Here is a 1,153,433-nt window from a genome sequence, read left to right on the forward strand (position 1 = left end):
CTCTCCCTTAATACAAGTTCTGACATAGGAGTTGATGAAGCATGGTGACTCCCCTTGGGCTTTTCCCTGGGCTCAGTCTTCCGAGTAACATTCTGCTGCTAACAAGGAATGTCATGTTTGTATACATAAGCCTTCATGATTGTAATTAACTTAGAAGCTTTAGAACTTAATTAACTTAGAAGCCTCAATGACTTTTAGTTTTGCTTCCCAGCTTCTTCACAGCACCCAGATCAATTACTGGCTTCATATTTTGGGCAGCTTTCAAGTATTTTGAGAAGGTGTGACAGAGAGCGTTTTTCCAACAAGTTTGGAAGGAACCCTTCAAGCAATTTATGAGATCTTTTCCCGTTGTAATATGCCTTTACCAGATAGCAGTCTGACATCACTACATTGGAAGAGTGTCATGTGATGCAGTCTTAGTTTCACTTTTGCCAGTGAGCAGTGGACACACACCAAGCTCTGCTGCTGATGTCTTCAAGTTTTCTACGTACACATGTTCCCATGTGCTTAGACAAAATAAATGAATCTACAACACATTTCCTATTCTCTAATGAGTGATTGGTCTCTGCATCATTATGACAACACAACATGGCAATAAAGCAGTTGGATCCCACATGGTAAGATTGCATTGCAAATCAAATCAATTTAGTGAGTGAAACAGTGCATTGAGAAGGTCAACACCAGGTTAGCTCAGTAGCTCAACAGAAAAGCCAGTGATCAGGGATCAGAGCTGGATCAGCAGCAAGCAAGGGTGGGTAAAACAAAAGAAAACAAACAAGGCTGTTACAAAAATTGGCCCAGGGAATGTTATAATGAACTGAGCTTCTGAGAAGCGCATGAAAGCAGCTACAGCTACATACATCTCTGATACTAAATAAGGAAGGTCAAAGGCAGATTGTCCACAATGTATCCCAACCTGAATTGGAATGCAACTGATGTCCTATTCAAATTCAAAATAGTTAAACACTGTACAGGGCTTTGGTTTCTTGATTCTGGTGTTTCTGAACCATAAAAATTCACCTAGCTATTGGGAAGGAAGGGCTGCTCACATTGAACACATCAGGAATAACAGCAGATGAACTGAAGGATTCCCAAAGGATAGGGACTTCTCCAGTTCAATATTAGGTTAAACTTTTATATTCATCGATTCAACTTTGTGTCATTTTGACAACAACCTACAAAATCCAGAGATTTCATCAGAAAATGTAGTAAAAAGAATATTACAGTGATTTTTTTAAATGCAGAACTTGTCAACAGAATTGTTGAGTTGCTGATCACATTCCCTTCCATGGAAGCATCCCAGCACCATCCGCTAGGCCAGCCCAAAGTGTAAAGTATCAAACAGCTGCTGAGGCATGGATGAAAGTACAAAGCAATCATCCAAGGCTGACAAAACTTACAGGTCCTAAATACCTCTCTAATTGTTGATGCACTTACAAGAACGCCCCCATCTAGCAAGCCATGTGGAAAGTGTGAACATTTGCATGCACCAAGAAAAGACCTAGCTTTCTAACAATGCTGCAAGCCATGTGGCAGAAAGGAAAACTAGTGAAAAATATAACCCCTGTATTCACTTGAGCTGCATCAGCCCCTGCACTGAGCAAAGACTGTTGCAACTCAAGTGAATAGAAGGGTTACATTTTCGACTTTCCAGTCTGATGGAATCTTTCCAGAATCTTGTGAGTTCTAGAAAATTAACACCAAAGCATCTACTGCCTCATTAGCCACCTCTTTTAAGACCCAAGTATGAAGTCCATCTGGACCTGAAGACTTGTTAGCCCGCAGCTCTATCAGTTTGCTCAGGCCAGTTTCTCTGCTGATTGTAACTTCACCAAACTTCCCTCCCTCCCACCTCTTGATTTACAAATACTACTGGAATGTTTTATTATTATCCACTACATTGAAGATAAAAGTAAAATATTTGTTTATTTCATCCACCTTTTCCTTATTATCTGTTATTAACTCCACATTCTCACTCTCTGGAGGACCAACACACACTTTATTTGCTCTTTTCCTTTTTAAATACCTGTAGAAACTCTCGCTGTTTTTACATTTCCTGCCAACTTCCTCTCATACTCTAATTTCATTCTCCACTTCTTGTATTCTAATTTCACTCGCCAGATTAACATTTCAGTCATCTCTGCCATCCTTTATCTTCTGATCTGCCATTCATCGTTGCACAAGGTATATATTTTTTTTCTTTCAGTTTGATGCTTTCCTTAATGCCTTTAGTAACAATGGATGGTACATCTTTGAAAGGGTTACTGAAAGGGTTACAAAATTAAGCTTGGTTAAAACTCATACAAGCAGTTAGCTGTGAGTAAGTATTGAAGGATACAAACTACACGTCATTAGTACTCAGGCAGAAGCATCACAGCTGGCAGTTCTCAAAGACTGTAAAACAATGCGGGATTGTTCTCCCATTTGCTCTGACACCAAATGGTCTGAAGATAAAAAAGGGATGTTATAATACTTACAGCTTGAACATAGAGTTTGTTTGTCTGTAGAACATCCTCAAGAGAGGGCAATCGACATCCACAAGTTGGACTTAAATTATTATGTGAAGAACAAATTGTGGCTGAGAATAAATTAGACAAGTGAGCATGCACGAGCCTTTACACTGATTTGATATCAAAATCAAGTAAGTGTGCACATGTTGTGCTTGGTTAGTCATACTCACACCCTATGCTGTTGTAAATCTAATTGATATTTGTGATTAGGCATAGATAATCAATAACAAATATGCACCTTTCACTGGTATATGCTAATTTCTTGCAACCAAATGCCACAGTATAACTGTCTGTGTAATCTTGGGTCCAGAATTCTCCAGTGTGTCACCAGCTAGAGCACTGAAACAAAATAATGGAACAAAATAAATGTTTTTAAATTCCAAAGTTTCATCTGGCCTGTAGAGATGAGAAAGGAACGGAATAACTTGCTAACAATTTTGATCCTGTAGCAATCCCCCTCTTAAAATTTTTTTATATTTGTGGAATAAAATTATTCTGAGGATTCTGAAATATTACGGGGGGACTTTAAACTAGAAAGGATGGGGGGAGGGAATTGTGATGGGGAGACTGGGACGGAGGAGGTTAGCTCCCAGGTAGGGGAGGACCGCAGGCAGTATGAGAGGGAGGTTAGACAGGGGGTGGAGAAGGGAAATGCCCAGACTGAGGGGCTGAAGTGTATATATTTTAATGCAAGGAGTGTAGTGAATAAGGTAGATGAGCTTAGGGCATGGATTGCTGCTTGGGATTGTGATGTGGTGGCCATTACGGAGACTTGGATGTCTCAGGGACAGGACTGGGTACTTCAGGTGCCAGGTTTCAGATGCTTCAGGAAGGACAGGGAGGGTGGCAGAAGAGGTGGTGGAGTGGCACTGTTGATCAGGGACAGTGTCATGGCTGCAGAGAAAGAGGATGCCGTGGAGGGACTATCTACAGAGTCTCTGTGGGTGGAAGTTACGAACAGCAAAGGGTCGAAAACTTTGCTGGGTGTATTCTATAGGCCGCCCAATAGTGACAGGGAAGTTGAGGTGCAGATAGGGAAACAGATTCTGGAGAGATGTATTAATAACAGAGTTGTCGTGATGGGAGACTTCAATTTCCCAAACATCAACTGGAATATCCCTAGGGTAAGGGGTTTGGATCGGGAGGAGTTTGTTAGGTGTGTTCAGGAAGGTTTCCTGACACAGTATGTGGATAAGCCTACGAGGGGAGAGGCTGTACTTGACCTGGTACTGGCGAATGAACCAGGGCAGGTGACGGATCTCTCGGTAGGTGAGCATCTTGGGAATGGTGACCATAATTCTATCTCCTTCACAATTGCATTGGAACGAGATAGGATCAGGCAGGCTAGGAAGGTATTTGTCTGGAGTAAGGGGAGATACGAAGAAGTCAGGAAGTTACTTGGACAAATAAACTGGAAGGAGGCGTTCTTAGGGAAAAGTACCGAAGGAAGGTGGTGGATATTCAAGGAATGTTTGTCTGGAGCGCTGCATGACAACGTTCCGATGAGACAAGGGGGTTTTGGTAGGTCGCGGGAACCGTGGTGCACGAAGGCTGTGTTGAACCTAGTCAGGAGGAAAAGGAAGGTGTACAAAAGGTTCAGGGAACTAGGAGAGGTTAAGGATCTTGAGGAGTATAAGGACTGTAGAAAGGAGCTTAAAAGGGAAATTAAGAGAGCCAGAAGGGGTCATGAGAAGACCTTGGCGGGTAAGATTAAGGAGAATCCCAAGGCCTTCTGTAAATATGTGAAGGGTAAAAGGATGAGAAGAGAAGGGATAGGACCTATAAAAGATGAAGGGGGAAAGGTCTGTGTGGAACCAGAAGAAATGGCAGAGGTGCTTAATGAGTACTTTGCCTCAGTATTCACGGTGGAAGCTGATCTGGGAGATTTTGCCACGGATTTGCAGCAGATGGAAAAGATTGAGTTTGTGGATATTAAGGTGGAGGATGTATTAGAACTTTTGAATTCTATCAAGATAGATAAGTCGCCGGGACCAGATGGGATGTACCCCAGGATACTGTGGGAGGCGAGGGAAGTGATTGCAGAGCCCCTGGCGATGATCTTTGCGTCGTCAATGGAGACGGGAGAGGTTCCGGAAGATTGGAGGATTGCGGATGTAGTCCCTATTTTCAAGAAAGGGAACAGAGATAGCCCGGGAAATTACTGACCGGTGAGTCTGACCTCAGTGGTTGGTAAGCTGATGGAGAGGCTTCTGAGGGACAAGATTTACGAGCATTTGGAGAGGTTTGACATGATCAGGAATAGTCAGCATGGATTTGTCAAGGGCAGGTCGTGCCTTACGAGCCTAGTTGAGTTCTTCGATAATGTGACTGAACACATTGACGAAGGAAGTGCCGTGGACATGGTGTACATGGACTTCAGCAAGGCGTTTGATAAGGTCCCCCATGCAAGACTTCTTGAGAAGGTGAGAGGGCATGGGATCCAAGGGCCTTTGGCCTTGTGGATCCAGAACTGGCTTGCCGAGGCAGAGAGTGGTTGTGGATGGGTCTTTTTCTGAATGGAGGTCAGTCACCAGTGGAGTGCCCCAGGGATCTGTTCTAGGACCCTTGCTGTTTGTCATTTTCATAAATGACCTGGATGAGGAAGTGGAGGGATGGGTAAGTAAGTTCGCTGATGACACGAAGGTCGGTGGTGTTGTGGATGGTCTGGAAGGATGTCAAAAGTTGCAGCAGGACATAAATAGGATGCAGGACTGGGCGGAGAAGTGGCAGATGGACTTCAACGCGGATAAATGTGTAGTCGTCCATTTTGGCAGAACCAACGGGATGAACGAGTACACTATCAAGGGCAGGAGTCTTAGTAGTGTTGAAGAGCAGAAGGATCTTGGGGTCCGGGTCCACAGGACTCTTAAATCGGCCTCGCAGGTGGAGGATGTGGTCAAGAAGGCATATGGTGTACTGGCCTTCATTAATCGAGGGATTGAGTTTAGGAGTCGGGAGGTAATGCTGCAACTTTATAAGACCCTTGTCAGGCCTCATTTGGAGTACTGTGCGCAGTTCTGGTCGCCTCACTATAGGAAAGACGTAGAAGCTATTGAAAGGGTACAGAGGAGACTTACAAGGATGTTGCCCGGACTGGGAGGCATGCCTTATGAAGTTAGGTTGAGGGAGCTGGGACTCTTTTCCCTGGAGAGACGAAGGTTGAGAGGCGACCTGATAGAAGTTTATAAAATGTTGAGAGGAATAGATAGGGTGGATTCTCAGAGGCTATTTCCCTGGGTTGAAATGGTCACTACGAGAGGCCACAGATTTAAGGTGCAGGGAGGAAAGTACAGAAGTGGTGTTAGGGGTAAGTTTTTCACTCAGAGGGTGGTGAGTGAATGGAATCGGCTGCCGTCAGTGGTGGTGGAGACGAACTCGCTGGGGTCTTTTAAAAGACTTCTGGATGAGTATATGGGGTTTAATGGGATTGGGGGTTATAGATAGGTCTATTGATTGGTAGGTGTTGATGTGATCGGCGCAACTCGTGGGCCGAAGGGCCTGTTTGTGCTGTATTGTTCTATGTTCTATGTTCTATTACCTTAAATGTTTGCCATTGCTTCTGTATGAGGGTATCTCCTATTCTAATGTTGTGGTTCACTTCAGTTAGCTCAACTTGCATGCCAACATGGTTGTCCATATTTAAGTTTAAAATACTGGTCTATGATCTACACTTCTCCCTCTCAAACTTGATGTAAAATTCAATCATATTGCAGTCACTGCTATTGAGGAGTGCTTTCACTCTGAGATCATTAATTAATCCTGTCATATTAAACAATACCAAGTCTAAGATAACCTGCTGTCTGGCTAGTTCCGGAACATATTGCTCTAAGAAATTGTCTCAAAACCATTCTATAAACTTTTCATCCAGGGTACTACTGCCAACCTGATTTTTCCAGTTTATGTCAAAGTGTAGAATTCGCGTGAAAACTGGAGTAATTTATGTTGTTTTTTTCGATAGGAGTTCAGACAAGAATCTCCCACATTCTGTGCATTGCAGAGGTCACAAGCATGAATATAATTAAATTCTGGGGGCGGTGATATTCCCACTAGCGAGGCTGAAATCAGTGCATTAAGTGGGCTACTGCGCATGTGCTGATCTGTCAGTGCCGAGATTAGCGCACGCACAGTGGTCTCGCACTGACAGCTTCCCCCTTTGTTGGCCAGGACAATTACTGGACAGCCCCAATTCACTCACAACGCCAACCCTTCACCTCTCCCCATGACCTGATCTCTGGCCCCCCAACCATACTAGGGCCCAGCCCAAATGCGCCCCATCCGGTGAGCATTTTCCCAACACTGATCCTGTGGCACATCTCTAGTCACTAATTGCCAACCAAAATGAACAATCTGGTTGTATGGAGCAGATGTCCATGTCCTATTCCCTCGAAAGACTCTCATTCTCTTCTCAGGATGGTTACTTTGCAAATCCAGGCATCGTGCTTCTAAAAGAGAGGAGCAGAGAGGACAAAGAACTTCAGCCTGTTTTCTGTACTACATTTAGAACTCTGCTTGGTAACACAATCTCTTAAAATACCCTAGCTGGCTGTGGTAGCGAGCACAGAGAAATCTCATTCAAATTGGAGAGAAATTATTATTTAAATCAGTTCTGTGTCATCCCATTGATTTTCAATGTGGAGCAGATGCCGCTGGAAATCTGGCACTGGGAGATACAAGCGGGGTACGAACACTCGCAAAACTTCCATGAATTGGCCACCATAGGATCCTCACAACCCACTGCACTAATTCTGGGAGAATCGCAGCCTATATGTGGATTAAATCATCCATGATTATTGTCATTCCTTTCTCACAGGCACCCAAAATTTATTCCTGTATACTTTGTCCTATTTTGTGGTAACAGTTAAGGAACCTGTAGACCTATTATTCTTCATTGCTATACAAACCAGGATTACTAGGTCAGACAGGATGGTTTCCTGATATCAATAATGACCTGCCCTTCCTAAGCAACCTAAGCAACCAGGAGGAGAATCTGCAGAGAGGCGTTTTGAAACTTGTGACCACCTTTTGTCTTCTCAGAACCATGTACAATGTTCTCTTCTCAATAATCAGGACAAAAAAATCTTGAAGACTGGAGATCTGTCGTCTGAGGTTGGGATTCATTGGCACAGAAGAAGTCAAAGTCTGGAGATGTGTCTGGGAGTTGAAATCCGAACTACCTCTGCAACAATAAAGTTGCTGTCTTGTAGTCACTGTAGGATGGCCAGGTGTCGCTTAGAAATGGCACCTAAACCTTTGATTCCTTCAACTGCTGACAGATTCAGAGCCTTTCTTCCCAGGTCCTCCATATAATTTGCCAGACCCAGTGCTTCGACCATGTTTATTGGTTGATAATAACATAATTGTGGTTGGTCAGTTATTCCTGCAGCTCATATGCAGGTCTGCTGTGAGATGGCTAAGTTCTATGCTTACATTTCCCATCATATCTGGCAGCCAATAGAATACATCCAGTTGTGTAAGAGTACTTCTATTATTTCTTAACTCTAACCAAATAGATTGTATACATCCATGACCCCTTTAGGACATCCTCTCTCATTCCAGCACTGTAATATTATCCTTATTCAATACTGTCTCCTCCTTTCTTCCCCTCTAAATGCTATAGCAACAAGATCTATTTCTTTCTCAATAGATTTTAGTTGAGTACTCTGCAGCATTTTGTATACAAGACATAGATTCTTCCCTGATACTTTTTTTTACTATAAAATGCTATTATCAAAATGTTGGTCCATTCCGCAACATATCCAACTCAACTTAGAGTTTTACTCTTATGCAATCTAATGACCACGAGGAGAGATGAATAACACTCCTATTGTCCCACTCCCAATGTGACCATAATAGAGTGTTTTTTGTATTTGGGGCAGCGTGGTGGCACAGTGATTAGCACTACTGCCTCACAGCTTCAGGAGCCTGAGTTCGATTCTCAGCTTGGGTCACTGTCTGTGTGGAGTCTGCATGTTCTCCCAGTGTCTGCGTGGGTTTCCTCTGGGTGCTCCATGTTCCTTCAAAGGTGTGCTAGTTAGGTGCATTGGAAGGCTAAATTCCCCTCAGTGTACTCAAACAGTGTGGTGACTAGGGGATTTTTCATTGTAACTTCATTGCAGAGTTAATGTAAGCCTACTCATGACATCAATAAATAAGCTTTTGAAAAAAGGAACCCCACGACTTACATTTTCAGATTGTGAAGAATTGATCGAACAGGTTTTCTTTGACAAAGAATAAGGTAAGTTTATTGAAACTGTTTCTCAAAGTTAAAAAAAAACTACTCAGTAAATCTCAACCACCATTCATACTTCACACACATTCTCACCTAGGTCCACACACACACACACACACACACACATACACACATACAGAAGGCAGAATAAGAGGATAGACTGAAGGACTTCTTACAATTTGTGAAAAATATAAAAACAAAGGGGGATACAGTTAGCTATTGTTTGGGTGGTCTTAATGTGCTGATTAAATATTGTGGCCATTTTGTTGGTTGCCTTCTTGGGTGTAGTTGTGTGGAGCAGATTTCCTTGTCCTATTCCCCCTCCCCTCCGCCAAAAGAATCTCAGTCTGCATTAGATTTCTCTTCTCAGAATAGTTACTTTGCAAATCCAGGCATTGTGTTTCTAAAAGAGAGGAAGAGAGAGGACAAAAAACTTCAGCCTTTTTTCAGTGCAGCATTCAGAACTCTGCTTGGTAACACAATCTCTTAAAATACCCTGCTGGCTGTACATTCCAGAAAAGAAATTAGTCCACATCTGCTGCAGACATTGTTTTAGAACAGGTAATTGTGTTTTGACACCTCATCTCAGAAATATTTGAGATAGTGTAAAGTCAATAGGAGATTGGATATTTCATGCCCCCTAGGGGGTTGAGTTTATTTTCTTTGTCATCCCACTAGTGGAATGCAAGAAACTGTATTGTATATGTCTGGCAGTTGCCATTTCTTAAGGGGATATTAGTTTATGTTTAAAAACCCAGCCTGAAAAAAAAGGAAATTGTATTTTTTTTTAAGTCAAATCCTTATAACAACTATAATTTAACTATAAGTTATATCATGTGCAAACCTTAGAGCTATCCTTAAATATCCATCTGGGTTATTAATAAACGTAGTGAAAAGAAATTGTGGTAATGCTATAGGATACCACAGGTCTTCAATTTAATCCATAATTATTACTAACTACATTTTGTTGAGGGAAACTCACCAACCCTACACATTCATCTCTTATGGTGCAATTTATTGTGTAGGCATCTCCACGAAAGTATTCTAAAAATCCTGGTGTAAGACATGTAGTTTAACTTCACCCACCAATCTTCTTACCTCAAAACTCAATTGGATTAGTGAAGCAAAGAAACCATATTGGGTATTAGCTGAATAGTTTATTCTTTATCTAGCTAATCATACAAAATACCCTACTTAATCCCTTCTAGCAACTTATGTACGCTTGAAATTATCTTCATGGGCCAATGGCTTCCTGGTCCTGACCAGGTGCTTGACCCTCAATTCAGTTCAAGGAAACTATCCACAATTCTAGCGAGCTGTTAAAGGTACAGGCAAGAGGCTTACAAAGCACGTGCCACATTTCTTTCAGCACCTTCAACTGATACCCTCAGAATCAATGGTTCAATCTGTTTTCAGATTTCTAATTTTTTATTTTAGATGATGAGATGATCGAATTATATTTTCATACGTTTTGCACCAACAGTATAATGCACTACTGGTAATTGAGCACCATTTACAGAAATAAAATCTGATGCAGATTAATCATTTGAAATTTCTGCCATATATTTGGCAGTCTAATCAATTCTGTCCTAAAGAATCCTTTAATGGTCCTATGCAAAATCTAGTAGTCTTTTGACTTTTGGTACGGCTAAGAAGGAGCCAAAGAAGATTGTTATTGACTTCAGGAAGCATAAAGGAGAACGTGCCCCTGTCTACATCAATGGGGTTGAAGTAGAAAGTGTCAAGAGTTTCAAGTTTTTAGGTGTCCAGATCACCAACAACATGTCTTGGTCCCTCCATGCCGACGTGATATTTAAGAAAGCCCACAAACGCCTCGACTTTCTCAGAAGGCGAAGGAAATTTGGCATGTTAGCTATGACTCTCAACAATTTTTACAGATGCACTATAGAAAGCATTCTTTCTGGTTATATCACAGCTTGGTATGGCTCCTGCTTTGCCTAAGCAAGAAACTACAAAAGGTTGTGAATGTAGCCCAATCCATCACGCAAACCAGCGACCCATCCACTGACACTGTCCATACTTCCCGATGCCTCGGCAAAGCAGCCAGCATAATTAAGGATCCCACACGCTCCAGACATTCTCTCTTCCAGCTTCTTCCTTCGGGAAAAAGATACAAAAGTCTGAGATCACGTATCAACTGACTCATGAACAGCTTCTTCCCTGCTGCTGTCAGAATTTTGAATGGACTTAACTTGCATTAAGTTGATCTTTCTCCACACCCTGGCTATGACTGTAACACTACACTCTGTACTCTCTCGTTTCCTCCTCTATGAATGGTATGCTCTGTCTGTATAGCATGCAAGAAACAATACTTTTCACTGTATGTTAATACATGTGACAATAATAAATCAAAAATCAAGGTCCTTACTTTTGCTACTATAGATCTATTGTCTTGTCCATTGATCTCTTAGGTGCCCTATTTGTTTATTTTTTCATGGAAGTGGGCGTTGCTTGTTAGACCAGATTTACCCATCCCTAAATGAGATGACATGGTGAGCTCTTCAGGCTGCTCTGGTTTTTAATTCATGGAGTCTAATCATTGTTTTTCAGTATGATGGATAGCTGTTTATTCGAAGACTAGCTGCTCTGGGGACATGTATTGCAGTAGTTTGTCACTATTTTCATTTCAATATTCATTATAAATTTCAATTTGGTTTCAGTCTCAAGATGACAGTTAAGCCTCGTTCAGTGGACTGGGATATCATCTCAGTCACACAATCATCATCTTTAGATATCTACAAAGGTTGGCTCCTCCTGAAGACTGCAGATTAACACTCCATGTGAGAAACACATAAGGAACTTATAACTTTATCCTTTATGTGATGGAATAGCATCTCCCCAATCTTAATTGTTATTTTGAGTTTTTGCACCATCACTTTTTGTTGTATTGTTCTGCGATGATGTAATTTTCTTGCTTGTGAATTTGACTGTTAGCTTTTGCCTAAACATAACAGGTTTAATGCTAAATTGAACAATGGTGGGAATTCACTTGATTTCTGGTGAGTATTTTTTAGCCACAAAGAAGTTATTGTTATTCCGAGAACATAGGCCAGGACATGTTATCCCATTCATAGCACATCAAGGGCACATGTTTTGACACAAACATTTATTTGCTTATTTGAACAGAGAAAGTTTTGACTGGAAGCCTGAATCATTGTGTTGCATACTCTAAAGTGCTTAGCTTGGAACCTAAGCAACAGTTGTTGGTAGTGTGTCCACCACTCAGTCACTCTCAGTCAGGTATGGGGATCAGACTTACAAGAATTCCCCCTGTTTCTGCCTTAATAGAGTTCATAATATTCACCAGTTATTCCAGAGTGATGACCTTCTGTGGGATTCTCCTTCTAGCACCTTAGCGGGTTGCAATGGCAGTTTAGGTGGGTCAGAAGAAACTCTCCAGACCCATGATTATTACAAAATGGCTAGTATCTTATTGATCACTTTGTGGATTACAGGAAATGATACACATGTTTTGCATTCTTGGTAACGGCATGAATTTTTCTCTCAGCAATGAACAAACAGTGCTTGCAATTTGCCTTTGATGGGCCTTTGCACTGTAATCTGTGGTTAGAGAGCTGAAATTGTACAGCACCCTTAACATGTGATCAGGGATCTGTGGGAAGACAGCCAGCAACAGAATGAATCTTCAACCAATCAAATTAAAGAACCCACTTTCAGATAAAGGGTGGGATTTTCAAGTTGCGCTCTTCCTAAGTCTGGAAAATCTTGCCTGATGCGTGGTCCTGTTCCGCCTGCCATGATTCCGGACAGGTGGGATGGGAAAATTCCACCCACAGTCTCTACTAAGAACGATAAGTTTATTTAATTCGATGTAAATTCATATACAGAAATCAGAATAGCAAGGGGAAAGAAAGATGGAATTACGAGAGAAAGCAGTAGGAAGTCAATTTCAATTTAATCCTCCAATCATCAAATACCAATATTCATTCACTTCTGCTTCCAAGTTTGGATTTAGTATTTCAAAGTTATATATCTAGTTCCTGCTTATGGGTATATCTGACTCCGAGCTGACATCCATTCCTTGTACATTACCCAGATCGCTTACTAACACAAGTTAATGTTGAACACTGCTGCTTGTTGCTTCCTGAACAAGTTGAGCCATGAAACAGCCATGCATTTTATTAACTAGCTCTAAGTCTAAACTACTTGGGTTTTTCCGATTCATATTTGGTTTATTGAAGTCTCCCACTATTAATGGGGATGATTCTCCCATCCCCAATGTGCTGAATTTTTCACGCAGCGGGCAGGGAAATTTCAACGGCAGCCAATTCGCGGGTTTTGCACTGGGCGTCTGGGACTCCGTACGTCTCCCAACCTAAGCTTTTTGGTGTTGATGAATCCATGCTGAAAATCTGCATAATAGTCATTTGTATGTGTTTTCATTCTTTAGCATCTGATTAGCGAGTGTGCGACTAGAATCTCCAGCCCCGCAAATGTCTCTCCCCCACCACCACCACCACGGCCCCCCCCCAACCCTGCCTCTTCCGGCGTGATATCATTCTGGTGGGATTTACATCTGCATTATAAAAGTCAGGATATGACAATGCAGCGTTGATCAGGAGGAAGGAGCTAAGTGTTATGGAACTGCAACCCCCGGAAGGCTGGGGAGGTTGGAGGCAGGGCCTGGAAAATTGCTGTCTCCCAGGAGACAGCAGTTCAAGTAGCTGGTGTCCCAGGCAGGGATGCTCAGGTTAACATAGTCAGTCATACCACATGGACTCTGCAGTGAATGGGAATCCATCGTGTGATAATTTGGAGTCTGCCCCTGTCCCATGCCCCTGACCTGCAACACATGCCTGGAAGATAATACTGTGGTTACACTCATGGCAATACCTCAAGGATGTGCAATGCCCACGAGAGAGACAGACAGCACGGTGAAGAGATTTAGGGAGGGAATTTTAAGAGGGAGTAGGGGGTGGGGAGTTGTGGGGATGTGTGGTAGTGCTGGGGTAGATGAAAGCAAAGACATGAATCCATCAATCATTCTCCCTCTAACCCCCCAGCATGCAGAATGGATGCGGTTAATTGATTTAGAGTTGATTATCATGGTGGCAGCTGAGGAAGAGGAGATGGCTCAGAGGGTGGAGGCTATCCCAGGAGCAGGCAGGGGCAGACCCCGAGAAGGAGGGGAGGAGCTGCCATTGTTGGCCATATAGTAGGGGAGTAGTCTCCTGAAAAGGTGGCCAGAAGAAGAAGGATGCGGAGGACTAGGTAGTACTGGACCAGGAGGTTATTCAAGGGCCTCTTGGAGGTTATGTGCTGTTGCCGGCACCTGTGTGAGGTGATCACACACCTGTCATCTGAGGGGAGGGGCGGCAACCCACTCCCAGTAAAAGTTAAGGTGACAGCAGTCCTTAACTTCTATGCAACAGAATCATATTAGCCACCCATTGGTGACCTTTGTGGAATCTCTCAGGCCTCAATCCATTGATATGTTTGTCAGGTCACAGATACCTTGAATATCCAGGCAGGCCATTTTGATGTGGACAGAGTCAGCAGTAGTCCCAGGCTGAGGGCTTCACTGCCATTGCAGACATGCCCCATGTTCATGGGAGCAGTGGATGGGAAACACATTGCCCGACAGTCCCCGTGAGGTGAGGGGCAACCATTTATTAACAGGAAAGGGTTCCACTCCCTCAATGCCAAATAGTCTCTGACCACAGGATGATCATCCTGCAGGTCTGTGCACGTCACCCAGGGAATGACAATGACAGCTATGTCCTGAGGCAGTCAGACATCCCTGGGCTATTTGAAGACCAGCCCAGGTTGCCGGGATAGGTCCTGGCTCTGCAGTTTTGGGCACCGTACTTACACAAGGATGTTTTGGCCTTGGAGGGAGTGCAGAGGAGGTTTACTAGGCTGATGCCGGAGTTGAGGGGGTTGAGCTATGAGGAGAGGCTGAATAAACTAGGCACGTACTCGTTAGAGTTTAGAAGAATGAGGGGAGATCTCATTGAGACGTATAAGATGATGAATGGGATGGATAGGATAGAGGTGGAGAGACTCTTCCCGCTCAGAAAGGACAGTAGGACTAGGGGGCACAGCCTCAAGATAAAGGGGGGGCGGTTTAGAATGGAGTTGAGGAGGAACTTCTTCACTCAAAGGGTGGTGAATCTCTGGAATTCTCTGCCCGTTGAAGTGGTGGAGGCTGCCTCGCTAAATATTTTTAAGAAGCAGGTTGATGGGTTTCTGATAAGAGAGGGGATTAAGGGTTATGGGGAGAGGGCGGGAATGTGGAACTGAGCCACGACGGAACAGCCATGATCTTATTGAATGGCGGGGCAGGCTCGAAGGGCCAGATGGCCTACTCCTGCTCCTATTTCTTATGTTCTTATGTTCTTATGTTCTCACTGCTGCAGACTGAGAGAATCCCACTGGCGTGAATGGCTGTAACACTCGAGCCAAAGTGTTCAAAATCTTTACATAAAAGTAGAACTGCTTTTCGAAAAGTGTGAGCAAAAAGGGAATATTGTGAGGCTTATGTTTTTTGCCATTTGACATTAAACCATATGAGACAACTGCAAATTAACCCACTTTATAATGGAAAATGAATTGATCCTTTTTGCATAGGACAAAGCTCTCAACTGGATTCCAGCAAAACAATTAAGTGCAGGATCTGTCAACTTAACTAAACCTGGGTCAATAATAGGAGTGCAGATTATGCTCACCCTTTTCGCCTGTCTTTCTGATGCAACATACAGGAAAGTTGAAGCCCTGCTGTGGACAAAGTAGTCAGTGCAAATAGCTTAAAATTGAAAAGTGAGATTTTTTTGGTAACGGGAACATTAGTAAGTGATACTCAGAATGTAAGATTCAACAGAACACAATTTAGTTTGTCTACTTAAAGTGTGCTAAAACTCGTCACCTTAGACCTAATTTACAACAAGTTTCTGAAGGTTGCAAAACTGAAAATAATGTAATAGCCCAAAAAACTAGGCACTGGCTAAAACATTTACTTCATTGCCGTCGCGCTGCAGCTGCAGTACAGAAATATTTGAACAACTGCATGCAAAGGCTCCACGCAGACCTGGCACCTCATGGAGGAAGAGGACACAAGCTCCTCGTGGCAATTAAGGTGATGGCTACCCTTAATTTCTGCACCATCGGGTCATTCCAGGATTTGATCTGAAATATATATGGCATTTTGCAGTTGTCGGCTCCCAGGTGCATCCAGGAGGTGACAGATGCTCTATACACCCAGGTAGGGCACTACATACATTTTGACCTAAGCCACGCCCAACATAAGAACATAAGAACTAAGAGCAGGAGTAGGCCATCTGGCTCCTCAAGCCTGCTCTGCCACTCAATAAGATCATGGCTGATCTTTTTGTGGTCTCAGCTCCACTTACTCATCCACTCAACATAATCCTTAATTCCTTTACTGTTCAAAAATCTATTTATCCTTGCCTTAAAAACATTCAGTGAGGTAGCCTTAGCTGCTTGACTGGGCGGGGAATTCCACAGATTCACACCTCTTTGGGTGAAGAAGTTCTTCCTCAACTCAGTCCTAAATCTACTTCCCCCTTATTTTGAGACCATGCCCCCTCCTTCTAGTTTCACCCGCCAGTGGAAACAACTTCCTTGTTTCCCTTCATAATCTGATTCTTCTCATTCTTCTGAACTCCAATGAGTACAGCCCCAGTCTACTCAGTCTGTCCTCATAAACCAACCCCCTCAACTCTGGAATCAACCTAGTGAATCTCCTCTGCACCCCCTCCAGTGCCAGTATATCCTTTCTCAAGTAAGGAGACCAAAACTGTACACAGTGCTCCAGGTGGGGCCTCACCAGCACCTTATACAGCTGCAACATAACCTTGCTGGTTTTAAACTCCACCCCTCAAGCAATAAAAGGACAAAATTCCATTTGCCTTCTTAATTTCCTGATTTACCTTCTTAATTACCAACAAGTTGCCCGGACTGAAGGTTTCACCACCATCTCCAGCATGCCACAGGCTTAGAGGTCTATAGAGTGCCCCCTGGAATCAGGGTATGCCCTTTACCAAAGAGGCCTCGTTCCCTTCCCTGAATATGCAGATTGCTTGCAACCACCTCACCAAAACCTTGGAGATGTTTGAATACTTGCTGAGGACTGTGCATGGTAATTACACTCTGGGGCACTTGGACATCCGTGGGGTTTTTGAAGACTGTCTGGGCTGCTGGGATGGCTCGTGGGAGATAAGGGATACCCGCTGAGGTCATTGCTGATGATGCCAATGTAGATGCCTGAGACTGAGGTGGAGACCTCATATAATGAGGCCCACTCTGCCACCCAGTCCGTCGTGGAATGGTGCATTGGCTTGTTCAAGATTCAGTTCCACTGCCTGCAGGGCCCTGCAATACAGCCCCAGAGAGTCTCTTGCATCATCGTGGTCTGCCGTGCACTCCACAACCTGGCACAGCAGTGGGTGACATCATGGAGGCAGAGCACCAGGTGGATGCCCCTAAGGAGGTGGTGTGTGAAGGACAAGGCTGATGGAGGATCTGGGGGATGCTGGATTGGTGGCAGCAGGGGCAATAATGTGGCAGAGCAGGAGGACCAGGGAGACCCTCATTGCTGCTAGTTTCAGCTCCACCCCTCAAGAACCCTTGTCCACACTCCCCCCATGGTCCACAATTCCTCACCAATTCCTCCATGAAGGTCATATCTACATCACTTGAAGGTGATGGGGCTGGGTTGGCTGAGGCAGTGAGTGAGTTGTCTAAACAGGAGGATGATGATGAATCATTGTGAGGCAAGCTGTGATACTGCCTGAGCTGCTGAATTCTGACCTCTGCCTGTCCTCTGACTGCAGACAGATGCCATGGGCCATGTCGAAGAGAGAATCAAGGCCACCACTGTGTGGAGTCCATTTCATCAGGGCAGGGAGGGGGACCATTTGGCGGGGGGGATGGAAAGGTAGTTTGGATTATTATAATCCAGGTCAGAAACTCCAAGGTATTTTGTGAAAGTCAACCTAGATGATGAGTTTTGCACTTTGAATTTGGCTAGGGTGAGCATAAGATGTTTCACTTCAAACATGATTCAAATGACCCAGTGGGTAGCTTTTATAAACAAAATTTATTTAAGAATACAAGTAACACACAGAAACAAAACAGCAAATAACTTTTACCAAATACAAACAAGAAACAAAAATAAACATGATATTGTATAAATCTTAACATAAGAACATAAGAAATAGGAGCAGGAGTAGGCCATCCGGCCCCTCGAGCCTGCCCCACCATTCAATAAGATCATGGCTGATCTGTCGTGGCTCAGTTCCACTTTCCCGCCCTCTCCCCATAACCCTTAATCCCCTCTCTTATCAAAAACCCATCAACCCGCTTCTTAAAAATATTTAGCGAGGCAGCCTCCACCACTTCAACGGGCAGAGAATTCCAGAGATTCACCACCCTTTGAGTGAAGAAGTTCCTCCTCAACTCCGTTCTAAACCGCCCCCCCTTTATCTTGAGGCTGTGCCCCCTAGTCCTACTGTCTTTTTTGAGCGGGAAGAGTCTCTCCACCTCTATCCTATCCATCCCATTCATCATCTTATACGTCTCAATGAGATCTCCCCTCATTCTTCTAAACTCTAACGAGTACAAGCCTAGTTTATTCAGCCTCTCCTCATAGCTCAACCCCCTCAACTCCGGTATCAGCCTAGTAAACCTCCTCTGCACTCCCTCCAAGGCCAAAATATCCTTGCGCAGGTGCGGCGCCCAAAACTGCACACAGTACTCCAGCTGCGGCCTCACCAATGCCCTATACAGCTGCAGCAAGACCTCCCTACTTTTATATTCAATCCCCCTCGCTATGAAGGCCAGCATCCCATTCGCCTTCCTGACCACCTGCTGCACCTGCAGGCTGGGTTTTTGCGACTCATGCACAAGGACCCCGAGGTCCCTCTGCACCGTCGCCTGCTGCAGTTTTTCGCCACGTAAGTAATAGTCCTTCCTACCATTCTTCCTACCAAAGTGGACCACCTCACACTTGCCAACATTAAATTCCATTTGCCATTTCCTGGCCCATTCGCCCAGCCTATCTAGATCCTTCTGCAGACTCTCCACACCCTCCGCACAATTTGCCTTTCCCCCAATCTTGGTGTCATCAGCAAATTTCGACACCCTACACTCGGTTCCCTCCTCCAGATCATCTATATAAATGGCAAATAGCTGAGGCCCCAGCACCGACCCCTGGGGCACCCCACTAGTCACCAACCGCCAATCCGAATAGCACCCATTGACCCCCACTCTCTGCCTCCTATTTGACAACCAATCCTCTATCCACGCTAACACCCTACCCCCAACTCCATGTCCTCTGACCTTCTGCAGTAACCTCTTGTGAGGTACCTTATCAAACGCCTTCTGAAAATCCAGAAAGACCACATCCACCGGCTCTCCTCTATCCACCGCCCTAGACACATCCTCATAGAACTCCAGTAAATTTGTCAGACACGACTTCCCTTTAATGAAACCGTGTTGCATCTGCCCTATCAAGCAATTCCCTTCAAGATGCCTCGCAATTTCCTCCTTAATGACTGATTCTAACATTTTACCTACCACAGACGTTAAACTAACCGGCCTATAATTCCCCGCCTTTTGCCTGGCACCCTTCTTAAACAACGGCGTAACATTAGCCGTTTTCCAATCTTCCGGCACTTCCCCGGAATCCAGCGACGTCTGGGAAATAACCACCAAGGCATCCACTTTAACCTCCTCCATTTCTTTCAGAACCCTCGGATGCATTCCATCCGGTCCTGGGGACTTGTCCACAATCAGCCCCTCCAGTCTGTCGCGCACCACCTCTCTAGTAACAGTAATGTCATTAAGACCCTCCAATCCTACCACCTTTCCATCGCTAACACCCGGCAAATTATTCACGTCCTCCTCCGTGAAGACAGAAACAAAAAAGTTATTCAAGACCTTAGCCATATCCCCATCCCCTACCACTAGGTCCCCTTTCTCATCCTCTAAGGGACCAACGTTCACCCTAGCCAGCCTCTTCCTTTTTATATATTTATAAAAACTCTTGCTATCCTTTTTTATATTAAGCGCTAGCCCAGCTTCATAGCTTCTTCTACCCTCCTTTATCAACTTTTTTGTCAATCTTTGTTGACATTTAAACCTTTCCCAATCCTCTTCTCGCCCACTGCTCTTAGCTACTCCAAATTCCTCCGCTTTTAATTTAACACTTTCCTTCACCTCCTTCGTTATCCACGGCTTATTACCTCTCTTCCTACTGTCCTTTTTAACCATCGGAATAAATTTCTGCTGAGCACCAAGAAAGATCTCCTTAAAGATCCTCCACTGCTCCTCAGCAGACCTACCTTCCAACGTGCTCCCCCAGTCCACATTCGCCAATTCTTCTCTCATCCTACCATACTCCCCTCTATTCAAACAAAGGACGCGTGTCCGGGAACCCACTTTCTCCTCCTCCATCTGCACCAGAAACTCCACCATACTCCATGATCACTCTCTCCAAGAGGATCCTTCACCGCAAGGTCCCTAATTCTACCCGCCTCATTACATAGCACCAGATCCAAGATAGCTCGCTCCCTCGTCGGCTCCAACACACACTGTTCCAGGAAACTATCCCGGCAGCATTCCAAGAACTCCTCCTCGAGCCCACCTCGCCCAACATGGGTCGACCAATCAATATGCAGATTGAAATCCCCCATAACTACTGCCGTCCCATTCCTGCACGCCGCACTTATTTGCGCGTTAACAGCCCGCCCCACCTCCAGATCATTATTCGGGGGCTTATAGACGACACCCACCAGCGTCTTCCTCCCTTTGCTGTTCCTAATCTCCACCCACAACGATTCCACTTTCTGCTCTTTGGCTCCGATATCATCTCTTGCTACCACCTTGATGCTGTCCTTAATCAGCAGAGCTACGCCACCCCCTCTTTCCTCCTGCCTATCCTTCCTAAACACTTGATAGCCCTGTACATTCATCTCCCAGTCCCTGTCACCTTGCAGCCACGTCTCTGTAATGGCCACCAGATCGTATCCATTTGTGTCGATCTGCGCCACCAGCTCATCCACTTTATTCCGAATGCTTCGTGCATTCAGATAAAGCGCTTTCATCCCAGCCTTCTTCTGGACCCTATTTGCCGTAACGCCACCACTTGGGACATCCTCAGCCTCTTCCCTTACCTGTACCCTATCCTTAACTGTAAACCTCCTAACATCACCTACCCTCGCACCCTCCCCCCCCTAATTAGTTTAAAGCCCTGTCTACAGTCCTCTTTACTCGATTCGCCAGCACTCTGGTCCCAGCACGATTCAGACCAACCCCATCCCGCCTGAACAAGTCCCACCTACCCCAATACTGGTGCCAATGCCCCATAAATTCGATCCCATTCCTCCCACACCAATCTCTGAGCCACCCATTCACTTCCTTTATCCTGTCAACCCTACGCCCGTCTGCACTCGGTTCAGGCAGTAGCCCAGAGAAGACCACCTTGTCGGTTCTACTTTTTAATTCCATTCCCAGCTTCTCATACTCCCTCCCCAGATCCTCAGTCCGCACTTTGCCTACGTCGTTGGCACCCACATGTACCACCACAACCGGGTTGTCACCCTCCCACTCCAGATTCCTCTGCAGCCCAGCTGCGACATCCTGTACCCGAGCACCAGGCAGACAACACACCCTTCTGTGCACTTTGTCATTGTGACAAAGGACAGTGTCAATACCCTTCACCCCACTATCCCCAATCACTACTACGTTCCTTTTCCCCTTCTCTTTGCCTATGTCCTGCTGCATCACTGTACCGTGTGCAGTTTGCTCACCAACCTCACCTGCCTCGTCCTCTTCCAGAGTGGAAGCAAGAACCTCAAACCTGTTATGCAGATTAAGAGGCTGAGGCCTCCGCTCCTCACCCCCCTTCCTCCTCCCAGCAGCCCCCTTTTGTTCCTGACCCTTAGATTTAGACAGTCTAGAGGGGGTGGATGTCACTTGCACCCCATTGACAATGGCACCCTCTCTCCCCCTGATGAGCCTCAGTGTCTGTAGCTCAGAGGCCAGCTCATCCACCTTGAGCTGGAGCTCCTCCAGCAACCTGCACTTACTGCAGACATGGTCTCTGGGAAGGACCCTGGGGTCCACCAGTTCCCACATCATACAGGAACCGCACATCACATGCCCCTCCATTATTCAATATAATTTGTTGTGGGAAAAAAATTTTTCCTTGTTTCTTGCTGTAGTAGTTTTGAAAAAAAAATTTTTTTTTCCTTGTTCTTTCAACCTGGCCTTTTTACCTTCCAGCCCTTTTTGATATTAAGCCCTAATAGCTCACTCTGCTGCCCTCTCACTCCGCTGCCCGCTATCTACACCAGGCCTCCTTTTAAACTTGGCGCTGATTTAAAGCTGATGGGCCACAACTGCCTGATAATCACTCCCTCACAATTCTTAAAGCAGTAAATACAATAAGTAAATGCTTTAAACAGTTCTACAAAGAACAAAGTGCTTTAAACTTATTTTAAACAGGTTTTTAACAGGTAAAGTCTTAGCTTTCTCTCTGATGCTCCTTCCTCGTCTGCTCCAGCAAACAATGTAAGGCTTCACCGTGTGGACACTTGATAATTAAAGCTGATGGGCCACAACTGCCTGATAATCACTCCCTCACAATTCTTAAAGCAGTAAATACAATAAGTAAATGCTTTAAACAGTTCTACAAAGAACAAAGTGCCTTAAACTTATTTTAAACAGGTTTTTAACAGGTAAAGTCTTAGCTTTCTCTCTGATGCTCCTTCCTCGTCTGCTCCAGCAAACAATGACAGCTAAATACTGTTCCAACCAAACAATTTCCATAAACAAACACCTTTTTTAGGATTAGCACAGAAAATAAAAATGGTCACGTGGTTTTTCAACTTTGGTTGCAGAATTGAAAGTCTGACTTCCCAGCTTTGTAACTTCCAGCGGACCTCAGGTAAAGATAATCCCACTGCCGGCCTCTCGCTTTGAGCCAGCAAACCACTGGAAGAGACAAAGGCAATCCTTCTGTCTCTAGTTACGAGCTAGCAAACTACCAAGAGCAGAATTTTCACTTGAAGAGGACAGGAAGACCTGTTTCCCGCTAACCAGCAGAATTTGCAGTACCAGGGAGAGAGCGAGAGAGACAAAACCTGCCTGCAGCTTGAAAACCAGGACAGCCCCTGACTCTGAACAAAACTCAAAGGTAAAGAACCCCTGTTTCCTCACCAGTTAATCATTCTTCCCCCTAAAAATTCAAATGGCCATAAACTCTCAGAAAGTGAGTTGGGCCCAGAGTAAAAATAAATAAAATCTCATTTAAACCATTTAAGCAATAATAAAAGGGCTTCTAAGCAGACAGCTCGGCAACAAGCACAGTAAAAAAAAGAATTGCATATAACTGCAGAGAACATGCTTAAAATACGTCTCTTAAAAATATAGTATCATCACACCTGCAGCGCAGAGGAGGTTGGTGGGGTGGGGGGAAGGAGTGGGGGTGGCATGGCCGGGGTGCTTGGGTTTGTAAGGGGTGTGGCTGGGGTGCTACACTTAGTTCGGAGCTGTAATGAGGGGGCATAGTTTCAAGGCATGGAACAGGGGTCTTGGGGGGATCTGTGGGGACAGCCTGCACCCGGGGTCACAGGGGTCTGGAACGTACTGCCTGGGGAGCATGGACATAGCCATAGCATTCCATTCATCTTGCTGCCTGAGAGGTGCACCGACATCAGGAAGAGAGGGCTTGGAAAGGCTGGGGATGGCCAGGGTCTCCTGGTGGAAGGCCAAGCTTTGGCTCCAGTGCTTCCTCCTCCTTCATGGTGCTTGTGGGCTTCTAAGATACTCCATTGGACAACAGAGAAGCTGGAGTGAGTTTTAGAAGCCTCTCTGTCATCCGGCGCTGCCAGTCTTGGTGTCTTCCTCATGGTGTGTGAGGCTTCAGTGATAGTTCTGAGAGTCTGGACCCAGTTCTGGAGCCCCTCAGCAAGTGCCCTCTGAGATTGAGCCAAGCTCTTGGACTCCGCCCCCCATTGCTTCCAGTTCCTGCCCTAGGCTTTCCACCACGCTTACGCCCTTGCAGTATCAGCCTGGGTGCCACAAAATACTGGCATCGTCTCCTTCACCTGAAGGCTAGCAGCTGCTGAAATGTCTCTGCCACCCCCACCTGTATTCCCCAGCTCTGCCTCTGCATCAGCAGCAGCTCTGTGAGAACCTGTTCCAGCAGCCCAACATCTGGCTGGGAGCTAGCTTTGTCCTGGGATCTGGCAGGCTTCTGTCTACCTGATCCCTCAACTGTGCATCAGCAGATGTATGGCGCTCACGGGAAAGTGACACCAAACTGTCTGCTAACTGTCTGCTTGGGCGGCATGGTAGCACAATGGTTAGCACTGCTGCTTCACAGCTCCAGGGTCCTGGGTTCGATTCTCGGCTCAGGTCACTGTCTGTGTGGAGTTTGCACATTCTCCTCGTGTCTGCGTGGGTTTTCTCTGGGTGCTCTGGTTTCCTCCCACAGTCCAATGATGTGCAGGTTAGGTTGATTGGCCGTGCTAAGAAATTGCCCCTTAGTGTCCAGGGTAGTGGAGGTTAGAGGGATTAGTGGATATAATATGTAGGGATATGGGGGTAGGGCCTGGGTGGGATTCTCTTCAGTGCAGACTCGATGGGCCGAATGCCTCTTTCTGCACTGTAGCGTTCTATGGTTCTAATTACACCTACCTGTATCTGTGTGTATCTGTCTGCTGATGGATGATGCAGGTGATGCTGCTGATGTCTGGTCAATGGTTTCCTCCTTGGTGCTGGCAGGGTCACAGGGCGGAGACTGCAAGGAGCACAGGCTGACTCCTGAAGGCCTGGCCTCATTTTGTGTTGCTCCTGCAAGAGAAGACATACGGATACCTGGTAGGGAGGGACGAGTATCTGGGCGAATAGACACTTATTGAGAAAGCTTAGCATGAATGAAGGCAATGTGGATCCTCATTTCTGTGGCACACGGCGACATCACAGTGACTCACATCTCAGATGGCTCCCCTGTGAGATGCATCACTTGTTCCACAAAGGGAATCAGGAGATGCAGCTCTCTGCAATTAGTGCCATCTTCTCCTGGATAGAAGGTGATTGAAAACTTGATGGCTTGCAACCAGGGTAGGGACGAGATAGAATGGGTGGTGTAGCTTGGCATCTTGCCTCACTGTACAGTGGTTGTGATGGAGGGGAGTGGCGGGGGGGCGTGGTGGGGGGTGCCAGAGGAATTTAGGGAGGATGCTGGAGAGCCATTGGCTGTCAGGGAGTGGGTCAGCATGGACATTCCAGGTGCGATGGACAGGACTGAGTGCAGCTCGAATCAGATTGTTCATCTTCTCACATTGGCCTCCAGTCCTGCTTGTCAGGCCACAGGCACTGACTGCCACAGCCACTGCTTCCCAGGCTACACTGCAATCCCTGCTCCTGGGTCAGCTTGCCTCCTGGGGGTTTAGGATGGCCTGCCTTTCCTGCACGATGCCCAGCAGCCATCTGAGCTCTCTCCCTCCTTGAATCATGGGCTGGTCTATGTGGTTCCATCTTCCTGGCTGTGAGTGCAGTTCCCCCTTGTTAACAGTGCACAGCTATGGCCACCTCTAGGGAGTCACATGCCTGGAGACACAATAACAGCGCTGGTCCCGAGATGGCTCTCTCAGCGCACTAAATGTCGTTGAATTGCACACCAAAAAAACTGGTGCAAATCACTCCATTGTACTCACCATTAAGTTTAATCTTAAGTTTATTTACGAGTCACAAGTGGACTTACATTTACACTGCAATGAAGTTACTGTGAAAATTCCCCGAGTCGCCACACTCCAGCACCTGTTTGGGTACACTGAGGGAGAACTTAGCATAGCCAATGTACCTAAGCAGCACATTTTTTGGACTGTAGGAGAAAACCGGAGAAAATCCACACAGAAACGGGAAGAAAGTTTTTTAAAGTTTTTTTTTATTTGTCACAAATAGGCTTACACTCACACTGCAATTAAGTTACTGTGAAAATCCCTCAGTCGCTACACTCCAGCGCCTGTTTGGGTACACTGAGGGAGAATTTAGCATGGCCAATTCACCAAATCAGCACATTTTGGACTGTGGGAGGGAATCTGAGCACCCAGAGGAAACCCAGGCAGGCACAGGGAGAACATGCAGGCTCCACACAGACAATCACCCAAGCCGGGAATTGAACCAGTGTCCCTACCGTTATGAGGCAGCAGTGCTAACCACTGTGTCACTGTGCTGCTAAAAATGATGACACTTGAAAAGTTTGGGGAGAATTAGAACATAAGAACATAAGAAATAGGAGCAGGAGTAGGCTATCTAGCCCTTCGAGCCTGCCCCGCCATTCAATAAGATCATGGCTGATCTGTCGTGGCTCAGTTCCACATTCCCGCCCTCTCCCCATAACCCTTAATCCCCTTGCCTATCAAAAACCTATCAACCCGCGTCTTAAAAATATTGAGTGAGGCAGCCTCCAGCACTTCAACGGGCAGAGAATTCCAGAGATTCACCACCCTTTGAGTGAAGAAGTTCCTCCTCAACTCCGTTCTAAACCACCCCCCCTTTATCCTGAGGCTGTGCCCTCTAGTCCTACTGACCTTTCTGAGCGGGAAGAGCCTCTCCTATCCATCCCATTCATCATCTTATACGTCTCAGTGAGATCTCCCCTCATTCTTCTAAACTCTAATGAGTACAAGCCTAGTTTATTCAGCCTCTCCTCATAGTTCAACCCCCTCAACTCCGGAATCAGCCTAGTAAACCTCCTCTGCACTCCCTCCAAGGCCAAAATATCCTTGCGTAAGTGTGGCGACCAAAACTGCACACAGTACTCCAGCTGCGGCCTCACCAGTGCCCTATACAGCTGTAGCAAGACCTCCCTACTTTTATATTCAATTCCACTCCTATAAATCATCCCTATCAACATGATAAATAACATCACAAAATTAATAAAGGAGTGTAATGACAAGTGGTAAAATCCAGGATTAGCAATGAACTGCAGACTAGGACTGCAAATTATTGCCAAGTTTAGAGAGGTCAAGGCCTTAGGAGGATCTGTCAGATGCCATTCTCAGGCTAATGGGAATAAAGAAGAGCAAACTGCATTCAGATAACCTTCAGACACTTTCCAGCTTCATTGAAACACATGCAATTGTAGCTATGACAACACATGATTACTAGCCGGAGCTCAGTCCTCAAAAACAAGATGCAATGTGCCCCTTCAAGATTAACATGCCCAGCCTTTGTGTCGAGATTCAAAAACATAGTCGCCAGGTCTCAAAGAATTTGGCCAGGAGTTCACTTGCAGCTCCTTCTGGAAAGTCAGTCATATTGACACCTTCCCTCCAGCCCCTGCTTTCCAGGTAATTTAGGATATACTATTTAGCTGGTTTTCCAACGATTGAAAGTGGGCCTCAACTGAGGGAGCTGCATTCTCGACAATAAGGATTCTTTCCTCCCCTTCATCAAGCTTCTTTGTTATTCAGCAAAATGAACACTGAAATTCTGTGTCAAAACACTAAGTTTGTCTTCTATAACCTTAATCATAGAGGTTTACAGCATGGAAACAGGCCCTTCGGCCCAATTTGTCCACGCCACCCTTTTTTCTTGAAACTCCTAAATTAATCCCAATTGCCCACATCTGGCTTATATCCCTCAATACTCATCTTACCCATGTAACTGTCTAAGTGCTTTTTAAAAGACAAAATTGTACCTGCCTCTACTACTACTTCTGGCAGCTTGTTCCATACACTCGCCACCCTCATTGTGAAAAAATTGCCCCTCTGAACACTTTTGTATCTCTCGCCTCTCATCTTAAATCTATGCCCTCTAGTTTTAGACTCTCCTATCTTTGGGAAAAGACATTGACTATTCAGCTGATCTGTGTCCCTCATTATTTTATAGACCTCAAAAGATCACCCCTCAGCCTCCTACGCTGCAGGGAAAAAAGTCCCAGTCTATCTAGCCTCTCCTTATAACTCAAACCATCAAGTCCGGATAGCGTTCTAGTAGATCTTTTCTGCACTCTTTCTCATTAATAAAATCCTTTCTATAATAGGGTGACCAGAATTGCACACAGTATTCCAAGTGTGGCCTTACCAATGTCTTGTACAACTTCAACAAGACGTTCCAACTCTTGTATTCAATGTTCTGACTGATGAAATCAAGCATGCCAATTGCCTTTTTCACCACTCTGTCCACCTGTGACTCCACCTTCAAGGAGCTAGGAATATGTATTCCTAGATCTCTTTGTTCTGTAACTTTTCCCAACGCCCTACCATTAACTGAGTAAGTCCTGTCCTGGTTCAATTTACCAAAATGCATCACCTTGCATTTGTCTAAATTAAACTCCATCTGCCATTCGTCCGCCCACTGGTCTAATTGATCAAGATCCTGTTGCAATCCTAGCTAGCCTTTTTCACTGTCCACTATGCCACCAATCTTGATGTCGTTTGCAAACTTACTAACCATGCCTTCTAAATTCTTATCCAGATCATTAATATAAATGACAAATCACAGTGGACCCAGCACCAATCCCTGAGGTACAGGCTTCCAGTTTGAAAAACAATCCTCTACAACCATTCTTTGTCTTCTGTCATCAAGCCTCTGGCAGCTTTGTAGATTTTATGAGGAAAGGTTGAGGGTGCTGGGGTTTTTCTCTTTGGAGCGGAGGAGGATGAGAGGCGACTTAATAGAGGTTTATAAGATGATGAGAGAGATTGATAGAGTGGACGTGCAGAGACTATTTCCTTGGGTGGATGTAGCTGTTACTAGGGGGCATAACTATAACCATGGTGGGAGATATAGGAGGGATGTCCGAGGTAGATTCTTTACTCAGAGAGTGGTTGGGGTGTGGAATAGACTGCCTGCTGTGATAGTGGAGTTGGAGACTTCAGGAACTTTCAAGCGGTTATTGGATAGGCATATGGAGCACTCCAGAATTTTAGAGAGGGGATAGCTTGATCTTGGGATTGAACAAAGAACAAAGAACAACCCAGCACGGGAAACAGGCCCTTTGGCCCATTGAGCCCGCACCGCCATCTTAACAAAGCATTTTCCTACACCTACCTTGCCCCATGTGTATGCGAATGGTACCCCTATTGTAGCCAGATTCAGGGGAGAATAGTGCAGGGTCAATTTGGTACACCAATCAGCCTAAGAGCACATCTTTGGGGTGTGGGAGGAAACCGGAGCACCCGGAGGAAACCCACGCAACCACAGGGAGAATGCGCAAACTTCCACAGACACTGGCCCAAATCCATGTATCTGCACAGCTAGCAGTGACAGTCACTGAGCTGTTGTGGTGCCTGTCTGCTGGTCCAGGTTTAAGCACACACAACGACATAGCTCAGCACAACATTGAGGGCCGAAGGGCCTATACTGTGCTGGAACGTTCTATGTTTCTATGTAAGCCAATTTTATATCCAATTGGCTACCTCATCCTGGACCCCATGAGATCTAACCTTGTGTAAACAGCTTATCTTACAGTACCTTGCTAAAGGCCTTGTTAAAGTCCATGTAGACAATGTCAACTGCATTGCCCTCATCTACCATCTTGGTTACCCCTTCAAAAAACTGCCCAAATTGTCATGTTGCAGGCTTGGCTCCATCCTGCCTGCCTCAACTGATTCTCTCCAATGGAGATTTTCATGATTTTACTCAGCACTTTACCCAGAAACATAACCAGAAATCTTCATGGGAGATTGCACGGAGATAGCACTCCAAGATTAGGTACTTATGGGCTGTGCATCAGCATAAACAAAAGGGTTAAAAGATGAGTCGCACTAGAACTCATGGAAACATAGCCACTCCCGTGTTCACATCACATGACTATCCCCTGCTCTTCTCTGACAAAGTGTCAGAAGATCTGAAGAGAAAACCTGTCTGTTTTTCTGGAGAGAATAATGCCAGTTTTCAGTAAGAAGCTGGCATTTTGCCATATTTTGGGAAAATTCCACCCTATGTGTCTTTCTCCACAGATGTTACCAGACCTGCCCAGGTTATCAAGCATTTTCTGGCTAATAAATTGCTGTGTGCTCTTATCTTGTTCTCCTGTTGGGTGTTAATTTGGTTCAGTGATTGCATTTTCACATCTGTGTTAGAAATTTATGGGTTCAAGTCTCCAACAGAGACTTCAGCAATTACCTCTGCTGACACTTCAGTGTAATAATGGGGGATTGCTGTTTGTTGTGTTGTCTCTTGGAAGATATTTAAAACCAAGGCCCCATCTGCCCCTCACGGTGGACTTTAAGGATCTTGTGGTATATCTTGAAGGAGAGTTCTGCAGGCATCCAGGCTAATATTTATCTAGCAACCAAAATCACTGAAACAGATTTTCTGGTTTTAATTCTCATTTCTCTTCGTAAATTGGTGACTGTGTTTCATGCATGACTTCCACTGACTAAACTTCAAAACCCTTTAATTGGCTGTAAAGTGCTTTGGAGAGCCCTAAATTTTTAAAAGATCCAAGTCCTTCCTTTTATTTCTTCCTTTCTTTCTTTTTCTTTAACTTTGTCTCTTTTTTTTCATTTTCTCTCTCTTTCATTTGATCATTGACTAGTTCCTTCACTGCACCATTCTACTTGACAGTGCATGTCCTTTGCGATGTGTGCTGCTATTAACTGTCTTCTATTTGTCCACTTGTTTGAATCATCTCTAAGAAAAGAAAGGAATCTTGATACATCTTGATTAGTCAAGTTAGTTATAAAGTGATTTCAAAGTACTGCCTGATGCTGCCGGTGCTTTGTGCTTTTGTCCAGTGCAACTGATTCCATAGAATAATTGGAGAGATACACTGGTACCCGTAAATGGTTGCTTTAAAACTTTGCTTTATTATTTTGTTTCTGGCCAAAATCACTTTTCCAGGGGTGAAGAGTTTATGTGTTACATAAAGAGCGGTGGGTTTTAGAAAAAAATGTTGGCCTACAAGCAGAGGCTTTTAGCTACTTAACAGTCAATTGTTGGTCTCAACATTTGGATGTGACATGTAAATTGGAAAGCATCTCTTCAGGTCACTGCACACAGATTTTAACTATTCCAAATCTGGAGGCTGAACCTTCATTTACCTGTGCCTCAAATTGTGCAATTCCCTCCTTGCTTTTCTACCCTTCTCTAACCTTCTTTGAGACATTCCTTAAAACCCACACTTTGACCAAGCTTTTGGCTACCTGTTGTAATATGTCTTTCTGTGGCCTGGTTACATTTTAAAATGTTTGATAATTGCTTTTGTGAAGCACCCCGGGCCGTCTTGCTGTGGTGAAACGGCCAAATATTTGTAACTTATTGTGGTTGAATTTGGACGCAGCAGCACTATCTTTATTTTATAGTCCTGCCGATAAGGTCTAGGCTGCTGAATTATATTAACTTTTTGTCAAACCTAATTACTAATTTATAACTGAATTTGTAACATTAGTGATTAGTGCCTCTTCTTTAATATGCTAATACTTACAAGAGCACCAATGGGGAGGACTTCCTTGGGGTGTTGCTTGAATGCAATTTTGCCAGACCAAACAAAATAACTACAATTTTTTTTTCCCCAAATAGGAACTTCACAATAAGATTCAAAACATTTTGATTCATCTAACAGTTCAAATAAAACAATTGGAAATGAAAAACAGTTTGTTGAACATAAAGCACAAAGTCCAGTGGACCAGACGTGTATCATGAGTCACTCAATAATCTACAGACTTGTCTATCAATAAGTTTGCTACTGAACATTGCAAGATACCAGTAACCATTCACAAATATGAATCCAACTGATTGATTTGTGAGGGCCTATATATATATATCGGCATTCTCACAGTTACTTCTACAATTTTAAAAACTGGATGAAGGCCTTTACAAACAGCTGAATCTATGTCTATCTGTGACCCCAAACAAAGTAAGGCATCTGACAGTAGCATGTTAACTCACTTATCTCTGAAGAATGACTGACATCCCCCTTCATTTCATAACCTAGGCTGGCCAACAGAAGTCTGCTTGTCTGCTGAGACAAGGAGTCCTGCAGCTTCCCTTTCAATTCAACATGATTGAGACATTGACACATAAAAATCTAGGGGACCCAAATAAGGGTCAAAGACAATGTGGCAAGGTGGGCATCATTTGACATGGGCCTCCGGTTGGTGGAACCAGTAATATTGCCTCACTAATCTGAAATGTTCAGTCTGCTGTTTACCATTTAACTGGAAGCCTCGCAGACAAGAAGCTCTGCCCAAGCTAAATACCTGGTCCCATCTACCCTGCTCCAACTGGACGTTTTATACAATTTCCTACAAGCCTGATTCAGTTCTGTAGCCTATTTGTTTGAAAGCAGCACCATTAAAAAACAAATCATACAGCATCTGTTTTTTAGTCTACCAGCTATGGTGAACAAATACCTCAGTGGATTTTGAGTCTGGACTCTGGAACGTATTTTAACCAAAATATATTTTCTCTGTGATTTCTATACCGTAAATCCATCTTTTTTCCATCTCCCCCTTTAACTGTCTCAGTGTGGAGCTGACATTGTGACCCTCTTCCTGCATTTTGAGTGCCGGCAATTAAACTAACTTCTTGAGTTCAACCCATCTCAAGTTTGTTGTGACATTGTTGCCTGAAAATTAGATTAACCACAAATTAAGGCAATGAGGAAAAAATACACCAGCGCTTACAAAGAGGTAATCAATTCAGTTTGCAGGCACATTGTAAAAGGAGAAATTGGTGCTGCTTAAATTAATCCCACTCCTGCCCATAACTGGGTGAATGACAGAACTCACTGTGAAAGCAAATCAAATTATACTGCTGCTTAGAAAGTGAATTAAGGCACATTTATTCAAGAGGAGTAATGATCAGAAAAAAGAACAGAGAACAAAGAAAACTACAGCACAGGAACAGGCCCTTCGGCCTTCCAAGACATGATGCCTGCCTAAACTAAAACCGTATGCACTTGTGGAGTCCGTATCCTTCCATTCCCATCTTATTCATGTGTTCATCTAGTTGCCCCTTAAATGCTGCTATCATACCTGCTCTCACCACCTCCCCAGGCAGCGTGTTCCAGATGTTCACCACCTTCTGTGTAAACAACTTGCCTTGCACATCTCCTCTAAACTTTTACCCATTTACCTTAAACCTATGTCCCTGAGTACTTGACTTTTCTACCCTAGGAAAGAGCATCTGACTATCCATACTGTCCATGCCACTCATAAACTTGTAGAAGTCTATTAGGTCACCCCGCAGCCTCTGTCATTCCAGTGAAAACAAACAGAGATTATCCAATCTCTACTCATAGCTAATGCCACTTAGGCCAGGCAACATCCTTGTAAACCTCTTCTATGCCCTCTCCAAAGCAATCACATCCTTCTGAGAGTGTGGCGACCACAATTGGACACACTATTCTAAATGAGGCCAAACTACAGTTCTGCACTACCACAGCATGACCTGCAAATTTTTATACTCAGTGTCCCAACCGATAAAGGCAAGCATGCCATATGCTTTCACGACTATTCTATTTATCTGCGTTGTCACTTTCAGTGATCAGCGGACATGTACGCCCAGATCTCTCTGCTTGTCAATACTCTTAAGGGTTCTACCATTTACTGTATAATTCCTACATGCATTGAACCTTCCAAATGCATTATCTCACACTTGTCCGGATGAAACGCCATCTGCCATTTCTCTGCCCAAGTCTCCAACCGGTCCATATCTTGCTGCATCCTCTGACAATCCTCTTCACTATCCACAACTCTACCACTTTTTGTGTTGTCTGTGAACTTACTAATCAGGGCAGCTACATCTTCCTCCAAATCATTTATATATACAACGAACAACAAATGTTCCAGAATTGATCCTGTGGAACATTGCTAGTCACAGCCTTCCGTTCGAAAAACACCCCTCCACTGTTACCCTCTGTCTTCTATGGCCAAGCCAATTCTGTATCCACCTTGCTAGTTCTCCTCTGGTCCCATTCAGATTTAGAAACAACACATGCCTGCATCTTAGAGACGTTTTCAAACACCTTGAACACAGGGTCCTTTCTCTCCCACCATTCCCACCCATCTCCAAAGCCACATATCATTCACAATTACCAATTGTTTGGGATCAGAGTAGTAATGTCAAGTTCTCACAATAATTTAGTTAACTCCAATCATTTAGTAGCCTCAAAAATTGCGGGTATGGAGCGCAAGGAAATAGTTGCTGAATCTCTTTGTGGGCCCAGAATTCCTTGTCACATTACTCCGTAAAATCTGATGCAGAAACCTGAGAAGTTAATTAAATGAAAGTCCCAGGGAGTAAATTATTTTTCTGCTCTGATTTTCTATTGCTATGGATGGTGTGTGATATTTCTATTTTGTGGAATATGTGAGAGATGCAAAGATACATTACAACAGTGATTACATTTCAAAGGTTCTCCATAGGTTGTAAAGCACTCTGGGACGTCTTGGGTCTGTGATAGTCTTTTTATGAATATTTCCCTTGTAAGTTTCTTTGGTATGTAAGATAGAAAAAAAAACATATGACATCCTATCATCTATCCAGTGACCCAAATATGGTCATTGATAGTGTATTCCGGTGAACTTGATCAGATCATTCCTGGGAATTTCTCTTTCGCTCATGGTCCTATTGTTAAAGTGATCATGTCCAATGAGTTTGTCTCTCCATAGGTATATACAATACCGTAGAACCATAGAATCCCTATACTACAGAATGAGGCCAGAATTGAGTCTATATATACCAACTTTCCAAAAGAGCATCTTAGCCAAACCAACCCACCTTCCCACCAATCTTTGCAGACAGGTTGTCACTATTTCAGTAGTATTGGAATGCCGAAGAAACAATGATACAAACATGCAGCCACTTTTGACCGTGACCCAAAATCACTGTAATGTGGTTTTAGTCTTATTTAAAAAGAACATCTGTTGGGGATTTCCAGTAAATCCAAAATCATTTTTTGATATGAAGCATGTCTTTACTGCTTAGTAGTTGAGCACTGCCCTCCAATTCATTTATCAAAAGTGAAAGAAAAATGCGCATTAGCTTAATTCTGAATAAAACTACAATTAATGGAACTCTTTAGTTTGTTGATCATTGAGAATAAGTGCAATTATTTAAAAAGGTAGTATGAAAGTTATAGCTTTTGGGCCAGCAGAATCACACAACTTTTTGAGAAGTGAATCTTTATGTAAACCTGCAATTTAGGGACATCCCATGTCGTAGTGGTGCAGTCATAGAAAAACAAACTGAAGCTGTCAGAGATTCCCTGAAGCAGGTAAGCCAACACTGTTTCTGTAGCTTTCCTCAAGTGTATCACAGTACTTGGATTTATTCCTCTGTTTCCATACTCAAGGCCCTATCAAGTGATAATTTACTTTGAAGATATTCCACCTGACAAGTGCTGAGGCACCAGAAGAAAATTGGCCTAAAATGTTCTAAGCCAAAAGAGACATGCTTTATTTCAGCTATGTCTATTATTTTGATTTTCTGCTACATCTTGTGTTCTTGAAGCAGCGCTTAATCTATTTTGTTTGAGCCATGTTGTTTCAGCTTCATGATGACTTTGAGGGACAGTGTAATGCAAGAAGATCAGAAGGTCTTCTGATTCAATCTGAGCCCGTTTGACTTAGGTCATGTCAGCTACAATTAGTCTCAGTATCTCTGAATGGAAAATCTTCCAGAATGCTTGTTTCTTGTAACCATCCAATCATGCCAGCAAGAAAGAGCGGACTTGAAAAAAGCTGAAATATTCAATGTATCTGTTGCCCATTTGGGCAAGATCCAACTTTGTAACAGGAAGGAGAATAAATGAAAAAAACTACTAAAGCATTTCAGCCTACTAAAAGCCATCACAGTGATGGAACACTTGCTATGTTGTAAATTGCTATGGTTCTAAACCAATCTATTTATTTTGCAGTAGGTATTGGGTTTCCTTCAAGAATACTATTGCTGTTCACATCTGACTGCTTGAATGTGATATGAAACATTACCAATTGACTGTTCTTAAGTCCAGCATGGAAGTAAATTGAAGACTAATTCTGCAATGGATGACCTCATTCTAATGATATAAAAAAATGAAATTATTTCTGCACAAATTAAAAGTTTTAAGTGGCTTGCTTCAATGCAAATATTTAATCATATCTTTACTGTTGAGCTATTCCTTGAATAGTGCTCATTAGTTTCAACCTGGGGAAGCAATACTTTCACCAAATGACCATTGCACTAAACTTTCTTGAAACTAAGCTTTGCGTTACAACAAATTCAAGGAGAAATAAAGCCCTGGGAGTTGAATTTACATCAGTTCACCAATTATGCATTCATGAGTCAGGGTAATTTAAAATGTTCTTGGCCCACACAATACCTTCTGCAGGTAGTCAATGAGTTGAGCAAGGAGGAAAGTTTTATTCATCCTCTGGCATATCCTTCTGAGTGTCTTTAAATAAAACTGCATTTTAAGATTTAGAGTGGTGGATAAGAAATGGTTAAAATTCTGTTACCCAGTCATTAGTTATTAACAATATGTACGAGAAATTCATTTATTTTTTGCGTCAGACTGCATTGTTCAATGAACAGTCTAAGAGCAAAGAAGATGATTAAATATTTTTACAGCATCATGCCAAAATATAATTGTGCTCGCTGAGCTACTTCATTCGCAAATTCAGATGAACACTTACAGCTGTACCAAAAACAATATTTATCTTCTAATTTGCTACCCATTTTCTCTCTCCTAGTTCAATCAAGGCAATTCATACCCAGCACAATTTTACAGCATGCACAGTTCTCCTTTATGTCACGTTAGCACAAGCTCTTCATGTGTTAGCCTAAACAAAAGAACAAAGAAAGAGCTTGTACCTCTATTATACCTTACATAACCTCAGGATGTCCCAGAGCACATCACAGCTAATGAAGAAAAGCCTATTCAGCATGGCAACTGTTGCAATGAAGAGCAGCACAGCAGGTAATTCTCAGATAGCGAGGTCCCACAAACAGCAATCAGACAACTAACATGACAATTTGTTTTTGTGACATTGATTGAGGAAGAAATGTTGACAAGTATATCTGCCTAGATAATGAATGTTAGCAGACTGTTCAACTATGGGGCCATCATATCTAACCACATAGCGCTGGTATTGAGAGAGTGGGATCTAAAGCTATTTTCCTTCTCACCCAAACAGACAGACCAAAATAACCTTTACTTATCTAAGGCTTTTCAGGACGATTAACACTTATATAGTTTTAAATGTTGTTTGGGGCATCCATCCAAAGATTTTATCCAAATGATATTATTTAACAATCACTGGCTAAATGAGTAATGAGATGAGTTGAGATGGTAATTGTTAATGCCTGTCAGAAGTTCACATCCCTATAGTGGCTGCACTTTGCTAATGGTAATGAAGGCAGTTCAGCATATTTCATCCAGGACTCGAGCTAATTGAAACACTTGGCTGTACTTGGTGCTTAAATTAGCTCCCTGTCTCCCTCTTCCAAAATAGCACTCACTCAAATGCAAATTAGCATATCAAAAAGGAGAATGAAACCTCAAATTTCCAACAGTGAATAAGCATCGACTTTTGGTATTTTCCATTTTGTGCACTGGTATGTGCCGTGGCAGGCGTGAAAGCGACACTTCTCCCTTTAGCCACAATATTGGGTTTGCATATTGCAAATCCAAGCCCATTAAATATGCACCCACAGAAAAAAATTTATATGGCTGGTGGATGGTCTTGAATTCACCCACCATGCCGCGACCTCACTGCTGCCTCACGCTGGGTGCCATTTTTAAAGTGTGCCCATGCACACCTCTATTACTTTGTGCAGCACCGAATTTCTGGAAACCTGAATTCTGTCCTTGGTAGTCTCAGCCCACATGGTGCGTCTCAGTATGATGCTCAAGGTGACACAGTAAGTGTTGTATAGCTGCAGGATTCAGATCTCCTGAAGGAGGTTTGTCATATTGACAGCATGCAGTTACAAGCCCAGCAAGGGTGCTAGAGCAGCTGATGCCTCTTGTAAGCTGCTGGTGACTGAGATGTGTGAGAGGTGCCAGTAGAAGCAGCACCTTCAGACATGTGGTTGTGGGACACGCTATTCCAATTAACAACACATTTCAGGAAAGGCATCTCATTCTGAGGCCTCGCTATTCTTCAAAGGATCAGGACAAGTTCAGCCCCATGTGTAAGTGTTCCCATTCAGAGTGAAGTTAAAGTGAGAGAAAAGCCACACTGCTTTTTGTGTGGGCCCACTATGGAGGACCCTTGTTCAAGAGGATAGTCACCACTATTTACCCCCCTTCTTCTGGAACCTGGTGGTTATGAGATCCTTACATGCAAACCTACCTTGTAGAGCCAGTGTATGGCTGCTTACCCTGCAATCTGGCCTTCCTTGACCTCATCCCCTTCAATGTCCTTCTCATCAGAGGAGATCTGCAGCCCTTCCATCTCAGCATCTGGCAGCTCTTTCCCTCCTGTACATTGCCAAACTGTAAAGCATTCAGCAAGCCATGATTATCCATGAGACATTCTGAAGACAGTACTACAATGACCCGCTGGATCTGTCCCGGTATCAGAATTGCATTTTTAAAATGCCTATTGTGTGCTCCACCAACTGTTGATTGGCGAAATGAGCATTGTTGTACCTTCACTCAGTTGCGGTTTGTGATCTCTGAATGGGAATCATGAGCTATGTCCTTAGTAGGTTGCCTTTGTCCCCGAGGAGCCAATTGTGAATACTCTTTTGTCCCTCTAAGGTATCTAGGATTTGCATTCTCTGTCAGAGGCAGAAATTGTGGATGCTTCAGGGATACATTGTGCAAACCTACAGGATTTGTAGTCGCAGAGCAGCTGTACATTCAGTCAGTGAAAGCCTTTTTCCAGTTGATGTATTGCATCCTAAGGAGATCTTATACGCACATGTGTGCAGTCCACATCACCCTACAACACTCTACAAGCTGGGTTTGATCTCTCACATGGAGCATATAATTGTGGACCCGGACAAAAAAGATGTACGTAACTCCTGTGAAAGCTTGTGAACTTTCACAAAAGTCCTCAATTGAACTTTGGAAAAAGCTACTGGCATAGAAGTTCAGGGCATCAGTTACTTTCAGAGTGACTGGCAGTGAATGTTAGCACCAAGTTCTGGAGAATATGGCACATGTGAGTCACCAGATATCTGGACATGCAGAGGCATCAGTATCACTGTTTCTTGCTCATCTACAGGAAAAACATATGTGTCTTGTGCACCCTGGGTCTTGCAATGCGCCTGTACACAACATTTCTGGGAGCATCTTCCTAGGTGTGTGGTGGAAGCCTTGCTGCCTCTTGCTCATGAAGGCGAATCTCCTCCCTTTGGCAAGATTGGAGCTGCTGCCATCGTCTTCTCCTTCTCTCTGCCTGCATGCAATTAGCAGGTAGCAATCAATGCAGCATCCATCGTCCTGGAGATCTTTCCTCTGCGGCGTACATGAGAAAAGACGTAAGTCAGCATGAGCCTCTGAAGGTCCTATTTCTCTCCATAACAACTTGTAAGTTACTGAGGCTTAAAGGGTTTCTTTGGACAAATATTCACCTCTGCAATCCTGCCCAGTTTCAAGATGACCCTTTCCCACAATTTAAATGTGGACAGTAAGCTCTTTGGCATTACATGTTTAACCAGGAACTGGACATTAAATCGAGAATTAGGAGAAGGATTGAAGCTTCTCGTGTGTAAACCTGACAGCGGAATGATTATAACCAGCATGTGAGGCGTGTCATGTTAGCCAATTGCTTTGGATTCACTTCTTACTCTGAAGAATTTTGCTGTGGCCAAGGGGTTAATACAAGGTAACCGATTATTGCCACTTATCGGCAATAATCTCCCATGAGCACCCTTCGTTGGTACCTTTTCTGATTTCCTGCATTGGGAATAAAGGGCTCGTGACTTGTCTCAGCTGTGAATCCCTCCACATCTGAGGTTTCCCTCACTCCATGATCACTCAATCCTCTCACTCTAATCTTTGATCCCATTGTGATCACGAATGTGCCAGTGAACTTTGCCCCTCTCCATCTTGTGGTTTCTGCTACATCCCTCCCAGTATGAGCCATTTGAATGCCCTCCAGACTACCTTTCCCCATCTATGGGCTGCAGATGCCTTCACAGACTGAGTGTGCCATATGTGGACCACAAGCATGCTTGAGACATCGAGGACCAATGTACGCGAAGTGATGTCCGCACCCTGCGAATAACAATCTGGACACAAGTGCGACTGGATTATTAGTCCCCCTCCTGGACTGGAACAAGGAGAATCATGGCAAGATAAGCAATGTAAAGTGAAGTGCTTCCTCAGGTCATCACTTTCCCATTCTGGTTCCAATTTGCATCTGCGATCCTTTTAGTATTTCTCTCCCCATTCACACATATAAACTGCTGCCACCTCCCCAGTCATGTATGTGAGCCTGACCATCTCTCCCCCTCCACCCCCAGTATGGACCTTGCCCTGCAGCCCTCTGTCATATCTCTGGCCACCTACTCCATTCCCCAGTTGGGGCCTTGACCCACAGCCAGTATGAAGTGACCCCCTGCCTTACTGATGCTATGTTAAGAGCCTTGATCTGGCAACCAGCAACCCCCCATCACACACACACACACACACACACACACACACACACACACACACACACACACACACACACACACACACACACACACACACACACACACACACACACACCACTGGGAAAGCAATATGGTGACCCTAGTTAGGCCATGCATGCAACCCAAGGTGCCATGAACATTGTGCAATACAAAATAGTAACCCAAATCTCAATGCTCCAAGCAAAGTGCATGTTGCTTCTATAGTGTTGTGAAGCACTAATTTCTTGTCAATGTGCCCAATTGATCACGGGGAGGGGAGCGGGGGTTGATTCTGGCAAGCATTCCTTTTCATGAGTATGCATGACATTAAAATGAATGTAAAAGATGTTCCTGATGTTGGGAAGCAACCTAGCCTGCACATCTTTTGGGCTGTGGGAGGAAAGCAGAGCACCCATAGGAAAGCCATGCAGACATGGGGAGAATGTGCAGACTCCAAACAAACAGTGGCTAAAGCCAGGAATGGAACTAGATCCCTAGCGCTGTGAGGCAGCAGTGCTAGCCACTGTGCCACCGTGCCACCAGACATTGTTCCCAGGTCTCTGTTGGGACAGTTGTACAATGGTCTTATGACACTGGACAGTGTGTGCGAATATTAGTTATGTTTCTGCCTCCAATTACTGTCCAGGAACCCTGTTGAAAAATAGTGGTGATGTGGATGTCCCGGCGTTGGCCCATGAGTGGCAAGAATGGATGAGACTGAGCTCAACCATGATCTTCTACTGACCAGCCAATATTCACTGTTTAGCACTGTATACAATTACCAATTGGGTGAAGTAGCAGAGGGTTGCCAACGGCTATAAATTGATACCTTAGCAAGAGTCAGTGCCTCCATGAAAGCAGGGTAAAAACTGAAAAGAAAATTCCAAGGCCTTTTGCATATTTCATTTTGGAGAAAAAAATTCATTTAGTCTTATTCTGCAAGTGGGACGTATATCTTTTGTATCTCTATTAATACTTCAAAGACTAATATCTGCCATAATGTAACTATCTGCAGGTGCAGTGGAACTCATTTAATCTTGAATTTAAAGTCAAAGGAGCTATTAGAGGAATATAAAACTTGTTAGCATTGCCGCTAAGGTCTTACATTGCCTCAAGTCTGAAATATAATTGGATAATATAATCTTATATATGTCCTGTACTTTATTATTCTCTCCATCTGATTTGCAACATCCATCATTTTGATTTTACAGAATATCTTATTGAAACCGTTATATGTCTTAATTGACATGCTCCATGCAATGTATTTTTGTTCTTGATTTTCCTCAGTTACAGGTCAAATGCGATAGCAAGCAACTATCTGAATTATAAGTTAAAATCTGCTACGAAACCAATAGAGTGTATCAAGGCTGCAAGCTTCAGTTAGCCATTGACCTTAAAGCTCATGAGATAATTCTGCCCCACTCCGTAAGTTGACAAGCTTTCAGTAGTATCTCCCTTTCTTAATAGCTTCCACAATATTTCTGATGCACTGATTACTTTTTCTTACTGATTTCCATTTAATTGGATTTGCTTTCATTTTCTCACAGACTTGTTAAAATATTTCAGCCCATACTTCAAAAACTCCTGGGCAATACAAGAAAGGCCAAGCAGATCACAAAAGCTCATGTAGAAATTTCCACTGAAACTAATTTAGCGAAGAATTACATCACTCTCAGAGGCTGATGGACGTACTATTTCAAGGTAGGGACATTGCTTTCCCTAAGATTAAGGGTGAATAACTGAGTTTTGCTTCAATATTTTAGTTTGCAGAATTTCACTCAAACTTTAATGAGGCTGCCTTTTTCTTTGTGGAGTTAAATTTAACCCATAAATTGGTCAGAACTTTTGTGTGTAGAATACATTTTTTTTATTGTCAGTTTTGACCTCTGTTTGCCAGCCCAATTTAAGATTTCAGTTCAGTTCTTGAAGCCACCTACAATGTGTTTTGAATTAAACAGGTAAAACTGCAACCCAAGGTTTAAGGGGGAAATAGAAACTTTAATGAAAGTTAATGGACAGGAAATTGCTTTTGTGGTGAAAATTGGTACACATCCGTTACAGGCAACTGAAGATGGAGGCAAGAAGTTGGCCTGACATTAAGCTACAGGCCTTGTGAACATAATACTGGCATGCTGCGCACAGCAATCGGGCACCAATGAAACAATTTGATGCAGCTCAACAGTCTGGGCTTGTTGAGAATTAGCCTGCAGATAAGTACTGGGGAATGGGAATCATTGCAGGCCGGCAGTGTTCCTGTGGAGGAGGGAGGAACTATCCAGCTCATCCTCACATCACATAAAGTAAAGTTGGAGTTTATTTATTAGTCACAAGTAAGGCTTGCATTAACACGTGGTGAAGTTACTGTGAAATTCCCCTTGTCTCCACACTCTGGCGCCTGTTCAGGTCAATGCACCTAACCAGTACATCTTTTAGAATGTGGGAGGAAACCAGAGCACCCAGACGAAACTCACGCAGACACGAGGAGAATATGCAAACTCTACACAGACAAGCTGGGAATCGAACCTGTGTCCTTGGAACTGTGAGACAGCAGTGTTAACTGCTGTGCAAACTGTCGCCCAATGAATGTAAGGCAAAAAGAAACAGTTATCTCTTCCTTCATGGCCAGTAAGATTTCTGTTGAATTTCCCAACAGAGACCCTGGTTCATCGAATCCCCACAGTGCAGAAGGAGGCCATTCGGCCCATTGAGTCTGCACTGATTCTCTTACCCAGGCATTATCCCCCACCCGATCCCCATAACTCCATATATTTATCCCACTAATCCCCCTCACCTAAACTTGGGACACTAAGGGGCAACCTAGCATCAATCCACCTCTCCTGCACATCTTTGGACTGCAGAAGGAAACTGGAGCACTCAGAGGCAACCCACACAGACATGGGGAAGTGTGCCAGCTCCATACAAACGATCACACAAGGCCAGAATTGAACCTGAGACACTGGCGCTCTGAGGCTAGTCACTGTGCTAAAGTGTATTTAAGGAGCCGAATACCTGTGTAATATAGTTGTTGGGCACACAAAGTTATTAACTTACTACTTCCAGGATCATGCCTGAAAATTACAGCAAAAAAGATGGGATGGGTCAATTTATCTCCCATAGTTTAAATAATCTCACAAATGAAGGTACAGCCAGAATGTACTCAGTTTTGCATCAGTCGTTGCAAGAATAACAGAAAATGCTGGAAAGTCTCAGGTGATCTGGCAGCATCTGTGGGGAGAGAACAGAGTTAATGTTTTGAGTCTTAGCTGTGTCCTTTCCCGACAGATGCTGTCAGACCTGCTGAGATGATCCAGCATTTTCTGTTTGTGTTTCAGATTCCAGCAGCCACAATAATTTGCTTTAATCTTAGCAACTGTCATGTATTAGATTTGCCCTTGCTCATCTGAGTTTTTAAATTTTTGTTTGGCAGTTTGCCAAAATTGCAGACTGGTAATATCACAGAGAGGAAACAAAGAATTTGCAACCTGAGTGCACAGGGCAAGCAACTCAAAGAACAAAGAACAAAGAAAATTACAGCATAGGAACAGGCCCTGCGGCCCTAGAGCCTGCACCAACCATGTTGCCTGACTGAACTGAAACCTCCTACCCTTCCAGGGACCATATCCCTCCATTCCTATCCTTTTCATGTATATGTCAACACACCCCTTAAAAGTCAATATGGTATCTGCTTCCACTACCTCCCCTGGCAGCGAGTTTCAGACACCCACCACTCTGTGTGTAAAAAGCTTGTCTTGTACATCTCCTTTAAACTTTGTTCCTTGCATTTAAAAATATGCCCCCAGTAATTGATTCTTCCACCCTGGGAAAAAGCTTCTGACTATCTATTCTGTCCATGCCTCTCATAATCTTGTAGGCTTCTATCAGAAGGCCCCTCAACCTCCATTGTTCCAATGAGGACAAACCAAGTTTCTCCAACCTTTCCTTATAGCTAATGCCCTCCATACCAGGCAACATCCAGTAAATCTTTTCTGTATGTTTCCACATCCTTCTGGTAGTGTGGCGACCAGAATTGAACATGATATTCCAAGTGTGGCCTAAATAAGGTTCTATAAAACTGCAACATGACTTGCCAATTTTTAAACTCAGTGCCCCGGCTGATGAAGGTAAGATACCACGTGCCTTTTTGACTACCTTCTCTACCTGCATTGCCAGGTACACAGTGAACTGTGTACCTGCAAAACCAGATTGCTCTGCCTATCAATACTCTTGAGGGTTCTGCCATTTGTTGTATATTTCCTATCTGCATTAGACCTTCCAAAATGCATTACCTCACATTTGTCTGGATTAAACTCCATCGCCATCTCTCCACACACATCTCCAACTGACCCATATCCTGCTGTATCCTCTGATGGTCCTCATCGCTATCTGCAAATCCACCAACCTTTGTATTCACTGCAAACTTACTAATTAAACCAGTTACATTTTCCTCCAAATCATTTAGATATATTACAAACAGCAAAGATCCCAGCACTAATCCCTGAGGAGCGCCACTTGTCACAGCCTTCCAATCAAAAAGGCACCCTTACACTGCAAATCTCTATCTTCTATGACCCGAGTAAGAAGTCTCACAACAGCAGGGTGAAGTCCAACAGGTTTATTTGGTAGCAAAAGCTACTAGCTTTTGGAGTTCTGTTCCTTCATCAGGTGAGTGGGATTTCAGTTCACAAACTGGGCATATAAAGACACAGACTCAATTTACAATATAATGGTTGGAATGCGAGTCTTTACAGGTAATCAACTCTCAAAGGTACGGACAATGTGAGTAGAGAGAGGGTTAAGCACAGGTTAAAGAGACGTGTATTGTCTCCAGCCAAGACAGTTAGTGAGATTTTGCAAGACCAGGCAAGTCATGGGGGTTACAGATAGTGTAACATGAACCCAAGATTGCAGTTGAGGCCGTCTTCATGTGTGCAGAACTTGGCTGTCAGTGTCTGCTCAGTGACTCTGCGCTGTTGTGTGTCGTGAAGGCTGCCTCGGAGAACGCTTACCCGAAGATCAGAGGCCGAATGCCTGTGACCGCTGAAGTGTTCCTCAACAGGAAGAGAACACTCTTGCCTGGTGATTGTTGAGTGGTGTTCATTCATCTGTTGTCATAGCGTCTGCATGGTCTCCTATGACCGAGCCAGTTCTATATCCACATTGCCAGTTCACCTCTGATCGCATGCGACTTCACCTTCTGCACCAGTGTGCCATGAGGGACCTTTTCAAAGGCCTTATTGAAGTCCATGTAGGCAACATCCACTGCCCTATCCTCATCAATCATCTTTGTCATTTCCTCAAAAATCTCGATCAAGTTAGTGAGACACGACCTCTCCTTCACAAAACCTTGTTGCCTCTCGCTATTACATCCATTTATTCCAAGTGGGAGTAAATCCTGTCTCAAAGAATTCTCTCCAATAATTTCCCTACCACTGATGTAAAGCTCATCGGCATGTAATTACCTGGATTATTCTTGCTACCCTTCTTAAACAAAGGAACAACATTGGCTATTCTCCAATCCTCTGGGACCTCCCCTGTAGCCAGTGAAGATACAAAGATTTCTCTTAAGGCCCCAGTAATTACCTCCCTTGCCTCACTCAGTATCCTGGGGTATATCCCATCAGGCCTTGGGGACTTAATATTTCCCAAGAACCCCAATATCTCTTCTTTTTCATCTCAACATGACTCAAACTATCTACACACCCTTTTCCAGATTCATCATCTACCAGGTTCTTCTCTTTGGTGAATACTAATGCAAAATACTCATTTAATACCTCATTCATTTCCTCTGGCTCCACGCATAGATTCCCTCCCCTGCCCTTGAGTGGGCCAACCCTCTCCTGGCTACCCTCTTTCTTTTTTTATATGTCTAAAAAGTCTTAGGATTTTCCTTAATCCTGCTGGCCAATGACTTTTCATGACCCCTTTTAGCCCTCCTTACTCCTTGCTTAATTTCTTTCTACTTTTCTTGGTTTCTTTCTACTTTCTGCTCGGCAGAATTCTCCGGGCTTGTATGCCCTTCCTCCACTGCCAGCGAGAATGGAGAATTTGGTGCTCAGCCAAATCTCCGTTCATTGCAGCGGATCCAGAGAATCGCAGAGAATTCCAACCAGTATCTCCTTAATCAATCAAGTGAAAGCATTGAGAAATGAACAGTGCAAAGACTGAGAAGAAGATGCAGATTAAAGTGGATGAATTCAATACCTATTCAGTCACATAAAGGACAAATAAAGAGAGAGACAGAAAAAAAAGACAGAAAGGAGAAATAAAAATTGTGTTTTAAGTCGTAATTTTAACTTTTTTCTCTCATACCAAATCAATACTGGAGAAATGGGATTTGTAACAGTTAATTCTCAGAGCCAAGGAGATTGATTGGCTGTAGTTAATACTTATCACATCAATAAAAGGGCATTTGGGCTTGAAATAATAAGACAACTTTCTCCGGTCAGTTTGAATTTTTCATATTGACTGGACAACAACAGCAACCTCACACAGTTCAATGCATTTCAAGACAGAGGGAAAAGCAAATTCTGTGAAGCCAGCAGCAGGACAGCCACAGCTCAGGCAGCAATTTTTGTATACCAGCGTGAAAGCAGGCATCTGCCCCACACCTGAAGTTGCAGCAAAACCTGGGCCAATTACGGATTACAGAAGGGGGCTCAGTGGCTGGGGAATGGGGAAAACCTGGCTGCTGTGAGTGGGGTCAGAGTCGTGCCTCGGTTGGAGGACCTGACAGTTTTTCTCGTCCTTTGGGTATTTCTGTTCCGAATGAAAAAAAATCTACTCTGCAGTTATCTTTCAAGATTAATGGTGTGGACTAAATCCTGCATTGTTCTAACTGAAAAGACAATTGAGTAGTTTGTGTTGGTAGAAATTTCCATTGTGCCATCAAATGAATTTGTTAATGTCTGTTTCAGCATTTTTAAGGAACTCGTGATTCACCTCATGTCATGATTGCTGGTTATTCTTTTAGCTGCTTAAATGTCCAGTACTGCAAATTAACAATCTGTTAATCCTAACATATGAATTATGTCCATATAATCCAATTGTTAACATTGAAATACTTGTAGTTTAAAATTATTTCATGGAATGCAGCTGGCTAGGCCAGTATTATTGCCCATGCTTAAGTGCCTTTGAGATGATGATGTCGAGTTGCCTTCTTGAACTGTTCCAGTTCATGCGCTGTAGGTACACCCATAGTGCTGTGGAGGCAGTTCCAGGACTTTTGACCCAGTGATAATGAAGAGAAAATGATATGTTTCCAATCAGGATGATGTTTGGCTTGAAATATAGAAACACAGAAGATAGAAGCATGGGGAGGCCATTTGGCCCTTCAAGCCCGCTCCACCTTTCATCACGACCATGGTTGATTGTCCCACTCAATAGCCTAATCCTGCTTTCTCCCCATAAACATTGATCCCATTCACCCCAAGTGTTCTCTGTATGCACCTCTTGAATATATTCAATTTTCTGGCATCAACTACTTCCTGTAGTAATGAATTCCACAGGCTCACCACTCTTTGGGTAAAGAAATGTCTCCTCATCTCCGCCCTAAATGGTCTATCCCAAATCCTCAGACTGTGATCCCTGGTTATAGACTCCCCGACCATCAGGAACATCCTCCCTGCATCTATCCTGTCTAGTCCTGTTAGAATCTTGTAAGTCTCTATGAGATCGCAGCCCCCCCCCATTTATCTGAACTCCAATAAAAACAATCCTAACCTCGTCAATTTCCCCTCATACATCAGTCCCCCCTTGGAGGCGAACTTACTGGTGGTGGTGTGGTCTGTGCATCTGGTACCTCTGTCTTTCTAGATGTTAGAGGTCACAGGTTTAGAAGGTGCTGCTGAAGCTGAGTTGTTATGTCATGCACCTTGTATGTTGTACACATTGCTGCCACTGTGCATCGATTGTCGAGGAGCTGAAAGTGGTGCATGGATGCCAATCAAGCGAGCTGCTTTGTGCTGGATTGTGTTGAATGTCCATCCTCAGTGTGCTGCTCTTGTGGGGGTGGCGCAGTGGCACAGTGGTTAGCACTGTTGTCTCACAATGCCAAGGATTCCAGGTTCAATCCTGGCTTTGGGTCACTGTCTGTGCGGAGTTTGTACATTTTCCCTGTGTCTTTGTGGCTTTGCTCCGGGTGCTCCAGTTTCCTCCAACTGTCCAATCATGTGTGAGTTAGGTGGATTGGCCATGCTAAATTGATGCTAGTGTCAGAGGGATTAGCAGCATATATATGTGGGGTTATGGGAATAGGACCTGTGTGGGGGATTGTGGTCAGTGAGACTCAATGGGTCGAATGGTTTTCTTCTGTGCTAATTCAAAGACATGTAGATTTGCAATGGTTTGCTTGAGATTTTTATGAGTGAAGTATATTTTTGGAAAAAAGGTGGCTCGGGAAAGGCCTCACTGTAAGGCCTTTTAATAGAGGCAGACCGAGGGCCCGGAAACTGCAGAACACCCTCGACCTGCGCAACTGTGTGCCAATCTGAGAAACAATGGCACACAGTAATTTTTGAGGCATGTATATAGTTTTCAGGTTTGAAATGTTACGACTGTAATTTGTATAGAACTGTAAAAAGGTTTAATTCTGCACTGTAGGCAATGCAAAGACATGTAGATTCGCAATGGTTTATTTGAAATTTTTATGAATCAAGTATATTTTAGGAAAAAAAAGGTATTGATTCTATGGATTCCATTGATTCATCCAGGAAAGCAGAGAGTATTCGATCACACTCCTGGTTTGTGCTTTATAGAATATGTATGTTTTTTGGAGAGTGACGAGATGTGTTACTTGCAACAGAATTCCAATCTTGGATCTGTTCCGCTATCACTTTATTGATACAGCTGGTGCACTTCAGTTTTTGATTAAAGGTAACTTTTGGGATGTTGATCGTTCAGGACTCAACAATGGCAATAATGTTGAATGTCAAGGGGGGTGGTTGAGTTCTCTCTTGTTGAAAATGTTTGGCATATTTGTGGCAGAAATGTTACTTTTCATTTATAGCTCAAGCCTGAATGTTGCCTAGGTCATGCTGTATTTGGACATGGATTGCTTCAGTTTTTGAGTATCAGAGGAGTTGCTAATGGTGCTGAGCATTGTGCAATCATTAGTAAACATCCCCACTTCTGCCCTTATGATGTAAAGAAGGTTGTTGATGAAGATGGTTGAGCCTCAGACACTACCTTGAGGAACTCCTGGGGCTGAACTCCAGCTAACACAACCATCTTCCTTCATGCTAGGTATCACTCAGAGTTTTCCTCTGAATCCCATTAACTCTAGTTATGCTAGGAACCTTCTCCGCCATTCATCATGATCATGGCTAATCGTCCAACTCAATGGCCTAATCCTGCTTTCTCCCTATAATCTTTGATCCCATTCACCCCAAGTGCTATATCTAGCCACCTCTTGAATATGTTCAGTGCTCTGACATCAACTACTTCCTGTGGTAATGAATTCCTCAGGCTCACCACTCCTTGGGTGAAGAAATGTCTCCTCAACTCTGTCGTAAATGGTCTATCCTGAATCCTCAGATTGTGACCCCTGGTTCTGGACACACCCACCATCAGGAACATCCTCCCTTCATCTATCCTGTCTAGTCCTGTTAGAATCTTATAAGTCTCTATGAGACTCCCGCATCATTCATCTGAACTCCAACAAAAACAATCCTAATGTCATCAATCTCTCCACAGTGCCTTGATGTCAAGGGCAACCACTCTCATATCATCGCTTGGGTGCATCTTTTTGTCCATGTTTGGAATGAGGCTGAAAAGAGGTCCAGGACTGAGTGGCCCTGGCAGAATTCAGAGTTTCAGTGAGCAAGTTACTGCTGAGTAAGTGCTGATTGACAACACTGTTGGTGATCCCTTCCATCACTTTGCAGATGATTGAGAGCAGATTGATGGAATGGTAATAGTCTGGATTCGCTTTGTCTTGCTTTCTGTGGACAAAATAGGAATCAATCCAATCTTTCCAGTACAAAAATCAGGAAGATGTTAATAAATAAATGAATAGTCATTTAGTATTACAAAACTTAAGTATTGCCAGAAAAAGAGACATTTTGCTGAAAATTTTCATCTTGCACTCAACAGGACAATTCGTAAGAATACCGATGTCAGGGGAATCAACAAATTTCTACTTTATGAGAAGAAAATGATAATTGGTTGGCAAGTGGACTCTGACTGGCAGAGACATTGCCATAGAAAATGCATCAGTTGATGGTAATTGACAGTTAATTGCCAAGCATTATTTGAAATTTAAACCAAGCAGTTTCACTCTGCTTGATCAAAGCATTGTCCCAAGGAATGAACTCACGACTGGCTATTACTTATTTTATTTAGCTGAAACAGGCAAATGTGTGTACATGTTATTTCCACCTACAAAGAACAAGGCACTGTGCATTCATATATGGAGCTTTCAGTACACACGAATGTGCTACACTGAAAGCCTGACTGGCAATCTTAAATTGGTTGCCAGCATAATTCTTAGCACATTGAGAATTATATAGGAAGTTTTGTCCAATCGCAGAATCACATCTAATGTTGGACAGTGTTTTGGGTTATGCAAGCAGAGGCTGGTTGGGTATGACCTATACCTTGATTCTGTCACTAGCAGCAGGAACATGCTGTTTGATACACTCTGCCAGTCTGGGATGTACAACCTACAAACCTAACATCACATTAACAAATTAATTTACCACATTCCTCATATGTTTGTTAGGCAGAATGTGTTTTTGGCTTGACAGCAGCATCTTGTTCATGGTGACTGTCACTTGTGTTGTGATTGCAGAGTAGCTAGATTCACCTGTGGCTTTGTCCTGATAAGTGCTAGGTGAAAAGTTTCAATGAAAAACATGTCTACTTTTTTCAGCAATACTCAGATAAAGGAATGTCAAGATTTTCAAACTGGGATCTCTGTCAGTAAACTGCATTGGAAACTTGAGACTTTAAAGGGAAGGAAGCTACTGTGGATATAGTCAAGCAGTAGCCTGTGAGACTGGTTATGATGAATTCTATAGTCGTGTTGCAGCTTTGCTGATTGAGTGAACAAGGAGGACAATAAACAACTATGGAGGAGTATTATGATTTTGTCATGCCCTGTGTCAGCTTTTGTCCTCTGTATGTTTTCCTGTACATCGTCCTTATGATGATCCAATTGCTTTAATGTAATAAACTAGCATGTAAGCAGGAAACAATAATCGAGGGCACGGAGCACAGTGTCGAATTTCATATTGTGCTTTTTTTTAACCAGTGTACCCTTGGACTGACATCTGCAAACTGTTGACCTTCACCATGGTGATCATAGTGTCGGTGGACTTTGTTTTAAAAAACTCTACTAATAGTATTCTGTAAGCTTAAATGTCTTGACTTTGTCCTTTCACATTCCATATATTGTTTCATTATTAATGATCTCGAGATCCACTTCTCTTTCTGTTTATTGGCCGATTTGCTTCTCTTTTCAGAGTTAAGTCGTGTGATGCAGATCAAATAAATTGTTATAGTAAGGGCAGACACTTTACAAGCATTCTAATATTGTCTAATTAAAGTTAAGATCATGACATTCTGGTATCCTGACTGAAATATAATCTTTAAATACAAATGGATTTCTACTGCAGTATTCACGGGGAGATATTGGAGGTCCTGTTATAAAGGAAAGAACGTATAATATAGTGATTGATAATTTGGCCTACCATAGTCTTTGCAGTGCCATTTGTGCATTCAGGGCTGCTTCTAATTTACAGGTTGGAGCAATTCCATCATTTTGTTCCTTCAAGCGAGAGTCAGAGGCAAATGCAAAGAAAGAGGCTTCACACAGTGATTTGTTGTGACCTGACGTGCATTGTCCAAAATGATGGAAGGCACAGATTCAATTGTAACATTAAAAAGAGAACTGGATAACTTAAAGTGTGAAATATGCATGTACTAGACAAAAAAAGCAGGAGAATGGAATGAATTAATTACAAGTGCAAAACGCCGCAGATGTTGTAATCATGAATTAAAATCAGAGAATGCTGGAACCACCCAACATGTTAGACAGCACCTATGGAGCATAAACAGAATTAACGATTCTGGTTGATGATCTTTCGTCAAAACTGGCAAGACTTAGGGATGTAACAAGCTTCAAACAGGTACAACTGCAGGGAAAGGGGGAGGTGGGGAGAACAAAAGTCTGAGATAGTGTGCAAAGCAGGAGGGATTTGAGATTTGATAAACCTGCCCAAATCTATCAGGAAACATAACGCCATGAAGATGAACAAGTTAGAAGAGACAACTGTTAGGTCTGAAGAAGACCAGAATATCTTCATTGTGAACTTGCCTGACTCCCTCAACATTTTCAGTATTTTTGATTTCACTTCAGAATTATAGTATCTGTGGTATTTTGCTTTTGTATTGGTGTTCTCTTTCTTTCAAGTACACTAACCTTGAAGAAGTGCGCATGCACTATGATGTGGGGCAGACTTGATGGATCAGCTAGTCTTTTCCAGCTCATCAGGTTTATTCATGTGTAATTGTCAGATTTATGATCAGCAATGTCTAGTCAGTGGTAAGAATTGATCAGACAGATTTATTGAGGAATGTTACTGACAGGAGGTGGGGGGGTAACTTTAAACAGCACTAGTTTCTTCCCTCATTATCCATCAACAGAAAGGTGTTTAAATTTATTTCCCTGTTGATAATTGGAGACGTATTTCCCCAACCCCTTGGTTATTATATGATTCAATTTTCTAGGCATAACCAATGTTGCATTGAACTCAAAAGGTTAATTTATTTGCACATACTCAAAATGCAGAAGGGTCACATCGTCACCTTCACACACAGACAGAAAAGGGATAGAGAATAAAAGAATATAAAGACCACAGAGACAAAGAACATTGTTTCAGGTGGCTGCCAGATTCCAGAATCAAAGTCCGATGAAATATTGCTGTGCAGAGGTCAGTGGATTGAAAACCGATGTTGAATTATTTATTTCTCTGGTGATGTTGAATTCATAAGATGTGATAAGCACACAGAAGTGTAAGTAATAGCACTGAACTTCCAGCAGATGCAGAGTAGACGAAGGCAGGTGTTCAGATGTTAAACAGTAGATTGAGCATTGTGGTTCAACAAGACAATATTACCGGTTCCACAAGTCAGAGGACCATGTCACATGACTCCTATCTCTCCATGCTGTCTTTGACAAGGATGTGTATCCCTCATCTGGGTCTCCAGGTTGCTGAAAGCCTCAATTATTAAGAATTAAAAGGAAGGCTCCCATGCCCTTTGTCTGAGCAGACTCATGTTGATCAGCCTGGAATATGACATGTAGATTGTCTTTGGAGAACTCTCTTTGAATTTGGCTTGTGCAGCCCACAATAGGTTGTTCCCCAGAAATAATGATGGCCAAGCTTCCACAAACTGCAAGATAGTTTCTTTTCTTTGGGGGTCATAGACCGACATAGATTCAGGCATTTTGAAAGATCTTGTCCAAATTTTAAAATTTTAGAAAGAGCTATGAGGATATCTATTAACAAATTACAAAAATTAGTCCTCTCACAAGCCACTTGTTGAGTTTGCATTTGTGAATAGTCATCCACATCTTGCAATGAAGAGTACCAACCTTATTGATTGATCTGTCAATCAACTATTGTGTGACCGGTGATACATATTTGGCCATTGTCGTTGTGCTTTATGTTCAGCAAACTGCTTTTTCATTTCCAACTATTTATTTGAATTGTTAGATTAATGCAAATGTTTTTAATTGAACCTTATTGTGAAATTCCTGAAAATTGGTGCTGTTGTAAGTATTAATATATTAAAAAGGCACTAATCACCAATGTTACAATTTCAGTCATAAATTAGTAATTAGGTTTGACAAAAAGTTCATATAATTCAGCAGTCTAGACCTTATCGGCAGGACTATATAAAATAAAGAAAGTGCTGCTGCGTCCAAATTCACCCACAAAAACAAGTTGCAAATATTTGGACATTTCACCACAGCAAGACAGCCCGGGGTGCTTCACAAAAGCAAGTATCAAACATTAAAATGTAACCAGGCCACAGAAAGACATATTACAACAGGTAACCAAAAGCTTGGTCAAAGTGTGGGTCTTAAGGATTGTCTCAAAGAAGGTGAGAGAAGGGTAGAAAAGCAGGGAGGGAATTGCACAATTTGAGGCACAGATAAATGAAGACTCGACCTCCAAATTTGGAATGATTAAAATCAGTATATAGTGACCTGAAGAGGTGCTTTCCAAATTAAATGTCACATCCAAATATTGAGACCAACAATTGACTGTTAAATAGCTAAGCCTCTGCTAGTAGACATTTTTTTCTAAAACCCACCGCTCTTTATGTAACACATAACCTCTTCACCCCTGGAAAAGTGATTTTGGCCAGAAACGAAATAATAAAGCACAAGTTGACGAAGGTCTGGCTGCCAGACGTGGAATGATTAGAATCGACCCGAAAAGATTCTTTCCAATTTGATTGTTACATCCAGAGATTGAGACTGACAATTGACTATTAAATAGCTGAGCCTCTGTTCGTAGGCCATCCTAAAACTCATCGCTCTTTGTGTAACACAAAACCTCTTCACCCCTGGGAAAGTGATTTTGGCCAGAAACAAAATAATGAAGCGCAGTTTTTGAAAAAAGCCATTCACAAGCACCATCCTATCTCTCCAATTATTCTATGAAATCAATTCCACAATATTACTGGGCAAAAGCACAAAGCACTGGCAACCTTGGGTTGTACTTTGAAATCACTTTATAAATAAAGCGTGGGTGGCATGGTGGCACAGCCATTAGCATGGCTGCCTCATAGTGCCAAGGACTCAGGATCAATTCTGGCCTCAGGTGACTGTGTGGAGTTTGCATGTTCTCCTCGTGTCTGTGTGAGTTCCCTCCGAGTACTCCGGTCTCCTCCCACAGTCCAATGATGTGCAGATTAGGTTGATTGGTCACGCTAAATTACCTATTAATGTCAGGGGGATTAGCAGGGTGAATACTGGGAGTTCCAGGGATAGGGCCAGGTGGGTTTGTTACCTGTGCTGGCTCGATGAGTCAAATGGCTCCTTCTGCACTGTAGGGCTTCCATGATTCAGATAGAGCTGACTTGACTATTCGAGATGCATCAAGATTACTTTATTTAGGTATTGGGTAAAACATTCAAGCAAGTGGCCAAATAGGAGGCAGTTAATAGCAGCTCACAACATCATGGAGGGTGTGAGCTAGCAATTGAAATGATGCAGTGAGGGGACTAACCAATGACTTAAAGAAAGAAAGAACAAATCAAAGAGAGAAAAAAGACAGGAATAAAAAGGGACAACAACAATGAAAAAGAAAAAAGCTAGGAAGAAATAAAAGGAAAGATTTGCATCTTTTACAACTTCAAGGCTCTCCAAAGCACTTTTAAGTTTGCTTGTAAAAAATAGGCAAATTTAGGAGATGTCCCATACCCTCAGCTTGACAGGGATTGCCTTTTAGTCTATTTATTGACAACACTCAAATATTGACAGGATTAAAATACAACAAATCCCTGGGATCTGATAGCCTACAAAGAGCTGGTGACAGATGGACTTTGATCCTCCAGAATTCCCTCGATTCTAGAATGTGGCTTGGAAGGTGGAAGATGTAGGCCCAGAGAAAACAGGGAAACATATAACAGCTGGCAAGTACGCAAAATAATACAACCTATTATTCAGGATGTGACAATAGGGCACTTGGAAATTCACATAAAAATTTAACAGATTCAACAAACTTATTCGATCCAATCTCTCCTCATATGACCATCCTGCCATCCTAGAAATCATCTGGTGAACATTTGCTGCACTCCCTCCATGGCGAGGATATCTTTTCTTAGATAAGATGACCAAAACTGCACACACTATTCCATGTATTGTCTCACCAAACCCTGTACAGCTACAATAACACATCATTGCAAGAGGATTTGAGTACAGGAACAAACAAGGCAATGTATTGTTTTCTTTCCTAACTGCTTGCTGCACCTGCCTGTTTGTTTTCAGTGACTCATGCACAAGAACTCCCAGGTCCCTTTGTACATTAATATTTCTCAATTTATTTCCATTTAAATAACATTCTACAATTCTGTTTTTCCTACCTTCATACTTATCCATCTTACACTGTGACTGCTCACTCACTCACCTTGTCTACATCACGTTGAGGTCTCTCTGCATCCTCCTCACCACTTACATTCCTATCTGGTTTTGTGTCTTCAACAAACTTGGAAATATTACATTTGGTTCCCTCATCCAACTCATTGATATATATTTTGAATAGCCAGGGTATAAGCACTGATCCTGAGGTACCCCACTCATTATTTCTTGTGATTCTGAAAAATACTTATTTATTCCCACTCTGTGTTTCCTGCCATGTGACCAATTTTCAATCCATGCCAATAAATTACCACCAATCCCATGTGCTTGATTTTGCACACTAACCACTTATGTGGGATTTATCCAAAAATTTTTAAAAATCAAAGTACACCACATCCACAGGTTCTCCCTTATCTATTCTACTAATTACCTCCTCAAGAAACACCAGTAGGTTTGTCAAACATTATTTCCCAGTCAAAAATTAGTAACATATGCTGGACTTGTGCACTGCCTTGCAGAGGCCACATCTGGATTACTGTTCTGGATCATGTTGATGCCTTATCTAAGGAAGGATATACTTGCTTTAGAAGAGGTGCAAAGAAGGTTCACCAATTGAATTGGAGTGGACTGTGAGTAGTGACTGAGTAAAATGGGCCTATATTCTCTGGAGTTTAGAGGAATGAATGTTGAATGAATGTGTCATTAGCATCGACCTGTTCAACGAATAACAGGGCGGGGAACAACGCCTTGTATGTTACAAGTAGATGACTTGGTTGGATAGATGTTCAGGCCTGTTCCCCCAACTGGACAGTCTAGAACTAGAGGTCACAGTCTCACAATAAGTGTGCTATTTAGGACTGAAATGAAGAGAAATTACTTCCCTGGGAAAGGACTGAATTGTTGGAATTTGAACATAAGAAATAGGAGCAGGAGTAGGCCATCTAGCCCTTTGAGCCTGCCCCGCCATTCAATAAGATCATGGCTGATCTGTCGTGGCTCAGTTCCACATTCCCGCCCTCTCCCCATAACCCTTAATCCCCTTGCTTATCAAAAACCCATCAACCCGCGTCTTAAAAATATTTAGCGAGGCAGCCTCCACCACCTCAACGGGCAGAGAATTCCAGAGATTCACCACCCTTTGAGTGAAGAAGTTCCTCCTCAACTCCGTTCTAAACCGCCCCCCCTTTATCTTGAGGCTGTGCCCCCTAGTCCTACTGTCCTTTCTGAGCGGGAAGAGTCTCTCCACCTCTATCCTATCCATCCCATTCATCATCTTATATGAGATCTCCCCTTCTTCTAAACTCTAACGAGTACAAGCCTAGTTTATTCAGCCTCTCCTCATAGCTCAACCCCCTCAACTCTGATATCAGCCTAGTAAACCTCCTCTGCACTCCCTTCAAGGCCAAAATATCCTTGCATAAGTACGGCGACCAAAACTGCACACAGTACTCCAGCTGCGGCCTCACCAATGCCCTATACAGCCGCAGCAAGACCTCCCTATTTTTATATTCAATCCCCCTCACTATGAAGGCCAGCATCCCATTCGCCTTCCTGACCACCTGCTGCACCTGCAGTCTGGGTTTTTGCGACTCATGCACAAGGACCCCGAGGTCCCTCTGCACCGTCGCCTGCTGCAGTGTAGAAACTGATTTAGTGAACTTATTCAAGACTGGGATTGATGGAATTTTGATTAGTAAGCGAATTAAGAGATAAAGGGTGAGAATGGAAAAGTGGAATGGATGGAAAAGTTTAGTCATGATGTTATGGAATGGCAGAATAGGCTCAAAGTGAATCATGCGGCCTACTCCTGCTCTTATGTAATGAAATAAAAGATGCATGCGTACAACTTTCTCACATTTCCAAGAAACCCAGAAGAAATGTTCACCACCACCTTCTCAAGGCAATTAGAACATAGAACATAGAACACTACAGCACAAACAGGCCCTTCGGCCCACGAGTTGCGCCGATCACATCAACTCCTATCTATAACCCCCAATCCCATAAAACCCCATATACTCATCCAGAAGTCTTTTAAAAGACCCCAGCGAGTTCGCCTCCACCACCACTGACGGCAGCCGATTCCATTCACTCACCACCCTCTGAGTGAAAAACTTACCCCTAACATCACTTCTGTACTTTCCTCCCTGCACCTTAAACCTGTGTCCTCTCGTAGCGACCATTTCAACCCAGGGAAATAGCCTCTGAGAATCCACCCTATCTATTCCTCTCAACGTTTTATAAACCTCTATCAGGTCGCCTCTCAACCTACGTCTCTCCAGGGAAAAGAGACCCAGTTCCCTCAACCTAACTTCATAAGGCATGCCTCCCAGTCCAGGCAACATCCTTATAAATCTCCTCTGTACCCTTTCAATAGCTTCTACGTCTTTCCTATAGTGAGGCGACCAGAACTGCGCACAGTACTCCAAATGAGGCCTGACAAGGGTCTTATAAAGTTGCAGCATTACCTCCCGACTCCTAAACTCAATCCCTCGATTTATGAAGGCCAGTACACCATACGCCTTCTTGACCACCTCTTCCACCTGCGAGGCCGATTTAAGAGTCCTGTGGACCCGGACCCCAAGATCCTTCTGCTCCTCAACACTACCAAGACTCCTGCCCTTGATAGTGTACTCGTTCATCCCGTTGGTTCTGCCAAAATGGACGACTACACATTTATCCGCGTTGAAGTCCATCTGCCACTTCTCCGCCCAGTCCTGCATCCTATTTATGTCCTGCTGCAACTTTTGACATCCTTCCAGGCCATCCACAACACCACCGACCTTCATGTCATCAGCGAACTTACTTACCCATCCTTCCACTTCCTCATCCAGGTCATTTATGAAAATGACAAACAGCAAGGGTCCTAGAACAGATCCCTGGGGCACTCCACTGGTGACTGACCTCCATTCAGAAAAAGACCCATCCACAACCACTCTCTGCCTTCTGCAGGCAAGCCAGTTCTTGATCCACAAGGCCAAAGGCCCTCGGATCCCATGCCCTCTCACCTTCTCAAGAAGTCTTGCATGGGGGACCTTATCAAATGCCTTGCTGAAGTCCATGTACACCACGTCCATGGCACTTCCTTCGTCAATGTGTTCAGTCACATTATCGAGGAACTCAACTAGGCTCGTAAGGCACGACCTGCCCTTGACAAATCCATGCTGACTATTCCTGATCATGTCAAACCTCTCCAAATGCTCGTAAATCTTGTCCCTCAGAAGCCTTTCCATCAGCTTACCAACCACTGAGGTCAGACTCACCGGTCGGTAATTTCCCGGGCTATCTCTGTTCCCTTTCTTGAAAATAGGGACTACATCCGCAATCCTCCAATCTTCCGGAACCTCTCCCGTCTCCATTGACGACGCAAAGATCATCGCCAGGGGCTCTGCAATCACTTCCCTCGCCTCCCACAGTATCCTGGGGTATATCCCATCTGGTCCCGCAACTTATCAATCTTGATAGAATTCAAAAGTTCTAATACATCCTCCACCTTAATATCCACAAACTCAATCTTTTCCATCTGCTGCAAATCCGTGGCAAAATCTCCCAGATCAGCTTCCACCGTGAATACTGAGGCAAAGTACTCATTAAGCACCTCTGCCATTTCTTCTGGTTCCACACAGACCTTACCCCCTTCACCTTTTATAGGTCCTATCCCTTCTCTTCTCATCCTTTTACCTTTCACATATTTATAAAAGGCCTTGGGATTCTCCTTAATCTTACCCGCCAAGGTCTTCTCATGACCCCTTCTGGCTCTCCTAATTTCCCTTTTAAGCTCCTTTCTACAGTCCTTATACTCCTCAAGATCCTTAACCTCTCCGAGTTCCCTGAACCTTTTGTACACCTTCCCTTTCCTCCTGACTAGGTTCAACACAGCCTTCGTGCACCACGGTTCCCTCGACCTACCAAAACCCCCTTGTCTCATCGGAACGTTGTCACGCATAGCTCCAGACAAACATTCCTTGAATATCCGCCACCTTCCTTCGGTACTTTTCCCTAAGAACGCCTCCTTCCAGTTTATTTGTCCAAGTAACTTCCTGACTTCTTCGTATCTCCCCAATTAGGGATGGGCAATAAAGCTGGTCTTGCCAATGACTCACATCCCAGTTTTTTTTAAATCTGGTTTTGATGCTTTTTCCCCATAAACAAATTATAAATGCTAAACACCTCACACCCATTGTGCTGAAAGTCTCTGTTCCTTTCTGGGTGTGAACAGCAGGAGATGCAGAAACCCATGAAAAACCGAGACACAGGCATCCGTCAGCTTGGCAAACAGAAAGCTGCAAGGTCAACCTTTAGTCAGGCTGAGAAGGAAAATATAGGAGGCTCATTATTTAAGTTAATTAAGATGGTTCACTGATGTGGGGAAGCATAACGTGTTCATTACTTTGAATTACTATGCAAAGACAAGCTGTACTGTTGGAACTAAATAAATCTAATCATAACTGTTGTTATTTATGCTTGCCTGCTGAGAAATACAGCAGTTTAATGATTCAAACTCAATGTTTACTTGGTCTTCTTTTGAAGTGGTTTGAGAAACACTTCTGAAAGGCACACATATCCTGTTCACATCACAAAGCAATATTATCATCACCCGTGGATTATGCAAATCGCTTCTCAGTCTTTTATCAAGATCAAGCCCAAGATAGGATGTGATGCCTTATCTTGTCAGCTTGGATATTGTGTGTCTCTCTTGTGGGGGCCATGAATTGATTTCAATTGGATTTTGAATTTGCTTTTTGGAACAAGCAAGGAGATGTATTTGGGTCAGCTTGGTCCACACTGAGCATTGGCTTTATAACTATAAGAATGGAGTAAAACAAAAATTAACTGAAGAAAAGATTAGACTTTGGCTAACCCAGGCACACCACAAGATACAAAGAGCTAAAAACTTTATTTTGGGGCCGTGGGGTGTGATCCGCTCATGCCCATTTCCCATTGAGACAGACGGGACACAAACTTCATACTGCCTCCTCATCTGAATGTCCTCAGCATGTGCCACAGGGGGCCTAACAGCCTGTGAGGCTGGCACATGTTCCAGCTAGCTTCCAGTTCTTAAGGACATCTTAAGGGCATGTCTCTCTCTCTCTCTTTCTTCAAGGGGATCTGCACTGAATGAAAGGTGGCTGCTGTTGACTGTCTTTGCTTGAATTGGAGCGAATGGAAACAGAGCAGCCAGGGCAGACAGGGGTTTCTATGGCTCACAGTCTTGATGTTGTGCAATGCTTAAGGTCTTCGTAATAGAGGTGAGCAGAGGAGAGATATCAGGTTTCTGTGGGAGGCCTTCGAGGACAGTCTCTAAAAGAAATGGGATCAAGGCGATCAATGCCTGGAGTTTGGCCACAAGGACCTGCCAGAATGTGAGAAAAACATTTACTTATCTTACATGAATGATCCAAATCAATGAATGAGTCTGTAATGGACATCTCCTACCCACCACTCATACTGCTTACTGTATCACAAATTCACCCATCAATAATACATTGTCCTCAAAACTCCAGTCCAACATTCAGACATTCCACATCCCTCCCACGCAACTTCCAAGCAGATCAGTCCCACATCCAGCTCACCTTATGGTGGCACAGTGGCACAGTGATTAGCACTGCTGCTCACAGTAGAATTTGTAGAATTCTGGCCTTAGAGGTCTGTATCAGGTTAGAATCAGCATATGGTGAGTCAGCAAGCATAACTGAACTGCAGCTAGGCCAAAGAGAAAGGCATACTTGTGTCCCAACTCACTGGGTCAGCAAGGTCACACTCAAGTTCAACTGTAGAGAATTTAAAAGACATCTTTGATATAGTGACATAAAAAAGAACGCTGGTGGACATGAACACAGTTGTGCTCGGTGCAATGGCAGGCTGCTATACAGCCTCATGTCACAGTCAAGGAGCATGGAGGATTCTGGTTCCAGCATGGCAGACAGTATCATGCAGAACTTGGAACCCATCATTACTGGGATGGATGTGCTAGCCAGCTTTCTTACAGTATGATGGGCAGCACAGTGGTTAGCACTACAGCCTCACAGCTCCAGGGACCTGGGTTCAATTCCCGGCTTGGGTCACTGTCTGTGTGGAGTCTGCACATTCTCCCCGTGTCTACGTGGGTTTCCTTCGGGTGCTCTGGTTTCCTCCCACTCTCTAAATGTGTGCATGTTAGATTGATTGGCCATGCTAAATTGCCCCTTAGTGTCCCAGGATGTGTATGTTAGACGGATTAGTGAGGTAACGGGAATAAGGCCTGAGTGGGATTGTTATTACTGCAGACTCAATGGGCGAAATGGCCACCTTCTATGCTGTAGGGTTTCTATGATTCTAAACCACAGGGACTGCAGTTGTTCAAGGAGGCAGCTCAACACTATCATCTCAAGGGGAGGTACGGTGGCATAATGTTTAGCATTGCTGCCTTACAGCTCCAGCTACCTGGGTTCGATTGCCAGCTTGTGTCATTGATTGTGTGGAGTTTGCACATTCTCCCCGTGTCTACGTGGGTTTCCTCTGGGTGTTCCAGTTTCCTCCCACAGTCCAAAGATATGCGGGTTAGGTTGATTGGCCATACTAAATTGCCCCTTAGTGTCCTAGGATGTGTAGGTTGGAGGGACTAGTGGCATTAATATGTAGGGTTGTGGAGATAGGACCTGGGGTGGGATTGTTGTTGGTGCAGACTCAAAGGGCCAAATGGCCTCCTATTGCACTGTAACATTTGAATGATTCTTTCTATGACTCAAATTAGGGATGGACAATAAATGTTGGCCTAGCCAGTGACACCCACTTCCTGTAAATGAATTAAATAAAACTTGTGGGCCTTGCTGTGATGCAGTGTGTGATGGTCACTGTCTCAGCTTTCATGTAATAAAGCAAAATTCAAAAGCCACACAATAATTTAATATTACAAAAGAAGTTGAGATGAGAGTCATGACGTTCATTCTTGCTGCTCTGAAAGCTCAGTCTGCTACCACTTTAACTGTTGATCCCAGTGCTAAAAGGAGAGTGGCGGTGACATCATGGTGCCTCTCAGAATGACATAATTGGTGCTCCGACTCCTTTCATACCACCAGTGCCCTTTCTGTGCCCTCTTTGCCCACAACTGCCATTGTAGATAGTGCAATTCAAAGCTAAGCATTCAAGGCCTGAGCTGCTTGAAGGAATCTTCTGTGGCCATCTCCCAGCAGCCTGGGTCCACCTATGACAGACTTCCATGCCTGTCCTTGGCTCGCTGTAATGTTCCAGTGAAGCTCAATGCAAACTGGAGGAACAGCATCTCATCTTCCGGCTAGGCACTTTATAGCTTCCGTTATCAGCATCAAATTCAATAATTTCAGATGATTTGCTCTACCCTTTGTTTTCATTCCATTTTAATTAATTTTTTATTGTTCTCTACCTTTTATTTCTTTATTGTCTTTCCTCATTTTTCTCCCCCCCCCACTCTATCCCCCTCCCTTACTTTTCTTCCCCTCTCTTTCCTTTTTTCTAAATTTTACCTCTGTACCAACATCTTCATTTTAGCTTCTTGAATGTTCACACCCTTTATTCTCTTTGTTGACAGTTATTAGCAGTCTTTTCCCCAGGTTTCTGTAGCTATGACTCATCTTTCATTCCCTCACTCTGCAGTACAAATATTTCCCACCTTCTATGCCTTTTAACTTTGAAAAAGAGTCATCTGGATTCGAAACATCAGTTCTTTTCTCTCCTTACCAAATGCTGCCAGACCTAATGAGATTTTCCAGCATTTTCTCTATAGTTTCAGATTCCAGCATCCATAGTAATTTGCTTTTATCCCCTGTTCCTCCTTTTTTGTTTCCTTCTTCCCCTTATTCACCCAAAATGGTTACAGATTCCTCATGGCAATGGCTATGCGCTAATGATGGCAATATTGTTGGGGGTCTAAGTAACTTCTATGACCTTGTGGATGCATTCTACTATGTACTGGAGGACATACTATCTACCGTCTGCTGCTCACTCCAGGCATTGGAAAAGATATTTCAGCCTGCCAGTGGTCACCCCTAATGTGCCTGTTATCTCCATAGTTTTTGTTATAGGGCCTTTGTTCCCATGTGGTCAATTGGCAAGGGAATCATCATCTATGTTATCAAGAAGTCATGACTGTCCGCAAGCAGCCACCTTCTTTTGATCTTGGAGGTGTAAAGACCGTGGAATTGCAAACTAATACTGGATGAATACATTGTGGTTACATTAAGAGCGGACATTCAATGTGATGCATGATTGCACACCAATGCTGATGGAATTATAGTTCTTGTGGATACTATACCTCTCTGAGTTAACACTGGAGGTTCAAAGAACCAGTCATGTTCAGCCAGTAGCTTTAAGTATATTGAGATCCCTGCTATCTTGGCAAATCCACATGCCCACTCATCCTATCTCTTCCTAATTGTCCTCTCTTGTCATATGTGGTTTCTCTGAAACTCCTGCATACATAGATGGACAATGGACAGGGAGATTTCAGCCATATTGCCTGCTCCTGTCCAGAAAAATCCTATCTCATAGAAATTTGAAACCACTGTGACCTTTATGGTGACTGCCAGAGCTGGTCTCATCTTCGTGTGAAACTCCAGGTAGTACTGGTGGAGATAGCACAGCTGTGTAACTATTTCCTTGACAAACTCAAAACACCTCAGACAATACAAGTGCTCTTAGAAAATCTGTGGTGGGTCAGGATTCCTCCTTCTCCAGCTTTTCAAAGCATTCTCTCTTTGTAACTTATGCTCTATTTGATGGTTATTTTGCAAACCTACCATAACTACATCTTGCAGGCCTCATGTGAACTGATGATCTAATCCCTTGCCCTCCCTGAACAGATGTGCAATTTCACAAACAGACCTCCAAAAATATGACACAGTAATTCCCCAACCTTCTTCACAGCAAAAGTAAGTTCAAAGCAGCTCTCCTGCAATCTGGACATCTATCACTTTAAATTCACAAATGGGGAGGGAATCCTTATCCACCCAAGATTGATTGACACAAGTATGCAATGGCCCCACCCAGACTAAACTTGAAAGACAGGCATCAAATCAATCTCTGCAGCTAAGGGCACCATGCAGGACATGAAGGACATGGCCAACTGCACCATTGTAATCATTTCACTGTTTCCATAGCACCAGCATTAGGGGCTGTAATCCAATCTCAAGACCTGAAAGCGATTACTTGCACTGATGTGCTTGAGAGAGGATTAAAGCTAAGACCCCTTTCACATGCCTGAAGAAATGGAAAATATAAAATGTATTCACAATGAGAATTCTACATTGAACTGTTGATCAGAGCAACAGCATATTTCAATGTAAAGTCAGAATGATAAAATTTTAACCACATTAGGCCATATTGACAATATCCATGGTTTCCATCAACATCTTATTGATTACACTATTGTGCTAATACAAGTGATTCATAGCCATAAGAGAGCATTTTCATTTTATTCTTGTGAATCATGCGCTGAGGCCAATTGTACAAAATCAATAAACTGTTAACAACAAGACAACTGTTGTTAACACAGTATTATAATATTAAGGTACATTTTCTACATGCATTTCCTGGTGTCAGCAGTAATGTAGCTTGACAGAAGCAAACTTTTCATTGAATCTTTAACTAACATTAAGATGTGTTAGGCACTGCAGGCAAAGTGGTTCCTTGGGATGCATGTTTCGCAGAAAAAATATGAAAAAATAACACACAAACAATACATTTTGTACTTCTATCCTGAAGTCAGTCCTTCTGTACTTGTTTACAAAGAAGTTAAATGGCACACAACAAACTTAGAGTAGATCAGTTAAGTTTACTGTGGGGATGGATAAGTGTGGCTTTTCTAAATGCATGTTCGCTTCCTTATTGGAAGACATTTTTTTCACATCTTACCCCTTCCAATAAATTCCTGATATTGGGATGCAGCAAGGTTGCAGATTATGAGCCTGGAAGCTGAGCTGTGCTGAGGATTCTGCAGTTTGGGTAGAAACACTGGCATTAGAGGTTTCATTTTCAAGGTCATTGTGCAATGGGGAGTCCAATCACTGCCCCATGTTTATACACCATCTTCAATTTCATCACCTGGTACACGTAATTGCAGCCCTAGTGCCTGAATATCAAATCAAGCAGCAGAGAGAAAGCAGTGTAAACCATTGTTTCTAAAGAAATAGTGACAATGTGGTAGATTCAATTTCAGTCTTCTTTTTTCCTCAAACAGCTCTTACAGACAGTTGGATGGAAATAATGCTTCTGAAAATAAACGGGCTAGTCTAAAGACCTATTTCCGAGTGTTAGATTGCATTGAAGAGAGAACCAGCAAAGCACAATGCCAACTCTCTCACGTTTATTTTACTTAATACTTCAGCTTTAGAATTCTGAAAATAATATAGGCAGAATTGTATTTACAGGTTTTTTGCCATGCTGAGCACTGTGCTTTGCTTTGTAAATAGCAGGTAACTGGGGAGGTCTCTTATCACAGTCAGGGCGCACAGACACCTTGGCAGCTGTGGACAAATAGGGCAATACAATGGTAATTGAAGTGGTTGATAAAGGGACATGAAATTAACAGCAATATTTCATATTGGTCTCTTTGGCAGATTGTAGAAAGATTGCTACAGGGAAAATTGGAAAGAAAAATTGAAGCAGGAATTCTGGTAACAGTCTCGAAAGAGATAGGTTGGGAGGATAAGTAGGTTATAAATTATTTGATGTATATTGTTATGTGGTACGGTCTATTGGGACTGCTACTGTTCGCTATTTATACAGATTGTAAAATGAACCACAATTGGACAGAATACAAAACAGAACCATTAACCTCTGACAGGGTAAATTTCCAGCATCCTTTTTGTCAAGCTATTTATAGGTCTACACTCAAAACATTATGAAAACAGCACAAGTGGTGGAAACACCTGCCACTCAAGCATATGGTCACAGTTTGAATTCTGAAGCTGCCTGTCACTCAAGCAAAGCTGCTACCATTGTGAGGAGATGTTGTGTGGGGGCGAAGGTGGGGGGGGGGGGGGGGTGTGTGAGGGGGAAGCAGTGGTTGGGTGGGAGTTTAGAGGGAGAAATGGCAATGGAACCACCTACTGTGCTATTTGAAGCAGCCCTGATAGAGGGCAGAGGAACCATCTGCCTGGTAATCACTGGCTTCAGTACAGCAATAATGGGAGTAAGATTACAGATGTATACATTGCTCCACTGGTTTTATTTAGTGAACTGGTAGATATGACTCCCCACCAATTGCAAATCTGTCTAGTGTAGCTAAAACTGCATGACAGCTGATGTTTGTGGTTATGCATTTATTTCTTGCTATCAATTTTGAGATGAGATTCATTCCATTTCAACTCCCTACACTGTTGGGTCCAGAGAAAGCATCATTATTTCCAGAGCTGCTTTTGAATATATGAAAATAATAGAGGTCTTATTTGAAAATAAATATATATTGGGGTAATTACCTCAGTGAGCTGTTGCACCTTTAAAAAAAGAATTTTGATACACGCCAGCGGACTGCAGAGAGAGTTACGTATGGGTTAATGGGTCTACTTATTTGCATATCTAGTGGAATAGGCAGTGCAATACAATCAGTGTTATTGGTTGACCTGTGTGGAAAGTGTGGTCTTCAAAAATGCCTCAGCCTGCAGACTGGGGACATCCAGAGAAGATTTTAAAAGCTGATGTTTGGTTCCCTCACTTTATTCGCATCTGACTTTGCATTCATTGACTTCACTGTATGTCTTAACAATATTTTGATCATGTATTTCAAGAAGTGTGTTAATGTTAGTAGCATTAACACCAAGGAGACATGAGTGCTTGAGAGACAGAACAGGAAAGGCAAGGCCAGTAATAAGTCAAGAAGTAAGTTTATCTTGCAACCTCAACAGAAGTAGCAGTTCTGAACATTTTTAACCCTCTACTGCAGTGTAACAACATAATGTAAGAACATAAGGAAAATGGAATTTTGTCCTTCATTGCTAGAGGGATGGAGTTTAAAAACGACAAGATTATGTTGCAGCTGTATAAGGTGCTGGTGAGGCCACACCTGGAGTACTGTGTACAGTTTTGGTCTCCTTACTTGAGAAAGGATATACTGGCACTGGAGGGGATGCAGAGGAAATTCACTGGGTTGATTCTGGAGTTGAGAGAGTTGGCTTATGAGGAGAGACTGAGTAGACTGGGGCTATACTCATTGGAATTCAGAAGAATGAAGGGAGATCTTACAGAAACTTATAAGATTATGAAGGGAATAGATAAGATAGAAGCAGGGAAGTTGTTTCCACTGGTGGGTGAAACTGGAACTAGGGAGCATAGCCTCAAAATAAGGGGAAGCAGATTTAGGACTGAGTTGAGGAAGAACTTCTTCACACAAAGGGTTGTGAATCTGTGGAATTCCCTGCCCAGTCAAGCAGTTGAGGCTATCTCATTGAATGTGTTTGAAGCAAGGATAGATAAATTTTTGAACAGTAAAGGAGTTAAGGGCTATGGTGAGCGGGCGGGTAAGTGGACCTGAGGCCACAAAAAGATCAGCCACGATCTTATTGAATGGTGGAGCCAGCTTGAGGAGCCAGATGGCCCATTCCTGCTCCTCGTTCTTATCTTCTTATGTTTTTAAGGCCAGTCAGTACAGCAGTGTCATGTGTTTATTCGTGGCAAGTGGTATCACCTTTCCCCTAACTACAACTGTAAAACTTAGCTGCGCCCCAATTAGTGCTCGTCTATCTTCCTTTCCTTTTGTTCCCTGCTACTCCTATGTGTGTGCCCAGATTGTACATCAGAGCTAATCTGCATTGGTTGGAAGGTCACTGACACCTCGCACCCCCTCCCCACCTCCCCCCTCCCCCCCCACCCCCAGCCCCACCACCCACCACCCCCTCCTCCAAACCCTTCCCCTGTAAAGTCTGGCTGTGCTTTTGCATATTGACCATTGCTGGGATGAAAGTTTCCAGAGGGCCCAACATTTGCTGTGGGCCCAGAAGTTCTCAGAGCACCATCAGCCCTCCAACCGGTCATTCCCTTGGATGTTCCAGCCTCCACTTGATGTGCAATAGCATCAGTGTAGTGTTCACCAGAGAATGCCCCAGAAGCCTGTCCAATACTTTTCCCAGTGAGGTGAGTGTCTCTGCGCTGGTGTTTGGTGCTGGTGAAGGCAGCGTATGCCTGTGTCCTCCCTGGAGCTGTGACCCAGAGTACTCGCAGGAGTGAAATGACAGTATGAAACCCTGGATGGCCTCGTCTCATCTGATGGAGATCCAGAAAGACAAAGGACACAGGGTGAACTGGTGGAGGTGTCAGGTGTGTGGAGGGTGATGGACTCACTGGAAATATGTCATCAGAGACACAGTGCTTTGGGCTCTTACTTGTCAGGGCCTGCTGACCTCACAGTCAGTGACAGCTCACTCTTGAGGCTCTCCCGCTATTTCCAGGGCCTTCTCCTCAGAGCGGATGAGGACTTATAATTCAGGGATGTCCCTGAACGTCTTCATCTGCTTCCCCTTGTTGATGGCAATCTTTGTCTATGGGGACACAAAGATGACAGAGAGGTTGGCCTGACTGGGATTAGTGGGGGTGTGGGGAGAGTGTTGCTAGTGGCATGTGTGGGCATGGGACCTCACCAATCAGGGGTTGTAATGTGTACTGCGAAATGGGGATTCTCTGTGACCATGTTAGAAGGTGGTGCGATGGGATAGAGGGGGTTTAAGGTGAGATGGTTGAGATTAGGGTCATGAGTGATGCCGGGGCAGAGAAGTGGGCACTCAGCCTTACAGACTGGAGGAGGGCGTATATTGTTTTACAGCACTACATGCCCACCCTCCTGGTGAAGCTCTGGTACTTACTGCCTGCTCATTGCTTCCCATCCTCTGAGCCATTGGCTAATAGCACCCTCCTGCCAACTCTCGGGAAGAGAATGACCCTCCTCTCCTCCACACTTTCCAGCATCCTCTCCATCTCTGACTCCAGGAATCTGGGTGCTGACCTTTTCTCTGCTATGTTACTGGCTGAACTGAGAGTGCCGGTGAAGGGTGTGCTAAAATACTGCTCCCACTTGTAAAAGGCTAACAGTTGATTCCCAGCTCAGTGCATCAGGTGCCAGGCATCAGGAAGTCAGTGTGAAACATGAAGGGAGAGTGCTGGCCCATTACCATATTTTGTATCACGTGTGATGATTGCCGTTAACACCAGAGGGAAACCCTCCAGTTTCCAATTCAGGAGAATCGTGGTCACAGGACAGAAGCTTGATATTCTGCTATTTCCTCTTAGGTCAGCTGCATCTGACTGGAAAAACAAACTCGCTACATCTTCATTCCCAGCTTGTGCCAGAATCCACCTGCTCACAGCCTTGATTTGACCTTATTGACAGTCAGCATGTTTTCTCCTTCTTGCTGACTCTCAGGCAGGAGGAAGAATCTCGTTAGGCATCTCTGCAACAATCTTTACTGAGCTCAGATGCATTCAGCCATTTTGAATGATCGCTGAAATTTCCAAACTAACTTTTGTTGCCTGGAGTTGCAAATTCAAGCACCCTATCTGATCTTATTCTACATCCCTCTGTCATGCTGTCCTGTGAGAGCTTGGTTTAACACAGCAGTACAATTTTTAACATTATACTTGCTGGATGTCGTATGTCCAGTAGTTTGATGAAGAGGTTCTGAATCTTGTGTGGTTGAACAATAAATGCTTCTTGTTAACTCTGCATTTGCTTCTAGACAGGTCTCCGTTCAGTTTACAACTGATTCTAGTCTTAGATCATGTGTCTCTTTACATCACCGTGTGAACGATTCTGTTTTCCAGTCTCACATTAATCCTTGTCATTCCAGATAACCTTATACAACAACACTAAAGTTATACTATGGTAGCATAGTGAGTAATCCAGCAGTATGACAATAAGATCAGATATTTCATGTCTACGTGTACTGCACTGCCTGTAGTATTTAATGAAAAATATACCATTTGTAACATATCATGAACAGTAATAGTATGACCCAACTTCCCTTCTCAGTGGCACTTCTCCATCTGTCCATAATGTTGACTAAAGTACGATTACATCAGAAAAAAAGGCAATGGATTGCTATCAAGTGGTGACTTATTCCAACAGTTATAAAGTGCATGAAGTAAATTCTTCATAACTTTGGCAAGTGTCCAAAATAGCAGGTTTGAAGCAGGAGTCATGGCTGCAGATCTTTGCTTCATTAATTCAGGGGAACATCACATGCTAAACATTAATATCAGGAAATTATTAATGTGTAGAATGTGATGCACCTCCAATACAAGGGTGGGCTCAGTTCTAATTCCTGCCATGTGGTGGCCTACTTCTCAATGTCTGCAGCCAGTTACACCAACCATTCAAATTGCTTGCACCCCATAGAGCTGGCCCATTACATGCCATCAGAGCTTCAAAACCTGAATCCAGTGTTTCAGCAGGCTACAAGTGTGGACAAACAGCTAAATTGGAGCAAGCTTCATGTGAACTATGTGCTACTTTTAACTTCTTCTGAACTCTCACCACATCTAGGGATGGTCTATTGAGAATAAACCAATCTGCAACTGAAAAAGAAATCCCACAAAGTCACAAACAACTCTGATATCCAGTGTTCATTTCATAGTTACTCTGTTAGGTTTTTTTTAACACAATGGGGATTGGTTAGCTTAGTTGGTTAGAAAGTGAGAACATGGTGCAGCATAATGCCAACAGCATGTGTTCAATTCCTATGCTAGCTGTGGTAGTTCATGGGGGAGCTGCCTCCTCATCTTGCACTGTGCCTGCTATGCAGTGGTGCCTCTCAAGTTCATAACCACTTGCCTCTCTCTAACAGAGACTTGTCTATTGTCCCTTGTGGAAAACAGCTAGTTACCTTACCCTACCTTAACTTAATATGTGTTATTTACTGCAAGAAACATGCAGATGAAAGGAAATTTGATTCCTCTAAGTCCTTTCTATAATTGAAAAGACAACAGAAAGGGAGCACAGCAAGGAGAAAGGAATGAAAAGTCTGTGCTGCTGAGATCTGAGCAAGATCAAAGTGATATCAGTGGCGGGGAATACTGAGTGGGACTGTTTAGAAAATTCTATCAATGAGCAGTTCAAATGGAAAAAAAACTTGCATTCATATAGTGGCTTAGCACATCCCCAGAACCTCTTAAAGCACTTCATAATCACTCAATGGTTTTTGAAGTGGAACCACTGTTGTGAGGCAAATGTTACTTTTATGTATGGCATCACGAACTGCAAGAGCTAAACTTGGTTAGTATGTCATCTTAGTCCCAAAGTTGAAATATTTTATTATATCCTTATATATCCTTATCTCCTTATAACACGTTGTATAATACATCATTTAAACAAGTTACCTATTTCATAGTGATGTGAGCACAATTATCAACTATATTTTGTGTGTTTTAAAGCCTTCATTAACATTTTTCATTAAGCTTCCCAAAGCATAGGCTTAGGCTGTTTTTTTTATGCTGGTTCCATGGCTTTTGTGAATTGAATTTAAATTGTGCAGAATGAGCCTCCACAGCGTATTTAATTTCCACCATCTGTACTGTAAGGTCAACTCTATTGGTGGGATCTTTTAGTTTCTTCCAATTTCTGCCCAGTGGCCTTTCATCAAATAAATTTGAAAAACAAAAACCAACAGGGCAAATTTCAAAAGCTTTACTATGATAAAATCAATATTTGTAATATCTAAGAGGAGAAATTGGTCTGCATAGCAATGCTACCCTACCTGCAATGCTATGCAGACTCACATCAATTCCCCAGAGCTGACAACTAAGTGCAGAGCTTATGTGATGATCTTCAGTGATATTATTGAGAAACGTCCCACAGGCTATGTAGGCAGTGCATTTGTCAAGTTAAGTAGCTACTTTGAAAGGAAAGGAGTGGGGGCAGTGATAGGAATGAGAGGATGATCGGAAAGGAACTGGGTAATGGGAAGATGAACAGGTGGAAGAAGCAATGGGAGTGAGAAGGTAAAAGAAACACAAGTGAGGAGGTAGGAAGGGAGCCATTAATGTCTCTTTTTGACTGCACTCTATACCCCAAAAACAATCTACAACTGCTGCTGGTACATCATTGTCATCACCTCTTTTCTACAAGGCAAAAGGGACAGAGAAGATGGAAAGAAACAGTTAAGGGTTAAAGAGCAAAAAAAAGCAAGAGAAAAATAAAGGAAGAAAGAGAGAAACAACAATACAACAATATCAGAGGAAAGGAAAGTAACTGTATTCTTTGATCAGAATTACTAGCTCAGTAAAGTAAGTATTGCTAAAAATAGTTGTATAATACCTATAGAACTACAGTGCTTAAATATTATATAAATTTGCAGTGACATTTTGTATATTGTTCGTCTTGGCAGGATGTGGCATCATTGGGGGTACAGTGTGATATCATTGTGGGGGGCAGAAATGAACATGAGATGGGGCTCCATAAAGTGTAAGTCTGCCACTGCTACGCAAACTAAGATCTGTATTGTCCATAGTGAGATGTTTCTTTTAAATTCAACCTCCTTGTCAACGAACAGCTCAGAAAGGATCAACAATCAGTTTGTCTTTTTTCTTAATTATTCATGGATATGGATTCGCTGGCAAAGGCAGCATTTGTAACCCACTCCTAATTGCTCTTGCGAATGTGGTGGTGACCCACTTTCTTTAATACAGTTGAGTGACTTGCCATGCTGTTTCTCAATACTGGGAGCTGGCCACATTGTGTCAAATGTTTGTTAACATAAGAACATAAGAAATAGGAGCAGGAGTAGGCCATCTAGCCCTTCGAGCCTGCCCCGCCATTCAATAAGATCATGGCTGATCTGTCGCTGCTCAGTTCCACTTTCTCGCCCTCTCCCCAGAACCCTTAATCCCCTCTCTTATCAAAAACCCATCAACCTTTGACCAGGCTTTGTCATGTCTTCAATCAAAATCCAGAACTCATTTTGTTACTGTACATTTTAGAACTGAATCTGTAATAACTGTAATTGTGATTGTTTTTTTTTCCCATGTTAGATAATGAAATAGCAGGATGAAGCATTAAAATTTATGTTGAAGGCAAGTTTAGCACATACTGATAATGCATTTCTTTGACTCTGTTGACATAAAAAGAAGCTTAGGGAGAAATATCAGAGTAGTTGTGGGTAACAAGTTTCAAGAGTATTTTGCTACAGTGCATTAAATATATAGTAGCCTTGTGGCACAGTGGTCGTGCCCTTACTGCTGGACCAGAAGCTCTGGGTTTGAGTCCCACGTCAGGGCTTGTTTGCCATGGAAGGAGCATTCAACATGGTTCAATGGGTTGATTGTCAGTTTGAAAATCCTTCCACTACTTCCTCTCCATGCTTCCCCAAAAGTGTAATAAAAAGTGTGGATGCAAAGGTACACTTAAAAAGAATTGGCTATATTTAAAATGTTAAGATGCAGTTACAGCAACTTCTTGTATGTCTAAAATAACCAAAGGAGATAATGGAGTTTGCATGTAGTATTTTTGAAAAAAAACGTTTGATATAGCAGACAGAGACATGTTATGTGAACCAAGGCAAATGGAGAGAATGTTAACCTTCACTGCGTAAACTGTAATCATACAGAGCAAGTCATAGGACCGAAAAAGCAGGATGGGAAATCTGTTCTGAGACGTTATAGTCCAGTCAATGAGGTTGGATATTATCTCCTTGCATTTAAACAAAATGTGACCAACTGGACACTCGAGGTGTCTCAAGAACAAAGTAGTATTATACATTTTTTTTCATTGGTTGGTTGTAGATAACTGCATATAAATGTGTAATTCTAATTTATATAAATAACTGAATTCAGCATAAGAGCAGTTTCATTGACATTGTGCCATGATATCAAGTTTGAGGTCATGGCAAACTATGTCACAGAACATGAGAAATTGCAGGAAGGCATAGAAGGGGTTGGTGGAGTGGGCAGATAGATGATAGATAATGGTTAATGCAAATGAGTAAGGCAAATTGGAGGAAAGAACAGTAATAAGAAATGTACCTAGAGTAAGATTCTTAACACAATTGAGATATTTAAAAATCAGTGTGTAATTCAGAGAAGGACAACTAGAAATTTGGTTTTATACATGGAAGCATGAAAAATAAAAGCAATAGCCAAAAGTTACATTTGTACAGAATATTTATTAGACCACATTTTGTGTATTGCCTGCAACTCTGGCATTCTATTTGAGACAAGACATTAAAGCAGTGAAGAATCTTCAGACTGTTGTCAGGAACATAAGGCTATTTTCCATTTTTTTTCTGTTTAGTAAAATAAATGAACTTTCAATAATTTCTGTTGTTTGCTATTTCCATTGTTATTTCTGAATGGGTTTGACTTATCTGGAATATAGTGAACATAAGAAATCTTCCTACTTTATTTCTGATGTTGCTATGCTTAATTGCCAAAAGAAGTCAACCCCACATGAGCAGAATTCTTGGCTGATATTTCCTCCACTAAACCCACGGACACATGCCGACTGTCGATCATCTGCATGGAATTGGCTAAGATCAGCCAACTCAGTGCAGACCATGATGAGATTTCTGTCAAAATCCTTGAAACATCCTCCTGCTGCTTCTGTTGTTTTTCTTAGGATGGCAACATTTATTTTCTCATCTTTTCTTATTGTTCTCATTTCAAATAAGAAAATAAATCACAATCTAACACAATTCCAGATTTTATACAAAAATAATGGTAACTTGTTTTTCTGCCCTCACAATGAACTGGATTTTCATCCCAGAGGTCAGGAAATTTTTTCGCTTGATACATTCACCTCAGGAGAAAGTCCTACAATGCAAGACTGATTTCTAACTGCAGTCAAACCAACCTCTCCTGGAAACAGCGCCGAAGCAGCAACTGGGGCTGTCAGGTGGAGGAGCATGCTGTGGATCTCCAGTTACAACTGAAACAATAAAACTGAAAACAGCCCTCCCCCCATACCCTCACCATGCCACCTTGTGTCCACCACATACCCCTTCTGGTCACTCATACACTCCATGTCAACATCTCCCTCACTCACCCCCATTGGACCCTTTATACCCTCGATAACAACCTAAGCTCCTCCATGCAACCTCACTGAACACTCATACCTCCCATGTCAACATAAACACTTCAACCACCCAAATTCCACTCATCCCCCTCAATGAACACTCATGCCCCCCATGACAACATAAACACTTCAACAACCCAAATTCCACTCATCCTGTTCATGTGAATGTGTGGCACTTCAATATCCATTTACCCTCTATATGGAGTCAACAAACCCGATAGTAACAATATTATGTGTGAAAAAGCCTTATCAAACATTAATTCACTTGCAACTTTCTTACAAAAACTTCTTTTTGTTACTGCCTTATAAAAGTGTCAATCAACTAGATCATTAAATTATTACTAATTAAAACTGTAAGCACTGGAAAACTCTTTATCTTGTTTCAATAAACGTTGAGCAATTGAGAAACAGGTCTAAGTGGGCAATCTGTCAGTCAAACAATGCTTTCTCTTGAATGCAGCTGTTTCAACAAACTAACAGATGTCTGGGCTCTCAGCCAAGAATGCATAATGACACATGGCTTAGAGACCAAGCATCCATTTGTTTATTGAGACAGTTATGCAGAAGAAAAAAACATTAATTGATTGACAGGTTGTAAAAGCTTCCTTTATTTAGATAATAGTTTGTGACCTTTCTGAGGGACGATGAAACATGACTTCTTGAAAAGCTGACCTGACTCCATGAAAATTGCAGGAGTTAGGAAATATTTATCCCCCCAATGAAGCCAGTCAGGTGGACAGGGCAGGTTACAGGCTTGTGACCCCAAAAAGCACTCTTATCCCATGCTGCCAGGAAATGGGAGGATTAGGGGCTGGATTCCCAAAGTCACATCTCAGATATCATTTTTGATGATCCACAGAGTCTTCCCAACTCCACAAAAGCCCAGCCCAATATCTCTCCAAACAGTCCCATGTTTTAAATGCTTAGCTTTGCATAACTCAGTTAAAGCACAATTGATGATCTATAATAGAATTTTTCACAGACTCTGTTCCTGACCCAGCAGGATAAATAGCTTGTACTTGAAAGCCTGAGGTTTGCTAGAATTGTTCTTTATCCATCCCAAATGTGAGTTTTAGGTGATAAGGCCAGCTGGTAGCTGACACCCAGCAATTTACTCAAAAATATTTTGTTTTTAGAATGGAAGTAGCATGAGGTCAAAATTAGAATATGTTTCATATGTTTTCTAGGTCTAAAATGGACACCATAAAATTGCATTTCACAATGCAATCTCTCATGCCAGAAATGCAATTCAGCACCATGTTGGTTCCAGCATATGAACTGCCTGGCAAACAATAGCCAGCCTTATTTGTATGCATTAATAAGGGTCCAGCATTTGGATCAGAACCTTATCACGAGGTTGGCATCCATGAATTCCTGAAAAGTCAGTTCCTAAACCTTCCCGGAAAACCAAAGTAGGAACAGCCAGCAAGCAGCCACCATAAATAATTTATAAAATGAGCCTCACCTCCATTGCCCTGGAGAGATTCTATGATTTGATGATTCTATGATTATGGGATATATCTCATTGGTGGGTTTTAGGCTGCTAGGTTGCTCTGGGACCATTTTTGTTATCATAAACAGGATCTTCTGTGAAATAACTTGGGAGCGAGATCTTTGTGAAGGCCATAGGATTTGGTAATTTTCAATTAGCTGAACATGGGAAATGCAGCCAGAGTTTCTCTTGAGGGGTTTCAAATGAGGAGGAAGAGCAACAACAAGAAAAGCAGTAGTCAAGCACAACCTGTAAGGTGTGGAGGGGGCAGGGTGGCATGAGACATTACAGCAAGGGAGCCTTCAGAAAGAAAACAGCATTATTGAACCTAACAGGGAGACACTCGCTTACTTATGCTACCTTTGGGCCCCCAACAGCAGGGCATGCATTACACTGACTGTGCCAATGATTGTTACCAACACTCTAAATGTGTTTGCCTCTAACTCCTTGCAAAATATTTCTACTGGAATCAGGAACATTAGTCAGTTTTGGTGTAAACAGAATTCTAGGGGTCATTGATGTACTGTTTGCGAGCTAATAACAGTTGATTACTTATTACGGAAGTTGACAAGTAAAAAAAGCATTAGGAATTAATTGCACTACTGGATTTCCATAGTGCAAGCCAGCATAGATTGTACACACATGCCCTTGTATAGTCCTCATCACAAATCACTCCTGTGTCTCAATACAAAGAACTTCCATTTGTTAAACGCTCAATTTATATGTGACTACAGTGTCACAAACAGAATTTATGTGTTTTCTAATTGGCCGTGATCAGTGTGTTTCGCATGTGAGGTATGTGTTTTCTTGCCATCAGGGTGATTGTCCCAACTTAAATAATTCCAGCAGCAAGTTTTTTACGAATTTAAAAATAAGAAAAGCACACGCTTGCCCTGGAGATTTAAGAATGTGACTTCTCACTTACTCAGCTCTCACACACTATCACTCGCACAACATTACATGTAGGTGATGAAAAAAAAACAATTACAATTCATGATTGTCTTGGTCTCATTCTTCACAGGCCTGCAGTTTTATAGATAAGTTAATGCTTTGCTTGAAATGAAGGCCTTGTAAAGCAAAGGATTTCATTAAGTTGCAAAGCCTCTCATAGTTGAATTTTTCAGGAAGTTGGTTCTCAGTTGAATTTGAAGTTATAGCTTAATGGTTGGGAAGGTCCTTCTGCCATTTACAACATTAAGCTCTTTGTTACCTTAACTGTTCAGTTGACTTGCAACTGGTTCAATGAATGTACAATAGAACATTTTCTGAGCAGATCTTGCTACTTTTTTAAAGTAAATCACAAAATGGCTTTCTCACCATGTGACTTGTACATGTTCAAAGTCTTTTGTTTGTAAAAAGAGAGGTGACTGATTATATATCCTTCTGGTATCGGTCTATCCTTACCATCCAAAGTGATGAATCTCTAATGGCTGTGAATGTTATAAATTAAGTGTTTGTTTAAGTGATTGTTTGCAGTTCAGAAGCCAAAAGGTCACGAGGCAGAACTTTACCAGCATGTTCGCCCAAAGTTTGTATGATCTCATCCGAAGCTAACACAGAATACTATTCTCCGAGCCTTTCTCGCTCCTGGAATAGGAGCTGGCGTGCTGGTAAAATTCCGGCCATGATTGGCAATGGCAAATTTAATAGACTGCTTCAAAATTCTTAAAGTTTTGACAGAAAGTTCATAATATGCTGGAGCGTGACAAGAGCAACAAGTGATATTGGCTTGTGTTTGATGCAACCTACTTTGAATCCCAATTTCCTATGCCTCAGTCTTAAAATTCAAATCTCTTCAAGGCCTTGCTTTCTCACTCTGTTTAAAACCTCTTCTAACTTCTTACTTTCCAAGAAATGTGGCCTTCATTATCATATAATAGACACATTCGCAAAATTAAATCCAATAGCACACTAACAGCCTGAATACATAATTAGTCAATGAACACAAGGCAGAGAGTTTGTGAGTGGTATTTTTCACACTGGGATAAGGCATGCAGTGTTGTTCCTTAGGAATTGATATTAAAGCTACTGCTCTTTTTGCTATACACTAAAGAGCTTGACTCGGTTGAAGAGGGCTTAACATCGAGTTTGCAGATAACACAAAGTTCAGAAATAGGATAAAGATTGGGAAGCGTGGTAAAGACTCCTGCAAGACAGACTGGTGAATGGGCAAATATGGCAGATCAAATTTGTAGCAGATAAATTTATAGCACTCCAGACATACTCTCTTCTACTTTCTTCCATCAGGAAAAAAATACAGACATCTGAGGACATGTACCAACTCAAGAACAGCTTCTTCTCAGCTGCTATCAGACTTTTGAATGGACATACATCATATTAAGTTGATCTTTCTCTACACTCTAGCTATGACTGTAACATTACATTCTGCACTCTGTCCTTTCCTGCTCTACTAACAGTATGCTTTGTCTGCACAACACGCAAGAAACAATACTTTTCATTGTCTATTAATACTTGTGACAATAATAAATCAATCAAAATATGAAGTGATGCAATAAACATGCTCATTCGTCAGTTTAAGGAAAACACAACATGTATATTTACAAGTTAAAACTATACAAAGGCTTGAAGCTTTGTGGCTACAATCAGCTCTTGAGATGATTCTGCATACAGAAACCCACACTTCCCAGCGTGGACCCCTTGTTCCCTGAGTCATGTGACCCTTACTCTTGCTGATTGATCCTTAAAGGGACAATCATCACATCCCTCTCCCTCGACATTATCAATTCACATAATCCAAGATAATTAAACATTTAGGGGAAATTCTCCCATCCCACATTCCATAGCAAACATAGTAGGCAGGGGGCAGACCATGGAAAGGTCCATTGATCACAGGTGGAATTCTCGTGTTTTGAGCCAAGCATCGCCGCAGAATCACACCCTTGGTACCTGAACTTAGTCAAATATAATTTAAGGCCAGAACTCTCTGGCCATTCATGCCCCACTGCTGCTGCCAGAGAGAACAAAGAATTGGACGTTCAGACAAATATTTGTTTTCTGCAGCAGGACTGGAGAATCTCAACCGTGGGTGAGATCAAAGAATCTGGCCTAAGTTGTTCAGTGAGTTTTTGAATCCCTATGGAGTGGTGTAGCTCCTTTGTCTTTGGTGCTTCCGCTGGACTGCTGTCAGCCAAAACCACAATGACAGATGCCTCTTCAGGGACAGGCAGATCAGTTCTGTCAGTTATGTCTGTCACCTGAAGATCAGGCACTTCAGTGCTAAAACAGTTGGCAACATTTCCTGAAGGTAATATATTTCCTGATGGCAAAATTTTTCAAATGCTCCATGTTTTTGCAGATGATCCTTTCCTCTACTTTCATTTGATAAGATATGGATCCAGTTTTAGAGACAGCGGGCAGGATTTTATGGCCTAGCTCGTCCCAAAACCATAAAATCCTGCCTGAGATCAATGGACGTTCTCTTTGTCTGTTCCTCGCCCACTCCAATTCTCGTGGCGGGTGAGATGGTAAAATTCAGGCGAACAATCGCACTACCAAATTCCTCACATACATGGCGCCACCCACCAGAAGTGATCGTGTTGACTGACACAAATCGTGACTTGCCTTCTGACTGCTTTGGCTGGTCTCTATATTCCCCAGTAAATTTAGAAACATGAGGCTCAGTCTCATTCTGAGGCAATGGTTCATCAACAATCTGTTGGTGGGACATCCATCGTTGCATGTGGAGTGGCCCAGTAGCCTAGGAGAAAGTGTAAAATTCTGGTCTCCAGGTTCCTTCTGCCTGCATCTTCAGGCCAGACCTAAAATTTTGGACACTCACTCAGCTAGCCTGTTGGGTGCTGGGTGATCAGGCGCAGTTCTAATGAACTTTATACCATTGAATGTGGTGAAGTTTTGAAACTCAGTGCTTATGAATACTGTCCCATTATCAGACATGACTCCAAGTACTCCGTGGCTAGAAAAACATTGGTATAATCTTTCAATGGTAGCATGTGGTCTTGGTGACTTCACCTCAAATACGTCCATCTACTTAGAGTGTGTATCAGCAAAAAGAGAAACATTGTGCCCATGAGTGGAATAACATAATCAAAATGTACTTGTAGCCATGGCCAGCCAGGCCATATCCTCAAACTATGACCCCTAATTCTGGACTCCCCCCACCATTGGGAATATTCTTCCTGAATCTACCCTGTCTAACCCTGTTAGAGTTTTATAAATTTCTGTGAGATTCCCTCTTGGGGATGGGGGGGAAGATTGCCGGTGATGCCAGTTGGGTGAGAGGATTGTGTGGGGGGGCAACAGGGGTTACTGGTGATATTGGGAGGGTGGGTGGCCCAATGTCCATTGTTGGTGGGACGGGGGGGGGGGGGGCGATGCTCTGTCTTTACACTTTGAGATGCCTTTCTGGCATCAGTCCCACCACTCAATAATAATGATGCAAAACACGCCCAACCCACCAACCCCTCCCCCCTCCCATGCTCCTTTTTTTTGACAAAGTGTGAGAACTTCTGGAGAGAAAATCTATTTTTTTCAGTGAGAAACACAATGGTTTTCAGTCAGAACCTAGTATTTTGCAATTTTTTGGGAAAATTCAACCCAACGAATTGTGACCTGAAATGTACTGTCTGAAAGGAAACAAATTCAAAACCAAATTACATAAATACATGAGGGGCTAAAGATGTCAGTACTCTAGGGAAAGGACAGGAGAGTGAGAGTAACTGGGAAGCTCTTTCAAATAGTTGACACAGGCATGGTGAGTCAAATTAACTGTTATTTCATTCTGTGATTATTATCCTGTATTCCTCCAACTTCTCGGCTCTTGTCCAACACTCACTTTCTTCATCTCATCATTGGTAGCCATTCCTTCAACTGCCTAGACCCTGAGGGTTATAGTATGAGGTATCAATGAGGTGGTTGCTTGGATTAAAAAGATGATTTATTTTACAGGCACAAAGTAAAACAACATTCAGGCACAGAAACTACAACACAGGCCTTCGCTTGTTGACCCTCGAGCTCGCACTGAGGGTCCCCGCACCCTGGACCCCATGCGATTTCTCCCCATTGTCCGAGGTTCGTATGCTTTCATGCTATATGGTCCAGGCAGGCCATGCGACCTGTGAACAATCACAACTTAAAGAGGCTGAACTGCAACTCTAATCTTGGGATTTCCCATCCTAATCTATTCCACCTTTCTCTCTACTTCTTTAAGGAGCCCCTTAAAAGTATCTACCTGACCAAGCTTTTCATTACCTTACCCAGTATATTGTCCTGAGGCTCCCTATCAGTTTTTTTTCAGATAACACAATATAAACTAAGGAGTAATTCCTTTGTTCAATAATGAAAATGAAGAGTTTACTGCCATATGGAGCGAATGAGGCAAACAGCTCAATGGCTTCAGTTAATGGGAAGTTAGACATGTATTTGAGGGAGAAAGTGAAATAACTCCTCAGAGGCCAATATCTCTTAATCTGATTCCCTTTATTTACAAACTCTATTCCATTCCTAGAGTACTTCAGGTACAAAGTCAAAATCAGGAGTGCTAGAGGCACTGACACTCCCATATTTACATGCAAGCGATAATCCCTGATTGGACAGGCAATCATTGCCTCAATCAGGGAGCTCAAACTCCAAGAGGCCAACCTCATGGGCCTTGTTGAAGTCATTGTGGAAAGAAACAAAATGATATGTTGATAGAGTGCAGTGAAGTAGATAGAGTAGGGGAGGCAGGCTCATATGTAGCACAAACCTGTTTCTATGCTGTAAATTCTATCTCCATTGGGATGTTTTAGCACATTAGAAGTGCCATACAAATAGTATTTGTTGTTGTTGGCAGAGAAACAAAATCTAAAGACAGAGGTCAAAGTCTTCAAAAGCAAATCTGATCCAGTCTAATTATATACTGTTCTCACATTATACTTGCTGGTGCATTGTCAGTCAGTGTCTTCAACTTCTGCTTAACACTTAAGAGCATCTACAGTGGCCTGTGATGGACAGTTGGGAATGCTGGTGCCCTCATTAGTAGCAAATAAGCAGTCTCAACAAGAACCTTCGAAACAGACATGAGAACTTTCCGGAGAGCATGAATTGTTTATACTGTTCAAGAATTCTTACGGCAGAACAATCTCACATGAAGAAACTACATGAGGAGCTGCCACACCAATCATATTATTAGTGAAACTTTAGACTACTGGATTGTTAAATCCACTGGCCCGTGGATGATATTTCACTTTACACGGCTGCTTCGAAGGAGGTTTTGACCCTGCTTCATTAATGTGTGAATGAGATAGAGTTTACAATCCGTTACCCTGCAGAACTGAACTCCAAATCCACTTCATAACTCAATTGGTAGAGTATTCTCTTTTTCATTAGGTAACATCGAAATAATGTCAGGCTGTCCTTTCTTTGTTCCTGACCTTACCACACATGCCAGGGGGTGTTGCAGAGCTGTCGATGATTTTTCTCAGAAGTAAAAACACTCTGGGCCAATTAAAATGCTCTTGTTAATTGTAAATTTACATTTAGTATTGGTAATATTTTGGAACAATCAAACATTGATTATCGTTCTCCAACTAGTGCCATAATTACATTGCAATCAGCAATTCTTCAGCGGACAGGCTACATCACCTCCAGGCACATTGGTGCTTGCCCCACTGATCATTGCTGACAATTTTTTAAAAAATGCATTTAAACCCAATAAAGATCATTTAAAAAAAAACATGTTTTAATTTGCCAGTGAAACAAGCAGACAGCAAGTAGAATCCATCACTGTAGCTCTCCCATGACAAGAAGGCAGGAAATTGAGCCAACTGGCAATTGGAACTGTGGCTGGGGATGGTGGTCAGGACAACCCCAGACATACTGGCAAAGAGCCATTTCATTCCACTCACATGTACTTCAACCTGCAGTAGGATCACTAAGCAAATAATAGAACTCCAAATTGCAGAATATAAATAGCCTGCCACCTAAAACTGGCAAACAATCCAACTTGCCAACTTAGTACCATAACCACGATGACAGTGGCTGGTGTTACAGCTTACGCATGCTGATAACTAATGGAGCACCCAATTTGGATCAGTATCCTCACCTTTCAGGAGTTAAAATCAGCCCTCATTAATGAGTACATAATAAGCACACAGGCATAATTCTATCTAGGATAATCGATTAAATAATTTCCTGTTAAATGTATGGTAATGTAACCATAATTTCAGGTACATGTTATCAAACAACACCAATACGCAACACACAAATCTGGTAATAATTCATCAAATGGTACACTATTTATTATTCTACTGTGTTTTTGCAGCACAGAAAGAGGTCATTTACAGCAACAGGTCAATACTGGTATTTCTGCCCTGCACAGAATCTTCTCAGCCCTTTTTCCTCTAAGTCCATAATAATTTTTTCTCCTTTCTCCTCGTGTTTCTCTCAATTCTTGAATACATTAGTGCTGGTCACCTCAATTACATCAACAAGAAAGCAAAATGCCTCAGGTACTGGAAATCTGAAATGAAAAGAGAACATTCTGGAAACACTCAGCAAGCCTGGCAGCATTTATAGACAGAGAAAATAATGTTTCTAGCTTGTGGTGTTGCATTAATTCTGATGAACGGTCACAGATCTGAAGCATTCACCTCAACTATTCTTTGTGGTCGCGAGTTCCATGTTCTAGCCAATTTCTGAGTAAATGAATATTTCATAAACTCCTGATTGGATTTATCACTGACCATCTTCCATTGATAGCTCTTCTATGTTGTGTTCACCATTTGGATCTATGTCTTAGAAGTTTAATGTCCTATTGACAGATTTGTTTATCTTTCCCATCAGGACACTGGTCCCATTCTGGTTCAGGTGGATCCTATCTGCAGTATGTTATTTTTTAAAAAAAACATACACCCAAAAAAGACTGATGAAAATAATAATCAAACCACTAATCAATTTCAGATTTGTTTGGAAAGAGATAATTTGCACTATGACAAGTTTAGTCTTTCTTGGATATCCTGTCAGGTATGTGGGTGCTGGTCACTTGTGTAGGCAGTTTGGACCCCTTTTATTTAAGGTGTGTCAATGTTATCCATTATCTTACAATGTGATAGCATAACCCACAGATACTTTCTTTTCCTCCCAATTATCCAAACAGGACATTCATGTTTTATACACAATTGCTTCTTTAATCTGTTCAAAAAAGGACTGCAAAAACACCAGGTCACACAAATCTGCTTGCAAATCAATAAGCTGCTTTAATTCACAGCAAGTAAGCCCGCAGAATGTCTAGTCGGATTCACTTAGTTCAGGAGTACAGCCTGCCTTCATGTAATGATGCAAAATAATGAACATGCTACACTTGGCCACATCAGTAGGTCACCTTGCTCTACCAAATCAAAGTAACTTCAAACCATTCTCCTGCACTCTAAACTTCCCACAGCCTTTGCTAGCTCTAACCACTTGTGTGTCTGTTTCTATGTTACAATCGTGACTGTGTTCTGTTCGAGGACCTTGGGCCACTTTTATGTGCCAAAAGTGCAATCTTCTTGTTACTGTTGTTGACTTTTGTAGGTAAGTTCATCAATATTGAAGATATCTTAACACAAGTCTTTCTTTATTAGGCCTCATGAGATGAAGGCTCAGTTACAAAACCATAATGCAACACCATATGTGCAGTGAATACCAGAAATGCTTTGGTAAATCTATAATAAATGCTTTGGAAAAATTATCAGCTCTTATAAAACTTATGGAGATAAGTTAAGAACACAAAAGCTTTCAATTGTGTACAGATGTAATTTAGTTTCAAAACATGATTGTTTTAAGCTCTCTAAATTACATGTGATACAAAAATGGCATTGGAGAATTTGTTTGCAAATAACTGAAAATATAACTCTTTTAAAATAAGGTAGGAGCATTGCTCCTTCATCACTCATCTGAGTAAGGAGCAGTGCCCCAAAAGCTCGTGATTCCAAATAAATCTGCTGGAATTTAGCCTGGTGTTGTGAGACTTCTTACCGTGTCCAACAACCCAATCCAACACTGGCATCTCCACCTCACAAATAAGGTGTGACAGGCCACCAGAGTGCAATGTGAAGGCATAAAAAAGTGAAAAGATACTGTCATGATGCAGTGCAGTACCTGAATGAAATTAGAAATCTTTGAAGACATTTTAAACAACATAAAGCTGGAATTTAAGTGACTTTTCGGAGCTATCATAATCTTTTTGTGGATTAAACCGTCTTATCTTGCAAGGTGAAGAGCACAAAGATACCTTTTCCAATAGTGACTCATACAGGAGAAACGCCATCGACAACTTCATTGTAAAAATGCAAATTTGCCTTATCAAATCTAAAGGCTTCCACTATCTGAAAAATCCACAGGTGGAAGAAGACTATTAATTAAATTACCATAGTCCCCATTTGAGACCGTGACTCAACACTGATGTGATGTTTCATAACACTGCAGCCAACTTGGCTCTTTGCTTAAGGTATAGTAGGAAATTCAAACTGCTTTTCGGAAACAGACAGCATTTCATTAGGAAGAGAAGGTCCAACAGGGAAAGCCATCGATTGCTGCCGCGAGTTAAGCAGCAAATTAACTGCCGACAATATGTTGGGTGAGCTCTTTCTTCTCGCCTGTTTCATCTTAAAGATTATCTGAAAAACCAACCTCCAGGCAGGAACCAGCTCAAGTGTTTCAATTTTGCTCTATTTTAAGAGGTAAAGTGCATCCATACTGTGATCAGGTAAAGGCAATTTGTTGCATGTTTTGAATTGTGTTTTATTCCATTCTTGAGGAGCTCCTAGACTTGTCAGTTGGAACTGAGTCAACTCCCTGTGGAAATTTCAATGATTTGATACCTGATTACCTAGATCTACAATACTAAAGGAGACTGATCATGATTGGCTAAACAGGTAGGCTCACAACTAGGAGATAGCCCTGTGTCCAGGGACAAAGTCATTCATCCTGTTCGATTCCAGATAAACCACCAAGTGACATGGAGCAGCACAGTGGTTAGCACTGCTACCTCACGGTGCCATGGACCCAAGTTCAAATCCAGCCTTGGGTAAATGTGTGTGTGGAGTTTGCACATTCTTCCTGTGTTTGCATGGGTTTCCTCCGGACGCTCCGATTTCCTCCCAAAGATGTGCGGCTTAGGTTGATTGGCTATGCCAAGGGCATGATAAATCTCTCAGTGTCAGGGGGACCAGTAGGGTAAATACATGGGATTGTGGGGATGGGGCTTAGGTGGGATTGTTGTCAGTGCAGGTTCAATGGACCAAATGGCTTCTTTCAGCACTGTTGGGATTCTATGATGCCCATATTGCTAAGATAATAGCAGATGGAAATATTTCTGTGCTGGTAAGCTGTGTAGTCTATGGCTGAATTCTAGTGATACACCTTCAGGCATGTGGAGTCCATGAATTTTGGTATTTACTCACTTGAACCTAAACATTCTGGACTGATAGATGTGGAGCTGCTCACAAAAGAGAAAATATGTAATCCATATCAGGCAAATAGAAACATAGATAGATTCTAAGATGCCAGGTTGATTGAATTAGAGGATGTATCAGTCTTGTAGAGAAGTAGAGCCATTGACCTTAAGACTTTAAGAAAAAAGAACAAGAAGAGGCCCATTCTGCACCTTAAGCCTCCTCCTCCATTCAATAGGATCATGGTTGATCTGACTTTCCTCACGTCACTTTCCTGCCCTTTTCCCATAACCTTTGATTCCCTTACTGATCAAAAATCTATTTCAGCCTTAAATACACACAAGGACTCTGTTCCCACAGCTCTGTATGGCAACAAGTTTCAAAGACTCATGACCCTCTGGGAATTACAGGACCTCCTCATCTCAGTTTTAAATTGGTGCATCCTCATTCTGGCCCGAGAGTCTATGATAAGGGGAAACATCTTCTCAGTATTTACTCGTCAACCTTTTAAGAATCCTATGTTTCAATGAGATAACCTCTCATTCTTCTAAATTCCAATGAGTAACGTCCCAACCTGTTTAATGTTTCCTCATAAGATAATCCTTCCAAACCAGGAATCATCCCAGTGAACCTCTTTGATCTGCCTCCAATGAAATAATGGTGGTGATTTCCCCCCCAAAAAGTCTAAGTGTCCAATGGGAGCAATTTTTAGGCGAGATTAGTTAAACGAATTAGCGGCACACTGTGCACTACAGACGCTGTCAGGAAATTCACTCCAGTAGGGAGTGGAGGGGCCTAATCCCACTCAAGAGGCCAGCATCAGACTGCTCAGGTCGGCAGTGCCAGGGTTCCAGGCCAGCAGTGTCAAGCTGGCACTACACAAGGAACACTTCCTCCCCCGACCCCTGACCTCTTGTGGGCCCTCAATGGCCTCTGTTCCCACCAGCAAGGGCATCACTTCAGGTCCCAATTGGGAGGGAGGGCAATCTGTGATCTCCATCAGTGTGGACTGCCATTGGCGAGGGTGGAAACGTAATTGAGCCTGGACAATACCATCCTGGGCTTGCGAAGTAGATTTCACAGAATCACTGAATATTACAGTTCAGAAGAGGCTCTTCAGCCAATCGAGTCTATGCCAACACGTGAAATGCCCTGACCTGCCCAGCTAATCCCACTTGCCAGTACTTGGCCCATAGCCTTGAATGTTACGGTGTGCCAAGTACTCATCCAGATAACTTTTTAAAGGATGTGAGGCATCCCACCTCCACCACCCTCCCAGGCAGTGTATCCCAGACCATTACCACCCTCTGAGCAAAGAGATTTTTCTTCACATCCCCCTTAACCTTCCAGCCCATCACTTTTAACTTGTGTCCCCTCGTAACAGATCCTTCAACTAAGGGGAACAGATGCTCCCTATCCACCCTGTCCATGCCCCATATAATCTTGAACACCTTAATCAAGTCACCCTCAGTTTTCTCTGCTCCAACAAAAACAACCCAAGCCTATCCAACCTTCCTTTATAACTTAAATGATCCCTCCAGACACCCGGGTAAATCTCCTCTGCATTAAACAATGAATAATCAGCCTTTTACTGTTTCCTAGCACAAGGCTGATCATGTCATAAATAGTGGCCTGGGAAGATCACAACTGAACTGGATGCCACTCATGATTCCCTTTTATGTCCTAGGCAAGTAATGTCGCAGGATGGGAAAATCATGCCCAATATCTTTCCATAAATATGGGGACTAAAACTGCTCACAGTACTCCAGATGTGGTCTCACCTGTACCTTACACAGCTGTAGCAAGATTTTCCTATTTTTATACTCCAACCTTGAAATAAGGGCCAACATCCCCTTAGCTTTGCTGACTACCTGCTGCACCTCTGTGCTAGCTTTCTGTGTTTCATGCACAAGTATCCCCAAGTTCCCTTTATGTTGTAGCTTTTTGCAGTTTTTTTCTATTTAAATACTCTGTTCTTTTGTTCTCTCTTCCAAAATGAACAACTTCACATTTTCCCACATTGTACTTCATTTACCAACCTTTTACCCATTTACTTAATCTATCAATACCTCTTTGTAAACTGTTTGTATCCCTCTCGCAACTTGCCTTTCCATGTACCTTTGTGTCATCTGCAAATTTGCCTGTAGTACATTCGCTATGTTCCTCCAAGTCATTAATATATAGTACAAACAGTTACCATCCTAGCACTGATCCCTGTGGAACCTCTTTGGTGACAGGGCAACCTGAAAAAGAGCCCCTTCTTGCCACTTGCCATTTCCTGCCTATTAGCCAATTCTCTATCCATTCCAATATAATACCCCAGCAGCAGGGGCTCTTACAACTTAACCTTTTGTGAGGTGCCTTGTCAAATACCTTTTGGAAGTCTAAATACAATACATCTACTGGTTTTCCTTTCCCTTTCATGAAGCCACGCTGACTCTGCTCAATTAGATTATGATTTTTCAAATTTGTTGCTATTACTTCCTTAATAATTGATTCCAACATTTTATTCAATAATGTATGTTAGGCTAATTGGCCTATAGTTACCTGCTTTTTGCCTTCCTCCCCTTTTGAATAGGGGTAACACATTGCTAGTTTTCCATTCAAAAAAACAAAGAAAATTACAGCACAGGAACAGGCCTTTCAGCCCTTCAAGCCTGCATCGATCATGCTGCTTGATTTAACTAAAACCCCCTACCCTTCCGGAGACCATATCCCTCTATTCCCACTCTATTCATGTATTTTTCAAGACACCCCTTAAAAGTCATTACCATTTGTGCACGAGTCGCAAAAACCCAGCCTGCAGGTGCAGCAGGTGGTCAGGAAGGCAAATGGGATGCTGGCCTTCATAGCGAGGGAGATTGAATATAAAAGTAGGGAGGTCTTGCTGCAGCTGTATAGGGCATTGGTGAGGCTGCAGCTGGAGTACTGTGTGCAGTTTTGGGCGCCGTACTTACGCAAGGATATTTTGGCCTTGGAGGGAGTGCAGAGGAGGTTTACTAGGCTGATGCCGGAGTTGAGGGGGTTGAGCTATGAGGAGAGGCTGAATAAACTAGGCTTGTACTCGTTAGAGTTTAGAAGAATGAGGGGAGATCTCATTGAGACGTATAAGATGATGAATGGGATGGATAGGATAGAGGTGGAGAGACTCTTCCCGCTCAGAAAGGACAGTAGGACTAGGGGGCACAGCCTCAAGATAAAGGGGAGGCGGTTTAGAACGGAGTTGAGGAGGAACTTCTTCACTCAAAGGGTGGTGAATCTCTGGAATTCTCTGCCCATTGAGGTGGTGGAGGCTGCCTCGCTAAATATTTTTAAGACGCGGGTTGATGGGTTTTTGATAAGCGAGGGGATTAAGGGTTATGGGGAGAGGGTGGGAATGTGGAACTGAGCCACGACAGATCAGCCATGATTTTATTGAATGGCAGGGCAGGCTCGAAGGGCTAGATGGCCTACTCCTGCTCCTATTTCTTATGTTCTTAGATCAGCTTCCACTACTTCCCCTGGCAATGAATTCCAGGCATCCACTACCCTCCATGTAAAAATTCTACCTTGTACATTTCCTTTGAACCTTGCCCCACAAACCTTAAACCCTGTGCCTCTTAATAATTGACTCTTCCACCCCGAGAAAAAGCTTCTGACTATTCTCTCCGTCCATACCTTTCATAATCTTGTAGACGTCTATCAGGTCACCCCTCAACCTCCATTGTTCCAGCGAGAATAAACCAAGTTTCTTTAACCTCTCCTCATAGCTAATGCCCTCCATAACAGGCAACATCCTGGTAAATCTTTTCTGTACCCTATATTCCTCCACTACTTCTCCAGAATCCGAAGATTTTTGGAAAATTACAACTAATGCATCTGCTATCATTATAGCTACTTCTTTTAGGATTCAAGGATGCAAGCCAGCAGGGTCAGGGGACCGATCTGCCTTTAGCCCCATTAGTTTGTCTAATGGAGCTAAAGGGATGGTAATTGATTCCTCAACTGTATTCTTTAGTATTAAGGGGATGTTCGAAGTACCTTCCACCAGAGTGAATCATTGACCAGACACAGCTTAAAAAATATAAGAAATAATTTAAGAAGCACGGAAGTATTCATCTTCTGACTGGTATCTCTCTTCCCTAGTTTGGAATCATTTTTGCTTGACAGGCAAATCACGATTTATTTTAAACTGTGTACATTCTTCTTGGATAGCCAATGTTTATATTAGCAAAGATTAAAACAAATAGTGTAAATCAAAATCTTACATTTTTGTTTTATTGGTGCCCCCTCCATTGCTGAAGTAAATTATCTGCAAATCTAATGCTTTTACCCATAATGTCTGATTACTTTATTTGTTTTGTATGTCTGTCATGTTCCTTTCCTTCTGGGAGGTCTGCTTCTTTGCAGTGTATTTTCCATTTCCTCTATCAATTTGCTTCGCTCCTTATTTCATTCCTTGTTTGGAAGAAATGTCCTTCCCTTGAACCTAGGCGTCAGCCACATCTGGAAGCGAAAAAGACAGGGACGCTTCAAAATGCCGAGATAGTAAACGGACAAGAGATACTCCCTCAGAAAATGTGATGTGATTGGTTGTTGCCAAATTCTGCAATTGCAAAGGATCATGGTATGCGGCTTCGTTCTAGATGATCATTTGGGCGGGTTGACCAATGGCAGGAACGGTAGCTGGGAATTCTGCCCATATCAGAAATGGGGGCAGGCCGAGGGGGCAGATTAGCTCTAAATTGGGAAGTGCAATGAATCATGAGATTTAAAGGAAAAATATTTGTTAACATTGGTGCTCTTGTTTGTTGAGAATGTCTTTAATTGAAAAGCAGATTGGGATTGTTGTATTCATTTTAATGAGATGCATAGGTACTGCTTTATTTATTTCTAATTCAATAGTTTAGATTTGGAATGACAGATACCGTGAAGCTGAACAACTGTTAATCAGGCTTTGTGTAACAATTTGGCTGTCAATTCCATTGTAACAGATGAAACACAGAATTATTGCAACTGTAAGGCAAGATAGTGAAGAGTTATTTGATTGTAAAAGATAAGAAGAACCTTGATCCAATATATGTTGTTTAAAACATTGCGATCCTTATGTTTTTAAGATTGCTGTTAGTTCCTCATTTTTTTTTCAAAAGTCTTAGCTTTGACTGAGGCTGACTGCACAGAGATATAATTAACATTCTGCCTGACCCCTACACAGACTACAAACATCTTGAGCACATCCTTGAATAATACGCTTAGTATATTGCAGCGGGAGGACTGGCTGAAATTGACTTTTTGAAATCGAGATCTCTGCTTTTAAATGGACTTCCTCCAGAATCACACCCAATGATTTTGGCTATGGGTGTTGGAGAGATTGGGAGAGGTTAGCTGGTGTGAGCCTGATGCTATTCCCCCAGTATCTTAACTAAAGAAAAATAAAGCGAAATCTGAACCACTGGAAGCAAAAACAGAAAAGATGGAAACATCCAGTAGGTCGGGTAGCACATGTGATTATCTGCTGAATGTTTCTGGTATTTACTGTTTTTATCTCCAAAGATTTCTGCAGGTGTAGATCATATTTTTATTCATAAGATCATAATACACTTATGGTCATGAGACTACTTAGCCCATCTCAGCACATCCATCTAGGATAACCTTCTTCTCAACCTACCATTACACATGGCGACTTATTAAATGCTTCTAAGATTTTCTCCTGGAAAGCATGGTGGCACAGTTGTTTGCATTGCTGCCTCACAGCGCTAGAGGCCTGGGTTCACTTCTGGCCTTGGTGACTGTGAAGTTAGCACATTCTCCTTATGTCTGCGGGTTTCCTCTGAATGCTACGGTTTTGTCTCTCAGTCCAAAGGTGCGCTGGTTAGGTAGATTGGCCATGCTAAATTGCCCCCAAATGTCAAGGGGATTTGCAGGGTAAACACATGGGGTTATGGCTTGGGCCTGGGTGGGATTGTTTTATTCAGGCTCGATAGGCTGAATGACCTCCTTCTGCGCTACACTGTAGAAAGTCTATGATTTTATGGTGACTATTCTTGCTAATCTATAAATTGTCAGATTAACTAATTCTGGGTCATAACCTGCCATGACGGAGTTATGAATGCATAGGCCCTGACTCACAAGTACAGTATCATAACCACTAAGCACTGTTGTTGTAACCCTTGCCTCTTGAAATTGGCGACCAATTGACATGAAATCTGTTGTTTGATGTGTGATCAAGAAATTTTATTACTTGATGCCAGTCCAACTCTGGCCAGTGCAAAAACTGCATCAGTAGGAGCATAATCTGGAAGCATCTTTTGATGTTCAAACACAACTTATTTTATGATATTTGATGTTTAACAAATGTACAAATTAGGAACAAGAATAGGCCATGGGCCCCTCAAGCCTGCTCTGCCTTTCAGTAAGAACGTGGCTGATCTTTTTGTGACTTCAACTCTACATTCCACCTATTTCCAATAATATTGGACCACCTTATTAGCCAAGAATATACCTTTGCCTTAAAAATGTTCAATGCTCCTGCCTACACCACTCTCTCGGGGAAGAGAGTTCCAAAGAATGACAACCCTCCAAAAGAGAAAGTGTCTTCTCATCTCTGTCCTAAATAGGAGACCCCTTATATTTAAACTGTGTCCCCCTAATTCGAGCTGCTCCTACAAAGGGAAACATCCTTTCAGCATCCACCATGTCAAGTTATACTTGGATCGTTATTGTTTCAATAAGGTCACCTCTTATTCTTCAAAATACTAATGGATACAGGTCCAGCCTGTCCAACCTTTCTTCATAAGATAAACCCCTCTCTCCCCCATTCCCAGCATTAGCCAGGCTAACCTTTTCTAAACTATTCCAAACAGATTTGTATCCTTTCTCAAATAAGGAGACCAAAACTATGCACAAGACTTCAAATGTTGTCTCACCTTTGAACACAGAATAGGGTGGCACAGTGGTTAGCGCTATTGCCTCACAGCAGCAGGGACCCAGGTTCAATTCTGGCCTTGGGTAACTGTCTGTGCGGAGTTTGCACATTCTCCCTATGTCTGCATAGGTTTCCTTCGGGTGCTCCTGTTTCCTCCCACAGTCCTTAAGTTGTGCAGGTTAGGTAGATCAGCCATCTACAAGATATGTTGGTTAGGGAGATTAGCGGGACAAAGGTGATGGGTTACAGGAATAGGGTGGGGGTTGGGCCTAGGCAAGATGCTCTTTCAGACAATTGGTGCAGACTTGATGGGCTGTAGGAATTCTAGGTACAATGTTCCATTCATCATGCTGCTCAGAACACTTTATCAATGGGGTGTTGGTGGCGCAAGTGCAATGTAAATTTAGGAGAGTGGAGATCTTGGACTGCAATCTCACCAGCAGGGCTGTGTGGCTCATGGTTGGTCATGGGATAGTAGTATTCAAATGTTGGTTTACGAGCACTGAGATGAGGCAAAGGATCCTGTGACTGTCTACCAGTACTGCCTCACTGGCAGAATTAATAGGGAGAATGCTGCAACATTTGACAAGAATAAAATGAGGTGATGTTTGGTTCCAATCTGGACAGCTTCAGTCCCACGTGAGGTTGATTACTCAGCTGTTTCCTCTTCTATGTTTTCAGCCCCACCAGTGTTGAAAATCAGAGCTCACAGTTGTATGTTGTTGGGAATGGCAAGCAGATGCTTCAGGGTTGCTTAGATGTGCCCAGGATATTCAGATCGTACACGGAGCCACAAGTCCATCAAAACATTCTCACCAAATACACACCTTCAGTATCTTGCATTTTGGACCTGGCTGCAGATTCCTGGGATGGCCCACATAGGCCATTGTGGTCTGCAAACCACACTCTGAGAATCACTGTAATATTGTAAAACATCTACATCTACATTACTCATTGTTTATTTCCAGGGAGATGATTGACATCACTGTGAAGTGAAGGTTCAGCAGTTAAATAATGTGCAAGGGGAACTGAAAGAAATACTGAAATGTAGAGATGAGTTCTCATACATTCCTATATTTAGCTACGCCATCAAGAGATAGATTGAGCAACAAGGCAAACCAAAAAGCGCCGGGTAGAATACCAATGCTTGGAGGTTCAGTTTGAACAATATCCCACATCCAGAGTGGGAATGTTCACATTGCCCGAATCGATCAACAAGAAGGACTGAAAAATAAATGAGAATTATTTCATTATTAAAAGGTTCCTGGAAAATGTGCCTTAGTGTGGATAGGATCAATAGACACTTATTGCCATGGTTACCGGATGTAAAGATCCAAATCTCCACTCAATGGACAAAGTGATATTTGCTTTTAGTGCAGCAAAAAAAAATCTGTGTGCGTGATGCGAAGGCCTGCTTCTTAATGTAAGTTTCTAATTCTGTTCTGTCCCCTTCCATTTATTACATTGTATTTTATCGCCAAGTGGACCGTATAGTACAAGATTGCAGCTGAGGAATCCCAGCTGTAACATAGTGAATTAGCACTTAGGTAATATGCTGTCCATGATCACTGCATTTGGAAGTGTTTAAAAGAGGAGTAGAATGCCTGTGGCACCTTGTAATTAAAATTTGCCAATATGACAAGTTGAAAATGGTCTACATAGCTTCTGTGTGCCATTTAAAGTTATTACCATCCTGTCACCCTGACAAAATGTTAGCACATTAGTGAAAAAAGATGGTGGAAAGTGAGTGTTACAAGCTCTTGAGTATTTGTTCAGTGCCACGAAATGCTGCTTTACTTTTTTGATAATGAACTATTTATATTGGCCCATGAAGCCTGGTTCTATGGAAATTCTCTTGCTAGTGCTGAGGGAGGGGAACATGCTAATTTGTTATTTAGTTTTTCTGGCCTTTGCATCTTTCATCCAGTTAGGAAAGGTTTATTTATTAGTCACAAGTAGGCTTACATTCAGACTGCAATGAAGTTACTGTGAAAATTCCATAGTCGCCACACGCCAATGCCTGTTCGAGTACACTGAGGTGGAATTTAGCATGGCCAATGCACCTAACCTACACGTCTTCAGACTGTGAGAGGAAACTGGAGCACCCGGAGGAAACCCACAGAGACACAGGGAGAATGTGCAAACTCCAGACAGACAGGGACCCAAACCAGAAATCGAACCCAGGTCCCTGATACTGTGAGGCAGCAATGTTAACCACTGTGCCACCATGCCAAGTGGGGGGACAAAAGCGCACTATCGAGGCCTACACAGCCCAGCAAGCCGGTCAGCTTATTGGCAGTCAAAATAAAACAGCAATTTCTATCTTTGATGGTAATTCTTCCCTCATCATTGAGAGAAGCCTTGCCTCAGGGACACTGGCAACACAATCTTCATAAGTGGGTGCTGGAGGCTTAAGTGACAGCAGTGCCACCTTGTTTCCAGTATTGTCACTGATAGTGATGCTGTGCTTTCTATCAGAGATAGCACTGCAAACTGAATAGAGTTACTGAAATCAGCAGCTGCCATTAAGTTGTTCTCTTATTTTTATACTTCCACTGGACTAGTGCCCGGATTAACATTCTGACAGGCTGTAACACATAGACAAAATGTGACTTTAGGGTGATTAACCATAAACAGCAACAGATGTTTTAATGGGCTTTCTCAAGACATAAAATTGGGTAAGGGGCAGAGGTGGAAATTAGGTGGTAACTCATACACAGTGATCGGACGTTTCCCACCCTGCCCGCTGTAGTAATCGTAGCGGGAGGGATAGAAAATTGGACTGCCCACATAAGGGTCTATTGACCTTGGATGGGAGTTTCCTGTCTTGGGGCATGCACGGTTGGAAATTCCCACACATTCTGCCCTGATATCCTAATGTTCACCCAAAAATCAGAACCGGAGCTGTCTGGAGCAAGGCTCCAACACTGTACCTGACATTCAGAGACAGAAATGCTAACAGCAAAGCTGACTCCACGCACCAAGTGATTTGATAATAAGTATCCCCAAACAAACAAATTCAGCCACCATGGACGGCGTGGTAGCACAGTGGTTAGTGCTGCTGCTTCACAGCTCCAAGGACTCAGGTTCGATTCCTGGCTCGGGTCACCGTCTGTGAGGAGTTTGCACATTCTCCTCGTGTCTGTGTGGGTTTCCTCCGAGTGATCCGGTTTCCTCCCACAGTCCAAAGATGTGCGGGTTAGGTTGATTGGCCATGCTAAGATTGCCCTTAGTGTCCTGAGATGTTTAGGTTAGAGGGATTAGTGGGTAAATATGTAGAGACATGGGGATAGGGCCTGGGTGGGATTGTGGTCGTTGCAGACTCGATGGGCCACATGGCCTCTTTCTGTAATGTAGAGTTTCTAAGGCACCCCAGTAGCAGCAATGTAAGATTTTGGTGATGGTGTAAAATGGGCTGTATCAGATCAGCTAACCCCAAGGTACTGAACTGAATCCATAGAATTGAATCATAGAATCCTGCACTGCAGAAGAGGCCAGTCAGTCCATTGCGTCTGCACCGACCACAATCCCACCCAGGCCCTATTGTTGTAATTCCACATATTTACCCTACTAATCCCTCTGTCACGAGGGCCAATCAACCTAACCCGCACATCTTGGAGTTCTTTGAATCCAGCATAAATGGTCAGCAAGATATTTGTATCCAGCCCCCCACCTTGTGTTATTGTGCCTGATTCCCTCACTATTGAAGTCAGTGCACTATAAATTTCAACTAGCCTAGGAAAGAGGTGGCAGGCAGGAATTGAAAGAATTTATTGCGCACTTACCTGTTCCCGTAAAATGAAACTTTCAATGGCCAAAGCTGCTTGGGGCCTGCATCAAAAGGGTCCTTGTGGGTCCCAGCGCACGCAGGTCCCAGCACAGTCCATTTCTGGTACATTCGAGGAGGCCACTAGCTGCCATAAAGCAGGTAAATTTAAAGTGTCCAGTCAAATTGACAGAAGAAGTTAAGCATCCAAAGTAAGTGGATGATTTTTGGATGGTGGGGGAGAGGTGGTCAGAGGTCATGGGGGGGGAAGGAGATTGGGGTACCTGGGGAGTTCTAGGGTTGTAGGGAGGTTGGAAGATGTAGAGAGGCCATGGGCGTAGGGAGAGTAAGAAGTCTCACAACACCAGGTTAAAGTCCAACAGGTTTAATTTTTGGTATCACAAGCTTTCGGAGCATTGTTTCTTCATCAGGTGAGTGGAGATTTGGATTCACAAACATGGTATATATAAACAGAGACTCAATTGCAAGATAATGTTTGGAATGCAACTCATAGCAGGTAATTAAGCCTTTACAGGTACAGACAATGCGAGTGGAGAGAGGGATAATCACAGGTTTAAAAAGTGTGTATTGTCTTAAACCAGGACAGTTAGCAGGATTTTGCAAGCCCAGGCCAAATTCTGGCGGTTACACATAGTGTGATATTATCCCAAGATACAATTTGAGGCCGCCCTCATATGTGCCAAACTTGGCTATCAGGTTCTGTTCGGCGATTCTGCATTGTCATGTGTCTTGAAGGCCCTTGGGATGTCCCAAAGTGTGGTACATGACAACACAATGCAGTCGCTAAGACAATGGATGAGTGGACACTGCGTGACAATCACTAGGCAGGAGCTTTCCCTTCCTATCGGGGAACACTTCAGCAGTCAAGGGCATTCAGCCTCTGATCTTCGGATAAGCGTTCTCCAAGACAGCCTTCAAGACACACAACAATGCAGAATCACCGAGCAGAAACTGATAGCCAAGTTCCGATGCATGAGGACGGTCTCAACTGACATCTTGGGTTCATTTCGCATTATGTGTAACCTCCACCATTTGGCCTGAGCTTGCAAAATCCCTACTAACTCTCCTGGCTTGAGACAATTCACATCTCTTTAATCTGTGATTATACCTCGCTCCATTTGCATTGTCTGTACCTGTAAAGACTTGATCACCTGTTAGGACTCGCATTTCAACCATTATTTTGCTTTTGAGTCTCTGTCTATATATAGTGTATTTGTAAACACAACTCTCCACTCACCTGATGAAGGAGCAGCACTCCAAAAGCTCATGATACCAAATAAACCTGTTGGGCTTTAACTTGGTGGTATGAGACTCCTTACTATGCCCATCTCAGTCCAACACTGGCATCTCCACATCATGGGTGTAGGGAAGTCAACAGGGATTGACAGGTCCAGGGGTGCAATCAGAGATCAGGGTCAGGGTAGGTGAGTAGGTGGTGGGAGGTCAGGAGGGTCGGAGGGTTGGGACAGCTCCACAGGTTGTGGGGAGTCAGGTCTGTGGATCAGAAGGGATTGAGTCAGGTTGGGGGGGTTCAGGGGAAGGCTGGTCAGGATGGGAGGGATGTTGCGGATCTGAGGGAGGTGGTATCCTTGAATGTTTGGGGTGATGATAAAAACCATGAAGGGAGGGTAGTAGTTGAGGGTATAAGATAAGTCTCCTGAGGGATTTGGGTGTGAAGGGAATCCTTTGGGGGGGCTTGGCCTGGATGATTACAATAATTAGCTAGGTCTTAGAAAAGGTTTTAGTTCTTCTAAATCCTTTGGAGTAACTATTGGCGTGACTTGAAAGTTACTGTTTAGCATGTTTTTTAATTATGGTTGCTATGACACAGCATGTTGCTAGAGCTTTTCACAATGGTTAAAGTAGTGAGATGTATTTTAAAATAAAAAAAAACTACTTGGTGTGGTATTGAGCTACATTGGAGAGAAGATTCAATCCTTAATCTGGATCATACATGATTGATTTCAATCTGTTAGTGGTGTCATGATCAGACTTAACCTGACCATGACACCACTAGCAGGAGGTGAAGAAATAGAATGGTGTTCTTATAAAATTATATGCTCTCTACAGTGTAGAAGGAGGCCATTCAGCCCATCAAGTCTGCCCTGATCACAATTCCACCCAGGCCCTATTCCCACAACCTCACACATTTACCCTGCCAATCCCCTGACACTGGGGTCAATTTAGTATGACCAATCAACCTAACCCGCACATCTTTGGACTGTGGAAGGAAACCAGGGCACCTGGAGGAAATCCATGGGGAGAATGTGCAAACTCCACACAGTCACCCAAGCCAGGGATCAAACCCGGGTCCTTGATGATATGAGGCAGCAGTGCTAACCACTGTGCCACCATGCCTCCCATTCATTTTTGATCACTATTCATTGACCTCTGTGGAAGTACATATAGGTGGAAGAACGCAGGCAATTTCAAGGCTGGAGCTCCACCATGAAGGTCCCCACAATCAACTCGTTTATTGGCAATCCATTTTATTCCTCTTAAAAAAGTGTTGCAGGACTCTATTGCATGAACACAGGCCGTTCCATTAAATCACCACCTTCATGAATGGAGGGGGGGAAATAAAGAGAGAAACTCTGAAGGAAACCTAAAAGAAGCTGTGTCTTTACCAAACCTCAGATACATATTAAAACATATCTGCCTCACTAGCAGAAAAAAGAATTTTAAGCAAATACTGTAAAGATTTTGTACATTATTTTCCCATAGTGTAACTCTATGGTCATGCACCCTCACACAAAGTTGTCTCTTGTGTTCTTCTGATTGATAAGGAGAAAATAAAATGGAAAAATGAATCACAGTAATGACTTTCAGTGAATGACTCAGCAGCTTTTATGAAGAAACAAAGAACAGAGTTAATTGAAGCACCAGAAGAGGAAGCAGAATTCTGTTCCAGCATAAAGCTTTCTGGGTCATTCACTATCATGATATACAAGTAATTCTATCCTTCATTTATCATTCAGTTAGATCAATTCTAATATCACAACTTGTCAAAAACTGCAGTGAAAATATTGCTGCTTATCAAATTGCATCTTTTAATTCTGAGCACTTGCTATCTGTTGCTATCGAAAGTGATAACCCCGCAGCTTCCCCCTTTTATTCAACAGGCATCAGAAATGTCAAATAGAAAATGCCAAGCCATCAGGATCCACCTTCAAAGTAGGGCAAGCTGAAAGGACTAAAGTGATAAGTTTAAGGTAGGGAAAAGTAAATTTAAAATGAGGAAGAATTTATCTTTAAATATGTGTGCGCATAAAAATATGTGCTGACATTTCAGAGTTGGAGCTGGCATTGACAAACTACTGAGTTTGACTCAAGGGATGTACATTGTCATTTCAAATCCCTGAAGCGATTCAGCACTGGAATCTACCACTGCATGGACCAGTATTAAATGATTCCAGGAAAAAAAAATTGTTTTTACAGTTTGTGTCCACTCTGTTACTATCCTTTTACTTCTCCCAGTTAATAATGGGAGGTTTCAGAAGCTGAATACAGAAAGTTCATCTTTGCTCTGTTCCTATGTTGTCTCTTTAATAATTTAGAACATAGAGTGCAGTACAGATATCTTTACCAGAACTAATGACTGTTGGCTATCCAATTATAAGTTTTTCAGATTTGACTCTTACCACGTGTGAGCAAATCATCTTTACATTCCCCTATGAGTTGGTTTAATAATAGTGGTCCGTTTCTCTGTGCATTCCGCTGTTTGCAAGCTGGGGATTGCAAAGTGAATTCAAACTTTCAGTTTGTGAGGTTGCAACTTAATTAGACAAAAATAAAATCACAAATGGGTTGCAAAGAATAGCTTGTTTAGAGACTTATGAGTCGACCAAGAGAATTGTGGTGAATTATAAATGTGCAATATTAAATCCTACAGTGAAATGTACACCTCCAATGAAATGCTGCTTTCACTAAACACGGCAAAATCTCAGAAGAGTTATATTTTTCCTTTTTCACCCCTGGGATGTAGAAAGTGCAAACTACTATTTATCTGTGAAGCAAAAAATGAATAAAATTATGACAATAACTCGCAATGCTGTTAAATTAATGATGTCAGAAGTATATTTGCTGCTTCAATACTTTTATTATAAATTTGTAACCTTGTTTTAATGCTTATTGCACATGATGAATTGGCACATCACATATGGTTTTATACAATTACGTTGAAATGGGTTGGTAGCCGAAACTATCAAATTATTCCACGTTTGCTTATCTTGTCCTAACCTCCAGAGAGTGAACCTCTTCAGCTTTGCAGACCTTATCAAAAATAATCGTTGTCTGACAATTACTCATGTTCTTTGGCAGACATTAGCAGTATAAGTAATGTTATTTAGTATGTGTCAAACAGAACCATTGGGACCAGTTTGAGAAGCAGCCAATCTTGTTGTGATTTTCTGTGCAAATAAGGCAAAGAATTATAACTGTTTAATTTGTTAAAGGAAACAGAATGGTGTGTTTTATACTTTATTCATGCCCATCAAGATGAAAGATGGCAGTGCGACAGAGAGCTTCTTGTCACCTGTCCCAGTGACAGCACAAGATTTGCTGCCAAATTGACTGTGCCATGGATATGCCTTTCTGCCTCCTATGGAGTGCTCCAGCAATGCACCATAGCTCAATGGTCTCCAGTGAAAACCCCTGCTATGCCAACTGAATCATCTCCATTTCTCTCTCTCTCTCTCTCTCAACAACCAGTCAGTCAAATAATGAAATGCTATTGGATTCCTGACACTGAGACTAGGAACAGATAGAATAATCTCATTGTAGTATATACATTGAATATTGCTGCAATTTGCTGTTAAAGATAACCTTGGATCATCCTGTCTGCCTGTGACATGTTTACACCAGAGCCTCAGAAATCCACATCAATGTTCTTAGGGGCAACATAATCCTAGCCAACTTTAATTCACAACTTTTATTATGGTTGTTCAAAATAACAACAGAAACAAATGGACTGGTTTGAAGTTTTCTTCCTGAGTGAAACCAGATGCAGTGGCAAGCTAATTTTTTGAAGAATGTAGACATCTGTAATTTTCCAGCAAGGTTCAATCCCACCCCAAGTTGAACCAACTATAGCCTATGCAAAGCCTTGGTCAATCAAATGAACGATATTTTATTGAGTTTATCCTTTTAATCTAATATTTTTTAACTTAATAATATGAAATGGACTGCCTATTTAGAATATGCAACTCATGATATATTCAAAGCTTACTGAATCACAAAATGAGATAGAAATACAATTTTGACTATTTTAGACTGTATTTTTTTCCAATTTTAATGCTCTTCTGTTGATGGATACAGAAAGCAAAGTTATCTCTTCTCTGGGTGCCATGCGTCATCAGATTGTAAATGCATTCATGAAGAATTCCTGTGGTAAGTATATGTAAATAAATGTTTAATGGGATCACTGGGGCAGCATGGTGGCACAGTGGTTAGCACTGCTGCTTCATAGATCCACAGACCAGGGTTTGATTCCCGGCTTGGGTCACCGCCTGTGGGGAGTTTGTATGTTCTCCCTGTGTCTGTGTGGGCTTCCTCTGGGTGCTCTGGTTTCCTCACACATTCTGAAAGGCATGCTGGCTAGGTGCACCGACCCAAACAGGCGCTGGACTGTAGCAACTAGGGGAATTTCACAGTAACCTCATTGCACTGTTAATGTAAGCTTTACTTGCGAGTAGTAAATAAACTTGAAACTTTAACTAATATATCTATCATCTGGCTTCATATTGTGATGGAAGTAAAATAAATAACTGGTCAGACTTGCTGCTCTGTTGTATGAAAGGATCAGCTTTGTATAGAGAAAAATCAGGTGGGGAGGAAACAGTGAAAGTATAAATGGACAACATAGTCTAGATATTTTCTATCCATTAATAGATTATGGATGTGATATTGGGAAGATTCTGATATAGGTATGCAATGTCAAACCTGTGTTTGATCTATATCATGCCCAAGTTTTTTTTATACCCAAACACAATAAGAGGATGATCTGTGGTGGGAACTAAAAGCAGTTACAATTTTAAAAGTCTATTGTGCCTCATATCAAGATTTATTCTCCAAGACAACAAGATCTACTACTTTGGAAAGATAGATTTTTTTCCCAGGAACTTATGATACAATTCTGCTCAACTATCTGCCTGGACTGGATAGTCATTATTCTACATTAAGATTCTACCGTGAGAGAATCCACCAGACTCAAAAATTTTCAGTTGTGGAGTTAAACTGGAACTAAAGAGTTACCCTCCCCATAATTTTTGAAGCCTTTGAAAATTTCTAGGCGCAAGTAAATTTTACAAAGGTTACAAAACAGGTGGCATTTAATTATTTTGTAAAACTAATGCTATGGTGCACTGTTATGATATTACAATCTTTTAGAGAAACTGTTTGAAACACTTAACTTACTCTGAGTTTAAAGACTGTGGGCATGATTTTCCAAAAATAATCCTAAGCGCTCAACGGGTGGGAAATTGTAAAGTTTTCCCACGTGCTTTTTTGGGTGAGCCGAGTCAAATGAATTTATGACACACAGAGGATATCAGGTGATTCATGGCAGTATAAAAAAGTGGAGGGACGGTGGTGGTGGTAATCATCAGACTGCTGAGGGGACCACTGCGCATGCACTGATATCCCAGTATATTGGTTTACACACCTCTCATCCCCAACTCCTTGATCACCAGCCCTGAAGCACCACCGCCCCCGCCCCCCTTATCCTGGATATTGTCGGCCTTCCGATGGCTGGCCCCGACCTCTGATGGTCAGTCCCAGTCTCCGATCATCATCATGCCCAAGTATTCCTTTACACCCAGCACAATAAGAGGATGATCTTTGGTGGGAACTAAAAGCAGTTACAATTTTAAAAGTCTATTGCGCCTCATATTAAAGAGTTATTCTCCAAGACATCAAGATCTACTGCTTTGGAAAGATAGATTTCTTTTCAGGAATTTATAATACAATTCTGTCAACTATCTGCCTGGATTGGATAGTCATTATTCTACACCACTAACCTCCATTTCCCCTCACGCAGAGATCAACCTGTCCCTCTCCCCCATTGTCTGGCTCTGCCCTTGTCTGGCCCTGTCTCCCAAGAGGAGCTCCTGGTGGGTACTGCCATGCTGGCAGTGCCAGGGTGCCCAGTGGGCAATGCTAGGGTGTCAGGCTGGCAGTGCCTAGGTACCAGTGAGCAATGCCAGTGTCCTCTCTGCTCCCTTTATTCCAGGGGCCTCAATGGCTTTGAATCCCATCACAAAGGCCATCACGTCTAGTCCCTATTGCAGGGATCATACATCGTTCCTGCTTGTGTGGACCTCCACTGGCAGTGTCAGAAACGTAAGTGAGCCTGGACAAAACTGTTCCAAACTCAGTAAATAGATTGAAATGAGGCTATGAACATTGTAATCAGCCTCATGCCATTCCCGAGTGTGAAACTGATTATGTCAGGGAAAATGATCCGGGAAGTTTGGGAATGGCCAGGTGCTGGACTCAATTGCCATTTTTAGTTCCCTGCTTAAATTTCCCACCCCGCTATGCAACCCGACCAGCTCATAGGGCAGAAAAATCATGGCCTGTTCCAAAAGGGCTCCAAGCAACCAAATGGAATCATGGGCTTCATACTGAGTCTCCTCTTCCCAAAGATAATCCTTAATTCAATTATGGTGCATTGTTGTCTCATCCAGGAAATAATGAGGTTTTGTCGATGCCTCACTGTCAGATAGCAAATTTTGCTTTTGCCGGGACAAAACGTGGGAACCACAGATGAAAGAAGGACTGTTTTGAAGTGTTAATACTTTATTTTTGAGAGTTACAAACATGCAAATTTGGATCAGGAGTCGGCACTCGACTCCTTGAGGCTGCTCTGTCATTCATGGCTGATCTGATTGTTACCTCAATTCCATATTGCCCCCTTAACAAGAATCTATCCAGCTTTGCCTTAAAATTATTCAAAGATTGCTTCCACCAACTTTTGGAGAAGAGAGATCCAAAGTCTCATATCCCTCATTTCTGCCTTAAATGGGCAATCCCATATTTTTAAACAGTGGCCCCAAATTGCAGGCTCTCCCGCCAGAGGAAAAACCCTCTGAGATGAGTTGGCATTTTCTACAAGTCACATGACAGCAGTAGCCATCTTAACTCCTGTAAAAGGTCAGGAGGCTGAGCAAACCATCTTGTTCTCAGTTTGAACTCAGTTAGTCTGTCAGTGTTTGGACTGAGGTTGCAATGAGGTCTGGAGCCACATGGTCCTGGAGGAACCCGAGCTGAGCGTCAGTGAACAAGTTATTGCTGTGTAAATGCCACTTGATGGCACCGTCGTTGACACCTAACCTCATTTTTCTGATGATCAGGAGTAAACTGATGGGGTTGTAATTGGCGAGTAGATGGATGAGTCAGTGGGTGAGTGAATGGGTGAATTAGATATGGGTGGGTCAGATGAATAGGTGGATAGGTAGCTGAGTGGATGAGGGATAATCAGGTTGGGGGTAGTTGGATCAAGGGGGAGGTGGGCTGGGGTAGTCAGGTGAACGGCATGGGTAGTTTCGTGGTCCAGTGGGTATTAGGTATCGAGGTAGTCAGGTGATCAGGGGATAATCATATCAGTTTGGGGGGATTAATGAGGTGATTGATTGTATGATAGTTGGATGATTTGGAGAGGTGGTTGGGGCTAGTCGAGAGGCCTATATATATCATATGTAGAGGCAGCAGGAAGGTGGATCAAATGTGTCAGCCTTTTGAGTGATTGTCATCGTTTTTAAATATGCATCATTCAGAACCATGTTCAAGTCCACAAGCTAAAGGATTCTAACTGCTGTGCTGAAGAAACATCCAAGTGGGAAGCTTCTTCCTAAAAATGAAACAAACACAGGGAATCCTGGTACATTTGTTGCCACAACCCAGCAACCAATGGACATAATTTCAGCTTGTGGAACAAGTTGCAGAGAAAAACTCAAAAGGAAAAGATTCTCAAAGCACTTCAGACAGCATGTAATGCCCTGAGTGTCTCATCTCTGAGATGCTTTATCTAACAGTCTCGGGTTGCAAAATAGATAAACAATCCATTCGTCAAACTCCAGAAATTGAAATGTTCAAATTTTAAAGTATGGCTTGGTAGGAATTCTGTTTTCTAACTTAAGGGAATCCATGCCTGAATTAAATGACAATACATTTGAATGTTTTCCATGTCAGCCTTCTTTTTAGAATGATATATTATTGCTAGTCTTTGGGCAGGATTTTCTTGCCTTTCCCATTGGCGGGATCTTCCAGTCAAACCAAAGGCAATTGCCTGCGGCAGGTTGTGCAGAGGCAGGATGGGTGAGCTGCACAAAATGCCATTGACTTTGATGGGACTGGAAGATCCCACCAGCGGCCAAAGGCAAGCTGCCCCTGTTGCTGGAAAACACACCATGGGGGGTCAGAAAATCCTGACCTTTGACAAAGAGAAAATATAAATACCAGTCATGTCCTTCTTTCTTTCATGCAAGTTATTTTTATAATCATATTACTCTGTTTTCCCTCACAGCCTTCCTCCCTGACTTCTATTCCTCATCCCCAAGAAGAGATTTAATCTTTGTTATGGCATGTCAATGTGTCTCAAAACCAATATGTATGTGTCTTGAGAGTGAGTGTGGCCATTGTGGGGCACTGCAGTTAATGAGCCCAATCTTATCAACACATGGGTCAAAATTTTATTGGGCATCCTGTCACTGGAATCGGAGGGGGGCACCACGGCGGACCTCAGGTGGAATTTTACAGTTTCAGGAGAGCAAGGCCATAAAATCCCACCCATGATGTCGAGCTCTGATCAAGAGTGGGATTCCTAACCTGCTTATTCTGTCCCAATCTCAGAATGAAAGCCAATTGTAACTCTTTTATCAACAACCTTGATGAGATCAGTTGACTCAGCTGGGAGAACAGCTATCGGACCTAAGTGTTTTTCTAGTCTACAGTGATTATCAATTCCCTGAGTAAAGTCACTCAGCTGTTGGTTGAATCTACTGTCAGGTTGTTATTGTGGTAATTATCTTAATGAAAAGCTTGCTGTCACTTGTGGTTGCTAGATCTTTTATTTGTATTCCTTAATGTGTTTCCCTCTAAAGTGACATAAAACACAGGCCCCAAAGGACAGGATTGTACTTCACAGAGTGTTTTGATGTACTGCACTGGCCAATCACTTCAAAAGTGCCTATCCTTAAAGTGATGGTGTGACTTTTTGTCATTTGAATTAGATAGATTGAACAACAATTAATAGTCAAGTACTCAGAACTTAAAAAGGTTTTGCAACCTCAGTCATGGAACAAAAATATATATTTTTTAAATTTGAAGTATTATATCAGAGTAATAAAAGCAATATTCAATAATAGGACCTTACAATGGCTGAAAGAAAAATGTTTAATCATTCTGATTTAGAATCTGTTCATTAAATTCCAAATGTATCCTGTTGAACTATCATGTAACAATGCTCCAATGGGAATTAGTTCAACATATGTCAATGTCTCTATGTCGCCCTGAATTACCATATTTTCTGCTTTAAGTGTCAACTTAGCTTAATGGTAACATTCCAACTTCTCATTCAGGAGTCTATTTCAAGTTTGGGCTTGAGCACATAGTGGAGGCTAACACTTCAGTGCGGCACTGAAGGAATGTAACAATGTCACCTATGTTATCCTCCAAATGAGATATTATGCCATGATTGGGTATAAAAGATACATGGTTCCAGTCAAAGGCACACAAAGGAATTCGGCTGGCTCTATTCTATTATCTTCATATCGCGGAAGCCCTGTATGCCTGGCCTGGGCAGTACATCAAAATTAACCTGGACCAGGCCCAGCAGGAAGCCTGGGCTGCAGGGTTCACAGCCATTACAGGGATGCCTAATGTACAGGGGAGCTATCGACTGCAACCACATTACCCTCAAGGCCCCTCTACAGAATCCATGAAGATTCATCAACAGAAAAGGGTTCCACTCCCTGAAATATCCAACTGGTGTATGACCAGAGTAGGAACACTATACCCATCTGCATGAGACACCCTGGCAGCGTGCATGACAACTTAATTCTCAGGAACTCTGACAGACCGGATGCGTTTGAGGAGGAGCCCAGGCTGTGGGGGCGGCTTGTTTTGGACATGGCAGATGATGCTTGTGCGGAGGCCTGTGACTGAGGCAGAGACCCACTCTAATGAGACTCATGTAGCCACCCGCGTGATCGTGGAGAGGTGCATTAGGTTCCTCAGTGCCTGGGCTACTCTAACGGGGCCCTATAATATAGTCCTCTGATCTCTTCCCACATTGTGGTGGCATGCTGTGCCCTGCACAACCTGGCACAGCAGAGAGGTAACCAATTGGAGGAGGAAGAATTGGAGGCTGACCAGTTGGGGAGGAGGCTGCCCAGCAGGAGGAGGAGAAGAGGAGGAAGAGCATGCCAAGGAACACAACCCTTGTGCTGGAGGGCTGGCAGCTTGAATGAGGCACGCAAAGGCAGCTAGGGAGGCCCTGATCATCAGGCGGTTCAGTTGCTAGGGGTCTATGTCTGTGGATTCCATTCCCCCCACCCTCAAGTTCTTCTATCTCCTGTATCATCGTCACACTAGAGTGGTGGGCCTTTGTACTCTGTTAGCGAGTTTCTTTGGTACACGGGAGGCTGATGATAACTCGCTGAGCACCATTATGATGATACCCTGGTGCAAACTAGTCTGACTCCTACCTGAGCTCTGCATGCACGCTAGCACCTGGGCCCATGGTGTGTGCCGTGGGTAAGGGATCTGAAACCCCCCCATACAATGCCCCGGGGGGAGGGGGGCGGAATCACTCTTGGGGTCTGGGGAACAAATGGCTTCACTTTCTCAGTGACACAGCACATTAAGGGGCCTCCGTAACTGACATCAGCTTGAACTGTCATTCTGGCAATCATCAATGGAAAAAGATTCCTGTTCGAGGCTAATCTGAGACAAATTAGTCATAGATGGGCGGTAAAAAAACATTTAATGATTACAATAAAGGTGTTTAAATAATAAGTTTGAGTATAAAAATGTTTGAACAGAAAATGTTAAAGATCTCTCTAACTAGTGCATCCTTTCACCCATGCCATCTTAGCGCAACTACAATTTCCTAACCCTACGTGGCCTACATTATGTCTCAGTGACTCCCCAGAATGTACATTGGAAGTGGAGGAGGCCAGCTGCCTACCATGCCCCATGATGCACGTGATGGGTGTCTTTTGGAAGCCCCGGACCTTGAAGTTCCTAGCAGACTTCCAGGGGTCTGGGACATTTCCATGATACCCTTTTCATCCCGCTGCCCCTGAGATACCCCGGTGTCAGGAAGGGGGGAGTCAAAAGGTGTAATCACAGTTAGTCTCTTGCCTGGAAGGCCCTGACATGGACTCGAGCCCTTCTTCCTCCACTGGGGTTCCTGTGGGCCCCTGGATCACTACATAGGATGTCATTGCTTCCGCAGTAAGGTCCAGAAGCTCTGGCATCACCTGATCCTGCCAGTCCTGGAGGACCACCTGCGTCCTACCCATGGTAGTCGAGCCTTCTATGATGGCCACTCGAGCTGGGGGCCACCTCTCGATGGCCAGCGCAAGTGCCGTCTGAGACTAGGCCGTGCTCTGCAGCCCTTCAGAAATGACCCACTGCAACTGGGCCACATTCTCAAGGGCTGCTACCGTAGCCCGCTGTGTCTCAGCACTTTCCTGCTGGGCCTCCTGCAAGCTCTCGATCCTCTCAGCCATGGACCACAGAACCTCAAGAATCCTGTTCAGTCTCTTAGCTGTGGCCTGCTGTGACTCGGACATCACTTGGACCCTGCAACTCATGGTGAGGATTCCCTGTCTCAGGCTTTCCACCAAGGCCACTACTCTTGCAGTGTTGGCATGGGAACCACACAAGACAGGCAATAGCTGGTCCACCTGAAAGCTTTGGGACTCCTCCCAACAGCCTCACAGTCAGTCCGGTGTAGCCATCAGCATCTCCTGCATTCCCTGGATCTGTTGCTATATCTCCAGCAACTGAGGGAAAAATGATCGCAAAGGCAAAGCACGTAGCCTTGGACCGCTGAGTCCTCACCTCCGGCAGGCCCCCAAGTACCAGAGGCCTCAGACGTTCCCTCCTCTACCCGATGTACATTAGATGTGTTGTGCTCACCAGAGAGTGACCCAGAAGTCTCGCCATTAACTGGACTCACTGAAGTGTCAGTGTCTGGATGGTGAACTGTGAGGTAGAACCTGACACCTAAACAGCGCCACCCTCGGAGGTCCCTTCACCCATATCCATCAAGTACTCTGACAAGGAGCAGTTCTGAACAGGATGGGTAGGAGTTCCAGCATGGGTCTGTAGTCCAGAAGGCCCCAGGGCTTTTAGTTCTGTCCCTGCAACACAGGACACAAGGTTAAGTGCAAGGGAGGGAGAGGAATCCGGGATACAAAATACTTGATTCCCATTTCTCTAATGAACATAGAACAAAACACAAAGAAGATTTTGTCACAGGAACAGGCCTTTCAAGTCTGTAGCAACCAGGTTGCCCATCTGAACTGTAACGCCCTGCCCTTCCGGGGACCATTTGCCTCTATTCCCATCCCATTCACGTAGCTGCAAAGACATCCCTTAAAGGTCATTATCGTATCTGCCTCACATCCTCCCCCAGCAGCGAGTTCCAGGCAACCTCCATCCTCTGTGCAAATAAACATGCCTCATACATCTCCTTTAAACTTTGCCTCTTGCACCCAAAACCCATACCCCCAAGAAATTATCTCAAATTGAGTGGAGGATTGACAGGTACTCACTTCCTGACTTCAGCCCGACCACGCTGTCACTGACAGTCTGCATCTCCCCTTCCCTGAACAACTCCGCTCTTCAAAGGGGGTACGGGCCCGCAGGGCTGGCTCACCGCTCCTGTCTTTGCCCTCTCACAGGTATTATGGTCTGTGTTCTCCTCTGGTGACAGAAGGAGCCATGAAAGAAATGATGGTGTGACTCCTGCAGCGTATGAGGTGGTGGACCTTAAGGGCAGCACTAAACTTGGGGACGAGGGATAGGAAGGAGGTGCTTGGGGTCAGTAGCTGGAAACATACAGGGTGGGAGGATCTGGGAGGGACTTGAGGGAAGATGCTAGATAGGGTTAAGCATTCACCCTTGCTGTCTAGATGAGGTCATTGACCTTCTTGTGGCACTGTTTCCTGGTTTTGGGGGTCAGTGCCACAGCACTAAATGAGGCAGAAACTGCCTCCCAGGCCACATTGCTATCACTGCCCCCGGATATACATCCTCCTGGGGGGGGGAAGAGGGTATCCCACCTCACCTGTGCCACATTTAGCAGCCTCCCCAGCTCACCCTCAGTAAATCAGGCACTGCTTATGTCGTCATTCTTTCATGTACTGTCTGCCTGTTCATCCTTGGGATTTTAAGGAGCTGCCCCTTGTTAGGGCAGATCAGTTGCAGGCAGTTTGGCTGAGCATCCCAGCAAGTTACATGCAGTTTGCTTATTCGCAATGAGGAGAAGGTAAGTGAGTACTTGCAGGTGTGCTGATGGGGTTGGGAGATGGATCAGTGTCTCAATGATTGGGGATAGGAGAGAGAGAGGGAGGTGTCACAGCCATCGGAATTAGGAAGAAATGGGAGCCTTGTGCAGAGAGTCCGGGGAAAGGGGGGTTCACTTTGCCAGAGATCAGTGGGGAGGCAGGGGAGTCCACTGCCTCTCTGCCTGAGATCAGAGGGAGGGAAAGGGGGTCTGCTGCCACTCTGCCTGAGATCAGTGGGGGGGTCCGCTGTCTCTCTGCCTCAGATCGGTGGGGAGGGGGGTGTCCACTGCCTCTCTGCCTGAGATCGGTAGAGGGGAAGGGAGGTCCACTGCCACTCTGCCTGAGATTGGGGGGAGGTGGGGAAGGGGGTTCTGTTGCTTTTCTGCCTGGGATCAGTGGGGGAGAAGGGTATCCACTGCCACCTCTGAGGTGCTGGGAAGGGCGGAGGGGCCGGGGATTTTTCTGGATGGTGGATGGGCGGGGGGGGGGTAAGGGGGTCAGTAATGTTGTGGGTGTGGGGCAATGTCTCTGGGGGCCAGAGGGAGGCATTATCCAGCCGAGAGGAATGTGGCAAGAGAGCAGCATTCTATTGTCTTTTTGCGCATGCGCAGTTGGAGACTCCAATCGGAGCTGCAGGGTTTTGGGCTCATTAAGCCCCACGCACAGGCTTCTGCAGCGTGATTTGCAATCACTGATATTTTTGAAGGCAGAGTGCGGTTTCATTAAAGGGAAGTCGTGTCTGACAAATTTACTGGAGTTCTATGAGGATGTGTCTAGGGCGGTGGATAGAGGAGAGCCGGTGGATGTGGTCTTTCTGGATTTTCAGAAGGCGTTTGACAAAGTACCTCACAAGAGGTTATTGCAGAAGGTCGAGGGACATGGAGTTGGGGGTAGGGTGTTAGCGTGGATAGAGGATTGGTTGTCAAATAGGAGGCAGAGAGTGGGGGTCAACGGGTGCTATTCGGATTGGCGGATGGTGACTAGTGGAGTGCCCCAGGGGTCGGTGCTGGGGCCTCAGCTTTTTACCGTTTATATAGGTGATCTGGAGGAGGGAACCGAGTGTAGGGTGTCGAAATTTGCTGATGACACCAAGATTGGGGGAACGGCAAATTGTGCGGAGGGTGTGGAGAGTCTGCAGAAGGATCTAGATAGGCTGGGCGAATGGGCCAGGAAATGGCAAATGGAATTTAATGTTGGCAAGTGTGAGGTGGTCCACTTTGGTAGGAATAATGGTAGGAAGGACTATTACTTACGTGGCGAAAAACTGCAGCAGGCGACGGTGCAGAGGGACCTCGGGGTCCTTGTGCATGAGTCGCAAAAACCCAGCTTGCAGGTGCAGCAGGTGGTCAGGAAGGCGAATGGGATGCTGGCCTTCATAGCGAGGGGGATTGAATATAAAAGTAGGGAGGTCTTGCTGCAGCTGTATAGGGCATTGGTGAGGCCGCAGCTGGAGTACTGTGTGCAGTTTTGGGCGCCGCACCTGCGCAAAGATATTTTGGCCTTGGAGGGAGTGCAGAGGAGGTTTACTAGGCTGATACCGGAGTTGAGGGGGTTGAGCTATGAGGAGAGGCTGAATAAACTAGGCTTGTACTCGTTAGAGTTTAGAAGAATGAGGGGAGATCTCATTGAGACGTATAAGATGATGAATGGGATGGATAGGATAGAGGTGGACTCTTCCCGCTCAAAAAAGACAGTAGGACTAGGGGGCACAGCCTCAAGATAAAGGGGGTGCGGTTTAGAACGGAGTTGAGGAGGAACTTCTTCACTCAAAGGATGGTGAATCTCTGGAATTCTCTGCCCGTTGAAGTGCTGGAGGCTGCCTCGCTAAATATTTTTAAGACGCGGGTTGATGGGTTTTTGATAAGAGAGGGGATTAAGGGTTATGGGGAGAGGGCGGGAAAGTGGAACTGAGCCACGACAGATCAGCCATGATCTTATTGAATGGCGGGGCAGGCTCGAAGGGCTAGATGGCCTACTCCTGCTCCTATTTCTTATGTTCTTATGTTCTTATACGGAGGCACCTCAGAACGGGTATAAAAGTCGGATCTGAAACACTCCTAGTTTCAAGTCCGCCCAGCATTTGGAATCAAAATAGTAAAATAGGTAAATGGTAAAATAGTAAAATGGTAAAATAGGGTCTTTGAAATGTTAGCTCTGTTCTCTCTTCACATATGCTGAGACTTTTACAGAGTTTTTTGTTTTTGTTTCAGATTCCAGCATCTACAGGAATTTGCTTTTATCTTAGATTTCTGCTGATATTTTGACCAACTCTCACTATCTGGTCAACACAACCAAAGGTGGTCATTCATTCTATCTCTTTACTGTGGATCTTGCCCTACTCAAATTGGCTCCTATCTCCTTTATCTCATCGTCCCTCGGTTCGAGGAAAATTTTTACTCAGAGTTGTGAGTTTCTGCCATGGGACTTCATGTGACTAAACAGACTGATTCCTGACCCATGGCTCTTTGGGCACATGGGGCAGGATGTCCCATGAGGTGATAGGATCAAGAAATTCAGGATTTGCTTCCCTTTCTTTCCTTCCCTGCCACCATTCTGCCTCATTATTAAAAACTTGTGATTCAAAATGTGATGCAGTTTGATGGACAACCTGTCACCATTTTGAATGACTGGTGGCAAAGCTCCCAGTCATTAATGTTAATGCTGTCATGCTTCAAGTAGAGCTTACTGTGTGTCTGTGAAGCATTTTCTTTGTCCTCCACCAGAATGCTGGCCATTTGAGAATTGAGTAAACAATGGCTGATGAGGTAGATAATCTTTGGCCATCTAAACACATTGTCCAATTCATCCAAGTTGATTCTGCAAGAGTTTTACCTGAATGCTTGTGGAGCTGGCCTCAGGAGGACACTAGTACTTGTTCTCCCATTGAACCTGAAGGATATGCCAGAGGCAATGCTGATGGAATTTCTCTAGCACTTAGATGTATGTATATAAAATATGTTGCCTATATAAGGTTAAGGTTTGTCTGCAGTACAAGAATGTGATAATGACAACGGCACTGTAAATTAGGACTTTTGTTGACTCAATCACCCACTGCCATAGTTTGGAGACGGTTGCATTGAAGCAACTGATCCACTGTGGGATCTCCTAGTCAATGTGGCCTTTGAGAGAGGTATTGGAAGTGCTCAAGATGTTCCATTTACCTGTATATCAACTGTAACTACAATCCAAAGCAACTAATTGGCTGTGAACTACTTGGCCACATTCTCAGGTAGGCTGTTACAAAAATGTCATCTTTTTGACAATATGACTGGTGAACAGATTAAGCTGATTTGAGATATTTTGTGCAGAGTTCCAGAGTGGGTTGGAAATTTAAACATTACAGTCAGGCTGTGTGGCCCTGGCTGGTGTAAACTCCTGGACTGGATTTACTGTTAAAAGCGGAGTAGGAGCTTTGTCTAAAAGTGTGGTTTATAAGACCTGGCCTGGATTTCGGAATGCAAACCACTAATGGAAAGCATTATTGTGAACAAAGATCTTGAAGTGTGTTTTATTGGGAGCGCAGTTTGGAAAATCTCACATGACAATCACCTGGAGGGATTATGAGGACAAACCCACAGACATTTGTTATGCATTCATGTTGTTCCTTTTACCCTGACCACAGAATCCAGTCTGTCTCTTTGCTCCTGGCCCCTGATCTTCCCCAGATTCATTCAGTGATCTTTCTTCCCACTCTGCCTCACAAGCCTTGGGGTCCTTGATCTTCCCCAGCTCTGGATCCCAATCTTCCTCCCACCAACAACATACACCCCACCTACTACTTTCCCTTTTGCCATGCCCCCATCCTATACACCCCACCCCACCCCACCCCACCAACTGCACCATACGGCCTTCCCACTTTTCCCCAGTTCATGATTCTGATCTTCTGATCAATCACAACCATCCCTCCCCACCCGCCACCCTGCAGAACACTGGCCCATTTGATTCTCTCCAATTCCTTATCACTCCCTCTTTTGGTCTGATGTTGTAGGATTGCTCACCCAATAACATCCAGCTGCGCTCAGGAAATGGAGAGAAAATATACAAATCAGCTTCAGCCTTTGAATGTAGCCTGAGAGGAAACCCAATTTTCTAGGTTTCCCAGTCTTAAATGAACTCTGCATCTCCCCATCCCATCCCCCAACCTCCTACTTCATATTCAATCCTCTATTTTTAAAATAAAAATATTTTACCAATTGCTCACAAATAAAATACAAAAAACCAGTACTGCAAAGAAAAGAAACTGAGTCGGTGGAGTTAATATGAGTACCATGAGTTATTATGGCAAACATTAAATATTCATTCCTGAAACACTGGGACAGGAATTAGGCAGAACACTCAATTTGCTTATTAAAAATTATTGTGTTTCATGACTTTGACAGCACTATGATTAACACCACTACAGGATTCAGTATCAGTCACCATGGTAAAAATAACAGGGGCGGGCAGAGTGTGTCCCATCTCTGCGCCACTCCATCCAGCATCCTTATGAGGATCATTTAAATACAACTTTGATGTTGGTTGCTGATTCATTGAATTATTGAATCCCTGCAGCGCAGAAGAAAACCATTTGGCTTTTCAACTCTGCCTTGAGTACCCAACAGAGCATCTTACCCAGGCCCTTTTCGCCCCATAACCCCACACATTTTCCATAGCTAATCATCTAACCTACACATCTTGAGACTGTGGGAGGAAACTGGAGCGCCCGGAGGAAACCCAAACAGACAGAGAGAGAATATGCAAACTCCAGACAGACAGTCACCCAAGGCCGGAATCGAACCTGGGTCCCTGGAGCTATAAGGCAACAGTGCCAACCACTGTGCCACCGTTATCTTGCGGAATTAGTTTAGTTTATTTATTATTGTCACAAGTAGGCTGACATTAACACTGCAATGAAGTTACTGCGAAAATCCCCTAGTTGCCATACTCCGGCACCTGTTTGGGTACACTGAGAGAGAATTAAGCATGACCAATGCACCTAACCAGCATGCCTTTCAGACTGTGGGACGAAACTGGGGCACCCAGAGGAAATACACACGAAGACGGGGAGAATGTGCAAACTCCACACAGACAGTGACCCAAGCCGGAAATCAAACCCCATGTCCCCGGCACTATGAGGCTGCAGTGCTAACCACTCTGCCACATTGCTGCCCTTCTCTAGAATAAGAACATAAGAACATAAGAAATAGGAGCAGGAGTTGGCCATCTAGCCCTTCGAGCCTGCCCCGCCATTCAAAAGATCATGGCTGATCTGTCTTGGCTCAGTTCCACATTCCCGCCCTCTCCCCATAACCCTTAATTCCCTTGTCCATCAAAAACCTATCTACCCGTGACTTAAATATATTCAGCGAGGCAGCCTTCACCACTTCAACGGGCAGAGAATTCCAGAGATTCACCACCCTTTGAGTGAAGAAGTTTCTCCTCAACTCTGATCTAAACTGACCCCCACCCTTATCTTGAGGCTGTGCCTTCTAGTCCTGCTATCCTTTCCGAGGGGGAAGAATCTCTCCACTTCTACCCTATCCATCCCCTTCATTATCTTATACGTCTCAATAAGATCCCCCCTCATCCTTCTAAACTCCAACGAGTACAGACCCAGTCTATTTAGTCTCTCTTCAGAGTCCAACCCCCTCATCTCCGGTATCAGCCGAGTGAACCTCCTCTGCACCCCCTCCAAGGCCAATATATCCTTCCGCAAGTGCAGCGACCAAAACTGCACACAGTACTCCAGCTGCGGCCTCACCAGTACCCTGTACAGTTGCAGCAAGAATTAGCCTTGTATCATAAATAAACAGAGTTAAAATTATGGAAAGTCCAACAGCAGACATTTTAGCAATTAATTTATTTAAATCTAATGTGAGACTGAAAAATGTATATTTAATTTCCAAGATTATGGCATGGCTTTGGCAGAGTTTACAGTCCAAGCTTTTGCTGTTTCTTCCATGTTTTTGTTTAAATCTCTAATTTTGTTTGCCAAATTGTCAAAGATACCTTTTTCCCGTCCATCACTTTAGCCAGAATGTTGAACACGTCAGTCAATTTTGATAACCTACTTCTTAGGTTTCATCAAGTCCTTGGTTTCCTTATTGATTTTCTTCATTCTTCTGTATCCTTTATGCTCCAAATGTTCCGATAATCTCTGTCCTTCAAAACTTCTCTGGAATCATACTATTTAAGTGAACAATGTGTCGTCTAAAGCATCTTGCCTAGCTGCAATTGTGCATCACTTCTGACCAATTGTCAAAAATAAATTATTGTCAATCACTTTGAAAAGAGGTGATTCAGCTCGAAAATATCGACTTTCTCTAAACTTTTACCCTGTGTGAAAATGTACAGAGCCACACAGTTTTATTCTATTTCAAGCATTTTCCTGCACCTTACTATTTGCCATAAGAGTACAAAGAATAACTCAGACAAAAGGTAAGAGGAAACAAGGTCTTCTTTTGTTCTGATGTTTTGGTTGCTCCTCATGCATGAACGTTCTATTTCAGTATTGTCCACTTTCTGATCTAACTCTACGGACAAAATCTTATCAAAAAAATGGCAGAGTGTTGGTTCCAGTGAGAAAATGACACGTTTCCCTCACAGGTCAGTTTTCTGTTCTAATCTTATCATAGTCCGTCAAAAAAAATACAGCCGGATGTGTTTCATGCCATCATGTGGGGTGGAGGGTGGGCAGGGGGTTGAGGTGGAGCCAGTTATCTTGATCAGACCAAACAATGACCGCACCCCCCTCCCCTCCCTCAACATACCCCAGAGGCTTCGTCCCACACTCCTCTCCCGGTCGGAGCTGGTATTTCCCTCCCCCCATTCCACCTTCCCTCCCCCCTGCTATCAAAGCCGCCATTCACTCCCCAACAGTTGAGTGCCAGCACCCCACTTCCCCCAGATGTCAGACCTCTTCCCCCAGCCCCCTGCCCCACCAACAATCAGCGCTGGCCCCCTCCCCCACCCTAGAGCATCATACCTCTTCTTCCCCCCTGCCCCTCCCACGCCCCAGCAATACAGCCATCATTAGTACCCCCAGCTCTCACATCCACTCCTGATCGCCATCATTAATAAATTAATCCCCCGTCCACACCATTGGATTTGACCCTGGCACAAGTTGGCATCCTCAGGTTGGCACTGCCTGACTATGTCCCTCTCTCCTGGGGGCTATACACACCTCTGCACCCACAGGGGGGCAAATGCCATGATAGGTTCATGACTGGGTGAAGCTGTTATAAACTGCATCAATGTGACTTCACATTGGCGTGGTTTGAAGACATGGAGGGGGTGCAATATCTGGTGGGGGGGAGCATGTTTAATTATATATAAATATAGTGTGATGTATTTAAATCAAGTTCATGCCTATTGTGAGCATAAACCCTATTATGTCACCAGTGAGGGGCAGCGAAGATCAGAAATCACAATCTCGGCAACAAGATTCATGACTTCCGGGTTTTGTTGGATCTTGAGCCTAGACCACCATTCCCCCAGACAGCAAAGGAGGGCTCAAAACCACCCCGAGTACTTCTTCAAACCCGCTTGTTGCCATATTTTTTTCACTACACTTTCTAACCAGCTTTTGAAATTTAATGTGCACTTCTTGTCTACAAAGTTTTATTTACAGTTGTCAGTTGTTTTTTTCCCATTGTGAGTCCCTGTGTCAATAATTGAGGAATGAATGAATGAATTGGAACATACCTATCACCATGTTCACATTTACAATGGAAATAGTCTATGTAAACTTGCCATTCTATAATTCAGCCTCCCGCCACTTGTGACACTGTAACTTCATAGATTTGCTGCTCTCAGTTGCCCAGTATAATAGAGAAAAAATACTTCAAACAGCTCCGGTGCTTTGCTTCTCAGATTTCAAAAGGTTTTACTATTTAACTTTAAATAATATAATATAGAAAAAAACCTGCATAATGGATGCTTTTTAAATAGATCCCAATTTATGTTTTAATTATTTTCAACTGTCTTTCATCAGAAAACTACATGTGGCTTTGACCAAGTACTCATCAGAATTGATGAAGTTGGCATTTTAGGTTCCTTTGTTGTTTTTTTCAGTCAGTTTTGAGAGGATTCATGTTTCTATGAAGTAATGTTTCATCTCTCCATCCAGAGAATAAGTTACTGGCTCATGCAAGAAGCAAGCAGTTTCAGACCCTCTAGACTCTGACAATTCAGAGTAACACCATAGCTGAAGGAATAGAATAGCAAAAGGAATAGAATAGCAAACAGGTAAAATCTCACTTTGTTCTTTCCTCAAAAAATTCTGATTGGAATTTCACATGGCTGCCTCTGCCTTTCCTGGAAGCCACAACTCTCTCCCACTTGATTTAAGCAAATGGTTCCCTGAAGTTGTGGTTACTGTCCATCTGAGGCAGGAAGCAGAGGAGGAACCCCAGAGCAGGCCCAAAGTAAGGTCATGGATTGGGCCCAGCAAGAGAGGGGCGTTTGCTGATAGGGCAGAGAAGTTTCACCATGGCAGCAGCCTGTACCATTGGGGTAGACAGGATATCTATCTAGCAGTGCAAATGCCAGCGCCCTTCTCCCTGCAAAAAAAACTTGTAGGGAGGCCATCAACATTTATTGGGTCACCTCCCAGTAAATGCCACCCTCCCCACTACTGTTCAAATACCAGCAGAAACACAAATGTTACATAATTAAATTACCCCACCCCAACTTCACCATCCCACCTGATTTTACATGACTACATTCTCATCCTGGTTTTGCACCCTACACCAAGAATTAAACTCTGGCTGCGATGTGCATAGACACAGAGCTCACATTTTTATTCTTCTATAACGTTGTTAAATTTGCGTCACATTAGCAGCAACTTGCAGAAATTGCAAATAACTAATGAATAATTAGCAAGTGTCAATCTATTTATTTAAGAAGTACAATTAACAACAGGTTTTCAAGTTGGATATTGCAATAAAATGTGATTAATATCACAGTGACAGAATTGTGGTGGATGATTTTCATCAATTTGTTACACTAAATTGTCAGACAAGGAATCTCTGATTCATTCTTTTTGACAGCGTTGTATGCCCGAAGTCAACTGCAGTGATATCACACACCAAACACATGTTCAGTTCGGTTCATTCCAAGCAGTGAATGGCTGCTAGTTCTTGTACAATCTTGATTGACTCCCTCATTCTGTCATGGCAGCTGAGCTCTTTGCTATTGACGACAACTGCAGTCTGTAATATGTGCATGTTTGGGGACCTCAACTCTCCTTTTCCTTCGATTCAGCCCAACTTGTTATTGTGAATGGATTGCACAACTCCTTTTATCGTATCAACTTCTCACTCTCCATCAGTTTCACTCTATTGTCTTCGGTGCACAATTAACATTTCACTGTGATGTCTCAATTCAGATAGATATAGTACTTTTTTTTAACTATTCTCCATTTCTGCTACTTAGACTAATGACTTGCCTTTTCACTGTGCCCTTCCAGCTCTGACGAAGGGTCATCTAGACTCAAAATATTAGCTCTATTCTCTCCCAACTGATATTGTCAGGCCTGCTGAGATTTGCCAGCGCTTTCTATTTGTGTTGCCTTTTCACCGTGCTGTCCTCTTTGCTGGACATGATGTGGAGATGCCAGCATTGGACTGGGGTAAACACAGCAAGAAGTCTCACAACACTAAGTTAAAGTCCAACAGGTTTATTTGGTAGTAAAATCCACTAGCTGCCCCTTCATCAGGTGAGTGCTGCCCCTTCATCAGGTGAGTGGGAGTTCTATTCACAAACAGGACATATAAAGAAACAAACTCAATTTACAAAATAATGGTTGGAATGTAAGCCTTTACAAGTAATCAAGTCTTAAAGGTACAGATAATGTGAGTGGAGAGAGCATTAAGCACAGGTTAATGAGGTGTTATTGTCTCCAGACAGGACAGTTGGTGAGATTTTGCAAGCCCAGGCAAGTTGTGGGGGCTACAGATAGTGTGACATGAACCCAAGATCCTGGTTGAGGCCATCCTCATGTGTGCGGAACTTGGCTATCAGTCTCTGCTCAGCGAATTCTGCGATGTTGTGTGTCGTGAAGGCCGCCTTGGAGAATGCTTACCCGAAGATCAGAGGCCGAATGCCTGTGACCGCTGAAGTGTTCCCCAACAGGAAGAGAACACTCTTGTCTGGTGATTGTCGAGTGGTGTTCATTCATCTGTTGTTATAGCGTCTGCATGTTCTCCCCAATGTACCATGCTTCAGGACATCCTTTCCTGCAGCATATCAGATAGACAACATTGGCCGAGTTGCAAGAATATGTACCGTGTACCTGGTGGATGGTGTTCTCATGTGAGATGATGGCATCCTTGTAGATGATTCAGCACGTCTTGCAGAGGTTGCTGTGGCAGGGTTGTGTAGTGTCGTGGTCACTGTTCTCCTGAAGGCTGGGTAGTTTGCTGTGGACAATGGCCTGATAGAGGTTGTGCGGCTGTTTAAAGGCAAGAAGTGGGGAGTGTAGGGAGGGCCTTGGCTAGATGTTTATCTTCATCAGTGACATGTTGAAGGCTCTGGAGAAAATGTCATAGCTTCTCCACTCCGGGGAAGTACTGGACAACGAAGGCTATGTTGTCTTCTGAGGAGGTTGGTGCGGTTTTTTGCTGTGGCGCATTGGAACTGTTGAGTAAAATTGAGTTTGTGTCTTTATATGCCCTGTTTGTGAGTAGAACTTCCACTCACCTGACAGTGAGGCAGCGTTATGAAAGCCAATGCCTTTTGCTACCAGATAAACCTGTTAGACTTTAATGTGGTGTTGTGAGACTTCTTACTCTCTGCTAGACACAGTGTTTCATCTTCACAGTGCTTCCTTCTTTCTTTCTATGTTTGATATGGTGACCATGTCTTTTTTCTGCATTACCTTTATTTTTGTTACACATGGGCTACTCTGCTATGAATAGATTTCTGGGTATCTGCAATTTCTGCAGGCTTTTGCTCATGCGACACAACTTTAAGGGCCCTATTTTACCATTGTGTCATGCCCATTTTTGGTCACAAAAGCGTGGTAAAGTCGGGTGAGAGGCCATTAACGTGATCCGCGCCTGTGTCCACACAGATGGCAACTTTACCGAAACCCTGGAATGGCGACAATCTGATTCGCAGCCAAAACAGGCACAATGGCGATTTAAATGCATTTGCATGTGTTTCAATTGAATTAATGACCTACCAATCCAACTTTACCAGCATTTCCTCGCTACGTTCGCCGATCTGGAATCACAACAAAATGAACACGCTGAATAAAAGTCTGAATCGGGCGCTCCAGCTACTGAAGAGGTGAGTTCAGTGCCTCCAACAGCTCTCTGACTCCGATCGGTGGTGGGAGGGAGGCGGGTCAGATCATTCTCTGGTTGGTGGGGGGGAGGTGAGTGAGGTCAGATCATTCTCTGGTTGGTGGGGGGGAGGTGAGTGAGGCCAGATCATTGTCTGGTTGTGGGGGGGGGAGGTGAGTGAGGCCAGACCATTGTCTGGTTGTGCGGGGGGGAGGTGAGTGAGGCCAGACCATTGTCTGGTTGTGCGGGGGGGAGGTGAGTGAGGCCAGACCATTCTCTGGGGCGAGTGATTGAGGCCAGATCGTTCTCTGGGGAGGGGGTGAGGCGGGAGGCTAGTAAGATGTATCTCTGGTGGAGGGGGGTGGGGAGCGGAGCCCGATCACTGATCTCTGGTGGGGGGGGGGGGGTCCACTGCCACTCTGTGGATGATCGTTGGGGGGGAAGGGTTTTGCAATCGGTCTGGGTAGCAGGTGGCATGGGTGGATAAGGGGGACAGTGATGTTTGTGGGCCATCACTCCCGGGCCACTTTCTTAATTTCCTGTGGCCTGGGAACGATCTGACACGGGTGTGCTTTTTCAAATTTTTTTCTAACTGCGCATGCGCAGTTCAGAGTGCTGATAATTTTGGGCGCAATAAGCCCTGCCCACAGCGCGAATGGGACCAGCGATCTTTTTTCAGGCTGAGTGCGTACGGGGGCACCTGAAAGCAGATTCCTGATTCGGATCTGAATTAAGCCCAGATTCAGCATTTAGAATGAAAATGATAAAATCAGACCTTAAGTCTCTGATACATGTAGTTGTTATACTGTGCAATTCTCTCCCACAGCTTTCTGCTATACATCCTCATTGTAGATGCTTTTCCCATTCTGCAACCTTTGGTTATTGTATTCTATTATCCATTCCCTCCTCCTATATATGCCCTTTGCACTATCTTCTTTCCCTGTTGCAATTGTTTATTAAAATACTATATCTTTCTCTCTCCCTGTCATCTCAAGTCATAATTTACCCATTTATGGTGTTAAACTCTCATCCTTCCTCCTTCCCTCTCTGAAACGCATAGTTGTTTTATATCCTTTTATGGTGCTGCTTGGCAAACATAGTTATGATACTGTGTTGTTCTCTTTGTCTCCCTGCATACTAATACAGCAACTTGCATTTATTTAACCTCAGCCAACATCCTGAATTATTTCACTTGGAGCATGACAAGACAAAAATGAACACTTAAACGCAGAAGGAGATCCTGGAAGAGATAACTTTGTTTGTGAGTTGAGTTTTAAGGAGAGTCTGAAATGAGGTGAGAGAGGAAGAGAGGTTGGAAGACTTACTGGGGGAATTCTGAAGCTTAGGGCGGAGAGAATTGAAGGGATGATCGACAACAGTGACCTGATGGAAATCAGCCATTCAATAAAGTGTAGAGTTGGAGTGAATCTCTGAGGGTTGAAGAGTTGAAGTTACAGACATAGGCAAAAGTGAGGCCTGGACTGGCTTGAACACGAGGATCAAAATTTTAAAAATTGAGGTATCAGTGAATAGGTTCAGCAAACATAGGGGTGACTGGTAGGCATGTGTGTGTTAGAATGTCAGCAGCAGAATTTTGGATGAGTTTAAGTTTAGGTTTATTTTATGCTGTTTCATTATGCTAACCTCTTCCATTCTTTGCCATTCAGTTTATATATTCCTTTTTTACTGGGCTATCCCTCCTATCAGTCTCTTGAACAGCATTGCTTTAAATGCAAACAGCCTGATCTAACAATGTGTTTCTGTTGGAGCTATCACACAGCCAGGATGCGCGCTGATTCCATAAACTATGTATGAGAATGTACACTCTCATAAAATGTATGTGTGATTATACACCTAAAGATACAATGACCTCATAAAATATCTATGTCTGTACCCTTAATCATACAATGGCTTTATAAAATATAAATGAATGTATACCTATATGTATAGCAATATCATTAAATGTGAATGTACATTCTTATGAAGCCACAAGAAAACCTAAAATGAATAAAATATTATTTTTGCTATCTGAAACTAACTGTGATTTCTTTTCTTTATAAATACATTTTTACTGACCTATTATCCCCTCAGATTCCTCCTCATTTTATTTCCCCTTGCCTCTTCCACTTTGGTGCATCATTACCTTCTGTTGCCTTGCCCAACAGGTCATTATGCACGTGTGAGACGTGAGAATGAAAATCAATAGGTTGTTGATGATACAGAGCTTTACAACTGAGTGTAATCCTGTGCCCACCAAATGATCACACATGTTCATTTCCAGTAAGGCTTACCAGGTGGTAATTTGGAAAATGTTCCCGTCTCTAACCTAGGATACTGGGTCCGTTATCAACGATGTTGAGTGGGATTTTCCAGCTATGCTTGCCTCCAAAGTGGAAAATCCCATCTGTGGCTAACGGATCTTTGCATGATCCGTGTCCTGCCCGCTAGGATTCTGCACTCTCACCTGTATTTCACTATTGTGTAGCGCTCTTTTTCGGGTGTGACATGGTTATAACATGAGGTGTAAAGCAACTAGTGTGATTGGCACTGGTTTTCATGACCGGCGCCATTTTGCAACAGTAGGATTTCTGGCGCAGTCAGCCTCTCGCTTGAAATGGGTAAGAGGCCTATTTCAATGTGCTTAGCAAGCCCAGCCATCAATCGTCCAGGCTCACCTGCCTCTATGGCCTCGCCAGGAAAGGATCTTACTGGCAAGAAATAGATGTGCTCCTCATGAACAGGCAGCAGCCAACTTGTCCTCGCCAGTGGAACCGGAGGCCATTGAGACATCCCTGAGAGGCTGAGGGCAAGGGGAAAATCCCACTTGGCAGTGCCAGACTGGTAGTGCCACCCTGGCACAGCGACAATGCCAGCCTATCACCTGGGCAATGCCCACTGGGCAGTGCGTGTGGGTGTTGCCAATGGGGGAGGGGCATGTGGAGGTGGGGCTAATGGGGAGAGGGGGCCCACAGCAGCTCTACAGCAATTGGTGGGGAGAGGGCAGCGGGGTCTCGATTGGTGGAGGAGGGAGAGCGTTCGCGATCAGTCTGGGCGGAAGTGGGGGTGTTAGCAGGGTTGGACCTTGGGCCACAGCCCCCGCGATAGCGCAAGGGGGAGAGCTGCTTCAGGCTGCAGCAGTAGCAGGGGCCTGACAGCTCTCTCTCTCTCTGCCAGATTCCTGCTACTGCGAATACACATGTGCAGCAGCAGGGGCCTGCACATGCGCACTACCTCCCCCTGGAGGCTTTCAGGTGCATTAAGCCCCACCCTTCTGCAATGAGCAACAGACTTGCTCAAAATTTTGCAGCCAGAGTGCATGGGGGTGCCCGAAAACACACCCTGATGATGGATCTGGAACTCTCTCAGCTCCACCCCCACTTGGTACTTAGAAGTATAATGGTAAAATTCCAGCCTCTGAGTCTGACCTTGTGTGACTCAATGTAGACCAAGGAACAAACAACAGTGCTCCAGATAATTTTACTGAGACATTCTGAGCTAGATTTTCATCATTGGTGACAACTGTCTCACTCAAAACATGTCATAACCCAACATCGAGTATGACTCTCAAATTGGTGGGCTATTTATCCAGGTAGGTTGAAAAGACGGGAAGAAGGATCATATGGGCTTGAAACATTGGGCCCTTTTTCTATTTTGATTCTAAGTGCTGGGCTGACTTGAAACTGGGAGTGTTTCAGATCCAACTTTGAGACCCGTCCTCGAGCATACGCACTCTGCCTGCAAAAAATATTAACGATTCTGAATTGCGCTGTAGAAGCCTGTGGGTGGGGTTGAACATGCCTGAAACCCCGCAGCTCCGATTGGCACCTCCAACGATGCATGCTCAGACAAAAAAAGATAGAACGCTGCTCCCCTGCTACATCGATTCTGGACGGAAAATGACTCCCCCTGCTCCTACAGGCATTGCCCACTCCCTACAACATTACTGACCCCCTTATCGCTCCACCCACACACCACCCAGATCAATTGTGGGCACCTCCACCATCCTCCCACCAATCTCAGGCAGAGTGGCACTGGGCTCCACTGCATACAAGTGCATTTAAACAGCCGTTGCGCCTGTTTCGGAAGCGATCCCAATCATGGTCATTTTTGGGTCTTGGTAAAGGGGAAACCAGCGCAGAAGCAGGCGAGGATCGTGCCGCTCGCCCTCACGTCCGACTTTTCCAAGTTTTCGCACTCGAAAACAAGTGCAACGCGAAGATAAAATTGCTCCCATTGACTCTGTTTCTCCCTTCACAGGTGCTGCCAGTGGCGCTGAGAATTGCCAGCATTTTCTGTTTTGGTAACGATTTATAGATGCTTTGTAAGCTAAAAAACCATTCCATCTCCAACAATGATCTTTCTTCATCTTCTGTTTGCCCTGTTTCGGAACATGGGGCACATGTGTGGTTAAACAGAATCATAGAGGAACATAAAGCCATTGAAAGTGTTCAGAAAAGAGGTTGTAATGTTTTTTATGGCTCTGATTACCTCAATTGCTCAAAAGTCTTACATGTTCGCAGTTTGGAAGTGCTTGAGAACAGAGAAAATAGAATAGAATCCCTACAGTGCAGAAGAGACCTTTCAGCCCATCAAGCTGTACCCACTCTCTGACAGTGTATCTTACCCAAGTCCTCTTCCCTGCCCTGTACCAACATCCCCACCATCAGATGAGTAGGTGGGACAGTAAGAAGAATTCAGAACACCAGGTTTAAGTCCAACACCACAGCGACTCAGCTGATGAAGCGCTCTGCAAAGCCACAATACAGATAAACCTGTTGGACTTCAGCCTGGTGTTGTGAGACTTCTTAGTCCAATGCCAGCAACTCCGCATTATAACTCTTCTTTGCATTGAACAAACTGATACCTATTAAAACCTAGTACTGATCACAACTCCACCATTTCATGAAATCCTGACAATCACAGTAAGTCACGTGTATTTACACGTAGCGTATGCCTATCAACTAAAACTCTATATTCTCTATTTCCTAGGCACCAGCAGATCCAGGCCCTCAAGCTAAGAAAGCCTCCAGAGCATGTCCAAGGATGAGGAGGCCCCTGACAAACTGTCACAGCACTCAGCCATCCTCCACCAGTGCAGAGACACACACCTTAGTGAGCATAGCTCTACATTAGACTCAGGGTCACTTTCTGGACAACATCTCACTGGCATATTCCCACAGCAGTCAGAGGCAGGGGCAGCCCAGGTCTCCAGCACACATAGGGCTGCTGGAGACCAGCTAGCCACTCAGGATGATGACCCACTGGAAGCAGCTGACAACTCAATGCTGGAGATGCAATGATATGCGGCATCAAGTAGCGATTCGACACTCAGCCAACTGGAGCAAATGATAGAGAACTCTGTCCATGTTCTGTGAGATGTTGTAGCTCTGACATACGAACACCTTAAGGTCACTGTGGAGACCTTGCTCCTGCAGGTCTTGCCAGGCTTGGGCTCGGCCCTGCACTCCACGGCCACACCTGGTGGGCACCATTGGGTGCAACAGCTTCTGCAAGAGTAAGGCCGGTGCCCAAGGGAAACTGAGCATCAGCTGGACACCTGGTGGATTCATCTGAGTACTCCCTAAAGATGTGCAGCTGCTCACAGTCACTTGTACCTGGGATCACACCCATTCCAGCAGTACAGGCCACTGAGAGTGTCTCTGACCATGTGCAGCACTCCCTGATCAAGAGGGGATCCTCCACGCCTCAGGCCACCAAAGAACGTCTGCCATGATCACCATAGGCATTGGGACATAGCAGTCAGCAGTCTGCCACCACCTCTGCTGCAGGTCAGGGTTTTACATCAATGTAGTGGTGTGGTTAGGAAAATGTGAATATCACCCGTGGTTCACAGGCTTCATGTATGGTTTGTCTCTCTCTTTAAAACAGTAGAGCAGAGGTGGGTCACCAGGCTTGAGGGACAAATGGGAAACTGAAAATGAGTGATTACCCCAGAGAATGGAGTCTTCTCTCAGGCAGAATACACCTAATTGCTGTGCAGTAGATGTGTAAGGACTGGATCTACTGATCCAGCACTGTCAAGGGCTGCAAAACTCCTGTACCTAGTTCCTCTTATCAATAAATATCTTATGTTTTGAATTAAACCTGAAATCTCTTGACAGCAGCAGAAGTATTACACCAGCACAACAGTTGTGCTGTCACTGTAAATATACTGCACTTTTGTGATATCATTTGATGACTGTGTGAATGTTCAGGTCAACTGAAGTTGTTGTGAATCTGTACTTTGAAATCTCCTTGTGTTGAGTTTTGGCCATCTTCCCACTCAGTGTTAGTGTGAAATGAACAGTGATGTCAACCTTAGTTGAACTCGCCTCTCTGTCCTTGTCTGTTGTCAGGGAGAATGATAGGATGGAACAGTTTGGAACACTTCTCCCTTAAGGAACACTATTGAGTGAGGGAAGCTCAACAGCGCTGATACCAAAGCAGCTTTTGGGTCTTCTCACTGGTAATGCCCAAACACAAGACTTGCACTTAAGGATGAGATCCCTCAGCAAGTTCTCATCTCCGTCACAGCAAGCATTTACATTATTATATGGCAATAAAGTTTTAAAATGTTAAGTTTATTTATTAGTGTCACAAGTAGGCTTACATTAACACTACATTGAAGTTACTGTGAAAATCCTCCAGTCGCCACACTCCAGCACCTACTCAGGTACACTGCGGGAGAATTTAATATAGCCAATCCACCTAACCAGCACATCTTTGGACTGTGAGAGGAAACTGGAGCACTGGGAGGAAACACACACAGACACAGTGAGAACATGCAAATTTCGCACAGACAGTGACCCATGCCGGGAATTAAACCCAGGTCCCTGGTGCTGTGAGGCAGCAGTGCTAACCACTGTGCCACTGTGCAGCAAGTATCAAGGCTTGTTTTGCATCGCTTTTGTTCCTCTGTGGATTCAAAATTTGCAACGTGATTGCATTCACAGGGTATCACAGACCATAACTGAGATCAAATCCTTTCATGAGGCCAGAACACCCAGATATGATTACAGGACTCATTCTCTCAGCAAATGTGTGGACATCCCTTGAAATGGCAGGGAATGGCTTTGAGAGCTCAGAGAGATGTGGTTATATGCCCTCACTTAACTTTACTCTCCCTGGCACCTGTCAGCTATTAAAGTCTCACAGACATGTTCCCCATGTCTTCCTTCAAGCTTGGCATCACCATGCTCATGCTGTCTCTCAGCATCTCCCCTGAGCTTCCTGGATCTCCGCATCTTCATCTTCTTACCTCTCATCCTCCTCAACTTTATCCTTCGGCAAGGACTCACTTTTTTGCATCATTGGATTGTGAAGGGCAGAGCAAACCGTGATCATGTTGGGAATGTTCTCTGGAATGTATTTCAGTGAGCCACCTGAGTGGTCCAAGCATCTGAAGAGCATCTTCAGAAGTCCTATGATCTGCTCTATTGGGAAGTGTGTGGTGCTGCGAGCAGTGTTGTACCTCTCTTGGAACAGCTCTAAGGATCACACAAAGGAGATGTCAGCCAGTGGGTACCCCTTATCCCCCAGCAGCCAACCTTGCAGATATTCTTACCCTTCGGAAATCTCTGATACCCGGGAGTGAATCAGGATGTAGAAATCAAGGAAACCCCTGGAGTACCATACACACATGTGCAGTATGTGCTTCTGACAAACACACACCAGTTGCACATTGAAGAAATGGTAGCTCTTGCAGTTTATAAATGTTAGGGCCTGCTTCGATGGAGCCCATTCAGCAACACAGTGCACTCTATTGCACTCTGAATTCTTGGGAAGCCTGAGATGGTGACAAAGCCAGTCGCACTCGCTCACTAGATTCTCCATCTCTTTCCTGTAGTGTGTCTCGTCATTGTTTGAGATCCAACCGACAAAAGTGGTATCATCAGCAAACTTGAAAATTGAGTTGGAATCCAGTGAGATTCCCCAAGAACTTGTCCTTGGATCTGCTTCTCTTGATATGTTTTTTTTTATTATTCATTCCATGGAACATGAGCATTATTGGCAAAGCCAGTTGTTGTGGCTGATCCCAAATTGCCCTTGTCTTGCTAGGCCACTGCAGAGGGCAGTTAAGGGTCAACCATATTGCTGTGGGTCTGGGGTCACATGTAGGTCAGACCAGGGAAGGATGGCAAATTGCTCCCCTAAAGGATATCAGTGAACCAGCGAACCGATGATAGTTATATGGTCAGCATCATTGAGATTACCTTTTAATTCCAGAATTATTGGTCAAATTGATCAACTTAGGAACTAAAATGATTATTAATCAAATTGAAATGCCGCAAATGGCTTTGGTGGGATTTGAAGTTAATCCCCAGAGCATTAGCCTGGATTTTGAGACACTGTACATGGGTGGCACAGTGGCACAGTATTAGCAGTGCTGACTCATCGTGCCAAGGACCTGGTTTCGATTCCTGGCTTGGGTCACTGTCTGCTTGGAGTTTGCACATTCTCCTTGTGTCTGCATGGGTTTCCTCTGGGTGCTCTGGTTTCCTTCCACAGTCTGAGAAACGTGCTGGTTAGGTGCATTGATTCGAACAGATGCCGGAGTGTGATGGCTAGGGGAATTTCACAGTAACTTCATTGCAGTGGTAATGTAAGCCTTAACTAAGAACTAAGAAAAACAACTTTACTGGAAAGAGATACAGAGAATCTGGTGAACTGGTGCAATGACAGTGATCTCTCCCTCAATGTCAACAAAATGAAGGAGATTATCATCAGTTTCAGGAAGTGTAGTATAGGGCATTCTCTTGTCTATGTCAATAGGGATGAAGTAGAATTGCGTGAGTTTCAAGTTTTTAGGTGTCCAGATCAGGAAAATCTCTCCTGGTCTCTCCATGAGGACACTATAGTTCAGAAAGCCCACCAAAGCCTTAACTTTCTCAGAAGACTAAGGAAAGTTGGTACGTTCACTACAACTCTCACCAACTTCTACAGATTCCATGAAAAGCATTCTTTATGTTGTAACACAGCTTGATATGGCTCCTGCTCTCTCCAAGGCCGCAAGAAACTACAAAGATTTGTGAATGAAGCCCAGTTCATCACTCAAACCAGCCTCCTATCCATTAACATTATCCTTCCCACTGCCTCAGAAAAGCGGCCAGCATAATTAAGAACCCCATGCACCCCAGACATACTCTCTTCCAACTTCTTCCATTGGGAAAAAGATACAAAAGTCTGAGGTCACATGCCAGCCCTCTCATAAGCAGCTTTTTCCCTGCTGCCATCAGACTTTTGAATTGACCTACCTTACATTAAGTTGATCTTTCTTTACATCCTAGCTATGACTAAGGTGCAGTCTTTCCTTCTCTTTCCTAGAGCATATCATACAGATTTGTCTGTATAGCACACAAGAAACAATACTTTTCACTGAATACTAATACATGTGACAATAATGAATCAAATCAAAGAAATTACTAATCTAATGATATTACTACTACACCACCATTCCAACTGAGCTCCTTAATAACCTGAACTTGGGGCACAATTTTAAAATTAACAGATGATACATAACATTGAAGTACTGTGCACTGTGAATTGATAGAATTCCAGAAGACATAAACAGGCTGGATAAACAAGAACAAAGAAAACAGGAACAGACTCTTCGACTCTCCAAGCCTGATGCCCGAACTAAACAGAAAAAAAAAATCCTTCGCTTACTTGGTCTATATCCCTCTATTCCTTCCCTATTCATTTACCTATCCAGATGTCTCTTAAATGTTGTTAATGTGCCTGCTTCCTCCACCTCCTCTGGCAACACGTTTCAGGCACCTACTGTTCTCTGTGTGAAAAACTTCCCCACATATCTCCTTTAAACTTTCCCCCTCTCACCTTAAACTTGATACAACAATTATCGGGTCATAATTATCACTTCAACTGGAGAAAAAGCCTCTGACTACCCTCTCATAATTTTGTTATCCTCTATCAGATCTCCCCTCAGCCTCCATCTTTCCAGTGAAAGCAATCTTAGTTTATTTAACCTCTCCTAATAGCCAACACTCTTGAAATCAGGCAACATTCTGGTGAACCTTCTTTGCACTCTGTCCAAAGCTTCCATGTCCTTCTGGTAGCATGGCGACCAGAACTGCATGCAATATTCCAAATATAGCCTAACCAAGGTTTTATATAGCTGCAACATAATTTGCCTGGTCTTGTACTCAATGCCCCGGCTGATGAAGGCAAGCATGCCATATGCCTTCTTAATCACCTTGGCCACCTACACTGCCACTTTTAGAGAATTGTGGACCTGCACATCTAGATCTCTCTGAATATTAATCTTCTTAAGCATTCTACCATTTACAGTGTAACTGACACCTACATTTGATCCTCCAAAATGCTTCACCTCACAATACGTGATGTGATACATTTAGGAAGAATGGGGAGAAGCAATTTAAAGCCAATAACCAAATCCTAGAGTGTTACAGGAACAGAGAGATCTGAGGGTATATTGTTGCATCCACATAGAGACTAATAACAAAAAGAAATTTGAATTCCCAATGACCAACTTAAAGGAAATACACAATAAGATTTCAAGTTTTAAGACTTTTACTGTCCCACAAAACTAAAAACAATATTAACTGAACAAATATTTCAACAGGTAATTTGGATACAATGCTCTTTTGGAGAGTTGGTATGGACTTGATGGGCCAAACGGCTTCTTTCTGCACTGTCGGGATTCTATGGGTAATCCATATCCTAAACTACAGGAAAGATTCCCCCATAACATCTTAAACAACTGAAAATTTCCCTCCTCCTTATACTTTAGTGCATCCCTTAAGTACTCCCAGAATCAGTCTAAAGTGATTCTTAGCTCCTGACGGCTTTCTTCCCTTCTTTTCCTTTTCCAGCCATAAAACTTCTCATCTATGGACTAGCTGGTTATGGTTAGAGTTACAATGCAGATTCTTCTCCCTTTAGCCAATCATGTAAATTCTCAAGAAATTGGTTTCTCCATTCCAAGCTTGAGCTCCCACCTGCATTCTTATAACAGAGCTCCTATCTCACTCCCTTTGTCTCTTGATTCATTAGAAATTGACATTGTCCATGAGGTTCAGTGATATTTTAGGCAAACATCCTGTAAGCTAATCTCATAACAATTCAGCACCCTTTACTTTGCTTCTCCCTTTTGTACTCTGTGAACAGCATGTTTTACGTGTAACACCTCGCAAGAAGAAAAACTTTTCACTGTATTCCAATTCACTTGACAATAATAAATCAATTCAATTCAAGTATGCTCACACTCTCAAAGCCTATTATCATGGCTACATGACTCACATAGGTCTTGTATTCAAGTAAAATGCTAATTTGTTATCCTTCTACCTTCATTCCATCATGAAACAAAATAGAAACATGTTTCTATGTTCCTATGAAACAAAATAGTTTAAGTACTACCATTTGAAAACCTGATACTCTGAACACCTTCTTGGGATTAGTGGAGACTAACATTCCATCCACCATCCACACAGAAATGATGATTAATGTTTACAGGTGTGAACTTTCTGCCTGCTTCCCAGTGAAATAACCAGAACTTCTCTCTTTCCTTGAACATTCAGGCCAGTCAGGCTTGCCGTCAGCAGAATGCAGAACAGGTCACATGACCTCTTAATTCTTCCATTTTACCCCTAAGTTAATGACATAGTCCTGAAATATAAAACTTATAAAACCTCACATTTATAACAATATAGGCACAAATGACTAAAAATAGCATGGCCAGTTGAGAAAGTGCCCAAAACACATATGAGATCCTGGGCTTTATAAATCAAATTCATTTAAGCCAGAGGCTTCTTTTCCATTAGAGTCCCTCATAGCTTGAGGAGCACCAGGTTTGGAGCAAGGCCTCCATGAAATACTATGGTTGGGACAGAGATTGAGCCTGTGCTATTGGCATCATTTTCTATCCAACTGAGCTAACTGATCACCAAAAAATAGAGCTATAATGTGTTGAAACAAGGAAACTATGATGAATAATTTATAAAGCTCTGGCACGGCCTCAACTGAAGGATTGTGTTCAGTTCTTGGCACCGTACTTTCGGAAGGACAAGAAGGCTTCAGAGAGGATGCAGAACAATTCTATGAAAATGGGATGAGGAATTTCAATTTTGCAAATAAATTGAGAAAGGCAGGGCAGGGCAGAATAAGATTTGATAGAGGTATTCAAAATCCTGAGGGGTCTGGATAGAGTAGACAGAGAGAAATGGTTCCCATTGGCACAAAAACCTGGGAACCTAAGGACACCATTAGAAGCAATAGTGATATGAGGAAATACTTCCTTTAGGCGGTGAAGTGGTTCGGATTTGTAATGCACTGCATGTGAGTGCGGTGGAGGCAGATTCAATCATGGCTTTAGTAACTAAAGAGAAAGCTTTTGCCATGCTATGAGGAAAGGATAGGGGAGTAGGACCAGATAAGTTACTTCTGCAGAGAAAGTCAGCTCAGGTGTGAATGGCCAGATAGCTTCCTTAGGTACAGTGACAGAGAATCAACCAGTCTATGGAAACCTCACATACAGTCTTTGGTCAGTTCAGCATTATGGTTAGTCAGGCATTTCTATATCATAGTAATGCCATTGGGTAGGATTTTCCAGCTGCACCTGCCCCAAAACCAGAAAATCGCACCTGAGGTCAATGGAATTTTCCATGGTCTACCCCTCACCTGCTGGTGGGCAGAGGGGGAAAGTTCACCCAACAAAGAACAGCCCAGCACGGGAAACAGGCCCTTCGGCCCAACGAGCCCGCGCCGCCCCTTCAACAAAGCATTTTCCTACACCTACCCTGCCCCGTGTGTATGTGAATGGTACCCCTAATGTAGCCAGATTCAGGGGAGAATAGTGTAGGGTCAATTTGGTACACCAATCAGCCTAAGAGCACATCTTTGGGGTGTGGGAGGAAACTGGAGCACCCGGAGGAAACCCACGCAACCACAGGGAGAACGTGCAAACTCCCACAGACACAGGCCCAAATCCATGTATCTGTACAGCTAGCAGTGATAGTCACTGAGCTGTTGTGGTGCCCGTCTGCTGGTCCAGGATTAAGCACACACAACGACACAAAGTACTAGGCCACTTTCGAAACCTCCAAGAGCAGCCCACGCACGACCCACCGTGTGCGTGCCCCTCGCTTGACAACCATTGAGTCTGCATCCCAGTTTCTGATGGGAGGAAAATCTACATCTGCACTCATCATTTAACAAAGTAAGATATATTTATCGCTACAAATGTGACCCTGCTGGTACTTATTGATGGGGATAAAAATCTATTAGGCAGACTGACCTGCCTTCTTAAGTTTCATGCCAAATTTCCCCAGGTCCTTTAATAGTTTGCCTTGGCACCTATTGACTTTTTGTGAGGAAAATGACCTCCTATCACTATCCTTAAAGCTGCATCAGAAAACCTGGGGCTCTACTAAAAATCATGCTTCCCATTGCTTCAGCCTTTAGGCTCGTCTCAGACCCACATGAAGAAAACATACACCTCCTCATTAAAGTGATGCTGCAAGCCTTTAAGAATTGGCTATATTTGCCGATCTTCTGCTTCCGCTTGGTGAGCTGTGTGTTGGGGGTCACATCTTGCTGGTAACTTATTGACTGCATTGTAATGAGGACTATGCACAAAAGTCAGACAGGTCCCATATTCATCTACCTTTGATCTGATTGCTGCATGTATTTGACAATTGCTCCTATAAATTATTGCATTAATCCACAGGTAACCCACTCCTTGGAGGGTAGGGGCATTCCAATTTCAAAACAGGTGCTGGCCAAACCCTTGCAATATTATCACTAACTTTCACTCCCTTCCCAACAATGGATTCCACTCCCTCAGTACTGAACAGAATCTCTGAGGTGGGATTTGAACATCCAACACTTGACTCAGAGGAAAGCATGTGGCCAGAAGTGATATCTGAAGATTGAAGCTGTTTGGCAATGTAAGGAACTTGTTCCCTCCACAACTGTTAGCCATTTTAGCCATTTCCTTTGCAACTGCCCTATAGCTTTCAGCCAATTTTGTCAGATCAAATCACCTTCCTTAGCCATATTACTTTATTTCACGTTTGAACCCCTCTGATTAGCTGCCAGTGCAGTACTGGAGTTTTGTTTCAATGCCTCTTGTTCTTCTCTGCAGTATGTGATCAGATAGATGAGAATTGGTATAGAAAGTGCCTGTATTCAATCATTTGGCTATCAGCCTATGAGCTAAATGGATGAGAGCAGAAGAGAACAGGAATGCTGCATTGCAACTCATGGAGAACTGTCCGTACCATGCTAATTTACAAATAGACATTGTCATAATTTGATGTGAATGAACATTCTGTTGTCTTAATGACTCTGGGTTCAAACTTAAAGGATCTAATGCACATGTTTCAAAATTTGAAATGAAACCTTAGAATTGGATGAAAACATCCAAGGAATTAGGACAATGAGGCTCATTCTTCCATCCCGATCACGATGAGTGTTCCAGAGGACCCACTGATGTATCAGTGCATTAGAGAAATAGGATGAATCAGATGGACCAAACAAACACACCTACCTTGATCCCTTTATAAAGGAATAAAAAATGAAAACATGTTAATCATTCTCCTGGCACCTGCAAATAAAAACATAGAAGCCTGTGAAAGATGTGCGTGGAAATGCTTGGCACCCGCAGAGAGCATGCAAAGATGGGAAAAATATCCGCAACGTGTGTGTAATATTACTTTCTCAAATGAACAGGCAGAATTGATTCAGATTTGACATTCTGTTCACAGCTCTACTCTAAAATGTTCACGCCACATTTGCACCATTTGTTACGGAGATACCAGCCAAATATCAATTGCCTTTTCTGCAGAACTAGTGCCCACGTGTCTTGGCAGTCACGCAACCTGGAAACCTGCGATCAGCATTTTGTTCAACCTCCTGATTTTGTGGATGGGACTGATAGATGAAGCAAACTGCAGGAATTACAGATAAGCTCATATTAATTCCTTGTCATTGGCTTTTTGGCCACTGCTATATTCATTAACTAAATGAGGGTGAGAAATATCTTCCTTTCCGCAGATGTCGCATCTTTGCTTTGCTGGTTAAGAAAATGCTTTTTTTTTCATCAATGCAATCTAACACCAATCCAGCTAATAGGAACGTCTATAAATGCTTTGTTTATGTTGAGACCTTGTGCTATAAACCAGGCTCCAAGTACTGAATGCATGCAAACCAACTAATGACTGCTCCACTTATACTGAACATATTCAGTGAGCAACAACACAGTTAGATTGGCTAGAGGGTTTGTCCACATAGATTAACTAACCTTTTCTTCAAAATTTCTTACTGTAGCTTCATGTGCATTCCCAATGGCTAGCTTTGCCACACATACAGGCTAATCTGTTCCCAGGTAACTGATTGCAGCAGAAAAACTTGGGAGCCCACTGTTCCAAACTTCAGGAGACTCATGGTACAGATTCTGACTCTTCTCCAATGATTGTCTTAAGCTGCACACAAATGGAAACAACCAGGACTGGATCAGATTCAACTAATGACCCACAGTCATGCCCCCATCCCCAAACCCAGCCTGCATACCAACAAGAAACCAACTGGGAGCAGGAGTAGACCATTCGGCCCCTCAACCTGCTCCACTATTCAATAAGATTTTGGCTGATCCGATTCTAAATTCAATAACACATTCCCACCTACTCCCGATAATCTTTCATCCTCTTACTTATCAAGAATCTATTTACCTTGGTTTTAAAAATATTCAAAGACTCTTCTTCCACTGCCCTTTAAGGAAATCAGCTTTAAAGTCTCACGATCCTCTGAGAGAAAAAATTCTCCTCACATCCTCAGCATAAAAAGATGAAACTGGATTATTAATACTCATTGAAAAACACAACGATATGAGGGTTAGTTGGATTGGCATGCTAAATTGCCCCTTAGTGTCAGGAGAATTGACCAGGTATATCTGTGAGGTTACAGGGATAGAGCCTGGGTGGGATTGTTGTCAGTGCATGCTCGATGGGTCAAATCGCCTCCTTCTGCACTGTTGATGCTGCAACTAAACAGGACCTTGGTCAGACCACATTTGGAATATTGTGTGCAGTTCTGGTCACCTCACTAAAAGAAGGATGTGGAAGCATTGGAGAGAGTGCAGAAGAGATTTACCAGAACGCTGCCTAGTTTGGAGGGTAGGTCTTCTGAGGAAAGGCTGAGGGGGGCTGAGGCTTTTCTCTTTGGAGTGAAGGAGGATGAGAGACAGCTTAATAGAAGTTTATAAGATGATGAAGGGGATAGAGTGGACGTTCAGAGACTATTTCCTCGGGCGGATGTAGCTGTCACAAGGGGGCATAACAATAAGGTTCATGGTGGGAGATATAGGACGGGTGTCCGAGGTAGATTCTTTACTCAGAGAGTGGTTGGGGTGTGGAATGGACTGTCTGCTGTGATAGTGGAGTTGAATAGTTTAGGAACTTTCAAGCAGTTATTGGATAGGCACATGGAGCACACCAGAATGATAGGGAGTGGGATAGCTTGATCTTGGGTTTGGACATAGCTCGGCACAACATCGAGGGCCGAAGAGCCTGTATTGTGCTGTATTGTTCTATGTTCTATATGTTCTATGTTTTAAGGATTCTATGATTCTGTATGATGGATGGTCATAGGTAGCCAAGAACTGACAGCAACCATGGATCCACATCACAATATCTTCAGGAGAGATGGGGAAAAATTGGAAGAATGTGAAAAAACATATATTTCCATAGTATCCATCATGAATTGCAGGTGTCCAATTGTGCTTTATAGCCTATCAAAACCTTCTACCAGTCACTGCTAAAACAGTTTAAAATGCTTGATATATTTTCATTGATTCTTGCTATCCAGAGCTTAGGCAAATGGAATTTTCAGTTCTGTAGTTCAGTCATCCTTAACACAAATTACTTTCAATGGTGGACATTAATAGTGGACATGTGCACGGTGGTACAGTGGTTAGCACTGCTGCCTCACAGTGCTAGGAACTCGGGTTTGATTCTCAGCTTGGGTCACTGACTGTGTGGAGTCTGCACGTTCTCCTCGTGTCTGCGTGGGTTTCCTCCAGGTGCTCCAGTTTCCTCTCCACAGTCCAAAGATGTGCTGGTTAGGTGCATTGACCCAAACAGGTGCCAGACAGTGGCGACTAGGTGAATTTCACAGTAACTTCATTGCAGTGTTAACGAAAGCCTTACTTGTGACTAATAAATAAAAATAAATTAGAATGCTTTATTTTAAGTGATGCCACCACACAAAAATATCCATACTGCCTTTATCACTTTAAAGCATTTCAAATGAATTCACAGAAATAGTTAATTTTGAGGTGCGGTGGCTGTAGTCACATCAACAAATGTCGACAGTACGAGCCTCAAAGCCGCTGAACTGCTGCTGGAGCAGCTCAAGGGTTAATCGAACTGTGAAACAATGTGATAGTAAATGCCCTCTAGAGGGCAGCCTTGTCTAAGCAGACATCCTCACCTGCTGCAAAACACTTTTCAGCTGGTTTTGTTAAACTGGTGGTATTAATTTTCCCGAATTGGAACCAAAATTTAATGTTGATATAGAATTTATGTTCGTTTCCACGTCCAAACATCAGAATATATGATTCAGCCAATAATCCAAGTAGTATTGCTGTTCATTGGAAGAATTACTTGTTTCCTATCAATCCTATCAGGTTATGTTTGCATATTTCGCCAATGCAAAAACTGTGTTTTGGGCAAGTTAAGGGTTGGACAAGGTAAATCTTAGCATAACTGAAGCCTCCATGTCGTAACAGGAATTGGAACAGAGCTCAGATCAAACCTCAGGTTTATATTTCTGACAGAACTCAAAACAGTTGCTGTTCAAAACTGGAGAGCAGTACAAACGCTTCAGAAGAAACTGTTCCTCCTTTTCATACCTTCTGCTCCTTTAATAGTGAATTACTCTTCACTTCTCACTTGCTACCTTTCAGTACCTGTGATCAGATTTTCAGCCACCGGTCCCCATGCATTCTCTATCTAAAGCCCTCTATTTCACTAAATCCTGCTTTCCCAACCAGCTGCCTTTTTCATGCTTTCACCACCTCACCCCTCCATCCCTGCTCATCTCTATTTTTTTTGTTCCCGATTGCCTTTTGTTCTCTCTCTCCTGTAAAGAACTCTTAAGATTTTTATCGACACGAGAAACACAATAGAAAAGGGAGCCATTAATGTACAGAGAAATTGTGTATTTCCACCTTTTTCTGAAGAAGAGCGCACTTCTCTTCATGGCCACCAATCCTGAGGCAACTTTCACTGGCAGAAGGACAATGTGACAAGTATTATCACATCTACTATAACCGCCAATTTGTAACGGGAGTTATAATTACACAACAGCAGCTTGCAGTTACTTAACACCTTCGACAATGTAAAATGTCCCGAGACATATCGCAAGACAAAATCTAACACCCTCAGGAGATATGTCAACAGGTGATAAAAAGCTTAAGGAGCGCCTCAAGGGAAGAATGAAAATTGCCGAGTCGGAGGGGCTTGGGGAGGAAATTCCAATGAATGGAAGAAATCAACAAGGGAAAGACACGGTGGCACTGTGGTTAGCACTGCTGCCTCGCAGCTCCAGGGACCCGAGTTCAGTTCCTGCTTTGGGCGACTGTCTGTGTGGAGTTTGCACGTTCGCTCCGTGTTTACGTGGGTTTCCTCCAGATGCTCCTGTTTCCTCTCACAGTCCAAACATGCACAGATTAGGTGGATCATGCTAAATTGCCCCTTATTGTCCCAAGATGTGTAGGTTAGATGGATTAGCCATAGTTTATGTCCAGCGTTACAGGCTGGTGGAGGGGGCTTGGGTAAGATACTCAGTGAAAGAGTCAGTACAAGTATGATGGGCTGAATGGCCTCTTCTGCACTGTAGAGTTTCAATGATTCTATGAAAGGTTTGAAGGAATACAAATTTCTTTGAGGATCATAAGGCTGGAGATTACAGAATGCAGAAAGACGAGAATTTTAACTTGGATGCGCTGATGAATTAGCAGCTAATGTTGCTCAATGAGCACTGAGGTGTTTGGTGATGGGTGAATTGATGCAATTAGTATACGGACAGCAGTTCTGGATGTGCTGATGCTTACAGAGGGTGGAAAATTGAGGGGCTGATCAGGAGAATTGAAACAATCAAGGCTGGAGGTAACAGAGGCTCAAATGAAGTAGCCAGTTTTACTCACTCAGAGTTTGAGACAATAGGCTTCTCTCCACTTATTCGTGGGAGGAATTAAATAAGATAATTCCATCAACGTTGAAGAGGCATTAGAATCCCATCACAGTCAAGCTCACAATCCTTGGATTGGTAATTAGTGCTCAACTAGCCGAGCTTCACAGAAAATATTTTCTATCATTACAGTAAAATCAAACATTTTAACGAGGCATCAATGTATTGGAAATTCTGTACTGGTTGTCATTAATGAAAATCATACCAGGTTACCAAATGTTTTAAGATAATTCACAGAATCACAGATTACTACAGTGCAGAAGAGCCATTTGGCCCATCAAATCTGCACAGACACATGAAATGCCCTGACCTGCCCACCTAACCCCACTTGCCAGCACTTTGTCCATAGCCTTGAATGTTATGGCACCCCAAGTACTCATCCAGGTACTGTTAAAAGGATGTGAGACATCCCACCTCCAACACCCTCCCAGGCAGCACATTCCAGACCATCCAGGCCTCTGAGCAAAAGCGTTTTTCCTCAAATACCCCCTAAGCCTCCCCTCACTTTTAACTTGTGTCCCTTCATAACTGACCCTTCAACTGAAGGGAACAGCAGCTCCCTACCCACCCTGTGCAAGCCCCAATTTTCCTAGCCTCAACAATTGCTCAGTATTATCTTCATGTGTCAGGGCTATATTTTTCTTACCAACATGCAGAGACACTGGAGAAGGTGGAGTTATTTTTTTCAGTGCTCAACCATAGTTTAGTTGGTCACGCTCTTTTCTCTGAATTCAAAGCTTATGGGACCAAGTCCCATCTCCAGGGTTTTGAATGCAAAAATCAAGGTTGACATTCTCTTTCAGATGAGACGTCAAACTGAAACCCTCCCCATCGCACCCCACCCCACCTCCCTCAGATGGGCATAAAAAATTTGTTGGCATAGTTTTGAAGCAGAATGTGAAAATTTTCTCCAATTTCCTTGGCCAAGAATCATCCCTCGTTTTATATCGGAACAACAGATTATCTGGTCATTATTGATTGTGGGAGCTTACTGTACACAAAATGGCTGCCATGTTTCATCCATCAGTGAGCACACTTCACAAGCCCAGAGACAGGAGAGAGTGAAGCTGTTCCTTTTAGAATAGAGATGTAATTTTGTTTCCTACATATCCTGTAGTGTTTTGGAATATCCTGTGGCCGTGAAAGGTGCTCTATAAACACAAGTATTTTTTCAAACAGCTGAAGGAGATTTGTTGGAGACGTTGAAAATCATAAATAGTTTTGGTAGTGGAAATATCGAGGAAAGGTTTCCACTGAGAGTCGAGTCAATAGCAGAAGGACACAGAGGTAAAAGAATCAAAAATTCATCCCTATGTATTATTTTGATCTTGAATAAGAACATAAGACTTAGGAGAAGGAGTAGGCAGTTCAGCATCTTGGGCTAAATACACCACCTGAAAGGGTGATGGAAGCAGCTTTAATATTGCCTTTAAAAATGGATTAGCCCTTGAAGTAAAGCAGCAGGGAAATGTGACTTAATTGAAGAGTTCCACCAATGCGCTGGCACAGACACCATGGGCTGAATGGCCTCCATCTGTGTTGTTTTGTTTTATGATTCTATGATTAGTCAGTCACCAGGATAACAGTTTCCCACGACTATACAATTGCTTGTTTATGCTTCTCTCCCTCCAATGTTGACACCATGATCCTCACCTCCAGAACCTCAATTGCATTTTAGTATGCTGAACTCCAAGGTTGGTGAGCACATAGGAGTATCTGAACTTGCAACACAGGAGGAGGTTATTCAGTTTATTCAATCCATGCACTCCAGTCAACATATGCCAAATTTTGCCTTTCATGCAAACAGATAGACTCCATCACATTGAGCCATTCTGCTCCCGTTAGCTCCACAATCCCTTTCCCTTCAGTCAATTAAATCATCAATGTTGACATTGTTTATGCTCCAACCACTTATCCTGAAGCAAATTCCACAGGCTTATAAATGTATAAAGATATTTCTCCTGCCCTCTGCTTGAATTTTTTTTATAGTTCTGACCCAGAGCTTTGGTTTGGTGTCCTCATACTTGGATCGCCATGTCATTTTTCACTATTAGGATAACTATTCTTTCACCAACATTTTATTTACAATAAATATAATGCAGTGGTATGTGTGTTAATCCAGGATTCTGATGTCACAGCCTTCCACTTATTGAAACACATATGTTAATCCCCCTACCCTCACCAAGTTCCATTTGTTTCCCATCCCTCAGTGTATCAATGTCAAGAGTCACCTTCTTGTTCTCAAATCTCCATCTGGTCTTACCATCTCCCTCATCATCTGTTTCGTAAAACATCCCATGCCTAAGTTGGGGGACTCAATTTAATGCTTGTCCTGCAACTCAATTATTCCAGATTGGAAGTCTTATCTCCCACCAAATCCTCCCTCGGTAGTTGTATTTCTCCTAAAACTGCTATAATTCTCTTTTTGAACCTTTAAAATCCTCCTTCAAACTTTCAACTGTCATTAATTCTTCCACCCCAACCTTACCACCTTTTGTGCAGTTTTTCCCTCCTCTTGTGAAACTCACTGAAACATTCATCTGCACGCGGGATGCTATATAAATGTAAATTTATTGCTGTAAGTTACGATTGATGTAAATTGGCAATAAAGAAAAAAACTATACTAACAATTTAAAACAACATGCAAATTCAAAGAAGAGGACAGAAATCAAACGCTCTTCCATTATTCAATAATTTGCAAAACCTTGCTACAGTTAATGGAAATAAGACAGGCTTCTGATGAACAAGGCTGGTGCAGGATCAGGCGTATCTTTACTTGACTTGCTTCTGTGCTTTTAAAATGGTATTTGCTATCTAATTTGCATTCGACCTCGAATGACTCCAGCTATCTAATTTATGTACGACCGCAAATGACTCCAGTTGAGGTTGCAAACCTTCCTAAATTACCCAAGAAGCTCACAGAACGAGGCATGGCTTCAACTGCATAGGCTCTAAACTCTGGAATTCCACTCCTAAAGCTCTCCACCTCTTTAGTTCTTGCTTCTCCTTTAAGATGCTCCTCATAATCTACCTCTTTGACCAGCTTTTGGTCAGCAGTCCACTGAATATCTCCTCATGTACCTCAGTTATCAAATTTTGCCTGAAAATGTTGCTGGTGCATTTTACTATCTTAAAGATGCTTCATAAATATACTACTGTTGCATTCTGAAGTAAAAGGGGAAGATCATTGTGGAGGCCAGACATCCAAAAACAGAAAGTCACAAAAATACTCAACTTGATGATTAACTCTAGTAGAGAGATAGATAGGTTAACCATTCAGGTGAAGACTTTGTTAGGAGATTGGGAGGTGAGCAGGATCCTTCTCGAGACTGAACAAAACATGATCATAAAGGGGAAAACAGGAATATCAATTTCTGTTAGGGATAGATTAGATAAGGTTCAACAAACAGTTTTTTGAAAAACTGGAAAAGATCATTGAGGTAAACTAGCAGGACAACAGGCTGGGAGGCATCAACAGAGGTTGTTTGTGGACTTATCGTTGGGTGGCATGGCATCCACGTGCCTCTGGGACCAAGATTTTGAGAGTAATCAGCTCAATGCTGGAAATCAGCAACAACCTCTTTTCTATATTCGAATTACAATTTCCATATCATTACCGGGACTGAAATCTCCAGGCTCGTGAGCATTTCCCACCCTGCCTGGAGTGGCTCACTCCAAAAAGGTTTTACAACTGCTCCCCACTAATGGGGAAAAGGCAGCCTGACCCCGCTAGAGTAAAGAGAGGCCACTGAGGCCCCCTAGAAGGTCTGGGAGTGCCAAGCTGACCCTGCCAAATTGGCAGTGCCGGGGGGGGGGGGAAACTGGCACTGCCCAAGGAACACTTTGGCACTGCCCAGTGGGCACTGCCAAGGTGACAAGGCCAGAGGGGGCAGGGCCTATTGGTGAGTGATCAGTGGGGATGGAGGGGTCCTGTCCCACTGGCATTTTGCACAGGGATCGCAGGCAGAGGGAGGATGACAATCAAGACTGGCCATCGTGGTTGGGGAGTCGCGATTGGGACTGCCCTGTAGATGGGGTAGGGTCAAGACTGCCAAGGAGGAGGGGTTAGGAAGATCGTGTCTGACCAAGGGCAGGGGATATCAGGGCTGGCCTGGGCAGGTCTGGAAAACCAACGATCATGGAGTCGGTGGGTTGGAGGGGCAGCGATGTGAGGTCACAGGGCTGGCCAGCGATCGGGAGGCCAGCAGTGACGGGGTGCGGAGGGGGGAGAGGTACTGCACATGCCTGGTTTGACAGATTGACGCATGCACAGTGGCTCACTCAGTGCTATACTGCCAGCCTCTCCAGCGGGAATAGGCCCCATCCAGTGATTTTCCAAGGAAAAGTGCACAGGGTGTCAGAGATTCAATCTTAAAACCACGCTGAAAAAAATCAGCAGGAGTTACTCTCGTTTTACACACAAATTGGGACTTAGAATTTTTTTGGGGACAATCCCAGCCATGGTTCTTGTTTTTGAAATAAACATCGAAAGTATCGGAAAAACACAGCAGGTCCGTCAGCATCTGCAGAGAGTGAAACAGGGGAAACATTTCCATTTTCAGTTTTTATTTCAGATTTCCAGCATCTGCGGTATTTTGCTTCGATTCTTGTTTTGTTTGAGTTCAATAAGCCAGCTCCCTGCAGTTACCTTGTTAAATCTTACTCATTTGTCCCAGTAACAGGCTCGTAGATCTAATTTTCAAGGGCCTGAACTAAATGAGCAGCAGCGTAGATGCAGCCTTTTCTCATCTGTCCTTTAGTCACAGATTTCCAAGTAGCTGTGGAATGAATTGTACCAATTACACGATGGAGGAAGAGAGCAGACCAAACTTAACTATAAGGTTAATGCTGACCTCTGGGCATTGCTGCCAAATGCATCTGTGCAGGAGGAAGAATTAACATGTTGCATTTTGTTAACCTGATGATTTCAATTGCTCACTCCATCCCTCCTTTTCTCGTTGAAGGGGCATTGGCAATATGCAGTGTGAGTGTTGTGAATGCAAAAAAGCTCTTTGCAAATGTAATCGACAGTACAGTACTTGCAGATGGAATCTGATGACAAGGAGGCTTTGAGAAAATGCATGGCAGTGCAATTTTATCATCTTTCACTCTATGCTGGAATCTATCTGTATTTTTTTTTATTTTCCAAGGGAATATTTCTCAACTAAAAGCAAGGTATCAAGTCAGAACAATAACAGACATATTTTATGACAGAGGGAGAAAAAAGACAGTGAAACAGCTTACCAATGAATTGAGAGAAAAATGGCAGGATTTTTTTTTGCAGAGATCAGAGAAGCCAAGCAGATAAAGCTGCTTTCATATTGCCACTAATTTGAATTCAGATTCCAGGCGTGTAGCATCAGTGAGCTCCTAATTCCGGCACCATTATCCCAGTTCAGACTTGTGTGATTTCCAAGGTCTGCCATCAGGATACGTACAGAATCAGTGCAAAAGCTGAACCAGATCCTAGAGAGCAGTCTCTCAGAATCCGAATTAAAACGGGCAGAAATGAAAATGAATGCTGCCACAATGTGAATCCACAGAGGGTTTCATCTGTGTGGTGAAAATTTCAGAAATCACATTTTGTCTGTTGTTTTCTCCCCCACACTGCCACCCCGCCCCCTCCCCACCTCACCCATCACTCCCCCTCCTCCACACCTTTTTCACACATCAGGAAACCGAGTTTGAACAACACTGCTGGACTGCATTATTTATACAGAGGCCCAGAGATTGACGCAAGATTCACAAGGTTCAGAACTTGGCTGGTTGCACTTCATTTACTCATGGGATGTGGGTAGCTCTGGCAAGGCCAGCAGTTATTGCCCATCCCCTAATTGCCCTCAAGAAGGCTGTGGTGAGCTGCCTTCCCAAACCATTGCAGCCTACGTGGCGTGGGCGTACCCAAGTGCTGGGTTAGGGAGAGAGTTCCAGGATGTTGACCCAGTGCCAGTCAAAGATTGGACAACATATTTTCAAGTCAGGATGGTGTGTGTTTCGGAGGAGGACTTTGAGCTAGTGCTATTGTGTTTATTTGGGTGGCAGAGGTAGCTGGTTTGGAAGGTCTCTCAGAGGAATCTTGCTGAGTTGCTGCAGTGCCACTTGTGAGTGGTACGTAGCAGTGGCGGAGGGAGTGAATGTTTAACATTTTGGCTGGGATGCTAATTTAGCAGGCTGCTTCGTCCTGGATGATTTCAAACTCCTTTGGTGTCTTTGAAGCTGCACATGTCCAGGGAATTGGCAAGTATTCCATTACACTCTTGGCATGTGCATTTTATTTTAAATGGTGAACATTAAAATTTATTAAAATGGTGGGAGTAGTTGTATTGCCCATTCACATATGGATGATCTTATATGGGGCTACAGTGCATCTGATTTACTGCATGGAACATAGTCAGTGGGGGTAGAACATGTGTGTGTCAGCAGTTGCCTGCACTCCAGTGTCACAAGGGCATCTCAACCTGGCAGCAGTCAGTTATGTGGGACAGTACCGTATTCTTACTGTAAATTGAATGGCCAATCCCTAGCTCCGAATCCAAAGAGAGCAATGTAAGACAAATGGCAAAGAACTACAGAAACTAAAAATAATAAACTGCACTTATTTCAAAAGGTGATGGCTGGATTTGGCAAGACTGAGGTTGGAATTGTTTACTGAGTGAGCACATGCCCTGGGGTTTCCTGATAGGCCCTGTAAGCCAATATGGTACAATATGGCTTCAAAGATTTTGGCGTGTGTAACTACAGTATGCCATGTATTTTTATTTTATTTCTTCTGTTGATCTTATTCATCCATTTTTATTACTTAAAATTCTTATTTTTTTATTTTCACTTCTGAAATTTTGTTCTCCATCTTGTCTTTCCAGCACCCGCTTCCAACTCCCCCTCCACCACCAACCCCGCCCCCCACCAAACACCACCACCCACACCTCCTCAGGGCCAAGTGCCACATTCCTCAGGTTGTCCTCTGACAATCTCTATCTTTGTTCTGCCATTCACACATTCCAATATCTTAATGGACGCTGTTAGCACCTTTCTCAATCTTTATCATCACTATTTATAATCCTTTTGTCCAATTACAGCACCCCCTCCACCCTCTTAGTATAAATCATCTCCTATTTTCTTTGTCTGCAGCTCTGACGAAGGGTCACCCTGACTCAAAACGTTGGCTCTATTCTCTCTCCGCAGATGCTGTCAGGCCTGCTGAGTTTTTCCAGCATTTTCTGTTTTGTTTCAGATTCCAGCATCCACAATATTTTGCCTTTATATTTTTATTACAGTGTGTCTGAGTTGCCTCAAACATTTACATCTGTCACTCGAAACTTACGTCTGAATAAATCTTCATCCTTAAAACTAGCACATAGCGCCAGCTCTCAATTATGAGTGTATTCAAATTGCACTGGTCCTGAGGGATCTCTCAGCTTTATGAGCAGATTTTCAAACATAGCAGGATATAAGAATATTTTTAAGATCTTTTAATTGCAAGCTTTTAAGCTTTCTGTTTTTTTTAAATTTATCCTATTGCTCTTCCATTATTCTGAATGCATTTTATGGCAAAACATGTCACATTAAAAATTTAAAAAGCTTCCCTGATTACAGGTTCTTCAAAATGTTGTTAACCATTTGCATAATGGATGATGAATAAGTTGAAACTTTACATTTTAATCTTCAAAGAAGCATACTGGTGTGGGGTCAGAATTCCCTTATAGGCCTTGACTGCATATGCTGACATAGGCTGGGATTTATTCATGGCAGGACCTGGCATGGGAGATTTGGACAGCCCAACCTGAAACTGTATTGCCCTGCAATGGAACCAGATGATCCCAGCACATGAAGGGCCAGAAAACCCTATCCTTAGATTGCTTTACATTCCTGTTGAGTTCAACCTTATTTGAACAAGTTTTGAAAAAAAACACTTGGGGTGAGTTTTTCCAGCTGTTTGTACCACCTGGTGTCTTCCAGACCTGCCAATGGCAAACACCTGTGCCTGCAACCCTGCACACCACACCCCCCCGCCTCCATTTGAAATGTTCACTCAAGGTGAGACAGGCAGGCAACATAAAACTCAGCAGGCTTTGGTAGAACCAGAAGATCCCATTAGCGGCCAATGGGGAGCTGACTCCACCATGGGAGAACACACTACAGGATGGAGAGAGATGGAATCCGGCCTTTGGTGATAACCTTACTTCAGCGAAACGGGTACAGCTTTGGGCACAATTCCAGGAGCAACTTATATGTTGTTTCTTCTGAGGAAACTCCAGACCCCACTTGGGAAACAGCAGCGCAGACACTCCTTGATGGCAATATAAAAGAGCCATGAGACCAGTAAGCTGTCTTGTATCGTCAGATCTAGAAGGACCTGTTTGTACTCCCAGAATTTTCTGTCCCTATTAATAAAGAGACCATATTTATTTACAATTCTCCTCCCTTTTTGGGCTGAGTTTTGTTTTTGCTTATACGTAGCAGGGTGCTTACAGCAAACTGGGGTTGTTGTTTTAAGGTCAGTTACTTTTGACTGGGGGTAGTTCTGCCAACCTTCAATCGAAACTGCTTTACATTTCTTAATTCATAAACATCTCTATGTGTTTACTTTTTTTTAATGTTCACCTGGCATATTTTGTTTACTAATAGCCACACAACATTTTGAACTGCCTTGTGAAGACAGATGGGGAACTTCACTTCAGTCCATCTTCTGGCACCATATAGTAAGAAATTGATTAAAGCACTTTTTATAATTGTGGTCTGCTTTGGTGTGAATTCATTAGCATGTGACCCAAGGAGATCTGTTTAAATGATGTTATTAGTACATTTTGTTGGAGTGTGATTTATTTTTATCAGCTTTGACAGTGTTCCTCTTGCACTAAAATCAAATTTGTTGAAAATAAATTTCAAGCCATTGCCTTGTCTTTATTTTTTAATCCCCATATTGGAACAAAATGGCACCTTTTTAGTGGAAACACACACGATGGTTCAGTAAGCTTTTGAAAATGAAAGAACTGAAGAGATATGAGGAGGAATGGATCATACGTCGTGCCAAGCCTGCTATTCAACAGAATCATGATTGATCATCAGCCTCAACTCTCCAAGGATATGCAGGTTAGGTTGATTAGCCATGCTAAGTTGCCCCTTAGTGTCAGGGGGAATAGCAGGGTAAATATGTGGGGTTATGAGGATAGGGCCTGGGTGGGATTGTTGTTGGTGTAGTTTCAATGGGCTGAATGGCCTCTTTCTGCACCATGGAGATTCTCCGATTCACTACCTGTTCCCCACATAGCATGATTCCCCAAGTCACCAAATTCCACCTATTTTAGCTTTAGTATACTCAGTGACGCAGCATCTGCAACAGGGGTTTTGCAGTGATGGAATAAACCATGGAGATGAGGAGGAACCCAGCTATAACGCTCAATCTGCGCTGACTTAGCTAATCTCAATCGAGGTGTCTCAAAATGGCACCCTATTAGGTCCCCATTTAGAGAAGGGAAACTGAGCGGGATTATTGGGTATAATTGTTATTTGGTGAAACCTCCTAGAAGTGCCAGTGAGAGCAGGACTGAGCCATACTATGATATGCCACCAGGGGTATATTTTCATGTGCTCATTCATAAGGCATTCTCAAAGGTTCGCAAATAGCTAGAGCTTGTTGAAAATATTGGCCAGTGACGAATATCCCACGAAACTTAACCTAGCAAGACATCAGTGGCGGATCTTAATCCACAGGAAACATGGCAGCTGGGCCCACTTACATGTAGGTGACAACATACGTGGGTGGGATTTCCAGCATCAGGAAAATCTTCTGTGATGAAGCTGCAGATGGGAAGTAGCCATGCACGAAATGTGCAGATTGGAGCACTGAGCTTATTAATGAGCTAATTATTTAGCTCCTAAAACAGCACCTTCAAAACACCCAACCTCTACCACTTAGAAGGGAAAGGGTAGTAGTTGCCTGGGAACATGACCATCAGCACGTATCCCTTCAAGCCAAGCACCATCATGACTTGGAAATATATCTCCCTTCTTTCACTGTCACTGGGTCAAAATCCTGGAACTCCCTCCCTAACAGCACTGTGGGTGTATCTACACCACATGGACTGCAATTATTCAGTGAGGCAGCTCATCACCACCAACTCAAGAGTAGTTAGGGATGGGCAACAAATGCTGGCCTTGTCAGTGACCCCTACACCCCATGAACAAATATATGAAAAAGAAATCATCTCCAAGCCCACCAGAGTTAAATGGTGGCTCTGTAATTAAATGAGAGTTGCACAACATTCTTCTGCCTCCCAAAAATCTGCCCAGCAAACTGTTGTGTGGCCAGCAGCCTATTGAGTGGCTCTTCTTTTACAGGCATTTTGTGTCTGATTGAGGGGTTGACATCAGGAAGGAGGGGTTGACCACTGAACATTGGCCTTTGAGCTTGCCTCCAGCCCTCCCATACACCTGACCTCCCCTCTTCCTTGCAACCTCCATCCCACCCTCACTCACCTGGGTCCAGGGATCCAGTGATGAACCCTGATGAAGTACCTGTGGCATTACTAGCAGCATCCAGGGCTTCAGGTGGCGCTGTCAGCAATGGAGAACTACCGGCCTCCATTTGGCCAGCAGTACTTGGCGGGCCGGTTTTCTGCCACTGAAACCTTAAATCACGAGGAAGGCCCGATGCTGGCCAGTTTAGTGCTAACAGACGCATAATTCAATTGGACTTTCCCCACAGAAGACACGTTGCGGGGGGATTTTCCCATTCCACCGACCAAGGGCAGTAGGCGAGACACAGGCCATGCAAAGGTCCGTTGACCTTGGGTGGGAGTTTCCGGACATGATAAGCATGGCCAGAAAATACCACCCATGGATATCCCACTGATTCGAAAATCAGTGGGCAAAACCCATGTCAGGATCATCGTATTCAACCCAAAATATTAGAAATAGATTGAGAAAACCGGTATGAAGATGACACTGTGCATCCATTTTATTTTCAAAGTACTTGAATGATTTTGTGATTATAAAATTATTCTCATAAATAATCTATAACAGTGTTAGTACATAAAGTTCAAAGTGTTTCAATTTTAAGCTATATGTGTGTCAAGAGGCGACTGGGCCTCTGGGATGCTAAAACCCTTTTAAACACTGAAAATTATTGTTATGGTTTTTATTGAAAGGAAGCACATTGGAAATGTCATATTACAGAGATTTAGCAGAGGTATAAATATTGTAAGTAGAGCCTAACTTTTCCACACGATCATCTCCACAACAACATTTACTAGGTCATTGCAATGTTGCTTGAATTCCTCAAAGGTTTGATCACAAATGTGCAAAAGGTAATTGGTACAAGGATCTCCATGGTGATGGAACTGTTTTCAAAATGAGGACTGTCGGTTTTCCAGATTTTCATTTTACTAACTGTCTTACGACCTTTTGCTGCTTATTTACATAATACATACTTTGACCTTCCAGTTGGGAGAAAATATTATCAAGGAAAAGAGTCAGCCAAATTTTCAAGATATGATGAGATGTTGCCAAATCTGTTGGAAATTCAGGAAGTTCTTTCACGGACTTCAGAGTTTTGTGTTGTTCCAGATCTTTCGTCTGTTTAGTTTGATATAATAAATATTAATTAATTAATTAGCTAATATATGGGTATTTCAAAATCTTGTTCATTGCTCCAGAATGAGACGGCCCAATTTTACCATTGCATTGCACCTGTACTGAGCGCAAAAACTTGGTAAAGTCAGGCATGAGGCGAGTAGTGTGATCTGTTCCTACCTCCGTGCCGGTTCCTCCTTTACCAAGGCCTGAAAATGACCGCTATCAGGGCCGCACCCAAAATGGACCTGATGATCATTTAAATGCATTTGCACGCCCAACTTTACTGGCACTCCCCCCTTTACCACCGCAGTCGCCCATCCAGAATAGGCGCAAAACAGACATGCTCCACATATGTCCTATTCGGGTGCTCTGTCAGTGAGGAGGTAAATGCTGAGTGTCCAACAGCCTTCTGCTTGAGATTGGTGGGTGGGGGGAGTGAGTCTTCTATCATTCTGCTTGAGATAAATGGGGGAAGGTGAAAAGGGATCTGCTGTCACTCTGCCTGAGATCAGTTGGGGGGAAAGGAGGGAGGGACCCGTGATCAGTCTGGGTGGCGGGTGGATAAGGGGATAAGGTGGTTGGTAAGGTTGGAGGCTGGAGCAATGACTGCGGGGCCAGGGAGAGGCATTACCCAGCTAAGGAGGGGTATGACAGGGAGCCGCATTCTATAATTTTCCTTCTACACATGCGCAGTTAAAGGTGCCGATCAGAGCTGCAGGGTTTCGAGCATGTTAAGCCCCACCTGCAGGCTTCTGCAGCACGATTCGGAATCACTGATAATTTTGCAGGCAGACTGCGCATGGGGGCACCTGAGAACTGGTCTAAAAGTCAGATCTGAAACACTCCCAGATTCAAGTCCGCCAGCACTTAGAATCAAAATGGTGAAGGGCCCAGAGTGTTGTTTCCAACAAGGAAACTCCTATGTTTCTCACCAGATAAACTGATTGGTTTTCTCTCCAAGTCTTGCGACAATCTACCAAAAAATTTCAAGTGGCGTGTGTCATGCTGCCATACAAGGTGTCTGGGACTCAACACGCCAGGAAAACCCAGCTGAACAAAGATCAGGTGCTATCTTTAAAGGACACATCCAAACAGTACCTGAGCAATCTTCTCCCCAGTCCACCACAATGGTCTCAATGCCACACCCTCCTTAGAGTAAAACCTTTCTCCCTGCTTCCACCAATCATTGGCCCCTTCTCCCCACTCCTCCATCCCCACCATCTGAGCCAGCACCAATCTCTACCACAGTGGCTATCACATGCCTTCCCTACTCTTCCATCCACTCCCAGACACCAACACATCTAAATTAATCCAATCCCCCGCTCCCCCCTCCACCCACTGTGAGGCTCCCCCTGGCCACTGACCAACCAAGTCTCTCTCCCACAGGGGGCATATTTACTTTATGAGCAGAGGGAGACCCCCACAAGTTCACATCTAGGTGAACCTAGGGTAAATGATTTTAGCGCGCCGCCACATTAGTGTCTGCTGAATATCCGGTGAGGGAGGAAGTCTTGGAGAGCATGCTCGCTGATGACATGCTAATGTATTAAAATGAGCTTTCACACCACTCCAACACAGCTGGTCAGATTGGAACTCAGAATCTTCCTGGCACAAATCGCGCTCTTCGGATTTTGAGCATGCGCCGTTATTCCCGCAGATGGAGAGTGCGGGTTTAAAATTGCATCTTCCGGAATTTTCATCTTGCAGTTAAAAGTACCACTGTAGCTATCAATGCTCACCATTATTAAAGAGTGAAATCAGACAGCACCGTCTGGCATCCACATGTATATTTAAACATCCAAATCTGGAAGATGTTGTCTAAGTTGCCCAGCTCCTCCAGAAACATTGTTATTTTAGTACTTAATCAAGACAGTGGCTATTAAAATACATAGTGGCATACATTTGTGCTACTTATCCATTAAATATCCACTTACTATACCAGAAAAAAATAGGGCTTGTCCAGTCATCAGTAAGCAATTTTGACAGCATGAAAAGCTTAGATCAATGCCAATGTCACTGATACTGAAAATTTACTTTAGAAGTATGGGCTGTCATTCCTTCATATTTAATTCTGTTGTGGAGAATGAAAAGAATAAGAAGTTAAACAAAATGATCTGATTTGTTTCTGTTTTGTAATGACCTCGATGAGGTCCATGAGGTGGGCCCCTTGGAGTATGAGCTCCCTGATGGAAGTAAAGATTGCCTGCCCACTCAGGGAATCACACCTGCATATATGTTGAGGAGTGTCAGGGCTATTGCCACTCCAGATTCTGACATTGTGCCTGGAGCACTCTTGGGAGTAGAGTTGAGTGTGTAAATAAAGGAAATCTGGTGAAGGGACATTGGCCTGTGAGGAGCTATTCCACATTTCTTATTTCTCTTTTTACTTTTACTCGTTTATCTGTTTTTCTTACTTTTCCCTTCGGTACACGATTTCACATTTAACTAAAACTTCCAACTTACACTCTGGAATATGCATATCTCTGCAAGGATTCTTCAATCTGCTCAGCTGAAGAGACATGTTGCTTCTTGCCCTGTTCCCACAGATTCCAGATCCCCTGCTGAGGCACCACGCTGCTTAAACTGTCTGAAAACCCAAAATAGCAGTAAAAAAAAACCCAGTGAAACGCTATGGACAGAGTTAAGTTGAATGAACAGCAAGCGCTATTGATTTATTACTGCCCGCAATTAATTATTATGGGTAATAATCTTCTTCCTTGTACTAACCATTGTGAAGAAACAAAACCCTAATTTTTGGGAGGGGCTGGAAGCAAATCATAAATTCTTTCTTTCAGTTTCTTGGTCTTCATGTTCTCATTGTGGATATAGGCAGCTCATCAATATTAGAAGAACAAGACTTTACACTGCTTGTGTACAAATGCGAAGATCAGAGTACTCCAAAGGGTGATGATGGATGGACACCAAGTGGAGATGAGGAAGGAGAGGAAAGGAAAGTAGTTCAAATCAAGCAGAAACACAATCAAAATGGAGAAATTTAAGGTATTAAGGTGGAGCTGGAGAGGGTAGTGAGGTAGAGGGTGGAGAGGACAGTGAGGTTGGGGGGGGGGTGGGTGGAGCTCAGGTACCAAGGTGAAGTTGCCAACATAAAACCATAATAAATAGAAATTAGGCCATTCAGCATATCGTGCCTGCTCCACCGTTTAATAAGATCATGGCTGATCTGTTTGTGGTCTTAACTTTATTGTCTCATCTGTCCCTCTCAGCCCCTGATTCCCTGGTCAATTAGCAGTCCGTCAACTCAGATTTGAATACATTCCATAATTTAGCCTCCTCTGGTCTCTGTGGAAGATAATTCCAAAGACTCTGAGAGAAATGGTAGTTAATGGCAGGGCGTTGGAAAGAGTTATAGAACAAAGAGATCTAGGGGTTTGGGTTCATAGCTCCTTGACAGTCCAGGTGGACGGGGTGGTGATGAAGGCATGTCTGTTTTCATTGGGCAGGACATTGAATACAGGAATTGGGACTACTTGTTGAAGTTGTAGAAGACATTAGTAATATTCTGGTCACGCTATTATAGATAGGATATTATTATACTAGGAAGAGTGCAGGAAAGATTTACCAGAATGCTACTGGGACTTGATGGTTTGCATTATAAGGAGAGGTTGGATAGACTGGGACATTTTCCCTGGAGCATAGGAGACTTAGGGTGATCATAGAGGTCTATAAAATAATGAAGGGTATAGAGAAGGTAGATAATCAACTTTTTTCCAAAGGTAGGGGAGTCTAAAATTAGAAGGCATAGGTTTAAGGAGAGAGGAAAGATACAAAAGGGTCCAGAGGGGCATTTTTTTCCCCCACGTGAAGGATAGAGTGTTCTGGAATGAGTTGCCAGTAGTAGTAGAGTCAGGTACAATTTTATCTTTTAAAAAGCATTTTGACAGTTACATGGGTAAGATTGGAGGAAGGGGATATGGGCCAAATGCAGACAATTGGGACAAGCTTAAAACTGAGTGGCATGGACAAGTTGGGCTGAAGGGCCTGTTTCCATGCTGTAAACCTCTATGATTTTATTCTCTCAGGATCTACCCTGCCGACCTCTCTTAGAATCTTATGTTTCAATGAGATCATCTCTCGTTCTTCTAAACTTCAATGAGTAAAGACCCAATTTGCTCAAGCTTTCCTCACAGGGCAATCCTCCATCCAAGGAATCAACCTAGTGAACCTTCTCTGAACTGAGTCTACTGCTATGCAAATACATTCCTCCTTAAGTAAGGACATTAAGGAAGGAAGTAAAAGTTCCAGAGAAGGACAAAAAAAAAGACCGTGAAGTAGGTCAGAAAAGCCATGAAGAAACAAGGCTGATCAAGGCCATAGTGGCACAGAAATGAACTACGGAAAGTGAAAGCTAAGATTTTAAAATTAATTCTTGAAACATGCGCCAGGATTTTACAGCACCATCATGGTGTGTCTCTCATTGGTGGCTGTGGCAGGTTATTTAAATTGCCGTTCACTTCCAGTGAGACCATAATATTCCGCCAGGAGACAAGAGCCTAAAATCCTGGCCATGGAAACCCCATGAAGCCTAATGGTGACCAACATTCTGACTGGGTTTTACTGATGAAGACACTTGTGGTGAGATTTTCACCAAAGAGCGGGAAAGATTATTCCATTTCCATTGGGAAATTGGCTGGAGTTTGTGGGGGAGCTGAGCCTTTAATTTATATGGAGAGGGGTTTCCTGCCCAAAGATGTGGGGCCAAGAGGATTCGATGAAATGGAAGACTCATTTAGATGCCAATGGCAGCTCTCACTGTGGCTGTTATAAGACCTGAAGGAAAGAGCTTCTTCCAAAGCCTGCCACTGCATTACAGGGAAGCAAAAAGTCACATAGGAGCTAAAGGCCCAGTAACATGAGGAGAAGGTGTCCTGTTTCTGGAGAGTGACAGGAGGAACTTTTGTTCAGTGTAATTTTCTTGCACCTCCAATTCCTCCTCCTGAGGACTTGTCTCCTGCCTCACTATCGACAAGATCCACCCCTCTCTGGACAGTCATGGTATAGAGGGAGCAGCAGATCACCAGAATAACTAAGGCCATTGAAGGGGGCTCTTGAAATGCACCACCTGACCATAACAGACACAATGCCCTCTAAACTTCTAACGTCTCATCAGTTGTGAAACTAATGTGTTGTCCAGCCTTAGTGAAGAGGGCATCTGTCACCTGGAAGATCAAAACTAATAAAGGCACAAGTGTTGATCTGCTTAGAGTTGCAGTCTTCTTCGGGACTGGTTCTCATTTATCTACAAGTATCTTTGCTTCTGCCTGTAAATCCAAGCAATATGTGAATGTTCCACCCCTCTGGGCTAAAGCTGATCCAGGGACATGAACTGAATTAACATTGGACGTATGTAAATATTTGTCAGAATTCAGAAGGGGAGCTTTAATTTTATTGACGCAATTTGTAGCTCAAGCAGGTCTTGATAAACCCATTTCCTCTTTACTACCATCCACCAATTCACTTACAACCACACTTTCAAAGTCCCAGTTGTCTACCTTCGGCCGTCCAGTTACCACTTTTCTGCAGCTACCAATTTGCTCAATCATACCCTCACCTCCACCTTTGATGTCTTTGTCCCCGATAAAACAATTAATCTTTCTCACCTGGAATAACCCTCAACTCTACCTCCTTAAATGACGTAGGCTTGAAAGGATATGGCAGATAGCCATAGGCAAATATCTTCAACCTCTCTTTACACCAATCTGAGATCCCAATCTGCTTCAAGAAGATAACCATCATCCTGGTACCAAAGAAAGGCCTAGTAGCGTGCCTTAATGACCATTGTCCAATGGCTCTGACATCCATCATTATGAAGGGCTTCAAAAAGGTTAGTCATGGCCCGAATCAATTCTGGCCCTTGACCAAGCCGGGCTGAACCACCTAAAACACAAATCGGATTCTACTCTCGTCTGCCAAGATTGTTCATTGTTCTAGGATCATTCTGGAATGCAAAGATGGCTTATTTTCTTGATTGTAAATTGCTATCCCCTTTCCTCTCCACCCTCACCTGCAACAATGTGTGAGCAGTTCACAGATTTCATGTTATTAAGATTGAAGCCATCTAATCAGTTCATGATCTTTAGGGGATAAAATCTGCCATCCTTACCTGGGGTGGCCCACGTGACTCAAGACCCACACCAATGTGTGGCACTGTTAATTACCCCATCAAGGCCAGAATTAATTTGTACCATGACTAACCTCATTGCTGTGCAGGAGGGCATTTGGCCCAATTTGTCTGCACCAGCCCTCCAATTAAGCAAATCACCAATTGCCATTGCATTGTCTTCTCCCCATAACTCTGCACATTTCTCCTTTTCACTGCTGCCTCAGTGCCAGGACTCAGGTTCAATTCTCAGCTTGGGTCACTGTCTGTGTGGAGTTTGCAAGTTCTCCCTCTGTCTGCATGGGTTTCCTTTGGGTGCCCCAGTTCCCTCCCACAGTCTGAAAGACATGATTAGGTACAGTGACCTGAACAGCCACCTGAATCTGGTGACTAGGAGAATTTTACAGTAACTTAATTGCAGTGTTAATGTAAGCCTTATTTGTGACTAATACTTTTTCAGGTAACAGTCTAGCTTCCTCTTGAATGCTTTAGTTGAACCTATCTTGACCAAACACAATGAGACAGTGCATTCCAAAGCTTAACCACTTGCTGTGGGAATAAAGCTCTCTCCATATCATTTTGCTTCTTTTTACTTTAGTTTAAATCTGTGCCCTCATATTCACAGTCCTTTCACAAGTAGAAGCAGTTTTCTCCCCACCTGCTCTATCCAGATCTCTCATGACTTGGAATGCTTCTTTCAAATCTCCACTCAACTTTCTTTTAAAAGGAAAGCAGTCCTTATGTTTCCAATCTATCCTCATGACTGAAATTCCTCATCCCAGGAACTATTCTCATTTTTTTTGCAGTCTATCTAATGCCTTCACCCCTTGGCCCTATCAAGGAACTCTATTTCTCACCTACATGCTGGTCCCTCAGCGATATTATCAGGAAGCATAGCATCACTTTCCAAATGTACACCAACAACACAAAACTCTACCTCATCACCACCATTCTCAACTATTGCTAAATTTTCTAATTGGTTGCCTAATATCCAGTACTACATGAGCAGGAAATTCCTTCATTGAAACATTTGGTAAATATTGACTGCAACTATTGCTATGAAGCCAGTAGGCCCCTGCTTCAGAACCTAGCTATCTACTCTAGTTCTCTCTCCCAGCAATAGTCTAAGATTAAGTCAGCTTCTTTATCTCCTCAGTGTCACATTTGATCCTGAAATGATCTTGTGACCTTATATTCATGCCACCAATAAGATTGCTTATTTCCCCCTCTGCATTATTGCCCTATTTCACACAATTTCAGCTCATCAACCAATAAAGCCTTCATTCATGCCTTTGTTACCTCAGGACCTAACTAGGCAGCATGGACAAGTTGGATTGAAGGACCTGTTTCCATGCTGCAAACCTCTATAAATCTGTTACTCTACAACACACTCTTGGCTTGTCTCACAATTCTACCCTTTGTAAACTTTAAGTTATTTAAAACCTTGCTGCGAATGTCTTAATTTGTACCCTTATGTCTTGTTCATTTATCGTTTCTGCACTTGCTAACCTGGATTGTCTCTCAGTCGAGCAACTTCTCAATTTTAAACTCATCATCTTTGTTTCCAAAGTGAATAATCAGCCCCACAAACCTTCTATGTTACTTCAATTCCAGCCTTTTGAATGTCATCAATTTTAATCACTTCAATCCATCGGTGGTTGCACTTTCTGTTACCTGCAGGATACAAGGTCTGGAATTCCAAAACTTTGGATCATCTGACTTAATATCTGACTTAATAAATCTGTTTTTGCTTTATAATATCTTTGCAAAGCCCTTTGGGAATGCTTTATTGGATCAATGATGTTATATAAACAAAAACTGTCGTTGATACTGAAAAGGCATTTTGAGTCAGTGGACAGATTGGTCAATGGACAAAGACATGTGGTACAGATGGTCAGCATACATTTGAAAGCAAATCACATGAATTCAAATAAATGATGCGGAACTTGGAGGGTGCAAGGATTAAGGTGGAACCACACTCTAATTATTGGGATGATACCTGCGATGGGCAGCAACCCGATCAGGGCCAATGGGGCAGGTCAGGTGAATACCAACAACCCACATGCTCTGTGGGAATCCTGATTTTTGACCCTCCGCCTAAATTGCCTACATGGCTACAAGGAGCTGTGAAGAAGGTGAGAGCAGAGTTATAGTCTATGGACATGTGCTAAAGATGAGGCCCGGGATTCTCCCAGGCTGCTCAAGTAGTGCAGCAGGACAGGAGACATCAGTGCAGGACCTTTATTGGGACTCGTGACCAGCATCCAGCTGATCACAAGTCTCCCAAGTCCAGGTGATCAAGAAGGCGAATGGGATGCTGGCCTTTATAGCGAGGGGGATAGAATATAAAAGCAGGGAGGTCTTGCTGCAACTGTACAAGGCACTGGTGAGGCTGCAGCTGGAGTACTGTGTGCAGTTTTGGTCGCCCCACTTGCACAAGGATATTTTGGCCTTGGAGGGAGTGCAGAGGAGGTTCACTAGGCTGATACCAGAGATGAGGGGGTTGGACTATGAAGAGAGACGAAATAGACTGGGTCTGTACTCGTTGGAGTTTAGGAGGATGAGGGGGGATCTTATTGAGACGTATAAGATAATGAAGGGGTAGAGGTAGAGAGATTCTTCCCACTCAGAAAGGACAGCAGGACTAGAGGGCACAGCCTCAAGATAAGGTGGGGGGGGGCGCAGTTTAGAACGGAGTTGAGGAGGAACTTCTTCACTCAAAGGGTGATGAATCTCTGGAATTCTCTGCCCGTTGAAGTGGTTGAGGCTACCTCGCTAAATATATTTAAGACATGGGTAGATAGGTTTTTGGTAGGCAAGGGAATTAAGGGTTATGGGGAGAAAGCGGGAAAGTGGAACTGAGCCACCTCAGATCAGCCATGATCTTATTGAATGGCGGGGCAGGCTTGAAGGGCTAGATGGCCTACTCCTGCTCCTATTTCTTATGTTCTTATGTTTTCTTTCACATAATCAGCCCTGCACCAGAAATTGGCATAAGGCTTATTAGCATATTGAAATTGATATTTCTATATGGTTAACAGGCCCAGGATAGTAGGCTCCAGGCCCGCAAGTGTCTCCCCAGCACAGGGAGCGATTCCCACCAGCAGGGTTTGCAACCCCTCCCCACCAAAAGGGAACAGGTGTGCTCACCCCGCTGGTGGGGTCCCCCAGGAGCTCAGGGGCAGGGTATCCCTTGGGTAGTGCCAACCTGACATCCTGGCATTGCCCGCCAGGCACTGGGCAGTGCCAAGGGGTTGGACTAGAGAGGGCAGGGCTAGAATGGAGTAGGGCATACTGGGGATAATCAGAGGTGGGGGGGGGGGAGGCCACAGCACACACACACTGCCCTCACTGCCCCTTATCGCCAGCCACCCAAATGCTGGCCTCCCAGCACACATCCCCCTGATCGTTGGCCTTCCCGAAAACACCCCCCATCGCTGGCCTGCAGGACCTCCCTCGCCAGGTCAGTCTCTGACTTGCTCTTGAAACTACTGTGTTTATGTGGTGAGTCCAGTTGAATTTTTGGTCAGTGGCAGCCTCAAGGGTGTTGACAGTGGAGGATTCAGTGATGGTTACACCATTGAATGTCAACACCAATGTTCAGCCTCTGCCCCCCACTTTCCGACATGAAACTCCCTGAGGCACTTTGTGATATGGAGATTCATTCAAGTAAGCATGCCCAAAAAATGGGCAGGAAAATCTCCCATTTTCCCATCCATTGTGAACTTAGTTTTTTTCTCTGGGAGAATCCCAACCGAGATGTTACTTTTAAGTGTCACCATATTATTTGTTTGTTGCAGAGAGAGTATCACAGCAAAACCCAACTAAGTCTTGACCTGAAATCCTTAAGGAAAACTGCAAGTGATGGAAATCTGGAAGAATAATCAGTGTCAATGGTGTTTTCACAAAACATTACATCTGAAACATTGATCTCTCTTCTCCCTTGTTAACTGACCAGGTGTGTATTTCCAGCATTTTGGCTTCCCTATTTCAGTGCTAAGCACCACTGCGCATCTAATCATCACTTCTGAACAGCAAGGCTAATGCCAAAAAGTGGAACGTCACCACAATTTTTTTTGCAGAAAACACGTTTTTCAGTGGCTTGTGTACCACACAGTAGTGGGATGCAATTTCCTGCTCATAAATTTACATTGGCAGAAAGCTATTAACAGCAGGCGTGTGGTACTCCTACTGTTGATATCACGGTCTGATCTAAAGCAGGCAAACTGTGCACTTTTAATGAAGCCCAGAGATCAAATTATCGGGAGGTCAGGAGCACAGAAAGCAGTGTCTCCTTCAATTGCCCGTCCAAAAGGGACTGTTGCCGCACAAAGACAGTGGAATGAAGAAAGCTAAAATAAGAGGCCTGAGTTTCTGCTTGATCAGAACAAAAGTTACCAATGCAGAGCTAAATTCTAGCTGGGAAGACTCAGAAGTATTAATGCCAAATGCAGAAGAAGGCACGTTCCTATGGTGAGAGATGCAAAGCTGGCTGGCAAGGCAATTCTGGCCATGTTTATGCAAATATAATGAATTTTTTAAGTGTTGTATTGTTCATAGGGAACTACAAAAAACAAGAAAGGGAGAGAATTGAAAATGAATATTGATTTGAAAATATTTACAGAGTTCTTTCAAAAAGCCTAAGTACTTTCAGATTAATGTTTCATATCTGAGCTGCTTCCTCCACTGAAAAAGCATAGGATACGCATCTAGACATCTGAATTCTTCCACATTTAGAGGTTAACATCATTACCATGGCCACAATTTCCCCAACTGCCCCATTAATGCTCCCCATGCCCTCCCAGTGATTCTTCTAATTGAGGTGGAGAGAGTGAATATTTGGTGGAATACTTGTGATTGGAGCTGGTTGAACTGTTCAAATAAAATGCTAATGATACAAGAGTAACTACAACATTCATGCTGGCTCATTTTTCCGGCTCTGTACCTGATCCAAACTGTAGAAGGACCTTTAAAGGTGAACATCAGATGTTATACCCAGCCCCCTCAGACTGGAGAACCTGAAAAGCTGCCATCAACAACATATTCACAAGTGAAAAGACGTGAACCTGCTCACTTGGCCCATGCATCAAGTGTAAAATTGCACGGGCCGCATAAAAAATTAATGAGCTGAATTGCCCTTTCAATTGTCGGCAGATACAACTCTCTCTTTTGACTCTCGTACATGTCCACTGACCACATGACTGTGCAAGGGCACCAAGATATCAGGACGTGTGCCAAATGTTTTCATGCATGATTTCATTTGATTTTAGGTCAGGTGGGTGCCCACTCAAACTCCATAAAATCCAGGTCATAGTTCCAAATCAAGTTGGTGTGTGATTAGGAGTGAAATCTGCTGCCCTTATTCTTCCAAATGGCATTGATCTTAAGTTTGGAATTTGATTTGATTTATTTTTGTCACATTCATTAACAGACATAGAAAAGTATTGTTTCTTGCGCGCTATACGGACAAAATATACCGTTCATAGAGAAGGAAAGAGAAAATGCAGAATGTAGTGTTACAGTCATAGCTAGGGTGTAGAGAAAGATCAACTTATTGCAAGGAAAATTCATTCAAAAGTCTGACAGCAGCGGGGAAGAAGCTGTTCTTGAGTCGGTTGCTACGTGACCTCAGACTTTTGTATCTTTTTCCAGAAGAAAGAAAGTGGAAGAGAGAATGTCCAGGGTGTGTGGTGCCCTTAATTATGTTGGCTGCTTTGTCAAGGCAACAGGATGTGTAGACAGAGGATGGGAGGCTGATTTGCGTGATGGATTGGGCTACATTCACGACCTTTTGTAATTCCTTGCAGTCCAAGCTGTGATACAAGGTCATATCAAAAGAACCCTGGCATGTTGCTGAAGTGCATCCTGTAGATGGTACACACTGCTGCCACTATGTGTTGGTGTGGAGGGAATGAATACTTATGGTGGTGGATGTTAAACCAGCAGGTTGATTTGTCCTGGGTGGTTTTGAGCTTCTTGAGTGTTGTTGGAGCTGCCCTCATCCAGGCAAATAGAGACTCCTGATTTCTGCGCCAGGGAATCCCCAGACTCAGGCAGCTAATGTATCCATTGGGCTGGATCTAATACTCCCCAGGTGGGTGACAATGTCCCTGCCAAAATTTTACCAGTGGCATGGATGTTGTCATGTTACCAGTTGACTAATTGAGGCCATGTCCATTTAAGGATCACGTACTGCCAATAGTAGCATTTAATCATTGGCAGTAAGGGCCCATAAGAACATAAGAACATAGGAGCAGGAGTAGGCCTTCGAGCCTGCCCCACCATTCAATAAGATCATGGCTGATCTGAAGTGGATCAGTCCCACTTAACCGCCTGCTCCCCATAACCCTTAATTCCCTTATCGATCAGAAATCTATCTACCTGTGGCTTAAACATATTCAACGAGGTAGCCTCCACCACTTCAATGGGCAGAGAATTCCAGAGATTCACTATCCTCTGAGAGAAGAAATTCCTCCTCAACGCTGTCCTGAACTGCCCCCCCGCCCTTATTTTGAGGCTGTGCCCTCTAGTTCTGTTTTCCTTTCTAAGCAGGAAGGATCTCTCTACCTCTACCCTATCTGGCCCCTTCATTATCTTGTAAGTCTCTATAAGAGCCCCCCTCAGCCTTCTAAACTCCAAAAGTACAGACCCAATCTACTCAATCTCTCCTCATAAGCTAACCCCCTCATCTCTGGTATCAGCCTGGTGAACCTTCTCTGTACTCCCTCCAAGGCCAATATATCTTTTTGCAAATAAGGGGACCAAAACTGCACACAGTACTCCAGTTGCGGCCTTACCAGTGCCTTGTACAGTTGCAGCAAGACCTCTCTGCTTTTATATTCTATCCCCCTCGCGATAAAGGCTAACATTCTATTCGCCTTCTTGATCACTTGCTGCACCTGCAGACTGAGTTTTTGCGATTCGTGCACAAGGACCCCCAGGTCCCTCTGCACAATAGCATGCTGCAACTTTTCACCATTTAAATAATATTCCATCCTAGTATTATTTATTCCAAAGTGGATAACCTCATATTTGCCAATGTTATACTTCATCTGCCAGGTCCTCACCCACTCACTCAGCCTATCCAAATCTCTCTGCAGACTTTCTGCGTCCTCCACACAATTCGCTTTTCCACTCATCTTCGTGTCATCAGCAAACTTTGTTACCCTACACTTAGCCCTCTCCTCCGGACCTTCTATGTATATGATAAACAGTTGAGGCCCCAGCACCGATCCCTGTGGCACGCCCCTAGTCATCAACTGCCAACCAGAAAAGCACCCATTTATTCCAACTCTCTGCTTCCTGTTAGATAGCCAAACCTCAATCCACTTTACCTCCCAACTCCATGTACCCTAACCTTCTGCAGCAACCTTTTGTGAGGCACCTTTTCGAACGCCTTCTGGAAATCTAAAAACACCACATCCACCGGTTCCCCTCTGTCGACTGTACTAGCCACATCTTCAAAAAAATCCAGTAAATTCGTCAAACATGACTTCCCCTTCATGAATCCATGCTGCGTCTGCTTGATCGAACCGTTCTTTTCTAGGTGTCCTGCTATTTCTTCTTTAATAATGTATTCTAGCATTTTCCCAACTATGGACGTTAAGCTAACCGACCTGTAGTTACTCGCCTTTTGTCTGCTACCTTTTTTAAACAGCGGCGTAACAGTAGCTGTTTCCCAATCCACCGGCACTTCCCCAGAGCCCAGTGAATTTTGATAAACAACTACTAACACATCTGCTATTACTTCTGCCATTTCTTTCAGGATTCTGGGATGCATTCCATCCGGTCCCAGCGACTTACCCAGCACCCTACAAGTTTCCCCATGCTGCCTGGGCCATTTGGAGGCATTCCCCAAAGTCTTAACACCCCACCAAGTTCTTTTCCAGCTATGGCATCTCCAGCCCCATGCTCCTATCACCAAGGCCTACCAGCCTGACAGCTGATGTGACTCCTAAACACTTCCAAAACTCCATGATGATCCATGAAATCCAACCCATTGTTTTTATGTGGTTGGTTCAATTAAGTTTCTGGTCAATGGTAACCTCAAGGATGTTGATGGTGGAGTATTCAGCAATGGTAATGCTCTTGAATGCGAGGTGGAGAATTGGTAGATTTCCCCCTTTTGGCGATGGTCATTGTCCGTACTTGAGGATTACAAATGCTGCCTGCCATTTGTCAGTCCAATTTGTTCAGATCTAGCTGGGCACGGACAGCATCTTTACCTCAGAAATGAGTGCAATCATCAGCAAGCATTCCCACTTCTGACCTTATACTGGAAGCAAGGTGAAGCAACTGAAGATGGTTTGGTTGAGAAAACTATCTTTAATAAAGAGTGTAATATATTGTTATTAAGTAGGTGTTTCAGAAGCTCTGTTAAAGTGTTGTACTTGGAATTGTGCAGTGCTTGAAAGAATTATGTATTCCTGTGAAGCATGTTACAGAGAAAATTATGCACAAATCATGTACAACAAGTTGTGCAGGTGGCATAAATTGTGATGTTGCACATTATGCAAATCCGTAGAGGTGAAACAAAAAAGACAATAGGGTGAGTAATACTGACACCATAGTCACTCGTAGAACATTCATTATGGTACAGTAGAATATGTTTACATGTGTTATTGAAAAGACATATAACGTAGTACATTTTGAGTCAACAGTCTTAATAATCTCATGTTTGAAACCTTTAATAACAAGTGGCTTAACCTATTGTTTACAATAAAATTGTTGTTGTTTAATAAAATATTGACAAAATGAACCATTTTTTAAAGTTTTTTTATTACTGTCACAAATAGGCTGATATGAACACTGCAAAAATGTTACTGTGAAAACTCCCCTTCACATTTTGGTTAGGCCACATTTGGAATACTGCATCCAGTTCTGGTTGCCACACTATCAGAAGGATGTGGAGACTTTGGAGACAGTGCAGAAAAGCTTTACTAGGGTGTTTCCTGGTATGGAGGGTATTAGCTGTGAGGTGAGATTGAATAAACTAGGGTTGTTCTCCCTGGAAAGACGGAGGTTGGGGGGGTGCGGTGGGGGACCTAATAGAAGTTTATAAAATTATGAAGGGCATAGATAGGGTGAACAGTTGGAAGCTTTTTCCCAGGTCAGAAATGACAAACACAAGGGGTCACAAGTTCAAGTTAAGGGAGGCAAGGTTCAATACAGATATGCGGGGACGTTTTTTACACTGAGGGTGGTGGGGGCCTGGAATGCACTACCAAGCAAGGTGGTTGAGGCAGATACGCTAGGATCATTTAAGACTTATCTAGGTAGCCACATGAACAGACTGGGAATAGAGGGATATAAACGGATGGTCTAGTTAGGAACACATAATCGGTGCAGGCTTGGAGGGCCAATGGGCCTGTTCTTGAGCTGTATTGTTCTTTGTTCTTTGTCATCACACACTGAGGGAGAATTTAGCATGGCCAATACACGTAACTAGCACTGTGGGAAGAAACTGGAGCACCTGGAGGAAACCCACACAGACACATGGAAAATGTGCAGACTCTGCACAAACAGTGACCCGAGCCAGGAATCGAATCCGGGTCCCTGGCGCTGAGGCAGCAGTACAAACCACTGTGCCACTGAAATGTTGGACTCCTGAATGGCTCAGGAAGTTTATTCTGTGAGTTGTGTGGCTACTTGACTGTGATGCTAGTGCTCTTAGTTCTGAGCCCTAGGTTTGTGAGTTCAGGCCTGCTCCAGGACCTAAATGCACAATGTAAGCCAACATTTCACTGGGGTGCAATACAAAGATGTGAGGCACTGAAGAAAGACAGGGGCCCAAAGTCAAAGGACCTTTGGCTGGTCCGTCAAATTTCCTGTCTTGCCTACGTTGATTCTGACCACAATGTAAAGCTCGGTGCAACAGCTTTAGCTGAAGTAGGCAGCTGCAGAGTTGATAGAATCCAAGGGAACAGTCACCAAGGATGGTGCCCATTTTGGTCAGGTTAATTTGAAATAAGCTTTTGATTCTTGGATTTAATTTCAGATAGGCATCAATTTTAGTATATCTGACAATGGTTCAAATTTGTAGTTGGTTGACAGGGGACATTGAGATGACCCAATATCTTGTGATGAGATCTCCGGGGTAGTATGTAGGTGATGAATTGAGCAGTTAGGGTTTACTCGTGGGGTCACATTGTTCATGTTGCCCAAGGGCAGCGAAGGTTTTCGATAAAATGTAGGATTACATTCTAGTACAAGAAGAAAATACTATATTGTTAAAGGGGAGCAGTGGTGGGAAATGGTTAGGCCAATATTGCCAAGCACTACAAAGATGCCAAGGAGAGACAAGGAGGGTCATTGGGCCACAGTTGTAAGCAGAAAGGAATGTTCTTGCTGATACTGTGGTGCTGTGTCAGTTGAAAAACCTGATTGAAAGGACTCAAAGAGAAATAGGCATGTGCATAGCTAAACAACATTTATGAATCCAAAGACTTTTAAGACAAAAGGAAATCCAAAAATAAACCTTTACTTGATAGTAAAACAGACTGACATCAAATAACATGCAGAATTTGTGCAACTTTGATTAACTGTGGCAATATATATATATTCTTCCTCATTGCTCACTGAATTTATTTCATTCTTTCATTGGGTCATGATACTATGGTCAAGCAGGAACCATCTGGTACCTTTATGCATGAACATAGATAGTCAATGTTGGAAAGTGCAGGAAGCACAACAGGCCTCACATCCACACACACATTACTAAGGCTCAGTGGCTAGCCACTGAGAGTCAGAAGAGAGTGTGAGGTCTAACATCTTCTCTTACAAACCAAGGTGTGCCACAATCAACAAATGCCACAAACTTGTAATAAATCGAGGGTGACTTGATGAGACAAAAAAATCCCAAAAAGCTTTATTGCCAACAAAGAAATAATTATATTTGCAACAGGATCAGACAAATAACTATGTGACTGTACATGACTCTTTCTTGGCTCCAACTGCAGATTCTACCCCGGGCTGGAATATGCACCCTCACTCAATTGGCTCAGCTTCCTAACTTGACACTCCATAGGGCCGGACAGACAACATGGCCCTCAGGCAATGCCTCCTTAAAGAACCATATGATTACATTCCTTACCCACTAACTCCTGAAGTAACCTAAGGAGGAAACAAAAAGAAAATAACATGAATATGAGCAACAAGAAAACAGAACATCAGGGAAACATCGAAGGCAACTTGGCATGGTCTTAGTCAAACCCATGACTTCAGAACTCTAACAGAACCTATCAACCCTGAAGTTGGTCTGGAAATGAATAATCAGGTAGGCTTGAGGCCAATGGTAAACTCACCAAACCAGGGTTCAATCCTTCTTCGGTAGCTGCTATATTCTCCGTTACAGAAACAATAAGTTCCACATTTACAGTGATCCCTGTAACTCATCCTGATGGATCTAAATTTTCTGCTGTTCTCCCATTGTTCCCTTGTATCAGTCACTATGCTCCTCTACATGTTTCTTGATGTGACATCCTTGAGTCTCTATGATGTAGGAGACCAGTCCTGTCCTTTCCACTGACTTACCAACCACCCATGCCAGTCCTATTGTGCAATTTCTCACCATGACTAACTCCTCAACACAGAAATCTCTGTTATTCTTCCTTCAGTCGTGATTTGTTTCTGAGAGGTTTGCCTAGCCTCCACCCTATGTGCCAAATCTTGGAATATCCAAACATTTCCTTAACTGCCGTCCCATTAGCGACTAGTAAAGAGGACAAATGCAATATTAGCATTCATGTCAGGAGGGCTAGAATACAAGAGCAGGGATGTACTTCTGAGGCTGAATAAGGCTCTCGTCAGACCCCATTTGAAGTATTGTGAGTAGTTTTGGGCCTGTATCTAAGGAAGGATGTGCTGGCCTTGGAAAGGGTGCAGAGGAGGTTCACAGGGATGATCCCTGGAATGAAGAGTTCGTCATATGAGGAACAGTTGAGGGCTGTAGTCTTTGGAGTTTAGAAGGATGCTAAGGGGAATCTTATTGAAACTTACAGGATATTGCGAGGCCTGGATAGAGTGGGCATGGAGAGGATGTTTCCACTAGAAGGGAAAACAAGAACCAGAGGACACAACCCTGAAGGGAAACCCTTTAAAGCAGAGATGAGGAGGAATTTCTTCAGCCAGAGAGTGGTGAATCTGTGCAACTCTTTGCTACAGAAGGTGTGGAGGCCAGGTTATTGAGTATCTTTAAGACAGAGATAGATAAGTTCTTGATTAATAAGGGGATCAGAGGTTATGGGGAAAAGGCAGGAGAATGGGGATGAGAAAAATATCAGCCATGATTGAATGGTGGAGCAGTCATGATGGATCGAGTGGCCTAATTCATTTCCTATGTCTTTTGGTCTTATGGGCTAACTCTACTGCCATGACCCATGTGGTCACATTTGGTGTTGTGTTATAAGATAGCAAAAACATGGCAATATGTAAGGGTAGCGGTCTATTGGTTTGTTTATTTGTCAAAGCTTTGAAAGCTTGCACAGCACATTCTGCTAACATATTTGAGGGTGGGTGGTTAGGTGCTGACCTTACATGCTGAATGCCATTTGATCTTACAAATTTCTGAAACTTCTCTGTCACGAAGATGTGACATTATCTGATACTAAGACCTCCGGGATACCATGAATGGCAAAGATTCTTCTCAACTTAACAATGGTGGCAGCAGCTGTCATGGACTTTGTTAACTGGACATCCAACCATTTGGAGTGTGGGCCTATTAATATTAGAAGCATATGGCCGTATATGATCCTGCAAAGTTGATATGTATTCTTGCCCCCAGCTTTCTTGGTCACTCTCAGGAATACATATTAGCCTGTGGTGAAAAGTTCTATTGAGCCAGACAATTAGGGCATTGATTAATCATCCTTTCTATTTACTTTTCCAGGCCAAGCTGCCACAAACAACTTCTGGTTAGTTCTTTCATTTTGCTTTGAATTGGATTTAAGTTGTGCGGCTCTTGCCACGAGAGATATCTTCATGGTAGCACAGTGATTAGCACTGCTGCCTCACAGTGCCAGGGACCGGGGTTCAATTCCGGTCTTGGGTTACTATCTGTGTTTGCACGTTCTCCCCATGTCTGTGTGGATTTCCTCCAGATGTTTGGGTTTCCTCTCACAGTCCAAAGACATGCTGGTTAGGTAGATTGGCTATGCTAAATTCTCCTTCAGTGTACCCAAACAAGTTAGCCAGGAAGGACCTAAAGAGAGAGCTATGAAGAGCCAGGAGGGGACATGAGAAGTCTTTGGCAGGTAGGATCAAGGAAAACCCTAAAGCTTTTTATAGGTATGCCAGGAATAAAAGAATGACTAGGGTGAGAATAGGGCCTGTCAAGGAGAGTAGTGGGAAGTTGTGCATGGAGTCCGAAGAGATAGGAGAGGCGCTAAGTGAATATTTTTCATCAGCATTTACACAGGAAAAAGACAATGTTATCGAAGAGAATACTGAGGTACAGACTATTAGGCTAGACGGGATTGACATTCATAAGAAGGAGGCGTTAGCAATTCTGGAAAGTATGAAAATATATAAGTCTCGGGCTGGATGGGATTTATCCTAGGATTCTCTGGGAGGCAAGGGAGTAGATTGCCTTTGGCTTTGATCTTTAAGTCGTCATTGTCTACAGGAATAGTGTCAGAAGACTGGATAGAAAATGTTGTCCCTTGGGCAAGAAGGGGAGTAGAGACAAACCTGGTAATTATACACCAGCAAGCCTTACTTCTGTTGTGGGCAAAGTTTTGGAAAGGATTATAAGAGATAGGATTTATAATCATCTAGAAAGAAATAATTTGATTAGGGATAGTCAGCACGATTTTGTGAAGGGTATGTCGTGCCTCACAAATCTTATTGAGTTCCTTGAGAAGGTGACCAAAGAAGTGGATGAGGGTAAAGCAGTTGATGTGGTGTATGGATTTCAGTAAAGCATTTGATAAGGTTCTCCAGGTAAGCTACTGCAAAAGATAAGGAGACATGGGATTGAGGGTGATTTAACAGTTTGGATCAGAAATTGGCTAGCTGCAAGAAGACAGAGGGTGGTGGTTGATGGGAAATGTTCATCCTGAAGTTCAGTTACTAGTGGTGTACCGCAAGGATCTGTTTTAAAGCCACTGCTGTTTGTCATTTTCATAAATGACCTGGATGAGGGTGTAGGAGGATGGGTTAGTAAATTTGTGGATGACACTAAAATCAGTCGAGTTGTGGACAGTGCAAAAGGATGTTGCAAGTTACAGAGGGACATAGATAAGCTGCAGAGCTGGGCTGAGAGGTGGCAAATTGAATTTAATGCAAAAAAGTTGAAGTGATCCACTTTGGAAGGAGTAACAGGAATACAGAGTACTAAGCTAATGGTAAGTTGCTTGGTAGTGTGGGTGAGTAGGGAGATTTCAGTGTCCATGTGCATAGATCCCTGAAAGTTGACACCCAGGTTGATAGGGTTGTTAAGAAGACGTACAGTGTGTTGGCTTTTATTGGTAGAGGGATTGTGGTTAGGAGCCATGAGGTCATGTACAAAACTCTGGTGCGGCCACACTTGGATAATTGCGTATAGTTCTGGACGTCGCGTTATAGGAAGGATATGGAAGCATTGGAAAGGGTGCAGAGGAGATTTACCAGGATGTTGCGTGGTATGGTGGGAAGGTCTTATGAGAAAAGGCTGAGGGATTTGATGCTGTTTTCATTAGAAAGAAGAAGGTTAAGAGGTGACTTAATAGAGGCATATAAGATGATCAGAGGATTCGATAGGGTGGACAGTGAGAGCCTTTTTCCTCAAATGGAGATGGCTAGCACAAGGGGACATAGCTTTAAATTGAGGGGTGTTAGATATAGGACAGATGTCAGAGGTAGATTCTTTACTCAGAGGGTAATAAGGGTGTGGAATGCCCTGCCTGCAACATTAGTGGATTTGCCAACATTAAGGACATTTAAATGGTCACTGGATAGACATATGGATAATATTGGAATAGTGTAGGTTAGATGGGCTTTAGATTGGTTTCACAGGTCAGCGCAACATTGAGGGCCGAAGGGCCTGTACTGTGCTGTAATGTTCTATGCAAACAGGCACTGGGTGTGGCGATTAGGGGATGTGTAAGCCTACTTGTGACTAATAAATTAACTTTAAAAAACTTTAAAATAGCCCTCAACAACAACACCCCCTTTACAGGTTATCTCCATCCTCCTTTGTTGGTAAGGCTTAAACAGCTCTGACTTCTCCTCTCGTCATCCTTGCATGACTATTTTCTTCACCTTAAACAATATCATATTGATTTCTGTCCACAACCTTATGTGTTTCACAAAGAAAGGTCTCCATCATATGCTATGGCAGCATGATTTCTTGGGGAAAAGGCAGTGAGGCCACTCTCTGTGCATCCACATTTGATACCTGTGTCCCTGGATGATGCTGAAAACTATCATTGTATGCAGCCACTAAGAGACCCCACCTCTGCATTCTTGAGAAAAGCATTGATGGCAGCATACTGGGGGTTCAGAGTTGTGGGGATGTGGGGTCGGCACTTTGGGGGGGTCTTGAGATGCTGGTGGAAGGGATTGGTGGGGGGTGGGGTGGGGGGGATGCGGGAGATGGTGCTGGCCCAGGCATGCTTGGGAGCCAGCGTCGGGCCATGGGGGCAGGGAGGGAACGGGTTGGGGGGGGGAGGGAATGGGTGGTGGTGGAGGGCCAGCAATGCAGGGTCACAGGGCTGGCATACAGGGGCCACTGTGCATGTGCCGATCTCAGCGCTGAAAGATCGGCGCATGCACGGTGGCTCGCACAGCGTAGGCTGCCAGCCTCTCCAGCAGGAATAAGTCCCTCCTACTGATTTTTAATGGGATTCATGCTGAGGCACTCTGCAATGCACAGAGTGTTGGAGATTCTTCTCTGAACTCCGATTGAAAAACCACACAGTCTGATTTACTCCAGGTTTCATGCAAATTCGACACTTGGAATATTTTTGGGAGAATCGCCCCCTCTGTTTTTCTCTCTCCATATGCTGCCCAATTTGCTAAGTATTTCCAGCAATTTATTTTTAATTCTATTAGCGCTCTGGCTGAGAGAGGAAAATGCAGACAAACTGAGGATCAAACCCGACGTTTCTCTGAATTGTACAGAATTGTACAAAGGAGTGTTCATTGCTTTCACCAGTTGAGGTATTAAGAGACCCATTGAGGCAATATTAACATGTTATAAATCTTAATGAGATCCTCCTCAATATTAAGTATCGTGGAATCTTTTTAAAAGATTTTTTTAAGTGAATTTATTAGTCACTTACATTAACACTGCAATGAAGTTACTGTGAAAATCCCTCAGTCACCAATTCCGGCACCTATTCGGGTACACTGAGGGAGAGTTTAGTATGGCCAATGCACCTAGCCAGCATGTCTTTCTGACACTGGGAGGAAACCGGAGCATATAGAGGAAGCCCACACAGACATGTAACCCAAGCCGGGAATTTAATGCTGACACTACCATGCACTACCCAGGCAGTGCATGGTAATATCACCAGCAATGTCGGGGCAGTCCCCTTTGGGTGAGGGTTCTGTGGGAGAAATGCCTGGAATTCCATGGTAAGGCTTGGGGAGTTCCAGGGGAAGGAGGTACAGTTTAGGAGGTAAAGAAGGAGTCAAAAAATTGCAGCATGCTGCTGTGCAGAGGGACCTGGATGCCCTTGTGCAGTAATCTCAAGGAATTGGTTTGCAAATGCAGCAGGTTATTAAGAAGGCAAATGGAATTTTGTCCTACATTGCTAGTGGAATTCAATTTAAAAACAGTGAGATTATGTTGCAGCTGTATAAGGTGCTGGCGAGGCCACATCAGGAGACTTCAGAAAGGATATACTGACACTGGAGAGAAGATTCACTAGCTTGATTAAGGTTTATAACATGTACCTCAATGGGTCCCTTAATACCTCAACTGGTGAAAGCAATGAACACTCCTTTGGCGCTGTGAGGCAGCCGTGCTAACCACTGTGCCACCATTTTGTTCTTTATTTGCCAAATGTTCCCTGTAATGATGAAAGCTGTGCTGTTGCATGTACCTCCATGTACCACTACATTGTTTGTGTTTAAGCTTATTGAAAATAAAGTAATAGATGCAATTCATTCAATGTGCACGGCATTAAAAGTAAACAGGTTGAGTGTCAAGCAGACTGCCAATTCTCTATTTCTGTTTTGTATTCATAACCAAGGCAACCTTTTGGGGGGTGGAGGAGGAAACAGGTGAGTTCAGCTCCTGGGGGGAGAGAGTCATGCCCAGGCAGTGCAAGGTGGTGTCACCAGTAATGCCGGGGCAGTCCCCTTTGGGTGAGGGTTCCATGGGAGAAGTGTCAGGAATTCCATGGTAAGGGTTGGGGAGTTCTAGAGGAAGGAGGTACAGTTTAGGAGGTAAAGAAGGAGGTAAAAAAATGCAGCATGCTGCTGTGCAGAGGGACCTGGGTGTCCTTGTACAGGAATCTCAAGGAATTGATTTGCAGGTGCAGCAGGTAGTTAAGAAGACAAATGGATTTTTGTCCTTCATTGCTCGAGGGATGGAGTTTAATAACAGTGAGATTATGTTGCAGCTGTATAAGGTGCTGGTGAGACCACATCTGGAGTACTGTGTAAATTTTGTTTCCTTACTTGAGAAAGGATATACTCACAATGGAGAGAAGACTCACTAGCTTGATTCCAAGGTTAAGAGGGTTGGCTTATGAGGAGAGACTGAGTAGACTGGGGCTGTACTCATGGGAATTCCGAAGAATGAGGGGAGAGCTTACAGAGACAAATAAAATTATGAAAGGAATAGATAAGATAGAAGCAGGGAAGTTATTTCCACTGGCAGGTGAAACTAGAACTAGGGGCATGGCCTCAAAATAAGGGGGAACAGGTTTAGGACTGAGTTGAGGAGGAACTTCTTCACACAAAGTATTGTGAATCTGTGGAATTCCCTGCCCAGTGAAGCAGTTGATGCTACCTCATTGAATGTTTTTAAGGCAAGGATACATACATTTTTGAACAGTAAAGTAATTAAGGGCTATGGTGAGCAGGCAGGTAAGTGGAGTTGAGTCCACAAAAAGATCAGCCATGATTTTATTAAATGGCAGAGTAGTGTCAAGGAGCCAGATGGCCTACTCGTGCTCCTAGTTCTTCTGTACTTATGTTTGCGTTTTCATTTTCTAATTTAGGGTGTGCTTTAAAGAGGGTGTTCTGATCTTTTAAAAGCCAAAATTGCTGCAGGGCCTGCTCTGAATGAGACCACCCCACCAATATGATGTTGTGGAACTCATTTCTTAGATTCTTTTGACAAAGTGTCTCAAATATGATGGAAAAAGCCACTAGCACATCCAAGGGACTACCCTCTGCTTTTCCCATTCAAATGAGGCTTCGCCAAAAAATTGCAAAAATTCTGGCACCCCTCCAGCACTTTTTTTGCACTAAGTGCCAAAAGATTGCATTTTCAAACTCACCTCATAAAACAGGCCTGAACATCATAAGGACAGAAGAACTAGGAGCAGGAGTAGGCCATCTGGCATCTTGGGCCTGCTCTGCCATTCAATAAGATCATGGCTGATCTTTTTGTGGACTTAGCTCCACTTACCCATCTGTTCACCATAGCCCTTAATTCCTTTACTGTTCAAAAATCTATCTATTCTTGCTTTAAAATCATTCAATGAGGTAGCCTCGACTGCTTCACTGGGCAGGGAATTCCAATGCGTATAGCCCCAGTCTTCTCAGTGTCTCCTCATAGGCTCCCTTCCTTCCAGGTGAAAAAAGGTTCCTTCTAAGGGATTGCTACAGAGAAACTGACAGCAGTGACTGCATTGTGAGGTAAATGAGCTGGTACTTCTTATCTGGTAATGCGTCCCCATCTCACACCCTCCACCCCACAACCCCCACCCCATCTTTGCAGGTATGCACAGACAATACATCACTGACGTCTTTTTTTTAGGAACTAAATGTTTGCAATGCAGCTGTGGGGCTGACTCAAGTTTCCTCGCTTAAAACTCAGCATTGGTGTCAGCAGCACAGGAAGCCATACAGCCCCTTGCCAGAAATGTCTCCACCCATTGTGCGGCATAGTAGTGAGCACTGCTGACTCACAATGCCAGGAACCCCAGTTCAATTCCCGGCTTGGGTCACTGTCTGTGTGGAGTTTGCACATTCTCGCCATGTCTGCACGGGTTTCCTCCAGGTAGTCTGATTTCCTCCCGCAGTTCAACGATGCACGAGTTAGATGATTTGGTCATGCTAAATTCCCCCTTAGCATCAAGGGGATTAGCTGCCATAATGCATGGGGTTATGGGGATAAGGCATGGGTGGGATTGTGGTCAATACAGACTCAATGGACTGAATGGCCTCCTTCTACACTGTAGGATTCTATGAGAATGTCTATAAATTTGACTATCACCACAAGACAGTATGGGTGGCATTTTATGGCCTTGCTCATCCCAAAACTGTGAAATTCCATCCTAGGTCAACAGAATTTTCTGTGTTGTGCCCTCTGCCCATTCCAATAGCTGAGGTGGTAAAATTCCAGCTGATGTCTCTCCTCAACTATTTGGTAAGGGTTCCATGAAATCTGGATCTTTTCCCTTGGCCCCTTGGAACAGCCTTGATACCCCATTTTTACCTGATAGCTTTCCTGGGGTTATGCTGTGCATATTTAGCATTTAGGATGATATTTTACCAAATTTCCTCCCAGTCCTGTCCACGATCAGTCTTGCAGTGTTCACATTTCTTCCCTAATGGACGATCTCATGCTACAGTCCTTTTTCCTTAGTAAGAACCGTTTGTTGATCATAGAGATTCCTGCCCAATAAGAATGAAAAGATGCTAGATGTGATTTAATGAAAAAATTCCAATGAGTGGGGAAACAGGAGATTGAGTAGACTGAGGCTATACTCATTGGAATTCAGAAGAATGAGGGGAGATCTTATAGAAACATATAGGATTATGAAAGGAATAGATAAGATAGAAGCAGGGAGGTTGTTTTCACTGGCAGGTGAAACTAGAACTAGGAGGCATGGCCTCAAAATAATGGGAAGCAGATTTAGAACTGAGTTGAGGAGGAACTTCTTCACACAGAGGGTTGTGAATCTGTGGAATTCCCTGACAAGTGAAGCAGTTGAGGCTACCTCATTGAATATTTTTAAGGCAGGATAGATAGATTTTTGAACAGTAAAGGAATTAAGGGTTACGGTGAATGGGCAGGTAAGTGAAGCTAAGTCCACAAAAAAGTCAGCCATGATCTTATTGAATGGCAGAGCAGGGTCAAGGGGCCAGATGGCCTACTCCTGCTCCTAGTCCTTCTGTTCTTATGAATTTCAGGACTGCTTTTTGGGGTGAGTTTGAAAATGCAGTCTTTTGGCACTTAGTGCAAAAGAAGTGCTGGAGGTGTGCCATTACACAGTCGCCTGATCTACCAGTGCACTACCGCCTCCCCCACCCATCTCATACACATTGGGACTCTCTTTCCCCAACCATGCCAATCACCCCTCGTGCCGGTCTAACCTCTTACCATGACCATGGACAAAGAACCTCCCTCATCAATCACCACTGTCAACAGAATTCCCCTCCCTCCTACCCTGATCATCCTCACAGCAGAACTTCCTCCCTCCCACCCTGATCCCCCCTCTGATATAGTCCCCTCCCTCTCTCCCTAATCACCACCGGCAGAGCTCCCTCTCTTCCACCCCCCTCAGACTTCCCTCCCTGTTTAGTCATACAACTGGCAGAGTTTCCTCCTTCGCTCCCACCCCAGCAGATTTTCTCCTCTTCCCTCCCACCCCGGCAGAGTTCCCTCCCTCCCACTCCTCAGATCTCCCATTCCCTCCCTCTCCCCATCAAAGCTCAATCCCACAGGCTTCACTTCCACTCAGGCCCCAATCCTTTGGCACCGCCCCAGCACAATTATAGTGTCCAGTGGACCAAGCCAGGGTGCCAGGTTAGCAGTGCCAGCATGACAGGCAGGTACTGCCAGAATGGCACTGCATCATGAGCAGTTAATGGATTAAATTTAAAACATTTTCAAGTCAGGGAGATGATGGAAGAAGATAGTTATTTTATTCATGGAGGCTGTGAGCCATGTTTGAACGTTCACATGGAACCCTGCGTACAGCATTCACGTACAACAGCTGGACAAATGCAGCTTTGTTAAATGGACTCAATGATCTGTAGAAAACATCAGGCAGTTGCGTGGAATCATTCATCCATCACCTTCAGGTCTTGAACTGTTCTATAATCTCCAAATTCATGCAACAATTAAAGTCATGAAATCATAGAATCCAGCCATTCAGAAGTAGACCAGTCGGCCCACCAATTCTTGGATAGCTCGCATTCAGAGTTAGTTCCCTTACTGAATCAGATTATATCATCCACCAGATAGAAAAGCAAAGTGTTGTGGATGTTGCTGTAACAAATAAAGTGCTGGTGGCAATGCCTGGTGTTGAATGCAATTCTCTGTATAAAACAAAGGCAGTACAATGGGCCCAGTTTCTGTTAAAAATATTTTGAAATATAAAATGAGTCGGTTCCCACAGCATCACAGAAGGCAATAAGTATTGCTAGAATGAATCGTAGAGCAGAGAACAAATGAATCCCCACAGGGGAATGTCACCACAGAGTATCTCTGTGCATCAGTGATTTTCATCCCATGTGCAAGTGTGCCACAGCAGTGGCTATGGTTGTAAACCAGTCGCTGAAAGTAAACATATAGATGCAGGTGGTGAAGAAGGCAAATGATATACTGGCCTTCATAGCGAGAGGATTCATATACAAGAGCAGGGATGGCTTGCTGCAGTTACAGTAAGAAGTCTCACAACACCAGGTTAAAGTCCAACAGGTTTATTTGGTAGCAAACGCCAGTAGCTTTCAGGGCTCTGCCCCTTCACCCCAAAAGCTAGAGGCATTACCTACCAAATAAACCTGTTGGACTTTAAGCTGGTGTTGTGAGACTTCTTACTGTGTTTACCCCAGTCCAACGCCGGCATCTCCACATCATTGCTGCAGCTATACAGCACCTTGCTGAGGCCACACCTGGAATATTGTGTGCAGTTTTGGTCTCTTTATCTGCGGAAGGATGTTGTTGCAATGGAGGGAGAGCAGTGAAAGTTTACCATACTGATTCCTGGGATGACAGGACTGACATATGAAGTGAGATTGAGTCAGTTCAGGTTGTTTTCTCTGATGTTCAGAAAGGTGAGGGGGAATCTCATAAATGTCATTAAATTCTAACAGAACTGGACAGAGTAGATGCAGGAACTTAGTAAGTTTGCAGATAACACCAAGGTTGATTGTATAGTGGACAGTGAAGGAAGTTATCTCCAATTGTAACAGGATCTTGATCAATTGGGCCAGTAGGCTGATGAATGGCAAATGAAGTTTAATTTAGGCACATGCGAGGTGACGCATTTATGTAGATTGAACCAGGGCTAACTTATTCAGTTTATGGTAGGGCACTGGGGAGAGTTGTAGAACAAAGTGATCTAGGGGTACATGTTCATAGCTCCTTGAAAGTGGAGTCACAGGTGGACAGTGTGCTGAAGAAGGCATTCAGCATGCTTAGTTTCATTCGTCAGGACATTGAAAACAGGAGTTGGGACATCTTATTGGTAAGGCATTGGTAAGGCCACACAGTTCAGGTCACCCTAATATAGAAAGGATATTATTAAACTAGAAAGAGTGCAGAAAAGATTTACTAAGATGCTATTGGACTTGATGGTTTGATTTATAAGGAGAGGCTGAGACTTTTTTCTCTGGAGCGTAAAAGGCTAAGGGGCAATCTTATAGAGGTCTATAAAATAATGAGGGGCATAGATCAGTTATACAGTCAATATCTTTTCCCAAAGGTAGGGGAGCCTAAAACTAGAGGGCATAGGCTTAAGATGAGAGGGAAGAGATACAAAAGTGTCCAGAGGGACAACATTTTCACACAGAGGTTGGTGAGTGTCTGGAACAAGCTGCCTGAGGTAGTAGTAGAGGCAGGTACAATTTTGTCTTTTAAAAAGCATTTAGACAATTGCATAAGTAAGATGGAAATAGAGGGATATGGGCCAAATGTTGGCAATTGGGACTAGCTTTGAGGTTTAAAAAAAAGGACGGCATGGACAAGTTGGGCCAAAGGGCCTGTTTCCATGCTGTAAACCTCTATGACTCTAGGAAAGATGTTCTCGATGTCAGGGGAGTCGATAGCCAGTGGTTACAGTCTGGGATACAGGGTGAATAATTTAAGACTGAGACGAGGAGAAATTTTTTCACCCAAGCTAAGGTAAATCTGTGGGATTCACTACCACAGGAAGTAGTTGAGGCCAAAACATGTCTTCACGAAGGCGTTAGATGTTGCTCTTGGGGCTAAAGGGATCAGAGGATGTTGGGGGGGGGGTGGTGGAAACCCAGAACAGGTTACTGAGTTGAATGATCACCCATGATCATAATGAATGAAGAAGCAAGCTCAAAGGGTCGAATGTCCTACTCTTGCTCCTATCTTCTGTGTTTCAATGTGAGGCAGATGCCAAGCTCTGAAATTTTTTTTTGCGTGGAAAAAAGCAGTTTGATCTTTTATTAGAACACATGTGTCAATTCCCCCTGGATCAAAAGGCTCTGTGCACACAGGTAACTTCAGGTTTCCCACTAACCTGGAAAGTTGCTATTTACTCAACTTTGTATTTTGCTCTTATTCATTGAATTTCAGTTGTATGTTGCAAACTTTCTAGTAAGACCGTAACCATAATAAATGTGAATATGATTCTTATATCAATCAATTCAACTGAAAAAATGGGCGTCTGCCATGGAATTGTTTGTCTCATTGAAGTGCGCCGTGTTACTGAAAAAGGTTGGGAACAACTGCTTTAGACACACTATATAAAAACAGCTTTAGCCCTGTGGATAGCCTAATGGTACAATGTAATGTGCCCTGCAGCGTGAAGTCCAAAGAGCTGGGAAGTAGAAAAATAACATTATGTAAAAACATCAAACTGTGTTGTAGTATAGTTGCAAAAAGTCACATTTTTATTTGTCACAATGTGCTTGCAACATACTAATAGATAATTTACTACACTGTAATCGCACTATTGTTCAATCATTTGTCTTGTCCCTGTGAAGCATTACCCTTCCACTTAATTAGTCACACCAGACATGAATCTGTTCTACTACTAATGTACTGTAATGCTAACAGAAATAATACGGGAACTAAACCACTGATGTTTAGGCCTGAAATATCTGAAATCTCTGGAACATGGAAAATATGATACAAATCCATTGAAATATTACACACTTGATGGGATGTTTTAACCACACAGTATTCAGGTTTTCAAAGGTCAAATTCCATGCATTGATATTCTGCCATGTTAAACAATAAGAACAGTTAAGCACCTGGCTTTATATGCAAAGCATCATTAAATGGCACACAAGAAACATGCGATTGTCTGGAATCTTCGCCTTGACCAATACCAATCAGATCACCCATATGAATCTTCTAATTATATTGGGTCTTAATATTTTATTAGATAGCTTAGAAAGGTAAAGCATTAGACTGAAGCTTTATTAAGGGACGACACAGTGGTTAGCACTGCTTCCTCACAGCGCCGAGGGCCAGGGTTTGATTCCCTGTCACTGTCTGCATGGAGTTTGCACATTCTCCTCCTGTCTACATGGGTTTCCTCCAGATGATCCGGTTTTTCCTCACATTCTGAAAGACATGCTGGTTAGACGTCTTGACAAGCGCTAGAGTGTGGTGACTAGGAGAATTTTACAGTAACTTCATTGCAGTGTTAATGTAAGCCTTACTTGTGACTAATAAATTAATTTTATTAGGCAAAGGTATATTTATAAATTCTATCAAATGATTGTCCAGAATTCTTTTTTAATAACTTGTGTCAAAATGTGTAAGTCATAGAATCATAGAACTCCTACAAGTACAAAAACAGGCCATTTGGCTCATCAAGTCTGTGCCGACAACAATCCAACCCAAGCCTTATTCCTGTAACCCCATACATTTACCCTGCTAATCCCCCTGAATTAGGGGGTCAGTTTTCGCATGGCCAATTAATCTAACCCACACATTTTTCAACTTGGGAGGGAGCCATAGCATCTGGAGGAAATCCACGCAGACACAGGGAGAAAGCGCATACTCTGCACAACTTGTGACCAAGGGCAGAATCGAACCTGAGTCCCTGGCACTGTGAGGCAGCAGTGCTAACATCTGTGCCTCAAGTCATTTGTGACGTGAGCTGGCGAAGACCATTTGAAATATAGATTTACATGCTATTGGGTTCAGCTCTTTGCTATGAGTTACTGTCAGCTGGAAGAATATTGCAGAATGAAAAACTGAAATACCTTCCAGTATTTAATGTGAGAAGTCTGTTGAATAGCAAGTTACCATTCCCTGAATGAATTAACAACTAATAGTGAAGACAGTAAAACCATTTTTTTAGGTCTCAGAGCTTGGTGAAAAATCTCCACTGAGTGTTATAAAATCTATGCACACCATTTGGATGATGCATGTCAAATGTCCCTCACACCAGTATAGGAATTGGGGGAAAACTCTCCACTGGATGGTTGAAGTCATCCTGAACACAAAGGAAGATGGTTGTGGCTGTTGGAGGTCTATTATCTCAATGCTTTTTCTTCACAAAAGCTATACACAAAATATCTGAAAGAGCCTTACAAACTTTTCAAAATCGCCATCACACAAATTGCAATAATATAGAGGTTTTTTACATATATCATCACTGCACTCTTGAGACACCTCAATGCAACCAAACAAAAGTTACAGACATTTCAGAATGGTCATTAAAAATAGTGCAAAGGTATTTAAGTTGCCTACATGGATGAAGTTGCACTCTGAGGTGCTTCAATACAATTGTGATACATGTAATATTCACTGTATAAAATCAGTGTAAATCATACAGAGTGAGGGAGTTCTATCCAATTCGTCTCCCCTGAAAGTTCTTAGATAACACCCTTCCCCCTGTCCCAAGCTTTAGTGCATCCCTCAGCTCATGGTCTTGGGATTTAGAATGCAATCATCTCAGTACTTGACAGCAGTGCACAAGTTCCTCAGGATAGTCTCCTAGGCACAATCATCTTCAGCTGCTTCATCAATGACCTTCACTCCTTCATAAGGTCAGAATGGGGATGTTCACTGATGACTGCACAATGTTCAGCACCATTCATGACTCCTCACTTACTGAAGCTGTCTGTGTTGTAGTGGATTCTCACAAATATGAACTGATTTGTATATGGGGAATTATCAATGTGTATGTTATAAGTGTCGTAAAGTACTTACTTCTTTCTTACCCTAAATTATGCCTGGTAAATTGTAGGATTTGCGCCTTCAAATGGCTGTGAGACAGACACCATGTCTGGCCAAACCCCTCAGTGAGAAGTCTCACAACACCAGGTTAAAGTCCAACAAGTTTATTTGATAATAAGCCAACAAGCTTTCAGAACGCTGTTCCTTCGTCAGGTGAGTGTAAAGTTCTTACTGTGTTTACCTCAGTCCAACGCTGGCATCTCCACATCAGTCCCCTCAGTCACAGGAAATCCTTTGTTTGGATATTCGTTCTCAGCTTTTGGTAGATACTAAGCTCCTCGACACTTATGATTATCAATAATGAGTAAAACAATAACTTGTAATTGTAAAAGCATTTGTCTAAACATCCTGGGTATGTTACAGATTGAAACTTTTACACGATGGGCTCCATCGTCAGCTCTTCTAACAATCAGAGGTGGGATTCTTTGTCTTATTGTGTGAGTATCAGACCAGGAAATGAACCCTTAGCATGAGAGATGATATCACATCTGACAGTTCATGGAGCTGATCGTGCATTAGGTTAACCAATCATTGACTGCCACAAGGCATGAGAATGGAGGAAAACCGTGCACTAAGGTGGATAAAAGGGCCTTCCTCCTTTGTTCCACTGCCATGCCATCAGGACTGTTGGCCAATTTGCATCAAATCCTCCCAAGCTTCTCCATGATGTAGCACTCTGTGCTTTACAGACTCTTATGCACAATTAAGCAAATGTCAACTCTGCTGGAACCTCATCAACTTGGCAAAAGATGCTCTTCTTTGGTCTGCTTGAAATTTGTTGATCTTCCAGTGTGAAGAATTGCCTATGACCAGGTGTTGCCAACTGCCCCATTCCAAGGTCCTTGATGGTAGCACAATGGTTAGCACTGATGTCTCATAGCACCAGGGACACGGGTTTAATTCCTGCCTTGGGTGACTGTCTGTGTGGCATTTGCACATTCTCCCTATGCCTGCTTGGGTTTCCTCTGGGTGCTCCAGTTTCCTCCCACTCTCCAAAGATGCGTGAGTTAGGTTAATTAATCATGCTAATTGCTCCTTATTGTCTGAGGAATTAGCAGGGTTTTTTTTACGCTGTATGGTTCTATGAAATACATAGGATTATAGAAGAGGGCCTGGATGGAATTGTTGTTGGTACAAGCTTGATGGACCAAATGGTCTCTTTCTGCACTGTAGGGTTTCTATGGTTCTATTCTATAACTTGGTGCAGAGGGATACACTAAAGCTTGGGGCCACTATCACAAAGGAGCAATGGCAAAAGGCAACAGTCTTAGGTCTTTCTGCCAAAAAGTATACTAGAGGACAGGTAATTTATGGAACTAATCTGAAATGTGTTGGAATGAACTTTTAGATTTATGAATGAAGCAAAATTTTGGAAAATGAAATTCGCTCTGGGGCTACTCAGCACATGGAGAGGGAATTGGAATAAAGCTGGAAGAAAGAAAGAGCTGGAGCTGGACTGGATAAGATAAAAGCCTGTAGAATCATACCTGGCAACTCGATGAGAAAAATCTTTTAGTCTCTGTGGTTTCATCAGTAAATACAGAATTGGGTTATAGAGTGGGGCCAGTAGGAATAAAGACACTAGATGGGAGGGACCTTGAGGAATGAAGACACCAGATGGGAGGGGACAGTCTGTATTAATGATAATCCCTGTGCCTGATTCTCAGCTATCAGTTGGCTATCTTTATTCTGGGTGTTTGAAGAATAGTTCAATAGATTTAATTCACAAATTTTGTAATCTTATAACTGTTGTCAGTGTTGTCATTTAACCTTTTCAAGTCTGAACCCAATTTCTGGTTAAACATGTTAATGTGTCCATATACAGCATGACCTGGCAACATTCAGGCTTATGTTGATAAGTGGCAAGCAATGGTCACGCATGTGCCAAGCAATGACCATCTCCAACAAGAGACCATCTCCTTTTGACATTCAATAACAACACCATCCTTGAATCCCCCATGATCATCAGTCTGGGGGCTATTATTGACTGAAAACTTAACTGGACTATCCATATAAATACTGAGCTTACAACAGCAAGTCAAATGCAGGGCATTCTATTGCAAGTAACTTTCTCTTGACTCTTCACCATCTACAAAACACAGGGGGAGTGGTGGAATGATCTTCACTTGCCTGGATGAGTACAGCCCCAACAACAACAACTCAAGATGTTTGACACCATCTAGTATAAAGCAACCCATTTGATTGTCAGCCCATTGACTATCTTTAACATTCACTCCCTCCACCGCTAACACAAAGTAGATAAAGAGTGTATCATCTACAAAGTGCATTGCTGCAACACATCAAATCTCCTTCAACAACATTTTCCAAACCTATGTCCTCTACCACTTCAAAGCACAGGTGCAGCAGATGCACAGGAACATCATCAACTGCAGGTTCCCCTCTAAGTCATATGTCACCCTTATTTGAAAGTGTATTGCCATTTCTTCACTGTCACAAGGTCAAAATCCTGGAATTCACTCCCTAACAGCACTGCAGGTATATTAGCATCACATGGACTTCAGTGATTCCAGAAGACACCTCATCACTAGCTTCTTAAGAAAATTGGCAACAAATTGTGGCCTAGCCAGTGAATCCCACATCCTGTAAAAGAATTTTTAAAAAGTCTTTTTTGAGTGTAATGGTGTAATTAATTGATGACATCTCTCTAACATCATCCAGTGCAGATGCAATGTTTAATTTGTCGTAGCCAATTTGCCTTTCCTTCTGGTTCACAGGGAGACCAATGGTACAATTTAAAAACAAATGTAGAAAAATGCAGCAAAGCAATATGTTTATACCACTCCTCCAAGGCTGAGTGCTTTACAAACCAGATTCAATGTCTGATTTGGGTCCAGTAAGTTGATGCTAGCTGGGCAGCAGTGGACACATTATAATTAAACAGCTGTTCTTCCACTGCATGTTTAGATCTGATATTGGGAGACAGCTATTTCTGCATTTATGCGACTAACCCAGACATCATCCCATTGATCCATAAAGAAATGGGTCTGTGTATTGTGCCACAGACATATTGGAGAAGGATTTAGCAAAAAATGCCAGGAGCTGCTCATGAATCCCAGTAACCCAGAATCCAATAATGGTTGTCACTAATGTCCTTGGATCAGAAGAAAACTATCAGTCAGGGCTTACATAAGATGTCTGCCTGATGAGTTAGGCAATGGGCTAACCCCGAAAGCTTGTGAGTCTATTATCAAATAAATCAGTTGGACTAAAACCTGGTGTTGTCAGACTTTTTACTGAGTTAGGCAAAAACATGGCTCTATCTCAAGAAGAACATCCATGATTTTTCTTCAACCAACACTACAAAAATTAAACTATTTTATGACTTGTTCATTTAATATTCATGGAGCCTCCTTCTGTCCAAAAGTAACTGCTGTGTTTATCTCTATAACAGTAAAGACACGCTAAAGAAATCCACAGGTTATCCTTTAAAAAACCTCTTCCACCTCATCAAGTACTACAATGCCCTTCTACTCACCACCAACACCTCTGTTCACCTTAATCTGCTGTCTTGTGACTGCCTCATTCCACTTTACCCCATCATATACAGTTATCTTTTCAGTTGTCTACAATCTACACTTTTCAATATCTTCCAAAAACCACCAAACTCCCACACCTCCCACCTATTCTCCTTCAAACTTACCAAACCATTTTCCAACACCCTCCCCCATCCAGAATTAATGGGGGCAATTCTCCCAGCCTGCTGCATTGCAGAGATCATTTCAGGCCTTCCCGCTGAGCATCACGGCCTCCACATGTCTCCCGCACTAGGGTTTCCAGAGTAATTAGCTCCATACCGGAAATCGATGCAGAGCTGATTACCAAATGGAAATCAACATTTCATTATCATTAGGGATTGAAGTTTACAGGTCCACAAGCATCTCCCCACCCACCCCCACTTCCTGCCTTTTCCCTCCCCCCCGCTTCCCCTCCCCAAACCAGGCATGGTTCATTCCAGTGGGGTTTATAACTACGCTCCACTAATGGAGAACAGGTGGCTGACTCCACTGGAGTGAACAGAAGCCATTGTGCAATCCCCCCAACTCCCCACCCCCCCAAGGAGGATGGGGGTCAGGTCTCTCTTGGGCAATGCCAGCCTGGTCCCCTGGCACTGCCCAAGGGCTAAACTGGCAATGCCCACAGGTCACCATGATACTGCCCAATGGGCATTATGCAGTGCCAAGGAGGGGCAGTGGTGGCAGGGCTTACTGGGAGATGGAGCCTGTTGGAGTGGGGCCTGTTAATGGGAGGATTGGTGGAGTGGGGGTCCCACTGCCCCTCTGTATATGAGATTGATGGCAGAGGCAGGGAGGACAGTGATCGGGGCTGATCATCCAGTTGGGGGTGAATCAGGGCTGCCAGGGGATTACTGGGGTGACTGCCAGGGGCTGGATGACTTCCACAGGGCAGGGGGTGGGGGGGAGGGGGACCCATGGGGTGGCTGGGATTATGGATGGGGTGAGGGCTTGCCCAGGGAGATCTGGGAGCCCAGAGGTTGGGGTGGGGGTGGGGGGAGTTGGAGGGGGGGCAGTGATGAGGGTTATGGGGCTGGTCAGCAACTGTGTTAGCCAGCAATCAGGAGAGGCCATTAATGGGGGGACCATTACGCATGCGAGGATCTTGGTTCTGACTGATCAGCACATGCGTGGTGATCCATTCAGCACTGTGCTGCTGGCCTTTCGGGCAGGAAAAGGCCCTGCCCACCACTTTTCAGACGGAATCCCGCTAGGGCATTCTGCAGTGCTCAGAGTATTGGAGATCCAATCTGAAAGTCACGCTATAAAAATTGGCAGGAGTTACTCCCATTTTCACACGATTGGGGACTTAGAATTTTTTTGTTAGAATCCCGGCCAATATTTGATATTTGATTCCCTGTCATTATTTTGTTATTTCCCTATGAAGCATCTTGGGATTTTTTTCTAAATTAAAGATTTTGTGTAAATGTATATATGTAAACATTGAAACTCGAAGAGGTTAAGTTCTTCGGCTACTTGATAATTTACAGCTAATTTCAGAGGCTGGTTCTCCGATTGGCTGATAACTAATGGTTCTAATGGATTTCTTGCATCCTGGGTAATATGGATCCATTCCCTTAAACCAGTTTTGATAAAATAATCACTGCAGGGAAATTTCAGAGTAACTTCATTACAGTGTTAATGTAAGCCTTACTTGTGAGTAATAAATAAACTTTACTTTTCAGTGACACTTCTGAGGCCCAACCAATTTGGTTAGGATGAAGGAGACCATCGTTATCCAATGTAAGGTTGATAACGACCACTGAGATTTGATTTTCCCTTTTGTCAAGTGTGAAACATGGAGGCAAGCTGTCTAGAAACTCCACAGTCCTTTGTTGCTGGCCCGTCCTTAAACAATGAGATGTGTAAATTCCACAGGTGGGAAAAATGCCCTCACCTATGTCAATATTTAATTAGATATTCATTGGAGACATTATAATGTCTGTATTTCAAATGCCAAAGATCACATGATTTGCTGTAGCTTTTTTTGTGTCCAATTTTTGAAAGTATTAACTGAAAGTTTATCATATCACATGCCTCCACTGGGCTTGACCGTAAGAAGAAAAGCTTTCTCTGTCAGGCCACTTTATTTCAATAAAACCTTTACATTCGAACTGTCTAGATGAATAATTTAACTCTTAAGTACTGATTTCTTTTGTCAAGATTAAACACTTCACTATGCATTCAGCGCAAATTATTCAATTATTCAAATTGACATGTTATTACAACAAGGCGAATCACAAGCATAAATTGATATATAAAGCTGGCATGCCACTCAATTTGGTTGGAAATTTAATATATTGTTTTACATAGTGTTGGAAAATGGACTAGTAGTCATCTGCTCTCACATATAGTTTGACAATCTCAACTGTGATGCAGTGAGGAATCCCCCAAGCAGAGGCTAAACGTTTTGTCAGAAGGACAAAGAGGAAATCAGAGAGAACTCACTCCAGGCAACCTTTCAAGAGTGCCTCATAGAACAGAGATCTAAGAGGAAATCTCTTTCATGCACTCTCGAGAAGGAACTGGGTGCAAGTCAGAAGCAGGTTATTCGCTTAAAACATATTGACTCCTCATCAGAAAGGTCATGAAAAGAGTCATATTAGTGAGCAGTGACAGTGACAACAATATCACCAGTAAACATGTCACAAAGCATTCAAAATTTCCTATGGTGCTTTGTACAGAAATAGCAACAGGAACTGAAACTAACTCTGTAGAAAAGTGGTTGGAAAAGTAACCAAAGAGAAAATCTTAATTATTCTGAATGATTAACATCACTACTAAGGTGTATTAAATATTAGTGGGGTTCATCAATATCAGTAAGATTTATTAGTAAACGTCAATTAGAACATAGAACATAGAACATAGAACATTACAGCGCAGAACAGGCCCTTCGGCCCACGATGTTGCACCGACCAGTTAAAAAAAAAACAACAATGACCCACTAACCTAAACCAATCCCTTTTCGTCCATAAACATGTCCACAGACCTCTTAAACGCCCCCAAACTAGGCGCATTTACAACTGCAGCAGGCAGGGCATTCCAATCCCTCACCACCCTCTGGGTAAAGAACCTACCCCTGACATCTGTCCTATAACTACCCCCCCTTAGTTTAAAGCCATGCCCCCTCGTGCTAGATTTTTCCATCAGAGGAAAAAGGCTATCACTATCCACCCTATCTAAACCTCTAATCATCTTATATGTTTCAATAAGATCCCCTCTTAGCCGCCTTCTTTCCAGCGAAAACAACCCCAAATCCCTCAGCCTCTCCTCATAGGATCTCCCCTCCATACCAGGCAACATCCTGGTAAACCTCCTCTGCACCCTCTCCAAAGCCTCCACATCCTTCCTGTAATGTGGGGACCAGAACTGCACACAATACTCCAAGTGCGGCCGCACCAGAGTTGTGTACAGTTGCAACATAACGCTACGACTCCTAAATTCAATCCCCCTACCAATAAACGCCAAGACACTGTATGCCTTCTTAACAACCTTATCTACTTGATTCCCAACTTTCAGGGATCTATGTACACATACACCTAGATCCCTCTGCTCCTCCACACTATTCAAAGTCTTCCCGTTAGCCCTATACTCAACACATCTGTTATTCCTACCAAAGTGAATTACCTCACATTTCTCTGCATTAAACTCCATCCGCCACCTCTCGGCCCAGCTCTGCAACCTGTCTAAGTCTTCCTGCAAACTATGACACCCTTCCTCACTATCTACCACACCTCCGACTTTGGTGTCATCAGCAAATTTACTGATCCACCCAACTATACCCTCATCCAGATCATTAATAAAAATCACAAACAGCAGTGGCCCCAACACAGATCCCTGAGGCACACCACTTGTAACCGAACTCCATGATGAATATTTACCGTCAACCACTACCCTCTGTCTCCTATCCGCTAGCCAATTCCTAATCCAGTTCCCTAGATCACCCCCAATCCCATACATCTGCATTTTGTGCAGAAGCCTACCATGGTGAACCTTATCAAACGCCTTACTAAAATCCATATACACCACGTCCACTGCCTTACCCCCATCCACCTCTTTGGTCACTTTCTCAGAAAACTCAATAAGGTTAGTAAGGCACGACCTACCTGCCACAAAACCATGCTGACTATCACCAATCAACTCATTACTCTCCAAATAACTATAAATCCTATCCCTAATAATCCTTTCCAAAACCTTGCCCACAACAGAAGTGAGACTCACCGGTCTATAATTCCCGGGGAAGTCTCTGTTCCCCTTCTTAAACAATGGGACAACATTCGCTAACCTCCAATCATCTGGTACTATACCAGAGGCCAACGACGACCTGAAGATCAGAGCCAGAGGCTCTGCAATCGCTTCTCTTGCCTCCCAGAGAATCCTGGGGTAAATCCCATCCAGACCAGGGGACTTATCTATTTTCAGACCCTCCAGAATATCCAGCACATCCTCCTTATCAACTGTAACACTGTCAATTCTACTCCCCTGCAACCCAGTGTCCTCCTCAGCTATATCCATGTCCCCCTGCGTGAACACCGAAGAGAAATATTGGTTCAATGCTTCACCAATCTCCTCCGGTTCCACACATAACTTTCCTCTGCCGTCTATAACTGGCCCTAACCTTGCCCTAACCAACCTTCTGTTCTTGACATACCTATAGAACGCCTTAGGATTCTCCTTAACCCTATCAGCCAAAGTCTTCTCATGTCCTCTTTTAGCCCTTCTTAGCTCGCTCTTCAACTCCCTCCTAGCCAATCTAAAGCTCTCTAGTGCACTATCCGAGTGCTCACGTCTCATCCGAACATAAGCCTCCTTTTTCTTTTTAACCAACGAATCAACTTTTTTGGTGCACCACGGTTCCCTAGCCTTACCAATTCCACCTTGCCTGACAGGGACATACCTATCACAGACTCGCAGTAGCTGCTCCTTGAAAAAACTCCACATTTCGGACGTTCCCAATCCCTGTAATCTCCTAGTCCAACCTATGTTTCCTAATTCTCTCCTAATAGCCTCATAATTACCCTTCCCCCAGCTAAAACCACTGGCCCGAGGTTCATGCCTATCCCTTTCCATCACTAAGGTGAACGTAACCGAATTGTGGTCACTATCACCAAAATGCACACCAACTTCCAAATCCAACACCTGATCTGGCTCATTTCCCAGCATCAAATCCAATATAGCCTCACCTCTAGTTGGCCTATCTACATACTGAGTCAAAAAACCTTCCTGCACACTTTGCACAAAAACTGACCCCTCTAACGAGCTAGAGCTATAACAATTCCAATCAATATTAGTAAAGTTACAATTACCCTATTACTTTCACTCCTAACCCGGATCGTCTCCGCAATCCTTTCCTCAACCTCTCTAGAACTTTTAGGAGGTCTATAAAAGACTCCCAACAGGGTGACCTCTCCTCTCCTATTTCTAATCTCCGCCCATACTACCTCAACAGACAAGTCCTCATCAAACCTCCTCTCTGACACTGTAATACAATCCCTGACCAATAATGCTACCCCTCCCCCCCTTCTACCTCCTTCTCTACTTCGACTAAAACATTTAAACCCCGGGACCTGCAGCATCCATTCCTGCCCCTGCTCTATCCATGTCTCAATTGGAAAAGCTTTATTTCTATCAGTAAAGTTTATTACTAATACTAAGGTTTAAGAACAGTAACAAGGTTATTAATTGCCCCAATCTCAAGAATGTGGATGCTGTGCTATGTTGCTAGTCCAGGATGCTTCACACGTCCTGGTTAACTATTCATGCAAAAGCTATCATCAGTTAAAACAGCCTGATCTCTGGGTCTCTGAACTTGAGCAACATCTGGCATCACTGTGGCACATCTGTGAGGTTGAGTACTTCATGGATAGCATGTTTATAGATGTGGTCACCCTGTGGCTTAACAGTCCCTCTGACTTGCACCCAGTTCCTTCCCGAAAGTGCATGAAGATTTCCTCTTAGATCTCTGTCCTGTGGGAAAGAGACAAAGGGTGACTACCAGGGCAGTCCAGTCATGTTATGCAGGAGTCCCCTGAATGCACCCCATTCTCCAACCAGTATTCAGTTCTAATGAGAGTGATGGTTCATCTGGAGAGTGCACCCAGAGTTAATTCCATGACACCTCAATTATTCAAGGAAGAATGGAAGAGCAATATTGACAGGTTATTTGAGAGTTAAGGGTGCTTCTGCAACCACAGACAATAAACCAGGTTGGTGTGTTGAGTCCCTGGTCCCAAGGGTATTAGTGTCACTGGACAGCTGCTGAGACTCTGAGGGAAAAAAATGAACAGCCAGCAGTCGCATTCCACATTGGTACAAACAACATAGGCAGAAAGAAGAACGTGGTCCTGTGATCATAATGCAGAGAGTTGCATAGGAAATTAACAAGCAGAACCTCAGAATAGTAATCTCATTGGGGCTGGTTCTGAGGGAAATGGGATCTATATAGGCTGGTTGGGTTGCACCTAAATAGAAAATAGAAAATAAGAGCAGGAGGAGGGTATTCAGCCTGTTCCGCCATTCATTATGATCATGGCTAATAATCCGACTCAATAGCCTAATCCCTTTCTCCTTTGATCCCCTTCGCCGCAAGAGCTATAGCTAACTGCTTCTTGAAAACATATAGGCCAGAGTTTTACCACCCAGTCGACCACAAGAATCAGAGGGCGAACAAGGCCATGAAATCCAGCCCACAATGTTTTGGCCTTGATTACTTTCTTTGGTAGAAAATTCTGCAAGCTTACTATTCTCTGCGTGAAGAAATTTATCCTCAAATCTGTCCTAAAGGGTCTATACTGTATCGTCAAACCGTGACCCTTGATTCCAGAGAACCCCACCATTGGGAACATCCTTATTGCATCTGGCCTGAAACTCATCAAAGGTCAAAACCAATTTGAATGATGCCCTTATAAAGTGAAACAAAGGAGAAAGAAGTATTACAGCCAAGATACTTGTACACTGTGTCCTCTAGAATCTGGGTTTGTCATGATCCATACCATGCATGGCCATAAGATTGGCTGAGTAGTGGACAGTGTAGAGAATAACAATAATCTCCAAAACAATATTGATGGGTTGGTGGAGTGGGCAATAAAGTGGTGGGTGTATTTGAACATGGGGAAATGTGAGGTCATGCATTTAGGGAGGTCAAACAGTTATAATGAGTACACAATAAATGGGAATATACTAAAAGGGTCAGATGAAGTAAAAGATCTAGGCATACAAGTCTCCAGGTCCCTAAAGGCAGGAGTTCAAGTCAACAAGGTTGTAAAGAAGGCACATGGAATGCTCTCCTTCAGTGGCAGAGATATAAAATATAAAGGTAAGGATCTATGTTGCCAAGTGGGATTAGAAAGGGCACCTGTGTGTCCTCAGGCTAGCATAGACAAGATGGGCCAAATGATCTCCTTCTGAGAAGTAACTTTTCTATGGTTCTATGGTTCTATAATTTAACACCTCAGAACTGTCAGTTGTTCCAGGTTAAACCAAAAGATGTATATCACGTGGATACTGGTATGACGCAGGTATAGAAGGGGGTCACATATTGGAATGCAGGCAGACAAACTGTGTAGGAGCTGCTCAGTTACTGTTAATGGACATCTACAGTCATTAGCTCCTTGTCCCCAATTATTGGAACCCAATATTTCTACAGGTGTCGTTTGGGGTGGGATGACATCTGAACAGCTGCATTCTGGTCAAAGTTTGGTTAATATCAAATGGCTGGTGGCAGGCCTGCATATTGAGCAGTGGAGTAATCACACATGGAGGAGGCAAAGGCATGATTATCACTTACAGTGGCAGAGAAACTGAAAGAACAAAAGTAGAGCTAAGTGATATCAATGAGTGAACTCAATTCAGAGTCAAATATAATGATATGATTGCGCACAGTTTTGTACAATGAGTGAATGGCAGGAGACTGCAATAACAACAATGCCAAGGTCACAAAGCTAATGGAGGGCAATTAAATGATGGCTTCCACCTTCCTAATGTTTCACTGAAGGAAATTGTGAGACAGCACAGAGGCTTCAAACAAAAGTGTCCTATGAAGAAGTCCATTGCTTGGATCAATGATCTATGTTGAATTAACTGATGTTACTTGATGTGAAGGTTGCAATGAGCTGAGGGAGGATGGCCTAGGGGGTTCATTGCAATTAATTTCACCATGCCAATGTTTGGGAAAGGAAAAAATAATAATAGTTCACTCTCCTGATTACTATTCCAACAAGTCATAGTGGCAACCCTGATAACATCAGAACTTCGGATATAGCCAGGAAATTCCCTTCACCGAATAGCCTCTTGACATTCCCTGTCAAGATTTAGGTGGTGGATGAAAGATTACTTGTGCAAGGTACATGGGCTATGGAACCTTGTGTAGTAAGGAATCAATACCTTTGGGAAAACAGTGAAAAAAATATTCAAAACGTAATTGTGCTGTACAGAAGCTGAAAAAATCAAACAGGTATTCAGAACACAGGTAAGGAGCAGAAGGATCTGCTGGATCGGACTCAGGGAGAAGAATGAATAGCCTTCAGCTGGTTGAGACAAAGTTAAAAAGACAAGAACAGGATGGAATAGTGTTGAGAGCATTGGAAAGTAACTGCTAAATTCTGAATGATGGTAGGAGGAGGGTTTTTTTCATGCATGGAATATTAAATACAAATGCATTTTCATTTTCCACTAAGCATTAGAGAATCACCGCAACAATAAAATCAGTATTTTTAGCATAGCCTCATTACCACAGATACAAATGGAATAGTATTCCCAGCTACTTCCTGCACCTGCAGATGTATAGAGGCTCATGATTCTAATCAAAGAAGTATGGTAACTGGAGATACGGAGTGGATTTAGAGAAGAGCTATATGCAGTATTTATAAGGGTCAGGGGTGCTTTAAAACAGCACTGAATAACCAGGGAGATCTGAGAGAAATTGAAGCATTGATAATTGGAGAGCTTGGATTAATATTTAAAGTAGATGTAACTAGCTAGGGGAGATCAGAATGGTGTGTGATACAAGAGAGAACTGTAAAGTGTTTTCAGTATTAGCAAACAGATAAAACTATTGAAGGGAATCAGTGAACAGCCTCAGGCCTAAGTGGGGCTCCTATGCAAAATCTCCATGTGAAGCATATAAATTAGTCTGACTAAGGCCCACAGTTTTGCATAACAGCATTTGAAGGCTTTGGCTGAAATGCTATTTATAAATATATCTGAATGTCAGATGTATCAGATGTTCATGTTTCGCCCAGTGCAAGAAAATGTTTTATTTATGAAAAGGGCAGTTTCTTTACATGGTATGTGAAGAAAAAGCCATTGCCACTCTATTCTGGACTAGTCCTAACTCCCTGCAATTGTTCTTTCATACATTGATTCGCTTTCAGCGTATTTTGTGAAAACTAACAGAAGAGACCAACTGAAGAGGTTCCCAGTGAAAGCACATGGGGCATGACGGTATTGGAAAACATCTTCTAATATCAGCACACCAAGGTTTTGCTCTGAACATTTCAATAGGACTCAGGACACCGTCTTTGATGAAGTGATCATGCTTGTCATTTATCCAATCATTTATATACCCATGATGTTATCACACACAGATCTCATGTGGTGCATTAGTTGCAACTGAGGCAGAAGCTCGGGATTCAAGTCCCACTCTGTGATTTGATGGCTATGGAAGGTGTGTACATTATGTGCTAAACAGGTTGATTATCGCCTGGAAAATCCTTCTCCTATGCCAGTGTAAGAGCACAGTCAGGACCTGCAGAAAACCAACAGCAAAATTTTGCAGTACCTTGCCAAGCATAGCCATGGATAAAGGCGTGGAAGTCCACAATCACCAATGCCTTCTCAAGGCATGAAAATAGATGTTATTACAGGGCTTACATGATGTGTTTTCACATTATAACACATGCATCATTGTGACACGTGGGCTCTTCCTTGTTCTTGATCAATGTCCCTGTGTTGAAAAATACTTTTCAAGCATTGCTTTCTGTCCCTTTAAGAAACTTGAATCTCAACTGCTGGTGCATAGCTATGAAAAGTAGGTCTACATTCAAAGATATCCATCCATTCAGTTTTGAATACAAACAAATTCATTGGGGTAAACCGTTCAGAAATTTCACAAATGTAATGCAGATATGAAAAGTACAGCTTTTTTTAAAGTAAAGTTTATTTATTTATTAGTCGCAAGTAAGGTTTACGTTAACACTGCAACAAAGTTACCGTCTAATTCTCCTAGTCATTTACAGTGAGAATGTTACTTTTGTTAACCTATTATTGCTTTAGCATGGAGTTAGGTAAGATCATGCTTTCCTGAGCAGCAGTGATCCCCATGCTCCTCCATGTTTTAGAGACTTAGACAAATTAGACAAGGAACCTCAAAGCACTGGAAAAGTACCACCATATGCCTTTGCAAGACCTGCCAAACTCAGGACCAAGAAAGGCAGTCCAACAGCAGCATCTTCTTGCCAACTTGCTCTTTATTGAGCCACTAATGACTCAAAAACAGTTCCCCTAGGCAGGACATGTACACCTGAACACCAGACCCGTGAAGCAACTGCTCTACTGGAATTCAGTCACAGCAGGAGACTCTCAGGAGGACAAAAAAGGCTCTAGGATGGCACCCCTGAAGAAGTCAAATATCCCTGCCAACGATTGGGAGTCCCTGGCTTGTGACCGATCAAAACGGAGAAGGCTCATGGATACTGAACACATCAAGAAGAATGTGCAAACACTAAGGTGAGGTATCGGCGGGAGTTCAAAAACCCCCAAACGTCTATCCAATTTTTCAAGCAACACTGCCCTCCATTTGGCAGAGTCTGCAGACCGAACAATGGACTTTTCAACCTCTCAGAGCCCATCTAACTAGAGGGCACCCAGGCTGTTCTTGACAGAGCGTCTCTCTGAGAAGACACAGGCAGTACAGAAAAAAAAACCCAAATAACCTCCTTCTAGACTGTAAATTCCTATGATTCAAGATGTGTCACATCAATAGACTTTCAACAAAACAAATATTTGAACTCAAGCCATGTTCGCACTGTCTATTTGACAATAACTTTACACTTATAAAGCGCATTTACATAGTAAAGATGAGGCACCTCACAGGACTGCCATGAGGCAAACATTGGACAACAGGCCATAAGAAGGTGACTAAAATCTTGAACAAGGAGATTGATTTTATGTATCTTAATTGGGAACAGTGTGCAGACAGCAAAGGTGGCGGGGGGTGGTTTAGAAATGGAATTCCAAGGGCAGAATTTTACTCTCCCTTCAAGGCATGTTCTGAGGTGGTGGGGAATGGGGTGGGGGTATAGTGGGGGACACAAAAATCCCTGATTTCTGAGACTTTTCAAACAAAGTTTAAAATATATATACAATGTGCCTTATATATATCAAAGATATCACAATGTGCCTCATTTATATTCTACAAAGGTATTGTCTGTACAAACACATATATAATCATTTTTGAACAATAGATTTAAGTTATATTTTTGTATTTTCATGTGAGCTTTGGTCAACAAGGAGTTTGCCCTTTGGTGTAATAGGAAATGGGTTTAATTAGACAGACCACATTCTTTTGGAACAATTAAGCACGCAGCACAACACCTTATTATCAGGGGCAGGCCAGGCAGCTTTTAAATTGAATTGTCAAGGCTTTTAAAATAAATATTCAGCCTCCATAGGAACATAAAATATATAAGGACGATGGCTCCTTTAATGTATTCAGAGCTGCAGGTGTTAAGAGCGACCCTGGAACCTACAGGACTTGCATAGGCAAAGTTACTAGGCAACGGGAGAGAAAGAGTCTATGGGGTCGGTTGATCAATGATTCCTAATTCTGCTGAAAGGTGGAATGCTATTGGCCGAAGTGAATAAAGTGTATTAGTGTAATTGGATCATCGACGTGGCTGACAAGTGGGGCGGGAAAATTGAATCTTCAGAAATATGTACCTGTTACGTGCATGTGACGTAACATCAGAGAGAGGTTGGAATCCTCTGACTATTTCTCTCCCAATGCGTGTCAGTCAAATAAAGAACATCTTTAACTTCTTACTATCTTGCAAAATCTTTGTATTAGCTGGGTTTGGCTGAATACAAGATTCTGCAGTGGGACATCCCAAGAAAACTCCCTTTATGGGGGATGGGGTTACCACTGAATTACTCAACATTCAAACACTGATGGGTCGAGAACATATTATGGGTGGCACAATGGTTCGCGCTGCTGCCTCACAGCACCAGGGACCTGGATTCTACTTCAGCCTTGGATCACTACTTGTGTGAAGTTCGCACATTCGCCTCGTGTCTGTGTGGGTTTCCTCCGGGTGCTCCGGTTTCCTCCCACACTCCAAAAGTTGTGCAGGTTAGGTTGATTGGCCATGCTAAATTAACCCTAGCGTCAGGTGGAATAGCAGGGCAAATATAAGGAGTTACGGTAATAGGGTCTGGGTGGGGTTGTGGTCGGAGCAGACTCGATGGGCCCAATGGCCTCTTCCTGCACTGTAGGGTTTCCATGATTCTATATTCCCTGGTTGTCCCAGGAATGAATCAAGGCTGGAAACATTTGAGATATTTTGAAATGAAAGTAATTTAATACCTAACTACACAACCTCATGAGCTCTAATTCCATCTGTTGTGAATTTAACCAAGTCTTACCTGTGTTTTATGTGGCCAATTTATGTGTCAAATCCTGTGTCTGCTTCTTTGCTTTTGCAGGAATTATTTTTTATAGCTTTATATTTTGCATGGTTCTTTCAGGTCACTTCATAGAGGTCAGTAAAATGGTTGAGGGATAATAAAAGAAGAAAACAGCAAAATATTTAACTCTTGTGCTGTTTCTGTCCTACTGTGGAGTGACAGATGGGAAGGATTTCTTGAGAGGTAGTGGGACAGGACAGGGCAGGCTGTCATGGCACAGGGAAATCCTGCACAACATGGGAATACTGAGGCAAAAAATCTAATGGTGACTGATACATTGGAGGCTTCTACCAGGTACAAACCGTCAAAGGGCACGAGCCATTACATTTTACTATTTACAGATTAAATGCAGACTCATAAACGCAGGATAAATTATTCACGTTGCTGGGGTGGCTGCATCACACCTCCCTCACAAACTGTACCAGATTCTTTTTACTCTCGCGATTTATTAACATAAACAAGTGCTGCGAGGGATGGGCATCTCATCAATCAAAGAAACTCAGCTAACATACCTGTCACAATCCTGTCACCTCAAGCTGGAGCAAAAAAAACTACTGAAAATCACAACAAAATCCTAATGCAGTGCCTTGCCACCCCTGGGAACATGATGTGGAGATGCCTGCATTGGACTAGGGTAGACACAGCCTACCTCTGGGAACAAAGCAACTTCTTGTGATTCATGCTTTAATCCATGCACTCCCTTGAAACAATCTACTCATGCCCAGTTTTGGATTTTGTTTGGATTAGCACTGCATCACCTTTTAATTTGATGTTTAATTTTCTTGATGTCAATTAGAACTACCTTGCTCTTTCTTTCTCTCTCTCTCTCTCTCTCTTCCTCTCTCTCACTTCCTTTCAAAGGCCACCATAATCTCCACTTCAACCTATGATCACTGCATCCTGTTTGGCGGGATGAAAATTGATAGTGATGAGGCATTAGGATTAAACTGTAGCATGAGTTTTCTTTAAATATTGCACTCTCTGCAGGGTCTCCCATCACTGACCAAGTACAGGATCTATCTTTTTCAAATGGTATCAAAGAATTCCATCTTGTCACTGATGAGGATATTGTTTGGCTCTGTGACAATGCATGTGCCAAAGAAGTGAATAAAACTGACAAATAGGTTCTTTAGATAAGTACCCAGCAATACCGGGTGCTTGAAAAATCTGTAATCCAGTTGAATAGCAGAAATGAGCTGCTATGGTTCATGGAACAAGCTCAGGTACTGGTGAGGTTTTGACTCCCCAGTGAATGTTACAAACAAGTAACAACAATTTTCAGATAATTTCTAGTGATCATGGTTGTGGTAAAAAAAAGTCATGAATGGAGGAAATCCGTATATTTGTTTATAATTTCAATTTGTAAATAAGCTCCTCAAACTTAACGTGATTTTTATAGTCGCCTTGCCTGTCCCTTCACAAAGGCAGTCTTCTCCTTTTCTTTGGGACAAGTGGGATAATTGTCGATTCTGAAACAAACAAGGGACGTTCGGCTAAACATAGGATTAGTCCTGGGAAAGAAAACATAAAGTTTTGGAAATGTGCAGCAGTTCTGGGAAGAGGGAAAGTGAGTTATCCAGATCACTCAGAAAATTGTGGGAAACACTAATTTGGAATGCTTCAAATGGAAGTCAGTCTGATTGATAATCTGGGCAGTCAGTTCTATGGGGATCCAGTCGATGAAGTTCGCAGTATGAAGTAAATCCACTTTGAGGTCATGGGGGGGTGATAATGTGATGGCCGATTGGGAATGGGGGCTGACGTGGACATTGACTTGGAGAAGGAGAGAGATGGGGAGGGGGACAATGGAGGAAGAGGTGATCAATTGGAGGGGAGTTTGACTAGAGAGGCTTTCGATCAGGGGAAGAAGGATTAAGGGGGCGGGGCTAGGGCGATGCGGAGATCGATGGTGTGGGCTGCTTGTGCTTGAGACCAAAGGTCAGGGACATGAAGTGGAAAGGCCAGATGGGCAGAATCGCAGGCCTGAGGTGGAAGAATGGAGGCTCCAACAGGTGGAAGGGATTAGAGTTTGGAGAATGGGGGGAATCAATAGCGTCAGTGTGGGATCAAGGGCCTTGGTGTAAGTGTTTGGGTGGGACGAGGTGGAGGGGGAGCGGGGGGGAATGGGGTATTGTTGTCAGGTCACATTAGTTTCTTACCTAGGAAGAAAACAAACAGTAAAATTAGGCAATAAGAATATAGGTTAGAAATATTTGTTTCTTCTAGATAGGCAGGCACTTGGATCTACATGGAGACCACACCTGAATCTATCAAGTCCTTTGAAGCTGCAATATCCCGTAGCACACTTAAACCCAACTGACTGCAGCTAGAGTCCAAAACGTGAAGCACATTAGGGCTTGCAGATGCATTATCATAATTAAGGTTCCAAACTGCCTCCTTTGGAGTGGTTTGTTTGTTCAGCCACGTTCTAGCCTCAGTTAATACCAGCCAAGGCAGTTAATGCCTTGTTTTTTGGTTAAAGCACACTCCAATATTTCTGGTATTGCCTAAGCCTTGAGGTAGTTGCAGCATTTTCTGTTAATTTTAGATTTCCACCATCTGACGTATTTTGCTTTTGTGGTCGGAGTCAATTTGCGAATTCAACATAATTGAAGCTCAAGCAAACTACCGACGCATTGTGAGATTATTTAATGTTATGAGACCTGAATCAGATTACACATAGTTGTGAGCATAGTGGGCTGTGGGTCTAACAACAAGAAGACTAATGAGCAAGAAAAGACGTAGAATAATTAGTCATGTCCCACTTAAGAAATAACAGAAAATCTAACAAGCAGGCGAGCCTTGGAAGCAATCAGAATCACAACCTCTTTGTGCTAGTCAGGCATTAACATGAAGGAGAAAGGAAAAAGAATTATAACACAGGTCTTCATCAAACAAATTGACATCTGGCAATCAAAAGCTTGATGCAAGCTTGTCTGATTGACAGACACTTTGGAAGAGATTTATGTGTTTGAGTTTATCCTTTTAACATTCATTACATATTTCACAAATTTACTGAAGTTTTAAAGTTTAAATGAAGGCCGGGCACCATCTCCAAAGACAAAAGAAAATTGAAGTTACTGTGGAAATCCCCTGGTCGCCACACTTCAGCCCCTGTGCGAGTACACTGAGGGAGAATTCAGCATGACCAATGTATCTAACCAACCCATCTTTTGGATTGTAGGAGGAAATCAGAGTATCTAGAGAAAACCCACACAGACACAGGGAGAACATGCAGACTCTGCGCAGACAGTGATACATGCCAAAAACCGAATCCGGGTCCCTGGCACTGTGAGGCAGCACTACTAACCATTGTATCAACTGTGCCACCTTTACTACTAACTGTTGGTTATATAAGTATCTTAATTGAATTTAATTTATCCAAAGAGAGAGAGAGAAGCTTTCAAGTACCTGATAGAAAACTTCCTTGAAAGAACAGAAAATCAAGGGAAATTAAAAGAATCTGAGACAATTCGGGAGACACTGGCTGAACTTAATCAAACAGAATTAAAACACTGTACATCTAATTGTTCTCACGTGAATGTCCCAAGGTGTTTATGAACATAAGAACATAAGAAATAGGAGCAGGAGTAGGCCATCTAGCCCTTCGAGCCTGCCCCGCCATTCAATAAGATCATGGCTGATCTGTCGTGGCTCAGTTCCACTTTCCCGCCCTTTCCCCACAACCCTTAACCCCCTCTCATATCAAAAACCCATCAACCCGCGTCTTAAAAATATTTAGCGAGGCAGCCTCCACCACTTCAACGGGCAGAGAATTCCAGAGATTCACCACCCTTTGAGTGAAGAAGTTCCTCCTCAACTCCGTTCTAAACCGCTCCCCCTTTATCTTGAGGCTGTGCCCCCTAGTCCTACTGTCTTTTTTGAGCGGGAAGAGTCTCTCCACCTCTATCCTATCCATCCCATTCATCATCTTATACGTCTCAATGAGATCTCCCCTCATTCTTCTAAACTCTAACGAGTACAAGCCTAGTTTATTCAGCCTCTCCTCATAGCTCAACCCCCTCAACTCCGGTATCAGCCTAGTAAACCTCCTCTGCACTCCCTCCAAGGCCAAAATATCTTTGTGCAGGTGCGGCGCCCAAAACTGCACACAGTACTCCAGCTGCGGCCTCACCAATGCCCTATACAGCTGCAGCAAGACCACCCTACTTTTATATTCAATCCCCCTCGCTATGAAGGCCAGCATCCCATTCGCCTTCCTGACCACATGCTGCACCTGCAAGCTGGGTTTTTGCGACTCATGCACAAGGACCCCGAGGTCCCTCTGCACCGTCGCCTGCTGCAGTTTTTCGCCACGTAAGTAATAGTCCTTCCTACCATTATTCCTACCAAAGTGGACCACCTCACACCTGCCAACATTAAATTCCATTTGCCATTTCCTGGCCCATTCACCCAGCCTATCTAGATCCTTCTGCAGACTCTCCACACCCTCTGCACAATTTGCCGTTCCCCCAATCTTGGTATCATCAGCAAATTTCGACACCCTACACTCGGTTCCCTCCTCCAGATCATCTATATAAATGGTAAAAAGCTGAAGCCCCAGCACCGACCCCTGGGGCACTCCACTAGTCACCATCCGCCAATCCGAATAGCACCCGTTGACCCCCACTCTCTGCCTCCTATTTGACAACCAATCCTCTATCCACGCTAACACCCTACCCCCAACTCCATGTCCCCTGACCTTCTGCAATAACCTCTTGTGAGGTACCTTGTCAAACGCCTTCTGAAAATCCAGAAAGACCACATCCACCGGCTCTCCTCTATCCACCGCCCTAGACACATCCTCATAGAACTCCAGTAAATTTGTCAGACACGACTTCCCTTTAATGAAACCGTGCTGCGTCTGCTCTATCAAGCAATTCCCTTCAAGATGCCTCGCAATTTCCTCCTTAATGACTGATTCTAACATTTTACCTACCACAGACGTTAAACTAACCGGCCTATAATTCCCCGCCTTTTGCCTGGCACCCTTCTTAAACAACGGCGTAACATTAGCCGTTTTCCAATCCTCCGGCACTTCCCCGGAATCCAGCGACGTCTGGAAAATAACCACCAAGGCATCCACTATCACCTCCGCCATTTCTTTCAGAACCCTCGGATGCATTCCATCCGGTCCTGGGGACTTGTCCACAATCAGCCCCTCCAGTCTGTCGAGCACCGCCTCTCTAGTAACAGTAATGTCATTAAGACCCTCCAGTCCTACCACCTTTCCATCACTAACACCCGGCAAATTATTCACGTCCTCCTCCGTAAAGACAGAAACAAAAAGGTTATTCAATACCTTAGCCATATCCCCATCCCCTACCACTAGGTCCCCTTTCTCATCCTCTAAAGGACCAACGTTCACCCTAGCCAGCCTCTTCCTTTTTATATATTTATAAAAACTCTTGTTATCCTTTTTTATATTAAGCGCTAGCCCAGCTTCATAGTTTCTCCTACCCTTCTTTATCAACTTCTTTGTCAATCTTTATTGACATTTAAACCTCTCCCAATCCTCTTCTCGCCCACTACTCTTAGCTACTCTAAATTCCTCCGCTTTTAATTTAACACTTTCCTTCACCTCCTTCGTTATCCACGGCTTATTACCTCTCCTCCTACTGTCCTTTTTGACCATCGGAATAAATTTCCGCTGAGCACCAAGAAAGATCTCCTTAAAGATCCTCCACTGCTCCTCAGCAGACCCTCCCTCCAACGCGCTCCCCCAGTCAACATTCGCCAATTCTTCTCTCATCCTACCGTACTCCCCTCTATTCAAACAAAGTACGCATGTCTGGGAACCCACTTTCTCCTCCTCCATCTGCACCAGAAACTCCACCATACAATGATCACTCTGAAGAAAATTAAACAAAAGATGCTCAATGCTTGGCCTTTTCACGATTGCACTCAGCTTCTATTTCTATTCTGTTGTGAGCTTAATTCTTCCTTGTATCTTTAAATCAGGAGTTAAGTGGATTGATGTGACATCAAGCGACCCCCATATCTGCCAGCTGCAAGTTATTCAGAATGAGTGCCTGGGTTTACAATCTATATTTAAGGAATCCTTTATGCTGGAAAGGCAATGGCCTGAGTTGGCAAACTGGTCAGAACTCAATGACAGAAGATGCTCAACCAAACTTGAGGGCTCATGCAGTCTCCTTGTGGGAGTAATTACATGGCTCCTTTGCACTAGATTCCACTAGACAAGGGCCTACTCCTGCCCCTATGTCTAGACTCATTCCAGGGAGACATTAGAGGCACATGTAACATCAGGGAATCTGCAATATATAAATGTATCCAATAAGCGAACTTCCTATGGAGTTCAGGAAGGTACAATCTAAGCACCAGGCTTTTTGTAACTGGCTGGTTTTCCCAAAATGCAGAAGCTTTTGGGCCCCTCTTGACAGAAGAAAAGGAAAGAGTTTGCAACTTCCTAGCTCCAGTCCAGTGTAGCTGGCGGGGCGGGGGGGGGGGGCACTCAAAAATGCACGGGGGAAACACCCTCCACACCACCCACCCCCCCAACCCTTCCCATGATAGTTCCCAGGTAAAGATTGCATGGTAATTGCCCTGGAAGTTCAACTTTCCAACGGGCACTTGACCTGCTCTGGGAACCATGTAAAAATGTAATTTAATTCGCAAACATTGGATAGTTACAATTGTCTTAAATCTACAGTTATCCAGAAACAATTAGAAGAATTAAAACAACTTCTATCTTCTGGGTCACTGTGGTAGTGTGGCCCCTTTAAGGCAGCATTCCCTGAGGGCCATATGATCAGGTCTCACCCTATGGAGTGTCAAGGCAGGAGGCTGAACCAGTCAGGTGCAAGCCCAGTGTATCCCGGATTGGGGAAAAGTTAATTTATTAGTCACAAATAAGGCTTACATTAACACTACAATGAAAACACTGTGAAATTTCCCCAGTCACCACACTCTGGTGCCTGTTTGGGTCAATGCACTTAACCAGCACATCTTTCAGAATGTGGGAGGAAACCACATAGACAGGGGGAGAACATGCAATCTCCACACAGACAGTGACCCAAGCCAGGAATTGAACCCAGGTCCCTAGTACTGTGAGGCAACAGTGCTAACCATTGCATCATCGTGGATCTTCATTTGGCACCAGGGAGGATTATTGCATAGTCACATCCTCGATTCTGTCAGATCCTTTCATTATAAATACCTTTTTTATTATTGGCAATAAATCGAACCACAGAGAGTCACCCTTGATTGATTACAGTAACTAATGTGCTGACCTCCCACAACCTTCCATCAGAAACTGCTTCACACTCTCAGACCTCACATGGGATGCATCCCCCCTCCCCATCATATTCCCTCCCCTCAACTGCTTTTAAGACCCCTAAAGTCTCCCTAGCCTCCCACTCGAATACACTCTGACATTTCCATGGAATGCCTCTACCCTCTCTGACCCACATGGGTCCTCTCAAATGCAATCCCCCCCCCCCCAACTACACCTGACTTTACCAGAAGTCGCTTAACAATTCCCTCAGTAATTCCGACTTGCTCCAGAGAGCAAATCATTCACCAGGCTCGTGGGATCTATTTTCCTGATCTCATATTGTGCACAAAACTATTTTCTCCATCCACCCCACAGAGCAGCTTTCAGCTTCCAGTTCCTTCTCTTTACTTCTGGAGAATCCTGTGCACTGTTGCTGAGTATGTCATTGAATCTGCTAGCCTCTGATTTCCTAGAAAGGCTCAACTTCTGCTTTCAAAATGTCTGATGTTCCAAGACCTTCTCAAAGGTTTTAAAGTTTAATAGGCCAATTTTGTTAAGCAATCAACCATATTAGTGGAACTGTGCACAATCATTCCAACAATGCTCCTTATACTATGGGCAAGTGTTAAATGGAGATTACACCTTGCCTAAGATCTAATTGTTATGGTTCAGGTCAGAAACTCTAAAGTATTTTGTGTAGCCCACTTGGATCATAGGTTTTAGCCTTTTGAATTTGGCTAGGGTAAGCAAGAGACATTTCACTTTGAGTATGATTCAAGTGACCCACTCGGAAGTTTTATCAAATAAACCATTGTTGATTGTCGTAAAATCCATCTGGTTCACTAATGTCCCTTTAGGGAAGGAAATCTGCTGTACTTACCCAGTCTGGCCTACATGTGACTCCAGAGACACAATAAGGTGGTTGACTCTCAACTGCCATCAGGCAACAAAGGATTGGCAATAAATGCTGGCCAGCCAGCGATGCCCATATCCCATGAATTAATTAAAAAAAAACAAAGTTTATAGAAGAATATAGTTAACATGTATAGTAAGAAAATTAGCAAGAACTTTTACCAATTACAAATAAGAAACAGAATAAATACTATAATGTATAACCCTTAACAGATATATCTAATTTTTTTCCAATAAAACCAATCCCATTGACAAAAGACCCTTTTCACAGGCTTAACACAACAGAGATTGATGCTCATGTGATACTGAACTTGATACCTTTGGATGAAGTCTGCACTTCTCTGTATAGACTCAGGACAATTTGAAGTCAGAACAACTTCCCAGACCAGGGAGACTCTGGTCAAGACACTAAAAGCAGATTTTCTACTCCAGGAAGGTTTTCAACTAAACAGCGGAATTTCCCGAAACCAGGCATGGTCGCTCAGTGATTAGCACTGCTGCTTCACAGTGCCAGAGACCTGGGTTTCATTCCAAGCTTAGGGTTTTGTCTATGTGGAACAAAGAACATTACAGCACAGGAATAATTTCTTTGGCCTTTCAAGCCTGCAGCAACCATGCTGCCCAACTGAACTAAAACCCCATACCCTTCCAGGGACCATATCCTTCTATTCCAATCCTGTTCATGTATTTGTCCAGATGTCCCTTAAAAATCACTTTCGTATCTGCTTCCACTACGTGTCCCGGCAGCAAGTTCCAGGCACCCATCACTCTTTGCATACAAACCTTGCCTCATACATCTCCTTTAAACCTTGCACCTCACACCTTAATCTTATGCCCCCGAGGAATTGACTCTTCCACCTTGGAATTTGCACCTTCTCCCTTTGTCTGCGTGTGTCTGCGTGGGTTTCCTCCGGGTGCTCCAGTTTCCACCCATAGTCCGAAAGGTATGGTGGTTAGGTGCATTGACCCAAACAGGTGCCAGATTATGATGACTCCAGGAATTTCACAGTAACTTCATTGTAATGTTAATATAAGCCTTATTTGTGACTAATAAATAAACTTTAATTTTAACAGGATGAGAGAGAGAGAAAGAGAGAGAGAGAGAAATTGCTTTCAGTCTGATGTCCACTCCCTTCTAAAACTAAAACTCAAGCCTGCAGTTCCAAACTGAAAATGAAAAAGAAACTCCTATCGCTGAACCTGCCAACCAGTTTTTCTCCTAACAATGCAGAGTCATGAACATCCCAGTAAAAATAAACAAATCCCCATTTAAGCAGCACTAAAAGACTCTCGTAGACAGCCTGGCAATAATGAGAAAAACAAACTGAAGCTGTGAGCTGAGGAACACTGAAGTTGTGAGAGCTGCAGAGATCATGATTAAAAAAAGACTTTCTTAACTGTATACTAATATCACACTAATCCCATGGCAAATATATAGGAATTCCAGCCCATTGTTTCCCCATCAATTCTGGTGAATTCCAATCTTACTTTAAATTTATTACTTTTCATCTGACTCAATTCTCTTTTGTCTTTAGAGATGGTATCCTGCTTTCACATGTTCATAAAATCATAGAATTGCTCAGCCATCTCACTTGGCAGTACATTCCAGGCCCCTACCATCCTCTGTGTAAAAAATTTCCCCCGCAAATCTCCACTGAGCCTCTCCCCTCTTACCTTGAACTAATACTCCCTTGTAATTGTCATTTTTGCCCTGGGAAAAAGCTTCCAACTGTTCACCTTATCTATGCCCCTCATAATTTTATAAACTTCTATCAGGTCGTCCCTCAGCCTCCTCTTTCCAAGGAGAACAATTCCAGTTTATTCAATCCCTCCTCATAAATAATACCCTCCAAACCAGGCAACATCCTGGTTAACCTTTTTTTATAGTCCCTCCCTCCTTCTCTACTCCATGTCCTTCTGGTAGGGTGGTGATCAGGATTTGACACAGTGGGAGTGATTCTCCCATCCCAGTACGCACATTTTTTGGACTTCAGGATGGGAAAATTGCATGTTGGCCATTTTGCAGGATTCGTGCATGTGTTTGCGATGCATGCGTGTCTCCCAGAACTATACAACAGGCACTGTCGGGACCGAGCTAGAAACCAGCGGGAAGAGAGGTAAGTGATTTTAATCTGTTTTTAATGTATTTTTAATCTATTTTAAATGTCATTATCAGGCCCAGCACGGAACATGCTGGACCCAATTAGCATCTCCCACCCTGCCCGGAGCATTTCACTCCAGCGGGATTTAGAGTACCTCCCCACATCCGGGAACTAGCGGGAGACATCACCGGAGTGAAACGGAGGCAATTGAGGCCCCCCAGAGGGTTGGGTGGCAGGCATGGGCATGGGCACCCTGGCAGTGCCGGCCTATGTCCCCGGCACTGCCCAAGGGGCAAAATGTCCATGCTCAGGTACCTTGGAATTGCCCACCAGGCACTAGGCAGTGCTAAGGGGGTGGGGCTAATGTGGGTCGGGCCTCGGGGGTGATAGGTGGAAGTGGGTGGGGTCCCACTGCCACTCTGCAGACAGGATCGGTCTGGGCTGGAGGGAGGCCACCAATTGAGGGAGAGGGTACGCTGCCAAGGAAGGGCCTGCCTCTGGGGGAGGGGTTCATCTGCCAGGGGTGTTCAGCAGGTGGGGTCTGCTGTGGTGGGGGATTGCCACTACTGAGGGGGTGAGGCCTGGAGATCGGGGCACTCCAGGATGGGGGCGCTGAGTTCGGTCCGGGAATTGTCGTGAGGGCCATGATCGGGCTGTGGTGATGTCGGAGGGGCAGGACTATGGGGGTCCGGGCTGGCCAGTGATTCAGCTGACCAGCAAACACAGAGACTAACAAATCGGGGCCACTGAGCATGCACAAAGTTTCGGAGCTGTCAGCCTCTGTCATGAATAGGCCCACCCCCCACCCCCCCTTTAATGATATTCACAATTGTGACCTCTGCATTGCACAGAGTGGTGAGATTCAGGTCTGAAGTTGCACTGAAAAAAGAAACAGTTGTGATCTAGACCAGTTTTCTTGTCAATTTGGCACTTTTGGGAGAATTGCCCTCGGTATTCCAAATGTGGCCGAACCAATGTCTTATATAACTGTGACATAATTTGCCAAATTTTAAACTCGATGCCAAAGAAAGGCAAGCTTTCTTCACCACCTTTTCCAACTGTGCTGCCACGTTTAAGGGTCTATGGACCTGTACTCCCAGATCTCTCTGTGTGTCTATGCACCTGATGGTGCTGCCATTTATCTTATGGCTCCCACCTGAGTTAGATCTGCCAAAATGCATCACCTCGCATTTTTCTGGATTAAATTCCATCTGCCATTTTAGTATCTCTCTCATGTGCATGGAACTGTGCTTTTTTTTGTGCAGTTTGAAAATTATTTTTTGCCAGGGCTTAGCTTTGAAGATCCCAGAATCAATATGTGAAAGGAACCTTTTCTACTTCATCCTGACCAATGAAAAATATCTTATTTTCTATTGTAAATCTATAAGCAACCTTTCTGTTACGGGGCTTTATAAACATGTTATTGCAGAACTCTTCCAAAGAGGAGGCGAATACTCGGTTCTTAGATTGCTGTAGTAACTGCATGTCTTTTGTTACATCTTGTACCACAAATCAATAATTTAGGTCACTGGCAGGGTTGGAATACCATTCACTTCATTATAAGTGAGGAGGTCAATCCTGTTGAGGAAAAAACTCAAGCTTAAAAGTAATTTACCTGCTAAAAATGAATTGATTTGATATCTAGATAAATAACATCCAATTTTTGCGGTATTTGGGTACAAAATGAAGGAAAATAAGCACTTTTACTCTCATTTAATTGAAATCTGTCTTGGACAGGGCATTCTGTCTTTATCAGTTGTTGTATTGATTTTGCACACTTTAATGCCTTCAGAGGAGAGGAAATTTGAAGTGAGTTTTGTGTAAATCTCTGAAGGATTGCTGAATTTGCTAATGCAAATGCCAATCATGAGTTCACCACAGTATCAAAAGATTACATCAAAAATTGCAGTACACTCAGAGATTTGCAATCCACTGTCAACCCTCATTCACCAAACCCCTTATCGTAATGCATCTTAGTTTTAATAAGCAGTCCATTCAAAATGGCTTGATTGGTCTGGTAATGAGAAAACATTTACAACAAGGTAAAATTGATATTTCCTTTTTCCCCTTACTATCCATATTCTTCTGGAGGCAATGACTCTTTAATTGGGTATAGTTCCAGAGGCATGATGCAGCTTACTGTTCTTTACCAAGTTGGCAGTTATTCATATGTCAAGCTTGTTAGTGGATGTTGACAGTTGACTTAACCATACTGGGGGGCCAAGTCATATTGGGGAATATCTAAAACTTTACCCATCATGGAATAGGGGTGTGATGCAAAGCAGCAGCCTATCGACCAGATGTATTATGCAAAGCCTCCAAGTTACCATAGTAGGTATCTTCAAATGTAAAAGTGCCCCATCATTGTTCTGCCATTTCTTGTTGTAGGATTGGTATGCTTGCACTAAACAAAAGAATGCAACATGCCAAAGCTGAGTTTGATGTATAATCATCCTATGTCGGGAACCTGAGGACTGAGTTGCTAATTCATGTTGGCAAGAAGCCATCAATCCCAAACATTTCTAATTTGCTCACCAACCTACCATGTGACACTATATCAAATGCTTTCTGAATAACTAAATATACAACATCCACAGCATTAACCTCATCCACTGCCTGTGTCACCTTGCCAAAGAACTCAATTAAATTTGTCAAACATGACCTGCCCTTGACAAAGTCATGTTGACTGTCTACCATTGACTTTTTTTTTCTCTAGTGTATATTTATCTTATCCCATATTATAACCTCAATCAATTTCTCAACTATTAGTGTCAAGCTGACAGGTCTGTAGTTTTCTACATTATCCTTTGTGCCTTGCTTAAACAACTGCATCACATTTGCAATCCTCCAATACCCTGGGATAAATCCTGTGTTCAGGGACATCTGGAAAGTTTCTATCAGCGTCTCCACAATTTGCTCCCTTACTTCTCTCTACAATCTATGATGCATCCCATCCAGGCCTGACGACTTCTTTACCTGGAGTACTGCCAGCCTTTTTTGACACATTTTCATTATCCATCACTATACTGTTCAGTTGCTCAACACCCACGTTTTCAACTGGGCCATTGTTGCCTTTTTCTAATTTGGTAAAGACAGAAGCAGAGATCTCATTTCGTACCTCTGCCACACCGTCCTCTTCAGTGAGCAGCTTACCCTGCTTGTCCGATATGGGCCTCACTTCATCCTTCCCTAATATTTTGCCATTAGCATATTTGAAGAACATTTTCCTATTTGTTTTAGTACAGCTTGCCATCCATCCCTCAGGCTTCCTCTAAGCCTTCCTGATTCCAGCCTTAGCTTTTCTCCTGCATTTGTTGTGAGTTGTTGAAGAAAAGCTGTTGGCCATAATTAACTTGGCAAATTTACATTTACTCTGCTTTCCTCACTGGTCTTCAAGTAGTTCCACAGAAACTTCCTTAGATATGGTTCCTCTTTACACGTTCAAAACTGTCAATGAAAGAAGTGAAAAATTGTAACAAGAAAGAAAATGAACATGCTGCATGTAAGTGGGCTGTTTCTTTTTGTCAGAGTAATCATATTTTCCTCCCTCTGTTGGCAAAACTGTTCAGCCCACAGGATGAACGTGACAGTTTAACCAACAAGAGAACGCCTCCAAATGCTTGGAGTTGCAATCTGAAAGCAGCTCTCATCATAAGCCGGGTTTCAGAGATAAGTGATGCCAAGGGTTTGCCAAGGCTGTCCAACAAATGTGGTGTCAGTGCCAGCAAGATCCTAACTTTCTGGACATCATGAAGAAAATCATTCTCAGCTGAGCCAAAACAAAGCCAAGAGAAATGATGCAAAATCATCCGATCTGCCGATAGCAACTTTTGCTTCCGTCAGCTGCCTGTCCCTTAGTTCACCAACGATCTTTTGCATTCGTCCACTGCGCCTTATTCCACCATCTGGTTCTGCAGCTGTTTTCTATTTCCTATTAAGTCTTTTTTTGGGAAAAAAAACAATTTTCTAAGTTGAATCCATTGATTTTTAAGATATCATGAACATACCCTTACCTTCCCCTTAAACAATAGTGTCAAAAATCCTATAATGCTTGGACTGAATAGTTCCAAATCATTGCCATTAAATAATTCCAGTCTTGTATCCCTTGTAATGAACTGGTGGTGAGCTCAATACCTGCCTGAAGAACACAGATAGTAAAATAAATCTCAGGGGCTGGGTGGCAAAATTGTTTTGCACCTTGACATTCTATCTCTGAGAAATAGGTACAAACCCACATTCGATCTATAGAAAATTTGGTCTCTTTGCCAGCTATGAGAATCCTTTGTGTCTATGTTTTGGTAACGTTAACCCAGTGGCAGCTCATAAGGCAACAGTGCAACAGTATATGATAATTAAATTGGCCAGCGGTGGGGTAACATATGAATTTCACATTCCTGGGTGATTCTGCCATCTGAAATTAATACTAAGGCACAATGGTGCAGAAATTAAAGAAACTTTACTCGGCATCCAACTGATGGTGTATCTGACCTTGGTGTGTTTGATAGTGGGACAAAAAGCATTAATTGGGGTGACTTGTATGGCCTCTTTCATGGCAGGGAGGGCATTTAACTGGGTGGGAAGGTGGTATGCTGCCTACTGCCTTCTCACTTCTGCCAACATTAAGCCCAGGCAGGAAGGTTCATGGACAGACATCTTACCCAAACACCAATTGAAGCCCTTAAATGGCCAATTAATGACCATGTAAGGGTGTCATCCTACTGCTGTTGGTATTACCGTAGCTCTGGGAAGGTCTGTCACCATGAAGCACGCATGACAAGAAACATTGACCAGGCTGCTTGTGGTGTCCTGGATGGTAGGGAAGTGGGGGGAGAGATGGAGGGGTGGGAGAAGGTGGTTCATTTCCAAAGGCATTTAGTGCCTGATCAAGGAACGTGGCATATGGAGAAGGCAGGCCCACTGAGAGTCATCCCATGCCCTTGCTACCCACCAGCCCATGAAACCCCTTCTGCCATAATTTAACTCTGGCCTGGCTGTTATTCAATTTTGGGTCTCCCGTGGCTGCCATTCCTGCAGCAGCCACAGCTTGCCTGGTAACATTGGTGAGCAAAACTGTTGCTGGCCTCTGATTAGCCAACAGCTCTCAGCAGCTGAGATTTCTGTCCCTGGGTCCTTGATCCTTTATGTTATCCATGTAAATGCCTGAAAGGCACCTTTATCAGCAGGCCTTCTCAGAGGCAGCAACAACATTTGTCTCTTGCTGGCTCTCCAGCTGGCAGGTGAGACCCTGATACCTCCATTAAATCCCCCCATTCATTCATATGTGCTCTGCCCAAAAACAGGTCCTTACCTCATTATCTGCTGCTGCTTTATCCCAAGCCATTTTTCTTGACAGATAGTTTGCTATTACCTGTCACACTCAGGGGCAGGACAAGGAGCCAAAACAGGAATCAAATCCACACTTTTGGTGACATTCTGAACCATATGCTAACCAGCTAGCCAACTGGTCTAACCATGACAAAATTCCCAACATACACACCTCTTGCCTGGATCAGTGCAAGTAAGCTTTGTTGATAATTTAGTGGGTGTTTTCTGAACTGGTGTTAAGCTGCAGCAACCAGTTGTGCCTATTCAAACCGACCCAAGTAAACCAATCTTTACCACTGAAGCAAGTAAATAATAAATTGGAAGATCAAACAGAGTTTTTGCTCTTAGTCATTAACTATCAGTTCATCTTGGGTATTCATGTGTGACCACTGAGGGAGGATGAGATTTGATTCATACGTGGTCACTTCTACAATTGTATAGCTGGCAGTTTCACTCATGGTATTGTTTCACACATGAAGAATTGTTACTTGTGCCTGGTACTTTGGTCCCTTGGGACTCTAAGCCTGTAAGATTCACTGTCTTTTTAAATGGATGGTAACAAAGTGGGAGAAAATTGGAAGAAAATAATTAAAATGTATATAAATCAAACAAATTTTAACACTTCATATGCAAAATTATAACATAGATATGTACATTCAAATATAAAATCACTGAGCGCATTAACAGTGAAATTCTCAGTTCATAAAATTGTCCCCAAGAAATAACCAGTGGCACTTTTGTTGTGATCTAGCAACTGTGTGCTTCACAGTAAATTTTAACTTATTTATCTAGAACATTAAAAATTATGAGTGTATTTTATTTCCATGACCTAGATTGAATCAAACATGAGTATAAAGCGTTTTCACCAGGCTGCTAGATTTTTTAAACATTCTGCCCGAAGCAAGCTGGTTTCACACAAACAATTATGTAAGTGGACCATTTGATGGCAGTGCTGACACTCACATAGTCACACAGTCCAACCAACTTTAGCACTGTGCTTCCGGATTCAGTGTGGATGAATAATATCTGCACATCCCTTTACAATGTTGTTTTTTTTCAAGCATCAGAACAATTTATCAAGTGGATGTTCTCAAGGGTATTTTTAAGAGCATAATTTTATTCATTATAAATAATCAAGTTAATATTTTTTACAAACTGCAGTTTTTAGTACCTTATTGTATTTGCAAAACTGTCACAATGTACGAAGCCTACAATGAATTACCTTTCAAATGCAATGAATGTTGTTTCTCGGTGGTTACATAGTTGCTGCAGACAATTATAGGTGCAAATCCCAGTCTTGGACACAAAAACTGAGCTGACATTCCAGTGCAATATTGAGGGAGTGTTGCACTGCTGGAGGGTCGTCTTTCAGATGAGGCACAAAAAGCCCTATCAGGTGGACAGAAAAATTCATTCCACTATTTCAAGAAGAACAGGGAGTTATCACTAGTGTCCTCACCAGCTATTATTTCTCAACCAATATCACTAAAATTGATTATCCCCGTGCTGCTTTGTGAGACGTTGATGTTCACATATTGGTTGCAGTAGCGCATTAGCTCACAACAGTGACTATATTTTAGATGCACTTCCTCAGCTGTTCAGAAATCCGAGACATCCGAAGGTTGGAAAGACATATTATATTAATGCAAGGTATCTCTTTCTTTATATAGACAAATGTACTACCCAGACAGCAATGTGATGACCAATCATTTAACTTCTATAGGAAAACAGTTCAATTAAAACCAAAGAATGGGCCACTTTGAAAATATTGGCATTCTAATAAATGCCCTTTTGAGTGCTGAGAACAAATGGAAGAAAAGCGTTTTGGCAGTCAATATATTTTGATGCCAATGTGATTAGTTGAATGAAGTTTTTATCTTCTCATCCTGCAACAGTTTTCAATGGCCAATCCCCATTAATCTCTCAGGCATACAGGATTACCAAAATAAAAAGTGCACTGGAGGTCAATATATTTTGATAAAATATTTTGATATCATAAATGACCTTTTAAAAAAATACTCAAATGAAAAATGTAAACATTTAGTTTTATTGAACAATAGACTTTTGTATTCATAGACCTGAACAGATCAGATTTTTTTTTCCCATGTCATTCAATATGATAATCATTCAGGAAACTAAAAGCTATCATTAGCTGAATATAGCCACTAAAATCTTTGCACTGTAAAATGGGCTGAAGCCAAATCAAACTAGGATGAAATATCATCTCAGGCATCAACACCGTGAATAACATTTCTTTTTTTTTGTCAATTGTATTTCTGATTGATTAACTTGCAGTAATTGTTTCTCAATCAAGTTATCTTTATTCAGCCAAATAAGACAAAGGGGTACCACCCAACAAAATAAAAGTTTGAATCCACGGAGAGAGATTTCAAAAAAACTTTAGGATAAAAATTTTCATCCTGTATTCCCAGTCGGCAGCCATGTTCAAGGGCAGATTAAGTTGAAGATGGGGCTACAGCATGCAGCAGCGCTGATTCTCTGACTCTTAAACCCAATCAGCATATTCACCTACTGAGAGTACAGGATTGACACATTTAGCTTTACATGTTTTGATGGTTTTGGAGTATCTGAAAAGGGCAAAATTGTGTTCAATTGTGATGTCTCTTGTGTACAGCCTTTGGAACATGACTCACGGAGGAGTCTATAGAGGTCCTTTTTTTGGTCTCACTACCACCTTGAATTTTGGTGATTGTGAGATAGTAAAGGAATACAAATCTGGTGGGAAATCAGCTCCACTGGATTTTCAGTTGATTGAGACCCAACACGATATTTTGAGTTGGGCCTAAAACAGACACTTCATCAACATATACAAAAAAACTGGAGTCTCGGAGCCATTTTCAGCCCAAGGAGAGTCCTGAACACCAGTGAAATGTTGTGGAAAAAGGTCTAGAAGAAAAATGACATTTAAAAGGCCCACACATTTTAGGAGTAAGTCCATTCAAGATTTGAAAGGTCTTTTTTCAACAATCCTTTTATTTCTGTTTTAAGCTGACATTTGCACTTTTATTAGTTTTAGGGACAATTATTTAATTTCTCATTTTGTCCACTTCTTCCCTAATTGCCACTGTGGAGGTTTCCTGTCAGGAACCTTTCAAGCTTACAGAGATTAGAGATGAGTAGAAGAATGTCAAGCAGGTCAAGCTAACCAAGATCTGTCCTTGACTTTCCCAGCATATGCACCCCAATATCTTCAGAGAAGTAACAAACATTGCCTTGACAGGAATGGAGATATTACTTCCCAATGATGGATGTGGTGTCACAATGAGATGTGAATACCTGTCTAACACTTATGCCAGAAAAAATTCAAAATATGTCCCAACAACAGCATGGTATTCCATAGGGCAAGCAGGACCCAGCATTGTCCATTAGAACATATGACAATTAAAAAAATAAGAGCTGGAGTAGGCCATTTGGCACCTTGACCCCACATCACCATTTAACAAGATCATAACTGATCATGAATTCCATCTTCTTGACCATCTTAATATCCCTTAGCACCCTTACTGTCCAAAAATTAATCAACTTCTGTCTTGAATATACTCACTGATTGAACATGCACAGTTCTCTGTGGTAGAAAATTCCAAAGATTTTCAACCCACTGAATAATGATATTTTTCCTCAGCTAAGTCCTAAGTGCTCTTAAACTGTGATCCGATGTTCTAGATTGTCCAGCCAGGAAAAATACTTCTCATTATCTACCCTCTTTCCCTATTAGTTCTGGAATGCTTTTGGTGTCTTTGACCATAAAGACAGATACAAAATTTTTGTTCACTCCATTATTATCATTAAAATTATTAGTCACATGCATCAAGATGCCACCAACCAATTATGCAGTCCCTGCCAATCAGTCACCACAACAACCATTCCCCCTCCCACTCCTCACCCTCCACCACACCCGTCTACTTTGTGCCTTCACAAGAGGAAGGAAGATAATGAAAAAATATAGTGTAGAAAAACTGGCAGAATAATTTAAATTTTTATTGTTGATTACAGTAAATTAATTATCGTTCCGACCCTAAAAACTGTGACACTTGAAATGTAGCGATTTGATTGTTTACTAAATAACAAGTGAAGTACTTTTATTCAATTAAATATGTAACTATTAAGCAATAGCACTGACGGCTCTATGTTCTTGGCAATGACTGTGACTAACTAATGCATTCAGAGGATTGACATACAGTTAAATAATAACATTTATTCTCTGGTTTGAGTAGCTTTCTACACTGCTGAACAAGTTGATAATTCAAAGGAATGAAAAGAAAAAAAAAACAATAATTCATGTTTATAAAAACAAACACATCTTCAGCACTCAACGGTGCATTAGCCTCTTTCACAATGATCTACGGCACTCTACATTGTAAATATGTATAGGGTGGCCATGAAGCTGGCTGGATCTCTCTTTCAAGATTTCTTGAGACATTGCTGAATTTTTATCTTTTGTTTTCGTACCACCTGTGAGATATGTCTGGAAATAACAGTTTTCTCATTCTTTTCCACAATGAATGGTGTCTAAAGGTTTTTGTCTCATGTCTGACCAACTCAGCTTGGACTTACTCGGGTGTGGAGATGCCAGCATTGGACTGGGGTGAGCACAGTAAGAAGTCTCACAACATCAGTTTAAAATCCAACAGTTTTTTTTTTAATCTGAAAGCTCCAAAAGCTCACGGTTCCAAACAAACCTGTTGACGTTTAACCTGGTATTGTGAAACTTCCTACTGGACTTACTTGGACCAACTTATTCTTGCCTTATCACAGAAGGAACTGTAGAAGCTTGTGTAGGGCCTCGACTGATATTTTGGATAAGTTACATGTTCCTTCTAAAGTGCAAACTATTCTTTTTAATTTACTTCATTACCTCTCTCCACCCTCCATATGAACAGATTATGTTGCTTAATTGCAATACCACTAGTATAATTATTAGATATACTTCTACCCAAAAGGAGATATATTTTGCCCAAAGGTAATGTTTAGGAAGATTTTAAGTAACAATTTGGTGTTTTGTTCCTAAAGATGCTCAAATTGATGTGACTTAGAGATCACCTTACATTTAAAATCCAACTGTTGCACATTCGTCCAATTTGTAATAAAACAAGAAACTAAATATTATTTGTTTAAGATTTATTTAGAATCAGGCTGGAACATAACATGAGGAAGGATGGGTACATTTCAGTAACAATAAGGAAAATATTCCTGAAGTTATTGGTTTCTTGCTCCGATATGATGGATAGGTTGCAGTCACTCACCAGTATTTCATCCCAACCATCTTAAGAATGAACCCTGAGAGTTGTTGTTGGGAGGATGTTCAACAATAAAAGACACCACACCAAGCACTTGACCTATGGACACTTCCAGTGAGGCCACTGAATAACTGCAAAGAGCAAAAACCCTCCCGAGTGACTTTATTCACTGTAATCCAGGACTCAAAATACAATTTAATAAGCAGCATTACTACTGTTTAGGTTAGTATTAGTTAACTCAGACCAGGGATTAGTTATGGAATCTTGTTGATGAACATATTTCATCTACTCACTGGCACTGAGTCATTATGAAGCTGGGGTGTTTTGCATCAATGTAAAAGAGAAATTGAGTATTAACAAACTGCTGATAAAACCATTACAAAAACAGAAAATGCTGGAGAAACTCAGCAGGTCTGATACCATTTGTGGAAAGAGAATAGAGCCAAAGTTTTGAGTCAGGATGACCCTTTGTCAGAGCTGATACAATGATTATCTGGATTCAATACATTGTACCTGGTAGGCCTTACAGCAAACCCTTGAAATGAAAAATCTCTCAAATACATTCATTTCAATGATTTCCTACTTTAAAAAAGAAGTTCATTTCATTTGCATCAATAACAACAAAAACAACATTTTGTTTGTAGCATCTTGAATGCAGTAAAATGTCCAATGGTGCATCAAACAAAATATTAACATTCAGACACATACGGAAATGCGAGAGAGGAAGACCAAACGTTGGATGAAAATGTTATGTTTTGGGGAATCATAAAAGAAGAAAGAAAGATAGAGAGGCAGAGAGTTTAGAGAGCGAATTTCAGAGCATAGGGCCTAGGTATGGTCACTATGGCCCGTATGGTCACTTACCAATGGAATCAAGGTTGATCAAAGGGTCAGAATGCATCTGGATTTTAAAAAATATAAAAGTAGCAAGTGGCAAGGCCTGGAGAGATTTAAAATAAGGATATAAGTTCTAAAACTGAGATGCTGCTTAACCAAGGGCCAAGATAGGTTAATGAGCACAAATACAATAGATGAATGGGACTTGATGTGGTTAAGATATTTGGCCATCAAATGTGTCCAACACTTTTGCAGAGCAGGAGCAAATACCTGTGCATTTTCCATATCAACAGTGGCCCAAGTCTACCTGTTTTAGATGTTACAACAAATACACAAACTTTGGTTTGACATTATGTGGTCGGGCGACATGGAGATAATTTTACTCAACTGGCACATTTGTTACAGAATCAAAAAATAGCTAGTCACACAAAATAAGTTATGAAATCACAACATTTCTTTTAGGGACTAGTCTGCATTCAGATGAAAGGCTTGCCTTATGAAAACAGAACAGGTTGGGCCTATACCCACTGGAGTTTAGAAGGGTAAGAGGTGATCTTATTGCAACATAAAAGGTCCTGAGAGGCTTTGAAACTGAGAGGGTGTCTCCTCTTGTCAAGGAGATGAGAACTAGGGGCCAATGCTTAAGATAAGAGATGTCCCTTTTAAGTCAGAGATGAGGAGAATTTATTTTCTCTCACAGGATCGTTACTCTGAGGAATTCTCTTCCCCAGAGAACAGTGGGGTCCAGGTCTTTGAATTTATTCAAGACTGTGTTCAGTAGATTTTTGGCTGATGATGAAGTACAGGGTTGTGGAGGAAAGACAGGAAAATGGAACTGAGGTCACAGTCAGACCAGTGATGAACTTATCAAATGGTGGAGCAGGCTCAAAGCACTGAATGGTCTACTCAGTCTCTGAATTCCTACATTCCTACGTTCATCCCATAATTATTACCCTGAAGTATTCATAGATAAGTAACAAAAATAATCAAAAGTTTAACTCATGGAACACAGATCTTTAGATCTTGAGGATGAAAAACAAGGAGATATTAGTTTGCTGCAGTGATCCAAAACTCTGACAAGACAACAGCTGGAGTACTCTCAACAGTCCCTGGGCTTCTTAGGAAGTGTATGTTGCCCTTGGGAGGGAGAGCAGTGTAGATTTACCAAAATAATACTTGAACCCTAAGCCTTAACATATGAGAAGAAATTACAGCACCTGAAGTTGTATTCTCTGGAATTTAAGGGGAGGTTTGAATGAAGTTTTTAGGGGATATTGAGGAGAACTGATAGGGTAGATATTTCTGTTGGCCAGAAAGTCCCTCGACTCTGGATCTTAGTCCAGACATTAGAACCATATCTTTTAGGAATGAAATTAAGAAACATTTCCACATGCAACTTGTGGTAGAAATTTGAATCTCTCCTTGGCAATTCATGTTGGATCAGTTGTTAATTTTCATTCTGAGATTGCTAGATTTTGTTAATCAAAGGTATTAAAGGATATGGAGTTAGGTTGCAGCATCAACAGTAATGTCATTGAACGGCAGACAGGTTACAGAGACTAAATGGCTTACTCCTGTCTCTAATTTCCAATCTGGTATACAACAACAGTTGCTGGGTAGGAGAATGTCACTGTTATAGTAATTGTCAAAGTCTGGCAATGCATCCTGTCACCCCTGAGGATATATGATTCTGACATCTTATATATTCAAGTGACACAGGCAAAAACAGTTGAAGTTGCACTGTGAGGGATTTGGGGAACTGAAGTTCCTGTAGCTCTATCTATCAAGTGATGGAAAACCGAATATGAATCACCAGGTGTGCAATTTGACAAGTATGTTATTGAGCATGACGTGAGCAAGGCAGTGGAATAGTATAGTGCAAAATACCAAAAGAAGATAAATAAGAGTGCCGTTTAAACCTTCACAATGAACCATCTGGAATAACGGCAGTCCTCCCCGGATTCAGTCACCTTTTTCATTCATCCTTGAACCACAGAAGTATAATTGATCTTGCCTACCAGTTTACTAATCATCCTCAACCGAATTTCAAATTAGTCAACATATACCCTGAAGTGTTGTGGTGAACGCAGAGGTAGTCAATAGTGCTGCTATTGCGAAACCAGGCTTTGTTGAAAGGATAGGTCTTTTAATAAACAAAGTGCTTTGCAGCTACAAACAAATGGAGTACACAAAACATAAAGGAAACAACATAACGTGGAAAACATTTAATGATGTTGAATTCAGAATTCCGGTTAGACAGGAAAACACCTTCATCTAGCTTATCAGTGAAACTAGCATACACTTCCTGTCATGTCAGGAGTGACTCATAGGAGACTGAGACTGCAGGACTGGATAACAGATTTTTTTTGTATTCATTCATGGAACATGGGTGTCATTGGCTGGCCAGCATTTATTGCCCATCTCTAGTTATCCTTGGAGGGCAGTTGAGAGTCAACCACATTGCTGTGGCTCTGGATTGACACAGTAAAAAGTCTGACAACACCAGGTTTTAGTCCAACCGATTTATTTGATAGTAAACTCACAAGCTTTCGAGGTTTCCCTCTTCGTCGGGTGAACGGACTCTCCATTCACCCGACGAAGAGGGAAACCTCGAAAGCTTGTGAGTTTACTATCAAATAAATCGGTTGGACTAAAACCTGGTGTTGTCAGACTTTTTACTGTGTTTACCCCAGTCCAACGCCGGCTCATCCACATCTGGAGTGACATGCAGGCCTGATCAGATAGGATGGCAGATTTCCTTTCTCTAAAGGACATTAGTGAACCAGATAGGTTTTTCCGACAATCGACAATGGTTTCATAGTCATTAATAGATCCTTAATTCCAGACTTTTTTTTGTTGGATTCAAATTCCACCATCTGCTATGATGGGATTCGAACCCAGGTCCCCAGAACATTAGCTAAGTTTCTGAATTAATAGTTTAGTGTTAATATCACTAGGCCATCACCTCCCTGAGTGACAAGTCTCCATTTTTTTTTGGTTACAATGCGTAGGGAGACTTTCTTTTTCTACTGGTTGTGAATCAGGGCAAGACATTCAAATGTCACCTTGATCAACCAATTGGGTAATCTTTCTTGTGAACAGAAAACTTTGCATAACACATTGAAACAAACTTGCCAAGAATCGAGGAATCTGAATGTACTATCAGATCAACTCTATCGCTCACCCCAAAGACAAATTCATAACTTGAACATTAATGGATTTAAAGAAGGATCCCATCTCCGCTCAACACCAAGAAAGCTGTGAAGAGCTTATTTCATGGATGGCTGAACTGCACAAACAGGTTTAATCACTGTTCTGTGCTGAGATACCTGGTCTTGGTTTGGGCGGTGGTTGAGGTGCAACAAATGATCAAAGGAGCAGAAAATCAGTCAAATTGATTGTTGCTGATTACTGGCCCCTCCTGGCTGTTTGGGTAAGAGCATCAGATACTTATAGGATAAGTAATGCGCTCCAATCCAAAGTACTCACCCACACTCATTGGAAAGGTTAAGACTTTAATAGTGGTTACTTGACTGAGCTAATAAGGCTAAAAATTGACTGGAAAGAAAAGAATGTTGAAACAAAACAAGATTTTAAAAAAACCTTGAAATGACTGGTTTTAATTGATGAGAGATCGTTTTCAAGAACATGTCATGGACATTGTACGGTGCAAGTTGGAAAGCAAGGACACTCATTTATTTTGTTTCTATGTCATGCAATGAGGTCCTTTAGCTTTTGGATATGGCTGTCAATAACCTATTTAAAAATTAAATGAAGGGGTTGCTGGTTTATTGACATTGTTGCTCTGCAATTGAGTGATCAAAGAACTGGAGATGAAATAAAATAAATCTGAAAATATTTGTCCTGAAACTCTTGCATGCCAAGGGCTTAGTAGAAGCTGTCCACAAATGAATCGATGTAAAGACATCTGTACTCAATGTTTTCCAGAGATTGACATCCAAGAATCTTGAATTGCAGGACACTGAGTACAATTAAAACCAATCATTTCAGGTTGTTTTTCAAATTTTGTTTTGTTTAAACATTTTTTTCTTTCCAATCAATTTTTAGCCTTGTTAGCTCAGTCAAGTAACCACTATTAAAGTCTTAACCTTTTCGATGAGTGTGGGTGAGTATTTTGGATTGGAGCGCATCACTTATCCTATAAGCATCTGATGCTCTTACCCAAACAGCCAGGAGGGGCCAGTAATCAGGAGTAATCAATTTGACTGATTTTCTGCTCCCTGGATCATTTGTTGCACCTCGACCACCACCCAAACCAAGACCAGGTATCTCAGCACAGAACAGTGATTAAACCTGTTTGTGCAGTTCAGCCATCCATGAAATAAGCTCTTCACATTTTTGTTGGAGTTGAAGGGAGATGGAGTCCTTCTTTAAATCCATTAATGTTCAAGTTGTGAAACTGTCTTCAGGGTGAGTTACAAACTTTGCATGCATAAAAATTTTATGTCACCGGTGGAGAAGCTGGTAGGATATAGTGAATATAAAAGTTTTTCTTGTAGTCTTCTACGCTATTGTGCACTATATTGTGAAGAGGCAATAATAAAACACAATACGGTCTGTCTTCATAGGTTATACAGTCTAGACTATTTATTTTATCTAAACAGGCTGAGAGTTCCAGACAATAAAATTGACAACATAGGTATATTTTTGAGTAAAGTGTAAATACACTAAGTTTTTTTTACAATATGTGCTTTGCCTTTCTGTACATTCAAGAACCCTGACTCTCCCGACATTCCTATAGCAAGATCTTATTTCCCGGTCATTGATTTTAGATAGGAGCTGACTAATGAGCCTCTGTGATTCAACTTGACATCGCCCACTCTCTCAGTTGGTGTCCTCTGGGACCAAGATACTCTACTCCGATTCAAATATTCGATTTATAACAAATGTAAGTCAGACATAAGCCTATTGTTTTATTTATCAGGTACAAGCACCAGTTGATCTGACTTAACATTCTAGATGAGATGAATGCTGTTTGCTGGACTCCACATCTAAGTTACAACCACATTATCCAATGTGCATATTGTTGGAACTTTCATTTTGTTTGTCACAGTTAGCCACTCTCATTCACAACTTAAAGGTTCCAACAAGAAATGAATGATGCCCCTTAGATTAGACTAACCAAGTTACAGAGGAAGGGCTCACATAGTTTAGAATCCTTTTCAGTCCTAAAGTCACATTATCTTCATTGCTCCTATACTGAGTACAAAGTTAAGTTTAAAAACCCCAAGATGTGACCCAGATTCTTTGTATGTGATCTTTGCAGTGGTTTCAAGTTTTCTCCACAGTGTTCACCTTTATGGTAAATTCAACTGACCTTTATATCTTTAATATAGTTTACACCTGAATTATTTACTGTTGGGGTGTATGGACATAAAGTGGTAGTCAACAGCATTGCAGTGCAAGTATCTTTAAGGTATTTCCTTGAACTTTACATAGTTGATCTGCATTTTCTCAGCACAGCCAGGTTTTGCATAGCGGTGCTCCCTTTATGACTTCTCACACAGCACTGATGAGCTGGTTAAACAGCCAGTAATTGAGCATATTGCAGTCAATGACAGCTGGCACTTGTGGTGTGCGCTTGTCTTTCTGGGGTTTTTCAAAATGATTTCCAAATGTGGCTAACTGCTGTATACTGGACCACTACTGTGTTTTCTCAGCTTGACGTCTCTTGATCAATATCCAGAATCAGCCAGATTTTAGTCTTTGTAACTATAGATTGGTGTTGAACATCAACGTACACACACAACATATTGTGCTTGTTTGCTCTGTAACAGGCAAATGAAACTCTGTTGCCTTGAAGTCCAAGTGAAATATATGTAGCTGCATTTGAGAAATCTAGTTTACGGTTCAGGTACAAACATATTTTTATGCAGGCCTGGTACCCTTTAACTATCTAAAACGGAGCTAACAATTTGAGACACATCTTATCAGTATGGTTCATTACTTTTCAAGACCAATCTCAAAACTCCTGCAGCCACATATTAAGGATAGTTTTGGCGAAATGGGATGGTGCCTGGAAGTGTGTGGTCATTATGATGCACTTCTAACTCAAGCCCGTTCAGTATACTACAGGAAGTATGACAAATTTGTACTGACTGCTTATTTGAAGAAGTCTGACAACACCATGCTTACTTGAATGCAGACCAGCACTAACAACCTTGTTCATTGGCTACACACATCTACAGTGAGCCTAGAATTGTAACATCTTGGTACCACTTTAAGTTGCTCTGTAAATCTGAAAGGGGAGGCACTTTGTGGCTAGAACCTGTGCTTGCAGTCCTGAAGGAGGTGTATCTGGACTTGGAAACAGTGAAATATGGAAAAACATGAGAGAAAGCAGGATCTGGAGGTTTCCATGTCGCTACAAAGGGTCTGGAGGTTCCCAGAATAAACACCCAAAAGGCAGCGGGAACAGATAGCCATGAAAGTCAATGACAAACGTCAAGCCCAGAGGAGCTGGATGCAGTGCTGCAAGGCATCGAATAAGCCCACACAATTGATCAAGGTCACTAAGTGCATCATCAAATGTCATATCGCTCACTGCCCAACAATCTCTATAAAATAAGGGTTCACTCTGAACAGTCCCTTCTCACACATTTAGCAATGCTGGAAGGCTCACACGCACATCTCACAGCTTGCACTCACTGTCAAGTATTCAACCATGGCAGCCACCTCGCCCAAACAGATTGTAGGACACTAACTCCCACATTTCCCTCTTTCTTCCAGGACAGGCAGTACACAACTAGAAGCTAACCAAAGTCACGTTGCTGCACGTCTTAATTCCAATGAAGTTAGTGGTGCTGGCCATTGTTGTGATATCCATTGATGAGGTCATGGCCAATAGTGGATAAAACCATCAAAGATGGCTGCATCCTCAGACATAATCCTCCTTCTCACATCAAAGTCCCCGTTCATTCTGCATTCAGTCTTGAATTATAAGCTGCAGTTCCCCTCATTCAGCAAAGCACACAGTTCTGTCTTTCTTCTTTCCCAACAGACATAGCATAAGCAGGCAGTGGAGGGGCTGCAGGAAGAGAATGATGACAAAGACACAGCATTGTCACTTGATTGCAAAATCATAAGCACCAGCTTAGATACAGACACTGCACACAGCTTGGAGAATAAATTACAGGCAGGAACTGCACATGCTGAGACGCCAAGCATCAGCCTGCCACAGCCAGGCCAGAAGCAAATATATTTAAAGGGTTTCAGGTTGCTCACAGGTTCTGCTGCAGAGGATGGGCACTTTAAAGGGCTAGTGTATAGAAGAATTCCAGTAGGTATGGTCACAAAATACTTGGAACATTGGCAAGCCTGTCAGAAAGCCTGTGGTCAATGTTGAGGAGTGAGGAGAAGTTCAACACCAAAATCACACCGGGCTCTTTGTAGAGCTCAAAACCCAACCTTTTCACCATGGAAGTGGTAGATCAAAGGGTATAGGAACAGAAGTAGGCCATTCGGCCCATCCAATCTGCTCCACCATTCATGACTGATCTGACAAGATAATCTTCAACCCTACATTCCTGCCTTACTCCCTTGATTCCCTTACTGATTAAAATCTGTCTCTCTCAGCCCTGATCAACTCCAAACCCAAACATGGTGCAGCATCAAATGAATGATGTTGCAGCTTCTGCTGTAGCACAAACAGCAGTCACCCAACATCTGAGCGCTCAGACTGATGTTATGCAAGGTCAGCTCGCTCCCATGCCAGCTTGGACTTCTGCCATCGTGGTTTACAGAGTGTCACAGCTGTCCAGAAATTTATCCTCCAGCAGATTACTAGTGTTGTTGTGGCGAGGTTTGTTTTATGGGGAGCCTGTGTTTCTCCCTGAGGGAGACAATGTTTACATTTCCATGCCTGCCACTCCATCAGTACCCATAATGTTGCCAGTCAGCCAGCAAGTTCAAACAACTGCTCTTGCCGAGAGAGTGCAGCAAGTATTTGGACCTTCAAGTTTAGAGCAACTCAAGATTATTCTCCAATACTGTCTTCAGCATTCTTCACATTAGCCACTGTGCTAGCACTGCAAAGAAGCATAATGACGGGAAAAGGCAGAGGGAAGACACACATGATTTTACTTATCAATTTGATTTGAAAGAATTATTTTGTGGTGAATTTTACTTTTCCATTATGAACAAAGGATGGTGGGCAACGATAGAGAAAAGGTACGGTCTGGAATGTCAACGAATGGGGAATTGAGATTGTAGTTACTTACGTTGGAGTTCCACATGGATAGTACAGGCAGAAAGGGGCTATTGAGGTTGTCCCTTCCTCCTCCTCCTCCTCCTCCGTTTGGTCCTGCTCTTCGGCTGGTTGCTGTATGGAAAGGACTGTCCCCTCATAATGGCAGAATGCAGGAGAGAATACTGTAAATCTTGACACCTGCTCTGCTGAGTATTGTAGAGCTCTTCCACAGTGCTCCAGAAAGTGCAGGCATTTGTTTCAGCACCCAGTGCTCTGTGCTATCCCATTTTATGTGGTAAGATAGTTTTCATTGCATGTGCACAGCCCCACGTGTGATTGGGTTGTGCACCAGAGTTATCAGCCTCATTGTCAGTGGTTAACCCTTGTATCCAGGAGCCACCTTGGTGGAAAGGAAAAATAAACAGTAAAAATGGGGACATCAGAGTACTCGCCCAAAATGCTCTTGCGTACCGTAAAATGGATCACCAGAAAAAAATGGGAAATAAGAAATATGTGAGAAGCTGGGAAATAGGATGGCATGGTAGCACAGTGGTTCGCACTACTAACTCACAGTGCCAGAGTCCCGGGTTCGGTTCCTGCCTTAGGTGATTGTCTGTGTGGAGTTTACACATTCTCCCTGTGTCTGCGGGTGTTTCGGTTTCCTCCCACACTCCAAAGGTGTCTGGGTTAGGTTGATTGACCATGCTAAATTTCCCCTAATTGTCCGGGGGACTAGCTAGGGTAAATAACATGGGGTTACCGGGATAAGGCCTGGGTAGGATTGTTGTCAATGGAGGCTCGACTGGCTGAATCCTTCTTCTGCACTGCAGGAATTTTATGGTGCTTCTATGAAGAACACTGATCTGAACTGTTTCTTCCGATTGGGCTTTGATATGTTAGAGTGGCTCAAATGCAGCTGCATGGGAGCTGCTTCAGAATGAAGACATCACAACTGCTGCCAGGATATTGGGCCCTGATCTGCAAGATATGCTGCCGTTAGTGGCATAGCAACTTACTATTAAGAGAGTGAAACTTTTTGGTTCTGGGAAAGGGTAGAGCTGCCAGGAAAGCAAAGTTAATGACACTCTATACCATATGAAGTCACGTTCTCACTGTCCCTGGTTGTCTCTGACAAGAGTGAATGAGATACATTTAGCTCTCTTGAATAGGAAATGACTTCTTCTGTCAAACTGTGAGATGTTGCTAACTGGCATTATCCTGGAATGAACCAGATGGATAAAAATTGATCACTACAGTCACCTTGGCGGTGGTCTACCACTGGTAAACCAATCTTTGCCCTGCTCTGATGCTCCATTTGTGGCTTCATTAGGTAACAAATCTTCTTGCTGAATCGTGCCTTGATCACAAGGTAAGGTAATTGCTCTCGGAACCTTGGGCATATACGACCTCCAGTTCAGAATTCTACTCCTCCTTTCTTGTCCAGCTGCTTATCCTTCACTGTGTTGCTTTTGTCATTCTCCCAATCATGCTGTATTTCAAGGGGAATATCAACTAATGAACCCATGTCTGTGAGCACCTAGCTTGCAAAGAAACTTTCACATAAGTAAAAAGAAATCTTTGAGCCCACATCATTTGCTGCAGAAGTTTGAAACTTGAAATACCTACAGAAAGCACTTAATGCATGTAGAATCATAACAACAGCCAGATGAAATCAAGGAGTAACTAACCTGTAGGTAGTTGGTGACTTTTACAGAAAGTATTCCTTTTGGTGGTTTCACAACTTGATACAGCTCCTGCTCTGCACAAGACCGCAAGTAACCACAAAAGGTCGTGAATGTAGCCCAATCCATCATGCAAACCAGCCTCCCATCCATTAACTCTGTCTACACTTTCTGCTGCCTCGGCAAAGGACCCTAATTAAGGACCCTACGCACCCAGGACATTTTCTCTTCCATCTTCTTCCATTGGGTAAAAGATACAAAAGTTTGAGGTCTTCTTCCCTGCTGCCATCAGACATTTGAATGGATCTACCTTGCATTAAGTTGATCTTTCTCGACATCCTAGCTATAACTGTAACACACCATTCTGCACTGACTCATTTCCTTCTCTATGAATAGTATGCTTTGTCTGTATAGTGCGCCAGAAACACTTCTCACTGTATTCTAATACATGTGACAGTAATAAATCAAATCAAATCAAATAGTGCATGTGGGCAGGATGGGAGGTGGAGTCATGCAAATCAGTGTTCTAGGATGATTGACATTTTCATCTTCCATTGGACCTGCACTACGTGCTTGCTAATGATCTCACCAATGTGGCATTCAGCACAATTCACCCATAAGTATATACATGATGGATGGTCTGCCTGTACATAGATTGCTTGAGGTTGCAGTCCCTATTTAGTTATTTGAAGGGGCTGCCCCTTAACCTTTTTTAGGAACAGTAATGGATTAGGTAAAGCAAGTCAGATTATTACCATCGAAAAAGTGTTGCATTTCATCCCTATGTTCCTAAGCTTTGATCATCAACTGTGGAAGGGAAGGCAGGAGGGAAGAGGGCCTCCTTGTGGGTTTGTTTCTGGGTCTAGCCCAGTTAGCCATTAACAGGTCTGGGCAGCATGCAGTCAAGGGAGTCATCCAACCCGTCTGTCCCTCTACTGTGGCTACATTCACGGCTGGGTGGCCTTGGAGTGGGAGAACATGATGTCCACTGGTTTGCTTCAGGCTTTCTGAGACCATTGGGAGCAACGGGGGCTGGGGTGTATCATCACCCCCAAGAATGACACTTCAGTTTAACTTGTTAAGTTTCTTTTTGAAGCTTTGTTTTAGTTACAGTGCCCCACCAGGGACTGTCACCTGTCATTTTTGCTTAACTTATTGACTTCTTTTAATCTAATAAAAGAGTATATAATGAACCCCATTTTGGAACTGTGGAGCGCAAGTACTGGACATAAAACAGGCATTAACAAGCACAATTGCTCCTTCATTCTCTTTCCTACAATAAGCAGCACTCTAAAAATGAAAGACATTTGTTAAGTAGCCTGCCTAGGAAAACATTTTTGATAAAAAGTAAGGACCTTATGTTACAGAAGGAAACTTTAACTTTTTTAGGAACAGTAATGGATTAGGTAAAGCAAGTCAGCTTATTACCATCGAAAAAGTGTTCAGCTTAACTATATTTAATTTACAGAGAACTGGGAGAAGTGACCATGAGTCAGAATTCAAGAATAGTTCTCTAGAATTCAAGTAGAACTATTCTTGAAATCTAGATACCATGTATTCCAATGGATATAGGTTGCATGGCTTTGATTTGACAAATTATGCTGCCAACTTTATCTCAGAAATGTGGCTGTCTGGGATGTTTTAGCATTTTCTTTTCTTAAGAGATTTAAGTTGAAGAGTGACCACTGCAGTATGTGTTTTGCACAATCTGTTTTGGTCTTTACTTAATGGACTTAAGGGGTACCACGGAGACACAGCGGTTAGCATTGCTGCCTCACAGCACCAGGGACCCAGGTTCAATTCTGGCCTTGGGTGACTCCCTGTGTGGAATTTGCACGTTCTCCCTGTGCCTGCGAGGCTTTCTTCTGGCTTCTCCTGTTCCCTCCCAAACGCCAAAGGGTTAGGTTGATTGGCCATGCTAAATTGCTCCTTGGTGTCGGGAAAATTAGCAAGGCAAATACATGAGGTTACAGGGATAGGGCCTGGTTGGGACTGCTGTCGGTGCAGTCTCAATGGACCAAATGGCCTGCTTCTGTACTGTAAGGATCCTATGATTCTATGACTGATCATTTTCATCCCTTCCTATCCTGTGTTCATGTATGATTGTCTGCTAAAATTGGCAGTTGAGAATCGTGCCAATTATAGATCAAATGCATGCATAGTTACTTTTGTGTAACATTCTGATGAGGGTGTTTCCGTGTTAAAATCAAATTTCGTAGGACAATAGTGTATTCCTCAGTTTACAATAAATGGGTTAGTATGTTATAGTTTTTGTATTTGTTTTACTTGATAGTGGAGTTGTTACAGATTTTAAAAGTCTTCAAAATCTAATCCAATGGTTCACAAACTTGGGTTTGTGGACCTTCAGGTGTCTACAGGAAGTCCACAAAATAATCAATAATGTTGCTGGGCTCGTGCTGAAGTATTTTACCAACTGTGACAGAGGAACATCTGATATTAACAATAACATGCTCCACTATAGTTATTTTCCAATACGACTAAATATACAATGATTTATAATGGTCGGTGCAGAAGGAGGCTCTGACTCCTCAGCATCTTGAGAGCTGTACAGTTGATAATTATGTCCTGGTTGCACTATGGTTGAGCAATGGTCAAATAAGAAATAAGCAGCAGCTGGAGCAGGTCTTGCTGTAAGCTGGGAGACAGGAGTGGGCTGCATCCGCCACAGGTGCAGGATAGACTGGGCTGGCTGTCTCACTGAGGAGAGGAGCATGCATAGATGGGCACTGAGTCACTAATCTCCCCTAACTGCAGGGATGGGATAAAATGCTCTGTCAGAGAGTCAGTGAGACTCAGTGGGCTGAACAGCATCCTTCTGCACTAAAGGGATTCTGTGATTCTAAGAGTGGCATAAACATGCCAGAAGTTTATCAATAACAATGTTTGTGACTCCACCATGCTGCAGCTTTGGAGTGAGACGGGGTATTGCAGTATTCTAGACATTTCATGGGGGGAAAAAAATACCTATTTTAGATCATAATAGTGTAGACTTTACCGCTGCTGATAATGGGATTAGAATTAAAACATTTGAAGGGAAATCACATTATTAAAACATGCTGAACCTTTTCATTGTTTTATGATATTACATTATAATTTTGATGGGAAGGTCTGTTATTACTGATCTATTTGAAAAGAGGCTCTTCAAATAAAATCATTTGAGAACTCTGATTCAATGTAATCACCCTTATATCAGTGGAGAAGTATCTTATCCTGAATTTCCAGCACAAATCAACAATGATATGGCATCAAAAGTGATGTGTTACTTAGTCGATCCAAAATGCTTATTATTTCTCTTCTGTTTCTGCTGAATAGTGACTTTACTTGATGATTTTATAGTCGTAGAATTACATTTGACCAAAAAAACCTGATCCAGAAGAAAAAAATGTAATAATTTATGTTTAAGTAAACAGCGCTCCATATTTATTAAGGGAATTATTGAGGCGCAGTGGGTCATGACCCTGCCGCTGAGCCAGGAGCTTGGGTTTTGAGTCCCACCCCAGGACTTGATGTCCAAGAAAGATGTGTTCATGACGGGGACAACAGGTTGAGTATCAACCTGCAAAATCCTTCCAATACACACTATTGGCTGGCAGTGAGAGTGAGAGAGACTTCTGGCCAACCATGCTTGGTGTGGAGTGGCACCCTCAAGCTATAAGCCTCTGGCATCAGGGTAGTGACCTGCTCCAGGAAAAAAATCTCGCTATGGAAACAGATGAAAGTCTGCCTTGTGCACCATGAGGTGTGAGAAGATAAACAACAACATTAATTGCATGGCTGTATGCTCTAAGCCTTATGTTATGCAATCATTCAATAGATTAATATGAAAGCTGACTGTCAATTTGAAAGCCCTGGGAAAGTATCATCATTCTCTCCGGGCTTAGAAGTATGTTGTATTAAGCCCCACTAAAACATTTGAACACTTATTCATTGCTATCAGTCCTGTACAGGACTGAGGGAGGGCTACCTCTTGGAAGTGCCAACTTTCAAACCAGACATTAAACTGAGGTTCTGTCTGATCTCTAAAGTGATCAGAGTGGCCTCATGGTGTCAGGGACCTGGGTTCAATTCCCAGCTTGGGTCACTGTCTGTGTGGATTTTGCATGTTCTCCCTGTGTCTGTGTGGGTTTCTTCTGGGTAGTCTGGTTCCCTCCCACATTCTGAAAGATGTGCTGGTTAGGTGCATTGACCTGAACAGGTGCCTGAGTGTGGTGACTAGGGGAATTTTATAGTAACTTCACTGCAGTGTTAATGTAAGCCGTACTTGTGACTTAAAAATTATAAGAGATTGCATGACATTATTGAAAGAGCAAAAGACTTCTGTCATTGTTCTGGTCAATATTTCTCCCTCAACTAAAACCAGCAGAAGAAAGTATCTATTTCATTTCCTGTTAGTTTGCTGTGTGCAAATTGGCTGTGTATGTTGCAGCAGCAATTGTATTTCAGATAATAGTTAATTAGCTGTGAAATGTTTCAGAACATCGTAAGAACAGGGAACACTAAAATGCAAAGTTTCTTTTCAGTGATGCGTTTTTTTTAAAACAGGAAACAGGAGGCGCAGTGGAAACATTGTTCCAAGCATTATAAAATCGATGTTGAAACATACTACAGGAGCCCCAACTCTGTGCAAAGTGTTGGAAACACAACCTTTCAGTCAGCAAATAAATTAGCGCTTTGCCCACAACCCATTCCTCACAAGTGTAAGGGGCAGAAAAGGCATTTCAATGCAACGAGTAAAAGACAGAGAAATCTAATGCATAGAAAAAAGCAAACCTGCCAGGGTGAGTGGAATTGTGTAGCACATCTCACCTCAGTCAAGTACGACTTAACCGGGCAGGAATATTACAGCATTGCAGACATCAAGGGTGTGTGGAGATGTATGGAAGTGGGGAGGGAGATGTGAGGATTTTTGAGTGAGCTGCAAAAAAAATATAATTCTGGATCATTTAGGATGAGCAAATAGGTGATTCCGCGTTGTTTTTTTTTAAATTCCTGCTTTTTTGGACATTGATGCAAAGGTGTTCCTCAATTTCTATTCCCAAAGAATTTCTCGGGACCAACTGGGAAGGGAAGGCTCCGCCTTCCATTGTAACGTCAGGGTGGGAGGAAGCCAATGGGGTGTAGATATGTAGATTAGGAGGGGTGGCGGTGGTGCGGGAGTCCCGCCCGCCCGCAGGCACTGTGGATTGGTCGGTGCGGCGGCCGGTGGGAGGTGCGCCTGGCTGGGGCACGGAGGGAGAGGGGGGCCGGCGGCGGCCGCTGAGTGGATGCGGCAGGCGTCGCTCAGGCGGTGCGGGGCTATCAAGTTGCGGCGGAGCCGGAGACAGAGCTGCAAAGCCGGGGAGAGCTGAGTTCGTGCAGTAGCAGTAGCAGCAGCAGCTCCAACTCAGGACGCACAGATAGACGAGAGAGAGAGAGAGCGAGGAGAGGCGCAAGCTGAGTAGCAACAAAATCCACCTCCTGCCAACTTCAGCACCCAGACAGCAGCATGTCTCCTCCCGCAAGACACAGCTTGACCTGACTTTTTCCCCCCAGTTCTTCTCTTTTTTTATTGAAGAAAACAGCGTTTCCCCCAAAAGAGGTGAAAAAGGAGAGAGGTGTGTGTGTGTACGAGCGAAGGGAGGGGAGATAAATGCTTGTTTTAAATGTTTCAGTTTGGGTGGGAAAAAAGTAATGTCTTGCTTCAAATATTACAGTTCGGGTGGGGGGAAAAAAATAAAAATAATCGCTTTAAATAAAACAGTTTGGGCGAATGAAAATAACCTTGCTTTAAATATTACAGTTTGGGTGGGAAAAAATAAAAATAATTGCTTTAAATGTTACAGTTTGGGTGGGAAACGATAAAAAAATAATAGATTGCTTTCAGTGTTTCGGTTGGTGGGAAAAATAAAATTGTTGGCGTTTAGATCTTTCAATTCGGTTGGGAAAAATAATAACTGCTCGTTCTGAAGTGTGCAGAAGCTCAGATTTTGCATTGCATTGCACTTGGCAGCGCGATCCACTGTTAAAAAGAGTTTGAAATATTCCCCCTCGAAATATTCCTGTAATTTTGCATGTCTTTATTTTTTTTCTCCCAAATATACTTGTAATTGAAGTTTTTAATTAAGTTTTTCTCTCTCTGTTTTTTTTTCCCCCACCCCTCTCTCCTGTTTGCAGAAGTTGCTGCTTTTTTTAAAATTTTTATTTTGGGGAGGGGGTGAGATTGATTTGTGGAGGAGCTGAGCTGCGGTGTTGCTGGAAAAGGGGAGAGAGGGAGAGAGAGAGATCGCTGCCGCCGCCACCACCACTGCTGCTGCTGCTGATGGAGAGGCGAGGAGGGCTGGATGTGTGGCGAGGCGCCTCCGCCGCCGCCGCCCGCTACCTGCTGCTGGGGCTGCTGGCGCTGCGAGCCGGGGCCGGCGGGCAGGAGCGCGACTACACCCTGCGGGAGGAGCTGCCCGACAACGTGCTGGTGGCCAACCTGGTGCGGGACCTCAACCTGACGGCGGCGGCGGCGGCCGGGCTGCCGCTCACCTTCAAGCTGGTGTCCAAGACCGGGGACGCCCCGCTGCTGCGGGTGGAGGGCGGCAGCGGCGAGCTCTACACCACCCCGCACCGCATCGACCGCGAGAAACTCTGCGCCAACGTCTACAGCGACAGCCGCTGCTTCTACGAGGTGGAGGTGGCCGTGCTGCCCAACGAGGTCTTCCAGCTGGTCAAGATGCGCTTCCTCATCGAGGATGTCAACGACAACGCGCCCCTCTTCCCCTCGGCCGTCATCAACATCTCCATCCCGGAGAACACCGCCGTCAACTCCCGCTACTCCATCCCCTCCGCCCTGGACCCCGACGTGGGCATCAATGGCATCCAGCACTACGAGCTGCTCAAGGGGCAGAGCGTCTTCGGGCTGGACATCATCGAGACCCCCGAGGGGGACAAGTGGCCGCAGCTGATTGTCCAGCAGAACCTGGACCGCGAGCAGAAGGACACCTACGTGATGAAGATCAAGGTGGAGGACGGGGGCTTGCCCCCCAGGTCCAGCACCGCCATCCTCCAGATTACCGTCACCGACGTCAACGACAACCGGCCCGTCTTCAAGGAGGGCGAGGTGGACGTCCACATCCCCGAGGACGCGCCGACGGGCACCTCGGTCATCCAGCTGCACGCCACCGACGCCGACCTGGGCTCCAACGCCGTGGTCCGCTTCTCCTTCAGCAACCAGGTGTCGGCGCTGGCCAGGCGCCTCTTCGCCGTTGACGCCGCCACCGGCCTGATCACCGTCAGGCAGCCGCTGGACCGCGAGGAGTTCCCGGTCCACAAGCTGACCATCTTGGCCAGCGACGGCAGCTCAACCCCGTCCAGAGCTGTGGTCACCGTCAACATCACCGATGTCAATGACAATGTGCCAACCATCGACACCAGGTACATCATTAACCCCGTAAATGGCACCGTCTTGCTGTCCGAAAACGTACCACTTAATACCAAAATCGCACTGATAACAGTCACAGATGAGGATGCAGATTTAAATGGGAAAGTTACCTGCTTCACTGATCACGATGTGCCATATCGTTTGAAACCTGTGTTTGAAAGCCAGTTCTTGTTAGAGACTGCAGCCTTGCTGGACTATGAGAGCACTAAAGAATATACTATTAAGATAGTGGCTTCTGATGCAGGCAAACCACCGTTAAATCAATCAGCCACTGTGGTGATTAAACTGAAGGACGAGAATGATAACGCTCCTGTTTTTAATCAGCCTGTAATTGGCCTGTCAATCCCTGAAAATAACACCCCTGGTACACAGTTAACAAAAATCAGTGCCACGGACGCAGACAGTGGGAAAAATGCAGAGATCACTTACCTCCTGGGTCCCAATGCCCCATCCATCTTCAGTGTAGATCGGAGAACTGGCATTCTGTCAGCCATGAGGAGATTAGACCGTGAGAAGCAAGACCGCTATGTCTTTACAGTACTGGCCAGGGATGGAGGAAGGCCTTCCATTCAGAGCAATGCTACTGTGGTTGTGACTGTGTTGGATCAAAATGACAACAGCCCTTCCTTCACACACAGTGAGTACAACTTCTACGTGCCTGAAAACTTACCCATGTATGGGACAGTTGGACTTATCACAGTTACAGATGCAGATGCTGGAGGTAATGCGGCCGTTAGCCTGTCCATCTTGAATGACAAAGGTTACTTTATAATTGACCCCACCAGTGGTGTTATCAAGCCCAATATTACATTTGACAGGGAGCAGCAAAGTTCCTACACGTTTCAAGTCATGGCTGTGGATGGAGGTAGGCCTCAACGGTCTTCAGTGGCCAGGGTGACTATAAATGTCGTTGATGTAAATGACAACAGTCCAGTGTTTGTGTACCCTCCATCTAACTTCTCATATGAATTGGTCTCTACTTCCGCTAACCCTGGCTCCGTGGTGGGGAAAGTTTTTGCAATTGACAATGACACAGGGATGAACGCAGAGCTTCGCTACAGCATTGTCAGTGGGAACTCCAGAGGACTGTTTGCCATTGATCCAATGACTGGCAATATCACTTTGCAAGAAAAGGTGACTACATCAGACCATGGTTTGTATAGACTCGTGGTGAAGGTCATCGACTTGGGACAGCCTGAATCCTTGCATGCCATGGCACTCGTGCATTTGTTTCTGAACGAAACCATCAATAATTTCACCTATGTCCAAGAGCTGGTGCGGAAGAGCATGGAGACTCCTTTGGACAAGAATGTTGGGGACAGTCAAATGACTCCACAGACCAATGACTATATTAAGATTGTTATTGCCATCATAGCTGGGACTATGACTGTCATCCTTGTCATTTTTGTGACTGCTTTGGTGCGCTGTCGCCACACACCAAGGCACAAAACTGTGCAGAAGGGGAAACAGAGTGGGGAATGGGTTTCTCCCAATCAGGAAAACAGACAGATTAAGAAAAAGAAACGAAAGAAGAAGAGGTCTCCAAAGAACCTTCTTCTAAATTTTGTCACCATTGAGGAGTCCAAACCCGACGACCCGGCCCACGAACACATCAATGGCACTTTGGACCTTCCGGTGGAACTGGAGGATCAGACTATGGGGAAGTACAACTGGGGCAAAACGCCTACCACTTTTAAACCAGATAGTCCCGATCTAGGAAAGCACTACAAGTCGGCCTCCCCACAGCCCTCCTTTCAAATCAAGCCAGAGACTCCGGTGCCAGTGAAGAAACACCATGTCATCCAAGAGTTACCGCTGGATAACACATTTGTGGTGGGCTGCGACTCCCTGTCCAAGTGTTCTTCGAGCAGCTCTGACCCCTACAGCGTATCAGAGTGCAGCTGTCAGGGAGGCTTCAAGACTGCAGGGCCAATCCACACCAGACAGGTAATGCAGAGATTCTAACTGGCCCTCACACAGAGATCTTGTCTTGAAGATTAAAAGCCTTGAATGGTCATGCATGGCTGAGGCATTGAAATGTAAACAGCTTGTGATTCATCAATGTTGGAGAGAGAAATTAGAATGAAGTGGCATTTAGCTGGTGGTGATTTGCTGAGTTGTTGTTTCAACAATATTGTCTCTAGGTGGCACTGTAGTACTTCCTGGGTGTACAGAAAGCTGCAGCAGTTGTGAAAAGTACTGTGGAGTAGCAAGCACAGGAATCCTGAGATGCGTAGTGCAGGTGCAGTGTGAGGCTGTACAAAATCGATCTTTTGGTTTCTGTTCAGAGACGTTGGCACCAGCAGTAAGGAAGGGAGGAACAGACCACACATTACACAGCAAAACAGTATCCCATTATACTGAAGAACAAAGACAGCAATATATTTTTTAAAAAAAACTTGTAATAAAACTGCTGTGAATCAACCATTGCCTTTCTGTTTAAATGAACATGCTTTTGTCAGGAATGTTCTGTAATTTCTAAATCTGGAGGTCTCCGGGGAGGAGGGGAAAAGAAGTGCTTCTCAATTCCGTTCCGTAGAATCAGTGAAATTCTCAAGCTGTCAAACCTCGGAATGTCAGAAACACAACAGCATGATTATTCAAGTTTTGATACACCTAATGTGACTTCTGTATCATCGCGCATGCTGGAGTCTGGCTGCCTAAATTAATTGTCTATTTTTAAAGTGTTGAACAGGCACGTTGAATTACATAGGCAGCAGGCATACCACATATCGTCTGTGTCTTAAGAAATTGGTATTGAGTTTACAGAGCCAGCCCCCTGAGTCACAGTTGAAAAATATGCCCTCGTTTTTCTCGTGCCAACCCTTCTAATGCTTTTAACGCAACCACATATTTGTGAAAAATAGGAGACTGGGGGTAAATACAAATCCTTGTAGCAAAATGAGGCAGTTAAAAATGAAGAGAAAACGGATATGCACCAAAATTATCTTGAGGACTGAGGGGAAAGAACGATGGTGATACAGGTGTTTTCAAAAGCATGTTGATTGACAGATGTGTTGTGGGAGGATGTACTTGCAAACCTTAATGGCAACAAAAGTCCTCAAAATGATATGCAAATGTTTCAAATGAAATGGGTGGCAGAACAGTGTGTACTATTGAACATTGTAATGTCTGTTTTAATGTAGCTCTCTGAATCTCCATTATTCTACTGTGCTGCGTTCCTTTGAGACCTGTTTAACCCTGGTAGGCAAACGGAACCGTAGCTGGAGCCAAACCGCTACCGGCTTTGCTGCTCAGTTAATTATTCAACTGCTTGGAGGACAATTGCATGTACTGTTTGTCTCAAGTATTTTCCCTGTGAGTAGATTTTGTTTTTGTCTAGCATTTTAGGTCAGTAATCTGTGTTATCAATCACACACAAAAAAACGGAGAGAGACCAATAAGATAGGGTTAGTTCACCGAGCAACTTAAAGCTCAAATTCACAGAAGCATTTAGCTCCAGGAATTGCGTTTCACTGATTTTTTGGAGCCTATTCATCCATCAATATGCTTGTTTCCTGGTGTGAATAAACATTTCACTGGGTCCTGTGGCTCTATTCAATCCATACAAATTTTAAACGGCCTCCCTCCCCCATTCTGAGCTGTTTTGCTAAGTTGTTGGGATTCCAGACCCTCTATGTATTAAACCACTAGGAGTCAGTAGTTCTACCTTCTTGAAGTATTAGATTGTGGTTTTCCTGAGGATTGGCTGAGCAGTAAACAAGGCTGTAACCTGATTTTGCAGAACGTGCAATTGAACTGGTGCAGACACTCAGTCATTGCTCAGCTGTGGGCATCTGACAGTATGCCCACTAAAATGACACATGGTTGTCTAGAAAATGCCTCTTTTTTTTATATAGTGTAGGTTAAGCTTTCCACAGTTGTAGAGAATATATTCTATTGATGATGTTTTTGGGGGGGTTTGTGTGGAAGGGGGAGGGGAGAGCTTCCCAGATGTTTTGTTCTGGCATTTCCTTAAATTGATGCCCTGTCTTTGTTTTTGTGGTAGAGAGCACTAAAGATACGTGTGCACTTTAATATTAAGAATGCCATACATATTTAATCAAGTCTGTGAAAATGTTGTATTTTTACCTTTCCAAAAATGTTTGTTTGACTTCTTTGAACACGTTTATTGAACTATACCTCCTACTTAACACAGTGAAGCAGAAACTAGGCTGTAATTAAAGATAAAAGGTGTGATTTAATAATGATAAACCTGTGGCCCTTCTCACCTTTGGTAACTATGGTCATGTCATTGTTGATGGTGCTCTTTTAAGATCCATTTGCGGCTACTGGCTTGTGTGAAGTCTTATTGTTACTATATTTACAGTTAATACTGGACATGCGTTTTGTTGCATTTCAAGTAAACTGTTTTTCTTTTGAATCTTCACAACAGATTTGAAAATGATAGGTGAGAGCAGCAGCACAGACTTGTTGTACAATTCCTACTTAATAATCCCATGGTTAAGCCCTGAATGCCATTTGCAGCTTCCATGGATTACTTCTTTCTGTGGTATTCCATACAGATCTACAATACTGTAGATGCTTTATCTGTAACAGTAAATCAAAGAAGCAGAACACATGCAATAAATCAAATAGAGCAGAAAGGTATATGGATTCCACAAGAAATGTTCTTTCAGAGCTGGCAAACATATTTGCTCAGGTCATTTGTTTTTGTTTACAGAAATGTTATGTTTTTAAAATTTATATTATACAAGAAGTACAGTGTTGAAGTAGTCAGAACAGAGTGACCGATTCCCATTTTGGTTATCTCATTTTGGCCATTCAAATTGTCCGAAGAGGGAACCAATCCTATTATTAAACTGAAATACACTAGACAGTGCTTGTTCGTTTTGAAAGAAGCTGTTCAGTATGGGCTAATGTTCATCCTTGATATTGCAACATGTTGTCATGCAAATTAATTGACTCGAGTGGAACTTTATTGTTACAAACTCACCGGTCTTCAAAGAAAATCCCTGCCTAACTCAGTCAGTTCCCATCAATGCTCTTCACATACTTGGTAGTTTAGTCTTCAGCCTGTGCCAGTGTGTGTGTTTTGAAGGAGAGGTTACACAAAATGGGTGCTGGAATTGATCTTATTGCCTCTGGACTGAGAATGGGGACAATTGACTTGGTTTGATTTGGTATTTATGATTCCAAGAAGCAAGTGTACACCTGTGCACTTCAGTTAAAGGCGGTTAGGCCTAGCTCTGACGATCTGTTGAAGACCTTTGTCACCACACATGAGGAGAGGTCACCTTTTTTGGCAAAGAGCTCAAGGGTGACAGTTGTGTGTGGAACGCACAGCTTTGCATGATCCAGCCTTCGCAGTAGAGAGCACAATACATTTTTTAAAAAATTTGCATCTTAAAAATATTGGTCACATCGATGACAGCCACAAATGAGGCGTAGCCAGACTGCTCGGCTGGTCTGAGTTTGTAACAATAAGGTTTGACTGCGTACTTGCAATGTTATGTGAAATGTGCAACATTCAATTTGCGCGCTTGTGTATGTTGATTTTATTATTCTTGTGATTTCAATGAAGCAATTTGCAGTTGTACCTATTAAAAGCAATAGTTAAATTGAAGAATTTAATCCAATAAGAGTAAGTGCAATGTAGTGTAAAACCGCTCCATTTCAATCTTAGTGGTGGACGTACCATTTCTTTCATTTGAATTAAAATTCATTTTGGAATTTATACATTTTCTGTACTTTTGGTATGGCCTGTGTACTTCATTTTGTATATTTTAGACGCATTTAATGTCTTTTGTGCAAAACCCATTTCCTCATTAAACTTTTTTTGCATTATACTAACACATGAGCAGAATCTTTGGTGTTTCAAATCTAAGGTCATTGGGAGTGTTGTGTTTTAGTTCTTCAAATCAGCTCATTTTCTACTCTTCTCCATGGCAGTTCTCTCTTTTCTCTGGAATATAAATATTGTTGAGAATAGGATTTTGGGAGCATCAGTTAGTCTGTGAAACTTTACTCAAACAACCACTGTTTGCACAGACCTTGACAGTGAGTACCAGTCAGATATTCAACTGCAGTGCATTACATCAGTGCCCATTTCTATCTTCACTTGATATCCATACAAATGCACTGTCACCACTAGTTGTTGCATGTCACTGAGGAGCATATGGACTCGGAATGATTGTTATCCTGCATAACCCGAGGAAACAGCTAATTGTAATACTAATGGAGGGTAGCTAACTCAGCACAGGATACATTTTAGACACTGGATGAACTCATTGAGCCTTTATTGGAGCTGTTTTTAAATTGATATGTAGGAAGAATCCAGGGACTCTCAGGCATTGTATACAAGGGAAAGACTTGGATTTTTACTCATTTTTTTTGTCCATGTGTGATGGACTAGTTCATGGTATTTATTTCCTGTACTTGCTGAACCACCATTCAACAGCTCTCATTACTTTGCCCATGGAGCCTGCGTAAGTAGGAGACCCCAGATACGAGCTATCACTCTATATGTGGGGGCAGGTGGCAGATATCAATAATTTTAAAACAACAGCACACATGCACTTTCCAGCTTAGGAATAATGGTTAAGAACACTGGTCTATTTTGTGCCTGTCCTTTTATCTTAGGGAAATGTTTGCCAATTGTACAACCAGCTATCTCTGTAAAGAGCAGCAGTCGAACCAGGAATTCATCTTGGCTGAATTCCATTCTGGGAAGACCATGGATCAAAGGATCTTCTGCTTGATTTCTAATTGGGTGGAACAACAACTAATACTTAACACGCTGACTGTAGCAAAAAGACCAAGGGCATTTCAGAGAAACGTCCTCAACATCAGCCACATTAGGAGATACAAAGGCAAATAGGACAGGTTTGAGGCATTGTCTTAAAAGAGGGATGAAGTTTAGGGAGTGAATTTAGAGCTAGGGCTCTGGTAGCTAAGGACACAGCTGCCACTGGTGAATTGATTGAAATTGGAGACATTCAAAAAACTAAAATTGGAGGAGCTCAAATGTCTTTGGAGGGTTGTAGGGCTGGAGACGATTCCAGAATTCTGGAAGTGGAAGGACATAAGCATTTGAATACAAAAGATGAGTATTTTAAAGTTTGAGGTGTTGCTGAATTGGGGGCCAGCGGGCTCAGGGGTAATGGGTAAATTGGGCTTGAGGCAAGTAAAGACATGATCAGCAGAGTTTCAGACATCTCTGGTTTACAGAGTGTAGAATTTGGGAAGGTGGCCAGATTTATGAATTGTCGATTCCAAAGATAAGGAAAACATGGGCCTGGATTCTCCAGTATTCTGTGCCCCACTGCCAAACCTCCATTCACCTCAGCAGGACTGGAGGAATCCCAGTCGTGGATGAAGTTGGAGAATTCTGGCCATGGATAAGTGTTTCAACAGAAGATGAGTTGAGACAGGGTGGAGTTAGATGATACAGAGGTGGAAAAATAAAGCATTAGTGATGGTGCGGTTATATGGTGAGATGCTCATCTGAACTCTTAAGGTACTTTTCTACTAAATCAATGCTGTTGACAACAGCAGTGCAGATTTCCCTTTTAAACAAGAAAGACCAAGTTGGAAATGGCGGCATGGGTTATTTAAAGTTAGGAACTGGTTCAAGAGAGTTGCTTCATGTGAGTCAATCTAGGAAACCAGTGGAACAGCAGAAACTCACAGCCCAATCTAAATGTAAAAAGTATGTTCATCTAAAATCTTCCTCCAGATGTAAGTGTAGAAGTGGCTTTGTTTGCAGATGCAACTGAGCATAGTAAGATTATGCAGAAGGAATAGGTTTACACCATCACTTGAACATTTTCCTCTCTTTATGGAGAAAACCAGATCAAAGTAGATGTAAGTTTATAAATGCTCACCTTCACTATTATAAGATGAACACATTTCAATCCATGCGTCAGTTGTGTTTCACAAAAGAACCTACTCTTTTCAGTGAGAATGGAGTTATCTGTAATGACCAATCAGAACAATTGAATAAAACTATCAGGTATTACTTTCTCTTGCTAACTGAACTTGGGCTGCACGTTTTCGAGGTGAACTAATGGTTTCTGAAAACTGCAATTATAGTTTTTCTCTTGCCTGTTTGACTTACGAGAATTATACTTAGCAAATAACCTGTAAATATCCAGCTTTTCAAAAAGTGAAACTTTCTCCCCAAATTCAGTTGTTCTGTCCTGTATCCAAGACTGGTGCCAGTATATTTTGAAGTACTGAGTTACTTGGATTCTCTTGAATACTCCACCATTAAAAATAATGACAGCACTTCAGAAGTTATTTATTGTCCGTGAAGAGCTTTGAAACATCCTCAAGAGGCAGTAAGGGGTTATATCAAAGTCAGTCACAGTGGTCAGCACTGCTGCCTCACAGCACTGGGGACCTGGGTTTGATTCACAGCTTGGGTCACTGTCTGTGTGGAGTTTGCATGTTCTTCTCTTGCCTGCGTGGGTTTCCTCCAGATGCTCCGTTTTTTTTCTCACAATACAAAAGATACACTGGTTCGATGCATTGGCCATGCTAAATTCTCCCTCAGTGTACCTGGATAGGTGCCGGAGTGTGGCGACTAAGGGATTTTCGAAGTAACTTCATTGCAGTGTTAACATAAGCTTACTTGTGACACTAATAAATAAACTTTAAGTAATTGCCGGGGCTGAATATTAAGTGGGGTTAGAATGTTGATTTAAGTTGAAAAATTGCTCAAGATTCCTATATTTGGATTTCACCATAGCACTAATGTGTCATCTGATCCAAATTGTTGGCCTTTTTGTAGATGGATTGTAATGCCCGATTATGTTTGTAATTTTACAATCTCTTTTTAATTTGTTTCCATGTTCGTGGTGGAGGGATCTGTCCAATATTCGGGGGAAAAGGAACACACAAGTAGTCAACACCCATGGAATGTTAAGAATAACATTAATAATCCAAAAAACCATGTAATGAATTGCAATGCTATATTGGAAGCAGCTAGTCAGTTCCATCTAAAGGTCTGCGCCCGTTCCTGGACACCGACGGTTCAACTTTCTTTCTAATGACTGCAGCAAGTCATTTTTCAATGCAACAAAAGGCAAAGAATTACCCAATAGGATCAAAAGTTGGCAATGAAAGAAAAATAATGAATAAACTCTTCTAATGACCTTGGAACAACCCAACATGCCTCACAGTCAATGAAGTACTAGTGAAATGTTGTTGCTGTTGCAATATGGAAAGGATAACTAGTTTGCACAAAGCAAACTCCAACAAACAGTTATAAACTAAATGGCCAGATAATCTGTGTTCAGTATGTTAGTTGAGGTATAAAGGTTGGCCAGGACACTGGGGAAAACATCCCTATTTGGAGAGTGGCATGGGTATTTTTACGTCAGATTGGGTCTTGTTTAATATCCCACTAGGGAATAAAAGTATAACTGGGGAAATAAGAACACTGGTCTGAAGCGTTCTTGTGGATCTCAAATGGATCATCAGTCAAAAAAGGAAATAAGAATACTGATCTGAATTGTTTTTCCTCTGGGACAATGCAGCACTCTATAAGCACAAAAGAGAATGAAATAATGATCAGGATTAAGTGAAATAATACATTTGCATGGTGTGACATTTTCTTTTTAGTGCCACCAGCAACAACCAGAATCTGGCAGTCTTGCTGGATTCACAATGACCGGCTGCCAGCAAGATATGTCAAATAATGGTCCTCCCAACCACCAGCCTTAGTGAGTTCTTTATTTGTTATTGTCGCTGGTTGGGCCAGCATTTTTTGCCTAGCCACGTGGGTCTGGAGTCATATGTAGGCCAGCTAAGTTCAGGACAACAGATTTACTTCCTTAAAGGATATTAGAGAACCAGCTGGATTTTTTAAACAATGGTTTCATGGCCATCATTAGACTTTTAATTCCAAACTTTAGTTGGATTCGAGTTCCACCATCTGCCGTGGGATTTGAACCTGATCTCCCGGAACACTACCGTAGGTCTCTGGATTACTAGTCTAGTGACAATGCCACTACACCACTGCCTCTGCTTGGTCAATAAGTTTACTCTAGATTTCCAACTGCAGCACACTACTCTATTAGGGATCTAACTAAGCACAATATAAAAGCAGCTGAAAAGAGGGTGGTTGAAAAGAACTGCTTATTGCAGAAACAGTCCTCCAATGTAACTAACCACTCAATTAAAAATTAGTGCTGTCAAATTCACCCTGTGGATTGAGTTACATCCGTTCATTAATTAATATTCAGTTTATTCAGTGTGCAGTTCCACACATAGAGGAAACCCTTGAATAACATTTCTTGTTTTGTCTTCCTTTCCCCTGCTGACTCATGTTAGTTTCATGGTTCCTTGGAGATGAGTCATCACTAGCATTGCATCCAATTTGCCTAAACTGTGTAGGCAGAGTATTAACTATGGGCTGCATAGCCGACTAACCCCAAATCCTATTTCAACCCTATTTTAGTACACATATTTACCAGTAAGTTCACTGGATAGAGTTCAGGAACAGGAATCCTGGTAGAATTTCCCCTTTCAAGCCTGGCAGCTAATTGTAGCTGCAACTGCCAACTCCGCTGAGATCTGCAAACTCTACTCTGGCCCAAAATCCTAGATCGTTCTGGAGTGAAGAATTTCTCCAGGTGGCACAAAAGCAGTTCTTGCCCCCGTCACATACAATGGCTTAGTCATACATCATCCATATCAACTTGGCAACTGAAGTGACATGCCATGTTTACTGGCGGCAGTTGTTGGATTTGAAGTAGTTTGTATGAAATGAGGTTGGGCAGTTAATGGTAACTTGCTACAAGGCAAACTTTCATTAAAAATCTTGGAATTTTACAGACCCATTCTGAGACATGCCAGCGAGTGTCATTTGTCTTTCTCATAATCTTATGAGTTACAGTTGCCGGGGTTGAAGACATCTCAAAATTGTGTGAGATTTCTCCATTGACCATTCAACACAACTGGTCAGTTACGTTAGTTGGGTTAACACTCCCATTAAAATAGACGAATGGTTAATGAGTGCATTAAATGTTTGCCTACTAATGTTACTTGCAATGATTTGTAGACGAATATGACTTTGGGATGTGAATGCAATTTAGGCTAATGCTTGAGACGAGAAAACTGACAAGCTGGATAAGTTTTTGCTGGAGGCGATGTGTAAAACTAGGCTTGTTAATTCCCTTTATATGAATCTGGCAATGGAATGAACTGCAGCACAAACTTGGCAGCCTAAAGCTTGGAAATTGCAGGTGCCAATCTCAAACCAGCATGAAAATATGCTGCTTCAGGGTTAGTATTCATGCCAGTATGGATTTAGACACACTGTATGATAGCCTCCGAGTTCATTGCCAGACTATTGTATTTTCCGTCAGATATCACCACATGCAACATGCAATGACGTTTGTCTCTTTAGAGTTGACCATATGTGTTGCAGTGCTTCCTAATGTGCAGTGCAATGTAAAACAGGCAATCAGACTTCAGTGTCAGGTTCATGGTGAAACTTGCATTTTGGCCTTTGAACCACCCATGAAGTGATTGTGCTTAAACCTGTACATTTTGCATGAAGTCCGTGAAATTAGTAATGTTCCTTAAATGTCCTTCAAAATCAAACGATTAGTCTGATTTAAGTTCTCCTGTATCTTTTTAATTTTTGTTGTAAGCAGCTATAACCATTAGCTGTTCGGTAAGTAATGTGATTCTTCCTATAAATTCACTTAAGACGGTAAATTCCAGCCAATACATTTCTAGGAATGGATGGCTCTCTGCCATCCCTTCTGTGTACCGGATTCTGGAGAAGCATGAAAACCAGACCTTCAGAATCGATGCTACCCTAATAGTTACTTATTAATTATTAACCAAAAATTGCTGCATGGGACAAATCATTGCAGCTTTGCTCTGCTCTGGTCCCAGTTATGCTGGTCAGAACATAACTGTTATAGACATTGGGTGAAATCTTCCTGGTTCTGTAGAGTTGGATTTGAGAGGTGTAACCAAAGGACAAGCCATGTAAGTGGACAGAAATCTCAGTGCAACCAAAATTTTCAGACAGACAGGAGAGTTCTGTGACCGAGACAAAATTGCACCAGAGCCCTGGATTTGGAACTCATACCCCCCCCCCCCCCCCACCCCCCATTTCTGACCAAAGCTATTTTCATCAGAGAAATGCTTAGGTGAGTGTGAGGGATGTGTTAGTGGTAGGAGGAGGTGATTCTCATATATGTGAAACCCAAGCCCCGCAGGGCCATTTGAACTTAGTGCGGAGTTCAAACAGACTCCATTTGTCCATTTCTGCTGGAATAAGGTTTATTTTTCAGTGTATGGTTTAAGGTTATTCAGAGTAAACATAAATGTGTGAACAAGATGGATGTGTTCTGTGGAACTATCAAGCTAATAAGTTATTTAAATCCCCTACTCTATAAATGTTGGGGGGTAACCAGCATGCTGTAACTCTGGTGCTTACAATTTTAATGGTTGTTTGTTGACATAAGCCTGCAAGCTATCATTATAGTGTTATTGCCACTTGGCTGACTCCACAATCTATCATTATCACAGCGAGTATCCTGTAAATTCACAGTTTGATAGTTCCAATTGTTATAAAGGGATTACCTGCCCTTGATGTAGGGTTATGAATCCATGCATTTTTGCTTTATAAGGGATTAAATACTTGAAGGGATTTACAGGTATTGAATGGGATTATGAGAGTGTTTTGCAATGTAGTGAAATCTGTAATAGATACTTAGTATTTTATTTTATTTCTCCTCAACATGGCTCTTGAGGTCTTCCTATGTTGGATGCTGAGTGAGTTATGCCATGATGTTGGACTGGTATAAGCACAGTAAGAAGACTCACAACACCAGGTTAAAGTCCAACCGATTTATTTGGTAGCACAAGCTTTCGGAGCCTCAAGCTCCTTCTTCAGGTGAGTGAGGAGTTGTTCACAAACAGCGTAAAAAGACACAAACTCAATTTACAAGATAATGGTTGGAATGTGAGTCTTTACAGGTAATCAATTCTTAAAGATACAGACAATGTGAGGGGAGAGAGGGTTAAGAACAGGTTAAAGAGATGTGTATTATCTCCAGCCAGGACAGTTAGTGAGATTTTACAAGCCCAGGCAAGTCGTGGGAGTTACAGATAGTGTGGCATGAACCCAAGATCCTGGTTGAGGCCATCCTCATGTGTGTGGAACTAGGCTTTCAGTTTCTGCTCAGCGATTCTGCGTTGTCGTATGTTGTGAAGGCCGTCTTGGAGAACGCTTACCCGAAGATCAGAGGCCGAATGCCCGTAACTGCTGAAGTGTTCCCCAATTGGAAGGGAACACTCCTGCCTGGTGAATGTTGAGCGGTGTTCATTCATTTGTTTTCGTAGCGTCTGCATAGTCTCCCCAATGTACCACGCCTCGGGACATCCTGCAGGAAAGGAGATGGCTGGAGACAATACACATCTCTGTAACCTGTGCTTAACCCTCTCTCCACTCACATTGCCTGTACCTTTAAGACTTGATTACCTGTAAAGACTCACATTATCTTGTAAATTGAGTTTGTGTCTTTATATGCCCTGTTTGTGAACACAAGTCCACTCACCTGAAAAAGGAGCTTGAGACTCCAAAAGCTAATGCTGCCAAATAAACCTGTTGGACTTTAACCTGGTGTTGTGAGACTTCTTACTGAATTATTGCCAACCAGGGAGGGTGTAAGGGCAAATAATGGTCAGCTAGAGGCATTGGCTTGAGTTAGTGCTAAATTGGCATAGGTGCTATAAGATACCATGGGGTGGGTAGCAGGGCATAGGTTGCCATGGATGGTGGAGGGGCAAAGAGGGATATAAAGAGTCATGGATGGGGCATGGAGAATATACAGGGAAGTCCTCTTTCATTCCAAGTAAGGAGTCCCAGAGTACCGAGTTGTCCTTTCAAACAGCCCTTGTGACTTTCTCCACACTATCTCCAGCGGTGATGAACCTGACTCCAGTGCACTTGGCCCCTCAGAACAAACAGCCCACAGTTCAGTGCTGATTCCCCTGACTTGGGGTTGTGAAGTCAGGTATGAAAATTCGATCCAATGTGTCTATGTGTACTAATAAATGTCCATTGATATGAACCCTTTGAATATTTCAGTAACTGTTTCCTGAAGCAAGGTGCGTGTAAAGTTATGTCAAGCAAAATATAAAACTATGTAAAATGATAGTACACTTTGTGAAATATGCTGTTCACAAAATGTAAAATGTCAAAAATATAAAGGGAATATTCTTTGATTGTATTGGCCAGATATAAAAGTGGTGAATAGTTGGGTCTCACAAATCAAAAGCCCATTCTCCCAGTGTTGAGCTATTTGATCTCAGCCAACAAAGCAGCAATAATTGGCCTCTGTGTTCCTGAGCTAGAGAGAGGTAACTTGAGCAGAATTGTCACTCCCGCTGTTAGCCAGTGTCTTCCTTTGAAACTATCCATGAGGGGATAGTGAGTGAGGATAAAGCCTGACTCAGAAAACCTGTTCCTCGGATTATTTTCTTGACTGAATAAACTGATGCCTCTGAATCCGTACCCAACAAAATAAATGACTCCTCCCTCATGATAATGGAATGCATTTCAAGCATAAGATGTCAGAGCAGAAAGAGGCCATTCGGTCCATTAAGTCTGCCACGCCATTCAATGAGATCAAGACTATGATAATCCTCAAATCCACTTTCCTGCCTTATCCCCATAACCCTTGATTCTCTTACTGAGTAAGTCCTTCTGAACTTCACGAGTAACCACTATTCATCTGCATGGCAAGATCATTTTAAATAATCACTTTGTGTTGCAATTCTTTCAATTTGATTAAATATATCTAATCCGTTTAATGCAGGGGTGGCATGGTGCACTGATGTCTCACAGCACCAGGGACCAGGGTTCGATTCCTGGCTTGGGTCACAGCCTGTGTGGAGTCTGCACATTCTCCCTGTGCCCGCGTGTGTTTGCTCCGGGTGCTCCAGTTTCCTCCCATAAAGATGTGCAGGTTAGGTACATTGGCCATGCTAAATTCTCCCTCAGACTACCCGAACAAGCGCTGGATTGTGCCGACGAGAGGATTTTCACAGTAACTTCATTGCATTGTTAACTTAAGCCTACTTGTAACGCATAAATAAACTTCTAACTTTAATTTAGATGGTATGGCCATTCAGCTATGGTGACATAGCCTCATCCTGCACGCACCAAATAGTAAATGTGCCTTTTTGTTTAAACTATCATTACATAAGAATTTAGGTTCAGTAGATTTGCTTTCACTCCTCCAGGAATACTAATTGTAGCTTTTCTCTTTGTTATCCCAGCTGAGATCAGCTAATTCAACATTTATCAGAATTAAATGGAGAATTTGGAGATTCATGTGATTCAATATCATATCATGTGGAAAATTTGAACCCCATCAAACGTATGCATTAATAAAAATGTTGCTGAGTTTTATTGTTCTTAAGGTGCTCCCAGTGGAAGTTTTCTTGATGTATTTCAGACAAAGAAAGAACTTACATTTATATAGCACCTTTACCTCAGCACATCCCAAAGCATTTTACACCCAATGAAGCACTGTAAAGCTACAGATACCATTATAATGGTAGGGAATCATGGTTGTTTCAATCATCGACAAGCATAAGACGGATTAGATATATTTCATCAAATTGAAAGGATTGTAATACAAAATGATTATTTAAAATGATCTTGTCATGCAATTCCATAGCAAGACAATTTTTAACCAGAGGTTAGAATTTCATATATAGCAGAGCGTTATCGTATTATTTCCAGGTATGTTATGGTTCTTGGATTTTTAGTGAATGTGTTTATCATCATTAAGGTGAAAAATAGCAATGCTATGGAATAAAACACTTTTACGAGCCTGGTGTTTCCATCAGCTCGAGTCAACTTAGATATAAGGGGGTTAAATTTCCCTAGAGGTTCTTCCAATCAGCCACCATCACTTTGTCAGAACTTGTACAGAAATCCCAGAGAAATGCTATTGATTAGCAAGTGCACCCCTTGTTGAAGTGCCCCATTCATGTTATATCTTATTGAAAGAGCCTTGTGATATTTCCCTGCATAAAATAATGGATTAGATTGCAGAATGATGGTATATTTTCATCACTGATGAAATAAGTAGGTGCTGCACAGAGATCTAAGATACAATGGCAATTTTTCACCAAAATGACATTTTGTGTTTGATATGTGGATAAACAGCATTCATTTTTTATAGTATTTTGATATAAAAATGAATGAAATTAAGTACCTGCACTCTATTCAATTTAATTTTTTATCAGACTTGGCACTTTGGCTTCATCAGATAATTTATTGATTTCACACACTTTCATGTCTTTAAGCTTGCAATGAAAATTGCAGACTCTAATCTACCATATCTATACTGACAGATCCCTCGTTAACACTGATGTCCAGTCTGTCTCTTGCTATCCCATGGCTTCTGTGACTCCCTTCAAGCGTAGTTTTTTTTAGAGAAAAATTACTGGTATAAAGAGAGGTTACTGTCAACTTGTTCAGAGGGAGAGGTCTGCCCTTGTACAGAGTGACTGAATTGCCTCCTAGTATAGAGGGAGACAATACTGTCCACTAGTTTGTAGTGTGACTAAACTGTCTATTATGTGCAGGAGCTTCGATATATCTGCAAGCTTAGAGACTGAACTGACTGCCGAAATTGAGATAGACTGCACTGCCAGCTAATGTAAGGAGATACAGCATTGCCTGTTAGTTCATCGCCAATAAACAGAGAGATGGCATTTTCTTCTAGTAAATAGGGATTTAACTGGTTACTAACAACATGCATACAGAAAAATGAACTGTCTGCCGGGGAGGAGAGTGTTGATGCTGTCTCTACGATCTACCACTGTATCATTATATTGTTTTGAGAAAGATAAATGCTCCAAAGCTCCTGAAAGAATTAAGCACTACTCATACTAAAGCAAGCATATATGTGCCAGATATTGCAAACCCAGTCTGTTCTTTGAGTCTTGTTTTGAAGTATATTTGACAGAGTTAATTCTACAATGTAAACCCCTGGATAAAAATGCACCCCTTTGGCTGTTGCTTTCAAGAATGATTTCATCATCATTTGTAAGATAAGCACTACCCTGATATGCCATCTGCCTGTCTTCTTTGATCTACACCACAAGCTTCCAGGCAACTAGGGAATGCCAGTGTGCTGCGATCAAGCCTACAGTGCTGCCATCCTGCCTTGCACTTCTGTGACTGGAATTCAAAATCTGTTAAAGATTTCATTGATGTAGAAGGAAATAGGCCTCAAGTCTGGCACTTGGCATTGTCAGTCGATATTCATGAGTGACATTTGTGATGTCGGAACTAGGTGTTAGCAGGCCAGGCATGGTCTTTTATTAAGGTCGACCAGATTTGAGCATAAACAGTCCCCAGGTCGACCCCAGGAGGACCGTCAAGCTGCATGAGGTTGGTACAGTTTGTGCTGCCTTTTATTTTCACGTTCTTGAGAGGCAATGCTTGGATGAGCTTTTGAGAATTGTACATCATGTACCAACTTACATTGGATATAAAAAAAAATTAATAGCTCCAGTGTTGAAAGTATCACACTCAAAAAAAAAAATAACTTAAGGGAAATACTTTCATGAGAAAACATTATACAGTTTTCTGCTAATGCCATCCACAAGACCAAGCTGGGTTTATCCCTTGATTCAGCTGGGCCAGGAAAGCACAGATTGCACTGCAGAATTCTCAAGGGTACATTATATTACAGCAGTATTAATAGAGTATGACAGGAAATGCATTTTGGCAAGTGGTTTGGGGATGGTATCAGTGGGCTTCCATTGCTCCCTACGAATTCCAATACAGCCTGTGTATTTTGTATGCATAGTAAATCAGTAATATTGTACTTGCAGTTCAGTAATAACAGAATGTGCAATCATATACCTTCAAAACAAAACCATGTGAAAAGCAAACAATAAAGCTGAAATAACATTACTGATTTGGCTGTGGATTAAAAATTATTGGAAACTAAATGCTGTTATTATCAAAGCAGGAGGAGGTTGATTTGTTGTATCATTCTAGCCCTGCCTTCATCTGGAAGTTCCCCATTCTACTCCCCTCTCTCTTTTCCCTCCTGTACCATGATGTAACACATGACTTCCCGAACAAATGAGTGGACAGTGCTGGCCAGTAACTAGCCAGCAGGAAGTATAGAAAAGCAAGGTAGGATCTCATAATCCCCAATTAGAATTCTCGCAGGATGGTGCTTCTTACTCATCAACCCAGCTGAAAGAGGGTGCCCACTAAGGTGGAAAGTAGAGATAAATGAGCCTGCTTGATCAGCATGTTAGTTATTCAGTACATTGAGTCAAATGGGCATCTGGTAATAAAGTGTATTAAAACCTGAACAGTCGGAACATTAGTGAAGATGAGGGCAGACTTCTTTGGTTCCCCTCTGTGGCTAAGGTGCAGTTGTAAGTATAAAAGAGCACATCTCCAATCTTGTGAAAGAGCCCACAGAAGAACTCTTTCCCTCATTAAAAGTTAAAGTTTATTTATTAGTCACAAATAAGTCTTACATTAACTCTGCAATGAAGTTGCTGTGAAATTCCCCTGGTCACCACACTGTGGCATCTGTTCGTGTCAATGCACCTAACCAGTACGTCTTTCAGACTGTGGGAAGAAACTGGAGCACCCGGAGGAAACCCACACAGACATAATGAGAAAGTGCAGACTCCACGTAGACAGTGACCCAAGCTGGGAATTGAACCCAGGTTCTTGGTGCTGTGAGGCAGCAGCGCCAACCGCTGTGCCACTATGCTGCCTCTATGTGCCAGTCACTTTAAGGTGATTGTCATAACCCTGAAGCAGAAAAGGTATAACAAAAAAATGTTAAAACACTCTTAGTTAAAAAGAACATGTTTGAAAAAGCTTTGCAAGTCAACGAATACCTGAGAGAGTAAGATGTTTAATCTATCAGGGAGACCAATTTTGATGGGATGTCACAATTTATACTTTTTTATACAAATGCTGAAAGGCCTGTGTGCATTGCCAGCATTATCTGTTGTTCTGGTTTCTCTTTAACCATTGGGCTGCAGATTTGTCTGTAGTTTGAAGGGTTCAAATGCTAAACACTCAATTAACCAGTTGCTTTGCTGTGTGTTCGCAGCTGGTTGTGCAACTATAGTTGTGATAAACTAGTGTAGTTGGGAGTGGGTGTGTATGTGTGGAGGCTGGGGATTGCGAGTGGCAGAGGTTTGGAGTGAAGAGGGCAGTTCATGAAACTGCCCGCTGCCCAATTGCCCCAAGTAAAATTACAGTAACTGTTAGCATGTCAACTTTATTCTGCAGCATGTAATGATGTTCATCACACATTCTTTTTCCTAAATTTTTATTCTAAAACAGAACAGATTGTAAAATTTCCCTTGGGCAATGTGCCATTGGCTCGTATTAGAAGAAATGCCAGACTCAGTCTCTAATCTGTGTTGAATAAACTGACCCTGCCCAGGGCAGTTGGATCACTGTGATAGGGTTTTGCATGCGGGGACAAAAGGAAGGAGAATTTGATGAATCTGCTTGGATTGCTACTCTTGGTATAGTGACCCTGGCTGGAAAGTAGATATTTGTGTGGGCAGCACAATGACAGTGGTTAGCACCACCATCTCACAGCTCCAGGGACCTGGGTTCAATTCTGGCCTTGGGTGACTGTGTGGGGTTTGCACGTTCTCCCTGTGTCTGCGTGGGTTTCTACCGGGTGCTCTGGTTTCCTCACACAATGTGGAGATGCCGGCGTTGGACAGGGGTAAACACAGTAAGAAGTCTCACAATACCAGATTAAAGTCCAACTAGTTTATTTGGTAGCAAACACCACCAGCTTTCAGAACACTGCTCCTTCGTCAGGTCAGTGGGAACTCCAACTTACCTGATGAAGGAGCAGTGCTCTGAATGCTAGTGCCTTTTGCTACCAAATAAACCTGTTGGACTTTAACTTGGTGTTGTGAGATTTCTTACTGTGCTCCTCACACAGTCCAAAGGTGTGTGGGGTTAGATGGTTTGGACTTGTTAAATTTCCCTTTGGTGTCCCAAGATGTGTAAGTTAGATGGGATTAGCCATGGTAAATGTGTCAGATTACAGGGATAGGGTGGAGGAGAGGGCTTGGGTAAGATACTCTGTCACAGAGACAGTGCAGACTGGAAGGGCCAAATGGCCTCTTCTGCACTGTCACGACTCTATGATTCCAAAATTGCAAAAGTCAGGATTAGGGTTGGTGCTGATGGCACTCATGGGTAAATAGTCTGTTGACAGATCAGGAAACAATGCCTGGGTGAAGTACTGAAGGACCCTCTGGCTTTTGTGAAATTGTGCCCCAGGAAGAATTAGTGCCTGCAGGAAAGGAATGGAGAGAGATGGAAGAATCTTTAAACACACACACACACACACACACACACACACACACACACACACACACACACACACACACACACGCTATTGTTCTGCCCCTGTGGCCCAATAAATAAAAGCACTGAAAAATTGGCTGCACTTCAGCACTAAATAAATTAATGGGAGAGAAGTGTTTAGTCCGCTGTAGACACTGGTGGATTGTGAAACAGCTAATGAATAGGAGACCAATTTATTCGTTGTGCTTAAAGGAATTCAGCAGCAGTAAATGTATTATTGCAATAAATCCCTGAAAACTGAAGATTTAATGCAATAATGAAATCTTTAACCATGTGTTAAAATTTGTGGAGATCAAAAGCTTGCCAGGAGAGATTGCTGGGTTGCCAACTAACAAGTCAGGTTGTTTGTTCTATTGGCTTATTAACTAGTTAACTGAAAAAAATGTGATTTGATATGTTTTTGGGGAATCTGGGATAATCATGAGGTTGGAGGTTGGAATGCTTTGCATTCTTTAAGAAAAATCCTTGAACATGTGCTATTTCTGCAGCATCTTCAACAGCCGCCTTCCCTAAATCCTGACTGCTGCATGTTTTAAAGCAGGTTTAAGAGTGTTTGGACTGTGCAGCCTACAAACAGTCCCTCTCTTTCCACCCCCTCTTCAAAATGACATGCGTTTCTAGGATTTCCTGGTGAAACGTCAAGAAACATGTTAGATTTGCTACTCTTAATTATTTTATTACAACTTCAAATTGAATCCAATTCATGTCCCCATAAGAGGAGAAAACCGGATCCAAGCTGACAAGGTAAGCATTGCACCCCATCTTAGGCTTGATCTAATGTTTCATCTTTGCCAAAAGGCCAAGAAGGCTTTGAAAGATTGCATCAGGCGATGTCTCAGTTGAACCTCATCGGCCACCCCGATCTTTGACTCTACCTGACCTTGGGAGATCAATCCTGCCTGATCATTGATTCTCCTCTGCCAGGTAATGGGTGACATGGTGGGTGGCACAATAGTTAGCACTGCTGCTTCACAGCGCCAGGGACGTGGGTTTGATCTCTGGCTTGAGTTGCTGTCTGTGTGGAGTTCTCCATATCTGCATGGGCTTCCTTTGGGTGCCACGGGAGGGCTTCCTCCCACAGTCCAAAAGATGTGCTGGTTAGGTGCATTGGCCATGCTAAATTCTCCCTCAGTGTACTCAAACAGGTGCCAGAGTGTGGCGACAAGGGGACTTTCACAGTAACTTCATTGCAGTATTAATGTAAGCCTTACTTGTGACACTGACAAATAAACTTAAAGTACAGGTTTGCTACCCTCCCCCCAGGGGAAGAATAGGAAATTGGTGGTCAGAACTTGAAAAATACCTAGAATATGAGAAGTGCCAGTGCAATCACTAAACACAATTGTGTCAGTAAATATACGTGTGATGTTGCAGTTAACTAAATTGACACATTCTGCTCTATTTCTATGGTTTAAATATGAACTTGAAATTTTAAATGGCTTTGGAAAGATATCAGGTTGATTGACAGTTTTTTTTGATGGATTGAATTTCTGATTTGATTGGCCTGCATCAGACTGAGAGGTCTTCTGATGGTATAATGCTTTGCAACAAAATTACTTAAGGAACCTGGATGGTGTTTTTATTATTGATTTTGAAGTACTGCATATCCATTACGTCGACAGAATAAATGTCACTTCAGCATTGCTCAGAGTCTGCATAAGTATTGAGTGCAAAACAACAAACTGGACCATCTATTAATCTACACTGTAGACCAAAATCTGTATGTGCAATTTATATTTAATATATACATAATCCATGACAACTTTGAATTTTTCATCTTTTATTTATGTTTGTGGTGTAACAGAAATGTACACTGAGGTACAGAATGAGAAACCAAACCAATCATTCATAAGATAATTAGTTGTTTTTTATTTAAGTGAATATATAATATATAAGCAATTACATATTTCAGTAACTTCTGAATTAATATAAAATGTAAGGAGCTATTACATAGAAATATAGAAGGTAGGAGCAGGAGGAGGTCATTTGGCCCTTTGAGCCTGCTCCGCTATTCATCATGATCATGGCTGGTCGTCTAACTCAATAGGCACATCCTGCTTTCTCCCCATAATCTTTGATCCCATTCGCGCCAAATGCAATATCTAGCCACCTTTTGAATACATCCACTATTTTGGTATCAACTATCTCCTGTGGTTTAGAAACATATGCTTACATATGAATGACGATATTGTGGCCCTACGACCATTCCATTTCCCGGTGTACGGCACCATAGCAGATGTGATGGGTCTGCGCCTGTAACATCAGTCATCTGCAACCGTTAGAAACTGTATGGCACTTCCCTAAGGATGACAATAAGGAGCATATTTAAAATTTGTTGTGGTGACATGGGTGACATTCCTAGTTGCCTTTGCAAAGATGGATGTTTGCTTTCTTACTGAACCACTGCAGTCCATGACGTGAAAGTACTCCTGCCGCGCCCCCTCACCCCCATCCCCCTCTGCCCCACCACTCCCCCCACAAAGCTGTTAGGTAGGAAGTTCCAGGATTATGAACCAGTGACGATGAACAGAAAAGCAATATATGTCAAAGTGAAGATGATGTGAGATTTGGAGGGAACTTGTAGGTAATGATGTAGCTATGCAATGTTTGCCCTTGTTCCTAAGATAGTGGAGCTCTCAGTTTTGGGAAGTGCTGCCAAAGTGCATCTTGTGGCTATTATACAATGCAGCTATGGATCATCCGAAGTAAAGGGGGTGGATTTAAGGTAACGAATGGGCTGCTGAGGAAATGGACTGCTTTATCCTGACTTGTGTTATTTTGGTGCTGCACCTTTCAGGCAAGTGGAGAGTACGCCATCACACTTGAGTTATTGACTTGTCTTGCAGGTGGCAAAAAGACTTTGTGAGTCAGAAGGTGAGTCACTTGCATCCAAATACATAGCTCCTGACTTGCACTTGTAGCCACAGCATTTGGCCTGGCTTTTTGCCTCTGGGACAAGAGCACAAAGTTAGGACATTTCTTGGCTCCATAAACATGGGAGAAAGTCTCAAGGGGTTGGGATCTTCGTTCTGGGGTGGGGCAAGATTAAAGATTGTACCCACCATCACTGGAATGAATGTGGAGGCTGTCAGGTGTGGAGGCAGCCTGAACAGCACGCTTGCCTCTGCACACTGGCACTATGTGAAAGAATGAAATAAATCCCTCCAGCCCTTCCAGCTCTTACCCATCCTCATCCACTGCCTATATTTTCATCTCATAACAATCTATATTCCTCATGGAAACCTCTGTCCTTATACCCACTTCCCTCATGACTCATCCATACATACCTCTTATGACAACCTATATCCCTCTATCCAAGCCCCATAGTTCCTCATGACCCCTATGCCAACCCATGTCATACTATCATGGAATTCTGACTATAGAAAGAGGCAATTAGGCTCAACAACTATGACTGATTCTCTGAAGAGCATCTTACTCTCCACCCTATCCTCATAACCCTGTCCATTTACAATGGCTAATCCACCTAACCTACACATTCTTTGAACACCTAGGGCAATTTAGGATGACCAAACCATCTAACCTGTACACCTTTGGTCCGAGGGAGGAAAGCGGAGAAACCAGAGGCAATCCACGCAGATGCAGGGAGAACGTGCAAACTTTGCACACACACACCCAAGTCCAGAATTTAACCTGGTTACTAATATTGTGAGGCAGCAGTACTAACCATGATGCCACTATGCTGCTCTTCCCTCAATCATTCATGGTTCTTGATATCCCCTATGTGAGCAGCATGGTAAAACCCAAACCACCATCCACTATCCCCTCCATGCTTTGATATCTCGACTGTTCTTTGACAGCTTTGACAGTTCCAATGAGTTTATGCACTTTTTATGCAAATTCTTGTCTACTTTAAACAATCACAAAGGGTACCTAATTTTTCTCAAATGGGTACCTTATTTCCCCACAGGGTATTATTCCTCCACCAAAGGGCACCTGACCTCTCCCAGGACCATTTCCAAAGAAGAGCCTCTCTGCCACAAAAATTCAGGCCTTTATATGGGATAATGCTAACCCCCAGAATGCTGATGTTTTGAACTTTGATGATTACAATGTTATTGAATGTTATGAGTGTGCGATTAGACTCATGTTGGCTGGATTTGATTATTGCCTGGCATTTGTGTGGTGTATACGTTACAAATCATTTATTAGCTCAATCCTGGGTATTTCTTAGCTCTTTATATAGGTAGGCATGGACTGTTTCATGATCTGAGGATCTGTGAATTGAGGTCAACACTGAATAATTATCAGTGCATATTCTGATTTCTGACCTTATGATAGAGGGAATGTGGATATGATCGAGCCTCGTGAGGAATTCCTGCGGTGATGTTTTGGGAATATAACGATTTGTGAGTTCTATATTTATGAAAGAATCAAAGGCTTGATGTTACTGTCGTTCACTTTCCTATCCCACTGCAGTGAATGGAGATTTGGCTCGGCGTCAAGTTCTCCAACTTCGCTGCAGCGGGAGCATGGCATGAATGGTCAGTAAGATTGTGCCCAAAGATGTAAAAACATGCACATTTTATTTTTTTTAAGTTATTTTAGTTTGTAAGGATCTAGAATACATTAAATATACATTTTAAACTTGCTATCCTCCTCCAAAGTACACAACTAGTTAATTATAAATGGCCTCGGCCAGAATTCTCCAGCCTTTCACATCCCTCCGTCACTGCCAGCGAGGATGGAGAATTTAGCGCTCAGCCAAATCTCCACTCACTGTGGTGGGGCAGAACATCCTGCTTGTGTGAACAGCCAAAGAATCCTGCCCCTCAAATCCGATATTGTTGACAGAGAAAGGGACCGCTTAAAATGTTTAACATATGGTTATGCTGCCTTTAAAATGCACAAGTGGAAAATAAATTCCTGTTTCTAACCAATAAAATTAAGATAGTATTCAACAAGATCTAATAACCACTGAGTTTCAGCAGCATATCTGATAAGCTCATCCAGACAATTTAACTAACCAGCTATGTTGACACAATATTCCTTTGGGTGGGCAAGATCTACTGAACATTTCTCAAACATGATTTGGAATCCAACAACACTCACTATAAAACCTGAATGAAAATGTTAGAACAGAGGAGGACCAAGTCCAAGGGCATAGAAGGAGTTCTCAGAGGAGAGGAGAAAGGTAACCATGTAGTGGATTATCTAGAATGCTCCAAAACATGGTGCTAAAATTGCTGAAGTTTCAGTGTGGAGTGAGGTTGAAGCGGGGGGAATATACTAATCGGGGGAGCAATGTAATTATGCAAATGCTGGAAAAGATTGTAGAAGTAGGAAGTGCAAATGTATGAAGAGGCTCAAAGGAAATATTCATATGCATGGAATCTTGCTAAAATAGAGTGGAGAAGAAAATCGGGTGGTCTGTAAAACAAGCTACACATTCACTATAATTGATTTTGCACTGCTGCCTTAAGTCTAGTTTTACATTTCAGACAGAATTTTCTGGTCTTTCTCGTCGACGGCCAAAGGCCACCCTACCACCTGCACCACCACCCCAACCCCCGATTGCTGGGTTCCTGGTGGTGTGTTGGGTGAGCCATGCAAAACACCTGTAAATATTAATGGGACTGGATGTTTCCACCGGCGACCAATGGCAAATTGCCTCTGCTGCTGGAAAAGTTACTGTGGGGGGAGGAGGATGTGGTCGCAGAAACTCCTGCCACCTGTATACCTTCAAAATGTCTCACTGCAACTAAATGCTTCTGTGAGGATGTGGAAAAACTCTTGTTGTAAGAAGAGATTGCAGTCTCTCACTGAAGCATTTCCTTGATGGATCTGTATGGTGATACAGCAAGTGGCTTTGTGTTCTTTGACAATTTCTTTGTCCTTTTGCCCATTTGCTGTCTTTCTCCCCTGCAACCTAGCTAAGTTGCTGGTTCCTTGGTGTTTAAGGTGTCTTGTCAAAGTGGCTGTTATTCATTTGTGATCAGCATTTATCAAATTGTGTCTGTATTGGATCAGAAAACCAACTCTGATCCTGCCTTGCCCAAATATCGATTCCAAATCCACTTCCTGCACATGGATAACATTGTGTTTCAGGATCTCTGAACAATTTATATATATGTCCCTTCCCCAGGACTCTGAGGTCAATTTTAGAGCTCGTGCAGCTGCCCAGTTGAATTTAGAGAGCTCCATACATTCTGGAGGTCCAAAGAAGTCCCCCTGGTGTAAACAGTACAATTCCTTCTTGGATAAACTGACAACCATTGGGGGAGCTCTTAATTGCTTTCTAAAGAGATTACAATGAATAAGTACTGTAGGTCATCTGGAAGCTGCTCATAATTTAGTCTGTGTGCCAGACTTAAGAGAATCTTCTAGGTTTGTGTTTTATGGAGCAGATGGCACAATGTTGGCAAGTAGACTAAAGTGAGATAATGTGAAAAGAACAGCCGATTATAATCAATGCCATTTATTTCGCTTCTTGGCGTCCTAAGTGCTACTGCAGGATTAAGAGATTTTGATGGATATTCATGAAGGACATGGAAATGCCTTTTTGCTTCCTCCCACCCCAGCATGATTTGCTGACGGACTGTGCAAAAAAAAAAGCCAACAACTGGAATTGAAACCAGTTGAAAATTGAAACAGTTTGCAGTTTAAAAAAAATAATTTCAGTCGGTGAAAACATTTTGCAATAAATATGGATTTAAGATACTGTTTATAAAGGTCAGACACTGGCAGTTTAAATGGCGTGGATCTCAAAAGTTCTGTCTTATTGCAGATCTTATTGGTCCTGGAGCATTGCCAGATCTCTCCGGATGTTTGTAGATTTGCCTACAGACTATTTAAGTATGCTGAAATACTCTTGCCGTGCCTGTCTGTTATCTTCTGGGCAGCAGCTATGCTCGAGTGACTGTCAAAAGAATTGTCAGTTTTGTGCACCCCTTTTCCTTACTGACCTACTGTGGCTGTTATATGTGCACAGAATGCAGATCATTTTAAAAATCTTAAAGCCTTTGAGCATCATCCAGATCCAAATTTCAGCGAAGAGGTTGAGAATTTGGAATGACAAAGCAAATAGAACAAGATGAAAAGAGGGATTCTGAAGTGAGAATTACATTCTTTAGTGCTTACAGTGTTTAATTAGCCCTTAAAATGTTTTGAATTTTTTTTTAATTGCCTATCTATTGTAATAAAGCCGTTCCTGATATTTAAGAAGATTAATTAGAATCATAGAATCCCTGTAGTGTAGAAGGAGGCCATTTGGCCCATCAAATCTGCACCAACAATAATTCCGCCTAGCCCCTATTTCCGTAACCCCATGTATCTACCCTGCTAATCCTCCTGACACTAAGGAACAATTTAGTATGGCCAATCCAGCTAACTGACACATCTTTGGACTGTGAGAGGAAATAACTCGGGGTCAAAGCCACAATTCCACATCAATTACTCGGGGGGCATAGGTTCAAAGTGAGAGGGGGAAAGTTTGAAAGAAATATAAGGGATAAGCCTTTTAAATAGCATGGTGGTGAATGCCTGGAACGTGCTGTCGGAGGAGACGATGGAAGCAAATTCTGTAACAACATTCAAGAGGCATGTGGATAGATACATGAATAGGCAGGGAATAGAGGGATATGGACCATGTAGAGGCAAAAGAAAATTAGATCTTGAGAGGCTTGGTGGGCCAAAGGGTCTGTTCCTGTTCTTTGTTCTTAAACCAGACCCGGGGAGAATGTGTGAATTCCACACAGACTCGCAAAGCTGGAATTGAACCCAGCGCCCTGGCGCTGTGAGGCAGCAGTGCTAACCACTGTGCCACCATGCTGCCCAAAACTGTTATAAAATTGGGACTTGTTGCACCATCATAGCACTTGTCTTAAAAATTTTTATTAAAAAAGGTCAGGCCAAGAAGCATGGAATTTTCTGAACCACTGAGGCAAGATTTTCCAAACTCATTTCATGCCAAACTCACCAGAGGACTATTAATCTTTCATCCTGCCCAACTGGGCTAGATTTTAAGCCAGGTTTGAGAGCTAATGGATTGTGTGGGAAACCATTGCAGAGAAACTGTCTTAAAAAGTGCACATATCACAGGAATAGGAAGCCTTCCTTTTGGGAACCTTCACTGAAATGTGAGGATAGCCTCATCAACATTAGTAGATAATTTCCACATCTATCAATGGAAAATTGTTAGTATTAGAAGCAAAAGTGTCTTTGTATTCTCTGCAGGCATCTTAAAATGTGCAATACCAGAGTCAATCCCCATTATCAGAATTCTCTTATTGGTTTTTCCAAATAAATACGAGAATTTGCAAATTGGGGAACCAATGCAGGTCTGCTTCATTTATCTTGTCATCAATGTGGTGTACAGTGTCAGATGTTTAACTGACTTTGTGAAGGAGACATGCACAGGGCCTCAGGCATTCAATCACCTAAATTAGAAGAACATTTAATCATTATTATAATCTTAGTAAAAAGTTAGACAACCAAAGTTTTACATTTGTTCAAAGAACCTTCAAAAACCAAAACAAATTATGAGAGTTGCAGTGGAGTTTGTCACCTTCACTACTTTGGCTATTTCTTGAATTAGTGGATAACTCTCTGGCTTGGATTCTCCTAATCTTGTTTGACCTGCCAGCAAGAATGGAGAATTTTCTGCTCAGCAAAACTCCATTCACTGCACCAGGGCCAAAGAATCCCAGCTATGGGCGAGGTTGGAGAATTCCAGCCTCTTTCTTTAAATATTCCAATTTCATTCAATATTTCATTGTGGTCTTAACCTTTTTTTTGTTTATAACCCTTGATGCCCTTGTCAATCAAAAATCTAATTCAGCACCCCCCTCACCCCTCCAAACCACCACCGATGGGGAGGAGATGGGGGAAGAGGGGGTTGAGGGGGTGTGGTCACCTTTTGTGGGACTGGAAGATTCCATCAGTGGGAAAGGCTGGAAAATCTTGCTCTACGAATCTACTTCAACTCTCTTGCTAACTTCTTTTTGGTGTAAATTTTGCCAAAGCGATGGTCATTTTCAGTCTCAAACTCAGAAGAATTTTTATTGTCATTCTAGTCTTTCAATGACGACGATCCCATTTGTGATGGCTCTTAGTCGCAAGCCAACCAGCTTTCAAATTAGAATTTTGTTCTGGTTTGATTGGATCTGACCGAGCAAAGCAAACAAGAAGGGCAGTGCAAAACTTTGTAATTGCTGAGATAATCAATGGTACATGTGAAAACTAGCCTGGGTATCAGGTGGGATGTGAAGTACAACCGCAAACTCAGCCTTTATAGGATTTAGATCAACCTAATTAAATCCAGTTTTTAGCCTCGCCTGACTGAGCAGGTTTGGGACTTCAGGGACTATCTTTTCAGGAGCAATACCATACCCAGTATTACTGCTTACGAAAGGCAGAATCTCAGACTATTATAAGCTGCCATGTATGTTTCCAGCAAAGCTCCTTGAAGTAGCAATCTTAGGTTTTGTTTTAAATGTATAATAGTTAGAATCGTTAGAATTCTGTTTTCATACTCAGGACATTTTTACTCATTCAGGTTGAATACTCATTGATATGTGACTAGATCCTTAGACACAATTATAATGAGCTGTTAGTCGGTCTGAATTCTACTCTGGGTGATGGAAGCCTGCTGTCAAAGGGAAAAGTGGGTCTGAAGCCTGCACTAGCCAATGCCTGATTTTACAATAGACGGCCTCCCAACCAGAGGACTGCTTGCTGTCAAGCCTCAGCAATCCCACAACCTATTCTTACTCTTCCACTGAAGGTGTAGAGTACTCTGGCATGTACATAGCCATACATTATAAGGTGGATCAGGGAACAAGTGGGAGTACATGCGGTTAGAATCATCGAAACACAGAATCCCTATATTGCAGAGGGCGGCCATTCGGCACATTGGCCGGCACAGATAACAGTCCCACCCAGCCCCATCTCCTCTTGCCCATGTATTTACCCTGCTAGTCCCCCTGACTCTGAGGGACAATTTAGCATGGCCAATCTACCTAACCCACACACCTTTTGGAATGTGGGAGGGAACTGGAGCACCCAGAGGAAACCCACTCTGACATGGGGAGTACATGCAAACTCTGCAGAGACAGTCACCTAAGCTGGGAATTGAACCTGGGTCCCTGGCACAGGTGAGGCAGCACTGCTAACCACTGTGACACCATGCTGCACCACCATGTCTGCTCAGACACAGCACTGGCAGACCCAAGGGAGGAGATTTAGAGAGGAGGCATATTTTGTAATTGCAGTGAGGGAGGAGTAAGACAACCTCACCCTCAAGTATCTCTCTCTCCTGCTGTTGTGCCTAGTCTCTTCTTCTTGAGTTCACTTTCCCTGGTACCATGATTTTTGACTACAGATAGGGCCAGGAGGCAGGTGTCGAGAAAGAAAGACGTGCTGGTTAGGGTGCATTGACCTGAACAGGCGCCAGACCATGGTGACTGGCGGAATTTCACAGTAACTTCATTGCAGTGTTAATGTAAGCCTTACTTGTGACTAATAAATAAACTTTTAAACTTTATTTTTTTTCCTTCCACAGAGGAGAAACAGGAGCATGTGACTCAACACTCCTTTTCTCCCTAAGACTCTGATAAAGATACCCAATAAGGTGGGGTAGTACAGCCCTTATTTTTTTTAGGTGAGAATTTCCAGAATAAATGTTTTTAGAGTTTACAAGGCATCCCAGAATGCTTTCCGTTGTGCTTCAGAATTCCACTTAAAGCTTGCGGCAACAAGTGGAAAGTGAAATTTGATATATCTTTAAGTGACAGTCAATCCTCAGCAATCACTTGTTTCCTTCTGTTCAGCTGGTCACTGTTGGGAAAGGTTATTAACTGAAGTGTTTGTCACCAAAATGGTGTGAAGCCACTTTAATGGGTGTTAGCAGCCAATTTAGTTGTCAGTCAACCCCTTAATAATCCACTGACTTCAACTCCTTCAAGATGGCATCTGGACCTAAACATGGCTAAACCAGCATTGCAGTTCATGATGGCTTCTTGGCCACCTCTTTGGAGCCTGAAATATTCAGTCAGAATAACTGTTATAGTGTTTCTCCAAAGCAAAGAATATGGTTATGAAGTAAAATCACTCTGGTATCTGTCATGGGTCATGTGGGAGAATTGTAGAACGTGCAGCAAAGGAGGAGGCCATCTGGCCCATCATGGCCTTTGCTAGCTCTTTGAAAGAGCTTTCCAATTGGTCCCACTCCCCTCCCTTTTTCTGTAGCCTAGCAAATGCCTTTTTCAAGTTGTTAGCCAAATTCCTTTTGAAAGTTATTATTGACGATGCTTCCACCCCTCTTTAGTGAGGCGATGGCATGTGATATTGTTGACTGAACTAGTAATCCAAGGTAAATGTGAGGACCTGGGTTTGAATCCCAACATAGTAGATGGTGAAATTTGGATTCAGTTAAATAAAATAGAATTAGAAGCATAATGATGACTATAAAACCATTATCGATTGTTGTAAAAATCCATTTTGTCCTTTTGGAAAGGAATCTGCCACCCTTGTCTGGTCTACACATGATTCTAGATCACCCAGCAATGTGGTTGACTCTTAAAGGGACTAGAAAGTCAACTGAAGGGCAATTAGGGATGCACATATCCCATGAAATAAAAAATAACATCACAATGACTGTGTTATTCATTTTTTTACATGCCACCTTCTAGTTCTTTTGAAAATTAGACTATATCTGCGTCGTCTCATTATTGACTCTTCCACCACAGAATGAGAGCTCTAGGATAGTGTTTCCCAAACCTTTCGAGCTGTGGAACCCCTAGTGACCTCCCAAGAGCATCAGAGAACCCAAGCGTTCTCATAATTTTTTGCCGTGAAATGGGTGTGAATGCATCAATGAAACGTAAACACGTCTTTTCTAGCTCTGTCTATGCACTCCTTTGGAATGAGGAAGAGGCACACGTTCACAAGTATATTCACTAGCTACATGGACCCTCATATTAAACCTTGGGCAAGCCACTCACTCATTGTCCCTTAACCTTAACTCCTGGAAGTGCAGCCCAGTTTAGAAGTGTGTAATTTAATAGTAATTAAAATGTTCTCTTATTTAAAAAATACTTTAATCTTTTGTCATTTTTATTGGGAGGAATGTTGCAGCAAAGCTGATTCTCATATTGGACACCTCATATGCACCTCACATACGCACACGCACACACAAGCTCATCTCACTCCCTCATACAGGCAGGTCTTGCTCCCCTCACACACACGCACACTCACATCTCTCTCTCACATCCACACATACTCAAATTGCCCCCTCAGACACACACTCATGTCTCTCTACTGCATTCACACACATGCACACCACCCACATGCTCACTCCTCTCTCTCTCTCTCACATACACATTCACCTCCCTCCCTCTCTTTCTCTCACACACTCACCCCACACTCTCTCATACAGCTCCCCCCCATACACACTCATCCTTTTCTCTCTCTCACACACACATTCACCTCCATCTCTCACACACACAGTCACCCCCTCTCACACATGTGTCTCTGAGACCTGAACCCCACTACCCCCACCCACCTAGCCACGCTCTCATACAAGCCTGAACTGCACCCCCACCCCACCTCGTGCCTCTGAGTGCTTGCACCACTTATCACAACCTCTTTTGCCACTCATTCTCAGGAATAATCCCTGCTGTTGTCATAACTGGGGCTTTGCTGCCCAGCAACCGTGAGATGGAATAAATCAAATAGGCCAATCAGAGAAAACCTTCACCAATTACTAGATGCTGATTGACTGATGGCTTGTTCCTTTTGAATGGGCATTTGCCAGTAATGTGGCAGCCACCAGCTCTGCGAATCGCATGGAGACCCTACACAGACTCCCGAGGATACCCATGTTCTTGGAAATAAATCTTCTTATATCCTGAACTATACTCCAACCACTCCTCAAGTTCAGAGGGCGAGATCAAGTTTGACCATTGAAACACTTCCTGCACATGTTATCCAGGAAATATAAAACATCCTCGAGGTCCCACATGGTGGAAAAATTGTAGAAAATGCGTCTCAGCATTTCATCATCCTACTTTAAAATCTATCTACATATTTACATATTCCCTTACTCCAACTTGCTATTTAATTAATTCATGCTGCATACCAGATTTTTATTTAATGCAATTCAGATGCTTTTAATGTTGGCATCGTCTACTTTGTAAATTTAAATTTCATCCTCTTAGATCGAATTAATTACTCTTGATTATTTAGATATTTACTTTCACTCCTTGATTTAAATTACTTAGCACCTCCTTCTCCAAATCCCACTCTCACCAAATTCTCAGCACCACTACATTCAGCAGATTAACCCAACACTGTCTTCGCTAAACTCTCAGATCAGCTTTTTAATGGATGTCCTCAACGTTCAAAACCAGAGCATTAAAAGATACACAGCTAACTCCAAATCGTGGGGTAGTTCAAAAAAGCAAAAGGGTTCAGCACCATAGTAGCTCTCAAAATAATGATCATTTTCGAGCGTCTCAACACACCATGCATCAACTCATCCACCTGCCATTAAAAAGAGCATTTGAAACTTAAGACTTTCTGCCAACCAAAACCGGTTGGAGCCCCGAAACAGCAATAAAAGCTTGGGCCAAAATCTTACATTTCCCTCCAGGCAGGGGGCAGAAATTTCCCTTCCCATCCACCATGGGAATTGTAGCAGGCAGGACACAGATCACGCATAGGCCTATTGAACTTGGACAGGATTTTCTGGATTTGGGCCAAGCAAGGCTGGAAAATCCTGCCCCGGGGGAGTGGAAAATTGCATGGAAGGAATCCTTCCAGGAGAAAAGGGAAGTTGCTGACAAATGTAGGGTTGCAGTTTAGAAAAATTGTCTCTCTGCATTGTTATTATGTCACTTTAGTATCCTTTGTACAAGTGTAGGAGTGGCATGGTGGCACTGTGGTTAGACAGGGACCTGGGTTCAATTCCTGATGGGTCACTGTCTCTGTAGAGTTTGCACGTTCTCCCTGTGTCAGTGTGGGTTATCTCCAGGTGCTCCAGTTTCCTCCCATAGTCTGAAAGCAGTGCTGGTTCGGTGCATTGACCCAAACAGGTGCCAGAATGCAGTGATTGAGGGAGTTCCACAGCAACTTCATTGCAGTGTTAGTGTAAGCCTTACTTGTGACTAATAAATAAACTTAAAAAAAATCTGTATTTGTTACTGTAACTGAGAATTTGCTATTGATGAAAATCAGTAGGCAAACATTTAACAAGTTAATTTAACACTCTTGTCTCCATCAGAGGGCATATAGCGAAGACATTGATCCATTTCATACCAGACTCACAGACCAACCATTAGCCTTTTGCCAAGATAACTGAGGCTGCATGCCATCTGTGGAATTACACTCTAGGAAGGAATCAATGGCTTTTGGGAAGAAGCGACCTGCTTTGGATTTGCACTGTTTGTCACAGTTGCGTCATATTCCCGGAAAGCTCATTGGGAGATGGCACTTTTAAAAAGCAGTGTGGAGCATAGTCACTGTAGCTTCACTGGACACCAGGGAGTCCGGTGATGTATTTTGTGATTTACAGACACATCTGACCATATTTCTGCAAAGCTAGTTAAAATGCAAATGGCTTTCCCAGGTGCTGATTGATAAACCCATCCCATTTCAAAGGGAGAGATTTAAAATGATAATGAGTTCTCTGCCATAAAATTGGGATTCCAAATAAAGACATTAAAGATATAAGGTGTAGGAGGCCATTTGGCTGATCGAGTCTACATCACCATTCAATGAGATCATGACTAATTTCAGAGATTAAACATTGCTGGAATGTTTACGAGATAGCAAACAATCTCCATTGCATGGTGTCAACCCCATTGTGCGGACAATGGAAAAAATCAATACTGGTGTCACACCACAGAATCTACACTTGTGATATGAATTACTTGGAAATACCAATCGGTCAATCTGGGATACGCAGACTAGAAGGGAACCAATTATCACTCAGCACAAGGGAGAGCCCTACTTCAAAAATCATCTTAGGCAGAGAATTGGGACTTGGTAGTCCTAACTGCCAGAGTGTAATTTTTCACTGCAGCAGAACAAATGATTTAAACTGGAAAGCCAGAAGCTTGCTGTCGTTTGGGGTGATCCGGTGTGGATCCATTATCAAAAACTCAGAACTTCACTTTCTTCACTGCAGCAAGAGGAAACTCTTCATCTTGCAGACTGATTAGATGTTTTACCCTTTATGAGATTCAGACATTTATCCTTTCTTCTGATTTAAACTTAAAAGAAAGTCTGCTTGTGCCTGTTCTTCAAAGCCACAGCATTCAAGAGGTTAAACACTCTTTCTTTAAAGTATATCTGATGAAAGGTGGAATAAGAGGAAAGTTATCCCACATCATTCAACCCTGTCTGTAACATAGCAATGAAAAAAGAAGTAGCAGAGGAAGGTTGAACTTCAAAGCAACAACTAGATGCCCAGTGGCTCTCTACATTGATATACCAATATAGTATGCCATTGAATTATAGCACTTGAGCTTAATTATTGATTATGGTGGGTGAATTATAAGTCTTAGCAAACCCATATGGAGAAGCAGCAGGTTATATTGCTTCTCTGCAAGATAAAAAGATAAATCATTGGGTTAATCAATGCAGTTCATTCTTACATCTTCTGCTGACCAACTGCACACCAACCTTCACAGAGCTATTACAGCAGATTGCTTATTTTCACACCTAATTGTTGAGGATGGCAATGGGATCCAAATTAAAACAAAATTAATAAAATGGGAATATGAAAAGGAACAATGCATGAAATATTAAGTGGGTATGGAAAACTTTGCAGCTAATTAAACTTTGCATTATGCAGATTAAGATTATACATGTCTGAACATTGCAATTAATTTAATATGAGATATTAGTTTTCATATATCACTTCAAGTGCTGTTCCTTTTCTCCCCTCACTATCTAAATTACATGACAGTAATTCCACTAATTAAAATAGGTGGGCTGGGATTTCCACTTAAAGAAAGAGATCCAACCTTAAGGGGAGTTTAGGCAGGAAGAACAATTATGATCATAGTTTAAAAGTATTGCTGTGAGTGTCCCACTGGCCCAACTGATTAAGGCAGTGAATGACTGCACCACATGTACCAGGAAAGTCCCAAGTTGATACACTCAATGCTAAGTTATCTTATTTCAGTCTGGCCAAAATTAAGTGCCTTCCCTGGATTAGGGAGAACAAACTTGGCTGGGCTGGTGCGGTGGAGGCTGCGGGTTACCACTATTCAATACCCATTACCCTGGCTATGTTTATTGGTGTGTTTGTTGAGAGGAGAACTAAATTAGTGGGATTTCCCTTATGCCTGTGATTGAACAGATTACTGACTCTCGTCGCAATCTTTGCATTATGTAGATTAAATGGGTGGCATGGTAGCACAGTGGTTAGCACTGCTGTCTCATGGCACCAGGGGCCCATGTTCAATTCCCAGCTTGAGTCACTGTCTGTGTGCACGTTCCACCGCCCCCCACCTCTCCACCGTGTCTGCATGGGTTTCCTCCAGATGCTTTGGTTTCCTTCTACAGTCCGAAAGACACGCTGGTTAGGTGCATTGACCATGCTAAATTCTCCCTCCGTGAGCCCAAACAGGCAGTGGTAAGTGGGGACTAGTGGATTTTCCACAGTAACTTCATTGCAGTGTTAATGTAAACCTAACTGTGACACAATAAAATAAATTTTAAAAAAATTTGCTGCAGGTTTTTCTGAAAACAGGGTAAAAACAAGCTGAGCCACTCGCTGCCCCGTAAAAAAATTTCACTGTCTGCTAACACGATTCTCCCATGCCCCGTTGACCAACACTTGAACTTGTTTCACCCACAAACCTTTAACATTCACTTCAACTCCACTCTGGTGGAGATTCAGACTACCTCCCAATTCTCTCGCAGATTGGTGAGCTGTCTGCCTGAGTTCTTTTAATACTGGGAGCTGATGAGTTATTACAGTGAAACCCATTCATCAAAAGGCTTCAGGCCTCTCGTTTGTGCTAGATTGATTCAACAGTGTAAACAAGGGCAGGCAGTTCATGGATGAAATCAGGACACTATCTGTGTAAAATACGTAAAGAAAGTTCAGACAATATGGGAGGAAACAGATGTGCTGATTGGTTATTGAGTCACTCACTATCAGCTGAAAAAATACACTTTATTTCCGCTCTTTATTCTTATCCATCTTCTGGATTAATCTGAGTTTAAAGTTTATTTCTTCGCGTCACAAGTAGGCTTACATTAACACTGCAAGGAAGTTACTGTGAAAATCCCCTAGTCGCCTGCTTGGGTACAGTGAGGGAGAATTTAGCATGGCCAATGCACCTAACTAGCAGACTTTCAGACTGTGGGAGGAAACTGGAGCACCCATAGGAAACTCTCGCAGATATGGGGAGAAGGTGCAGATCCGCACAGACAGTGACCCAAGCCAGAAATCGCACCCAGGTATTGTGAGGCAGCAGTGCTAACCACTGTGCCATCGTGCTGCCCCAGTTTATCTTAGCGAAGCTGAAAGTTAGAAATCAAATGTAGAAGAAAATATTATTAGGGCAAAGTAGGATTAATTCTTAGTTTCTGTTCAAAAATCCATTGAAATTTGTCCACTGACTAGTTTATTATTTACTTAAAACAAACCATATTGAGACAAACTTTCAGAATGCCAGCAATGTAATTTGAATAGGCTTTTGTAGTAAATTGAGTGCCTCTTGAGCAGTTTCTATCAAAAATCATTTATTTGCATAAAATTTCTCAACAGCTTCATTACCCATAGCCCTTTTCATGACTGAAGTACTTTTTCTTACTCTGTAAAATACCTTTTGAACTAAATAAGTGCTCATCCTCCTCATTATTCAGCAGAGTAAAATGTATTCTGCGGTATGTATTGTGTGCCCTCTGTGAATGTGATCAAGAGCTCACAGAAGGCATCAGTTTAAAGAAAGAACGTGCACTTATATCAGACATTATGGCATCCTCAGGATGTCTCAAAGCACTTAACAACCAATGGACTAATTTTGAAGTGCAGTAACTGTATTTGTGCGAGGATTCTGGTAAACCCGATTCTGCATTCTTATTTCCCCTTACAGCACTCCATTTTGCTTTGAAAGGCTGGTGTTCACTTCCATGTTCACTGGCAGCTCTTCTTTACTTCACTCAAATGGACAGACTTGCGACTTGAAACATTAAGTATTGACCGACTCAACGATTGCAGGCTGGAGGTTGGGTGGGGGGTGGAGGACTGGGGGGTGTAGGGGGAGTGGTTTTGGTTGTGGTACTGAGATCTGCAATTTGTTCTTGACTTTTTTAACATTGATATAATGATTTCTGCTCTGTGCAAACCTGGCTGTTGGGAAGAAAGCTTTGCTCCATATAGAGCCACATTCCTTTACATGAATTACTTTGACATGCAATAACCGTTGGCAGAAAAAGCTGGCATCTTGCAGACAACAAGACTTGATAAGCAACAATTAGATGAATTGTCCAGGTCATTGGTTTGAAAGGATCCTAGTTGATGAAGGCATGCTACTAAGGAGACATCCATTAAGGGATTTTAATATTTACCTGAGCAACAGAAACATCCAGAAAGGGGTTTGACTTGGATGATTGACAGCATCTTTAGCTAATGTAGTACTTCCTCAGTAATGCATCAGCCTAGATTATTTACTTATGCCCTGGAGCAAACAACTTTCTGACTCAAATGAGGCATGCTGAAACATGCAATGGGACCTTGTTAACTATGAATTTGACTGTACTTGCAGAAGCACAACATATGTTCTAATTTTTAAAATACATTTGCACAAGTCCAGCCTTTCCTTTTTTTTAATCTTCAAGAATCTTGAGAACATCTATAGGTATATTTAATCTGTTTTAATTAAGCTGCCACTGGCTGTAATACTTAGTTAATTTGTAACACCTCTTGGGAAGGTGGCTTTGACTTGATTAATTCTTATTAAAATTGCAAAGGGTTTTGCCTTATTGGTATATTATGGTTTGGGAGATGTTTACTTTGGGAAGCTGTAGAAAGGTATCAGGCGTTGTTTTGTTGCAAGGTTGTATTGCTATCTATGAGATTGTGGAGAATATTGCCTTTTCCTGATGACTGTGAGGGTCTCAAGTAAATTCGGGCACCTATTAATCTTGTTCAAGTGGGTGAGAGAGAGAGTACAAAACTACCCGCTTTATTAACATGGACAGTGTTTTGGGAAGGTCAACTGGAGGACAGATAACAAATATGGGAATGGGACTGTAATTATGAGTTACAGAGAAGACATATATTGATAAAATAATGGAGACTACTACTTAATCAATATCATATTCATATTAGTTAAGGAATGTTGGATATTCTTAACAGGTGATTAACACTCAACTAGCATGATTGTCATTGGAATTGTAAAAAATCAATGTGAATTTTTTAATGTCAGCCATTGGTGAAAACGTAATGACTTTGAAAAACTTCTAGGCAGAAGATCAAACGATGGTTCTCACTAATTCACTCAACCTCACTTCAAGATCTCAAATTAAAGTTTGCATCGGGAGTCCATTTTGGAACTGCATGTTGCAAATTCAACTCGTGAATAAAGTGGGTCATAATTTTAGATCTCTAAGCTCAAATGTTTGCTCAATGACTTTCGAGGATGAAGGAAAATTTGATTGTATTCTGCATCCTTCTGATTTTTCTCTTTCTTTGGGAAATTAAATAAATTTGGATGGGAGCAGTCAAATTACCCATGGGAAGGAATAATTTCATTGGGGCAAATGACCTCTCATGAAGTTTGAAGTGGTAATTGCAGAGAAACTAGGCTGGGCCCATTCCATGGAATGTTACTATTTGTAATTTTATTTGTTTGAATAGGACAAACTTCACCAGAGAGACAATATGGAACTAATGGAAACTTGTAATTGTTCAAGACTTCAATAATATAAGCGCTGTTAGTCACAAAGTAGCATTCTTTCAAGTTTCCAAACTCAATTCTTGATTGATCTCAAGTAGAGTAACCCATTTAGGAGTCACAGGGCACAGTGTTACCTTGCCAAAGAATTTGTTAAAATCTTCCAAGATTCCTGATTGTTATTAGATGGTCGCTGATTGTGCAAACATTCAGTGATGACAGGATGAGGGTTGTTTGTGATATGCTTTAATTTTCCCACAGTTGCCAAACAATTAGTATACATGATTGTGGCTAACACACAGGTATTGAAAGGTACAGAAGAAAGCTCCTATGAAACCAATTTCCAACAATCATTAGGCTGGCTTCTCCAACCTTACCCGCAGTGGGGTTTCTCCCGTCCTGCTGTGGTGCACCAAATTCTTCATCCTCACTGGCAGTGGCGACAGGGCATGCATGGTGGAGAATTCCAACTATTGCCTCCGGATAAGGAAGGGATGAACATTGAATAAACTTTCAACTTTTCTAAATTGTCAAAACAAAATCCTCTTCTTTCGAGCCAACGTTTATTTAACAGTAGTAACTTGTTTACTTCCATCACAATGTCCATATGCCTCGCAAAATTGTAAGAAATAAATAACTATTTTCAGGTTCAGATACAAAATATCATGAACTATTAAACCATGCTTCTGAAATAACTGGTTGCAGCGGAGAATGACACTTAGGTTTAGATGGGCAATCACCTGGGTAAGAATGATCATTGCATCATGAGAGTTTGATTATTAATAGGACAAGGAAAAGTAGACATAGGGGGATTAATGGAGTGAATACATGGGGTTATGGGGTAAACTTGGGTAAGAATTGGTGCAGACCGAATGGGCCAACTGGCCTCCTTCTGCACTGTAGGGATTCTATGATTCCACAAAAACCAAAAGGAAATGCTGAAAAAACTCAACTGAGCGACATCTGTGGAGAGAAACAGAATTAACGTGAGAAGATATTTTACCAGAACTGAAGATGAAAGTGTAATAATTAGTCAGTGTGTGGAAGGAAGAACAAAAGGAAAGCACTGAGATAAAGTGGAAGTAGGAGAAATACAAAATAACATTTGGTTTCATGGTGCATCAGCCAAAGAAATTTATAGCAAAGGAACAAAAATTGTGTGCAGATGAGGCATGAATGTCTCCATAACAACCATCTGAATGCAATGTGAAAGGATAAAAACAATGACAAGACCAACCTAGTTAAATATAAAAAAAAAACTTTTAACAAGATGAAAGTAGGGGTATTGATTTAAAGTTGTTGAACTCAATGTTGAGTCCAGAAAGCTATAGAGGGCAGAGCTGAAAGATAAGTTGCTGAAACTCAAGCTTTATTGGAGCACGATAGCAAGTCATGGACAGAAATGTCTAAATGGGATCAAGCCGGACAATTAAAATGACAAGCATCCATACGCAGCTCAAAGTCTTGCTTGCAGACTGAATGTAATGTAGAAGGCACCTTATCACGAACAGCAAATGAGGCATACTAAATTGAAAGAAGTCCAAATGTATCACTGTTTCATTTGGAAGGAGGAGGCTCTGGGGTGTTGGTGCTATGAAGGGAAGAGGTGAAAGAATAGGTGTTACATGTCCTGTCTTTGCACAAAAAGATGCCACAGGAAAGGGAATGTGTGTTCAGGCTAACTGAAAAATGGGCCAGGGTGCTGAAAGGGGAGGGCAGGGAAATATGTGTTTGGTGGTCGCAACACACTAGAGCTGGCAAAAATGGCAGAGGATGATCCAGAATTGAAAGAGGAAGTGAAATGGCTAATAAGTCTGGCAAAGAGAGAATATGAGAACAGAATGTCAGTGAACATAAAGGGAGCTCAAAAATCTTCTACCAGCATGTAAATGGTATGTGGGATGTATGAAGCAGGATAGGTGCTATTAGAAACAAAAAAAATGCTAGAGGCATAGGGTAAACTTCATAAGTACTTTATATTAGTGTTTACTAAGGAAGCAGATGAAGTGGGGGTAATGAATGGATTTTAAATATATATATATAAATGAGTCGTATAATGGAATACAGGGTAAAATTTCAGAATTTTCTGTGATACCATCTTTGAAAGTGCTGTACTCAAAAACGAGTGCATCAAGACATAGATTAGTGAGCAAAATAGACAGACAAATGGAATATGGAATTTAAAACAAAGGAGTGTGAAGTGGTGCATTGAAAGTGATTGTCTCCTTTTATGCTTTGTAGTGCCAGTGCAGTTTAAATATTTTATTGGTGTATAAAGATACAATAATGGGTACAAAAGGTCTAGCTACAAGGTATTAATACGTTCAGATAATATCATTAATAATGACAGCAAAACTTAATCAGTTTGCACATGTAACTGTCTTCTACCAGTGCCTATTCTGTGCATGCAATCTTCACTTATATTCATTGAACTTGGGCATTACCAAATGTCTTTTCACAGCAGAGCTTTCCTGAATCCTTCTGGAAATGGTTAAGTCTCCAAGTGAGGATTATAAAGAGAATATATGGTTGGGATATTCTATTCCCATTCATATCGCGTGGGTTCAGTGACAGAAGTGGAAAATATCGCAAGCAGTTCAAAGTTGTGTTTGACATCAGTGTGAGAGCTTGATGAGATTGTTCCCTCTCCCAGTCAGTGATGGGTTGCGTTTCCCAATGTTCAACATTGGGAATATGGGAACATTATTATGATAAATGTACATGTCATTATTGGACCCATACGCCAGAATTACCTCCCGCCCATTCCCACTGCCATCAAAAGATCCATCCATGGTGGCATGACAGCAGAATGGCACAAATCAGGACTGGTTTCCAAAGACATGCACCTGGCGAGCAGACCTTTCAGGAGTGCTCAGGTGTGTGCAACGCTCAGCGGGTAGCGAGTCATGCCCAGGCGCTTCCCGGACAGTACCTAATCATATACTGGTATCCTCTGGCACTGCTCAGGTACCACCCTGGAACTCTCCAGCATCATCTGGGTACTACCCAGGCACGACTGAGATATTTCCCGGGCACAATGTTTGGGCAGTGCTTGCTTGTTGCCCGAGTAGTGTCATGGAGGTGCAAGAGGGTGTGCCAGCAGCGGGGTGCGGAGGGGTGGTTTCTGGGTGAACTGGTTTGCTCACAGCAGGCTGGGGAGGCCTTTAAAAATGGCATCCTGGATCATTGACTGTCTGAGTTGATGATGATGCGAATGAATCAGAGACTGCCTTGACAGCAGTGAGTTAGAGGACCCGGGGCTTGAAGTTTCTTTTTCAAAGTCCCGCACTATATGGCAGATTAAGCCGCCATCACCATCATTGACTTCAACACTGCTTTTCCCACTTGACATCGGCCTTTGCGAATATCGGGGAAAATCCCAGCCTACATATACACATTTATTGATCATTTGATTGGTGGAATTCTGTAACGAGGTGTCATTTTATCAGGAAGTATAACTATGCAATTTGTATAATTGATCATTCTCTTATAGTCAGAGAAAAAAATTGTATAACTACCCAAACATAACAGCAAAGGAGAAAGTAAGCCATTACAAAAGGGATCTTTGCCAAACTACTCACAGTTTAATCCTTCACCAGAAAGCCAGTAGGATTTACAATTTGCCGTACAGAATCTTATTAGCAAGAACCAAGAACTGAAGTTCCTGCAGGAATTGTCTTACTGGAGCCAGTATGATTTATTCAAAAAGTCAGGGTATTTTATTGAGGGAAGTTCAGCAGACTGTGACACCATTGTGCTGGATTACTATGTCGTGTACTGCAGCAACTGCATACAAATGACAGGGTGACAGTTCTGTATGCTGAATACGGATATAAGTAGCCCCAGAAAACTACCAGTCACATATAAACACAATAACAGTGAAAAGGTTGAAAAACCAAGGCTGCTGAAGCTAATCATACAGTGAATAGTGAAAATCAATGGAACAAATTAATAACTCCACTTTAATCAAGGGTTGAATTCGCACCTCTCAGGAAGAAGTCTGGACTTAAGAATCAAAATTACATTTGCTTTTTGCTAGTGCACTCTGATTTGAAGTTGAGCACACTTATTGCCATCTCTCAAGTCAGTGTTTGTCCCACTTTTAGAAGTCTTATTCGGGAGCAGTCCAGCTTTAGACATTTTGCACACTGTTCTGTGACTTCTTCATATTACATCCACTGAATGAATGAGGAAGCCTATTATTAATTGTTGTCCTATCTTTTAGATGTCATTGGACAGAGCACCTGTATAATAAGCTGTATGGCAATTGTACTTTCCCTTGCCACATGTGCATTTTGACTCCCAAAGCATATTTGATAAAGCTTTCACAAAAGTTTACTAGTTAAGCTGAAAACAATGGGGATTAGGGCTTAAGACTAGAAACAAATAAGGAATTGTTTGAATGGGCGGAAACAGAACATTTGATGGGAGTTTTATCAGTGACAACTACATTTCATGAGACAGTGCACAGATTCAGAGAAAAATTGTAAGTGGGCAGGCCCAAGGTAGATGGGATTTAATATAGACAATGGTAAAATATTTAACACTGGAAGAAAAACACCAACCATCCCTGAAGGATGTCAAAATTGCTGTAGATAATGTTGAAAGAAATCTCGGAGCTTTAGCAGACTTGATACTCAACATGTCAAACTATAGCAGTGAATAACCAATAAAGCAAATTGAATGCTGACCTTTAAAACTGAAACATGATTGGAAGCTATAAAAAAATCATGCTCCAATTTTGTGCTCAAACTACAGATCAGGCTTTGTGTCCAGTTATGATCAAACTTGCAAGAGAATCAGTGATGTTCTGGGTGTAGTGCGAAGAAGAACCAACAAAGTTCGAGCAACTTTAACATAGAAAGCATTCCAAAAGTGTTTCACAGCAGTTTTACTTTAAAGGCGGACGTGCAGCACTGCAAGTCTCAACACTGAGGAGAGAGTGATGAAATCCAAATTATTCAGCCGGAACAGGATAAGACTGAAAGGTGATCTTAAGATAGTTCAGGAACTTCATAAAGAATACCACACCAAACTGAAAGTAAGGGGAGACAGACCTATACTAATGAAAGTATATATACTTTCAAAGCATTTAGTCTTTATACCAATGGGTGGCACAATGGTTAGCACTGCTGCCTCACAGCTCAAGAGACCTGGGATCGATTCCCAGTTGGGTCTGTGTGAAGCTTTTACATTCTCACTGTGTTTGTGTGGGGGGTTTCCTTTGGGTGCTCTGGTTTCCTCCCACAGTCCAAAGATGTGCAGGTTTGGTGGATTGGCCATACTAAATTGCCCCTTAGTGTTCTGGGATGCTTAGGTTAGAGGGATTAGCAAGTTTAATATGGGAGGTTACAGGACTAAGGCTTGGGTGGGTTTCTTGTTGGTGCAGACTTGTTTGGCTGAATGGCCTCCTTCCGCATTGTAGGGTTTCTATGAAAGGCAAATATAGCCTAACATCATTATTTCTTCTCCAAATAAGGATGAAAAAAAGAATTTTTCAGATAAGAGAGAGTTAAATCCCCAAAAAGTGATATTGGGTAAGGATTCTGCCCTTTTCTGGGTTTTACCTGCATGTGTTTGAAAGTGAGCAGGGAATCCCTTTGGATCCATCAGGAAACCAATTAAGATACTTAAAAAGCCAATTAACTGCAGTTTTGAACCTCAATTCTGGATTTCACCTGCTTTATAACTTATTATCAACTCACCAGGGTCACTGAAGTGAGTGAGCAACAGGAAGTGCTTCTTCAGTGTAACTGGAAACCTGGAAAGAGTTTTCTATGGACTATGGGGAAAAGATGGGGGATTGGGAAACTGAGTTGCTCTTATAGAGAGCAGGTATGAAAATAATTGATCAACTGACCCCTTTCTGTGTTATAACCATTCAATAATTATATCATTCATTACACTGAAGAAGTCCAGACATGGCCATTGAGAAACTGCAGTTCAAAGTACTTCTTCTCTCAAAGAGTGCTATCTCCGCTTGACAGGCCTTGCCAACTTCTTGGAAGACTTTTCACTCACCTTTAGCTGCGCTTCCCTCCTGTCAGCCTTCAACAGTACATCGAGGCAGCTTATATGGCTTCACCTTACACACATCATGAGGGACAAGAGGAACAAAACTAACAGCATCAGAAGCAATTGAGGTAGCAGTTACCTCCTTCTCAGTTGCCTGTCCCTCCCCAGGACAAAGGGAATGGACACAGATATCCAGTGAGAAGGAGGCAAGATCCTCAACAAAGGGTTTATAGAGAGACAGTCAGCTCTTCTGACATGTCTGAACACTAGTACCTCAGCAAGGGCTCAGATTTCCAAAAACAAACAGGTCAGTGCTGATGTCTGTAGCCTCCTGGAATAAAGCCTTCCTTGTGGGGTAGGTGGGCATGCATTGCCAATGGTTTGTAAGGTGCCTGCCACCAGAGGGCCACTATTCTGCTCTGACAAATGGTCATCCTTTTCAACCTCGGAGTGAAGGGATACTCTCTTTTAAAACTGAGATGAGGAGGAATTTCTTCAGCCAGAGGGTTCTGAATCTGTGCAACTCACTGCCACAGAGGACTGTGGAGGCCAGGTCAATGAGCACCTTTAAGACAGAAATAGATAGGTTCTTGATCAATAAGGGGATCAAGGTTTACAGGGAGAAGGCAAGAAAATGGGGATGAGAATAATATCAGTCATGATTGGATGGTGGAGCAGACTCGATGGGCAGAATGGTCTAATTTTGCTATATATCTTATGGTCTTGTGATCTTACGATCTGAAACCCAGAATAACTAAAGGAACGATCAGGGATAGTTATGGAAATTTTTGATATTGAGATGAAATACAGAGCCCCGTAGTAGTCAAAGAGTCAATCAAAAAATATCTTTTATGATTTTTTTTTACTTACAGCAAAGCTTGTAGGCTCCAGTCGGCATAAGTTGGTTGGCATCTAGTACACTTGACAAAGGATTTTAGATTTAATTTGATGTATTTGGCATTAGCGAAAGTAAAACATTTCATTGCTCATTAAGGACTGAGAAAATCATCTTTAGGCCATTAGTTTAGATCCAGAATAAGGCCTTTCTTGCTGGTATAGTATCGGGATCTAATAAAGTCATACAGCAGATGTATTATCCTTTGATTTAGAAACCTCACAAGAGATGATTCATGTTAGATAAGAGTGCTATGTATCAGACTAGATATTATGGATTTAAACTGCGGATATTAAGTGTCCAATCATTTTGTGATCTCATATTTCTTTTGTACTATGAGCTCCCAATTTTTTTTAATTCATAAAGAACTAAAAATATGTTTGTCAAAACATGAAAATTCCATCAGGCTTATATATCCTGGTTATGTACAGATTTTACTGTAGTTTGAGTAGACAACTTCTAAAGTGCTTTTCCTGTTGATGTCGACACAATGTTGCTCATTATACGTACTTAACATGCTTCAAGCAGAAGAAAGGTTGACAATGGCAGGGTGTTATTATCACAGTTTCTATTACAACCTAATCTTCCAGGTAGGGGATGGTGTTACATTCATTACGTACGTACATTTTATTGTTGCCTCAGTTCTTGCAAAGCTGGAGCCACAGCTCAGATGAGGACAGGATGGCGTTTGGTTGTAAAGTGCTCCATGTGCACAGAAAAAAAAATCAGGCTTGCTGTTGGAGCTTACAACTGAAACATGACTATTTGGGTGAGATTTAGAGACTACCATAGCCCAAGGAACTAGGTCTGAGCCAGAATTTGGAGCAAAAGGTGAGAAAATTAAGGATAAAGACAAGCATGGTTAATTTAAGCTGCTTATACTTTGCTTCTGAGATGTGTTATTACATCCTGACAGTTGGTCCTGTACAGCTGGCATTAACTAAAATAAACCTGGCGGATTTAATAAACATGGTGGCTGGGAGGTCCAAATCAAAACCTTACTATTGGCAAAAGGTATTGCAAAACCCACATGAATCATAGCAGGGCTTGAGAACAGTATAAAAGCAAATTAGAGCAGTCATACTTTCCTCTTGTCATCATTCTTTTTTCTCTTCCTCTCCTGATAGTGCCAACTTTCTGATAAAGGGCACAATTTCATGAATCCCAGATGCCCAATAGAACCTCACCCAAGCAACTCTTAGAATTATAGAATCCCTACGGTGCAGACATAGGCCATTCGGCCCATCGAGTCTCACCCACCACAATTCCACCTAGGTCCTATCCCAGTAATCCTACACATTTACACCGCTAATCCCCCAGACACTAGGGTCAATTTAGCATGGCCAGTCAACCTAACCCGCACATCTTTGGGCTGTGGGAGGAAACTGGAGCACCCAGAGGAAACCCATGCAGATGTGGCGAGAATGTGCAAATCCATGCAGGCTGTGACCCGAGGCCGGAAATGAGCCCGGGTCCATGGTGCTGTGAGGCAGCAGTGCCAATCACTGTGCCACCGTGCCGCCCAATGTGAAGTTTCACTGGTATTGGAAGGCTTTATGCAACTCATCAATTGAGACATTTATATTCTGCTGAATCCAACAAAGCAGCAGTTGTGCTGCACTACTACGCTCATCTTTTGTATAGACCCATTAAAACGCTACTTTGTATTCTAATATTTAAATTGAGTTGAACACACTGCATGTTGTTAAGGTGAAGCATCTTCAGCATTGTGTATATTAGATGTTTATTAGTTTTGAAATGCAATGGGTAGGCCAATACAATAAATGCAGTTATTTTCACAATGTCTCTTTCTAAATTTGCAATGGAAGGATCAGTAGTTTAGTATTTAGTGATTTTATTTTCAACATGACATTGTTCAACTTTAATTCGCATTTACCTTTGAGTATTGAATAGTTTCTGAGCAGCATTTATCCCCCTTAGTACAGCATGTGCTTGAGATCATTTCCTGTTGCCTATTTAATACAGTGCATTACATAATTCAGAAGACAGTATAAAAATGTCAGTCTTGGCTCACAGTAGCTTTAGAATCAGAACTCATCGCAATTGGGAATTGTTCTATAACTGCATTATACGCATACTCCTAAAACTAACTAATTACATAGGAATACATTTTGCAATTTGCAATCGTCCTTAAGATAATTTAATACATTCAAGCAGACTATTTTTATACTGAATTCCCATTCTAACTGAAATGATGGAACGCTGTTCAGTTAGTGAATTCCTTTAAGGGCCAAACTCTAAAATGGCTCACTTGAGTTCTTATAGACACTCAAACAAAGTTCAGTTTAGACTATGATGGGTTCAGTTTGATTAAGTATAAGGCAACTAGCCAAACCGTTCGCAAGTGTGACCCCAGCATTGTCAACAGGAACATAATCATTGACTGCATCCAGTCCCAACCTTTGTGGAGTCAGTGTGAGAGCATCTTATTTGCAAGGAACTATGAGAACCCACACCAGTATCTACATTTTCTTTGATGCCCATCAATTCCAGTACCTGGCCACTATTGGAGAGGAGTGCACCCAGCTCCTCACTCACTCCTCCTCTTGCAAATCCATGCAGTCAAGCCCCTTTGAACTTCTTTGTAATGTGATCAGATACAGAAATTGTATTTATTAAAACGCATGTTTCCTTTCATCTCCAAGTTGCTTCCCTTGGTTTGACTCCATTTTTTAACTTCTGGTGGTTTGACACCTTATGCACCAAATATAACAGCCTCCAGTGTTACACTGGTTGCACTTGAAATATTGTAAACTGTGAGGACAATGTAGAACTTAAAAAAGATATAGACAAGTTGATGGAGTGGGCAAATAAGTGGCAGATAAAGTTCAATGCAGGAAGAGTGAGATAATGTATTTGGTAGGAAGAACGTGAAGAGATAATATTAAATAAGGGTAAAATTCTTAAAGGAGTACAGGAGCAGAAGGACCTGGGTGTACATACGCATAGATTATTGAAGGTGGCAAAACAAGTGGACAGAGCAGTTAATAAAGCCTAGAGAAGATTCTGGGCATTATTAACCGGGGCTTAGAACAAGGAGGTTATGCTGAAATTATATAAGACACTAGCTAGACTTCAACTGGAATATTGTGTACAGTTCTGTGGGCCATAGGAAAGGTGTGGATACATTGGAGAGGGCAGCAGAGGTTTAAAGAATCATTCCAGGGATGAAAAACTCCAGTTATGAGGATAGATTGGAGAGGTCAGGACTGTTCTCCTTGGAAAAAGGGAGGCTAAAAGGACATTTGATAGAGATGTTCAAAATCATGGGGGGGTGCGGGTTGGACTGAGTTGATAGGGAGAAATCGTTCCTGCTCGTAAAAGGATTAAGAGTGAGAGGGCACAGATTAAAAGTGATTTGCAAAAGAAGCAAATGTGATGAGAGAAAAATATTTTTTGCATAATGAGTGGCTTGGGTCTGGAAGTGTAGTGGAGGCAGGTTCAATCAAGGCATTCAAGAGGGCATTAGATGATTACTTGAATAGAAACAATATGCAAGGGCATGGGGAAAAGACAAGGGAACAGCATTATATATGATGCAAGTTTGAAGAGCCAGTGTAGGCACAATGGATTAAATGGTTCCCTGCTCCTGCACTGTAACAATTCTGTGATTCTGTATTCCCAGTCCAGGTCATCTCCAACACTAGTTTCACCCCTCTGACATGGCTGGTATTATAAGGAACAAGAAAAGGATTGGCACTGAAAAGGTTGGCTGGAAGTTTTTAAATTAGATCAGGGGTTACAGTGAAGCTGCTGTCAAAACGCAGTCCTATTTTTTGTTCAAATAGTAGTGAGGTTAACTGTGATTATTTGTGAAACAAAAGCCCTTTCAAATGAATGGGATACTGATGATTTCAGCTGCTTGGTGCAATCCTGAGGTTGAAGGTACTCTTTCGTTTCAAACACCCAATCTGTAAAAACCTGACATTTAATGGACTCATGCAGTTCATCAAATGTCCATTAAAACCAGTGCCGAGCCAATTTCTTCTCCGATGGCTGCTGTGCATGTTCAGTTTCTAGCATTTATAGTCCAACAAAACTTATGTTCTAACAAAAAATTATATATTGTAGTAAGTTTGTTTGGGGTTCTCATAAAAATACAGGTGGAACTACCATTTTACTTTTAGGACAACCAGCACGAAATGGATTGTGTTGAATTTTATTCTATTTTCCTTCCGTTAATTTTCCCATTGTCTGTTTTATTAAAGATCATGCTGGAATACAGTTTCAAGGAATTTGATTTCTTCACCATGAAGTTGGACAGTGGGTGTCAGTGACTTGCTCAACTGTAAGGGCCATAAAAATCTGTCCTCATTCAGCACTGACACACATGCCCTTCATGCAGAGGCCATAGGAAGCGGTGCTTAATTTACTTTTCCTTCTCCTGAGAAAACAAACGATAATTGTAACAATGGCCCATTGCTAATTACTTCAACTAAAACCATTTAACCTATCACTGGAGGTCTGGATATGTTATAGTCTTGTTCCAAACAAAAAGGAAAAGGATAACTCTGGCAATTACAGTCCTGTCAGTTTGGTATCCATTGTGGGGAAACTTTTTAGAAATGATAATAATATTGCAAATAAAAAGTAGAGAGGGGTGAAGATTCTGAAGTCTGTTCAGGAGAATTTTCTAGATTTGTATGTGTTCATGCCAATGAGGTGGGAGGTATGGTTGGATCTGGTTCATGAGAATGATTTAATTGACTTACTTTTATTGACACATCTATAAACATGCAGTGATAAGTATTGTTTCTTGAGCACTATACGGAATGAGTTGTGTCAAGCAGTTTAACTGTCAGTCAGGGAGCCTTTAAGGTTGATTGAGGTTTAGTTTCACTATGGAAAATATCAAGGAGTAGTGCAGAGCAAAGAATAATTAATTGGAGGAGAACCAATTTCAGTGAGGTGAAAACAGATCTGGCCAAGTTGAATTGGAATCAAAGACTATAGTGGTCGCTATTAATGAGGTGTTTGTTCAGCTATAACCGAGGTATGTTCTCATGAAGGCAAAGGTAGTGCAAGGAAAGCCAGAGCTCCCTAAATGACAAAAAAGGTAGAGAGTAAGGATATAGAGCAAAACAATCTTTATGACCGATTGTAGGCTGGTAATACAAATGAGAACCAGGCTGAATGTAGAAAGTTCAGATTGGAACTGCAAGAAGAATTAATAGAAGCTAAGACAGAGTATGACAAGAGACTGGCAGCTAACATAAAAGGGAATCCAAAAGTCTTTTGCCATTTAAAAGGATAAGTCGGGATTACAAGGGAGACTTATGCATGGAGGCAGAGAACGTGGCTCCGGTTCTATTTCACTTGTTACTTTCATTTGTCTTTACCAAGACAATAGTGCCAAAGTCATTGTGGAAAAGGAAGTTACTGAGACTTTGGATGAGCTAAAAATGATAAAAGCAAAGTATTAGAAGTGCTGGCTGTACTTAAAGTTGGTGAGTCGTCAGGACCGGATCAGATGTATCTGAGGTTACTGAGAGAAGTAAAGTTACAAATTGCAGAGGCATTGACCATTCAAAAATAAGAAGTAAAGATTAAGGTAAAGGATATAATTTCTAAAGTAGGTGTGGGAACAGGGGAATCCAGGGACATAAGTGCACAAATCATTGAAGTTGGTAGGACAGGTTGAGAAAGCAGTTAATGAGGCATATGAGAACTTGGGGTATATAAATTGAAGCATAAAGTACTAAAATAAGGAAATTATGGTGAACCATTATGAAACACTGATTAGGCCACAATTGCAGCAATGTCTCTAATTCTTGTCACCGCATTTTAGGAAGGATGTGAAGGCATTAGAGTGGATGCCGAAAAGATTGACAAGAATGGTTGCAGGGGACTTCAATTACATGGATAGATTGGAGATTGAATCGAAAATAGACAGCTGCGGTGAATAGCTATATTTCATACTGAATAGAGGTATCCAGGGAGCTCACCAAGGTTCAGGGTCAGACCTACTGCTACATACATTAATGATTTAGGTTTGGGGCCATAGAGAATAATTTTGAAATTCACCAATTACATGAAACTTGAAAATGTAATAAGGACCGGGGCTATTACGATTAGAAAAGTGGAGATTGAGACGAGATTTGGTAGAAGCGTTACAAATCATGAGGAGTCTGCACAGAATGGAGAGCAATTGTTTCTAATGGTGAAAGGGCCAAGAACTAGAGGACACTGGTTTAAGATGAATGACAAAGATGAAATTGGGAGAACCATTTTACACAGTGAGTAGCAAGGACCGAGAATGCAGTGTCTTATTTTGGTGGCGGCGGATTCCATTGTGGATTTTGAAAAGTAATTGGATATCATTTAAAGAGAAAACATTTTGCAGGACTGCAGAGAAAAATGGGGGAGTGGGACTAGATGAATTGTCCTTGCAGAGATCCAAGTGGACATAATGGGCTGAATGCCCCCCTTGTGTAACCTTTCTGTGATTCTAAAGAAAATTAACAGCCACTTGAACAAGCAATGAGTAATAAAGGAGAACCAGCAGTCATTTGTTAAGGGAAAATTATGCGTAACTAACTTGACTGTGGTTTTTGAAATGGTCAAGGAGTGGATGGATGAGAGAAATGTCATTGATGTTTTCACATTTTTCAAAAGGTGTTTGATAAAGTACCATATAATAAGCTTGTTAGCAAAAATAAAGCCCATGGGATGAAAGGAGCTATAGCAGCATGAATGCAAAATTGTCTAAGGGGTAGGAAATAGAGAGCTCTGGTGAATGGTTATTTTTCATACTGAGTAGAGGTATCCTGGGGAGCCCACCAAGGTTCGGGGCCAGGCCTACTGCTGTATTATACATTAGACTTGGGGACATAGAGAATAATTTTGAAATTCATAAGTTGCGTGAAACTTGAAAGTGTAGTTAGCACTGAGAAAGATTGTTAAAGACTCGAGGAGCTCATAGACAGGCTAATGAAATGAGCGAACACATGGCATGTGAAATTCAAAATGTGAACTTTTGGTAAGAGGAATGAGTAAGAAGAGATGCTTCACACTAGTGGCACAGTTTTAAAGGAGTTTGAAGAAGAGAGCGACCTGGAAGTGTGTGCGAATCTTTGAAAGTTGCGAGAGGAAGTAACAAAGCCGTCAATAAAGCACATGAGATTCTGGACTTCATAAATAGAGGCACAAATATATGTAACATACTCATTCAGCTCCAGGTGGAGTATTGTGTTCAATCCTGGGTACCACACTTTAGGAAGGGAGTGAAAACTCAGGAGAGGGTACGGATAGTGCCAAGGATGGAGGATTACAGATATGTGGATGGAGTGGACAATCTGGGTTGTTCTTTCCAGAATGGTTGATTGGATTGAGAGGTGGTTGGACAGAGAAGTTTGAATTCTTGAAGGGTTTCGATAGAGGAAATAAAGAAAAAGTTTTCAGTGGCTGAAGCTGAATAACCAGAATGTACAGATGCAAAGTGATCGGCCTGTTGGGTGACGGAGACATATTTTATGCAAGAGTAGATTGAATTTTACACTGTCTGATAGGGTGGTGAATGTGGATTCAACCGTAACCCCAGCAAGGAACAGGATAAATATCTGAAGGAGAAAATATTTTACGGGTTTGGGAAAAGGGTAGGAGAGTGAAACAAACTTGATTGCTCTTTGAAAGAGCTAACCCAGATCTTATAAGCCAAATGGCGTCCTTCTGCACTTCCTAGTTCGATGACTTTGTGACTCCGTGATATTCAGGAATTGAACCTGGGTGTGGATCATTACCACACCAAATGATGTATTCACACAGTAATTGATCTGAAGAAGCATTTTGAAATTTCTAATTTCCAATGAACACTTACAATCAGGAGCTTTAAATCAATTAACACAAATAAAGACTCCACTTTTTCATCGTGGTTGAGTGCAACCCTAGTCCTGGGAGAAGCCAGAATGTTGTTTTTCCCCTCTGCCACTCCAGCCAAACACCTCCCCATATGTACCTAGAAGGCCATTTACAGGTGGTTTGGATCTAAGAATGATGCCAGTTCAATGACAAATCCGGACATTTTCAAAAAAGTAGCTTCATACCTAAAAACAATGACTTTCCATTGGCTGTATGTGGAGTTTTCAAAGGACGTGGAAGTTGCTATGTAAATACAGAACTTTTGTTCTTTATAATGCTGTTAGATGTGGGAAATGATGTTGACTGAACTCTTTCAATAACATAAAAGCATTTGAAATTACTCCATCTGCGCTACCGTGTGATGCCCCTTTCTCCCTTCTGGAGTCTTTGACATGCTTTCATCTGATGTTAGTGCATCTTTAAGAGTTTTTTTTAATTCATGCTCACAGCCTTAGGTGTCATTGTTGGGAGGAGAAAAAAAAGCTGTGGACAGGTCAGGTGACAGGCATTTAATTTTCAGTTTGTTTGGAGCTGCAAGTTTGAGTTTTAAAGTAAAAGGTAAAGTTTATTTAATAGTCACAAGTAGGCTTACATTAACACTGCAATGAAGTTACTGCGAAAATCCCCCAGTCCCCACACTCCAGCGTCTGTTCGGGTACACTGAGGGAGAATTTACTGTGGTCAATCCACCTAACCTGCGCATCTTTGGAATGTGGGAGGAAACTGGAGCACCCAGAGGAAACCCACACAGACATGGGGAGAATATGCAAATTCCACATGGATAGTGACCCAAGCTGAGGATTGAACCCAATCCCTGGCTCTGTGAGGCAGCAGTACAATCCATTGTCCCACTGTGCTGTCCCCAGTTTTTAGTTTTAGAAGGGACAGCAAGCTAAACAGAAGTGTTTTCCGTCTCTCCCAGTTTTTTTGAAAATTCCATTTGTTAACTGAAAACAAGATCTGTTCTCCTAAAGGATGAAAACCTGCTGTTGTTGGAGGCTGGACCAGAGTCTCTCTGCTGTCTTGTCTTCAAAATTTTATGACTCTCAAGGGTATTAGACTGCAGAATTCAACTAATGGCCTCGATTGGAACATTATAGAGATGTTTGTTAAGGGTTATACATTATCATGATTATTTGTTTCTTGTTTGTAATTGACAAAAGTTCTTGCTATCTTAACTATACTCTTAAATCAACTTTGTTTGATAAAAGTTCCCTAGTGGGTCTTTTGAATCACACCTGAAGTAAAACATCTCATGCTTCTCCAAGCTAAATTTAAAATGCAAAACTTATGATTCAGGCAGGCTTCATAAAACACTTTGGGGTTTCTAACCTGAAACATTCACTTCCCCATCCCTCTTTCTTTGTCTTGCCAACCACTCTGAGGGGAGATCTTATAGAGACATATAAGATAATAAAGGGGCTAGATAGGGTAGAGGTAGAGAGATTATTTCCACTCAGAATGGAAACAACAACTGGACAGCACAGCCTCAAAATAAGGGGGAGTCAATTTAGAACAGAGTTGAGGAGGAACCTCTTCTGCCAGAGGGTAGTGAATCTTTGGAACTCTCTGCCCTTTGAAGCAATGGAGGCTACCTTGTTAAATGTGTTTAAGTCACAGATAGATAGATTTTTGACCAATAAGGGAATTAAGGGTTATGGGGAGCAGGCGGGTAAGTGGAACTGAACCACTATCAGATCAGTCATGATCTTATTAAATGGCGGGGCAGGCTCGAGGGGCTAGATGGCCTACTCCTTCTCCTACTTCTTACGTTCTTATGTTCACTCAGTTTCCATCATTCTGCAAAGTGCTCTGATATTTAAAGAGTGCTATACAAATGCAAGTTGTAGTTGAATACTCTTTGTGCTTAAATTATTTTAATAGAGTTTGAATTCATGTTTTATTTGACTCCCATATTTTAGATTTTAACCAAATTCAAAGTCTTCTGTGGTGCAGTACTACGTAAACAGGGGGAGCACTAACATAGACATTTTATTCATTTATGAGAAATGGGCAAAGCTCGTTAAGCCAGCATTTATTACCCATTGCTAATTGTCTTTGAGAAGATGGTGCTGAGCCATCTTCCAGAACCACTGCAGTCCATCTGGTGTAGTGGACCCACAGTGTTGTTTGGATGGGATTTCAGAATTTGGACAATGAAGGAACAGTGATATAGTTCCAAGATAGGATCCTGTGTGACTCGGAGGGAAACTTGCAGGTGGTTCTCCCATTCATCTGCTATCCTTCTCCTTCAAGGGGGCCGAAATTATAGGTTTGGAAGGTATAATCAAAGGAGCCTTGATGAGTTGCTGCAGTGCATGTTATAGATGGTACACACTGCTGCCACCATGCAGTAGTGATGGAGAGGGTGAATGTTTAAGATGGTGGAATGGGTGCCAATCAAGCAGGCTACTTTGCCCTGGATGGTGTCAAGCTTCTTGAGTGTTGTTGGAGCTGTTCTCATCCAGGTAAGTGGCGAGTATTCTGTCCCACTTGTGACACGTGCTTTGTAGCTAGTGGACAGGCTTTAGGGAATCAGGAGGTGAGTTACTCTTTGCAGATTTCCCAGTCTCTGACCTGCTCTTGTAGCCACAGTATTTATATGGCTGGTCAGGTTCAGTTTCTGTCACTAGTAACCCCCAGGATGTTGGTACTGGGTGATTCAGTGGTGGTAATGCCATTGGATGTCATGGGAAGTTGGTTAGATTGTCACTTGTTGCAGATGGTCATTGTCTCGTACTTTTGTGATGTAAAGTTTACTTGCCACTTAACAGTTCAAGCCTGAATGTTGTCCAGCTCTTGCTGCATATGGATGCAAACTGCTTCACCATCTGAGGAGTCACAAATGGTGCTGAACATTGTGCAATCATTAGCCAACTATGATGAAGAACAAATCATTGATGAAGCAGGGGAAGGTGGTTGTGCCTGGGACACTACCCTGAAGAACTCAGGCAAAAATGTCCTGGGACTCAGATGATTGACCTCCAACAACCCGAGCCATTTTCTTTTGTACTAGATATGACTCCAACCAATGGAGAGCTTTTCCTTTGATTCTTAATTACCTTATTGCCACACCCTGATGACAAGGACAGTCACTCTCCTCTCACCTCTGGATTTGAGCTCTTTTGCCGATGTTCGGACCAAAGCAATAATAATGTCAGAAGTTGAGTGGCCCTGACAGAACTCAAACTGTGCACCAATGAACAGGTTATTGCTGAAGAAGTACCACTTGATAGCATGTTCAATAATTTCCATCACTTTACTGAAGGTATAGAAAGTAGACTGATGAGGTGGTAATTGACTGTTGGATTTGTCCTGCTTTTGTGTGCAAGACATACCTGGGCAATTTTCCGCGTTGCCAAGACGATGCTAGTGGTTTGGTTGTACTGGAACAATTTGGCTCAGAGTACAGCTTGTTCTGGAGCACAATTCAGTACTATTGTCAGAATGTTGCTAAGGCCCATAGTCTTTGCAGAATCAAATGCCTTTAACTATTTCTTGCTCCCACACATGACGTAAATCAAATTGCCTGGATCAGGAGGAAGATGAAATGGATCATCCACTCGACTTTTCTGGCTGAGGCTAGATGCAAATTCCTTTTCTTTTGCACCAGTGTGTTGGGTGCCCCCATCATTGGGGATGGGAATATTGTGGAATCCCTTCCTCTTATTAGTTGAATGGTCCCCACTGCACCCCCACATTGTCAGGTTGTGCATACTCGGCTGCCTTTTCCAGTTGAGATGCAGGTTGTAATTTCCTATGGTTATCACCATGCCTTCCTGACAAGCTCCATATTTTTCTTCCTCTATGTTCTATCCTACATATAAAGTTTATTTATTAGTCACAAGTATGCTTACATTCACACTGCAATGAAGTTACTGTGAAAATCCCCTACATGGTTCCACGTCTGGAAGCATGAGATGGTTAACAGAGAGATTCATTATGATAAAATTTTATAAAATGGCTATGTATTGTATATATATTTTCCTTATTGTCTTCTGAATGGGATATATCCTCAATATGAAAATGGATTTTGTCTCCAGAAGGACAGTGGAGTGGTCATTCCTATCAGTACTATCATGGACAGTAGCATTTACAACAGGTAGATGGATGAAGTAAAGAAATATCTTTCCTCTTGTTGGTACCCTCACTACCTGCCGTAGACCAAGTCTAGCAGCTATGTCTATTAGGACTCGGCCAGCTCTGTCTGTATTGATGCTACTGGGCCACTCTTGATGATGGACATTGCCTTTCCCACCCAGAGTACTTTACGTGCCTTGTCACCCACAGTGCGTCTTCCTACTGGTGTTCATCATCAAGAAGTTCTGAATCATCAACTGAGAAGGGGTGGCTGGGGGCAGTATGTGGTAATCTGCAGGTTTCTTTGCCCATGTTTGACTTGATGCCGTGAGATTTCGAGGCATCCAGAGTCAATATTGAAGAGACCTTGGGCAACCTTCTTCCAATTTTATATCACTGTGCCACTACCTTTAGTTTTTTGTCCTGCTGGTGGGACAGGACACACTCGGGGATGGTGCTGGTGGTGTCTGAGACAATGGGCCCTATTTTATCATTTTTATTCTAAGTGCTGGTGGACTTGAAACTGGGGGTGTTTCAGATCTGACTTTTACACCCATACACACTCTGCCTGAAAAAATAGCAGCGAGTCCAAAACGCGTTGCACAAGCCTGTGGGCGGGGCTTAAAATGCCTGAAAGCCTGCAGCTCCGATCAGTGCATGCACAGAAAAAAAAGATAGAACGCTGCTCTCCAGCTACATTGCTCCTGGGCCGGATAATGCCTCCCCTGGCCACCACAGAAATTGGCTCATCCCCCCCCGCCCTCACTGATCTCATGCAGAGAACCGTCGAATGCTAAGTACCTACCTCCGCACTAATTGGAGTGCCCAAATGCAAATGCATTTAAATGGCCATCTTGCCCGTTTCAGGCGTGATCCCGATCTTGGTCATTGTCAGGCCTCAGTAAAGGGGAACTGGCGCGGAGGCAGTAACGGGTCACACTATTGGCCTCACGCCCAACTTTACCAAGTTTTTGCACCCGAACACAGGTACAACTTGATGGTAAAATTGGTCCCATTGTTTGTAAGGTATGATTCCATGAATCTGACTCATCTATTGCTTTGCTAGTTTGTGAGACAGCCCTCCCAATTTTCGCACATGCTCCCAGTTGTTCAAAAGGAAGCCTTTGCACTGTCAACAGGGCTGGATTTGTTGTTGTCATTTCTAGTGCCAGTAGGCCAATGGTCCATGGTCAGTCTGGTTTTGTTCCTTACAGACTTTGTAGCAGTTATTTCAGAGGGCATTTTAAGAGTGAAATCACATTGCTGTGTATTTGGAGTCACATGGAGGTTAGGATGGCAGATTTCCTTCCCTATAGAGCACAAGTGAATTAGATGGGAATTTTTTTGAACAGTGATTTCATGGTCATTATTACTGACACTAGTTTTAAATTCCAAATTTCTTCATTGAGCTTAACTTGCACCGGCTGCTGAAGTAGGATTTGAACCCATGTTTCTGGAGTATTAGCCTGGGCCTCTAGATTACTAGTACAGTGACATTTCCATTGCCACTGCCACCTCCCTGTTTCAGTGACCAGTGGGCTGAGTTCAATTCTATGAAATTCTTTTAGATGCTGTCACAAGCAGTTGGAAAACAACATTTTCAACTTTGACATTTGACTTTGCTTCATTTTGCATGCTGGAGATCATTTTAACTTTGGTAATAATCCAGACATAATGCTGTTAAATATTTCTGCTGTGAAATAAAAATCTGACTCTGGATGATATCTGATGTATCAGAAAGCTCTAGCAGGCAAGTACGTAGCAATCTCAAAAAGCGCAGCTTGACCTGATGACAGTATGGGGGCATTTTTAGTAACAAGCAGACAAAGTTCTAATTGGACACTGAGGCTCAGAAGTGCAGCTGAAGCCTACCTTGTCATTTTGCACACCTGGTGAACCAAAGCATGTTTCTGGCTGTCGTTCCACATGAGGAGTTCCCATCATTTATTGCTACTTCTAATGGGTGGGATATTTTCTGTGGCAGAGGTGGTTTGCTGTAGGCCGGCAGCGGGTTCTTCTGGTCCCGGCGATGTCTGCGGGGTTTTGTGTGACCTGCACTATCCACCATCATGGAACATGTCACAGGGAGTCACCATCAGTGACCTTCCCGCCAGCAGGAAGGGCTGGAATATTCCAGTCGATGGGCCCAATGTTACCTAGCTTTCATGTCATACTCCTGCTGCAGCAAGGTCGAAGAATTTGGCAGTCAAACAAATCTCTGTTCACTGCAGCAGGATGGGAATATCCCGCTGGCATGAACAATGATAAGATTCCGGCTAGTATCTTTTTCCCAGCTGCATTCCTTTATGAATAAAGAAAGAATAAAAGACTTGCACTTATTTAGCTCCATTCATGACCTCAGGACTTTCCAAAGTGCTTTACATGAAGTACTTTTGAAGTGTAGTTACTGCTTTAACATAGGAAACACAGCAACCAATTTGCACATAGCAAGGTCTTGCAATTCATTTTGACTTTGTTGCTTGAGGGATCAATATTGACCAGGACAATAGTGGAATCTTCCCCCGTTTTTCTTTGAAGTAGAACTAAGTGATCTTTATGTTCATCTGAGAAGGCAGACAGAGTTTTAGCTGAAAGTCTTATGTGAAAGATGGCAACTCCAAAGCAGCGCCTGGAGTATCAGTCTAAACTTTTCTGTCTCTGAGTGGGATTTATCTCAGAGGTGACAGTGCCACTACATCTACCACAGCTAACACTTATTTAAGAATTGTTCATGGGGAATGCTTCAAAAGTCTATGTAATTTGGGTAAATCCACATAATAAAATTTTCAGCAATTGTTTCCAACAAAAGTTAATTTATGTGAGTGAAAGCAAGAAAAATATCTTGCCCATCAGGGGGTGAAGCACTTAAAGGCCAGTTTCAGTGCTGTGTGTTGCATTGATCCAGAAAGAATTTGTTGGCATGAAATGCATTTTTAGAGAAAAGTGAATAATTATGAATTAGGGTTGAGCACCTACAAATTGTCAACCTGCCAAATATTCACTGATGGAGAGTTCAATTATTCCACAGCCATTTTTACAACACACTCGGGCATGTCACACTGTTGAAACAATAGGCCTTACATCCGACATTGGCATATCTAATTAGGGTCAAGAGTACTAAACTGGGTCAATATAGGGACAGAGCCCAATTAAATATTCATGACAGATATATTTTGTGTCACATTTTTGCCTTGGGAAACGCTCAGATCAGTTTTCTTTTGATTCCAAATGCCTGCCAGTTGAATTTTCGCACGGCTTCCAGTACACTGCATAACCAATTTCTGAAACACAAACCCACTTTCCTATTTTTGACCTATTGAAAGGTATGAAATTTAATCCATGGCACCATATTTACAGCATCTCCAAAAATAATTAGATCAGGATTTCAATTTCTTTAAACTGTGCCTTAAACAGAGGTGAGCTGTATATTTTATTCTCTTTCTATCATCTGATGTGATGTTTCTACAGACTGTCACTTTAAGGGAAAACGTATATGGAATTGATTTTGATTCTTAACACTTAACACTGCAAAAAGACGCTTTACTACTTCGAGCGCTAACCCCACTCGAACAGCTGATTTCCACTGAGCTCTCATGTATAATGCAATGCTTAGTCCTAATCGGTCTGTTACTAGCATTGAACCACAGAGATCTGAGAGCACTTATATTGAAATGGATGATGGGTCACTTAGGAATGCCCCTGTACAAATACTGTCAGGTATCTCTGTCCTATTATTGCTACAACAGCGGTTCAGTAAATTTACATTTGTCATGAATTTGCAACTGGTTCACAGTAGGATTGAAAACTTAAACAGCAAGTAGTTATTTATTCCAATTTTACTTCTGTGTGTCAAAAAGAAATCCATTGCTTCAATACAGCACATTTGCCAATCAGACAATTCATTTGAGCCTTGTGTAAATTTCCTCTTGACTCTGCCACAAAGGAATTGATGGTTCTGAACTGTTATTGAGTCTTCAAATATCTAGGCCTCAAGTCCTGTGGATACAGGTGAATGCTTAAAAGATCTTTCAGGCTTTTCTGCCGCAACATGTGTTTTCATTATCTTGTAATCTGCTGCATAATTATCCTAATATGAAGCTTTCCAGAAGTTTGCTTGCAGCCATTTGTAATGTAATAAATAAATCAACACATAGTGCATATTATGTGCATTGCAACACATAGTGCATTTCAGCTTCCAGTTCTGACCTGGTAAGTCGTTGTACGACAATTTGATGCCACCATCCTCTGGCAATCCAAATACAGGAGCACAAAATTCATGGGGGTAATTTTAATGTAGCTCACCAGATGGAATTCCGACGAGAATGGCTGGAATCCAAATTTTAGACCCATCCCAATTGGAACAAAGCAAAATTAGGGAAGGTGTAAGCCAGTGTCATACCCCATCCCATTATTTCCCTTTGATTAAAATTGCTCCCTCCTGTCCATCTTTCACCCTATTGTGAATTGAGTTTCAAAAATTCAGATTATAGGGTGGAGTGATGGCCTTATATTAAACAGTTTGCATTTACTTTGTGAAAACTGGCTGTCTTATCCAACTGGCAGAATCATACACCTTGATATATGCAGAAGTGGCAAATGGAAAAATCCAATATGAGCAGGAAAGAGTGTAATGAGAAAGAGCCAGATAAAAAGCTGAATTTGGAGCTCAACAAGAACAAGGACAAAAGAGAACAAGCTATTCCTTTAGGAGATGTGACAGTGAATTGCATTACTCAAAATAAAACATTTACTGTTCATTGTGATTCTGTGAATGGGCAGCACTTGCTCAACAATTCTGAGTGTGCTAATAGCTACACTAACACCCAATGTAAGATAATCAGTTGAACTCATAAAGTGGCTCATTTACACTTGCTTTTGTACACGGGACTGTTGTTCTGAAGGAATATGTTCTGACCTTGTTCTAATATAATGAATATGTCCTAACCTTGCATCATTTTTAAATTATCCAGATGATAGGGAAACATATAGTTTTCCATGGCTTTCATGCCTCAGTGAAACAGAGTTGACTTGCCAACTTTTCATGTAAATAATCATGGCTATTTGAAATTTAACATTCTTATGTTTGTCCTGATGAGTGCAAAATGAAAAACTTTGACAATGTCTTTTTTTTAGCAAAATTACATTAGCTTGTTAACTATTGGAATTTGCTGGTTTTAAAGTTTCTACTGGAAAAGAAAATAGCTGTAAATGAGTTGATTGCTCAAATTTCAATTGCCAAGATCATCAGAAATATAGAACTAAACCTTGGGCCATCTTCTTTTGGTCTGTAAGCGTAAGTACCGTACAATCATTGGAGAAACAAATGGTACCACATGTTCAGCAGTTTATTAATGGGCAGGAGAAAGATTCAGTGACAGGCTCATAAGGATCTCAAGCCATACTTTCTCTGTTTTCTGACACTTGTTAGTGAAATTTCTGAAAATAACACCACCCCCCCCCCACCCCCGGAAAAAACTAACATGGTGCAAATGCTGGAAATTTGACATTAAAAAACAGAAAATGCTCCAAAATCCAGCACATCTGGTACAATCGTGAAGGGAGAAATTGAGTTAATATTTCAAATTGATGAGCTTTCATCAGAACTGGAAAAAAATGAGAGGTGTAATGTGTTTTAAGAAAATGGAGAAACCAGGAAAATGTTGTGTGGGAAAGATCAAAAGGGAAGGTCTATGGTAGGGCATAAGACAGGGGCAATTAGATGACAAAAGGGGCAGTGGTGCAAGGCAAACAGAGATCATTAATAAACAAGTGAATATGCACAATATTGATGTCAAAAAAGCAGTCACCAACAGCTGTCATCCAACAAAGAAATTTTATTTTTCTAAATTATTTTTTAGTGTCATAAGTAAGCTTACATTAACACTGCATTGAAATTACTGAGTAAATCTCCTAGTTGCCATACTCTGGTGCCTGTCTGGGTACACTGAGGGAAAGTTTAGCATGGTCAATGCACCCAACCAGCATACCTTTCAGACTGTGGGAGGAAAACTGGATGAAACCCATGCAGACATGGGAAAATGTGCAGAAGCAGGGACCAAAGTTAGGAATTGAAGCTGGGTCCCTGATGCTTTGAGGCAGCAATGCTAACCACTCTGCCGCTCTGCCATGAAGGGCAGAAATAATAATCTGAAATTGTTGAAATCAATGTTGAGTCCAGAGGCTTCTGAATTCTGAATCAAAAGCTGTTCCCTGAGCTTCATTGGAATAGTGTAGGAGGGCAAGGACAGCAAAGCCAGAATGGGAATGGGACAGAGAATAAAAATGATAGGCAACTGGAAGCTTGAGCTCATTGTTGTGGGACTGAATGGTAACATTCTGCAAAGTCACCCATTCTGCATTTTGCCTCCCCAATATAGGGAAGGCCACATCATGAGTGGTGAATACAGTTTACTAAATTGGTGGAAGGATAAGCAAATTGTTGTGTTCTCTGGAAGGAGCATTTGAGACCTTGAATAGGGGGGGAGGGTGAAGGTAAAAGGGCAAATGCGCATTTCCTATGCTTGCATGAGAAGATGCATGGGAAGGAAATGGGGTGATGGGGCTGATTCAAGAGTGAACATGGGTGTCAGGGATTAAATGGTCCCTTCAGAATGCTGAAAGGGGAGAAAAGAGGAAGACATGCTTGGCAGTGGCATCATGTTAGGGTGGCAGAAAAGGTGGAGGTTATTCTGTTAAATGTGAAGGGTGATGGGGTGAAGGAACCTTAATAGTGGTTTTGGAACAGAATGGATAAGGAGAGAAAGAATCAGACACTGGGCTGATAATAACAGGGGAAGGGGGAGGAGGGGAATGGTTGGGTGAAAGGTTTCAACCACCACACCTCCACTGAAAATAAAGTCAGCTTGTAGTCGACCCACTCCATGTCAGTCCATGCTGCCACCATAGTATATTGTATGCAGGCTAAGCAAGGGTTGAATGAGACATTTGCCCTTTCTACTTCCCTCAGGAACTGCCAGCCAGTCAGATTGTAAGAGTTCATCAGTGGGCTTTTCTGGGCCTGAAGACAGAGACCCATGAATCCAAGTTTATGCCTGCACACAGTAGGAAAGAAGGGGGAGTCCCCTCTTCGAGAGGGTTTCCCTGATCACAAAGATATAATTCCCGCCACCATTCCTTCCTTCCTTCCTTCCTTCTTCCTATCTGAGCCTCCAGGATGGGTGGGAAGGTGGTGGTTTGGGGACCTGTGGGCACCTACCCTGTTTTAAACGTCCCTACCAAAAACACTTGCGACGCATGTAAAATGTGATCCATTGTGGAAGCTCCTGTGAACTCTATTCTGACTGAAGATCATTCACCTGAAACGTTGAGTGGCATTTTCCGCAGTCCCTGCTGTGTGTTTCGCAGCAGCTGAGGCAGGCTGCCATAGGGCGAAGGCAGGAACTTTTGGTTCTACTGTTGTCAGTGGGATTTCTCTTTGAATGCACTCCCATTGCCAGGAAACCCACGGTAGGGATGCACGTTGGCTGGACTGGAAAATCCCACCACTGTAAATGGCCTGCAAATTCCCACCATTGGCACCATTTCTTCTCCGCAGATGCTGCCTGATCTGCTGAAGATTGCCAGCACTTTTTGTTTGAATTGTAAAATTCATAACATGGTTATTACCCATGGATATCAGTAGGTTGTAAATCATGAAACTCAATTGATGAATATTTCAGGGATGTTTTTGCTGAATGTAGGAATAAACCATTCTGGAAGAGACGTCTGCAGTTCACCCTTGACATCCAGGGAACATTGTATTGAAGAAAAGAAACAAAAAAAAAACTAATAATGCCCTCAGGATATCGTAAAATACTTCACAGCTAACACAATGTTTCTGAACTGCTGTTATTATGGAGGCAAATGCAGTCAGTTTGCACGCAGCTGTGTCCCATAAATAAAAGAAATGAGCTAATGCCTCATCCAGACTAATACCTTTGATAGTACGGCACTGAAGTATCAGCCAAGATTATTCGTTCATGGTTATATTGTGCCCTGGTAGATTAAGGTGGTCTAAACTCTCTTCACCTTACTGCCAATTGACAAAATAGAATTTCTTTTCCAAACCAGGGTGAAATGTCGCACCTGTCCTTGAAATGAAAGGCCACTGCATCAAGGATTGCCTTTATTCCACCCCTGAACAGAACAACACATCAAATAGTAATGACCTTTCCAGATGGATCTGTCTGCAGCCAAAACCAAATGGGTGGCCACAATGTCAAGTGTCAGTCAGTGGGCCCATTAACCTTTACTTCAGCTGAAGTGTTCCTTCTAATTCTGGGCACCATACTTTAAGAGGGATGTTATGGCTTTTGAGGGGATACAGGAGAAATGAGCTGCAATAGTACATAGAAATATAGAACATAAGAGCAGGAGGAGGTCATTTGGCCCTTCGAGCCTGCTCCACCATTCATTACAATCATGGCTAATTGTCTAACTTGGTAGCCTAATTTTGCTTTCTCCCCATAACCTTTGTTCCCATTCACCCCAAGTGCTATATCTAGCTGCCTCTTGAATACATTCAATGTTTTGGCATCAATTACTTCCTGTGGTAATGAATTCCACAGGCTCACCACTCTTTGAGTGAAGAAATGTCTCCTCACCTCCATCCTAATTGGTCTACCTTGAATCCACAGATTGTGACCCCTGGATCTAGACTCCCCCACCATCGGGAACATCTTCCCTGCATCTATCCTATCTAGATCTGTTAGAATTTTATAAGTCGCTATGAAATCCCCCCTCATTCATCTGAACTCCAGCAAAAACAATCCTAACCTAATCAATCTCTCCTCATACGTAAGACCCACCATCCCTGGAATCAGCGTGTAAACCTTCACTGCACTCCCTCAAGAGCAAGGACATTCTTCCTCAGAAAAGAAGACCAAAACGGTGCACAATACTCGAGGTCTGGCCTCAGTAAGGCCTTGTACAATTGCAACAACACATCCCTGCTCTTGTACTCAAAACCTCTTGCAATGAACGCCAACATGCCATTTACCTTCTTTACCGCCTGCTGCACCTGCATGCTTACCTTCAGCGACTGGTGCACAAGGACACTCAGGTCCCACTACACACTCCCCTCTTCAATTTATAGCCATTCAGGTAGTTATCTGCCTTCTTGTTTTTGCTTCCAAAGTGAATAACTTGACACTTATTCAAATTATACTGCATCTGCCATTGATTAGCCCACTCATCCAATCTGTCCAGATCATTCTGAAGGATCGCTGCATCCTGGTCACAGTTCACCCTCCCATCCAATTTAGTATCATCTACAAACTTTGAGATGTTATATTTTGTTCCCTCATCCAAATCTTTAATATACATTGACAATAGCTGGGGTCCCAGCACAGATCCCTGTGGCATCCCACTAGTTATTGCCTGTCAATTTGAAAAGGACTCATTAATTCCTACTCTTTGTTTTCTCTATGCCAACCAGTTTTCTAACCATCTCAATGAACATCCCCCAATCCCATGCGCTTTAATCTTGCATGATAATCTCTTATGCAGGACTTTGTCAAACACTTTCTGAAAGTCCAAATATACCACATCGACTGGTTCTCCCTTGTCAACCCTTCAAAGAATTCAACAGATTTGTCAAGCATGATTTCTCTTTCAGAGATCCATGTTGACTCAGTCTGATCCTGCTTTCTAAGTGCTCGCTATAAAATCTTTGATAATGGATTCAAGAATTTTCCCCATTACTGATGTTAGGCATCCTGGTCTATAATTCCCTGTTTTCTCTCTATCTTCCTTGTTGAATATTGGCTACCCCCCAATCTGCAAGGATTGTTCTAGAGTCTATAGAATCCTGGAAGATGACCACCAATGCATCCACTATTTCTAGAGCCACTTCCTTAAGTACTCTGGGATGCAGATTATCAGGTCCTAGGGATTTATGTACCTTCAATTAATTTTCCCAGCACCATTTCTCTACTAATAATGATCTCCCTCAGTTCATCCCATTCATTAAATTTTGCTTTCTCCAACATTTCTGGAATCTGATTTGTGTCCTCTTTTGTGAAGACAGAACCAAAGTATGTATTCAAGTGCCATTTCTTTGTCCCCTATTATACATTTCCCTGTTTCTGTCTGTACATTTGTCTTCACCAACCTTTCTCTTCATGTATCTATAGAGACTCTTAGTGTCAGTCTTTATGTTTCCTGCAAAGTTACTTTTGTACTATACTTTCCTTCTTCGCTGAATTCTAAACTGCTCCCAATCCTCAGTCCTATTATTTGGTATGAGAGATTTCAGTAATTTGGAGAATCTAAAAAAAACTGCAATTGTTCTCCATAGAGCAGAGAAGTTTAAATGGAGATTAAAAGATTCAAAATCATGACTAATTTTCATAGTGTAAATAAGGAGAAATTAAGGGTGGGATTTTACAGATTCGTTTGTCTCAAAACCATAAAATCACGCCCTAGGTCAGTGCACACTTCAATTCCTGTGGCAGGTGGGGCAGTATAATTCCAGCGTAACTGTTTCCACTGGGAGGATCAGTAACCAGATTTAAAATGATCGGCACAAGAGCCAGAGGTGAGATGAGGAGATTTCCCTTTTCTGTAGGCGGAGGACAAAACACATTTTTTCATAGTTTGTCCTCAGACTGCCTTGCATCATCCTTTTGTTATTCATTCACTCCAGTTTCCCACCCTGTCACAGGTTTTCCACTTGGTTTGTTTTCCTCTCCTCGCTTCTTTCCCTGTCTTGCTTTATTTTTCACAGAACTCACCACTTCAATGGCTGACCTCAACGTTGGAACACATTGGGGATTTTACTAAGTGCGTTTGTTTTTTAGCAGTGTACTTTCCAAGAGCTGTCAAGCATGTGGTGAGTGTCTTGTGGCACAGGTTTCCCTCCAGATTCTAGGTGGCAAAATTGAAATCACTGTTGTTTGTCGCAGCTGCCATCTTGTGAAATTGTCCGCTCTGTTGAAATGTTTCCCTTTGAGAAATTGACAGCTTATTCAATTACTTAATTGTTCGTTTTTCAAGATCCTTTGGAGATATGATAGGAACTTCTGCCAAAGTGGATAAATTACTTGAAGATCAACCCTGATTTAAAATGCAAATACGTTTAGTTGCATCTTGCTCATGCAAAGTTAGTTAGCTGTCGTGTGATGCAACTTTGGATTTTTTGTGGATCCTATCCTCTCGATCAGGATCTAGGCTAAAGAGAGGGGGAGATATAGAAAGAGAGACAAAAGGAAAAGTGGTCTTTTTGTGATCTTTTTAAAAATCAACACAAGGGGAAGCTGATTTTCTATTGAAGCAAAGTATGTGGATCCTGGCACCTGAAACAAAAACAGAAAATGCTGGAAAATCTCAACAGGTCTGACAACATCTGTGGAGAGAGAATACAGGCAACGTATCCAGACTTGAAAAGTTGGCGCTATTCTCTCTCACAGATGTTGCCAGACCTGCTGAGATTTTTCAGCACTTTCTGTTTTTGCTGTTGAAGCAGATATTCTGCTTGCCTAAACATTTGTTCTATCCGTGTCCCACTCTGTAAGTAATGGCAAAATACTTTGGGTGCTAGAAATCTCAAATATAAACAAAAATGTTGGAAATGCTCAAAAGCCATTGTAGCATCTTTGGAGAGAGAAATAGGGAACAGGATTTTTCCTCCCTCTCCAAGGTCTCATGTTAACATTCACCGAAATCTTGTTGCTATCTACACTGGCAGGATGAGGAATCTTATGGTCCCACCACTGTCAACAGGGTTTCCCATTGAACACATCCCTCGCCACCAGGAAACTCCTGGCAAAAGCGTGCTGTCGGTGGGCCTGCAAGGTCCCACCAGTGTAGATGGCAACAAGATTTTGGTGAATGTTACCATGACCTTTCATCAAAACAGGAACATGTTAGCATTGTGGCATGTTTTAGCAAGGACAAAGGAGAGAAAGAGGAGGACAGCAGGAAAGTATAAAGGTGAAGGCCTGTGAAAGAGTAGCAAGCAGGAGAGATTAAATGACAAAAGGCATGATAATGCAGGGGAAGTGAGTAGACAAACAAAAGATGGGTCTGGAGTTGCTGTAAATAATAACAGCAGAATCAATGCCAGAATTTATTGCCCATAAAAATTGGAATAGTGCTTATAACTTGGAACTGTTACCATACAAAGGTAAAGGATGCAATTCCAGTCCTTTTGTATCACCCTATTTCCACCATCCAGGGGACCAAACATTCCCCCCAGTTGAAACAGTAATGTATTTCTTTCAGTTTACTGTTCTTTATCTCATGCGCGATATGGCCTTTTCACTGTGGTGTCCATACACACATCGAGTGACTGCTTTGCTAAATATCTCCATTCAGTCCACAAACCTGATCCCGAGTTTCCGGTTACTTTCTGTTTTCATTTTCATTTTCCACTCTCACCTGTCCTTGGCTTCTTACACTGTTACAACCGAATCTCGAGAAATTGAACCTCAACTTTTCATCTGACATTTCACAACCTTCTAACACAGTTAAAACCAAGGTTCAACAATTTTATATCATTACCGTGACTGCCATTTTTGAGATTGCAGTTGCTGACAATGAACCTCTGTTTGTCATTTACTCCTGCAGCTCAGTTAGCTGGTTGGTGACGCAAAGTGTCGCCAACAGCGCAGGTTCAATTCCCGTAACAGCTGGGGTTATTCACAAAGGCCCGACCTGAAGTGTGGTGATCGTCAGGTTAAATCACCACTAGTCAGCTCTTTCCCTCAAAGGAGAAAGCAGCCTATGGTCAACTGGGACTATGGCAACTCTACTTTCAAAGACTTACCTTTTGTTCTTTATCTGTACCATTAACGTCCTGAATGCCTTGCAGCATTAACCTTTCGTCATTTAATCAATCTGCTTTTCACGCTATCTCAGACCTTTCTTTGGCTCTTTTTGCCCCTCTCACTTTTCAGTTCCTGGCGCTATTTAAAACCAATTAAATTTCTAATGTTGTCCATTTCTGATGAAAGGTTGCAGACCCAAAATGGGATCAAAATTCGAGGTATATATTTTAATATCCAACAAATACATTTTGTGAAATAAACCATAAATGTATGCCATGATTGATTTGTGTGTAACAGGCTTTTAGTTTCAGCTAAGATTATTCACTGTGGCCCACTGGAGCACTCCTCTCCTGCAGTGACAAGCCCGCCACCTCCCTCCTACCCTGGCAGACCTCTCCCATGGGAGACAGCCCCCCTCGTCTGGGGGGACATCTTCCACCCAGAGGAGGCAGACTACCAGCACCCCACCACGCACCCCGAATGCTGGCCTCCCTCCTGCCCCAAATGACCCCAATGCCGAGTGGCAGTCGGAGCCCCCACCCCCACGGATCACGCCCGAGGTCTTGCCCCCTAGGCTTTGCCCTTTTGACACTACCCCATGCCTGGTGGGTAGTGTCAAGGTGCCCCATGGGACATGAGCACTTTGTTCGTTGGGCAGTGCCAGGGGCACAGGCTCGCACTGCCAAGTTGCCCATGACCAGAGAGCACCACCCCCACTGCCCGACCCCCTAAGGGGCTCCGATTGACCTCCCCTTCACTCCAGCAAGGTAATCCTGCTAGTTCCCCGAAAGTGGGGAACTACTCAATACCCCGCCAGAGTGAAATTGTACTTGTGGAGTGCGAGATACTATCGGGCCTGGAGATTTCAGTCCCGGACCCAATAATCGCATTTAAATCACATTAAAGTAAGGTTAGAATAACTTAGCTGCTCTTCCTGCCACTTTCCAGCGTGGTCCCAATCATGCTGGATATTTGCCGCTGGGAGATGTGCGCGCAGCGGGGACACATATGCAAATCCCAGGAGTCAGCGCACGTGTGATTCTCCTGGCCTGTTGTGCTGAAAAATTAGCATGTCGGGATGGGAGAATCACCCCCAATGTCTTTTATTATTCATCGAAAGAAGGGTGCAAGTTTAGCTGTGTTCTACAGAAAGGTGAGTGCAGCACTGGACACTAACATGAACTTTCAATATAGAGTGAACAAAAAACACAACATTGTTTATTGCACGATAGAGAAAGTGGCCTTAACTCCCCTCTAGCTATCAATGCGTGGCAGCCCGGGGTGTACCAGTACATTTAACTCTCTGACTAAACAAAGAACAAATGATGCCAAAACATGAATAAAGTGAACTCAGTGTAGTGTGAAATATTTATAAGTGAAATTTAGGTTTGAAAAACATCTGAGTCACCTTCGTGTTCTGAGTAAGTCTTATATTAATAGCAATGTAATTGGGAAGGAGAGCTGTGCCTGTAATACAGAATCTTGCTGTTTGCCCAGGAGGCTCTTTTGCAGCCTGTCTGTACTTACTGCTTTGTCAGCTGATAGCTTGGTTGGTCAATGAAAAGCTTTTCCCACTGCTCGATTGCACGTGTTTCCCATGCACACCACTAACACTTTAAATTTTAATTGGAATCACGTGTGAACCAGTGAAAAGTGAGACAGCAGAGGTGGCGCCCAATCTTCATCCATTATTGGGAACAGTGCGCCGTGGATAAAATTCCACCCAACATGTCTTCAGTGTTTAAACTCATGGACGGACTGAAAGACCATAGCTGCACCATCATTCTTCAGTCCCATTCCCACAGATACCAATATACCCAGAAACAGACTGCCTGGGTCCCACTATCAGTACCTTTAATCTTCAATGTAACAAACCCTTCATCCATTATCAGCAACATTTAATACAGTGCAATCAGTCAGCGATCTAATACCTCTGCCAATGCACTTTAATTTCAGCAGTTTCAAAGGATAATATAGGGTATTCCAATTGCAGCGGTACATTTTACAACAGTGTAAAGTCTTCTCAGAAAATAGTATGTCATTTTACAAAGTTACGCCCCTTCCATCACAAACTGCCAATTTTGTAGCCAGTGCTTCTGTCTAGCGAAGTCTCATGCCAGGATAATGTCCAGGGAATCGTCAAGGTGAAGTAGGAGTTTGTAAAAATTACTCTAACTGCTGTCGATAAATGCGGATATTATAGACAGGTGGCAGTTATATCATCTCGATAGATAGAAATCCAGTATCTGACTACTGCTTGCTGCTATCTCTTTGAGTTTACTATTGCCTGATGATTGGTGCTAATAGTCATCCCAAAGGCATGTGGCTATGAAATTTACTGCTTTATTGCTGGTTCCAAGTGACATTTCAGTGCTTCTGTCCCTGTCTGTTTACATCGATGGTGGTACTGCTGCAGTCGCAGCGCCTGCTCGGAATATTGTCACAAACTCAACCTCTGAGTCACACAACGGAATTTTTGCCACCGACCTTTTTGTGGCAACAGGTACAAGGATTACAAGTGTAAATATCTAAGTCTTTGTTTGGAAAATGAGCTTTCCGTTTATTGTAACATTCTCTTTTATTTATATTCCTCAAGGCCAAAATAAGAGTTTTACCGATCAGTGTACAAACTCACAGCATCCGAATAGCTAACCTTAAAATTCTGAGAGGCAGACTGTTGGTTGAGGTGGCTGCCCTGCGACTGGAACCAGGGAGATTTATTGGCCCAGTCAATATTAACCTTTCAACCAATATATTAAAATCAAATTTTCCTGTCATTAATTGGGATTATTTGCTCCTGGTCATGTCGGGTAGGTTTGACGATGGGAGCAGAAAATATTGCAAGAATACCCAAGTTGGTTTTCACGATGACTTCAAAACAGGAAGCGCTTGTCTCCCCTTTCCCCTATCAATGGTGGGCTGAGTTTCCTGACGTTCAACATCGGGAACCTCATTATAATAAATTAACATATAATTATCATCCTCTCACCCTACCCCCCCATCCTGCCACATCAAAATATCCATGTATGGCAGTATAACCTCAGAACAGCATGAGGCTCAACTCTCAGAAAGTGTGTACCCGGCTAGTAATACTCCCAGGGCAGCTCAGAAGTGAATGAAGCTCTCAGGGAAGAGTATCGTGCCAGGTAGTGCCAAGATAGTGCCAGGGGCTATCAGGATAATGCTAAGATAGTGATGTCTGACTACTACCAGGGTAGTGCCAGCTTGATGCCAGCGGATACTGGGGCACATCTGGGTGAAGATTGTTTCCTGTTCTCCTAATTGTTACGGTGGCAGCCTTTACAAATTCTACTATTTTGCCTGAATCATTGAGTTGCTGCTTTGATGGCAGGGCATACAAATCAGAGGCCGCCCACCAGTAAGACGTTATGGAACCTGTAACTTTGTGTTATTTTTTAAATGCCGCACTATGCGGTGGCGAAAGCCGCCATTGCCATTGGTGGCTCCAGCGCTGCTTGTCCCACCCAACATCGAAGGAAATTCCAGCCATTATCTCAGTGATGTGGCACACACTACATCGAATTAGCCGCTGTCTTCTCCACTTCACAACAGTGACCGTGCTTCAAAAATGCTTCATTGTCTGCAAAGTGCTTTGGGACATTGGGAAAGGTGTTAAATGAATGCAAGTTTGTTCTCTTCTTTCTTTTGATGTTTGCCTTCTTTTTTGGCAACCAACCTGTGTGGATAAAACAGCACACCCTTCAGCAAAAGAAACTTGGCATGACAAAAATAATAGAAAAGAAATGCTTACTTGCTGAGAATATGAAGAGAGTGTTTGCCCAGCTGAATTTGTTCAAAGCAGGCTGGATATGTTGATTTACATCTGTAGACATCTATATAACAGGATGAGAATATTGAATTCCAGGACAGTATTCCTCTATTTGAGCACAAGCAGAGCATGCAAAAGCAGTGCACCACAACTTGCATCAGAAATGTAGCTCTGAAAGGGTTGGTATTTCTTTCAGCCTGAACTGATGACAGTATTTTTAGATGACTGTCCATTTCAGGGGATAGCAAGAATAAGAAAAGCAACTACAACTCCTTGTTGCAAGCAAATACCACTCAGTTTGGAAACTCTATTTATATCTTATTGACTTACAAAACTAGAGAGAACTAATTTCAATTCTTCGCACTGGCGCAAAAATTTTACATTATATTCCTGATTGATTTGAATTCCGAGACATGATTCATAGTTATAGAATGATAAAACCTTATAGCACGAGAGGTGATTAGTGGGCCCATCATTAGTGTGCCAACTCTTTGATAAAGCTTCAACTGAATCCGACACCTCATCCCTTTAAAGGTTTTTTTGAAGTTTATTTATCAGTCACAAGTAAGGCTTACATTAACACTGCAATGAAGTCACTGTGAAATTCCCCTAGTTGTCACATTCGAGAGCCTGTTCGGTTCAATATACCCTAACCAGCATGTCTTTCAGAATGTGGGAGGAAACCGGAGCAGCCAGAGGAAACCCATGCACGCATGGGGAGAATGTGCAAACTCCTCACAGGCAGTGACCCAAGATGGGAATCGAACCCTGGTCCCTGGTGCTGTGAAACAGCAATGCTAACCGCTGTGCTACCATGCTGCCCACAGGATGCACGAGAGGTAGAATTTTGGGGGAACAAGGGTTTGGGAAATTCTCCGCTATCTTGCAAATATATTCACTTCTACTACGTCTTTTGAAATTCCCTGTGGAATCTGTTTTCCAGACATTTAGCTTTGGTTTATTGTATTTTTTTGTATTACATCTCTGACTAAGCCACAAAATTTGTCTTCCCTGACTTCAGGAAGTTTGACCAAATATCCCACTAAAAATATGAAGCTGTAATACTGACAATCCAATTGCTTGTGGTAGGGAAAGGAAATTTAACTTCTCTATGTGAGAGATGAAATTGAAACAGGGTGCATTTTGATAATATGTGTGTTTATCCTATTAAGCATTGAATCTATGTAATTGGTCTTTCATTTCTTCAATCAGACACAAGCCCTGAGGGATTTATTTGCCTTCAATTTCTCCACCTATTTTCTCCACCTCTCCTATTCTGAAATGAGTGTTTATGGGTACCTAGTGGGCAATTCTCTGATGTGAAAAATAATCTCCTAATTTCCATTTTAATTTTGTTGACAATTATTTGAATTCTGTAACCTCTTGTTACTGGCCAGCTTGCCAGAGGAAATGGCTTCTCCCTTCTCCCTCTATTAAAACCTCTCTCCATTTTGAATTCCTGGATTAAATAATCCCCCTCCCTCCTCTGTTCCAAGGATAACAATCTCAAGTTCTCTAATTCCTCCACATAACTGAAGTCCCTCATTCCTGATATCAACCTGGTAAATGTCTTCTGTGCCTTAACCAAGACATTGACATCCTTTCTAAAGTGTCCAGAATTGTATATAATACTCTAGCTACAACCTAACCAGTGATTTGTAAAGATTTAGCATGCCTTCCTTATTTTTGTATTCAAATGTCTCTGTTTACAATGTATGCTTTCTTAATCACCTTGCACTGTCGTATCAAAAATTTGTGAATATACATCCCCATCGCCTTCTGCTCTTACACCTGCTTAAAATAGTAGCAGTTAGATTAGACTGTCACTGCCAAAGTGTACCGACTTCACACTCATCGACTGCAGCTTCTTCTAAATAATCTCTCCAGAAACACAGTACTTTGTCATACTAAAACATCTCAAAGTACTTCACACTTTGTGAACTGCAGTGACTATTATGCAGGAAAGCTGCTTACAATGTTTGTATTGTTGTGCATAATGGTTCTGTGGTTATTTTTATAGCTGCAAAATGGCCTGATGAAATAGCCCCTGAGAAAATGTTTAAATACTGACCTTTATCTAGCTTTGGTTTATTGTATGTTTTTTGTATTATGCCTTTGAATAACCCACAAAATTTGTCTTCTCTGACTTCATGAAATTTGACCAAACATCCCATTAAAAATATGAAGTCGTAATAGTGATTGTGGTAGGGAAGGGAATTCTAACTTTTCTAGGTGAGAGATTAATATTGAAACAGGGTGCATTTTGATAATATGTGAATTTATCCTATTAAGCATTGAATCTATGTAATTGGTCTTTCATTTCTTTGATCAGGCACAAGCCCTGAAGGATTTATTTGCCTTTCAATTTCTCCACCTATTATCTCCACCCCTCCTATTCTGAAATGGGTGTCTGTGGGTACTTAGTGGAGATTATTCACAGGATTGTTTTCAGTCAAGCACGGAAGTGTGGACTTTGAGTGACAACATGTTTGGGTTCAGTTGGGGTGCCTGAAATTGACAGATACATTTCAAGTCAAAGCAGTACAGTTGATTCTGTGGTGGAAGTGTGGTGTTTTGTGACTTTTTTTCAACTACACTTCTGATGTGTTTTGGAACATTTTTCAATTGAATGTAGAATATAGATGCAAAATGTCATTGTTCTCAATACAATATAGTATGCAACTGACCTACATGACGTGAAGCTCCTGATTTGAATCGTGATTCACTCTTTACGAGTTAATATCATCTGGGGTTGCGTCAGAAGCAGTGCAGATAGCTCCAGAGCTTCACAGGTAGAGAGGGGAAGGGAAGTTCTGATTCATTGTCCACTGTCACTTGCTGGAATGTGCATAGGTGTTAAAAAAGAACAGAATTGAGCTAAGTTGGGATGCCACCAGCAATCACCATCTGGAGCCACAAATGATGAGTTCCCATTGAGGTGACAATGGCAATGGCAACTGTTACACTTGCAGAAGACAACACCCTCACAAATGGAAAGAAGAAAAATGTCAAAAATTAATAAATAAACGGTGGAAAGTATGTTGGAAGCTCGACAGCTATCCAATGAGCAGCATTCAGCTCATTATTGCTGCGGTCGTGTAGGCCAAACAAGGTCCAACAAACCAACAGGTTGCTAATTAACCTTTGGGTCACAAGCCTATTTGTAAATTGAGGGCTAACTTGTAGCACATTGAATGATCATCAGAGCTTGAATAATTTAAACAAAAATTGCCATATTTCATTTAGACTTATCAGGTGGACAGCATCATAAATGAGATTTTTTTGTTGAGTTTCACAAAAGCAATCGTTATTTTTATCAAAATATGGGCAATGACTGTAACACTACATTCTGCACTCCCTCGCTTCCTTCTCCATGAATGGTATGCTCTGTATGGTGCGCAAGAAACAATACTTCTCACTGATACATGTGGCAATAATAAATCAAATCAAATCAGAAGGGTTGGTCAAGTTCCGAGAAGCTGTTTAATTGTTGTGCATTGCAGTAGGCTATCCATGGGGCAGGATTTCCAGGTTCCACTGAAGTCAGTGAACTTTTGAATGGCTTGGCACATTTTCCAACTCTAACCTTGCCGCAATAGGGCCATAAAATTATCTCCGTGTAGCTTGTAACAGTTGTAAATATTTGAAATTTATCTGCAGTGGCGAAACATTTAGCTTTTATGGGTAGAGGGATTGAATTTTGGAGCTGTGAGGTCATGTTGCAACTGTACAAAACTCTGGTGCGGCCGCACTTGGAGTATTGCGTACAGTTCTGGTCGCCGCATTATAAGAAGGATGTGGAGGCATTGGAAAGGGTGCAGAGGAGGTTTACCAGGATGTTGCCTGGTATGGTGGGAAAGTCTTATGAGGAAAGGCTGAGGGACTTGAGGTTATTTTCATTAGAAAGAAGAAGGTTTAGAGGTGACCTAATTGAGGCATACAAGATAATCAGAGGGTTAGATATGATGGATGGCGAGAGCCTTTTCCCTTGGAGGCGATGGCTAACATGAAGGGACATAGCTTTAAATTAAGGGGTGGTAATTATAGGACGGATGTCAGGGGTAGGTTCTTTACTTAGAGGGCAGTAAGGGCGTGGAATGCTCTGCCTGCAGCAGTTGTGGACTAGGCAACTTTAAGGGTGTTCAAATGGTCAATGGGTATGCATATGGATAACATTGGGATAGTTTAGGTTAGAGGGTCATTAGATTGGTTCCACTGGTTGGCGCAATATCGAGGGCTAAAGGGCCTGTACTGCGCTATAATGTTCTACGTTCTACATTTGGTGCTCTGGCTGATTTGCTTTATTGGTGAACTTGTAACACTTTTTGCATTTTATACCTGACTTGAGTAGGGTTAAATTAGACCAAGAATTACCCAAGGGGCTTACCCATTCCTGTCTCATGGGCACTGATCATACTGTTAAGGGATTTTTCTCATAAGGTTTCCACTAGCCAACAATGAAAGCAATTTCGAATTTCAGGGAATTTTCTTTATTCCTATTTTGGAATTTCTAATATACCCCCCATTTCTATTACGGTTTAATATTTTTATTAGATGTTTTCTAGTTTCGGTTGACATTGATGTTCGTATGTATCTTGCTGCTGCTCCCTGTTCCCTTTTTGATGTCTCCTGGTTCCTCTGTTGTCTTTCTGCTATTTCTCTACTTTTGGTTTGGAAATTTACTCTGGATATCAACAACTCCAAACTACCAAATTATTGTTTGCATGCAGCACGTTTATTTAGCATTCTTACACTCAGTAAGAATTACACTCATGCATCTATACGGACCAGACTGCTTGGTTTTGACTGAGAGTCAAAATAGAGTGAATGATCAGCTGTCTCCTTCGGGACTCCAAGTAGTTGATCAGATTACTTCGTCCTGAGCTAGCTAACTATTACCCCAGAGCACAATTTCTTAGACCCCACTTTGTGCATGTTGCTTGTGTGAAAAGGCTGGATAAGCTGATCCCATCTCCTTGAGGCTCAGTGAATGACCAGTGATCTGTTGACAGATGCCATGGGTGTGTAACATCCATCACAGTCAGTCGAATCTCTCACTGGTTATGCACTCGATTGTTGGCAGCCTCATTGAGTTGTGACCACGTGACATAGTTAGTTTCTTGTTCCTCAGTGCTCACATGATAACAAGACAGTCACTCAATTCTAGCAACGTCTCGGTCTCCAAGCTACCAGACCATGTGATGCGTCACTTACCATTCAATGATACACACTCACTTCCCTTCTTAATAGTACAATTTCATCACATTCCAGACTTGGCACATCCCCTTCTCCCAACTTCTAGACACTTAGGCTCGATCTTACCATTTTGATTCTAAGTGCTGAATCTGGACGCGATCCAGATTCAACTTGTAAACCCCATCCTCAGGCGGCCCCAGATGCACCCAGCCTGAAAAAAAAAGCGCAATTCTGAATTGCAGTGCAGAAGCCTGTGGATGGGGCTTATCATACCCGAAACACTGCTGCTCCAATTGGAGCCTCCAACTGCGCATGCACAGTAAAAATAATTTGAAAAATGCTCCCCTGCCACATTGCTCCCAGGCCGAATAAAGTGGCCCGGGAGTGATGGCCCCAACAGGCATTGATCTACCCCAACAACATAACAGCCCCCTTATCCACCCCTCCCCCCGCTATCCAGTCCAATTGCGACTCCTTGTCCCATTTTCCCCCCACCAATCTCGCGCAGAGTGGCAGCAGACCACCTCCCCCCCCCCCCCCCCCGCTAAAGAGATCAATCTGGCCCGCCTCCCTCCTTCTTCCCCCCACACCAGAAATCCATTTGGCCCACCTTCCTTGCCCCCCATCACCAATCTGAGTTGGAGAGCGGCTGGAAGTTCTGAACTTACCTCTTCAGAAGCTGGAGTGCTGGAAACAGACCTTTGCGGAGCATGCCTGTTTTGTGCCAAATCTAGACAGGTGAATGCAGTGGTAAAGGGGGAAATGCTGGTAAGTTTGGGGGTCCAGCCCATTAAGTCAATTTACATGCACGTGCCCATTTCAGGCGCTTGAACGGACGCGGAGGGGGGTGTGAATCGCTTTATTCGCCTCACGCCTGGCTTTACCAAGTTTTTGCGTCTGAAAACAGGCGCAACGTGATGGTGACATTGGGCCCTTGATTTGATTTGATTTGATTTATTGTTGTCACTTGTATTGGCATACAGTGAAAAGTATTGTTTCTTGCGTACTATACAGACAAAGCATACCATTCATGGAAAAGAAAATGAGGGAGTTCAGAATGTAGTGTTGCAGTTATAGCTAGGGTATAGAGAAAGATCAGCTTAATGCAAGGTAGGTCCATTCAAAAATCTGATGGCAATGGGAAGGAAGCTGTTCTTATGCTGGTTGGTGACCCCAGACTTTTGTATTTTTTTCCCAATGGAAGAAGGTGGAAAATAGAATGTCCGGGTTGTGTGGGGTCCTTAATTATGCTGGCTGTTTTGTGGAGGCAGCGGAAAGTATAGACAGAGTCAATGGTGGGAGGCTGGTTTGCATGATGGATTGGGCTACATCACCACACTTAGTTATTTATATCTATTATTTCCTCTTTATCAAGTTACAGACAGTTTAAGATTTGGATGGAGATCTGTGTGGATTTCCTCCAGGCACTCTCATTTCCTCCTTACAGTCTGAAAGACATTCTGGTTAGATGCATTGACCCAAACAGGCGCTGTAGTGTGGCAGCCAGAGGAATTTCACAGTAGCTTCATTGCAGTGTGAATGTAAGCCTTACTTGTGACTAATAAATAAACTTAATAAACTTTATTTTGTTATTGTTATTTTGGTAGAGGAAATAACTTGTTGAAGTAGGAACAGGTATGGAACCTGTTATAGCGAGCTGCCATATTACGTGAAACTAATTACTTTTCCTATTAACTGATCATGCTGATGTTATTTCTTACATTGAATCACAAGTTCTTGGTGGGGACATCCATTTTCAGGATGGAAAGAAAGCATAGCAGTATGAAAAAAAAACTTAACAGATTTAATTTACTGTTAATGTAAGTGGAAGGAGCACTGATCACAGGTTAAAGAGACAACCATGCAACCTCAAACAGACCATTGTTTGCAGCAAACTACCCAGCCTTCAGGAGAACAGTGACCACAATATCACACAACCCTGCCACAGCAACCTCTGCAAGACATGCTGGATCATCGACATGGATGACATCATCACACATGAGAATACCACCCACCAGGTACACGGTAAATACTCTTGCAACTCGGCCAACATTGTCTACCTGATACGTTGCAGGAAAGGATGTCCCAAAGCATGGTACACTGGGGAGACCATGCAGACGCTACGATAACGGATGAATGAACATCGCTTGTCAATCGCCAGGCAAGACTGTTCCCTTCCTGTTGGTGAACACTTCAGTGGTCACGGGCATTCAGCCTCTGACCTTCGGGTAAGCATTCTCCAAGGTGGCCTTCACAACACATGACAGCGCAGAGTCGCTGAGCAGAGACTGATAGCCAAGTTCCGCACACATGAGGACGGTCTCAACAGGGATCTTGGGTTCATGTCGCACTATCAGTAACCCTCGTGACTTGCCTGGGTTTGCAAAACCTCACTTGCTGTACTGTCTGGAGACAATACACATCTCTTTAACCTGTGATCAGTGCTCCTTCCAGTCACATTGTCAGCCACTTTAGGACTTGAACAGCAGGTTAGGTGTAAAGATTCGCATTCTAATCAGTAATCTGTAAACTGTCTGTGCTTTATATGCTCTGTCTGAGGCCAGAACTCTCCATTCACCTGACAAAGGGACAAACCCCAAAAGCTTGTGAGTTTACTATCAAATAAATCGGTTGGACTTAAACCTGGTGTTGTCAGACTTTTTACTGTGGCTGGTGTGTCCAGTAGCAGCAAATTACTATCACTGCTGGCAGTACTGTACTGCTAGCAAGAATGGATGGATCGGAGGTATTTCCTATAAACAAGGGTGGTTTCATTGTGATCTTTAAAATTATAAAGGGGCTCGATAGCTTAAACATAGTCAGGGGAGCAGGAAGTTGCAAAGCTACATTGATAAAATTATTCCAGAAGGCAAAAACAGTAAAACGGGGAAATAGGAGTGAATACTGGTCTCACCTGTCTTGCATATTTTAAAATGGAACACCAACAAAACAGGGAAATAAGGCTATTTGTCCAAACTGTTTTTCCATTTGGGATGGTAAACTATGTTAGACGGTGTTTAACGTGGGGAAGCTTAAGTTCATCCGCTTTAGATATGAGGAAGAATCAGAACATTTTATTAATAATTGAAGTTTAATATCTGTGGAAACACAAAAGGAACATAGGTGTCGGTTAAATTTCTAAACATTGGTGCACAACTAGACAAACTCATTAAAAGGTTATTTTGAGGAGTACAAATGCAAAGGTGAGGACATAATGATGCCTTAGTGGTGAGGCTCCAGCTATGACATGTGCACACAGTGCACTCAGTTTTCAACTTCAAATCTCCTGAAAGATAAACTAATCTTTGAAGGGTTATAGTACAGATTCACCAGAATAATAGCAGGACTTGACCGGTTAAATTATATGGAGCAGGTGTATAAAGTTGGCTTAAATATCCTAGAGTTCAGATAAATGAATTGACTTCATAGAAAAATTTCTTCTGGAGAAACCCAGAAAAACACGGCGCAAACTTAAAATTAGAGATTGCTTATTTAGAAATTAAGAAAGGACTTTTCTACGCAAAATGTGGTGGAAATTCAGAACTAGCTTCTCCGAAAATGCTGAGAATCCTGAGTGAATTCAAATATTCAAAACACAAATAATAGACATTTATTTGTAAGGGTGCCCAGAGATATAGAGCAAAGATAGGTAAATGCCAGTGTATTCCAGATGTAAGTGGTTGAATTTCCTCCTCCTGTCCTCCTGCCCTCATGATGATTGACAAATACACTGCTCTTGCACTGGAGAGAATATTTCCTCATTTAAAAATCAAGCAACCAGTAAACCAATTGAAGAAAAAGGTTCTTTGCAGATAGAAGTGATTACTGTCCTGTAGCATAAAGGCCAATGCAATTTTCCGATATCTTTTAGCCTTTAGACGCAACATTAAACAGAGATCCCATTTGTCTGCTATAGTATGATTCCATGAGACAATTTGAAGAAGAACAGATCTCTGCTAGGCTCAGCTATTTTTCCCTCAATCAAAAGATAAACTCTGGTCATTCATCTTGGTACTCATTTGTGACATGTTACTGGCACAGAAATACTGATGTGGTTCCTTGCATAAGTCAGTGTACTTCACAGTGTACGCTGCTTTCAGATATCTTGACACGAGTGCAGTGCTCAGTTTTGCATCAAGACACAAGGGGAGCAACAAGGCCTGAGAGTATTAAGGGAACTGGGAGCGTACAGGGTGAAGCAGAAGGTCAGTATCTCAAACATAGTGAGGTGGGGTTACTGGTGGTAATGGTGGTAGTGTTGGGGCGTGGTGTCTCATGTCGATGCTTCATGTACCAGGAAAAAGTCAGACAATGTTTTTCCTAGATCCCTCTCACAGTGCTCCCCTCAATGCTGCGATAGTCTGTCTCTATCTTCGACCCTTGCCAGACCCTAACTGTAACCTTTAGATCTCCCCACACTGTCACTACGCCAAACCCCTGTTCCAGCCACAGGATCCTCATCCACATTACTCCTGCAATCTGGGAGGTACCCCGTCCCCAACAGTTTTAGCATAATAGAAATGAACCAAAACACCAAAAGTGTCTAAGATTCTCCAATTTTTTCTTGTTTTAAAAAAAATGACTAGCAATAGAGTGTCAGCAGGATTTTTGGTAATCTACTGATTAGAGTCATTGATCATTATATATCATGTCATTTATTGTACAGCCAAGATATATTTTCTTCCTTTTCTCAGTTTAGAGCTTTTTTTTCTCATATTAGCTACTTCAAAGTTTAGAAGTTTATTTGGAAAGAAAAGTGGGTGCTGTTATTGCTAATACATAATGGGAGTACAGGCAAAGAGTTTGGTCCTTCTTAATTCTGTTATCAATATGATCTTCGGCCAGCTAGGTTGTTGGGCAGTGGATACAGCAGGACAGAGAGCCTTGGTGAACTTGCTAGGTAATATTAGCCAACAACCAGGTGTTAAGATGGAACTAGAAAGAGAGAGGAAAAAAGAGACAAAGGGTAGAATTTTACGGCCTCTCCTGCCTCCTCTTCCTGCCAAAGTCAATGGAGTTTGAATGGCTCGCTGCATTCTACAGCCCCACCTCCACCACGACGGGGCTGTAAAATTCCACCCGTAGGCTGGAATGTTACTACTGTTCATGCTGGCGGGATCTTCCCAACCCACTGTAATGAATGGAGATTTGGCTGGGCGTCAAATTCTCAGACCTTGCTGCAGCAGGAGTGTGGTGTGAATGGCGGGTAAGCCTGTGCCTATTGCCACTGTCTAAATGGACCTAAAGTTAAAGTTTATTTATTGGTCACAAGTAGACTTACATAAACACTGCAATGAAGTTACTGTGAAAATCCCCTAGTCGCCAAACTCCGTTGCCTGTTCGGGTACAATGAGGGAGAATTTAGCATGGCCACTTACCAAAGCAGCATGTCTTTTGGACTGTGGGAGGAAACCGGAGTATCCGAAGGAAACCCATGCAGACACGGGGAGAACATGCAGACTTTGCACAGACAGTGACCCAACCGGGAATTGAACCCAGGTTCCTGGCACTGTGACATACAAAAAACAAAGAACAAAGAAAATTACAGCACAGGAACAGGCCCTTTGGCCCACTAAGCCTGCACTGATCATACTGTCCAAATAAACTAAAACCATCTACCCTTCTGGGGACCATATCCCTCTATTCTCATTCTATTCATGTATTTGTCCAAATGCCCCTTAAAACTCACAAGTGTATCTGCTTTCAATACCTCCCCGGCGGTGAGTTCCAGGCACCCACCATCCTCTGTGTAAAAAACTTGCTGCGTACATCTCCTTCAAACCTTGCCCCTCACAATTAAATTTATGCCCTCTAGTAATTGACTCTTCCACCCTGAGAAAAAATTTCTGACTACCCACTCTGTCCGTACCCTTCATAATCTTGTAAACTTCTATCGGGTCGCCCCCTCAACCTCTGTCATTCCGATGAGAACAAGCCAAGTTTCTCCAACCTCTCCTCATAGCTAATGTCCTCCATACCAGGCAACATCTTGGTAAATCTTTTCTGTACCCTCTCCAAAGCCTCTACATCTTCCTGGTAGGCTGGCAACCAGAATTGAACACTATATTCCAAATGCGGCCTAACTAAGGTTCTATAAAGCTGCAACATGACTTGCCAATTTTTAAACTCAGTGCCCCAGCCAATGAAGGCAAGCTTACTGTTTGCCTTCTTGACTATCGACTCCATCTGTGTTGCCACTTTCAGTGATTTGTGTATCTGTACACCCAGATCCCTTTGCCTACCAATAGTCTTAAGGGTTCTGCCATTTACTATATATTTCCTATCTGTATTAGACCTTCCAAAATGCATTAACTCACATTTGTCCAGATTAAACTCCATCTGCAATCTCTCTGCCCAAATCTCCAACTGATCTATATCCTGTTGTATCCTCTGATGGTCCTCATCGTTATCTGCAAATCCACCAAATCCACAAACTTACTAATCAAACCAGTTACATTTTCTTCCAAATCATTTATGTATATTACAAACAGCAAAGGTCCCAGCTCTGATCTCGGAGAAACACCATTTGTCACAGCTCTCCATTCAGAAATGCACCCTTTCACTGCAACCCTTTGTCTTCTATGACCGAGCCAGTTCTGTATCCATCTTGCCAGCTCACCTCTGATCCCATGCAACTTCACCTTCTGCACAGTCTGCCATGATGACCCTGTCAAAAAGCCTTACTGAAGTCCATGTGGACAACATCCACTGCCCTATCCTCATCAATCATCTTCACCACTTCCTCGAAAAACTCGATCAAGTTAGTAAGACACGACCGCCCCTTCATAAAACCAACTTGCCTCTCACTAATACATCCACTTGTTTCCAAGTGGAGGTAAATCCTCTCCAATAAGGTAGTGAGAGAGTGAGGCTGTGAAACCTTAATGTGCTTCACAACTAGTGAAATAATTTTGAAGTGTAGTCACTGCTACAATTTAAGAAGTGTGGCAGTTAATTTGCACACAGCAATCTCGCGCATCAGTGACATGGTTGGTGCTTGTTGCTCATCATGCACCGACTGGTGGGCAAGACAGACTTTCATCTATTCCCTTTGCAAAATTTATTTTTATGGAACAGGAGGCTAGCCTGTCACTAGGGGCTTATAACTTGAAGGGTACCATGCCACATCAGGCATGGCTGACCAGCCGTCTCTCCTACTCTTACCACCGGCCTTTGGAAGAATTTTGCAGACTGATACTCAACCTGTTGGCCATGCTATGAGCCATCAAATCCTGGGTTGAGACTCGAGCCCAGAGCCTCTGGTTCAGAGATAGGTACACTATCCACTGTTCCACCAGACTTTCGTACAGAAATGAGGCAATGATCAGATAATCTGTTTTACTGATCTTGGCTTGAGGAATATAAATATATATTGATCAGGCCACCAGGGAGAAGACTCCTGCACTTCTTTGACCAAACTGACTGAACAAAATAAAGAAATGGAAATACTTGGGAATTTTGGTGAGAAAAAAATATATTTGTTGTGAGTAATTACATTGTGTTGCTCAGCAGGAACAATTTGTATTACGTTGCTTATGGCATAATTGAGGTGGAAACATTCAGGATCATTTTTTTCACTGCAGGTTGTCACCAAAACAAATTTCACATTCAAATTGCTGAACATCATGTTCACATTTGTATGGATTAGTTGACATTTTACAACTATTTCGCCCGACAAATGTCAGGTTTTATCAGGTTTAACCTTAACGTTTCATGCTTTATTCATAAAGACTTATCATTTCACCAGCCTTGATGTTGTGTCACAGGATAAAGCTACTGCAGCTGGTCTATTAATGTGCTCATCCCTGAATTAGTGTTTTTTTTCCTCTCTCCACTCCTTTTTGTTTCAAATGCACAGAGCGATTCAAAATCAGTTTCATTAAATGAAGTAAAATAATTCTGGACAACGTATTTTCTCACCTCTCAAACGTGGTGCAGTGGAGGCCGGAGAAATGATGCTGGAAACCAACACGTGCCCATGACTTGCAAGTGAGGAATGGTCTTCTTTGTCTTCAAATATGTATAAACATCGACTGTAAATAGCACAGAGACGAATATCAGGCAATATTCTGCGCCAGAGGCTATACGTTTCAAAGAGGCAGCCCAAGTTGGCATCATTTGAGATGACACAATTGTCATTGCTGGACAGTGTCACTGCTTGGCATTTCTACAGATGGCGCTATGCGAGGTTTATGTCTGTTTTAATATAACTGTTATTATAGGAACAGAACATTTGGTATATCAGCAACAAATGATCCCAAAGTAGGCCAACAACCTCTTGCTTGTTTCCATCGCAGCAAAATCTCAAGTCCGAGTGATGAAGTAATAGAAATGTTGACAAGACCATTAGTGGTGAAATTAATCTTTGTACTTGTTGGTGTTGCTGGATCTAGGAACTAATGATCTTTAGAAAATGCATACAATATACAATATTTTATCTTTAACATGTAATCTACTGAGATCCACTTGGGTACAGAAGAGGGTGCATTCCTCATCATCACTCCCAATGCTTCTGTGTGTTTTCTCCTGGTTTATAGCTATAGAGCACAAGACTTATTAACATGATTGAAAAACAGTCACATTCATTTAACAATTATGTAGTGGCATATTGCATTTCTTGGAAATGTCTGAAACTACGTTATGCAGTAAATTATTTGAAGTGCCACTGTAATTGTGTAAACATGTATGGCTGTCATTTTCTGCAGAACAAGGTTCCACATACAACAATCAGATGCTCAATTGGTATGTTTCTTTGAGGTGTTGAATGAAGGAGAAATGTTGATCAAGCCACTAGAAAGAATAGTGCTCTTTGTTTGGGATCTCATCGTCTGATCTCTAACGACCACTGGAAAAAGCAGAACAGGCAGTTTAATATCTTGTCCAGCAGATTGTGTATTTTTACGTATTTTTTGCTGGTTGCTTTTTGTAAAGAAAGAATAAAATAAACAGAAGACAAGATGAAAATCAGAGCTGGGGTAAAATGGAGAAGAAAGCGCTCTCTGTCTCAGGCTTTTTACATAATTAGTTCAGGGACAACTGCTGGACAACTGACAAAGCTGAATGTAATCTCTCCGTCAAGAGTTTAGAAAAGTCCCAGCATACATGGAAATATTACTTTAGAGCCATTTTATACATTTCAGGAGGTAGGTTATACAACCCCATAAGCTAGTTTTTATTTTATATAGAATTTACGGCACAAGAACAGGCCATTTTCAACCAAATATTTTCACTGGTGTTGATTGTTGTCATGATCTTAATGTCAGCTCACCTTTTCTTTTATCCTATAACATGACTTAGACCTTTCTCCTGCATACACTTTACTAGCTTCCCCTTCAATCCATCATTTCTATTCACTTTAACTACTCCACATGGTAGCAAGTTCCTCTTTCTAACTATGCGCTGCATGAAGTTTATTCTTTTGAATTTTTTAAATGGATTTATTGGGGATTATCTTTTATTTCCATCCCAGAGTAAAATGCCTAAAGGCAGGTCCTTGGCCTATAGTCAGCTGAAGTTTCATGCTGAACTGTTTTTCTTGGCAGTTTCTGACACTGGTGGTTTGCCAATGCCTTCCACTCATACGGATAGGTATTACAACCAGCTCCAGGTGAGGTTCCCCAAAAGTTGTTGATCTGGGAGTGAGCCCCTAATTTGTCATTGTCTGGACACCCCCCAATAGTTTCAAACTGGGGATGACTAGTTCTATTTCTTTAGTGAATCCACCTTCTGCCTGAAGCAAGAACCATTTAACCTAGCGAGATTTACCAAGGTGTTCTTGAGTTAAAAGAGAGTAAGTTTATTAACTCAGTTGTGAAAAATGGTGTGTAGCCTGCAAGCTCAACTGTTGGCTTTTCCTGTCATTTTTTTTGACACCGAGTCAAAAAGAATCCATGATGTCACATTGCCTACCAGCAAAAGGGATAACCCGATCTAAAAAAGTAAAAATAAATGAAAGGATCCTCTTACGGATAGACCCCATCTACAGGAAACCCTCCTCCCCTCCACAACAGACACTGGACACTCCCCACTCCTCTCACAAGACTGCCCCAATGAATGCCCACCCTCCCCAGCAGTGCCTCCTGGCACTGTCTGGCCATTCCCAATGTACTGCCCAGACATGACTCACTGCCCCCAGGCTGTGCATACCCATGTGCCAGTGGGAACTGTTTGCAGTGACCCATTGACCCAGACCTGTTGAAAATCCCACCAATGTGATGTCATGTCAGCAGGGGAGGGGAGATTTCCCTACATGCGGAGAGATTTGAATGGGGAAGCTTGCTAATGGAATTTGAATGTATGGTAACGGGGATCCTGACCTTTCATTCCATCATTGGTAGGAGCTTAGGACAATTGAGTGGGGAAATCCCACTATCTTAAAAGGTGTTTTGCAACTCCCCCTTGATTCTCTGCCCCGATCGTGTAACCTGCCTGTCGAAAACAGGGGTGAAAAATCCTGCCCAATGTTCTAAACTTTTGTTAGGCCGGTTACACCTTTTATTCGCTCCATGGACTGCCAGTAACACACTTTCCCCTTGTTTTTGTGGCTATGACTCATATTTCATTCCCTCACCCTGCCGTATAAATATCTCCTACTTTCTTTGCCTTTTAGCTTTGACAGAGAGTCATCTGGACTCAAAACATCAGCTCTTTTCTCTCCTTATAGATGCTGCCAGACCTGCGGAGATTTTCCAGCATTTTCTCTGTTGGTTTCAGATTCTAGCATCCACAGTAATTTGCTTTCATTCTATAAAAATAAACAAACCCCATTTAAATAGCAATAAAAGGACTTCTACAGCCAACTTGGCAACACTGAGAGTTGTGAGCAGCAGGGAATACAATTTTTAAAAAATCTCTTAAAGGTACATTAATGTCTCACTTGGGCAGTTACAGAACAGTTCTCACTGAATTTATCTGTGCGCATACTGATGGTTCCACATAACAACAACAAATCCCAAAGTAAACATCATTTATTTTGGTAAATCCAGCCTGCAGGAAGTTTTTTTTTAGATTTTACTTAGCCAGCACCCTTGCTTAATCAAGCAAAGTTATATGCTGATTGCTGCTGGCTGCAAGTGAACTATATGCTGGGAGCTAACAGAGCTAACACACAATTCCATGAATATAAATAACTCTTTGAAGAAAAATTAATCCAAGGTACAATTCCCAATGTGAGGTTCCTACTCTCACCTTGTGCTAAGGGAAGAATATACCAGCTGGCCTCAGCAACTCTTCTTGGGGTAAGGAAAACATAATCCACTGCTTCTTGCTCACTGCCTCGTGACCCTGCTGAAAATGAATGTATCAGCTCCTTAATGTTTGAAAAGCATGAAGAGAAGGTTGGTCTCCACGATAATGACCCCCCTCATCTAAAATATTTGCTCAGGGTCAGATTGTCACCATGAAGGCAGAAAGTTCAAGTCAGGAAATGTCCCAATTTGACAGACGGGCCTCATGGAAACTAACCCCACATGTTTACCTTTGCCCCTCGTCTGGTGTGGATACATGAGTGAATCAGGCCTGCTGTTTTGGAGCCAAGTGAGTGCAAAGCCAGGAGACTTTGGCCCAGTTTTATAAAAAGCTGTTAGGCCCTACACACCCACCCTCTGTACCATCTCATGGCATCTCCATAGCCACTCATCTAGTCTTCACTATAAGTAGGCCTCTGGAGTCTTGTGGAGTTGGAAAAAATTCCTGTCGCAATCTTACAGATTTCTCACTTGGATACACTTGATACTGAAAAGAACATCACACTGATGAAACCCATGTGAAGACTTTAAATTCCTTCAACTCTCTATGGTCAACCTAATATAAAAATGAAAGATTTTCACTCAATCAACAACAACTAATTCTTTATTAGCCTTTTAAAACTGTCAGTCTCCAAAAAATAAAAGTAGAAAAATTATTGACCTTTATCATGATCATCATATTTTTGAAACTCAGCCAACCATTTAGAATGGATCTAGCTGCAATAAAAGCCCTCAGAAGATGTCAACAAGGAAATTTATTGAAACTGGTAATGGTTATTGTCCTGGCAATTAGTGTACTCCAACAGCATGTGTTTTTACCCCTGTAACTGACAGCTGCAGACTGGTATTTTCCATGTTTAATGGGCTTCAGATTTAAATAACTTAGGAACATGACAGCTAAACACTCTTGAAGAACATTTAGATTTCCTCCATCAATTTGTGACTTTCACACTGCGGGAACAGGAAGAATGGGGTCTGTTTGAACTCAGTATTCATTTCAAATGGCTCTCTTGTGGGATTGACAACTGTCCTCTTCCCCCTGCCAGAAAAACTGGGATGTGCCCCAGTTGGGAGTGAGATTTTTGCATCTGGCACCACCTTGCCATTCTTAAAGGCCTCCAGATTTGGTTTGATTCTGCAAAAACCTGGCCTTCATTGTAATACCCAAGATTCCCATATAAAATCAGAAAGAACAATAAGCATTTAAAATGGACTGGAGGGTATTTGGGATTGGAAGGAACAAAACTGTGATTATTGTCTGGATGCATATCCAGTGTTTGATATTTATCATGAATCTCGAGAGCAGTTGCAAGTGTCCAACAGCTTTAAGTTGAGATAGGAAACATGAGTATGAAAAGAAAATATTTTAAAAAGAATTTGTTTTGCTGAGTTGTGTAATAAAGTTCATGGCACCTTATGCCAGATTTAATGTACTTGAGTGAAACTAGCAAGGATAAAATATCGCCCAGCAGTTTAAGTTGAGTTCTCTCATGAAAATGCATTTGAGGAAGTTTATTTTTTCATTTCATATCATAGAAAAAATGTAAGGAATGCAAGAAATTACTGTATCAATAGTAAGCAACATGATTATAGAAATAACAGCCCCTCCATTTCTTCACTCTTTCTAAATACAAAGGTGACAGTCAAAATAATTTTGTTAAAATTCATAAGCTGCTGAATTCAGAAGCTGGAAGAATGATTCTGGTGTTCTATTTTTTAGAAGAAATGTCCTTACCGTCACATCTTTTAGAGGTCATGTCTAATGGGGAAGTGTGGTTCAACATATGGAACTCTTTGGTATCTCTACTGAAGTGGCCATTAGATGCTTTTATACTGAACCAAGATTCTGAATGCCACTGTTTCTTGACATCTAGATTTCACGCTATTGACTATAACCAAAAACCAAGATCAGTAACACAAAAGCTTGACAAGTTTACATGGGACCCAAACATTTGGGAGCCATTGTCTCTAACAAAGATTTAGCATAATATAAAAAACTATTAATGAGTGTGCAAATGCAAGTCAACCATGTAAATGGCACATTCAAATCTGATTCTATACTTCATGTTTCGGATCCAGCCGCAATTACAGAACGTTCCTGAACATTCACCATTTGCCAAACAAATTATTCTTGCTTCATTCTGAGATTCACTCTCAATGCTATGTACTGCCATATGCATCCCCTTGAAATCTTTCTTCAGCAGTACAAACTTGCTCCATCTCAAAACTGTCCTGACTCACAGTTTCATTTCATCCTTTGTCTCATCCATTGATTTAACAAAAAACATCTTCTTTTTGGATGTGAAGGATCACAAACTTCAATAGCTCATGGGTACCAACTGGATGCTTCTTCCCTTCATGTCTTGTGACCTCATCCCATCTAACAATCTCATTCCCTGCCATGCATTTGCAATACCTACTCTATTTTACTTTGAATAATCTGTCCTTGACAAAGGCCTCTTCATCCCTTCTTCCCATTTCAATGAATCTTGAGCAGAATCATAGAATTTACAGTGCAGTTGGAGGCCATTTAGACCATCAAGTTGGCACCAGCAACAATTCCATCCACTTCCTATCCCTGTAGCCCCACATATTTGCCCTCCTAGACCCCTTGACACTAAGTGGCAATTTAACATGGCCAATTAACCTATCCCGCACATCCTTGGAATGTGGGAGGAAACCAGAGCACCCAAAGGAAACACATGCAGACATGGGGAGAATGTGCAGACTCCACACAGACAGTGACCTGAGGCCAGAATCGAACCTTGGTCCCTGGTGCTGTGAGTCAGCAGTGCTAACCACTGTGCCATCGTGCCACTTGACATGCATTGAGCTCTTCTTCCATCACCTTCACTTCCACACCTAAATCTTTGGCTTGGAATACTCCCCCAAACTCTTTTACCTGTCTCCAGTATTCTCCTTCCACCTGAACCCCTCCCTCTAGCTTCTTATCCTCTCTTGGTCTTTTAATTGAGAACTGTTGACATTATACCAGCTATCTCAGTTCTCTAATCCCCACAATTACTCTAACCTGTCTCCCATTGGAATGTTGCTTTCCATTCCCCCAGGTCTAACCTAAACATTGACATCAAATTCTCTGATAAGGAGCAGCTACTGTTGTCTGGTGGACCGACCTCTATCTGACAGAGGCTAAATATCAACCCTTTGATATTTTCTATTACCTCCCTATGACCCCAAACATCAAAAATAAAATCCCCTGACCCTTGCTTAAAACCACAACATTTATTACCTGTTCTCAATTATGCTGAAAAGTCCTGTGACCTGAAGAGTCAACACCATTTCTCTCTCCATTGATGCTGGATGATCTGTTGAGAGTTTCTGTTTTTATTGCTGTTTTTATCCTTGTCTGATTTCTATACCCCAAGAAGCATTCAAACACAGCACTGGGCGCACTGAATATTAATGTGGAATGGGTCTGACTTTTGTTGTGTTTCCTCCACACTTCTAAATGCAAATTCTCTAACCTTATTAAAGTGGTCAGGGCCGCTTTAGCAAGCCAACCACCAATTGCTGAAGTGTTAGAATGCTCTAAGATTCATTGCACATTTATCTGAAACTTAATTGTTAAGATGTATATTAAGGAAATCAGAAAGATCAATCTTGAAAATGTTTTCAATTAAATTGCTGGAGCAGGGCAAGGGAAACTGATTCAAAATAGTTTACTAATATAGGACCAATATTCATTCTTCTGCATGGAGAAATTGAACAACACTCAACCTAAGTAATGGAGGCAAAATCATTCAAGAATTGATGAGACATGGCAATGGGGGTGCTATAGGTCCCTATTACATGAATGAATTCCAGAGAGGTTGAATGACCTTTCTCATCTCCAACTATTTTATGATTGTTTGCAGCACAGAGCACAAAATGTTTATGTTAGGATGCCCAATCATCTTCATCATTAATTGTAACCTTGATGAGCATTGTGCTCGTATTGTTTCAGGACAATGTACAACAGTGACACAACAGAGACAACAGTGAAAAGACTGATAAAAGCAAGAAAACCCATTCATGTAATGAGGAGAGATTTTGGTTGAACATTGTAAACTTGCATGCACAGTAATAGGATATTCTTTTTGTTCCCATTTCTATTGAAATCTGAAATGAACTTGTTTAGAATGCTTTTCTGCTTTTGTTAAAAGTAGGAAAAGGAAAAATCACTTCACGCTGTTTATAAATCCCGTGTCACTAAAATACGAGGACTGGTCCAATCTTTTCACTGCATTTGCAATATTGCCTACATTCCCTTGCCCAACATGTTTAAGCCCAAAAGAATCCATATTTGATTCAGCTCTATACTGAAACAGACACTTCCAGTAAGATTAGTTTGATTCCATAATGAATTTAAACTGGGTTATGTATGAAGTCTCACATAGATGCATAAATACCCAGAAACGGATATAGCAGTATAAAAATATGCTGCAATCTCAGTTGGATCCTTGTGGGTTTGTCATTTGCACGTTGCTTTGAAGTCCAATATTTCCTCGTTCTATTGCATCTGGAAGTGTACTGAAAAGTTGTCAAGTGAAGTGACTGTCACTGTTACACAAGGACTACAGTATAATTTTTATTGACCTGAACAGACAGCTTCCAGATCCTCCACAGCTGCAATCTATCACTGGATGTAAATTTCAGTGTTAAAGAACAAGGAGTAGATTATGACTGGGTAACAGATGAAGCATGCATAGTGTATTCTGTAGGCATGACTATTAATCACTCTATCAACTGTAAAGGCTTTGAAGGAATGGCTGCCTTAACTAGTTTGCAAAGCCAAACTTCTAAGACGATTCCTAAGCCAATTGTCCCCATGTACGTGAGATACAGTAAATAAGAAAAAAACAGATCAATGGGATTTTTGTGTTTTTTAGTTGATGTTCTTGTGAATGTGGAATAATTTAGGGTAAAATTACTAACAAAGCAAAGTGGAAGGGTAGTTGAGTGGGTTATAAAAAAGAAAATAGTTCAATTCTGTAATAATATGAATCTTCATCTACAAGGTGCACTTGTATATTTCTTTCACCTAATATTTCATCAAGGCCAAGTCTAATATGAAATAAGAATGTGAGAAGAATTTGGGAAAATGGCCAGAGGTCAATTTTGAGGAGGCTTTTTGAAGGACAGAGAGGTCACGAGGATCACATAGTTGAGGCAGGGCAGTCTGGACAGGAAAGGCCAAACATACAAAAGAGAGAAAGCAAATGAGGTCACAGTGAGAAGATGAAAGACTAGTGGAAATTGCAGAGGTGGGGAGAGATGGTGGTAATATCAGTAGGTCAGTAATCCAGAGGTTCAGGTTAACACCCTATGGACTTGGGTTCAAATCCCACCCTGGTAGCTGGTGGAATTTAAATTCAATTAATAAAAATATCCAGTATGTGGTGACCATGACAACTATCATCAATTGTTGTAAAAGCCCATCTGGTTCATCAGTTTCCTTTAGGGAAGGAAATCTGCCATCTGTCTGACTCCAGCCTCACAGTAATGTGGTTTTCTCTTGGTTGCCCTCTGCAATGGCCAAGTAAGGTACCCAGTTCAAGGGAAATTAGAGATGGGAATTAGAGTTGGGTTACACATGCTGGCCTGCCTTGCCAGCAAAGCCCACACCTCATTAAATAATAAAAGATCAAAGGACACAGCTATGGAAGGCTTGTCAGGACCATGATTTTGAAATTGTTCACCAAAAAATTAGGAATTCATAAAGATTGGCGTGGACAAGGGCGAATGGGAGATGTGACTTATTTTGGGTCAGATGTGGATGGTGGAGCTTTGGAGGAGTTGTAGTCTGGTTAGAGGAGAGTGCTGCAGTAGATCAGTCAGAATTGATAGATTAGCCAAATCAGAGTTAAAGTGGGTGATGTGGTGGTGGAGATTATTAGTGTTGGTGATGATCTGAGGTTTGAAGCTCTCCCTGTGACAAGGAGGTGCCATTGGTTCAGCCTGAGTAGACAGCCAAACAGCCTGATTTTAAATCCACAGAAGTGAATTGATTTTAAGTGGGTTAAAATTAGGCCCAAAGGCTACCAAACAGAGTTCTTGGCTGAAGCTGAGCACACTAGCTTTGCTCTTGCTGTTGCTACATTGGACGATTATACTGATCCACAATTTAATGTTAGTGGATGATCATTCATTTGATGTTCCTCTCAGAAGCAGCAGATGGGATATGTTTTTTTAGAATTGAAGCCAAATGCCACAGATGGTCGTGGAAGACATTGTTCAATATATACAATAGAAAAGAAAACCTCACATGATGGATAGAAAAAATTGGAAACTGGGAAAAAGAAACCAATTTTACTGAATCTTCAGAAATGGACAATTTAAAAAATATGTCATGCAGTTTTATTTTCAGAATATTTGTTTGGTGCTTTTTGTGAAATGAATACTGTGGCAGAATTACAATTTGCAACCTATTTTTCATCAATCTCTACAAATGTCCATAAACTTGGTGTGGAGATAGGAGCAACACTCCGAAAGTTAGTGGTGTTTGCTACCAAATAAACCTGTTGGACTTTAACCTGGTGTTGTGAGACTTCTTACTGCATAAACCTGGTGACAGAGTTGATGATTCTTCTCCTTGTTTCACTCTCAGGAAGTTACAGAGGGCACAGTAAGATTAAATGTGTGGTAGTGTCAGGATTTGCACTTTGAATCCGATGTATAACATCTTCTTAATTATGTTGTCTCGGAACTGTGGGTGAATGAAGGGACCAAAAGAGAAAATGCTGGAGAATCTCAGCAGGTCTGACAGCATCTGTAAGAAGATAAAAGAGCTGATGTTTTGAGTCCAGATGACCCTTTGTCAAAGCAGTCATCTGGATTCGAAACGCAGCTCTTTTCTCTCCATAGATGATGCCAGACCTGCTGAGATTCTTCAGCATTTTCTGTTTTGGTTTCAGATTCCAGCATCCATGATTTGTTTTTATATGGATGAGTAAAGGGATTTGGTTGTCTGTGTATAAATGACTAAAAACTAATATACAGATATCAAAAAGAATCAGAAATGCTCATGAATTTCTTTTACCTCAGGAGGTTACCATTCAAAGGGAGCAAGTGGGGCTTCAGTTGTATAGCACTCTGAATCTGTCCCTCCATGATCATGTCTCTCCTTATCTCTGCAATTATTTCAGTCCTACAAGCTAATGAGGCATCTGCAATCCTCTAATTCTGTTCTCTTGCATATCGCTGCTTTTAATGTTGCCCCTCTGAGGTCAGTGCTTTCAGCTGCCGTGATCTGAAGTTCTGGTTTTCTGTACTAAACCTCTCTCCTCTCCATGGTGTCTCCTTTTTTAATATGCCCCTTATAACTTACCTGTCCAATACCTGATTCTGCCCAGTGTCAAACTGCATCTCTTCCAGATACTACAGAACAAGGAAATATTGATAATATTCTGCTGAAGCATTGCGGCACGGTGGCACAGTGGGACTCAGTTCCAATTCCGGCCTTGGGTCACTGTGTGGAGTTTGCACATTTGCCCTCTGTCTCTATGGGTTTCGCTCCAGTTTCCTTCCACACTCCAAAGATGTGTGAGTTGGGTTGATTGGCCATGCTAAATTGCCCTCAGTGACAGGGAGATGACCAGGGTAAATACATAGGATCACAGGGATAGGGCCTGAGTGGCTTTGTTGTTAGTGCAGGCTTGTTGGACTGGCTGGCCATTTTTGCACTGTCGAGATTCTGTGAAACACTGTGGAGTGTTTTACTGCACTAAAGGCACTACATAAATGCCAGTTGTTGATGTTGAGTGTTGGTAGGCTATATTACCGTTGCAACAGTGACAGATCTTGTCCTCAAATGGCACCTATTCAATCTTGATTCATTTAATAGCAAGCTAAATGGTTTCTACTATTTTTCCTCCCCCATCCCTCCTCATCTCTTCCTGTGAACTGCTGACACCAATTTTAACAACCAAACCGCTCTCCTATTGAGATCAATTAATTTGATACGGATTGAGGATCGAAGATTGAGCCTTGCTGCTCATTAATGGCTCAGGTTCCTGTTTTGCATAACCACCACAACAGCTCAGTCATCCAGGATAATGTCAGTTTTTGTTCAGTGATAATACCTCCCTCTCTATCAGAAGGTTGTGGTTACAAATCCTACTCCCGAGGCTTGAGCACAGAATCCAAGCACCCATGCCATTGCAGTACTGAGAAGATGCTGCACTGTCAGAGCTACCTTAGAGATGAGATCTTAAAACCAAGGCTCTGTCTGGTGAATGTAAAAGACCCTATCGCACCATTCCAATCGATCTATACATAGCCATCATTTATCCCTCAACCAACACCTGAAAGAGATTGTCCAGTCATTATTACATCACTGTTGGGGTATAAATTGGCTGCAGTATTTCCTAAGTTACAGCATTCACTACATTTTGAAAGAAAGGTACTTCATTCATTGTAAAGTGCTTTGGGACACTGTGAGGGTGCCATAAAAATGCAAATTTTACTTATTATAACAAGCAAGGACTAAGCAAACAACAGTTCCATGAACTTCCTGTAGTAAAAGGGTATCTGGCACAGCAATGGTTATTGTGGGATTGGGAAACATTACCAGTGTGATGTAAAGAGGCAATTGTCTAAGACTAAGATCAGTTACAGACTAGACAGAGACCAGTATAGAAGCAAGGATGGATTTAGCTCATAACTTGAGTTATATTCTTTATATATTCACATAGTTATGTGTTATCAATAGACACTTAAGCTGAAATTTTACCAGCCCACCCGCTACGGGAATCAGAACAGCCAAGGGATGGAGTATGGGAAGGTATGTTGACCTTGGGTGGGATTTTATGGTTTTGGGATGAGCAAGGCTGTAAAATCCCATCTTTAATGTTCAACCGAGCAAGATTCAGAACCTTTTTGTGAGACCTGCTGAACATACGCCCAACACGTCCTATTGCAGCTTGACTCATTGCTGTCAAATCCCAATAATGCTTGTCAAGCTTGCTGCGCTAGGAGAGATAGAAATAGCTCATTTAGAAAATGCACTGAGCAACAATGAAGAAACTGAGAAAAATGCATTTGAATGCACTATTTTTATTAGTAGACTCAGGATGAAAGTACCCACTATTAATTATATCAGAACAGTATTTTCAGCATCATATTTTGGCATCTGCCTGTGCAATATTTAGTCACTTGCTGTTCAAAGATGGAAACACTGTTAGCTTGATAGGAAAATCCAGTCTTGTGTTGATATAAAACAATGCTCCAAAGAATTAGAAAAACTTTTGGAGTGCTATTGCTGTTCTATTATGTTATAGTCTTGTTTTGTCTTTATTCAGGTGATGGAATACACATGTCAGTGACCTTCCAGCATAACAAAACACAGGACTAGCAAATAAATCAAAAGCTATGCTGACATAAACCAGAGTTGGAATATATTCTTGGCAAACCATAGCATTCTGCTATAACTGTAACCTTTATGTAACCACAAAAGCAAAATACTGTCGATGCTGGAAATTTGAAATAAGAAAATGCTGGACATATTCAATAAATCATACAGCACCTGTGGAGAGAAAAACTGAGTCAACAGTCCAGATCTTCCACTTTCCCGATCATCAGCAACTGGATATACCCCCGAAGATGTGAGATGGGATCTCTCAGATGCCCCAATGCAGTGATTCCGTGGGAATTCCCTGTGAAGTATGACCTCCTGATGGCCAATTCCCCTGCTCCTTGGGACCCCTTCAGGAAGTCTAAGTGGGAGTCGGAGACTTCAGACAGTCGTGGCCTACTAACCTGAATAGCTACCCAGAAAATGTAATCTCTAACTCCTGGGGAACTATACAACTGACCTCCCTCCATTAACCAAATAACAACCCCCCCCCCGACTTGACCTGACTACTTCCATCACCCTACTAATCCTCCTGACCCGCTGACTCTCCTGATCTGATCTGACCTCAGCATCCCACCACCCTACTCAGCTGCCATTTTACCCTCTTACCCACTTACCCTACCCATCATACTCACTTACACACTACACATCCACTCACTCTCCCACAGATGCACTCATTTATACGTTAACTCATAGACACTGACATGTATATTCAGTCAGTCTCGCACGAAGAGGTTCTGAGTCTTGTGTGGTTGAACATTAATTGTTTATATATATAGGAGATAACACAAGCTGGAAACTAACTCCATGTTTGCTTCTAAACAGGTTTCTGTCCAGTCCACAACTCTCGCTAGTCTTAGGTCATGTGTCTCTGTGTGGCACTGTTCGTAGTTCTACATTAATTCTTGCTATGCCAGAGTCCTTATACTGCAAAACACACTGAGAATCCTTGGACCATTTAAACTCTCACTTATCAGTATATGGCAGACAGCATCATAAAAAAAGGTGTGTGGCTTCTGTGCAGATTCGCTTCAGTAGAGGGACCTCGGGGTCCTTGTGCACGAGTCGCAAAAACCCAGCCTGCAGGTGCAGCAGGTGGTCAGGAAGGTGAATGGGATGCTGGCCTTCATAGCAAGGGGGATTGAATATAAAAGTAGGGAGGTCTTGCTGCAGCTGTATAGGGCACTGGTGAGGCTGCAGCTGGAGTACTGTGTGCAGTTTTGGTCGCCGCACTTACGCAAGGATATTTTGGCCTTGGAGGGAGTGCAGAGGAGGTTTATTAGGCTGATACCGGAGTTGAGGGGGTTGAGCTATGAGGAGAGGCTGAATAAACTAGGCTTGTACTCGTTAGAGTTTAGAAGAATGAGGAGAGATCTCATTGAGACGTATAAGATGATGAATGGGATGGATAGGACAGAAGTGGAGAGACTTCCCGCTCAGAAAGGACAGTAGGACTAGGGGGCACAGCCTCAAGATAAAGGGGGGGCAGTTTAGAACGGAGTTGAGGAGGAACTTCTTCACTCAAAGGGTGGTGAATCTCTGGAATTCTCTGCCCGTTGAAGTGGTGGAGGCTGCCTCGCTAAATATCTTTAAGACGCGGGTTGATGGGTTTTTGATAAGCGAGGGGATTAAGGGCTATGGGGAGAGGGCGGGAATGTGGAACTGAGCCACGACAGATCAGCCATGATCTTATTGAATGGCGGGGCAGGCTCGAAGGGCTAGATGGCCTACTCCTGCTCCTATTTCTTATGTTATGTTCTTAATGTTTCCAATGTTTCCTGTGCAGAATGAGTTTTGCAGTATCCTCTGTCACAGCATTTGTCAGAAGAATTGGAGGAAGGTAAGTACTGGATGAAGATTTTTGTCTGTTCATAGTCAGAAACATAACCAGCCTTTGGTTGGTCATTTGACTCAATTATGAGCTATTTCCTGCCCCTCTGGCATCTTACCCAATCAGAATGATCCAACACTCCGTGAGGAAAATGCCAGAGAGGTACTAGTAGCTTCCCAGTGGGTTGCTGTCAGAGTGACGGGGTCTCTCCTTGATGAGTGCTCCACAGCCCATGATAGGAACCTCCCCACAGCAATGGCCAACCCTGCGCCTAAATTGCTACTACTGGAATAAACCCCCTGCCCAAAAGTCAGGGGTCTGCCTAGCTTTGTAAAAAGAAAACCTGCATGCAAGGTAGCCTCATGCTGGAGCCTCAGCACTGGCCACCCTAGCTAGCACTATGCTGCCGAGATTGTCGAGCTGCAGGCCCTCTGAATGGGCCAATTTGGTCCTGTTCCTTGGCCACCGCTGATCTCAGGATATGGTTGGCCAACAGCTCAGGGTTCACGCTCACTATTGGCCCCAGAGACTGGATTTGATCCTTGGTGGCAAAATTCAGCCTGAATTTGTGAACAGCTTGGATTAGGCTCCAGAGAGTTGCCAGGGAGAGAAAAAGAGCCATTGGCAAAGGAGCAGAGTTTGTGACAGGACTAGCAATTATGGTTTCAGCCTTTCCAATATTTGATTGGATGAAGTTTCTGCTCACCCAGGACTGGAAGTCAGAGTAGAAGCCTGATAAATTAGTGACAGTGAAGAAGAGGTGACATAGGGAAGGTCATTTTTTAGATGTGTTAATACAGGGGAAGTCAAATGATACAACAACATCTTAGTGATGCTTAATGTAAAATAAGGATGTTCCTTGTAAGTGTTTAAGTAATCTTTTCAATCTTATTTTGTACTGATCAGTCACAAGAATTTTGAAAGCAAGGTTATCTCTCACTCAACTTTCCAGCTGTTAGATTGTATGCGAAGGATACAAATTTCAGCTCATCCACAGAGTTTGGATTTCCTGTCAGAATAAAAGATTATTGGAGAATTTCCCAATACTTAATCATGCTCAAGATTTGGAAGTCAGAACTGTCAATCATCTATAATTAAACACAATGGCATGAATTTCTTGCTTAGAATTCTGAAGAATGGTTTCTGAATAAGTGCTAACGCATTAACAATATACCACTTGATTAGCATTTTGAACAACATCCCTGTATGCTGACTACTTCCAGTTCACTCAACCTGGCCCTATTCAGCAGACAACTTGCTTCCAGGTTTTCATTTTCAAATGAAATCAGGCAATACGTATTGTAACACTAGTTGCTTCAAAAATGTACAAAAAAAAAGAACAGTGATAAAGTTGTTGGGGTTCAATTTGCAAATTTGTGTCAAGCTGTCAAAGTTAACTTCCTTCAGTCCAAGTGGCTGAATGCTAATTATAATTAATCATTTTCCCTGGATTAAGGAAAAGCGGAATCTCTTAACAGATTACTTGCCTGCACATCCCCCTCCACTACTCCCCCCCAACCGTTCTCACTAACCCTGCGGGTTCTGAGAGGGGAATAATGTGAAATTGCATGGACAGGTTCTCACCAGGATCCTGCCTGCCCTGATCTGAACACAGCTTTATGCTGTGATTTACAAGGCCTCAGATTTTGATTTGATTTAATTTGATTTATTATTGTCACATGTATTAACTCAGTGAAAAATATTGTTTCTTGTGTCCTCTACAGACAAAGCATACTGTTCATAGAGAAAGTAATGAGAGAGTGTAGAATGTAGCGTTACAGTCATAGCTAGGATGTAGAGAAAGATCAACTTAATGCATGTTAAGTCCATTCAAAAGTCTGACAGCAGCAGGGAAGAAGCTGTTCTTGAGACAGTTGGTACATGACCACAGACTTCTGTACCTTTTTCCCTAAAGGCCCGGGGTGCGTGGAGTCCTTAATTATGCTGGCTGCTTTGCTGAGGCAGTGAGAAGCGTAGATAGAGTCAATGGATGAGGGGCTGGTTTGCGTGATGGATTGGGCTACATTTACGACCTTTTATAGTTCCTTGCGGTATTGGGCAGAGCAGGAGCCATACCAAGCTGTGATATAACCAGAAGTAATGCTTTCTATGGTGCACCTGTAAAAGTTGGTGAAAGTCGTAGCTGACGTGCCAAATTTCCTTAGTCTTCTGAGAAAATAGAGGTGTTGGTGGGCTTTCTTAACTATAGTGTTGGCATAGGGCGACCAACACAGGTTTTTGGTGATTTGGACGCCTAAAAAATTGAAGCTCTTGACCATTTCTACTTCGTCCCCATTGATGTAATTAGGGGCATGTTCTCCTTTAAACTGCCTGAAGTCAATGACAAATCTCCTTTTTGTTGACATCGAGGGAAAGATTATTGTTGCTGCACCAGTTCATCTGATTCTCTATCTCATTCCTGTACTCTGTCTCATCATTGTTTGAGATCTGACCCACTACGGTCATGTTGTCAGCAAATTTGAAAATCGAGTTGGTGGGGAATTTGGCCACACAGTCATAAATGTTTAAGGAGTGTAGTAGGGGGCTCAGAACAGAGCTCTGTGGGGCACCGGTGTTGAGGATGATCGTGGAAGAGGTGTTGTTGCCTATCCTTACTGATTGTGGTCTGTTCTTTAGAAAATTCAGGATCCAGTCGCAGAGGGAGGAGCCAAGACCCAGGCCACGGAGTTTGGAGATGAGTTTCGTAGGAATAATGGTGTTGAAGGCTGAGCTGTCGTCAATAAATAGGAGTCTGAGATAGGTGTCTTTGTAATCTAGGTTCCAGGGTTGAATGCAGGGCCAGGGTGCCTGCTGTGGACGCATTGCAACGGTAAGCAAACTGGGAGAGAGTTTGATGTTGCTGCACCAGTTCAGCAGATTCTCTATCTCATTCCTACGCTTGTCTCATCATTGTTTGAGATCCAACCCACTACAGTGATGTCATCAACAAACTTGAAAATCAAATTGGAGGGAAATTTGGTTGCACAATCATAGGTATATAAGGAGTATAGTAAAGGGCTAAGAACACAGCTTTGTGGGCACCGATATTGAGCGTGATTGTGGAGGAGGTGTTGTTGCTTATCCTTACTGATTGTGGTCTGTGAGTTATTACGTTCAGGATCCAGATGCAGAGGGAGGTGCCGAGGCCCAGGCCACAGAGTTTGGAGATGAGTTTTGTGGGAATAATAATGTTGAAGGCTGAGCTGTAGTCAATAAGTAGGAGTCTGACAAAGGTGTCCTTGCTCTAGGTGATCCGTGTTGAGTGTAGAGCCAGGGAAATGGCGTATGCTGTGGACCTGTTGCAGCAATAGCCAAACTGTAGTGGATCCAGGTAGTCTGGGAGGCTGGAATTGATTCGTGACACGACTAACCTTTCGAAGCACTTCATAATGATGGATGTCAGAGCCACCGGCTGATAGTCATTAAGGCACGTTGCTTGTTTTTTTTTAGGTACCGGGATGATGGTCATATTCTTGAAGCAGATAGGGACCTCAGATTGTTGAGAAGAGAAGTTGACAATGTCTGTGAATATCTCCGCCATCTGATCCACGCAGGATCTGAGTGCGGGTCCGGGTACTCTGTGCGGGCCAGTTGCTTTCCGTGGGTTGACTTTCAAGAAAGCTGCTCTGACATCTGCAATGGTGACCCCAGATACAGATTCATCCAGGATGCCCAGGGTGAGAAGATGGGCGACCTGCCCTTGTGACATGATGGCACAGTGGTTGGCACTGCTGCCTCACAGTGCCAGGGACCCCGGTTCAATTCAGGCCTCAGGTGACTGTGTGGAGTTTGTACATTCTCCCCTGGGTGGGATTATTGTCATGTACTGAGCACAGATAAATTTAAGCAGCTGTTGTACCTTCAGAAACGGTAATATAGTAATATTATTGTTCCTATGCTCGTGATATTTAATATGTGTTTACACTGGAAGCAAAGCTCATTAAATACTAGGAACAACAAACACAAATAGGATATTAAACACCACTGTAATTGCAGCCATTAACAGTGGTCCAGGTCCCTCTTTATATATTAGGATTCAAATAATCGATACAGCTGTGGTCACTGTAATGAAAGGGTGTCGTGTTAAGTGGAAAAGTATTTTATGTCAGTGGATTCTGCTGAAAAGCAATACATTTAAGTCAATAATGTTATATTTTTAAAAAATGGTTGTATTCAAGTGTCAAGTGCTTGTTTATATATGACGTGTCTGGCAGCATTGCTGGTGCAGTGCCAGTTGCTTGCACTGCAAAATATGTGCTTTGGGCACTGGAATATTTGTGCTCAAAGTTGTAGATTTGCAGTACCTGGTTCAATTATAACATACCTAAAACTGTAAGTCATAACTGTACACGCTCTAGTGGTTCAGAAACATCGAACTTCTGTATACAAAACAAAACCAACATTATCCCTTTGGGGACTGCAGTTCCATCTCTGCACTAAGCGAAATAATCTACCAAAATAGCATGGCATGGGTCTGTTAATTCAAATATCCACAAATTATTTGGATGTTTTGCCCTTTGGCACAGTTTTTCTTTAATCTTTCCACCTTTCTTTCTCTGAAGTTGTCAGTACATCGATTGCAGCAATGGACATTCTCAGCCAAGTTGGCATCACCCACGGATTGTTGTTTTGAGTATCCTCGAGTATTATTAACAGAACAAAAGAAATGAATTATTTTAGCTTTCCTCCGCCAACCAAAGGATAAAGAACTTGAGATTCTAGGTGGGATTTTACGGCCTCGCTTGTCCTGAAATCGAAAGACCCCGTCTGAGGTCAACAGTCTTTTCCATGGTCTGCTGCTCTGATTCCTGTTGTAGGTGGGGCTGTAAAATTCTGGCATATGCGTGTTGTGTGAAATTTGTGATGAAAATCAACTACTCTGAAGAAGAAGGAATGCCACTTTGGAAGTCTATATTACGTATAGTGTACAGAGTACAGAAACAAGCCAATTGGCTTAACAGATCAATACCAGGATCCACGGGAGGCATTACCAACCTTTCTTAATTTAACTCCATTAGCACATCCTCCTAACATTCTCACCTGAGTTATCTAACTTTGCCCTAATATGCGTCTATCCTATTTGCCTCAGCTATTCCTGATGAAGCAAATTCCGTGTTTCATCCATATCCTGGATTCATTTATGACATCGCTGATTCAGCCAGCATTGATTGCCCATCCCTAGCTTTCCTTGAGAAGGTAGGGTGAGCAGCCTTCTTGAACTGCTGCAGTCTCTGGATAGAGATTTCTCCTCAATTTCCTGTTGGACTTGTCAGTGGCGACATATTTATGGTCCCAGGTTCTGCTCTCTCAAAGTGGAAACATTTCCTCCCCATCTGCTCTATCAAACCTTTTAATAGTCTAGAAGACCTTTATTAGGTTAGCTCTCAGTCTTTCTTCAAGACTGGCAAGGCTGTGCCACATTTCATGTGACGTTACTAACAATTTTAGTATTTTTGTATGTACTTTTCCATTGAAAGTACACGGCTTTGAAACTATTTATATCTGTGCATTAACTTGCTTGAAAAATGAATTAATGGTGGACTTTCCAAATATCGCAATCTGTGACACTGTTTAATCTCTCAGTTGCTCATGGTTAAATCAAATATTTAGAGTTTGGGTGAGGCATTTAAACTGAAGGTCTGGGAAAAGAGAGAGCTTATGAATAATAGTTGACAATTTAGCCAGACACTTCATTCTCTTTGGACCACACGAAAATCCACATGCATTCCACTCCCAGGAAGACATTAGTAATATTCAGTAAGGGATACTCACCATTGAATTAACTGGGACAACTGATATAACCCTATACCCTTAGAGAGGTGTGTATCACATGAGCCTAAATGACCACTTATTCATATAAGTATCTTCATGTTGCTTTTGTGTGAATTACTTCAAACTGCAAATACACCTGTGTGGAAAACCTATTTGATGGGGTGGTTTGAGTGAATTAGTTACCTTTCAGGTTAAAAAAAATTAAATGGGACAAGCACCAAATGGTTTGAGTCTGTCCAAGTCGATTTAAAACAATGATGGGCAACCTAGGCTAGTGAGTGGGCCACATGAGTGGCCCTCCTACATCTCAGTGGACTGCATGATTGTTTGTTCACTAATCATAATCCCATGAATAAGATTAAATTCATTTAATACATGTAAGATATTTCATAAACAGTTATAGAAAATGCCTAACTCATTATATGTGGAGAGGCAGTGGCGCAGTGGTATTGTCACTGGACTAGTAATTCAGAGACCAAGCTGATAACATTGTCAATTGTTGTAAAAATCCATCTGGTTCACTAAAGTCCTTTAAGGCAGAAACTGCTGCCATTACCTGTTCTGACCTACTTGTGACTCCTGTCCCTTCACAATATGACTCTTAAAAGCCCTTTGAATTGACAAGCAGCAAGCAACTTGTTCAAGGGCAACTAGAGATGGGCAATAAATGCAGGCCCAGTCGGTGACGCTTAAAAATAAAAGAAAATATTAATAGAACTGAGATCAGCTTCAACTGTTTAAAAACAAAAGAAATATTTACACTTTGGACATTTACTGATAGCCATGCACTCCCTCTATGCTGCATGCAATTGGCATGCATCTCAACACATGCCCTTGCTTTACGTATGTGTAACTTTGTTTACACGGCTAGGGGAAGAACTATAGATGGAAATCAGCAAAATGCGACAACCCTGCACATGGACAGTGGTCAACAAGTGTCTCGTGGGCCATACTCAGAACGCCGAAGGGGTGCATGTGGCATCCCCTGGGATGCAAGTTGCCCACCATTATATTAGCCGAGATTGGACTGCTCAGGACTCTATTTTGGTTGATAATCATTTCTTGGATATATTTACTTTTCAACTGCCGGGCAAGTTGGCAATCTACAGAGCCCCATTGATGACAATGATCGAAAACGTACCCACAGTCTGAACAGGCATCTCCTTGGGTGCCAAACATAGCAATAATGTACTGACAACACTTGCTATGTTGCTCCAGGGTATTTACCTACCAATGGACAATTTAATAATTCACTGCATTGATGATTTTGATTACCTCAGTGTTAAATTTTTTACTTACCCTACCAGTCATAACACTCTCTCTGGTTATCTATCTCCTATGGCAGGGATGCAGTTTCAGGCAGAAATACTGTGAGCCCACTGTGATGAAGAGAAGCTTGTCCATAGGGTTTGTAATATATTAATGTGGATTTTTTTCAGTTTAAGCCAAAAAACATTTTTACTTGATTAAAGAATTCTCCGTAGGCTACCTTGCTTTCTTTCATTATTGGACCACTGTTGCATGAAAGCAATAGCTTAAAGTGGCACTACCTTCATGCGTGAAACAAACTGTAGTAACATTGCTGAATAGTAACTTTGTACGCACTGTTTTCAGGTGCTTCTGCCCCTCTGGGGCCAGGCCAGAACAAATCTCCCGGAATCCTCAAATGGTCGCAGAATGAGTCTTCTGTCTCCCCCCCTTCATCCAGCTGTGGTAGTTTGCAAAGCCAAACAACCTCTTCTCTCTGCTGACATCCTCCTTTTTCTCTTCATTCATTTATAAGAAAGCCCACAATCTGACCTCAAAAGTGGCTACCACCATCCTCTTTCCCCATCTCATTGTGAATTGCATTCATCCTCAATGTAGAAATGTTCATTAGCTTTCCATGACCTCATTTCCATTCATTTTAGAAGTAAATGGATGGTTTACATCACAACAGTTTAAAATGTCCAGAACACCTTTCTGGTTAAATTGCAGAGCTCTGAGATGCAGAGGGATCTGGGAGGTCAAAGTGCGTGAACCACTAAAAGCTAGTATATAGACACAGCAAGTAATTAGGAAAGCTGGCAATGTTATAATTTATTGCAAGGAGAATTAAATACAAAGTAAGGAGGTTATGCATCAGTTTTACAGGGCACCAATGAGACTATATTTGAAGTGCTATGTACAATATTGGCCACCTCATTTAAGGAAGGATGTAAATACATTTGAAACAGTCCAGAGGTGGTCTACTAGACTAAGACCTTAAATTGTCTTAAGAGGAAAAGTTAGACAGATTTGGCTTGTATCTGCTAGAAGAGTAAGAGGTGACTTGATTGAAATGTATACGATCTTGACAGGAGAAGATGTTGTCTCTTGTGACAGAATCTAGAACTAGGGGTCACTGTTTAAAAACAAGGGGTCGCTCATTTAAAACTGAGATTAGGCAAAACTTCTTTCACGCAGTGGGCAGTGAGGCTTGGTGGTGGAAATAAAGTCTGAATATTTTTAAGGCAGAAGTGGATAGATTTTTGGTAAGCAAGGAGGTGATAGGTTATCAGGAATAGGTGGGAATAGGTAGATTTGAGGTTATGATCAATGCAGGCAGTACCCCCCAGGTTCGATTCCCAGCTTGGGTCACTGTCTGTGCAGAGTCTGCACATTCTCCCCTTGTCTGCGTGGCTTTCCTCTGGGCACTCTGGTTTCCTCCTACAGTCTGAAAGATGTGCTGGTTAGGTGCATTGTCAATGCTAAATTCTCCCTCAGTGTACCCGGACAGGCACCGGAGTGTGGCAAAATGGGGATTTTCATAGTAACTTCATTGCAGTGTTAATGTTAAGCCTACTTGTGACTAATAAATAAACTTAAAAAAACACCCATGACCTTATTAAATGGCAGAGCAGGCTCGAGGAACTGAATGGCCTTCTCCTGCTCTTGGTATGTATATTTTAGAACTTTGGGAGATTCTGATTGGAGAGAAAAAAAAATTTCCAAGCGTAAGTACTTGCACCTTTTTCCCAGTATAACAATATAAATACTTAAAATAAATATAAATACTTGCACCTTTTTCCCAGTATAACAATATAAGTTTTCCTTTGATCTTTAAAATGAAATTACCCAGGAACTGCAGAATGGGTCACATGATCCCCTTAAATTTGCCTTAAATTTAAAGCTGTGGCCTCCAAATATAATAATCTTGAAACCAAATAATTGTAACAGTGCAAATAGAATTAATTTACTAAAAATCTGTGCAAAAGCTGCAGTATAAAGATTACTAGGCCTGCAAATTGGTGGAATCAACTTCTTGCATTTGTCAATTTCGATTCACACAACACACAAAGCTCGAGATTTATGACAAGACCGAGGTATGCGAACAAAAACGGTTGGTTGGTCAGATTGATTGAAGACAGATTTAGTGTCAAAATATTGTGCGGATAAACACCATCTGCAAGTTCTCTACGATTAACATTCATTGCACATGTGCAAGATATGGTATTTCATGTCTGTTAGGTATGAATCATCGACTAGAAAGGCCCAGAGAAATTTCTGGAAGATAGTCGCATTGTTTAAAATTGCTTCTAATGCAATGGGGGGAAAAAGCATTTTCAGAAATGATAGAACTAAATGTGACGGGCAATGGATTTTTTATGCCTGAGCGTGGTATGTATATTACAAATGAAATACCAGAAATCCATAGAAGATTCGCATTCAAGTTAACAAGCTATGATTGTTAGGTAGCCAGTGAATAATTTTATATGATTAAATTGTGACTCAGTCAAGTAAGTCACTATTTGAAGTTTTGAGAACAATAGAGCCTTCCTTTTTGTTGGCTCTGTTTCAAGAGTACCTAATCTACATAATGTGACCTTTACTATATCATTGATTTATCACAAAGTTTTACATCCATTTGCAGACTTCTTTACAATTCAACCTCAATTTAAATTAGGACACTTCAAATCGAATAATTGCTGAATGTGAAACGAGAACTCTCTATTCCTGGATTCGTTGGGTTAACATGGGACATAAATGGATTGGATTGTCCTGCTCTCAGCAGGTTTTTAGACGCGAAAACTTTGGGCTGGGGTAAACAGTGTGAATCGAGACAAAAACACAAATTAAACTAAACCAATCCCGAGCCAAGTTGTCGGAACGAGTCTGATTTTTCCAGTAAAGCAGGTCTCCTCAAGGAAGGTAAACCCTTCAAGCAGAACTTGGGATAATTGCAGCTGGCAAAAAGAGCTCAATCTGGTTCCACACAGTTTGCCTAATTAAATATTCCATTATTATTTAGATTTATTGCTGTTAGAAAGTGAGAAACTATTTATCTCCAGCACCTATAGCGTTTGTTAGCTGTAAATCTTAAGCCGGAGCTTCTGTTTACATTGTACTTGGAACTCAGTGTTGTTTCCTGTCAATGCAATATGGCCTTCCTTACCCAACTGCACCTGTGCACCTGTCTGGACGTTTGCAGATGACCAACAAAGTCATTTGAAGGAGATACAGTACCGGTTGGGTCTCATTTGGATCCTGAAGCCGTTCGCCCAGTTTCTGAGCTCCATGGCAGCTGGGCCTCCCCAAAGTTTCTGGGTCCCACAGTCAAGCCTTTTCTCTTTAATATGCTACATAAAACATTGGTTTGGCCCCATTTGTGTGGATTTTTGGTCGCCATGCTATTAGAAGGACTTGGAAGCTTTGGAGAGAGTGCAAAGAAGGTTCACCAGTTTGTTGCCTTGTCTCGAGGTTGTTGACTATGAGGAGAGGTTGAATAAACTCAGATTGTTTTCACTGGAAAGACGAAGGCTGAGAAGGGACGTGCTAAAGGTCTATAAAAATTACGAGGCAGAGACAGAGTGGATAGTCAGAGGCTTTTTCCAGGGCAGAAGTGTTAATTACAAAGGGGCACAGGTTCAAGGTGACAGGGGGAAAGTTTAAGGAAGTTATGTGGGGAACGTTTTTCACATAGAAGGTGAGGGATGACTGGAATGTGCTGCATGAGGAGATGGAGGAGAAAGTAAGCACATTAGCAACATTTAAGAGTCATTTGGGTGGGTACATGAAAAGGGAGTGAATAGAGGGTTACGGTCTGAGTAAGGGCAGGTTTTTTTTTTGTTTCGTTATGGCATCATTATTGACATGGGCTTGGAGGGCTGAAGGGCCTGTTCCCATGCTGTATTTTTCCTTATTCTTTGTCCTCTTTTTCTCTGTAATCCGGGCCTGACACTGGGAAGAAGCCCTTGGATCTGAAAATGCAGGAAATAGATGCTGCAGTCTGGAAATAAACCTGTCACTGGGTGGATCAGAAGCCTCTCTGTCTCCTTCTGCATCCTGATCCTCTGCTCCATTCCTCCCTTCCGTCTCATCAACTTGGAGAAATTGAGGCTTTTGTAATCACTGTCTTTAATAACTGTTTAATAATCCAGTGTTCCTGAGCATGATTGCTATCTGGTGAAACCCTGTTCTCTGCATGCAGATAGAGTTGAGCTTGGGCATGATGCCTCACACTATGGGTGGAGTTTTCCATTATTTGCAGAGTGCTAACTGAGGTGAGAAAACTGGCATGCAGCTCATCGGTTATCCCAGCCAGCTTTTCTTGTCTCCGTGCAAATGAAATCATACAGTGTGGCTCATTCCGTCATGCTGGCAGGGTGGGGCCTAATAGTGTGATTTTTAAATTAAAAAATCCCTCTTTCCTCCACAGATGAGGGGAACCCTCCTTTAACACGGACAAGGGTAACACGTCACTCATGGATGAGAGGATTCCCTCTCTCGCCCCACATGTATAAGACAAACTACTTCCACCAAGAATAAGGGCAATTGCTCCCCAGTGGAGCACCCCCTAGATGCCACTGGCACTGCCACTGCCAGGTGAAAGCACTGGGTGCCAGAGTGTCATGGAGTAATGCCAGGGCAATGCACTCGCAGCAAAAGTGAGTGCAAACTTGCAGCATATAGTTCAATAGCTTGCTCAGACTTGATGCCCAGGAACACACATTTTACAGAAATGGCAACTGGGACCCGTGGAATCATATTTCTGTATGAGTCACCACTTCACAACACCGGAATGACTTAATATTGAAAGTAAATCAATTATTAACAGGACCACAGTGTTTTATAGAGAACTATTCCATGTTGGTGTGATTTGCTGGATATAAGATACACCAGTTTTAATGCAGTGTTGGCTACGGCTGATTATATATTTTCAATGTTAGATTGTAGCAGTCTTGTGTAACCATATGCTGAATTCATGATGTAGAGTCCTAAGAAGTGACTATTTGAAGTTTCTTTTGATGTTCTGACACTGCTTCATTTCTTGTACCTTCTTGAGCTCCCTGCTTACATTCTAATTATGTTCTGCCTCCCAATTTCTTTGCTGTGCTTTACCGATCCTCACATCTTCCAGTTGGCTAAACCAACGATAACCGCCAGCTTAGTTTACTTGCAGCTTTTACCAATCCTTGTATTTTACGGACATATCCTGTAATTCACTGTTATTTTCAGTGAATAGCCATTTCTGCTCTGCCTCTCTGCACTCACATCACATGGTGCTATCTCTCCTCACAGTCCTGCAAAGCTTTTCTTAAGCTGCAGCATTACATCACCTTTTACAGATGTTGTTTAAGGTTGATTTGCTTTCCTAGGAAAGTGAGTGGAAGCATAAGTTAAATGCTCTTGTCTGGCAATGGCCTCACCTGCAGTACTCAAAATCACATCAAAGAGTCTGGGAAATGTTGCAATTTGTACCATTACTAAAAATGTTGCTGCATTTGGAATGCAGCAAACATGACACACATGACACTGAGCTCAGCAATATGCTAAGGATTAGATGCAAGCGTGGCAAAATGTGCATGGCAACTAGATAATGCACCCAATAGCAATATATTCTTTAGCGTTATTAGAGAAGCTTTCATAATGAACCAATTGGGGCAACTGTTTATTGATCTTTTACATTCATGACACAGTAATGGGTTGTCACTATCATAGGGTCATCATCAGCAAGATGCCGAGGATAGGATGTATATCAAATTGGCAGCAACCACCAAATATTGCACAAATTGCACAATTGTGAATGGGAACAGTTTCAGGAGAAAAAATATATATACAACAAATCTTGAACTTCTGTTTTCATTGACAACATGAGCACCCAAGTAGCAAAGCTTTAAAGTTGCATACTACTTCAATGTTTCAATCATTAAGTGTACCCTGGAGCTAAAACCACACAACATTTTTTATGAAATATATATCTTTCATAATAGCTAATTTATAACATTTTTTAAATTGGACAGAGATTTTAAAATGACTGAAACCGTGGCTGCTGGAGCTTTCAGACAAAAGGATCTTTCTGGCAGACAAAAAGCTAACAACTTGTTATCTCTAAAGCATGCTAACAAATTTGTAAGCTGCAGAAACCAACTCCCATGCTAGTTATATAAAAAAAGCATCCACATTTACTGGTCAATGGAAACTACTAGTCTTTTAGGACAATAGATTTTTAATAGAATACATAAAACACGTAAAGGGCAAGAACTTCTACAAATACATAAAGGGCAAAAGAGTAGCTAGGGAGAGAGTAGGACTGCTTAAGGATTAACAAGGTGTGCGGATCCATAAGAGATGGGTGAGATCCTAAATTAATATTTCTCATCAGTATTCACTGTTGGGAAAAGCATGGATATTAGGGAACTTGGAGAAATAAATGGTGATGTCTTGAGGAGTGTACATATAATAGAGAAGGAGTTGCTGAAAGTCTTAAAGCGCACCAAAGTAGATAAATCCCCGGGACCTAATGAAGTGTACCCAGGACACTATGGGAGGCTAGGGAGGAGATTGTGGGTCCCCTAGCATAGATATTTAAATCACTGATAGCCACAGGGAGGTGCCTGAAGATTAGAGGGTGGCAAATGTGGTGCTTTTGTTTAAGAAGGGCTGCAGGGAGAAACCTGGAGACTACAGGTCAGTGAGCCTCACATCTGTAGTGACTAAATTATTGGAAGGTATTTTGAGAGACAGGATCTACAGACATTTAGAGATGCAAGGACTGATTAGGGACAGTCAGCTTTGTGAGTGGAAAATCATGTCTCAAGAATTTGAATGAGTTTTTTTGAAGGGGTAACCGAGAAGGTGGATGAGGGCAGTGCAGCTGATGTTGTCTACATGGGTTTTAGCAAGCCTTTGACAAGGTATCACATGATAGGTTGTTACATAAGGTTAAATCTCACATGATCCAGGGTGAGACAGCCAAATATTTTAAAAATTGGCTTGATGACAGAGGACAGAGGTTGGTTATAGAGTGTTGTTTTTTCAAACTGGAAACCTGTGACCAGTGGTGTGCCTCAGGGATCGGTCTGGGTCCACTGTTCTTTGTCATTTACATAAATGCTTTGGATGAGAATTTAGTAGGCATTGTTAGTAAGTTTGTAGATGACACCAAGATTGGTGGCATAGTGGACAGTGAAGAACGTTATCTAGGATTGCAACGGGATCTTGATCAGTTGGGTCAATGGGTGACAAATGGCAGATGGAGTTTAATTAAGACAAATGCAAGGTGATGCATTTTGGTCAATTGAACCAGGGCGGGACTTATTCAGTTAATGGTAAGGCGTTAGGGAGAGTTAAAGGACAGAGAGATCTAGGGGTACAGGTTCATACCTCCATGAAAGTAGAGTCACAGGTGGACAGAGTGGTGAAGAAGGGATTCAGCATGCTTGGTTTCATTGGTCAGAACATTGAATACAGGAGTTGGGATGTCCTTTTGAAGTTGTACAAAACATTGGTAAGGCCACACTTGGAATACCATGTACAGTTCTGGTCTTCCTATTATAGGAAGGATATTATTAAACTGGAAAGAGTGCAGAAAAGATTTAATAGGATGCTACCAGGACTTGATGGTTTGAGTTAGAAGAGGCTGGATAGACTGGGACTTTTTTCTCTGGAACATAGGAGGCTTAGGGGTGATCTTACAGAGGTCTATAAAATAATGAGGGGCATAGAATAGTGAGATAGTCAGCATCTTTTCCCAATGGTAGGGGAGCTTAAAACTAGAGAGCATAGGTTTAAGGTGAGAAGGAAAAGATACAAAAGAGTCTAGAAGGGCATTTTTTTCACACAGAGGATGGTGAGTGTCTGGAACAAGCTGCCAGAGCTTGCAGTAGAGTCGGGTACAATTTTATCTTTTAAAAACTGTTCAGACAGTTACATAGGTAAGTTGGATGTAGAGGGATATGGGCCAAACCTGGGCAATTGGGACTAGCTTTATCATTTAAAAAAGGGGTGGCATGGACAAGTTGGGCTGAAGAACTGATTTCCAAGCTGTAAACCTCTGTAGACTAGAATCCCTACAATGCAGAAGGAGGCTATTCAGCTCATCAAGTCTGCACCAACTCTCCAGCAGAGCATCTTACCCAGGCCCAGTTCCCCACCCTATTGCCGTAACCCCACACACCTATCCCACGAACATCCCTAACCTACACGTCTTTGGACTATGGGAGAAAACTCGAGCATCTAAAGGAACCCCACACAGACACAAGGACAATGTGCAAACTCCATGCAGACTGTCACCCTTGGCCAGAATTGAACCTGGGTCCCTGGCCCTGTGAGGCAGCAGCACTAACCACTGTGCCTCCTGACAACTCCCTTCCAAATTCTTGTTGGTTGAACGTTAATAATCTCAAGAATCTAGAAAAAATAATATGTTTTGTTAAAGTCAAGGTGGAGAAGTGAGAATCATGTTGCGTCCAGTCCCCCACTGGAAGAACCAGTTACCTTTTTTGCTCTACTGCCAATTAGTCTTCAATCTTCTATCCAGCAAGCAGCAGCTCAGAACTAGAATTCAGTCCAGGTGAATGCTTGGGTCCATTTACACTTTTTCTACTGGAACTGCTGAACCCCTATACCAGTGTCTACAAGACTAATTCATTTATATCTCATTGGGGAAGTCATCTCTACTGGATGAGTGAATAACTCCACATCAGTCTTCAGCTGGCTGATCTCTGTGAAAGAATACACCATTGGACTTTGACTTTGGCTCACATTAAACAATAAGTCTTTGTAGTCTTTCCCTATAACTCTGTCTTTCTCCATCCCTGTTTTATTGTATGAATGTACCAGGGGCTAACTGATGGACACCCCTCTCCTGTGTTTTGAGTGTGCGCGAATAAACTAACCCTCTGAGTTTAGTCTGCCACAAATTTACTGTGGGATATTAATAGAACTTGCACTGAACCGGGAAATACACTAAACTACAATACATCCAGGGAAATTGAGAATTAAAAACACATTTCTGCTTATGGATAAGCGATGAGAAGAGAAATCAAATTAAATGCCTGTCTGCAGCAAGTACTACACTTGTCACGCTCGGCCACATCAATAAAAAATGTCTCAGTTTTGGTCTCCAATCTATTCTGAAGGCCCTGGGGCTATAGTACCCCATTGTCAAATATTGCCCAGGCTTACTTTCCAATGTGTGCAACATCAGTTCTCACACCGACAGATACAAGAATCATACCCCAGATCAGAAACTGTATTCAAAGGAAAGTTGAATACAAAAGCATTTAAAAACAATGAATTGATTTAGGATCACCATTTATTTGGACCTCCTCAATGTATTGCAACTAGTGAATTCCTGTGATGACGCACTCTGTTTTGGAGGCTGTACTACTCTTTAGCAAAAGAAATATTACACTAAAAGAAAATGTATTATTTTCTAACCGAAGCTGTCCCACCAGCAGCTCATCAAATGTCCTTTTGCTTGCTTTCTTACTGCCCATAGCCAGTATGTTTATGTGGATAGTGGATTGATTTTCCTTATCCTTGAGGTGTGTGCCCCATTTAAAAGGAGCAAGCTTTGATGATTTTAAAAAAAGGTAGTTATTTATTCTCACAATTTCCCTGAACTAAATGCAATATCACACACGCACACTGAAAAATTGGAAGGTAACTGTAATGAACTTTTATAGATTATATCTATCTCTAATATCTGATTTATGATCTTCAGTTTATCACATGCCAGGCTTGTCGTCTTTTGAATGGATTTGATGAGCTGAAGTTGGAGTGATGATCTTACAAATTAAAGGGTTCACTGTGGATAGTGTTGTTTCTTGTTGCTAAATAGCTGTGAGGTTTTTTTTCTCAGGTGAACATTAAAACAGGAACTGGAACAGGTTGTGTTATGTGCTTGCCTGATGTTTGGCAGCTTGATTCCTTGTCTGGTTCACAGGTTGGTGGAACTGATGCTTCTGATGGCTTTGGTGGAACAACCTGCGCACTGTTCTCTGTTCATTGTTTAAATAGAGAAAGAAAACATGGCTGACTCCATGTGGCTTTTCACAAAAGCCTTTTCCAAATGAGATGTGGTGTTCCTGTTGACTGCATATCCTGCTTTGTGGGCTAACACCTCAGAGGTTGAGACAATCAGTATATTTGTTTCATAATGAGCCATTCAAATCAGATAACATTCCTTTGGCTGGTTTCAAAGGCATTGATTTGCGTCAGTCATGTGGTTCCCTCTTGAGACAGCAGAGTGTTTTAATCCACAAAGGAATTCAGATAACCTAGGGCAGTCAACTTTTCCGGCCTTTATGTCCAGTTTTTCAAAGTATAAAATTCGTTTGAACTTTTGAATGTGACATGCCGGTACTGGGCATGACACATATTTTAATCAACTGTAATTCCAAACATCAGCATAGGAAAATTATTTTAAAAGAGCAAATTGTATAAAATAAGAGAGAAAGGTGAACTGAAAAAAACATTAACATTGAATTGACATTGACCGTGACTGGAGTTATTGACCAACAGCAAATTAGTTATACATTTTGAGAAATCACAATAGCCTGAATTTAAGACTCGTCAGTGTTTTCTGCCATTACGCTGTGATGCTGAAAACAACTTCTGGTATTTGCACATACTCAGTTAAACAGGGAAAACCAAAAGTTACTGTCAATGATTCCCTGATTCTCCACAGAATGCACAATGAAAGTCCTTGCAGATGGAATTCAATTAGACATTACACGCTTCACAGAATCTCTACAGTGCAGAAGGAGACCATTTGGCCATCTGCACCAACCACAATCCCCCCCCAGGCCCTATCCCCATAAGCCCATGCATTTACCCTAGCTAGTTCCCCCTGACACTATGGGGCAATTTAGCATGGCCAATCAACCTAACCCACACATCTTTTGGATTGTGGAGGAAACTGGAGCACCCAGAGAAATCCACACAGACACGGGGAGAATGTGCAAACTCCACGCAGATAGTGACCCAAGGCCAGAATTGAACCTGGATCTCTGGCGCTGTGAGGCAGCAGCGCCAACCATAATGCCACTCCTGATGTGAATCTTCACATTTTGCACTATTAATCTCTCTCCTTTTGAAAGAGAAACTAAGTGATTTCTAATAATATACCAAGTCATAAATATTACTGTGCAATCTCAGTCCCTGAAGAATAGTTATATTAAGAGAATGCAATGTTCCTACATTCCATTCTAAAATTCTACAGTTTTTTTCTTTAAAATTTTGATCTTTGTTGTGAATAGTTCAGCTTCTATATTAATCCCCTGCATATGTCCCAATAATATTTCACTTGCTGTCAATTTAAAGTGAATGTGAATGATGATGTTACATCCTGGCCTGCTGCCTGAAAGTATTCTTTAATGAGATTGGCTGATAACCTGTTTGATAACGTCATTATTACTGGACACCAGTGATCCCCTATAGTTGACAGCGGAGTTAAATTAACATCAGGAAAAGTGAAATTCATGCCATAGGAATTGTGAGATCTTTGTGATCCACTTTCTTTCAGGTCAGTTGTGAATGCCATCATTTTACTGCAGATCACAAAATGCAAGCCAATATATTCTCATCAATTACAATTTTTACTCATCTTTTCAATGTTAAAATCACAAGGGTGCTTTTATGCTAACCTTGAACATCAAATTGATCCTTAAAATGCTCACTTCTTACATGATGAGGCTCTGATTAGGCATGCACTCATGACTGTTAATTGTATATCAATTGTATTTAATTATGTGCAGGTGCAGGGCATTAATTGGGGTTTCACTTGAGCAGATATAAAGAGGCACTCACTAGAACTGAGTTGGGAGGTATATGTTTGTAATGTTTCTGTTTGTAAATGGGAGAGGGAGAGGGAGAGGGAGAGGGAGAGGGAGAGGGAGAGGGAGAGGGAGAGGGAGAGGGAGAGATTGTGGCACAATTGTAATGTTACTGGGCTAATATGTTCAGACTATTTCTCTATGGGCACTGGTTCAACCCCCCCCCCCCCCCCCCCCACAGCAACTGGTGGAATTAATAAAATGGTATTGAAAGGTAAGCACACACCATGAAACTTACTGTGTTAATTAATGTAAGCCTTATATGTGACTAATAAATAAAGTTTAACTTTAAAAATCCATCTGGTTCACTAATGAAAGAAATCTGCCATTGTTACCTTCTCTAAATTACATGCGACTCTGGATTCACAACAGTGTGGTTGACTGCCCCCTGAAATGGCCCAGCAAACCATTCAATTCAAGTTCAACTTGGGATGGACAACAAATACTAGTCTTGCTCGTGGTGTCCCTTACCACATTCCATGAAATAAAACAAGCGCATTGGCCCCAAGTCTCCCTTTTGCCAACTGGCTTTCTTGAATGAAACATGACTGCCTCAGGCTGACTGGAAGAAAGCCAGCCTCAGACATGCCAGTCAAGATGCTTTTGAAGATAGTGAAATGAAGGACATTGAGCATTTTATTTTTTCTGCACAACATTAGATGGACAGCCACTTGCCTGTTGTCAATTAAATGGCAAGTTGGAATTGAATGAAATGGCTTGAATTATTGATTGGTGTCAATCATTTTGAATGATCTGCTTGACAGGTTCTTATCCATCTACTCTGGCACCAATCAAACCAAGTATGTCAAAGCCCTCTGAATTCTGAATTCTGCCTTGATCGAAGGTGTGAACAACTGCCAGACTATAATGCATACTCCCTGCAGCTTGAAATACTAGTTAGCAGTAACTGAATTTACACTACGAGTGCCGCTTCCAGTGAGGAGCCACCTAATAAGTAATTCCCCATAGGCCAACCAATTTTCAATTTTGTTAGCCTGATTTCTTCATAGAAATGTGATAGCACTGTACTTCAAAAATTGAATTCAGCATAAAGTGTTTCTTTAAGTTAAAAAATAGCTTAGCTCTGGATAATTGGAAACTGGAGTGAGGAAAAGAAAGACATGGTGAGATTAATTTTCCTTCTTGAAAATTTTGAAAGGCTGAACCTTTAACTCACTACTGCTATGTAGCTCCAGTGGGGAAACAATTTTTTTTACCCATTTTCATAGAATCCCTTCAGTGCAGGAGGCCATTCAGCCCATGAATGCTATAGTATGTAATGTTAAGTGTAAATAAAAAGGTGTAATAAGGGAATTCGATCATAGAATTCTACAGGGCAGAAAGAGGCCATTTGGCCCATTGAGCCAACCCAGGCCCTATTCCTGTAACCTCACCTATTTATCCTGCTAATCCCCCAATACTAAGACAATTTAGCATGGCCATTCAACCTAAGTTGCACATCTTGGGACTGTGAGAGGAAACTGAAGCACCCAGAGGAAACCCATGCAGACACGGGGAGAATGTGCAAATTCCACAAAAACAGTCACTTGAGGCCGGAATTTAGCCCAGGTCCCTGGCACTGTGAGGCAGCAGTGCTAGCCTCTGTGTCCCCGTGCCACTCTACTGTGTATGTTACTGTGGATATTATTTAGTCTGTTGCTTTGAACCTTCTAATTTGGTGCATCAATCACTGATATGGCCTCCACATCAGATGGTTTTTAGATATTTTTGTCTGGAGCACAAGATTTCAAATGCTGACATTTTCCTGGACATCCTTGTCCTAATTTTTAAAGGATGTTGAGAAGTACCCCAAGGATCATTGTAGAAGATATATTTATTGATATCAACAATTGAAATAACAAGCCAAAACTTCGAGAACTCTCAATCTTGTAGCACCATTGTTGTTCAGTGCCAAAGAGTCAGAGTTGTACAGCACAAAAAAGGCCTTTCAGCCCATCGACAATAACTTCCACTAAAGTTGCACTAATCCTATATTCTAACACCTTTCAGACAGTGACAGATGGTGCTGAAGTGAGGTAACTTCTTGCAAGCTATGCCCAACATACCTTCTAATTCTATCTTTCACTCTCATTCTCTGCTTCTAAAACTTCATTCTAACTGTCTATCTTGCATTAACTTGATCTTTCTCTATACCTTAGCTATGATTGTAACACTGCATTCTGCACTGTCTCATTTCCTTCTTTATGAATGATATGCTTTGTCTGTATAGCGAGCAAGAAACAATACTTTTCACCATGTACTAAAACGTGAAAATAATAAATCAAATCAATCCTTGAATGTTATGGTATTTTAAGTGCTCATCCAGGCAGCGCATTCCAGAAGCCCATCACCCTCTGAGTGATTTCTTTCCTCAAATCCCCTCTGAATCTTCTGTCCCTTACTCTCAAAGTATAACTCCTCAATAAAGGGGAATAGCTGCTTCCTATTCAGCCTGTACAAACCCCTCATAATCTTACATCATGTCCCCCTTCAGCCTTCTCTGCTTGAAAGAAAACAATCCAAGCCTATCGAGTCTCTCCTTACAGTTCAAATAATTCATTCTGGGCAACATCCTAGTGAATCTCTTCTGTATCCTCCCTACTGCAATCACATCCTTGCGATAGTGAGGTGAGAACAACTGCACATAGTACTCCAGCTGTGGCCTAACCAATGTTCTGCTCCAACATAACCTCCATGCTCTTATAATCTATGCCAAACTCAGAAAGACAAATGTCTCATATGTCTTCTAAACTACCCAATTCACCTGCTCTGCCAACTTTATGGGTCTATGAGTAAGTACCCCCTAAATCCATCTGTTCCTTTCAGCTTTCTAGTATCCTAGCATTCTTTAAATACTCCCTTGTCTTGTTATTTCTTCCAAACTGTTTTACTTCTCACTTATCAGGGTTAAATACCATCTGCCACTGCTCGGCAAATACGACCAACCTATCTATATCTTCCTGAAACCTACAACCTTTTTCACTATTAACCACCCGATCAACCCAGGTGTCGTCTGCAAACTTACTTATAGTTCCCCCAACCTTCTCATCTATATCTTTCTTTTATTCATTCGTGGGACATGGGCATTGCTGGCTGGCCAGCATTTGTTGCCCATCCCTGGTTGGTCTTGGCGGGCAATTGAGAGTCAACCACATTGCTGTGGCTCTGGAGTCACGTGTAGGCCAGACTGGGTAAGAATGGCAGACTTCTTCCCGAATGGACGTGAGTGAACCAGATGAGTTTTTCTGACAATCAACAATGATTTCATGGTCATCAGGAGATTCAAGATTTTTTTTATTATTGAGCCTCTCCGCCATTCCACCTGGAATTCAAACCCGGGTCCCCAGAACATTGGCTGAGTTTCTGAGTCAATAGTCAAGCAATAATATCACTAGACCATCACCTCCCCTAATATATATAACAATAAGGGATCCACACTGATTCTTGTGGTGCGCCTCTGCACACTGGCCTCCAGTCACTCAAACAGCCTTCTACCACCACCCTTTCTGTTCAATTAGTAAGCCAATTTTGAATCCATCTCATCAAGTTTCACTGAATTTTGGCAATAGAGCAGTTCTCCCTATCCATTTCAATCAAGCCCATGATTATGAAAATTGCTATCAGGTCTCCTCTCCAAGGAGAACAATCCAATTTTGTGCAATCTACCCCATGTAGTTGAAGCTCTTGATCTTCAAAATTATCATCAATCTCTTTTGCACCCTCTCCAATGTCTTCACAGCTTTTCTAAAACGTGGTACCCTGAACTGGACATAGATTGAATGAAGGTTTTATGCAGGTTCATCATAACATCCTCACTTTTATGTCCTATACCCCTATTTAAAAAGCCCAGGATCGCACATATGTTTTATTAAACTCCTTCTAAACTTGCCTTGTCATCTTCGATGCTTTGTGCATTTTTACCTCTTTTGCATTCTACTACTTAATTTGTATCGCTGCTCCTCATTCTTCCTACCAAAATGAATAATTTCACATTTTTTACCATGAAGTATCTTCTGCCACTTACTTGGCATTCTAGCAGCTTCTGTATGGCCTCTAGAAGTTTATCACTATCCTCTTCACAATTCACAATACTTTCAAGTTTTGTTTCACTGGTGTACAGGGCACAATTTCAAACCTTACCAAAGTCTAGGTCCAGATTTTCACCGCCAAGGCACTCAGTTTGAATTGAGAAATTTCCCGAAGTAAGTTGCTCGCCTTGGTAGAATAGCCCCTGAATGCTGCAATCTTTGCTCTGGGGAGCCAGATGTGGGATAGAGTCAAAACTTCGGATCCCAGAAGCAGAGTGTAACACAGGGCTACCTGACTGCTGATGTGGGCTGGCTAGAAGGTTGGCCTGATTCGCTGAGATTTCATTCCAATTGTATTAAAGGCTATTAGGTCCTCTAGCCCCTCATACTTACACCCCTCCCCATCCTTGTCTATTTTTCACATCACTGTATGCCCTCATCCAAACCTATGGCCCTTGTACTCTCCATGCCAACTCATGCCAACTCATGGTTTTTCCATGCCCATTCACTCAGCGTACACCATGTACCGAAGCAATGAACTAGACAGTAACAATAGCATGTGTGGGATTGTTCAGATCTTTTTTTTGAAGATCCATTTCTACTGAGAGTCCTTACACCCATCCTCATTATGCATGCTTGATTGAGAGCCCAGATCATTAGTGGGTTTTCTCAGTGGGAGTTCTTTTTTTCACAGCTGGAGAGAACTGTTAACTTCACTTGATTGACATCATATAGTGGTTGTAAGAAATTGTTCTTTCTATGATTGTTTTTTCAATGTCTCAATGTTTATTTGCAAGATCAAGAGTTGTGAAGTCTTTGAAGCCTCCATTAGTGATACTTTAATGATGTATCTGATTAACATTTTATAGTGTTATGGAACAACTGTTTCTTTTAAGGTAGATTTGTGAATGGAGTTTTTGGTTTGGTTTTCTTTTCACACTTATTATTGTTACTATATACATCATTAGTCATGTGTGTATACTGGATGAGTTGGCATGGCGGGCTCATGTGGGAATGGGTGGGAGGACATGAGTTGGCATGGAAGGGACATAGGAGACATTCACCAATATTTGCTGATTTTGTTACTTCGCCAACCTGATATCCATGCCACCACTGTCCTTTTTATTCTATCTGTTTCAATTTGCACAAAGTCTGTTATGTGGCACTTTTATCAAATGCCATTTGACTCCATGTCCACCACATCAATCACATGATCCCATCAACACCCCCCCCACCCCCGCTTCTGATACATCAACAAAAAAACTCAAGCAACTTAATTAAATGCGACCTTTGCTTAACAAATCCATGCTGCTTTCCGTAATTAATCCACAAGTGCTGTAAATTATTGTTTGCAAAAGCTTTGCCACCACTGAAGATAAATTAGTTGTTGGGCTCATCTTCTTCATACCCTGTTTTGAACAAGGGCACAATATCTGAAATTCCCCAGTCCTTGGGCACCATCCCTGTATCAATGGAGGATTGAAAGATTATGGTTAGTGCCTTTTCAACTTCCACCTTTTGCTCAATATCCTTGGATGTATCTCACCCAGCCCTGGTGCTTTATCTTTTATTCAACTTTTAGCCCATCTGGAGACTCAAATATCATCATCTTTCACTGTAAAATGGGCAGCATTTTCACCTTCAGGCAAAATGTTTGCAAAAATTCGGTAAAAGTCTCAGCTCTGCCTGCCTCCATGCATAAGTCTCCTTTCTGAGCCTTAGTTGTCCTCAGCGTTCCTTTCAGAATTTTTAAATTATTTGTAGGTTTCTAGACAACTTTTGAATTCCCTTTTATGTTAACTGTCAGTCTTGTACTCCCACTTTGCCTCCCTTTTTAAAAAACTCTTCTTCTGAAATTTCTCCATTCATCCTATTTCTCAAATGTATTATCCAAATGATGCCTGCCAAGAGCACATTTTTTTCTCCTTCATCTCACTCTCCATCACTGTCGATATCAAAGGAGTTCTAGATTTGTTTGTTTTGCCTCCCCGCCCCCCCTTGATAACATACCTTAACTATCTCTCCTTTGAAGGCATCCCATTTTTCCAATGCAGTGTAGCCAGCCAACCTGTTCTTCCAAGTTACCCTGGGCCAGATCTGTTCTCACCCAATTGAAGAATGTATTTTCCTAATTCACTTTTCTAAACCAGAACTGCTCCTTCTCCTTTTCTATAGCCGACCTGAACCGTGTGACAGTATGGCTACTGTTCTGTGACTGACAGTTGATCCACATGATCCACCTCCTTCCCCGGAACCAGAATTAGCAGGAAAGCCTTTCTCACTGTGTCAGGAACACCCTGATCTAGCAAATACTCCTGAACACACTTCAGAATGTCTCATCTCTCTTGTGTCCTTTACATTATTCATCTCAGCCTATGTTAAGATAATTAAAGTCCCCCATTATAACAACATTGTAATTCTTGCACCTCTCTGTACTTTCCTCTCAGATTTGTTTCTCCATATCATTCTGACTAATTGGTATTCTATACAATATACCAAGTTATCTAATGGTACCCCTGTTTTTTTTTTAGCTCAGATCAAATAGATTCAATCCTTGGCCTCTCGAGAACATTCTGTGACACTTTGATTAATCAATACCCCACTACTTTTCTTTGTCCTATCATTTCTTAAGCATCTTCTAATGATTATTTTGTTAAAAAGTCCTGCCTTTTTTGAGCCAGGTTTCCATTACCACTACATTATGATATTCCCATCTGGTTATCTGCACCTGCAGAATTTGTTTACCACATTCAGTGTATTCACATACATGCACAATAACCTTAACACAGACTTTATTATATTCCCTCTCTCTCTCATCCCTACACTTCACTATTTCCCACCCTAGTATTACCTGTTTCCCCCAATTTCACGTGCACCTTGGTTTTCCTTGGTAATATTTCTGCTTTCAACAGCCTTTTTGGGTCAGTTTAAAACCTCCCCAATAGCACAAGCACATTGTGGATTTTGGCTACAGATCAGTTTAGCTGCAATTTGTCTGCCCTGTGCAGGTCCCATCTAACAACACCAGGTTTTAGTCCAACCGATTTATTTGATAGTAAACTCACAAGCTTTCGAGGGGACTCCCTTTTCGTCAGGTGAATGGAGAGTTCTGGCCTCGGACAGAGCATATAAAGCACAGACAGTTTAGAGGTTACTGATTAGTATGCGAATCTTTACACCTAACCTGCTGTTCAAGTCCTAAAGTGGCTGACAATGTGTGTGGAAGGAGCACTGATCACAGTTTAAAGAGATGTGTATTGTCTCCAGACAGCACAGTGAGTGAGGTTTTGCAAACCCAGGCAAGTCACGGGGGTTACAGATAGTGCGACATGAACCCAAGGTCCCTGTTGAGACCATCCTCATGTATGCGGAACTTGGCTATCAGTCTCTGCTCAGCGACTCTGCGCTGTCGTGTGTCGTGACGGCCGCCTTGGAGAACGCTTACCCGAAGGTCAGAGGCTAAATGCCCGTGACCACTGAAGTGTTCGCCAACAGGATGGGAACAGTCTTGCCTGGTGATTGTCAAGTGATGTTCATTCATCCGTTATCGTAGCGTCTACATGGCCTCCCCAATGTACCATGCTTCGGGACATCCTTTCTTGCAACGTATCAGGTAGACAATGTTGGCTGAGTTGCAAGAGTATTTACCGTGTACCTGGTGGATGGTATTCTCACATGTGATGATGGTATCCGTGTCGATGATCCGGCATGTCTTGCAGAGGTTGCTGTGGCAAGGTTGTGTGGTGTTGTGGTCACTGTTCTCCTGTAGACTGGGTAGTTTGCTGTGAACAATGGTCCATTTGAGGTTATGTGGTTGTCTGAAGGTGAGAAGTGGGGGTGTGGGGATGGCCCTGGCGAGATGTTCGTCTTCATCAGTGATATGTTGAAGACTCCGGAGAAGATGTCGTAGCTTCTCCACTCGGGGAAGTACTGGACGACGAAGGGTACATCTGTAACCCCCGTGACTTGCTTGGGTTTGCAAAACACTGTGCTGTCTGGAGAAAATACACATCTCTTTAACCAGTGATCAGTGCTCCTTCCACTCACGTTGTCAGCCACTTTAGGACTTGAACAGCAGGTTAGGTATAAAGATTTGCATTCTAATCAGTAATCTCTAAACTGTCTGTGCTTTATATGCTCTGTCCGAGGCCAGAACTCTCCATTCACCTGACGAAGAGGGAGTCCCCTCGAAAGCTTGTGAGTTTACTATCAAATAAATCGGTTGGACTAAAACCTGGTGTTGTCAGACTTTTTACTGTGTTTAACCCAGTCCAATGCCGGCACATCCACATCAGGTCCCATCTCCCAGGATTAGTCCCGGTGTCCCAAGAATCCAAAGCCCCCCTCCTGCATCATGTCCACAGACACACATTCATCTCTTTTATAATTTCATACTCAATGGCAGATGACTATATTGATCAGAAGGCTAGATTACCTTTGAAGATCGACTTGCTAGTTTCCTTCCTATTCCCTAAAATTTCCTGCCAGTACCTTATCCGTCACCCTACCTTTGTGCTAGTATGAGTCATAACCACTGGCTGTTCATCCTCTCTGCTCTGCAGTCCTCAGTGACATTCTTGACCCTGTCACTATGGAGGCAGCATACCATCCTGGATTCATATCTGTAGCCAGAGCAATGTCTGCCTATTGCCCTACCTTTTGAATTCTGGTTATTACTTTTCCAAATTTCTTGCTGTCCCCTATACAACTGAACTAGTGGTAGTGCTGTGAACTTTACTCAGCTGCAATCCCCAGAAGAGTGAATTGAATATTGGAGAGTGAGATTCACTCAAAGCACTTGTGCACCATCTGCCTGAAACTCAGCCATTACCTCTCTGCCTTAATACCCTTAAACTGCCAGGTGATTATACCTATAAATCCATGTAGTTCTTAACCTCATCAGTACAGCACAGTGATGCCAGTTGCTACACAGATTGTCCAAGTGTTCCCACATGGAACAGGATGCACACTCCATAGGAATAAGTTACCTGTGGAGTGTAAATGATTCACTAGCTACTCACCTATCAACGACTTCTTTGTGTCAATGTTTTTACCTTATCGGAAGATTAACTAGTATATGGTTTATCCTTGTTAAACACCTGACATTGATCCTCACAAAGTCTTTTATACCCCTAGGGGTATAAACCTAGGGGGCGATCTTACCAGAAATTGTCAAAGTGTTGGACGCGGTCAGAAAACTGGGGTGTAACTCTCCAGTTGCATAGACCAGTTTTCTCTCAGGATTTGAGCCTCTTTTAAGAAAAAAAATGAGTGGGTATGAATAACACCATCACTCTGGCAGGATGGAGACTCTTCGGGCAAAATTTTCCTATCTGCCTGCCATGGGAATTGTATCGGGATGGAAACTGACCACACAAAGGTCTGTTGACCTCGGGTGGGATTTTCCAGTCTTGGGGTGGGTGTGGCCAGAAAATCCCATCCTTAGAGCCCAGCAATAGGGATCAACCACAGAAATTGGAGCAACCCAATCAGCAACAAAAATAAACTCCCATGCCCCCCCCACCATGGAGCTGCACCCCTTCTTCCCCCTCTCCACCATCGTCACCAGCACTGAATAGTTAATAAAGATGAAACAGGCAAAGTAATGCAAAAGTGGAGTCTATTCAGCTCTGTTGTAATACAACATTTTGAAAATGAAGCATCTGCTACTTTGAATGGCTGTTGATCAAAGGCCTGAAGGAACAATATTCATTTGCAGATAATATTGGATGCATTTTGCATGGATACAACATTTCTTTTGATTTCTTTCTCTAGTTTGCATATATTTCTTTGAAACTCAAGTTTTAAATTCTCCTGACCATTCCCACATTAACTTTGTAATCATAGGGTATGAAATTAAGTTCCTTTACAAGAATATGCTTTACGGGAACCTAACTTGTGGGTGCACATGAGGCTGGAAATTTTGAGAATTGGTGTTGAAGGAAAGCAGCCCGGTGTTAAATGAAACGTGAAGGAGATGCAGATTGAAAAAGATATTTTATGCTTATTTCATTATATTCACTCTTTTATCTTTGCTTTTCTATTATTATTCTTATTAATAAAAAAGATTTCCTCTTGAACGGCTACATGGACAAGGCATAAGAAAGCTGTTTGTACTCATGGAAATGATGTGGGCAGTCCCTCGGGATTGAGGATGACTTGTTTCCACTCTGGGTCAGTGGCTTCCAAGATAACTGATATCTTGGAAACGTGGAAGGCTGAGGGGTGATCTTATAGAGGCCCATAAAATAATGAGAGGCATAGATCAGCTAGATTGTCAATATCTTTTTCCCAAAGGTAGGAGAGTCTAAAACTAGAGGGCATAGGTTTAAGGTAACAGGGGAGAGACAGAAAGGAGTCCAAGCAGCAATTTGTTCACAGAGCATGGTGAGTATCTGGAACAAGCTGCCAGAGGTAGTAATAGAGGCAGGTACAAGTTTGTCTTTTAAAAAGCGTTTAGACAGTTACATGGGTACAATGGATATAGAGGGATATGGGCCAAATGTGAGCAATTAGCCCATATCCCCCTATAGGGGTTTAATAAAAAGGACGGCATGGACAAGTTGAGCCAAAGGACCTGCTTCCGTGCTGTAAACCTCTATGACTCTATGTCAAGTCCAATGTGGGATCTGCAGACTCTGGCATTGAGGATAGATGGATTGTTTGTCCACTTCTAACACCTCGACTTAGCTCAATATTCTCTCAAGGTATTCGGCATCATCTCAAATGAGGCTTCTCCACTTTGGTCAGTCACTGGCCAGGTTTCCAGGAATCAGCAGCAGTGTTAGACCTCTCTTCAGGGATGGTGTGAGGACGCCCCTGAAGGATTTTCGTTATCCTCCTGTGAATCTCCTGCCACAGTCGAGTTCTGAGTAGAGCAACTGTTTCAGTAGTTTGGGGTCAGGCACACAAATTACATGCCCTGCTTAGAGGAGCATTTTAAGTGCCTCCATGTTGGATAAGTTGGCTTGGGAAAGGACACTTGCTGCTGAATTTGGAGAATCTTGCAAAGGCGCTATCGAGTAGCAAGAGATAAGAGTTGTTGGTAGTTCCATTGGTGAGAATCGCATCTTGGATATCAATGTGGAGTGGGTGGAGGATGGTACCAAATTTGAAGAAGTTATTTCCATGACTCATCACATTTAACAGAGTTAAAACTTTCATGAGATTGAAAAAAGCCATGTACAATGGATAGTACTGTTGTTTGCAGTTTTCTTAAAAGTTGCTGCCCAGTGAAGATCATGTCTGTGTTGGCTCTCAATGGGTGAAAAACGTACTGTCACGCTGGAACGCTATTCTCGGCCACTCAAGGGAGGGGTTGAGGAGGATCATTGCAGTAATCTTCCCTGTGGCAGAAAGCAGGGAAACCTATCTGAAGTTATCACAATCAAGTACATCTTCCTTTTTGAATATTGTCTAAGCAGTCAAGAACCTACTTTACTTTGAGGCAAACATGGAGGGGAACTCATCAGTGCTCACTGGGGACAACACTTTGAAGTACTGCTCAACCAAGGTGCTGCGTTTGAGTTCAACATCCTCAAACTCCATTCCTCAACGCATCTGACTCAATTTCAGCACTACCCCAATCCAGCATGAGATTTAAAAAAGTCATTCAATAGTTAAAAAAAAAGGCTCTGGAGCAGATGGAATCCCTCCTGAAATTCTGAGACCTGGCTGCATGACATTTATACAACTCATCTGGGAAGAAGTGTGAATGCTGGGAATCTCGGTGAGGACGCGATCACAAAAATATACCTTATGATGTCAATACTTCCACAGCCAGAGAAAACTGAGAAATCAAAATTAAAATGTCTGATTTATGCTTTTGGCTCATACCAATGCTACTCACATTGATGTATTTAGAATTGTGCAGCACAAAAGAAAGCTATTTGGCTCACATTACCTGTGTTGGCTCTTTGGTTAAGCTATGGAATTAGCACCATTTCACTGCTCTTTCCAAAGGCCTTTCCCTCAGCAGTTATTAGGAATGACTGTCATCCCATTCATTGGGTGACATTGGACTTAATGTTCTTCTGATAGAGTATTGTGAATGTTTGCTGATCTAATCAACGCCCTTTTTTATTTTTGCATCATGTGTTGGGATCAAACACTTCCTGCGAAAGCACAGAACAAAAGCTGGTTAAAGCTATTTTGTGCTTCCGGTGTCCTGAGGAATCACATCTGCATAAAGTATTATCAGCTGGAGATGCTCAAGCTCTGGATTTCCAAGCTTGAGCAGCAGCTGGTGTCTCTGCAGGTGCACCCTTGAGGTTGAGTGTGACTTGGACAGTGTATTTCAAAAGGTGGTCACACCAAAGGCTAACAGTGTATAGTCAGAAAAGGTTTGGGATACTGCTGGACAGTCATGGAGGACCAGTGCAGGAATCCTGCGAGTCAATGTTGTTCTCCAACCAGTATTCAGCTTTGAATAATGCTGAATGATGTCTCTTCTGTAAAAGCCAAGTACACAGCATCTGATTGCAGGAGGAAGATCGGGAATACTTTAATCACCGTCCTTCTGATCATCTATCTTTAGATTGGGAAAGCAAGCAGGAGGACGATGATTAAAGCAGGCATTTCTATGCCTTCAGACCTGATTCCAGGCATGTTGCCTTTCTGATGAGAGGGTCAAGGATGATACTGTTCACCCTCTGAGAATTCTGAGGGGAAGATGAACACCAAAGGTTATGGTTCATAAAGATATAAACAGCATAGGCATAAAGAGCGATGAGGTTCCACAGGCAAATGTTAGGGAAGTGAAAAGGAAACAGGCAAGCAGAACTTATAAGGTAATAGGCTCTACTCCCTGTGCACACAAGTTTGAGTATAAAAATAGGAGAATAGAGCAGATGAATGTATGGCTGGAGAGAGGGTGCAGGAGAACTACAGATTCTTGGAATATTGGACTTGTCCTCGGGGAGGTGAGACCCCGACAGGCTGGACAGAAGCATACAATCCTTACAGTGCAGAAGGAAGCCATTTGGCCCATTAAGTCTGCACCAACCACAGTTCCACCTAGGCCATATTCCTATCACCCCGTATATTTACCCTGCTAATCCCCCTGATAATAGGGTCAATTTAGCATGGCCAATCAACCTAACTGGCACATCTTTGGACTGTGGGAGGAAACTGGAGCACCTGGAAGCAACCCATGCAGACACGGGGCGAACGTGCAAACTCCACACAGACAGTGACCCGAAACTGGAATTGAACCCAGGTCCTTGGCGCTGTAAGACAGCAGTGTCAACCACTGCGCTACCGTGCTGCTGAACCACATCTATTATCCTCACAAGGCAGACTGCTAAAGCTATTTACTTGGCAGGGAATGAGAATCAGGATGTAGTATCAAAAAGGAAAAACATGGTGTGCAAAGGATTGAGAGACAAATATCATTAAGTTTAAGTTAACTTATTAGTGACACAAGTAGGCTTACTTTAATACTGCAATGAAGTTACTGTGTAAATCCCTTCGTCATCACATTCTGGCACCTGTTCACAGAGGGAGAATTTTAGCATGGCTAATGCACCGAACCAGCACATCTTTTATACTGAGAGAGGAAACTGAAGCACCCAGAGTTAACCTATGGAAACATAGGAAGAATGTGCAGATTCCGCACAAACAGTGACTGACCCAAGCCAGGAATTGCACCTAGGTCCTTGACTCTGTGAGGCAGCAGTGCTAACCACTGTGCCACCGTGTAGGTGGGGTCAGAATGCGAACAAATGAAATAAAGCCTAAATTAAGTTTATAACGCATGCATGCAAATGAACGAAGCGTGATAAATTAGGTTGGTGCACTGAAGGCCAGATAGTGATATGGGAGCATAATATTGTGATAATAATGGGGACCTGGATCGGACTGGGAACTAAATATTCCTGGATACAAGGTGTTCAGGAAAGATAAGGAAGGGAAGAAAGGAGGAGAGCTGGCAGCATTGATTTGGGAGAATGTGACCGTCCTGGAGTGAGAAGAGTTCCTGCAAAAATCAAGGACAGAATCTATTTGATCTGAGTTGAGAAGAAAAAGTATTATTACAAAAGACCAACAACTAATGGGGAGAAAATAAAGAAGACTAAATTGGGAGATTGCAGGGAGGTTCAAAAAATATAATGGGGCGTTGATTATTTAAATATATACAATCATTCTGTAATTCATCTGTGCTCTGCCTGAAGGCTGGTTCTTGGCTTATTGTCTGCTGATGCTTCATCCTGAGCATTTCCTTGGCAGTTTTTGACAATGGTGGCTTGTCATTGCCTTCCATTCTTGGGAGCAGAGCAAGGAGGTAGGTCCCATGTCTACCTCAGCGAGTACAGGAGTCTAATCTGTGTTATTGGCGTTAACCTTAATTACATGCTAGCCATTTACCCAACAGAACAAAATGCTGCAACCCTTCCCCCCGACAACCCTGTGCTGTAATTGTATAAATGACAGAGAGAAGAGTTCAGGAGAATTTTCATAGTCGGATCTTTGCAGCCTGAGGAATTTACAGCATCATTTATCGAACTGTTGTAACCAGTGGTAGACAAAAGGTTGTTCATCTACAGGCTGTGGAGCTGGTTAGAACCGGTTCAAGCTGCAGCCTGGAGAGCAATGGAAAGATACATACTGAGAAGTTGCTTAGGTTGCAAAACCTGTTAAGCAACAGAGAGACTACAAAAGGAGGGACACAAGGAAACCTTCTTTGTTTCGGCCCTGTACAGCTGGACTGAACACCATCTGCTTTGACAAAGGCTTTGACAATGGGTCATCTGGACTTGAAACGTCAGCTCTTTTCTCTCCTTTCAGATGCTGCCAGACTTGCTGAGATTTCCAGCATTTTCTCTTTTGAACACCATCTGCCTTTGAAATAAAAGTTTGTAACCAAAAGCTTGTGCCTCATCACTGACACTCCAAAGAATCAGGATTTGAAGCTAAAATCTAACAGTTTGAAGCCAGAATTCAACAAGCCCAGTGAAGAAGGAGGCGTGACTGAATCTGGCTGTGAGAAATGAGCTGGGTCAAGTCAATGAACTGTCAGGTTGGGAACATTTAGGGGACACTGCTTGTTTAATCATAAGGTTGGTTGTGGGGAAAAAAAACTAGGAGAAATCTAGTGAAAAAGTCCTCAATTGGGACGTGGTCAATTGCAGCGAACAGATCTGGTTCAAGTAAACTGGAATGAAGGATCATCAGGCAACAATGGAATGACAAAATGGGCTGCCTTTAAGGAGCAGGTGGCTTAGGAACAGTCAAGTTGTATTCCCACAGCGTAGAAAATTAGGGCAAGGAAAACCAGATCTGATAAAATATCTTCAACCTGAAATGTAATCTCATTTCTCTCTACAGATGCTGCCTAACATGTTGAATATTTCAGACATCTTCTATATTTAGTATGAAATGGCAACTTTGCATCTATCTTTGCTCAAGACGAAGATATTGTCAAAGTCAAAGAGGACGTAGTCCTCTGGATGGATGAGATAAATGATGATAAAGACAAACTATTAGAAGGGTTGTCCTTACTTAACTAGACAAGCCATTTGAACCAGATCACTATATCTGAGGATAATGAGTAAAGTAAAGGTGAAAATTACGAATGCTCTGGCCATAATGTTCCAATCCTCCTTCGATACAGGGATGATGCTGGAGGATTAAGGAATTACAAGTGTTGGAACATAAGAACATAAGAAATAGGAGCAGGAGTAGGCCATCCAGCCCTTCGAGCCTGCCCCGCCATTCAATAAGATCATGGCTGATCAGTCGTGGAAAATGGCTGTAAAGATCAACTCAGCCACTGTAGACAAGTTAGTTTAACCTTGGTGGTGGGAAAGCTTTGAAATTATAACCCAGGACAAAATTAACAGCCATTTGGATAAATGTGGATTAACTAAGGAAAGGCAACATTGGATTTCTTTAAAGGCAAACAAGTAACTCGGTTAAGTTTTGTGTGAAGTAATAGAGGATTAAAGAGATGCACATGCACATCTAAAAAGCATTTGAGAAAGTGTCATTGAATAGATTTGCCAGCAAAGTTAAAGACCATGGAATGAAAAGGGAAGGGTTATGCTAATCTATTTTGATAATACACTCTTGTTTCAGTCACGACCGCAGATTAAAAAAAACAGAAACAAGAATTGCACGGACATTGTGCCTTCTGCAGTAATTGTAGTGTTGTCAGTGTTCTGATATAAGGAACATGGCAGCTAATTTGCTCTAGAGCATTGTGATATAAACCAGGTGATCAAATATAGTGATGTTTGTTGATGGATTTTAGTTGGCATGGGCAATGCTGCTGTTGCTTTAGCCATTTTGTGGCCTACAAAGAGTGATTGCTGTATTATGAGTAGAATTGTGTTGTGGGTGTGTGATTACCAGGAGCTGAAGTGCGTCTGGCCAGCTTCTTTCCATTTGGGATTCAAAAAGCTGGCAGAACATGGTGCTTTCCATCACGTTAGTTAGAAATGGGTTCAAAACTGCGGCCAAGAGTTTTGGCTGTGGATCTGCTTCCAAACCTATGCCATTGCTGTTTCTGTGGGACTGCAATAAGGTGTTTAACAGTAGCACTTCTGGTGTTCTCTGCACGTGAAGAGGTGCCTCAGACCCATTCAATACACATCTACAGCAGCTGGCATCCTGGACAAAGTCTTGTCAAAAAATGGTAGTATTTTGGTTCCGGTACAAAATACTGACTATTTTGCGCCAATGCTGCCAGCATGATTTTCGGCTGAATCTTGCAGCTCATTAGCATTCATTTCTATTCCCATGAGTTTCACAGTGCTCCAGTGGTACACCTGCCATGTCTCTGCTACACCTGTCATATAATGACTTAAGTACTGCAAGCTCCATATAAGCGGCTCCATAGCACTTGTTCCACAATGACTGCAGGGGATGGCAGCCAAGAAGCCAGACTGCACTTTACACAGGAGGCACTCACCAGACTTCTTGAGAGAGTGGCACAGAGGTGGGAAATCTGTACCCATGCTTCAAGAGGTGCCCATTTTGCAGGGTCACCACTGTTGCCTGGGATGCAGTGGCAGCCCTGGTGAGTGCAAGTACACTGAAGAAGAGGGTGGGACAGCAGTGTTGGAAGAAGATAAATGATCATCTTCACTGAGCCAGAGTAAGTGAATGATTCCCAGTCTCCCACATACCTCTCACACACCTCTTGCACCCTAAACCCCTTCTTGCACTCAGCCATCTTGGTGACTACTAGCAACAGGTTGGGTCACTCCCCAGCTTCCATCAGCTTTTGTCATATATTTTTGTTTTTTTTTCATTTGCTTTGTTTGTGGGACCAGCGTTAAAACTTTGCTGGATTATCATGTTCCTCCCCAGTAGTTGCTATGCTCCGCACACACCAGCTGCCAACCAAGCCTCACGCCTGCCACACCCTATCACTATCTTAAATATCCACGTTCTCCCTATCCATGTCACTGTAGGACACACTAGAGCACAACAGGCATCATTGGTCACAGATGGAGTCATGCCTCACACGCTTTGAGGAATAGGCCCTCGAGCAGACTGGGAATGAGGAAGACTGTGCCTGCACTGCTGGTGAAGTGGGGGCAACAAAGAAACATGAGAATCCTTTACACATATATGCTGTCATTCCTCAAGTAACAAGTGAGTAAACACTGTCCCCTCCAATCCCCTGTAATACACCAATGCCATATGTCCGGCTGACCATTGGAACAGGCCAGGCTATCCTCACATCCCCTGGAACCACTGAATTTGAGCAGTTCAGAGGGGGTCTTCTCTGACCCCACCATTGAAGAGGTGTCACTGTTGTCACTCACATCCAGAACCAGCACAGATACTCACACGTCGATGGGTCCAATAAGCCGGCTGGATTCTGGGTTACTCACTGGCGAGCACCTCACAGCTGACAATCGACAGAAGGTGGAAGCAGGTACATCCCAGGAAACCAGCTCTTGGAAGGATGCTGGAGACCAGGACTCTGATGAGCCCCAGACACATGATGTGCTCCTTTGGCCAGTCATCCCTCAGCTGCCAGAGTCATGAAACTTAGGAAGGGATGACAGCAGGCTGCCTTGGACTGCAAGACCAATTGGAAGAATCTCATTGCCTTCTGCCTAAAGGAGATGGTGCCGTCACTACAATACACAGAGGTCAGTACTGAGAGGTTGGTGTCCGCAGTGGAGACCTTGGCACAGGACATGCCCTCCATGGTAGGAGATATCTACACCATGGTACAGGGCATCGACTACATGGTGCAGGCACTGGTGAGAATCCATGAGTGTCTGCATCAAAGGATGGCAGGGCTTCTGGATCTCACTCCAGCAGCTCTTCCATGGCAAAAGAGAAACCTTAATTATTCAGTCAGATTTCCATTACATGACCCTCTTGGAACGTAGGTGCATTTGGATTTGTGTTTGTAATTTTGGCCAGAGTCTTTATTGGATTGTGACACCAACTTCCATTGAATAAACTCAATCCCTAGACCTGGGTATAAAGAATAATCAGGTTTGGAAGGACTTCTAGGCTCCTCAGTGCCTGAAGAATCATTCATCGGCAAATCAGTGCCTCTGGGACTGTAGGAAGGGAAGAAACTAGGAACCAAATGAAAATAGCAAAAGTATTTTCACTTCCCTTGATCTTCATCACAAAATCTCCTAACATAGCACCTCAGCAAGTCTATGAGTGAGTGCCTCTATAGTACGGACTATAGAGCATTGTAGGTTCAATTCCCAGTCTATGCTGACTTCAGAGGGCATATTGTTAAACTGTATTACAGTTAGACTCTGTATCTATATATAGGAAATGGAAATTCAATGTTTCAGTTATAGTTGTGGAAATCATACAAGTTTAGGATGGAGCTCTGTAGTGGTATCCCTGCAGTCAGATAGCTTGCTGTTGAAATAGACAAATGAAACATAGCCATTTGGGCAAGGACCAAAGAGTGACAGTCACACATCCAGCAACTTAGCCCCATCAGAGAGGTGGGAATGGTTGTACATGATAAGTTTTATTAAAAGACTTTAAGATACATCGCAGTAATAATTTATGTACAGTCAGTTAGTTAGCAGATTTTAGATGACAGTAACTTAAATGCCTACTGGCTCCTGACTGCGATATCTTCTTAGCCGAAAGGTTTGATTGCATTAACAAACAGAGACTTACTTTGATGTTGAAGGAACAACATTTTGATTGTAGTGTATACACTTAATTATGTTCAAGCAATTCTTAAGGCACAGGCTGGAGGCAAAAATATTAGATTCTCACAGATCTGAGGAAAAGGACCTCATATATGCAACTCACAAGATGTATCATTGAGTAACTGGATTTTAACAGTAAACAGGCAGAAACATGCAAATCTTTTGGAATACCAAAAGTTCTTCATTTTTAAAATAATCATTAAAACAAAATGTGCGACTGTTCATTTTAAAATATAAAATATATTCATCAGACTTGAATCGCAAAGGATCATTAATTTTGTTTCTTGCTTCAGGTTTTAAAGCAGACATACAAACAGATTTGCTTTACATAAAGCTTTGTCAATGCCAAACTGTTTTGGTGACTAAAGATGTGGCTCAATATCTAGCCACAGCTTTTGGTCACCATTTGCATGTCTGATTTCAGCTTCATGTACACTCTAACCCACTTGATGAAGAGATTTAAATACAGTCAAACTTAATCATTCTGAACTTCTTCAGTTTGTCAAGGTTCCAGCTTTTGTTTTTCATACTGTACTTTAACCTTAGGCTATTCCAAATTAATACTGCACTGGTACTTGAAGACACAGATAAAGACAAGTTCTTCAAGTCTACAATTTAATAGATTGCATGAGTTTTGCTTTTTATCTGAAAGCATTTTATGAATTATTACAACAAATGCTTCTTTGAACGTTTTGAATTATTAAAATTTACCAAGAGACAGCCAAATTGCAGGGATGTTTACAATTTATGTAAAAGTGAATTATTGTGGATGCTGGAAGCTGAAACCAAAAGAAAAGATGCTGGAAAATCTCAGATCTCAGCAGGCCTGGCAGCATCTGTAAAGGAAAAGAGCTGACGCTTTGAGTCCAGATGATCCTTTGTCAAAGCTAAATGGCATAGAAAGTGGGAGATATTTAGACTGCAGGGTGAGGGAGTGAAAGATGAAAGAATGAAAGACTCATTTTTCATTCCCTCACCCTGCAGTATAAATAGCTCTCATTTTCTGTGCCTTTTAGCTTTGACAAAGGGTCATCTGGACTCGAAACGCCAGCTCTTTTCTCTCCTTACAGATGCTGCCAAATCTGCTGAGATTTTCCAGCATTTTCTCTTTTGGTTTATGATTTATATCTCCTGTTTACCCTGGGAAAATGGGAGTAAATGTAAATTTAGTTATTTTACATTTGCGGCTCAAGTCTCAGGCCTTTGCATTTGAGGGGAGATATCTGATGAATTTGATTTGGTTGAAAGTTTCTAGAGATAACTTTAAAAGGTGTGTGGAACAGCCTGCACTTTGAAGATTAAGAGAATATTTTCCTCCCCTGAACTACTTGGTAGGTATTACATTCAAAGTACTGAGACCTTTCTCTAATCTCTGTACGTTCGATGACCGGCTGAAGGATTTTGTTCCTGGACTTGAGCATTGTTCTTTTACAACGTCAACACTTGCTTGATCAACTACATAAAGGTATGTCATAGAGCTTCACATTCTGAAGGGGAGTGAGTTAAAGACCATCAACAAAGCAGTTGCCATAGCAACAGCACAGGCTGTATGGCTGTTTCTATGGTCATTTCTACCATTTGTGTCAATGGGGTTGGGAATCTGTGGGGTGGAGTGCATGTTGATGGCAGAGGGAGCCAGTAGCTAGTTATGTGAAAACACTGTCCATGAAGAGATCAAGTAGACTGCAGCACCATCCTTACGAAAAGTGTATTGGAGCACCAACACAGAAGCACAGCAGTGCCGGAGATTGAGCAAATAAATTGATGCACTGGACTGGGGTACTATCCTCACCTCCTAAAACCAAGGCTTGGTTTGAATATGACCTAGCTGAGGAGATGAAACTCTCCTTTCTTTTGGCTACTCCACTGAAATGAAGTGTGTCTGAATGGAATACCCTGAGAGCACAGGGTCATCATGTCACAATATTTTGCGCACAAGCTGGGACATAAAAATCTTGCATTTCAAAGGACCTGTCACGACTTCAGGACAACCTCAAAGTCCCAAGTTCTTATGGATGGCTTAGATGCTGATACATAGTGGTTAGCATTGCTGCTTCACAGTGCCAGGGGCTTAGATTTAATTCTCGGCTTGGGTCACTGTTTGTGTGGAGTCTACATGTTCTTCCCATGTCAGTGTAGGTTTCTTCCAGGGTTCCAGTTTCCTCTCATAGTCTGAAAGACATCCTGGTTAGGTACCATGACCCGAACAGGTGCCAGACTGTGACGATTAAGGGAATTTCACAGTAACTTCATTGCAGTGTTAATGTAAGCCTTAACTTGTGACCAATAAATAAATTTAACTGATAGGCTAACAAATAGAGCTGACATGCATCCATGCACCCTGTATTCGGAGGAAGCAGAGTTACAATGGCTAGCAACTGGAGGTCAAGGCTCTCCAGTTTCTGGTCCAGAAATAGTCAGCTGACAATTATTATTTATTGGGATCAATTTATTCTTGGCAACAGATCATGTAATTTTGCACTTTAAAAAAAGTTTTATACCATTAATTATTGTTCATGTGCCTTGATATAGGCAAACCAATCTGAAATACCAAATTTACATGGTTAATGATTTTATCTTTGTCTCAGAACATCAAACAGCACTGTTTTTAACCTGTGAACTTATAGTTTGAATATTGTTCAAATTAAGTTATTTAGCCTTGAGGATATGTTAATTGTAGTGAAAAGTCACGGCTAACAACTGCCATTTAACACCAACAACCAGATTGTGTTCATTGTCAATGATGGCTGGAATTCCCCCTCCCCCCACTCAAATGCTGTAGCTCGATTGCGGGTGAGGATTAGACTGTAAAGTTGGTCGCCAAGGCAGAGCCCCTGTACCTGCCCCTACTGCAATTTTACCGGCAGCATGGCAGGTTTCAGGCTATTCCCTTGCCCATGGGGTAATTGAGGTTCATAAGAAGCCAATTCGTGGCTACTTAAGGGCCTGCTTCTGAATCCATTGGCATTTTACTTGTGGTGGAGGAGGCTGACACTGTGGCTGGAATTCTCCAATCCTGCTCGCCACTGGAATTTTCACAGGCGGGTTGTGGACAACGTGAAACCCCATTGATGGTCAAGTGCAAAATTTTGGCTTTTAGACTAACACAGCCGGGGAATTCTGCCCTCTGTGTCCAGATCACTAGGTGACACCTGGAAGACTTTTAGCTAGATATGGGTGTGATGCCTCCTTACAGGTCTTCATGTACTCCATTTACTAAGTCCCAAGGGTGTGAACTCTTACTTCATATTTCACCTCTCCCTTGCCCCTTTAAATGGCATTCATCATCCTGGCCCTGGCAAGACCCTTAACTCAACTCAGCTCACAATCAAAATTCCAGGAGACTCCATTACTGAAAGCTGTCCTCAGAAATTGTTACAGATCCATCATGGTGGCATTGCTAGGATAACAGTGCTGCCAGCCAGTTGATTGTCTGGCTGTTCCTGGAAACACGACTTCCTTCTTTATTGGGGCAGAAGGTCAATTAATGAACCAATAGCTGTGAAGTGGTTAAATGTCGGTCTCATGGACTTGACCGACTCCACTCTTACGCTGAGGGGTGGAGACTTTATCCCCAGCATAAATGATGTGGCAAAATTGACAAATCAAGTCACAATATCAATTAATGTATAACTTATCTGCAAACTGATAAACATAGTCAACCTGGATACACATTTCAACGTGTTTGTGCTAGTGTGCAGTTGTCTATATGTATATATTCAGTAATTCACTGATTAAAAAAAATATTTATCATACAGTATTTCAGTAATATATTTTTGTCACAGAAATTTCTCTGTTTGATCTCTAATCTTTCTCGCCAGACATTTTTTAAGCATATTCTATAACTGGAAGCTAATTGATTAAAGCTTCCTTCCTTTGCCTTTTAGCTTCAAGCAAAGAGAAGGATTAAGGTATGCAAACCGGCTCGTCATGGCCAAAGTGGTATGACAAAGACCAGATAAAAACAAGAAACCGTACAAACAAGAAATCATTTTACTTCAGAGGATCAGAACCTTCTGAATCTTGGGCTAGAAATTTAGATTTTTAGAACTTTGACCCAAGTTCAGAAATCCTTCTGCACTCGTGGTTACTCGGTTTTGAATAGGGTTAAGATTCCTCATCCTGTAGTCAAGTCACGCGAGCGTGATATTTTATTTGCATTATGGTGGTATTTCCTTATCATGAATTCTTATGAAGATTTTTTGTGTTGTTGTTTGTTTTTGATTGTGGTGAGAGACCATCTGAAGTACATAAAAAGGATATAAACTATGTTCTCATATAAGTGGAGCCTTGACAAATGCCACATTTAATATTGCATCATATTGTGTAGCTACCACTTCAGGCACGGTATTTCATTTATCATTGTTGGGTATTGACGTGAATATTGTAGTGAAGGTATTGAGTACACATTAAATTGCAAAAATCCAAATGCTTCCTTTCTTTTCATGAATCTATGGGTAGCTCTTATAACAGCATAATTTCAATTTATCACTTCAAATGCGTATGATAATTACCATTGTAAGTTTCATGTTCTCAGTATGGAAATCTGAGCCAATGCAGCTATTTTGTCTACCCATGCATATACCTGTGTAAGTGTCTCCATTAGTCTGTGAAGAAATTAATTTGATTAACAAATTCAAATAAATTTGATAAATGACAACTGTGTATCTCATTTATTTTCAGTATGGTAAATAGAAAGGAATGGAGGCAACACATTTGCCACATACACCAATTTGATTTAACTTCTGAAATGCTGGGCCATGGTGCTTACTGTTGTAAGACTCAAAAGTTCCTGTTTATTACACAAGGTAGGATGTGCGAGTTCAGTGCTTTCTGACCGAATAGAGCATGGAAGCTGTTTGGAGTATCAATATATCATCCCATGGGTGGGGTCTTCTGCTCACCGGATTGTTGGAGTATTTGTGGTGTCAGAAGCAAAATTAATGCAAGGAAACATTCTTTTGTTGCTTCAGTGAACTGTACCATGATGTGCTTTACAGAGTATAGGCCAGGAAAGTTACAGTCTCAATTGACATTCTTACCTAAAGTAGCACAGATACCTCCATGAATCAACAAGAAGTCCGAGATTTGACTTGTGCTTTGTGTTGATTTAGCATTAGCAACACGCCAATTAACCTCATTGCCCTTGATGTGGAAAAACACTTTATAAGTGCGGGTAACCAATTCTGACTCCACTCCATTAACTCTTGCTGGAAGTGCATGTGTGTAAGTTGGTGAGGGGTGCATAAGGCTTGATTATAATGCCCTCCAGAGTCAAATTACCAGACTTTCCTGTTGAGATTCCTACACGCCTTATAGGCATTTGGACAAGACACAAGAAAGAACCAGCAGCAGCGGAGCTATGTCTGAGGAAGAAGTTTATGAGAGGAAGGGAGGAAAGAAAATTAAAAGGAACTGGTCTGCAGTGGATTTGATTTGATTTATTATTGTCACATTTATTAACATACTGTGAAAAGTATTGTTGCTTGCGCGCAACACAAACAAAACATACCATTCATAGAGAAGGAACGGACAGAGTGCAGAATATAGTGTTACAGTCATAGGTAGGTTGTAGAAAAATATCAACTTAATGCACCAGGGAAGAAGCTGTTTTTGAGTTGCTTGGTACGTGACCTCAGACTTTTGTATCTTTTTCCTGAAGGAAGAAGGTGGAAAAGAGAATGCCCGGGGTGCATTGGGTCCTTAATTATGCTGGCAGCTTTGACTAGACAGTGGGAAGTGTAGACAGAGTCAATGGATGGGAGGCTGGTGTGTGTGATGTTTTGGGCTACATTCACAACCTTTTCTAGTTCCTTGCGGTCTTAGGCAGAGCAGGAGCCATACAAAGCTGTGATTCAACCAGAAATAATGCTTTCTATGGCGCATCTGTAAAGGTTGGTGAGAGTCGTAGCTCACTTGCCAAATTTCCTTCCTCTTCTGAGAAAGTAGAGGCATTGGTGGGCTTTCTTAACTATAGTGTCGGCATGGGGGGACCAGGACAGATTGTTGGTGATCTGGACGCTTAAAAACTTGAAGCTCTCGACCCTTTCTACTTTATCTCCGTTCATGTAGACAGGGGCGCGTTCTCCTTTATGCTTCCTGAAGTCAATGACAATCTCTTTCATTTTGTTGACATTGAGGCATTGAGGGAGAGATTATTGTTGCCGCATCAGTTCACCAGATTCTCTATCTCATTCCTGTACTCTGTCTCATCATTGTTTGAGATCCAACTCACTACGGTGGTGTGGTCAGCAAACTTGAAAGTCAAATTGGAATACTATGATTGGCTGTTGAGCCCCTGCCTGAGGCAGTTGCTTTGCAAAGTCCTTCTTGCAAATGTTCCTACTCTAGCCAGATATTGTAGCAGGAATAATCCCAGTATTCTGTGATACTTCAAAACCGATGTTCTGTTTGGCTTGCTCTAGGTTCTGAGCTTGATCCAGAAACTGGCTGAGCAGGCAGGAAGTTTGTTATTTATTCTTTGGATGTAGTGCTGCTGGTGGTGATTGCAAGAGGTTAGAGACCAGTGGGCATGGTTCATGATGGTAGCTGGTTCCTGACAGTATTTAGGTTTTTTTTCAGTTTGAATTTAGCGCTAGTGAATAAAACACATGTCTTCTTATAATGATAATGGAAAATTGGCAGAATGGCTTTTATTTTTTTAAATCTATCTTTTTTGGAGATTGGCATTTTTTAAATTTGGAATCCTGTCTTGTGCTGACTGTCTCAAAGCACCATTCTGAGCTTTCAGAGAAGACATTAAAGGCACTTGTTATTTCAGTGAAAGCAGGTTGCCACAGAAATAATCTGCAGTTCATTACAAGGAAATGTTATGGTTGGCGGACAGTATGCTGCTTATTGTGGAATGATCTGTGCAAACCTGATTTGTCCAGTTTACACGGTGTGTGTTGTTACAAGATAAGTCTGTTCTTCTAATGCTCTATACAAAGTTACCAAGATGAAAGTGAGCATAGAAAAATAGGAAGTGAACAACAACAACCATGTTTGTACAGGAAGAGAGCACAAGGAGAATTGGCTGGAAGGACTGGGGAAAGCAAAGGAGGGACAGAGACATAAAGCAGAAAGGAAACTTCATAGTTAGAAATTCATGATATTGCATGAGATTTGTCCTGACATATGTCAAAATAAAAATCTGCTGCGGTTGATTGAGGTTGATGAGGTTTATCCAATGTACTCAGTTCTCTGGTCAAGATTATTGGCGAAAAGGGAAGTGCAATTCAAAGTCACCTTAGTATGCATTCAATAATTTACTGATTCAATCATTTCCATCTGTAAGCTAACAATATTCTTGTTTGGATATGATGAAGCTTTTGGAGGTAGAAATATCAGAAATTGTATGTGTTTCCAAATGCTCCTCTTTATTTTCTTAAAAACCATCAGTGTACAGTGGGTGATTCTGCAAAATATGCAAGGATCGAAACTTGCAAGCTGCAGCATATGGTTATCAAGCCTGAAGTGCTTTCATAGTGAAGAAACATTCTACCATTTAACTCCCAGTTTGGCAATAAGATTAAAGAACCTTGCAAAAATCCTTATTTGTGACTCTGCCTGAACATGAAAGCCAGTTGCTGGTTTACGATGGCTGACTGGGTTTATTGAAATGTAGGTAAAGTTGCCATAGTCCCAGATGACCATAGGCTGCTCTCCCATTTGAGGGGAAACAACTTTCAAAACCAATAGGCTGCTCTCCCCTTTGAGGGGAGAGCTGACTGGTGTTGATTTAACCTGAGGGTGGCCACATCTTGGGTGAGAGGCAAGATTGAAAAGACAAGGCCTTTATGAATAACCTCAGCTGGTACAGGAATTGAACCCACGCTGTTGGCATTGCTATTCGTCACTAACCAGCCTTCAGGCAATTGAGCTAACCAACACGAATGGTACGTTTAATGAAAGACCTGCATTAGTATAATAGTTTTCCTGAGTACCAGACGTCTCAAAATGCTTTATAATCAATGAAACACTTTTGAAGTGAAGTCCTTATTATAACGCAGTTAATTTGTGTGCAGCAAACTCTCAAAAACAACAATGGGTGTGATCTTATGAAAAAATTCTAAGTGCCTAACGAGTGAGAAAATGGGAGAGAATGGCACTGGGTTTTTTTTTTGGGGAGCTGTAAGTTGTAGTCTTGTGGCACAAAGTGCAAAAGAAGAGCTAGAATACAATTCTCGCTATTGGGGGAAGGAGCGTAAGCTCAGTAGTGAAGCCAGCTGCAGAACGCTTAGGTCACTGTTGTGCAGCTGCCCCCCCAAAATCCCCCCTGCCCCAGCACCCCATCCCCACCCCCGTCAACCACTCTCTGTGCTGGCCTCCGCCCATCCTGCCTCTGTACCGGTCTCGCTCTCCTTGCTGACTGCCTGCCGAGTCTCAGACCTCACGATCTGTCACTATCAGCTCACTGTCTCAATCACTCTCACCAAGATGGTGTTCAGAGTGGGCCACGCTGGAAATGGGCACACACAATGTGGCAACATTGGGCACCTGTCATGTTGAAACCACAGGTGTAACAGAGCCAAATTTTGCAGCCAGAACTTTGAAATTCTGACTCAGGGGTGAGAGTAGGTACACTGGGCAAAAGTTGGCATCTCCATCAACATAAACACATGTGATTTTTGTCCTAAACTTGGATATGGAAATGGAAAAGCACTGGGCTTGATGTAAATATGCATTAACTTGCTTAATGATTAACAGCCTCTAACAAGGTCCATGGCTAATAAAATATGATAAATGTATTCAAGCTTGTGATATCTTTACCCTTTTGAAGAAGAAACTGAGTATATGCAAGTCAATCATAAACCTTTATTTGACTTCTTATCAGAATTCTGAGGAATGTGAGCTTGATTTTTTTGGTTCCATTAATCTAACGCTCGACTGGATTTCATCATGTAGGTGAGATATTACAACCACTGTCATCCTGTTGTCTTGCATTCACACACAGACTTGGCAAATGCAGCAGTTGATTCCTTTCACACTTCAAATAAACAAATGTACTGCAATGGGGTAGCCTCATAAGCTCTAGCACCAGAACACTGACAAGGCAGTAAATATATTTGGTTTTGAAAGTTGTTTCTTTCTTATTAATGGTATGTTTCTAAAAGATATATATTTTTGAAAGATCAGAAAACAGTACTGAGATTCTTAACAACATCTTGCTCATATCACACTATAGCCCACCTTGAATATTTGTTATGTTGTGACTCATCAGTGTCGATGATTATTGTTAACATTTGTAGCATAGTAATCGGAATTGAAAATCTTTGACGTTATGCAGCTTGATGTCAAGATTATAATTGGTTCATTCTGATGAATCCCTGGTCCCTAATTTCTGTTGCAAATGAAGAGGGGAATTGTTGAGTTATGCTTTTTTTAAAGTCTTAATTGGTACCAGGATGCCCTAACAATAGCGAGGTCTCCATTTATTAGTGGCACTGATGTCAAAGAGCACGAGTGTAGAACACAAGAGCAATCTCGAGTACCTGCCCACAATTGTCAAGACCAGTGTATCACATTGCATATTAAAAAGCCCCAGAGATGATGTGCACCACAGCAGAATTATACATAATTTGCAACTGAAGCTGAGGACAAGGCGCTTTTCAGATTCGTGGAGAGCAGCAAAAACGGTTTGCTTTCATTCATCTGTGAACATCTCATTTGTCAGTTATATTGATGGCAGCAATGATTACAGAGGTTTCAGTTTTAACAGCATATGTGAGGGTGGGGGATGTGGAGAAACAAGTGTCAGTACTATTACCTCCATCTCGCAAGTTGCAATAAATGATTAGTATCTCTCAGATACATTTGCAAGCTGCCATTTTCACTGCCTCCAGGACTTCGGCAAAATTGCACTTCTTGAGCAGCAAAATACACAAGGCATGATAAGCATTGACATTTGCAGGATTTATTGTGGGAGGTTACACTGTGTCAAATTCATTCCTACACTCTAGGCATCCAAAGTGTAAGTTTAATATTAAGCTATGGGTTAATTACGATAAAGGAACCTTCAAGAGCAGGACCCTTTGCATCTCTCATTCCATCAGAGTTGAGCTAATGATCTTGTGTCCGCTTCATCGGAAAAACACCATACATTTGTTTCTGTTACGGTCTGGGCTGCCATTTGTCACGGACTTTGGGACCCCGTATCTAGCTGAAAATCTATTCCTGAACCTGGACTTGACGGTAGTGGGACTATGATTCCACACATTTCCAATGGGTCACCCAAGGCCGGAATTGAACCTGGGTTCCTGGATCTGTGAGGCATCAGTGCCACTGTACCACACACATAATGTGCGGATCTACACCTTCTGTCTGAAAATATGTGGCTTCTAGCATGCGTAACTGAGTCACACTGAGGCCGGCTGATACCCTTGAATTGGTTTTCAGTGTAATTCTTGGCACAATTGGGATTGTTTAGCCAGTGTGGCCCAGTAATTTTACTGCCGACAGCCCCCTAATTGGCTACCTGCAGGCTTGCCATCCAATTGAGGGTGATGGGGGAGCTCATGATATTGCTGGCCCAATCATAAGGCTGGCAGCTCTGAAAAATCAGCAGTCCAATGAGAGAGGTGGACAATGCTGAGACAGGTGGTAGGCTTCGAAAGCATCTCAAAATGGAGGTGCTCATGGTCAGGCAGTTAAAAATTAAAATTCAGGGGTCTGGAAAGGTGGAGTAGAAACTATTCCACTGGGGGGATTCTTTTGGACTGTGAAAGCTGCCTTCCCAATGCTGGTGACCCCCCCACATAGCAGGCTGGAGGTGTGGCGCTCTGTCATTGGTAAAATGGCATCAATCCTGTAAAACAACCTGTAATTTGGGGGCTTAGTTATACAAATCGGTTGTCTTCCTCCATGGCGCAGGAGCTGATCCACCTTCTAGGCTGTCTTCTACCCGCTTCTGGGAAACAGTGACAGCGTGTTATCCCGACACAACTCTCCAATCTTTCATTAATCCCTTCTCCACTCCCCCCACCAACTGGCTCAGTTCCTGCCATTGATGGAGTCAGCAAATTTCATTCCTTTGCGCATAAAAGTAAAAAAAAATGGCTTGGTAGGACAGAACTTGAATAATGCTGAAAAAAGGGACATGCTATTGAAGCTTTTCAGCTCACACTCATCAGGACAGTTCACAAGATAAACCAACAGTAACAGGAACAACAATTAATACAACATGAGAAGAGAGTGCTGATTAGTTGCCAAGTGAACTCTGGTAGAGATCTTGCCATTGAGAATGCACCAGAGAACAGTTAACTGCTAAGCTTTTGTTTAAATTCAAACCAGGTAGTTTGATTCCGATTGGTCGAGACATTGAACCAGGAAATGGCTGTCCCCTGAGGTTTTGTTTAGTTGGAAAAGATATAATCATGGAATCCCTGCAGTGCAGAAGAGACCATTCGACCCATCGAATCTGCACTAACTCTCTGATAGAGTACCTTAACCCGGCCCCCTCTACCATCCTAACGCTGTGACTCCACAAGTTTCCAATGGGTCACCCAAGGCCAGAATTGAACCCGGGTCCCTGGAGCTATCAGACACCAGTGCCACTGTGCCACACACAATGTGCAGATCTACAACTTCTGTCCAAAAATATGTGGCTCATAGCATGCGTAACTGAGTCACACTGATGCCGGTTGATAATCTTGAATTGGTTTTCAGTGTAATTCTTGGCACAATTGGGATTGTTGGGCAAGTGTGACCCAATTGTGGAATTGTACATAATGTTGGATGCTAAATTTTGAATTTTGCAAGCACACATGGTTGGGTATAGTCAGTACTTTGCTTGTTGTAAACAATGAAAGGAAATGCTGCTTGATACAGTCCGCCAGTATTTAGGATGTATGGCCTCCAAACCTGGCATCACATTGGCACTGAAATTCATGTAGCACCTTACTTATTTGTGTAATAGGCAGAACGTTTTTGTGTTTTGACAGCAGCATCCTATTAACGGAGAGTATCACTCGTGTTGCTGTCGCATAGGAGCAGAGTGAGACAACTAGCTTCAACTGTTGCTTAAATGCTTGAGGCACCTTACCCTTTCAGAGTAAGATGAGATAGACTGGGCACTTTTCAACACAAAATATGAGGTCTTAAGCTCATTCATGAGTCTGCATAATGTGCAACAAGCAATGATCTAATCCGGGTGGACGTTTTCCCACAGGTCAGCTTTCTTATGCACGATTTCAGCATCACGTTTGCACAGTGAGCAAACGATTCAGGCCCTGCTGATAAGGCCAATGTTTTAATGCATTAAATTGTAGGATTCCCAATGTGTATGTTGACTAGCAAAGATAGTCTTGCGGTAGACAGTACTGAAAACCCACTGACAGCTTAATCTAGTTACGTATCGAGCAAAAGGGAACTCAATTGATTACTCCATTTTAAACATGAATTTGAGGGCAGGATGCAGCTTACTAAAGTGTTTAAGGAGTTCTTCCATGAAGCTTCTGCTGCAAATATAGCAAATGTATCATCTAAATATTAGACATGTGTAAGAGGCAGGAAGTTGGGTGCTAGTCCATCTCATGGAAACTGGCAAAAATGTTTATGAAGGTTGGGCCTAGAGGAGATCCCATAGTAACAGTATGTGCTTGGGTATACATGGTGCCTTGACAGGTGAACTCAGTTGCATGACTTATTGAGTTGAAGTTCAATGAATGCAGATTCAGAAATTGGTATTGCACCTAGAGCAATGTGATATATGCGGAAATAGGGCATATCAAAGCTACTCTGTGGGATAACGTCTGATCAGGTGGTGCACATGTCTGGGACTTCCTTGAGCAGTACATTGGTGAATAGGCTTGTAGTGTCAGATGAGCAAATGGACAAGGCATTGCTCTTGACATGTAAGTCTGATATGGCCTTTGCAAAAGTGAAGGAATCCTTCACTGTCTATGTGGGAAAACTTGCTCACCCCCAACAATTTACCAATTCATGCATGCAGAAGCAGTCATAGAGAGGGGTGGTATTTTTCAGTTCCACATGCTCCGGAACAATAAATTCCTGCTTTTGGCCCTGTTGCTTGTTTGGCAAATTCTCTGCCTCGTCCTTGACAATTCCCTTAGTGAAGGATTTAAGCAAGGGGGTAAAGCAGCATCACTTCTGTGTGTCTTTGAAAGCCCATTCGTGCACGGACACAGTGAGTCATGAGGACAAATCCCATCATATATACCACTTGGCAGATCATTACTCTTACCACAAGTCCAACCAGTGTTTTTATAATTTGCTTTCGAGCAGGATGCCTGGCTACGCTTAGCTTCAGGCTCAACAGATACAAATTTGGAAGAACCATTCAGAATGGTGTGCATGTTGTTGATATAGTCATACTTGTTAATGATGAGTATTCCAGTGCCCATTGTCAGGTTTAGAGATGTGTACGTTTGGGTTGATCTTGAGGCCTGGCAATGCTATGAGGCATTCATATGATGTGTGAAAATCAGCCAAGTTGTTTAGAATCCTATTATATATGTGCACTAGATCAGCTAGGTTGGTTCAGCATCTTCGGCAGACACTGCTCCGTGGTGGGTTAGCAGGGCATGGAGGAATTCAAATGCAGCAAATACCACTTCCCATCTGATGTGCGATGAAGACACACCAAGATTGAAGCCATACAGCAAAAACAAACTCCTCACTTTCAGAGAGTTCATGGTCAGAGAGTTTGGTGGCAACATTAATTGGAATTCTGAAAAAGAGTCATATCAAAGTCAAAATGTTAACTATATTTCTTTGTCTGCAAATATTGCCTGAGCCACTGAGATTTTTCAATATTTTCTCTTTCACCCCACCCCTGGCACCCTGCTGCCAACTTTCCCAGCAGCCCTGAATTTCTTTTCTCGAAGAATGCTTATCCAATTCTGTTTAGAAAGTCACATTTGAATTTACCTCCAGCACCCTCTCAGGCAGCACATTTTAGATCCTATCCACTCAGTAGACCAGAGCAAGTGTCAGTAATGAAACTGGGATCATTTCCAGCAGCTGCTATCCGAAAGAACGGGATCTGTGGTTATGATCTGAAATTGTGGAGCTCAATGTTGAGTCTGGAAGGCTATAAAGCTCCTAATTGAAAGCTGCTGACGCTCTTCTTTGATCTTTAATATTGATTTGATGTATTGCAAGAGACAGTCAGGGTTTTGGTTTAATATTCCCACTGAAGGATGGATGCACTGATGATCCAGGACTCTCATTTCTGGAGTGTCAGACAGCATTACATATATTAAAACAGCAGCTTCAATCTAATCATGTCCCAACAGAGATAATGTTTGCAGAACATTAGAAAGGTGTAACTTTCGATTTGATTTGATTTGATTTATTATTGTCTCATGTATTAACATACAGTGAAAAATATGGTTTCTTGTGTGCTATACAGGCACAGCATACTGTTCATAGAGAAGAAAACGAGACAGTGCAGAATATAGTGATACAGTCATTGTTAAATTGTAAAGAAAGCTCTACTTAAAGTGGGGTAGTCCATTCAAAAGTCTGATGGTAGCGGGGAAGAAGCTGTCCTTGAGTCGGTCGATAGGTGACCTCAGACTTTTGTATTTTTTTCCCGGTGGGGGAGGGGGCTGAAGAAATTAGAGAATCCCACCTTAAAGATGTAAATCAGACATCCCAAGAAACCTGGAGACCAGCACGGCCTTTCTGAGATTGGGCAGCGCTGATTAATATCTTCAGTCCTGCCTTTGAAGTGGCCTGGTCACTAATCTCCATGGCCCAAAATTCTGAGCCTTCCTAGCAAGTTGAAACCTTTGAAGTCACCATTCACTGTATTAAAAACCTATTAATGTAATAGTGCAGTGGTTTGAAATAGGCTTTCGATCACAGCTAAACAGATTTCTACTCAGCCTCCAGTCAGTTGTGTTTATTGACCTTTCCCTTTTCATTAGAGTGCATCGCAAGATCCTCGATTGTTCCTAACTGCAATGCTTACAAATAAACTAAACCGGATTGCCAGCTGTGGGCTGAGGGCAGGGAGGCGGGAGGTGGGTGGGGGGAAGCAAGGTGTGGCGGTCAGGTCATGTCACTCTCATGTCTGCGTGATGTGATGGGTGATCCTGTGTTTGTGGGGAGGATGCCCCTCTTTCCTGAGCGGTTGGTGGTGCTCCCCTGGATGATCAGGGTCCAGCACGCCACGTTCATGCTGGCCATTACCAGCACCAAAGCCTGTCAATGCATTTCCTGCTGGAGAGGAAGATGACAGGAGGCTGATGAATAGGCCATCAAACCCACTAATTGCATTATAATTACTAGATTTTCATATGAATGTGGTTGCTGCCTGCTCTGGGCAGGAACCTGATTGGGGGGCGGGGTGGTCAGGTGAATTCTGATAGATTTCACGCCTGTCCACGAATCCCATTTTTAGCCCCGATGCCCGATTCAGTGGGCAACAGGATTCCTGCCATCAGCGAGCAAGATTGGTGAATTCCACCCCCACCCACCACCCACATCTTGATTAACAAGTTTTCAAAAGTTTCAGCTGTCTTTGATGTAGTTACTGAATATATATCTTTGTTTTATTTCAATGGACCAATTGAGAAAGTTTGACATCTCTTTGAATGGGTTTGACAATGAAAGTATCAAGTGTGCATGAGTGAGAATTCCGTTGGAAGTTTCATTTTTTTTAATTGTCACATGGCTGCTGAGGTCTGCCGATAGTGGATATTGGGTGAGTGGATATGGAGGTAGCATGGGGGGGGACAAGGTGTTATGGGGGCATTGTTGACATGGGATACGAGGTGGTATGGAGGTGACTTTGGAGCATGGTGTGGTATGGAGGTGGCATGGCGAGTGGGTGCAAGAGCTAGGGCATGTGATCGAATGAGGGGTGCAGGCTAAGGGACCAAAGATCCTCTGGTGAAACTGGTCCAAAGTTTCAGAAAATTGAGGCAGGCCTTCTAACCAACCCACTGGCCTCCGTCACCATCCCCAAACTGCCTCCGGAGGTAGCAGACCTGACTCAATCACACCTCCACTTCTGCTCAGAGCACGCAAAGGAGACAGAGGCAGGAAATTTCCCTCACTTGAGCCTCCTGCCTGTATGACAAAACTTAGACCTTTCAGTGTAATCTTGTTTTGCACCAGATTTATCTTTTTTGTAGAATTAATGCTACTTAATGGTTTACCCTGTAGATTTATATTTTTGTTGTGTGGATGGGATTCTGGGTGGAGATCATGAAATAAAGTTACCAGACCATGAAGATAATAGATTACCTCTGCCAATTTGAGAATACTTATTCGTATTAATAAGACAGACCTTCATGCTTAAAACAGAAATTCAAGAGTTATTGCAATTTTACCAGAAAGATGGGCGGCACAGTGGTTAGCACTGCTGCCTCACAGCACCAGGACCTGGATTCAATTCCAGCCTCAGGTCATTGTCTGTGTGGAGTTTGCATGTTTTCTCTCTGTCTTCGTGGGTTTCCTCCGGGTGCTCTGGTTTTCTCCCACAGTTCGAAGGTGTGTGGGTTAGGTGGATCGGTCATGCTAAATTGACCCTCGTGTCAGGGGATTAGCAGGGTAAATATGTGGGGTTACAGGAATAGGGCCTGGGTATAGTTGTAGTCAGTGCAGATTCAATGGGCTGAATGGCCTCCTTCTGCAGTGTAGGGTTTCTATGAATACTGGTGACAAAACATTACTCACTGCTCTGGAACTCTTCCCAACACTGCTTTTCTTGGATCATTGTGCATTGTTGCTGGAGCTTGCAATGAGCTGTGGGAAATCTATGATTTTGCTTTTGGCACCCTGGAATAACTCCTAAAAAAAAGGTTTCTGTGTTGCCAGCCACCAGCGTGTTAGCTTTCCATAATGCTTGTTGTTGTTACGATTGTATTTTGCAGAATCATGTTGTTATGTTACCTAACTTTCTTTGAATTAACAAAAAAAAAGTTCATACAGCGTAGACCCTTTAATTTGGCTTTTCTCTCTCAAATGATGAATTAACCAGAAATCTGGCAGGAAATGGAGAAACCTTAACTTTGTAGATATCCACAATGTGCCTGTGTTTTTACACTGCCTGTCAAAGTTGTGCACTGACATAACCACAGTGCCGCCTCTATAATGTGAAATTCTTTCTGATCCTTGTGTCTACCAATTATTCAAAGCTATTATAAACCTTCTTAAAATAGCTACCATTTTGTGTCTTGCATGACAAGTATTTCAAGTGAAAAGCTCCAATCTGGAAGTCTCATGAATACTCTAACTATGCTGCCTTCAAAGGAAACACAATTGATCTTGGTCGACTGTTGATTTATGAACTTTACTCCTGATGCACTATTTCTTGAAGCACATACTAATTGAAAGAAGGAATGTTCTTATTTTATGAATAACTATTTAGAAGTAAATAGGTAACCAGTGTGCAGTGTTATGTATGCAATTACTGAGCTTTCAGCTATTGTCTATTGATGGTAAAAACACCTTTTCTGAAAGCATGTTTATCATTTCACTGTGGATAGCAGACAGTGAAACTCTCTCCCCGAAAATCACAAAGCCACTTCCTGTCGCTCAACTAATAAGTGCTATGAACTCTTCTGCTGAAAGTGCCTTCTGTTGTACTCAACAACAAAATTGACCTAATACTATCAGACGTCTTTAGCTTTCCTAGACATAGTTTTAAAGTTCTGTGTTTCTCTGAGGCTAAGAATGCATCCATACTCAGACTAGGCTGGAATTCCACATTCAAACCATTGGTCCAATTCATTGTAATTTGCTTCCTTGAATTTAATTTAACAGGATGGGACCATTTTTATAGAATCATAGAATCCTACGGTGCAGAACGAGCACAGTTGGTCCATCGAGTCTGCACCGACCACAATCCCATCGTATTGCCATTAACCCCATGCATTCACCCTAGCTAGTGACGCTAACAATAAGGGAGAATTTAGCATGGCCAATCCACCTACTCTGCACTTCTTTGAAATGTGGGAGGAAACTGGAGAACCTGCAGGAAACCCAAACAAGCATGGGGAGAATGTGCAAACTCCACAGAAAGTGACCCAAAGCTGGAATTGAACTTGGGTCTGTGGCGCAATGAGACAGCTGTGCTAAGTAGTGTGTCACCATGCTGCTCTCTAAGTGTGCATTTATCATGGAGGTGATTTCCAATACTTTGGAGGCAACTTCTACTCTTTGGGAGTTTTGTACACCCAGGCTGAACTTCTCATCTGTCAAACATCATTCAGAATGGGTGCCTGTTAGGAAGGTTACTCTGGAGCTCCAATGAGAAATAAGATGTGCAGAAGCAATACTAGCAGCAAGAGTAGCAGACCCTTCTTCACCCACTTGCAACATAACAGGTGAGAGGAGATGAGCACAAGGGGTGCAGCTGGCAGGAGGTAATACCCTCAAACGAATGGTGTACAAGTAGGGGATAAACTTCCTGACCATGACTGAACATCAGTTGCTTCAGAGGCTCAAGATTTTGCAGCAGGTGGATTCTGACATTTGCTCCGTCCTGCCCTCTTACAAAGTGAACCTAGTGGACACTTTGCCAGGTGGGTGTCAAAGTCACCACAGCCCTGAGTTGTTTTGCCTCTAACTCCTTTCAGACATCTGTAGAAAATACTTGCAGAATTTTGCTTTTTCCAAATTAATGAATTGTGAAGAGAGGCCCAAAAACATCCCTGTTCTCAATGCGATGGAGGGCAACACATCAGTGCAAAAGAAAAGGCTGAAGCATTTAGAAATGAAGCAATTTAGAAATTGTGTGGTTTGCAACCATCTTCAGCCAGAACTGCCAGTGGAAGATTCATTTTAGCCTCCTCTTGAAGCCCCTAGCATTACCAGTCACGAGTCTTCAGGCAACTTGATTTGTTCCATGTGAAAAAATAAAAGGCACTGGTTACTGCAAAGGTTGTGGACCCTGGCAGTATCCCAGCAGGTGTTTAAGTGAAGACTTCCGCTCTAGAGCTAGCTGGTCCTCTGGAGCTGGCTCAGTACAGATACAATCCAGGCATCAACACAAGGTGACAATATTGCCTTGGTATGCCTTGCCCACAAAAAGAACAAACACTTATAGCCTGGCTGTCTACTCTCAGTCATCAGTTCTATCAAGTAGCACTTGCTCAACAATAACTTGTTCACCAGTGCTTGGTGTGTATTCTACCAGACCACTCTACTCCACATCGATTATAACCTTGGTCCAAATATCAAGACAACATTTAAAAGCATAGAAAGTAAGAGTAGGCCATTTGACCCCATGGGCTTCCTCTGTCATTCAGTATGACCATGGCTAATGCAATAATATCTCAACACCATACTCCCACTGCCCCCCTCCAAACCATTTGATGGCTTTCATGTCTAGAAATCTATCTAGTTCCTTCTTAAATAAATTCAATAACTTGGTTTCCAGTCTTCTGTGATAGAGAATTGCACAGGTTCATCACCCTCTGAGTGAAAAGGTTTCTCCTCATCTCAGTCCCAAATGGCCTACCCCATATCCTGTGACAGTGACCCTTTGTTTTCGATCCCCCCAAGCCAGGGGAAACATCAACCCCTGCATCAACCCAGTCTGTCCAGCCCTGTCAGAATTCTATATGTTTCAATGACAGCCCCTCTCATTCTTCTAAACTCTAGTGAATATAGGCCTAGTCAACCCAATCTCTCTTCTCATGACAATTTTGCCTTCCCGGGAATCAATCTGATGAACCTTTGCTCCATTCCAACTATGGCAAATATAACCTTTCTTCGGTAAGGAGACCAAAACTGCGCACAATACTCTGTATGGTTTCATCAAGATCCTGTACAGAGGGGAGGTCACCCTGTTGGGAGTCTTCTATAGACCTCCTAAAAGTTCTAGAGAGGTTGAGGAAAGGATTGCGGAGACGATCCTGGATAGGAGTGAAAGTAATAGGGTAATTGTTATGGGGGACTTTAACTTTACTAATATTGATTGGAATTGCTATAGCTCTAGCTCATTAGAGGGGTCAGTTTTTGTACAAAGCGTGCAGGAAGGTTTTTTGACTCAGTATGTTGATAGGCCAACTAGAGGTGAGGCTATATTGGATTTGGTGCTGGGAAATGAGCCAGACCAGGTGCTAGACTTGGAAGTTGGTGTGCATTTTGGTGATAGTGACCACAATTCGGTAACGTTCACCTTAGTGATGGAAAGGGATAGGCATGAACCTCAGGTCAGTAGTTTTAGCTGGGGGAAGGATAATTATGAGGCTATTAGGAGAGAATTAGGAAGCATAGGTTGGACTAGGAGACTACAGGGTCTCGGAACGTCTGAAATGTGGAGTTTTTTCAAGGAGCAGCTACTGCGAGTCCTTGATATGTATGTCTCTGTCAGGTAAGGAGGAATTGGTCGAGCTAGGGAACCGTGGTGCACTCGGAAAGTTGATTCGCTGGTTAAAAAGAAAAAGGAGGCTTATGTCCGGATGAGACTTGAGGGCTCAGGTAGTGCACTAGAAAGCTTTAGATTGGCTAGGAGGGAGTTAAAGAGTGAGTTAAGAAGGGCTAAAAGAGGACATGAGAAGACTTTGGCTGATAGGATTAAGGAGAATCCTAAGGCGTTCTATAGATATGTTAAGAACAGAAGGTTGGTTAGGGCAAGATTAGGGCCAGTTAGAGACAGCAGTGAGAATTTATGTGTGGAACCGGAAGAGATTGGAGAGGCATTGAACCAATATTTCTCTTCGGTGTTCACGCAGGGGGACATAAATGTAGCTGTGGAGAACACTGGGTTACAGGGCTGTAAACTGGACAGTATTGCAGTTGATAAGGAGGATGTGCTAGATATTCTTGTGGGTTTGAAAATAGATAAGTCCCCTGGGCTGGACGGGATTTACCCTAGGATTCTCTGGGAGGCAAGAGAGGAGATTGCAGAGCCTCTGGCTCTGATCTTCAGGTCGTCGTTGGTCACTGGTATAGTGCCAGAAGATTGGAGGATAGCGAATGTTGTCCCATTGTTTAAGAAGGGGAACAGAGACTTCCCCGGGAATTATAGACCGGTGAGTCTTACTTCTGTTGTGGGCAAGGTTTTAGAAAAAATTATTGGGGATAGGATTTATAGTTATTTGGAGGGTAATGAATTGATTGGAGATAGTCAGCATGGTTTTGTGGAGGGTAGGTCGTGCCTTACTAACCTTATTGAGTTTTTTGAGAAAGTGACCAAAGAGGTGGATTGGGGTAAGGCAGTTGACGTGGTATATATGGACTTTAGAACATAAGAACATAAGAACATAAGAAATAGGAGCAGGAGTAGGCCATCTGGCCCTTCGAGCCTGCCCCGCCATTCAATAAGATCATGGCTGATCTGTCGTGGCTCAGTTCCACTTTCCGGCCCTCTCCCCATAACCCTTAATCCCCTCTCTTATCAAAAACCCATCAACCCGCTTCTTGAAAATATTTAGCGAGGCAGCCTCCACCACTTCAACGGGCAGAGAATTCCAGAGATTCACCACCCTTTGAGTGAAGAAGTTCCTCCTCAACTCTGTTCTAAAACGTCCCCCCTTTATCTTGAGGCTGTGCCCCCTAGTCCTACTGTCTTTTTTGAGCGGGAAGAGTCTCTCCACCTCTATCCTATCCATCCCATTCATCATCTTATACGTCTCAATGAGATCTCCCCTCATTCTTCTAAACTCCAACGAGTACAAGCCTAGTTTATTCAGCCTCTCCTCATAGCTCAACCCCCTCAACTCCGGTATCAGCCTAGTAAACCTCCTCTGCACTCCCTCCAAGGCCAAAATTTCTTTGCGCAGGTGCGGCGCCCAAAACTGCACACAGTACTCCAGCTGCGGCCTCACCAATGCCCTATACAGCTGCAGCAAGACCTCCCTACTTTTATATTCAATCCCCTTCGCTATGAAGGCCAGCATCCCATTCGCCTTCCTGACCACCTGCTGCACCTGCAAGCTGGGTTTTTGCGACTCATGCACAAGGACCCCGAGGTCCCTCTGCACCGTCGCCTGCTGCAGTTTTTCGCCCCGTAAGTAATAGTCCTTCCTACCATTCTTCCTACCAAAGTGGACCACCTCACACTTGCCAACATTAAATTCCATTTGCCATTTCCTGGCCCATTCGCCCAGCCTATCTAGATCCTTCTGCAGACTCTCCACACCCTCCGCACAATTTGCCGTTCCCCCAATCTTGGTGTCATCAGCAAATTTCGACACCCTACACTCGGTTCCCTCCTCCAGACCATCTATATAAATGGTAAATAGCTGAGGCCCCAGCACCGACCCCTGGGGCACTCCACTAGTCACCATCCGCCAATCTGAATAGCACCCGTTGACCCCCACTCTCTGCCTCCTATTTGACAACCAATCCTCTATCCACGCTAACACCCTACCCCCAACTCCAAGTCCCCTGACCTTCTACAATAACCTCTTATGAGGTACTTTGTCAAACGCCTTCTGAAAATCCAGAAAGACCACATCCACCAGCTCTCCTCTATCGACCGCCCTAGACACATCCTCATAGAACTCCAGTAAATTTGTCAGACACGACTTCCCTTTAATGAAACCTTGCTGCGTCTGCTCTATCAAGCAATTCCCTTCAAGATGCCTCGCAATTTCCTCCTTAATGACGGATTCTAACATTTTACCTACCACAGACGTTAAACTAACCGGCCTATAATTCCCCGCCTTTTGCCTGGCACCCTTCTTAAACAACGGCGTAACATTAGCCGTTTTCCAATCATCCGGCACTTCCCCGGAATCCAGCGACGCCTGGAAAATAACCATAATGCATCCATTATCACCTCCGCCATTTCTTTCAGAACCCTCGGATGCATTCCATCCGGTCCTGGGGACTTGCCCACAATCAGCCCCTCCAGTCTGTCGAGCACCGCCTCTCTAGTAACAGTAATGTCATTAAGACCCTCCAGTCCTACCACCTTTCCATCGTTAACACCCGGCAAATTATTCACGTCCTCCTCCGTGAAGACAGAAACAAAAAAGTTATTCAATACCTTAGCCATATCCCCATCCCCTACCACTATGTCCCCTTTCTCATCCTCTAAAGGACCAACGTTCACCCTAGCCAGCCTCTCCCTTTTTATATATTTATAAAAACTCTTGCTATCCTTTTTTATATTAAGCGCTAGCCCAGCTTCATAGTTTCTCCTACCCTCCTTTATCAACTTCTTTGTCAATCTTTGTTGACATTTAAACCTCTCCCAATCCTCTTCTCGCCCACTACTCTTAGCTACTCTAAATTCCTCTGCTTTTAATTTAACACTTTCCTTCACCTCCTTCGTTATCCACGGCTTATTACCTCTCCTCCTACGGTCCTTTTTGACCATCGGAATAAATTTCTGCTGAGCACCAAGAAAGATCTCCTTAAAGATCCTCCACTGCTCCTCAGCAGACCCTCCCTCCAACGCACTCCCCTAGTCCACATTTGCCAATTCTTCTCTCATCCTACCGTACTCCCCTCTATTCAAACAAAGGACGCGTGTCCGGGAACCCACTTTCTCCTCCTCCATCTGCACCAGAAACTCCACCATACAATGATCACTCTCTCCAAGAGGATCCTTCACCGCAAGGTCCCTAATTCTACCCGCCTCATTACCTAGCACCAGATCCAAGATAGCTCGCTCCCTCGTCGGCTCCAACACACACTGTTCAAGGAAATTATCCCGGCAGCATTCCAAGAACTCCTCCTCGAGCCCAAATTTTTCTCAAACCCACTACAGTGAATAATGGAGGGGCATGTGATGTGTGGTTTCTGTATGATGTGGGAGCTGGTGGACTCCAGGGTCCTCCCCAGTGACCATGTCTGTAGTAAGTGCAGGTTGCTGGAGGAGCTCCAGCTCAAGGTGGATGAGCTGGCCTCTGAGCTACAGACACTGAGGCTCATCAGGGGGAGAGAGGGTGCCATTGTCAATGGGGTGCAAGTGACATCCACCCCCCCTAGACTGGCTAACTCTAAGGGTCAGGGACAAGAGGGGGCTGCTGGGAAGAGGAAGGGGGGTGAGGAGCGGAGGCCTCAGCCTCTTAATCTGCAAAACAGGTTTGAGGTTCTTGCTGCCAGTCTGGAAGAGGACGAGGCAGGTGAGGTTGGTGAGCAAATTGCACACGGTACAGTGATGCAGCAGGACATAGGCAAAAAGAAGGGGAAAAGGAACGCAGTAGTAATTGGGGACAGTGGGATGAAGGGTATTGACACTGTCCTTTGTCACAATGACAAAGTGCACAGAAGGGTGTGTTGTCTGCCTGGTGCTCGGGTACGGGATGTCGCAGCTGGGCTGCAGAGGAACCTGGAGTGGGAGGGTGAGAATCCGGTCGTTGTGGTACATGTGGGTGCCAATGACGTAGGCAAAGTGCGGACTGAGGATCTGGGGAGGGAGTATGAGAAGCTGAGAATGGAATTAAAAAGTAGAACCGACAAGGTGGTCATCTCTGGGCTACTGCCTGAACAGTGTGCAGACGGGCGTAGGGTTGACAGGATTAAGGAAGTGAATGGGTGGCTCAGAGATTGGTGTGGGAGGAATGGGTTTGAATTTATGGGGCATTGGCACCAGTATTGGGGTAGGTGGGACCTGTTCGGGCGGGATGGGGTTGGTCTGAACCGTGCTGGGACCAGAGTGCTGGCGAATCGAGTAAAGAGGACTGTAGTCAGGGCTTTAAACTAATTAGGGGGGGGGAGGGTGCGAGGGTAGGTGACCTTACGAGGACTAAAGTTAAGGAGAAGGTACAGGTAAGGGAAGAGGCCGAGGATGTCCCAATAATAGAGGGAGTAGGGGGCGTGAGTATGGTTGGTGGCGTTATGGCAAATAGGGTCCAGGTGAAGGCTGGGATGAAAGCGCTGTATCTGAATGCACGAAGCATTCGGAATAAAGTGGATGAGCTGGTGGCGCAGGTCAACACAAATGGATATGATCTGGTGGCCATTACAGAGACGTGGCTGCAAGGTGACAGGGACTGGGAGCTGAATGTCCAAGGGTATCAAGTGTTTAGGAAGGATAGGCAGGAGGAAAGAGGGGGGGGGGCGTAGCTCTGCTGGTTAAGGATAGCATCAAGGTGGTAGCAAGGGATGATATTGGAGCCAAGGAGCAGAACGTGGAATCGTTGTGGGTGGAGATTAGGAACAGCAAAGGGAGGAAGACGCTGGTGGGTGTCGTCTAAGGTTCACCATGGAAGGCTTCTGCAGAAAATGCAGATGTATGGGATTGAGGGTGATTTAGGAAATTGGATCAGGAATTGGCTAGCGGATAGGAGACAGAGGGTGGTGGTTGATGGTAAGTATTCGTCATGGAGTTCAGTTACGAGTGGTGTGCCTCAGGGATCTGTTTTGGTGCCACTGCTGTTTGTAATTTTTATAAATGATCTGGATGAAGGTATAGTTGGGTGGATTAGTAAATTTGCTGATGACACCAAAGTCGGAGGTGTGGTAGATTGTGAGGAAGGGTGTCTTAGTTTACAGGGAGACTTGGACAAGTTGCAGAGCTGGGCCGAGAGGTGGCGGATGGAGTTTAATGCGGAAAAGTGTGAGGTAATTCACTTTGGCAGGAATAATGGATGCGTAGAGTATAGGGCTAACGGTAGGACTCTGAATAGTGTGGATGAACAGAGGGATCTAGGTGTATGTGTACATAGATCCCTGAAAGTTGGGAATCAAGTAGATAGGGTTGTTAGGAAGGCATACGGTGCCTTGGCGTTTATTGGTAGGGGGATTGAATTTAGGAGCCGCAGCGTCATGTTGCAACTGTACAAAACTCTGGTGTGGCTGCACTTGGAGTATTGTGTGCAGTTCTGGTCCCCACATTATAGGAAGGATGTGGAGGCTTTGGAGAGGGTGCAGAGGAGGTTTACCAGGATGTTGCCTGGTATGGAGGGGAGGTCCTATGAGGAGAGACTGAGGGATTTGAGGTTGTTTTCGTTAGAAAGAAGGCGGCTACGAGGGGACCTTATTGAAACATATAAGATGATTAGAGGTTTAGATAGGCTGGACAGTGACAGCCTTTTTCCTCGGATGGAGAAAGCTAGCACGAGGGGCATAGCTTTAAATTAAGGGGTGATAGTTATAGGACGGATGTCAGGGGTAGGTTCTTTACCCAGAGGGTGGTGAGGGATTGGAATGCCCTGCCTGCTGCAGTTGTAAATGCGCCTAGTTTGGGGGCGTTTAAGAGATCCGTGGATAGGTTTATGGATGGAAAGGGTTTGGTTTAGGTTAGAGGGTCATTGCTTTTTAACTGGTCAGCGCAACATCGTGGGCCGAAGGGCCTGTTCTGCGCTGTAATGTTCTATGTTCTATAGCAACACAGCACTGCAAGAGGATTTGAGTGCAGCAACAAGTAAGGCTAATTTACCATTTGTTTTCCTATCTGCTTGCTGCACCTGCTTGCTTTCAGTGATTTGTGTATAAGGACACCCAGGGTCCCTTTGTACATAAACATTTCTCAATCTATTACCATTGAAATAACGCTCTGCCATTATGTTTTTCCTTTGTTAATACTTATTAATCTTTATACTGCATCTGCTCACTCACTTAACTTGTCTAAATTGCCTTAAAGTCTCTTTGCAACCTCTTGACAACATATATTCCCACCTAGTTTTGTGTTGTCAGCAAACTTGGAAATATTACGTTTGGATTCCTCATCCAAATCATTGATGTATATTGCGATAGGCAAGGCCCAACCAATGATCCTTGCAGTATCACACTAGGCCCTGCCTGCCACTCAAGAAAGATACATTTCTTCTACCACGAGTTGGAGTTATACTTAGTCAGTGGAAGATGGTTTGGTTCTTGGTGGCCAATCCTCTTAGCCATAGGATATAGCTACAAAAGTTTTCCTAGGGTAACGTACTAGGCTGAACCATCTTCAACTGCTTCATCAGTGACTTTTGTCTACCGTAAAGTCAGAAGTGGGGCTATTCACTGATAAATGCACAGAGAATCATGGAAAGTTTACAGCACAGAAAAAAGCCAGCTGGCCCATTGTAGCTGTGCCAGCCAAAGCAAGAACACCTAGCGAATCTCGCTTTCCAACGTTTGTTGGCATTTCAGATACTTACCCAGATCTCTTTTCAATGAATGGAGAGTTTCTGTCTCTACCACCCTTCAGGCAGTGAGTTCCAGACCCCTACAACCCTTGGAGTTTAAAAAAACATTCCCTCATTCCCCCAGTAATCTTACTAACAATCACTTTAAATCAATACTTCCTGATCACTGACCTCTCTGCTAAGGTAAATCGGCTCTTTCCATCCACTCTATCCAGGCCCCTCACAATTTTGTACATCTCAGTCAAATCTTCCCTCAGCCTCTGTTCAAAGCAGAAATATACCAGCCTACCCAATCTTTCCTCATAGCTTTGTTTTTCTAACATTCACATAAATCTCTGTACCACTGCTAATGTAATTACATCCTTTCTGTAATGATATAACCAGAATTGCGCATGGTGTTTAAGTTGTAGCCTGATTAATGATTTATATAGTTCCAGCAAAACCTCCCTGCTCTTATATTTATATTTTGATTGATAAAGGAAATTATTCCATATGCCTTCTTAACCATTTTACCAATCTGTGGGACATTCACTCCAATGTTCCTCATTTCCTCTACCTCTCAGTATGCTACCACTAATTGTGTATCCTTTTGCCTTGTTTGACCTTCCTGAATGCCTCACCTCACACTTCTCTGGGTTGAATTCTATTTGCCACTTTTCTGCCCATCTGACCACTCCATTGATATCTTCCTGCAGTCCACAGAAAGTCTCACTGTCAACCTGTAGCTTGCAAACTTCATGATCATGCCGCTGTCATTTATGTCCAAATCATGAATATGTATCACAAAAAGTAGGGGACCTAGTTTTAGCACTGTGGAACCTCACTGGATAGAAATTCACTGAAAACAGCTATCCGGTCGCAAGCATACCCATCAACAATTACCCTTTGTACATACCTGTCAACAATTACCGGGCTGCGTGGTGGCACAGTGGTTAGCACTCCTGCCTCACAGCACCAGGAACCCGGGTTTGATTCCCAGCTTGGGTCACTGTCTGTGTGTAGTTTGTACATTCTCCCCGTGTCTGCGTGGGTTTTCTCTGGGTGCTCCGGTTTCCTCCCATAGTCCAAACATGTATGGATTAGATGGATTGGCCATGCTAAATTCTCCCTTAATGTCAGCGGGATTAGCTAGCATAAATGCATGGGGTAATGGGGATAGGGCTTGGGTGGGATTGTGGTTGGTGCAGACTCGATGGGCCAGATGACCTCCTTCTGCACTGTAGGGTTCTATGATTCTATGTTTCCTGCCACTGAGCCAATTTGTATCCAGCTTGTTACATTTCCTTGGATCGTATGGCCCGTTTATAACCAGTCTGCCATGTGGGACCTTGTCAAGAGTTTTGCTAGACTCCATGTAGATCACATCAACAGTACTACTCTCATCAATTCTCCTTAATTGATGATTCTGAGGCAGTATCAAGTGGTCCAATACGATCTTCACTTTACAAATCCCAGTGCACCTCCCCTCACTGGCGAGTTTTAAGTGATACCAGATACTTACAATATTACCCCCTCCACTTCTCAGGTGTGCTGCAAATCAGAACACCAAATGCTGCCCGCACATTTAAAGCGTGATGCAGTGTCATGATGCAGTGTAAGACTGACGGGCTGCATGTGTTACAGTCATCAGTTGTGGTTTAATTGTATGTTGCGATCCCTGCATCTAATTACAGGGACTATCACATATACCAGCTTGATGTATTGGCAGTCTCGATATTACCCCTGCCATTCCTGCTGGAAAACTATTTATTATTCCGGTAGATAATGACCCCTACAAAAGTTCTCCAGATCATCACTCATGATATCTTTCCAGTCCGAGGAACTTGCATTGACCCTACCCTTTGCTGACTATTTGTAAACAGCCTTGCTCTGATTTTGTGATACCATGCTTTTCCCCTACATTAGTGCAGTTCAGAAGCTGAAGCCAATCAAAACAGGTACTTTATGGTGAACTGGTGTGTGGGGGGGAGAAAAAAACAGGACAGGCAACAAAGGTGTAACAAAGGCACACTTGAAGATTCACTTGAAACATTGCAACATGGTCATTCACGTTTGAAACCCTGGTTGCAAACAGATGGCAATAGCTTGCTGAAGTGAGAATTTGAGTTACAACTTTATGCCAGCATGGAGACAAGACATGACAGGCAATCCGCTCTCCTAGGAACATGGTTTCTGTGATGGAAAATCTCTAGCACATACTGGTCTTTATAGTCATCAACACACCCATCTGCCATGAACATATGCTCCTTCATTTGTTGGCTCTGTCATTCTTCAGACCACTACTGTTTTCATGACCAGCAGAGGAGCTTGCTGTACCCCCCCCACAAATCTAGAGACCCAGGAAGGTGTCTCTGTTCCATTCAACTGAACAGCGATTGCTAAGTTTATATTTGCCATGTCCTGTCAACTTTGTACTACCTGTCAATTGTGTGTTATCTATACATGGGAAGTTGTTGGCACTACAGTAATATAAACATGTTTTGACAATTGAAAAAAGAGCATTCCCAGTTAAAGTGCACAATACATTTATCAGCAGCTCTGATATAATTGAAGGAGGTTTGTTGGTAGATTTCTGTCCCCACCCCCAAGTGTATTGAATCATCAAATGATTTCCACCTGGTGATACAAGGTTTGTGTGTCATGTTCCTTCTGATATTAGTGGTTATAAATTGACTAATTTTGTACCATTGGATTTGTCAACATTTTAAAAAAATCTAACAATGAGCTTATAGAGTAAATGATGCAATGGCATCGGGTGGGTTAGCTGCTAAGATCTAAAATTTGGATGGATTCCCAGACATGGTAGAAATACTTATCGTTAGCATTTACTCAGGAAAAAAAATGATTGTCTCCATTTACTTAGTGTCAGCATACTACGGTGCACAGTCATTAAACGTACTGACAAATTTTGTTTGTGGCAGATATTAGTTTTGCTGGCTTCATGTACACAGCAGATGGGAAAATGCCAAGATTGTTGATAAGTCTTCCTATATTGATTATCAACTTGTCAACTATCCATCTGACTCCATCTAAGCAGGTTGATTTCTAGCTATAACTAAACTCGTATTTAAAATTGAACTGTGGCCATAACTTACCTTTAATGTTATGAATTATAATTGAAATGACTTTAGAAAGATTTCAGGCCAAGCTTTCACAGGGTAGTCTTTTGCTTAGCTCTCCTGATGACTTAGGCATAGCTTAAATGTAGCGACACAGACTGGTAGGAAACAAATTTGCTATTTGATCTGCGCTGAATTTGCTGACATTGGCAGGGGCATTCTAATTGATCTCAGCATTCCTGGGCTGGAGAATCAGGTGAAGATTGGGCTGGCTGGGACAGTGCATTCGAACTCCCCTGCAGACGCACACTACCTAGGCTTGCATACAAACAAATGAGATCTTGGTCTAAACATCAAAGGATTCTGAATACCTGAACAACCATACCTTACAATGGGTGAATTCGTTCAGGAGGAATGTGAAGGGATTTGAGGAGAAGAAAGCCTCTCGCTTGAGAATATTTCACCGAAGCTGAGGTGAGGCTTTGATTGATAGGCACTTGGCATTAATCCATCTGATATTGGTTTGTCTTTTTTCATGGGGATATTTTCTTCCTCTTTCCAGCTTTGATGAGAATCTTTTTCACTGCCAGCTGTCCTATGGATGATTTATTTCTCTTAATTATGGCACAAAAGCACCAAAACAATAAAGAAAACCTGACACAGCAAAGCACATGTGAACTATGGATTTTCATTTTTGTTCCAACACTATTGCAGACCAAAAAAAACTTCACATTTTTGCACTGTTTTCTTGTTTACTGTATGTATTGTTTACTTTCTGGGCATCCTATCAATCTTTTTATTTCAGATATATGTGGAGGATTTACTGTTTTAAAGTTCAAATTAAACAGAAATGTTCAGTGTCATTGTAAAATTACAAACAAAAGAATTCCTGAACATCTTTGATTAACTGGCCCTGTCAAAAAGCATTAACGTTTGCAATATCTTTTTGCTCTGGGGCTTTAGTACTTTACCTTCGGTTCACGATGGACTGGATGCAGGTTATAGTAGATCAAATTAAAATAATTTGTTCCACCTAAACAGAATGAAAATCGTTTCTCAAGATTTTGCTTTGTGTCTAAAAACAGTTGTGGTAGCATGGTGTTGGTATCAAGCCCTGAACTAGGTCTGAGAAAAAGGAAGACGTATTTATTCTGTAAGACATCAATTGCAGGCATTGATTTAACATGAAGGTTGAGAAGAAGGTTATCTTTCAACTGGGGAGATGTTTTGATGCAAGTTTCAAAATGTTATTTTGGAATTCTGACATTTGGTTTAGTTCATCTGCACTATAGCATTGCATTTGGGTAAGAGTCAAAGAAGCATAGTAATCAGGTATGGATATTGAAAATGAGAATTAAAGAGCATACATATTATAAGATTTAGAAACATCCATTCCTCCCCCTTACTTAATCTTCTTCCCTGGTCATCCTTTGTTTGTACATTAATTGCAGGAACCACCTGGCATCACCGGTATCTCCCTGAATTAGTCAATCTGAGAGTGGTCTGGCAATGAACTTCTTTTATGATGTGTCTAGCCTCTACTTCTCTGAGGAAATGCAGCCAAAATAGGGAACTCAGCACTGGAAGGAAGGGAATTGCCCAATTTCCTTAAAATGTACCTCTAGCTTTGAAACCAAGGACAGAATTATCCAATTTTTAGGCATAGTGGTGTAGTCGGTGGGGGGAATGGCATGTAATCCACTGGCCCCAACAGTGGCTTTCTCTGTCATTTTGTTTAGCTGATAGCCAAATAAAAATGATGGGTGAGACCCATGACCAAAGGCAGGCTCTGATTGAGCTACCAACTTAGGCTTTAAAAGATCACAGCACCAGCTTTAAAGGGTGTAAGTTAGAATCCTACCTGCCCCTGCCAACCACAGAATGTGCCCCCATGGAACTCAACATCCCCCCCCGCCCAACTCGCATTTCCTCCAGCACTGCCATGACAATGCAAGACAGCAGTGCCCAGGCATGCCGTTCTTTCCCCCATCGAGTGATGTACTCACGCGAACTCCTTTGGCATGTTCTTCTCACACTATCTGTAACCCCTACGACTTGCCTGGGCTTGCAGAATCTCACTTACTGTCCTGTTTGGAGACAATAGATATCTCTTTAGCCTGTGCTTAACCCTCTCTCCACTCACATTGTCTGTACCTTTAAGACTTCATTATCTGTAAAGACTTGCATTCCAATCATTACTCTGTAAATTGAGTTTGTGTCTTTATATGCCCTGCTTATGAATAAAACTCCCACTCACCTGACAGAGGGACAGTGCTCTGAAAGCTAGTGGCTTGTGCCACCAAATAAACCTGTTGGACTTTGACTTGGTGTTGTGAGACTTCTTACTGTGTTTACCCCAGTCCAACACCGGCATCTCCACATCATGTTCTGCTCTCTCAGGTGCCCTGTGGGAGACCTGTCGTGATTCATATCAGCATGCCCTCGTACAAATGTAAATGGGTAATCTAATGATGGAGGGGGGTTAGTATCAGACTTGGAGCCTGAATAATTAAGTCACGATTCCCGTTACTTAATGGTGGGCACATATCATGTTTCAGGCATGTCCCGCCACCAAAAACAGGAGCAGAAAATCCCCTCCAATAATAAATGTTCTTTTTTTATTGGCAAATAAACATGCCACACCGTTAAGCCACTTGTATGTCCCATGATAGAAAAACATTGATGGGATGACCAGTTAAAATCAAATGGGAGTCCAAGGACAACCTGGAAAGAGATAACTTTAAAAAGGTCATTTGGAATGGGTATTTCTGGTGCCTATTTTGATATTCTCAGCATGCCCAAGTGAAGACTTTTAGTCAAGGTTAAATGAACAACAGGCATGTGAACTAATTTACAATATGATGGTTAAAATAGTTTCTGCAATCATGTTCGTTTGTTTTGAGGATACAGAATGCACTTGAATAAGAGAAGTCTTGCACTGCTTTTGTGTTGGAATATTAATGACATTGGGATAATGACATATGAGGTGTCTGCAATGCTTTCTCATTTTATTTATGCAGCCAGTCAAACTGTTTGTGATGTATAAGGGCTGTAGCTTGTTTTTTGTGATTGTGATTTGAAAATGCATTTTAAAATGGTATAAAACTGTATTTTAAAAATCCCAATTTATTATAAGAAATAAAAAGGAAAATGAAATTTATTATGTTTTGAAAAAATAGTGGAATATTTTAAGGAGCTTGGGCAATTGGTGGATGTACTAATGTCCAAAGGCAATACATTATCCCATTTATTTCATCATAAAGATGAGAAATTATTCAAAAACACTCTCAAAAAATTAGTCAGCATTTTAAATTGCCAGAGTTGGCTGATGTCAGCCAGGAGAGGGGTAGAGATGTCGCAGTTGAATCCATCATCTTTGGGTGAGTGAGCAAAAAATTAACCAGATTATTCCTAATTGCTATTAAGTTAAAGTTTATTTATTAGCATCACAAATAGGCTTACATTAACATTGTAATGAAGTTACTGTGAAAATCCTCCAGTCGCCACACTCGAGTGCCTGTTGGGTACACTGTGGGAGAATTTAGAATGGCTAACCAGCACACCTTTTGGACTGTGGGAGGAAACTGGAGCACCCGAAGGAAATCTAGGTGGACTCGAGGGGAACATGCAGACTGGGAATCAAACCTGGATCCCTGACGCTGGGAGGTAGCAGCCTTAACCACTGTACCACCATGCAGCTCCTGCTGGGAGCTTCTAGGATTGAGTTCAGATGTGATGCTCCCCATGGTGAATAGCCAAACAACAGAAACACTCAAAGCTTAAAAACGGCATCAATCTTAACACCAGATGCATGATTGTGATGGAGACCTGTGATGTGCTTGGTTTGTGGAGAACATCCTTTTGCTCACTCCACTAAAAGATTGACAGAGTTACAATCATCACTAAATAACACAAATACTTGAAGAATTCGGTCTCTGATAGAGGAATGGATGTTGACTGCTGTATGTACAAGATACAAATCCTATCATCCTATTCCAGAGGGTCACATAACAAAATGTTTCATTATTACTGGCCATTTTTGAGGTCACAATTCTGCAATGAATTTTGTTTTTCATATAGTTTTTTGCCGAAGTTTTGATACTTTGTATAGAACATCAGCTTCTGCATCACCTGTGTTGTTGATGCTTTGAATCTGAAGAAGCCCACACTTGCAACTTAAGATAAGATTAGAAAACTGCAGAATATTATACATGTTCAAAAATTTAGAGTCTGAATTTGGAGTTGATCCACAATGAAGGTCCCCGAATAACAATCTAGTGAACTATCTGCATACCTAAATGTTCGATAAATTCTGAAGAGACAGGTCAATGGTGTCCATGTTTACGTGAGATCCCTCTCAATTAACTGTGCAAAGGTGGGTCAAAAATTTGAAAATCATTATTGCACATCTTCCAATATGTTGTGAGCCACTTTGAATAAGAGGCTATGCTGATATAATCTCTCCCATTGAGTTTGCTGTATTTCAACCTGTATTTCAAACATTAGAGGAATAACCCTCAGAAGTGCAATGGAATGCTCTCAAATTGCCTGGATGTGTGCAGTTCCAACAACACTCAAGAAGCTTGACACCGTCCAGGACAAAGCAACCTGCTTAATTGTTACCCCTTCCACAAACTTTCAATCCCTCCAATGCAAGTGCACCATCTACAAGATGCATTTCAGGAACTCACCAAGGTTGCATCTTTCAAACTCACAACCACTACCATCTAGAAGGCTTGGAGGTTTCCCTCTAAGTCACTCATCATCCTGACTTGGAAATATATCGCTGGTTCAAAAATCCTGGAACTCTCTCTAGCAGTACTTTGGGTGTACCTATACCTCAGGGACTGCAGCGATTCAAGAAGGCATCTCACACATCTTCTCAAAGGCAATTAAGGATGGGCAATAAATGCTGGCCTAACCAGTGCTGCCCAAATCCTATAAATGAATTTTTAAAAAATATTATTTAACATTCATGGCCAACCCAAGAGCGGGGGGAGCTTTAAAGAAAAATAGTTTACATTGTCAAAGTTATTTAACTTTTTGATTTATTCTCAATGTATTTTGGGATATATGAGATGCCACTGCCTTAACAATTACACTGTTAAGGCTTGTTAATGTTAATTACATTGTTAAGATGTTTAAATATGTGAAAAGGAGATAGCTGCGGCATTGGATGTGGGCAAGGAGTATTGACGTGACATTGGACAAAGTCAGTAAAATCTCTCAATAAGAAAAATCTCTGTATCTTCATTTTGATGTCACAGCCTAGTTTGAATCCTGTTAAACATTATACAGCAGGATGGACCTCTGTAACTTTAGACCAGCTTTAGGATATGTAGCTGTTTCCTTTCCTTTAATTAAGTTCTTAATGTGGCAATTGCTGCTGTGTGGGAGATTTGATCCTAATTGTCTTAACAGAAATAAACTTAGGATTTAAGTAATGGACACTCATCTGCTGCTCAGCAATCTGCTTCCCCTCAGCTGGTGCCACAGTATTTTGTAGGGAAGTTAATTTAAATCAAAAGTAAGACTTACTTAAGCTTAAGCCTATTTAAACACATTAAATTCAAAACTTAGCCAAATTATAAAGCAATTAGGACAATAAGTAAATTTCTGAGGCTAACCCTGCTCTCAATTAGGAAAATAAGGACAATGGGACAAATACCCAAATATACTTCAACCTGGTGGCATGGTGGCACAGAGGTTAGCACTGCTGCCTCACAGTGCCAGGGACTCGGGTTCAATCCCTGCTTTGGGTCACTGTCTGCATGGGTTTCCTCTGGTGCTCCGGTTTCCTCCCACAGTCTGAAAGATATGCTGGTTTGGTGCATTGACCCGAACAGGTGCTTGAGTGTGGCGGTTAGAAGATTTTACAGTAACTTCATTGCAGTGTTAATGTAGGCCTTACCTGTGATGAGTAAATAAACTTTACTTTGAGATCCCTCTCATGATATTCTTTTCTGCTGAATATGTGCTGTTTCTCCTCCTACAGCCACTGAGTTCCATACTATACCCAGAGATACATATTTATCAGATTATCTGCCTTCCCTGGATTCTGATACTAAGGTTACTTGTAATATCCCAACTAGCACTCAGCTGAGGTCAGAAAATCCCAAACAAAGGGCGGCACTGTGGCACAGTTGTTAGCATTGCTGCCTCACAGCACCAGGGACCTGGGTTCAATTCCGGTCTCGGGTCAAAGAACAAAGAAGAACAAAGAACAAAAACAGCCTGGGAAACAGGCCCTTTCGGCCCAACGAGCCCGCGCCGCCATCTCAACACCACCAGTCCCCCTCTCCACCCACGACCCTTGTCTAATGTTTTATGGCCATCCAGATTGAGGGAAACTGATTTAGGGACAATTTATTACTGCCAATCAGCCTAACAGCACATCTTTGGGGTGTGGGAGGAAACCGGAGCACCTGGAGAAAACCCACGCAAGCACGGGGAGAATGCGCAAACACCCACAGACACCGGCCCAAATCCATGTGTCTGCACATGGTCACTGACTATGTGGAAATTGCACATTCTCTGTGTCTGCGTGGGTTTCCTCCTGGTGCCCAGGTTTCCTTCCACACTCCAAAGATGTGCGAGTTAGGTTGATTGGTCATGCTAAATTGCTCCTTAGTGTCAAGGGATTAGTAGGGTGAATGTGTGGGGTTATAGGAACAGGGCCTGGGTGGGATTGTGTTTAGTGCTGACTCGATGAGCTGAATGGCCCCCTTCTGTTTGGAAGGGATCCTATGATTCTATTGTGTGAAACGTCTCTGGTCTGCATTGAGCAGCTTAATATCAAATTGACTCGTGCATTTAATGAAGAACTGAGGCCTTTTTGGTCAAGGAACAAACTTTGTATCTCTTTGTTTGCTATTGGATCTATTTTACTTACAGCAAACATATGGCTAAATTAAGTGGTCCTCACTAAAAATGCTGAGCCTTGAGCTATTTAAGTCAGCATAGATTTATCCATTGGTATGGCTTTATTTATTGATGTAAACAGAATAAAACTTCAGCAAGATTAACAGTCAAAAAAAACAGATGTTCAACTCTACCATTTAAATTACATTCCAGGTTATATTACCAATGGCCTTTTAAAACACTTCAATGCCATTTTTAAGACGAATTAACAATTTTTAACACAGGGATCAATATACTTTTTATTGTAGATTAAAATACAAAGGATGCATTAATCTTGTATGACTGAATTCAAGTTCAACGTTCTTCTTGTCTCAATGTCAATGACAAAGATATTTGCCAATTCTTTGGGTGGACTGCTTTAAGGATTTTGTAATCAGGAATAGTGAGAAACTTGCACATTTCCCCTGGTAAAGTTGAAGTTTCGCAACGTAACTGTGCATTTCAGAAGAAGAATGTAATCAATAATTGAGGAGCAGGAGATGTAAGGAATCACCTGTATTCAGACTCTCAAGTCTTCCAGTGCTTGGAAAAGGACATGGTGATTATTTCTTTTTGAAATATGTCATGACAGGGGAAGGTCATTGTTTGTGAAGCAGACTCATTAAGAGTTCGTTCAGAATTTGTCCTTCACGTTGTTGTTTTTCAGTAGATCTTTATAGTATAAATGGTGCTGCCTGGCACAGAAATTGGACCCTTGAGACAAGTCTATGAGTGGGTTTTTGGCCTTGCAACATAATGTAGAAAAGCAGAAAGACATTTAAAGTGCACACTAAATAATAGCAATTAAATGTTCAGCATTTTCATGAATTTACTGTATAATGCATGTGTCAGATCTTAAATGTTACTTAACCCTGGTTACGTGTATGGGATATAGATTGCAGCCGCACAGACTGCACTGATTGCTTCGTGGGTAAGCACACTGTTATTGGACTGAAACTTCCAGACAGAGGTTGCAGGGTTGATCCCTTAGCTATGCTGAATTTGTCGGTCACTGCAGGGGCAGCAGTGCAATTGTCCAGTTGGGCTTGATGTGCTTTGGCTTGAAGGGTGCAAAAGAGCAACCAGGACCCCTGCTTATTATTCAATGACTCCCAACAAGAATTCAGTCTCAGCAAACCGATGATAAGGATATGACTCTTAATCTCTATGTATACTTGTAGGTTAAATATTCATTGTGTTGATATGCAAATCCTTTTCTGTTTCATTTGCACTCGAGACCGGCTGATGGGCGATATGGGAAGAGACATGCGGGAGGTGCTGGTGAGGGAACTGGCTATTGGGAAGTGTAATGGTTTAATGGTTGCAAGTCTAGCTGCTTTTATGGTAATTTTAGTGCTGCTGTGCACATCTTTCCCAATGGCATGCTGTAGCAAATCTGCCGACATTCCTTTTGGAATTGCCACCTGCTGTGTCGGATGCATGTATCAAGAGCAAATGATGGCAGCATGACATGAAACTAATATAAAAGCAGTCTTATATGGTAAGTGTCTGCATGCATCCCAACCAGCTGTGGCAGTGAAAGCTAATCTTAGCTGGATAGAAATGATTTACCCTGTTACAAGTATGGAACTTCGAATCGAAGGGATTTGTAGTATAAATGATCAGCTTTAGGCCAAATGTACATCTTCTGTGTAACACCGTAAATGGGGGTATTACACTCTTGGATGCTAGCTGTTGGTGGGGAATCCAGAATGAAGGTATATCAAGCTGATGCAGTTAGGAAGACCTAAAAATCTTGAAATGCTTCACTCTTTGAAATACAGTAGAGTTACACATTGTCAGAGCTAAGATTTGTTTCCCTCTATTGGATTTTGCTTTGAAGTGCTTTTTCTTCTGTAAAGGGGAGGACATACTTCATATCTCCAATGTTCTGGTGACATTGGACTGAAAGAGAATGTTTTGGCTTCAAATAATGTCACAGGAAGCTGTTCTCCCCGACCCCCCACCCCCCCACTCTCATTTAGTACTTTGGTCTCTCTCACATGGTAGCACAGTGGTTAGCACGAGTGCCTCACAGCTCCATGGATCTGGGCTTGAATCCTGATTTGGGTCACTACCTGTGCAGAATCTGCACATTCTCACCGTGTCTGCGCGGGTTTCCTCCGGGTGCTCTGGTTTCATCCCACAGTTGAAAAGACATGCTACTTAGGTGGACTAGCCATGCTAAATTCTTCCTCAGTATAACCGAACTGGCCCAGGAGTGTGCCCACAAGGGGATTTTCACAGTAACTTATTGCAGTGTTATTGTAAGCCTACTTGTGACACTAATAAGTAAACTTTAAATAACCCTCACCTGCATTTAAAAGCTGTGTGAGCAGTTTAATGGTATTGATTTGGACTATCTCTGTTGGCAGCATTAGATGTCATTCAGAAGCTGCATTTATAATTTGAACGTGGGATTTCTCAATTGTTCCAGCTCTCTGAAATCCTTAGCTTTGCGATATATTCAGATCCCAACTGATTCGAAAGCTAAAAGTTGAATTGTCAGTAGTTGCCTATTGCTCATGTTGTTTTTATGCGATCAAAGCAGATATCCAATTTATCACAAAGATGCATTGAAATTTCTCTTTAATACACTTGCTGTGGTAAAGCTTTTATTTTTACTTTGAAGCTCAAAGACATCAATTTGACTTTGTAAGTAGTGCTCTCCCTTCTCTATCCAAAGATTGAGAGCTTAAGTCCCATAGCAGGAGTCTGGGCATTGATGGAATATTGTATTATTGGTGTGAACTCCACCAGATAAGATATTAATATCTTAACTGCATTCCGGTCATTCTGATGCATGCTAATATCCATTATGTTATTCCAAGAAGATAAGCATGCATATAAATATATATAAAAACAATTATTCTTCCCATTTTTTGTGGGATCGAATAGTGTACAACACACCAGCTGTCTTTGTCTGTGTGACAACAATGCACCAGAAATGAATTGACAATATGTGAATTACATTGAACTGCTCCTGAAAGCCAGGATGTCAATGGAAAGGAAATCATGTGAGGTTCATAAGTTAGCCCATCAGCCACTGAACGTTTTATGTTGCCACCAAACTTGAAAGTGTCGGTGAATATGTAAGTATAATTTGATCTTTGTATACTGTGGAAAGCCTGGTAGAGTGGCATAAAAGTTTGAATTAAACTTTTTGATGTGAGCTCTGCGGATTTCCTCCTGGCAGCATTTACAGCAAGAAGTCTCATATGACCTTGTGCTGCAGTTCCAGAATCTACATGAGTTGAATGGGTTGGTCTGTAGCTACGATCCAGTGTGATATGGACAAAGAGCAGAACAAAATAGAGATCGGAGCAAATCAAACTGTGGGTTGTAGACAGTGGAGGGAAGGTGGAAGCTTTGACAACATTGATGCACCTTATCAAGAGTTTTCCCTTAATAAGAAAGTTCCAGTGGAAATTCATTCATATCATTTCTGCTCACACTTGAAAGGTGTATCAAGAGAAGTACATGCTAATCATATCACACTGTGCTCATTTTAATATACTGCTGAAGTGATGATAATAGCACTGAGTTGAATCTTGACACTAGTTATAGAACATACTTGTGTGTATATATAGAACATTTTTTTCACTTGATTAATAATCTTACGATATGTTGTGTTAAAATGCCATTGCATTTAATGAGTCAGTTGATGAACTTGGGATCTGATTAATAAATTATCTGATTGGCCAATTTTATGACTGAAGATGAAAAAACATTCCATCTGTCGACCGTGATTGCAAAGTCATAAAAAAGCATATAAAAGTTTTTCTTCAAAATGTCATGCTGAATGTTCCAAAGCACAATAAATTTCAATATTTGACACTTCTTGTAATGATGCAAAGGTTTTCAGTTCCAATTCAACCAGAATTCTGCACATTTGCCTGAATCAGAATGCCTTCATTAAATAGATTACTGCAATAAAAATAAATGAAAATAAAGGCAGCCAGAATGAAATTATGACAATTCAAAGCGCAGTGGTAATGCACTCTTATTATAGGTTTTTGTCTGCTTGTTTGTGGCAAATGGTGTGATGATCAAAGTGAGCGATGGGTAGGCTGGAGAGCAAGGTGCACTCTGAACTGTGTTTCCTATTGATGTGTCAGTGCCATTATTCAAATACTTGCAGATCAGATGAGAGAGTTTCCATACAAAGCTCACTATATTTCGCCCAACACTTCTTAACTTCAAGTATGGCAAAGCAACTCTGCCATGCTGGTATGGTACTTGTGGTTTCATACCTGCTAACTGTGTGGTGTTGCTGAATATTGCAATATTATTAGAATAAAAGAGTGGAGGAAAGTATTGCAATATCAAACTGTAAGGTCTTTGTCCTTTTGAAAACTCTTCATCATTAATTGTGAGTGAGGAAAAATAGTTTGGTAAAGATGAGTGACATGTTTGATTCTGGCTTCTGATAATCTATTTTGGACAGCAGCAATGATACAATTCTCCTCTGGACTTAAATGGATAGTCCTGCACCAATGAGTCTCACTGAAAAATGTACATGCTTGCAAGTATCAAGTAAGGACAGGAACTAACTTGTTTCTGATGTTCCCCATGGTCTAATCTATTGCTTAGCTTTACGTATAAGGAAAGCCCACTTGGTTGAGAAGGGATTGGGATATCTGTGCTCATGGAATCATGGCTCAAGAGAGAAGTACAGAAAACTTGAAAAAACTCATTATAAATAAATCAAAAATTACCCAGTAATATTTGATTATCCTGTAAGAATCATTGCAGCATAATCCTTGAAATTACAGATATAATCTGTCAGCACTCCATAATGAGTCGAATCTGACTGCAGTCATACCCAGGGACTGTTTTGCATGCAAGGTAAACTCATAAAAGGGTAGCACACTGAAAAGATTCTGCACAAGTCACATGAATGTTATAGCACACTTTGACATAGTGCTCAATTAGTGATTTCTGTTGTTACAGCAGCTGTGCCTTGTAAACATTGCTATGTAATTACAATGAAAGAAAGTGAGGTGAGACCAACATTGTGATGAAAATAAACAAATATGGGAAAGCGCTAAGGAGTTCCAAAACAGTCTTAATACCCAAAGAACCTTCTAACCCTCTTGGCTATCACTCTATTCTAGACATTTCACAACCCTCGCCATTTCTTCTACCTCCTTTCTCCTGAATTCATGTCAAAGCATAGAATATAAATATTTTCAATCTATTGAATCATATTAGGAGGGAGGGGTAAAGCACATCCCACTGCTGCCTTGGTTGAGATTAGCTGCATGAGTAACACACTGAAGCTAATTTTACATTGGGATATGTCTTTATCTGGCCATCCAGCTCCAATAAACCTCCAGAAGCTTGATCCCATCCAAGGACAAAGCAGCCGGTTTCCTTTCTACGTCTTCCACAAAAATTCAAATCCTCTACCACTGATGAAAAGTGGAAGCCACATGTACCATCTACACAATGTACTGCAGGAACTCACCAAAGTTCTTTCAGCAGCATTTTCTAAACCCACGGCCACTACCATCTCAAAGGACAAAAGCAGCAGATACCTGGAAATATAATCACCGAGAGGTTCCCTTCCAAGTCACTCACCATCCTGGCTTGGAAATATATCGCTGTTGCTGGGTTGCAATCCTGAAATTCCCTGCCTAACAGCACTCTGGATGTACTGCATCTCAGGGGCTCCCAATGGTTCAAGAGGGCAGCTCACCTGAAGGGCAGCTAGGGATGACAATAAATGCTGGCCTAACCAGCAACACCCTTATCCTGTAAATGAATAGAAAATAACCTGAGGAAACAGTCATGATATCAGGTTTTTCAAACAATGACAAAACAAAATGTGCATTTATATAGTGCCTTTAATATAAGAAAACATTCCAATATGCTTCATGGGCATCAAAACAGAATTAACGCTAGAAATCACCATTATGAACACAGCTGACGTTATCTGCGAGGGTGTCCCAACATGGAGCACTGGCTTATGGTAGTGTATAATTTTGTTTACAGGAATGATGTGAGGAGTCACATACAAAACCCTGCAAGAAGTGTAACCCTTCCAGTCATGGTATAGCACTTAACACAGACCATTTATTACAATAATGAAAAGACACATATATCCATGAAAAGGGACTATAATGATCTGGGATTGCTACATATAAGAACTATTAAACATGCCCACACAGGTTGTGTAGAAATTATCCTTTTTGATTCAAAATACATTTATAAGATCTGAACTCTTTCAGCTCTTCCCTCTTCCCAACATCCGATTCAATAGATCTATAAATAAAGGCCAGCTTGTAGTCACCATACTTATACTTATAGTCTCTTCATGGTTCAATGAAAATATAGTTTTAAATGTCTCTGCAAAGGTTTTTGCACTCTTGCTTCTGGTCTGCTAGCTAGAACCAGTTTGCAGGCTGCTGTGTGGAAACTGCCTCACAGGCTTCTAGGTGGAATTTAGACTTCTAGGTGGAAACCGTCCTTTGATGGTTCTGCCTGTGTATATGCTGTCTGTCCCATTAGCTTCTGCAGTTCTGAAAGATCAACGTATGTATGCCTTCCCTTGATAATTTCAAATAATTTAAGATGTTTCCTATTAACTGGATGATGTATTCTTCTGGTTTGGTTACACTGCTAATGCTGTGACTGGGACTCACATCCTGTGAAATATCTTTTGAAATGTTGATGGTTTCTACATCTTTGTGACATTCTTGGATAATGCTTGTTACGAGGCACATGACAGCCACACATCATACAGATGACCAAAAGCTTGGTCAGAAGGTTTTTAAACAGAGTCTTAATGGAACAAAGCGAACTTGACAAGTTGAGAGATCTACAAAGAACTGCAGAACCTAGGGCCCAGATAGCTGAAAGCACAGTCACCAATAAAATCAGGATGCTCAAGAGAGTGGAATTAGAAAAACAGCTTCCTTAAAGAGAGAGCTGGGGTTCAGGGAGATTATAGAGTGAGTGGGGACCTGAAAGGATTGAAGACGAGGTTGAGAATTTAAAAATTGAGGCTTTGTACAACCAGGAGATAATGTAGGGCAGCAATTGTATGAGTCATGACTGGGACTTGGTGTGAGTAAGGACATGAACAGCAGAATTTTGGATGACCTCAAGTTATTGGAGGATAGAATGTGGGGGACTGGTCAGGAATGCAGTGGAATAGTCAATACAGTAACAAAATCATGGATGCTCAGGGTTTCATCAGTAGATTTCCTGAGACAGGAGCGGAGTCTGGTGATATTGCCATTGTGCAGATCTGTTTTTAAATTTAAAGCCCTGTCAAAATTTTTTTGTGTCTTTGCAATGAATTATTTTATTTACCTGGCATCACTTTTATTCCTGTTAAACTCTGAACTTTTGTTTTGTAACCAGCCCAGATTGCTGACCTAAAATATTACTTTGTTTCTGTCTCCCCAGTTTGCAAAGGTCTGTGCAATGAGTTTGACTAGTTTCACTTCAATCCCTAGAAATATGTGCACAGTGCTGAAATTGCACTAACTAGCAATAAACTCGCAATAAATTGGCAATTGAAGTTCAAAAGGTTCTTCAAATGCATTTTTCTTCTGTACGTCAGGATATGATGTTATTGAGCATTAGGGAAGTAACCTCAAACTAACTTATTGCCGTACTGATAGCCAAGTATGCTGGAATAAGACTAAAGTGAAATGCTCACTGTGGTCAAATGCTCACTTGGTACTCTGTGTCAATGCTTACAAACTGATAATCAGTTATTTGGATGTGGAGCTGAAGGGGGAACTGCGCTGATAGAACTGCACGTTGGTAAGGAGGCAACATATTAAGAAATGGAGGGTTGGAGGTATGTTTGTTGAGCATTGAGAGATAAGTTAACTGTGTTACAGCTTGAAGCCCACTGAGGAAAAAAAAATGATTAAAACATTTTTACTGCTCAATAAGCCATTGGGCTGATCGTATTCCAATCCCAGGATTATAAAACCGGCATGTCTCAACATCCAGAATGAGCAAATGTTCCCCAATGATTGTGTATATTTGTCAGTTTTCTGTCCCTTTGGACAGCTGATCTGATTGTAGAAGATATTATTGCATTTTTCCACTCTGACACTGCGCAGTTGACAAATTTTTATGTTGATGGGAAGGCTGAGTTGAACTCTGCAGCCAGAAAAAAAGTGCTCATGGTGGCACTGACCTGATTGAGCACAGTTGCAAGTTCAACAGCACTTGAAAAATAGCATCTTTGGGGGAAAAAAATCTTTCAAATAATTTTCTATCATTACCTCTTATTGAAAAGCAATTAAAGCAAATTGGCTGTTCAGATTAAACTTAATTACTTTTTAGAAACCTTCTTACATTGCCACCTTCATGAATCCTGTGTTCAGCCATAAACCTGATAATATAAAACCCACCAAAATTAAGATGCTGGTATGGATCTTTGCACTTGTTCAACTCTGTATCAATTACATATCGTTAGTCTCCTATGAAAATATGGTAAGAACTAATGGGCATTTTGTTTTGAATGTTGTGAAGGTAGATTGTGACTTCAGTTAGTTCAGGATAGATACAAATGAAGAAGGGCCTTCAGCCTATTTTATTCCACTATTTCAAAGACGAGTACTCTCAATATTTTAGAATGTTATGCTGTGGTCCTCCACAATCATATCTTCAGATGTCTGCCCTCCCCAGCATTGAAAATCACGAGCCAACCCTCTGATGTTATAACTCTTATGCACATCTGTCGTTGCCTCCAGATTTCATTCCGATGTTCTCCCTGTAAACTCGCACTGTTCTATTTCCATAAATTCCAGCTTGTCCAAAACTTTATTGAGTATATCCTGCCTCACACTAAATCTCATTCAACATTTTAGCATCCACTGACCTACGCTTGTCCTTTCTCTCCCAGTGCATCAAATTTTAAATAACTGTTCTCATCCATAAATTTCCATGGTGGTTTTCCCAATCATACATACGAACTTCACCAGATAATTGGACAGTTTTATGTGACCCTTGAGGATTTTCATTGATTGTCCTTTGATTCCAGCTTTTTGTGCACCTCCCTCCATTTTCTCCACCATAACTCTGGTACTGTCCCTCTCTTGTCCATACGGCAAGTCTGGCATAAGTGCTGTCTGGCATCCTGGTCCTAATTGTTGGATTTTCTTCCCATCAGCTTTTCTGCTATTTTTTATTACAAAAAAAAACAATTTTTCAGTTTGATAATGCTTTTGGTTATCCTTCTCCATCTCTCCCAGTTTTAAAAATTTATTCATAGGATGTGCATTTATTGCCCATGCCTAATTGCCTTTGAACTGAGCAGCTTGCTGGCCTATTTCGGGAGGCATTTAGGAGTTGACTACATAGCTGTGGATCTGGAGTCACATGTAGGCATGACCAGGTAAGGATGACAGATTCCCTTCCATAAAGGACATTAGAGAACCAGCTAGATGCTTACAGCAATCAATTCATCGTTATCATTAGACTATTAATTCAAGAATTTTTTATATATGGAATTCAAATCTCACCACCTGCCACGGTGGGATACAAACCCAGGTGAAGTAAAGTAAAAGGTAAAGTTTATTTATTAGTCACAAGTAAGGCTTACATTAACATTGCAATGAAGTTACTGTGAAATTTACCTATTGGCCACAGTCTGGGACAATGCACCTAACCAACATGCCTTTCAGAATGTGGGAGGAAACCGGAGTACCCAGAGGTGACCCATGCAGACACGGAGAGAATGTTCAAACTCCACACAGACAGTGGCCCAAGCTGGGAATTGCACCTGAGCCCCTGGCGCTACGAGGCAGCAATGCCAACCACTGTGCTACTGTGCCGCCCCATTGCCCTGGGTTGCTCATTGCCTCCCGTTTTTGGCTCAGTCTAGAGTGAAGAGCATTAGGTTATTTCTTTAAAGTAAAGGAGATGCGTACATGTAAGTCTTTGCTCCTTTCCCATTTCTCCCTTCCTTGTCCGAGAGATTGATTCTACATGTGTTGGAAACACAGTAACTCAGAGTAACTTGTAGAACTTAGTTTGAATTACATAACTAAATTCACTCTGTCCAAAAAGTACATTGGGTTTAACCAGAACACATTAATAATCTTGGAATGTGGGCATAAAGAGAACATTTCCTGCTATTCTCAAGATGAATGGAGGCAATCCTTTATACTGGGCCTGGGGTAAGGCAGTTGAAATTCCATAAACCATCTCAAATAGATATGCAGTATGCAATGCCTGAAGCCTCTTTAAACCTGTGCAAAATTCTTCAAACGTATTTCAATGCCCCAATCCTCACCAAAGAAAACTGTTCCAAAATTGTAAAATATGATAACCTGGTATTATAATTGCATAACTGAGGATTATTCATTGAGACTTCCTTGTTACTGGATCCTGTGATTATCTTGTTTGTGCTCACGCACTGCTCATCTTCCAAAAGGCATATTCATTAACACTTTAGTAAGGCGAGGTAAAATATGAATCATTAAGTGAGTTTACTGGACAGGTGGGTATATGAATCTATACAGTGATCCTGACAGCAAATCTCAGTGCAATCTTGGCCCTGCCTTCCTTGTAATTAAGTAAAATAACAAACCATACCAACCTGTCATGGCTTGTGAGCTAAATAACACCAGATTTTAGTCAATCTTTTCAGTGAATCAGGCCAACACTTACTTTTATCTCCTTGACTGTCTTCTTAAGGTAAATCGGGTCAAATGTTCCATATCTCTTCTGTAAGATATTACCAGCTGAGACAGAATATCAGTTCTTTTCTTTTTATGGCCTGTTTGATGAGGATCTTCGACAGTTAAAGACAATGGCCAATATTTTCCAGCCATTCATCCAGTGGAATCTTGTGGTCTTGCCCACAGCACACCCTGTTGTGGTTTTCCCACCAGCGGGGGAGCGCATCCATTTGGAAACAATGGGAAAGGGAAACAAAAAGATCTCACTTCCGGCAATGGCTTACCGCATCTGCCATTGCAAAACACCGGGTGGTTTGCGAGGAAAATCCGGCCCAAAAATTTGTTTGTGTTGCACCATACGATATTGTAGTCTGGGGGAATGGGCCAAAAGGCCTCGTATTGAGGGAAGTGGCAAGAAAATCCATTACCTGAAGAAAAAAATAGAAAACCATTTTGTTTCCAGAACAAGAAAGTCACTCATTTTAAGAATATTTTTGGTTAAGGTTTTCTAGCCCTGTCTGATAATGTCAGCAGAAGGACCAGGAACTTAGGGCAGGAATAGACTATTCAGCCCCTCAAGCCTATTCCACCAGTCAGATCTTAGCTGATCTGTACCTTACTTCCATCTACCTGCCTTGATTCCAAAACGCTCAATACTTTTGCTGATCTAACAAACCAAAACAGAAGCAGAAGGCAATTCAGATCTCTACTTGCCATCCACTCACTACAATCTTTGTCATCAACAAGCTGTCTCTGTTTAAAAATAAATGTTCCCTTGTTTTATACACAGAGGTGTAAAAGCCTGGCTTCTGTTGCCAAACCTCACCCTCCAGGAGGTGAGACATTAAACAACTGAGCCACAGCCACTGGCAACCTGCTGGGTTGCTGCCCTTGTACCTCTGCCTTGATCAATCTCTCCTAGTTGATCTTTGTATAGTTTCTTCTCTTGCATACTTCTGTATAATGGAATAGAAATAGGGAGGGGGAGGTATTTTTAATTTTTCTCACAAGTTAAATGTTCAGCTCTTCTTTGCAGACAGGAACAGACCTTGTTTTTTTTTCTTCGCCAGTACAAACTCAACAATGGAACGCTGCCAACATTTATACTGGTGGGAGGTTGGCATTACCAGAAAGCTGGGTTGTATTTATTCTTCATTCACAATGTTTACAGTTGCAAACAGAAGCCTAATGGCCCATTTTTTCCCTCATTGATTTGGCTTCATTTATGACTGTAAACAATAATCCCCTATTCACATCGCTATTCAATTATAGTAGACTAATTCTGCTGTAATTTTCAGGTAGATCTATAATGTTAATGATTTTTTTTCAGAGATGGTTCTTCTGATCATTTGTTCAGTGACGTGAAAATTGCCTTTTCTGATAAGTATCCTGGGGTCAAAATATTGAACTGCCTCAGAATGTTGATAACTCAGTTTTACTGTGAAAAGTCTTTATGAGTGATAGACTTGGAACTGAAATGTGCTCAGCCATAGAAGTGGCGATGATAGAAAACTATCCAGATGGATGCTGTATATTTTTGATGGTTTTAGCCCTTCAATAAAGCAAGTACTTTTCTTTCCCACTTGAGGCTGATCTGTTTATGGAGAAGAGATAATGAGACAAAAGTACTGACATGTGTATAATCAAAAAGTTTGCAGCCTGAGGATATTTGTGCTGCAGAAGAATGCATATGTCACGCTTCAAAGAGTCACATTTAAAATGGCTATTTCCTCTCTTGAATGACTCAAAGTAATGGTGGCACAGTGGTTAGGACTGCTCACTCACAGTGCCAGGGATGCAGGTTTGATTCCAGCCTAGGGTGACTATTTGCATGTGGTTTTCATCTTAAAAAAAAGTTTATTCATTAGTCACAAGTCACGTTTACATTAACACTGCAATGAAATTAGAATGAAATTTCCCTAGTCACCACAGTCTGGTACCTGTTCAGGTCAATGCACCTAACCAGCATGTCTTTCGGAACATGGGAAGAAGCCAGAGCACCCAGAGGAAACCCATGCACAGGGAGAACGTGCAAACTCCACACAGACAGGGACCCAAGCTGGGGAAGTGTGATGTGTAGGTGAGGTGGATTAGCCATGGCATATGCACAGGGTTATGGGGATAGGGCAGAGGGAAGGGCTTTGGTGGGATGTACTTCTGAGAACTGTGAGAGAAAAGGTGCTCGACTTCCAGAGGTCATAGCTGGGCTGGTGGAATGGGCGGACAAAAGGCAGATGAACGTTGATGCAGAAAAGTATGATATACATTTTGGAAGGAGGAATGAGGAGAAGCAACATAAAATAAAATAAAGGATACAATTCAAAAGGGGTGCAGGAACAGAGAGACCTGGGGTTTTGGGTGTACAAATTGATGAATTTGACAAGGACCGTTGAGAAAGTGGTTAAAAAGATATACATAATCCTGGGATTTATGAGTTAAGTCATACAGTAAGTTATGAATAACCTCTATAAAACAACAGTTCAGCCTTAAATGGAATTGTGTCCAATGAGGTGCACCATACTTTCAGAAGGATGTAAAGACTACATGAAAAATTTACAACAATGGTTCCAGGGATAAGGACTTTTGTTATGCTTGGAGAAGTTGGGATTGTTTTTTGAGAAGAGAAGGCCTGATTGAAGTGTTCAAAATCATGAGGGACCGAGCAGCATAGATGAATGAGATAATGCTCCCATTGGTGGAAGTTTTGAGAAACAGATCAAAGAGTGCAATGGCAGCATGTTTATAAAACAAGTGATTCAGATTTGGAACGCATGGTTCGAGAGTGTGGTGGAAACAGATTCAGTAGTGTTTTCCAAATGGGAATTGAATAATTGAAGTCAAAATGTAATTCTAGGACTAGGGAAAATGGCAGGGGAGTGGGAATAGCTGTGCTGCTTTTGCAAAGAGCTGGCCCAAATCTGATAGGTTGAATAGTGTTGTTTCATGCTGTAAAACAATTCTATGATTAATTGAAGAGGCTACTGATGTTTGCAACAAATACACAGTTGTTTCAATGTTGAAGTTGGACATTGATGTGAACTTTCCTGCTTTGTTTTAATGTGAGCAAAGCCAACTTTAATTGCCTACCCCTAAATGCCCTCAAGGACATGATGTTGAGCCTATTTTTGCCAATGGCTTGTTAGGCTATTTCAGATGGCAGTTAATAGTCAATGGCCAGGATTTTTCACAGATGGGCTGGCTCTGCTGTCCCAGTTGAAAATCTGGGAGAAAGCCCACTTCCTGTTAACTGGCTGAGGTCCTAGCTTCTGCTTCCATCTGTGAGGATTACCAACTTCCAGAGCTGCTGGATGGCGGGTAGCTCTCTATTCCCATCTGGAATGGAAGCCATTGTTTTAGCAGTTCCCCATGAGGAACAATGATAGAGGCAAGATCACTAGTTAGACAAGCCCCAGTGAGGAGAATGGGGAATTTTGATTGGGTGGCCAGTTGTCAGAGGAAAACAAGCAGGGGGCACACTTATTATTGGGGTATCTCCATTGGGCATAGAGTGTCTGAATAAGACCCACCCCCATGGGCCTTTAATAAAGATGGGCATGGGTAAACTAGATGGATTTTTACAGTAATCCAGTACGTTCATGGTAACTTTGACTGATACTAACTCTCCAACCAGATTTATTTAATTAATTGAATTTAGGTTACCCATGGTAGAATTTGAACACATATCACCAGATCAGTAGTCCAGAATGTGCTGCCATAGCAAGATTCAGATCAGTCAGGCCATGATAAATAAGTACTTTAATCAAGGCACGAGCCATTGAAGACTTTATGGTTAGCGGAAGAATGTTCCTGGTGCTGAGATATGCCAATGCTGGGCGCACCCAAGAACTACAATTGAAGTGTGAGGGTGAGCTGTTTTTTACATGGGCAACATGGTGGCACAGTGGTTAGCACTGCTGCCTCACAGTGCCAGGAACTTGGGTTCAATTCCGGCCTCGAATGACTGTCTGTGTGGAGTTTGCATGTCCGTCTTGTGTCTGTGTGGGTTTCCTCTGGGTGCTCCAGATTCCTTTCATTCCGAAGATGTACAGGTTAGATGGATTGGTCATGGTAAATTGCCCCTTAGTGTCCAAAGATGTGTAAGTTAGGGGGATTAGCAGGGTAAATAATTGGGGTCACGGGGAATAGGCTTGGGTGGGATTTCCCCTCAGTGTCGGGGGATTACGTGGAGTGACAAGGGTAGAGCTTGGGTGGGATTGTTGTCAGTGCCGACTTGATGAGCCTATTGGCCTCCTTCTGCACTGCAGGGGTTCTATTCTATTCTATAGAAGATAAATAACTATAAAAAAATGTTGAATTTTGAAGAGAGAGGACTAACCAAATCAAGTACTCGTATCTTCAATATTGACAACATCAGGCGAAGTAGAGCAAAAGAGCTAAATAACCTGGCCTTAACATTTTGGTTGGCAAAGTCACAATTTAATTGGAATTTTAATAACTTTACATTTACATATGTGAAACCTGTAACTCTTTAACCCCAGTTAGCTATATAATCAAAGTTGCCTTCTAGCAGTTATGTTGCTTCAGTTATTTATTTTATTTCAGGTGTGGACAAATCATATTATGTCCTCCCCCCGAACCCCGCCCCCCCCAACCTTCAGTTGAGCCCAGAGGCAGGGAAGTGCCATTTGACTGGATGGGAAGGTGTGTGCTGGCCATTCTTGATCAAGTTCCAAGGCCACCTAATGGCCTTATACTGATACCTCTGACATTCTACTTGCAGACGGTGATCAACTTGCTAATGCAGGGCAACTGCACAACAAGCCTTGTCGGGTTTGCTTGAAGCTGGCAGTGAGGGAGGGGGGGCCATGCAGGTTGAGTGGCCCCTTTGTATTTGGGCAATTGAGGGACCCAGCAAGAAAGCACGAGACTGACTGGTAACATGGAAATTACTGCTGTAGTATTAGTCACAATGTGGGGCTATATCTCTGATATTAGGGCAGACACTAAAATGAGCAGGATATTGCCTCCATTAAAATGGTTGACCAGGTCATGGAAATCCATTAAGCAGGTGCATGCTAATGTTATGCAGAATTTATAGGCTGATAGCAGACCATTTTAACTTCGATTTCCTGGCATCTTCAATGGAAAAGAGAATCGGTGAGGTATGAAATGTGTGGCCATTTCCCTCTCAGCCACTTTCCGCAGAGTGATTAAAATTAACACAGCATTCTGCGTTTAACAGGGAGGCCTTTATCATTATTCCTGTAATTAAAGGAAATTCTGATGATATGTAGAATATAGAGCAGCATAGAAATTGATTCAACGAAACAATGGAACAATTAAGTATCTGTGCTAAGTACATTACCTGACAGAAGAGCTGGTCTCCTGTCAGTGTCAAGGAGCATGTGCAGTGATCAGTTATCAACGCTGCTGGGAGCTCCCATTATGTACATAGCTTAACAACAGTTTTATAGAGCAGAGATTAGCATTGGAAGCATACAATCATTCAGATGTGGAAAGTACACGAATTTTGTATGTTGCCCACATTGATCTGAATGGGAACAGGATTATTATAAATCACAAGGTCCCTGCCTAGAAAATGGGGAAATCAATTGTTCCTTTGAAAAAGATCCTCTAATAATGAAATATGTACTGATTATTGCTCTTAAAGGCAGGCTGACCCTTAAATGGATGTTACACAAAATGATTGCTGAAGTAGAAATTCTTGGGGATACTGAATACTAGGAAGAGGATCCATAGTGATGAATGAAACTTGAGGCATTAATGGTGGAAATGGGCAGCAAGTGAGATGCCATGGAGACTCTCAAGGATCACCTTTAGAAAAGGTGGCATGATGAACAAGCTGCCAGTGGTGCAACCGTGGACCTCCGGCTTTCCTCACAACCCTCTACCCTAACGCCAGCTCCCTTGTTCTGAATTTCTGCTTTCAGTCACCCATGAAGGAGAGGAAGCAATAGCCCAGTGCTTTTAAAGAGGCTGTCTCACTTGATCTGACGCTTGCAGCCATCAGTTCAGACAGTGGTACCCTACTTACCTTGAAACCTGGAATTAACACAAGGCGAATCATGAGACAAAAGTGGGGGCTGCAATGGGGCAAAAGATGTTTCATTTTCCAGTTCACTGGAGAGTGAGGAGACAGATGAATACTGTGACAGGGGACTCGGATGGGGTAGTGTGGAGGAGAATGCCGATGGGCTTGTCCACCAAGATGCTGGGTGCGTTAGCTGGCCTGCCAGATGATCTTTTGTCTGTGTCATGGAGCCTGGAGAAGTCAGGCTCCAACTGTTTGCAGTCTCTGTTCTATCTCCTTGTCCTAATGCAGACACTGTCACTACAGCACCCCTCCCCACACCCCCATCTGTTGCAGCCTTTGTGTAGGCAGATCACTCGCTGCTTTGCTTCCTCCCTGAGGATGTGGCAACACTCTGGAAACTCCGGGAACACTTCCAAAAACACTCCAGATAATTGCGGACACTTTTCAAACAGAAAATGTTTCAAAAATTCAATTCAATATAATCAAAATTTCTGTCACTTGAACTAATGCCACTGCAGAGTCCATCTTAGTTCTTCACTTTATTTACTTAACCAAATGACACAGAACCAGTGTTGTCCAAATTTTGAACTGACACCGCATTGGGCAGTTAAGCTCCATGATATTAAAACATCACCAATTCAATGTGATCCAACCAGAGGATATGCCTTCACCCATGAGCTCCAAGAACAGTGCACAAGTCACGCACTTTGATGGGCAGTGCAGCCTGCCCTAAGAAAGCCAGGTTTGCTCAAAGTGGCTCTACACATATTAATTTCATTGAACCCATTAATGTGACAAATATCTGTGGAATGGATTCTTCAATGTATGATTACTTATATTTAGGGAGGTTTGAAATACTCAAGAAATTCTATCAAAAGCAGTCATACACTATGCTGTTACAGTGACATTATTCTTACTTTGTAATTTGCAAGATAATTAGATCTCCTTGAAGTCATTTTTCATTGTTTCCAGATGCACTTTATTTTCTAAAATAATGCTTGCTGTAGATAGAAACTTGATCATATTCACTACCTAATCCTGAAACCACAAATACCAAATACTGAGTTCATGTGAGGGACAAATGAATATAAGTGGTAATTTTCAATCTGACTCTACCATTAATGGAGGCAAACAAACTGTTGATAAGCATATTTCTGAGTGTAGCCTTTTGATTTTTCCTTCCATGGAATTGTTTAATTAAAATGGCACGAAGGATTGATCACACACTTGGTATATTGATCAGCAGTGCTCACTCAAACAACTCTGGCTAACTCTTATCATCTTCCATGCGCCTGTTTTTTGAAGGTTTGTCTTATTGCATAATATGCAGTTGACTATCTCCACAGAGCCAGGGCTACAATTTAAAAAATGTTTTGGGCAAATGATTGACAAAGGGAGAATTAAATTATAATTTCAAAGTTTCAAGTTTTTAGGTGTCCAGATCACCAACAACCTGTCCTGGTTCCCCCCATGCTGACACTATAGTTAAGAAAGCCCACCAATGCCTCTACTTTCCCAGAACACTAAGGAAATGTGGCATGTCAGCTACAACTCTCACCAACCTTTACAGATGCATCATCAAAAGTGTTCTTTCTGGCTGTATCACAGCTTGGTATGGCTCCTGCTCGGTCCAAGACCGCAAGGAACTACAAAAGGTTGTGAATGTAGCCAAATCCATCATGCACACCAGTCTCCCATCCACTGACTTACCTTGGACATACCTTGCATTAAGTTGATCTTTCTCTGCGCCCTAGCTATGACTGTAACACTACATTCTGCATTCTCTCGTTTCCTTCTCTATGAACGATATGCTTTATCTGTATAGCGCACAAGAAACAATACTTTTCACTGTATGTTAATACATATGACAATAATAAATCAAATCACATCAAATCAAATGAAGTGGGAGTCTATTTGACCATTCATTTAACTGGAGGAATTGAAAATGGTGATCACACAAAATGCATGTGTCCATATAGACTTCTCCTTACAAGTTCTTGGTCCAAACAAAGTGCCACACATAAGGCACAAACAAGAGTGTTGCAGCTCCTCATTTGACAAAGCGTTTCCGTACTACATCCTATTTACTTTTAAGTGTAGGAAGCGTTTGATTTATGACTTTTGGTCATTCTTTTTGATGAGACAGATGAATAAACTGAAAAGGCTAACAGTAATCGCTCTCAGAGGCTGTGGGCCACAGTCACATATGTTTGACCTACTGCAGTGATCTTGAGTGACGTTTGGGAGGCAGCAAACTTTCAGAAGTGATTGCGAGCTCTCTGAAGCTTACGTGTGAAGCTGTGGAGAGCAGGTGCTGTGCGGGCATGTGCAAAATGCTGTTCTGTAAAACACATTCTGAAATTTAACTTCTTGACTGAAGGAAAAATCTAGGATCCCACCAACTCCTCCTTGCGCAAGACATCCACCCAATGCTTTCTCTTCGGAGAAAACAATAAATCACAGCCCTGACTGCGTAATTAGCTGAATACACTGCTAAATACTGCAAGATTGACGAGCAAATGTTACTTTTACAATAAAGCAAGGAAATTTTCCACCAGCTGCATTCCAGGAAATGAAAGACAGACTTGTATTTATATAGCAGCTTTCACGACCACTGGCTGTCACGAAGGACCTGATAGTGAATGGCTTACTGATGCAGTGCAGCCACTGTTGTAATGTAGGGAACAAGCCAATTTGTGCATTGTAATCTGTCACAAACAGCAATGTGACAATGACCAGATAATCATTTTTTATGATGTTGATTGAGGGCTGATCATTAGCCAGGATACCTGGAAAAAATTCCCCTCTCATCTTCAAAATAGTGTCGCAGGACTTTTTTCCACCCATCTCAGGGAACAAATGGGACCTCTGTTTAACTGATAATCAAAAAAAAAATTGTGTCGCTGACTGTGTAATGCCGCTTTTGGAGTGTGAGTTTTGTAATATCTGTGCTCAAATCCTCGGCTGAGACGTGAACCCATAACCTTTGGCTCAGAGATGAGTACTACCAACTGAGCTACAGCTGACAGGAAGAATAGTTTGCATTAGTCTATTGTATCATGTCTTTCACAATCTCAGGAAATTTCAAAGTGAATCAAGACCTTGGCCGGAATTCTCTGACATCGTCCATGGTTGGGATCCTTGGACCTGCTGCAGTGAACGGAGATCCAGCGGAGCTTCAAATTGTTTTCATTGGCAGCGGTGGAGAGGCATAAAGGATTGGAGAATACCGGCTCTTATCTCCACAACAAAATGCAAGCCAAACATAGCAATGTAAATGAATGGAGTTGATGTATGGACATTAAACTCCTGAACGCAATCTAAAATGCCAAGTAAAGAACTGTCAGGATCTATCACCATCTGAGAGCTTTTTCAGTTAGAGTACACCAACCTTTATTTTACTGAGAGAGGTCAAGCAAGAGTGAATTTTCTGCTCATTGAGCTGCTTTGCACTCTAGTTGAAGAAATAACATTGAACTTAAAGCTTAAATGTAAAGACTTGAGCTGCTTTACAATAGGTGCTGCCAGTTCCCTGTGTTGTTTTATCCATCCACCAGGGCCCTCAAAGTAAATGTACTGGACTTTTCAAGGACATATATTGGGAACACCAATTTCAAATCTGGCCGGTTTATTTTGGGGTTACTACTGCCTGTGTGACGTGAGACAAAAACCTCTGACAGCACCTGCGGCTGAGTGCCAAATTCTCCATTCTCACTGGCAGTGGGGTGGGAACGGACAAAGTCAGAGAATCCCACCCAAAGCTTCAGCACTGTCATGGCACAAAACCAACAAAAAGTCAGCTTTAGTTTCAGTCGACAGTAAACATTGTGATTTCATGCCCTGGTTACAGAAGGCAACTGACCATCATCTATTCTCAGGGCTGATTATCAATACACAGAAACATGTTTTTGAAGCTCATTTTTAATGTGCAGGCAGATGGGATAGTAACTGAATTAGCGCATAAGGATGAGATATTCATTGCATAGACAATCTCAAGTCAGAAGCACAAAGACTGCTGGAGCTAGGGGGTTTTGTTCCAAATAGGTGATTCACAGAAGTGAATTTTTCTTAATTTAACATCAATTTGCACCCCTCTTGTCCGAGAAGTATTAACTCCTTAAAAGTTTGTATGCACTCTGGAATGCTGCCCTTTCAAATCTCTGTGCTTCGTTCTGCTTCTTTCTCACCATCTGTTGTAGGATTCTCCTTTTAGTCGACTGCATGCTTAATCTCAAAGCAGAGCTCAGGTTTTTTTATTGAGTAGCATTTCGATTAAATATTGTAATGATACTTCTGAAATGTTTATGCATTTCTTTCATTTTGTTTTCCTTCAGATTCCTTCATACAGTGCAAAGCATTTACCTCTCTCCTCGAAAGGTGTCCGCTGTTCCTCTTGCTGGTGGTGATCAGTTAAATTTTGATACCTGGTGACGTTATGACCATTAACATTAGTTTCAGGAATCCTGGTTTGCACTGTATCTTGCACTCCACACAATAGTGTGTGGCATTTCAGTAAATGGGAAAAATTATGACATGCATCTTTAATGCCAAATAACATAAGCCTAGCTAGAGTACCAGTAAATATCTCCCTTGTCGGTGTCCAAATTTATTTGCTATGTTGAAGTGATAACTTGAACACTTTGATCTAACACTGTGTGCAACACACACTGACATTTATTTTGTGAACACACTCTGTAGACAAGCAAGTGGCAAGCTCAGTAAAACGTTAATGTGCAGTGACATATGCCCAGTGATGGACTGACCAGAATCTTCAGCAGATGGCCACCAATGGCCTGTAGCATGAACAGATTAAATCACAGATTAAACCCAACAGGAAAACCTTTAGCTGTGGATTTAAGACAAGAACATGTTGAAAGATAGAATGCCTCCCTTCATTAGCTTTTCCTGAATGATCTTTTTAAAAGAACATTAAGTGTAAACAGCATGTATTGTTTTATTACTTGGACTAAGTGTGCCTGTAACTTATTTCCTGTTTCATGAGGATTATAAGATTCTGAGGACCTTGTCCATTCAGGGTCACATTTGATTTCAAGTTCAATGCTTCTGCCTCTGGTCTCTAGAGGAGAGTGTCGAATACTGGAACCTGCAAAATGCAGATAAGACTTAGAAATCCCTGAAGTAATCGGAGAATCCAGGATTTATTCTGCTTTAAATGCCACAACCTGTTATTTGTGACTATTCTTGATAAAGTTGTGGTTTACAAGTTATCTCTTGGGACTCAGCATTACTAAATGTGTCAGACTTAAATATTTCACCAGTTAATGCTTTCTTTGAATCTCGGTTGGAAAACAAAAAGACCCTGATGTTTAGAATTCTTTAACAGGGATAGCAGAGAGTTGACAGTCACAGAACAGCTCCTCATTGGAGCGGAGGTGATTATTTAGATTTTTCTCTGGGAAAATTTTCTTCCCTCTGCCTGTATTGTTTCTCCAAAGATTTTGTCCTACAATTTTGGTTGTTTAGTTTTATCTACACTGCATTGAGTTATTCTTCATCAATGAAGCACAAGCCCTCACACTATGTGAGGTACTTGCGACAAGCTACAGATAGCAAATCTTGCTCCATTGAATTCCTGTATTGCCTGCAACACCCGGAGACGTATAATGTTCAAAAGGAAAATAAGTTTTCACACTTATCCAAGCCTATTGTTCATGCAATATAAGCTTGTCATATTTTGGTGCCAAGTCACTGAAGCATGAGCTTTACACGTTTGATTTGATTTGATTTATTATTGTCATATGTGTTAGTACACAGTGAAAAGTATTGTTTCTTGCAAGTTATATAGACAAAGCATACTGTTCCTAGAAGAGAACCTGGATTTTCAATAGTTCAGGTGTCGATCTTCATCACCTTCAGTGATTGCTGTATGACAGATGGAAGGATGGACCAAAAGTTTCAATATTTTTGAGACACCACATTAACAGTCTTTAAACAAAGTGCCTGGCATTGTTGCGATAATAACATCTAGCATTGTAGTAAATGGGAAAATTTATGACATGCATCTTTAGTGCCAAATGACATAAGTTTAGCTAACCGTACCAATAAATAACTCCCTTGATTGGTGTCCAAATGTATTAGCTATTTTGAAGTGATAACCTGTACACTTTGATCTAAAAACAACAGAATAGGGTTCCAAATGTCCAGCATTTGCTTTTCCTCAGTAGTCATTTCGACCATTAGATTAGTTGTCTCCGCTATTATTTTTATGAATGAAACCATTGTTTTGCTGTTGTTCTTTCACAGAAATAATTTGACTGACGTGTGAGGTGACACAGCTGCTCTGTTCCATTTGATAACTGACTAAGCCAATGATCCTTAAAATGAATAATTTTGGGTCCCTCCAAATATATGGGTGATCTGCTCTGCCAGTACAGTTTGTAGGATCAAGTGTCTCATTCATCACAATCCTCCTGGCCGCAGACAGTTTGTTCCTAGCTGCCACCCCTTCCTCCCACACACCCACCTCCACCCCACCCCCACCCCCATAGATTTCAAACAGAGAGCCGCCAGACACTCGGCACCTACCTCCTCACTGACTGGATCGTCTGAATTGGACTTCTATGGAGCATGTCTGTTTCCCGCCAATTCTGAATGGGTGAACGTGGTGGTAAAGTAGGAAGTGCCAGTAAAGTTGCACGTGCAGCCCAATAAATCAATTTAAATGCATGCAAATGCATTTTAATGGCCGCCGTGCCCGTTTCAGGCGCTGCCCCAATCGCGGTCATTTCCGGGCCTTGGTAAAGGGGGAATCGGCATTAGGCTCTACCTGCCTCATGCCTGACTTTACCAAGTTTTCTCACCTGAAAACGAGTGCAACGCAATGGTAAATTCTGGCCCTTAGCATATAATTTACGCTGACACTTTGGTTAAATCTCTGGAGTAAGGTTTAAACCCACAGCCCTCTGATTTGGGTGAAAGTGCTGTCACTGAACCAAAGCTAATGCTATTTGTCAGCTTCTTTGCAAATGCTTAAAACTATGTGGAAGTACTTCCATGGTTGGTCTCTCATGAATGTTGATTGTAACTTTGATGTAAGATTGACATTTATTGCGAGAAACAGTGTAAATGGCTGTTCATGGTATTTCTACTGAGGCTATGGTAGTTGTATATATGTGATAATCGACAACCACCCGTTAGCAATTAACCCATTGTTGTTGGTTGTTAACTATTTACAGAGTGCCACAATCTATGTGTTTATCTCAGATCCAGCATCACTCTGTCTGTAGAAGCTTGCACTCTGCCCCGAGATCTCTGTGCTCATTCCCTATTGGATGACCATGTCACATGTGCCTTCCAACACACGCCCCTTAAAGGGACTAGCAACCACAGTGGTGATCCAGGAAACCCCAGACATGGGCAGGATCATCGTGTTGAAGGGATGGTTAAGAGATATAACAGAGAAAAATTCTTGCTCCAGAGTTTCAAATCTTGCACCAAAAATAAATTATGCTGTTGTGCCTTTGTTCACCTGGAACTGAAAATTGAAAAGCATATTTAACATAAAAAAGATTTGCAAAAACATTTTGAGATATGTGATGAAATAGATGCCAAGCCAAAGCAAGAGATGAATTATAGTTTTTACCAATAAATCAATGGGCATTTACATTGACACATTATTAAATGCATTGCCAATTTTAAACAAAATCATAACTGCTGGCCTTGTTCCTCAGCTCTTTCTTTTATTCTGAACGTATTACCAGAATCATGCTTCAAGACCAAGGGTTGCAAGGAAATATGGAAAGATTTGAAGGACCACTGGAACAGTCAATCAATAAAGAGTAAACTGGCTCCTTCGAATAACATTGCCTTCTGTTTGCTTTGCAATTGTAATAAATTGCCCTTAAGATACTTGATTGGAACATTATAGAACAAAATTTGACAGTGACCCGACCCTGTAGGGAGATCTTGGGTCAGAATCTTATTCAAAGAAGTAGGTTTTCAGCAGTGTCTTAAAGGAGGTAAGTAAAATAGAAAGATGGAGAGCTTTGGTAAGGGAATATCAGAGCTTAGGGCCTTGGCAACTGAAAGCATGGCTGCCAGTGCTGGAGCAATTAAATCAGATGTGATCAAAAGGTTAGGATTAGATGAGCATATCTTAGAGGAGTGTGGGGCAGAAGAGATTAAGGCCAACCTTGAAAACAAGGATGAGAGTTTTAAAGGACATTGTTTGAGGGGTAAAAGTTGAATGGAACTTAATGCAAGTTGAGAAGCAGGTAGACCTGTTTCAAATGACCTCAGGTTTATGGAGTATTGAATGAGGGAGAAGAGCTGTAGTGTATTGGAATAGTCAAATTGAGAGTTAACATGAGAATTATTATGGTTTCAGCAACAGAAGAGCTGAAGCACTGGTGAAATCTGGTAATGGTACAGAGGTGGAAATAGGCAATCACAGCGATGTTGTGAAAGTGTGATGGGAAGTTCACCTCTAGGTCAAGTAGGAGGCCATAGAATGGATTTTGTTAGAGGGGTGGGTAGTTCAAGTTAGAAAATTTCCTGGCTCACCTCGACAGAAAGATCCTCAATTATCACAGACATTATTTTGAGGGTTGGTGGCAACTGGTGCGATAGCTTTGGGCCACCAATTCTGGAAATAGCATGTAGATGGCCACTGGGGGAGCTGAGTGGTGTGCTCGTTAGAAAGCTGACTTCAGTTTTCTTAAAGCCTATCCCAGTCATATTGAAGGCTGTTAGGCCTTCTAACCCTCACCCGTCACCTTCATCAACCCCCAAACCAATTCCTCATACATGTCACCTACCCCCATGGCCCCTTATACTCCTTCCAACTTATGCATCCATCCACACCTCCCCCCATGAGTTCTTCATTGCCAACACATGGCCCTTGCATGCCCATTTACCCAGCATGCACTATGAATAGAACCAATGGATGAAGCACATTATTAGACGGCGGGGCGGGGGGCGGGGGTGGGGTAAGTTTAGGCTCTGGACATTGTGAGAAACCCTGGCCACGATTCTCGCAGCATGACTCACAACTTTTCTGTCGGGTTGTGGTGGGAGATGTGTGTCGCCAGCCTTGTACTGGGATTTGCGCATACGCCGAGAATGTATGCGCATCTCCCAGAGGCGGCTAACAGTCGCCAGTCAGATCAGGCTGGAAACTGGTGGGAAGGCAGATAAGTCATTTGAATCTGTTTCAAATGTATTTTAAGTATGTTTAGCAGCTCATTATCAGGAACTTTCAGGTCCAAGTTGAATCTCCCACTCCGCCAGGAGTACTTCATTTCAACGGGGTTTACAGTAGTTTCCCATATTCGGGGAACTAGAGGGAGACCGCACTGGAATGAGGGGAGGAGCAATCGGTGGCCCTCCAGGGGGTTGGGTGGTGCCCCCTGGGCATGGGCACCCAGGCAGTTCCACCTTGTGCCCCCGGCACTATCCAAGGGGCAAAGTGTCTATGCCCAGGGGGCACCTTGGCAGTGCCCATTGGACATCGGGCAGTGTCAAGGGCGGGGCCTCCTGGTGATCAGTGGGGTGGGAGATCCCGCTGCCACTCTGCAGACAGGATCAGTCTGGGATGGAGGGAGGGCAGCGATTGGAGCGGATTGGGGCAGGGGGGGTGGGTGTGGTCTGCCAGGATGAGGGGGGAATCGCCACTGCTGGCGGGGCAGGGCTGGACATTGAGGCGCTCCAGGGCAGAGGGATTAGGGCTGGCCCGGGAATTGTTGTCTAGGTCGCGATTGGGCTGTAGCGGGGGCTGGAGGGACAGCACTGCGATGGTCCCAGGCTGGCCAGCGATCAGGGAGGTTGACAGATCAGGACCATTGCGCATGTGCAGATTTCCAGAACTGTCAAATCTGGCGTGAATAGGCACCAACCCCCTGTATTTTTAATGATATTCACAACTGGGACCTCTGCAGTGCACAGAAAGCCAAGATCCAGGTGATAGCTGAACTGAGAAAACAGTCGAGATCTAGAACAGTTTTCCTGCTAATTCAGTATTTTTGGGAAAATCGCATCCCTTGTGTAGAAATGACTCTCTGTAATTATATCACTTGAACACTTAATACATTGCGGCTTAGTCCTCTCTTTTTTCAGCCTATTTAAAATAAAAGTGTGAACACCTTGGATATATCATAACAATGGTATGTGCGGAAATGCTCAGAAAAAAGAAACATCTATTCACAACTCTTCTTTTAAAAAATATGCCAAACGTGCATGATGAGTTCTACTGAAAGAGCTCTTACACTTGTTCTCATTTTGCATGTTTGACTGAGAGCTCAGACTCATAAGTTATTATAAAGAAATAATTCTGATCAATGGCCATCCATCAATCATCAATCTTCATTGTCACCGGGTCAAAATCCTGGAACTCTCTATGTGCAGCACTGTGACAGACCTTAATGACACAAATAGCAGCAGTTTAAGAAGGCTGCTCACCACTTCCTTCTTAAAGGGCAGTTAGGAATGGTTCATGAATGCTGGTTTTACCAGCATAACCCACATTCTGTCAGTGAATTGAAAAGGATCTTAAATTAGAAATTAGCCACCACAACACTTTTCTAATATTTGAAGCCTTCCTTTTGTTCACACATTTCTTCACCCCTTACCTCCTAATATGTTGCAAGATCACTGACTCATTGGGATATAAATTTATTGGTAGACCACCCTCAAGGGTATTCTCCATGTCTGAACCTGTAGAATCTCCATGGGTAGCTCCATAGAGGAGGTTAACCCTAGCTTTATCAGATGTATACACTGCAAACTCTTGAGGAAGGAATAGTTGATGCATTTAGGAAGTTAACAGTACTGTATCAGCGCTACCATTGACTTCCTCCACTTAGGATAAGGAGGGAAAATCAGCTAGCAAAATTATGTCGAGCTTTTCTCTGAAGGTCCGCTGCAAATATTTGCATTTTCTCAAGAAATGCACTACCCTAAATTTGCAAAGGATAATGCCAGAAAACCAAACAAAAACAGTTGCTGGTTGGAAGTATCAGGAATAATATTCAAGGCAGACAAGAGTTACAGAAAAATAAAGAAACCCAGTAAAAAGAAAGATGCAAACTTTGTGGAACATTGGCGATGCAATCTGAGTGACCCCCAGGACCTTACTTTGCGGAAGAGCTCCAATGTTGGGAATCATCTCGGACAAGGATCAAACTCAGCTGTGGTGTCTGACAGTCAAGCAGGTAGACTCTTAGACACATACAGTCAAGCATCACACATCAATAATGGTTGCTTGTATCAGAGATGAGACTCAAACATGGAATCAACAGCCTCACAAGAGGAAGGAAAGTACTTACAGGGGGAAAAAAATGTCCCAGGATTTCCTTGACTTATATTCTGCTTATTTTATGTACCAGTTGAAGTTGCTAACATGAGTATTTACTTCAGTGACTCAGTATGGGGATGGAATGTGATTTTTTTTTCACTTTTGCCATTGGCTGTTGTACAAGAAAGTATTGTTTCTATTTGAGCTTCCTCAATGCTATGCACCAGACTGCAACTGTTGGACAGTTGCAACGGAGTTTGGATAAGACAGTGGGGCGTGGGTTGTGTGGATTTAGGCTCTGGGCATTATGAGAAACCTTAGGTGGAAATGACTCTCAGTAATTATATTGCTTTAACACTTAATACACTGAGGTCTGGTCCTCTCTGCTTTTCAGCCTATTTAAAATAAAAGCACGAACACCTTGGGTATAATAGCTGTTTGTGGAATTTGATATGATCATGTTAGTGTGTTAGCAGGAATTTCTGCTTTCTTGTATCGAGCCAGATACCTTCTATTAACTAATGTCAGCAATCACAGATGCTAGAAAATATGAAAAAACAAATAAATTTCAATGGAATCACACATACATATAGGTGGACCTCACTACACAATTGACATTCTGGTTGTGGTCCTTTCCTGCATGAAACTAATATCATGCTAGGATCCATATATTGTAGTGTTTATAAAGTGAAGGTTTTAATAAACATTAAACATCCTTATGGAGATTGAATATGTTAGATTGGGCTTTATCTTCTAATTTAGGTAGTCGCTTCTACAGGTGGTGTGGAACATTGGGGGAATCTATTGCATATAGTCAGTCCTCTCTATTGCCTCACCCTCAGCATTTAACAATGGAAGAACTGAGTGAGAGAGTTGTCCAAAGACATTGCATAGATCACGAGTGGGAGACATATGGCAATCCTGCTTTTTACCATTAATAAAAAAATCCTGACAAGTGAGAAGTAATTACATCTATGATTTGAATAAAAGAATCTGCAACATATCCTGCTTTGGAAAATGTCTTCCAACTGAATTTTAAATAAAGATTTAGCAAGTATTCAGAAAATTGTTTTACATTAGTTGAAGATATTTTTGACCATGTGAAATTTAGAATTTGAGCAGTTGATTTCAACAAGACTGCATTAATTATCTCTTTCAAAGTGATTCAAGGGACCCTATTTTACCACCTTAATTCTAAGTGCTGGACAGACTTGAAACTGGGAGTGTTTCGGATCTGACCCGTTGTCAGGCACCCCCATATGCACTCGGCCTGAAAATATATCAGCGATTCTAAATCACACTGCAGAAGCCTGTGGGTGGGGCTTAACACACCCAAAACACTGCAGCTCCAATCAAGCAAGCACAGTAAAAAAACACTAAAAAAAATCGCTCCCCTGCCACATTGTTCCTGGGCCGGATAATGCCTCCCTTTGGTCCCTACAGATATTGCCTCACCCCCGCAACATTACTGACCTCCTTATCCCCCCACCCCCATTACCCAGACTGAACATGGACCCTGCCCCACCACCCCCCCCCACCTCACCCCCACTGATCACACACCGACTGGCAGCGGATCCCCCTTCCTGCCCACCGATCACACGCACAGCAGCAGCAGACCCCCCCCCCCTCCCCCTCACTGAGCCAAGGCAGAGTGGCAGCAGACCTCCCTCCCATTTCTCCTGCCCACCCTCCTGCTCTCCCCCCCCCAACGATCTGACGCACAGAGCCATCTGACCCACCTCACACCCCCCACCCCCCCCCCCACCCCCCACCGATCTGACACACAGAGCCATCTCACTCATCTCCCTCCACCGCCCTCCGATCTGATGCACAGAGCCACCTGACCCACCTCCCTCCCCCCCACTGATCTGAGTCGAGAGAGCTGCTGGAAGCTCGGAACTTTCCTCCTTCAGAAGCTGGAGCACCCAAATCGGATCTTTGCAGACCATGTCTGTTTCACGCCGAAACAGAGGATTTCAGCAGAATATTTGAATCTGGCCAGTGAGTTTCAGTAGAAAATTTGACAGCAAAGGACATCATAGTTACTTCGATCAAGTCTTCACTCAGTGTCCACAAAAACACATTTTTCAACTGGGGTCACTGCAATGGGAGGGCAAACCCTGGCTCAATTCTTCCTCTCTTGTTCAGGGACACAAGGAGCAATTGGTTCAACTTCAGCTTGGCTGAAATGAGCTAACTAAGCACAGACTGCAAAGTGACGCACACAGATCCTAATCTACAAAGATAGAATGATGCTTTGTGTAGTTCCAGAACAGCAATGGTATTGTCAATTGGATTTAGTCATAAAGAAGAGTCTTAGCAAAGTGGACACAACCTGTATAACCTCCATATCAATTAAGTTCCAAATGTATAACCCCCATATCAATTAAGGTCGAAGTGAAAACAACAAATGTTTTGTTGGTGCTCTTAATCTAACACATAGATGCACAATGATGAGAACATATCTGGGGGACCAGACCTTTCCCCTTTGGTGCCTGAAGATGCATAGCCCTGAAGACTGAATACACCATAGCTCTATTCGCTTAATGTGGCAGCTAGGGGTAAATTTGCATTGTCTTCAAACTAATATGACATGGATGGAGAATTGCCGGCAGCACACTCATGAGCTTTCAGTTGAAGCTGATCAACTGTCAAAATTGCCCCATCATTGTGTTAGAGGCAACATATTTGATCGGGTACTTAAATATGGAAATGAGTGATATTTCAAGTAAATAAATTGAGAGGAAATATTCAACTGTTTGTTCGGATATTTCAAAGCTAGAAGGGCAGCACTGTGGCACAGTGGTTAGCACTGCTGCCTCACAGTGCCAGGGATCCACGTTCAATCCCCGGCTTTGGTTACTGTCTGTGTGGAGTTTGCATATTCTCCCCATGTCAACTTGGGTTTCCTGTGGGTGCTCCAGTTTCCTCCCACAGTCCAAAGATGTGTGAATTAGGTTGATTGGCTGTGATAAATTGACCCTAGTGTCAGGGGGATTGGCAGAGTAAATGCTTGGGGTTGTGGGAATAGGCCCTGGGTGGGATTGTGGTCAGTTCAGACTCGATGGGTCAAATGAAATCCTTCTGTACTGTAGGGATTCTATACCGATGTTCTGGATTTGTAAAACACTTATTCACACTGAAAGGTTTTAAAGCACTTAAAATTTACTCCAAAACAAATTTGCTGATAAACTGCTCTTCCATCAGCAACCAGGTCTCCCCAAATCATTCGTGTGCCTGCATGACAAAAAAACAAGTTTCCATATTTTCCTTGAACTCAAACAACCAACCTTTAAAAAGAAAAAAAGGCAGTAACTTCTAGCTTTCTGTGACCTCTGGATTTCCTAAAGCACTATTTCTGTGTGGGTTTCCTCTGGGTGCTTTGGTTTCCCCCCTCCCTGCTGGCTAGGTGCAATGGCCATGCTAAATTCTTCCTCAGTGTATCTGAACAGGCGCTGGAGTGTGCAACTGGGGAATTTTCACCGTAACTTCATTGCAGCATTAATATAAGCCTATTTGTGACACTAATAAACTTAAACTTATTATGATTAAGTATTGAATGGAAAACAAACAATTTTTGTGTTGCCATAGCATTTTGAATGAATAGAACTGTCCCGAGGTCCTTCATAAAGGCATAAATTAATTTCCCTTTTCAGGTCAGATTGTAATCTTCTGAACTTGATAGAATTCGTACGTGCCTTTGACAGTCAACTTGAGTATCACGCAGCTTGGTCCCATGAGCAATGCATTTACATTCATTATTTGCTTGCAAGCTTCGGCATTTTAAAATGGTGAAAGAATTTCCAAAGCAATTAACTGAAATGACTTCCCTTTAGAGGCCAGCTGGGCTAAACAGTTCCCACAGAAATGTACATTTCCTCAGACAGTATTTGTGTGTTGCTTCAACTCGGTCCTCCCCTCCTATGCCCACATGAAAAGACAAACTTTCAGACAGCTGCCAAGAGAGTTTAACTTTAAGGTTATGTTGCCAATCCACAACTTCATCTGAGATGGTTTGAAGCAAGATTAATCTCTGCCTCCATCACAACTCCTACCAAAATGAGGCGGCTTAAACTGTTACTCAGCATCAAAGGCTTGATAAAGTGAAGTGAATTTTGCACTCTCCATATTACTAAATGGGCAAACATACGGTGACAGAGGCATATCTTCAGAAAATGCAGGATTTAGTTAGTTGTAGATTTTACCTTTGCAAAAATAGGCCTTGTGAGTCACTAAAGAACTGCCTGTGAAAGAAAATATTCCGGCTGTCTTCGTAGATGGAAAAGGTCAGGCAACCAACATTCAGGAAAATACTCAGTTCAATTCCTCTGTGATTTAACTTAGCATAAAGTAGTCAGAATCATGGAAAAGCATTTGGCCCATAATAATTAATTTATGAGAAGCATCCAATGTATTCTACTATTGCAGCGTTCTTAAATGCATGCAGGGTTTTCACTGCTATCACTCTATACAATCAGGAGGCAAATTTTAAGTTGCGATCATGGAGAACCTTTGGTTACCAACCCATCATGAATTTGAACCTGTGTAGTTTCACAGAGTAATTTAGTGGGATATTCCAGATTAAGTTTTATCATACCACTTACCAGTTTTTTTGTATCTTAGGAACAGTATGGTGGCACAATGGTTAGCACTGCTACCTCACAGTGCCAGGATTCCGGGTTCAATTCCCAGCTTAGGTCATTGTCTGTATGGAGTTTGCATGTTCTCCCTGTGCCTGGTTTCCTCCTACATTCTGAAAGACATGCTGGTTGGGTATATCGGCCCGAATAGGGGTACACTTTGGCAGCGTGGGGAAATTCACAGTAACTTCATTGAAGTGTTAATGTAAGCCTTACTTGTGACTAATAAATTAACTTTAATTTTATTTTATTTCTCAGACATATCCAGTCCATACTGAAAAACCTGCATCTGTCCATTCTATCCTCATCACTAAAAGCTCCAAAACAGCAATCAGTCACATGGAATTTCTGTGCCATCTCCTGGGCTTGATTGCCTCCTTGTCTAAGCAACCGAACAACATATAGCTGATCTTAATGGTTGCAGTTTAAGAGTGTTTTTTTACAATAGGTCTCCAAGATCTTAAGCAAAGTTGGGAAAGATGAATAGAATATTGAATGAAGACAATTGTGGAAGGGAAGAGGGCAGTCAGTTCAAAAATAATACATAAATTAATACATTTGAGGGTGCACAGTGGTTCATACTGCTGTCTCACAACGCCAGGGATCCGGGTTCAATTCCAGCCTCGGTCACTGTGTGGAGTTTGCACGTTCTTCCCAAGTCTGCATGCTCTGATTTCTTCCCACAGTCCAAAGATGTGCGGGTTAGGTTGATTGGCCATGTTAAATTGATCATAGTATCAGGGGGATTAGCAGGGTAAATGTGTGGGGTTACGAGAATAGAGCCTGGACGGGATTGTGGTCGGTGCAGACTCAATGGGCCGAATGGCTTCCTTCTGCACTGCAGGGATTCTATGATTTAGAAACATAGCCATCCATGTAAATGGTGAAGTTTTAATTTGGGACATATATCACAATATCAGAAAACTATAATGACATTAAGTTTAAAATCACTTCAAGCCCCAGATTGCCTTACAGAGGCCCTGGTATATATCTCATAATAGCTTTCTGAGACCAAGTAATGATCACTTAATTGTTACAAGTAGCTCCAACCACTTTACAATTTCAGAGTTTCCAACCCCATCACAAATCTTCTTTTGGAAGAAAATCTGCTGTAACCACAACCCTAGAAATGTATCAATCAGGTCGATTGTTAAAGTATCAATAACAGAGAATTCAAACACTTTGCAGCTCTTAATTGTGTCCAGATAAACAATAAGCATCAACAAAATATTTCACACAGGCATGTGTAAAAGCAAAAACATGAAAACAAAATGGAGGAGAGATTTCATGCTCTGAAGTTGTTCATTTGCTTTCTTTCCTCGCAAAGTGCCTTTCTGTATCTTGTTTCTGTTTCTGCTTTCACATGTAGCTGTCCCTTATTCGTTTAACTACAATCATTACCATTCCCTTCGCCTTTTGTTCCATGATAACTTTGTTCTACCTGATCCTCTCCCCTCTTCCAACCCCATAAAATCCATTGCATTTCTATCTTTTGTTTTGAAGAAGATTCATATTGAACACAAAATGATGTTCCTTTATCCCCAGATGCTATCAGGCCTGCTGAGTATTTCTTAGATGTGGCAATGTATGATTCCAGTTGTAAGGAGCTTTATGGTGCAGAACAATGCTTTTGATGAGTCTTTGACATAATAGGAAACTTACTTTAGCTATAAGAATAAATAACAAGCAAGAACTGGTGTGTCATCTAACCCAATTTAAAAGCATAATCTCTGAACCCTGTCCTACTCTCCAGATGTGGTGATGCCAGTGTTGGACTGGAGTAAACACAGTAAGAAGTCTCTCAAAACCAGGTTAAAGTCCAACAGGTTTATTTGGTAATAAACGCCACTAGCTTTCAGAGTGCTGCTCCTTCATTAGGTGAGTGGGGAGTTCTGATGTTTGTGATCAGAAATCTCCACTCACCTGACAAAGGAGCAGCGCTCTGAAAGCTAATGGCGTTTACTACCAAATAAATCTGTTGGACTTTAACCTGGAGTTGTGAGACTTCTTACTACTGCCCAGAACAGCGGTTCTATTGTAAATGATTCTATGGAATCACAAGTGGTTCTATTGTATGACTCTTTGTTGGTGACTTTGTTCTGATTTTGAAAGGCTTGCCTCAAAAATAGGTTCCCAGTACCAAGGTGTAATAACAGCTTTTGAGGGCCTAAAAATGGGTATGGAATTGTCTATTGCTTGGGCCTCTGAGAAGAACTTGCAATTATCATTCTTCTGCCTGCTGACCCCTAACTTAGCAAGGAACTGTTTTGAGAAATTTAAAGTCTTTTAAGCAATCATAGCCAATGACCCAGTCCTTTCCGTGTAAAGAGAAATGTCCAATGAACTGTGAAGGGGAGCAATTGACATTAAAACTTATCTGTGATTTTCTTTACATGAGATACTGCGATGAAGAATTAAGGCCTACAGTGAGAAGCAACACTAAGACTGAAATGTAAAAAAAGGAACACAGAATGAATTAGCGAGTAATGGTTACTGGGTAACAAACTTGAAGTTTAGGAGAGGAAAGTCTGCACTATCCAAGAAATGAACTCCAAAATGCACCAGTGCTGTTGTTTTGGTTGACCACAGTCTGTCCCAGATATGGAAATCAGTGTGGCTATTGTAACCACATGCTTCGTGGTTGCAATGTGTGCATGAGCTGAAGTAGGCAAAGTCCACTTTCCTTTTTCTATGAGGCCAACGCAAAACAGAATTAGATTTTGTTTACAAAACAGAAGACAAGAAGGACTTCTAGTTAGCAGGTGTCAGTGCATACCTACAACAACTCAAAGTGCAAGGCAGAGTTTGTACAGATGTTCCAATAACAGACTCTGAAGTGACAGTGGTGCACATTCGCATTCCTGATGGGAACAGTTCGAAGTGGTTGAGGAACATGCCTTTGAGCTAAAACATTTCTGACAGTGGCCAAGCATGGTGCTTAGGGAAGACTTCGATCAATGAGAATAGTGTCTGCAACACAGATAGTAAACACACACATTTTAAATCCTAAGTTACTCTGGGAATTAAGTTCATATCTACAGAAAAAGGTAAAAAACGAGGCCACTACTTTCTAAGCCAAGAATATGGGAATTTTGTGTACCTTTTTCTCAGTATCTCACCAACAGCTAAGCTTTTAATGTCCTAGAAATGTCCAGGACACTGCAGCTAAGTACCTTAACTTTAGTAATGAATTACTGCAGGTAAGGCTCCACTGGTCACTGACATCAGTGAGAAACATAGACTGACTTTTAAGTACAGATGTGGTCATGAATAATTCAGGTTTATCAGGCATGAAATGTACTATCCACTGCCTCGGTAATGTTGTTTTAAGAATGCTCTGCAATTCTTAAATGATGCCTGGCTGTTTAATAGATAATCTGCATTCTTTGCTTAAACACATAGCTAACATTTCAAATCCATACATGCAAGAAATGCAGAGAATCGGGAATCTAATTTCCACAGCTAAAAGCCTTACTTCTTTTATTAATACATCTATGTAAATAAAACACACAAGAACATTCACATACAAACAATACCTGAACCAAACTGTCAACCAAGTGGTAACTAGGCTGTTTGGAGCAGTTACTCTTTATTCTATTTTGTTTCTTGTTGCTGCTTCCATAGCCTGGCATTATTGTGTGATTATCCAATCGCACACCAAGGTCCCAGCAGACAGAGAATATAATTGCCTCTCAGTTTGAACTACAGAAGGAGATGAATGGCCAGAGTTTTATATGCAAAGACCCAGGGATGCATAGGTCATATGTAAGCAGCTAATTGGGAGACTAAGCATTCCAATATGTCATGTGTATTACATTGGATTTCATTATGCAGTCAAGACAGAAAAATGACTTCAATGTAGCAGGACTGACAGTAACTGATACCATATTGTGTGACTCTGGGATTTGAAAACTAATTGCTTTCAACAAAATTTCCAAATGTCTGAATCATATTCATGTGTTTTTTTTTCTGTGTAGCCTAAAACAGATTGTTGGCAATAATACCTTAACACATTTGTAGATGTCTGTCTGTCCATTACAATAATGCAGGCATTAACTTGTATAAGTGGTTGATTGGGCAGCAGGTTGAATTATGGTTTGTTTCTCAAACGAACTGAGAAAGCTCAAGTAATGGGTTTATCTAATGATTTACCTCTTTCCTTTTTTTGATGATTTAAAAACAGATTAGCTGTCTTCTAATCTTCACATCCAGACAGGCACAGACAGCACCTGGAAATGATGCACAACAGGCTGTGGGGGAAGATTGGTGCGTGCTCACTAAGTAATTCAGGGTGTTTCGTTGAACAGTGGTGGAGAAAGTGGCTGCTTGGAGTGCAATTTAAATTGTTCTTTGGAAACCTTATGTACTTTGTGCACATTTTGTAAATGCCAAACTATTTGTTTTGTGAAAGAACATTGTTCTTGCTGCAGATGGAATTGATTCCTATTAACCTTAGAGAACACAGGTTATTTTTCTTCTGTGACAACCTTAGGCAGTGGCTTTCCACCTTCAGAGTGCTAAAAAGACAGTTTTGCATTTAGCTATTAATAATAAAATTCAATGCTTGCTATTTTTTAGTGCCACCACCTTCTTTCAGAAATGCGTTGGCCCCAACTGGCATAAAATAGCACCGGTGTTGGCCTCTGGCATACCGCTCTGGTGGTTGTTTGTTAGTCTAGCCATTGAGTGTTGACAGGCTATTTGCTGCTGAGCCCAATTTTGTCTTCCAAACACATGTCTTTTCCAACAGGGATGCTGGCTCGCAGTTTGAAGTGGGAACCTTGGCTGATTTTCTCTTTAGTAACCTAGGAGACTGGTGCTACTCTACGACATTCTAGATGTCATGCATATGCCAACTGTTTCATGTTGCTTGTCCCTCTTGAGCCATTAAGGAAACTAAAAGCAATCTTTTCATTTGGATCGAAGTTGCTGTGAACCTGTACATCCTACAGAATGCTTCATCTTCATGCTTCGATCACAGTATTGGCCTTTTATGGATATTCTTACTCATCACCAACTGCCGAGTTTGATACAGGCCATGGTGTAGCATATTGAATAACTTCAAAAAGGACAACCTTTCAAAGAGCAGAAGCGAGGGTCGGTGAATTGAATTAACTCTCTGAAGTTCCCCTCAGTGAAACATTCAATGCATCCAGTTGCTATATCATTGACAATATCATTGTCAACGCTTCATGTTAGTTTAAGTATTTTGCTAAGAAAATATCTTTAAATAGTCAGGACCCAACTATTAATTAATTAACAACCAGTTTTGACTACTCTAGCCACGACACTAAAGAAGAAATTCAGTTTAGAGTGGGAACTCTATTTGAAGAGGGAAATTGCTACTTAAATAAGTTGTTCATTTTCAACCATCCTTGAGCTACAAGTATCTATGAAATGACAAGAAGCAGCTTGTATTTATATACTGTCTAGGAAAATGCCCCATGACTGCAAAATGGTGTCTGAGGCAAAGTAGGATACATTATAGGAGGGGTGAGTAGCCAAAAGATGGCTTGGGGGACAAACTTAAAGTAGCAGGGATTCCAGAACATAGGGCTTAAACTGCTGAAGGTACAACTACGAGTAATAAATTAGGGGAAAGGGCAGTGGTTGTGCACAGAGGATCAGAGTCAGATCAATGGAGAAACCAGAGAATGTACATGATGAGTTAGAAGACGAAAGAGATAAATACAGGGCCTCAAACGTTTTTGAAAACATGGATGAGAGTTTTAAACTTGAAGCTTTGGGGGATAGGGAGCAAGTGTTAGACAGCAAGAGTAGAATTGATATGTGAGTGGAACCTAATGCAGGATAGGATATTCGCAGTGGAGGTTTGGATAAACTGAAGATTGAAAAGCATTGAGGGCGTGACTGCACCAGTAGAGCATTGGAATAGTCAAATCTCAAGGAGACAAAAGCATGGTTTCTACTGTAAATATGTGGTCAAAATGGTAAATGTCTTGAAGAAGGAGATTGACTGTCTTTGTGGTAAAGAACATCAAGGAAGCTAAGCTCATGTTCAAAAGGATGATCAAGGTTCAGCCACAAGAAAGTGGTCATTGGAGAGGAATGAAACCAGCAGAAGCTGAAGATAAAATAGTTTCACACTTTGCAATGGACATACCCAGATATTGGACATCAGTGGACTATTTGAGTGTCAGAGTGTTATGGTTGCCTCTAGGCCTGGTTCTGTATGATTTCTTCATATAATGTCCAATCTAGCAGGGTCCACAAAGTCATGAGTGAAACTCTGTATTACATTTTCCATCCCTAACGCTGAAACTAGCTGTGTGCAGTACCCTCACCATTTGAGCTTGAGTCAGATTTCCATCTGAATGTGGAGTTGCGATTTGGTGAGTGAATGGCCACATTATGTTTAGAGAAAACCTGATTTTCCTCTCTATTCCTGACCCCACACTATTTTAAGTAGGCAGCAAACTCATATGTCAACCCACAAACCATTTTCACCTGGTAGTGTAGGGCTTTGGACATCCATTAGAAGCACACCTGGTTTGAGAGATTGTTAAGAAAATGTTTTTAAAGTTTACTTATTAGCATCACAAGTAGGCTTATATTAAACCTGCAATGACGTTACTGTGAAAATTTCCTAGTTGCCACGCTCTGGTGCCTGTTCGGGTACATTGAGGGAGAATTTTAGCATGGCCAATGCACTTAACCAGCAGGTCTTTCAAGCTGTTGACATCTCAGTTTACCGCCTATTTAAAATAGTGTGGGGTCAGGAATAATTCCAGTTGATTTAAAATAAACATGGTTTTGAAACGTGAATGAAATCTACTCTTGAAAAAGAATCTAAGCTTGAAAATAATCTAACCACCTGCTCCTGCCCATGGATTGACAGGCACTCTGCTTTAAAATTAAAATTAGCACCTTCTGTTTTTTCCTTCTCAGTGAGCACTTTGTTGTTTGGACAACTGTGGTCACTATGAAAGTTTGGCTGAGTTTCAGGTTTTAATAGGTTTCAACACAGTTCCATTCAGCTGAAAGTAAATGACAGTTTCAAGTAAAAATCTATTGTAATTTTGATATGGTTTTGGTTTACTGTGTTAACACAGCTGCTAGAATTACAAGTATTACAAGTTTTTGTTCATGTGCCAGAATGCATTTTTCTTAATTTCAATGATATTTGGCAGAATTTTACCAGCACATCCACCCGAGATCCGGCCAGAATCAGGGCAGGTGTGCTGGTAAAACTCTGGCTAGTTTTTCACTGAAGACTTTTATTAAAGGTGGAGTAGTTTTGTGCTTTTTTCCTGGGAATATGATTATTTTTCCTATTGATAATGCATAGAATCTGAGGACTATGCATAATGCATACTGATTGTTGACTAAGAGACATACATGGGAGGCATAAAAATGGCATGGGGGAATCTGAATTGTAATGGGGAGGTGTGTGGGTTGGGGAGGGGTTGAGGGAAGTGAAGAGTGTGTTTTGGGGGTCCTTTAAACACTATTAGGTGCTGTGCTGCTCTCATTGAAAACCAAGTGGGCCTTCGCAGGAGCCTGATTCCACACAAGCACTCCTTCTGCACTGGTTTGCAAACTGCCTTTCAAACCCGCCCCCATGTGAAAAGACAGAAATGGCGTGTGAAATCATACGTGGGTCGGGTGTGCTGTTTGCGAGCTGCAGAAGTGCGCAGATTGGATTTCTTCCAAGCCCAGGCGCAGATTCGGTAAACACAATCCCAGTATTCTATTTGGGATCTCCCAGTTCCATGTGACTTGCAAGCAACACACACCGTATTTATGCTGCAGTCGACTAAGGATGCCAAACCTTGATGTTTTTCAAGGGGCTGCATTTGAAGAAGGGCATAAATTCAAAATTCTGTGCCAGTTTAAAATGAAGAGACTTGGTAGAGACGAGGTTCCAAGATTATTTCTGCTTTTGTGAGCCTTGGCATTCAAATCCCATCCAGACTGATAGGTTGGAAGCCTATTTTTCTCCAACAACCATGAGAGACGTTTAATGTGCTTACAAAGCTCAGTTGTGATTATTATGCAATTTGGTATAAATGCTTTTACGGTGTGATTCAAAGGTTCACTTTCGCAACTAAACAAAATAAATTGAAGAGTTTTTGTGGTCAGCAGTGCTTGACACAATTGAATTAGAAAGTTATGAAAAAATTACAATATGGAACTCTTAAGTTTTTATTTCTAAGTACAAGCACATGGTATCATGCGGGAAGATTTCCCGTGTACCAGGTGCAGCAAAACCATAAAAGAGGTTGTCGCAATGGGTTTATGATTTAACCCCACCTCACATGCATTGGGAATATTCCCTCCGTATGACGATAGAGGGTAGGCTTCCAGAGAATCTGACTGCACAACACAAATTTATAATGCAAGGTAAATGTACTTGGTAACAGACCCAAGTGGCAGACCAAAGTAACTATTTAATAGACCCATTACTATCACACAGTTTACATCAATAATAGGCAGCTTCTGCTTTTTAATACTATAAATTGTGTGCTTTAATTTAGCTAAGAAAATTGCACTCTGACAAATTGTGTGAAATCATCTCAAGGGGCTAAATCATTGTGCTGTAGTTTAAAAAAAGGTTGTATTTTGCAATAATAGAATTCATTGTGCACCTTTTCATGCAGTGATGCAATAAACATTCTAAGTTGCTTCACACAGAAGGTTCAATGTTGTGTCCGGTCAGGTCACACTATTGTTTAGCCAGATATTGGGCAGGCTGATCTACTTTAAGGATTGCTAGTGCTTCTCCTCTCTGTCTATTTTTATCTCAACAACCTCCTCATTTACAATAGCTTTGGAAAAATCTTCATCCTTAGTATGCATTGATGCAAAGTACTTATTTACCTCAGTCAGTTATGTCCCAGCTGGAGTGCTGCATCCAATTATATTTCATTTGGGAATAATATGAAGTCTTTGGAGAAGGTAAAACACTAGAATGCTTCTGGGAATGAAGGATTCATTGGGTAAACTGGAGCTTGGGGTCGTTCTCTTCAAGCAGATGCAGCTAAGAGGAGACTTGATGGATGTACTGGAAATCATGAAGTGTTTAACGTTGAGGAAATAAAGAGAAACGTCTTCGAACTGTTCGGCTAACCAAAGTGCACAGATTTAAGGAGATTGGCAAAAGAACCAGAGGTGACATTAGGAAAACTTTTTCTATCCAGAAACTGATCAAGATTTAGAACATGCTATCTTGTAGGATAATGGATGCCAACCCCATTATAGCATTTAAAAGGTATTTGGATAAGTACTAGAGAGTGAAAAATTGCATGGATGTGAATGAAGCATAGGGGAGTGGGTTCCATTGGATTGCTATTCGAAAGATCTGGCACAGAGGTAATGGATTGACTGACTCATATTTGTGCATTACTAGCCTATGACTCTATTTAAATAGACACCAAAGACCAGTGGAAGGGTTGACAGAGATCACTGTAAAAGTGGTTGGAAAAGGTAACTTTTGCATAAACTTTAAACAAAGTTACTGTACAAATTAAAGCTCTGCCTTGACTCAGCCGCCAGCACTTCTGCTTCAAATCCGGTTTGAAATGTCATCCAGGACACAAACACAGAAATGACTCCAAAACAATCCTGGTGAAGTGTTACATCATTAGTGCTGTTGTCCTTTGATTCTGATGTTGAACAAAGACTTTGCCAACTTTTGGGCATTAAAGATCCCATTGCACCATTTCCAAAGAAGGAAATTCTCCAAATGTCCTAGTTATGATTTCAATAACAGTAACCAATTTTCTGATTTCCCTTTACTTCCAACCATCAGATAGCAATTAGAAATGAGGCCACGAACATTTTTCCACCTCCCAGAACACAGGAGTATCCAATGTAATATTCCTCACATTCCCTCAACAGGACCTGCGCAATGGATAAAACATTTGGTTTTCCACCCTGTCTGCTATCCATCCACCCTTGCGAGAAGTTCAAATTCATTGTCATCAAGTGCAGACAAGAATAGATCTGTAATTCTTCCCAAGAGGACAACCCATTGACACCCACTGTCAATGTCACATGTGAAAAATGGCTCCATGGCTGAGATTGCAGTGAGGCAAGCGATATAAAAAAAACAATGGTGCAGGTGCAGATTTGATTTTGGCAGCACAAATGCTATTTCATTTGGTGCAAATGGCCCTTGGAACTTGCAATCAGCGGAAAGCAGACACAGTGTTTTGTGCAAAGTCAAAAGACCTGCGTGAGCTTCAGGAACTATAGACTGATTGAAAAAGAATGAGTCCCTGAACTTTAATGTGCTATTTAAAACAGGTCAATAACCATTATTGCTGTCCACATGAAATCGTTAGATCCAGACTTTGCAATTTGTTCTTCATGACGAGTCTGAGACAGTGCTGCAGGGAGGGACCCAGGGGATGTGGAGCCGCTGGAGTTAATGCTGTTCTTGGCCAAGCAATATCACAATATAGATGTTGAAGCCTGGGCAGCTGGATTTTCAGCCAAGTCTGTGAATCTGTGAGAGAGTCATTACTATCGTCAGATAACATTAGGGACAGCTCCACAAAGGGATGAAAATGAAAGGTAATGGTACACCTGAAAGTAGCCCTCTGACCAGGGGCAATAATTTAGCCTCATGCATTTGTATTACCATCATCTGCACTTAAGGAAAACATATCAACTTACTTTTCAGTTTCCAGGAAGAATGCAGTACAATTATTTCCAAATGCAGCACATACAGTTTTTCATGCTGAAAGCAATATCAACATCACTCACTGTTCATGGCAGGCTACAAACCAAAGAAGAGGTGGGTAGATTTGACCTTGTGACAGTGGACAGCTAAAATGGATTCCATTCACTATGGTCTAGGTATTGCGATGGTAAAGATAAGTGAAATTGTCAATCTTTGCTATCCATTGAAACTGACTGCAAATTCAGGAGGTTCCTACATGTGCAGTGATTCTACACCCCTCCAGAGGTTGCAGCATTGAGAGTCCACACAGACAGCAATCGCTGAACAACCAGTGTATTTGTGAAACTTCAATTTTACACTGTTAATCTAACTTCAAAAATCATTGACAAAAACTTAAACCTTAGGCGGGATTCTTGTCTCAAAACTGGAGAATCCCGTCTGAGATCAATGGACCTTTGCATTCCCAAGGTGAGCAGTGTGGGAAAATTCCGCCCCTTAATTGAATGAAATATAACTGCATTTTTAATAACGTACTAACATTATATCTGTACATAAACACCTTCTGGCCTGAAAAGTGAATTTTGTAGTTTTGGATTGTCAAATTTATCTATGATGATCAGATTCTTCATTTATAATGTTTTTCACATTTATTTGAATTTGGATAGAAGTTAAGCTAGTAATATCATCATTTATTTATTTGAAAATTTAAATTGAAAGTGAAGGATAAGATGCTTTTAACTTATAGGTTCCAATACTGCCATCACGTTGCGCCTGTTTTTGGGCGAGAAAACTTGGTATAGTTGGGCGTGAGGCGACCCACACCTGCCTCTGCACTGGTTCCCCCTTTACCAAGGCCTGAAAATGGCTGTGATTGGGACTGCGTCTGAAACAGGTGAGACGGCCATTTAAATGCATTTGCATACATCTAAATTGACTTAATAGCTGCATGTCCAGCTTTACTGGCACTTCCCGCTTTACCCTGCGTTTGCCCATCCAGAATAAGCACAAAACAGCCCTAAGTCCGATTCGGGAGTTCCAGTTAGGAGATAAGTGCTGAGTGTCCGGCTTTCTGCTTGAGTTGGGGAGGAAGGTGAGGGGGAGGTGGGTCCGATGGCTTGCTGCTTGAATTTGCTGGTGGGGAGTAGCGGAGTCTGCATGTGATCAGTTGGGGGAGGGGGGGAGGAGGATCCGCTGCCAGTCTTCTGTGATCTGTGGGGGAAAAAGGGGGGTCCACAGCCACTCTGCCTATGATCAGTGGGGGGAAGAGGGGGGTCTGCTGCCACTCTGCCTGTGATCAGTGGGGGGAAGAAGGGGGTCTGCTGCCATTCTGCCTGTGATCAGTAAGGTTGGGGAGGGAATCTGTTGCCATTCTGCCTGTGATCAGTGGTGGGGAAGGCAGGAGGGTCTGCTGCCAATCTACCTGAGATCAGTGGAGGGAAAGTGGAGGTAGGGCCCATGATCAGTCTAGGTGGTGAGGGTGTGGGGGGATAAGAGGGTCAGTGTGTTGTAGGATTGGGGCAATATCTGTCGGGGCCAGCGGGAGGCATTATCTAGCCCGGGAGGGACGCGGCAGGGAAGCGACATTCTATCTTTTCTTTTTCCACATGCGCAGTTGGAGGTGCTGATTGGAACTGCAGGATTTCGGGCGCATTTTAGGCCCACAGGCTTGTGCAGCGCGATTCGGAATTGCTGATATTTTTTGCAGGCAGAGTGCATATGAGGGTGCCTCAGAACAGGATCTGAAACTCCCCCAGTTTCAAGTCCTCCTAGCACTAAGAATCAAAATGGTAAAATAAGGCCTCTAGTTTTGTGTCTGTGTGAATAATTCACAGTGATTAACTGTTCACTCTGTTGGCATTGCAGCTGCTGAAGATCCCTTTGACCTGGTGAGATATTTAAACTGTCACCAGGAAAGAGAAAATCCACACCACAGAGATTGCTAGATCTTTGTGGGCAGCTGCTTTCAAGGTCAGTGGTCAGCATTGTTGTTTGGCCAAGGACTGCCTGGGGTATTGACACCAGTTGTCACACTAGAGCTCTCTCAATGTGAAATCACAATTAAAACCTTCCTTTGAAGAGTGTGACAGAACAGAAGTACACAGCAGTCTATCAGTAACTAAGAAGAATGACAAGTTATTGTTTTAGATACGGAACCTCTTTCCATTTGTCAAACATAGAATGCCTACAATACAGAAGAGGCCATTCGGCCCATCGAGTCTGTACCAACCACAGTCCCACACAGGCCCTATTCCCATAATCCCACACACTTACCCTGCTAATCCCCCTGATAGTACTGTTAATTTAGCATGGCCAATCAACCTGACCCGTACATCTCTGAACTGTGGGAGGAAACCGGAGCACCCGGAAGAAACTCACACAGATATGGGGTGGAAGCGTAAACTCTATACAGATAGTGACCCGAAGCCGGGATTGAACCTGGGCCTCTGGCGTTGTGAGGCAGCAGTGCTAACCACTGTGCCACTGCACTGCCCTTGTCATGTTCCAGTTCTGGCCAAGGAACCACTCTTGCAGTTTTAACTCACTCTTTCTCCTTTTAAACATGTTGGATATTTCTGAAACTTGGTAATATTTCAATTTTGTTTTTTATCTGTTGGAATGTAGAATTGGATATCCATTCTGAAGGAAACTAACTTTGGCTGCAGATTTATGTTGAATCTGCTCCGGTTGTTTAGCATACTAATAGTTTTGAACCAAATATGCGAGATGCAGGGTGATTTGTCAGTGCATAGCACCCTATTATCTAGAAAGTTCATCAACCTCTTACAATTGTCGAAAGCTTATATCAATGACAAATGAAAATTCTGCTGAGGGAACCTAGAAGGTATGAATTTCTTTCCTTGGGCTAGAGATATGTGTTGAGAGATATGTAGAGAGATTTATGATAAAAATTGGGCAGCATGCTGTCTGCTTCATGATGCCAGGTACCCAGGTTCAATTCCAGCCTCGGGTCACAGTCGGTGTAGAGTTTGCACAATCTTCCCATGTCTGTGTGGGTTTCCTCCTGGTGCTCCAGTTTCTTCCCACAGTCCAAAGATGTGCAGGTTAGGTTGATTGGCCATGCTAAATTGACCCCAGTGTCAGGGAATTAGCAGGGGATGTGGGATTGTGGGAATAGCGCCTGGGTGGGATTATGGCCATCTGGCCCCTCAAGCCTGCTCCGCCATTCAATAAGATCATGGCGGATCTTTTTGTGGACTCAGTTCTGCTTATCTGCCCACTCACCATAACCCTTCGTTCCTTTACGGTTCAAAAATTTACCTATCCTTGCCTTAAGTCTACGCCGACTCTACAGGCAGAATGGTCTCCTTCTGCACTGTAAGGATTCTATGACATTGAAAAATAGATGTTGAAGCTTGGGACAATTGGGATATAAGCTTGTTCTTTGATTCCAAAAGGGAGGCTATTATGAATACAGGCACCATAAGCAACATTTCCAAAGAGTAATTAAATCAAAAAGGGAGTGCAGCTCCTGAAAGCGGTCATTTGGCCTCGAACAGGATTTTCAGCAAGGACAATGAATACACTTTATGAACATTAAACAAGGAGTGGCGGCAATAGATTTTATCATTTGTACTTTTCCAGGACAAATACAGACAAAGTTCACCCACAGAAGGTTTAAGCTTATTTACTTCAATGATATTTCACATGAATCGTCCTCACAAGATGAAAGACTGTGCTTTGGAGGAGAGGGGAGCAACACACAACATTAGACGTTTGTTTATACAAAGTTCAGAAGTGGTACCCTTTACCCTTTGCATTTTAGAAAGCAGAGGAGGATGAAAGTCTCTCTTATGTGATGGTTGCTGAGAATCTTGTATGAAATGAAATGTAGCATTTAAAGGTCTCATTGGAAACAAAATGTGACAGGAACCGTCCCCAGTACTGTGGGCAGAGGCCTGTGTTTACTATAGCATCTTTGCAGTGCAGAAAGAAGCCATCTGGCCCATTGAGTCTGCACCGACTTTCCAAAAAAAATCCTACCCAGGCCCTTCCCTCTGTCCTTTCCCCATAACCCTGTGCATTTGCCATGGCTAAGCTTCCTAACCTGCTTATCTTTGGACATACATAGGTCGTCATTTGGAAAATGATGAAGGAATCAAGAAGTCTCAAAACAGAAAACACCATGGAGGTGAAACTCTGACCTTGCAGCCCCTGGCGCACTGATCCTGGAGAATAGCATGCGGGTCAAAAATTTGTTTTGTGCCTGGTACCTAACAGCTTGCCATTCTCCCTAGAAAGGGCTGAGGCCGATTAGTATATTTACAGTAACATTTAAATATTCATAACCTGTTCAAATCCCAGCGCATGGAGTTCTACGACTTTGATGAAGAATCACTTCAGGTTTCCACCAACAGAAACGTGGCATGATGGCCTTGCCAGCGGGCTGAGAAACCATTGAAGCCCTTGAGAAGTTGGAGGCATGTCTGGCAGTGCCCATCAGGCAGTGCCCACCAGACACCCTTGCAGTGGCCACTGGTTGTGTTAGTTGGGCACTACCAATATACTGGGGCAGTGCCAAGGAGGGTGGGGCCTGAGTGGGGGCTATGACAGTGGGACTATGCAGTGGAAGTCATGTAGGGATGGATCATACTGGGCTCACAATGGCGGGGTCAGGTGGGAGATCCATTGAAAGGACCCCAGTGTCAGCAATCCGGGTCAGGGAGAGGATGGGACGGTCCCTGATGTCCATGGGAGGGAGGGGTCTCCCTTTGCATTGTGATATTGGGGCACCCTTGCAAAATGGTGCCCGAGCACTCTGAAGCCAGGCTCACCAGCATGTTTAGGCCCCATCTGCCCCCAGTACTAATGCAGAATTCTCAACTTGCCAAAGAAGTAACTGAATGTGGCAGAATTGCAGTGCGGACCTTGCCTGAGAGACAGGGATGGATCACTCCATTATTCTCACCATTATGTGAGAATTCCACCCTATGTTGTGCAGTTACTAGCAAAGGAAAGTTCACTTGTTTAAGCAATAGATATGGCAACACACAAGGCTAACAAAGGCATCAAACAAAAAGAACATTAATCCTACAGTAAATATATGTACAGGTATATTGAAGTTTAAAAATTTACAGCCATCCCAGTTTGGGAAGTGATAGAATGTAACAATATCTTAATATTTGACAGATCAATTTGTTTTCTACATTAGAGACATGTTATAGGAGAGAATTGACCTTATTAATATTGGCATTGTCAGCTCATTAAAGAAAATGCCAGATTCTTTTTAATTAGGGATGTGATTAAAGGTCACTTTGAAATATCTAAGTGGAGTCAACATGGATTTACCGAAAAGAAATTATTTTTGGCAAATTTATTTAGGGCTGTAACTATGTGAAGGAATACTGATATTATGGGTGGAACATATTCAGATTACAAAAAAGTATTTGATAAGATGTGATATATGCGGTAATTACACAAAATTATTCCACATGGGATGATTTTGATTTGACTTACTATTGCCACATGTAGTAGCATACAGTGAAAAGTATTGTTTCTTGTGTGCGATACAGACAAAGCAAACCATTCATAGAGAAGGAAAGGAGAGAGTGCAGAATGTAGTCTTACAGTCATAACTGGAGTGTAGAGAAAGATCAACTTCGTGTGAGGTAGGTCCATTCAAAAGCCTGATGGAAGCAGGGAAGAAGCTGAGGAGTAATATTTAAGCAAGGATTGAGGATTGGTTAACAGAAAGATGAGAGAGGAGGAAAAACCTTTTTCAATTTGTTGGGCTGTTATTAATGAGAAGCCAGAAGGATCAGTGCTTGGACCACAGCTATTTGCATTTTATATCAATGACTTAGATGAGGGAACCAAGTGTAAAGTATCCAAGTTTATTGGTGATACAATGTTAGATGGAAAAATAAATAGGAAAGAGCTGAAAAAGTATTCAGACATATTGGGTTGAATTTAATGTTTCCATGATGATCCTGCCCACTGATTCTCTTCATCGCCTTGTCACTTCAGTGGGGAATGCCTGACCAAATTAATGAGTCGGCATTGGTCTATCCTCTGATTTAGGATTGCAGCAGCAGAAATCCCACCATGAGAGCTGCTGACAATTTGAAGGCTGAGCTTTGGCCAGTCAAAGGCCAGCAGCTCTTTATTGCAAACAGCACCATCAGGAGTGAGGCGGCAGCTGATAATGATACAGGGACTTTATCAGAGATTGTTGCTGGATCTCTCTGTCTCTCTCCCCCCACACCCAGTTCCAAATGCTGCGTCCCTTGATCAGGCAGTGACAACTGGAGAACATCCACAGTGGGCCCTTAGCAAATCCAACAGGATGACCTTCAGGAGGCACAGGAAATATATTTGCATTTAAGCCCTGAATCAGCAGTAAATTATAGGGTTTATTGGTGTTAGCTGGCTCATTAATAAGCCTAACTGACATCCTGCCATGAGTGAACACGTTTACTACCTCTGACTTCATCACAGGAAGTTTTCTTGCTTGCTGGAAGACTGACATGCAGCCTCTCCTGTGATCAAGTGTGCCGGTCAACATGTTTCCATCAGATAGGGTGCATCAAATTCTGCTGATTCAATAAATAGGTAAGAACATGACAAGAGGAATATAATGTGAAGAAGTTATCCAATTTGATAGTAAAAATAGAAAAACAGAATTTTGTTTTTAAATGGTGAGAGATGCAAAAATATTGATATTCAAAAGTCTTTGGAGGACCTTGTGCACAAAGCACAATGTCAACGTACAAATAAAGCAACCAATTAAGAACGCAAATGGAATTTTGACATTAATTACAAGGGAATTAGAATATAAGAATAAATCTTGCTGAAATTATTCAGTGCCTTGGCAAGACCATACGTGGAGTACCATGGCAGCACGGCGGCATAGTGGTTAGCACTGCTGTCTGTACAGTGTCTGCACATTCTTCCTGTATCTGTGTGGGTTTCCCCCAGGTGCTCCAGTTTCCTCCAACAGTTCAAATGATGTGTTGGCTAGATGCTAAATTCTCCATCAGTGTACCCGGATAGATACCGGTGTATGGCGACTAGAAGATTTTCACAGATACTTCATTGCAGTGTTAATGTAAAGCTACGTATGACACGCGTAAATTAACTTTAAACCATGTACAGTTTTGGCATCCTTATGGCAGGAAGGGAAAATTGCCTTAGAAGGAGTGCAACAAAGATTCACCAGAGTGATTTCTTAGATGAGGAGAATGTCCTATGAAGGGGACTGTGGAGACCAGATCTATATTTCCTTGGAGCTTAGAAGAATGGCAGATGGGGCAGCATAGATGGGGCACCATGGATAGCGCCATGGACCTGAGTTCAATTTTGGCCTTGGGTGACTGTTGATGTGGAGTTTGCATGTTCTCCCTGTGTCTGCATGCATTTCCTTCGGGTGCTCTGGTTTCCTCCCACAGTCCAAAGATGTGTGAGTTAGGTTGATTGACCATGTTAAATTGCCCCTTAGTGTCAGGGGAATTAGGATGGCATTGTTGTTGGTGCAGTCTTGATGGGCCAAATGGCCTCCTTCTGCACTGTTGATTCCATGATTCTATGATCTCATTGAAATTTAGAAAATTCTGAAGGGACTTGACAGGTGTGATGGAATTTGTGTTTACAAAGTTTGACATTTTGAGGCAGTCCCTAACTGAAAACAGAAGGTAAAAAGGAAAACCAACAAAGGAAACAGAGAAACTGACCTTTTCATTTTCTAAGGAAACAAAAACTGAAACTGGTTTATAAATTATAAAAGGGCATAGGTCAATCCAAGCGCAGTTAACGTATTTGATCAATCCAGCGATGCAGTACAGGCAAGCTGAAGTTTCTGTAAATTAAAGGTAACGGGGGCTATTCTCCCAGCCTGTTGCACTGCTCTAGTAGCACAGCAGGCTGGGAAACATAAGTGGACAGCGTCTGACGGGCTTCCCACTGGATGCCACAGGCTCCACGCGACTCCAGATTCCTAGTGGCGCCAACTCCATGTCGAAAAACAGCACAGGGTTGACTAATTAAGCAGTACCAAAGGAATGGGACTAGAGGGGTCGAAGCCTATTGGGTGGGGCCCTCTGCGATGGGGGAGGGAGATCGGTGGGGGTGGGCATGGGGGACTCCAGGCTATCCATAAAATCTGGGAGGTCAGCAATCGGGGGCTGGGGGGAGCTGGAGGGATAGCATTGCAGGGTCATGGGGCTGGCCAGCGATCAGGAGGCCAGCAGTTTGGGGCTACTGCGTATGTCTCAATCTCCGCTCTGACAGATCAGTGCATGCACAGTGGCTCACTCAGCACTATGCTGCCAGCCTCTCTAGTGGGAAAAGCCCTGTCCTCTGATTTCTACCGTGATTCACACTGGGGCACTCTGCAGTGCCCAGAGTGTGGGAGATTCATTTTTGAAAATCCCACTGAGAACACTACCGAGAGTTACTCCAGTTTTTACGCAAATTCAGCACTTAAAATTTTTTTGGGAGAATCCTGATCAACCTTGGTCGATTTATGACATCCACCTGATCTGAGGAAATTCTCCAGATGGGTACCATTTTTGGTGAGGACCATGCCCGTAGATCTCAGGTTTGTTGCACACTGCTGTGACCTGAAAGTCCAAGAAGGAAAGGAACTGGAATTCTTTGTAAGAGAAACAGAGTTTTGTAGGACTTGGTGACTGAGTGAATGACCTGTCTGCTGTGTGGACTGCTGAGCCAATTCATAACATCTGGCTAAGTTGTATTCACCATTTAATATGTAATCTGACCACAATTTGCCTGTTAGTTTGTGTTTGACTTATGTTGACTCTGGATGTTAGTGTATAAAAGTTTATTTAAGTGTTTGTTTTGTTTGACTCTTGAATAACTGTTTTAAACTGTGAAATTTTATGGATTCACTCCTTTAGTAATAAACTGAATTTTAGGATTCTTTTGAAATTTATTTATCGGATGTGGGAGTCGCTGACAAGGCCAGCATTTATTGCTCATCCCAATCTGCCCTTGAGACTGCGGTGGTGAGATGCCTTCCTGAACTGCTGCAGTCCCTGTGCTGTCGGTACACCCACAGTGCTGCTTGGGAGGAAGTTCCAGGAGTTTTGATTTGATTTGGTTTGATTTATTATTGTCACATGTATTAACATACAGTGAAAAGTATTGTTTTTTGCGCATAGATAGGCTCGAAGGGCTAGATGGCCTACTCCTGCTCCTATTTCTTATGTTCTTACGTTCTTATAAAACATATCATTCATAGAGAAGGAAATGAGAGAATGCAGGATGCATTGTTAAAATCATAGCTAGGATGTAGAGAAAAATCAACTTAATGCAAGGTAGCTCCATTCATTTGACCCGATGACAGTGAAGGAACTGTGCTATATTTTCAGGTGAGGATGGTGAGTGACTTGCAGAGGAACCTGAAGGTGGTGGTGCTGTTCCCATGTGCCAGATGCCCTTGTCCTTTTAGATGACAGGGGTCATGGATTTGGAAGGTTCTGCTTAAGGAGCTTTGGGGAATTCCTGCACTGCAGATTGAAGATGGTACATATGGTAGCCGCTGCTCGCTGTTGGTGGAGGAAGTAAATGTGTGTGGATAGACTGCTAATCATATGGGCTGTTTTGTCCTGAATGGTATTGAACTTCCATGAGTGTTGTCTTCTACTTAACAGAAAAGTTACTGGTCTCTACGACGTAGATGTTAGGAACTCTGGAACTAGAGGTCATACTCTCAAAACATGGAGTCAGCCATTTCGGATGTATACAAAGAGAAATCTCAATGCGTTGCAATTTTTTACCCTGCAGAATAGACTCATCCATCCAGCCATTGAGCATATTCAAATCAGAGATTGATAGAGATTTAGTGACTAATGCAGCAAGTAATATGGGATGATGCAGGAGGGCAATGATCATATTGAGTAGCAGAGCATGTTCAAAGGGTCAAATGGCCTACAGCAACTGCAATGAGTTATCTTCTTAAGTTGTACAGCAGCAGTCTGTTAGCCCATTAAATGCCGCAGTCCCTCTAATTTTAAAAAGCAACTGCTTATCTACAGCAACAGGATATAATGAAGGTGGACACAGAACTGGAATAGTCTCTAGCACGGCCCATTACTTCAAAATGAAGGTGTGTCATCACCATTATATACTGTCAGCTCTTTATTCCCCTCAGAAATTTGGTTTGTCACTTTCTCTTCTCCTCACCACTCTCCTGAATTCATTTGCTGCTAGCTGGATATTTAGCTTCAATTGCCCATTAATCATGTGTGAGCCCTGGCAGCAGCTGTCAGCAGACTATTGATGGTGGCAACATGCCTGTTCTCACTCAATCTGCAAACACGTTCACTTCTAGCAGAGGTCGCTGGATGGTGATCGGAAGCCGATTTGATATTCTTCCTTCCTGAATGCAGAGATATTGAAGCTAACAGTCTAATTTAGCTCAGTAAACAATGTACAGGTCAAGGAGTAAACTTGGGCCTAACATGATCCGCCTGACTTGGCTGTTCACAGTGAGCCATTGAAACTCTTCCTTCAATGTAACTGTTTCACTTTGCATTTTGAACTCCCTTGCTCTGCCATTTTAGCTGGATGTTGTTCAGTTAATTGAATCAATGTTAAGTTGGCACCATCCAGCCTAAATTAATCACATTCATTGTGATCTATGAGACAATTTCAAATGAAACTGCCATCACTGACTCATCCTTATAGATCATGGCTGTATCCAACCAGATTGATCTTTCTTTAGTGTAGATTTTAATTTTTGAGTCGATTGTTGTTGGGGCTGTTTGGGTTGGTGAGGATGCGGAGGAGTGGGGGGCCAGGAATGGAAAGGAGGGAAGCTGTTTCACTATACTATGAAGTAGCCATGCGAGACCTTCCTGGCCATGCTTTATTGATCTCCAGCTGAGCTTCTTATGGTATTCTAGAAGGCCATATCAGCACTGAGTATGTGGTAGGGTGCTGGTAGGAGTGCAAGGATATGGTTGCCATGGTCCCACATGTGGGCAGAGATCGGTGGTGGTGGTGGTGATAGTGGGTGTGGGAGAGCAAGCAGAGATCCAGATTTTCCTTTGTGGGTGATCTTGAGGAGATCTGCTCCTCCTGAACCCAAGAGGATAAGTTTCGTATTCACCTTTGGGCCTACTGTTGGGTGTAGTGCAGGTTTGATTGGTTGAAGTTATCATAGTGGTTGCCCCTGCTAATAGGCATTAAATTGCCTCTTGGTGCTTTCTAAGTGATAGGATCTTGATTAGCTTATGGGCATTCACTTGACCTGTGCAGATACATTAATCACTCAGCATTAAGTGGACACAAGACAGTATTGGAGTAGAACAGAATATATTATTGATTCTAATTTTCATTCCACTCAGTTTCTGCAAGAAGCTAAAATTCACCCTATCTCTCTCTTTGTTCTGAAATATAAGATAAAAATGCGAGATAATCAGAATTGTCTTTCCAACGCTGAAAAGCAAAACGGTTCCAACCCTTCAGTTGAGTGCTGATTTTATACTTGATTATGTCTAATAAAACCAGCTGTGGATAAAAAGTTGCTTGTGCCAAGGCTCTGAAGTCGCAGCATTAGATCCGAGTATATCAAGGTTTAACACATTGCCAGGTATTTCCTGCTATTTTAGTAGAACATTCGCCCTACATGTTAAGTAGATGAGTGCCTCCACTTCAGCTAAATGCATAAATATTTGCATGTTTGTGTGACTGTGGGAACATCTCAGGGTCCAAGTTTTAAAGGCTTAGGTTTATATAAGACAGTGTTTGAATTTAGTAAACATAATTGTGCAAAAAAAGGTGGGAAACTTTTGGAGCGATTGGGTCACTAACAGTCTGGTTTATCAAATAATTATCTGTGTGAATTGCCCACCTGCACCTCCCCCCCCCCTCCGCCGGCCCCCCACGCAAAACACAACACACACACACACACACACACACACACACACACACACACACACACACACACACACACACACACACACACACACACACACACACACACACACACACACACTCTTCTTGGAATTACGGCAACCATATCCTTCCAGCCCACCAGCACCCTGCCACTTACCCAAGTGCTGATATGGCACACTATGTTGGCAGAGCAAGTAGGTAACTACAGCAAATGCTGACTAGATCAGCTTTAAAGGTCTCCGATAACAACATTAGCTTGATGAACTGTTAACTGTCAAGGGAGTGTTTTGTTATGGGCATTGGCCATCATCATAACAATGTTCCCATTCTATTTTGTATGAACCTAGACTTTCTCCTCTCCTCAGTGGTAATTTTTACCATTGGCAATGCCAGTTGATCAACATAGGCATGATTGTTGGGCAGCTAGTTCATGCCACACAAGTGCCAGGCAGTGACCACCTCCGCAAGAAGTCTAACACCCTCCTCCCCCTTACTATTTAATGGCATAATAATTGTCAAAACCACCAACACCCTGGGTTCACCATTATATAGAAGCTTAACTGGACCAGCATTATAAACTGTAAGAGGAGGATATAAACTGGGAATTCTATGGTGGGTAACTTGCCTCCTGACTGCCAAAACCTTTCTGTCATCAGCAAAGCACAAATCAGGAGGTGTTGAAATATTCTCCACTTGTTTGGGTGAGTGCAACTTTAACAACATTCAAGAGGCTTGACATTGTCTAGGACAAAGTAGTCTGCTTGACTGGTACCCCATCCAAAACCTGACATTTCTTTTCTACCAGCTTATTATCATAGCAGCCACGTGCAGCATCAACAGGATGCATTCCAGCAACTCACAATACATCTTTGATCGTACCTCTCAGGCTTCCAATCTTGACCACTGAGAAGGACAGGACAATAGTGATTGGGAACATCACTACCTCCAAATTGTCTCCAAGTTGCACACCATCCTGTCTCAGAAATATATTACTGTGCTTTCATTATTGTTGGACCAAACTTTTGGAACTCTTTGGCAAATGACACTGTGGAGTTAATTTCACATGGATTACAGCGGTTTAAGAAAGCAGCATATCACCACCTTCTTCAGCGCAAATTGGAATGGACAATAAATGCTGATCCTCCCAGTAATACCCTCATCTCATGGAAGTAATTTTTAAAAATTGTGGTTCATAGATTTCCATCAAGAGCAGTAACGTGGGTTAGTTTTCTTTTAACCACCCTGCTTCCCAAATCCCAAGGCCGTTAAAGCCAGAGGTAGTTCAGGAAAAAGAAATGAAAAGAACCCACACTTAATGGATCGGGCAAATGCAGCATCCTAGAGCTTTAACATAACTCCACCAGGCAGCACGAGATTAGAGATTCTGATCTATGATTCCCCTAAATGAGTTCAAAGAGAGAAAATCAAAGGGAAATTATAAATGGACAATTAGAGGGCAACGTTTGTCAGGTGCTTGGGAGTGCCTCTCAAAGTGTCTGCAATTTGGGCCTGAGGCATCTATGTGGAGGGGATGGATTAAGAGGGGAGGATAGCTCAAAAGAACCATGAAACAGTTCCTGAAATACCAGCTTTAAAGTTCGGCTTCTTCTCAACAGTCAGGAATGTGCAATTTATTCCAGGAATCCCATGTTTTAAACAACTTTTGTCTGTTTAATTTCCAAATGTTCTGATTTAAAAAATATTGCTTCAATGATTAACAGCCTGTGCCTTTCTACAGTTAAATGTTTTGTTTTACTGCACATGGAAGACAATCACTGGGGTTAACTGTACTGTGATTTAGAGCAGTTGCCTCTGAACTGTTCACAGGCGTTGGTTGTGTAAGAGTATGTAGCAATCCCACTTGAGTCAGAAGATTGTGGGTTCAATTCCCACGTGGGACATTTGAGTACATAATTCAGGTTGACACTCCAGTTGGGAGTATTGATTGTCGGAGGTGTATAAAGTGAAACTGCCTGCCCTCTTTGGGTGCACTTGAAAGATCCCACTATTTCAAAGCAATGTAGAGGAGCTCTCCCCAGTGTCTTGGCCAATGACTTTCCCTCAATCAATATCAACTAGTCAGATTACCTGATCATTATCACATTGCTGTTTGTATCAGCTTCCTGTGCATAAGTTATCTGCAGCTCCTATTCCACACAGAATAAGGTATTTAGGAAATTCAGTTGTTTATCACATTTCTTGCCTTTTGGAAAATATTTCTGCATAACATCATAGCTATCACTACTGAATATGTTATAAGAGTGATTTTCAGTTTTAACATTTTGAAGTTAAGAAGCTCAATGTGATGGCCAAGCAGATGTGGACTGTCAGTGGTGTTTTTTTTAAATATCTATATATCTCAGTTAATAAACAAATGGTTTGGAAATCCCACACACTTTGCAAGATCGATTACATTTCTCTTCATCTGGAGCAGAACATATTGTGCATTACAATACTGTGTCTCAAAAATTATGTATCTTTGACTCATTAGATTATTATTTATGTGACTGTAAAATGAACACACAACTCTTGATGGTGGTCCTCTTTTCATTGCTGGCACTATCTTAAGATGAGGCCTTTCCAAGGATGTATTCATACTTCCAGGTAGATGTCAGTGTTTATATCAAATTCGTCACATTGGAAAAATGTGTAAAATTATATCTTATTTTATTTTACTGGTACATTTTGCATTCAGAAGAATAAATTAATAATTTGTGACAATCCAGAACTTTCTGTTGAGACTAAAGCAACTAATAAAGCTTCAAGTCTAGTGGCACAATGGCATAGTGGTTAGCACTGCTGTCTTTTAGTGCCAAGAGACCCGGGTTCAATTCTTGGCTTAAGTCACTGTCTGTGTGGAATCTGCACTTCTCCCTGTGCATGTGTGGGTTTCCACTGGGTACTCCGGTTTCCTTCCGCACTCTGAAAGACATGCTGGTTAAGTGAATTGGCCGTGCTAAATTCTCCCTCAGTGTACCCGAACAGGCACCGAAGTATGGAGATTAGGGGATTTTCACACTAACTTCATTGCAGTGTTAATGTAAGCCTACTGGTGATATTAATAAATAAACTTTAAAACTTTTGTTAATTTGTAATATTATTGACTTTCAAAGTTTTGGCCAGATCTGATAATTTACTGGCATCCAGTGCCTGCTGTCAACTTGTTTGATCTCAATGGGACTCGCCAGCCACTGTTTCTCTCATTATGTAAGCCTCCATTTTGCTTTTTACACATTGACAAGGCTTGACTGGCTTGCATTGTCCATCAAAATTGTGGTGAACAACTCATGTTGTCATAATTTGTGAATTTGTGCTTCAGATTTTGCAGATTTCTGAATCTAGCAAGGAGGATTTCATGAAATTAGCTGCAGATCTATGGAGGAGAAACCTCCATCCAACTGGAATTTCATATTCATTGTTACGTGTTGACCGAAGTTATGGCAAAGGTGCCTGCTCTAGAGTTTTCAACACCAGATAGTTGTGGTATCCTGACTGATGTACCAACTCTGTTCATTAATGGGTAGGATTTTTCGGCTGCACATGCTCCAAGTCCGGAAAACCCCACCTGAGGTCAACAGACCTTTGCGTGGTTCATGTGGAGCCTGCTATGATTCCTGTGGCAGGTGAACATAAGAACATAAGAACATAAGAAATAGGAGCAGGAGTAGGCCATCAAGCCCTTCGAGTCTGCCCCACCATTCAATAAGATCATGGCTGATCTGTCGTGGTTCAGTTCCACATTCCCGCCCTCTCCCCATAACCCTTAATCCCCTTGCTTATCAAAAACCCATCAACCCGCGTCTTAAAAATATTTAGCGAGGCAACCTTCGCCACTTCAACGGGCAGAGAATTCCAGAGATTCACCACCCTTTGAGTGAAGAAGTTCCTCCTCAACTCTGTTCTAAACCGCCCCCCCTTTATCTTGAGGCTGTGCCCCCGAGTACTACTGTCCTTTCTGAGCGGGAAGAGTCTCTCCACCTCTATCCTATCCATCCCATTCATCATCTTATATGTCTCAATGAGATCTCCTCTCATTCTTCTAAACTCTAACGAGTACAAGCCTAGTTCATTCAGGTGGAACAAGAAAATTCTGCCTATTGTGTCTGGATACTGGCATTGCATTGAAAATATGACAGCAAACAAAGGGTTCAGATGATATCCCAAACCACGAAAACATAATTTGAAATGGGGATATAATTTTAAAAAAGGGTGGCACGGTGGCTAGCACTACTGCCTCACAGCACCACGGACCTTGGTTCGATTCCTGGCTTGGGTCACTGTCTGTGTGGAGTTTGTGCATTCTGCCCATATCTGTGTTGGTTTCCTCCGGTCCAAAGATGTGCGAGTTAGTTTCTTGGCCATGCTAATTGTCCCTAGTGTCAGGGGATTAGCAGTGTAAATATTGGGGTTACAGTAATAGGGCCTGGTGGGATTATGGTCAGTGCAGACTCGATGGACCAAATGGCCTCCTTCTGCACTGTGTAGATTCTATAGTTCTATAAGTGCCATAATGGCAACAGTATGCCAGCAAATGGGTGTTGGATCCATGTAAATATTTGCGTTGGACACATTCAATATTAGAGGAGTCGCAACAATAGTTTCGTTGGCTTGAGCACCACTACCTGTGTCGCACTGCTTTATCCGTACAGGATAACCATATCAGTTCTTCCAGGATGGGGGTAATTCCACAACAACAAAAGCTTACAAACTGTTCCAGGTTTCTACTGCCTCATAGTAATTTATGTTAGCACTGTAAGTCCTAGTTTAATTTTCTGATTGGTGTTATTCTAACATCACAGTTGGCTCATGGCATGTATTTTGGATTTGTGCTACAGGTATTCTCACAGATTCAACATTCTAGTTTCTTTGATAGGATCTTCTGATCACCACAAACATATGTCCTCAGCAGTGTGACAGAGGTAGTGGTGCTCAAGCCAATGAAACTGTTGTTACGCTTCTTCTAATATTGCATATGTCCCACCAAATCTTTCTTGCCTTCGAGAAGATGAGTTCATGGATGAGATCAGTTGTACACACTAAAACTCATTGACTTACATATAAATATGTATGTGCAGGATAAAGCTTCTGGTGAATGTCTCTTGTATGGAGAATTGGACAAATTCCCTGGATTATTTGGCTCCTTCATAGCTCTCAATGAACAGGCATTGGCCATTTGAGCTTCCAACTACATTTATGACCTGGCTACTGGTTGTACACCACCACCAACAGTCATCTTCGTGCTCACATGAAGGCAGCCATTTCAACATATTGTGAGGTTCCTTACTGGAATATCTGAACAGTTTTCTATTGTCTCCAGCTGTTATGGTGTGTAAGGACCACCAATTCTGCAGCTGCTTCACCATAACTTATGTGTTCTACATGTTTAAGCTCCAATGTGCTGAATTCAATTTAAAGTAACACGTCACTATAAATAACCTTGAATCCCTCCTAGGTCAAATTGTCTAAAATTTCAAAATTTTGCAACTCATTTAAAATAAATTGATTAGAACCTGATTTAAAATAGCCTAGACTTCCTGACTAATGCTGTTCCTTGTCAGAAAAATGAAAGAATTGTACTCAATCCTGTCTCAAGTGATGTGAAGCACAGCTTGAGAGTTGTTGCTTTAACTTATTAAAAGCCCAGTAATAGTATCCTAATGGTCTAATCAAAGAACAGTTCTTGGGGCAGTACAAAGGATCAGTTTAAAGATCAATTCTTATTTTGTTACAGAAACGTTAACAGAGCTTAATCTATGTTGTCCCTGGATTTTCTTTTAACATTAATAGTGAATGTTGTGTTTGAAAGATTTGTTACCTTACTGCAGGGCAATTGGGATACAGCTGAATTATGTGCTCAAGCCTCCGTCCATCAACTTAAACAGATGAAAAATGAATGGCTAATGGCTAATGAGCAATTCTTTTCCAGGAGCCCTTATTTGGGGAATGAGCCCTGATATATGCTTTCAGTTTGAGGTTCTAAAGACCCTTAGTTACAGCAGTTGGAAAATGAGCTCTCTGAATAGTTCAGTGAGTAAATAAATTACTCAATGTGGAACTGATTCATCCAGACCTGGAAAGTCTTAAGTTTGGATGCCTGGTTTATGAGCACCTCAGTTGCTGTAACCTCACTGTCTCTGGGAAATTAGTTAGGGGTTGAACTCCAGTCATTCCTGTGATTGCTCCTCTTTCGTAGTTGGACAAGAAGGGTGTCAGATTTAGCTGTGATGGCCCTAATGGTCCATTTGTCTGCTGACACTCCTTTTGTTTAAGCTCAGACATGAAGAACGGGCACTTGGACAAGATACTGAATCACTGCCTATGGAAACATCTCATCTAGCATGAATCACTGCCACTAGGAAAGAAAAGAAGAAAATAGGTGGGCGTGTATGGTCTGCAATCTCTTTTGAAAACAAGTCACTGCAAGAGTTCCAGATTGATAAGTGGATGATTTATGCCATTTAGGGGAGGAAAAAGTCCAGAATGCTTAACGTTCACACAATGCGGCTTTCAGATGTGTACTACGTTACCACAGCATGAATTGTTTCTTTGTATGGCCTGTCAATAAATGGTATCAAAAATCAGTGCCAATCATCTGTCCATATTATTGGCATCCTTTAAAAGCTTTATTTTGAAACATTTAGGTGTATCGGTGCTCAAGCCAATGAAACTGTTGTTACGCTTCTTCTAATATTGCATATGTCCCACCAAATCTTTCTTGCCTTCGAGAAGATGAGTTCATGGATGAGATCAGTTGTACACACTAAAACTCATTGACTTACATATAAATATGAATGTGCAGGATAAAGCTTCTGGTGAATGTCTCTTGTATGGAGAATTGGACAAATTCCCCGGATTATTTGGTTCCTTCATAGCTCTCAATGAACAGGCGTTGGCCATTTGAGCTTCCAACTACATTTATGACCTGGCTACTGGTTGTACACCACCACCAACAGTCATCTTCGTGCTCACATGAAGGCAGCCATTTCAACATATTGTGAGGTTCCTTACTGGAATATCTGAACAGTTTCCCATTGTCTCCAGCTGTTATGGTGTGTAGGGACCACCAATTCTGCAGCTGCTTCACCATAACTTATGTGTTCTACATGTTTAAGCTCTAATGTGCTGAATTCAATTTAAAGTAACACATCACTATAAATAACCTCTAATTCCTCCTTGGTCAAATTGTCTAAAATTCATATGGAATTGTGACAGGGCTACATTGTGTTGCTCCCAAGCCATTTTGCCAATTGGGAATGTAAGGGTCTGATTTTCTAATAATCTGATTTTCTCCTTAACCTGTTTGCCCTGATCCTTGAAGTCACAATAACAATCTGTTTACCACAATCAGTCTTCTACCTACGCACCATCAGAATTATGCTCAAGCTGTTAAGACCAGTAATTATTCTTTAAATGCTTTCATTGTAAAGAAGATTTACTGGATTTGATCTGAAGATGGGCATGATGCTGTGCCATCAAATTTCAAGCACCTGACAACTCAGGTTAGGTTTAGAAACACATTGCAGCACAAACACACCACCTGCTCCACCTTAGGCTTACACTGAGAGCCAAGGTACTGGATACTCGGCACTGTCTTTAATCCAGGTGATTTCTGGAAAAGACTCTTGAGTAACAGTGCAACTTTTAAAAAAAAATGTTAGTCACTGCTTCTTTCAAGGAGGTAGCATTTTCAATTGATAATGATCCTAAGATATGCATATTGAAATTGCTGTTCAAAGTTCATAAAGAATGAATCTGCCAGCATTATGAGCAGTAATGATAGACTTCAGGGACAATTGTTCTCTCTTGGTACTATGTGGGGATAGTTTCTCAACTCTAGAGTTGTTGATCCAGAAGGAACTCTTCCAGTGTAGACAATAAAAATATAACAAAACTTACTCCAACTTATAAATCAAAGAAAAGGTTAAATAAAGAAACTTCATTACTCCAAACTTGAGGCAATTCCAAGCAATTTAACAATGCTCAACAGGTTCTTATTTATACTGAGTCAGCTGGTCAGCTGATCATCACATCCTTCTGTCATTGATTACATGGTTTACTGGATCAGCTGACCCTTACAGCTTGTTACCATTGGTCACATTACATCATAATGTTATCCAATGTTATCACCGGTTACATTCTGATAAGATTTGTCTGCTGGAAATTACAGAATCATAGTTTTGTTATGGTGCAGAAGGAGGCCATTTGGCCCTTTATGTCTGCACTGGCTCTCCAAAGAAGCATTGTGACTGGTGTTTTCCTCCAGCACATAGTTTCTGTTCAAATATTCATTTAATGCCCTCTTGAACACCACGTTTGAACCTGCCTCCACCACACTTCTGAAGAGAAGATACATATTCATTGACAATGAAAAGATAGGATCAGGATTAACCCACTCACCTCCTTCCATGTATAATTCATTGTCAATCACTGCTATCGAGTTGGCACAGCTTAAATGTGAAGAAACCTGTCTTCAATACAGCAAAATGGTACAATGTTTTACAGAACAAAAGAAGGTGAAAGGACAAAAAAGTCTTTTTGTTTCATTGTGATAAATATGGCCAATGATTTGACTGAACGAATAAAGAGGACGGTCCCTTCTTGAGAGAACAGGGAACAGGGGGACTGACTTTCTCGATAATGTGTGGAATTTACATTAATTCTCATGATTAAAGGCAAGTCATGCATGGTGGTATTTTATATATTGACTCATTAGTGTGAGACACATATCAGATAGAAATTGGATTTCTGCACACATATATATCAGAAGCTCTCGAGCATGTTTGGATCTTGTGATATGCGTCTGCAATTACAGAGTGAATGTGCCCTTGACCTGTGTCTGACTCTTCTGCCAATCTTTTGTGTTTTATGTGGAAACTATTGGACCTAGATTGTTTTCTCTATATTTCACACTAACAATCCTTTCTATGTTAATGAAGGATAATTGTCCTTAGTGATGAAAGAAAGCCAACTGTTAGTAAGTCAAGTTCTATTAAATGGATGTAAGAGATTTCATGGCATTATTTGAAGAAGTGCATTCTTCTGTTGGCCTGTTTAACCTCTTGCCTTCAAAATTAATATCATTGAACTTATCTAGTCATTTACCACTCGGTTTCATTCCCATATCATTGTTTGATTTCAGTGCAACTGAACGGCATCCTATTTTTACCTTTTCTCTTATCCCGGGATCCAAATGAGGTTTTATTTAACCAATCCCAACTGCTGCCATAGCTGAGGTTAGATAACTTGGCACAAGCCAGCAAGTGAAAAATGGCATCTTTTGGTCTGAGTGGCTTGAAACAGAGTCCTAGCCGAGTGAGTTACTGAGAGAGAAAAAAACAGAAAACTCCCAAAATGCTCAGTATGTCAGGTAGTATCTGAGGAGGAAGAACTAGAGATTTTGGCCCAAAACCTCCGCTTGGTCAGAAACCCTGTATCTGATTTAGAGTGGACAAAAACTACCAATTTACAACCAGCTCCAGCTTTCAACGGAGAACTCCTTCAGCACAGGAATCCTCACGGACAATTGTGAAGTGAATTTGCACAGAAGCCAATGCCCTTTTTAGGGACTAGCTTCTGCTTTTTGGTAAGTCTTGACAGCCAGCCACGCTTCTCAGAGTGTGTGAATGAATGAATATGTGAGTCATTGGATAAGTGAGTAGGTATGGAAGTAGGGTAGGAGGGTGAGGGAAGTGGATAGGGTGGCAACTGATTAGGGTGGTAGGTGGAGTAAGGTGGCAGTTATCTGGGTGGCAGCTGTGTAGGGTGGTGGGGTGAGTGAGGTGGGTAGGATGGATGAGTAGGTGGGATGGATGAGTAGGTAGATAGGTTGAGTCAAGGCTACTCAGGTCAGATGGGTGGAATTCAGGGGCAAGAGCTGAGGGGGGATGTTGGGAGTGTCAGTGCGAGTGATTGGGTGACCAGTTGGATAGCTACCTAGAAGTTAGACTAAGATTTTATGTCTACTAATATAAGAAACTTTTTCTCGAACGTTTCCTGGGTAACTATCTAGGTAAGTGAGTCTAGAACTGTCCAAAAGTTCGACACATTGAACAGGATTTTACAGCCTTGCTTGGGCGAGACCGGAAATTCCCACCCGGGGTCAATGGAGATTTCCATTGTCGGACCATTGTCCATGCTGATTCCATGGCAGGCGAGGTGATAGAATTCCGGCTATTGCGGAGGATCCCAGAAAGCAGGGTAATTTTCCACTGGAAGTTCAAACTGTCTGGGCAATTTCTCCGGAGTAAATGCTTAGATTCTCAATAGTATCCCTTTTCAAATAGATATATTACCTCAATTTGGCTGTGTTGACTTTTTTTTTACATAGCAGAGGTTGAAGTTTTCAGCACATTAATTTGTATAGAAATTGGGATCTAAATCTTCCTCTGGGCTCAGGAAAACCTGAGCTGTGCATTTTTGCAGCTTGAAAACTGCACATCCAACACACATGTGACTTCACATGCCATTTTTTGTTACATTTTCACACCAGGATCAGGTTCGCAGTGCATTTTGCCAACTACACTGAAGTTCAGGTGAATGTGGAGGCAGGATGGTTAGGAAGCCTGACTCAGGTCTCCAACACAATATCCCAACTCTTAACAGTGCTTAAAGGCCCTCTAAACCTCATTCTTCTTCTTATGTCAGCCCATGCCCTTTTTGATCACTCCATGCCAAGTGTATGCGTCCCATGTATCCTCCAAAGCCACTCTCAGTACAGACTTCAGATTCAATGCAATGTCAATGGAAAATAGTCTGCATTTGTGGGAAGGAAATAAATCTCTCACCATCTAATAAAAGCTTCCATATCACTGATGGAAAAAATAAATATATTGTGCCATTCTGAGAAAAGAAAACCTTGCAATATTTGTCAACAGACCAGAAATAACATCAAAGAGCCAATCTGTTGTTACAACTTCTTGAACCTGGCATTCATTTCAGATGATTGGAACATATACGGTGCTGAAATAAAAACAGAACATGCTGGAAATTCTCAACAGGTCTGGCGATCTGTAGAGAGAGAAGCAGAGTTAATGTTTTGAGTCTGTCTGATTCTTCTTCGGGGCTGATGCTGTGCTGAAGTTCATTAGTAATAGATATCCAAACAAAAGATTGCTCTCTGGGAAGGAAAGAAAAACAGCTGCTCATTTCAACTTCAAATCAGAGTGCCTGTTAATCTGGATGGGCACAGTAAGAAGTCTGACAACATCAGGTATAAGTCCAACCGATTTATTTGATAGTAAACTCACAAGCTTTCGAGGTTCCCTTCTTGGATTGAGGATCCCCTCAATCTGGATGGACACAGTAAGGAGTCTCACAACACCAGGTTAAAGTCCAACAGGTTTATTTGGTAGCAAACACCGCTACAAAGGCCACTTTAACCTGATGTTGTGAGACTTCTTACTGTGTTTACCCCATTCCTAATAATCCCTAATATCCCTAATAATTTTTTCTAAAACCTTGCCCACAACAGAAGTAAGACTCACCGGTCTATAATTCCCGGCAAAGTCTTTGTTCCCCTTCTTAAACAATGGGACAACATTCGCTATCCTCCAATCCTCCGGGACTACACCAGAGACCAATGACGACCTGAAGATCAGAGCCAGAGGCTCTGCAATCACCTCTCTAGCCTCCCAGAGAATCCTAGGGTAGATCCCATCCGGACCAGGGGACTTATCTATTTTCAGCCCCTCAAGAATATCCAACACATCCCCCTTATCAACCGTAATACTGTCAATTTTACACCCCTGCAACCCAGTGTCCTCCTCAGCTATATTCATGTCCCCCTGTGTGAACACCGAAGAGAAATATTGGTTCAATGCTTCTCCAATCTCCTCCAATTCCACACACAACTTCCCTCTGCTGTCTGTAACTGGCCCTAATCTTGCCCTGACCAACCTTCTGTTCCTGACATACCTATAGAACGCCTTAGGATTCTCCTTAATCCTATCAGCCAAAGTCTTCTCATGTCCTCTTTTAGCCCTTCTTAACTCACTCTTCAACTCCCTCCTAGCCAATCTAAAGCTTTCTAGTGCACTACCTGAGCCCTCAAATCTCATCCGAACATAAGCCTCCTTTTTCTTTTTAACCGTAATGGTAAATATTCATCATGGAGTTCGGTTACGAGTGGTGTGCCTCAGGGATCTGTTTTGGGGCCACTGTTGTTTGTAATCTTTATTAATGATCTGGATGAGGGTATAGTTGGGTGGATTAGTAAATTTGCTGATGACACCAAAGTCGGAGGTGTGGTAGATTGTGAGGAAGGGTGTCATAGTCTGCAGGGAGACTTAGATAGGTTGCAGAGCTGGGCCGAGAGGTGGCGGATGGAATTTAATGCGGAGAAGTGTGAGGTAATTCACTTTGGTAGGAGCAACAGATGTGTCGAGTATAGGGCTAACGGGAGGACTTTGAATAGTGTGGATGAACAGAGGGATCTAGGTGTATGTGTACATAGATCCCTGAAAGTTGGGAATCAAGTAGATAAGGTTGTTAAGAAGGCGTACGGTGTCTTGGCGTTTATTGGCAGGGGGATTGAATTTAGGAGTCGCAGCGTCATGTTGCAACTGTACACTACTCTGGTGCGGCCGCACTTGGAGTACTGTGTGCAGTTCTGGTCCCCACATTACAAGAAGGATGTGGAGGCTTTGGAAAGGGTGCAGAGGAGGTTTACTAGGATGTTGCCTGGTATGGTGGGGAGGTCCTATGAGGAGAGACTGAGGGATTTGGGGTTGTTTTCGTTGGAAAGAAGGCGGCTAAGAGGGGATCTTATTGAAACATATAAGATGATTAGAGGTTTAGATAGGGTGGATAGTGATAGCCTTTTTCCTCGGATGGAGAAAGCTAGCATGAGGGGGCATGGCTTTAAATTAAGGGGGGGTAGCTACAGGACGGATGTTAGGGGTAGGTTCTTTACCCAGCGGGTGGTGAGGGATTGGAATGCCCTGCCTGCTGCAGTTGTAAATGCGCCTAGTTTGGGGGCGTTTAAGAGATCTATGGATAGGTTTATGGACGAAAAGGGATTGGTATAGGCTAGTGGGTCATTGTTTTTGTAACTGGTCGGCGCAACATCATGGGCCGAAGGGCCTGTTCTGCGCTGTAATGTTCTATGTTCTATGTTCTATTCCAACACTGGCATCTCCACATCAATCTGGATGGGAGCAGGTTGTTAGATTTCTTTATCAACTGTAGATTTTTTCAAATGTTGAAAGCAGTTTTTTTATATTAGCCACGGCAACATAAATCAAAGTACAAAAGATGATGGCACAAACTGATGGGACATTTTAGTAACATTTTCCCTGCTTCCTCCAAAGAGAAAGCAATGCAACACCTGTAAACAAATATACAAAGCTGGTCAATGTAAGGATTTCAAGGACAGATCTCTATAATAAATCACTGCATTAAAAACAGATCTGCATTGTAATAGAGCACTTAATGGCGACATTTGAAAGTGTGAAAGCACTTTCCACTTCCTTTCAGTTTATTCCAGACACCTCAATAGGCTTTCCATTTTTTCACAAACTCTCAAACCTTTCAATGGACAACCAAACCACAGCACTGCAGAGTGAGAAATGGAGTGTGGGAGGAAACCCAAATATCGTCTCCCATTTAAAATGGAGAACCTGATTTCAGCAGGGTTAGGTCACCAGGGTTAGAGGAAAATGGTTGGGAATGCAGAGGAAAATTGGGTCAGCTCCAAAAAAAATTAGTATGTAGCCATATGCATACTGAAATGCACCTGAGCACCAGGATGAACATTAAGCCCTTGATCTCAGCAAGTAGGTGGAGATTCCCCATTGATTTTAGATAAGATTAGCCAATGGGGGGGGCGAAATCATGCTAAATCATCAATGGCAGGCTCTTTTAAATTTAAAGGACCAAACTGGACAGATGAAAAATACTGGCTCATTAATCCTGGATATAGTGGCTCTTCAGCAGCCAACGGCTCCTCAGTCTCACAGTATCCACTGAAATTCCAGTAACCAGCCATGGTATTCTCAAACTATCTGCAGGATCCCTTGTGGATGCCCCTGTATCCCATACTACATTCCTCCTCAGGTGATCCACATGTTTCCTGAGCCTGCAGCCTGTAGCTCCATGATATAGGAGTTCATTCCTGTTCTTTCCACAATTTTACCAGCTGCACATGCTGGGCCTGCTGCAAAGTTTCTACCCAAGACTGTATCCCGCACTTTAAACACACTGGACAGGATTTTCAAGCCACGGGTGCCACAAGGTCGGAAAATCCCACCTGAGATCAAAGGATCTTTGCATGGTCCGTGGCCCATCCACTATGGGATGGGAAAATTCCCTTGACTGTTTTTTCTTCCTGTATCATGATTTTCCTTCTGAAAGGTTTGCCTGGATTCCACCCTCCCCATCAAATTTGGGAATGTTGTGTCCATTCATGTTCTCAAATGGTGCCTCATCAGTGACCTGGCTGGCATGATCCTGTGGTCATGTTTGGGATGGTGTTATTTGACAATAGAAAGCTAACTATCCATTAAGGAAGAGGTCTATTTGCTTGTTTTTTTTAATTAATTATTAAACGTTGGTACTGTACACTCTGCCAATCCATTTGATGCTAGATGGTAAGATGCTGACTCATAGAATCGTAGAAAGCCTACAGTGCAGAAGGAGGCTATTCAGCCCATCAAGTCTACACCGACAACAAACCCACCCAGGCCCTATACCCACAACCTCACATATTTATCCTGCTAATCCCTCTCATTTCACATCCCAGGATACCAAGGGTCAATTTAGCATGGCTAATCAACCTAACCTGCACATCTTTGGACTGTGGCAGGAAACCGGAGCACCCGGAGGAAACCCATGCAGACACGGGGAGAACGCACAAACTCCACACAGACAATGGTCCAAGCCAGGAATTGAACCCAGGTCCCTGGAGCTGTGAGGCAGCAGTGCTAACCACTGTGCCACTGTGCCGTCCCTATTCACATGGCGAATTCCATTAGATTTGAGAAATTTTGGAATTCTTCCACCGTGAATGATGCACTGTTGTCTAACACAAACACTTCTGGAATGCCATAAGCAGCAGCAATCTTCCTTAACTTATCAGTGGTGACTGTGACTGTTGTGGACTTTATCAACTGCACAGCTAATCATTTGAAGTGTGTGTCTATTAATATAAGAAGCATATGACCATAAATGGCCCAATAAAATCAATATATAGCCTCACCCATGGTCAATCAGGCCACTTCCATGGATGCAAATTCATTGGTGGTGGTAAAGCCTATTGAGCTTCATAATTAGGCTATTAACTAATATCTTTTCTATTTCCTTGCAATGCTCAGTCACCAAAAATAACTGGCTGGGACCTTCATTCTATTTTGACCTGGATGAAAGTCATGCAGTTCGTGTAACAGGAAATATCTCCCCTAAGGTGGGGTGATAACTCTAGCCTCCCCACAATAACACCCCATCTTCACAGATTATTTCCATGCTTCTACTTTGGTAGGTTTTTAATATCTCTGCTTTACTGCCACCTTGTATGACCATCTTTTTTTACTTTCGAGAACTCAGGGTCTCTTTCTGTCCACAACTTCTGGGTTCAGCTGAGACGTAATTTCAGCTCGGATACATCTTTTGACTGTGAGACCTCCTTGATGGCTTTTTCCTTTTCTTCCAAAGGATGTCATCCTTTTGAATCAACCCTACGCTCTAAGTGAGTGACTTCTTCTGATTGAAATGCACATTTCTCCTGCTTCAGTCTAATACCTGCTTCCTTAAACAGTCTCAGTACTTCTTCTAAATTTGATGTATTCTTCAAGAAAGAGACCACTGATTAATATGTAGCCCGCATAAACCGTTACATTGGGGATGCCTTGCAAGAGATTCTCCATTATACCTTGGAAAATGGCACAGGCTAATGAGACTCCAAAAGGCAACCTTGTATACTGGTACAAACCCTTTTGTATGTTGTTTGTCATCAGGTTTTATGAATCTCATCGAACTCCAGCTGCTAACAGGTATTACCAAGTTAGTATATTTTAAACCTGCTGCCAGTTTTGCAGAGAGATCTTCAGTTCTGGGTATGGGATACCTATCTATCTATTCTCCTGTATTGACATTTAATTTGACAATGTCAATATTCTCATGTAAATTTGTGGGCCTGAGACTGCAAGCAAAATAACCTTTCACTTTTCTCCATCATGTGGCCCTCAGGAAATGCACCCCCTCCCCCCCTTAAAGGGCCACACTACTACATTGCCTATGCAGAGCATCATGAATAAGTGAGGACTAGTCACTTTCTTGAACTTGCTGAATCTATTTAATAGACACGAGTGGCCACTTTTGAAGGTGGATCAGAGTCAAACACTGCATGGATGAAAACACCTTGAATGATAATGAAGAAATATATAAGCAGGAATGTTCTGGCTGTCCACACTCTGCACCACTCCAAGCGAGGAGGGAGAGTTTGGCGCTCAGCCAAATCTTCATTCACTCCAGCAGGACCAGAAAATTCCACCAGCTTGAAGAACCTGAAAATTCTGCCCACAATTTTTGATGAAAGTAGCACTATTTACAAATCATTACTGAATATGAAGCTTATAACTAAAAGGAAAAAACACGATAATTAAGTTTTTCGCACCATGATTTGGTTTTGGGATACACAGACTGTTTACGTAAACCAGTCAAAACCTCCTACAATTTTTGAAGGACTTTCTTTATGTGCAAGTGATATTGCCTAAAGATTATTTTGTGGGGTGTGGCGTGCTGGAGTGTCTGCTGGGGCAGTTGGCGCAATGGGAAAGATTCTATTATTACCATCAATAGCAGTTTCATGCGTATATTCCAACTAATTGCATATAATGGAATTCCACTGCGCAGACATACCAGCATTAACCTGAGAGGCTATTACAGTCTCGATAAATGTTGTAGCTTCCACAGAAATTGGCTTCTTTTGTCCTCTGCCAGTCTGGTGATTTTATACTTAAATATTTGATGTCCTTCCATTATGTTTTAAAATGGTGAATATTGCAGCAAGTGATAAATGTGTACAAAGGGTGCAATTATAATTCCATTAATCAAATCATCTTTGGGATCTATATTTAAATGTTCTATCAAATTATCGCAGAGCTGTGATGTGGGCTTTTTGAATCAGGAGAAATAATGTATAACATTTTCTATTAATCATTGTACCTTTACTGTGGACAGGACCCGATTCTAATAATAGTGCTAATCATTGCGAGAAATATGAGTCAGAAGAAATGTTATTAAGAAGTATTTCAGCTGGGTGAAGATTCTGGTCTCGAGAGGCTTCTGAATGGGGGACTGTAGTCTCTCTATTACACCAATGAATCAGTTATAAATGCCAGGAACAAAATCTCCCGTTAACATTCATACTCTGAAGATTCCCCATTCTGTTCCTGAATAGCAATCGTGTTGCAGTTGCAATCGAGTTGTCCTTTGCAGTGCAATTCCCTGAAGACTCGAGACCTTTTTTTGTTAGTCAGAAGTGATAACCTTAAAATAAAGCCCCTGGAGTGAAAATGTTTGAGTCTTGCAGCACATTGATCGACAAAATTCGCCAGTCTGTCATGTGGGAGTGGGGTGCAATAGGGGGTGGGGTTGGTTGGTGAGACATGAGTCAATTACCTCAAGTTCTTGATCATCCGTCTAACAGAACTTCCACCACCCTGCAGTTCTACTGTTCTCGAGGGAAAATTTTCCTCACAGGTTGTGAGGACTTCTGAATTAATGAGCTCACTGCTCAGAGCTGAACCGTTTTGACATTGGGGATCAGCATGTCATTTGTTTCAGTGCAAGTTATGTTGTATCATTTTTATTAATAGTTGATTGTGCTCATAAACCTCATTCAATCAATGTCACCCAAGTGTATCGACGAGCATTTATATTAAAGATAACGGAAGCTATCTTTCTGTAACCCTTAGTTGCCACTAGTGTCCATTTCGGACTTTTTAGCTGTGCATTAATGCAAAAAGTCATCCTTTAACTTGGGTGTCTAGTCCTCATCTGTCTTCTAGGCACACTCAAGATAACAGTGTGAGGCCCCTACAGGAGACCTTCTTCCATCATTTAAACTTCACACAGGTGCTCTGATGGAGCTCTGACGGAGCTTTTGTGGCGTAGGAATGGGGTATTTTTAATTTTGAAAGAAGCTGGTAAAACCTTGTCCTTACAAACATGACCCAGAGGGTGTGAAGCTCTGCAGATTTTTGGAAGTCAACATTGTAGTGACACCACACCTTGGCATTGATCACTGTGCATTATACTAATGGCATACTGACTGAGTATCCCAATTGGACAACAGGTCACAGACCCAATGGCTACAATGTAGCTGTAGGCGCAAAAACCAATAGTGAAGATGGAAAACTAAGGGAGGACAATTTTTATTGTGGTTTCTATTGGAATGAGTCTAAATATAAAAATGTATCAACTTTGAATTTGGTTATATTGGGCAAACAAGTAACATGCATATTTTGATTTAATGTGAATGATTTGTTTGGGTTATTCCTTGAAGATTAATAGCATTATGCCTGTATTTACAGGTGTTTTCTTTTAGTCCATTTCACACATCACATTAGCTCGAAAGGGTTTGATTTTCCTGCACTGCTTATTGGCCTTTTGTTGTTAATAGCTGGAATGGAGTAGCAAATTTGTGGATTTTATTACTATTGATTGTGGGTTGCTCATCTATCTGCTTTTTGTGTCTGTGCGTTCAATTTGCCTGTTCCCTTGGTAGTTAAGCAGAAAAATGGTCATGCATCAACAAAACCATGAAACTATTTCCCTATAGTTAGTGAAGTGAGTGTGTGTGTGTGTGTGTGTGTGTGTGTTTGCAGAATAGGGACAGTGCCCTTGACACGCCTGAATAGTATTCACTGCGAGGGGAAATTTCAATCTTTTGAGTGCAGGCAAGCAGTTACAGTGCGCAACTCCCACCTGATTCAAGTCTGCTGTTAACCTAGTTGACCCACCTTTCTTTTGACGGCCAAGGTACTTGCACAAATCAGGATCATTAATAACTTAGGAGTGAACTCAGGGAACATGTTTTCAGATGAAGGGTTGTCATAATCTGGAAATATTCCACAACAGTCTGTAGCTGTGGGGTCAAACTTTCAAACTTGAGGTTGACAGAGTATTGTTAGGTTAACAGACCAAGCAACAGGGGGAAAGATGGGTTAATTAATTTGTGGTATAGATCAGCCTTTATCTAGTTGAATAGTAGAACAGTCATAGAATCTGAAAATCCCTACACTGCAGAAGGAGGCCATTTGGCCCATCGCATCTGCACCGACTTTGTCACAGAGCATCCCACCTAGACCCGATCTCCACAATCCCACTCATCCTCCTAACCTACACACCATGGGACACTAAGGGTCAATTTAGCATGGCCAGTCATCCTAACATGAATAACTTTAGACTATGGGAGGAAACCGGAACACCTGGAGGAAACCCACACAGGCACAGGGAGAATGTGTTAACTCGACACAGGCAGTCAGTTACCTGAGGCTGGAATTTGACCCAGGTCCCTGGCGCTGTGAGGCAGCAGTATTAACCACTGTGCCAACCTGCTGCCCCTAAAGGACTGAATTTTGCTGTCCCTATGTTTCATGTATATTGTAATGGCTCATTGATTTTGGTGCTTGAGGTGGATGCTCTGTACAGTAATGATGGGCACGGATGAAGGGAACTCTCTATTAAGTAAATCAAAAATTTGTCTTAGTGAGATCAGGTAGAGTAGAAATGCTTCTTTGAATCCCAGAGCATCGTCTCAGCTTCTTCTGCTAGAGATCTCCCCTTACAACTTAATTATAACAAAAAACAGTCTTCTCTCCTCAATATACCTTGCGACCAGCACGTTGCCTCCCATCCATGGGATTTAATCAGACCTATACTAGCCAGCTGTTTCTTTCTGCCATTTTAAGTGGGCAGTTTGCTGGGAGGCTATATATGAGCCCAGAGATTAAAATATTCTGGGTCACTAATCAATGATTTTGGGCCCAAAATTCCCTATACCTCAACCACAAATACCTGGGCTGCTTGGTTGGTCGAAGTAGAGCCTTAAAGCAAATGGGGAGATGGTAGCACAATGGTAACTTCATTGGACTAGTAAACAGGAGACCCAGCCTTATGCTCTGGGCTAAGAGGCTGGGAATTTTATAGAGGGGAACTCACCTCCTGGCTTCCCAAAGCCTGTTCTCCATCTACAGAGAACAAGTCTGGAGTGTAATGGAAGTCTCTCCACTTGCCTGGAACCTCAAAAACACTTAAGAAGCTTGATACCACCCAGGACAAAGCAGCCTACTTGATTAGCATCCCATCCACATTCATTCTCTCCACCATGCACCCAGTGGCAGCAATGTATACCATTTATGAGATGCACTGCAGCTATTCACCAAGGTTCCTTTGACATTGCCTTCCAAACCCACAATCTCAATTCCCTAGAAGCACAAGAACAGTAGATGCATGGGAACACCACTGCCTGCAAGTTCCTCTCCAAGGCACAAACCATCCTGACTTTAAATTATATCGCCATTCCTTGACTGTCACTGCATCAAAGACTTGGAACTCTCTTCCAAAAAGTGCTGTGTGTTTATTTACATGATATGGACTGCAGCGGTCCAAGAAAGTCATTCACTGTCACTTTCTTGGGGCTATTAAGGATAGGTAATAAATGTTGGCCTAGCCATGAATGCCCACATTTGTGAAAGTCTTTAAAAAAATCATGAGTTCAAATCCCACCACGGCAGCTGGTGGATTTAAATTCAATTAATTAAAAAAAAATCTGGTATATAAAGCTAGTAATGGACCATGACAACTACAATTGATTGTCATAAAAACCTATCTGGTTCAATAATGTCCATTAGGGATGGAAATCTGCCATTCTTACCTGATTTGGCTTACAAATGACTCCAGACCCACAGGAAAATAGTTGACTCTTAACTGCCCTATGAAATGGCCTGGTAAACCGATCATTTCAAGGACAATTAAGGATGGGCAACAAATGCTGGCCTTGCCAGCAACACCCACATCCTATTAAAGAAAAACATAACGTTTTATGTTGCTGTCTCTTAGTGTAGCAGGAGGGATTTTCCCTCTAGTGTTACCTAAAAGTGCTGATATCAATTGGATATTTCTGTCAACCTTTGGTTATTGGAAATGTTCATTAAGGAGAAGGTAGGCACAAGTAGTTTGATGAAAATGAAACATAATTGGATACAATTGCTAGGGCAACAAGTTGATGGACTAGATGAACATCTAGGAATAACCTTCCTCCCCTCCTCTGCCTGCCTGCTCCATCATTACCAACCACCACCACCATGTTTGGGCTAAGTCGCCAGTATGTTGGGACTATATAAATTACTTTTTTAAAATTCAATTAATCTATAATCCTTTAAAACTTTTCCAACATATTTTCCAAATAAAATCTCTTTGTCATATTTGGTCTCCCTATTAGTTGGGATATGGTATCCTGCGGTTTTCAAAGTTGCCTCATCCTGTGATGTGATAAGCAGAATCGTTGATTCAGTAAGTCATACGTACAATCAGTCACAGTACTTCGAATCAGCGTTATTAATATTACAATCCATGTTAAAAGATGTTGCCTTGTGCATAAATTGACTAACTAAATAAAGCTACTGTGTACGATAAAATGAGGTGGAATAATGTTGCAAACTGAATTATATTCACAGAAATATAATCAGGATCCCTTGAGTCTGTTACAGTTTGGTAAAACGGTCCCTCTTGTGCTTTATAAGAAATTCCTTTTCATTGTAATTAAAATCTAATAATGGTTTTTTTGTTTTATTGCATGGAACAATGGGGAAGTAAATTGAAATAAGCAGAAATGGGCATTCAAGCTTAAATTGAACAATCAAAGTCCAAAATTCTGAGACATATGCTTCTCCCAGTGGCTCAGAGGTTGAATGCACCAACTTATTTGGTAATAAGCAATGCAATCCCTGAAGGTTTAAACATTGATTCTTGGATGTGTCTGGGTTAGGTCACCAGCTGCTCCTATAAAACTCACTGTAGTCGTCTGCAACCTGAATTCAGCAGATTTATTTAAAACTGACACTCTGTAAGACCTACTGATAACCAGATGTTACAGTTAAGCCAGCTAGGTAAATCTAGCTGTTTCAAGGGCACTGCCACCCATGCATAAGACCTATGGTATGGTCAGCGGCATTAGACTCATAGAAACCCTGCAGTGCCGAATGAGAACATTTGGCCCATCAAATCTGCACCGTCTCTCCAAAAGAGCATCTTATCCAGGCCCACCGCCACCCTCCATGGCCAATTTCCACAGCCCCTCCCTTACAGCTACTTGGACATTAATGGGTAATTTAGCATGGCCAATCAACCTAATCTATACACCTTTAAGTTGATTGTAACCATGGCAAAGGTTTTAAGAACTTAAGAACATAAGAACATAAGAAATAGGAGCAGGAGTAGGCCATCCAGCCCTTCGAGCCTGCCCCGCCATTCAATAAGATCATGGCTGATCTGTCTTGGCTCAGTTCCACTTTCCCGCCTTCTCCCCATAACCCTTAATCCCCTCTCCTATCAAAAACCCATCAACCCGCGTCTTAAAAATATTTAGCGAGGCAGCCTCCACCACTTCAACGGGCAGAGAATTCCAGAGATTCACCACCCTTTGAGTGAAGAAGTTCCTCCTCAACTCCGTTCTAAACCGCCCCCCTTTCATCTTGAGGCTGTGCCCCCTAGTCCTACTGTCTTTTTTGAGCGGGAAGAGTCTTTCCACCTCTATCCTATCCATCCCATTCATCATCTTATACGTCTCAATGAGATCTCTCCTCATTCTTCTAAACTCTAACGAGTACAAGCCCAGTTTATTCAGCCTCTCCTCATAGCTCAACCCCCTCAACTCCGGTATCAGCCTAGTAAACCTCCTCTGCACTCCCTCCAAGGCCAAAATATCTTTGCGCAGGTGCGGCGCCCAAAACTGCACACAGTACTCCAGCTGCAGCCTCACCAATGCCCTATACAGCTGCAGCAAGACCTCCCTACTTTTATATTCAATCCCCCTTGCTATGAAGGCCAGCATCCCATTCGCCTTCCTGACCACCTGCTGCACCTGCAAGCTGGGTTTTTGCGACTCATGCACAAGAGTGGAGGCACAGTAAATATTTCTTCTTATGGGAATCAGGATAACTAGAGGCCACCAATGTCAAATGGTCACTAAGGAATCCAATGGGGAATTCACAAGAAACTTCTGTACCCAAGGAATGATATGAATATCAAATTCACTTCCACAGGCTTCGGTTGAAGAGAATAGTACAGATTAATTTCAGGGGAAGTGTGACAACCGTGTGAGCAAAAAGGAATTAGAGGGTTATGATAGATTTAGGGGGGATTTTACGCTCCCATTTTTGTGTGGGGGGGGTGGTGGGGGAGAGGGGGAGGGAAGTGATTTGCAGTGAGAGCAGGAAATCAGGAGTCCCAAAACAGGGTTAATGCCGGTGGGATTTCCTGTTCTGATTGTTCCTACCTCCCAGCCAATGATGTACAGGGAATCCCAACAATCCCCATTTGAATGCATTGCATGGATAGTTCCCCACACTCCCCCCCTTCACCCCCTAACCCACTTGGATTGTCCATACATGAGAGGGCCCCCAAGATGTGCACCCGGCGAGCACAACCTGCTGGAGTTACACAGATGAGTGCATTCCCCAGGTGGGAGAGGGGCAAGCCCAGGCAGTAGACTGGCACTGCCTGGGAACTGCCCATTGGCAATGCCCCCAATACTGCCCCAGCACTGCTCCATGGCTGGGGCAGTGCCGGGAGAAGGTTCCGTGGCGGAATATAGTGGCATTCCAAGGTGCGGTGTGGATGGGGTGGGTTGGGGGAGGGGGGCATGGAATTCCACCGGTTGGGGAAGGGGTGAGGGAGAAACACACTGTGCAGAGGCCAGAGAATGTGCCCATTGATGCAGCAAATCTTTGTGGCAGGTAAGAATTCATCACCGAGACTGAACCAAAAAGAACATTGTCACCCTTGAAACTCAATAATGATTTATAAAAGGGGATTATTATTTTAGGAGCTATTGTTTTATCAGTGCTTTCTGCATGATTTAAGGAAAGCACAATGGTATGCAGGTGAGAGGTTCACACTATACTGATTTGAACTGAATGTACCGAGCAATACAAATATCGGATCTGTTCTTTCACACTTGACTTATACCTGAAGAAGGCATTTTGAACTCTGTAACACTGGGCTGAAGTATTGATGGTTACATGAGGTTTGCTACTTGTGATGATATTGAAAAAAAGTCTCAGGGAATGAGTTAAGTGTGTCAAAATCATTTTGGCACAATTTTAAAATGCATTGTTCAATTTTTATGCTGTTGTGTATTGATATCAATTCATTAAATAAGCTCTTTGAGAGCACTATTACTGATGGCACAGTTCCTTTAATAATCCTTCAATAAAATAGGTTAGTAAAAATACTTGTTTGTTAATGCCATCTGTGATTTTCGAGCTTCAGCAATAACTGTCAAGCCCATATGTCCCTTCCAAACACTTCACTTAAGAACAGATTTGTATTGGTCTGATACTGTCACTCAATGGTTTAGATTTGCCAAGTTAATCAAATAAAAACAAAAATATGCATTTACTAGATTCTGCCCTTTTAAAATAGATTATCCATTACCAGGTTGCAGACGCCATGCCCAATAAAGGCATGTCATAGTCATGACTGTAAATGTGGATTGTGCTCATGCGGAAATTTCTGGAGCTGTCATTTATTTACTAAAATGGACACTGGTGAACTGTTAATTTGGCTGCCAAAAGTTATCTTTGCTTATTCAACAGTCTATCAAGCTTCCGCCAAGTTCTGAAATGAGTAACCATGGATGGGGACCTCTCCCTAAATACAAAGTCAATGGACTCGTTGATCTATGGCCCGGACTTTCATCCTGAGGCCTAGTGAGTAAGGTCACGAGATTTCCTAGGACAGGCAGGAATAGGATGATACAGGAATGAGTGAATAAGTTGCTGTGTATGGATATATGCTGGGCATAAGGCCTGCCTCTGTGCTCCAGCAGTGTGTTTAAATTTTAAAAATCTCCCTTCAACCATCATCCTTCTAGACACACACTCCCAATGACACATCCATACCCATCCATACCCCCATCCATGCCAACCCACATCCCCATCCACATCCCCACCCATTGCCCTTCATATCGTTATGCCAGCCTGTGATCTGCTGTTTGTAGATAGATCTTTCTGTGGAGGCTGCTTTATAGGAGTCAGAAGTCAGGTGATTTTTGTATCTCTGTCCAGAGGAGTTAAAAGGCCGGAAGCGTAGCGCACACATGATCATATCTATTTTTGGGTTAAATGACTCTGAAGAAAAATTTATGTCTGTGGAGATTTTGCTTAAATTGGAACTACAGAGATAGCTCGCAGCTAAGAAACATACCTTATCATATTTAAGTATTTAAATTGTTAAGTGTTATGCTAATTCTTTTTGTTATAGTTTAACTGTTGTTAAATAAAGTTTGTTTTAATGAAAGCTTCCTAGTGGGTTAATAGAATCACACCTGGAGCAAAACATCTCATGTTCACATTAATGCCAAAATCAAAAAAGTTGGAGTCTAGGCTAACTTTATCATCGCAATGTAGGAGCATAGGAATTAGGAGCAGAAGTAAGCAAGCCCTTCAAGCATGCTCCCCACCCCCTGCCCCCCCTCCCCCCGCAATTCAACAGATCATGGCTGATCTCTTCCTAGTCTCAAAACCACTTCTGATCTGATCCCCTTATTTCCTTATCCTTTTTTTATTAGAAATCTATTTTTATCCTTCTCAAAACCATTCAATGATTCAGACTTGAGCGCACTATGGTTTTGATTTGATTTATTATTGACACACGTATTGATATACAGTGAAACGTATTATTTCTTGCATGCCAAACAGACAAAACATACCACACATAGGGAAGGGAAGGAGAAAGTGTGGAATGAAGTGTTACAGTGCCCCAGGCCACAAAGTTTGGTGGAATAATGTGTTAAAAGCTGAGCTGTAATCTATGAGTTGGAGTCTGACACCGATGTCTTTGTTATCTAAGTGTTCCAGGGTTGAGTGTAGAGCTAGGGAGATGGCATCTGCTGCAGACCTGTTGCAGCGATAGGCGAACTCTAGTGGACTCAGGCAGTCCAGAAGGCAGGAATTTATTGGTGCCATGACTAATGTTTCAAAGCACTTCATAATGATGGATGTCAGAGCCACTGGGCAAGTTCCACAAATTCACCACCCTTTGCGAGAAGTAGCTGCTCCTCATCTCAGTTTTAAATCTACCTTCCCTCAACCTATTATACCTGTGACTTTTTGTTCTAGATTGCCCCATAAGAGGAAACATTTGGTCTACACTTACTTCATAACCCCTTTTACAATTTTATATACTTTGATCAAATTCCCTCTATTCTTCTAAACTCAAGCGAGTATGAACCCAAACTGTTTAGTCTCTCCTCATATGCAATATATCTTGGAGTTTCTGATCTGGTCCCTCGCAGCACATTTGGGATGATGGGACAGAATGTCTAATCATGTACACATCGTGAACCCTGGTGGATGCAGAGAAGAAGTATGCCCAGATCAAAAAAGAAGGTTTGGCTATGGTGTTCACAGTGATAAAGTAACCAATCACAAACCTCTGTTGGGTCTCTTTAAGGAAGACAAGGTAATTCGTCCCACGTATGAGCCCAAATCCAATTCTGGTCACTGCTGTTAGGTGACTATGAATGTACCTTAGAACATTGTCCAGGGAGAGATGTAGCCAATGTAGATGTCTTGCACTGCCTGCGGTTACCCACCAGGCTATCTTCACCTCCAAAGATTGATAAGGGCAGCATAACTTGGTTGGCACAGTATCACAGTGGGTGGCACTGCTGCTTCACAGCTTCAGGGTCCTGGGTTCGATTCCCAGCTTGGGTCACTGTGTGGAGTTTGCACATACTCCGCGTGCCTGTATGGTTTCCTCCAGGTACTCTGGTTTCCTCCCACAGTCCAACGATGTGTGAGTTAGGTTGATTGGCCATGCTAAGAAATTGCCCCTTAGTGTCCAGGGATGCGTAGGTTAGAGGGATTAGTGGGTATAATATGTAGAGATATGGGAGCAGGGCCTGGGTGGGATTGTGTTCGGTGCAGACTCGATGGGCCGAAAGACCTCCTTCTGCACTGTAGGGTTCTATGATCTATGATCTATGAACTTCATGGATGTTCTGCCAGTAGGCTCCAAACAAATCCTGGCATGGACTCAAAAGAGCCGTACTTTGGCGAAATAACATCATGCTGTCCTAAGTGGTGGAGCACAAGGGCATCCCATGGAGGATTTGAAAATTTATCTCTTTAAATATCAGGAGTTGAGTATATAAGATGACATTAACTTGTGAGGAGCCCAAGTGGTTGTCCCACATCCAGGCCAGCAACCAATACTCCAAGAATTGCACAATGGCCAATCAGGAATTTCTAAGATGGAAGTGATCACAAGGAGCTATTTCTGGTGGCCTGGCATGGACAGTCATATCAAATCTGGTCAAATGGTGCAAAACATGCCAGAAAAACCAGAAGGCTCCACCTGTAGCCTTGGGAATGATGATGAGACCCTAGGTAATGGACTTCACAGGCCATGTATGGGCTCCATGTTTATAATCCTCATCAAAGCCCATTCAAATGGATCAACATGCACCATATAGCCTCTATTACCTCTTACAATACCATAGCGAAACTCCATCAGTATTTTAGCATGCATGGTATAACGTAAGCTTTTGGTGACAAATAGGTTCATGATACATTTTGTAAGTAAAGGACAAAGCTTTTAATTCTATAAAATCGCTGCTTCATTGATTCACTCAACCAGATGCACACAGCCTTCCTGTGTAAACGTGAAATCATGGAGGAATTTGTAATGAGTTCCACCTTCCCAGCTGATAAAGATGAGATGTGTGGCAATTATTTGTATGAGTCAAAATGTGAGAAGGCGAAGCAATTATTAGTGTTGAAATGGAACACAATTGACACGGTATGCCTGCAGTCACTGGCAATCTTTAATATAAATAATCAAACTGCTGGAGTCAGAGTATGTCAATGTGGAACAAGATTTCTTCTCTTTAAAAAATGGGAATCTGGTGTGAAGAGGTCTCCATCTGAATGTCTTATTCTTGAACAACTTGACTAAACCTGAGGGTTTAAAAGCACCATGCATTTGAATGCATAACTGATCATTTTGGGCTCCACAAATCAATGATAAACTTCGTACAGCAGGTAGCCGAGAATTACATTATCAAGTTTAACTGCTGAGATACTTTAACAAGGAGAATTCCTAATTTTTTTGAGCAGGCGCCTCCAGGTACAAGTAGTATTCTATGGTAGACTTGAAAGATTACAGTGGGCTTTCTTCCTGGAATGGCAAAGCAGGTAACAGAAATAGTAACTCACTGTGAATTTAAAAGTCACTGTCGCCCTGAAGCCTCTTTCCAACAAAACAGCTGTCACCAGTGCACACAGCACATTACATGTCAAGCAAAAAGGGTACACCAGGCACAGCTAGTCCAAAATCCCATGTGACAGTACATATGTTACATTGCACCTTTTCTGTCGTGCTGTAATGCCATATCCCTTTCTTCTTTCCTCTTGACTGCCTTTTGTCAGTGTTGATGACCCCTCTGGGGTGCAAGACTTCCAAAACTGTCTTCTACCTGCTTAAACTTGAAGTTGGTCTCAACAAAGACACATAAGTAAATCACAATCATGCAACCTATTGCATTTTGTATTGAATGTCATCATATTTAGCGATTAACTCTACTCAAAGTTTATTGACAGCCAAAGTATCTATTTCTGAATTGGCTCAGTTCAGTTCATCACGTATCACAAGAATTTTCTCTTGCTTTTTCTAACCATTCAATGTTCATTTTATGGCTTTGAACATTTTTTTTTCAAAAATGCCTCCATTTTAATTATTCATGTAGAACTGATGTCAGTAGATGCATTTCACATATTGGAATCTGCGCCCGCATAAAAGATAGCACCATTGAGCACAGTTGATACTTTAATATTATGCAGTAGGTTTATTATGTGATCCTCTTAATTAATGAGCTGTCAGTACTATCAACCTTTGGCCACAAGCACTTTACCTTGGTGCTGTAAAATCTGAAATCTCGTTTTGCAGATGTGAGTCAAGTTTGGAAAGGCAACATTTATTATCATCTGGCTGGGTTTTTCACAGTTCAAATACACTTTAAAGCTTATTTATTAATGTTACAAGTAAGCTTACATTAACACTGCAATGAAGTTACTGTGAAAATCCCTTAGTCACCATACACCGGTGCCTGTTTGGGTACACTGTGGGAGAGTTTAGCATAGCCAATGCACCTAACCAGCACATTTTTCAGAATGTGGGAGGAAACCAGAACACAGGGAGAACATGCATACTCTGCACAGACAGTGACCCAAGCCAGGAATCGAACCCAGGTTCCTGGAGCTGTGAGGCAATAGTGCTAATCACCATGCCACCATGCTGTGCCTTATGTCAGGATTGATAACCCCTCTGGAATGCAAGAATTACGTCCAAAACTGTCTTCTATTTGCTTAAACTTCTTCAACAAAGAAACATGAGTAAATCAAAGGCAATCAGGCAACCTATCGCATTTTCTATTGAATGTCATTATATTTGGTGAATAAATCTACTCAAAGTATACTGAAATCCAAAGTATCTATTTCTGAAAATGGATTTGGTATAAAAATTTCACCCACAATTATGTCTTACTTAACGATACCTCAGAATTTGCGAGCACTTTATTCACAGTGTTCAAATGTCGCATCAGATTTTGTGCACAAAAGATGAATGGATAGCTGTGCAATCAAGGGTATAGCTTTTTGCTTCCCTGAGGCTAGGTTCTACCATGCATCTATGATCATTTTTTATATCATAATTACTCATTCCAGTTGTTAACAATGATCACTTCAGCTGTGACCTGATTTTGAGAAGGTTTCGTTAACTTTTTTGGTCATAATAGGACACTCTTTCCCCGTGTAGACACTGCTGGTGGTTTGATCATTGACAATGAATATCATTAAAGCTTTCAAAATGATCCCTAATGAATATCATAAAAAAGTTTCATATTTCCAGAACTTTTATTAGAATAATGAGCACCATGAGCAAAAATAAAAAAAAGTTAAAGGCATATGAGAGATGTCATTCCTGTTTTCGTTAATTTTAGAAAAGAACTGGACAAGGTTTATAAAATAATTTAACATTGCTAGAAAGTGAAGAAGTATTTTACTATGTCTGGTGATGCTGTGCATATGCTTCATATGTAGGTTAATGAAAAATTCTGAAAGTAGGTTGACTGAGCTTAAGACATTTTTAAAGGTCAACAAAGCAAACCTTGTGCAGAATTACACAATGATGGACAACACAAAGCTCGGCAGTAAAGGAAGCTGTAAGGGGGACATCAAGAGGCCTGAAAGGAATCGATGGGTTAAGTGAATGGACAGGAGATGGCACATGGAATACAAATGCGAAGCTCTGCACCTTGGTGGGGAAAATAGAAAAGCAAAATATTTTTTAAAAGGTGAGAGACTGCCAAGTATTGGCGTTCAGAAGGCTCTGGATGTCATTTGTGATCTTTAGCAAAGGAGAAGTGTCTGTCTGGCAACATAAGTTTCGTGGTCAAAGTAAGTTGTCTTGCAGTAATGGAAGAAAAGAGGATAGCTCAGATGTGCAGACAGAAATTTCAAACTAACAGTGGTGTGTTCAAGTATGATGAACGGAGTACAAAACTGACAAATTCCTGTTTGGCAAACTCAAGAGGCATCAAAAGATGGACTTCTGAAATACAAACAAAAAAATCTAGAGTAGGTGAAGCAGCATCTGTGGAGAGGAACAGATGAAAGGTTAATTTGAATGGAAGCATTAGCTCTCCCCACAGATGAACCTGCCTAATTTGCTCAATATTTCCAACTTTTTTTTTGTTTTTATTTCAGATTTCCAGCAATTGTAGTACTAAAATTTAAAAGGGAGGCAGATGATATATTTATGGCCAGCACATTAAAATAAGTGTGAGGCAAATAGAAAGTGTGTTGGGGAGGTGCAAAGGAAGATCAAAAGACCTAAAAGGGAATCTGTAAAGAAGGTGAGCAAAATAATATAAAAGGGAACAGTACGTGCTTTTATGAGCAGATTAAAGGTGAACGAAAAATTAAAGAGGGTAGAAATATCCAGTGATGAAAAGGAAAATCTAATTATAGTGACATGAAATAAGTATTGTCTATTTTTATAATTGACAGTGAAAGACAGAATGTAAGTGAAGCAAAGGAGAATGTACAGCAGTTATGAAACATAACTGTAGGAAGAGGTTAGATCTAATTCATTTTTGAGCAGAACTATGGGTATTCAAACCAGATCATTGAAGGAAGTTAAAGAAAGGAAATAAAATACATTTGATTTACAATTTTTGAATCCTCATTTGATATGCTCATCACACTAGGATATGATAAGGAAGTTAATCTGTTGAAGAAAGAAGAGAAGAAACTTAAACTAATTTGACAATAGTTACCATCAATTGTGAACAAGCCTGTGTAATCCATAATTTGAGATCATATTAATGAGAATTTCATGATATGTACATTAATGAAGGACCAGGTACTTTGAATTTGAATTTGGAGACAAATTTAAGAGAGGCTTTTTGAAGGCACAATTATTTGTTTAGATAAAGGGGATGTAGTAGGTATGGCACATATGGGCCGGATTCTCCCAAAATTTCTAAGCTCCCAACATGGAAAATGGGAGTAAATCCTGCTTTTTTTTTAGCATGATTTCCAGAATGAATCTCTGACACTCCATGCATCACAGAGTATCTGACACCCCATTCCCCCAATTGCCAGCCTCCGAGAACTCCCCGGACTAGCTTCCCATTACTAACCCCCCTCCCCACCCAGTCCCCAGCCAGCCCCAATCTCACCAACTCCCCTGCCCAGACAGCCCCTATCTCCGAATTCCCCCGGTGAGCCCTGACCACCTCCCCCTCACCCCGATGACCAGCCCTGATCAGCTGATCCCTCCCTCTTCCAGTCACCCCAATGCAGAGTGACATTGGCTCCCTCCCCAACACACCATCAATCGCCCCCAATAGGCCCCACCCAATCTGGCCCCATACGGGGAGCAGTGCCTCTTTGCCCCTTGGGCAGTGCCAAGATGCCAGGCTGGCATTATCAGGCATTACACTGTCCAAGGTGCATGCCACCTTACCCATGATTTCCTGTGGGACTTCAATGGCCTCTCGTCCTGCTTGCGGGGTGTGGCTGCCTGTTCCCTTTTAATGGGGAACAGGAGTAAATCCAGCTGGAGTGAACCACTCCCAGCAGAGGCTGAAATGCTAGCGGGAGGGACACCTCAGTCCGGGCCCACAAATGAAATGCAAATAGCGATCTCAATATTGAAATCAGCTCCACACCTATTTCCAACGCAGAGCTGATTACACTGGAAATCTTAGTCTTGGGGACTCATGGAGGCTGTGACGCCCAGCGAAGAGTCCGCAAGAGTCCTGCTGATGTGTCCCAGCCCGCTGCGCGACTCACGCAGCACAGCAGGCTGGGAGAATTGTCCCAATGGATTTCCAGTGTTATCTACGTTGTGTCACTGGGGGCTTATTCTAAAAATTCAGGCATGCAGTAGCAGAGGAAATACAGCAGCATGCATCAAAATAAAAATTAATAAAAGGTTAATGGATGTGTTCTAATTGGCAAAAGATAGGAAGAAACGTGCCTCAGGATGTTAGGTCCACCATTATTTGATGTTGGCCTGTCTATCCATCTATTTCCATTTCTATCTATCTGTCCACTAAATAGATTATTTTAATTTGGGCAGAGGGAGCATGGTGTTAAAATTTGGCAAAGACATAAAAAGTCGTCAGTTTGGGAAATTAAGGGGACCGTAAGTGCATTTGGAAGGACAAAAGCAGGAAGATAAATAAGGTGCATTTTCAAATTACACCTTTTGCCCTTAAATGTGTCCCACTTTTCCATGTGGCAGAAGAAGCAGCAACTAAAAACAAAGCTTCTTAAACTTATTATTTATGGGAACCATATCTGGTGGGCATTGTACTCCTGTTGGCAATAAGCATTCCCCAAAAAACTATTTACAACAAATGCCCTTCACAGAATATATTTTTCCCTCTTTAATGCTGAGCTATTTTACTGTTTGAATAATATATGTTCATACATGTTTGGTGTGACACAAATCCATTGTCTATTGATGCTAATAACAGTAAAGTGCAGGGAATATGTTTTTAACTCCATAGCTATTTGAAGCACTTAAGTCAGTCATGGTAATGCTCACCTTAGTGTATCCTTGAAATCTGTTATTCTTAGCAACAAATTTGATGCAAGAATAAAGCAAGATACAGCACTGAATCCTCAGATTTACATTTGGGTAAACAGAATGGGGTGAAAATATATATTTTTATTTCCAACTCACCAGCTGGTGGCATGGGTTGAAGAAATCTTTAAAAAAAAACTACTTCCTTGAACAAGTGCCCATTCTTGTATGTACCATGACAGTGAGTATTGGTGGGTTATTCTAACATGGGAATCATCCCAACTGAGCCTGACCTGTCATGGTTAACTGCCTATCTATCTTAATTTCTAGCACAGATCTCAGACAGTAACCATGCTCCAAAATTTCTTGTGCCTTCTTTTGGATGAGATGTTAAGCAGAAGTCCAGTCCCCTATCCTGAGTGGACGTAAATGATCCCATTGCATTGTTCAAAGACCGAACGCTTCTTCTCAGTGACCTGATCGATATTTATTATTCTGCCAACATTATTAAAAATGATTTATGTGATCATAATCATATCAATGTCGGTGGATATTGGCTGGGTGCAAAATGGATGGGTGATTCTTCCGTTGCCCTCAAAGTCTATTAGAGATTTAGGACACCTCAGTATGGTGAAAGCTGCTAAATAAATGCTTATTTTTCTTGTTAAAATACTGAGTCTAAGTTATAATTCCATCATTGTTGTACTGCTGAGACTTGATAATATAACAAATTACCTGGAATCCAATCAAGGACTGGCTTGGTTTCCTTGACTTGCATTTATCCTTTAAATCTTTATGTCCTTTCTTGAGCAATGCTAAATTATCCTCTCAATGAGTGAATGTTCTTTTTATTTATAAAGTAATGATCTCAAGCTATTATAACCTATAGTTACAGTATAAGTAGGTCTATAAAGCAAAGTTTATCCCCACCCCCCACACCCCCATCCCCTGTGCTGGAGACAGATACTTATTCTGAGGTGTCATTCCACCGGTCTTCTATTTTTTTCCCAAATACTTTGGATATTCAATATCAGTAGATATATCATCCATTGGGTACTTCATACCCATGTTGGATGTTGCCCTTGCCTTACATTAGCCAACAGTGGCAACGTGGGAGAGAATTCATAGGCCTTAGTGAAGTCAGTAATGGAGGCAAACAAAGCTCAAACGTACTCCTGTGACTACTGTACCAGCTTCCCAACCCCATTCCCAGTGTTGTCCATTTTAGGAGTGGCAGGCTTGCAGCCTTGTGGAGCTGCCCATCTCCACTGACAGGAGCCCAATTAGGCTCATTAGAACCTTATTTAGGGCAGTTAAAGGAGGCCAGCTGGGATCTTCCAGTCCCTCCAAGGCAATGGATGGCAGTTTAAGTGCCTGGAAGCATGTCCCCACCAGCAGTGCAGGGCACTAGGGCTTTGTGTAGGCCTGGAGGATATCCTGACATGCCTGGGTACAGGTGTTGACAAAAACCATGCTGTGAAAGGATTTTGTCCAACCCTCACAGCCCCCAACATTATTGGTTGAGCTGTTTCTCTGGGTTTTTTAAATCTGACATTTTAAAACAGTTTATTGAGAAGGCACATTCACATGAAACTGCCCTCTCAGTTACTGCCACGTTATATACTCACTCATGCTCCTCTCAAGCTGGAAGACCTCTTTAGAGAACCCGCCTAATGCCCTCAATTGGACAAGCAACATGTCATCAGGCCAATTAAGGGAGCGGCCTCATGAAAATCCCAAAGAGTAACTATTTTCCACAGAGATGGGTTTAGGACCTAGAAACAGTCCCAATTCCTGTTGACCCAAAACAAAAATTCAGCTGTAGCTTACATTGTTGACATGACTTCCCCTGCAACCAAGAAAACTGAGACCAATTACAATGTTTCCATTGCCAAGTACGTATCATGGATGTAAGTGGCCACCATCTCGTCTTGTAGAACTCGGTTCTACACCATCATCTCTTCCCTCATTCAGGGACTATTTCTTCTTTTTTTCCCTTGGAGAAACAATGTATTTCCCTTTAAAAAAGGAGTAAAACAGGAGAGAGATTTCAGGATGCAGGAAAATAAAATAGGAATTTCTGAAAGCACTAAACTTCAAGAAATTGTATTCAATATTTAGGTATCTCCATTCCCCAGTCAGATGAATATTTCATCCCACAGTGTAACACATTAACTTTTCTGAAGAAAATATTCTGGTCTTCCATAAACAAAAACAACTTGCATTTATATAGCCTCTTTAACATAGTAAAGCGTCCCAAAGTATTTCACAGGAGTTTTTAATCAGATTTTAAAAAACGTCACCGTGACAAATTAGGACAGGTGACCAAAAACTTTGACAAAGATACAGGTTTCAAAGAGTTTCACAGCGTCAGGGACCTGGGTTCAATTCCAGCCATGGGTCACTGTCTGTGTGGAGTTTGCATGTTATCCCTGTGTCTCCATGGGTTCCCTCCAGATACTCCGGTTTCCTCTCAAAGTCCAAAGGTGTGGGGGATAGATGCATTGGTCACATTAAATTGCTTGTTGCAAATGTCCAGAAGTGCACAGTTTTGAATAGGAAGCTGTAAAGTAAGCAAGTGTGATTTATCAGATCTCTTGGATTCGCAGTGGCCTAATTTGCAAATTAGTTCTATCAGAGGCTGATCTCAACTTATATGACACCATGGTGCAATGACAAGGGAGCTCTTTCTCTCAAGCACAGAATTCTGTGCTGCTGACAGCCAATTAATATTAGGAGAGCACAAGCAGGGGTTTCTTCATCCTCCAAACATTTAAAAAGATTCCATGTAACGTTCTGAAACTCCCAGGAGCTCCAATGGACCAAACGTGCATTTGTAATAAAGGTCTTTGTGCTGAACCTACTCTGCTATTCACACCCTCAGTGACCAGTTAGTAACTGTGTTTGTAGCCAAAGGAAGAAATTGTTCATTCCCCAGCTCTCATTTCAGAAAAAGAAAACAAGCAGATTTCAATATTTTCCCAGGAACTTCAAAAGATGCACCCGGTACTCTTCAGTCCAGTGTAGGACATTGCTTAGTTGGTTAATGTTGATCCAGCATTTGGGAGTGACACTATTTGATGATAATGAACTCTTAGATTCCTACTACCATGAAGAAGGTGACAGGTGGTTTTATGTAGCAGTGGTATAACTTTATAATGGTTATTATTACAGTGGTAATTTTATTGTGCTGCATATCGATAGTGTCAGGAACCAGGACCTCACACTGTATATGTTATTTATATTAAATCTATATATGTGTGTGTGTGTGTGTGTGTGTGTGTGTATATTTATATGTATATATATGTGTGTGTCATTGCTATTTCACAAGTTTTAAAAACTGAACAAAGACCCTTAAAATCCTTAAAATGGCTGAATCTATGTCTGTCTGTGACCCCGAACAAACAAAGCCACTTGACAATTTTAGGAAAACTCAAACTTCATTATCTCTGAGGAGCCACCAGTGGCCAAATTGGACTGCACAGCCCAACTTCAAAGAGAGCTATACCAAGGCAATCTGCATTTAATAATCCAGGCTGGCCAGGAGACTGAAGATCTGCTAAGATAAAAAGGCCCCAAAACCATTCTTTCAAATCCAAAAGGCTGACCTTGACCAATCTCTGAAACCCAGTGGCATTCCAAATGATGGATGCACGCCCTTTATGGGAGGGGAGGTGAGAGTCATGGGACATAGGCATCTGGCTTATTGAACAAGTTAATATTGGCTTGCTGAGCTGAATAGCTCAGTCTGATCTTCATCAGCAGCCTCATGACCAAGGAGGAACAAAGGGAAGACCTGTCCTATCTACCCTGATTTTGGAAATGATGTACTATCGCCTAAACCTGATTCTCCTCTGCAGTCTATCTCATTGTGTACAGTCAACCCCACTGGAAAAGTGAATTATATCATATTGTTTTTCAGTTTAATCACCTCCATGACGGAATGTCCCATTGGACATTGATTGTGGAACCCATGTGAAACAATATTTTTTTCTGTCATTTGTATAGTTAAATCTGTTCTCTATCCCTCTTTTACTGTACAAGCATAAAAGAGTCACGTTGCAAGCCTTCTTTCTGCAATTAGAGTGGGATTTTCAACACCTCATGCTGCATGTTTATAGTGATGAAGCTGGCCAAACATTGACAGTGGGAGCTTCTGGCCCCACTCCTATCAACAGGGTTTTCCATTTTATGCACCCCCTGCTGCCGGGAAACCTGGTGGGACTGGAAGATGCCACCAACAATCCCACAATCTCAACTAGGCCCTTTCCCTGTAACCCTACATATTTCCCCTAACATACATATCTTTGGACATTAAGGGACAATCAGCCTATCCCGCACATCTTTAGATTGTGGGAGGAAACCAGAGCACCTGAAGGAAACCTGTGCAGACGGAGGGAGAATATGCAAAGTTCACACAGATAGTGACCCAAGGCTGGAATTGAACCTGGGTCCCTAATGTGTGAGGCAACAGTGCTAACCACTGTGCCACTGTGCCCCACCTCATCCCCTCCCCCCCAAAAAAAGATGGGGAATGTGTGCACCCTAGTTATCAGCCTTGTAGTCTAATGTTGAGTATGGATCTGTTTTCCAAAACTGTACAGTCCGGAGAATTCATTTATTTTTATAGATGATCTATCGCGAAGAATCTGTGCTTTTCAGTTGTGTCCAACTCATTGTTTATCTAGTCGTGTTTCGACTGATTGAAGTTTCACTGAAGAGAACCCATCATTGGTTGCTAATAGTCAAAATAAGCCCACACAAAATGATTAGATTTGTTTATTGTTTTCTGTGTATTTGTAAAAGTATTCTGTTTCAATGCTTTAGACATGTTGAAAATTAAATGGATAAAAATGACGATGAGTGTGAAGGTTATTGAACTAGTGCAGGAAAAGAACAGGGTTATCAAGCTAATTATGATCAGAGAGATGTCCCACTAGGAATCATAGTTTAGAATCTGAACCAAGCACAGGGCTTCCAAATGACCTCATTAGATTGGAGAATGGAGTGCTGTTCTTTGTGTTCCAGGTTCTGTAATTTCTTTTATTTGTTCTTGGGATGTTAGCAATTCAGGCGTAGCTACTATTCATCGTACATCCATTCTTGAGTAGGTGATGATGGTCCACTTTCTGGAACCACTGCAGTCCATGTGGTGTAGGTACACCCAGCATGCCATTAGGAAGTTCCAGGATTTTGAATCAGGATCATTGGAGATGAGTCCAGGTCTAGATCAGTTGTGTCCCGGGCTGCTTTGGAAGGCAAGGGAGGACATTTTGAGGGTTTGACCCACTTTTTTAATTCCTTTCTGGCCACAGGGAAAGATGTAGAGATGCCGGCATTGGACTGGGGTAAACACAGTAAGAAGTCTCACAACACCAGGTTAGAGTCCAACCAGTTTATTTGATAGTAATCCCACAAGCTGACAGGGAAAGAGCCAGAAGACTGAAGGACAGCTCATGCGATTCCACTTTTCAAAAAGGGTGATACAGATAAACCAGGGAATTATGGATCAGCAAGTCTCAAATCATTGGTAGGGAAACTATTGAAATAAGTTCTGAAGGAGAAAATTCACCTCCACTTGGAGAGGCAAAGTTTGATCAGGGATAGTCAGCATGGCTTTGTCAGAGGGAAGTCATGCTGAATGAATTTGATTAAATTTTTTGACGAGGTAACTGGATGTGTTGATGAGAGTAGTGCAGCTGATGTAGTTTATATGGTTTTCAGTAAAGCTTTTGATAATTTCCCACATGGGAGGTGGAAGTACTGCCTATCCCTAATTGCCCATGAGAAGGTGATGAGAGGTCCTGTTTTACCGCTGCATGTGAGTGATAAAAGTGAGCCCTCAATGCTGTTAGGTGGGGAGTTCTAGGATTTTGACCCAGCCAATATGATAGAAGGGTGGTATGTGACTTTCAGGGGAGATTGTTTGTGTTTGCATGTAAGCCAGTTATTGAACCTGTTGTTGGTGTGCTCTCTGGAACACACACATTGGTTAAAGCATATTGAATTTAATGTTGTCGATTACAAATAAATTACTTAACTTCTCAGAGAGAGCATCTGTATTAAAATCAAATAAGTGAAAAAATATAGAATCATTGAATCCCTATAGTGCAGAAGAAGGTCTTTTGGCCTATCGAGCCTGCACCAACAGCAATCCCATCCAAGCTCTATCCCTGTAACCTGACAACTAGGGACAATTTAGCATAGCCTTTCCAACCAACCTGCACATCTTTGAAGTGTGGGAGGAAACTGGACCACGTGGAGGAAACCCATGCAGACATGGGGAGAATGTGCAAACTCCACACTGTCACCTGAGGTTGGAGTTGATCCTGGATCTCTGGAGCTGTGAGGCAGCAGTGTTAACCACAGTGCCACTGTGCTGCCCCATTAAGAATATATGTATTAAGAATAAAAGCTTAACTTTTTGTTAGAGTAGTAAATTCTCATTTCTGAAGTTCTTTTAGATTTTGTCATTATTTTGAAATAGTGCCTTTAATAGCATCAGAGATCATCCACTTTCTTATATTGTATTGCTGTCAGGGATTACATTCTCTAATGAATCCTACACAGCGTGAAGATTTTTTTAAAGTTTATTTTATTCCTGCGGCTGATGATAAGCCAATGCAAGACATTATGATCATGTATGAGCAAAAGCAGGCGCACTGCAGTTGGAAATCACAGAATATTTAGATACATCCTGAGATGAAGGATTAATTGAAGGCAATGTAATACCCAAAAAGACAAGCCGAGCTCCATTAGTATTGACTTGTTCATGAAATACTGACTCTTGCCATATGTGTGCAATGCTTGATTTCCTGGGAACAATAATGGAATCTTATAGAATCATAAAATCATAGAATGCTACAGTGCAGAAGGAGGACATTTGGCCCATTGAGTCTGCACCAATCACAATCCCACCCAGGCCCTATCCTCACAACCCCATGAATTTAACCTAGCTAGCCCTCCTGACACTAAGGGTTAATTTAGCAAGGTCAATCAACCTAGCCCGCATACCTTTAGACTGTGGGAGGAAAGCAGAGCACCGGAGGAAACCCACACAGACACGGAGAGAATGTGCAAACTCCACTCAGACAGTGACCCACGGCCAGAATTCAACTTGGGTCTGCGAGCCAGCAGTGCTTACCATTGTGCCACGGTTCCATCCTTCCTATTTTAAAATAGTCAAGTTAAAAAAAAATTGCTATAGCAAACCTATTTGAAGGATTAAGAAGATCCAAGATCTCAGATCAGGACCCCAAGAAATGACCTCCCAAAGAAACCCAAAGACACCCGAATGAAAATACAGTGAAGCCTATGGATCAATTAGAACTAGGGTTGAATGCACATTAGGTGTGCAGTTCAGGGTGCAGCAGAATTGACTTTGACGTAGTTAGTGACGGATGTCACAACGTGATTGCAAGTAAGCTGCAGTGGGTGTGTGAAGATGACTGACAAATGTGATATACCATGACTGCAGATCTCCTGACAGTAGCTACAAACAGGATGGGACAGGACAGGGTGATTGATGAATAGGGCGGGATTTTCTGTCCCCATCCCTTGGCAAGATCCTCTAACCCCGCCAAGGTCAATGGGCTTTTGGCTGGCTCGCTGCATCCGCCACCCTAGGATCCAGCATGCCAGGGTGGGAAAATCCAAGCTAGAGAATGCGACCTATTCAGCTTCTGTTGCATTAGTATGGTGTGCTATCCACTTCCACTTTGTAATACTTCCCGTCCACCTGCCCATTCTCCATTATTCTATTAACTTATGTGCTCCCTCTGGAATAGCTCTTTGACTCTGCTCACTATGCTCCGATTGTCTCATACTTATATCACCTACACGTTTCCAGTTCTCCACTGAAATACTTAGTATGCAATTTTGTTCCCTCTCCTGTATTTTTTTATTTTGCTTCACTATCTCCCTTTTTTTAAAAAAAAGATTCTGTCAGTTCTTCCAGTTCTGTCAACATATTCACATCTTCAAAACTTCAATTTGTCTGCTGTTTCCAGACAGGCTATCTGACATGTTGAGTGCTTCCAGCATTGTCTATTTTTGTTTCAGATCTCGAATGTCTGCAGTGTTTTGCTTTTTGCTGGTAGCTTTGCTGACCCTTTGCTAGAACAATTCAAAAGTTGTCCCACTGCTCTTTTGTCTTCCTGTTGCCTGCAGTCTTCAAATGTTTGTCAAGTCTTTGCTTAAAATGTGCAATCATTTGTGCCTCAAGTATTTCGCATCTGACATCAGATCAACTGGTGTAAGTTGATGTACCTACCATCCTCTTCCTTTGCATAGCTTGTATATATAAAGATTTTTTTAAATTGTAGTCTTTGTTCAATGTGTACATGCCTTCAGGTCCAGTGATTTATTCAGCTCTGCTACACCTTTTAAAGTTTTTTTTTTCCCCCAATATATGTTGTGAGCAATTGTTCCATATCATACTCTAATACACTTACATTCTTACTCACATAATCATTTGTAAAATATTGATGCAAGATATTTAAATCTCGGATATGTTTATTGTGCAAAATGAATCCCTTTCATTCTTCTCTGAACACTCCAAGCTTCTCATAATTAATCCTTTTTTTAAACATGCTTGGAAAATATCTGCAAGTGCTTTTTTGTATTGCCATTCAGGCTTTCTAATCTTCCTTTCCATTTACCATTACATTTTTTATCCTCTTCAGGGTTTTATCTGTCATTCTTAACCCTAATTTTATCACGTGCATCCCATTTCAGTTTCCGTTTAGTCTTAAATTCCTTAACCATGAAGCACTACCCTTTGATGCTTTATAGATACATATTAATTTTGTTCTTCATCGCGCATCTGAAGATTCGCCTTTGCTGATCTAGCTGTCCTGTTTGCAACCTTTTCTGCCTCGTTGATTTGGATCCAGATACATTTGTATCTTATTAAACTTTGCTGTTTTCTGGTTCAGCATTCTCATCCTTTATTCATTATGCTTTGCGATTTTCACATTGAATCTTACCGTGTTGTGCTTGATATTTTACTGGCCTGGGAGGCAGTCTTGAATTCTAAAAACTGTGCACTTCTTTGATCATGTAGCTTAGGATAGCTAGAACTGCCATGCTGAATTCCAGGCAGAAACTAAAACTAAATCAAGTATGAACAGTTTGTGGTAGGAAGGTCAGAAGAGATATGAATAATTAAAGCTGGTGTCTGAGATATAGTCTGTGGGAAGGAATTAGCAAATATAAACTGGAAACATGGGGAGGAACTTTGTGGTCAACTGAAAAGTAAGCTGCTGAGTGACTATAAATGAGGAATTCATTCAGTGGTTAATTCAACCAGCCACTATCTACTGCTGAACAATGTGTTTGTGTGATATATTTGATATACACTTTGATGCTTCTTTTATTTCATGGGATGTGGGCGTCACTAAGAAGGCCAACATTTGTTGCCCATCCCTAACTGCCCTTGAACTAAGTGGCTTGTGAAAGGGCAGTTAAGTGTCAACCACATTGCTGTGGTTCTGGAGTCACGTGTGGACCATGCTGGAAGCGTTCTTATGAAATGTTCTTATGTTCTTATGAAAGGATGGCAGAATTTTTTCATTTGACTTGATTTATTACTGTCACATGTATTAGTATACAGTGAAAAGTATTGTTTCTTGCGTGCTATACAGACAATGTATACCGTTCATAGAGAAGGAAACAGGAGCGTGCAGAATGTAATGTTACAGTCATAGCTAGGATGTAGAGAAAGATCAATTTAATGCAAGATAAGTGCATTCTAGAGTCTGACAGCAGCAGGGCAGAAGCTGCTCTTGAGTCAGTTGGCACATGACCTCAGATTTTTGCATTTTTTTCCCAACAGAAGAAGGTAGAACACATAATGTCTGTGGTGCGTGGGGTCCTTAATCATGCTGGCTGTTTTGCTGAGGTAGCGGAATGTATAGACAGAGTCAGTGGATGGGAGGCTGATTTGTGTGATGGATTGGGCTATATTCACGATCTTTTGTAGTTCCTTGTGATCTTGGGCAGAGCAGGAGCCATGCCAGGCTGTGATACAACCAGAAAGAATGCTTTCTATGGTGCATCGGGTAAAAGTTGGTGAGAATCATAGCTGGTATACCAAATTTCCTTAATCTTCTGAGAAAGTAGAGATCAGGCCAGATTGTTGGTGATCTGGACATCTAAAAACTTGAAGCTCTTGATCTTTTTTACTTTGCCCCCAATGATGCAGACAAGGGCATGTTTTCCTTTACGCTTCCTGAAGTCGATGACAATGTCTTTCGTTTTGTTGACGTTGAGGGACAGGTTATTCTCACCACATCAGTTACCAGATTCTCTATCTCATTCCTGTACTCTGTCTTGTCATTGTTTGAGATCCAACCCACTATGATAGTGTCATCAGCAAACTTGAAAATCGAATTGGAGGGGAATTTGGCTACACATTCTTTTCTGAAAGAGCATTAGTGAACCAAAAGGACTTTTACAATGTTAGTTTCGGGTCACCATTACTGAGACTAATTTTCAATTCCAGATTTATGAATTGAATTTATATGCCACCAGCTGCTGTGGTGAGATTTTAATCCATGTCGTCTAAGCATTAGCCAGCAAGGTCTCTGGAGCATAGTCCAGTAACATTACCTCCATGCCACTGTCTCTCTACATAAATATGGAATAATACTAATAATACTAATGGAATTGTGAGGTGCATCACAAATTTACTTCACTTAAATTGAATTGATGGGTATACTTACATGGAGTTGTATCATGGTTTGTGGGGTACAAGTTTTGTTTGATCATCTACCATAACTCCTGTGAAACAATCAACATTGGATAAATGCCTCAAATGTTGTTTATGCCATTTCTCCTCAACTCCCATTGTTGGCTCATCAAAGTTACAGCAGACAATCAGGAGAACAATTGTGGCTTTCTCCACAGGCTGTTGCAGTTTGAGGGCTCACTTGTTATTCTATTGGAACTTTTTCTCATCTTGAAAAAAATCGTAACTCTGTGGCCAAGTACTGTTTTGTACAAAAGGTCGATTGGGCATCTAAGCAACTCAACTTATTTTGTAATGCTTGTGACCATATGAGAAAATGGATGGGCGCTTGTCAAGCAAGAGTTTCAAAATACATTGTTATTTGAAGTATGTGGCTTTGTTCTTTAATCCTGCCCAGAACTAGTTTTCAATGTTATTTGAGACAGTTTTTAAATTATATTTATATGTTAAAATGAACTATAGACGGCAGTCATTAGGTAAGGATTTAGTTGCTTTGAGCTGCTATTAAGACATGGTCAGCAGTTGCATCATTTAAAGTTATTCCAACCTTCTTGTGTCTGTGTGGGAAAGGCCACAGTGTTAAAAGTGTTAATTAGGAAAGAGGGTTATGATACAATTTGGATCAGGGTGATAAAATGACCTGAAAGGTTAATGATATGACAGTCTGCTGTGCTGCATCGTTGAACTAAAGGTTACAGATAACTTATGATTGCAATTTCTGAATGTTTTGCTAGAGTGCCTATAATGTATCCAATACCTAAATCACTTTAAGATTAAATACCAAATAAAATTATTTCTGATTCCTTCCAAACCAACAGCTTTAGCATGCTGTTTGTTTGTGAAAATTTGCTTTTGCAAACTGCACTACTAAGCAAGTCCATGTTTTAATGCAATACAAATTATCAACAGGAAAAACTGTCTCATTGTTTTGTGTTTGACTGGAAATTGCTTTTGGTAGGTGTATGTTTGAACTGTACAGAATGGGTTTCTGGCACCCAGTTGTTCCTTGGACATACTTATAGTCAATGTCTGTTTTAGATAGTTTTTGAATTTTGGTCTTGTTCAATGCTTCATTGCAATGCTCTTGAAGTCATGAAAATCATGAAAAGAAAATCCCATGTATTTCAACAATCAAAAAATTCATCGCCCAATTTAAATCTTTCTTGTTCCCTCTTTTCCACTTCACATTCTTGTTACCCATCAATCAGCCAAATTTTGGACAAGGTGATACCTCGTCATATCTCTGCCAATTATACTTTTGATATGGAGATGCTGGTGTTAGACTGGGGTGGGCACAGTAAGAAATCTCACAACACCAGGTTAAAGTCCAACAGATTTATTTGGAATCACGAGCTTTCAGAGCACTGCTCTGGTGGCACTCACCTGATGAAGGAGCAGCACTCCCAAAGCTCACATTCCAAATAAACCTGTTGGACTTCAACCTGGAGTTGTGAGAATTACACCTTTACCTTGATGATGACAGTGGGGCTTGTGCAAACAACGAAGGGTGATGTATTTATCTGACGATGGAATTGTACAAGCTCCCTTTTTGCTTATGCATTTGGGAGCTGCCTGGTTTTACTTACCTCGATAATGATGGGATTGAATTGGGAATCTAACCATATGCAGAGTGATACTCCTCCATAGAAGAGGATGCCAGTGCAATTCTGTACTTGAAACAATATGGATTTTCAGTGGGTCTGTTCGCATGAATGTGCCAAAATTTGTTTAATCTCTATGTCCGATTTTAAAGCAATCCTCTTATTGCATTACCTAACTGATTTACATGCACCACATTAAATATTGGATTTTACTTTGTTGGATTGCTTCTCATTAAATTAAGTCAGCTTCGTATGGCTGGTTTCATTATTCTGAAAAGCAAAGATAAATATTTGGTACACTTATAGGTCTCAGGAATTTGTTCAAGTATTCCATCCACTGTAATCAAAGAAGGATTCAATAGTTGACTTCAGGCCTATGTTGCTATGAAATGATGTTTCCTTCGACACTTTAATGCTTGGCCCTTCAAGTGAGATGACTGGATGTTATTTTTGAAGCAGATTCTGCTCATTATTTAGCTATTGACCTGCTCATTGACATATCAAAGGGATTAGTTTGCTCAGCAAATGCATTTAAAATAATACACCAACTAATAAATATAAGCAGGAAAAATAATTGTGTCTTGATGCAAGCATTGCTATTGTAGGCAAAATTCAAGTCATTTGAACAACATTGCATTTAATATTAAGAAAGAGAATCAGGACTACATGTTAACTTTGCAGAACTCAGTATCCTTTTTAAATGATAGGTTATACTAATTGAACAGTTGCACCTTCATTCCAAGTTGGCTGCTACAGATCTCCACCTTGGATCTGAGGCATATGCCAGCTCATTCTACCTATTGTACAGACACTCAATTAATAGTCCCAATTTCAGCCAAGTTAATGCTTTTTCCTTGTAAATATAAACAAAAAATGCTGAAAATAGTCAGTGGGCAAGACAGCATTGGTGGAGAAAGAAACAGAATTTAAAAATTCATAGTAGGGGCAGCACAGCAGTTAGAACTGCTGCCTCATAGCACCAGAGACCTGTATTTGATTCCCAGCTTAGGTCACTGTCTGTGTAGAATCTGCACGTTCTCCCGTGCGTGCATGGGTTTCCTCCGGGAGCTCCAGTTTCCTCCTACAGTCTGAAAAAGTTGCTGGTTAGTTGCTTTGGCCATGCTAAATTCTCCCTCAATATACCCAAGCATGAGCCAGAGTTTGGTCATTAGGGGATTTTCATAGTAACTTCATTACAATGTTAATACAAGCCGACTTGTGACACTGATAAATGAACTAAACTTGACGACCTTTCATCGGCACTGGAATAAGATACACATTTATCAAGTTTCAAGTACGGAGATAGGAAAAGGGGAAGTGGAGGAAAGAGCAAATGAGAACATCTGTGATTGATGGAAGATAGGAAAGACAATGGCAAAAGGGGTGAAGTAAATAATAAAATCTGCTTCCATCTTTTTATACAATTTCACCATAATCTCCTTCTCTAATAATCTGTGCCACTGTTAATAAAGCAAAGGATACTGTGTGCTTTATTAACTGCTCTTTCCACTTATCCTGCCACTTTTTGCTATTGCCATTTACAGTTTCTCGTGACCCATCTTTTGTTTCTCTATTTGTCATGTCCTATTACCACTCTGCTTTCCCTTGCCCTATCATCCATTTTTCCCTCTTTCCTAGCCCAGGTATTCCCCTTTGTTCTTTCCTCCTTTCCTCCCCTCCTTCTCTGCGTGTGTACTTCCATGAAAGCTGTTACATCTTTCAGCTCTGACAAAAGGTCAGAGACTTGAATGGAGGAAATTTTTGTCTTGATTTGGGAAAACCCAACCTATACACTTCTGCCACTCCAAGTGCACCCTGAACCCATGTGTGACTTTACAAAGGATTTTTGCCATTTCATACACAGGTCAGATTTGCAGTGCATTTTGTGATGGAATGCATGGGGAATGTGGTTGTGAAGGTGGGCTGTTTAGAAGGTCAACCTGGGTTCTCCATCCCAATAGCCTCAATCCCAACATTGCTTAAAAGTCCCTAAAACTCACTCCTTATCCCCTCATTCCTCAGCCCTCTCTCCATGGCAACCCTCGCTCCATGTTTCATATTATGGTGTCACAGAATCACAGAATGTTACAATGCAAAAGAAAGCCATTCAGCCCATTGTGTCCAATGATCCTAATGATTCAGTGCCAGTACCCTACCTGTTCTCCATATCCCTGCATGTTTTTTCTATTCAAGTAATCTCATGGATGCCTTGATTGAACCTGCCTCTACCTCACTTTCAGGCAGTGCATTCCAGATTCAGAACTCTTGTTGTGTGAAAAAAAAATTTCTTGCATCATATTTGCTTCTTTTGCAAATCACTTTAAATATGTGCCCCCTCATTCTCCATCATTTTGCAATCAGAAACAGTTTCTCCCTATCTACTATGACCTCTTGATTTTGGACATCTCTATCAAATCTCCTCTTATCCTTCTCCTCTCTAAGAAGAACTGTCCGAATTTCTCCAATTTATCTTCCTAACTGAATATTTTTCATCCTTGGAATCTACTCTGATGCATTCACATCCTTCCTAAAGTGTGACGTCCAGAACTGTACTCAATATTCCAGCTGAGGTCTAACATGGTATGATATTATACAATTTCACCATAAACTCCTTCTCTGAAACTCTGTGCCACTGTTAATAAAGCATAGGATACTGTGTGCTTTATTAACTGCTCTTTCCACCTGTCCTGCCACTTTTTAATGATTATATGTGCATTTATACCCAGGTCCCTCTGCTCCTGACCCCCTTTAGAATTGTCACTTTGTAAGCGTCTCAGTTTATGATAGTTCCTGGGTACAGCCCAACATTTGTTGGGGTTCAGAACAGACTAGAAATAACTCAGCAAGGTATTTAGTCTGATATGCAAGGAGAAATTCTGGTTAACTGATCCATTTGTGCAAGATATTTTTGAATAGTCCAGTTAAACAACTAATTTAGTGGAGCCATTTTTCACATTGGCTCCATTAATATTAAGTGCCAAAAAGAATGTCTGAATAGGGAAAGTAGGACACCTCCTGTGGCTCATTAGGAAATGTAGTACCTGAGCATAACACCAGACGAAGCAGGCAGGTTTCTGGTTTGATCTGTGATCTGCTCTGTGTTAGCTAATCTCCACTGACTCATTATAATTGATGTGAAGCTGGGGAAAGTAAAATCAGCAAGTGTTTTGGCAATTAAAACATAAAAAAAAGGTATATGCTGTCGCTGGGTCAAAATCCTGGAACGTTTCTGAACGGAATTGGGGGGAGGGCTGGGTTCTACCGATACGCCATTGTTGCGTTCAGATGAATTGGCTCCCCTCTATTCTGTCCCCTTGGTGATTTGCAACTAAGGTTTTTTAAAATGTCTTTTCCCCATGGATGCCTTTTCCAAATGCAAAAGGATGTTTACTATCTATGCAGTGAACGATAAGGAGGCAATCAACAAGATTTTCTTGAGTCAAAGAAAGAGCAAATTTAAGAGCAATTAATCCCAAAGAAATAAAAGACACACTATCACACGCACAGAGGTATCGGAAGGAAGGAGTCCAAATAAAAGTTTTGAAGTTAGAAATCCTTTGCTTGTCTTTTGATGCACGGGTTATTAACAGTTGCAGCTGATTGAAGGTGTCTAGTTCGTTGGGGCAGGTTGATGTAGATAATGTTGCAATTCTCACAAGATCTCGATTCGTTTATAGGTCTTGGATATGCTGATTTCTTGAACTGGTGCTGTGCTTAGTCCCGGGGGAGAGAGACAGAGAGAAGGCTCTTCAGCCTGTTTCCCTGCTGAAGTCTCTTTCCAAACCCTCTCCTGGTATTTCTTTTAGGTTGATAAAACCTAAACCCTGCTGTCGATGGATATTCCAAAGGAATGCAGTCACCATGTCCACTTTAGTTATTGTTGTCGGACAAGTGAATCACATTTTTTGATGTTACGTGTCAGAAGCCTTTGACATATTTCAGGAGAGTATAAACCAAAAGAAGATAGGGTTCTTTCATCTCTCTCAGGAGATTTGAGTGTCTGTCTCTCTTCAAACTTTCTTGTGTAGTGGGAGGTGAGGAGAGGGGTGGTGGCTTGTTTGCTTTTCTCAACTTCACCTTGTATGGTGGCTTAGCATTTTTAACCGCATTTGTCCTGTCTCATTTCAAATTAAGAGTTTCAGTTGAAGATTTTTTTTTAAATAAGAAGTAATTTTTCAATCAAATAAAGTCTTGTGATTTCATGACATCCTGCACCACCACGATTCAAGAAGATGGCTCAGCACAGTGTCATTGCAAGAAATTAAAAATGGGCAACAAATGCTGGCTTTGCTAGTAATGTCCATATCCTGTTTTAAAAAGGGGGCAATACTCCCAACACAGGGTATACAGATAATGGGATCAACCTCTCAGACATCCAAACACTGATTCCTTAGGAGGTTCTGGGTGTCACATTGAGCAGTTGCTGACAGTTTTTGCCCCCTGAAAGCCACCACTGTCCTGAATGTCTTTGCCACTGGTTCCCTCCAGCAAACTACTGTGATACTTGCAGAATTTTGCCATCTGTTGCCCAAAATGCATCGTACACATGGGCAATATCATGTATGCCAGGGCAAGCAATCATGTACACTTGGCTTTGTAGCTCTCGCTGACTTTCTCCAGGTCCAGGGAAGCATTGACTGCACAGGGTAATCAAGGTGCCCCAGATTATCTGGAGCCTTTGATAGAATGGAAGTCTCGCATTTGACAATGTGCAGCCACAGAAATGATTATCATGCATGTTTGGGCAAGATTACCATGATGTCTTTCCTCCCCGAGTTCCTTCCAGCTTGAAGCAGAGTTAGCAGATAATTCTTGAAGATTAGAGCTACCAAATAAAGATTTGGCTGGTGACATCAGGGACTACACCAGATAATAGTGCCTGGGGGAGGTAAATTCAAAGCCAACTGACCACAAGTCTGGTCATTGAGCAAGCAACTGAGTTGGTGAAGTCAGTTTAAGTGCTTGGATAGATATGGGGTTGGCCCACTCAACAAAGTACTCCCCCCTAACGGATTTGGGAAATCCCTCCCCAAACACTGGGGCAGCTTTCTCCTAGGGCTATACTTTCCTTTGTGCCCCTGAGGGGTTCATCGTCATGTTCGCTCACCCAACTAGTCAGGAGTCTCAGAAAACAAATACTAATGCAGTGCCTGAATTAAGAAGCCACTTTGTTGCTGAAACTTTTGTGTGCCTTCACTGCCAGCAAACCAGACAGTAAGCTCTGGCTGTCAGACAGGTTGGCCTCAATTTTCACATAATTAAGAAACAGGTAACATGGGGATAAAAAGTTCCACAAGGTATTAATTGGCAGTAAGCCTTTACAAGCAGTTGATATTAATATGTTTTATAGATTGTAACTTCTAGTGTTGATCAATACCATCAAAGCCATGTAGAAATTTCCATTTAGAAATGTTTTATTGTCGAATTAAAGATATTTTCCTGCATGAAGGATAATGATGAGGATGATCGTCAACATCACTGTCATCATCATTCACCCAGCATTTGTTTAAAGCTACAGTCACTGAGGCCTCAGGAGAACTCTGCATCATTTATCTCCCTCATATACAATGGGCAATTTCAGCTGGTTATCCAAGTTCTGTTTCTTTCACAGGAGAGAGATTTTCTATGTGTATGGGGTTTAGTGAAATTGTAACTGCGTTCATTATATCTCAGCTTAAGATTTTGCTATAAGCAGTGGTGCTCAAATGAAATCTCCCACAACGTGTCAATCCATCATTTGGCCTTTCTTCTGCAACTGTTATGACTGCTTGTTATCCATATATGTAATCTATTAATGGTTATTTGTTGAACATACCCGAAGAATTGTTGCTGTCGCGTCAATTCCATCAATCAGAGTTGTTTAAAAATTGATTTTTTTGCCTGATGGCCTTATTCCATCATCATTGCAGACTGCTTATATTTGATATCCTCCACAAGGAGACCAGTTCAAACCTGCAAATCATTCATTTCTTTGCTGCTGTTCATAGCCGTGAAACCACATGAGGTATTGTAACCGTGTCCAAAATGTAACTCCTTACTGTTGATGATAAATCTGCAATTTTACTTGAAGCTACTCAATTAATTATGTTTTATTTTCCAATTCATAATTACAAGATGGAGAACAGATGGCTGACTTGTGTTCAATGCTGCCACACATTCATAAGGAGGGCACACGAGGCCTGTGAACATAATCTGAACCCTGACCATTCCTTACAGGTTTTACTGATAAAGATCATGCTTTGTTCTACAGGAGTAATAAACCTGCTTGTATTATAATTTTGCCACAACCTACACATTAGATGGCTCATTTTGGAAGAATTATTACTGTCTAATAATGGGTTTCATGCTGCGGCAAATCTCAGGAACAGCTAGAAAACATACACTCTGCAAACTCATCATCCTTATGATGCTTTTCTGTTTGTCAGTCGATCGTGAGTTGAAATTCTTCCAACACAAAGAAAAACTCAGAGAATTTCAAAGGCTTTTGTTAAAATTTGTTAGGGAAGTGTCGTTATGTATCAGTGTGATCAACCAAAAAAAGTGTGCAATTTATGGATACTTTACAGTACTTGCTTTCATTTTCACAAAATTACTGCAGCATCTGTTTCAACAAACACTATACATCCTCTGTTGGCCATAAAGGTTAAATTATGATGTTCCTTAGCAGTAGAGGTGGTGTAAGATAAATTTATTGTATATGTCAATGTGAAATTAAGTCAATCAAAGATTTGATTTGAAAATCATTGGAAGTCCCCAAAAATAAGGATTAGAATCCTGGATTTTGATTCAGTCCTTATGGTTATGTCTCTTATACACTACAGCTTATGAAAACAGGATCTTTCTCTGTAAGTTACATGCAGTTGCACTCTGTTATATCCCTCCTAATCTAAAGAACAGCATAATTTAATGTTCAACTGAACATTGATTGGCAGTGGGTGGGACAATCTGATGGGCTGACAGCAATCCAAGCCCTCCACACAGAGCACTAAAATGACTAGAAGAGGCACTACAGTTCTCTGCCTGGAACTAATTGCCCGGACTGTTCTCAAGGGAAGTTCTGGGGCTCCAGGGAGCGGTATGGCTAGAGATGCCCTAGGAAGAGGAGTGGGGAGCTGGGGGTGATGGTGTTGGGGTGATCATGGTGCCAAGGGTAGGCCAGGATGGGAAGTCTGGGGCTCCCATGTCCCAGAGAGGAGGTTGTCCCAAATTTCAAATAGCCTTCAGAAAATGTTGCTCCCTACCCCGCGCCCCCCCCCCACCCTTCCCATTTGCAATGAGAAAAGTTGAAAAATATATTGCTCACCTGTCTATTCTGCATGTGCAGCAATCAAAAAAAAATTGCATGGACAACATAATATTCCAGGTAGATAATCTGTTCAATTTCTACCAACAGAAATATTGCATGTGTGGGATGATGTCAGGGCGCGCACTCAATGTCATCATGTGCTTTTATATGCACCACCAGGTTAGGCGCACACATGCCCTAATCCATAAAATTTTGCCCTAATCTATAATTAGCAAAATGTGATTTGCTGTGAATAAGTACCATTAAACACTGGGATTGAAGCTTTTTCTTGATGGGCTAATTTTGCACAGATTAAGAATGTCTGCAACAAGCAACGAAATATAGGTTTGGAGTTGAGGCTGTTACAGTGTACTTTCACTTTTGGTATGGGATAATGAACATTTTGCACTGCATTCATATCAAATGTGAAGCCTAATACATTCACTGTTTACAGAAGTCAACACTTTGGTGCTAGTGTTGAAACAACATGGAAGAATAGTCTTCTATCATGAACAGTGTCTATTGTCTCCATAACAACTTTAACGTTGAGTGACGGCCTTGGTTTAGTGGTAACAGTCTGACCCCTGAGTCAGAACTTTATGTACCACTCCAGGGAGTTAAGCACATAGCCCATGACGACAGTGCATACTGTCAGTTGTTGGAGGTACTTTTGATTTGGAAATGATATTAAATTCAGAGTCCTCATGCTTCTCACATGGGCACCAAAGATCCCAAAGAGGTGCAGGCAGTTCTTGCCAACAAGGGGACTTCTCACCAGTATTTAACCCTCAACCAACATCACAGAACAGATTATCTGTCATTATCTCATTGCCATTTGTAGGAACTTGGGGCTGAATTTTAAACATCCCCCCGCCCCCCCATCCCATGGGGCAGAATGGCAGGCTGGGGACAATAGAGTTGGGTACAACAGGAGGAAAGGGGTGTGTGTTGCCTACATGTCCTGTGGGTTTTTTTTTCCTTCTGTTGGGGTATCCTGTGAGAACTCCCGAAGGTATTCCCACCCACCCCGCTCCCAACACACACCCACCTGTTGCAGGGTAAGCACGCCACCCACTGTGTAAAATTCAGCTTTATCTGTGTGTAAACTGACTGACATGTTTCCTGCATTACATCAGTGGTTATTTCATAATACATTTAATGGCTTGTAAAGCGACATATGATGATCTGAGAGCATGAAAGCCATTACATCATTGCTAGGCTTTTTTGTTTGTCTTGGTCCCCAACATAAGCCCCTGTTTGACGAGGATGATAGACTATTTGACAAATCTAGGACGTGTTATTGTAAACTGGAATGTGTTTAGACATTTTAATGATAACAAAGGAAAACTTGGCTTTCCTACAAAGCCAGTTCCATTAGGAGTTCTCTCTAACAGTCAGAGACATATAGCTAACAATTGCTGCTTGCTATGTTAGCATTCCCACTCTTGGCTTCTGTGTCATTCCTCTGTTTAGTCTCAATTTCCAATACTTTAAAATCTATTTTGTTGAATTTTTTTTCCTGTTTTCTTTCAATGCCCAATAATGATTAAAGTGGTTATCAACTGCTTCACAAGCAAAGCTAACGTTCATATATTGTGACGTGGGGCAAATTGATTCACTGCTTTCCAATGAAGCCCTCTGGCAGCTTGCCCCAGATATTCAGTCACATATTAAAGTTTCCACCTTTTTAAAAATGTGACCAGAACCTTATGTGTCAAACCAGAATCTGCTTCATTGCCTCTGAGTCAAATCAAAGGCTCAAATCCTGCTCCTATAAAGCCGTTAAGTGTATATTCAGTTTGACAATTAAGTACAGTATAAATGAAGCACTGTTGAAGGTGTGGGGCAAGATTCTCTGGCTTCCCCTCAGCGTTTTTCTCAGTGGCTGGAGGCAGCGAGCCGTTCACTGGCAGTGGGATCCTGTCACTTTCAATGGGAATTCTCATTGAAGCCACTTCTCACTGCAGGGAAACCTGCGGATGCACCCACCAGCCAGACAAAAGGATCCCACCAGCATGAACAGCTGGAAGATTCTGGCCATGATCTTCTGGATGCTGTGTTAAACTGAGGCATTGCCTACGCTGTTCACAGAGCGGTAAAATAATCCTTAACATTATTCAAAGAACAGTATGGGAGTTCTCCCGGTGTCTGGGCCAACAGATAATCATTCCTCTCATTGCTGCTTGTGGAACTTGCCATGGGCGTGTAGCCATCTTGATTGTCTACATTATTAGTCTTCAAAACTATACTTCATTATCAGGGAAATGCACAGTTGGTATGGAGGATGTGAAATGTGCTACATAAATGTAATTTAGGTAGAGCAGTACGTCATCCAGTAGTAACAGTATAAATGTACAGACAATCAGTCAACATTTGAAAGAGAAAGGGTGATTAATATTACAAAGAATTCTCACCAGAATGTAACATCTGCATTTGTGAGATGTTGATCTGCTGTGCATTTTCAGATTTTTCCTTAACTTTTCCAGTATTCACTATTTCCCTTTTTAATTGACTTGGTTTAATGCAATTTATTCTTGTTGGCTTGATGACGGTTTCAAACCAATTCTGTTGGAGTACTTAGTTTGCTGGAAAACGATCCGTTGAACCTAACATTTTCATTTAGTTGAAGGATCATTTTGCTGTTGGTAATACCTCTTTAAAAGCCCAGTTGCTCTATTTATTAATTTGCATGGAGTATATTAAAAACCTAAATCTCTGCTAATCCACTTTGACACATACCCCTCTTTATACTGTCGCTGCATTTATTATTAGACTTTATGAAGTAGTTTGTCATGCTATATGTACAGTGACAGTATCAGCTTAATGGAATTGAAAGTTTTCTGTACTTCAAGCTCTAATATAGAAATGTATTTATTTAGGTCTCTAATTTAGTCATTTGAATTTGATTTCTTATGTATATAAATGATAGAGTCCATAAATATGATGCTATAATTGCGATGTACCAGATGGAGTGACTGAATTTATTACAATATACATAGAAGACATTGCTATGTTTTATTTATTTTCTTCCCCCTACACCAATCTCGCTCCCCACCCAACTCTTACTGGCAAAACACACAATGAAAATTGAGCAGTGCTTTATTCATTAGTTACCCCATTCTCCCATCCACTCAACACTTACCTAGATTATGATTAAACTGGTGTCAACTACCAGCCACCTCAGTACATCACTGAAGTAATTATTCATCCCATGCAATTCTACACAGTGATTTGGCTCCGGAGTATTTGATTGCATGGAGAGGGCATCATTCTGACCTGCATCATGACTGGTCACTTTTTACTAGCTATGAATAGCTATAGGAATTCTTTCTTGTACATTATATAATGTAAGTCCAACTGTCATGCCCTGGCTGTGACCCAATATTAGACTATAATTACAACCTGTATTTATGTAGTGCCTCTACGTAGAAAAGCATCTGAAGATGCTCCCAAGATGAAACAGACTGATAATTGAACTCGGGACATTGTGGTCTTTAAAGCTTTATCATGGGTTACTTTAGACATTCAAGGTTGCTCGACTAAATAATTGTCAAATCACAGTTGATTTATGAAGTACTCCATACTGTGTTCTGGAATGTTCCAGGAGCATGTGTGTCGGATGGTCATGTTTAGGAGATTTAATATTTTTTATTCATTGCCAACTTCTTGTACTCTGGAATCACCACAACTTACATGAAATGTGACAGAGATGTAACTTATACATCACATTTGTCCCACACACATCCTGATGGTGTTGAGTGCTTGCTGAGAGTACCATCTTCAAGTGTTTGGTCTTTAGGTGGCAATGAATGCTAGCTGACTACTATATCGGGTGTTGTCCTCATCCATTGTTCACACTTAGTCTCCAATCAACACCTCACCACACCAAACACACCATTTCTTAACAAATTGTGCTGAATCCAGTTGCAAATGTCACTGCCATGGCCCTGGCTGACGTCAACTAACTGAGTGCAATGAAGGGATAGGACCTGGGACATTTCTCATCAATATGGCTCTGAAGCTTGTTCCTTAACTAGTTCTATCAATACTCCTTTGTAGAATAAATTAAAATCCATCTTTTCCAAAAGCTCCACTCAGAATCAATCATTTTAAGTGAGGAGGTAAATTTGCACAGCAACTGATAACTGCCGTACCATGAACATTAGCCTGATGTAAAAAGTTACAAAATAAGGGTTACACATGATTGACATAATTATGTCATTTTCCAGTCATCACTTTGCTACCTTCACCTCTGCTTATGAATCTGATAAAGATTTCCTGCCAGTCACCTTTCCAAACAATGTCCCATTCAAGTAAGTCTTTGAATGCCAAAGCATGCGTTGTGTGAATCAGATTCTTTGTTGAGTTTAACAGAGGCATACTTGCATATACCACTGTGTAATATTTCTTCACCGTGTCGTATTGTTTCTCCTGGTCCTCGGTCTTTGTATTTTATATTTTATTCAAGGGATGATGGTATCTGTGTGAAAATACAGAATCTATGTGTCAAAACAGCCAAGTTACCAGTCTCCTGATTGAAGGAAAACTGAAAACTGATCTAAAACACTGGTGAAGAAAGAAGGATTTACTTTATTAATTGTCTGCACCTTCCTTTTGTCTAAATGAATGCAGTGACCTTAAAAAGAATCAATTGCAATTGTAATCACATTCTGGAGAAATTTCTGCAGCTATTTCCATTAGAGATTGACTGTCTAGACAATAGTTTATCACCTTGTACAAAGGGAGACATCCCCAAATGGAGAGATACACAATATGGGATTTGAATCTCTGCAGAGAGCAGTAGCATTTTAAGATGTTCGTACATTGTCATCATATTACTACCACTCTGAATGGGGTAAATTGTGTTTTATTGGGAAGGTAGAGTAGGCAACATGGGAATATTGCAGATAAGATCAGAAAGGCACTTTGTATTGGAGTTAACTGAAAAAAAAGGAACTGCTTTTGAGTGGTGAGCAGCAAACTGAATGGAAAAAAGTCGATCACACCATTTTAAGTTTCTCATGAACACCTAAAATTGGATTATTTCAGATCAGTTTAATGAGTTCACCAGTTCTTTATCTTGAACAAATTAGCTGAGTTAACATCAACTGTCAGAATGGATTCCTATTAATTGCAACCATTTCACAATAGGCAGCACAAAACAAAAAAGGGAAGGCATTTCCAAGCCCATGATTGAGTATCAGATAAACCCTGAGAAGCATTCGTGCTTTGGCAATCCTACTTCAACAAACATTTTCCTTTGTCCTATAATATTTCATCTTAATAGCTTTTCATCAACAGTGAGTCTAGCATGCAGTTTAGTTGTGGGGGAGTCACAAAAAAAACTATACCCTGATTTCATCCACATAGCCACCCACTTCAACCTGTCGCCAAATGGGAAATAGGAATCCTGATTGATTTCACCCCTCCGAATTGAGAAATACCCTGATTATATAATTGCAGGTAACCTAATTGGCATCAGCTCACTCAATTGGGAATTGGATTGGGACTTCCTGGTTTCTCTATTCCCTCTGAAGAGTGTTGCGCCCACTCAGCCATTAAGTGAACCCACAAATTATAGTTAATTCTGAATGTAGACATTTTTAAAAGATCTCCAATTGGATTCCTGCATCAAATTCTGGGTAGCACCCTTCAGAAAGAATGTGAAGGCATTAGGAAAGAGGGCACACAGTAATTTGCATTTATACAGCAGCAGAAAGTTACAAAGGTAATTCCAAATGTGATGAATTGACCAGAAAAGCTAGGGTTGTGCTTCTTAGAGCTGAGAAAGCTAAGAAGAGATTCAGCAGAGTTGTTTAAAATTGTGAAGTGTTTAGGTAAAGTAAATAAAGAAAACTTGGCCGCGATTCTCCCATTGCAATCCACACTAAAGTTTTTTTAAAGTTTTCAAGTTTAAAGTTTTCTGGTGGGTCATGGTGGGAGATGTGCATCGTCGGCCTTATACTGGGATTTGCACATGCGCCGGGAATGCATGTGCATCTCCCAGAGCCGGCGAACAGTCACAGGCCAGACCACGCTGGAAACCGGCAGGAAGGCAGGGAAGTAATTTGAATCATTTTAAAATGTATTTTAAATATATTTAGCAGGCCATTATTGGGAACTTTCAGGTCCCGATCGAATCTCTCACCCCACCAGGAGTACTTCATTCCTATGGGGTTCAGGCTAGCTCCCCACGTTCTGGGAACCAGTGGGGAGACCATGCCAGAATAAAGGGGGAGCAACTGGGGCCCTCCAGGGGGTCAGGCGGCAGGGGGTAGTGCCCTTGAGCAGGGACACCCTGGCAGTGCCAGCCTGTGCCCCCCTAGCAATGTCCAGGGAGCAAAGTGTTCATGCCTGGGGGCATCTTGGCACTGCCCACCAGGCATCGGGCAGTGCCAAGAGGTCAATGTCTATTGTTGGCAGGGCCTAGGGGAAATCAGTGAGGGTGGGGGATCCCGCTGCCATTCTGCAGACAGGATCGGTCTGCGATGGAGGGAGGTCAGCGATTGGGGTGGGCTGGGGGAAAGCAGGATGGTCTGCCAGGTGAGAGGTTGGGGGACCACCACTGCTGGAGGATGGGCTGTGCATCGGGGAGCCCTGGGACTGGGGGGAGGGGGTCAGGGCTGTCCCGGGAATTGTTGTGGAGGCAGCAATCAGGCCATGGGGTGGTGCTGGAGGGACAGCACTGTGGGGGTCCCAGGCTGGCCAGTGATCGAGCTGGCCAGCAAACGGGGAGACTGACAGATCAGGACCATTACGCTGTGCAGAGTTCCAGAACTGTCAGACTCTGGCATGAATAGGCCACACCCCCCCTCCCCTTTCTAAATGATATTCACGACTGGGACCTCTACAGTACATAGAATGTGGAGATTCAAGTGAGAAGCTGAACTGACAAAACAGTAGGGATTTAGAACAGTTTTCCTGCCAATTTGGCACTTTTGGGAGAATCGTGGCTCTTACTTCATTTGGTTGAGGGGTCGATAATAGGAGGACACAGATTTAAGGTTATTGGCAAAACACGCAAAAGCAACATGAAAAACGTAACACAGCAGTGGTTGGGTTTGAAATACACTGCATGATTGCATCTTGGAAATTGATTTCATATTAGCCTTCGAAAGGGAATTGGATAAATACTTGAATAAGATTGCAGAGATATGAGCAGAGAAATGCAGCTTACTGGATTATTATTCATTGAAAGATCTAGCACAGACATAATGGGCTAAATGGCCTCATTCTGTGCTGTATTATTCCATGTTTCTATGATAAGAAGCCATTCTTGAAATAATGTTCCCTGGCAGCAAGTTCCCGAAATGGGGAAAGTAACAGGGGTTCTTTGCTGCTGGGATAAGCAGTATTTTGAATTTATGATGTGGTGAACAGCTCCAGCAGCTCTCGTCCTCTTGGCATCAATACATGAGTCTGCATCAGTTCCTGACAACATCCTGATACTTTGCCAATCAGAATGGATGTATTAGATGGTCAATGTTCAGCCAAAATAGCGAAATAATCCTGCCCCTTGATAAATCATGGGTGCGACTGCACTTAGAGTTCTGCATACTGTTATGCTTGCCACAGCACAAAAAAAAATTGTAGTTACTGAAAGGATACAGAAAAGAGCAACCAGAGTGATTGAAGAGATGGAAGGATTGGATTATGAGGAGTGATTATGTAAAATGAGCATGTTCTCACTGGAAAAGAGAAAGGCGAGAGGTGATATAATTGCTTTGATTCTGTTTTTTAGGATTCTACAGAGATTCGATAATGTAAACCATGACAAGCTATTTATCCAGAACAGTGGAAGAGGAGGCTATAGCCTACGCACAAAGGGAGATAAATTCTAGATTAATTTAGGAAAATGTCAGTGAGAGAGTGATAGATTTTTGCAGCTGCCTCCTGAGTGAAATGATGGGAGCAATCGTTATTGACCTTACGGATGCATCATTTGGATTCAAATTAACTGGATTTCATTCAGAGACATTGGGCGGGATTCTCCAGTCTTACTTCCCTGAAAACCGGAGATTCCCACCGTACTTCAGTGGACCATTACATGTTCCTCTTCTCCTCCCGACCACACACACACACCACACCCCCCTTCCCCCCTACCTCCGGTCTGCTAGAATTCCAGCAGCAGGCAGGATGGGAAAATTCAGTCCATTATATTTGAGGTATAGTATGAGGGTCATTTGAGACATGACACATGCATGGGAATAACACTCAGCTTTCCACCATTGGCGTTTCCTCGAACTGATTGCCATGATTAGTCTACAACCCTATTACTCCCATTGTATTCAACTACCAGGACAATAGAAGACAAACTAGTTAGACCTTTGGCACTTCTTATCCAGCAATCCCTACGTTCAAATCATCTTGCCAAGGACTGACAGCCTGCACAAAACCATATTTCATTATTTCAAAAAAACACACAAGGTTGCCTATAGAAAGATGCTGAAGGATATCCCATGCCTGCACAATATCTTTACCTTGTCACCACTATAATTGAACGTGATCCGATGAGCTCTTCCGTACCGGCTGTCGCATACCAAGCAATAAAAAAAAACAAGTCTTAGTATTATCTTATGCGTAAGTAAAACTTTGAACCATTTTACTTATTGGAGTATATTACTGGTCGGGGTTAGGTCTGGTTAGTGGTAGATGGTGCAGATTCAATTGCTGGTGATGTGCCTCTCCTTTGTAGTATAATGATGGATACATGTATCCTCACTCTTTGGATCTCTGGGAAATGTACGTTGTCTAGGGCTATTCAATTTCCAAATGATACTTGGCAGTCTATTAAGTTGGGAATTTATCAGTATTTACTGATGATTTGGGTTCATTGGCTAGGAGGATGCAATATGGAATATATTTAAACCAGAAATCAAGAAAAAGACAGGGAAATTAGTTGCTTTAGAGGCCGGCCCTTTCATGTCTGGATGCTAGGTTCATAGGATAATAAATCGCAATAGGATAATAAAACTTCTCTCTTACCAAAGGAACAAAATGTTGCATGGCAAAGAAGTGTAGAGTTGTGCTATTGGATTTTAAGGGATATACCAGTACAACAGAATTGTGAGGAACTATGAACAGTGTAACACTTTACAGCTGTAACATTTTCATGTAGAATTAACTTGAGACTGCTTGTATGCAATCTCCATCAACTCAAACCAGCTACCTTACAGTGAATGGCCGTAAAGATTGATCCTGTGAGGAATGGAAAACCTTACACTGCTATAGCTCTGAGAGTCAGAGTTTTGGGAGGAGCAGCATGTGACCTGGGAATCCTTGATAATTACACTGGGTATCCAAAACAGAAATGATTGCGTTCTCCATCACTTACACTACTCGACTGACATTTTGTTTGATTATAACTCGCTGCTCAAAATATAATGATTCTTATTTAAATCCCTCATAGTGTCATGACAAGGTGAATCTGAGGTACGATACTCCACCTACTTTTACCTCAGCTTACTGTCCCCTCTTCCCCCAAATAGGAAAATGGCATTAGTATGATCACTACTGATAGAAATCCATCATTTGGCTTTCCCCCTCCTATGGGGAATGCAGGGCAGGATTATTAAATTAGTGCAGAATTCAAGAAGTATTGTGCTGTGTACGTAACCCACTGGGAATTAGCTGAGATGGCTGAAATCTATTTCATTGATGATCCTTGACGGTCAACAGGAGCGAGGAAACCTTCATTCCCTGAAAGTCACCTTTATCTTTGAGATAATGTCATCACAGGGTTTAAAATTAATGTGAATAAATTGAGACCTCACTTATATGTGACAAAGAAATGATCCACAAATTGCTTGAGGGCAAAATAAGCAGATAAGTGTTCCTTTCCAGAATTTGTTTCATTGTAAGTATTTATAAAATTAGATTAAATATTTTATTTTTGATTTTACCTTAGTTTTACCATGAGGATTGGTTGACCGGCAGAAGGGGAAGAAAGGGGTCTTTCTCAGGATGGCAGCCAGTGATTAGTGGTGTGCCTCAGGGGTTAGTGCTGGGACCACAACTTTTCACAATATACATTAACGATTTGGAGGAAGGAGCTGAATTTGCTAAATTTGCAGATGATACAAAGATATGTAGAGGGACAGATAATATTGAGGAAGCAGGGGGGCTACAGAAAGACTTGGACAAGTTAGGAAATGGACAAAGAAGTGGCAGCTGGAATACAATGTGGAAAGGTGTAAGGTTACGCACTTCGGAAGAGGAATGGAGGCATGGAATATTTTCTAAATGGGAAAATGCTTAGGAAATCAGAAACACAAAGAGTCTTGGGAGTCATTGTTCAAAATTCTCTTAAGGCTAACATGCAGTTCAGTCAGCAGTTAGGAAGGCAACTATTAGCATGTCAAAAGAGCTTGAATACAAGAGCAGGGATGTACTTCTGAGGCTGTTTAAGACTCTGGTCAGACCCCATTTGGAGTATTGTGAGTAGTTTTGGGCCCATATCTAAGGAAGGATGTGCTGGCCTTGGAAAGGGTCCAGAGGAGGTTCACAAGAATGATCCCTGAAATGAAGAGCTTGTTGTATGAGAAATGGTTGAGAACTCTGGGTCTGTACTCGTTGGAGTTCAGAGGGATGGGGGCTGGGGGTGGATCTTATTGAAACTTACAGGATACTGTGAGGCCTGGATAAAGTGGACATGGAGAGTTTATTTCCACTAGTAGGAAAAACTAGAACCAGAGAGCCCAACCTCAGGCTAAAAGGATGATCCTTTAAAACAGAAATGAGGAGAGATTTCTTCAGCCAGAGAGTGGTGAATCTGAGGAACTCTTTGCCACACAAGGCTGTGGAAACCATGTCATGGACTGTCTTTAAGACAGAGATAGATAGGCTCTTGATTAATATGGGTATCAGGGATTAGAGAAAAAGCAGGAGAATGAGGATAAGAAAAATATCAGCTATTATTGAATGGTGGAGTGGACTCAATGGGCCGAGTGGCCTAATTCTACTCTGGTGTCTTATGATCTTATGATGGTGATAAAACATTCCCAGGGTACAGTTTCACAGGTGACAACAACCCTCCAGTATCCAATCCTAGGTACCCTTCGCACATATGCTCATCCATGCTGAGTGAGATAGGAGGAAGTAACTAAAAATAAGTAAAAGTTTATTTATTAGTCACAAGTAGGCTTACATTAACATTGCAGTAAAGTTACTGTGAAACTTGCCTAGCCGCACACTCTGGCGCCTGTTCAGGTCAATGCACTTAACCAGCACGTATTTCAGACTGTGGGAGGAAGCCAGAGCGCCTGGAGGAAAACCACACAGACATGGGGAGAACGTGCAAACTCTGCACAAACAGTGACCCAAGCCAGGAGTCAAACCTAGGCCCCTGGCACTGTGAGGCAGCATTGCTAACCACTGTGCCATTGTGCTGCTCATCTGTAATAGTCTTCCTTAAATATAGCCATCACCAGGCAGCCTCATGTGTGTCATTCAAACAGAAGCTTTTGTCTATTAGCCCAAAGAAATTGTGACCAATTATCATGATCCCATTGCTACCCGCTGATGCCAGGCATTTCAATGTGGACTTGGAGTTTATTGTATGCCAGTTGTGACCGAGGTAATAGCACCCCTGCTGCTAAGTCTGAAGGTTGTGTGTTCAGTCCCATTCCAGTAATTCTAGGATAAAATTCACTCTGACTTCCAGTGATGTAGTGAGGGTATGTTGCCCTGTTGCAGGTGCTGGGCGGGATTTTCCACCCGAACTCAACGGACCTTTAAATGATCCACTAAATTGTCTATCCTGCCTACTATGGTTCCCACGGCGGGCAGGATGGGAAATCTTCGGCCATTGTCTTTAAGGTGGACTCATGTGGATGTGATGAAACCCACAGCACTACTTTGAAGAAGGACGGGAGCGGTCTACCCAGTGCACTGGCCAGTATTCATTCCTCAACCAAAGACACTAAAATAGAATATCCAATCATTGTCACAATGCTGCTGTGGGAGTTTGCTGTGTACAATTTGGCTGCCGCATTTCCTACGGCACTGCAGCGGCGACACTTCATAAAGCACTCAGTTGGCTGTGGAGGGATTAGTCATCCTGAAGTTGCCAAAGGTCCATAAAAAATTCAAGCCTGTCTTTTTTCTATATGGCCAGTACTGTGTCACCCAGTGTGCTAACCCACTGCACCACTGGGACAGATTGTTCTTAAGGATGTTGCAAGTGTCTCATTACCTTCTTTAGTCACAGCTGACAAAACCTCAAAGTTAGATAACAAAGACTCCTTCTGCAGTTCCCAGTAACTGCAGATCAAGATGCAAAGGGGATTGATGGTTGCAGATGACTGACCTCTATGTCTTTTTAATTTCCTATCTGTGGTAGCTGAGAATGAGGGATAAAAGGCAGGAGACATTTGTGCTGATCAAATCAAAAATGCTACAATTCAGGCATTGTAACTATAATTGAAATTAGACAGCCATCATTCAAAAGAAGGTTCGTTGTGGCATGCACAGAGGGAATAAGCGTGTATATACATTTTAAAAAACTATTTTGACCTCTATTTTCTGGGCCAGACATATAATTTATGTCTCAAGAAAATTGAACTCCCAATGACTGGAAGGTTTGTCTCAATGTCTAATGAAATTGGAAGGTTTGCTTCAGCTTAATCTTCAGTTTGGCTTTCATGCAGGATTTTACTCTTTCCAAAGAGTGGTTTGAATAATGACAAGTTATGTAATATAAAAGATCTTGCAGTTATACAGCACTTTTAGCAACCTCAGGATATCTGAAAGCAATTACACACAACTAAGTACATTTGAAGCATGATCACTGCTGTATTTTGGGAAAAACGGCAGCCTGTTTGAGCAGAATAACTAGGTACCACATATAGGAATGAGATAATGATCAGATAACCTGTTTTAATGATATTTCAAACAGTGCTGTGTGATCTTTACATCCAAATGATGGGGAAGAATCGGACCTCCGTTTAGCCATTCATTTGATAAGTGATATCCCCGACATAGAGTGGCGCAAGATTGGAGTGTCCATGTCATTTACATCACGTGCTCAAGTCAATTGAGTAAGATTTGTTTAGAAATGCCACTTTGTCTCATTGCGGGCCCATCCTGGTTTATTTGACTTCATATTATTGGAATGCAGGAGGCCATATTTGAAATGGTGCATTGCACCACAGTGCTGAAACTGCTGGTGAAAAGCATTGCTGAACTTTTAATTGTTGCATATTGCCAGAATGTAAGAGCAAAGGTGAGGAAACTGCAAAGCTTTTTTACATAGACTGTTTATTTAATTCTAAACCAATTTGTCAGGCTGGATGAAGCACCAAAGGTTTGACTGAGCAGTAATTAACGGAATGGCTTTTCTAATTAAACCAATAGAGGATGATATTTTGTTTCATAGATCAATAGATGTCTTTAAACGTAGACCATACTGGTATCATTTAGAGAAACAGATTTCTTTCAGCTAGTGAATTGTGCTCTAAATCGTGGTTGGAATTATATAGACTTTTTAAATAGAAGGCTTCCTATGGGGCCTGTTCAGTAAACAATGTACAGTAATTGCTTTGCTTATCAGGATTCAGAATCTACCAATTCTCCAGTTAAATAATACACGTTGATGATAAGAGGTGATAGAATGAAAGGATGTATTTTTCATTGAGTGAGGCAGACTTTCTAAGGCATAGGTGGCTAAGAGACAAGTTGGTTGGGCACAAATCTAGAGTTGAGCCAGAATGTTGCTGTTCTTTATAGTTGCATATCCAATATCTTTGCATATCCAATATCTTTGCAATCTCCATATTCACAAATATTTATTTCCTATGATAAATTAATTCATAATTGTCAAACACTTGCGGCTTTTGCTACAAGTTTTCACAGTTGTGCAAGGGGTTAGTTGGAATTTGAGAAATTTGATACCAACTTGCTGGCAAAATTGTCTGAAAATGGAGTTTGATTTAGTCAACTACTGAAAAACAGTGTCTTTAAGGATGCTGAAAGTGGCTCTAACACGGGAGGAACATTCCCCAGCAACCTTTAAAACTTTGGCAGAATCATCACCAATGTTTGATCTGATTCATGTGGCCACACAGCCATGGAGCAGCTTGAAGGTCCTCGGTCAAGCTGCATGTTGATTTTAATTACCACAAAAAAAACAATGCCCTTAAGCAAATAAACTAAGCGCTCCAGAGAAAAAGAGTATGGGAGCAATTCCCCCATCCCGCTGTGTTGCTTTTGTAGCGCGGTGGGCCAGGAGACTCTAAGGGAGGCAGTTTCGTGTGCTCCTGCCGGGCGCCATGCCTCCACCAGGCTCCCAGCGCTGGAATTTCAGCACCTCAGCTGCCCATGCCAAGTTGGCAGTGCGAAGATTCCCTGATGTGCAGTGCCAGGGCACCAGCCTGATACTACCAAGCTAGCAATGCCCTGGGGAAACTCTCCCCTTAGTCCTGGACTCTTGAGGGGCCTAGAAGTCCTTCCTTCACTCCAGCAGGGTCAGGCCACCAGCTCCCCACGAGTGGGGAGCTATTGTGAACCCTGCTGGAGCAAATCACTCCTGGCAGGGGATGGGGATCAGGGGGGAGGTGGGATTCTCGCAGGCCCAAAGATGTCAGTCACAGGTCCGCTAATTAGATGCAAATATTAATTTAAATAAAGTGTGCAGCTCCGTGCCGATTCCTGGTGCAGAGCTGATGGCGTGGGAAATTTGGCACCCTAAGACTCATAGCGGCCGTGGCGCCCAATGGGAGGCTTGTCAAATGGCCTCTGGTAGTCACCACCACCCACCCCCCCCCCTTTCCATTTGCTAAAAACATTGATAAAAAATTGCAGGGGAGGGAATCAAATGACAGGATATTAGCCAGAAATCTAAAAAAACAGATTGTGAGAGTTTTTGTAAGTATATTAAAGAGGAGAAAGTAAATTAAATTAATATTGATCCACAGGGACAGAGACAGGAGAAATTATCATGTGGATTGAAGAAAAGACAGAAACATTGAACATAAATCTTATGTTTGTCTTCACAGTTAAGAACAAAAATTATTTGCCAAAAATTATACCAGGTAATAAGGATCTAATAAGAGTGAAGAACCAAAGGTCATTTAGGTCATTTATCTCTGCAGAGAAAAAATATTAGATATACATAAAGGACTAAAATCCATTGGGCTGAATTTTATAAGATTGATTCTAAAAGTCCAACTAGCTTAAAAATGGGAGAGTTCTTGGTCTTTTTTGGGCCAGTTTTCACATCCAATCTTATGCATTTAGGCACTGAAAAAATGGTGTGGACTGTTTCCAACTGCTGCAGGCAGTGGACTGGGCTTAATTCACCAGAGAGCCTGAAGAGGGAGCTACTGTGCATGTGCAGACACTGATTCTGCAAATGGTCAATAGCAACTGCAGGGATCTGACAGGTGGAGAGAGAGAGCTATCAGGCCCCTGCTACTGCAGACAGTCTGAACACAGCTCCCCACCCCCACAATCGTGGGGGCTCATGGCCAATCACGAGTCCCACAACTCATGGGCAACAGGACTATTCCCCATTCCTGGGAGCAGATGTTTTCTTCGCCGGTGAGAATCTTTCCTGGCGAGGTCATCGAGGCAAGTGAGCCAGGATGATTGAGCAGCTGGGCTCACTAAGCACATGGAAATGATCATTGCAGTATATTTAAATAAACTATTCAGCCTCTTGCCCATTTCTGGCGAGGGGCTGACCTCGCCGGAAATCCAGCTCTCATAAAATCGTGAGAGCTGAGAAATCGGGTGTGATCCTGCTTTCTCGGATCTCATGTGATTTTACTGGCTCTCTCCGTCTGTTGATGGGCAGGGTGAACCAGCAAAATTCCACCCAATGTATCTCAGGAGCTGATGGCCTCCATCGTAAACTAAATGGTCAACTTTGGTTGGACAGGTAGACCCCATCGATAAGAAGGGCTGCAAAATTCAACCCATGGTTTCATGAAGAGGAAGTAGTATTTGACAAATTTATTGGGATTACTTAAGAATGTAACTTACCAGGTATACAAAGGCAAGATTGTGGATATAATAGACTTGGATTTCCAAAAGACATTCAGCAACTTGCCACACACAAGGTTAATATACAAAATAAGGGCTCACGGGGTTTGGGGCAATATACAAGAGGAAACTGTTGACAATGATGGGACCAGAATATCCCAACGCCAGCCAATAGCAGGTTGCCCCACCACTGAAAAACATGCCACGAGAGCATACGGAACATCCTGCCCTTTAGCATGGATAATGGATTGGTTAACTGACGGCAGCAATAAAGATTTGATTGCAAGTTTTTTGTGTGTCTCTGCTAGTATTTTTAAGAGGCACAAAACTTTGAAATATTGATATTCAGAGGGGCTTGGGTATACAAAGACTTCATAAAGTTAGCACGCACACAAAGAAAGCAATGAGGAAGGCAAATGGCATGTTTACCTTTATTGCAAGGCGATTAAACACAAGAACAAATATGTCGTACTTTTGAGTGAAGCTTCACCAGATTGGTTCTTGGAATGACAGGGCTGTCCTTTGATGGGAGGTTGAATAAATTTCATCTAGAGGAGATTGAAAAATGATCTCAGGCTAACGTGCTGGAGACATGAGTCCAACTTCCACCAAGGGTAAACCCAGGAGAGGTGCTGGGCAGTACACTTGTATAAAGTCAGGAGGAAGTGGTCTTAGGAGTCCTATTGACTGGACCCTCTGAAATCTCAAAGCATCTCATCAAACAGTGGTTTGGAAACAAAAGTTTGATTACCACCCACTTCTCTCCTTTAGCTGATGAATCAGTGCTCCTCCTTGCTAAACACAACTTGGGAGAAGCACTGAGGGTAGCAAAGAAACACAATTTTCTCTGGATAATGAACTTCACTGTTCATTACCAAGACTGATTTGGTAGCACCACAACTGACTGAGCTGGTTGACACTAGAAGAAATTAACCATCAGATTGGACCAGCGCCACATAGTGAGGGAACCAAGAGGAATGAACTTGATCTTCTCCTCACCAATCTACTTGTCACAGACACATCTGTCCATGACAGTATTGGTAGAGTGACCACAACACGGTCCTTGTGGAGATAAAGTCCTATTTTCTAAGGATACCACCTCCCCACCACCACCCATTGTGTTGGAGATTGGAAGGAAGATTGTTTTGGTTATTGGAGGCCAATAATCTCAGCCACAAGACATCACTGCAGGAATTCCTCAGAGTAGTGTGCTAGGACCAAACACCTTCAACTGCTTCATCAATGACCTTCCCTCCAACATAGATCAGAATTGGACATGTTCATTGGTGATTAGACAGTGTTTGGTACCATTCACAACTCCGTAAATAGAAGAAGCTCATAAACAGTGAAGCCTGGACAATATGGAGGCTTGGACTGATAATAGCAAGTTACATTCATGCCACACAGCAGTTAAATAATGACCATTGCCAACAAGAGAGAATCTAACCATCTCCTTTTGTCTCTCCATGGCTATTACCATGGCTGAATCCTCCACTATTAATATTGTGGGGCTTGCCATTGACCAGAAAGTAGACCAGCCATATATGTTGTGGCTATAAGAACAGGTCGGAGGCTGGGGATTCTATGGAGAGTAGTTCATCTACTGACTTCCCAAAGGTTGTCCACCATCCATAATGCACATCTCAGGATTGGGATAGAATATTCTGCACTACCTGGATGATTGCAGCCTCAACAACACTCAAGAGGTTTAACACCACATGGGATAAATCAGCTCCCTTGCCTGGCACCCCAACCACCGTGTTGAACATTCACTCCTTCTACAATTGATGCACAGTGTCAATCGTGTGCACCACCTACAATTTGCACTATAGTAATTCACCAAGGCTCTGATGACAGCACCTTCCAAACCAGTGACCATTGCCACCGAGAAAGGCAAGGACAGCAGATGCATGATAGCACCACAGCCTGTAAGTTCCTGTCCAAGATATAAATTATCCTGACTTGGAACTATACCACTATTCCTTCTCTGTCATTGGAACAAAATTAGAGAACTTCATCCCTGACAATATTGTAGGTATATCTACACCAATGGACTGCAGGAGTTCAAGAAGGTGGCTCAATGGCAATTATGGATGGGCAGCAAATGCTGACCTTTCAATCAATGCTAACATCTCACAAATGAATAAATAATGATATACAACGTTCTGAAGGAACTTGACAGGGTAAACACCAGGAGATCAAGTTTTTGACTCTCAAATCTGAGAGCACAATCTCAGGATAAGGATTCAATCATTTAGAACTGGGATAGAACTGGAAGATTAAGAGTGAAATTGCTTCCACTCTGTCCCAGTATTTTCTAACTGTAGGTTATGAACACTCATAGATTCATAGAAGTCCGATAGTATCTCTGGAGAGAATGCACAGGGAGGCCATTCAGCTAATTGAGGCTGCACCTCAATCCCAAATCAGTCCTATTCCCATAACCCCCTACTAATCTCCTTACACTAGGGTCAATTTAGCATGGCCAATCAACCTAATCAGCACATCTTCAGACTGTGGGAGGAAACCGGAACACCCAGAGGAAACCCACGCAGACACGAGGAGAATGTGCAAACTCCACACAGACAGTGGCCTGAGGCCTGAATTGAACCTGGGTCCCTGGTGCTGTAAGGCATCAGTGCTAACCACTGTGCCCCCGGTGCCGCCCCAATCACTGTGCCTTTAAGAGCAAACATTAAATTTTAACCTGTAGATTATTGGTACCACTCACTCTAAGGGTATTAAATTTTTGGAATTCTCTATTCCAGAAAGGTGTGAAATGCTCCATCAGTGAATATATTCAAGTTTAAATGGATGGACTTTTAGTATCTTACAGAATTAATAACAAGGGGAGAAGATGTAAAAGTGGATCTGTTGTGAATGTATTGAAAAGCATAACAGACGTCAAGGGTTATTTGGTCTCTTCCTGCAGCTGTTTCTTATCTTGTGATGTTTTTCAAACTGGGGTCTTATGTAGCCTCACTTTCTTCCCCACACATTGCCATCTTCTCCCCAATTCAATTTCCCCAAGAGTTCATACCAATATCCTTTCCCTCTCCCCTCCCCGCCCCTGCCAACCACCCCATGTTGCAGACCGAAATGACAATCTCCTTTGCATCCCAACTTCAGTCACAGTTGACACTGTCACCTCTGCCTCTTCCCTCCATCCCTTCCACTCCTTCCAGCTGCCACTCCAACCGATGCTGTTGCTGTACCAGGGAAGCCTAACTGTGCTGAGGCCCAGACATTCAGATTTCTTTCAAAATTGGCATGAGAATTCCAGCCCACACTGTTCCCTCAGGTGCTGCATGTTCAGTAAGAGCAGTGCAGGGTGGATCTAAGATCAGCAGTAAACTCTGAATGAGAGACACCAATATCAACATGACTAAAAATCACAGTCTTCATTGTGGCTTTTTGACAAGAACATTATCGAGCTCTTATTTTCATTCGGAAAAGCAGTACTTCACATCGTGTATTGTTGTGAACAGAATGAACATCTTTAAAAAGAAATTAGAAGCCATTTCTTGCGAGAAGCATTGTTGCTCCTCAATTATAGAAGTTTGAGCTAAGACTGATAATTGTAATGAAATTTTATGGCTCCCTGTGGTATGATTCTGAGCTCTCCAGACACCTACTTCATCAACTGGACCTGGGGTTTGAGAAATTGTAATGTTGACAGGTGCAGTGGGACTTGGATAGGGAAGAGAATGCCAACCAGTGCCTGACTAATGAACATACCTGGGGAAAGATTCCAGTCAGACCCGAAGGCAGGTAGAAAGATAAATGATTTCATGGCAGAGCAAATTAATTTCTGGCATCTGAGGTAGATCCATTATAAAAATGGGTCACTATGTAGATTACTTCACCTCTCCACCTCACCATCTATTTCAAATACTCCTCATTTCATGCTGGAATGGTGCCTTGCATTCACAGAGGATCACCTGCCTTGCTGGTGGAAAATGCTCTCCTCGCACATTAAACAGCCATGGGAATGGATAAGCTAAACATAATTTCACTGAATTATCAGTGTGAACGATACTTTGCTATCCAGGTCATCCGAAATCATATCAGCCCCCAAAATGTTCTCTCTGTGCAAGGGGTAAGTTGATGAGTCAGACAAAATATGAAAATATAAGTGTTTTCGATTGAAAAACTCAGGACGCCTTGATATAATTTCAATTAAATTGATTGAAAGAATCTGAGAAAGGTGCTCAAAAGGAAGATATACCTTGACTAATGGAGATGAATAACTACTTCAGTAGCACTCTCTACAATTTAGAAATATTGATACCAATAATCTACAGCTTAAAATGTTATATTTATACTTTATAGATGGTAACAAAAAATTATCTTATTAAGCATATTTACAGTTAGAAAATATTAAGGCAAAACACAAGGAGCTTTATTATGCATCGAACACAAGGGCTTATATTTTTGTATGCGATCCTTATGAGTGACACTGGGAAATCTGAATGCTGATCTCCAACTGTCAGAACTTGCTAAGAATACCTGCCAGGTTTTGCAGTCCCCCTGTCTCAGCAAGTCTCAATACTCTCACATTTAGCTCCCCGCCAGTTCTGCAAGATGTGCACTTGAGGAATCTGGCATCTTGTACTATACCAAGGCCCAGACACGCTTAAAGCTGATGCTGGGCACCCAAAATGGAAGATGTTGTGTTCCTTGGCATGAACGTCCCTCGACTTGATGAGCAGAAAAATTCACAGACTCAAATAAGTCATTTAAAAAGACGAATGAACCTTGCACTGTCCCGAGAAGAGTCTGAACATCAGAAGAGTCTACTTGCTGTAAATATGGAAGGGAAGGCACTTAAAGGAAATTGTGTTTATCATTCCTTGAACTCCATTTTTCCTTGAAAATGTCTGTAATTATTACCCTCCACTAAAACATTTCTGCTCTGCCCCCACCCACTGCCTTAATTTGACCAGAAGAGAATGCACAGGACAAGAATCATCTTGCTAGTTTTATCTTCTCTTTCCCCTTCTCTGTTCTCCATCATCTACCAAAGTGGATAACTTTGGTAGAAATAATAGTAGGAAGGAATATTATTTAAAGGGTGAAAAGTTGCAGCATGCTACAGTGCAGAGGGACCTGGAGGTCCTTGTGCACAAATCGCAAAAACCCAGTCTGCAGATACAGCAGGTGATCAAGAAGGTGAATGGAATGTTGGCCTTTATCGCGAGGGGGATAAAATATAAAAGCAGGGAGGTCTTGCTGCAGCTGTACAAGGCACTGGTGAGGTCACAACTGGAGTGCTGTGTGCAGTTTTGGTCCCCTTATTTGCGTAAGGAAATATCGGCCTTGGAGGGAGTACAGAGAAGTTTCACCAGGCTGATACCGGAGGTGAGGGGGTTAGCTTATGAGGAGAGATGAAATAGACTGGGCCTGTACTCGTTGGAGTTTAGAAGGCTGAGGGGGGATCTTATAGAGACTTACAAGATAATGAAGGGGCTAGATAGTGTAGAGGTAGAGAGATTCTTTCCGCTTAGAAAGGAAAACAGAACTAGAGGGCACAGCCTCAAAATAAGAGTGGGGGGGGGGGGCAGTTTAGAACGGAGTTGAGGAGGAACTTCTTCACTCAAAGGGTAGTGAATCTCTGGAATTCTTTGCCCATTGAAGTGGTGGAGGCTACCTCATTGAACATATTTAAGTCACGGGTAGATAGATTTCTGACAGACAAGGGAATTAAGGGTTATGAGGAGAAAGTGGGAAAGTGGAACTGATCCACTTCAGATCAGCCATGATCTTATTGAATGGCGGGGCAGGCTCGAAGGGCTAGATGGCCTACTCCTGCTCCTATTTCTTATACTCTTATGTTCTTACCTGGACACAGAATAGCAAATATGCTGAAGGCAGTTAAACATGAACATAAATTATAAATCCAGGATGGGATTCTAGGGCAGTGGGTTTAGTGTTTTGACATTAAAACCTTCTGTAGTGCCACTATCAAATCATAAATAATTTCACTCAAAGTCATAGTTCAAGATCTACAATATGACTTCATGTTCGAATCCATTTTGCAATCGTTTCCCTAATTGTGACAAATATTTAAAGTTTATTTATTAATCACAAGTCAGCTTACATTCACACTGCAATGAAGTTACTGTAAAAATCCCCTAATTGCCACGCTCCAGTGCCTGTTCAAGTACACTGAGGGAGAATTTAGCATGGCCAATGCACTTAACTAGCACGTCTTTCAGACTTTGGGAGGAAACTGGAGCACCCAGAGGAAACCCGCACAGATGCAGGGAAAATGTGCAGACTCTGCACAGACAGTGACCCAAGCCGGGAATTGAACCCGGTCCCTGGCGCTGTGAGGCAGCAGTGCTAACCACTGTGCCACCCAGAACGTAAATGGAGTTCCACCCATGGTGCAAAACTCTGCTGGCGTGGTGCAAACTTTTTTGACACGGGCCATGAAATTCAGCGGACAATGCGTTAACGTGACAGCAACTGCTCTTCAAAAATTTGGATGCTCACAGGAGATGAGATGAAAAAATAGAACAAAATGTGAAGTGAAGTCATGTGTCACAGTTATAAACAGTGACACTCACCAAGCAGCATTCATTAAATTCAAAAAAAAATCTTTCATCTTTATGGTTGAAAGGACTGCCACATCTAACCTCACACATATAGTTATTCCACATGAACAGGCACATAAATCACGGAAACAGGTTTTCTGGTGGTAACCCCCTCCTCCTCTGCTATCTGAAAGTTTTATTCCAGTGGGTCCATTATGTATCATTCACATCCAAATCAATTTGAGCTGTAAGTGGCGACAGATTTTTTTCCCAAATATGTAAAGGGCTTCATATTTGATGATGGCAGTGTTTACATGCCCCTGCTTATATCCAGTGATGTGCTGCAGGTAAGATGTCTTCATTTTTCTCAGAGATCCTCTCGTACTTTGCGATCAAAGATTTATGCCCTCACGTCAACTGGAAATTAACGATAAAAAACAAATCATGTGACCAGCTGCAGTAATTGCTCTCTGTTCTGCAATGCTTTGCAAAATACCATTGCACTTTTTATTTGGCTCAACAGCTGTTTGGAGCCACATCATTTTACATTGCCTCATTTAGTACTAATGATTATGACAAATGATTTATTGTTGCTCAGATATGCTCAGAAAGCAGCATTTTCACGGCCTCCTAAGCACCTGATGCAAACTTTCTGTTCTTGGGCAGCCAACTGTACCAGATGTGATATTGCAAGAATTTGTGGGATGCCACATTGTGCCAAATCACCTATACCACTAATAGTGGATGATCCCCTTTGGGCATAGTATACACCACTCTTTCTCCATTTGGTACTAAAGGAAAGAACTTGCAATAAGAAAGCACATGGCATGGCCCCAGCGATATAGACCAAAGTATTTCCCACTGAATGAAGTACTTAAGAAATGCAGTAACAGTAGGAAGGTTTGTCAGTCAAAATGCACACAAGTCAGATCTCACAAACAGCAATGACATAATGGTGACTAGACATGGCAGACATGGATACAGTTAGCATTTGATTTGAAAGACAAAACTCTGACAATGCAGCACTGAGGTACCAGCCAATATTGCACGCTAAAATGTCTGTATTGGAGCTTGAAACTCATGGCGTTCTGACTTAAAGGCAAGAATGCTACTACTGCTGAACCAATGCTGACACCTAACTACAGAACTGTGCTCCATCTAAAGCATAATGTACCTCTCCCTAACATCACATCTTTCATTTGGCACTGCATGCTCTTGACAGCACCATTTTTTGTTTCTCCACAGGTACCTAATTGAACTTATCCCTACCTAAAACTGCAGAGTAAAATGTAATAAAAATGTTGATGTTTGCTGCCTGTGCATATCTCACTACATTATTTAGTATTTAATTTTTGTCATAAATAGTTTAGTTCCCCTTTTCAGCTTTCACTTTGCGGAGGTGTGTTATGCAAATGTACAGACATTAGCAGATACAAAAGACAGGAGGAGGCAAGTTAGTTGCAAAGTTCTGTGGTTCTGCGTCCTTTTTCAATCATGTTCTGTTACTCTTGTATCGTTCTGAAAACATGATGCTTGCAATATACTTTATATAAAAAAAAATTTATTCTTTTATGATTTGGGAATAGATTGAGCACTGGCTGGACACAGGTTCAGTGTAACCCTAGGCAGAGTACAAGATCAGAGTCAAGTCTGTCACTAAGGACTGGATTTTCAAAAGAGATCAAATAGAGGTGGGTCCAAAAAAAAATGGACACCAAGTGCCATGACTGGAGGTCTTGCCTCAGTTTCCAGCCTCAGGCATTTTCACAAAAAAGAAGGGAGGAACAATCCTGAGAACTTATTTGTTACTGTTAAGGAAGACTCATTGAGAGACCAGCTCCCTTAAGTTTCTAATTTTCAGGACGGTGGCTGGACTTTAGCAGCTATCAGGGTTTATGCCAGCTACATGGAGGCATGAAGCATGGATTGGAGGAGGGAAGAGTTTAAAAGTGAAATAGTTTTGATTCCTTTATCTTGTTAGGAAGCCAACAAATACAGAAAAATACATTGTACTTGCAGCATAGATGACCCTAAACGTTCCCTTTAAAGTGCCGATAGTTTGGGGCACTATTCTTTTACTTCTGAGCTTCAAGTTTCAACTTGCCATGAACTGTTGTGGCGTTAATTGAATCTATGTTCATCAAGGTTAGTTATGCCAGTGCTACGACCCTTTAAACAATGTCTTTGCCAGATTGTCGCTTCTACCAACTGGAAAGTTATCAAGTAAAAGATCAGTATTGTAAATGCTGAAAAATCTTCAGATGAGTTAAGTTCACCATTTCACACATATAAATCACTGGTCATATAATATTGTTCAATTCTGTCTTCCCCACAAGACCAGCTATAGAAACTGTAGCCAGAAAAGGTGCAAAACATGAAAACCATTTCTTTCCCATTTGCTGAGAGCATACTTGCTGTGAGAAGGAACAGGAATGCACCTGTGGGCCCCATGAAGAAACCTTGGATGTCTCTGCCCAGGAACTGCTCTCCAACACCCATTGGCAAAACACTCTTGCCTATTTCTTCCAACTACTTAACCAAGTGAAGGGGAGTCTATGCCAGTGGCCTCTTACTGTCCATTGACCATCTGTATATCTTCAGATTCAACTACAAGTTAAAATCCAATGATATGAATACAACTGAAGCTATCTCAAGATGTGCCGCATGATAGTACACAAATCAGTATGGGAAATACACCAGTGTCACATCCTTGATCAAAGATTTGGAATGGGAATCACTACAGAAAAAGCGGGAAAAATATTGTATAAAATATGGAATTGATTGGTGGGAATTGACCATAATAATACCTGGTGTCCTCCGGCAATGATGAAACATGAAGTAGTCATTCGCAAAAAACAGCCGAGAAACATTTGTTTCCAAGACAATCTATCAACAAACTTTCTTTCCACGGATAATCACATAATGGAATAAGCTGTCAAAGGAAACAGTCACAGTCCCATCACTTGAAATCTTCAAGACCTACTTTTGGATTCTTTCCATTTAAAAGTTTACATTATCAGGATAAACAGTTCAGCAAGTCATAGCCTGTTTAGGTAGCATTAGTCATATAAATGTTGGCAGAATACGGATTATATTCCTAATACAAATAAAAGAGAAATAGGAGCATGATGCTGAGGGTCAGATGGTTTACCTGCCAGAGTTCCCACAAACTGAGAGTTAAAACCAGAGCTTTAAGTCAAAGTATCGTTGAATGATTAAAGCATGGATCAGGATATTTGGCCTGCTGTGTCCACATCAGCTGTCTGGATGGCACAGTGGTACAGTGGTTAACACTGTTCCTCACAGTGCCAGGGACCAGGGTTCAATTCCTGGTTTGGGTCACTATATGTGTGGAGTTTGCACATTCTACCTGTGTTATGTGGATTTCCTCCGGGTGCTCTGTTTTCCTCCCACAGTCCTAGGATGTGTGCATTAGGTGAATTGGCCATGCTAAATTTTCTTTCTGTGTGCCTGAACAGGTACCGGAGTATGGTGACTAGGGTATTTTCACAGTAACTTCATTGCAGTGCGAATGTAAGCCTATGTGTACTAGTAAATAAACTTTAACTTTACTTGGAAGAACAACTCAGCCAGTTCTACACCTCATTCTTTTCAATGAAATCCTGCAACTTATTTGCCCTTCAGATAATTATCTTTGGAAAATGATGATTAAATCTGCCTCCATCATACTTTCATGCAGTGTATGCCAGATCATTATATAAGTGCTTCAGAGCAAAGTATCTTATTGAAACATATAAGATCCTGAGAGCCGATACTGAAGAATGTTTCTTCTTGTGAGAGAGATGAGATCTAGGGAACACAGTTTAAAAATAAAGAATCTTCCATTTAAAATGGAGACAAGAAGGTTTTGTTTTTCTCTCTCAGACAGTCATGAGCCATTGGAACTCTCTTCCTAGTGGAGGCCAGATCATTGAATACTTTTAAATAGAGGCAGTTACGTTTTTGACTAAGAAGGAAGTCAAAAGTTATCAGGGGTAGGCAAAATGTGGATTTAAGGCCACAATTAGATCTTATTAAATGGTAGAGTAGGCTAGAGGGGTTGAATGGCCAACACCCACTTCTAATTTGTATGCTTGTATGTGTGTGACTTCACAGTTTGATTGATGGTTCCAAAATATTATTAATGTATTAGCTGTCTTAATATGGGGTTATGAGTACAAATGTTTGTTCTTATAAGAGATAACTACTTAGTATGTTTGAATATATTGAATAGACTCTCCTGAATGAGAATTTTTTTTATCTTAAGTCTGTAATAGGTAGTTCAAATTTTATTTCAACTCAGCATGGCTCCTGAGGTCTGTCCATGGTAGATAATGGGTGATTTCTCATGGAGGGTATAAGGGCAAAGGGTGGGGAGTAGAGGGCATTTGTTGGCCTGAGTTCGCACCAAGTTGGCAAGGGCTTATAATCAGCCATGGGCAGCTGGTTGTGAGTCATGAGTAGACACTGTTAGCATAGAGACATTAAGGGACCGTGGGGATATATGGGGGATATGAACTGGCCTGAGTTGGCTCTAAGTTTGCATAGAGGCTGTAAGGAGTCATGGGAATGCGTGGGAGCCGGATTCTGCATGGAAGGTATGACCGGCCATTGGTGGATATGGAGCATGTGTTGGCTTGAGTTGACATGTGTGAGCATGGGTGTGGATGGGAGGTAAGGGGTGTCAGGGTTGAGGGCCATATGGTTTACTTTTTAAGGATACAACCAGATGATCAAAGGCAGATCTGTTAATCTGCTCTCTTTGGCTCCAGGCACTCTCTGTGGCCATCTCTGACTTAGGCCTGAGAGTGACAGGCCTGATTCTATCTCGCAAAGGCCCCTTAGGCACAAAGATCATCCCATAAGGAACACTTTTTCCTGAAATGCATGTGGCCCAGCTGGGAAAATGCTCAGCTGTACATATCTACCTCTGGAATGGAAACCTAGTGAAAATCCTAAGGGTAATCCTACCAACGTCTCAAACAAGTGTGCAAAATGGGTGAGTTTCACATCCGTTTTTCTCAGCTACATGTCTAATTTTAAACCGCTCTGTGAAAAAAAAATGTCAAATCCTTTTGCCACAAACAGAGGAAGGGAAATAAGTCCTGAGTTTGCCAGAAAGCTGCAGCTCACAGTAGACAGCGCTATCACACATGTGCAGATCTCTCTGTTCTGTGTGACAGTGCAGAGATATCTGCAAGTCATCTCCACCCTCTGTATATCGCACATCTCCCACTTCCCCAAGATCAGGTGTGAGGCTGATCTTGCTAGATATCTGGGCCTGATAAGATTGTGATATGGAAGACATCAGGTGTGAACACAATTTCCCACCAACCTTGCAATCTTACCAGCTCACTGCATCTATCAATCGGTGGGACAAGAAGGTAAGATCACCCACTCTATGTTTAGTTCTGATTCCATTCTTCTCATCTACAATCATACCAAGTTGAACAAAAATGTTCAACATACCCAATGTCTGTTTTATATTAAGCGTGGAGATTCTAGACTCCTAGTCTTCTCATCATCAACAGCCCAATCCACAAATTTACACTTTAAACATTGGCTACATCTGTTCATAATTCAGCCCATTTCCCATCGAAACTCTCATCTGTGTCTTCTGTCATCATGTGGGTATGCCGGCGTTGGACTGGCGTAAACACAGTAAAAAGTCTGACAACACCAGGTTTTAGTCCAACCTATTTATTTGATAATATACTCACAAGCTTTCGGGGTTAGCCCCTTCGTCAGGTGAATGGAGAGTTCTGGCCTTAGACAGAGCATATAAAGCACAGACAGTTTAGAGATTACTGATTAGAATGCGAATCGAAAAACCGCACCGATCTCCTCAGAAGGCAAACACGGGACACAGTGGACAGAGTACCCTTCGTCGTCCAGTACTTCCCCGGAGCGGAGAAGCTACGACATCTTCTCCGGAGTCTTCAACATATCATTGATGAAGACGAACATCTCGCCAGGGCTATCCCCACACCCCCACTTCTTGCTTTCAGACAACCACACAACCTCAAACAGACCATTGTTCGCAGCAAACTACCCAGCCTTCAGGAGAACAGTGACCACAATACCACACAACCCTGCCACAGCAACCTCTGCAAGACATGCCGGATCATCGACATGGATACCATCATCACACGTGAGAATACCATCCACCAGGTACATGGTAAATACTCTTGCAACTCGGCCAACATTGTCTACCTGATACGTTGCAAGAAAGGATGTCCCGAAGCATGGTACATTGGGGAGACCATGCAGACGCTATGACAACGGATGAATGAACATCGCTTGACAGTCACCAGGCAAGACTGTTCCCTTCCTGTTGGCGAACACTTCAGTGGTCACGGGCATTCAGCCTCTGACCTTCGGGTAAGCATTCTCCAAGGCGGCCTTCACGACACACGACAGCGCAGAGTCGCTGAACAGAGACTGATAGCCAAGTTCCGCACACATGAGGACGGTCTCAACAGAGATCTTGGGTTCATGTCGCACTATCTGTAACCCCTGTGACTTGCCTGGGTTTGCAAAACCTCACTTACTGTACTGTCTGGAGACAATACACATCTCTTTAAACTGTGATCAGTGCTCCTTCCACTCACATTATCAGCCACTTCAGGTCTTGAACAGCAGGTTAGGTGTGAGGATTCGCATTCTAATCAGTAATCTCTAAACTGTCTGTGCTTTATATGCTCTGTCTGAGGCCAGAACTCTCCATTCACCTGACGAAGGGGCTAACCCCGAAAGCTTGCGAGTATATTATCAAATAAATAGGTTGGACTAAAACCTGGTGTTGTCAGACTTTCTTCTGTCATCGCCAATGCTCTTCTGGCCATGTCCCATCCTTCCCCTTGTACAAACGTCGGTTCATTCAAATATCTTCATGCCTATATTTTAATCTGCATGAAATTCTGCTCATCCCTGTCTTCACTGATCCATATTGGTTCCTGATCCCCTGATGCTTCCTTCTATCATACCAATACCCTGAACTCTGTTCCACTGGCTGTATCCTCTTTCTGCATTCCTCAGCCCCAAACACTCAAGAATTCCCCTCATAACCATTCCATCTCACTGCAAGCTTCTTCATAAAACCCAGCTCTCCACTTCTTTGGCCAGGTACAATTTTATTTTCCCTGATACATCTGTGAAGGTACTTTGTTTATCCTTCTGCATTAAAGGAACTGTTTAAATGAAAATGTTGTGTTGTGTCGATATTAACAAGAGGCTCCAACATAAAAGACCACTGAGGGCTAATTTGATTCCTATGCTTTCTTCTACTTGCAATAGAAATTTTGGAGACACCTATTGTGCAGAATGTACAAATTATTTAGTCAAGTAAAGTTCAAATCACATCACCTCAGAGCCTGTTGTTCTTTAAGGCAATTAACAAACAATGAAAGCCTGATGGTTTTGTTTGCCTGATGCCTTTGATGCTACTGTTTTGAGGTATTTCAAAGACAGGAAATTTAAATTGAAAAGGTTGGGAAAATGTCATTATTACTCTTGATGTAATGACTCTGAGGTAAGTACATATTGAAGAAAGGAATGGAAAAATATGATGATGGAGTAAGATGAAGTAGGCTGAGAGGAGACTCCTGTGGCACTTAAACACTGGGATAGACCAACTGGAATAGACCAATTGGTCTGAATGGTTTGCTTCCATGATGTAAGTTCCCCTTAATTCTATGTAATCATGATAAAGCTCTTGTCCATCTGCCTGACTGATATCCTTGTCATATGAATGATACTCATAAAAGATTGGATTATCAGAAATAGCTATTGGTATTGGGCGGGTGCACTTTGAGAACATTGGAAAATAAAACGACTGAATTCCGACAACTGACCAACTGCAAACACTGTGCAGAGAGTGTTCAGTACATCGGGGTAACTTTCCTTCTGCAATGCTGTCCAGTCCTGGAGCACGATGTGGAAGAAAATAATGCAAGAAAGCCAATGACTTAATTCCAGCCCCAAAAGCTAATTTTACCCATTTTTACAGGGGATGGGCTGTTTATAGGTGAAGTTTGATGCAGCATCTGATTGTTTCTCTTCTCACCATCGTGCTCACCACCTAAAATGGATGGCTCAGTGGAAGAAACCTTTGCATCCTGTAGGCCAGACCAACTGTAGGACTGAAGGCCATAAGAGACTTCAGAACAAAATGTAGACACTTTTTCTTAAAAAAAAAGTATCATGTGTTTCAAACTGTGCTCTGAGAACTGTCAGGTTCTCCTTTGCGTGTCTGTCTACAGCTATGAAGTTGAAGGGTACTGCGTGGACCAGAGACACTAAGCTGAGCAAGCACCTTGGCTACTGTCCAGATCTTGCTGACTGATATCTATAGTTTCCTGCTGCAGATCCAAGGTGGGGCTACTTCACAATGTTTCTGAAAGCTGAATTTTCCTCTCAGAGTGATAACTGACTTGAACCACCTGCCAGGCAGCTGTGAACATTGCCCACAAGGGAAGAATTCAGCTGACTGAGATGCAAGCTCACTGCCAAATGAATCCTGCCATCACAGTCATTATTTGGCAACAAACTCAACTCAAATGGCTTCTTGACATGTGGCTCTCCTCTACAACTGCCAAAGCTTTCATTTGGGGATCAGCTTGCTACTTTTTCATGCAGGCATTCCCCCCAAATCTGTTCACACAGGTCCCATCAACATCAAAAACATGTCACTAAACACAAATCTGACTATGTTTGTATTGTTTAAGTCAACAGTTCCTACTCTAGATCCCATTTACAAACCAGGCCTCCCATTTCTCCTGCCATGCAGGAGAAGTGGTAAGTTTAGTAGCAAATTAGTTGCAGGCGCCTTGCGGAGATTGAGATGGGAGTTCCTTGGCTTTGGTTGTGTTTTTTTTCCCCTTAAGAAGGAAATAAAGAGAGCGAGCACTGGGCATCTTGTATACCTTCATTTATTTGAGCCAGGATTCAGCAGACATTGCCTGCGTGAGATGGGATTAGTGCTGGTGATAACATACATATCATCTGAGTCGCTCATTGTTTCCTTGAATTTTAATCAGGAACATTTGAAAGGGAAGATTTTAATGGTATTGTAACACCTCCTGTAAGAGGCTGGTAAACTGTAGACAGAGTTTAATGCAATGAGGTTAAGGTGGGAAAGATAAATATTGCAGTACATTGTTACATGCATGTCTTTGCCCTGTTAGCTTGGTTGTCTTGTACTAACCTGTCTTTTACATAGCTATGTGGACATAGCAGAAATGACACACAAAATCAAGGTCATTTTATTTGCAAACTTGGATCATTCACTTTGTGGGTCTTCATTTCTAAGGGGCCTAAAATACTACATTCCCTACATGACCAATACCATCAGATGTTGCAGTGAGCATGTTATTGAAGACATGGACTAGTTACTTTGGCCTTGATCCTGTCATGTCATCAGCTCATTTTGAAGATATCATGAAGGAAGATTGGGCTGGCTTTTGCTGGTGTAACACTGGCAGGCTGAAGTAAATCTGTACATGCCTTCCAGTGGAAAACCTGTCACGAAGGAAAATATACACCATCTGTTTGCATCCAAAATACAAATGATCATGCGAGTGCGAGACAGAATTGCTTTTCAACTTCATTTCCTCAAAATATTTTATCATGGTTGCATCGGTTCTAGCTAACTTGCAGGGTTATGGGAGAAAGATGGAGTATGGAACTAAATTGGACAAAGAGCTGGCACAGAAGCCACAATGGGCCGAATGATCTCCTACCACTAAGATGTTGTAATTCTATGATGATTAAACCACGTATCACCTATTCCACAGACACATAAATATATTTGCAGCAAGGATCACTGCATAATGGTCAGAATTAGGAATTTAAGTTCATTTTTCCACTCCTTAACATAAAGAGATATGAGATCAGTCTTACTGTCATTCTGGTTGACAGTTAACCCAAGCCAACCTGAAATTGAACCAAGGATCTTCCACCCTCTGTCTGTATGGTTCAGTTTGACTCTATGGCTTGTTGCTTCTACTATTCAAACTGATTAGGGTTTTTTTTTGATTTGGAGTTAATATGAGGTGAGATCCCATACAAATCCGAGGCTTTAAATGTGTGGTATTGTGATGGCCTCTCTTGAAGAGGAAGCTTTCCTTAATTAAGCACCAGTCACAATCTAACTATCAGAATTAATTGGCCAGTGTGTACTATTTATGTGGGCCAACTTCAGAGCAATCCTTTGGTCTGCAATCAGTTCCAGTGCCAGTTAAATAACCTCCAAGTTAAATGAAATGTGGCCAGAACAAGGTGCTGTAATTGGAGGAAGTCAAACAGAGGACAATCTTCTTTTAATTTGTCAATTTCATCCCACTGTGAAAGAGGTGCCTGTGGAAAGAACATTAAAGCCTTTCTTTGAAACACATAAATATATTCTACAAATGTGATTGCTGTGCACCCAGTGTCACCCTTCCCCTTAATGATGTTGACTCATGCTAAGGTACTGATCCATGTCAACAATTACCTTCTGATACATTGGCCAATTAACCATTCTTTGTGTGACCCATTTCTAGCACAGATATGATTGTTTGTGTTCTTAGCTGACATCCAAATGCGTGCACTGCCCTACAGAGGTTAGCAGATAGCAATGTATGGAAGAAGGTCATTTCGGTCATCATGATGGGGTGGCCAACAAATCGGCTTCAGATAAAAGCAAATTACTGCGGATGCTGGAGTAATCCAGACGCAGAATGTTAGCTCTGTTCTGCTCCACAGATGCTGTCAGACCTGCTGAGATTTTCCAGCATTTTCTATTTGAATTCAGCTTGAGATATCCTTTTGGGATGGCATGCGCAAGTTTTTTCTTTGCCCACACCACAGACATTCATGCAGTCTGGAAAGTTTTCACCTGCATGCTTCTTGTCCCTCTTGACAAGACAAACCAACTTGTCACGCACCAATGAACCAGCTGAAGGTTTACTTTAAAACATAATATTCAAGGGTATGGGACAAGTGCAGGAAAATGGGATTAGCACTCCTGGTAGATATTGTCAGCGCAGACTCGATGGGCCTCAATTTCTGCACTATATCACCCTTTGGGTGGAATTTTGTGACTGCATTCACCCCAAAACTGGAAAATCTCAACCGAGGTCAATGGACCTTTTCATGGTTCGCCCTCACCTGCTACAATTCCTGGGGCGGGCGGAATGGAAAAGTTTGCCCCTATGATTCTAAATATGCTTTAAGAGGATGTGGAGATGCCAGCGTTGGATAAAGTGGGCGTAGTAAGATGTCTCACAACACCAGGTTAAAATCCAGTATTTTTATTTGATATCATGAGCTTTTGGAGCACTGCTTCTTCATCAGGTGATGAAAAAGCATCATTCTGAAACCTTATGATACCAGATAAATCTGTTGGACTTTAACCTGGTGTTGTGAGACTTCTTACTGTGCTTTAAGATATTAATGAGTTAACAAATATTTGAGCTGTAGAGGTAAACAAGTTCCAGATTCCACCCATAGTCTGTGCTTTAATGGTTAATCCCAAACGGATTTACCATAGAGAATTACCACAGTTGGTTGGACACTGAGTGGAAAGAATCACAGAATCCCTACTGTGTAGAAGGAGGCCGTTTGGCCCATCGAGTCTGCGCTGACCACAATCCCACCCAGGCCCTATCCCCATAACCCCATGTATTTACCCTAGCTAGTCTCCCTGTCACAAAGGGGCAATTTAGCATGGCCAATCTGCCTAATCCGCACACCTTTGGACTTTGGGAGGAAACTGGAGCATCCGGAGGAAACCCTCACAGACACAAGGAGAATGTGCAAACTCCACACAGACAGTGACCCAAGCCTAGAGTTAAACCTGGGTCCCTGGTGATATGAGGCATTAGTGCTAACCACTGTGCCACTGTGCTGCCCTGCTAATCACTGTGCCATCACTGGCAAGTGTGTAGATTATCCAATGATGCTTGCTGAAAGTGCATCTACACGCACATTTTGAGTGTGGAGATGATTGGGCTTGGCAGTGATGTCACTTGCTGTTGAATAGCGTGCTGTCTCTTGGAGTTAAGGGCATAGATTTAGATAATGATCCCTGTAGCAGGTGGAGTGTGGCTAGTCTCTGTGGACAACAACGTTAGTATTAAAGAGGACTAAAGTCTGAGCGTAAGACAGCTAAAGCATCACCCTCAGAGCTTCTGTCTTCACTGTTTTATCTTTTGTTGCTTCCACTCACAGATCAGATGTAGTTATGATCTTTTTTTGTTTTCACTCATCAAAATGAAGAATGACAGTCGTACACAGTGCAGAATAGTAATCCCTCATTATAACATTCCCTTTGGGAACCATAAGAGTATAGGATGATAGTGAAGGGCATGTTACAGCAAAGTTGCACTGTATGTTTTCGTTATTTATTAGGTGAGCCATAAACATGGCAGCAGTAAATCAGTCTTTTAATGAGAGTTTACGGTATCTGTTTATTTTGACCATAAATGAAAGAGAATAAATCACAGACAGAGGGCTGTCAAATCACTTTCTGTTCATGTGAGACACATTACTTTTGTTTTAAATATTGTACCTTTCTTTGATGTGCCCTATCCTTTGAAAAATAAGCATAGCCTGTGCATTTAAATGGTGCTGCAATCTGTCTTGCTTCTCCTGCTTGTAAAACCTCTGCTCTCGGGAGTGCACTATCTGAAGGCACAGCAATGAAAGTTAAAGTTACCATATTTGCACAACTTGGCGATAAGCTGCCATTAATTCTTAGCAGTTTTGTGTTCTGTGGCGGTGCTGGTGGATAGAAAATTTGGACAGTTCAGTTTGTTGCTACTTATGGAGAACACTCATAATAACAAGTGGAAAATGCACAAAACATGGAGGGAACATTAAAATACAGTGACATCTGGACATTGGATGGAAATTTCAATAATAATGACCTGGACTGAACTTTTTTTAAAGCTTCAAAACCATTACCACCAATTGGAACTCTGAAGAAGTAAAGCTCTGCGTCATCTTTAATTGTCAGATATAATTCTTTGACATTCTCTGCTTGGCTGTAAATTTCCTCTCTTCTGTTTGAATCTGCACAGCAGGCAGACACACTGTTTCATCATTGAATGTGGCTTCAGTGAGTGGGGTTTGATCACAGCTTTCAGATAAGGGTGCACCTTGAAAGTCGCAATCAACTGAGCTTACCCTGGCGCATGATAGGGCCTACCAATCATTTCTGTCAGCCCTAAGTAGCAATGATGATTCACCATTTAATATGTGAGAAAACCCCAGAAAGATTTCACCATTGAACCCAAGTATTGACACGTGAAAGCTGTAAAGAATATGAAAAAAAAAGCAGAAACTGCAACAGAATAATAATGTTTGGACACTGCTTGGTCCACCATCCCAGGAAATTAAGAGCAGCAGGCCAATTGAGGGACTTAACCCAACAGTCTGGTTCAGATTGACCTGTCGATCCTCAATCCCCCAGCACAGTACAGGCAGTCATCCGTTGGTGTTATATAAATAGTGCTACACAGAATGTTGAGAATTGGATTGGAATGGGCTGGCCTGAATGGGAAAGAAAAAATTGAAGCAGCTGAAATTTGACCAAAACACACAGCTATGTTAAGGATATAACACGCTGAGGTCACTGCCTTTGAGCTTGTTACAGTTTGGGGTTTGTATGCGTACACTGCCAAAGTGCTTCACACACACAGTGAGGTGCACTCTGCACAGAACTTTGGACCAGAGCGAGCCTCCCCTTTAACAGAATGATAAGCTTTCACTGCTGTACTTTCTCACATTTAATAGCCTGCAAGAGCTTTATAGGCATCAGCTTGAAAATTAATCTGTGAACTCCATACACAGAAATGGCAAACACAAACTGTCAGAAGCAATATCACTCAACCTGAAGAAATTGGGACTTCAGCTGTAAAACTATTATATTTTTTGGCATTACATTTAAATGGCTTAAATGTTAAGGGGATAACGGTGTACCTCACTTCAGAACATTTAAAATGTAGCGCAGATTGTTACTTTCTGAAAAGTAGTGAGCTGTCATTTCTAGTACTGTACTCTTGAATGATTTGGAAAGGCTATGCTTCAGAGGCAAAGCCCACACTTTAACAGAGAAAGGCAAAGATCATAAATGCAGTATGCGTTTGCATGTATGTATGTACGTATGCATGTATGTATGTATGTGTGTGTGTGTGTTTAGATACTTGTGCTACACTGACAAGCAGAGAATGTCACAGAATTGTACCTGGCAATTAAAGATGACACAAAGCTTTACTTCTTTAGAGTTCCAATTGGTGGTAACGGTTTTGAAGCTTTTAAAATGTTCAGTCCAGATCATTATTCTTGACGTTTCCATCCACTGTCCAGATGTCACTGCACTTTAATGTTCCCTCCCTATTTTGTGTGTTTTCCATTTGCTATTTTATTCTCCATAAGTAGCAACAAACTGAATTGTCCAAATTTCCTATCTACCAGCACGGCCACAGAACCCAAAATTGCCACAACCATAATACCATTGGGCTTGTTGAGAAGTTTCACTTGAGGAGTAGTCCTCACCCTTGGTGATCCTTTAGCTGTGTATATATAAATATGCTAGTGTATAAACTGGCAGACAGATTTTTCTTTCAACTCCCTGCTGATCCAGCCCAGCCTTTACTGCTTTGTTTTCATGCCCAGCAGTCTTCCTTTACCTACCAGCTGTGACCAGTGGTTTCAAATCAGAGTCACGTTTGTCAGCTAAGGCACAGTTGTCTATCGGTGTCTCAGCTTTACATTTGCCCCTCTCTGTAATCTGTTGTTTTATTTCTCAGCAGCTGTCCTGCCTCTCCGGATCAGTGTCACTCCCAACATTTTCATACTTGAGTTTTGGCATAATGCAGTGCTCAAAGTCGATCCTGTAGAACAGCTAAAGCCTGAATCCCTCTCTTCCACCTTCGAAACTGCTTAAAGGAAATCCATTCGTATCATAATTATGTCAGAGCAAGAATTATTCACTTTCATTTCCTCAATTTCTGCTGGAATTGGAAATATATATTGGAAATGAAAAATGTCATTGGAACTATATGGACAGAGGAGATCTTCAAACGCACATTAATATCATTCTTACTCCAGTGTGTCCTCCAGTTACAGTTAACACAAGGTGAAATCACAAAGTTTAAAGAGTGAGCCAGCATTAGTCTATCTTTAAAGGTCAAAAGGGTATGCAAGTTCCACTCCAAGCCACTCACTATCCCGACTCGGAACTAGTTCGACATTTCTTCACTTGTCGCTGTGTCAAAATACTGGAACTCCCTCCCTTACAGCACAATGGATATTCCTACACCATACTCACTGCAGCGGTTCAAGAAGGCTGCTCACCACCACCTTCTCATGGGCAATTAAGGATGAGCAATAAATGCTGGCCTCGCCAGTGATGCCAACATCTTGTGAAAGTAGAACAAAAATGATAAAACTTTTATTCTGCATTCCTATTTTGAATATTCCTGCTTCAGTGGTTTTGTGTTTGTTTTAATTTATTATTTTGTGGAATGTAGGCCTCATTGGCAAGGCCAATATTAGTTGCCCATCCCTAATTATCATTGAATGAAGTTGTTATTGGCTACTTCAGAGAGCAGTTAAGAATCATACATTGCCATGGGTTATTGACATGTAGTCTAGGTAAGGATGGCAAATTTCCTACCTACAGGGCAATAATGAACCAGCTGTGTTTTTACACCAATTGATAGTTTTATAGTCACCATTACTGAGTCTAGCTTTATAGTCCAGATGTATTAATTGAATTTTAAATTCTACCAGCTGTTGTGGTGGGATTTGAACCCAGGTCCCAGACCATTAGCTTAGATATCTCGTTGAGTGACATTACCACTATGCCACCAACTCCCCTAATATTAAAGGCACTCTGGGATTTTGGTGAAATTGTGTGGAAGTGGAGGTTTGCAGTTAACAAGTCTCTCATTGTGAATAAGCTGTATTAACATGCAATCCACATGACAGAACTTGTGAAAGACCTTGGGTTAACAACCATATAAACTGATTAAAACAACTGACAATAACTGCTGACTGAAAATTGCTTGAGAGTCAACAGAAATAAATTCCAAATAAAAATTAAGGATAGCAAAGTTGAGTCAAACAAATGCATACATCTTTTTCCAAATATTTATCCTGTGTTTCACAAATGTGTTGCTGACAGTTGTTAAGACTCTTGATGTGTGTTAAATGTCCCTTGGGAGTGGCATTTTAAGTTTAAAGTTTATTTATTCATGTCACAAATAAGCTTACATTAACACTGCATTGAAGTCATTGTGAAAATCCCCTAGCTGCCATGCTCCAAAGCCTGTTCAGGTGCACTGAAGGAGAATTTAGCATGGAACAATTCACCTAACCAGCGTGTCTATCGGACTGTAGGAGGACTTTAACTGGAGATCTAAATCTTCAGTTTTTTTTCTCTGTAAATTGTACTTGATGCCACTAGCCCTAAATAAGTCTTGTTAGAGGCTAGGGACCTTTGATTTTTACTGCAAAAAATAAGAGAATCTGACACTCTGAACAAAGAATCTAAGCTGCGTGCCAGCCCCAACTTTAGACTGGAGTGGGCAAGGCCTCAGATAGAAAACTCACCCTTACCCTGATTGAGGCCCTTCAGCATCCAGTTAATGGCCGCATAAGGGCCATTCACTATTCGACCTCCATTTCTTGTGCTGTTGGATTGATTAAAGCTCTGAGGAGGAAACCCAAAAGTAAAGTTAGACCTCGGGTGGGAAGGAGCGAGGGTGGAGTGGATGCGCTTCTGTCGGAAGCCCCCTTCTATCTGGGGGGGCACTTTCCTTGAGGCCTGGTAACCTGTCGATATCCTTACCCTCCATCCTATCCCCCAAGACTCTGATCATCTCCATTAAGACCTCTCCCCCTCTGAAAAGTTGACGGGGAACAACACATCTCTGTTGGCTTCGGCTGCCCCACGGCCAATTTAAGCTCAAATGAGCATTAAAAGGCAATAGACAGGGCTTCCGCCCCACACTCAGGAGGAAATACTGCCTGAGAGAGCTGACTAGCTGGCACCTCTCCAGTCCCTGCTACAATAGCAAGGCTGTGGCTGTAAGAGGAACTGCATTGGAGCTGCCAGAGACAAAGCCCTGGGAACTTGAGATCCAGATAAATGTCAGGGATCCCAGAAGGCTTGGGGTTGGCTGTGGGCTTCTGATGGAGGCACAAACCCACCCCGCTCCTTCCCACCCCGCCATCCTAAAAATTCAAGTCGATGTTTTGGACCAGAACTTGGAAAAGCTTCTGGCACCCCATGATTTCACAACACACCTCTCTTGAAGTTTATTTTTTTGAGTCACTCAACATTTTGGAGATAATTTTACACTGATAATCATTGAGTTCAGATTCCTACAGACCCACATTTCTGGGCCCAACTTGGCTCACACCATCAAAAAAAGGAGCTTTACCTTGGCAACAGAATTATACATCCAATTATTGTGGGCATGTGATTCTGCAGCAAAGGTAAGGGAAACAGTTTTTTAGGCATACTTGTGGAGAGGAAGGAGGAGGGGCATTTATTGGGAGGGGGAGGGTTAGAACAGCGCATCTCTCTCAAAATCCTAAAATGTCAATGTAAACATTGTTTGACTAGCCTTCCTATGTAGCGGCATTCAGTTACATTGCTTTATGGTCACTGGGTCCCTATCTTAACTGCACTGCGGGAAGCACATCAACCTCACGAACTGCTGCAGTTCAAGAAGCAGTTCTGAAGGGTAAATTAGGGATGGAAAAAAACACTACGCTTGTCATAACCCCCATATCCCCAGAATAAATTTAAAAATGTCTGCTGTAACCTTCATTTGATGACAGTACTATAGTATAAATGAGACAGTACTGGCTTGACAGGAGCCTGGAGGTACCACAGGAAGTCGTTTCCGATGAATCCCCAAGTGCTGCTGGCGGTGAATATAATTAGCTGATTTTTCCACTGTTGGCATCAGTGGATTGGCCCTCCATGGAAAACAGGAAGTCTACAGATACCCTTAAGACTGGAGAAATGGAGTGGAGTTGTGAACCAGCCATTTTTTAATTGATTGGTCAGCAAGGAGCTGAAAAAGGCCCACTCCTTTCCCTAATGGTACTAGACCCGCAATCCTGACAGTTGTGCGCCAGCAACACATGCATGCGACCCTCTCATGATTGCTATGGAATCCATGATGCACTGTAAATAGAGTGGGTTCCAGAACTATAGATCAATTCAAACAGAGGAATGTGTGACGTTTACACAAACGCTACTTACTGTGTTTGAAATGAAAACAGACAGCACTGGAAATATCCAACAGATCTCTTCAGTCATATTCGACTCGAAACGTTAAGTCTATTTCCCTCTCCATGGATGTTACTCTGTTGAGTATTTCCAGCACGTTCTGTTTTATTTCAGATCTCCAGCATCTGCACTATTTTGCTTTTATTTTTGTGTTTTAACTGTGTTCCCATTCTAAAAGGCCAATGGTTACTTAAAGAATGGAATTCCTGCTCTACCTGCACTTAATATAGATTTCATATGTTTATTTCTTAACCTTTATTCTCTGATCTTATCCTCCCCATGCATTTTGAAAATTATAACTATATTAATGATACCCAAGAGGATATCATTATTACATGTGAACACAAAGTGTTGAATTACTGAAAATAATTTTATCCTTTAATGTTACCCCTATGTTAATATTATGGTTTAAGATAAAGAAATAAAAACATAAGAGCTGCATCTTAGCTGGTGACTAAAAATAATTTGGAACAGGTATTTTAATGAGGTTCTATGACTAAACTGCCTGCTTACAATTGCTATCACAACTTTGAATGCCTTGGCTCAAATCTGCTACATCTATTATATTTTGTATTTAGATAAAACTAATTTTTAAGTGGAAATATAACTTTTGTGGCAGTGGTTATTGTATGTGGACATGGGCAAGGGCTAGTTACATGACAACCCCATTGCATTTGCATTGCAGATTCTTAATTAGGTAAGAACTGCAATTTTGTATTCACGGTTACAGCTTGTTTGGTCGTGACAATAACAATGGAAAGTAGCTGTGCGTTCATCCAAATCTCAAAATAGCCCTGATAAACACCGCCAAATTCAGTTTGAAACAGTACAACAGGCTAGAATTTTATTTTCCGGTTTTGGAGCATGCCTCTTGTGGCTGCACCAAAGTGTAAAGTGTCATACTGGGACGTCAGTCTCATCTTGATAGAATCAGTAAATTGCCTTCTCCAGCTCACTGTTTCCAGGTCTGGACAATTTCAGGCCCAGAAACTGCTCAGTCACAACAAGCTACTTCTGGAAATGGGGATTGGGGAGGAGATAGGTTTCACCATTCTGGGAGGTGGATACCCTTGAGCAGCAATAACTTGAATTATTTTTCTGAGGCCTGGTTCTCCTCACTCCGTAAAATAATTAAAACACACATTTATTTTTGATCTTGTAACACTAGTAAAATTGACCCAAACCTGTGCTGTGTACAGTTGTCTCTCCAAATAACAGTTAATTGTTGGATATATGTCAGGGACTCCAAATTGCATATCGAAAGGAATTACTGCCCTTCCTTCTCCCTGTAATAGGCTTTTTAAAAACTGGCTTCAGAGGTAACTGAAATAAGAGTCTTAATGGGGAAGTAAATTTACCAAATCATTTTGGTGCTTTATTTTATTCATTCATGGGACATGGGCACTACAGGAAAAAGTCTATTGTCCATCCCTAAATATCCTCGAGGAGATGGTGGTATGAGCCACCTTTTGACTGTTGAGTAGCCTACTAGGACATTAAAAAGGCAGTTAAGAGTCTGGAGTTACAAATAGGCCAATTTGGACAAGGATGGGATGGGCTTGTGGTGGAGCATCCCGATCTGTCAGCCAAAAGCTCCAGGTTCAGGTTTCACTTTAGGCTTAATAGCCAAGGAAGATGCATTTAAAATGTGGCCAAACATGTTCATTAACAGCCTGTTAATTCTTGCAATCTGTCTGAGGGCAGATAGTAACAGCAGGAGAGTTACTTGGTCAACCATTCTGGCAACAGCAGACCACTACATTACCTTGCCAAGCATGATCATGGACCAATCTAATGTAAAATCATGGTCGTCAACATCATGTTAGGAAATGGTACCAGGAGAAGGATGATACATTCCCTTTGCTAAAGGACATTGGTGAACCAGATAGATTTTTACAACAAAACAGCTGTTGCACTTTCATCGGTATTGGTGCAAGTATTTTGTTCCAGATTTATTTAATCAAATCAAAATTAAATTCTTCAACTACTGCGATGGGATTTGAACTCCTACCTTCACATTATTAATCCAAGCTTAATTATATCACAAACCATTATACTGTGCTGCAGTGGTGCAGAGTCCTTCGGTGCCTTGTTATTGCCAAGAGAGTTAATATATTACTGACCCTTATATTTTATTATTAGTTTGGGTCTAGCATCACAGACAGTTGAATTGTCCAGTAGAAGATGCTGATGTGAAGATGTGGTAGTAATGGTCAAGTATCTCTTTACATGGGAATACGTGAAGAGATTCACTCTTTAAAAGGATGGGAACATTAACTCTTTTAAAAACAAAACACCAGTAATGTTGAAAAATTATCTTACAAATAACAATTGATGCTAATTTTCTCACTTGCTTTTTCTTCCTCTCACTGTATTCACAAAAATTTGTCATTCAAACCAAGGTATCTAATATTAACTGCTCAGAGATCAGAGGAAAGATGTGTTCTTTCCTATTTTACAAAACCTTGTTTTCTAAGGAACGTCCACAATCACCTTGGAGATTTTTTTCTTGATCCTTACACAATAATGACATAACAACTCAACTCTGTCAAAGATATGCAGAAAAGGGAGCTTCAACTCAGTAAGTCCTTTCCCTGGATGAGCAATGTGATCTGCTCTCCTGCAACTAGTCTGCAATGAAGTAGTAATAGTCTATTGTCCTGCTGAAAATAAGCAGAGCTTTGTTCCCAACAAATAATATTATTTTCAATATATAATATGACATGCAACCAACTGGTAGGGATTCGATTGGTGCAGTTGAAGCCTTTGCCATAACAACATAACTCTCACACAACTTTAATCATAGCATACGCTGGCTGTAATGTGCAGACTGGCTGGCTGCCAATAAACACATCCCATCAAAGGGTTACACGAATGACATTCCTAACAATCATGTAATATTTTGCTGCTTCTGGTTAATTTTATAATTCATCCACAGTAAGTAATGATGTCTTCTTCTTTCTCACCAAGACTCAAATGAGGAAAAAAGTAGCTCGCATCAGTAATTGCATTACCTTTGTGTTGTTCCTCACATGTCGTGTGTCTCCAAGTGCGACTGAGTAGATAAGTCACTGTGCAGAGTTCTACTGAGCTATGTGCTTGGCAAATATTAACATAAATCTCTCCTAGCCGGATTTTTATTATTCTTGTCTCATCTCTACCTGCCATTAAAAATACAAATACTTTTGAATGATTTTGTTTTGATAACTTTGTGGAGTGACAAACGTACAAAAATTATATCTAACATTCAGGTTTCAAGCATGACATTTTTTTTTAAATAGGAAGTTGAAAAGGGAAAACAAATTCTGGAATGCAGTGAGTGGTCAATGCTAACACTTCACAAATGATAAGTTTTTGGTTGGATAATGACCCAACATTTGAAGTAGATATTATGTCAATTTTTCTAATTTAATGTGAAATAATTTTTATGAAGTTAAAGGTGGGGTATATGTTTGAATGTTAAGTAAGGTTGATGGATAGATTATTAAATAATGCTGATGAACAATCAGTGTCATCTACTCTTAACTATAGAATCAGCTCTGTGTATTTTTTTCATAATATAATTACGACAAGTTGCAAGGGTATTAAAATGATCTGACAGCAAAGTTTGGTGTCAGCAGACTGGATTGAGTGCACACCCCAAAGTTAGGACATTTTTTGAACGGCCGTTTGCAATCTTAGAAAAAGAAAAATACTGTAAGTGCTGTACACCTTCCTTCAGTCCACAAGTGCGACCTTGAGCAAAAGACGGCTCACCACCTTAACCCTTGCCACCCACACCACCATCCCACCCCCCTCCCCCACCCACACACACACACTCAAATTTCTGCCATTGGCCTTATTCACTGTATCAATTAAGCTCAATGTAAGCCTTAAGAATAATGAGAGTCATTTTGCCGCTATCCTTACTCATATATTTATAAAACCAAAAAATCCAGAAGGTATTTTAATGGATTTCTCTACTGGTGGGAACTAATCGAAAGGCCATGGACTGACTCATACAAATTTCAGACATCTTCGCAATGATTCTAAGGATCTTATAGTTAATATCTAGGAGGAAATCTTGGAAGGGAGATAAACAGCAACTTGCATTTAGTTGCATCTTTAATGTAGAAAACATGTCTAACAGCTTTACCGAAAGGGAAGTAAAATCCATACAAGAAATGGGCAGCAAGTCTCATTGGGGGATTTATTTGATTTAATATAATTTGATTTGATTTGATTTATTTCCATCACATATATCAGTATACAGTGAAAAATATTGTTTCTTGCACGTTATACATACAGACACTATATAGAGAAGGAAAGGAGAGGGTACAAAGAGTAACGTTGCGTCATAGCTAGGGTGTCATTGTTAGAGAGTTTAAAAGAGTTAGAATGAGCTTTAAAAGCATAGAAAAAGAGTAAAAGTTAGAATTAGAGGGTGTTCTAAGTAGAGCTGCTTCGGTCCGGTACCATTTTGATGAAAAAGTTTTGAAAAATTCAGCGAAATAAATAGATTTTGAGGAGCATTTTACAGGAGGAAGGAGAAATAGTGAAATGGTTTGACAGATCAAGATTACTGAACAATCTATACTAATATTAGGGTAGAACAATTGAATGCTGCAGTTGAGGTGTAGAGAAGATAAGGAAGGGACTGATGATTAGAAAGTTTTACAGATCCAGGGTGGGGTTAAGGAATGTAGAGATTTTAATAAATGTAGAAAGATTTTACATATTTCTATGACTCATTACCCTGGATAATTATGGAAGTGGGATGGAGGAGCAAGTGGGATCATGCTTAGCTAAAGCTCTGGAGTTTTCTGAAGATATTACTGGAGTTTAGGAGAATACAAGGTGACCTCATTGAAACATATATCATGAGGGGGCTTGACAGGGTAGATACTGGGAGGATGATCCTCCTTGTGGTGTATCTAGAATTTGGGTACAATTTTAGATTAAGGGGCCTCTCATTTAAGATAAAGACAAGAGGGTCTTTGGAATCTTTTACCCCAGGTAGCTGTGGAGGTTATACAATTGAACATATTCAAGGCTGAGTTGGAGAAATTATTGATCTAGAAGGGAGTCAAAGGGGCAGGCTAGAAAACAGAGTTAAGATCACAATCCTATGATTTTTTTGAAGGGAGAAACAGGCTTAAGAGGTTGGGTGCCTGCTCCTGCTCTCATCACTTGCGTACTTATAGTCTAACCTGTCCATGTGCCAAGGCCAAAAATTCCTGTCAGTATCACAGAATAATGATGACAGTTGAAATTGTATCTGAGAATTCCAGGCCAATGACCTCGATGAACATCTGGGAGGTCAAATTGCCTACAAAATTAAATTAAAACTAGTGTCAGCCAGGCTATTTAGCTTTCCCACCAGGAATACTTTTTTCTGTGGTGGAGTCCAACTCCTGCTGAAAGGGATGAGTCTAAATTAGACAGAGCAGGAGAGTGCACTGAAATCCAGGTCATTGAATTATTAGCACATCAAACTGATACCATTTTCCCTGTATGGAACATCAGGTATTAGAAGGATACCATGTATTTAGATTAAACCACTTCAGATGCTTTTAATTGCTCTGACAATGTTATAATTTGTGTAGTTGTTCTAAAATTGCTATCTGTGAATATTTAACTGCCCTTGAAAGTATAGGCCACTTCCATCTAGAATATCCGGGCCACCTGGAATATCTCGCCACCCTTTTATTGAAAGGTTATTATTAAATTAGAAAGAGTGCAGAAAAAGATTTACTAGGATGCTACTGGGATTTGACGGTTTGAGTTATAAGGAGAAGCTGGATAGACTGGGACTTTTTTCTCCAGAGCCTGGAAGGCTGAGGGGTGATCTTATGGGAGCCTATAAAATAATGAGGGGCATAGATCAGTAGATAGTCAATATCTTTTTCCAAAGGTAGGGGAATCTAACACTAGAAGGCATAGGTTTAAGACGAGAGGGGAGAGATACAAAAGGATCCAGAGGGCCAATTTTTTCACACCGAAGGTGGTGAGTGTCTGGAACAAGCTGCCAGAGGTAGTAGTGGAGGTGGATACAATTTTGTCTTTTAAAAAGCAATTAGACAGTGTCATGTATAAGATGGCATAGATTGATTTGGCCAAATATAGGCAATTGGGACTAGCTTAGGGGTTAAAAAAATGGGGTGGCATGTACAAGTCGGGCCAAATGGCCTGTTTTCATGCTGTAAACCTCTATGACTCTAGGTCAGCTTGGGTATGTCAGTGGAACACAAGTTGGAACCACTTCTTAAACTGATACGGCTTCCACCAACCGCAGGGTCTTGTCTCAGTTATATTGCAACTTGCTACTCAACAATGTAACGACAATATAGACCTAGCAAGAAGCATTTTAGATATTAAAGAGTAAAATAACTTGGGAAAATCTCTAAAGAAACAGTGAAAGCAAAGACATCTATATTGATTAATTGATTCGTTAAGTGTTTTGAATTAATTGAGTCCACTTCCAAAGTTCTACCAATAAATATTTTACCAACGTATGAGAAAATAAGTCTTTTTTTGTAATCCCATGAAGTGGTAACACATGTTTCTATGTAGTTGGTGACAAATTCACCTCTGGGTTTGAAGACTCTTTGGGATTTAGTGCGAAAATGGAGTTAAGGTCCAAGTGCAAACTCATACTCGAGACTGAGGCACCAATGAAATTCTGAGGAATTATTATGGTGTCAGAGGTATGGCTCTTGGTTGAATGGTGAAGCCAATGCTTTCCTTTGTCACCCATGATTCAGGAGACCAAGAACGATCCATCATTGATATTTCAAGAAGAACAAGGAGTTCATCTGGTTAGCCAGCCAATATTTTACTGTTAATGCTGCCATCAAAACCGATCAAGTCATTGGTCTCATTGCTGTTTGTGGGATGTTGCTGGCACAAATGGATTGCAACTTCTTACATCCTTGATCTGAATCAGAAAGTATGCCTTACTGTCAAACACAGAAAGATTGCTGTATTTGCCTAGGATTTCAAAAATATTTCATTGTGTGGAGCTATACAAATATTAATATAATTATTCTAAACTATATTGAAGTGGATTATCATGTCACATGATGCGATGTTTTTCCCTTCTCTAATTAAATCAGAAGGCTAATCACATTTTATGAAAAAAATGTTGTTTTAAAAACATTGTTTCACTTCATCGAATTGCTAACATTCTCCACAGATTGTTCTAAATCAATACTCTTTAAGGACATTTTAAACTCAACTGAATAACAATTTTATTAAACTAAAAATAAATCTCAGAAGTTGACAAATGTGTTTATTTCAATCTAATTAACAATGAAATACACCGTGTGCATGGGTTGCTATATTTATCTACATGTCTATAACTGAGTTCTACCTAACTGTAGTGGGTGTAAGTTAATTAGATGAGGGAGACTGGAAAGACTGGCTAAAAATGTTTCAAATGTTAATTCCAAAAAAATCACTTGTTTATCAGCTGTCATTTGGTCAACAAGTTTTAGTCCGGGAGTATGACCAGCTCTTGTTTCTCCTGGTATTTGTATTTGAATATGGCTGTATTTAGGTGCAGAACATTAAAAAAATGAAGGCAATTTTCCTGACTCGCTGTGCCTGGCACAGATCGCACCAAACACGGAAAATTGCTTGCAAGCCTAAAAATGGGTTTCACATCCGGTGCCAAACAGTTTGCAATCACCCATTCCCTTTCTACTGGCACCAAATTGTATTGTGTCCAGAAAGGGCCCGAGACCGATTAGCATACTTAAAGTAGCATTTAAATATGCTTCGCCCCCTCGACACTGGATTTTCCCAGCTCCCAAGATCTTCAGACCTTTGGGTGTAGTGCAAACCTGGCAAGAATCACTATTAATCTCCATGAGTAGAGATCAGGCATGATGGTCATGTCAGGGGTCACAGAGGGGAGGTGGTCGGCAACACGGCTGGGCAGTGCCAATCTGGCATTGCCCATCTGGTACACTGGCAGTGTTCAACTGGTACATCGGTTGGCAACTGCCAGTGTGTCAAGGGCAGTGCCAAGGGGATGTGGCCCAAGTGGGAGTGGGGGATCAGTAGGAGCTTTGATGAATGTTGGCTAACAAGTGGGAGGCTTATGATTGGGGAACTATGATGGGGGCTGTGAATGGAGGGTCATGAGGGATGGGGTATGTCAGGGGTTAAGAATGGGGCCCCATTTGGAGCGCGCTGATGCCAGCGATTGTGTCGGGGAGGGGGTGGGGAAATATGCCGCGGATAAGTGGGAGTGGGTGACCCAGTGGGGGGGTAGGAGAGTCTCACAGTGCATGTGAGATTGGGACATCCTTTCAAAACAGCGCCTGATTGCTTTGCGTATGCAGTTGGATTCACCAGCGTGTTCAGGGCTAGCCCTTCCAAGAACACACATGCAATTCACCACTCTCTGAAAAAAATGGCCAAAAATGGGACAATTGCAGTCCGGTCCACACCAGTCTGCCCAGTTTTCTCGCCGTTATGACATTTAGTCATTTTTTTGGGACTATTCCACCCATGAAGTTCTAACATTAGCTTACTTATGCCTTCTCTCCAGCAATGAACACATTGAGTTTTCTTTTAAATTGTTTCAATGTATTTCACAAGCTTGTAGTGAGTTATAGGTGTGAACTGGGGGCATTTGTAACCTTAATGAAAAACTATACCATCTTTGATTGCCACTCTCCCCAGAATGAATGGGATTATAGTACTTCCTTGGTTAGACAGCTAGAGTGTGCAAATGATGCCAATTTATGGTGTCAAACCCCGTACCAGCTGTGATAGTTTATGGAGGCCTGCCTCCTCACCTCAGCCGATGGTTGCAGGATGGTGCCTCCCTCTCTCTCCCTCCTAGCCCCTGGAAACACATTTACCATTTGCACTTCTTTTAAAAGTATGGACATTATGATTGAGAAAGAAAAGTGACAGCATCACAACTAGCTCCCCTTTTATGAAGATTTAATTTGCCTTCTCTGAACCAGGGGCGGAATTTTCCCATCCCACCTGCCATGGGAATCGTAGGACACAGACCATGCAAATGTCTGTTGACCTTGGGTGGCATTTTTCGGCCTTGGGGGGGGGCGAGTGTGGCCGGAATATCCCGCTCCAAGTATTATTGAATACATACATTAGGCAATCCCTTGGCAACCCTGGTCTGCATTGCAGATAATCTTGGTATCCAATACAGAGCCTGCCAACAATTGGGTGCTGATATAAACTCAGTTGAAGTGAGTTTTCTGGTTTATATGTTCAATTATTATTCTAGACTGCAATCCTTCTTTGAAAAATCTTGATAATGCGTCACAGTCAAACAGTTGTATCTAGATATACATGTAGAAAAATAGTTTTGCAGCTCTCCTGTACAGTCCAGTCAGGAATGACTGCTCTACTATGACTGTGATATCAATAAAGCAGGTCTGATTGACTTTTACATTTCCATCAGGCTGAAGGGAGCTATTTGGAACAATAATACAGAATGAAGAGAGAACAAGTCAGTCAGAGTGTGGGACCTGGCACCTGAAAGTGCCTTCATCTTTCCCATCCATCTGAAATTTTGAGACCTCCTGGTGTACTGAGTCCAGGTTGGAGAGGCCACATTTCCTTCAATCCACATTACTTCAATCCATACCTGCTTGGTTGAAGAGACTGCCCTTTTCCCCTCACCCTCGTGCAAGCTCACACCACTGCAATTTCACCCAGAGCCCAAAGTAGGTTATTTAAGTAAAAATGAAATACACAGGGAGCAACTTCCTCTCTATTCCTGTGATGGCTGGAGCTCAAAGCAGCTGGATACTGGAGAGCTTCAAGTTTTTAGATGTCCTGATCACCAACAACCTGTCCTGGTCCCCCCAAGCCAACACTATAGTTAAGAAAGCCCACCAACATCTCTACTTTCTCAAAAGACTAAGGAAATTTGGCAAGTCAGCTACAACTCTCACCAACTTTTACAGATGCACCATAGGAAGCATCCTTTCTGGTTGTATCACAGCATGGTATGGCTCCTGCTCTGCTCAAGACTGTAATAAACTGCAAAAGGTTATGAATGTAGCCCAGTCCATCATGCAAACCAGCCTCCCATCCATTGACTCTGTCTATACTTCCTGCTGCCTTGGCAAAGCAGCCAGCATAATTAGGGACCCCGCGCAGCCCAGACATTCTGTCTTCCACCTTCTTCTGTTAGGAAAAAGATACAGAAGTCTGAGGTCACGTATCAACTGACTCAAGAACAGCTTCTTCCCTGCTGCTGCTGGACTTTTGAATGGAAATTAAGTTGCATTAAGATCTTTCTCTACACCCTAGCTATGACTGTAACACGACATTCTACACTCTCTCATTTTCTTCTCTATGAACGGTATGCTTTGTCTGTATAGCGCGTAAGAAACCATACTTTTCATTTATGCTAATACATATGACAATAATAAATCAAATCAAAATCAAATCAGATTGAATATTGTAACCCATGCTGTGGTCCCTTTAATTAGAAATCCATCCACTGACAGAATGCACATGCCATCCCACCTCTGTAATTAGTCAGCGAACCTGGAGGCTTAATGCTGATGCTGTTGTTCCGGAGAAGAGCCTCAGCAAAGTACACCAATTAATAAATCGAGTTTCTGGCCCAAAAATGCTTGTACTGTTCCAGCAGGGACTAAGTAGACAAGATTCTCTCGACAGAGGATGGTGCCGGCTGTTTTATATTTCTATCATTTTATTTTCATAAGCTTTTTTTTAATGTTTCTTCAAAATATTTTGGACCTATTCCGTGTGTCAAGTATTCCTAATTTGTATCTGACTTTGTCAAGATGATTTATTTTAGAATCTCGGGATTCCTAGATATTAGCGTGGATGGAGGATTGGTTGGCTAACTTGAAGCAGAGAGTAGTGATAAATAGGTCATTTTTGGGTTGGCAAGCCGTAACTAGTGGAGTGCCACAGAGATCAGTGTTGAGGCCTCAACGAATCCCAATCTATTTCAATGAGTTGGATGAAGGGACCAGACGTATGCCAGCTACGTTTGCTGATGACACAGAGTCAAGTATGAAAGCAAGTTGTCAAAAAGGCATGAAGAATCTACAAAGGGATTTAGGTATGTTAAGTGAGTGGGCAAAAATTTTCCAAATGGAATATAATGTAGGAAAATGTGTATCTGCATTGGCTCTCCAAATAAATAACTCACCCAAGTGCCATTCCCTTCCTTCCCCTGTAAGCCTGCACATTCTTTGTTTTCAAGTAACAATTTAATCCTCTGTTGAATGTTTCATTCGAATCTGCCACCACCACACTCTCACTCAGAGCATTTCCAGACCCTAACAACTGGCTGCATGATAAATGTTTTCCTCACACCAACATTGCTTCTTTTTTCTCGATCCTTTCATGAGTCGGAACAAGTTCTCCCTACCTGCTTTGTCCACTCATAATTCAAAAAATAAAAAAAAATAAAAATAAGATAAAAAAAATTCTCTTCCTCTCTGTCTTAACATTGTGACACAGTTGTTAGCATTGCTGCCTCACAGTGCCAGGGACCCGGGTTTGAATCCTGGCTTGGGTCACTCTCTGTGTGGAATTTGCACATTCTCCCCGTGTCGTTATGGGCTTCCTCTGGGTGCTCTGGTTTCCTCCCACTGTCCAAAGATGTACAGGTTAGGTGCAATGGCCATGCTAAATTCTCCCTCAGTGTACTCGAACAGGAGCTGGAGTGTGGCAACTTGGGGAACTTCACAGTAATTTCATTACAGTATTAATGTAAGACTACTTGTGACTAATAAATAAACTTTAAGTTTAACGTTTAATTCTAAATAGCTCTATCAAATCTCCTTTCAACCTTCTTTTCCCTGATGAAAAGAATATAGACTTCTTTAGTCTATATTCCTAACTGAAGTTCTTCATCCCAGGAACCATTCCATAATTGTGGGTGCCTCGAAATGGATACAATATACCAGCTGAGATTGATCGAGTGACCTATTCAAATTCAACATAATGACTGTGATTCTCTAGGATAAAAGTGAAATGCCACTGCCAGTGGGAAAACTGAAGTGTTTTCCACTGGCACTCGCAGTGCTAAGCAGATGGGATGCACCCATCTATGTTGGGAAAAATTGCCCAGCAGGGATTGCGCTGGTCAGCCCACCTTCACAAAGATAGGGGTGGCTATTTTTAAAGGACACCTCTATTTCCTAGTTAATTGAAGGGCACACCTCCCACTCCGTCCCATGGACATGGCATCACCTACAGCCTGAGGGAGCACCTCCAAACCTTCACCACCAAGGAGAAATCTCTACCCCCTGCCACAAAATGTACAGGTCACATGACACCCCACACCCCCCCCACCACCACTACGCAGACATGAGAGTGACCTAACCCCCACCCCACTAGAAGACAGATACTCTGATATGGGGTTACCAAAGACCCCACTCCCCTCAGATCCTCTGTCAACACTGCCCCTACTGGCCCCACCATGCTGGGCAGTGCCAACCTGGCACTGCCCCCCTGCCATCCTGGCACTGCCCCCCTGGCAGAGAAAGAGGGTGTCACAGTGACACCCCATCAGAAATACCCTGGTGAAATCACTGCCAGGGTGTTATTGCCAGATGCCAATGCCAGGATGGGAGCTGGCACTGCCACGGTGGCAGGGAAAGTGATGCCAGCCCCTTATATGGCTGAAAACTACATCCAATGCAGGGATGCTATTCCATCATGAGAGGTTGAAGAAGACCCATTATGAAAAAATGTCAGCCAATGTCTTTAGAACAAAGAACAAGCCTGTTTAAAAAAGCTGTGGTTAGAACCAGAATCTTTTAATAGTAAGTTGTCTGACATCACCATGCTAAGAGTGATCACCACATTTCCCAGGGCAAGAAGAGAAAGTCCAGCCATGAGACCCCCGTCCTGGGTGAGGGTCCTGAGATCAGGTCCTTGCCTTCCAACCCAACTCAAGCCCCCCAATCTCCAAGTCTCTTGGAAGACCGTCCCTCAACAGCTTGGCAGTGGCAGAGAGCGGCATATGAGCACAGAACCTATCTCCTTGCCCTCTCTTAAGAGTTCAAAGTATATAGTCCACATTTGTCAGGACCTGCATTAGTGGCGCCTACTGACTTCTCAGTGGGTGGATCAGGTGTGGGGGGGTGGGCAGTAGCATACTGGAAAGCCGGACATCCAGCCTCAAACCCAGTAATTAGATTTAAATGAATATTAATGTGTATTCATGCAGGTGATACCTAATTATGGCCAGCGGAGCAGCCCAGGAGGCTCACAATGGGTTTGACACCTGACGGGAATCCCATTATAGCTCTCATGCTGAATTCAGTGGGCCATCGAGAATTCCACCTGCAGCAAGCAATCCCCGAGAATCATCCACAACTTATTTGTTTTTGTACTATTGTGTTCTCTTCCTCTATTAATAAAACTAATGTACTGTAAGCTTTATTAACTAGATTCATTGTAGTATAAGGGTCTGGCACATAAATGTTTTGATGTGGGTATGCTTCAGAGCACCCTCCGTGCTCTCATTCCACGTATTCCCCGCATTGGAGATCTCTACTGCCTCCCAAAGATACACAAGGCAAACACACCTGGCCGTCCCATTGTATCGGGCAATGGGACTCTGTGTGAGAACCTCTCCGGCTACGTGGAGGGCATCCTGAAACCCATTGTACAAAGAACCCCCAGCTTTTGTCACGACACTACGGACTACATAAATGTTTAACATGGGACTAATTACAGTACCCTCCACAGAGAGGTGTAAGTGAACACATGACCCACACTTGGGCTCAGTTTATTTTGTAGAAGCATGGAGACAGTTCCTAGTTTGAACCTTTACTGTACAAATGGATATTACAGCTGAATTCCTAAGACTGCAAATACCTTAATAAGACTTATCAAATTGTATCCAACACCTTACAGCGCTCTCAACTTCTCCTGCCACCTTCAGTGATTTTTGCACATAATATACCCAGGTCCCTCTGCTTCTGCATCACTTTCACAATTGTACCCATTATTTTATACTGTTTCTCCATGTTCATGCTACCAAAATGAATCACTTTACATTTCTCTGCATTGAGCTACATCTGTCATCTATCCATCCATTCCATCAACTTGTCTATATTCTTTCAAAGTTCTGCATTATCCTCCACAAGTTCTATATTATCCGCAAACTTTGGAGTTATGCTCTACACACCAAGATCTAGGTAATTAATATATATCAGGTAGAGCAAGTGTCCTAACACTAACCCTTTGGGGTACTCCACTATAAATCTTCCCCGGCACGAAAACACTCAGTAACTGCTACTCTCTGCTTCCTGCCACTTAGCCAATTCCATATCCATGTTGCTACTGCCCCTTATATTCAATGACCTGTAAATTTGCGCACAAGTATCAAACATCTTTTGGAAGTTCATGTACACCATATCTACATAACTGCATTCAGCAATCCTTTCAGTTACCTCTTCAAAAACTCGAGCAAGTTAATTAAATGTACTTTTCCCTTAAGCAATCTATACTGGCCGTTCTTAGTTAATCTGTGTCTATGTGATGATTAACAATGTCCTGAATTATCATTTCTAGAAGTTTCCCACCACCAAAATTAAAGTAACTGGCCTGTAGTTCTAGGGCTATCCTTACACCACTTTTTGAACAAGGGTGTAATGTTTGTAATTCTCCACTCCTTTGGCACCATCACAAATCCAAAGATGACTATGCAATCCCTCTGCAATATTCACTCACCCTTCTCAGAATCCTTGGATGCAATTCATCTGGCCCCAGTGTCTTAAAATGTAAGCACAGATAATCTATCTAATACCTCTTCCTTTACAATTTTAAACCTTCTTACTGCCTGAATTACTTTCTCTTTTACATTTTCTTCCTCAGTAAAGACAGAGGCAACGTATTTATTTAATAACTTAGCTGTGCCCTCTGCCTCCTTGTGTAAATTCTCTTTCTGGTCCCCTGTCATCTCTACTGTTCCAAACATTTACCACTCTTTTACTATTTATATGGACTTTTTTATCCCTTTTATGTCAGCTGCCTGTCTCTTTTCATATTCCCTCCTTGCATCTCATATTTGCTTCTTCGGTTCCCAAAGAACAAGAACAAAGAAAATTACAGAACAAGACCAGGCCCTTCAGTCCTCCAAGCCTGAATCACCCATGCTGCCCATGTGAACTAAAACCCGTTATCCTTCCAGGGACCATATCCCTCTATTTCCATCCTATTCATGTATTTGTCCATACAACCCTTAAAAGTCACCGTCACACCTGCTTCCACCACTTCGCCTGGCAGTGAGTCCCAGGCACTCACCACCCTCTGCATAAAAAAACTTGTCCTCTGAACCTTCCATATTCATTACTAGTTCTCAATTGTAGTTTCTTCCTAATATTAGTCATAAGCACACTTTTTCTTTTTATCTTAGTTTCTATCTTCTTTTCACCCACAGAGCTCTGGATTTGTTTGCTCTGCCTTCCCTTTTCAAATGTGTATACCTTGACTGTCTTCTTCTTTGAAGATAGCCTATTGATCAGCTGCTGTTTCTCCCTCTGACCTTTGACTCCAATTTATTCAGCCCAGGTCCATTCTTGTCCCATTGAAGGTGGCTCTGCCCCAGTTAATTCTTTTTACTCTGGATTGTTCTTTGTCCTTCTGCATAGATCACTCTAAACCCTATGCTACAATGGTCATTTAATAGCATTGCCTGAAACAAATTAAGAAAACTGTCTGAAAATACTTTGTTTTCTGAATTCTATTTTATAAGAAGTTAGCAGGGCAATTGCTTATTGCTATTTGGGAAGCATTTCTTTTTCTTATGTTGTGTTTGCTTGCTAAGTAAATTATGTTTTAATTATTCCTATAAGGATCGTGATTGTCTCTATTTAGGTGATCGAAGGGCTCTACATACGCATAGCCTGCAGACCAAGTTATGGTTAAAAACCAGTCAACCTCTTCTAATATCCATCTCTATATCTGTTACAATGCTAGGAAAACAGTTTGTGTCAATCAATAGATTGCCAGAAGGGTATAGCATTGTTTTTGAATAGTCTGCAGAAGAGGGAGTGTGTTTTTCTTTTATTTATTCCATATTGGTTCATTTGTTCTATAGAAAACCTTTTACACATAGAGCCAGAGGTGGTGATACTAAATGTCAAATAAATGTTTTGTCTCTTCATACAAAGCTGTTTCTCTGACATTGAGGAGAATGGGATGGTAAGTTTTGTTAAGGCTCAATGGACTGTAACATTCCTTTCCTTTATTCTACCAGCCTTCGACAGCTGTGTGACTCTTCCCCAAAGAAACTAAGCTACAGATCCCTGCACCTCTGTTGTTGCACTTTATAAAGTGAGAGTGGGAGGGGGATTCTTTTTTCATCTCTTAGGACCAAATGAGAGGTTGTGACCTTTCCCACCAAAATTGTTTCTATCTGCGCAAACTACTTGATGACTGAGAAAAAACAGATGGAGGTAAATCATTCTGTGCTTGAGTAATCAGTTGTGCAGCCTGTGCCCAAAGGGTAGCCCATTCTGAGAAGCTCAGCAGGCTAAAATAATAATCTGGGAGTCGCTTATAAAAATAAATCCCTAGATAGTCTTTCTCACTCTCTCTAGGTAACCCAGTTGTGCAGTCAGTGGATTTTAGCAAACAGTGTAGCACCATTTTTCTGAGCAAAGCCGTGACAAATCTGAGCATCAAGTTAATCCGTTGTACGTGGTGTCAGCTCCATACATTTTAATGTCCTAGTTTCACCTCTGTTTCTCACTGTGAGGATGAAGGGAGAGATGATGGTGAAAGGGGAGAGCCAAATCCAACTTACAGGCTGAGAAACCTGACATCCAGATCATTAATACATGACTGCTCTTTGTTAACAACCTCCCTTAAGGGGCACTTAGATTCAAATGTGCACCACAATCTGATGTCAGGAATGTTAGTTCGACTCCTCTTTAAGGTCAAAAGATGTCAGCATCATCATGCCATTGCTGAAGTCATTTTGCAGCAAGTCTTTGCATTTAATAATTTCTAACACTGCGGTGGAGACTACCCTCCCCCCTGCCCTTGCCCCCGCCCCCCCAGGGGTATCTATGTATAGGCATTAGCTCAAAGGGCACCGCCACAACTTGAATGCAACAAGCAACTGGCAGTTTTCCTTTTGCTTTGCGATAGAAAAATTTGACTGAATTGATCATTTGGACGAAATGGATTCATCAGTTAACAAAAGTGAGAAGAAGAAAAGGAAATCAGCAGGAAAAATGTATTTAATCAGAACTAAACATCCCAATACCAGCTTCTCCGAAAAATAAATTTTAATTCCACCAGCTTTATTGAGTTCACTTTTCTGTTTATGCAGTAACCTACTCCAGTTTGCTGAGTGTGTCACGCAATGATGAATTTTGGTCACTTTTTTTGTAATTTCATTTCTTGATTTCATGATGATGCCCTGACTAGAACGTTACTTCTCCTGTGCAGTCAAATATGGACAGTAATCTCTCACTTTAACTGACCCATAGATTATCAGTCTGGCTTTGCACAGAGCTCATCAGCTCTGTCAGCTTATCGGCTAATTTTAGAAATGACCATAATGGACACAAGAAGAGAACTACACAAAACAAGTAATACAACATACATTCCTGTGCGCTGTAAGCTTTTATTTTTATTTTGATTTGTTCTTAAGAATAAGCTTGAGCTGAGGGGGGCACTGACAATTAACAAAGGGTCATGGACATAAAACAAAAGAAGAGCTATCTGACTTTAGAGTTGCTAAGCTTCTGTTGGAAAACAACATCCATACTCTTAAATTTGAGCCCAAGTGTGAGACTGATGCACTGGAATTTTATCGGTCCACCCAACATCGGAATTCAACCAGGCGAGGGGCGGACCACAGGAAGGTCCTTTGACCTTGGGTGGGATTTTATGGCTTCAGGATGTGCAAAACCATAAAATCCCAATGATATCTAATTATTTCCCCTCAGTTTCATTGTAGGTGAAAGCCAGGAGAGATTGGTGGCTTATCTACCATCACCCACTTTACATGATTGCCGAATTCCCCATTATCAAACTTACTCCTTCAAGAAATTTAGGGAGAATCATTAGCTGCACATACATTTTACTGACTGATTGTCTTTCTTTAAAAGAAAAGATTTCAATGCTTCTGTGATCAAATGACATATTCAAGTGTGACTACCGATAAATGAGTGTATGGAACATGATTACATGCTAGAGGCAAAACTCCTTGATTATACTCCAATGGCAAGTTGTAGAGAGGAGTGTTTTATTTAATTTGAAGGATTTTGACAAGATGTGTAGGAGGAGACTTCTCTGCAGTTGAGGAGTCAGGAATAGGGCTCACTTGAAACTGTTTCTGATGCAGTGTTGTATGCAAATGGATGCATTACATTCCAATAACGATTACAGTTCTAAACAATTCATTGCATTAAGAGATGCTTCTTGAGATGCCTCTGAGAGATAAAACATTTCAGCACTTTTCTGCAGAAAAGATATGGGAACGCCAGTGAATGTTAAAGGAGGTTTATCAAAACAAAGAGCAATCATACACATATACAAAAAAGCAATCTGGTAGGAAACAATTAAAATAATATCACAAGGGATCAGTGAGGGCAGGGCTAGTGTTTTGGGGTGGAAGGGATAGCTGTGTGCCATTCTTAAGGTGTCAACTGTGAACTGGAGTTTTCAGCTGCTGTGTTAGAGTGTGAGCTACTGAAGATACCACCAAAATGGCACTCATGCCTTTTCTGTCACTTGTTATTCACATATCCTCTCTGTTAACCATGAAAACTCTGGCATGGTCAGTGCTGAAGGGGTCAATAGGCAGAATCTTTGTTTAACCATCCAGATTAGAATCCATTGATTTGCAATGAGGAGGGTCCATGCACCACAGGCTGACCCATGTTAAAATCCTTGGAAGCAGCAAGTCACTATAAATCGATGCAACCTGACACCACATGAATTTGAAGAAACCCACCTCTCTGATGGCAGCCACAAGCAAGGCCATGCCCACCTTTGGAAATCTGAGAGGAGACGGCCTAGTGCTTTTCCAGAGGGCTGCGGGAAAGCACAGAACATTGTCTTTCCACAGTTGAGACTTATGAGATTAGTTGCAACAAGTCTTGGAAGCTTGTTCCCATTGTACTACAGACCCAGATTCTATGCTGCTGGTCACTTTTCTCATAATTACAATTTTTAAAATTCATGCCAAAGCCTGTGCAATTAATCATTCTTGTTCTACCACCATAACAATAATACAAGACACCAGTGATAAGTCAGCACGCTTAGTTCCTGCACCTAACCTCTGACTCCTACTAAATATTGCAGGACAATGGGAAGGCATCCTGGCTTCTTGTGCACACACTGGCCTTAACATGTCAGCATATTTTTAAATTCCTCAAGCATGCAGTGCACTTAGCTCTCTGGATCTCTGCTCATTTCCACTAAGAAATACCGCCAATAATGAAGACAACCTATTCATAGGAGGAGGTGAAGGCAGATGGAAAGAGGATTATGTGAAGCATAAATACCAGCATACACCTATTGGGCTGAATAGTCTGTTTCTGTGGTGTGATTTCTATGTGACTGTGCCTGCTTCCAGTTGCAGTACGGTAGTGTAAAGGATCCTTTCACTGGATGAGCATATGACTAGTTGTAAGTGAATCAAATGCACTTACTAATGCCTGGCAGAAGATTCAAGGGTAACATTACTTGATAGTCAGACAGTGAAATTCGAAAAAAAATGTTAAAAATAGAAACATAAAATGGGATTTCTTCCAGAACATGCATAGTGTAGCATTTGCACATGGTCTGTGGTTAGTGCAGGCCAATTTAGCTAAATGTTTATCAATAGTGAGCTCATTGCTCTGAGGACAACTTGTATCAGAAATAAATCCCTCTGATCAACCTTGTATGCCAGTGAGTGATATGGCAATATTGGTGCTCCTGGGTTACTGTGATCAGTGTGGACTAAATGCTGCCCTTTGTTGCCCAGATGACCTACTAACTGTTTAAGTCTAAAGTGGGAGAGCATTAATTCTCTCAGAATTAATATTTGTTAAATAGATCACCTTCTCCTCCATCAGATGCAGGGTGTTGGTGACTATGGACTTCAACGGGACTGGTCCGTGATTATGTTTAGCCAAGAACTCAAGTGGCTTACCATTGCGTTCTGCAGTATGGCTTTTCAGGAAACTCTCCCTCTCTCACTGGCTATCAGCAAGCATATTGTAAGGATGTCCGCAGGTTGATAATCAACCTGTTTAGCCATGTAACGAATACACTTTCCATGACCATCATGTCCCTATGTGGGACTTGCCAGCACTGCACTTCACAACCTCTCCATTAAACGGACAGGAACTAAGAATAGAACACCTAAGGTAAGGCTCACAGTGGAACATGTCAGGGAGGATTTCACTTCCATGATAAAAGTGAGTTGGATTCAAAAATTACCAAGTACAATGGGAAACTGAGTTACTGTAAGCATGGCCTCTTTGACAATAGCAGTGCAATTTACAAGCCAAAAGATTCTAAGAAATCAGACAACATCTGCCATTTGCATTTAGTCAGCTGTACAATCTCTTTGAAGTCATGGACAATTTTATTTTAGGTACAATGCATGCGACAGGCAAACTCAATTCCAACAATGGTACCTAAGACACACTTTAGAATGTAGAAGCTGGTAGCTCAGAAAATGAATCCTTCTTCTCACTTGGTGATATATAGGGTATGTACATGGCAATGATGACACAGTTTTAAGTTTATTTATTAATGTCACAAGTAGGATTACAATAACACTGCAATGAAGTTACTGTGAAAATCCCCTAGTCGTCACACGCTGGTGCCCTTTGGGGTACACTGAGGGAGAATTTAGCATGGTCAATGCATCTAACCAGTACGTCTTTCGGACTGTAGGAGGAAACCGGAGCACCCAGAGGAAACCCACGTAGACACAAGGAGAATGTGCAGACTCCACACAAACTGTGACCCGAGCAGGGAATCAAACTTGGGTCCCTGGCGCTGTGAGACAGCAGTGCTAATCACTGTGCCACCGCTGCATGGAGTACAGGAAAGAGATAGAGAATATGGTGAACTGGTGCAGCGACAATAATCTCTCCCTCAATGTCAGCAAAATGAAACAGATAGTCATCAGCCTCAGGAAGCATAGTGGAGGACGTACCCCTGTCTACTTCAATGGGGCTGAAGTGGAAATGGTCAAGAATTTCAAGTTTAGTTCACCAACAACCTGTCCTAGTCTCTCCACGCCAACACTATAATTAAAAAAGCCCACCAACACCTCTACTTTCTCAGGAGGCTAAGGAAATCTGGCATGTCCACTGGGAGTCTCACCAACTTTTACAGATACACCATAGAAAACATCCTTTCTGGTTGTATCACAACTTGGTACGGCTCCTGCTATGTCCATGATGGCAAGAAATTACAAAGATCATTTACAGAGCCCAGTCTATGATACAAACCAGCCTCCCATCCATTGACTTAGAAAAGCAGCCAGCATAATCAAGGACCCCTCACACCCCAGACTTCCTCTCTTCCATTTTCTTCCATCAGGCAAAAGATACAAAAGTCTGAGGTCATGTACCAACCAACTTAAGAACAGCTTCTTCCCTGCTGCCATCAGACTTTTGAATGGACCTATCTTATATTAAGTTGATCTTTCTCTACAGCCTAGGTATGACTGTAACACTACATTCTGCACCCTCTCCTTTCCTTCTCAATGAGCGATATGCTTTCCATTGTAATTTACACACATGACAATAATAAATCAAAATCAAATCAAAGAGATGTCTCCTCTCATGAAGTCCCAGCAGCAATGTGAAAAGTGTCCTTTGAGACAAAATCTAGCCGTGGCAAATTCATTCTACATCCTATACTAAATCTGAAACAAACTGCCAAATCAATCTTCATCATAGATCAAATATGTGATGAAGGTTGAAATAGGTGCCTGTACTCCCAGGGACTTTCTGGATCAATTCTGTTCCTTTTCAGAGTAAAAGCATGGAAATGAAAAGCGAGATAATGTGTTGTTGGAAATCGGAAATATAAAGTGAAAACACTGGAAACGTTCAACAGGTTAGACAGGAACAGTGATAAGAGAAACAAAGTTAAAGATATCAGATCATTGATCTTTCAGAACTAGAACCCTCACAGCCTTCAGATATTATGCTTTCTTCTGAGGGGCAATAACTTTGGGAAGCCCAGGAGCTGCGTAGAAAAGTTGGAGGCATGGGAGAGTTAGGGATGGGATGAAGTGGTGTTGATTGAGGGTTTAGTGGCCTGGGCAGGCAGATTGTCCTGACCTTTTGAACAGATGTCAAGCTTTTCTTTCTCTCTGACTCTAGAGATTTTGGAATTGCTTTTCCATAAAGAAATTGGAGTCTTTTGAATCAAAGAACGAATTGAGAGGCTATCTTTCTATACTGCTCATTTCTTTTGAATAGCTGTTAAAGCATCATAACACTTAATTTGGGTGTTCCATATTGCAAGATAATATCTATGTTTTAAACCCTAGATTTGTCGAATTGTCATTCACTTTTGCTTTACGAGGCCAAACCTATGTTTTATACAATAATTAATTAGACTTCTAAAATTCACTACTATCTTCAAGCAAAAATTGAGAGTGGATTGCCTGGATTTAATCCTCTGAGAATGAAAATAAAACAAGCTAATTAAGACTTGAAACAGATTCTTGTATTAAATAGTGCATTTATATGGCAGAACTGTATAGAAACATAGGAACTGTTAGATTAGCAAGGACCAAGATCCACTGAGTTTCCATTCTACCATCCTCGTAGTCATATGATACAATGATAATGAAGCTATTGATGAACCATTAGCAACCAATCCTGATCATTTAGTCCATTACAGATCCAGATGGGGTTATGTAATTTTGCTTGAGTTGCCCAAGAATTGTAATACCATTTCTTTACAATCAGAATAGAAGATATGTCATAAAGCCCTCTACTTTAGTTCCAGCATGGCTACATTCAGAATATGACAATTAGGGCTGAATTATCAGGGAGGAGGTGGAAAAGTTGAGTCAGGAAAGTTTCTGGATATTACCATTGATCAGAAACTGAACAAGATACTTTGGCTGCAAGAAAAGGACAGAGGCTAGGAAGCCTACGACAATTAACTCATCATCTGATTCGCCAAAGCCCGTTCATCATCCGTAAGGCATTAGTAAGGAATGTGAAGGAATACTTGCCACTTGCCTGGGTGAGTACTGCTCCAACAATAATCATGAGGCTTGACACCATCCAGGACAAAGCAGCCTGCTTGATTGGCAATCCATCCACCACAATTAACATTCACTCCTTTCACCACTTTGCACAGTGGCACCAGTGTGTACCAACAGCAAGGTGCACTTCAAGAACTCACTATGACTCCATTGATAGCACTTTCCAAACCCATGACTTGTCCCATCTAGAAAGACAAAGGCAGCAGTCGTATGGGAACACCATCACCTGCAAGTTTCCCTCCAAATCACTCATCTTTCTGATTTGGAACTATATCACCATTTCTTCACTGTCATGGGGTCAACTGTCTTACTAACAGAACTTTGGGTGTTCCTACACTACATGGAATGCACTGGTTCAAGAAGGAAGCTTAGCATCACCTTCTCAAGGGTAATTATGGATGGGAAATAAATGCTGCCCTGGCCAGTGATGTTTGCATCCCTTGAATGAATGTATAAAACAACACACAAGCAATGGATTGTAGGTGACTGCCAGTGATATCTGAAAAATGGCCTGACCCATTTCTGAGTTGGATTACTTGCCATTCTTGAGCATAGGATTTGATCTCTAAATCTCTTGATCTCTGGATCTTTGATCTCTAGATCTCTGGGTGCCATGCTCCTGTTCCATATTTGTAAAAGAATACAAAGAGGTCCAGTTGCTATGTCACTTTGTGCCTCTTTACTCTTCCTTGCTCTAAGACCTGCTGCTTTACACCTAAATAAACACACTATTAATTATGGAGGGTTCTAGCTAAACCTTATTCAAAAAATTCAAAAATTGCTCCCAGTCAAAACCATTGGCCCTAGATTAAGAGCCGATCAATGTTGAGTGAGTTATGGACAAGGCTTTGCTATGTGAATTGTTGGAACATTCTTCAACCAAACAGAAATTGTAATAGGGTTCTTGCAACAGAATGGAACCATCTCAAACAAGGTCACAAGATATATGGGATTGTATCTATTGGCACTTCTGTGTTGATTAACTAATTAACATTTAAAATCATTTTTGTCTGATGTCCAAAATGACCTTGCACCTTGGAGAGAGTAAATTAAATTTAGGCTGACTGCTCTCTGTTAAAAAGAATACTGCATGCAACTTTAAGAGTTAACTATTTCCATGCTCTAGCATTACAAGAACAAAATGTGAAAAACTCAACATGGTCTAAATGTATCCTGTTTCAATTGATCGATATGGGCTGGCTGCATTAGACAGCCTGTCAGCGACCAAAGGAAATAATTGCTCCACTTCTCATGATGATGTTGAAAGACACCAGTAACATAATAATGCAAAGTACTGCGGAAAAAAGCTGAAATGAAACAGAAAAAAATAGTCCTGATGAAGGGTCATTGACTCAACATGTTAACTCTCTATGGAGATGCGCTGAAAAAATACTTCATTAGCTATGAGGTGCTTTAAAATATCCTGAAGTCATCTCCGTAACAGTATAGATGAGACTAACTTTTCTTTAATGCTAATTGTGGCTCAGTTGGTAACACTCTTCTCTATGAATCAAAGGATTGAGAGCTCCAATTCACGGCCTGAGAGCACAAATCTAAGCTGACACTCCAGTGCAGTACTGGGCAGCATGGTGGCACAGTGGTTGGCACTACGGCCTCACAGCGCCAGGAACCTGGGTTCGATTCCCGGCTTGGGTCGCTGTCTGCGTGGCCTTCTCCCCATGTCTGCGTGTGTTTCCTCTGGGTGCTCCAGTTTCCTCCCACACTCCAAAGATTAGGTGGATAGGCCATGCTAAATTGTCTGTTAGTGTCAGGGGACTAGCTAAGGTAAATGCAAGAAGGTATGGGGATAGGCCCTGGGTGGGATTGCAATTGGTACAGACTTGATTGGACTGAATCCTCTGTCCTTCTGCACTGTAGGATTTTATGACTGAATGCTGCATTGTTCGTGGTCTTGTTTCAGATTAAACAGATATTAGGTCAGGGTCCCATCAGCTCTCTTGGGTGGATATAAAAGACTCCATGCCACTCTTTCAAAGGGCACCAGGGAAGTAACCCGCAGGGTCCTGAAAATTTCTGTCCTTCAATCAACATTACAAAAACAGATTATCGGGCTATTATCACGTCGCTGGTTGTGGGAGTTTTCCATGTGCAACTGACTTCCATATTTTCTACATTAGTAAAGTAACCACATTTCAAAAGTACTAAATTGGCTGTAAAGCTGTTTGGAACATCCCAAAGTCATGAAAGGCTATATATAAATACAAATATATTCTTTAAGCTCTGTGCAGCTGTGAAAATCCAAATTATGTGAATAATATTGCATCTGAAGTTGGCTGGATTCACTAGGCATGAAATTGTTGAAGGAGTCAGCACAGCAATAGTTACTTTATGAAATTTGCATAATTTGCGTGTGGAGACAGGAAAAGAAGATGACAGTGTTCTGTGGTGCTATTGCTGTTTAATTCATGAATGGAAAGGGTGAAAATGAATCTCTCACAGCTACAACAGCTGTGATGGACTGGTTTCCTCAGTGTAGCCCCCAGCTCATTAGCTACACCAGGCACCCTGCAGCATTCTGTCAAAGTAAAATGTAGGTGTATTGATTAGAGACTTCAAGCTGCCTTCATCAAGCCTAATTATCATTTTATGACCACACTATTCATTTGATGCCATTTGTTTGGTTGTGAGCTCGAACAAAGTAGGTGACAATATTTGAGGCAGGCTGGGTCAACAAGCATGCCAGATTATTGTTTGCTAATTTAATGAGCCCCCAAGTGTGAACCGTGATTGAGGGCAGGAGAGTTGTCATCAGTTAGGCAAGTCTTTGTTAGTGAATGTATGTGATCCAAGTAACTTACACCAGAGACCACAGGCTGTGCTGAAAGCCACTTTCTGCACAAATGGAAGCACGATATATTTTGTGTGATGTGAATGATGATCTACATTAAAGTGCACTTGTAGGTACGTTCAGCATGTCATTTGAAATAGATCTGAATGGAACTGCTGGTGTTCCATTTTAGATTTGATTTCAGCTCTGATTACTGTTAATGAGGTGGTTAGTTTATCCCACAGGATGTAGACAGGGAAGTCAGACAATGCTGGGTCATTTCCACTGGAGGTTTTGCTGGCTCTAGTCAGAGTCAATTCAGAGACTATTCAGCATCTGATGTGGTTAGCACAATTTGCAGACACCCTGTCATGTACAATGATTTCATTCCAGAACTGCACTGCTAGAAAAGCTTACTCTGCATGTTGGGGTTGACATGATGACACTGTACATTTTCTTTGTCCTATCAAGTATAGGACAGTAACTGAAATATTCATTAACATTGCAACTTTAAGGTACTCTTATCATTCAATACTGATGGCGATCCAGATAAACCAACAATGCCTCAGACTGGACTTCCGATCTGTGCTATCTCACCTGACTTTAGTCTTGACAACAGTTGGGACATGCAATTTAGCTTGGTGTTGCTGCGGACAATATTTAACCAGACACTCTGCCGCTGATAGTTACCCAGTGAAAATTTGAGTTGAGGTCTGATTCTTGTTAAAATATCAGCTTGGATTTGCTGTAAGTGAAGGTTAAAAGTGCTCAACTTTATTAAGGAGACTGTAAAGTTTTGAAGCCACATATATTCAGTTAAACACGGGGATTCGGAACTTCCTGTCCAAAATCCTGTGCTGTTCTCTGCATTGGTTTCTTTTCAAGACACTCACATTCATGTGCTTGAAAAGGCCAGATTTAATTCACTAAACATGCCAGCAAAAGGTTAAGGCTCATCCATTCACCAGTAAATGAATTTTTTAATGGTGTGAAGAGTGTTATTCAACTAAGCATATATTCTGCTGCTGAAAATATAGATTTAAAAGCATTGAATCTAATTTCTTTAAGTTTTAGTTCTTGTTGGAGTATTTGTTTTTACTTCCGCTTCTCTCTGCCTTTCTCTCAATGCTATCTCTCTTGCTGTCTCTTTATTGTGCTTTCTGCACTGGATTTTATGTTGCATTACATATTCGAATTCACACTTCCTGGTTTAGCTTGCGTGGACTGGATTTTCTCGAGCACAGGAAGACTCTGCAGACCTTTAAAAATGGTGGCTGGTCCGGGTCACTGAGGTCCTGCCCCATTTCTGACAGAGCACATTTTTGCCAGCTGTGGAAAGGAAAATGGGAGTTCAAATCAAGCTTCCATCAGTTAATGGTCAAGAGCAGTGTGCGTGAGCAAATGTTGTCTTCAGTAATGCTGAGTAAAATTATAATGTGTTAGCTGTTGGCAGTGCTGAATTTAAACAAACCCAATTTTGACTATTGCAAAGGTCCTAACCCATAGTCTGGGAGCCACAACTTGATGGAATAGACATAAACATTCTAGAAGGATGGATAGGGTTCGTATAACTGTCATTATCTGAAGTTTTTTAAAATCCCCTATTCCTTAAACATCTATCACTGAAAGTTCAAAAAAAAACTCTGCATGACTGCTTTGATTGACAGGCCATCTGGTGCAGGTGAGAAAAAATACAGTATCATGTTGTTTAGTTTCAGTAAAGCTTTTTTTTGACATTTCTCCAAGAACAATATCAATATCCTCATCAATGCGTGGCTCAGTTTCAAAAGCTATAGTTATCACTGCAAGCAATGCTGAGTTCACTTTGACAGTTTAAAAAGGCTATTAATTGATTAGCTATTTTTGATGTAAGGTTCAAGTCATGTGAGATAGTTGAAATTTTTCTTTGCATCTCCACATGGCTCCTAGGTCTACCCATGGTTTGGGTGAGTGGCTATGGGAGTGGCATGAAGGATATGCTGGGGTCATGAAAGGATGAGTGAAGACCATATGTTGGTACTGAGTTGGCATGAAGGGCATGACGGGCATGGGACGTGGATGGGCGATGGGATAATATGAGTTGACATTGGAGGTATGAGGGGATGTGCAGGATGAGGGATGAGCTCTAACAACTTCTGAAACAACTGGGCTGAGATTCCAGAGAATCAAGACAGGCCTTCTAACCAGCTTACTTTTGCACTTGCCCCTACCTCTCCTCACCACCCTTCACTGCCTATGCTGTGCTTCCATGGTTGACAGGTCTGAGTCAATTCCTCATTCATCCTCTCCCACCCCCACCCTCACCAACACCCCCTTCCCTCCCCCCACCCCACCACCCCCACTACCAGAAAGAGAATGGTGTGTTTCAGGACACTGTTTACTGTGGCAGTTCTGATGAGTCCAGTCACTTCTGACTCAAATAACTGACCTCGCTTGACAAATTCCAGCCTTGCATCTTAGTAAGGATATTTCTTCCTGTTTGTTACTGACTTTGTTCACGTTGGTTTAAGATCTCCTCTTGAGGATACTGTAGGAAATATGTTTCTACTTGCTGTCATTTCCAGGACGAAAGCTCCAAGATATTCTGTGGCCATGTTTAAGTGTAATGAGTGGCTGGTACTGTTCCTTCACTGCTGACTGCAAAATCCAGGCTATTCTGCTTCCTGCGTATGATAGTGACTACAATCCAAAGGAAAGTACTTCATTGACTGTGAAGTGTTTTGAGATGCTCCAATGCCATAAAAGATTCTGGGCAGGATTTGCCACACAACCCACTGCATGTTTTACAGTGGCAAGGGTGGGGGAGGCCGGGAGCCCCCTTGGTTGGTAGTGAGATCGTCTGGTCCCACTGATGTCAGTTGGGTTTCCCACTGAATGAAGGCTCATCGCTGTGAAACCCGCGGCAGGAGTGTGTCGTCAGCAGGACCGTGACAGCCCATGGGTGTGAATAGCTGGGAAGTTCCAGCCACAGTGTAAATGCGGACTTTTCTTTTCCTGTAGTGGTTATTTCACCACACTAGTTAAGTTGGGCAATGTGCCTGTGTAGTTTGGCTGAGAATTAACTTTGATGCCACAGGATCAAATAACTTGCCATGTTTCATTGGCTAGCTTCAGAGTAAGAGCACAGTCATTTGGTGAAGTTGCAGCATGGAAGAACTGGATTAATTCATTGAATGTGAGACTGTGGCATAAAGCTTCAATCTCATACTGAGAATTTGGGTATATGATTGTATGGTTTTTCTCCCCACATTAATGAATAGATAACATTCTGGATAGTGAGCCTGTATTCCCACTATGTGCTCTTGACAGGTGAAGCTCCACACGGGAATTAGGAATTCATAAATTGCATCTATTATGAATCACTACCTTCTTTGTTAGAAGTACAGAAAATTAGAGGCAATACACACCATGTCCTGAACACATTAAAGAAAACCATCTCTGCTTTTGCTCATACTTGATTGTGCACATTTAGAAGGTACAAATGTAATTGCATTCTTGGAAATACCTATTTAACTTGTTTGTCCTACTTTAACTTGAATTAACTTCTTTGAAAATTGAATGACTATTCCAATATATTATAGGCAGTGTTTGGAATAGCTCTGCCTTCAGTTCTTGCATTTATCAGAAAGATTTTGCAACACTGGCCTATCTGTTCTTTATAATTAGACCCCATCAGGAATAATCCAACGTAGTTATAATAGTATCTAATGAAGGACTTAAGGGGACATGTATTTGAATATTTAGTCCACCCTGAGATAGCCTAAAGTCTTTTAGATTAAGGATAATAAGATTAAAGATGACACTGGACATGTGAAACAGCTTCAAAAAATTGGGTCGATTTTCTATTCAGTATGTGGTGCTGTAGAGTTGAATGGGAAACCACTTTACTAGTTCCCCACTCAATCTGTGCTGGCCTAAAGTGCTCTCATACAAAATGTGCGAGAGCTTCACTTAAATGCTGAACTCCACATTAGTACAATGTAAATGAGATCTCAGGGGATTTTCCCGATCATTTTGTCAAGGACGTACTGCTTGCTTAGCTCTCCCATGTTAAAATTGGCATGCAGAGGCCAGGGATATTCTGGCCTTTGAGTGCTGAGCTGTATCTGTAAACCTAAATTCTGACTGGAAATCCCTGTGAGTTGCTTCTAGGGTTAAAATTTTTGGAAAGGAAAGAAGTGGTTGAAAGGAAGGATGTGAAGCAGATTTGTTCACAGCAGAGCCCAGGTGGCTGTAAGCTCCTTTAGCCACAATGTATAACAAGGCAGATCCTGGAAAATCCAGTTTGGTTCGCTGTACACGAAGCACATGACTGTATGGCAGATAGCGAATCCCAGATTCTCCTTCTTAGGCAATGCCTCAGGATTGAGGATGACATTCTTCCACTTGGGGTTGATGGGTTCTGAGATGGCTGGTAAGTCCTGTGTGTGATCCACAGACTCTGCCACATAAGAGCTGGTGGTGTTTGGAGGGTTGAGTAGGTGAGTTGTGATGAGGTTTGTGATATTCGAGACATGTGGTTTGTCTCTGATGTCTCAACTTTGCTTATACATACTCCCAATGAAGTTTCTCAATGGCTGGGATTCTCTGACTTGGTTCATGACTGGGATTCTCCATCCTGGTGCAGTGAATGGATTTTTGGATGAGCGCCAAATTCTTCATTCTCACTGGCATTGGTGTCGGGGTAAACAAGATCACAGAATTCTGGTCAACGTGCTTGGTACCTTACCGCACTAACTTTCCCTTGGCTGATCATAATGACTCCCATCCATCGGTGTCAATGTTTGATCTCTTCAGGGTTGCTTTGAAAACATCCCTAAACTGTTTCCGTTGTCCTCCTGGGAGTCCTGCCATGATAGGGTTCCAACTAGAACAGTTGTCTCAGGAGTCTGGTGTCAGGCACATGAACAACAAAGGAGCTGGTTTTGAGTGATTTGCGCCTCTTTGCTGGGCATGTTTGCTTTGAAGAAAATGCTGACATTCAACTGCCTTTCTTTCGCCAATTTGGAGGATCTTTGAATGGCTATTCTCGGTGAAAACTAAACTGAGACTCTGGAAGTAGTTCTTCAGCCACTGGTAACATTAGAGGAGAATTTTTGCATTGTTTTTTCTATGATAAGCAGAAGGACAAACCCCCTATTGTTAGCATAATCAGATTTGTCTTCATTCTTGAATATAGTCATGATACAGGGTCCCATGGTATCCATTTCCAGATGAGGATTATGTGGTTGTACAGGTGTGCCAGGAGTGTACCTCCACCATCATTCAAAATTTTGTCAGATATTGCATTTGCTCCAGAGACTTTGGCCAGAATCTTATGAGAATTTGGCAGAGTGTCAATCCTGGTGAGAAAACTGACATGGAACTCTCCAGCTCCACTGGCCAGTATTCTCTCCAGATCCTGTGACTTTAACTGCAAAAAAACATGGGCATGATTTGAGCCATCAGACTAGTGAGGCAGTTAATCTCTTTCTCTTACCAGCATGACGGTAGCTGTGGACTCCACCCACCCACCTCCCCCACCCCCACCCCACCAAACCCCCCCATCCCCACCTCCTGGCACGATCATCAGTGCCATCACTCTCCCTTCCCACCTTCATCCCCCACAATCATTGCCAGCATAACGCATCCCCTTGCCCGCCATCCCGACAACATTGTGACTCCCAACCCCCACAGTCAGCACCGATAACGCCCTCTCCCCCCCACGACCACTGACTCCCTCCACCGTTAATCATCCTTGCATCGGGCCCCTTCCCCCATCCCCGATTACCCTTCTGAAATATTTAATTAGCTGCGGTGTACTTTGGGACCTCCTCAAGACATAGAGTGCTGCGTAAACCATTCCTTTAAGAGTCGCTGCTATAATGCTGGGAAATAAATGACAAGATCAGTAGCACTATCTCATTTGTCATAAGTGTTCTGACAAATGTAGAATTTTTTTATTTCAAATATGAAAAAATCTCAGTGAACAAGAGCTGCAATGCAGCAGCTGCATTACCTGTTGTTGTAAGCTTTAACCTGCGAGCAACTTGAAAGACCTTCAGCAGAGTCTGAATGCAAGCCATTCATGGATGTCAAGGAACTTTGCCTTTTCAAACACTCTTCTATATAGTGACAATGTGTTTAAAACAACTGAAACCAATCCATAACAGTGTGTTGTAAAAATGAAGGCAGACTTCAAATTCTGTCATCAGCCTGATAATCTGTTTCTGGCTGTGAGCCAAATTTACAATATACTGATTACACCAGACACTTTAATACGGTGTTGCGATCAGAATTTGCTAACTTGTAAGTCATAAATTCTTGCATACAAATAAGGGACTATTTTCTGAGTGTTTAAAAGGCTTTTAAACCATTTCAAAAAAGAGACGTGATGAGCCCAGTTGAACCTATCTTTTGTTAACTTGTATGAGTTTCTGGTTTACATGAAAAAAAATCCGCATGACCATGATCCTTTATCACTCCTGAAATGTGTACTCCCAGCCTGTGACTTCTTTGTCTCCTTTTGCCCGTCACAACGAAAGAGCAGGAAAGTATTTCTTTATTTGTGCTAACAGTAGTATTCCCTTGATCAGAGCAGCTTCAAGGTCAGCTACACATTTCAGTCTTAAAAGAATTGTAATGGCAATCTTTTGTTAGCTCCCGCATTGCACGATATTGAAACAGAAGACACCATCAACAACACACTGGTTTTGGTCTCAGTTTGTGTGGATTTGCAGAAGTATTAGCTATAAGCCACTTACTGAATATAATATGCATCCACATACAATTGCCTTCCTCGAATTTTTCTGGGAAATCTTCCAATGGAAGATCCTTCAGAACAAAATACAGGAGAACTGGCAGAGGGAGTAACAGGGCGGTATGGTGGCACAGTGGTTAGCAGTGCTGCCTCACAACACCAGGGACCTGGGTTCAATTCTGTGATTCTGTGAGAGAGAATCTGTGCAGAGGACACACTCCCTTTTGATGGCATGTATTCTGGTGGGAGGAGTTTAGATGCCAAAAAGCTTCTTTTTAAAGCTACAAAGCTAAGTGGGTGAGGTGGTCAGATAGGTGACATGGTCAAGTGGGTAAGGTCAGTAGATAATGGGGTAGATGGGAGATAGGTGGGTTGGCTGTGGTTAAGCATGTAGTTTGGTTGCAGGAACTAGTCAGATCAAGTCAGGGGAATTGCATGAGTCAGGCAGGAATTGCGTAATGAGTATAATTAGTTCAGGGGAATCGGGTGGGTCAGGGTGAGTTGGAAGGCAAGAGGGGATCAAGTGATGGAGGATGGTCAAGTTGGATTGTGGGGAGAATTGGGAATTGGAGTGGAGCCATGAAGTTGGATCATGTCGGTGGGAGTCAGGGAAATGAGGGGAGAGTTGGGGGAGAATTGGGGGATTGAGGAGAGAGTCAGTGTGAATCATTGTGAGTGACTGCAGGGTCAATTCGGTAGTTACCCAGGTGTGAGACTATAAGTTTTAATTTGTTTAACATTCCCAGATAAGTAAGTCAGAACCAGATAAAGTGTTGAACATTAACTCAGAGCCCTTGTCAGAGGGTCCCGGGAGCTGAGGAATTGCCCATCAGAAGTTTAAACTTTGCTTTGGGACCTGGGGGCAATGTCCAATTCCTGACTATCCAGAGAGCAGAAGATCTGGGCTGATATTTCTGATAAATCCATTGAATTCCCAAACCACCCCAAATAAAATACATTAACACTTCTAGCACTTAACGATATTAGTTTCTGAAAAAGAGGAATTAATTCACTGTATGAGAAAAATGTTCCTGTAAAAATTATAATGTAAATTACACTTTGAGATGGTTAATTGTATTTTTTACCATTTCACATTACAGTCTTGCAAATGCAGGAATAATTACAACAGCAGGGTGCCACAAAATTGGAAGGCAAAAAAAAATCAAAGTCTAACTTGCCTGAATTACTAATGCGCTGGCTCATTTTTAGTATTGCCAAGCTGAAGGCCAATACTGAATTCTAAGAATCACTTTATGCAAAATTAAATTGAAGTCTGGAGAAAGAGGAGATAAACTGTAACGTCTGTCTTTGTTTGACTCTAATGGACACTAGTGTGTGCCCTGATAGTTGAACATGGCACTGCCTCATTTCCACCCGGGCAGGTTTCGAATGCGATTTCTCGCCAGGCTGAGATCGACCAGGATATCAGGAGGCATGACAGCAACACCAGTACCTTCAAAGCTGAAGCTAGGAATAACGGATTAGCCAGGGTTTCTGCTCCTGATCTAGGGAGCACAGTTCATGCATGGATGATGTGGAAATCATGGGGAGGAAAGAGGTTAGATTCGGTTGGTTTGATTTCATAGAAACAGTCGCCATCAATTAGACTTATACACGAAGAATAGCCATTTGAAGAAGATAATAGAGACCCGTGCCTTTAAATTTAAAATTGTTGCTTTCAGAAGATGAAAGAGAGAGAAGATAGCGGTGGAGAAAACCATGGACAATGGGGGAAATTTTCCCATCCTGCTCGCCATGAGAATCATGTTGGGGGGGGCGGTGGAATGGTGGTGGGAGTACCATGCGAAGGTCTGTTGATCTCAGGCAGGATTATTTTCTGGTTTTGGGGCAAATGTGGCTGGAAAATGCTGCCCTATAATTTTTAGTGAACATTATAATACATATCATTTGGCAGAAACATGCAAAATGTTTGTGGTCAAATTGGTATCCTTATTGACAAAGTGCTTCTTTCAATACAGGATTTCTGGTTGTTTATGCATTAAAACCTCTCTGAGGAAAAAAAAGCTAAATGAAGCTGTCCATGTGGAAAAACAAGTCGAGGAATATAAATACAAATTTTGCTGAGAATCTGGCCTTGTTTATAATTAATAGGATATGAAAGCTTAATTAGCAACTGTTTTCTCCTAGTTGAAAAGGGAGCTTAACACGTGATGGGTCAATGTTATTTGAGGAAAGAATGCATTGTACGGGATCTTCTGGTTAGTGACAATGCTAAGGGTATCACTGGGGATTCAATCATCCTTGCAGCCTGGTTTCCCTAGCCCAGCTGCAACAGCAATCCCTCGGGTCAGTCATCGTCAGAGATCTATGGCGAGGAAGACCAATGGAGAGAACATAGAACACTACAGCACAAACAGGCCCTTTGGCCCACAAGTTGCACTGATCATATCCATACCTACCAGGCCATAGAACTATCTATAACTCCCAATCCCATTACATCTCATGTACTCATCCAGAAGTCTTTTAAAAGACCCCAGCGAGTTCACCTCTACCACCACTGACGGCAGCTGATTCCACTCACTCACCACCCTCTGAGTGAAAAACTTACCCCTAACATCTCCTCTGTACTTGCTCCCCGGCACCTTAAACCTGTGTCCTCTCATAGCGACCATTTCAGCCCTGGGAAATAGCATCTGAGAATCCACCCTATCTATTCCTCTCAACATTTTATAAACCCCTATCAGGTCACCTCTCAACCTTCGTCTCTCCAGGGAGAAGAGACCTAGCTCCCTCAACCTATCTTCATAGAGCATGCCTCCCAATCCAGGCAACATCCTTGTAAATCTCCTCTGCACTCTCTCAATAGCTTCCACATCCTTCCTGTAGTGAGGCGACCAGAACTGCGCACAGTACTCCAAGTGGGGGCTGACAAAGGCCTTATAAAGGCTACATCACTTTAGCAACACTAACGACTGTACTTAGATAGGTATAGGAGTACCTATCTACAGGAGTGGGTGGTCACGGGGAGAGTGGGGGGGCGAGTGCAGGGGGACAGGGGGAGGGGGAGTTTATCAGGGCTGAAGAATTAGGGATTTGTAGTGATGGGAGTTCATGAGAAAAAATAATGGTGGGCTCCACTGATAATCACTGACCTATACCAAAAATTAACATTGCAACAATACTAAAGTAAGTATCAGGTTAAGTATTGTGCAACAGGCCCAAGTCGCCAACACTGGCATCAACGTCAGAGGCAATTTTGGAGAGACCTGGACAGCGCAAAGCTGCATATCAAAGTTTAAAACTTCCTGGGCAATTATTGTGCATGGATTCAGGATAGGACTTCCTAAGGATCTGGGTGAGCAAGAGGGCAAATGTCTTGACAGCAGTAAAAGCTGTTAGCATTGAAAAATTCAGTCCGTTAATCCCCTGAAATCTGCCTGTCACAATGTCAGCATCTGTCATCAAAAATACTCAGCTTTCTAACTACCAACCTTGTTTCATGACAAAATCCTTGATCAGGATTCAAGTTTGTCACTTGGTAGTACCTGGTTCCGTTGGGCCAGAATTTCCTATTGTATGTGTGAATGTAACTGGTTCAAACTTGATATTATTCAGAACCACAGAGCAAACCAAAATATAAAACCCTGGAAAAAAGGGTAGTGTGCAACAACTGCAATAAATATGCATTTAATGAAGAGCACATTTTTTGGTCAGTTTAATTTCATTAAAATTCCTCTAGTGTGACACATCCACTGACATGGTAGCAGAAGGGCTTCATTCTTGGATTCTGGACAATGTATTAGTATAAACATCTCCAATATGTTACACGTCTTTCTGATTCCAGCTGATTTGCATAGGTTTTACTTCGGGCATAAGTTCCCTTTGCATGCTTCAAAATATTTACATCACCTCCATTTTCTTTGTATTCCTCCTCTTCTTCAGGAGGGGCAGTTGACTGAACCAAGTAAACAGTTAGCACATGTATTTCATACCAACCTATTGAAGGATGGTCAGGAAAGAGTGGAAGAGAAGGTGGGCAAGAGAGAGGGCTATTTCTATCCTTATTTTGTCTTTCCCTATTCTTATAAAGCCATATCACTGTACATAATAAACATGAGCTGATTTCACCTACAGACAAAAAAAGCCTTAATACCAAAAACAGAATGCAATGGCTCAACATTAGAGTACAACAAATTCACAGCACTCTCAGTATTTTAATAGAAACTCGTGAAGTTCAGTTGTAGAGTATTGAACTCGGGGCAATTAACTCTTGCCTTTGAATTTCAGGAAACTTCACCCAGCCTTTCATCTTTATTGAAATAGATACAATGAACACTATGTGGGTAGAAGATGAAAGAATACAGGGACTGCAGCATCCCCTGGCTGCTTAGCAATGGCCATGGGAGGCAATAATGCTACACTCAAAATGCTGTTTATGTGTTAACATTCAATACTATTGCCAAATGCCACATCATCTTGTCATAAAGATCAACTGCTGTGAGGTAATCTTGCTTTTCCTCCTGATTATTTAACAGGGCATATATTCTTATTTTAAATTATATCAGATTACATTATGCACGCCAATAAGGCAACCTCCCAAAGTGGGCCTGGTGATCGCCAGGCACAATTAATCTGCACCTGTTGCTTCCAATGCAGGCGACATGCCAATTTTGTACTGCTTGCTAATTTGCATGATTGCTGTGGGCAGCCCAGTGCTAAACGCGTTGTCGAATGCCCACACAGCTCAGCGGAGTGCCCAACTTCATGTGAGATTAGTACTACTTAAATCTAGGCTGTATTACTTTAGAGAGAAGGTGCTTTCCGGCTACTTCAATTGCTTCAACTGTTTGATTTTGATTTGATTTATTATTGTCACATGTATTAATATACAATGAACAGTATTGTTTCTTGCATGTGCTACAGACAAAGCATACCGTACATAGAGAAGGAAACGAGAGTGTGCAGAATTACAGTCGTAGCGATGGTGTAGAGAAAGATTAACTTAGTGCAAGGTAGGTCCATTCAAAAGTCTGATGGCAGCAGAGAAGAAGCTGTTCTTGAGTTAGTTGGTACTTGACGACAGACTTTTGTACCTTTTTCCCAATGGAAGAAGGTGGAAAAGAAAATGTCTGGGGTGGGTGGGGTCCTTAATCATGCTGGCTGTAATTGTGCTGGCTGCTTTTCCAAGGCTGTGGGAATTGAAGGAGTGTGAGCAAGATAAAGAGTGAGTTATGACACAACATGGGAATGAACATGTTACAAGATGCTCCTTTGACCCCTTGGTGGAGGAGTTGAAGAAGAGGAGACAGGTCCATTGAAGGCAGTGAAGGAGGTCCTCCAGAAAAGGTTTGCAAAGGTAGAAAGGGAGTGGGAGCAGACAGCCATAGTGGTCAGTAACAGGAGTATAGCCCTGAAGACTTGAATGAAAACAGTTCAGTGATCTGACATGGGTGGTTAAAGTTTATTTATTAGTCACAAGTAAGGCTTACATTCACACTGCAATGAAGTTACTGTAAAATTCCCCTTGTCGCCACACTCTGGCACCTGTTCAGGTCAATGCACCTAACCAGCATGTCTTTCAGAATGTGGGAGGAAACCAGCGCACCCGAAGGAAACCCATGTAGATATGGGGAGAAAATGCAAACTCCACACAGATAGTGACCCAAGGCAGGAATCGAATCTGGGTTCCTGGCGCTATGAAGCAGCAGTGCTAAACACTGTGCTACCATGCCACCCCGTTAAGATCAATTAATGTTCCCTCCATGGCACCATCAAAAATCATAGCACAGAAGCCCATGTTCATCCCATCATGTCCATGCCAGCCTGAGGACACCCTAGCGCCCTTCCTAATCCCATCTTCCTGCACCCAGCCCATAGCCCTGTAGCTTACAATACTTAACGTGCCAATCCAGGTACTTTTAAAGGAGTTCAGGGTGGCTGCCTCCACCACCAACTGAGGCAACGAATGCCAGACACCCACTACCCTCTGCATAAAAAAAGTTCTTCCTCGTGTCCCCAATACACTTTCTACCACTTATCTTGAATCTGTCTCCCTAGTTTAGAATTCTCTACCAGGGGAAATAGTTTTATCCCACCCATTCTATCTCTTCCCCTCATAATTTGATACATCTCAATCAAGTCTCCCTTCAGTCTTTTTTGTTCCAAGGAAAGTAACCCCCACCTCTCCAATCTCTCCTTGTACTACAATTCTGCAACCTTGGCAACATTCTTGTAAACCTCCTCTGCACTGTCTCCAGAGCAATCATGGCCTTTCTGTAATGTGGTGACTAGAACTACACACAAAGCTCCAGTTGTGGCTTTACCAGTATTTCATACAATTACAACACTATATTCTTACTTTTGTATTCTATAACTCTGCCTATGAAGGAAAGCATTCCATGTGCCTTTTTTTTAACAACCTTGCCTACTTGAACTACTGCCTTTAGGGACCTGCGTACTTGTCTGCCAAGATCTCTCACTTCGTCTACCCCTCTTAATTGCCTCACACTCTGCTCAATGTACCATACCGCAGTCATTCACCTGTCAGCAATCTCTACCAATGGTGGCTCTTGCTTAACATTGATAGCTTGACATCACGCATACATGGCTAGCACTGCTACAAGCCTCGCACTCACTTCTTGAAGCTTGCACAAACTGCCAACTATTCAACCTTGACGACTACATCTCCCAGATCAACGTTCACTGCCACTCTCTGTAACTCTTTTGGGACAAGGCAGCACATAACAGAAGTCAACAACAACTTAACTGGCAGGAAACAGGCACAACTACATATTCTTACTCTAAAGTAAAGTAAAAGTACAGTTTACTTATTAGTCACAAGTAGGCTTACATTAACACTGCAATGAAGTTACTGTGAAAATCCCTGAGTCGCCACACTCCGGCGCCTGTTTGGATACGCTGAGGGAGAATTTAGCATGGCCAATGCACCTAACCAGCACATCTTTTGGACTGTGGAGGAAACTGGAGCACCTGGGGGAAACCATGGAGACAAGGGGAGAATGTGCAAACTCTACACACAAAGTGAGCCAAGCCAAGAATCGAACCCAGATCCCTGGCACTGTGAGGCAGCAGTGCTAACCAGTGTGCCCCAAGACTGTGGTTGCCACCACTGAACAGCCAAAGCTGAGGCATTAGGTGGTGACAAAGCTAAAAGCCGCAAATATGACTATATCCTCAGAACCAATTGTTGTGTGTGTGATGTCTGTCTCTTTAAGACAGTAAGAAGTCTCACAACAGCAGGTAAAAGTCCAGTGAATTTTTTTCAGCACTTGAAAACTCCTGATTCCAAATAAACCTGTTGGACTTTAACCTGGTGTTGTGAGACTTCTTACTGTGCTCACCCCAGTCCAATGCTGGCATCTCCACATCACGACTATCACCTTTAAGACAGTACAGCAAAAGTGAGTCACCTGATTTGAGGGACCAATGGGAACTGAGAGTGATCACCGCAGAGAGAGAGAGAGAAAGAGAGAGTCCTCTGTCAGACAGTTTACTTAAGGAAACATGTTGTAAGCATGTTGAACTGGTCTCTGCCTGAGGTTGGTTTTGTCTTGAAACTTTGTTCCTAACAAAGCCCTAATCTGATGCCATAACATAACATATTGGTGATGAGGTGGTTCAACTGAATGGCACAACCTACCTGTGAGTACTGGCTCAATTCAAGTTAGAAAAGAGGCAGACCTTTGCTTTGATTCATTATTGTTACATGTATTAGCATGCAGTGAAAAGTATTGTTTCTTGCGCGCTATGCAGACAGACCATATTGTTCATAGAGAAGGAAATGAGAGAGTGCAGAATGTAGTCTAACAGCCATAAACCTAGGAGGTCGAGAATGATCAGCTTAGTGCGAGGTGGGTCCATTCAAAAGTCTGACAGCAGCAGGGAAGAAGCTGTTCTTGAGTCGGTTGGTATGTGACCTCAGACTTTTGTATCTTTTTCCCAATGGAAGAAGGTGGAAGAGAGAATGTCTGGGATGTGTGGTGGCCTTAATTATGCTGGCTGCTTTGCTGAGGCAGCAGGAAGTGTAGACAGAGTCAATGGATGAGAGGCTGGTTTGCGTGATGGATTGGGCTACATTCATGACCTTTTGTAGTTTCTTGCAGTCTTGGGCAGAGCAGGAGCCATACCAAGCTTTGATTCAACCAGAAAGAATACTTTTTATGGTGCATCTGTAAAGATTGATGAAAGTTATGCTGACTTGCCAAATTTCCTTAGTCTTCTGAGAAAGTAGAGGTGTTGGTGGGCTTTCTTAACTATAGTGTTGGCATGGGAGGACCAGCTCAGGTTGTTGGCGATCTGGACACCTAAACTTGAAAACCTTGTTTGAATAGACTCAGTGAATTGACTCAGCGTGAGTTGTTGAGCTAATGCCAGAGCCTGAGGGGCAATCAAAGTGATAAACCCAGCATAGCCATGCAAGTGAATAGAATTAGAAAGATTTGGACTAAATTGTGTGATCTATTAATTGTGTTGGTAGTTGAAGGATGGATTTTTAAAAATATAATTTTTAGAGTTAAATAAATACATTTATTCTGTTAATTTGATACCTTTGACTCTGTGGTGCCTTTTGTGAGATGCGTTGATCTCATATCCCCTAGAATACACAATGCTGAAACAGGTCAGATCGTCCAACTGGTCTATGCTGAGATTTATACTCCACATAACTTTCTTCTTACGCCATCTGTCTTTTTAGCCCATCATTCTATTCCTCTTTCTCTCATGTATTTGCCAAGTTTAATTCTGAAATTAACTTTGAAGTGTCTTTTCCCAATTGTCATTATAAGTACTTCATACACGGTCTCTATAGACTGCTGACCTTTCCCAAGATCATGAAGTCATCAGAAATAGGAGGAGGATTTGGTCATATGGCCACTTGAGCCTGCTCCTCCATGCAATGAAATCATGCTTGATCAGATTGTGTCCTTGACTCCTTTGTCCTGCCTGGCCTCCATAAGACGTGCATTGGCCATGATAAATTGCCCCTTAATGTCCCATAGATTAGGGGGATTAGTGGGATGAATATGTGGGGTTACAGGGTAAGGGCCTGTGTGGGATTGTTGTTGGTGCTGACATGATGGGCCGAATGGCCCCCCTTCTGCACTGTAGGGATTCTGTAACGGAGAGCTCCCTTGTTGACCAAAAATCTAGCTAATCAGCTAACTCAGGGGCGACACAGTAGCACCGCGCCAGAGACCCGTGTTCGATTCCTGGCTTGGGTCACCATTTGTGTGGAGTTTGCACGTTCTCCCTGTGTCTGGAGTAGGTTTTCTCCAGGTGATTCGAGTTCCTTGCACTATGTGAAAGACTTGCTGGTTAGGTGCATTGACCCAAACAGGTGCTGGACTGTGAGACAAGGGGATTTTCAAGTGACTTCATTGCAGTGTTAATGTAAGCCTTATTTGTGACTAATAAATAAACTTACTTACCTTCAATATGTTCAATGATCCAATCTCCACTACTCGCTGGGGGACAGAATGCCAAAGGATAATGACCCTCTGAGAGAAGAAATTCCCCTTTGTCTCTGTCTTAAATGAGAGGCCCTTTATTTTCCCCTATGAGATAAAACATTCTCCCACCATTTACCATGTCAAGCCTCCTCAAATCTTATGTTTCATTAAGATCACCTCTCATTCCTTGAACCTATAATGTGTGTAGGCCCAACTTGCTCAACCCTTATTCATAAGACAACCCTTTCATCTCAAGAATCAGCCTATAAAGAAGTACTTCCAATGCAAGTATATCTTTCCTCAAGGAAGGAGATCAAAACTGTACACGGTTCCCCAGGTGTGGTCTTACTAATTCCCTGCATAATTGTAGCAAGGATTCCCTACTTTATACTGCATCCTCCTTGCAATAAAAGCTAACATTCTATTTGCCTTCATAATCACTTGCACAATGTACTTGTACAGCAGCTTTTGTAATTCACATACAAGGACACCAGATCCTTCTGTACTACTCCTTCTGCAGTCTCTATCCATTCTTCCAGCCAAAGTGGACAACCTCATGTTTTCCCACAATATACTCTCTCTGACAATGTTTTGCTCACTTATTTTATCCATATCCCTTTGAAAACTCTTCGCATTCTCCTCACAACTTCCTTTCTGATGCATCTTTGTATCATCAGCAAATTTGGCTACAGTAAAGTTGATCTCTTCATCCAAGTCAGTAATATAGATTGAAATGGATGAGGCCTCAGAATTGATCCCTATAGCACTCCACTAGTTACAGTTTGCCAAACTGGAAAATGATCAATTTATCCTGAATCTCTGTTTCTGATCGTCTGTCAAGCGCAGAGCTGGAACAAAGAAAATTAAGCACAGGAACAGGCCCTTCGGCCCTCCAAACTTACACTGACCATGCTGCCCAACTGAACTAAAACCCCAAAGAACAAAGAAAATTACAGCACAAGAACAGGCCCTAACGAAGTTACTGTGAAAATCCCTTAGTTGCTACATTCCACCACTTGTTCGGGTACACTGAGGGTGAATTTAGCATGGCCAGTGCACCTAACCAGCACGTCTTTCGGACTGTGGGAGGAAACTGAAGGACCCAGAGGAAACCCATGCAGACACAGGGAGAATGTGCAGACTCCGCACAGACAGCGGCCCAAGCTGGGAATTGAACCCGGGTCCCTGGCACTGTGAGGAAACAGTGCTAACCACCAAAACAAGCACAGCATACAAAGGTCAGGATCAAACAAATGTAAATCACATCTCAGCGATATTAACTTTTATTGCAAAATAACGTAAAACATATTGAAAGTGGATCCTACGGGACAAACAGTGTTTTCGTTGGCAGTGTTCTTTACCAGAATTTCCATAGGAAACATTCTGAGTTCTAGGACAACTGCGGCTATAATTCAAGGCAGCTGTCAATAAGGCACAAAACCAAATTAGCAGCTGTGGCATTAATAGGATATCAGTAGGAGCTGACCCTCAAACTCCCCTGGTGATGTGTGAGACAATGCAAGTCAATTATCAGACAGCATTCAGGAGAAAACTGACATTTCATCTGTCATCCTTCAGTAAAAGCATACCCTGCAGTCATGGTCATGCATCATTTCATTAGAAGGCAAGCTGCATAGACACTGAGCTAAAGAAGGTGAATTCGAGTTCTGATTTGGATTCACACAACCATTTCTTATTTAGTTCTGGAGTTGAGCTTTGAGAGTTCTGTGACATTGTCATTTCATAAAGTGTTTCAGACATCAGTTGTCAGCTATGCAAATTATATCATGGGCTGTGAATGATTAGAGGTGCTGATGTAAATTCAGTTTGTTACAGCTGTGTGGGTGTGGGAGTGGAGGTGCGTTGGGAATTGGCACTGGTGTGTAGCCTGGATTAGGTGCAACTCGGATCCAAAACTGCTCCCAGATGACATTATGAATACTAATGTGTTTCCCAATCTGGCTGTATAGCATCACGGGTGCTAAAAACCTGACCAAGTTTTATGAAAACAAGGACCTGCAGAATGCTAAGTTAAAAGGAAAGAATTTCCAGTTAGAAGAGGAAATAACTTTTAGCTTGATCCATTTGAGTGAAGGGCCTGAACTAAAATCCAATCATCTTTATACATCAACAAGAACATGATGGAATGAATAGTGAGATGTCCAAACAACTTGCCACGCTCATTTTACGACTTTAGCGGAACTGAGTTTACGTTGCAGTGAATTAAGAGAGAGGTTATCCGGATGGAATGGATTAGCATGTATCCCCATGTTGATAATAGTATTGGATTTATGAATTGGTAATATTGGAAAACATTCTTCATGGCTATTCCGGAAAAGTAATTGTTATTCAGAACAGTCAGATAAAAATGTTTGTTGCAGAGACTTTTTAGCACTTGACTCGATAAAAAGGGTACTTCGATTTCGAAATTTTAATTCCAAAATAAATTGCCTCAAACCTTTTTTTTTAATCTGCTGTTTGTATTCACAGTTGCATTTGTCTCACTGTTCCATGTTTTAGTTCTGCATCAACGCATTCTTCAGACATAAAATAGTGGAAAGCAGAATGTGATCATTTCTTTGATGTAGTGCAGAGTACTTTAATCATGTTGACAGAATCGCTGGCTGGGAATTTGCCTTTTCACATAGGTCCATTTAATTTTGTACAAAGATGCAGCATGTTTTACTCCTTGAGGACTGCAGAAACGATTCTGCAACAAAACTAAAATGTAACATGATTGCCATTTTGTGGCTTTTTTATTATTCACCAAATGTATTCTAAATAGTAGATTTCTGAGAGTGGATTCAATCTCAGGTCTTGAGTGAACAGTGAATAATGAGCTACTCCCAGATTAGACTTTTCTTCATTATTAAGTGGTAGATATTTAGGAATCTTACAAGTTTGAACCTGGTGGTTGTTCCATCTGAGCTTCCAACAGGCAAGTCAAAGATGGTGACATTGTGTCAGTAAGAATCCTTTAAGTACTAGCCACAGTGGGCAGTGCTTTCCCTGTTCTGAGCAAATTATTTGAACAAATGCATGTTAAGATGTGGCTGCAGTCATTTATATGCTCTGAGCGCTTGGTCATACTTAGACTTTATGTAGCCTTTAGTTCAGTCAGATATACGGTTTATGTGGTCCATAACTCAATTCCATAATTTTGATGTGATATTTGAAATGTGAAAGTCGAGTGCAGAATTTATTCCGTGATTGAGAGTTCTGATGCATAATTAAACATCAGTCACCTGGTCTTCTTTTAAGTGTTTAACAAATTTTGGATTGCAATTTACTATATCTTTAAATCAAATTTTACATTAACTTTATGTTTCCTCTCCTGAGACTTGGGTGCGTGCAAGACATAGTCATATCGATGGTGGGCATCCTTAGGCAACTCATCCTAGTGGCAATAATTTTTGCATGCAAGTGAATGACAATGAGCTGTTTGAACATGGGAGAATCATTGCTGAGCCCAATCTGTCATGCATAGGCATGTGTATGGGGGCATGTATGCACAAACAAATTTCATGACTCCAAAGCCAACTGTTTTGCCCTAGTATCATTCCAGCTAAAATCAACTAACTCATTGGAATATGGAATGAGCTGGGATCTTGCTGGGCCATATGGCACCGTCTCTGTTTAAAATCCATTGAGCATGAAAGCATTCTTCATATTGGTATTTTTCTTTGCTTCTCCAAACAATATTGAAGCAAATATTTATGTATGGGTAATTATACCGTGACATTTGGTTCAAATGTGGAGAATGCAGAGACAATTGTTTACACAGACTGTAGCTTACAAACCCTACAATTTTAATCAAAGTGAAGGAATAAGGCATTATTATTGTTTTGTTCACCTGATGGATTCATTGTGGAGGCGAGAGATTTCTAGCTGGCCCCATAGAGTCCTGTATACTCAATTCTTGTTTTATTGCATCTTTAAAGAATTCTCCAAATGCAACAAATGTTTAACTGCCTTCAATAGGCCTTGTGTTGCACCTCTGACTTTACCTGAAATCAGGATTTGCCATCCTGAAAGTCCATTTAGCACAAAAAGTGGCTCTGTCTGAAAGGAAATGCTAGAAGCTGTCAGGCAGTAGGGCATTTGTCCTGTCAACAGTAGCAGGACTGAGGCAGGGTTTAATGAGGTGCCCCACATTGCTGCTACTTAAGGCTCACAGAACAATCACTGGAGCAGTGCAACAACATGAAAAATGCAAGTGGATCTCATTTCAGGAACTTAGTCTACCCACCAATAAATGGCAACTTGTGTCCTTAATGAGATAGCAGAATATATTGCCAAGGGAGTTAAGAACCAATGGTAAAACCAATAACGAGACAGAGTCCAGGAATGAGATAGACCAGTTGGTGAACAATAATCTCTCCTTCAATGTCAACAAAATGAAGGAGATTGTCATTGACCTCTGGAAGGAGAACATGCCCCTGTCTACATCAACAGGGACAAAGTAGAAAGGGTCGAGAGCTTCAAATCTTTAGGTGTCCAGACCACCAATAACCTATACTGGTCCCCCCATTAACACTATAGTTAAAAAAGCCCACCAACATCTCTACTTTCCTAGAAGACTAAAGAAATTTGACATCTCACCAACCTTTATAGATGCATCATAAAAAGCATTCTTTCTGGTTGTATCACAGCTCAGTATGGCGCCTGCTCTGCTTAAGATCACAAGAAATGACAAAAGGTTGTGAATGTTGCCCAATCCATCACACAAATCAGCCTCTCATCCACTGACTCTGTCCACACTTCCCATTCCTTGGCAAAGCAGCCAGAATAATTAAGGACCCCAAGCACCCTGGACATTCTCTCTTCCACCTTCTTCCATCGGGAAAAAGATACGAAAGTGCGAGGCCACGTACCAACCAACTCAAAAACAGCTTCTTCCCTGCTGCTGTCAGACTTTTGAATGGACCTACCTTGCATTAAGTTGATCTTTGTCTATGCCCTAGCTATGACTGTAACATAAATTCTACACTCTCTTGTTTCCTTCTCTATGAACAGTATGTTTTGTCTGTATAGTGTGCAAAAAACAATCCTTTTCACTGTACTCTAATACTTGTGACAATAATAAATCAAATCAAATCAAACATTTGACATATGACATTTTTGCGTGGTTGCACTAAAAATGTTTATTTTACTCAAAGGGTTTCAGTAAACAATAAAGCTCATAAAATTACTATATGTTCATTTGACCTGTGAGAAAATTGCCTAAAGATGGAACAATGATGAATTTTTCAAACTTGTATCTGATGCAAACATTATAGTCTTTATTAACACTGGGTTAGTTTGGTTACAGGTCTGTCACTGGTGGTAATAGAGGTGGAAACAATTTGAAATAATGAAGTAAGCACCATAAGTATATTGGTACATAAGATATTGACAAGTATGATTCTTTTTCTTACATAACGCCAATGGTCATTCAGGAGATTTCAACTCTGATGTGATATATAAGTGTAATTTTCAATCATTATCATGAAACTGCTATGGTAGTTGAATTAAAATGAATGGCTATAATTCACAAAACTCAGAGTGCTTTACTTGCAAATATTAGCCAAATTCTTGTTTTTTTTGGCATAGAAAAATAGAAAACAAGTGCAGGAGTAGGCCATTCATTCAGCCCTTTGAGCCTGCACTACCATTTAATGTGATCATGATCATGCACTTTCAGTATCCCTCTCCCCTTGATCCCTTTAGTTGCAAGGTCCATATCTAGCTCCCTCTTGAACAAACCTAACAAATTGGCCCCAACAGCTTTCTGTGGCAGAGAATTCCACATGTTCACAACTCTCTGAGTGAAGAAGTTCTTCCTCATCTCAGCTCTGAATGGCTTACCCCTTATTCTTACACTGTGACCCCTAATTCTGAACTTCCCCAACGCCGGGAACATTCTTCCCACACCAAGCCTGTTCAGTCCCATCATTATATATTTTTATGAGATCCCCTCTCCTTCTTCAATATTCCAGTGAGTACTAGCCCAGTCAATCCTGTCTGTCTTCATTTGTCAGTCCTATCCTTCCAGGAATTAGTTTGGCGAACCTTTGCTGGACTTCCCCAGTAGCAAGAATGTCCTTCCTCAGATTAGGAAACCAAAACTACCCACAATACTCGAGGTGTGGCTTCACCAAGGCCCTGTATGACTGCTTCAAGACATCCTTACTCCTATACGCAAATCCTCTTGCTCAGAAGGCCTGCAGACCTTTAGCTTTCCTCACCATCTGCTGTACCTGCATATCACATTCAGCGACTATTCCACCATAGCACTCAAGTCACATTGCACTAAACTACCAGCATTCAGATAATAATCTTCCTTCCTGTTTTTACCAGCAAAGTGGATAATCTTACATTTATCCACATTATATTGCATTTGCCAAGTATTTGCCCACTCAGCCAGCCTGTCCGAAGTCACTCTGGAACCTCTTATAGCATGCTCCTCACAGCACATGCTGCCACCCAACTTAGTGTTGTCTGCAAATTTGAAGATATTGCATTCAATTCCTTCTTCCAAATCATTACTGTATATTGTGAATTGCTGGGGTCCAGCACTGAACCCTGCAGTACCACGCTAATCACTGCCTGCCACTCTGAAAAGGACCCACTCTCTGCTTACTGTCTGCCAGTGAAAAGTCTGACAACACCAGGTTTAAGTCCAACCAATTTATTTGATAATAAACTCACAAGCTTTCGGGGTTTGTCCCTTCGTCAGGTGAATGGAGAGTTCTGGCCTCAGACAGAGCATATAAAGCACAGACAGTTTAGAGATTACTGATTAGAATGCAAATCTTTACACCTAACCTGCTGTTCAAGTCCTAAAGTAGCCGACAATGTGAGTGGAAGGAGCACTGATCACAGGTTAGAGAGACGTGTATTGTCTCCAGACAGTACAGTAAGTGAGGTTTTGCAAACCCAGGCAAGTCACGGGGGTTACAGATAGTGCGACATGAACTCAAGATCCCTGTTGAGACCATCCACATGTGTGCGGAACTGTCTGCCAACCAGTTCTCTATGCATGTCAATACCGTGTACCATGAGCTTTAATTTTGTTTGACTAACCTCTTGTGTGGGACCATGTCAAAAGCCCTTTGAAAGTTTGATACACAACATCCACTGCTTTATCCTTGTCCACTCTACTGGTCACATCCTCAAAAAAATCCAGAAGATTGTCAAGCATGATTTCCTTTAAAGAATCCATGGACTGATCCTGCCACTGCTTTCCAAATGCTCAGTTATTACATCCTTAATAATTGACCCCAGCATTTCCCCCACCACTGATGTCAAGCTAACCCGTCTCTAATTCCCCATTTTCTTTCTCCCTCCTTTTTTAAAAAGTGGGGTTACGTTAACAATCCTCCAATCCGCTGGAACTCTTCCAGAGTCTATAGAATGCTGGAAAATGATCACCAATGCATCCACTATTTCTAGGGCTACTTCCTTAAGTACTCTGGGATGCAGAACATCAGGGCTTGGGGACTTGTTGGGTTTTAATGCCAGCAATTTCTCCTATACAATTTCCTGACCATAATGATTTCCTTCAGTTCCACCTTCATCATAGACCCTCTGTCCCTTAACGTTTCTGGAAAGTTATTTGTCTCCTCCTTAGTGAAGACAGATCCAAAGTTATTGTTCAGCTGGTTTGCCATCTCTTTGTTGCCCATTATGAATTAACCTGATTCTAACTGTAAGGAACCTACATTTGCCTTCACCAGCCTTTCTTTTTCTTCATATATCTATAGAAGCATTTACAGTCAGTTTTTATGTTTTCTATAAGCCTACTCCCTCAACATTCTTCTGTATTCATTTTGAGACAAGGAGATAAAATATCCTTCTTGTTTAATGACCTGGTGCTATAACTTCCATTTTAGACTACCTTGATTGCACAAGTTGTATTCTTTATTCCTGTGAAGAAGATCTATTTCCCACTGTTCTCCCCCTTTCTCCACATCCAGCTTTAAAGCAGGGTAGAGTTCCAGAGACGCTCGTACTATTCAAGTACCAGACAATGACCATCTCCGACAAGAGAGGATCTAACCATTGCCCTTGATATTCAATTGCATTACCATCACTCAATCCCTCACTATCGGTATCCTGGGGGTTATCGTTGACTAGAAAATGAACTGGACTGGCCATATGAATACTGTCACCACTAGGGAAGGTCAAAGTTGAGGAATCCTGCAGAGAATACCTCGCCTCCTGCTAACAACACCACCCCCCCATTCCCCCCCCAAAAAAAGGCTGCTCACCATCCACAAGGCACAAGTCAGCAGTGTGAGGAATATTTTCCACTTGCCTGGATGAGTGCAGATTCACCAACACTCAAAATTCTAGGCACCATCCAGGACAAAGCAGTCAGTGTGATTGCTATCCATTCCACAAACATTCAATCACCAATTTACAATGGCAGCTGTGTGTACCATTTACGAGATGCACAATTGTGGTAATACAATTACAGGTAAAATAAATTTGTGACCTGCAGAATGTCCATCTCTTTCAAAAGCATCCTGCAATGTCTCTAATATAGGACTTCAACTATGAGAGTTCACTTCACTGCATTTTAGCAATGAAAAGTCTTTTCTTCACTAGGCCTGCGTCATGTGTTGTTTTTCCCAAAATGAGCCGATCACAGCAATTACAAACTATCGTTTTGATTAATAGTGTACTATTTGCCGAATGAATAAAATGCAACAAATTATAATCCTATTTATTTGAAACAACAAAAAATTGCTGCCAGTTATTTAAACTGATCACGTACACAGGGGTTAAGGAATGTGCACACATCTCCCTGTTCAAAAACAAACTGATTCTTGGGCAGTAAGGAGCTTCAATTCTCTCTCATCCGTGTCCATGACAGGTGGTAGAGAAGTTTAATAAGAGAATTTCAAAACTTGGGGTTTAGGAAGCTGAAGACACAAATGCCAATTGCAGGATGAAGGAATCTGGGTGTAAAGCATAGATTGTGAAGTAAACACTGATTGTCCCAAAGGTGCACATTATTTGGCACTCTGTTCCACCTGAATTTATTTTTTACGTGCTTCACTCAATTTATGACTTTCCAAAATGGACAAAATTGACATTTTCAGATGTCAATTCATGCGTCAAAGTGGTAATTATGGACATGCTGGCATAGATAAAGGGTCGAATCTAAAAGGCAGACAGCAGTGGCTTGGTAAGACTGGAGCACAGAAGTCAGCATGAAGGGTGTGCATGTTTAAGTGAATGAAAGATGCTCTGAGGAACAACTGCATGTGATATTTTATTTGCGTGTTCTTGATGTTAAATGTCAACTTTAAAACTTTGCATTTTGCCTATTAAATCTGGAAGTCCTAAATTGAGTGTACTTGTTCTAGACACATAAATAGCTGATAACCAGGTGGTGAAGGACAGGAACCTTGTCTTTTAATGCCTTTTAGGTTTTAATTACAGAGCAGCATATTAGATTTTGGACACCTCCAACCATTCACTTTCTTTGTTTCTACTTCCATGCATATAAACACAGTTGAGTCAGCAATTAATATCCACCAGGTGAATACAATTAGCATATTACAAATATTAAATCCTTATTGTAATATTTATTTTTTTTTGCTCAAGTAAACCAAGTAGGACATGTCAGTTTGAGGAGGGATAACATCAGACTTGACATGACATGAAAAAGCAGAGTGGCACATCATGGCTGTTGCTTGTCTCTGGTATTGCTTTCACTGTTTATACAAGATACTCCACAAACACTGCAAATTAATCTCACTTTCTCTTTTACATTAAGAAAAGCAAAACTGAATTGGGAATGTGCTAGACTGTGACAGGAAAGTCATGAATATTTTGAAGGCATGAAGTTTTGGACTTCCTCTCTGGTTAAAGAGCTCCAAGCCACTCTGAAATATTTGCTCATGCAGTTTTCTGTTCAGGGTGACCATACTTTTGAACTACATCCAGTCAGCCAACAATATTTCCAACACCCACTTTGCCTTCATTTTTGCTTCAGGATGAGGAGCACACGTTGTGACATTTCCTGACTCCGCAAACCCAATTCAGGAGAAAGTGCTTCTCCAGGAATTCTCTGGAGGGAGTGCGGAGGCTGCCAGGTGTGAAGGTGGGCTAGACAGAAGGCCTGCCCCTAAGCTCCAACACTCTATCCAAGATTTACAAAAAAAACAAACAATATTACTATAGCCCTGACATTCCCTCATCCCGCACACACTCCCCATGCCCCATTGATGCCATCTTATGCATTCACCCAGTCCTCCATTGACTCTCATGTCCTCAGTGCCTACCTGTTCCTCTTCTAGCCATCCCCAGGGCTTTTAATAACACGCAAGCCAACTTTGTGCCAATTCATGTTAACATGTGCCTAAACCATCACATGTTTCCCTTACATCTACCATGCCAACCCATCCAGTATCCACTATGGGAAACTTCAGGACTCGTGCTGAGATAAATTCAAATCTATTGCTGTCTTTGTTTTTAAATCTTTCATGAACAGAAAATCATTCACTACATTTATATTCCCTCAAGCGCATATTTATAAAAACAAATATTTATTATTTAAGGCAGGATGTAAATGCATTGGAAGCAGTTTAGAGAAGTTTATGAATGAAAGCTGGTATGAATGGGTTGCCTTCTGAGGACAAGCTGGACAGATGGGTCTTGTTTCTGCTGGAGTGTAGAAGAGTAAGGGGTGACTTGATTGAAGTACATAAGATCCTGAAGGGTCTTGACAATGTAGATGTGGAAATTATGTTTTCCCTTATGCGTGAGTCCAGAACTAGGGGGCACTGTTTTAAAATTGTGGCACATCCTTTCAGGACAAAGATGAAGATAATTTTTTGTCTCTGAGGGTTATGTGACTTTAGGAGGCTTTGCCTCAAAGGGTTGTAGAGACAGGTTCATTGAATATTTTTATATATTCTTGTTAGGCAAGGGAATCAAAAGTTATCGAAGTAGCTGGGAATGTGGAGCTTGAAACACAACCAGATCAGCCATGATCTCATTCAATGGTGGAGCATTCTCAGGTGGCCACATGGCTTACTTTGACTCCTATTTTGTATGTTCATATTTGTCATTCAAGTGCTTAATTCCTTGTGAAAACAAACATTGGAATTCATAGTCCCACTTCTATAACTACTCTTGGAGTTGTTAAGCAAATTGTGAAATGGAAGGCAACCTGCTGTGATAATAGATGATTGGAAGAGCTGCATCACTAATCTAGTAATGGTAATCATCAGACTTGTGTCAACTGACAGAATGAAAAAGCAAACAATTTTTTTTAAAAGCTCCAGACATTTATTTTTCAAAGATTTAAAGGGCATGTGTTTTAAAGACCTTGACAGCTTGACAGTTCCCTTTGACAGTTCGTTTTAACACTTTTGACTGTTCCTATGATCTTGATAGCTAATGAGTTTCTAAACTTTACTCACACGTACTTGCTTATTTTTAACAACGTCAAGGAGAAATTTACCTCTCCGGAGGACAATAGATGCCCTTCAGAAGATCTTTCGGGATCATACACAAAATGGCACCTTGCCTCTCCAAAGGATACCACACCTCTCCAAAGCACAACATTGTCTGTACCTTTAAGAATTGATTACCTGTAAAGACTCGCAGTCCAACCATTATTTTGTAAATTGAGTTTGTGTCTTTATATGCCCTGTTTGTGAACAGAACTCCCATTCACCTGATGAAGGGGCAGCGCTCCAAAAGCTAGTGGTTTGTGCTACCAAATAAACCTGTTGTGAGACTTCTGACTAAACTAATAGACAATGGAAAACTGGAGCTATGCTCTTAGCTTGACATCACTCTGTTATCAGGTAAAACAGAGCACTAAGGTAGTTCACACTCATGTTGCAGAGTTCTGCATTTCACTATTAAACATTAGCAGAAGTGACAAAATTGTAGGCTCTCCTACATCAAACAAGTACACTGCTTTTGGTAGACAATTGCTCTTTCAAAGAATTTTAAAACTTGATTGTATGTACTTCAATCAAGTCACCCCTCACTCTTTTAAACTCCAGCACATTTTCCAGAAATTTCTGTTTGTGTTCCAACAAAAATAAGCCCAGTGTCCAGCCTTTCCTCATGAGGCAACACACTCAATCTAGTCGACTTCTCAAAATCGCCTCCAATGCATTTATATCCTTCCTTAAATAATAATAATAGTGTATCAGTCCTGGTTCCATGGAAGAGTTTTTATGTCATGGGTTCAAGCCCACACCAGTGACTGAACACATGGTATAGATTGCCATTCACTGCAGTGCTGAGGAAAATTTTGGAGATGCCATCTTTCAAATCAGAGATAAACTAGATGTAGAATATCTTTTGCACTATTTGAAGGAAGGTGATGGAGATGTTCTTTGGAATATCCTGCCCAATACTATCACCCAATGAATAATACCAACACTGATTACCTGATCATTTACCTCAATAATGTTTGCAAAGCCTAACTATTTGCAAATTTTCTGGCACATTGCCAACAGTGACTATACTTGAGAAATATTTTGTTGGATGAGCACATTGACTTGCCTTGATGACATAATAGATGCTTCATGAATGGAAGTTTGTTCCTTCATCTTCTATAAGTATATCTCAGTTTGCGAATTATACTTTGTTTTAATAGTTAGGATATTTATTACATATAGTTAAACCAGGCTAAATGTCTGTATCAATGGAAGCAGGAACCTATCACCACATTCAGGGAAATGTGTACTAGTCTACCCTGGTGGGCAGCTAGTGCAAGTAGGTAAAGGATGTACAGGTATTAGCATCATGTCCTATTATGAACTGGTACATCACCATCTTGCTACCTCTTGTGCTTGAATGAGATGAAAAAATTAAGGCCTGAGTATTCATGACAATGGAAAGCTTCTCCATCATCATGAGGATGGCAGAAGGATTAGGCCTGGGTTGGGATTTGTACATGTTGCCCATATAAAACAGCAGCTGCCTCCACTCATCTGATTTTGGCAATCCCACTATGTGAAACACAACATGTGCAGGTTAGGCCAGATAAGAGTTGGCCTGAACTTTGTGGGGTGCTTTGAGGCAGCAATGTTAACCATGTGCCACCATGTCACCCTGAAAACTTCACCCCAAAAAATACATGGTAGCACAGTGGTTAGCACTGCTGCTCCACAGCACCAGAAACCTGGGTTTGATTCCCAGCTTGGGTCACTGTCTGTGTGAAGTTTACAAGTTCTCTTCGTGTCTGCGTGTGTTTCCTCCGGGTGCTCTAGTTTCCTCCCACATTCTGAAAAATGTGTTGGTTAGGTGTATTGACCTGAAAGGTGCTGGACTGTGGCAACTAGGGGAATTTCACAGTAACTTAATTGCAGTGCCAACGTAAGCCTTACTTGTGACTAATAAATAAACTTTTTAAACATAGTTGCAGCAATTTTCAAAGCAAATGATTGAGGAAATTTGAACATAATTATGCCCATTTTAACAATAAGGCTGAGATTCTTCAATCTGTAGTATTGATTCAGCAAAACCTTTGCTGAAACTGACTGCTAGCATAAGCATATCTTAAGTCTTCCTTGTTTTCCTTCCTTAAGACATTCCCTAGATCTCACCACGCATTTGGCCATCTGTCCTAACCTTTCCTTCTGTGACTCAGACTCAAATTTTGTTTTAGAATGCCTCCCTGAAGTACTTTGAGACACTTTAATTATCCTGTTTATTATTAGATGTGAAACTGTTTCATTTCAATCATTTATGCGGAGACTTTGTTTCCTGTTGCTGCCTTGTTATGGACAAGACTATAGTTTCATCATGAGAGGTATCATTGATTGTTCTCTCTTGCAGTTCATACTGGGCATGATGCATCACTTGAGTCTGTTCTGTTGCTGTGTTAACTTCAACTGAACTATGATGCACAAGTAAAGCCAATATAATTATCTTTTTTTATAATTGTCTTGTATGTTATTACCAGATTGATATGGTGACCAGAGTGGCATCATCATACCCAGTGTGCACCCTAGAAAAAAGGAACAAATAAGATGGAATATTGTCTTCTCCAAAACCTGGAAGACTATGGTTCAGAATGCTGAGCAGTTCATTTTAAGTATATTTATTAGTGTCACAAGTAGGTATATATGAATACTGTAATGAAGTTACTGTGGAAATCCCCTAGTCATCACACTCTGGCACCAGTTCAGGTACACTGAGGGAGAATTTAGCATGGCCAATGCATCTAATCAGTGCACCTTTTGGACTGGGGAAGAAACTGGAACACCTAGAGGAAACCAATGCAGATATGGGGAGGATGTGCAAACTCCACACGGACAATGACCCAAGCCGAGAATTGAACCCAGGTCTTCAGCGCTGAAAGGCAGCAGTGCGAAGCATTGTGCCAACCTGCCACCCTTTCTGTTACCTATCAGAAACCTTTGTTTGATAAATTTAAGTGATTTTTTTTCTCACACACGAAGGAAAGCTGTATATTTTGCAAAATTGCTGGAAAAAGTACTACATGTTGTTTAATGTGCTTTTTGTATTGGAAACCATGGCTTTGTGTGCCTGCTATGGATCCCAGTTTTACTCTCCCACTTGTAGAAGTACTGAGCAATATAATGCCGCAGTCATTCATTACATTTTGATTGTTACATGTACAGCATCATTTTACAAATATTAGAAAACATGTCAGTTTTTTTGTTTCATTGATCAATATCCATTCAGATTGCTAGTGCTTGCTTGATACTTTGTTAGTTTGGTGTCAAGTAATAAATTATTAAGAGAAGCTGCTAAGTACTTCACCATCAAATAGCTTTTATGCTCTTTGCATAGTGTAGAATTGAACTGTGATTAAGATCAAGATCATGTTTGATCCCCAATCCATGCTACAATTCGATTCAGCATCTCTGGGCTAGACAGAGGAACACTGAGAGCATGGTCACGATCTAGTGACGCCTGCTGATGCACTGATTAAGTTGAGATAAGACTTGATGGTGTATTATCCCTCATTTCCTACCAGTCTTCACTACTGCTGTCGTAAGAATGATCACTTGGACAGGGTATGATAGTTGCGATCGCTAAGTCGGAGTACAACAGAGCCTTCAGGGCATACATTGGATTGGGAGTATCATAAATTCCAGTGTTAATTGTAGCTTACAGGTAAACATGAAGTTACTTCTTTGTTCAAACTGGCTTCCAAAATTGGAATTAATCATTACTAACTGCCAGGTGTTACCATCAGTGTATTGGGACTTTGAAATTGGATCTTAGGATATTAATGTACCAGCATTTAACACATATTTGAAATTCCTCTTTGCACTATTGGAGAAGACGGTTTAACCCATTTAAAAATAAATATCTTAACTGCTGCTGTAATATGGAGGAAGGAACTCCAATAAATATGTTAAGCATTCATACACCGGTGTTCCATTGTATAATCTAAAGGACTGTGACTTTGCAAATGTGTATGTTGTGTATATGTGTGGACAATCGGAATGTAATCAAATCCTTTTTCATAAAAACTGCATTCTTTGGATTTTTTCATGTATTGAATTGCAATCTTTGAAGTTTCAGACCTCACTTAATTTAATTGCTGTTGCAATAGATCATTCTGTTAGTTTACCTTAGTTTCTGCTTTGAGATACAAGTTCACATTCCAAAGAGTTGATTTTTTTTTGTGCTATTCAATGAGGGTTGGGGAATGGAGCACCTTTCATTTTGCTCACACAGATAGAAATGTGTCTTACAAGTAGTACTAAATGTGCAATGCCATACCTGCTTCCTGTTATATTGCCATCAACACCCCTCCCTCCAACATCCTTCCCCCTGACAGTCAATTACATCGACTTCAAAAGAACTGATATTGGTTGGATATGTAACTGGCAGCTGCTGTAATACTGTTCATTTAATACAATCACCAAGACAAACTTGAACCTGACAATTACAATTCTGCCGAGTCAAATATATTTTCAGTTGGTTCCAGACAAAAATTACTCTGTCCAAAAGTATCTCTTAACTCCAATATCTTGCAACATCAGTTTCACACTCAATCATGTCCTATTCTGAAAGCAATTGGCAATTAGATTTGAATTAGAGACACTTCTGTTTTGGTAATGCCTATTTAGAACTGGTTTGAGATTTAGCCAACTCATTTACACATAGGACCTTTACAACCAGAGGTACAGAATATAATACAATATTATAAAGTAATTATATATAAAGTAATTATTAATCTCTACAAAAGTTTGGTTTGTGGCCCCAGAGAATTGTGCACAAATTTAGAGGCCTCTTTACAGAAAGGATGCTAAAGCCATTGAGATCATAGAGCTTAGATTCACAAGAGTGATCCCAAGCATGGCATCTCTCGCTATGTGGAGACACTTGAGATACTGGAGCTCACTGCACTGCAGCAGAAAGGGATTATTCTGACTGATTAGAAGTTTATAAATGCAGGATTTCGATAGTGAGCAGGGAAAAGCTATTTCCTCTGTTTGGGCTGTCAGTGAGAAGGGATCATCAATTTAAAGTTGTCACTTGGCGTGAAGAGAGATTCTGAGAAATTTCTTTACCAAAAGCATTGTGATAATATGAAGTTTAATAGGATGACATTTAAAGGAGAAGCCTCCATAATGTCCAACAAGGAGGTAATCAACATTGAGCAAGCTATATTTCTGGATTTCAGTAGAACATTACAAAATGGGAGCTGAGATCCTAAGTAGAATATTACAAAATGCAAGCTGAGGTCCAATGGAGGAGAAAGGCAGGAAGGATGCACTACAGATCAATAAGAATTTGGTACCCAAGGTAAAGAAGGAGCATATCAGTAGGTTCTGATCACAAACTATATATGCATTGTGGACAATGCATGCTTGGAAACCAATACCATTTATTTCAACCAGTGGTGGGGGGGGTAACTGGTGTGAGTGTGATCTGAAAGTTGTGCACTCAAATGATCTTTTCAGCCTTGCAACAATTCTATGACATGCTGGAATTTTTAAAGGGCGGATGGATATAATCTCCAAATTACGTGCTGTTAAGCCCATTGAAGAGTCTGTTAATAGGCTTGAGAATCAAGTTGTTAAGTTGAGGGCAAGCTCATGCACAGGTGACGGGAGCACAACAGAGCTATGATTGATTGTGGCTCCCTATGAAAAATATGGTGTAACTAAAGGATAGTCAAACTGAAGTGCTTCTGCAGTGGCACATTTTTGCCATCACTTGATTAAGAATAGTTTGAGGAATGAGTGTTTGGCACTTGTGAGTATGTAAGACTGCTGGATAATTTAAATGGGAAGGCGATGGCCTAATGGTATTATCACTGGACTATTAATCTAAAAACTCAGTTAACTTTATGGGGACAGGGGTTCGAATCCCACCATGGCCAATGGTGGAATTTGAATTCAACAAAAAAAACTGGAATTAAGTATCTACTAATGACCATGAAACCATCGTCAATTATCTGAAAGACCCATCTGGTTCACTATAATGTCCTTTACAGAAAGAAATTTGCCATCCTTACCTGGTCTGGCCTACATTTGACTCCCTCCAGAACACAGCAGCCTGGTTGACTCTCAACTGCCCTCTGAACAAGGGCAACTAGGGATGAGCAATAAATGCTGGCCAGCCAGTGATTCCCACATCCTAACAATGAATTTTTAAAAAATTCCCAGTGTCATTATTTTGGTGCCATATATGCTTTGGGGCTAATTAGGATCTTTCTCTTTAAAACCTGCCTTGCGCTGCTGAGGTGGTATCAGGTCAGGACCTGCAAATAATCTGACCATTGGGTTCCTGACCCCAGATTTAAGAATCTCCAGGAACAAGCATGCCATGGTTGATTAAGTTGCTGGAATTCCCTATTTGATTTAGCACAAGAAGTCTGGCCATTTTGGTAAGCCAGCACCTGTGGATCTGTGCAGAAATATGAACCCACACCTTCAGGAATGGACGGATATGGGGGTTGTGAAAGGGGCACATAGGATATGGCAAGCTGAGATTTGAAAGGCAAGAATTGGTATAATCGTTCCTGGAAATGTAGGATGCAAGCTGGATGGAGCTTATTAATGGGAATTGCTCTGATATGGATTTACGATTTGTAACACAAAGCCCAAAAAATCTTTATTAAACAGAATGATTACTAAAGTACTAAAATGATATGAAAAAAATGTATCGCTGAAAAAATTTCTTTTTATTATTCATTCGTGGAACATGAGAATCACTGGCTGGCCAGCATTTATTGCCTAGTTACCCTTGAAGGGCAGTTGAGAGTCAACCACATAGCTGTGGCTCTGGAGTCACATGTAGGCCGGACCAGATAAGGACGGCAGATTTCCTATCCTATAGGACATTAGCGAACCAAATGGATTTTTATGACAATTGACAATGATTTTATGGTCATCAGTAGATTCTTAATTCCAGATTTGCTTTTACTGAGTTCAAATTCCACCATCTGCCATGACGGGATTTGAGCCCAGGTGCCCAGAATATTTGCTAAGTTTCTGGATTAATAGTCTAGCAATAATACCATGAGGCCATCAGTTCCCTCCGCACCCCCTCCCCCGCTTATGAAATGATAAATGAGATGTGTGCTGTGTCTGCTGTTTGACAAATTATGTCATTGTAGTTTATTATATATTATATATGTATATATATGTGGATCCAGTGTACTACTTGTACATTTACTGCTATATAGTCTCATAGAATTTTGATAAACTTCAATAAATCCATTGAAATTGCACCTGCTACTCATAGTTCTTGAACAGTGAATATTTTTAAAACATAGTTAATGGCGCTTTTATTCACAACTACTGTTTTGGCAACAAGCACTGCTCTTCAATGCTGCAAAGATTCTACCATTGTTGCCCTACTGCAATGTTGATCTTCCTCATTCATTTGCGGTTTGAGATGAAAAGAGGGAAAACACAAATAAATTAGGCATGCATCAGATTTTATTTCATCTGAGTATGTTTCTAAACTATATAAACACCTAAAAAGCAATGTAAAGAGTTCTCCCACATTTATTTAAGATTGACAGTGCTTGATTTGTAGCTGAGAGGTCATAGATTAGTCTTGTAGGGCTGCTTCCACATTTCAATTAGACAAGGATCTCCAGTTGCCTGCCATGTGACTGCATAATTTACCACACATTCAGGAAGATTTCTGTTGTAAGGTAGAGTTGGGGAATTGGGCGTCTGCCAATAAACATGGGGAATGCCATGGACAATCATCACTTTGTATCATCTTGACTTTCTTGAAGGGTGGGGCCCTGTGGTGGGCAAGAGATCTTCACCTTGCAGTGAAGAACTTGAGGAGAAAAGAATATTGATGAAAACATGAAACAAATTACTACATGAATTTTTCATCTTTTGGTTTTGGTAAATGTTTTGGCTGTGCTTGGTTGAAGTCATTAGGTTACATTTCACCTTCATCTGAAGCAATTTTTAGAAGCAGCATCTCGGCCTTTTGGCTAAGATGCAAATGAGATCAAGCCTTGGAGGAGGTGCAGTGCCTAATCCAATCAGCTTGGATCATGTAGATCAAACCCAAGACAGGAGGTGAGAGCCCTGTCTTGACAGCTTGGATTGGGAATGACTTAACTTGTTGAGACTCTGAATTGGACTTGATTGGATTGAATTGGATTTAAAAAAATGATTTTGTAAGTTGAAATATGAATACCGAGCTTGATTTCAATCAACTTTACATTCGAGTAGACCATAGATGTTAAACTGCACTTTTTTAATGGAAATCTTTCCAACAAATTGAAAACAATGCATGTGTCTCCCTGTGGAGATTTTATTCTGGCATGGCACGGCTTTGCCTGTTAAAGGTGAACTTTCACTGCCAGATTCTTCTTTTAATATCAGATCAATGCTAGAACAAACCGTTCTGTTGGATCAGTGCAGCAACTCACCACGATTTTAATCCCACATTCTGTAAAAATGATGGTTTTTGTATAGGTCCCATTTCTGATGTATTGAGATTTAGGGGGCGATTCTCCCATCGCAACCCACAAATTTCCTGACGGGTCAGGTCAGGAGATGCCTGTGCCAGCCATTTTGAGGGTTTCCCATGAGCGTTTACAAGCCGTGTGCATCTCCCAACCGCAAAAAAAAGTAACACCAGGACTGCGCTGAAAACCAGCGTGCCACTGGTTTGCATTACTTTTCATACCTTAGCATGCCATTATTGGAATCGACATGGCAGTCTCTGCCCACGTTTGCATCTCCCACCTTTTCAGCATCATGTAACTTTGGCATGAATCAGAGTTGGTATATAAAAGTCTCAACCTGGCATGGCAGCCTTAAACTAGCGTGAGCAGGTAAGTGGCACTAGCAGAGCGCAGGGGACATGGCAGGCAGGCCCTGGGTGCAGGTTTGCGCTCAGGCATCTTTGTGATGTGACTGGCTGTGTGTCCATTCCTGCAGCTTATATACAGCTCTGGCTTATTAGGTGAGCGCAGGTGCAGTGAATACGGCCAGTCAAGGGCCAGTTGGCAACAACTACTTGTGGGAAATTTTGAATTTTAGTCTGAGCGGCACAGTAGCACAGTGGTTAGCACTGCTGCTTCACAATACCGAGGACCCGGGTTCAATTCCCAGCTTGGGTCACTGTCTGTGTGGAGTTTGCATGTTCTCCCCATGTCTGTGTGGGTCTCCTCCAGTTTCCTCCCACATTTTGAAAGATGTCCTTGTTAGGTGCATTGTCCCAAACAGTGGCTGGACTGTGTTGAGTAGGGCAATTTCACAGTAACTTCATTGCAGTGTTAATGTAAGCCTTACTTGTGACTAGTAAATAAACTTTCCTTTACAGTTGACTGTCATTGCATCCTTCTGGGTCCCAACTGGCTCCCATTCAATAGGCTGCTGTGTCCAGAGGGGTGGTGCAATACTCAGGGCTCCTAATCAATAAGCTGTTATGTTTGGGGGGTGGGGGCTGCAATTCTCAATACTCAAGAGGGGGAATGATTGCAAGTTGGGGTTGTCCAGGTCAACATAACACAAGTTCTCTGCAGGGCGGCAGTAAGGACAGTATGTACGGAGTGGGTAGCCACGTTATCCAGATCCATGGTGAGCGGGCAGCCATGTCTGTGTGTGGAGGGAGACACCGGGGCAGTGATGTCTGTATGGGGGAGGAGGGGCAGCGATGGTTGTGGGGGCCAGCGAGGAGGTCAGTGATGTCTGTGGGGGTTGGATGGCAGTGATCTGAATGCTGGGAGGTCTTTTCAGCGATCTCCCAGAGATGTGCGCATGCGCAGGTTCCTACTTATCCCGCCGATTTCAGGCTGTTTGGCGTGAATAGGCCCCATGCCCTGAGCTTTTAATGATATTCATGATTTTGACCTCTGCATTACACTGAGTGGGGAGATTCAGGTCTGAATCTGCACTGAAAAGCAGTTGTGATCTGGACCAGTTTTCCTGCCAATTCAGCACTTTTGGGAGATTGCCTCCTTAATTTCTCTGTGACTCTGAATGGCTGTCAAACAAATGAAACCCCTTTTTTCCTTAGAGACAACCTTCAAACCAAGTCTTAGAAGTAGAATGGTAGAGTGTTTCACCACAGTATGAACAGTGCTGCCCAATCCTTGAATTTGTAGATGTTCTGTGAAAGCAATTCCACAAAGCAATTCAGAACAAAAAAAAGAAATTTTTCCTCTATTCTTTTCATTTTCAACACTATTGATGCAAATGTGTCAAATCATTTTGTTTTGAATGTGTTTAAACATGTTTTTTTTGGAGAAGCACCAAAAGACCATTTATTCACTGGAAGATACAATAGCTTTCCTCACCATTGTCCGGTACTTATCCTTTTAATTGAAGGTTGTTTATTTAAAAAAAGAAATCGCACATATTCCTCATGCTGTTATTTCCCATCTCTGTCACCATGGTGTGATCGCAATTTTTGTCATGCTGACAGCCTAGGCATGCAATTTGTAAGATAGCCTCATTTAATTGGTTAACCATTTTTTGTGGGTGTGGCATTAGCATTCTCTCCATAAACTGCCGATCTATAATACAGAATAGCTTGCAATACATGGCTAAAAGGGTTATGTGCATGGATTAACATCCGTTGAGATGAGCAACTCTGGAGACTTTGAACTAAAATAGCTAAAAGCATAAGACTAAAGGGAATATGCACACTTCACAAGCTCCTAAGTGATGTCCAGATGCCAAGAACAGTTAACCCACTTGTCCTGCTAATAACTGCCAGCAAAGAGCCATATTAACCTCGGGTCAGTGGCTATGAAGCTACTAAGTAATGGGTAGTTACAGGCAAATTGCATCTTTTAAAAAAAACTATCTTTGTTATGAAAGTGCAGTTGAAATTTCTTTACAGTGCTTTAATCATTTTACATGGTGTCAAAAGTAATTATTTTTTATTCTGAATTTTTGTACTTTCCTTCTCACTATTCTCTCTTTAACTTTCCTCTGTTGTGATGATAGTTGATGATGTGCGTGGACTTGAGAATTAGATGCTACACGGTGCTTGGATAAGATACTGTAAGGTACAGTGCATTCTGTATTAGATAAAGAGTCAAGTGGCTTGGAGGGTTGAGGATCAGATAGGACATGTTTGGGAGTTAGTCAGCATGGCAGATTGAATGTTGTCATTCTTGCAGTTAAATTTGTTCCTTTGAGTGTTGTTCGTTCAGCCTGAGGTGTGGCATTCTCCTTTTCAGAAGAGTTATGGTAGAGGGCAGTCAAGTGAGCAGGGCTCCAATACCTTGCCCAATATTTAATCAGAATGAAGCTTGGGCTAAATAGGTTAAAACTGTGAAACCAGGGACTGGATTTTATTTCACACGGACAGTGACCGAAGCTGGGAATTGAACCTGTGTCCCTAGCGCTGTGAGGCAGCAGTGCTAACCACTGTGCCACTGTACCGCCATGTGGCTTGAATATGGAAGAAGATTGGAGGTTGATCTGATTGAGATTTTTAAGATGTTTAAAGAATTTGATAGGGAAGCGAGAAAGAAACAATTTCCTTTTGTGGGGGGTCTCTCGAACAAGGTGGCCTCAGTTTAAAATTATAGCTAGGCCCTTCTCGACTGATGTCAGGGAGAATATTATCTTACAAAAATTGTTGAGGCAGGCCAATTCAAAAGTTTAAAATTGAAATTGAGAGAGCATTAGGGAATGGCATTAAGGGCTACTGAACTAAGGCAATTAGATGAAATGAAGAAATAGATCAGACATGATCAAAATGAATAGCAAAACAGGTTCAAGGAGCTGAATGGGCTCTTATGTTCCCAACTGGCTATTCCATGAATGTGAATTTAGATTGTCAGTGTTAGCATGTTTTTGACCACTGGGGTATCAAGTGTGAAAGTATTTCAAAGAACAGCATCTGTTAGGTCCCAGGTTAGATTTCTGTCCTGAAATAACTGAGTTTATTACAGTGGAAATATAAACTTAGCCTTAACCAATATCTGTACAGGACCACTTTCCACCTGTGAACAGAAATAACACCCCAAGCCAATATTATTTTACACATCTGCCTGAGGATACAGAAGCCATTTGTAATGCTCTCCTGCTACTTTGACTGAGATCCCTTAACTTAGGACAGCTACCACACTGGAGCTTCCAATGTGGCATGTAAAATGCTTCAACTATTATGTGACATATTAAACATGCTTGCGTAATGGGCACTTCCAGTCTACAGTACTGACATGGTAACATTTGTGAGCTCTGACAATGAATTATTTTGTACAGTAACTCGCTGGCATTGCAAGTACTGCCACTGCATACCTCTGCCATTACTAGTGCTAAGATGTATTTTAATATATTGAAATATAAAACTCCCAGTTCCTCCGATGACTAATATTGTGCATGTTTGCACGAAATCTCGTGTCCATTCTGCAGAATTAGAACTCTGCTCCGATTTGAACACCAGGCAGTCTTGGCATCAAGTGCTTCCAGGATGGTGTGTTATGTGACAGATCCAGAGGAAAGCCCTTTTCACCTTGCCTCAACAATGTATCTTCAGGATAGCAAGCAAATTTCCTCATGTTACTGCACTAGCTATTTCTGCAGTTAGGTTTGGGCTATTAACGCTGGCTTTGTCAATAATTCCCAATCACATGAAAAAATAATTTAAGAAAAATCACAATGGTTCGCCAACGTCAACACTTATTATCAGCCCTATGGACCATGGAATTATTTACTTTCAATTTTGTATGCATCACTTCGTTTAAGGTCTTTTTGACAAATTATAACTTCAAGAATTCTTAATAGTTGTAAAATAGTTTCTTGGAAAACAAAATAGCTAAATGCCATTTAACTTAATGGAGTTGCTGACAAGCAGTCATATATGGTTTAATATTCTACGGGAAGCAAAATCTGACGTGCAAGAGATCTGAAAACAAAACAGGAAATATTGAAAATACTTAGGATTCCTACAGTGCAGAAGGAGGCCATTTGGCCCATCAAGTCTGCACTGATAACAATCCCACCCAGGCCCTATCCCCTTTACTTTATGTATTTGCCCTGTTAATCCCCCTGACACTAATGGGAAATTTAGCATGGCCAAGTAGCTAACCCGCACATTTTTGGAGTGTGGGAGGAAACTGAATCACCTGAAGGAAACCCAGGCAAACATGGGGAGAACTTGCAAACTCCACACACACACTGACCCAAGGCCAGAATTGAACTCAAGTCCCTGGCACTGTGAAGCAGCAGTGCTAACCACTGTACCACCGTGATGCCCCCTTTTTTTATAAGAATTGTCCCGTTAGTCAATTCACCCACTTGCCTTACAAGTTTAAATCCACTGCCACTACATTATTTACTTTCTCATTGGTTTCCTTTCAGCTCAGGTGAAGCACTTGCCCTTGAAGGGCAATTGAGGGGCAACCACATTGCTGTGACTCTGTAATCACATGTAGGCCAGACTGGGTAAGGACGGCAGATTACCTTCCAGGAAGGGCAGTAGTGAACCAGATGGGCTTTTCCAACAATCTTGAATGGTTTCATAACAATCGCAGATTCTTAATTCTCAGACCTGCCTCAAGATCAAAAATTCATTCTTGAGGTCAATGCACCTTTTGTCCATCAAATTTCCCATCCTACCGACAATGATTGTTGCGGCGGGTTGGGACCGGAAAATCTACCCCTTTGAGTCTGTCAATTTTTATGGGAACTCAAAATATAGGTGAGCAGGATTTAAAAAGCCAGGGTACACAAATAGACCAAAGGAAATAAAATGAGCATTAAAATATTCCTGATGAACAAGTGATAGTGACATTGCAACATTGTTAGGAACCTAGGTGGCATGAAACAGTTCAAAGAGGTAACAGATATGTATGGGAAACAGGGACTTGGTTAAAAACTCAAAATTGAAACGTGAACTTGCTGGGTGGAGGAAGATGAAGAGGTGGGGGCGACGATACAGGTGGGACAGCAGGAAATGTGTTTTTCTCACAGACCCTATCAAAATCAACATCAGGACCTATTTTAAGTCTCTCAATCGCTTTCTCATTCCCGCCTCACTTGATACCCAGACAGATTGACAGGTTGGCTGTGTGGGGACTGGAAAACAGGCAGGAATGGATAACAAATGAGTGTGACATCACAGGAGTGCAGTAAGTGAGGGGAGCTGTACATCACAAAGGGGATGAATCTCACACACACCCTCACATCATAAATCCAGCACTTGTCATCTTCCCTCTGACAGGATTCTGAAAGCCTGGGATTCCTGACCTGCAGGTGTTGAAAATTAAAGTTGTGCTAAAATGGAGGCATACTGTCTCCTCAGAGTTGGTTAGTTAGCACTGGCCAATTTGCCTCTATTTAAAACAGGGTGTAGGCAGGTTAGGGTTGGCTTTTCCATTTGAAAAATGTTTTCATTGCATCACCCATCTTCTCTTCCAACTGCATTGAGGGGTTGAAATTACTCCAGTGTGTGTTAGTAGCTAAAATTATGGCAATATGGAAATCGTTATATGGATGGAAAGCATGATAAACTGACAAAATGGAAGAGATTTCACAGGCCCAGGAGCCTGGCAGAAGAAAACAAAGTAGTACCCTGCCAGAACAGCGTTCCAGTCAGGTGAAGGAAATACTCACCCTCGTCCCAAACTGCTCTTTCTCCCTAGCTCTGAAATTTTGGTTCACCCATTCCACATTGCCATTGCTTTCTGTTGGAAAGAAACAAGGGCAATAGTTAAGATCTATTATCAATATTGAGACCCAGGGGTTGTAAAATGTGCACTGAAAAGAATAGGTGCTACAACCAGGGCTTACCTTGAGCCTCCTTTGAAACTGTGGTAATGATGAGGTTCAGGGAGGGACGAGAATTGAAGCAGCAAGTGACTGAGCAAGTGTACAGTGCAAGTGCAAACACTTACATGACGGAGCAAAGCATTCAGCTGATCTGCACTTGATATTCCCAATGTAGAGAAGATCAGACCATGAGAGAAAAATACAGCGTAAGAGGTTAAAAGAAGTGTATCTAAATTATTTCCTCATGGGGAAGGAATAGTTTGGCCCTTAGAATATGCTCTGGATTAGTATACTACAGTCTAGGTAACTGTTATGAGACAAAATTTGGGATTTTGGGTCAGGAGACAACATCAAATTGTTACCCGGCGGTGATTTTCTCTGAATTAGTCAATTAGTCAAAACTTCTAGTTGGCTCTGACATTTGTTTTTAGTAGGCCATTAACTTTCTGTGATTAGCCACCCACCCAAGTTGCGGGGAGAGGGGATGATACTGCCAAACTGGTCTGGTGCATGAACTTTTGCATCAGCTCACTTCCATACAAATGAACTAAGTTGTCTCGAACAATATAGATGAGCAAGCATAATTTCCAAAAACGAAAGTTGTACACACACCTCTATCAGCTCAGTTTAACAGCAGGATGGTGATTGATATACTGAGTTTCAGAATGACAAGTTGTATGTTGGTGCCAGCAGTTTCTGTCCTGCAGGGGAACCCCCATTGGAATAGACAGTCACTTTTCTCTGAGAAAGGGAAAAATGATTGTGCACAAAGAACACTGAAGCCACTTTCATCCACACTTGTGCTGGTCGCTCAGCTTGATTGGGCGATGCACCACAGTGTGCTTACTTAGCCATTCTCTTTGTTGCAAGAAGCCTCGAGTGAGGTGGATAAAATGTGATATATAAGAATAGCGAAGGGGATAAATTCTGAATGTTCAGATATTGAGACTCCTGTAGCACAATCTGTGCTTCGTGTTCAAATCTATGAATATAGATCAAATGAAGCAGCCACAGGAGTAGGGCAGCCTATTAGTGGGGCAGCACCTCACAGACTGGATGTTACAGCAAGAAAACACAAGTGCCTACGAGCTGGATTTGAACTCATTCCAGGATGATGAGATGAAAGCCTCTTCTTTATGGCTGCAAAGAAACCTACAGGCAACGACAGCAGACAGTTTCTGGTGTCTGCAAATCGATGGTTAGGATTACTTGTAATTAGGCATCTGTTGGCATGATTACTTGGAACCCAAGGATGACAGTTGTGATGTTTGGAAGTGTCACACAGGAATAGCATGGATTGCTCTTTGAAGGTCAGAGATAGCATGTATTATTGGGAAACTTTAAATGAAAACATGACTGAAGAGATTCCGAAAGGTTTGCTAGTCAATGAAGCACTTTAAAAACAGAACCATTGTTGCAATTTAAGAAATGCAACAACCAATTTGTGCTCCCAAACACAGCAACATAATAATGACTCCATTGTCTGTTTTAATTACTTTGATTGAGGGATACATATTAACCAGGATGCTCTGGGGACCTCCCCTGCTTTTCGTCAAAGTACTGGCAGGGGAATGTTTTTCTTAACAGAGGAGACAGCCAGGAGGTCAGTTTAATGTCCTGCTAAAGGAAAGAGTTTTCTCCAGAGCAAGAATCCCTCAGCACAGCAGTGAAGTGTGCAGGTCGCTGGGTCTGGGGTCATGGTTTCAAGTCCCACTCCAGAATCATAGGTTTTAGCATTGGAAATTTGGTTGACACCCTATATTCGATCTGATGGGGAAATTTTCTGAAGCTGATCCTGGGTGGGAAACTCTTTAAATTATCCAATGCTAATGTCCCTGGGTGAAGATAGAGAGATTCTGTCTGAGGAAGAGTGAGGTAAGTTTGATAGTATTAGAAATAAATATTTGTGACCTATGAATGCAGTGCTCCTCGGTCCCTGCGTGCATCTGAATATTGGGTGTACTTCCATTTTAACTGAAGGGGGCAGAATGGATTGTAAGTGCAATTGAAGGGATAGATTGAGTGGATTATAAAGTTGGAAGAGATTATAGATCAGGAGGCTCAGTCACACGTGCATCTGAATCATCTTAGTATGAAGCCTAAACACATGCTAGGCTTAGCTAAACTGGCATTGATAATTTGCTTGATTTGAATGATCACAATGATCTTGAGGACTGATCACACCACCATGTCATACTTCAAGCAGGATACGTGTGAGCTAAAAGTTTTGATTTATAATTCTTCAGACTTGCTCATAATTTTCTTTGCAGTGCATTAGACAGTGACAGAAAATAAATTAGATTAGACCCACAATTACTTCAGATAAAGGAAATTGAATGGAAATAACCATTCAATACAGTTTGGTATCCTGCAGAGCAGAACTGTTTCTTTTTAGTGCTGTCTTCTGCAACAATGAGTTTTTGTTTTGCATGCTTGACTACTTTAACATGTTCTGTTATCTGAACATGTGACTATTTTGTCATTGAGGGGAGTTTTGAGGACAGTCTGAGTTCCTGCAATAGCCACAGACCCTCTGCTGCACCATTAGAAAAACAAGACTAAACCCCAGCAGTCACTACAAGATAACCTGCCCCATGCACAGCTTGGCCATTTTAGTCAAATCATTTTTAAAGCACATTTTAGGGAGGGGGAGGAAAGGGACTGACAGATGGTGATTTCTGAAGCAGTTTGCCATTGTGGCTCTGTTAACAATTGTGTGGAGGACCCACATATATAGGTCTTCCCACAGTTACGGAAATGTGGAAATTCAGCCCCACTTTAAAACCTTTTAAAACTATTTGAGCTCTGACACTGATGTTATTCTGGAAGCCATGTTTATAAACAGAACCACATATTTCAAGAGACTCTTTTCCTCAAGATACCTTTTCCATTTTGACAGGTAATGCTATGATTTAAAAAAAATCCTCTTCTCCATGATTGTTTTTCATTCAGCTCTTCTGACAACCCTTGTGCTGTGATATAGTTCCGTGGCTGCTTTATCTTGCTCAGTTGTCCAGTCATCATGTACCTTGACCATAAACTAATAAAAGAAAGGAACAAATGATTTAGATTTATCTCACACTTTTCATGACCACTGACACCCCAAAATATTTTACAGCTGGAGAAGTACTTGTTGAAGTGTAGTCACTGCTATAATTTGGCAAAAACAGTAGACAATTTGCACACAGCAAAATCCCACAAACAGCAATGTGATAATGACTGAATCTGTGTTTTCTTGGTGATGTTGTATGAGGGATAAACATTGGCCACCAGGGATAATTCCCCTGGTTTTCTTCAAAGGGGTGCCTATGGGATCTTCTGCGTACACCTGAGCAGGCAGATGGTGCCTTAGTTTAACTTCTTAACTGAAAGATGGCACCATTGACAGTGTAACACTTTTTTAATACTGCACTGGAATATCAGCCTGGATTTTTGTGCTCAATACCTGAATGGAACTTGAGCCCAGAGCTTTGTGAAATAGACAAGAGAGTGCCACTAACAGAACCACAACTGACATAATATAGGAACGATCTAATCATTAAGTTGCATGCAAAAAATAGCAGGTAACACTCAGTAAAGTTGTAATCAGGTGAGGAGGGGTAGCATGACCCCCCTCTTCTTTTGAAAGATGTACTTGCTAAGTGAGTGTTTAATTGTTTAAATGCTGTGACTGTAAAGGACATACACAGACATACATTTCCTTGAGTTTGTTTTTAAATTTGTATTTATTGAATTTAGTATGCTCTAAAGAAAAATAATATAAAAGTTGCAACTATCTCACTCACTCACTCTCACTCATTCACTCACTACTATCTGAATAGTCAAACAGCAAACAGAGCTCAAGCACACAAAATGTATGGAGAGAGAGAGAGAGTGATCTCTGGCTCTTCTCTCTTGATCTGTTTTTGAGGCCTGGAGAGAATATATTTTTAAACGCAAAAGGGAGTTAGCTGTCTTGCCACATGATCCTCTCTTTCAACTGACCAGTTATCCAAACATGGTTATGGCTAGTAGATTCCAGATACATGATTGTAACTTGATTAAATTGTGGCTGGGTGAATTCCTTTTTCAGCCAGAGTTCTTTATCTCAAGTGATTACATCTAATGCTGGTTGCCCATCCAGCTGCTGTCTGGGTGCTCTGTGACTGGGTTAGGGGATGTGAGAAAATCATACTTCTCCAGGCTAATTGCCTCTGAGGAGGTTTTTTTTAAGAGAAGCTGGCTGTATTTGCTGGCTTTGTAATTTGTAATGTTCAGTGATACATACCATTCAGCCACCGTAGAGACTGTTGTTTCAAGTTAAGTCTACTTCTTCCTTCTGATGAATGAAATTAGCACAAATTCAAATTCACCTCAAGGTTAATTTTCAACTTCCAGTGGAGTAGATTATCATCCCATTGAAATATGGTCCTGTTTGCATTCCACTCCCAGCTTGACTCCTCCCCAGGACTCCCATATCCCATCTGATTTTCCAGCTGCATCCCTTGGAGATTTAACTGTGCTCCACACTGAAGATGGCAAGGATAGCGTCCACTTGACAGTGGCACTTTCCCTCTGTGGCCACACTGAAAAATGGATTATCCAGTCATTAGCTCACTGCTTTTTGTGGGATCTTGACTTACGTGACGAAGCTGCCACATTTCCCACTTTACCGCTGTGATTTGCTTGCAAAGAGCTTTGGGATGTCACTGAAAGGTGATATATAAATGCAGGTCATTCTTTCTTTCAACTAAACCAAGCTTTATAATAGCTATGAGGAAAGGCAAATGGGTGAGAATATCAGACCTCATGATAGTGTTACTGCAATAGGATATCCCAGCCATTGTGCTACATTTTTGGGGACACTGCAGTAACAACTCCCTCCCCGCAAGTCAAAAATTCAGGGGAGCCCACTCATAGTTCCACCAGCTGCTCCATAGTAACTAATGCTGGGAACACTGTTAATTCAATTTCAAGAGAAGCCTTTTCCCCTTTCTCAGGAGGAAGCCTTAACCTTAGAGAGATGCTGGACAATCAGATGGCTTCACAGTAAGAAGTCTCAGAACACCAGGTTAAAGTCCAACCAATTTATTTGATAGTAAACCCACAAGCTTTCGGGGTTTGCCCCTTCGTCAGGTGAATGGAGAGTTCTGGCCTCAGACGGAGCGTACAACAGCACATGCAGTTTACAGAATACTGATTAGAATGCGCGTCTTTACAACTAATCTGCTATTCAAGTCTTAAAGATGCAGGCTGTGAGTGGAAAGAGCATTAGGCATAGGTTAAAGAGATGTGTATTGTCTCCCGACAGTACAGTAAGTGAGGTTTTGCAAATCCAGTCATGGGGGTTACAGATAGTGCGACATGAACCCCAGATCCCGGTTGAGACCGTCCTCATGAGTGCGGAACTTGGCTATCGGTCTCTGCTCAGCGACTCTGCACTGTCGTGTGTCGTGAAGGCTGCCTTGGAGAGCAATCAGATGGCTGTCAGCCCTGTAGTCTGTGTAGATTCAGGGGAGATTGCCACTGCTGGGACTGCAGGCACTGCAATCACACTGAGTAGCTCAGACAAATCCATGGTCGGAGACCCCAGCAAGGGGGATGAGGCGGGGCTGGGAGAACAGGCTCAAGTGGCCCGGGGAACTGTTAAATGCCTTTGGAGACAGAATAGCCCAGAGCATCCACAAAGGAAGTCCCACCCACCTTGCCTGAATATATAAAGCTGTGAGCTTCCCATTTGGAGTGAGGTTTCCCCACTAAGGGTAAAATACAGGGAAAAATTAGGTTCACAAGTGGCCTCTATTTTTACAAGCTTGCTTTTTAAGGAAGGATGTAAATGCATTCCAAGCAGTTCAGAGAAGATTGACTAGATGAATATTAGGAATTGCCTGGTTTTCTTATGAAGAAAGATTGGATGGGGTCGGCTTGTATCCACTGGAGTTTAGAAGAGTAAGAGGTGACTTGATTAAAACCTTTTAAGATCCTGAGGAGTTTGGAGAATCTTGTGGAGAATCTAGAATGAGAGGTCCCTGTGTTAAAACAAAGGGGTCTCACATTTAAGACAGAGATTAGGAGAGGTTTGTAAATCTTTGAAACTCTCTTCCCCGAAAGGTAGTGAAAGCAGAATCTTTAAATATTTTTAAGGCAGCGCTAGATAGATTCTTGATTAACAAGAGAGGGTAAAAAGTTACTGAAGGAACATAGAATTGAGGCTACAACATGAAATTATTTAATGGACGAGTAGGCTTGAGCGGTCAAGTGGCTGCTCATTTCTAAGTTCTTATGAAAATACTGACCAGTACACAGATGGGAATCTATAACATTGTGACACCATAGAAATAACTGAAAAGAATTGTAACACAATTTGACAACAAAGACTTTGAATATATATTCAGAACTGTGTACAAATAAGAGAAAATCCTTGCATCTTTCGCCTCAATGAAAGTTATGGAGCAGATGGTTATAGCAATACCGATGTTATTGAGAGCTCATGTTCCACTGCAATTGCAGTGAAACTACACAGGAAATGTTGTCAATTTTGAAAAGCTGTTAGTTGTTGCTAGTTTCTAGATAGTCAAACTGCACTGATTTCTTCTCACCACCTGTCCATACGCAGAAGGTGTTTTGAATTATTTTTTAAAGTATACGGTGATGTGTTTTCCCAAACCGTCAAATTGTGTGATCCAATTTACTAATAACCCTGCAGCACTCAGAAGGTTAGTTTATTTCACATTCAAAGCCCGAGGGAGGAGTGTTTGCAACTTCCCACTCCACTGCGCATGCATGCATGCAAGCACACATACATTTACAGCGCAAGGTCCACAGAAATGAATATTAATTCACATGATTTCCAAAGCCCAGATTCAAATTCCAATGAGGAATTATTTCACTTTGGAGTCTAAGTTCAGCTGGTTGAAGACAGGAGTTGGAGAATTCTGTTTGCATTTGGTGTGGATACCACAAGATGAAGCAGGTAGAAGGAGATTGGGTCCTTTCAGCAGGAAATGGTAGGAAATTGACCATCAGAAGAGATTTGGAGGCACGGAGAGATGGTAACCAACTGCTTTTTCAGCCAGGCAGCTGGAGTCGTTTTCAACTAATGTTAGGACAGCAAACTTCAGATTTCTCAGTTCTCCGAAGCATACAGTGATTTCTGGGGACCCTGGATTCGAATTGCGTCATGGCAGATCGTGGAATTTGAATTCAATAAAAAAAATCTGAATTAAGAATCTACTGATGACCACAAAATCATTGTCAATTGTCAGAAAAACCCATCTCTTTCACTAATGTCCTTCAAGGACGGAAATCTGCTATCCTTATCTGATTTTTTTGCCTACATATGACCTGAGAACCACAGCAATGTGGTTAACTCAGCTGCCCTTTGAAATGGACTTGCATTCCCCTAAGTTCAAGTGCAACTAGGGATGGACAATAAATGCAGGCCAGCCAGCGACACCCATGTCCTCAGAATTAATAGAAAAAAACATGGTCCGCTCAAATCATGTAAGCTTTGTTCTCCACAGTGATTGTCAAAAGGGAATATTTATCCAGTATCTGGAGCTGGCTTTGACTTCAGGACTGATAATGCCCCAGTCATTAGGATGTAGTGTTAGGAATCCATTGTCTAGGCAGACCCACAAGCTAGCAAGCTGAATTTATCAGATCTTAATACTATCCCTTTGGTTCCCTTTTGAAATTTTGGTCTCCCCTTTGCTTCACAGTGCCAGGGACCCGAGTTCGATTCCCGGCTCAGGTCCCTGTCCGTGTGAAGATTGCACATTCTTCCCGTGTGTGCATGGGTTTCCTCTGGGTGCTCCGGTTTCCCCTCACATTCTGAAAGATGTGTTGGTTAGGTGCATTGGCCATGCTAAATTCTCCCTCAATGTACGAGAACAGGCGCCAGAGTGTGGTGACTAGGGGAATTTCACAGTAACTTCATTGCAGTGTTAATGTAAGCTTTACTTGTGACTAATAAATAAATTTTAACTTTAAATGCATCTGGACATTCCCAGGTGTGATATGTGTCTGCCAGCATCTTAGCAAGCAAAACCAGTTACATGAAGTCTCCTTGTACTTGTTACTGCTGGGGGGTTGGTCCCAGACAAAGAGCAAACCTTGTGATTAAAAGACTTATAGCAGCCATCTTTTTAAGTTCAGCAGGAAATCCATTGTTTTTATAAATAAGAATCAAGTTCTAGATTTTTTTTCATGTTCCAGTGATCCAACACAACCATGTTTTCATCATCTTGATCTTATCCCAAATCCACAAACACTCTCCCCTGCACTTATTGGAGTGTATTTGCTACAACTTTACTGTTAATTGGACTGGGTTAACTTAGCACATGCTGCACATTTCCTTGTACTTTTATGTTGTTGTTACACTTTTGGTCTTCTTAAATCTTAGGTTATTTTGGTTCTGATATTGTTCGATAACTGTTATAGATGAGTCCTAAATCTCCATATCATTGAAACTATCTATCCTTGCAATCAATATCTTAACCTGGATCCTAAAAGTGTGATAGGAACATGAACAGTAAGTGCTTTTGGGTGATTACTATTAGATACTAATACTTTAATAAAATTTCATTGAACTGCATCATCTCAAGAGCAGCACAGTGGCACAGTGGGTAGCACTGCTGCCTCACAGTGCCAGGGACCTGGGTTCGAATCCCGGCTTGGGTCACTGACTGTGTGGAGTTTGCACATTCTCCCCATGTCTGTGTGGGTTTCCTCCCACAATCCAAAAATATGGGGGTTAGGTGGATTGGCCAAGTTAACTTGCCCCTTAGTGTCAGGGGGACTAGCTAGGGTAAATGCATGGGATTATGGAGATAGGGCCTGCATGGGATTTGATGGGCCGAATGATCTTCCTTCTGCTCTATAGGCATACAATGAACTTTTTTTTTGTTAAGGTAGCAAGAATTTCATTACAAAAGCAATTAACTAACAAAAATCTGTTTGTTTATTGATAAAGTTGTTTGTCACCATAAAATATTCACAGTAAAGGAATCTTATCTGAGACCTCAAATAGGTAAAATGAGGAGAGCTGGTATTGAATGCTGAGCTTTTAATAAATAACTTAAATTATGGCATCTTTAAAAAAAAGTTAGGTATGTTTTCCAGGGAAATTTCTACTTTTATATCTACCTTTTCACCAGTTGCCAAGGCTCTTTTTTTTTGTATAGCTGACAGTTGGATTTAAAATAATTGGCTGTCATGCACTTAACTGAACAAATCACATGGTCTCTGTTCAAAGTTAGCTTTATTTGTCTGCTCAAGGCTATAGTTCGAAACCTAGTTTGAACCAACTTTATAATACATGTATTAAAATAAGCTCAGCATAAGGATTGAAACTGCAGTCTTTTTTTCAAAACCTCTTCTTGCTCCATTGATTAGATTTAAAGGGATAACCTCAGACTAAAACAGAACATGAGTAATCATTTACGCTTACTGTTATAACATGTATTGCCCTTTTCCATTGAACCAATGAAGGAGACCAGCAATGACCCATCATTAGAATATGTAGGAACACAGGAAATGAATTCGGCCATTGAGTTCCACCAACCTGCTCCACCAATTGAATAAAGGCTATACCAGAACTCCATTTACTCACTTTAATTCCAAGGCTTGAACTTTTCGGATGCTGGGGGCTCCCTTTTGACTCTGACAGACCCACTGCCGTTTATGTTCCAATCATCAGGGTCCCAAGGAGGGGAAGATAGTTGGGGGGAAGAGGGGGTGGCGGGTGGAACCCGGTTAGGTTACTGGAGGATAAGCCGAGGCGTGGAGAGAGTCCCACAAGTCAGCTCTTTGAGGGGAGGGTGGTCCTCAGTTGAAAGGGGACATCTGATGGAGGTGCTCCTGTTATCCTCCCATATGTTCCCACCACCCTCCCCCCCACCCAACCCCTCTCCTCCCTGACACTTGGCTACCCAAAATCAAGATTTGTAAATGTTTCCTGTTTCGCACATTTAGCCTCCCAGAGCTCGTCAGCCTAAAGTTTCAGTCTGGGCAGGAGAAGGCTCTTAAAATGGCCATTAAGGGGCCACTTCCAGGCTTTAATCGAGGCAAGGGCAGGCTCCTTATCAGAGGCCCTGCCCACACCACCATTAAATTTCACCTGGATTGGAGTGGATCAGGATCTTGGAAGGAATCTCGTCCATTCAATTTCATGCTGCACACCCTGTCTCATAAACCCACTGGGGGTGGGGGGGAGTATGAAAATAAGGCCACATCTCTTTGTCATTGCCTATCAAAAATCGATTGATCAGAGTCTGGAAAACTCCAAATTCCCAGTATCCAGTGCTTTTTGGAGCAGTGATTTCAACCACTTTTCATGTGAACAAATGTCAGCTGCAAATTACCTTCAACTCCCAAAGGGTTAGCTTAATGTTATTCAATCCAACTTGGACTTTTTGTCTTGTGCTGAGTTAGTCTGGCTGAGATTTCACAAAGCTTTTCACTTTTTCAGTCTGTGAAATTGTGTTCAAAATCTAAATATCAGAGTTAGTTGCTTTTTCTTCTATTTGCCAAGTACATTTCCACTTACTACATGCAAGGACTTGATGTGTGGGAAGGAACATCAGAGTCATCATGTTAAAGTTACCACTGACCCACTTAACCCTGTCAAGGTTCTGCACATTCACAAGTTCATGGATCAATGGAATTGGGAGCAAATTTATGTCCAGGATATTTTTGAATATCATTGAACCTACTCCATTCTATAGATTCCTTGGTCACTGAACCACAGAGCGCAAATTTTAACAAAAATGTTACCCAAGTACAGTGTAGCCAAAGATTGTGAATCAGTAGAACAGATCTGAAGCTTGGTGCACATCTAAATAGCCATCTTACTACTGTGTGTCTCAAACACATATAGGAAAATGGAAAGCATACTGCTCAATAATTTTCCATCTCTTAATTGTGGGCTGGATAAGAGTGATTTTCCTGAAAAAGCGTGATGGATGGAGCAAGTAGAAACTTGAGAGACTATCAATTAAAATTATTCCTGACTGGAAGACATTGGCCACCGAATAACCAGAATCGTAACCAAGTTTAAAAATATACAACTTGGCTTTTCTGATGGTCCTGGAGGTAAAGATATCGCCCGGAATTTTACCGGCACGCCTGCCGTGGGAATTGAAGTGGGCGAGGGGCAGAGCATGGGAAGGTTCTTTCACCTTGTGCTGGATTTAATGGTTTTGCGTTGAACCCGGCCATAAAATCCTACACATCATTCAGTAAACCAGGCAGACCAGAGGTTTCCAAGATTTATTTGTGATGTAAACTGGAGCACAAGCATCATGGAGAGAGAGAGAAAAAAACTGCCTCTTGGTTCCTGGTTCCTGATCCTCTTGTGAATCCTCCAGAAAAGTGGCTATGGGTATGTGGACAGCTGGTAAGAAATAAATCAGAATCACTTGCAAATCCCTCCATCCTATTATACTCACTGTCCAGAACTGCACATGAGGAATGAAGTGATTTTATAGTGGTGATGACAACAAAGTTGTTAGTGTTCTCCATCATTACTCTGTGGAACTGACAAAAGCCTCTAGCATCTGCTCCTCTGTGCTGTTGGTATGTGGAAATCCAGAGCTTGCTGTTTTTCCTCTTTATTTATGAAATGATAGGCGACTGGAATCAATAGGTAGAATTTTCCTGTTGTCTGCCGGATGCCTGGAGCAAATGATGGTCCTAAGCCTTCATTGGCAGGGAAACCAACATTTCAACCTTCTGAGGGCACCCTCTTAGTTGTTCGCCTCTGAACTTGCTGTCCTAATTAGACTTGACATGAAGGCACCATTGCTGATCTGCATGTTAGTATTTAAATAGAAGGGGTACAGAGTGCTAGGTGAATAGGGAAAGGAAAACCCCTTCACTGGGTCAAACTGGCCATGATGGCAGCTTTTCCTGCATACTGCCTCTTTGCGACCTACAGTCCCTGGCTCTGATGGTCTCTCGACCTGCCGTAGAGAAGCGAATAGAAAAGCTGGATGTGAGACATTTCCCCCACTGACAAAATGGCAAACAGGTCGCAAACCACACTTGATTTACACCTTAATGCAAATTGTTTGCCCATTCCTAGAAAAGCTCCCCTGCAGTAAAACTGTTTGAGGGATACACCCTGATGCAGCTTCCCCCTGTCTTCCGACCTCTTTCCCTCTATTTTCCGACTTTACTCTCTTCAGGTCTGACACAACGGGACTGGGAAAGTTCAGCATAACGTGTGGAAATGCTGTGGAAGTATTAATAGAGCTGCCCACTTGCACCCTGGAAGCTTCACATATGTTTGAGTTGATGCAACCACAAAATTGAACCTTTGTAGGGGCTGATTTATACCAGTCCCAATTTGACTTTCAGAAAGTAGCCAGAGAAGCCAGTTCTTTGGGTATGATCTCCATATGAGACCACCTCCAGTTTCATTTGACATTTTCTTCAGGTCCTTAATGGGAGACCAGTGACAATGCAAACTATTTGAAAACATTAATTCAATTTCAGCATTATTGTAAATTAGACATATTACAAGGAAATACCCATTACAAAAGAGTTCAGTGAGAGATCAAGGGAAGCGCTTTAACAGCGAACAAAATCAATGCCTTAATTGGCTGATTGAGCAGCAAACCCACACTCCTTTGAGACATGGGCCCAGAGAGACTTTAGCACCCAGACTTTATTTCCATGTTAAGTTTGTGCTCTGCCTGAACCCAGTAGTAATCACCAGCGGGCCATGGGCATCAGCAAGATTTTGGGTGCAAGTGATTACTGCTAGGGACCCAAATGGAATTATCCTTGACATGTGTTCAGGAGAATGCATCAAGAACATGCTGTGGTTGGGAGGGAGGGAAAGGCCCGGGCTATGCTGTAAGTGTGGATGAGCCCAGTTGCTTCTCCTGTGATTCCCAGGTAAACCCAGAAAGATTTAAAATAAAAACATGTTTAGGACTCTGATGCCAACTTGGGACTGGTATACTTGGCACCTCCAATTTAAAATTGGATTTGTCCATCAGGTCAGTGGGTAAATCTGCTTTGTGTTAGCAATTTCCCCTACTATTTTCTGCTGCTATTGTTTGGAGTGGAGAGGGGCTTTAAGCGCACCACTCCTTGTCTGAATAATGGAAGAAAGAGGCAGAGTGAATAAGAAAATTCCACTGATGTTGTGCAATTGCTGCAATGAACCTGATAATTATTTGTGAAAGGAAATGGGTGTAACCCATTAAAACCAATAAATGTGAGAGCTAACTGGTGGTGACTATTTAGATCAGGTAACATCGATGGATGTGTACATCATTGAGAAAGATGAGTGAGGAGGGCTTATTGATATTATATATTAATAACTTGTGTAAGTAATCTCGCTATCACTGTGTGAGGTGGTTATAAACTTTCCCTTTTGAACAGTAGCTTGGGATATACTGCAGTTTTCAGAGAAGGGGAAGGAACAGGTTAGTACGTGGATGAGCAATCTCATCCTGCTGCATCACTGTTGGTGGGCCAGTCTTCCACCCATTGCATTACTTTTGACTTTTATTCGTAATTATAACTTACGAAGTATATAGAGGATGGGGGAAAAATAGGTTTGGTTTTGACTGCCTAAGCTGGTCACTTCTAAAGAGTCAGTCACACAGCAAAACATGTTGCTGGGATCTAAAAACAGGTAAGTTAGTTAATCATGCAACAAATATTGAGGAAAAAGGAGCAAACAATTATTTTTTCTCTGGAAAATTGAAAGCTGAGGGGTGATCTGATAGGTTATAAGTGTGTTTGATAGGGCTGACATGGAGAAGATATTTTCACTGATGCGGTCAGATGAATACAATATGCCATAAATAGAAGATAATCACTAATAAATCCAATAGAAAATTCAGGGGAAACTTATTTTCTCAGAGAGCAGTTGGAACACTAAACTGACTATCACAAGAAGTGTTTGAGGCAAATCACAGAGTTGTGTTTAACGCTATGGGAGATGGGATATATACGAAGGGAAGGATGAGGAGGTTATGCTGGTAGTGTATGATAAAGGGTTGAGTGGAGGTTCGCATGGAGCAAAGCAACAGCATAGTCTAGTTGGCTGCATGATCTAATTTGATGTAATTCTATGTAATGACAGCACAGAGTGAATTTACTCTTCAACTGTATTACCGATTCAAGCCCCTGATCTTCTGTAGCATCTGAGAAATCAGCAGACCTGTCAGATAAATACCTACTTCCCACAATGGTTACAGCACGGAAGGAGGGTATTTGGCCCACTGTGTCTCTGCTGGCTCTTTGAAGGGACAGTTTACCTTGTGCTACACTTCACCTTCTCCAAATATATTCTTCCTTTTCAAATTTTAATCCAATTCCCTCTTGAAAACCTCAATTAAACCCGCTTCCACCTCACTCACACAGCGTATTAAAAATATTTTCCCGCATGCCACCGTTGCTTCTTTTGCCAGTTAGCCTAAATCTGTGCCTGTGTTCTTGATCCTGGATCAATGGCAACAATTTCTCCTTATCTACTCTATCTAGACCCCTCATACTTTATCATAACTCTTCTCAATTTTCTCTTCGCCAAGGAAAACCGTGAAACTTCTCCAGTCTATGTATGTAACTGTAGTTCCTCATTCTTGCAATCATTCTCATGAATCTTTTTTTGCATCCTCTCTCATGGCTTCACGTCCTTCCTAAAGTATGGTTTGCAGAACTGGACACAATACTCCAGTTGAACCTGAACCAGTGTCTACGTTTAACATAACTTCCTTGGTCTTGCACTCTGTGCTATTATTAATAAAGCCTGGGGTAATGTATGCTTTATTAACTGCTCGCTCAATCTGTCCCACCAACTTCCATGATTTATGCATGTATATACTCAGGTCTCTGCTCCTGCACCCCATTGGAATTGTGCCCTATATTTTACATCGTCGCTCTGCATTCTTCCTACAAAAATGAATTGTTTCATACTTCATTGCATTAAATTTCATCTGCCATTTGTCTGCTCATTCCATCAAATTGTCTATGTCGTTTTGAGGTTTCAGACCATCCTCCTCACAGTTTACAATACTTCCAAGTTTTCTATCATCCAGTAAGTAATTATGCTTCGTATATCACGGTATAGGTCATTCATATTATCAGTAAGATTGGGAATTTTAATACCACCCTCTGGGGAATTCCACTACAAACCCCCCCCCATTCATTAGCATTCATCAAAAACATCTATTAACGACTGCTCTCTGTTTTCCCGTCACTTCAGCCTTATTCTCGGTTGTATTACCCACCTGAGATCTATCATAAGGACATTTTTTTTCCTTCATCTTAATCTCTGTCTCCTTTGTCAACCAGGGAGCTTTGGGCTTGTTAGAATATACCAAACCCTTCCACAAAGATAACCCATTGTTCCATTATTCCATAAAAAGGTAGCTCCAGAATGGGAACTTAACAACCACAAGAAAAACCAACAGTGCTTAGAATTTGAGAAAGCTCCAGGCATGGTTCTGCAGGGAATCTCACATTCTGCAAACAACAGTTAATAACATACACTTGCAAATGCAGTTGAGAATTTTCAGTCCTATTGCGAATAAGAGATCCATTAATTAAGCTGCTTGCATATGATAATTTTTGAAACATAAAATGGCTTTCAAGTTTCTCTTTAATTGAGTTGAAGAGTTACGGCAATTTTCATATCCTTGTCTTTCTTTATGTCTCTCCCTGGTAAATATTTTTTAACTATCCCTGTCCCCATGTTTTACTTATGTAACTTGTTTTTTAACTTGATTTTAAGTTAGAATATAGGATCACGTGATATTATATTGAATGTTACAAGTAAAATACAACACCTGCAGTAATAATGAACTAATCATACTCTATATGTAAAGGAGTCAATCTGGAGCAGTGACATTTGTCAACTCTTGAAAACGAAGTCACGATATGCAATAACAAGTGCACCTTCACTTCAAGAAAAAAAAATCAAGTTTTGATTTGATTTTAGGGGCAATAGAATATTTCTGTTGAATAGTTTGTAATTACTGTTTCTGTTGAATCATTCCCCTTTTATCTTGTATTTTCAACAATCACTCTATAGAAAAGGAATTATTCAACCCATTTCCAAATCTTTTGATTTGATTTCTTTTGGGAAAAGCTGCACACAAAATTTGACCTTTGTAGTCATTGCTTGACAACAGAATTATACCACAGATGAAATATTTGAAAGTACCAGAGGCTTTCCTTGGAGCACATCTCTTTCTAGTTTCATAATTCCAAATAGCTCCAATCTCTAGTGAATACTAAATATATGAGAGTGATACAGAAACACCATTTTAAATTACTTTATTATGTGAGTGAAAAGGTACCAGATTACTTTTCTCTTTTTAACTAGATGTACACTATTAGCCTCTTTAAAGATGTGGAACTGTTGGGGTGGTGACAGACACATTAGTGTATCATTGATAGATCTACCAGTGGCATAGCAAATTGGTGCTCTGAAACATTGGACCGTAGAGAGGTAGAATATGAATTTGTAGCACGATTCCCTGTGTAATGAGATCTTGACTGCTTTCCAAATGCATTTATTGTGGAAATAGAGCCAAAATTCTTAGTGCATCAGGGCCATTGTGTGCTTTCTAATGGCTCATTCAACTCCCAGTGACAAATGACAAACAATGGGGAGCAAATTTTCAAGATCTTGCTCCACCTGCAAAGTTTTGCTTATCATGGTTTATGTTTTCCCTTTATTTGGTGAATATTCATTATTTTTATAATAATTGACGCAAGAGGCAAATAGAATGCCTGGTTTGATTGATTGCTGAAGGAACCAGGCAGGATAACAGGGAACTTAACATCGGTTGTGGAGAAGTTACGAGAATATGTGAAGAAGGACAGAGTGGCTGAGTGCTTGAATAATTGTGAGCTGATGAGAGGGAGCCAGTACGGCTTTGTAGTCTCATTGAACTTTTTAAGAAACCAGTAATAAAGTAGATTTGTGGAGTTTCTAAGGATGTTATCTATAAGGACTTCGATGAGGCACTTAAAAAGTTTCTACACAAGAGCTTGTTAGCAAAAGTGGGAGTGCATGGATTTAGAGTTAGCCATTTGATTTGTGTTAGAAATTAGTTGAGAAGGAGGAAACCCATGGAGATAAAAAGTAGATAGTCTCTCTGATCGCATAATGTGATAGTTATTTGCAAAGGATCTATTCTAGAACTTCAGCTTTTCATCGTATTTATCAAGGACATGGTTGAAGGAATAGAGCAATGTATATTTGCAGATGGCATGAAGTTGGATAGAGTCACATTCAATGAGTGGATATTAGTACAGCAAATGGAGCTTGATGTGAAACCACCAACTTTGGACACTGAAAAAAATGTCAGCATATTATCTAAATGGTGAGAAACTAGGCATCATAAAGGAGCAGAGATTATGAATAGCTTTAATCAGTTAAAGCTATTAGCTAATTTAAAAAAAGAAATGCAATGGGGCATTCAATTAAAATTAGAGCGAGAACAGCCAAATCATGAAGTACTATTTTCACAGGGCATAGGAGAAAATTGGAACCCTTTGTATTCAATAAATTGGATGCTGAGAAAATTGAAGCTTTCAAGAGTGGTTCAGTGTATTTGGGGACATGGCCAAAAGTGGTCAAATAAATACAGATATAATGGAATGACAGATCAGGTTCAAGGAGCAAAATGATTGACTTCTGCTTTGATGAACTTTACTAAATTATGTGTACGGGTCCATTGTATTTCATGAATGTCTAACTGAACATTCTGTAGAAAGGCAGCAGATCTTCCATGCTCTTCAAAAATAATCCTGTTGCATCTTTTCTATCCACCTGAGAGGGCAGATTGGACAGCACCTTTTCTCCAAATGTCAGTACCTCCAGTGGACCCTTACTGGAGCATCAACCTAGATTTTGTCTTTGGTGTAGGGCTTCAACCTTCATCCTCAGAAAAGAGAGTACTATACCAAGTGAACCACACACCAATGGTTTCAAATAGGAGAAGCCAGCACTGGACTGATAAAGAGAATAACATGTTGTCATGCGGGCATGCAGAAATTATAGAAAAGCAGAGATTTGGGAACATAAAAGTTTAATTAAACTTTGGTCACTTCATATCACATGGAAATCTGTCCCAATTTCCAAATTGATGTATTTAATGATTTAACGAATGCAGTGAGAAATATTATACTTCTTTCTGTTTTGACTGCATGATTAACTTTTCATCATCCTTATTTCGCATGCTGATCACAAATGTATAAGCTAATTTAGAATTCAGAAGAAAACAGTTTTCACCAAACTTTATGTGTTTGCATTTTGAAAGATGTTCATAAAATTGTTAGCTTCTTTTACTGTGGAATGGTTTTAACTTGGAGTGGTTTCCAGCAAGAAACCAGTTCAGTAAGTTGATATCTTGCCTGCCACATGGAGCTGATTTTAACAACCAGGCCTCATATCTGAGGTCCACTAATCCACATTCCACCCATTCTGAGTGAAAGAGGTCAGCAAAAGGGAATACTTGGGTGGTCCATTGGACACACACTGGCTTCCAGTTAAGTGACGGAGGGGGAGTTTTGGGGAATCCTGTCAGAGGAATAGAAGGAACGGGAGAATGTCTGGGACAACGAAGCTGCAGTTTTCCTTGTGCGGGTCCTCAAGAAGCACTCCTTTTCCTCTTGACCCCAAAAAGACGTTTTTTTTCTCACACCCCGAAGAACCAGTTCTTCCTTCCCATCTGGTCAGGTCAGACAGAATACAGTGATAGTCAGTTTCAGGAGAGTAAGACAAGGCTGGAGGGCCTCTAATGCCACGAATATTACATGTAAAAGGGTTGAGTGGAGTGCGAGGATTGGCACATGTAATTATAATAGCCGTCATAGAGACGCAGTTGAGTGAGGGGCAGGATTGGCAGCTCAACGTCCCAGGATATAGAATTTTCAGGTGAAACAGAGGAGCGGGGTAAAAGAGGAGGAGGCATTCCAAATTAGTTAAGGAGACAGTAACTGCAGTAAGAAGAGATGATATCTTGGAAGAGGTATCAAATGAAGCTTTGTGAGTAGAGCTTACGAATAAAAAAGAGACAGTTGTGTTGTTAGGTATTTATTATAGACCCCCCCTGCCCCCCCCAGATAGTCAGTGGGAAATTGAAGAGCAACTATGTGCACAATTCACAGAGGGATGTAAAAATAATAAGAGGGCAATTATATTTGGTGATTTCAAGTTTCCCAACATTAATTGGGCTTAGATGGAGTAGGGTTCTTAAAATGTATACAGGAAAAAGTCTTAGGTCAATATGTAGAGGGTCCAACAAGGGAGGAAGTTGTGCTGGACATAATTCTGGGGAATGATGCAAGACAGGTGGTTGGGAGGTCATTTTGGTGATTGCGACCACAATATGGTTCAATTCAAATTTGTTGAGGACAAAGGAATCAACAAATTGCAGAAAAAGGTTTTGGATTGGTGGGGGTGAGTAGATTTTAATAAAATCAGGCAGGATCTGGCCAAGGCAGACTGGGACATGTTACTTGCAGGGAAAATCTACAGAAGAGAAATGGGGGCTGTTCAAAGATAAAATGGGGAGGGTACAGGCCCAACATGTTCCCTTTAGGGTAATTGGAAGGTGTAACAAACCCAGAGAACCATGGATGACCAGAGACATTTATGACATAATGAGAGGGAAAAGAGAGGCTTTTGACAAGTATAAGGGGAGTGGACTGTGGAGGCATTAGTGGAGTATAGAAAGTGCAGGATGGAGCTTAAGAAATCAATTAGGAGAGCAAAGGGGAGATATGAGAAAGCTCTGGCTGGTAAAAGTAGTGAAAATCCTAAGAGATTGTGTAAGTATTATCAATGGGAAGAGAATAACCAGGGGAAGAGTAGGGTCCATTAGGAACCAAGAAGGGTATCTATTGGTGGACGCAGAGGACATTGGTAGGGTGTTAAATGAATATTTCAATCTGTCTTCACCCATGAGAATGAGAAGGTGGTTATGGAACTCAGGGAGAGAGACTGTGAGGGTGCAACAAAGTATTGGAGGTATTGGCTGGCTTAAATTGGACAAATCTCCAGATCCAAATGAATTGTGTCCCAGGTTGTTGTGGGAGGCCAGGGAGGAAATTGCAAAATTTTTATTTCCTCCCTGGCCACTGAGGAGATGCCTGAGCACTGGAGAACAGCTAATGTGGTCTCACTATTTAAGAAAGATTGTAGAGACAAGCCAGGGAACTACAAACAAGTGAGTGCCACATCTATGGTTGGGAAACGACTAGAAGAGATTCTGAAGGAGAAAATCTATCTCCATTGGGAGAAGCAAGGTTTGATTAGGAATGGTCAGCATGATTTTATCAGAGGGAGATCATGTCTAACAAACTTGATTGAATTTTTTGACCATGTAACCAGGTTTATGGATAAGGGTAGTGCAGTTGATGTTTAGGGGAATTTCACAGTAACTTCATTGCAATGTTAATGTAAGCCTTACTTGTGACTAATAAATAAACTTTTAAGTTTACATGGATTTTAGCAAAGCCTTTGACAAAGTCCCACATGGGAGACTTATCAAGAAGCCAAATGCACATGGGATACAGGGTGATCTGACAAGGTGGATACATAATTTACTTAGCAGTAGGAGACAGAGGGTGGTGACTGACAGGTGCTTTAGTGGCTGGAGGCCTGTGGCCTCTGGTGTACCACAGGGATCCGTGCTGGGCCCCCTATTGTTCATCATTTATATAAATGACATAGAAGACTACGTGGGGAGTGGGATCAGTATCTTTCCAATGACACAAAGATTGGCTGGGTGGTTAACTGTGAGTGTCTTGATTGAGTGTCTTGGGTTACAGGAAGATATAGATGAGATGGCCAAATGGGCGGATAAGTGACAGATGGAATTTAACCCTGGAAAAGTGTGAGATGATGCACTTTGGAAGGAGTAATTTGACAAGGAAGTATGCTATGAAAGCTCTAACACTGGGAAGCTCTGAAGGGGGAAAGTCAGATAATAGGGTGGTGAAAAAGGCATATGGCACACTCGCCTTTGTCAATTGGGGTATAGATTACAAAAGCAGAGAGGTCATGATGGAATTGTCTAGAACTTTGATGAGGCTACAACTGGAGCACTGTGTGCAGTTCTGGTCACCACACTATAAGAAGGACGTGAATGCACTGGAGCGGGTGCAGAGGAGATTCACCAGTATCCCGGTGAATCAGCTGCCTGTGATGGAACATTTAAGTTATGAAGAGAGGTTGGATAGGCTTGGGTTGTTTTCATTAGAGCAGAGAAGACTGAGGGGTGACCTGATTGAGGTGTTCCAGATTATGAGGGGTGTGGACAGGTGGATAGGGAACAGTTGTTCCCCTTCGTTGAAGGATTACTTATGAGGGGGCACAAGTTAAAAGTGAGGGGTAGGAAGTTTAGAGGGAATTTGAGGAAAAACTTTTGTACTCAACAGGTGTTGACGGTCTGGAATGTACTGCCTGGGAGGGGAAGACAGGATGCCTCACATCTTTTAAAAAGCATCTGGGTGAGCACTTGGCACATCATAACATTCAGGGCTGTGGGCCAACTGCTGCCAGCTGGGATTAGGTGGGCAGGTCAGGGCATTTCATGTGTTGGTGCAGACTCGATGGGCTGAAGGGCCTCTTCTGCACTGTAGTATTCTGTGATTCTGTGATCTGCTGATTTGCTTTGCTTAGAATATCACTGGGCTCCTTGTTGGCATCATAAGTCATTGATTTGCATAAATCCATGGGTGGGCAATTCTTCTGCCTGCAGACTTTGCAAAATAACGTCAAAGATGGTGCTGGCAGCCAGGTTCCGAGCAGAGAAGCAACCTTTTTGTATTTGAATGTCTGGCTGCCTTGTTCCTGCCAGATGGATAGAATTAAAATTAACCCCACTGTATCATGCTTATGTGTTATAATGCATCAGCTGAAGTAGAGCTTGACAGGTGGTGTTTTCTTTTCTTAATGTCAATTGTTCAGGATAGATTTATGGGCAGTGTTTCACTTTAGTGGGGCGGATGGGGGTGGGGGGTGTTGAGGGTGGGAAATAGCTTTGGTTACCAAGGGCAGTGTTGCTCCAGAATCATTAGAAGTTGTCTGAATTGTGCCCTTGTGATGCTACACAGACTTACGCCCGTAGTACTGCCTGTCCCCAGGAAATCAACAAATCCAGTAGTGCAATGTGAATGAATTTCTCCCTTATAGATTCATGTAACACAGGAGGCCTTTCAGGCTATCATGTTGTGTGGCTCTTTGAAAGAACTATGCAATTAGGCCCACATGCCCACCCTTTCTGTGCAACGCTGCAAATTGTTTTACACTTGAGCATGACTGAGGGGTAAGTTACTCACCGCCATTTCCCTGAACAGATGTTTGTGTTTTAACAAAGTATTTGAGGCTGATGAATATAATGTAAGACAAAGAAACAAGTTTCATGTAAATGTAAAGTGGTTAATTTAAGTTTTCCTTCCAGATTTCCTTTAAACATGAACATACTTGACTGTTCAAGAATCACTAAGCTTTGACCAGATATAGGACATGATTTAGCCCATCATCCAACCTTAAAATTTGTACTTGGTTTTCAAATTGGCAAGCAAGGATAAAGAGATTTACAGTACTTGATTAGGCGGATTATAAGAACAACAAAGAATGGCAAAGATTAATAAAGAAGGGAAGATTAGACTTAGAGAAAGCTAGCCAGAAATATGAAAACAGATAGTAGAAGTATCAATACTTAGAAAAGAGACAATTAAATGAGTATTGGTCCTATACTCAAATTGGATAATTAATAATGGAAAAATATGTTTTCAAGGCAGAGGTGGATAGATTCTTGATAAAGAAAGGAATGAAAGATTATCAGGGGAGGCGTGAGGTTAGAGTCAGATCAGCCATGATCTTATTGAATGGTGGAGGAGACTCAAAGGACTGGGTTGTCTACTCTTGCTTCTAGTTCATATGCGTGTACATATGTATGATGAGTTGAGTCAATTAGACCAGATTTCATTTCCAGTCTGTGCCAAGGTAGCTGATCTGAGCTGATCACAGTGCCCTCATTAAGGGAATAGAAACACCTGATTGTTGCAGTAGTGGGAATTGTGTGAGGTCCGGACTGGGGTTCAACTGTGATACCCTTAACACCCAAATAGCATATGGACATTTAGTATCCAGGTAAAAAAAAATTAAGATAAAGGCAAAATACTGCAGATGCTGGAATCTGAAAGAAAAACAGAAAATGCTGGAGAAACTCTGCAGGAGGGCTGACAGTATTTGCAGTGAGAGAACAGAACCAACGTTTCAAGTCTGCAAAGGCTCATCCAAACACTCAAAACATTGGTTCTATTCTCCCTCCACAGGTACTGTTTGATCTGCTAAGTTTCTCCAGCATTCCCTGTTTTTGTTACACAGAACCATGGCAGCATGAACTGAGTGTTGTGACCGATGCCTGAAATTAGCAAAAGTTGTCACCTTCAGAAACGAAGGTGAGAAAATTAAAGGCAGGAAGTAAGTAAGTGATGAGCTTTAAAAATAAAGTAGCCTATCTCTTACAAGGTTACATAATAACCATTATCTTTCTTCTTCTTCCAGTCACAACGAAGGGTCACATTCCATCTCCCTGATGGCTCTCAGGAAAGTTGCAGCGATAGTGGATTGGGTGACCATGAACCCAACAGCAGTGCCAGCACGTCGCACCCTTTACCCCTCGGCTTCCCACAGGAAGAATACTATGAACAAACTTCCCCAAGCAGGACTGAAGGTGATGGCAACTCGGACCCGGAATCCAGTAAGTGATTTCCTGTGTTTGAGGCAAATTGCTTGAGGTAATTATATGGCCCAGATGAACAGCATTATTAAGCAGCTCTGACCTACATAGTTACTTCACTGATACAGACCTACTGAGCCATTTGTTAAAGAGCTGACAATGTGACAACAGTAGAAATGGGCTGGTAATTTGAAATCATTTGTTAAAGGAGTATGATGGTTATAGAAATGTTTTAATTAATCATGAATAATAGTTAGCAGTTGTCTGGGTACACTGATAGGTTTGAAAGATATGCAACGGGCTGGCTGACCTATATTTTGATTTGCACCACTATTTTTGAATCACAGATTTATAAAGTACCATAGGAGGTCAAGCAGCCCATCATGTCTGCGCTGCCTATTTGAAAGTTATCCAACCAATTCCAATCTTCTGCTCTTCACCCATAATCCTGAAAAATTGTCCTTTTCCCCTCTGTGTGATTTTTAATCTTTTTTTTTCACGGAGCATAGTTTTATTAATACTCTCCCACTCCACCCCCCCTATATACGTGTGTCTAAGGCAACCTTTACATATACAAGGAACCGATCCACAGCCCTGGAATACGGGTTTCAATATTACAATGCTCCAACCTGTCAGAATTTCCAAGTTCAGCTTGGCTGTTATCCACAGCTTTATTTCCCTTTATTCTATTCTGCTCTTTCTCATTTTTGCTGGTAAATGTACCATTTCTCGACTCCTCCAGTTCTGCGATACTTAAATGGCAACTCCTGATTACAGACCTCCCACTGCTAATTTTTCATCTCTTCCTGTGCCCAACCTGGTGAGCTGTCTCTAATTTTAATTCAGCAGTAGGAGCTTGAACTGAAACCGGGAGAAGGAAGCACAACTATTCAAATAACATGACCCTGGAGGATGAGTGCTGTTGCTGCGTCACCTGCTTTTAATGAAACTGTCATGCCAGGAAGCAGCGATGGACCCATGTGTACCCATTGCCTCTACTTTTAGCCCCGAACTGGAAAACTATACCCTTGTACGTGAATATATAGATATTGCTTGTGTGTTCATATATGGCTTTCCTTGGTCCAGGACTATTAAAAGTGTTAATTATGGTTCAAAATTAATGGTATCGAATCCATAGAAATTTGGATGATTTCAAGATTCCCACTATTAAATTAAAATTGGCTTTCAAACTGGTCAGTTAAATGATAAAATCATTTTATATGTAGCAACTTAAGGCAATAAGGGGCCACCATGATGATTATTTTCAGCTTCTGCGAATGGGAGGGGATACAGACTTTCCTAGAATGACATTTCAAAGGAATAGAGTTGAGACTTTAGATGTACCATGTGCTACTGAGCCCCGCCGATCAGGGCGATCTTAGGCTTGAAACTTGGTCTGTGTTCAGATAATTAATTTCTCCAAGGGCAGCAATAGGTTCACTATAACATTCTTCAAAACCTTGAGGCTGGAGAGAGAAGCTCTCTTAATCACTATACAATGGCTCAATGCTGATGTTCCTGAATGTGTGGATGTGAAGGGGATGAAATTCCTATCTTCACTAATTTTAAATGAAAACAATTCTTTATCACACGAGTTGGCAAAGGCAGCAATTTCCTCTCCCAGATGAAATCAGAATTAGAATGTCCCCCTTTCAGCAACATTCACTGTCCGGACCTGTGTGTGGGAAACAACCTGAGGGGCAAGATAGTGGAGGACTGTAATGGCTGTGCAAATGTCACCATCAATTTACAGGGAGTAGAGCAGGAATGGCAAGAGAATTGGAGAAAAAGAGAATTCTGTCAAATAAAACCCATTCTCATTTAAAGCAATTGATGTCAACACTTTCTCTATAACAGATAACTGAAATTTAGCTCCTGAGCTATTTTATGTTCTACAATTATATGGAAGAACTATTATAGCACATATTTCATCATAATGCACAAAATGCTTTGATTGCCAAAGAACATGGTATGATGAGCATGATTGAAATCACAGCCTTGAAACAGAAAGGACTTTTAACTCTCACAAATGGGGAAGTGACTTTCCGATGCTACTTTCTCATGAGGAGGACAGGACCCCCAGGTGAACTTGCTTGTCCCTGTGATCAAACTGCCCCCTGCCAGTGATTGGAGCCCCCCACCATATTGGCCAAGCTTTAATAACCTTGTCCATTATCACAGACCTTTCCACCAATCTCTGGTATAATAGTATATGGCCACCTGATCCCATATGATTTCTAAGCAGCAGGAAGCATACCTGCTCCCAGGCAATGGTCTCTCAGTATTCCCTACCTGATAGGGAGCTAAGCCAATTTGGCAGACTCCTGAAGTGGAATCATACAGCTTTGCCATGGCAGGGATGGGGCCACATAATGTGCGAGCCGTTAAAAAGTTCATTGATTTGGGCCGGACTGAAAAATTTCACTGGCTAGACAGGCCATAAGATTCTTCCCCTAGGTAGGAAACCTGCTTAAAAAGTCACAGGGGCTTTATGATTTTAAAATTGCACAGCATTCGCCTGATCAGAGGTGAAGACAGACCTGAAAGGGCATGTCTTCTTAATAGAAAAGGGGGTGCGATTTGGTTACAACCATGCTTTGCCACTTCACCTCCTGACTCTTCCCCTCACTGGATTCATGCTGGAGCTGGAAGGTGCTAAGAGTCCAGTGTAAAATGTAAAGCACGCATTTTAAATATAGTCTGTGGGCATTCCTGCTCTGCCGCTGACTGGAAGGTTTGGACCGTTAACTGTGTTTATCTCCCACAAATTCTGCCTGACTATTCAATACTTACATTTTTATTTGTAGCTTAAATTAACTTCCTTTAAAACAATCAAAAAATACTCTCATTGCAAACTGTGAGAACCAAATGCAAATTAGTATGGATTAAAAAGTACATGGTTGGTCAATTGGATTAGTAAATTTGCTGATGACACCAAAGTCGGAGGTGTGGTAGATAGTGAGGAGGGGTGTCATAGTTTACAGAGAGACTTGGACAAGTTGCAGAGCTGGGCCGAGAGGTGGCGGATGGAGTTTAATGCGGAAAAGTGTGAGGTAATTCACTTTGGCAGGAATAACAGATGTGTAGAGTATAGGGCTAACGGTAGGACTCTGAATAGTGTGGATGAACAGAGGGATCTAGGTGTATGTGTACATAGATCCCTGAAAGTTGGGAATCAAGTAGATAAGGTTATTAGGAAGGCATACGGTGTCTTGGCGTTTATTGGTAGGGGGATTGAATTTAGGAGCCGCAGCGTCATGTTGCAACTGTACAAAACTCTGGTGCGGCCGCACTTGGAGTATTGTGTGCAGTTCTGGTCCCCACGTTATAGGAAGGATGTGGAGGCGTTGGAGAGGGTGCAGAGGAGGTTTACCAGGATGTTGCCTGGTATGGAGGGGAGGTCCTATGAGGAGAGACTGAGGGATTTGAGGTTGTTTTCGTTAGAAAGAAGGCGGCTACGAGGGGACCTTATTGAAACATATAAGATGATTAGAGGTTTAGATAGGGTGGACAGTGATAGCCTTTTTCCTCGGATGGAGAAAGCTAGCACGAGGGGGCATAGCTTTAAATTAAGGGGTGGTAGTTATAGGACGGATGTCAGAGGTAGGTTCTTTACCCAGAGGGTGGTGAGGGATTGGAATGCCCTGCCTGCTGCAGTTGTAAATACGCCTAGTTTGGGGGCGTTAAAGAGATCCATGGATAGGTTTATGGATGGAAAGGGATTGGTTTAGATTAGAGGGTCATTGCTTTTTAACTGGTCGGCGCAACATCGTGGGCCGAAGGGCCTGTTCTGCGCTATAATGTTCTATGTTCTATGTTCTAAGAAACTGAAAGTTGCATTTGGTACCAAGTTAGTACAGAATGGATAATTTCACTGGCAGATATTTTATTTATATAGTGCCAATCAGGTCTCAGATGGACATCCTAAGTGTGTCAGAGCAATTAAATACTTTTTTTTAAAGTATAACCACTATTGCAATATAGAGAAACATGATAATCTGTTTTATTATTGATATCAGTTGAAGGAAAAAGTAAATGTTGGTCAAAATTTTGAAGTACTTTTTGAAGAAATGTTAAGGCAAGATTGAACTTATCTACAGCCTGTTTGCCCATAAATAGCATCAGTACTTTGTTGTAAAGTGCCTTCACCCATATCTTCACCAAGTATGAATCAAATCTGCACAATAGTGCAAGTACAGACTGAGATGCACACATGAAGTTTCATGATTACGAATCCAGTACCTATCTGACAGCTTAGTCATTGTAATAAGTTCCATTTGTTTTCCTCAATACATACATGTAACACACTGAATGCAAAAGATAGAATACAGGACACAGTTATTAAATGGTATTATGGATAATGCGACTCTAACAAGTTAACCATGCAGATTGTACATCCACTCCTAGTATCGTTTAACCTATTAAAGCAATGTACAACATTTGATATTGTTTACTCATTGGAGGTGTTTTCATTTGTCTGTAAAAGCCAACTTCAATGTGGTGGAGAGGTTGGTAACATAATTCTAGGAATTTTCAGCTTGTAACTTTACCTCCTATACTTGGAAAAGACATTGGCACATGTTCTAAAGGAAATAATTCCAGAGCACCCAATTAGAATAACCCCGATAAATTCAAGCTTCCATTCATATGAAAGGCCGATCATGCCCAAACAGATTTAATAGAAGCATTTGTAGATGGAAATAAGTTAGTTGGTAGTAATGTGATTACTATTACATACTTCCAAATCACAAGGTTCCCCACATGAAAAGCTGTGGCTAAAATTAAAACTCATGGGGTCAGGGAGGAAGTTGTAAATTGGATGATGAATTAGCTACATAATGAGAAATGGAATGCAGTCATTAATAATAGTATTTCTAATTTGTTAGCTATGACCAGTAGAATCCCTCAGTAATCATTTCTGAAATCACAAATGTGCGTAAATTTATTGGCAACCTCGTAAGGGTTTCCTTGCAGGATGTCAAGGTTTATAAATTCCATCAAGTTATAGAAAGTAGAGAAACTTTGAAAGCAAGTGGAAGTGATCCAGAAAGACTTAATAAAATATTACTTTGACTAACTACAAATTGTTTTCTTTTAAGCATATATAAGCACATATAAATGCTAAATTTAACTTCAATCTAGTGGAGAAGGAGAGGGCATAAGCTTATTTTTAACATTTGGTTGGTTGGTTTCCTTCGCTTCTCATCATGACTGCTGATCTTTGATCAAAGAACTCCTCCACATCCCCACGAGAAGATTTGGAGAAAAGACAATGAACTGTCTGATACCCTTTAGTGAAGGAAAGGGACAAAAGGATCTCAATGATTTTAAGGAAAATGGTTTTGAGGAGAGGCATTGTGAAAATTTCTCTTTAAAAAAAATTGTCAATGCGGAGGAATTGTTCTATGCAGAGGACTAGAAGTCATGATTAGAAGCTAAGCAAAAAATGTTCGATATATTTGAAGCAAGAACTATCGTCAACTTAGAGTTGTTAGCTTTTGGAATAGATTTTCACCTCAGGCAATGATGACTCAATTGCAGGATTTAAAAAGGAAATGTGCAGGGAGCCAGGTGTGAGGATGTAATATGTGCAGGTCTAAATGTGGTGATGGCTGACATACAATGCCAGTTAGAAAAACCATACCTGATTCTGCTGACTGTACTGAGCTTCAGTAAAAAAAAAGTTAAAAAAAACATAATTTCATAAAATGTGTTCAAAATGAATAATACATGTTTCCGATGAAAACATCATTCAATTTTTATTGATTCCAAGCCTTACATACAAATAAATCAATATAATGAGCATAACATCAAACAAGAATCCACTATGGCTAAACTGAACAAGGAAATTCCGCATACTTAATCAATTATATTTGATGTAAAATTTGAAACAAAGCCATTCTACAAAATGTGATACTTTCTGGAACATATGAGGCATATATTGTAATCACAGGCTTCCATGACTACTGCTAGGAAAAGGTCAATTGCCCACTATATCGACCATGAATGGGCCTCGCTGAGACAATTGACCATCACATAGCAAAGGAAGAAGGAGCTTACGTCTGTGGGAACTGAATCCAGCAACTCTGTGTTATCATATTTCCAAGTGCCAACTGGTTGCTGAAAATGCCACTTTGTTTATCCTTCTTTTAGCTTTCAGACCTTAAAAAAAAATGAACTCACTAGGATAATCATTTTTATTGCTGAAGGGGGGCATAGCCACCAATCTTCCAAAAGGGCAATTAGGGGTGAGCAACAAATGCTTGCCTAGCCAGTGGCACTTGTATCCCATGAAAACAAAAATGAAAATAATCGTATGCCTCTTCTGTTTTCAGGCTCTCACGTGTTGTTATTTCATTTGCCCTTCAATACAAGGGAAGAGATGTTATTAGTACCAAGAGCTTCCGGAACCAGCAGCCCTTGGGGTGTCTGTTAACTTTTTCGAGGCTATTGCTCAATCTTCAACAGTTTTCAACACGTCCCTATGTCACATCTCCACCCACTGTTGTAAAGCTGACATTGTGCTGTTTATTTTAAATAGATTAACAGTGACAAATTTCTCTGCTAATGTGCCCTGCACAACAAGCTTTTAGAAGGTAGAATTTGATTCAGTTCACGATGGTATCAATAGCTCTGTTTTAATATGAGCTCGGATGCGGATAAGACTCAAACCCAGCTCAATCAATTGTGCTCTTCTTGGGTTTACCAAGCCAGTAAGTGATCTTGTGAGACAATTTATCACATGACAGTAGCCATTTAAATGGTCTAATCTTGCAAAATTCCCGCAGTGCTTTGCTATCATCAATTCAATGCTCACCAGTTAAAGAAATGCATGGCTACTAATTAGCTCACAGTTTTAGTTAATTAATTGGTACTTCCTGGCAGTTCAAAATGATCTCTCTTCCTTAATCTAATTAGGCTAGATGCAGGTGGAGGAACACTGTCACTCTGTTTACCCAGAGCCACAATGGCCCTTCAGCTCACCAGGACAAAGTACCTTTAACTAGTTAAGGTCAGATTAGAGTCTTCGTTCTTAGCATTTACAGTTAAACCAAAGTGACATTTATTAGATTAAATAGAGCATAAAACTGCCTAGCTTGAATTGAAGTCATAAGCACTCGTGAAAATAATGTGACCCTGAAGATAATTAGTTCAAAGTTCCATGCAGGATTAGAATTATTAAAATATGTAGTTTGTAGAACAAATGTAACTGCTAAATTCTGAGCTGAGCGGTTTGCTCAGAAAAGCTGAAGTATGTTTTCTGTCAAAGTTGGAAATTGTTCTAATCTTATGTGGCTTTTACACAGTAACCAGTATTGATGCAAAGTGAAACCATTTGGAACAACAATAGTTAGGGGATGGCACGGTGACACAGTGGTTAGCACTGCTGCCTCATAGTGCTAAGGACCCAGCTTTGATTTCTGGTTTGGATCACTGTCTATGCAGACTCTGCATGTTCTTCCCGTGTCTGTGTGGGTTTCTTCCAGTTGCTCTGGTTTCCTCCCACAGTCCAAAAGATATGCTAAATTCTTCCTCTGTGTACCCAAACAGGCACCGGAGTGTGGCAATTAAAGGATTTTTACAGTAGCTTAATTGCAGTGTTAATGTAAGTCTATTTGTGACACTGATAAATAAACTTAAACTTAATTAACTGTTCATATATTCTTAATAACCAGTTGGAGGATGTGACACCTAACTTTGAACCTAAATTATCCTTTGACGTTAGCCAATGTTTGAATGCATTGTTAAGAATTCTGTATGTCAAGCTTTTTCTTTACTATGATGATAAATATCCATTGGCTTATATTCCATTATTGGTGCACATTTCTTCATTCTTAGAAAGTACATTTTCCCTGTAGATCTATCCCCAAATCCCTAAACCTATGGGGAAAACATGAGACGTGAAATTGGTTTGAAAATTATTCTTCAAAATGAGTGCTGGAATAAAGTTTCCTCTCTCTAACATGTCTGAAAGTCCCAAAAGAAATCAATTTGCATATCTGAATCCCGTTCCTAATGCCTAGAGTCTATAGCATGAAACAATAGTCTTAACAAGTATTACCATGCTGCAAGAAGGGAATTATTCCTCAGCAGTAACACACCTTTCATTGCAGAAGATAAAAGTACGACATTTTATTTAAAAACAAGTTGCTGATTCGTGCTAATGTCTGCCTATAAAACTTTGAAAGTTATTTGAATTTTTTAAAGGAAGGACGGGAGTTTTTCAACGCTTCACTCCACAAACATTTTTAATCTGCACAAAATTCTGACAAGAGGCTATTTATTACCAATTACAAATAGAAGAAAGCTGATGAAAAGCCACATTTGCCATTTAAATCGATGCAGGATGATTATAAAAACAAAATACTGCAGATGCTGGTGATAAAAAAGCACTCCCATTTGGGAGAGCACATTAAAAATGAAGAAAAAAACCTCAAGTACTTAATCCTGTATATTAACAAAAACAGATTTGTATTCATAACTCCACATCCAAGGCAGTTAATCATTGAATAGCCTATTTGAATTGTCACTAAAATTGTGAACATACAACTCACTTCTGGGATAATTGTGGAAATCAACAAAGCATTAATATATAATGGCAGACCTTGGGGTAATATCAACAAATACCTATTGTAGTTCTTTACAAATTTCACTAATGGAGACAATCTATTTTATTATTTGTAAAGGGCTGGGGATTTAAATAACTATACAGCTTGGTAGTTCCACATACTTTATATGCCTTTCATCAGCCTTTACACCCCCTCCTTAAATTCATAACTTCCACAATGCCAATTAAGGCCTTTGCTACAACAAAAATGGGTTTAAATGGCCTTGCTAAGTTCTGATTTTCCCTTGTGAAATTACATTCCATCCACTTTTCCCACTGGCAAAAATATGATCTGTTGGCAGTTGGGGTAGGATTTCCAAACTCGGGTTTGGCCCACCATTTTTTTAAGGTCTGCAGAATCTCCGCGAAAGTCTGATCCACTGTCTCCAAATCATAGGAACACAATAGCTTCAATCTCGGTCCATAGTGATCTGCGCGGTAGCACAGTGGTTAGCAGAGCACTGGGGCCTGGGTTCAATTCCCGACTTGGGTCACTGTCTGTGTGAAGCTTGCACATTCTCCCTGTGTCTGTGTGGGTTTCCTCCGGGTGCTCAGGTTTCCTCCCACATTCTGAAAGACATGCTGGTTAGGTGTGTTGACCTGAACAGGCACCGGACTGTGGCGACAAAGGGACTTTCACAGTAACTTCATTGAAGTGTTAATGTAAACCTTATTTGTGACTAATAAATAAACTTTAACTTTAGTAGATGCATTACAGCTGACCATGGTGCCCACTAAATTAGAGAAGAAAGTATTAGACAGGGTTGTCTTGCTATTCGCTGAACAGGGATTCCTATTGGAAGCCTGCGTACATGGTTATCAGGCAAAGTGAAGATGGGAGTCAGGTGCCATTTCTTCTACAGTCAGATGGACTGCTGAGCACTTTCAGAGCTTTCAGAAATGACAGAGATGTCATTTCAGCACCAAATTAGAGATTGACTCCAATCCATAAAATCATATTCTGTCCAAGAGTCAGGAAGTTTAGAGTAGAAAATAATTCTGGAGATAATATTCCATTAATTGATTTTTTTTGTTGTGTCTTGAACTTTTTAATTACCATTTTCAGGTAAAGTAAATTTTGAAATGATTAACATTGAGCAAAAGTATATAAAATAATGATGGAATGCAGCTTTCAAGTAGGGCTTTGAAAGCAAATCCACTCACTGTTATGATTCATTACACAGAAATCATACTTTGCTGAAGATTAATTTCTTATGTTCTAGCTTGAATTCAGAATCCCAGTTGCCTTTCATTCATTCCCTTCTCAATGGCCTATTAGTTGCTGCATATTAAAGAATTGATTTTTAATGACAGCACCATGCGTGCACAGTTGGATCTCATGCTGTGGCATTGGTGTGCCAGCATGTAATTTCGGTGTTTTAAATGCCTTTGTGCTGAGCATGAAAATGGCACAGCAGTCTGCCTGATTAATGTTATAACAAAATGTAAATGATGTGCAAGGCCCTTTAGCCTATCTGCTACTTGCTCCTTTCACCGGTTGGGAGTGCTGAGATGCTATGCATGTTGTGGTTGCAATTACGTGACATTTTGAGTGCTCATCCTCATCTAGGCAACATAAATACAAACTGTAAACTGGAACCTTTTTTTGATGTCACTGGAAGAAAGAAATGCTTTGTATTAATATTTCATCTTCCCAGAATATATTTACTGTGATGTCTGATTGTTATGACTCAGAACATGGAAGTCATTCAGCATAGCGCGAGATTCTGCAAACAGCAAGGAGGTGATTGACCAGTTGATCAATTCTTTGGAGGAAAATGTACAAAGAGAATTCCTTGGTCATTTTAGAACAGTGTGGGGTGACACAGTGGTTGCCTCACAGCACCAGGGACTTGGGTTTGATTAGCAGCTTGGGTCACTGTCTGTATGGAGTTTGCACATTCTCCCAGTGTCTGCTTGGGTTTCCTCCAGGTGCTCTGGCTTCCTCCCACAGTCTGAAAGACATGCTGGTTAAGTGCATTGACCTGAACAGGTGCTGGAATGTGGCGATTAGGGGAAATTCACAGTAATTTCATTGCAGTGTTAATGTAAGCTTTAGTTATAACTAATAAATAAGCCTTAACTTTTAGGAGACCCGTAATGTGTACCAGAACTACACTCCCCACACCAGCAAAAAAAATGCATTCAGAGTCCCTACTTAGCATTTCATCTGAGGAATACAACCCACAACAATGTTGAACCCCCTCAACGCTGCACTCAAATTTTTGCCTCATTTGCAGAGTTGTATGCTCAGATTGTGGAGCAGAGTATGAACGTTCAGACGGGGATATTCTGCCGCCCGCCACCACCTCCCCCAACCCCTGCTGCCTTCCCATGGCAGGTTTTCCAGCAATGGAGTTGGCTTATCTTTTGCTGCTGGTGGGATCTTCTGATCCTGCCCAAGCCAGTGGTCAGTTGCAATGCTCGCCAGCGACAGGGCTATCGCTTTCAGCGAGACCAGAAGATCTTGTCGGTGGGAAGGACTGGAAAAAAAACGCTTTGCTCAAAATAAGAGTTTGAGCCAAATATTTACACAAAAAACTTATACTATGTTAAGAGATGCTGTATCATTGTTTTGCTGAATTATATTTAAAAACTGTGTTTTCCAATTCAAAGAAAGGATCCAAATAACAATGTATATTTCTCGATTTGATTTATTATTGCCATATGAACTGGGATACACTGAAAAGTATTGTTTCTTGCATATTATACAAGAAAAACATACCATTCATAAAGTATACAGGGGAGAAGAAAAGGAGAGGGTGCAGAATATAGTGTTGCAATTACAGGTGGGATGAAGAGAAAGATCAGATTAATCTATGATAAGTCCAGTCAAAAACCTGATGACCGGGAAGAAGCTATTCTTGAGTACGTTGGTATGTGTTTTCAGACTTTTATATCTTTTTCCTGACAGAGTATTACTAGACATTTTAAAATGCTTAGAATTCAGTTTTAAAAGCGCTGAATTGGAGTAAAAGATTAAATTAGAGGGGTATGCTGGAGACAGTTCACAAGAAGTCGCCTTGCTCTGGCACCATTTTTTTTCAGAATAGTTCTTTGACAATCAGTTGCAATTCAGTGCGATCAACGTTCTGATTGTCCTAAGAACTGATAACACAGGCCGACAAAAATGCTCATTTGCAAATCTAGTTATTTGAGAGAGGAACTTAGAAAGACATAGAAATTAACAGAATATTGTGGGCACTGTGGTTAGTACTGCTGCCTCACAGCACCAGGGACCCCTGTCGGATTCCCGGCTTGGGTCACTCTCTGAGTGAAGTCTGCATGTTCTCCTTGTGTCTGTGTGGACTTCCTCCAGGTGCTCTGGTTAGGTGCATTAGACTAGCTAAATTCTCCCTCAGTGTACCTGAACAGAGTATGGCGACTGGGGAATTTTCATAGTGACTTCACTGCAGTGTTGATGTAAGACTACTTGTGACTAATAAGTAAACTTTAATTTTGACTTTGGCTCTTGTGGAGAAAAATCTCAGTACAAACTGAATGGCTTGTTTCTCAGATGTCAAATCTGTCTTCGGGTTAAGACCACGTCAAAATGTGAAATAAATGAGAAGAGCTGGCTCCCTGCATTTTTCCCCAGCTTTATACCGATTATGGTTTGGAGCTTGAATGGAGAAGAATGGCAGAACCTGGTTGTTAGGCAACCAGCTGTCATCAGCTTGGAGGTTGCAAAGTTATTGGTCAATTTTTTTTCAACACAGTGTAAGAATATTAAAAAAAGCTATTTACATCTTCGTCAAAGTTGCAATTCAATTCACAATTTCAACGCAATCGGCCATTGACTTCAGTATGATCAGAAGATCCCTCCAGCAGCCGATGGTGAGCCACCTCCATTTCTGGGAAGCCCACTGTGTGCGTATGGGGGGAACCAGAGTATCCCAGCCTGTGTTAACGCTTTATTCCATAACATGAGCGTACAGATGAGGCTAATATTCCAGTGGCGTGCTGAAAGTGTCCAACATCACCATGGCTTTCATTCTTCCAATTAAGTGTTCAGCAAGGATTCCAAATGCATCACAGTGCAAACTGCCCATGCAAATCAAAAGAAATGTTCTTCAGTAACTACCCAAGATTAATACCCAATACCTGTATGGAAAGGGAAGGGAGCTGTGAATAATTTTAGTGGAACAGATGCCAAAATTTTAGGAAAAATAAAACATGGCTGGAGGATACAGACCACCGAAGGCCTTTCAAAATATCATGCATTGATATCATTTTCTTATTCAGTGCCCTCTAGGAGAGCCTATCAGAAATGTATGTGCATCGAATCATAGAATCCCGACAGTGCAGAAAGAGACCAGTCAGTCCATTGAGCCTTCACTGACAATAATTCCACCCAGGCCTTATCGTCATAACCCCATGTATTTACCCTGCTAAACTCCCTGACACGAAGGGGCAATTGGGCATAGCCAATCAACTTAACCCGCACATCTTTTGACTGCGGGAGGAAACCAGAGCACCTGGAGGAAACCCATGCAGACATGGGGAAAATGTGCAGACTCCACACAGTTATCCAAGGCCGGAATTGAACCCAGGCCCTTGGCGCTGTGAGGCAGCAGTGCAAACCACTATGCCGCAATACAATATTTGTCAACTATTCAGTTAAATAGTTGAGTGCAAAATCATGTCAGCACGCACCCAAATTTGTCACTGTCACTCCCAGCAGAGCTGGAATTTAGAAAATTAATCCAATTGTGTCTAGCTCCCTTGAAGGTGGGTTAATTGCATCATTTAGTGTGACACTTTGGTATATAAATTTGAAAGCCTTTGTCCTGAACTGATTTTTTTCAACAATTGGAAAGATAGGCGAAGCTTCAATACTCCTGGGGAAAGGGGAGCTGGGTAATGCTGGGTAGAGGAGGGTAAGATTAACCTGACTGCTTTCCAGCACTTACTGCCAGCCAAAATCTATGTGTGACCATCTAGTAAAAATCGGTTTGGGGCCCCACATTATGTTCCATGCTGTTGGGTATTTGGAGAGTGTACATGGCAAATGGCTCCTAAGGGGAAGAAATGGAAGGCTGATAATTGTCAGCCTCAATAGTCAGCATTTTCATTAGCACTTCCTCCATGGGGGAAATTGATTTTCTCATTAAGACCGATCTGTCTCATTGTAAGAAGCAACATCCAAAGATTGCAGGTCAGGTGGATTGGTTATGCTAAATTGCCTCTGAGTGTCAAAAAATGTGTAGCTTGGATGAATTAGCTAAATCATCCAAGCTACACATTTTTTGACACTCAGAGGCAATTTAGCAAATGTGCAGGGTTTTGGAGATAGGATGGGGGGAGTGGGTAGAAAGAGCTGTTGGATTTTCATAGAAAATAATTGAATCCCTACAGTGCTGAAGGAGGCTATTTGGGCCATTGAGTCTGTACTGACTCCCCGATAGAGCATCCCACCCTGTTCTTATCCCTGGTAACCCATTAACCCTGCTAATCCTCCTAACCTAAACATCCTTGGACACTGAGGGGAAATTTAGCATGGCCAATCCACCGAACCTGCACTTCTTTGGACTGTGAGAGGAAACCAGTGCATCTGGAGGAAACCCACACAGACACAGGGAAAATGTGTAAACTCCACACAGTCATCAAGGCCAGAATTGAACCTAGGTGCTGTGAGGCAGCTGTGCCAACCACTGTGCCAACATTCCCCTAGACCTATATGTTGTTGTTTCAATTTCACCACAGATTTTGAGGTATTTTGATTTGGATCTCCAATAGTATTAGTTATTTGAGCATTTGTAAATAATGAAACAAAGCTGGCTGATGTGAAGATATGATACAATGTACTACAGCATTGTACTTTTAAATATAAAATCTAGAATCAAACACATTTCAGGCTAACAGGGACAAATTCAGCTCTCTTTATTAATTTGTAAGGATACTAAATGAAAATTTGAACTGTTACATTGGGCGGGATTTAATGCAGCACATTGTGACAGGAAACATGAAGGCTGGGCCAACCTAATCACTGGAGAGGCTCTACATCAGCATTCCAGCATTGGTGAAACCTCCCCTGATTAAACGAGTGGGCAGAGGTTGACATGGGATTTCCAGCTGCCACCAGCAGCAAGATGTCAATGAGGCTCATTAGGGCAAAATAACACCCATTTTCCCTGAGCATATTTCTGGTTTGTGGTGGTTGAGGAATTAAATGCAAGTCCCATGTTCTTTGCCTCTCAAAGGACCAGCTAGCAATTATTCTTGAATTTGTCAGTGGCATTTTGGAAATGGCTCCTGATTTTTAGGCACTCTGTGTTTGTTTGTGGGATCTGGCGTTGAGGATGGGGAGCAATGGGGTGGTGGCTGCCCTTGCCTACAACCATTAGCCCACAAACCTTATCTCGCTCTCATTTACCTTCAGCCTGGGATGCCCTTGACAATCCTAGATGGATTGCTGGTAGCTGCCACCACTCCTGCTGATGCTGCTTGCAACTGACAGTTGCGGCCACTGATCAACTGGTAACAGGTGGAAGGGACTCTGGGCTGAATCCCATTGAAGGCCCCACTGTGGTCATTTACATGCCTGAAGGGCACTAATTCCATCAGGCATCCACCAAGTAACATACGAGTGTTGCTAGTTATCTGTCTGGTAAGTGAAAGCCCCATCGGGCTGGTGAAATCCCACCCCCTGAGAGTGCTTTCACTGTAATCTTTAACACGTGTTTTCCTACATCCTCAGTCTTACCATTTAATCCTTCTTGCAACCAGTTCTAAATCACAATGATTGATTTTAAGGTTTATTCGTTTTTAAAATTAATAGATGCAGAAACCTTAACTAGCACCATATTCCCATTATGCTAGCAGAAATTAAAAAAAATCACCAACTGTTTGCATGCATTATTTGCAGAATTAAAAGTCATATAAATATTAATAAAGGGTACAGGTTTGACTTTTGGATAATGTAAAGATTTCTGGACATTACCACAAACTGCGCTATAAATAAAAGCAAACTCCTGCCTCACAACTATCAATCCATATCAGTCTGTATCCAACTGATTGAAACATTACAATTTCAGAAAGCGGCATAGCGATTAGCAATGCTGCCTCACAGCGGCAGGGTTCCGGATTTGATTGCCGGCTTTGATCATTGTCTGTGTGAAGTTTGCACATTCTCCCCGTGTCTACGTGGGTTTCCTCTGGGTACTCTGGTTTTCTCCCTCAGCCCAAAGATGTGAAAGTTAGGTGATTTGGTCATGATAAAATCTCCTTCAGTGAACCCAAACAGGTGCTGGACTGTGGTGACTAGGGGATTTTCACAGTAACTTTATTTGCAGTCTGAATGTATGCCTACTTTGTGACTAATAAATAAACTTTCACTTTTAATCTGAACTAAGTCATAAAGGTTTTGTTAATGTGAGTAAAATTGCAAAATTATAAAATTTAAGCATTTACTGCAGAGTAAAGGTTTGACGAGGAGAAGCTGGGAGTTCTGCATAAGTAATACAGTTGTGATTAATAAGTCAAGAAAGATGCCATTTAAAAAAAAACAAAACCAACCCATTTGTAGGAGCACCCATATGTCCTGGAAAATCCCAGTGGAGTTTTGTTTAGGACATTTCACCAATTCCCAGGAAGGCAGTTTGTGGATAGATATTTCTCTGTAAAATATCCACAAAGTACACAAGCAACATCTAGTGGCAGGAAATCAGAAGTGAGTACATTTTCCTGTTCATTGGACAGCAGACACTGTTTAAAGGGGACAGTGGAAAAGAAAGAAAATGCACGAGTAAGGTTTGAAGGTCATGCAAAGCAAATGTACCGTATCCTATTTTGTGCAGCGTCGTTTAAGCTATTGCAGGTTGGACCTGCAACTACTGGGCAAACTCATCAAGCTGTTTTGAGGTTCAGAAATGTGCCAAATCTGAAAAAGTGAAGCAGCAAAAGTACCTGGTTAAAGAGGAGGATGTGTTGCTGTGAAAAATGTGGGAAATTATGCAAATTAATTTAAACAACAGTATTTTTTATATTTAAACCACAGCTACACCTTTTGTGTTTGGGAAAATCTATTCAGCGTTCATCACCATTGGTTCTTAGTTTTAAATGGACGATGTCACTGGTCCCGTTTTAAAGATCCAGATTATGTTATTTTAACCCTGAGCCATTGTGACTTCTCTGTGCAGTCAATCTGTTAGCAAATAGGTCCAGGGCCAGAAGAAGCCCAGTAAAATAAGTAAATTGTTTCTCTGTTTGCTTCAGAGGCAAGAGGCAGTTCTGCTTCCTTTTGGCCCCACAGAGCAAACATGTGCCTGTACCTCCTCAAGCTTCCTAACATCCCCTTTTCTGACCACACAGCCCTTGTCAGCCCTCTTAGCTTTCAGCTGTCAGCAGTCTCCAGCTGGCTCGCAAACCCTCCTCACAAAGAGATTCACTCCCGTGTTCGGGTAGGTGACTTACTGCCAGCATACAGATAGAGCCTCAAAGTCAATTTTTCCCACTAGGTGGATCAGCCTGCACAGCTGCTAACGGGAGTTTAAAATCTATGTTTTTGATTCAAAGGTTAACCCAAGAACACAAGAAGCACAGGAACACAATTTTAAACTGCTCACTGAATGCAGTGAATTCGTGCAGTGTGATAATAAGCAAAGACCTATTTTAGTGAACTTGGTTGAGGGACATTAGGGAGATCTCTGCTGCTATTCTCCAATACTGCCAGGGAATCTTTTGCATCTATATGAGAAGGCAGATCAGGCTCTGGTTTAAAAGGTTTTCTGAAAGACAACACTTCCAGCAGTGCAACACTCCGTCAGAACTGCTCTGAAGTGTCAGCCTTGTTTACCTGCTGAAGTCCATGGAGGGACTCAAATCCCACAACCCTCTGACTTAGAGACAAGAACCACCACCAAACCATTCCTGCCACATGAGCAGATATATTATACACATATGGCTTATACACACAGTTCGGTGCCTGTTATTGGTGCTGATGTACATTTGTCTTTCATTTAAGGTTTTATTTCGTACCCTTGCCTGTGCACTTGGAAGAGCAAATGGTTTAAATTCAGCTACTGGATAGTTTGTCCGTTCTTTCTGTCTCTGGAGTTCCAGTTTGACCAGTCTACTGAAAGCCAGGAGTAAGATCTACATGCCTATCTTTGAAAAATATACTTCCTAAATATTCAGTAATCCAGAGGAATTGCCCATCTGAAGATTAACCCATAATTCTCAAGCCTTCACAAACATATACCTATCATGGCTTAACCAATCTACCTGTATCACCCACTACAGCACAATTCTTATTAAATTCAAGCTCGTGCTTTGATACATATGAATTTTAGACCCATTCTATATCAAATCCAAGTTTATTCTATTCTAATTCCAAACTCTTTATCTTTTTCACATTAGATGGTATCTTCATAAACCATGTCTTAGAAAAAGATTTCCACTGAATGCTATTAATAGCAAATTCATAAAATCCTGTTATGAAGAGCTTATTTACAAAAACAAATATGAAACTGCTCAAAAATAAGGTTAGCATTCAAGCTTCATCTTTGGATTTTCACAAATCCCTTCCGATTGCTTAAATCATAACTGCATCTGAGACCTCAACTTGTATATTTTTCATAAAATGCATGTAGATACATGCATTGCTATTTCTAAAATGTCAAAGCTGACCACATACCTATAAAATAGCTTAACCAGTCTGTCTGTATCGTGACACCCCTCCACATCCCTCACCAACCAATAAAAGAAACCACTTGGCAGCTTTTGGAAAACTCGCACCTCATTATCTCTGAGGAGCAGTTACTGGACTGTACATCTCAATTTCAAAAAGAGCTATCCAAACACCATCTGCATTTAATAACCAAGGTAGACCAGAAGGAGATGGATCATCTGCCAAAACAAAGGTCCCACAATATTTCTTTCACCTTCTAATGGTTGAGACATTTACCATTCTTCAGAACCCTGCGATAGCTGCACATCCATTGTCAATGATGGTGAAGAGATGGGAGTCATGTGACCTGTGTCTCTGGCTTGTAGAACCAGTAATAGTGCCTCGCTGAACTGAAAAGCTCAGTCTGTTATTTGCTATCTAACTATGATGTGGAGATGCTGGCGTTGGACTGGAGTGGCACAATAAGAAGTCTCACAACATTAGGTTAAAGTCCAACAGATTTATTTGGTAGCACAAGCCAAAGTTTTGGTAGTGAAAACTTATGTTATCAAATAAACCTGTTGGACTTTAACCTAGTGTCGTGAGACTTCTTATTGTGCTATCTAACTAGCAGTCTCACTGACACGGAGTTCTATCTAGGTGGGCTACTGAACCTTTACACTGCTTCTGCTGGATCACCTGCAAGACTGATTCATTTCTGCAAGTCTATCTCCAAGTCAACACCACTGGAAAAATGAATTATCCAGCATTAGGTTTCAGTCCATTGACCTCCGTGAAGTAATACCTCATTCGACTTTGATTTTAGACTGGCACACATGTGAACCAATGTTTAGTTTAACTGCAGTCACTGTACTGTAAGATATTCTTTTCTCTATTCCTCTTTTTACTATCTGAATGCAAAGGCAAAGTTACAACTCTATTCCGTCTTTTGAATGTATGCAATAAACTAATCCATTTTTAGTTTGTCCTACCTCAAGTAACTGGTGAGTTTATTAGTATAAAATGATATCACACAAAAACCAAGGGGTTGGGAAGTAAGCCACGGCCTTTACAGAAGGAAATAAATCAAAAAACCTTTCTGTTATGGAAGGATGGTGAACGAAGAAATTAGTGCTGTTTCAATTAACCACACCCCCCACCCGGCTGTAACACTGCCTTTAAAAGTGGCTCTGCATTTTAACCAACAAACCAAACCCTATTAGGTAGTCTGTTTCAAGATAATTCCCAAATATTTACAAGCAGCCTCTCCATCTCACGAAGCTGAATCAGAAATTACTTCTGACAGTAAATGGATTGCCGTAGCGACATGTAAATAACTTTTAAATGTAATGAGCTGGATTAGTGCCAGACCATTAGTGAGCCCTAAATCACGCTGCAAAGGTCTTGTGAAAAGAGGGGAGGACTTCAAACAAGCAGTTGATTGCGGTTGTGCTTAAAGGTCATAGCTGCTCAGGCTGCAGGAGGGGACAAAACATGGCAGTTAGCAGCCTGTCTGCAACCTTTCCAGAACATTTCAGAATTTTTTATAGCTCACTCTAAACTCATCAAAACACATAATATATACTACACTCTCGTCAGGAGCTTCAGTACTAGGAATTCAGATTTTAAAAAAAATTGATGAGATGGGGGCATCACTGGCAGGACCAGCATTTATTGCCATCCCTAGTTGCCCTTGAGAAGGTGGTGGTGAGCTGCCTTTTTGAACCACTGCAGTCCCTGAGGAAAGCATTCCAGGATTTTAATGCAGCAACAGTGAAGGAATAGCAATATATTTCTAAGTCAGAATGGTGAGTGAGTTAGAGGGGATCCTCCAGGTGGTAGTGTTCCCAGGTAGCCTGTGATCATGTCCTTTTAGATGGTAGTGGTTGAGGATTTGGAAGGCGCTGCCAAAAGAACCCTGATGCGTTCGTGCAGTGCATCTTGGTACACATGGCTGCCACTGTTCACCAGTGGTAAAAGGATTGAATGTTTGCGGATAAGATGCCAATCAAGTAGGCTGCTTTGACCTTGATGGTGTCAAGCTACTTGAATGCTGTTGTATCTGTGTTCATCCAGGCAAATGATGAGTTTATCATTAAACTCCTGACTTGTGCTATGTAGATGGTGGAAAGACTTCAGTCAGCCAGGAAGTGAGTTACTCACTGCAGGACTCCTAGCCTTTGACTTGCTCTGGTCACCACAGTATTTATTATGGCTAGTCCAGTTCTGGTCAGTGATAACACCCAGGATGTTCAGTGATGGTAATGCAACTGAATGTCAAGGACTGATGTTTTTATATAGTTTGTTTATTAGTATCACAAGCAGGCTTACATTAACACTGCAATGACATTTCTGTGAAAATCCACTCGTCGCCACACTCTGGCGCCTGTTCGGTTAGATCCTCCCTTTTTGAAAATAGTTATCGCCTGGTACTTGTGTGGCACAGATGTTACTTGCCATTTGTCAGTCCAAGCGTGGAGATTTTCCAGATCTTGCTGCATTTGGATATTGACTGCTTCAGTATCTGAGGAGTCATGAATGGTGCTGAAGTTTGTGTAATCATCTGTGAACATTCCCACTTCTGACCTTATGATGGAAGGAAGGTCATTGATGAAACAACTGAAGAAGGTTGAGTCCAGGACACTACCCTAAGAAACTCCTGCAGTGATATCCTGGAACTGAGATGATTGACCTCATTCACCTCAGCCATCTTCCTTTGTGCCAACTATGACTCCAACCAGTGGAGGGTTTTCCCCATGATTCCCATTGACTCCAGTTTTGCTAGGGCTCCTTGATGCCACACTCAGTCAAATGCTGCCTTAATTCAAAGGCTGTCACTCTCACTTCTCCTCTGCATTCAGCTCTTGTGTCCATGTTTGAACCAATGTTGTAATGAGATCAGGAGCTAAGTGACTCTGACAAAACCTAAACTGAGCAGGTTCTTGTTGAGCAGGCACTGCTTTATAGCACTGCTGATGACCCCTTCCATCACTTTACTGATGATTAAGAGTAGACTGACTGATGGGTGGTAATTGGCCAGGTTGGATTTGTTTTGTTTCTTGTGTACAGAATGTAACTGGGCAATTTTCCATAGCATTGGAACATACCTGCAGCAAGTTCTGGAGTATGTGTCTTCAGCTCTGTTGCTGGAATATTGTTGAGGCCCAAAGTTTTTGCAGTACCCAGTGCCTTCAATTGCTTTTTGATATGACGTGGAATGAATTGAATTGGCTGAAGACTGAAATCAAAGCAAAATACTGTGGATGCTAGAATCTGAAACGGAAACAGAAAATTCTGGAAATTCTCAGCAGATCTGATAGCATCTGCAGAGAGAGAATAGATTTAATGTTTCAAGTCTGGATGACTTTTCATCAGAGCTGTGATACTGGGGGCCTTCGGAGGAGGCCAAGATAAAACATCCACTCGGCACTTCCGGCTGGAGATTGTTGCGAATGCCTTATCTTTTGCACAGATGTGCTGAGCTCCTCCATCATTGAGGATGGGTATATTTTTAGAACCTCCTGTTTCAGTGAGTTGTTTAATTGTCCACCACCATTTATGATTGGATGTGGCAGAACTGTAGAGCTTATATCTGATCTGTTAGTTGTGGGATCGCATAGCTCTGTCTATTACTTGCTGCTTATGCTGTTTGGTGCACATGTAGACCGATTTCGTAGCTTCACAAGGTTGACACTTCATTTTTAAGCAAGCCTCACATTACTCCTGGCATGCCCTCCTGCACTCTACTTTGAACCAGTGTTGATCCCCTGGCTTAGAGGCAATGATAGAGCGGGGGATAAGCCGGGACATAAGATTACAAATTTTGGTTGAACAGAGTTCTGCTACTGCTGTTCACCTGCAGTGCCTCATGGATGTCCAATATTGAGCTGTTAGATCTGTTCAAAGTCTAGCCCATTGAGCATGGGTGTAGTGCCACACAACACGATTGAGGGCCTCCTTAATGGGAAGACAGAAATTTGTCTCTATAAGGACTGTAAGTTGGTCACTCCTATTGATACTGTCATGGACAGATGCATCAGTGACATAAGGATTGGTGAGGATGAGGTCAAGTACGCTTTTCCCGCTTTTGGTTCCCTCACCACCAGTTGCAGTCCCAGCCTAGCAGCTATAGATTCCACCCAGCTCCGTCTGTGCTGGCACTACTGAACCACTCTTGTTAATGGACATTGAAGTTCCCTCACCCAGAGTACATTCTGCGTTCTTTCAATACTCAGTGCTTCCTCCAAGTGGTGTCAAAATGAAGGAGTACTGATTCATCAGCTATGGGGGCATGGTAATCAGCAGGAGGTTTCTTTGCCCATGAATTTCCTCCTGACTGTCTACCTCTGTGCCACCACCTCTGCTGGGTCTATTCTGCCAATGACGCAGGACATACTCAGGGATGGTAATGTTTGGGACATTATCTGTAAGTTATGATTTAGTGAGTATGACTACATCAGACTGTTGCTTGAGTGGTCTGTCAGACAGTACTCCAAATTTTGGCAAAAGACCCCAGATGTTAGTAAGGAGGACTTTGCAGATGAGTGCTCTTTCTCCCTCACCTGTGAGTGCTGTGACCAGTTGTAATGTGGTCAATGTCTGCAACCAATCAAATTATTGAAAACGTCATTTGTTATGCTATTTATCCCTTTGACTATCAAACGTTTAAGTCCCAAGTTAAAACCTTCCTTATTCCTCTAGGAGTAAAACATCAGTTAGCTTTTAACCCCAAATCAGCAGTTATGAATTTGAACCTGGGCTGTGTTAAATTGGTGCCCTCAGTTAGGTTAGCAGTCAGGGAAATAAAATTGATGTCACTGCCTCAGGGCAATCAAGATAAAAAAAATCAACAAGAAATCCTGTTCTTGATTGTTATTCAATGAGCCCTGCTGGGAAGAGTAGATGTGTGGACATTGATTAAAAGTAAGGTTGGAATTAATTCTGTGTGCCTCACTGCATGATGGTGAACCCTAAATCATGTTGCTAAGACCATATGAAAGGGAATAGGAATTTAAGCCAGCTGGCTGCCTGATCTCATTTATGGTCTGGATTTTTCCCCACAATTCCATCTGAAATTCAGTGATTTGGAGTTAACCAAGGTAAGTTAGATGAGGAAACTTATCACTGCAGCCTTGCTTTGATATTGACTCAGTTCCCCCAACAGGGAGATCTTTGGTGATCCATTCATCATTGCACTGAATGTAATTGACAATGACATGGCAGGACTAGCAATATTGGCAATTTCAATGCGTTCCGTTACTAGCATCATTGATCCAAGAATTTCAGGTAAGGGGAACCGCAGTAATCCCTGAGGCAGTGATGGAAAGTTCACGAGGCTTTCTTTTTTTGGAGACAGAAGGCTCGATAGATCATAGAATCATAGAATCCTACACTGCAGAAGGCAGTCATTTGGCCCATTGAGTCTGCACTGACCACAATCCCACCCAGGCTTGCCTCCGTAACCCCATCCATTTACCTTAGCTAGTCCCTCTGTCACTAAGGGGCAGTTCCTCCTGAACTGCACATCTTTGGACTCTGAGAGGAAACCACTGCACCCAAAGGAAACCCACACAGACACGGGGAGAATGTGCAAACTCCACACAGTGACCCAAGCTGGGAATTGAACTCGGGTCTATGGCGCTGTGAGGCAGCAGTGCTAACCACTGTGCCACCGTGCCGCCCCGAATGCTAGGGGTCCTATATTTGATCTCTGTTCAGTTTTGCTGGACCTGCCCCCACACATAACAATAGCTCAGATCCAAGAACATGAGTCAGAGCTGGGAGAGTGGGCAGAAATTTTGCCTCTGACAGGAGGCTAGATAAGATGCCTTTGGTGTCTGAGCTCAGACATAATAGATCAGGAGAAAGAAAACAAAATTGAAGAGGTGGTTAGGCAATCTTGCACCTAAGTGACCATCATAGCTTAAACCGTTAGATCTGACAAGCCATGCTTCATTCCTTGATGCACTCTAATCCAATAAGCCCTTAAAATAACACTTTCGAATATTTAATGACCCCTGCTACAATGATATCTCATTGGCTTTGTCACACTGTTTTCCACAACATCCTTTGGGTGTTGGCATGAAAAGCAGAAACTGAGCTTGTTTATATGTGATTTAAAATTTCAAGAGCAAAGCAACATTGTCATTCCCCAGATGCATCTTTTGGATTTGAAATGAATTAAGATTTTATACCAACCTCTTCAGTCTTCAGAAAATAAATCGGTATAAATTTTGGCATTGGACTCCAAACTCTTCATGTGGAACCAAAGTAGCAAGAAAGGTACTTCATCTTAAAATCTATAATTTAAGCTGACAAGATCGGGATGATTATACGTTACACTGCAGCTTTGCTTGCTTGGCTTTTGTTTGTTTCCTTTCAAACTCCAATCAGAAATCACTGCAGGTGCCTGGATTAATGGAACTTGGAGTAAGAGGACAAATACAGTTAAACAAACACAAAGATGTTTGTGCTGGCCTGCTCATGGTAGAAGAAAATGTGCTTAATATAATATACATATATGTTCCCTCTATTTGCCGGTGTCTGAGTATAATAAGTGTTATCAACAATAGATGAAGTTTAATGCAATCTAAGGTTGGATAGAGTTAACCGAGGAGATCATAGGGCACATGATGAGTTTGCACTTGTGTAAATAATGCAAGCGGTGACCCCTCATGAACTGCTACATGCCCCAGCAACTTTGATCCAACATCTGTTGAATAACCTTATTTTTGAACTTCCTTCACTTCTAGGAAGCAAAATCTCTGGCCGAGATTAAAGGTCCCCAAGTTTTATACAGGAAAATTGCAATGGGAGGTTAATTTTATGCCTATGGTAGATTGGGACCCGGCTGATTTTAATAGCTGGGCCTCATTTAAATCCTGCCAGGTCATTTCCCACTCATTTCGGGCAGGCATCCATGGGAAATTATGTGTCCCACACAACCCGCCACCCCGTACATGATCAGATAAGTGGGGATTGGCTCCCAGTGGCACTGCAGGAGTTCTTAGGCTTCTGGCATGAAAGTGAGTTCCAGCTTAAAGAGGTACTGTTTTGGTTTATAATGCACATGTAGTGAGATAACACCTCATTCTCACTGTGAACTTGCATGTTTATGATGTAGAGATGCCAGTGTTGGACTGGGGTAAATGCAGTAAGAAGTCTCACAACACCAGGTTAAAGCCCAACAGGTTTATTTGGTAGCAAAAGCCAATAGCTTTCAGAGCGCTGCTCCTTCATCAGGTAAATGGGAGTTGCCAAATGCTTGCGTGTTTGCCAGGTACACAATAATGCATTGTTCCTTTTGGTTAAGGTCAAGTGTGGGATCAGGGCTGAGATCGGGTGTAATGTCTGCTCTTGTCAACTTGGATCTGATATGTCTCTTTTGTGGGGACCGTGAACTGAATTCAATTTGAATTTAAATTGGCTTTTGGGGCAATCAGGGAGATGGATTATGAGCTTGTCCCATCCACTCTGCACATTGACTTTGTAACTCTGGGAAAGGAATGAAATTTTTGTTTAAATGATGTATTGTTATATTGAAGTATTTGCCTAACAACAATGAAAGATGATGTCAACAACAATGAAAGCATCAGTTTGTATACCTTCACTGAAAGGTCCCAGGAGCAGAGATTCACAAGCTGAAAACAGAGCTTATGGATACAATTGACTGTTTTCTTCCTGAGGCAATAAAAGGGGCCAATAGAAATTTGTCTCTCATAGCCCTTGAACTGAAATTTAACTGATCCTGCAAAGGAGTTGGGCTCCTCAAGGAATCCAATTTCAGAAGACAGTATAAAAATGTTGATGTAAACACATTTTAAAACAGTTTTAGATTCAAGGTTCATAGAATCATAGAATCCTGATAGTGCCAAAGAGGCCATTCAGCCCATCAAGTCTGCACTGACTCTGACACAGCATGTTACACAGGTGCTTTCCCGCCCTCAGTCCCCGTAATCTCACAAACACATCTATGGCTAATCCATCTAAACTACACATCTTGGGACACTGAGGGGCAATTTAGCATGGCCAATCCACCCAATCTGCATATCTTTGGATTGTGGGAGGAAATCGGAGCACCAGGAGGAAACCCATGCAGGCACAGGGAAAATGTGCCAACTCAACAGGCAGTCATCTAAGGCCAGAATTGAACCCGGGTGGTTTGGAGCCATGAGGCAGCAATACCTGGCACTGTGCCACCATGCCACCCTGTTCAGCTGATGACAACAAACTTTGAGTTCTACCAATGCATTTCCAGATAACAGTGGAGCCCTGATTGTGAAGAAACTTCATTATTGTCAGGACCCTGCTACCCATAAGCCTCTTGTGCTAACAAGATGGCAGAACGGAGAGTCCCAGGGTCATGTGAGAGCCCTGTAGAATAACCCTGCTCTCCACACCAAAGCTACATCCTGAAACAGATTTGAACATTTTGAGATTCCAGTTAACTCATTAAGTACAGCAGGGTTTGGTTGACACAATTCTTAAATATATAAAGCAATAAATCTTGCACTGGTATTGTGAAATTAAAACAGGCTGTCGATCTCCAAAATGCCAAGCTAGGGCTCAATAAAGGATTTAACCTTCTAGTTTTTTTTTGGCATAGAGTCTTTTTGCGCAGATTATTATTTGTGCTCATTGGAGGCTACAATTTATTTGAAGGAATTGCTTTTGTTGAATACATGCCAAGTGATTTATCTGATACCTTTGGGAAAAAGTCAACACATTAACATGTGCTGCAAGTAGATAAAAAAAGTGACATATTTAGCAGCTGATCTGCTAGGTTTATTAAGAACTGGTAAAGGTAGGGGGTGGCTAGAAAGCAGCTTGGGATTGATCTTGCAGATAACCTAATTAAACACCAAGGGGTGCATGGATCAAATATAATTCAGGCTCTAATATATGAAAGGGAAAGTCAGCAACTGTGGTCCCATTCTGTTTGCTTAACAGATCGCTGCACATCTAAGCTATCTTGCATCTGTTGTAGATTGGGCAGGGGTTTATCAATGAAAAGCAGCCCCTTATTGTGTCCATTCTGCCCAGTAATGATGAAAACTGGGAGCTTGCTGCACACAGCCCATGGAAAGCTGGTGTCAGAAGGTTTCTAATGTCATTGAATTTGAGCGACCGTGTCCTGTCAATGTTGAAAAGGTGGCATTCTGTTCAGAAAGACACTTCGTTAGCAATGTACACTTCAGCCAAATAAAGTTCATGTGACATTTACATTTCTTTTATTTATTGCCGATGTGGCAATTTCTTTTCTCCTGCTGTCTCCAACTTCCTTGAAGTAATAAGCTATTTGAGGGTTGAGTTTTTAGTTCAACATTGTTACCTGTTTTGGACTCTGTGTAATGGTAGGTTAAAGTCAAAGGGTTAAGTTTTGAAAATAGGCTGCCTGCTATTAAAAACAGAATCAAAAACCATCTCATCATCTGACAGCAGACATCAATTTACTTATCAAGACAGTTGATCTGTATGCATTCTGAATATGTAATAATGTGGTTTTGTTGGGCAATAAATGCTGGCCTAGTAAGCTTAATTGAGTGGATGACTTAACTGTTAGTTTAATCTCTTCTTGGATTTCCCTTTTTTTTTACTTTTGTGACTTCCTGATAAGACTGGGCGGTTCTGCTGAACGTTTTTTTTAGCCAAACGCAGAGTCCTTCCAGTAGCCTGGAATTTCTTTTATTCATTCGTGGGAAGTGGTTGTCGCTAGCTGGCCAGCATTTATTGCCCATCCCTTGTTGCCCTTGAGGAGATGGTGGTGAGCTGCCTTCTTGAATTGCTGCACTAACTCTGGCAGTAGTCCCCAACTATGTTTCCATTCAAATATTACTTTGACTTAACCCCATGTCTCTTCAAAATACCAAAGTTGTTGCAAATTCCAATCTCTTCACCTCTGTCACTTTAAATCAAATCAAGACTTGCGCTGAGACCTAGAGCTTCCCAAAGCCATGCCAGTAAATAGGCATGGTTCATCCACTCTCAAATACCAGTGCTGAAAACATGGATGCATTCTTCCAAAATCATATATCCCTTAATTAGCTTCCATGCTTTCATGGTGTTTTTCCATAACTAAATCTCTCAGTCACCGGAGACTGATTGAATAAACCCCCAGTTTGAAAAACAAGGTATAACTTTTGTAGGTGTCATTGAGACATTAGATTCAGAAGGATCTTGTGTCTGTGTTACATTGATTGACCTGGTACGGTATGTTGCTGGGACTTCCACAGTTAGATGACCATCAGTGATTCCAGGCAAAGAAAATCTGAACCATCCTCCCTTCTCTTTGTTGTTCACTGGATGCTGCTGCGGCTTTGCATGTTGAAAGAAAGATTTGCATTTTTCCAGCATCTTTCCTGACCTCAGGATGCTCCAAAGCACTTTACAGCCAGTTGAATACTTTTGAAATGCAGCCACTTTTGTTATATGGTTAATATTGGAGCAAATTGCACCCAGCAGGTTGCAACAAAGAACAATTAAATAAATGCCCAAATCACTTTATTATTTGTTAGTCACAAGTAAGGCTTACGTTAACACTGCAATGAAGTTACTGTGAAATTCCTCTAGTCGCCACAGTCTGGCGCCTTTTTGGGTCAATGCACCTAACCAGCACATCTTCCAGAATGCGGGAGGAAACTTGAGCACCCAGAAGAAACCCAATCAGACACGCGGAGAACTCCATTCAAAGTTTTGTTTTAAGTGACAACAGGACATCACCTTTCTTACAGTGCAATACTCCATTTCGCTGGCTGTGAAGGGCTCTTGGATGTTTTGATGTTGTGAAAGGCACGATGTAAAATCAAGTTTTTAATTCTTTCATATACCTGACTGCATTGACAAATAAACGCAGATAAAAACCTGCTAGTGTGTCACAAAAGAAGGGAACCACTGTGAAACATTATTCCATGGACACAAACAAAGCAGACATAAGGGAAGAAATTGAAGAAAAGAGAGACAATTTTAAAATTGTCCTTCATCATGCATTTATATGGATGTTTATCTCTGCAGTTTCCAGATTTGTAGTACCTTTTCTTTGTTTTGATTATTTTGATAATGCTTCAAAATAACTAATTCTTCAGTTAGTCTTAACATAGCAGCTAAGGTACAAGGGAAATTTACAACACAGTGGCAAAACTGAGAAGTGTTCTGATGGGGAGAAATGGTGGCATGGCTCTTCCACCTCTTGATTAACCAAAGACAAACAAAATCTTAAACAGAACAAAGAAAATGTTTTAACACCCCTTCCTCACCTTGAAAACTGTAACTCTTATTCTATAATTACACACAAATGTATTCTAAAATACATTTGCATTTAATTATAGGGTTTTAAGCTGCCATTTCCACCCATACTGCATCATCTCAACCAGATGGCATGAAGTCATGCCGACAACAGTCACTACTGGCTTTCTAAAATGAAACTAGTCGTGATGACCATGCCAGGGATGCATATGTAAATGTGCTCCCAGATGGTGAGTGACATGGCCAGCCGTGCCCTGGCACTGCTAACTTGGTTGGCACTGCCAGGATGGCACTATCAGGGACAGGCTGTCTGGGGAGTTCCCCTTGAAAGTCGTGGAAGGGATGTGTGCCCCAGTGCCCATGAGGAGGCGATGCCTGTGAGGGGAGTGCCCCGATTCTTGCGATTTGGTGGGTCCATGTGCCGTGTGATGGAGTGCCCGGTTACTCATGTGGTGATGGGGATCGGGGTTTGGGCCTTGCCCCGAGGCTTGTGGAGCAGTCATCTGTGTCCATGGAGAGGGTGGGGGTAGAGTTTATTTTCAGCATAGATAGGGGTGCCCTATAAAGATGGCACACCACCACCCCCCCACCCCGATCTCTATAGAGGCAGCCTTACCAGCTCTATCAGGCCCCGTCAGAGTGACAGTGCTTACGCCCCCAGATTTTCTGTGCAATGAGTGACAGTAAATCTGGAGTGAAAACCTGGCTGTGCATCTGGAGACACACATGCCAATTTTCAGATTGAACCGACACCTGGGAAAATTCCATTCTGGACTGTTGATTCTCCATTTTGGTTTTTTAAATATTTTGAAATCATACACCTGAAAGCCATGTATCTAATTACATCAGCACGATAAAGGACAGGCCAGGAAAGGTTTATATCTGTTTGACATATCTGAAAAGCACATGTTTCAGATGGCAAGACTTGTAGAGGGAAGGACACAAGCATGAAATATGCATATAAATGATACTGAAGTTTCATTCCTGCTCAATAAAGTGCAGCATCACTGCTTGCATCTTTTTATCTTGTAATATGGCTCATTAACTAGTCAATACTGATCCTTAATCACCTCTCTGTGTTAATAATCTAGTCATAAAATGTGAAAATGAGCTGATGGGGGAATTTTACTTTGTCTGTATTAGGTGGAGAGTTGTATCAAAGATTAAAGCTGTATTTGTAGATATTTTTTGTTGGCTTTCACGCTAATTTAAAGTGTAAGGTTCCAGTAATTGAGAATCAGAACTTGCAATATAAATAAAACAATCTTTGTTCAAGAAAAAGAGTTAAAGAGAAACTTTAAATAAATTGTGCAAATGATTTATTCCCTACTTAGACCAGTTTGACTGTAGGACAATTGGACCCATGCTGACTAGGGGATTGATTTGTTTCCACTGTGACTCCTTTTCTAAGTAGTCCCTCTTCAGTTTCACCTTGTACTTTGGCTGTTCTGCAATTATCCTCATGCATGTGCCTTCTTAGCTATTTGACTGGGTGGCACAATGGTTAGCATTGCAGCCTCACAGCTCCAGGGATCTGGGTTCAATTCCTGGCTTGGGTCACTGTCTGTGTGGAGTACGCACATTCTCCCTGTGTCCACGTGGGTTTCCTCCAGGTACTCCAGTTTCCTCCCACAGTCGAAAGATGTGTGAGTTAGGTGCATTGGCCATGCTAAATTGCCCCTTAGTATCCCGGGATGCGTTTGTTAGAGGGATTAGCAGACTAAATATGTGGCGTTATGAGGATGGGGCCCAGATTGGATTGTTGTCGGTGCAGACTCGAAGGGCCGAATGGCTTCTATCTGCCATGTAGGGATTCTGTGATTGGTTCCCAGGGTGTGTGACCAGCTGTTGGCTGGGTAGCAAATGCCCAAGTTGTCTTCTGTTGGCTTAGTCAAATAAGTATTTCTTCCCACGCTGAAATTCAGATTGTTCTATCCAATTTAGTGGCATCACTGCAATTAACAAGTATTGCTGTATCGAACCCATCTGGTTTCGATGTAATAAACACTGCTGTGAACTCATAGCCAGTCATTTAAAACACAGTGATTGATTGAAATGCCATGGTAGACAGTTTGATGGCAGCTTATTTGGTGTCCTAGAACCCCTGCTCTTTTCTAGGCTTTATTTCTGATTTCAACAATGGAAAAATGCAGCCTTGAAGTACAAAGATGAGAGACATTGGAAGCAAAATTTGCTTAACTTTTCTCTTTAATCTTTTTTCTTTAACAAAAGTTGTTTTATTTTAAAATTTATCTTTTATTAGTGCTACAAATAGGCATACATTGACACTGCAATGAAGTTACAGTGAAATCCCCCTCGTCGCTGCACTCCAGCACCTGTTCGGGTGAATTTAGCCTGACCAATACCCCAGCCAGCGCATATTTTGGAGTGTGGGAGGAAACCGGAGCACCCAGAGGAAAGCTACACAGACATGGGGAGAACATGCAGACCTCACACAGATAGTGACCCAAGCCAGGAATCGAACCTGGGTCCCTGGTGCTGTGAGACAGCAGTGCTAACCATTGTGCCATCATGCCACCCCATAGATTTATAGTGTGAGTTGTAATTCTTAATCTCAGGATCCTTACACTTTAAGTTAGTGTGAAAATCAACAAAAAGTAACGAAGAAAGAAATTAATAATAAAAAATGACAGAGTTGGAAGGTCGTTTATACTGGCACATTACTTCAGGGCGAATATTGTTGGCAAATTGATTCTTGTGCCCACCTTGGATGCCTGGAACCATTCAACCTCACACGCTGACTCATATATCTACACAGCTTTAGCGTCACTGGGAACCATGTTATACTTATGGCAAGATAGCGTCTTAGATACATTTGGAAATATTGCCCTTGAGTTTGGATTTGAGTGCATTGAAAACATACAAAGCTCAAAGACCTTCACCTCCCACCCTCTCTGCCACCCTATTCTTTTAGAATACAAAGCCCCATATCACATTCTTTTTTTTCTGTTTCTCTTTGCCTTTCCAGACAAAAAAAAATACAAAATATAAGCAGCCAAACCTAGCAACAGCAAGGCCATCAATACAAACCTACAGCAAACTGGTTACCAAATGCAGATGAAAAGAGATTACAGCCATAGATTTTGGTGGGTTTAGATCTATATGATCAAAGAAGAAATGTGTTTTTTTAAATAGTTTCAGTCACTTCGTATTAATTTGATTTCATACTTGATAAGACTGTCATTTTCTTGGGCAAATTGAGGGTAATTATCTCCATGATTGACTTTCTGTGTATGAAGCCCTGCAGTTAGCTGAATGGAATTACCACCATGTGTTTGAATATTAGCACAGTACTCTTTATAGTCCAGAAAATCCATTTACCACTGTTGTTAGTAAAATATGGAAATGATTACAGGCATAATTCCAATTATTTTTAAGTCTCCATGACATAGATTTTTTACAGCAAATAATTGTACTGACATTACTTGTTAACAGTATCCGTATGGTCACACGTTCTTGTGAGGGGAAAGACAGAGTTGCTCTGAAGCAGCGACTTGTGCAGATTTTTGAGTGCCTATTAAAAATGTTAATTTTTTTCAACCTTCTTAATATGGTGAGAAAATTACAAGTGCAGTAAGATTCCAGACTGGGACTGATTTAAGAATGATTTTTGCCTGTTGTCAACATACGAAAAAAGAGTTTTCCGTTACAAACATTAAAAATAAACATTATTTTACCAAGCACAGATAAAGCTGCGATTGATCTTGGATTCTTTTGGGTAACTTTTCCACGAGGTATAACCTGAGCCATGACTTTTGAAGGAGCAAGGTGTGATAACAACTAAATATTACAATCTGCAGATTCCCAGGTTACTTAGCTATGCGTCATTGAGTCACATTCTTGCCTCTGAATCAGAGCACACAACCTAGCCTGACGCTTCAGTGCAGTACTGATTTCTACACCATTGGAAGTGTTTTCTTTCAGATTAGCTGTTAAACTAAGACAAAGTCTGCCCTCACAGGTGAATATGAAAAACACAATGGTACTATATGAAGAAGACCAGGAAAGTTCTCCTTAATGATGTGGCCAATATTTGTGTCCCAACCAGAAAGCACTAAAACAGATCATCTGCTCATTATTTGATTATTGGTTGTAAGAACTTGCTTTGTGCAAATTTGCTCCCATGTTTCCCACAGCAGTGATTATGTTTGAAAAAAAAATCTTCATTGCTGTACAGCACTTTGACATACGCTCAGGTTAGAAAAGATGCTATAGAAATGAAAATTGTTCCCTTGCCTGGAGCTCAGTCAGTAATAAATTACATCTAGTGCCTGGAATGTGAAAAATAAGGCAAATTTTGATTACATTTTACAACCAGCTCATATTATTCAGAAATAAGGTAAAGGGAAACAGATTCTCACTATTCTTTGGGTGAAATTTGAAAGTCAGATTTCAATTCCCTTTGTTTATTACACCCTCTCACCACGTACATCATTGCACCTTAGCCTCTGAAGCACCAAGAGCAACTCAGTCGGAGTTATACTCAGAATTATTAAAAATAAAAGCTTTGCATCTAGCCTTACCCTCGCAAAGTGGAGGCAGTGTTATGTTGATTATAAATATATCAGCGATAGGTTTTTCAAAGGTGATTTACTGCTAGGGTAGGGAAGTAGTTTTTTATCTATGGAGATACTGATGGTTTTTGATTGACTAGGCAGATGCCCACAGTGCTTATTTACTGCAGGTCTACTAACAGCACCGAAATGCAAAAATACTGTTGGGGTTTATCGACAATGGGGGTGGCACGGTGGCACAGTGGTTAGCACTGCTACTTCACACTGCCAGGGTCCCAGGTTCAATTCCGGCCTCGGTGACCATCAGTGCTGAGTCTGCATATTCTCCTGCATCTGCATTGGTTTCCTCTGGGTGCTCCGGTTTCCTCCCGCTGTCCAAAGATGTGTGGGCTAGGTGGATTGGCCATACTAAATTGCCCCTTAGTGTCAAAGGGACTAGCTAGGGCACATGCGTGGGATTATGGGGATAGGGCTTGGGTGAGATTGTGATCAGCGCAGGCTCGATGGGCTTCTGTACTGTAAGGATTCTATGAAGATACTGATAGTGCTGATCACCTTCTTAAGGTTGAGTTATGCGCATGAGATAAATGTGCAATTTTGTCTCATGTTCAGAGGTCTGGGATTGTGTGTGTATTCACGTATTTAATACACAACAATGGTTACTAAGGAGGACAACAAGTTTATTGACTGTGAAGGTACTGGTGCTGTACATTGACTGTGATGACACTGTTTATTCACCACAAATGCTATGATAATACACACAGCCATTTCTGCAGTATTAAGTCCAGAAACTAGCACTAATTTAGTTAGTTATGGCCTCCAAGAATATCCTTCTCCACAGTGTTGTTAAACGATTTTGAAATAGAAATTGATCTTGTTGTAACTTAGAATTATGTAAAGGCCTCTATATCTAATAGGAGATAGAGGGCCAGATTCTCCTGTCCCTTTGGAGGGCCAAATCTCATCCCATTGGTCCCATTGTTACCAACTCCATTGCAGAACTGGCCATTCCATCATTCCACGATTTTCAAGGCATCCATTTTGGAAAGTGACCTAGTTCAGACCAGCACAGAGGTGTCATGAACCATCGTGTGGAGGCTGGCACTACATGAAAGAAGAGTCTGAAAGGTGTTGTCTACTTGACATGTCATTGTAAGCCTATAAAAGAAGTCAAAGAGTAAACAGTCTATAGCTGTAGTACCAATAAGCTATAGTTCTGTAGTACCAATAAGCATGGTTAAGTGCAGTGGCATGAAGTGTAGCTAATACAGAGTGGATCACTGTGAGTTAGGTGAGGAAGAGAGTTCAGAGAGGAGAGGGGGAAGTGCGCTTTCCTTTTTCTATCTTCCTCAACCTCCAGGAGACCAGGAGTTGAAAAACGGCATGAGAGGGATGAGTTTGAAAAAATCCAAGAATGATTTTGCAGGAGAAAGAAAAAATCATTGGTTAGCGATAAACTGCTGCTAGGGAGGGTCTTTAAATAGCTGAAAATTAGAAAAACAAATAATTTAGAAGGTAAGTGGATAGCTACCTATATTTAAATAAGAAACACAGGCAACTGAGAAGTAAAGTTAAGTCAAGGCCAGGTAACGTAAGATGGTATAAATCAACCAAGGGAAAATAAGGTTAAAATAAGGAAGTAAATTGAAGCAGGGCAGGACATCTTGGCATGTAAAATGCATGTCCTGTAATATGTGGGATGTTGTGGATGCTACCAGTGTCCTGGATGATCATATGCAGGAATTATCATAAGCTGCAGAAACCTGAGCTCTGGGTTTCAGAGCTTAAGCAGCAACTGAAATCACTACAGCACATTGTGAGGATGGATAACTGGAGAGGTGGTCACTCCACAGTTTAGGAGAAAGGAATGGGTGACAACTCTATAGGGAATAAAGAAGGATGAGGAGGGTATGAAGGGGTTCAGAGAGAGAGTAACTGGGGAGACAGTAAGGGTCATTAGGCCTCACATTCATCTCCAGAACTGTGCCAGGATCTCAGCGAACAGAAGCAAGCCCTTTAAACTGGCCACCTCTGCATCAGTCAGTGTCTGTCTCCACATTGTGCTTGCTATGGGAGATAGCAGGCAGAATGGACTACAGCCCATCCTCATCCCCAATCCCTCAGCTTGAAAATCGCATGTGTGGGCACTGCCATTCATGAAGCTGCAGTGGGAAATCCCCTAACTCTGATTCCTGCCTCCAAGATGAATATCTAGTGTGAGACATGGGTACCTGAGAAACTAAGAATGTTTTCTGATTCTGAATTATTTGTTGAGAATAAAATCAAAGCCTTGAGTGGAATATATTTAGGTTTACTTTTGCCAATTGTGGCAATACAAAGCAAAAGCAAGAACTCTCACCAGTTATTTTAATGGAATGTTCTAACTTTTTCATGAGGTTTGGTTAAATATCGGGATGTATATTCATTTTTCATTGTCTTTCAGGTATTTGGTGTATGCAGACTACATGCTAGCAGGATTCAGAATTTTTTTTAGTACCTTATTGATGCTGTTAATATCTGATACATTTAATGACATGTTAGTTGGCAATAGGCATGTTTACTCACAGCTGCTTAGTAGCTGTGCTTGTTTTAAAGAATTGGATGACAGTGCAAATCTGAATATTCATTCATAGAATCATTGAAAGTTATGGCACAGGAGGAGGCCATTATGTCACTGTCTGCAAAGAAGGAGTTATTCACCCTAATCCCGCTTTCCAGCTCTTGGTCCACCACTTTGTCTTCAATTACAGATCCAAGAATGCTTTACTTACCATTAGTGTTCCAGCCCCTAACATCCTTTCAGACAGTGGATTCCAGACCTTCACCATCCTCTGTGGAATAAATAATTCTTCTCAACTTCTCTCTAATCCTTCCATAAATCACTTTAAATTCATGCTTCCTGGCTCTTGACTTCTCAGCGAGGGAAATGGGTCATTTTTGTTCATTCTGTCTGGGTTTTATACACCACCATTATATCTCCATCTGTTCCAAAGGAGATAACCCCAGTCTATTCAATCTTTCTTCATTGCAATCTCTAAGATACAAACACTATACATAGAATTATCTTTTGCCACAAAGCTTAGTTGTATTTGAGATGCAAAATTGCTTAACATCATAGACAAATTGGCCACTTTTCCTAATCATTGGTGTGGAAGAGAGGCCTGACCTATTTTGAAGCCTGAGCCTCATTGAAATGCTGCTGATATGCAACGAGCACCAAGTGGGCACTGCGCTACAACTTGTCAGTTTTGAGAGTGTGATACAACAGTTGGCTCCAATGCCACATCATTCAGCAGATTGGATTGCAAGGGAAAAGGTGAAAGAACCTGCAATGCTAGGGAAAGGAGAAACACTTCAAACAGCTCAGCAGTGGGCTAAGGTATTCTGAGAAGAGAAAGCAAAGAGTGGAGGAAATGAGTGTTTCTCTGATTGGCAATCAGTGACTAGTGGAGTGCCTCAGAGATCAGTGTTGGGACCTCAATTGTTTACAATTTACATAGATGATTTGGAGTTGGGGACCAAATGTAGTCTGTCAAGATTCACAGGTGACACTGAGATGGGTGGCAGAGCAAAATCTGCAGAGGACACTGAAAGCCTGCAAAAGGATATTGATAGTCGAAGTGAGTGGGCAAGGATCTGGCAGATGGTAAATGTGAGGTCATCCATTTTGGTGGGAATAAACAGCAAAATGGACTGTTATTTAGATGCAAAAAATTGCAGCGTGCTGCTGTGCAGAGTGTCCTGGGTGTCTTTGTGCATGAATCACAAAAAGTTGGTTTGTAGGTGCAGCAGGTAAATAAGAAGGCAAATGGAATTTTGTCCTTCATTGCTAGAGGGATGGAGTTTAAAAACAGCAAGGTTATGTTGCAGCTGTATAAGGTGCTGGTGAGGCCACACCTAGAGTACTGTGTACAGTTTTGGTCTCGTTACTTGAGAAAGGATATACTGGCACTGGAGGGGTACGATGGAGATTCATTAGATTGATTCTGGAGTTGACAGGGTTGGCTTATTAGAGGAGATTGAGAAAACTGGGGCTATACTCATTGGAATTCAGAAGAATGAGGGGAGATTTTATAGAAACATATAAGATTATGAAATGAATAGTTAAGATAGAAGCAGGGAAGCTGTTTCCACTGGCAGGTGAAACTAGAACTAGGGGGCATGGCCTCAAATTAAAGAGGAGCAGGTTTAGGACTGAATTGAAGAGGAACTTCTTCACACAAAGGGTTGTGAATCCGTGGAATTCCCTGCCCAGTGAAGCAGTTGAGGCTACCTCATTGAATGTTTTTAAGGCAAGAATAGATAATTTTTTGAACAGTAAAGAAACTAAAGATTATGGTGAGTGGGTGGGTAAGTGGAACTGAGTCCATGAAAAGATCAGCCATGATCTTATTGAATGGCAGAACACGCTTGAAGGGTCAGACGGCCTACTCCTGCCCCTAGTTCTTATGTGAGAGAGGTTTTGTAGGAGTATTCCTGCTGTTTCCTTTGCCATTAATCTGGACATACCAGCAGACTACCTCAACACTTCACAAACTCCTGGATTAATCAGTTCGATATGTTTACGTAATGATAACAAAACGTCAACATGCCATAGAATCATAGAAGTCTTATGGTGCAGAAGGAGGCCATTTGGCCCACTAAACCTGCACCAACAACAATCCCGCCCAGACTCTCTCCCTGTAACTCCATGTATTTACCCTGCTAACCCCCTGACACTATGGGGTAATTGAGCATGGCCAATCAACCTAACCCACACATCTTTGGATTATGGGAGTAAACCGGAGCACCCAGAGGAAACACACATAATACAGTCAGAATGTGCAAACTCCACGTAGGCAGTCGTTGAGGTTGGTTCAAATCCAACCCGGGTCCCTGGCACTATGAGGTAGCAATGTGCCACTGTGCTGCCCTACTATTGTGCCAGCATGCTACCCTGCATGGTAAATAGTTATTTTTCCTTGAAAGGGGGAAGCTTCTTTAAAAAGAAAAGAGAATTTTGTAATATATCTTTAAGGGATAGGAACATGGCATCATTGAAGAGAAAGTGTGTCATGCAATCCAGTTCTGTCTCATTTCTTTGGATTTAAGAAAAGCACAGTGAAGACAGCTCTGCTGATGTGTTTTCAAGTTTTCTATCCATGCCTAGTTCAAACAAATGAACCCACAACATGGTTATCCAATCCCTTAGAAATGATTGATGCCTTGAGATCAATATAACGCACACTTTTGTGGGTCACTGGTTAGACCACACAACACCTTGTTTTACTGTATCATAGCAGCACAATTTTCATATATAAGTAGCTTTATCCCTGTTCCAGGTGTAGAAGCTGCTCACCCATTTACAGAACTGCCTTAAAATAGCATCATATGAATCTTGGTCATTCAAGAAGCAGGCAAGATGCTCTCCAATGAATCAACTCTTTGGCCAAGTTTCTCAGGGGAGAAGCAGGCAGCTGGTATTTGGAAACTTTCTCCATTAGGACAGAGTTGTTTGATACATCCATGAGCAAGCCTTATATTACATTTCCATTGCTAACTTGTATTTCAACTGTGTTGATAAATAGTAATCTGTGTGGTGGATGATTTTACAGAGAATGATGTTAAAATGCTTGTCAACACATTGTTCGAAAGAGCGACAGTTAGATTTGTGCATGCAATAGATCGAAGGTGACTCATTGTGGCTCAGAGCATTAAAGTGTTTAATACCAATGGTAAATAATGACTCACAACAAGGGCCTGACAGACCAAAGATGTGACTATTCTGCACTCCTAAATAAATAAACTTCACTGATAAATAAACTTTACTTCAATTTACTCTTCCCTGGCTCCAACTGAGGATTCTGTCCGACCCGGGGCACACGTCCTCGCATCCGATTGGCTTTGCTCCCTGCCCCAGCAGTCTATTAGGCCCAATCACGTGGTCCTTGGGGAATGTCCCCTTAAAGAGGCCATGTCACCACAGTACACAATAAAGAACAATGGTTGGAATTTTCCAGCCCCTCCCACCGGTGCGATCTTGTGATCGTGCTGAAGTCAATGGACGTTTGAATGAGTTGCTGCGTTTGCTATGGGAGACGCTGCGATGTTGGGATTGGAAAATTCCGACCAATATGTCTATTTTGAAAAAAATAATCAGCGGTATTTTCATTTCCTTGCTCTAAATAAGGCACTAATTGATTTTGTAATCTGAGTACCCAATATTTAACATGTGTGGAATTTAAAGGAAAAAAAGGTGTAATAATTTAGTGTTCACAACAACTCACAATAAAAGCAGCAACTACTGGAAATAGACAGCAAATCAGTCAGCACCTGTTAAAGACAGCTTAACATTTCTTCAGATGTTCCTGTGTTTCAATGAATCCTACATAACCAAAACATCAGAGCCTGTGTTTTTTCCTGTTTATATGAGCTGGCTGCTAAGTTGTGCAATTCTAGCATTTACTGTTCTTGCTTTCAGATTTGCAATGTTTGCTTTTCTGCCCTTCTTTTTTGTTTTAACAACATTAAGGTGCACTCCCACCAACCACTGCATTATTACATGCAAATCTGAGGTTGGCTACACACAGTCAATTCGGTACAGGGCAAGTAAAATAACAAAATAACCTGAATTCCATCATCACAAAGTTTTCAATACATTCACCATCTATATTTATAGAGTTTCCACCAGTGAGTTCAAACAAATAGCTTTCTAATCACGTGAAATAATCTCTTCAGGAAACTTCCCCTGTTTTACGTGCTATCTGTCGAGAATAAAATCAATGTCTCGTGTTCACTTATTTTGACTTTTATTCAGGGCTTCATGGTGTCTCCTTTGTTTCTGCAGAATGAATGCCGCGCAGCGTAACACAATAATTACTGACAGTGAGGCTGGAGCCAATTTAAAAGCTATGAATAAATCAACTGCTAAAAGCGACACACGTTGTCACAACACATGAACGACATATTTAGCAGCAATTGAATTTTTTGTGACTTTTACGCTCATATTTTACATTGTGATAATCATTAATGTCTAATAATAATTATTTGACTGCACTAAATTGGAGGAATTCATCAGTCAACAAAGCTCTCAGTCCTTTACGTGTAACCAACAAAGAACTTGCTGGCAGTACAAACAACATTTGACACATCTCCTTTGAGTACTCCTGTTGGGTATTTATCATGGAGGTTTTTGTCTGGTGTCCAATTTCCCTCAACTAAATTTATTATTTGTTTAGGACAAATATTAAGCTCTAATTTGCAACTGTAGAAGTATCATTATTTTATTTTCTGAAACTTGATTAATACTGAAGAAGTAACATGTCTAGCAACAATGGCTGGAATTTTGCCAGCACACCCGTCCTGATTCCGGGGGGCAGGCGAGGCTCTGAGAACGGTATTTTCCATTGGCCTCAGGCAGGATTGTGCGAAACTTGGGCGGATGTGCTGGTAAAATTCCACCCAATGTGTCAAAAATCACTATTATTTGCAGGAGATGTTAATAATTTCTATTGAATGGATAGGCTTTATTGGCACAATAATTGACAGATTGGTTATTGATTGGAATTATTGAGGGTGATCGTTAAAATAACTCCACTGAAGCCAATGTCTCCTCACCAAACTTAGATTTACTTACAATAGTTAGTAATGTTCAGACAGGTATTTTCCAGTACAGTGTACACACACTGAGTGTGGTAACCCAGGCACTCCCCATTAAAAGTTTATTTATTGGTGCTACAAGTGGGCTGACATTAACTCTGCAATGAAGTTACTGTGAAAATTCCCCAGTCGCCACACTCCAGCACCTGTTCTGCTAAGCTGAGGGAGAATTTAGCATAGCCAATGCACCTAACCAGCACGTCTTTTGGACCGATGGGAGGGCTCGGAGCACTTGGAGGAAATCCACTAAGACATGGGGAGAATGTGCAGACTCTGCACAGACATTGACTCAAGCCAGGAATTGAGCCCAGTCCCTGGCACTGTGAGGCAGCAGTGCTAACCATTATGCCATGCCATATACCTCTGCAGAGCTCCCTAATTGGACAGCCTTCACTGCCTCAATCAGGGAGCTTATATCCTAACAGGTTCACATTGTAAACCTTGAAAGTCATTTACAGTTGTGCAACTATTAGCAGAGTTACTGGTAGTTTATCAATTTTGAAAATGATACCATGAAAATGGTAAGTTACAGATGTGCACAATGCTAAAAGTTAGAATTTTTATGTATTTCGAACATAGTTACTTAGATTCTTGATTATCAAGAATGAAACTGAGTTGGTTGTTCAAATAGTCATGATTACCAGCCAATATACTGATTTCTTTATCAACATGACCATCTGCCCATCAGCAATCTTCTATTTTGTGCATTGCCCCTATCATCTTACTTTTAGCTTTTTTGTGTTGGCCTTTTCAAGCTGAGCCTGTTCAATCACCTTATGTGGATGCCATAATTAAATTGTAGGACAGAGGTCTTGCACATCTCGGGCCTTTCATTGCAGCTTGCTTTGATGTTGCACATGGGCCACTCTTTATTATCATATCAATGTTAGCCCTTCATAGTGTCTGCCCCAGCATTCAGATTTTGCCTCGATGCACCTTCATCAGGATTCATCTCAGCAATACATGAAAGTGCATCCAGGGAGGCAAGCTTCATACAGTTTCCTTTTTTATCCTATGATTGTATTTACTGATTGTGTTTCCATTATGCATTGTGATATGATTATCAGTATTTTGCACATGGCAGTAGGAAATGCAAGTTTGAGTTTGCCCATTTGCTCAATTACTGATCTCAAATGTGTTGAGCATGAATCTACGCTTTTCCTCCTACATATGTAAATGAATATTTTATTTGCATTTTTCTTGCCAGTCACCTTAAACTTAGAAAAACATACAATCCTGGCAGATCGGCATCACTAGAAAGACTAGCATTTATTACCCATCCAGAGCTGTCCTAGAGAGACTGGTGGTAAGTTTATTTTCATAAAATCCTACAGTGCAAAAGGAGGCCATTCAGTCCATCAAGTCTACACCAACCACAATCCCACCCAGGTCATATCCCCATTATCCACTGAATTTACCCTAGCTAATCTCCCTGACACTAAGGGTCAATTTAGCACAGCAATTCATCCAGACTGCACATCTTTGGACTGTGGGAGGAGAAACCAGAATATTCAGAGGAAGCCCACACAGATACGGGGAGAATGTGCAAATTCCACACAGCCAGCAACCCAAGCCTGGAATTGAATACGGGTCCCTGGAGCTGTGAGGCAGCAGTGCGAACCACTGTGCAACCGTTCTTTCATGAACTGCTCTGCAGTTCATTAACGTACTGCAGGTCAAATAATTAGAGATGTGTTTTTCTCTTTCTGCCGATTTGATATTGAAGTGGGCAGTAATAGACTGGTTTCAGGGAAGCCAACCGTGCTAACTGCACCCAGAGAATTTGAGTGCTGAGCTATGAGATAGGAAGATAGATAGATATATGTTCATGTCTACCAAAACAAAATGAAGCCTTGCAGAAATACAACCTGGCCTACTCAAGTGGGAGACCTATCAGCCAGTTTTGGAATGAAAAGTGAAAGTGCGTTCTCTTGTGAGACAAGCGGAGATTTATTTATTTATGTAGCACTAGTAATTATTTATCTACCGACAAAAGCAGTTTTTATTTACTGTCAGGATCCAATCATTGATTTCCCTGTCTCAGTGGAGTGATTTTAAAATATTCGGAGGAGGCCAAATTGGAAATCCAGTGAACACAAAGCAACAAAATGTTAGAGTTTATAAATTTGCAGAATAAGTGTGTAATTGGCAAATTTATTTCTATGTAGCTAACTATAAAGTGCTGCATATTGGTAGGAAAAATAGAGGTCACATACTTCTTGGACCATAAGACTCGAAATAGGTTTGAGGGACAAAGGAAATTTCGGGGCTCAGATCTATACAAATCATTAAGTATAGCAACATAGGGGAATAAGTTCATTAAAATTAGTAAAGCAAGTGCTTGGGTTAATTTCTGAAGAGATAGTACTGAAAAAGAGAGCAGTTATGTTAAACTTGTATAAAATTGTGTTTAGATCACACTCGGGAGTATTGTGCAGTGCTTTGGTCTCCAAATAAGAAATAAAACAATATTTAGTCATTATAGCATGAGGATGATAACAGAAATAAAATGTTTTATGACATCGCAAAGGACGAAACAGTTTTGAGAAAACTTGAGAAAAGAGAAGGCTGAAGGGTAACCTGCAAGACATCTTCAGATTTATGATGGCATTGAAGTGGGCAAAATATTTCCATCTTGGGGAGGCCAAGTGCAGAATTTCCCCCAATTGCATCAAATGTGGCGGCAGACGTGAAAAAGGACTTCCCACCAATTGCAAGGGTGGGTTTTTGCACCGTATCATCTGCTTCCTGCCTTATTAATTATGCAGCCATAGGAAACATGCCATATCACCAGCAGGCAGTGTCTGAATTGCCCACTCTACCCTTACCTCATAATTTCCTTACTCCAAGTACCATACCTAACCTGAAACCACACATGCATCTCTCAACTCAGGTTTACTCCACTGAAGACATGGCCTTAAAAACCAAGAAACATTCAGTGACCCATGATCAAACTGCCTAATGGATGCCTGCCATGATGTCTTCTACCCATGCTTTGGTTGCAGGAGGTCCAGAAACCTCACCAGTTAGCCTTGGGAGTTGGTGGCAGTGGTGGTCGGTGCCAACGTTGCACAGAGGAGGTCAGCCATCCTGTACAGAAGAGGATGAATGATCACATCCATGCCACCAGGGTAAATCAACCATCTCAACACTCATAGCTCACAAGGTCATCACATATAAAAAGAACCATAGAATCCCGACAGTACAGGAAAAGGCCTTTTGGTTTACCGAGTGTGCACCGACAATCTTGTCCAGACTCAATTCCCCACCCTATCCCCTTAATTCCATGCATTTACCATGGCTAATCCACCTAATCTGCACATTTTTGGACTGTGGGAAGATTTTGGAGCACGCGGGGGAAACCCATGCAGACGTGGGGAGAATGTGGAAACTCCACCCAGTCACCCAATGCCAGGTGTGAGACAGCAGTGCTAACCACTGTGCCACTGCCGCCACTGGCAAGCTCAAGGGACATCACCAATCACCCGCTCTCTGACACACGCTCACATCTCCATCATATCCTCTGCAGACTGCCTCCTCAGCCCTCTCCATCTGGATACAACTTATCCAGATCAACATGAGCACCTGCACACACACCTTGGGATAAAGGATTTTGGAATCAGAGCGGTAAGAGGCTAAATGTGGTGAAAAACAGCTAGGCTGAATTGCTCGTTTCTTTGGTGTGAACACAATATCACTTGACCCAGATGAGAAAATGTTCACTCATTTTCCTTGCTTCCAAGTCCCTGTTCTTAGTCTAATTTGCTAACAATTTCTACTTTCTCCAATTGACCAATCTTGAACAGTTTTGGGGTGGAGTAGGTGCACTGGGGGCAGTGGGGTGCATTGGTGGCCAAGCCTAGATTTCCACTTCCCTGTTTGAAGAAGTAATTTCTAACCATAGAATCATCTTAACTGCCCCTTAATTTTGTATGGAAACACAAGCCCAGTTTTCGTAGTGAAACCCTGTTATCATTCTGGTGCATTAACTAGAGTTAATTATATGTACAGATTCTATACATAGTGACTGTCGTACATGATGATGGAAATCTCTACTCAGCCACAAAGCTCTTTACTATTGTACTAAATTTCAACAATAAAATATTACAAAATATTTTGGAATGGTTTCATATAACACAGAAACTATTAGCATGATACAAAAATAACAAATATTATTATAGTTATATTAAGCTTCAATATCCAATGGGGTTGAGATGACAGTTATAAAACAGTTTGAGTTTTGCTTGTGAAGTTCATGGTATGATATGAATCTGCTTGATGTGATTATTTACTGCCAACCGTACACTCTCTTCCCTTTTACGAGATCATTCTGCAAATCATGTGGAAGTTATATGTGGTGATCAGAGGGCTTTGGAGCATGTTCCATTTGCGCAAGAGGGATGACTTTCGGAAAAGGTAGAGAATGCTCGGGCATTTTACCACTGGTTAATGAGATCTCATTTTCTTTCAACGTGAAAAATGTGTCAATCGGACACGACCGGACTGAAATTTATTGTGAAACTATTGAGTTGCGAAAACCAAGCTTTCCAATCTTTGAGTTGGTACATGTAGCCCTCTTACTTGAGGTTAATTGTAGGTACGTCCTTCCATAAGGACTGCATATTTACAAAATGGTATTCACTTGCCAATACTCATTTGGTGGATTTATCGAGCATACTGAGAGCAAAATAAAGGTTGGAATTAGGGGAGAAGCATAGATATCATAATCAAAGACCTAAAAAACATTTTTTCTCATTGTAGGCATTTTTTGAATTTTTATTATGGTATGGAGAAATTCAGCATTTCACAAATGGATACATTTTTGTTCAAGGCCAGAAAGATTGGTCATTAGTAATTCTGAATTAGGAGTCAATTAAAAATCTGTTGCAACTCATTCAACAAAGAATAACTTTTTCAGATATTTTTACCTATTGTAAAAAGTGGATGTTAACGTAAATGTACTGATTTCCATCTGCAAGGACTTCAACAGTGTACCCTGTGGAGGAATGGACAGTCGTTGACAGTGACGCTTGTTTCTTGCATTTAACTGCATAAGCGCGGAGACTAGCAGTTACTGTCAGTTTTACCAAGCATTGAGTGAAAACTGGCAGTTCTATTTTCCAATTTATTGCTTATATTTTAGGGCCCCTATTGTTCACCTCACCCATTCCCCATGTAACCTCCGTGCTAATTAATGAACCCCCTCCCCCCTGCACACCTACATGGCTCCTCATACACTCCATTCTCCCCATTACCACCCCCCCCCCCCACCCCCGCCACCCCACATCATATGTTTCCTCAGGCCCTCACACTATCTCATGGAACTTTATTGGCAATTTTGGTATTTTAGTCCAGCAGCCTTGGGATTAAGGTTATGCTAGAGTTTGGATATTGCCACATTCCAGGGAGGTTAGTTTGGGCCATAGGCAATTCAGTTAAAGCTAGCTTGGGTGGGGATCAAGGATCACTTGGAGCATGAGATAGAGCAATGCGTGAAGTTACAAAGCCAATAATGGTCAGAACTTCACTGCCCTGGCCACCACGGGAATCGGAGGGGGCGAGGGGCAGACAATGGAAAAGTCTGTTGACTTCCGGCAGGATTTTAAGTTTTGGGATGAGCGAGGCTGTAAAATCCCACCAACCAGTTTTGCTGCACAAATGCAGTGACTAGCCAAGTTGGCCAGATGTTATTTCTTTCAATTCACTCCATTAAGACTGAGTCAGGCCTTTAATGAAACTTGTCTCCCACCCTTGTGGCTACCTCCAAACTTTTCCAGGATTGGTGAGGCCGACCCCATTCCACAGCCATCCCCTGCCCCCTCCTCAACATTCCCTCTTCCTGGCTGCCCTCCCGTCCACATTCCCCCCAGCCCTCCAAGCAAAAGATGGGTCTGACAGGTCACACTCTACCGGAGGCCTGCCAATTTCCCAATTCAAGCTATCCACCCAGGAAACAATTTTTAAAAGTCTTTCATTTGATGTGGGTGTTGCTGTCTTTGGAAGCGTTTATTCCCCATCCCTGATTGCTCTTGAGAAAGTGGTAGTGAGCCACCTCTATGAACTGCTGCAGTCCACGTGGTGTAGGTTCATGCTGTTAGGAAGGGAATTCCAGGATTTAGAACGTAGAACACTACAGCACAGGAACAGGCCCTTCGGCCCACAATGTTGTGTCGAACATGATGCTAAATTAAACTCAACCCTTCTTCCTGTCCTTGGTCCATATCCATCTATTCCTTGCACATTCATGTACTTATCTAAAAACCCCTATCACATCTGCCTGCACCACCACCTCGAGCAGCACATTACAGAAACCTACCATCCTCTTTGTCCCAGCGATACAGTCCAAAGTTAGGGGTACTAGTCAGTCAACGATCTCATTAGTCATTTCAGTTGCTTTCAGATAGAGAAGGGCAATAGGCGCTTTTACACATATTGTTGGCTTTGATTCTGCTACAACAACATTTGCAGCCTTCAGTAACTCGTGGTGGAAGCTTCACTATTGATGCAGTTGTATTTTCTTGCTTTGTCTTTACTGTTCTTCAATCTCCAATGATTTCAATAGGAACCAGTAATCAGAATGATATTCAGGGTGGAGGGCAAACCTCCTACAGGAGAACCCTCACAATATGCTGTTAGAATTTTTATTTAGGCCACCACATTTGGTCGTGCTGAATGTTCAAGTAGTTTCCAATTGTATTATAAGGCAGTTGTCACTCATCCTCCCAATTACAAATTAAATGCTTTGCACCGGGGAAAGAAACAGATTTTTTTTATTGTTCCATTCTTCTAATTTCTCTTCTGATATTCTATCCTGCTGTCCAGGGTCAAAGGTCTGAGTTAAGAGAAAAGACAGGAGAATCTGGGCATTTAAATTTGGAAGGAAATGCGATTCTAAAGCAGGTATATGTGATCGTTGAGTGTGTTGAAAAAATAAACCCAAACATGACTTTAATTAAACAGTGGAAATAGAACTGGAAGGCAAGAGTTAATGTTATTAATGCAAGGAGCGATCACCATGTGAAATAAACTTTCAACATTGTGTAATGGAGGCAAAAACCTTGGAATAATTTTAGAAGCAATTGGGTACTACAATTGGGCAGCATTAGGCTCTCACTGGATGGTTGAACTCGGATGGACTAAATGGCCCTCTTCATCCGTAATTACCTTCTGATTATTGCATTTCTCTTTATAAACCTTACAACATGCTGGGCATTATTGCATCTGTAACTGCTTTTAAAGAAAACTGTACATGCACTTCTAGAGCTCCCTGGAGTTCGCCAAAATGGCCAAATCCCTGCTGCACAAATTTGAAAGTTCAAGTACAATCTGCAGTCAGTGGAAACATTTAGAAGCTTATGTGGCAATGAAAGTCACCACAGAATGCTTATTGCGATCATTTTTTAGTGAATCATTCTGCCTTTTTTGTTATAAATTTGTTTGAGAAACTGTCCAATTCACCCAACTCTGTTCCAAATGACAGACTCCTGGCCTTAAGAATGTATTACTATATCACTCTCCTACAAGGCTTGACCACTTTCAGACTTGGATACGTTAAGTTCTCCCCTTACCAGCCTAGTAGTTTCTGTACATTTGTATCCTATCCAAATCAAGTCCTAACTATCATTATTCACATGACAACTGATTTGCATTGGCTAATGCACCCCCCACATGTCAAATTTATAATTCTTGTCCATGTCTTCAAATATTTCAGTGGCCTTCCCGTTTCTTATTGTTGTATCCTTTTCAATAAGACAAATTTACAAACCTGGCCTGTCCAAACTCATCTAATTGCCTGTGCACCCCTTTTTCACCAGCAGACCACTGGTGGGTATGCCTCGATTTCACAATCCTTAAAACCCACCTTTTGACTAAATTTCCTAATATCACAATTGGCTTGGTGTCAGATTACTTTTAACTCTAAACTGCCTTTGAATGTTTTTCAATGTTAAATTCATGGGTTGAAAATATAGTTATTAAGCCAGCCCTACAACCTTTCAAAGTCACTGTCTTATTCCAATTCTAGCCACTTGACCCTTCCCAACATACTTAATTCTCTTATTGATAGCTGTGCCTTCGGTTACTAGGCCCTATCTCTGGTATTCCTTCCCAAAACGCCTTCATCTCTCTCTCTCTCTCATCTTTCCTTGAAACCTAATGGCCAAGCTGTTTGATCACCTCCTCTGCTAAGTTCTTTCTTATGTTCAGTGTGATTATTTTCATAAACTCCCCTCCCCCACCCATGAAATACCTAGGTGGCATATAAATGGAAGTTGTTGTTGTATTTGTACTATTATGACAGTTGCAGTGAATTTGTCCCAAGTTTAATATGCCTCATTGATACATCATCTCCTGCCATATGAGAAAGGTTTACGAAACTCTGCAATTTATCATATGCACAATTATTTGCTGTATGTTAACTGAAGAGTCTTTTTTCATGTATTAACTGTCAATTTTAAATTAGCATTTTGTGCATACTCAGAATGACTGGTTCTGTTGTCAGTAGATATTGTTCTTGAGTAGGTAACTAGTCACGTGTAGCACTGGCAATTGACGGCATCTCCAAAACTAAAGACTGGCATACGTTATTACGACAGTGATCAGTGACTGCAAGTGTAATGTGCCTTAGAATATGCCTTACGCAGGGAAGGGCGTAATGGTTTACTGCTGTTGGTATCTGCCCAACATTCTCCAGTGAAACATAAAAATTTAAATTATAAAACGAAGCTGAGCAGAAATGATTTCCATTTGCTCAAATTATTTCTTATGGGTTGAGAAATTAGCTATTCAGCCAGACAATTAGTTGACTTCAGTAAATTACTATTCCTAAGAATCCAGATGATTATGCATGCATTGGACATCATTATGCACACTAACCAACATTCGTTTCACAAATGTTGTTCATCACAGATGTAGAATGGATTCAGCTCTGCGGAAAAAATACTTTAAATTCTGCTACACTGGACCGATGGTGGCAGAACAGAAACAGCAGTGAAAAGGGAATTGTTCCAGAGTGTTATTTTCAACTGGTCTCTTTATTTTCACACAGTGGCGAGTGGCTCACAGCCTTCTCACTTGTATGCCGTGTGACTGGATTAGGCAGCACACAGCCTGCATTAATGATGAGCAGCAAGTAATTTAAAGACTTAGATTTTGCTCTTCGCAGCACACTCACTGTCTCAGCTCCACCATAAATTTGGTCTAGTTTTCCATGCTGCAAATCACTCAAACTAGATGATGGGCATCCGGCAGGAATTCCACATTCAGTCTGGAGTCCACCAGTGCCCACCCACTGGTGAAAAATGCCATTGTGACTGCTATGGATGAGAACAATTGAAGTTTACTCACCTGAAATCAACACGTTTGTTCTAGATTGGGGTATATCAGGCAAATGCAGGAGTGGGAGGAATGTCAAGGTCAGATCCTATGCTTAGAGTTCCATTTTCTCAATGTCTTCAGCTGTTATCCTGCCTGCTTTGGGCTTGGGTCGCAGATGAAAATTTAGGGTAAAAAACTCAAAATCTATAATGATCTACGTATGGATTATTTTGGGTATTATTTTTGTAACGGGGATCAAAAGTGATGGGGTAAAACCAGTAACTTTACCCCGGCCAAGTTATTACGATGTTGCTTGGAACCCCAGTACTCACTTGTGCTTTAGTAGGAGGGATTATTTTTTGTTGCTTTCGTGGGAAGGGAAGGGTTTCTATACGGGAACTGGTATTTCTGCTCAAAGGGATTTTTTTTTTTGAAAAAAGTAGTCCAGAGAAACTTGCAATTATAATGACTAACAAATTCACTGATTTGTGGCTTTCACAGGAGTGTATACAAAATCCACGACGACAATTCCCAAATCACAAGTAAAAACCATGGAAACCTCAAAATAAAGACGTAATTGAGTTTAATCTCACAAAAACTAATCGGCCAAATTGATGAATCACAAATTATCACTAAAGCACTGAAGGCAAACCTGGAATCTCATTTAAGAAAATAATTTTTTTTCCCCAAAACAGTCTAAAACAGTCTTCCTTGGATATTGGAATTGGTATTCAAATTTCATTTCACAAATATATTCATTTACCATTCTCGTGCCAAAATCCTTTCAACAAATGGCTGCTCCTCACCAGGTCCCAAAAATATCACAAGTTACTTTGAGTGAGGTTTGCCACTGGTATAAATGAGATATTGATTGTTTAAGATATGTAATTGGGAAAAATAAGTCATTGGTTTTCTAGAAAAGGAGGAGTTAATCACAGATAAGGTTCAGTTTCAGCAAAGCGATAGACAGATAGTATCTGTGACTCCAGGTCTGGCTTATCGCCTGTGCCTTCTGTTGAATGCTGACATTGCAGGTGCCCTTGAAGTCATATTCATCTGTTACGACCATGGTAGAAGGGATGAACTGACTCTTTTTTGTCCTACTCGTGAGTTAGTTGTAAAAAGAGTTTGAATTTAAAAGGGAGGTGATATTGCCAGTTCAATATAGAAACATAGAAACACAGAAGATGGGAGCAGGAGGAGGCCATTTGGCCCTTCGAGCCTGCTCCACCATTCATCACATCCATGGCTGATCATCCAACTCAATAGCCTAAATCCTGTTTTTTTCCCGTTATTCAGTAAGTACAGGCAACTTCCCCTCCACAGGTTCCTGGCAGGCCAATAGCTGATTCGTTCGCCACTGTCAGCTGGTGAGCTTGAAGGTTCGGCTGCCACATTCAAACACCAGTCCAGCACACTCATTTCACACTTTCCAGCCCCACCATCTTCACCAGACTATGCAGGCTGTCAGCAATCCGGAGAGAAAAGGCTAGCAGCTTCAAGACATCTGTTTAACCATTTAACTATCCTTCTCCCGAGCCCGTCTGCTGCCAGTCACCCAAGTCCCACTTGGATCTCTACCCATTGTACCTGGAGCCTTTGCATATCTCCTTCTAGTGAAGAATGTAATATCACTTTGACCATTCCTTCCCTTGTCTGTAAGCATTTCATATAGCCTTGTTGGGATCGAGCTTCCCTCCCCCTCAGTCTTCCCTCTGCTTTCCGTTGCTCGTCCTCGTCATCTACCTCCGTGCCCCTCTGCTAACCATTGTGAGCCCTTGCTTTTTGTCCCTCCCCATTTCTGACCAGTCCCCCTTCCAGATTGTTCCCCTTGGCTTTGATAGGCCAACACCCACACCCTCACCTCTCTCCAGTGACACAGTAAGCTCCCCAAGTCCAGCAGCACAGTGCTGTCCATGAAGACAAGCTCAGCATGGAGATGGAGGGCCATAACCAGTCTGCTCTGGCAGAGTAGTGAACGGTACAGCAGGAGCACTGCGGCACTCCGGCAGAAAGGTTTTGTTGCACTCGCCTCAAAGAATCTTGCGAACTGAGGACTGTCTTTTCTGCACCATTCTTTCACAATCAGGTTTCAGACCAATGTAATTTCACACTGACATTTTGCAGGATTGGAAGGCTTACTGAGAAGCCAGCGGCCAGCTCTTTTTATGAAACTCAAGTGGCATTCATGCCAGCTTGCCAGCAGGAAGACCAACCTGCCGTTGGGAGAATTGCAATGTGATTTACTGGCGGGTTTCCAACTTTCTGGCTCCCGCTCAATTGTCTGCTTCTGCCACCACCAAACCTCTTGTACATGAACTGGGAGAATTCTGCCCCAAATCCAAAACTAAAATTTACTTTGTAGGATTTTGATTTGATTTATTATTACCACATGTATTAACATACAGTGAAAAGTATTGTTTCTTGTGTGCTATACAGACAAAGCATACTGCTCATAGGGAAGAAAATGAGAGAGCACAGAATGTAGTCATAGCTAGAATGTAGAGAAAGAGCAATTTAATGCAAGGTAAGTCTATTCAAAAGTCTGACAGCAGCAGGGAAGAAGCTGTTCTTGAATCAGTTAGTACGTGACCTCAGACTTTTTTACCTTTCCCCGGACAGAAGATGATAGAAGAGAGATTATCCGGGCTGTGTGGAGACCTTAATTGTGCTGGCTGCTTTGCTGAGGCAGCGGGAAGTGTAGACAGAGTCAATGGATGGGAGGCTGGAGGAGAACTCAAAGGATCTTTATCATTCTTTGCACAATGATACAGTTGTGTTTTCTGGACAGTATAGAAAAGATGGCTGTGATATTTTACTGCAATATTAAGGAACTTGATAAAGGAAGGATTGTGAAATTATGTTGTCCTAATTGTTTTCCAAATGATTATGGTGACTGAACTTGACCGTTGTTTAGTTGTTAATTGATTCTGCATATTTCAGAATAACCTTCAATCGAATACAGCTGGTAACAGCTTTTCAGACTATTACTCCTCCCATGATGCCTTTACAATATAATTTATATAGCAGCAATAAATGCTAAATAAATTTAATGTGTTTCTGCCAATGAGGGACTGTTAGAAAAAATCTTGTTGCTGATTAAATAGCTTTGCCACCAAGGAGTAATCTGTTTATTCACTTTATTTACAAGTCCTTAGTCAAAGATTAATCCCAGATTTGATTTTCTTTGCCTTTGTCAGTTTCTGATCAATACATGAGTCCCAATATGAATTATGTATTTGTAATTAACTCGTCATTACAAACAACTTGCTCAACTTCTCATGACTGTTTTCCAATAATAAAGATATATTTCTACAATTATTTTTAATTTCATAACCTATCTTTCTACGACTCATTTGTTTCTCGATGCCTGCTTTCTGAAGTGTTGATAATCCAGTAATCTAATTCCGCAGCAGTTGGCTAGCAAAACATTATAGTTTTTTAAATTGGCCTGCCCATGGTTATCATGATGTAAATTGGTCAGTTCTTAGGTTATTTGGCTCTCCAAATATATTATTCATTAATGGTCAGGAGGTTAGCTCAAGACTTGGGATGTTTATGGAGATTATGGCTTTAGAGTAGATTTTTAATAGAGCAAAAGAGCGAAGTAAAACAAAAGAGTCAAAAGGAAAATATTGCCAAAGCTGGAGATCTGGAATAAGATCTAAGGTGCCATTCTCCCAAATCAAGATTAAGTGCCCATGCCACTGGGAAAGCCAAAGTGTCTCCTGCTGGTGCTAGCAGTGACTGTCAGGGTGCAGACAGGTCCATCTTCCCATCAAAAATGGAAATGGTGACCAACACCAACCCCTCAGCAATGAGGCGCGTCCTCACTTCCACCACTGAAATAACTGGTCAGCTCCCGCCACCACTCACCCTTCCCGTACACCACTGCTGAAATGAGTGTTAAAATGCTAGACTGAAATTGAATGGAGTCAAAGGTTTTCCAAATGGTTGGAAGGTATTTCAAAGATTCTGAGCTTTCTCAGAAGGCTCAAAGATTTCACATAAAAGCTGTGTAATTAGAATGGGGTTGAGTGTACAGAGTCGCCACCTTGTTGAAGGTGACATCCCCTCTCTGTGAGAGGACTTCAATGGAGTCTACTCTCACCTGCAGCTTCTGAGGGAAAGAAAGGGAAATGCGTGATGCAGAATGGAGTGCTGCTGTGATTTAAAAGCCTGCCAGGTTACCTGGTGGCATGAAGATTAAAGCATCCATGCCACTTCAGTATTTTCACAGATGATAGGCAGAATGAAGATATTGAGCAGAGCACTGCCTGGAATCACCATGCCAGGGGTAATCTTAGGTCTGCCAGGTCTAGAGTAGACTGTTCAGCCATGGGCTCCCCGCTACTCGGGGGATAATTTGAGGTCAGCCCCTTGCCCCCAACTATGATTCCACCCTCAGGATCCTTTGGGACCCTTCACCTGCAGCCTGGCAGTGACAGAGGGCACATGGGAACTGGAGTTACCTCCTTGAACCCTTTCATGGTCCAGCAGGCCAGGTTCACACTGGTCATTGCCAGCACTAAAGCATACCTGTTGCATTTCCTGCTGGGGAAGTGGCTGCATGGTGGGAGGCAGCTGAATGGACCATCCAGCCCAGTAATTACATTACTATTAGCCAGTTTGCATAATTTTTGGGACCAGTGAGGTATGTCAGGTGAATCCCACTGGCTTTCATGCCTGGTGGAAATCTTGATTTATGGCCAATGGTCCATTCAGCAGGGCATCGGAATTCCTGCAGGTTATCTGATGGGACTAGAGAATCCTCCTCCTTAATATCCGGAAATACATATGGAAGATAGAAAAAGAGTTAACTCCTCTGTTTGATGATATTTTGTCTGAACTCAGAAAAATTGAGGATGTAACACATCAGGAAGGCATTGGTCTCAGAGGAGGTGGGCTTGGCTAAACATGGAGAAGCTGAAATATGTGGGAGGTGGAGGAGAAAGGATAGTGAGTGTAGTGTTGAGTTGTGAGGGATGAATCAGCATGTTCAGAAATAACAAATCAAATCAGCAAAGGTGTTAAAATGAGAGAGTTAAGTTCTGTCTCTGGGATACGATTGGTCCATGATCAAGTCTTTGAGTATGTGATGGCTAAAACCACCTGGTTAACAGGGACTCACAGTGCTAGGGGTATGGATGGAGTAGAGTTTGAAAGGAGCATCTGGGAGGGCTTCTTGAAACAGCATGTAGCTATTTCAATGAGGGAAGGGGCCGTACAGAACCTGGTTTTGGGAAATGAGCCCAGCTAAGTGGTGGATGTTTCAGTAGGGGAGCAGCTTGGGAACAGTGAGCACAATTCAATTAGCTTTAAGGTACTGATGGATAAAGATAAGTGTTGTCCTCAAGTGAAGGTGCTAAACTGGGGGAAGGCGAATTACAGCAGTATTAGGCAGGAACTGAAAAATGTAGATCGGGGGCAGATGTTTGAGGGCAAATCAAGATCTGGCATGTGAGAGGCTTTCAAGTGTAAGTTGGTAGGAATTCAGGACCAGCACATTCCTGTAAAGTTGAAGGAACCTTGAATAATGAGAGATATTGTGAGCCTAGTCAAAGAGAAAAAGGATGTATTTGTCAAGGATAGGAGGTTGGGAACACACAAAGCAAGTGTGAAATCCAAGAAAAGTAGAAAGAAGCTTAAGCAAGGAGTAAGAAGGGCTAAAAGAGGTCATGGAAAGTCATTGACCAGCAGGATTAAGGAAAATCCCAAGGTCTTTTGTACATGTGTACAGAGCAAGAGGGTAGCCAGGGAGAGGATTGGCCCACTTAAGGACAAGGGAGGGAATCTATGCGTGGAGCCAGAGGAAATGGGTGAGGTATTAAATGAGAATTTTGCATCAGTATTCATCAAAGAGAAAGGCTTTGTAAAAGAACCCGGAGAAGGGAATGGAGATCGTCTGGGGTCATGTTGAGATCAAAAAGGTGGTATTGGGGTTCTTGAGAAACATTAAGGTAGACAAGTCCCCAGGGTCAGATGGATATACTCCAGAATACTGAGAGAGACAAGGGAGGAAATTGTTGGGGCCTTGAGAGAAATTTTTGCATCCTCATTGGCCACAGGAGAGATTCCAGAGGGTTGGAAAATAGCCAATGTTGTTTCTTTGTTTAAGAAGGGTAGCAAGGATAATACAGGTAATCACAGGTCAGTGAGTCTTATGTCAGTGGTAGGAAAATTATTGGAGAGGACTCTTTGAGACAGGATTTACTCCCACTTGGAAATAAGTGGATGCATTATTGAGAAGCAACATGGTTTTGTGAAGGAGAGGTTGTGTCTCACTAGTTTGATCAAATTTTTCAAGGAAATGACAAAGATGCTTGATGAGGGTAGGGCAGTGGATGTTGTCTACTTGGACTTCAGTAAGGACTTTGACAAGGTCCCTCATGGCAGACTGGTACAGAAGGTGAAGTCACACAGGGTAAGAGGCAAGCTGGCAGAATTTATACAGAACTGGCTCAGTTATAGAAGACAGAAGATAACAATGGAAGGGTCTGTTTCTGAATGGAGGTCTGTCACAAGTGGCATTACTCAGGGATCAGTGCTGGGACCTATGCTACTTGCAATATGTATAAATAATTTGGAGGAAAATGTAACTGGCTTGATGAGTAAGTTTGCGGACAATACAAATGTTGGTGGAATTGCAAATAACAAAGAAGACATTAGAGGATACTGCAGGATATAGATCAGTTGGAGACTTGGGTGGAGAAATGGCATTGGAGTTTAATGGCAAATGTGAGGTAATGCATTTTGGAAGGTCTAATACAGATGGGAAATGTGCAGTAAATGGCAGAATTGATAGGCAGGCGGATATGGGTGTACAGGTACACAGGTCACTGAAAATGGCAACACAGTTGGAGAAGGTAGTCAAGAAGACATATGGCATGCTTGCCTTCATCAGCCAGGGCATTGAGTTTAAAAATTGGCAGGTCATGTTGCAAATTTATGGAACTTTCATTACACTGCACTTGGAAAATGGTGTTCAATTCTGGTCACCACTCTACCAGAAGGATGTGGAGGTTTTGGGGAGAGTACAGAAAGGACTTACCAGCATGTTACCTGGTATGGATGGCATTAGCTACGAGGATAGGTTGGAGAAACTTGGTTTGTTCTCACTGGAACAATGGACGTTGAGGGGTGAACTGATAGAAATCTGCAAGTTTATGAGGAACATGGACAGAGTGGATTGTCAAAAGCTTTTTCCTGGAGTGAAAGAGTCAATTACTAAAGGGCATAGGTTTAAGGTCCGAGGAGCAATGTTTAAAGGAGATGTATGAGGCAAGTTTTTTACATAGAGGGTAGTGGGTACCTGGAACTCACTGCCAGGGGACATAGCGGAAGCAGATACGATAATGACTTCAAAGGGTCTGCTTGGCAAATACATGAATAGGATAGGAATAGAAGGATATAATTCCTGGAAAGGTAGGGGGTTTTAGTTCAAGCAGCATGGTCAGTGTAGGCTTGGAGGGCCTGTTCCTGCACTGCAATGTTCTTTATTTTTGTTGGAAATCAGAATGTCTGTGTACAATTCCATCTTAGTTACTTCAATGAGAAAAGAAAAATATCACTGTTTATTATTATATATAAATATATAAAATATAAGAGAGAGAGAGCACAAATGCAGTTGCAGGTCGGAGGAGACTGCCAAGGCGGGCATGAGGCATCAGGTCATTATGGATCAAAGTACAAGTCAACACCAACTGCCACGATAGATACAGTTCCTAAGGTACTGGTACTCAGGCAGCTGACTCTGGCAGCAGGATAATGTTTTCTTTGCCGTACAGCCTCTCACTATACTCCTGTGGCCACTTCTTGACTGAGAGGCGATTCTGCTGTGGATGCTGCTCACTACTCTGTCCACTGTTAAAGTAGCTGGTCTTGTCTGAATCCCCTTAGCTGAACTTAATTGGTTTAAAAGGGCTTCCTTGACCAAGCTCTGGTGGCAACAAATTCACAACCCCCTTAAAAGTCCTACTGCTTACTGTTCCTATGGGCAAGTCTCTCAGCTTCAGCAATGATTACTCTGTGTCACAGGTTTAAGAGCTGAACATAGATTTCCTTTTCTTAAATGTATTGACCACTACATCCATTAGCATGCGTGGCTGCCAGCTGTGCTCATGACAGACATTCTATTCTTCCCCATGCAATTTGGTTAAAATAATTAAAACATCTGCTGTAAAGCCTTTTAACAGACTCTACAATGAGCTCAACAGCCAGTTAATTGGAAGCTTGCCGGTTTCTGTATTCCCCCCTCCCACCCTTTTGAGAATTGCATTGTAATCCAGAGACATCAGTATGTATTAGCATCATTAGGAAATACAAGTTTCAAATGGCACCTCTGACCAAACTCACCTCCGTGGCAATAAGAATCTAGCCCAGGGTTGCTGCCTTTCTGTCACCTTTTGGCTTCTGTAATTTTTGAATGCACAAATTTTAACTCAAGTTTTGCTCACTGGTCTCAAGGAGATCTCTCAAAGCAATTAGCAGAAATTGAATTGCTTTAAAGTTCAACCAGTGTACCTTAGCTGTGAAAATCTGAAGATAACTCAATTCTACAATTTTCTGGGGACAATCTCTTATGATGTATCATCATGCATGATCAAGCAACAGCAGCCAGATCAATGTTGCCAGGCAAGGGGATGAGAGGTACCAAACCTGGGGTAAAGAAAGTGGTAAGGTGGTGAGGAAGGGAGGGGTGGGGGTGGCAGATGGAACAGGGAGCCATGGGGGTACTTGGCACAAAGGTTTTGTGACCATGGTGTGCGGAGACAGGTGACAGTGGAAGGCATTTTGTTTTAACTTCTAAAAGGCAACATCCAAGTTAACATCTCTTCAAGTGAATGGAAAGACTGTAACCTCCTAATTCTGGCAGACAATTTGTGCACTGACTCACTGCCCCCCTTTGCTCCAATAACCACCAATATAATTATATGGATGAGTGCTTAATTGCAGCAAACCGCTCTTGGAAAATCTATTAAAACCCAATATTTTTAAACAGTAGCTACTAATAACTCTGGTTTCGATGAATGTAACAGTCTCCTTACTTGTGCCCAAGTATTTAGGACTAATTTTATAAGACTGCTTTATTAGCAATGAACCTCATCTGTTCACAATTTTGTGTGTTGTTATTTGCATAATCATTGCTTGCCATTATCACAGGTTTCAAGTTTCTAATATGTGAGATAATATTATGTGTATAATAAATGCAGTTTTATTATGTTTCTTGTAAAGGGTGTGCTTGAAAGTCAGTTATATTTTATTTGGTGCCGACTTGTCTGAGCAACAGACAGTTCAAATGTTGAGAATGCAGGGAAATGATTGACTTTACCTAATACTGTGGTCAAACAGAACTGATGCATTTGTGTTTACTTAGATTTCCCTTGACTTTTCAGAGTAGGGTTTGGATTAAGTTGACTGCTAGAGTTATGTCATTAATGGGAGATGCTAAGCTTGCAGGAAAGTCAGTAGGTAGGATTTAATGGCCTTGCTAGTCCCAAAACTGTAAAATCCCTCCCGAGTTCAATGGATCTTTCCATAGTGGTTGGGATGATAAAATTTCAATCAGTGCTTTAGTTTCATTTTTTATTAAGTCAAGAGTAGTTGCTGACTGGAGCTGTTTAAGAGGTGGTGCTTTATCTCTAAAGAAAACTCTCTCTCTCTCCAGAGGTGTTCAAAGCATTCTAGGACTGTTAACAAGTATAAGCATACAAGCCTGTGTTGTTTGCTAATTGATGTTGAAAAGGGGTTTTAAGACTGTAAGAGGAATATTGCTTGAATTTGATCTAATAGAGATAGATTAGCAGTTAAGAATTGTATTTTGTCTTGTACAATTATTGTTCAAATGTCAAATGCTAAACTGTTTCATTTATTATAGTTAAACTGTATTGTCAAATGAAGTTTATTCTGATAAAAGCTCCCTAGTGTGTCAATAGAATCATACCTGGGGTAAGACACCTTATTCTCACTTTAATACCAAAATAGCAAATATTTGGGATCTAGTCTAACTTCAGAATATACCTTAGGATTTCTGCCCTGTACCCTATCATATATAATTTTCCTTGCAAACTTGTGTGAACACATGAAATTACCACTTATACATCAGCAGACCCAAGAATATCTTCAGTCTCACTCATTGGAAAATATCTTCCTGCATCCAGATTCTGTACTGCATAGAATCTTATAACCCTGGGATCAAATGTCCAAAATAAAGGTGCAAATTATTCTGTGCTCAAACCAGTTGACTTATAACACACATTCTCCAGTGATAGTAACATTCCTTTAGTTATTCAGGTATATTCTGATCAGTGGTGAAGATTTGTGCCAAATAGCAGACTACTTTTAAAGAAAGGATATCAACTACTTCTAACTTCTAATTTCTTAGAAATGAGGATTTTGAGTTTTATTGATTTGAAGTTAAAGCATTTGTGAGAGTCAGAATATCATTCTATTATGGCCCAATTCCGCAATTTCTTTGCTCAACCTTAAGACCATAAAATATAGGAATAGAATTAGGCCATTCAGCCCATTAAGTCTACTCCATCATTCAATCATGTCTGATTTGATTTGATTTATTATTGTCACATGTATTAGCGTACAGTGAAAATTATTGTTTCTTGCATGCTAAACAGACAGAGCATACCATTCATAGGGAAGGAAATGAGACTGTGCAGAATGCAGTGTTACAGTCATAGTTAGAGTGCAGAGAAAGACTAATTTAATGCAAGGTAGGTCCATGCAAAAGTCTTGACGGTGGCAGGGAACAAGCTGTTCTTGAGAGTGTTGGAGGTGACGTCAGACTTTTGTATCTTTTACCCGATGGAAGAAGGTGGAAGAGAGAATATCTGGGTGAATGGGTTCATTAACTATGCTGGCTGCTTTGCCAAGGCAGAGAAAAGAGTCGATGGATGGGAGGCTAGTTTGCGTGATGGATTGGGCTACCTTTTGCAGTTCCTTGTGGTCTTGGGCAGTGGAGGATACAACCGGAAAGAATACTTTCTATTGTGCATCAAAAAGTTGGTGGGATTGTAGTTGACGTGCCAAATGTCCTCAGTCTTCAGTAGAGGCATTGGTGGGCTTTCTTAATTATAGTGTTGGCATGGGAGGACCAGGACAGGTTGTCGATGATCTGGACACTTAAAAGCTTGAATCTTTCGACCCTTTCTACTTCATCCTTGTTGATGTAGATAGAGGCAAGTTCTTCTTTACACTTTCTGAAGTAGATGACAATCTCCTTCATTGTGTTGACTTTGAGAGAGACGATTGAGTGCAGGGCCAGAGAGATGTCATGGACATCTTGCGGCAGTAGGCAAGCTGTAGTGGATCTAGGCAGACCAGAAGACTAGAATTGATTTGTGCCATGACTAACCTTTCAAAGCACTTCATAATGATGGATGTCAGAGCTACCAGATGATAAACATGCAGGCGTGCTGCTTGGCTTTTCTCAGTTTCTGATAAGCTTCTCAACCCTATTCTTCCCCTTTTTTTCCTGTAACCTTTTGTCCCTTTACCAGTTGAGAACCTTTCCATCTCTGTCTTAAATACACTCAATGACCTGGCCTCTTCAGTCTTCTGTGGCAATGAATTTGATAGATTCACCACCGTCTGGTCAAAAAAGATTCCTCTATATGTCAATTCTAAAGGGTTGTGCGTTTACTCTGAGGGTTATGCTCGCACATCCTAGTGTCTCCTACTAATGGAAACATCTTCCCCATGTCCAATCTATCCAGGCCTTCCATTACTCAGTAATTTTCAATAAGATCCCCCCTCATCTTTCTAAACTCTATCAAGTATTAACTAGTATTCATGCTCCTGCTTGTCAGCCTGAAAATCCACTCATTACCAATTCATCTGACATCTTCTGCCAGACTCCTTTTCTTTAACTAATCAAAAACACAACTGTTATCAATGTAGGCCAAAGAGAATTTTTCTTCCTTATTCTGATTCATCTGTTAAAGAGGATTATCCAGAATAACAATCTCTCAGGCATTGTTCTTACTAAAACTTCATAGCTTCTTCTGAAGAAATGAAAATCTTCAACTTAGTTTGGTGTTTTCATTTGTGAGCAACTGCTTTAGAATCTGTATATCTGTTCCTTTAAATCTTATGAATGTAAGTATGCTTGTTAACGCACCACAGAGCAAAACACTGGGGAGACAGTTTCTCTGTAAGTTTCAGCTATATAAATTATTTCTTGCTGAAGTTGAGAATTGGCTCAACATCAGATGTTGTTTGGATTTTGAGAGGGGTGGAAACTGAAAGTCACTTTCCATATATTTATAAAGGATATAAAACTAGCCCAGAAAATTCTAGTTCTATATCAATAAAGACTTATATAACTTCAAGATGTCCCATAATACTTTAGTATTAGAATTAGTCTTCGCTACTTCCAAACTTGAGCGTTGATTAAAAAATAGACGCTTGTTGAAACTTTTAATTTTGCACTCATCAGGACAGATTCACAAGGATACTAATTCTAAATGAAGCAACAGTTTATATTGCAATAGAAGAGAGTGAAGATTGGTTGGCAAGTGGAACTTGATTCATAGAGATGTTGCCATAGAGAATGCACCAAGTAACAGTCTGGTCTGAATTTTTCCAAAAGTTTGAGAGTCAACTGCCCTGTCAACCAGAGAGGGTAGACAAGATTTTTGTTTTCTAACATCTTGGAAAGTCTAATAGTGTAGTGATCCCTTCAGCAATGCTCAGCCAAGATTATGTAATACAATGTGCAAATCACCTCTGAATATTTTCCAGTTTTGACTTTCTTTTTGCCTTTAAATTTTTTAAAATTATTATTATTTGAGCATTTGTCCTCTGATGCTTACGTTACAACAAAAGTTGCCACAAACACAAGAGGGAAAAATCTAAACAGGCCAATAATTCATCAAAAATATTAATAGATTTGTTAAAAATGCGGGCAATTCGATTATATCATGAAACAAACCTCTGTATATTTTGTAAAGAGAGAGATGTTCTTCAAATTACACACACTGTAACTGTGGGATGTTAGTTCAGATGAACAAATTATAATCTAAAGATGCTAGACCAAAGTCCCACTTCAGGTTACCAATAAGGCATTGGGTTACTGATAATACATCATGTCCTGTATGATTGATCCAGCAAAAGAAATTGATTTTTTTTATCAGGTACATCAAAGTCCAAATTCAATATTAAGAGCATTAAATTGGTTATTTCTTTGTAAAACTCTTCATTGTAATAATATTTTACAATCCAACAAATGTAATAACATTTTGAATGTGTTCCAACTACAACCTAAGATGATTCAACTCTGCTAGTAAAATATTGTAAAATAATATTAAGGCATAAATGCCAAGACCAGAATAGTTCATCCATTCATACAAATTCATGGGGATGAACCTTTCAAGTGGATTCACTGTTTAATTTTTGTCTGGAGTAATTTCACCACCTTCCTTCCACCCCATCATCCTGATATTAGGGAACACTGTCCTGCTTGCCAATCCTAACTGTTAGCAAATTGGCTGAGCATTTGATGTGTTCTTTCTCCCAAAGGGAAGAAATTATGGTTTGGCAGCAAACTTGTACTTGGGCTGGGTGTTGAAACTCACCAGCATAAACCCATTGCCCTGTCAGTTCGTAGGACAACATGCTGGCTAATGAATGAAACTTCTGCCTTCTCTAGCTAACATTTCAATTGGGTTCCAACTTTTTTCAAGGCTGAATGGACTAGAGAATGAGAAGTGTCCAGCAAAGTGAATCTGAGATGCAAGAATGAAACTGGAGAAAAGTGACAGAGTAGTCCATCATCTAATCCCTTTTTAATTAGCAGAAATGGGTGCTGACAAAATAACCCTTATTTGTCTACAGAGTACCATCTCCACAGGTCAGCACTGGCCTACACTTCTAATGAGGTGCAATCAAATTCCGGGTCAAGCTGTTTTTAATGTCCCTGCATGTCCCAGCCTCTGTTACTCAGTAACTACATATGTCTTTGCAGGAGTTGGCACAAGTTTGAGTCTGCTTCTTTACTGCCAGGACCTGCTGAAATGATTGGTGGTATCTTGATGGGCACACCCAATCAGGAAAAGATTGTTTGAGTTGAGGCCTCTTTTAAGCATAACTGGGTAGGATTGAAATGCTTCTGAAGAGTCATCAGTCATGATAACTAATCAGACATTCGCATGTTTTTGATATGAGTCTGCCAGCAAAAGCTTCTGCATCTGCTGGAATGAGATAAATATGCCTCTCTCCCCTATGATTGAGGGTGTAAAGGAGTTGTCCAGACATGGAGTGCCTGACCAACCTGATATCTCAACACTTGTTATCTTCTCGCTAATTTATCAACTTGGAGTAATTTAAAAACATTTTCATGGGGTATGAGTAGAACTGACAAGGCCAACATCTATTTCCCATTCCTAATTGTCCTTGAGAAAATGCTGCGGAGCTGCTGCCTTGAACTGCTACAGTTCATGTGGTGTAGTATACAACAGTGTGATCAGTGAGAGAGGTCCAGGATTTTAATTCAGCAATGATATATTTTCAAGTGAGATTGGAACGGAAATTTGCAATGGTTATGTTCCAATGTGTGGTAGGTGGTAGACACTAGATGCTTGGAACATGGAGCATCTCTCTTCACACTAATAGGATTGAGCTAATATAATTAAGAGCAACTTGCACAATGGTTCATGAATGGTTCATGCTCTTGGCGAGACTGGAAAAATGGTGAGAGAGGCAAGACAACGACTCAGAATTGCCTTAAAACATTTACTTTAGCAAACATTTGGCATAAATAACAAGATGAGGCTGGCACAGCTCTAGCTCCCAGTTGCCAATGAAGGTCCTGCATATTATTAGATATGAGTTTCCATCGCCAGCCCCAAATCCCAGTTCAATTGGATTGGAAATTGGCAGAAATCAAATTAATCTTATTTCAGTCCAATTTGGTGCCCAAATTTCCACATCGCTGATGATTTTCAGGACACATCAGAGGGAAAGTGAATCTGCTCATGCTGCCTCTTCAGAACTAACTTTCTGTACTCCAGTTTTATGTCATGAATGTAGAATATGTGATTTTCTATTGCCCAAAAACATATTTAAAATGGTAATAGGCATGTATTTTCTTACCGTTGAAGTGTGCATTGCAATTAAATAATTTAGCAGCAAGCTATTGTGAGGTTAGCCTAAGTAAAGTTTACTGTTTTCAAACATTTATTCCACATAACACTACATACAGCCAGTCTCAGGCATTCAGAAATGCATGAAAAGTTTCAATACAAATAAAGATTGCACATATTTACATATCATAGTCACTTCAGGATCTGATCTCCCATGGGGCAGGTCAGTGCTTTCTTGAATCAATTCAGTACTTTTAAGGCTGAAGGGAGGGTCTTGTGAAATGAAGAATCTTTAACAGGCTCTGAGAGTTATTGTAGACAAATACACCAGAAGCTTGGTTCTCTAGTGAACTTTGAATCGGGAACAGGTACTTTGGTTACGTGATGGCGTACAGCTAATGGCAGAGTTTGGTTCTTAGACTTGTTTCCCATTCGGATTAAGTGAACTACTGGGTCTGCTTTTAATCATAAAACTGTTGGATTAACTCTTCTGATGCCCATCCAGTGTGTTTTGGGTAAACAAGGCCATGGTATTATGTTGGGAAGTTGATAATATCCATTGAGTTTTGATTTCCCTTTTTTCCAGTATAAATCATGGAAACTCCATAGTTATCAGATGGTGATCCACGCTTGAACAATGAGATGTATGAATTCCATAGATGGCTGTGAGATACATCTACCTATATACATATTTAATTAGATATTGACCAAAGTCCTGGAGTCCAAATCCGGAAAGTCAACTAATTTGTGGCAGTCATCTTATTAACGTTTGTGTTCAATGTTTGGAAGCATTGAATGTAAGTTCATAACAGGATGTGTTGTTTAAGATAGAAAACATTTCCCATTATACAAAATAGCATTACAAATGTATTAATTAAGCAGTAGTGACTATCAATTCACCTATAAAACCTTTGCAAAAACTCCCATGGGGTGAACAAGATAACTAGCAAATATTATTTTTCCAGACAGACTGTTTTTCAAGACATAGTCAAAGTCAACTGTTTACATGCCTTTTTCTCACTCCCTTATAGAATCTGGGCGAGTGTTACCAGGTAACAGGCCAGGAATAACCTAGGGTTGGAAGTAATTGGATGACCAGACAATGTTCAAATAGGACTGAGCCAAGAAAGAATGAAAGAAAGCTCTGGAGGCATGGGATATTTCTCCAATTGAACTTGGCCTAAATAGCCTGCACTACCATTAGCAAAAAAGTACTTTAAAAATTCATGGGATATGAGAAACCAAAAGTAAAATTATTTTAAAAAATCTCCAAATCTACTTTTCACAATATCCTGACTGCAACAAGAGATAAGAGATAAATCACAAGCTTCCCTCCCTATATGGTTGTCTGGTCTGCTTGGAAAATAATGCCAGCTTCAAATTAGAGGGAAAAGAATGTGTAATATACCAAAATACTGTTTCAGTCCCAAGCCCTAGACAGCAAAGTGAAACAGGGCCAGATGCTCATGAAAGAGAGAATGGAGGTGATCAAATCTGATATTTTAAACAAATCTTATCATTGCTTCTTAAGTGGGACACCATCTTTGACTCCATAGCTGAAAATATTCAAAAGGAGTAGAATTTCTGCTTTGGACATTTTGTTGATTTTCTATCAAAACATCAGTGGAACGTCCATGGAAACATTAATTTTATGGTGGATGATCAGGAAAAACTCTTGTGGAATTCCTGTCTCATGAGTCACGGTAACATTTGCTCATATTGGATTCCCTGTAACTTGTTCGTTACATCAGGTAAATTCACTGAGCCTTGGGTGCTGTGCTCAATGTTTTAGTTGGAGAATCAGCATTTCAGCAAATTCCAAATTCCACATAGGTGAGAGATGGGGGAATTAATTGTGACTTCGGGTAAACTGACAGAATAGGTTTCTCGCATGTCTTGCCATTTTTAACTGCAGCGTAACTCTTTTTTTTTCTCTGTTGGGTTCTTGGGTATGGATAGCCAGTTTGACAGGCTTCAGGCTTTTTGAGTGGGAAGGCTCAACAAAGCTGCGGCTGATGTAAATGACAGAAGAGAGATTGAGATTTTGGGGGACAGGAGAGAATCAGTATTTGGAAGGGACAGAGGGGTCCTGATTGCACATGATTAGGGTGAGACTGGTGGGGTATTCAAAATATTGGTCAGGAGAAGGTATGGCGTTTGACTAGATCATATAAGGGGCTGCAGGAATTGGTGGCAGGCATTGTTAGGTAAACTGTTGGGGTCTGGAATAAGCACTCTTGCTCTGCCCGGCCCACAAGCAATGCTGAAAAGGATCCTTCTCCCTTCCCTGCATAGGTCACTCATTATAAACCATATCCTTTTTCAGTGACCCTCAAAAACATCTCATAAAGCTGCCCACAACCAACAACAGGTTTTTTTTTGTTTGATTGAAAGGTAACTGCTTGCCAAGCTTCCTTCCTTTTCTTCACAAAACGTGGAAAGATCTTCAATATCCATGTGATCCAAAGAATCGGGAGATGTGAGCATTAGTTCGGCATTTACTTTGAAGTTCACATCAAGAGTTGGCCTCCTGACTCAGTACAAGTTATTTTTGAAAACAGTTTTGCAACTTGGCAAGACCATTCAATTGGTTCTTATTAATGTCAGCACAAAACAACTTTACACCAACCTTGAGATACCTAATAGTTTTTGAATTTGTGAATTAATGCATTGCCTATTCAAGTCAGCACACATCACACTACGAAAAGAGATTTATAGCAGATATAATCTAAAAGTCAATTTCTTCTGACATGTGAACAGATTAAATTAGCTGATCTGTTTGTGCTTTTGGCCAGTAATTGGAGAATAATGTGTATTGGAGAAATGAAGATTTATTTATCATATTCATATACTATGCAGGGCGGCATGATTGCACAGTGGTTAGCACTGCTGCCTCCCAGCGCCAGGAACCCAGGTTCAATTGCTGGCATGGGATAGCGATCCATATCAGGAATTGAACCTGGGTTCCTGGCGCTGTCTGTGTGGCGTTTGCATGTTCTCCCCGTGTCTGCATGGGTTTCCTCCTTGTGCTACAGTTTCCTCCCTCAATCTGAAAGATGTGCTGATTAGTGCATTGACCATGCTAAATTCTCCCACAATGTACCCGAACAGGCACTAATGTGGCAGCTTGGGGATTTTCACAGTAACTTCATTGAAGTATTATGTAAACCTACTAGTCACTAGTAAATAAACTTTAGCCTAACTTTATACTCTACTTCTACATAAGAATCAGAAACGTACTTATAGAGAAATGGAATCTGGATCTTCCTTGGTGTTTCTCCTACTCTTCCAGTGCAACTTTAGTGGGCAGGGTACAAAGGAGATTTACTAAAATGGTAAGGAGGATGCAGGATCTCAGTTAAGCAGAGAGACTAAAAAAAGGTGGGATTATTCTTTTTTTGAGAAGAGCAGGTTAAGGAGAGATTTTTTTCAAGTGTTTTGATAAAGTAAGTAAGATTAACTTATATAATAAAATAAAATTTGGCATAACTATAAGGTTCATGGTGGGAGATATAGGAGGGATGTCCAAGGCAGATTCTTTACTCCGAGAGTGGTTGGGGTGTGGAATAGACTGCCTGCTGTGATAGTGGAGTTGGACACTTTAGGAACTTTCAAGCAGTTATTGGATAGGCACATGGAGTACTCCAGAATTATAGGGAGGGGATAGCTTGATCTTGGGATTGGACATAGCTCAGCACCACATTGAGGGCTGCAGGGCCTGTGATGTGCTGTAATGTTTCTATGTTTCTATTAACAATTTTCAGTTGTATAATTCACTATTACTGAAGACACAAGTTGAAGACATATGGTGAAAGAACCAGAGATGACATGAGGAAAGATGGGAAGTTGAAACATTTGCAGGACTAGAGGGAAAGAACAGGGACGATGGATTACTTTCCTAAAGAGGTAATGCAAGAACGATGGATTAACAATCGCCTTGTGTGCTGCAGCTGGCTATGATTCTAGGATTTCCCTTACTACACACACTTCACACTACACTTGTGTAAAACCCTAATGAGGCTACTTCATGAGCAATGGGCACATTTGAATTTTGCACATCAGGAAAGATATATAGCCTTGAAAGTGTGGTATGGTGTAGATTCAGCAGAATGATAAATGGAGCTAAAATGATTCAATTAGGAGGGCAGATTGCATAGGGTAGATCCCTTATTGAAGATTAAGAGGGTGGTGGCAGCACGTCTCCAATGATCAGTGGCAGCAAGTCTCCGATAATCATGTGACCTGTTCTGCTAATTGGGCTGGAGTGTTCAAATCCTGGAACTGAGGGTGAGTTTGCTTGCCAGTTGGGATTCTGGAGTCGTAGAGTACAGTAAACTTTATATCAGTCTCTGTACATAGTTACTGACCTTAATAGACCACTCATTCATTAATCTACTTGGCGGTTACCGTCCTTGTAAGGTACTAGAAATGGTGAACCAGTTGCGAAGTTTAAAAATGATTAGTGGATTAATAGGGTAAATAGAGAGAAACTGTACCTTGTGGTGAACGAAACTAGACTCTTAAAATTGGGACTAGGTCATTAACAGGTGATGCAGAGAGCGCTTCTTCACACAAAGGTGGTGGAAATCTGGAGCTGCCTTCCACATGAAATCCCAACAATTGCTCTGGCCTTGTGCAATACCCTTCAAACACCTATTTCACATCTCATTCTAATTCTCTGGGCGACTGATAAAGCCACATTGACATTTTCAGTGCTATTGACGTTGGATTAATTGAAAGTTTCAAATCCAAAACTGATAGATTATTTTTGGTAAGAGTATTAAGGCATATTGAACCAAGGCTGCTAAAGGGAGTCAGCCATAAGTTATTTGAATGTTGGAGCAGCCAAGAGTAACAGCAGAGCATACAATTATACTGATGGTCTTAGAAAAATTAATAAAAGAAATGAAAGTTAAAAAATATTTAAACTACCTTTACGGCCTATCTTATATTTGTGTAACTTCAACAGACTGCTGTTTAATTTGTTAAAATAAATGTTTGATTGTGTTTTTAATTTCAGTTTAACATGAGTATATAATTACATAAGTCTGTCTGCATGTATACATTTATTTTATATATATATATGTATTATGTATAAAAGGAAACAGACCAGTCAATTGCTTCACTGTAGCCATAAAATTAACCACCCTGATTACACGATGAACAGAATGTGACAGACACTTTACTGTTAGAATTTTCAGATTAGCACTAACTTTAATGTGGCTTTAGCTGAAAGCAGTCACCTAAAGGATTAGAGTGGGATGCTAAATAGATATGTCAAGGGCAGGACCAGAGAAATTGCTGGAATTTCACGGCTCAGCATTGCGGCTTATAGTTGCAGGAGGATGTAAATACATTTTCTTCTAGATGAGGCAGAACTAACAAAGGTGATCTTGTCAGAATTGACAGACATGTTTACATGAGGGAAACACAATGAGAGAGGATTTTTTTGAACACTTGGTGGAAATTTGAAGATGTGTATTTTCAGTGAGTGGAGATGGATGAGGAAATTGATCAGGTCACTGATCCCTCAGAAAGCAGGCAGGAGAGAACATGACTTTCTGTCATTTGGGAGGATTTAAAGGCTTTAAACTGACTGTCTTGATCAAGCCATGTTGGCCAAGTGTTACTGAAACAAGCTGCGTTATTCAGTTATGGATCCTGTGCTGCTATGCAGCAAGCTGTTTGATATTTGGCTTGCCCCCGTCAAATCGAAAAATTCAACCAGGCTCGGTTGCAGGGTGGTTAATTCGTTTGCTGAGAGGGGGATGAGATTTAGTGAAGACAAAGATGTAAGTCTAGATGGCAACCCATCTGCCCTACTTGTGCTGAAATACCATCATTTTATACAAGTTAGGCGTCTGGATTTGTATGGGGTTTCATGGCAGACAAGTAAGGACACAGCAAAAGAATGATCACCGATATGTTTTTTCATTAAATATAAATGGGGGACACACATTTCTTTTTGTAATTAATACCCAGGTCTATAACACTGCATTCTGAGAGATTGCAATTCCCAAGCCAAGTCATATGCATATTTTATTTGAAACTTGTAAAATTATATTGCAATTTAGGGCCCCTGCTTTTCAGCACATTCAAAACTGGCACAAGTGGGAATTAATTGATACACTGATAGGTTTGGTTGGAGTTGGGTGGGAAGAGATCTGCATGGAGCATAAACATCAGCATAGACCTATCATCCTGTATCCTTCTGTGCTTCACATTATAGGTAAATGCATATCAATAATTCTCAAACTTTTTTGCTCTAAAGGGCTCTTTTTAAATTGTTTGGTAATCAAGGATCACCCACCCCCCTCCATTAAAATTACAATACTACATAATACTGACAGTGCATAATATTGCAGATAAAGGGAACTCAAACAATACTTTTAGCAAAATATGTATTTTCTTTCAAATATGAGAGAGATAGGAATGCCTGTTTCTCCCATATGGACTCTGTCTATCTTTAATGTGATGTTTGGAAAGCTCTTCTTGTTATTTGTGGCTTTAGGACATCACAATTTTAATGTCAACTACCCGAACCAATCTAATTTTCTGTTGGAGAGCAATAGGAACTCAAAACTTGAGGCGGGCATAAAATGTTATTATGTGCTCCTTGGTTTGGTTAAGATTTCCACGGTTTGAGCCAGCTGAGGCTTCGTGGTGTAATTTCCATATTAGGTGCGCCACATCGACCACGTCCAGTCCGTATTCTGTTGAGGGTTGTCCACATGCTCTAGAGGAGATTGAATCCTTGGCTGTTGAGATGCTGGGTCAGCGACATTGGCTCAGAACCTCCTGAACATACTCCTCAAGATGCAGACCCCCTCAGAGGTCCCAATACACTGACTATGTGGGAATTGTCCATGATGCTTTGACATCTGATGGATAGATGTCCTCTATCCAAAACTCTCTGAAAAGTCTCCATCTCTTGAACTAGAGTTGGAGGTTTTGAAGGGTTCCAACTTTCTTACCTAGATATTTACCCAGGAAATGTTAGAAAGAAATTAAGTTCTAACTGCTGGGTAAGTATACATAATTGCTCACAGATTGTCATTGCCGCCCTATCCCCGCCAACCCCTGACTCTGAGAACCTTGCCCAGCCCAATCTGACCTACCTTCCCCTTGACCCTCCAACTACCTCCAGCCTTCCAACCACCTGTCCCCACACTGCCCATCAACTCACCCCTTTACTGTCTGACACTCACATGAAATAAATGCTGGATTCTGATGTGCAAATTATGGTTCTCATCTAAAATGTCTTCATTTTATGAAATGTTTCTGTGTGATCATTGTTTCTATTGAAATATTTCCAGACGTTAAGGGTGGAATTCTCCAAATCAGCCTGCAATGGGTTTGTCAGCAGGTGTGGAGAATCTGGCGGGAGCCAAGAAGTCAGAAACGTGTCGGTGTAAAATCATGTTGTAGTTCTCCCAGTGGCAGGTTGGCCTTCCCGCTGGCTGGTGGTGTGAATGCCATTTGCATTCATTTGCACCTCATGAATGCTCATTAAGAAAGCTGCCTGCTGACATCCTGTCAGGCTTCCCAATCTTGTGTCACACCAGTGTGAAATTACATTGGTCTAAAATTCAATTGCTAATGAGTGGTGAGCACAGGGTGGTCCTCAGAGTTCCTAAGAGATCCAGAGTGAGTGCAACAACTTTCTGCCATAGTGCAGCACTGCTCCTGATGCTCTGTACACCACTCTGCCATGGCAGACATGGCAAGGAGCCCTCCATCTCCATGTCAAGCTGGTCTTCATGTGCAGCACTGTGCTACAGGACCATGGAGCCTCCTGTGTCACCATCTCAGATCAGTACTGCACCTGGGGTTGCAAAATACAGAGGTCTCCTTCCCCTTGCCACACACCAGTGTCTGTCTGCACAGTCCTGTGCAGTAGGACTTGTGCTACCATCACAAAGATCCAAATTTCCATCAGGAGGTGGAGTGCAAGTTAAGGCCGGGGGAAGGTGGTGAGGGTCTCCTAACAAAGGCAAAGGCGGGCAAATTGGAAGGAGGGCTATACAATTGTGGGGAAGGGGAGGGCGAGGGATCATTCATGCAGAGAGGCATGAATTCCTTTCCTACAGCACCTTTCTATGGAAGAGTAGAAGACGCAAATCTTGTCCTTTACTTCCTCTCCCCTTCCCATCCCAGCCTCTAACTATTCCTTCCTGGTAAAACAGCAATTTACATTTAATATTTCAATTTATTTGATTTGATTTATTATTGTCACGTGTCAGTATGCAGTGAAAAGTATGGTTTCTCGCATGCTAGACAGACAAAGCATACTGTTCATAGGATATAGAGAAAGATCAACTTAGTGTGAGGTCGGTCCATTCAAAAGTCTGATGGCAACAGGGAAGAAGCTGTTCTTGAGTCAGTTGGTATGTGACCTCACACGCTTTTGTATCTTTTTCCCGATGGAAGAATGTGGAAGAGAGTTTGTCCAGACTGTGTGGGGTCTTTAATTATGGTGGATGCTTTTCCAAGGAAGCGTGAAGTATAGACAGTGTCCATGAATGGGAGGCTGGGTTGGGTGATCGACTGGGCTTCATTCATAACCCTTTGTAGTTTATTGCGGTTCTAGACAAGAGTGGGAGCCACACCAACCTGTGATATAATAGAAATAATGCTTTCTATGGTGCATCTGTAAAAGTTTGTGAGAGTCGTAGTGGACATGCCAAATTTCCTTAGTCTTCTAAAAAAGTAGAGACGTTAATGGATTTGCTTAATTATAGTGTCAGCATGTTGGGACAGGTTGTTGGTGATTCGCAAAACCTAAAAACTTGAAGCTCTCGACCATTTCTACTTCATCCCCATTGATGTGGACAGGAGCTTGTTCTCCTCTATGTTTCCTGAAGCCAATGGCTGTCTCTCTCATTTTTTTGACATTGAGGGAGAGATTATTGTTGTTGCACCAGGATAAAGATGTATAATGGAAGTCAGAAGCAAGAAATGGTGAGGAAAGCTGGACCCTGACAAAACTGCATGAAATGCTCACAAACCAGTGGGTCATTGTTTACTGAAAGTGGATGCGTGGACCCTCCAGATATGGTTGGTTGAGGTCCAATTGGAGCATCGCCATCTCGCAGGTGTTGGATTCAGTAGAAGGGTGGTTGAATCAAGGAAAAGACTTCCTCTTGTGACTGTTGGCCCTTCCCTGCAGGATTGCTGACATCCTGCATGGTCTGGTGAAGACACAGGGGCTGGAGTCAGTGATATGAGTGTGCTTGACTAGTGTTTTAACATAACACCCAAACCTTCAAACTCATAGCTGAAGGTGAGCAGGCAAATGAGCTGCTGGCCTGCCAGGAGCTGTAGAGGGAATTTGCCTGTGCATAATTGTCTTCCAAGTGCAGAATCTGACATGGGATCCCTATTCTGTTCCAGTCAGCAGGGCAGGCATTGCACTTAGTCTCAGTCAAGGAGAATTCCGCTCTGAGAATATAAAAACAAAAGAGGCTGAAAAATTTCAGCCCTTACTGCAGCATCCGTGGAGAAAGAAACAGATTTAACATTTTGACTCCATGGGGTCGACTCTCCCCAAAAAATTCTAAGTGCCGAATTTGCATAAAACTGGAGTAAATCCTGCTGGTTTTTTTTTTCAGCAGGAATTTCAAATTGAATCTCCCACACTCAGAGTGCCCTAATGTGAACTTCGTGAACAATCTGTGGCCGGGGTTTATTCCCGTTGGAGAGGCCCGCAGCGCAGCACTGAGCGGGCTACTGCGCATATGCCGATCAGTTAGCACTGCGTTTGGTGCATGCGCAGTAGACCGCTGTGCTGGCCTCTTGCACAGCAAACCCCCCATTGCTGGCCATATGACCACCCCGTGACTCAATTGCTAGTCACCTGAACATGTCCGGGCCAACCTTGATCTCTTTCCCACCCCACACCCCCTACCCTGGTAGTCCCGATTTGCACACCTCCCCATCCCACCTCGATGCACAGCCTCAATCACTAGCCTCCCTCCCTCTGCCACTGACCCCTCTGCAGAGTGGCAGCAGGACCCCCCATGTCTACCAATCGCCACGAGCCCCCGTCCCCTTGATTCTACCTGATGCCTGGTGGGCAGGTCAAGATGCCATCTGGGCATTGCCACTTTTGTCCCTTAGTGGTGCCAAGGGCTCAGGCTGGCACTGCCAGGCTGGCAGCTCCCGGGAGTACTCCTAACCGCCCCCCAGCCCCACCGCCCCACCCCGCCCAAACCTCGATGGCCCCCTTTCATTCCAGCAGGGTTGGGCCGCTTGCTCCCAGTGCTGGGGAGCTCTTGTTAACTCCGCTGGAGTGAAATACTGCTGGTGGGGACAGAAATTCTAGCAGGCACGGAGACCCGGGCCTGCTAATTCAATGCAAATCATATTATAATTCTCATTTATTAAACAGCTCCGCACCGATTTCTGGCATAGAGCTGACGGCGCCGGAAATCCAGTTGACAGAGATTAATAAAGGCTGTGGCACCCGGCAGGAAGCTCGCAAAACAGCCCTCGCTTGAGTCTCCCAGCCCACTATGCTGCTTTTGCTGTGCAGCAGTCTGGGAGAATCGCCCACCATATGATTGAAGACGAGGGCTTGAAATATTAACTCTCTTTCTCTCGCCACAGATGCCACCAGACCTACTGAGTTTTTCCAGCATTTTGTGTTTTTATTTCAATTTTCTAGCTACCACGGTGTTTTGCTTTTATTTTAGTCAGAAATTAAGGACCAAGATGAATTACATTTCAAACTTCTAGTCGCAGTAACATCTTATGGATGGCCCCCCTCATGTTTCAGTAGTTGGTAAAGGTTGTATTTAGACCTGAGCCTTCGAATGGAAAACCTGAGCCCTAGAGTAGATGAAGCCCGGGCTCAATCTCTATGTGATGAGCTTGCCACTCTCAGTCTGGCCAATAATTATCTTTTAATCCCTGGGCTAGGGAGGACAGAAGTCATATGCAGAACTCTGTTGGTTGAGTACAGATTTAGTGTGACATGATGGTTAAGTCATCTGTTTCACCTAGACTTACAGGTGAAGTTCGTAACATTCTGCACCATCTCCTTTCCTTCTCCCCTATAACTGGTAGCTTTGTCAGTATAGAGTGCAAGAACCAATACTTTTGACTATATCCCAATATATGTGATAGTAAAAATCAAATCAAATCAAAGAATGAACACTTTAATGTGGCAATGGGAAGTAGCCGTAGACACACAGTTCAAGGTGAGTCAGCACCTCAGGAAGGACAAATGTTTTAGTGGAGGATAACGAATCCAGTTGATTTTGTGAAAATGACTGTTAGTCAAGTGAAGTGCACACCTTCAGAATTTCGAAATTTCAGTTGGACTGAGACAAAATCTAGGCTTGAATTTGGTTAGTAAAATATAAACACTGAAACATACAAGCACTTGAAGGTTGTGAATGAATAAAAATTCTGGAAGTGAGTATTTATAATGTCGGTGAGGGGTAGGTTTTTTTCAGCTGCTCAGCCTTAATTACGAAAACATATTTAATGAATAATTGGCTATTATTCCTCTATTGTCCAAGATGTTGAGACATGAATCTTCTGCCTATTTTTTGATCTGAACAAAAAGTAAAACTGCACCCTCTCAGCATCAGAATGACAAAGAAAGCTGACATGCAGCAGGGAAAAAGAAAGGAAGTCATTGAATCACCTTAAAGCCAAAAACAATCGTGCTAATTACTTACAGCTTGTAATAAAACGAGGAGTTTAACAACCAAAGCATTTTCGGAGGCATTTTATGTTAAATCACCGCAGCAAGTTTTACCTTGATTTGTCAAATGATGATCAGTCACCGTGTAAAGTATTAACCGTAACAGTTTTCCTCATTTAAGGTGTGTTCATTAAACCATTACATAATTATGTCGAGTTTATGGAATCCCAACAGAAAGAGGTCTATTAATGTAGCATGGATAATAAAATGGACAGCAGTCACACCTGCACAGAAAATGGCATCATGTGGGAAGTAATACTAAACTTAATGATCTGTCATTCAGGCTTAGCTCTAACCTTGGAACGTGTATTTTTCTCTTTATGCCATATTAATAACCAAACTGAATTAACATAAAAATAAAAAATCTGGATTAGTTGGTGTTATGAGAAGAAGAGTATATAACCTTATGATTGAAGTCTAAATCTCCTTTATAGAGAAGCTGAAATACATTTTTTGAAGATGATTAATATTTGTTACTGCAACAAAAACCCCGGTAGCTTTTCATTTCATAGGCATCTTACATCGCATCATACTTTAAACTCAGAAATCTGATTCATCTTCCTCAATAAGTATATTTAAGCTGCCCTGTCCCTCTGTGACAATCTATTTGACAATTTCAAGTCAATTTCAGAAATTTGAAATCACCCAATGAGTGATTTTTCTGTGCTCATGTTGATTTAGAAGCAAAATGATCAGGGACAAAGAAACCACTGTGATGAATTGAATCCCTCAAAGTGCTCGATACAGCATTTGCTGTGTTAACTCCAGCATTTCCTGTATATTCAAAACAGTCATGTCATTTAGCAGACATCGTTGCAGAAACTCAAGAGGCTCAAAATGGACTTTTCCTCAGATTTAATTATATGTTTTAAACCCCTTTACCCTTGCTCAAGAATTGTTTTTCACCAGAAGCCCACCTAATTTTCTGGACTTTATTTTGCGAAGGATGCGGCAATGAAGACTTGGGAAATGGATCTTATATCATGGCTCTGTAATCCATTCAAACGAGCAGATTCAATTAAATCTGTCTTAAGTAAGCTCTTTTTTATTTAAAAGCAGAGGTTAAGCTTTACATTAATTATGAGGGCTGTTTGTTGGTTGGACAGTAAAGTCCAATAATGGTCTTACTCTGTCTTTGTACTGTAGAACAGGTGCAATATCAATTGTCACCTCTAGCCATGCAGAAGCAAGAATGGCATTTCATGCCTCTAATGTCTGATCTTGAATAATCATGGACACAATATGAAATCTCTTGCTGATTGTCTCAGTATTAGCACAGTGGCAACGTCGGTCCTTCCTCTGATCTCTGTAGGAACAGAAATATCAACTCTATTTACTTTCTCCATAGACGCTGCCAAACCTGCTGACCTCTTCCAGCATTTTCTGTTTTTATTTCTGATTCCAGCATCAGCAGTATTTTGCTTTTATGTTACCGTGCCATTGGCCAGAGAGCAAGCAAAGCAGAAATCGAAAGCAGTGCCTCTTAATGAAGCAGAGTTATCAAATCTAGTCTTTCTTCATCTTATATACACATAGGGCTACCACCACCACCACCCCCCCCCGCCCCGCCAACCAAAGCTTCGCAAAAACAACAACTTATATTTAAATAGCGCCTACAATGTGGCATAATTTCTCCAGGTGCTCCATAGAAGTGTTATAAAGCAGAATTTGACACCAAGCTACATAAGGAGATATTAGCATTGGTGACCAAAAAGTTGGTCAAAGAGGTGGATTTGAATGAATGTCTTGAAAGAGGAAAGAGAGAAAGCGCAGTGGAAAGGTCTAGGAAGGAAATTTCAGAGTTTCTGACCTAGGAGGCTAAAGGTACAGCAAGCAATGGTAGACCAATTAAAATTGGGGGTGCTCAAAAGTCCAGAATTGGAGGAGTGCAGATATCTCAGAGGGTTGTAGGCTTGGAGGAGGTTACAGAGAATGGAAGGGCTGAGGGATGAAAGGATTTCAAAACATGATAGGAATTTTAACATCATGGCATTGCTTAACTGGCAATAAGTCAATGAGCACAGACTGAGAGCAAATGGAACTCAGTGTATGTAAGGACACAGGCAAGAAGCATTTTGAATGACCTCAAGTTCATGAAGGTTAGGAGGTGGCCAGGAGTGAATTGGAATAGAAAAAAAAGCAGGGATGAATATTTCAGCAGCAGAAGAACTGAGGCAGGCGTGAGTTGGGCAATGATATGGAGATGGAAATAGGTGGTCTTAGTATTGGCAAGAATATGTGATCAGAAGCTCTTCTCAGAGGCAAATATGTTACCAAAGTTACAAAGAGGCTCCCTCATCCTCAGGGATTTACCAAAGAAAGCAATAGTTTGATGGATAGTGAGCAGAGATTATGGTAGACAGCAAAGACAGTGGTTTTTGGCATTCCTAATATTTTGCAGGAGATATTTCTGTTCATCCAACATTGGAATTTGAAGAAGTAGCATAAAAACATGGTGGAGGAATGACATTGGAGGAGTCGACTGAAGTGTTGGTGAGTTAGAACTGGATCCCTTTAGCATATGTGTGGAAACTAATACTGTGTTTTCAGATGATGTCACTGAGGGGCAGCAAGTAGTTGAGGAGAAGAAAAGATGAATGGAAAACTATTGGAAGGCATGGTGGCACAGTGGTTAGCACTGTTGCCTCACAGCGCCGGGGCCCGGGTTCGATTCCCGGCTTGGGTCACTACCTGTGTAGAATTTGCATATTCACTTGTGTCTGCGTGCGTTTCCTCCGGGTGCTCTGGTTTCCTCCCACAGTCCAAAGATGTGCGGGTTAGGTGGATTGGCCATGCTAAATTATCCCTTAATGTCAGGGGAACTAGCAAAGGTAAATGTATGGGATTCTGGGGATAGGACCTGCGTGGGATTGTGGTCGGTGAGGACTCAGTGGCTGAATGGCCTCCTGCACTGTAAGATTCTATGATCCTTAGGGACTCAATAGTGCAGGAGCAGGCCAAGAAAAATTGAAGGTTTTTTTTCCAGCTAAGGTTAGATGTGCAAGAGTGAATCAGGCAAACATATTCCCAAGGACAGGATGTGGGGGAGAATAGTTTGGTAAAATATATCAATGGTTGCAGATAGCTCAAGAAGACCAAGGAGAGATAACTCATGTTCTTCACAGTCATGTAGGATGTCAGTTCTGACTTTGAGAAACAATATCAAGTCCATCGCCTGACTGGGTGCCCACTCTTAGACCTATAGGGACTATACTTGTTAGCATCATTAATTGTGCAATGGTCAGAACATGCACAGTGGCCATCGGAAGGAGTCTGTATTGGGCATGTGCCTTGTTCATGGTGGGGCCTAACTTAAAAGGAGCTGGAGAGCTGCTAGAACGAAACACGTTCTTCAGGGACAGCTCATCAAATTTGGGGTGGGAGAACGATGGGAGCAGCCAAATCTGAAGGATTAACAGCAGGTCTTAAATGTAAAGGATGAAAGCATCAGCGCTCAAAGGGTGCAGCAATTTACTGTGGCAAGGAAAAAAAAAATGCTGCACTTATAATAGCAAGGAAATTACATAGTGGATATCTCAAAAGTTCAAAGTGCAAAAGCAACTGCAGTAGAAGTGAACCTATTTCCTACAGAAACTAATAAACCTTTCATAGCATTCAATATGGCTGCCTTGCAATTTCAATTACCAATGGTGTGTGGAATCAAGGACTGGTGATAGTAATGAAGACGAAGGAAAATGCATTGGGAGAGTGGCATAAGTGCGACATTTGACCCTGATTTGCTGTTATTCACAAGGTGCCTAGTTGTTTCTAATGGAAATTCCAGCCCCAAGGTCCTCCTGAAAATCAGAATCAGTCACCAACAGGGCATTTCCAGTTGCTTGCCTCCCTACCGCTGCCAGCGAGAATGGAGAATTTGGCAATTAATGTACTTGGCACAGTAGCACAGTGGTTAGCACTGCTGCTTCACAGCTCCAGGGACCTGGGTTCCATTGGCGTCTTGGGTCACTGTCTGTGTGGAGTTTGCACATTGTCCTCTTGTCTGCGTGGGTTTCCTCTGGGCACTCTGGTTTCTTCCCACAGTCCAAAGATGTGCGCGTTATGTTGATTGGCTATGCTAAAAAAAACTGCCCCTTAGTGTCCTGGGATGCATAGGATAGAGGGATTAGCAGGTAAAATATGTCGGGGTATGGGGGTAGGGCCTGGGTGGGATGGTGGTCTGTGCAGATCGATGGGCCAAATGGCCTCTTTCTGCACTATAGAGTTTCTATGATTTCTATTTGTATCAAATTCTATTCACATTAAACAGGTTAATTTGTTTATTTAAAATGGACTAAGGGCATAGCTAAAGTAGCAGATGGAGGAATATCAGACAGATGTCTAAATATTTTTGCATTACTATTGTGTCTTTATTGTACAGTGAAACAATGGAGATGCAACAATGGACCATATTTTAACAAAGAAAATGGCAGACTGTTCATTCTGGTGAGAAAAATGGCACTTTTCTCTCCATGGAAATAGGTTTCAGGCATTGTGTTTTTGTCCCATGCAGACAAGCAATATAAATTACTTTTCCTTCCCTAAAGATCTATACGTGGTGATCCTGAGTCTGTGCTCACTGTCCACAGGAATGATGGTGGGGGATCAAGATCTGGTGAAACCCAGAAGTCATGAATCTTGCCGGCAAGGTTGTGACTTCTGATTTTTACTGTGCATCGCTAGCAATGCAATCAGGTTACCACCCATGGGTTTGCTGGCACTGATTGTTGAGAGGGGAGGAGGAAATGTGGTGAATGCTGGCTCTGATGGGGAGGAATTGGTCAGAGGATGTAGGTTGGGGGAGGAGGGAAGTTACTTTTTGGTCTGAAACCAAAAGATGAAATGTTGGAAAATCTCAGTAGGTCTGGCAGCATCTGTAAGGAGAGAAAAGAGCTGACATTTTGAGTCCAGATGACTCTTTGTCAAACTTTTTGTTTTTGTAAGAGAAAATCGACCTATTTCCATGGAGAGAAAAATGCCATTTTTCTCACCAGAATGAACAGTCTACCATTTTCTTTGTTAAAATATTGTCCATTGTTGGAACTCCATTGTTTCAGTGTACAATAAAGATACACTAACGTGCTCAATATGCCTGCTGCAACAAAAGTAGGGACACAATGTCAAATCTTTGTCCACATCTGACCCTATATGAGCAGGCAACAGTTAGATTGTAATGGACAAGCTGAGTTGTATGTCTTTCACTCAGTCCCTATATGATACAGATATAGTATTGAGCCCATCTTTTCAACCTCTACAAAATACATACCAGAGAAATGATCCCAAGCGAGGATAAGAGCACACTTCTTGCACTGCATTATTTCAAGATTGTGATGTTGGCATGGGAACCATCAGTGTTATTTGGACATGTTTTCTTATTCCTTTTTAAAAATAACAGGATTTTCCACATGTAAAAATCCTCTTGAGAAACAAAATTGCCGATAATATAGAATTGTTCTGCCTCTGATTCCATTCCTGCAAATGCTCTTTAAAATGCGAATAGATTCAATCGCTCCAATTTGAAATTTCTTCACCTATTGAATGACTTCACTTTGTTTATCTTTGTAATTGTTTCAAATCACAACTGTGTGGATAATGCTTAAAATGCAAGTGGATCAATGTTCCTTAGATTAATAGCCCTTCCAAACGTCAACAGATTTTAGGCTTAGAAAAACAAATCACAAATAAGACACTGATATTTCAAATGCATCCCATAGCTACAGCTAACATTATCCGAATATAATTCAGATTGTTGAGTATTTGATTTTTCTACCTATCTCTGTCCCAATGGTGCCACCTATTTCAAAATAACACTATTTATCATATATTCCAGTTGTCTTTCGATGGTTCCACTGCTTAAGCCAAGTGCTGTTTACAAGGTTTTTTTCAATCACTAGTAATATAATTTTAGAAGGGGGAATAAATCTTTGTAAGGATTTGGCATGCTTGTAAGAGCCTGGTTCATTTATACAAATGGATGGTAATTTCCTGTTCAACAAAAGGGTATTGTGGGAAAAAAAAACAGGAATTAGATCAAAATCTACTCAAAATCTCTTTTTTCATTGAAGGTTCTTTTATACATTTTCATCAAAGGACATTTTTTATATTGATCCCCTGGGATTTCAACAATTCTAGGTTGAGAGACCTGAACCTGAGCATATTGTGTAGCTGTCCAAACCACAGATCGATGCCCAATAAATGTCTTTCTATTAAATGAGGAGACACTGGAAAGGTCCAAATCATCTTACGTTTTTCACTGATTCTATTCCTTTGTGTTCACTGCATACGTTCAGTTCATTATTACTCAGATTTAATAATTCATGCTCCTTATTGGCTGCTGTTAGAAGTGCTTTGTGACATTAAGTTGCAATTAAGAAGGTATTACCAACTGATGTGTTGCTTAGAATTTTTCAATCCAGCTGAGGATATCCAAATATTTTGACATATGAGAATGTACCGATATCAGAGAATATTTGACAACCAGATTGTTTACTGACCAAGATTGAGCTTTATGTGAGTAGATGACTTTTGGAGGTTTAAAATAATCTTCCTGTTTATTTAATGTCATAAAGAAATCACATTCTGGACTAACCTTTGAGTGCTGAAAGGCGTTTTAAGCTTTTAAGACCTGAACATCATCTTCTGTTATATGTCAGCGAAGTAAAGTTTCTGTAAACTTCCTAAGCTGAGCATTGCAAGATCAAATTAAAGACTGGTAAAAGAAAAGGATCAAAAGGCTGTTCTGTCTCCTCGGGGGCCTGTGTCCAAATCCAACCCAAATACATAGAACATTAATTGTGGCTAAATTTGCAATTTTACTGCGATGTGAAATGGAAACGTCAACCCAATTCAGCAAAATGTTACCCTGTAAATGGTGCAAATCTGAGCTGATATAGGATGGATCCACATCCATCTGATCAATGCCATACCTTTTAATTCACTGCCTGTTCTGAAAACACTAACTCATGGTGGGCACATTCCCAAAACGTCATGATAGGGACAATCCCAGAGTGCACCTACTCACAGTGGGGACTGTTCCAGAATACATTAACTTGTGGTGGGGGCTGTTCTAGAACATGCTAATTCATGGTGGGGACATTTCCAGAACACAACTCACACTGGGGACATTTCCAGAACACAACTCATGACAGCGACAGTTCCAGCATACATTAACTCATGATGGGGAAAATTTTGGAACAGAGACTCATGGTGGGGACAGTTCTAGATCGGACTAACTCATCTCGAGGACAGTTCTAGAACACATGTTGGGCATGGCTCCTCTGCTGCTGAATAACAGTTGGGATCTTACCCAAATAATCTCTGTTCAAATACTGGATCTGGACAGTAATCGTGGGCAGGATTCTTCTTACTTATTCTTACAACAGAGATTGGGATTGGGAATGGGAAAATAATGATTTTGATTTTCCACGCACTAAAGCCATTTGTAGAATATTTACTGCCAATGCAGCTGAGATTGATTAACAAAGCAATGATTTAAACTTCACATTTCCCTATCTTTAGGGCTCGGGACAATCGCAGATAGACTGTTTGTTCACTGAGGCATTAGGGGAGTTGCTAACTCATGTTTGATGTTTACATTGAGCTGAGAACCTTCTATTCCCAAAGAATTATTCCTCACCCTTGAGCAGCAGAAAATAAATTAGCAGAGTGTAAAAGCACTTGAAACTTTAAAACTGAGTATTGTTTGACTTAAAAATTGCTACATTATTAACAGTGTAAAATGTCATATAAAAATATGACACTTTACACTGTTGATAAAGTAGCACTTTTTGACATATTTTCCTGGTAGTGGGAGCTACCGATGTAAACGAGTCAAACTGCAATTACATCCTCTTACCAACAGAGACACCACAGTGGCATCACAGCTGGAGGATGTATTGACTGAGCAGAAATTTTACATAAGCAAGTTCCATTCTAAATATGGGCATCAGCGCTTGCAATAAACATACTTAAGGAAGGAGAGAACTTGCACATTTGAAATGGAGACTGAAGATGGATTGATCTCCCTGATTTAATCTTTATCATTGAACCTTGCTTTACCTGATATCTCTACTTGGTTATGGACCAGTAGACATAATATATAAATTTCTAGTCTCATCCTATAAGAATAAATTCTGTATTGCTGATATTTCTTGATCAAGTTCTAAGAAGGTTTGTCACGTGAAATGCCGAATCTACAAGGCTGTGGTGTGGGAGCTGGAGAGTTGGATAATCTTGCACAATATTTTATCAGTCAACATGGGTACAATGGAATCTTTCTGTGGTTCTGTATAATTGCCCTTCCTCCAGCCCAAATTGTATAAAAAATAGCACAAAGAACAAATTGCACCCCTTTGCAAACCAATTTGCAGTTTTGCGTCAACATCAAACCCAAGCATTATTCTGCCCATAGTTTGATTTCAGTAACAAAATGTTACTGCCATACACCTCAAGGGATTTCTATCTTATCATAGCTCACAAAGTCTGTGTTATCTTGTGACATATGATGCTTGACATATATGTGACATGGGTAAGGATGATTAGAGTTCATAAAGGTATTTTTTTTTCTCTCGTGTCATATTTTCATAGAATCACTACAGTACAGAAGGAGGCTATTTGGCCAATTGAGTCTGTACTGATCACAATCCCATCCAGGCCCTATTCCCATAACCCTCATTTACCCTGCTAATCCCCCTGACACTAGGGTCAATTTCGCATGGCCAATCGACCTAACCTGCACAGCCTGGGCCTGTGGGAGGAAACCAGAGTACCCGGAAGAAACCCATGCAGACACGGAGAAAAAGTGCAAATTCCACAAAAACTCCTGAGGCTAGAATTGAACCTGGGTTCCTGGCACTGTGAGGCAGTAGTGCTAACTACAGTGCCACCATACATTGAAGATGGATGATTCACCAAACAAAATGCTAGCTTTATCCATCGTGCTGATTCATAAAACATAAACTGCAACTCTTAGAATTTTCTGATTTTGTTTCAGATCACTCAGCTATTTTGCTGATTGCAGAACCGGTCAAATGATGCTGCATTTCAATGCAGTTCAACAAGGAACCACCTATTGTTCTCCAGTTCTATTTAACTACCATCTTCAACAAGCATCAATATGCAATATAATTATTGCACTGTCTCTGATTTTTTCCTGTAATGCATTGCAGTAAATTGTTTGTGTGGGGTATATCTTACTTTAAAGTTTATTTATTAGTCACAAGTATGGCTTACATTAACACTGCAATGAAGTTGCTGTGAAATTCTTCTCGTCGTCACACTCCAGCGCCTGTTTGGGTCAACGTGCTTAACCAGACTGTGGGAAGAATCGCAATCTGAGGTGCTGTGAGGAATGTGGTAAATATTCCCATAATCATCACCCTATGCAAGAATGTTAATTCAGAGGTGCAGCAGTGACAATTTATTTTTCATTACTCTGACTGTACAAAGAGTTCCTGCAGATTATTATGTTTTCTCATTACAATAAGAACTTTATCCATTATATAATTAAGCGTGTAAGCAGTGAGGAAGTAGGAAGATGGCTCTGTGTCACCTGAGATCCTTTTTTAGTCATGCAGACATATTAATTAAATTTATTTTTCTTTCAAAGACCTCCTTCTTGATATTATTTGAACTTGCAGCGATGTTTTGACTGATTTTGTGAGTCCATGTGTGATACTTGAGGTCGCTTTATTAGAACAGCTTGAATTGATTCATGTTTAATTATGGCACAGAACATTGTTTAATCAGCATCTTCTCCAACTTAATATATGCCTGCAGGAGAATTTTTACCTGATCCACCAATGAACCAGTGGCTGAGTAGCTAAATACCCAGAGTGACATACCACCTGCTTCATTCCAATCCTGGCTTTTAACTTGTTCCTCTGGGCAGGCAACAAAGAGCAGTGAGGGTCTTCCTTTAAAGATGCAGATTAGATGCGGTGATGCCCCCAAGCCCTAATTGAAGCAAACTGGGAGACAACTGAGACATGACGAAAGTTTGCAAAGGAATATTTTACTTTCTAATTTGGAGCCGAGAAGAGCGGGACAAACCAACTTTAGGCCTTCTCTGACTCATACTCACCCATGCCCTCATGCAAAACCTACTTCCCAAAATTTATTTACATGTTGGCAGGTAATCATGAGCTGTCCAGTTGAGATGAGGCACTTCCTACCTGACCAATGACACCAGAATCAAGTCAAAATTATTTTGCAGGAAAACTACATAGCATTGAATTAATCCCTTAGTTTCAAATAGAATGCCCCATAACCAATAAGATGCTTTGAAATCAAAGATACATGTTATATCATGGAATATCCAGTATTCATCTGAACAGCGGTTTATATAGCATTACACTCCAGGGATTGGATGTGAAAGATACCGACAATATAACACAGCCAAATCTTAGCTGTATGATATGGTGTGGAGGTGCCGGTATTGGATTGGGGTAAACACAGTAAGAAGTCTCACAACACCAGGTTAAAGTCCAACAGGTTTATTTCATAGCAAAAGCCACTAGCTTTCAGAGCGCTGATGAAGGGGCAGTGCTCTGAAAACTAGTGGCTTTTGCTGCCAAATAAACCTGTTGAAATTTAACCTGGTGTTGTGAGACTTCTTGTTGTGTATGATATAATCTAGATTTCCTAATAAAATACAACAGAAGATTATTGTGAAAAAAATTGTGTCCTTAAAATCATGGAAAGTGAATAAAGAGCTATTAGTTTCCACAAATAATAGCTTGCATAAATTAAAACTGAGGTCATTGATTCAGATGAAAGACGCTTGACTTTTATAAAAGGCTCCACCCTGCAAATATTTGACCACAATGACACATTCCAACTGAAACAACTGGGATGCGGTACAAATATTGACAGCATAACAATAGCATGCTGTTGAAGTCCAAGGGATGCCAGTGGAGAGTTGGCAATTGTGCCATGGATGTCTATGCGAGTCACATCCATGGTAAAATTGAGGCTCTGTATCCGAAGATGAAATCTCTGCCAATGAACTAAATGCAATGGATTCATCTCTTGGATCAGATTCTGTTTATTAACTACTTGGCATCATGAATCCCATTATATAGTCATTGCCTTTTAATTCCCTCCCTAATGGATAGAGTGCATTCAGCCACACACACTTGTCACTGGTGGATCATCCACCTAGAGATGGTTGGGAGTTACAGACTTTATTCTCTTTTATTCTATTTACAGTTAATTTGGAGGAAAAAAGTGATTAATTTTTAAATAGTTTTCTGTGATCTAGCTCTTGGAACTTCAACCATATCAACAATCCGGGGGAAATAAATCCCAAAACATGAATCATTTTGCATAAGAAATTCTAGTCAAAACACATGATTGTGTCATAGCACCTATATTTTGGGTTTACAAGGGCAAATTTGGCTTCAAAATGGTGGCCACAGTACAAACATATATTTCTGGTGCTGGCCACTCTGGATGTGATTGTGGTAAAGGCATTAACACAAATACAGGGAGTGTACATTCAAAGTATGCAGCACAGGTAGATTGTGGGATCCATAAGCATGTAACACTGATTTGAAGCCAGTGCGACTGTTTTAGACCTGAATGCTCCAGCTGAAGCCTCAATAGCCGAATGTGTGTCCAGCCGCAGGAAATACCCCCATCCCCATCACTACCACCTATTCAAGGGATTCACCAACAACTTTCATGTTAGTAGCTGATTAATCTCCGCTGCTGCTACTAAAGTGGTAGGAGTGCCTATATGTTTGCATTGCTGGTTAAAGTTGCTGAAATCGACACCAAGCTACGTGACCCATGGTGAATGCCTAAGTTCTGACTTCTGGGGGTGGGGAGGACTTTCCTGTCCTGCCTGCCACGAAAATCAAGTAGTGTTTAACTTGGAGGAGTATTGATTCATAAGCTGAGCAGGGAGGGTACATGCTTATCAGCAGGAGGTTTCCTTGTCCATGTTTGACCAGGTGCCATTAGACTTCATGGTGTCCAGAATCAATGTTGAGGTCTCCCAGGGCAACTCCCTCCTGTCTGTGTCCAATGTGTCTCCACCCTGTTTGCAGGATAAGAAGTCTCACAACAGCAGGTTAAAGTCCAACAGGTGTGTTTGGTGTCATGAACTTTGAGAGCACTGCTCCTTCATCAGATGAGTCACTTGATGAACGAGCAGTCCTCAGAAAGCTCTTACCAAATAAACCTGTTGGACTTTAACCTAATATTGTGAGACTTCTTACTGTGCCTATCCAGTCCAACGCCGGCATCTCCACATCATGTTTGCAGGGATGGTGATGCTGGTGTCTGGGATATAATCTGTAATGTGTGACTGCATGAATATGACTCCATCAGACTATTGATTGACTAGTCTGTGAGACAGCTTTCCCTATTTTGGCACAAGCCCCCAGATGTTAGTTAGGGAGGACTTTACTGGTTTGTCAGGGCTGGGATTTCCAATGTCATTTCTGGTGCCTAGGTTAATGCTGAGTCTTTCATCCAATTTCATTCCTTTTGTCTTATTTGGCATTGAGAAGAATGAGAGTTGTTCTTCTTAATTCTTTCAGCACTTCATAAGTAAAAGTCGGAGAGTCTGGAACTAGGGATTCAGAATAAGGTGTCAGCCACTTAGAGTTAAGGAAAGATCTCTTCAAGCTCCGCTGGCTATCAACCTTTTAGAGTTCCCTACCCCAGAGAGCTTAGCAAGCTCAGTTGATAAGTAAGTTCATGACAGAGACTAATAGATTCTGGTTCTCTCAGGAAATCAAGGTGATAGGGCAAAAAAGTGGAGTCGATATATTCAACCACAGTCTTACTGAGTGATGATGTAGTTTTGATACCCATTTGGCCTACCCCTGCTCCTGTTTCTTATGAATGCTCGCTTGCCAGTTTGCACAACTTTCCAGCATCTGTGTACTGTATTAAATATAGGGTCACCTGGAAATGGATCAGCATGTATGGCAGGGGTTGGGGGGTTTCTGGTGCCAACTTGCCATCTCTCCTGCAATTTTGCCAGCAATGGGAGAAGTGTTGGGAAGCTCAATTGCCTGTGGGCCAATAGAAGTCATTAAGTGGTCAGTTAATAGTCACTTAAGAGCCCCTTATCTTTTCATGACAATGATCCCAAGAATGAAAAGCTTGACAAAAGAGGAGCGTCAAGGATGAGGGGGATCTCATTGAAACTTACACAATATTGAAAGGCCTCGATAGAGTGAAACTGGGAAAGATGTTTCCATTGGTCGGTGAGATCAGAATCTGAGTGCACAGTCTCAGAATAAAGGGATGCCTCTTTGGAACCAAGATGAGGAAGTATTTCTTCAACCAGAGGTTGGTGAACCAATATAATTCATTGCCACAGAAAGCTATGAACGCCAGGTCATTGAGTATATTTAAGACAGAGATAGATACGTTCTTGATTGGTAAGGGGATCAAAGGTTAAGGGGCAAAAATAGCCGGAAAATGGGATTGAGAAACTTATCAGCCATGATTGAATGTCAGAGCAGACTCAAATGGGTCAAATAGCCTAATTCCGTTACGATAGCTTATACCTCCTGCCACTGGGATTTTACCTATGGCAGGAGAGGCCCATGTCAAGTATTCAGCTCAGCAGTTATAAAGTGTGATGAGGGGTTGGATGGAATGCCTCCTTTACAGGCACCCTCTATCCATTTGAGTCCCCACTCTTGCAGGTCTTTCCATCCATGCCTTACCTCTCGCACCCTGCCCTTTCCACCCAGCCCCCTCAGCCCTGCCTCTCAGGGGCCTACCAATCTGCCCTCAGTGAGACCACTGGTTTACGTTAAAGTCTGGACTCCAACATAGCATGCCTTCTTCAGATCTGGTTGCAGCCCCAGCAGTGGTTACTGTCTCTGATGGCCCTGCTGGGACCAGAGAGATGCTGGCAGATAAGTAGCTACAGGGTGAGTCAGCCAAATGAAAGCAGGCTCACCGCTGAACAGTCACAGAGTGGAACTTCACTCCTTTACAATATAGTACATAATACATACTATCATATATTGAAAAGTCCTTTTTATAGAAGGTCACAAAGTTCATCTCGTTAATTCTGGTTTACTATCTATTTAGCCTTTCTTATTACAAAAATATAAGCAACTAGTACAAGTTAATGGAAAAAGAAAGAAAAATCTCAACAAATAAGGGTGATAAGCAGATCTAAGCAACCGCAGGTATCTGGAATTCTTTACAGTAACTTGAAGAAACAAGCAGTCAAGTTGCACATTACTGGCCTGTGATGCTGTGTGTTAGAACAACGCAAAAATGGACTACGCTTCCTTTTTTGTGACTTCTAGATCTTAGACCTGCCATGGAAAAATGCCATGCAGAAGAGAAAAATGTCCTTTGAGAAGTAAAATGGAATCGCTGAGGCAGAGTCTACCTAAGTTGCCTTTTATGAAGTGTCTAGTGCTGAGTGCCATTTGCAATGCTTTGCAAAGGAGTCTGCCTGCTTTGGCCTCCTAAGCCAGAAAACGGCAAGCGGCACTAGGTAAAGATACCTTGGAATATAGCAGTAAATAATGTACTAATGAAGACTTTCTTCAGGCTGCAATAGTACAGCATTAGGTGTTGTGCAACACATCTTGAAATGTTCTGCGCTGGATTGAGAATATTGCTCCTAGCAAAATGAATGATATCAAACCTGTACATATGTCTTATGACTGGAGAAGAGTTTGTAGTTCAACCACTCAAACTGAAGTTTTATGAAATCTCCATGCACTTCCACAGCTGGGCTAGTTTTTTCTTACTTTCATATTTCATTTGAACTGTAAGAGAGGGTACTTCTGATATCACATGATTTCTAAATATCAAGTGTCTGTCTTATCCTATCTTCAGGACTTTCACACCGTTAATTTGTGTCGCCTAATTGAGCTGAAGAATTATGCCGGAGGGAATGTGATACATCTGCTTTTGTAACTGGTGGAGCAGGTGGCTGTTGAGGGTGAAGAAGTTCACGTGATATTATCTTCAAGTGGTGCCTTTACTTGATTCAAAGTGCAATTTGGTTTTATAAATATTATGTCAAGTTGAAACATTCCTTTGTTCAACATTTAATATAGAGACATTTCTTCTGACGGGATTTTTGTTTCCTGGGGAATTATATCTCTGTGGAAGTGGGGATTTTATGGAGGCCGCAATGGCTGGAACGGTGGTCAATTAGATGGGAGCTAAAATTTTGCTTTCCCTACAGCTGGATCATTTTTCATGATTAAATCCAACAGGTGTTAATGGTGGGTCAGAACTCATGCTATCCCATTGGTGATTTTCCACTTGTATTTATGTAATTACATCTTACCTTCATGATAAAGTGAGTGGTACATGAGAATCCCTATGGCACCAGCTTCATGTTTGTCTAAAGGTGAAAAGGGGATATGCAACAGTTGGATTTTTGCAGTTTATGTCTGAGGTTAATGGTTTTTCTCTGTAGAACAAAGGAGGGGGACAGGAGAATGGCAGCTTGCGTGGAGGCTGAAGACCAGCAAGGGTTTGTCAGTGCTTGATGGGGTAGCAGGCAGTGGAGTGGAAGGGGATCCAAAGGAGCAGAGAGGGTAAGACTGCAGAAATGGAAGAGTGAAAGAGGAAGAGCCTGGCATCCTGAGTGTGGTGGGAGATAAAGGGAAAAATGGGGAATTGAAAGAGCAATGTAAGTAATTGTATTGACTTCAACGAGACCCATAAGGTTGGCCCCTTGGAGTATGAACTCCCTGGTTGATTGGGCAAACAGTTACAACCTCAAGGAGCCCCACAGATATAATACGGGAGTGTCAGGTCCACTGACACTACTGATTCTGACTGTGTACCTGAAGCATTCTAGGAATAGAGTTTGTAAAGAAAAGGAATCTGGTGAAGGTACACCAGCCTCAGAGGAATTATTTCAGTATGGGTCACTTGCAGGATGTTGGCCAACAATTTGGTGTGCTTTTAGCTCTATGATTAGGTTAGACTCAATAAACACCAATGATGCCAAAATGAATAGAGTGAAACCAATGCAATGTGAATTTTAAATTTAAAAAATACCTGTGCCACCATTTTACTTTTAATAAAGTTCATGGATTTATGTTAATGGCAACGGATTTGGGTATACACATTGTGGCCTTGATGCAAAGCTTCTCTGCTGGTCCAGATTGCTCCTTTATAGCCTGCCTATATCTGCCACATTGTCAGTTAACTGTGAATTTCACCCTTGAAAAGTTTCCCTCATTGCACACGATGCCTGAGCATTCCATGCATACTTGAAATTTTAATTGGAATTACGTGAGAACTAGCAAAATGCAAGGGACAGAGTGATTCCCACCTCCTGTTGTACTGCTAGGCACAGTGCGCCAAATTCCTTGCATAGTTTCTTGGGATTTAAAAAACAAAGTTATCAAGTGTTTAAAATGAGTTTAGCTGTGTGCTGGAAATACAGAGCAGTAACACTCATGGGAGATAGTTTATTATTTGTTTACGTGCTAACTTGGTGATCCGAATATCTTGGAAAGCTGTGGCACAAAAATCATTACCTAAGTTCCTTAGTGAAGCAGCTACATTACAATCACAAGTTGGGTTAAATAGCTCACATTTGCATTTGATTCCAAGGCCAGGATTTTCCTGCCCTACCCCCATCCTCCTCATTCACATGGCATTTTTCTCACGGTGAATACGGTGAAACGTTAGTCACTGGCGGGATTTCCTGGCGTCAGTGGCTGGACTTCCCAGTCCTTTTGCATGGCTAAGCCACCCAGACACCTGCCATGGAGGTTGACCTTAGTGGGATAAGAAGTTCCTGCCAGCATGGAGGATTGGAAAATCCTGTCCAAAGTCATTCTTTTCTTCTTTAATCTCTGGAACAGGTTCTGTAAAATAACCTCACCAGTACCAGTGCTTTGTTGAATTTCATTTTTAACAGATTACATATCCTCAGTGTTGGGATTCACATCCACTATTATCTAATATAAATCATTAAGGATGCTAAGTTTTGACAGCTATGTGTGGTAGGACTGGGCAAAAAACTATAGGAAGATTTTCACTGGCACTATTGTCATGAAATTGTAAATGTGACATTTTTGGATAAAACATTAATGGTGCAGATCTATATAACAAGTACCAACAGGCATCAAAGACATTGTCGCCTTTGAAATAAAAGATTGGAGGTTCAAGTTCTGCTTCAGGACTTGCATATATCTTCTAGGTTGTGTGTGATATATCTTCTCGGTTGCCAGCTCAATGGAGTACCAAAGATGTGCTGCATTTTCAGAGGTATCTTTAGGAAGATGTAACATCAAAAAAAAGGAATCTGTCTGCTCAGGTGAATATAATGGCACTAGTTGAAGAAAACAAATAAATGCTTCAAGCCAATATGTAGCCCTTAGTCAATACCATCAAAAGCACAATATATGATTCATTCATTTCATTGAAGTTTGTGGAACCCTGCTATGTGCAAATTAGCTGCTGTTGTCTATAAAACAATAGTGACTACTTCTCAAAATGAATTTTTTTTATATTTTAGTATTGCTTGTCCAGGTCGATGGTAACACAGTTTAACAATACATATTTGTAGAGGCATGGTTCAAAGATTTATTTTTTTCAGATGTTACTATCGTCTTATTTCTGTAAATGTTTGAAGGGTTTTCCTAAAATTCAGTCTGGTTAAATGAATGTTTGATTCAAGCTTCTCTCTAATTCAAAGAATTCCATTGTATTATACATTTCATATCTACTACTATTGTATGCAATTTTAAATTCAAGCATGACATTTAAATACGGATTTTGATCCATGCATAAAGTCTTTTGCAATTATAATTTTTATGTTCACATTAAAGAAGGCAGTCCCTTGCCAAATTTCACAAGAAGATAGAAATGCACTTTAAGACCCTAATCAGCTGGTGCAAATTGTGATTTTGTTGGCTGTTTGTGTTTGGATTTAATTGCTAAATGAATGATTAAATGGGCATTGGTACAAAGATTTGTCAATTGGCTATTTTTAACTGAAGTTCAAAGCGCTCCTGATTGAAGTGTGACATTTCTTGGCAAACCAGCTTTAGTATTTATCAGCTTTCAGCGACTGTAATAATATCTTTGTAAACGGTTCAGTGCCAAAAATAAGAACTGTACACAGAACTTTGAAAATGGCCTCGTTTGACAGATATAAAATGCATCAATCCTATTTTATTTCATAAGATCCACAGTATAACAAAGTGGAATATTTTATGTTATTCATTCACATACATAGGACAATTCAGTACAACCTACAAATTGAAACCACATTACTTTATATGTGCAACTATAACAATGAAGTCTACAGAATACAAGTGTATGACAAGAGGTTTAGAATATAACAGTAAATCTATGTTAAACCTTTCTCATGACAACTGTTGAAGTATCTTGTGCAGCTTTCTGCCTCACACTATAAGAAAGATGTAGATGCAATAGAGAGGGTACAGGGTAGATTCACTGGATGTATGGCATGAGGCAATACAGCAAGAGCGTAAAAATCAAGATGCTCTCATTTCCAAGGAAATTATGAGTGGTTTAATAAAAGATTTTATTTTTTTAATTATGAAGAATTGAGACAAGATTGAAACTGATTGCTCTAGTGATTCTAGGAGATGTAGTTAAAAGATTAAATGTGAGTAATTACGACACAGAGAAAGGGACCCTTTATCCATGTTACGGATTGTGAGGTTGTGGAATGCTCTGCTGGATTTGGAATTTAAATAGGGGCCATTTAGAAATAGTTTAGATGACTGGTTGAAGAAAAGAGCAGTAAAGGAGTAAGTGAGTGGGTATTTAAGAGCTATAGTGCTAATCTCATGTGAATAAAAAACGGTCATGATGTGCATATGCCGGCGTTGGACTGGGGTAAACACAGTAAAAAGTCTGACAACACCAGGTTTTAGTCCAACCGATTTATTTGATAGTAAACTCACTAGCTTTCGAGGGGTTTCCCTCTTCTTCAGGTGAAAAACAGTAATATGGACTGGTTGGGCTGAGTTTTCTACTTCCATGCTGCAATGTCCCATTGTTATTTGACCTGTATAGATAAAGCAATGAATAGTACAGAATTTGTTCTGGATTATAAATTTAAAAGGCTGTGGATATAATTTTCCAGCCCCATTGACTGTTGCTAACATCTGGTCCTGTCAAAAAATAAATTGACTTTTGGCTGGCATTCCACATTTCCTGTGGCAGATCCTGCCTCGACTGCGCTGGAACATTTTATTTTATTCATTCATGGGACATGGCCGTCAATGGTATTTATTGTCCATCTCTGGATGCCCTTGCACTCTGTGGCATGCTAGGCCATTTCGGAGAGCAGTCGATAGTCAACCACATTACTGTGGCTTTGGAGTCACATATTGGCCAGATCAGACAAGGACGGCAGATTTCCTTCCCTAAAGGACATCAGTGAACTAGATGGGTTTTTCCAACAATCGACAATAGTTTCATCAGTGGATTTTTAATTCCAGATATTTTTTATTGAATTAAAATTCCACCATCTTCCATGGCCATCTTCCTGGGTCCCCAAACGTCAGCTAAGATTCTGGATTAATAATCTCAATAATATCACTAGGCCATCCCAGCCTATTTTATCAGAGAATAAACTACGGTGATGTTTTTTCATTATCAATACATTCTTTGTTTTGCCGCTAAAAGAAAGGTAAAATACAGCGGATGCTGGAATCTGAAACAAAAATATAAAAAGCTGGAAAATCTCAGTCGGTCTGACAACATCGACTCAAAAACGTTGGCTCTATTATCTCTCCATAGATACTGTCGGGCGTGTTGAGATTTTCAAGCTTTTTATATTTTTGCTTTGTTTTGCCACATCTGCTTCGAAAAGTTTTACTTCACAGACAGGCATGTAATGTGGAAAGCCAGTTTGACTTGTAATTGTAGTGTCTGACCTTTAATAGAACTTTTCTACTTATAGTGGAATTTTACACAGCAAAATGGTATTTCAATACGTAAAACTACATTTCAACAGTTATTAAAGTTGCTCGCCAGAATCAGAGTTAATTTTGAAATGTAAGTGGCTTCTGATATTGGTACGGACATAACTGCTTAACCTGCTGAAGGTTGAAGTATGAGCTGAAATATTTCAGTTGTTCATGATTCATATCTTCAGATTGGTTGCTTATTGGTATTTGATGTTTTCATTTGTCTGAATAACATTTATTCTGCTAATACTGGTCTGCATTCTTTAAAACTAAATGGAAGTAAAATTGCTTTTTTCTTTAACTTACTCACCGATGGTTCATGTAAAATATGTAATCAGAAATTAGACTTGCACTTTCTTGTTGCTGCAGTCAAATGTCCATAAATATTACAATAATTTCTGGATTTGCAATGAAAGATGGCCAATTATAAATGTGTGTATTACAATTACATTTTACACCCCCCAAAATTTCCTCATGCTTTCCTTCTTCTCTGGATCCTAAATTGGTAATTTATGCTGGACTATGCGTCCCCAAGTCCATGCTGTAAACCTCAATGACTCTATGACTCTAAGTCCGTGCAATTCCCTCCTTTTTGACTTATGTGGTGAGGGGAGGGCTCATTAATTAAAGCCATCATTAGTGAAGGAGGATGGCAGTTAGGGTTTTTTTTTAACACAGAAGACTGTAGGAATATGTAATGTTTTTCATACTGAGATATGGACCATGAGCTTCTTTGAGGAAAAATTTGGTAAATATTTGTATCAGAAAAATATTCAAGACTATGGGAAGAGAGTAGGGCATTTGAGTTCATTTTCAATTGAGATAGACTTTTTTTTAGTCGGTAAGGGAATCAAAGATTATGAGGTTAAGATGGGAAAGTGGAGTCAAGGACAATATCAAATAAGTTAATTGACCTACTTCTTCCTGTCCCTGTGTATTATGGGTTGCTTTAGAAAGGAGGTGACGAGCTGAGTGGCTTCCTTCAATTATGTATCAGTTTGTGGGTTCTTGGTCCTATATATGAGGCAGGATAGAAGCAAACCTCATTGTGGTATCTGCTGATGTGTTCCTGTACCGGAGATTATTTGAAAAATAGTCAGGAGATGCGATTTCTCAATGTTATTTATCCCCGTACTCAGGAATTCTTGAAGCTAATTGCAGTGACAACACAACCCACCCATCACCACTAATGCTCTAGATCACTGAGCACAGTACTGTGCTAGCTATCACTTCATGCATTTATCCACAGAGGCACTGAAGGTGACAAGTTGTTTTAATCATTTTTTACCTTTAAAAGAAATATTATGTCATCGAGTTGGGCAAAGAGCTAATATTGGCCAGAACAATATGTAAAAAAAGACAGGAGAAGATGTTTCAGCCTATCCAAGCCTACAATCAACTTGACATCCAACTGTGTTTTGAATGCTCCTACCAGCTTGAAATCCTTATTTTTTTTCCCTAGTATAGTTCTAGAGGCCTGACTTAACCTTGAAGTACATTTGTGTCCACTGTCTATCCTGTTTGATGTTTTACATATTTTGATGACATCTTCACCTTCCCACCTTCTATCTAGATTGTAGAATGTCAATTTCTTTAAAACCTCCTTATAGCCCAATTCCTTTTCACCTGAGATCAGATTTGTTGTTCTTTTTGGCACCATTTTCAATGTCTATGTCTCCTCCTTGAAGCATGGTGAAGCAATATTGGATGGACATTACAGATGTCATCAGATAATGTGAGGTCAGCCAGGCAGGCTGAGCCGTGCAGCTTCTGATACATTAAATCTCACTTTGCTCAGAAAGATATTGTTAGTGGATTTTTTTTTTACATGCAATTAACAGTTCAATGGCAGCTACTAAATGGCAGGCAGCCACCAATTCTCAATAACAGTTTATTAATATTCAGATTATTTTGACTTCAGATTTCATTTGGAGCACTCAACTATTCTGGATCCAAAGTCTAGATCTCTCTCATCGAAAGAGAAGCTGGAGAATTATGAATCTGGAACATGTTCCAAAGATGCCAATAACTGAAAAGTTTTCTTTCCTCCTTTCTACTTTCTCATCCTTCAACACCATTGAATTAACCTCTCAGGTTCCCTAGAAATCATTACTGCATCCAGTTGGGAAGACAAAATAGTATATTTCACCTGTAAGAGCAAAGGTCCACATTTGTGCAATTGGTCTTTAAGCCTCAACCCAAACTCATCAGTGATCTCAACCAACTAGTAATATCTATGATACTAACCTGATATGGCGGACATTTTCAGCACAACTTTTGAAGCAGTATTCTGCAATACTGATGTCTTAAAAACCACAGCAAAACCCCCATTTATACAGAGATAATTCAAGGTTTAAAACAGCTTAGTTATCTATTTAACATGAATGTACTTCATTTACTTGATGTGTTTTTATTTATGGTATGGATACACTTTAAAAAAGCAACAGTCAAGTCTACATATTAAACGTGCTGACAAATAGCTGTTAATTTCAGGTACTGTTCCTTCGACTTGCATTAAGCTGTTGTTTTCACTCGGAGCTTTGGTTAGTTTGCTAACTGTCTAATCCAGATATTGTTTTCATTGCACATCATGATATCTACAGCGATTGCATCAGTCCAAATCTAACATAATTACAATGAATATTGAATTCCAAATTGGCTCCTACAAAGTTCTGGTTAAGTTATATGCCATGCCTGATTTGAAATACTTACAGGGAAATTCCTGGTGGATTCTCAGAATTAACATTCCATTAGCTTTCAACTTTTAATGTATTCACTTCGAATGAATACAGACTTTCTCGACTTGCTGAACCCAGATTAAGGTATCAATGTAGACAAGGTGCTGGAAAATGAACCATGCATTAGCTTGATTGCATTCATTCTGATTTGAGTTCAACTTCTCCATGCCAACCAAGAAAATGGTCCAGTAACATGGCACACTCCAGAACTATCTTTCGGAATTGTCCAAAAGTGGTATAGTCTGGTTTAACTCGTGATTCTTCTTGATTTGTTCAGAAAATGATCATGTGTCTGCTCATTGCCTTTAATAAGACTTAGTAGCTCTCCTAATGTCAGGAACTCATCAGAGGGGATTTTGTCTTGTGATACTGTTTTGGTGGAAATAGGCTCTTTGCCTGATCAGATTCATGACTACTTCAAAATAGTTGGATTAGTGAACCTCATTTAAATGTGATTAGGGACCAGGCCTTTCTTTTCCCTCTGCTTCTTGTGAAGAAGACACGATCTTTAGCAATCCCATTGCCTACTTGAAAAGTTACACTTCATAAAGCAATGGTGCTATGGCTTTGGTCAAGTTCTTGTGGTCTTAGAAAATATATAACTTCCGGCACCATTTCCAGGTTGCTATCCTACCCATGCCAATGTTTTTCTTCCTGCACTCTCTTAAGGCTGCCTCTGTGTTTTCTGTCTAATTAGGGATAGTGGGCAGCACATGGATGCAGGAGGGTAACTCAGAGGGCCAACAGGAGAGTTGGGGAATGCACCCACATGAATGCATTTGGCTGCTTTCAATCTTTGAGATTGTTGATACGCGCAATTGCATCAGCCTATGATTTCCCTCTGATCTCTTGCCCTGAAGTGTTGTCAGACTCCAAACACAGCAAGGGGACTAATGCCCTGACAACAAAGCAACTTCTCTCTCTGAAAATAGCCATAATGAAGGCCTTAAGTATTTTGATTGCCTTTCTCATCTTTGGAAAACCTATCTGGATGCAGGACTTCATCTTAGAGGTGTCCAGTTGAGATTTTTCACTTTCTTTTCCTGTACCCTACCCCTAAGGCAGCAGAAGTATCCTCCCTTTCAGTTGTTTGCAGTGAGCTTGTGGTTGCCATGACTGGTGTAAGAGCTCCATTGCAGCTCAGGAGATCCTACTGGAGGAGGTCAGGTTTCAGAGAGAGAGATTTCTCCTCAACTGGAAAAAGACATCCCAGATAGATTTTGGGACATATTAGAAGATGTGAATCTGTAGGCATCACCTCCAGGACATGAGTACATTGCAAGGATAATTTTGACAGCCTGACCCAGTCAGTCAATGTGCTAATCACTTCCTGCTCTGTATCCGACGCTCCTACAGTTCCTCTGTCCCTCAACAATGCTCCCCTCAACAAAACTCTCCTTCCCAGTTCCAGGTGCTTTTCTTGCAATTAACACTGCACACCACACAAAACTTGCTCCTCATTATAATCATATTCTCACCAGCTGCTACCTTCACAGCAGACACGAACAGCATCCTCCTCTCACCTGGTAACAACTGGAAATCTTTTCGTTCTTCCCTTAACTGCTTGCAGATCTCACGCTGTCTTTACCTTCTCCCCACCTGTTCATCTTATTGTTGATGGGTCAAAACCTGGAAAGCCTTCCCCAGCAGCACTGTGGGAATAACTTCACCATATGGACTGCAGCTGTTCAAGAAGGCAGCTCAACTCCACTTTCTCAAGGGCAACTGGTGACGAATGCTGGCACTGCCAGCAGCACCCACATCCCAAGAAGGATATTTTTTAAACCTCTTGCTCCTTTTCCCTTTTGCTTTTTACACGGTGTTCAGATGTTTCACATATCTGCACAATTGTTTACACCAGTCAAACACAAACTTATTCACCATTTCTCTGATGACAAGATCATTGTATAACATCAAGGTGAGGCCCAGAACTGCAGGAGGTTTCAAGTCATCTCCCTGGTGGAGCAGAGAAAACTGAGGGGTATTGCAAACAGACTTGACTTTTGGCATTAGTGATGTGTCGAACAGTCTCACCGCCTATCTCCATTTCCTTTTCTCTTTCCCGGAGCAAAATCATATACAGGGAGTGTGACAACCTGCTGCTGCCTTCTGTGATCACGCATCTGGCTACATTACCTGCTGACCTTTCGTATAAGTCACTTCCATCACTCAAGACCTGCTGTTGAAGTAAACCATCTTCAGGCTCATCAGCAAATTCTCAAGGCACAAGTGACCTGGGAGGAGCAGCTATGTCTAACAAAAAGTTAAAGTCTATCTCCTGCAGCAAGCTGGCACAAGGAATCTGTATTTTTAGTCAATCACGGAGCATATGGTCTCCTCTATGGTAGTTACAGCGGAAACCTGTACATCGCCAGCAGTAACAACTTTAAATGATTATCAAACTGGTGACATTCAAACGCTGACAACACTTTCCAGCAACCTTGACAGGTTGGGGGAATGGCATGGACCTCCTGCAGTCTGTGCACTGATAGATGAATGTGAGAGTGCTAAGCAGTGCTCCAGCTTGGTAGTGTTGCAACTCTCCGGAAGATAGCACTTCAACATTATTGACGCACCCACACCCAAGTTCCACTCCAATGTCAGAAAACTGGAAAAGATCAGTCCTCAGCTGGATAGGGTCTAAGCACCTGGCCGTTAATACAGCTGATGTGCTACATCAGCTTGTCTGTTATATGATGTCTCTGTGCTGTAGAATTCACTCTGCTGTGATTTTGTTTTAGTACCATGGACAACTCCTCACACCACCAGTGGTGTCAAGCAGATATTCATGAAAATGCCACCACCTACAGATAACCCTCCAAGTCATTCATTATCCCAACTTGAAAACATATCATTGTTCCTTCATTGTCACTCAGTCAAATGCCTGGAACTTCCTTCCTAGCAGTACCATAGGTGTCCCAACATCACGTGGACTGCAGCAGTTGACAAGGCAGCTCACCACCACAACTGTCGAGGGTCATTAAAGGACAATAAATGCCAGCCTTGCCAGATGCTCACACCCCAAGGACCAATAATTAAAAAGAATCCTAAACATGCCATGAGATGAAAAGTGGTTCAGAATTGTCATGAACTACTTAAGCAGATATCTTTGTAATAAGGACTGGCAGATTTGGAAATCATTTCTAATTTGCATTTAAGGACAGTGCTGAACATTTCACAAGCTAGAAATGTACCACAGGCTCATGTCCACTGGGCACTGAAAGACCTTGCTTCGCATGAGTACATCAACAGATACCAGTCTGTCCTTCATCTGTTATCTTTGAATGAGTGAAGTTTAGGTCTCCAGAGATGAAGGGTAAAGAGGTGACTATTAATAAAATGTGCCCTCATCACATTTTGTACATAATTGAATAAATTCTTTCATTGCTGTATGATACAATGGTAATTAATGTTTCCCTAAACTTTTCTCCAGAGGTTAATTGAAATCTTCATTTAATAAATTCTGAAAGCGACTCTGATCCCAATTAGCATCTTTTGCAATTACATTGAAGCAAATAAATACCGTCGGCACTTTATTTAAACAGTGATATCAGTAAGATCACATATTTTACAGTTCAATATATTGTGTTAGGTAAATTAAGCAATACTTCATGCCTGAATTCCATTGTATGTTCAAGTTCACAGAACTGTCCTAACTCTAGAAGCTTAACGGAGAACAGTAGTCTTGATGATTTTTGTGTTTTTATGCTTACCATGTCTCTCTGTAGGTTTCTATGCATATGTGGATTGGAAGTGTTTGTGCAACTATATGTTTCTCTTTATCGTTACTGAAACAGAGGATTGTTGTAGCCTCTCATCTGGAGAGATGACAGTTGGGAAATTGCTAAATAAAAGAAAAGCTTCAAACTGGGTGGCAGATAGGGACAGTGCATTGCTGTCATGGTGTGATAAAATGCTGGATTCAGTCAATGATTGTGCTTTATATTTCAAGCATCAAATGGTTGTTCAGACTTCCCATTGCAGGCCGACATTTCTTCAGAGCTCAGTTTTTCTCCTAAATGTTTTTTGCCTTACCAGTGGTCAAGCCCTACAATTAACCACGAGTGAAGTAAATTCCTTTCTGCAGACCAAGATGCTCGCTGCATCTCCTGCCAGTCTGGGCAACTGGCAATATTGTATTGTTACACTAACATGTACACTACTGTTCTGGATTTAATGATAAATAATATGATACGCAGATGTGCTCTATTCACAATGACCCATCTCAGATATGAGGCCCACTTTGTCAGCCATTTGCAGCAACATCATCTGGATTTGAGTGACAGTGTGGGAACACAGTGTTTTTTAGCCAATGCCAACATCATTTTTTTTAAATGTTGCTATATTTGGCTGTTTAAATGTTGTCACTTTGGTTATTTTCTTTTTTGAAAAAGTTGGCTTCAAACAGTAGCCAGCTAGGAGACATAATAGATCAGCAGGAAACGTACAAACAAAGAAAATCTAAAATAGAAACTGGTCCAATCCCTGAACATATTTAAATATTCCTGAAGTACCAACAGCATATCATATTTTATTTCTGACCATGAAAACAGTTGAATTATTGTAGTATTATTTTGAGTATACCATCTCCAGGAAGCATATTGTACACAATACCTAGATCAGTTTGAAGAACTGGCACAATCAATTATTTTAATATTCTCTTTTATGCTCCTTGCCTTTTGACATGCAAGTGAACTACCAACTGTCAAAGTTTAATGCAGGAATAAGTGAAACTGGATTTGTGAATTTTGACCTGTGCAGAATACAGACTAATGTAGGGTAGGTGGGCACGGTATTTTCCTCAAGTAATGGTTTTTTCCTCAAGTAATTCTCTGCATTAATGCTGAATAGTAATCTCCTGCAAAAGTGTTTTTCTTGACAACAATACAATTACTTTGTTGACAGATTGTTTTTTTTTCTGAGATGTATTCACACTTATTTGCAATGGTTTGTTTTTTGAATGAAGAGATTTTATGCAGGCACATTTACCTATCTAAAAGTGTCAGGGTTCAGACGTCAAACACCTATCCATTCAGTAAATTCATTAAAGTTATATGTGCTTCTAATTTGAATTGGCACAGCAGTACTATAGTCTGAGTTCAAATGTTATTGACATATTTGATTTGGCTTACACTTAAAGTCATACTTGCCCCATACTTTTCTCAGATATAGATATCTTTCATGCAAATTGTAGCAAAACTGTTGCAGACAATACAATTCTTTTCAGCAACACTTTTGAGGGACTTAGTCAACTTTTCTCACATAGAGGTCAAAGCCAGTACTAGGAGGTTTACACATTTATGATATTGACCTATGTTAACCCTGGATCAGCATGAATCCCAGGCTGAAAGCCCAGGGAGTCAACAAGGTCAGTGCACAAGCTTTACATCCATAAACCTAATCCCTGTCTAAGGAAAGAAAAAGCTGACTATCTACTGGATGGGATATTAGAAAAGTTAGTTTCTTGGAAAAAAGAAGTAATTTCAGAAACTGCCGAGCACTGCAGTTTCAAACCATTCCCTGTATGTAGCGATCAGACAACTAAATGTTAGGCTACAATAGGAACACAAGGCTCCGTGAAATGGATCAGACTATTGGTGCACCACAAAAATGATTTTGTAAGCCATTGTAGTTTGAACCACACACTAAAAAGATATTACATTGAGAATGTGAACTATCTTGCAATGTCTTGTCCCAGACTTGATTCCAAAAAGCGTTTTCATCAGGCTGATAAAAATGTCACATTCGTTTCCTCTTACGACATTTCAGTCCTGGTTGCTGTAGGCATAAATCAGTCTGTTGAAGTTGTGCATTGACTATAATGTTGTAGATGGTTTGAGAGATAACACGTATTTATACCATGTGAGCAAGATGAGTATGAATTTAACAATTTTAAGAAAATTTGACATTCACCTCTGAAACATTGAACGACTGGGAATTTCTTGGATGTGATCTTCTCGTTCTTGCATAAGCTGATGTTAGAGCCAACCTAAAACGCTTATGCAGAGGAATGAGAGAGTAATTTGTTTTGAAGGAACACTTTTGAAGAGCTTTCAAAGTATGTATTTTTATCAATTTATCCATATGCTGAAAGATTATTTTACGCTGGGACTCCAACTAGCATTTTCATACCTGAAGGACAAATCCAATCAAATGTAGCCATGCATATAGTTGATGGAATAAAAAAAAACTTTAGGCAAAAATCACAATAACCAATGCAAGAAAGCAATGTCAAATAACTGCTCACTGGCTGGATAGGTTCTAATCACAGGCAAAGTATTGCCTTTGAGACAGAGGCTTATGTAGAACTCAAGCAGCAACCATTCTTTATAGCATTCTTATTTTACTTTTATTTCTAGAGCAAGTATTTTCAATGAACCATGACTTTCATCTTGCTTTAAAAAGCTGTTCCTTACGGTAACATTATAACCTTATTGATAATGGCTCAAACAGAAAGATCTTGGTGGCATGGTGGCATAGTTGTTGGCACTGCTGCCTCACAGCACCAGGGACCCGGGTTCAATTCCCGGCTTGGGTCACTGTCTGTGTGGAGTCTGCATGTTCTTCCCGTATCCACGTGCGTTTCCTCCGGGTGCTTTGGTTTCCTCCCACAGTCCAAAAGACGTGCTAGTTGGGTGTATTGGCCATGTTAAATTCTCCGAACAGGCGCTGGAGTGTGGCGACTAGAGGATTTTCACAGTGCTTCATTGCACTGTTTATGTGGGCCTGCTTATGACATTAATAAATAAACTTCACACTTTACCACATGCAATTTTGCATGGCCTCTACAGATGGTCCTTTCAGAAAAAGTTTGTTCCCTTCCTCATGCAATTCCTACCTCAGAAAAAGTTGCTGTTAACAATTAAAGTTCATTCTTCTAGCATATGCACAAAGCTAATGAGCAAGACTGTCTCCCTCATTTGTAATGAAGGAGAGAATGTTCTGTTGTTAATTTGTGCTCTACTCAGCACTGAACCGTAAAGAACATTCCATACACCTATTCTTTGCATCCCTAGAACTATTTGTTGGCAAGTGAAATTTACAATATGTTGTCAATGTACAGGATTGACACTCATTTTCAGATGGAATGACCTCTTGCTCAGTGTAAATATGTCACCCATTGTGCCAGAAAGGCTGAACCTGGGACAAACACAATGTGAGGAAACCTCTGCACCAGGTTCTGAAAAATGAATTGACATCCTCTGGGCATACTTGCATGTTATGTAATTCCATCCTACTCCCCACCATCCTTCCCATGTAAGAGAAAGTGTTCTGAATGTAAAAATCATAAGCAAGGCTATGGAAATCCACTTTAGCTACTCAAAGGATTCACATCTGTGACTGAAGTTAGCATCTTCCATAGAGCAAAAGACAACGTAGTATGAATAGAATCGGTTCCAGCACTACAACATTCACAGAGTGGCAAGATTTGGCAGGCAGCAAAAAACTGAATGAGCTATTCATGAACAGACTTCAGCAGTGGGAAAGAAAGGTCTAGAGCTAGATATATGCCCATGTATACTGAAATACATATAGATTTCTATGTATTTATAGTGTAACTTTTCTCAAACTTTCATATTACATTTCTCACTTTGCTATTGGATCTGTTTTACAAATTCATACATCTACATGGTTATTCCAAAATTGTAAAACAGTAAATGATATGAAAGAATGCAATTTAGTCTTGCCCATTCTATCATAATGGTTTGGGTAAATTTGGGTAAATTGCACCTTCCATCAACAAATAATTGTTCTGGGAATACATAGGTTGGAATTTTTGTGCTAAGTGCTGGCCGTGGTGAGAAAACCATTGTGGTAGTCAGGGAGGTGGGAGGTACAATCTGGTGTTAGTCTGGGTGTGGGAGCATAGTTGAGGGAACGAGAGGGTAGTCAGTGGGATGGGAGGCAGTCAGGGGTTCAGAAGGGTGTTTGAGGTTGGGAGGGCATGAGTGGAGCTGTGAGATCAGGTGGATGGGGTAATGGTGTTTGTCTGGGGTTCAGCAGGAAAATAGGGGCAGTGAACTGGTGGTCAAAGTTAGGGAAGTAGTCAGGGGCTTGAGAGAGTGATTGCTGTAGAGGATTTAGTCAGACCCTACAAAGACCATTGAGGCAGTCAAGGAGTACTCCAGGTTGGGGCAGCCATGTGTTTAGGAGAATGGTCGGGGTAGGGAGGGTAATCAGGGGAAAAGTAATGCTAGTTGAGGAGGTGCAGTCGGGTGGAGGGCAGTTACCCAGAATCTGGAAGTAGATTTAATCCTTTTAAATTTTCCTGGGTAACTAATTTGCTAAGGGAGTTTGAACAATCTGAAATTCCAGCTTAAGTCAGAAGATCAGATGGTTCCCGGAGCAGGGTAATTGCTTAGTCGGAAGTTTAAACTTTATGGACAATTCCTGTGCGGTCCTTGCATGTGGACCTCCACAGGTCTCCAGCACATCTGGGGCACAACTATCTGAGGAAGTAAAGTTCTGGACCATTATAATGTGCATTTCCTCTAGTACATATCCCATGAAAAGTATAACAGAATGAGAATGGACAATTGGAATTGTAATATTCTCCTTTTCCATGTAAAATAAATCTGTAATTATAAGTGCAGAATTTTTATGCACCCTAATGCACAACGTTCATTGTCAAAAGTTAATTGTGGTGGTCGAATGGAGGACGCAAGGCTGAAAGTTTGCCTAGGGTGCCTATTACTCTTGCACCAACCCTGAAAATATAAAGCTGAACTGAGCTAGCGCACAATTATTTTGACCCTGAGTCAGGCCTGAGTGAGTGTGATTTTCAATGATTTGTATCCCATCCTGTCTTTATGTACTAGCTGTTGCTTAGCCTGATTGCATCTCAATCTACTTCCAATATGTGCAGTTAAAGTTAAATCAAATACCATTTTTGTAGGTTTTAGGTAATAGAAAAATCAAATGGCAAAGTACAGTACTAGAAAAAGTCATTATTTAGTCCTCTAACTTATATTGCAATTTACTGCATTGCGCAATTCTTCCTTTAATGCCCACCCAATTGAAATCTATTGTTTTTGCTGCTGTATTACTGTTCCAATCTGGCACCTTGAAGTGATAGGTTTCAGTTCATCATTAAATGTCAATGATGTGTTCCTCAGGTCATTTAATTGCTCCTTTTCATAATTTGCAAGATTTAAACATTTTATCTGGAAATTTTCCCAATGCATTAATCTATGATATGCAATTGCATCACAAAGTTCAAACTGTTGCAAGATATTTTAAGCACATCAATAAGCAGGGCTCCATTTGCTTTTGTTTTTGAACCAGAGTTCAGACTTTGCACGTAGAGGTTTCTTTGCATAGAATCATAGAATTGCTACAGTGCAGTGGGAGACCATTCAGCCCATCAAGTCTGCACCGATCACAATCCCACCCAGGCCCTATCCCCATAACTCCATGCATTTACCCTAGCTAGTCCCCCAACACTATGGGGCAATTTAGCATGGCCGATGCACCTAACCCGTACATTTTTGGACTGTGAGAGGAAACTAGAGCACCTGGAGGAAACCCACGCAGACAAGGGAAAACTTCACACAGACAGTGACTGAGGTCAGAATTGAACCCTGGTCCCTGGTGCTATGGGCCAATGGTGCTAACCACTGTGCCACCATGCTGCCTGTGCATAAAGAGATCCCCAAGACTTGGTCCCAATATGACACACAAAATAAATTGACTAAATTCCCGGTAGAATTTAACTTTATTACTCTGAAGTGATGAGGTTCCAGTGAAAAACAAATCCCTCAGTCGGCTGTCCCAAGCAGACAATGTAGCCAAATGTGGAATTAAAGTACACTCACGGTCAAAGAAACACAAAGAACTTTAAAAACTTGGGCCCCCTCATTTCCAATAATCCCAGCATTAAAACAGTAAAATATCAGTTACCAAATGATTTTTTTGTTATTCATTCGTGGGACATGAGTGTTTCTGGCTGGCCAGCATTAATTGTCCATCTCTTATTGCCCTTGGTGTATCTCTGGAGTCACATGTAGGCCAGACCAGTTAAAGGTGGCAGATTTTCTTCCTTAAAATGAACCAGATGTTTCTTTCTGATGTTTGAAAATGGTTTCATGGTCATCAGTAGATCCTTAATTCTGGATATTTTGCACTGAATTCAAATTCCACCTGTGACAGGATTTGAACCCAGGCCCCCAGAACATAAACTGAGTTCTGGGATTAATAGCCAGTGATTATACCACTAAGCCATTGCTTCCCCCAGAATGTTATCTTTTGAGTTGTTAAATATGCTGCAAACTGATTAAGATGTTGTAGAGTGACTATGTGCTGTTCTTCATCAAAGACCTCAGTCTTGTAACTGTATCAAGTCTTAACTTAAAATCAAAACTACCGGGATGGTGATAAGATCAGCTTTAAAATTATAGAATCACTACAGTGCAGAAGAAGGCCATTCGGCCCATTGAGCCTGCAGTGACAGTAATCCCACCCAGGGTCTATCCCCTTAACCATACGTATTTACCTCGCTAATTCCCCCTAACATAAAGGGTCAGTTTAGCATGGCCAATCCACCTATTTTGCATATCTTTGGAGTGTGGGAGGAAACCAGAGCACCCAGAGGAAACCCATGCAGATATGGGGAGAAAATGCAAACTCCACTCAGACAGTCACCTGTGGTCGGAATTGAACTCAGGTCCCTATGTTGTGAGGCAGCAGTAGTAACTGCTGTGCCATTGTGCTGCCCTAGAAGGAAACCATTCGAGCCTGCACTGACAACAATCCTAATCTCAGCAATCCCACATATTTATCCTGCTAATCTCCCTAACACTCAGAGGCAATTCAGCATGGCCAATCAACCTGACCTGCAAATCTTTGGAGTGTGGAGCAAACTGGAACACCCAGAGGAAACACAGACATGGGGAGATTGTGCAAACTCCACATAGACAGTCACCCGAGTACAGAATTGAATCCAGGTCTCTAGCGCTGTGAGGCAGCTTTGACTAACATGCACATTTATCTCTCTAAACTCTGTTCAATGTGTGCCTGATGTGTGTTTAACCCACTCTTGATGGTTTCCTAATTTCTTTTTGGGAGGGATTTCAAACTGGGTTGAGTTTCACTCTGCTACATTGAAATGAGCACCACAATGTCACGATGCCAACATAATTATTAATTCTGAACAGCCTAACTGGAGAGACACTTTGGCTGAAGCACGTGTATTTTTAACAGGTACAAATTGCAGTGAATATCCAGTAGGTTTAATGCTGAAATGGAGGACAGGAAGCTAATTAAACACAAGGTGAGTGCAAGTACTGTAATTAGCAAGAGACCCTCAACCCCAGCATCAAACCCTTAACCCTTTCAGCACTGAGAGACATTTTTGGCTCAAAACTCTCATCCTTTCATTTTCGTCGCACCTGCATTTCATTGCTGGTATGATAAAGTAGAAGTGGAATGTGCTATTAACATAACATCACATTGGAAGTATTCTGTGAGCTGAAGTCTGGTTCCCTGAGTATCATTTACCTTGAAGTACCTTAAGTGGTTGTGTGACCCAGATAGTGTCAGTTGGCAGTTTCACTGGTGAGGTATTACGGCCAAATCTATTCCTACTTTTGCATATTCACATGATGCAACTTGTAGTAGAAATCACATAGACGATGAGCAAAAGAAAGAAAAAATTTCTCTGCAGCCAATCAGCATTCTGGTCGATTGTAAAGTTCCCCACTATTGATGCAGCTCAGATTTGCAAAATCAGCTAAAAGTGCTGATGTAACTCAAACACTTCTTGGTCAATATGGTTCAGTTATTGATTAAGCAATTCCTTCAGTCATCAGGGGAGGCCTATGTAAGGTGTAGTAAAGTGATGGATCGACGAAGGCCAGATCCATATGGTGACAGTTGCTTCATAGACACTGTTCCTCAAGTATAATCAAATCAAGAGCAAGGTACTGTGAAAAATCAAAAATAAAATTGGAAAATGCTGTGAACACCCAGCAGTTCTGACAGCATCTGTGCAGAGAGAAGTATAACGTTTCTGGTTCATGACCTTTTGCCAGGCCAAAATTCAATGTCTGGTGATGTCACAGTCATTATGTTGTCTCTCCTACACTCCAGGATTTTATGCTCACAGCTATGATCTTAGATGCTTAGTTTGAAAGAAAAATAGGCAGTAATTATATTTTACCTCATTAATACTTACTGTTTCTCATCTAATGTTCTTGAAGTGCAGTTACTTCTGTTATGTAGGCACCCACAATTGACTAAATTGGGCCTATGCACTCTGGAGTATAGAAAGATAAAAGGTTATTACATTAAAACATGCAAAATACTGAAGGGGCTTGACAGAGTCTACACTGAGGCATTACTTCGCCTCCTTGGGGAATTTAGGATTCAAGGACGTAGCCTCAGGTCAATCAATTAAGTACTGAGGAGAAATGGGATGGCACGGTGACACAGTGGTTAGCACTGCTGCCTCAGCACCAGTGACCCAGGTTCAATTCCAGACTTGGGTGACTGTCTCTGTGGAGTTTGCACATTCTCTCTGTGTCTGCGTGGGTTTCCTCCAGGTACTTCAGTTTACTCCCACAGTCCAAAGATGTGCGGGTTAGGTTGATCGGCAATGCTAAATTGCCCCTTAGTGTCAGGGAAATTAGCAGGGTAAGTTTGTAGGGTTACAGTGATTGGGCCTGAGCGGGCTTGTTGTCAGTGCAGGCTCAATGGGCTGAATGACCTCTTGCTGCATTGAGATTCTATGATTCCATGAAATGTCTTTACTTAAAGTGTTGTGAATCTTTAAAATTCTCTAACTCAGTGGAATGCCCCAGTGTTGAGTATATCCCAAGCTGAGGTAGACAAATTTTTAATCACTCAAAGAATCGAGGCAGATGAGGAGTGAGCAGGAAAGTGGAGTTGAGGCAGAAGATCAACCCTAATTGTATTGATTGATGGAGCAGGCTTGAGAGGTCACATATCCATTTCTGCTCTTATTTTTCATGGTCATATGTTCTTAACAATCAAGCTGCACACAGCTAGATCACAGCATCAGCAAGTGATATGAAATGACCAATTAGTCATTTTTTGGATATTAATGTTGTAATGTTGGCCAGGACACTGGGGGAATACTCTAATTTTATTAAAATAAGATATCAGTGGCTCTTTCCTGGCCACATTGGCCAGTTTAACTTTTTATTTGAAGAACAGAATCTCCAAACACCCTCTCAGTATTGTGCTAAAGAAATGCAGAAGGAGTTTTTTTTTGGCAAAGAAATAAACGGAGTACTTTCAGTGGCCTACTCAGTGAATATACATGCAATTGAAGGATGGAGATCAAAATGATGCCAGATTCAATGTTACATTGTGATGAATTTGTTGATTGGAGCTTCAATAGTGTTAAAGTGCAGATTTTTCATAATTGAAAAGTTGTAAAGTACTTCAAACAATATTACTGTTTAGGCATCAGTCTCCCTATGTTAGTAAAAAAAGATTAAAAATGGTTAAGGTTGCCAGTTCTGACCTTGTCAGGTGATTGTTATTCAAATGTCAGTGCATCAAATGATAGGACCTGGATCAACTGTGATGCACGTCCTTCTCATTTAACACATACTCGGTGGTCAAATGACCAGCCAACACCCGGGGAGAAATTTTACCGGCACGTCCACCCGAGTTTTGCACGATCCTGCTCAAGGCCAACAGAGATTGCTGTGCTCCGAGCCGAGCCTGCCCCTGGAATCGGGGCTGCCATCTTGGTAAAATTCCGGCCTCACTGTCCATTTTTATGGACAGTTGTAATTCTAACCTTTCTGTTATGCAATGGAATGTTACCTCTTCACTAGGAATTCCAACCAAATGCACTTGCAATTATTTACATTTGGTAGGTAGTTTAGAACAAGAAAAATATGTTACGTCTTTGGGCAGCATCACTTAGAAAGCACATTTTATATAGGTTCCCTATGATTATTGCACAATAAAGCTTCAGATAAGAGATGGATAACTTCAATTTCTTTTTGCAATTTTCAGCAGTTAGGTGAGGTAAGTTGTTGTTTGAAGCTTGCAAAGAATAATACCTTCTTCAGGTCAGTGGAGACCTACACGAGGCAGTCGGGAGCTAAGAAATACTTATAAATCAAGCCCAGGGATTGCAGTGTGGCCTGAGTCAGTATGGAGGTGTGGGAAAGAGTTGGGAGATGAGAGCTGCAGTCTTACACCATTTCCGCTGCTGCGAGGCTGCACGGGGGAAAAACTGTGCAATCGCAGGAAACTATTGAGTTGATTAGCTGCTAAATGTTCAACGTAAAAAGTTGTGGCATTTGGAATAAAGGGAAATTGGGGCCAGTATAACATGGTATTATAAGTAATCCGAAGTAGAATAAAGTTAATGTAAGGGAAGCAAAGTTAAGACATGACAGGGCAGCACAGTTGATGGAATATGTATCCTGTAATTTGTGTGAAGTCACGGAAGCTACTGGTGTCTGAAACGACCTTATGTGCAGGAAGTGCTGCCAGCAAAAGAAACTTGAGCTCTGGATTTCGGGGATCCCTTTTGATCTCAGTTGAATCGGTTCCCAGCTCTGATGGTGCAAACCTCACGCATTTGTTTCTTTGTGGTTAGAGGGACAAGATCTAGAGAGAAAACAGGCCAGTGGAGCTGGACAGTTCCACACCAGTTTTCTGACCGGAACTGTTGCTTAGCCAAATTCTCATAAATTTCCATAAAATTCTCAGTATTGTTGTTACGTGGGAAAATATGCAAAACAAGATTTGCACAGAAAGATCCCACAAACAGCAAATGTAGCCAGTAGCATAAATAAAATCTGTTATTTATCCCTCCACAGCAACAAGTCGACAGGAGGAAACCCAAATAATTTTTCTGTCCTATCTCACTGAAATGAATTGAAACGAGCTTGCCTATCATAGAATCCTACAGTGCAGAAGGAGGCCATTTGGCCCATCCAGTCTGCATTGACCACAATCCCACACGGGCTCTATCCCCATAACCCCATGCGTTTACCCGAGCTAATCCCCATGATACAAAGGGGCAATTTAGCATGGCCAATCCACCTTACTGACAGAGTTTTGTACTGTGGGAGGAAACGAGAGCGCTCGGAGGAATCCCATGCAGATGTGAGGAGAATGTGTAAACTCGACACAGACAATGACCCAAGCAGGGAATCAAACCCGATAATACATGCAGCTCCATGCCGATATTGGCTGGGTTAGTCAATGCGTTAAACTGTTTGCATAGAAGGGTACAGATCAGAGAGATCGTGAAGAGATCATGAAGAGATCAAGAATTTTTAATCATGAAGTGATACTATATTAGCTATGTTGAGACAGGAGCATAGCAAGATATTGCACTTGACTTCAATGCCCCTGAGAAAGGGAAAATATCCAGTAATCAGTGTGCCCTGATGAGAAGTTCATGAGAATGACCATGGGGATCAGGCTTGACCTCCCTTTATAGCCAAATACTTACTTAAGATTCACAGTCTGGGCTCATACGGGTTAGTTGTACAAAGTACCAGGTGCTGGCTAAAGCCCAAAAAAACAGCAGCAGTGTTCATTACTCCAACCAAGTGTGCAGCCATGCATTTGAACATACAGTAAGATTCAAACCAAAAGGAATCTTAATTGAGGCATAGCTGAGCCTTCATAAATTGACCTGGTGGATTTTAAATAATAACAGGAAGTGCTGGAATAACTCAGCGGGTCTGGCAGCATTTGTGGAAAGAAACAGTAACTGCTTCTCAAGTCCCTATATAACTACTCTTGGAGCTAGAAATTCATTCGCAATGTCATCACATGGAGGCACCTATAATACCTACCTACAGCAAATAGCTGGATAAATTCCCACCTTCAACATTTATTTGAAATCTCTTTACAATAGATGATGGTGATTCAAATAAATAGAATGTTACCAACAAAACTATAAGTTACCTTTATTTGGCAGCTATTTCAGGCCACTGTTTTACAGAGTCAAGAGTGTGATCAGTTTCCTGCTACGCCCCTAGCTTTTGACTTGCCATCATGGGGAAAATTTAACTGTCCATCCTACTCTATGGAAGTAGAACACCTGTTAGCCATACTATTGGAAGCTTTTCTAGCATTGGAAGCTGTAGATCGGTCTTCAGCTCAATTATCTCCTGACTAATTTATAGGAGAGGGACAGTGAAGAAGTGAGGAACCCATTCATTACAAAGTATAGACGGAGAAAGGTGAGACATGCTAGTGCTAGGGAATTAAATTTGTGTCACCTCACATCTGTTGGCAGCAACTAACGTGTTCAGGAGCAGCATAGTATGGGTCAGATGTAACCATTCTCCATGTCTGTTTAACAAAGTGCCACTACAGTATTTGTAGCATAATGCAAGTCCTTCATATGGATTTTCAGAATGAAATTGCAGATATCACCCCAGCATGCGTTTTAATCTAAGTTATTTAGAAATGCCTCCACTGACAAGAATATCCTCTTTCTGAGCTAGATTTTGTTAAATTCCTTCATACTGAGAGGTCCCACAGCCAGGTGTCAGGGAACACAGATCTTCATTCAGTCTACTCGCTCCACACTCCAAACAACAACTGCCCTCTCAAAGCAGTTCCCAGCCATCTCACCCAACAACCTGTCACATGACCTGTTCCCATATAGGGACAACACCCCAACATAAATAACAGATTTGAACTTGCCCCTTGAGGATGAATGGGCAATAGTCATACGTATTGAACAGGATCCCATAATCTCTGAACATAGCTGAGTCACAGATAACGACGTATAACTTCAGTCTTGATCAAAGTATTTTTAATATCCATTCTTCCTGCATCAATCAAGTTGTTCTGTCATTCTTCTGTGGGTGTTTCTATTATGAATTGTTACACATTAACATCAGAAGATCCCTGAATAATAAGAAGGGCACATAACAATTCAACAGATATTTATCAATTGATTCAGTGGTTACAGCATGAGTCTCCAATCATCAATTATCATATGAATTAACCAAACCTGACCCCTGTTGGGAATAAAGAACAAGTTATCGACCTTGCCAGAAAGACTAGTCTTTTAGATTCCCTGCTTATTCAAGTGGTATTCTGGGATCTGTCCCATTTTATTGATGGACTGGCTATGATGGATAAAATCAATCCATGCATCTAACTAACCTATCAATCCAGTGGAAACTCATGCTTTAGTCTATAATGGTCCAGTTATGAATTTGTATGTGTGCCTTACTGCTTGGTGGGGGTGTCCAAACATATTTTTGAATGGATTTCCAAGCTGGAGACTGCAGATCCCAATTGTGCCATGAGAACAATACATGAAGAATGCTTTACTGTCCCATATTTTGTCAAATTACTGGCAACAGTATAATGTATCTAGTAAGAAAAATATTTGCCGCAATATAAGACTGCAATATTGGATAATGTTTGGACATTAGAACAAGGGGTCTGGAATTGTGTCAGTTTTTGCAAGTGTAACACATACAAAGAGACTAGTCCATGTAGATTGCTACAGATAGATAACACAGGTAAGTCATACTGCTGACTGTGAATTGCACTCTGCCTTCAAGGAAGAGGCCTTGCACATTCAAGCTGCTGGATAGTTGGTTAAATTTTAAAGTTGGAAGTCCACAGCAGCATGTGCTCTTCTTCATATATCATATACCCAGGCAGCTTACCAAACTTAGTGCTTCTTAAATTGAGTCCAGATGCTGACTCAAAGCTTTCCTGCAGAGATCATGAACCCAAGGCACAAAAGGTTGCTTCCTGGATGGAGCCTCACACCATTTGCCTTCACTGTAGTAAAGAAGCCAAAGACAACTTGACTGGATTATTTCACCATCATTTTGACATCTTTACACAGTCAGGCTACATTGTATAGGCACAATAGGAGTCATATTGCAGCATGGTAAGCTTCCAAAGACAGAAGGATTCTTCCACCATTCTGGAGACAGTCTTTGCTCTTGTTTCCAAGTGCAGTCAGGAAATTTCAATTTTTTTGCAATTTTAACTGTAGGTCTGAATTATTATCCCTGAGTAAAGAGCCCGTAAGCCCTGTTGAGCTCAGAAACCTGCAGTAAAATAAAATGTGAGAACCTATTATGAGTATATTATTATTGTTTGATTAGAACTATTTGCAAATCAAAGTTTGACATTTTCCTCTCTTTTACCACTGCTAGATTACCTCAGTTCTAAAACAGGTACTGACAATTCAATGTAGCCTACAGTGAGAAATTTTTTTTTTTTTAATTAGACTGTGTCACAAAATCACCAAAAAGACATTATAATAAACATTTGATGCCTAGATCTCACCTGAGTAATTCATCAGTTCTTTAAAACATATCAGTGAACTCCATTATCGTTAGTCAACGTTGAGTCAAAGGGTATAGAAACTCGTTAGAATGTCTTCTTCGCAAAGAGGAGGAGTGAGGAGTGAGATGTGGGTGTGGACGATGTGCAATGGGGATTAGGAAATGTGAAATCTTGAATGGTTTCTGATAGTTCCAGGCAACTTGAGCTAATTAAAAAAAGTGTTACGGATCTTTGGTGCGACAGTAATTCATGCTGTTAGTAGATCCACTGTCGTTTCTTTGAAACATTGGCGTTTCTTGAGGACTGGAATCAGATGCCATGTAACATAAAATGGGTGGGATTTTCCAACCCTACTGATCCGGTGCAACAGATAAGCCACACGATGATATTTCGCTTTCATTTTCTTTCTCACTTTCAAACTATTGCTATTTCTTTTCCTCATTCACTCTCATTTTCTTTCACCAACACCAGTTTTATTGTTGGTTAGAAAATTTACAACCTCAATCCTCTCATGTAAGCTCCATATTTTGTTTCCATCCGTGTCTGGCTTTTATTGAAACATATGCAATTATCCCACAATCTTTCAGGTTTTCTTTGTATTGAAAATGCTGTCTATGTCTGAATATGGCATGTGAAGCCAGTGTGTAGAGAAATGGGGCTTTACAGTGAGGTAAAACAACACTCTTTTCTCAGAAGCACAAATAACAGGAGGACAAATTCTGTTTGTCTTTCTCTGAGGTGACATATACGTGCTTCAATTCAGCAATGGGCAATTATTAAAGTGTAATCACTACCGGAAGAAAAAGTATGGATTAGTTTATTTTCCAAGGTGTATAATCTTGGAATTATAAAAACGTAGAGATCAGAGGGAGGCTAATTGAGAGAAAGAAAATAATTTGAAATACATTGTCACTTTTTTTATATCCCTAATATTATCTAGATAACCATTTTGGAATGGCGCCTTGAAACAGCGAGGCTATCCCTTTATGAAGATATCCTTTGCAGGAATCTAAGTCCATTCTTCATCCTTTAAAAATTGCTGAATCTAAAACTGCATAACCTACCATGTTTGTAATTAGGTCACCCTAACTAATGGAATCTAATGTATGTCACATCATTATATAATGATAGAACAACTAGCAATCCATAACAACCTATATAGTAGTATACGTTCTGATGTCAAAAATCAAGAGTGATGGCAAACAGAAGGATTATAAAAGGCTTAAAGACATTGACATCTCGCCAAGGCCATCCCCACACCCCCCACTACTTGCCTTCAAACAACCGTGCAATCTCAAACAGACCATTGTTCACAGCAACTACCCAGCCTTCAGGAGAACAGTGACCACAATGCCACACAACTCTGCCACAGCAATCTCTGCAAGACATGTTGGATCATTGACATGGATGCCATCGTCTCACATGAGAACACCGTCCACCAGGTACAGAGTACGTACTCGTACAACTCGGCCAACATTGTCTGTCTGATATGCTGCAGGAAAGGATGTCCCTAGGCATGGTACGTCGGCGAGTCCATGCATCGGATGAATCAACATTGTTTGACAATCACCAGGCAGGGGCGTTCCCTTCCTGTTGGGCAACACTCTCCCATTCACCCAACGAAGAGGGGAACCTCGAAAGCTTGTAAGTTTAATATCAAATAAATCGGTTGGACTTAAACCTGGTGTTGTCAGACTTCTTATTGTGTTTACCCCAGTCCAACGCCGGCATCTCCACATCATAAAGACGTTGAGGTTACTGGAATGTGAAGACAGTTAATTTTATTTATCAGTATTACATAAATAGGCTTACATTTAAGACTACAATGAAGTTACCATGAAAATCCCCTAGTCGCCACACTCTGGCACCTATTCGGATACACTAAGGGAGAATTTAGCATAGCCTATGCACCTAACCAGTACTGTGGGAGGAAACTGGAGTACCTAGAGGAAATCCATGCAGACACGGGGGGAACATGCAGAATCCACAGAGACAGTGACCCAAGCCGGGAATCGAACCTAGGTCCCTGGAACTGTGAGGCAGAGTGCTAAGCACTGTGCCAGACAGATGGAATATGGAACTTAATGCCAATAAATCTAAGATCACATGGCTAAGAGGGTGGAGGTTGGTGGGGTGGGTGGGGTATAGTTTCTACTTTGGGCACATTTGGCAATCAAGGTGCAAATTCTGCACAAAATTGTGCTGATTTTTGGAATGTAGTCCAGGATTCCACTCAAAACAATATGAATAGCTTAAAACGCAAAACTCTTCCATGAACCAGCATGCACCAGAATTCTTGATGTTTTCAAGAGTAACCTGCTGCATTTTGATTAGTACAACTGAAAATGGGTTTTTCATATAAAAAATAAGCAATTTTACTGAGTGTCTAATCAACTACCTGTGGGTAACCATAAATTTTACAGAACTAAAAATAATTTAAAACTCTACAGAACCATTTATTAGGTTTGTTGATGTATAGTCGCCAGTTTTTTACTTCATTTTCAAATATTCAGAAGCTTTTAAAATGAGCTAGTATTCCCAGGTGCCTATTTAAAAAAAAGATTAATTTTTTGGAGCTACTTTGGAAGCTCACAGGCAGATACAATTAGTGTAAGTTCACCATGGTGATTAATATGATTTGAGAACATTGCCTGGGTGCGGCTTTCCTTCAGTATGATGTTTTTAAAACTAGTGCAAAAGATGACAAAACTTGATTTATTCTGAATGGAATTTGTGTTTGAAATTAGGTGGTCTTCTGTGGTGATTTGGTCATTTTGGGTAAAATTATGCTTGGCATACATTGAGTTTCCTCCACTCCAATGTATTTTGGGTGAAAATCAACAAGCAGGATTTGAATAACCAGATAGGCCTACTTGTTTCAATGCATAATTCCTCAATAGAATGAACACCTATAGATGAAGCCATTAGAAACATCTATAGAATTTGGGGCATCAAATTTAGAGAATATATGGGTAAAGTAATAACGAATTTGTACAAACTATAATTTTGCCTCAAGTTAAACTATTGTGTATAGTTTTGGATACCCCATTATAGAAGAAACATTAAAACCAGGGTGTACGGTGTTGATTTACTAGAATGATGCCAGGAATGAGAATTATGAAGAGAGACTGGAAATGCTGGGGCTAGTTGTAAGGGTAGAGAAGGCAAAGAGAACATTAAAAACAATGTTCTTAGAAACCTGAAAGTTTTCTGAAAGATTGAATATTAAATTATTATTTCCTCTAGTTATGGAGTGACTGACAAGTGGGTCATTAATTTAATATTATCAGAGTGTGGAGAGAGGTTAAATTTCTTTACCCTCATGAGTATTTGCCACAGGGCGAGGCCACAGCATATTTTAAGGGGTAATTTAATAAATATTTGAACCATGCCACAAGGGAAAGAGATGAGGGCAGTGGCATTAGTTTTGGATTGCCTCAGCAAAGAGCCAGTATGAATATAGTGAGTTGAATGGATTCTCTTTATTGCTATAAATGGAATGGTTCTACATGTGAACTGTAAAAAAAAATTGCATCCATTACATCTAACCCTGGCTACAAGCATTGGATTTTCATTAATTTTTGCACATAGACCGATGAAGTCATGTTTGTTCATACAGGGAAGAAAATTAAATGAGTGTTCAACACAGCAGCTTTGATTCACAGTCAAACCTGTTCAATTGCAACCGCTCAAATCGTTGTCTGAAAATTAAACCAGAAAGTCTAAACAATAAAGGCAGTAAAAAATCCAGGAAGGTTTGGCATACATTAATCTTTATTTGCCCAACTTTTATGAAACGGCGTAGAATAATGGTGAATACAGTAATGATAAGGAGCAAAAATTTCCCAGGAAAATTCTGAGCGTCATAACAGGGAGGTAACTGGAGTCTTCCATGCCAGACTTGTTGGTGAGGACTGCGTAGTGATCTTCCGACATTCTTTCACTTTTCTTGACAATTGGAAGCCTTGGCCTGGTACAATGGTGTGGGGGTGGGGGCGTGGTTTGGGGAGATGGTGGAGGTGAACCTTCAGTGAGCTTGGGCGCAATTCTGCAGGGCGACCTCTTCCCACCTCCCTTTCACAGATATTGGACCTTCCCCTCCACCAATGTCACCCCCCCCACAGCAACATGGGTTGCTGGCATCAGGGCATCTAGTCCCTCTCGAAAGGTACCCTGGCAGACTCCTGACATGCCACTCCCCCCACCCCCTGTTAAAATGCATAGGTCTCCCGTCATAGCCCCCACTGAGACCCCAGCCCCTTGTCACTGCCCTAGCACACTTATGGTGCCCGGCTGGCATTGTCGGGGTGCCAGGTGGGTAATGTATGATGGGCATGCCTGGTCATGTCCCAGACCACCCAGGGGCTTTAATGGCCTCTACTCCCCCCCCCCCACCCCCATATGGCATGGCACCTGATCTCCACTGGTGGAGACCTGTAGCGGTTTGTGCTGGCGTGACATCTCGACGGAGAGTAGGGAAGCATCTAGGAGCAGGGAAGCATCTGGGAGCAGGGAAGTAGCAATGCTGGCTTGCTAATGATATGGAAATCAAGGCACACTGATGCTGGGTGTGAATTGGATTTTTGGCCTCTGAAACAATGTTCCCAACTCTCCATGCTAATCGGCAGGCACGGCGAGTTGGTAAGATCGCATCCATTATCTTACAAAGACAAACATTCTTCACAGGGTGCCGTTGCCATTTGTTATCTTCAGCTTTCAACAGGCAGCCACCAATGGGATTTTACAAACTCTTTTGTGATTAATCCAACTAAGCAGCGCTCTTGCATCATTGGCCATCCTCCTTTCATACTTCTGCTTCCTGAAGCAATTCTCATTCTTATCCAAATCTTCAACATGCAGACTTTCCTTTGCAAAGCTCCGGAAACCTGAAATTCAGAAATGCTGTTTTCCTTCATGAGGAACTTTGGAATCCTCAGTTCCCTTTTGGCTTTTCTTGTCGAGTTATCTATAAATGCAACTTCCATATATGTTACTGCAATTATTGTTAAAGCAAGCTTTTCACAATTAGAATTTAAAGGAAGGAAAAAATAGGGCCTTTAAAAATGGTTGGGTTAAAATTCCAATAAGTGATTTGAAAATAATCAGAGATGGCAGTAATATAGTCAGGAGTAAAATTATTTATTTTACTTGATAACTGTGTCTGACTACAGACTTGTATTTTAATGGAGCAAATAAGGGAAGCAGGGAATCGTTAGTACAGAGGCAACAGTGAAGTGTCAGGCGTTAGTGCATCCAGTAGTAATTGAAATGCCAGATAATTTGAATCAGACATCTTTAAATTAAAGGAAGTGGAATGTGGTGAATGTACTTGTAGAAGTCTTGCACCTTGAACATGCCCAACACTTTACAGATATCCCAATTAAAGTGTCACATCTTGTTATATAATGATCTTAAAACGTAGTGCGAAAGCAAGTCTACTGCTTTCTTTCTTCTGACCTGAAGTCTGAAATTTACCGGCAGTTGCAATTACCTGGATTTACTGACATTGTCCAGTTTCCCCACAGTGGGGATTAAACAGTGAATTTGAAGGGAGAAGTCCGATTTAAGCAGCGTTCCATTTTAGCAGCTAAGCATTATAATGATGCTCCAAAGTACAGGGTTACCCATGACTCATGCTGCTCGTATGTGGGACAGAAATGTTCAGGCTGAGGACACTAAACAGGGCTGCTCTCTGCATTCAAGCACAAGACTAATTAAATATGTACTATCTGACTTTGGGGCCAGTTTTATAAATGCTCACTATCAGAGAGGAACTTTTCCTTGAAGAATCAGGGTATCATGGACAAACTGTCCACCAAGTACTAACCACTAACTTTTTGAGGCAGCAAATCTTGGGTAACAAGCCGATAATTTTCCATTACGAGTAAGTCAGTAGCTAACATGAATAATGCGTGATACATGTAACCTGCATATGTTACACTATATTAGCATAGGAAAGATTATTGTCTTGTACATTTTGTTCCCACTGTTGTATTAATTAGATGGGGAAGCATTTCTAATTGTGTCGCACATCATGACTTGGAGCTTCCCATTGATGAGTACCCACTTTCTTAACTGTATGTTAGTATGAATGCATCACACCACTTAACACCTTGAAGGGTTATTTGACTTTATTTTTTGTGATGAAAGGAAATGTTAAGCTGCTAAATAATGCTTAATTGACAGCGCTCTTTTGCATATGCAAGCCGACTTATTTCTTGCTAGCTTCATGGCAAAATGACTTTTCATGAAACAGAAATGCATCATAGCTTTCATTCAAAAAGCCCTAAGTTATTGCAAATTAAAAATTAAATATTAAAAAGAATATATAGTGCCATTATACATGAGATACCGATGCTCTTCATGCAGCTAGAAGATGTTATTCCTTAGTTTTATCAAAATAAGTTCAGTGGCATTGGATTGTAACCCTCTGATTCCTCATTCACAGTATATTTCCAAAGATGGCAGGGAAAAGATAAAAGATAAAATACATTTGCATTGTAAAGGCAGATTTGGGTATGTAACATTTGTCGTACAGTCCTTTTTATGATCATCAATTTTGACTACAGTGCAGATGATGTGACAGGTAGTGGGTGATTTTGTCAGCAAACACTGATAGTAACATGACTGACAGAACCTTATTTGAGCTCCAAAAAAGTAACTTAAACATTAATGCCCTCAATACTGAAAGAGTAGTTATAATTCACCATAACTTAGTGCATTGTTCCTGAACTGCACTTGGTATTGTTTTTAATTTTTTATTCTTCCACAAGGTGTCTCATGACATAATCCAATTAGTTATGAATCATGAACTACATTGCTGTGCTCCCATACATACAAGAACTCCTAGGTTGTACAGGGAAACACTATCTACTTTTAAAGCTGGCCCATGCAGCAAGCAAATTACTATGTTGTGGTCCAAAAGCAAAATCCTCTCTGGCTCTTTTATTTCAAATCCCTCCATTGCCTTGCTCTACTTCAAATTATCTTTTCCAGCAGTTTTCCATTCCAATGTTTTCTGGATCGGCTCAACTTTCTGGACCCAGTATTTAATGACAACACTCGTGCATCAGGAATTCTTCTTTGCAACTGTCTTGATATGTTTGCCAAAAACCTCCAGCCTTATTTGCGGCTGGGATTCTCTGGTGCCACTGAAAGTGAATGGAGTTTTGGCTGGAATACTAAATTCTTCGTGTTCACTTGCAGTGAGGCTGTCCTGGATGAGACCGGAGAATCCCACCCACTATCTCTCACTGTCATCCAGCTTGGTGGGACTGCTCTCACCTGGTTCCATTCTTAGCTATTTAATTGTAGCCAGCGAATCACCATTAGTGACTTCTCCTCCTATTCCTGGATCACTACCTCCTGTGTCCTCCTATCCTTTGGCTCCCTCCTATTTCTTATATACATGTTGCCCCCTTGACAAAATCATCTGAAAACAAAACATCAGTTTTCACAAGTACATTGATGACAACCAGATCTATCTCTGTTTTAATCTCATGTAGTGTTCAAACGAAGCTCGAGGGACGACGTCTCATCTTTTGATTAAATACTTTACAGCCTTCCAGACTGAACATTGAATTCAACAATCTCAAACTGTAATCTCTTCCCCCCACTCCCCTCAATTTTTGCCCTTTTTCTTTGTGTGTTGCCATTTAATCTTGTCTTTCTCTTGCTATCACTTTTAATCGGCGCCATCATTCTGTCATTCGCATTGCTCCCAGACACACCTTTTGTATCTTTACTCATCCCATTGCCACTCCCTTTGACCTTGGATCATCAACATTTTTGCCATTTAATTGCTCCTGCCACAGATCTTCCTTTTTGTTCTTTTTTTACCCTGTCCTCTTTCACTTGCTACAAATCAATCACATTTCTAACCTTTTCTGGTTCTGATGAAACGTCACAGATCTGAAATGTTAAGTGTTTTTCCCTTCTCAGGTGTTGTCGAAATGGCTGAATATTTCCAGCATTTTCCTTTTTTTTTAAGTCCCAATGCTTGGAGGATTTTTTTTATCCATTTTGCACCTGTTCCAACAAATAATAACTGTGTCACGAGTATCTTGTTAGACTGTAGAAAGCCTTGTTGGATGTAGAAGACACCTGTATTTAAAAATGACTGCTGAAGTCTTCCTCCTTTATACTGGAACTTTGAGGCAGTAATAAAATTTTCCGAATAAGACCGAGCTTTATGGTTCCTCTTTCATACAAAGCCAAGGTAATTCACAGAATCCCTAGAGTGCAGAAGGGCCATTCGACCCATCAAACCTGCAGTGACAACAATCCAACCCAGGGCCTATCCCCATAACTCCATGTATTTACCTGCTAATTTTCTCTGACACTGAGGGGCAATTTTACATGGCTAATCAACCTGACCTGCACATCTTTGGAGTGTGGGAGGAAACCTAAGCACCCGGAGGAAGCCACACAGAGACCCGAGGCCGGAATTGAACCTGGATCCCTTGTACTGTAAGGTAGCAGTACTAACCACAGTGCAACCGTGCCACCCTTATGATAATTCTTATCATAAACTTCTATAAATCATTAATTTAGCACACAGATAAAAGTTGGACCATTGAATCTCATCCTTTGAGTCTCCTTTGTGAGAAATATCTTTTAAGGTCAAGCAATCTTTTGTTTTGATTGTTTTAATGCCAAGGCTCTTTTCTCTTGAATGTGCCTTTGAAAAAGTAGCTTGGAAAGGAACTAGATTGGAATAACTAACAATTGTCTGAATTGAGCTTACTGTTGGAGGGAGAGAAACCCAACAAATCCTCCAGGGTTTGAGTTTCATCACATTGCAGCACTAAATATTGCTGCCAGCAATGGCCTAGCTCTTGATAAATTATGTTGCACGTATATTTTTAAAATTGCAAGATATTTTGTTGTGACTGTTAATTGTAGAAGATTGACTGAGCCAAATGGAGTTAAACTACTCCAGTGAAAGCTTTAATTGGCCTAGTATTGAATTTGTACAGACACCAGGAAGTCTGAGCAACTTGATTGTCACTCATCATCCAGAAAAGACAGCCAAAAGCATTTAGACAACACTATTATTGAAAGCTGATTGTACAAAATGCAGAGTATTCATTCTTATTATGCATTCTTTATGGAATAAAATTATATAACTTTTATACTTTGAAATTAAAGCATTTCCCTAATATATTAACAAATTAGATATTCAAAGGAAAAATACTGCAACTTAAAGTCATTGTTCAAGTGACCCCCTTGGTGAATGCATACATTGAAAGTTGAGCTATGCAGACCAGAAGAATTCCAATTAGTTTATCTGATTCAATTGGGAAAACAGTAAATGTAATTTATACATGGTTAGTGAAAGAACACTATCCTCCCCACTCCTAATTATTATCCAGCAATATCCTGCTGGAAGTGTGCATGTGAGGATGTTAGTTAAGGATCTGACTTAATTCTGATGCGTTATTTTGTTAATGTTGCTTATAACCACTCATTTTGTATGAATTAAAGATTCCTGGTTAGACTACTGTGTTAATTGTATCAGCTGGTGTTAACTGCATGCAGATGTGGGGGGCATTGATCAGATGGTTACACAAGCATATCTAAGGAGACACTTCCAACATGAATGGAGTCAGGAGATAATGTACCTGCAATGTTTCACTCTGAAAATATAACTAATCCAAGTAAAGAGCAGCTTTGGATTCTTCCTTCATTCACTGGCTACTAGGAGTATAACATGCCATAGGGTGACTGCCATTTTTAGAACTGTTTCCAACATTGAATCAGTAGCTTCAAGAGAGGAGCAGAGAGAAGGCATTTGACAAACTAGAAGCAAAGAGCGAAACAATAGCATGAGCTTGAGTTATTGAAAGATCATCTTGAGGGGATTTTGTTATTCAAAATAAATGTCTACTTCATTTGAACTTCAGTTTAATTCAAATTAAGATCAATTGTTTCAAAGTGCTCAGTTCAGAGGGATAGCTTGACATTCAAATTAGTGGGAAGCATTTAATAGCTTTAGGCTGCTTCAGTTTGAATCACATGATCAAATGCTAGGAGATACAGTAGAAGTTTGTTTTAGACTGGCCCACAAATAAAGCGGGTGCATGAGTTCTATCCCTAGGCAGCAGTATCAGTCAGAAGATGTAAAACACGAAGTACATGGGAAAATTCAAATAAGGACAACTACTTGTGTGGACCCAGCATTTGCAGCCTATAATACATTATTATTATCCCCATTTCTCTTTTGTCATGCAATCTAAAATTACTGCAGTTTCCTGGTTGTCAACAATTTTGTAAAGTAGTTATATGCATTTTTGTGAACTTGTGTTTGCAGGATTTGCTTTGCACAGCTAGCTTTTGAAGCTGTCATTCAGGATGACTTGTTCTCCAAATGTCCTTTCCGATATTAAAACGCCCTGCTTGACATTGCGAATTTCTTGCCAGTTGTGAAAAGTCTAGTGCAGGACGGGTAGAGAGTGGCACAATATTTTGGATTGTCAGTGCAATGTCATTCAAAGGAAGAAGGAAGTTGTGTTTACTTAGTGCGTTTGACAATCTTGGAAAGTCTGAGAACACCCTACAAACCATGAAGCACTTCTGCAATTTTATCATTGTTGCAACAATGATAAATACAGCTGCCAATTCACACACAAGCTGCCATAAAATCCTACAAGTAGTAATGAAATAAATGACTAAATAACCTGGAGAATCGAGAACATGAGGTCACTGTGTCAGAGTGATGTGTTAAGAACATAAGGACGTAAGAAATAGGAGCAGGAGAAGGCCATCTAGCCCTTCGAGCCTGCCCCACCATTCAATAAGATCATGGCTGATCTGAAGTGGATCAGTTCCACTTTCCCGCTCTCTCCCCATAACCCTTAATTCCCTTGTCTGTCAAAAACCTATCTACCCATGACTTAAATATATTTAGCGAGGCAGCCTCCACCACTTCAACGGGCAGAGAATTCCAGAGATTCACCACCCTTTGAGTGAAGAAGTTCCTCCTCAACTCCGATCTAAACTGCCCCCCCCTTATCTTGAGGCTGTGCCCTCTAGTCCTGCTATCTTTTCTAAGTGGGAAGAATCTCTCCACCTCTACCCTATCCATCCCTTTCATTATCTTATACGTCTCTATAAGATCCCCCTTCATCCTTCTAAACTCCAATGAGTACAGACCCAGTCTATTTAGTCTCTCTTCATAGTCCAACCCCCTCATCTCCGGTATCAGTTTAGTGAACCTCCTCTGCACTTCCTCCAAGGCCAAAATATCCTTGCGCAAGTGCGGCGACCAAAACTGTACACAGTACTCCAGCTGTAGCCTCACCAGTGCCCTACACTGTTGCAGAAAGACCTCCCTGCTTTTATATTCTATCCCCCTCGCTATAAAGGCCAGCATACCATTCGCCTTCTTGATCACCTGCTGCACCTGCAGACTGGGTTTTTGCAACTCATGCACAAGGACCCCCAGGTCCCTCTGCACCGTAGCATGCTGCAGCTTTTCGCCCTTTAAATAGTAATCCCACCTACTATTATTTCTGCCAAAGTGGATAACCTCACACTTGCTAACATTGTACTCCATCTGCCAGCTCTTTGCCCACTCGCTCAGCCTATCCAGATCCCTCTGCAGACTTTCCACACCCTCCGCGTAATTTGCTTTTCCACTCATCTTCGTGTCATCAGCAAATTTCGTCACCCTACACTCAGCCCCCTCCTCCAGGTCATCTATATAAATGGTAAATAGCTGAGGCCCCAGCACCGACCCCTACGGCACTCCATTAATCACCAACTGCCAATCAGAATAGCACCCATTGATACCAATGTTGGCCATTTTGGCCATTTGGACATTTTGAACCGAGAAAAGGAGAAACTTCTTTACCAAGGGTTAGGAATCTTCGGAATTCACGACTGTAATTGCTCAGTTATCAAGACAGAGGCCCCAGTTTTACCGCCACAGCCACTCAAGGCTCATAAGGTCATGTCGGCAGTCAACAGGGAATGCAAGCCTCACCCACCCAATTTTGGGGATGGCTGTGCTGGTAAAATCAGGGCCAGAGATTGATAATTTTGGGTACTCAGGAAATTAAGAGAAATAAGGATAGTTCAAAAGGTAAAATTGGGGGAGAAGATCAGTCACAGTCTTGTGGATAGTAAAGCAGGCTCAAAGGGCTAACCAAGTGGCTCCAGTTCCTACTTCTTATTTTAATCTGTATCTGCTTTAATACTGTTCACTGAGGAAAGAAATATTGACCCATTTAACAGGAGAACTCCACCAGTCACCTTCACATAGCTCTGTGATTTAGAAAGTATCTTAATTCAGTGTTTCATCTGAAAGATGGTACCTCTGGTTAGTGCAATGTTCCCTGACTACTACTCTGATATAAATTATACATTCACTTTTCTTGAATGGGCTTCACACTATGATATTCTGGCTTGGAAATTACGTGTGTTACCACTGACCCAAGATCGATATTCTTTGTGAGTTACTAAAAGGAAGTCAAAAGGGTTACATCTTCCACGCAACAAGCCGGTCAGTGAAAGTTGCCCTTAATCAGCTTTGAACTGCGTTTTAGGGGACAATTAAACTGCTGATCACTTGATTGGAAATAAAGCATAGGTATTTACAGAGACAAATTAATGTAGGATTGGTTACTGTGAGGGAGGGAATACATAATCACTGACCAGGTGCTGGAAGTGTTCCTGCAAAGAATTGGGAATGTGAGGCAGACACTGTCTGGGACTATTGACTTCCTTTTCTGCAGAAATATCTTATACACTACAAATGTTAACTGGTGGGAAAACACCTCCAGTCATCTATTACAGTCCTGAGCATGGTTCATTTTCATACATTGTTTCTAGAATGCACAGATCAAGGATTTTGGAGACAACAGCAATCCCAGTAGGCTGTCAGTCAAACATTGCAAACTCCCAATGCAGTTACCCCTTCCATAAGAGAATTATGAGGAACAAAGTACCATGCTGACTGCCATATGCTGCACAACAGAGGAAAGAAATGTGGGGCTGCATCTTATGCCTTTTGGGCGAGGGTGGCAATGCTCATTTCTGCCCCTGCCATCTGAGCATGGTAAAACAAGTGTTGGATTGCCAGTTAGCAGCCACCCAGTGGGAAGCTGGCTAATTTTGGCATGGAGGTCACCCCACATTCCAATGCAGTTGGGCATCTAGGGTGGTACGTCAGACAGGAGAGGGGTTATAATGTGAACTGAAAGTTGATCATTACCATCAATTTAAAGTTAAAAGTTAAAGTTTATTTATTATTCCTAAGTAGGCTTACATTAACATTGCAATGATATTACTGTGCAAATCCCCTGCCAAATCCACTCTGGTGCCTGTTTGGTTGCACTGAGGGAGAATTTAGCGTGGCCAATCCACCTAATCAGCATGTCTTTGGACCACTTGCTCTCTCATTTTCTCCTTATTTGTTGTGGCAGCCTAAAAATGCTGAAGTCTTGTAACATACAAATACTGCCACGTGCTACCATGGCTCCATTTAAAGGCCTTTTCATTCACCCTTTGTATTGTTTTACTGTACCTGGCAAAAATCACTCCCAAAATTTTTTCCATCCACCTACTGAAAATACATCAGCAAAGTAAAATTTCAGTTAATTGGATATTTGACAAGCTTGATAGCTTTTTAATTGTTTTTTTTGCAAAATGGTGGGTGAGCTTCAGTGCCTGCCCACCTTCATAAAATTGCAGATTGGCGTGATGATGTCAGATTGCTGACCTGTCGTCTGTGTTTTACAGAAGTGCAGGGGCCAGGCCTGCCAAATTCATAGTTGTAAAATACAGCCCATGATTTCAACTGACTGGCAGAATAATATTGAACATTGACTAGGCATAGGTTATGACAATAGGAGGCTATTGGCAGAATATTGTATTGAAGAGCTGAGCATGAAATTGTTGGATAAGGTGATTTGCATACTCACTTGGCCATGCAGTTCATTAATTCAAGGGATAATATGACAATCCTTGGAGAGCATCTGATTCATGCCTGACACTCTGCTGCAACATTTGGCTACAATTTGTAGCTTTGACCTCCCTGAAATTTTCATATCACTCTTCATTCTACTTTATATGAAGGTGCCAGAAAGGTTTATCTTCAAATTAAAGGGTAATACAGATTCCAGGGAAGCAGAATAATAAGTCTGTACTGCTGGGTTCATACCATCTAAATGGACATCCAATGTCAACATGGCACAGTTCATGATCCTAGGCAACATGGGTGGTCATCTGTGAACATGTTCAACATGACTACCAGATTCTTGGTCTAGTAAGCCAGTGGTTAAATAGAATTGTGCTGCCATTATGTTGTTGTAAAGTGTTGACCAATTGCTGTTGCTGAATCGTGGCTCCATGATCTTCTTGATGCATTATGAAGGAGTGAATAGATCACCACTGCAGATGTCCTGAGTGCTGGCCAACAAGGAATTAGCAAGATGAAACTTGAAAGCAATATTGATTTCAACAGTTGCTGGCAGTGAGATACCATATTTTGTATTGGCTGGAGGTATTCTTGAATAAGATGAATGCAGTGTGTATGAAGATGTGTGACTGTGGCAATATAGAATATTTGACTCTTTGTGTTCAGTTCACCATCTAATTGGCCTTATGTGTGAACAAAGCAACTTCATCGAATCATAGAATCATACAGTGCAGAAAAGGCCCTTTGGCCATCGAGTCCGCATCAATACATAAAAACATCTGAACTCCCACCCAATCCTAGCTAGCAGAACTTGGCACATAGCCTTAAATGTTAAGATGTGCATAGCGCTCATCCAGATATTTTTTAAAGGATGTGAGGCAACTCACCTCTAACACCCTCCCAGACAGTGCATTCCAGACCTCTGGGTGAAAATGTTTTTCTTACATTCCCCCTAGACCCCCTGCCCCTCTCTTTGAATCTATGTACCCTCGTGATTGACCCTTCAACTAAGGGGAACAGCTGCTCCTTATCCAAGCTATCCATATCTCTTATAATCTTGTACACCTCGATCAGGTCATCCTGGCCTCTCTGCTCTAGCGAAAACAAATCAAGCCCACACAACCTCTCTTCAGAACTTAAATGTTCTATTCCAGGCAGCATCCTGGTGAATCTCCTCTGCATCCCCTCAAGCACAATTACGTCCTTCTGATAATGTAGCAATCAGGACTGCACACAGTACTCCATCGGTGGCTTCACCAAAGTTCTATAGAACTCCAACTTAACTTCTCTGCTTTTGTAAACTATGTCTCGACTGATAAAGACAAGTGTCCTATATGCCTTTTTCATTACCTTACTTACATATCCTTCCGCTTTTAGAGATCTATGGACAAACACTCTAAGGACCCTTTGTTCCACAGAACTTCTAAGAACATAAGAACATAAGAAATAGGAGCAGGAGTAGGCCATCTAGCCCTTCGAGCCTGCCCTGCCATTCAATAAGATCATGGCTGATCTGTTGTGGCTCAGTTCCACTTTCCCGCCCTCTCCCCATAACCCTTAATCCCCTCTCTTATCAAGAACCCATCAACCCGCTTCTTAAAAATATTTAGCGAGGCAGCCTCCACCACTTCAACGGGCAGAGAATTCCAGAGATTCACCACCCTTTGAGTGAAGAAGTTCCTCCTCAACTCCGTTCTAAACCGCCTCCCCTTTATCTTGAGGCTGTGCCCCCTAGTCCTACTGTCTTTTTTGAGCGGGAAGAGTCTCTCCACCTCTATCCTATCCATCCCATTCATCATCTTATACGTCTCACCTGACTGTCTTATACTTCATTGACAAATTACTCCTTCCAGAATTTATCACCTCAAACTTTTCAGGGTTAAATTCAATCTGTCATTATCTGCCCATTTGACCATTCTGTTTACATCTTCTTGTAGCCCAAGACACTCTGCCTTACTGTTAACCACCTGTCCAATCTTTGTGTGATCTGCAAACATACTAATCTTAACCCCCAAATAGTCATCAATGTCATTTTCACAAAAAACAAATAATTGGGGGCCCAACACAGATCTCTGTGGTCTGCCACTGGACATCAGCTTCCAGTCACTGAAACAGCCTTCCATTATCACTCTCTGTCTCCTACAACTGAGCCAATTTTGAATCCACTTTGTCAAATTACTCTGTTTCCCATGTGAGTTTACGTTCTTTACAAGTCTTCCATGTGGGACCTTGATGAACTTGAAGAAAAATTCTGTTAAAGGTGGTAAATGATTACTATACTAAACTCATTTTTGGACACTATCACAGATTCACCTCCAATGTTTGTTTGAGAGCTACTGACATTTCTTGGTGCTAATAATTTTTTTGTGGATGAAAATGTATTGAAAACTTCAATAACTCGTGTTTTCACATGATAAAATCAGAGTTAAAAGAAAGAACTTGCCATGTCCATGGGACTATCAAAGTATTTCAGAATTATGAAAAAGCATTTTGAAGCTGAATTACTGCTATTTTTTGAAACACAATAACCAACTTACATAAGTCAAGATTTCACAACGAATGTGAAAGAATGAATCTGAAGTGAAGAATTTGATCACCTATTTTTTGATGGTATTGAATGAGGGAAGAATTTTGGTGTGGATTCTAGGAGAAGTTTCTGCTCTCCTTTAAATAGTGCTCTTATCTCCACCTGGACAACCAGATGGGGCCATAATTTAACCAAAAGTATTGACCTAGATTAAAAAGTGGTCAGCCACAGTCTTCTGCTTTGAGATGAATGCTACTTACCAATCTGACAATTAACTTGAGTCTAGATTTTAGTTTTCCAAAAGCACAGATCTTTGGGTGGCCACATATTCTATATTCATGCTGATTGGGTGCTGATTTGCACCACTATATGTATCGTTCAGTGCAAAGCTGTATCACAAAATCAATCCAATGATTCAAAAGACTTGCACCAAGTTTCACAATTTTTTTAAGTTTAGAGAACTCCAGATTTCACTAACAAATTTTCATTCAGAATTTGATACTGTAATTGGTAGAACCCTTGGGAACATGAACATACAGAGGGGTCTGGACAAGCAGGTCCACAAGTCCCAAAAAGTGCAACACAAGTGGCCAAAGTGATTAAAAAAGCACCTGGCATGGGGCACTGAGTACAAGAGTTGGGAAACCACGTTGCAGCTATATAAAACCTTGCTAAGGCTGCATTTGGAGCATTGTATGCAGTTCTGGTCACCATATTACCAAAAGCATATGGAAACTTTGGAGAGAATGCAAAGAAGATTCACCAGGATGTTGCCTAGTTTTGAGGGTGTTGGCTATGGGGAGAGGTTGAATAAACTAAGATTGTTTTCACTTGGAAAGACGGAGACTGAGGAGAGACCTGACAGAGGTCTACAAGATTATGAGGGACATCGAGAGGGTGAATAGTCAGAGGCTTTTTCCAAGGGTGAATTGTCAATTACAAGGGGGCACAGGTTCAAGGTAAGAGGGGAAAATTTAAGGGAGAATTGCAGGGGAAGTTTTTCATGCAGAGAGTGGTGGATGCCTGGAACGCGCTGCCAAAGGAGGTGGTGGAAGCAGGTACATTAGTAACATTTAAGAGCCATCTGGATGGGTACATGAATAGGGAAGAAATAGAGGGATTTGGGCCGAGTTGCCGCAGGAAGGTTTTTTTTAAGTTTACTTAGGACATCATAATCAGCACAGGCTTGAAGAACTGAAGGGCCCGGCCCTGTGCTTTACTTTTTTTTGTGCTTTGTTCTTCTTTAAATACGTACAGTCCCCACAAAACAGTGGACAGTGACTATTGAAGTCAGTGTTGTTCTCAAGTTTCTTCAGTCTGATTCCATCCTGGTCAGCACTCTGGATATCTGCAATGTTAGTGTATTCTTCTAATGTTACAAATCAGCAGTTTGAGCACTGTACATCTATCTCAGGTCATGTCCCCTCAACTGATTTGTGCAGCAAATCACAGAGTCCAGCCCTGGTGGGAGAGCTGTATATGTGAATTTTACAGATATTGGTCTGAGGCTGTTGGCTAAAGATGAACTACGCATTGAATTTAAATTTTGGCAGATCAAATTTGATTTGTGAAGTTAAGGGGAAAATGATTGGAACAGATAGTGCCTTTGCTTGTAGTGATTTGAAACAGATAGAAGGAATTTAACCCCAACAGAAAAAGTGGGGGTCAACTCTCAGACATTAAGAGATATATAGCTCTATTAGTGAAAAGAAAGTGCAGAGGTCTTCAGACAACAAAAAATAAAGTAATTGCTGCCGGACAACAGCTGGTAAAAGTAGCTTGCAGTAAAGATAACCTTGTTCAAAAGGAAGCCATGAACTCTGTAGACACTCAATTTCTCAGCCTGTGAAAGCTCCATTTCTTGGCAGGGTGACCCAGCTAACCTAAGAGACGAACAATAGATCTGTATCTGCTCTTGCTTTTGTTCTTTATAATTAAAACATATTGATTTTTCCACAGATATTTGTAAACTGTACTGCTGAGCAAGCTATTGCTATCGCAGAATAAGAAAATTCAATTCCGGCAGTAACACCCAACAGTTTTGAAAAGCCACTTGAAGCAGTTACTATCGAATGTGGAAATGAATTTCTCTTGGAAATCAAATAAATTATGGACTGCCTTTCACATTTACCTTCAAAATCAGAGTGATAGCCGCCTTCATTATTCAAGATGTGGGAGTGAACAACTTCTCCAAGTTCAATCTTGTTCAGTTTTCTGTGCAATTTTATTTCTTCATTGTATTGAAATCTCAGCCCTTGAAATTTGTTGCTACCCTGTCCATTCTTAGCCACAAAATAGGTGTCTAATTAGCCATATAGGAAATAACATAAACACACTCATTCCGTGTCTGCACCACACTGGATTGGACTGCTCGGTAGGTTCTAGAGGCTTGTTAAATGATCATTAAAATCCCTAAATAAGCATCTTATATTTATTATAATGCAATCATAGTAAGGCTGTCTTCAAACTTCAATGTTTGAAGGGAACAGCGAAGACATTAGGCAACAACAGGGGCAACTGGGGGAAGAGGGGCGAGGGAGTTAAGGGTGAGGTGCTTAGGAAGCCATACAGAGCGTATTTTCTACCTTAACTTCACTTACAAGTGATATCTCAGGTGGCCTTATTTCACTGCCATCAAGGTATGGAACCTGCTGGAAGCACATTTCAAACCTTCAACCAGCAGAAGTGAATGTGACTCTCAAAATCAGCATACCCATTAACCTTTCTTCAAGTGGTTTTGTGGTGATTGTCCCTTTAAGGGCAACACAGCAGAGTAAGGATCACATGGCCTTTTCAACCAATTAAGAGTGTGGAATCACTCCATGATGAAAATGGCTTCTCAGGCAAAGAGATATTTTGGGAGCTGGTTATAGTCATGAGGCTGCTCTACAATTCTTATTAGTAAATATCAGTTGTTTTCACTAGTGAATCCTGTAAAAGTGCACCCTTTACAGGTTCCTTTCAGGCTCCAGCAGGTTTATCAGAAGCATCATCTCTGCTGTTCACCTGTCGCATCAGGGAGAATCACCAACAGCAACATTTCTTTTATGACCAGGGCATTAGGTTTTATCTGCATGATTGGTTTCATTAAGTATATGGTGCCACAGATTGCACTCATCTACCTGATCCTGACAAATCTCTCAGTAGAGGATATTCCATCCCGTAAAGCTTGTTTGTGATCACTTGACAATGCAATAATGCCTGGCAGCAGCCATGACGCATTATTTCTGGACCAGTTCTCTACCCTGCCTCTATTCCAGGCCATCAGGTTGCAGGCTGAGTGTTGGTTATATGGTAGACTTCAAGTCATAACTTCTATCAGGAACCCATGAGCAGCTGTGGGTTAGCCCACAGAAGTAGCTATCCTGCCACTATGCAACAGTTGTCATGCCTAAGCAATGCTTCTGCTGACAAAGCCATTCAGCATAAGTTTGGTCGTGCAGCCCAGAGTGAGTATCCCAATGTTTAATTGTTTAATGACCCTTCCATGATTTTGTCATTATGACAGACTTACTCTTCACACCACCCAGGTAGCTGGAAGTAGAACAGGAGGAGAAGCAGGATAAAGAAGATAAAGAAGCAGTAGTTACATTGATTATCAGTGCCACTAGTTCCCTCAGTTCTCAGAGTTAAGCACATCAAAGAACTCTTCCTGTAAATTAACACTCCAATTCCCAATGCAGTAACAATCCTGCAATCCTCATCACCACCATGCTCACTGCTACCATCTGATTCCCTTCCCTGTGTCCATTGTTATGGATGTTTTCTCCCTCTTCAACACCAAGTAAAACCAGCAAATCTAAATGTAGGATAAAAACAGATTACTCAATTCCATCTGTGTCCATCAGTTAAGAGAAATAATTAAGAATTGTCATTGTGCAGCCACTTATTTTTCTAATTTCTGCACTGATTTTCTAGTGCTCCTCCATATGTTTCCCGAGTGGCTACAGCTTGGAAGGGGATGGCAGCTGATTGACCATTGAGACAGTTTTAATGAGCTTGGTGGATGAGCTCGAGCAGTTCTGGGCCTTGAGGGCTCAACCATAGTCTGCAGCATCCCCACATGGGTTGGTGCAATCTGTGGCACTGACAAGAGTATGGAAGAGTGAGTGGCAAGGGAGAACGTATGCTGTCATTATCAGAGAGGACAGCAGGCTCTTTTCACATGGAGCCACGGCCACTTTCCTGGCACCACATCTCAGCAGTTCTATTGTTCTCTGCTATTCATATTTTACATTTGTATTTTTTCTTTTAACATCAAGCAGTATTCCAGGGTCCCCCATTAAGGCATGAGAAAGAGATTGTAAGCTGAGATTGATACACCTGTTGTGACCTGAAGATGTCCGAAAGCACATTATTGCCAATGAAATACTTCTGAAATGTAGAAATTGGCTTTACATTTCTTTAGATTAAGATAGTTTGAGCACAGTAAGATTTCACAAAAAGTAACAAAATAAACTGTTTCAGTGACTTTTGTTTGAAGGACAGATGTCAGCCAGGACACCAGGGGGAATTTTCCTTCTTTAAGTAGTGCCAAGCAATCATTTACACCCACCTGTCAGGGCAGGCATGGCCTCTGTTTAAAGTGTTATCCAAGAAATGGCACCTCCTCCGCTGCATCACTCCTCATTGCTGCACTTTAAAAATGTCAGATTGGATTTTGTACTGGAGGTTCTGGGGAGGAATTTAAACCCATACTCTTCTGACTCAGAAGTGACAGTGCTCCCACTGAGCCACAGCTATGATCTTTCTTGGCTCACGACTATAAACTAACTGAGTTTACACAATCTAAGAGGCTACTGAGACTGCATTGCTCTAAATAGTAATTTTATTCAAATTTAAACCACAGCATCATAACTATAAAATATGTGTAAGCTCAGTTGAATGTAGGGTATTGATTTTGTTAGGACCAGGTGAGAAGGGTGAACTGGTTCTTCTTTATTCAGCCTTCTCAGCTGATCAAAAAAAGGCTTGGGTTTCTTCATTATGGGTAAACGTCTTTTCTGAATCCAAACATGTTTAACCATTTAGATAGCGAACAATAGAAATCAATCAAACAAAATTTCCTTGAGCTAAAGAAAGAAAAAATGTATTAACCTCTAAATTTGAGAAAAAAGAAATTGGCTGTAAATTCCAAAGTCCCCATCATCAAATTGTGGGATACCCAAAAGGGTTACAGCAATAGTTACCCAGAAGAAAGTTAGAAGAATTAAAACCGCTTCTGACCTCTGGGTAACTATTGTAAACATTCAGAAGAACACTCACAAACTATCTCCACAGCCACAACTAACATCTCCCCCAGATATTCCGCACCCACGCTTCAACCCCCCATCCCACCTTGCCCACTACCCCCTTCTCCCCCAACAACCCATTCACCCAGCTTTACTCCAAGCAGCCATTCATAGGTATGTTGAGACATCATCATTTTAAGAATTAGCTTGTGGATGTAATTCATCCATATTCTTTCAAATGATGTACTATGGGCAGGATTCTCCGATCTTGTCCGTTCCTATCCCACTGCTCGTGGGAATGGAGAATTTGGCATTCAGCAGCACCGGAGAATGCCAGCAATGGACAACTTCAGCGGTTATTGGCATATAGTTCTCTTCACAACACTCCAAGCAATCATTAAAATTGAATGGAAAGCAAGTAATGATGAGCAAAAAAAAGTGAAAATACTCATGGACTAATAAAAAAAACCATGTAAAGGCAGTGCTCTTGACATTTTTGTTACAGCACATACCATACTCAACCTGCCTGTGCTGACAAAATTCATAGCATAATATCTAACTTTAGATGTCATTCTAAAATTGGACAGCATTAGTCGAACAATCCCAAGTGTGCTAAGAATTACACTAACAACCAATTTAAGATTATCAGTTGTGCCTGAAACTGCACATTAATGCAGGAACCTGTCCTCTGTTAGCAAAAAGAAAAATCATGTTCAGTTATTATGTCTTTTGTGAATTAAACAAAACCAAGGAGGGCAATATTTTCCTGGTGCATTCTTTATGGCAATGCATTAACAGATCAGAATTGACTTGTCAATCAAAATCCCCTTTCCCATGCAGTATAACTTATTGCTTTCTTTAAAATTTGCCACTCTTCCATCTGTTCTAATGAGTGCAAAAACTTTGATAGCATATCTCTTTTTCAGCATTAGTTCATGGATGAATGTTCCTACTGACTGTTTCCATTACATCTTTTTCTTTCTGCTCATTCTCACCTTGCCTTGCACCTGGTTTCATTTCTTGATCTTTTGCAAATGTCCTGCCCTCCTCACCTGTAGATGCTGACATATGCTAAGCTGTAACTCCAGTGGATGCTGGTAACTCTCCAATACATCACCCAAACAATCAAATTTTATTCATAATGTAAGACATGAAGATTAGATTGAGGGCTGGGGGCAACACATCCCAAGGATAACCCTACCCACACCTACTTTTACAACATAGAAACAATGATGGAATTTTTCTTTTCCTCCCAACGGGGCATTGAGACTAATTGCTATGTTCTTTCTGCTGCCTTGTCCAAAATCAGTAGGCTTTGCATAGAATAGGTATCGCAGTTGGGATTACGTAGGGGCAGTTACTAAATAAGCCATTAAAGGGGCTATCTCTGTGTGTCACCCTTCCCTCTGCTTTTGTATATCTATTTTGCCCTCCTGTTTCTTTTTCCCTCTCTTGATCTGCTGTTTCAGACCACAGAAAGATATTTGTTGGAATTTCTCAGACAGCCACTTTATTAAATTCATTTTCTTTGTTAATTATTCATTTCTAAGATCAAAGGAAATCTCATTTTGAACAAGTATAAGATTAATGTACCCCTTTTGTACACCCATTTATAATATCCAAAAATCCGTTTTGTAAATCTCTTTTAACTTTTACATATACCAAGTAATACAGGTTCATCATAAAGAAACCGCCAAAACTTGTGAATAGTCTTCACAAAAGACTATTCAAATAAGTCATTTATATGAGGGGTCCTTGAGGATAGCTAGATATCAACTGTTGTCAGCAGGTGCCCCGTGATGAGAAACAAAAGTGTTGTGATTGGTTTTAAAACATCGGTGATTCAAGAAGAGATATGTTAATTAATAACCCCAGAACCAAGATTCAGGCCAAGGTAAAACAGGGAAAGAGTTTTTATTGAAAATGTGGACTGTCTTGGTTGTAGTTTTTGCATTTATGCCAACACTGTGTTCCATTTAGAATGTAATGGACCCTCTATTAGAATCATGTATCCAAATATTCAAAATCCTGTATTTCGATAACACAGTTACATGGGGCAGGATTTTATGGCCTCACTCGAGCACAATACCACCCGAGGTCAACTGACATTTCCATTGTCCGCCCCTTGCCCGCTCCAATTCCAAGGTGGGTGGGGCAGTAAAATACAGGTGATGAGCTTTGCAACTTTGCTTCCCACTAGATTTTGTGCCCCATGAATCATTGTGCTCCCTTTTTAGTGGACGTCTATTTTGAGGAACAGTGTTGGCATTGAATCTATAAGATACTTTAGTCCATGAAGACCAAGGGAACATCTTTATCAATTCAAGTTAGTGCAATATTGTTTTCCTGTTTGAACACAGATTATGTATTTGCCCTGTAAAGACCCATATTGTGTTTTACCTTGTCCTGGCTCAGTTTTTCATCCACTCTCTGTTTATGTCAAAGTAATGCATTAGTAAAGATGTGCATTGTATGTAAATTTGTGGGTGTGAAACAGGCTCCTCTGTCAATGGGAATATCCCCTTCTCGATGCTTTAAAATCTATGCTTGAGCTCTTGGACTCAGCCATCAGAAGGAACCTTACTATTATTTGAGCTTCCAACCGTGTTAACTAAAAATATAAGCACTAAATGCGGCCAGCCATCCTAGTAACGGTATTTTAATTTCATCACCAATGGAAAAAAATGTAGGGCCAAATTTTCCTGTTCTGCCCACCATGGGAATAGAAGTGGGTGAGGGGCCATGGAAAGGTCAGTTGACCTCAGGTGGGATTTTTTGGTTTTGCGTGAGCACGGCTAGAAAGTCCCGTCTGTTGTCTTTCATAGAAAGCAATGTGCTCACATACAGTCAACTGACTGTTCAGATGGGCCTGTAGTATCACCCTACCTGCTGTTTGTAATCTGTTGGCAGATTGTTGTTACTATTCTCAGTGTTTGTATTATTATTATTATTAGGGGGTATGTGTATCTCTGAAAGTTCATTTCGTTGTCCTGGTTCCACAGAACATCGCAGCGTCCACCTGAATGTGGAATCAAACGTGAACCCTCCTATAAGGGGTATGTATACATGTGCACGTACTTATCACACGGTATCACTTGCGATGATTTCAGGCAATAGTGATTAAACCAGGGGATCAGAAATCTTGGCTGCCTGTAGGAATGCCATTCTTTTAGAGTACACTAATTTACAGATTGATGCTTAATGAGGAAAATCAAATTGGAAATGTGAAAATTTGTAGCAATGAAGAGGAGCACTAAAATAAAAAGTGAATCAGCTGAGTCTGATGGTAATTAAAAATCTAAAATGATAGATAATTTAAGATAAAGCATTTTGCTATAAAGCAAAACAATGTGTATGAGTAATGAGAATGTCAGCACCAGTTGAGAGGAAAAGTATGTCCATTTATATGTTTGCTTTTCACAGTTGTAATGATTCTGAACTCCTGGTACTGGTCTGCTGTTACAAGGCACACGTCATCCATTCCCCTTCCAAAATAGTTGAATTGTTATGTTCCCAGACTTGTTTCCTTTAAATATATAGATTTAGAGCTTGCTAAAGAACATTTTAAGGTGACTTAAAGAGACAGTATCCTTTAGCCAAGCAAGGTTGTTCGACACAATGTCAAAAAAGATTGAATCTGTCCGGCATGTGGTATCTTATTAAAGTCCTTAAGCCTTTAGGCTAAACATCATGTACTTTCTGTAAAAAAAATTGTTTAAATCTTGCAACCACTGAAATAAAAGAGAGCGAGAGAGAGAGTTTCTGCAGTAACGCTGAATCCTAGAAACAAGAACTACCTTAGCACAAATTTGTGTACTTGAAGTAGAATTGCACTTGGAATGGAGGTTTTCTATAACCTAGTAAACTAATTGGAATTGTGCACAGGAATTTGGTGTTTGAGCTATGTTATTTGTCAGTGGTGATTTAAGATGCTTTGCACATATGTCATTTAGAGTAGTGATAGATCGTAATGTTAAAATCCGAGGTCTTTAGCCTAACAAGGAATACTGTCTCTTTATGACAACAAATGTATGCTTTGAACCAGGATTTTAGATGCATCAGATATTTGACAATTGATCTGATATTTTGCCTGCCTTTAAAAATGGAAGTCTGCTGCTATTTTGTTCTGTGACTGGATTCACTGTTCCATGAGAGTCATTTGTAATTAAGTCAGCTGAAGTGGCTCGAATGTCGGTGAAATCACAAAACAAAACTGCAGTGAAAATGAGCTGAAGTTGACCAGACTGAAGCATTGTCATGTATGATGACTGATGTGCCTTAACACCTTCTGGTTTGAACGCGAGTTGTGTGTCAGTGAACAGTGCCCCCCGCTCTCCTCATTAAATGTCACTGTCAGTTTATCGGAACTGCTCTTATGAAGAGGAAATTTATTATGCTGGAGCTGTCATGCTGTATCTCGTTTTGTATCCAGCTGCATTTTAGGAGTTTTCTGTGACATTTTGATTGTAGTTGGACTTGTTTTCTCTAGTTTGTTTTCACTTTGTAGCACCATACATTGTGTCCTTTCAAGTTGACAGCACCAGAGCAAAGTCTCTTTTGCTTGCTGTTTCCATGTCAACACGTTAACAAACCTGTTTACTGTCTGAAAGGGGCACTAACCTCAAGCAGTGAAGCCATTCTTTTATTGCCTTGATCATTTTACTATCTCTCTAGCTATTGCCAGTGTATTTATTCCTCTGGCCTAAGCTTTTTGCCTTAAATTTATTAATCAGCTTATCTCCCCTTCTCCTATATTAAAGACCACAAATGAATGATGTCCGTAAAGATTCCCTTTTCTAGTATATACCCTCTTTGATGTTTTCAGTAGATTTTGAGTAATTATACTAATATAACGACAGCAGCATAATGGATAATTACAGTCTACCACTTGTTCATTGCAACCAGCAGGAAACAAGATATTATTTTAAGAGATCAGAGGATATTAAACCTTTATGATATTGCATTCTGACAGCATTATCTGTCTCATCAACTGTGTGATCTTTCAAGCAGAAGGATATGGGTTTCTGCTTTAATGGCAAGCTTTGACCTGGCTTCGCGACCATTATTAGGTTGAAATGTTACAGGTCAGTGTCCAAATAAAAAGTAATTGTTCACAGTCCCATCAGAAGAACAAAGATACCATTGCAATGATTTCAAAGAATGAGTGATGTTTTCAGCTCCTTCGCCAACATTTTCCAAACCACTTACTCCAGTTAAGCAAGAATTGACATTTTGTGCCTTTTTAAACTGGATAAAGCACCATGATTTTTAATTTAATTCTTAATCATTTCCTCAAATAATCCTAACTTGAAAAATTATCGTTTTCCAATTCTCTTCAATTACAATGATATAATAAACCCTAAATTGCCCCATATTAGTTTACCTTTAGTCAGCCACGTAAGTCTAACCAGGATCACATGTTGCTGTAAGATAAGGAGCCTGTGGTCCAAATCAATATGCAAGCCTGAGAAAAGTCGTGCAGCCATGTTGTTTTAAATATCTGCAGACTTAAAAATGAGACTAAAATCTTAGGATACAGAGCAGTTCAACACAAAGATGCGCTAAAATAATTTTGCCAGTAAGACATTTCTACCCAGAACAAAATGAATCAGGAATCTCATCACCTTGTTGATCTTCTATCGATGTCACTCTTCACTAATTAATGAAAAAAACTGCAGGCCATTTTGATTCTAAAATTAATTTTTACAGGTTCACAGTCAGTGCAATGAGAAGTCAAACTCCTTTTTATTTAAAAATTGAAGTACCATTAAAATGATAGCAGCAATATCTCCAGGAGCCATTTCCATCTTCCTCAGTAATCTCACCAGAATGTTTCATTACAACCAAATTTTCAGCTCCAATTACTGCAATGAAAAGCCAAGTTAACTAGAAATAAGAAATTTTCAGTGCTTAAGAAAGAGCAATAATTTTGTCGGTTTGTTATAATCTTTAACTTTAAAGTTGGAATCAAAAACCGGCACTTGTTCAGCTTCTGGTCATGTTTTCAAGAATGTGGTTTTCCATTATTCCCTGCAAGTAATTTCTCCCCAGCACTCTGGTTTGATGAGGTGCTGGAGCTATTACAAATCTCCTAGTATCTATATTTCAAAGGCAAACAAATTGCAATGAAAGTGATGAAGAAGGAATGCTGTAGGCAAAGCAGAGAGCCCTTCAAGTGGCGTCAGCAGTTGACAATTCAACTGGTGACCGACGCAATCACTCGATTTTATTTTATTGAATTGTGTAGAAATTTGCAGCAAAGAAGCAGCTCATTTGTCTGTGCGGAGTTTGCACATTCTCCCCGGGTCTGTGTGGGTTTCCTCCGGGTGCTTCAGTTTCCTCCCACAGGCCAAAGATGTGTGGGTCAGGTGGATTGGCCAAGCTAAATTGCCCCTTAGTGTCCCAGGATGCGTAGGTTAGGGGGATTAGTGGGTAAATATGTAGGAACACGGGGTTAGGGCCTGGGTGGGATTGTTGTCAGTGCAGACTCGATGGGCTGAATGGCCTCTTTCTGCACTGTAGGGTTTCTATGTTTTCTATGGTTTCTATCTGGCTCAATGGGCCTTTTTCGATGTTTGCGCTCCACGTGAACTTCCTCCCACCTCACATTTGGTGCGAATACTGCTCAGAGATAAATGGCTGTGAAGCAATGTGCAAAGGATGTGGCATGCAGAACATGAGCCCTGCACCTAAACTGCTTGATTTGATTTGATATTGTCACATGGATTAGGATACAGTGAAAAATATTGTTTCTTGCGCACTACACAGACAAAATATACCATTCACAGAGTACATAGCAGAGAAGAAAAACAGGGCTCAGAATATAGTGTTACAGTATTAGGTGTAGAAAAAGATCAGTTTAATATATGGTAGGCCCATTATAAAGTGTCATGGCAGCAGGGAATAAGACGTTCTTGATTTAGTTAGTACATGATCCCTGACTTTTGTATCTTTATCCTGACAGAAGAAGGTGGAAGAGAATGTGTCTAGGATGTGTGGGATCCTTGATTATACTGGCTGCTTTCCTGAGGGAATGGGAAGTGTATGCGAGGCAGTAGATGGGAGGCTGGTTTGCGCGATGGACTGGGCGATGTTCACAACCCTCTGAAGTTTCTTGTGGCCTTGGTCTGATCAGGAGTCATACCAAGCTATGATACATTTGAAAAGGATGCTTTCTAAGGTGCATATGTAAAAATCAGTGAGAGACATGGCGGATAGGCCAAATTTCCTTAGCCCCCTGAGAAAGTAGAGGCATTGGTGGACTTCTTAACTATAGTATCAGCGTGGAGGGACCAGAACAGGCCATTGGTGATCTTGCTTCCTAGAAACTTGAAGCTCTCAACCATTTCCACTTCATCACTGTTGATGTAGATAGGGGGATCCCAGCCAAAATTGTAAGTCTAAGCTATTGTTAAAGGCTTCTACAGGTATGGAAGATGATGTCCTATTGTGGGCTTTATAAAAGCTCCCAATAGCATTATTTGAAAATTGGCTTATACCATATTTTTTCCCATTCTGGATCCATTATCTATTTTTCTTCTATTTGGGTAATGCATCTTGAAAATTGAGATTATAACAAACTGGCAAAATTAGTGCTCTTTCTCAAATAGTGAAAGTTTCATATTGTATTGCCTTAAGGCAGCTGGTAGAATCTGAAGAAATTATTAATCAGAAATTCAATATGGATGTGGTGTGAAATGTGAGTAGGTCATAACTAAACTGTGCACCATTACATCACATAACCAGTTAATGTTTGTCAAGGCAATATGGGCTACTTAGTAAGTCTTCTGAAATAGAAGTTTATAAAATATTAACAGTGACAGGGTGGTGCACTGCATTGATGTGGCAATGTTCTGTACCCAGACTGACACCACATAGAGACAAAGAAGCATTGTCCATAGGATGAATTTATACTTTGTACTCTGTCAGCAATGTAGTTGACTCCTAATATTTCTTTGAAATGATCTTGCAAGTCACTCAATTCAAGGGCAGTTTCAGATGAGCAACAAACGCTGGCTTTGCCAGTGATGCTCACATCCCATGAAAGAAGGAAGAAACAAAATGAACATACTATTAGAGATTACAGTTTAGCATTTTGAATTGTATGGGAAGGAGATTTGGGGCACAGTAGCTAAACTTGCCCTGACATGTTGCCTAAATGTGGCATTAACTCCAGCAACCTGTCATAGAATGATGCAGCAGACATTCGGCCCATTATATCTGTGTTGACTCATTGCAAGGACTACCAATTAAACCCACTCTGCTGCTCTTCCCCACAGTCCTACAAACATTTCCTTTTTCATGCAAAAATCTAGTTATCTTTTGGAAGTTTTCAGTGGTCCATTTGTTTTATCCCATAAGGTAAAGGCAAAAGAAGAAAACATTTAAAATGCCCAAATTCACTTTGTTTCCCCACTATCAGTGGTTGTGCTTTCAGAAGTCTGGGTCCACACTCTGGAATTTATATTCTAAGCCCCTGTGGCTTTTTGCCTTTCTCTGTTTCCTTACGGCACTCTTAAAACTTGCATCTTTGACCAAGTTGATCACCTCTCTACTACTCTGCCTGTGATCAGTCGGGGGAAAGGGGGTCCGCTGCCAGTCTGCCTATGATTAGCAGGGGGGTGGGGGGATAGTGGTGGGGAGTGGGGAGGTGGGAAGGTCTGAGATCGATGGGGAGTAAGGGGGGAGGGGCCTGTGATCGATCTGGGTGGCGGAGGGGGAGGGGGATAAGGGAGTCAGTAATATTGTGGCGGGGGGCAGGGGTGATGGTGCAATGTGTGTGGGGACCCAGGAGAGGCATTATCCGGCCCCAAGAGGGAAGCGTTAACAGTAGAAGGCTCTGGCTACACACTCCCAAATTTTTGAAGAGTTGCGCATATTACATCCTTGTTCAACAGATGAGAGAGAGGTAACCCTGGTAACTTCAAGCCAGTCATTCTAATATTGGTGGTGGTGAAGCTGTTGGAGGCAATCAGAGTCAAGAGTCAAAATCTTGACAGACCAGTGGTGGGCCTTTACCCACTCGAGGCCTAAGGTTGTCACAAGATTGTAGACCACAGGTGAGTGATGATTGGTGGGGGGTTCACAGGAGGAGGGGGTGATCAGCAGCATGGACAGTGGGACCCACTTCTGATGTTGAGTCCCTCGATCAGACACTGTATGCATTTGAACAAGGAACACCCCTGCCATTCCGCAAGCAGCAACACACAAGGTTGCTTGTTGCGCTCCTGTTTCTAGGTTACGACTGGTAATGGTGGGATGAGTTCCTTGGTAAGCCTTGATTGGCCATGTAAGGGCCTCAATTGCTGACAAAACAAGAAGTGCCTTTTCACCACAGACTTAATCAGGGTGGAGGTGGATGTGTGATACGGTTCACACACGGGAGAGCGGAGGATTTTGGCCAAGGTTAATTGTCACTTGAAAAAATACTAATTAACAAATGAAAGCTAGGATAGTTGGACTTGTTAAAGTAAATCTATTTTTGACTAACTTGATTAAATGTTTTGATGAAGTAATGGAAAGAGTTAATCAAGGTAGTATAGTTATGTTGTGTCTGTGGGCTTTCAAAAGGGATTTGGCAGTGTTGTACAATAGACTTGATGACAATATTCCAGCACAAAGGACTTAAAGTGGGAATGACTACATGGATATAAAATATGCTACAGAAATCAGAGAATAATGCAAAACTGAAATACCGCAGATGCTGGCTATCTGAAATAAAAGCAGAAGATGGCTGAGAATACTCAGCAGATCGTGGCAATGTCTGTGAACAGCAAACCAGAGTTAAAGAAGTCTTGTTGTCGGACACTTGATGCCCAATTGAGGGACCTGGTATTGGAAAAGGAGGGTTTGCTGAAAGCCACTCTCACTCGCCCTTATCTCCAACCCTACAACCCTCTTTTCCCACAACTCCCTCCCAACAAACCATATCCCACAATCTCACCTTTGTCCAGAGAGCCAATGGCGATCCTTGTGCTGGGCCTAGGAGCATTGCAACAACAGCCATTACTACCAGTAGTATTACTCAGTATTGGAAAGCTACCAGCCTCTAATTGGCTGGTAGCTCTCCAGGATTTCTGCCTGACTGTAGCTTTGATTGATGGTCCAAAACAGGCCAGAATTTAAATCAGATCAGGCAGCCCTCATGGTAGCTATAGTGGAATGGGGATTCAAACCGGTTCTCCAACTTTTGCTTGGAGTCCCTCATTACTAGTGCTAAATCCTGGCCAATGTTTCACATCAATGTATGTACTGGCAGTTCCTTGTATTTGTTTAGTCTGGCTGGAGGTATACTGATGGAGCACCCCAGGAACAGGTATTAGAGCCGCTGATATAAATCAGCACTTGGACTTAGGTGTACAAGACACAACTTCAAAGGTTGCAATTGATACAAAACTCAGTAAGTAGGAGGCTATGAGGAGGATAGTAACAGAATTCAGGAGGCTATAGTCAGAATGGTGAAATGGACAGACACATGGCTGATGCAATTCAACACTGTAAGATGTGAATTGATCCATTTAATAGGAAGAATGTAAACTAAATTGTACAATTATAAAGGAGATTCAGGGACCAGACAGTACACATTCTGTTTGAATGTGGCAGGCTAAGTTGAGAAAGTGGTTTTAAAAAGTACATTATCCTTGGTTTTATGGATGAAGGCATAATGCAGAAAAATGAGGCAGTTATGCTAAACCTTTGTATATCACTGATAAAGTCCCAGTTGGAGAATGGTGTCCAATTCTGTACAAGATACTTTAGGAAGGATGTGAGGAGAAAATGGTATCAAGAACCAAACTTCTCAGTTATGTGAAGAGACTATATAAAACTGGGTTATACTGCTTCGGGCAGCAAAGGTTAATAGAGGTGTACCAAATCATGAACGGTTTTAATAGAGTAAATAAGGAAAACTATGTCCAGTGGCAGAAATGTTGGCAATAACAGGACACAGATTTACAGTAATTGACAAAAGAACCAGAGGTAGCATGTGGAAACATTTTTTTGTACAAAAACTAGTTGTGATCTGGAATGCACTGCCTGAAAAAGTGGTGGAAGCAAATTCAATTATAACTTTCCAATGTGAATTGAATAAACACTTGACAGGACAAGGAAATTGGACTATGGGGAAAGACCGGGGAATAGAACTAATTCAATAGCTCTTTCAAGGAATCGGGAAAAAAACAATATGGGCAGAATGAGCTCCTTCTGTCCTGTACCATTCTTTGAAGTCAGCTGATATTGCCACTCTTTAGCTTGTAAAAAGCATGCTGCAGTATTCAAGTTTATGTCATGATGACATTGAAAGTCTTTGAACGAAAAGCATTTTAAGAAAAACATATCAATCTACTTGCAAATTAATCTGATACAAGAGCCATTCTGGTTTGTTCTAGACCCATAGGGCGACATGCTGGCACAGTGGTTAGCACTGCTATCTCACAGTCCCAGGGGCATGGGTTTGATTCCCGGTTTGGGTCACTGTTTGTGTGGGGTTTACACATTCTTCCTGTGCCTGCGTGTGTTTCGTCCGAGTGCTCCGGTTTCCTCCCACAGTCCAAAGATGTGCAGGTTAGGTGCATTGTCCAAGTTAAACTCTTCCTCAGTGTACCCAAACAGATGCTGGAGTGTGGCGACTGGAGGATTTTCACCTCATTACTATGTGAATGTAAGACTACTTACGAATAATAATTAAACTTTACTTTAGACCCACACCCTACTGCTGCAAGGCAGGGTTTAGCTAATCTGCTTAAATTGTAGCTTTTTGCAGTTGCTCTGCAATGACTTAGCAAAACACAGGCCACGTGCTCCGCCACTATGGCCAGTGAGAACGGTGAATTAGACACTCAGTTAAATTCCCATTCACTGCCGCAGGACCGGGGAATTCCAGCCACAGGCAAGGTCAGAGGATTCTGGCCACAAACTGTGGAATGGATCTGTTCTATAGCGCAACAACTATTTCATTTTTGTGAGCAGGTAGATAAAAGGCAAAATAAGGATGCTGAAAAATAGAAGTAAGAATAGTAAATGTTAGAAATGTGTGTGACAGGCCAATCAGCTGTTGAAGAGTTCCTCACAAGTCTGTTTTTTTTGTTTCTCTTGATGCACTGCACCGTTTCAAACACTTCCAGTTTTAATGCAAGTTCACCTCCCCCATCCCCCTCAACGTGTCACTGCACCTCAAGTAGACATGAGCCGATGATTCAAGAAACTCTTTCTTTCACATTCTGGTTGCATGTACAAATGAGCAGTCTTGCATAAGCCCTTTATATTCACTTGGGAAGTCACATTTGTTTACTGGTGCACAGGGAGAAAACAAAAGAGGATGGAATGGAAAGGTTTTGTATGAAAAATGAATATTTATCAAATAGTCAAATATTTAGCAAATAATCACTCAATTATTGTTAAATGAAAAATCTGAATGTGTCAGAAACATAGGGTCTGATTTTACCATCGCATTATGCCCACCTCTGCGCCAGTTCCTCCTTTATCAGGCCCGAAAAGACTACAGTCGGGACCGTGACCAAAACAGGTGCGGTGGCCACTTAAATGCATTCGCATGTATTTAAATTGACTTAATGGGTTGCATGTTCAACCTTAATGACACTTCGCCCTTTACCACATGTTCACCCAACCAGAATTGACGCAAAACAGGCATGATCCACAAAAGTCTGATTTGAGCGCTCCAGTTAGTGAAGAGTTAAGTGCCTCCTCACTCTCACGGCTCTCTGCTTGAGATCGGTGAGGGGCAAGGGGGCGAGGAGGGGGTGAATGGGAAGGGAGAGTCTGCTGTCACTCGGTCTGAGATCAGTGGGGGGGGAGGGAGGTCCGAGGCCACTCTGTCTGAGATCAGTGAAGGGAAAGAGGGGGTCTGCTGTCACTCTGCCTGAGATCAGTGGGGGGGGGCAAGGGGGAACCTGTGATTTGGGTAATGGAGGGGTCAGAGGGTAAGACAGTCAGCAATGTTGGGGAGGGTGGGGCAATGTCTATGGAATCCGGGGGAGGCATTATCCAGCCCGGGAGGGATGTGGCAGGGGAGCAGCATTCTATCTTTTTTTCTGCGCATGTGCAGTTGGAGGCACCGAACAGAGCTGCAGGGTTTCTGGCACATTAAGCCCTGCCCACAAGCTTATGCAGCACTATTTCGAATTACTAATATTTTTACAGGCAGAGTGCATATGGCGGTGGCGGGGGTGGGGGGGGGGGGGGGGGGGGGCGGGCACCTGAGAAGAACGGATCTAAAAGTTGGACTTGAAACACTCCCAGATTCAAGGGTGCCCAGCACTTAGAATCAAAATGGTAAAATAGAGCCTATATATCAACTCAGAACATTTTAACTGTATGTGAGGGTAGAAATAAAGGGACAACAGGGAACATTTTTTAAGGCTGCATTTATAACTAGGACAAAGAAAATGGAAAGAAAGACCTGTAGTTTTGAAGAGTAGTCATGAATGTAATGTTGGAAAACATGTGGACAATATAGTCTTCAAACAAAAGTGCATCTTTATTTCGTAGATTTTCTCATATTTTCATCAAATCTCTTCAGGAGAGTAATGGTTCCATGGGTACCTCAAGCAATCATTTATAATTCATGTGTGAGTTTAAATAGGGAGCATCAAACCACTTGTTGAATCCTTGGAAAAGTTATAATTCAGTCTTGAAGGTGCAATGAAGTTAGCTATGGAATTCTTACCATCCCCTGCATTGAGTAAATTTAAGGAGGAAGTAGACAAATTCTTCATTGGGAATGGATTGAAGGATTATGGGGAGAAGGCAGGAAAATGGGGATGAGGAGCGTATCAGCCATGATTGAATGGCAGAGTGGATTTTATGGGTCAAATGGCCAAATTCCACTCCTCTATCGTATTAACTGATGAACCTAGATGCATCTGCTCGCTATGTTACAGTTGCATGATAGGGAGACCAGCCTTTTTCTTTGTGCAACCTTTTTAATAGTTCCTTCAACAAGAAAAATACCTTCCTTCCTTCCTCAGCCATTGAACGTGCTTTCAGATGATATTTTTAGAATATGTCCCACTAACTTAACAGTGGGGCAGATGTTAATTTTTCTTGACTCATTCGTTTGGCTACAAAGTCCAATGACATAGAGTCTGAAACAAAAAAAAACTTTCCTATAAATACCGACCAGCAGAAACCTTTATCAGCTAATTATTGGCGTTGCTGCACAATCAGCTGGGCAGTTTTTCTCCCTCTATTGCTGCAACCTACATAGCAGCTCAGGAGCAATATTTTGCAAGCTGACTGTTCTAGGAACTGTTAAGTGTCTTAAAGCCTCCGTAAAGCATGTTGATGGTTTTGTTGTAAAAATGGCAGAAAACATTTCTAATCAACGGCTTGTGAAAATAATACAAATGTTATTAATAAATCACGAGAAGGCATAAATATCCGAGTCATTATGCCTTCCTGACAGAGAGTATAAGTCAAACTAAGGAGATTCTGTGAAGCTGTAAACTTGGATCAACTGGGGCAGCATGTGGCACAGCGGGGCGGCACGATGGCACAGTGGTTAGCACTGCTGCCCCACAGCACCAGGGTCCCAGGTTTGATCCCCGGCTTGGGTCGCTGTCTGTGTGGAGTTTGAATGATCTCCCTGTGTCTGCATGGGTTTCCTCCGGGTGCTCCGGTTTCCTCCCACACTCCAAAAATGTGCGGGTTAAGTTGGTCAACCATGCTAAATTGACCCTAGTTTCAGGGGATTAACAGGATAAATATGTATGTTTACGGGCAGTTACAGGGCTAGGGTGGGATTGTTGTCGGTGCAGGCTAAAGGGGCCGAATGGCCTCCTGTACTGTAGGGATTCCAGGATTCTATGATTGAATAAAATGAACTTCAAATTGTAACTTCATGGTCAGCTATGATTTGATGTGCCAGCAAAAGCTTTCTGGTAAACCCAGTGGGCTCGTGAAGGGGTTAAAGTACAGCTAGAAAAGCTGCATTCTGGAGGAGGTGATAGGAATGGATCTGACAGCCTTGTGTTTGCAAAACGGAGGAGTAGCTCATGAACTTAAGCTTTATCATTGCTTCCTTGCAACTGGGTCATTATCCTGCATGGGTCTGTAATAAATTGTCGGATTTTCTACTCAGCCGAAATGATAGGATGAAAATTGAACTGCACAGTTTGAGTTAGCCTTTGAGAGACATAACTGAATTCCCCCCCACACACACACACATACACGAGTGCTTAATGATAGATGGTACCTGTACCCAGGTGAAGAGCTGGCAGTTACATTTGAGATGAAAACTGTTAGCCCAAACGTTTATCTGCTGTCTCCTTCCCAATTTGTGGTCACCAAGGTCAAGCCAATGAAGCCTCAATTGCAGGAATCTGTCTGTGGCAGTAATGCTTAAGCTAAAATGGTTTTGCTGAAAACCTCTTTCCGGTGTCATTAGGGAGAAAGTGCAGTAATAAGCACAGGCTGCTGGACGACAGCATGCATTAAGCTTCAGATATGTCACATTCTCTAATGTGCAGAGGGAATTGTGTGTCGGGTGCTTTTATTGATATCCTCCCAAATATATACAGTTATACCAAGGTTTCTCCTGCTGTGGAGAGAACCCTGAGGAGAACTTAAGAGTTTTTGTGAAATGAATATTATGGTCAATAGCAACACCTTGCACATTAATAACATGGTCCGATCTGGTTCAGTTAAATCCATTACTTTCTTGCAAAACAGTTTAATAACCAATATCCATGCATCATGTGCTCCTGTAGGCTATATCAATATTGTTTTTAAAAAGCATACTCTCGAGACAGAAAGACACAAGGACATACAATTTTTACTCTGACTGATGTAACATGAGGAAACTCCAATAAATCTGTGTAGGCACTTACAGTTATCATCAGAAAGGTTGATTTTTTTTTACTGTCTTGCTGGAGTGTCTAAATACAAATAGAAATGATTATCAATTATAAATAAATTTTATTTAAGGATATGTTAACAGTGTCTCCAACCAATGCAGTTTGGCCATGCAAGATGGCTGGTGCTACCCATCTGTAAGAAGTCTCACAACACCAGGTTAAAGTCCAACAGGTTTATTTGGTAGCACAAGCCACTAGCTTTCGGAGTGCTGCTCCTTCATCACCTGTTGGACTTTAACCTGGTGTTGCGAAACTTCTTACTGTGCTTACCCCAGTCCAACGCCGGCATCTCCACATCATACCCATCTGCACATGCGCACTGTTCTCATGTGACAAAATCCAGTGACATCACTGCAGGAACCTGCAGCTTGGAACCCAGAGTGACAGAAGTGTGAAGAATGAGGAGTCAGTATAGCCTAGAACTCACAATAACCCACAATCCATTTGCCTCACAGGGAAAGTGGATAGATTTTGAAACACTGGGGAGGATTTTCTGGCCTCCCTGCACCATGTTTCCCACAGTGGTAGGCAGCACGCCATTTGCCAGCACAGGGTCTTCTGGTCCCACCGTTAGCAATGGGATTTTTCGTTGATTAGACCCCACACTGCCAGGAAAACCATGGTAGGGGTGAGCTGTCAATGGAACCAGAAGATCCCGCCAGCGTGACCACCTGGAAGATTCCAGCCATTGACAATCCTGACTGTAATAAAACATCCTACACAAGAAAAAAATTATTAGTTTCCCTTCCACAAATTTTTCCCTTATAACTCCCTGTAAAAAAGCGTTTCCAAAATCCATCACTGTCCGGGAAAGAAATTCACAATGTCCTCCTACTGTCAGGGGAAGCGATGACTGTGAATGAACCCTGCTGCTGCACATTGCCCTTTGTACAAGTGGCAGCCGCTTACCATCAGCATTCATAGAATCCCTACAGAATAGAAGGCGGGTATTTGGCCCATCAAATCTGCACCGACCACAATCCCACCTGTAATCCCACATACTTATCCTGCTAATCCCCTGACACTCGGGCCAATTTAGCATGGCCAATCAACCTCACCTGCACACCTTTGGACTGTGGGAGGAAACCAGAGCGCCCGGAGGAAACCCATGCAGACACGGGGAGAATGTGCAAACTCCACACAGAGGTGTGACTCGAGGCTGGAATTGAACCCGGGTCCCTGGCACTGTGCGGCAGCAGTCCTAACCACTGCACCACCATGCCGCCCATACAATTGCCAGTAGTATTGGAGGCACATGAGACTTAAATTTTAAGCTGCAGTTTTTCTTTACCAAGTACTCGGAATGGACTTGTTTGGTCAGATAATGATGTAATCCGGTTTAGACCAATTTGTTTTTTGTGCATCAATGATTTAACAAATATTTGGTCATGACACACTCCTGGCCCATTCTTGTTGAATACTGATACATTAATCCAGAACTTGCCGTATCCCTCGCCAAACTGCTCCAGCACAAAACTGGTGCAGAAAATTGTCCAAGTATGCCCTGTACACAAAACTGACGAAATCCAACCCAACCAATTACCGACCCATCAGTCTATTTTTGATCATCAGTAAAGTGATGGAAAGGGTCATCAACAGTGCTACCAAGCGTTGCTTACTCAGAAATAACCTGCTCACCGATGCTCAGTTTAGGTCCCACCAGGATTACTCAGCTCCTGACCTCATTACTGCCTTGCTCCAAACATAGACAAAAGAGCTGAACTCAATAGGTGAGGGTGATTGCCCCTGACATCAAGAAATAATTTGATGGAATTTGGCAGCAAGGTGCCCCAGCAAAACTGGGGTCATTGGAAATCAGGAAATATTCTGCGCTAGTTGGAATCATTTTGCGCATAAAAGGAGATGGTTGTGGTTGTTAAACATCAATATTCTCAGTTCCAGAATGCTTTGCAACAGTACTTCAGGTTAACATCCTGGGCCTCACCACCTTCAGCTGCTTTCTTCTATCATAAGGTCAAAAGTGAGGATGTTTGCTGATGATTGCACAAAGATTAGCACCATGTGTGGTTCCTCAGATACAGAATCAGTTGATGCCCAAGACCTGGACAATATCCAGACTTGGACTGACAAGTGGCAAATGACATTCACACCAAAAGAATGCCAGGCAACGACCATCTCCAATAAAAGAAAAACTAACCATTGCCTTTTGACATTCAGTGATATTACCATCACTGAATCGCCCATGATATATCTTGCCTGGGATTACCATTGACCAGAAGCTTGACTGGACTAGCCATATAAAGGCTTAGTTATAAGAATTGGTCAAAGACTAGGAATCTTGTGGCAATTAACTCACTTCCTGATTCCCCAAAGTCTACAAGGGTTCAAGTCAGAAATGCAATAGAATGTTCTCCACTTGCCTGGGTGTGTGAAGCACCAACAACACTTAAAGTGCTTTAAAACATCCAGGACAAAGCAGTCTGCTTAATTGGCATTCCTCCACAAATATTCACTCCCTCTAACACTGACATACAGTAGCAGTACAAGATGCAATACATGAACTCTCACAGACTTCTTAGACAGCACCTTCCAAACTCATGACCACTCCTGTCTGGATGGACAAAGGCAGTCAAGATTTGGGAGCAACTCCACCTAGAGGTTCCTGTCCAAGCCACACTAAGTAGAAACATTTTGCTGTTCCTTCACTGTTATAGGGTCAAAAGCCTGGAACATTCTCTCTGACAGCACTGTGGGTATGCCTACAGCACAAAGACTGCAGCAATTCAAGAAGGCAGCTTACCAGCACCTTCTCAACAGCAGTTCAGGATGGGCAACCATTACTGAGCAAGTGATGCAAACATCCCATGATTCCAAATTCCAGCCAGCCATGTTCCAACATCCAAAAGACAATGGCAGTTGTTCCTAATAGAGCATACTCTGCTGTTAACACAGGTAATGATCAGCTCTCAGTAGAAGCAATTTGCCAAAAGTGAATCAAGAAATTCAAGAATAATAAAACAAGAGTTAAAAACTTTGCTCTGGCAAGCCTTTTCATGGTCATACCCAGATGGAAAATCTAACGGCTACATGGAAACGTCAACCCCCACCTCCAACTGGTCTGCACCCCAGTGTTTGTGGACCCCAGTCTGAAAACGTACGAGCAGTTTAAAGTATGCCTGTCAGAGCAGTAACATTGAAGCACTGGTCACAGATTTGAATTGGAGAATAGATATGCATGATCAGCCTGTCAGCTTTAGCCTCTCCGCCTAATTAATGGTCTGCAACATTAGTAGAAAGTCAGTTTGACTGGTCATTAAAACACCACAATAATTATTTGTGCCAATCTGACAGTCGTCCTCTACACATCACCCCCCCCCCCCCCCCCAATCCCCCACCACCCCCCAGCCCTTCCTGACTAATGTTGAGATGTGCTTATAGAGGAAGAGTGTTACAACAGATTGAAGTAACTCAACCTTCAGGCAGATGGATCAGATTCTGAGTTACTTAATTGGATAGTTTCAATTTCCATATTCATTCCCAAAAATCCAATTGTCTGATTTGGTTTTTGAATTTAAAATGGCGATGATCAGCTACGATGTCAGAATATCAGAGAATATTGCAAAAATGGATGTTTTTTTTTCTAAATCAGTACAGCATGGGGTTGATTTTACAAATGCTAACCAAGAGACCTGTCTCCCTGCAGCACATAATAGAAAATAAAAGGCATACTCCCATGATTTACTGTCCAAAATCAACACACAATTTCTTGATGTATCCGCAGCAGAGAAGTGTTCCATTGGGAGCTCACATTGAGATAACTGTCTTTCGTGTGCACACATTTAAGTGAGCACTACAGATGGAAGAAATCTCACCGTTCGAGTGAGAAGTTGCCCTGTTTAATGTGGAACTTTACAGTCTGGGAGAATGTGGTGACACAGCAGCAATGTAGTAGACAATGTCTGTGCCTTGAGTATGGAAGTTTATCACTAAAGTTCTCTTAGAGGTGGCTCTCCATTAATTCTATTTCAATAAATAGAATAGAAGTTGCTGAAAGTTGCATTGAATCATTAGGTTTTGGAAGAGAAAAGACCTAAATGGTACCTTTTCACACACAATTTTCCATTTCAAATTTCAAATTTTTTTAAAATCTAGAATAAATCTTCCACTCTTACATACTTAGCATATTATAATTTTAAGTGCTGTAGTCCAGAATTTGCTAAATTAACTTTACTTCCCTAATGGATTCAATTGTATATTGATGTGGCCCTTCATCTATTGTTGTAATATGCCTTTCAGGAATTGCAGCATGACATCATTAGAAAGGAAGTGTGTCGTGAGATCCAGCTTAGCTTAACTTTTGCTTCCAGCAGAACAAGCAGACACAACTCTGCCACTCTGTTGTATTTAGGCTTTCTGTCAATGTGTATCTGTTCACATGTGCTTAGAGTCAATAAATGAACCCACAATATGTTTGCCCAACCCCTTGTGAGTGATTGTTGCTTTTTTTTTCATTTTAACACACGCAACATGGTGTGCAGCAGTGGTTCCTTCTAAACAACATAATGCTCAACCTGGTAGGAAGATTCAGTGCAGGTCTGATATGTAGATTGTGATACATGGCATGAGATCATCCTCGACATTCTGGCCGGACAGTAACAGAGTCGCAGTATCAAAGGGTGTTGAAAATGTAGCGTGCTGATTGTACAACACAGTTTTGAAGACACAAGAATAGTACTTCAATAAAGAACTGGTAAGCAGATTGATCCCTTGGGGTAAGATTGTAAATGCGAAGAACATCAAAAAAAGTAAACAAAAAAATCACCATCGTAAAAATCAGGCCAGAGAAGGTTGTGATTGTAACAGGCCGAGCTTTGGAAAATCACACCAAAGTAACTGCGGTAGCACTTATCCCAGGGACTATCGGAGAAGGATAGTCAAAGGGATATCGCCAGAATGTCCACAAAATCCTCCAGTTTCAATTGGGGTGGAGCTGATCTGCCATCCGAGTGCCAGATATTTGAACAATGTACACAGCTATGGTCCATGATTCCATTTTGAATCATAGCATCCGTATAATGCAGAAGGAAACCGTTCAGCCCATCAAACCTGCACCAACCACAATCCCACCCAGCCCCTGTCCCCGTAACCCTACATATTTACCCTGCTAATCCCCCTAAGTTGCACATCTTGGCTCACTAAGAGGCAATTCAGCATGGCCAATCAACCGAACCCACACATCTTTGGACTATGGGAGGAAACCGGAGCACCCGGAGGAAACCGTGTCAGGGACAATGTGCAAACTCTCCACAGTCACCCAAGGCTGGAATCGAACCTGGGTCCCTGGTGCTGTGAGGCAGCAGAGCTAACCACTGTGCTACCGTGCCACCTGATTACCTTTGCTCAATTTCCTTTCCCATTCAAGTTTATTTCTGTTGAATTTCACTGCCGCTATCTGGGCCATTAGTCTTTATTTCACACTGTACTGGCTGAGTATGGAGTTTGGCAAATTTAAATACAACAACTCAGAATATTCTGTTTGATTAATGTTAATTGACACTTTGCAAATATTAGAGGATCACGCATCGCAATGCTTGTGGGCAACTTGGGGCAAGGTTATGTTTAGCTGCATACTGTCCTTTTAAGGACTGTGTTCTAGTGCTCCTTGCAGAAATATAGATAATTACAACTATTTGTTGAAGTTCCGCGGTCAATTAGAAGTCAGTTGTAAATTGCCTCCAAATTTCAGGCTCCTGGTCAAAAGAATGTTTGATTTTACATCTGTAACATTTTACAACAGTGATATCTGATGAAGTATCATTCATGGCAAATCTGTGATCCAGTGCATAGTTGTGATGTTAGCTGCTAATGTGGTCTGTCCTTTAAAAGTCACCACTCTCGTCATGTTTATGGGGAGTGGTCAAAGTAAAATTTGAGGTCAGTCAGTGTCTTATTATGGCTGAGGGACTGAAACATTTCAGATCTGGAACAAAACAGTTTCTGTTTTATTTACTTTGACAATATGGTGTCTGTAGTAAGATGGTATTTTAATTTTTTTATGATTAGATTTATCTGTTGGATTATATCTTATCCTGAAATATTACTTTCTACCGTGGAAACAAATGCATGAGTTTAGGGATGCTTCCAGAATTCTTATGTTGCAACTTTAAAACTCACTTTCAGATATCTTCAAGTCCATCTCATGCAAGTCTCTGTGATTGGATCTCGTCTCAGCCGAAGACCAGCCCAATTGGTCAGGAGCAATGTAATGATTTCTCAGCAATGGACAATGAATGTCACTGTCAAGCCAGTCAGTGTTTTCTTTGCTGTGATTTCTTTGAGCTCTTGGTACATCCAATAAAATGATGTTCACTTTATTGGTCTGTACACACACTCCCTGGCAACATAGAAAGTTCAAGGCTGACTGGCAACACAATGAATGCAACTACACCATGTGCAAGATCTCATGGGATAGCTGTTTTTGTATGTGAATAAGATTTGTGCGCATGCTTTTCCCAGTATCAAAATCTGTTCTGCTAAGGAAATGGGGCGAGTTAGCAGAAAGCTAATGGTGTTAGTTAAAAGGGCCAGTCGCTGCATGGACCTCATCCTTCCAGTTGATAATTAGAGCAAGTTCAAAGAGGAAGCGTATATGACATTTCAATTTTTAAGAAGGAAAGTAACACTTGGGTGTGGTACCTTGGAACAGTGTATTTTAATTTTTTGGGGCTTTGGCAATTCCTAGTCTTCAGATACATTCTAATAACATATAAATGATAATCAAAAGATAAAGATAAGTCTGTCCTTAGCCTTTGTAGTTTTTCTTCTCCACTTGTAAGACATCTCACCAGTGTGAAGAGTGCTATGCAAATGGAAGTCATGCTCATGCTGGAGTTCAAAACAAAATTAAGCCAGTTGAAGTGAACTCCAAATTCAGATGACCTGCTGCCTTTCAATAAATATATATGACCTTCAAAATGTACAAATCGGGCGATTGAAATATCTCACTAACTGTTCAAACATTATTACATAGAACCTAAGGGTATCTGGTCCATAACATTTGTCAGTTCTTCCACTTAAACTGCGGCTGTTTAAACAATTTCTTTTTGATAGTCCTGAAGAGAAGACAATTCAAAATAAAAATTAATGTTGTTACCGGGAGAAATATGTGCAATGACCAACAGAGCCTTGAAATATGAGAAATTTAGCAGAAGCATTAAAAAAGTACTGCAAACCTGGAGTGTTGAAGGATAAAAATTTAGATTCCAAAGGTTCTTGTTTCTTCTGACTGTCCTTGTTAGATCTTTCACAGGCAGAGGTACAACAGGAAATCAGGCATTTAGAAGATCATAGAATCTACAATGCAGAAGGAGGCCACTTGGCCCATTGAGTCTGCACAATCCCACTCAGTCCCCTTCCTCACAACCCCATGCATTTACCCTAGCTGGTCCGCCTGACACTAAGGGGCAATTTAGCATGGCCAATCCATCAAACCTGCACATCTTTGGACTGTGGAAGGAAACCGGAGCATCCGGAGGAAACTCATGCAGACAAAAGGAGAATGTGCAGACTCCACACAGATAGTGATCCAACACAGGAATCAAACCCGTGTCCCTGGTGCTGTGAAGCAGCACTGTTAACCACTATGCCACCCAGATAAATGAGGTGTTTTCTGAATGGGAATTCCTAATTATGAATTATGAATTTGTACCAAAGCGACTGTTCAATCTATAAGAAGTTTAAAGGAGATCATAGGTGACAATTGAAGATATGGAGTAATGGTAGAAAACTTGAATCAATCTTCTATTTTTTCCAAGAGAAGCTGCACAAAATTTAACAGCTAGAGCTATGCGCTTAATTCGTTGCTGCATTACATTTACCAGTGAAGTGGTTTACCTTGCTGAATTTGATATGTTTAAAGAGGTTCGCTATAGGTTGGTATTCCTTTAAAGATGTGCATCATTCTTTTTCAAAGGATCTCAGAGGCTTGAGTCAAATTTTAATAGAATCAAATAAAATATTAAATTCTATTAATAGAATGTAATAGAATACAATTTATTCTTTGGCATTTATTCAATTATTTCTTCTGGAATCATCGAATGGTACAGCACAGAAGGAGTCACCTTTTTTTCCTTTGTGAGGATGCTGAAAGGGGGAAAAAAACAGTTCAAAATAGTTAAAAAGTAAGAATCAGCAGGGCTACTGACATTCCATGTTCAGGTACGCCAGGCCTTGCAGATAAACCTGTATCAGTCATTTCCACGATTTACTTTTTTTTCCCTATTGCTCCTGTTCTCCTGCTCTTTCCCAATGCCTTATGTATTTTTTCTCCCTACAAGTATTTATGCAGATCTCTTGTAATTGTTACTTTTGAAACTGCTGCCACCACACATATAGTCAATTCCTGCAAAAACTGGAGTAAATCACGCTGTTTTCTTTCAGCAGGAGTTTCAAAATGAATCTCCCACAATCTGTGCACTGTATAATTCAGTTTTCAGGGCCTATTCCCACTGGAGAGGCCGGCAGCATAGTGCTGAGTGGGACACTGTGCATGCGCCGATCTGTCAGCACCAAGACCGGCGCATGCACACTTGCCCCACACTGCCAGCCTCCCAATCGCTGGCCAGCCCCATGACCCCCATATTGCTGGCTAACTGAACCCCACCACCACCCCCCCCTCCATACCCCAATCACTGGCCACTCGAACATGCCAGGAACCAGCCATCAGCCTTGACTCCCCTGCCTCCAGCCCACCTCGACGTCATTCCCCACCCCAACCCCCCACACCCCGATCTCCCAATTTTTCTTCCCCCGATTCCCTCCATCCCCCAGCGGCAGCCCCGACAGCCCCGATTGCTGGCCTCCTTCTCTCTATCTCTCAACCCAAGTGTAAAGTGGCAGCAGGACCCTCCCTGAGCACCCCCCCCGCCCCCCAGACTGCACCCCTGAGCTCAATGAACAGTATCAAGTTACCCCTTGGGCAGTGCTGGGGGACCAGGCTGGCCAAAGTGGCAATGCCCAGGCAGCATTCCTCACCACCACCCCCCCCCCCCCGCCCCCACTCCACCCACCGCCACCACCATCACCACCACCTTGGCAGACCTCGATAGAGATAGCGAGCCTGGTGGGCCTGAAGATTTCAGTCCTGAGTCCGCTAATGATATTTTGATGGTAATCAAATTAGCATCTTCATAAATTATTGAGCTCCATGCCAATTTCTGGAGCTGTCGGTGATGCACGGAGACCGTGGTGTCCAGCAGGGAGCCCACGAAACGACCTCCACTTGAATCTCCTGGCCCACTGCTCTACAAAAGTGCCAGAGTGGACTCGGAAAAATGCCCTCTATATGTCTCAACAAGATTGCCTTTCATTTTTTTAAAACTTCAATGAGTATAGGCTCCACCTCTCTTCATAAGAAAATCCTTCCATATCTGGGATCGACTTAGTGAATCTTTTCTGGATTGCCTCCCGTGGCAGCATAGGTTTCCTTAGTTAACAGGGCCAAAAATGTTCACAGTATTCCGGGTGTGGGTTAATTCATGCCTTATATAGTCTTAGCAAGACTCCTGTATTTTTATATTCCATTCTCTTTGAAATAAAGGCCAACATTCTAGTGTTCTTTTGCCAATCATTTTGTGTCTCGTGTCCTCTGGTTACTCATTCTTTCTGCCTTTGGAAACAGCTTCTCCTCATTTACTCCATCAAAACCATTCACGCTTTTAAACATCCTTTAACAAATTCCCTTTTCACCTTCTGTGTTCTAAGGAGAATAAGCCCAGCTTCTCTAGTCTCTTCACATAATTGGAATTCAAATGCCTGTACCATTCTTAGTCAATACCTGCTGCACCCTCTTTAAGACATTGTTATTCTTCCTAAAGTGCAATGCCAGCATTGAACAGAGTGCTCCAGCTGAGTTGTTTTATTCAAGAATTAGCATAATTCTTTGCTTTTGTACTCCATTCCTCTATTAATGAAGTCGGGAATCCACATGTTTCTTTTTAAACAGCCTTGTCAACATGCCCCTGTGTTATGAATAATATGCTTTGGAATGTCTTGTTCTGGACATCTTGCGGGTATGTCTTTGTTGACAGATCTGTTTCTAAAATAATTTGAACCCAGTGACAAGCTAATCTCTCATTTTCAAAATTTACATAGAAATCACCAAATAATGACCTGGAAAAGAAGCAAGCCTATGTTTTAAAGGCACAATTATTTATTTGCTCTGTCTACAACTGTGAAACATCACATATGGAGTCAGAATTGTAAATTCCCAAATTGTTCACAGTGTTGACCAACAAATTGGATTTGGGTGAAGATGTGTGGGCTGTTTCTCTCTCATCATGGTTTACTTTTGTGCAACACTTCCCACATCTGTGCATGTTTGTTGTCAGAACACAGTTTTAATGTCATTTAATCACACTCTTCCCCATTTTGCATTGTTTAGAATATACCAAATCTGCCTGTTAAGGTGTTCACAACTTTACTGAGCTACTTTCAGCAGTGAAAATGTATGTGTGTGGAGTCAGTTCAGCATTTATAATCACAAAAGAAAACCTTAAATGGATACTTTCATACGTTGGTACAACACTCTTTTAAAAAAAAGGCAAATGTAAAATCATTAGATTATTCCACCTAAAAAAAATCAAGAGTGTTATTGAGAAATTAAATCCTTACTTAAACCACCTCTTTGTGAGATTTCCAAGACACACATTTTATCATTAATATCTGCTGGAAGTGTTCTATGAAGTTTCATAATTTAAGCAAGTTAAACTGTGAATGGTGCCATTGCTGCTGGTAGCAGCTTAGCCTAAATGATAACCATGGCCTTATGCCCATTCTAATCAGGAGCATAGCTCTATGAATAGCATTTCTATGTATTCATATGTCAGCATTCAATGGTTAATAAACAGTAAACTGGCAAGCATATACTACAAAATTGCGGCAACTGGCCTTTTTTTTAGAAGTTCCTAGCATGACGAGTTTGAAATGGCAGTTACTCAACGAATCAAACATCTCCCAACCAATCATACACCTGGTTCTGATTAAACTGATGTCAACATTCTTCCAATTCAAAATAGCCTCATTCCAAATGTCCAGTCTTAAAACATAAATTTATCTGCCACACTTCTGTCCTGGATTGTGAAACTATCACCATTCATAGAACAGTTAATAAGTCAAAACTTACATCCACACTCCTAATTAATAAAGTGGGTTCCAAAATAACGAAAACACATTGTTCCTGCTGCCAAGTGTATAATCACTGGCTTATGCTGACAGTGACAATCTGTAGGAGGTTATTTATTGTGCCTTGTTTCTGTGACCTTCACAAGTTGTCCCGATCTATTCACGTTCCCAGCCAAATCTCCACTGACAGCCAAAGTAGAGAAATAGCTGAATGAAAAGAGGCTAAGTTTCCCTTTTAGCGAAGAGTCACGTGGACACGAAACTTCAATTCTGTTCCTCTCTCCACAGATGCTGCCAGAGCTGCTGAGTTTTTCCAGAATTTTCTGTTTTTATTCGTCTTTCACCATACAGATGCTTAAGTCCAGATATCTCAGCTTTCGTAACCTCAGGAAGTCCCACAGTACTTTACAGTATGTTTTGTGTGTTGTTACTATCATAATGTAGGAAACATGGCAGTTAATTTGCATAGAGCAGCTTCCCAATATGATAATGACCAGATGATCTATTTTTCAGATATTGGCGGAGGGATAAATATTAGCCAGTACATTGGCGAGAAACCCTCCAACTTTTCTTCAAAGAAAGGGCCATGGGAACTTGTGCGTTCAATCTTTCATCCATTAGATGCTAAATTACTGACAGACAACCAGTGGGTGAAGGAGGAGACCAGAAGTATTATTTACAAAGTTAAGTGTTATGGAAGTATAACACTTAGCCCTAAAATCTACTATCAGTATCAATAACTGTCTTTATATGTCCGGAAGTAATCATCCAATGAGTATCTCCTGACTGTATACACTTAACATTATATACAATATACATACAATTAACAATAGATGACATCCCCAGTAGTGCAGCACACCCATGTCAACTCAGATTTGTGTTCCAGCCTTTGGACTGGGGCCTGCCCCACAACTTTTTTTCACTCGGTGGCGAGAGCAATGCCACTGAGCCAAGCCTTTTCTTTCTCCTAAAACGAAAAAATGTTACAATCAGGACAATATAATTTGCTGCTGTCCTTTCGCAGCATTCTAAAAGGACATATATCTTTGTTAGTGGGACAGGAGGCTTAGCTGCGGGATCTAATGTTTTTTACAGGTCTGTTTTTCACAGCCAGAATACTGTTGTGCAGGTGTAATGAATCCCATGGCTGGGGATTTGCGAATTCATTCTAGTACGATGTTGGCCTGTTATATTTCACTGCTAATCATGAAGTTGAAGTTATACAGGATTCACTTCTGAATAAACCTAACAAGTTAATGGCACATTAGTGCGCAACTGGAGGACTCATCACATCTGTAGTCTATGAAATACTGTGGCATCCTTAAAACAAAATGAGATTGAAAACCATCTCATGCCATCTCATTTACTTATGTTTTATGGTGGAGCCCCAGATACTAAAAATAATGTATTGGATATTTTGTTTGATTTCCCTGATTAATCCCATCTCTGGGAAATAACATTGCACAGCCTGTATCTACTAAACAAAAACAAAAATGGGAAAGCTCAGCAGTTGAATATTCTGCTTGAACAAAATGACCATCTGATTCAGTGTAATAGGCTTCTAATGTGTTAATTAAATGAATGGCATTTGACTGAGATTGGACTGTTGACTTAATAGCCAGAGTTTATTAGACTATTGACCTAATTAACAGAGAATGGATAAGAAGAAATGAACCACATCAGACCAGGCAGCAAATAAGAATCTGTTTTCCAAATAATGAATATATATTCTTTAACCTTTCGCTAATACAATTGATTAACTCCTTATAAAAGTGTGCACCAAGGCTCAGCAGAGCCATTTAATACATTTATTGACTGACTTGGACCTCAGCATGTTAGGGTGTCAATTATGAGATAGATAGGACTGAAAGATCAATTAAAAGTATTGACTCATACAGTAAAGCAAGTTGCCACTTCGTGGAAAACTATTTCAAAAGGCACAAGAACGTAAAGGGAAGATAAAATGTTATAGGTTACAGAAGTTTGTTACTTTGTCGCTGGCTTTGAAAAGATGCTGGTGTTAAGTTGGTTAGAGCTGGATTTAGATATGCCGTAAGAGTGACTGCTATATGACAAAAATATACTGCAACACTTCACTGAGGAGTAGTCATGAGAATGGCTCACCTAAGGTTTGCAGCATGAAAATCTAAGATGTAAAATGAAGACGATTACCTGCTCCAACAACAATTATCCCATATAAATCTTACAAATGCTTAATAGGAACCAGTGGATGAAGTGACAGTTTTGGTCCAAACTATTCCAGTAGTTAAAAGTATTTTTTTCTGTGGACTAACATCAACCTGTTAAATTAAAACTCCAACGAAACAAGACCTATGATTCCACACACCAATGAAGAATGTGATATTTCAGTAACTAATTTAAACTCCATTTTTAGGATCAGTGCTTTATGCCCGAACTCGCAGCAGCAGCAGGAAGAATGTTTGCTTTCCGAATGGATCAATCTTCATGCTGCAGTAAACAATAGAACAATTGCCCCAGGATAAGAGCTGGGCTTGGTTACGGCCGGCTTGCATTAATTTAAGCGTGCACAACCTTAGAATGTTTTTTTTCCACTGAGGCTCTGATTTTCATGGAGATGGAAGGGCTCCACACCAAAATGATGGTAGAGCCTCAAATCCTGCCCCTGAACCCAACACCCACCATTTTCATTAGGAAGGAACAGGGGTTGAGCGGTTATACTTTGGTGAAGTGCAGTTCACAGAAGCAACTGCGGATGTAAAAGTTCAGCTGTCTTCAGTTGGGTGCCAATTTTTGTCAGCCAGGCTTTGGAAACTTGACTCACTGGCTTTACACTTTCCAGGAGAATATCTACACTTGCGGGAGATCTTTGAAGAGGTGAGGTATCCTTTTGGAGAGATGAGGCACCCTTTTAAGCAGCTACAAAAAGATGAACTAAGTGTCATAGAACTTCCACAAGTTCAATCATGGATGTGTGACAGGCAGCCAAGGGACTTGGAGAATAGGGCCTGTAGTTTTGGAGGGGCAGATGTTTCTGTCCGTTATAACTCTGTTACCCAGATGACAGGAAGGAGAGTGGGTCAGAGAAAGGAATAGTGTATATTGTGGCCATTAAACTGCAAAATGGGGATCTCACCATCATGTATTCATGTCACACAGGAAAATTAACATGATCAAGGTGAGGCCAGAGGGAGGGGACCAGACCAGGAGTTAAAGGCAGTGCAGTGTGGAGGAGGAAGAGGAGGAGGACAGCCAGGTTTTACCCGGAGGTCAGGGATTAGCAACTGCAAAGGTCATATCTCACCAGGACTGAGAACCAATGAAGAAAGCAACTTAGGTTAACCTATAAATTGTTCACTTACGTATGTGTCATGCTCCAGTAGGATCTCGAACCACAGTCAGTTAATCCTTGAGCCCTACTGGTGACTCTCAAGGTCACTATGGTTCTGAATTTTTGTGCAACCAACTCATTCCAGGGTTCAGCAAGAAACGTCTGCAGAATCTCACAATCAGCCATGCACAGCTGATTCGAGTCAGTCACTGAAGTCCTCTTTGCTCAGCTGAGGAGTCACGTTAACTTTGCAATGGATATGGTGTCACAGATACAGGGGGCCAGGGCATTTTCAGAATTAGCAAGCTTCCCTCAGATTTGAGGACTGTTGACTACCCACATCATGTAAGGGCACCAACTCATCAAGCTGATACCATCATGAGCAGGGAATCCTTCCATCCCTTGAATGCATAAGTGAACTCCCCAAGACTTCCTTGCACATGTGTGCATGGTGCCCTGGAAGCTGCCATGAGTTATTCATCCTGAGGAATTCCCATTGCCTAATCATTTTCAATCATCAACATAAATCTGTGATTGGCTGCCATGGACAAGGGAATACACCTTAGGAAATTGTCTGTTGATCCCCATTAGAGTCATAGAGGTTTACAGCAAGGAAACATGCCCTTCGGCCCAACTTGTCCATGCCGCCCTTTTTTTATAAACCCCAAAGCTAATCCAAATTGCCCACATTTTCCCCATATCCCTCTATACTCATCTTACCCATGTAACTGTCTAAATGCTTTTTAAAAGACAAAATTGTACCCAATTCTACTACTACCTTTGGCAGCTTGTTCCAGACACTTATCACCCTCTGTGTGAAATAATTGCCTCTCTGGACACTTTTGTATCTCTCCCCTCTCACCTTAAACCTATGTCCTCTAGTTTTAGACTCCTCTACCTTTGGGAAAGGATATTGACTATTTAGCAGATCTGTGCCCCTCATTATTGTATGGACTTCTATAAGATCACCCCTCAGTCTTCTGTGCTCCAGAGAAAAAAGTCCCAGTCTATCCAGCCTCTATTTATAACTCAAACTATGAAGTCCCGGTAGCATCCTAGTAAATCTTTTCTGCACTCTCTAGTTTAATAATATCCTTTCTATAATAGGGTGACCAGAACTGTATGCAGTATTCCAAGTGTGGCCTTACCAATGTCTTGTATAGATTCAACAAAACGTCCCAACTCCTGTATTAAATGTTCTGACTGATGAAACCATCATGCTGAATGTCTTCTTCACCACTCTGTCCTCCTGTGACTCCACTTTCAAGAAGCTATGAAGCTGTACCCCTAGATTTCTTTGTTCTGTAACTCTCCCTAGTACCCAATCATTAACTGAGTAAGTCCTGTCCTGGTTCAATCTACCAAAATGCATCACTTCGCATTTATCTAAATTAAACTTCATCTGTCATTTGTCAGCCTACTCGCCCAATTGATCAAGATCCCATTGCGGTCAGAGATAACTTCCTTCACTGACCACTAGGCCACCAATCTTGTGTCATCTGCAAACTTACAAACCATGCCTCCTTTTTTCTCATCCAAATCATTAATATAAATGACAAATAACAGTGGACCCAGCATTGACCTCTGAGGCACACCACCTTTAGGCAGATGTAAACTGACCTCAGACAGAACTATTGAAAACAGCTATGTACTAACTCACAGTACAACACACTAGGCTATTGGCATTCTTAAAATGCGGTTCAGGTGCCTTGACCAGCTTTGCAATATTCCTCTGCCAGCATCTTCCAAATATTAGGGGTATGCTCCATGCAATACAATATGGCACAATATGGATTGCAAGTAAAGGGGCAGAAATCAGGCTCATAGCTACATTGTTTGAGGAGGTAGATAATGAAGAAAATGATGATGAGGAGGAGGTCCCTGTCCATGCGAGCTCATAGGTCTGACACTGAGGAGGAGGAAGAGGGTAGCAATGGGCAACCAGCACAAGAGCAGGTACATGTAGCCATGTCTCTTTCCTTACAGGAAAGCATTATCACCAAAAAACTGCTCATCCATGTAGATGCCCCCGATCCCTGAAAGCTCACAGATAACATCAGCCGGCTCCCAGTGAGCAACTAGCACATAATAAACCTTTAACATGGAAGCCACACATTCCCAACAAGAGAGAAAACCTGTAGTACCAAATAAAATTCAACCATGACCATCATACCCCTCAATATATCACACAGACAAACCTCAAGAAATCCTTCTCAACCTGGATCCTTTACATATCTGTTAGTAGCTGTGAATGAATTGGTAACAACACCATCCTTTATCAAATTCAAACCACCCCCAAGAGTATCCAATATGAAGCAATACTTTACACCCAGGACCCAGGAGATATGTTTGTATGTGCTAACAGCACTGCATCTAATGCACATTGTGCAGGGTGAGACCACAATTATCTTCAAACTACTCCTTTAATTACCTTCCACACTATCCATTCATCACTGACATCTAATTTCAGGAGAGCGTGACATCTGCAACCTAATAGCAATCTTGGCTCCCTTAGAAACCACAACCTCTAGAATCTGGAAGGCAAAGGGGAAATGGGGAGATCGCAAAAGCATGCTTCCCTGCAACATAAATGGCAACTTGACATGCAGACTTTCCACTCAAGTGACGATGTAACATTCACTTGTAGATGGCTACGTTTAACACAATACCCTTTCTTGAACTGTACCTGATAACTGCTGAGTCTCATCATTGATCCTGACTTAAATTCAATCATTTATGGACGAGAAATGCTGCAAGGAGTGTAACAGTCCACAATCCTTGGTGTATTACCACCTTATCAGAAAACCTGGAAAAGGAAATAGTCTTCCACTGCTGGTCATATATGGGCACATCTTCGTTCCTGATGAATTCAACAAAGGAGGACCAAGGGATTAATTAAGAAGAGAAAAATAGAGTGAGTGATAAGCTTGAGAGGAACATAAAAACTGATGGTAAAAGCTTCTATAAATATATGAAGAGAAAAAAATGTTGAAGTCAAACAGAGGTCCCTTTCAGTCAGAAACAGGGGAATTTATAATTGGGGGACAAAGAAATAAATACTTTGGTTCTGTCTTCACAAAGCAAGGCATAAATAATGTTCCAGAAATGTTGTGGAACACTGAGTTAATGAGTGGGAAGAACTAAAGGAAATCAGTATTAGTATGGAAATGGTATTGGAGAAATTGACGGTATTGAAGGGCGATAAATCCCCAGAGGCTAATAATGTATATCCCAGAAGTGGCCCTAGAAATACTGCATGCATTGATGATCATCTTCCAAAATTCTATAGACTCTGGAACAGTTCCTACAGACTGGAAGGTAGCTAATGTAGCCCAGTTATTTAAAAAGGGAGGTAGAGAGAAAACAAGAAATAATAGATCAGTCTGTCTTGACGTGCAATTGATCAAAGGCTAGCTTAATGGGGATTCCCAGTGTTAAGCTCATCAAGCTGCCCAAGCAGCCAATCACATTAAACAATTCTTACTGACAGACAACCAGAAAATGATTAGTATTAAAATCATGTCACTTCAAAAATTTAAAACTTTTTACAGAAATCAAAATATAGATTGGAACATACACACAGGGCTCAGGTAGAATCTGAAATAGATGAACAAACCTAAAATTATATTTTACATTTTTAATTATACAATATATTATTTAATCTATCTTTAAACATCTGTTAATTAAACATCATTGAGACATTGAATAACATTCCATTAATATGAAATTATTTTTCAGGGCCAGATTAGTTGTTCAGCAGTGTTATTGTTCAGGTCATCATTTAAAAACTGAGTTACACTGCACTAAGCAAGTCTTAACATTTATGGGCTTCCAACATTGATATGAGAGCAGAAAAAAGGGAAGTCTCACCACTTGATTCTGCTGATTGACAACATTGGGGGTTCAGTGCGCAGCAGAGCTATAAGTGACAAACCACAACGTCACTTTCTGTGCTAACCTGCGCTCACGCTAAGTCCTGCAAATGGGGTAAAAAATATAATGAATTCAGACAGTTCATTTGACCAATACATAAACTTGTTAATTTGGACAAGAACCAACTTTTCCGTTTGCCCTTTCCTAACATTAAAAATGTAATCATCATTTGGGTACCTGTGCGCAGAGTGGCAGTGTGACTGAAGTTTCAGAGCCTTGTGTTGGTCATGCACTTAAATTCTGACGAAACTAGACTTCTGGCAAAACTAAAGGGAGTTAATAACATATGTTCTTTACCCCTTTCCTTTTCACCTGTATTAGTGCTGAGAAATGTTACATGAGCATATAGCATGAGTTTTGTACCAAAGCAAGCATCTTCTGCTTTCTGAAACTGCCAGAAAAGAGCATTTCCTACTGCAGTGGTACAGCAATGCATTTCCTACACCAAATCCCGATTGAGCCCTATGACTGAGGCTGCTAATTTAGTGCTAATTACTGCTGAATTATGGACAGTTTTGTGCTGTGAATTTGTGCCTCTAAGGAGCTGGATTGACTCTGCCCAAACTCATTTTTTAACTTGTACTGTTACAGCTGGCAGGGAGACGAGACTTTCATCTATTTGATTTTGGAATGAATTCAAATTCAGGTCCCAGAGATGCCTGCATTGGGTTCTAACCCACTGCGTTACCCAGACCCTTCACAATGTGAAAAATGGAATTCCTTTTGATGTACAGAATGCAGAAGCATAGGCAACTGCACCAGTTTCCAAAATAGGTTTTAGATACTAACCCATGGACCTTGTTTATTGTATAGTCTTTTTTTAAAGCAAGAATAGGCTTAAAGACTTTCAGTGGACAAGTCTATAGCCAGGACACTCACAATTACTTTAGTTGGCACCTCAAGTGGTATAAATTAAATGCAATGAATAGTTAAATAGTAATGGCATAAACTGCAATAAAATAAAATAGCCTTCTGAGTACTGAATTGTTGTTTGTTGTATTGCTACAGAATGCTTGTCATTCTAAAACGCTGCCCTGAGGGTTGTAGAGTGAGCATTAAAGCGAAGGAACAGCTTAAGCTAGAGGCTGAGGACATAATTGCATACAAGAGCCCACACACACAACTGAAAGACATTATTTCAACACTGCTGCCAGAGACAATCATTCTAGACCATCCCTCATAAGCGATTACCAATGGCTGTGTATCCTGCTAAGTGAATGCAACAACAGACATTTGTAAGGCACTGCTGATGTGCCTGATGGCCTCAAGTGTTTCACAAGAAGTGAGCGATGGATACTAAGTAGAAGCAAAGGAACGGAAAGGGCAAGGCTGAGGGCAGTGTAGGTTTGGAAGAGTTCCAGAGGGCAGTCATGTAATGGCTGAAAAATTAACCTCTGACAAGAGTAAAGAGCAAAGAGAATGAAAATTAAGCTAAAGGAATTTGGGAAAAAAACTCTTTGTTCATTATATGTATTGAACTTGATGAAACACCTTCATTTTGTAGGGTTAATTTTGAGAGGCTGTGTTTTTAATGCTGCCCCATACTCCCTTTGGAAGCTGAGCCTCAAAAAACTACCCCTATACATTTGCCTTTGATGAATGTTGCATAGATTTAGTGTACATACTTTGATTTCTGAATCACATGCAAATAACCGGTATATGAGGAGCTGCTCATTTCCACCTAATTGGTACACAAAAGCCTCAACAGCCAGTTTTAAGTTCATGCTTTCCACATATTTTGAAAGTAATATTCACATGGCTTAGGGTGCTTAGAAATGGTGTGTATTTCTCAATATTCTGAATTACACACAGTGGCAAGAGGCTCATATGGATCATAGACCATTTGGGCTGAAGGGTCTGTTTCTGCATTGTAATTTTTGTGCAGTTCTATATAACTTGACAGCTGATTCCAGTACAATGCAAACCTGGGGAATTTCTGTTGGTTGCAATACATCAGCCCAGGAGAAGTAGGTATTCATGTAATCAAGAGTTAAGGAGCATGTTCCCTCTCCATTTGTGTTGCATTTAGTACAACTGTTCTTCTGGCCACGTAACCTTTATAAGGGCTTCATTTTCTATTCAAACACAATGCTAATCAGATTCTAATGAGGAGACCTGTGAAATTCCTCACTTCTCACACTACACGTGCAGTGAACTATGCTTGCTGGTTTCCGATGGATTTTAAAGGTCAGCCAAGTCCTTGCCAGTAGGAAATGAAACCCTTCGAACTATATTCTTCTTTTTATTTTGATACCATTCATTAGAAGATATGTGAGCTACTTACTGTGATGCTCCTCACTGGGTTTAGTAAAAGAGGGTGAAAAACAAAGAAGGGATGCTAGGGTTGCTAAAAAGGTGCCAGAGTTGGTCTGAACATGTTGTTAGCAATTGTCTATACTGAACCCCCTCCAATGTTCAGCAAGGAAAAGTTGCAGAGTTTGCAATCTGTTTCAAAGACTCCTGCATCAACCTCCAACACGAGAATGGCAGTACCAGATTATGGACTGTTCTGCCAGTGAGAATGAATTTGTTAACGTGTACCCATGTTAGCAAATGAACATAAGCACACAGTTGGATAATGTTGGAAAGATTTAGACAATAGATTTAATTGTAAGTTGTGGTTTGAATCTACACTCTTCTGCATTATGGCTATGCATCCAAAAAGCTACAAAGTTTTATGAGAATGTTAGATGTTGCAGTAAAAATCTAGCCAAGATACAATGCTATGTGTCATGCATACTTAGGGCAAATACTTGGTATAGGACATATGAGTCACATTACCTTGACATTTTTCCTCAAATTTATACCTTTTGCATTTACAGCCAAGTGCTCTAGGTGTTGCTGATAGCTGCCAAGAATTCTATTTCTTTCTAGCTGTGACTGGAGATCGTAGTTTTCAGAGCTAAAAATCATAGAATCCCTATGGTGCAGAAAGAGGTCATTTGGCCCATCAAGTCTGCACCAACCACAATCCCACCCACACCCCACCCCCACAACCCCATGTATCTACCACACTAGCCCCTCTGACACTAAGGGAAATTTAGCACGACTAATCAATCTAACATGCATATCTTTGGAGTGTGGTTGGAAACTGAAGCACCCGAAGGACACCCGCTCAGATACGGGGACAACGTGCAGACTCCACACAGACAATCACCCAAGGTTAGAATTGAACTTGGGTCCCAGGTGCTGTGAGGCAGCAGTGCTAACCACTGTGCCACCATGCCACCCTTGTTTGCTTCGTTTCCTCCAACATAATTTCAATCACAGCATCTGTCGATTTGGACAGACACGAACAGAAACCATCATAAATTTGGCAACTTCAAATCTAATCTCTTGTCTTAAAAATAAGAATGTTGCCCTTTAACTAGCTTTAAATCAGGTGAAAATCAGTTAGGAACAATGCTTGAACCCTACCATTTGAGCAGCAGCAGCAATCTATAATGAAGCACAGTTGTAGAACTCATGTAGATCATAGCAGAAGATCGGTGATTTTATGGTGAGGATTTGAGTTGAACAATTCAATCAAAGTTGTCCCATCTTATTTTGTTGAAAGTCTCTGAATCATTAAGGGGGATGGGGAGGAGAGAGAGAGAGAGAGAAGATTTATATTGAACTGTATGTGCTATTGGGTTCTAGAGATGAAAGGGTCCTGAACCTACCTACGGATGTGGAGATGCCACATTATCTTGTAAATTGATTTTGTGTCTTTATATGCCTTGTTTATGAACACAACTCCTCACTTACCTGATGAAGGAGCAAGACTCCAAAAGCTTGTGCAGCCAAATAAACCTGTTGGACTTGAACCTGTTGTTGTGAGACTTCTTACTGTGCCAACCTATGGAACCATGGTGTAATTTTGTACGAAAATATTTATTTGCTTCCGGATTTGTTTTTCTATCCTTCAGTGCTGAATTATTCCATTGGTTAAATCCTTAAGGCCAATATGGTATTCCCTGGCTGATGCTTGCAGTCAACGTTCATACCCCATTCCAGTGTTAGAAAAGAAATGAGTGATGAGAGCTCAGCAGTGAGGAATTTCAATATCTCTTCCTTGGAGAAGGACCTGTTCTACATTTGATCTAAGGACCTAGGTAAGACAGGCAATTCATCATGTGTAGAATGTGACATCTTGCCACATCGTGACTATCTCCACCATGCTGATGCTCAAAGATGTTGAAAAATTAGATTTAAGCTATCAGTGAGCACAACATAAAACTGTGCATGGAGAGCCCATGAAGACAGAATCCCTTTCCCTACCTCTTCCTGAGTATCATTAGTTAACATCTCTAACATAACAGAAGCAATTCTGACTTCTATTGATTTCAGTTTTGCTTTGTCAATGTTTCACGGAGCTATATTAGAGACGTATTAAGAGCTGCATGAAGGGCAGGGTTAACGTCGCTAATACTAAGGCCTCTACATTTTCTAACAGGCCCCGGTAAATTGAGAGTTTTAGTGAGATTGGATCCTTGTAAATTAATGGAAAGAGTGCTCTCAGCCTCAGCTAGTACTTACTGATCTGAATTAAATAAGGACATCTCGAGTGGAGGAAATGAAATAATTGCACATTTATTAGTAATTAAATAACAGGTTGAAGAAATATGTACAGAAACAGTTATCAAGCATTCTTCTGTCGTAAGTATGCATCAATAGTCTATCATACCTCCACATTATTGTTCTATTCATAGTAATGAAATGCGGCATCTTTCACCTTGTAATGTGCCTGCAGGGTTAAATGACTTCATTATTATTAATGAGTCCATTCTAATGCAGCCTGGATACCAGGAATGGGAAATGTACAGCTCTAAGTAATAGTAATTACAAACTTAATTATTTCCATGCAAACTATATTTATCCTTCAGTGAGGGTGAACTCTTTATCTTTTATATGTCATTTTCCATTTTCCCGTAAGTCACATATGTACTGGAATCTGGAATTGAAAGATTCAGATAGGCTGTTATTTGCTTTGGACAAAACACAATTTTGTTTTCTGCAGTATTCTTAACAATTATTGGAAATGCTTTTTGTTTGTTTCCTTCCTGAGATGGTCTTAGTTTTTCAGTGTTGAGTTATTGAGTTCTTTGCAATTCTGTTGCCTTGACATATAAATGGTCAGTACAAATCTTTGAAGTGCTTCACCTCTGATGTGTTCGTGACCTAGGTAACAGCATTTCCTTTGAAACTTGTTGTGTGTAGTCCCTTTGCACAAGTATTTATCACAGAACAAAGTCTATGTGGTAACTTCCAGTCAACCTTGCAGATTAGTGGGAGCATTACTGGCTGCTTTCTGCCTTCTTCAAAAGAAACCTCAATTTACAAATGTAGCTGCAAAGTCAAGTGCTTCAACTGCTGTACTGTACAAACCATAAGCCTTAATCTTAACCAAAAATTGAAGTTAATCTCAATTTGGTTGATTGCATGGAAAAATCCACTATGGGAATTGGTAACTTAATATTGAGGATATTTTTCCCTCAAAATTGAAATGGAAATTTGGAGCTGGTTTGTTGCAGTTTATCAATAAACTGACATGTTTTAACAATTTAGATTTGAGCTGGATTAGGCATGAATTTAATATAATGCTGAACCCACTACAACAAGAAATATGTTTTGTATAAATGATATATCTACAGGTCAGTTAATCTTTTTAGAATGCAGGCTTTTTAAAGTTTAGCTGTTCTTTTGAAATCAGTTGACCCCTCTTCTCGATTCAATTTTTTGCACTTGTTATAATACCCATTTTATGACACTCCATCCCATATTGCTATCCCCAGCTATACTAAAACACTTTGATGAGTTGATTTCTTACACATTGAAAGGCTCACACATAAAGAGCTAGAAGTGAGTCAGAATGTCTGCATCCGCAAATGTTCCTTAGTATCATCTTCACTCTAATCTCCACTTTTGCAAATCTTCGGTGGGGGCGGCAGGGGTGGAGGGGTGGGGGGGTGTGGGGGGGATGGTGAGCGGGGTGGGTGGTTTAGAGGATTGCAGAAACTTCCAAGGGCTGGAATGTTTGGACTATCACTCTGCCCCTATGATCACCAGAAGATAGGTAATAATTGGCTACCATTCTTGGAAAGAATGGGGGAGTGGAACAAATTAAATTGCTCTTTTAAAGAGATGGCACATACATGATGGGTTGAATGGATTTCTTCAAGGCAGCTTGGCACCAGTTTCAATCCAACTAGTTAGAATCATCTTTATTCTCAAAAGGTGTGGATGAATACTAAGCTATATGTTAAAATCAAATCCTGCTGCATCTGAAGTCTCTATTTGGGATGTGCTGTTAGGTTACCTTCATGAAGTTTTGGTAATATACGTATGTTTGAAGTTTGTTTTCCAATGTTACAACAAGGGAAATCACAAATGGAGGAACTCACAACCAGATGTGCTAATTATTTGAAATGTACTGTGCTTACAGAGGAAACCCTGGAGCACGTTCCTCTTGTGTGACATTATCAAAGGTCTTCAGCCCCACTGGATTTACTTAAAAGTCAAAACGGGAGAATATGTCAAAATGAACAATTATGTTTACATAATAGCCCCTGGGTGGATAGTAAATTCATCTACTTTATAAACTAATATCTGCTTGAAAGTGTATAACAGAGGATAGCTCCACATCACTGTATTTATGCCTTAAAAATGCATAGATACACAACAGCAAAATAATGAACAGACTACACACTGAAACACAATTAGATATTAATGGTAAGTATAGTAAAAAAAACTTTTACTTTTGAAATACATAAAATTCAATTTAATAAAGGCACGCATTACTCAACAGTATATTAGTTTCCAAAGTGAATTTGTTAATAAGGCAGGATTTTCTTAGCGTTATGGAGACTCCATGGACCTTGAACATTGGTGGTGGGACCCAGAGTCAGAAGTCCCGCTTTCACTTCCAATAGATCCCATTTTCACCGGTAGAGGAAAGGGAGCTTTGCATGACTCACACTTGAGGCAACTCAAACTCAGCAGGAGCGTTTGAACAAATTGTGAAACTCAAATAGATCTCACTTTCACTGTCACAAGGACCTTAACCCTCAGTGTGGAAACATGAATTTTAGAGCAGGAGAGGATTGATGATGACCTGGTGGTAATGTAACTAGGCTAGTAAACAAAGAGGCCCAGGCTAATCTTTCAGGAAATGTGTTCAAATCTCATCAATTCAATGAGTGATTCAGGGATTTAATAAAAGCTAATCTCAATAATATGACCATTGTCAATCATTAAAAACCCATCTGATTCACTGATGTCCTTCAGGGCCAGAAATCTGCCACACTTACCTGATCTGGCCTACATGTGACTCCAGGACCAAGCAAGCCATTTAGTTGTACCAAACTGCTATAAAGTCTAAAAGGAATTAAACTAATTGGACTACCTGACATCTGTGTTGGCAACAGAAATAACAGCAGCGCACCCAGCCCTGCAGACCCTACAAAGTCCTCCTTACTAACATCTTGTATCTTGTGCCAAAACTGGGAAAGCTTCTCACAGGTGAGTAAAGTAACTGACTGACATAGTCATACTCACCAAATCATATCTTACAGGCAAATTTCCAGATACCAACACCATTCTTTCCACCAGGACAGTCACATCAGAGATGCAATGATGTACACTCAGAGGTAATTGTACTGGGAATCCCCAGCATTGATTCCAAATCCCATGATATCTCATGGCATCAGGTCAAACATTGGCAAGGAAACTGATTGTCATCAACTCCACCCATTCAGCTGTTGAATCATACTCCCCAATGTTGAACACTAGTTGGAAGAGGCACTGAGGGTGGCAAGGACACAGAATATATACAGGATGGACGATTTCAATGTCCATCACCAAAATGGCTTAATCTCACTGCTACTCATTGAGTTGGCCAACTCCTGAAGATGGTGAGAGAACCAACAAGAGGACAAAACCTACTTGATCTCATCCTCACCAATTTAGGTGTCACGTTCCATTTGTCCACTACAGTGTTGGTAGGACTGACTACCACATTGTGGTTGGTGGTTTTGGAAATTAAGCCCCCTCTTTATATTGAGGATATCCTTCATTGTGTTGTGTGGCGGTACCACAGTGTTAAACAGAAAGACTTTGAGCAGACATGTCATCTCAAAACTGGATACCCATGCAGCTCTGTGGACCATCAACAGCAGTTGAATTGTATTTAACCGAAATCTGTACCCTCATTTCACATTCTACTATTGTCGCCAAGCTTGGGAATCAAGCCTGGTTCAATGAAGAGTGCAGGAGGGTGTGCTAGAAACAGAAAATTAGGCTTCAACCTGTGAACTTATAGTACAGGACTACTTACATGCCAAATAGAGGAAGCAACATTTGATAGAAGGAGCTAAGCGATCCCAAAACCAACAGATCAAATCTAAACCCTGCAGTCTCTCATAACCAGTCATGAATGATGATGAACAATTAAACAACTAACCAAAAGATGAGGTTCCACAAATATTTCCATCCTTAATGATGGGGCAGCCCAGCACATCAATACATAAGATATGGTTGAATCATTTGCAATCATTAGTTACAAGTGGATGATTCATCTAAGCCTCTTCTTAGGGTTCCCAGCATCTCAAAACTGGGCACCCATGCAGCTCTGTGGGCCATTACAGATGCCAGTTTTCAGCCAATTTAACTCACTCTCCGCCTGTTTTTTGGGCGTACTTAGATGAATTTTCGGCACTCCAACTCTCATTGATAATGATAGTCTATTTTTTATATGGGTTTTAAGTCTGTTTGTTTAAGTCTGTTTGGGTCTTCTAAACCACTTATCCCAACACTCGGTAGGCCCTGAGTCTGGGGACGTGAAGGCAGAACAATATTGTGCAACCCACCCCTCCCACCTCACAGCCCAAAACCACCCACTCACTCTCCAGAGTGAAAATCAGGTCTTTGCTGGGCATTCTCTCCTGAGGCAGATGTGGCAAGCCAGGAAATTTCCCAACTCTCATTACCACCTTCAGATTAAAATAATTTTTTTTAAAATTTATTTATTAGTGTCACAAGCAAGCTTACATTAACACTGCAATGAAGTTACTATGAAAATCTCCCAGTTGCCATACTCTGGTGCCTGTTCGGATATATTGAGGGAATATTTAGCATAGCCAATGCAGCTAACCAGAATGTCTAAAGTTGATTCAGGGAATATATCTTTATTTTTTAGATTAAGAATGTAAGGCTTAGGGCTGAAATCTGGGAGAAACCAGAGTATGATTAGTATCTGTTCTAATACCAGCCAGACATTATTGAATTGAATAGATCTTTTGACTTGTTTGGGAAATGTTCCAGTTTGGTACATTTCTCTCTCCCTCATAGCACTGTATATAAAAAAACTTTGATAACTTTTTTTCTGATTAGAAATCTGATTATACCTATGTGAATAGTTGCATGCAATTACCTTGTAATTGGTGGTAATGTTCTCCCACATGTTTGCCTAATTATTTACTCGCGTAATTATTCCATTGATGTAGTGGGTAAAAATATCTTCCAAAAAACATTCTTCTGAGTATCTGTAAATTGGCTCAGAGCAAGAATGCTTTTTTTGTTCTAAATGATTTCCTGTATATTTTAGGATTTCTTTCAAAATGTTTAATATGCCATTAAATCCTTATTTGACTCATGCCCATCTAAAATGGGGTGAATGGATCTTAATAAAGTAGAGGTAGTATTCAGCAATTAGACACACTTCCATTAGTGGATTACAGACTAGTTCATCCATTAACATTTTCAAATCACCAACTTCTTGGAATGCATCTGTAATAAATGCAGGGAAATTGTATTTGAGAATTTTGTTTTTGACTGTGGAAGAGGTATTTTGCTAGCGATAATTATAGACTGAATTGGCCATTTACATGGAGCATAATTACTGAACAGGGGACCCTGAATTGCTTTGAAATTGCATTCTTCTATTCAGGAGTCTAGTTATTGCCAAGCTTATAGATGATATTCTGAAAAGAAACTTGTCAGTGCTTTGACTGACATGCTGCATGACCTTCACTTTGTAAGACTAAAAGTGTATTTTCACACATAGAACTTGGGGATGACTTTGAAAGTAAAATGCAGTTGCCATTCTTCTGGCTCGCTTGTTAAGTGCTCAGCAGTTTTCTTTTAGCTGGAACATATATCATTAAATTTGGTGCTTGCCTGACCAATTATATATTTTCTCCTTTTGGGTCAAAATGCGTCATAGCACAGAAGCTTTCAAAAGTACTAGACATGTTGGTAAGAGCTTCAAAATGTAGAAGTGAAGAAATATTCAGGTAGAATTTCTATTTGTGGTTGCTGGTTAATTATGGAGGAGTGTTAACTCATCCAAACCCATCCACTTGTAAAGTTAAAGTTGGGCCCCATATACCTATTCTTTGGATTTATCCAGGTTTCTTCCACATAAAACACAATATGTTTCCCAATTGGAACCTTCCTCATTTTTCCTGTTTTTGTGTTATTGATGGAAATCTGGTCAGTCTGATGAAGGCAGCTTCACTTGCATTGGCATTAAAGGGGATAAGCAGCTGTTTACTTCCAATCTATCATTGACCTTGGGGTAGGATTGAAGGAAACCACACCCCCCCCCCAAAACCTCCTCCTCCCGTCCTCTCAGCATGCTGGAATTCCAGGCACAATTGCACCCATTATTTTCGGGACTGCTATATTTAGTGTGCAGGAGAAAATCCCAGCTTATGGACAAAACCTTGCCATGTGCTCTTGCAAATGAAAGGTCTCTTAAATTGAGCTAATGCTGATCCAACAAAAAACAGCTATCGGCATGCCTGGCATGAGGTTGCTGACAGGATGAATGTTGATTTTTCCTGGACCATGGATGATGGATGAGGTAAGTGGGAATTTTATCAGCTTGGGTTGAAGTGCAAAGATAAGCCAACATTAATATGTAAACAAAGGACCAAAGGATTAAAAGATCATCTATAGCAAAGTGCTAATAATGCAACTGTTCTGTTGCTTTAGATTATAACGAAAATAGCAAGTGATTGTTGGCAATTAATGTACAAATAGCCTAAAATTAGTGCAAATGTCTAACATCTAGGAAAACTCAATTTTACTGTCACTGTAATGTAAGTTTATATTTGTAAGAAAACCATGGCAATGACAGTCGGGAGAAAGGAAAGGGAGTAAAATGTTGCACTTGTGCTGACTGTTATTCATATTTTGTGTTTGGAATGGCATCGATATTTTGGCACATTATCATGAGTGGTAAAAGTTATCCTACAATTTTGAAGTACTACCTCTGACTTGGCCAGGTACCACTCCATCTGTGCACCATACTTTACCAACACTATTTATCTAAACTGAATACTGTGTTTCACGTCCAAGCTGTCTACAATACCAGAGCCAGGATTAGTATCAAAATCATGGTTCCAAGAGAAGGCTCTGGTGCAGCGAGATGCTTATAGTTTTTTTTGAAGTTTGTTCTTGAAATATGGGTGACTCTGATGAGACATTTTCCATGCCATTTTGAGTTGCTCAGAGGTACTCAGAATTGACAGCGGAATGTGGGACTGGAGTCCTGTGGGTGTCAGACTGGATAGGAATGGCAGATTCCTCCATGAAGAACATTAGTGAACCATTTGGGCTTTTGCAGCAATTAAACATTTAGGTTTTAGGGAAAGGTTTTCCAGTAGTGAGAATCCTACAGCGCTTTGTAGGTATATGTATGGCTAAGTACTTGTGATGCACCTCTGTGACAACACCTAGGGCTTGAAGAAAGCAATTCATGAGATGTACTGTCTGAACTGTTCATTAGTGTTAACCATGCTGTACATTCCCAAATGCTATAGGGAAAGACTCACATGTCTGTTTTATATTGCCACTGTGAGGAAGGGAAAAAAACAGAAGGAGTTTCACTGAAATGATTGTAGAATTGTACAGTACAAAGGAAGATATTCAGCCCATCATATTTGTGCTAGCCAATGGAAGGGCTCCAGTTTGTCCCACTTCACTCTTCTTTTCCCTAATCTGGTGAAGTTTTCCATTTCCAATATATATTCAGTTTCCTTTTGAATGTTTCTGTTCTTCTGCTTCACCACCCTTTCAGTAAAATATCAAGTTTCAAGGGTTAAGTTTTGAGCGAAGGTTACATAAATATGGTCTGTATTGCTTTGTTTTTAGGAGGTTGAAAGGGGAACAAATTGAAGTATATAGAATGATGGAAGGATTCGATACAGTGGACACAGAAAATTATTTCATCTGCTGAAGGAATTCAGTAAAGGGGAGCACAATTTTAAAAATTGGATTTAAGCAATTCAGGGTTGAAATCAGGTAACAAACTCTCACAACAAGGGTGATGGAATCCAATTTCAAACTACTTACATTATCTACGAGGAGAAATTGTGAACTCCACACCAAATAAACAGGCTTGTGAGGATCCACAGACAAATATCAATACAACAGGATGTGGAACTGGCATGAATAAACTCTGTGACTGTGACAAAGACAAACTATCCCTCCTCATCCTACTTGACCTGTCTGATACAGTTGATCACACAATCCTCTTCCATAACATCCTGCATCTATCCTGTTTAGTTCTATTGCAATCTTAGGGGTTTCAATGAGACCTTCCCTCATTCTTCTAAACTCCAACAAATATAATCCTAACCAACTCAGTCTCCTCGTATATCAGCCCTGCCATCCCAGGAACCTAGTAAACCTTTGCTGCACTCCTTCATAGCAAGAACACCCTTCCTCAGATAAGGAGACCAAAACTGCACACAATATCACCAAGGCCCTGCATAACTGCAGTAAGCAATCCTTGCTCCTTTACCTGATTCCTCTCACTATGGAGACCAACATACCATTTGTTTTGTTCACCATCTGCTGTATCTGCATGTTTACTTGCAGCAACTGGTGTCTAAAGAACACCCAGGTCTCATTGCATATTTTCCTCTCTCAATCTATAGCCATTCAGATAATAATCTGCCTTCCTGTTTTTACTAGCAAAATATGTAACCCCACATTTATCCATGTTATCCTGCATCTGCCGTGCATTTGCTTGCTCACTCAACTTGCACAAATCATGCTGAACCACCTACATACATCGTCCTCACAGCTCACCTACCCACCCAACTTTGTATCATCTGCAAATTTGGGATATTACATTTAGTTCCCTCATCTTGATCATTACTACACACTGTGAATAGATAGGGTCTGTCACTGATTCGGCACTATCCCACTAGTCACTGCCTGCATTGGAAAGAGACCCATATATTCTTACTCTCTTTGTTTCCTGTCTGCCAATCAGTTTTCTATCCATCTCAATACATTCTCCCATTCCTATGCACTTCAATTTTACACGCTAATATTTTATGTTGAAAGCCTTCTGAAAATCCAAAAAAAAAAATCCCCTTCATCAACTCTACTAGTTACCTCCTTGAACAATTCTAGTAGAATTGTCCAACATAGAAAATAGGTGCAGGAGTTGGCCATTCAGCCCCTTCTAGCCTGCACCACTGTTCAATATGATCATGGCTGATATGCACTTTCAGTATCCCATTCCCGCTTTCTCTCCATACATTTTGATCTCTTTAGCTGCAAGGGGCATGTTCAGCTCCCTCTTGAACGTATCTAATGAACCAGCCCCAACTATGTCACTCTCTCTCATGATGAAGAATTATATTGTATTGTGGGCACTCATCCCCAAAGGGGCCTCGCGCAATTAGGTAGTCAATTATTCAATTCTCAATTCATAATATCCAGTCTAGGATGGCCTGCTTCCTAATTGATTCCTCAACATATTGGCCCAGAAAACCATCCTGTCCACTTTCCAGGAATTCTTCCTCAAAGTTATTGTTACTAATTTGATTTGCTTAATCTATATACAGCTTAAAGCCACTCATAATTAAAGATATTCCACATTGCATGTGTCTCTAATTGACCAATTATATTGAACTGGTTGTTCGTGTAGCAATGGGCATGCTCAGAGTTGTTCAACAAGTGCTGCCCTATCATATGGCACAAAAGAAGGCGACTTGGCCTATCATGTCTGCACCAGCCAGAAAAATGAGTCATCCAGCCTAATCGCACTTTGTAGCATTTGGGCCAAGGTCCTGCAGGTTTTGGTAATTCAGATACATACATGTTTTAAATAAGATGAGGTTTTCTGCCTTTACCACCCTTTCGGACAGTAAGTTCCCTACCACCATTCGTATGATTTTTTTTAATCCTTCATCTCTCCCCTAATCCTTTGTAAGTCATTTTAAATCTATGTCACCTAGCTATTGGCTTCTCTGCTGAGGTAAATAGGTCCTTCCCATTTCCTTTATCCAGACCCTCACAATTGTTCTAATTCATTTTTACAGGATGTGGATTTCACGACTTTGACCAGTGTTTAATACTAATTCCTAACTGTGCTCATTGTAAGTTAGCAGGGGTGATATAAATTTTCATAGGGCTGGGTGGGGACCATGAATTAGCATTAAATGAGAATGGAGGGGTGCGTGAAGCCTAGAAGGAACATGGATAAGGCATTTTAAACTTACCTTTCAAACGTTCCCTGAATTCAGACTATGGTTCATGATTCCAAGAGATTGCGAATAATGAGTAACACAGAAGCTGGCCTGACTCCAAGAAAATTGCAGGGAGTGAGGGAATGTCTGCCCTTGCAATGGAGCCAAGGAGGTCAGGAGTCGAGAGTGCAGGGTGGGGGCTTACTATCTGCATCCTTCTCCCATGCCTACCACCCATTGGTGACATCCAGAATAATGACAAGGATCCTGAAATTGTGGTCCTGTCTGCTATTTTACAATAATACAGATTTAGTTTATTAATCTAGATTAAGAAAAGCACTGTTTCTCATGCTGACCCTTAGGTAACCCCAATATATTTTAACACTACACACTGCTTGATGGGAGATAGAATCAGAAGTGGTGCATTAGTCCCTCAAGGTTGTTTATTTCACTAATCAATTGGATCATGTCAATCTGTAACTGAACTCAAGTTAACCCCTGTCCCACCCTCTCCACTGGGCTCACAACTATTGATATCTTCATCCAACTAGGAAAATATCTAAATCTAGAATTAAGAATGTTTTTGTGGGGTCTTGATGTGCATAAATGGTTGCCATGCTTGTCTAAACTGTCCTTGCACTGTGAAGTAATTAATTGCATGTACAAGAGTTTGAAATATTCCTGCAGGTTGCAAATAAGACATGATCTACATCCAAGTCTTATTTTCTTTGCCATTTTGTTAATTATGCAATATTACTAAAAACAATTGTTACAATAATGAGCTCATTAACAAATTTGTAAGCATGGAATATTGCTATAATTCTGTACTTTTAAACAGATAATTGATGCTTTAAAAATTTGTGATGAGTTTTGACTTTTTAAAGCATTTTAATCTGCTCTTCATCTGCTACTGTGTCTATTCTATTGGTTCATGGTGCGAAGCTTGTTGAGCCCAATTAGTGCAAAATTGGAGGGTGCTGTGCTGAGGGTAGCTGTCAGACGAGGATGTGCTTGATTCCTGAACAGCTGTTGGAAAGGGGAGACCATCATTCCCTCTTATTTTTAGCCCCTCATTGTCAGAGACGAAAGGTATTCAAACACTACCCAGTCACTCACCGCACTAAACAAGTGTGAAAAATAACATTAAATAATACACTGGTTTTGCAGACTTCTTTCCCTTGAGTTTATTGTAAAAGAAAATGGTTATAAGAACATAAGAACATAAGAAATAGGAGCAGGAGTAGGCCATCTGGCCCTTCGAGCCTGCCCCGCCATTCAATAAGATCATGGCTGATCTGTCGTGGCTCAGTTCCACTTTCCCGCCCTCTCCCCATAACCCTTAATCCCCTCTCTTATCAAAAACCCATCAACCCGCTTCTTAAAAATATTTAGCGAGGCAGCCTCCACCACTTCAACGGGCAGAGAATTCCAGAGATTCACCACCCTTTGAGTGAAGAAGTTCCTCCTCAACTCCGTTCTAAACCGCTCCCCCTTTATCTTGAGGCTGTGCCCCCTAGTCCTACTGTCTTTTTTGAGCGGGAAGAGTCTCTCCACCTCTATCCTATCCATCCCATTCATCATCTTATACGTCTCAATGAGATCTCCCCTCATTCTTCTAAACTCTAACGAGTACAAGCCTAGTTTATTCAGCCTCTCCTCATAGCTCAACCCCCTCAACTCCGGTATCAGCCTAGTAAACCTCCTCTGCACTCCCTCCAAGGCCAAAATATCCTTGCGCAGGTGCGGCGCCCAAAACTGCACACAGTACTCCAGCTGCGGCCTCACCAACGCCCTATACAGCTGCAGCAAGACCTCCCTACTTTTATATTCAATCCCCCTCGCTATGAAGGCCAGCATCCCATTCGCCTTCCTGACCACCTGCTGCACCTGCAGGCTGGGTTTTTGCGACTCATGCACAAGGACCCCGAGGTCCCTCTGCACCGTCGCCTGCTGCAGTTTTTCGCCACGTAAGTAATAGTCCTTCCTACCATTCTTCCTACCAAAGTGGACCACCTCACACTTGCCAACATTAAATTCCATTTGCCATTTCCTGGCCCATTCGCCCAGCCTATCTAGATCCTTCTGCAGACTCTCCACACCCTCCGCACAATTTGCCTTTCCCCCAATCTTGGTGTCATCAGCAAATTTCGACACCCTACACTCGGTTCCCTCCTCCAGATCATCTATATAAATGGTAAATATTATACTGTTGGTAACCTTATACCAAGATAATCTCTGGAAAGGCACAAGTGAAACTATGTAGTCTTGCTTTCAGTGCTTCTGTGGAGGCCTTCGGAAGATCTTTTTAAGGACCTCTGCATGTGCTGTTTAGTGTGGCAATTTTCCGTTGAGTACCAAAGTATAATCAAAGGCAAAAATAAGTTGCAGGCCTTGTATTGCAATGTTGACAAAGTGTTTTTAATCAATTCATTGAATAGTAGAAGGAACAAAATAAAACAAGAATACTCCCTGAGATGTGCAACCATCTACTATATTTTAAAATCGTTACGAATATATGTGTACTTTAAGCCCTTGGCATTTCCTGGCTTATGGTGTAAATTAAAGTTACCAGAATGTTGATTTATCACTTCAGGAAGATAATAATGATTCAACACTAATTTGGCTGGTTAATATTACCAAGATACCGTATGTATCATGGAGAAGAGGAAGTCAATTCAAAGAGCATTAATTTTTCCTTTTATCACTTACCAGTAAACAGAAGGTTTTTTTTTTAATAAGTGAAGACGTATTTCCCAATCCCTCTGACGTTGTGTACTCTGATTTCTGTGAATAACTTTACGTCTAATTTGAGGTAGGATTAGAGAATTTTATTGCATCCATTTGGAAACCACAAAAAAAAAGAGTCTGCAACATCCCCTTCCATATTCATACAGCAAAGGGAGGGACAGATAAATAAAGTTTTATACAGAGGCCATAGGGAATATAAATATTGGTTCACATGATTCAGGGTACAGAATCAAAGACCAATGAGGAATGTGGAGTCAAGAACCAGGGGTCACTGTCTGAGGTTCAGGGTAGACATTTAGGATGGAGGTGAAGAGACATTTCTTCACCTAAAGAGTGATGAACCTGTAGAAATCATTGTCACAGGAAGTAGCTGATGCCAAAACATTGAATGTATTGAAGAGGCAGCTAGATATAGCACTTGGGGTGAATGGGATCAAAGGTTATGGGGAGAAAGCAGGATTAGGCTATTTTGTTGGATGATCAGCCATGATCGGAATGAATGGCGGAGCAGGCTCGAAGGGCCAAATGGCCCCCCCTTCTCCTAGCTTCTATGTTTCTATGAATTCTTTCACATAGGTTAGCAGGCTGAAAACCGATGTAAAATTTGCTTTTTAGGTAGTGTTGGAAAACAAGCCCCCACAGCCTATTCTACCCCCTCCCCCCACCCCCACCATGTAAAATGAACCCCAGGTTGCTGTTATGTCAACAGGAACCATGTTTTGAATGTGACTTTAGAGTACCTGCCCATCTTGGTTCTATTGCCTTGCACAGAGCCCAACTCTGCGCGAGGCAATAGAGCCAAGGTGGGCAGAAACTCTGAACTCTGGTCACCCTATTATAGAAAGGAAATTATTAAACTAGAAAGAGTGCAGAAAAGATTTACTAGGATGCTACCGAGACTTGATGGTTTGAGCTATAAAGAGATGCTCGATAGACTGGGATTTTTTTCTCTGGAGCATAAGAGGCTGAGGAGTGATCTTATAAAGGTCTATAAAATGAAAAGGGGCATAGATCAGCTGGATAGTCAATATTTTTTTAAAGGTAGGGGAGTCTAAAACTAGAGGGCAGAGATTTAAGCTGAGAGGGGAGAGGTACAAAAGGGTCCAGGGGAGCAATTTTTTCAAACAGAAGGTGCTGAATCTCTGGGACAAGCTGCCAGAGGTAATAGTAGAGGCAGGTACAATTTTGTCTTTTAAAAAGCATTTAGACAGTTACATGGGTAAGATGGGTATGGAGGGATATGGGCCAAATGCAGGCAATTGGGATAGCTTTGCAGTTTAAAAGAAAGGGGTGGCACAGACAAGTTGGGCCAAAGGGCCTGTTTCCATGCTGTAAACCTCTATGACTCTATGGGCCTGAGTTTACTATTTGTATTCTAAGTACTGAATCTGGGTGCAATTCAAATCTGACTTGGAAAACCGTTCTCAGGCACTCCTTTACACACCCAGCCTGAACAAAAATCATGAGTCTGAATTGCGCAGTAGGTGGGGCTTAGTGCACTTGACACACTGCAGCTCTGATCAGAGCTTTGAACTGCGCAAGCACAGTGAAAAACAATTTGAAAAACGCGCCCCTGTTACATTGCTCCCGGGCTGCAAAAAGCAGATAAAGCAGGCCGTGAGTGATGTGACAGGAGCGTATTTTTCAATATTTTTTTCCCTGCACATGGAAGCGATAACCCCCACAGATTAAACTCCAGCCCCATAATATAACATCCCCCCCCCGCTACCCAGACCAATCACGACCCTCTGTCCCACTTCGCCACCCCCACGCCGATCGTCCACAGAGTGGCAACGGTCCATCCTGCTCTTGCCCGTCCACCAGAGATCCATCTGGACTGCCTCCCTCCTCCTCCTTGCCCCCTCCTCCACCACAGAACGAACTGGTCTCTCTCCCTCCGCCATTTCCCACACCCTGCCCCGCCACCAGAGAACGATCTAGCCTTCCTTCTCCTCCTCCTCGCCAGAAAACTGCCTGGCTTCCCTCTCACCCCCCACATTGGAGAGCGATCTGGCGTCACTCCTCTGTCCCCCCAACCAGAGAATGATCGAGCCTCCCTTCTCCCCCTCCCACCAGAGAATGTTTGGGCCGCCTTCCTTCCACTCCCACCAGAGATACATCTGACCTGCCTCCTTCCTCCCCCCCCCATCAGAGAATGATCGAGCCTCCCTCCCGCCCATCAGAGATACACCCAACCCACCTCCCTCCTCCCCATACGAGAGAACGATTGGACCTTCCTTCCCCCCCCCCCCCCCCCCCCCCCGCCTCATCAGAGGATGATCAGGCCCACCTCGCTTTCCCCTCCTTCCACCACCGATCTGAGTCAGAGAGCCGCTGGAAGCTCTGAACTTATACCTTCAGAAGCTGGAGTGCTCGAAACAAACCTTTGCTGAGCATGTCTGTTTTGCACAGAATCTGGGTGTGCTAACACAATGATAATGGGGAAATGCTGGCATGCAACCTATTAATTCAATTTAAATGCATGCAAATGCATTTAAATTGCTGTTGTGCCCGTTTTGGATCGCAGCCATTTTCGGGCCTTGATAAAGTGGGCACCTGCTCAGATGCGGGCGTGGATCACACTAATCACCTCATGCCCGACTTGACTAAGTTGACGCAATGATAAAATCGGGCCCTATGACTCTAACTCAGCGGAGCTTGCCAATATGTTGGTCAATCTTCCTAACTTCTGCACTAATTGAAGGGAATTGGAGAAGACTGGCTTAATAGGCTGATACTTTGAATTTAAGAATAAAAAATATTTATAAAATTAAAACTCCAAATAGGGTGATATAGGGGCAAATTAAAATCACATTAAAAATGATGAAGAAATGGTGAGGAAATGAATACAGTCCTTTTAAAATGTCACGTTTGATGAAACATTCTTTAGTTCTTTCTGGCTCTTTTTTTTGTTCACTCTTCTGTCTCCTGAAGGCATTGACTCCTGCATTTGGGGGCATGGTTCACAAGGGACATTTATCTCTTGAAACCTCGTCATGTGGTTATTATTCATGTGAGCTTTGACAGTTAGTATTGGCAGCTGCGGAGGACATCTCAGTGTTCTCATCTGGAATCCAGTAGGGATTGCTGTATGGAAAGTGGGAGCCCTGGCCTAATTTCTCCCTGTGACCCAGGTGCATTGTGACAGCATTGGAGTCCCTCGTGACACTTTGGCTTAACTCACCACAGTGAAAACTGGGATCTTCCCAGTTAGTAGGGCTTAGAGTCAGAGGTTTTACCCCCCCCGACCATCAGGATTTCTCATTACCTGTCAGTTGGGTGATCTCTTTAAGTTTATAGAAGTATATTGAACAGACAGTATTGGGCAGGGCATCAACATTTTGTTTCAGGTAAGTAGTGACCTACACAACATAACAAACAATCTTCAGCCCTTGGTGACAGCACACATCTTATGGACTATCTTCAAAATGTTGTTTTTCTTGTGGAACGCAGCCAGTGGTCTAAATAATTTTATTGATGTTGCATAAACAAGACCTTAGTATCTTAGATTTATGTTGTGAGATAGGAGGACAGCTCTGTGACAAGTTTTGAAAAATTGAACATCATTTGTGGTGTTGTGATGTTTTAAAATGAATTGCTCGGAGCAATTGCTCGGAGCATTTTATTGCAACAAGTCCATGAAAAGAATAGTGCTGGAAGATGGATACTAAATATTGGATACAGCAGCTCCTGAATGCTATTTATAAAAAAATCTGCAAAAGGGAGGTCAAAGATGCCGCATTTAGCACTATAGATGGCAGCTACCTCATATTTGGATTTCAGATTGCCAGACTATCTGATCATGCATTCAGTAAAATCGTTTAGTAACCTGGTGCCTCCTTTCGAAAGGTTGTCTAAAGCTATTGAACAAAATGGACATTACTGAGGACCATGGTAAAATGAATATTGCCATAATTACTTCAGTTCAAAGTCCCACGGTTACACTTATGGTGGATAGTTGATTTCAAGATTAACTGCTGAGCACTACATCAAACTTAAAGTAATCTACATAAGACCAAAAATAGCTGCTTTAACGTTCACTTTATTTTTTCCCACTGTCCAGCTTCTCCTGTGTGGCTAAAGCTCTCTACCCGTATTATAGTAATTTCTAGTTGTTAAGTAACAATGCTAGAAAATGGATTAATTGATATTCATGCTCTGTCTTGCTGAAATGGTTGTGGGGTGAGGGAATGGCTGTGTGCAATCACAGGTGCATAAACAAGAATCCGTAGATCAAAGGATCCCTACACTATAGGAGGAAGCCATTCAGCCCATCAAGTCTGTACCAACCACAATCCCACCCAGGCCCTATTTCCGTAACCCTCATTTACCCTGCTAATCCCTCTGACACTAGGCCAATCAACCTAACCCTCACAACTTTGGACTGTGGGAAGAAACTGGAACACCTGGACGAAACCCATGCAGACGCTGGAAAAAGTGCAAACTCCACACAGCGACTTAAGGCTGGAATTGAACCTGGATCCCCGGTGCTGTGAGGCAGCAGTGCTAACCGCTGCGCCACCATGCCACCCCCATCTTATGTGGTATCTAACTTTGTTTCCTTCTCTTTCCTTTTTGAAAGTCCCTCGGGATTGTGGATGACTTACTTTTTCACTAAAACAGAGTTCTCAGGTGAAAGAGGAGTCCAGGGCATGACCTACAGTCTATGCCACAAATGGGACAGATGATGGTTAGAGGAGCTGGTGGCTGGGGTACCCAGGTTGCCACACGCTCCTTTGACTGTCGACACTCAGTTTCAGTATGTTCTCAATGATGAAACTCAAGATGTTCAGCTCCATCCTGGACGCTTTTACTTCAGTTCAGGCAGTCTTAGACTAGGGACTCCCAAGTGTGGATGGGGATGTTATATTTTTTTCAAGGGGGATTTGAGGGTATCCTCTGCCCTCCTGGGGTTCACTTGCCATGTGGAAGCTGCAAGGAAAGCACTTCTTTCAGGCGTTTTGTGTCAGGCATGCGGCTGATGTGGGTCCACACAGTGGAGCTGATCGAGCGTGGTCAGTGCTTCGATAATGGAGATGTTGGCCTGAGCGTCAATGCTACCTATGTTGATGTGCCTATCCTGCCAATGGCTTTGCAGGATCTTGTAGAGGCAGCACTGATGTATTTTTCCAGGGTTTTAAGGATCTGTTGTACATAGGTGCCTGATTCACCACATGGCAACTACAAGAGAAGTACAGGGAATAGCACCATCACATGTACATGACTTCTTTGAGCTCAGAAAGGCCTTAGATGCTATCAACAGTAAGGGAATGTGAAACATCCTCCTTTATTATGGCTGCCTCCAAAAGTTTGTCACCAGCCCCTGACATGCAAGCTGTGATCCTGAACAACAGATCTATCACAGACCCAATTCACCTTTGGACTGGGGTCAAACAAGACCGACTCCCTTCTTGATCTTCCTTGCTGCAGTGCAACATCTCACCCTCAGCAAGCGCGATGCTAGACTGGAGCTAAACGAGAATCTGTTCATCCTCCGTTACCTGCAGGCCCCATATTCTAACACTGAGCCACAGTATGCAGGCGATGCTTGTGTCTGCGAATGGTTGGAGGCTGAACCACAAGCCATCGTCAACACCTTCACTGAGGCAAACAAGAGCCTGGACTTTAAACTAAACATCCGTAAGACAAAGGTTCTCCATCAACATGGCCCCACCATACAGCACAGCCTCCCCTCAGACAACAAAGTCTTGGACAATGTGGATCACTTTCCATATCTTGGGAGACAATTGTTAATAGGGTAGATATCAACAACAAGGTTCAACACAACCTTCAGTGTACCACTGCAGCCTTCAGCTGTCTGTGAAAGGAAGTGTTTAAACACCAGGACTCAGACTCAGCAACAAGCTCAAGGCCTACAGAGCAGCAATGATATTCTCCCTCCTGTAAGGCTCAAATTCTCCTTATCAAATGAAACATTTGCTTTGCTTCGACAATTATACCCAACATTTCACACAATGGCCAAGTTCCTCCAAAAATGACAGGAACAGATTGTTCCAAATTAATCTAAAGAAAGACATTTTTTTTCAAATTAGATTCAGGTTTTCTATTTTCCACTCATTTGTACTCCGTAGATCAAAACTCTTTGACATTGACAGCATATTATTGTAAAAAGAATTGAATTGTTCACTGTGTTTATCCTCAAAAGTGGCAGAGAATATGACATTAGGCAGAAGCTGCTATAATCCTTATGTATTCAAGACAGTAATAAGTTTGGCTTGCCATAATCTTTCCCTGTGTAATTGCAGCATTAAGATGTGTAGGTTTGATGGATTAGTCATGGTAAGTGTGTGGGGTTCCAAAGATAAGGCAGGAAGAGTGCCTGGGTAAGATGCTCTTTTGGTGCAGGCTCGGGAGGCCGAATTGCCTCTTCTGCACATAGGGAATCTATGATGATTCAATGAAAAAAAAACAACATCCCATTCTCCCTGTAGCACACACACATTTTCTATCATCACTTATTTTGCCTAACTTGTTTTCTCATTCCCTCCCTTCATCCAGTTTTAAGCTTGGGCTCTCAGACCTCAGCAGTTCAGATGTGGCCATGGAGGGATGCACATACCAAGGCTGGAAGGCCTGCCTTGTTTTTTTAGGACTTTATCCCAGTTGTATTGAAATCTGTTAGGCTTTCAGCCCTCACACCTCTCACCCACTCACTACCCATGTTACCTTCATGGTTCCCTTACATCCTTTATGCCTGCTCACCAGTATGCAGTACAGAAGCAATGAGTGGTATAAAAAACAATTTTAAATACACTTTATAAAATCAAAAATCTGATTTGAAATAAACTGTGCTTACTGCAACCCTATAGAAGTGCCAATCTGGTGAGCAAGCATAAAGGATGCAGAGAGTCAGGGAGGTTGTAGGAGGACATGGAAGGACATGAGGGAATGGTGGGGGCACGCAGAATATGGGAGGGGCATGAGGGTATCAATGAGGAATTGAGGGAGCATGGTTAATACCTTTTAAATGTACTTTTCAAAGTTCCTGAATTCTTAGTGGCTGTGAATCACGTGTCCTGACAAAGCTGATGAAAACTGGGGGGTCATGGTGGGAGATGCCTGCCCTTGCAATGGAACCAGGTTGGGATGTTGTGAAAACTTCAGGCTCTGGGAAGTGTGTGTGGTGGGAATCCCAGAATTGGGACTGCCCCTTCATATCAGAGGCCAGTCTTTATGAAAATCCAGCCCTGTACCCTTTATTTCTGTATGTCCTGGCTCTCCCCTACCCCTCTTGTCTGTGTTGGGCTTAGCCCTCTGACAATTGACTGGATCACTGGATATTTATTGCATTTGGCTGTAATTCCCAGCCCCAACTAAACACTAAAATCTGTTAAGATTACAGACCCGTGTAAGCACTAATTAAATCCCAGGGGCCACGTATATATCCCAGTGCGGGGGAGTGCAGATGGTAGGTAGAAAATGGAGAGGCGGAAGTGGGGAAACTGGAGCTGAGAATGAGCTGGAACGTGGGGAGCTCTCTACAGTTTAAAGAGAGCAATTTTGGAGGACCAGGTTGGAAAGAAGAAATGAACTGGAAAGCCAAACTTCTCTGGGCGGAGTATGGGGCTGGGATTTAAGTTAAGGGCCTGTGTGGATCTGAGTGAGAGCAGTTGAAGATATCAAGTTTTGGAGGGAGAATGTGGACAACAATCAGCGGTGTGGTCCTGTTTAGGCGATAACAACAGTATGATGTGTTTCCATAGCCCAGTGAACTTCGAGTAAAGCTCCAACATAGATGCCATTGTGAAATCTGTAGTGAAGTTTAGCTTAGGATATGTGGGTCAGGGGAGTATGTTAGCAGTTGTATGCCATTGAAACTTGGTAATTGTTTTTTTTTATGATAGATTAATGCAAGTACAGGCAGGTTCTAAGATATATATCACTGAAGGCACTCTGGCATCTGATGAATTAAATTTGTTTCATGGTACAAAGTAATATGATTAATTAATAGATTTATTAAGTTCTTGAATAGACACCATTTAAGAGCTTTCCTTTAGCTTTCAACCTCTATTTTGTGCACTGTCTTTCTCGGTCAGTCTGGATTGTTTGGCTAATTACATCATTGCTATCACAGTCAGTGACATTCAGCAAACATCCCTAAATTCTCGCACTTAGCTTGCTCTTGCTCTATCATGACAGTCACATAAGATTTGGTGAAATTAGATGAGAAGTTATGTTCTGGGACCTAATTTGCTGAAAGAGTATGTTTACATTTCTGCAGCAAATATAGTCCTGCGTCCTTACAGCCACAAGACTCTTCAAGATGAAAAAAAATTCCTTTTTGATAAATTTGGTAATTAAAAATCTGGTCATAAACATTTGCATATTTAGCTAAAGGGTGTATTTTCTTAGGAGTTAACCAGGATTGTCCAAAATGCATAACACAAAATTACAAAGTTTTTGTTTCCAGACAGAAAAAATAGTCTTTCAACACCAGTCGTGCTGCTAATACAGTCTGCCTTAAAGCAGGATCAAGTCCCTATTGGTGTTGGGTAACCCTATTTGTCTGAATTTCCTGGATGTCTATTTGCCAAAGCATTCCAGTTTTCTGTCTCGGATCTCAAAATTAATAACTTGCCTGGGAGCAGTTGCTTTCTGAGAAAAAGCCAGCTTTCATTAGCACTGTATGATATTGCTGTGGTGTTGAGCACTGCTGTGTGTGTGTGTGTGTGTGTGTGTGTGTGTGTGTGTGTGTGTGTGTGTGTGTGTGTGTGTGTGTGTGTGTGTGTGTGTGTGTGTGTGTCAGCAGGCGCGTGTGTGTCTAAAATTCAGCAACAATAAATAGGATTGATGTAGTTGGATGTTACTGTATTTTTTCCCTTGAATAGTTTCAATCTCAGTGACATTGTGGTTTAATATAACATCAAGTTAATTCATGTCAATTTGTTACATTGTTTCCGTGGGTGTAATATTACTTCTGTTATGAGGCTCACTTGTACACGTGTACATTCCATATACAGAAATTTGATGTATATGATTCCTGCCTTTTCCTTCTTTCTATCTTTCTTTCTAAACTAAAGGAATGATGTTGCTGTTCTGCGTATTTCCTACTTCCCCAAGCTACACCTTGTTATTAAGGGGTGAAATGCTCTCTATTATTAATTTTAATGATTAAGTTGGTGTATAAAATCAGTATTCCTACTTTGTAGTTGTGCTGATTTTTCCTTCAAATTATCTCACAGAAGGATTTCACACCCGCGATGATATATACATTGTTGTTAATAAGCTTTGCTGTTGTGAAGTTGTTGACTAGTGAATGTATATCGCTTACATTAGCAAAATCAAACCTCTTCCACTTTAGACATAAGGTATTCGCTGCCTAACATCTAGCCTATTGCTACTTTAAATGCATTTCACCTGTTCAAACTGAACTAATCTATCAATAATCTAGTTCACTCACAATTATACATAATTCTGTCATATTGCCTCCGAGTGTCTGGGTAGAATTTTACTGCTCCTTCCGCAATGAGATTTTCTGGTCCTGCTGAAGTTAATGGACTTTTAATGGCTCACTGTATTTTACGAATCCACCTTTGCCACAATGGGGCCATTACATTCCACTCTACACTGTTCTAAAGTAATGAGACCCACCTCTTTAGGTGAGCTGAGTAGCACGGGGGTGTTTACGCTTGGAATTATTTGTTGATGTTTTTCTACATCCTAGCTATGACGGTCACACTACATTTTGCACCCTCTCCTTTCCTTCTCTATGTACGGTGTGCTTTGCCTGCATAGTGTGCAAGAAACAATACCTCTCACTGTAAACATGTAACAATAATGTATCAATTCAAATCAAAACTCTCTTCCAAACCTTTTATCAAGATCATTATATTACGCAACATGTGTGGGAACTAAAACTAGCTTCAGTATTCAATCCAAATATAAATCAGCCTATGTATTAATGCTTTTATGCAAGTAGATCCTTGAAACTCTGGTATGTATTATGACAGCATAAAAAATGATGGAAAGCAGATGTTGAAATTTTTATAGTCTGCTTGTTTTGTTCTTGTTAGACAATGTTTTGCAGGTTTCATGTGTGCTAGTTCTTCCTATGGAGTCAGGGATATCACAGGTTACTAAAATTCAAGGAGTGACTAAATAAGCATTTGTTATGATCATCTCAAAGTATAAGAAAAGGGCCACCTACAGTATCAACTTCAATCTTTGCATTTTGTATGCATTAACTGAGAAAATCAACTGAAACTTTCAGACAACCCTTTGGATAGGTATCCATAAAGTAAATGTTATCCATAAAGTTAAAAAAAAGTCAGCAATTTGCAGTTCACCAGGTCAGAAAACTAATTTTATAAAGATTTATGTCCTCCTGAGAGCGTGGTCCGGAATTTCCTTGGAACTGCACCACCTCTCATCAGAAGTGTGGCAGAAACCGTTCACACTCTTATCAAGCTTTCCGTCTCATTTCCAACAAAGTTAAGTTGGCAACTTGAGGAATTTTGCAGCTGATAACTCTATGCTCTGTTCCCTTTTCCAGCATAGTTGGTTGCTTGCTAGATCCTTGTGTAGTTTGACTCCATGTGAGCCTTGATGGTGATTGTGAATGGGTTAATAGCCGGGGAAGGCGGAGGACGGGGGGAGGGGGAACGACATCACTCACTGAAACCAAACCTGCCCTCTTCTGCTATCTGTAAATGTGGAGAAATGTCATTTTCTGTACTTAAGCCTGAGGCCAATTCCTGTTCCTTTCCTAATGTTTCAGCCAAGATCAACTACTCCGGCATAAGCCAGTTGTTGAATCTTAAGTATTCTTGGTCCGTATGACTCAACAACTGATAGACTAAGCTTGGTGAGTCATCAAAGAGTACAGAGAGAAATTTGAATGCTATCTGCCTACTAAACCAATCTTTTGGTCCATTGCAGGATAATTAGTGGATTATAAATTGACTGACAAATCTGAGTAACATTAAAGGAATTTTTTTTTTAAACTTAATTTCCAGTCTATTCTAAAGATACTTTTGTTTTTCATTTGATGTGGTCATTGCTGGCTGGGCCAGCATTTGTTGTCCACCGCTAGTTCCCCTGAGCTGACTGGCTTGACAGTATTTAAGAGTCAGCCACATTGCTGTAGATCTGGAGGCACATGTAAGCCAGACCGGGTAGACCGATTTCATTCCCTAAAGCAAGGATATCAGTGAACTAGATGGATTTTAACAACAATGGTTTCAATTCCAGATTTTTTTTTTAGCTGAATGCAAATTTCACCGTCTGCCACAGTGGGATTCAAACCCTGGTCCCCAGAACCTTACCCTGGGTCTGTGATCCAGTGAAAATAGTACCATATCACCACCTTACTCTAAATAAATGGGACAATTATTGCAATATACAGCTGGAAGATTAAGTTTCACCAGTAAAATTGACTGCATAGCTATTTTGGCTGTAACAGAGTTCAAGCAGGGAGGTCTTGCTGCAACTGTACAGGGCACTGGTGAGGCCGCAGCTGGAGTACTGTGTGCAGTTTTGGTCGCCGCACTTGCGCAAGGATATTTTGGCCTTGGAGGGAGTGCAGAGGAGGTTCACTAGGCTGATACCAGAGATGAGGGGGTTGGACTATGAAGAGAGACTAAATAGACTGGGTCTGTACTCGTTGGAGTTTAGAAGGATGAGGGGAGATCTTATAGAGACATATAAGATAATGAAAGGGATGGATAGGGTAGAGGTAGAGAGATTCTTCCTGCTCAGAAAGGACAGCAGGACTAGAGGGCACAGCCTCAAGATAAGACGGGGGACAGTTTAGAATGGAATTGAGGAGGAACTTCTTCACTCAAAGGATGGTGAATCTCTGGAATTCTCTGCCCGTTGAAGTGGTGGAGGCTACCTCGCTAAATATATCTAAGTCATGGGTAGGTAGGTTTTTGACAGACAAGGGAATTAAGGGTTATGGGAAGAAAGCTGGAAAGTGGAACTGATCCACTTCAGATCAGCCATGATCTTATTGAATGGCGGGGCAGGCTCGAAGGGCTAGATGGCCTACTCCGGCTCCTATTTCTTATGTTCTTATTAAGTTTTACTTATCCAAATTGCCAGGAGAAGATCAGGGGTTAGGAAAAGTTAGGATTTGGGCTCCCCCAAATAAAGTTTGAAGTTTAAAGCCAGTTTATTATTGTCACAACTAGGCATACATTATCACTGCAATGAAGTTACTGTGAAAATCTCCTAGGCACCACATTCCGGTGAGGAAGGGACTGATTGAAGGTAAAGGGTCAATCCTGGGTGAGGGGGAAGAGGATGAAAGTCAGTGGGGCATCATGGCAGGAAGGTGAGATGTCAGAGGCAATGTGGAGGATTGGGGAGCCTGGTTGGTGGGAGGATTGGAAGCCCAGTAGGATAAATCAGAGGCCTGGGGTGTGGGAGGCCTGGGTCAAAGAGTTGGTGGAGAGATCAGAGGCATGAGGGGTGGCTGGGGGTCTGGCGCAAAGCTTAACTTCTAAAAGATGAAATTCTTGTCCCAAATCTTCCTCTGACTTGGCCACTTGCTGTGGCATGGTTGCATAGTGCTTAGCACTTCTGCCTCACAGCATCAGGGACCTGTGCTGGATTCTAGAATTGGGTGACCAAATGTAGTTTATATGTTCTCCCCTGTCTGCGTGCATTTCCTTTGGGTGTTCCAATTTCCTATATGGGTACACTGAGGAAGAATTTAGCATGGCCATTGCACCTAACCAGCATGTCTTTCAGACTGTGGGAGGAAACTGGACCTCCTGGAGGAAACCCATGCAGACACGAGGAGAACATGCAGACTCCACATAGAGAGTGACCCAAGCCAGGAATCAAACCCGGGTCCCTGGAGCTGTGAGACCGCAATGCTAATCATGTGCCACTGTGCAGCAATAAATTGGGAGTCCCTTGCACTGTGTGAAGTCCGTGCATGGGATATCACTGGCCAGTCCCTTGTCCAGAAGCCATGCTTGATTGACAGACTTGGCTTTGAGTGAAGCATGGAACTGGTTGGTGAAGGTAATCGATCAAAGCAGGCAGGGTTCAATCCCAGCAGGGGGCGTAAATGGTGAAAGTTGGTGGGGCGGAAGCATTATAGAGTGAAGATCAGGTGTCAGAGACCACGTGGGACTTGCATGGGGGGGATTGGGTGTCCAGTACTAGGATGACTGAAAGTCTAGTGAAGTGACCTAGAGGCCTGAAGGTCAGGATCAGAAGTCTAGAAGCCTGGGGTAAGGGGTGGTGGGGCAGTCAGAGGCATGAGAAGAAGTCAGGTGTCTGGAGCAGAAGAATCAAAGGATTGTGAAATGAATCGGAGGCATGTTGGAAAGTGATGGAGGATCACAGTGCTCTTGGGGAAGGTTGGGTGCGGGTGCTGCCCAATGGCAAGGGTTCCGCAGACAGATAGAATCCAGGAGCCAGTGATAAGGTCACTAATTTCCAGGATTTATCAAGTCCATGCTTAAATGTAATACTTGGAAAACCTGCCCATCCAAATTTAAAGTTGAAAAGTTGGATTATAAAGCCTCATTATCGTATTTGACATTCCAGCCCAGTTCCTCAGAGAAGGTTGGATGCGTGCTCATGATTGTGCCCTCCAAATTGTTTTTGTTGTGTGCAGTCCGTTTATATGAATCTGTGGTGTCATTAAATCCATTGCATGCTCAGTATCTGGAACAACCTCAGTGGCCTGCACAATAACTTGCGGGTTGCAGCCAGACTGCATGTGTACATAACTTACAGGGAGCATCATCACCCTCTTTATTGTCTCAGTTAATGGGGCATCAGAACCCTCGATGAATGACAGAATCATAAGATCCCTACCGTGCAGAAAGAGGCTATTCAGCCCACCGAGTCTGCACTGGCTCTCTGAAAAAGCATCTTAAATAGGCTCACCCCAGCCCCAGCCCTCCTCCCATCACCGTAAACCTGTGCATTTACTATCCATCAAATCCACTATGCATCTTTGGACTGTGGGAGGAAATTGGAACACCCAAAGGAAATGCACGCAGACATGGGAGAACATATAAACTCCATTTGGTCACCCAGTTCTGGAATCCAGCACAGGTCCCTGATGCTGTGAGGCAGAAATGCTAAGCACTATGCCACCGTGCCACAGCAAGTGGCCAAGTCGGAGACAGATTTGGGACAAGAATTTCATCTTTTAGAAGTTAAGCTCTGCGCCAGAGCCCCAGCCACCCCTCAGGCCTCTGATCTCTCCACCAACTCTTTGACCCAGGCCTCCCATGCCCCAGGCCCCTGATTTATCCTACTAGGCTTCCAATCCTCCCACTACCAGGTTCCCCAGTCTTCCACCCAAACTCCACGTTGTCTCTGACACCTCACCTTCCTGCCATGATGCCCCACCAACTTTCACCCTCTTCCCCCCCGATCCAGGATTCACCCTTTACCTTCAATTAGTCCCTTCGTCACCTTCAAATTTGTCCTGCTCCCCCCATCCCCCCTATTCCCCTTATCGCCCCCCCCCCCCTTCAAACCTCCCAACCTGTTCAGTTGTTTAAAGCTAAAATTCCTTCCACTGAGTGATACAGAGATGGCTAGGATTTCAGAACTCTATTTGCCATTGTGTTCCTTCAGCGTAATGCAGGAGATCACCACACATTTCATAATCAATGTTTCTCACCATCAAAAACTTTCATTATCTTAACCAAATGTCACACGTTTTAGTTCAGACTTTTGTGACACTTTTCAGGGTTCCTTTGTATTTATGCTGACAATAGGGGCCTAAACCATTAGCATTTTTGACATGTAGAATTAATTTTGTCTTTCACTTCATTCCTAATCTCCTAAGGGTGTCCAACCCCAGTGCTGCACAAGGTGAAGTGTAACTCATGAGGCACATCTACATTAAGCCTGAATAAAATCCTTTTGAATTGGTTAATTCTGTCTTTGAAGTAGATGAATGTGATGTTATTCCCTGGGGAAGGCTATCAGCATCAATATTACATAGAGAAACTTGACAAAGGCTAGGAAAAGGGACGGGAACAGTCTTACTCATTTCATTTCCATGGAGAAAATGTCTGTGTTAACTTCCAGGAGAGGCTCACTTCCCTGCTGCTACCTATGTATGTTATGCAAATTAAGACATATTGATTTTATTTTCCCCTTATACTATGGCTGCTTTGTTGGCAAAAGTGTAGGTTTTATTAATTCAAATTGCCCAATGATATTAAGGTTTTCCTTTAGAAAAGAATGTACTGTTTCATTTTTATTCTAGAATGAAGTCTCTGTAATATATGATGAGGGCAGTGGAGCTGTTGTTTTGCGAGAGATCTCTGCTCTAATGGTTATGTATAATGCATGGGCTTTTTAGAATTCTTACTGATCATAGCCCTTCAGTTCATGCAATTCACATTGATTTCTTTTCAAATTTTCATCACATTTACAGATGAAAAGAGCCATAAAACAATGCTGCATGCAAAAACCAATGCACAAGAGTTGGTACATACAGCAAATATTAAACAGCTCAACTTCCTTTCTGATTATAAATGTTATCAAATCATTGTGTAGTTAATGGAAATGTGAAGCTATTAAAAGCGTAGTCTCTTCAGTGCAGATTTGAGGCTATTTAAGAACATTATTGTACTGGCATCCTAATATTTATTTCCTAACTGAAGCGACCCTGAGGTATTGTTTCTATTTACACAGTGTTCTGATTATTATTCACGTTCTAATTATCCAGCTCCCTGACCATGCGCCAGAACTTTTGGAGGAGACAGTTTAGTGACAGACACTATTTACTGGCACAGCCACTTTTGGCGTTTGTGCTTCATTCCCTTTCCTTGATGAATCAAAAAGAAGGCACAATGTTTCCTTTGTTGTCTAGGCTCAGTTTGTTTCTAATACCTTGCTGTGCCATACATGCAAAGGGGAAAATTCAGAGACTCTCAATTATCCACCAATTTTCATTATCCATCAGGAGTCCATACTCTGTCTGTGGATAATGGAGACTCCGCTACAGTCTGCTTTGTTAGAAATGCTCATGTCACCTTTTGTCTCGATCAAAGTGCTTTCAACAGCTTCTTGTTAGCCTTATCATTCACAATATTCTTTCAGAAAGTTTATTTTCAGAGGAGAATGAAAGCTTGTTCACATGCATATTAAACATATATATTTGGGATAAGCAGATAGGTATACATTATTATTACTGGTAATTATCTTTTCATAAAATTAAATCATTTTTGACATATTCTACATCCCTGAGAAAATATTTAGAAATTCCCTTAAAATTAACTTCATATGTCCACACAAAGCTGTTATTTTGTTACTTATTTCCCGTATGTTGGCCAAGAGACAGGAAGAAAAGATATCCGTGTCAGCCTGATACTTTATAAAGTTTTTTCTGTTCTCTGTTTTTCAAAATGGACATTTGTGAAGCTAATAAAATGGTTGCAGCTGGTCAAATGTTGTCTTCTGGAGGTTTTTGAGCAGTTTGAAAGCGAACAGAGGTTAGCACCCACATTTCCTGGAAGGTAACATCCCTTGCATCATATAAATATTCCATCTAAGCCATTGCAATGGTTTAGCAGATGTGTTGTCTGCCCCAGTCAGCTGTTCGTGACTCCTAATCTCCAATGTGATGTTCCTGGCCCCACTGTTACCCGCTCCAAAACACAATGAGTTTCAATCGGGGTCCGCGTTAGCCAAATAACTCAACCTGAAACCACCCTGTCACATGACTGATACTTAACCTGTCTGAACTCCTTTAATTATACTACTTTGCATTTTATGAACAGTCACTGCTCAATTCCAAAGAGAGGCAGGACTCCAGGCAGCTGTCTGTGGTGTCTCCCATTTCACCATTTCACAGGCTGCAGCAGAAAGAGTTGATGCCCAGATTTACAATTGTCTGGTCCTCATATATACAGTGCACAACTGGAACTTGAGTGTATGTGCCTTCAAAACAAAACAAATATGTGTCATCTTCCATCATGGAAGTCTTTGCTTCTGGAAAGACAAATCAGTCTACAACAGTTAGCCTACTACTATGTGAAAGAGTACACCATTGGACTTTAGATTCTAAGTTCACTGAATGCTTTGACTCATTTTTTTAATCAGGATTTTCCCTTACTTTTCTTATCCCTCATTTATTACATGAGTGCAAAAGGGACAGGGCTTGCAAAACTCCATTTCTGTGTTTTGTGCATGAGTGTGTGTGAAATAAACCAACCCTCTTATTTTATCTTAACTCGTGTTTGCTTGGGACTTATTCATATAGGTTTGGAACATAGATGGGTAGTGAGAGGAGAAATCCGGGCTGTTTAAATTCATCCCTCCCTCTTGTCCATAACACTTATTTGCTCCATTTTTTACAGCACTCTTTGTTGGTGAAAAATCTTTTCTGAGCGCTTCAAAACTGGAGGAGATAATTTGAACCTAATTCTCCAGGAGGGGATCAAACCAGATCAGATGAACTCTAGTTTCACACCTTGTCCAATATAGCTGCTTGATTTCAATAGGGAATAAAATTGGGTGAGGTGCAAAACCCAACAATGCACCCAATTCTGAACTGGCAGAATAGATTAAAATTGTTTCCTTTAGGTGAAGTGTAAAATCCCATGGGTTTCCCCATTGGTGAGATATAATGGCCATTGATTAATTTTTTGTCAAGTTGCTTCCCATCCCCATGACATTTAGGAACGGCAAGTAACTTTTACCCAGAGGCATTGGTTCTGGCGGTGTGACACGCTCACTCAGGGATACTGTGGTCCTGTGGTAACATGCACTTTTCCATGTATGTTGTAGCCTGGAACTTTATTACAGAATGATTTGTGCTTGATTGCAATCATTATGTTGATTTTGTTTTTTTCTCATCCGTCATTCAAACAATTCTTTGTTTCAAGCCACTCACATTGATGCCTCCCTTTGATTTTTACTGTGCGAGCATCTTATGGGCAAATACAGAGACACAAAAGAAGAAGATAGAGGGATTGGAATTCAAATAAAAAATAACTAGATGGAGGGAACCAGAATTTGACAATCAGAGGGGCAGTTACACTCAGAGAGGCTTTCAAGACCTAATTTATTTTTGTCCTTGTGTAACGCCACAGGAGGTCATCTGGCTCTTGACATCTCCTCATGCAGCTCTGCTCATGTTACACTGGCCTGAGGAACCAAGCACATTATGACAACTTGCAGTTTGGACTCAAGGTCATATATTATTAGAGAAAGCATTACAAACTGGGCAACTGTAGCCCAATAACTCTCCCCCTGTCTAACTGAGTCTTTTGGAATAATGCTGCCATTAGCACAGGGTAAACAGCACTTGTCTCCACAGGTGATGCCAGCATGATGACCTAATGGCAATATGCTGCTGTCTGGCCCCGGCACCTGGATTCAAACATCTGTGATTTTCCAATGGCGTAAATATCACAGGGTGATGTGTATCACAATTATTTTTGGTGTAAACATAAAGGTTGCACCAGCTAAAGCAACTTGATTTCAAAAGCAGTTATAAATAATTAGTTAGAAATTTTAGAAAGGATAATTGTTTCATGTTCCTATTCCTTCGCTTCAGGTTATTCATTGCTGAAGCATGAGCAGCTACTGTGAGCTTTGTTTTCTCAAACCTTGTCATTTGTGAAATGTTCCTTTCTCTTTGGTTGGAAGTTTAATTTGTCACAATTTCAAAAATCATCTTGCTGCATTTCAAACATTTAAAGATGAAAAGTCAAGTGGACGCTAGATAGTCCATGTATTGACCATAGATGCAATCAGACTTGCTTGTTAAGTCCAAAGTCTATCTATCTTCGTATTGCCCAGCCTGCTGGTTGCGGAATGGACTGTTGAGTATGGTACTCTTGGCAGACACCTTCATTCCAGCCTAGGGAAGTGCCTTCAACAAAGAGGGAAAAAAAAATTCAGTGTTGAAATCATGCCAGTAAGCTCCACAGGCATTGGATATAAGAGTCATAACTGTAAGGTTGCCATGGGTAAATCTAATAATGATTTCAATTAAAACTTGTTTACTTAAAGAGCGCGATTCTCAAGATCCATTTGCCACTGGCGCAAATCCCATAATGGCTGCTAACTTTCATGGGAGATTCATAACGGCAGCGAGACCTCAGTTTGAGATCTTCCCCATCCTCTGCTAGCAGTGTAATCAAGTTCATGCCGAGAGAGAGAGTGAAGCAAATTTCCATGAATTTAAATGGATTATAATATTATTATATGGCTTAATGATATTGCTTCCAAGGTGGTTAGATACTCCCCTCCATTACCCCACCAATGTGATGTCTTGTCGGCGAAAAGCACTGCTGGTCTTTGAAAAGGAAAACAAATCATGACGACCACTCCTGGCGTGCGGAAGTGAGTATAGCCTCCGGGTGGTGAGAAACATGGCAGGGCAATGCCTTGGCATTCCCCCTGCCACCCTGGCAGTGTTAACCTGGGCTCTTCATGTAGCCTTATGGTGGGGAATAGGGATGGGGGGCATATCCTGGTTTTACAGTGGCGGGGGTGTGTTGCCTTCTAAGTATGAGGGTTGGAGAAGTCCCCATAGGATGTCCTGATATCCGTTGAAGAAGCGAGTGGATGCTTTTAACTTTGAGATCAGGGGGGCGAGAATAGGTGCTCCCTCAGCCAGCTGTGTAATCCTCACCAGCACACGAAAATTGCAGAGAGTGCTATTTGATCGAGCTAGAAAGGCAGCTGTGAAACCAATGAGTTCCACACAGCTTTGCAGCACTCTGGGCAGACATTTCCTGCAGGTTCCACATTCTAAAAGTGTTTAGAATGTGGAACCTGCAGCCACGTGAAGTAGTTGAGGCAAAAAGTATAGGTGAATTTACAGAGTGGTGCGGTAAGTACAGGAGGAGTAGAAAGATCTCCTGATTGGGTTGCATGTGGTAGAATGGCAGGAGTCTTCCATGGCATTTAAACACTGGCATGGACCCATTGGGCAGAATGGCCTGTTTCTATACTGTAAATTTGATATAATTCTGTGGCATATATTAAGTTGCCAAATGTCTGAATGTGTTCATTCTTAGGTAAATTTTTAGTGGCATCTCCATTTCATTTTTCGGACCACACTTGAAGCAGTATCTTCTGTCTAGTTTGTGTTTAATTCATGTAACTGTGATTCTGCTAATTAGAGTGGATGGGCCGGGTTTGCTAACTTGAATGACCTTGGTCCCAGAACCTGTCAGGCACCGTGGCAAGTAGATATGTAAATAACAAATGCAAGATTGATTAAAACTGACACCAAAGCACGACAAATGTAAATGATATGAGCAGACACTTGGGTGTTACTGCAAATCTGTAAATGTAAACACCAAGTGATGTAGCGCAGCCTAATCTCAACCTGACATAACAATGGGTTCTTGGTGGCACAAAGCACGATTAAATTATCTTGTTGTCTCGTTGCACAATGTTCAAATATTATGATAAGGACTTTCCTTTTCTGTTTTTGAACAAATGATTTTACTGACACTTTCCTGTACAAATTAGTAAAATACATTTATTCCCCATGGATCTGCTAAACTGATTCATTATGTATCTGTGCTTGTGTTGCAGGTGTCGAGGTGTCTCTTCAGAAAGCGCTGGCTGAAGCCTCGGAGACTTGTACGCAGGAGTGCCTCGTCCTCGGTCACTCTGACAACTGCTGGATGCCCCCATCGCTGACCCAATATCAGCAGCCTAACCCTCCCCTGCCGTCGATCGGATTTCAGCAAAACTGGGGCAAAAGTGGCAGGTCAGAGGGGAGGCACACTCTGGGGAGAGCTAGCAACAAGGATGACATTGACAAAAACCAAGGCAGCGGCAGGCAGCAGTTGTACAGCAGCTCGGAGAGACACTGCAGCAACGAGGATCCTGTGAAGGTCATTCCCCTGGCAAACTTTACGCCAAACCAACAGGGGGCAGTGTCAGGCGGCAGCTCCCCCTATGTCCATGAGCACCAGCTTTAGGGAAAAAAACACCTCATGCAATGTTTGGGAAGATGTAAATAGTCGCTGCTTTTAGTCCATGTTGAGCTTACACATCAAAATAGATGAGCCTGCTTTGCAGTATCACACATTTGCTAACACCTGTATACCTTTAGTAAGGCAGGCCTTCCAAACAAGTAGTGTATAAAGCCGTTTATCGGCAGCTTCTCTGCGCCGTTATGTTACAAACACTCGCAGGAAATGTTTGTGTTGCAGAATGGCAAAGGGGTATATTTTCAGGATTGAATTTTTGTGGGCAATTGTATCACACCAAAGTTCAGTGGCAAGCCAGAATCATCTTTTTCTTTCTGGAGCTAATGATGTTAGACACTAATCTGAAAATGCCAGCAAGAATGCAGACTGTATAAATACTATCAGTTTTACTTTCGCTGATCTTTTAAGCCAGTTTTACCCTTGTCACTCTTGATCAGTACCAATATCAGTAAGCTGGAATTCCGTAGTGCTCTGCAGTACAAGGAGAGCCCACTTCTCGGCGAAGTGATGATTCGCATTAATCATTTAAAAAAAAAACAAAAGAACAGGACAGCTGTGGATGACTGCTACAAGTTGTGTCACTGCCACTCTGATCAGGGAAGAGACAAAACACTTGCAGCAGGAGAACTGACACTGTCGAGTTTTACCAGCCCTCCCAACGATGTGCCTCCCTGAAATAGGTGCACAACCTCACAGTAAAAAGGCACTCCATCCAGGGACCCATCTTAATAAGAGTGACAAGCAAATTTGGGAAACAAACAAGCCAGGTATCTAAAGCCACTGTACCTGGTGTTCTACCCCCATGCTACCAAGTCACCTAAAACTATATTTATTCTTTACAAAGTTGGTCTTGTTTTTAACTTGAAAGGATCGAATGCTGTTGTGTGTACAGCTCTATACTAAATATGTAGAGTAGATTGAAGTCAATGTAATGAAAATGTATATACATTTTATACTTAAAAGCTTATATACTTATAGGTAATTAGAAGTTATCTGATATACTATTTCTATATTGTACGTTTGATTTCTGAATTAGATTGAAGTACAGATTGCTCTTATTAAAGAATCTTATGGGATATTCTGCTTAAAATCCTATAGAAGTCCAAATCTTATCAGCTTCTACAAGAGATATTGTTCAATTCTATAGAGCATTACTATGTCTTACAACTGAATCTTCTAGGGCCATTTCAGGAATGCTGCAACACATAACAGATGAGAGAAGTGGGCAGTGTTTGCTACTGACCCTTGAATTGTACCTGCGGATTACACTGAAGAATTGAAGAACTGCCTTCTCCACCCAGAAATTCAGATTTAATACCAAATGGCTTGCTACTATGTTGTGACGTAAATGAAAGAAGCCTCTTTTTTTTGTTATTATGTTAAATCAGGTAACGTGCACAATTTCCAGGCACTCTGGATACATGACAATCTAAGAATGCATTTAGCAAAGGAAAGAAGAACATAAAGACTTTATGGAGTTTTGTTTGGAATTACTGTATGTAGAGTTAGCTAACTAGTCACTCAAAGCTGTAAAAAAACTGCATTAAATCTGCTGTATGATGACTGCTTGTAAAACAATGGAAGTTGCTATGTATATTAGATGTGGGGTTTTTTGCACCTAAAATGGGTATTATGGGGAAAGCTTATTGTGCTGTTTATGTGCTCAGAGGGTATAAGTGGCTTTGTAATTTGTCAAATGTTGTTTCACGGTAATCTGTTCAAATCACAGGCAGTTACAGTGTGCAAAAGAGCGCCACCTAATTAAGCAGTTACTTTAATCACCGAATGATGGAAAAGCATTAAAATAAAATCAGTCTCGTTGAATAATTTTAAGTATTTCTTGATAGTGCTGGTAGCTTTAGGATATAGGAATATTTGTTATTATTTGTGCAAAGCATTGCAGTTGAAATTGCATGTTAACAATGGACAATGTTAACCCTTCCAGAACTGACTTTGCTGATAAGTTACCTGTAGGTTGATGACTGTTTGCAGAATTTACGTGGGGAGGGGGTGAAATGGGTGTCCATGTTATTCACTGCGTTTTGTATTGACCTGCAAACGTTTTGCAGAATCGTACTGCTGGCTTGGAAAATGTTAGTAAAAGTTAGCACCAGGTTAGACTGAGGACCTTGTACCACAAAAGGAAATGTATTGGCTGCAGTAATTATTAATGTTTTAATACCCCTCCCCTTATTTTTCTCATGCTGTATTTTTTACTTAAGTTCCTTCTCCATCTTTGGCAACAGTAAGATTAACCAATGTTGCACGTGGTCGTCTCTGCAGGGAAAACGGGGAGCCAAGTGTACGCGTTTACACTGGTTAAAGCTGTGTACCTAAACCATTCCTGTTTTCCACTGATCCGCTGTATTCATGTCAGTGCTGCCACTTGCCAATCTGTCCACTGTGAAGGGAAGGGGTCGGGAGGGGCGGTGGATGCGTGAATTGGGTGGTGTGGCAGTGTTTCATTCCCACAGAATGGAGCTTTCTCAGAGCCCCGTTCCAGGCTGAGAAAGCTTGCTGTCACACAGAGCTGTTGCCATGCGCAATAATTGTTCAGGCTGCTTCAAGGAGACGTTACTGTTTGTGGTACGAACAGCAGTAGGCTATTCTGCCTGTTTCCACCATTTAATTAGATCAGAGCTGATCTGTGGCTTAATTCTATTCACCCACTTGTGTTTTATTACTCTTAATACACTTCTCAAAAGTTCATCAATCTTATTTTTGACATTTTCAATTGAAATGGCCTCGGCATCTACTTAGGGGAGAGAGTTCCTTTGTGTGAAGAAGTGCTGCTGCTCCCTGACATCAACCCTAGATGTAATTTTAAGATTGTGTCCCTTCCTGGCCCAGCTTCACCAAAAAGATGGTTGCTCTCCATCGGTGGTGGGCGGGGGGGGAGCTGGGAGGGGTGGCACAGTGGTTAGCATTGCTGCATCACAGCACCAGGGACCCAGGTTTGATTCCCGGCTTGGGTCACTACCTGTGTTGGAGTTTTCACATTCTCCCCATGTCTGCAAGGGTTTCTTCCGGATACTCCAGTTTCCTCCCCCAGTGCAAAGGTTTGCTGGTTAGGTGGATTGGCCATGCTAAATTGCCCCTTAGTCCCCCTGACACTAACTAAAATAAATGCATGAGATTAAGGGGAAAGGGTGTGGATGGGATTGTGGTAGATGGGCCAAATGGCCTTCTTCTGTATTGTAGGGAATTCTATAATTCTATGAATCCAGCGAACCCAATAATCTATTTGATCACGTTTAGCACCTGAATTAGACCACTCCTTATTCTTTTATACACTAGGGGATATAAGACTAGTCTATGCAACCTACCCTCATAATTTTATTCCTTCGGCCCCAGCATCACTTCAGTGATTAAGCATTGCCCTCCTCCAAGGTCACTTTCCAGAGATACAATGCCTGAAACTCAGTGCAGTGCCCGAAATAGGGATTAACCAGAGCTTTAAACAATTATATCATAACTTTCACCTCTGTGTATTCCAGGACCCTTGAAGTAAAGGCTGACATATCTTTAGCCATTTTAATTGTTATTGATACCTGTTCAAAAGTTTCTGGGGAATACTATAATACATTGAGGGGGTTGGACTAGCATGACCAAAAAAAAAATATATGCAGGAAAATATGTAAAAGAAAAGTAACAATGAACAAACGTGGCAATAACTTGCGGCACTATCAGGTAACATGGGAGAAAATATGGCAATTAATAGCAAGCTGACCTTAAATACAACAATCCTTGGAATCCACAATAGAATCCTTGTATGCTTTAAAGGAGGTATAACAAGTAGTGCTATTTCAGTCCTTTAAGGGTTAATAATAGATATTTGGTTTGTACATTTTTTTAAATTGGGTTTGCAGATTCATTAATTACTTGTGAACTGTCATTTAAAGATTATTAAAAAAAGTCATGGCTTTTTAATGTCATTTTCCATTCACCTGTTCAATATGTTTTGCAAAATAAATGATGTGATTCCATGGACGTGTATGTCATGATTGATGTTAAATTCTTCACTCATCAAACCCGAGCTTCTCCTTTTTCTTGCTTTTGTTCAAAAAAAAATTTTTGAAAGTCTCGCTTTACAGGGTCAACACTGGTCGATTGCAGATGCCAGTTTGAATCACTGAACTTGTTGCTTATGTTTACAATGTTTCAGCTCGTTTCTACATTGTGATTTTGGGGGTTATCTGACACAAAAGGGACTGGTACTGATTGTGGCCCCTTCATACCCATGGCTACTAGTTAGACCAAAAGAAACATTACACAAAGACATTCATATCTCATGGCAAAGTTCCACTCTGAAATTAACCATTCTTTCAAGTGATTTTCACATGTTCAGTCTAGTTTTGTTAACCTGTGTTTTTAAAAGACCTGAAGATATCCCTTTTGTTACTGTTGGTGAAAATTAACCAGATAAATTGGTAGGGAACATCTTGGGTTTATCATTTGTCATTGATATTTTTTAAAAAAATTTAAACTGTGATCAAAAATTAATACAATGTTTGTTTTCAGTTCACTATCAAAGCTTTGGTAGATTCTTCTCTCACAGCCCATGCCTCATGGCTTCCGCCTTCTCATCTACAGCAATATGCTATTCTCCCTACCTTAGACAAGTGCCACCCCCCACTCCCACACATTTGAGTCACACCAATGTTGCCATTATTGTTGTCCTTCTCCTCTGTGTCCATCTCCATTTCAGCACAGCAGCATCCATCTTTATCATAGAACCATGACAACCTCCGCCGAGAACATTGCAACACCATCCAAGTTCTACTACTCTGGCATAACTCTTTTACTCTGGTACTCCACTATGCCAATGTGACATCTTATTTTTTGCTCAAGACAATTGCTGCCTTCATTACTCGTTCTACCGAGATGTCGCCATGCCATTTCCCCAAAGGAATTGTGGTATCAGTCTGCATGTGTGCTACATTATTCAATTCTGTATATTGTTATCTATATTTCTGCAAACCATTGCTTTGCTGTAAACTCTGTTATGGTTGCATGATGATATTGTTGCTTTATTATAAAATTATGGGATTATTCCACTTCGGCGGCTGAGAAACAGGAGGTAGTGAATCAGCCGTGTTATACATCACGCTTGACTCCATTTTCCATTTGAAGTCAATAGAATGAAAATTGGTTTGGGTTTATGGTGAATGATTGATCTGTCATTGTCTATTTATGCCCCACCTAAACTCAATCTCACAATTCTATGTGTTGCTTGAGATTAGTTTTTGTACTGAAGATGCAATTTCCCTTTTCAGTTTTCCCCCCTCACAGCAACAAGGTGCAGAGGGGCAAACAGGAATGATAGCAGATGTGGTAACATCACAGGGCTAGTATGCAGAGTTCCTGATGAATTCTCCAGAGACACAGGTTCAAATCCTACATGTGGAGGAATTTGAATTCAACTAATGAATAAATATGGAATTTAATAGTCACAGTCCCAGAAATGTGTTGATCCTGAAAACAGGTTGTCCACATACATTCAATGATTGGTGAGCCCAGCATATCAGTGCAAAGACAAGGCTGAACCATTTGCGACAATCTCCAGCCAAAAGTGTGAAGTGGGTCATTCAACTCAGCCTCCTCCAGATGTCCTCATATGGTTTAGCATTGCATCTGTCCTTATCTGAGGAGATCTATCCTTATCTGATCTGGCTGCTCGCGTCTCGGCCTTTTGGCTAAGATCAAGTGTAGTATTGACATGCTGTACTTGCTTGAAGTCATTAGGTTAAATTTTAGTTTCAATTGAAGCAATTTTTAAAAGCGGCATCTCGGCCTTTCGGCTAAGATGCAATGAGATCAAGCCTTGATGGAGGTGCTATGCCTACTCTACTCAGCTTGGATCATGTAGATCAAACCCGAGACAGGAGGTGAGAGCCCTGTCTTGTCAGCTTGGATCAGGAATGTCTCAACTTGTTGAGACTCTGAATTGGACTTGATTTGATTGAACCGGAATAAAAACGAAAAAGAAGTCTGTTCTTATCTGATCTGGCCTCTTCCCACACATGCACACTCACACACAAATTCGTTGCCAAGTAATTAAACCACTAAGTTGCATAAAATCTCGGCAGAAAAGTTGGAAAATAATAAAATCAAACAAACCACTCAGTACGGACCCAGGCACTAAAAACAACAAAAGCACACCATTAATATATGATTCCGATTGCCCTCCAGACAAACATCTGGAGAGGTGGCAAAATTAGGAAATGTGTCCCGTAAACTAGTCCAGCAGCAGTCTGACTTAGTTATACCCACTGAATTACTTTTAAGTCAATATTCCAGACATCGCCATTACAGCAGGTAGAGAGGGAAACAACTTGATCTGGTCCTCACCAGTGATGTATCTGTCCAAGACAGTATTGGTGGGAGTGATCACTGTGCAATTCTTGTGGAGACTTGATTCTTGAAGTGCTTTAGTCCATCAACAGCAACATCATTGAATTCAATCACAATCACAATCTGTAATCTCATGGTCAGGCATGTCCCTGATTACCATAACATGCAACCTAGATGATCAATATTTGTTCTTACAGAGGATTAGAGGGGATCATGTTAGGAGCAACAGGCATGCTATGAAAAGGTGCCAACCTGGTGAAGCAACAACACAGGACTTGCATGTGACAGACAAGGCTAAACAATCATGGATTAGACTTCCTATCCAGCCATATCCTATGATGAATGGTGGTAGACAATAAAGAACAAAATGCAAGAGAAGGATCCACAAACATTCCCCTCTTAAATGATGTGGGAGCCCAGCACATCAGTGTAAAAGACAAGCTGGAACATTTGCAACAATCTCCAGTCAAATGTGTTGGGTGGATCATCCATCTTGGCCCCCTTCGGAGGTTCCCAGTATCACAGTTGCCAGTCTTCAGCCAATTTGATTCACTCCAAGTGATATCAGGAAGTGGCTGAAGACACTGGATACTGCAAAGGCAATGGACGTTGATAATATTCTGGCAATAGTCCTGAAGACTTGTGCTCCAGAACTTGCTGTGCCTCTGACAATGCTATTCCAGTGCAGCTACAGCACTGACATCTATGTGGCAAATGGAAAATTGCCCAGGAATATCCTGTACACTAAAAGTAGGACAAATCTGCCAGTTGCTGCCCCATCAGTCTACTCTTTGCCATCAGTAAAATAATGGAAGGGGTCATCATCAACAGTGCAATCAAGTGGCAGTTGCTTGGCAATAACCTGCTTACTGACACTCAGTTTGGGTTCCTCCAGGGCCACTCATCTCCTTGCCTCAATACAGCCTTAGTTCAAATATGGACAAAAGAGCTGGTCCACAAAGATGAAGCGAGAGTGACTATCCTTTTAGGTCTGCATGTTATTTTCCGCGATCAGTGCGATCTGTGTCAAGTGCGGAAAGTTGGTAAATTGCCTCCAGGAAGTTTAACATCCAGTGCAAAGCAGATCACTTGATCAGCATCCCATCTACCACCATAAACATTCACTCACTCCTCAACCAAGATGCATTGCAGCAACTTTCCAACCCTTCCTCAATCTCATTTTGCAAATCTGCAACTTCTACAACCTAGAAAGACAAGGGCAGCAGGTGCATTGGAATACCTGCAAGTTACCCTTAAGTACAAACCATCCTGACTTAGAAATATTTCACAGTTCTTCGGCTGTCATTTGGTCAAGATCCTTGAATTCTCTTCCTAACAGTATTGTAGACGCACCCACATTATACCAGCTGCAGCAATTCAAGAGGAGGGTTCATTAACACCTTCTCAGGAGCAAACAACAAATTCTGACCCTGCCACCATCACCCACAATGAATAAAAAAAAACAAAGCAGGTCAAAGAAGCTGAAGCAACAGATGAGGAGGGCAGAAGGTTGTGGGGCAGGACTCCGAGCAAGTGTAAAAACTATTAAGTAGCATAGCAAATGTGAATCTATAAAATTGCTTTAAACTATATATGAATGGATGTACAGTATATTTATTAGTGAAAGTAAACTTAAAACTAATCTTCGCAAATAAAGTTTGAAATAAGCTAACATTCAGGGAGTTCAAAATCTAATTAGATGCTGGGCTGCATGAATTGGAATACTGGAGGGATGTGTTTGATAATTTAGTGTCTTGTTCTTGTCCTTGCCTTTTCTTTCTGTTAATTACAACTGTCCTAAACAACATGAGCAAGTAATTGCTTTACGTTTTTACTCTCTGATCCTGCATTACCATTGTTTCCCCATGCAGCCTTTCAACGTCGTTATCTGGTCAGACCACACAGAGTATTCCATCTTTATTTCATTACTGAAACATCAAAGAGGTATTCAATTTGGAGATAATGCAGAGAAAATACACCTGTCCAATCCTTAGCATCAGATGATTGAGTTATAAGGAATGACTTGAGAATTGTGGACTTTGTTGAGGTCTATAAGTTTGTTAATACTATAACAAAGGTAAATCAAGAATATTATTTCAAGACAAGGCAGCAAAGATTCAAATCAGTGAAGGGCAAGTTTTGACTGATGTCAGCCCTTACTTCAGCCAAAGGGAGATCAATACGTTGAACGAACATTAGGGTTGGGAAGTAGAAGTAAACACATAAGGTGCTGCCTCACAGGAGCCTGGGTTAAATTTCAGCCTGGGGTCACTGTCTGTGTGGAGTTTACACATTCTCCCCATTTCCTCTGGGTGCTCTGGTTTCCTTCCACCGTCCAAAGATGTGCGGATTAGGTTGTTCAGCCATGCTAAATTGATCCTGGTGTCAAGAGATTAGCAGGGTAAATATGTAGGATTACAGGAATAGGGCCTGAGTAGAATTGTAATCACTGCAGACTCGATCGACTGAATGGCCTCCTTCTGCACTGTAGGGGTTCTGCGGTCCTATGGTCATATGGGAATAATATGAGGAGAGTTAGTTGTTATGATGAATAATTTATGTTTTCTGGATGGAAGAGTTGTGATAAGCAGAAAAGCCTTCCATATCTGTATTTATTTGGTGATTGTATAATCACCCCATTTCCCAGAATTTTTAAATGCGGCATGGTGGCACAGTAGTTAGCACTGCTGCCTCACAGCACCAAGGAGCGATTAATTTCTCAGCTAACTATCTGTATGGAGTGTGCAGTTTCTCCTCATGTCTGCGTGGGTTTCCTCTGGGTGTTTTGGATTCCTTCTACAGTTTGAAAGACACAGGTTAGGTGCATTGGCCATGCTATATTCTGCCTCAGTGTGCCCAAAAAGGAACCGGAGTGCGGCCACTAGGTGATTTTTCACAGTAACTTCATTGTGGTGTTAATGTAAGCTTATTTCTGACACTAATAAATAAACTTTAAGCTAAAATGCAGCCAAAATATATATCTGCTTTCCGACTTGCTGACACTTTCCTCCATAACTCTGGATATGAATGATTTTAAAGTGTAGCATTGTAATGCCTAGACAAGCGTAAGATTTTCATCGGTATGAGTGGGGAGCTGGCTAAAGTTAATTGTTTAAAAAACCAAAAAGAGTATTGGTGATTGAAACATTGCGAGAAATATTTTAATAAGTTATTTAAAACGTTCAACTAAAAGACATCCATTAAAAAAAACAAAAAAAATAAGAAAGATGCATCTGTGACTTTCTAGGGAAGTTAAGGATAGTACAAGATTAGAAGAAAATATTTATAATGTTGCAAGGAACAAGAGTAAGTCGGAGGAATGGGAAACTCTTAAAAATCAGCAAAGTGTGATCAAAAAAGTTGTTTAAAGGGGGAAAAAAGATGACAATAAGAAGTCCAGAAATATAAAAATGGATTAAAAAATGTACTGTTAATTGTAGCTTTCTGATACAAAATGGGAAAGTAATTACGAATCTATAAAACAAAAAAGAAAAGCTTACCACCTTGAACATTAATTCCCTCCACATCTAATGTGCAGGTGCAGCAGTCAGTACCAGCAATAAACCAGCAAATTGCCAAGCCTTCTTCAATGACATCTTGCAATCTTGCAACATCTACCACCTAGAAGATTAAAGGTAGCTGATGCATGCTAATAGCACCACCTCCAAGTTTCCCTCCAAGTCCCAAGCCGTCCTGACTTGGAAATGTGTCACTGACCTTTTATTGTCGTTTGGTCAAGATCTTGGAACTCCCTTCTCATCAGCAATGTGGATGCATATTACATTAGCTGCAGCAATTCAAGAAGTCAGTTCACTTAAACCTTCTCAAGAACAATTAGAGATGGACAACAAATGTTGGCCCTGCCACCATCACCCATATCCCATGGAATAAGAAAATGAAAAGAGGTCAAAGAACCTTAAGATATACATGCAGGGGACCTGGAGAAGTTATGAGGAAATAACAGAGACATTGTAAAATTCTTTGAGTCTGTCTTCGAAGTAAAAGACATGAATTTCTTTGCAAGAATAGTATATGCACTCATTTTGATTTTCCAAAATTCCCTAGTTCCTTTGTTATTGCTACAGATTACAGATTAGCAAATGTAATATTGCTATTCAATAAATGAGAAAGAGGGAAAATGAGAACTACAGGCCAGTAATCTGACATCAGTCAGCAGGAAAGTGCTGAAATCAATTATTAAGAAAGTCTTAACAATGCACTTAATATGTCATAGCATGATTAAACAGAGCTAGTACAGCTTGACAAATGGGAAATTAAAGTAAGTAAACTTATTAGAGTTTTTGAGGAGTTAACTAGTTGGGCAAGTAAAGGGGAGCTGTTAGATGTAGTAAACTTGGATTTCCAGAAGACCCACAGTAATTACCAAAAAGTGCCCCATAGGATCAGGATTCATGGAGTTTGCAATAATATATTAATATGGATGAAAGAGACTTGATTAATGGATAGAGAGTATTTCTTGAAACTTAGAAGATTCTGAAGGGCTGGACAGAGTAAACACTGAGATGTACGCCCAAATTCAAAATTATTGCATCATCAATACAATAAAATATTCACTATAAAATCTTGGAAACATTTCAAGAGATGCCCTTCAAACTTCCAAAGAGTATAGGCTCAATTTATTCAACCTGTCGTTATAGAATCGCCCACTCAACTGGAAACCAATTTGGTGAAACTTTACAAAATTGCCTCCAAGGGAAATGTGTACTTCTTTTGATATGGAGACCGAAACTGGACAAGGTTTTCTTATTCATGTAGTCTAATCCCTTTGCAATAAAGAGCAATATGCCAGTTATCTTTCTAACTGCTCACTGTACCTACATGCTAAATTTCTGCATTCCTTCTAAAAGTGTACCCAAGTTATGACTAAAGGTATATCAATAATTCCCAAAACCTTTTACATTTGCCTTTATGTACCCTGATTACTTAGTTGTAGGAAAAGTTCATGATTGTTACAAGTGATAAAATGCTTGAGGCTTGCTTCCAAAAAATCCCCCTCTATTCCCCCTCTCTTATTTGGATGAATACAGTATAATTCCAAAGATGCTAGAAGACAAGAACATATGAAGTATTAATCTTCTGAAAACTTACCAGAAATTTGCTGAAGGCACTTTCTACATTGAACTGCCAAGGCAAGCCCATAAATAGATATTAACTTTATTACAAAACAGTAAGGTATTAAAGTGTCTTTCACGTTCGATGTGTAACCAGCCACCTTTGATGGTGAGAAGGGAGGTGGTGAATGGGCAAACATTGTGCCTCCTGAACTTGCATAAAAATGCCCTTTTACCATCTTGCTTTTCATGATTCAACAATCCTTCAATGATTTAATTGTACTTCTTTCAATTTACCATTAACTTTCTACTCATTGTGTGGTCTCTTCTACTGTTGGGAGATAAATGTACTCTCTGTGCTTGTGGAATAACTCATTTAGTCTGCAAGCTTGGCTCTTAACTTCCTATTTCTTGTCATGCTCAATGTTCCACCTTGCTCCCATTCCGTCCTTTCTGACCTTGGCCTGTTACAATGTAGCAATGAAGTTCAAAACAAGTTCAAGGAACAGCACTACCTTTCGACTGGGCACTTTACAGCCTTTGGAACCCAACATTAAGTTCAAGAACTTTAGATCATAACTTTTTCTTTTCTTTTGGTGTTTTGCTTTTCCCCACTTATTTCTTTCTCAATCTTTTTATGTTTGCGTTGTTGCTATTCCTTCACACTTCTGTTAAATACATCTCCCTTACTTAACCCATCATCACTCCCTTTGGCTTTTTACCTTGAAATGTTTTTGTCATTTTATCTGTTCTATCCTCCATCCCATCATAGATCTTGCTTTTAGTTTGTCTCCCTCCCCCATACCCTCCCACCCTGCTGTTCCCCCTTCCATGTGAGCAGAACATTTCAAATTTTTCCAATGAAAGGTCAGAGACTGTTTGATTTTGATTTGATTTATCGTTGTCATATGTATTAGCATACAGTGAAAAGTATTGTTTCTTGCGTGCTATCCAGATAAAGCATACCATACACAGAGAAGGAAATGAGAGAGTGCAGAATGTAGAGTTACAGTCATAGCTAGGGTGTAGAGAAAGATCAACTTAATTCAAAGTAGATCCATTCAGAAGTCTGATGGCAGCAGGGAAGAAGCTGTTCTTGAGTCGGTTGGCAGGTGACCTCAGAGTTTTGTATCTTTTTCCTGATGGAAGAAGGTGGAAGAGAGACCTAAATTGTTAATTCTATATGGCTCTCTCTATTGATGCTGCCTGGAGTCCTGCACATTTCCAGCATTTTCTGTTTTTATTTATGATTTACAACCAGCACACTATTTTACATTTGTAAAGTTGATACACCCTATGTTTTGAAGTGCAGCAATTGTCCCCATGATTGTGATAAAATGATCCTGTCATTACTATACCATAATTTATCATGTTAAATTCAAGAAGATAACAGCCCACACTGTGCAAAATACAGTTAGAAATACAGCCAATTTGAATCATTCTTGACACCTTGTTTTCTGAAGTTTCATGAATCAATTAGCTCTGAAATCAGAACACAATTTGCTTACATAATATGGTAAGCCATCAAATTGTCATAGAACATAGAACAGTACAGCACAGTACAGGCCCTTTGGCCTTCAATGTTGTGCCGAGCTTTGTCCAAAACCAACATCAAGCTATCCCACTCTCTATCATTCTGATGTGCTCCATGTGGCTATCCAATAACTGCTTGAAAGTTCCTAAAGCATCCGACTCCACTATCACAGCAGGCAGTCCATCCCACTCCCCAACCACTCTCTGAGTAAAGAACCTATCTTGGGCATCTCTCACTATGAACCTTATAGTTATGCCCCCTAATAATAGCTACATTCACTTGAGGAAGTAGTCTCTGAACATCCACTCTATCTATCCCCTCATCACCTTATAAACCTCTATTAAGTCACCTCTCATCCTCCTCCACTCTAAAGAGAAAAGCCTTGGCTCCCTCAACCTTCCCTCATAAGACCTACCCTCCAAACCAGGCAGCATCCTGGTAAATCTCCTCTGCACTCTCTTCAATGCTTCCACATCCTTCTTATAGTGAGGGACCAGAACTGCACACAATATTCCAACTGTGGTCTCACCAAGGTCCTGTACAGTTGCAGCATAACCCCGTGGCTCTTAAACTCAAACTCCCTATTAATAAATGTTAAAACACTCTAGGCCTTCTTCATGGCTCTATCCACTTGAGTGCAACCTTCAGAGATTTGTGGATATGAACCCCAAGATCTCTCTGTTCCTCCACATTCCTCAGAACCCAGCCATTGACCCTGTAATCCACATTCAAATTTGTCCTATCAAAGTGAATCACCTCGCATTTATCAGGGTTAAACTCCATCTACCCCTTTTCGGCCCAGCTCTGCATCCCATCAATGTCTCCTTGCAGCTTACAACAGTCATCCACCTCACCCACTACTCCACCAATCTTGGTGTCATCAGCAAATTTACTGACACAGCCTTCAGCCCTCTCCTCCAATTCATTAATAAAAATACAAATAGCAGAGAACCCAGCACTGATCCCTGTGGTACATCACTAGTAACTGGTCTCCGGTCTGAAAGTTTTCCATCCACCACCACCTCCGTCTTCTATGAGATAGCCAGTTACTTATCCAATTGGCCAAATTTCCCTCTATCCCACAGCTCCTTACTTTCTTCATGAGCCTACCATGGGGAACCTGATCAAACGCCTTACTGTCATCGATGTTTTGAAGGTTTATTCTTCACAAGCCATTGACTTTGTTTTTATTTCTTAATGTGGCAAAATGTCAGCATGGAAAAGGGACACTCTGGGTGTCCAATATCTTCATCAGACTCTCCCAGTTCATGTAGTCACAGTAAGATAAACTTCCTCTTCTCTCCTCTATGCAACCGTCTGAATAAGTCCTCACAGCAGCAATGTGAATGTTTCCATTCTTCACACTGGCCATCTTTATCACTTGTGTGAGTGAGGTTAACAACTGATTGCTGATTTGTTTCACGAGCAAAGAACAAAGAAAATTACAGCATAGGAACAGGCTCTTCAGCCCTCCAAGCCTGCACCAACAATGCTGCCTGATGTAACTAAAACACCCTACCCTTCCAGAGACCATATCCTTCTATTCGCATCATATTCCTGTATTTGTCAAGACGTACCTTAAAACTCACTACCGTATCCGCTTCCACTACCTCCCCTGACAACGAGTTCCAGGCACCCATTACTCTCTGTGTAAAAAATCTGCTTCGTACATCTCTTTTAAATCTTGCCCCTCACACCTTAAACCTATGCCCCCTAGTAATTGACTCTTCCACTCTGGGAAAAACTTCTGACTATCCACTCTGTCCATGCCTCTCATAATCTTGTAGACTTCTATCAGGTAGCCCCTCAACCTCTGTCGCTCAGTGAGAACAAACCAAGTTTCTCCAACCTCTCCTCAAAGCTAATGTCCTCCATACCAGGTAAAATCCTGGTAAATCTTTTCTGTACCCTCTCCAAAGCCTCCACATCCTTCTGGTAGTGGCGACCAGAATTGAACACTATATTCCAAGTGTGGTCTAACTAAACTTCTATAAAGCTGCAACATGACTGATCAATTCTTAAACTCAATGTCGTATACCTTCTTGACTACCTTCTCCATCTGCATTACCACTTTTAGTGACTTGTGTACCTGTAAGCCCAGATGCCTCTGCCTATCAATACTCCTAAGGGTTCTACCATTTACTGTATATTTCCTATGTGTTTTAGAGCTTCCAAAATGCATTGCCTCACATCGGTCTGGATTAAACTCCATCTGCTATCTCTCTGCCCAAGGCCCCAACTGATCTATATCCTGCTGTATCCCGTAATGGTCCTCCTCACTATCTGCAAATCCACCAACCTTTGCGTCATCCACAAACTTACTAATCAAACCAGTCACATTTTCCTCCCAATCATTTATATATATTACAAACAGCAAAGATCCCAGTACTGATCCCAGAGGAACGCCACTTGTCGCAGCCCTCCATTCAGAAACGCAGCCTTCCACTGCTACCCTCTGACTTCTTTGACCGAGCCAGTTTTGTATCCATTTTGCCAGCTCACCTCTGATCCCATGTGCCTTCATCTTCTGCACCAGTCAGCCATGAGGGACCTTGTCAAACTACTATGGGTAGTTTTGTATCTTAGAAACTGATGGAAGCTGTTGATATTCAAATGGGGCCTTACATTCTGCCAAAAGACAATGGATAATTTTAAACTATGTTGAAAGGGCAGCCTATTATTTATGTTACTCAAACTTCAATTTGAGGTTTAACTTCTATCATTGGGCACTATAAGTGCACATCCGTAACATTTCTTTTAGTTTTATTTGATTGCAATTGCTCACACACTGAGGAAAAATTAAAAGAACACAAGGTTAATTGAGCACACTTGAATTTTTATATGAGCACATGAACAAGGCTACTTCTAAACGTTGATAACCTGTTGTATTTTCTGAATCTGTTACATCAAGAAGATTGGTTTGGGCACAGAAATCTACTCAAGTAACACTAGTTGCAAGAATTCTTCTGAGACATATTTCAAAAAGGAGTGAAGGTTTAGTAAACTGCTAAGCATAACTGAAATTCTCACTTGGAGGTATCAGTGCAAGAATTAAGTTCAATCCTTGCCAAATGACGTGGAAGGAGACTTGAGCAAGATCTCAGAGATGAATGAAACAAAGAAGAATCCCTTGGAACACAGTCACCTCTTGCTGCATTTTTTTTAGCAAATGCTCAGCAGGATCTGGCAAAAAATAGAACACATGATCCAGATTGAATCCCCAAACAGATCAATCTCACTCTCATTGTCAATGATAAAGAACTGACACAGATTCCCGGTGGAATCTTTATCTCACCTCAAAGTGTCCTCTTCACCCTTTGACAAATGAGAAAAAGAGGAAATCTGAAACAAAAACAGAAAATCTAAGAAATGTAAAGTAGGCCAGATAGAATGTGAAAAAGTGTTCCTCTCTCAGGTGGGACTTTTTATCCCAAAGGAAGGTCTGGTATAAATATTTTAAAAGTCATGCCTTTTAAATAAAATTGCCACAGACAGCATGATCTATAAGGTATTTACTCATCGCAGATTAAAAATAAAAAAAAGTCCTGAAAATTCACGGGATCATTTAGAGCAAGATTGCACCCTGGAGTTTGGAGTACTGTCTAATTGATCTTTTCCAGGCGAATTGTTAGCAAGTATGCCTGCTGATGCTGAAAGAGTGAAACATTGGAATATTGTGCTGAAGAGAAGAGAAATTGTAGACTGGAGCCTCTACACAGCTTGGAATGGCTGAAGATTGCATCAGCAGGTTGAGGTGGGAGTGTTGCTGCAGAAAGCAATTAGGGAACATTCTGCCAAACCAAGAAAACTGTCAGGTAAGTTCAAGTGATGTCTTGTGTGAGATCTGTGATCATTTTAAAGCATGCTTTCAAGTTGATTACCTGGCAGAGATAGCCAATGATTTGATTTGATTAGATTTATTATTTTAACATGTTTTAGCATGCAGTGAAAAGCATTATTTTTGGCACGCTATACAGACAGAGCATAAAGTTCATAGAAAAGGAAATGAGAGATTGCAGAATGTAGTGCGACAGTCATAGCTGGTGTGTAGAATAAGATCAACGCAAAGTAGGTCCATTCAAAAGTCTGACAGCTACAGGGAAGAAGCTGTTCTTGAGTCGGTTGGTAGGTGATCTCAGACTTTTGTATCTTTTTCCTGATGGAAGAAGGTGGAAGATGTCTAGGGTGCGTGAGATACTTAATTATGCTAGCTGCTTTGCCAAGGCAGCGGGAAGTGTAGACAGAGTCAATAGATGGAAAGCTGGTTTATGTGAGGGTTTGGGCTACATTCACGACCTTTCGTAATTTCTTGCAGCCTTGGGCAGAGTAGGAGCCATACCATGCTGTGACATAACCAGAAAGAATGTTTTCCATGGTACATCTGTAAAAGTTGAGCAGACCATAGAAACGGGCTATAGAAGAGGAGTACAGACATTTAAGGGCAAAGATCCATAGTTGCTCTGAGATGAAATACAGCAAAATAGATAGAGGTTGATAGTGTCCAAGGGAGGAAGACACAGAAATTGACTCAGTGCCATGGAAAGGAATGTGAAAGTGACATTGAGTGCTACCTCCTACACCAGTGAACTGCAGACCACTGCCAGCAAAATGTTCAATGATCTGGCAAGTGCAGCCAAAGCAATAGACTGCTATCCTTTCCTTCCTTGAGCACCATGGATCACTGTAACTCCTTCACCCTCAAGTTAATAACAGTAATACATACCTTGTCATACTGTTGTTAAGAAGATAGCTAACTTGGAATATTCTAATATCTGTTGCCATTTGACAAATGGTGATGATGAGTATATAGAATTTTATGTCTCCTTTCCTCCATTTTAACAAGGTGAAATTAGCAGATTGGCTGCTTGATGCCACCTGAGAAACATCCCTCAAATATTATCTAATTCTGACACTCTTATTAGTGGTAAATTTGGACATAATGCCTAAAAAGGCAGGAAACTGCAAGGGTTGTAAGAACATACAAACTGTTTTAGATATTAGGAATAGGCCACAAAACCTCTGGATGACACTCAAGTCTAGTTAAGCGGTGTGACAAGATCAATGGAACAGTGCAGCTGACATGATAGTGGGTGTACACCTGAAGAATCTTCCTTGTCAACCAGCAGAAAGTCAAAGGTTTCTACATCCTCCCTATTTCCTTAATATCAAGTGTGTTGTTTTCATCCATTCTTAGCTTATACTCTCCTTTTCTGATGATCCAATATAGCAATGACATAAGAAAGTGATGAGCAGGAGGCTAAGATGAAATCAAAGATGAGGAGGCTGCTGATGATAAGGAATAGGACGATCTTGAGGGCAAAGCCACAGCAGACACTCTGGTGTGGTTTACAAAGTACAGGGGAACCAGATGAGCTGTGAATGGTGAAGGTATGCCACTTTCCAGCAGAGAAAGTCTAGTAGGCAGTACATGGCGTTGAAGACATGGGATCTAGAACTCAATGTTACTTGCCTGAAATGAAGGATGTTTGAGCAACATTGCACCTATATTGGAACCAAGGTCAACTCTGATGATTGACTGACTGCTGTGACATTGGGGTCTACAATTCTCACTTGTAGGAATCATTGGAATATCTGGCAGTTTCTTTGAAATCCGCAATAGCCCCTATCTTGGATGTGGTTAAGGACCAGTTGATGATTCTGGTGCCATGGAATTTTGAACTGGTGCACCGGTTGGAGTAGAGGGTATAGTATAGATTTCCCTTTGTGTCAACTTTCGGATCCTGGGGCCAGAATGCCTCTTGGTTCCATTGAGTAATCAGGATTGCCATATAACAATAGCGATACAGGAGGTGGAAGTGTTCTTTAGAATGACTGGGTTTATACTCAAAAAAAGAAAAAAAAAAGAAAAAGGGCTAAGCCAAGAAATTGTAGGCCAGTTGACTCTATCTCAGTCATCAATGGTGTCAGCCATTTGTCAAGCTTGATATCAGCATTGTGAGTAATTTTCAGTTTATGATCAATAGTGACTGTAAGAATTCTGATTAGTGACTACTATCGCACGTTAGTTTCTGCAGCCAGCCCTTTAGAGATAATACATTTACAGTTTTGACTCAGTTATATTTACAGTATAGATGCCTTCCCATAGTCTTCTGGTGCTGGCTGTTTAGCGGTGAATTGACTCTGCTGTTCAGCTTTTATTAGTGATCGGAGGTGATATTTCCAAATATTTAGTAGTTTGGGAAAAAATAGGTAAAAGCAAAAGTGAGTAATAATTTTTTAAATTCACATTTACAGCTTTTGTTGAAATTAATAAACGAGGCAAAATGCTGCTGTGATAGTAGAGTATTAACAAGTTTCCATTGCAATATTTATGACTGTCCCTTCAGTTACAAATATGATTGAGTTCTTTATCACTGGTGTACTGTGTTCTACAAGTTCTCTGCTGAACCATCAATGAGACATTCTTTCTTTGGAGGAATGACAACCAACATTCCATCCTTCTCTGTGGCATGTCTGAGCTGCACAGCCTGATGTAGGAAGTCAGAAGCAATGTGGCTCATCAGTCTAGCTGAAGAAAACACATCTGCAGGTAAGGAGTTACAAAATGAAAGAGCAGGAAAGACAATTCCATTTTTAAAAATGAGTTGATGGTTGGAAAATAAACAGGGGGACACAGATTTGTATGGTCAGAGGCTTGTTCGACAGAACAAGTAAACTCCAATATTTTTTAAACCTAGCACAAAAGAAAGTTGTTTGCGATTGTTGGAGGGGAGGCCAAGCATCTCAGGTCCAGGGTATTGTTGCAGGTGTTAATACCAACATCTTCAACTATTTCAATCCCCCCATCATAAAAAGGAATGCAAATTCTCAGTGGCACGGTGGTTAGCACTGCTGCCTTACAGTGCCAGGGACCAAGGCCCGATTCCAGACTTGAGTTACTATCTGTGTGGTGTTTGCACATTTTCCCTTGTGATATGGGTTTCTTCTGGGTGCTCTTGGTTTCCTCCCATGCTTCAATGATGTGTGTGTATGTGTGCGTATGGTTAATTGGCCTTGCTAAATTGCCCCCTCATGTCAGGAGGATTAGCAGGGTAAATATGTAGGGTTATAGGTCTAGGGCATGGGTGGGATTGCTGTCGGTGCAGGCTTGATAGGCAAAATGGCCCCTTGCTGCACTGTAGGGATTTTATTCTACGAACTGGAATTTTTGAGTCTTTGACCTTGTTTTTCTGTTTATGTACATTTTTTTTGGACTGAATGAAGATGTGATCATAAATATTAAGTTTAAGAGGCATTACAAGTAAAAGCCACAACAGGATTGATTTGGAAGTAATGCTCCTAGCAATCTTAACATGAAACATCATACAAAATGGCCACATTACACACGCAGTGCTAGTTATCAATGCCATGACTAACTTGTCTGTGGGTTGCCATTTATTATTATAATAATGTCGAATTATTTAGAACACCTGCGACTAAAAAAAATCTGACTCTTGAAGTGCATGAATAATTAATAAGATAAGTAAGCAGAAGGCATTGATTTGTTTAATGGGTGTTGCTATGGTAATGTCGTTTGTAAGACAGTGCACCATGTTAATGCACAGAGAAAAGTTGAGTCAGGCCATTGGCGATGCAGCCACATTATTCTGCTACTGAATATACTTGCTGCCAAAAATCAGCCTCTTGGTGATGCAAAATCCTCTTTTAATGGGAGAAGACTTGTTTATTCCCATAAACAATAATCCACTAATGACATCTTGTGATAGGGTACCTTTGAAATACGTGATATATGAGAATGTGTTTGTAGAAGTGGTTCGTAAAGAAAAAAACAAGCTTTGTTCTTTTTTTCCATTTTAACAGGAATTTCATCTTCCACAACTGACTTTTGTGATTATGCCTCATTTTAATTTGCAAGGATGAACTGCCAATGACAACCACAATGACTACAGGCAGTTTGTTTCTCCCCTGAGGACCAGTTACCATACTGTAAAGAGGAGATTCCTGAAGGAATTTTGGTAGGAGTCAATTGCGCATCGCACTAAAGCACTCTGCAGATTTCTGAGCACTTACAGGAACAATGGGATGAAGAAGAGGAAGTTTTAAGGTTCAGAGTTTCCAAAAAGAATCAAGGAAAAGTCAATGTCATCCTTGCTTCCAGCTTCCTCTGATTGCAGTTTTTAAAGTAAAGTTTATTTATTAGTCACAAGTAAGGCCAACCGTAATGAAGCTCTTGTGAAATTCCCTTAGTTGCCACAATCCAGTGCCTATTTGGGTCAATGCACCTAACCAGCACAACTTTAAGACTGCAGGAGGAAGCTGGAACACCTGGAAGAAACCCATGCAGAAACAGGGAGGACATACAAATTCTACACAGACAGTAACTCAAGCTGGAACTCAAACCCAGATCCCTGGCACCGTGAGGCAGCAGTGCTAACCACTGTGCCACCGTGCTGCCCATCAGACTGCAAATGATCATGCCCAGACTTGGAGCACACATGTTTTATGGGTGGGATGAGGTAGCTCTGGTAGAAGCAATGACTGACACCAAAATTACACTTGAGGATCCTGACAACACCAGTTGAAGTCTTTTGAATACTTACTGAGTCCTCAGCTTGTTACTAGAGCATTCTGCTTAAATCCAGGCCTGCCAGAATATCAGAGTGAGGAATCTTGAGCCCTGAGGCTTTCTGCTATCTGGGCAATAGTGAGTCAAAATTGATCTCACTGACTCCTTGCTGGGGTAAGGCTCCAAGAGCGCCATCAGCCCTTTGATGCCTCAGCCATGTAGCTATTAGAATCAGCTACAAGGTTAGAGCTGCCAGTGGCTAAAAAGCTTGTTGTCACACTGTTCAATCTTGTTAGCATCACCCATGTGGCCACTTCTATCCTTATTTGATGTCCATATTTATGCATATCCCCCTCAAATCACGAGATTGATATAAGGACTCGAGTCTGGCTTTTCTTTCCTTCGGCCAGGGACAGTGAAGCTGATGGTTGCACTCTAAAGTTAACTCAGCTAAAATCAGCCAAGTCAGCCGAAACCAACGATTGAACTTGACAATTTCTGGTCTGAGTGACACAGATAAACACCAAGCAATATATATCCCTGTTGAGTTGCCGTGGAACTTAAAATTATTATTTTCCATCGAAAACTTGGTATATCTTTGCAGAATGAGTTTTAATTTAAAATAGTTTTGCAATCAAAATTAGATATTCCAATCAGTGTGATGGTTAATTGCACACAATGAGACACATACATGAATGTAAAGTCAAAAGATGTATATTTGCTAAAGAGACTCTAGGACATTCCTCTTAAAGACTAGCCAGGCAGAGAAGTTAATTTGGGCAGTATTACATGTAGCTGATGAGGGGGCTGGAGAATCAGTGAGATACCTGCAGCATCTACTTTCGGAAGGCCCACCATATTTATCTGAGGTACGGTGGGCTTTTCTCAGGATTGAGGGCCTCGAGGGTGAATATCCTGCCCTCAGGAGCTGCCAGATAGTCAGAATCCAATAGCTGTGAATTCATAAACAGCAATGGTGGGAGGCAGTAACTGCTGCCAGTAATGCACCGACTGGAAATCCAGGATCATTGACTTATGTGAGTGTTGGCATTGGGGGCAAGATCAGGAGAATTGATTTCAGTGTGTACCCTCCCTCCCTATACTGTGTCCCTCAATCAAAAGCTGAGTTTCTTTGAAAAAGGGACCCAATGCTGGGAGCTATGGTTTGCCTTTGAGACTTTGTGCATAATGAACTACCTGCCCGCTTCTGGCTAAATACCACTAGTGGTGGATGAAGCCTTTAAATAGGTATAAATATCCATTTACCAGTCTCAATTGGCAGCAGGGCAGAAAGGCCATCTATGTGCCTCTTGCTCTACCTTTAATTGGGGCCAGGACGGGAAGGCGGTAGGGTTCCACCTGCCACCCTCCGACCCAATTAAATGCTCACTTGCCACCATAAGGGTGGACACAAAATTCCATCCTCTGGTCAGGATTTTCCAGCCTCACCAATCATTGGGAGCATCCGGTCCTACCTAAGGTTAATGGACTTGTGGCTGGTCTGCCGAATCTCCTGGCGTGTCCTGCCACAATGGGGCTGGAAAATCCTGGCTTTTGTCTATGTTACAGGCTGATATTCGATCATGCCCTTCTCCCAGGAGGTGTTGTCTTCCTCATGCAATATGTCATCGCAGGCATTCCACAAAAGTAATTTGATGGGAACAACCAATGCAATAGACTTCTGCAAGAAAAAAAATGTACGTTCTTCCACAAAACCACAAAAGTGAAGACAATAATGGAGAAAAATAAAGAAAATCTTTATTTGCCAATTTGTTTTTTGACACAAACTGGGAGCTATTTTCCAGCGCTTTAAAGGGATCATTTCAGTCTCTTAGTATCCCTAGGGGAAAGCAGAGCTTGTTTATAACGAGCTGCACATCTTCATCTCAATAGATGCACCTCAGGTCAAACAACTGTAGCCTGGGTCCCACTATACTTGACGTTGTATTTCTGCAGCTACCAGTAACAGGAATCTCTGTGGGATTTAGTCAAGTACTGAGCCCCTCACTTTAAAGTACTAATATACTGAGGGACTGACATAACGTTCTGTAACTCTTAACTATAAGATACATAAGCAAAAAAAACTCTACTTTTGAAAGGGCTGGAATATGCCCATCTTCTATTCTCTCCATTATTAAACCATGATTTGCAGGTGAGTAATTATCTCAGTACTTTAATTCGGTCGTTGATTTGCACTTCCTGAGGTCTCTGAGCTAATGCTTATTATGCCGTAGACTGTGTGTTGTCCGAAACCCTTGTGCTTTGCTTTTCTATTGTTAGTACACGCAGTTAGAATGCTCATTATACTGCTCATGGTTGCTGAATTCTTAAATGTTTCATAGATGCACCTGGTAACACTATCAAAAACAGATGATCCAGGGATATAGAGTGAGAAATTGAGTTTGTAATTTTCACATAGCTAAAACCGACTAATGTTCCAGAAGTCAAGTGCAAATTGTTTTTTAATAAACATACATTTTTCGTTGTTATTTCTTGCCAATTCCTTGCCGCTCATTCCCTCCCCGCCTGAAATTGTCATTAGTCATTACAGTGTAAGCAGATATTTAAATAATAGTGTCCTCTTGATGAGGCTGACATTTTCTTCAGCCAATATCATTTTCCTGCAGGGGTCCTTGGAAGTGATTAGGAATGACTGGGAGAGGAATTGCTGATTGGTTTTCACCTCCAGAATGCTGATACCAAAAAGAAGTGCCCCTACCCTAACACTAACCAAGATCAATCAGCACAAAGAATGACGAAGAAGTTGATAAAGAAGGGTAGGATAAACTATGAAGCTGGGCTAGCGCTAAATATAAAAAAGGACAGTAAGAGTTTTTATAAATATATAAAAAGGAGAAGGCTGGCTAGGGTGAATGTTGGACCCTTAGAGGATGAGAGGGGGGATTTAGTGGTGGGGGATGAGGAAATGGCTGAGGCCTTGAATAACTTTTTTGCTTCGGTCTTCACGGAGGAGGACGCGAATAGTTTGCCGGGTGTTAACGATGGAAAGATGGTATGAGTGGAGGGTCTGAATGAGATCATTGTTACTAGAGAGGCAGTGCGCGACAGACTAGAGGGACTAATGGTGGACAAGTCCCCAGGACCGGATAGAATGCATCCAAGGGTTCTGAAGGAGATGGAGGAGGTGATACTGGATGCCTTGGTGATTATTTTCCAAACCTCGCTGGATTCCGGGGAAGTGCCGAAAGATTGGAAAATGGCTAATGTTATGCCGCTGTTTAAAAAGGGTAGCAGGCAAAAGGCAGGGCATTATAGGCCAGTTAGTTTAACGTCTGTTGTAGGAAAAATGCTTGAATCCGTAATTAAGGAGAAAATAGCGAGGCATCTTGAGAAGAATTGTTTGATAGAGCAGATGCAGCACGGTTTCATTAAGGGGAAGTTGTGTCTGACGAATTTATTGGAATTCTATGAGGATGTGTCTAGTGCGATGGATAGAGGGGAACCGGTGGATGTGGTGTTTCTCGATTTTCAGAAGGCGTTTGATAAGGTGCCGCACAAAAGGTTGTTACAGAAGGTTAGGGGGCATGGAGTTGGGGGTAGGGTGTTAGCGTGGATAGGGGATTGGCTGTCAAATAGGAGGCAGAGAGTGAGTGTCAATGGGTGCTATTCCGATTGGCGGTTGGTGACTAGTGGAGTGCCCCAGGGATCGGTGCTGGGGCCTCAGCTATTTACCATTTATATAGATGATCTGGAGGAGGCAACCGAGTGTAAGGTGTCGAAATTTGCTGATGACACAAAGATAAATGGAACGGCAAATTGTGCGGAGGGTGTGGAAAGTCTGCAGAGGGATCTAGATAGGCTAAGCGAGTGGGCGAGGACCTGGCAGATGGAATACAATGTTGGCAAGTGTGAGGTTATCCACTTTGGTCGGAATAATGGTAGGAAGGACTACTACTTACAGGGCGAAAAGCTGCAGCATGCTATGGTGCAAAGGGACCTGGGGGTCCTTGTGCATGAGTCGCAAAAACCCAGCCTACAGGTGCAGCAGGTGGTCAGGAAGGCAAATGGGATGTTGGCCTTCATAGCGAGGGGGATTGAATATAAAAATAAGGAGGTCTTGCTGCAACTGTACAGGGCACTGGTGAGGCCGCAGCTGGAATACTGTGTGCAGTTTTGGTCGCCGTACCTGCGCAAGGATATTTTGGCCTTGGAGGGAGTGCAGAGGAGGTTCACTAGGCTGATACCGGAGTTGAGGGGGTTGAGCTATGAGGAGAGGCTGAATAGACTGGGCTTGTACTCGTTAGAGTTTAGAAGGATGAGGGGAGATCTCATTGAGACGTGTAAGATGATGAAAGGGATGGATAGGGTAGAGGTGGAGAGGTTCTTCCCGCTCAGAAAGGACAGCAGGACTAGAGGGCACAGCTTCAAGATAAGGGGGGGGGGTGCAGTTTAGAACGGAGTTGATGAGGAACTTCTTCACTCAAAGGGTGGTGAATCTCTGGAATTCTCTGCCCGTTGAAGTGGTTGAGGCTACCTCGCTAGATATATTTAAGACATGGGTAGATAGGTTTTTGGTAGGCAAGGGGATTAAGGGTTATGGGGAGAAAGCGGGAAAGTGGAACTGAGCCACTTCAGATCAGTCATGATCTTGTTGAATGGCGGGGCAGGCTTGGGGGGCTGGATGGCCTACTCCTGCTCCTATTTCTTATGTTCTTAAACTGAGGTTTGAACACGAGCCTATCCTGCTTTACAAAGTTCAGTGATTCACTGAATTAACCCATTCAGCCACAAGGGCTCCATTTTTCAATATACATGATCATGCCATATATCTGAATCTGTACTGAGATCATTAGAACTTATATTTGAGCTGCTCAAATTGTAAGCACAGACATCAGCTGCCGCTGTGTCTTACAGCTGAGAGGCCTGCAGTTATGTTAAGAATTAATCATTAAAAGTGACTGTTGAGAGGCCTCTCCCTCTAATTTCTTTCCTTCCGGATCTCCTGAATAATTGAAGTCCTCAATTCTTGTGGAACCTGAGTGTAAGCTGTTATAAACTTGCATCTGCTATCTTCTCAGGTTCTGCAGCATTAGTCTGAGCACCTTAATTATGTCAGAGTTAACTCATATCACCAACACCAACCTATGATCTGATTAGATGATCATAGCTTTTCACATGCGCTTCTTTAATCTTTCTGAAGACAGTGAGAGCAAAAACATAGCAATACAAGGCCGCCAACTAATCATTAAACTGTAGTGAGGGGACCAAAAGTTATGGGGAAAGGTGGGACAATGGTGTTGGGGAACATATCAGCCATGATCAAAGGCCAGAGCAGACTCGATGGCCGAATGGCTAAATTCTACTCCCATACCTTATAAACTTATGAGGGTTGCCAACTGTGATGAAAGAGTTCATTACATGACTTGCCCACATGCCGGCCATTAGCCAGTTAAGCCATCTATCCTTATGATGCACTGCCTCCCTTTTACAACTGGAAAGTATAAAGACTCATTACCTAATTGGATGACACTTGACTGTCAACTAAACAAACTTTTGTCTCTCCATTTCCAATATTTTTATCTCTGGGAGAGCAATGTTCCAAGAAAATGACAACATTTTTTAATGCCCCAATTATTTTTCTGCAGGACTGCACACAACAGTGTCCTGGAGATTGATCTTCAATTTCTGGAGACTCCGTGCCATTCCTGAAGGGCTGACCCTCCCTTAAGCTGCTGCTGTTTCATAGCAAGGCAAAAATACAGAACAGATAGGACTTATATTAATGAAGCAAAAACGGAAAATGTCTGAAAATCTCGGCAGGTCTGAGAGCCTCTGTGGAGAGAGAAAAATGGAGCTAAGATTTTGAGTCTGGATGACTCCTTGTTAGCTCTGTTAAAGAGTCACACAGGCTCGAATGGTTGACTTTGTCCTCTCTCCACTGATGCTGTCAGACCTGCCAAGATTTTCCAACATTTTCTGTTTTTGTTTCAGATTCCAGCATCCACAGTAATTTGTTTTTATCTTACATTAATGAATTTGTATTCCATAGTTACTAACTCCATCCCAGTCCCTGGCAATTGTTTGATGCTAAACTGGGCTGTTTCTCAACTTCATTTGACTCCTCGATGAGCTGCCAAACACATGCCTGTGGCATGACCAACACCACCTACCTCCACCTCTAAAACATTATCTGACCCCCCACTACCACAGCTCAGCTTCTGTCGAAAACCTCATCCATGCTTTTGTTACCTCTAGTCTTGTCTATTCCAATGCACTACTTGTAGGTCTCTTATGCTCTACCCTCTGCAATCTTGAGACCATCCAAAACTCTGCTTACTGATCTACATTAGCTTATTGTTAAGAAACACCTCAATTCTAAAATTCTCATTCTAGTTCTCAACTTCCCATGTGGCCTCGCTCATACCAATCTCTGTAATTGCCTCTAAACGTACAACTCTCAGCAAAATCTGTGCTCCTCCAATTCTTGCCTCTTGAGCATTCCCAATTTTAATCATATGGCACTTGGCAGCCAGGCATTCAGTGCCATGATCCTAAGTTCTGTGATTCCTCCCTAAACCTCTCCACTTTTGTATCCCTCTTTTCTTCTTCTTTGACTAAGTGACTAATAATTCAACCCAAAAATCTTATCTGGTAATTTTTAGTTAATAATACTCCCGTGAAGCACCTTGGGATAGTTAACTATATTGAAGTCAATGTAGAAATGTAGATGTAGTGTCTCAAATCGAGCTATCTAAAAATCGGAGTCGTCTGAAAGCTGGGCATGTTTAGAATTTCCCATGCATCACCTTTAATTGGCTAAAATAAAAACAAAGTTTATTTATTAGTCTCAAGTAAGGCCTGCATTAACACTGCAATGAAATTACTATGAAATTCCCCTAGTCACCACACTCTGGAGCCTGTTCAGGTCAATGCACTTAATCAGCATGTCTTTCAGACTTTGGGAGGAAGCCCACACAGACATGGGGGGAAACTCCGCACAGACAATGACCCAAGCCCTGTGAGGCAGCAGTGCTAACCACTGTGCCACCGTGTTGTCCCAAAAGAATTGGAGCAGTTCCAGCCTGTGAGACGTGGAACTTCCTGGACAGGTAGCAAAAGAGCATAACAATTAATTTACCTGCTATCCAAATTCAGCTCAGTGCTGCATTGGTGTGGTGCTGGACTAGTTAACTGCTTTGCAACACGCCAGGCTATTTGTACATTTCGAGTGAACCTTGACCCCACCAGACCCCGCTTGGCCTGAACCCTCTTGAACAGAACTGCCCAAGTCTAAATCTGGCAAGATCTAAAATCTATCATGGCCTAAGTGGCAAGATTACTGGTTTTGTAACACTGGACCTGTGTATGAATTCATGTCATGTGTTCAACTTATGTTTGCATAATCATACTGAATAAAGAACACACTGCCTCACATTAGCAGGTTATTGCACTTGAATCAAACAAAATGATTTCTAACCGCCCTGTAGTATCACTAACCTCTTCACTTGTACAGAAGTACTGACAGCTTTCCCTTTAATGAACCTGCTTTGCCTTCACAGTGAATGAGCTTGTTTCAAAAAAACCTGCTGCCTACCCGTGTCACTTTCTTTGTTTTATATTGCTTGCTGTTCAAGAGCCACAAAAAAAAGGTTGCAGAATTTCCAACTCAATGGCTGTGGGGTGTTTAGTGATTACCAAGACACCTAATTGCTTAAAAGCCAACAAATTGCTTCTTGTTTACAGTCTATGTGGAAACAGCATCAAGGCTGGCTCATTAGCAGCCTCATTGCCCACTGGCTCAGCTCTCCTTTATTTCTTTACCTTGCACGAATGGTTTATATTTGGAACAGAACTTTTCAAGTAGCTTTCCAAAGATGAAGAGATATTTCCTCACTCATAGGATTGGAAATCTTTTGAACTGTCCATACTCTCCAACTCTCCAGAAAGCCATAGGGATGGTTAGTTGTTGAATATACGGATCAGTATTTTTCTAAAGGAATTGAGTGATTATGGTGATCAGACAGGAAAGTTGGAGTTGATATAAGAACCCAACCCGACTTAATTGAATGGCGGATCAGGCTTGACGGAGCAGACAACATTATCCCCTGCTCCATTATCTTATGTTCTTATCTACCAATTATATTTTTAACTGGAATCAGTTGAAAAATCCTGTAACACAGACCTGTTAATTGGAGGCGTTTTTCCTTGGGGCCCCATCAAATGGACACATGGGAAAACAAGACAGGAAACACAATGACATCAATGGTGCCACATTTCGAAGATCTTTGAACACTTGCACCTATTGGAGACTGTGCCAACTGTGGTTTATCCCCCCCAAGGAAATCCCAGGAGCAATCCACAATGAGACTGCACACTTTTTTCTCCCCCTCTCTGCCTTGTACTCAGGAAACGAGCATTCCCAAGGTGAAAATCAAAGCCAAATTGGCCTCTATAGATTGTAGATGAGGTGATAAATACCCTGGAGCAATTTCAGGTCCAGTAGTTTAGTTTGGTGCCCAGAGTACAATTATAATTTCTCATATTTTATGGTAATATGCCACCAGTTAGATAATTGGCATGCCAACTATTCTTTGTATATAAATTAAGCACTGCTGCCTCACAGCGCCAAGGACCCGGGTTCGATTCTTGGCTTCGGTCACTGTCTGTCCAGACCCTGCACTTTTTCCCTCTGGGTGCTCCAGTTTCCTCCCCGAGTCCGAAATATGTGCTGAGTAGGTGCATTGGCCATGCTAGATTCTCCCTCAATGTATCTGAACAGGCACTGGAGTGTGGCGCTAAGGATTTTCACATTGCAGCGTTAACGTGAAGCCTACCTGTGACACTAATAAATCAACTTAAACTTATGTTTACCTGGCATGCAACTGGTTAGTTTCCTGTAAGCACACTCAGAATGAGAGTTGGATTTTAGTTTCTTTTGAACACACCAGCAGGTTTGAATAATTTGATCACTGTGCTTTGGATAAGTTTGGAGGTATTGCCATCACACAGCCAAGAAAGCAAATGGAGAACATGTGCAATAAAGCAGCTGATGCATCTGCTAAGCACCTAACCATGTTCTTAATAAGCTCCAAACCCACAAAGATTCACTAAGTCTCCAGTGCAGTGCTTTCAGCTCTGATTGGCTCAGATAAAAGGGTTGGAAAATCAATGTACCCAGAAGGTTCTGCATTAGCTCATGCCTATATTCTGCTTTTTACTTTAAAAAAAATCTAGAAGCCTGTGTTGAAATAATTATGTACAGCAGGTTCTTTGATGTTCTTTTCATAAGATATCTTATCAGCAGAAAATATACATATATGAATCGACTCCTGGGACAGGTCAGCAATATTTCAAAACTCTGAGGACAAAATAGTATAGAATGCCTCAACAAGCAATATGTGTTATGACTACTAATGTTATACTCTCCCTCATTGCAAATGCCATGAAATTTTAGAAAGCCCTATCAATTTGAAATGCAGACAGAAACCAATGAAGATAGCAAACAGAATTGGTTAACATTTGAAAAAGGACTTCAGAAACAATATTGATCTTCCTCTGTTGTGCAAAATAAGCATCAAAGTGAAGTGTTGACTGTCCTACTTGTGAATGGTTTTCTTACAATTTGAATAAATGGAAATGGAAATCAAGCGTGGTATAAAATGGACTGCTAATTCCCATTCTAGCCTCCATATATTTAGTGTTTTGAGAAGAAAATCTTTTGTTGATTCTGATACAGAGAATCTATTGGAAGTAATGATGCTATTAGATAAGTTGCCCCTGTTAAATATGTGTTATGGCCAATATCAACTAAAAAGAAAGGAGCTTGAACTTATGTAGTGCCTTACCCTATCTCTTGGGCAGGATTTTAAGGATGGTGAGCAGTTGGCATACTGAAGGACGCGCTGAAGCTTGGGGCAGCCGCCGCAAAGGCACAGTGGGGAAAGGCCACACTGTAAGGCCTTTTAACGGAGGCAGACCGAGGGCCCGGGAACTGCAGAACACCCTCGACCTGCGGAGCTGTGTGCCAATCTGAGCACTAACGGCACACAGTAATTCATTGAGGCATGTAGAAAGGTTTAGGTATTGAAATGTAATCATTGTAATCAGAACAAATCTGTAAATATTGAGGCATGGATATAGTTTTTTAAGTTTTGAAATGTAGTCATTGTAGTTTGTACGGATCTGTAAAAGTGTTTTAATTCCACGTTGTGTTTGCTGTTCAAAGCCCTGTATATTTGAAATAGATTAATCGAGTTTTTTTTTATGAATAAAGTATATTTTTGGTAAAAAAATACTCCTGCTAATGCTCTGAAGTCCACTGTGATTTCATGTTCACGACTTCTGATTGACAGTGGACAAGACTTCCATTTGTTCTTGGAAGGAAGTCCTGCCAAGGAGAGCTGTTGGTCAATAAGATTGGTCAACATCTGTCTAGGTACAGCACTGGAGCGATTAGAAGAGTTATGGCAGTGCTCTGCCTAGAACTAAGTCACGGACAGTTTCCAAGATAAATCCTGGGTGTCCCAGGGGCAGAAGGGTAGGGAATGTCTTAGGGATCTGGAAGGGGGGTGATTGTGGCATCAGGGAGTAGAACAAAAAAGGAGGGGGGTGGCTGGAGCTCCCAGACTTCTGAGGGGTGCAGCCTTCAGATTGAGGCATTCCCCTCCCCTACTCCCCTTCCTGCCTGGTGTGCCCATTCTGCACTGCCACACCTGCCAACCAAAAAATTGAGGCTCAGTGAGAAAAGGCCCTCAAGTGGCCACTGAAAAGCCTTAATAGGGGATGAGGGGGGTTTCCCTTCTTGAGAACTCCTCTACTCCACCGTGAAATGAACTCAAAGTCGGGGTGGGCGGATTCCCGGGGAGAATCCTACCCATTCAACATTACACACTTTCCCCGGTGCCCATATGACCATAAGGCATAGGACCAGAATTAGGCCGCTTGGCCCATCGAGTCTGCTCCGCCATTCAATCATCACTGATACTTTTCTCATCCCCAATCTCCTACCTTTTCCCCATAACCCCAATCCCCTTATTAATCAAGAACTCAAGTGCTGAGGGGAACATGCAAAGTTCCGCCCCATAACATTCCCATGCAGTTTCTAGCCAATCATGCACTTTTGAAGTGTAGTTACTGTTGTAGTGAAGGGAAATGTAGGAGACGTTTGTGCTTTGATGTAATGATTATGTATCTTTGTTCTGATACTCTTATTTTATTATTTCAAATTGTTGCAAGCATTGTTACCAACAGATCTGTACCTCAGTATTTTGTATGCAAAGTACATTATTCAAATACAGCCTATTTTGAATAAAAACATGCCAAACCTTCTTAAGATAAAAGATCCAGAGAATAATGTTTCCTACACTGTGAATTGCTGTGATCTGGATGCTCTATCTGAAAGAAGCTTTCATTGACCAAAACTTTTTGACCTCATCCGCAGCTGGGATTTTCCAGTCCCGCTGCAGTGAATGGAGTTTTGACTGACTGCCAAATTCTCTGTCCTCGTTGGCAGTGGTAGTGAGGCAAAAGATCAGAGAATCATGCCCAATATCTATGAAATAGCTTCCAAAAGGGTATTGGATAAATAACTGAAGGGGAAAAAGGCAGGGTTGTGGGGAAAGGATGGAGAGCAAAAATTAATTTGATTCAAAGGGCTTGCACAGGTATGATAGGCTGAATGGCCTTCTATGCTTTATCATTCTATGATTATATTGAATCACACTTACTGCAGTTCTCCAGTACTGGCAAGCACAAATTAGTGAGGTAGTCGGGAGGCCATCTTATTTGCATTGGAAAGAAGGGTGCAGATCCCACTGTGGGAACATCTCTGTGGCACGCTTGCCCCATGTCACTGAAACATTTATTATTTGTTCCCTGTTGCGTGGAAAGGGTTACCGTGGTCCTCGATCCCCAACCTGATCATAGTTTCCTATGCAAGGGAGAAGTCTATTGACCCAACCTGAGGAAGAGCATGTCCCAGGTTACAGAGTTCTCACCTTTGGCACTATCCTCTTCTAGTCACATTTGCCTTGTAAGGGGTGAGTAGGAGTTTGCACTGTACGATAAAAGTCAAAAACTACTGGAAATGCTGGAAAATCTTAGCAGGCCTGACAGCATCTGTGGGGAGAGAATAGAGCCAATGGCCGGAATTCTCCCATCCCACCCACCACTGGAATTTTAGCAGGCGGGCTGTGGGGAATGTGAAATACCATTGACAGTTGGGTGGGAATTTCTGGCTTTTAGATCAGTGAGGCAGGAAAATTCCGTCCCATGTTTCAAGCCTAGATGCCTTTGTCAGAGCTAAGAGCAATGAGAATTCAATGAGAATCATCAGAGTGTTATACCGCAAAGGTGGGGGTGGGAGAGTGGTGGCATGGTACAAAGGGAATGTAAATGAGGATACAGAATGGTGAGAAGGTGTTAAAAGTGTCAATTAAGTGATCAGAATGCTTGAATGGCAGAACAGAAGTAAAAACGGTTAAGGAAATGGTTAAGGGGACTCTGACAGTTGCCCTCAAGTGGCGGCGGGTGGGGTGGGGTGGGGTGGGGTGGGGTGGGGGAGGCAAGAAGGAGAACTAAAATGAAGAATGTAGAATGGCAATGGGGTTAAGGTGGAGGAGAGTGTTCAAGCTAAATGTTCAGTCCAGAAGGCTGTAAAGTGCCCAATCGGAAGATGAGTGCTTTTCCTCCAGTTTGCATTAGAGTTCATTGGAACATTGCAAAAGGCCAAAGATGGACAGGAGAGCAGGGTAGTGTGTTGAAGCGTCAGGAAGGCCTGGATCCTGCTTGCAGACAGTCTGACAGTGTTCAGCAAAGCGATCACTCAACCTGCATTTGGTCTCTCTTATGTTGAGTAGACAGTATTGGGAGCAGAGAATGCAATAGGCCAGATTGAAGGAGGTGCAATGAAGCACTGCTTCACCTGAAATCAATATTTAGGACCTGGGATGGTGGGCAGGAAGGAGGTAAAGGGCAGGTGTTGCACCTTTTACAATTGCATGGGAAGATGCTGTTGGCAGGATGTGAGATGTCGGATATAATGGAAGAGTGGACTAGGTGTCCCGGAGAGAACGGTCCCTGTGGAATGCTGACAGGAGAGGTGAGGGAAAGATAAATAGTGGCATCATGCTAGAATTGTAGAGGATGATCCTTTGAATGTGGAGACTGGTGGGGTGAAAAGTGAGGACAAGGGGGGCCCTATTCTGGTTCTGGGAGGGAGGGGAGGAGGTGAGAGTAGTGGCCCAGGGGATGGGTTGGACGCGGTTGAGAACCATCTCAACCACAGTGGGAGGAAAACCACAACTGAGGTAGAAGGCAGATACATCGGCAACGCTTTTTTGGAAAGTGGCATCATCAGAACAGATGCGGCGGGGGTGAAGGGACTGAGGAAATGGGATGGTCTTCTTACAGGTTTTGGGGTGTGAAGACCTGTAATCAACGTAATTGTGGAAGTCGGTGGGCATGTAATAGATACTAGTAGACAGTTTATCACCAGAAATGGTGACAGATAGGTCAAGGAAGGGAAGTGTCAGAGATGGACCATGTGAATGTGATAGAGGGGTGAAAACTGGAAACAAACTTGATAAGCTTTTCCAGGTCCAGACAAGAGCATGAAATGGCACCAAACTAATCATCAATGTACCAATAAAGGAGTTGTGGGAGAGGGCTGGAGTAAGGCCGGAACAGGGAATGTTCCACATAATCCCTAAAGAGACAGACAAATGGGACATAAGAGGACACCCATGCGGGTGCCCATAACCACACCTTTTATTCGGAGGAAGTAAGACTGTTAAAGGAGAAATAGGGACTCCACAAAAATGGTGGATGATATTTCTTTTAGCAAACATTTGAGAGATTAGCTTTGTTTGTAAATTAATTATTAATGATTATAAAGGAAATGCATTTAAAAAGGAAATGTAAAAGTATGACGAAAGATACTTAAGAAGCTTGTGGAATGGAAGCATGTCTATCACAGAGGCCAAAATGTTGTTTGTTCTCAAGAAGGAATTACAGCTCCTCAGGCTGCCAGGATGAAAGGATGTGGGGAAAGCAGAAACAGGTTGCTGAGTTGGATGAACAGACATGATCATAATGAATGGTGGAGCAAACTTGAAGGACCGAATTTCATACTATGGCTCCTATTTTCTATATATATATATTTACAAGATCATTATTACAATCTATATCGATACTTAAGAGGGGTAAGGAGACCTTTGCCATCACTGTGAAAACCGACTGTAAATCAAATGCATTTATCAAGATTTCAAATGAAAGATCTGGAAAGGGAAATTCCTCTTATACACAATGTCAAATCATTTTCTATTCTTGGAAAGCTTTGTCCTCTGTGGGTCGCACCACAATTGCAATGTAGAAACAGGCTAAATATTCCCATTACTTTTTACTCTCAGGAACAGTAGTCTTAGGGTCCTATTTTACCATTTTGATTCTAAGTGCTGGGCGGACTTGAAACTGGGAGTGTTTCAGGTCTGAATTTTAGACCCGTTCTCAGGCACCTTCATAGCACTCTGCCTGCAAAACTATCAGCGAGCCCGAATCACACTGCGCAAACCTGTGGGTTGGGCTCAATGCATCCGAAACCCTGCAGCCCCAATCAGCGCCTTCAACATGCACAGAAAAATAAGATAGAATAACATTCCCCTGCCACATTCCTCCTGCCTCACCCAGCCCCCACAGACATTGGCCTACCCCTACAACATTACTGACACCCTTATCCCCCTACTCCCCCGCCACACAGACCAATCGCAGACCCTTCCCCTTCCTCCCCATTGATCTCAGGCAGGGTGGCAATGGACCTTCCATCCCTCCACTGATCTCAGGCAGAGTGGCAGCGGACCCCGCTTCCTCCTCACTGATCTCAGGCAAAGTGGCAGCAGACTCTCCATTCCCCCCAGCCCCCGATCTCAGGCAGAGTAGCAACGGACCCAGCTTCCTCCCAACACTGATCTCAGGCAGAGAGAGCCGCCCTCCTCCCTCCACCCTACAGATGTCAGGCAGAGTGATCACCCTCACCCTCATCCTAGACCCTCCCGCACGAGGCCCCCATCTCCTCCAGACTCCCATGGCTGTGTGAAACCTCCCTCTCTCTTCCCTCTCCCCAATCTTAAGTATCGATATAGATTGTAATAATGATCTTGTAAATATATATATATATGTATATAGAAACATAGAAAATAGGAGCCATAGTATGAAATTCGGTCCTTCAAGTTTGCTCCACCATTCATTATGATCATGTCTGTTCGTCCAACTCAGCAACCTGTTTCTGCTTTCCCCATATCCTTTCATCCCTGCAGCCTGAGGAGCTATAATTCCTTCTTGAGAACAAACAACATTTTGGCCTCTGTGATAGGCATGCTTCCATTCCACAAGCTTCTTAAGTATCTTTCGTCATACTTTTACATTTCCTTTTTAAATGCATTTCCTTTATAATCATTAATAATTAATTTACAAACAAAGCTAATCTCTCAAATGTTTGCTAAAAGAAATATCATCCACCATTTTTTGTGGAGTCCCTATTTCTCCTCTAACGGTCTTACTTCCTCCGAATAAAAGGTGTGGTTATGGGCACCCGTATGGGTGTCCTCTTATGTCCTATATGTCTGTCTCTTTAGGGGTTATGTGGAACATTCCCTGTTCCAGCCTTACTCCAGCCCTCTCCCACAACTCCTTTATTGGCACATTGATGATTAGTTTGGTGCCATTTCATGCTCTTGTCTGGACCTGGAAAATCTTATCAAGTTTGTTTCCAGTTTTCACCCCTCTATCACATTCACATGGTCCATCTCTGACACTTCTCTTCCCTTCCTTGACCTATCTGTCACCATTTCTGGTGATAAACTGTCTACTAGTATCTATTACATGCCCACCGACTTCCACAGTTACGTTGATTACAGCTCTTCACACCCCAAAACCTGTAAGAAGACCATCCCATTTCCTCAGTCCCTTCACCCCCGCCGCATCTGTTCTGATGATGCCACTTTCCAAAAAAGCGTTGCCGATGTATCTGCCTTCTACCTCGGTTGTGGTTTTCCTCCCACTGTGGTTGAGATGGTTCTCAACCGCGTCCAACCCATCCCCTGGGCCACTACTCTCACCTCCTCCCCTCCCTCCCAGAACCAGGATAGCGCCCCCCTTGTCCTCACTTTTCACCCCACCAGTCTCCACATTCAAAGGATCATCCTCTACAATTCTAGCATGATGCCACTATTTATCTTTCCCTCACCTCTCCTGTCAGCATTCCACAGGGACCGTTCTCTCCGGGACACCTAGTCCACTCTTCCATTATATCCGACATCTCACATCCTGCCAACAGCATCTTCCCATGCAATTGTAAAAGGTGCAACACCTGCCCTTTACCTCCTTCCTGCCCACCATCCCAGGTCCTAAATATTGATTTCAGGTGAAGCAGTGCTTCATTGCACCTCCTTCAATCTGGTCTATTGCATTCTCTGCTCCCAATACTGTCGAGTCAACAATCGAGGCACTGATCCACGACCCCCAGTCACACCCCCACCCCATCAGCACATCTGCAGGTTCTCACTTACCTTTCCCTCAATGCTAACAAGCAAACTTCATGTAACTTGCTGGAATGCTCTGCCAAACTGCCTGCAGCTGATCTGCCCTAATGAGGGGCAGCTCCATCAGACTCAAGAATGGACAGGCAGGCAAGCATTCCTGCACAAAATGTGCCAGAGGCAAGGACTCAGCTGGCCCCAGGCGACATGCTGGGCCTCTGAGATCACTTCTCCCTCAGCTGCTGGAGATGGAGCAACAGAGCCAGAGAATGCAGGAGGGCCTGACACTGGACCAACTGTGAGGCTGCTGGGAGGAGTCCCAAAGCTTTCAGACGGACCAGCTATTGCTCGTCTTGCATGCTTCCCAGGCCAACACTCCATCTGCTGTGGAAAGCTTGGGGCAAGGGACGCTCACCATGAGTGGCAGGTTCTAAGCAATGTTCGAGGTGCAGCAGGCCACAGCGGATTCACAGAGGGCCACGGCTGTGTCACAGTGGGCCATAGCTGTGGGACTGAACAGGATTCTCGAGGCTCTGCCGCCCATGGCTGAGAAGCTTGAGAGCTTGCAGGAGACCCAGCAAGACAGCACTGAGACACAGCAGGCTATGGCAGCAGCCCTTGAGAATATGGCTGAGGGTTTGCAAAGCATGGCCCAGTCTCAGAGGGCACTTGCTGCGGCCTTTGAGAGATGGCCCCCGACTCAAGGGGCCATCGCAGAGGGCTCGACCACAATTGGTAGGACGCAGGTGGTCCTCCAGGACTGGCAGGATCAGGTGACGTCAGAGCTTCTGGCGCTCAGTGCAGAAGCACTGCCATCCCAGGGGCCCACAGGAACCCCAAGGGAGGAGGATGGGCTCAGGCCAATGCCAGAGCCTTCCAGCCGGTAGACTGTGGCTGTGGCTACACCTTCTGACTCCCCCCCTTCCTGACACCAGGGCATCTCCAGGGCAGCGGGATGAAGAGGGTGTCATGGAAACATCTCAGACACCTGGAAGCAAGCCAGGACCCTTAAGGTACAAGGCCTCCAGAGGATGCCCACCATGTGTATTACAAGCCACGGGACATGGTAGATAGCTGGCCCCCTCCACCTCCACCCAGAATGTATATTCTGGGGAGTCACTGAGATGCAGTGATAGGTCACATAAGGTTAGGAAGTTGTAATTGCACTGAGATGGGCTGCACGAGTTAGAGAGATATTTAAGTATCTTAACATTGTCTGTTCACACATTTTTATGTTAGAACATTTTACTTAAACACCTTTTTTTGCAATTAAATGTTTTTTCACCACCCACCTGTGACTAATTTGTCTCAGTAATGAACCCTCTTCCATTGATGATTGCCAAAGGGATGCTTCATGTTGATGTCAGTTGGGGAGGCCCCTCAGTGCTCTATCACTGAGAAAAGGAAGCCACTGGGTCCCCAGACCCTATGAGCGATTCCCTCCCATCCCCCACCCCACCCATCCCAAGGCCCTGTATGGGGGTTTCAGATCCCTTACCCACTACAAGCGTGGGCCCAGGGGTCAGCGTGCATGCAGAGCTCAGGTAGGAGTCATAAGAACATAAGAACATCAGACTAGTTTGCACCAAGGCATCATCATAATGGTGTTTAGCGAGTCATCATCACCCTCCTGCCTGCCAAAAAAACTCACTAACACAGAGTACTCAGGCCCAACACTCTGGTGTGACAATGTTGCAGGTGATAGAAGGAATTATGCAGGGGTCGGGGTGGGGGGGTGGTGGAGAGTGGGGGGCGGGGGCGGGGTGGTGCAATGAGACCCACGGACACAAACTCCTAGCGAGTGAACTGCCTGGTGATCAGGGCCTCACTGGCTGCCCTCGCATGACATATTCGAGCTACCAGCCCTCCAGGTTGGTGTTCCTCGGTATGCTATTCCTCTTTTTCCTCCTCCTCCTCTTCCTCTTCCTATTCCTGTTGGCCATCCTTTCCAGCGACGCCCGGCTGGTCAGTCTCCACTTCCTCCTCCTCCTCCAATACGTCACCTGTCTGTAGAGCCAGATTTTGCAGAGCACAGCATGCGGGTATGCAGGAAGAGATCACTGGGTTGTTAATGGAGGGCCCTGCCAGGTCAATCCAGGCAGCAGAATTGCATTTTAAGGAGCCCAATGCTACTGTTGCATGAGTGGCTACATGGGTCTCATTATCATCCCAGGTCTCCGCCTCAATCACAGGCCTCTGCACGAGCGTCATCAGCCATATTCAAACTGGGTAATCCATATCACCCAGAAACCACCTTGCAAGCCTGGGCTCCTCCTCAAATGCCTCCGGGGTGTCTGAACCCTGACAGTGAAGCTATTGTGTACACTACCTGGGTGCCTTGCGCAGACATGCATAATGTTGATATTATGGTTGCACATCAGTTGACCTTTCAGGGAGTGGGACCTCCTTTCTGTTGATGAATGCAGATGCTGTAGGGGGATCTTGAGGGTGACGTGTGTGCAGTCGATGGCCTCCTGTACGTTAGGCATCCCTGCATTGGCTGCGAAAACTGCAAACCGGGCTTCCTGATTTGATGTACTGCCCAGCCCGAGCACGCAGGGCTTCAGTAACCTGCTTGACACGGGTGTGCACGGCAGGCTGGGAGATGCCACAGACGTTTCCACTGGGAGTCTGGAAGGACTTGGTGTGGAGATGCCAGCGTTGGACTGGGGTAAGCACTCACATTGTCTGCACCTTTAAGAATTGATTAGTTGTAAAGACTCAGATTCTAATCAGTATTTTGTAAACTGTGTGTGCCTTTATACGCTCTGTTTGAGACCAGAACTCTCCATGTACCTAACGTAGGGGAAAAAGCCCCGAAAGCTTGTAGGTTTACTATCAAATAAACTTGTTGGACTTTAACCTGGTGTTGTGAGACTTCTTACTGGGTCTGGAAGGAACCAGTCTCATAAATGTTGAGAGTGGCCATCAGTTTGACAGCCACCGATAGTGGGTACCCCCTCCTGCCTTTAGGTGCCAGGTCCTGCAACAGCTCGCGCAGTGTTGTACTGTCCCCTTTTGGAGGGTAGAGACATCGGCGGCACACGTTATCCAACATCATTCAAATGACACTCGTGCATGGAATTGCCCCAGTTTCTGCTCCCTCCTCCTCCTGCACCACCCTGCTAGGTGAATGGCGGCCACCTCCTGCCTCTCTCTGGTGGCTGTCTCCCTCTATTCTTGCAAGTGGTAAAGCCCAGGCCTCCAGTGCCCACAATTCTTCCTCCAGCTCCTCCTCCTCAGCTCCAGCAGCAACCAAAAGAACAGCAAGGTCAATCGGTTGCGTTGCAAGAGCCACTTTGTCACTGTGAAGGTTGGGGGAGATGGGGAAGAAAACATGTAGAGGTTAAGGAACCTGCTTGCCTCTAGCATATCAACAGTCACTGTCCATACTCCTCCAATTCCCCCAGCCACATGCTCCCCACAATCACAATACCCCCTCAATTCCCCCAGCCACATGCTCCCCACAATCACAGCCCCCCACTCCCCCAGCCACATGCTCCCCACAATCACAATACCCCCTCAATTCCCCCAGCCACATGCTCCCCACAATCACAGCCCCCCCCATTCCCCCAGCCACATGGTCCCCACAATCACAGCCCCCCCAATTCCCCCAGCCACACGCTCCCCACAATCACAGCTCCCCAATTCCCCCAGCCACACGCTCCCCACAATCACAGCCCCCCACTCCCCCAGCCACATGCTCCCTACAATCACAGCCCCCCCCATTCCCCCAGCCACATGGTCCCCACAATCACAGCCCCCCCAATTACCCCAGCCACATGCTCCCCACAATCACAGCCCCCCAATTCCCCCAGCCACACACTCCCCACAATCACAGCCCCCCCAATTCCCCAGCCACACACTCCCCACAATCACAGCCCCCCAATTCCCCCAGCCACACGCTCCCCACAATCACAGCCCCCCCAATTCCCCCAGCCACACACTCCCCACAATCACAGCCCCCCCAATTCCCCCAGCCACATGCTCCCCACAATCACAGCCCCCCCAATTCCCCCAGCCACACTCCCCACAATCACAGCCCCCCAATTCCCCCAGCCACATGGTCCCCACAATCACAGCCCCCCAATTACCCCAGCCACATGCTCCCCACAATCACAGCCCCCCAATTACCCCAGCCACATGCTCCCCACAATCACAGCCCCCCCAATTTCCCCAGCCACACGCTCCCCACAATCACAGCCCCCCCAATTACCCCAGCCACATGCTCCCTACAATCACAGCCCCCCAATTCCCCCAGCCACATGCTCCCCACAATCACAGCCCCCCCAATTCCCCCAGCCACACTCCCCACAATCACAGCCCCCCCAATTCCCCCAGCCACACTCCCCACAATCACAGCCCCCCAATTCCCCCAGCCACATGCTCCCCACAATCACAGCCCCCCAATTCCCCCAGCCACATGCTCCCCACAATCACAGCCCCCCCAATTCCCCCAGCCACATGCTCCCCACAATCACAGCTCCCCTATCCCCACAGCCACATGCTCCCCACAATCACAGCTCTTTACAAAGTTGAGAGACTGCAGCAGTGCAATTTGAAAGAGCTTTGCGCACGTGCTTCAGCTGGAAATGAGCTGAGTGCACTAGGATCCAGCAGCACTGCAAGACCCAAGGTCAGTGCTGACAACCGGGTCAGTGTTGCAAGTTGGACATTGGAGACCTTGCTAAGCAAGAGCCCCCTACTCCCCGACACACTCACAGAGCTGCCGCCAACCTGAGACAGAAAATGGCCACAACGAAAGGGCACCCATGGACAACAGAGAGCTGTTGGACGCTACACACTTATCTCCTCATTAACCTTCACTGATGAAGCACCTGAATCGGACTTTTATGGAGCATGTCTGTTTTGCACCGATTCCGGATTGGCAAACACGATGGTAAAGGGGGAAGTGCTGGTCAAGTTGGGTGTGCAGCCCGTTAATTCACTTTAAATGTATTCAAATGCATTTAAATGGCCATCGTGCCTGTTTCAGGCATGGTCCTAATCGTGTCCATTTTTGGGCCTTGGTAAAGGGGGAACCAGCGCAGAGGCAGGCACAGATTGCGCTCCTTGCCTCATGTCTGACTTTACTAAGTTTTCACCCCCAAAAACAAGCACAACGCAATGGTAAAATTGGGCCCTTAATCTTATCTGTCCACTAGAGTTGGCAACCCTCCAGGATTGAATTGGATTCTCCAGGACTCTCCAGCTCACACCCAAAATTCTGAATTTAATATTCATTTGATGTGATTTGCAGACTACAACAATATACAAACACAACTTTCCAGTCGGCAGCTGGGGAACATACACATTCGATAAGGTATTTTGACCATATCTTCCTGTTCTTCCTTTAGCCTTAACTTTCTCTGTTGAACTCACTGAAATATCGGGGGCGATTCTCCTATCCTGACCCACAACTTTCCTGGCGGGTCAGACTGGGAGATGTGCGTCGTTGGCCTTTTTCTAGGATTTGCGCATGCGCCAGGAACGCATCTCCCAGAGCCAGAGAACAGTCGGAATTTAGACCATGCTGGAAGCCAGTGGGAAAACAGGTAAGTCATTTGAATCTTTTCTTTAATGTAGTTTAAGTATATTTTGCATTTCATTATCAGGAACTTGCCGTTCCCGATAGAATCTCCCACCCTGCCAGGAGTGTTTCATTCTGGCGGGGTTTAGAGTAACTCCCTATGTGTGAGAAACTAGTGAGAGAACCTGCCAGAATGAAGGGGGGTCAATCGGGGGCTCCCAGGAGATCAGGTGGTGGGGGAGTGGTGTCCCCTCTCGGGGATGGGAACCTTGGCGGCACCAGTCTGTGCGCCCTGGCGCTGCCCAAGGGGCAACATGTCCATGTCCAGGGGCCATCTTGGCACTGTCCACCGGGCATCGGGCAGAACCAAAGGGCCTAGATGATTGGTGGGAGTGGAAGGTCCAGTTGCCACTCTGCGTGGAGATGGGTCTGGGCTGCAGGGAGGCCAGCGATCGGGGTTGGGGGGGGGGGGTGCGGTGGTGGTTTGCCGGAAGAGATCTGCTTCCCAAGTGGGGGTCTGACCCTTGGGGGGGGGGACAATGGGAGGGCCAGCAGGGGGCGGTCTGCTGGAGTGAGGGGGTGGAGGAATTGTCATAGCTGGGTGCGGGGGGCTAGACATCAGGGTGCTCTGGGGCAGGGGTGGTCAGGGCTGCCCCAGGAATTGTTGCGGGAGCCGTGATCGGGCCGTGGGGGTGCTGGAGGAGCAGCACTGTTGGGGTCCCGGGCTAAACACAGTCAGAAGTCTCACAACATCAGGTTAAAGTCCAACAGGTTTATTTAATAGTAAAACCCACAAGCTTTCGGAATGCTGTCCCTTCGTCAGGTGAGTGGAGAGTTCTGGCTGGCCAGCAAACGGGGAGATTGACAGATCGGGACCACTGCACATGCGCAGAGTTCCAGAACTGACAGACTACGGCGTGGATAGGCCCTGCAACACCCCCCCCGCCCCCAACTCCACCACCGCCCAAGTTTTTAATAATATTCACGACCGTGAACTCTGCAGTACAGAGTGGAGAGGTTAGTGTCTGAAGTTGCACTGAAAAAACAGTCATGATCTCGAACGGTTTTCCCACTAATTCAGCACTTTGGGTAGAATTGCCCCCCCCCCCCCCATCATTTCTATTTTAAAACACAAATTATTTGTACATTCAATTAAAAGAGCTTTTTATACTGGGACATAGCCTGTTTTTCACGTGGAAGTTAAGGGCAAGGGGTAGCAACTCAGTGATGAGACATGTCATTGCCCAACATGGGCAGGTGTTTTTCCTATTGCTAACTTTGCAAAGTCTGTACTTACATGTCCCATGTAACAGTTGTTGGCTCAACTAAATATGTGAACTCGGAGACTAATTATAGTGAAGGATCTTACCAGGAGATTTTGTGATAATGAGTGGGTGTTAGAATTGCTCCATTTCAGATAGATAATTCAGTGGCCCCACAGCAAACAACATGTGGTATGTAAATCCTGCTTAATTTCAAAGAAATTCCTTTGCAGCCAGAAGAGCAAGAGTGCTTCCTCTGACGCCACAGGACTAGCAATCAGTCCACTTCCCTCTGTAGCTGCTTCCAATTAACTGTACTCCTGGTGATTCAGGAGGCCTGATCTAGGGATCTTTGCTCAGGCAAGCTGCCTGTGGAGGTGTGACCAGAACCAGCAGCTCACACTGAAAAGGCCCATCGACCATCGATATTTCATTTTCATTGATTTTCCAGCTTCCTGCTTCCGGAAGAAAAGATGCACCAAGGCCAAAATCAGTTTAGTTGTATTGATGTTACTTGATCTCGTCTGCACTGTTGTGCTAGGCTTCAAAACTTTTTATTTCCTCTAAATTAACAAAGAATTGATTGACCTGAGGCAGCAAATAAGCAAATTCAGACCGTCTGGTGGAGAAGTTTATTTGGCTGGGAAGGAAAAAGAATGTAAGTCCTGTGCTGTATGTTGTTGATGGGAATATTTGCCATGGGAGAACTGGGGTATACATTACCTACAATGTTCCATGTATTGAAGTAGAGAGCCACAAAATCATAAGCGGTGTGTTCATGGTTTTTTGGTATTGTGTTGGGGTTCTTCACTAAAAAATGTGATAATTATTCCTTTTATGGTGCTCATAACACTGGTAATTTTTTTAAAAAAATGATTAGTTGATTACTACAATAGTGCCCTAAGGTCTTTTCTATTAATCAGATGTTTTTACAATAAAGTGTTATGCAGAATTGGATGTCTGTGCGGTCAAGTTTCTTCTCAGGCCCATGACTGGGCAAAAGACAGACTATGGGCCCAATTCACTCCCATCCGGGCGAGAAAACTTGGTAAAGTCAGGTGTGAGGCGATTAGCGCAATCCGCGCCCACGTCCGCGCAGATGCCCACTTTACCAAGGCCCGAAAATGGCCGCGATCTGGGCCGCGCCTGAAATGGGCATTTACATGCATTTAAATTGAATTAATGGGCAGCCCGCCCAACTTTACCGGCATTTCCCCCTTTACCATCGCGTTCATGCATCCAGATTCCGCATGAAACTGACATGCTCGGCAAAGATTTGTTTCAGGCGCTCCTGCTTCTGAAGAGGTAAGTTCAGCACTTCCAACGGCTCTCTGATTCAGATTGGTGGAGGGGTGGGGGGAGGGAATGCTGGTCAGATGAATGTCTGGTTGTGGGGGAGGAGAGAGGCTGGATCATTCTTTGGTAGAGAGGGAGAGGGAGGCCAGGTTGTTCTCTGTTGTGGGGGCGGGGGGGAGGGAGGCTCAATCATTCTCTGGAGGGATGGAGACGGATCTCTGGTGAGGGTGGCAGGAGGAGACCGCTGCCATTCTGCGGGCTGTCGGCTGGGGGGAGGGGGGTGGTGACAGTCGCAATTGGTCTGGGTAGGGGAGCTGGGTGGATAAGGGGGACAGTTATGTTGTGGGATGGGGCAATGTCTATGGGGGCCATTGCTTTCATTTTTTGCTCCCGGGCCGCTGCATCCGTTTTTTGCAACCTGGGAGCAATGTGTCAATTTTTTTTTCACTGCGCATGCGCCGTTCAAAACTTGGATTGGAGCTGCAGCATTTCGGGCTCGATAAGTCCCACCCACAGCGCAATTCAGACACACAGTTTTACTTTCAGGCCAAGTGCATACGGAAGCGCCTAAGAGCAGTTTTCCAAGTCAGATCTGAATTGCACCCAGATTCAGCACTTAGAATCAAAATGGTAAAATCGGGTACTAAGTATAACTTTAAAGTTTTAAAGTTTATCACAAATTAGGCTAACATTAACACTACAATGAAGCCAATATGAAAATCCCCTAGTTGCCACACTCCAACGCCTGTTTGCTTATACTGAGGGAGAATTTAGCATGGCCAAAGCACCCAACCAATACGTCGTTTGGATTGTGAAATGAAACCTGAGCACCCGAGGAAACCCATGCAGATGTGGGGAAAAAAGTGCACATTCCACATAAACAATGACTCAAGCTGGAACCGAACCCGGGTCCCTGCACTGTGCAGCAGCAGTGCTAACCACTGTGCCACTCTGCTGCCCATCAGATGTGTCACGTCTATACATGGAGGAATCTCTTCAAATATCTTGGCCCAGGTGATGTGAATGGAATCCATTAACCATCCTCCAACCACCCCTACACCCCACCTCTGACCAGGAACCTGAAGATATGATTCCTCTGAAGCTTGAAGGTTGTTCAGAGTGAGAAAGGGAAGAGAAGGTTGAGGTTCATTATAATCCTTCCCATGTGCTGAATTTTGAGTGTTCAAAGGCCCTCCAAAGACTGGCCAGTCTGCAGACAATCCTGGTCTAAGACCTTCTGTCAGTTTTCGGACGTTTTCCTGCATTTGAGAACTTGACTGTACTGAAAGGGAAGTGACGTAGAGGACCAGGAATACCACTGATGCAGCCCACTTTCCACCCATTGTGGCAACTGCCAGAAATCACACAACACCTTTGTGAGAACAGACCCAAAGGGGTCCCTAGCTACATTTTCTCCTCGCTGAGCTTTCACTAAGCATAACAAAAGGGGTTAAGCTTATTAAAATCTATTATTTTCAAGTTAAATAAAAGTGTGATTCATGACTGCCCTTGCTGGTCCTAACTCCTCATCACCAGGGAAAAGAATCTCTATTCATCCATCAAAGTAATAAAAGAGAAGCCCCAGGTGACATGGAAAAATACTATGCAAAGTATAATGGATTCAATCAGACTTCCTGTCACTCTACAACCTCTTCCACTAGTTTGAAGTCAGTCCTTCGAAATCCATGGTCTCTTCTCCGGCTGGTTCTTCATTCCTCATACTTTCCACTTTGCATCAATAGTAACTACACATTTTGGTTGAAGCATCTCAACCCTTTCCTTGAGTCCACTAGAAGTATTATATCAGTCCAGTTGTACACCCCCACCCCCTTAGTGTTTTATTTTTATTCTCAGGTCCAAAGGAATCCTGAACTGCCAGAAATATCACCATCCCAACATTTGCCCTCTTTGGTAGAAGTAGAATATTTTAAGAAGAGCAGGCCAGTGACCTGATCAAAATTTATTTCTCAACCAATATAGCAGACTGGTGATTTATCACATTGCTATCTGGGTGTTCAAATATATAAAAATCCTTTAAATTGATTCAAGCATCCAATCTTTTCATCATTTTAGGCTAAAGAGAAATAAGTGAACAAAATTAATGTGAAAACTCAGTAGGTGCAGAATTATAAACACTCAGATCATGGGACACACCGTATTGTAACAAGAACATAACATAAGAAATAGAAGCAGGAGTAGGCCATCTAGCCCTTCGAGCCTGCCCCGCCATTCAATAAGATCATGGCTGATCTGAAGTGGATGAGCTCCACTTTCCTGCTTTCTCCCCATAACCCTTAATTCCCCTGTCTATCAGAAACCTATCTACCCGTGACTTAAATATATTCAGCGAGGTAGCCTCCACCACTTCAACGGGGAGAGAATTCCAGAGATTCACCTCCCTTTGAGTGAAGAAGTTCCTCCTCTACTTCGATCTAAACTGCGCCCCCTTATCTTGAGGCTGTGCCCTCTAGTCCTGTTATCCTTTCTAAACAGGAAGAATCTCTCTACCTCTACCCTATCTATCCCCTTCATTATCTTATAAATTATTAATCTTCATTATCTTAAAAATGTAATATTGCTGCTAAGAAGCCACATACAACACCATTTGGCTTACACATTTTAAAGAACCAAAAACAACATTGTTTAATAGGGATATTGTATAATAGGGATAATCCTGAAAGATTAGAAATAAAAAGTTAATAAAAATAAACGTGCAGCCTCAGTAAACGTGCACCAGAATTTTACCGGCATGCCCAGCCTGGAATCGGGGTGGGCAAGGCTCACAGAACAGAATTCTCCGTTGGTCTTGGGCAGGATTTTACAAGCCTCACCCTAGCTAGGTCATAAAATTCACATCATATTATTTGTAAACCTAGTCAAAAATAGCTAAATCATGTAAACATGGGATGTTCTTTGCCCAAAGATTAGAAATATTCTGGAGGTGGTTGGCAGATTATTCATGAAAGATTACAAGCCTGCTCAAATTGAATGGGCACCAATGATGAAATGATTAAATGCTCAAGAGGGCTGAATTTATAGGAGTGCAGATGGCTCAGAAGGTGGTGAGGCTTATGGAGGTTATGGAATTAGGGAGGACTGACACCATGGAGAGAATTGAAATCAAGGGTAAAATGAGGCATTGCTCAGTCAGAAGCCAAAATTGGTCAATCAGGACAGGAAGAGTACATTAAGGCTGCTTGGATTGAGTAAGTGCAGAGATTTGGATGACTTCAATTTTAGGAAGAATAGAAGGCTGAGGGGTCACAAAAAGTTTCAGAAACTGATAAACTGAGGTGGGATGGAATCAGATGGAATTAGACACTCTTACTGATGGCACAGATATATGGTTTCAAGTTAATTTCAGGGTCAAAGTTAACACTGAGGCTGGGGATTGTCTGGTTCAGTGTGAGACAGTTACCAAGGAGAGGAATGGAACTGATTTATCGAGACAATAGTCAGGCTGGAAGTATTTGAACGGTATTTAACAAAGCAGATGGTGTAAGATTTCTCTTTTAGTGGAAAGTTGTATGAACTAAAACAAAGTCCTGGATTTTAATGGAATTGCACTTTAGTTATTAGTTTTTAAATTTGCATCTTTTCCTATCAATGATAAAAAATGTATTAAGTTTATTTATTATTCTACATTACACTTCCAAGAGCATTTAATTAATTTTAAAGAGCTTTGGGATCATGAAAGGTGCTATGTTCAGTAAACACCAGAAATTATTGCTATTTTTATTCTATTTAAATAATTACAATTACATTCCCCCCAGTCTAACCAACTCTGATTCATTTCATTTGGTACTTAAATCAGCTCAAGTGATGGTTCTAAACAGGTCTGTTACCCCATCACATACAGCAACAGAAAATAAGGTGTATTATAAATGGCAGGCGGCTGTAATCTGTTGAATCCATAGCCACCTGCAGTATGTCATCAGCAAAGACGGGAAAGGTCATTATTAGAGATACGCATAACATCTCCAACTATTTTGTTTGGTTGAATGACAACTCAGACTCTAATGCTAAATTGAAGCCCACAGCTCCATTCAGCCTTGGCTCTGTGGTATTACTCTTGCCTCTGAGTCAAAACTATGTGTGTTAGACCTAGCTCATATAATTAAGTTGCTTAGTTAGGGCTTGCACCCGCACCACCTAAATTTTTCGCAATGCAAAGGAAACATAGCATTGCTGGAGGTTTCCAGGATGGGATGTTACTAAGGCACCATCTGTCCTATTAAACCTGTGTAAAAGATTCTGTGGAAACATATGGAAAAGAGTGGGGAAATATTTTGGAATACATTTAGCCTTCAATCATGTCACTGGAACAGATTATCTAGGCAGTTGTCTCATTGCTGTATGTGGAACCTTTCTGTGCAAATATTGGCTGGTGTGTTTCTCTATATCACACTCCAGAAGTATTTCATTAGTTTTGAAGCACTTTGAAACATCGTCAAGAAATGAAAGGTATCGCATAAATGCATTTCCCTCTTCTTACATTAAAAATAGGAACAATGGAACATTCAGTGTGGCCATGGTGTATATATATCACCATGTTGAATGATGGTAACAGTAAATACAAATTAGTGTCTGACAGATGTCTCACAGATGTGTAATAGAATCAGGAGGATAGGGGAAGAGTGGTGTTCGGAACGTAGATAATGCTTAATGTTGATGGAGTTCTACTTCAGCGGAACTGCACTGAGTATTCTTCCTGTTGATGATAGGAGATTGAAGGGAAAAGAGAGAAACCAGTTAAAGAGAAATGAGCAAATTAGCCCTTAAATCATGTTTTACAAGATCGACTTACTAATGTGTAAAATATCTGAAATTCTCTGCCCTGTGATTCCAACCAAGAGATTAAACTGTGCATTTAAATTCATTTGTGCACTGCTATACCATGATATAATTTCAGAGCCACTGAGTGAAAAAGTCATGAGATGCGACAAAAATAAGAATGAGTCTCTTCTGTTATTTTGTCTTTACAAGCAGCTGCAGTTTAAAATGGAGGCTGCTTTTTTCACCAACTACTAAATGCTGGAGATATTATATCTGTGTGTATCAGGTGGATGTGCTGTAGAATCCCTACCGTTCGGACAACAGGCTCTGATGATTAATGGTTACACAAGGACTTGGATAAAACTTAATGCAGTAGTGCATAGAAGTTACAGATTTCAGTTCATAAGGGACCCGGAAACTGTAATCTTTCATTCACAGAAGAAATGGATGTTCGAGAAAAAAAACAGCACTGTAACAAGAAATACAGGAACGGAATGAAGACAACAACAGCACATTCACCATTCCTGCATTACAACAGTGGCTACACTTCCAAAGTACCTTATCAGTTCTCAGCAAAAACAGAACCTGAGGTTGTGAAAGCACAATATAAAGGCCAGTCTTCCTTTTAATGTAGTGGGAAGTATGAGTGAAACAGAGGGAAAAATAACTGGGCTGCAAGGGAAGGAGAAGAGGGTGCATGAGTTCAAATTGATAATGATAGACAACTGGAGATATGGAGCTGGAGGCTGTGAAAGGCAGAGATAAGTTGCCACAAAATACTTCCCTTATTTTAAAATTGATCTTGCAAGCAAAACAAAAATATTTTCTTCTTTTGGCACCTATTGCACCAGTGTCAAGTATTGTCATGTCAATCACAGTTTGAGCCAGATGCACAGTAAATGCTATTTACCCATTCCCAATTAGTGACATATGAATTGATTTCATCAATGACTGCTACCTGTGGAGAGTCTCACAGATAGCCAGAGACTTTGGGAAACCCTATAGAGTGCTCCCAACATTTTCTAATATGTATAGTTGGTGGGCAAAGTCCTGTGTTGGTACCACAAACAATGGGTATGTTGACACCTTAATTGTAAGCTAAAATGATCATTCTTATGCCTTTCTGCACCTTCCACACAGGATAATTTTAGCCATTTGTTTGGCAATTTAGTGATGTGGATCTGCACTATCAAAGTGCTGAGTCAAAAGCTATTTTAAATGCAGATCCTTGTCCAGGAGAAAAACATTCCTGCAATACTGTGAGTTGAATTGAAACCTATTTACTCAGAAATGAAAGACAATTGCTGGAATTCTAGCAACTTACTCATCATGGAATCGGAGTGAGCAAGGGTCGGACAATGGAAATGCCTGTTGACCTCGGTTGGAATTTCCAGTTTTGCTCGAGCGAGGCTGTAAAGTCCCACTCCACATAGCCCAAAATCTGTAACCTCACCCTCTTTCTACATTGCAGGGACTCTATGACATGTGTGGCTTTGCATGTTGCAGATCAGCTTTATGTGCTATTAGCCTCAAGCAAACATGATCCCTTGTCTCACCTGATGAGTCATGTAGCCACTCAGCAGCTCACTTAGCACAGGGTGTATGTACATCACTAGCATTTGGCTTAGCAGGCAACACAACGTTTGCCCACTGCCTGCATCACTAAATGAAAATGGGTTAGTCACCCATTGCAATGTCTTTACCCATTCTCGGCCTAATTCAATGTTACCCGCAATATGGTGTACATAAAGTTCTGCTGCAAATAATACTGGAACATATGGCATCAAGCATCTTCCATTTTATAACCAAGTTCATATTAGTAGTTGGCCACACGTTTGTGCTTAAGTGTTGAATTATAAAACAACATCGCCTATTTAGTAATAAATAAAATGACCAGTAATCCTCTTGCGGGCGTATCAGGGAAATTTTCACAGGACATACGTCAATGTTAAATACAATGAGAGCCTTAAAACTACTTAATGTTATTAGATCAAAAAATGCCACTGGTTCATCTTCATTTTCAACTGTCTCAAGTAATGTCAGGAGCGCTGTCATTGGCAAAGCAGGAAGCTTTAAAATCTGTGCAAGGACAAACAAGGCAGTGTGTCAGTCATTGTAACCTCCTGGTGGGAGGTGTAAGAAGAGTTTGTGGTGCATGACAAATGATACCACAGCAGACAGAAGATTATGATAATAGATGTGTTTCAATTGTTAGCTTGAATGCACATTCGCTGACAAAAACTAGTCTCCTTTGTTACCTCCGTCCCGCTGTATTATATTTCCAGATAAATGTCTTTAGCCCATTTTTCACTTACTATTTGTCTACATCACCTGATGTACCTGTAACAAAGTGTCCGGACTGTTCATGGATTCAGTTAATAGTTTGTCTTATAAGCGTTGTTCCAACCCATTGTACCAGAAGGAAATTGCTCATGAGATGTCAAAGTGCTTGTGCAATTGTTTAGTGACCTTGCTTATTTTCTCTCTGTTTTGGAATTAAGTTAACTATGCAAGTGAATTTAGATTGTGCTTGCTGAGGTACCACTGCCTTTGTCAATTTCTTTCCCTCACGCTGGATTTATAGTCATCATCAGTCAGAAATACCAAGCAGATGATCCATCTTGGCCTCCTTCTGAGATCCGATCCTCTCAGAAACCAGTATTCAACAAATTTGATTCATTCCACACAAGATCAAAAAATGGTCGCATGCACTGGATACTGCAAAGGCCACAGTCTTGACAACACCCAGGTTGTAGTGCAGAAGAATTGTACTCCAGCACACTCCTAACATACGCCTGATACATTGTGAAAAAGCGTTGAGGCATCAGAAAGGGAATTATTCATTGCTGAATATTCTGGGTGGAATATTGGGGCCATCTTGTGGTGGGGGTGGGGCTGAAAATTTGGCGATTTGTTTAAAACTCCATTGACTTTGGCAGGAATGGAATATCACACCAACAGGAAGGACCATAAAATTCCATATCCAGTCTCTGACCTTCTCACAAGGCTAGCCTTACCTCTAGCCAAGCATTCCAGTACAGCTACCCAATGAAGTGTTAAATTGCCTAGGTATGCCCGATCCATAAAATGCAGGCCATGTCTAATCCAGCAATTACTGCGTATCAGTCTACTGTCAATCATTGAAAAAGTGACGGAACGTGTCAACTACAGGACTATCAAGTGACACTTACCAATAAAGTACACACTGATGTTCAGCTGAGGTTTTGCCAAGACCACTTGGCTTTTGATCTCAGGATAGCTACAGTCCAAATGTAGAATAAAATGTTGAATCCCAGAGGTGAGGTTAAAGTGAGTTCCTATCAAAGCAGCATTTGATCAAGTGAGGAATCAAGGAGCCCCAAAAACTGAAGTCAATGGGACTCAGAGGAATACAGTTCCTTATGGAATCACCCTAAACACAAAGTAAGATGGTTGTTCAGAATCAATAATCTCAACCCCAGGTCATCACTGCAGGCTGAGAAAGTGGTTGAAAAGACTTGCAGGGTCCTGGGCTTTACAAATTAGAATCATTGAATCCCCTCAGTGCAGAAGGAGGCCATTTGGCCCATTGAGCCTGCGCCAACAACAATCTCACTCAGGCTCTATCCCTGTAACCCCACATACTTAACCTCCTAATTTACCCTGACACTAGGGGGAAATTTAGAATGGCCAATCAACCTAACCTGCACATCTTGGGAGGAAACAAGAGCATCTGGGAGAATCCCATGCAGACATGGGGAGAACATACAAATGGAATTGAATCTGGGTCCCCGGCACTGTGAGGCAGCAGCGCTAACCACTGTGCCACCGTGCCACTCTACGACGCACAGAGTACAAAATCAAAGAAGGCATGATAAACTTTTGCTAACTAGAGCATCATGTCTATTTTCTGATCACTGTGCTTTCAGAAGGATGTGAAAGTTTAAAAAGATGGTACAGCAACCTTTGCAAGAATAGCTCCAGAGATTAGGGACTTTGATTATGAGGATAGATTGAAGAAACTAGGCTTGTTCTCCTGAGACAAGAAAAGGTTGAGAAGTGATTGATAGAACTGTTCATTATTATGAGGGATCACGAGGGAGTGGATAGGGACGAAGGGATTGAGAACTAAAGGACACAGATTTAAGATGGGTGGCAAAATCATCATGAGAAAGTATATATTTTTGCACAAAATGGTTAAGATACAGAAAGCATAGCTTGAGAGTATGATGGGGGCAGATTCAATGCGGCCTTCAAAGGGAAATTGATAAGCACCTGAAAAAAGGAAGTTTACATGGTTTACATGAGTGAGACTAGTTGAGTTGTTGTGGCAGAGAGCCAGTACAGACACAATGAGCAAATTGATCTTCCTCTGTCATGAAATCATGCTTTGATTCTATGCTTACCATTATTAACCCTTCACCATCAACATCTGGGAGTTACCATTGACCTGAAACGTAACTGGACTAGCCTTGTGAGAAGGTCAGAGACTGGAGATGGAATTTTACAGTCCTTCCTATTGTTGTGATATTCCATTCCTGCCAAAGTCAATGGAGTTTTAAACAAATCACCAAATTTTCAGCCGCACTCCCACCATGAGATGGCCCTAATATTCCACCCAGAATATTCAGCAGTGAATAATTCCCTTTCTGATGCCTCAACGCTTTTTCACAATGTATCAGGTGTATGTTAGGAGTGTGCTGGAATACACTCAATTTGCCTGAATATACTTCCAATAACACTTAAGATGCTTGACACCGTCCAAGATAAAGCAACCTGCAGATTATATGCCATCTTAAGCATTTACTCCCTCTATTCTCAGCACATACATACAAACATGTGAAATAGAATCCTGCTCCACCATTCAGTAAGATCATGGCTTCTCTGATTACCTTTCAAGTTTCAATTTCCTATCAAATCCCAATAACCTCTGATTCCCTTGCCTAACAAGAATTTATCCACCTCTGCTTTAAAAATATTCAATGACCACGCTTCCACCACTTTCTGAAGGAAAGTATTTCAATGTTATGCAAACCCTCAAAGAAACAAAATCTTTTCATCTCTGTCTGATAAGGAGGGCTTCCCTAATTTTAAAACAGTGCCCAATAGCCCTGGACACATCTACAAGACAAAACATCGATGTCTGCCGTGTCAAGGCCATTCAGGGTGTATATACTTCAATTGAAATCACCCCTCACTCTTCTCAACTCCAGTGGAAACAAGACCAGTCTGTCCAAACTATCCTCATAAGACAAACCGTTCATTTCAGATATTAATCAATTAAACTTGCACAAAACCAAATTTATAAACCGAATGAGACCAAAACTACGCAGAATATTCAAATTGTGGTCTCACCAATGTCCTGAATAGCTCAAGAACATAAGAACATAAGAAATAGGAGCAGGAGTAGGCCATCTAGCCCTTCGAGCCTGCCCGCCATTCAGTAAGATCATGGCTGATTTGAAGTGGATCAGTTCCACTTTTCTGCTTTCTCCCCATAACCCTTAATTCCCCTGACTATCAAAAACCTGTCTACCCGTGTCTTAAATATATTTAGCGAGGTAGCCTCCACCACTTCAATGGGCAGAGAATTCCAGAGATTCACCACCCTTTGAGTGAAGAAGTTCCTCCTCAACCCTGATCTAAACTGTCCCCCCCCTTATCTTGAGGCTGTGTCCTCTAGTCCTGCTATCCTTTCTAAGCGGGAAGAATCTCTCTACCTCTACCCTATCCATCCCCTTCATTATCTTATACATCTCTATAAGATCCCCCCTCACCCTTCTAAACTCCAATGAGTACAGACCCAGTTTATTTAGTCTCTCTTCATAGTCCAACCCCCTCATCTCTGGTATCAGCCGAGTGAACCTCCTCTGCACTCCCTCCAAGGCCAGTATATCCTTCCGCAAATGTGGCGACCAAAGCTGCACACAGTACTCCAGCTGCGGCCTCACCAGTGCCCTGTACAGTTGCAGCAAGACCTCCCTACTTTTATATTCTATCCCCCTCGCTATAAAGGCCAACATTCCATTCACCTTCTTGATCACCTGCTGCACCTGCAGACTGGGTTTTTGCAACTCGTGCACAAGGACACCCAGGTCCCTCTGCACCATAGCATGCTGCAGCTTTTCGCCTTTTAAATAATAATCCCTTCTACTATTATTTCTACCAAAGTGGATAACCTCACACTTGCTAACATTACACTCCATCTGCCAGGTCCTCGCCCACTCGGTCAGCCTATCCAGATCTCTCTGCAGACTTTCCACACCCACCGCGCAATTTGCTTTTCCACTCCTCTTCGTGTCATCAGCAAATTTTGTCACCCTACACTCAGCCCCCTCCTCCAGATCATCTATATAAATGGCAAATAGTTGAGGCCCCAGCACTGATTCCTGTGGCACTCCACTAGTCACCAACCGCCAACTAGAATAGCACCCATTGATACCAACTCTCTGCTTCCTATTAGACAGCCAATCCTCTATCCACGCTAACACCTTACCCCCAACTTACTTTTATGTTCAATTACTCCTATAATAAAAGGAGAGAATTCTATTAGCCTTCTTGACTTTGTGCTGAAACTGCATACTAGCATTAAGTGACTCAAGAACTAAAACATTTAGATCCCACTACACCTCGGAATTCTGCAGTCATTCTCCACTTCAGTAATGCTCAGCTTTTTATTCTTTCTGCCAGAGTGAACAACTTTTTATTTTCCCATATTATACCCCACCTACAAAACTTTTTCACACTCACTCAACCTATCTATTTCCATCTGTAAACTCCTTGGGAGTAATTCTATGAGAATAATTCTAAGTGTCCGGCTGGCATGAAAATGGGAGATTTCCTGCTCCAGTTCCTGATCCATTTTTTAGGATGAGTATTAACGCCCAATCTTACGTACTTAGATATTGAAACTATGGCTTAGATTGCTTCTAGCTACTGTAAGCAGTTGGCTGTAGGTTGGGCTTAATTTGCCAGCCAGCTTGCGGAGGGAACTGAACTCTGATGTTGCACATGCGCAATTTCAATAGCAGAGGTTTGACAGACAGCGAGAAAGCTGTCAGGCCCCAGCTGTTGCAGGCAGCCTCTCAAACTCTTCCTTTCCCGCACCAGCCAGCTTCCCCCACCACTGCAATCGTGAGGGCCCATGGTCAATTGCAAGCCCCAGACTGCATGAATATCATATATCCCCATCAGATGATTCAGCGCCACACTCACTAAGCAGATGTAAATTAACATTTAAATAAATTTAAATAAATTATTCAGCCTATCACCCATTTCTGACAAGAACCTGAATTCACCAGAAGTTAAGCTCTCATAAAATTGCGAGAACCGAGAATCGGGTATGATGAACCTGATTTCTCACTTTCGCACAATTTTACTGTCTCACTCCACCCATCAATGGGAGGGGTAAGTCTGTAAAATCCTAGCCCTTGTATCTTCTTCATAACATACATTCTTATCTATCTTTGTGTTGTCTGCAAATTTAGCTACCACGCCTTCACTCCCCTTATCTAAGTCATTGAAGTAAATTATAAAAAAAGTTAAGGCCCTATTGCAGACTGTTGCGGAACTTCACTTATCACATCCTGCCATTCAGAAATACTCTGTCTCCTGTCAGCTATCCAGTCTTCTATCCATGCTATGTTACCCCTTACGTCATGAGCTTTAATTTTATGCAATAACCTTTGGTGTGGCACCTTATCAAATGTTTTCTGGAAACCCAAGCACAGAAGGTCTACAGGTTTTCCTTTATTCACAGCGCACGGCTTCAAAGAACTGTAGTAAATTGGATAAACATGATTTCCCAATCATAAACCATGCTGATTCTTCTCAATTATGTGGAATTTTTCCAAGGGCCCAGCTATGATCTCTTTAACGAACAATTCCAACACCTTCCCCATAACAGATGTCAAGTTAACTGGTCTATAGTTTCCTGCCTACCTCTCTTCTTGAATGGAGGGGTCATGTTTGCTACTTTCCAGTGTGATAAACCTTTCCAGAATCTAGGGCATTTTGGAAAATTGACACCAATGCACCTACTACCTCCAGCGCCAGCTCTGCTAAGATTCTAGAATGAAGTCCATTGGGACCCACAGACGTGTCAGGCCACAGCTCCATCAGTTTGCTCAGTACTACCTTCCTACTGACTGCAAATTCGCCAAGTTCCTTCCTGCCACTTCCCGATTTACAGCTTTACTGAAATGTTTTTTGTATCCTCTAAAGTGAAGACAGAAACAAGATATTTCATCTGCGACTTTTGACAGCATTTTCTAAAATTACAACCTTACTAACTAGAACAACAAGGGGAACAAAAGCATGACAACATTGCCATGTCCAAGTGGCCTTCCAATCACGCATCATTCTGACTTGCAAATACATCACCATCCCTTCATTGTTACTGGGTCGAGATCCTGGAATTCCCTTTCAATGATCAACTAGCCTGAAAAGTACTGGATAGGCTTGTTCCATGAAAGGTCAGAATATAGCATGCAGAAAGCATCATACATTGAAAAAAATTGAATGTGCGCAATGTCTTAAAGGTAGCATTGCTCCCTACCTAACACATCATGGAAAAACTTTCGTCACATGAACTACAGAAGTTCAAGAATGTGCTCATCATCACTTACTCAATGTCAATTAGGCACAGGCAATAAACAGTAACTGTTTTCCACTTCCACTACTCAATAAAGGAGCATGGAAATGTGTATAATTACCATCATACTCCTCCATTCCATTCTGTAATGTCATTTGTAGCACACATTTTTCATTGCAAGCTGAAAAGAAGAATGTGACATTTATATCCTTGAATTAATGCATCCCTGTAATTTTTGAACTTATTAAAGGATCGTGTTAGGAGCCTATAAGTGTAAGTCAACCTTTCCCTCACACAAACCCTACCTTGGCGAGGAAAAAAAAACTTGTATCCATCATTCACTGAGCTATTTTTAATAATTCAAACTGTTATCTGTCCTGTATCAAATATCCAAAGAATGCCCTGTATTCTACTCATAGCAGCTTTGTCAGGTTCCAATGTAAATCTTCACCTTACCAGTTGTTCAATCTTCATCTTGAGTGAACCCATCATTCAAGTATAAGCAGCTAGTCTTTAGGAGGAAGGTTTGAAAAATCTACAGAGGTGTTATCACTGTCAGTGGTTAGAGCAGACTATGAATGTCACACAGATGCTGACATGTTTTCTCTGAGGAGATGGTTTTGGCCAGCATTTTGTTGGGAGTGTGCCAGCTCGCCTTGAAGAATGTGCAGTAAATAAAGGAGATCATCATCATCAAGAATGTGACACACAGTGGATGCCTCATGAATGTTAACCCCTGCCACTCTCAGTGCCATATATTTGGCACCATCTCACAAGGGAGATGAACCAAATGAAGAGACTGGTCAGACACATTGCTCAGTAGGTCCTTGAGAATCTTTAACATGATCATCTGGCCAAGAAAAGATTTTGACAAATCCGTAAACAAATGCTTAAGTTTGGATTCTCCAATCCCATTCACCCTGCCATTGCTGCCAGTGAGAATGAAAAATTTGGTACTCAACGAAAGCACCATTCATTGCAGCGGGACTGGAGAATTCCAGCTTACACAGTGAGAGGGTGTACTTAAAATGGAAACAGAAAATACATGGCAAGTTACATAGTAACAGAAAAAGAAAGATAGGCTTTGGTAAGGACCTTCTGCAGGCCTGACTTATAAATAATACTGCCCAAATTTTTTTTTAAACTTTATTCCAATCCAATCAAGTCAAATTAAAGCCAATTCAGAGTCCCAACAAATTGGGACATTCCCGATCCAAGCTGACAAGACAGGGCTCTCACCTCCTGTCTTGGGCTTGACCTACATGATCCAAGCTGATTGGAGTTGGTGTAGCTCCTCCTCCAAGGCTTGATCTAATTTGCATCTCAGCCAAAAGGCCCAGATGCCGCTTTAAAAAATTGCTTCAAATGAAGCTGAAATGTAACCTAATGACTTCAACCAAGTGCAGCATATCGATACTACACTTGATCTTAGCCAAAAGGCCGAGAAGCGATAAATAATACTGCCCAAATTAATCTATCTTTTAATTCTGACTGACCTGATGTTCATTTACAATTTCTCCATTTTTTGCCTCTGACAAATTTTACTTGACACTTTTGCATTGGTCTGATTCCACTTTATTTTCCATTTTTGGTCCATGATGGTTACTGCTTGTTTGTTCTTTATTAGTAAGGCAAGAAGAAATACTTTATAATGAACATCTTATGTGGCATTTACTCACTAGAAGAAAATATTAAAATATTCATTAGACTGATTTAATCTTAATCATGAGAAGGACTATATTAACTTTTAAACTAAAGTAATCTGAATAGACTCTGTTTATAATGCTAATTCCAATTGTCAACTGGGGATTATGGCACTAAAATAATAACCAAGAAACATTCACATAGTACCTCACTGCAATTTGATATTTCTTTGAGAAGAATATTATGATGGGGACATGGCACATATGTTTGGGCCTTTCATGCTTGTGTAGCTCTATGGTAATGCAGCTTTAATCACTGGAAGTACTGAAGAGATTTTAAAATCAAAATGAACTTCACAAAAGTATAATAGCCATTGAGTCAATGAAAGGTTGCTTCAGATATATTAGGAGGTTATGCATGTTAGACAATCTGTGTTCTTGGTATAAAAATCAAGCATAAGAATCATCATGAAAATGACAAAGACTTCAGTGCTCTGTAGTTACCACGGAACTCATTTTGATAATCCATTATTGAGCATAATAGATACATACTGGATAAAAGCAATATATTTCTTAGGCTAATTCATTATGAAGATGCATGCACTTCTGCAGCTCAGATCCACTACAAGAATGCATCATTTGGACGTATACTTTTGATCCCTGCTCAAATACCCCTGGGTTCATGCCAATTACAGAGGCAGAACTCCGAGGCAAAGAATGAAGGTTAATAGCATTAGTGTAGTTTGCTCAGTGCTGTCTTGATCGCCTCCTGAAAATTGGGATGTCTACGGAATGAACAGCACTAGAGAGATTTTGTTTAACATTTAGACTTCTTTACCTTTTGCTTGTATTTTCTAACAAATGCACATTATGTAATGACATGAGGCACTTCCGGTCTAAGGGAACATCTAAATTGGCCTGTTACAATAATTGTGACTGAATTAAAATGTAACTATGTAGCAACTTTCTTAGCTAGTTAAATCAAATTAAACCAGCCCAGAAACCTTACATATTTCTACTACAAGTAGAATTAGTACTGTAGTATAGCAAAATCTTGCTGAGACCCGAACTGTAGTTTCATTGTATAGCTTCCCTTCCCTGGCAAATATGAATGTGCTGTAGCAGAATACATAATTTAACAGAAAAATCCAAAATCAATCCCAAATATGGATAATACATAATGTATGGAAATGATTTGGAGGCGCAAGTAGGTGGCCTGATTAATAAATTTGCAGATGATAGAAAAATTGGGGGAGTAGCGGATAGTGAGGAGGATTGTCAGGGGATGCAGCAGGATATAAAATCAGCTGGAGACCTGGGCTGAAAGATGGCAGATGGAATTTAACCTGGACAAATGTTAGGTGATGCGATTTGGAAGGTCGACTGCAGCAGGAAAGTACACAGCAAATGGTAAAGCCCTTAGAAATATTAGCATACAAAGGGATCTTGACATGCTTATCCACAGATCCCTGAAGATAACAACTTAAGGGGACAAGGTGGTCAATCAGGTGTATGACATGCTGGTGTTCATCAGTTGGGATGTTGAGTATAGAAATTGGAAAATCAAATTGCAGTTGTACAGGTTGTATAACTTTGCTTAGGCTGCATTTGGAGTATTGTGTACAATTCTGGTCACCACACTACCGAAGAATAGTGATGCATTGGAAAGAGTGTAGAAGGGATTTACCAGGATGTTGCCTGGTTTGGAGGATATGGACGACAAAGAAAGGTTGAACAAACTTGGATTGTTTTCATTGGAGCATTGGAGGGTGAGGGGGGACCTGGTAGAAAGTTACAAGATTATGACAAGCTTGGCTAGAGTTGACAGTCAAACTCTTTTTCTCACGGTCAATCACTCAGGGGCATACATTGAAAGTGAGGGGGGAAAGTTTAAAAGAGATGTAAGGTGCATTTCAGCACAGAGGGTGGCGAAAATCTGGAATGCGCTGCTGAAGGACATGGTGGAAGCAGATTCTATAACAACTTTCAAGAGGCATCTGAATAAATATAAGAATGGGCAGGGGATAGAGGTATATGGACGACCTAGAGGCAGAAAAGTATTAGATTAGAGAGGCATCTGTGTTGACACATACTTGGTGGGCTGAGAGGCCTGTTCTTCTGTTACAGTTTTTTTTTGTTCAAAGAGGATAAAACTTTTTTTGCCAATGACAACTATTTGAGATGGGATAGATGATAAAACAGCTATGGCAGTAGCAGCTCTATTTAGCCAGGCGCAAGGAGAAACTGACTATAATCATAAGTGGCCTTCCATCTCACCCATTATTTTAATTAGGATTGACTTGCCTTTAAAATCTAGCAACTATAAGTAATTTGACAAGACAATTACAGCTCTTTTTCATCGGATAGTATCACAAGTATGTAATAATATTCACTACAATGAGAAAATACTTTGGTAATTGAAAACTATTCATGTAACCAATAAAACATATCATGGCTTAAAGAGCGTAGAATACTCTTTGATGGGGAAAAAAAGTGTTGTTGTAGTTTGCAATATCAAGACTGTAGTGATTCATTTGGTAGTTTATACAAAATAGGCATGAGAAGAATGTCCACATTCATTAATTCTACCTTTGGGAAGGTCAATGCGCTGATAATATTGCATCAACGGTCAGATACAAATAAACACTGTTCTCATATATTTACAATTCTCTACTCAGTCTTTAATTTGTTAAATCCTTTTAGTTGACCACAGTTGGCCACAGACCATTTTTGACTTGTGCAGAACTTTTGATATCAAATTCAGTATGATTATAACCAAAAGAGAAAATGCTGCAAAATATCAGCAGGTCTGGCAGCATCTGTAAGGAGAGAAAAGAGCTGATGTTTCAAGTCCAGATGACCCTTTGTCAAAACTAGAAGGCAAAGAAAGTGGGAGTTATTTATACTGCACGGTAAGGGAATGAAAGATGAATCACAGCCACAAAAACAAGGTTAAAAGCTGTCCATAGAGAGAATAAAAGGTGTGAATAGCCAAATGGCAGAGAAACTGAAATCAGAGGGTAAGCTGTGACCGATGAAGGGGTGTGTGTGTGTGTGTGTGTGTGTTTGTTGGGGGGGAGTGGTGGAATGGGGGAGCTGGGTGAGAGAGAGGTAAAATTGAGATCAAAGGGGAGAAAAGGTAAAGAAAGGAGGGAGAAAATAGGGGGAAAGAGTGGGGGAAACAAAAGAAAGACAATAAAGAAATAAAATGTAGAAAACAGTTCAAAATTAAATAAAATGAAAACAAAGGGGTCAAAGTGGGGTAGAGCTAATCACCTGAAGTTGCTGAATTCGATGTTGAGACCGGAAGGCAGTAATGTTCCCAGCTGCAAGATGAGACGCTGTTCCTTCAGTTTGTGTTGAACTTCACTGGAACATTGCAGCAGGCCAAGGGCAGACATGTGGGCATGGGAGCAGGATCGTGTGTTGAAATGGCAAGCAAGGGGAAGGCCAGGATTCTGATTGCGCACAGACTGAAGGTGCTCAGCAAGATGATCACCCAGTCAACGTATGGTCTCTCTGATATAGAGGAGTTCACATTGAGAGCAGCGAATGCAGTAGATCAAATTGAAATGGGTGCAAGTGTAACGCTGCTTAACCTGGAATGAATGTTCTGGATTTTGGATGGTAAGAATGGGAGAGGTAAAGGAGCAGGGAATTGCAGAAAGTGTCATGGGTGATGAGAGAGGTGTTGGTATAGTGGAGAAGTGTACTAGGTTAGTAATATCGTTATAATGTTTAAATGAACTTTGCAGAAAATTGATGGGGTGGCACAGTGGTTAACACTACTGCCTCACAGTGCCAAGAACCCAGGTTCAGTTCCAGCACTGGGTCTGTGCGGAGTTTGCACGTTCTCCCTTAGTCTGTATGGGTTATCACCGGGTGCTCTGGTTTCCTCCCACAGTCCAAAGTTCTGTGTGTTGATTTGATTGTAGAATTGTAGAATCTCTACAGTGCAAAAGAAAACCATTCAGCCCAGTGAGTCTGCACCAACACAATTCCACCCAGGCCATATCCACTTAATCCCATGTATTTACCCTGCTAATCCACCTGACACTATGGGGCAATTTAGCATGGCCAATCAACCCAACCCACACATCTTTGGAGTGTGGGAGGAAACCGGAGCACCTGGAGGAAATCCACGCAGACATGGGGAGAACAGGCAAACTCCACACAGACAGTGACCCGAGGCTGGAATCGAACCTGGATCCCTGGCGCTATGAAGCAACAGTGCTAACCACTGTGCCACTGTGCCGCTCCATGCTAAATTGTCCTTTAGTATCAGAAAAACTAGCACTATAAATACGTGGGGTTACGGGGTTAGGGCCATGATGGATTGTTGTTGGTGCATGCCTGATAGATAGAATTTCTACCCATCAAAAGGCAAAAGGCCTCCTTCTGCACTGCAGGGATTCTATGGTTCTATGAAAGGGGATGTTTGGTTCTATGGTTCACCTTGGTTTGTGATTTTGCAGACTGTGAATGTAATTTTCCTTCCAGGAAAGTCTTTGTCAATGTTGATATTCTCATTGGTGATGTGATGCAAGTTCCTGTACCCAAGTATAATCCATTATAATTTGTTTAAATAATTGTGAAGCCATACTGAATTTCTCTGATGTCTCAATTTTCGCACAATGGAATTAAAAGGCAGGTATTCTATTCCACATATTTTGGCTTGATCAAAAAATGCTAATTCTTGTATTTAACTGAACAATGCAAATGGCATCTAGAGAGAATGGAGCTTCTATTTATTTGCTGCCTTCAAAGACCTCAGGATATCCCAAAGCACAAATGGTGTTCTTCAGAACTGTTGCAAGATTGAAACATATAACAGGCAATAACATCGACCAGGGTAAATGTCACTTTTAGATTAGGTTGCTAATGAACCATGATGTCAGACATTACCAACATTCTCCAGAGATATGTGAGCATGTACCTGCGTCCCTGTGGATACCACATTGGATTGGTGATGTTCTGAAGCCAGGCTACATGACTGACTAATGTGACACCAAGATTCCAGATGTGGCCATCATAGGTTTTGGCATTGGCTACATTGTCCACTCCTGACAGAACAAAAAGCGTGGAACAGCAAGACAAGTCCTACAGTAGTTTTATGGGAAGGGCTAGGGCATCCTGAATGCACCCAAGTTAAATCTTTTGAACATTTTATATTGGAAAGTGACTCTTTTTTTTTCAGATGTTTCGGTGAGCTTCTGCATTCACCAGAAAGTGTTACTGCATCCTGTTACAAATAGCAGAGGAATAGATGACCTGCCCACATATATGCTCCCAGAGAGGGTAGCAGTGAAAGAGCTGCTAGTTCTGCAGCAGCACAGGATATGGAACAGAGGCCATGGAGAGGACAAGCTCCGTGTGATGCTCTCCACTTAATTGATGCCAATCTCCAGTGTGCTCCTTGACAGGCTCATCACAGGTTGTCTGACAGACCAGTTAACGTACATGGCATCTCAGCCTGCATGTTTATTGATGCTCGCTTTTATGAAGCCTCATCAAGATCCTCATCTGACTTCTTTTCAGAAACGCTTGTTTGACACCTCACCCCACCCTCTAGTGAGCTGGCAAATGAACCATCTTTTCATTCTGGTTTGCTTGCAGCCTAATTGTGCCCAGATGACTCACAACACACTGATACCAACTCTATACTAGATTCCAAGGTATGCGCAGTGCCAATTCCTGAACTGGTGACTGCAACCGTCTGATTGCGTGAAGGTGACACTTAATCAGTGCAGTGCAGTGCTGCTTGTCTCTTTCCTCCTCCTTGGACTCCTGAAACTGGGCAGGTGGCAGGACTCTGATGTCTGAAAACAGGAACTTAGAAGGGTGTGAAGGAAGGGAGCTGGTTAGGAAGCAAAGATCCATGGTCACATCATTAGCACTTTGCTTTTCATTTCACATAGCGGAATGGTGGTGAATTGGGTTTTGAGAAGGAACATAAGGCAGAAAGATGCCATCATCCTCAATATCCTCAGTGATGCCAGATGTCACAGGACCCATTGCAGCTGCCTCTGTGATGCAGAGAACCATCTTCTAAGTATGGCACATGGGATGCCTAGGGATTTGTGCTCGCCCCCCACCCCCCACCCGCACTGCCCACACCCCTTCACCCCATCTATTTTGCCCTGCTCCCTGTAGGGTAGAGAATGATTGTATAGCACACTATTTGGGTGATTGGAGGGTTGATTAGCTCAGTTGGCTGGATGGCTGGTTTGTAATGTGGAGCAATGCCAATGGTAGGCCTTCAATTCCTGTACCGGCTGAAGTTATTCATGAAGGCTCCACCTTCTCAACCTTGCCCCTCACCTGAGGTGTGGCGACCCTCAGGTTAAACCACTGCCAGTCACCCACGTAGAGGAAAGTAGCCTATAGTCAGCTGAGACTGTGGGAACTTTACCTTTTACGTATGTGGGTTGTGTTTGGGGTGGCCAAAGGAGCTGGGGAATATATAGAAGCAGTGAGATGAGGCTGTGCGATTAGTAGTAAGCCTGTGAGGGTGCATATATCACACAATCTGCAACAATGCTGCTGGGATTCTTGTTGTTGGGACAGCTTTCTGGCAATGCTGAGGAGAGAGTAACATAGACAATTGGAAACATAGAAGATAGGAGTGGGAGGAGGCCATTTGGCCCTTTGAGCCTACTCTGCCAAACATTACAATCGTGGCTGATCATCCAACTCAATAGCCTAATCCTGCTTTCTCCCCATAACCTTTGATCCCATTTGCCCCAAGTGCTATATCTAGCTGCCTCTTGAATAAATTAAATCTTTTAGCATCAACTACTCCCTGTGGTAATAAATTCTACAGGCTCACCAGCCTTTGGGTGAAGAAATGTCTCCTCACCTCCATCCTAAATGGCCTACCCTGAATTCTCAGACTGTTAACCCTGGTTCTGGACTCACCCACTATCGGGAATATCCGCCCTGCATCTATCCTGTCTAGACTTGTTGGAATTTTCTAAGACTCCATGAGCTCCCCCCTCATTTCTCTGAATTCCAGCGAAAACAATCCTAACCTAATCAATCTCTCCTCATACATCATTCTGAAGGATGTCTGCATCCTCATCACAGTTCACCTTCCCACCCAACTTGGTACCATCTGCAAACTTTGAGAAGCTACATTTCGTTCCTTCATCCAAATCATTAATACATATTGTGAATAGCTGAGGTCTCAGCACTGTTCCCTGTGGTACTCCACTAGTTACTGCCTGCCAATTTGAAAAGCACCCATTAATTCCTATTCTTTGTTTCCTCTCTGCCAGCCAGTTTTCTATCCATTTTAGTACACTTCCCCCAATCCCATGTGCTTTAATCTTGCACAATAATCTCTTGTGCGGGACTTTGTCAAATGTTTTCTGAAAGCAATGTTGGGATCACAACGGTTAGTACTGAAATTGTAATGGTGAGATGGATGGATGAATTTTCTGCCTTATTTCAGTCTGAACAGGAGCAGGAAAGTCATAAATCCCGTGCATTCGTCCCTCCCCCCCACCCCCCCACCCCACTTCCCGACACACCCCTCCATGTATAAAAAAGCAGAGCTGAATTTCCAACAGATGGAATTTAAAATGTTTCTGCTGACTTTAAATTACAAAGGGTGGAGTGAAAGTTCAAGGGATGATCAGGGGAGGATCAGTTGAAAGGCAGTTTTACTGCAATTTGATTGTCAGTGAAAATTGAAAAGTGTCACGACAAATACATAGCTTGATAGCCTACATGTGAAAACAAAGAATTATCAGTCTGAAGACTTAAGTCACAATAAATGTTTCAGAAAGATGATTTTTTTCTTCCTGAGAGCAGCAGCCATTTGTCTGAAATTATTTTCTCTTTTTTTTATAAGCTGAAGTGTTAGTCCATTTATTTTAATAGCAGAGAGAGGAACTTCAGTAAAGCCCGCTAAACTTTCAGATACTCATATCCCACGCTATAATTTCAGGGCCATTATTTCCAATTTGAAAGGACTTTATCATTCGCCAGACAAAGATGCAAGTCCTGAAATTACACCTTAGAAAACAGCAGCAGCATTTGAATGCTTGGCATGCTCATCAGTAATTCCTCGCCCTTATTTAGTGGGGTTTTAAAGTAAATAGGTTACTGCATTAAATATTCATGAGTTAGTATCCCTAGGTGTCATTTCAGTGCATCTGTCTAAATAATTTTTCTCTAAGTGGTGAACTATCATTGTCAGATATTATTGAGTTATGCTCTTAATATTTTCAGAATATCTCCTTTCTATTGCAATTCCATCTCTCCTAGTTCCCTGGTTCCCGACTTTGAACATTATTTTCTTAAGCAACAGTTTAAATATAGGACTGTTTTCTCAGATCTCTTTCAAGATCTTTTTCAAGTGACTTTGAGAGGTACAAAAAAATGATATGTTTTACTTGGTGTATGTTTCCTTCTTCTGCTCTCTCTTCACTGGCAGATCTGACTGAGATGAAGGACATGTCTGACCACTGACCTTCTGCGACTGAAGCTTTCATTTATGTCTGTCACTTCCGTAATCAACCTTTCCAATTCTGTCCTGGTGACTTTCCACTCTTCATAAACATCAGGTCATGCAAAGCTCTGCCGTTTTTGCTCTTTCCCACACCAAGTTCGCACATTGCCCTCAACATGAATAAGTTGGCCTTCAATCACCTCATACCTCAAGTTTTAAATTTTTATGTTCATATTGAAATCCTCACATGGTCTTGCGCCTCTCTTTCTTTGCAACTTCCAGCCTTGCACCCCCATCTCAAACTCTGCATCCCCTGACTCTGGCCTCTTATGCATTCCCTCTTTCCTTCCCATCACCCTGCCTCCATCTGACTGGGGCTCAACTTTAGAATTCCTTCCTGAATGTCTGCTTTGTCTATGGTAACAGTGCTCTGCAAATTTAAATTGTCTTTGCAGTATCTCATGCCATTGCACCAACATGGTGAAGAACGTTTGCCCTTCTACACTCTGGTAGGGATACCACATCACATAAATGAGAGATTATTGTTAATGTAGAATAATATGTACAGTAATCAGACATCAGAGAGACTCCGGAATCAGTTGTTGAGCATTAAACTAAGTTTATTGTGAGACAAAATCAGAACGTGTATCTGTTTCCTTGAGCACTTATACCATTACTTAGAGATGGGCTATCATCTCATATAGACGCCGGTTTCAGTCTAGCCAGCTAAATAATTCAGTGGAAAGGATATTTTGAAAGGGAATATTCTTTGCTTTAATTGTTGATGACCAGACATAAAGGAAGAAAGGAGAAGAGGTATTCTTCAAAAAAAAACTTACTCTGTCCTAGCTCAGCACTTGTGCACTCTGCTTTCTCAAAAAGTAATATGTTCATCAATAAAATGAAAAGGGAACCAAAACCAGAAATGTGTCAGCGCCAGAAGTTCTGTCACTAAGTGAGAATGATAGCATTGAAGAGAAAGGAAGATTATGTGCATCAGGAAAAGATCCACACGCAGACATTCAAAGTCAAAAAGACCTAAAATAGACGCAACAGTGGATAACAAGATGTACTCATGATTTTAGCTATCTGATTACATATATCATGGCCTCCTCCCTCCACTCCAAAATATAATTTTTGAATTAGGTGGTGTCAGATTTCAGTTAACCATTAATCTGCATCAACTTTGAAGCTTTCACTAGGTAAATAAAAAGCCCACAACTCACCCACACAAACATTGTCAAATCTAATCAGAAAGAGCAAGCAATGGCCTCTTTTAAATTATTTTATACTGTTGTCACATAATCATGCAGAGGAAGCCACTGTAGCTCATCTTCCTCGTTCCATCAACACAGGAGCCATTTCTTCTTTCCCCTGTGCCTTTTCATTTTTTCAAATTATCCCTGTGAATAAAAGAATAAAACAAAGTGGAAAACTGATCCCTGAGTGAATCTCTTTCAGATCACAGTTATGTACAGTGGAGAACTGTTACCAGTTATGGTTGAACAGCAGAAATGACAAGGAGCATGGGTGGGTTTTTCAGCACTCCCTGCAGCCTGTTTTGCGGCAGCAGAAGAACCACGGATGTTTCCAATTGTATGCACCCACTTTGCTGGGACGCCCATGGCATGGGTTCGCCTTTGGCGGAACCAGGATATCCAGCCAGCAGGAATGGCCCTAGAAAATTCCAGCCATGTCTGAAAATGCTGCTGGTGCCCTGGTACTCACTGATGATGGGGCTCTGGTGCACATGCCTGATCACAAGCACTAAGGTGAGGGTGACTGCAACTGGTCAACTTCGTGCTGAAGGCCATCTCTTTTATAACACACTTAACATCCCTATGACCTCTATGTCGTGCATTCGAACATTCTGTTCATCAAATATGTTATTTGAATGTAAAGTGCAATGAAGTAGAATGTGTTGAAGAGTGTCAACCCTCCAAATCTTACGTCCAATTTTATGAACTGGCTAACAATACTGACCATGGTATTTATGGGGGAGATTTTGAAAGAGACAATGGAGAAAGCATTTACTCTGTCTGACATGCAGTGCAGTTTTAACACCAGCAGCAATCTGGAGTTAGTCACACTAGTGCAATCTATAGTGTACAGAGTGTGGAAGATTCATTTTGCAAATCACGCTGAAAAATACAACGTGATTTACTCCAGTTTTTACGTGAATTCAACACTTAAGAATTTTTTTGGGAGAATTGCCCCAGTTTATCTTTTTGCATGCAGCTGTCCACACTTCGATTTATCTGCTGGTTGTCCCAAAGCTCTCATCATGGGAATGCATCTCATTATAACCGTTAACTCACCAACCTGCCTTCAGGGAGCAGTTTGTAACTTGCTCTCTATTCCACCTCCGTGAGAAATGGAAGTATGTGGTCTTGGTGTCGGGTTGTATGTCTTTTAAAAGAGCAGGCATTGATGCCCTAGTAAACATCAGGATAGATTTTTGTCTCTAATCCTTTGATATAAAAGATAATCAGAACATCATTTGAACACTGTGCTATGGAAGGCAGGTGGGTGGTGGTGCAGGGAATTAATTATATCCCCTAACGAAACCTGACTAATTTTCATTCCATTAATTTAACAGGATGAAAAATCAGACCAGCTCCTTTGTGATCCTGCAAATGAAACTGCCACTTTGGATTGTCTGTTGGCCATATTTTAGCTCAGGTGCCCAAGGCAAAACTTTATCCCATTATATCTGCATATGGGTATCCTTTAAGGAAGTGTTTGGGGGCAATTGGGGAGAAGAGAGCTCAAGTATGTTTTTCATGAGTTATGATAGTTTGAAGGCACATTGTATTGTGGCATACATTGGTTCTGGGAACTGTATTATTGCACTAAAGTTGACACCATGCCTTTCCTGCATTAAAGCACTAGAGTTTCATTGGTGTAAGGATGAATCAGAGTTGAATTCAAATTGTTCTACATTAGGATCTTTTGAACCTAGTATGTGCCACCAGAAGTCTCTATAAAGTTAGTCCGAAAATCCTGGCATACCACAATTTATTACACAGGGAATGTGTGGAATGCATCAGGATTAATTAGATAGTCAGCTATCCTTTGGAGTGCAGCTTTTAGGCTTTAAGTTTATGTATTTCAGTTTAGATTCTTGTTTAATTATTACCACAAAAGATAATATATGTCCAATTAGAAAAAAAGTTAATTAATTTCTAACCTTTTATAACATTTCACTGTATAATAAGTTTCAGTGGTAATGGGTATTCCTCATGGCGCTATTAATGGTAGATTTGCTAACATTGCACTTCCACAACCAATTAAGAATATATCCTTCATTATCCTGATTAACTTCCAGGAATAAGAGCAATGAAGTGTACTGTTCCTTTAAATTATTGAACTGATTCTTTAAAAAAACCCCAGAAACATTACATCTATTCAACCTGAACATTGCATTAAATTTAAAACTACATAAAGAGAATTAATTAATGAAGCTTTTCAATAATTAAAACAAGGAAAAGTACCAGTGAGAGAATTTATGGCACAGCCTATTTTCTAAAGCTGGGGCCATTTCTGAGGGAATTCAACAGCTGCAAATAATGCCTCACACAACTGACTACCAAGTGACTTTCCCTCATTTGTCTTCACCCTGTGTGACCACAATCTACCCTACCATGAAAAGTTTGTTCTGCATAAAGCCCTGTCCCTGGCCATTTATAATGCTGTTCATTTCAGCCCTGTTAAAATCATACCTGCTAGGATGGTTATTTGCACTATAATACAATATAGATCAACATCTTTATGTTATCAATCAACATTAATTATACATTAAGGGCATAGCTTTATGCTCATGATATGATTGCAAATTACCACCAAGTATTACAAGTGAAATTCATTCATAATCTATTAATAAAATAAAGTTGCAACTAAGTTAATGAGTCTCCTTTGAGATTGCACAAATGCAAACTCGTGCCCTGAGCCTCGTAAAAGTCCAGTGTAATGAAAGGAAAGAAAATGAAACTGTCGTTGGCAGGTAACTCAATGCAATTACGTTTTCCTGGATGTAATGACATTACCACCCACTTGTCCAAATCTACACATTAATCTCTTTAGTTCATAAGACATAATGAATTGTCTCTCAGATCAGTGGAAGAAGGAATGCTTAAGTTTAAAAATGTCTTGGAACTGAAATCTTGTGGCGTGTAGCGAGATTTCCAGGTCAGGCTCAGAGTAGATACATCTCAGTGCTTAGGTAATTGGTAAGCTTTGAATTAAGGTCAAAAGTTCATCAATTTGAAGGGAAGCTGATTACTGAATTTATGACACACTATTCCACCAAACCATTAGTCAGTGATTGTCTGTCAGTCAGCCTTGAAACCATAATATTTTATAAGTTAACTCTGTGAGAAGCAAGTCAAAGTGTTTCGTTCCTTTGATCTATCATCAAACATGGGCATTTCATAAATTAAGAAATTATTTGAACTTATTATTTAAACTATTCTGTTTGATGATGTAGGAACATTTCCATTATAATTGTTACAAAATCTTGTCCCCATGATTTGACTTTCTCCGAAACCATCACGCGTTCTAAATCTCTCAAAGAACATTAAGCGACAGTAAAGTGGAATTTTCTGCCCTTCCCACTGGTGGAATTGTCTAGTCTTGTTGACAGTGACCATCTCTTCCTCCGCACCTCCCTCCCCACCATGGGTTCAGTGGCCACCTCTTCCTCCCCACACCACCACCCCCCCGCCCCCACCATGGATTCCCTGGCAGTGGAGGGTGCAGACAATGGGACACCTTGTCGACAGAGGCAGGAACAGAAGAGCCTGCCACCAGCCAGATGAAGGGGTGCCTCCTGTGTCACAATGCGTGTCACGAAGGGGCAGAAGGTTATGCTGAAAGAGCTGTTTTATTTTATTTTTAAACTTGCCTTTCTCTGGAATTTTTATGATTTTCAGATTGTCCCACAGTGCTCCGATCAATCAATCAATAAAACAAAATACTATGGTTGCTGGAAATCAGAAAAAAAAACACAAAACGCTGGAAACATTCAGCAGGTCAGGATTGTCTGCATTTCTGCATCATCCGCAAGCTTCACAGCAGGTCTGTGAAGACAACATTTTGGGTCAATGATGAGCCTTTATTCATTGGAACAAAATTAATTTTAAAATGGTGTTTTGAAAGCAAATATGGAAATTAATTTGATTTTAAAATATTTAAACTTAACAGTGTTAACTGGCTCAGTTGATAGCTATTTCAATTCTTTAATTGATGGTCGTGAACTCAAATTCTATACTAGAAACTGAACACATAAATAAGGTCGACACCCCAGTGAAGTGTTTGATGAAGCATTGAACTAAAGGACAACATGCCTGTTTAAGAGGATTTAAATGCCCCATGGAAGGAAGAGCAGCGAAGTGTTCTAGCCAATATTCAGATCTCAACCAACACCAACAAAGCTGTTGCTTCTCTCATTGGTGTTTTGGGGAGTTTGCTGTGAATTATTTAGTTGAAACTATTGCTTACAAAATAACGCTGACTTCAGAGTAATTTATTAGCTGTGGAGTGTTTTGAGCTGCCCTGCATCTTGAAACACATTAGGCAAGAATTGGAGCAATAGATGAAATTCTCTGGCCTTGTCACTTTGTTTTTCTCAGCGATGGGTGGTGGCGTGCTGTTTGCTGGTGGTGGGATCTTCTGATCCTGCCGCTGTCTATGGGAATTCCCATTGAAGCCACCTCACGCTGCTGGGAAACCCAAGGTGGGGTGCGTCATCAGGGGGACCAGAAGATTCTGCCAACATGAAAGGCCAGAGAATTTTGGCCAATGCCACTGGAAAGCTTAAATTCAGACTGCACCATCTTGGCATGGGTAGCAACAGCCTGGGATGGCTAACTGACAGGTCATGACCAAGGTTGAGTGGTAGGGGTGGGATGACAAATGTTGGGGGTTAAATTTTACAATCCCGCTAGGAGCTGCGCAACAACCCTTCAAAATTCTACTGCCCTTGGAGGGCCAAAAACACCCGATTGGTGGAAGAGACTATAAAATTCCAGCTTGCATTGTCACTCCTGTAGGATAGTATCTCAGCAACATGAGTGATATGCTGGAGGACAGATTGCTGAACTGCTGTGAAATCCTACTCGTCACTTTGCACACTGTAATCCACAACCATAATGGCAACATTCTTAACGTGACATGACAATTTGATCTTACGTGACCAGAGACTGAGCTTTCATAGCAATGAGCAGACATTAGATTGATGCTGCTTCTGCAGTAATGGGAGCTGCTACATTGGCCACATGTTACATCATGCTTGGACTTACAAGTGTGCAAATCGATTTGTCCGCTATTTTCATACTAAGGAAGGATGGGCTACAAATTCTGCACATGATCCTGTCCCAAGCTAGTGCTGGACTCTAATGCTCCTTGACATTGGCTGCTGACTTTTTTGACAGGCTTCTCAATACACCAATGTATTTTGTTATCCATTTCCATCAAATTTCTTTGGTGGGCTGCCTCATTGAAGTCCTCTGCAGAGGAATACCTATGCAAATTGCCTTCAGTCAGGCTGATAGCTGCATTATCTTTCCACCTGACTGATACCACCAGTGCCCAGTGTGTTACCACATTCAGATACCACCTCGAATATACCCCCTAGGTTTTGTGCAGTGCCAGCATCTTAGCTGGTGGCAGTGAACTGCTTCTTCATTAATATTGTCTTGTTCATCCACTGCCTCTTGGTTATCTGAAAGGAAAAAGTCATAAGCAAGACATGAAGAAGGGAGTAGGGAAGCTGAAAGAAGGACATGCTAACCCATCTGCAGTCAGAGGGACTGGGCCAAGTGAGAAGAGGATTAGATATAAGGATCCTGTCACCTTTGATAGTTTCAGCAATGCTGCTGGCTGAGCTTCAGCCCCAGGAATGGTCTTCACAGTAATGGTCACACTGTCTTCTCCACAGTGTTAAGTATTGCAGACATACTTGGCCTTCTCCAGTTAGCTCCTGTCACTGCTATTTGCATGCCATCTTGCCCTATACAGTGAACATAGTTCAATCCCTTTAGTTGATGTTGCTGCCGTTGTTAAATAGCTGTCAGTGTGTGCAACCTGTGAGGGGTGTGTGTTTGGCTTGCAGCAGTGTGAAGAGTGGAAGGGTGGGGTGAAGCATGTAATGGTTAGATACAAAGAAAGAGCAAAGAAAAGTATAATGGCCCTGACTCTAGAGTAAAGGGTTCACTCTAATAAGAGCACTTGCAAACGAAGCTGTGATACAGTGATATGATTCACTGAGAGAGGATGTCAGAGTAACATCTCACAGGCCAGTTATATCTCTGTGTGAGCTTTCATTAACCTTTGTAAATAGTTAGCAGACCATTTCCTCAAATGAGGTCTCTTCTAGAATAAGAAGCTAAATGACTCCTGAGGCAAACACAGCATAACAAATCAACTGTCAGAGATTTTTAATAGGTGAATGATTGGGGTGTGGTGCACTGAGCAGTGCTTGGGACTAGGGGTACAGGTACTGAGCTATAACACTTGAAGATGTATTCACTGACTTTGATCACACTGTGAAGTTGTTGAACTTCTTGTGACACTCCACTCAGCTTGTCAGGACTTGAATCCTGGCATTGACCTCCTCAACAATCTGATCTCAATACCTTCAGAATATGTGTGCTGAAAACCTTCCCCTCCCCTGCAGGTCTGCTTTCCATCTCCACCACTGAGGCCTTCATAGTCCACTTTCTGAAATGTTGTGTCATTTTTTCAATGTTTTCCAGGTCAGCGTTCCTTCCTGCCAGCCCCTGCTCCAGGCATAATGCACCTTCCCTGTAAGAAGTGCAAGCTAGTTTTAAGCAGTGCAGATAAAATTTAAGCTTGCAGGTTACCTACAATATTGGATCCCCCTTTAGATTCCTGAAGCCAGTATACAGTGTAGTTTGTGCTGGCTATACAATGGGCCAACAGCACAGCCTTCTCCCTACATGACATGGCGTAGGCAAAGGTTAACCCTGCACGGAGAACACAAACCCAAGTTTGGGGGCTATCCAATTTGGTCCCCACTATTTGTCTGAGTATGTAGATCATGCATTTCTGAGAGCAGTTAACAGACAATCCATTTTGATGTGATTTTGCTCATGTTTATTGAGCAGTTGGGTTTTGATAACAATCTGACAACTTCATGATCAATTTTGCTGATGGCAGCTTCTTTTTAATTTCTACTTAACTCAAATTCTCAAACTGCCAGAGTAGGATCTAAGCTTATGTTTCAGTAATCTAGCAGCATAACCGCCATACTACCAAAATACTTAAATGGTGGAAACATGGAAGTGAGGTTCTCTGACCTCCTCTTGGTGTCTTTCTCACGATGGGAGGCAGCCTACCATTAGCCAGTGGCGGTATCTTCTGGTCCCACCGCAGTCAATAGGATCCACCCTACGCTGCTGGGAAACCCATAGGTGGGAGTGTGCCACCGGCAGGACCGGAAGATACCACCGGCATTGAACAGCCAGAACGTTCTGGCCATGAAATAGAAAGAAAAACATGCTGGAAGTTCTCAGCATGTCCGGCAAACTCCATGGAGAGACAGAAACAGAATTAATGGGTGGAATTCTCTCATCTCGCCCGCAGCAGTTTTGGTCGTGGGCGGGAGCAAAGGATTTAATGGCCAGCAATAAGCTGGAAACCTACTGATGTAAAAACAGTTTGCAATTCTTCCAAAGGAGAGTTAATGGTGGGTCAGTTGTCCTGCTGTCTAACTGCATGAAAACATTTTGCATTAATTATCATCTCATGATTGCTCATTAAAACATCTGTTCACCAGAATCTCCTCATGCCTTCCAATCTTGCATCACACCAGTAGGAAATTATGTCTGTTTTAAAATGTGTGACATACACAGATCGGACCTCAGTTGGCCTGTGACCTTGAGGTGAGTGCAACATATAGAGCCTATTTGACATAGTGCTACACCATTCTTGTAATGAACCCCACACTAGGGCTATGGGGTTGATCTGCTCCTGTTCTTTGCCGATGTTTTCCACAAGGATAGCACTATGCTATCATACTCATGCTGGCTTCCACTTGCAAACACTGACCAGTATAATGACGAGTGCTGGATCTTTCTGCTCCCAGCGCTGGCACCATTGTCCACGAGGACAAGACTGTGCTTCAGTCCTCAGGCAAGAAGGCCATGTTCACAAATGGACATTATGACTGAGACTGCAGTGAGAAGGGATGGTCGGGGTGACAGACACAAGGGCTGTGCAAAGGCTGTAAGAGTTTGATATTGGATGGTGTTGAGGAATGATTTACCCTGGTGCAGGGTGAGCTGGTTCATCTTCTTCCTGCACTGGATGGCTTTTCAAGTGCAGTTGCCAATGTGTTGACCTGCTCTGCGAAGGGCTCTCAGGCCAGGGACATGAGGTCACTGTGCTTCCTGGAGTCATCTCTGGGATACAGGACATGTCTGTGCATCTGCACTTACCTGATCAAGGCCTCAAGGGTCTGGTGTTTGAAGCAGGGTACTGCCTTCTTCTTGAAGCTGCAAACTTTATTCTTTTGGTTGCGAGACACCTGCGACAGTGTCCAGAAGACAGATGTGCTGGAGAGAGTAAGATGCATGTGTTGGAATAAGGGCAATACAATTGATTATAGAGTTATGTCTACAATTGAGCACCCAGATCACTGACCCCGCTAGATGACTGTCAGGTGATTTGGCCTGATAGTCACTTGTGCATAACTAATTCAGTTTCCAAGCACGGAATTGGGCGCTAACCAGCTAGCAGGATGGGTGCTGCTGAAACTGTCCACTTCAATCACATAAATGGAAAATTTTGCCAACATTTCAGCTCCACAATCCCTCATCAAAACTATGCTACTGGAGAGGGTGTTGATGCACAAGAGGGAGGTTCCAAGGAAGTCTGACTGGGTAATGACTTCTTGCAATGCCTGTGGAAACGTTGCCATTGTTGGTCTGTTTTATTTGTCAGAATGTTCTCTTATCAGCTGCTGAATGAGTGCAGTAGAGTTGCAACTGGAACCACAGATAGATGGCCTTCTCTGTAATGTTATGTTGTCGTTTTAAAATGTCAGTGCTGAAAAGATGGTCAGAATACTGCTGAAGGCTTTAGAAATAAAATGGATTGGTATATCGAGGCTGCCTTCTCATATTGCTAACTCGTATTCTTGTACATTGAGACATTAAATGTACACCATAATGTAACTTCCAACTTCTATCCCCTCATTTGAACCATCGTGTTCAGGGGATTGACAATTTTGTGAATTATTAAAAAATAGCAGACCCTTGCCTTGCTCCTCTCTCTTCTGAACAATCAGAATGATGATGGATATCTTAATATCGCATCAAGATAGATTTTCATCCCCCTGAAAGTTGTCTACTGCAAAATTACAACAGAAAATCCGTGTTCTCAGTCCCATGGGTCACAGTGAAAGGTTACAGAAATTGGTGTTGCAATAAATTGTTCAGAATAGTGCTTGTCTATTAATAACTCTTAACAGATATTCAATTTTGTTGGTGTTCATTATTGAAATACTAGATTTGCATCCTTCAGGTGGCTGAAAACCAGTCCCGTTATATTCATGTCATTCATTAATCACTTTTCCAATCGAGCTGTCAGAATGTCATCTTTGCTGACATTTCTTTATTCACCAGGTTGTTGCTTGTCATCCGATAAATCAACAGTCCCCCCGCCCTCCCAACCCTGCTGTGGTCTAAGAAACACTGCCAGTGTTGCAAAGGTGACTTTTCATAGTTCAAAATGCATAAGAACTTTCATCAACTGTATATCATTAGCTGCAAACCTCCATTTCAGCATTCTGATAGACACTACTGAAGAAAAAGTATTATTTCTGCTCTATTGTAGACATAACTCTTTAATCCATTATATTGTCTCTAGAAAATACCACAGTATCTGCCAGTAAACCTAATTAAAGGCATTGACAATTGTATAGAGATCAACTAACTGATCAAAGTTTAATTTGGTTCAGTTTGTTCCTGATTCACCTCACTGATCAAAGCTTACCAGAAGTTTACTACATCTCCCAACCTCAAAAGTAATAACTACTCCATTCTGCCCTCTGGATTTAACTTGTGTGTTTTTATTCTGTAATTATATATCTGACCCTTTCTCCAGATGCCCCAAGTGTTAACCTTTTGAGGATGCTGCTCATACAGAAATGCTAGATGCCTGCAGTATATTCCAGTTAAATTTTCTGCCTGTCACTGCTATTTTCATTGGCAAAATAACATCGACAACATGATGTGAAAGGTTGTCAGGGTGAAACATTGCTGATCACATGAAGGGAGTATTAACATTTTACAAGTTTTACCCTTTGCAATAACTTGCAAGAATTTAGTGAACAGTTCAATTTTTTGCAGTGCATTCCAGTATATCATTGTTGTCCCAAAGGAAATGATTAAGAGTGCATTAAAAACAATGGACTTAGTTTCTGCTTATCCTTTGTATGGCTATTTCCTATTGGGCTTTTCACTATTATTATACATTTATTCCAATACTAATTTCAATAACATTTCAAATCGTAGAAACCCTACAGTGCAGAAGGAAGCCATTCGACCCACCGAGTCTGCACTGACAACAATCCGACCCAGGCCCTATCCCCAAAACCCCACATATTTACCCTGCTAATCCTTCTAACATACACATCTCGGGACACTTTAGCATGGCCAATCAACCCAACCTGCACATCTCTGGACCGTGAGAGGAAACCAGAGCACCTGGAAGAAACTCATACAGTCACGGGGAGAATGTGCAAACTCTGCACAGACAGTAACCCAAGCTGGGGATTGGATCCTGGTCTCTGGCACTGTGAAGCAGCAGTGCTAACCACTGTGCCACCTTGCCACCCATTTAGCTATATTCAAATATTATTCGAATATATTAAAACAGCTGGTTAGAATTTCCACTTTGGGCACGATCAAAATGGAAATTGCAGTCAAAGTTCCATTCATTTTCCAAATTAATTTTATGGTTTAATTTCTTCTCAAATTCATTTGTATAATCACCAATGTGAAATCTTCCATGGGCAGCATATAAATATAATTGTGTCATTTTCTTGCATAGAAAAAAATCCAGAATATATTTAAAAATGATAACTTGGTGCAGTTGTATTAGTATTTATTAAATACAATGGGTTTAATCACCAAAAGTAAGCATTTTTTAATCAGAGGCTGTAACATTCCAGCTATTCCCACCTGCAGGATTTTCACAGAAGGCAAACCCTCGCCACGGGTTTCCCAGTGATGAGGTGCCCATGCAATGGGAAACCCCACTGACAAGATCTAGCCGCCAACCAATGGCAGGCCACCTCTGCCATGTGGTTTGGGGAGAGGTTGCGGATGTAGAATATCCTGCGCAGAGTGTCTCAGCCACCATCTGTAAATAACTCAATTTTAAATACCATAGGTATTGATGTACACATCGACTAGCCAAACCTCAAAATCCCTCCTAGAATGGGGGTCAACTTAAACACCGAGTATACAAGTGAATTTGCCAGTGCAGATGGTTGCCTTTTTAAAACGTTATCAACATTGATTGCTAACATGTATTAAGCTCTTGTGCATTTTAGCAACACAGCCTGTCTATCCTGTTGATTCCTTGTTCCCAGCTATAAATTACTGGTGAGTAAAACATACACTTGTGAGATGGAAAACTGAGGCAGACTTCTAATATGAGTATAGTATGTTGTGACTGAACAGGAGGATGATGGTGAGGATTAGGGTGGTGTGTGGCAGTCAATTCATACAGCAAGTATGTGCAAAAACATGATTTTGGAGAAAACATGAAGTTGACGTATGTCTTGTGTGACTTTAAAATCTATACAGTATCATTTAATAATTTCATTTGTAAACTCGTCAGTTTCTTAGTAAAATGATACATCTGTATACAGAGTCATAAAAAGAAGTCTGACAACACCAGGTTTAAGTCCAACCGATTTATTTGATAGTAAACTCACAAGCTTTTGAGGTTTCCCTTTTCGTCAGGAGAATGGAGAGTTCTGGCCTCAGACAGTGCATACAACAGCACAGACAGTTTACAGATTACAGATTAGAATGCAAATCTTTACACCTAACCTGCTATTCAAGTCTTAAAGTGGCCAACAATATGAGTGGAAGGAGCACTGATTGCAGGTTAAAGAGATGTCTCCAGACAGTACAGTAAGTGAGGTTTTGCAAGCCCAGGCAAGTCATGGGGGTTACAGGTAGTGTGACATGAACCCAAGATCCCGGTTGAGACCGTCCTCACGTGTGTGGAACTTGGCTATCAGTCTCTGCTCAGCAACTCTGCGCTGTCGTGTGTCGTGAAGGCCGCCTTGGAGAATGCTTACCCGAAGGTCAGAGGCCGAATGTCTGTGACCACTGAAGTGTTCGCCAACAGGAAGGGAACAGTCTTGCCTGGTGATTGTCGAGCGATGTTCATTCATCTGTTGTCGTAGCATCATAGAGTCATAGAGGTTTACAGCATGGAAACAGGCCCTTTGGCCCAACTTATCCATGCTGCCCTTTTTTTTAATTTAAAACCCCTAAGCTAATCCCAATTGACCACATTTGGCCCATATCCCTCTATACCCATCGTACCCATGTAGCTATCTAAATTCGTTTTAAAAGATAAAATTGTATCCGCCTCTACTACTACCTCTGGCAGCTTGTTCCAGACACTCACCACCCTTCGTGTGAAAAAATTGCCCCTCTGGATACTTTTGTATCTCTCCCCTCTCACCTTAAACCGATGCACTCTAGTTTTAGACTCCCCTACCTTTGGGAAAAGATAATGACTATCTACCTTATCCATGCCCCTCATTTTTTTATAGACTTCTATAACATCACCTCCCAGTCTCCTCCGCTCCAGAGAAAAAAGTCCCTGTCTATTCAGCTTCTCCTTCTAACTTAATCCATCAAGTCCCGGTAGCATCCTAGTAAATCTTTTCTGCAGCCTTTCGAGTTTCAGAATATCCTTTCTATAATAGGGTGACCAGAATTGCACATAGTATTCCAAGTGTGGCCTTACCAATGTCTTGTACAACCTTAACAAGACATCCCACCTTGTGTATTCAATGTTCTGATAGATGAAACCAAGCATGTCGAATGCCTTCTTCACCACTCTATCCATCTGTGACTCCACTTTCGAGGAACTATGAACATGTACCCCTAGATCTCTTTGTTCTGTAACTCTCCCCAATGCCCTACCATTCGCTGAGTAAGTCCTGCCTTGATTCAATCTACCAAAATGCATCACCTCACATTTGTCTAAATTAAACTTCATTTGCCATTCATCAGCCCACTGGCCCAAGATCAAGATCCCATTGCAATTGGAGATAACTTTCTTCACAGTCCACTATGCCACCAATCTTGGTGTGATCTGCAAACTTACTAACCATGCCCCTACATTCTCATCCAAATCTTTAATATAAATGACAAAGAACAGTGGGCCCAGCAGACCTCCAGTTTGAAAAACAACTCTCTACAACCACCTTCTAGCCAATTTTGTATCCATTTAGATACCTCACCTTGGTGAGATTTAACTTTATGCAACAATCTCCATGTAGTATCGGTTGAAGGTGTCTTTGTACCTTTTTTAAACATAACTTTGAGATTCTAGAGAGTTTGATCTGGAATGCAGTCAGTTTTGTTACAGGACATCTTCCAGCATAACCTCTTTGAACCAATTCAATTAAAAGATCAAATAAACTCAATTTATGTTGGATTTAATTTTGTGCTTGATCTTTTGTGACCTTCTGGCTACATTTGGGTGAATGGCACCATTATAATCAGCACAATTTAGCTGAAATGCTGCCCCATGGAAGGTAGGCTAAGTCTATGGCATGTGATTTGATTTGATTTGATTTATTATTGTCACATATATTAGCACACAGTGAAAAGTATACAGACAGAGCATTCCATTCATAGAGAAGGAAACGAGAGAGTGCAGAATGTAATGTTACAGTTATAGCTAGGGTGTAGAGAAAGATCATCTAAATGTGACGTAGGTCCATTCAAAAGTCTGTTGGCAGCAGGGCAGAAGTTGTTCTTGAGTCGATTGGTCTGTGACCTCAGATTTTTGTACCTTTTTCCTGATGGAAGGAGGTGAAAGAGAGAATGGCTACGCTGAGTGGGGTCCTTAATTATGCTGTCGCTTTGCCAAAGCAGCGGGAAGTGTAGATGGAGTCAGTGAATGGGAGGCTGGTTTGCGTGATGAATTAGGCTACATTTATGACCTTCTGTAGTTTCTTGTGGTTCTGGGCAGAGCAGGAGCCATACCGAGCTGAGATACAACCAGGAAGAATAAGAATATAATGTGAGATATTGACATTGTATGAAAGGAGCTTTAATTCAGCCCATGCCAAGCCATTGTCATGCCAAGCTGTTTAAAATTGAGAAATAATTTGACAAGAACAATTTTGTTTCTTGTGCTACATAAGCTTGTGGGAAGAATTTGACGTCAAAGATGAATGAAAATTAACACTGGATCACGGTCTCGAATTTTACTCCTACTGCTGGTTACAAACAAGGTGCCTGTATCACAAATGCAGGACAAACCAAGTGCTGCTGGTAATGTAGAAAATAGGAAAATAAGAGCAGGGGTAAACCATTTGCGTCTTCTCCACCATTCAATAAGACCATGGCTGTTGATCCAGTTCAATGCCTTTCTCCTTGCATTATCCCCATGCAGACCTTCCCTCCCACTCCTTTGGCTTGGCTGCTGAAACTGAGATCGCTCCCCTCCCAAATCCCCAGGACATTCCCTACCTCCCTTACCCCTAACCCTGGTGCTGACCTGAGGCATGGTCCTGGAATTTTGTCTCAGACATGGCCCTGCAGTACTTCTTCTTGCCACTTCAGCATTGTGCCTGGAGAGGCTGGAAAGCTGAATGCCAGTCAGATTGGCCAACGGCTGTCCAAGGTGGGACCTGCATCCAAGGGTGGGTGAAACTACCCACCTGTTTCCCATCAATGTTCAGTTGAGTGTAAAATGGCTACGGGTCTGTCAAAATTAGTTGGGATGCGTTCTCTGCTAACTCTCTAGATGATGGGCACTGAGCGCTCATCTTCTTGAAAATTCAGGCCTATATCCTTTTATGTCAATCCTTAACCTCTTTTGTTAGCCGCAATTGACTTAATTTTCTTTTTTTTTGTGCTGTGAAGGAATATATAGTTGCTGTAAACTACAATTATTTCAAAACTATCCATTACAGTAAATTTGCCCCTCATGCCATCATCATTTTCTTGGTTCAAGTTTAACAATCTATCACCTATCTTCAGATTGAACTACCTCACTTCAAACAGAATGTCAAATTCAATCATATTATGGTCACTCATCCCTAAATATTTTTTCACAACAAGATTATTAATTAGCACTTTTGCATTACATAATGCTAGATCTAAAATAGCCTATGCTGTGGTCGGTTCCTCAACATATTGCTTAAGAAAATCATCTCTAACACGCTTCAGAAACTTATCCTCCAGAGCTTTAGTGCTTAATAGGTTTACTCAGTCTATATGCAGTAACCCAAGGTTACTGTATTACCTATGCTACATGTTTCTCTAATCTCCTGATTAATCTAGAAGTTGGACACTTCATTGCTGCTTTATTTGCCAGAATTATTGCTTTGGTGGGAAGAAGAATGAATTTTCATTTGACCTAGGTCCAGCTTTTTAAGGTGCTAAGACTCAGGAAATATGATATATGGGGTGTAGTTTTCCCAACATTGCACAGTTTTCTGGATCAGGCAAGAAAAGCTGTGTGAAACCCATCAGCTTTACAGACACCTTTTCACTTGCCTGGTTTGACAGCACTCTGTGCAATTTGAAATAGCTGGTGAAGATCACACAGCCAGCTGGAGGGACAGTGTCTAAACATGCCAGCAACACTGGGATTCTGAGATCAGGTGCCCTTAATAAAATGCGTTCTGACCTCAAAGTTAAATTAAGGGATTCCTGCTCGTGGAGATTGGGGATCCGTCCTCACAGAGAAGGGAATTCCCCCCCGATGGAGGTCTGAGTGATCAGGATTCCCCTTTCAGGGATCCCAGAGATCTAGTTCCCCGCCCCCCCCCCAATTGGAAATCCCAAGGATTGGGATCTCTCCCCCATTGGAGATCAGGATTTCCACCAAACACCCCCCCCCGCCCCACCAAGATCAGGAACCACCCCTGGGGCATGAGGAACATCTCAAACTGAGAATTCGGCGGCAAAAAATCCGTTTTTGGCCACTAGTGAGGTCCAACGACCTTTATATTATTTGCGCCCATGGCTAACATGGTCACGAGATCGCATCTTTCTTCTATGTTTGATTATAATATGCCTTCTCATATTGAGTCAGACATACTTTCCAGGAAACTAAAGAAATTGTAATTGATGGAGGGAACATCCATCTTAGGAAGATAGGACTAGCCTATTCAGCTCATTGAGCCTGCTTCACCATTCAATACAATCATGGCTAATCATCTGCTTCAATATCATCTGCCAGCACTGTCCTCATGTTCCTCTACATCATTTCTACTTAAAATCTGTCAATCTCTGCTTTAAACGTAGTCAATGACGAAGATTTCATAGCCCAGAGATTCAGATGATTCATAGCTCAGGTTCTAGAAAATTCACAATCCTCTCATTGTCTCAGCTCAGTTCCAAATGGTTTCCCCCTTTACTTTCAAATTGTGTCCTTTGATTCTAGAATCTCCAATTACCTGCATCTCCCCTGTCTAACCCTTTAAGTATACTGCAAGTTTCAAAGAGATCGTGCAGAATGGTTCTGTGCAGAATTGCTTCCTCACCTCCTTCTGCTCCACCGCATCCCCCTCCACCCCCCCACACACACACCCACACAGGCACATCCACAGAGGTTTCACTGACAGAAGCGAAGCAGAAACGTTCAGCTTTGAAAACTACACAAAGGAAGCAATATTGAAGGTGAAAGGTTTTATGCCTGAAAATGGAAGAACTCCATGTAGGACGATAGGAAGGAAAGAAAATTTCACACACAAAGAAAATATCCATTTGCTATAATAAGCCAAAACAAGGCATATAAACCTGCAGGCCATGGATACAATTTTGCAGATCAGAGGGAGGAGAAAGGTGCGATCCAATGATAAGAAAATCTATCTTAAAGAGTTATTGTGCCACAGTGCAGTATGTCTGGGACCAAGCATTTTCACTTGTGTCAAAACAAAATTTTAAAACAAAGGTTTGGGGGGTTATTTTAAAGCAGGCAACATCAGAGTAGAAGGAAAACAGAACTGAAATATCCCATCTCTCTGCAGAGCTACTTACTAAGAGTAAAACATTTGACGCTGCAAAAAATTCCTCTGAGGGAATAAAAACAACATTACATATGCAATGCACATCCATGAAAGCTTCAAGATTTTTTCAAAAAGCACCGCTTAAAACCTTAAATAACTTACAAACACTGCAGGAGTTTGTGATGAATGAGGGAAGCACAGATGGTAAAGATAGAATAGCAAACCAATAGTAAATCCAAAATAACTGTGAATTTAGTAGAGAAAGGAGGATGAGCAGACGTAAGCATGAGGAGAGTCCAAAATAAAGTTAATTTATTAGCCACAAATAGTCTTACAGTAACACTGCAATGACATTACTGTAAAAATCCCCTAGTCGCCATGCTCCAGCATCTGTTCGGATACGTTGACAGAGAATTCGGCATGGCCAATTCACCTAACCAGCACATCTTTGGGCTGTGGACTGTGGCTTGAGACAATTCACACCTCTTTAGCTTGTGCTTAACCCTCTTCCATTCACATTGTCTGTACCTGTAAAGACTTGACTACCTGTAAAGACTCGCATTCCAATAATTAATTAGTAAATTGAGTCTGTGTCTATGTATGCGCTGCTTGCAAACACAACTCTTCACTCACCTGAAGAAGTAGAAACACTCTGAAAGCTTGTGCTACCAAATAAACCTGTTGGATTTTAACCTGGTATTATGAGGTTTAAGAACATAAGAACATAAGAAATAGGAGCAGGAGTAGGCCATCTAGCCCTTCGAGCCTGCCCCGCCATTCAATAAGATCATGGCTGATCTGTCGTGGCTCAGTTCCACATTCCCGCCCTCTCCCCATAACCCTTAATCCGCTCTCTTATCAAGAACCCATCAACCCGCTTCTTAAAAATATTTAGCGAGGCAGCCTCCACCACTTCAACGGGCAGAGAATTCCAGAGATTCATCACCCTTTGAGTGAAGAAGTTCCTCCTCAACTCCGTTCTAAACCGCCTCCCCTTTATCTTCAGGCTGTGCCCCCTAGTCCTACTGTCTTTTTTGAGCGGGAAGAGTCTCTCCACCTCTATCCTATCCATCCCATTCATCATCTTATACGTCTCAATGAGATCTCCCCTCATTCTTCTAAACTCTAACGAGTACAAGCCTAGTTTATTCAGCCTCTCCTCATAGCTCAACCCCCTCAACTCCGGTATCAGCCTAGTAAACCTCCTCTGCACTCCCTCCAAGGCCAAAATATCCTTGCGCAGGTGCGGCGCCCAAAACTGCACACAGTACTCCAGCTGCGGCCTCACCAATGCCCTATACAGCTGCAGCAAGACCTCCCTACTTTTATATTCAATCCCCCTCGCTATGAAGGCCAGCATCCCATTCGCCTTCCTGACCACCTGCTGCACCTGCAAGCTGGGTTTTTGCGACTCATGCACAAGGACCCCGAGGTCCCTCTGCACCGTCGCCTGCTGCAGTTTTTCGCCACGTAAGTAATAGTCCTTCCTACCATTCTTCCTACCAAAGTGGACCACCTCGCACTTGCCAACATTAAATTCCATTTGCCATTTCCTGGCCCATTCGCCCAGCCTATCTAGATCCTTCTGCAGACTCTCCACACCCTCCGCACAATTTGCCTTTCCCCCAATCTTGGTGTCATCAGCAAATTTCGACACCCTACACTCGGTTCCCTCCTCCAGATCATCTATATAAATGGTAAATAGCTGAGGCCCCAGCACCGACCCCTGGGGCACCCCACTAGTCACCAACCGCCAATCCGAATAGCACCCATTGACCCCCACTCTCTGTCTCCTATTTGACAACCAATCCTCTATCCACGCTAACACCCTACCCCCAACTCCATGTCCCCTGACCTTCTGCAATAACCTCTTGTGAGGTACCTTGTCAAACGCCTTCTGAAAATCCAGAAAGACCACATCCACCGGCTCTCCTCTATCCATTGCCCTAGACACATCCTCATAGAACTCCAGCAAATTTGTCAGACACGACTTCCCTTTAATGAAACCGTGTTGCATCTGCCCTATCAAGCAATTCCCTTTAAGATGCCTCGCAATTTCCTCCTTAATGACAGATTCTAACATTTTACCTACCACAGACGTTAAACTAACCGGCCTATAATTCCCCGCCTTTTGCCTGGCACCCTTCTTAAACAACGGCGTAACATTAGCCGTTTTCCAATCTTCCGGCACTTCCCCGGAATCCAGCGACGTCTGGAAAATAACCACCAAGGCATCCACTATCACCTCCGCCATTTCTTTCAGAACCCTCGGATGCATTCCATCCGGTCCTGGGGACTTGTCCACAATCAGCCCCTCCAGTCTGTCGAGCACCACCTCTCTAGTAACAGTAATGTCATTAAGACCCTCCAGTCCTACCACCTTTCCATCGCTAACACCCGGCAAATTATTCACGTCCTCCTCCATGAAGACAGAAACAAAAAAGTTATTCAAGACCTTAGCCATATCCCCATCCCCTAACACTAGGTCCCCTTTCTCATCCTCTAAAGGACCAACGTTCACCCTAGCCAGCCTCTTCCTTTTTATATATTTATAAAAACTCTTGCTATCCTTTTTTATATTAAGTGCTAGCCCAGCTTCATAGCTTCTCCTACCCTCCTTTATCAACTTCTTTGTCAATCTTTGTTGACATTTAAACCTTTCCCAATCCTCTTCTCGCCCACTGCTCTTAGCTACTTTAAACTCCTCCGCTTTTAATTTAACACTTTCTTTCACCTCCTTCGTTATCCACGGCTTATTACCTCTCCTCCTACGGTCCTTTTTGACCATCGGAATAAATTTCTGCTGAGCACCAAGAAAGATCTCCTTAAAGATCCTCCACTGCTCCTCAGCAGACCTACCTTCCAACGCGCTCCCCCAGTCCACATTCGCCAATTCTTCTCTCATCCTACCATACTCCCCTCTATTCAAACAAAGGACGCGTGTCCGGGAACCCACTTTCTCCTCCTCCATCTGCACCAGAAACTCCACCATACAATGATCACTCTCTCCAAGAGGATCCTTCACCGCAAGGTCCCTAATTCTACCCGCCTCATTACATAGCACCAGATCCAAGATAGCTCGCTCCCTCGTCGGCTCCAACACACACTGTTCAAGGAAATTATCCCGGCAGCATTCCAAGAACTCCTCCTCGAGCCCACCTCGTCCAACATGGGTCGACCAATCAATATGCAGATTGAAATCCCCCATAACTACTGCCGTCCCATTCCTGCGCGCCGCACTTATTTGCGCGTTAACAGCCCGCCCCACCTCCAGATCATTATTCGGGGACCTATAGACGACACCCACCAGCGTCTTCCTCCCTTTGCTGTTCCTAATCTCCACCCACAACGATTCCACTTTCTGCTCTTTGGCTCCGATATCATCCCTTGCTACCACCTTGATACTATCCTTAATCAGCAGAGCTACGCCACCCCCTCTTTCCTCCTGCCTATCCTTCCTAAACACTTGATAGCCCTGTACATTCATCTCCCAGTCCCTGTCACCTTGCAGCCACGTCTCTGTAATGGCCACCAGATCGTATCCATTTGTGTCGATCTGCGCCACCAGCTCATCCACTTTATTCCGAATGCTTCGTGCATTCAGATAAAGCGCTTACTGTGCTTACCCCAATCCAACACCAGCATCTCTGCATCTGTGGGAGGAAACCAGAGCACCAGGAGGAAACCCACACAGACATGGGGAGAATATGCAAACTTCATACATACAGTGACCCAAGCCAGGAATCAAACCCGGGTTCCTGATGTTGTGAGGCAGCAGTGCTAACCACTGTGTCACAGTGCTGCCCAGCATATAGAAAGCAGATTTACAACTTATATGTATATAGTGACTTTAATGCCATAAAATGTCCCATGGTGTCTCTTGGAGAGGTCACAAATAAAAGTTGGCACCATGATTTTTGGAGACATGTTCAAAGATTTGGACAAAAAGACAGGTTTTCAGAAGCACCTTAAAGGACAGCAGAGAGGTGGAAAGGTTTAAGAGGGAATTCCTTAGGCTGCGGGAGGCTGAATGCATAATTGCCAGTGGATCAAAACTGGGATGTACAAGAATTGGATGAACGCAAGGCTTGCTGGTTTATAGAGATGAACATCTCTCCCAAGAAGACAAATGTGGGAAGGTAAACAGTGGTGTGGAATAAGGGAGAGAACCTACCTCTGGTTTCTGTCTTGAGTTATACTCAGGCCTGCAACCTCAAGATGAGCTCTTACCAATTTACTTGAAACAAAGATGTTTCATTTCTTTGGGGGTTTGATTGCCCTTTGCATTCTGCTGAGCCCATTTTGGTACTGCTGCTCCACTGCAGTTTTCTCATCAGCAGAGCAGAAATACTGCTGGGAGTCCAATTTGCATCTTTAATGAGAAATGTAGTTTTGCAGCTAAGACATAAATTCAACTTCAGCAGCAAAACAGTCCCAAAGTAAATTTCAGGCCACAGTTCAGCAATTCTCTTACCCCTTCTCTCCTTGGAGTAATGAGGTAAAAGTAATCCTTTAGTATTTTGACCAAAAATCCATTCTTTAAGTGTGAGTCGAGAAGTTGATTCTCACCAGGCTACAGAAGATAGAAATCTATCCAGATCCTGTCCTCACTGACAGTCCACTCTTTGCCTTATGCATTATTGGATAATATCCTGAAGTACCTTTAAAGCCCAATGATTGGAGTGTTCCAACTGCATTCCATAGCTGAATCAATTAACCCAAAAGAGATTGGAGACAGGACCTGGGAAGGTTCTGGCCTGATTAATTTTGAATTGCACTGTGTTGTGACTTGATTCATTACATCATTATTTTAATTGGAATATCAAGCATTTTTTCTTTCATTGTAGGGAATTGTCACCTCACATCTAATTTTTTAATGCAAATTCGTAATTACAATTTTCTGTCAAGGATTGCATCAACAGAATTTTTTTTGTATAACCTTTGAAGAGCTCTGATTCATCCATGTCAGCAAAATATTGAGATAATTAAGAGACTGGATGGAAGCATTTTCTAGAGTACATTGGATGTATCGCTGGCTTATAATATTTCACCAGGGTTAAATTCCACGGACAGGATGTCACATGAATCTCTGTCTGCATTGTCAAAATAGGCCCCAGGGTAGATGCCACATGTGATGCTCCAATTGAGGACAATTATGATATGCGGGACAGTTGAAGGTTAAATTGTAGATATTGTTCAAAAATGAGAAGTTGTTTAGAGTGACGTTTTGAACAAAGACCTTTAATCAGTTAATACGTTGAATTTGTGAAGTTGTTGAATCAATCTTGAAGAAACTTTATAATCTTCTCTTTTCTATAGGCACATGGCTATTTGCATTCTATCAAAAGGGGACATTTTCCACATTTTTTCTCCAACAGTGTGAATTTTCCAAATTTCACAGATTGTCAAACAAAAAATAAATCAAAATGCTTAGCTCCACTTCATACAGGTTTGCAAAATCAAAGTCTGCTTGCCTGAACTAAAGAAGACTAGATCAACCATGGTTGTTTCCATGGTTAAATAATTTAACCTTCACTTCGCAGAATGAAAACAGCCACCTGTGGCAAATGAGAATTAGAAAATATCAGTTTAAATAGGGCTTATGGAAGGAAAGTCCCGGATCAAAAAAGGATAGAGTTAATTTTCCACAAGGTTCTTCCTGTAATCTGACATAAACTGCTTGTTTTAGGATGGAAATCAAGGCGTGAGCCATTCTACTGGTTTCCTACCATACAACACCACTTGTTTCTGTCAGGAGCAACATCAGATGCACAGTATGTCTGCCTAATTTAAGAATGGATAAATTAAGATAAGGTGCAACTTGACAGAATAATGCAATATTGTGCCTAGGATTACCAAAGACAAGAATCACCATTGTGCCATGCCAGTAATTGTTGTGTTAAGTTGTGGTTTTCAAATTTTAAGTGGCTGTTTTGAACAATACAATCAAGAATGATGAAAAACCTTCTTGCAAGCAGGAAACTTAAACTTGAAAGAAGTTTTTTTTATCTTCAGCCAACATCATCAACCGTACTGTCCTGAAACAGCCTCAGCAATGCTCCTTTCTGCTCTTGTGAAGGCAGGCATCTGCTGGGACACAGCCCACCAGATGTACTTTACCCTGACCCCAGGAAAATGTTTGGGGTCAACAGTTCAAGCAAAGACCGAACAAAAGTTCAAACCTACCTCACTGTCTTTGTGATGGGAAGCAAAGGTGTCCCATATTTTCTTTTTAATTACCATTCCTCAGACTTCATTTGGTGACCACAACAAACACTTGAATAGAGGGGTGTTTTGGAAAATTAACATCATTTGCTACCTCCAGAGCTACCTCTTTTAAAACACTAGGATGAACACAGAGGGTAGTGGGGATATGGAATGCTCTGCCAAGTAAGGTGGTGGAGGCAAACACGCTAGAGTCATTTAAGGGTAACTTAGGCAGCCACATGAGTGGGTTGGAGATGGGTGGATATAGGAGATTGTTTTAAATAAGGGTCATTAGCATTGGGGCGTCCCTGGTAAGGTAAATGGATATGGCACAATAATAATGTTTTTTTTCTTTTCGTTCACAGGTTTTAAGTCGGTCTGCCTTGTGTCCAACGAGGGGCATACACGCGATGGGTCGTACTTGGGCTGCTCTTGGTTGTTCGAGATTGGCTTAGTGCTTCATGTCGTCAGTGTGTGCCTAAACTGGACCAGATACTGGGCAAGACGACAGCTCAGTGACTATCACTGATTGCTGTGCAGACACATGGTTTTGGGCCAGTGTCTGTGGGAGTTTGCGCATTCTCCCCGTGCTTGCGTGGGTTTTCTCCGGGTGCTCCGGTTTCCTCACCAAAGATGTGCTATTAGGCTGATTGGCAGTAATAAATTGTCCCCAAATTAGTTTCCCTCAATGTGGATGGCCATAAAACATTAGACAAGGGTCATGGGTGGAGGGGGGGACTGGTGGTGTTGGGATGGCGGCTCGGGCTCGTTGGGCCGAAGGGCCTGTTTCCCGGGCTGTTTTTGTTCTTTGTTAATCCATCTGGACCCAGAGACTTGTCAGATCACAGCTCCATCAGTTTGTTCGGTACCACTCCTCATGTGATTGTGATTTCACTAAGTTTCTCTCTTCCTTCCACCTCTTGATTTACATCAATTATTAGAATGTTTTTCATATCCTCAATAGTCAAGATAGAAGCAAAATATTTGTTCATTTCATCCCCAATTTCCTTGTTATCTACTTCAACTCCCCATTCTCACTCTTTAAATTTCCATTGACCAGAAACAGAACCCGACTAACCATATAAATACCATGGTTTCAAGAGTGGGTTAAGTATCTCACCTCTTGACTTCCCAAACCTTGTCCATCATCTACAAGGCACAAGTGTGATGGAGCACTGTCCACTTGCCTGAATGAATACAGCTTCAGCAACACTGGAGAGCTTGACACCATCCAGGACAAAGCAGCCCACGTGATTGGTATCACATCTACAATCATTCACAGTGGAATTTTCCCATCCTACCCACAATGGGAATCGTAACGGATTGGGTGCTGACCATGTAGAAGTCCATTAATCTCAAGTAAGTTTTTCTGGTATTGGGGTGAATGCAGCTGGGAAATCCCCCCTCTCAATCTCTCCAACACCAATGGACAGTGGAAGCGCTGTGCACCATCTATAAGATGCATTGCAGGGACTCACTAGGGATCCTTAGGCAACATCTTTCAAACCTGCAACTGGTGCCATCTAGAGGGATGAGGGCATCAGATACCTGGGAACACTACCACTTGAAAATTTCCCTCCAAGTCACTCACAATCCTGATTTGGAAATATGCCACCGTTCCTTCGCTTTTGCTTGGTCAAAATCCTGGAATATCCTTCTTAACAGCACAATCGATATACCTATACTTCAGGAGCAACATCAGTTCAATAAATTAGCTCACTATCACCTTCTTAAGAACAATGAAGGATGAGCAATAAATATTGGTCTAGGCAGCGATGCCCACATCCTATGAATGAATTTTTAAAAATGCCAAATACTCACATTACTTGCTTTTGTTTTAGCTACTATCAACATTCATGCTATCTGATTTTATATTTCCAACTAGCATCCTCTTGTATTCTATATTTTTATTAATCTTTTTGTCATTCTCTGGTATTCATTACATTCTAAAAAATTATCTGACCTCCCACTCATCTTTATGCAGTCACATGTTTTTTTTTAAGTTTGATTCTTTTTCTAACTCTTATTAACCAAGGACTCAGGATTGTTCTTTATCATAGGAATATACTTATGTTGAGGATATTTGTCAGGAATATATTGATGAATCTGAAATATCCCCTTAAATATCTGTGCAGCTTATCTATTGATGTGTCCCCTAGCTTAGTGTCCTAGCTCACTTCACCTAGCTCAGTTTTCACGCCCACACAATTGTCCTTATTTAAGTTTAAAATACTGGTCTTAGATCCATTCTTCTTCCTTTCAAACTGAATCTAAAATTCAATGATATTGTGGTCACTGCTCCCAGCTGGTGCCTTTACTCTTGGACCATGAATTAATCCTGTCATTTTACACATTACCCAATCTAATGTAACCTGCTCCCTGGTTGGTTCCAGAACATGCTGTTCTAAGAAACTATCTCAAAAGCATTCCATGAAATCCTTATCCAAGTTTCTACTACCAATCTGATTTTTCCAGTTTATGAGCAGGTTAACTCACCCATCAAAGTACCCAATATTTCTCCTTGCATGCTTTGTCCTACATTCTGGTTACTGTTAGAGACCTGTAGACCACTCCTACCATTTCCCCGACTAGTCTCCATCTCCACTCAAACTTATTCTACATCTTGATCACCTGAAACAAGATCATCTGTTACTATAGCAGAAATGCCATCAATTATTAACTGTGCTACTCCTCCAACTTTACATCATTTCCTATTCCTCTTGAATGACATGAATCCTTCAATTTCAGGATCCAATCGTTGCCATCTTGCAGCAATGTGTCCATAATGACTGCCGTGATGTGGAGATGCTGGTGTTAGACTGGGGTAAACAGTAAGAAGTCTCACAACACTAGATTAAATTCCTTCAGGTTTATTTGGTAGCACAAGTCTCTAACTTTTGGAGTGCTACCCCTTCATCAGGTAAGTGGGAGTTCTGTTCACAAACAGGGCATATAAAGACGGAAAGTCAATTTATAGACAATGTGAGTGGAGAGAGGGTTAAGCCCAGGTTAAAGAGATAACCTGTTAATTCTCTTTAACCTGTGCTTAACCCTCTCCCCACTCACAATGTCTGTACCTTTAAGACTTGATTATCTGTAAAGACTAGCATCCCAACGATTATTTTGTAAATTGAGTCTGTGTCTTTATATGCCTTGTTTGTGAACAGAACTCCCACTTACCTGATGAAGGGGCAGTGCTGCAAAACCTTGTGGCTTGTGCTATCAAATAACCTGTTGGACTTTAACCTGGTGTTATGAGGCTTCCTACTCCATAATGACTATCAGATAATATATATTTACCTCAATGTGCACTGTCAGTTTTTTTACATTGAGAATGCAACAACCTGGTGTTGTCAGACCTCTTACCACATTTAGATACACAGGGCAGGATTCTCTGGCCTCCCTGTGGTGTCTTTTCCACAGTGATGTTGCACTGTTGACCAGCAGTGAGATCTTCTACTTCTATTGCTGTTAATGGGTCTCCCATTGACTGCTTCCTACATCACCAGGAAACCTTAATGCAGGAGTATGTCATTGGCAGGACCAGAAAATCCCACTGGTGTGAACAGTTGGAATGTTCTGGCCAAAGCCTTTAGTTTTGCCTTGTTATCTTTGTAATATCTTGCCTTGATTATTGGTGCATTCTTAAGTCTTTTTTCCTCTCTGCCACTCTCTGACCATCATTTCCTATATTACAATTTACCTCTCTTACCTTGTCTCTATTCTTTGATTTATCAGATCTTTCCACATTTGATTCCTTGTCGCACTATTAGTTTAAAACACTCTACTTACTTGGTTATGTAGTTCGCAAGCATACCAGTCCCAGGACGGTAAGGGTGTACACCATCCGAATGGTGCAGCCCCCTGCCATTGAGCCATGTATTAACCTCTCTAATTTTCTCTACCCTATGCCAATTTGCACACATGGCTCAGGTAATAATCAAGAGTTAGAACCTTTGAGGTTCTACTTTTTAACTTAGTGCCTAGCTCCTCAACTCTCTATACGGATCTTCTTCCCTTGTTATACTTATATCATACTTATGTCATTGGTGCATTGACCACGACAACTGAATCCAACAACACCCTCCCCCCACCGCCCAACACTCCCCGATCTCATTGGAAGTTCCTCTCTCGCCCTGATCAGATCCCAGAACCTTGACACCAGGCAGGCAACACAGCCAACTGGCCTTATGCTCTTTGCTTTAGAAAATGTTGTCAATCCCTTTATGTTCCCCACACTTAAATAACATCAAATTATCTAAGGAAATGCCATTTTCTTTCTCTCTATTAAACAATCAATGATAGTGGAATCCTTAAGTTGATAAGAAGTGTTCTCAGGAGATAGACATAACATTATGATTAAATATTGTACTGCTAGGTGGATATAATTTAATTATTTAAATTGAATTGAACATCACTTTGGGCTGTTCCTGACATTGCAGAGTCTCTAATTCTATTTTTCTGTACTTACAATATGTAATATCTTATTATAGTTTTGGTTTGTGCTTTAAGCTCACATACAATTGTGAAACATTAAAAACATTAATTTGACGGACACAACTGAGTGTGCAGCTGTAGTGAATAAGAGTGATATCCATTTTGTGAAATTATGTCCCCTGATAATTTGCATCCAAGGAAATCATTGGATCTATGGTTTATTTTCAGGTTTTTAGGATGGGAAGGAAATCCTCACAATGTTAAAATTGCATGTAAAACCAAATTAAATTTTTGTATTGTCCTACTCTCTTAATAAATCAATGCAGGAGTGAAGACAGATTGTGCAGTTATACATCTTCATGACCAGAGGGCATCCCAAATCACCTGACAGTTAATACGCTTGAAGTGCAGTTATATAGGAAAGAATGGTGAATAATATTTGACTGCAACACGTAATGCAGAGATTCATAGAAAACTTTCTTAATTAACTATTTAACGTTCTAGGTAACTCATGCAATTAATTACATTCTGTTTATGAAAAAGTATTTTTAATTCAAAGCACTAAGGCCTGTTATTTTTTCCAATGGTAGAGTGAGATTTCCATTTTTCCATGCAACCTGACCACCAGTGCAATGAACATTGTTGAATTGTCTCTCATTAGTGATACAGATGGCTGATGGTGAGGGAGTTGTTGTTCATTTGTCTTCAGGAAATAAGTTGATCAATTTAGAAGCATTGCAGTTGATTAAAGAGGTGTACCTATTTTGATAAGAGGTGGCAGTACAGTACGAGAATGCTTCAGGAAGCTGCAGAGACCCCAACAGCAGGAAAGATTTACAGACATGTGGGGAAAAGGAGAAGTATTGATTCAGTAGTTACCACTGGAGAGTGGTTCATTCAAATTGCAGAGAGATGGTAAACATGTTGACACAAAATGCAGCAAGCAACAAAATTATTGTGGCCTCACACTGATGCCTAAGGTTAGTCAAGGCAGTGTTCACGGGTATGTTCTGTAACGCATTTAGATGGCAAGACTTCTCACGTCACTTTTGTGGCATCACCTGAGTGACAGCAAAAGTGAATCATTCACAAATGAATCTCTGGAAACAATAATGCACCATGTTAATTCTGAACCATTGTGACAACTCTAGCTGTTCGCCATACACAATATTGAAGGCGAAGTGTTTCAGTGAAGCCTACTGCCACAAATAATGGGAAGGGTATAAATGTTAGATGACATGAATCTCAATTTTCAACCAGGTTGCCTTATTAATGTGTTTTCTACTGGAAAAGACTAAGGTTTCACTCAACTTGAGAGACACCATAGAAAAAGGATGATCTACTTTCAGAAACGTGTGTGCAAATATGGGAAATATAGGAAATATAACATCCGATTGGAAGGCAAGAGTGCCTGTGGAGACGATAAAGCAGAAGATCATGTGCCAAGACCAAGTAGGTGTAGACAGGGCAAGACAGCAAAGAGCTGTTTGTAGTTTCATGTGGAATATCAAGGCATTAACTCAGCCATGATTTCTTGAAAGTATCACATGTCAAAATGAAGAGGGAAAGTCTTCAGTGGAGTGGCCAAGAATTTCAAATTGTGCAACATGTGTCCCATGCTAATCTGATCTGATTTGATTTATTATTATCACATGTATTAGTATACAGTGAAAAGTGTTATTACTTGGGCACTATACAGACAAAGCATACTGTACATAGAGGAAAGGAGGCAGTGCAGAATTGTACTGTTAGAGCCATAGCTACGGTAGAGAGAAAGATCAACTTAATGCGAGATAGGTCCATTCAAAAGTCTGACAGCAGCAGGGAAGAAGCAGTTCTTGTGTCGGTTGGTACGTGTTCTGAGACTTTTGTATCTTTTTCCCCAAAGAAGAAGGTGGAAGACAGAATGACGGGGGTGCATGGGGTCCTTGAGATGTCTTCTGGAATCAGCTCGGGGCACTCACTTGGGAAAGAGCAGTTAGCAAATCACTGGAGGAATCTCTGAGCAATCATCGGCTTGAGACCCTGGGAAACAAAAATAAAAAGGTGAGGAGGGATGAGGGCAATAATCGTTTCTTAAAAAACTGAATTATTTGAATTGAACGGCTTGTATTGCATTGCTTCTAATTTTACTGCTTATCACAGTGTTAATGTTGTGAATGAAGCAAATCTCCCCTTTGAAAACTGGTTTTCAACAGCAATACCCTTTCATCAGATCTTCTTCTTAAGTTCTCTGCTCAAAGGCAGGTCTGACCCACAGTGCCATGATTTGCACCAAGGTTAGGGGCAAGCAGCAAGTTCCTAGCCAGAAATCGCTTTCACACCACTGTTTTTCATCGGTGTATGTTGGGAAAACTGACAAGTTGACACTCAAACTGTTCAGCCACATTATGAACATACCCCGCTGGGCCATCTAGTCCAGCAGTGGGACTTGAACCCGAGCTTCTGCCTTCAAGACAGGAACACTGACAAAGCACCACAAGACCTCCTAATTAGTCAGATCTTTCACAAGAATAGTAGTGGAATGAAAGGTACAAATTTGAATCCATAGAATCCTTACAGTGCAGAAGGAGGTCGTTCAGCCCATTGAGTCTGCACTGATTCGCCGAAAGAACATCAAACCATGGCAGATGATGAAATTTGGAATCAGTTAATTAAAAGGCTAATGAAGACTATGTGATGATTGTCATTAAAAAAAATCTGGTTCACTAATGCCCTTTAAGGAAGAAAATCTTTTGTCCTTAGCTGGTCTGGCCTACATGTGACTCCAGACCCACAGCAATGTGAATGACTCTTAATTACCCTCGGGGTTGGGCAATGAATAGTGGCTCAGGCAGTGACGCTGACGTCCCAGGAATGTATAAAAAATATATCCTGAGTGCCTTGGACAATTTTTCCCTCTCAAAAGTACCAATAGCTAACCATTTATCTCTTGCTGTGTACATGTGATACTGCGCTTACCTCACAATAATAACTACCATACATCAAAAAAATCCATTGTATGTGCCATGCTTTGAGGATATTTTGAAACACAAGGTAGGTTCTTATATCTCAAAAATCCCATTTTGTAACAACAGATTAACAGTAGCAGCTCAATTGCTATTTTTTTGGCAGTGGAATGCTCAACTTTTCACAGAGTTTATTTTTAATGATGGAGGTATGCTATTTTCTACGAGTTAAGAAAAATTCAATATTCCCCAACCCTTATTAATATTCTTTAGACTTACAGTTGAAGCCAGTATTAAATGAGCAAATGTGATGTTCGATATCTGGTCAGTCTGTTTTGTTTCACTGCCTTAATTAGATCCCCTGCTGTTACTTAGCAATTCTTCATATAAAAGAAGTTAACTTTCAAATTGCCTAGGGGTGTTTCTACCAGCCCTTTGCACTGCTTTTGTAGTGCAGCAGGCCAGGAGACTCGAGCAGAGGCCATTACGCAGGCATCCTGTTGGACACCACAGCATCTGTATGTCTCCGGCACTCTCAGTTCCGCACTGGAAATCGGTGTGTAATTTGTTTAAACTCTAACTTACATCTAATTTAAACAGCAGCAGCAGGCCTAGAACTGAAACTCCAGGTCTGCTAGCCTCTCCCCACAGACCTCCACCCACCAAGAGTGGTTCACTCCAGCGGGGTTTAGAATAGCTCCCGACTTGCGGGAAGCTGGTGGCCCTATCTTGTTGGAGTGTAGGGAGGACAAACAAGACTCTCCAGAGGGTTGGGTGCCCAGGGTGTGCCCTCTGGGCATTTCCACCTTGACAGTGCCAGCCTGGGTCACCTGGCACTTCCTAAAGGGCAAAGTGCCAATGCCCAGGGGGCACCTTGGCACTGCCAACCAGACATAGGTCAGTGCAAGGTGGCAGGACCTAATGGAGAGGCAGGGCCTAATGGGGACCGGACCTCTGGGGGCAATTGTTGGGGGTGGGGAGTGCCCTGCTGCCACTCTGCACTCAGGCTGAGTGACAGAGGGAAGGAGATCAGTGATTGGGGCTGCCCATCAAAGTAGGGGGAGTGGTTGCAGGGAGGGGGAGGTTGGAGATCATCCACAAACACTTCGGATAAGCGTTCTCCAAGGCGGCCTTCATGACACACGACAGTGCAGGGTCGCTGAGCAGAAACTGATAGCCAAGTTCCGTACACATGAGGACGGCCTCAGCTGGAATCTTGGGTTCATGTCACCCTATCTGTAACTCCCACGACTTGCCTCGGCTTGCAAAATCTCACTAACTATCCTGTCTGGAGACAATACACATCTCTTTAACCTGTGCTAAAACCTCTCTGCACCTACATTGTCTGTACCTTTAAAACTTGATTACCTGTAAAGACTCGCATTCCAACCATTATCTTGTAAATTGAGTTTGTGTCTTTATATGCCCTGTTTGTGAACACAACTGACCATCTGACGGGCAACATGACAGCTCAGTGACTATCACTGTTTGCTGTGCAAATACATGGATTTGGGCCGGTGTCTGCGGGAGTTTGCACATTCTCCCCGTGGTTGCATGGGTTTTCTCCGGGTGCTCCGGTTTCCTCCCACATCCCAAAAAACATGCTCTTAGGCTGATTGGTGTAACAAATTGTCCTAAATTAGTCTTCCCTCAATCTTCCCCAATAGGTGTAGACAAAGGTTATGGGTAGAGGAGGGCACTCATAATGTTAAAATGGTGGTGCGGGCTCATTGGGCCGAAGGGCCTGTTTCCCATGCTGTGTTGTTCTTTGTTCTTTGTACAACTCTTCACTGACCTGAAGAAGGAGCTCGAGGCTCCGAAAGTTGGCGCTGCCAAATAAACCTGTTGGACTTTAACCTGGTGTTGTGAGACTTCTTCCTGTGCTTACCCTAGTCTAACACCGGCACCTCCACATGATGTCTGTTTAGTCAGGGAGAGTTGTTGGATGTGTTTTTTGAGGGTTTAAGGGTGCAGTGAAATTCAGTAATCTATGCATGATTACTTCCCAAATGTAGAGTTCAAAAGCAGGTCCTCTAGTTCTTCTGATTGCCACCCCTTTTAAGGGGAACATTGGATTATTACAGGGTATACTAAGTTGCTGACCAGAAAGGGGCCCAGGTTGAATGCAACTACATAGGACTGTCTCATTCTTCCAAGAAACTCTGTATTTTAGTAAGACAAACATCTCATATTTATTAGTGTGAGCATGAGCACATCCTTTTAATAACCGATTTCAAGGTAGTAATTATATTTAATCTGAGGCACTATAGTTTGCATCAAATAAAACTTGCAATCTTAACAAGCATGTCACCAAAATCATTAAAGTGCCTGTTTTCAGTGGCAGAAACCCCATTGTGAAGGTCACATTGTGGGACTAATTAGACATGAGTCTCAACCAGATGGAACAGCTCATGAATTAATACTTAACAGAATATCATTAGACTGGAGGACATTTGGGGTCTTAGCTGCTGGTTAGGGAGCCAACAAGAGTCCTGTGTCATCTCTTTACAGAAAGGCCCAACTCATCTTATTCCATATCAGTGCTTGACAGGTCAGCAGCAGGCCTTTCTCTGGGATCAAGGACCCTGTTGGTGGAATTCCTGCCATGGAGCCTCTATCCAACTTCAGCTCAACTAGGAAGGTGTTGGCTGCCTGATATCAAGTTCCTCAGTTAGGTAGTGAGATGTCATTGAATGAGGGTTCCTCCACCTAGAGCCCGCAAACAACCCTGCATGAATTTACTTCTCGTTTTCCCCACATGGCAAGGTTCTGCCCACCACTAAGTTAATATGAGCAGTGGTGAGATGATGTATTAAGATGGCTTCAATTGTTCACTTAAAAGATTGGACGTGAGACAGGATTGCTATCCATGGACCTTCCTGCCAAGGACTTCATGAGGGTGGAAGTGAGCAGGTAACACAGCCCCCAATCCTCACTGCCAATATCCCTCTCCTGCACCTTCCCACTTGATCACATGCTTCCCTGCTATTAAACCAGCCGTGGGAGCACACAAATTTATGCATCAATGTTGTTATTTGCAAAGCTTTCTTAAGTGTTCTTTCATTCCATGAGTACGTTAATGACAGGTCACCAGATGTGCTTCACCAAACTTGTAATCCCAGACGAGATCCCTTAATTTGCTAAATTCCAGATGGGACATCCCACATGTTTATGCTCTGGGTGAGCAGAGATGAACTGACTCCCTTTCTTTATTCATTATCCTATCCCCTCGTTTAATCACAACAGGATTAATTTTAAAAGGAGCCCTTCCCTTGCAGATACTTTCCCAGCTCAACATTTCTGTTTTAAATGGCTCAATTTAACGAAACTTTCTTGAGTTAAAGAATAAGTTAGTTTTTTTAGCTACTAAATGTGAGAGAAGTGATCAAGCACATGCATATACATTCAGATAGATTAGAAATGAGAATTTTAGTCCAAAAGTAAGTAAGAAAAATGTAAGAAAAATCTTTGACATGTCCTTGAAGGTGGTAGATTACAGTCATTGTGACTTGCATTGACTACAGAGGTTAATAGTCGGTTAGAGATTCCAGTGTTCTGCAATGTAGCTGAGTAGCTACCCCTGGGTAGCACAGTCGGCTGTGGTGTTGCTGACTTGGTTTGCTTCAGCAAGCAGAGAGAATTAACTGCAAAACTTTTGCAGGGGTCTATTGTGTCTTTCTTCCTCTGTCACTGACAACATGTGGAGATGTCAGCGTTGGACTGGGGTAAACACAGTAAACTCTGTGTACACACTGACAAAGCCAGCACTAGTTGACACTGACTAACTTTTGCAGTTGGTTTTTATCCCCATCTTTGTTTATTCCTCGAAAGTAAAATTCACTACTGATTTGGGACATTTCTCACAAAAATCATTCTTGCTGAGGTAATAATCAGCTCCTAATATTTCCACAGGAGATGGCAATTAATTTCTGCATGGCTTTTGTGCTTTTGATGTATCCTTGCCTGGAAGAAGAGTGTGATTCCATTGTCTCTCAATATCACTCACCAGCAATTCAGCCAGTGACTGAATTTACATCCTCAGCCATCTTTGGTGGTATATCTATTTCAAAACCACCAGTCTTATTTAAAAGTTCAGTGTGGGAGGAATGGGTTCGAATTTATGGGGCATTGGCACCAGTATTGGGGTAGGTGGGACTTGTTCGGGCGGGATGGGGTTGGTCTGAACCGTGCTGGGACCAGAGTGTTGGCGAATCGAGTAAAGAGGACTGTAGACAGGGCTTTAAACTAATTGGGGGGGGGGAGGGTGCAAGGGTAGGTGACGCTACGAGGTCTAAAGTTAAGGATAGGGTACAGGTAAGGGAAGAGGCCGAGGATGTTCCAATTGGTGGCGTTACGGCAAATAGGGTCCAGGTGAAGGCTGGGATGAAAGCGGTTTATCTGAATGCACGAAGCATTCGGAATAAAGTGGATGAGCTGGTGGCGCAGATCGACACAAATGGATACGATCTGGTGGCCATTACAGAGACGTGGCTGCAAGGTGACAGGGACTGGGAGATGAATGTACAGGGCTATCAAGTGTTTAGGAAGGATAGGCAGGAGGAAAGAGGGGGTGGCGTAGCTCTGCTGATTAAGGATAGTATCAAGGTGGTAGCAAGGGATGATATCGGAGCCAAAGAGCAGAAAGTGGAATCGTTGTGGGTGGAGATTAGGAACAGCAAAGGGAGGAAGACGCTGGTGGGTGTCGTCTATAGGCCCCCAAATAATGATCTGGAGGTGGGGCGGGCTGTTAACGCGCAAATAAGTGTGGCGTGCAGGAATGGGACGGCAGTAGTTATGGGAGATTTCAATCTGCATATTGATTGGTCGACCCATTTTGGACGAGGTGGGCTCGAGGAGGAGTTCTTGGAATGCTGCCGGGATAATTTCCTTGAACAGTGTGTGTTGGAGCCGACGAGGGAGCGAGCTATCTTGGATCTGGTGCTATGTAATGAGGCGGGTAGAATTAGGGACCTTGCGGTGAAGGATCCTCTTGGAGAGAGTGATCATTGTATGGTGGAGTTTCTGTTGCAGATGGAGGAGGAGAAAGTGGGTTCCCGGACACGCGTCCTTTGTTTGAATAGAGGGGAGTATGGTAGGATGAGAGAAGAATTGGCGAATGTGGACTGGGGGAGCGCGTTGGAAGGTAGGTCTGCTGAGGAGCAGTGGAGGATCTTTAAGGAGATCTTTCTTGGTGCTCAGCAGAAATTTATTCCGATGGTCAAAAAGGACAGTAGGAGGAGAGGTAATAAGCCATGGATAACGAAGGAGGTGAAGGAAAGTGTTAAATTAAAAGCGGAGGAGTTTAGAGTAGCTAAGAGCAGTGGGCGAGAAGAGGATTGGGAAAGGTTTAAATGTCAACAAAGATTGACAAAGAAGTTGATAAAGGAGGGTAGGAGAAGCTATGAAGCTGGGCTAGCACTTAATATAAAAAAGGATAGCAAGAGTTTTTATAAATATATAAAAAGGAAGAGGCTGGCTAGGGTGAACGTTGGTCCTTTAGAGGATGAGAAAGGGGACCTAGTGTTAGGGGATGGGGATATGGCTAAGGTCTTGAATAACTTTTTTGTTTCTGTCTTCATGGAGGAGGACGTGAATAATTTGCCGGGTGTTAGCGATGGAAAGGTGGTAGGACTGGAGGGTCTTAATGACATTACTGTTACTAGAGAGGTGGTGCTCGACAGACTGGAGGGGCTGATTGTGGACAAGTCCCCAGGACCGGATGGAATGCATCCGAGGGTTCTGAAAGAAATGGCGGAGATTATAGTGGATGCCTTGGTGGTTATTTTCCAGACGTCGCTGGATTCCGGGGAAGTGCCGGAAGATTGGAAAACGGCTAATGTTACGCCGTTGTTTAAGAAGGGTGCCAGGCAAAAGGCGGGGAATTATAGGCCGGTTAGTTTAACGTCTGTGGTAGGTAAAATGTTAGAATCCGTCATTAAGGAGGAAATTGCGAGGCATCTTGAAGGGAATTGCTTGATAGGGCAGATGCAACACGGTTTCATTAAAGGGAAGTCGTGTCTGACAAATTTACTGGAGTTCTATGAGGATGTGTCTAGGGCAGTGGATAGAGGAGAGCCAGTGGATGTGGTCTTTCTGGATTTTCAGAAGGTGTTTGACAAGGTACCTCACAAGAGGTTATTGCAGAAGGTCAGGGGACATGGAGTTGGGGGTAGGGTGTTAGCGTGGGTAGAGGACTGGTTGTCAAATAGGAGGCAGAGAGTGGGGGTCAATGGGTGCTATTCGGATTGGCGGTTGGTGACTAGTGGGGTGCCCCAGGGGTCGGTGCTGGGGCCTCAGCTATTTACCATTTATGTAGATGATCTGGAGGAGGGAACCGAGTGCAGGGTGTCGAAATTTGCTGATGACACCAAGATTGGGGGAAAGGCAAATTGTGCGGAGGGTGTGGAGAGTCTGCAGAAGGATCTAGATAGGCTGGGCGAATGGGCCAGGAAATGGCAAATGGAATTTAATGTTGGCAAGTGTGAGGTGGTCCACTTTGGTAGGAAGAATGGTAGGAAGGACTATTACTTACGTGGCGAAAAACTGCAGCAGGCGACGGTGCAGAGGGACCTCGGGGTCCTTGTGCATGAGTCGCAAAAACCCAGCTTGCAGGTGCAGCAGGTGGTCAGGAAGGCGAATGGGATGCTGGCCTTCATAGCGAGGGGGATTGAATATAAAAGTAGGGAGGTCTTGCTGCAGCTGTATAGGGCATTGGTGAGGCCGCAGCTGGAGTACTGTGTGCAGTTTTGGGCGCCGCACCTGCGCAAGGATATTTTGGCCCTGGAGGGAGTGCAGAGGAGGTTTACTAGGCTGATGCCGGAGTTGAGGGGATTGAGCTATGAGGAGAGGCTGAATAAACTAGGCTTGTACTCGTTGGAGTTTAGAAGAATGAGGGGAGATCTCATTGAGACGGATAAGATGATGAATGGGATGGATAGGATAGAGGTGGAGAGACTCTTCCCGCTCAAAAAAGACAGTAGGACTAGGGGGCACAGCCTCAAGATAAAGGGGAGGAGGTTTAGAACAGAGTTGAGGAGGAACTTCTTCACTCAAAGGGTGGTGAATCTCTGGAATTCTCTGCCCGTTGAAGTGGTGGAGGCTGCCTCGCTAAATATTTTTAAGAAGCGGGTTGATGGGTGCTTGATAAGAGAGGGGATTAAGGGTTATGGGGAGAGGGCGGGAAAGTGGAACTGAGCCACGACAGATCAGCCATGATCTTATTGAATGGCGGGGCAGGCTCGAAGGGCTAGATGGCCTACTCCTGCTCCTATTTCTTATGTTCTTATGTTCTTATGTACATCTATACATAATTCGCTAAGTAAATTTAACAGCAAAGCAGAGAGTAACATACAACAGAAAATATGTATAATCTGCACAAAATTAACATAGATGGGGTTTTGATGACTTCTGTTATGTATCAGAGGGAGCTAATTAAAAAGAGGTGACTTGTTGATACACTTCATGGAATCCCTATAGTACAGAAAGAGGCCATCCGACCTATTGAGTCTGCACCAACCCAGGCCCTGTTCCCTTAACCCCACACATTTACCCTGCTCATCCCCCTAACACTAGGGTAAATTTTGCATGGCTAATCAACCTAACACGCACATCTTTGGAGTGTGGAAGGAAACCAGAGCACCCGAAGGAAGTCCATGCAGACACAAGGATAAAGTGCAAACTCCACACAGACAGTGACCCGAGGCTGGAATTGAACCCAGGTGCCTGGTACTGCGAGGTAGTAGTGCTAACCGCTGTGCCACCATGCTGTCCTTGTAACAAAATTGAGAAGACCAGTACAAAGTCAACAAGCATTCAGACACATTTACTAGTATGAGGATTTTTCAGCCACATATTTCCTGGTTGAACACAGATTTGGGCTATGTATATCAATGCACAAAGAACAACATAATACATCAAACATATAAATGACATTGCTGTGAATTTGCACAAGAGTGTACTCCCTCAGATGAGGCAGTCAGTCAAACAATTGACAGTGGTTTAGCACACGTAATAAATCAAATCAATTTTAACTCTTCCAAAGGGTCATCGAGTACACATTTCATTTGAGCCCTAATTATCCCACTATGCAGAAATGAGCCACGCGGAGTCAACATTTCTTGCATCTATATCCTTCCTAATGGTTATTCTGAAAAAAGCTGTGAATCTACCCTCAGAAACTTACATGCATATTTTTCATCTCTTATAACAGTTAAATATATCATCGAAATGCAGGGCATGAAACCAGCAGAAGAAGAAAATTTGGCAAGCGAGTCTCATTGAAAGTGCCATTCAAAAGCTCATTTGAAAAAGCCTTTGTCTCTGGGAAACTGAACCTCGGTATTAAGCAGCAGCTTGCAATTATGATGGGAACTGTACATTGTTAAATGGAATAAGAGTCATTTCCTAAACACTGTAGAACTTGTTAGTAGTACCTTTTCATACACTATGAATTATTTTGCTGGGCTGTTCTAGTTAATCCATATCCTCCACTGGATTGAGAAGGCATTCAGCATCCTTTCTCTGTCCAACAATGCCGCAAGCCTTTAAAGCTGCCATCTTGCTTAACAGGAGAGAAGGTAAAAGCTCAAAAAACTCTGTCTTTCTTTTGCATTCATAAAAATATCTTTCCTGAGACAGTACTAAAATTACACACTCAGAATAAACAGAATCTTGGTAGGATGTGATTAGAAGATGCGTCATTTTCTGGTTGAGAAAGCATGACTTGTGGGAATCCAATTCAACTACACTCAGCTTACACAATTTTAAAGTGTCAGCAACATATTAGTAAATAAATTAGTATATAATTTTCTCGAGGAAGAGGAGGGGTAGAAATGGAAACTGTATATTTTGCAGGTGTGTTATCAACTTATTGCTTAGCCAGTAATTGATGGAATGCTCTGAGCAAACTGATGCCAAGAAAAAAACAAAATAGCCTGTAGGAACTCCCAAGGCTAAAATCCATTGCAAACACGATAGTGTTAAGTAACAATATATAGTAGCATGTTAGCATGGTTGCCTTTTTAATGTTCCCTTCAGCAATAGCACAGCAGTTCCATGTGACATTACTATTGAAGGGGAGTTATGAAAAAAGAACTGGGGATATACAAGGGCAGCATGGTGACACAGTGGTTATGATAGCTGCTTCACAGTGTCAGGAACCTGGGTTCGACTTGGGTGATTGTCTATGTAGAGCCTGCACATTCTCCTCGTATCTGTGTGGGTTTCCTCCGGGTCCTCTGGTTTCCTCCCACAGTCCAAAAGATGGGTGAAAGGTGAGGTGCATCGGCCATGCTAAATTCTCCCTGAGTGTATCCGAACAGGCACCAGAGTGCGGCAACTAAGGGATTTTCACAGTAACTTCATTGCAGTGTTTAAACCTCAAGATCTCCTCCAAGCCACCTACCATCCTGACATCACTGTTCCTTCATTGGCATCAGGTCAAAATCTTGGAACTCCCTTCCCAACGGCATTGTGGGCATACATATAACACAGGGTTCAAGAAGGCAGCTCACCACCACCAAGGGCAATTAAGGATAGGAAGCAAATGCTAGTAAATTCCTCCTACAACCCAGGAGGAATGGAAAAAAAAATTGTGATTTGTTTCAACAAGAGATTAGGTCTCGTGCACATTTTATATGTGGTGAAAGATTTTGGATGGGTTTGCCACCATCTCCTCCCCTGCTGCTCTCAGTAAAATGAAGCAATAAGACGGATTTCAGTGGGATTTTGTTTAGTCATTTGATTGGTTCACTTTGCATAAATTAGATCTATGGAGCTTTGGAGTGTGCTTAACAGTTAATGCAAATGCAAACAACACTGATAAAACCTGTCTTTCAATGCTATTTTGACTTGCTTTATAGTTTATTTTCTTTCAATCTGTGTGTCCCCAATGTAAGATGCACAACAGCAGCAAAGAAGTAAAATCATTAGGTACTGGGTAGATATTCTGTCAGGGCCTACCTTCGGGCCAAACCTGGACACGGAGGGGTCAGTGTGTGCCCAAAGGCAGAGGCTCAAGGATCATAAGCAATTGATCCTCTGCCTCATCCACATACTCTGAGTAAGCTGCCAGCACTTCGTAGACAACTGGCACAAGCGAAGACTGAAACTTAGGTCACCACTAGAGATCAAGTAACCCCCCTGGAGAGGGCAGAAACTGTCAAGAGGGGGTTGTGGAGGGGGGGGGGGGGGCAGAGAGGGGTGAAGGTGTTGATGACTGCAGCCAACACCGGCCAGCAGGAAAATCACTGTGCAGGAAGGAACGTTCCTGTGCCTCTCGGAATAAAAATAAAATATTCTAAGTGAGCCTTCCAGTCTTGGACACTAAATAGGATATAGTCATGGCAAGAAAACCTGACTGGATTAGGGCTGAGCCTTGCTCTGTTCAGTACAGCCCAATTCTGCAAAGCATCTGTCACCTTTTAGCAAATAGAAGGAGCCTGACCCCTGTTTTAGAAGGCTGCCTTAGCAACTTAAAAAATAGTTTGACACAATTTCAGCTTCAACGATTTTATAGGCATCATAAAGTTATGAGCAAAATCCAAATATAAGCATAACAAATCTATTTCTGGACAATTTTATCTCATGGTCAAAAAGTAATTGTTGATAGTGAATAATCTAGTTTCCATTATGAAGGCCATTTCTGCTGCTGAACATACTGGGGAGGGCAGAAATAGAGGATGGTGATTGAAGGTCTGAAACACTTATGCTATGTGAAAATGGCAAAAAAATTGCTTAACTGAAGTGTTGGTGAAAAGGGAATCACTGTCAACCTCCTGAAATCTCCTATGAAGGGAAGATCGGTCACCTTTAGCTGTGCTATTCCTATCTTTTGAGACATAAATCTACATCAGTGGATTGTGCAGGAAATCCAGAAAACTTACGCAAAAGCTTTTTTGTCTGGGTTCAGTCAGGTAAAATCGAACAATGCAAATTGGCATCTGAAGACTTTGGCAAGTTTACCTTAAAGTCTGCATAAACTATGAGGTGCATTTGTGAATATTGATGCTTCAATGTAAAATGGCAGTTATATGTGTGCCTCCTTGCTGAGGAAAATGCCACAATTCCCCCCTTATACCATAGTTATACCAAAACTATTCAGGAAATTCCACTCTAGGAAATCTAGGGGTACAGCTTCATAGCTCCTTGAAAGTGGAGTTACAGGTAGACAGGGTAGTGAAGAAGGTATTTGGCATGCTTGTGTTCATCAGTCAGAACATTGAATACAGGACTTGGGACGTCTTGGTGAAGTTGTGCAAGACATTGGTAAGGCCACACTTGGAATATTGTGTACAGTTTTGGTCACCCTATCATAGAAAGAATATTAGTAAACTAGAAAAAGTGCAGAAAAGATTCACAAGGATGCTACCGGGATTTGATGGTTTGAGCTATAAGGAGAGGCTGGATAGACTGGGACTTCTTTTCCCTGGAGCATAGGAGACTTTGGGACGATCATATAGAGGTCTATAAAATAATAGGGGCATTGATAAGTCAACATCTTTTCACAAAGGGAGGTGAGTCTAAAACTAGAGGGCATTGGTTTAAGGTGAGAGGGGAGAGATACGAAAAGATCCAGAGGGGCAATTTTTTCAACAGAGGGTGGTGAGCGTCTGGAACAAACTGCCAGAAGTAGTAGAGGTGGGTATAATTTTGCCTTTTAAAAAGGATTTAGACAGTTAGATGGGTAAGATAGGTATAGAGGAATATGGCCCAAATGTGGGCAATTGGGTTAGCTGAGTGGTTAAAAAAACAGGTGGCATGGACAAGTTGGGCTGAAGAGCCTGTTTCCATGCTGTAAACCTAGATGACTCTATATGCATTTCACAATTTTTCCAAACTTTTTTCAGATTTAGGATGAGTGAATTAATATACAAGACCTTTTCAACTTCTGCACTGCAGAGATTCTATTTGGTTATTTTCATAGCTTTTTGTTGCTGGCGTACATTTGTACTATCCTTGTCGAGCTTCAGGTATTTCGTTGGGGTTCAAGTTCGTATGCAATGTTTCTTGCAGCACTTTCTTTCTCTAAGATCATGGATTGGTATGCACAGAGGCAACATTTGATTAATTAAAGTCGAGATCTGAGATTCACTTCATGCTGAGCCATAGCCCGTGATATGGAACAGTTGGAAGAGGAAGGATGAAAGATTGGAAACCTGTTTATTTAGATCTCTAACTCAGGTCATATCTCCTAAACCATCCTTCATGCTAATTTATTGACAAATAATACAAGTGGGCAGATTTTGCCTGCAGCAATTAGTTGTGAAACTGCAGATGAAAGTATCAGCTGAGTTGACATTCAGGAAGCGATCGAGCAGCAGGATGAGCTTCATGTACATGGAATTTATGATGTGGATATGCCGGCGTTAGACTGGGGTAAACACAGTAAAAAGTCTGACAACACCAGGTTTAAGTCCAACTGATTTATTTGATAGTAAACTCACTAGCTTTCGAAGTTACCCTCCTGATTCACCTGACGAAGAGGGTAATCTCGAAAGCTAGTGAGTTTACTATCAAATAAATCGGTTGGACTTAAACATGGTGTTGTCAGGCTTTTTACCATGGAATTTATAACAGGACTGTCAGTACACACACACCAGGCATACAGACACCAACACACAAAGAAACCCACTCACACACACATACACATGTACCAGGCAAACACAACAGACACATGCACCAACACACAGACTCATACAAACAAACACACACACACCAACATGCACCCCAATTCCCACATGCACCAGACCTGCACACATCAACACACAAAAACGCACACCAACACACACATGCCACTAGCTTTCAGGGTTCTGCCCCTTCATCAGGTGAGTGGGGTTCATGTCACACTATTTGTAACCCCCATGACTTGCCTGGGCTTGCAACATCTCACTTACTGTCCTGTCTGGAGACAATACACATCTCTTTAACCTATGCTTTATGCTATCTCCACTCACATTGTCTGCACCTTTAAGACTTGATTAGCTGTAAAGACTCACATTCTAATCAGTATTCTGCAAACTGAGTGTGTGCCTTTATATGCCCTGTTTGTGATCAGAACTCCCCACTCACCTGACGAAGGGGCAGAGCCCCAAAAGCTAGTGGTGTTTGCTACCAAATAAACCTGTTGGATTTTAACCTGGTGTTGTGAGACTTCTTACAGTCATTGTATGAACAGGGCATGCAACAAGGCTCAAGCATTTTAGCAGAACACAGTTCCTTGATTAACTTGCATTCACTTCATTAACATGTTTACCAATTTCCTTCCTGATCTCCAGCATGAGCCTAACACACAAACATGGCTTGTAACATTGAATGACTGATTGTGGCCATAATGCCCACTTACACATCATGTGCCATCATGTTTAATTATCCCAAGTAATGAAAGACACTTTATTGGATTGCGATTATAATGGATAATAATGGCTTTAGAACAAACAAGTAGTTACTGCTTGTACAGCTTCTGATTTGATGGCATTTTTGGTGCAAAGTTTTTTCAATAGAAATGCAGAAAAATATAGAGGACATTATTTATATCAAGGTCGAAATGTTAAGACATCTAAAGTATAATGTCCCTCATGGATCCTGTTATTGCATGAAAAGATAGTGTGTTTGTTTTTTGTTGTGTATATTGTGCTTTATTCCTGCAGAGTAATAAATATATAACAATATTTGAACATTTATTAGAAATAGTTCTCTCTCATATGTATGCTTTGATATATAAAGGAGTGACTTTTCAGTATGAATAATTTTCAAGTAAGTATCACAGAAGATGTTTTGAACAAAAACGCACTATTTTGATGAGGAAATCTGCTGAAAGGTCATCTTTTCAATCAAGGAAAAAAGGATGGAAATCTTTCACCTTTTTGATTTAGTTTTGTTTTTGCTTGTACCTTTCAAAACAAGATTTACTGGCAAGAAGTATGAAGACTATCAGAAAGCTTGGTATTTAGAGCTCTTATTTTGAAAAATAATGTTCAATCAATAGGGTTTACTGTGTGGACCTCATTTTAAAATATAATTCTTTTTATTAAATACACTTACTGAATAAAATAGCCTCCTATCAATTAAAGGTTAGCTGAACTGTGTATAATTGTAATATGCCTTTAAGGTATAGCAGCATTACTTCATTAGAAGGGAAATATGTCATGTAGTCCAGTTTTGGTTTCAATTTTGCCTGTGAACAGAACACAGCACACATAGTTCTGCTGGGAGGCATAGTGCTGATGTAAAGAGCTGCATTTGAAAAGTCACGGTGAACACCCTTTTCTCTGTATTTTCTGACAAAGTGGTCTATGGATTCTGTAAGCTGACATGAACTCTAAATACAAATATTTAGCCTGATCCTGAAATTCCAAAGTAGTCAATATCTTTTGGGGATCCTTTAGCTCTTCTGTTGTTAATCCTGACATGTTCAGCCTGTGGAGACTTTCATTACCATTTACTAGTTGAATTTTTATGGTTTGCTTGTCCGATTCAGTGACACTTGAATCAAGAAAACTTAGCTTTGTACATTGTTTAGAAAACTACATTTGGTTGGTAGGCCAGCTGCATCCCAATCAATCCTCCTGGGTGTCAGAAATGTTCAACATCATGAGGACTAAAGACCCAGTGACTGTGGGTCAACTGGCATGGCGTGACCTCTCACAAATAACAATCCATGGAATTACTCAGACATCACAAGACAAATCAACATCAGAAACTATTCCTATTGCCTCAGTTCATGGTCTAACATTGAACTGTACAGAGTGATTCAACAGAATTGGTATTTTTAAGGGAGCTGCAAACTTGTGCTTGCAGATAACACAATTCTGTCAATTGATCCAATGCATTAATGCAACATCCACTCATGTGACACTCACCCCACCATCATAGCTGGCATTGCATCCCCTGCCTTCCATCTGAACATCAGACACCTTCCCCCACCTCACCTGTGTCAGGAGCATTGCCAGAGTATTGTCTGGTGATGTCCCTCTCCCTTGGGAGCTTTAATTCACCTTTACACCCCTGGGAGGATCCCCGCAACATGTTCATGTCTGGGTGAACTTGTTGTAAACCGCTTTGACATCACATCATGTTGGCACGGTTTGAATATAAGGCATGGAGTCAATATTCAGCGAAGGGGGCAGGTTAATTATGTATAAATGTCTTAAAATAAATGTGAATCAGGGTCGGTGAAAGTTGGAAGTCCCAGCATCTGGGGTCTTGCTAAAGCTTCAACCATTCCCCTGGATGGTGAGCGTGGACTCAAGATTACTCCCAGTGTACAAATAAACTGCATTGTCATGATTGTAATGCATATCTGTAGTATATGGTCTGTAGGATGCATATCTGTAGGATGGTCTGGAAGGATGTCAAAAGTTGCAGCAGGACATAAATAGGATGCAGGACTGGGCGGAGAAGTGGCAGATGGACTTCAACGCGGATAAATGCGTAGTCGTCCATTTTGGCAGAACCAACGGGATGAACGAGTACACTATCAAGGGCAGGAGTCTTAGTAGTGTTGAAGAGCAGAAGGATCTAGGGGTCCGGGTCCACAGGTCTCTTAAATCGGCCTCGCAGGTGGAAGAGGTGGTCAAGAAGGCGTATGGTGTACTGGCCTTCATAAATCGAGGGATTGAGTTTAGGAGTCGGGAGGTAATGCTGCAACTTTATAAGACCCTTGCCAGGCCTCATTTGGAGTACTGTGCGCAGTTCTGGTCGCCTCACTATAGGAAAGACGTAGAAGCTATTGAAAGGGTACAGAGGAGATTTACAAGGATGTTGCCTGGACTGGGAGGCATGCCTTATGAAGTTAGGTTGAGGGAGCTGGGTCTCTTTTCCCTGGAGAGACGAAGGTTGAGAGGCGACCTGATAGAGGTTTATAAAATGTTGAGAGGAATGGATAGGGTGGATTCTCAGAGGCTATTTCCCCGGGTTGAAATGGTCGCTACGAGAGGACACAGATTTAAGGTGCGGGGAGGAAAGTACAGAAGTGATGTTAGGGGTAAGTTTTTCACTCAGAGGGTGGTGAGTGAGTGGAATCGGCTGCCGTAGGTGGTGGTGGAGGCGAACTCGCTGGGGTCTTTTAAAAGACTTCTGGATGAGTATATGGGGTTTTATGGGATTGGGGGTTATAGATAGGTGTTGATGTGATCGGCGCAACTCGTGGGCCGAAGGGCCTGTTTGTGCTGTAGTGTTCTATGTTCTATGTTCTATAGATAAATGTGTTGTAATATAGTGTGCTATGCATATAACAATAGTATATATCATAATGCAATGTAAATCTGTCTGAGAAAAGGGCAGAATTAATAGCTGATTATAAATTAAAAAGAACATTTTTTATAATATCTGTCTTATTAGAGGTGATTTGCAAGCAATCTGCTGCAGCACAAATTTGCAAACAAGGTGCAGCAGAAGGGAGTTATTCTGTGAGGCATTAATCTCAATATAAGCATCATTTTTCCTGAAACGATCTTAAAAGAGCAGAAAAACTGAAAATGATGGACTGACATTTGCAAATTAGTTATGAATACATTTGAAAGACATTGATGCAACAAATGATTTAAATGTCAAACATGCAGTTTAAACAACCAAGGGAAACTTTGGGGACCTTAGAGGTTGCAGTTACCTGCATTGTCAGCAATATCTATTTCAATCTACTAAAAAGAGATAACTGGTTCTTCCTCATTGCAATGTGGTGCAGAATTATTAACTATAGCTGCATTGGAAAGGCTCCCTTGATGCCCAAATGTAAAACTTAAAAATCTTGTACTGAGTTACGCTCAATTAAAGTTAAATTCACCCTCTACTGCTGTAATCTTTTTCAAAAAACTCATAAAATTAAAATTAATCATGGCTTGTGTGAAATGATTTCCTGTTTTTCTGTGACTTGGAGACAAGAGACCCTTCTGGGAGCAGAAGTAGACAATTCCCCATGTCGTGTGAACACGCAATCCATTTTAACAGGTAGATGGGGATTTAGTCTAACATCTCACCTTAAAGGTGACTTCTCCAACAAAGGAATGTTGCATTTTTGGAGGAGCCGTCTTTCAGGTCAGATCTCTGCCCCTTAAGATGCATTCCCAGGCACTATTCAGTGAAGTCCAGAGAGGAGTCCACCAGTCAATTTATCTTCCTCAATCAATACTATTTGAAAAACTCACATTATCTGGTCATTGTCATATTGCTGCTTGTGGAACCTTGCTGTGTGCAAATTTGCTGTCATGCTCTCTCACATTACAACAGCGACTATGTCTGAATTTTCACAGTTATGGAGAGGGTCTCTGGCTTATCCAAAATATAGCTGGAGCCCCGACACCAGAAATCCCGCCATCAAATCTGGCACCCTTCATTTTTGCTGGCTGGGGGAGTGTCGGGAAAGGGGGAACATTGTAGTTTGCACAGTTGTTTATGATAAAGAGCATTTAAGATGATCCAATTTTCTTGTGTAGGATGTCCAAAACACCATGTGGGATTTAAACTCTCAGGAGAAGATTGAAATTTCCTTAAAATAATTGAGGAGTAGGGTACCATTTTGAAGAGATAAAGGACCAAAACCGACCTTTCACACAGCCTACCTCCATATAAAACAACCGCTGTGGCTGCCTCCTCACTGAGGCAGTGGACCCACCTGCCATCAAAACATGACCCCCACCCAATCCAGAACAAAAGTTGGAATATCCCGGGATTGAAATTATTACAGAAGAAGCAAAATATTAGTTCAGGTTTTCCCGAACGTTTTGAGCCATAGGAACCTCATGTGCATTGGGCAACCCTAAGCATTCTCATAATTTCAACTTCCTTATTTGCCATGAAATAAGTGTGAATACAGAAATCAAATGTAAACAAGTCTTTTTTGGTTATACTGTATATGCATATATTAGAAATTAGGAAAAAGCATACATTCACAAATATATTTGCCAGCTACATGGTCCCCTTGCATTAACCTCTGGGAAAGTAACACTAGCTGCTAGAAGTACTATCTCACTTTAGAAGTGAGTAATCTGGTAATAATTAAAAAGTTCTCTTGTTAGAAAAAAAACTTAATTCTTACCTTTTGCAATTTTTAGTGAAAGGGCAGATGTTGTGGTGCGCTGGTGGCATGTTAGGCAGAAGGACAATTATCAGCTAGTGTCCCCTCCAGGATCATGCAATGCTAATCAAAGATGACCTCCCCTCCCGGGGAATTGGCTGGGATGCTGCCAGGGTTTGCCTGGCAGTCCCCCCACACTAGGCCATTAGGACATGAAGATGTCTGGCTCCCCCTTTTGACACATTCCCCCACCATAATCTCAAAAGGGCTGGGAAAACTCAATCCAATGGTTTAGGTTGGTGACTGTTCTTCATAACCAGCTCTGGTAAAAGGATGGTGACCTGAAATCTGTGGCAGAGTTTAGTGCTGGCTGTCAACTAGGAATGATCGCTTAAGAGTACGTGTGGGAGTCTTGGGTGAATATGGAGGGTTTACCCCGACTGATTCTCAGCACCAGGAAGCCTTCCCAACTAAGTTAGCAGTGTGAATGGCCGGATGCGGTCATCCTGCCTTCTGATGGCAGGTTGTCAATTAGGCTCTTTAATTATCCACTTGGCACCAATAATCTCTGAGCCCATCAAAAATTAATGGTAGTTCAGTGATTTAATGGGACTTGAAGACCACTCAGCAAACTCTGTCAGCTTTCCTGTGGCCACGAAGGGGGTGCTCCCTTGTTACAGGCATTCAGTCTCAATGGGGGACACAGCATCAGGAGAAGAGCGCTATTGAAATCAACCCTGTTGCCTCTGAACCCCCTCTCCACAGGCCCCCTCCTGACAGCCCCCATCTTGTCCATTTATCTGCAGGGATCCAGGGACTCTCGTCTGGTCAAGCTTTGGAGCTGGGTAGCCATCGCTCCCATTGCTGTCGGCAGTGGAGAGCTGCCTGTCTCTGATTGGCTAATAGCTCTCGGGGGTGGGATTTCCACCCCCCTGAGGTCATTGGTCTTATAGGAGATCTGACACAGGCCAGTTCAGTGCCTTAAATCATGCTGGGCCTCCCTCACAGAAATAATGTCGGGTGCCCCTCTCCAACCAGTGAGAGGTATTTGTCTTGCCGGATTCTTCCTATTAATTCTCTTTGTCTCCTCACAAATATTGCCAGAGCTGCTGAATATTTCCAGCATCTACTGTTATTTTTAATTTTCATTACAATTAGCTAATCTAATTGGTTTAACGGTCGTTGTGGAAATGATAAGTGTCAAGATATGAAATTATTGAGATTAAAATTGAAGACAGACTTACAACAATCCATACCTACTTTTGATGACCTATGCTTGCTTTGACGTCTGTAAAATCAATACTGACCTAAAGCTACATAGCAGATCTGCCCTATAAATGCACCAAGGATGAAAAAAAAATTCAAAGTTTTTAATAAATAGTAATATAGAAGCTCCAAGGTCCTCCATACAAAGCAGGGATGTGATACATCATAGTCAGTTCTGTACTTGTGTTGTAAAATGGATACACCGAGAGCCCACGCAGTTGAGCTCAGTGCTCCATCATCTACAGTGGCAGATGGAGTGACATTAGTAAAAAGTTAAAGTTTATTTATTAGTCACAAGTAAGGCTTACATTAACAATGCAATGGAGTTACCATGAAATTCCTGGAGTTGCCACAATCCGGCGCCAGTTCGTGCCAATGCACCTAACCAACATGTCTTTCAGAACGATATACAGCCGCTCTACATAGAAGAGTTCAGCTGAAATTTCTTTAGCCTTGTTTTACATATTTTTTTTGTGGTGTTAGGAAACGAGGAGCAGAAATAAACCATTTTGCCTGTTGAGCCTGTCCATTCATTCAAATAGATCATGGTTGACCATTGACTTCTTAAAACATTTTTCGCCACTATCCTCATATCCTTGGGCCATCAGTATCCAGAAATCTATTGATTTTTGTTCAGACCATGCTTAATGAATGAGCTTCTACAAGCCTCTGGGGTGCAGAACTCCAAAGGTTCACTACTCTCTCAGTGAAGAAATCCCTCCTTACCTCAGTCTTAAACGGGCATCACAGTGTTTCACACTACTGCCTCACAGTGCAAAGGGCCCAAATTCAATTCCAGCCATGGTGATTGTCTATGTGGAGTTTGCAAAGTCTCCTCGTATCTGTGTGTGTTTTAGGTTGATTAACCATGCTTAATTGTCCCATAATGTTAGAGACATTAGCAGGCTAAATACGTGGGGTTATGGGGATAGGGCTTGAGCGGGATTGTTGTTGGTGCTAGTTCAATGTGCCGAATGGTTTATTTTTGCACAGTGGGGATTCTGGGCCTGAAAAACTTGGGTAAAGTCGAGCATGAGGCGAGTAGCACGACTTGTACCCGCCTCCACACCAGTTCCCCTTTTACCAAGGCCCGAAAAAGGCCGCAATCGGGACTGCACTCGACATAGATGCGATAGCCATTTAAACGTATTAAGTTGACTTACTGGGCTGCACGCCCAACCTTACCGGCACTTCCCCATTTACCACCTTGTTTGCCCATCCAGAATTGGTGCGAAACAGACATGCTCCATAAAAGTCTGATTTGTGTGCTCCAATTAGTGAAGAGGTAAGTGCTGCGTGTCTGATGGCTCTCTGCTTGAGATTGGTGGGGGTGGCGGGGGAGGGGGCGAGGGGGCGAAGGTCTTCCGCTGCCACTTTGCCTGAAATCAGTGGGGAGAAGTGGGGTGGGGGGGGGGGGGGGGGGGGGGGCGGGGTTCCACTGCCGCTCTGCCTAAAATCAGTGAGGGGGAAGGGGAGTCTGCTGCCACTCTGCCTGAGATCAGTGAGGGGGAAGGGGTGAGGGGTCCACTATCGGTCTAGGTGGCTGGAGGGCGTGGGGGTAAAAGGGGGTCTGTAATGTTTGGGGGTGGGGCAATGTCTGTAGGGTCAGGAGGAGGTACTAACCAGCCTAGGAATGATGTGGCAGGGGAGCCACATTCTATTATTTTTGCCTGCACGTGCACGGTTGGAGGTACTGATTGGAGTTGCAGAGTTTTGGGCGCATTAAACCCCAACCACACGCTTGTGTGATTTGGAATTGCTGATATTTTTCAGGCAGACTGGGTATGGGGGCACCTGAGAGCAGATCTAAAAGTTGGATCTGAAACATTTCCAGTTTCAAGTCCCCCAGCACTTAGAATCAAAATGGTAAAATAGGGTCCTCTGTGTCTATCTATTCTATACCATGTCTAACTGACCTGCCCCTTATAATGGGACAGTGTCCCCTTGTTGTTAATACATCAGCCAGGAGGAAACATCCTATCTACATTTACCCTGTCATGTCCCGTAAGAATTTTGAATGTTTCAATGAGATCTCTTTCTCTGAAACTCTAGAGAACGCAGACCCAGTTCCCTCAATCTCTCCTTATAGGAGAATCCCGGGTATTAGCCAGTTGAATCTCCTTTGCATTCTCTCTATGCCAAGTATACATTTCTTTAGATAAGGAGATCAAAATTGTGCACAAAGCACCAGGTGCAGTCTCACAAAGACTCTATATAATTGCAGCAAGACATCTTTACTCCTGCACTGCAATCCACTTGGGATGAAGGCCAACATTGCATTTCATATTTAGTACTGTTGTGATAAACTGCTGAAATCACTGAAGTATGTCGTTTGCAGTAATAGAGACATTTATTCACAAGCATGCTTGGGAGAGACAACCTGCTCCTACAGGATGTCTCTTAGATAAAGACTATACAACATCTTGGCAGAATTCTACTGGCACGTCTACCCAAGTTTTGTACAATCCTGTCTGAGGCCAATGGAGAAAGCCATTCTCCAAGTCTGGGGGCATGCATGCCAGTAAAATTCTGGGAATTATATCTTTTGCTGACCATGTTTTACTAAATGAGAAGAACTGTGCAAGTTGCAGCTGTTTCCTTTATCTGATTGGGAGGACAGCTAAGGCCTGTGCTTCTTATCACACTTTTTATCACCACCTGTGAAGGTCATTAAGTGTGTAATTGTTACTTTTTCACACCAACCGACTAAGAAAGAGCTCTAATAACGACTCTTTAAAAGCTGTTAATGCTCATAACTACATTTCCCTACTGCAAAGCTATTAATGTTTAATGCCAAATTATTTCAATTACCCTACTTCAGTACTTTTAATACTGAGTCAAGCTGATTCTCCCTTTTTTAGTCAGACGTTTGTTGGTTTAATTTCTAATACAGGAACTGTGAACACTATCTGAGTGAGCAATACATTATTCAGACTCTTTGGCTTTTGGATGCAATGCTAAGTTGCTGACCTATGTGGCAGATCATGTGGATGCAAGGGTTTCTGGTGAAAGTCAAAAAGGATTATGGAGTTCTAAGACCCTCACATGGTGCAGTTTTGTAATGTTTACATTGATATCCTGATGGCTATTTCTAAAGTTTTAAAAATGGGACCTTTTAAAAATGGCTGAAACTGTGTCAGTCTGTGACTCTCCAACTAAAGAATCCAAATGGCAGTCACGTAAAAAACTTGCACCCTGTTATCTTTGAAGGGATACTAAAGTCCCCGTGGACTACAGAGACCAAATTCATGAGAACCATACAAAAGCCATCTTCATTTTATAATCCAGGCTGGTCAGCTGGAGACTATGGGCCCTATTTTACCATTGCGTCGCGCCCAAACATGGTAAAGTCGGAAGTGAGGCCAGTAACGCGATCCGCGCCGCAGAGACGGCTGCTTTACCAAAACCCGGGAATGGCCGCAGTCCGCTTCATGCCCAAAATGGGTTCAACAGCGATTTAAATGTATTTGCATCTACTTTAATTGAATTAATGAACTGCTCGCCCAACTTTATCAGCATTTCCCCTTTTACCACCGCGTTCGCCAATCCAGAATCACGCGGAAATGAACCTGCTGAATAAAAGTCTGAATTGTGCGCTCCGGCTGCTGAAGGGGTGAATTCAAAGCTTCCAAAGGCTCTCTGACTCAGATCGGTGGTGGGGAGGGGAGGAGGGAGGCAGGTCAGATCATTCTCTGGTTGGGAGGGGAGGGGAGTGAGGCCAGATCATTGTCTGGTTTGGGGGGGGGGGGGCGAGGAGGAGGTGGATCAGACGTATCTCTGATGGGGAGGAGGGGAGGGAGGCTCAATCGTTGTCTGGTGGTGGAGGGGGGAGGGCCGATTGAAGTCTGGTGGTGGGAGTGGGGAGGGCTGATCGTTATCTGGTGGGGAGGAAGGAGGAGGCAGGTCAGATGTTCCTTTGGGGGGGAGGGGGAGTGAGGCCAGATCATTCTCTGGGGTGAGGGGGTGTAAGGCCAGACCATTTTCTGGGGGGACGGGGGGGTGCGGGGGGATGAGGCCAGATCATTATCTGGGGGGGAAGGGTGGGGAGAGTGAGGCCAGATCATTGTCTGGTTGGGGAGGGGGAAGAGGAGGAGGCGGGTCAGATGTATCTCTGGGGGAGTGAGGGCCGATCATTGTCTGGTTGTCGGCAGCGTAAGGGTTGATCGTTGTCTGGTGCTGAGGGTGGGGGGGGCGTGGTGGTGGTGATCGAGGGAGAAGGAGGTGGGTCAGATGTTCCTCTGGGACAGAGGCCAGCTCATTCTCTGGCAGGGCAGGGGGGAACAGGATGAGCGAGGCCAGACCATTCTCGGGAGCCGGGGGGGGAGCGGTGGAGTGAGTCCACATCGTTCTCTTGAGGGTGGTGGTGGGGTGGGGGGGGGAGGTCTGGTAAGATGTATCTCTGGTTGAGAGGGGGTGGCCCAATCACTCACTGGTTGGGGGGGACAGATGGATCTCTGGTTGGGAGAGGGGTGCAGAGGGTCCGCTGCCACTCTGCAAGTGATTGGTGGCGGGGGAGGGAGCAGGGAGTCACGATCGGACTGGATAGCGGTGGGGTGGGTGGATAAGGGGGACGGTGATGCCTGTGGGGGCCATCGTTCCCACTTTTCGCTCCCGTGCCGCTTTCTCCACTTCCTGCGGCTCAGGAACAATCTGACAGCGGCGTGCCTTTTCAATTTTTTCTTCTAACTGCACATGCGCAGTTCAGAGCTCCGATTGTTTCGGGCGTGCTGCAGACTGAAGATTTTTATTCAGGCTGAGTGCATATGGGGGAGTCTGAAAGCAGATTTCTAAGTCGGATCTGAATTGCGCCCAGATTCAGCACTTAGAATGAAAATGGTAAAATCAGATCCTATATATTTGCCAGGGTAAAGGGCCCTTAGACTTTCTGTTTAACTCTTAGGCTGGAATCTTACCACGATTCAGGCTGGCCGCCAAATTCTCCGACTTCACTGCAGCGGGAGCATGGTATGAATGACAGGTACGATTGCGCCCTTAATGTTTGCAACATTTCATCATAGAATCATAGAAACCCTAGAGTGCAGAAAGAGGCCATTTGGCCCAATGGCTCTGCACTAACCACAATCCCACCCAGGCCCCACCCCATATCCCTAACTATTTACCCACTAATCCCTCTAACCTACGCATCTCAGGACACTGAGGAGCAATTTTAGCATGGCCAATCACCTAACCTGCACATCTTTGGACTTTGGGAGAGAACCGGAGCAAACACACGCAGACATGAGGAGAGCATGCAAACTCCACACAGACAGTGACCCAAGCCGGGAATCGAACCCAGATCCCTCGAGCTGTAAAGCAGCAGTACTAACCACTGTGCTACTGTGCCGCCCATGTTGGAAACACAGACGAGAGGTACACATCCCTTGTCAAATACATTATGTAGAGGAAACAGTTACATGACATGAATCTCTGCCTGGTGGAAACAGTTATATTGTGTTGCTTTACTGTTATTTTACCATCTAACTAGCAGCATCACAGAAAAGGGGTTCTGCACAGATTGAAAGCTTAGCCCATTTACACTGGTCTGACTGAAACATCTGCACCATCCCCCACAAGACTGATTCATTATTGCATACCAATTCACTATCTGAAGTCAACACACTGGAGTAGTGAATTTTACTGCATTAGTTTTGAGACAATCAACCACCATGAAGAAATACCTCATTGGACTTTGATTCTTGACTTCAGACTTGCATGAAGCAATATTTCTTTTCTCTGTAGTTTGCCTTGCAAATCTTTATTTTCTCTTTATCTCTTTCAATGTTTGATGGAAAATGGGCAATGTTCTGGCATTTCACACATATTTAAGTGTGTGCAAATAAACTAACCCTTTGAGTTCACTCTATCTTGAGTTTGCCATGGGATTATTAATAGAAATTAGATTACACCATACATGAGGTGTTGTGAATATTCCACAACTTATAAACAGGGAATCTCATCGAAAACACTTTTCTGTTTATGGATGAGTGATGAGGAGAAAGTAGTGCTGTTTACATTAATTCCACTCCTGTCCATAACACCTGGTCAACATTTATCCCTCAAACAGCATCACAAAGACTGTGCAACTGATAATTTATTTGATTGCTACTCCTTTCCTACAATAGAACTGTGACTTAATTTTAAAGAATATCATTGGCCTCAGGATGCAAGATTCTACATAAATCCAAATCTATATAAATCCGATTCAATATAAATCCAAGTTCTTGCTTCTGTTAGGGGTGTTCAGCAAGGAAAATTGCAGATACCACTGTTCTAGATTTCCAAAACCCGCTCCTGAGGACCTTTCGAAATCTTCCTTTCTCCACCTTACTTGCAAACAAACAAATTGATCTTTCTTCCGCACCCTGCATTCTCTTCCCACCCTACACACCTGTCTGTTGTTGGGGGTTAAAATCAATGCCAATTTTGGGTGTGTCCTGTCACCTTAAAAATAAGTACATCCATGACTGTAGTTGGATATGGTCTGTGTTAATATATGTGTAGCCTTGGATCAGAATCTTATGAAGTTTGGACACATGCCTGACCTAGGAAGCTCATAAAATCATGTGAGTAGATTGCGGGTATGTGTACCGGAATTATCACACCCTTGTGCAATATTTCAGCGAGTGGGCACTTGCATGAGTCGGAAGTGCACTTGCCAACAATCAGACTCAAATGTAACTTAATTGAGCACCAATTGTACGGGAGAATCAAACCATCTACATTTACAGCTGGTGGGCATGCCAGTTGGCAGGCAGCCTTTATGTTTAAAGGATAAACTGACGAGGCTGAAGTAAAATTAACAAGTGTGTCTTAGTACTGAGGTGCCTAGACACACATGGCATAGTTTTAACATTGATATATATATACTTTTTCATGGGTCTGCAACTCCATGAGACAGGTCTACAACAGTTGTGCTCAACAGGGACATGAGCACGTTGGAAGCACCAACCAGCACCTTCCATTCTTTTGCCGCATGTCCTATCCCCACCCACCCTGGCAGTGCTCAGCCTTTCACAGACAGTTTCATGGTGGATGGCTTGTAATTGACTAGCTAGCGTGGAATTATGCCTGTCTACGAGTCTGCTGAGTGTACCCATCCGAACAGCCAAAAATGGAGGCCTTGGTAAAGCGAAAGCAGCCATCACAAAAACTGCTGCAAACACAAACTAAGAAAATATTGTCCTTTATTAAGGGCATAGAGTTTGATTGAAAGGTGGTAATTCCATGTAACTCAGGAAACCACAGCAGAAAGTCCTAATGCATTGTATTTCTTGTTCGCAGGGTTAATCTTTTAACTGAAATTGTATTGAAGTCATTTCCCACCACAGTGTAATTGAGGGCATCTTGGTACCCTTCCAACTTTTACAAATCCCTTTCTTATCCAGGATTAAACTGGTCAATTTTTTTTTCATGCTTTGAAGCAGCACGCTGAAGAAAATTTAAACTCCTAGGGACATGAGATTTGCATTCAGGGCATGGACCAAAGTTTTAAGAGTTATACCTAAATAGCATACAAGAATAAGTAGCCAAAATAAGTCAACTTTTGGGAACCTTAGTGAGGAGCAATTAAATGATTTTTCTTTGCAAACCTTTGGGAGTCTGCACCATTCCCATACGTTCACCTAATAATAAATTTGTATAAATGTATTTTGCAGAGATACGCAGGTCATGAGAAATATACACTGGTTTGTTTTACACTCCTGTAATTGTTTGTAAATGAGGCAGTTACTAGTATGTACTGTTGTTTTGACAAGTCAACTGTTCCCTCTGAGTCAGAATGTTATGAGTTCTATTGGCACTCCAAGCTCTCATTTTGAAATCCCCCTCTTAGCCAATAAGGGCGACTCAGTGATTAGCACTGTTGCCTCACAGCGCCAGGGACCCGGGTTCAATTCCCGGCTTGGGTCACTGTCGGTGTGGAGTTTGCATGTTCTCCCCATGTCTGTGTGGGTTTTCTTTGGGTGCTCCAGTTTCCTCCCACAGTGTGAAAGACGTGCTGATTAGGTGCATTGACCCGAAGAGACGCCGTAATGTGGTGACTAGGGAAATTTCACAGTAACTTCATTGCAATGTTAATGTAAACCTTGCTTGTGACTAATAAATAAACTTTAGATTTAAATATACAGTGAATAGAAAACTGAGGCTATGAAATATTTGCCCTCAAAATGACAAATACCAAATTTGTTTGGTTGAAAGTTTTGCTTCGACAATTACTCAGCTTGTTTTCTCTTTCTCCAAGTCATTACTCACAGGACTCTAGAAATTATTTCTGTCTAAACATCCTGAAGGATAGGTAGAAACAATGGAAGGTTAGTGTGCTGCAAGAACCAAGTCCCTTGTCTAAGATGAATGATTAAGTCACTCACTTTGTCTACAAATAATCCAAAGATTTAAGAATTTTGAAGAATTGTGCATTTTGGTAGAAGGTAACTTTTTTCTGTGCAAATTTTCAGGGAACATTCACCAAGAACAGATGTTTCAAAAAAAAATGAAAGGGTATTAAATACCTTTCTCTTTCCAAGTCTGTGCAAAAAGGCAGTTGAGATTTTGTTAGACACGTGACAAATCTCTCTCAGTTCCATGGGGGAGGTCGGATAGAGTCAAGTTCCCATTAGGCACTTGATTAGTCAGCTTTTGGTCTTCCCCACTATTGAGGCTCCATCTGCCAGAGAGCTGCTGATTAACCAGATGTCAGCAGTTCCTCATGCCGTCAGTGCCAGCTAGAATAGTGGCAGCAGGTGGCAATACACCCATCAGAAGCTTAGGATGATTGTGGTGAGTGATGGCAGGATGAGGGTCACGATTGTGGTCACAGGATAGGGGCAGGGATCTCAGAGACAAGGCTATGTAGCTGTCAGCAGGCAACCTCACCTGTTGCAAAGTCTCGCAATCAGGCCCAGAACCTGACAGACTTTGCTGGGTGACCTGTCAAAGTTGTACGACAGTTCTGCAGCTTCCATTTAATCTCTGAGCTGCCATTTTAGTATCATATCATAATGCCTTTGGATGTATTCACTACACAATACACAAGATACCAATCACTTTAAAGGGGTTAGGTAAACACATTGGAGTTCATTTATTAATACAAGGCGCATGAGAATAGTTCAACACAGGTGAAGGCATCAGCCCTGTATGAGTGTGTGTGTATGCGCTGCTTAGCAATGAAACTCAGGTTGGATGACATGGCACATTTCTCTTCTAGTGATGTCATACTGATATCCCTCAAACAAGAAGACATCATGAGATACCACTAAATTGCAGTGAGTTCAGTGTTAATGAGTCACTGATCAGCCTAATTAACGTCTTGCTATCAGTAACCAGGAATCCCAAATCAGCCCCTTCCACCCTCCAACTAAATCAAGGCAAGCTTTTCCCTCTGATACCGATATGGGGCCCCACCCACAATTAAGTGGGCCCTGTTGCCATGATTGTCCTCACGAAAGGCTGCAGTAAATCCAGCCCAGTGTCTTGGTTTTCCTTACCAACTTTTTTTTGACAGTAAATGAGTTAATTCAACCATCTGGAATGAACATATGGCTGCGCTCAGAGAAATTAAATATTCTTTTGTCTGAAGATCAGCGAGCTTACAACAAAGTGAATAGTTCCACAATTTTTTCCACTGTTCTGTGTCAGAGGTCTGATTTTTATTAGATGCAGTTGGTAAATATTGTGGTATAATTACAAGATTAATCTCTAAAGCAAATCTTCCAGTCAGATCTACTTCAAAGCTGTTCAAACGTATTCGAAGATCCAATTATGGACAACTTTTAATGAGTTTCAAGTCTTCTCCATTCATGGCAAATTATCTTTGGTTCCTGTTTTTATTTGGAATGGATTTATTTTTTCTTCACTTTCCCACCTGGGGATCCACTTATTATTTACCATTTCTGACCAAAAAGACAATCTGTTCTCTAACTTTGGCTGAGCCCACTCTAGAACTGAGATTTTCATCCTTCTCAATGCTTAATCTCTACTTGATTACTCTCCTCTGGAGATTGAAATCGTGTATGTGTGCATGCTGCATGCATGTGTGCGTACGTGCGTGCGTGTGTGTGTGTGTGTGTGTGTGTGTGTGTGGATGTGTGTGTCTGTGGACAGTCTTGCACCTTGCCATGTAGTAGTTCAGTACATCAATGCCTTATTGAGCTACAGTGCTAAGCTGCTCATTTTAGACCAACCCTCTCGGCAAATCCCATTTAAATTAAATTTGTTTTCAGTCACTGGGTCACTCAGTTACATTCCACTTAAAGGGCCAGTAGCGTCATGAAAGGCTGTTACCTATTTTGCCGCTTCTCACTTGTGCATAAACATTGGACATGATGGCACAAATCAGACTGACACAGTTTACAGCATCATTTGTACATCGTGGCTGCACAATCAGAGTGAAAATAGCTTGTGATTATTTCGGTACAGCAATGCTGGATAACAGTAGCAAAAACAGCGGCAATCCATTTTCTTAAATTCGGGCAAGGCTCAAAGCAGGTTATTGATTCAATCTGCTGCTGCCCTTGACCAATTTCATCCTCAACAAAAGTGAATATTTTCTAAACGTATTTTGGAATAGTTGTCTTTTTGAGCAGTGAAAATGAACCATAACATTTGTGTCAGGTTTGCAGCCTTCAAAGCAACACCAACCCATTACAATGCACTCAGTCTGAATTTCAGTGCTACACTGGGGCAAATGAAGTTGCTGTGTTACAATCTGGGTTGTGAAGATCCTTTGAAAGGTGTTTTTTTTATAAGCCTGAATGCATTTTTCCATCATCTTTCAATGGAGTTACATTCTTTCATTTGAAGTCTCTTAATTTGAATGTTCTGTTTATTTGAACTGAAACCAATGCAACAACAAGGAAAGTCCTTTTGTGCTGTTTTATTGGAATTGCTTAACTCTCACTGCTGAGGAAATCAAATTTATTTTCCAGCAAAAATGTTTGAATTAGTAGGATTGAATGCATATTTGCAGGGGCCAAATATTTACATGTAAAATAGTTTCACTGTACATAATCACATTCCTGTGCTTCGTTTAGTTATCTTCCTCCATGAATACTGTTGCCCTACAGAAGAGCTTTCATGAGTGCAGTATGTATGGTCCGTGGGCATGTTCTGGATCACCAGTGGGAGCCTGACTCACTGATATCCTGCTTTGCCCTCTAGCACAAGATGTTGACAGACCTAAGCTTTCATTTAAATCACAAAATGAACAAGACCTGCTGCTTTTATGTGCCGGAAGCTTAAAGTTATGCTCAGCATTGCTGACAGATGTTGTCACCAGGCTGTAAGCCGTATTAGAACCCAGACCTTAACAACCCAGAGCTTCAGAAACAAAAGTAAATAACTGACCATGCTGGAAAAATATACAGATGAGCTGGCAGCACATGTTCTGACTCCTCAGTTTGCATGGTTTTAAATCCACTGCATCGATTATATTTCATGATGTTGTGATAAACATGTCAGTGCTCTATGATAAGCATGTTAATATGATAGTTACAGTTAGCTCTCAAACCTTATGTTCAGCATTCTATAATGAAAATCACATGCAGTAAATGTGGATTGGCAGATGGTGAATGCTTAATTGAGCTTATCAGGAATATCAGGATAGCCACCGGAAGCCTTTTAGCCTCTCAAACCTGTTTTAGCTTTCAGTTAGACCATGACAGGTCAGTATCTCAATCTCTGCCTTGATTCTTTAACCGTCAAGAAACTTGCCTAACAGAAATCTATCAATCTCAGTTTGAAATTTTCAGTTGATCTCATCGTAACAGCCTTTTGGCTGAGTGAGTTGAAAGTTTCTGCTGTCCTTAATCTCTCCTCAATGCCAACAAAACGAAGGAGATAGTCATCGACTTCAGGAGGACAAGCCCCTGTCTAAATCAATGGGGACAAAATAGAAATGGACAAGAATTTCAAGTTTTTATGTTTTATATTACCAACAACCTGTCCTGGTCCCTCCATGCCAATGCTATAGTTAGGAAAGCCCACCAACATCTCTACTTTCTCAGGATGCTAAGAAAATTTGGCATGTCCACTACCAACTTCCACAGATGCACCATAGAAAGCATTCCTTATTGTTGTACCATAGCTTGATATGGCTCCTGCTCTGTTCAAGACTGCAGGAAACTACAAAGGGTCATGAACGAAGCCCAATCCATCACTCAAATCTGCCTTCCATCCATTATCCACACTTCACGCTATCCTGGACTGCTTGACAAGATTGTTTCTTTTTGACTTGTAATTGATAAGTTCATGGCTACATTCCACATTTGCCTATTATTTCTACAATGGGTTGTGGCTCCTGAGCACCCCAACATTGGATTGGATTGGGGGGGTGGGGGGCGGTTACACCAAAGATGCACAGGGTAACTAACCCCTCTCCAAACTTCAGAGGCTACGGTCTACACCACAACTGCCCAGAAGCGCAAACTTGCCCTCGTCAATTGCCTTGTGCTGGGAACCATCTGAAAATGCAAATGTAATTTGCAAACTTCAGATGGTTCAACCAGGGCTGTACCAATAGTTACTCAGAAAAAGTTAGAAATAACACCTCCTCTAACTTCTGGGTCTGTATTGTACAGGCCCCCACGGGGTTCCCCCCACATCCTGACAACCAAGGAGACTCCCTCTTTACCCTGATAGTTCTCCCATTCTCATAGGATTCCCTCCAGCTGTACCCATTAACTCCACCAGACCCCCACCCTTCTTCCAAGGCCTGACAACCCTCTGTAGATCTGATTCCCCCTTGGACTGCCACCACCCTCTAAGCATGACACTCATCTTTCCCCCTCCAACCAAACCTCATACCTCCCACCTCCCGCACCCCACGGCCCCTGCTGGGCCTGAACCCCAACTCCCTCCTGACCCCACATGTACTCCAATCCCAAGGTCTACCTTCCCACGCCTACGTCCCTTGAGGTCCTTTATTTTTAGACTTAAGTTAGGCAATAGGATTAAATCCATAACTTTCTGACTCGGAGATAAGAGCTCGACCAACTAAGCCGTGAACTGACATGGAATGTCAGGAGGTCATTCAATCCATTGACTCTGCACTGACTCTCTGAGAGAGCACCTTACCCAGGCCCACCCCTGCCCTATCCCAATAACTGCATGCATTTACTCCACTAATCCCCCTGACCTACCCATCTTGGGTCACTAAATGGCAATTTAGCATGGCCAGTCAACCTAACCTGCACATTTTTGGCTTGTGGGAAGAAACCTGAGCACACACAGGGAGAACAGCAGAATAACGAATGAGACCCAAAGGTAAGTGATTAGAAATTGCCAATGCAAAGCTGCTAGGAATCTATGAAAACAATTAATACTGAATGACCAGTCAGTAGAACCTTCCAATATTTTGAAAAAGAACATTTTTTCTCCAATAATTGAAATCCCTAATGCTCAAAACCCACCAATATAATATAGATTTTACAGTACATGGTTGCTTTTATCCACTAAATTCTCTTGTATCTTGAAGCTTCTCCCAAAAGCATGGCTTTGAATTCAGTCCTGTGACTTCTTTGGTTCAGACAAATCTTCTAAACTAAACACCTGAAATGTGAATACTTTCAAGGATATCTGGAAATATTTAGTTTGCATAATTGATTCATTGCTGTCAAATTGTAGCTGTTGAGTTTTCTCGCTCATCCCCTTTGTACTGTTCTGACTCTTTCATGTGCTAATGCACATGATTCCCCTTCTCCCTTTGTCAGGGGCAAGAATTTTTGTTTGGACCCCGATGCTGGATCAACATTCCTTGTACCATGTGAGAAGTATTTCCCCAACTGCGATTTTTGCATGACTCATAAATTAAAGTCGCAGAATGCGCTTGAAATCTGGTTGGGATGGTAGGTGGTCTTCCAAAGCTGGATGAACTGGCAGCTGTGGCTTTACAATTACTCAGAGGATGCCTCCATCTTGAGGTGCCCTTGTACTCTCCAGCCTGCTGCAGCAGCATGCACCTCCCTAGGTAGGGCAGCAGGACAATGATATGGGCTGTCCCTGATCTCCCTTTCAACCTTAACTGGATGGCAATCCAGAGGCAGCCTCTTAAAACCGTGTTGCCTGGCTGCCAAACATCACTCTGGGGATGGAGGCCACTTTTCTTCCCAATCTCTGAAAATGTTTAATGCCAGCATGATTCTACCCCTTAGCTCTGTGGTGCTCTCCAGGAGATGTTGCCTGACATGCTGAGTACTTCCAGGATTTTCTGTTTATATTCTGCTAAATGCCTGCTGCTTTCATATATTTTGCGGATCTTCTCGCTGCATACCCTCCATTTTCAAGCTAGCAAGGTTACAAAAATAAATTAGATAGGTGAAGAAAATTTTCATAAGATAATGGACCTTGTTGTGGAATTCAACCCCCAGAGCACCAGGGAAAGATGCAGAATTGCTTGTGAGATGTGATTTGGGGCGCTCATTGTGTTTTTGCAGCTTGAAAAGTTTCCATTCATGGCTAATCTCAATTTCCTATTTTTGAGACAGCCTTCTATCTAGCAATCTTCTTCACCACCTATTCCATTAACCGCCAGTGTGATACCTTGTCGAATGCCTTTAGCAAATCCAAGCATGTAACACTACTGTTTTCTTTCTGTGGGAGTAACATTTCAAATTGCCTGCCTTCTGTAAAGTATACTGCAGAACACATTCAGAATATTCCAGCCAATTAAAGTGCCTTTAGAGCATGCTAAATACTTTTAATAATTATTTTGTAACTTCCTGCACTTGAAAAAAATTTTATATTTTGTTAACTCATGCTGTCTCTTAATGTTTCAGGAACTATCTGAGCTATGTGCCACCTCTATCAAGTATCTCAAGCAAATCTTTTTGGGATGGTATGAAATGTATGTTGTCCATGAATAGTTGGCATAAAAATGAGCCATGCCATTTCATGCTCTAAATCACAGATTTGTGGAGTGAAAATTACTGCTTTTGAAACTTGGGAGGCAAAAGAATTACATAAGAACACACAGGAACACATAGGCTATAAGGTAATGAAGAAGGCCATTCGGCCCAACCAGTTCATGCTGGTGTTTATGCTCTACTTGAGCTTCCCCCCTCCTTTCCTCATTTAAATCTATCATTGTAACCCTCTATTTCCTTTTCCCACTTGTAGTTTCCGCTTATTCAATCTATATTGTTTGCTTCAACATCCTCCCTGGTAGGCAGTTCCATATTCTTACCATTCTTGGAGGTTCCTTGGTATCTAATCTTATATTGATGACCTGTAGCTATACTCTTTCCCACAAGCAGATGCATACACTCTCTGTATCTGCTCTGTCAAAACCTTTCATTATTTTAAAGACCTTTATTAGGTCATCCTCTCAGCCTTCTTTTCATGAGAGAAAAGAAATCTAGCCTGTCACCTTAAAAAGAAAACCTTTATCAGAGTTACAATGCCACTGTGCAGGGTGGGCAGGATCAGCTTGTTCCAAAAAACAATTCAAATACAAATTGAATACAATCCATGTCCCCTACAAAAACGACATACCAGATCCAAGAACAAGCATTACACCTGATCTCATACTTGATCCTATGCTTGATCTTAGCCAAAGGCCAATTTAACCTGTCAATCCTTTGCTGTTAAGTATATCCATGCATTTATAGTGTTATCCGGTAAATTTTCTCTGCATACTCCCCAGTGCCTCCATATTCCTTTTATAATATGGTGACCAGGACTTCACACGAAGCTTTTAAATATGGCCTAGCCAAGACTCAATACAGGTTTAGCATCACATCCCTACTTTTCAAATTTATCTCTCTAAAAGTAAAGCCAAGTGCTTGGTTTGCTTTTTTTAAATGGTCTGCAGTACAATTTTTATCGATTGGTTTATGTATACTCAGAGATCCCTTTGTTGCTCTACTCCAGCTAGACTTGCACACTCCAAGTAGTATGTGACCTCACATCTATCACCGTGTCTAGCCCTTAATGTCCTATTCCCATCACAGCCTTCTTTGTTTGATTGATGTCCCTATATTTTATTATTTAATTGATGTGCCTATATTTTATTATTTAATGTTCCTTGATAATTTAGTTCCACAGTTCCTCTTTGACTTTCTATTTTTTTCAACTTCTGTCCTAATTTCTTCATATTTTCTCTGTTCTCACAGTCCTCTGGCACCTGTGTATTTAGTGTATGCCTCTTTCCTAATTCTCACTGGTTCCCTATGTCTTCAACATTATTCAAGGTGACTTTGTAGCTATGGGTTTTTCTTGTGTAATTTATGGGTCTGTTGTGGGCTGATTGATAGAGACTAATTACTATGATTAGTCAACATTGTTGTATCATGTGACGACCAGAGTGGTTGAATGCAAACCAGATGGAACTTGGCCTTTTATCGCCCAGTAATTCATGTGTTCCTAAATACTTTATGAATTTTTGTAAGTATCTCTAATAACCTAATGGTGAGTTTATGCAAAAACCTGGTTACTGCCAGTTTTAGGAGAATATTCATGAGAGGTGCATATTCAAAGGGTGGGAGAAAAGCTAAAAATGCTGGAAATCTGAATTATAACAAGAAATTGTTGGAAATGCTGAGCAGGTAAGTTATTGGTAAGGAAATAGAAAACTAAGTTCAGGCTTTTGACATGACACGCAGTTCTGATCAAGTGTTGTACCCAAAACATTATGCTATATTTTCTCTTTATGCATGCTATATATTCCCACTATTTTCTATATATTTTTCTTAACTTCTTGGCAACCTCATTTCTTTTTACTGGCTTCTTTAAAATCTCTGTTACTAAAACAAACATTTGACACTCACAAGTTCTTAACTTTTGTTTTTAATGGGATAGAGTAGACAAAGATACTGGTCATTTTGTAATAAAGGTAATGCTGAGAATATCAGCATTCATTCTTACAGTTGGACATCAATTTTTAACATCCAGACATACAATTAAATGAAGCAATCAGGAAGCTCCTTCCTCCATTATATAACAGTAATTTGTCTGAGAGACTTAGCATTGAAATGTATGCAACTGTGAATTCACAGCACTTAAGCTGGAAAACTCTTACTGAGAGGTGAAAGAAGTTGTTGAAGCTATTCATCACTCATCAGGGCAAACAGAAGAATGCCAAATTTTAAATGATCAAACCAGTTTATAGAAGAGGAGAAAAGCTGTTGATAGATTGGCCAATATGTTGCCATGGATAAAGCAACAGGGAACTACAGGCTCTTGAATTTCTTGGGAAATTCAAGAAAGGTGCAGGATTTATTCTGCTTTTTTTCCCAGGGTACCTGTCTCTGCCTATGCATGATGCCTTTGGCAAGCATAAATGAGCCACATTACAAGTTGAGTTGAACTGATCATTGTAAATTGGTTATTCATGTAGTTATTAGCACACTCAGCATTGTACGACAGATGCTGCCCAATTGCAGAACTAAATCTAACAGCAGATGTTTTGTTTAGGGTTTTGCAAGCATTGACTGACCGACTAGAACCTGCATTCTTCCTCTAATAAACAAAGGAATATGATGTTTGATTTGATCAGCCAGTTGTCTGGCCATATGGCTTATAAGCAGAGCACCAGCACTGAAATTCATACACAATACTACTCAATTGTGTGATAGGCAGGATGTCTTTTTAGTCTGGTGGCAGCATTTTGTTATTGGAAAATACCATTCATATAGCCACTAGTACCAGGGTGAAATTGATGGATTAGGCTCCCAACCCCCTACCCCTTATATATTTCTGATACATTGATGAAACTTTCATGATCTTTTGACTCTGCATGTGTATGAGAGGTTATCCTTACACATTTTAATATGCACCATCTCATGCTCAAATTCACTTTCGATATGGAGCAGGCTAACGCAATCCCTTTCCTTGACATGTGAATTGGTTCTTCATTACTGTCCAGCACAAGTCTAGTTAATATCCTCTTCACTAGTTAATATATTCTTAGGATTCATTGAACACTATGCACTGTAAGATTGGCTTTAGCAGCAATTTTGTAAATAGGATCTTAGCCATATGTTACCTTGTAAACTTGATGCAGCAATAGAGCGCATCAAAGTTGTCCTGTGGGACAATGGCTGTCCTGATCAGATCATTGTTTACCATGTATCTCATAAATGGGCCAAAGACTTTCACTTTCAAAAATGCAAAGTCCTTAATCCATGTCAAATTACTCTAGAAAGGCAAAGTATCTCAAAGTTTGGACAAGAGGTGAAGCAAACCATATTCTCTCTCCATGACCTAACCAATAGGTTGATGTAATGTATCTAGTGTGTAGAAAGTTAGCATTCTTCTCCTTCTCTCTATTAATTTGATTCTCATTTTCAGCCTACATTGCTGTCCAGCAGCAATGTGTAAAAGAGAATCAAATGTCTCTCCCTGTCAGATTACCGCCTTTCCATCGACAGAACCTCAGCTGGACCTCCTCATGGTGACACACTTTCCTTGTTCACCCATGCTACCAGGCTAAAGCTTCAGGGGAACTTAGACAAGGACTGAATCCCAAACATGCAGAGTGTAGATCCAGCAGCATGTGGACATGGACACAGTGTATAACTCATGGACCCAACTCTAAGCCAAGGGTGAGTAGCTCCCTTGTCTTACAGATACGCTGGGAGAGTGAAATGTGTTATCTCCATTCATTTTTCCATTCAAACAGGGCCAGTTAATGTCATGAGTATCCATGCTCCAATATTACGTACTGGAAAGTTTTATGTGGAGCTTGACTCTGCAATCAGCAGAATCCCTAAATCAAAATATTTTTTGTGAGACTAACGCTGAGTTTTGTGAAACTAACTCTGTCTTTCAGAAGAAACCAGGCTGCAAGCTGTCCCAGCGACATCCAAGATCAAGATATTGGCACCAGCTGGATCTCATCATCATCAGACGTGACTCTGAACAGTATTCTGAACACATACAGCTACACACTGCTGACAGTGATACAGATCACTCCCTGGTGCGTAGCAGGGTTAGGATGCAACCCTTGAAATGTTTTAATTGAGTGCAGAAATGCTGTCCGCAGATCAGTATCAACCACAATGCCTACCCAGCTAAAAACCAACAGTCCCTCAGCTCGATTGAACAAATGCTCTTTGGCATTCTCACATAGGGTGCAGAAGCAAAATGGAACATACTTCAACACTTTCAATATATGGAACATAGGCAGAAAAATACTGACTGGTTCAATGCTAATATCACTCTGATAGAATAAAAACAGAAAATGCTAGATAAACTCAGTGGATCTGGCAGACTCTGTGAATAGAGAAACAAAGATAATGTCTTGAGCCCATATGAATCTTTTGCAGATTGCATGGAACCTGTCATTAAAGCAAATGGCCCACTCATTCTGAAATCACTAAGATTTCTCGATGATGCGCAAAGACCACTGGTTTCAACCGTTGCAAGACATCCAAATGTTTTTCAACATATCAAATTCTAGGGGCATTGTAGTAACAAAAACTCCAGGCAACGACCAATGGATAAAGGTAACAACCATTTACTTCCAGATAGGAATGCTATTTACAGGTAACTACTGACAGCAATCCATTACTCTTAGAGTCTATTTAATCCAGGCAATAACTGCAGGTTTAAAGCCTGAACTGCCCTTTGAACAGTACGTAGTCCTATTCTATTGGACAGGAAGCCACATGGCCTCTGAGATTCAGTGAAACCTCAGGTGAGAAAGTCACGTGGTCACTGAGGTGCACCATGACATCCTTCCCCCTTCACATCCCCAAGTACTTAGAAATATAATTGGTTGAGGATTTTCCTTGGGGTTTGCATCGCTTGGGCCAACTTCTTCATATGCTTCTCCTGGTACAAGTACATCCTCAGTTACTGAGTTATCAGTTATCAGTTATCAGCTATCAGTTACTGAATATAAAAGTAGGGAGGTCTTGCTGTGGCTGTATAGGGCATTGGTGAGGCTGCAGCTGGAGTACTGTGTGCAGTTTTGGTCGCCATACTTACGCAAGGATATTTTGGCCTTGGAGGGAGTGCAGAGGAGGTTTACTAGGCTGATACCAGAGTTGTGGGGGTTGAGCTATGAGGAGAGGCTGAATAAATTAGGCTTGTATTCGTTAGAGTTTAGAAGAATGAGGGGAGATCTCATTGAGACATATAAGATGATGAATGGGATGGATAGGATAGAGGTGGAGAGACTCTTCCCGCTCAGAAAGGACAGTAGGACGAGGGGGCACAGCCTCAAGATAAAGGGGGGGCGGTTTAGAACGGAGTTGAGGAGGAACTTCTTCACTCAAAGGGTGGTGAATCTCTGGAATTCTCTGCCCGTTGAGGTGGTGGAGGCTGCCTCGCTAAATATTTTTAAGACGCGGGTTGATGGGTTTTTGATAAGCGAGGGGATTAAGGGTTATGGGGAGAGGGCGGGAATGTGGAACTGACCCACGACAGATCAGCCATGATCTTATTGAATGGCGGGGCAGGCTCGAAGGGCTATATGGCCTACTCCTGCTCCTATTTCTTATGTTCTTATGTACTGCCTCTTCAGCCCCTGCAATGGGCTTTGGCTTTACAATGGTCCTCTCAATACTTTGATCAATACTAACAGTGGGCATGTTTGGGGTTGGTGACACCAACCAAGCCAAATAAATGAGCCAAGTAAAGTGTCATAGCCTCTGAATTCTCACCATTGAAATCCTCGGCTGTTGTGGAGGCTTTTTCAGTCCACTTCTTCAGTTTGGAATTGAAAGTTTGTACAGCATGTTCCACCAAATCTTTTAATGGTGGGTGATATGGTACTATTTTGAAGTGCTTAATGCCATTAAATTTTTGAAACCTCATGCTGGCAAAAGCAGTACCATTATTTGAAATCAAGACTTCTGGTAATCCATGAACGCAAAAACACTGAAACAACTTTTCGATGATTGCGTAAGTGGTAGCTGATTTAATCTGGTGTGCATCCATTCACTTTGACTGCACGTCCATCAACAAAATTTGCTGTCCACCAAAACTCCTCAGTGTGATCACCTCTTTTTATGACAATATGATGGGTAAGGCCAGTCATGACGGGGCAACATTTGAGCCCTTTAAGATTAACAATGAGTCAAACAGGGTTGTAATCTGGCATACACTCACGGACATATTTTTCTCTTTTGTTACAGTCATATGCTTTCAGCTCATCATCAGAGGCTGTATATTTACATATCAGAGCCGATGGAAGGCTGTTTAGCCTTGCTTGCCTAAGATCCAAGACAAAGAGTGAGTGGAACAACAGTAACCTGATTGAGAACGCCTCATGATGAGACTAACAGGCCAATGTCTTTATTGTACTGCTATACACTGATGAGGCCTGCAAAACATATGCTAGGCAGAAGAAAGTGCTCAACTTTTAGCACCTTCAGTGTCTCAGAGGTATCCTGCGCATCTGCTAACCATAGAATTCCTACAGTGCACTCAACCTACTGAGCTTGCACTGACAACAATCCCATCCTATCCCTGTAACCTAATGTATTTACCCAATTAGTCCCCTTGACGCTAAGATCAATCCACCTAACCCATACATCTTTGGACTGTGGGAAGAAATTGGAGCACCTGGAGGAAATCCACTCAGGCACATGGAAAATATACAAACTCCACACAGTAACCTGAGGCCAGAATTGAACCAGGGTCCCTGGTGAGTGCTATCCATTGTGCCACCGTGCCACCTTGACAAGACAAGGTCAACACCTCTGAGGCTCCTAAACATGCTTTCCATCCAAATGCACCAATTGCTGAGTTAACAATGTCTTGCTGGTGTGGCCATGTTCTGCAGATGGATGGTAGCTATATAGCCAAAGACCTTCTGTACAGAAAATTGGTCACTGGGTCATGACTTCCTGGGAGTTCATACTTCTGCTACAAAGGACGCCTGCAAGCAAGTTATGAAGGTGGCTGATAATGACACTGACAACAACTGATGGTTGTGACCTCTGCAGGTATATTGTTTGGAACGGCATTAGAAGAGGTGAACAGAAACAAAAATCATCAGCTAATTGAGAAGTAGGCCCAGAGAAAATAGGGGCCAATGATATGTACAACCTCGCAGTCCACTGTCTTCCTCCACAGAAACTGCCATGCTAAAGTGGGGCTCCTGAACCAAACAAAGTGATGCTTAACAGAGATGTGGCCACCACAGCACAAACCATTGTCTTAGGAAATGGATGGATGCTGCTCTGTACATGATTTCATACCAAATTAAATATTCTGATCTACACTTCCTGGCGTAGAATTTGTGTCTCTCAATAAGGGTACTTCAGTCTGATTGACTGAGGAGATACACAGTTCCTGACCTGTTCACAGGTCCCTTGCAGAGGATGCTGCACTCACTAATTAATGCAATTGCCAATGCAAAAACTCATAAAAAGTTGGTAGGCCATTTTTTCACTGCTGATCACAACATCCAGTCACACTGATTTTTGGCTTCACCCATTAACAGGGTCTGTGTTTCCCAATAATTTAATTTTGTTGCTTTTTCAGCCAGTGAACACTCAACTACTATGGGTGCATTTAAGTGAGAAATTGTATGTTTGCAGTAATTAATCTGTCGGCAGGTTAGTACAATAGTAATGTCTCTGTTAGCACTAATTGAATGTTAATTTTACCACAAATGGGAGATGGTATCTTTTGTTTGTTGCCATTACCTTCACATTAACAAAAAATTCACAAAAAACCCTAAAGTCTGCAATACAGAATTTCACAATGGAACCGCAGTTGAGAGGCAAGCACATATTTGATTACTGTCCAATATTTACATTGTCACATGAAATTATTTTCTTTCCTAACTAAAATTCACTGTACGGCAGTATCAAATTAAAGATCACTGATCGAAAAAACTGAACAAAACTGACTTACAAGTACCTATACAAAGTAAGTTAAAATGCTTTCACTGCATAGATATCCTGGCTTACTTTACAAAATCCTCCAGTTACAGTCCAAAAAATGTCAATGTGTTAATGATTTGTTGCCAAGGTAAAGATTAGGCTAATTGCATTCTCTGTTTTGCACATTTGAATGGTGAAACATCTTCAGGTAAGGGGCAGATGACTGGTTAAATTCAAAGATCCAAATGTTGCTCTGTGATCTGTGCCACTCCACTGACACCTTATGAACAACATCTCACATCTTGGCTCACTGATAGCATCATGGGCCAGACACCTTAAACTGAAGTTCAACCAGGAAATGATCAGCAAGTTTGCAAATTGCAATAGGGTGATAGGGACCTTCGCTGTTTGTAATCTATATAAATGATTTGAAGGAAAATGTAACTGGTTTAATTAGTAAGTTTGCATACAAAACAAAGGTTAATGGAATTGTGCACAGTGATGAGGACTGTCAGAGGATATAGCAGGATTTAGATCAGTTGGAGACTTGGGCGGAAAGATGGCACATGGAGTTTAATCCAGGCAAACTAAGGTAACACATTTTGGAAAGTTTAATATAGATGGGAAATATATAGTAAATGGCAGAACCCTTAAGAGTATTGACAAGTAGAGGGATCTGGGTGTACAGGTACACAGGTCACTGAAAGTGGCAACGCAGGTAGAGAGGTAGTCAAGAAGTCACATGGCATCCTTGCCTTGATTGGCTGGGGCATTGGGTTTATAAATTGGCAAGTCATATTGCAGCTTTATAGAACCTTAGTTAGGTGCACTTGGAATATAGTGTTCAATTCTGCTCACCACACTACCAGAAGGATATGGAGGCTTTGGAGAGACTACAGAAAAGATTTACCAGGATGTTGCTTGATATGGAGGGCATTAGCTATGAGGAGAGGTTAAAAAAATTTTGTTTTTTCTCACTGGAATGATGGAGGTTGAGGGGCGACCAGATGGGAGCCTACAAGATTATGAAAGACATGGACAGAGTGGTTAGTCAGGAGCTTTTTCTCAGGGTAAAAGAGTCAATTACTAGGGGGCAATGGTTTAAGGTGCGAATGGCAAGGTTCAAAGGAGTTGTATGAGGCAAATCTTTTACACAGAGGGTGGTGGGTGCCTGGAACTCTTTGCCAGGGGAGGTAGTAGAAGCTTAGTGACTCTTATAGGGCATTTTGACAAATACATGAATAGGATGGAAATAGACGGACATGGTCCCCGGAAGGGTAGGGGGTTTTAGTTCAGTCAGGCAGCATGGTCAGTGTAGACTTGGAGGGCCAAAGAGCCTGTTCCTGTGCTGTAATTTTCTTTGTTCTCTTTGTTTTTTGGTATATTTTGTTATTATTTTCATCTCTGAAAGAATGTTCTAATAGTTGTTGATTCAATGTGAGACTTGATTATATTTGCTGCTCTGTGAATTCACTTGTTCTCTGTAAAATAAATTAGAGGAACAATTATTGACTGATCTTTAGGAGGTCTTTAAGCTGTTTTGGAAGAATTGAGAAAGTGCTATGATTTGTGACAGACAGTTCAGATCATATCAGACTGGATTACATTATTGCATGTTAATCATAGAACCCTACAGTGCAGAAAGAGGCCCTTCGGCCCATCGAGTCCACACCGAACACAATCTCACCCAGGCTCTACCCCCATATCCTTACATATTATACCCATTAATCCCTCTGACCTACATATCCCTGGACACCAAGGGACAATTTTTTTAGCAAGGCCAATCAACCTAACCCGCACATCTTTGGACTGTGGGAGAAAACTGGAGTACCCAGAGGAAACCCACGTAGACATGAGGAGAATGTGCAAACTCCACACAGCCAGTGACCCGAGCTGGGAATTGAACCCAGGACCCTGGAGCTGTGAAGCAGCAGTGCTAACCACTGTGCTACCGTGCCACCCATTAATTAATAGATAGAATGGGCAAAATGGACAAAAGAACTGCAGAATCAACAGGTTTTATAGCATAGAAGGAGGTCCTTCAGCCCATCGTGTCTGTGCTGGCCATCAAGCACCAATGCAAAAGATGTCAGAATAACTGAGGAGCGTGGCCAGCAGAGCAGCACCTGATGGAACATTTAAGATGGGCTTAAACATTATTTTACTCAACTTCTCATGCAGGACTGTTCAAGGACCCCATTCATGAATTCAGACCAATAATTTTGGAACTAAAATTTACACGGATTAAAAATTAATCCATGTAAATCAGAAACAACAAATCACATTTATAAAGCATCTTAACATACAAAAATATCTTGATTTATTTCAAATTTGAAAAGGAGCAAATAGAATCAATATAGAACTTGATTTCTGACTTATAATAGTTGGTAGTTGCTCCAGCTCTGTGATACAATGCAGGAATGCACACCCAGTACAGATATTGTTCTCAGCATAATCGAAAACTCGACACACTGCATCAAAATCAAAATTTAATACAATGTTGCCACAAAACAAATCCATGCACATAGAAGCATTGATTAAAGTGCTTCAAAAACAGATGCTGTAGAGCATCATGCCTGAAATACAGTTTGCCGTATAGTTAAACAAAGTATTTAATATCCTGGTTACACGATGAATTGTCCCTGCTGCAAGTGAGATGTGTTAAAGCTGAGTGATCACCTAAAGTGCAATTTCAGGAGGCCAGCCACACCAGGCAAGTTTCACACACCATTTAGCCACTGGTAATTAAATGGCATTGGGAAAAGAACATGGAAGCGGGAGCAGAATATCTAGATTCTCACATACATTTCTGCCATTCTAGTAGATCATGGTCTGATATGCCACTCAATTCCATTAACTTACCTTTGCTCCATACCCCCGATATCTATAATTAATAAAGATATATTGATCTATGTTTTTAAGTTCTAATTTGATTCCAAATCCACAACACTTTGAGAAAGAGCCACAGATTTCCATTATCTTTTTGTGAAAACGTTTCCTGTTTTCACTCCTAAACAAGCAATGTCTAATTTAAAGATTAGGCTCCCTTGTTCTAGGGAGGTATAGTTTCTGATATCTACTTTATCAAAACAATGCTGTGGACTTGGAATCAAATTAGCTATCATTTGAAAGAACTTGATAGCTAACTCCTGAACCTTTTAAACTCAAGTGAACACAAACCAGGGGCAGGTTTTCAGGCTGCTCTCACCCCAAAACCAGAAAATCCCACCCGGAATCTACGGACATTTGCATGGTCCGCCCTCTCACCACCTGCTATGATTCCCATGGTGCGTGGAATGGAAAAATTCCTCCTGCCCCGTCACCCACAAGTTCATAAAGCCTATCCTCAGAACGAACTCCTTCAACCTTTGCATCATTCTGGTAAATCTACACTGTACCCTTTACAAGGACCACTTACTTCCTTAGCTACAGCCCAAAACTGAACACAATGTGACAAATCACGTCTGACCAAAATTCAACACAGCCGAAGCATCAATTTCTTACAATTGAATGCCAACCAGAAAACAACCATCTACCCTCCCTCATCAACCCCAACCAAACACACTCACACACATTACCCTTGATAATAAAAAGCATCATTCCACTAAAATGATATACTGTAAAGCAGCTGTTCAGTTTGTCCTTTCATTAAGGGAACAGGTAAACAAAAGCAGAGAGGAATTTATTTCTGAATGGCATTTCCATATTAATGAAACATTCCAATAGGGAACCTGTGTGTGAACAACCAGTTCATGAGTAGTTACAAGCTGTTAACAATGCAAACATCATTGTCCTCCCAGTAATTTATAGGACAGTTATAGAAATCACCCTAAGCCACAGGAATGCAACTATATGTTGGGAAAGCAGATATTTTCCCGATCCAAACAATTTACACAGTAACAGGAAAATTACATATAATGGTTAATATAGATGATGACTTTTGATGGTGGTGAATTGTCATGTCTTACAGAAAACGAAAGGTTGAGGTTAACTCAATCCAGTCAAAAAAATGGGTTAGTGTGGAGTAAGGTTGCAGTGCACTTTCCACCCAGAAGACCATAGGATATAGGAGCAGAATTAAAGCATTTGGCCCATCACGCCTGCCCCACCATATAATCATGGCTGATACGTTTCTCAACCCCATTCTCCTGCCTTTTCCCTGTAATCTTTGACCCTTTTACCAATCAGGAATCTATCTACCTCTGTCTTAATGCACTCAATGACTCAGCCTCCACAGCCTTCTGAGGCAGTGAATTCCATAGCTTCACCATCCTCTGGCTGAAGAAATTCCTCATCTCGGGTCTGAAGGGTTGTCCATTTACTCTGTGTCAGTGCCATCAGATCCTAGTCTCTCCTACTAATAGAATCATCTTCTTCATGTCCACACTATCCAGACCTCTCAGTATTCTGCAATTTTCAAAGAGATCTCCCCTCATCCTTCTAACTCCATCGAGTACAGACCCAGCTGCCATATTATAAAAAGAAGATGCTGGAAATACTCAGCATATAAGGCAGCATCTGTGGAGAGGGAAACAGTCTGGCTGATTCTTCCTCAGTTTTACTGGATTATCTTGACTAGTAATCACTTCCCAGATGGCTGTGTGATATGAATTCATAGTCACCATCACTCCATGTATAAATGTCAAAGGCAATCTTCATTTACTGTCAAAGAACTTAACCACATATGTCAGGTCAGAAATTCCAATCAAATTAGTTTTTTGAACCAGTGCACTTCTGAGTATTATCAAACCAAAGGTTCACTATGGGTCCTGCTGTCAATAGATTCAGTATCTCCTCTTGGCCAATTTAGCAGATTGACTTGTAAATACGTCACATCCCCATCAAGCTCCCTTGGCAAGGGCAGGGTCATTTGATTCTTAAACCCAGCCACCCGATAATGCACAACCAGCTCTGAGCACAGACCAAACAATTCTGTTACTTGGGGTAGGATGACGACAGATTAATGCATAAAAACTCAGTTACAATTAATAATAACCGAGGCAAGGTTGTTTCACCTGGATTCAATCAGCTGTGGACCTGAAGACTAAGACAACAAAACAGAATGAGGCACATTGACAGCAACCGAGTCAACTGTTAACAGATTGCACCCAGAGAGAAAGTTGAATAGCATATTAGGTCAACTTCCTCAAATACATATACATAACTTTCATTAACTGTCTATCAAGCTACATTTCCTGACCATTCTACATATGACCTCCGAATTCTTTTGAGAAGATTGCAGTGCCCCCGACCAAAGTGTTTCATTTATGGTAACCAGCTAGGCACTGCTAGGGTGTCAGGTGGACATTGTCAGGACACCAAGGGGAAACTGCCAGGATACCAGTGCCCGATGGCCACTGCTCAGCCAAGCCCTCGACGACCCAGGAATTTAAATGGCCTACCCAATTCTACTCTGCTGTTACTGTCTGTTATCTTACACAAATTGGGGTCCTGTTGAAAAGAACAGTTACAGGAATAGTTTTTTTGTTAATTTACTCATGGGATATGGGAATCGCTGGCTGGCCAGCACGTATTGCTCTTCCTTAGTTGTCCTTGAGAAGGTGATAGTGAGCTGCCTTCTTGAATTGCTGCAGTCCATGTTCTGTGGGTCGACTCACAATGCCATTAGGGAGGGAATTCCAGAATTTTGACCCAGCGACTGCGAAGGAACAGCGATATATTTCCAAGTCAGGATGGTGAGTGGCTTGGAAGGGAACTTGCAGATGGTGGTGTCCCCATTTATCTGCTGCCCTTGTTCTCCTAGATGGAAGTGTTCATGGGTTTGGAAGATGCTGTCTAAGGATCTTTGGTGAATTGCTACGGTGCATCTTGTAGGTAGTGCACACTGCTGCTTCTGAATGTCGGTCGTGGAGGGATTGAATGTTTGTAGATGTGGTGCCAATCAAGTAGGCAGCTCTGTCCTGGATGGTATCAAGCTTCCTGTGGGTTGTTGGAGTTACACCCATCCAGGAAGTGGGAAGTATTCCATTACACTCCTGATTTGTGCCTTGTAGATGTTGGATAGGGAGTCAGGAGGTAAGCTACTCACTGCAGTATTCCTAACCTCTGACCTGCTCTTATAGCCACTATGTTTATGTGGTAAGTCCAGTTGAGTTTCCAGTCAATGGTAATCCCAAAGATGTTGACAGTGGGGGTTCAGTGATGGTTACACCATTGAATGTCAAACGGTGGTGGCTAGAGTGTCCCTTATTGCTGATGGTTATTGCCTGGCATTTGTGCGGCTTGAATTTTAGTTGCCACATATCAGCCCAAGCCTGAATATTGTCCAGATCTTGTTGCATTTGAATATGCATTGTTTCAATATCTGAGAAGTTGTGAATGGTGCTGAACATTGTGCAGCCATCGGTGAACATCCTGACTTCTGACCTTATGACGGAGGGAAGGTCATTGATGAAGAAGCTGAAGATTGTTGAGCCTAGGACACAACCCTGAGGGACTCCTGCAGAGATGTCCTGGAACTGAGATGACTGACCCTTCACAGCCACAACCATCTTCCTAATGTACCAGTTTTGACTCCAACCAGCAGAGAGTTTGCCCCCGATATCCATTGATTTCAGTTTCGCTAGGGCTCCTTGATGCCACATTCGGTCAAATGTGGCCATGATGTCAAGGGCTGTCACTCTTTCTTCTTTAATAATGAGTAATAACTACTTATGACAAATGATTGCACCATTGGTCTCTCAAAGTAACCTTTGCAGAACCAAAGAATTTTACAGCATAGAAGGTGGTTATTTCAGAAGGCCCACTTGATCCAAAAGAGCAATTTTAAATGAATCCAACTTCCCTATCCTCGCCCCAGAGCTCTGGATCTTCTTCTGTTTCAAACATAACCCAAATAGCAATAATTTATCATTTACATTCACTTTATATAAAATATAGGAGCATGCTCTGTTGAGAAATTTTCCCTGCATAGACTATTCATCATTCACAATTGAACTATTCCTAATTAAGGTTCTTCTTCCTTCTCAGTCACAATGCATCCAGGATCTAATATAAATTAACTACTAGGACACTGCATGGAGATAATTTTCCTTTGAATATGATTTAATTTTCACACAGACTACCCTGTGTTGTGGGGCATTATTTCCTCACTCCGTCATTTGCACCTTCAAAGTATCTTTTGCACTCGGTAGAAAGCTAACAATTGTCTGAATTTATTAGGTCCGGATGCTTTACAGAACACAAGGATGGAATAACAAGAAAAAGTCATTTGTCATGTCCAGCTTTCCTCTTCATCCAGGTTCCGATGTGATTACTTTACATCTTTTCTTACTCCAAATTAGCATTCTTCCACTCCCCACTGAATGAGGAATTTACTCAGTTAATCCAGTTCCCTTTTTAAATGTTTCAACTCAGTCCAATTTCACGGCACCAGGCAGCAGTCTGTTCCATAAGTCAATACCCTCAGCACGAAGAGTTCTTACTTATGCAAATTTGAATTTCTGGCTCCTTTAGCTTATGGCTGAATCCTTTGCTTTCCCCCTCCTCTGCTCCTCTGTGCCGAACGAATCCATTAATTAGGAGCATAACCAGCAACTTTGCACATCACATTCAATCTTCCACTTCAATTTTAATGGACTAATTGAAGATGTTAATTGAACTTGATGCTGTATAGGTATGGGCAATCAATAAATTAACACAGTGCAGCCGTCATAGTGGCAAGGCTGTTTGCCTTTGGTGTGATGCAGAGGCAACAATAAAAGGAAGCGAACAATGGAAGGGGGAGTGGGTGGGTGGGAGGCAGAGGTGGTGTGTGCCCAAATCCAACTGCAGTTCTTGTGATGCTGTAACAGCTTGGATTATGTATTCTTGGATTTGCATGCAGCCAAATCTAGAGAGATTTGTTGTCTTAAAAAGAAACTCTCTTTGAAATATGGTTGAGAGACTGATTTTATAATGAATACCTTTGCTGATAGTGTTGACTCAGGAGACAGTACTTCCTGAGTTGTTTCTTTGGCAGGGAGATCAGCTTTCACATGTTGGCAACTGCATTGTGCATTTTTGCCCTTTTGTTTTGGTTTGCTGGGTGAATGCTGTGACTGGGAAGGAAAAGAAAGCACCCTCTGTCCCTTTCAGTGCACTCCTCCAGTTTTGAGGAGACGGAACCAGACTTTCTGTGACACACATTGAGAAGGTTTGTCAGATGAGAGTGCCTTTGTATTTTGAGCAAGAATCATATATCTCTAATTCACATATCTTTTAGCGGCTTGAATGAACTAAGCTTAGTCCACATTACTAATTAATCTTGTCCCCATCGAACAACGCAGATCTGGCCAATTACTAAGCCGATTTTTAGAAGTACTCAAGAGACAGCTGTTTTATACCAAACAACTGCATCAGGCTCCGTCGCAAAAATAGCATCAATACTGCCATTAGCTACAGAAATGGCTGGGTCCAGGAATGATTCTCAAGATTCAATTGCAAACTCCATTCTGCAGGATAGTGAGCAGAAAGACTTGCATTTATGAAGTGTGGGGGGTGCGGGGGGTGATTCTCCCAGTGGGAGAGGCATAGTGGGCTGGTTGGTATCAGCAGAGGGCATTTACTGGGCTCTCTGCTGGGTGCCTGGGTCTCTGCATGTCTCCAGGCCCAGATTTCCGGTGTTGTCAGTTCCATGCTGGAAATCAGTGTGAAACTGATTTAAATATTAGGAGTCTGAAGTCTCCAAGCCTGCTAACCTCCAGTGTCCCCCCCACCCTCCCACCCGCCAGGAGTGGTTCACTCCGGTGGGATTTACAACAGCTCCCTGCTAACAGGGAACTGACCACCCAATCCTGCTGGGTGAAGAGAGGCCATGGGGGCCTGCTGTGAGGTCGAGACAGTACTTCCTGAGTTGTTTCTTTGGCAGGGAGATCAGCTTTCACATGTTGGCCATAAGTGAGTGCGGGGGGGTGGGGTTGCCCCTGGGCAGTGCCATCCTGGCCCCCTGGCACTGCCCAAGGGGCAAAGTAGCAGTGCATAAGGGGTACCTTGGCACTGCCCACCAGGCATCAAGCAATTCAAGGTGGCAGGGCCAGAGGGGGTGGACCTTTTGGGGGTGACACCCATGGGGAGGAGATCAATGGGTTCAGGGGGTCCTGCTGCCACTCTGCAGCCAGGATCACAGTCAGAGGAAGAGAAAGGCCTGATCGGGGTAAGGGGGATGGGTGGTCGTGACTTCCAGGGGATTAGGGTTATGGAGCTGATTGGGGTTTGGGGTGGTCGCATGGCCAACAAAGAGGGGGTCATGAGGCTGGCCAGCGATCAAGAGGCCGGCAGTGCAGTGCTACTGCCAATGCACCAAATGGTCAGAGCAGAGATCAGCGCATGCGCAGTTGTTCTCTCAGTGCTGTGCTGCTGGCCTCTCCAGCGGGAATAGGCCTTGTCCCCTGATTTTCAGCATGAATCTCCTTGAGGCACTCTGCAGTGTAAGAAATCTCACAACACCAGGTTAAAATCCAACAGCTTTATTTGGTAGCACAAGCCACAAGCTCTCAGAGTGCTGCTCCTTCATCAGGTAGTGGGAGTTCTGTTCACAAACAGGGCATATATAGACTCAATTTACAAAATAGTGGTTGGAATGTGAAGGGAGCAGCACTGGTACCTCCAGACCATGGCATTCTGCAGTGCACAGAGTGTGGGAGGTTCATTTTGAAAATCCCACTGGAAGAACCAATGAGTGTTGCTCCACTTTTTATGCAAATATGGCACTTAGAATTTCCTGGGGAGAATCCGGGCCATGGTATTTCAAGACCTCTGCGTATTCCAAAGCACTTTTGAAGCATTGAAATATTTTGGATGTGTAGGTATTGTTGTAACTTAGGAAACATAGTTGGACTAGAACTTGTCTTAGAAATGACAACTTAATAAGCTTGTGCTATCTCCACGGTGATTGCAAGAGTTAACATTAAGTTCAAATGACTTAGGACAGTGTGCAAATTAATCTTGTATGTTATTGCTCTATAAAGCCCTGTTCATTCTGCTGCCATTGTGCATCCAGTCCTTGTCTCCTTTGAAAGCTCCCTCATTTCTTGTGTTGCATGTTTTGAGCAGTGAAAAGTTTTCAAAATTTTGTGGTGAGTGGAACAGGCTGAGGGGGTTGGTAAGCTCAGTTGGATTGCTGATTTGTGATACAGATTCACGCTAACAGCACGGGTACAAATCCCATACTGGCTGAAGTTATCCATAAAGGCCCTGCCTTCTCAACTTTGCTCCTTGCCTGAGGTGTGATGACCCTCAGGTTAAATCACCATAAGTTAACCCTCTCTCAAAGGGGAGAGCAGCCTATGGTCCTCTGAAACTATGATAAGAAGTCTGACAACACCTGGTGTAAGTCCAACAGGTTTATTTGGTAGCAAAAGCCACTAGCTTTCGGAGCACTGTTCCTTCATCAGGTGAGTGGAGACAGTTTTGGCTCAAAGAAAGAAGAAAAAAATAACTTCCATAGAATTACGTATTTGCATATGTATTTGAGCTGCACACAATCATATTGGCCTAAAAATTGCTGGGAAAAGAAATAGTTTAGCACTTAAATAATCAAACAATTCATTGAACAGATGCATTATGCCAAGGTTTCTCAAAGTGGGTTCCGCAGAAGCATGGGTTTCTATCAGAAACATCCAAGGGTGGATCTGGCTGTTATAAATTTGAAAAAAAACTGTCCTTCCAGCTTGCCCAACAGGATGGGGCTTTTCACCAGGTTTTGGCTACTGATAAGTGCACTGGTCAATGCACTGAAAAGCCGGTCTCTGAATGGATGAGCTGGAAAGAGCAGCAAAGTGAGTATTCAAAGTCCCAATAAAGGGTGAGAGCCAAGGAGAGCGTGTGGTGGAGTGGGTGGCAGACGTAAGGTGAGCAGATGGCAGAGGGACGTCAGTCATGACCATGAGTCAGGAGATGGCTACATGGTGGAAGGGGAGATGGCAAGGGGGAAGGAGCAGAAGCAACCATGGAAAGAGGGAGGCAGTGTTACTGAATGAAAGGAAGTTGCAGTCACAGAGCTATGGAGAGACAGGCGAGAGTATGTGTGAGAGAGAAAGGTGAAAGTGAATGCACACGTATGCATGTCTGATATGAGAATTTTAAGTATTTTGTTGAATAAGATAATTTTTCAATTGTAATAAATGTATACATATAGTAAATAGAAAATACTTTTGTAAACATAGTTTTGCATGTTTGCACTGAATGTGCAAAAACAATCACAGAGTCAATGAATGAGAGGTTGGTTGAGTGACAGATTAGGCTACATTCGTGACCTTTTGCAGTTCCTTGCGATCTTGGGCAGATCAAGAGCCATACCAAGCTGCGATACAACCAGAAAGAATGCGATCTTTGGTGCATTTATGAAAGTTGGTGAGAGTCGTAGTTGACATGCCAAAGTTTCTTAACCTTCTGAGAAAGTAAGGGCATTGGTGGGCTTTCTTGACTATAGCGTCAGCGTGGGGGGAACTAGGACAGGTTGTTGGTGATCTGGACACCTAAAAACCTGAAGCTCTCAATCCTTTCTACTTCATCCCCATTGATGTAGACAGGAGCATGATCTCCTTTATGCTTCCTGAAGTTGATAACAATCTCCTTCATTTTGTTGATGTTGAGGGAGAGATTATTGTTGCTGCACCAGTTCACCAGATTCTTTAACTCATTCCTGTACTCTGTCTTGATTGTATTTCACTTTATATTCTTCCCTAAACATCATTGGTTAAGGAAATTAACAGTTGGTTCTATTTTTCACAATGGTCCCAGCTGGCTCGGTGAATTGTTACCAGCTTTCTCTTTCAGGAGTTTGTGGCAAAAGGTACAGGGTGAGCAGCAAAATCTGTCCAGTGGAGCATTCCACCAAATACCTTGTTCCAGCATATCCTGGACCATTATGTGATATTTAAGTTGCTTCAATCTGTGTGGCATTATTCAAACTGTTTAGAATATTTTATCATTCATCTGTTGGAAAAGATAGTTGTTTGTTTGTTAAATATATGAGCAATGGAAATTTATGCACAAATTCTTCTTTAGACATGCAGCAACGTATAGGCAAAATATATATGGTTAATATATATGGTTAGATTCACATTGAAGGAAAACCAGGTTTTCTTTGTGCTCAGCTTTCTGAAACTATTCTCATTTCAATCAGTAATTTGTCTGCATCCATCCATGCTAAAGGTACTTCCATTTGTTAAGGGATGAGGATGTGAATTTATTGTCACTAACAAGCTGGTTAATGAAGGATAATGTTACTGTGTCTGTTTTTTATCTGCATTTTGCAATGGTATATATGCTCACTTGGGTTTTACTGTAATGTACCAAAATATATTTTAAAAAGATCTGAATAAAGCGTGAACAACATTCAATTTAAATTTACTGATTGACGATTTCCCTTCAGGTTGCTTTAGTTGTGGCTTTGAAACCCCTTTAAATCCAACCAGCCTCCAAAGTACTAATCATGTTTAAGGAGGTTCTACAGAATGTCTAACCTTATCAATAACAGCTATTCCAAGAATATAGGTCCACTTTCTGTTGCCTTAAGAGCATATTTCTTACTGCCATGTCCTGGAGTTTTCGTATATTAGCAGAACAAAGATCGCATCTCAAATGTGAGCATTTCTTCCTCAGGTGACATTCAGTATTCATTGGTCTTTAATGGTGGCAACAAAAAAACTACCTCTCTTATCACTGCTGCATTAATTTAAGAGTCTCTCTGCCCTCCCCAACTGTGTCTGTCATTTTCTCCTTTATGCATGCATGCATAATAAAATGCAAATTTATATTGACACCCATTCATTAGCATATTATTAATGATACTGCAACTTGATTTTAATTGGTATTTCTTCAATTATGGACACACCGTATGGTCATTCTAGTAATAGGCAATTTTTCATGTATTTCCATATCATGTACAAGGGTCATTTTAAATGTTGGTATATATTTAACTCTTAATATTGATTAGCACTTGCAAATATCAATTGTTTGTTTGGTTCAAGTTATAGGCTAGGCACAGAGTGGGTAGTGGAGAAACCCATATGATGGAAGGCTTAGTGGCACAGTGGTTAGCACAGTTGCCTCACAGCACCAGAGACCTGGGTTCAATTCCTGGCTTGGGTCATTCTCTGTGCAGAGTCTGCACTTCTTCCTGTGTCTGCGTGGGTTTCTTCCAGGTGCTACAGTTTGCTCCCACAATCAGAAAGCCATGCTGGTTAGATGCAATGGCTATGCTAAATTCTCCCTCAGTGTACCCGAACAGGTGCCAGAGTGTGACGACTCGAGGATATTCACAGTAACTTAATTGCAGTGTTAATGTAAGCCAACTTGCGACACTAATAAATAAACTTCAAGCTTGAATCTCAAATTTAATACAGGTTTCCCAGATACTCTGAAGATGGTAACACATTTTAATTTTTTTCCCCACAATATTTTCGCCTGAGAGCCAGCATAACAGCTAAGTGTCAGGTGGTAATCCTGGTAGCAGAAGGACCCACTTGAGCAGTAGGTAGGAAGTCAGGGGAAGATCACATTCAGTGATAGTTTTGAAGGTGGCAAAGGGTTTGAATGAGGAAAATTCTTATGGAGGGGCATCATAGAGGTCATGGTGGGGCAATGATAGTTGGAGCCAGATGGTAGTTGGAGAGCTAATGGGAGGGGCTGATTGTGGTGCCTGTTGATGGTCAAAGGCATGGGCCAATTGTGCAGGGAGATTAAGGTTGCGAAAATGTGGATGGTTGAGCAGATAATGGCCAGCAGTGGGGGGAGATGCATCGGGGGAGGTTCTGGTGAGTAGACAATCAAAGAATTGGAAGCAAATCATTTTGTTGAGCCAGGGAGAAACACTCCTGTGCCCCCTGCTCCATAAATAGAGTTGTAAAGGTATTTACTGAGGCCCAGAAAACTCTGGTGGAATGGGTTAAATGTAAACACTCAACTGAAATGTGTGGCACAGTGGTACAGTGGTTAGTGCTGCTGCCTCACAGCGCCAGAGACCAGGTTTCAACTCCAGCTTGGGTCACTGTCCGTGTGAAGTTTGCACGTCCTCCCCGTGTGGGTTTTCTCCCATGTTCAGAAAGAAGTGCTGGTTAGGTGCATGGTCTCGAATGGGTGCCAGAGTGTGGCAGCTAGGAGAATTTCACAGTAACTTCATCGCAGTGCTAATGTAACCCTTACTTGTGACTAATGAATAAACTCTAAAAAAAAGCTTTAAATGAAGGCACCCAGTCTTCTGGAAAACTATTACTGACCAACTAGCCTCTTGAGAGTGGTTTGGCTCCTCATTTGCCATCTTGCCTCCATTGAAAAAGTGAGTGGGCCAGTTGATGGCACTTGAACATTGTTAAAACTTCAACTTCGCACCCAATCCAAACTCATCCATTCTTGGAGATTAACATTACTTCCTTGTATTCAAATCTCACATGTTATTCATACATCCAAGGTAATAACTGGGAAGTGTCCTTTCAGTGTTGTCCTAGTGCGCCCGCTGGCTGATTCACCTCGAGTATGATAAGCACGTATAAGAATACATTGGCATATGCTTTTGCTTGCTGATTCCCCAGCTGTCAGTTCGATGTGAAGAATTTGTTAGCCAAATGCCTGCTGTGCTTTTTTCAACAAAAAAACCCACTGATTTACATTCTCATAGATTTTAGTGCAGGTGGGAAAGATCACTGGCCTCTTTACAAAGACATATCTTATGATAATATGTTATTGATCTGTTCTGGAACTGACAGTACAGGGACACCAGAAAGATTTAACAGGCATGACTTGTTGACTGGAAAGGAGAAGGTGGAATGACATCTGCCTTTTATGCATATTCCTTCAAAATTAATCATGGAAGAACTGTCGCTTTCTTTTATCATTCTATTCAGAGTCTCATATGTTCCAGCATGATAACATTGACTACTCTATTTTAATGGCTTATTTGCTGGAATTTTTAAGGAAGCTGTATCCATGTTTTCACTTGAGTCGAATTCAGTAATGTTTGTCAGCCTGGCTCTCTTGGTCGACTCTGGTTTACAATGTTGTGGGTTAGTGCACTGAAAAATATTTTCCGCTCCCATGTATTCAATGTACTGATTGTAGTTTGAGATAGATACATATATATAATACTGATAGGCCTTGATAGAGTAGACATGGAGAAGATGTTTCCAATAGTAAGAGAGACTGCACTCTAAAAGCATAGCCTCAGAATAAAGGAATGACCCTTTAGAACCGAGATGAGGCGGAATTTCTTCAGCCAGAGGTTGGTGAGTCTAAGGAATTAATTGCCACAAAAGGTTGTGGAGGTTAGGTTATTGAGTATATTTAAGACAGAGATAGACAGATTCTTGATTGGTAAGGGGATTAAAGGTCACAGGGAAAAGGCAGGAGAATGGGGTTGAGAAGCTTATCTGCCATGATTGAATGGTGGAGCAGATTTGATGGGCCAAATGGCCTAATTCTGCTTCTATACCTTATGGTCTTATATTAACGATGATCTACGGTCTGGTTTTGAACTTTTCCTTAAAACTTCAGTTCAGCTTCATAGGGAAACATAGAAAATAGGACAGGAGTAGGCCATACAGCCTTTTGTCAACAAATTTGCAGAAAACATGCCTGAAAATTTCCCAGCCTGCTTGCTGTGGGAATCGTAATGGGTGAGACAGAAAGTTTGGTGGGCTATTTAGAAGTCTTTTGAGGTTGGGCGGGAATTTCTGGTCATGGGGCAGGCATGGTTGGAAAATCCCACCCCATGTGTCAACTCAACAGCTGTTTTCTCTAATTTGTGATGAAGTCTTTTGATATTGTCACCGTGCTCAGTGAGATACATCTTGTTAAATTTCCGATTTTACTGCACACATGTTTTCTATCTTTAAATTAAAGTTTATTTATTAGTCACAAGTAAGACTTACATTAACACGGCAAAGAAGTTACTGTGAAATCCTCTAGTCGCCACATTCTGGCACCTGTTCAGGTCAATGCACCTAACCTTTATCTGTAATTTTCTAAAGTTTAAGTTGAAATGGCAAGTGAAAGGAAGATCAAGGTGATGCCTGCAGACTGAATGGAGGCCTTCTGCAAAGCAGTCACCCAGGCTGCATTGAATGTCCCCAGTGTAGAGGAGACTGTATTGTAAATAAGTGGAGAGTAGACTAAAGTGAAGGAGGTGCAAGTGAAATGTTGCTTCATCTGAAAGGAGCGATTGGGCCATCTGACGATGAGAGGGGAAAAGGTATTGCGCTTTCTGAATTTGCATCAAAAAGATGTGGGAAACAGACCAAAAATTGGGGTGATGAAGGAGTGGATCAGGAAGTCAAGAAGGGAATGATATCTTTGGGATAATGATAAAAGAGTGAGGGGAAGAGGTGCTTGGTGATGGTATCATGCTGGAGTTGGTGGAAATGGCAGAGGATGGTCCTTTGAATCCAAAGGTTGGTAAGATGAAACGTGAGGACGAGGGGAACATTATCATGATTCTGGGAGGAAGGGGAAGGGGAGGATGAAGGTACAGGTGATGAGTCGGTTATGGTTGAGGGCCCTGTCAATCACAGTAGAGGAAAATCTCAGCTCAGAAAAAAAAGACATGTCAGAAACAACCTTTCAGATGGTGGGAAGGTTTGGGAATTATTGGAATTGAGTTTGCCTGGGTTCTCTGTGAGAGCAGCAAATAACCTTTCACACCTCCCTCCATAAAAACTGGTTAATAAAAAATGACCAACATTGGCTTTTACATTCCGATTTAAGACTCTACTTTTTACTCTGCTTAATACGATCTCCACTCACTACAATAAACTTGTAATTATAAACATACTGCTATAAAACTATTTGTTGAATAAGGTCAGTTGTAACTATAGAAAGACCTCAAATTAAATGAAGCCTTAATAGGATAGAGGCCAAGGATAGAGCCATTGGGTGGAATTTTGAGCCCACATTAGCTGTAAATGTTTATGGCAATGTGCACCTGATTTCCCATAAGAGCCAGGAAATGAGATTCTTGCCTGTGGGATATTTTTTCCCAATTTTCCTCAACCTTTAGTTACATAATAAGGTTCCCGCCCTTTGAATCTCATTTCAATATATTTTAATACTTATCATTTAAGGGCTTCCTGGCCTTATGATTGAAATTTCGTACCTCAGTTGTTTACAACTCATATATAAAAACAGGACTCAGTCAGGAGCACCAAGGTTAAGTATAATGTTTGGTAGGAGAGGGACGTGTCTTGGCAGTGCCATGGCATACCCTGGTCACTGCTGTGGTTTTTCTGGTGAGCTCCATTGGATGGGAGTGTTCCCCTTACGTGCGGTGGTGTGGGGTGGTGGTGGGGGGGGGCGGGGGGAGGGGGAGAATGCTGCCTGTGTGTTGTCAGGGGGCCAATGCGGGTAGTAATGGGTTGCCCAGATGCTTGTGGAGTATTGCCTGAGGCTTGTGGGGGAGACAATCCAATGCTTATGTGAGGGTCCTCGTGAACATTAGGGAAGTTTTTTTTTTAACTCGAGATCAGGGTGCCTTTTAAAGATGGTGCACCAATTTCCGTGGATCTGACGTTGCCTGGTCCATCAGCCTCCACACCACCAGACTGTTGGAAAAAACCTTGCCCCCAGATGTTAATTTTTACAGAGTGCCCTAATGTCTGGAGAGAAAACTCGGCTGTGCAGTTGACGAGCTACCCATCAGTCTCCCCGCATCAGTCAGCACTCAGCAGAAGATTCCACCCACCAGTTTACCATGATTAAATGTCAAATTCAGATCTTATTACAAGGGATTGTGAAGTCTTACGGGGATATCTGGAAATTGCTTTCTGTGATTCTATTCATTTAGCATTACATTCAGCGGTGTTTAGAACTTCTGTTGCATCCTTATTACAAGGGATCACAGGATCTTTCAGGGTTTTTAACTTTTTATTGGGATCATGTATTGTGATTCTGACCATTATTCCATGAAATTTCAAGTCAGACGTTGATCGCTGATCACTGCCAATGTGTATTATTTAAGTTTAATGGTATATATTACATTGGCAGCTGTCTTGGCCAAGACACAAAGGGTGGTCATTTACTTGGGTGAGATATTATAGAAGTGAGTGGCTGCATGAAATTATCTGGTCACAAAACTATCTTTGGGAAGGAAGCATAGGAGGAAAATTACAGAAAAGAGAGAAAATAATTCCAACATTTTCCACTTCCAATTGAAATTGAAGAATTTTTTATGAGGGCCAGGATTCTCCCAGAAAAATCCTAAGTTCCCAACCTCCGGGAAAATGGAGTAAACCCCACTGCTTTTTTAGTGTGATTTCCAGAATGAATCTCTGACACTCTATCCCAGATTGCCTCAATGGGATTTACTCTGAAAATCGGGGGTGGAGCTTATCCTCGGCAGCTAGTGCTGAATAGGCTACTGTGCATGCCCCTATCTGTCAGCATGGAGATAGGTGCATGCGCAGTGGCCCTCCATTGCTGGCTTCCAAATCACTAACCAGTCTGATTGCTGGCCCATCCTGCAACCGCCAACCTACCCAACCCCCACAAATTGCCAGCCATCCAAACCCCCCTTACCTCCGATTGCCAAACTCCTGGACCTCCCCCGGCCATTCCAAGGCCCCTCCCCCCCAATCTCACCAACAATCTCCCCTGCCCCTGACAGCATCAACCCCCGCCCATCCAGATGACCAGTTTACGATCACCCTCTTCCCTCCCTCTCCCAGTCATCCTAACGCAGAGTGACATTGGGTCCTCCCGACCAATCGGCCTCCCATTAGGCCCCACCTCCTTGGCACTGCCCTCTGGCCAGTTGGCAATGCCAAGGTGCCCCCTGGTCTGAGTATATTATCAAATAAATAGGTTGGACTAAAACCTGGTGTTGTCAGACTTTTTACCGTCAGGGTGCCAGGCTAGCACCTCCAGGCTGGCACTGCCAGGAGCACCCCCCATACCCCTGGCCTCCCAGTGGGGGCTTCAACGTCTTTTCATCCCTCCAGTGGGGTTAGGCCACCCATTCCCCATTAGTAGGGAATAGGAATAAATCTCACAGGAGGGAACGACTCCTGGAGGGAGCTAAGATTCTAGTGGGCCCGGAGATTTCAGTTCTGGGCCCACTAACCATGTTGAAATAATTATTTCAATATGTTAATCAGCTCCACACCGATTTCTGGCATGGATCTGATAACACTGAAAAACCTGTTCCTAGAGATGCCCAATGGGAAGCCTGCGAAACAATCCCCGCTGATGTCTTCCAGCCCACTCTGCTACTCAAGCAGCACAGGGGGCTGGAAGAATCGCCTTTAAAATTTTTAAAATCTAATAAGTATTTGCATTCATCACATTTCACTGAACATTGTGCAAAACCCAGGCATGAAATGTACAATACATTAATATTCTTGTAGTTTGTCTGCTTCCTAATTTCTTCCTGTTTCTGCCTTATCAGTCATCTGCACCCTGTCTGTTTGTTGACTTGTTCTCCATACATCCTCCTGCCAATAATGGTCAGTGTGAGACAACTGTGGCATATATTTTTTTCATGGATTGCTTGTGCCTGCCAAGAGCTGTACGACTTGACCAGGTTTCATACTCGATCTATCTCATTCTCCTGGAGCTATATTTCAATTAAGGAAAAAAATCAATTAAGCTACAACCATCCCATTAGAGAAACATTTTATTAAAGTTAGATGTGCAGAAATCTTACCTTAGGTATAACAAAAGCTAATGAGAAAGAATACATTTTCCATGTTAGGCTTTAAATCAATTCCCTCTACTGCCGAGATTACACAACATGTTGAATCCTCCCATGATACTGGAACTGACTGGAAAGAACCAAATCAACTGAAACAATTAAACTATTATCCCAGGCTACAGACCCATACGACAGCAACATCTTTGCAATATCTACACTGGCCAAATTGGGATGTGCGCACTATTTGTCAGGAGAAAGACTTTTGTTTCATTCTGGAATAGGGGGAGAGGAGAGGAAGAGAATGAGGGAGAAAGCGAGAGATCAAGGGATTGCAATTGGGAAAACTGTAGAGAGAATTGCGATGGTAGTGCAGGAAATGAGCAATGAACTAGTTAAGCCTTATTTTATGAAGTAATTTCAATGAAGTTCTTGGACAAGCTGGATCCAGTCTTAACAATCTCCTCATCACTAAGAATCACTAACTCACCCACTCCACCTAAAAAAAAAGCATTGAATGTGTTAGATGTTAAAATATACTTCAGAGGCATTTTTAGCTGGAAATTTCATATTTAAGATATATCATTATCGAAAATATTAATTAACAAATCAAGACTATGGATGTTTCAGAAGTTCTGTAGAACAAAGGGACCTTGGTGTGTTTGTCCATAGATCTCTGAAGCAGAAAGGCATGTTAGTAGGGTGGTGAAAAAGGCATATAGGACTTGCAGTTATCAATTGAGGCATGGATTACAAAAGCAGGGAAGTCATGTTGGAGTTATATAGAACTTTGGTGAGGCCACAACAAGAGTACTGTGTGTAGTTCTGGTTTCCACACCATAGAAAGGATGTGACTGCATTGAAGAAGGTGCAGACGAGACTCACCAGGATGCTGCCTGTGATGGAACATTTAAGTTATGAAGAGAGCTTGCATAAGCTTGGGTTGTTTTTGTTGAAGCAGAGAAAACTGAGGGGGCGCCCCATTCGATGTGTACAAGATTATGAGAGACATGGACAGAGTGGATAAGGAATGGCTTTTGATTTGATTTGATTAATTATTGTCACATGTATTAGCATACAGTGAAAAGTATTGTTACTTGTGCGCTATACAGACAAAGCATACCGTTCGTAGAGAAAGAAACAAGAGAGTGCTGAATGTAGTGTTACAGTCATAGCTTGGATGTATAGAAAGATCAACTTAATGCAAGGTGGGTCCATTCAAATGTCTGACAGCAGCAGGGGAGAAGCTGTTCTTGAATCGGTTGGTACATGACCTCAGACTTTTGTATCCTTTTCTTGACAGAAGGAGGTGGAAGAGAGAATGTCCCAGGGTACATGGGATCCTTAAACATGGTGGCTGTTTTGTCAAGGCAGCGAGAAGTGTAAACAGAGTCAATGGATGGGAGGCTGGTTTGCGTGATGGATTAGACTACATTCACAAACTTTTGCAGTTTCTTGTAGTCTTGGATAGAGCAGGAGCCATATCAAGCCATGATACAACCAGAAAGAATGCTTTCTATGGTGCATCTGTAAAAGTTGGTGAGAGTTGTAATTGACATGCCAAATTTCCTTAGTTTTCTGAGAAAGTAGAGGTGTTGGTGGGTTTTCTTAACCATCGTATTGGCACGGGGGGACAAGGATGGGTTGTTGGTGATCTAGACACCTAAAAACTTGAAGCCCTTAATACTTTCTACTTCATCCCTGTTGATGTAGACAGGGATATGTTCTCCTTTATACTCCCTGAAGTCGATGACATTGAAGGAGAGATTATTTTGGCCGCACCAGTTCACCAGGTTCTCTGTCTCATTCCTGTTCTCTGTCTTGTCATTATTTAAGATCCGACTCATTACGATGATGCCATCAGCAAACTTGAAAATTTAATTGGCGGGGAATTTGGCCACACATTTGGCTGTACCCCATAGGTGAAGGTTCAGTCATGAGGGGACATATGTTCAAGATGAGGGGCAGGAGGTTTACGGGGATTTGAGGAAACATTTTTTTCCAAAACGTGGTGATGGTTTGAAATGAGTTGCCTGGGAAGGTGGTAGAAGCGTTTTGCCTCACATTCTTCAAAATGTACCTGGGTGAGCACTAGGTGCATCATAACATTTAAGCTATGGGTCAAATGCTGGTAAATGGGATTAGATCATAGGTCATAGAACTGTACAGTGCAGAAGGAGACCAATGAGCTTGCACTGTCAGCAACCCTATCCAGGCCCTAACCCTGTAATCCCAAGCATTTACCCCACTAATCCTCCTGATACTAAGGAGCAATTTACCATGGACAATCAACTTAACATGCATATCTCTGGATTAGGTGGAAGTTCAGATGTTTCTCCTGTGTCAGTGCAGAATCAATGGGTCGAAGGGCCTCTTCTGCATTGTGTGATTCTGTGATTCTATGATTCTAAGATATAAGATACAAAACAGTGTATAATTCAAGAAATTGATAAATATATAAAATCATTCAAATTTTCAGTCAGAGTGTGAGACAACCTGATAGCAACGGACTTCATGAACAAAATCACTTTCTGCGTTTGATTGAGCTATCTTTTAGAAATGCTTTTTGGTTCTTTAATAGCTCTTGACTGTTAATACTGTTAACTTTACTGAACATTGCAATTCACCCCTTTTTACACCTTAGTTCAGCTTGCTAATTAAATTAGTTTGACTTGTCTGGACTGGTATGGTTTGAGACACAGTAAGATTAGACTGAACTCCTACTGAGACAGAAGAACCATACAGAAATCAAAGACCCAAAGATCTAAATAGCCATTTCAGCTAAATTTCTAAATACCATCCAATTAATCTCTATTTATTAAAAGTCTAACATGAATAGAAAGGATTTCACTTTGTATACAGTACAATTGACTAACAGCAGCTAATGGACCCATACCTGTCCCTCCACCTTTCAAAATGATAGTCATCACCTTCCTGAAAGAAAAGTGATATATCACATTTGTCCTTACTAAATACTGTCCCACCTCTACTTTCCAAGGACTTGGAGCAAATTACCCTGTCTTAAAGTCTTCCCCAAGTATCCCTCAACTCTTGAGTCCCTCCAATTAAATTTCTGCCTCTCCTATAGCATGGTAGAAATTCTAATGGTACAAATACAAGACTGCAAAATGAAACACTTTAAACAGTTGAACAGTTATACATTATCAAAGTAAAATTCAATGTCCTGAACTTCTTATTGGGTAATAGCAACATTGCATCTGTCCACAATCAGCTTACACTGATTTTACGCTTTGGCACATGTATATTTCCGCAACCATATGTGCTCCTTCCAACATGTGTCTACCAAATGCTCTGTAATTAATTTACATGTCTCCAGCCCCATGAGGAGGTGCAGCTCCCATGAGGTTTCCAGGTATACATCCAGATAGTTAGGGGTTGCACACCCCAAACTCACCAGATGGAGGAGGGAATTTTAGGCTAGTAAATTCTTTTGAAGCTAAATTTGAAAACTTTTGAAAACAGGTATGGAAATAGTAATGTTAATGAACACGTACCTGCTGGCTGCAATGCAGAGAGAACTCCAACTCAATGCTGCCTACTCTTTTAAATGGTTGCAGCATCCGGCTGGCACTAACTCCACTGCTGATTGACTTGATCAATCAAAGATGCCAAAAGACAGTAGCGGACCAAGCTAGAGTTCCAGGCTAGCTATACAGACCCCACTTTGACTATGGCAAAGTCTGCAAGACATAACAAACCACAAGGTGAAAGCATGTAAAATCGCCGGCTCCAACGCACCAACACTGCCACCCCCCCGCCCCGCCCCCACCCCTCCCCTTCCCCCACCCCGCCCCATCATGTCCCTCACCCCGATGAGCTCAATGCATTCTACGTCCATTTTGAGCAAGAGGTCTGCAAGAGCATGCCCTCCACCCTGGGAGCCTCGGATTAACCTTGATCTGAAGTCACCATTGCAGGCACCAGAGCAGCTTTCTCGAAGGTCAACCCACTGGCCTGACGGAGTACCTGGACAAGGACTCAGATCTCGTGTGGATCAGCTGGTGGGAGTATTTGCAGAGATCTTCAGCCTCACTATACAACAATCTGAGGTCCCTATTTGCTTTAAGAAGACGACCATCATCCCAGGACTAAAACAAAAGCCAAGCAGCGAGTCTTAATGTCTATCATTAGGTGGCTCTGACGTCATCTTTATGAAGTGCTTCGAAAGGCTAGTCATAGCATAAATAAATTCCAGTCTCCCAGACTGCCTGGATCCACTACAGTTTGCCTACTGTCGCAACAAGTCCATGGTATATGCCATCTCTCTGGCCCTGCACTCAACCCTGGAACATCTAGATAACAAAGACACCTATGTCAGATTCCTATTTATTGACTACAGCTCAGCCTTCAACACCATTATTCTTATGAAACTCATCTCCAAACTCCTTGCCCTGTGGCTCAGCACCTCCCTCTGCGATTGGATCCTGAATTTCCTAACCCACAGGCCACAATCAGTAAGAATAGGTAACAGAACCTCCTCCATGATTATCCTCAACACTGGGGCTCCACATAGCTGTGTTCTCAGCCCCCTACAATACTTCTTATACATCTACAACTGTATGGCCAAATTCCCCTCCAACTCAATTTTCAAGTTTGATGACAACACCATCATAGTGGGTCAGATCTCAAACAATGATGAGACAGAGTACAGGAATGAGATAGAGAATCTGATGAACTGGTGCAGCAACAATAATCTCCCAACAATGTCAACAAATGAAGGAGATTGTCATCGAATTCAGGAAGCATAGTGGAGAACATGCCCCTGTCTACATCAGTGGGGATGATGTAGAAAGGGTTGAGAGCTTCATGTTTTTAGGTGCCCAGATCACCAACAAGCTGTCCTGGTCCCTCAATGCCGACACTATAGTTAAGAAAGCCCACTACTGCCTCTACTTTCTCAGAAAACTAAGGAAATTTGGCACATCAACTGCGACACTCAACAACTTAGAACATAGAACATAGAACATAGAACATTACAGCGCAGAACAGGCCCTTCGGCCCACGATGTTGCGCCGACCAGTTACAAAAACAATGACCCACTAGCCTATACCAATCCCTTTTCGTCCATAAACCTATCCAGAGATCTCTTAAACGCCCCCAAACTAGACGCATTTACAACTGCAGCAGGCAGGGCATTCCAATCCCTCACCACCCGCTGGGTAAAGAACCTACCCCTGACATCCGTCCTGTAGCTACCCCCCCTTAATTTAAAGCCATGCCCCCTCGTGCTAGCTTTCTCCATCCGAGGAAAAAGGCTATCACTATCCACCCTATCTAAACCTCTAATCATCTTATATGTTTCAATAAGATCCCCTCTTAGCCGCCTTCTTTCCAACGAAAACAACCCTAAATCCCTCAGTCTCTCCTCATAGGACCTCCCCACCATACCAGGCACCATCCTAGTAAACCTCCTCTGCACCCTCTCCAACGCCTCCACATCCTTCTTGTAATGCGGGGACCAGAACTGCACACAGTACTCCAAGTGCGGCCGCACTAGAGTAGTGTACAGTTGCAACATTACACTGCGACTCCTAAATTCAATCCCCCTACCAATAAACGCCAAGACACCGTACGCCTTCTTAACAACCTTATCTACTTGATTCCCAACTTTCAGGGATCTATGTACACACACACCTAGATCCCTCTGTTCATCCACACTATTCAAAGTCCTCCCGTTAGCCCTATACTCAACACATCTGTTGCTCCTACCAAAGTGAATTACCTCACACTTCTCCGCATTAAATTCCATCCGCCACCTCTCGGCCCAGCTCTGCAACCTATCTAAGTCTCCCTGCAGACTATGACACCCTTCTATGACACTATGACACTATGACACTTTTACAGATGCACCCTAGAAAGCAATCTTTCTGGTTGTATCACAGCTTGGTATAACTCCTGCTCTCCCTTAAACCACAAGAAACTTCAAAAGGTCATGAATGTAACCCAATCCATCACGCAAACCAGCCCCCATCCATTGACTCTGCCTACACTTCTCACTACCTTGGCAAAGCGGCCAGCATAATTAAAGACTCCACACCCCAGTCATTCTCTTTTCCACCTTCTTCCGTCGGGAAAAGGGTACAAAAGTCTGAGGCCACGTACCAATCAAATCAAGAACAGCTTCTTCCCTGCTGCCATCAGACTTTTGAATAGGCTTACCTTGCATAAGTTGGTCTTTCTCGACGCCCGAGCTATGACTGTAACATTACATTCTGCACTCTCTCGTTTCCTTTTTTATGAACGGTATGCTCTGTCTGATTAGCGTGCAAAAAATTATACTTTTCACTGTATACTAATACATGTGACAATAAATCAAAGTAAATCAAATCAAATTTGATGCACATACATGGGAACACTATCATGAGTAACTAACATCAATTAAAGTTAGTCTGTGGAGCTTAAAACCAGGCTTTGTCTCTTAAAAAGGAGTTGTTCTGAACCAGGTAATGGGAGTAATTGATAAGCAGAATCAGACTTGGGAAGCATCGAATATTGACGCAACATGGGAAGAGAGTGGGATCCAAGGCTTCTGGATTCTGCACTTGGTGGAGGAACTGCAAAGACGCAGATATGTCTTTAATTCATAGGGGACTATGAGGCCCTCCAAACATATGTTGAGACGGCAATGGGTGCAGGTAACAATGTGAGGTCAATGCTGGGATCAAGCCCCAAGCACCTGATTACATTGTTGCAAGAAGTTAAATAATCTCACATGAATAGTAAAGATCAGTGAATGCATTCTGCTAACTGCACTATTAGCCTCAGATATTGCTCAATTCACCATGCTTACATCACTCATCACCATCAATAAACACGTGCCACACTATTCCCTATAGCTTTTGGCATCTTGAAACAACTATAGAAAGATAAAACAAAGCACACTTGTAGAATTGAAACAACAGCCAGAGGAAATCAACCGGAAACTAATCTGAAAGTAGTTGATGATCCCATTAAATAGTGCTCCTTCCTGCTGTTGAACATCTGTTTAGCTGCCTGAAGTTAAGTGAGAATGTTAGCTCACATGTTGGACTCTAAAATTGTTGTTAATTCAGTGTTGCAATTGATTGATGTCATGGTCTGTGTACTCTCCATACTCCTCTTGGTCTCACTAATACACCCTCACCAACAGGACATCCAGTGAGACTCATTACAGAAGTGTTTGTGTGCAGGATACTATTTTTAATACAAGCAGTGCCCAAAAAATGAACTGAAATTTGTCCCCTTTCTAAGTATATTGCTCTTTCATTCTTGAAGCTAAATTGAAGTTACCTTGTAAAATTTAATATAACTAGAAGGAAGCTATTCAGCCTGTGAGCCTCTCTGCCATCCATTATGATCATGGCTGATCATTCAACTCAATAGCCTGATTCTGTCATTCCCCCCAGCATAATTGAATAGCTCTTTTAAAGAGGCATGATGGACTACGAAGTCTCCCTTCTGTAATATTATGAAGGGCCTAGACAAGGTTGATAGGTAAGACATGTCTCCCCTAGTTAAAGAGTCAATTACCAAGGGGCATAGATTTAAGGTGATTGACAGAAGGGTTGGAGGGGAAGTGAGGAAAGCTTTTTGCACTACAAGGGTGTCTAGAATTCACTAGGTGTATTTATTGATGAATGAAGCTAAAACTCTCAACTAATTGAAAAGATACTTGAATCTGCTTCTGAAATGCTGTAACCTGCAAAGCCCAGGTGCTGGAAAATTGGATTAAAATGGACATCTGGTAAATTTTGTTGGCCAGCGCAGACATGATGGGCTGAATGGCCTCTCTCTGCACCTTACCATTTCCATGGTTCTATGTCAGATTCAACATATGTGGAAAATGAAGACAAAACAAACTTGGCAATTCCTTTTTTATGATTAATGCTCAATATTACCCAGATCCCTTGAGCATATGCAAATATATAAATAAAATATTTGCTTCTCTATTGCAATGTAATTTTTAGTGATTGTAGGTTCTCTTAATTCTTTGTGAAGGCATAATATCAATTTCAAAGGCAGGATCTTTAAATTTTTAACAGAGAGCCCTCTGAAAATTACAACTTTTTGGAGGATAGAATTCAAGTTATGACTTCATAGACTAATATATGGATTTTCGAATGTATCTTGATTCATTCTTGGTACAAAATGTAAATTTCTGTCTTAGAACTATGTTAATCTTTTATTTATGGTGTTGAGTGAGCAATTCCATCTGTTACTCTGGAAGGATTTTCTCCAAGGATCATACATTAAAGAAAAAATTATACCGGCTCTACACACACGCATGTACGCACACGCACGGCAACAGAACTGAGGCCTTGGTCCCAATTCTCTGGCCATTTACGCCCTGCCACAAGTGAGGATGGAGAATGTGGCACCCAGCCGAATCTCCATTCACTGTAGCGAGATCAGAGAATCCAGCTGGTGTGAATGGCCAGAGAATTCTTGGTCTCAGAAATATCATGAAACACTTGACAGTTTGGGTACCATTTCTCCCAAAAAGGAAAGGCTGATAATAGGGTGTTATTGAGTTCCTTAAAATTATTGAAGGAGTTTGACAAAGTAGATACTGAGGAGACCAAATGTAGAGGTCATAAATAACAGCGAGTCACTGATGAAATCCAGTAAGGACTTCAAGAGAAACTTCTTTACTCAAAGTGGTTAAAACGCAGATATTGCTATCATAAGGAAGAATTGAACTAAATAGTATAGATGTATTTAAGGGGAAGCTAGTATATGGAAGAGGAAGGATTAGAATGTTATGCCTGTTAGATAAGGCAGGATCAGAGAAGGCATGTGCGGAACCGAGGTAGATGAGTTGGGCCAAATGACCTGTCATTGTACTGTCAATACCATGAGATTTTACGTAATAACATTTTTCGAATTACTTCAAAGCGATGACAAGAATAGGCAAAAAAAAATCCATGAGCATTATTCTATTCAGAAGGTGATTTTAGAATATTTTGGGAGCAAAATAGGAAATATTCTATATTGCAGTTTGGGATGCAACTACTAAACCATAGGGAAAATTAAATGGCAGTTGTGAGACTTTGTTCAGTGCCTCACTAAGTGGTCTGGAGGCTTGTCTGAGATAGAGAATAAGAGGTCGAGCTAAAGAAAATCTCAACAATAAAGTGGGATCAATAATATGGGCAGGATTTTCCGTGCAACACTCTGCATGGTTCACAAGGGCAGGAGCTTCCAGAACATGCCAGAAGTAGGTAATAAGTTGTTGGTTAAGAGGATACCGGAATGAACTGGATGTATCCCGGGATGGGAACAAACTTACTGGATAATGATGACTAGTGGCGCATACGTATGCTTGGAAGCATTGGTCACAGGTGAAACTATGGGGGTGATTCTTCCAAAAATATTCTAAGTGCCAAATTCGCCAGTGAAAATAGCACTACTCCCGCTGTATTTTTTAGCATGATTTTCAGAATGATTCTCCCACACTCTGACCACTGCAGAGTGCCCTAGCGGGGTTCTCTCTGAAGATCAGGAGGTTGGCCTATCCTGCTGGAGATGCTGGTAGCATACCACTGAATGGACCACTACACATGCACGTGCACCAGTGTGGAGATCGGCACATGCACTGTGGCCCCATACTGCTGGCCTCCTGATCGCCGGCCAGCTCGAGCATTGGCCCAACCCCATGATTTTGCATCGCTGCCACTCTGACCCCCCCCACCATTCCCCGTTCGATCGCTGGGCTCCCGGATCTTTCCAGGCAAGCCCGGATATCCCCTCTCCCCTCCAAACCCTGATCCCACCACCTTGCGGTCCCATTTACCCCCTTCCCTCCTTTTATTCGTGAGCCTTTTGTAGAGTGGCAGGGGGACCTGCCCCACCCCCAAGAGGCCCCACTCACAATAAGCCTGACTTCCATCTGGCCCCCTTCCCTTGGCACTGTTTGATGTCCAGTGGGCAGTGTCAAGGTATCCCATGGGTATTGCCAATTTGTGCCTGGGGGTCAGGCCAGCACTGCCTCGGAGCACCACCCTTATCCCTGACCTCCTGGAATGGGACTCCATGGCCTCTGTTCCCTGCAATGGGGTCGGCTGCCTTTTCCCCATCAGTGGGGAGCAATTGTAAATCCAGCTGGTGTGTACCATTCCTGTTGGGGGGGGGGCGCGGCGGCGGCGGGGGGTGGTGGGGGGCGGGTGGAAATGCTCGCGGAGCCCGAGATTCCAGTCCTGGGCCAGCTAATGAAATGTAAGTAGTGCTTTAAATATTTAAATCATCTCCATGATGGAAGAGCCGGAGACGCCTGGAGACTGTGGTGCCTGGCAGGAAGCTTGCTAAATGGCCTCTGCTGTTGTCACCCATCTGGGAGAATCATCCCCCCTGCACCCCCACCCCCGCCCCCTCCACCATACGTCTCACCATCTATTCTGTCAGTAGAAAAACAACCAGCAGCTCGCTTAACGATTCAACTAATTCCTGGGAGTGGAAGGTAATTCCTGGTAGATATGTCAAATAGGATCCTGAGTATTACACTAAATCACAGCATTATATTACCTGCACTTTTAATACACTGAAACTCATCAGTAACAATTTTGCCATTGTGCAATTGGTTACAATGGCATGGTTAGCACTGCTGCTTCACAGTGCCAGGGTCCTGGGTTTGATTCCTGGCTTGGGTCACAGGCTGAGTGGAGTTTGTACATTCTCCATGTGATTACGTGGGTTTCCTTCAGGTGCTCTGGTTTGCTCCCACATTCTGGAATGTGTGCTAGTTAGGTGCATTGGCCTGAACAAGTGCCGGACTCTGACGACTAGGAGAAATTTCACAATAACTTCATTGCAGTGTTACTGTAGGCCTTACTTGTGACTGATAAATGGACTTTAACTTTTGGTTAACCCTTTTGAAGGAACCTTTGAAGCACTCCAAACCTGTCCCTGTTCAGTAATGCTTCTGAGGGAGGGGACAAGATTCTTATATGGAGGATCAGTGTCTAATAATAACCCACCTTCTGCTGACATCACTGACTCCTTTATGATGGAGGTCTTTCATCTTGCAGGCAAGGGTTTCACTGGCTATGTATTCAGTCCATCGTGGGACATTACATTAAACATCAATGGCATCACATTTGTAGGATTCTGATTCTATGACATCCTGAGCCTGGCATCTCAGGTAGCAGTGAAAAGAGCTGTGGTCATTATCAGGATGTTTATTGAATAAAGCGGTCAAGTGATCATGAGGGGAAGGTGTGCAGGTCAACCTGGCCAGTGGAAAAGTTGAAATTTTGGAGGACTCAGGCAGTAATCGGGCTAAGATGATAAGAATGCTGTATAACTGGTAGGAAGTACAGAGAGTAACAGCAGCCATTGCAGTCCTAATGGTTAATATTTGTATTTGTTTCTATGAGACTGATGGTATCCCAAGTAGTACAGATGGTAATATTGGCCAACAGGGATATCCACTGCTACTGAAATGCCAGCATCAGGAACATTTACAAAGGCTTTGCCATTTAATGAAGTGATGGTTCTGTGCCTAGCTCAGGTTAGAAGGGCTTTGGCAAAATTGTAAGAAAACAGTAGAGTAGCAGACCCAAAATCCATCTGATTCTAAACTGGATTTCTAGAATTTCTTGGCGCGTTGAGGATTGGAGGAAAATGTCCTTCTGGGGCAAGGAGTCCAAAAGGAAAGACTGATATAGGGAATAAAATTTTGAATAATGCTATTATAACTGATATTGGATTGTGCATTTACAGCTTTAGAAATAGACACATGTATAGCTTTAGAGTACAGCTATGGAAGCCCCTTTCTCAGCATGATGATGTGGGAAATAAAAATTACAAACTTAATGACCTTCACAAGATGGGTAAGAAAATGTGTGATACGAAGCACAGATTTGAGCTGTCCCAGTGAAATAAAGGGAACAGTTCCATTCAAATAATTCTGCTTATTTGTATTTTATAGTGCAAGTGTGATAACCAAATGATATAAATATGTTATGCAGCCTTTTTTTAATCAGGGAAACACTCTGAAGAAAAAGGCTGTGTCTCCCAAGTATGCTTATGAATAAATGTCTTGGTTACTGGAACTCACAGACGTGAGTGGTCTTATCTTCTATCACAATAGGCATATACTGATTCTTCTAAGAATCTTTAAGGGCAGCGGCTCCTTTGAATAATTTTTCTGCTTGCTGCTTTGCCTGTCTATACCGCTAATTTGACTTCTTCCAACTTAGCTTTGATAGAGATATTTTCCTGTGGAATAGCTTCATTTTCCTTTTGTGGGTTTCTATTCTTTTGGTTACATCAGATAGCTTTCTTTCATTCACAGCCATCTGGTTGCTCTGCACTGCCACCTGTAGTTGGAGTTTGAGTAATGCGGCAGTGATAATTTAAAGAGATCTATCAGCTGCTTCTTCGCCTCTTTTCTCCTCTTCACTAAACTTTGGCACTCATGAAGTTCATTATACTGGTATGGTTTGTTTTGGTATTGTCTTCCTTGCCTGAGGCCTTTTCACCCTTTTTGATGCTTTGTTGACCATAAGACTATAAGACATGGAATCAGAATTAGGCCACTAGGCTCATCGAGTCTGCCCTGCCATTTAATCATGGCTAATATTTTTCTCATCGCCATTCTCCTGCCTTTTCCCCATAATCCCTGATCCTCTTATTAATCAAGAATCTATCTATTTCTGTCTTAAAGACACTCAATGACCTCACCTCCACAGCCTTCTGCGTCAAAGAGTTCCACAGATTCACCACTCTCTGGCTGAAGGAATTCCTCCTCATCTCTATTTTAAAAGATTGTCCCTTTAGCCTGAGGTTGTGCCCTCTGGTTCTAGTTTTTCTTATTAGTGGAAACATTCTCTCCACGTCCACTCTATCCTGGCCTTGCAGTATCCTGTAAGTTTCAAAAAGATCCTCCCTCATCCTTTTAAGCTCCAACCAGTACAGACCCAGAGTCCTCAACTGTTCCTCATATGACAAGCTCTTCACTCAGGGATCATTCTTGTGAACCTCCTCTGGACCCTTCCTTCGATTCGGAGCCCAAAACTGCTCACAATACTCTAAATGGACTCTGGCCAGAGCCTTAAACAGCAGCCCTCTTGACATGAATGCTAACACTGCACTTGCTTTCCTCACTGCTGAATTAGGTTGAGGTTGAGATTGAGATCTTAAGGTTTGAACTCTCCACAACTTGGGGCTTAAAATATTTGTCAAAGGCTTTCAATACCTCACAAGACGTGGTTAAAGATTCATTTATTTCTCGGCTTGTGATTACAGTGATGGCCGTTTCACCAAATAAGTACATGCATATGTTCTTCTAATGTCCTATTTAGCCCCTTTGTACATCGGTATTTTTAAAAATGTTCATCTCCATGATGCCCAATTTTGCATCTGGTTGAGTGCTTGTATCAGCTCAAATTGATCTGGTAGATTTAATTTCCACGGCTGATTTTCAAAATAGTTAATAATTTCATTATAGTTAATAATGAATTAGTATTTTTTCATCAAACTGGCCGTGTTTTTGAGAGGGATTTTCCAGTCATGCTGGTCCTGAGATCGGAAATCCCCGCCCAAGTTTAATGGGCTTTTAAACAATCCCTTGAATTGTCCAATCCCACCAGCAACAAATCCCATGGCAGGCAGAACTGGAAAATTTGTCCCTTTATCCTATACTTGTTGGGTTTTGGCAGGCTCCCACTGTGATTGCAGCCCCAACCTGTTTGGGACTTAACTCCTTCAGCAAAGATTTGGGGCCCTCCCCATTTTATGTGGATTTTTGGCTGTATGATGATTGATTCCCAGCTTTGGCTGAGATTTTTAAACCTTTTGCTTTTCTTTTCACCCTTTCAAGCAAGCTCAGCTGCCATTTGGTAAGGCGTTGATTCTGAAGCTAAACTGAAATCATAGAATCCTACAGTGCAGAAAGGGGCCCTTCGGCCCATTGAGTCTGCACCGAACACAATCCCACCCAGGCCCTACCCCCATATCCCTACATATTATACCCACTAATCCCTCTAACCTGCACATCCCTGGACACAAAGGGGCAATTTCTTAGCATGGCCAATCAACCTAACCCACACATCTTTGGATTGTGGGAGGAAACCAGAGCACCCGGAGGAAACCCATGCAGACATGAGGAGAATGTGCAAACTCCACACAGACAGCGACCTGAGCCAGGAATCGAAGCTGGGACTCTGGAGCTGTGAAGCAGCAGTGCTAACCACTGTGCTACTGTGCCGCCCTAACACTGGTAGTGATAATTTCATAAGCAGACTTCTCTGACTTTTTTATAAAGCACTGAAGATTTTTAGAACGAGTTCTGGTTGAAAACTGAATTTTTGCTCACCGCTGCTAGACCCTTTGACTCTGCAAAGGATTTGTATTCACAATGGATCTCCATGAGCTCTTGCGGAGTCCTTAGCTGCACAGTGTGTTTTGTTCTCCTGCTGTTTTTTTATTTATTTTGAAATTTTGCTCAGGCTTCTTTGATCTGGCTAGGTCCTATGACTCTGCATTCAATCTGGCCTGGCAATGGAGTTTTCTTTAGACAATCTTCAGCTGTGACTTCAATTCAGGTCAGCCTGTAGTTTCTTTAGTTTTTCATTTTCTGGATCCTTCTTCAGCTTCCTGGAGGTTGTGTGTTCATTCCTTTGCTGCCAACATGTTGTAAGGATTTGTTCAGTGTCTCCCTTCGGAGGCTCATGTGTTTGAAGATTGAAGTGTTTATCAACAGCTCATAACTATATACATCTCCAAGATAATACCTTCATGCTGGTTTTTGTTGGGCTGCTACTGTACTCAATCTACTGTCATGTGATTCTCACAATGTACGTGATACTGTTTCCCTAGTCCCACATTTCCCATTGCTATTCTGGAAACCTTGCTGCTACAATAACCACAGTTGCAGCACAAATCACCATTTCTTTGCCCATTAATGATCAGACAACTGTAGCTAGTTCTTGTTTGTAAAGCTAACAAAGTGTACTGAGGGGACATCACAGTCTTGAAGCATCCTCTCTGTCCTATCCACATTGACATTTCCCACCTCTGTCAGTGATGCTGTTGCCCTCAGTGCTGGATTTGATATAATTTTATTTGTTAGCATCGCATGTATTAAAATACAGTGAAAAGTATTGTTTCTTGCATACTATATAGACAAAACACACAGGTTCATAGGAGAGAAGGGAAGGGGAGGGTGCAGAATGTGGTGTTACAGCCATAGGTAAAGTGTAGAGAAAGATCAGTTTATATATAAAGTAGGTCCATTCAAAAGAAGAAGCTGTTTTTGAGTTGGTTGGTAGGTGATCGCAAACTTTTGTATCTTTTTCCCAACAGAAGAAGCTGGAAGAGGGTATGTCTGGGGTGCATGGGGTTCTTGATTACGCTGGCTGCTTTTCTGAAGTAGTGGGAACTGTAGATGGAGCCAATGGATGGGAAGCTGGATTGAGTAATAGATTAGACTGCATTCACTGCCCTTTATAATTTTTTGTGGTCTTGGTCAGAACAGGAATCATACCAAGCTGAGATGCATCTGGAAAGGATGCTTTCTATGTTGCATCTGTAAAAATTAGAGTTGTATTGGAAATACCAAATTTTCTAAGTCTACTAAGAAAGTAGAGGCATTGGTGGGCTTTCTTAAAGTGGTGGGACCAGGACAGGTTGTTGGTGATCTGGTCACCTAGAAATCTGAAGCTCTCAACCATTTCCATTTCATCACCACTGAGGTGCACAGGGGCATGTTCTCCACTATGCTTCCTGAAGTCAGTGACTATCTCCTTCATTTTTGACTGACTTTTCACCAGATTGTCTATCTCTTTCCTGTACTTGGTCTTGTCATTGTTTGAGATCTGCCCCAGTATGGTGGTGTCATCAGCAAACTTGAAAGTGGAGTTGGAGTGGAATTTGGCCACGTAGTTATATATGTATAATGATTATAGTAAGGGGCTGAGAACACAGCCTTGTTGGGCACAGATGTTCTGGATAATTGCGCAGGAGGTGAAGTTGCCTGTCCTTAGTTGTAGTTTAGAAAGTCTAGGATCCAGTTGCTGAGGGAGGATCTCAAGTTTGAAGATGAGATCTATTGGGATAATCATGTTGAAGGCTGAGCTGAAGTTTATAAATAGGAGCCTGATGTAACTGTCCTCATTATGCAGATGTATAGCCTTTCCAACTGCAGAATCACCCATGCTTCGTTTAATGGCAAGCGTGCCTCTGGCTGACTGGCCATCTCTTTCATATTCATGTTACATATCAGTGCAATCTGGAAATGCTTCCAACATCAGAGCCCCAATCTCAAATCAAAAATCTAGCCCCAGATTGCTGAGACCTATGTGTGATTCATGCCATGTGTTGGGTTAGATCTAAAACAACAGAAAAGTTCTTGCTCCTGATTTCTAGTCATGGCCTTGCTGGAAAATGGCTTTGTCTTTGGATGTTAGATGAGAATTGATGCAATGCCTTCCATAGACAAACAGCTTTCCAATGTTTGCCGTCTGCTCGCTTGACCATAACTCAGAAATTTGCCAAGTATGGAAATATACCTCAGCAAGGTTTGTGATGCCAGAAAAAGTGGTGTAAAGGGAAGGGAAAAACATAAATAACTTGAATCATATGTACATAAATAAATGGAATTCTATATAAATAATGCTACAATAGAGTTGGGTGAAATATTTCGAATATGATGCCAATTACTAATTATAATCTAGTTATTGAACCAATTCTACACTGGGAAAAGATTTCACTTTTGAATTAAGCTGGACAGTGAGTAACAGTCAGACTGAGAGCGTATATAGAACGCAGTGAAAGAATTGGACTTCAATTTAATGAGCCATACACACGTCAGGGGAAAGGCAAATGATGAGAGAATATTCACTGGAATTGTAAGAACTTCTTTCCTAATTAGGTGCTCAATTTAATTATGAATAATTCATTGATAAGATGTTATTATTTTGGTATAAATGGGGAATAATATTAATGCTCATCAAAATCTTGGTGTTCAGGTCTGGAATAATTGGCACTCTTTAGAGCCTCTACTGATATAGAGTAGATGCAGGGTAGGGGAAGCATGCTTAAAACATAGGTTACAACTGTCTCTATTCTTCTCTAGTCCAAGTCCCTGGAAAGAATGTCAGCTATTCTTGTTGCCTGTCTGCGTGAGACTACTGATCCATTATGTCGCATTTGATTCTTGTGAATTCATGTAGCCTCAGAAACCTTCAGTCATCAGAAAGCTACAATATTTGCCCCAGCCATTTAAACTAGATCAAAGCCAATAACCATTGCAATTCCCCATCCTTTAAATCTTTTTTTATTTTGCTTGTCCTTCTGTTTCCCATCCACTACACCACACAACATGGGACAGCATGCTGGCACAGTTGTTAGCATTGTTACCTCATGCTAGGAGCCTGGGTTCAATTCCCAGCTCGGTTACTATCTGTGCGGAGTCTGCACATTCTCCCTGTATCTCCATGGATTTCCTTTGGATGCTCTGGCTTCCTTCCACAGTCTAAAAGATGTGCTGGTTAGGTGCCTTGGCTATGCTATATTCTGTCTTAGTGTACCTGAACAGGTGCCAGAGTGTGATGACTGGGGGTATTTTCATACTCTCTTCATTGCAGTGTTAATGTAAGCCTTCTTGTGACACTAATAAATACACTTAAAACTTAAATAAAGTCCATGTTTATAAATTTCAACTTTGGTGATTTAGGAAAATTTTGGCTTGAACATGATAAAGGTTGTCAATACCATTGTATTAATAAAATTGCAGCTTTATGCTTGAGATTTGTCTCAAAATCTGTATGGCATCAGTGTCAGGAATGCTCCTTTAACAAGTCAATAACCAGGCTTTAGTATAAATAAAAGCTACATAAAAATGGTAATGGGGGTTACGCCATGTTTTAATATATAATGACCAATTACAATTTGAACCTGTGAATTTTTTTAACAAATGCTGTATACTGTATACTTTCTGTTTGTGATCTCTGTATATAACTGCATCCATACTTTATCATCCAACTGATAAAAAAAAATTTAATGTGAGAGAAACAGAATGAACAATTATTCAATGGTTATTCCTATTAAATAATATTAGGTAAAATGTGTGATGACCACAGCAGATGTTAGTTGCTGAGAAAACCAAATCCCAGAAGGAAATTTGATTTATGGGCCATATCCTCTTATTTGTTTTCTGAAAACAAGAAGAAAATGCACTGATCGCAGCAGAAAAATGTTCAGTAACACTTATAAGATTTTAAAAGCTGTAAGTAAAACATTTATAATTAATAAGAAAAAAAAACTTAAGGATAGAAGATTACAGATACATAATTAAAACAATCTTTCATAACATTCCCCACAAAAGACTCCCTAATTGGGCAGATCCACATCTTCTAGGCATCAATCCCTTACTGATGTTCAACTATAAAAATCCAGTCATACTAACAACAGTAACATTACTGATTTTTAAATTAAGGCATTCCACATGACCGCTCAAACTCTTTCCCACTCTGCTGTGGAAATCCAAGAAGCTTCCAAACATGCCTCCTTCTTTTAGCCCAAAATATTCCAAGCTTGGCCAAATGCCTGATTCAGACTTCACCTTCTCCCAGCCCAGGAGGCCTTCCCTACACAGCCAGGACCAAATCAACTCAACGCCTCTCCTCAAATATTTGTTTTCTCTTTCATCTTTGATTTCATTGTTCTCAACACTTCTTTGAATTTAACTTTTCCAAAATATAAAAATCCTTCATGACTTTCCTGTTGCCTCCAATTTTGGGATTAAAGAAAATGTAATAACCTTCTCTTGTTTACTTATTGAAATCTTTCAATGTTTAATCCTTTTGGAACAAATTCAATATTTTTCCAATACCTTTTCCTCACAATAAAAATGACTGTTTCCATAATTTGATTTGTGCGTCCTGTAATCGGAAATGTGTAACTTAATGGAGTGAGGCAATGTTGGGGGGGGGGGTCGCAGAGGTACTGTGGTACTCTCACTGGACTAGTCACCCAGTGACCTAGGGCCATTCGCTGAAGACCTGGGTTTGAATCCCGCCATGGCAGATAGTGAAATTTAAATCCAATAAAAAGCTTGAATTAGAAGTCTAATGATGACCATGATAGCATTGTCAGCTGTCATAAAAACAAAACCACATGTTTCATTAATACCCTTTAGGGAAGGAAATCTGCTGTCCTTATCTGGTCTGACCTACACACATCTCAAGACCAATAGCAATGTGGTTGTCTCTTAAATAACAAAGAGTTGCTGATTAGCTTTTATCACAACAGACACTCATGTGAATTGAACACTAACAATCAGAAAAATGTCAGGATGCATTTTTGGGATGGAAATTAACAGTTGAGTTGAGTTATAAGAATTGTAATCATGCAGCAGCAAATTAATACATCAAATAAACAGCAATACAATAGTTGTCTTCTGATGCTTTTGAATTGTCTCAAAAAAACATTAGAATAGGTTTCTTCTTTTATTCTTTCCTGTGCATTAATCTGCCAGGTGGTTGGCATGTCTTTTAGAGATTTTGGTTCCATTCAAATCAATAGAATGAAAATTAAATGTGCTGAATAAAACCTGTGCTATCCAACCCTCCAGATTATCACCCAGGCAAGACAGAACACAGGCATGGACAAAATCCTGTTCCAGTAAACCAAAAATATTTTAATGAGAAACAGGAATCAGGGACGCTGCAGGCAAGGTGGTGTACCATCCAGTTCCCTACAGAGGACAAGTTTCAGGGGATTTTCACTCTGAGGACTCATTTCCATTCTGAGTGTACGCTGCGTGGATATAAATTGAACTCTCTGGTGATATCAGTTTCCATGGCTACCAATCATGTTTTAACTGCCAACATGGTTTCCCATGCTCCTCTTGTTTTTTGCTTCTTGTCAAGGTAATCTAACTTCTTCTCCTCCTCCACCCCCCACCTGTGAGAAAAATCAATCATTGTCATTCCTGATTTATGGAGAGTTCATCAGCACACCCTTGCATTCTTTCTAAATATTCCTATCAAATGCTGTCAAATGTTTTTAATTCCTGTTTTTTAAACCCAACTTTGATAGAACAAAGAACAAAGAACAACCCAGCACGGGAAACAGGCCCTTCGGCCCAACAAGCCCACGCCGCCATTTCAACAAAGCATTTTCCTACAGCTACCCTGCCCCGTGTGTATGTGAATGGTACCCCTAATGTAGCCAGATTCAGGGGAGAATAGTGTAGGGTCAATTTGGTACACCAATCAGCCTAAGAGCACATCTTTGGGGTGTGGGAGGAAACCAGAGCACCCGGAGGAAACCCACGCAACCACAGGGAGAATGCGCAAACTCCCACAGACACAGGCCCAAATCCATGTATCTGCACAGCTAGCAGTGATAGTCACTGAGCTGTTGTGGTGCCCGTCTGCTGGTTCAGGATTAAGCACACACAACGACACAAAGTACCAGGCCACTCTCGAAACCTCCAAGAGCAGCCCATGCACGACCCACCGTGTGCATGCCCCTCGTTTGACAACAAAGTGGACTGACACCTGTGGATTAAAAGAGACAAAACATTAACATGCAATATTACATGATATTAGGTAATTGCTGATTCCGACAAATTAATATTGAAGGGTTGAAAAATACTGTCCAATATTGCTAATCAGAGTAATGCAGCAGACATCCAAGGGTGGATTTTCCCTCTAAGCTGGGGTGAGGTAGTTCTGGGAGACAGAGGTTGTGACTGTTTAATGAGGTAGTCTTGAACTCATCCTGGTGTGTGCGGCAGGAGGGGGAGAGGAGTGGGAAGAAGTCATTTATTGCGCTTTTCAAAGAGGTGCCTGCTTAATTGACTTGAAGATAGGCACACCATCCTTAGAGTGGCCACTCATTGCCAGTTACAGGCCTTCCAGCTTGTAAAGTGCAGCTGGCTGCAATAGAGGGTAAGTAAGGAGGGAGGAGCTTCAAATTGGAGGTGCCCGCTTACTGACTCATTTAATCTTATGCCAGAATTATCCAGCTATTTACTAGTGGCGGGTTCTCTGATCCCATCAGCAGGCAGACACCAGACTAAGGTCTATCTAGCTTGTCTTCTGCTATCCTGGTGGTTGTTACAATGATTATGGAGTTGCTGATTAATCACAGTACTCAATTTCAATCAAGTCGACCCAAAGAACTGACTAAAGAAAATCTCCTGTGGCAGATGGCAATACAGATGATATTAACTGAATTAAGAGCCTGAGGTGGGCAGGAGCTAGAAATAACCCCGTTCCCCAACATGCCTGTTTTTTGGCTTCAGGCCATTTTTATGACGCTGAAGTTGCGGGGGGTGGGGGGGTGGGATGCGTGTGGTAGTTAGCCTCCATGCTCAATAAGAGCCACTTAAGTCCAATTAAAGGAATCTTGGAGGAATTTCCAGTCAGCTCCCAGGTTTCCACATCTGGAGGCCAGTTCAAGGCCTGGAGCCAACCGCATGCTAGTGCAAGAAGGGGCCAGCCTAGAGGTTCTCTTAGCCAGTCTAGGGTCCATTGGAAGCCAGAGTTTTCTGTCTAGAAGGTTTACACACGTCCCCCAGCCCCCAGCAGAACCCTCCCCCACTCCACCCCCCCTCCCACCCCACCGGCCCTCCTGCCATCTCCCTCTCAACACCGTTGTATCCTGTGGGATTCTTAGCAGCATGGCTTGACTACTACAGGAAAGCCATTAACAGTGTAGGACCAGGAGATTTTGCTGCTCGTGAATGGTGCACCACCTCTCAGTGCCAAGAAACCTGCCAGAACATTCTGGCCAAATGTTTGTTCAAAATGGATCAACCACCCAACTTCAGCGTCATAAAAATGGCCTGGAGCCCAAGGAACAGGCATGTTGGGGAACATGGCTATTTTTAGCTCCCGCCCATCTCAGGTTCTTAATGCAGTTAATATCATCTGTATTTCCAACTGCCACAGGAGATTTTCTTTAGTCAGTTCTTTGGGTCTACTTGATTGAAATTGAGTGCTGTGATTAATCAGCAACTCCATAATCATTGTAACAACCACCAGGATAGCAGAAGACAAGCTAGATAGACCTTAGTCTAGTCTCCATCCGCTGATTCCTATTTTTTTGGGCTGGAGCTATTACCATTTCCTTCTGAAAAAGAAATTTATTTTCAATGCACAGCCAGTTAAGTCAGACAAGTATTGCTTCATTCCTGAACAAATATGCTGCATGCAATTTTTTTTTCATCTTTCTCCACCTTGTTAAACTCTAATCGACACAAAATAAAATTTCTAATTGCATTGATATTATCTTTTCATATCTCGAAGCACACTAAACAATGAAATGCCTTTAAGGTCAGTGAAGCTTATATGTGCAAATTCTCAGATTAAATGCTAACAAATGTTTAACTAAAATCATTAAAATCATGTAGGCATTAATAATGAGAACAAAGGATTCAACAGAACGCAAAACCATTAGTCAGTAGCAAATTGAGTTAGTTGGTTTGTTACATAAAGTAGTGTTTCAAAAATGCCTTTTAAGTGAAGCCCAACAGGGCTATAGAAGTACAACTGATGAGGTTCCTATAGGGCTAAGCTCAACTGATATTTATGGAACCTAAAAATAACATTCAGTAGAGCTATGACATTTCTTAACTTCTATTGATGGGATTGTTCATTTTTAAATAGCACTAGTTGGATGACAATCTTTTGAATTAAAATCTTTTGTCAAAAAATATTGCTTTGTTTTGCATGACTTTGGCTTGCTGGCTGCCTTTTGAAACCATAAAGAATTGAAAGCTAGCCACAGTCTGAGAAGAAAACAGATGATTCCACATCTGACCTGAATTCTGCCTAAGAGCTGCAAAAATAGCTCAATGTCGTCCTCAATTTGGTTTTGAAGAAAGTATCTGCTACTATCTTTTGACCCAATCACACCTTCCCTTCCCAACCTGGACAACCTCATTCCCAGTAGGTTGCTTTCGCTGAAAGGTTGCTCAAGCCTCATAACAGTCCTACCTTTCATTCTGGTTTGTTGGTGCGTTGCTACTGTCTGCAACACATCACCTCAATGATAATGATATCTGAGGCCCATTATTGCATGTTTGGGCCTCATCATTTCAATAGCTGGGATTGCTCCCGTGGTCCCTGTTCACATTTTCTAGGCCATGACCATAATGAAATCACATTTCAGCTTCCTGAAACCACCATTTTTAATTATGATTAGTTCTGTACTTGTGAAGAAAAAACTTTTTATACATAGTAATCAAAATGTAAATGATTAATTAAAACCCCTTGGCCAGAATGTTATGGCCATTCACGCCAACAGGATTTTCCCATCCCATTGTAGTGAGTGGAGATTTGGCCTGGCGCCAAACTCACTGACCATGTTGCAGTGGGAGCGTGGTGTGAAAGGCCAGTAAGATCACATCCTTTGTTTGCAGCAGGTATGTGACAGTAGGAGATGATTTAACAAGAAAATAATATATTTAGATTGTCATTACCTGGCCTACTTTATCAAATAATTTTTAAAAATTCAATATGAAGTTTCAATTTAGTCAACTTTGTTTTCCTTCCAATAATTACTTTGAATAATACAATTAATTCAGCCCATTGGATGATCATCTCTGCAATGATAAATGTGATTTATTTGAAAACTTTTATTTGTCCCTTAATGATTCTATATTTTATCTGTATTTCTGCAGAGTGCCAACTGTTGTATTGGTCAAATTCCCCATTGCACAGCAGTGCATTTGAAGCAACCTCTACATTAGACAATGTCTTCATTAATCTAACTTTGAAATGGTGGCTCTTTGTGACTTTCTACATTACTCATGATGGCAACAAGGAAAGCGTAGACTTTTTTTGCATTTCATTTGAGAAACTAAGGATACACAAATATCATGACTTTTAGAAACTTCTAAATTGATTTTGGGAAATCTGAGCAATTTACAAATTTGCTCCATATGTGCATATCATATTCAGGTCCACAGTAGAGGCACAGTAGCACAGTGGTTTGCACTGCTGCTTCACAACACCAGGGACCCAGGCTTGATTCCTGGCTTGTATCACTCTCTGTGTGGAGTTTTCATGTTCTCCCCATGCCCGTGTGGGTTTCCTCCCACATTTTGAAAGACGTACTGGTTAGGTGCATTGAGCCAAACAGGCACCGGATTGTGGTGACTAGGGGAATTTCACTGTCCCTTCATTGAAGTGTTAATGTAAACCTTACTTGTGACTAATAAGTAAACTTTTAAAAAATGTGCTTTATGCCACATAATGATTTTTAATACATTGTCTGGAATCCTGAATTGCACTTCTAAAAACTAAATTAAAAAATACAGAGATTAAGGTGACTTGAGATTTGAGCCAACATTCCAGGTTCTAATTTATTGGAGTGCATCAGAAGTCTGCATTAGTCTGTGAATAAAGTGCATGTATAAGATTGATTACAAAATCCATACAATTTATGCTTTTTGCATGAAAAGATTCACACTTACTGTGTGTACTCTCGTTAAATTTCGACCATATATTCATCTTGCAAATTCTACAATTGAGTTTATTATAGGAGAAATACATATTTAAGTGAAACTTTTGTTTCATATTTTGTTCTTTGCACCATTGCAAATAGTGATATTTGAGTCTAGTCAACATAGGTATAATACAATAGAAATAGTTCCAAGGGAATCTAGTGATTGGTGGGTTAGAAACTGCCTTTCAACTCTGGGACCTGGATTACAATCAGCCAAACTGAGGAGATGAAAGTACGTCGTGTCTCTTTGAATCAAAGAGTCATACAATGATAGAGCACAGAAGGAGGTGATTTGGCCCATCGTGCCTGTGTTGGATCCACAGTGAAGATTCAAAGTGAATTAAATTCATGAGCCTCAAATCAAACACCTATTGAGTATAGACCCACAATATCAAGCTGTGTCTAATTTGGCAATTTTATTTAGTGGGGCTGCAAACTGGCTGGTGTGGGAAAGAGAAAAATATGCCTCACTAGGAGGCAGAATGGCAAGAGCTTTACTCTATATCTGATTGTTCTACACCTGATTTGGAAGTGCCCCATGCTGACTCTGGATGCCTGAAAATGAAATGACTTCTGTTTGCCCGCATCAGCATCACTCATCTTGAAAGGGAAAAAGGCATTTATATAAAAAGTGGTTTGAGAATAAAATATCACTTTTCAATGATTGTCTTACAGCATACCACACTTCATTATACAAAAAAAATTGATGACAATGTATACACACAAAGGTATGCACTAAAAAAAGTATTGAAATCAAATCATTATCCCAAAAGATTGTATTCATCAAAGTGAACATTTGCTATGCTAATACGCAAACAGCATTGATGGCTGTGGGGAATAAAATCAGGCAATTCTAGGAACATGTGAGCATGAGTGTTTATATCTTTATTTAAAAGAGACAAATGTGTCACCTGGTAAGAAATTTGTCTGGATGTCAGAAAGCCTGTAAACTAGTATACACTTTACTGTGTTTAGTGGTATAATAACATCATTGTAATTGCTGACAACTAGATATTGTATATAGGAATCTTGCACGAAATCATAGTGGATCAGAACAATTCAGACTTGTTTCTAGATACTGAAGGATCAAAATTTGGATCTGGTATATTAGTCTGGTTTAGCCCTAACATTGTATCAGGCAGATCGCAGGGCACGGGTGCATTGAATTATTGTCAGTCACTAAAATGCAGGATACAACTATATAAATAAGGAGTAGGAGTAGGTCATTTGACCCGTTGAATTTTAACTTTACAATAGAATAATTGGTAATATTGATACACTTCATTCTATGGTCATCATCAACCAAGTTTCTTTCTAAATCAATGGAATTGTTCTCACACATTGTCATGTTAATGAGAACAAGATTAAGTATTGTGTGAATTCTGATGTTATAGAAATAAGAAATGGGAAATAAGAAAGCTGCAGAACCTGGTTACAGGGTTTGTAAACTGCTATTAACCCTCAGTTAGTGAAAGCATTGCAGGCAACTCAGCTGTTCTAAACAGCATCAGTATTCAAACAGTGCTAACTTGATTGGATGGATTCCTGAATAGGGTGCCAATATCAGGGGTGATGAACACCAGTTAATGTTACCTCCACTGTTTAAACTGGAGGTGCATTGTGGCTGAAGCAGGTGTTTCAGCAAGTGAAGTGGCCGATGAAACAATATGAAATCACATAACATTTGACAAAATATGTTCCAATACTTTTGGAAACTGACCCCAAATTACTGGTACCATGTCAATTTCGAGATGTTATTCCCCACGCCAAAAATATTCATCAGGGTGGGGAAAGGCAGGACACTAATTCCATTCAATTTCCCATTGAGGACATAATATAGGTAAAATAGCATATTAGGGACTTGTTAGAGGGGCAGGTTTGATGAACAATCTATTGCTGACCAGCTGAAGAGAGATGGGTACAGAGTAGGAAGCCAGTCAATGCTGCTCCTGGGACACCACTAAAGAGTCAATGTGACAAAGAGGACTTGGCATTTGGAATTGAAATGTCCTTGATGCAGCATAGGCCGTGGGGAGAGTAGGCAGTCAGCACTTGGATATTTAACAGCATTGACACTGCCATGGCATTGCAGACAAAGAGCAGTGGGCAAAGTTGTCAATCACAATCAAGTAGTCTCCAGTTCAAAAGGAAAGTTGCATGAAGTATTGGGAACTTGTCCAGCAGATTTTGGGCCCAATTGCAATGAAGAGAAATCCCTTCTGCAGGAAAGGTCGGATCCTGAGCATAAGGAGGGCATAGGGGAAGAAAAAAGGCCAAGAAGGGCACAGAGGACATCCCTCAACACAACATGTAGCAGCGAAGATAAAGCTACCTGGAGACCCATTTACCACAAATCTTCGGACAGATGGTTACAGAAAACTGCGCCCCCTGGAACTGAAGGCCGCACACTACACAGCATTGTTCTCCATGTCTTGCCAGTAGCTAACAAAGTCATTAAGGACTTGTACAACTTCACATCTGAAGATGTCGACCATCATCCTGGTACCAAAGAAAAGCCAGGCACTGTGCCTTATTGACTCTTGTCAATAAGTGGCCCTGACATCCATCATTATAAAGGACTTGGAAGGTTAGCCATGGTGCGAATCAATTCTGGTCTCTGGGAATTAATTCTAGCAACACCTAGATTATAAAGACACCTATGTCCGACTCCAATTTACCAACTACAGCTCAGCGTTTATCACCATTATTCCTATGAAACATCTCCACGAACATCCTCAACACCGGTGCCCCACAATGCTGTGTCCTCAGCCTCTGCCTATACTCTTTATACACCTATAACTACGTGACCAAATTCTGCTCCAACTTGATTTTCAGGTTTGCTGATGACACCACCGTAATGGGTTGATCCTCAGAAAGGGCAAGACACGGTACAGGAAAGAGCTAGAGAATCTAGTGAATTGGTGCGATAACAATAATCTCTCCCTCAATGTCAACAAAATGAGATAATCATTGACTTCAGGAAGCATAGTAGAGGACTTGCCCCTGTCTATATCAATGTGGACAAAGTACAAATGGTTGAGAGCTTCAGGTTTTTAGGTGTCCAGATCATCTACAGCCTGCCCTGGTCCCCCCATGCTGACACTATAGTTAAGAAAGCCAACACCTTTACTTTGTCAGAAGAGTAAGGACATGTGGCATATCCACTATGACTCTCACCAACCTCCACAGATGCACCATAGAAAACATTCTTTCTGGTCGTATCACAACTTGTTATGGGTCCTGCTCTGTCCAGCACCACAAGAAGCTACAAAGGGTCGTGAACAAAGGCCAGTCCAGCAATTAAACCAGCCCGACACCACTGACGTTGTCTAGACTCCTCACTGCCTTGGCAAAGCAGCCAGCATAATTAAGGTCCCCACACACCAGGACATTCTCTCTTACCTTCTTCCTTCGGGAAAAAGGTACAAAAATCTGAGGTCACGTACCAACTGTCTCCAGAACAGCTTCTTCCCTGCTGCCATCAGATTTTGAATGGACCTAGCTTATATTAAGTTGATCTACACCCTAGCTATGATTGTAACTCTACATTCTGCATACGCTCCTTTCTTTCTCTATGATTGTTATATTTTGTCTGTATAGCGCACAAGAAACAATAATTTTCACTGTATACAATACATATGACGATAATAAATCAAATCAAATTAAATTTGGTTCCCTCCAAGGATCAGCTGTGGACCTTGGTGGCAACTTGCAGGTCACCAATGCTCCCCATGTCCGATGTGCTTCCTGTGCCTGATCAGGTGACAGTCTAAAATATCATACTTTAATTATTGTGATGATCAGCTGTATTCTCCCTAAAAGTGGTGTGGACCTTGCGGACGGTGAAGCACTGGAAGGAGACAGCTCATCTGTGGAGAGGCAAGAGATAATAAAGGGGCAACTGGAGGTGAGAACATAAGAGCATAAGAAATAGGAGCAGGAGTAGGCCATCTAGCCCTTCGAGCCTGCCACGCCATTCAGTAAGATCAAGGGGGTCAAGGGGGAAGGAGTCTGATGTTTGGGAGGGTAGGGGGAGAGGGTGCCAGTAGTAACTGTTTGGAGGGGTAGGGAGAGGTAGTGATTCAGAATGGAGGAGTAGTGCCAGCTCTGATGGACAGGGAGAAGTGATGGGAGGAGAAATGATGACTCTGCTTAGATGGGGAGCAAAGTGCCGGCTCTGACTCTGATCGATGGGGTCGGGGAGAGGGCGGGCAATGGGGATAACCCTTGAAATCTCTGTGGTCGACGGGGGGTGGTGGGGATGGGGGCGGTGTTCTGGTTGGAGGTTCTTTAAGCATGGAACCCCAATTTCAGTGCAGCCAGACTTTGCCAGCGTGTTCCCTCCATGAAACCATGAAACTCGCCAAGTCATTTTATTGTGACAGGTTATGGTAAGATCTGGAAAGAAAACCAACCTGTTTCTCTGGACAGAAATGCATCATATGTTTCATCAAAGCAACACTGCCAAATTCTAGTGAGATTGCCCTCACCATCTCTTTTACCATTTTTTTTTACCACTTTTCCTTCAAAGCAGCGGTGCATTAATCTTGGATGGAATTTTCTGGTTTTGGACTGAGCGCAGCTGGAAAATCCTGTCCAGTAAGAGCCCAGAGACCCACTCAGTGCTCGACATGTCCTGGTGGCCTCCTTCTACCGTCCTCTGGGAGGGGAACCTCCTCCTTCTCCTATCACAGCCTCCTAGATCCATTTCAACATCAACGAAAACAAAACAGATGACAGACCTTTTGTTTTTCCAGAGACATCTCACTTCCATGGTGAAGTGGGAGGCTTTGGAACAAACCTCAGATCTCTCCTGCAACAACCAACAGCGTCAGTGATGGCTGCCATGGGGGAATCTAAGCTAGTCCCCCACTTCATCTGACCTGCCTCCTTTCCTGGCTGTAATAGGACAATCAATTAAAGGATGTCTTCTGTGAAAATCAAATTCTCTCACTGGAGGTGGGTTCTTGACCGAATAACAATTCCTCCAGCTTCCTGCCATCATGGTGAAATTTCAGCCTATTGTTCCTCATTAGTTTCCTGAACAGCTTGAGCTGAAAGAGCCGTCCGCCCCCTTCCCATTCCAATTCTTAAATTAGATTCTTCAATTTTGCATGACCTTTGTTCATTCTTCACGTCATGCTTTATCCCAAAGGGAATGACTTTGAGTATACCCAAAACTTGGAGGAAATGGTTTGGGCAGAAACTTTAAAGTTAACAAAATCTCCTTCAGCACCTGCTGCACCACTTTCTGTAGGTTGTGGCAACATTATCATTATACCAAACAAAACACTGGTGGAAATGTAGCATCAGCCAGAAGAAATTAACCAAAAACAAACCTGTAAGCAATTGAAGATCCCTTTAAACAGCACTGGCAGGGGAAATCCTTACTGTGGCCGAATGCTGTGCTGTGCGAGGTTAAGCGAAAGTGTCAGCTAGAGTGCTGAGCTTCAAAATGTTACAACTGGCATCAACTCAGCACCTCGTGCTGATTGTCATCACAACCTGCCTGTTCTGTAAGTGTCTGCTGGCCATTAACTGCACGTACTCTAATACTCTCAGAAAGCTGGCATTCAAGCCCAAATTTCTGCTAGCGATCTCAGTTTCATGCAAATGAGCTAGATTAGGTCTGCTGCATCGTACCAGTGCATTATGTAAGTTGAGATTAAAACAAAATGCTATTTCTAATGCCATTGTAAATACGCTGAAGTTTAAGCATGCTGAATTTAAGATAATACTGATGAATTTCAGTATTTATCATGCACGGGTGGCAGGAGCACTGCTGCCTCCCAGCACCAGGGACCTGGGTTCAATTTCCAGCTTGGGTCAGTCACTGTGTGGTGTCTGCATGTTCTTCCTTTGGATTTCCTCTCACAGTCCGAAAGATGTGCTGGCTAGGTGTATTGTGCTAAATTCTCCCTCAGTGTACCTGAACAGGTACTGGGTGTGTCAACTAGGGGATTTTTACAGTGACTTCATTGCAGCGTTAATGTAAGCCAACTTGTGACTAATAAATAAACTTTAAAACTTAAAATGCTGCTTAACAAAGTTTATTTTGAATTTACATATGGGCCTCAAGTATTCCAAGGAACAAACCTTCAATGTGGATGGCCATAAAACAATAAATAAAGGTCATGGACGGAGGGGGGGGACTGGTAGTGTTAAAATGGCGGCGTGGGCTCGTTGGGCCGAAGGGCCTGTTTCCCAGGCTGTTTTGTTCTTTGTTTTCTTTGTTCAAACCTAAATAAGTACTTTGGATCTAAAAGTTGCAGTCTCTTGAGATCGTAATGCATTTGGTAAGTCCTTCTTCTATCTGTCAGCAAGTAGTGAATGAGTATTCTGTTTGCTGGTCTTTGTGAATCTCAAAGTCATGAATGAACATTCATTAAAAATCCTCACAGACTGTTGAGAAAAAAACAAATGGTTTGATAATAAGTTATTGATGTAATATAAATCAGGCAGCATGGGGCAGACTGTGAAGGGCCTGCTGAATTTACCTGGTGTTAGATTCACGATGCTTGATGTGAGAAATTGTTCCTAAATTTGCATCATGGCTGGTTGAGTGCAGTCACACTAAATATAAAAAAAAATTTTAATATCTCTCCATGCATTTTATATTCTCCTCTTGTTGCTACCAGTTGGAAAACCTTGAGAAGCAAGTTGCAATACGTGCACAATGTGAGGCTATTGATGTGCATGTTGTCATAGTAAGTAACAAAGAAAATAGATTACTGATTTGTCTCTGCCCTGATTAGATATATTTCAGTTTATGCACAACCTTCAAAGGCAGTGCAATGAAAGTTAAACACTGATCACTCATGACTTTTTAATGTTAATAAATTGCTGCTATCTTAGCATGCCAAGTTCAAATCTATTGTAATTTTCTGTAATGGATGTCAAAATTCTCTCAATGTTCTATCAGTCCTGCCATGAACACTTGATTGATATCTGAGATCAATTTCCTGCTATAGTATGCTAAACAAGGTAACTGGTAAAGGGCTGGTAAGAGATTTAATAGGCGGATAATGTGACAAAATTATATGTTCATAGAATCCCTACAGTACAGAAAGAGGCTGTTCGGCCCATCAAACCTGCACGAACAATCCCCAGGCCCTATCCCCAACTATTTACCCAGCTAATTCCCCTGACATGAAACGGTTATTTAACATGATGAATCAACATAACCTGCACATCTTTGGTACTCTTCAATTTTTTTGTCAAGCAGTGGTCCTGGGTATGGAGGGATTTTTTGAGGAGAGAGTTGCTAGGTCGGACTTGTATTCATGGGGGTTTAGAAGAATGAGAGGCAACTTTATTGAGACATAGGATTCTCAGTGGTAGGTGCTCTCAGCACCTTGACAGGGTAGATGCTGAGAGGACCAGAATGACCAGAGGGTATGATCTCAGAATACGGGGTTGCTCATTTAAAACAGAGATGAGGAAGAATTGCTTCTGTCAGAGGGTAGTGAATCTATGGAATTCTTTACTGAAGAGAGCTGTGGGGGCTTTTTGGTTAAGTATGTACAAGGCTGAGATAGATTTTTAATAAGTAAAGGAGTCAAGGGTTATGGGAATAAGGTCAGAAAGAGGACTTGAGAATTATATCAGATTTGCCATAATTTCACGGAATGGCGAAGCAGACCTGATGGGATGAATGGCTCCTTCTGATCCCACATCTTGTGGTCTTATGGTCCTCACTGTGTCTATGCGTAACCTCATGGACTGTTGGCTTTGGACTGATAACACTTCAGCCTTTGGGTCATAATGTTGTAGGTCCATGTCCCACTACACCCATTTCAACATGGTATTATGTACACCAGAGGATGCCAACTTTTGCATGTGGTATTTGGCTTTACTTTTCATTCAGACAGGCATCTGGGACAATAGAATGCCCCACGAAATATGGGCCTGAATTTATCAGATAGCAGGGTCTTGCTTCCCATTGTTCAGAAACATACCATAGCCGACTCCAAGTGCCCCGCAGCCTTTACACCTAGAATGAGTGTTAAGTGGCTGCTCTCAGGACTTCTGAACATCATTTGGAACAAAGTGCCACCTTAGAGAGCTGCTGACCAATCTGATTGGCCAGCAGCTCTCTAGCCCCTGTAACTTCAAGTGCTGCAGTGACTGAAGAGGAATTCAAAAGGACACCTGATACCTGAGTCCAGCCACTGGAGGCCAAGTTAAATTCAAAGGGGCCCAGTATGGAGAGGGTCGGGTTCAGGTTGTGTGGAAAATGGCCTTTAAGTGGCCATGAATTGACCACTTAAGGTCCTCAATTGGAGCAAGGATGAACTTACCATCCAAGTTCTGAATCTCCCTGGAGTAAAATTGTTGTGTGATCAGGGCAGGCAGGAACCCGGAGGAAATCCCATTCGTTCAATTTCCTACTCCCTTCCCCACATCCAGCTAAAAATCTGCTGGTGGGGGGAGTGTATTTTTTAAGCCATGGCAATAGCGGGGATCAAAACTGGAGTGGCGCTGGGTAATTGAGCGCTGGGTAATTGAGCTTAACTCTTCTGGTTAAGGTCAACATCTTTAAATGTAAAATATATTCAAAACTTGTTGTGAGGACATATTCTTTTCCCACTTGCCAGTCTCCTCCTCATCCCTGATGTGAAACTGGAAAGATTTTGTTGAAAAGTAGCAGCTAGCAGAGAGTATAACAAATGTCCAAATTGGCTAGTAATATGTGGCAAGGAAGAGATGTTCTGTGAATTGCCAATCACCAAAAACTGATGGTGGATGTATGCCAACAGGCTGTTAACTCTCTAAAAATGGCATTTTATCCTTAACTTCACTCTGAGAATTTCATGAGGTTATTGCAGTTACACATTAATTGATTATGGAACACATCACAAAAATGTAAGTCCTGTAATTCTAATGATGTAATAATTATTAATAACTTCCAATCAACCTCCCTTGCCTGGAAAATAAACATTTATAAGAATGGGATTTCATTCCTTCAGGACTTGTGTGAGTTGTTTCAAAGGAAAATGTTTTTCTTTTCTTTTTTGACTTTACTTTCTCCTTTTCTCTTGATCCAATATTTCACTCCTTTTCTTTATATCTCTTCCTATGCCACAAATTCACACACAGTCCAGCCTCCCTCTCAATCTTTCAATCTCATCGGTTAAGGGCATGTATGATTTGACTCATTACGCACCAAGATTCTCACTGCACCATTATGCTCCCACTCTGGCATCTTATAATGTTTAAAAACATTTTAAAATCTAAACATACAGCTGCAAGTCTAATTCCTGGGTCATGTCATGAAATACTACACTCCCATTCTATTATAGCTAGAATTTTCTGCTCATGTTTACAGGAGATGTCATGATGGGCAGTGGGAAGAATTCAGTTTCATGCCAGCCTTAAGTCACAATGCATTCACTTAATGGTGTTCACCATTGTGGATCACGAATCCCACTGGAGGTGCAGGATGCTGAGGAGAATTCACAAAGCCTATGTATGAAGCTGAAATGTACCATTACATATTATTCAGTGAAAGTGAATATATTTTCATGCAATCACTACAATGCAGGAGGAAGCCATTTGGCCTATCAAGCTTGCACTGACAGCAATCTCATCCAGGCCCCTTAACCCTGTAACCCAATGTACTTACCTTACTAATCCTCCTGACAATAAGAGACAATTTAACCTGGCTAATACACATAATCTGCACATTTTAGGACTATCAGAGGAAACTCAAGCACCTGGAGGAAATCTGTGCAGACACAGGGAGAACTTGCAAACTCCTCACAGTCACTCAAAGCCAAAACTGAATCCGAGTCCCTGGCACTGTGATGAAGCAGTGCTAACCACTGTGCCACCCGATTTCAGATTATAAATTGACAAAAATATGATCACCTGTGGTACAACTTGTGATCAAAATTTCTTAGCTTTTCTAGACCTATCATTCCTTCAAGGTGCTGCTCTGACATGCACATCAGTAGTTGAAATAGTCTGGGCAGTGCTCAGCCCTATTGCTCCTGTTGACTTTGGCCTGTGGTCACTGGAGAGCAGAGGCATTGTGGGTCCTCAGTTGCTTTGGCTGTCCTCCATAGGGCCAGTGACTCCCTCTTCAGTGACAGATGGGTTGATGGGTTCACAGGCAAAGAGGGCCTGGAAGAAGTGGATAGCCTCTGAGATTTCTGATTGGATGATCCCAGGGTTGTCCAGTTGTTGCTCTCCTCCCTTCAGGTTGCTCGAATGTCCAGGTCTGACTTCTTGAGGAGGACTCTCTATGTTGAGTTGGAAGGCTGAATCCATTGACTCATCCCCTGACTCAGTCCTAACAGATACCCCTTCACCAGCAGTCCTCCAAGTGCGGGGGAGTGGAGCTGAACCAGCCTCCTCTTGCAACGGACAGGTGTCTGTATAGTGACCACCAGTTCGTGAACCCAAGCCCACTCTACACCTAGGTCTCACTGACATCAGTGTCTCTACACTGGTGGAGAGTCAGGTTAAGTGCTGTGACAGGTCTTTTGTGTGTTTATTCCCAGCTTCTCAATGGAAAAGATATCCTCTTGGCTGGAGGTGATGACTTGGATGGAGCTGCGGTCTTGGCTGGCTGAGGGTGCCAGACGCTTAGCAGAAGTAGAGATAATTAGTGCATGGCAGCAGGGTTAAAAACAGAGAGAGAGAGAGAAAGAGAGAGCCCTCACACTTGTATTGAGAGAGAGATGATCTATGGGTCCTTACATGGGTATTTACCACTGATTTTACCATCACCACAGAAGTGTGAAAACAGATGGAGAGAGTGTGAGCAGGACACCGTTCACAGCGCACAGCAGATGGTAAGGATGCATAGAATGTTTCTGTGGTGAGGGGAGCCACAGTCAGGATGAAGACCTGAGCTCCAGAGAATATGTGTCTGATGGAGATGTGAGGGTATGAGTGAGAGTTAGTGGTGTTGCCCCTTGGGGTGTGAGATCCCTGTGGATACGTGATGGGTTTGGGAGTTAATAATATTGTCTCTTGAAGTGTGGGATCCCTGTTAGTGTGTGGTGGGTTTGAGAGTGTGTATTGAGAGTGATGTGATGGTTGGCTTACTCTGGCAAAACAGATTAGATCATTCATCCTGTTCCTGCACTGGATGGTTGATCCCCTGTATGCTCCATTAGTGCTGACAGCCACTTCCACTAGCTCCTAAACTGGATTAATGACTCTGGTAGACTTATTCTGTAAGAAGTCTCAGAACACCAGGTTCCTGACGAAGGAACAGCGTTCCAAAAGCTAGTGGCGTTTGCTGCGAAAAAACCTGTTGGGCTTTAACCTGGTGTTTTGAGACTTCTTACTGTGTTTACCCCAGTCCAACGCCAGCATCTCCACATCAAGACTTATTCTGGCCAGAGCCTTGGTAGAGGACATCACTACAGGTTGCAACAGTATCTAAAGGTTGCACCAGCAAGGCGTCACTATATTTTGGGTGAGCCATTCTCCTGGCTTTCAATGGTATTAACTGGAGCAGGCCTGATCAGTAGATATGAGGCATGTTGCGCCCTGGTGCACTTCAAATATGGTACCTGGGCCATGATCTTACCACCTGCCCATGCCACACTCCTGCTGCAGTGAAGATGGAGAATTTGGCGATAAGCCAAACCTCTGTTCACTGTAGGGGGATGGGAAAATCCTGCCACTGCGAATGGTGGGAAAATTCCAGCCCTGGATTGATGAAGTATTGACGTCATGGCATTTTGGGTATATGTGAGTCACCCACCATCAATCCGGCTTATGTGTTTCCCATGAATGCATTATTAATGAGGAAGGGTGCACCAGAAAGAGGGCAATATGGCATAAAAACCCACAGAAATAACATTGTTTTTTACACTGTCTGCCATACAGTGCAAATCAGGGAAAATTCTGCCTCATGTCTTTGGCAGCACCTGGCTGGAACCATACATCGTTAGTTCCAGTGCAGTGGCATAAATACATCTCATGAAGTTGTGATATATAGTTCACATTACATGTAAATATTTGAGAATAATTTTTAGTTCAGGGAAGATTAAATTTAATTGCAGAAAATGGGATGAATGCAACTAAGGCAGCTTGGAGAACATTATACTTAAAAGGTTCAGGCCATTTTGACTTAAGGGGTTAATAACTTGAAAAGTAACAGTTATAAAACAGCAGGTGGTCTTGCTTAACTGGAGAATTGGAGACTTCCTTGCAAAGAAATGCAGTCTAGAGAGATATTTTGTGTTGGGATTTGAAGTTAATTTAGTTTAGAAACATTCAGCAAACGTGGGATGGCTAGGCCAAGGAAATGGGTGGCGTTTAAGGAGATTTTCTGGTTATCAACCTGTCTGTGTGATTTTTGGGAGAGGGACTGTTGATCATACAATTGCCACAGTGCAGAACGAGGTCTTTTGGCCCATCGAGTGCGCACCGACTCTCTGACAGAGCAAGTTAGCCAGATCCAGCCCCATCCCCATAAGTCCACATATTTACCCCATTAGTTCCCCTAAATTAAACATCCTGAATGCTAATGGGAGAATTTAGCATGGCCAATCCACTTAACCCACACATCCTTGGATTGTTGGGGGGAAGCCGGAACATATGGTGATAACCCACACAGACACAGGGAGAATGTGCAAACTCCACACAGACAGTGACCCAAGGCCGGAATTAAACCCAGGTTCCTGGTGCTGAGAGGCAGCAGTGCTAACCAGTATGCCACCATGCTGCCTGTGTTCTGGAGCAGAAAGAGAGATTATACTCTCTGCTGTTAGCAGGCTCTCTGCAAATCCCTGGGAAGCTGTTTGGTGTATCTGAAGGTTGCAATTTGGACCTGATGCAGTTTGCAGTCACAGAGAAGACCAGGCAACTGTTGGCAGGCTCTAGGCAATAGGGATGAAACAAGTCCAGGGATGCTGTGAAGGTGGCAGAAGATGCAGGTTCATGCTGGAGCGTGTTAGTGCTCAGAAGAAGCCTTGGTAACCCTTTATTGCTTGATGCAACCAGGAGACTGGAATTTTGAGAAACCTAGGGTAGGGCCAGCTTTGTGAAACTAATGGTCTGCAAAAGAGCATGAATTGAGCCAGTAATTAGAGATGGGATCACAGTTTTGTGAATCTTATAGAATGCAAATTCAGTCGGAGAAATTGAACAAATGAGAGGTGAGCAGTCCAGGTCAGAACAGCTTTTGAGGGAATTTAGAGGCTAGATCTAAGAAAGGAAGTTAAAATCTCTCACAAGGTAAAGAAAATTTTACTGAGATATTGTTTCAAGTAGTTTACCATTTTCACAGAATTGTTTATAGTGGTCTCTGATATCTGGGTGGATTGCTGACAAATCTGTGGGATCCACCTTGGTCAAATCTGCCATTTAATGTGCTTGACCACAGTTTGCTGGTTAATTCATATTTACCTCATGTTAGTTCTGAATGCTAGAGCATAAGAAAGATAGTGCAGAATTATTTTTACTTTGTATGGCAATGTCTAATTAGTTGTTTAAAATCATGGAATCTTGTGGGCTTTATCCTCCTCATGGGTAACTGGGCTTTCAAACTTTGAACTGCTTTAAACACAAAATTACTGATCCCTCACCGCATCATAACAGAGTGTTAATCTACCCCCCGTTACGTACAGTGTAACTCATACAAGAATGCATCCCCACCATCAATCAGAATGTATCATGAAGAAGCCATGATTAATTCCTTTAATGGCCACTTGACAATGAATTGATGATGCTGTGTGTTCCTGAGCAGACACACAAGAATTATTAGGGTATACTAAAGTGAAGAATCTGCTCTTGAGGTTATGTTGAGCACAAGCAATGGCCAAAAGGAATGCTAATTAATGAGGGTCTATTTTCAGAATCCAATTTAAACTGCTGAAGGGGCACTGTATTGAACAGAAAATGGCTGTCAAATGCTTTCAATTGTGAAGAATCACATTAATTGGGGCAAACTGCTGTTTTTGCTGTAATTTTCTCATCTTCCATGTAAATTATTAAAAAAGAGCTGAATACTTTTTGATGAAGACTTATCATTTTTCTTGGTTTTCTTACTGTCACTTGATCGTTCAGGATTAATTCTTGCGTGCTTACGCAAATAGGGACAGATGAGTCAAAATTATTCAACCGTCCTTGAGTCTACATGTAAATGCATGTCTTCAAACTAGTATTAAGGATACATTTGCACAATTGTGGGGACAAGGAGTCTTTCTGTTAGGGAGAAGAGTTGCATCAGCTTTACCCAAGGTTGATTATGAAAGTTCATTTATTAGAACACAATAAGAACATAAGAAATAGGAGCAGGAGTAGGCCATCTAGCCCTTCGAGCCTGCCCCGCCATTCAATAAGATCATGGCTGATCTGTCTTGGCTCAGTTTCACTTTCCCGCCCTCTCCCCAAAACCCTTAATCCCCTCGCTTATCAAAAACCCATCAACCCGCATCTTAAGAATATTTACTGAGGCAGCCTCCACCACTTCAACGGGCAGAGAATTCCAGAGATTCACCACCCTTTGAGTGAAGGAGTTCCTCCTCAACTCCGTTTTAAACCGCCCCCCCTTTATCTTGAGGCTGTGCCCTCTAGTCCTACTGTTCTTTCTGAGCGGGAAGAGTCTCTCCACCTCTATCCTATCCATCCCATTCATCATCTTATACGTCTCAATGAGATCTCCCCTCATTCTTCTAAACTCTAACGAGTACAAGCCTAGTTTATTCAGCCTCTCCTCATAGCTCAACCCCCTCAACTCCGGCATCAGCCTAGTAAACCTCCTCTGCACTCCCTCCAAGGCCAAAATATCCTTGCGTAAGTACGGCACCCAAAACTGCGCACAGTACTCCAGCTGCAGCCTCACCAATGCCCTATATAGCCGCAGCAAGACCTCCCTACTTTTATATTCAATCCCCCTCGCTATGAAGGCCTGCATCCCATTCGCCTTCCTGACCACCTGCTGCACCTGCAAGCTGGATTTTTGCGACTCATGCACAAGGACCCCGAGGTCCCTCTGCACCGTCGCCTGCTGCAGTTTTTCGCCACGTAAGTAATAGTCCTTCCTACCATTATTCCTACCAAGGTATTATTAGTGTCACAAGTAGGCTTACATTAACGTTACTGTAAAAACCACCTAGTCACCACACTCCGCCGTCTGTTCAGGTACACTGAGGGAGAATTTAGCATGGCCAATGCACCTAACCAGCACGTTTTCTGACAGGAAGCCAAAGCAAACCCATGCAGACACAGGGAGAACATGCAGACTCTACACATTCAATGACCCAAGCTAGGAATTGAACACTGGCACTATGAGGCAGCAATGCTAATCACTGTGCCATCAGGCCAATATAAAAAAATGACTGCAGTCAGATATGCCTTGCCCTTTCCCATGATGAACTGAGAAACACAAGTTCCATTGTCTTGGACGTCAGGTATATTGTCTACAATTTGCATAGTGAACTATGCACTCACTTGTCTGTCACCCATAGAAATGTATGTTCCTCCATTCTTGATTACAGTTTTAATTGTACGTTATAATTATCTTCTGTTTTCACTCCTATGGCGATGTAAGTTTAATTCCTTTCTGCAGAAGTATTAGTAGTTTCAAAATCATTTGTTTTTATGTGACTACCATTTTGTAGTTTGAATTAATTTGTTCTTCAGCATTTTCTGCTAAAATTGATAGAAAACGTGTTTTAAAAATTAAACCAATATTATGAGAAACTAGCCAGATTAGTTAAGTAGACAGCATGGGATGATTAAATAATAAGTAATTCATTAGTAGAAATGTTTGGTCAAAAATGTAATTTGGAACACAAATGTTTACAATTTTATAATGATAAACATATTATTAACACTTGATTATTAATACAGACTCTTAAATTGTTGTGAGAATAAGAGTTTTGTGTACTTCACAGGCCAAGATTAAAGAGGAAACATAAGAACATATGAACATAAGAACTAGGAGTAGGAGTAGGCCATCTGGCCCCTTGAACCTTCTCCGCTATTCAATAAGATCATGGCTGGTCTTTTTGTGGACTCAGTTCCACTTACCTGCCTGCTCACCATAACCCTTAATTCTTTTACTGTTCAAAAAGTTATCTATCCTTGCCTTAAAATTCAAAAATTTATCTGTCTTTTCCTTAAAACATGATCTCTTAACCTTGACTGAATAAACCCTACATGACAGACACTTACGTTGACTGGTTATTGGTGAAGACAGCTTAGCTCAAGATAAGAGATGAGAAAAAAAACATTGTCTTAAAGCTGAAACAACATGCATAATAGGCTAAAAATCAATGGAGCAGTTCTTGTTTCATTATTGACAGGTTTTACCAATTGGTTATTGTTCCAGAAATTGGCTAAAGTGGGCTTTCAATCTGTTAAGGTATAATAAGAAAGACATTTTGGGCAGAGGCAGAGAGAAAGAAAGAGAGGGAAGAGCAATGTTTATAGACAAGTGTTGAGAGCCGTTTTCAATGTTTTTTGGAGTTGTCGCTTCACGACTTGGTCTGAAAAGGTTGGTGAGAAGTCTGTTCAATTATTAAAGTTAAGCTTTCTCCTCTTACTGTTAATTAGTACTAATTGCTGTTAATTGAAACTTTGCTTTTTTATCTTTCTGACTTGTCACTTCCTTAATAATTAATAAACTTTCTGAATTCATCATTTAAAGTGTTTTTCCTTGGCATATGATTTGATTTGATTTGTTAGGATACGGCAAAAGATATTGTTTCATGTGCACTATACAGACACAACATACTATTCACAGAATACATAGGGGAAAAGGAAAGGAGAGGGCACAGAATACAGTGTTGCAGTTACAGAAAGGGTGTAGAGAAAGATCAGCTTAATATATGGTAAGTCTATTCAAAAGTCTGTTTGCAGTAGGGAAGAAGCTGTTCTTGAGGTGGTTAATAAGAACATAAGAACAGGAGCAGGAGTAGGCCATCTGGTCCCTTGAGTCTGCTCTGCCATTCAATAAGATCACGGCTGATCTTTTCGTGGACTCAGCTCCACTTACCCGTCAGTTCACCATGACCCTTAATTCCTTTGCTGTTCAAAAATTTATCCATCCTTGCCTTAAAGACATTTAATGAGATAGCCTCAACTACTTCACTCGGCAGGGAATTCCACAGATTCACAACCCTTTGTGTGAAGAAATTCTGACTCAAATCAGCCCTTAATCTCCCCTCCTTTATTTTGAGACTATGCCCCCGGTTCTAGTTTCACCCGCCAGTGGAAACAACTTCCCTGCTTCTATTCCCTAACTATTCCATTCATAATTTTACATGTTTCTGTAAGATCTCCCCTCATTCTTCTGAATCCCAGTGAGTATAGCCCCAGTCTACTCAGTCAGTCAATCCTCATAAGCCAACACTCTCAACTCCTAGGAATCGACCTAGTGAATCTTCTCTCCAGTATCAATATATCCTTTCTCAAGTAAGGAGACCAAAATTGTACACAGTATTCCAGGAGTGGCCTCATTAGCATTCTATACAGCTGCAACATAACCTCGCTGTTTTTAAACTCCATCTCTCTAGTAATGAAGGACAAAGCTCCATTTGCCTTCTTAATTTGCTGCACCTGGAAACTAATTCCTTGTGATTCTTGCACAAGGACACCCAGATCCCTTTGGTTGGTACCTATTCTCAGGCGTCTGTATCGTTTTCTTGAAGGAAGAAGGCAGAAGATAGTCCAGGGTGCATGCGGTCCTTGATTATGCTGGCTGCTTTTCCGATGCAGCGGGAAGTGTAGATGGAGTCAATGGATGGGATGCTGGTTTGCATGCTGGAATGGGCTACACTCATAGTCCATTAGTTTCTTGCAGTCTTAGTCACAGCAGGAGCCATACCAAGCTGTGATACATCCAAATAGGATGTTTTCTATGTTGCATCTGCAAAAATTGGTGAGAGTTGTAGCAAACATGCCAAGTTTCCTTAGCCTCTTAAGAACATAAACGCATTGATAGGCTTTCTTAACTATAACATCAGCGCAGTGGGACCAGGACAGGTGATCTGGACACCTAGAAACATGAAACTCTTGACCATTTCCAATTCATCACCATTGTTATAGGTAGGGGCATGTCCTCCATTACTTTTCCTGAAGTCAATGACTATCTCCTTCATTTCACTGGCATTGAGGGAGGGATTATTGTTGTCACACCATTTTGCCAAATTCTCTAACACTTTCCTGGACTCTGTCTCGTGATTATTTGAGATCCAACCCATTACAGTGATGTCTTCAGCAAGCTTGAAAATTGATTTGGAAAGGAATTTGGCCACACAGTCAAAAGTGTAAAAGGAGTATGGTAAGGGGCTGAGGACACAGTCTTACAGGTCAATGGTATTGAGAATAATCATGGAGGAAGTGTCATTGCTTGTCCTTACTGATTGTGGGTTAGGAAGTCTAGGATTCAATTGCAGAGGGACGAGCCATGCCCTAGACCACAGAGTTTGGAGATGAGTTTTGTTGGGATAATGGTGTTGAAGGCTGAGTTGTAGTCAATAAATAGGACCCTGGCATAAGTGACCTTGTTTTTCAGGTGTTCCAGGGTTGCGTCTAGGGAGATGGTGTCTGCTGTGGACCTATTGCGGTGATAGGTAAACTGTAGTCGATCCAGGCAGTCTGGGAGACTGGAGTTGATAGGTGCCACGAGTAACCTTTCAAAACACTTCATAGTGATGGATGTCAGAGCCATTATGCAGTAATCATTAAGGCATGCTGCCTGGCTTTTTTTTGGTACAGCGATGTACCAGGTAGGGACTTCAGATCAGAATAACAGAGGATAAAGATGTCCATGTTACACTTGCCAGTTGGTCTGTGCAGAATCTGTGTGTTCATCTGGGTTAAGTCTCTGGGACCTGGTGCATTTTATGATTTGGAGGTTATTGCAAACAAGTGAACCCATAAATCTTAGTTCAGATAAATTAAAAAAGAACTTGTTGAAGTTTGCTAGAATATAGAATGTTTTGCCAAAGAGAGTGATAAAGGTATTCTACCCTAATAAGCAAAATTGTACACATATTAGAGCCCTCAAATGAGGTTGCTTAGATGTTCACTGTTTGGGTCAGGGAAAGGAACTTCAAGTGCCGAGACAGTGAAAGATGAATGGGTGGAAATCAAATCTTATTTCTTTCATCATTAATATATGCACATAGGTAAAATGTGGTCATTTTAGGATTCCATATTGCCGCATCAATATTAGTATGGAAGAACATTGGCACAGAACTTTAGACCAATATAACTTGGAGTAATGTTAGATTGAATATTTTGTTTGAAAGAAAATGACATCAAAGTGAGGGTGAAGGTGAAGGTAGCAATCAAAAACAACTTTTTAAAGAGGTTGGCCTGTTAGAATGGGCAACATCCTGGGCAACTGCCCTGGCCTGTGTTATTCAGCAGCTGAATAGGTTTGCCCAGTCTGGGAATGCTCCTTGCCAAGAAATTGGATCCCATTCTCAATGCAGCCTGGAGAGTGATTATTAGCTGCCTCAATCTGACTGAAGAGGACAATCTGGTATTTCTCCAGTTGTCATAAGCAGCCTAGCTGCATCGAGTCACATAGGCAAAGGACCTCATTATCCTCTCTTCCACCAGCAACAAAGAGATTCAAGTCAAGGGGAAGCTTCTTATACATACTGCCCGCTCCCTAGTTATAACCTCCACAGCTGCTTCATTACTGATTGGTTAATCCAGCTACAGACAAAGACATACAAGTTGCCTAATGACCTGAGGAATTCTTCCTATCAGGAAACAATGAAACGTAACTACTTGGCTTTCTCAAGCAATTCAAAATTGGTGTCAGCCACTGCACAGCCCTTATGTGGAAGTGGGAATACAGCCAAATTAATTCTGGCAGCAGTGGCTGTGGAAAGGCACCCCAAGGGATGAAACATCTGCTAGAATGCCCTCCGTTACCAAAGTCACACAGCCCTGAAGATCTGAAGTTCTTCAACCCTCAAACCAGAGTCTGCATGGAACAGTGACAAGGGAAGGCATAGTGATATGCAAGAGAGGCCATAACAATGTTCGATAGTGGAGGAGGATGTTTCAATATTTAACTACCAAATACAGTCAATAATTGTTGTCACTGCATAGTACAGTCTTTGACATTTCTCCAAATTAGTGCTAGGGCTGCAATCCTTTCCAGAATATAGTTATTATGTGTTGCACTTAATGATCTGTTGTTGCTGTAGTAATCTTGCTCAGTAGGAGTGTAATGTGTGCACATTAGGAAGTGGTTGATGAGTGATATTGGACTCCAGTATGTGTAAATTATGCATTCACAAACCTGGCTCTTTTCAATGTGCTTGTGCTTAAAATGATCTGTGTATCTTTTAAGCTTGATATCATTCAGAGAACATTCAGGAGGGAACAGGTGGCGCTGATAGATATATCTTAAAGCAAAATCTTAATTTGTATATCAGATCTGTACAGTCCAAGCCAAAAGTGGCTAAAGTCTCCAAAACAAACTGAAATCTTCAAACAAAGAAATAATGTCTATGCATTTTGGACACAGTGCTACACAAACAGGTCTTAATGCCATCATCATGACAGAATAGAGCTATTTCTGGCAATATCTCAATGTAGTTACTTTCTTCTTATATATTTCATACTATGAGTTGTTTTGGCATGAATCTTAGCCTCAAAAGTTCACTTGTATTAAAATAAACCTCTCTGTAATTCATTTGTGGAATGATGAAAACACCAATCAAACATATAAATGAGGGGTGGAGCAGATAAATATAACCCAAACAACCATTTTCTGTTGCTTCCATTTATTTATATAAAATAGAAGCAATAGAATTCAAATTTACAATGGCATTTAATGTCACCTGTATTGGTAAGCTAGTTATTCACAAAGATGCAAAGAATATTTTGATAAATAATGGATATTGTGATGTGCCCACCAATAGATTTGCATTATATGTACTGGAATTAAATTACACAGTCACTCGGTAATACAGAAATTGTGAATTGCTAAGGATGGAGATGTGGGGTGTGATCTAACTGCCCATTCATGCCACGCTCCCACTCCATGCAAAGACAGATAATGTGGCGACAAGCCAAATTTCTGTTAATGGCGGTGGTATGGAAAAATCCCACTGGCGTGAGTGGTTGGAAAATTCTGCTGTGTTATTAGAGCTTTTCATCTTGCACTCATCAGGACAAATTCACAAGAATACCAAACCTCAAAGGGAGCAACAATTTATACTGAAGAGAGAGCAGACTGGTTAGCAAGTGGGCTCTGATTTGTGGGGCCGTTCCCATTGAGAATGCACCAGGGAACAGTTAACTGCCAAGATCAAAAGGAAAAATGCCTGGCTGAGACAGGGTGGAATGAAAAAGGTATTGGGGGGATCTGATAAGCCTCGCTCTCAGGATAGGTGCAACAAGAAGGAAGTCCGGGATAGAGGAGTTTCAAGATTTCACTATGGGGCTGGGAATTTCATACTGATCGATCAGGAAACTAAAAATAAATAATCTACCTCTTTCTTGGCATTGTCTAGTCTCAGATGTTTTTGGTGCCAAACCTGACTGGGAAGTACAATGGCCAATAAAATATGTTATTTGGAGTTAAATGTATAATCAATGAATATACATCTTTGAATATTTTCTCCTAGGACTATTACATAATATAAGCATTTATTTTATGAAGTGCATTTCAGCTTGAATATAAGAACAATCCTCCTGCTACTGCATCAAGTATTGAACTACAGCTTTCCACAACTTTCTGAAGTGCAGCTAATAGCAGAGAAAATACATATTCAAATTAACTTTCATTCCATCCATGTGGTATAGTTAACGTGTAAGAGAAACACTTTTTGGCAAAGGAATGTTGATGCTCATCAGTTCTACATAATTCATCAAGCTTTTAATGTCTTTTTGTGTGTTAATGAATTGCTTAACCTGATCTGAGGCTCCTGCTCCCTAAAACGCAGCTTACATTTAGCTTGGTCCTGCACACCATGTTCACACTCATTAGCTAAGGTCAAGTGGATCATTTCTGGTTATTAAACTATTTAATTTGCATTATTACATTTTATTTCATTGGATGTCTTAACTTAGCATCAGCAATAAATCATTATGTCTGAAAGCAGAGACTGCTCTGCTAATGGTTTGCACAGTTGCTGCCAAAAAAAAGCCTTTATGTCCACACACAAATTCCAGTCCAATTTCTACTCATCAATGGGCCAAGATCTTTGGATTACTGTCCAAAAAATTTAATTCAGTTATCTTTGGCTCAGATAAAAACAGAAAATGCTGGAAAATTTCAGCAGATCTGGCAACACCTATGAAGAAAGAAACAGAGCTAATGTTTCAAATCCGTATGATTGTTCTCCAGATCTCTGAAGAAGTCTGACAAATAAAACATTAACGATGTTTCTCTCTTCACAAATGCTGCCAGATCTACTGAGTTTTTTCTGGCAATTCCTGTTTTATTTCCAATTTCCAGTGTCCACAGTATTTGTTTTTATTCTTCGACTTAGACTTGAACTGTCTATACTCTTGCTGCAAATCTCAGTCAACATAAAATTCCATATGTTAGAAACAGATATATGGGGTGCATTTGCAGTATGACTGCAACTCAGTGTGAAAGTGTTAGCTTCACAATAATGCTCCAGAGCATAAAAGCTGCCTGAATCCAGAATGAACATCTCTCCTGATAATGGAGAGAAGAGGAGGAGTCCCGGGAGGAGGCAATCTCACACTGCTTTATTTTTGATTCAGTTCGGAGATTAATATATGATTTATAGCATGCAAATTCAGTGATTCTGCAAAGCCAAAACTAATTTTCAACAACGTTGAACATGCAGTAAAAGTGCTGGCAAAGTTTTTGTTTTATTATCATAAATATCTTGTACAGTTTTCATTAAATCTGAATCAGACTGAACAGTACTCAATTTTATACACTTTAAAGCACTTTTACCATGAAAAATGTGGCTTAGTTGCAATTCATTGGCCAGCTAAATCATTTCTGTTGAGATTCCCTAGGCACTGTTTAAAGCTGAAGCTTATAATTTATAAAGAACAAAAGTTCTGTTATTGATTCATGTAAGATCAAAAGTATTTTAGCAATTAAGATTACATTTCATGGATGAATATGTGTTATTATACGTACCACAAATTCTTGAGTGGATCATAACACTTCAAAGGTCTTAGGGCAAACTATCTTATGAAGATGTCTTGTCATTAAAAGGAGGCATTTGCTCAGAACAGACAACATTTGCTCAAAGTTAGCACAACACATGCCAGCTCACTTTTTTTTAACTTGATGCTGATTACATCTTTATATGGCTGACAATTACAGGGTCTATTGCAATAACTGGTGTAAAGTCTGCAACTGGTGCTGCCTTTAAGCAATTGGACTTCACACCCAGCCCTGATGCACAGACAATCATTATTAGATTGTGATATGCAATGTTGATTTTGATTTAGATTTATTATTGTCACATGTATTAACATACAGTGAAAAGTATTGTTTCTTGCACTCTATATAGACAAAGCATATTGTTCATAGAGAAAAAAACGAGAGAATGCAGAATGTGGTGTTACAGTTTTATAGCTAGGCTTGAGAGAACAATCAACTTAATACAAGTTAGGTCCATTCAAAAGTCTGATGGCAGCAGGGAAGAAGCTGTTCTTGGGTCGGTTAGTACATGACCTCAGACTTTTGTGTCTTTTTCCAGATGGAAGAAGGCAGAAGAGAAAACATCTGGGGTGCATGGGGCCCTTAATTACATTGGCTGCCTTGCCGAATCAGCGGGAAGTGTAGACAGAGTCAATGGATGGGAGAAAAGGAAATTACTGCGGATGCTGGAATCTGAAACCAAAAGAGAAAATGTTTGAAAACCTAAGCACATCTGGCAACAGCTGTAAGGAGAGAAAAGAGCTGATGTTTCAAATCCAGATGACCATTTGTTAAAGCTAAAAGGCAGAGCAAGTGGGAGATATTTATACTGCAGGGTGAGGGAATGAAGGATATGTCATAGCCATAGAAACTAGGGGAAAAGACTGCTAATAGTGTTCCACAGAGAGAATAAAAGGTGTGAATGGCCAAACGGCAGAAAAGCTAAAATGGAGATGCTGGGAGGGAGGGAAAATGGATGGGATAGAGGTAAGATTTAGAAAAGGAGAAGCAAAGGGGGAGAAAAGAAAGGGAAGGGATGTAAAGTAGGGGGAAAGAATGGGGGGGGAAAGAAAAATGAAGAAAGACAATAAAGAAATAAAAGATAGAGAACAGTAAATAATTAAATAAAATAGAATGAAAACAAAAGGGTCAAGGTAGGTTGTGGCAAATCAACTGGAGTTGTTGAATTCGATGTTGAGACTGGAAGGTTATAAAGTGCCTAGCCAGAAGATGAGACGCTGTTCCTCTAGTTTGGTTTGAGCTTCACTGGAACATTGCTGCAAGCCAAGGACAGATATGTGGGAATGGGAGGAGGATCGTGTGTTAAAATGGCAAGCAAAATGGATGGGAGGCTGGTTTGCATGGTGGATTGGGCACATTCATGACCTTTTGTAAATTCTTGCAGTTTTGGGCAGAACAGGAGCCATACCAAGCTGTGATATAACCAGAAAGAATGCTTTCTATGCTGCATCTGTAAAAGCTGATGAGAGTCATAGCTGACATGCCAATTTTCTTTAGTCTTCTGAGAAAGTAGAGGCATTGGTGGGCTTTCTTAACTATAATGTCAGCATGGGGGGAACCAGGATGGGTGTTGGTGATCTGGACATCTAAAAACTGACGTTCTTGACCCTTCCTACTTCGTCATTGTTGATGTAAACAGGGCCATGTTTTCCTCTGCGCTTCCTGAAGTCAATGAAAATCTCCTTCTTGTTGTTGACATTGAGGAAGAGATTATTGTTGCCACACAAGTTCACCAGACTCCCTACCTCATTCTTGTGCTTTGTCTCATCATTGTTTGAGATCCGATCCACTACGGTGGTGTCGTCAACAAACTTGAAAATTGAGTTGGAGGGGAATTTGGCAACATTGTCACAGGTGAATAAGAGTACAGTAGGGGGCAGAAAACACAATCTTGTGTTGAGGATGATCGTGGAGGAGGTGTTGTTGCCTATCCTTGCTTATTGTCGTCTATGGGTTAAGACATTCAGAATCCAGTCACAGAGGGAGGAGCTGAGGCCCAGGCCACGGAGTTTGGAGATGAGTTTCATAGGAATAATGGCATTGAAGGCTGAGCTGTAGTCAATAAAAAGGAGTCTGAAATAAGTATCTTTGCTATTTAGATGTTCCAGGATTGAGTGCAGAGCCAGGGAGATGGTGCCTGCTGTGGGTCTGTTGCAGTGGTAGGCAAACTGTAGAGGATCCAGATAGTCTGCGAGGCTGGAATTGCCATGACTAGCCTTTTGAAGCACTTCATAATGATGGATGTCAGAGCCACCACAGGATAGTCATTAAGGCACACTGTTTGACTCTTTTTTTGATACTGGATGATGACCATCTTTTTGAAGCAGATCGGGACCTCAGGTTGTTGTAAAGAGAGGTTGAAGATGTCTGCAAATATTCCCCTTGCTGATCCATGCAGGATCTGACTGGGATCTGGGGATCCCATGGGGGCCAGTCACTTTCTGTGGGTTGACCTTTGAGCAAGTTGCTCTGACATCTGCAATGGTGATCTCAGATACAGATTCATCCAAGGTTTCCAGGGTGGAGGATGTGCTGTCTGACTTCTTGCTCAAAATGGGCTTAGAATGCATTGAGCTCCTCAGGGAAGGATGCATTGGAGCCAGCGATTTTATATGCCAAACATTTCTCTAAACTAGTTTCAACATTTGGTTTTCAGGCAGGTTGACAGCTAATGATTGTGGTGTCATGAGGGTCACTGAGTCATCAGGGTGCAATCCCTGATACCATGTTCTATTATTTTTTGTTAAGTTTATTTATTAGTGTCACAAGTAGACTTACCTTAACACTGCAATGAATTTACTGTAAAAATCTGAGTCGCCACACTCTGGTGCCTGTTTGGGTACACTGAGGGAGAATTTACCATGGCCAATGCACCTAACTGGCATGACTATCAGACTATGAGAGGAAACCGGAGCACCTGGAATAAACCCGCACAGACACAGGGAGAACATGCAGACTGCGCAGACAGTGATCCAATCTGGGAATCAGACTCAGGTCCCTGGCTCTGTGAGACAGCAGTGCTAACCACTGTGCCACTGTACAACCCATGTGTCCATATGCTGGATTAACATTTCTGGTGCCAGTCAGTCAAGTTTGAATTGAGAGACTATTTTAACAAAATGAGAAGTTGATAATAGCCATTGAGTTTCAATTTTTCTCCTTGGTCTGGTATGAAACATGGAGTGGAGATGCCGGTGTTGGACTGGGGTAAACACAGTGAGAAGTCTCACAACACCAGGTTAAAGTCCAACCAGTTTATTTGATAGTGAACCCACAAGCTTTTGGAAACGCTGTTCCTTCATCAGGTGTGTGGAAAGTTCTTTCCACAATTGTACAACAGCAATGTACTGTGAAAAACAAGAAAAACAGCAACACAATGTGCAATAATAATGTGATCCTGTGTAAAGTGTCCCAAGAAGTTTCACAGGAGTGTTATTAAAATAAACATGTGGATATAGCAACAATTAGGGTGACAAATGGCATGTTAGCCTTTATTGTAATGGGATTGGAGTATAAGAGCAATGGACACTTGCTCCAATTATACAGGATTTTGGTGTGACCACATTTACAGTAGTGTGTACAGTTTGGTCTCCTTACCTTAGGAGCAATACAATTGCCATGGTGAAGGTGACTAGTTTGATTCATGAGACATGGGTATTCCTATAAGGATGGATTGAGTAGAATGGGCCTATATTCTGTCATATTCATTGGAAAGAGAGGTGATCCCATTGAAATGTGTACAATTCTAAGAGGCCTTGACAGGTTAGATGCTTGGGGAATGTTTGTCTTGGTTGGGAAGTCTAAAACTAGCAGTCATCATCTTGGGATAATGAATCAGCTACTTAGTACAGGGATGAGAAGAAAAGTATCCATTCAGAGTGTTGTGAATCTTTGAAATTCTTTACCCCAGAAGGCAGTAGACACTGAGTAGATGAGTCCAACACATTCAAGACTGAGAGCAGTAGATTTTTGGACACTGATGAAGTCAAGGGATACAGCATAGGGCAGGACAGTGGAGTTGATGTAGAAGTTCACCCATTATTTTATTAATGGCAGAACAGGTGCAAGAGACCACACAGCCTACTCCTGCACTTATTGTTTGTGCTTTTGTCAGACAAAATTTCATTGTGAGATAAAACTCAACAGATAAAGACAATTAATCAAAAATTGGGGCAAAGAGGTAGGTTTAAGGAGTGACTTAAAGGAACATTGAGAGGTAGAGAAGCAGAGAGGTATACAGGGAATTCTAGACCTCAGGGCTTAGGTAGCTGTAGGCATAGCCAACAATGGTGCAGTGATTAAAATCAGGGATTTTCAAGATGCTGATTGCAGAGTTCTTGGAAGGTTGTAAAGTTGAAGGTGGTTACAGCAACAGAGGGACATGAGCATGGAAAAGTTTGAAAATATGAGTGAAAAAATTAAAATCAGGGCAGTGCCAGACTGAAGCCAATGCTGGTGAGTGAATGTATAAGTGTTGGGTGAGGTGGACTGAGTACAATTTAGGATAAATGCATCAATATCCTGGATGAGTTCAAGTATAATGAATATGGAAGAGCAGCCAGGAGACCATTGGTATATTCTAGAGGTAACCAAGGTATTGATGCAAATTTCAGCAGCAGTTGGTCTGGGCATGGGTAGACTCACCATAGTAACTCATGTGGAGATTTTGTATTGAAATCTTTCTGTCGTTTCTGCCTTCAAAGCATTCCATCTGCCACCTCCCCCTCCCCCACCCCCAATCTCTGCTACAACCTCCTCTTGCTTCACCAGTGACTCTCATTATCTAAAACACCCTCTGTCCACAGCTGTTGGTTGCCCTCTAACTTTTCCTCAGACAGGCTAGTTGTTCTTTTAGGAGCATGTTCAGATCTCTTGGTGGAGATTGGTGTGAAACAGGACCGACCAACCTGCCACCCATAGACGACTTATGCCACCTGATCCCCAGCAGTTCCAGGCAACTTAATCCCATAAATACTAACATTTCTCATTCATTGCTTTGCTTTATTTGAATTTTGTCGTCTTAGAAGTGGGGCAAAGGCTATTCTTGGATTTAACGATCGACAAACAATGCCCAAATCAGAGGGCCAAGATATGGGGAATATAATGGCAGGTTAAAAAACGATCAAACTAAATGTGTGTTCCTTGAGGCACAATGGTATAATCCACATTTCTCACAAAGATAGCAAAGATTCTCCATGCCAGCAACACACTAAGAACTCATTTAATAAGCTTTCACAATCGTCTAAAACATGTCACTGATTAAATTGTACCCTTCATGTTGATTCAGGCCATAGCATGCTAATCAATTCAGGGGGACATATCCTAATTATAGATTACCAGCTTTTCTTTCCTTTAAAAGACAAGAATGCCCCACAGGAAAAAAACACAAAAAATCCAATATGCAACCAAAATTGGCCTGAATATGGTAGATTTAAGACAGCAAAGGATTGAATTGCAAACCAATTACAAATGTGTGTTAATTTTGCACCACACTAGAGTGAAATGTATTAATTTATCCCCATAAATGTTCTCGATATCAGTTGTATAAATATTGACTTGTCCATAACCAACTTGGTTTTGTTATGATCTCCAATATAGCCAACATCGTTTCATGGATGCAGTTTATAGTATTTGTACAGATTACCCCTATGCAAGCTGCACTTTATTGGGTGTAAGTCAAATGACAAATTTTATTGTTCATGGTGTGTCCTATGAGATTAATATGTTCAGACTGAATATTGCTGCTTATTATTGTACAGTTGCTCTCCCCAGATTTATATTTTTATGATTTTCATCACAAACATATCTACACTAAATTTCTCACATTTTATGAGTTGAATTTTATGATAATAAGAAATTAACTAGCTGTGATAGCCAATAATAAGTATTAAATCAGCAGAGATGAGTTGTTTCTGGTGCAAATGTTTGGTCATATGGAAAGAAATATAGTTTGGGCACGACAGAGAAGGAGGCTACTCAACCCTTCGAAACTGTGGTTGCTCTCTGCCAATGCAAGCAGTTAGTTCACATTCACTTGCCTCTTTTTTTAACATAACCCTGCAGCCTCTCATCCCGAGACCATTTCAGTAAATCTTTTGTGCATCCTTGCAATGTTATCATTACCTTCCGAAATTGTAGTGCCCAGAATTAGTCACACCAGCCCAACTGATGATGAAGTAATGTTTTATAAAAGTGTCATCATAACTTGCTTCTTTTTGCATGCTATGCCTCCAAATATAAAACTTCATGGCCAGAATTCTCCTGAAACAACTAAGTGCCCAATGGATAGGCAAACGGGAGAATTTCCAAACCGTTTTTTGGGCATACCTATCTGAATGAATCTCTGACACTGTGCAATGCAGAGTGCCATAGAATGATTAATGCTGGTAAGGGTGGTGGTGGCGGTGGTGGTAGTGGTGGTGGTGGTGGTGGTGGTGGTGGGGGGGGGTGCCCATCCTGCCCAGGAGGCCGGCAGCATAGTGCTGAGTGAGCCACTGTGCATATGCCAATTTGGCAGTGTGAATATTGATGCATCCCCCTTTGTTGGCCTCCAGATCACTGGCCAGCCTGATCGCTGGTCAACCCAGCAACCTCCCATTGTTGGCCTTCCAAGCCCTCCCTCCCTTGATCGCTGCACTCGCGGATCTCCCCAAACCAGTTCCAATCTCACTTAAATAAGAACATAAGAACATAAGAAATAGGAGCAGGAGTAGGCCATCCAGCCCTTCGAGCCTGCCCCGCCATTCAATAAGATCATGGCTGATCTGTTGCTGCTCAGTTCCACTTTCCCGCCCTCTCCCCATAACCCTTAATCCCCTTTCCTATCAAAAACCCATCAACCCGCGTCTTAAAAATATTTAGCGAGGCAGCCTCCACCACTTCAACGGGCAGAGAATTCCAGAGATTCACCACCCTTTGAGTGAAGAAGTTCCTCCTCAACTCCGTTCTAAACCGCCCCCCTTTTATCTTGAGGCTGTGCCCCCTAGTCCTACTGTCCTTTTTGAGCGGGAAGGGTCTTTCCACCTCTATCCTATCCATCTTCCGACAGTCCCAACCCTCTCACCCACCTAGTGACCAGTCCTGATCGCCCTCACTTCTTCCCTCACCCTGTGATCCTAATTTCAGAGTAGCAGCGGGTCCCACTAAGTCACAATCAAGCTCCCAATATGCCCCACCCCCTTGGCACTGCCCAGTGCCCAGTGGACAGTGCCAGCGTGCCTCTTGGGCAGTGCTAGTTTGCCCATTCAGGGCCACTCTACTTCTGCCCTCATTACAGCCTTGCTTCAAATATGGATGAAGGTGCTGCAATGAAGGGGTGAGGAGAGAGTGGCTACTCTTGACACCAAAGTCTCATTTAACTGAATATGCCATCAAGGAGTTCTTGCTAAGTTGGAGTCAATGGGTATAGGGGGAAATTGTTCCACGGGTTCAATTCATTCCTAGGACAAAGGAAGATGGTCACGATTGCTCAAAGAAAATCATCTCTGTCCCAGGACATTGCTGCAGGAGTTCCTCGGGGTAGTGTCTTAAGCCCAGCCATCTTCAGCTGCTTCTTCTGTAACCTTTGCTTCCTCATATGGTTAGCTGATGATTGTACAATGTTTTGCACCATTCACAACTCCTCAGGTACTAATCTGTTCTCATATACAGCTAGACCTTGGACAATATTCATACTTGAACTGACAAGTGGCAGCAACATTCATGCCACACAAATGCCAGTCAATTACCATCTCCAACAATTGAGAATCCAACCATCATACATTGACATTCAATGTCATTACCATCACTCAATACCCCACTATCAACATTTATGGGGTTATCACTGACACAAAACTTACCTGTAATAGTATACAAATGCAAAGAGCAGACCTGAGACTGGGAATTCTGTGCTGAGTACTCAATGCCTCACTTCCTAAACCCTGTCTAATTTCTACAAGACACAAATCAGAGGTCCGATGGAATATTCTATTTGCCTGGGTGACTGCATCTCCAACAATGCCCAAGAAAGTTGATACTATCTAAGACAAAGCAACTCATTTGATTGGCACTCCATCCTTAAGTATTGAGCCCCTCCACCAATGATGGACAGTGGCAACAGTTTGTGCGATCCACAAGATGCACTGCAACAACTTACCAAGGTTCCACTGGCAACACCTTCCAAACCCTTGAATTCTGCCACTTCGAGTGTCAAGGGCAGCTGATGCACTGTTTTCCTCCAAGGCACACATCAGCCTAACTTTGAACTACATAGCCATTCCTTCACTACCACTGGGTCGAAATCCTGGAATAGTACTATGATTGTTCCTATACCACATGGACTTAAATGGTTCAACAAGTGGTTCATCAACGCCTTCTGAAGGGCAATTAGGGATGGACAACTAATGTTGGCCTATCCAATGATGCCATCCTGTGAAAGAATAAAAACAAAGCTTCCCATCTTGAACGTTAAATGATTGACCTGTAGTCGTTGAGTTTATCCTTAGACTCATCCATGAAGAACAGTGAACCTCGGCAGTTCTCTGGCACAGACCCCCTGAATCTAAGAATGATAGGGAGATTATGACCAGTGCCTCAGCAATTTCCTCCCTTGCTTCCCTCAGTACCCTTGGATGCATCTGATTTGGTCCTGGTGACTTATTAACTTACATCTAACAATTCTCATATGTTCTACTTATCCATTTTTGATCTCTCAGATACCTCTTCTTTTACCGTGACTTCAGCTGCAACTTCTTTCTTGGTAAAGACAGATGAAATGTACTAGTTTAATTGACCCACTGCCACCATTTATAAATCCCTTTATGGTCTATAATCAGTTCCACTCCTCCTTCTATCACTCTTACACTATTCATATGCCGAGTGAAGACTTTTAGATTCTCTTTTATGTCAGTTGCCAGTCTCTTCTTGTATTTTCTCTTTGCCTCCCTTATTTCCTTTTTCATTTTCTTTCCAAACTTTCTATATTCCACTTACTTCTCACCTGCATTGTTGACCTGCAATATGTTGTAGGCTGTTCATTGCCTCTCCTCAAAGGCAATTATGATTGGGCAGCAAAATGTTTGTCTTGCAACAATACCCACATCGCTTGAAATTAAAAAAAAGTCTTTCTGCTTCAACTCTCTATCTCTTTTGACATATGGAGAACTCTGCCTTGCTTTCCTACTTCTTCCCCTCGTAAGGATGTACCTTGGCTATACCTAAACTATTTTCTCTTTAAAGGGAGCCAACCCTTTCATAACAGTTTGATTCCAGATTACCTATATCAGATCTATTCTCACTCCACTAATACTGACTCTCCTTGAATTAAGTACTTTTATTCAAGATTGCTTCTGGTCTTTTTTCTATAAATGAGCTAAACTTTCTGTACAATGATCACACCAAGACTGCAAGGAGCTACAAAGGGTAGTGAACATATCCCAGTCCATCACGTAAACCAACCTCCCCTCCATTGACTCTGTTTACATTTCCTGCTGCTTCGGAAAAACAGCCAGCATAATTAAGGACACCATGGACCCCAGATGTACTCTCTTCTACCTTCTACTGTCAGGAAAAAGATACAAAAGCCTGAGGTCACACACCAAACCAACTCAAGAATAGCTTCTTCTCTGCTGCCATCAGACTTTTGAATGACCTACTTCATATTAAGCTGATCTTTCTCTACACCCTAGCTATGACTGTAACACTATATGCTGTACTCTCTCTTTTCCTTCTCCCCTATGTATTCTTTGAATGATACGTTTTGTCTGTTCCGTGTGCAAAAGAAATACTTTTTAGTGTATCCCAATACTTGTGACAATAAATCAGATCAAATCTTCTGAATGTTTCACTGTTAACATTGATTCAATTGACTTAGCTTGTTCTCTAGAATCAGGTTCAACAATGCCTCCTTCATCATTTGACAAGAAACCTACAATCTAGACTTTTCAGGAACATTCTGAAAATTACATGGATTCAACCACTTGCATACAGTAAGTAAATTACCACTAATTAACCGCAGCGCAAGAGTGTCTGTCGATGAGTGGACTCATGTCATAAGAATCAAATTAAAATTCAGAATGCTAGGAATGGTTTATTTTCAGATTATTAGCCTAAAAAAATTCTGTGGAAAAGATATTAAATATTTTATACAATGAACAGTTACTATTCAGGTTTGCTGCAGTAATCAAGGCTAGTCCTCAGCTTTCATAAGAGTTTAGAGAAGCATATGGGCTGAACACTTGGGCAGAATTTGATGCCCTCCCAGAAGATGAGTTTGGAACAGGGAAACATTTAATTGGGCTATAGGGTGCAAATGACCACCTTTCCACCTCTGCCCCAATTAAGACAGAGATAGCCTTACTACTTTAGCAGCAATTGAGGCCCTTGGGTGGACTGGTAACCTGCAGTTGACTACTTAAGTGCATGACAGACATTTATTGCAATGGGTCTTCTCCAAATGAGGTGATGTGGGGCCAAAAGATAAAATGCTGGAAAACCTCAGCAGGTCTGGTAGCATCTGTAAAGACAGAAAGAAACTGACATTTCGAGTCCAGATGATCCTTTGTCAAAGCTAAAAGGCATAGAAAATGAGAGATATTTATACTGCAGGATGAGGGAATGAAAGATGAGTCACAGCCACAAAAACCAGGGAAAGTCTTAGCTAGCTCTCCAGCCAGCAGATGAGACCCTGCAGAATAAGTTCCGCCCCTTGCCTTTAATTAGTCCACAAATGGATTCACATGTCTATATTTAACTTTTAACTCTGAAGCATGGTAAAAATGCTTTCTATAAAAGAGATGAATCTCTACCGTATTCTTCTTCCTTTGGAGGCAGTGCATATAAACAATGCACAATGACTGCATTATGCCTGCAATAACAAAAGAACAGTGAAAATTTAAAAGTACTATGACTAAAAACATTCCCCTAAATAAGGCTTGATTTTGTTCCATGTAAACAATTCCTCGTGGAGCCATTATTCGTACATGTTGCTGTCAGATGATTACAGAGTTAGAAATGCCAAGTCTATGGGTTTTAAAATATCTTTTCCCTCTCCCTTTGAAGATCAAACAGTTGCTTGTCAATAGCAAACCTTTCAAAACGTTAACTGTGTTTTGATACTTAGGTGGATAATGTTTGAACTAAGGCTTTTGCAGAGCCTAATAGTCTGCCTGAGATGCCTGATGGCAACTGGAAAACATAACCTCATCTGAAGTTTAAAATATGAAACATCACTCTCCTCTAAAGAATTTATAAATATATTGACTTGAAATCAAATGCGTTCTGGTACTTTAATCCAGACTCATCAACTCTGAAAGCCATTATGGTGTTTTAAAGAAGTGGACAAACCACATTTTGAGATAACATGGCACTAAAAGATGTATGTGAGACAAAGTGTTTCATGCGATTAAACCTCCATTTACAACATACCAGATTGTGTCAAATTACTGGTGTTATATTCCTGTTAGAGATCATTAATGCTGAAAGGTAAATCCCAACACATTGCAATTAAATGACAGAATAACACCACAAGTTTTCACTTGTTGCACAAAGACAAAATTGTATATTAAAAACAATAAGCAAAACCTGGACTGGTACAATCAACTTAATACTATCTTTCATAACTAATTATGCTTTGAACTCAGTTCTCCTTTTTATTTCCTTGCAAGTGTTCCCTTATACACTCCAATAATCTTTAAGATTCATTCACTTATCCTGAGACCACCTGAAGATATGTCACAGCCCCCTGGAGCAGCTCCCAGCCAAGTAGCAGCAGCAGCCTACGTTAGGAAGCAATTTTGATTTCCCCCAGTATTCCAGTTGTTATTTTGGTATGCAATTATATAGTTTTGGGCTAAGTGATCTCCTAAATTCTCTTCAAAACCTTAAGATGGTGGACTTCTCAGCTCAACTTAAGGCTTGACTGCATTCTTGCTTTGCAATACAAACATTAGGAATGCCCCTTTTTCCTAATGACCTTTTATACTGCCATGGCTTCTGTACAGCTGCTGGTCCCAAAACTGATTACCAGCTCCTGACAGATGTGTTCCAAGCTGACTGCTTCCAAGTTAACTCCAATTGATCTCCTGTCAAAAGACTCCAGGAATCTTCTGTCAAAAAGACTCCATTGTAGATTTCTTCCTCTAGGTTTGTGAACTAGGCATGTCTTCCAGATTCTTATCAACTTACAAACTCTAAATTGAGTTCAAATCTCACCTGCATTCCACATAGTGAATGAATAATGTTAGCATTTTCTCTGCTTAAGTTGCAGACTCGCCTATCATTTATTTCCTTTAGCATTCTCAACTCAGTGAGCTGTAGTTTACACTAAAATCAAACCATAACTTCTTTTAGTGAGAAACACCCAGCCAAATTCATCAAATTAACCTTCTTACCCTCTCAGCCCGTTTCGTACCAACATTGCATGCTTTGGGATGTTGTCAAACAGGAATGTAAATAAGTTAATTTACCTTCAACATAACTCTTTGATTCAGAAACCTATGTGAATGATTTATAACTCTAATAAACTTTTATGAACCCCTTTCTCACCAAGAATTGCGGGCCTCTTGAAAGAACTCTTTTGTTTGCATCTATTACATATCCAGAGAGAGAGGTCATTTGTTGTTTAAGTCTTGCACTTAAGATAAGCAAAAGTTACCATTTAAATGTTATTATCTCAAGATCACTTTAATAGACGCATGCCAGTTTCTTAACCAAGTGTTCCATTTATCTTGCATTTAATATTTGAATTCCTAAAGTTATATTCTAAAAATATGAAATATGTCATTCACAATACTGGTAGGTGCTACAATTCTAGCAATAGATGGGATTTGGCTCATAACAACTTAAGAAAATTTTTTCTAACATTTAAAACATTTTAGATCTGTCACATATCAAGTGACTGATGAAAATTTCTGGCTTCTGTCACCAAGATAAGTGTACAGTGGGCAGTGTTTTTGCACTGTAACTGACAGGCTGAGATGTCTTTGTTGAGGCAGATGAGAGGCTGCAGTTCAAAGTATTTCTTCTCTCAGGGAATGCCAACACTGCTTGACAGATGATTGCAGACTTCTTGGAAGGCATTTCACCTGCCTAACACCTCACTGACATTCAGATCTACTTCCATATTGCGGGCCATCACCATGGCTTGGATGCTTTTGCAGTTCTAGTTCTGCGAGGGGTATGAGAAAAAGTAACACCATTGCCAATAACACCAGCAGCAGAGGGAGCAAAATCGACTGCAGCACCAGTTACCTTCTAGGCCAAACACCACTCCAAACAGCCGAAGGGGATGAACATCAAGATCCAGCTGGAAGGAGACAGGGCTCTAACACTAGCAACTCCTAACAAAGGATCAACTCTCTCAGTATGTATGAGCACCAGTGCCTCAGGTTGTTGCTGACATCTGCAGTCTCTTAGAAAAAGACAGCCTTGCAGGTAGCAGGTTGACACAAATTGCAAAAGGCTGATAAGGTACCTGTCTTGTTAAGCTGTGTGCTCTCTTCTCCTGCAAAGAGAGAAAACAAAAGTGTTTGAGTGTTGGAATGGTTTGTGTGGAGTGGAAGGAGGTCAACTTTTGTGAAGGGACATTGAATATGAGAGGGCAATAGCTGAGTATTGACTAATCAAATGGGAAGCTTTAAGAGACAGGACTAAGTGGAGTTGCAAAGTGTGTTGCCCTGAGGCATATTGGAGAACGTTGGGAAAGTTGGAATGTGAGGCTTGGCACTTGGCACTCACCAGTCATACTTAACGTTTTAGGTTCTCTTGGTGTACTGCCTTCAGGTTGGAAGAACCACCCTTCAACTTCTCTCTTCCTTAACCACTTCACTACTTGGCTGGAACAGCTGTCCTCCTCCTCCTATCACTGGGAAAGGTTACACTACAACACTTCCTCATATCCTAATGCAGGACATCGAGGTAAGAGTGAAAGACCCAGGGTGCTGCCTTCTGAGATTTTTGGTGGTTGTTGCAACCTCAAAAATACAACTGTTGGCAAGCCCTAGTGATCCATGTCATGCCCCCTTTAATTAGAAAATTTTTCTTTGAATGGAATGGGTGCATCATCGTATCTAACTTCCTGAGTTGGTCAAGGACCCTGGAGGTGGGGTGTGAAGGCCTCGCTTAAATATCCTGTTGGTAGCAATAACAAGGTTTTTTATGCATTTTATCAGAGCAACCTATGCATCATTGTTGCTCACTTTTGTCAGTAAAGTCTGATGTGATAACACAAACATATAAAGAAGCCTGAAGGGTCACTGCACAGATACTTTACTGAAAGTTAATTCAGTGGGTGTTTTCATACAGTTAAATTCACATGAGGGGCATTGGCTTTTTAGATATTTAAACAGCAATCACTTGCTTTGCATAAATTACTTCAGAACAGCCACATTACCAGTTTATTTATTGTCTCAAATAGACTTACATCAACACTGCAATGAAGTTATGATGAAAAATCCCCTAGTAGCCACACTCCGGCACTTGTTCGTGTACACTGAGGGAGAATTTAGCATGGCCAATGCACCTAATAAGCAAATCTTTCAGACTGTGGGAGGAAACCAGAGCACCCAGAGGAAAACCATGCAGACTTGGGGAGGACACGCAGACTCCACACAGACAGTGACCCAAATTAGGAATCGACTCCAGGTCCCTGGCGCTGTGAAGCAGTAGTGCCACCACACTGTTATCAGTGAGTTTGTGCTGCAGCAGGTGTCCTTTGTAACATCATAAACTATTGAGAGGCTACATTATAACACAGAGGGTTCAGGGTCCAATGGCATCATTTGAACTTCAATACAATTTAAACTGGGGATCATGGCTGCTCACCCAATGCTGGTTCCACCAGAGAAAACCAGCAGCAGACAGGTTCCGGCCTTAATTTTCATACAATTGTAAACACTTTGGAGACATGTAAAACAGGGGGCAGGGGGGTGGAAATCCCCAATAGTCCCCATTTCAGCTCATGCCAATTCATGTCTTCCATGTCCATTCACCCTGTTTACACTGTGTACAGAACCAATGAGCCATTGATTTTGAGCTCGTGTTAGCCTTGAGAGTAAATGACGACATGGACCCAAAATATCATGAGAGTCGGATAATGAGGTGCCACTGAAATCACGTTCCCCAATTTTCCACGCCCCTCACTAATGATGTCATTTAAATTCATTTTAATAAAATGTGATATGCTTAAAGGCCTTCCTGTTTTCCTGTTTAAAGGGGTCAGTGCTGGGGAAGGCCCAGTAGGGAGCCCCCATGGTGGGGTTTCTCTTATGCATATGGGGGTATTGTCCCAGTGCTTGTTGGGCAGAGAGAGGGGTTTTCCCCAGTGCTTGTGTGTGAATGGAGGTGTGAGGGGGGAGGGAGGGGAGCAGGTGTCATGTTGGTGGGGCAGAGGGTATTGGGTAGTTTTGGCATAATGCAAATTGGGGCACCCCTTTGTGCAGCCGTTGTTGATAGTTCTGTAAGGCCCTGCCCTGCCAATGTGAAAGCAAAAGCCATGCCTCCAGATTTTCTGTGCACAGAATGCCAGAGAATCAAGAGATAAAGCTCGGATGGGCAGCTGGAGAATATATATTATTGCACAGGGTGCAAAATTCTGTCCATAGTAACAATGATGTGGGGAACTGTTCAGATAAAAACACCCATTCCCAAATCTTCTTTTGAAAATAAATATGGGGGTGAATTTTCCCAATCCTCCTACCATGGGAATCATAGCAGGTGAGGGGGTGGACCATGGAAATTTTTGTTTCAGAATGAGCTGGAAAATCCCACCCATTGTGTTTTTCCAACTCTATTAAAGAAAAAATAATGGTGGCTTCAAATATTTCACACCTCTTAATCTGTGTGAATAAACTTCAAGACATTGAAAACAAAAGGCAGAAAATTACTATAACACCGAAATATGTCGATCAAACAAAACCAACAGTTCTCTTCAGTTATCAAAATAGAACCCCAATGGGATAAGCCTTTTACGAGTCCAGTCTCTCAGTCAAACATAAATAGTGAGGCTGCCTGTACTCTGTTTCCGAAGTCAAGCCTACGCCTGCACCTGTACCTGCAGAGTGAAGATCATGAATTTAGGGGCCTTTTGATTGATGCAGGTCCGTTGAGTGACTTCATTTTCTGACTCAAGCTTCTTACTTTGCTAGTCAAATCCTGAGCCTTAAGATCCAGAAGAGACATTCTTGGAAATATTTCCTTGTGGGCCAAGAAGGGGAGGTGTGTTCCTCCTTTTGAGGATATCTTGGACATCTGTGCTTTACCATGTGCTCCCTTTTCCCTTCCCCAATCATAATTTTACACTATTTGGGGACCAATATGGACCTGTGAGAAAGGAAAACTCAATACTTTCAGTTTGCCTCTGAGGTGTTGCATTTCACTCTCCACAAATCTGAAAAATATTTTGGTCATCATATTGGCTCTCCATGTCTCTTAAATGTGCTCTCCCCATTATCACCTAACCTTAGATGGCTTTGTTTTTAAATATGCAATTGGCCTAATAGTGACACTGTGCACTGTTTATAGACTGAAAGTCAATGCTTTCTGCGGAGGTCCCTGTATATCTACAAGTAAAGTCAAGTGTGTACCTAGAACTCTCAAAAATAACTGTATCCTATTATTGTGCATTCTGCTGTTCTAAACCTTTCACAGAACGAATAGCTTTTCACTGAAATGGAGGAATCTTCATTAGCAAAGTGTTTGTGATGGACTGGAAGCAATTGCACCTCGATTACTGCAAATAATAGCATTGTTCATTGACCTCATCTCTATGACTGATGCTGGTATTCTATTAGTATTCTATTATTTCTATTTACTGGCTCTTTGCCACTAGGATCTGATGAACAAATTATTCCACTTCATCTGGATTCTCCTCTGTTTTCACTGTTCATATTGTGCTTTGTTAGGCATTTGCTGCCAAAACAAACATTGCATCCACATGGGACATTGTTATATTCAGAAAGATGACAAATAATGTGAACAGTTAACAAAATATAATCCTGTTTTAGTTGTGACTCAGAATACAGACATATTTTGTTAGCATTTAGTGCATAAAATTTCTAAGTGCTTTCCTTTCACTTGGATCTAGGATGGAATAATTAGTGTTTTCCTTCTTGCTTCATAATGCTTAATGACTACCTTTTTCATTATCTTTAGAAAATGTATTATAAACCGTCTACATGTGAGTTGAGGTCATCAAGCCAGGAGCAGTATCGTTGTTGAATACTTGTCTTGTTTTGAGGAAGAAACTAGCAGTAAGTATGCCATAGGCAAAAAGGTTCCACCTCGGACAAAAGAATAAATAGTGCCTGCATTCATTCTGCATCAGAATTAGAAGTTAACTGCAAAGCTCAGTACGTCTAAGATGGGAGAACTTGTCCTTGTCTAGCTCATTTTCATGATTACACAACTGCCTTTCCTCCTGTCAATGTCTGGCAGAGTGCCTAGGATAACTAAAACAAGTTGAAATATTTTGTAGCCATTCACTTGTAAGTTGAGTTGCTTGGAGTAATTTCAAATCATGGCTTTGTAACATCAACTATATCTTGTGCCACAAGCCATTCAAAGAAAGACCCTGCAATGTGCAGTCTTTAATGCACAAGGCAACTTTAAAGCTTCACTCTCACCACAAAGCCTTCTTGGATTGCAGTTGGGATATTTAATAGCTCAATAATGGTTAGACCTCTATATCGTACCTATGATTACATAACTATTTCCAGGAATGGAGCCCTATAATATTGCATCTTAGATATTCATAGTCCTGCCTTCTGAGACTGCAGAACATTTTGGAACATGACACATTAGCCAGTATGACAAAATGGAGTATATCTTTCTAAGTTGTATTATTTCCTTACTTTTTTTGGTCACGCTACATGCAGAGATAAAAATCCAGATTCACTTGCAAAAGATGTCCTAAACTTGGAGATTGTAGGTGAAACTCTATCCTCAAACTTTCTTTATAAATATTAGTATAACACTCAGAATAAATGGGCTGATTCCGGACTTCTTATTAGGACATGTAAAGGTGAGGACGAATAACCCTCATGTCTCATATGCTCTCACCCTAGGTTAGTCAGTATATCCCATCTATGCCAATTCACGCACCCCAACTCCACTCTCTATATGGCCTTTCAAGACTCCATACAAAGCCATAGCAGCTCAATTCCCATATACCTTTTACAGATGGTATACTGTCAATGATAATTATAGTCACAACACTATGTAGAAGCAATGCAACTTATAGTGAAAATATGTGCAAAAGAATAGCTTTTTTAAAAAAAGCCATTCATTGATACATTTGCACTTTCTTAAAAAAAAACCTCCTTTTTCATTACAGGCCAGTAAACTTGTTAATAATCCAAAGTATCAATAGTAGAAGCTGCAATCACTCAAAACCTTCTCATCTTGAGCGATTCGCAGAAGAAATCAAACAACTGGACTTGTAAATCAAGCAATGTTTTCCCTTGGGTATAGCTGTTCCAGCACTCTAATAGATTATTGGGTTCGCAAGCAACTTTTAGATTCTTACTTAAAGTCCAGAAATCCATTAAGGTACTGAAACACCTTTTTGAATTTATAAAAAAGCATGTCTTTTGTATGTTCTTGAGAGTCACAACGCTAATGGGTGTTAAAACACTTCTCCAAAACACATTTTGTTGTGATTAGTCAAGAGGCAAGATAAAACAGGGGAACCACCCTACCATCTTTGTCTATAACAAAGGGGTGTATTATATTGCTCATAAAGACACATGTATTTGATTTGAGCTTTAGGTTTCATCACATTATTTCTCTCAATTCTCACGTCCAAATAGTTGAATAACCTATCAAGGGTAGAGGCTACATCTTACAGAATTGCACTCATCTCATTTGCTTTGATCTAACCCATTATAGTCTATCTGTGCCTCCACTGTGCATACTGAAAAGTCAATCACAATAATCCCTTCACAAAGTAAAGGCAAGGAATGAATAATTGGAATAAATATTCCTATTCTCTCTTTACTCTGCTTTATTCTGGTGGAACCTATTAATATTGCTTTGTAATAAATATGAAAACCTTGTAGTGGGATAAGGTGTTAAAAAAACCTGGGCTCTATTTTTGTTCTGTTAGTTTCAGCAGGTGTTCAGAGAGTAGAAGTATATTGATAGAAATCACTGGCAAAAAATTAAGCTAAAATTTAGCATAGCGTTGGTTTGATTGGAAGTGACATTCCTTGGAGCTTCTTCTGTTTTGCTGGAATAGCTTTGGCAGATATTAAATCTGCTGTACGTGTATAGATAATGTTTCTTACTAGAGTTGCAGCAGCAGACAAGAGAAACCCTGAGGAAATTCACCCCCATTAATTCTCCACCTGTACATCAGGGGTTTAAAAATCAGTTTAATCCCTGGAAATCACTGCCCAATTTGGTTTGATATAACTGTTACAGACTTTTGTTGATTCATCTGTAGCTTACATCTAATAGAGTGAGCAAGCCATTTAATTGAATCACAGATACCTTGTAGAGTTTGTTTGAGTGTGTGCCTGTTTTTTAAAGAAATCTAAATACCTCATATTCAAGCTGTGTTTTTGAAGGTGCATGTTATACGTTATCTGAATCATGTTCAACTTATTCTAGAACATAGAACATTACAGCACAGTACAGGGCCTTCGGCCCTCAATGTTGTGCTGAGCTATGTCCAATCCCAAGATCAAGCTATCCCCTCCCTATCATTCTGGTGTGCTCCATGTGCTTATCCAATAACTGCTTGAAAGTTCCTAAAGTTCTGTGTTTCTTAAAGAGGAAAAACCAAGCTAGATAACATTCATAGTTGATAAGAAAAGTTAAACAAACTGTGAAATCAGAATATTACTTGTATCCTAGTGTGAACTATATTAAGTGCACAGAAAGCTAAAGTGAGGCCTCGATCCCCCTCAACCCCCCCCGGCAGTCCTGATCTCTCTGTCTTGCCCACAGTGCCGAACATTCGGCAGGCCGATCCCCTCCTCCCTCAACACCAATGGCCAGTCCCGATCACTGGTCTCCCTCCCTCTGTCACTGATCCCTGTGTAGTGGCAGCTGGACTCCCCACACCACCAATCTCCTTCTGAGGCACGACCCCCTATAGACCTCACCCTTTTCTGCTGCCCAGTGGGCAGTGCCAAGGTGCTCCTTGGGCATTGGTGTCTTGCCCTTGGGCAGTGCTGGGGGCAAGGCTGACACTGCCAAACTGGAAATGGGCAGGCCGCACCCCCTTTACCCCCGACTTCCCGCGGGGCCTTCACCACCCTCCTTTACTCCAGCAGTGTCAGGCTACCAGCTCCCTGGTAGTGGGGAGCTGTTGTAAACTCTGCTGGGGTGAAACAGTCCTGGTGGGGTAGGAATGGCAGGAGTGTGGGTAAAGGGCGTAGGGGTGTGTGGTGGTGGTGGTGGGGAGGGGGGAGAGGGTGCTGGTATGTTAGCCGGCCAGGCGACTTCAGTTCTGGGCCTTTTAGTCAGATGTAAATCAATATTTGAATAATTTATTCAGCTCCCTGCCGATTTCTGGTGCGGAGCTGATGACGCTGGTAGCCAGAGATGCATGGAGGCCACGGTGCCTAGTGGGGAGTGTGCTACACAGCCTCCATTGATGTCTCCCAGCCCTCTGCATTAGTGGAGCAATCCAGCAAGTGGGAAAATCGCCCCCGATATTTTTACTTCTATATTCAAACCTTCTTGCAAATTAAGTCCAACTAACCATTTGCTTTACTTGTTCTACTTGTATGCTTGATTTTAGTGACTCGTGACCATGAACATTTATGCATGTCCCTTTGGACATTGACACTTCCCAATTTCCTGCAGTTTAAGAAGTGGGACTTGCAAGCAGAACTTTGGATACTGACCCTGAACAACAGGATCTCCTAATAAATGATCACGTTCTTTAAAATAGATTGTAGCATTTTCTCCATTACTGATATCATGCTGATTTTGATCCTGTGGTCTGAAGTTTGCTCTCTCCCTCTTATCTTAAGCAATATGTTTATATTTGATATCTTTCGATCTCAGAAGCAATTCCACAATCTAGTGAATTTTGGAAATTGACTACCAATGCATTTATTATATCTGTAGCCACATTTTCTAACACTCTGGGATGTACATCTTCAGTTCTGGGGGATTTCTTAACTTATTTTAATTTCTCCAGTGTTACTTTTATGTATAAATACTAATTTATTTCCGTTCTTTATTCCCATCACACCCTTGATCCTTTCTGGAGGGTTTTGTATCTTCCTCTGTGAAGACAGACTCAAAGGGTGGGATTTTCTGGTTGTGCTTGCTCCAAGGCTGGAAAGTCCCACCTGAGGTCAATGGAACTTTGTATGGTCCATGCCCCATCCTCTACAATTCCTGTGGCGAACGGGATGGGAAAATTCCACTTAAAGTATTTGTTTAGTTTGTCTGTCATTTATTTATTCCCTGATTATTAATTCTCCTGTCTCTGCCTACAATGTACACAATGTTGTCTTTGCTATTTCTTTTTTCCGTTTTTACGTACTTACATACTGTCTAGTCCTGTTAGAATTTTATAAGTCTCTATGAGATTCCCCTCATTCATCTGAACTCCAACAAGAACAATCCTAACTTAGTCAATCTCTCCTCATACATCCCGCCTGCCATCCCTGGAATCAGCCTGGTAAACCTTCACTGCACTTCCTCAAGAGCAAGAACATCCTTCCTCAGAAAAGGAGACCAAAACTGCACACGATACTCTCAGTGTAGTCTTACCAAGGCCCTGTATAGTTGCAGCAACACATCCCTGCTCCTATACTCGAAACCTCTCGCAATGAAGGCCAAGAAACCATGTGTCTTCTTTATCACCTGCTGCACCTGCATGCTTACCTTCAGTGACTGGTGCACAAGGACCCCTTGGCCCTGCTGCACGCTCCTCTCTCCTAATTTACAACCATCAAGGTAGTAACCTGCCTTCTTGTTTTTGCTTCTAAAGTGAATAACCTCACACTAATTTTTGATAGACCTATTCAAAAGTCTGATAGCAGCAGGGAAGGAGTTCTTGAGTCAGTTGATACGTGACCTCAGGCTTTTGTATCCCTTTCCCGATGAAAGAAGCGGAAAGTGTGGGCGGAGTCAATGGACGGGAGTCTGGTTTGCCTGATGGACTGGGCTACGTTCACAATCCTTTGTAGTTTCTTCTGGTCTTGGACAAAGCAGAAGCTATACATAAATATCTGGAACATCTGGAAAGGATCCTTTCTCTGGTGCATCTGTAAAAATTGAGAGTCATAGTAGAAATGATGAATTTCCTTAGCCTCCTGAGAAAGTAAAGGAACTGGTGGGTTTTCTTAATGATAGTGTCGGCATGGAGGGGACCAGAACAGGCCATTGGTGATCTGGGCACCTAGAAACTTGAAATTTCCACTTGCTTCAGATTTCCAGTATCTGCAGTATTTTGCTATTGTGTCATTTGTCAAAGGAAGGGCCACAAAATAAAATCAACAGCTGATCAACAATCCAAAGATGTGTGGGTGAGGTTGGATTGGGTGTGGCACATTGACCCTTAGCGTCAGGGGGATTAGAAGGGTAAATACATGGGTTACGGGAATAAGACCTGGGTGGACTGTTGTTGGTGCGGGGTCAATGGGCCGAAAGACTTCCTTCTGCACTGATTCTATGAAATAAACTGAAGAGGATTCTAGACTTGAAAAAACTTTAGCTAAACATCTGGGCAAATGAGCACCAAAAGTATCTAGAATTAAAATTGGCATTTGAACCCCAAAACTGAATTAATTGACAAACCATCAGTGTTTGTTGATGGAAGAATTTCTATCTTTCAGAAAATAAATTGAAGTGCTTTCATGCAACAAGTCCAATTTAACTTACTAAGACCATACTAATTATATGAAAATTTGTGTGCAGGGGCTACAGCTCAGGGGGGTAGTTGAAAATGTAACCTTCATCTCCAGGTTCAGGCGGGTATCATGATAGACCATAGAACATAGAATATAGAACAGTACAGCACAGTACAGGCCCTTCAGTCCTTGAAGCTGTGCCGAGCCTTGTCCAAACCTAAGATCAAGATATCCCACTCCTGATCATTCTGTGTGCTCCATGTGCCTATCCAATAACTGCTTGAAAGTTCCTAAAGTATCTGATTCCACTATCACAGCAGGCAGTGCATTCCGCACCCCAACCACGCTCTGAGTAAAGAATCTATTTAGGACATCCCTCCTATACCTCCCACCATGAACTTTAAAGTTATGCCCCCTGGTAACAGCTTAAGGATCTTAACGAGGAACAAAACAACAACAACAAGATATATTTATAGCAACTTAAACGTAATGAAATGTCCCAAGCTGCTTAACAGGAACATTATAGAGGGAAAAATAAGACTGGTTAATCTCAGTCTGCTCCCAGGCAGATGGATAGAGTCAGTAACTAGGGAACAGAGCTGGAGGTGGAGACCAGATCTGCGGCTTCAAGCTTTATAATATTTTCTTGGAGGAAATTTCTGCTTGTCCAGTACTGATAGGGCAGTATGATGGCACAGCAGTTAGCTCAGCTATCTCACAGTGCCAGAGTCCTGGGTTCAATTCCTAGTTTGGGTCACAGTCTGTGCAGAGTTTGCACACTTTCCCTGTGCCTGCATGGATTTCTTCCAGGTGCTCCGGTTTCCTCCCACAGTCCAAATGATGATGTGCTGGATAGGTGCATTGGCCATGCTAAATTCTCCTTCAGTATATCCGAATAGGTGCTGGAGTGTGGCGACTAGGGGATTTTCACAGTAACTTCATTGCAGTGTTAATGTAAGCCTTCCAGTGACACTAATAAGTAAATATGAAATTTTAAAATGTTGCATAAGCAGCCTGATAACTTATCGACAGTGCAGGAATCCATTGGTGAAGTACTGGTGTGATGTGTCTGAGTGCCTTCTATGCAGACTTGAAAACTGACGCTTTGCTTTCAGATGATGTCACTAAGCAACAGCATGTAGATACTTAAAAGGAACGGAGCAAAGATAGATCTTTGGGGGGAGCAGAGGTAACAGTGCAGGAGCAGGAAGCCATCACAAGTGATTCTCTGGGGGAAGTTTTCCTATCCTGCCTCCACAAGTATCATAGTAGGCATGGGGCAGACCATGAAAAGGTGGGATTTTCCATTTTTGGGGCGAACGCAGCAAGAAGATCCCACACTCCATCTGTGTTTGGATAGGTGAGAATGGAGCCAGGTGAGAGCAGTTCCACACAACTGGGTGAGACATTGGAGGAGGCTAATGTGGTCAAATACAGGGCTGCCAAGAGACTGTGAGGGAAGGGGAATGTTAGGATCCCCATAGAGACTAAGAACTTTTAAACAGAAATATGAGTTCCCCAACAACAAACAGAACAATTTGCACAAGGTTTTATGGTTTACAACTTTTACTGTAACAAACAAATTAAAATAAATATTTCTAAACAGGCAACGAATACACCAAACTACAGAAAAGGACAGCAGGACTAGAGGGCACAGCCTCAAGATCAGGGGGGAGCAGTTTAGAACGGAGTTGAGGAGGAATTTCTTCACTCAAAGGGTGGTGAATCTCTGGAATTCTCTGCCCGTTGAAGTGGTGGAGGCTACCTCGCTAAATATATTTAAGACACGGGTAGATAGGTTTTTGGTAGGTAAGGGAATTAAGGGTTATGGGGAGAAAGCGGGAAAGTGGAACTGAGCCACTTGAAATCAGCCATGATCTTATTGAATGGCGGGGCAGGCTCGAAGGGCTAGATGGCCTACTCCTGCTCCTATTTCTTATGTTCTTCTGTCCTAAAAGATACCGCCTCATGAATTAATTGACTCAACCAAAAATAGTATCTTAACCTATATCTAAATTACAGCATATTCTCAGGAGATAGGTAGCCTTGTATATTAAATCCCACACCCCTCCAAGCATTCCAGCAGGCTCCCTTGAACCTGCCACACCAGGACAAGGCTTCCAGTATCTTTTGAAAGTCCTTACACTCAATATCCTAGGTACCTTTGAACTGAATTCCAGCTGCTAGGTCCATTCTGTCAAATGCTTGTTTCTTAAACCTCAAAGGTCCCATCTGTTCCATTTTCTTTCCAAACAGATACTGACTCTTACAAGCATCTGGCTCTCACAGCTGTAACTTCTCTGCTTCGTGCAACCAAACGCATCTCTCTCTCTCTTTCTCTTCGGGTTTCTGAGTCTGAGTGTCCAAAACTATGTAGTGAGAATTTTTCGACTTTTCATACTGGTGGGATTTTCCCACCCTGATGCAGCGAATGGAGATTTAGCTGGATGCCAAATTCTCCGTCTTCACTGCAACGGGACCATGGCCGGAACTGGCAGTAAAATCCCACCCAAAGGTTTGATTTTCTACAGGATTTGGTCTGGGCTGTTTTCCCCACGCCAACCAAATCACAAGTGTCTGTCACTGGGCAAAATCAGTATGATCTCCATCAAAGCATTCTTTTTCACCCTAAATTATAGGAAACAAATTTGAAACATATTCACCTTCAAAAGTTATGAAAGCTTTATCTTTGTCACTGTTAAATAGGATGGCAGCTATGACTTTAATAAGAACTGTCCTGTTAAAGAAAGCAATAATTTTAAAGTATCATTGCAACACTACCTAAATTGAACAGAACAAGGTCATTTTCTGTGAATCAAAGTGAATTCCACTTGTTTAAAGAAAATTTGAAGAGACATTTAAGCATTTGCACTGTAGTACCAACCAAGGTTAATACAATATGTTCTTTGCCATTGAAACATGTATAATGTAATTTAAACACCCACGCTAACCTTGCCATTGCATTCATAAGTTAACTTCATTTGCTTTATCTTTTGTGGAGTGTTGGTTACATCATGGTAGATTTTAAAAATAGTCTGAAGTATGTTAATGGTAAGTTTTTACTAATACTAGAGCCATTTACAAGTTAAAGTTTAAATTAAAGTTTATTCATTAGTGTCACAAGTAAGCCTACTGCAGTGAAGCCTCTATGAAAATCCCCTAGTCGCCACACTCCAGTGCCTGTTTGGGTACACTGAGGGAGAGTTTAGCTTGGTCAATGCACCTAACCAGCACATCTTTTGGACTTGTGGGAGGAAACCGGATCATCTGGAGGAAACCCCGCAGTCATGGGGAGAACATGCAGACTCTGCACTGGCAGTGACCCAAGCTGGGAATCAAACTCAGGTCCCTGGTGCTGTGATGCAGCAGTGCCAACGTGCTGCCCCCATTACAAAGATATAGGGCAGAATTTTCAAAACAGTATGACAATGGAAATCCTCCCACATCCACCTTTTCAGCAAGTTCTGGCACTCTGTCAATTTTTTTAACAGCTGGGAGCTTTGTGCCGGTATGCTGGGGTGGAGTCTACACACGCTAATGAAGCTAGCTTCAGAGCACTTGGGTGCCATTTTGTGGGGTCCCCCAATCTGCTGGTGAACTCAGGGACCTTCCCCCTCCCCCCCACACACACCCCCACCCACCCAACCCCCACCCCAAAAGACATTGGACTGCCTTTCTTCATCAGTGACAATATCACACACCCCACCAACACAGGTTGCTGGTTTCATAGAGAATTGTAGAATCCCACAGTGCAGAAGGAGGCCATTCAGCCCATCGAGTCTGCACTGACCACAACCCCATCCAGGCCCAATCCCCATAACCACTTATATTTACCCTAGCTAATCCCCCTGACATTAAGGGGAAATTCAGCATCACCAATTCACCTTGCCTGCATATCTTTGCACTGTGAGAGGGAATCAGAGCACCCAGAAGAAATACAGGGAGAATGTACAGACTCTGCACAGAGAGTGACCCAAGCTGGGAATCGAACCTGGGCCCCTAGTACTGTGAGGCAGCAGTGCTAACCACTTTGCTCCTGTGCCACCCCGGGGAATCAGACCCCTCATAAGAGGTTCCATGGCAGAATCCCAACATGACCCCTCTGCACTACTTCCCTCCTCCCCCACATTGGCATCCTGTGCATAGCCTCTGTTTGAGCCCCGCCCCCACTTAGGCCCCATCCCCACTCAGACCCCACCTCTTTGGTACTGCCCTAGGAAAACTTAATGCCCAATTAGGCTCTGCCAGGGTATCATGTAGTCACTGCCAGTTTTCTAGGTGGGCTCTGCCTAGCCATGCTCCTGACTACCCAGGAGTCTCAATGGCCTCTAATTCCGCCTGGCATGGCCATGGTACCTGACATCATTACTGCAGGGCAGTAGTTCTTCTTGTTGGCATGATGCCTTTTGGGGTGCAAAACCATTTTTGCCTGTAAAACAGGGCTGGGAAGATAGCAGTCATATTTGCATCCTTTTTGGCTTCTCAAGTTATGTTCCCAGCTCGTCACATTGATCGATGAGCATGGCAGGCTGGTAAGATCACACTGATAGTAAAATATATACAAGCTAGGAGCTGTCATCATGCTTCAGATTGAACATGACTCTGTCCAATGCCAGACTGACCCTGGTGATTTCTTACATCACTGTGTGGGTGGTACTATACCCAGCTCCACATGAACTTGACATGTGCCATGTTCTTATATTACATTTCATCCCAGTCTTTATCCAATATATTTTAAGCCATTATGTGTTATATTGTTATTTTTACATTCTACACCATCCAGGACAAAGCAGCCCATTTGATTGGCACCACATTTACAAACATTCAATCCCTCCACCACCGACACTCAGTAGCAGCCGTGTGTATTACCTGTCAGATGCACTGCAACAATTCACCAAAGATCCTTAGACAGTACCTTCCAAACCCATAGCCACTTCCACCTGGAAGGACAAGGGCAGCAGATACATAGGAACACCACCACCTGTAAGTTCCTCTCCAAGCCACTCACAGTTCCTTCGCAGTCACTGGGTCAAAATTCTGAAATTCCCTCCCTAACATCACTGTGGGTCAATCCACAGCATGTCAACTGCAGCAATTCAAGAAGGCACCTTCTCAAGGGCAACTAGGAATGGGCAGTAAATGCTGGCAAGCCAGAGACACCATGTCCCACAAATGAATAAAAAAAATTACCCCATCTGCTCCCTTCAAGTTGTTAAATGCAAAGGTCGAGACAGTCTGGAGGCTTTAGATCTCTTCCATATCTGGTGTTCACCACAGTTGGTGGAGTGGTAAACATTCTCACTGCTATTTCTGTCATACCTTTTTGATTTAGGAATCCTGGCTGTGACTGCAAGTTGAATTCCTCCAAGTCCATGGTGTGTAGTCCAAAGCTAGAAGTCTTTGTCTGACAGGCCAGTTATGCTGGCTCCTGCTTGCATTCAACACTTGAAATTGCTATTGACAGAAATGTCTGCCTTCCAAATTGAGAGGCCAAGATCATCAACCTCACCAAAGAAGGACAGCTGTGTGTCTTCTGAGCTTGCAGGCTCAGCCTGGTGAATGATCATTGACTTTTATCTGAGTTTAAGAGATTTTGCCCTATACAGTTTTGCTATAGTGTCCAATGCTGTTGCACTGAAAGTCTTGTGAGATTCAGGGACATTGATCTTACCCGTAGGGACACTTGGCTCCACAATGTTGACGTGGTCAAACTGCTGGCTGGTTCAGGTATTGTGTTCCCTGGCTTGGAGTGTCCCTGTGTTTTCGCTGAAAAACGAACTCCACTGTGGGTTGACTTCTGCATCACTGTTTATTTTCTCTCCTTTGAAATGATCTGGTGTGGTTCGTGGAGTTCTGACTATGTGGATTGCCTTTTTTGGAGTTGGATCTTCCTTTGCTTTCATGAGGTAATGGTTATAGAAGGCATCATGTGCTACTCCTGTCAATGTTCTGCCTTTGAGTTCTGCTTTTAAATCTCCTTACTTGCAACCTTCTGCCATCTTATGCAGATTATTGATTTTAGATCTTTTGAGTATTTTGCTACTTTATTAAAATAAATGTTGAATTATTTTATCTCCTTTTTGAATTTTGTGGCTGATTCATTAATTCCCTATGTGGCAATAATGTTGTCTGCAATCAGTCCTATCGGGTTAAGTTGCATATTCACTTCCCCTTCTGACTTTTTATTTAAACCTGAAGCAATGCTGTATCTTGAAAATCTTTCCCTTCAGTGTTTTCAATTTTGTGATTGATTTGAGCCTTTGAAATTCTGACCCATATTCAAAATTTTAAAAGTGTATGTTCTGCTTTAAGAGCTGTCTCAATTTCAAACTAGCATTGCCATTCACTTGGGTCAAAGGGGTTTCTGACCCTTGCTAGTTGTGGTGGACTCTTCTACAATGGCAGTTGTGCTAGTTTGAAAAACATTTTCAACAATAGATGCCTGAATTGGAGGCCTGTAGAGTTCTCCTGCTCAGCATTTTACTTCAAAGTTCCAAGTTTTCACCTCGAGTAATCAATGAGTTATTCATTAATCATTTTGAAGCAAACTTGGATGCCACATGATAAGGCCCTGCTCCAGGTATCATAACTTTCAGTGACGGGCTTTTTTCAAACTATATTTCTGGCTCTGAATTATTTAAAGATTTCTCAGAACTTGCTGTATCCTGGAATTTCAAAAGTTTTAGCTCACCCCTGCTAGGGTGTGGATGATGCACTCTGGGTTCTGCAGCTGGGTTTCAAGGAATCCTTTGGAGTATTCTGAAACAGTAGGGAATTTTAAGATCTCTGTCTTTCTTCCAAGCCTTTCCCTGGGCCTGTTTCCTGATGAGTTTTCCTTGGTGCCTCAGCTTCTGCGGCTTCTTTTCAGGTCAGAATACTTCATTATTCTTTTCTTACAGTTTTTCAACATTTCAAATTATCTCTGCATTTTAGCAAGAATTTGGTGTTTTTTTTCCACAAGCTACCAGCATGTTGTTTTGATATCTTGGTGGGTTTTAATAAAGTCTTTATAGGCTGGAGTAGGTGAACCATAATGTTTTACTAATTCTAGAACTGGTTACTAAGATATAATAAAGATTACAAGCTCGGAGCTATCTAAGTGCTTGGGTCTGCATACAGTTCTGTCCAACACTAGACTGACCCTACATGTGGGTCATTTGCAATCTCACGTCACTGTGTTAACAGCACTATACTTTGCCCTACATTAACTCTATATACGTTAGGCCCTACACTACAATACCATTGTTTACATATCTCAGTCAGCAATGCATTTTTGTTTATGCCACTGTTACAATAGTGACTTTCCTTAATCTCCATTGACACCCTGTGTGACCTTGATACAGTTCCAATTTTCTCTTGTCTAAGTTGGAGTTGGAGCTCTCACTATGCTAAGTTGCTCACCTTGCTTTGACACTATCTGTAAACTATCTTGCACTCTGTGTCACTTTTAAATTATGATGGGGGTGGGGGCACGTGTATGAGTGACAAGCGGGGGCTTCCCTCCCTACCCCCAGCAAATTGCTTCGGTCGTGACTCTTCATTCTGGTAATTCCCATATGGTCAGGAACTTTGTCTGCATTCTGAACGTTTCTTATTTTCACAAAGCTTGTGCACTTCCTACCTGAATCAATTAACTTTCCAACAGTTACACTCATTGAGTGGCTTGTGCTGATTAAAAGTGTTAATGATCATTAAAGCTGTGAATGTCTGGGAGTTTTTCTTCCTGTAACTAATGACATCCTCAATAACTGACTTTTCCAAACTGTGATTAGGAACAGTACTTCCTCCTGCTTTTCTGAGAGGAAAATATTGCTATTGGAACCTAGAATATGATTTCAAAACAGATTTTCCAGGCTGACGTACATGTGTAACCCCACATATAGTAACATTAAAATTAGAACTTGGCTCTCATAATTTGGATATTTTTCCATAACCATTGTAGCAAGATTTTAAATGTTAATTTTAGAATTGAAAACATGAATTTATAGTTTGAATGCAAGTACAATAGGTGGTTACTTCAATAAGAAAACTTCCACTTTGAAGTTTTGATGTCTGCAGTGTACTTTCATAGCTCCTTTAATGATGCAAAACATCACCACACGCCTCACAAGGATGCAATCATGCAGACCTGGGATTCAATAGTCAGATAAATCAGAACTATTCCTATTCCCAGGCTTTGAATTGCGCCATCTGGATGCCCAATCTCAGGAGATTGCAAATATCATCAATGTTGCTTTGTAGAGTATGATTATTTCAGGTTTATAATATCTGTTTGATGTCTGGATATTAATACATTGAATAAGTGCATTTCATGTTGTAGTACAAGTTCTGTCTGTGTATTTGCAGAATTTTTATTTATGTCCTTTATAATTTCTTCAATTGCTAACCTACCTGGTTCTCTTGTGACTACTTTTGAAAAGGTCAAAAGCAATTTTAATCCACTTTGTCACATATCTCATTTGTAACAGGGGACAGAAAAGCAGAAGTATTGTACCCGAGGGAGAAGGTATGACAGAACTGGATGGAAATGTCTCCGGAGATGCAACAGAAATGCTCAAGTGTGTTTTTCCCAAAGCTTGAAGTTGGCACGATCTCAAACCGGCAGAAAAGAGTATTTGTCATCAAAATCCAAATGTCACAGGCTTTTGCAAAAGATTTCACCTTTTGAGAATCAGCTGATTAACATATTTTAAAATATGTTTAAAACATGTTCAGTTAACTCCAGGTTGCAATTCATTTGGACACTAAAGTGAAGCTTAAAATAAATGGGGCTTATAACTGGGTTAAAATGACACACAGAGGAATTTGATGCAAGTGTGGCAAATTAGCACACAGGAAATTGAGTCTGCTGAAGGTTTAAGCTGCTGTTTATTTAATGACGTGACTGAAAAGGTTGCAGTTCCAGAAGCAAAAAAGCATGGGCAATAATTCCATAGCTAGAAAATTAAATAGAAGGAACAAGAAGCACACACCTATAATATCAATTATGTCCTTTACACACTTTAATATTATTAAAGGCAGAGGTTTCCCTGGTTGATAGCAAAAAAAAACTGGTGCAAGTGAGCTCTACTCAATGGGTGTGATCTTATCCGCCCCTTCAGGCCATGCTCCCATTGCAGTGACGATGGAGCTTTTGGCGACAAGCCAAATCTCTGTTCACTGCAGCGGGGTGGGAAAATCCAGCTGGCATTAATGGTCAGATAATGTTTTTATCCCCAAACTAAATTCTAGTGAATTACTTCAGAATTATGATTCTATATACCAGAATTTTCTTGCTAGGAATGGTTTAAGACAAGAATGGAAGGGGAAAAAGTGATCTGTTAGTTCTAAGTAAGTATGTGAGTTAACAAGATGCTTGATAGTGAAGGGTGCTTAAGTTCACGTAAATGAAATATGAATTTTAACGAGGGTTTTCAGAGGGGTCGCATTTTGAGAAATTAAATAAAAATTTAATGTTGGAGAAAGCAGGAACTGTTAAAACATTTAAATAAGATCTGGATTTCAGTATAATTATTTAAGGATGAATGGACAAGCCTGGGCACGAATATTCCTTTCAGCCTCATGTAAAATAGATTGCTGAGTTAAAACTGAATGATTACAATTCCTACTTCCTGCATAGAAACCAGGAGAGAAAGCAAAAATTTGTTGCACAGCCCAAGTGCTGGTACGGTTCTTTCAAAGTTAAATATGCTGCTGTTTCCTCAAATAAACGCTGGTTTTCTCCAGCTGACACAATGGAACTGTCTTTCAGTCGAACAGAGAATATGTCACCAGTGATTTGAATGTCAGTTCTGATGAAAGGCCATCGACCTGCAATGTTAACTCTGTTCCCTCTCGACAGATACTGCCTGACCTGTTGGGTATTGTCAGTATTTTCTGTTTCAATTTAGTATGTCACCAGCAGTTGTGTATGTTTGCATCAGTGAATTGAATGCCATTTCCTAATAGTGAAAGAATGCCTGAAATGTACATTGAACGGTGACATATGCTGTTTACTCCATGAATCTTTGTGCTTCCTAGCAGAACCTTGTTGTAAGGGGATCTCAATCACTAGATTTGGCTGTTACTGATATGAATTCTGAGTTCTCCATTTTCACATGTCTGAACTATCTAATTGCCAATTATAGCCAGCAAGTAAGTCAAAAACTGCCTTACTTAATTTTTACAGCTGCCATTTTCTGAAATTTTGCTCCATAACTTCTAACCATTCATTTGTGCTAAGGCATTTCTCGTTCCAATCTTAATGGGAAGATGAATCAATTAATATAAAATCACAAAACTGATTGCTAGCATTACTCTATCAAGCCATCACATTGTCCCAATGTACTTATGCCATTTTCAGGTGAAGCCTGTCAGGTTTGGGCTCCCATAAGTAGAATTGAATAGACTCAATCTGTCAATTCATGATTCTGCATGAGAAGAGACACTTACTGGTTATAAAAATGATTATTAACTGGCTCATCTTTGAGGAACATAGACACTTGAACAAGTTCCATGTTTGTTGTGGAACGTGGCAATATACAAATCAAATTTTAAAAAAAATTGCCAGGGAGATGCATTGGGTGTAGTTCCCCAATCATTTTTGCTGGGCCACTATTGGTCCAGTGGATTCTTTCAGGCGGACATCAGTACTGCCTTGCAGTTTGCCATTCATAGGTGCATCAAGGAGGCCATAGAGGCACAGACAACAAAGAGAGGGGACTTCACCCTCTTCTGCATTAGGGCAGAACAGCAAGATGAAAGAGCAAGTGGCTTTACCAGGATAGCAGGTTCTTGAGGTGTAGAGAATCATCCACTATGCACATGTGACTCTGGAGATCCTCGTCAATGGGGAGAATAACAGGACCTGCAAGGTTTGACAACTATCCAAACATGTAATTGGTGTGTGATTGCACAAAGGCTTCATCTTGGTGAATGCCTGCTGTCTTGGCACACCTACCATACATTTATCCCGTGCCAATCCACACTACTTACTGCTTTTGGGCATCCAGGCGACATCAGGAGATGGCCGCTCAGTGATAAGAGCACACTCCATTACATATGCTGATTACCTCCTTTCATCATCCTACCATGCAATGTCAGAAGACCTTCAATGAGTATTGTGGAGCGACCTACAACACAGTGTAGCCAGCCATCGGCTTCCTCAAACAGCATTTCTGCTGCTAGATTGTTTGGGAGGATGTCTACAGTGTATACCAGAGAGGAAACTCATGGTTGTGGTGGTGTGTTGATTTCTCCACAACCCTGTCATTCTCAGGATTTGACCTCTTTCCCCTGGGTGCAGAAGGTGATCTTAGTTGAAGAAGGATGAAGAGGAAGTGGAGACAGCAGAGAGGAGATTGCATTCACCCAGTGCAACTCCAGTAGGTAAGGGGAACCATAATGTCAAACTTTATTTCAGCTAAAAGGGCCATTCCCCACCCAAATGTATGTTCACCACTCCCCATGTTATATTCGTATCAGACTCCCCAGCTTCAGCCTAAGTGGCAACAGTCTGAGATGACTGACTAAAAGACAATAAAAAGGGCATTGGCAGAGTGGCAATGGAAACAGAAATTGAATGAAGAAAGCTGGGTTGTTCTCCCTGGTGCCACTGTCACTCCCAGAGGCTGGCAGGCACCAGTTCTTGCCTGTCTGAAAGCGTAAGAGTATTAAGTGGAAGGTCTGGATGAAAGGGAGGAGGCAATCAAGTGACCTGTGTTTCCATTCTATGACACCTTTCAGAATAGAAGTGAAGACTGTATGGAGAGGGTGCATTATGCAGCACTCACCATCACCAAGAAGGTCTCGGCAAGACAGATACTGTGATGTGATGCGGATGTACCTTTAAGTGTTGTATCTTAAAATGCTGTCAATCACTAATACCTCAGCAGGATATGAGATATTAAAATGTATTTAAATTAGGTTCATGCCATTCTGGGCATGAGCTTGATTACATCACCAGTGAGGACAGGCAGAAATTGGAAGTCGCAATCTCACCAGTGAGATCTGCAATTTGGGAGGTTTTGCTTATTCTTGAGCCCCTGCTGCATTCCCATGAATGGAAGACGAGGACTCAAGATTGTCCCTTTCTGTCTGAAGTAGCCATTATACAACACAATACATTTGCAAGTCTCTGAAACCTATCAGTAGTTTGCTTATCCATCCAGACAAGCTGATCTTTGTTGGAGGCTGCTGTACATTTTCAGAATGCTGGTTAGGGGTGCTATGTTTGTCTTGTCCCTCAGACTGTGTTCTGTTTGCAACTGGATCACTCAATGTTTTTGGTAATGATATTTTTCTGATCTAGCATCTGTTTCATGACACTTTCATACCATTTTGTGTTTGTACTCGATATCATCTTGGTCCTGGGCATGTATAAATGATTGGCTATTTAAGTTCTGCTTAAACCTTACAGCATGTCAACTTATACTGATTAAGCCCACCCAAATTTGAACAATCTTGCTGATTTAAACTGCTGTCAATCACTACCAATTTAATAGGATGGTTTTTCTTTGCTCGTGGGAAATAAATGTCACTGGCTGGCCAGCATTTATTGCCCACTCCTGATTAGCTGAGACTCAACCACATTGCTGTGACTCTTGAGTCACATGGAGGCTAGACCAGGTGAGGATGGCAGGTTTCCTTCCATAAAGGACATCAGTGAACCAAATGGGTTTTTCTAACAATCAATGGTTTCACAGTCATCAGTAAATTCTTAATTCCAGAAATTATTATTGAATTCAAATTTCACCATCTGCTATGGCAGAATTCGAACTTGGGTCCCCAGAATATTAGCTGAGTCTCTGGATTAATAGTCCAGTGATAATACCACTAGGCCATTGCCTTCCCCATGACTGGTAGTCAGTCTGTAACTGGCAGCAGTAGAAGACTTGCCGTGATTGCACGTTGTGAAAATATTGCCAAGTTAAGAGACCACACCTTTAAGATCAATATGATGAAGCTGTACTACGTTCAGTCTGATCACCGTGGCTAATCAGAAAATTGAAGACATGGATGTAGTGAAGAGGAAATACTAAACTGGAAGGAAAAGCTATACAAATCTCCAATCTTGTGTTTTGAAAGAATGAGAATAAAAAAGACATTAGAATGGTACTTACAGAAGATACAATTCATAGAATCCTTACAATGCAGAAAGAGGTCATTTGGCCCATTGAGTCTGCACCTACCACAATCCCACCCAGGCCCTACACCCTACTTAAAGGAGTGGAATAGGTGTGCTGAATAATAGGGCAGAAACTTCCCTCAAAAAAACTAAGGCTAGAATTCTTCAGTCTCATACATCCCCAACCACTTATGTGGAGCACAATTTCAAGATCAACCAAGGCAACCAGAACAAAGCATTACAGCTGAAACCAGGAAAATACATGGTAGAGCCAAAAGCAGAAAACATTTTGTCAAAGAAAGGATGATTAATATTTGGAAGCATATTCTGTGTAGGGAGTGTAGTTAAGATCTCTGGAATCATTAATCCTTCAAGTGTCAGTTAAATGCAACAATCGACCCTCTAGTTTCTATGGAAAAACAAAGCAGGTGAGTTAAATACCTTTCTTAATTATTATAATATCTTATTCGTAAAGGACTGGGAATTGGCTGTTAAACGAATATGTCTACCTGGGTGCCACATTAAGCTATGTGCTGAATAATAGGGCAGAGATTTCCACCCAAAAAACTAAGGCTAGAATTCTCCAGTCTCATACACCCCCTGCCACTGCTAGTCAGAATGGAGAATTTGGCACTCAGCCAAATCTTCATTCACAGCAACGGGTCTGAAGATCCCAGCCACAGGCCAGGTTGGAGAATTCTAGGCTAAGTGTCATAATAGTGGGAATACCAGAGCAATCGGTACCATTCTGTCAGACACGATCAGGACTGCAATTGTCCCACACGCGGTCACTGCTTGTGAGAGTGGTGAGTTGTATGCTGGTAATTGGGGGAGGTGTGTGCAAAACACACCAGTGAACTCAGCTGCAGGGAGCTCAGGTGTCTTTTCTCAAGGGTGCCCCGATCGCGCACTGCACTGGGAGACACCTTCCCTCCCACCAAGGACATTAGTAACACCCCAACATCAGAAGCATGTTCCCCCTCCCTTATATGGGTCACTGGCATCGGTGCCCTCCTGATGGATCGTCCTGCCTGAAGCCCACCATGCACCCCCCTTCATTATGCAGCCCATCATGGTCTAAGCCTGCAAGACCCCCCATCGCATGATCCCTCGCATGATCACCCCTTCATGGCTCCCATCATGACCCCCTCTGCATTGCCTCCATTCCATCATAGCTGTGCCCACAAGCATTACCCCACCTTTACATGGTCTCCACATCATAACCCCCCACCCCACTCTGCCCCACTCCAATGTCACTGCTGCTGACAGACTGGCAGTTTTCAACCTGAACTGCCAGGGTGTCCAATGGGCACTACCAGTGTGCCAAGTGAGCACTGGCCGACGGGCACTGTCCAGCCATGCCCCCAACCTTTCGGAGGCTTTAATGAACTCTGAGCATGGCCATTACAACTAAACTCTGCTAGCGGAAGCCTGTACTGATTCGTACCCATGTGATGAGAACATTCTGAGAGGGGGAATGATCGTGTGTCGAACTCGCTAATGACATTGAAATCCAATCAATCTTATGCTAATCAGTCTTGCATCCTTTCTGGGCATGATCCAGACTGCACCAGTAGAAAGCGGCCAGGATGGTTGCAAACTATCTGGCACCGGGCGAAGAACCAATTTATAGGCCTGCATGCTACTTTCCGGGATCAACACAATCTGTGCGAGATGCAGTGAGATTATAAATTCGTCCCCAGAATGCATCAGTTCACCAAGCACACTGGAAAACTATAAGAAATATACTTGCTGAAGCTCCAATATTAAGTGCAACAAGACCTGAATAATATGCTGGCTTGGGCTGACAAATGGCAAGTAACATTCGCAAGGGCTGGGCAATGACCATCTCCAGTGAGGGGCAAACAAACACCGTCCCTTGTCATTCAATGGTGATACCATCACTGAATTTCTCACTGTCAATCTCCTTGGGGTTACCATTGACCAGAAACTCAACTGGTCTCACCACATAAATACATTGGCTGAAAAAGCAGGGCAGAGTTAGGAATACCTGTCCACCATCTACAAGGCACAAGTCTGAAGTGTAATGGAATACTGCCCACTTGCCTGGATGGGTGCAGCTCCAACAACACTCAAGACGTGTGACGCCATCCAGGACAAAGCAGCTGACTTGTTTGGCACCACATCAACAAACATCCACTCCCTCCACCACCAGTGTGTACTACCTACCAGATGCACTGCAGCAATTCAACAGAGATACTTAGACAGCACCTTCCAAAGATATGACCACTTCCATGGAGGAGGATAAGGACAGCAGATATATGGGAACACAACCACTGCAAGTTTCCCCTCCAAGTCACTCAGTATCCTGACTTGGCTTTACATAACGCCTTTGCAGTCGCTGGATCAAAAGCCTGAAATTCCCTCCCGAATGGCAATTTGGGTCAACCCACAACATGTGGACTGCAATGTTTCAAGAAGGCAGCTCACCACCACCTTCTCAAGGGATAGGCAGAAGCGATACCCATGTCCCACGGATGAATAAGAAAAAGAGATTATTTACTTTCAGAAGGAAGTTTTCTAAGATTGAAAATATACACTGTATTATCAATATCATTGTTTATGACTTGACAGGTCCCATGAACGCGGTGATCTGTGGCTCACCTGGCTGCATTTTTCCTCTGAGTTAGAAATCAGAAGTCCCAGTCTAATCTAGGCTGACACAACAGAACAGTATTCAGGGAATGTTGCACTCTGTCACTGGGTGAGATATTAAAATGAGGCCCAGTCTGTCCTCTCAGTTGGATGTAAAATATCCTGTGGCACTATTTTGGATAATGGCCAATCAACATAAGCCACACATCTTTGGACTGCAGGAGGAAACCAGAGCACCCAGAGGAAACCTATGCAGACATGGGGAAAATGTGCAAACTCCATACAAACAGTCACCCAAGGCTGGAATTGAACCCAGATCCTTGGCACTGTGAAGCAGCAGTGCTAACCACTGTGCCACCCTTCATTGGCTATGAAGTGCATTGTCTGATTTAGTAGTCATGCACCATATAAATGCAAGATTTGTTTTTCTAAATGTCAGCACATTATCAGATGTTTGTGTTTTCCCCATGCAGGGTTAATGGTCTCCAGTGGCACATTTTGCTTTAGACCCATTAATCATTCAGCTCTATACCAAATGCACTTGAATGATGATTGATGGACTACAACCTTCATTAATGCCCATTGTGAATACAATAGTAAAATATGCCCGATTTCAAAATCTATACAAGGGTGCAGTTTTAGTTTCAATTTGTAGTTGAAGTGTATTGTGAACAATAAAACCCAGACTGTTGCTGGTGATCAAAGTCTAAGCTAGCACTTTGTTTTTTTCTCCTTGGTGACAAACTGCGTTGTGAATCAATTCCAAGCTCCTAACACCATTTCGCAAACTGGTGACTGGAAGATGTCACAAAGCAGGGCAGATAGATTTGCCTTACAATCATCTGAAGAAATATGGGGAGGATTTTCCTGCCAGCGGGATCTTCTGGTCCTGCCAAAGATGCTCTCCTAGGGTGGGTTCCCCAGTAGCGGGCCCAACGAGCAAGGCAAATGGTCACTGACTTCAGCAGGACTGAAAGATCCTGCCAGCGGCCAATGGAAAGCCGCCTCTGCCACTGGAAAACTCACTACGTGGGGCCCAAATAATCCTAGCCAATGGCTGGCATTTCCTTCTCCCAATTGTTTCGGGTGAGTTTGGTGGTGAGAGCGTTAAATATTGCGAGAAGGCGAATTTTGCATCATTATGATTGTCCCCTCACCCTGTTAGAGGTGAGCTGTGTTTTCTGCCATTCAACATCAGGAATCAGGAATGGATTTGCATATCATTATCAGGTCCAAATGCTGGTATCATACCTTTGTGTCAAAAAATACACGATTTTCTGACTTGATGTCAAAAAAGCGCAATGAGCAACTGGTCTCAGAAGGCATGCACCAGCCAAGCTGTACTCTCACAAGAAGTGAGGGGGGAGATGGTCTTGTCAAGATGACACTAGTTTGATGTCGGGGTGATACCCATTTTGTGTCGGGGGTGCCAAGGAATTGGGGAGTGCACCTGGGTGAAAAATGTTTCCTGGAGTACTCATTGTACAGTCGGGCAGCCTTTAAATATTGTGTCCAGATCATCAAAGTGCTGAGTTGATGGCCGGGTGGCAAATCAGCAGGCACCCACTCGCAATACCTCATGGAACATCTGCCTGCTTTCATTTTGCACTAGGTGCTGCACTATAGGTATAAAAATCCACCGCTGCCCTCAGCAGATCAATGCCACTTTTCCCACCCAATGTCAGACTTCACCACCATCAGAGAAAATACCATTCTTTAAATGTGAACCGATGGCTTGTTACTCAGGAGCCTTGCAGCAGTGTGCCCCTTTCCCATGAAAACCTAAAATCTATTCACCTTCACATTTTTTGTGTTGTATTATACTTACTACCACACTTCTGAGGACTAAATTATCAAACAAACCAATATAATTCATACAGGAACATATGAATATGTTCAGAAATATTCCAAAAGATGATTAGACCCTGACCGTATGTTTCTTGTGCACATTACACACACACAACTACATAATCACATCTTCAGTCCACAGGAAGAAAATCTAAAAAGCCAGAAACTTTCTCTATTATTATCCTTGTACACTAAAATTACACAATTGAGAGATTTTTCTGTCAACCTACTGATGAGTCTTTGTTTAAGATGTTTTCATGTAGATTTTGGTTCCATATTTTTTCTCTTAACCTTCTCCTAATCCCTCATCACAGATGCAGTATTGATTTTCTCAGCATTGTCTTAAGCTGAGGTTTAATTGAAGGTCAGTATTTGCATCCCTTTCAGATACACTACCTGCAATATATTATCTTTGCTTAACAGACATCACCCCAGTAAGCTCATTATCTCATGCTTTGAACCCCACCACAGGGGATTACAGATATATACTTTAGTAAGCAAAACCTGAGACGCTTGACCTATAGATATAAAGTCACAAAGATCATACAGGTTGTACAGAGAATGATCTGGCTGTAAGGAAAAGTTATAATATTGGTGCTTATTATAATGGTTGGCTTGAAACCAATTTCATTTTCTCTAATGAGACTTATAATCCTTTTATTAATATTTAATGCTTTCTACATAAACCCATTTTATTTTTCTTTACTGTGTACTTAATGTCAGCTGTTGCCAAGTGCTTTGGTAATGGAAAGCTGCTATTTTGATGGATGTTCTGCTTACAGTATATAAAAGAAGAACCATTTTATTGTTTCCTGAAATTGAAAAAAAAACTTCAAGGGAGAGATGTGGCTCCAGACAAGCTCAAAAACTTGAAGTGTATATTTTGAAGATTTAGCTGGTAACCATCCATAGTCAACTTTGTTTTATTGGACACATCTGCAATTTCTCTTGTACTTCAGTTTCTTTTCCTCTTTCTTTCTGGAACTTAGTATTCATCCCAGAGTTCTTTACCATTGTCTTGCCTTGAATCCATAACAAATCGTTTCTCTTTTGTGGCATTGCCATCCACACATGTGCAAGTCTTTGAACTCATTCAATGCAGGTACTGTTCCATCACAATGGGCACAGCTCTCAGTGTCTTTTGCAGAGGCAAATACAATAGAGGTCACCAAAAAATGTGAACCATATTTTGCACTATAGTTGAGATAAATGTTTAAACATTTAAAATGAATTGAGTTTTTGTTCTGCAATGTTAAATAACATTTTAATTTCCTCTTGAGTTGAATTATTACACAATAGTGTAATAAATTTTATATGATCTAATACCTAATTCACTGATGGTGGTTTTAATTTCATATAATAAATAAAGTGGTTTGGAAGTATATAAGAGTTACATGATATTATTTTTGGATGGGATATTTTGCAGCAAGATTCTTTCAAGTTCTCTTCAAATCTCTTGAATGATTAGAGAAATCATAGAAACCCTAAAGTGCAAAAGGAGGCCATTCAGCCCATCAAGTCTCCACTGATAACAGTTCCACCCAGGCCCTATTCCCATAACTCCATATATTTACCCCATTAACCCCTTCAACCTATGCATCCCAGGACACCAAGGAGCAATTTAGCATGTCCAATCAACCTAACTCGCACATCTTTTGACTGTAGGAGAAAACTGGAGCACCTGGAGGAAACCCACGCAGACATGGGGACAATGCACAAACTCCACATAGGCGGTGACCCAAGCCAGGAATCGACAGTGGCCCAAGCCTGGAGCTGTGAGGCAGCAGTGCTAATCACTGTGCCACTGTGCTGCCCATGTTAGTTGGCACTAAAGGTTAAATTCACATGATTCTGCTTTTGGAGTGCAACCATGCAAAAATCGATTTGTTAATTTGAGTATTTATTTCATTGAAAGTATGTTGAAGTTCAACTGCTGATTGGTTCAGGGAAATTATATTGTCTCACTGCGCAATGTTAGCACATTTTCACTCATCATGCTGCGGTGCTGGGAGAATTACGGATGTTACAACAAAAGAACTGCTTTAGTGACAGGTATAATTTTATGCATGAAATATTCAGCCTGCACTCTTGAAATCGTTTTCATTGAAAATCGTACAAGTATCTCATTAATTATGCTTACTTACCTTTTCTTTTTCTCACCATTCGATTTTATTTTACAATTTTTCTCTGACTTTACATTGGGCAGAGTCTCCCCATAATTTGTCAGAGTGCCAGTTTCAGTGAGGAAACTGACGTAGACAACCGACAGTTCTCCAGATGCACAGTTGAGTTTTCTCTCCAAATCCTTTGACACTCAGTGCCCATTCTCACCTCGACTCTGCCCCCGGCCCTCTGGGGAGCCCCTTTGGGGCACACTACTTATGTGTGCAGGGGCATGCCCCCATTCTTGTTGTTGGGGGTAGGGGGGAGGTGGAATGCCCTGATGCTTGCTGGTGAGTTGTCCCGATGCCTGTAAGATGAGGGAGGGGTTGGCCTGATGCTTGTTGGGGATCCTTTGTGTACATATGTGGTCGGAGCTTATTTTTATTGCAGATTGAGGGACCATCTTTAAACGGTGGACGGATTCTTGTGGTGGGAGGGTCCTTCGTGTCTGTTTGGGGTTGGGGAGGAGTTATTTTTTAACACAGATCTAAAGATGGCTCCCTGATCCCTGTGTAATCGGGTTAGCTGGCTCTATCAGACTCCACCTTGCCAGAATGAAGCCACAAACCATCCCCCCGCCACCCACAGCTGCCAGAGCACTAACTGGACATGTCCCTGTATCCACATGGGCTATATCTACCATTGCATCCTGGAGTGGAAAATCTGTTGTTGGCGATTGGCTTGCCCAGAGTCTCTCCCTCCCTCTATTCCGAAAACTGTTCAGACTTCAAACTGTTCTGGGTGTATGAAGAGGACTGCTAAAAGTTACAATGCTGAGAAGTCAGGGCTTCAATTCTCCAACCAAAGGACTCAGTTCCAGTATTATTGGTCTTTGCTATGTTAAATCTGTGGAAAGGGTCTTGTCGATAGGAAGTATTGTTTGATTAGAACATTTTAGATATATTTGTTAAAGGTTACAAATTATCATGGTTGTTTTGCTTGTGTTTGTGATTGATAAATGTTATTACAGATTTTCTTTTCATATGGTAAAATTAAAATATGTTACCATCTTCTTAAATACATTTCATTTGATAAAAAGCTCCCTGGTGGGTCATTTGGATCATACCTGAAGTAAAACACACCATGCTCACCCTAACCAATTCAAATTGCAAAACTTATGATCCAGACAGAAGTCATAAAACACTTTGGATTTTCTGATCTGAATTACAAAACACTAACTCTATATCCATTTCATAAACCCACAGAACTGTTCACAGTTTTCCAATTATAATCTGATGTTCTATGTAAGTTTTAATGTAACTTCTCTGCTTTTCAATTCTATCTCTTTAGAAATACCCCCCGAGATTTTGTTTTTTCATGATATTATTAATATTGCAAGTAGCCATCTCTATTTTTAGTAATTTATGTGTTGATATTCCCAGATCCCTTTGTTCCTCTAACCCATTCAGAAAAGGAATTGGGGGCCTCCTTACTTAGCCTGCTAGAAATGCATTTATGTCACACTTGTTTTCCAACTTTGGAACATTCCACAGCAATTAGATCACAGTTGGAACATTCCACAGCAATTTTCAGAGAATGAAGTACTTTTAAAGTGTTGTCACTGCTGTCATTTAGGAAACGTGGCAACCACTAAAAGCAATTGATGGAAATCATTCCACTAAGTAGCTTGGAAATTCCTGCATTTGCGTATTTCTGATAAATAAGCATACCCATGGTGACATTTGGAAAATTGGCTACAACCATATGGTTTAGAATAATTTGCACTGTACTGAAATTATCAGAATGAGTGAGGAACAGTTTGGAGAGCAACTGAAAACAATTTCCAGCCTTCAGATCCTGATCTCATTGTCATTGCTACTGCTACTCAGAATGAAAATGCCAAAGATAACTTTGGACAATCAGTAATGAATCAAACAAGATTGTTGAAGGAAGGACAGCTCCACTCAGCAATTTAAAAGGAAGTAAAGTGTGCTTACTATATCTTGCTGAGAGTTGAAATCCAGTTGAATTTGAGTCAATGAATTTGAATTTTTTTTTAACAATAAAACCACATTTTTTCTGGAAGTATTTGTGATCATTAAAATGCCCATAGAATATTTCTTGAACTGTAAATTTCCTTATCTCAGATGACTATTATGTCTAATATCCTGAGCAAAAGTGTTTTGGATCTATAATTAGGAAGGGATTAAAAAGTAGGTGACAGGCTTCAGAGTGACAGAAGCTGGAAGTTCTCTGTTTGAGTTTTATAATTGTACAACAAACATTTTAAAGCCCTTTTAAATAATGCATCTTCAATTTAGTTTATGTGCAAATCATTTATTGAATGTGAAGTTTGTTAAAAAAATAAATAACACAAACAGAAAATGTTGTTATAATGGAGATCTGATATGTGACCTTAAACATTCATTACTTATGCAATGTTAATTTTTGAATCATAACTTTGCTGCTGGCACAATACCAAAAAGGGTAACGTAATGTCACTTAAATTACTTGAGAAATTCAATTTATGAAAATAAATACAGCTGCATTCTCAACAGATTTTCGTTTGCTTTTAAATAGAAATCTAATTCGCAAAATTGATGTGCAAAAATAGGACACTAAAATTGATCTAGGTTAGTAGCAGTTCATAGTTCTGCATTTTTTATTTCCTTGTGGATTTGTTCATTTTCCTTCTAACTCTCTCAGTCATATGTTCCCTCATCATTTCTCTCCTGTTTCACCTGTAATGTCAAATAATTGCAGCCCTTAAGTCAGTAACAGTATGTCTCAGGAAGGTGGGATAAGGCTATTCATTTGGATCGTTAGCTGTGATCCTAATGACAGGCAGAGAAGGCTCAAATGGCCTACTCCTGCTCCTATTTTCCATGTTTCTGTGCCACATTCAGTTGTGAATGGTGGTGGAATATTAAGCAACCAACTGGAGGAAGAAATACTTCAAATATCTCCATCCTTAATGATGGAGGATGGAGATATCCTCCATCATTGCACATCAGCGCAAAAAATAATGCTGAAGCATTTGCAGCCATCTTCAACTAGAAGTGCTAGGTAAATGATCCATCTTGGCATCTTGAGGTCATTAGCTGCACACCCAGCCAAGCTGTTTTAATACAGCTACAACACAATCATCTACCTGCGTAAAGCTGCCCAGCAATGTCCTGTCCACGAAAACAGGACAAATCCAATCTGGCCAAGTTGCACTACTTCAAGTGATCAGCAAAGTGATGGAAAGTGTAGTCAACAGTGCTATCAAGTGGCACTTATTCAGCAATAACCTGCTCACTGATACTCAGTTTGGGTTCTGCCACTTGGCTTCTGGGCTTATTACAACTGTGTCTAAGCCATCACCTGCAAGTGATGGGAATGCCATCAACTGAAGGTTCCTGCCAAGCCACACAACACTGTCTTGGAACCGTATCACCTTTCCTTCACTGTCACAGGGTCAAAATGCTAGAACTCCCTCTCTAACAATGCTGAGGGTGCACATACACTACATGGACTACAGTAGTTCAAGAAGGCAGCTCATCACCATCTTTTAAAGGGTAATTACGGATAAACAATAAATGCTAGCCCAGTTCACATCCCATGAAATAATTAAGCAAAAATACTAGCCTGTAATAAAACAAAAGTCTAAGAAAAGGAATCTAAAATAATGATATACAATATTGGTGGTGTATGTGCAACAGATGTGCCAAGGTCATATCTCTATTTAAAAAATTGCAATTTTGCTTTAATAATGCAACATTCTGATGTATTTTACACATTGTCATATTTTCAATTTAGCTGATTTTATGTAGAAAATCTCATAACACTCTCCTGGCCTTGATTTTGAGAACTGAATGCCACTTTTGTCAATATAACAAAAGTCACAATAGTTCAAATATAATGAATTGACTGTGAAGGATCAAGAGGATACAAAAGGTACACTATCGACGCTGGTTGTTCTCTTCATCTCATTTTTCATAATTGATAGATTCTTCCTAAAAAATAGTTCACAGGCAGAATTTTACCAAACTTTACCAGAATATCAGATTCTAACTGAAAACCGACATGTGTCTCTCCAGACACACAGCTGAGTTTTGTGACCTGATTTTCTGGCACTCAGTGAATAGAACATTTGGGGGTGCAGTTTACACCATCAGTCTGGTGGGGAGGAACAAGACAGGGCCTGATCGAGCTGGCAAGGATGACTCCAAAGTGAGCCACAGGGTTGGAGAACGCCACTCTCCCCACCCCACAAATATTGGAGCAAATGCCTCCAATCACGGCTGTATCCGGAGTAGTCTACTCCTCTCACACCTCCTCACAATGACAGAGATATCAGAGGATATCTCGCTGCTCCCCCACAACAAAAATGGATGTATCAGGGAATCTCTCCTCACAATCATTACCATGGAAATATCAGAGCATTCTCTTCTCCTTCACAGGTCTCAGCACCCTCCCAGCACACATAAGGTCTCTCCCCCTCTCCATAGGCCTCCTCAGAGGTCTCACTTTTGGCCTTGCCAGCCTGGGCCATGCTCTGACTCAGGTTGACACTGCCAGGTTGGTACTATCAGATCAGTGCCAATCAGTACCAGGGAGAAGTGTCAAGGTAGTACACAGGCATGTCCCCCTTGCCCCAGGGGCTATATTTACCTTGGCAAATTTAAAACTCCATTTTGTGCATGGTTACATGTGACAACGCTTCACACAAACATGCTTCAAAAGTAGGAACTTAATTACGTTGTTGTTTCAGTGCTATCGTGTGCAACTTATCACCTAGATAATCCTGCAGACATGTTTTGTGCACAGCTTCTAGGGGAGTGATCCATGTTTTCTGCAATGCCATCATAGATCATTTGCTTTTCCCCTATAGGTGTGTTTGGGAAGACTTCCTATTTGGTCTATAATCATACTCCAATATGATACTCTAATATGATGTTATAGCAGTTTGTAAAAATCCTTTAGTCCAGCATCAGAATATACTGCCACCCATTAGCCAACGCCATGACTGAAACCTGCTAAAAATCTCATTAATAAGGAACACTATGTTTTTAACATCCTGATTGCTCCTCCTGCATTTTGAGCCATGTGTCAGATTGATTTAAAAGATGCATTGCAGCACCGTTCTTATCTAGATGCTAGGGGATATGATAACAGAAAGTCTGTGTCCTGGGTTTGCCATATAAAATGCCTAGGTAGTGAGTTCCAGCTCGGCAGGCCACTGCCTGCTACCAGGGGAACTCATACTCAATGAGCCCCACACGGAGAGCAATCAATGATTCACCACGGACCTAATGGGGGATATTACAATGAGTTAAGTTGTGAACATTATTTTCTTGAAAAATTCACAGCACTCCCTCAAGGACCCCTAATTGGAGCTTGATGTGATCACCATCCTCCTCTTCCCCCACCCCCCTCATACTGTACTATTTCCTCAACTTTGTGCAGGCATACATTTGCTGTCACAAGTTGTCTTCCTCCTGTCTTTTTCCGTCTGAATTCAAGAATACAACTCATTTCTCAAAATGCCAGTAATAACTAGTTTGGACAAAACTAAGAAAAATCTAATATGAGTTATTCAATGCCTTCGATCCAAGTGACTTGTCATTCAGCGACTGTTTGCTTTTCATGTCAACACTGTGGCATTTTTCATTGTTTCCATTTCATTCTTGAAGAATAATTTGACATAACGACGGTGAATGAAATGCAGCCACCGGTCACTGAGCTTAACATTTTACAAGGGCATTCTTTTGTTGTCAGGAATCATCAACTGAAACGAACAGGGAGGTGGTGGTGAGAGGACTCCAATTAAAATGCCAGGGATAGACAGGGGAGGACGAGACAGCCTGAAAAATTAGGTGACCAGCTTAAATCATTGCATCTGACTGTTGACTAATATTTCATATGAACTGTGGTAATTATTTATTGAACCTAATTAACTTATATCAATAGACTGCAGCAATTACAATATTAAGACTTAGCTAATGGAAAGCTGCAGCTATCCTGCAGCTATGAATGTATGAGTTGCAAGGCACATTTGACAGGCTCATATTGCAGGCTCACCTCAGTCTATTGACATCAAGTTAGAATGAAAAGAGTGCTGTCCAGATGTGTTCACATTTGTTTTGCATTGATTTATACTTGGAAACATTCCACTTGGTAAAAAAGTGGTACTATGACTATACTGTGATTCACTCAAATTGCCATGAACTTACATAATTTCTAATCTGTTTATCTATCTATCTATCTCACATAGTTACAACCGCCTGAGGGTGGGTGAAAGAACTCCCAATTTTTTCCCACTCCTCATTTGAACAGTTTTTTAAAAAATTTTTAGAGGCTGTATGCAACAATTCAATGTAAGTATTTATCTGGGTGCATTTTGTTGGAAACAAACCAGATAGGTTTTCTTGGCGAAGACATTTGGATTTGTTTTATTGCTAAAATTCACCCAGCTAAAATATATTAAAACAGTATGCACAGATTCTGACTACTGCAACACATACGCACATACAAGCAAGCAGAAATGCAAGTTACGATGTAGACAAGATTAACTTTTGGCCAGATTGCTATTCAATAAGAAAGGGCAAGGAACCTAAAGTTTACTGACTGTTGGTCCTTTATGCTGTTGCTTATGACTGATGCAGTTCTTAAAGCTGCCGTCCTAGTTCTTTTCTCTCACTCCAGGGAACGATGCTTTGGAATCTGAAGTCTTCTTTAGAATTTCTGTCTGCATTCCATGGGCTGATGTGGTTCAAGTTAGTTGAGAGAGAGAGAAAGGAGAGCCAGACAGCCCACAGCCATTGGTGTTATCATCTTTTAGATGTTACTTTCCCAGACTTCTCCAAAGCAAGCAGGATTTCAAAAAACAAACACTTCAAAGGTTATAGCATTTCAGTCGTAGGATGACAGATACACAAAGGAAAATAATTGATAGTCTATTTATGCTAATGAATGAGCTTCATCCCCCTTGGTCAAAACCATTGATATACAAAGAGGTAGATAAACTCCTTAGGAGTTCCCTTGTGCATAACCAGTTTCATTTGTTCTCCTTTGGTACCTGGTAGTCTTGGAGACAGAGGGTGGTATTTTCCCATTCTGGCTGCCATGGGAATCGGGACAGGTGGGACATGGGCCACGTAAAGGCACCTTGACCTCTCGAGGCATTTTCTGGTCTTGGTGCGAGTGTGGCCAGAAAATCCCAGATAGTCTGAGGATCATAGAATCCTACAGTGCAGAAGGAGGCCATTCAGCCTATCAAGTCTGCACGAACCACAATCCCACTCAGGCACTACCCACATAACCCCTTGCACTTACCCTGGCTAGTCCCCTGACACTGAAGGGCAAATTACCATGGCCACTCTACCTAACCTGCACATGTTTGGATTGTGGGAGGAAACTGGAGCACTTGGAGGAAATCCACGCAGACATGGAGAGAATGTGCAAACTCCACACAATGACCCAAGCCGGGAATCGAACCTGTGTCCCAAGCATTGTGAGGCAGCATAGCTAACCACTGTGCCACTGTGCCACCCAAATTGTCCTTGCTGTTTTGGTGCAGTATTCCACGATGATGTGCTCTGGACAGATTTATTGTAATCCACCTGCTAGAAGTTTCCAGAAGCATCACCAGTTTGTGGTTCCAATCATTAGGTGATCTGTAGTAGCAATCTTAAGCCAACATCTTTATTTTACCAGTAAAAATTGCCTTATTGTAAAAAGCAAAATGGTATAATATAAGAAAACCAGCTGATGAGAAATCAAATTAACATTCCATATTGAAAATGTTTCTGACAGCATATATGGAATGGCATAAAATCTACATTGATTACCATAGTTTTTTGGCAACTGCACAAGGCTAGCACATTAGTCAAATGTTAGTAATGTAGATAATGTAATAATTGTATTATAATTTCAAAGTCCTAATATTTATGCTCTGTACTTGGACAATCCCATTATTTGTAGGCCTGCAACAATTAGAGACATGGTCAAGGTGTAGTAATTGTGAACATGAGTAGTAGTTCATCCAAAATAGCCTTTGAAGCCTTTCTTCATCTTGTCTTCTTTGACAATTTGCCCAGCTCAAAGCGATAATATTCTTAAAAGAACAAAGAACAAAGAACAACCCAGCACAGGAAACAGGCCCTTCGGCCCAATGAGCCCACGCCGCCGCATCCTCCTACACCTATTCTACACTGCGTGTCTACGAATGGAACCCCTAACTTAGCCAGATTCAGGGGAGAATAGTGTCAATTTGGTAAACCAATCAGCCTAAGAGTACATCTTTGGGGTGTGGGAGGAAACCGGAGCGCCCGGAGGAAACCCATGCAACCACAGGGAGAATGCGCAAACTCCCACAGACACAGGCCCAAATCCATGTATCTGCACAGCTAGCAGTGCTAGTCACTGAGCTGTTGCGGCACCCGTCTACCAGTCCAGGATCAAGCACACACACCGACACGAAGTACTAGGCCACTCCTGGAACCTCCAAGAGCAGCCCACGCATGACCCACCGTGTGCATGCCCCTTGTTTGACAACAAGGTGGACCTCCACCTGTGGAATAAAAGACAAAAACGTTAACATACAAGTCTGCACTTCCGGTGTCTCCCGAGGCTCTGACCTTATTTAATACCCCCTACTATAACCCTCCATCCTCGTTTCGCTCATGTGTCTGTCTAAGTGAACCTTAAACGAGTCCAACGTTCCTGCCTCCACCACCCTACACACCATACCCCCACGACCCTCTGCGTGAAGAACCTTCCTCTCACATCCAAATTATACCTCTCCCCCCTCACCCTCAGATCATGACCTCTCGTAATTGTACTCAGGCTAGGGAGCAGTGTCTCACTATTGACTCTATCTATTCCCTTCAGTATCTTATATACCTCTATCATGTCCCCCCTCAATCTCCGTCTTTCCAAGGAGAAAAGTCCCAGTTTCTCCAACCTTTCCTCGTAACCCAGTCCCTCCATGCCAGGCAACATCCTGGTAAACCTCCTCTGCACCCTCTCCAGACCCTCCACGTCCTTCTGGTAGTAAGGTGACCAGAACTGGACGCAGTACTCCAAATGCGGTCTAACCAACGTTCTGTACAACTGAAGCATTAGACGGCAGCTCTTATACTCTATACCCCTTCCTATAAAGGCTAGCATTCCATAAGCTTTCCTCACAACCTTCTCCACTTGTGTCGCAACCTTCGTAGACTTGTGAACCTGCACTCCCAGGTCCCTCTGTATTTCTATACTCCTAATCGGTCTACCTTTTATCACGTAGCTCCTCTCTGCATTATTCCTTCCAAAATGCATCACCTCGCATTTGTCAGGATTAAATTCCATCTGCCACCTATCTGCCCAATGTACCAACTTATCTATATCCTGTTGTATCACCTGACATTCCACTTCAGTATCCGCCAACCCTGCCATCTTGGTGTCATCCGCAAACTTGCTGATCACACCACTTATGCTCTCTTCCAAGTCGTTTATGTATACTACAAAGAGGAGAGGTCCCAGTACTGAGCCCTGTGGCACACCACTGGTCACTGGCCTCCAGCCCGAAAAGGTCCCCTCAACAACTACCCTCTGTCTACTATTGCCCAGCCAGTTCTCAATCCACCTAGCTACCTGACCTCGTATCCCATGTGCCTTAACCTTTTCTACCAGCCTACCATGAGGGATTTTGTCAAAAGCCTTACTGAAATCCATATAGATGACATCAACGGTTCTCCCATCGTCAACCGTTTTTGTCACCTCCTCAAAGAATTCTACCAGATTCGTAAGGCAAGACCTCCCCCAACAAAGCCATGATCAACGTATCCCTAATCAGATCGCAACGCTCCAAATGCTCATACATCCTACCCCGACGTATTTTTTCCATTAATTTCCCTACCACCGATGTCAAACTCACCAGTCTATAATTTCCAGGGTTATCCCTACTACCTTTTTTAAACAGCGGTACCATACTTGCTACCCTCCAGTCTTCTGGGACCTCACCTGTATCCAAAGAAGAGACAAAGATTTGCGCCAGAGGCCCAGCAATTTCATCTTTCACCTCCCTAAGCAGCCTGGGATAAATACCAACAGGCCCCGGAGCTTTATCCATCCTTACACTACCTAAAAGCCCTAGCACTTCATCCCTCGTAGTAGAAATTTCCTGCAACTGATCCACAGCTCCCTCCAAGACACCGCACGACACCGAACCCCTCTCCTTCATGAACACCGACGCAAAGTATTCATTCAGGAGCTCCCCCATTCCCTCCGACTCAATACATAACTCCCCACTTTTGTCCCTAAGAGGACCAATTTTCCCTCTAACTACTCTCTTGCTCCTAATATAGGAATAAAATGCCTTTGGATTTTCCTTAATCCTACCAGCCAAAGCCATTTCATGCCCTCTCTTCGCCCTTCTAATCCCCCTTTTTAGCTCCCTCTTACTCTCTCTATATTCCTCCAGCGCACTCTCCATACCCAGTTGTTTCGACCTAACATACGCCTCCCTCTTCTTCCTGACCAAGTCTTCGATATCCCTTGTAATCCACGGCTCTCTAATCCTACCTTTCCCATCCTTCCGCTTAACCGGAACGTACCTCTCCTGCAACATTTTCATTTTGCCCTTAAAAGCCTCCCACTTGCCAACAGTGGACTTGCCAGCTAACAGTCCCTCCCAATCAGCGTCCTGCAGCTCCCTCCTAATCCGGCTATAGCTCGCTTTTCCCCAGTTCAGCACACTCCCGTTCGGCCGGCAGTCATCCCTTTCCATTTTTATCCTAAAGTAGACAGACTTGTTGTGGAAGACTATGCTTTGGGTGGCAAACTTGTTTTTGGACACAACTTATGAAAGATCTGCTGTACACTGACTGCAAGAGCAGGGAACATCACACGTGAAAGGTCACAGACCAAATTAACTGTTGCTGCTTTGTTTGAACTGTGCACCCAGCATTGAGAAGATTGTCCACTACAATAGTGAAATTCTGAATGTGAGTTTGTAGCAACCACCCACAGGCAAAATTTAGGCATTTTGCTTCTTGTTTCTGAATACACATCAAAATGCAAGCCCTGCAAATTTGTCAAAAGCAGGAAACCTGATCAAAGTGAGAATTAGCAATATAACCTAGGTACCAACTCATTAAAAATAATTAGAACTTGGCATTAAAATGTTTCTCTTCAACCTCAATCCCCATTACAAACATTAACATTTATGCATTGCCCCAACGGGAAACATCTCTCGCTTTGAAAATTCAACATCAAATTTGCATGTCCAAAAATATCAAGCAAGCTTTAAAATATAATTTCCACAGTTATTCAGGAGATGGACCTCCATTCCCAGTTTTGTCTTTCCTCCATTTTTGGGATTCAATCCTACTGATGGAGTCTTAAAGAATTGATTAAGCGAAAGGCCAGGCTTGAGTAATTCAATATAATTCAAGTCATGGTTATTGCTTCCATGATACAAGTTGTAGGATGTGAACCAGTTTGGTTTGAACTGCAGCACACATTCAAAGTTCATCATATTTGTTTATCCACGTTGATTTGGCAGTTTTGCTCAGAGAGGTCAAAAGGATAATGGGAAATTGGCCTGTAGCACTGGTGTATTATCAGATCCAGACATGTTGCTAGAACAAATTACTACGTATAATCTATTGGGCCAGCCTGATGACCTACTGCATTGGGAACAATCAAAGGTGTCATTACAGAAAGGAGACTCCTTACAGCTTGTCTTATTGGCTCTTCCATTGGTGTTAACAGGTGTAATAAACACATGAATGCTTACCGGTGAAAGGCTAAAGCTCAACCAACTTGAAAAGCATTGAGATTGGTCAAGGAAAAAATATGAATAACATTCTTAATATGAAGAAGAAAGGATCCTTGATGTTGATAAGTGGGAATATAAGGAAGATACGCCAGAAGTGAAAATGAAACTAAAATTATACTACAAAGCATTGTGAACGGAGCCCAGTCCATCACGCAAAGCAGCCTCCCAACCATTGACTTCATCCACACTTCTCACTGCCTCAGAAAAGCAGCCAACCTAATCAAGAACCCCACGCATCCTGGACATACACTCTTCCACCTTCTTCCATCAGGAAAAAGATACAGAAGTCTGAGATCATGTACCAAGCAACTCAAGAACACTTTTGTCCATGCTGCCATCAGATTTTTGAATGGACCTCCCTTATATTAAGTTGATTTTTCTCTACACTCTAGCAATGATGGTGTAGCTACATTCTGCACCCTCTCCTTTCCTTTCTGTCTATGTGCTCCATGAATGGCATGCTTTGCCTGTATTGCATACAAGAAACAATTCTTTTCACTACATCCCAATAGATACCACAAGGCCTCTCAGGGCAGTCGCTACATCTTGTGATAAGTACAGTGACCCATTTCCTTCCACTATCTCTCAGTTTTAGAGCTGGCGTTTAATAAGCTCACAACATATTTAAAAAAACACAATTGAGTAGAGGTTCCACACCTGTTAGGAAAGACATTCCTAATTTTCAATTTTCTCAAAACCTAAAATGACGCATTTTTCATTTTCTATTACATTCATTGTTCCTCTTCTAGAAATCTAAATCTTTGCCGCACCTCTGGCAGGAAAAGAAGATGCTTTCTCAGTTCTCATTTTCAGAAATGCATTAACAACTTGGGGCGGCATGGTGGCGCATTGGTTAGCACTGCCTAGGTTCAATTCCCATCTTGGGTCACTGGCTGTGTTGCGTCTGCACCTTGTCCCCATCTCTGCCCGGGTTTCCTCCTGGTGCTTCAGTCTCCTCCCGCAGTCTGAGAGAAGTGTTGTTTATGTGCATTGGTCATGCTAAATTCTTCCTTTGTTTACCTGAGTAGGCATTGGAGTGTGTCGACTAGGGGATATTCACAGTAATCTCATTGCAATGTTAATGTAAGCCTACTTGTGACACTAATAAAATACTTAAAACCTAATTAACTAATGACTTTCTCAGCTCAAAATGATAATTTGTAATTGCTTGTCAGGACATTCAATCAAGCTTGAGAAATAGATAATCTTGTGCAAAGGTTGACCTCCGACTTCTGGGCAAAAATTCTTCGCTTTCTGTAAATCACATGTATGAGTTGACTCCAGATTTCTGCCCCCAAATATTCATTTTTCATCTACTTCATGCTAATTCTGGGAGCGGGATTAATGGGAATAGTCTCTTGAGTCTTTTACACAATTACTCTCTCACTTAAACTGTCAGCAAAAGTTTACTTGGGACAGCAAGTCGCAGATGAATTCAGGACCATGGCCAGCAACCATTGCAACAGCACCAGTTCCAAAGAACTCGCATGACTTTCAAACCGTCAGAAATATTGTTAGTGCATAAGTTGATACCCGACTTTTTGCCTAAAAACTTGGTCTCAAAAACATGACTATTATATGAGTATAGATGGAACATACCTTATGACTCACTGCAAACTGCTACATTTATACTTAGGTATTTCGATCCTCTGTCCACTGGCAGAATTGAGAATCAGGTTTCTGCTGGTTTATAAATCTGTTACCCTCTGATTCTTGTATGAATTACCTCATATCTGTGTCCGCTGCTTTAGTGACCATTCTGCCACCAAAAACAGTGCCTTCTTATTTACCTAATCAACATCTTAATCTCAATGGTCTGTGCCAGCAAGACAGTTTTATAAAACATAGCCTGACAATGATACATCTTCGAGCTGATCTTATATAAATATGTAGAATTGTAAGTGGTAGTGGAAAAAAATGAATCTGGGATATTACTCTCAGTTAAATTGTACTTAAGAATAGGACAAAGAAATACAGGTTTACACAAGTAGAAACTAACAGCAGGGCTAGAACCAGAAGGTTCTTTATTACCAGGAAGCCCATTTCCATTTGGAGAGATGGAAGTGTAAACCATGAATGCATTTCAATAAACAGCTAGAAGCTGCAATGGAGGTGGCCAGCAGAAAAGTACCTGCTTTCTGATGGATGAACTCAGATCAACTACATGATTTTCTGTGAATGAATACAGCTATAAATATGAAGTTATGAGAGAGTCCAGCTATAAAATATGAAGTTATAAAAGAATCCAGCTACAAATAAGGAGTCATAAGATTTTATATAGTGATTCTTATCTGATATAAAGTAAGGATTAAAATTAATAGTAGTGTCATCCTCTGGATAAAGGTTTAAAAGTTCATAAACATACCTGGGCATAATTGTATGCTTAAGGACAACAACATCTTGTGGTATTTCCTCGAACACAGGGCAATTCTGAAATTAAAAAAACAGGAATTGGCCTTAAGATTACTTCAACAAGGCATCAGTAAATTGTAAGATACCATCATAAAAAAAATGAATCACCTTAAGGATGACCCTGACAACTTGTTAACTAAATCCTGGAAACTGGGTGTTGCAAGGAAGTGACCACTATCCCAGTATCCTTTTTGATTGAAGAATGTTGATTTTAAAAAAATGAACGATGTTATAATCTAGCTGAAACATACATATTTCGAAAACATCTGGAGCATGGTAATGTTATCTGGTAGTTAGATCAGTCCTTTGGACCCATATATATGCCTGTGAGGCCATTTTTTTCAACTCAAATATAAAATGATTATTTGAGGAGAATGCCTGATTCTGAATAGTCTCATGCACCACAACATCCCTATCCAAACTCTCCATTCCTCTCTCCCAGCCTTTTGAGGCATCTCCCACTCTCTTCAGCCCATCACTGACAAGCATTCCTTGAGATGGCTGAATCCATCTTCCTCTTTACATCATACTCCTCTTTTCAAGCCAGTCTTAAAATCCTTTAAAATTCATTTTGGCTTAAAAGCTGCTTCTCTTTACATTTATGCTGTTCTCTTCCAACTAACATAAAAAGATGGATCCCAGCAGAATAACCCATTAGATAAAGGGATATGTCGGGTCTAAGATGAAGTAACCCAAGGCTATCCTACAAAAATCTGTGACTCCCACAGTTGTAGAATAAAATCTTAATGGTTTTCTAATAAAACCGACTCACTGTTGAAACTCACTTTGCAGTGGGAGGTTTCTGGTTCCCAGTGTAATTTCTTGTTTATGTAAAGGTTCATTTTAAGTGGACAAAAATAGAAAAAGGTATTGTTCTACTCTATTGCCCAGAAGTCAAAGACGTAATGACCCTGCAATGTCATTGTAAAGTTATGAAACTCCTATCTGTAATGGGTAGAGTTTCCTTGCTTCTCCCAGTCCCATTAGAACTGCATATGCTGCTAAACCAGGTTAAAGTCCAACAGGACTTTAAAGTTCAAAAGTGACTCACATGATGAAGGAGCAGCACTCTGAAAGCTTGTGCTACCAAATAAACCTGATGAACTTTAACCTGCTGTTGTGAGGCTTCTTATTGTGCCCACGCCAGCATCTCCAAATTATGCTGCTAAAGACAGGAAGGCACCAAAAATATACAAGGTGCATCACAATTTCTATCCATTCTATTAAAGTAATGGGGATGATTACTCCTTAACAATAAGGACATCAGGAATCTTCAATGCAAAATATTCAGTGTTGTTCGTAATTTACAAAGATTTATAGCAAGATTGGGAAACATTGTTATTTCAGCCTAAAGTTTGTTTTTTCCCTGCAGAAATCACTACCTCTACAAAGTTTTCTTGTTCGTGTGGGAATGATGTTCAAACTTGATGAATAAAATTTTGCATTACACTGAGTTTCCTGCAGGGCTGGTGAGGGTCAGCAACAGCGCTGCTGAACCCTGGCAGGTTGTCTCATAACCATTTAATACTTGGCAGCACTCTAATTAGCTAAGGATGATTGTAGCCTTTATCTGGAGAGGAGGTCCTGTCTCCGAGGACTGCCACTCAATCAAAGCTCTGTGGTCCCAGCAGCACCATCATGGCAGTAGCCACACTGGTGACCCTTGTTGGAACTGGATTGGAAGGTTGGGAGTCAGGCTATGATGTCCAAGGAACATGGGTGAGGACCAAGTATAAAGATCAGAGGGCGGGCAAACCTGAACCATGTGGTGGGTGTCCTGGGGAATGCCTTGATGGGCATAGTGACCCTGTAAATTATGTACAACCACTTTTCTCACCAATAACCAGAGAAGTGAGAACTGCCAGGTTTCAAACCTAATGTGGCAAAATGTGGCAGAAGCCAAAAGAAGCCTTTAAGAGAGCATTAATTGACCCTATAAGTCTCAAATGGCCCAAGAATGACACAATGCCTCCACTGCTGCATGTAAAATTGCAGTGGGTCAAGGGCAGGTGAGTAGCTGCCAGGAACAACATCTAATATCACACCTCCAACCCAACTTGCCTTGTCAGGGACATAAAATTCTGTCCATTAACTCATGAACTGCTGAACCATGAGATCTGGCCAAAGGCTTAGTCCAGAGTATCAAACCAAAAGGGTAAGAATAATTAAATGAAGTCATGCTCTTTTACAAAAAAAACTCCCAGGAAACTACAGTTTTCAATTTGAAGAGAATCATTAGGGCGAGTGTCCTTTATGAATACTGGTTGAAAAATAAATCACGTTTTTGACTCTAGCTCCTTTGAAAATACATATATGGTAAGTCCCAGTGTATTACAAGAGGGAAAAAGGATGCACAGCTTTTCCCCTTGCAATAACCACTCTTAATATAGCCTGCTCTGAATCAGAACCATCACTATACTAGCATATATAGGGATAACAAAGAAATTTGACATGAAGGTATGCAAATATTACGTACAAAAAGCCATGTCCACACGAAAAGACTTGCTCCATATTTTTAGACTTCTGTCTGATTTTAGATACAAAGTCATTGACAGTAAAACTGAGAAAGGCAAGTAATACTAAACACACATGTTAGTTAAGAATTCAAAACACAAACAACCAATGTCATTTTTAGCAATTTAGAATATTGAGTCATTGTGCTAACTAGATGTAATCTAAATATGCAAATGCTATCAAATTGAAAATACCATTGCCATCACAGAGAGAGCTGCCAAGTCCTGGCTTAATGGAATGTGGAGAGTATTATTCATGATGCTATTAAAGATAACAGGTGAATAAATTATAATAATTAGACACAATTTGCATATACAAATTAGGTTAATTAAAAATCATACTTTCCATTATGACTCAAAAAAACCACAGACTATCATCATGAATCTGGAAGCATGTTTTGTTCTATTATAAATATTATAATGATGAAGTACACTAATTAGAGCTAATTTACTTCCATAAATTCAATCAAATAGAAAATAGACTTTCCCCTATAGCAGATAAACCACACGAGCTATCATTATGAACCTCTGAGTATATGTTTAACCATTTAAAATAATGTTTAAACACTTGAAGTGAATCAACCCCAATTTTCATATGCACATTGGTATTAATTAGAAAATTGACATATCTCTGCAATTCTAGAATAAATAAATCGGCGTCTATTTTTTCTTCATATTTTACCATATAACACAATTAAGTAATGCCTTACTGCAGAACATTAAGTCCTCTTGTCACAAATCATGAAGGGTAGCATTTTGATACCTTTGGAGGTTGTAGCCTATGTATTAGTCTATGAAGGATAAGATCACCCCCAGATGCCACCCTGCTGATTAAGGCCCCAAAATGGCAAGAGTGCAAACATATCTATGTCTGGAAATATGCCATTCACCATATTGGAAAGTACAAAAAAAAGGTATCCTCTACCCATGCCCAAAGATGATATTAGGTCTTAGGTACATGTCTTTTCATTATTCCTTCTCAAACGTTGGTAATCTTGGAAGCAGCCATTGCCATTATTTGCTGAAGTCAGAGAAACCAAACTGATTATTGCCAAACAAGCTGGCAAGTAACCTACCTGATTATAAAGCTGGAGTACTTCTCCCAAACCTGTAAAACAGGGATCATTCCCCATTACAACTCACTGGAGGAGGAGGCTCCATAAGTGTACCTGTCTTGAAAGATGGAGGAGCCTTCTCAAGGGAAATGGAGATAAACAATAAATTCTTGCCTAGCCAATTACACCCACATCCAATAAATGGATTAAAGAATACTCAGAAGTTCTGGTAACGTCTATGGAGTGAAAAACAGAGTTAAAGTTTTAAGTACAATATAGCTCTCCTTTGGAACTGACAAGAGATAGAGGTATGATGGCTTTTTTGCTGTTGAGAAAACTGTCATTATGAGTACCCACACAGACCCTAGTTATTATACCTGTTTTATGGTGGAGTATGTGGAGTATCCCTTTTTTCTAGACTTACTCAGGCTCCCTCCTCTAACTATATTTCTTTTCCATTTATGATGGCATCAGTGCCATTTCTACTCTTGTTATAATAATAAAACTAAACAGTTTTGGGCAAGATTCTTTGACAGCGGGAAGCAGCATGTCATTAGTTGATAGCAGGACCTTCAGTTCCCTCCACCATCAATGGAAAATCCCACTGAAGCCATCCATGCCGTTGGGAAAATCGCGGCAGTGGTGGAAACAGAGAATCATGCCAGCATGAACGGCTGAAAAATTCTGACCTCTGTTCCCAATTTCCTTATTCGCTCACCTTCAAATTGCCCATCTCCACAACGTCTCTTCCTTTCCTTGGCTTCTCTGTCTGCAGGCAAGTCTTCCTCTTTCCTCAACTGAAGAAACCACCTCATGCCATTTTTGTTGACAGAGCCCTCAACCATGCGATCCTAATTCCCATCTGAGAACCAGTAAGCTGCTGGAACTGTAGGAACAAGATTCAGGCCTACTGGCAACCAGGATGGATCTGCCACCCACTAGTAATCTGTTGCTAGTTATAACTGTGCCCTCCCCCTCCAACCTTTTCAAAATGTGGTGCACTGGCATACCAGTTGACAATGCAGTAGGGTTGCATAAACAAACAGTTGATTTGTTTCTGTTGGTTTTACAAATTGAACTGGAGAACTGCATAAAAGGAATCCCATAGGTTCCCTTTGCTGGGGGCTTCACCCTGTTGGAAAGGGATTGCTTGACGTAAACAGTGCAGCATGCAATCCTCCTGATTCTGTGATTTGTATTGCTTTTAGCAGAACTCATCCTTCCTTTCAGCAGTCTTCTGTCATGAATATTATTGAAAACAATTATTTCCTTAAGGACAGCCTTGAACTGTGTGAAACCAGCAGTGTTATATTGGAATACATAGGGAAAACTGAATATTTCTTGAGGAATCCGTGAATAAAATATTTTGCAATTCCCCCATTATGCTGAAGGTTTTCAGACATGTGAATAGAAATTGTGAAATACCAATTGTTTTCTGCCTCCCTATATTACTTTTCCCTGTTGTTAACTGGAGTAATTAAGCATTATTAATTAGGCATTACTGCTCAATAAATGCATTCTCCACCCAGATTGCACATTTTTTTCATTTTTACTGTTCAAATTTCTCACTGTCATATCTTACATCATAGCCCAAATTTTGATGTGGGAAAGATTCTTTTTTAACTGTCTATCAAAATAAAGCAACTTGGCATAAAAATAGATTCATTCTAAGGATGGAATATATTTGCTATATGTGTTGTATAGATTTTTCTTAGGGTTTCCCTAACAAGCCCCATATAGCAATCAGCTATGCACAGTGATTAGCTTTGGTAACCAGACTACCAATGCCAAGTTTTCAACCTTCTGTTCAAACCCTTCTGAGGCCTCATCTTCTCCCAATCTCTGCAATATTGCCCAGCCTAGGATTTTCCAAATGCTCTGCTTTTCACCAATGCTCTTGACATCTTGTACATTTGCTGCATCATTGGCAAATGGATCTTAGCTGTCTGGCCCTGAGCTCCAAAAGCTCCCCCATAGAGCTTTCCATTTGGCCCCATTCAGAGTTTCTTTAAAACCTGCCTATTGGCCAAGCTTTTCAGAACTTGTCTTAATATCTCTTTCCATGGTTTAATGTCTGTAGTTGCCTTGGTCTTGTGAGGAATTTCAGAGTGTTAAAGATGCTATATAAATGCAGTGAAATTTAAAGTTTGTTGAAGAATAATGGAATTACTAGATTTATTGAAGAATAACTGATATCAATTAGACATGACAGGAAGCATTTCTTGGAATAGCAGATATAACTTTGCAGTCCTTCGAGAAGCCACTATATTCCGTGATGGAGAGTCCGAAGTTTATTAGAAGATTAAACTATGCAAATAATCATCAGCACTACTTTTGTCACTGATTAAAATTATGTATGTCTTTATTCTGTAAATGCCAAAAGTGTCCAATGTTGCAGTTAGATAGTAAATTAATGCCCAATTTATGGGCCTAATGGAACCAATGAAATGTTAAGCCCCATAAAGATTGAAGCTTCATAAATCCCAAATATTGTAGTATTAATAGTAGGTCAATTGGTTTTCTCAATGCTTTCTTCCTATTGATCTAGTCTGTAGTGCCTTACTGAAAATTCACATGTCATGCAGTCATAGAATCATAGAGGTTTACAGCATGGAAACAGGCCCTTTGGCCCAACTTGTCCTTACTGCCCCTTTCTTTTAGCTGAGCTAGTCCCAATTGCCCGCATTTGGCCCATATCCCTCTATGCCCATCTTATCCATGTAACCGTCTAAGTGCTTTTTAAAAGACAAAATTGTACCCACCTCTACCACTATCTCTGGCAGCTTGTTCCAGACATTCACCACCCTCTGTGTGAAAATTATGCCTCTCTGGACCCTTTTGTATCTCTTCTCTCTCACCTTAAACCTATGCCCTCTAGTTTTAGATTCCCCTATTTTTGGGAAAAGATATTGATTATCTAGCTGATCTATGCCCCTCATTATCTTATAGACCTCTATAAGATCACTCCTAAGCTTCCTACGCTCCAGAGAAAAAAGTCCCAGTCTATCCAGCCTCTCAGTATAACTCAAACAATCAAGTCCTGGTAGCATCTGAGTAAATCTTTTCTGCAACTTTTCTAGTTTAATAATATCCTTTCTATAATAGGGTGACCAGAACAGTATACAATATTCCAAGTGTGGCCTTACCAATGCCTTGTACAACTTCAACAAGATGTCCCAACTCCTGTATTCAATGTTCTGACCAATGTAACCAAACATGCTGAAAGCTTTTTTCACCACCCTGTCCACTTGTGACTCCACTTTCAAGGAGCTATAAACCTGTATGCCTAGATCTCTTTGTTCGATAACTCTCCCCAGTGCCCTACCATTAACTGAGTAAGTCCTGCCCTGGTTCAATCTAACAAAATGCATTACCTCACATTTATCTAAATTAAAATCCATTTGCCATTCATCAGCTCACTGGCCCAATTGATCAAGATCCTGTTGCAATCCATGATAATCTTCTTCACTGTCCATTATGCCACCAATCTTGGTGTCATCTGCAAACCTACCAAGTATGCCTATTAAATCCAAATCATTCATATAAATTACATTCAACATATTTTTCTCCATCCAAGCTTCTAACACTATGGCTGTCCCAGTCAATGTTAGGAAGGCTAAGATTCCCTTACTATTACCCCCCTATTTTTTTTTACAGCTATATATAACCTCCATACATATTTGTTCCTCAATTTTTTGTTGACTATTTGGCAGCCTATAATACAACCCTATCAAAGTGATTTCTTCCTTATTTCTCAGTTCTACCCAAAGACTCAGTGGATGAACCCTCAGATATATCCCCTCTCAATACTGCCGTGATGTTTTCCTTAATAAAAAGGGGAACTCTCCCTCTTCTCTTACCTCCTGCTCTATCTTTTCTATAGCATCTGTACCTTGGAACATTGAGCTGCCAGTCCCGTCCTTCCCTTAGCCATGTTTCAGTAATTGCTATAATATCCCAGTCCCATGAACCCATCCATACTCTGAGTTCATCGGCCTTGCCTTATCTTCTCTCTGTTTTGCTTTTGCCTGATTTGTTTAGTACCAGAATTGCTGACACTGCCTTCACTATTTAATGTGCTCTCTTTAACTCTGGGCCTCAACTTTCTCTTCTGTCTCCCAACTGCTATGGATCCCACCCTCCTGCCAAACTAATTGAAACCCTCCTGAGTGGCTCGAGTAAATCTCCCTGCCAGGATATTAGTTCCCCTCCATTCAAGTGTAACCTATCCCTTTTGAACAGTCGCCCCTTCCCCAGAAGAGATCTCAATCATCCAAAAATCTAAATGCCTACCCCTGCACTAGCTTTCAAGTCACACATTCATTTGCCTAACTTCCTATTCCTACTCTCATTAGCAAGTGGCACCAGCAGTAGTCCTGAAATTACTACCTTCGAGCTGTCCTGCACTTCAGCCTTCTGCCTAACTCTCTCTATTCACACTTCAGGACCTCATCCTTTTTCTGATCTATGTCGTTGGTACCAACATTTACAACAACTTCTGGCTGCTTACCCTCCCCCTTAAGAATGTCCTGCAACCATTCAGAGACGTCCTTGATCCTGGCTCCAGGTAAGAAACACATCATCCTGGAGTCTAGATCACAGCCACGGAAACACCTGACTGTGCCTCTGACTAGTGAGTCCCCTATTACTACTGCTGGCTTGCTCTTTGCTTGACCTTGTTTTACAGCAGAGCCAGGTGTGGTGCCACAGGCCTAGCTGCTGCTGGTATCTTCCCCTGGCAGACCATCACCCTCAATATTATTCAAAACAGTATTCCTGTTTGAGAGGGAAATAGCTACAGGGAACTCCTAAACTACCTGCCTGCCTCTCCTGGCAGTCACCAATCTACCTGACTGAACCTATGGTGTGACAATCTCCCTATAACTAGTGTTTATCACACTCTCTGCCCACTTATGCTCCTCCGTGCATCCAGCTGCTGCTCTAACAAAACAATGTGGTGTGTGGATAGCTGCAGCTGGACGCACTTCCTGCAGACAAAGTTGCTGGGGAGACTAGATTGCTCACTTATTTCCCACATCTGGCAGGAGGAGCATACCACTGCCCAAGCTGCCATACTACCCTTATACAGATAAAAGGATGAAAGAATCTCAACTCACCTTTCCCTTGCTTGTGGTCCTCCCAGTGACTTTTTTTTTGGTTAAAGGAGGAGGTAGGGAGGGAAACACTGAAGTAGTGTTTGGGGTTTAACTGTCCCTTTTTTAAAACTTTATTCCAATTCAATCCAATCAAATTCAGAATCCCAACAAGTTGAGACATTCCCAATCCAAGCTGACAAGACAGGGCTCTCACATCCTGTCTTGGGCTTGATCTACATGACCCAAGTTGATTGGACTAGGTGTAGCTCCTCCTCCAAGGCTTGATCTCATTTGCATCTTAGCCAAAAGGCCCACATGCCACTTTAAAAAATAGCTCCAAATGAAGCTGAAATGTAACCTAGTGACTTCAACCAAGCATAGCATGTTGGTACTACACTTGATCTTAGCCAAAAGGCCAGTTTAACTGTCCCTTTACAACAGCTCCCCCATAAATCACCTTCTCACCTAGATGTTTGCCTTCACTCGACGATGGAGGGTGTCTTCCGGAGGTTCACCTTCTGGTAGCAGTGACTGCAGCTATGCAAATCTTGCCTCCTACAGCCAATCAGCAACACCGCTCTGCTGCCTTCACTTAACATGCTCACCTCTACTTAACATAGAAATTAATCATTGTAATATTGACAACCTTATGCTTAACAATATTCATATGCCATTCCTCTGCTATTTCATGAAAGGTATAATACTAAAATAGTAGTCAGCATGCTGTGCCAATATGTATGCAATGTTCTGATGTTAGCAGCTGTTTCTGAGCATATATCTGGTAACTTGGTATTAATGGGAATTGATTTATGTCCAATTCTTGCTTATTAGTGATGGCTTAGGAAAGGTTAACAGGTTTGGATTCAATATTATGAACATCTGAATTGTGAGGCTTTGAACTGAACCCCAAGCTCCTCTCCCCAAAGAATGAATTTCCATGAGTTTTCCACCTTTGCTAAGGCTCCTACAGCATTTATAAAGTTTGATCAAGGTTTGCACATGCACTTATATGTGCTGCATGTATATGGTAGTATTTGACCATGGATAAGTTGTCTGAAAAACAGTTTATTTCCAAATCTTTGCAATAATGCGTATGTACACATGTTAATGGTAAACCACTGAAAAAAAATTATCCTGAAAGCTATTTTGAATTAAAATGTATTTGTTCTATATTAATTCTACAAATATTAGCCAATAATATCTAGTTAGATTTAGAAGTATTTTCTGTTTGATGCACATTGCAGCACCAAATTAAGCTTCACCACATACACAGTATAGCTCATCTGCTCAAAAGTTTGAAGGAAAATGAAGTGAGAAGTCTGTTTGGCACAGTACAAACTTGCATTTAAATTTTTGACATGTTAAAAAGGTGAGAGCCAGTAACCTATATAGAAAGGAAATATCCCCCCATAATAATGTGAAAAACAGTCTTCACTTGAACATATAACCTCACTTCCATTTGCCTGTATGAGAAGAAAATCTTGTGTCTTCGCCAAGAATAAATATTTTAAAATGACATATTGCACATTAGATGTAAGGCTTTTTAAAGATACATAACACACTTCTAAGTAGTCATCTCAAACAGACCAATTAAAACTGCTAACGTCAGGTGACATTTGATCCAATATCATTGATCTCTAATTGATCTGTGTCTCAACTTTGTGGCCATTAAGTGACAAAACCTTGCTCCAAATCAGATAAAACATTATTCGTTATATGCTTAAGTGAAATAAGCATATAAGACCATAAAACCATAAGACGTAGGAGCAGAATTAGGCCACTTGGTCCATCGAGTCTGCTCCGCCATTCAATTATGACTGATATTTTACTCATCCCCATTCTTCTGCCTTTTCCCCATAGTCCCGATTCCCTTATTAATCAAGAACTTATCTATCTCTGTCTCAAAGAGACTCAATGACCTGGCCTTCATTGCCTTCTGCGACAAAGAGTTCCACAGATTCACCACTCTCTAGCCAAAGAAATTCCTCATCTCTGTTTTAAAGGACTGTCCCTTTAGCTTGAGGTTGTACCTTTATAGTTTAGTTTAACATGAATAGAGGCAGGGAGGTTGGCATTGATGGAAACTCATGGTAGCATGCACCTTTATCAATCGTATCACACTTACACCCAATTGCCGCAAATATCCTATTCATAAAACAAATCACAAGTAAACATGTCAGCAATTTACTAATCTAAATCAAGTACATAAACATCAGATGAAAAACCAGAAAGAATAAAAGAGAGCAACCAATGAATAAATGATCAGCCAGCCAAAACTGGCACTAATAAAAGGGAAACTGATGTAATTCCAAATATTTTTTGAAAATTATTTCTGCTATCTCAGATTCTCTCTAAAACTTCACACTGGGAGTAAGATTTGTAACAAGTGGGCTTAGAAAATTAAACTGAACTAAATAATGTGTTCAAAATGTATCAAGAA

General features: G+C 41.9%; 1 protein-coding gene, 1 non-coding gene and 1 pseudogene across 2 annotated transcripts; 2 read left to right on the forward strand and 1 right to left on the reverse strand.

Moving 5' to 3' along the window:
• Positions 1-242,176: 242,176 nt before the first annotated feature.
• Positions 242,177-875,866, forward strand: pcdh11 (protocadherin 11). Its single transcript, XM_080187718.1, has 4 exons — positions 242,177-245,115; positions 662,159-662,354; positions 805,637-805,738; positions 874,664-875,866. The coding sequence occupies exons 1-4, from the start codon at positions 242,461-242,463 to the stop codon at positions 875,053-875,055; spliced, it is 3,345 nt and encodes a 1,114-aa protein (XP_080043844.1). The 5' UTR covers positions 242,177-242,460; the 3' UTR covers positions 875,056-875,866.
• Positions 875,867-880,743: 4,877 nt separating this feature from the next.
• Positions 880,744-880,894, forward strand: LOC145342732 (U2 spliceosomal RNA; annotated as a pseudogene).
• A 54,849-nt stretch (positions 880,895-935,743) lies between these two features.
• LOC145342784 (U2 spliceosomal RNA) lies at positions 935,744-935,935 on the reverse strand. The gene has a single exon (XR_013886634.1). It is a non-coding gene; the product is annotated as a U2 spliceosomal RNA (small nuclear RNA).
• Between the last annotated feature and the right edge of the window lie 217,498 nt (positions 935,936-1,153,433).

Source organism: Carcharhinus amblyrhynchos, chromosome 4 (assembly GCF_965287045.1).
Source record: "Carcharhinus amblyrhynchos chromosome 4, sCarAmb.v2.hapA, whole genome shotgun sequence".
NCBI classification, from domain to species: Eukaryota; Metazoa; Chordata; class Chondrichthyes; order Carcharhiniformes; family Carcharhinidae; genus Carcharhinus; species Carcharhinus amblyrhynchos.

What these genes read in the sequence shown, in the direction of transcription:
- pcdh11 (XM_080187718.1), top strand. Translation starts at nt 242,461, where the DNA reads ATGCGCTTCCTCATCGAGGATGTCAACGACAACGCGCCCCTCTTCCCC. An exon ending in GGCCAATCCACACCAGACAG is followed by an intron (nt 245,116 to 662,158) that starts GTAATGCAGAGA and finishes TTCTTCTTCCAG; the next exon opens with TCACAACGAAGGGTCACATT. An exon ending in CGTGAACCCTCCTATAAGGG is followed by an intron (nt 805,739 to 874,663) that starts GTATGTATACAT and finishes CTTGTGTTGCAG; the next exon opens with GTGTCGAGGTGTCTCTTCAG.